General features: G+C 38.0%; 1 protein-coding gene and 2 long non-coding RNA genes across 15 annotated transcripts; all 3 read right to left on the bottom strand.

The window, feature by feature from the left end:
• Positions 1-16240: 16240 nt before the first annotated feature.
• Positions 16241-77683, bottom strand: LOC308059116. Its single transcript, XR_013926138.1, has 2 exons — positions 60882-77683; positions 16241-60599 (listed from the first exon to the last, which is right to left on the bottom strand). It is a non-coding gene; the product is annotated as an uncharacterized lncRNA (long non-coding RNA).
• A 55673-nt stretch (positions 77684-133356) lies between these two features.
• On the bottom strand, positions 133357-193648 carry LOC308058566. Of its 4 annotated transcripts, none has more exons than XR_013925886.1 (3): positions 182760-193648; positions 167311-171615; positions 133357-159389 (listed from the first exon to the last, which is right to left on the bottom strand). It is a non-coding gene; the product is annotated as an uncharacterized lncRNA (long non-coding RNA). The 4 variants fall into 4 exon arrangements; XR_013925887.1 differs by having other exon boundaries at positions 167311-167476; positions 171457-193648; XR_013925888.1 differs by having other exon boundaries at positions 133357-153213; positions 153393-159389; positions 167311-193648.
• Positions 193649-211619: 17971 nt separating this feature from the next.
• ROBO1 (roundabout guidance receptor 1) lies at positions 211620-954580 on the bottom strand. 10 transcript variants are annotated; one of them, XM_080374482.1, is made up of 31 exons: positions 954185-954580; positions 862303-862443; positions 596168-596251; positions 486012-486338; positions 325684-325841; positions 298433-298553; positions 294699-294837; positions 293320-293447; positions 275033-275157; positions 272933-273104; positions 270155-270360; positions 268639-268720; positions 268305-268473; positions 268042-268208; positions 264311-264432; positions 261634-261865; positions 260224-260345; positions 256615-256786; positions 249289-249486; positions 245840-245866; positions 243125-243167; positions 239313-239467; positions 235593-235928; positions 233033-233140; positions 230214-230358; positions 229647-229898; positions 225399-225808; positions 223447-223599; positions 215421-215729; positions 213950-214149; positions 211620-213351 (listed from the first exon to the last, which is right to left on the bottom strand). In XM_080374482.1, the coding sequence occupies exons 2-31, from the start codon at positions 862388-862390 to the stop codon at positions 213337-213339; spliced, it is 4965 nt and encodes a 1654-aa protein (XP_080230608.1). In that variant the 5' UTR covers positions 862391-862443; positions 954185-954580; the 3' UTR covers positions 211620-213336. The 10 variants fall into 10 exon arrangements, with proteins under 10 accessions (XP_080230608.1, XP_080230607.1, XP_080230609.1 ...); XM_080374481.1 differs by lacking the exon at positions 954185-954580 and having other exon boundaries at positions 862303-862475; XM_080374483.1 differs by lacking the exons at positions 862303-862443; positions 954185-954580 and adding an exon at positions 678787-679982.
• Positions 954581-1153433: the final 198853 nt, after the last annotated feature.

The raw sequence follows: 1153433 nt of genomic DNA on the forward strand, positions 1-1153433 counted from the left end.
CTGAGAGCATTAGATTAGTGACTGCAGTGGTATCTAGGGAATTTTAATTTGTATAATTTATTCAGTCATTAATAAGGAGAACTTGAGCTTTATGTAGAACTCATTTTTATATCAGTATGTGTTACAGGCAACTCAGCAAGGAAAAACTTCAGACTGAATTTTATTAAGTAAAATGGATATGGTAAGTACCACGATCATTAGGGATGGATTTTGGATACAAATACAGGTGTATTAACATGTAAATGGTCCAATTTAATACAATCAGAAGTGTGTGAAGTAAAATAGATTGGCAGTGTTTATGAGCAAAGAACTCTGAGGACAAAAAAAAAGAATAATTTGCAAAAAGATTGTGGGGATATACTGCAAAGTAAAACATGAAATATAAATTATTTAAAGCCTCTGTGGGTGAGTGATAAGTTGTTAAGTTAATTGCAAGTAACAACAGAGAAGCCAAAAACGCATGGAGTCAAAAACTTTGGCACAGATACAATGTCATTGGATGAAACAGAGGAAATGTAGAAAAGAGCATCTGAAGAATAAAATAGGAAAAATGAGTGGCTGTTGCCTGCCCTGGAGGGACAACTCAGGAGGAAATATCCCTGTGATGGAGCTGCCCTCTGTGAGTGGAGGATGAGGCGAGAAAAATAAGTAAAATGAGTAAGAAAATAGCAAACTCAAGAGAAATTTAACCTTTTCCTTTTCAAGAACCTAAAGTCCTGTTCCTGGTAACCCCTTTGTTACAACATTGCTTTTCACTTAACTGTCTTCCTTATAATACCACAAACTACCATATGGAACGACTGATTCTTAAAAGTGTAACTACCCTGGGCTCTCTGCTGTGTCTATCCCAGTGAGGGAATATGCACGACTAAACAGAGGTTCTTAGACAGATGGAGATGAAAACCACAAAAAAACGGTTCATATGATAAAGGTAGCTTTCTCCTCCAAAAAGGGAAGAGCAGTTGATCCAGTTGGTGGTGGTAACAAGCACAAGAGAAAAAACATTAGAGGTATATGTATTTTCCAATATGTTCTTAAAAAAAACCCCAAACAAGTCAGCAGTTGCAATATATTTAGGGAAATATTGAACATCAAACTACTGGCAGGATATCAGTCATAAACTGTTCAGTAGTAGAAAACTGTCTTTCTGTGTCTGAAGAAGGATGTCTTCACATTTCATTGGGTGGCAAAGATTTGCATGAGTGTTTTTTGCCCTATGATGACAAAAAAAAAAAAAAAAAAAAAAAAAAAAAGATATTTAAACACTTATGTAATGTGGATTTTCCAGGGTTCTGAGACAATAAATGGTGTTGTCAAATTATTGTAGAGGACACAGGTACTTCTTATTTCTTGGCTACATCTAAGTTGGTTTATTAATGTTGGACATAAAGTGACACACAGCAGAAAATTTTTAAAACTCAGTCTCCTTTCTGCCTTCTTTTTTTCCTTGTTTGAAGTACCACACAGTGTAAGATAGCGTCCAGAGACAAAGCTTAGGATGTGGATGAACCAGTACAATTCCTAATTATTTCCAATATAGGGAAAACCATTAAGCTGAAGGATATTCCTGACAGGAGCACGAGCTCTTCCTCCCTCTTCTCTAGCTACTGTGGCCAGGGGCTGTATTGCTTGGGAAGAGGATGAATCTCGAGGTTATCTGTGGTTTTTTTCTTTGCCAACTTCTTGGACAGCACCTTATGGTTACTGGAAATGAAGTGTTAGATAAAACAATACTGTCTATATTGGAAATTATTAAATAAATAAATAAATAAATAGAATAATAAATTAGAGGAGTGTGTACTATATTGGATAGTTGTGCTGGCATCTTAACAGATATGTCTCGATAATGCTCAGATCAAAGCATACCTACCGTGGTTTTTCCCTTAACCTTAGAAGCAGCACATCAGCTGAAGCCTTCTAAGAGAGTAGTGAGTTGTTTCTGTTCTGGCAGTTAGCGTGGTCATGCTCGGTACACAACTATCAGGAAAAAATGGTAGTTTTAGGAGGAAAGAACTAGGAAGTAAAGCCAATGAGTAATGTCTGCATGATTTGAAGCGAATGAGGGAGAGGCAGAGAAAGGTCTTATCTGAAGGAGAGCAAGGAAGGTCGTTTATTATGCAGTTTAATTCTGATAATCCAGATGAAACTTATGGCAACTCAATTTGTCTTTTGCAATTTAAGTTTTAGCTGTGCAATACATCTTGGGATTGCTGTGTTACGACCAAGAAATGAGGAAAATTCCACATTACGTGAATGTGAATTTTATAAGGTTTTAGTACCCCAATGATAAACCAGTGCTCATTACAGAATTATTCAAGCCACCCTTGCAGCATCTTTTATCGCATTTGTTTGCTTCACAGATGCTTTTGCTCACTGTCATTCAGCTCATATCTGCACTGCACCTGATCAGCAGGCAGTGACCCGAGGCCGTGCCCTGGATCCATCTCCTTCCCACGCAGGCAGGCGAGGTGGGGACCCCTCACTAGAGCAGCTGTTCCCTGCAGCTCAGCCTGTGGCCAGCAAGGCCGTGGCTGCGAGGGAGGGACAGTGACCTCCATCAGAACCCTGGAGCCTGCTGCCGTGTATTCTCAGAGGAGAGGTCCCTGCAAGAGGCATGCTGAGTGTTGGGCATCACAGTCTCTAGGAGGTGGTTTCCCGTGGGGAAAAACAATAGTTACATGGCTTGGAGTGCCCAAAATAAATGATTGTGACAGCCTCCAGTGCTTCAGGTAGAAAATGGCAACATGCTCCTGCTCTGAATTCATGACACCAGCTAGGCACACCGTCCCTTTGGACCCCTCATGGGTTGTGCAGGTGGCAGGAGTCCTGGACGGGTGAACAAGTAGCTCCTGACTAAACTCAAATTGCACAAGGCATAGAAGCAGGGGCAGGTGACCTGGAACGAATATAGAGACACTGTCCAGCTGTGGAGAGACAAGGTTAGGAAAGCCAAAGCCCACCAGGAGCTGGACCTGGCAAGGGATGTGAAGGGCAAAAAAAAGGATGTCTACAGATATTTCAACAGCTAATGAAAGACCAGGGAAAATGCAGACCTGCTGCTAAAATGAAGCAGGGGACCTGCTGACAGGAGGCATAGAAAACACTGAGGTACTTAGTGCTTTCTTCACCTCCACCTTTGCTGGTAGGATTTGCCCTTGGGAGTCCCAGGCCTCTGAGACCCAAGGGGAAGTCTTGAGCAAGCTAAACTGACCCTTGGTGGAGGAGGACCTGGTGAGGAAAGATTTAAATCATCTGGACATGTACAAGTCCCTGGGACCTGTCAGGATACAGTGGCCCATGGCACTGTGAGTCCTCTCTCCATTATTTGTGAAAGCTTGTGGTGGTCAAAGGAGGCTTCTGAGGACTGGGAGAAAGCAAATGTCATGTGTCACCTCCATCTTCAAGGAGGATCCAGGGAACTACAAGCCACTCAGCCTCACATTGGTCTCTGCAAAATCATTTCCAAACATGGAGTAGAAGGTGGTGATTTGGAGTAGTCAGCAATGATTTATAAAGGGGAAATCATGCCTGACTGACCTCAGAGCCTTTTATGATGAAATTATAGGCTCAGTGAACGAGGGGGAGCGGTGGATGTTGTTTATCTTTACTTCAGGAAGGCTTTTGACATTTATCAATGTATATAAACACCTGATTGGGGAAGTAAAGAAGACAGTCAGACTTTTCTCAGTGGTGCTCAGTTAAATCCCTTTTAACCTGAAGAAAACACTTTATTATTGTGAGGGTGGTTAAGCTCTGTCACAGATTGTCCATAGGGGCTGTGGACTCTCCATCATTGGAGATAATAAGAAGCCAACTGGACACGGTCCTGAGCAACCTTTTGCAGGTGACCCTGCTCTGAGCAGGGGGTTGAAGGTGACTTCCAGTAATTTCAGTATTCCAGTAAAAAAAACTATGATTCTGTAAGATTGCAGAGACATTGCACTGGTTCAAATAACTTTTGTTCCTACCTTTGGGAAACTCATAAGCTCTTAGAGGAAATCTATGAAAAATAGCTAAATGAAAATTTTCATATAAAATTCTCATAATTAATTTTAATTATGGAAATATTTTTAAATAAATGAAATAAGATGTCTGCAATCAAAGAAGGCATCTATGTTTTTAAGAGCTGGAAACGGGGCTAAAAATTCCTGTGTTTAAAAGTTTCCATGCTGTCATTACGATAAATTAAGTTTCTAATTAAACACATGCTCACATACACACTCTTGGATGGGAATGCTATGCTTGATCAATAGCCCTAGGCTACACAGTAGCAGGCAGAATTATAGCAAATGGAACTGGATGAATGGGTTTACTTAATGACCACAATATGATTTGTTTCATTGGTGGGAAAGGGGGGAGGAAGACATCAAATCGCTAAAAATACTACCCGAGCAAATGAAGATATGATCTTACAGGAGATGCATTCCCAAGAGATCCTGTGTGAGTACAGCAGATCAGAGCTCAGATCCCTCTTAAAGAAGTATACTTGATGAAAGTGTCAGCTAATTTGCGTTCAACTTGTTTTCCATTTATAATTAAGAAGGGGTTTTTTATTAGGTTTTTAATGTAGATTCTTTAACCATGGACAATTACTGACTTAATCAGCACATTTACACAGCGTCATAATTTTAGCCGCTGGAGGAGTCTTACTATAAGAAACAAAATTAATGCAGATAATTCCACACATAGATAAACAGATGAAAAATATACCTTTGAATAAAGTTAAAAAAAATTAATTTTTTGATCCCTGACCACAATCACTTATTGTTTGCCATTTGCATTCAGACTTAAAGCAACAGCTCCTGCAAGACCTGCCAGTGTGGCAATGTGCTGAATCTAGGACTGGCAGCTACGTGCTTGGCTCTGTCACTTGGGATATGTTACTGACCCTTCTGTCCAGTTACTTACCAGTGAAAAGAGTAATGCCAACCAGCGCTGAGAAACAAAGAGTGAGAAAGAGATGAGGTGGCTTTCTGAGTTTTGACTTCACTGTAAAGCAAGCCTTGTGTAAGCTCATATGGCTTATGAGCTACAGTGAGCCAAAACTGAAAGAGCTGGCAAAATTTAAATGAGTAGCAGGAGAAGAAATCTTCTCCAGCCGCCCCAAATACACACACGTATACTAATTTTGGTTTTGTCTATTGGAAACTTTCGTTTAGTTTCTCTTTCTCCCTACTTATTTATCTGTGAAAAATGCAGAACTGAGTATAAATCAGATTTTGACTTTTTCTATAACTGTGCTTTTCAAAGGAGATAATTAAATTTCTGACTCTTTGGGGAAAGGTCAGCATGTTGGGGCAACAAATATTCATATCTCTAGGGCATTTGCCCTTATTAACCATGATTCACTGTTTCATAAGCTTGGAGCCTTGGCTAGAATCCATCTAGCCTAAAACACTTCGAAAACCTATGAATTAACTGAGATCCACTTTAATAGTTCAACTTTATTACTAATTAACCTGTGTATGCCCCTGTTTGTTATGCTGTAATTGAGAAACTAACACTGTTGCTATTGTCTAGACCTGTATTAAATGTAAGGTGCTACTTCTTCATTACTTTAGGAATTTGTTGCTGTGCTGATCACTCATTTTTTACACAAGTTAAGGCTGTAGACGGTCTAAGGAGGTTAGTGAAGAAGCTTTTGAAAAGGTGATGGTTGACTTAATCTTTATCTCCACATTAACTGACTCAAATCAGAGAAACAGCCTGCATTTGGTTGATGCTGGAGAGCTTAGTCACAAGTTGACTGAAATAATACAAGGCTCTTTGTGGAGAAGCAAATAAGTAACTGGAAAACAGCATAAGGTTTCTTCATTTTATGCAGTCATTTCTTGTGATCTGAACTCATAGTTCAAGTTTCTATTCAGATTTTCAGCTGCTTTTAAGCTTTTGGGGTGGCAGAGGTGACCAGAGTTGCTTTTTATCCCACCTGTGGTTTCAGAATGAAATATCTATGTTCTTGTCACTTAGCCTAGATCCATAAAACCTCTCCACACCTTTTGGTGTCCACTGTGATGGAGCTTGAGCTGATACCAGCTGAGAGCTGTGTAACTGTGCCATTGCAACACAGCTGGCATGAACACATCCTCTGGGCAGTGGGTCTGGGAGCCTGGGGCAGTGCTGCATCTAGGGGTCCGGAGCATCGTGCTGGCCCAGCTTGAAACGTAGGGACAAAGGTATGGCATTGTATGTCTTTGTCAGCATGCCCTTGCTCATCTTAAATGCTCAGACCTTTCATTAGCTATCCCTAATGTAGAGTTTAGATAGTCAAATAACCTCAGCTGCAATCCTTAACCTCTAATCATCACCAAGTGTTTTGGATTTCTACTAATAAAGAGCCTGAGAGTTGCAACTCCCTGACTCTTGTGAGACCATGCTTAGCTTACTTTAAAGTCTGCTGAAACTGAGACACTAAGCAGTCCTCACTTTTCTCACCTGTTGAGATGAGACTCATCCTTAGAAGATGCCTCTGGACTGTGTTTGTGCAAAACAAGAGAAAAAAAACCCCTCCTGTTCTTACTGTCACTTCCTCTGTGGATTAGCTATTAGCATACCCTTCCACTATTAAGAGGTTTGAATCTCTCTCTTCTTCTTGGTGGTCTTGCAGATATTTTTAATTAATTCCTCCACTTAATACTTTAAGCTCCGGTCTTTATGATACTCTTCAGTCTTCATCCGTCCTGTTGAAACAGTTCCATGTGGTGTGGACCAGAGAAGGTGGCCTGCAAGCGTACTTCCCATATCTTAAAGATGTTTGCCTAAGAAGCCTAGATTCTTCTTCAAATGCCAAGAAAAACTTAAGCATTCTAAATCTAAATATGCATTGCAGCAGAGAGAGTAACCAAAAGTAATTTTTTTTCTAGGTAAGTACCCTTATGGCTAACTTATACGGTCATCTTTCTGTTTGTTCACCCTCTCCTTCTGGTCTACTTAACATGGAATGAAAATATTATATTTAATATTAAAGTGGAACAATCACAATAGGAGGGCATGAGAGCATCTGCTCTCACATAAGCCTGTAGTACACTAATTCAAACCTTCACCTGGAAGGTGAGAGAAGTGGGTTCATAGCCCTTTAGAGAAAGGAATTGAAGCTGGGAGCATTAAACTTACATGTGTGAGAGCAGTTTTATGCAGGATTTCTGTATTAGATGTGACAGTAACACATAGTTCATATAAAGGACTGAAAATTTTGGTAATAAAGAACAAACAAAAGTGCGAGTGTGCCTAGTCATACAAAGCAAGCAGATGTTAGCAATACATTAAATTACAACTCCAGCACAGGCATATTCTATGTCTTTTTTTATTTGCCATCGATCTTCAGACCACATAAAGCAAAAGCTTTCTTATAGTAATTTAATATTTTTTTCAAGTTCTGCCAAAGAGATGACAAAATGTATTGAGACTAATGTATTACATTAACTGTGCCATAGGAGTCGCCTCAAAGAATGTAGGTCTACTTAGGGAAGCAGAGGAAATAGTAAGATATATTTAGGAGAAAACTTTTAATGTGTAATTTCATAGCAACAAACCTTGCATTAACTTGTTTAGAGCAGACCAACAGAAAAGCCAATGGTGTAGATCATCCAGAGCCTGATGTCCTGTATGGAACAGTGTCTAGAACCAATTGCTTCAGGGAACGAGGCAAGAAATCCTGCAATAAGAAGCTGTGTAGAAAAGGTCCAGTCGTGTCTTCTAATCATGCCAATAATTTCACTATTTACCATTCAATTTCATTTTCACTAGCTGTCCCTTCTCTCCATCTAAGAAGAAAAGGCGAAAAGAAGCATTTGATGTGGACTGTATACTATTTACTATTTTGTTTGGTTTTATTACTTCTCCTATAATTTGTCTCTGTTCAAAGATTAATGCTCTCCAGCCATCTTTCCCAGGAGGAAAATAGAAATGGATTTTTCAATTTAAAGCAGCAAACAAACCCAAATCTTCCTCTGTTAAGACAGCATTGAAAGTACACATAACATACCAAATAAATGGAGTTAAAAAAAATTATCATCTCGGCTACACTTCTGTAACTGTAAAGCCTTCAGTATACACAAGTATCCACACGTATATATATATTTATGCACTTTTACAGAGAGGTAGTGGTTTTTCTCTTTTTCTTTTGAATAGATCCTGAAGATTCTTGACAACCCCATCAAAACTCTTTATATTTGAATATTACATGGTTAGGTTTGGTAGAATGATAGACTTTTTCATGATGGAAGAAACTTTTGCTATACAGGTGAATAAAGAAGGATCAGAAAAGAGTTTTTCTCTTTAAAGACATCCCTAGCAACACATAATTGTCTTTCAGTGGTGCTAGTTTAATATTTAGTGTGCTTTGATATCCAACTGCGTGATGCTTTCATTTGAAGGTGTAGCAACTCACCAAACTTGGTATCACTAGCCATTTCCCTCATGTTCACTTGTGGATGGACTTTCTATTACACTTGCTGGAAAAGAGGGGGAATAATGGCATCTGCCACAGGTTTTTGGTAGATTTAAGGAAATTAAGAAAGAAAAGACAATTGCCTGCCACAGTATGAAAGAACTGTTTTCATATATTCCCATGGGCTTCATATCTGTGCAGACCAAGGTAGACTCAGAAATGTGTTGTATTATAAGTTAATGATCTGTTAAAAGAAAAGAAGAATAAACACTGACAGTCATAAATCCAAAGATTTTTTTCTACTATTTGAATGTTACTTCTTTTTTTTTAAAAAAAAAAAAAAAAGCTACATTCTTTTGACATTTAAGCACTGGAAACAATTCTATAACAGTAATATTTTTACAACCCACATTTTTACATAATGTTTTCTTATGTAAAGATTTACATGTATATTTTAGTCTTGACTTTTGTAGTTTTTTCTGTCCACCTAGCCCTATTCCCATCAACACTAGAGATGTTAAATCACTTCATAAGGTAAAAGCCATAATTTTCCATTTTGACTTTTCAAGTAACTCTCTGACTGGTACCTTGCAGGAATTATGTGAGCTAGGTTATTTTTCCAAACCCATGTCTGCTTTTTGGAGTATCATTCAGGGCTCCATTGTGCTCAAGTAACCAATGTTCTTTAATGACTTTCTGCAATACCTCCAGGGAAATGAAATGGCTTTTTCATGGCTGAGCATTCAAAGTACCAGTTCCTTGTCCTATTGCCCTTACTGTGGGACAGGGCTTTGACAATGCCTGTCAAAGCAGCATTGTCTATGGTATCAGAAATGGCAGTGTAAAAGCTGTCAGATTTTTGATCCTGTTGGCTATGGGCATTTATATTATACTGGGGGGGGGGGGGGGGGGGGGCGGGGAGCATATTTTTTCAGTGTAGCCTTCATCTTAATGGAGTGTGTGAGCTTAGGAATGCCAGCTCTCCCTTCATTACTGCACAGACTTTTTCCCCTTTTTCCACCAATAATATCCTCGTGACAGCAGCAGAAACTGTTTACATAAGAAAACAATCAGAAAATATTCATGATTTTGTAGATACTTTGGGCGGTAAGTCCTCTTATTTGTAGGATGCAACAATATTAGGCATGCACCTGTAAGTATTCGTACACTTGCCATCTTATAACAGCATAGCAATATAATTTATTTTTTTTTTTTGTCCTGCATAATTCTGTCATTTGCCTTGTATGTGGCACAGAGCTGAAGCCACACAAAAGCTTAGGCACTGAAATGTTCAGCAATTCAGCTTCAGTATTGAGTTGTTTTGTTAATATAGGGGAATTCACAGCTGTGACTTCTGGTCCCAGGCTGCCTGTGCAGTCCTGAAACATGCATGTGGCAAATCAGGCATCAAAGCATGTGACTGGCCTCAGACAGTCTAATAAGTTTGGAAATGGGAAGTGCAGCAGAGAAGGTTATGTTCTGTACTTACTCCTTTTCTTTTGGAACTTCATCTCAGGATCAGGACTCTGCTTTGTCATCCATCTACGATGTCTAAATCCAGCCCTTTCTGATAAAATACAGAGGGAAGGAATGCTTTTTTCCCTGTCAGTCTAACAATAAAAGCATTAATTCTGAATGCAGAAATTATGGGACGACGTGTTTTACCATCTTCAAATGTGTCTCTAACCTATGTGGCCATAAAGCATTCCTTTAGGTGTTTGCTACTGTTTTAGTACACGTTGAAATATCAATCTTGGCTACTTCTTCACCATTACACTATACTTTCCTAATGATCTCTTATTGTGTCCTGTGAAGATTCCATTATTTCATGCACACTAAAGCAATTTCAGCCAGGGGAACTGCCACACGTGCAATCTCCTGAACCAGTCCGCATCAGAAAACAGGAGTTGTAAAACCTGATAGCCATATTGCTTGAGGTTGCCAGCATGTTTAGAAAGAAGTCCTGAGACCAGCTACTGAGTGTATATTATCCACATTTTTCTGTTTTTTTTCCCCTTAGCTTGCAAAGACAAGGCACGTCATCTGGGTTTTCTGTAGGCTGACATGGTGGGTTAGTATACTATGCTTGTAGCAAGCCAGGGAAGCTCCGCTATCATTTAGTCATGTTACCTCAGCTTCATCTATCCAAGGATGAGAGACCATCTGTTCCTATGGATGCAGTCAGCGTAAGCACAGTAAAGAATATAAATCACAAACTCCTAGCAGGGAGGGGTAAGTACTTGAGTGGGGTGGTAATGTGTAGGTTACCAAGAACATAACTGAAAAGCAGCAGTGATTGCTTGGATCCTCATCGCCTCTTGCAACACAGGCAGGAGAGATGCTTGCCCCAGCAGTCCATGGCAAGGATAGTTTGGTGTGCCCTGGTTGGAATAACTAGTAATGGTGTGCTGACACTTTTGTGCCACAACCTTAAGTAGAGACCCCCAACCTTAATTAGAATCTGTGGCAATGAGGAACAGAAACCAAACTGATTTTTTGCAGCCCAACGGGAAGACCCATCAGTTCCTACTTTTTCCTGTTCTCTTCCCTCTATTTTCTAGACTGGAAGAATAGAAAATGTATTCAAATGATAGAAAGGTGTTTGAATAGCTGGATGGAGAAAACTTAATCCAAATCCCCTAGATAATGGATAAATGTTCTGTTGCTATGCTGATGGACAACTAGTTTTGGTATGGTGTCTGATCTTGAAGGCAGGAATTGTTTTACTAAATTGGTCCCCGTAGGCAACACAGGCAGAGAAATTCCATATTTATGGATCCTGGAAGGCCTTCACTGACAAATGCTTTAAAATTTGGGTGATTACTTAAGCCAAAGTTTATAGGTACACAGAATACCTTAAGAGGAGATGACAGTATGTGGCATCCCATTTGAAAGTGAGTCTGAAAGGCAGCTCCAGCATTCACTACCACACATCACCAGACCTCATTATGCTGGGACAAGACCAGCCTGTGTAGTTTTGCACTTAGTCACTTTTGGACTAGGAATACATCAGGAATAGGCAGTAGGAAATTTTGGAAAGCCAGCTTTGATCTTGGTCAGTTTTCGTGCAGTTTTGCCCGGGAAAACACCACTGTGGATTTAGACTTTAGTGAACAATAGTAGTGAAGAATAGTCCCCCTGAATCAAGAGAGATGAGTCTGCATTTAGGAGAATAATTTCTTGGCTTTGCTATCACGTTCTGTGTAACAGGGAAGAATCAGTATCTTTAAATTGATTTGTCACAGGCCAAGGAACAGAATAAGAATCAGAATCTGCTACTTCAAACCCATTCCCCTTTTGTACCTTCCTTAGACCTTTTAATTAATATTCCTAAAAGCTTAAAGATAAATGAAAGAAATCACATATTTTTTAAGTAAATAAATACTTGCAGTATGAGAATTTCCAATTATCTATGTTAAGAGCAAGCAGATGGCTCATTGTAGTGTGTTATTTTGTTATTTACAAAATAGCTAGCTTGTACTCCAGTATCTCTTAATCTCCAGAATTTCTCTTCCAGGATTATGTATAGGCTCTGTCTTAGTTGTAATATTTTAATTCATCACCACATATTTAGCAAACTCCTTCTTTTATCACTTGATGACAGAAGGGATTTTTTTTCTCTGACATTTATTGCTTTTTAAACTGTATTTCTGGTCGGCTGCCAGATTTCTCCCAAAATATTGTAAATAAATGTAAGTAATACAGATTTGGATTTATGAAGCATAATGGCTGGATGCTCTAGCTGTGAAGAGATGCTTTATCACATTGTCCACCATTATGTGGGGGAACTTTAAGACTTGCTTTCCTGCCTTATTTTACTACAGTCCTTAAGGGTTTTAAACCAGGTTGCTTTGAGACTTGAACACAATTACAGTAACCAATCTGACATACACACAATGTGAATAAAATGCTGTTATATACAGGTATTTTAACACTGATACATTCTACACACATAAAATAAAGGCACCTTGAAATAAAACTCTTATCTCCCTCACCTCACTTATCTACTAATTACACATAAACTCACACAATAAAAAAAAAAAAGATTCCTGTATGTATATAATTAAGGAACATAAAAGAAAGGCTTGTTATCTTTCTGCATGCTTATCTGTAAGACTCAGTAATGCTCCTATTTGTAAGAATATATACTCTCTCTCTACGTACATGTTCATATATAGTTTATATATACAAATATATCTCCCTTCAGACTCTGAAGGATTAGAAGACAGGCTGGGAAACCATTCCTGTATTGAAGCTTTCTGAAATCAGACATTCTTTAAATGGAAGACCCACATTTCTTCCGTCATGAGTGCTGCTTCACAAGACCATGAAATCAATCCTGACACCCTTTTGGCTAAATTTGGATTCAAAATAAAAAATTGCCTCTCTTCTAATACTCTTATTCTCTTTCAATCGTCATTTCACAACCTGAATCATTTCTTTGTATGGTAGATTAAATGTGCTGGTAACAAAGTTTGAAAACATGGTGGCTAAGCAAAACCATCATTCCTTTGCATCACATTCCATACATTTTTTGCATAGTGATACATCTGTGGTTTACCTTGAGAAGCATGAATGAACTTTAGGCCTGAAAAGAAGGCATGTGCCTGGGGGGAAAAAAAGGATATTTATAATCAGTAGGAAATATATTTCCCCCCCGACATGTGTAGTGTTCACCTCCCACTCGTTCTGTGGGTTGGTTAACCTCTGAGCTTTGTGTGCAGCAACTGAAGATGAATAGGATCAACTCGGGCTGTGGTGGGTTCTGATGTAAGGAGTGCAGGAATCTGCATTTCCCCCTCTCCTGCCCCGGGGAAGAATAACGGACTGTTGTGCTCCCCGCTATAGCAACAGGGGCTGGCATCGCTTTTCATACGCTTAGAGGCCATACGCCACATTTCAGACGTGATGCAGAAATGCAGGCTTCCCAAATTTCTTATCTGCTTTCCATTCTGATTTTTTAATGATTTCCCAGTGGGTCCAAATGTTGCATAAGAATTCCAAGGAGAGGAATGACCCAGTTCAGAGAGATACCATCAGGGGACATTTCCCAAGTGCCTGTTTCATGGGGATGGGAAAGGAAGCAGATGTTTTCCATCAACAACTAACGCTGTAGAGCTACTATTACTCCCTTCCTAACCACAAGCTCTAGGCCATAATCATGCACTCCCTTCTTCTGCTTCTATAGATGTAACAGCAGCATGTAATAATTCAAATTCTGCCTTGTTGGCACAGCTTGCTTCAGCTGTACAGAAAGCAAGTTGTTTGTTCACTGAATCGGTGGACACATCAGCACTTTGCAGAGTCTAAAAGGAGTTGCTGCTTTCTCGATGGCAGTTGCAATTGTCTGCTACCATGTCAGCCTCCTAGAAATCTGTGGCAACACTGAAATAGCCACACGCAATTTCTGCCAATGTGACACAATTATTTTTGTTAGAAAGAACCACAATTTTCCCCTGAAAAATTCCCTTGAATTACTGATAGAAAATAACTCCTTCTTTTCTGTTAATTCAGGAAGCTAAGTTCAAAACCTTCATTTTGGTTTCGTTTGTTTTGAGTAATTATGCTATTTTGAATATGTAGGGCAATTCTGGAAACTGCTTTAGTTAGGCCTGTGTCACTGATGGGGAATGATGTATGATACACACCTGGCTTTGTGGAGAGTGAGAATAACAGGTATTCTGATGTAGTGTGTTCTAGACTAATTGAGTAAATATGAGGCACAATGGATAAAACTGGACTTAAAATGCAGGCATGTGTGCAAGAATTTCCCAGAGAGAATATTAAATACCAAAAGAAGGAAGAAATAAAAATGAAATAGTTAAATGGCATTAGCACAATAAAAGGGGAATAACTGTTATCCTTTTGAAAGAAAAAAAGGTTAGCTGAGGGGACTAAACAAATTGTTTTAAAAAAATAAATGTGGTCAAGATGACTATTCTGTGAGAATGAGTACTTTAATATTCTGTTTGGCCAATGCGTGTAATAGCTGTTATATACGTCATCTCCTAGTGCACAGCTGTAGATGTTTCAAACTGCAAAACAAAACCATTAACTCCCCGCTTTTTGCAGCCTCACAGACACCTGCAAATCATAGAATCACAGAACAGCCCAGGTTGGAAGAGACCTTGAAAGATCCTCTGGTTCAGCCTTTCACGGGAAAGGGAGCCTACAAGAGATTATCTAGCACCTTGTCCAATTGCATCTTTAAAACCTCCAGTGATGGGTACTCCAGCACACGCCTGGGGAGGTTGTTTCAGTGATTGATCATTCTCACTGTAAAAAAATTCTTTCTTATATCAAGATGAATACTTATTTAAGCAAAAGTTGACTCTAAGTTATGGAAATCCTTGTCCACAGTGTGGGCAAGTCAGGGCAATCCTAGGGCCCCTTAAATAAAGGACTATCCTGTTCCTTCCATAGTAAGAGTTCTGAAAACACTCAACTCAGTAACAAGGTCATTTAAACACTATAAAGAATGTGAAAATGAGGAATTCTATGGGACTGTAAACCCTAAACAAAGATGAAGGATCCCATTCGCTGCAACTGCATTATGTGTCTTGGATACCAATCTGAAAGAACGAGGAAGGATGATTAGCAACTGTAAAACTAAAACCTGCATTAGTGAAAAAGTGAAAAAAAGGATGAGGTGAAAAGGAAGATAGGAGGGGAAGTTTTACTATAGGCAAAAGGTAAAAGAACATGTAGATGCTCCCTGAGGCAATGCAGACAGGGTGAAGGCAGCTATGCTGCCAGCTTCCCACATTAGTTTTAGAAGTCAGTTTTAAAAGGTAGGAGTCAGGCATGGAGGACTCTTTTCCCTCCTAAGACACACTGTCAAGAAATCTTAGGAGACAGCAAGGAAAGGTGATTGATGCCTGGGTTTGGGTGGGGGATGGGGGGTGGCTGGGTTGGTTTGGACTATATTTTATTTTTGCAACATTTCCCCCCTAAATTTAACCATTTCCTTTGCCATAAAAACCCCCTTCTTTTTAATTTCTAAGTTTCAATTTTATTCATGGGTGAAAAATCTACAATGTTCTTTTTTTTTTTTTTTTCATGGGGATAACATTCAACTGAAGTGATGTTTTGCAGGAAAACCTTACAAGAGCACTGCTCACAGAAAATGTGAAAGTTGGGGGACCTACAGGATCAAAATGCCAGGACTCAGGATAAATTCTCCCCAGGTATACACAACCCCAGTACCTTCCTTGCAAAAGCCAGGAAAGAGGACACAGTCTCTATGTTGAATATTCCCAAACTGCTACAGCTGATCCATGCAAATTTCCTTTGGTGGAAAAGATATGACAAGTGACAAGAGGAACTGGAATGTTGCTTTGTTATTCTGATTTTTCACTGACAAACGCAGTTCAGCAGTATGTGTGAAAGGAACTTCAGACTCTATGAAACAGGAGAGAGCTCAGGATATGATGTGTAGACTTCTTTTCTTGTTTCATGGGGCTGCTGGGATACAAACATGCCATTTTGGGGCAAGCTAATTGCCTGTTCAGCAACTAAAAGCAAGATACCTTTGTTCAGTGAGTTACAATTCCCTGAAGTACACTGCAGTAGCAAAGCAGTAATTACAATGCAGCATGCCTTAAAAGAGCACCATTATACATTTCATGAAGAAAAGGATAACTTAGGCATTGCTGTTCGCTGGTTAAAGCAAAAGATTTAAAACATCTTGAGCACAATCCTGTATGTTTTATGAATATAAATTTGTGTTCATGCAGATTTCTTATGTTAAAATTATGCTTGAAGCCTACTGTTTTCAGACTGCTATCAGACCAGGTTACAAGCTATTTTGTGCTGCTGGCAACAGCCCAATAATCTAAACCACATTTTAAATTTTCTTCTTTTCTTTTCTCTTTTTTTTTTTCTTTTTCCTTTTTTTAGTCTCCAGCAAAGACATATTGTCTCACCAGAATGGAATGACTTCTGGATGAGGTGACCAGTATAAATTAAAGCAGGGTCCTTAGCTGAAGTGAAGCACAATGAACGTTCAGAAAAGGATGGTGAAAAACAGAAGTGTGAGCAGCCAGAGGAAGCCAGGCAGTAAATACAAAAGAATATGGGTTTAATGTATTTCTGATATCCAAAATAGAGTGAGTGCGGTTGCAGCGTTCTGGAAATCATAAATACCTTAGAGAGTTAAGACTACCTCATAAATGGGAATAGGTCATTTCTTGGGGATCATTTATTAATCACACTTTAATTAAAAGGTCAAGGAAAGATGAATATATGTTTTAATAAATAGTTCATTATTATGTAATCTAAATATCAATAAGCTGTTAATAATCATTTATTAATAACTACAAGCATGCTACAGTTATTTATTAGCCTCTAGTTATTTATTAACCATAAACAAATGGAACCTTTTCTATGCAATATAAAATTGCAGAAGGAAGTTGGAAAGAAACAAGATATGATTTAGGATTTTGACAGAAATCAGTAAGGGAAGGTAACTTGCACAATAATTATGCTGTGTTGCAGTATAGGTTCCAAACCCTCTCCTAATAACTGTAATTTTCTCATGTCTCCACAGCACATATTTTGTGACTTTTTCATTAAAAAAGCCAACACAAACCCAATAATCTTTTGCCACATAATACATTATTAGAAGAATCATAAGGAGGGAGGATAAAGGAGCAAGTTTAATAAATGCTGCAAAGCATGCTACTGCTCCTGAATGTTTGTGTTGGATTTCATATGATGTATGAGAAGCTGACATGTCCTGTGGGGGCTAGTTTACATTTTTTTTATGACAGGTTACAGTACTCCGGACCTATAGTTTATTTGGGTTTGCACTAGTGGTGTAAATATTTATTAAGGATTTGGCTCATTACATGTTGTGCAGTCCTTGCACTTTAAATCTGTGATTCACAGTATCCTAAAAGCAGAAATAATACCCCTAAATCACACCTGTCTGTGAAGAGAAAATCTGTCAGCTCTTTCCCTCCCGACTCCTCACCTTGCGACAGGCAAGGAAAAAAATAAAAACTAGAAAGCAAGCTGGCTGCTACTTGGAAATGAATTCACTGGGAAAATGTTCCTTTGTTAAGAAGTGCTTGGCTGGGATGGCTAGGCAACTACAGAACTCGGAAGAGTCAACATCTTCTTGGTTTTTAAGTCACCTAGCCTCTGATTTGGAAAAATTCTGTCTCACTTCTCTTTGTTTTATTTTTGTTTGTTTATTTGCTTGGGAGGGGTATTTTATTGAGGGCTTGGTTTATTTGCTTTTAGAAATCATTAGCTGAAGATTAGTTTTATAGGGGAAAAAAGGGTACATCAATCAGATCAGTAGTGTCGTATATTCAAATTCTATATCCAGTAACAAAATATTGTATATACAGTTTGGATGTCTTACATTGACTAAGGCTTTATTGCAACACATGTCAGCAACAACAGAAAGTGCCCCAGCCAAGAGGTTATTTTTGAGACAGACCTGCTCACAGCTGGAATTAAGAAGTGCTAGGTTCAGTAAAGGGGGATGGTGTCTCAGTATTCCATGAACAATCAGAAGTCACTGGGACTAACAAAAGGCTTCTTAATCCCGTCAAAATTATAGGATTTTTGCTCCCATTGATCCTAAAGACCTTTAACGTAGATCTTGCTAAGCTTAGGAGAGGCACTCAAAGACTTCATGGCTTGTGCACAGAGCCCTGCATATATTTACAGTGTGGCATTTCAGTGAGGTAAACTGGCAGCTACAGACTTGTGATATCTTGTTCTTGTTTGCTTTCTGAACGGCTTTGTCTTGAATTCTTTCCTGCACAGTAGCAGGATTGGAAAATACACGAATGAAAAGATAAATAGCTGATACCTGGTGGTAAGTGCAGTATTTTGAGAGAGTTGAGTTTGAATTTCTGTATGCTAGGTAGATGTAAATAATGGTCTTCCATCTCCTACTGCATCCACCTTTTAAGCAAGTGTGCCTGCCATCTCATTTTGTGATGAGCTTGACCCTGTCATACTCCAAAAATACTTCCATGCTTCTCTCGCTAAATAAAAAACTACAGCCATCGTGGAGTTCAAGTGGTCTCAAGGTTATGCAGTGTTAATCAGTTTTGTGGTTCTTAATTCTATTTTCATATTTGGCCATAGCAGTCTTTCCACTTACTTTTGTGGCACTTGATTGATTTTGTTATTAACATTACTAGCCATGGGATCAGACAGCAGTATGTTGAACAGACATGCATCAACACAAGTCTACTGAAATGTGTATTGATTCACATCAGTATTTGTAGTCTAGAAAGTTGTTTAAATTTGGGGTTAAAATGTCTCTCTGTGTATAACATAAATATATTACAAATGTTTATGTAAATGCAATATATAAAAATATATATTTATTTATCTTTATGACAAATGACACCTACTTAGAGATCTGCACTGTTACCTTATGCCTCCAGCTAAAAATTGTAAAGGCAGCGTTTCCTGACTACAAGAAAATCCATCTTGAAACTTTAATTAAAGAATTATCTATCAATGACAAATTACCACAGGGTGCATATGTCACTCACAGTTTTGGCACATCATTTCAAAGAACACAACTGAAATCACAGGAGACTAACAGATCTGGGTATTTGTTTGCACTTAACAGACAAGGGGAACATAACTGATATGAAGCAATTTCTAGATAGTTTTTATATTAAGAAATTAGTTGGAAATTTCTTCTCTGGAATAAAAAGCAGGCACTAGAGCAAGTCTAAATCTTTTAGAAAGTCTGTAAAAATTTAACTAAAACAAGTAATTCCTTCACACGTTTAAAACTACTGTGCTTTTTTAAATGTGTTTGGGTTCATGAAGTCTCCACACCGGATGAACTCCTGAGCAGCTTTTTATTTGGCTTCATGGAGACAGTTCTTACAACTATATCAACTTCTCTTTAAAAATAGTGAAAGAAGAAGCATCTGTGAGGATATAAGAATTGAGAGCTTTTTTCTGTCAGTTCTGTAGTTCAAATAAATTAATTTGTGCATGTGACAACTGATCAGCTGCATGTATATTTCTGTGCATAGAGCCATTTACAAAACAGTGGCTTTATGCAGAGTTCCTACATAGCTGATAGGCTAAAAATTATTTGCCTAATCTGTAACAGAAAATGCATTTGCAAATACTTTTATTTCAACAAATACTTTATATTTCAACAAATACAAATATTTGTTGAAATGTTTTTCACTCAGCTGATTAGTAAAAGCTCTTTATAAAACCTAAGTGATTACAATTGTTCAGTTTCCCATGAAATTGGGATTATTTTGTCCGTAAGTTATTATTATAAGGCCTGCTTCAAGACAGATTTCAAATGGGAGGCATAGGACCTCAGTATGAATAACCTTACTGTTAGCTCCTTCTGCTTAAGAAAAACCACCGGCATAGTAAAAGTCACAGTGAGCAATGATTCAGTTCTTTATTCCTTCTCCACAGAGCACAGTTTTACCTTTGTCTCATCCAGAAGTACCTCATAAATCAGATGGAAGAAAAATTACATCAGAATCATATGGAAAATTCATATAATCTGAAAGTAACTCACTGGCAGGACAGAAATCTATTATCCTGTTATTGACCAGAATGTCCAAGCCAAGGAGTTCGCTGTCAGCCCAGCCACCGGTGCTGGTTGCACAGCTTGTCCGCCAGGCTGACCTCAAGCCCATGGTAACCTGCAAGTCATGCTCTTTCTGTTAGGATATGGTCATTTGCAAAGCATATGTAATATTTGTGGGATCAAAAGCGGTACAAAAGTGCAAGACTTCAAGCTGGCAGAGTTGGTCGTATTCTGACCACCTCCCTTCTTAGCGGTTTGATCATAGATTTTGGTACTTTCTACACTGCTTTAACTGAATGACAAATTTATGGTTTTCTTCAAATAGAAATTGCTTCTTTCAGCAGAGGAAACCATGGATGTTATTCTGGAATTGCCTGTCCTTCAAACTAAAACTCTTTTCCTAATGGTGGTCTAAGTACCCTTCCTTGCAGTTATGAACACCTTTTATAACCTTTGGCTTTCAATACAGAGGACATTTAACACCTTGTAAAACATACTCACCATGTTGCAGCCCCTTGAGAGGACAACAACTCAGCTTTCTGAGTCTTGTTGTGACTGGAAATGGGATGATCTACTTGTAAGCATTTACATTCTTGTTGATTTGTCATTCTTTATTTTAGATTTCACTGGCTGGAGAGAAATATGTAAGTCCTTCTCAATGAAACTCAGTGGTTGGGGAAAATAGCCAAACCTGAGTAACTCTCAATGGACTTTTATTCTTTCTGGATTACCTTTTATTTACTAAGTCTTTTTAAACAATTAGTTTTAGCATGAGAGTTACTTTTTACTTAAATTATATTAATAATAGCCTGTTTCTGTTACACATGCCACTATAAAAGGTGTTCACCAATGATCTGATAGTACTTAATTAATTAATTAATTGATTCTCTGGGAAAGAGCTTCCCAATGATGCCATTTTTCCATTGCATGATGAACATACATAGCAAACCATCATTCTAGCAGGCTGTGTATCTATTAACAGAAAGTTTTGCCATGCTCACTGGCTTTCTACTGTTAGGAATTTAAATTTAACTATAAATAATATTGTCAACACACATATTGAGGAAAATAAAATTAGAATTTCACATCAAAAGAAAAACCTCAGACCAGTTACGAAATAGCATCTAATATAATCATTAAGCAGGAATTGAACTGGCAACCTTTTGGTTCTATGATTAGAAATATCTGAATAGGATATAATTACTTTTATTAAGAGGTACAGAAATATTTTATATGTGTAAATCAAAACAAAACCAGCAGGAAATACTGGTGGTCCTTCACTATGCATAAATGGCAAACTATTGTTTTCAGTTAATAGTGTTCTCAAAGGTTATTACAAGTGACAGTATTAGATTTGGTTACTCTTTCTTAATAAAATGGAATGCATAATGATGCCACTTATTTCTTGGAATCAGGTTTAGGCACCTGAGAAGAAGATACTTTGTGTAAAACCTGGCTTTCTTCTTGTGTTGATCTTCAACAATTCATTTTTACACCTAATGTAAAGGCCCTTTCTGAGAAAAGGCTTTGTTCACTATCTGGGTGCCAGGTTGCAGGGTGAGTGCCTGAAAATGTAGTGAGGAAACATCTAGCACTAAATCTGGCTCTCTGAGCTCATCTGCAAATCCATTCTGTGCACACCTGTCTGCAATGAGGGGCTGCCCAAAGCCTCCCACAGCTTAAGTATGGGTGGGGGAAGAAGGGACCTCCTGAGATGGGCATGGAGGGAGTAAACAGCTTGGTGGAGTGTGAACTGGCTGCAAAGGGAATTTGCTGCACATAAACACGTTCTGGGGCAGAATTTGTGTGGATAAGTGGTTGTATATAACCAGCACTCATGTACGTAATGAAGGATCTCGTTTGGGGTCTGTGCCTTCGTATGCCACAACCCTAGTTGGTGCACCACCAACTTTGAGTATTTATAACTGATTATAAAACATACTGAAGATTTACTTTTCCCTTTAGCTTCTGCAAGGACTTAAGTTTTGAAAATTCAAACTCTAGATAACCTAAGCTGGACAGACAAAATTAATGCATGGTTTGTGTTTTGCGTTTGGTTTTTTGGTGTGGGTTTTTTTTGTTTTGGTTTGTTTGTTTTTTTTGTTTTTTTGGTTTTTTTTGGGGGGGAGGTCTTTTCTTTCTTTTTGTAACAAATGACTAGCCCAAAGTTAAAGAGAGGGATGATATTAGAGGCAGTTGGTATTCAAACATCATCTTAAGAAAGATGTCATAGTTTGAGAACTAGACATCTGGTCATCATTAACCATCGCTGTTCACACATGATATTATACTTGGACTGGACCAGGAGGCAGACAGTGATTTATATCCTGTGGTCAGTGGTAAAAAGTCTGGTAAAAAGTGTAAGTGATCATGAATGGAAACCTCTAGCAGGTTCAGCTGTGGGGTAAGGTCAGTGAAGGGGACAGATTTAAAGAAGGAAATCGCACCTTAGTGATCTTCCTGGCTTACAATGAAGAGGCTCCACCTAAACTCACCAGATGGGAAGCGATGTTAAGGTACCTTTTCTACAGAATGTCAGCCGGTATGTAAAGATTCTGCAATATAAACATTAAGCTTCATTTGCTGTTATTTTTGAGGTCTGTCTCTATAACTTCTGCTGGGGAAAAAAAGTTATAGCATTACTTCATTCAATTTCAGTTGACATTGTGAAATGTTAGATTAATAGCTGTCAGGCAGTCAAATATCACAAGAGTTTGCCTGTGTACTACATGAATTTTGCCAAAGATTAAAATGTCATCACTACCATTAGGGACATTGGGTATGTACTGAATTACTCTGCGGATTATACTTTGAAAAGTTTCAGCAGCTGTGTAGATTTTGAGGCATTCATCTTTTGTACTCAGTATTTCAAATCCTTATGAATTTTCTTCCTGGACTCAGGTTAATAACTTGGGAAAGACCACTAATTTAACAGACCTCCACTTCAGATATTTTATTTTGAGCTTTAGCTCTTTGTAGCCATACCTTTATAGTTTTTCCTAGTCCTTTAGGAGTTTCTGAATTTGTATAAAGTTCAGGAAAGTCTATGATAGTGCTGCATGCTTGGGCAGAAGGATTAAACAGCGAGAGTGATCTTGGGGATCAAAGAATTTTATTCTTTTCTAGATGACGTTGAAATTAGAAGTATTTTACAGTTGTGGAAAGGTTTATAAAGGGAAGGGAGAGGAAAGAAAGGGAAGGGGGCAATGGGCCCCTCTCCACTGTTATCTTTCGGCGTGAAGAAAACTGTGGAGGCCTAATGAGAGGGGGCAGGGAGGTGGGGGTGTGGGGAAAGCAAATTAAGGTTTTTTGATTTTCAGCTCTAAGAAATGTCAGGGTAACATGTAAAGCTCCCCACAAAGCTGTTCTAGACCTAACCCATCTTCTTGCATCTGTGCACACCTGAGCACCTAAGGTTAACAGCTGTGCAAACTCGTGGGAGGTGACATCCCTGTGTAGAGGCTTTTGCTTTGCTTCCTTTCCATACTAGTAGTTCTCGACTTTCATTGGTTCAGTTAAGCATGGAATAAAGCCTTTAGTGTTTGTCCCCATATCCATTACCAACAGAAAAGATTCAAATGCCTTGGCTTCTGATCAGTATATCTATTTCAATGGCTTTGTTCATAAACTTTGTCCTCATTTCATTAATGCCCAGGCTTTTTGGGAAAATTATGCTTGTGCCCATTCATATTCTCCACAGAGACAAAATACCCACTGAAATCCATGAACAAAAGTGTGGCTTTCCCATGTTTTCCTTTGGGATGCACTAGAAATCAATATACAGAATACCAGGTTTCTCTCTTCCCCAAGGTAACCACGTGCCTGCATTCACTGTCCATCCACCCCAGTGTATTTTTAAACTGCACTGAATTTTGTTCCAGTTCTCTGTTTTCTCTGTTAGTCTGACAGTTAGATAAAATCTCATTGAGCTTGTGGACATACGGGCTGCCCTTCAGTCATGATAAACGTAAGAAGCAATTCTCTTGGCAATGGGTATCTGTGTGTGCACAGACACAGCAGAAGCATGGCAAATGCAGACAGCTGCAAACAGTCAAGAGGATCACCTGCAAAATAAACCCAGGAAAACAGATCTTTCTGGATATTGTGCTGGTGAAAACCTACCTCTATTAAAAAAAAAAAAAAATCTCCAAAAAACAAGTCCACTGTTGTGAGGTTTCTGATTTGTTCAAGAAAGACTGTTTTTGAGTACATTTTTGTAAAATGAGATTTGTTTCAAAGAAACATGGTTATAATAATTTATGTTGCCTTCTAACAGAAGCAGCAAGTAGAAAGACACCAAACACTGGTGAAGAGCTCATATGAAAAGAACTAAAGGATATTCATATTACAGAGTTTTTGTTTCTGTGCTGCTGGCCACTTTTGATTTTCATTGAGTTTTTTGACTCATTCAGTGTCAAAGAAATAGATTAATTTTTTTTTTGTCAAAGAAACCAATACATTTGATAACAAAAACGACATTATGGAGTCCAGCTCAAGAGTTAACATCAGTAATTTTAATTTGAGCACAAGGATTGTCCCTAAAACGGAAGTGAATAATGTGAGTTATTCAAAACGAAAGCAAAAACTGATCTATATAAATCACACTTCCATCATTTTTTTAAAAGTTAACAAGTAAGATCTCCAAACAAACTCAGTGATGGGCTGAGGAAAAAAAAATGGGGTTTTATTTTAATTTTGAAAGTTTTCTTCTAATCTAGCTTCAAACTTATTACATGACTGTCAAAGCTCTTCATTTATTTTCATCCTGTACTTCTATTCCTCAGCCTAGCATGAATTTTTATAAAATTAATCTTCAGGATAAAGAACTTAAAAAAGCACTTTTTTCAAGTAGTGGGGAAGTCTAAGTAAGCCATGGTACTCCATCAGAAACTATTAACTTTCAGCATCCTTAACACTGATTAACTTTAAGGTAATTGAGATCAGTTAATGTCTCACTGGGACAAGAACCCTATTTTTTTTTCAAATTTTATCATCAAAACTTCTATCTGCAGTGAGAACTCTAGAATTTGAATGGTATTCCACCTCATTTTCTGCAGGCTGCTGAACATATTCTTTATAATTTTAAATTTAAACCTCTCTGGGATAGTCTCATGAAAATGGAGCCTTTCATTGGTTGCATAAGGGAGTAACAAAGCTGTTCCCCTCCCTTTCTGGTCAATTATATCGATTGTGATTCTGACATTTTAAAATTTATTTCTTCATTTACTCCAATTATACTAAGCATGATTGCCAAGATGATTGTCTTGGACTTCGAAAGACATGCAATGAGCCAGCTCACTTGTAGTTGTGTCAAAGTTAATTATTTTTTTTAAATCTAAAATGACCAGGGATGCATTCTGCTTTCTGTTTTGAATTAAAATCACTTTTTCACTGCTGTGTTATTCCTAGTTCGTATTGATTTTAGGTTCAAAGAGTATTAACTTCAATTCTAAATTTTCTTTTAACCTGTAGACAACACGGAGGGAACCCAGGCTCTGTATTTCCCCAAGGGGCTCATCCAAAGCTTAGCGAAACATTCTCAGTGACTTAATTTCACTTGATGTCTTTGAAGAACCGTCTCTTTTATCCTTCAGGTTCAATTTTTTGGGAAATACTTTTATTCAAATGCAATATATCCCAAACTAAGAGTACTCTTCTTGCAACTGGAATTACTTGAATTTTTACAAATGCCCAAAAGCAAAAACAGCAACAAAAAAGAAGAATAGGTACTTAAAAATAATTTTCATGTATTAAAAAAAAAAAAAAAAATAATTGTGGTGGGTTACCCTTGGATAATAGCCAAAACCCCACCCAGCTGTTCTCTTAATCGACTCTGTCAGTGGGATGAGGGGAGCAACTGGGAAGAAAGAGAGAGCTCCCACGCTGAGGTAAGGACAGGGAGATCGCTTATCAAGTTCCTTTGTGGGGAAAACAGATTCAAACTGGGGAAAATTAAAATATTTTATTGCCGATTAAAACAAATACTTTACTCATGATGCACGTACTGGTAAACAAAAAGATAAACATTGAAACAACTCTTCGTGTCCTTTCCCAGGGTCGACTTCACCTCTTCTCCCCAGACCCCACCACCTGAGCAGTGAAGGTCAAGGCAACACGCAGCAGTTCCTCTCTGCTGCTCCCTCCTTCTCACATCTCTTCTCTGCTCCTGTGTGGGCTCTCCATGGTGGCAGCTCCTCGGGAATAGCCACGGGCTGTGGTGGATGCCTGGTCTGGTGCCAGGTAGTACCTTCTGCTCCTCCTCCTCCTCTGACGTTGCCGCTACTGTTTTTCACTCCTTGTCCTGTCTCAGTCTGGCACTTTCTGCCCCTTCTTATATACATTTACTCCACGGCACGGCCATGGCGGCTGCGGGGCCCAGCCGTGCCCTGCGCTGGGGCCGTTGGAACCGGCTGGAACCGGCTGTGCCTGGCACAGGGCAGCCCCAGCCGCTCCCCACAGGGGCCGCTCCTTGACAGCTACAGTCAATACAAATTCAAACAAAATACTTAAAGTTTACCTCTGGGCTAGTTCTTAAAAAATTTGGCTTCTGGGTTTTTTTGCACATAGAATTACTTTCAGCCAATAAAATCCGTAACTGAAGTGGGTTGGAGGAGCTGCTACCGTCGGCCTTCTAACTTGAAACAGGAGTGCACTTTTTTGGAAGCAAATTTAGTGATCACCCTAGTTCACCATGCCATGGTTCACACAGTGGCACAGCCTCAGAGCATACAAACGAGGTTCTTTGCCCTGGTGCCTCACCTGCAAAGGATGCTCCAGGGTACCCTGAGCCCACACCAACCCCCGGCACAGCTCTGGAGTAGGGCTGAGCTGGTCTGAGAACCAGCATACATGGGCACGGGTACAGACATGGGCATGAGCACATCTGTCAACGCCAACCGATCCTCTGCCTGCTGTGCTGCACGTCTCACTAGTGCCCAGATGCACTTGCAGAGTGACAAATGCTGATATTCGGTCCAGGATCCGTCACACGCCTCAAAATATTGTCGCCTATGCGGTATGGTATCTGCTTGCTGGACTACATGGAGTAAGCCCAACAGTATCAATCAAAAACCTAGTGAGACAGAAGCCACGTGACCAAAAAAAGATAAAAAATACAAGTAGGTTTGATGCAGTAATTACCCCTACGATAGCTCTTTCTAGGTAAGGCAAATTGGTGATGACAACGTAGGGAAATTTGCCTCTCTAGCACTGTTTTCTGAATAAAATTTCCCACAGCTGTCAATCAGGCCATTTTACCCTCATGCTAAATTAGCACCATTTATTTTAACAGTGTCTTTTGTACAAGGCTGAAAGGTGAACTATATTTTAATTCAGCCTTGAGAACATTCTGTTGTGTTGAAAAAGTTCCTATTTTGTGTAGTCTTTATTATTTAGCTAAAAGTCTTAGACATATAACCTTTACCTTCTCAGCCCGGTCCTGATCTTTAGACCATAGCCTAAGAAGTACTTTTTACTCTTTTTGCTTTCTAAATGCAAGTGAATGATATTTTGATCATAGTCATATATATTGCCTTTTCATTTTCCTGTGTAGCTGTAAGGTGTTGTCTGCTTCGTTTAACACTTACTGTACTTGGATAGGAAAGGCAGAATAGCTTCTGTGTGACAGGTTAGGCCCTGTCAGACTTGCCTATAGCCTGCCATGAAGGATGCTCTGAAAAGTATCTGCCGTGTCTGTTCCAGACACAGAAAGGCAACAGAGTCTTCCTGACTTTGAGCATAAAAATGGGACAGCTTTGGAGAAACGAAAACAGAAAGCAAGCACTTACATTATTAGGTTTATCATAGATTAATAACCTTGGATGTGATTTTATCATTATTATTTTAAAATATTTCAGATTTTCTCAGGTCTGTTATTTTTTCTTGTATTAATACCAAGTAATCTGGTCCCATAAACCAAGCTGAACCGTTACAATGAGACTTACACACAGTATGTTTATCCAAGTGCTTAATTCTGTCTGCTCCTTTCTTCCAGAGCCATCCAAATGCATAGATGGTGGTGGTTATAAGCTTTAAACTCCCTCAGTGTATGAGATTTTATCATCTTCATGCACCAATGCAGAATGCTTTGACTCACTTGAACTATCTGATGAGCCTAGATCTCCTTTCAGAGTCAGAATCGAGCACTGCCATTCGTGGTTCCTAGGGAGTCAACGCTGGGCTCACATCTGGAGCCTGCTCAGCATGCTACAACTAAGACACAGTTTGAAACTGGTGGTGTCACCCACTTACCTGTTAGTGAGGGGCACCCGTAGGTCAAAAGTGGTCCACAAGTTGCTCCACCAGGCCACTGCCTTCTTGGAGGCAGGAATAGGTGCAGAGCTCCCCCTGCACTCACCCCCCCACATGCAGATAAACTCCATGCTGCGTGCAGCGGGGAAGCATAGGCATCTGCTGGCACAAGGGCAAACAAAACAGGTAGCTGCTGATGAAAAAAGGTGTGAAGCAGGTTGCTACCACTGTGCAGGGAGGTGGATTGCCTGCCTGGATAGATGTCTGAAGGTGTGCAAGTGTCCAAGAGCAGCTGTTTGCACCGTGCAGCCAGGTAAGTGTCTTCTGTTTCTGTGCATGGGGTGTCCTTGTAGGAATGGAGGGGAGAAGAAGCACCTGCAGGGATGTGAGGCAGCAGCTGCTCTGGAGTCAGCAGGAGGAAGGACTTCCACAAACTTACTTTGTACTATCTGTAAGTTGGTTCACCTTGGATCCTATTACTTGGTTACCATACTATGTGATCTCTATTTTCCAATATGCCAGAACTCTTTATTAAATCTCTGTTTAACCACTCTGGCTTCAGCTGAGCTTTACATAACTGCGTGGGAGACGGACTTGTAAGGTTAAGAAAATTTGGTACAGTCTTAGAGGTATCAAAAAAAACTGAAAATACTTTAAATTTGTAACTTAAGAATCTCTTCTTTCTGGTCTCTTGGTTAGAAAAAATAGATATATATGGAGGATTTCATTTGGGTTTTTTTGTGAGCACTCAGATCTTATTCCATACCATTTTATCCACCTTTTTTTGAAACTTCTCATCAGACGTACAAATTGGATAATGTGAGACCTCTCTTTAAAAAATGAAAGAAACAAATGAGCCTTTGCTAGTGAGCAAACCTATTCAATCAGCTTCTGTGTAGAAGCAGTTTTCAACATTAGCAACTGGATACCACCCATTAGCATGACTTAGTGCAGCTGTGAAATGCTGCCAAACTTTTGTAATACAATTATTATGTGGCAGCATTGCATAAAATAAACCAGGGCTGCCACTGTAAGTTCTCATTTGTAACAATTCTGTTTTTTTAAAAGCTGATGAAGAACATCAGGCAGTTCTGTGGTACAAGGTAGATCTGGGAAAGCTCAGTCCCATGAGAATAAATAAAAAAACTGCTGTACTAGACATCTTCTCAAATTAAAAGTCTGTTGCATTTCTGTATTGGTGCTTGCTTTCCTGGAGAAAAATACCAAAACATTCTTTTTTCTGCAATTAAATAAAAATTAACCCCCCATATTTGCATGACACACAAACTTATTGTAGTGCCTTGCTGACTTCAGAAAAAAATAGTTCACAGAAGTCTGTTGATTTAAATTAGATAAATTTTCTATAAGTCTAATTGTCTAATCAAGGGGAAAAAAGGGTGTCTTCTAAAAAATGCTGGGGTTTTTTTTCTACAAAAGCCAGGAGACCATAGACTGTATGTGTAAAAGGACTGTTTAGAAGAAAATTATGTGAAAATGACTTTTAATAAAGACCTGCAAATCCAGCCAGCATCTTAGAAAGGATCCTTAAGATCACTGAATTGTGTTAATCCACACAATCTTTACAATACATGTCACTCCAAAATCTCTGGCAAGGACTCAGCTATGCAATGCTAACATTTAAATATATGTACTTATTTCCTACACACTGATGTAATAATGAAAGGTATATTGCTTCCTCCCTTGTTGGCTCATTTAAGGTTTCATACTTTCTGGCCGTATTTTGGAAGCTTTTCTCAGGGCAGACCCCTGCTGCTGCAAACAAATCTTTATCTGTAACCAGCTACATATAATTTTAGCAGCTTTTTCCCTCCTCTCATTATTTTCTAACTCTTTCATCTTAGACCTTGGCTCTTTCACTATTCACTTAACTACCAAATATAATTTTGAAAGACAGATGAACTAATAAAAAAATGTCATTCAGTACATTTGTTTCAGTCAAATCATAACATTTTTTCTTTGGTTTTGCTCTTCTGAGATTTTTTTTTTTAATCCCGATTAAATAACACTGCTAGCTAAAGTTTGTATTATGTAATCTGTGATTTTTATCTCTCATTAGTATGGTGTTTAAAGCATTGCTCTTTCAGGACAGCATTTTATCTCACTGAAACCTTTCACTTCTTTACTGAAGTATTAATTTCTTCATAGGATGCTGTTTGCACTATCGTCATGCGTTAAGATGTAGAGATGTGAGGAATCAATAAGCTAGAGTTGAAGTGTCGCATCTTGTAACTCACATTTTGCTATTAACTAGTTACACTGGGTTTCTGTCCTTGTTTATAGGATAAGCAGGATCATTTCATGTGATGTTAGGCCTTACAGATTCTTAGCTGACCCAGTTAAAGACAAAAGATAGTCATCTTCAGAGGTCAAAAATTGGTTAGTTAATTGTTAGGCTGAAGATGTTTCTGGAGCACTGTTGTATTTTTGCTAAAAAAACCACACAGTTTTAAGGTGCTCACTGTGGAGCTCTTTCTACGCTCAGTTTGTCAAAAAGGCTCTGTGTTCTTTGGACAAACCCACATGACTGAGCAGATGTGATCTCATAGTCTGCTGCCACCAAAAGGTAGAGGTCCTTTCCCACCCCACCCCCGGAGGCTGTGGAGTCCTGCCAGTTAACTTCTGCCACTTGTGGACCATTGTGAGCCACTTTAACTCACTAAACAAAATTCAGATTGGCTCAGGATCTTTCACAACTGTTTGCAAAAGAATCGAGGTATTATTTTCTCCTCAATCTGCTCAAGAAAAACCCAGTATGACAAAAAACCTAGGACATTTAGAATGAAGTTCTTGGGCTTTAATTCTGTATAGGGACTCCTGAAGCACAAATTCACCCTTTGTCTGAGCAGAATTAAAATGACATGCATAAAAAGGGAGGATTGCCGTGGAGTTATGCATACTGTCTCATCACCTTCAGCTGGTTGTACTTATTTTCCCATTTGAAGTCCATAACTGTAAGAGTTCTGTAAAGGTCAATTACTATGATCATTTTCTTCTTTTAATTAGCTTTGGTTTGCATATTTGCATTTTTGTGAAATTTTACCGTAATTATTTCCTGCAATCTGGCAATTTCTCACCACCCCAGCTGCACAGAGTTGCTGGGAAGTCAAATTTGACAGGAAACCTGGGACAATTTTTTCTATAGGGGATCCTTATTTACCATAGAGATCGTGAAAGTCCTGGCCCTTAATATTTAAAAGAAAAAACCCAGGAAAATGGTATAAGCCCAAGGAATTCTGTTGTTCCAATAATCCTTAAAAGCTGAAATGATCCCCTGAGCCAAGGGCAGCCAGGTGCATCTTGGAACATGTCATGAAATACTGATAGAAGGTGTTGAATCACAACCTTTGTTGGCCTCAGTTTCTGGAAATCGCAACAGTGAAGAAAAATCAGCTGGCCTTCAGGCACTCAGAGAGTAGCCTTCGCTAGCCATAGAGGAAATGTGATGCAGCTAAATCTCAGGAGAAACAATCTTTAGAAACTCTTGCTGCAAGCTCTAGGTTTACTGGAATAAACCTCTGAAAATCTGATGCATGGAGTCCGATTAGAAGATACAGTCACTGTTATTCCTTTTTTAGTGTCCTCTTTTATTACTTTCCAAACTTCAGTTCACAAAGCATGTTCCTGGCTGTATAAATGGTCACTGGGTTTGTGCCCATCAAAATAAAATGATGGGGGTTTACGTTGCATGTATACCACAGTCCAAGGAAAATTAAATTGTAACTGACTACTGAGAACTTGATCCATAGACCAAGCTACACTTGATTTTTCCACTTGCTCTCAGGCTGTTTGGTTATGTAACTGGACTTTAAATTAGAAAATGCATCTGATTTCTCCCATTTCTCTGTCTAGCATTTCTTAAATGGTGGTACTTGGGGGGACTTCCTAAACTCTAATGATTTAGAATTTGCTATAGAGTCAACCTTGAGAAACTTTATTTCAAACTTCAAGCATTACAAACATACAAGTGTAATGATCACACAGGCAAATACAAATACTTGGTAGAAATCAATAGGCCAAACACTGTTTTCTCACGTAAGTCTAACATTTCAGAATACACCCTTTGAAATCAATGTATTTATTCTGGATTTACTGGTTGATTTTTGGTTTTTTGTTGGGTTTTTTTTTCCATGGCTAGCCTGATGCAAAGATCTAGGTTTTGGGTTTCTTACAGTTTATGTATTGTATCATTGCCATACAATGAAATTTAGGCATCACATCACAAGAGCAAAAATCAGAATAGGTAAATCAACCCTCCAAATATTTAAAAAGAAAGCTATCAGTAAATACTGTACCAGAATAGGTTGAGAGGGAAACAATGGCTTAACTGCAGAAAGAATAGTATCCACAACGAATTTTTTAACAGTTTTACAGCAATACAGGTTTTCTTTACAGTTAGGATAATTTAAGAGAAGAAAATAGTTACTTATTCAACAAAAGAAATACCAGTCTTGATAGCGATAGCTCACCCTTTCGTAATGCATGCTAAACAGCATGTGTTAAAGTTTTCATACAATACTATCAGAACACAAACTAAGAAGAATTGAGTTCTAGATCAATATAGTAATGGATTAGAAATGCAGTTAAAATATAGTTACAGAACAATGGTCAATCCAGGAGAATGAAACCCAGTCTCCATTAAATGGGGAAGTGCTATATGACATAAATAAATACTTGGAACTTAAATTCATGTTTTAAAAACTCAACAGACCCTGGAGTTGTCAATGCCAGAGTAGAATTGCTCTAAGAAAAGCCTGTTTGCTGCACGAAGCTGTTTGAAACAGGGACCCTCTGAGTTAGCACTGACACAACTTTGCACCGCTGAATTAGGGACGATGCCATGGAGCCATGATTTGTCTGCGTTCAGAGACTTTATCAAAAACATCATGCATTTGTGTTTTGGTTTTGTGGTTTGTTTTTTTTTTCCTCAGCAGCCAAGTGTGTTAATACTGGTTCCGTGGATAATTTCAAATAGCTAGTTATATTGAAGGCTATATAGAGTAAATGATGTGACTCATTTACTTCAAATTTATGTGACTTACTTTTAAATTCATGTGACTCTATCCTGAAATGATAGCTTTTTCTGCTTTGTTTCAAAATTGTTACTGCAAAGTCAGATCAAGTTAGGTAAGTTGATTTCATCATTCTGTTAAGAAACTTTTTCTCACCTTTTCTGCATAAGGCAAAGCAAAGATTTTCAAAAGCCATATTTTTTTTTTTTAATAAAAGAAAATATATTATTTGGAAAACCCTAGCATTCTCATGATTTGTAACCAGTATTTGAAGTTAGATAAGTAGGGTGGGCTTTGTCAGAGTACTGCTTTTTACCATCCCTGTAAAATTCTACTCAAACTTGTGGCGTCTTTGGGAAATCACGATTTGTACGTGCTTGGTAGCAATTTGTTAGATTTTTTTAACACTAATATATTCCTAAAGGATATCATCTGCACTGGCAATGCTCCAGCCAGGGCTGAGAAGGAACTTCCCTGCAACTGTCTTCTAAGATGCTTCAGGCTATGCCTGGTGCAGCAACTGCACCGAAACTGGGAATCTCACTCTCAGGCTTTCAGTCACATCCTAGAAAGGACTCGAGGGGGATCCAGTAAGAAACTTCCCAGGTGTAAATACACTGGAGATAAAGTCTAGCAGTAGGAGAGGAAAGATCCCAGTGTAAATCATGGAGAAACAGAGACAGCCTTAGGTGGAAAGGACTGTCATTCTTAGAATGTAATGGTAGAAAAGCGTGGACCTGTAAGGTTAGTGATGGTGGGACAAGTATCTGAGTGATGAGGACAGTGAGATGTAATAAAGGTCTTGAAGGAAAAGTCTAGGACTAGAGGCTATAAAGTGTGTGTGAGAAGGAAGAGCAAGAGAGAAACAGAATGAAAAAGCAGAGATGGAAGCTGCATATGTCTTATGAAACAAGCTTATTGTGTGACCTCAAGGTCATGTAACTTCCATACACTGAATCAGCTCCTGCAGTTTAATGAAGTCTAGACTGGAGGAGGAAGCCATAAGCAGCAATTCTAATCTTAGCCCCTTTGTTTCAGAGCCTGGCACTCTAATCCTATTGGGATATCTGCCTCATCATTTAGACAGATCCACCTTTCTTTCCCGAGGACCTCCCTTCAGAGGTTAGCCTACCTCTTTCCTGGCCTTGAATGATTCATCCTCCCCACAAATTTTTCACTTTTTTGTCCATAAATCTCCCAGCAGATCTGGCTCCAAGTCAGATGTTTCTTTCATCTCACAACCTTGTATTCTTTGTGAAGACACCACTAACACTGGTGCAGGCAACACTTGAACCCACCTCCTGACAGCCTTATATTTAAACCCATCCATTTTGCTGTCAAACATAGAACTCGAGTGCATGAAAAACTCCACAGCTATCAGCAAGTGACTACTAGCAAATGCATCCAAACTCTTCTTAAAGGCAACACCACAAAAAAAAAAAAAAAAAAGTTCCTTTAAAGGCAAAAGGAGACTACAGTTACTTAGACAGTCTACTTAAAGCAGCTTCCAGAATTTCAGCAGAAAATTCCTACTGACTGTAAGTTCTGACTTAGGTAGCATATACCCTTTAGAAAGATAGCCAGATGAACAAAATAATGGAATTTCCACACCCCCACCCTTTTTTTTTTTTTTGTGTGTGTGTGTGTGTGAGGAGAAGGGAAAATACATGAAGAAAGGGAAAATAATCTAGACAGGCCACAGCTTGTTAGGCAAGGAGTACAAACCCTAAGATATAGAAATGGAAATTCCATTCCTCACTTTTGAGCATAACTGTGAGCAAGCCCACTGATTTCTCTGTGCCTCTTTTCCTCCAGCAGTATTGTTTTGACTTTCTCCATTTAGCTGTGTGGAAAGCAGAGACATATTTGGGGGGGGGGTGGTGGTGTTTGGAGGTACCTTGCATATGACTGAAACAAAGCCCACTCCCAGCCTGTGGTGCCAGCTTCTCCCTGCTTGTATTGCCTGGGATCTGAGAAAGCTCTTAGCAGTAAACTTTGAAAACATTTCCATCAATGACATGGAAGTGAATATAAAATTACTTCTGATAAGCTTGCAGAAGAGGCAAAAAAGAGGGGAAAAAAAAAAAGATGCCATGGAAAAAAAAATAAGATGACTGCAGGGGCTACCCTGCTTGGCAAATGGGTACCCTTCAATCAAAACATGTTTCATTCTGTCTCACCAAATGCCACACAACAGACTGAGAAATACAAGTTAAACCTAAAGAATGGAGTAGTTTGTCTCAGAAATCAGTGACTCTGAAAGGAATTTTGGGGTCACAGTAGATATACGACTCAAAAAGCCTTGATGTGGTGTTGCAGGAAAAGGGTTAATGCCATCCATGGGTACATAAACACAGGAGGAGAGGGAGGTAAGCTTACCTCTGTGTGACTGTTATTGCAATACTTTGTGCTCTTCTGGTCTCCATATTTTTAAAGGATGTTGGTGAGGGTGCTAAAAAGAGCCACAAAAATTATTTAATGGCTGGTGACTTAATGACTTACAGTGAGAAATTTAAAACATTCATTTTGTTAAGCTTATAAAAAGGAAGATTGAAAGGTGATTTGATAATGGTTTGTAACCACGTGCATAGGGAAAAAACACCAGGGAACAAAGGATTCTTTAATCTACAGGGGGGAAAAAGAAAGTATAGAAAGTATAGAAAGAATTGATGACTAAAAGCTGAAACTGAAAATTAAAATACAGTACACATTTTTACCTGGAAAGGTAAAAATTGTTGAAAATTATCAGGGGAAATGGTGGACTCTCTACCTCTTGCTGACTTTAGATCAAGGCTGGAGTTTTTTCAGAAGCTGGCTGCAACTGAAGAAAATATTTTTAATTATATTAATATAAGGGGAAAATGAGAAAAAAAAATGTGGTCCCCATCAACTTCCAAATTATTTTTTTTTATTTTTTTTAATCAGCACGGCATAGATAACAGACTGTTGTGTTACCTAATAGCTTGCTGGAGCCTCATGATCACAGGTCTCCAGTGAGGGGAATAACGCAAAGGGTATACAACTGGCTAGACATGTGAACTTAGCTCTGCAGAAAAAAGTGGGTAAGAGACAATGGTTTGTACAGATAGGCTGAGAACTGTTAGGCAAAGATAATGGACATAGGTTGGATAGTAGAAAAAGTTTGCTATCACATTTGTAGGACTTGCCAGAAGATACACAGCAAACATCACCTCCTTTCCCAACATTTATTTTTAAGGAATTTGACTCCAGCTGTCTAAAAAGCAAGAGCCTTTTTGGTATTTAGACCATATTCAGACTGAGCATTTCCTTCTGTAGTTCATGAAGTGAAAGAACGCTGAGCTAAAAGTCAGGGAAAAAAATACTTAAAAACAAACTCCTTAATCTTTGAAAATAATTCCAGGGGTTTTAGTCCGAGTTTGAGTGTTGTTTGTTTGGGCTTTTTGCTTGTTTTCACCTTTCCCATTTTGCTTCCCTCCTCCCCAACTTTTCTGGGCCTTTCTATATGTCCCACACAAGGAAGCCAGGCTGGAATAGCTGGAATAGCTCTGTGACAGGGGTCTCCTCTTGTTCCAGCTCCTGTCCCCCAGGCAGGCTGTGCTGATTGACCTCACTTCACCTTACTGTTGAGACAGGAGGAGACCCTGATCCTCGTTATTCTCCTTTAAGAGCGAGCAAATAATTCATAATGAATTACTGATTTGGTTAATTTCACTCCCTCCTCCCTGTTTGTGAGTTATTTATGATTCTCATAAATACACTTGCTGAATAATTCCTATTAACATTTCTGGTCTGCATCTCATTTCAGAGCACTTCACTGTGAGCCTGCGTTGTGTGACATTTGAGTTGTGTTATCTAGCTTAAAGTAAAGATTTCTGGTACACTTTTCCACCAAAAGACTGAATTCCTGGGATTCACTTTTCTTAATAGCTTAGGATAGTCTATCAAGGAAAAGCAAGACTCCTCTGTCACATATACTGTGTGATCTCGGACAACTGTTGTCACCTTTCTCTGCCCTAGGTGTAAATTGGAGACAACACTTTCCTACTCATCTTTCAAGCATGTATTTCTGTAATAAAGCAATGTCCTGTTTATAAGCAGTATGTTAAATGAAGATTTTTTGGGTCTGGAAAATTTTACCAACTCTTTGTTTTGTTTTAGGTTTTTTTGCTTTCCGAGTTCTTCCATATTCCTGATATTTCCTTGCATCTTCAGGTCCTTTCTCACCTGGCACTAGAGGAGGTGCTGCCTCCTTGCCCATTCCTCTGCTGCAGTCATGATTCTTTCTGGTGCAGGGAAACTATGAGCAACAAGCAGGGACAGAGCCTAAACAAATTGCATGCAATCCTGCCTGTAACATATTCCCACAACAAGAAAAAAAGGGATTCAGTAGTTTCTGAACGTAGGGCCAAATTTTACTATACAAGTGGCTCTGTGTAGTACATTTATAGTGGCCACAGTATCCCTAACCATGTAGCACTGATACTCAGGGCAACTGTGAACCTAAGGAACTTGGGCTGTAATAGCTCCTCTCATGAACCCGGTAAACAGACAACCACCGTATCTCTTTGCTGTTCTTCAGCTTGCAAGGAAAAAAGCACAGCAACAGGATTTATTCTTATAGGTTTGTTCTTCAGATTTGTTACAGTAATCACACCGTCCATTCTTGCCATAATTTATGCTTTGTAAGTACAAGTTGTACTTGATGGTTTCTCTCTTACAGTTCTTGTTTTCCTTCTTAAACATCACCTGCGAACAATGCCAGTGGGTGGGAAGACAAATACATGTCATACGCAAGGTGATACATTTGCTTTGTATAGAGGTGGAAAAGGAACAAGCAAATTAACTGCTTATTCATTGGTGCTAAACTTCCAGGCAACAAGCATGAAGAACTGGAAATTCTCCTCATAAAGAGGTAATCTGGTCTAACTTGCAATGCTGAAAGCCAGTGAGAAGGGTTGTTTGGTTGAAATGTGGAAGAAAAAAAAAATCACTGGCCACAATGTTTTTAGGAAGGACAAAGCAGGGAAAATGGTATTTGCTAGTAAACACTGTTATCTCTCATTCAGAATTGGAGAGTCATGAACATATGTAAATCAGTGCACAGCCTAGCAGGGTGAGGGGTCACTGTTTGTTATGGCCAGTGTAAAATAGCCAAGAGAATGAGCTACACACTCAGCAGTTGTCTGAACAGAATCAAATGATGTTACAAATGAAACTGCAGTGGGGTGAGCATGAACAGTTATTTCAGATGGTTTAAGATAGTTTCATTACATAAAACTACTGCATTAAGATTAACTGATTTCCTGGTCATTATGACAATGGACAAAGGTGAATTGACCTTTGAGCTGAAATTACAGTAGTTGCCCAAACTCTGCCCAGTCGTACGTAGCCTGATAACATTCAATAAGCATGAACAGAGGCCTTATTTTTAGACTTGCATACTTAAATTTGACAACTGAATTATCCAAGTCTTAAGAATGTTATATGTAAAGGTTGGGAATAAGAAGAAAGAAAAAAAAAAGAAAACCTCAACAAATGAAAGTAAGGGAATAGGGAATACATTTAAGAAGTTAGAAAGGCGGCTCTGGCCCAAAGTGCATTGTGGTTAAACGAGATGGCTTGAAAAGTCACAGCAGTTAAATAAGGGGACGGGATTAGCTTGTATTCCCCTTTGCAATAGTGACCATCAGAAATGTGTGACGGGATATTCACCTTGGAAAATGTGATCCAGATTTGGAGGTTTAGGATATACAGCCATTTCATTCAGTTAAATGAACACTCTTTAATGTAAAATCTGTACACCATAGCTTTGTACGTGGACTTTATAACCATGGTTCGTATGCCTGTTAATCACTGACGCTCCAGACACAGCATTACAAAGGCTTCTCACAAAGCAGATTTTAGTTTTAGTACCTTCTCTGAAAACATATGGACCTACTTTAAGGGATATTGGTATTCAAATAACAATTTATTAATACGTCACTCTTATTAAAGGCAGTACTTGCAGCATGAGCTATTAGTAAATTATAAGGACTTTCTTGTTTTTAAAGTGGTTTAGTTTCCATTGCTTTTATACCAACTTTTAACATTCTTTCTCATTATTCAGATAATAATCTACATGTTATTGTGTTAATACATAATGTGTTATTATATTGTTATTATTACTATCCTCTCTGGAGATTCTGTGTATTAATAAATATTTTGGACCACAGCAGATATTGCTGACCTGTTTCCAGTTAAAAGAAAACCTACTAAAATGAATAAACCTTCCAAATGTATGGTTTGAACACACTCAGTAGAGATGCGCAAGATCATATCTGCTAAATTACCCTAGGACTAGTATAAGTGCTCTGAATTGTCTTCTGGAGGATTCTCTCATTTGTTACCTCTCTCCCTCTGTTAACCGCAGGAGACAGCCTAGTCAAACTGACCTAAAACTAGATGTCTGGGTTTTTTTTCCATAAACCACGGAAAAGTTGCAATAAGAAACATGTAAACCCATTATTAAGGTTAAATATTAATTAATATTTAATAATATTAAAACTTCCAGTGAAAATTTCAGGTATTTTGGGCTAAAAATGTGTAATAGTCTAAATTCCATGATCACATTTTTCTTTTTTCCCTGTGAGTTGTTTGCTATAGTGCTTGCATAATGAGCAGCTATTCAAGATCTCTTTTATCATTATTGCCCAATACATGTCTCTAGGATTTATTTACATCACTCTGGTCAATCCTCCTCTGAAATCAGATATATCGATTGCCCTGTGGATTTTTCTGATTTGATCATTACCATACCATATGAGTACGTCATAAACCATACCATAACACCTATTTACAGCTGGAAAAAACCATGGATATTCAAAGATGATGATTAAAAATATTCCTCAATTTTAAAATCCCCAAATTATGACTTATTCTTTGGAGGGTGTCGTATTATCTACAAAATCAGTTGTACCACACACAGATATGCCTGAGTCTTTTAAGTACCATCACTGGTATTTATGCATCTCTGGTCTGTCACCTCCCAGAATTAATGTCCCCACATCAGATTTAGGTCAGTTTAATGCTCCAGAGAAATAGTTACACCCTTACACTGCTCAGAAAAATGAAGTCATATGCAAATGAATGGGAATCAGATTGCAGCAAAACTCTTCTGACAAAATTTATTAGACTTTGGCACATCAATCAATGGTTGTGCATAAAAGATATGTATCAGACTAATCCTGCATCTTTCATAATGCATAAAATTTACAGTACCTATAATATCCTTATGCATAAACTTAAATGTGAATTGCCAATGTTTGCAATTATCTAGAAAATGGCCTGCTCTTATAATTATTAAAGCAAATGTATAAACCCTGGATGACAGAAAACACAATTTTACTGCTATTAAGAGACAATTTAATGTATGAAATCACATTAGCATGCTCAAAAGATGGCTTTCAATCATTCACATGAACATTACAACCCTGTTCTATGGAACTTCAAAAAGAGGATGGTTGATTTTTCAGAAATAAATCTTTATGAGTAGATTACTGGCACATTGCAATTAGAGCAGAACAGCTATCTGCTATCCTGAGAAACCATCAACTGCCCAAACTTCCTTCGTATACCGAGTGAAACTACTTCTATAAATCTGATACAAATAATTTATTTGGAACTAAAACAAATTTCTAGATCTCATTACTTAATATTAATTAGATGTTTCTCTCCCACTTCAGGGGCTGGAAGGCGGGGAGGAGAAAGAGGTGAAGGAGTTTTGTTCATGGGGCCCTCACATACCCTGTGACAGAATGGGAAAGGACTTAGGCTCTTGACGTCCTCTGCCTGGGCAAGCTCAAAGCACTGACCAGGCTGGTATCCTAACATCCAAACCACTGGATACTGGAGGGAAGCGTGCAGACACATTCAGTACAGACCTGTTTGAAAATTTCTGGATTTATGCACCCCAAGTTTCCCCTGTAGACCTGATCTTTCTTCTAAGGCCTCGCACAGAAGCGGCCATCTCCCCCATCTTTCTCAAGACCACTTCATCCTCTTTTTGATGGATGAAGTGTATAGCCCTTTCTAAGTGTCCGTATATTTCAGCCTCAAAGAGAATTTTAGAAAACTTCCCAGGCCTTTTCTGTCTTTTCATTTGCCTTCCTGCCATAGAGCTTCATGACAATCTAGACTATTCCAGTTGGTACAACAGCTACAATTTTTGACACAACTCTAAGGCTGATGTCTACTCTTCAGAAATGTACTTCCAAGTCTAGAAATAATAACAGCAGGAAAACTTACTTCAAATAGCATAGGCCTTATCCTGAATTTTGAGGATTACCTAGCTTGTTGTGTATGAAGGCACAGACACCAAGTGAGAACCTTTACTGTATTCATAAGTGACATTTATATACAACCACTTATCCACACAAGTTCTGCCCCAGAATGTGTTTATGTGCAGCAAATTACCTTTGCAGCCAGTTCACACTCCACCAAGCTGTTTACTCCCTCCATGCCCATCTCAGGAGGTCCCTTCTTCCCCCACCCATACTTAAGCTGTGGGAGGCTTTGGGCAGCCCCTCATTGCAGACAGGTGTGCACAGAAGGGATTTGCAGGTGAGCTCAGAGAGCCAGATTTAGTGTTAGATGTTTCCTCACTACATTTTCAGGCACTCACCCTGCAACCTGGCACCCAGACAGTGAACAAAGCCTTTTCTCAGAAAGGGCCCCTACACAAGCTGTTGCATGTTTTTTACTAGCGTGTTGCTTCTGTAGAAGTGCCACATTTTCTTGGTACGAGAGAATCTGCATCAGATTCGTAGGAAGGTATCTGAAAGGTGAAGGCAGAAAAATGGAGACCTTCTATAATAAAAACATATTTTATACTGTCCTTTGTGTAAATAGTTTGCCTTTTCCATTGTGGATTATTTAACATTTAATGCCAAAAGTCAAGAGCCAGTTGTGCTGTAGCTATATTTCTGACTCTCTGATAAATATGAAATCCAGTTTAATTTATGAAAGAACAGGTAAGTGTGAGACCTTGATATAGAAGATACATGAATGACCAAGGTCAAAAACCATAATAGACTTTTGTGTTTAAAGCTTAATAAGTCATAATCAGTAGAGATAGGAGAGAAAATGGAGGTCAAACAGTGGTAGAAAGATTGAAGCAGCGAGTGCAGATGTTATTCAAACTGACAAAATAAATATTATTTCAGTGAATGGCACATTCACTTTTTTTTTTTTTTTTTTGCTTTCATTTATGATATGCAATAAAACATTACCAGACCAAACTGGAACTGCTTATCTGCTAAGAAAATTGAGGGAAAGATGTGCATACAGGACTTACGCACACACAAACTGGGAAGGAAATCCTATTTGTGTAGAAAAGCATGCACATATATATATACTCCTGGTTCAGAAAATAGCACCCAAGGTCAGTTTTCACTGTTGCATAAACAAAGTTGAATTTCAGCTTTCATTTTCTACTTGAATTATCATCTATATCTCCACCCATGAAAAAAAAATAAAATTATTTCCAAATAATTAAAGCCAACCTCTGTCTTTCAGTGCTAGGGGCTTCCATATTTTCATACGCTCTGAGCTTTGATTAATCAGTCTTTAGTTGAAAGAAATTTTTATTAGGAGGGGACTCCAGGGACTACCTTCCTCAGAATTCTTCTAGTGGTGTGAGATGGTATAGTTTGGAATTCAATTATGTGCATGAAAGAAGAGATACTTTTCTTACCAAAGAAAATGAAATTAAGATTACTTCTTAGAATTCTTTATAATTTATTTTCTTGAACTGTACATTAGATAAAGAGACAAAAATCTGTAGGAAGCCATTCTTAGTCAGGAGCTAGTGTCCGCATCAAGATGGATATTTATGATCCATGGCACAAGACAAGATCTCAGGAGAAAGACAAAGCCTCAAGTTGAAGTCTAAGTGAAATCATCTATGAAAAGAGCAAGGTGGAGCAGCATAAAGCAAAACCTATCTTCAGTAAGAAAAAAATATGGAAATAGAAAGGATTTCTGAAGTGTTGGCTGAGCTGTAAACAGATACACACAAGGATGAAGTCTTGCAGAAAAGAAAATAGACACCAAGACATTGTACCTGGAATGAAGACTTTATTTGTAAACCCATTAACTGCTGCTTAAAGCAAGGCTTTGCACAAGAGAGGAATATGAACAAAAATAGAATTAACACAGCCATCCAGCCACATTCCATAGGGACTGACAATATCGGAAGATCATTTAAAGAACAAAAAAAAATATTTAAAATTACAGTTTCGATGGACAGGAGACAATGATGAGTATTGATGCTAAAACGGCACAGAGTAACTGCTCAGAGACCAATTTTGTCTTTAAGCAGCAAAGGTATTTATTCTGTGCAACGTTGGGGAGCTAGCGGATTCCCACCGGACAAACCAGCTCCAAAGTTTTCAGTGAAAAGTTAGGTATTTTATACAGTTTCCCTGAGACGTTACACAACATCTTTACATACATATTCATTTGATTTTGACACCTAATCATTCCATTCACAATAGGTGGGATCTAGGTGGAGTAGACCTTTCAATTTTCTTTGTTCAATGATTTCCTGACTTGATGGTCTCCTTATCTCCTTCAGGTGCCCACCTTATCTTTTCTAACTATTCAGAGTACAGTCAGTGGAACCTTTTCTAATTATTCGGAGTGCATTCCTTTCTCAACAGAAACAGACCCTCAGCCAGAGCATTGCACCAAACTCATCCTGACTAATCTTTTTATTTTAAGGCCTTGTTCTGTTTCAGTGTAATAGGGCTCACTAGCCATCTGTATGTCATCTAGCTGTATGGCTGATAATCCCATATGGAATGTGCTCAACAAAATATTTGTAAAGTGAGCCTGGTCATTTATGATTAAATAACACAGGAAGAGAGAAGGTTTTAGAACTGATGTAATGTCAAGAGTTACTGTCTTTTATTGGTATACTGCCTTATACCTTCTAGTTGAGGTCTAGCACAATCATTAATTCTAAACACATAAATTGTATGTGATAGGTCCCAACAACAGAAAGAAAAGCTGTGCTACCTTAGGAATGGCAGTCTAGTTTCATCAAATTCTTGGTCACAATATGAAGAAAAAAATCCAACACATTACAGACCTGAATTATAAAACAAGTAATCTCTTTACAGTGCAAGTCCATCTACATGAACCAAAGGATCTCTTAACCAAAGATCATACTAAGGAAATCAATCAATCAAATATTAAGTGAGGAGAAGAATGTGAGTTATTTTGCCTGCCCTCAGTTCTTTAAACAGCAGATGCTGTTTGATCATTGTGCAAGACTGATATAATTGGGTTCAGCAGGCTTTTTTTGTGTCCAACATGCTAGAAAGCCTAGATAAAAATCTGCCCAAATGTTATTAACATTAGTAAAATAATATCCTTCTTTGTGCTAGAAGCATAGAGCATGCTATGGACCAGTATGACTTCTGGGATCACTGTACTGTTGATACATTTCTAAATAAGGAAAATCAGAGAATACTAAAACTTGGGCAAAAAGGAGTCCACTTTAGACAAGCAGAGAATACTCTGATCAAACAAGTGGGACAGCTGACATCAAAATGACTTAAAACATTTAGGGGCTACTGGGTTATCAGCTCCCAAAGCTATCCTGAAGCTTATGAAAATCAGCTTGTATAATCAGTGAACGTAAACCAATTAGCAATGGATTTAAGTGTACAGAAATGTGCAGGCTACCAACTGTACAAATCAATAATTAATGATAAGGTGTACGGAACTGTGCAAAATTATTTTAGTGACGTGACTTGTATGAAGAAGGAAATCATGATGATGTTTGAAATACACGTGTAGTTTCTTTTGACTGCTTTCTAGCTTATCCAAAATATCTTCAGTATACTTGCCAGCAGAAAACATTTGTATTTCTGACTGGCATATTTAAACAATACTTTTGTCTCCTAAATTGCAGAAGTATTAAGCTATAATGCAAAAATGTACCTATTAAGAGAAGGGAGAGTATCACCAATAAGAACATCACAATCCATACTCTCAGTGAAGTTAGATCCAAACAGAATAATTGAATAGCTCAGGTTGCCAGGTTCAGATTCAGAATTCACTGGGTCCTAGTCCACCACTTAAAGCAAGGTCATCTTCAACAACTAATTAATTACAGGTTCAGAGAAAAGAACACCCTAAGATAGCTCTGTATTCAATGCCAAGAAAAAGAGAGTGAAAGTGCAAGAGAGAGAGGATCCTCCTTTAAGTCAAAGTAGGGCTTGGTTTTATTTATTCTGACCTTACCCTGGAAGGTCTTTTGCAAATTAGAGAGCTTAACCTCTTAATGACTGACACTAATCTTTGTGAACATGCCCTTATATTCATAACCTGTCAAGTACTTCAGGGAAAAAAAAAAAAGTTTCCAAACTAATCATTGTTCTTACCTCTGTATAAAATAGTTTTGCTTTCCTCTTTCTGAAACAAAGCATGAAGGTTTTATAAAGATTACTGTCATATGGTTAATTTCATGCCCCTAGACTCCAAATCGGAGAATATTCTAACATTCAAGTCAAGACAATGAAAGGAAGTCGATGGCCTCCCTTATTTTTGTAAGACTGCACCTGAACAGTGGTGACATGTACCGGGAATGACAGGGAAGGTGTGTCAAGTGGGAGAAGCAAGCTGGTATGGATATTATAGGCTAGGATTTTGATGACAGGAATGGTTACAGCATTTCCAGTGGGATTTATGGTAGCTGTAATCCAGAAGCTGTAAAAATACTTGAAGGATACTAATGGAAATCACACAGCTAGTTCCTTCCAGAGAAACTCAGAAAACACAACCCTAAGAACAGATTCAATTACTATTTTTAAACTATCTCTTATTGCTGTGCATTTTTTTTCACATCCCTGGACAAAGATATTGATGTTGTTGCCCCTGAGCCATACTTTGTAGTACACCATTAACCTTCTTATATCCTGCGCGTTTGGTCCCTTCCTCCCTGGCGGAGTGCAGGGCAGACACGCGTGTGCATGTACACGCAGACACATGGGCAGGCACACGCTGTTACAAGATTGTTCTTACAATACTGGCAAAGGTTAAAATTAGGTTTTAGCATAGGCGTACATTGTACACAGATGGCAGTGAATAGATTTACCACCACCATCAAGTACACAAAATGCATTTATAAATCTTCAGTGCTCAAATTAATTTCAGGCTGCACTGCACACTCTTGCATCTACCAGTCTCTTATGTACCTGGTTTTTAATTGTTTCTCTCTTTGACATAATGAATGCCAGAAAGTAACCCTGAAGCACTCATTTTGCATCATAAATCACAGTATCTTTTTAAAAGGGAAGGATAATTACAACGAAATAACAGTTCAAAACTTCTTACCTTTGACAAATAGCAGAGAAAATAATTGCCTAAAGACAATGTACAACATTGATTTAGATGACTTGTTATGCACACATAGTGTATTCTGTGAAAACCTTCTTTCCAAAAAAAAAAACCCCAAACTCAACACACAACCACCCAACCCAAGAACTCTTCAAACTCCTGACAAATTAATTTGTTCAGGGCAAAACACTGCACATTTGTAATTCCTTGTCTGTTTCTTAAAATCCTGTGTGTCACGTCTCTTCTGCCCTCTGTATATATGTCTGTTGTAGTTTATTTTAAAGAATGCTTCACCTTATCAGCCTGCTTTCTTACTGTTCCTAGTATTTTCCATAAGAATTGTCTTTTCTTGGCTTTTTTTCATTTTTAGCTTTTCTAGTTTTGATGGAAATACAGTAAAATGTCATGGTTATATGAACCGCTGTGTTCTGGTACTGTCCTGTTTACTCTTTCTGGTGTGGAATCTGTCTTTACAGGTTCTGCTGTTTTTGCTGAAAGCTGCTTGAGGTCAGATAAAGTTATACTCAAAGATACGATGATCTCTTATAATTGCTGTCCCAGTCAAATAAATATTATTTGAATCATGTAATAGTCATCAGATTGTACCAGACTTCTTATCATGAAAAGTCAGGAGGAGTTGCCTTGTTCTTATTTTAAAGGAATATGAGGGAAACAGAGGCAAAGTTTTCACTGTTCAAGCTTGGTAGCTTGAAAATAGTTCAGGTATTTCTGTATGAGTTGTTTTTACTTTTGCATTTACTTGTACTGTTATTTTTAAATAGCAATGAAGACATAGCCTGCATGATATATGCAAGCTATTTTGCCTCCCTTTTGCTGTTCTTCATCCCCAGTCCTTTCTCTCCCCTTTTTAGATCACATGTACAGTGCCTGAGACCTGTTTCACTAGGCTAGCATCTCCACTAAAATCACCAGGGTTTGTGTCCCTAAGCAGCCTGGGCAAACACTCTGCTTTGCAGGGTCAGGATTTAAAAGGGAAAGCTGTTCAGCAGCTCATCTGGAGCTAGCCAAATGAGGCTGCAGTTTAATCAGAAGGTTTCCAGACACTACTGAAGTAGAAATGACATCAAGGTTGGAAAGGGCATACAAAAAGCAGGTCCACCTGCTACCTCCCCAAAGAGGGGTATGGTCTGAGGGATCTGAATATGACTTTGTTCTCTTCCAGACGTTCTCTTTCCTTTCTTTCCCGTTATAAATCTGTCTTTGACCTCAGTCTTGCAATCACCTCCTTTCATGCACATATCAAGCTACCTGTACCTTCTCGTCCACAGTCCTCTCGTGTTTCCCGTGGCAGATCCACCATATGCAGGAAATGGTACTCAAACTGCAAAATAAACAATAATCTTTAGCATACAACAGTTTTACACCATATTCTCAACAGAGGTGTTATTTAATTGTAGTATTTTATTTTTCATAGAGAATAACTGTAACAGCACACTAAGAATTACACTACTCTTCTGATATTAACCTAGTAGGTCTGCTTGATGAATTTACTATGGTTCTATATTTTTTTCAGAAATACTAAGTAACTATGAATCTAATTGTAATTAGCAAAATTATCTCTTTCAGTGTTCATTATTCCTTTTTAAACTTACCTGTGATATTCAAAAATTACGGTCCATTAGAAAGTAGAAAAAAGACATTTTAAATTTGTTCTTCTAATATAAGATCTGCTTACACTAAATTGTGATTATGCAAAATACCTCTGCTTGGAGCAACAGAAAATCAAAAGTATCAGTTTCTATGAAACAGTTTGGTGTTCTGAAGACTGGCATCAAACCAGGCTTCTTTTCGTGAATTGAAAATCATAGGCGTAGGAATGTGCTGCCACAGGCATCTCTGAGAAGATGGACTAAACTGTTTTCTTCAGGGTACTTTGGACAGAAAAGAAAGGAGAGAAACCATAGGGCACCCCTAGGCAATTACACAGAGTTAGGTTATTTACTACTGGAGATGAGGCTTGGTTTGAAGCCAAATGTTCACTAGAAGAGAATGTAGAGGGAAGAACTGATTAGCTAACTATGGACAGTATGAAACAAAAAAGAATTGTAAAGAAAATAACTAGAAAATCCATGAAGGGTAGGAGCACCAAACTTCAAAGTCAAATGGTAAAATTCTTTTCCATTTAAACTTTCTTTCATTTCTTTTGAATCTATTCTGTCATAGCCATATTGTCAACATCCTACTGGAATCAATGCACAGACATCTAGCTTCTGTTATTTAAAAAAGTAAAAAATAGCTCATTGTCAGTATGCTTATTAGAGAAGAATGTTTCACAAGTTAGCTGATACTTTTCTTGAAGACTTAGTAGTAAAGCCGACTTTAAAGACTTTTTATGTTTGTTTACAAAACAACAACAATCAAATAGAGATGACAGCAGTCAGAATACTAAGCTCACAATGGAAATGAGAATTTCCAAATAATGTGTAGATGTTGAAAGCACGATTTATGTCTTTGGACATATAACTACAAAATTAATCATTCTGAAGTAGAATTTTGATGACATTTTGTATATTAGCTTTTCATTAGCAAGATGTTTTGTTTCCTTATTTATTAGTTGCGTGTTTTGGCAGCAACTTTTGTAAAATAGTTCTCCAAAAGAAAGTGTCACATATTTTCTTATTTTTTTAGTTTTAGAAGGAAATATAAATGAGGGTCTTTCTCCTTAGCTGTACAACTAATGTTCAAAATAGCAAATTAATCATCATACCAGTGGTCTCTCTTGGACTGGGTCCCAGGGAACCCCTCTCCAGCATTGGCAAGTTCCTGAGGCTAAGAGCTCACCAACAGTATGACTTGCCTTAGACAAAGCTTCCTCCAATCTATGTTCTATGGTTTATGCCTGGAAGTACAGGGTTTTTTTTTTCCCCACTCATAAAAAAATATAATAAAGTAAAGCAAATATACAATGCCATGGGATGCATCTCTGGCCACTCAAAACCTCTATACAATGTCTAACCGTCTCACACATGGCCTTACTGTCACCATGACAACACATATCAACAAATACCTTGATCAGTATAAATGTGTCACTTGTCTACTAATTATGTCTGTGGAAACAATTTATTGAAGACAAGTTAGGTAGTAAATGGGAATTGGAACTCAGTGTGGTGAGAAGTGGACATTAACCAAAAAAACCCCAAAGAGGATGCGAACACATTTGAACTACAGATGGAGTTTAATTTCTTTAATCGGATCCAAACACTAATCTCACTTCTGTAAAGGACTGAAGAAGAATTCAGACTGAATATACTCAGACCTTGGAGTTAAAATTTGAAATTCATGCATATAGGATTTAAAATAGGGGTCCTGCAAGGTTAAATAAAAATACTTCAAGTTACGTTCAGAAAAGCATTACTTTGTTGAACACTGCTGCAGCAATTTCAGCAACAGTAACAAATCGAATATGCGTGCATTTCTGGAAACATTTTAAGATCTCCACCAATGATGTGCAAAAACGGTTGAGAAGAGAAACACTTACACCAGACTTAACCAATTGCTGATCTGAGAATAGACAGAGAGAATGATACTGAAAGGGATATACTGTAGCAGGTCCGCTCCTTCTCATATTGCAGAGCTTTCTTTGGTATTCTGGGCTGTTACCATGAGCTTTCAGCCTCACCTAAGTTATTAGACAGCAGCTTTTTATATATTTTTAAGGACATATACATGCACAGATTTACATAAGTAGGCAAGTTACTTCCAATAAAGGCCACTCCTTAACACAGACTGGCTAAGTAGTGTTGGCAGGAAGTAAAACAGCAGGAAAACCGTTAGAAGTAGCAGACAAAGTACAGCTTTCCAGAAAAAGAGATACTAAAACAAACAAATTTGCAGTCAGCAAAACCGATATATTTACTTGCCTTAATTAGAGTTGCCTGAAGACTACCTGAAATACCAGGCTCTCAAGTTTATGCTGATTCCTTTCAGTTAGCATATCATCCCCATGCAAAACCAAAAACAATTTGTTTCTCTGTAAGTTTATATACCATAGCCAAAAAAATGCTGCCCAGTCAATGTCACTTATTTCCTCCGAATTATGAAACGCTAAAGCTGTCATTATCCCCCACAAAAACTTCTGCTTGCCCAAACCCAAAATTTACTAATCAAAGTATCCTTAACAAAACTGCTTCTCCTTTTCTTCATCAGTTGGTTTCAAAACAAAATTTCTCTACCCCTTTCCAGGCAATCCATTCCGACCCCAACTGAAATGTTTGGGCAGTTCTTCCAGTCCCCATCCCTCCTCACTTAACGATATTCACAGCTGCCAGTTCTCAAAGGAGCCAGTCTCCAAAACTCTCATCTATGAAAACTATACTCATCCAAGTAGTTCTATACAGGAAGATAAAGATAGGATATCAGATGCCAGGGAGCAAGTGAAACTGCAACCACCTTTAAAAATATATATTCCATCAATCTACATGGGATCTGAACAGAATTTAGCATCTTGAAAGCATGGCAGTTAATCAACTAGAAGAAATAGGTCTCTATTAAAATACCACAGTGTAATAGAAATTTTCAGTCCTACACCAAAATGTTAAAAAAGGTTGGTATCTTGGAGGAGATAAAACCACAGACTTCCTACTGTTTAAGAACAAAGCATGACAAGCATGAGCAGCAGAGAAAATGTCATTAAAGTTCTATGTGGAAAAAGCTCTAAGTGTGTATCAATCAAGATAATATCAGTGGGAAAATGGCTTCAAACCACCGGTAGCTAAAACAGCAAGGTATAGTTAGAAACACATGCTCACCTCGAAAATTTAATGCAGAAAGGAAAGGATTTAAGTAATCAGTTTGCATGCTTAGTGATTCCCAGAAAGCTTTTCAGCCCATCCTGTGTGAAAGTGTATGCTGGGGCATAGCTATGGTTCTTGCTGTCAGGGTGTATTCTCATGGAAATTTCTAACTGAATCACTCAGTGGGCACATTTACATGGTAAAAAGCTGTAGAAAAATCTGCAAAAGCCAGGGGAAAGTTATACTGCCAAAACGGTTAAGCCCTAAGTGGGTTTCCAAATAAAATTCAGTTGCTCTATTGGGTGCCACTTGAATGAGTCAACAATAAACTAAGCACTAGTTAAAAAAGGCCTTTTTAGTATGGAAAAGTATCTTTCAGTTTCTGAAACAGCAATCCCCTTGAGAATAAACTGAAAGGTGAGACTTGTGAAAGGCTTTGTCCAGTTTCAGCCCAGTGCCTTTCATATGTTTAGAGATGCATTCTGCTGTTGCTGCATATCAAGTTTGCAGCTTTAGTGTGGTTTTCACCAGTTGCACAGAGCAAAAGAAACATTTCTTTGGACTTCAGACAGCTTTTTAACATTTTCTGTATTGTGGCTAACCTTCTAACATACAGACCCATTCACTGACCACTTTCATTCCCTTTCTTGTTAACCTCATCTCACGCCTTTTCCTTCAGAAGGTCATCTGTTTGAGTACATAGAAAGTTCACAGAAGGTAAGATTAAAATGAACTTCTTCAGTGAAGGGCTGTTGTGGAGGTTGTAATTAATTTCATACAGCAATGAGTCTTTGGAGGCCCACTGTTATTTCATAACGATCTTCATAATTTGTTTTGATGTGTAGCTTTGTCCAAGTACTCTTTATGTTATTAAGGTAGAAAAGACATATTTATTCTAAAAGCCAAATATCTAGGGTGTATGGTTGGCTCATGAAGAGTCAATATATAATATAATGTAATAATGACTTATTCATGAAGACTTCAGGAAATAAATAAATAAAAAATATATCTGTGGTAAGAGGAAGTATGTACAACCTTGTTTGTAATGGGTGCTGCAAGAGCCGTAAATACATACTGGGTAAATTCTTTCTTGTCTAAAAATACCAGTAAAATACCAGACGTGAATCTTGAATCTTGAGGAATTCAGTTACTTGAGCTCACCAAAATATTCCAAATACGATTAAACAGCTGTTAAAGAATTGGACCTCCTGCCCTTTACCCCTAACAGATATTTTGTGTAAGAATATTTTCTCTTTGGTTACTTGATAAACAAGAGTATTTAGTATCTTAACCATAACTACCAGCTGTTAAAATCTAAAATGAACAACTCCCTTGGTCTGCTGAGGTTCACCCTTAAAGACCATGACCACAGACTTCCACTGAGCTTTTGCTCTGTGATGATATTTCAAATGTATTAACCAGGCTGCCTTTGTGTCATATTTTACTCAGTTAATGAGGTTGTACTTGGAGGGATGGCGTCTAGAAGATGTAAGACACGGCAGCAGTTGAAGCCTAGTCTGATATCTGAGAAGGGGGCAATATTTGCAACAAGCAAACATTTCAACCTCCCACATCCTGAAAAGTGCCCAAACCTCTAATTTCCTATTAAATAGAAAGGTTCCTATGCAATATCACCCTTTTTTCTGCTTAGAAAATAAATATTTAAATGCTTATTTAACACCCTTTCTTTCAATATGTAAAAGAACATTTTCCACCTCATATCAAAGCTTCCCAGCTTAGACCAGCCCTACTGTTGAGATTCAGAAGGTAGAATTATTTTCATTAACTGACCCCTTAAAATAATGTACCAGACTGGTGTTTGGGAGACACACATTATGCTGGTGGAGGCTTTATCTTTTTGGTGAGACGCAAAGCAAGAATTCTGTTATGGTGGTCTTAAATTCTGCCTAATATTCCAGCTGATGATAACTCACTTCTTTACAATTCTTTGCTTTCTGTTTAAATGCCTTGTTGGTATTGAAATGTTCTATTTACAGAACATAAAGTCTGACAAACAGCAAGAATTAACATATACTGAATGTATCAAAAGAGCCATATCCATTATCCTTAGAAGCACAAATAAAATCCGCTGCCAGATCTTCTCAATATTCATAGCAATATTTGAAAAAAAAAACAACAAACCAACCCACCCATCTGCCATTAAAGGAATTTCTCATGCTGATCCTTTCCCAGTCAAACAGGGTAGATGGATAATGGCATTGAAAGTAGAGAGGGAAAAAGGGGCTAAGTTTTAAATACCATAAAAGATAGCAGCATATAGACAAGTTTGCTTTAATCAGTGAGCCAGCATCAGACAATTTGAAAAACTGTCAGTTTACAGTGGCTTTATTAGCTTGTGTTATTTGAAGGACATTGATATACATATCAAACAGAATTTAGGGTAGGCATTGTGGAAGTGCCAGTCGAAGCTTTATATAAAAGCTGAAGTTGGAATTTAATCCCTTTACCATACACAAGATATTCAGACTCTCTCCGAACAAATTTCCACTCCTTTGGAACAAAGAATGATTTTTCTGAGGATTTACAGGTAAATGAGTTAATTATAATCTAGTCTTTAAACAAAAATTATCGCATACTCTACACCAAAGATTTGGCATAGGTCAAATTACAGTGAGCTTGCAATGCTTGTGTTGTTTTATTACGCATAAAATTTAGCATTAGAAGCATAATAAGCTAAGTTTCTTAAAGGGGTCCTAATAAAAATGGTAAATGAAAAATCCCTTTTTTCCATGGCGAGCATGGACAAATGTACATTCCCAAATCTTGCCTTGTATTCTTGGGTCATGCACTTGCTTTGACCTTCCCGTTGCTTTGTCCATGTTCCACTCCGCACAAATGTGCATATATGAGCATACATATGCCCAAAGAACTTCCTTCTGCTTTCTGTACCTGTGTTACCTCACTCAAAACTATTCCAGTCCAAATTCTTTTATCTTCCTGAAGCGTGACCCTTATTGAAATAATGGGGTTTGCCATCATTTTTAATAGCTAGCCATTCACAAAACAGCAGAAGCGGCTGCATAACCTCTCCTCCAGGAAAGAATCACAAAGGCTACCTCCCAGTGATGTAAGGAAAATAGCAGAAGTGGATGTCCTAAACCTCCTGACAGCAAGTTGGTAACTTCAGTTGCACTGTTGACAATGGAAGGCAACAACCATTTTGAAAGATATTTCTCTGTATACGATCTGCAAAACAACACCGTTTTGCTGAGGAGAAAACTTCTGGTTAGAGGATAACAGGGAAAAAACTTGACTGATCAGGTGGCTTTGTTGTCCTGTTTTCACACACTGACGATGAAATAACATATTTCTCCTTGCATGGGAGTTACAGGATATCTTCCCCTAAATATTTGTACAGCAGTGGTACTGCTAATGAGAAACAAATGGAAGTTCTTGAAAATGAAGGAAGGCTCCTTAGCCCAAGCAGCTGGTTACCAAATCTGCCAACTGAATTGTTAAATCACCATATGCAGTCTTTACAGAAAAGCTGTGACATACCAAAAAATTTATAAACTAAAGCCAGTCGCTTTGTTTTATGTATGTTAAATTTGAAATATCAAGAATTATTTTTGATTGGTTTTTAACCATCTGGGAAAGCAAAGACTTGGTAAAAAATGTAATGCAACACACTTTTAGGAAAAAAGGTAAGAAAGCTTTAGAAACAGACTTATAATGGATGCTTTAAAGATGAAAGATAATTACTTCCAGCTAAGTTCTGAATGCTTCTGCTGCCATAAAATGGAACAATATACCTCTGGCAAATGTGCTTGGGAAGATGTGACTGAGTGAACAGGTTTGACTCTGGAAATAAATTTAGGATGTTGCAGTGCTTTGAAGATAAGAAATCCCAACACAGCTGTAGGTACAGTTCATCCCTGGGGGGGACTTGCAGCCCAGGGTGTGGAGGGGGAACAGTGTCTCCTGCCAAAGTGTGCAGAGAGCGTGGAGGCTGGTCCTGCTGGTACCAGGCTCCGGGGAGGAATTCCCCTCCATCCACAGGCACAGACCAGTACCACTCCTGCAAGGGCGACTCACAGCCAACGCTCACTTCTAGGCAAATGCACTACAAAATCCAGCATACTAAGCTTCTTTCTTTCAATATGTTTAACGAGTCTTTTGTGGCTCTTACAAGCAGCCAAAGGATTTTAGTCAGGACTGGAGAGTAATTTTTTTTTTTTTTTTTACATGTATGTAAGCCGCCACTCCTTTGCCAAAGATGGCAGCTGTTCCCATCTCAGTCAACAAGACCACAGATGCTTAGACAACACATACAACACTGCAGTCTTTTGAAAAGGAGGCATAAATCTCCAATTTTATTTCTGCCCTTTACCTTAGGCAACTGTTTTTGTAGATGTTCGTACCACTGTGCAGTATATAACTGGTCAAAAGCTAGGGAATAATTTGGATGGAAGGCATGATACAATTGTAAGAAATTATCTAATGTCACATAATCAATGAGAGGAAAAATATTTCTGTGAGAAATATTACTGGTACTAAAAGATTAATGCTGATGAAAAGAAGTAGCTAAGCAACATCCTACCTAAATATTTTTTAACTTCTTGAGACAATTATTTTTGAACCTATACTATGAATATACTTTTCTGATATATCTCAGCTGTACAGATTCAAAGGGAAGAGAAAAGCAGAGCAGAACAGAGGATTCATTTGTTTCTTGTATCAGAACATCATTATACACTGACTTCAGTACTTGGAAAACAATTAGCGTTAAAAAAAGACATTTTCTGGGAAGTGAGAGGTTTATGACCTTCATTGACTCCTGAGTGGCGCTTAAAGTGTCAGACTCAGTGTAAAGTTACTTTTTAAAGTGCAAATTAAAATTTCTGTGCATTAAGCTAGAATGTTAGACTGGTGTGTTAGTTACTGCATTGAAATTTCTCCAGTTTTCAGTTTGCAAGTGTTTACCTTACAGCAAATGTGAGGAGCAAATTATCTTACTTACTTGCTTTGGATAGTAGCATGCACACAGTTATTTCAAAGTAACAACGTGTAGCTTGCTTATCCTGCGGTGACTTGTTCATGCAGCAATGCCTGTAATGTAGTTTATTTTGGAACAGATTTGCTAGTTTGTCTGGTCAAGGTCACTCAACAAGGTTGACCTAAAGAAATTAAATACATTTATTGTGGCTTTGTTAAATCACATTAAACTTGAAGTATTCATTGAAAACTTTAACAATTAATTTAAAGCTAGACTGAGCTTCATTCAGTTTAGTTCACTTCCAAGGTAAGGCCAAGTTTAACACTATGCAGAAATTCTTTCACTTACCTAAACTGAGACAAATACCAGATGGACTTACAACTGAGACAAAACACTTTACAACTAGATCATTTTGTCTCCAAGACTTACCTTTTAATTCTTATTTAATCTCAAAAACCTTTAAGGCTTCTCCTAAAGCAGGTTTACCTACAGAGCACTAGAACAATTATTTGATTACTGAATTACTAGCGGCAGCCAATAATGCTGGATAAAAGGTAGAAGGACAATAACCCTTGCGTTTGTTCCATCTTTCAAGGCAATGACTTTACTGTAGAAGAGTGAAACATACATTCAGTAGCAACACAATCAATATTTGAAAATTTGCCAGTCTTTTAATATTAGATTTGCTTAGGGCAAAGCAGAAACATCAGAAGTCTGCAGCAGAAATGTGTGTAGTGTCCTCTAGCCTTTGAGAAGCATGTTAACTACCTTAAGTCACCTGGTGACCAATTAACTGATGATAGAAATGTCTCATGAAAAACTCTTTTTCATGGTAAATTTTGAAACTATTTGAAACCTCCTCCTCTAAAAAATGTATATGCTTAAATCTCACTGAAGCATAGAGAAACTGTGAGAATTACTTTGAAACACAGACAAATCATAGTGTGGAGGGTTGGTGACAAGGCATTAGCAGAGGTTATCAGTAATTCAAAATGAGCGGCTGTTACCCAGCATGTGCAGCTGCAGGGACAGAGCCCAAGCTTTGAAAAACACACACAGATGTACACACATACATGTGCAGACATACACAGCCATAAATGCACATAGGCATGTATGTAGGCACACACACGTGTCCACACGTGCACACATGTGCACGACCAAAACTGCAGACTCTCACGCATAGATCCAGTCCAGGAGGGCAGCAGACTTTCTGGACCTACCACAGAAGAATCCTGAACAACATCCAGTTGGCCTAAAATCTCAGAACAGCAGAAAACTATGGTTCCTTTTGTCCCAAGAAATACAAAATCAAAATTATAGAGCAAGTGAGACACTTTTCTTCTCATTTCTATACTGTTACTAATGGCTGTCGCAAGAGATTGTTTTTAAGGATCTCTGCGTATGCATCAGCCTGCACAATTCCTTCCTATAGCATTCTTCCTTTTAGTATAAAAAAAACCCCAAAACATAAAAAATTATTTGCTTTGCCTTTGGCTGTGGCTTCTTCTCTCAGTGGAAAACTGAATCTCATGTCAAATCTACTGCCCAACAAATAAATCAATAAATGTGAAGTGATGCTGCCAGCGACACTGATATGGAGGGGCTGAAGGAGCCCTGCTTCCACGCTGCTGGGCCAGAATGGGGAAACTTTGGCAGCAATGGGAAAATGTGGAAGGACACTGCAGGAGGAGTTTTGGTGCTTGGGCAGATGTCACTGCCCCTACAATCAGTCCTGGTCTTTCCTAGGGAAAAGGTGGAGTGCTAGAGGGAAGCAGCTCCTGGGTTTGACCCATGGCATTACCTTGACCTAGGCTGACCAGATTTCACAGGGATGGCAGAAAAGATTAAATACTGGAGGAAATGAATAGATTCCCTAGTTTAATTGGCAGCTACTTCTGCTGCCAGAAGATATTAAATAGATCCTCTTAAAGAATGGTTTTTCTGAATCACTAAGGTTCAGATATAATTGAAAATGTGCTTATGAGAAACATTTTTTGCAAAGCTGTGAAACTGTGAGGATTAGGTTGAAGCATCCAGTGTGATCAATATCTTGCAATCGCATTAAGGCCTCGGGCAACAGGGGCCCTCGTTCCTTCCCATTTCCCATTTTCTGTTTTCTGTTTCTAGGCACCATCACAGGCAATCAGACATGAACAGAAAATGAATTTGCTACAACCTAGTAGCATTGTAAGTGGCTTTGATATAAGTGGAACAAGGGTCGGTAACTTCTAAGCTCCAGTAGCCTGATAAGAATATTAAGTCTACTATTTATCCCCAATGAGTGCTTGATTAGCCATACAGTGCTCTGCTGACAGAGTTCACTAAAAATACATTATGCTAATAACACTTGAGTGCCAGCAACACTGGGAAAGCCCAAGTCTTAACACAAAGAATGAGTCATTATGGTGTTTACCTAGTAGATACAGTTATAGGCAAAAATATGACTTCCTAGTCCTGTTTCCAAAGGTATGAGTAGAAACAGAGGTGATTCTTGAAAGGACGTAAGGATTAGGGAAAAAAAAAATTAACAAAAACATGTTGGCACACTGGCATGTGGAAAATGGAGACACTTGTTTTTTCAGAGGAGGCAGTTGCTAGCGAGGACAAGTCACCTGTATGTATTTATCTTTGTCTAAACTACATCATATGGCTATTTACTAGTGCCTCTTTCTGCCTGGTTTAGCATCGAACGTGTTTCCTCCTGGCTGTGTACTCTCACCATAACCGGGGGTCCCCACTGCAGCCCCACGGCTCCTGCCTGCTCCCCAGCCCGCTGCCAGTGCCCCGCTACTTCTGCCCCGGCTTACACAGCATTTGCTCTCGTTTAAGGGAAGGATTTATATCGGCTGCCTCTCTTCCTTAGCATCACCTCCAGGTGTCACATACCCCAGCAACAATCCAAACCATACTTCAAGGTACAGAAGGCAGTTGACTGGAGAGGTTCATGGCTACTTCAGCTTAACTCACTGAATCTTACAGCTTCTCCCAAACATCCAACACCCCATTCCACAGTTCTCCTGTCCTCTGCCACGGCTGCCAACGTGCAATTAGCAAGCCGCCTAGCAGGCCTCTGGACTTCATACAGAACACAGACACATTCTGCAGCCGCCTGCCTGGCTGCCAGCTATTGAACAGGCAAATTGGTGTACAGCGCTTGGCCGTGACTCATAGCAAGGGCAAGCAATCATTTCACAGACATACAACTGAGAGTTTTTCAAAAAAAGATCAAGCTTGGAAAAAAAAGCACATCTAATCAGGCCATTAGAGCTGGTCAAAGATTTTCTTTTTTTTTTTTTTTTTTTTTTTTTTTTTTTAAATCTTTTACTAGCCAAACATGTTTTTTAACTGCAGCCAAAATTAAGTCAGATTTGGCAAAAAGTTTCAAAGAACAAAGATAACATTTCAAAAGGCAATGGACTGTCACTTCAATTTTTAAAAGATTTGATTTTTTTCTGTATTTTAGAGGTGCCATAAAAATATATTTAAGAGTTGATCGAAGTTAAAACCAAAATATATGCTTTAGAATATGTAAAATATTTTGATGAACCTGAAAAATATCTTTATTTTCCGTGCTTAATTTTGCCTAGAAAATGGAAGAACAAAAAAATAGCTTGGGACTCTACCAATTTTAAAAAATGTTGACAGTGAGCCAAAACCCTCAGCTACTCACAGTCAACTATTACAAGCCACCAGGCTGTTTAAATGCAAAGGTACAAAAGAGCTAAGTAATCTGATCTATTGTAGCCGCTTGTACGTGAAACAGTAATGTGAGAAAGGTCCAGGCAATGGAGGAAAACAAGCACTTCCATGGCACAATCTGTATCGTGCTAATGTAGATGCCTAAAATAGGTTAGATGAATCATGCCATAAAAATACTCGTTTCTCTTCACTGGGGGAAACACAGGTGACTAGTGCTGGTGTAGCATCCTACCTTATCAACATCAACAGTGGGGTGAGATGGATTTCTCCATTTTAATAATTTTTTTTAAAAAAACCCAAAACCAAAACCAAACCCAGCAAACCAGTTTTATGTGAAATACCCAAAACATGGGGCCAGAAACTGGAAGGACTGGTCAATGGACAGGACATAAATTCTTGCTGGTGACTCTGGCATTCAGTGTTTCGCATCCTAGTTATTCTCCTGGTTACCATTTTTCTCACCTTTTTTTCCATTTAACCCTCTCATCTTCTTTTTTTTCACCTATCTTCTGTCTTTCTTCAAACTACACAGCTTGATAGCTCTTTTTCAGAAGCTACTGTTGACAGTGTCCACCTGCTTCTGTCATCTGCTTTCTCTCTTTCATCGCCACTGGAAAACAAAAGAGGACACTTCAAAAACCATGAGCACTTACACATAGTAGAGTACGGGAATTCTCCCAAACTGGCAAACTGTACCGTTGTCATCAGGAAATGACATTAGATGTGACTCCAAGAGATGATTGCTCTGTTTTTTCAGAACTTTAACTCTGAAATGCCACCTTCATTACCCTCCATTTTTCAATGTATTTGTCTATATTTAGACCTCCTTTTTGAAGTTTTGTTATGAAGTCAAGTATTCCAGGAACCCTAACCTCAGTTTTTTTGGTCTCACCTTTCAAAGAACTACTATGAATTCCATATGCAATATTCAGAGTTTTATATTCATCCAATTTTCTTGCAAGCAGGACAATAAAGTCCTTAGTGGGGCCTTAGAACGTATTTCAGTTGGTCCAAATCTGGTCAGTGGTTTCACTGTTGATTTCCATGTTAACAGGACAGTGAGCAAATCTGAAAAATATAAGCCCTATACCAAAGCAGAAAAGAGTTATGTGTAGAGTTATTAACAATACTTTAGTATGCATTCTTCATTACATATGTATACCTACACACACACATATATATATACAAACACTGCATCCATCTCTTAAATTTTATTTCACTTTTAGCTAGAGCTTTCTGATGATGCCTTCTATGCACTACAAAAATACAGTAAGGATCACAACAAAAATTAAGGGCAATCTGTATCACTCCTAGCTGTAAAAAATCATGCATTGGCATACACTTCTGAGGAAAGAGAGCAACAGCTGTATCAAGCCACTCCATAGGAGCAGTTTACAGGCACCAGGCAACTAGAAAATACAGTTTCAAAGGAACCCACTGTACTCCTGGTTGAACTGAGCTGCTGATCACTTTGGCTGAATGCACTGAAAGTTAAAGCAAGCTGAAAGTTTTCGATTTATAGTGAGCACTGTACTTAAGCAGCAGAAAATTATATACTTACTGTTTCACTCCAACTGCGTGTGATATATGAAGTATAATGAACTCAAGTAAAAAAAGAAATGAAACCAGGTGGTAAATGATTAAACTATGCTCTTCATTAGCCGTGGTATTTATTCTACCGTTTTGCAAGTAATAAGAAGCCCCAAGCAGTGTTAGGCCTTTTATTTCCTAATGCTCTTTATTTTTTGCCATTTATATTCTCAGTATTTCCCTTGTACATTTTCCTTATTGTTCCTTTTTCCTCCTCCTTCTGGGATTCTGATATTGCTATGATGAGTGACGTTTATTTACTATCAGATTTAAACACATTTTTGTTTATAAAGTTAATTAGCCATCAGTATAAGCGTGTCAATGTAAGTTCTCTAGCTAATCATACAGAAGTTTATATTGTTATCACACTCTCTTTCCCGATAGTCTCAGTTAATTTCAGGAATATAGGAGAAAGCAGAATTTTTTCCCCGAGTGCTTATGAACCTGATTTTGACACTGGAAGAATACACGTATGGGGATACATGCAAACTATATTTAAGGCGGAATACTTAGGATCAGGTAAAATCCTTCCGCAGATCTGTAAGTATTTCATCATGTTAAGTGTACAGAGACTTCAACAGACACTGAACATGAAGAAAATTAAAGACACTGCAGAATGAAGTTTTATGAAAGCAAACCATAATTCTACCTGCAGCTAAACATGTAAAATTACCTTTATGGAAAGTGGGGACATTAGCCCTTTTTGTTCCGATCACTTAAAATCTCGTGTCATCTGTCTTTTTCATAGTTCTGTGCTGTACTCTTGGCAATAACACTGAGCACGTTAGACTCAGAAACAGTAGTTAGTATCTGTTCATACAAATGTTCTGGCCTGTTTTTTCTCATTACTCAAACTCCATACACAAGACATGTTTAGAAGCATAAATTGTTTTCCTACTGCGCTTCTAATTAACACTTCCATTAAGACCCAGGCAGAGAGCATGGAACATACTGAAAGAAACTGCTGTTTACAGAAACGGTGATAAAATGTATACAAATATGTCCTGCAAAGTGCAATCAAGCCAGCTTGCGTGACATGTGGATGTGTTTCTCTGTGTATGTAGGCACAAACAGATGTGGTACACTCACATGCAAGACTAATTTGTTCATTAACACTGAAAAAACTAGATGAATAACAGTCCATTAATTTTTATAATTACTTCTTGCATGCCCATATCACTGCTCAATTTAGTTTCTGAAGCCCTTGGTAGCTTCGCATTGGCTCCTTGGCATGATCATACTGGATACTTCAGCTACCTTTGACGGGGTTTGCATTTACAAGATTGGATTTACTTGGATTTTTATATTTATACACTTTATAATGGCCTCCACCTCTCTTCTTATTCTACGTGAAATTTGAATTAACCTTAAATTAAGATAAATAGTAACAGCTTTCTTTTTTTTTTTTCCCCCATGTTGAAAGGCAGAATGAGTTGATCAAATGGCTTGCCAAGCATCATAAATAGTTCTGGATTTCTAGAAGAGCTGATTTATGCCTTTGAATAAAAACATGCATAATCTTTTTGATTTTGCAAATATTCAATAAAAAACGTGTGAGAAAAACCTCCAAGCAGCTGTAAGTGAATTTCATCTCCAGAAATCCCATTGTGAGACTCAGGAGAGTCAATCCACAAGGAAAGAGATTAAACAAATAGTCCTGTGACCTAAAGTGCAATAAGCTTTGCACTGTGAGAGTAAGTTTGAAAGCCTGACAATTAACTGTTGTAACTCAGGGTTGGTGATAGGGGGATGTTGGTTTTGGTTTTAATTACGTTTTATTGAACAACTAAGTGATAAGCATCAAAAGACAAGATTGTCTTGGATCATCAAAGACAGGGGAGTTTGTTTGTTCTGTGAATTCAGGGAAACTAAAAGAGCTTTTCCTATGTTTACCTGAGTAATTAATGAAAGACCAAATTGCTTTTGAGCCAGCAGACTGCAGTTAATTGGAGTTATGTGCATTCAGTGAACTTCATGATTTGGAGTAAAAAGGATTTACAGTGTAGGTGACAACCCTTTTCAGGGAAGAATTGCAGCAAAGGCTGAATAGTAGAAGACATCTTCAGATGATGTAATTTATGTGGAGAGCTTTCTCTTTTGGTTAAAGTTTGAAAGTGGAAAAAGTAGTGGGTTACCTGAGCAAAATGCCTGGAAAAGTTTTAGTTAAGTAATAAGTTTTAAAAGTGAGATTCAGACATTCAGCTTATTGCTATTATTTTTTAACTGGTAAGATCAATGAATTCAGAGAAGTTTGCCAGTCTGCCCTAAGGAAAATTATGTCTGCAGGGACAGACATGTCCTAATTTCTGAAGTTACTACTAAGCCTATTTTTCTAATATACCTCACTAAGGACTGGAGACATATTGTGATGTTTTTTGTCAAATGTAGTAGCATCTAATAATCTACTGTTATTACCAAATAATAGTTAAGACAATTTATTTTAAAGGTACCTCTCAAAATGCCAAGAATTATCAGCATTTGTAATCCAGGTACTTATTTATTTTATTTTCCAGACCTGCCTGAATGTGTTCATCAAAGTGTTCTTAGATAGACCTGTGGTGGTACTGGGGATCAAAGACAAATAAAAACTGAAAAATGTCCCCCTTCTTCCTGATGAATGCTATTAATTTAAATAGACAAGGTTCCTCTGGTTCTTAACCAAAGCATTTTTCACTTATGCAAGAACAAATTGAAAAGAAAGATGAGGAAATATTCTTCCTCCCTTTCTGAAGAAACTTTTAGGTACATACGCTCTTTCTTGGATCTCTTTCTCACCAAATAACAATGAGCTGATCAGACCTCAGTCTCAGTACACTTTATGAATTTGTGCACTAAATAATTATCTTATTAGTCTGGAAGATCTATTGACTTCAGCTTTTTCTCCTTCACTCTCTTTTTTTGTCCACCAAGGTACAAACCATCCTGAGTTCTTTTACTAGATAATTGTATTATATATTGTTGCAGGATAAATGAATTTTCAGTCACTCTATCTTCCCTCTGATCTTTTCCCCAAAATCCTTTATCCCTGTTTCTTGGAGTTCATGATACTGTTGACCAGTAGATATTTCCATGTATTTTTAATAATAAAAAATGCACAATGGCACAGTCGGTTCAATTTCACAATTAAATAGACTTGTTTGTGTTCTATTTTTTCTGAAATAAGACAAAAGATATTCAGCCGTTGTTTCCTCTGCTTTTAAAAATCCTAATTTTACTCAGTCTTCCAGTAAAGATTTTTACAGAGAGCTTCAGAATTCTTTGTTCAAAGTCAGTCATTCTTCTCCCTCCCTATCACCCTTCCTTCTTTGTCTTCCTTGTCCTTTTCCATCAAAAATGCTGATGAACTGTACTGGTATTTCCACATACTTTTCAGCACGAAGTAGAATCAAAGTAGCATGCAAAATCTCATCGCCATCACTGGGCTAGGGATCAGGCCTGAAAGCCTCTACCCCGAGCCCTATCACTGAAATGTCTGCAGCACTCTGTGGGAGGCAGTAAGATATTTCAACAGTTCTATTTTTAGCCTGTCTGTTGGGACTACAATTATGCAGTGCATCAGAAAACTTCTCTCAGCCTGAAGTGCTGTGGGTGTCTGCAGAGGCTGCAGTATAATCTGTGTTTAAGCCATTATGGGCTAGATTCCCAGTGGTTTCCTTTCTAATTTGATAAACCTAGAGATCCATTACATTTAATATGGACTTCATGAATTAATAGAAAAAGCTTGCTCGGATTAGTAATAAGGCACACATGTCCACGCTGGACTTTAATCATTTCAGATGACTGGATATTTGCAAAGATCCAGAGCTCTGTAAGTTCCGTGGGTTGCGCTGCACATGAGAAATAGCGCAGGGCCACAGGTGGCCTTTTTAGAGTTCCCCATTCAAGCCAACGAGGAACTCTACGGAACAACTAGACATCTGTTTCTGGTTTACCTCAAGGCAAATTTTGCCACACTTACTCCCACTGAGTATGGCCTTGTACTGTGAGAAACAGTAACGAAACCCTGGGACTCCACGAGAAGTTTCTCAGTGCGCATAATGTCAACAGAACCTGGTTTTCCCTCCCTGCCCCACTATAAAATGCTACAGAACAGGTGAATGGTGCTGAACTCTTTGTTTTCATTGCAGATAGCTGTTATTTTATACTGAAGCCACCTAAATACCATATAGCCAATGGTCATTTAATGGAGCTTCATGAGCCATGTGCAAAAAAGTTATAAAAATATATGTGTTTGTGTATGTATCTACAAATGCACAAATATCTCTATATGTGTGCCGTCACTGTTAGTTCAACTGTCAGAGCCCATATTTGTCTCTTCCAGTTCCATAACTGTTGAATACAACCACGTGAGGCCAAAAGCCTAAAGGCAACACCATTATTAAGTGGAAAGCAATTACCTAGTGATGATAGGACATTCAGTAGCAGAAAGTTTGATAAATACAAATAATATTGCTTTCCCTGTTAATGTAAGAATGACAGATTTCTTTTAGAGAGGTGGGAAATTTTCATGGAATGTACTGGATTGCTGCATAGTCAGTAATTACTATGACCACAGCCTTACTAACACCTTTTAAAAGTAGTTTAATTTTCTTTCCTTGTTTCACGCCTATTTTCATTACCTATTAGGAAAATGTCTTAGTCACTGGTTATTCATTGCACGATTCTGTAATTACATTAAATCACTGAAAAAATAGTTTAAAAAAAAAAATGGGAAACACACCGGCTTCTAAGTAATGCCATATGTTTCCAATGGAGTTGAGAAGACTCAGCTAAAAGCAATGCAAAAATCAGGGTAGAAAAAAAGAAATACATGCTAAGCTACTTTATTTTGGTTGCACTCATTTGTACTTACTTTATAAGAAGATGTGATGAACACATTTTCTGGGAATAACATCTCTGGAAACCATGAGCAAGGATATTAATTGAAACACTTTTCCCATTTCCTAGTTCAGAACAGCTACATACTGTATTGAGCCGTTATATTTATTGAATTTGGAACCATTTAAAAACCCCAGATATTCACATCAGAATACTGACAGTAAGGTCATGTAAACAGAGAAATGTTTTACACTTACAACTCAGTTGATACTTAGTTGATCAGCAATATATTCCTCTCAAGAGAAAGGGATTAATCCTGTTAGTACAATACATTCTCATAGGACTATAGCTGTGTCACTACTTTTCCCAGTATGTCAGTTGTGGCGTGTACAATATTATTATTTACAAAGCAGTTTCACAAATGATGTCTGTTAAATTGTGGAATTCAGAAAAAGCAGCAGATACACTGTGAATACTGAATATTTAAGCACTTTGAAGAGCCAGATTTACTCTGAATAACCAAATGGTTTTTGCAAGTCAGAGTGTTCTCACAAACTATATGCCAAAAAAAGAGATTTTATTGTATAATTAAATATCATAGTTTTTTTATATAGAACTAATATTTGGTGTTATTAATCCTGTAAATATATTATTCCCCACCATAACATTTCTACAGAATTTATTGAATGTTTCTATATTAATGCAAAAAACTACATACACAAAGGATTTTTGCACTTTTTATGATTTAAATTTAATATTAACTACAAAGAGTTTGATTCCTAGGCTTCCATGGACAAGAGACTTGAAATAATTCCTCTCCTGAAACTTTCATGATCTGTGGAATTAGCTGACAAAGTAATTTGTAACTTACGGAAATACTTCTTTTGTAATGATTCGTAAGCATTATATTCTTCCCCTTGGTTTTGCATCTAAAGGTACTTCCTATGCCACATATTGAAGGTATCTAGACAGGCCAGCAGGGATAAATTCAAAGAAATGGGAAGAGTACAATTCATAGTGTGATCTGTGGGACCAAAATCCCAATTCTGACATCCTAGTACAATAAAAACACAGACTAACTGATCTGGTCGGCAACTGGGCTTGCCACTAGCATATCCCAAAGGGGAAAATAGGACTGCTAACAGTTAGCTAAAATAGATGCAGAAATTAAATTAAAAATTGGAACCTCCAGGGAATTGCAAGCCCATTCCTTGCCTGCAAAATGGAGGTGTTCTTTTGGTAAGGATATCAGTGTAATTCTGCTGCATAACATAGGAATTAGGCTCAGGAAAGATAACCTCATGTTACAAGCTCCCTTGCACAGAAGATAAGGAGTGGATGGACTGGATAATGCCTCCAGCCCCACATGCTTTACCCTCCACTCAACTACAAACATCTGTACGTACCTGGCTACTTCAGCTGGCCTGGCACAGAGCACACAAATGGGATCCTGCAGGAAAGAGCGGGAGAGGGAGAGGGAGAGACGAGGAGGAAAAAAGGAAGCAACATATGAATGATTAATCCCAGGCACAAAATGCAGCTAGCAGGCTCATTTTCTTACATAGCTTGTGTAGGCCTGTGTAGATAATTCAGATATCATAACGCCAAGCCACATTATAAATAAAAACGCAATTATACTCATCACCTTGTATTTTGGCCAATGCAATATTTGGCCTCATTCCATCCTATGAGATGATTTTAATGTGAAACAAGCCAGTAAGTTTAGCAAAAGAGAAATTGTTCCTAGGATAAGAGATAGGCAGAACCCCAGATACGTGCCAACCCCAGAATTCCTTTAAAGGCATAACGATATGAGAAGTTACTCTTAATGTGATTTGGGAATAAATTATATTTGCTACCGCCTGATTTGTAGTGTAGAAAGAAACAAGAGACACAAGGGGTTTCTCTCACGTACACCTACAGATCCCAGCACATTATTTTGCTGCATAACTCCATAGCAAGCAAATGACGCATCATAAATTATACCTAGAAAGGGAAAATGCATGGAAAAGACCTTTTCGATATACCACACAGTACAGGTGCAAACTGTCTTGTGGTTTTTTCATACATTGAAAAAAAGCACCAGCCCCCCACCCCTCAAACCAGGAAATACAGCTGTTCATTGCATTAACAAGCTGCTGGTAGCATTAGGCTTGATCCATGTGAACTGGATTGTACTGGACATCTTTGCAGTCATTCTGCTACTTGATGGCATTTGCAACGACATATTACACGTGAAGGGTCTCTCCCCACCACAAGGAATCTCACCGAGGACAGAGTATCCAGGGGTCACCAAGTGCCAGGGGCCAACCTAATCCAGTCACCTCAGGTATCCAGAAGCATCATTTTGAAGCTGTTCCCCTGTCCTCCAGATCATGAAATATACGGGGAAGTAGAAACAGACGATGCAAGAATGACAACTAACATGCTGATAGCACTGTTGTCAGGATTCAAGTCTCTGCCCCATGACAGGTAAGTTTTTTATAAAAAGCACAAAGGATTCAGCAAGACAGATCACAAGAGCCCCAAACCAGAATATGCTGCAATGTGGTGACCAACAAACTCCATCCAGTATAGGAAACATTCTCAAGTAACAGAGATATAATTTTACAGACGAGTTCTATAATCATTGAACTATTAGAGAAAAAAGAATACAGCACACTCTCTTCAGCTGTGCTTTCTGCAGATTTGGAATTGGCTTGATACTGCTTTCTGGATCAATTCCTCAGGTGACCCACACAAAGAAATACATACATTTCCAACTGTAGAGCTAGAAAAAGATCAATACTGCCCTCTGTTTTCTTTTATATTTGCAAGAATACGTCACCATATTCTTCCAATGACAAAAGCTGTTTCTAAATTCTTCACGTTAAGGACATCCTTTTTTTTTTTTTTTTTTTCAATTTTTGCCAATACAAATGAGTTTCTTGAACTTTAATGGAGTGTAAAGAAAGAAGCTGTTCCTTCTCAGAAGAAAATTCTCAAGTAATTTTTACTCTGTTATTATGGTACTTTGTATATGAAGTTGTAACAAAGCAAATATTTTAAACCATTAAAATTTCCCATGTTACAGATTTTTGAAAATGAAACCAATGTTTTCGATGAACACTGTAAGAAAGAGAAAGTAGCCTGAAGCCTAAAGCTAGGAATCTACTAATTAAGATATGCAATAAAAATGTTAATCAAGTAAACTTAGGGAGGATGGGGGAAAGCGATTACATAATCCTCTTGGCACTGTGCAGTGTCTCGGTGTTCTCACATAGGAAAATGATGAGTAGGTAAACAAGTGAGAGAGAGAAAAAACAGGTCCTTTGATTGTGGGCCAAAGAAGAAACCGTTCCAAATGGCTTCTCTAACCAACATTAACAGTTCAAGTAGAAAACATTCAGATCTAAGAGCTCTCTCTAGTGTGCCAGCCTGGGGGTAGCTCGCAGAAACTAACGAAGCAGCATGAAAAACGGAAGTACTTAGGATGATGCTTGTTAAGTATGGTCATAGCAGTATCTTTCGTTATTCTATTTATAACCATATTGCACCCTTGCAAAACTATAAGTGAACAGGATATTTGTTTCTGTATCCTGTGTTACAGATGTTTCGCTGCAAACCAACAAGTAGGTATTTCATTCAAACTTGCACGGATCCTTACAAAGAGGGCTTTGAGATTCTCCTCGCTTGTAGCCTTGTCGCCCACTAAGCACAGCGTTGTCTGTAACCGGCTTTGCATTAAGCTAGTCGCACAGAGCTCAACACCTATCAGGTTCTGCCAGGACTTGGTTTGGCCTAGCTGGAGCCATATTTAGCCTTGTTTAGCTGTAACAACAATTACCTAATCACCTGGTGACTTTTACTTTGTTTTAGCTTGTGAACAACTGTGTGGAGTAATAGCAGTTCTTCAGTGCAGAATGAACTATTTATGACTTTTGAATAAAATGAAAAGTAAGAGGAGTACCGGCATGGGGTCATAGCAGGGGAGTTGAAACTATGGGCACAGGATGACCCCAGGGACCCCAGGGCTATAAATATGTTACAATGGTCAGTTAATGGACATTAAAGGAGTGCAACCATGCGAGCAGGGTAGAAGTAGCTTTAAGGATGAAAAAGAGAACAATGGACAGGTATCTAACGTAAGTTAAATGTACTGTATACAGTAATGTGGAAATGTGAAGCAATGAAGAAGCAATAGGGCATAGATGATAATATAAACCACATAAAATTACTCCAGATAGACCCAAAATTGAGGAGGAAGGAAATGTACATCAACACCACCATTCTCCCATGACGCTGACGGCTGCCTGTAATCCTTCTCTCTGTCCTGAACCAAAGCCTGAGCCTTGCAACACAGAAAAACAGCGGAAGGATGACAGCAATACCAGAGAAACATGGAAATACTAGACTGTTGGTCTCTACTAATCTTAACTGTATATAATTTGAATAGTAAGTGTTCATACAATTGTAAGTTGACTAATAGCTATTCTTTGATCAACCTGTTAAGACTTAAATTCAGGTAACAATACAATTACTGTTTGTGTATGATATGTACTTATTTCCCCCGTAACAAGATGTTGAGTGTAACAAATAAGTGGGAATAAATGCAACTTGCTCTGCAACCTGGATCCAGCAACAAACTGGCAACACTTGCAGGATGCATGATACCCCAGTGAATTTGTCTGGTGTTTCAAAAATGCAAGAAGATACATCTCCACCATGTTGATCTGTTTTAGGAGATAACAATAACTTAGAGTCTATACATGCAGAGAAGCAGCTTTCAAAATTACCCAAGAAACCCCTTGCCTAGAAGTAGGATATTAAAGAAAATTAAAATTGAGAATCGCCCCAATTTCATAGATTTTTTTTTTCTCATTTTTTTCACAGTTTTTCACAATTCACAGTTACCAGCATTGGTGTCTGTAGCTCAAAGCTTGATGCTGGACTGAGGACTGTTTAGAACTCTCTGTCTGTCTGTCACTGATTCAACCTGAACCACAGATCGAGATTCACCCTTCTAGGCAGCGTGCCAGGACTTTGGTTTTCTTCAGGACAGCGAGGCTGTTTGCTCAGGCGGACAGTAGGGCTTTTCTAGGAGTTTTCCCTCTCTTGGAGGAATTCCTTTTTTAACAGGAAAAGGATTGGTACTTAACACCCAAAGCAATGACAGTAATTTTATGTTTTCAGTACTATTAGGATCTGAAATGCTTACCAAATAGTACAAACATACATTTCAGAGGACTCATTATTTTTTAATATAACTTACTTTTGCATTAGAAAGCAAAATCACAGCAACAGACTAATTTCTGGTGAAAAGAAACTCATTGGCTCTAATTTTGATAAAGTTGTCTTGTAACATTACTAACACTACAGCTTTAAATTTCCTGACCTGACTTTTTATTTTCATTCTATTTATACTGAATTATTTTGTCCAATACAAAGGCTATTATGAATTAGGCTTAAAAATATTATTCAGGTTAGGTACAAGTCCCTCTGTAAAACTTGAACACTGTATTTATTACCTGGCTAAAGGTACCTACTGTTTTGGGATTCTGTATATGGATTTCAGCGAGCTTGACTTTATGAACTGTCTTAACACATCTCTCAATTCTGTTATTTATTTTCCAAAACAGTAATAATGATTTGCAATATGCAATTTTGATTGCAATGGTAATACCTCTGTAGCTAATAAACATAATTATTAGCATGTGAACTCTTGCTTGGAAAACCTCCAACAGTATTTACAGTTTGACTTCATACAATAATTTTGTGTGCAAACTGGTTTTTATTTTTATTTTTAATATGAAAGGTTTATTTTTTATATGAAAATACTAATTTTGGTAAGGTGTGACAATGCAGTATTAGAATAATGAAGAAAATTATATGAATTGAACATGAATGTATAATATCTACACGCAGATGACTTCTCACTACTTTTTTTTTAAAATCAACATATTTTAAAGAAAAATATTTAAAGAGGGCAAAGAAAAAATTAAGTTTACATAAAACATATATTGTAAAAAAGTGAGAAAATTAAGACTTTTGTATCCAAGCCAGTCACATATGTATCTCTTCTACTAAAATAAAAATGATGTGTCATTAAAGCTATCAAAGTAAGGAAATACATTATAATAATAATTTGCATTTTTTCCCTAGATATCAAAGTTAGCTATAATTAATGCCATTTTACAAAGAAGGTAGCTTAGGAACAGAAGAGTTATTTGAATTATTTGGGTACAGACTGGTCCAGCTATTAGTCCCCATTCACTTAAATCACCCTGGTGCACAAAAGCAGTTCAGAAAGTACATCTGAGCCATTTCATAATCTTAGTTTTGATTTTAGTATCTTTGTTTTGTTTTCAATGTATAAAATCTTCTGTCTAGAAGTGGTGTTTTCATGTAGTTTTCAAGTAGACATGGATTTTAGCACAATGCAGGTATTTTCAAAGGTGAAATACAACCCTGGTAGCGTGCAGGTTGGGAACAAATCATGTATATCAAGAAGTCTGGAGAATTAGGCTATAAATACACAGAAACAATGACAAACCTCTAACCCTTAACTGTGTACCACTACAGCCCAATACAATAATTTACTATGTCAATAAAGCTGGGTGGAACATCAGCAAAACTCACCCGTAAAAAGGAAAAAATGCTCTTCCTAAGAATATCAGTGACAAAGGAAAGATTAAAACAGCAATGATATGCCTTTTTTCCTTTGCAATCTGGAGTTTCAAAGAAAAAATAAAATTTCCCCCACTCAATAGTCAGTGATGTATATAATTAAATAGAAAGGTTTTGGAGGATGTGATTTTATCGTTACCGTAGCAACTAGTACCTAGATGGTCCATATTCCTGTGCTCTTCTACCATAAAAAAAAAAAAAAAAAAAAAAAAAAAAGGAAGAAAAAAATCTATGACCCACTTGAAAACAAATAAGTTTGCACTGCTTAAACTGCCATTGTTCTTTGCAGATTCTGCTATGGCTCAGAATCAGGCTGCTGGGATAACCCCACTCTGGAAATATTCCAGTGGTTTTACCAAACAGCAATATGCATCCTCCATGGCCTGACCTATAGCATAGCAGTGGAAATCCTGTGCACAGTCATATGCAGCTCTGTTTGGCCATGTGTGGCTCTAATTCTATATACAGGGAGAGGAAAGGAAGGTTTTAAATGGCTGTTCCATTTCATAGACTAAGCTACTCATATTTAGAAAAGTTCTAGATTTTTTTGCCCCATAGTCACTCAGATACTCTCATCCCATCTCTTTATGAACAATTAACTTTTAAAACCTTATTTATAGTGAGCAGAAGTAGAAAGTTTTTCCCCAGGCTCACCTTACTGTTGTTCTGGCATGAACTGAAGATGCACCAAAGCAGAAGTGCTGAGCAGCTTATTTCCAGAGAGAGTTTTCCTGTGTTCATGTTTCTAAGAATGTCTCCTCACCTCTCATGTTGTGCCTGAGAACTTAAGAGAAAGGGGTGGCATAAGTTACAATAATGATGCAAAGTTATTATCTAATGAGAAACATATCGTACTTGTGGACACTACTTCAATTATTTGTTCTGAGTTTAGATCTCTAATTGCAAAACTTTGTGTCAGTTTTCCAAAGGATGCAATAACATTAAAGCATGAGAACAGAAATTCAGCCCAACATAGTAAATTACCATTTTATTATATTTACTGTCTCTTCCCTCAGAGGCCTCACAAATGTTACTCTTCATTGTAAATGTAATCCTTGACTTGCCAGCAGCTTGCTCCTACTGTACACACATATGAAAGGCAGAATTAATATTAACATTAATGTTTAAAAGGCAGGAAGATGTTCTTTTTTTGTTTTTTACTGAAATGTCTGGTTATCATTCCAGACTAATTTGAAAGCAATTTCTTAATCTTGCTCTCTTTCTTTTTAAAAATAAGCATTTGTTTCTGTATTATCAGAGGTGGAAAAATAAAGCAAAACAAATAACACAGAACACCTCTTTATCATGTATTAGTTTTAGGTCTTCTAATAATTGACAGTACAACACATTCAAATGTAATATATTTATTTATTAACTAAATATTTCTTATTAGAATGACAGCTTCCCTTTTTACATTCCTTCACTCTTTTCCCTATGGGCCGTCCAATCCTTACTTCTAGACATTTTAACTTTAAATCATACTTATTTCCATTCTGTGATCAGAATATAAATACCCTGTACTGCCAGACAGGCGTATAAAGAAACTACCTTTTCTCCTCAATCAGTTCATCCTTTTAGAGTAAGTGGAAAAAGCTGAGGTTTAGAAACAGCACTGGGGAGAGGTTTTACATAGGCAGTATTCCACAAGTTTCTTTGTAAGTCCTCATGTACTTCAAGTCTTAACTGTACCTGCCAATCCATATGCAGGCGACAGATGTTCCTCCTTCCACTTTGTTAACTACCTTGTCACAATACATCCCCAATTATCTGTTGCTTCACGGAGGTTTGATTTACACCATTTAGTCTGCATTTCCACCTGTGCTTGAGTAGGATTGGAGAAGTACCTGTTAAAGCTACTGGATTACCTCATGTTTATGTAGCTGGTTTTATTTATTACATTTAATATTCATATTACATAGCAATTATATTAAGTCTGTCCTGTGCTCACCGCAGGTAACAAGTTTGCAGTCCTAAAACAGGTCATCTGGCTGCCTGCAGAGGTTAGGGGATGTTTGCATCGTATTTTCACTCAGGTAGCAAACCTGAGATGGGTTAGTTGTACGTGTGGCAAGACAGCCAAGCACCTAGCCCAGTTACACAGCTTTTTGGTCTCACTTAGGTGCAGCCAGCAAGGACAGTCATGCTATACTGTGTATAGGCTCATCCTATTTTTAAGTTATTTAAGTATTATGTTATTAAGAATTTAAGTGCAACCACTAGAACATATCACATGCACTTGAAAAGTCTCATCATACATGGAAAACTTACGTCATGATCAGTGTGTGGCACTTGATCCAGAGAGCTAGCAGAGAAAAAAACCAGACCTGTATAAAATCCACAGAGGCAAGCCATTGATCACCAACAACGGGGCGCAGTGACCTCAAGCACTCTGCTGACGGTGGTGGTCAGCATGAAGCATGAGTGCATGATGCATGCATTGGCATCAGCTATCAATTTACCAGTCGCAGACCAAAAAGTTAATGTTTTTCACATCCTTAGGACTCCTAAGGGGGGGCTGAACCCTTCACTCTGACTGTAATATGTATATTAACACTTTCTGCTGTGCCAAATAAAAATGCAAAATGAGAAAAATCACAAGGTTATTAAACAAAGGTAGATTTTCTGATAAAGTCTATTATTTGTCTTAGGTGTACTGTCTCATCCATTTGACATATGTCCAGCACTATGGAAACATGTGAAACATGCTGCGCCTCCTGACTTACGCTGCTATGACTGGAAGTGGAATTGGAATTATGTGAGGGGAGTTGAGATGCTTCATCTTCAGTAAAGCATATCCTGCCCTTTTTCTTCTCAACATCAAACACAACTGTAAATATGAGGCTATTCAGCCTATGGAGGCATAAAACACAGGCATAATTCACTGGCAGGTGAAGAAACGCCACGCCAGAATTTCTGAGGCACATCGTCACTCCCTAAAATATTCCTACTGTAACCCTGTGCACTGTCAGACTCCAACTGGAAAAAAGCAAGGGGAAGTTGGGAGGGCTGATGTTCACACACCATCAGTCCAAAGTTATTTAGCACAATTGTTTCTGTAATTGCAGCTCACTGGGAATGTTCAGTGTTCAATGGTCCTCGAAAATCAGACTTCCAATTGGCTGATGATGGGTTTTGTTAGATCCGCACATCAAGCTGGGAAATTCAGCTGCACATGTGAAGACCAGAGGATTCTCAACAGTGTCACATGTTTTGGGGTGAAGAGGGTCTCAATAGCATCTAAGCTATTTTTCTTCATGCAAACATGTATCTTTCTTGCTGAATTAATAACATATATGTAAGAGTCTTAGCTGAACCAGAACCAACAGCTGTTTTAAACTGCAGCGAGCTAAAAATTACAGTGGCAATAGGAAATGCATTTGCTAAGAAAGGTCTTATGGAACTTAAAATTAACCATTTACATAATATTACCTTTGATTAAACAGCTAAGTATAACCAAGATGTCAAAAATGCTGCAAAACTGAGGTTACTGAAAAAACTTTGCAGACACTTTTTTTTCTGTTAGCAGCACATACAAATCACCCCCCAACTCCTAAACAAGTTAAATAAGTTACTTTCAGACTTTATCAACAAGAGTGGTGACATCCTCACGGCTGGGATAGCAGAGAAACATTAGAATGTTTTCTCTTACAGGGATATCAGATGACAAGAGTCCTCTCCTGCTTCAGGGGTGGGGGAGGCTGGAGGAGGCATTGGCTTGGGACTGTGAAGGTGGAGGAGCACATACACCTGCCCAGGACCACAGGTTGTCTCCACATCTGATTAATGGAAAAATCTCAGCAGAACTGGAGGAGAAAGTAGTGAACTGGTCCAAAGCTCTTTGAGTTTCTTCTGTATCCTGCACCCACTTCTAAATCCACACCTGAACATAAAACAAATGACAAAACAGGTTGACAATTAAAGGCTATTTTACAGAGGCTTCCATTCTGCAGCAACATAAAAGTATTGCAGTCAATAACTCTACTGCTTCCAGAAATATTGTGCTGGGTAAAATCATATTCCTCGGGGGAACAGAACTCTGTGTTCAAACACTTGATCTTACTTTATAGATGAGACTGTTCTCTGGCGGTAAAGAAAATTACAGTCCATGTGTAGGAGCTATATGGAAGAGCGTGCTATGAGTCTCAAGCTGGGACTGAGGAGCTCTGCAGTTCCTGGCGAGCATTTTGTTAGAGATAGCCTAAATCTCTGTGGGTTCACAGCCCAGCCTGCAGCTTCTGCCCATTTGACTTGATGATAATAGTCCGGGCTATCAACTCTGCAGGGTGAGGATGCTCACTCAGCCTCCTTGTCAGATGGAGCAGTGGCAGCCAAAGAGGGCTAAGCCTCTGGGCTGGCAATGAGACACCCAGCAGTGTGAGGTCATATTTTTCCTGAAAAAATATTTTTCTCTCCTCTTTTTAAGAAAAAATCTTGAAAAGAAAAAAATACAGGGTTTTTTTTACATTAGAAATATACATATATTATATATACCTCTTACATTTTACAAACGTAGCAAATTATTCAAATACAAATGCACATCAACAAAAAGAGCACAAACCCATAAAAAATAAAAGTTAAAAAAAGAATTCCGTTCTCTTCCTAAGAGAATTCACTGCGATCTGTGAGAGAGGCAACCCCAGCACATGCACATGTAGGAAGGCACAGACACCTATGAAAAATGAGCACAAAAGCCTCTCCAACAAAAGAGTTGCAAATAGGCCACCACATAAAAATTGTGTGGATAATGTTGCAGTAGCCACTATTCTTCCCAAAGTACATCACACTTAAGTTTTACAGACACGTGCCAGAGGAACAGATTGCCGAAAGTGGCCAGGCTCATAGGCACTCCCTAAACCTCTCCGGTTTTCACCAGAGGGGGACTGGTTACTGGTGGCAGATGCTCACATGATCCAGGGCTTTTTTTCTTTTTTTTTTTCTTATCCCATCAGTTAAATTCTTGAAGAGTAGTACAAAGCCATAGTAAAGAGACCAGCAAATCAAATCCATTACTGACTGGTATGAGAAGGTTAACCAAGACAACTTAGCAAAGAAATAAAACTGTGCAATCAAAGCTGTATCTTTCACCAGCTCCTGCCTGCTGCCTAGGTAATCTGCATATTTAAACAAAGCTTACTAGTGTTCATGCCTGGAAGTGCATACCCAGCGAAACTGAAGCCAGATGGTTAGAGGTCAAAGTGACTAAAAATTTGCTTTTTAGAAGGTGGGCTTCCAATAATTAATAGTCCAGGTCTTCAGGTAATGTAAATCACTGAGGTGAATTGCGCAGTTCTGATTTACACTCCACATAATCTAGTTGCGTGTGTCCAACCCTCATTCTCAAAAACGTTTAGCACAGATTGCTCGGATAACTTATTTTCGAGATGGGGAAGGGGGGTGGGGGGGTGGGAACTGAACATGTGTTTGCTGAAAGCCTTTAAGGATATGACATATTCTAAAGCACTCTAAAACATAACTACATGCTAATTAAAACTTCATACTTTTAAATAACAAAGCAGGAAAGAGATACAACTCCAGCTGGAATAAGCATCGCGCAAGAGCACACAGATAAGACAGTTTCCAAAGGCGAAATGGCAGTGAGGCACCTCCCATTGAGAACTGGCGATGACAGATCAGGTCAGGCAACTCTGCACTCTCCCAGCATCCTAACAGAAAGATGTCAAAAAGCTTCTGAAGACAAAATGACTGTCGCTACTCTTTGCTGATCAAAGACAATTTTTCAGTTTAAGTTTCAGCTTAATTCTTTGCATTCGTAGAGGGGTTAAAAGACATTACACCTCTTCCCACCTGGTGGACTCTTGTGTTACACCTTGCAAGGCAGTAATGAAGACAGATTAATGCTGTTTACTTGCTGAAACTGACAAGAGCAGGCTGTCTTTGTTTCTGTGTTTTATCATTAAAGTCTTGGTTTTCAGCCTCAAACAGCCCCAAGACAATGCACTGCAATAATTAAATAAAAAAAAATATTTAAACATTAGTAAACTAGATAAAATCAACAAAAGTCAACAAACTGTACTCAGTGCCTTATCACATTCCTGAGGTAGGAAACAATAGAAGAAGATGGGCGTGTTTATTCAGAAAGGTTGTCCCCCTTTGAATTAGCCTTTAGGGATCCCTGTTCACCAATCACTTATAGGTAAAGCACTTAAAAAGCTCCCAAAACAAAGCAACAACAGCAAGGTGGATGGGCAGTGCAGCAGTGGAACTCGCTGCCCAGGGAGGCTGCCAAACCTGCAGATCAGTTTTTCACAACCCAGCTAGGCCAAGCCAGAGCTGACCCGATCTAGCAGCAGCTACAGTTCTGCTTTGAGCTGGGGTTTTGACTAAAAGACCTTCGGTGGTCACTTCCCACCTACGTTTCAGTGGTTTGACGATTCTACGAAAAGAGCTGCAGGATGGTGTCGTGATGCAGGATGTGCTTGGGCAGCTTATACCTCAACAAGGAAAGAAGTAATGGTGCTGTGCCTTTATAATTTACGTGCAGCCTGAGACTTTCCCCGTCTGCCAGTAGTAGTATAACTCTTAATGAAACAAGCAGGCAAAACATCTCCTAATGAAAATAGTTATACGTTTTAAGTACGGTTTTAATTACAATGACAAACACCATTGATTTTCACACATAGCAATAAATTTACTCTGATGCTTGTACTTACAAGATCCAGACCTTAAGTATGAAATTCTTGGCTTACTTCTTCTAAGTACTTGAACTGGCTTCTTTCATCTGCTTTATTTTTCTATTATTAAGAATTAATTAAAGAAAGCTATCAAGCTCATCTTTCTGACTGAAGTCAGCCTTCTCTGCTTGGGTGAGTACAGGCAGCGCTTACAGCTGCAAGCAGTATAGTCTATTTTAAAAATGCTTTTTATTTTAAAGGGTCACCACCAAGGTGATTAGCACCAAACTCAAACGACCTTTTAACCTGCCTCCTTCACTCTGATGCTGATTTAACTAAGAAAATCCTGCCAGCAACACCAGTTTTAAAAACCAGCCTTCAAAGCCCTACTACAGCAAAAGGTTTCTTGAAGTCCAAGGAGATTATGTCTGCTGCAGCGCTCCTGTCAGCTGTCATTGTCACTTCCTAAGGAGAAGTTAATCAGGTTTGCTCAGCCTGACCTCTGCTTTAGCGAGCCTGGACCTGTCTAAGGCTGTACCTGTCGGGTGCTCCCTGTTGGGGTCCTGCTCACCTCTGCAGCCAGCCTTGGCTCCCTCCCAAAGAGGGGTGTCAGGTCAGCTCCCCTCCCTGCGCGACCTCTCAGCTGCCTCCTTCAGCCTCTCTGCCACTCTCCCTCTTTCCTCATCTAGCACTAACTTAGAGGTAATGGGTGTTCTGCTTTCCTCTTTCCTCTGTGTGACGGGGTGAGTATGTACATCGTCCCCAGATTCAGCAGCTTCATGGTTATCCATCACCACTGGCTGCAGTGGGCTGCAGGGACCATGGCAGGGAGAAGACCCTGCCCATGCCCCCACCCCCGCCCCAGCACTAAGTTGTAAAAATTTCCTCTTATTTCAAATGTTTATTCACCATTAACTGCATTTTCTTTCACTCAAATTGAGTGTTTATTATGCAGAGAGCTGGTAGTGTTTTAATTAAGGTTGTCTAATAATTTCCTTTATAGCTTTCGGTTTTCAGTATAGTTTATAACCCCAGGTACGTTAATCATTCTGGCCTAAATTTTTCATGCTTCCTTTCTGCCTAAAGCGGAATTGAATATGTCATGATCAGCTACCCTGCTCAGGCTTCCTCTTTTCCCCAAAATATACTTTTGCTTTAATAAAGTACAGTAGGCTGGGAGCCAGGTGATCATAAATTGCACTTTCATCATTTCTACTGCATAATGTTAATAATTCTGTGCAATTGTATCTGTAATCAAGCAAGGTGTTATGCATCTTTTGCATAGAAAGCAGAAAACTGTCAGCCCATCAGCTTAATCAGTGAAGCAATGGAGGTTTTCAAAGATTGTGCAAGGTCACCAGTGCAATCTGGGGTTAAAACTGCATGGAAGAAATGTGATGTTGTCCACTCTACACAATGCTTCCAAACTGCTTTCTTTTGCAAAAAATATTAAGCAGAAAAAGCCAAGACATGAAAAGAACTTCTGTAGTCATCAGATTTTTACACCCTGATTGTAGAGGATACCATGCATACCATATAGCACACCAGAGACACTCTTGGGTTGAGCTGGGACTACCAGGCTTTCCCAGCACTCACAATAGCTGGCTGAAAGCCTAAATGCAAGTTTGTCAGATCAGCACCGGGAGTAACACATCATTTCTAAAGGTTGAAATAAGAAATTATTGTGATTATTTAAAAAAAAACCAAAAAACAACAAAAAAAAACAAATTGAGTTTCCATTCCACTGGACGTTTCAGTAATAAATGCTGAGCTGGAGACTTGGTATTCTTGCCTTTTTCCTTTCTCCTCCCTTCCATCTTATCTTTGTCTCTCTTCCCCTCCTTTACAAGGTTAAGATCACATGCAGAATGGAAGTTCAGGATTTCAGAGAAACTCTCACTCTTTTGTCTTCTGCTCCACATCCCCTTTGGGAAGAAGGCTGTCCTCAGGAACTCTCTGGAACTTGTAAGGTTAGCTGCTGTCTGGGACAGACACAGCCCCCAGGGCTGCTCAGCACCACTGATCCCGATGAGAGCTGTTCAGTTCTCAGGACTCCAGGCAGCAGGGCTGCCCTCTCTTCTATTTACTGCTGCTGTCTTCAACAAATTGGCAGGAAGGCTTTCTAGCCTATACTTTTCCAGCATCCACCAGTTCAAAACAAGTATCTTGCATCTTTTCTCCTTCACGCGTAGGCTGTTCAGAGGTCTAAAGGAGAACGAAGTGTTCAAAAGATGTTGAGCACTCCTGTCCTTCTTGGTAAAGCAGAAGAGTACGCGTCTGTGGCCCAACCCTGTTTGCCTCAGACCTGAGAGCAGTTTCATGGAAGTTACTCTTAAAGCACGCAGGCTCTGCCCTCGTGAAGAAAGCTGCCTTCACCTTCGGCACTGAATGCAAGATCACTCGCTCTTCTGCTTCTACTACAATACCTAGGTCCGACGGATAAGGAAGACAACCCAACTCTAAAGTTTTCCTATTCTGTGAGGTTAACCTCCACTTTAATCCTCATACTTTTCACTCGTTTTTGTGAGTGCAGTTTCTTGAATATATCGGGTCACAAGCTTCAGCAGCAGAAAGAGAAGGGGCAAAACCTATTGTCAGACAAGAATGTTAATTCTGAGCGCAAGCATCGAAAGGTTGACTCAGCCTGTGCCACATTGTGAGAGTTCAGCAAAGCTCCATTAATTTGTGTGACAAGCCTCATTATGAGGAAGCTTTTTAAAAGCAATTCATTCTGAGGAAGCTTTGGATACAGTTCCAAAAGCAGAAAATAAACCCTAGGAGAACTGGAGAAAGCAAAAAGAGCAGGCAGTAGAATCAAGCAGGAAGACATACAAAATTCAGCTCTTTTGCAAGTTCATTTTTTCATTATGTTTGACATTCTTCAGGAGACAAAACTGCATTGCACACTTGTGGCCTCAGGCAGTGAAGCTGGAAGAAGATATTTCAAGAACTGCAGAACACACACATAGCTGTGTAACATTGAAAAGATATGAAAACTGAATTGACAAGATCATGATGCTAACGTGCTCCAGAATTACATCAGCCAAGGTACTCTATTTTGAAGTAGAAAATCTTACATATTCCCAACTATTTTACCGCTTATTTGGACCTTTAGGTGACCAAAAGGTGTGGCATCTGAAGTTCAGCTGAAAAATTAATTTAAAGTCAAACCCATCAAACAGATTAGACAGCTTTTCTGAAGAAAACAAGCCATACCTGGAAGTTGTGTGTGCTGTTCTGGGGGGAGATGAGGGATATGATCAGTAACAGTTCCAAGCAGACAGCTAGAAAAATATGTAACTTGATGATGTCCTATGGGTTCTAACAACCTGGGGGATTTGGGATTGTCATTTTTAAATCATCCACCCCATCACCGAGAAATTACAAGAAAACAAACAAACAATGTTCCGTGCTCCCTCTGCTGGTGCTGGAGCAGTGGGGAGCTGGCAAACCCAAAGCTCTGCTGTTTAACCTCAGTCAGTGGTGATGAGGCAGAAACAAGCTTCGACCTTCAGTGTGGTTTTGTACGTAGCTGTTCGGCTCCCTTTTAGAAGAAAAGTCCATTTATCCTTTTGAGAATGACGGAAAAATAGTTTATAATATTTTCTGAACCTCAAGGCACCTTGCAACCATCACCTCCTGGGCGAGGCTGTGAGACCGAGTGCCTTGCACAGGAACTGCCAAAAGCTCTCCAAGTGCTTGTTGCTATTATGATTTTCAGTCTCAGTATGAGCTAATAGTTGATCAGACCTCAGCTATGCTTATTAGCCAAGTAGAACTGAGGATTTAACTCATATGCTCAGAGAATGTAAATATTCAGGGAATGTAAATACAAAATAATTCCTAATATTTTTTTTTTTTGAAAGAAATGAGATTTAACATAAATAAACTAGTGTGTTCACGAAAGGAAATTTGTACTCATTTGGTTTACAGGAAAACACAAATGAGTTTGAGATAGGTTGATATTCTGGCATACTTTGGTGCAAACAAAGTTTTTCGTGCCCTACAGAGCATCCACAGGTGCTACATAGAGGGATGGTTCCTTTCACCTGGCAATGGCACTTCTGCTAGCAGTTCCTGCAGGAAGAGGAAGGTGGAAGGAGTGATGCCAGAGTACAGGGTGATCTCAATACTCCTGAAAAAGTTGTCACATTCACCCTTCAGTAAAAAATGAAGAGAGATGGGGACTTCTGAGATGACTTGGCTTTGACTCATTCTGAATGGAGAACCTCCTAACCTTCAGAAGTACAGAAGCTAAGTTTCTGGACCTAAAAATACATTAGTAGATATTTAGGTCTGATTAAAGCCAGGGTTTGATTCCAGCATCAACACAAGGAAAAACATGCATTGTAAGTACAGAGTGGAATAAGGAAAGTAATGCACAAACATCAGAGACACATATAACCCTAACTTTCTCTTTGGGAACTTGTGATGTTCTAAAGCACCAAAATAACATGCATGTTAGTGTTTGGACACATTGCTACAGCCCTAGAGCTATAAAATATAATTCCTTTACCAATACATGCATAATTCTACCTATTCTCTGTCCTTTTTTCTAGTATGTTATTACTTCTGCTCTGGAACTGTGTTCATACAAATCATTCTACATGGGCCACAGTTGCAGAGATTAGTTGGGGAGTTCTGGTTTGGTGGTGTAGCTGAAAATCAGCCTGGTCCCAAGGCAGACACAAGTTCCCCAAGGACAACAGAATTGCACTAGCAGAGCACCTGTGTAAACAACTGGAGGACCAGGCCACCTTCTTGGTGCGTCCCCCACTTTTGACCTTAACACGCTCTTCATCATTTATAGAATTGCTTTTAAAAGCAATTTCAGAGGGATATAAAATGCCTTCCTTCAGCAAAGAAATTTGTGTAAGGCACACATGAAAAAAGATGTGAGAAAACTCCACCGGACATTTGATTAACCCTAAGGAACAGAACTTGCTAACATAATGAAGCATGACACACCATCAGGAGGCTGTATCTATCTGGAGAAGCGTCAAACAGCACAGTTCTATAAAGCATGAATAGTGTGCATTATGGAAAGAGAAAAAGATTTAAATTTTACTTCAATCTCAGCTACCAGCCCACCAGTTCTAGGGTAAAGATGCTGCTGTATGCAAGACTGCACAGTTTAGAAAGCCACATACATTATTATGGCATGAATAACAATAAAAGCATCAAAACCAGTTCTTTCTTTGTTGGAAATGGTAGGTAAATTCCATCCATTCTGTGTTAATTGTTTTTTGGGGTTTTTTTGGTGTTTTTTGTGTTTTTTTTTTTTTTTTTTTTTTTTTGGTGTAAGGATATCCTAAGAAAAAAATATTTATTGTATTAAAATAAAACAGACAAGGAATAACATAAAAATTGAATTACATAAATTATTCACTTGATTCAGTTTTGTAAGAGAAAGATACAGGGAACAATTTCCTTCTGATTCACTGAAAACTGTATTTTTAACTGGATCTAGATGCTTAAATTTTCTGGATAGTTCAGAGTCATAATGCACATCTGCATACTATTTCCCTCTGTGAAAATTACAACATCGATGAATTATGTTTATAACATCCCAAAACTGGAGAGAGAGATCAGATCTGGCAGCGTTAGGGTCTAATTTTAGAATGCACCCAGTTGCCTGATAATCACTTACACCAGAGATGTTACTATGCTTTCTTATGAACTGTAGCTTATTATTAGCAATATATTACCGAAAAACACTTTCCCTCATTTCTGCAATGACTTTTGTATGCCTAGACCCAGTAGAATGGAGTTTCAGCTTTAAATCCCAGGCTCAGATTCAGCTCAGCTCCTGCACCTTGTGATGGAAGCTGCCGCGCAGGGTCTGGGGTGGCCTTGGATCTGCTCTCCCCAGAAGATCACACATGACAGTACCTGTAACATTCACGACCACTTCTGTGCCATCCCCCGTTTCCTTCAGTTGCACTTTCCGCCTGGTCTGAAACCCTGCTCCTCACTATTGCTTCCTTCTACGCAATGGCATACATAAAAATGATCTAGTGCCACACTTGGTTCTTTCTAGTCCCTTCTAACTTACCAGACATTGTTATTTCTGCTGAAAATGTCCTTTGGTGTCTTGAAGACTCTATATTTGGCCTTAATGCCACCGCTAAACCATGTAATTAACTATTTTAATCAGAAAAGTCTCTACCCATCAGACAACCGAGCTGCCAATATCTCATTCTTAGCACTGTCACATTATTCATGAGGGCTATGTAAAGATTGGGAATTAATTATTTCAGAGAGGTGTCTTTTCTGAAAATTTCAAGTGTCCTCATCAAGATTTGAAGTAAAATATTCTCAGATCATTGCTGCAATTTCATCATCTTAGAAATAAAAGTTACGCAACTGGAATTATAACAAGTGAAATGTGAAAGAAAAAAAAAAAAAAAAAAAAACCAAACACCACCAAACTGTATATAAAGCCGGCATTCAGACCCCTTTTCAACTGAAATAATCCGACCAATTTCTTTCCTTTTGTATCTAATTTACAATAAGCAGAAAGAAAATGTAAACACTACCCTGAAACCCTGCAGGAGAATTACGAGGCTAGTGATACCCGATCACTGTGCCCCGTTATTTTCTATGTACTAATTCCTGCACAGCATGGTCTGCTTGAGAGGTGTGAAAGATCAACAGCTGTAAAAACAGAGCAATAGCTGCACTGAAGTTTCACACCTGCATGCAGAGACCCCTTCATCAACTTCATGAACTTTGTCCTTTTACTATAAGGCAAAAGGGTTTTTTTAAGTGTCATGCTGCTGTTTCCTTAGTAAACAATGGGGGTAATTAAAGCTATTATGTATCCTCCAGGCAAAAGGATACCACTATTAAATCGGAAAAAAATATGGTTTAGGATTTAACTGGCTAGATTTGTAATTCTCCTACTGTAGATGATAAAATGTTACCGAGTGAAAAAAGTGGTAGTAAATTTTTGTTATTGCACAGGAAACGGCTGCAACACTTAGCTGTAAAGGCAGTTCATAGTGAAGTGTTATTAGTAAATAGATTTCCGACAAGAAAAGTTTAGTTTATTGCAGCACAATGTAAGTTGCACTGGATTGCATTGCATGTAGTAAACAGAATTACCTCCAGATCTGGAAATAACTATAGCTGGAGAAAAACAGGAGAGTTAGCAGAAACACTAAACCCAGAAGTCAGTGATACAGTAATCACTTTCTGTTCTCAAAGGAGACTAAGAAATTAGCAGCGAGGTAGGGTAGAACAAAAGAGGTGTAATTCATTATTCTCTGAGCATTATTTTTTAGTAGAAAAATGGTGCTACGATGACTGGAAGAACTTAGTTTGTTTTTTCTAAACCCATCAGCTATGTAAATGATACAGACCATATTGATAAATGGTTAAAATGGAATGGAACAAACCCCCAAAACCAGAAATCCATGGCAACAGCTGTCCAAACCAGAGTATCTTTGTCTTTCATTTAGAAACCTCCAGCAGGTTGAGTGAGTTATTCCATGCTGCAGAAATGCCCGTGGGATGTGCTCCGACTGGCATCCTTGTGCCACCTGCTTTGGGAGTACTGTACCATGGGCCTTAGCATTTGCACAGACTTCTGTAAAAGGAAAATGTCAGCGTCCATCTGATGTCTCAGTTTTGTAGTTACAAAAGATGTACCCGCATAAGCGGTGGCTAGGCTTATGGAGGCAAGACGCACACACGCAGAGTGTGTCACTCCGTGACACTTATTTCAGCGAGGCTGGAATCTGCCTCTTGATTTTTCCATTCAAGCAAAGTGATTATATGGTGAATGAACAGTAGATTTCATGCATGTGAAATAAGACCTATTCTATACCAGCTGGTAAATGGGAGCCCAGCAATATTGCCCCCGCAACTTCAGCCTTAAGTCTTTAAAAGCTTCTTATAAGAAACATTATTTTCAAAATATATTCAGTTATTGGTATGTCTTCCTTTTGAAAATATTTCCCATGTCATGGCAGAAATTATTTATACAATGATAAACCTTATGTTCTCCCCCTGCTGCTTTTATAAATCATATTTTTAAATCTCAGGGGAAGCAGTCTCAAAAAGGTTTACGCAGAGTGGCTAGGCGGGGGAATGACTAGAGATAAGGTACCTGGAGAATAAAACTAACCACACTCTACAGGTTATAGAATAATAATAATAATATTAAAAAAATAAACATTGAAAATTGGAAAGGCCAACATAACTGAAACTGGAACCTAACACTGTATGTAGAAAAAACATGTACAATAATCTTGTCCTGTGAGAGAACTATACTAAACAGTTATGCTGAAGACATCTCTTGGCAGCAGGCAACTGGTGAACTAAGTAACTTTCCATTTTGGTTTTTAGATTGTCTTTGAACATGCTTGATGAAAACCCACTCATCTAACACAGAATGTCTTCTCATGAACGCCACCAAAACTGATATATATCAATGTTCTGTTGTCATCGGACTAATTTTTCCACCACAGGGTATATTTTAATTATTTAACAGTAAGATATGGTCCTCTTACTCTTTGATGCATCTGCACCATGTCTTATTCAGGGCAGCTACTGCTGTACATCCCATGCTACAGAGTGCTACAGTCAGCTGTATTTCTACCAATAAAGAAAGGCTGCTTCCTTCTCAGACCGGTAGGCAGTAACAATTCATAGTTTAATAATCAGTATTTTAACTGAATCTGCATTTCAGAAATCTTAAGATATCCTTTGTGTACTCCTTCTGGGATAAAAAGTTGCACAATCAGGGATACAAGCTGTTAATCCTATGAAAAATGAATGTTAAGTACAGGAATGGAATCATTTAGGTTGAAAAAGACCTTTAAGATCATTAAGTCCAATCATGAACCCAGCATTGCCAAGTCCACCATGAAACCATGTCCCTAAGTACCACATCTACACCTCTTTTAAATACCTCCAGGAATGGTAACTCAATCATTTGCCTGAGCAGCCTGTTCCAGTGTTTGATCACCCTTTTTGCGAAGAAATTTTTCCTAACATCCTACCTAAACCTCCCCTGGCACAACTTGAGGACATTTACTCTTGTCCTGTTGCTTGTTATTTGAAAGAAAAGACCTACTCCCACCTGCCTACAACCTCATTTTGGGTAGTTGCAGAGAGTGACAAGGTCCCCCCTGAGCCTCTTTTTCTCCAGACTAAACCATCCCAGTTCCCTCAGCCGCTCCTCATCAGCCTTGTGCTCCAGACCCTTCCCCAGCTTCATTGCCCTTCTCTGGACACGCTCCAGCACCTCAGGGTCTTTCCTGTAGTGAGGGCCCCAAAACTGAACCCAGGATTTGAGGTGCAGCCTCAGCAGTGACGAATACAGAGGGACAAATAAGCAAATAAACCAGTAAATAACAAAAAACACAGACCTGTGAAACATTGAAAAATCCCATATTCTAGAACATTCCAAACCCCCATGTAAATTCTTCCCAGAGAGAGATAAGCTGCCACACTAAAAGATGGCTTCTAAGCTTGGTACTTTACTGCAGAGAGAGCATGGGAGCAGATCCATCCTCATAACTAGTTACTTAATTTTTATGTTTTCTTGCTGTTCATTGCAATGCATTTAGAGCAAGTCATTTAAAATACATTCACTCTGAAAAATTAAGCCCTGGTACTGGATTTCAATCTTAAGAATTTATGTCGTTGCCAGATGTTAGAAGGACACAGGGAATAAACACTTGAAAGTAAGCAGAAGCTGTGTATACGTGGTTTACTTTACTGCTCTAAGATTTTCTTTTTGCACATACCTTAAACCTGTAAATCCCATATTCTAAGATTCCTAGAAATAATTTCCAAGTACCGGAGTATTTTTCTAATATTTTGGTTACTTCTTGCAGCTGGCAGCTCTGGTTTCTTGCATTTAAGTAACAAACAAAGCTGTTTTAAACATCATTTTTTAAGACAAATTGCCTTTCTGAAACTCCAAAGAAGTAATCTCACTCAGACACGGGAAGATCTATTGTCCTCTCATCCCTAGGCACAACTTCCATTAAAGCAGATCAAGGAGGGAATACACTTTCTATTATTTAGATTTTAAAAACTATCTCAAATCAGACCTGTGAAGAATATTAAGGCCATTTTAATGGATGAGCCATTAAAAAAAGAGAGCAAAACACATACATTTTATTGAGCAGAAACAGCGATGTATTACACATGGGTTGCTAGACTAGCACAACTCCATTTTACTGACTTTAGTATATTACCCCTTGCCCAGCAACATCAAGGTAAATGACAAAAAGAAATAAAATAAAAGCAGGGTGTAAGGGTAGCATCCACTTCAGAAGAACAGCAGTGGATCCCATTGTGGAATCTTTACGGTTAACTAGAAAAAACACGGAAAGCAGTAAGAGGCATAAAGCCATCATGAACAACATCCCATTCTCCTTGTAGCTAACCGTTTAAAGCCTGCTAACCTGTTTCTGCCTCAGAATCTATACCAACACTGACACAGGAATTTTAATTTCAGTGATAAAGTACACATGAGCATTGTGCTAAGACAGAAATTCTCCTTCCATCACAGAAGTCACAGATGTTACTTCATGTTTCTGTATGCAACAGCTTCACAATCAAACTCCATACAGAAATAATTGGAACAGGTGGGGACTTCAACAACATATGACCACCAATTTTGTCTCACAGCATCTCAAAATAAAATGCTGACTAAACTTAGAAAACATCCATTGGAAAATAAGAAAAAATCACCTTCTGCTTTTCTCTGTTTTTAATGTCCTCCTGAAACAACCGGCAATGTATATACGTACATAACATAAATATATCCTACATACCATATATAATCTCTCTCCACTACTTCTTTTTAGAGGTGAACAAAGACCGTTCAGTACTCTAAGCCTGACAGTTATTCTCATCACCCCGGAGTAACCGCCCTCCCTGTGCTCCATTTGTTTTGGAATGGAGCCAGATAAAACAGTCAAAGCTTAAGTTCACTCCCCCCCCAATACTTTAGTATTCTTTCCTATTGTTATAAAGAAAAAGACACATTGAGTACTGTCTTATTAATACTGTAGGTTCATTGTTCAGAAAGGGATTGCAAAGTGTCTTGGAATAAATCAAAATAACGATTTTTTTACAAAGTCTTCTAAATCTAAACATTTTTTGTGACAACTTTATACTTGACATATAGAGCATTTATTTTATATAATATCAGTGTTCCAACTCTTTCATCCCTTCCTTCTGTTACTATGTTTGTGGAGGGGTAACAAAGCCGAGTGTGTTCTAACTTTCGACCGGCTTCCTTTCTGTGTATGGTATTTCATGCCATATCTTTTGGGTCTGAATATAGTATCCAGAAGTAAAATCATGTCCCACCCTACCAATGCTTCTGTCCTTTAGCTCAACTAACGAACGTATAAGCTTCTGTGATGGATTCACTCAACCCTTAACCAGAGTAGCAGCAGTTTGGTGCAGGCTCCAAAGGAGGTAAAGGTCTAAGTCATAATAGTGTCAAGAGCTTCTCTAATCCTGATCCATTCTCTGAAACGCACAGAGGAGCAGTGACACAGTGAGCATCGATGCATATGAGCTTGGAACACTGATCATGTGATTAACATATGGATAGCGGGTGGCTTCTCCAAGACTCATTTATCAAGGAACAAAGAAAGTTGTGGGTACAAGGAATCTCATGCATACCTTCTCCATCACGTGTAATTTGACTACAAACCAATAATTTTACCCTATAAATAGGATAGCCTAAGTGAGCTGTCTTTGAGCTCTCCCTGCTAAGCGTCCACCATGGTGGTGATGTCCCCTTGAGCAGGGACACCACTCAAGGTTGCTCCCCGAGGCAGAGACCTTTCACCACTGCCAGCCTTTGGTAAGTGACCGGTATTGTGCATAACCTTGTATTATAGTACGTTAAGATTTTACCTTGCAAACTTTGGGGTTTGTCTTCTTCAAATGATCATGCAGTACAGTAATAGCATGAACCTTGCCATCAAACTGTGTTGTCTTACTTTTACAACACCATATTTCAATAAAAACGGTTTTGTTAATACCTTTGACAGTGGTTCTTTAAGAGATCAAAATCATCCATTTGCAGCACTATAGCTTAACTGCTGAGAAGAATTGCATCTAACAGCTGGTTATTTCTTAGGTGCAATGTCTTTAGTTTAACCATTTTTAAAAAAAGAATGCACGTGAAGAATTATTTCCCCAGAAGCAGAAGAAAAACAGTCAGTTTCCTGCCTCACTATTTCCAAGCCTGTTAACGGCTTCTGTGTTAGAGAAACAAGCAGAAAGCCACAGCAACCTCTTTCACAAGAGAATTTTCTTTTCTCTGTCCCAGGAACAAGGCAGATTTATCTCCCTGCCATCTGACTCTCTATTTCTAAAATACAAGATTTGGACTGCTAGTTATTGCCCACCTCTGTTTGCAGCCAGAGCACGGCAAATGGGGCTGGGAGAGGGCACAGGGATATCACTGCTGCTATGCAAACCCAAACGTTTCACCTTGCCACAGCAAGGACACCCAGCTCCTTACCTTTGCGCTCTGATGGACTCACAAGTTACAGTCCATGGGCTGACCTGCACAGAGCATCACAACTGCAAAAGGGTAGTACAGTCTTCAGCCACTCCAGCTGGGTCTGAAATAGGTCTTCTACTGTACCTTTGGCTTCGATGTCACCTTTGTTATGACTCAAGTTCTTGGACAGAGGCTTAGATGCAGTTACTGATGGAGGAACATTTATTGCTGTACTTATAATTAAGTTAAATTTTGCATTTATTGAAGGATGCGTAGTGTATACGTTTTGTTTAACTTTGTCACCAGTGAAGGCTACAAGCAGGGTAAATATTATGGTTGTATGAAGCATGGAAAAATATATGGCAAAATATTACTTACACTGATGAAAGGCATTCCCATTTTACTCCCAGTTCAGCATAGGAGTGGGGTTAGCAGTTCTTCAGTTAGTACTTACACATGAATAGTTGGGATTGTCAGGTTACCAGTCAATAGCAAGTAGACAGACAAAAAAGATTTCCAGTTTCAAAAGTCAAGAGTGAATCTTTTTGTCCAGTCTCTCTCCCCGTCAGCTGTTGGGATGTATGATTATGTGTACTCGCTCGTACACTGTAAAGTGCAAAGGATTTGTGATAACTTATCTGCACAGGACCATTGTGCAAATCTGATTTTGCAGTAACTCTACGGGCTCAGTAAAGTTAGTTTGGTAAAACTCTTCCCAAGGATACTAAATTATGAGCAGCTGTACAATTTGGTACAGTTTCATTGGCTGAATCAGTCCTATTAGTATATCATGAAATATTCCCCTATTTTATCAAGTGCTGTTATTTCTGCATCATTGATGAGCAGCATTTTCTTCATTGTACCATTTAAGAAAACAGAGCCTACATATGAACAGTGACATTAGAGGCCTGAATTTTGTATAAAGCTTCTTTATGGTTACTTCTGTACGGTTTATGTTTGCCTCTTCCCCCCCAAACCCCCCCGCCCCTTCTAATATAGTAGCAGTAACAGAAGATACAGACAACAGATTGAAACAGAGAATGGATCGCAGTAAGTAAACTATTCTCCCCACATGTAACTGGAGAACTACTGGCTATTCTACAGTGCTTGTATCTTTTCAGATAAGGGCAGTAGAGTTTTTATATCAACACATGGAGCTGGAAAGACTGCGTTTACCAATATGACGAAACTGCTTTGAAACTGTAAAAGGTATACTTTTGCCTCCTAAATTCTTTAAGGATTTTCAAAAGCTCTTAAAAAACATTTGGTATAAGAATGAATGCTGGTTAGTCGAAGTCTGCTCGTTGCCTGAAGTTAGGTATGATTCATTGTTAGAGATACACTAACAAAACGTTACGCTGCAAGTGCAGCTCCTGTTGACAGTAAGGAGCTTCTGTTAGTATTACTTACACGGGTTTCTCAAGGTATGCCACAGCAGCTTCAACAGGAAGGCTTTTGTTGGTAAACACCTCTCTAACTAGCCAAACTAAAAAAAGTTTTATTTCCTGGAGCAATCCACAAGAACATTTTCATCATTCTTTGTCATATAGGTGACTGTGTAAGAACAATACAAGAAAGCCGGTGACGCAGAACTTGGTGCTGTTGCTTATTGCCTGTGAAACAATGGCTGCTTTGTTAATATGCTGCGGTTTTGTCTTGTTCCTTTAACAGCAGGATTTAGTGGCTGTCTACAAAGACAAATCACATGCTAAAGAGCCGGCCTTGTTGCCCTTGCCACTTTCCTGAAGCTAAGATGGAAAAGGTCTCGTAGCCTCAGCAGCAGCATCGCTGTACAGATGGGCAGAGCCACTCTGCCTTCACTGGCAGAAAGAAATTGTGCACTGCCTTCCCCGGTCCTGCTATCTAACACAAACATCCAGAAGCTCATTATTAACTGTATTAAATTTGTTAAGTACCATACATATTTTCCCCCACTTTGTATTATATGCGCTGTGCTAAAGCAAAGCCATTTCCTTTTATAGTTCGTAGTCCCATTTTCTGATTTGAGTTCTGTCAATTTTTTTCTTTGTTGCAGTGTGATCCCTCCTGGTAAAGAGGGCTTCAGCTGTTTTTTTAAAGAGAGTGAAATGCTAGTTGCTTTCATAAATAGAAATACCTCAATTATTCTTTGATACTTTTGTACCCCTGCAACATGGGGGACTTTCATTTACCAGACCATCTTCAAATGAAAATATATTGTTTGGCAACCTTGATGCAGACTGTTTCTTCTGTTTGTGTGAAATATGTCGCTATTTCACTAATCTATTTTAACCCGGACTCTACATTCTTTACCATCATTCTTTGGTTCACAAGCATAAAAAAACTCTCTTCAGATCTATTTCCCTGCTGTCATATTTTCCTTTAGATATTTTCTGAAGAAAGCTTCTTTTTCTGAATTGAAAAATGTCATAGCATGCTTTGTACTGTCTAATTTTTCATCTTATTAATACCAATAATATAATGTATTTGAACACCGCAATATTTTCATAAGAGTCATTGGGGGTCTACCTTTTTCCAGCACTACTCTAATGTTCGGATAATGAAGCGTGGGGGCTGAAATAGATAGCCTGCTGACCACCTGAACCCAGAAAGATTAAAATGTATGATTCAAAGCTGTTCAAGGGATATACTTTCTGGAAGAAAGATTCCTGTAGTGCTCTATCATTAACATCTAGACACTTCATACTGGAAAACTCTGAGGAAAGTAGAAATTTGACTGCTTCACAGAGCCAAAAATACGTGTTTAGACAAAAATGCTAGGGACAGAGATAAGTGTCATTGAGCTGCATTTATACCATCAATTAAGCTATTTGAAGAATCTTCTTTTTCTTCTGTAGAGACTAAACATTTGGGTGGCTCAAAAATGAACAAGTAACTGAGAAGCAAAATACCTCCTCTGGTATTTCTCATAAAGGAGGCAGAAAACGGCACCAATAAATATCAAACAAAGAGAACAAAAGCAACATGCTGATAATAAAGCTTCCTATTAAATTTTAGCCTCCAGAAATTAGATGCCAAGGAAAAAGTATAATTAGTGAACTGGAATACCTGCAGTAGTAAGATCAACTGTAAAATATATACATTATTAACAGAATTTGCTTTTTAACAAACATACCAGTGACAGACAGGGAACTAACTGCAGGGGATTTGCAAGATTTGAAAATGCAGGTTTTATGAGAGCTATTGAGTTGGTAGAAAGAATAAAAGAACCAACAACATTCATTTTCATCAAAATGGTCTTCAATAATGAATGTTGTCAAAAACCTTAAATGAAGACGATTTTGAGCACACCTAATTACATTGAATAGTCAAAAAATATGGAGGTAATACCTTGACTTTGATGTCTTCTAGATGACTGTGACTTGGATCATAGCCTAGTCACTTTCTACAGACTGTCAGAAGAGATCCCCACTCTGATCTGATGAAAACTCTTGGCTGAGTCAAGTGGCTTATTGACTTCATTGAGGCTGAGGCTTCACTGACTTTTCAAAATAAAATTTACAGACAGCTGAACAAGAGCTTGAACGGTACTACTTTAAAATATATTTAATTATCAAAACTCAATAATATTCATAGATGGTATTCTATTCCAAATATAGCTGGGTTTTGTTTGTAAATATGTATTTTGTTGGTAAATATGTTTTGCGTCTCCTTGCTTTCTCAAGTAAAACCCACGCTGTGATTGCAAAGTATAATTTTTCTGGCTTATTTCATTAATGTTACATCCAGATGTATTGCACAAACTCTCTGCTGAGGATCATTTATTGTACCTGGAAGCCCTGAGACATTGCTTCTGTATGGAATAATGCTGCCAAGTCAGAGTCATCTGCACTTCAGAGGAATATAAAGAGGTAAAAATCAAATTCTGTTTGACACCTTGATCATGCCTTGAGGCTACAAATCTGATGGTTTTTGATTAGTGAAAAGCATTGTGTTTGTGAGAACAGGTGGAATACGACAATTCAAGATGTTCCTAAAATGTAGTAAGGGATAAACAGACTTCAATGTCTTTGACAGGTGCTTCTAAGAGATAACTATAACTACTTCAGTCCCAAAGGCTTTTTGGCCATGAATAAAACTTTTAGTAATCCATAGGCATTGTGACAAATTGTCAGCTCTTCTGCATTATTTTTAGGGAGGCTGGAGTTCAACCTCCCCTCTCTTCCCCAGGCTATTGGGAGACTTCTTTGGCAGTTGCAAAGTTAGATGGGTTTCTATTTATCTTGATGCGAAGTGCAGTTTTCTCACATAGCAAATCGTCTTACAAGGTGTTAACATTTCCCGTTCCCACTCATCAAAACACTTACCACGAAACAGATGCACCAAAGATGAGTCAAGCTTGAACTCATACTTTAGCTACCAAGCTTCACTTTCAAGAGTGCATTCAGATACCAAGAAGATAAATTTGAGCTGACCAAAGAAGAGCAACCTGCTGTCCTCTTCTAAGGACAGCTTAAGTGAAATAATCAGTATGCTTTTCTTTCCTAAATACTGGTGGTATTTTGCACTGGCCAATCAAAAGGAGAGGATATCAAGACTTACTCTATTTTTACTAGCTGTCCATGGCCTCAGGAGGCCCTCCTACAGCATCACTGCAGAACTGAAGTACCCTGTCTGTAGGACAGTTTTCTCTCTTTCTGCATCCTATTTCAGAATAGGAATTCTCTATTATATGTGGAGTTGCCAAAGGAAGACTGTGCTAAAAGAGTCTTTCAGCAGGATGGGAAGGAAATGGAAACAGCACAAAAGTGGCCAATCAGATAGGTATCCAAGGGAAAAATATCCTTATGCATTAAAACAAACCCCATACCAACATGCAAGTTTAGCACCACCATCTAATATTCTCCTTCTATTCATAATGATTCAGCTTAAAAGAAGAAAAAAGTTTGATTTACTGTAACTAAGTTGTGCTTGCATCTTTTGAAGAATTTGTTCTGTTAATCCTCATAACCTCTTACCAGTCCAGAATGATTGTTATTGTCAGGTACATTAGTATGTTATTACCAGAATGAATCCTTTCAGTTGTGAGTCCTCCAGGAATTTCAGCAAAAAATGTTTGCTTAGGAAAGATCACAAATTAAAGCACCTGCTTTTTCACTAATAAATTCACTAGGAATGTTTTTCTTCAAAGCATAATGAGCAGTCATGAGTTCTTATCACCCTGAGAATAAAGAGAACTAATTTGGCAGTTCTGCCTTCAGTCTCCTTCACACTTATTTTATATCAAAATAACTCCCCTGACTTCATTGGGGCTGCTTCTGTTTTCTGCCAGGTTTTGAAAATAATCATATCCAAATTCTTTTATTTCAACAACGTCCTTATTTTTCTTAGACCTTTTTTTAAATTCTGAAGAAGCTGTAAATGGGACCACCCTTGGTTCGTATGTGCTCCTTTGAACTGGCAAGCTAAGCTGTATGCTGTGCAAACTCCCTTGATGGCTTGACAAGAAGGGGCACAGCTCAGGTCTGCTGTTTGCAAGATGTCCCTCTAAATCATTTAAGCCTTTTCATTAGTACTAAGCAGTCCTTTAATCAGTGCCTTCTGTTCTCCCATAGAAGTCAATACATCCTAACAAAACTCACCTGGGGGGCTGGTTGAGGACAGACCAGCTTAGCTATTGCCAGCCTACACGGTTCTACGCCTGCATGGTTCTGCTTAATGCTTTCTGCATATGCACCAACAGAGAACATATGCCTATAGGAGGTACAGCGGCCAATACTCTATCCAAAATATAACCAGACACTTCAAGTGCAAGCTTCAGGTGTAAGCACAGAGGCGGGAAACCTTTCAGAACACGTTTACAGGGCTGCGTACAAAAGCTTGCTAGCTGAAGTCAAGCTTGGTTAGTACGTACCATATGGTACTACTGATACTACTTAAACTGTTACACAGCTGGATATTAATGCGGATGCATTTAATTTTAACATCAAGTGAAAAGGTTTACCTGCACACTTTAGATGGGAAGAGCTAGCTGAGATACAGAATGCAGTCCCCATACTTGAGAGAGTGCATGGAGGCATCTGTGCCTGCCTGTGACACGGGGGGGGGGGGGGGTCCCAAAGGTGTCTCCTCAAGATCTCCTTGTGCATTCATGCAGGTGCTGTTGCAAATTTGCTCTGCTTTAAGAAGAAGATGCGGGGGTTTTTTGCAGGCAAATCTTTATTGTCTCTTTTCTGATCAGAGTATATGAAGCACCTAGGAGAAGCGCATAGTATGGATGAAATTAGGACAAAACCCACAATTTGTCTAGCTTTTGGGGGGGCTGCTTACAATAATTTCAAGTCTATCATAACTTGAGGACTATTTTCTTTCCATTGCTTTATGAGAAAACTCTCAAACAAAGCAGAGCTGATGAAATTTCTTGTCTACAATCATTTCAGATAAATCAAATAAATTACATGACCAAAAGGTTACACAAATTATTTAAACATCTGAGTGAAATCTTATGGGACCCATAAACATTTCTCAATGATGAAACATAACAATAAGAGTTTTCTTTGTGGAGGTTATGCTGAGGTTCTCTTGGATTCTTTATATATAAAACCGTAAAAAGTGATTCTTGGGATATATAACTCGAATGATGTTCCCTCTACCCCTTACTTGTAGCTAATATTTCACTAAAAACTAATAGCATTATAGCTATAAACAATACAATATCCTGTATACAGGGATATGTTGAATGCTTACTAAAGCACTAAAAAAAAAATAGTATCTAGTTATTTAACACACTTACAAAAAAATAAGTAATGGAAAATGAACTATATATTATAATTTCTTGGAAACATTACCTGCCTATTTTTCAGTGTTTGAATAGCATGGTACACAAAAGGATTCCCAAACACTAAAATACAATGAGAAATTTTAAAAAATGCAAATTAAACTGTTGCAGAACACTTCATCCAAATTCTTATTCCTGGTTTATGAAGATCCCACTACCCTGTTCTCATTGCTCTTTCAAAGTTCCCAAGCACGGCATCGGTTGCCTTTGTAGCTGCAGTTTACTGGGTAAGTACAAGCTAATTTCCATGAAGCATGGTATAAATTAAAAATAGCTTTACACCACCTTCTCCTTCCTCCCAGGCTAAATACTTTTGTGGCTTATGAACTAAAATTAAGGGCAATAATACATGAAAGATGTTCTGCAGTACTGAAACATCGCATTTGGATGTACAATAGGTATATGTAGAAATGTCAGTCCTATGTTCAAATTATTACTTTACTGGACCTAAGCTTACATTTTTGAAGTAAATAAGAATTAATTCACCGTGTTTCTTGCAGAAAGTGCTTATTTTGTAAGCTCTTTGTACAGGATTAGTTGGGTTGTAGCGTTTGTATGGCGTGATAAGATTTTTATCGGCAGCCACTATCAAAATATAGATTCAGAGTTTTTTATTCCAGAGCAGAGAGTTGATTACTTACTCAGGAAAACATTACTACAGATTTCAATATGTAAATGTTACAGTATCAATTATTTATGGGAGGAAAGTATTGAGAATGAAAAGCAAAGCACAAACAACCATGGAAAGATCTATAGTATCAACAATGCTGCTAGACCACTTCTTGTTGTCTTGGACATAAATTGCAAACAGAAAATAGAGTTGTGCCATTCTGTCACAAAATTATAGATTTAAAACCACTAAAATTCAAGCCCTAGTAAATGAAACTATTTTTTCTTGTCATCCCTCAGGACCACAATGTTATTACATAAAGGAAACAGAGGAATAAGACATATTGTTTCTACAACTAATTCTCAAAAACTATTTATGTATTTTATAAAAAGCAGATCACCTAGGGGTTGTTTTTCTCTGGATTGTGTTGTTAAATTTAGTCCCTCTAAAAATATGTTTCCAATATTCCTGCTTTGAATAGACCTGCAATATCTCAGAGAAAAGCAAGAAAAAAGTTTGAATGTCAGCTATTTTTGCTACATTCACTGTTGCACTTACACACACACAAAGGAATTATTTCAGCAAAGCAAATTTTGATTTCTTCTTTGTCTAAAGAATAAAAAAAAGAAAAAAATCCCCATAGCCAGTGTTTTTTAAACTGAGACAACCTAAATAATCTTTTGTGGAGGAAGGACAACTCTTTTTGGGAAGGGTAAAATGTAGCAGGAACTATATTCTTGCTAAATCATTTGGAAGTATCATATGGAAAGGGAATTTAACAGCAGCATACGTGCAGTAAAACTGTATGATACTTTGCTTTTTTGAATATTTCATTGCCTGTAAGACTCCAAAAATGAACTATCAGCATTAGCTACCTCATGTGCTAATGAGAACATTTGATGTTACCATAGTCGAGGCATATCCTTTTCAGATAGTTACACCAGACTTTTGCATAAATTCATCACCACATTAAGAAACACACCTTGAATTCTCTTCCAGACAAGTAATTTGCAGTGCAGATGCAAGCACTTAGTTTCTTTGAAAAAGCACTAAACCGAGAAACTATAATAAAAACATCTAGTATTTCAAACATACAGCTCATTTTAGTTCAAATCTAGAAATAAAAACCTATTCCTCAATTCTTATTGCCAAGATCTGGCTCAGAAGCATGAAAATGTGTCTTCTGGATTACAGATAATTTGTATCTGGCTGTTTAATGTAGCCGTAACCCTACGTATAATAACAACAAAGTGCACCTGATTTTTTAGATCAAGTGAAGTTCATTTCCAGTTTCTCTGAAGTGATAAGACACTTGATTTTACATTGGTTGTAGCTTTACTACTCCTCGAATCCCTTCAGCTCATGACCCTACAACTCTCATCCTTCACATAATTCTCATTTTTGGAACAGCTGAATGGGCAGTGCTGACAGCTGGAATCAGTGGGGGCTCAGTGAGAAGGGTTTGTTCCCATCCATCCAGATGACAGAGGCCCTGGATTGATTTTACCCTACATCTTAAATGCCAGCCATACCAGTGTAATACTGCAGGAAAACAAACAAACAAACAGGAAAAAAAAAACAAAAACCAAACAACAAAACCCAAACACCAAAACCACACAGGTAGCTCTTGTTCTATAAATATACTCAAGAAAAATTACATCTGTTTTTGTTTGTTTGGGGATTTTGGGGGTTTCTTTGTTTGTTTTGGGGTTTTGCTTTGGGTTTTGGTAGGGGTTTTTTTGTGGATTGTGGTTTGGGGTTTTTGTTTGTTTGTTTTTTGGGGTTTTTTTGGGGGGTGTTTGTTTTTGGTTTTTTGCAAGCCTTGTTCTACCCAAGTATTTTACATCAAGACAGGGACCTCACACTTGTCCGATAGCAATCATCACAGCTATTGCAAATGTAACCAGCCTTAACCCAAGCACACCTGTACATTTCCTTGCTAGTATTACCAGATTTGTGTAAAGGGTTTAACTGTAAACACAACCAGATCAGCTGATCACCTACAAGAAAATATCTCTGCAGTCAGTGGAGATGCAGGACCTCCAAACAGATTTGTCCATTTTCTTTGTTTCTTACTTTGTAAGGGTCAATCAACCTTTGCCCATTCTGCCTTTGGCTTTCCAGCTGCAGTAGTAGTTCTGTCACTCCTACTCTTTGGGAACAACGCTGGGATGAACTGCTCCACTCATATTTGGTCAATGAAAGTTACAAAGTGTTTTTTTTTTTTTTTTTTCTTTTTATCAAGCTGGCTATTTTGTAACAGTTGGTGACAACCTCTGAAAAGCTCAGATCCAGCTGCCACTCTCACCGGCTATCTTGTCCTTAGGGCTATTCATTAGTTGGAAAGCAACATGTGAGTGCTGATGAATTTCTATAGCTCACATTCCCAAATACAATGAAAGCAGATGAATTTACAACTTTGTCAAACTAATCTATTTTAATGAGCTGAATATAAATGTTTTACTCAAAGGAGAATTGCTGTTTACCAGTTAAGACAACAGGGTTTTAATGAACATTGAAACTGTGTACAACATGTAAGAATGAGGAAAGAAATCATACAGTGAGTTTACTGAACGGGCATCTTGTGAGAGCAGAAAGGAGCCACAATCAGAGACACCCTCAGGGGTCCACCTTTTACGGACACATGGTCCACAGTAGATGCATTCCTTCCATGAGAAACAAAGTAGGCTGGAAAAATTAATTTGGAGACCACCACTACAGTCAAAGACGTTTTTGAATAACGTTTGCTTCTTACTGTCAAAATGTTTATGACCACATACCTTCGAAGCTAAAAATATTTCTGCTGCTTTAATAATGTACTTGGAGAATGGCTAGATGAAAGCCAAGCGTGCAGCTTCTTTTGAAGAATCTGAGCCACTAACAGGATTTCCAGCTTCTTAAATATGATTCTGTTTGTTTGCCAGATTTAACGTAGGATCCAACTTACTGACTTCAAATGGAACTGCAGTAGGTCAGTTACTTGGCATTCAGCACCTTGGTGTACAGGAGAAAGCATTACATTAGTCTGCCAAAAACGGGCAGCCTATAGCTTCACTTGTCTAGGACAAAACCATACCACCATGTGGCTCTCACAAGGCAATTGCCCTGCTTTTGGCTGGGATAGCATTAATTTTCTTCTCAGTAGCTGGTACAGCACTGTGTTTTGGATTTGGTATGAGAATACTGTTGATAACACACTGATGCTTTAGTTATTGCTGCATAGTACTTACCCTAAATCAAGGACTTTCCAAGTTTCCCGTGCTCTGGCCAGTGAGCAGGTGCACAAGAAGCTGGGAGGGGACACAGCCAGGACAGGTGACCCCAGCTAGCCACAGGGATATTCCATACCATAGAACGTCATGCTTAGTATAGAAACTGGGGGAGTTGACGGGGAGCTGCTGATCACTGCTCAGGAGCCAGCCGGGCATCGGTCAGTAGGTGGTGAGCAACTGGATTGTGCATCACTTTTTGTTTTCCCTTGGGTTTAATTCCTCTCTCTCCCTCTCGTCTTTATTACAATTATTACTGTTTGGTTTGGGATTTTCTTTTTGAACTTTATTTCAGTTATTAAACTTTTCTTATCTCAACCCATGGGGTTCACCTTTTTTTAATTCTCCTCCACATCCTTCCAGGAAGGGGTAGAGCAAGCAAGCAGACACATGGTACTTAGTTGGTGGCTGATGTTCTACCACGACAGTGATGATACTGATTTTCCCACAGAATCAAGAACTCTCCTAGAGCAGCATAAAATGAAACTGCTTCAAGACACAAATTCTCTTGTGGTTCACTTGGTTTCCTAATGAAACAGGCAGCCTTGTGGCACATTGAAGTCTGCCCGCGCATACACTGCAAACCCTTCAATTTGTTTACCTATGGGCAAATTATTTATCTGTAGGCAAATTTTGAATATAGTTTAAAGGCCAGATCTGGCATCCTTTGATGCAAATAAACAGCACTGAGGCCAGTAGCAGTTTCCTAGTGGAACTGAAAGAGCAGTGCACAAGTACACTTCCTTGGCATCTGTAAGCTTTACCTTTAAAAAGTAGAAATGAATAGTGACAAGCTGTCATAGCTTGAGGAGCACCACAAAGGAAAATGGGAGGTGAACGTCTCTGCACATCTCCCGAGGTTGAAGAGAGCTGGTGTCACTCTGCGTCCAATGCCTTTGAATCCATCCTGTGCCTAACCCTACACTGGTCCTGCCACCAATAGCATAAATATTGCAGAGTGGACAGAAGAGCAGATTTTGGTATTGCTGTCCTGATAGACACACACACACCTCTGTGTGCACGTAGAGAGAGAACATGCCACAGAATCACTGAATGGTTGATGTTGGAAAGGACCTCTTGAGATCGTCTAGTCCAAACCCCTGCTCAAGCAATGTCAGCCTGGGATTTTGTTGTTTTGCAGGGGTTTGTGTGTGGTTTTTTTAGTAAGTAATGCAGGATGCTTTCATGAGAAAACATAAAATAATTGAGTGTAGAGTCTGCTAGGATGGTAATGGAGGACTGTGAAGAGAAGAGAGAGCCAAACCTGACAGCCTCATCCATATTATCTAGTAAAGAAGTACTCACAAAGAGTGATTTAATTGATCACCAGAACAACCCTGGATTTTGCCTGGGAGGGAACCTTTACATTTCCTTCAAGTGAAGTTCTGGAATGGGTTAGTATCTGTGGGCAGACAACAGGGGCTCCAGAATCCAGGAGTGGTGGCAGGATTTTACCACGCAGACTCAGGCATGAAGGGGTAACTGCTAATGCACCAGCAACCACCTCTCTCTGCAAAAGGGTTTGTCTCAGGCCAACCAAGCCATGTGCGAGCTTGCTGCTTCCTGAGCATTTGTTACCCTCTCTATGTGCTCACGCAAGATGCCAGGGGCCTCAGTGCCAGAACAAGTGTCTTGCTTGCTCTTCTGTCACCACGGCTTTGCCTTCACACTCCTGACTGAAATAGCTGTGCTGGCAGAATCCAGCATAGATCTGTGCTTAGTTTTTGGAAACAAAGGAAAAGCACTTCAGGGAAGAGAACGTTTGAATAAATTTGTAATACGCTGAAGATTGAAAGACAGGATAAAATTTAGATCTCTATTGTTGCTACATGGCTTGACGTCTGAATTCTTACTATTCTGCTCAGGTTCAAAATCCCACACCTCATCACTGTGATCACCGAGTGCCTGCTGGCAATGGCTGAGGTTTTCAAAAGGACTGTAAGGGAAGTTGAATTTCAGTGAAATTTGGGCACCTGATTCTCCCACGATACCTTGATAATCCCAGTACACAAAATAAGGGGGTTATGTCTGGAAATTGTTAAAAAAGGAGAAAAAAAAAAAAAAAAAAAAAGAAAAAAGTAGTTGGGGTTCAAACACCAGAAATCAGCCCATGGCACTGAGAAACTAATCACATAATGTTAGAGTCCCTTCTAAGACTAGAGATTGCTTCATCAAAACCAAGCACGTACAGGACAAACCGGTCTTAGGAAAATCAGAGTCCATCTGGGGTGAGGGAAGTTCACGTTAAACAGACAGAAAAGGCCACTTTGAGAAATCTCTCCCCAGACTGAAATACGGGATCATCTTTGAAAAGGGATAATATTGCAGATGGCAAGGCTCTGGCTAAAGAAAATCTAGTTATAGCAGAGGAGAAAAGCATATGTTCCAGATACATACTATAAATAGACTAGGCACTCTTATGGGATAGATCAGCATACAGAAGAGCAGCAACAGAAAATGCCAGAATAAATGTGCAAGGGTTTTTTTTATATTCAGTCCCATCAGTTTCCTGCCTGCACCTAGTGGCATTACAGGGTGTTTTTTTTAACTTATCATATGTTTTAAAATCTAGTGTTTGATTCAAAATAAAGCTAATTTGCATTGGCATAGTGACTTAACTCACTGGTGTATTATTACTGTGTAAGCAGGTGTACCAGCAACTGCAAATAAATGCTTGCTGATGGAATCCCAGCAGGGTTTCTGATGAGTTTTCATTTTGTTGAACCTTACCCAGGAAATTATTGTGTAAAAAGCTCTTCTCTCAGTTTTGCCTGAAACATTATTTAGCTACACCTGGCCAAATTCATGGCAATTATACTCTAACTATTCATAGAGGACATACCAAAAATCCCATCAGCCTTTTTAAATCATTGTCTCAAAACCCACATATGAACAGTGAAAAAAATCCCCCTCAGATTAATATGCACAATGAGATTTCTGATCCAAATGCTGTTCGCTGTATAACCTACATAGAGAAAGATAAAATGAAAGCTTTAAGGTGGAATCTAGGTGACATAACACTGGAATATTCTAAGTGGAAGTATGTTACCCTAAAACACCTCCTTCAAATCAAAATGTTTATTATTATCATGGCTTTGGCAAGACATTTGATCATGTCATTAGAGTTCAGTTTCTTTACAGTTATTTGAGCTGAGAGCATTTCCAGTGTTGCTATTTGAGGGCTTAATGGTTTATTCAAATGATTTCAGAATACCCAAGAAATGCTGCAATGGGCACTGCATGTCCCACATTGTACAGCCTCCTATGAAAGAATTATTTAGGTCAATCTTTCTTACCTACTGTAAAGAGGAGGAAAAAAAGTTTTCAGTAAAAGGCTGAAGAATAGCTATTGATGCTTTTATATAGATCTACCAGAGCAACCACCAAAAGCACATACAAAACCCACATCTAATATTATATAAAGGTTTGTAAGTCACCTTCAAATATTACCAGGGTGATTATTTGAAAGCCAACAAACAAGATTAAAATAAGTGTTTCCCTTTCCTACACTAACAAGTGAGCATTTGCCAAAGATTGAGAATTAAAATTAGCTTCCCTATTGATTGCTATGAGTGTTTATGAATTCCTTTAAGTGATAATGATGATAATTTACATAAAATGTAGAAAAGTAACTCAAAACCACTGTGAAAGATTCTATAGGGGAACTGCACCATTATTTACAAAGCATACTGACCTAATTATTTTTTTTCTAATCCCACTGAAAAAACCTATATACTCGAGGCAGTAAGATTTTTTTTTTCCACCTTAAAACTAAATTTACCTTCCTGCTTAATTTCAAAATGATATACTATTGCACAAATTTTACTCACCTGTGATGTAAAAGTTGTTGGACAAAATTCCCATATCATCAGGAAGCTGCCAACCCAGCCACCATGCCGTCATAGCGTGACACCTGCCAGTAACTAGAGGAACCAGTGTCTTGATACAAGTCATAAGGGCACCATTTCAGGTTCCATTCAATTCGGTATACTAAATTAAAAAGATTTTTTTAAAAAACCTAGAAATATATTAAAAGGTAAAACCTCCATCCTGTGAAGAGTCTCTGCTTCACAGCTTAGCTTTTAGTACTCACAGCTTTTAATACCATGGAAAGACTGACAGACCCATCTTGCCCTACTGAGAAACCACTACTTGGAAGGACTCTCTACCTAAAGCAGAGCAGAAAGAAGTAGTTACACAGCTGCCAGTGGGCTTCTGGATATCATTTCCAGATGCTTTTCAGCTGTGGAAACATTTATACATGGCCAATTGAAGGGAGGGAGGATAACACAATCACTTGGATATCTGCATACCGACCCAACTTCTATAAAAAGGAGTTTCCTATGTGTATAAAAAAGGTCACAATACACTTTAGAAATGTAAATCTCTCACATCACGTGATGCTGTTGCTTAGTTTACTGTTAACTTGCCATGGGTTTTACACAAAAAAGGCATGAAGCAGGGTACAGAGCACAACGTGCATCTAGGAAGCTGTTATGTGGGTAGGGTCAGTAATGACCAGGAATGTGACACCTTTTCGAGAGTCTGGATTAAGTTTTTTGGGCATCATAGTGCCAGCACTCATTTAGGGAGTACTGGGGTAGTTGCACTCCTACAGGTGCTTTGGAAGGCCTTCTCCTGGGAGCCAGCTGTCAGCACCCCGCTGCACTGTAGTCTCTCCTCTCTCTAAAAAGTGGCTGCTTCTGTTTCTCAGCTCCTGCTGAACTCAGCACTCTGCTAAATGTGTTGCCTCCTGCAGGGGCAAGAATCCCATTTCCCCCAGAAAAACAGGCTCCCACTGCCTCCTGGCCGCTGGCTCAGCTCTGCAGGAGGTTAGCTCCCAGCTCTGTGATCCCACTCGCCTGCAAGCACAGCAAGAGCTTGAGCTGCTACCTCTACTGCAAGCGTAATTCCCACCTATTTAAAGAGCTGTGATTCACAAATCATGAGAACTCCAAATTTAGTAAAGCAGATTTTAGAAAAGCAGGAGTCCTGTCCTTTCTCCCCACTTAGCCTCAGATCTCAGGAGAAGCCTGAGCCTGAGCAAAGGCATAAACCCACCAACTGGCCAGGAGCCAGATGCAGACTGGGGGAACTTTGCTTTAGAAAATTCAACTTTTTTTTTTTATTATTTTTTTATTTAGTTAGAAAAGGAATGAGAAAGCAAGCATGCAAGATACACAGTTCATTTAAGAAGAAACATGTAAACAGCATTTTTATCAGGTCTTCCTGGAGAAGATGTGATTGTTACCTTGACAAAAATGCTTTATCTCCCTGAGATCTGCACGATAGACTGGCAGAGCTGTTAATTGATTCTTTGTATTTCTGAACTCACTCAGGCCAGCAAGCATTCCTAACAGTTTCTAATTCCTCATCATGACATCCATTATGTTCACCTCTGAGATGTCTAAATGTATTCCATGTGCAATGGCAACGTTATGTAAAATGGGACATGACAGGAATACCTAGAATTGTCCAAAACTGTGCTGTGGAAACCAACCTTATTTGTGCTAGCCATCCAGCGTGGGATTTGCATGTTTTGGTTTTCTGCAGGCACACTGAGAAACTCAGCTACGTAAGGCTTTAAACATTACAGGTGGGCTAGTGTTCTATCCCTTGTGGCTCCACTGTGGACATAACGCCAAACACAAACAAAAATAATCTATACAGGAAGAACAGGCATGCTGACAGAGATTGTTTGACATTAGAAAAGCACAGCTACAGCTGCCTACTCTTTGTTACAATGTCTACAGTAAATCTGGGATAATGGTCACACAAAAAACAAAGAACTACCACAAAGGACTCTTAAATAGGAGAAATAGATTCTGAAAGGTGTCAACTTAAGTAATTTAACTACAGCAAAGGAAAAATAAAACAGCTTTCTAAAATAGGAGTCTTTCAATTAGAGAAAGCAGCTGTGAGAAAGCTAGCTTTTCTTTGAAGCAGAAAACCAGGTCAATTGTATGATACAGGCAAGAAATTGTATTCATAAAATATAGTCTGCTTTGCTTATCTATATAGCACAGTGCCAATAAAAACCTCAAATCTACTGTTACTGTGCTTAAACTGTGAAGAGAGTTGTACAGGGGGGCTGGACTAGATGATCGTTAAAGACCCCTTCAACCCGAGCCACCCCATGATTCTGTGATTCTATGATATGGTCCCCAGCACAGCAAAATTACTTGTGTTCACAGAAACATGTACAGCTTGTTGGTTCATTGGTGTTATCTTGCTCTAGGGCCATACAGTAGCTACCTCACAGATCTCACCCAGCCTGGAAAGGTAGGAGAATAGCCACTTCACAGAAAAGCAAATTGTAGTATCCAGAGGGATAGTTATGATCACGTAGGAGAATTGGTAAGACACTGGTTGTAGGATTTGTAACTCAAAAGATGTTCCAAACCATGCTGAAAATAAATATAGTTTATTCTTCTGCCAGTTAAGAGGAGGGAATCCAAGTTTCTTTTGGATTTACCAGGTGTCTGGGAAGAAATGTCCAATTTGAAAAACTCAAAGTGAATAACAACTTGGAAACAAAAGTAAATATCTGTGATGCAACTTTCTTCAACATATCTGAGAAAGACCTGCAGCATTACTCACACTCCAAATCCACTCATAGAATAACCAATAGTGCTGTAAAAACATGCAGAAACATTCCTATTTGGCTTTGCATTAATGTGTATTCTTTCGCAAATAACTTATATTTGCAAAATCATATATTCCTTTTTTTGTCAGATAAACAGAGCTGTTATTAAAAGACTCCTTATAATAAAGAATTGAGACAGAGATATTAAACATATGCTGCTTTAAAAGCAACTAGATCATTGGTTCCTCTATATCATCAAGAAAACCAACAGATCCTCTTCTGAAATGTATCAGAGCAAAAATCTGTGAAGAACATCTGGGGGCCAGAACTGGTAAAATGTAAGAAAGATAAGAAAGACTGGCAAATAAAGAAAAAATAAATATTAGGTTTGGTTTGGTTTGCTTTGCTTTTAAATTTGGATCTCACTGTAGTTTTCTCAGCAGAGCATCTGAATCAAATAAAACTGCAGTTAGAAGAGGTTGTGGACTGAACAGATTAAATGAGCAGCAACAAATGGTCAGGTTCATATGATACTTACCCAGCATTTTAGCATAATTCAAAAATAAATTACCTTGCCTACTAATAGTGGTGTACAACTTCTCTACATCCACATGTGGTGACTGGGAAGTGGCCAAATATTGATATTTTAAAGGTTTTGAGGATCTGATATCCATGGAACTGAAAATTGATAAACCTACCAGGAAAATTAGTAGAAGCATTATCAAGGAGCAGATGGACTGCTGCACAAACAGGAAAAGAAAAATCAGCACATGCTTTGAAGGGTAAGTCCAAACTCACATATTGTTAGAATTTTTGAGAGTCAAAGGCCTATGGATAAAAGAGGCCTTGTTAATGCTGATGCTGATCTCAATTAATTTCAGAAAAGCTCTCACCATAGGCTTTTAAGAAAAATATACAACCATGAAATAAGAGAAAAGGATCTTCTGTAGATAAGTAAGTCATTACAAGAAAGAAAAAGCATCCTGTATTAGTAAATGGGAAGTTTTCATAGCAAAGGAAAAGTCCACAGGGGTCTATGCTTGTGCTTTTCAGCATATTCATAAGTGATCTGGAAAAGGATGTGCCAAAATCTGCTGATGCTACCAATTCATTAAGGATAGTGTTACAGATTATAGCCGAGTGAATCACTGTCAAAGGACTTATCAAAGGAGATAACGGCTGAAACGGCTGAAATTCAAGATAGGTAGATGTAGTGTGGCACAAAAAAATCCTACCTTGATATATGAAATGATCAACTCTAAGATAACTACTCCTATTTCGGAATGAGATCTTGAAGGGATAGCAGTTCTAAACAGAATGCTTGGTAGAGGGTGAAAAAAAAACAGATAGAAAATGGAGCGAAATTGTTACTTCTCTGTATAAATCTGTAACATACCCACAGCTTGAAATTGTGTACAGGTCTGATCTTCTGCAACTTGAAAAGAATAACATGGAAGCAATAAAGGTTCAGGCAGGGACAACAAGGACGTGAAAGGTATGGAATTATTTCTGTACGGGGACTTAATCAACTAGGACTCTTAAGCTTGAAAAGTTAAGTCATAGGAGATGCAATAGAGGTCAATACAATCATGAGTGGTGTAAATAGAATGATGAAAGAGTTATAACTTCCCATATAAGAACTAGAAAAGCTAGCAGGTGTTGAGTGCAAAACACAAAACAAATGATCCTCTCACCATTAAGCTGTGGAACGATGTGAATCTTCAAAATTCAGATGCCTCATGCAGGTTAAGTTCTTGGAAGGAAAAATTCATCACACCTTATATGAAAAGAAATTACCTCTGGCACAGGTAGTCCTTGAGCCACAAACCTTTGGAATTTAAGAGGAAATGTTGTATGTAGTGTCGTTATTATACTCTTTGATCCACATCTACTGATGGCCACTGTCAGATCCTACCTCACTGAATTTAAGTATTATCCAGTATGGTTATCCTTATGTTCTTATGCTAAAGATTTCCCAGGCACGTTACAAAAATGAGTCCAAGAAAAGAACCATTCTTGAGAAAAGATTGCAAATGAATCAGGGCCTACCGAGCTCGAGTGAAGCATCTAAGATAAATGTAAGTGTAAGCATATTTTTGCTTGCCAGAAATACCTTTCCAGTCCATTTGTATTATATGCCTAATGATATGTATTTTACTTTCTTTTTCAATATTTCTCAGCTCTGCAGGAAAAAGTTGGACCTGATGGTGAAGTTTCTGAGGAAGATCAGGTAAGGATCACAAAGAAAAACAGTAAAGAAATATTTCAGAACAAAGAACAGGTAACATACTCTGTGTTTCAAAGACCACATGAAATGTAAGAAGAGCACAAGAGAAGAATGATATAAATGCACCATTGAGATTTATAAACAGAAAGGATGAAGGAATTTTTAAAAGGATGTTTAAAAAAGGGTGGGGTTTTTTTTCTGTCTTTAGAATTGTGAATCTGACAACACACCTCTACTTACACAAGAAACGACAAACTAAACCTCTTGTTTTACGCCTTGGGTTAAAAGTCTCAAGCAATCTCTCCAGAGAACTATACCCTTCCAACACCGACAATGATCCCTAAAGCTGCTAAAGGCATTTTGCTTACAAAATTAGTTAGGTAAATTGTTTCAAGAACTTTCAGGGAAACCAAATTTAAACGTTGCTTCAACTTTAGCTTATCCATACTTTGAGCATTTGAGAACAAGAAGCAAGTGTACCTGGCTTAGCAGAGAGTAGAGACAGGCTTTATTCTTCCTTCCAGCTACATCATTCTTTTTGTCAAGCACTCTTTAAAAATAGACTTGTGTGAGATTGTCTGCATAGTCACACCACTGAAACTCTTGCTGGGCAGCTGTGTAAAACAGTTGTTTAAACTACAGGCTCTGTACATGTGGTATTTTCTACAGTAAGTTCTTAAAGAAATAATTTTCATAGTCATCAGAGGTTTGATTCATGAGAACAAGAACATTTACTTTCTCTTAAGTAAAGAATTATTGCTTATGTGTTTTGTAAATACTAAAATCCTGCATATTTCATTTGTAAATCTTAAAAGGCAGAATAAGAACAGACACACTAGAAATCTAAGTCTTTGGCTGTAATATTTTTTTCAAAATATAAAATCCTTGAAGTAGGAAAAAAAGGAGAAACTTCTTACTTCTTACCTTGGCAAACTCCCTGTATAGAATCAAAAAGAGATAAGCCTATAAGGGAGGAAGACAACGGAAGAGGATTGTCATAGCAACCAGCTAAGAACATACTCAACACAGGAAACAATCTGATTAATCTCCTTTTTTTTTTTTTTTTTTTTCAGAACCACAGGACATACTGCACTGTCCAGTTGAGTAACAGGACATTTTTTAAATGATAGTATATTAAATCTCACTTCATTAAAATTTGTACTTTATTTGCAGAGCTTTTGACTCATTCAGTGCATATACAGCTTGTAGGGCCGTAAATGAAAATTAAAATAGCAAGGTCTTCTGTTTTTTTAAATTACCTAGGCTGTAATTAACCTCAAAGATCATAGGTAGAAGTCAAACAAAAGGCAATATTACTTTTAAAAATTAGGAACAGATAGTCTTGCACTGAAAATAAGAGTATTAGAAAGTTAAACTAGTCCAGGACTAGACACTAAAGAATGTAATCCAAACTATCCTTCTTTCCCACTTTTTTGCAAGCCAATCTACTACATTACAGAAATACTGGTGGCTTCTGAACAGTATCTTCAATTCCTGAAATCACACTTCTGTTTTAATATTGACATAGCCATTCACTTAGTCTTACTCAGTCTGTTTTACCACATGCAGTAATCAAATGCTGCTACATTGCTAGGTTTAAGATAAAACACAAACACTTATTTCCCTTTGGGAAAAGTCTTAATATAAGTAACACTTTATGACACATGTTTCTGAAAGGCTTGTTTTCAGTCACTACAGGACTTCACATCGAAGAATTCCAGGAAAGGCTCATTAGCAGATTTCGATGGAAAACATTGCTGCTCATTAGCGAAACTTTATTGCAAACAGAAAAGCAAGAGACAGCAAACTTTTAATAAAATGTTCCACCTTTTTCCAAAGAAAGCCAAAGTATTAAATACAGCCAGACCTTGCTCTTCTAAGAGAAAGTTAAAAATTCTGCAAAAAGCCAACACTTCTGGTAGTAAATTGTTCTAATGGGATTTCTATTTTTCAGCACAGGAGAATTTGCTCCAATAATAGGTCATTTGCTGTTTTTCAAGTTTTCAGAACCAAACTGCATTTGCTACAAATCCTTTCCTCTATGTAGCTGTTTATATTTTAAACGTCAAGGAAAAATACCGCATGAGCTAAATAAAAAGGGTGTTTATTACATAATTTAAACCTGCAATTATTTTCTAGGAGGTTAAATGCATCTATTTCAGATCCTTCAGGAAAGAGCACTATTATTGCAACTATTAAACTCTGCACATTTCTGAAGTTTACATTTTTACCCTTAGAGCTTCCTCTTCAGATGCAAGAAAACAAAACACAGAAACATATTCTAGTAGAACGGATGGATTATAAATTTGGTCTCACTCACTCATTTGCTTTAAAATGCTTTAAGAGATCCTAAACATTAAGCCTAATTCTCCACTCCAACCCCAGGGCAGAGCCAGAGTGTTTACTGCAGTGTTAGTTACATCCACTCATTCCTTGGCAGCCCCTGGGAAGCACCCTTCAGCTCCTGGGCCAGGCAGCACAGGGTGGCCCCCAGCCAGGCAGGGCAGCAGAAGCACTTCATGTCACCAGACCTGTCCCAAAGACCTGCTCTTTCAAAATTCACATCTCCCTTGCACCCCCGTCATGGCCAGACCACACCAGAGCTCTCCCTACAGCAACCTGGAGTGGCCGCTTACCTCTTCACTCCCACCTCTGTACCCCTGTGTCCCCCTCACTATTGCTGCCCCTGATGCTGTTTTCACAGGGGAAAGCTGTGCTTTCTGTCACATAAACCTTTGACAGTGAACCAAGCTGTCCCAGCAGCCGCAGCTTCCCTGTGGCAACGGGTGGATTTGGCGGTGGGAGGCAAGCAGGCACTTCACTACTCTACAGACCTGGAAAAATCAGCAGTGGGTACATTTTTGATCAATAACTCCTTCACTTGGTGGCCTTCCAAATACCTGGTACTCTGAGGTGGCTTGAATGTCATCATTTCCTTCTCCAACATAGCCAAATCTTAGAATAGAATAGAAAATAGATATAAGGTAGAGTAGAGAGTAGAGAGTAGAGAGTAGAGATGGAATGGAATGGAATGGAATGGAATGGAATGGAATGGAATGGAATGGAATGGAATGGAATATTTTTGGTCAGAAAGGTCCTACAATGATCATCTAGTCCAACTGCCTGACCACTTCACGGCTGACCAAAAGTTAAAGCGTGTTACTAAGGGAATTGTCCAAATGCATCTTAATGACTGACAGGTACATCCTCAGCAGCTGCAGCACAGTACTTGCAAAATCATCATTGTGTGGCTTTGCTGCCATTTGCCAGTGAAAATTATCTGAAATTCAAAGTGACAGGTCTGCTATGACTTTGCAAGGCCACCCTACAGATGTGCGCCATCCTCCGCTGGAGGACCACCGTACCATTGCCAATCAGCAGCTCCTCAAGCTGAAGGTCTCCTTTGCTCTGTCAACTGGTTTTTCTATTCGTATTAATTTTACTACAAAAACACCAGCAAACTACATTGAGTTTTGAGCTATCACACTTCAAGGAATGTAAAAGAAATGTAATCCCTCTCCTATACAAACCTCTGCTTTCTTTCTTCTCCCTCCCCGCTCCTCTCTCATTCCACACTTGTCTTCCACATCCCTGTTCTTGACTGGTCCCAGAAAGTCGTGTTTGTAGAACTACCAAAGGTTCAGTTTTGAACTGACTAACGGCTGATCACAAAAAGTGCCAGTAAAGTACTAGTGATGGTAGCAGCTAAAAACATGCTCCATAAAATCACAAAAAAGCAGAGAGCATTGGCTTCCACTGTTTCCCAACACGCTCCATTAGCCTTCTCTACAAATGGGCAAAGTGCTGGCCTGAAAGTGTCAGGGCAGATGTGGGAGGCTGGGAGAGTCCATGGAGGGGTGCATGGGTGAACACACTGGGTGTGGAATGGCCTTTTCAGTGGGAAAAACGTACTTAAGGAACCTCTTTGAATTCCAACAAAAATCCTAGTAACCCCATTCCCCAAGAACACACAGGGAATGGGAACCGACTCCAGTTTGTCCATCATGTGATGTGGATGCAAAGATTTAAAGATTTATGGCTCATGCTTTAAGCTGTCAGATGTCTAAGCCTCCTTCTGGTATTTTACGTTTCTGACAAGTGTAGTTCTTACTTAATGTATTCAGCTTTTCATCTTAGAATGATTAATTCATCAGTCCAATGCTCGCTTATTGGATTTCAATTTCATCATTTGTTGTTTCATGTCTTCTGAGGATTTTGTTAAAACTCTTGATAAATAGCTCCTGCTATTTTCCCTTTAATACTCGGGCACATTTTTAGAAGTCCCAATAAAGTATCGTTGAAAGAACATACATCTTCAGCTATTGTTGCTTTGTGTTGTTCTTACCTTTCATGAAGGTTAAAGAGGTATTTTTCATTTTCTATATAAACACACTGATTTACAATAGATTTATGTTGTGTTTACACAAAATCATGGATAGCTGACCACATTAGAAGGATTAAGTGTTATGCACTGAAGAAAAAATAATGTTGTGCAAGTGTCAAAATTGCAAAATGCTACTGAAAAGAGAAAGTTTAAAAAGACAAAGCAGTAATATTTTCCTGCTTCTTTCCTATTGTGGGAACTTTCCTATTGTGGGAACGCACCAGAGAAGTTGAGTCTCCACCCTGGAAACCTGTAAGAAATTAAACTTTGTTAGGAAAACCTCAAAAGCTTGGGGTGTGTGGTATATGTGTATGTGTTTTGGTTTGTTTTTGTTGTTTTTTTTGTTTAAACTACAGTATAGTAAACGTTTTCTTTTTCTGTATTTAGCCTTAAATTTATTGTATACGAAGCCTCAGGGGAAATCTGAATCAGTTCTAGAAGAATCTACATGAATTTATCTCCCAAATCTCTAAAGGTCAACGAATAAATGGTTCTTGAACCTACATTGTATCTTGAGCATAGTTGCAAGTGAGGACAATCTACAAAATAGCAGTACACATTGAAACAAATTCCAAAGGGGCAGACAGAATTCCTTTGCCAAACAAACAAGCATTATAACCAAGAGTCACACAAAGTTCATCTGGAATGAACGTGGCCACTTTAAAGCAGTCACTAATGACAAACTGCCTCCTACAGACATTTCAGTGACAGCACTGGAACATATCAGGCAGGCCTATAGTTTCAGCAATAAATAGGTTAGGCACTCATGCATTATCATGGCAAAGATCACTAGCAGAAATAAATCAGTGACCTACGACACCATCCATTGGCAAAATAATTTTTTAACAAAGTATGACTAGTGAAATAAGCAGTCCAATGGAGAATATCGCTTTTATAGCTAAGGAAAAATTTGCATGGATATGTCCTTTCTTTCAGTGAAGCTATCTCAAATTTGTGCTTTACTTTTTGACGTGAGTAGCTGCTGATAGTTCCAAAACTAATAAAAAGATACAGTAAAGGGAATCAATAAAAGGTGTATCATTTATCCCTCTGAGATTCCAATGTGTTGCTAGATCTTGTTGAATATTTTTCACTGATAACATTATATTCCATTAATTTAGTGGAGGTTTTTGTAGTCATTTTTTTATAAAAAAGAATTTTTTTCTACACATGTACCTATTATTCATCAAAGCAGTGAATTTACAAGGTTTTATGACTGAGAGAAAGAACATTTGAAACAGAACAGACAATGGAAAACTAACACAAGCTTACTGTGTCACCTGCTATATGAGATAGTATGTAAGAATACATTATAATTTCAAATGAGTAGTAAAAAAAAGGATATTACTTAAATCTACACAATTACCAAGGAACAAAATGCTCATAAAATGGTATGTGAAAACTTTCTGAAAACTGAACCAACATGCAGTATAAGACAATAATCAGGGTATTTGCTTTAAACCCACACTGCTGTTAGCATCCAAATAAGCTAATGGACACACAGCCTACTTTGCCTGTTGTGGACAGTTCCCCTATAGAAACATGTATGTTTTCATATGTGTAGAGATATATATATATCTCAGTATGTATATACTGGTGCACGATAACATACTGGTTTAATAGAGAAGCGAACTAGTGATCAAAACACAGCAGCAAAGGAATTTTGAAGCCAACCCATTTTTTTATATCGTATAACCTTGCCCAGAGCAGGGCTAAATAATATGGAGGTTGAGAGAGAAAAAAGCGGGGAAAAAGATACTGTATATTAGCATGAACAGAGTTACATATGACAAAATAGAAGGATTTTTTTTTTCTTTTAATTCAGTAGGAACAAAAAAGAGCATTACCACAGTGGCTCCACAAATTGGATTAATAAAGGCTGATTGATGAAGTGTCTGTTGTAGTACAAGAATGGGGGGACAACAAATGAACTTAGGAGGTATCCAGTTCAAAACAGTGAAAAGGAAGAATGTATAGGCAAGAGTTGGAGCATCTTGTTTCATGATGCTATGGGTGCTTAGAGTGCAGCTGTATTCAAAGCAAAACTGAGAAAACTAATAGAAGAGATATCTGCCAAGGGCTATTAAATATAGAAAGAAATATCACTGATTTTGAAAACCTCAGCCACAAACTGGGAAAATACTTTGAAGAAGCACCATTAAATGAAACTTCTGGAGACTTTCTGTATGTGGGTATCACACCAAAGGAAATGCAAACTTACTAAAATATGTTGTTAGCAGGTTTCTCACTTCAATTTCTGATTTGTTTCTTATTATTCATCACTGTGAAAAACTTGCCGCGTAATGTCACACGGTGTTCTTCTGCTTACGGTCCACAGATTGACAGTGACTTGTAAAAGTCAGATATAGGCTGTGAAGCGACTACAGAAACATGTGAAAACCTCACACGCCCCTCCCTGTAATTGCAAGCAAGTGGGACAATAATAAGGCAGAAATAAAATGCATATATTAATATTCAATATTTAACCTAATTTTCAAAATAATGTAAGGAAAACCACTGAAACAGTTCTGGACTGAATTATTTGAGGGTTTGGGAGTGGCATTACTTTTTCCTAAAATGTTAGCTATGAAGATTTTAAAGTAACAATTTATACGTTGCCTGCCCTAATACAGCCACAGTCTCATACATTTTCTTCTTAATCTGCACACACCCACACCAACCAAGCTGGTTAAATTTTAAGAAATGGGGACCAAACCACCCTGTTTCAAGAAGGGTGTAGAAGACAGCTCCACATACAGTATAATACAACCTTAAATATTCATGAGTTTAGGTTAATACTGTAAGCAAGTCTCATTTCATAAGCATATTTTGAAGCTTTAAAACAGAAAAGCCCACTGTTCCTTATTTTATTCTGTTCAGCACAACTGAAAGTGAAGTCACGTTATCATAGTTAAGTCAAAAACAAAAGAACAAAAGCAACTTGTTTTGTTTGAAGGCTTTGTTTGCTTGCAAGCGCTGAAGGGCTTAGATACCTGAGTAAATCAGACAGCACAAATTCATGGTTCATTATGTCTCCTCTACGTTATACTGACAGCTCAGTCATATGTCTTTAAATCTGCAAACAAGAAAAATAAGTTTTATGAGTAGTAAAACTTAAGAAACTCAGCTTCCTTTGTCTTCAGGTTTTACTGCTGAATTTTCCCAGTCTGCCAGATTTTTATTTTCAGTGGGGCATTCACACTTCCAGTGTAGATTTACTGGTGTCTGTCTGATAAGATAGTTGAGCTGGCATGACAGTCTTTATCAGAATGTATGGGTTCACAAAACTGTTTTCTAAAGATACTCCGGAATTTAAACTGCAGGAAGCCAACAGGTTTATACAGTAACAATTCTGAAAATCAGTCTATATGTGTTGTTTGGGTTTGTTTTGTGTTTTTTTTAATTTGCATCCACATTAGCTGATGGAGGATCCTGGGTCTGCTTCCCTAGGATTAGACGCATGGTATCATCTCTCAAAACAAAAAGCTATGGTAAAGCTGGGCATGTTGGTGAACAGTGAATACTATAGAAACACAGAATAATTTAGATCAGAAAAGACCCTTAAGATCTTAAGATCAAACCCAACCATAAAACTAACACTGCTAAGTCCACCACTAAGCCATATCCAGAGCCTTTCCCTCGTCCACTAAGCAGGTCACCTTGCCATAGAAGGACATCAGAGGAGAAAAGATTCTACACAGCAATATCTTTTTTAAAATATCCATGTTTACAGACATATGAATGTTGTAGAATCAAACCACATGAGTCTTGCTTACTACAGTAAAATGCCCTCACACACATAACATGGAACCAGGAGCTCCAGGACAAAGGTCTGTTTATGGATGAAAGTAATTTTTATTAGGCAATATGTCTCGTTACTCTTCTGCAATTTCCCAAGTTCTGTGGGTTTTGTACAGTAGCACTGCATTAACGGAGGAATTTTCAAAATTAACTTTGGAACAGTGCAAAACAATTTTATTGTTATTACCCATAGAAAGGGTATACATAGATCATCAATTCATATGTGCATGTGTAAGTAGTCATAACATAGGTATTAATTGATATTATTAATACTCTAGATACTGCATGCTTACACAAATGACTGTATAATGGGCTTTACAGGGCTTTCAGTGTGGTATGTGTGGTTGGATGGGCAGATTGATAGATTTTTACATTTAATAGGAAAAGAAGAATATTTTGTGCAGGTATAAATCTCTTTTGTGCTCGATTATTTGGGAACTTCATGCCATGATGCTGGCTTACTCACTTTTACATTATCTCCTGTCCCAGATTAATAAAACAGAAAAGTATAAAGAATATAAAGTCTAAAGAATAAAACGTGTGTGTTTGAAAACTCTTCTGTATTTAGGCATGTTGGGAGTACTGGGCACTGATTTGATTTCACAACAACACAAGACAAGCTGACAGCAGAGAACTCATTTATCCTTAACACAGAGCACAAAGTAAATATTCAGCCTTGTTGTTTGAATGTTCTGTCTGGACACACTGCTCACATATTACATCTGACTACATTACTTTGAACAAGCTCAGCTATAGCTACCAACAAACCTTTGTGTTTTAAATTCCTCAGTCTTTTTTTCTCTTTATATCTTCCAGATTTTATGATGTCTCATCCTGAATCAACTGCCTTGGGCTACTACTGCTCTAACAATGCTCAGCCTAGAAAACTGTCTAACCTAATGGAAAAGGTAAAAATCAGAAAACAGAATCACGCAGACTCTGTTCTCTTAAGAACTATAGCTTATGCTCTGCATTGTCTCCACAATGTTTTGGCTTATTTATCCTCATACTTCCATAGTGCATTTTCTGAAATCTACAATATTATAAATACATTTATACCTATGACTACCCCCATCACTGAAAACATTGAATATTCAGAAATCATAACCCTGGCGACAACAACATATATGTGAATAAATATCTTAAATACACATCTGTATTCTTTTAAAAATGTCTTTTTAGTCCTCACATTGGAACAGAAAAGCCTAGTAGGTTGCAGTCATATAGTGAGAATCCCAAATGCACTGTTTTAAAAAATAATTTTTAACATGTATTTTTAAGGTGATGCCTTTCCCCCCCGCCCCCCCCCCCGCCCCCCCCCCCCCGCCCAGTGTTTGAGGCCATGGGGAAAAAATACCTTGTGCCACATACTTTTAAATACAGTCTTAAAAGTAGAGCATCCATTAGTTTTTTCATCATTTTACTACTTCATTAAAAAAAAAAAAAGCATAAAAACAAGAGTTCCCAGATGATTTATTTCTGCTTGTTCTGTGCACAACAGAATATGCCAACATGAACTAAGCTAATAGACCTAAGCAGCTTTCAGCGCTGCATTTGGGGAAGGGGAAGGGAATTTGTGGAGAATTGGTACATTAAAGTATAATCATTAGAACTTAAAATTATTTTTCTTTGTACTAATTAGCTCTATATTGCTCTCTGAGGTCTTACACTGAAGAAGGTATGCGCCTTTTACCTTGCCTCTGTGCTGGCAAGGATTGAATATAAAAGAAATATCTTCATGAAAATGTTCTTATTTCCAAACACTGAACAGAGCTCTAGCCTTAGCTGTTTAGGAAGAAAATGCAATAATTGAACGCTAGGTGCTCTGAGTGACAGAGTGATTGTAAAGTTAGTCTGACTGGAAAAAAAGGGAAGGTGCCTGGAGGGGAAAAAAAATACTTATAATAAGTTTGAGTTCTAAATGCATTCAAGTGATTTATTTTTAGTATGTGCTTACTATATATTCATACAGGCTGCTTATTAAAAAATGCATGTCCCAAGAGTCCAGGTCTCCATCTGAAATACCAACAAATGCACCTTTGCACAAACGCCAAATAACAAATAAAAAAATAAATTATCCAACTAAATAACATTCAATAAGGTTTAAATGACAAAAAGAAACTAAGTAGCAGTGGAAGAAGGCCTGCAAAAATTCAGGCAAATCTCCATCTGGCTTTAGTATGCCAAAGAAAAATAACAGATAAATAGAGATTCAGCAATGAATAAAGGAGTGTCAATGAGCTGGAAGACAGAAATTGGTATGGACAGTGCAAAACATCTGAGCTGTTTGCAAACTAATGTACAGTGTAAATGAAGCAGCAAAATGAAATACCAGTATAAAATAGAAGAGCAGATACTAAAGAAACAGCTATAATGAAGCTTCAACGGATTTAGTTTTAATTGGTTAAGGTCAATAAACACTGGGGTTTTTTTGCTGTGTTTGCCTGTCTCTGAGTCTTTAGGATACCTATTTCATAGTTATAGTTTCTGGATGATACAGCAACAGCTGTGGACTCCTGGCAAGGAAGTTCTGGGTCTCCTAAGTTGTTACAGGGAAGAAAGGATTAAACTGTCCAGAAATTACAACCACTGATAACCATCAGCAATCAAACCTTGGTTTTAACACATAATTTTCAAGAAAAATGCAAAATCCAATAGTAAGAAACTTAATTATAACACAAATATCGACAGTTATGTGCACTAGGAACTAAAATGTGGAAGTATAAGAAATAGGGTAACTAACATAGACTGAATAATTAATGCTAAGTACAATTATAAAGTGCAGCTATTTCAGGATATAATAGTAAACAGATTTATTCACCAAATACCTACTGAGTCAGCAAGAGATGATTTTATGCTATTTTTAGATGAGGTTTTGGTAAGTGGCAAGGACAGAAAAGAAGAGCTGATTGCAGAAAATAACCTTGAATGGGGTGATCATGAGTGAATTCAATTTAAACCAAGATTAATAAACTATGGATTTCCATTTCGAAAAGACAGACTTTGCGATAGCAGAGTCATCTGGATCGCACTGATGAATGAGTGTAGAAGAGGCTTGGAATTCCTTTTAGTCAAGTGAAAGAAAAGATGTGGCATTTGTACCCTAAGGACAGGGTAAAAAGTTGTATCCATACAAAAAGGCCCTTCTCCCTTTTGCACTGATTTGAGTAGCCACATCAAACCCCATTCCCCATAAACATCTAAGATGTAAGTATGCACAAATAGAAGCCCAACGGTTCCGTATTTGCAATGCTCTCTATTCATTTGTGTTTATTCATCTCAGAATGGCAAGATCTGCTTGCAGAGGTCCTGAGATCTCTGTACTCTAGAAACACTCTTTTCTCTTAATATTAAGAAATCTTATCTTGGCATATGTGTTGATGAGGCAAGGTGCCAGCCCCTGAAAAACACTTGGTATCCATCATTATCCATATTATTGTGTCCTTGTGTACTCAGAAAACAGTTGATGTCAAAGATATTCTCATGACTGGCCACAAAGAAAGATATTTTCCACTTCAGTATATGAGAAAGAGATGAAATGTCTGGAAATCATCTCTAAGCTGCACAGTCATTCCAGTATTCCAGCTGTTGCCATGAGACCTCTGGATTAACTGCCCACATGCCGAAAATTCTCAAAACCCACTAATAGGTTAAAGATGAATGGAAAAAGGTGCTGTAAACTATTACATTATTAGCAGATGGAACATCACAAATCAGTAACAGAAGAGGATGGTAACATCTAAATAAAAAAACATATATCAGTTTGCCCTGCGCTGTCAAGCAAAATGTGATCATTTCAATACCTGCCTGTGAGAATCTAAAAATTTTAAAAATACCATTTGTATACCTGACACAAATGTATATACACAGAGAAAGTGACACTGCAGTAAAGGGCTTAATTACTTGGGTCTGTTTTGTTTCTTAAATCAGAAACTATCAAGCAAGAATCCAAGAATTGTGAATTGCTGGACAATTAGTAGGTTGAATTTAAGCAGAACAGCAAGTAAAGGAACATATTTAGCCATTATCAGATAAATGGGGAAAAAATTGGTTTGAAACCAGTCACACAGTTATGTTACCTTCTTTCCAAAAATTATTATTGTCATTTTTTTGAGGAAGTACTGTTTTGGGTAATTAAATTTTTCTCTTTATCAAAGAAAGAGCAAGTGTGTTCACATGCAAGTGATCAAACTATGTACCAAAAAAGCCATCCAAAATTGAGGAATTTCTTTTTCTTCACATAAAAAGAGGGACATTTCAGCACAATTTTGTATTTCTCCCAAATGGTCAAAATGTAAAATTCCATACAGAATTAGAAAACCATTTCAAAGGGCAGGAAGCTTCAGTATCGAAGAGAATCACTGTTCTCTGGAAAACTCAGAATTAAGACACAATCATTTCCTCTGTCATAGAGTCATTTAGGTTTGAAACAACCTTTAAGATCATCAAGTCAAACCATTAACCCAAGACTGCCAAGTCCATCATTAAACTACGTCCCTAACCACCGCAGCCTAGTATTTTTAAAACACTTCCAGAGATGGTGATTCCACCACCTCCCTGGGCAGCCTGTTCCAATGCCCTTTCCACAAAGAAAATTTTCCTAATATCCAATCTAAACCTCCCCTGGTGCAACATGAGGCCATTTCCTCTTGTTCCATCAGTTGTTACTGGGGAGAAGAGACTGACCCCCACCTGCCTACAACCCCCTTTCAGGTAATCGTAGAGAGCGACAAACTTGCTCCTGAGCCTCCTCCTCTCTAGACTAAATGTCCCCAGTTCTTTCAGCCACTTCTCATGAAACACGTGCTCCAGACCCTTCTCCAGCTTTGTTGCCCTTCTCTGGTCACAATTCAGCACCTCAACATCCCTCTTGAATTGGGGGGCCCAAAATAGAACACAGTATTCAAGGTGCAGCCCCCCCAGTGCTGAGCACGGGGGGACAGTCACTGCCCTTGTCCCGCTGGCCACACTGTTTTGGATACAAGCCAGGATACTGTTGGCCTTCTTGGCCACCTGGGCAAATATATAATATAATAAATGTAATATTATATAACTTAACGTAACACCACATATTCAATCTAATATAATACACTGATATATCATATTACTATATAACATGTAACATATAATGTACATAATCAAATAATATATTATACCAACATAGTGTCAATAAGACTAGATGTGTCTTGAGTTAAATATATTAATATAACTGATACATCCTACTGTTACGATAAGTGTGACTGTGTCCCAGCTTCTACATATTAAAGTATCAGTGAGAAAACTATTACTTTAAATTTTCCTATCCTGGTAACTGTAAACCTATACTGGAACTGACTTGTTCTCACAACACATTGACTGCTCCCAGGATTAAAAAAAATAAAGCAGAAAAGATAAATAAAGATAATCAAAGAAATGCTACAGATTTAAATACCATCTATTTAATTCCATCCTAAGGCTGCATGCCAAAGAGTTTTCATTTTTTTTGGACTGTAGATGTACCTACATGTCTTGTTATATAGTTTACTATACTTTTAATCAATAATGCTAAAATAAGGAGTTACTTGCTTTTCAAAATTGCCAGCTTCAATATTAGCAGTAATGGTATGATTTTCACAGGTTTAATGAATAATCCAAAACTCAGTGGCCAGTCTTTCATTAACTTTCACAAGTAGTGTGTCAGACCTCTGATGGCGTAAACTGTATATATAATAAAATTTTATCTCATAACCTACAACCAATAAAAGAAGTAAATAGGATCCTGTCTTTTTGACTATCATCCTGCTGATACCAAAAGACAATTCTGTTACATTTTCCTGTCCTAATAATGTAAATTAATTTACCATGTTATGCAGTTGAAGCTGTGCATTGTATTTTCTATTACTCTATAAGCAAAATGGGAATATTGCTTAACTCACAGAGGGGATTTCAAGCTTAGATTTATAATCATACTTTGAGTTGCCTGAATGCACAATTGAAAGCAAACACATTGTCTTTTATTTTGTACAAATCTAAGTAATTATTTTCAGCAGGCACTTTCAAAGGTTTGCATGAGATATTTTTCATATTTTTTTCAATTTTTCAGCATTTACTATTAAATCTTAATCAATTAAAAAATACTGTGAGAAGGCAGTGCCCTTAGGTTACTAGTCTAGCTTCTCTCCAGTGTGAAAAGATTGTCCTTGAAAGTGCTCACAGTCTTAATTCCAAATTTTCCTTGTTACTTTTTCAAGACATTCAGAAAACAGAACCTAGTAGAAAATACCTTTTCCTGTAAATAAGCTGTAGCCTAATTTTTACTGCACCATCTAGCTTCACCTCTGTTTCATTTCAATCACTTCTGATTTTTCTTAATACTGATAAAATTTGGTTTTGAATTGGGGGTCTTGTAAGTATCTTTCTGTTTTTCAAACTAAGGTATTGAACAAAGTCACTACATGATGGTGTACTCTAGAAACCTTTTCCTCCGTGTGTAGAAAGGCACAGAACATGTACCATACACTTCTTTTAAGGATATATATGTAACAGTGTTCCAAAATTACATCGATTTTAACTCTTTTTTATCTCTTTTCATTGTTTAAATTTTAGATTAACACAGGAATTAGATGCTTATTTTGACATAAATGGGTATTATTGTAGTGCATTTAGGAGATTTATAGATTCAGGGAGTTGTAATAAACTGACTGAAGAGAGGAAGGCAAGCAGCTCTGAGGACATGAGGAAAAGGAGTGAGAGGGTGTGGAGGGAGAAGGGAAGAAGGAGTGAGGGCAAGCAGCCCTCAGAAAGAACTATATTGGGAACTGATAAGGAGAGACAAAGTGAGTAGTTTTCATACACTGGGGTGATACCTTCTCTCATGTAATGCAAATCCATTAGAAGAGGCTGCATGAAGGACTTCTGCTTTCATTTTGCAGTCAGAGAGAGAAGGAGGAATTGGTCTAGAAGATATTCGAGTAGCTACTCACAGGTAGTAGCCCACAGATCCCATTAACCGGGGATTATCAGCTCCTAGTACAAAACAGATTTTATCACTTCTCAGTGTGATTTTGCACAGCCAGAAAGGGCCAAACCAGTAACTTACGCTTCTTCATCAGCTCTCCTTGATAAGCAAGAGGGAGGCTGGGGGGTCCTCAATGAGAGAAAGTGAGCAGGAAAAGACACGTTCCGTTAGATGCATGCATGCAGTGTTACAGAGTTAGCCGTGGCTTGTGGGTCCAGCCCCTTTGCTAGAGCCCCCTCAGCACTCTGCTGGGGGGGAGGGGGGCGGGGGATGAACTCTGACTGAGGAAAGCAGAGAGTGCCACAGAGGTGCTGTGCAGCGCACCCCTGGGAGCGCTGCTGCCGTCCATGGCCAGTGGGATTTACCCCAGGGAAAAACATGGAAGCAATTCCTCGCAGAGCACAGGGCTGTAATGGTCCACACAGGTGGAGGAAAACCCTTCGGGCACTCTTCCTATCCTCTTTCTTCTCTGACATTTTGCACCTATAAAAATTCTACACAAAATGGGGCACTAAAAATGAAGCTGAGGATTTAAAATGAAGCAGTTACCACTGCAGTCACGTTCACGCAGCTTCTGTCCTCCCCCAGCAGCAGTTCTTTGGAAAAGGACTTTGTGATACCTTGCTTGTAAACTGTGTGATATAAAATTAAGTTCTTTGCCCTTCCTTGGCAAAAGGAAATATAAAAATCACTACTATAAATACTGCATCCGTCTTTTAAAATGTATAGCTTTTAAGGCTATATCACACATGGTGAAAACAGATCAAGAAAACAGATTGAGGCTTTTTAAACCATTGGTTTTATCCTGCCAGCTGCACTTATTCCCACTGTCATTTACTATCAACATTTTAGTGTTCCAAAAAAAGTGTAAAGACTCCAACATATTCTTGAAAAATAGTATAAGCTGCATGCTAATGAAGCCACTGTTCCCGAGGGTCTGTCTCCTACTATTTGTCAATAAAGACATTTAAGTTTCTATAGTAAATAACGTCTGCTCCTCAGAACATACTGCAAAGCACCAAGAAGAAAGAGGAGGACAACAAGTACCAGGCATTGTTCCTTTGCCAAGAGAAACACTAGTGACTCCCTCCATCAGCCATCACCTCTGCCCTCCCCCCATCTCCTGAAAATAACATCTAATTGATGCACCATTCAAAAATTTGGATTCCAGAATATAGCAACACAAGTTTTATATGGTGGACAGATCATTAAAACAGCACGAATTTTTGTGAACTGTAAATAATGAAAGAGAATCGGATTTGTGCCATCATTCTCAGCAGCACATATAGCAATTTCAAGAAGCTGAAGCTGACATCTGACTGACTTCTCAGCAAATATTACCCCTGGCTGCACTGGCAGATTCCACCATAATATCCGAGACTGAAACACTAACTGACTGCTGCCAAACCAGGACTGAGCCTTGGCTTTTATATTGCCTACTTACTGTGGGGTTCTTTTTTTGGTTGGTTGGTTGGTTGGTTGATTGTTTTTCTTAAGAAATTATTAATTTGTGAAAGTATTTGCATTTCTGCTTTACATTATCTTAACACATAGTAGCAGAAAAAAAAAGTATACAAATACTTCCTCTCCCCAGTGGCCCAAATAAGATTTATATACTCTTATCTCGTAGCATTGTGTTTCTGTTTCATAAAAGCCATGAGAAATATGTGAGCATATGAAGGAAGGGATAGCCAAGAGGATATACAAGTAATTTAGTTTTCATCCCAAGTATAAACAACAACATTGTAGTATGCACAGATAAGCACTGCTCCAGTTCCATCAGGGGGTTCTGCTGCTATCTATATGGCATGATATTTATCATTCATACAATGACCTTCAACCATTTACTGTGCTACACTACCAAGACCCCTTCATAGAATAAAGGCCAAGTTTTACAGAATTAGAAAATATTAGTCGTTCTATACAGTAGCTTTACACAGGTCTACATTTACTCTCAGGGTAAAGCAAGGCAACACACTTCCGCTTAGCTGTACCTGCACAGATCTCCCAGTGCCTGAATTATTGATGAGTAATCTCAGGACAGAATACAATCTTTAAAGTATTGACTGGAAATATTTGTCTTACTACTGGGGATGAGGCACATTTCTGATCCAAAACATCCCCAGGATGTTTAAGTACTACAGGAGTAGAAACAGCAAGTATCCAATCCAGTGGTTCAAATGGATACATGGATGCATCCAACCAACCATCCATGAACCTTTCCCGAACTGTCCCTCCACAGAACGAGTTGGCTAGCAGGAAGGTCCCACCTACCCCTGGGTAGCAACCGGACATTTCTGTACCTGGAAAGCATCCCCTGGATGAAGGCAGACATAGAAGTCCATGAGTCATTTCTAACAAAACTACTGGTGCTAGCTGCCCTGCTGCAGGAAGGAAAATATAAAACCCTAGTTGCTCAGATTGGAAAAGAGAGGTGCCATGTTACCTTCTGAAGATTGCTTGAAGGTGTTTGATTCAGATTAAAGGGGGGGGGGGGGGGGGAAGTGGGAAAGGCACACCAAACCACTTGAAACGTGTGAAGTACAGCCTTTGCAGTTACACTAGGTAAGATAACAGTTATTATAAGGGCTATTAGCCTCCATATTACAGATCAGCAGAAGATGTCAGGGACATATTTCAGCAAAACAGTGTATCCCAGCTAGCCAGAAGAAATCATTTTAATCTTCTTTGGGCTATTCACTGGGCTAAATCAAATGATATAAGCAGTCATTGCAGAGTTTAAGGACCAGGGCTGCACTTAGAGTCCCTGGATTTCTATGGCTATTTTCAGAAGTAAATCAAAATTAGGCTGCATCCTCAGTTCCAGAGAGAGTTGCCTTGAGAAAAACTAAGGGATCGTTGTGGATATTGCATAGGCCAGAAGTCAAAGAAAGGAACCGGTCAGGTTGTGCTATAGCTGAACAGATCTACAATGGGGACAAAGAGATAAGGCAGTGGTTTAGAGAGGTTGCTTGCAAACCTGCCTTTTAATGGTAGTAAAACACTGAAAGAGCCTTCTATGTCACTTTTTAAAAGTAAATTTACATCCAAACTTAAGACTCGGGGCAGAGTTAAAAAAAGACAATGAGGATATGTAGAAGATTTTATATTCCTCCTGTATTTATTTCAGATTTTATGTAAAAATTTAAAAGGTTTAAACTAGAATCATTGGATGCAACACATCCCGATTTTAGGCAAATTTAGATTAGAGTATGGGTACAAATTCCACTTTTCAGCCCTCTCCAGTAAATGTGTCCCAAACTACACATGGGAGCAGGTAGGAGGGAGGACTTTAATACAGTCCAACTCAATTCTCCCATTGACTACAGGGGGAAACATCCTCTCTGCAATGTCAGAAAAACAAAGAAATCAAAATTGCAATATTAAAAATAAATGTGGCCTATCATGCACTTTGAGAGGGATGATTTTGTCCTGCAGAAACGTAGTAATACAAATTCCTGGTCAGTCTGGGATATTTATAAAAGTATCTGTGTTTTTCTCTTCCTTTATGCGTCCTTTTTGCCTGTTAGGAACATTTATTTAATTTCATGATAAACATTTTATGCTTCTGTGTCCTGCAAGGTCAACTAAGCTATGAAAACCAAGCTGCTGTCTGTCTGCCTTACCTCATCACTAAAATTCCCAGACAGAACAAAACCTCCAAAACTCATCAAAACACTATCAGTTAGACTGGAGAGAATTAGAACTGAATACTAATTTTAATACCTCTATTATGTATGCACAAGACAACTATACTTGAGGTTGAAATAAGCAACACATCTTGAAGGACTCTTGTTTATTCACTCTTCCCCAAAAGAAGAGGAGTAACAATTCCACCTAATGAAGTGAGAAGGTGAAGGTAGTTTTACTTTGCGAGTGAGTTAGTTAATGAGGCGATATCCTCTTGAATCTTTGAGATAAGCTCTAGGTCAAAAGTAGACAAATTAGCATAACATTCATATTAATATATTTCAGAATCAGATACAGAAACAACCTGCTCTCTGAAACCTGCCTAATCACAGACAACTAATTTTCAAAGGAGTTTTGGCACTCATTATGGTGACGGATGACAGTACTAAAAACATCAACATTTCCTTGAGATTTGCCATGCTTTGTAGGCACTTCTCTTATGTACTCCATGAATTGAATTTTATATTTTTCATAATTTATTTAGCTACTTAGAGAAGTAAAATGAGGTTCCTTGTTGGAGGTATTTTGGCATGCTGCAACACTGCATTTGCGTACTGGCAACTTAGATAATCCAACACGGTATCATGTTCTAGTACCAGGCAGTTGCAGTACTGCAATTCTAAAGATATTATTATTATATCACAATGAGAAATACACACAGTTATTTCTGCAAACACACTACAATGCGAAATATTCTGTACATGAAGCAGGCGTGCTAGTATTTAGTGTGCTAGTATTCTTCAGGCACGTATATACAGATACATACATGCAAACACCTCTGCTTTCATAGCCATGTATACACAGCGTAGCCACTGTCAACATGTACTAATCTATATGCTACTGTATGCAAAATTATTAAATTATCTCCTTTTCCTGTAAATTACATTAAACACTAGTACACCGCGAAAGATTGAGAACTCTGGGTTAACATTGATGGTGCTGTCTAGTAAAAAGCAAAATAAAAGTGGTGGGAAAGGCTGTGTGGAATATGTTATTAAAAATAAATAATAAAATCAGGGAATCACTTTAAAGAAAAACGTGTCTACAACTGTTTCCTTAAGTTTTAATGGATTCTGTTGATGAGGCTGGTTTAGGCTGCCTACAGTTCTGTGGAGTTCATCTGAGCTAGTCAACACAGTGATCTTGATTCCAGGACAAAGTGCATTCCTTACGGTCTCAAAATTCACTGTTGCTGGAGAAAATTCATTTTGAAATATGGTATTAATCATCAATAAAAATGAAATACAGCCTTTTGCCCTCTGAGCACTGGGCTTGAATAAATGGGTACTCAAGGCACCATCTTAGAAGTGTGTTATGCATCTTTGGAGGCGATGAGCACACTCAGCTTACACTGTCTACAAGGGAAACTGATGTCTTTTGGCATCTTCTGGGTCCAGGCTCCTTTTGATTACAGTAAAAAAGAACACAAACGGATCGTGCCTTAGGCAGTGCAGATTAGCCAAAAGCACATGTGCCTAAAAATAAGAAATGACTGGAGAGTGCAAGGCAATGGTAGAGATGATGGGAAGATTTATCCTGCAAGTTACTGGAATACAAGCTGGCCATGGGCCTACTAGCAGCGGAAACTGGAGAGTAAGCCAAGGGAAGGGAGCTCATCTTATCTGACATGAGAGCCGACAGCATGTTGGCAGCTGCGGTCACAGCCATGACAGCTGTGAGTCAGGTTACAGCTTTCCCTCTGCCGCCCCAGGGGCTCCGCTGCCCCTCTCATTTGTGACAGGAACAAAATCTGCAGCTCACTGGGTGCCGCCGCGATCGATGATCCAGCAGCATTTGTTACAGTGGTCACTTCCAGCTCACCGTTGGAAACGGCCTTATCCCCTAAATATTATTTTTGCTCAGTTTCAGCATATTGTTCTATACAATCCTAACGCTCCCTTTCATGCTTACTGTTTTCTGAACAATTCTAGCCACGGTCACCTTCCTCCCTTTGCTGGTTGGGACCGTGTGAGGTGTAGCACAGACACCAAGTGGGACAGCCTCTGTGCTCCTTCAGGCACTGTTACACCAGTGAAACCGTCGTTCCTTCCTAAAATGATCTCTGTCTGCTGGTACCCCCCTAAACATTCATTGTCTGCTTGGGTTTGGGTGGCAAGGTGTTGGTGCGGGGCGGCAGGGGCGGCCTCTGTGAGAAGCTGCCAGCAGCTGCCCCCATGTCCCACAGGGCCCATGGCAGCGGCTCTGGGACGGACCCGCCGCTGGCCGAGGCCGAGCCCGGCAGCCGCGGGGGCAGCGCCTCGGGGGGTGTTTAAGGGGGGGGGACCCCAAAACCCAGAGCGAGAGCAGCCAGAGAGGCCTGAGAGCGTGCGAGAGCCCCAGCCCCGCAGCCCCCCGGGCCGGGGCAGGAGGAGGCCGGGGGGCTCCAGGCGCCGCAGCAGAGACCCCCCGGCAGCCCCTGGAGAAGCCCCCGGCCGGGCGGGCCGTGCCCCCAGCCCGCGGAGCCCCCGGGGGAGCAGCTCCCCCCCGCAGCCCGGGCAGGACCCCCCCGGGGCAGGGGGTGCCCGCAGGGGGCTGTGACCCGCGGGCAGCGGCGCTGGGGCAGCTCCTGGCAGGGCCCGTGGCCCCGTGGGGAGAGGAGCCCGGGCTGGGGACCCCGCGGGGACCCCCCTGGGGCCGGCTGGGCCTGGGGGGCTGCGCCCTGGGAGGGCCCCGGGCTGGGGCAGGGGCAGGGGGCGAGGAGCCTCCCCGTGGGGGGCAGGGGCGGCAGGGACAGCTGTGAGGGACTGACCCCAGCCCCGGCCCGGCCCGGCGCTGCTGGGGGGGCAGGAGGGAGAGACACCGAGTGGAGCTGAGCCGGGGCAAGGGAGGGGCGGGGGGAAGGGGGTTTAAGTTTTGGGTTTATTTGTCATTACCCTACTCTGATTTGATTGGCAATAATTTAAACTAATTTTCCCAAAGTCAAGTCTGTTTTGCCCATGACTGTAACTGCTAAGCAATCTCCCTGTCCTTACTTCGACCACTGTATTTTCTCTCCCCTGCCCAGCTGAGGAGGGCAGTGACAGAGCCGCTTTGGTGGGCACCGAGTGTCCAGCCAGGGTCAGCCCACCAGAATTGTAAACGTGATACTTTGGGTCTTTTACAGCAGCTTGGCTGGCACGAGCTCAAAGGTAAGCAGGGAAGTTACTGGTGACGTCCCAGTGTGGGAACTTACTGGCATGAGTACTGCTGACAGCACGAAGCAGAACGGCTTAAACCCACTGGAAATTCACTTGGCATCCAAAGGCTTCTCTTAGTCAAGCCACTAATATTCCAGAGGGGTTTTCCCATCGTCCAAGGACCAGGTGTGTGCTTTGTGTCCTGGGCTCAAATCCTTATGCCTGGCCGTATTCTTGCATCATGCAAGAAGAAGAAATTAAAGCCATTACAATGAGACCATGAATTAAGGAATTCCTCAACAAAGAAAGACTAATCTGCTGGATGTATGACTACTGCATAGATATGAATCTAACACAGTACTTTGATTCATCTTAAAAAAAGAAAAAGTGCTGTAGTCTCTCCACTCAAAGATGCAGAAAGAAGTCTTAAATATAGGCAGAAAAAACCCCCACCAACGCAAAAAGCACAACCAAACCAGAAAAACACAATACATCTCCAGTTTCTCCTTCCTGCAAAATTTCTCTGTTGCTGTAATGTGGGAAAGTTGCTTTGTGAAAAGCTTTTGTTCTCCTCTGATAGTAAATGCCTTTATTAAAGGTGAGCAGGTAGCTAGGAGTTTCCCATCAGTTATTTAGAAAGCTTATAACCATGCCTATCCATTGCATCACTGATACTCCTATATTATGCCAAAACCTGAACTTTTTCAAGTCCATTCCTACCTTTGCTAGCATTTATTTACTAGTTTTCAAAATTTATCTTGTTTCTAGTCAGGTTATGACAGCAGCTTTTAGTTCATCAAACATCTTTAAGCTTTCTGCCATGTGGATCCTTATTCTTCAGGGGAGCTCTTTGTAAAACACCACAAAGCCATCCCATGGTTCTTTAGATGCCCCCCAAAAACTCACACATCTCATGCCAATGAACAATTTGGCTATACCTCCTCTCTGCTGTGATTCTGACACCGCGTAAGAGGTTAAGATTTTCTGGCATCCGTTTTATCACTTGCCTGAGAGTGTAAGGCCTATGGGAAGGACTGCATTTTCACTCTGTCTTTGCACACCACCTGGCACGAGGTGGTTCTTGTCCAGAAGAAACAGCAGGAGACAGCTGCAGCTTGCAGCCTGAATGACTACAGCCAGCTCCAGAGACAGTGTTGCAACTATCCACTGTGAGTGATTTCCCTCATCAAAAAATCTAGCATGCTGACTCTAAGTCCTTCTCTCAGTGCTTGGCCCAAGAAACAATGTTAGATTTAATAGATGATTATAGATCTTATATATAGAACTTAATTCTTATCTGTAATAGCTGAACTTGTTTAATATCCAAGCTTCAATAGCGGGAGGATCATAACGTATTCACATGTGACATTAAGTGTTCAGCTATTCAACCTCAATTGATGGAAACACAACAAAAGCAGAACCTCAGCGTTTTAAGGGTTGGCGGTGTTTTGCCCCTCGCTGTCTTTACAGTATGTTTCATCTTATATCTTTAAGCTTTATAGATTCACAAGCATTATGCAAAACATCATGAGGATAATCGGCATGATGGGGGTTCAGTATTTAATGAAAGTAACTTTCTTAATTATAGCATTTAAGATAATCTTATTGTCAAGTGGAATACAGATTTGCTGTTTTGTGACTTGGCATCCATGGTTGGATTTAGGAAATATCTAGCACCCCCTGCTTTTACAATGAAGATCATTTCCCACATTTTCAGGTAGCTGTATACATGTTACATACTTTGTTTGGGAGCTTTCCAAAACCAGGACTGAATAGCAAACAAATCAAAGACATTTATGAACACCTTAGTGGAAAATATTTTAACATATTGTAAATGAATGTGGGCTGAAGGTCAGATTTAGTATCTCACTGCAAGATATTTTAAACTTTGAGCATATAAAATTCTCCAGTTTTTGTAGTTTCCTCCTCCTAAAAAGTAAGTCTCATGATGAAAGCAGCCCCACTGCTAGACTACTTGAAGCAGACACTGACTGCAGGTAATTAGATTTCACACATTTCATATTTTCAGTTATTTCATTTATACTATAATCAATGTTTTTCACATTTAGGGAACACTGTATTGGACTAGAGGTTTCTATCATGCAAGAGAAACCAGCAAAAAAAGAGAATAAAAGCCACGATTAACAAAATCGTGTTTGCAAATCCTGTTTGCATACCGAGATGTACTACACCTCAACAACAGCAAAAAGTAATTGTACCCAGATACACACACATTTCAAGACTGAAAAAAACCCAAATGTAATTGCTGTGTTTAATGTTTGTATCTTTTGTGTATATTTTAACCATATTTGCAATTTGCAAAGCTATTTGCCTGATGGCATTATTATAAATCTATGAAATCCATCCTTTGAACAGATGGTGCTATAAAACACAATTGTATCTGGGAAGAGGTGTTTGAAGACATGGTATATGTGTAGGCATACATGTGATGACACCTAGAAGACCACAAAAGCTATGTAAAATAGATAAGCACACCAACTGGGAGGCCCAGTTTCCCAGGATGGCTGATAGGTATGTCTTTTTCATAATATCAAATGCCATCTTTGCAATGCTTGTAAAATAATATCCATTGGGTACAGGAATAAAGATCTCCACTGGTACCTCAGCACTATCTTTTTCCTGAAAGCTCTGTATTCCCTATGGAAGATCTGTTTCAGCAAGGAAGAGATAAACAATGTGTCATGTTACTTATTTTCTCTGCATTTTCAGGGGATTTTTTTTTTTTTTTTTTTATGGAACAATCTGTTACTGGTATAAGAATCTAACAAAAGTTTAAACATTTCTTTTCATCATAACAGTAGCAGTAACAATATTTATTTAGTAAGTCTTTGAGGCTATTTCTTTCATGAAAATATGCAGCAGAAGTGATAAAAAGCCAATAATATATTATTTGATTTGATGTGTATAAGAAGCTGGCTCCAAGTACTGAAATTCATACAACATGTTGGCATAGCTCAAGGAGAGCAAATTTGCAATGAATGATGATAATTTGCACTGAAAGAAATTAGTGCCTATTTTGATTAGGAATTAGCCTTCTGTTCAAATTTCAGCAGAGTAATGCATTCATTTCTAGTTAGAGCATTAGCTGGGTTGAAAGGGTGAGAGAAAAGCTGGTGGACAAAGGGAAAATTAAAAGTAAAAAGATTAAAGAGCTATTTCTCTAGTTCAGTAATAAGGTAACTTACTGAGTTCAAACAAAGAAAACACCACCAGCGTGTTACACTGAAACGTACATTTAACGTGGTACCCAATATTTGCCAAAGTAGGAACTCCTGTTGTTCAGGTTTTAGGAGGACATTGTTCACCTTGCATCTTTGCACCTAATCACACCCAAATTGCTCAGTTTTGAAGGCAGGTAGAAATGTTACTGTACCATGCTGTGACAACGTACAGCAGTTGAGGATATGGTATGCACTTCATAATTACATACATACAAATATTGCACAGCTCAGATTTTTGCTTCCTTCACTTTAGCCCTGGTCTGGAAAAACAGTTCATCAATTACCTTAAAGCAATTCATGTCAAACCTACAAAAGCAGGTTTCAGAGCTACTGAATTCTTCAGCTGCCCTGCTAGAGTTCCTACCAGGGTGCCACACTAGCCAGGGTTACAATTCTTGCAACTTCTAGCCAGGAAAAACACATTTCCAGAAAGAACTGGCTAGAGATCCAGCTTTAGTACTGAAAAATACAGCAGAGAACAAATGAATTCTGAGCAGTCTCTGCTCAGTGAAAATCAAAGCACTGACTGTGATGAAGTGGAACCTGGAAGGGTCTGCCATTCAAGTGTGCAAGCTCTTTGAGGAGTTAATCTATGAGATAAGCTTAAAAAATGCCAGTATTTCTGTTGTGGTGCCAGCTGTCAGGGCTCTGACAGTTTACCTCGGCACTGAATCTTCAGAACAAAGGAACTAGGTCATGAAACAGAAAATTTAAGCATATTCCCCATGAAACTCACCTTAAAAGACAAGTATTCAGGTTACTGAGTCAAGGACTGAAAAGTCAGAAAATGACAAATTTAGGGCTGTATGTTCAACTTTAACTCTCCCTCTTTGTAGACATGCAATGTTGAACTACTAATTATATGACTGCAGAAATAATTGTATGTAAAGACCATACTTCAGCTGATGGCAAAAAGGAATGCTGTTATTTAATTTTTAATGATTAATCAAAACAGGGGTTTAAAATATCTCGGTGAGTACAGTGCCTGTCCATCAGTGGTTTTAAGTTATTTATGCTTAACCTTACAATTAAAACCACTCTTTTAAAAACTGAAACTAAAACAACTAAAAATAAAAAAAAATATTTACAAATGTAAAGGAATTAGGATATTTAAGCACAAGTAAAATCTTTTGCACAATGACAATAGCCCCCTGTTTCACTCCCCCCTACCCCCCACCCCCCCAGAAATATATCTAGCATCTACTCTAATGGCTAATTTTTTCCTCAATTAAAATATTGTAAGTTTAGGCTATTGAATGAATCTGGACTTACACATTAAGAAGACCTTAACCTTAATCCAGTGAAAGCAATTCATGATTAGATATAGAATTAATCAGAGATGGAAAGGAGCATCTCAATACCCAGGCCCATTGAAAAAGAAGCACCTGGCTGGCGGCAGCTCGGTACGTATGGAGATGAAACCTTTTCAGCCGAGCTGCAGGTTACACTGCAGCAACACGGGAAGAGCAATGGGTCTGGTATTTCTTGGGCCCACTCGGGCCACAACACAGACAACTTGGCCAAAAGCCATACTAAACCCTTCTAATTCCCCAAGATCTCCAAATTCAATGAAGTCCTCTAGCAACACATTCATTTCTTTACACAGGAGAAAGCAGAAGTCTATAAAGACTTGTTTAAGAAGGGGAAGGATTGGGACTGCGTGGGACAAAGGAGGTAGTTGTCTCTTTTTGAACTTTAGGAACTGAAAGGCATCACCTCCTTGTGTAAACTTCCCCACAGCCCCAGACTTTGCCACCCCTGAGCTCCTTCCCTTAATCTTCTTTCACTGCCTCAGTTTTCCCCCGTCTCCAATCACAGTTCAGCTCATTGGACTCCTCTAGCTCCATTTGTCAGCAGCACCATCTCTATGTCACCTTTTACTCTCTGTATTGCTTTTTCTTACCCCACCCCCCCCCCACCCCCCCACCCGTTGGTAAGACACTGGAAGATGCAGCAGCAGAGGAAGGCGAGTGCTCCCTCTGGGCAGAGCTGAGCTGATGGGTCTTTGCTCTGGTTTTGCTCTCGGACACCAAGAACCAATTCAGAAGAGCCAAGGCAAGGTCGGTGGCTGCCAAGAGGGAGACACACCCTGAGGCTCTCTCTTGCCTACCCAGCTACTAATTTTCCAGAAAGCAAACATCAATTGCTTATAGCCATTCATTCACTCTCATTCAGTGTCAGCTAACCTTCAACTTCCTCATGCCAGACACTCTTCAACGTACAGCTCCCAGTCTGATTAAAGAGCTTATAGTTCAGAGAGAGCAAGTTTTCAAATGCTGATGTCCTCCACAAGAACAGCGCTGCCTCTGGTTCCCTTCTGTCTTCCTGCTCCAGATGGAAAGGAAGGACACAGTTTGTATCTTCCCTTGTATCCCAAAGTTAAGGCAATGTGTTTGCCTTGTCCCACCTTCTACCCAGCCACAAAATGCATGTACTGCACAAAACGCTTCTAAGTTTTGCAGTTACTTCCTGCTATTGGATAAATAATACAATGCTACTATAAATCAAACCTCAGTCTTTAATGAATGGGCCATTTTGTAAGGAGAGACAGTATCTTCTATGAGGCTAACTAATAAAGCTGGGAAAAAACCCACAGAAGCTTTTTGGAATACATCCTTCAAATCATGATTTCTCCAGGTCATGGATTTATGGTTCAAGTCTATTTAAAAACACCGGCAGCGAGTGTATGGTACCATGTACAAGACATGGAGAAATAAGGCAGATTACATCTAATATGTATTTACAAAGCCATTGCTCATAAACTGCTCAGAGAATAAATGCTTCCTAAAGCCATTTTAAACACACTGAAATATGCTCCCTGACAAACACATCCTTTACAACCTCTTCCAAGTCAGAAATGGTTTTCAGTTTAAAAACTGCAGATACTGTTTTTCTAAAGCAGTACAGAAGTGGCATATCCTTCTGCACAAAGTGCTTGCTTAGTGAAGATAATTGAGGATGGAAAATACATTATTTTTCTGTTCTATCCACCATGGCAATTAAAAACAACAATTAATTGTGTCAAGGTACAAAATGATGATTTTAATTACACTGCCAGAGCAACATAAGAGGTTCACATGCAGTGACTGCATCCTTGATTGGTCCAGGATACTACAGAAGAAAAGATAGAAATGCTTCCCCGGGGCAATGTTCCCCAGCTCATTCATGTTGATTTACTTCACAAATAATCTCACTAAGTTATTTTATTGACCTCCATGGTAGCAGGTTTTTTGAAAGTAAACCCAAGATATTTTTCCCTTTTATGGAAGCTTTATTGTTTCATTCTATTTTAAAATACTAATGAGAGAAGTATGTTCCATATACAGCATCATATTTTTAAGGTCTGTCTTGTAATTTAAAATTGGTTATGAAGGTAACAGAAATAATTCTAAAAGAATGAAAAAGTTCATTGTCAACAACATTCACAGTATCATTCAGGGCTCATGAAGTCCAGATTTCTCACTACTGTTGCTATCACACTGAAGCACATTCGGAAAGCAGAACACCAGAAAGACCCTCTTTTCTTTAATTATGCCTTCACCTCTACCATCATTGAAATAGCATGCCCTAAGGCAAAATAGGGAAAAACAGCCAACTCTTTCCTGAAAAGTTCATAAAGCAAACATGATCCATATATCTAAGTGTCTATTCCCCTTGTACCTTCAGGGAGAGAGGAATGTTATTGAAATGATTAAGTTCATTTTACTGTCTAGTGCCTTTGAATGGCATTGTTAAATTGGAAATAGAATATCGCTGCATATATAGGATGTGAAGCCAGGGTCTCTAATCCAGTGCTAGAGGCACATGGAACCATATCCACATACTGCAGAAGATTAATATATTCAAATTTATATTAGACATTTCAAGTTGAAGAGGGTGGTTTCTCACTAATGCAATATCCTAGCTTAAATGTCAAACTTGTCAAAACAAGTTTTCCTGTGGTTTCAGACCTTTTTTTGTTGAACTGTTACAAATATAGAGATTGTCTTAATCCCTCTTGTTTGTATTCAAACACCTGTGCTGGTGCATATTCATAAAGATGTTTCATATCACATCATACATCTTCCAGATGGTTTTTATTAAAGGTCTTTGGGAAGATTTTCCTCTTAGCCCCTTCCCTGTTTCTTCAGAACAGTTAATTAAAATACTTCCACGGTGATGCACAACATGGACCCACTAACTAGTGTCAGTCATTGTGCAAAAAAACGCACCAGTGTGTTGGATAACTGGTTATTGCAATCAGTTTTTTTTTCATGGCAGCCTGTGTTCTTATTGTGAATCAGCAGTACTGCTGAGGCATCAGTTAGTGTGTGGTTTCTAAAACCTTTTAAAATTCATGTTTAAAATGCCAGCTTCAACCACAAAGCACAGCAGTCCCATAATCTACAAAATAAAATTTGGGGCTCAGTTTCCATTTACCTAAACTTCTTCAATAATAAAAATATGTCTGCTGAAGACATCTGTTACAACTCAGTAACATCTAATTTTAATGGCAAATAATAGAGTTCAGCTCCATAAGATTAGAGGTTATGGGCTAGGCCTTTTGGCTGGCTTGGCTTCCCTGTTGAAATGTTCTGCCAGCCAACTTAATATATGCATTAAAAAATCCCAATGACTTGATGATTCCCTCCTCCTCCTAAGCCTCAAAATAAAGCAATTCTGTCGTCTCTTAATGCTTTGCTCCATTGCATTGTTGAGCCTATGGCAGCATCTGTTTGATGGGACTGACAATAATATTATTTCTTTTCACTAAAAATACAGGCTAAATGAAGAGAAATCCAGAGTTAATTATATGGTGGAGGCATATGCTCTGCTGGAGAGGAGGTGGAGTTGCAAAAATCACTGTATTTCAGGGCAGCCCTGCTTGCATTCCTGGATTTCAGATATTGGACTTTGTCAACCTGAAGCTTGAGATTCAGGATTTTTGAGATCACATTCAGTCTTCTAGCACGTGTAAGTCGCAAAACAGTACAAAGCTATTGTAGAGGATGATTTTTGGAAAATAAATATAGCAACATCACCATTCATAACAATCAAACCATCTGTGATTTTTAACCAAAGTTCTGCATTCCTTTTTAATCCAAAACCCTGTGAGAGAGATTTATGATTCTCCTGGGTAACATATATATTAGTGAAGTAACCAGATTTGAAATGCCTGTGGAAATCATGAGCAGAAAAAGGATACTGTCACTTCATCTGGCCTCTAACAGAGCACCCAATCCAGCGAGTCACTAAATAGAACTGCTTGCTAGGGCATGCATGAACAAAGCTGCAGAGAGCCGTTCACCAGAGACTCAAATGTTACTAAATAAGTCTCTGTAAAGCCAGCAGAATCTGGGAAGATTGTGCCGTCAAAATCAATCTGCCCCATTTGAAAGCTGAGTAGCAGAAATATCATAAGCTCGGGAAGAAAAACGATCAGACACCCCACAGACTCACTGCTGATGTTGCAGAGGTCTAAATGGCCTGCTGGACATTTTGAGTGAGAGGAAAGCATGGGCCAGGTCACAGTTTGGCTTTCACTGCACCTCTGTGCACAGCTTTCCCTCAGGGCACGCACCTTTATTCTGTCTTTTTTCCCAGCTCAGCAGCTTGCACTCCTTTTCTCTCCATTCTAGGAAGAATTACTGTGATGTGGTTTCTAGACACTATCCATGTACAGACGTGCCTAAGGGGTAGAAGAATTATCAAATCTGCCACTTGTGTGACTCATGCAGAAAAAGAAATTGCAATCCAGGAATGGGAGAGTGCCCTGGAATAACACAGAAGCATAGAATCATTTAGGTTGGAAAAGGTCTTTGAGACCATCATGTCCAACCGTTAACCCAGGACTGCCAAGTCCACCACAAAATCACATCGCCAAGCACTGCACCTACATGGTTTTTAAATACCTCCAAGGATGGTGACCCAACCACCTCCCTGGGCAGCCTGGTCTAATGCTTGATAAACCTTTCCCTGAAGAAATTTTTTCTTAATACCCGATCTAAACCTCCCCTGGTGTAACTTGATGTTTTTTCCTCTTGTCCAGTCCCTTGTTACCTGGAGAAGAGACTGACCTCTCCTGTCTACAGCCCCTGTCAGGCAGCTGCAGAGAGCAATAAGGTCCCCCCTGAGCCTGCTCCTCTCCAGGCTGAGCACCCCCAGTTCCCTCAGCCGCTCCCCATCAGCCTTGTGCTCCAGACCTCTCCCCAGCTTCATTGCCCATCTCTAGACACACTCCAGCACCTCTGTGTCCCTCTTGAAGCGAGTGGCCTAAAATGAACACAGCATTCATCACAGACCATGTCCCCAGCTACTGTCAGGCTTCCCTCAGATATCACTCACAAGTAGCATTTTAAGATGCTACAGTCCTGGTTCCTCACTATATCACTTCTAGTACAATCATTTACTTCTCTATAAATTGAGTGAAAACCAGTTGGCATGTATTTTTATTTAATTTCAGTAGTACTTTATGAACAAATCTGTAATATAAAGTTTGGAAGTGAGCAACCAACTTTTGAACCAAAACCATCCTCACTTTTAAAAGGGTTAAAGATTTTGGACAAGGCACTTGCACCTTTCATTCAAGCTTAGGTCCATAAAACAATCATACACTTCTCCAGAGCCTTTTACTCCTTCCTGCCTTCTCCTCTGCGTTAGGACAGGGGGTGGCCACGGACACCTGTGTTCACCATGCTGACACAGCTGACTGCGTGACCACAGGCACGAGGGAGGCGCAACCAAGAAGCAAAGGATTCACGGGAGCAGCATTTTAGAGGCTCTGTGGATGTAGTTTCAGACCTGCAACTGAGCCAACGGAATGCTCACCTCCATGGAAAGGACACTTACCACCACCTTGCACACACACAGCCATTCTCTGACATTTACCCAGCCACTAGGTACATGAGCTGTTGCTGAGTGAAAGAAACAAATTCACTTTCCCCACCTGCCCCTCTCCCCCCAGGTATGTCCCTCCCTTTCTTTTAGGAACACTTACTGCAAGGTCACCCGAGTGTCACACCATGCTCAAGAGAAACAGCAGGAGTGTGAGCCTGACAGGGGAGAGACGGTTGTGAGGGAAGGGGAAACCCCTTTTCAGAGATGACAAGCAGTTACATCAGCGGAAGCCGTGTCATGGAAACACTTCTCCGGAGAGTGAGGTATGATCCGACAGACTTAGCGGAACGGTCAGGAGGGTAAGCAGTACTTACCGGCTATTCACTTTTCCAAGCGCGTGGCTAGGGAGCAGAAGTGGAGAAAGAGACAAGTGGGAGAAGCTCTGGCAATATCCCTCTCTCTCTAGTCATTAGGAAGAACAGCTGAAAACAGTGTTTGCCAAATGGGCTAAAGTACCTACTCAGCACCCCAGAGTGGGGAGGGTTAAGAGGATACTGAAATCACAGCCACAGCTCATTCTTTCCTCTGTCCAGGGGTTAACCACCCACCTCCCTTTTATTTAGGATGTGTCGCAAGGCAACAGGCTAGTTCTTTATGACTGAAAGATTGTTTTTGCTCATTGGGGCTTCTTTGAATGAATAAATATTAAGTAATCCTATTGTTTTCATCTTCTGTCAGTGCTACACCACATACCGTTTCCACTCTTCCGTTGTCTTTAATGAAGCTCTCTGTGTGCTGGACACACCTGCAGAGCTCTTTAGGAACAGAAGATTGGTCATCATCAAGCAAATCTCTCTTCACCTCTCATGACTCTATTTATGATATACTGATTAATTAATCATCAGAGAGATTAAAGGTCATCTTTATAAAATAAATGGCTTATGGTTGCAGCAAATCATGGCTTTGCGATTTATTGGAAAAGGCTGTAAATTGTCAGTCATGTTATTACACAAATAAATCAGATAGTTACTGCAAATTGATTAACTGATTCCAATTTTTTTAGGAACAAATTGTTGCTCCAACCTATTTTTCTCTCTTCTTGGACAAAATGATTGCTTTGTAGTTCAAGTGAATGATTGCCTGTGTGTCCAAGGCCACAGTTAATGCTTTAAGTTGCTCCACACACATTAATGTTTTCTGAGTGTTGTTCATGACAATTTGCTTTCACATGAGCACTGCTCCTCATTTGAAAACACTAAATGGTACAATGGCTGCTTGAGATGTTGAAAATAATATTTCAACAGCATAATCAGCATTATATTTATATATGGAACAAACCTACAATTAATATAGATAGGCTTTTTCAAGTTTCACAATAAAAATAGAGGACTGAGGATAATTTCCTACACTGAAACAATTAAGAGCCTCTCATTATACCTGGCTTGCTGTAAACAGTATTGTGGGGTGAGGAGCAGAAAGAGAATTAATGGAATGTTTTAATAACAGTAAATAAAGTTGGCTAAAATTCAGAACATTCATTGCTGAGATCACGATTAATTTTCTTAGCAAAAATAATTATGTAGAGGTACATGAAATCAGAAATAAAGAGCCGACTAAGCATACTTACTCTTATTCTCAATGCATTTGCACCTTCTGCATGTCTCAAATAAATCCCCCTGGATCACAGCTAGTAGACACATTATTGAACTTACACTGTCAATTGATTGTCCTTTGTTTCATTTCAGTGCCCCGTTGCAGTGACCAGCCTCACTGCACACCTGTGGGATCCCTTCTGGAGATGAATAGGTAAGTTCCTCTCACCAGCTAAACCCCAGGCATGGCATCATGGCTAGATCAGCTCAGGCACTGCTCCAATGGGTGGTATAGATATGTCTGCACCAGCTTTTTCTCTTGCTGTAGAGACCTGTCCTTTGACGCTAACACGTCTTGCATTCTTCTGCATCCTCTTGGCATGCCCTGCGGTGGGCACAACCTGAAGTGCCATGTTTTCAGAACACAAATGCAAAAGCCTGTCATCTCTGGCACATTACAAAGAAGCATCAATTATTAAAATACCTTAAAATAGCTAAAACATCTCAGAACCAGAGAATGCTAGGCATGGCTGGGAGGCTTATGCCTCAAATCACCCCAGAACTGGCAGTGTGCAGGGGGAAGGAAGATGCATTTAGAAAAAATAAAGCATCACACTTGAAGGTCCATTGTGAAAATTATTATGGGTATATGAAAAGTACAGAACAGGCAACTTTTGTGCACTGAATATAGTGCAGGTCAGAGGGGCCTATGGGTGAGACAAAGCAAGCTGTGCGATAGGTGTGAATCTGAGATCTTTCCATGTGCCATCCTCTGAGGCTAGCCAGGTCTCCCTAAAAGATCTTTAAAGGGAAGGACCTGAAAACAAGGAACTTAATGCCAAATTCAAGCAGTTTAGTGGAATAGGAGCAGATGAATAGACTGGTAGGTAATGGCATCCTTACATTTGCAATATATATGGTTTGGGATGTACTTGAGCAGATTAGGCTATTCCAATGGGCACAAAATACACACACACACACAGAGGAAGCTCACAATAAAGCAGTCCCCAAATCTTGGCTTTCTTGGAGGCAGGTCCGTATATAGGCAAATCTAGGAAGCCTTGTATGGTCTTCTTGCCTGTTTCATGCAGAAGTTTGCTTGAATTGTTTATAATGAAGCATGTTATCCTGCCATCAGAAAAAAGTCTGGGTCCTTCAGAGCACAGGCTGATGTCAGTGTCACTGGAGCACATTTCTGGAGCTTCTGTGAGAATGCAGGGAGATCTGTTGCCATTTCCACGAGGAGCAGGAAGAAAGGAACTAAAATTCTTTAAAATAGTGATAGAATAAAAAAAAAACCAAAACCTCAGCAGTTGAAGACAAAGCAGTTCAAGAAGGGAGAGGATCTTGAACAAAGAGAAGGCTGTACAACGGCTGTACAACTGACTGCAAATGTGAAGGAACATATGTCTTATGGATCTTAGCATACCATAAAATACCTGTTCTGAATGTTGCAGGAGCTCCCACTGGTTTGCAAATCTTCAGATAGCACATGCATGCTCAGCATGAACAGGATGCCCTTGTGTTGTTGTGAACCAGTCATCATGTTGCACCCCTCTGTGAGGGTTGGAGCACATTTGGTGTGTACTAGGTGAGGAATTTCCAGCTTAGTTTGCCTTGAAAGGATTCAGGTTTGCGCACAGCAGACTAATCCTGTGAACCAAACTGACGTCTGGGAAGGTAGGGTGATCTGCAATTTGCTTCTAGATAGTTCTGGCCCTATTATAAAGAAAATGTTAACACAATCCCAGCCACTTCTGTTACACCCACATAATGGCTAGCAGAACTGTTTATGCTATCATGAAGCAGCAGCTCTGGCAATGTGGACAACAAACCTGATTAGCAAGTCTGATTCATCCTGGTCCCTCATTAGAGTCTTACCCCTTCCATATACAGTAGCACAATAGCTCCTAAAACATCCACTTTGCCAACATGAATGCAGCTGAAAAGAAGATATTGTTTGGTCTCCTGCACGTTGGAGTTCCTAGTCTCTTGACACTGGAATGGTCCTAGCAGCTATGGGTTGCCGGTCATAAAACAGACAAGCTTGAGGATAAATGTTTTATGGCAAAGATTTAACTGGCACCTGGCAGGTCCTGAAAGAAGAAGCAGAATGATAACTGAAATGTCACATTTTCCCTTCTGAGCTTGCACAAAGCACAGTTCAGGCAAACCAGACACTCTGGGCCAGACAGCTGAAAGGTCTGGTCAGCTCCTGCCTAGGGGGGGAGGGTACCAGGTGCTCTGCATCACCAACTCCTGCTTGGCCTCAGCCCTTCAGCCCTTCATCTTTTTAGGAACTGTTGTTTTCAAGGAGGTACAACAGGGAAGTTGGTGCTGGTTTTTCTGTAATCATGTTGATCAAATGCCCATTATCAAGACTTTAACAGCTCGTAACTGTTAAGGGGGCTAAAGATGCTATATGTTTGTTAACATACTTAAAAAGCACAAGGTGATAGTATTATCCATTGAAAAGAATCCACTAATCCGGTCAGGAGTTCATCTCACAAACACTAATGATACACAAAAGATCTTAAAACATCAGTAATACCTAGTAATTGCATTTAAGAATTTTTTTAAGGTAATTCTTTCACATGTATTGACTCACAGGCATCCTATATTGCAGGTACTTATCTGTGGCACATCAGTCTTATCCCATCAACTAAAAAAATATTTCATTTGTTGGAGCTAGGCTGATGCTTTTGTGATAGACTCCCTCCCACAGATGCCTGCAATGCCAGGCGGTCAGTGTAAGGTTGCTGAATTCAACGGAGCAAGGCTGATTATCACCAGCTGAAAGCCCAGTCCTTTCTATAAGCAAGACCAGTTATTTTGGGTAATTTTTTTTAACTGTATCCTGAATACCTTTGAAAAGTTTGACAAAAGTTTCATGCTTTTTACAATGGGCCCTAAAACATTAAAAACCTCTCTAAATGTTTTAAAGATTTAACAAAGCCACATAATAAAAAAAAATAATCTCTGCAGGTTCATCCATTCCTATTCTGAAGTTCCTTGTGAGCACACTGCTTCATAGAAACTCTTTTCCCAGTGTAACAGAATATCCTTTTAATGGCAAAAAGCTGTATTGTTATTAACTCTTAGACCAATATTTGCCTTAGTTGCATCACAGTGAAGCCCTTGCTATAGAAATCAGCTGGGAGAAAAAAAAAACAACCCATAGGAACTGTTACAAACAGAATATGCCACCTAGCTCACTAATTTTGAAAGATCACAGTTATATTTTCTGATAAATATAGAATGAAGCCTATAATGTACTTTCAAACAGCACCAAGCAGAGCCGTTGAACTTTGCTTTTCAAATATGTCTTTTCTTTTCTTTTCCCTGTTTTGCCCTGAGGTCTCTGAACTTTGGTAGGAATATGAAAGTCCTCAGAATCCCCACTATTTTCTTTCTCTTTCTTCTGTTACTAGTCATCTTCTGGGTTACCACTAAAAAAGCCATGCTGTTGTAAGCCATCTGTAGGTGCTCCACTGAAACATCTTTCAAATGACCAGTAACAGAAGTAAAATGCTGGTACTTAAAGACATACTTCATTAACTTACTGCTGTAAATATTTGAGGTATAAGTAAAAGCAAAACCATAACACACTAGCTTGCTTATATCGCTCAAGTGACTAAAAATCTAGTATACTTGTAAATCCCACTAACAGATCTCACCAGAAAAGGGTATACCTGGATGCACATATTAGAATTTTAAAAATCAAATGCCATTTTGTACAGCTATGATGCTGTGATTTGATAATCTGAGTGAGAGATTTACATAGTTTGGTTTGAAAACTAAGAGGACAGAAGTAAATCTTGAGGCTATTGAAGTCAACAGACAAATTTTCATTGCTTTCCATAATGATAGGATCTGGCACATTGCAAAATCACTGTAGAGAAACACATAATAAAACAAATTTTCAAAAGCTACTCTTCAATTGGCTTCAGACCACTGTATAATGACCCAAAATATTGTTATTCCTTTGTCAAGTAAATGCATATCCTATTATTTTAAAATAAGCTCCAACATATTTTTATTATATTGTGCTACTACCCAAAAGAGTTTGTCAGTTTAAAGAAAAATATTTTCCTCCCTTTTGTACAATGTATTTTAATACTGTGTTAAGCTGTTTAAAAAGACATTATAGCTTTCCTTAGGTTCTCTTCGTGGTGGCATTGCCACCACTGAGTTATTATGTAAATTATCGCAATCTGGTTAGCTCCTTCCATCTCTTTTCTTAACAAAAGGGGTCTGCAAGTGCTAATCAAAATGTTGCAATTTACATATTAATGAAGTTTTCATAATGGCATTTGCTTCATATGCAATATGAATGGTATGGAGACTTCACTTTTCTTTTGCGCAACCACTACATTTTGATTTCCCAAAGTAGCTGGGGTACATTCAAAAACAACCTATAAGCGCATCACAGTATCTCTCTCAATATATATATATATATAAATATTTCTATATGTCTTCATTATCAAAGTGATTCAGTCCAATGTTTGAAGCTTAAACATAGCATCACTTGTGCCTGTGGACTGTCATTATTTACTCACATTCCCTTGAACACTTTTGTTGCAATCATTCTGCAAAATGCTAAAGGCATATTTTTCTGCTGAGACTGCTGAGCACAAATAAGTAGTTAATCATTTGTGTCGTAAAAAAAAAAAAAAAAAAAAAAAAAAAAAGAAAGAAAAAAGAAGGAGAGGGGGATGGAGACAGAGGGAGAGAGATAAAGTGTTAAAAATACCATAATCCACTCCTATGAAAAGTTGAAAAGTAACAAATCGCTATACCAGGTCAAATATCATGTTAAAAAAGCCAGATAGGGAAGCACATTGAGTTTCCATTTTCCATTCTATTTTACACTTTATTGTTATTTTAAAATATGGCAACCACACAGATTGTATTCAGCATTAAAAGTTTAAAGCATTCTAATTAAAGATCCAGAATCAATACAGTGGACTGTATCGATTTCTACTTTCAGTTGAATAGTCAAATGTGAACAAAGTTATGTCCCATAAATGCCTGATGGAAATTGTTACGGAATACCAAACAATGTAGGGTATTCCAAGTGGCGAATTGTCACCCATATTACTCCTGGATCTCCAATTGTTGGGTGTTTTTTTGTGTTTTGGTTTTTTTTGTTTGGGTTTTGGTTTTTTTTTTTTTTAAATAGCTTCCAGTCCCGGGATCTTGTTCAGCTCTTTTCAGTTAGACTGAAGAGTTCTTTAACAAATTTTTGTTCATCACTTAAAAATGGAGATGAGGTTAAATGTCTGTTCGCTAAACTAAACAGATCATGTGGAATCTCTCAAAACAATCCATTTTCTTTAACCATTTTCTTTATTCTTATTTGATTCTTCTCCAGTACTTCAACTATTTTCTTCAGGAGTGGACTCTAAACTTGAGTGTTCCAGAATTGTTTATTCTCATTGATAGAAAATCTATACCCCAGGTTTCTGCTCTAAACAATCCCATTGGCCTTTTTTTGGCCAAAATTTCTATGGGGAGTTCATTTTCAATGGGACAGCCACTGCAAATCAGCTTCCTGAATTCGTAGCTCTGTGAGGCTTTTTTAAGGATGTTCTTGACACTTCACGGTAAAAGATTCTTTGTCATAATAAGACCTAATAGTGGATTATTTACATACTGGATGAAAAATATTTTTAGCTTGTAAAAATATGTATAGATGGCAATCTTTAAGATATTTCAATCTTACAGCATGACACTTTAAAAGTTACTCAGAATTAAGACTCTATCAGAACACAAATTTATGTGTGTTTTAATAAAACAGCTTCAATGTAATTGACAGATTTTCACAGGACTTTACTTTAGTCATCCTCAGCTTGAGCATGAGTTAGTGCTTTATCTGAAAACACTGGCCTGGGAGCTTACAAATAATTTCTCTCCAAATTTTTAGAAACAAAAAATGAGAAATTATATTTTTCTACAGCATTTCACTCCTCTCCACTTACTCATTCAACCCACAGTTTGTCTTTTAGGGTCTAATCCAAAGCCAACAGAGCCAACATTACCCAGGCTCTAATGGAAGGATAGATTTGTGTGGAGCATGTTTTTTATCATTGAGATAGAGACCTAGTAATGATTGTATCTGATGCTTCATAAGGATGTTGAAGACATGTAGGAGTTACCGAATGATATTAAGAAAAGGATAATTTACACTGAATTTCAGGAAAACACTTGAGAACAATATTGATTTAGCTACACAGAATATTCTCAGGGGTGTTGATAAGTGTTTCATTGCTTTGAGTATTTAGAACTAGTGCTAAAGAATAAACACCTTTTCTTTTTTTAGTTCAAAGCATTTGAAACTGGTCATGTTCTTTTCTATTTTCTGTTCTTTTTTTTGAAACTGACATATGATCAATATTTTTAATTGAAATAGCCATTGTTTGAAAAATGATACATTTTGATAACTGTTGCCACCATATTTTCACTAAGTAGATCAGAACTAATCCAGAAGGGTCACACAATGGTCAATCAAAATGTAATATTAATAATTTAATTCTATGGTTTTAAAAGTATATCTTTTGAACCAGAAAATCCAGCCCATATGAAATTGTAGAGCACTTGTACTTAGAACAAAGTTAAGCATTGCTTTGGAGATCATGCCTGCTCGTTGCATCTCCTATCCAGTTCTCAATCTTTTATTCCCTGAAGGGAGGGGCAGGGATGATGTGCAATGCCAGCTATCGTGCCAGTGTCTCATATTGTTGTGCAGAGGAAAGATGGAAAGTCTTTTTGTACCTGTGCTCCTTGCCAAGACATCTTATGATCCAATCAGAGATTGACAACCCTTCTAGCCGTGTGAACTTCTTACATCATACGACTGAGGGCCATTTAACACCCCCACACACACTTCAGAGACTAAAGAGGTGATCGCTGAGAGGAGTTAACTGAAGCACAGCAACTGAAGAAGTTGCACTTGAGCAATTCATAAGCTGCATGCAACTCAAGAGTTGCAAGTTGGCCATCCTGATCTAACTCAGTGCCAGCATCTAAAGCAAGACATAAAATAACCAGTATAAATCTGCACATATACTGCATACAATATCTGAACACAGATAAGGAAGAAAACACTGAAAATACCACTTTGAAACTTGCTTTTTCTCCATAAAACCCGTGGCAGATTCATTCCAACCTTATATAATTTCGATGAGGAATTCTGGCAAGGTGTTAATGTATCCACATTTTACGGTCAGCTTATTTATTTTTAAATTAGGTACAGAAAATTACTTTTCTCAAAAGCTAAAGGTCCTGTTTTAATGAAAAGGATACTCTCCCCTGTAAAGAGAGAAGTTCTGGTGGTTTAGTGGCAGGTGAAAAAAAAGAAGTAGCTTTCCCGGCAACCAGAGGGGACATATATGTATGTATATATCTCAAAATGTAGCACTGCTTGGAAATGGAATATGGTGTGTAATAGTGTTATACTGTTGGAAGAGCCAGCTCACCTTCTGTCAATGCTCCTCTTATTCTTTTCCAAGCAATTCTCAGGTACAGTTGAGGAACTAGGTCCTTCCAGAGCCGTTATTCGTAGGCAACTTGCATGCAGCCAACCTTGGTGTTAGGGATAAGGCATTTTACAAACACAGACTTGGATCATGCTATGGAAATTTGTCTCCATGTCCAGAAACCCTCCCGTTCACACTCAGTTTAGTAGCACAGATATAAGGATACAGTTCTTCCAAGGATGAGAAAGCTGTTGGATACATTGGTTTATTTTCATTAAACTTAGCTTACTCTTTTTTTTCTAAGGTTCATATACCTTTTTAGCAAATCAGGTGCTTTTCTCTATCTGTGATGCAGTCTTGAATCTGTTTTTTCTTTTCATTTTTTATGCATTTGGCGGCTTTTTCAAATATATCTCAATTGGGACAAGGACTTGCACAAATGCTACGAAAAAAAGAATCAACTTTCTAAAGTAGATTTCACTGATTCCATGACAGTGATGGAATTATTCTCAAAACTGAAATCTGTAGTTTTGAGACATATCAATAATCTTTTCCAGTGGTTCTTTATTCTAGAAGACATAGCACACATTCCAAATCCTGAAACAGAAATGACAAACTCACCTTCTGCTGTGAATGACACGGAAACATCAAATACAACAGTGTATAGGTACCTGGAAAACCAAAACATAAAAAGTGTTTTGTGGAGAGTTCTCAATCAAGCATTCCTAAAGAGAATAAATTTACTGATCCATACCATCTCTATTACTTCTCATCCCAGATCAAATGGCCCAACAGAATTCTTTGTACAGATACTTAAAAAGTCATTGCAGATAAAATGATTTCGAAACCAGCAAAACTGCCTTGCAGATTTTCTATTTTCGTACAGATCTGCACTACATTCCGCCTCTCAGAAAACTCCAGCAGAGTTCCTTCTATAACTTCAGTTATCTATCACATCTGATCTGCTTAGAACAGATTTAGCAAAGCAGTGGAAGCAGAGCAGCAAAAGGTTTAAAAGCGTTCCCTGGGAAATATACTCTACAGGGCATCGGCATGAAATTACAGGGGAGGAAGGAACTGGGAGAGAAATGTATTTCTAGGAAGGTGTTGCATCTGTGACATGCCTGGCTGAGGCATGGGAGGGAACAACAAAGAGCCACACTGGGCAGTTGTTACCCAAGAAAGGCTCAAATAATTTAAGAGCTCCATTTTTGTGAGTATTGTAAAGATTAAAAGTAGTGTGGTAGGGAAGTGGTAGAAGTGGAAGGGGAGAGACAGAATAGTGGGGTATGGTGGGGAACCTGGATCCGTAGTGCTGAGAAGAGCCTGGCTGGTAAAAGCAAAAACCCTTGTTAGGAGCTAACGAACCTCTCCAAGCTTAGGAATGACAGGATATTGTGGTACATGTAGCCAGTTCTGCAAAGAGCTGCAAGAGAAGATAACATAAACCTAGAGCACCTATGTTGATGATTTTCCTTATAATTTCCTTTATTCCCCACTAAGTGTGAAAACATAACTAATACCAAATCCACCTCCGGAACAGGAATTTGAAAGTTCCCAATAAACATATTGCTTACTTCTATTACCTATCCTTCTTACTTTATAAAGGTAAATAAGTGATTTGAAACTAGGTGCCATGGTATCAAAATGAGTCCTAGGTTCCTCTCTGCTTTTACTTTTAATGAAAGAAAATGCCACGTTTAAATGAAATGAAGTCTGAAGCCCAGCCAGAAACCTTTTCCTCACTGTATTTTCATTTTATTTAAGAGAAAGGTCTTTCTAGGTATAGCATTCCAGGTACGGCCAGGAACAGAAGGAAGAAAACATATAATTGCCTCTACACTTAGAAACAAGTGACAGATGTCATTGTTCTAGAAAAACTAGGATACTGTATGGACCTGGGGTGAACAGCAATGGTAGTCTATTAATATATGCACCTTGTAAATCAGCAGAACTTGTAATGTTTCCACATTTTTAAAAATTGCTATGTCTAATTTAAGAGCAATGAGGAAATATGAAACAAAATATGATGTTTGGAATTTATGGTAAGGATTTAAAACCACAATTTACCTGGAACCCTAAATGCACAGATTCACTTTAAAGCATTGGTCAGTTCCCCAGTTTTAGCTAGGAGATACAGCCCTCTGACTTAGTTCTACATTTCAAATATATGAGCAAGCAGAGAAGTATTTTGGGTCCATATGTGTGGAGACCAGTTGCTGTTCAAAGCAATCGCTTTCCTCTCTTTTTCTAACACTTACTTTCCAAGTAAAGCTAAAACGTCTATATCAAGTCACCTCACACCAGCTATTAACACAAATTTCTTGCTTTTTTATGGTTATTTGTGTTGGAAACAATTGCCAAGGTGTCCAGACTGCTGGATCACAGGGAAGTTGAGATTTAACCTTGGCAGAAGGCTCTGTGATTGACATTTCCATTGCCAGAGTTGGTCCAAGTCATTTCAAGAGCCAACTAGATTTCATTTTGCCTTATCTGTGGGTTATCATTCTTACAAGAATCATCTCATTCTGGCAGGATCTTGATTTAAAGCTTTAAAAGTCAGCTGGGCTCAAACTGATTTTGCAAGGTCACAGACACTGCAGGTTCACTCTGTAACACGGAATTAGAAGATTGAGTGCCAGTCCTTTCAAGGTCTTAGCAACACTTAGATGTGTCTCACAGTCTCATTCTCAATTAAGGCAATTTTTAAGGCTGTCAGCAGCTCACAATTTTATCTCATTGTTCTCACCTCAATATTTTTAACAGGTTCACAATCCTGACAAAAGTTTGCTTCCCTTCCGTTTGCAAGCTACTTGGAGAACCTTCCTTTGTGTCGTATTTAGATAAGTGCATATTCCAAATTCTCACCCAATCAAATAGAATTTCCCTTTCCAGAAAATGTCTGCTGCCATAATCCACTATCTCACCCATGGGGGTGCATAAGATGGAATGCCCGTTTGCACTACGCTTGCATACAAATGATCAGCCATGTAAAATTGTTACCATGTTTGATTTAATTGCCAATTGTTTTATTAATTAACAACAATTAGTTATTGTCAAATATATTGCTGCTTTTTACACTATACCATTCCCCAGGGAAACAAAATAAGCACTGAACTGCTGGTAATTGCAGGACATAGTTTTAATGGGTTTACTATGAAAACACTATGAGTTAATATGCAGATTTTACCATTCAATATACCCCTTTGGCTAGTCACATTTTTATTAATTTCATTGCAAGAGGGTAGCACATACAAAATCCTAGGCAAGTAGTCATCATACATGTGTGAACTGACTCTGAGATGCAATTCAGAATTGATGCAGACTGCACGCATATGAGCAATAAATATGATTATGGGATCCTGGAGCGCACTTCTTCCAGGTTAGTCTGTCTGAGTCAGATCAATTGTATGGAGCAGTATGTCTAATCAGTCCTGGACATGTGAAATACTCTTAATATGTCATATGTTACATGAGCATCCTCTTCTGTGTTAGAAATCTGAGACAGAAATCAGAGAGCCTTTTACTTAATAGAAATTTTTTTTTGATTCATTTTTCATTTTGAGTATCAGACAGCAAATTTTAATTAGATGCCTCATGCCAACATGCAGCTTTGCATACATGAGGTATGTTATGGGAAGGAATGCCATTCACAGAGGGGAAAAACCCCAGTCCTATCAAATGCTAACTTTTGAGGTAGCAGCTACCAGTTTGGGGTTTTTTAATGTATCAGTTTATCTTTGCCATTGTTAACTTTTACTGCTAGGTGTCTCCTCCTTTACTTGTCCCACTAATTGCTATGTGCAAGATGCTTCTCAGGACCAAAAGAAAAGAAACTGCAAGGAAATGTTTTATGAACATTGTTGGAGAACGTTGAAGGAACAAGACAAAGCTATATAATCCAAATTACCAAAAAGATGCTTTTTAACCAAAGGACCCAACAAGCTACATAAAGTTTTATTTTAATAATGATTGTAAAACAGCACAATAATTACAACTACTTACTATTTGCATTACAGTAATATCAAGAACAGAAAGTTACAAATCCTTCCTCACAGAGCTTTGGTGCCAATCCAGCCATACACTTTAAATCCACAACTTCAGGTAATCTTAATGAATTCAAAATGCAACTCACATGCTTCAGGTTAAATAATGTGTTTAGCAACTTTCCTGGCTCAGGAGTTAAAAACCTACACATCTCTTTTTGAAGTTTAGCAATGGTCAGCTATGAGATGCTTCATCTAATAAGAATTAAAAAAGGAAGTTTCATTTATATTTTTCCTTCAGTCTTTTCCAGTAAGACTAATTTCCATTTAGTTAGAAAATTGTTTCCTCCTAAAAAACGCCCCACAAACATACATGTCAGGGACTTCTACTGAATCATAAATATAACTATCCAGAAAATAGCCACCCAGGAATAGTCCTGTTATTTATTATACACCATAAAGAACATCTTCTTCCCATCACTTTGAATTATCTTTGACGTTGTGCTCTGTACCTTCAGCAGGGCACTACTCTTTGTTTGAAAAGGTCACTGAAACCGAACACGGTGAATGAGCTGAAGTCTGGCCAGTAGCTTGTGTGGCAAACAATAGCATTTCAATCCGTTTCCCCATGGAGATGCCTCTATAGCTTGCTTGTCTTTTCCAGCTCCACTACATGCAGTCAGGGATTCAAGGACTGTTAAACAATAACGCCCCTTTTTTGTCACTTGTGTCTTAAATTTCCTATAGCTATTATTATTTGTCACGCATTTCCTTTTACACATGCAAGCGTGTACTTTAGTCTACTTATGGCAGCTTCAGAAACTGAGGGGAAGAGGGGATATCAAGGCCATATTCACCATTATGAAGATTGCTGAAGACAAAAATGTTACAAACTTCTTGAATGCTAATAAAAAAAAATAGTAATTTTTGGTGTCCTAAGTAAGTCAGATGACATTTTTATGTGTTTCAACCAGTAACAGTTTCTGATCCTATTGCAAACCATTCCCTAAAATTTGCTCTGTTTACAGATCTGCTACCAGTAGTAAACTATGCTAGAATGACAAGTATTATGAATTAGTCACATGGAAGAAGAGGTAGCCCATACTAACAAAACCTGAAGATGCTACTAGGTGGGGTTCAAGCTAGAGACACTACATGGACTACAACTGATTATTATAAGCATTTTCACATATCTCAGACATATTCTCCACTTGCTTTTTCACCAGGTTAAAAAATCCTTTTAGTTTAGTGTGTGTCAGTCAATAATTCATACTCATGACTAAAACACAACTACTTAAGGATTTTAGTAAGAGACTTGACTGATACTCGATGTAATTTGACAGGGTGAGGTACAGTGTCTAACTGGGTCATGAAGCCTCTGTAGGGCAGCTATTTATCATCATTAAAGGATTTTTGTATCCTCAGTGAGCCACATACTGTAGCAAGTAGGAGCGTGTGTGCAAGCACCTGGAGAAAGCTCAGGACATGGAACTAGCAAAGCAAGCAGAACGACAAGCTCCACGGGTAAGCTACTGCTCATTGTAGTTGCCAGTGGCAAAGCCAGGCTCCAACACGAATGAATCACTCCTGCAAGTGAAATCACTGGCTGACTCATCATCCTGTATTTCCAGAATTACCTCAATATTTTGTTTGTGTTTTCCTGAAACATGTTTCTTCCTCAGGCGCAATTGTTGCATGCAAAAGAGCCACAATTCAAATGAAAGGGAACACAATATCTGTTGCACTGAATAAAAGGTAATATATTTATATGAATAACAAATAACACGGTAATAGTCTGTAAGTCTCATTTTCTAGTCACTGTAGTCAATATTTAGAGATGAATCTGACTTCTAACTGAAACAGTAATCCTGCACCAGTCACCGATCTCCGGCATTGCTATGATGGGGGTATCAGTTCTCGACCAAGAAGACTCTGCACCTGTTGAACGCCCATACACTCAGTACTTTACAACCCTGTGAGAAGGCAAAAGTCTTCTAAAACCTCAGCACTGCTCTGCTGTTTGATGCACAGAGAAATCTTCCCCAAGTCCACTGTAAACCACATCATCACACTTTTAGGAAATTTACAGAAGGGGAGGAAAGAAAAGAACTGAAAAAAGGAAATACATCATAAAGCTGATTACAAGCAAAATTTGTCTCAAAATCTGAATTATTTTGACATACTTGTTTGGACACTTCCACTTGGCTGGTCTTAATCTAGAACTGCAGTCCTTCAGTAGCAACCTTTTGCCTGATATTTTCTGGAAAGTCCTGGAGCAATTTGAAAGCCATGAAATCATCGCACAAAAAAGTTGCGCTACCTTGGATGAAAAATAATTGACCTGAAAGCTTCAGTCCCGCTCTCAAAAGTGATGTGTAAGATGTCAAAACCAGAAGCGATGTGTTGCATCAGCATCTAATGCGAGGAGCCAAGCTGTGGCCATGCAGAGCCCCACAGGAGGGGCAGCTCCCCCTGTCCCTGCTGCAGCCAGAGCAGAGGAAGGGGCAAGCCCAAACCATACACTGAGAAGCATCACCTCATGAAACTGTAGGAACAGGCTCAGTCTTCAGAGGAAGAGGATATGAGTATCTTTGCCACCATCACCAAGATAACTCCTTCATGAAATTAATCACTGTCAAGGGTGAAAATGGTTTACATTAAAAAATAAAATTCTGTCAGTTCTTTTTGTATTGAATGCAGACAATACCACATAATAAAAACTGGGGGGAAATGACAATTGAATTAAGAAATACCCAACTCTCATAAATTTATGTTACTTGTCTCTAAAGAAATTAAGTACCACGGCATGCTCCATCAATGACCCTACACATTTTCACAAATATTTTTCTATAATTGATGACACAGACCTATCTCAGACTAACTACATTATGTTTGCAAGTTTGTAGTGCTCTCATCAAGGAACCTGGAAAGTAATTTCCCAAAGATTTCATCTGTTTCTATCTTCAGTTTCTTGAACTCACATAGCTGTTAATTATTTGCATTCTAGTATTTCTTTTTTCTCAAGATACCAGACATTTTCCTTTATGATCAGGTCTACGTCATGAAGAACATGGCACTGAATCATTTAAGAACATAAACTTGTTTTCAACTTCAAGTAATTGTGTGGTCTTTTTGAAAATGCTGGACACATTTATAATTTTAAGTGCGAGGTGTGTTTTACAAGCCGAGGTTCAATTTGTTTCTCTTGGACTATACAAGTAAGCCAGTGGTAGAAGCAGGGAAGGAAGGAAGGACAGAAGGAAAGGAGAACAGAAGGAAGCCTGCTTGCAGCCTAGGCATACAGGTTGGGTTCTGTATGACACGATCGTGCATGTGGTCTCTCACCGAGTGAGTGTAACCAGGTCCTTGCCGCCTCAGATAGCCCACCCAAACTATTTCACAAGTTCCTGGTTCCTACAGAAACCCTAGACGTCCTCCTGCCATTCCCTTTATTCCGTGTAGTACACAGTGTATAACTGCTATTCCCGTTAGGTGGAAACCTGCACCATGGCTGGCTTCACTGGGGCTGTGAAAGCTATCTGCCGGTGTGGAAAGGTTTGTAAAACTGGGGAATTAATTTCCTTCCTGTTCTCTTGCTTTGCTGAGCTATTTTACTATCTCCCCCTGTCTATAATCAGATTTTGGCAATTCAACAAGAATGGGAACAGCGAGGCAGGGAAATGTCAATCAAAAAGACACTTAATTTCACCACTGCTACCAATTCGCTGTGCTCCAACCCTAGCTCATCTCTGCCTCTGCCTCCTTGTCTGTAAAATGGAGCAAAGCTTATTCCCCTGCATCTGTTACCAGCTAGTGCAGAGCTCTGAACATGTTAAATGTAACATTAAGTGTTGATAATTGGTTTAATTAGGAAATATAATCCTTGCCCTGAGCAGCTTGCCATCCCTCATCTCTTCGCAAAATCTGTTATTTTATTAAACTTTTTTCGGTTCCCCAATCTACCTTTTAAGTAGATCACGTTCCCATTTTGTTCTTCGTTTAGTGTAAATACAGCAGCAGAATCCTTTGTTAGATGAAGTACCCTTTACAATTCAACATTCAGTACTGCTAATTATGTTCTTGACTTGCTTATGCTTATTTTTTTGAGATTTCCCAATCCACCCTCACTACTTTTTGTATATATTTTTAAAGAAGCCTTCTGTTTATAATTATTTTTACATTGCCACTTAAACAAACTTGCATCTGTTGCCTTTTTTCCCTCTAGACTGAACCAGGATGGATTTTAATTGCATCACCAACTGTTTCTAAAACACTTCCTAGAGTCTCCATGAGATTCCCTCTGCATAATAAAATCTAGACCGATAAAATAATAACCAAAACCTGTTAGGGCATTTCATATTTTCTCAAAGTCAGCTTTCCTGTGGTCCAGAATGTTTACTTTGCTTCCACAAGCCCCCAAGAATATTTTGAACTAATGATATTGTAATGTCCTGGGTGTTTCTTTGCTTCAGTACTATTAATCATACTTGGTATATTTTCTAGGACTTGGTCCAAAATACCCTCTAACCATCTGAATGCTTCAATAAGCTGTGGAAGAAAGCAATCCTGAAATACCTCTCAAAATGTGTTCCTCCTCTTCATTTTTATATTGAGTGCCATCCAAATCAACATCTGAGTAATTAAAACTCTGCCAGGATCAAATATCCTGCCTTGTTATAGGATTCTCCAATGTATAAAAACATTTGCTGATTCTGTGTTATTTTATTTTAACTACCCTAGAGATGTAAACTCTCTCTGTAGCATCCTAGAATCGACTTACCATTTTATGGCTCTAATTTCTATACAGATTTCTGTGTCAGCCATAATATTTCTTTTCACAAATCAACGTTCTGCCTAACCAGTTCACTTACCTTCTGCTTTAATTTACTTAACCCTTTGGAAGATCCTCTATTCTTCATATTATAAGGTTTTTCTTTGTAAAATTATTTAAAAACGTGTCCTACTTGTCAAATTATAAATATATAAAAAGTATACAAAATCCAAAAGCATAATATAAGTGCACAGAAAAATATTGGCAAGATGCACATGCACAACAGAAAAGAATTTGAATAAGTGCTTCAGAATTTAATGTGATAGTCATGCTAAAGCCTGCCTAACTTCCTCAGTCAAGTTACAGGGTTTGTAGTCACAGGCTCATGATTCTCCCTTGCTGTCAGTAAAAATGCTGTTGCTAGAGATGGATATCTGTTTACCCTTTCAAGTGGAAAACGAGTCTTGATAGATCAGGCAGACAGAGAAACAGAGATCAGAAAACAGTTTGATTACATTTGAGATCCCAGAGTGATTGTAAAATGGGGGTGCAGCTCTCAGGGTGCAATGCACCAGTGAGGGATACCAGAGATGAGAAAAATATCCCAGTCACTGAAGTAAGGCATTAACTGAGAGCTGTCTCAGGCCGTGGAAGAGTGCAAAGACAGCTGGAATTGCAGGGAAGTTACCTGGATAGGTAGGATGAAAAGCCTGCATAAAATCAAGGGTCTTTGTGCAGGATTCAACACAGAATAAGGTACATTTTAGATGTTAATAAAAATGTTTGGAATTATGTATCCTGTGATCCCTGAGCATATCCATGATTTTTCCCCAAACTAAAGCTTTTTCTTTTTTTTTTACTTCACCTACCATCAGCCAAACATAAAATTTTATACTCCTTTTCATTTTTACAGGTACAATCCTCCACATGAATTTTTAAAATATTTCCAGTTGCATGTTTCCCATGTGATACTCATTTCAGGAATCACAACAAACTGCACCAGGTTCATCCTACTAATTCCTCTCAACTCACTAATCAAGCTTCTCATTACCTTCACTAGCATTTGGCCTGTGCTGAATAATCATTTTCCAATTAGCCTTACGCTTCTAACCTAAATGGTTATCTAAACGCAAGTCAGTTATTGCATCCATCTCAATTCATGACATAATCCCCTGATTTCCTTCCTTTGCTGCATGCATCTCCTGCCTCCAAGTCACCTGCAAATGGCTACAAAAACTTTAGGCACTTGGACAGTGAAGTTTTTTTATATCATTTTTCTAGCTGGTGTCTTCTAAGAATCAAGCAATAGTGACAGATTCGGAAATAAAGCTTCAAGTGAGTTCTGAATTTCAGGGAACTATCAGATCATTCACATTAGGATCCAGATGTCCCAAACTGGTGGTATCACCTTAACTTTGAAAGCTTTAAAATTCCCACATGTTCTATGGGAAAAGAACAGCTTAGAAATACACTGGGAGAATTTCAGCCTTGAGAACACCCGGCCCGGGAGATCCCAGGCAGGGTTACCACTGCACTCCTCTGTAATGACTTATGTTGGAGTACGGAAAACCTAGGGGAAGATTTAACGTTGTGGCCCTTGAGGAGCCAGCTCTTGCCCAAAGCACATTCTCCTGATCCCAGTGTCCAGTTACACAGGGCACAACTAAGACTTATAGCTGCCCTCAACTACGAAGATGCCAGCTCAGCACTGTTACAAACACAGCAGACACAGAAATGTGTCCACTTGCTTCTTTGAACCCAAACTTCTTCACAATGATCCACCAAAACCAATTTGGTGTCTTTACATTGACCTCAGCTGTTCTCTCAGTGGCACACAGGTGCACAGCAGTGCCTGGAGAAGAGCACCAGAGGGTAGATGGATGGGCAGCCTTTTCTTTTCTGTTCCACAGCCTGATCATCCATGTTCTACCACTGCTCCTCCATCACACATTTTCACTTTATTTTGTTTTTACCAACCAGAATTCTAATAGTAATCTCCAATATACTCAGAAAACCCTGATAAATATTTTATATTTTAAATACAAACATCTTCCATGGAGTTTAAATCACTTCTCCCTTCTTCCACAAAAAAAAAAAAAGAAGGGAAAAAAAAAAGCAGACTGGGAAAAACAAACAAACAAACCAACCAACCAACGAACCAACAAAAACGAACACACACACACACCCCCAAATGACAAAAAATAATGAAAGACTGAACTTTGCCTTTAATCTATCCTAGTGAAACCAAATAACTTCCCAGGTGCTGAGAAAAATGCTAGGTGGTAAGGGAGAGTCATCAGGACTCCTTTGTTTTAGCATTGGCCTTTGTTCACATGATGATCATCGTGAAGACATGACCATGGAGCACTCAGTCTGCAGATGCTCTGAAAACTGCATTAGTTGTCCACATTGTTCTTTTACCTACACTGGCAAATTATCCACATTAAGTAGATGAATGCTTATAATACCAAAATGTTATTGTCCTTGAAACACTCAGTTTCTTAGTGATTTCAATTCATTGTATACACTGGGGTTAAGGATGCAGAGAAGGAGGTGTTCCTCTGGTTTTATGTTCATTAAAACAATCGTGTATTCATTTTGATATTAATATTCAGGCTACCTGACATTTTGGAACAATTATATATTACTCTTTTTAAATACAAGCATATTTTCTGAAAAAGGATTTTAAAAAAAGGGAGTTTTTCTTGTAGTTTTCTGAAGGCTTTATGAACTTTATTTTAAACAATCATTATTTCTCCTTTTTTTTTTCTCCCACAAATTTTTGTTTCCCTCAGTGAAAAAAGTAAAATATGGAGATCAAAAGAACAGGGATGAAAAACAAAAGAAAAAGAAGAATCACCTCTGATTAAAGATGCATTTTTTAAAATTATTTTTCCTAAATAAATTCCTTTCCACTTCCTGGAATATTTAAAATTGATAACAGCTTTTACATTGGCTTTTTTATAACTGAACAGGAAAAAAATATCCTTTTTTTAGCATTTTGACTGGGTTTTTTTCCTGCAAAATATAGATACTGGCAGAAATATTTCACACATTATGCCCCCTATGATTGTTATAGCTGTATTGTTGCAAAGGATGGAAGGTGCTTCTCTACCTTTGATGAAAGAAAAGGAAGGAGTGAAAGAGGAAGAAAGACATCTGAATTACCTTTACGTTATGCATTACTATCGTTTGAAAGCCTTGTTATTTCAGTTAAGCTTATTTTAGTTAATTCTCAATTTTCCCAGAACAGGACAACACAGTCCAGAGAGGTGGCACAGAGACAGGAGGTCCCTATTCATTTTCAGCACTCTTAGTGATAAGGCTTAGCAAAAGTCTTTCTGAGATGAGTAATGGCAGATTTGACTCTGGGAGGTAATTATAGATTTTGACAAGAAGTTTGAGACTTTGGGGATGAAAGTGACTGTGAAGGTTTCACTGAGGAAACCAACTCCTGACAGGCACAACATGCTCATTACAGAAATTCTGAAAAAGCACAGAGATCTATAAAACAAGCTAGATACAGAAGAACATATTTTTATTAACCCCACTGCTGCTGATGGCAGATGCATCCTCCTTGTTGTTTGGGGACTAAAGTGATTTGTAATCTCAGCTACTGCTGCCTTTTTAAGATTCAGAAGTTCATTTGCTTGTGAACTGCCTCCCATCCTCCCTCTCTCACCCTTTTTCTTTTGAGAGTTAGGCGTGGGGAGTGTGTGTGTGGGGGAATATGAGAAAAAAAAGTGCCATGAAAAATAAATTATGACTGATCAGAAAGTTCTTCCCATAATGCAACTACTAGTTATATTTGCTGCAATCATTTTTTATTGTTTGGGTTTCAACGGTGGTAAGAATAAAGAAAATATCAAAGTGGCATATGCACTTCGTATTCTCAGAATACTTATTTTCAGTATTCTGAAATGTAATGTCTGAGAACTGGAGCAACTTTCTAATTGAAAGGGCTTCCTCCAAGGAAAAGGTCCTTAAAACAGCAGGGCTTCTGGTAGGAGCTCCTAGTGTCTGCAAGTGCTTTAGGCTCTTCAAAGCAGCATCTTTCAGCTGCATCAGACTACTGTCGGGATTGACCATCATGTTACTACAACTCAAAAATACACTGACCAGGCTTTTACTGCAGACTCTCTGACTTGCCAGAGCTTTTGGCGATGGAGGGGGAATAGTTTTCATCACACAGGGGAGAGCAGAGCCCTAATGTCAATTCAGAACAGAACTTTTCCCCAAATAAATATTTTCTTTCTTCCAGTGAATAAGAGCATTGAAATAGAATCTCCAGGAAGAAGGAAATAGAAGCTCTAGGAGTGGGCCATGAAAAGACTTATTGTCAAATCTAAATGTATTTATGATCCATACACTCCTTTATACATCTTGCCACTACCAGATGCAGACCTCGTTTCAGCAGTACCTTCTGCCTCCATTGTGCCTTTTTGTCAACATAAAGCAGCTGTAAACCTGCCTGCTCTGGCCAATTAAGTTGTTTTGTATTTTTGGAGTAGCACAAAGGAAACCCACCCCTCCTTTTCAGTTTTAATAAAATCAGGATATATGGGGCACATAGGAATTGCAAAACTTGGAGTGGAACGAGAGTCACAGGCCAGATTCTTGAGCTGCAATAAAACAGTGGCAATCCAAGGGAGAGATGGCAAATTACGCTAGCTGGGAGTCTGCCTCTGAGATTCCATGAACACTGTTCTGTCAGAAAATAAAATGACATTATTAGGCTGCCTTTCACCAACATTCCCAAAAACATATATCTTCTCAAACCATTTGTGGGAACCTATGAAAAAGGGGCATATGCCCAAGTTCATTTTTATGAGATCGTTTGTATTACTTCATATGAATTGTGAACAGATGCCTCAGTGCAGTAAGGGCTTATCAAGACAGCCTGGGAACTGTCATGTACCAAGAGGATATGCCCCAGACCAGGGGGTCAGCTTGGGACCACTTCATTTCCCTTCAAAGCCTTGTTCTAAGGTTTTGAGTAAAAATCAAATGAGAAATTTGCCCTGGACTTTAGGCCAAGGATATATCTAACCTGAAAGGCATAACGAAAACCTTAATAAGCAGGAGAGGTGTGTAGCAGAGCTGCTCCCAGTGAGGCAACAGGGATTTTGCTTCTCTGGGCACAATTAAGTCATTGATACTATCCAAACTCACTTACTTCACTGCATTAAAAAAGTCTGTGATGTAGATTCCCTCACTGGATTTAGGCACCTAACAGAAGCCAGGATTCATTTAACCTAAATTCAGATATCTGCAATATAGAAATTTCCCCTTGAGCTAACCACCATAGCATTGCGCTGCTTTAGGATATAATTTATGATTGTCTAGAAGCGCCTATTTCACTGGTGTCCTCTACATTTCAGTTATATAAAACCTGGTTTGAGCTTCCTGGTCTACCACTGTGATCAGCAATGAGAGTGTGCAGGATGATCTGGGGAACAGTCCAGAGCATTGGTGATCTGAATTGTTCTTGTGTGGTTCCAGTCTCCCTCAGTGCCAATTGAAAAGGGAGCCAAACTGGTGGCTATCATCAAATAAATAGTTTAAGAGTGAGGCTCACCTCTTGCGCCTCACGTAAGATCCTCATTTATATGTCTGGAATTAGGTGGAAAGCATCTGGGCCTATAAATTTCTGTCCAATAGGGATTTGTGGACTTTACTTTCACTCACATATGTTAATTTAATCATCTTATTCTTTATAGAAAACACAAGAGGAATAAGAGCAGATGGAGTACCGTAGCACCTACATTTTTTTGTGACTTACCTATAACATTTAGTTTCACCTTCATTCCATAGTGAAAGAAGCAGCTGCTGGAAGTTCATCATCTCAGGAGCGGGCAGGTGAACATCAGGAAGAGGCAGATCACAGTGTACAGAGTAGAGAAAATGATGTAAAACACGAAGCCTTGATGGTGAACTTAGTTAAAAACCTGCAAGGGAAAAATGTTTGACATTTTAGAGGAAGTTATTTCATTCCATATCTGCAGTAGCTTTTCACAGTTGACCAATATATGCTTTGAAAGCAACTTCAAAGTTAGATGCATGAGAATTGGCAGAAACCGACCTTTACATCTCTACATAAAATGTTCATATAAGAATTGCTTGTGATTTCATGCAGCCAGGACACAAAGTACCGTGGGATTCATGAGGCCAGTTGTAGCTAAGCAAGGATCAGATAAAGCGTGTCCCGTTTATTTCAGCAGGATTAGAGTACAGAGCTCCATTTTCAAATAATCTCTGTGGATATAAAACAAAAACTCAAAAAGACATCTGTCAAACAAAATTTTAGTAACATATGAATCAGAATAAGTTGTGGCCTATTGTTTGAATATTCCAATAGTAGAAAAGGAGGTTAAATTCAAATAAATTATTCATCAAGACTAGTTGCTCCTTTCTAGTATTGCTCTGTATAATTTATAACAAAAACAAAGGTGTGCCACAGAATAAAATGAGATTTTTAAAATATTTCTGTGAATCTAGATGATGCAATTCCCTATCTCATTCCAAAATAATTATTGAACACGTGGAAAAAATACTAACGCATAAGAAATATATTCAATTGGCAGGCGACAAATACATTATTTATTGCATCAAGTTATTGATGAGCTTTCATACCACCTCGTCATTCTGTTTTGCTCTGTCACTCATGAGCTATAAGATCATCAGTAACTCATAATAAATAATGTATCCATAGCCAGTCCTTTGGGTAGCTACCCTTATTTATCTAGATATATGCACACAGATATATACTTTCTCACAATAAAAAAAAAAAAAAAAAAAAAAAGGTCAGCATATTATACAATGCTGATTTGCACAGGTATCAAACCTAGAAACAGAACATGCAAACAAGGGGCTGAGGACATTACAGGGTTTTTGACAATGTATTATTTTCATGCCAAGAACACATTGTTAGAATAATATGCAAATATGGAAGGTTATAATGGATCTGTTCAAACCATATTTATGATAATTCAAAATCATAATAAAAATGTAATTTAACTGATTTAATACAGGCAAAGGGGAAAAAAATAATACAGAGGTGTATTAATTGGTGTGACTACTGAGCCAATGAGCTGTACACTTTTAAGTTTATGGATAATATTTGGAAAAGGTTAAAATGGAAAGTAAATTCAAGATGTAAGTTAGTCCTATAAAACTGACGATTACACACATTATTGGACTGAATGGATGTTATTAGAAAGAATGAATGGATTCTGATACAGTAATATCATTTATTATAATTAAACATCTAATATATTTTCACCCTATAATACAAATATTCCTGAATGTTTGCACTGAGATGCTGATGCAGTGATCACTGATGAAAATGCCCTTTGTTTTGACCTGCGTATTTCAAAGTTACACACAATGCAGTTATTAACTCTTTTTTCAACTAATGAAGTAAGAATTGGGTTGGTTCCTGTCAATTATACAGTAGTATTCAAAATGGTTAACCTGTTAGCCTGAGTTACAATTTGCATTTTCAAAAAGCAGCTGGAAGTGACCTTTTCTACATAGTTTTTCTTTGGGGGGAAAAAAGTGTCTGAGGCAAGGCGCTAGAGTCTCCACCTCTATATGCTATGTGCTGGATTACATATTTTTCTATTATTCTATCCACCTTGTTTTATAATTTACTATGCACATTCAGCATTTCTATATGACTGAGAAGAAAATATGGGTATATTAGCTGCATAAAATAGATGAATTAAGGTAACATATAAGCAGGATGAACGTGAAACATCTGTGCATTTTTTATTTTAAAGAAGCTAATATGATTGCACAAAAATGCAAACCAAATATTTCCATAGGGAGATGGAATATTAACTCTATGGTATAAGATCTTGACAACAATTTATGTAGAATACTATAGGGATACTTTGTGTAGTTCCAATCATGTACAGTCAAGGAAGGCAGCTTCAAACTGGAATAGAAAGAAAGAAGGGTATCTAGGTTAATATGAGGAATCAAAGGGCTTCCTTTGTTCAGTTTAGAGAAAGAAATTACTGTTCATGTCAGTAGATATATGTATTTTGCAAAAGAGTATGTGTGTGTTATGGGAAGAGAGGGGTAAACATTCAAAAGAAAAGCTATTTACACTAAAAGACAATATAGTCTTTGGTATGGGAACAAAGAGGAGGACAACATGGCCAGGAATAAACTTGCACAGAAAATGAGGAGATTTCCAGAGGAGTGAAATTTTTAAGCAGATTTCTAGTGGCAGATATAGGCAGAACAAGGAGACTAATGAAAAGGGAATTCAGTAAATCTATGAATGTCATTAGATAACACAAGGCAGGCTGTGGCTGCCCTTGATGACCTGAGGAACGTTCCCTAAGATTTTAGAGACATAAATCCATATGATTTCTCCTGAATAAAAGCTAGCACAATTATGTACAGAACCCACAAGGTCTCAGCTCTAAGTGAGCAGAGGAAAAAAGAAAAAAAATTTAAAATGGCCTAATAAACCCAAACCAACAAAACAAAAAAAATCAACCCTTCCAAACCTCCCAGCTCTCCCCTGCTTTCTCTGTGCCCAGGACTGGAGCCACACGGCTAGTGTCTTATCTTAGCAAGGCACAAAGAGCTACGCTACCAATTCATTCCTTTGGTGTAGCACCTTTCACCACAACTGAGAGGTGAGAGGCTGCTCACCAAGAAGGAACAAATGCATGTGGCTTTTACATATTTAAAGAGGTGCTTATGGAAACGACAGTGACTCACATCAACTGAAATCGATAGGTATAGTAGCTGTATACAGAGAAATAAAGAGCTGGCATGCCAAAAATCCTCAGTGCTTCCCACTGACTTCAAAGACCTGTGCTAGGAGAAGGTCCAAATTAATTTCCTACACGTTATTAAAGTTTTCCATCATCCAAGGCAGAGATATGCCGAGGCCCCGGGTCTGCAGTGAGCTCTACGGCAGTGTGCACACAGTCACTCTGAAGATGGGGAGGATTCGAGCACCTCGAGCCAGTCGTACACGATGGAAGCCTTTCCGTGACTGCCATGCAAGGCTCAGAGGCTGTCATCTGCTGGAAACCAGAACCCAAACTCTGCCTTCGCGGAGTGTAGCAACACAGTCCCTGCATATGGGCCCATTTCGCACAGTGCACATAAAGCAACCAATTACAGCAGCAAGCCGGCTAAGTGTCTGGACTTTTTGTTCCGAAGAATAAAACAAACTAGTTCAATCCCCCCCCAGAATCTCACTTTTCTCCTTTTTAAATCGGACATCTGCTGTCATATCCCAAATTTGACACTAGAAAGCAGCCGGCTGGAATTTCTAAAATGTGTAAATTTTTCATATTGCACTGAGACTGCAACAGCCTTACCTAACCAACTGGATCTATCTGTCACCTGCCAAGCAGCACTTCCAATTTGTTTACAGTCAGCTGCAAGGAGATATATAAACTCCCCCAGATGAGGAAGATGCTGAATTTATACAGACAAGTGATAAACGAGCTCGGAATTAGAACGCATGCAAGAATAGCCTACAGTATGCTATTATATCATGACACAAATATATGACAACTACTCCAACCAATGCCCATGGCAAATGTTTCAATGTGTTACCACCACTAGAGTAATTTCTGTTACAGTTTTTTCCTTCTTTTTTTTTTTTTTTCCCCCCCTTGAATGAGAGACTTGTTCTAAAGTAATCATGAATAAAAAGGCGTCCATTAGAACAAGCAGATCACACTGTACTGAACGGGTTACAGGACAACAGCCTCATTATCACAGTTAACGCCTCTCATTTCTTGTGGATCACTGTCCACATAGCAGTAATACACTCCACCAGAAATATACACATCTATACACCCTGTGGGAAGTTACAAGAAGAGATAAACTATACTTTCACTATGCCTACCATTAAATGGAGACTGCAATTATAATAAACAGAATGACCTACCGTATGCATCTGTAGAGTAATACAAAACAAAGTTTTCAGTACACATGAACTGCAGCCTTTTATAAAAGAAGTGGACTCCACATAAGTGTTAGCATGGGATTCAAGCTTCCTTCTGTCAAGCAGCATTTCCACTTCTTTCCAAGCTTGAAAATCACGACTCTGCAGAGAAACAAAGCAAAATCTCTGGGCACAAGTGAAATCCTCCCTAATCCTTCAAAATGAAGCTCACATTGCAGGAGGTGTTGCATAGATATTGGGCTAATCCTCTGGAAGTGAAGAACTAACTTTGAAAACAAGGAAAAAGTGGCATCAACCATGGCAACTTCCCCAATCTCTACAGATTGTTATTGGAGATAAGACTGATCCTTGCTTCAGCCTCTGATGTTTAGAAAGTAGCCTTTCTGTTTTAGAAGGATAAAATTCTGTGGCCAACAAAATCTCCTAAACACACCTAATCCAGGAATTTCCAGAATAAGGATGTCACCTTTTCAGGTTGAATGTTATTGATTATTCATACCTCCATACAGTTTTCCTAGCAAGTTACAATTTAGCTGAAGAAGGTTGAAAAAGCCTTGTTCAGAACAAAGTCATAAATCCAATTTCTCTGCCAGAGACAGCTGAAGCAGGAGTTTGTGCCCAAATGCAGGTCATTCAATACCAGATGAAATCTAACCAAAGCGTTATGACTGAATGAGTTTGTTTAATTTTTTTGTTTTGTTTTAGGGTGAGTCCAAAAAATTCCATGAATAAATAGAAAAGGCAGCAAAAAATAATCTGTTTCTCAAAAGCACAAGGAGTAAAACCTGAAGGAGGAGAGCTCTGGACTGGTAGGAAATTGTTAACTGTAACCAAGGATAATGAATCCCCAATTTGATTGCTAAGAATTCAGAAGACTTAGACTTTGCCTCTTTTCTTTTTGTGTCCTCTTTTTTTTTTCTCCCCCCCCCCCCAATCAAAGGAGAACACAGCAAGGAATTATCTGACTCCATCAACTGTTTCTATCCCTAATAAATAAAATCCACAGGACATCAATTTCAAGTAACCACTTGGCTCAAAAGAGTTAATATTTTATTCTCTGTCAGTAGACATATCATTGATTTTTGGTCTCATGCCACTGTTTACTAAAAGGAAAGGAAAGAGAGATCTGGAATGGTCCCTGAGTAGTAGACAAGGCATCTTCTCCATGCCAAACATATCACCAGCTGCTCCCTGGTCTTTCTACTCTCGTGTTACAGATACATAGTCAGGGAAGGTGCCTGGGAAGGAGACACAGCGCATTTGGACCAGGTTCACCAGAGGACTAGTACTTCGTATTAACCTTGGTGTTTATTGTCCACTCAGTAAAGACCCAGCTGTAGTTCAAGACACACACTATGCATTATTGTTTATTTCCAGTGACAGGTGCAGTATTTCCAATTCCTGAAACCCTTATGGACTAAACACACAAAGAATGCAACAGAATCATTGCTTCTGCACAGAAAAGCTGGAAGATGGACAGGAGTTGCCTGAAGTTACTCTAATAAAAAATAGGAATTGCACTAAGAAAGAAATTTCATTATGCCTTTATGTAATGCCGTGCATGAAGCAATTTTCAGCTTCAAGAATAATATAATTTACATTTCGCCTTGCATAGCCCAGAAGAGCATTCCCAGTTGCCAAGCGAAACCAGGGTAATTCAGGCAACCAGCCACTGTTCTGTTTTAGATACCCTAGAGTATTGCCTCCAGCTGCCCCAGATCTTCCCCAGTCCTACACCACGTTCACTACCCTTGTGAAGCTGTCTTCAGTACCTAAGGGCTTCTGTCTAAAGGGTCTAGATGCTTGTGTCTAGGCAGCTGAATCCCACCCATCATGTTTTCCCTGTTTTTAGGCTGGGGCAGTAAAGGTTATAGTCCGTGTTTCTGGACATCCCTGGGATACGTTCTATGTTAACAGAACAGTTGCTCCAGCTTAACAACCCCTTTGTGTAAAAAGCAGCATAAAGAGGTCATATCAGAGCTGAAAATTGGGCCAAAGAGGGTATATTTTCCTCTGGATGCACAGTTATAATTGCTATTATGTTTAGGGAATTGGGCTTGATCACTGAATGGAAAACACTTTGCAATTAGGAGGGTTGAAAGCATAACTAGATTTGAATAATTGATGTTAATTTCCTTTTGCAGAGAAGACTATCACGATGCAGAATCCAAATGCCGTGCAATCTTCTGGTCCATGCCCTCATTTCTTGTTGCCATAAACTGCAAGGTAATGCTAACTGGAGGCCCTTGTACAGAATTGCTATATGGATCACATCCCATTATACATCAGAAATCATGAAAAATCCATGTTTGCATCACTCATGCTCATGAAGCAAGTTCTTTCCTTATTTGGCTATACAATTAGCTTCAATGAAACTGAACGTAATGCCTTGAAAACAATACTAAATTAAATGGTAATGCAGTAATCCATCAATTACAATGGGGCAACTAATGGCTTGAAATAGCTTTGTACAAGAGTTTCTAGTTGGATTAATAATATAATTAATGCTATGTACTCACCATTAAAGTAGGAAATAAAATATTGTTTTAGTTAATCTCTCTTTGTCATTGATGAGGAAGTGGAATGCAACCAAAATTAATACTCATTGTAACGTAGTGCAAATATGCAAGTATCTACCAAAAAAACACCAACAACCAGAATTTGCCAACTATTAAAACATAGTTCTTACTGGGATTGCTATAAGTATCAGAAATGGTGAACACATTTTTAATAATCTCATTTGTCTCAAATGCAATAATAGTCACACTAGCTTTGTACAGGTTTGAGAGAGAGGAACATCTGGGCGACACTGTGAGCTAGTAGCCTCAGTATTCAGTTTGTTCAGTTCTTTCAGAGACACTACCAGAAACACAAAAAATGGAATAAAGATATATGTAAATTATCTGGCCAGCTGTAGTAAGAAGGAACAGAACAGCATCTATATTTGGAGAAATGAAGGGAAGCTGGCTCCTCTGCTTTCTGATGTTACCCATGCAGATTTTCAGATTTTCACACTTCCTACCGACATCAAACAAAGCTTGAGAACTGCAGGAACCCAAGGCCACGTGCCTGTATTTAGTGTCCTTTGTGTGACATGCATGCAAAGGGATGCACAGCAGGTATCACCCTTTCTAGTCTCCTCCATTAGAACCTGGATCTGAATTACACTGATCACGCTCCTGGTTTGTTTAATTTACAAAAACAACCTGTTCCATCGTCACAGTTGTAAAACAGCCAGCAGCTCCATGTTACAGAGCAGAGTACTCCATATTTACTCAGCAGATTCCAAAGATGCAGCTTACACTGTTGTCATTGGCCAGGGATGGGGTGGGAGCAGGAGGAGGCTCAAGAGCGCAAGTGGAGGGCAAGGACCCTCTCCCACCTGGATCCCACCACACGGACGTGCCCGTAGGCCTTCAGGGAGGGAAGGGAGGTTTTTTGCCCTTACCTCAGCTCTCTTGCACTTTGTGCTGCATGCAAAGCTGCTGCCTGATGGCCAAAACAGAGGGCACAGGGCTGTCCTCCAAGCACTGCCAAGAGGGCACAGGGGTGGGGGCCAAAGGCAGAGGGAGAACCATCCGCCAAGCCCACCCCACGTCCCACTGCTAAAACCGCCCTGCTCAAGTGATTTACAGATGGCAGAAATCCTAATGCTCGCAGAGGAAAGCCGTGCTGAAGCGTGTGATGTGCACAGGCACGCTGGGACTTCAAAGCCTGGCAGCCCACCCCTTTGAATACCTTCAGATCAGAGAGATCTGCACATAAGGCTGGATTTCAACAGTTGTTCAACACTTCCTATGGACCTAAAACGTAGCTATAAAAAGGAATCCAAAGCTCTGATGTCATGCTTTTTATGGAAAATTTACCCAAAGAAACCGGTTAGCATATGATGTGAGCTAAGGTCTCAAAGATTTAAATACTGTGCCTATAAATAGAAGTAGGAACAAATATACACACAGACACATTACAATTCATCATGGTATGTTTACAGTGGCCTTTGAAGCAGATATAAAAAATCTCCATTGCAATAGGGGCTGCTCAGAGGCTCCCCAGGAGAAATGACTTGCTCCTATAAGTCTTTGGACTGATGAACTGGAAAGCAAAGATAACGGTACTGGCTCCTCCTTCTTTCACCTTTCCCTCTCCCAGGTTTTGTCTTGCCCAGTAGCTGAATAGACACAGTTATTTCTGAGCTGCGGAAAAGCAAGGGAACGGCAGTTCTGCTTTGCTTCCTAATGCTTTCCCTTGACTCCAGCGAAACACCCTGTGGGCAAATAGATGGTTAGGACATGCTGCAGAGGTCACTTACAGAGTAAAAAGCTATCTTGTATTATTTACAAGAAGTATTAGATAACATTTTGGCCACAGAGACATAAAGAAGCATCGTGAGATCATTAAAGCTCTAAAGTGCATGTAAAGCAGAAGGGTGTCTTTTTAAGAGGTTATCAAAGGATCCCACATGTGTATCAAGTCAACTCCAACGGAAGCAAAAAGAAATATGCCTGTTAATGTTAATGGGAACTGCAGAGTAAGTAGGAAGGCATTCAATCCAACTGTCTCTGAAAACCAGAGAATGCTTATTTCAGTAATACTGAGATTTTAACTTGTGATTTAAGAGAATCTGCACATTTCAGGTAAGAAGCATAGCCCATTAGACATCATGCCTAATAATTTGCAAACATTTAACATATCCACACAGATAGATTTTATTTTTGTTTGCTATTTATGTGTGTGTGTGTGTGTGTGGGGGGGGGGGGGGGGGGGAAGGAAAATCAGCTTTTATTCCTGTATTTATTTTATGCTTATAAGGGAAAAGGAAGAAAAAAACACAGGATACCATAAAACCCAAGGGGTGAGATGGAAAAAAGGTTAAAAGAACTATATGGGACAGAGTCTCCACTGACCTTGTGCACTCTGTCCTTTAAATGTAAATGCTGCCTTTCAAACCAGCAGCATTTTGTATTTCATTAGTGCCTGTAGAAGAACAATAAAAATGCACAAAGTGTAAAAATCAGGCTTCTGCCAGAAAGCTTGAATAAGCTAAAATTAAGAGCATATCCTACCCAGCTAAGGGTTTCCTTTTGGTTACAGTCATGCCTAAGTATTTTCAAATATTGAAGGAGATGAGTACGGATATTTCTGGCTATACATCTGTGTCTCCCAAGAAGAGGATAAAATGCATTAAAAGCTTGGGTTTGGGGGGAAGGAGCACAGAAAAGGGACTGTAACAAAAGCAAAGGCGGGTGATAAGTGGAGGAAACAAAAGAGACCAAGAGTCATTTGCGTTTGAGGTAGGGTGATGGAATTGCTTAGAGGTTTTTTATATTGTTTGACTGTATACAGCTGTCCTAGGTAACTTAACATCTGGAACAGATTTAAATTATTAAGGAGTGAATGACTAGGAAGAAAACCCTCATATAAATTATGAATGGCTATGTTTTAACATCCCTTTAGCAGGAAAATACTAGTTCAAAGAGAAACCTGTTCAAGTGTAGAACAGTGCCCCTCTCAAAAAACACAGCTCCTCTGCACTACTTGGGATCTGTGGATAGTGGGATCAGGGGTGTGAAGCTGGAAACAACCCTGTGTGATCACCTTCTCCTATAATTTATTGACTGCTGTCATGGCATGTGGTACTGTGCAAACACTGCCCTGGGGGGTTTATCCTCTAACCAGACACAAATGATAAAAGTCAGACACAAAATACCAGGGGAGAGTCCAAACCAGATGGAGATAATCCATTTTACATCAGATGTGGATGTGACTTTCTCTTGGGCTGATTACTTCTCATTAGAAGAGTGCTTTGCTCAAGGATTTAATTGAAAAGTGGCTGTCAGTCCTACCAAGACAAAGAGCTCCCTTGCAGGAGGCACAGAGTGAGTGCAACAACTGTAAATTAAGAGCAGGGAGTACTGTTCAGGGACACCTTATGACAAAAGATGGTTTAGTTGACGTTCTGGATGCAGTGTAGCCACATCATGTAGTGCCAGCCTTGAGTAATTACTACATTGTGAAGTGGCTGTTCTGTGTCTGCCGAAGACAGAAAGCATGCCACACTGACCTGCTGCCTTATTCAGAGCCAGATTTTCTTTCTCTGCCTGGTCTTACATTGCACAGGCTATATTTTACTCAAGAGGGTAAAAGAAAACTGAGTTATACTCGTGCAGTCTTTTGCCTACCACCTATTTAGGCTGCAGCTCTTCATGGTTTATGTAATAGCTGACCATGTTTATGTAATAGGAGGAGGAGGATGTCACAATCTGACATGTGCTGAATAATTCCAGACCATAAATTTTTGCAAACTTGCTGACACACCTTTAAAATAATCATAATAAATATCCCCAAAACAGAGCAATCAGGACCCAGAGGTCCGACAGCTGCGTTTCCCAGTGCACAGAAAGCCTTCGCCAAGACAGTAATGCACTAAAATGAACTCCTGGGTGATGATTAAAGGACAGAGAGCCCCAGTGACTCACATGAGAGTATTTCCCACAAAGCAACCACTCTATCAGTGATCTCTCAGCCTTGCTCTCAAGAGAAATGTATAAAACATTTCCAGGCATGAGCTTGGGAACTGAAATTTGTAAATCTACTGAATACCAAAAATGTCATAGCTTATACAGTTATTAGCTGTAAAACGTTCTCAGTTTCATGCTCACTCGCACCCCTATTAATCTCTTAAAGTTTTGGAGGGTATGAACTAACCTTTTCTTCCACCTTATCATCCCTCTCCAGCAGTAACACCCCCTCTAATTCCAACAGATCTAATACTTTTTTCTCTCGTGGTCTAATAGAAATTCAGCTAATTAAATTCAGCTTATACTTGAAGTTTGCTGTTTCTATTTTGAACCTGAAAGGTGTGCAAAAAAGTTTATTTCCTCTGCTAATTGTACTAGAAGTTTTAGTAAAAGATGTTATCTCACTCTGCCTAAAAATTTATTGACATAAAACTAATCTCCTGAAGAATTTCTAGAGGGAAACTCCAAATTTACCAGGTTTTTCCATATATACCTTCGTAAAAAGCAAAATAAATACTATTTCAAATATTTCCAATATATCAATATTTCCAGTTACTGAATGGAGACAATCCTTTAGGCTGCATTTAGCACATGAAAGACTCTCAACTCCAGCACCATAAGATCTTATTCTCTCTGATCAACTCAGCTTTTTTGCCAAATCTCATCTTTTCAGGTATACAGTGGTCACCCCTCTTATTCAAGTGTATAGTAAAACCCCCAGAGGACTCACATCTAGCCATTATGCACTACAGGAGATGTCACCAAACCAAAATGTTTTTATTTGCTTCAATAATTACTGCAAACTGGGTTCTTTGAATCCTCATTCACATTTGGTCTATTTTGCTCTGCAATTAGTTTCGCTGGGATGAATGGGAGATTTGAAATCTAATGCATGCCTCAGTGAGGGTAAGTATAGTGGAATCAGGCCATAACAATGGATAAAGTAAACACATCCTTTTGTTGCAATCCATACGGTTCTTAAAAGCCCTATTTAAAATAGCCGTCAGACAAAGAAGATGATGAAAAGACACAAAATGAGGCCATGAATAACAACATAATTCAGATTAAGAATTCTAACCCAAATGGCCTTCAGAATGAATAGGCCATTCAAGGAAAAAAATACCCTCAATAAAAACAACTATTTGTGTGAAATCCTCCCTTTATACCTTTAATTTAGGCAGAGTTTTTCCTCCTGAGCTGCTGTTTTGCATGTATTTATGTGCTTCAGTCCACATCCAGAAGAAAGAGAAACTACCTACTGTACGTACTGACATATAGAAAATGAGTAAGAAACAGCACTCCAGTCAGAAGACACCACCAAAACCAGCTATTACAACTGCATGAGGCAATTTGATTAGTTGCATAACAATACCTAGATTATCACAACATTTGGAAATTCTGACTGATTTATTTTGAAAGACACTGGTAACAACAGTGGGTGTATGTTATACATAAAGAAAGCATTCAGCTATCTGTAAACTATAATATTAAAATTTGTACTTACATGTAGAAGTCATCTTAACACTTTTTTTCCCCCTTTGTAATACAGAGTAATTATAAAGTTTGTAAAATGATGCCACAATACTTTGAAGTTTGAATTGGGTGATTCATATTTTGTTGCAGGGCAGCAAAGACACACGGTGGTGACTTTTTTCCTGAAAAAAATCTCTCACTAGCTCCTTTTAGCTATATAATGATTGACACTGCCCACTCCAAAGACTCCTGAGCAAACTGGCTATAAAAATATCTTTTCTAGCTGTTTTTTATGTTTTACAAGTGTCTTATTCTTTATCTTCCTGAAAAACTATTCAACCCATAAAAGTATGTACACTCTCGCTGCCAACAGGATTTTGTTCAAGTAGGCTCTTACCTCAGGTACGAGGGCTATTATTTCTGGTAACAGCTATGACTTTCCTGACATACTTGAATTTCCTTAAAAGTTTTCTCCTTAATGCAGGCAAAAGAGACTAAGTATGAAACCCAATTGCAAATAAATGAGACTTACTCAGTAAAAAGCAAAATGAGTTGTGTTTTGTTCTTTTCCCACCATGTTGTGCTGTTTAAAAGCACATGAATGTCTGAATATCTGAAAAACCTTTTCACAACTGGGAAAAAGTAAAGAGGAGTAATAAACCAGAGGGAATCTGGAACAAAACTGGAATTTTATCCAAAGGAACGGCCCGCCTTGACAAAGAAGAGAGTAAATCTGACTGAATCAAACCAGGAACAGTTAATAGACAGTGCTCAGAAATGAAGTAAGTTATTATCCAAAATAGTACAAGAAGTGATACCTGATAAAAAAAATCTCTGTGCAAAACTGGAGTCCGCAAAAGATTGCACATGCTGCTGCAAAAGGAACATGCCAAGGCAATATCCCGCCCTCAGTGAAAGAAAGAGTTGCATTAATGTTTTCAACAGAGCAATAATTTGTTAAATGTACCAAGGGTGGAGTCCATGACCATTAAGGCAGAGTATGCATGACATTCCTGATTAGAAATGAGAAAAGATGAAACTCAGCATAATTTCAAAGGGAAAACATACTTCTGTGGGTTAAGAACATGGCAGTCCTTGGTTACTAAAATTTGCAAAGTGGAATAAAGCCATAGGAGGAGTCATCGAAAAGGCATAGAAAATATCTCAACAAATGAATAAAGGGATGTGAAGGACTACAAACGTTAAAATCAACGTGCCAGTTCTCCTTGTTTTTGAAGTTTCAAGAAACAGAAGGCAAAGCCAAGGATCAAGAGGCTCAGTACCCTCCATGATCACTAAAATAGATATTTTTTAATAAAGTATATACATACGTATTAAATACTTGTTCACTACACACAATGATAAATAGCCATGGGCAAATAGCTGATACTTATTTTTTCTCCTGACACCTTGTGTCAGGATTGACCTAGGTAACACAAAGAAGGAGACTTATGAAGTATGTAATGAATTCTCCTGAAGAACATAAGTCAGATGATTGTTGGACATTGGAAATAAAGAGGTCTAAAAGAAAATCCAAAATCTATTAGGACCTGAAACAAAAGAAAACAATAAAAAGAAGACTGCAGGGTTCTATATTCAGCTCAAATATACAAGAAGTAATTTAGAGCAAAAACTGAACCAGGGATGGAATTTTTTGGATTGGAAAAAATTAGCAGGTAGTTGTTGACATTTTTATATTGGTTGTAAGAAAGTATGTCCTTGTCCTAAACTACTTAGACTCTCTTCCTTCAGATAGCCTTACTAGATAATACTCCAGTTCAACAGTTATTTTTGTTACCCACTATCCCTAAAATAGTAGGCATGACTATGCAATTTTTGGCAAATTACATGTTTTGACATAATCTGTGGAAAATCCAAATAGGAAACATGGAAAAACACTCTAAAGCCAGATCTTTCTCCATATTTAGCAGTGCTAGATTACAGCTTGGGACCGGTGAAATATAGGTTGCAAGCTGATAACATCTGGTTTGACAGAAATCAGAAAATATGTTTGCACTTATGTGAGAGGCACTCGAAGCTTCCAGATACACAAGACAAAACTATTACTGTGATTTGCAAGTGAGGAACGTTCCATTAATGCCCCAAACCGAAAGTGAGTAGCCCTAAGGTCACAGACATCAGCAGCACTGGGAATTAGCACCAGAGGTCCATGGATTGCTGTTCCCGTCTCGCAGGCACACTCAGAAAAAGCTAACATCCCTTTCTACAGTGGCAGATAGGGGGGACGACCAGAGGTGATGCTCCTGCCATTCTTTCAGACACAACAGACTGGCACTGCTCAACCTCAGGGCTTGGAAAGCCCAGAAAAATAGCACTGCTGGAGCCCATGGAGAAACACATCTGTCTGTGAAGCAACACGCGGCGCTTCAGGGGCTACAAGAACATCACTGGTTTATAGGGGGAACACATCTGTGAAATCTCACCATCCTTTTTGCTGTTACTAGTTAATATCACTATGCTTAGCCACAGAAAGCAGGTGTGGGAAGGTGTACCTATAGCAAGTCATCGTCAGAGAGCTGAGCCACTAGAGCTGTCGTGCTGGCTGGAGCATTACATTACACAGCCACAAGCAACCAGACTCTGCATAAAGCAAAAAACAGCCAGCCCCCTGATTCGAAGGGACTGTTGGCCCGATGTGCCATTAGTGAAGGAGGGGGGGCAGCTCCGGGGACAGCTTAGTTCATCCAAAGCATATTGCTCCCAGGAGGGAAGGGCCCATGCTGCTCTTGCTCTTCTTTGCCAGAGACCCAGCCAGATTTTTGCAGGCTTTGCTCGCCATCCCTTAGCCCCTTAAGAAAGACATGAGGGGTGTCTAAGGAAACCACAGGGTTAATACCCCTGACAAGGTAAGCAGCAGGAGTCCAAGGCCAGGATTACCCAGGGGAATAGGAAAGGTGGGAATGGGTCCCCCACCCCCTTTCTGTAGCAACGAGCTATTAATTTGCCTCAGCGATGTCTTGTGGAACAACAGCCCGCAATCAATCTCTGCTCAGCATTAACTGCAGCAGCAGAGCGTTTCTGACAGACTAAATGCACACAATGAATGGCAAGGAGAGATAGCAAGCGGCTTTGCTGTGCTGTTCTCCAGCCTTTAAGTTCTCTGGAAAAAAATACTAAATCAATGTGTTGCCCCACCCTCCTTTCGGAAAAAGGCGTCACGTTCCTCTGATCAGTGCAAAGCTACAAAATACTGACTTTTTTTCACTGGAATAGAAGCAGCAAATACTAATTATTAACCATTTACTAAGTATAGTTATCAGCTGAATCACATACCTTCAGCAGAGAAATCGCTGCATCTGTTATGTGGGAGGGAGACATTGTACTGTAACGGGAACGAAGCAAGTGTCAAGTAATGCAGTATTCTTGTTACAGCTTCAGAACAGATGTCATTTTGTCATAGCTGCTAACATAAGTTTGAAGATAAGAGGATTTGGAGATTTAGTCCATGATGTTTTAAAGCTAAACACAGGCAGGATTAAAGCTTTACATTTAAAAATAAGCTAGATATGGACTTACAACACAGGGTTATATCAAACATATCCTAAAAAAAAAAAAAAAATAGAAAAAAGCACCATACCATCTTTAATTTATTGTAATTGTGGTACTAATGCTACTTCAATTATTATTTTACCATCTCATATATTATTAACTACTATTTTCACAGAATAATGTAGCCAGAAAACCTGACCCAAGATTGCTGTTCTGGAAAAAAATGTAGAACTAATGAGGCTTGGTTTCCTTGGATTAAGTTTTATTGACTTTTACGTCTAAGATGATGTAAACTCCAATGCAAGCTTTTCTCTGAGTGGGACCGCTTAAATGAACATATTCTGTGTGGATTCTCTGGTGTCTGGTACTGTATGAGATCATACTGTAGTATTTACAGGTTTTCTTCTCCACCCAGACTTCTGTTTTCAAACAGCTTTGCAGTATTAATAACTTTCAAAATGATGAACCTTGTTCAGTTTTGACAGGATGAGCTCAATGAGTTTGAGTCTGTTTGGTGTGAGGAAAGAGACACTGGCCCATATCTGAAGGCACAATGATCACTTAACCCTTTTTTGGAATAGGTGATTTTTAGCGGGTTTATATTTAAAAAGATAACTACTACATAACAATTAAATTTGCAGTAGGAGTTTCTTCAGCAATCTCCAAGTTACTCTGAAGCTAACCAGCTTGGGTATGAGTAGGGCTAGAGATAAGTATGGAGTTAGGAGCACAGACCAGGTAAACTAAAGGAAGCATAGCCCATCCTGCTCTCTGCTCTACTGCAGCTAACGCACTGACGCTCAAACTCGTTTAAGCCAGTTCAAAAGTCAGATAGACATTTATATCCAGGTAAGCTGAACTCATATTTCTGACCACGGTGCAGTCTGTACACATAAGGCTATATCCCACCGTAGCCCCGATGTGTATCAGTATAAATGTAGGACAAACCATTTCAATAAAAGGAAATAATACCTGCTTCAGAGAAATTAGTCCAACTCAGACATGAAAACTTAGTGTCTTATTTTGAAAGAGCTGTACTCTTGATCCTGGATCCAGGGAAACGGAAATAGTAAATGCAGTTGTGACTGGTTCTTAAATATTGTGTGAGATATTTTACTCATTAAATAACCTTAGTTAAGCCCTCATTCTGTCTAGTCATCTAGACTATACATCAAACCAGTATTTGCTTTCTGTTGAGGCTTGGTCATGCCCACACATACGATAACAGATTTCAAATACATCAAACCATACCCCAGCTGGATATTTTGAAACCAAATCAAAGTCTCACCTTTGTAAGACTAAAAGAAGGACTCCAGTGCTTTTGACAGTGATTGATCCAGGTTTATGGGAGCTTTCAAATCTTTTACTAATACCTACTCAAACCTCTTCTGCTAGATGTAGAATCACTATTGAAAATATTACTGCAAATGCATATCAGTCTCTATCACTTTTGACTTCTTTAACAAGACTTCCAAATGAAGCCGTCACACAGACATGCTGCCAATGGCCTAAGCTGGTAAAAATAGTTTTATAAAACCTACAGTGAATAGACTGAGCCCTCTGATTATGCTGCCTGCCATTAGACATTTTAGTAACAGGCGATTGCTCATTGTTCACGATAATTTCTAATGTGGAAGGCTTATCCTTTATGTTGGTTCATATCTGCATCTGAAGACCATTGCTACTACAGCAGTTCAAACATTTTTGCAATTAATACACAACTACTGGTCTCACACTCACAAACACAGAATAGGAAAAAATGTCAAACTAACAAAGTCAGGCCAAACAGGCTGGCACTGTATGGGCAAAATAACTGGCAAAAGGAAAAGTATTTGTGCCTTCCACTAACACTGTGGCATATACAGTATTGTGGTTTTTGCTAGTAGCATGTACAAAAATTTTCTAAAATGTTGTCTGAAAGCACAAGGTGAGGAAGAGAAAATGGAGAAAGACAGAGAACCAACTAGGTATATCATCAAATGGCTTTTCTAGGAAATAAAGAAATCTAATCTTCTGATATAGGACTGTTTTTATATTTCAAAACTGAAATCCATCCAGTCTAAGTTGCAATAGATAAAATGGGATATTCTGTTCAACCTCTGCCTTGGATTTAATGTCATCTTCAGTGGGTATGGAATTAATCTCTGCAGGTATATCTGAGCCTCTGAGTTTTTCACTTAAATTTCAAAATGATCTGCAATGGATTCCTGTACTATCTGGACTCAGCACTAAACCTACTCCATTTGGATTGGTTTATCTCTTGACTTCTTTGACTTACAGGAACTTAACACCACACCATGCTTTGAGAGATAAAACTTACCTCACTGAATATAATTTTTCCCTTTTCATATTAATGTGAAAGGATCTCTCATTGGATCTCAAAAGAAAAAAAGTCTTTATGGTCATATCTGTACAGGAGATCTGAGGCCTGATGTAAAGTCACATTCAGTAACTTCTGTTTAACCTAATGGGAAAGCACTAGCCAAAGCTAGTCCATCAGAAGACCACTTTTCTCTTGAAACTTATTAAAATTTCCAAGGTGTGGGAGTTTGGGGGTTTCATTTTCTTTTTTTTCTTTTTTTTCCCCCCCCATCTGCTTGAACTCTTTACTTTATGAACATCCTATACACTATCCCATTCCAGGACTTCACTTTTTACTTGGTTTTGATTTTCTAAGGAAAACAGATCTTGCTCTGATTACTGTATCTGTCAATGCCTTTTCTGTTGTGTCTGTGTGTCCTGAAATATTAAGGGTAAATTTTTAAGGTCTGAAAGGCATTTATTTTGGGGGGTTTCTAGGGGCTGGGATGAAGAGGACAAGATGTCATTCCTGTGAAGCGCAAGGGGAAAGAAGCAGTTGTGTTGTCCTACAGATCTATTAATTCCTACAGGTGACTATCACACTTCCCGAGTTCAATACACAAGTAAAGGCTTGTGTGCTGAATCTTAATTCATGTACTTGTTTCTCTCTATTGATTTCCTGCTATTGAATTTTCAGAAACATGAATTAGAGAAGCCTGTAGCTGTCATTTTATACTCAGTCAGATAAATGGTTAAAGACCAAACCATGACACAGTAAAATCCTCATAATCTTAAGAAATGGTCATAAACTAAAATGGTTTTGCCCCTCGTTTGATTTTCAAGTTTTATTTATATCACTTTGGTCAGGGAAGTTATGTTCAGGAAAACAGATAAAGATCTGAAAAACAAAGCTCTACAGTCTTGTTATCCTGCTTAGGATATGAAAACGGTTTACCACTATAAAAAGCACAAATCAGTGTCTTCAGACCTACAACAGATCAAAATGTTTGACCCACTCCCCTATGTCACAGATCTAGTGGAGGGAACATCAGCTTTATCCACTGCTGGTAGCTCCCTAGGAGGGTACCTCGTGTTTGGCCGAACAGCAGGCTGTGGTTTGTGGTACTCCAGCTCCTGGATGGATCCTTGCATGTGTCCGCATGTGGCATTTGTGCAGCTGCAAGGATTTCTGTCTCCTCAAACTGGGCTGGCAAGGAGGAGAAAGGAGGAACATTGTCTGCAGGGACCTCATTGCAGGATGGAGACTGAAAAATATTCAAGCAGCAACAGGAGGTACAAATCCAGACCTTTAAAAGACAGAAAAGACCCCCCCTCTAGGGACCCAGGAATGTGGGGGTTTTCTGTACTCCAAAACCCCATGGAATACTTCTGGATTAAGAGGAAAAAGGACCGTCTTTGCAAGCACGCAGTGGGTGGGAGGTCAGTCTTATTCTGCAGATCCTGTGTAAAAGGTAAACGTTCTAGGTTGTCGTCCAGAAAAGCTTTGAGTTTGAGGGTCAAAATTCCTGGGTTTTCTACATATTTTTTTCTTGGAGGGATTGGCAGACCTACCTTGCATTTTGTCTTTTACTTGTCATCCAGCCACAGCAGCAGCGGAGCATCTCACACCAAATGACTAGGGTTTTGTTTGTGGTGTTTCTTCTTTCTGGATTTAACTACTTAATATGATTTTATGAGCAAACAAGACTCTTTTCTTTGGAATCATGACTTTTCTCATAGTATCATATCACACACATCATCAGACTCTGAACCTTTTTGACAGGCTGATGTAATGCAAAAATATCTAGATCCACAGAGGCAAAATCTCCCTTGACAGGAACTACAGAGAAAGCAGCATGCCACTCCCCTGAACCTCTCATAGAGGAAGGACCTGGGTGAGGGTGGGGGACCAGTATCAGCTGGTGATCCCAGAGCTGATGATACCAACATAGCACTGTTGCTTCTTAAGCGAGTTGTGGCTCCCAGAATAACTTAGCCTGAAAACTGGATTCAAACATGCTGATGGCTGCAAGCTGCTCTGCATCTCTCTTATCTTGTGGGCTACTAAGCAATTTCTTTTTTTACCACAATTACTAAATAAGTAACCCACTCCCTGACAGCATAGGGAAAGAAGTCGTTTTCTTGGAAAATGACACTGTATTTTAAACATAAAACTCTCTTAAGAACCAATAAATGTTTCTGCAAATTTCAGAATTCAAAATTTTCTGCTGTCCAGGGGGAAAAAACCCTATACTTTTTCATCATATGCCTCAATACAGATGTCTATGTACACACACACATTTACACGTGTCCATGTCCATGTCTCTGTATATATGTCTCTGTACGCATACACAGAATGCATAGATACGCAACGCTCAGCACAATGTACACATATTTCCCATCACTTCCTACTGCCCAAGAGCAGACCGAATACAGGTGGCCTCATAATAGCAAGCATAAAAATGACAACTATTTTTTTATTGTAGAATAATCCACAGTCAGATGTACTGCCATCTGTGTTATTCAGTACTGCTCGCCGCCTGCTGCCACCAGTACTGGCCCATTGTTGGAGAAATTAAGGAGATGCTTGGCTTTATGAGAGAGCTTGAAACCGGTCCCAGAGTCAAGTAGAACATAAACCCCAAAGCTGGACTTACATGTGTATTCAAACCCTGTCCCCTGCTGTTACACAACAGGCATAGCTGAAGGGGATGGTGTCCACCGTTTCCTTGTCAGAGACCAATGAGTTAAAGTAAGTAAGGCCACAAAATGCTTCGTATGGTTGTGAGGGAAGAATTAAAAATCCCAGTGACTCAAGCTTGCTGAAAACATTCACTTCTGCAGCTGTCGTTGCTGCGGTGCTACAGAAACACATCTAGCACCGAGCCTGTGCGTGAATCAGATACCAAACCTGCACCAGCTTCCACAGGACTGCCAGACTCCAAGTACTACTGGGTGAATCCTCACAAGAGGAAAACCTTTGACACAATTTGGGTACTATTCTCTCTTTGTTTTCTGTTACCCTATTGCTTTAAAATCATGCTTTAATGAATGCTGGTAAACATCAACATTAAAATGAACATGCTTTGTGCAGAATAATAACTAAAAGGTCGTTAAGACCTTCAATGCTTGTAGTCAGATTGTTGTTTTCTTCCTTTTTCCCTCACAGCCTCCAGTGCTAATGAAGAATGTTTTCTGGTATGCAAATACTATGGGTGGCAGTTTCATTTCTAGTCAGCTAGTACCTGTTTTTATTTTATTGCAGGCAGTTCTATTTCGAGAATGAGATTATAACAGCTATTATAAAATTAAAACATTACATGACTGAGGGATGTTTCCATAATCATAACATTTTAAATAGTTAAAAGAGAAAAAAATCTAAAGTAACAAGTATCTTCAGTAGAAAATAGAGTTTAGTCACAAATGTTTTGTCAGCCTTTGGCCATTTTCTACATATGCATTCATAATTCATACCATACTGTATAACAAATAAAACCTGCCAGATGGACTAAAGATTGGAGGTAATAATTACAGATTAAACACGGACTAAGAAGGGTCCCAGTTGTCCCATTCCACCTATGAAGGACCTGGCAATATGTAAGAGAGGTTCCTACATGTATATTGCTTCAAGGGTGTTAAAAAGATTTTGCACAGCCATAATATTTTGACATGGCTTTATAAGTAAAACCATAGCGAGCAAACACAAAAATCTTCAGAACGGTTTAGCAGTAAGGCTACCTACTATGAGCTCTCCATAGGCGTCTATAATTTTCACACTGCTTCCAAACAAGGCTATGGTGCTAGCCGCCATCCATTTTCACGTATTCCTCATTTGTGACAAACCTTCTTCTTCTTGTCATCTAGGTCTGAGCCCTTGAACAATCTGGAATCAATCGACATCAGCCATCTACCAGCAGTTTCTCCAATGTAATGTTTTATGCTGTATTGCAACAATACACTAATGCAATAATTTCATACGATAATGCAAATTAATACTATCTTTTTCTTTACTCTGAAAGAATTTATGAATGAAAGTTGACATTTGTCTGACTTGTAAGTTATGTCTTCCAAAGCTAACTTCTCTCTTCACTGTGTTATTCCAGCCCTGACATATCTCAGCAGAGCAGGGTGGTATAGCTGGAGAAACCTCCATGTTATAGTCATTCTTAGAAAATGTCACATTATAATCTTACAATCATGACGTCTATTTCACTGACCGTTTGCTATTCAGAACAAATGATGTTTTAATTCCCTCAGACTGTTGTTAGTAACTTCCATATATTTGCTGGAATCATGATAATATATCAATATCTCTTAGAATTAACAAAACAAAATGAAACAACAAAAAAGAAGAAATAAAAATCTGAGCATGCCATAAGCACTGTAAACAATGTCTGAAATGATGCAAAAGTATCATCAAATTAGATCGCAACCCTGAAGGAAAGAAGAGTCAAGAACATAAGTACGCATAAAAAATCATTGCAGCTCTGAAAATGTTTTCAATTGGTATAAAATTTTCATTATAGTACTGAAACATATATATTTGATTGCTTTGTCTTTCACTTTCTGACTTCCTTTTAGTGCTATGAAGAAGAAAGAAATAGAAAGATTAGGAGAGAGAAATGAGGAAACCATAATGCAGATGATTAAATTGCACTTTTTTAGTTCAGCCTTACAAAATCCATCAAATTAAAAAAGATTAAAAGCTTGGTTAAATTTGCTTGAAAAAGAAAAGTTACTTTTGGTTCAAAAAAAAGTTGGCTTGCTAAGTCAGTGAATGCAAAATCTTGAACCTGATGTTTCTCACTGATATATTAAAAGGAGACTCTGGGCATTAGAAGCTCCAAAAGAGAATTCCTTTAGGTTATACATTGTGAAGCTATAACTATTCCATTTCCTCTTCTTTGTTTAAAAAATGGTTCTTCATCTATATTCCTATTAGTAGAAAAAACATATGCATACAATTGCACTTCTGCATTCTTAAAAATAAATGTATTTATTAAAGCTGAAGTCCTGGTAAATCTGGAACATATTTAAAATGAATTTATCTGTAAGAAAGGAAAAATACTAATAAGAACTTCACAAAGCATGAAAATTAACTATGCTATGTTAATTGAAGTTGAATTTCAAACAGACTGGACTCTTGTAGAGCTTCAATTACGAAAATGGTACATCCCCTTCAGTGTAATAACAGTGTTTGTTCTACCACAAACTGAAGGTTTTTTTTTAACTAAGAAGTCAAGAATTGTCAAAAAACGTAAGCATCACATCACACGCAGAGTCTAGCGAGTATGGGTGTTTTCCATGCACTTATAGGAGCAGTATACTGTGTCACTAGGAGAGGCATCTTGTCACTCATAGTATCTTGCCACTGAAATCCATCTATTGCAGATTACAAATATCGCCATATTTAGAACAATTTTTTGTCAAGGTTACTTCTACCAGCAGTTGTTTTTCAGGACTGGATTGACAGTTTGACTGAGTCCATAATTTTCACAGTTGGAGTTTCATGATTTGTCATGCAACGGTGGCCAGCTTGGCTCAGTGGGAAAGTCCGCAATTCTGTAAATGCCCCAAAGGACATACCAGGGTTTACCATGCGTGTGCTAATCCACTGGGATGGGGTCCAAGTCACAAATCATTCCTTTCACTCACAGGCAAGAGAATATTCCTGATCAGCAACACTGCAAGAATAACATTCTAATCTGGAGGCTTACCTTGTCCTGCCGCTGCTTTTTTCCTGTTTCTTTATACATGCATATATACGTACATGCATGCATAGCTTGTTGTGTTCTCAATGCAGATAAAGACAAGAAAACATTTAGCTCTTGAGTGAAAATACCTCCTTGCATGCTTTTGGGGCTATAATCTCAGCTATTATTAAATCTGTGAGCTATTAAGCTCCCTTATCTCCTCTGAGATAACTAAGAGAAAAGGGTGGTTGGCACCTGGTGCGTCTAGGATCTAAATGATTTCTAAAAGCTCAGTAGCTGCTTCTCTAATTCAGAAAAAAATGTATTGAGTATGATTTTATGTGTAAAAAGGATTTACCTTTTTCCATTTTAAAGACAAAACAGTGGACTATAATGAGGACTGGCAAGAAAAGTAAGGGGGAAGAGCACAGCATAATGGAAAAGAAAATGGAAAAAGTGAAATACATGAAAGAGTGAGGAGAGCAGAGGGAGAAGAATAAAGCTAGTTTCCTTTAAAAATCTCTTCTAGCAGGGCTTCCTCATGCCAGTTACGACATACTCATATGGCATCCCAAAAATCTTTCTCTTAGCGGTCTTCATTGAAAGCTGGTGTTAGCAATGTAATGATGACTGAAATGCAACACTTTCTAGAAACTGATTAGGTTTCCAGCCTTACAGCTACTATTTCATCTTTCATTGCTACTCTACTCGGTTATGTGTGTTTATTTATTTTCTGGCAGTTTATCTCCTCTACTTTAGGTTCTTTTCAGTTTATAGACCAAGGAATCCTACATCATCTTCTTAAGTGGGATTCAGAGTAATAGCTGAGACTACCAATTTACTCTTTTGACACCGATATTTTCTCTGGCCCAGAAGCCAACAGTAGCAAACTACAGTGCAAAGGGGAAAGAAAGCAGGGAGAGGACAAAAAGTCAGTGAAACAAATAGCTTACAAACAAGTGCAACCCAAAGGTGAAATGAGTCTGTGGGTAGCTGTTGCTCAACTAATGGAAGGAATAAAGCTAAAATACCACCTCCAAGACAGCTAGCTGTCACAATGTCAGAGCTCAGGAAAGCCATTTTTTCCCAGACAGAAGACAAAATAACTTCTCCCTTTCATTATGGGGACATCTTTGTAAGCTCTGTGTTACAGGGGAGGCCTTTCCTTCAGGAGACAAACAACGTGCTTCCGTGGCCCAGAGACAATACTGGGGGAATGATCCTGGAGCAGGTGAAAGGGGTGACAACCTCCAGCATTCATTTTTTTTATATTCCCTAAACTGCATCTGAGCAACCATTCAGCATCCCTCTCTGCCTATCAGGGCATGCTGCATTTTGGACTGAAAACCGGCTAAGAGCCAAACTTATAAGCAGCTACTGAAAACATTATTCTTTCTTTCATCTCTGCATTACTTACTGAATATTAATGTGGCTCTGACTTTCTACCACCATCAAAATTCTCCAGCCGTGCCCTGGCAACAAACTTCTGTTTCAGGATTTTTAACCTAATTTATAGTCTGACAATTTCCTGATGCCTCTTTGCTCAATACATCACTTTACCCTTTTCTGCGTGGAGCGGTGTGGTGGGCTGACCTGCTCCGCTTCTCAGGTGGGCATGGAAAAGCAAATGGAACGAAAGGCCGTGGGTTGAGATAAGGACAGGGAGGTCACTCAGCAATTACCGTCATGGGCAACACAGACTCGACCTCTGGAAGATTAGTTTAATTTAGTACCAATCAAATCGGAGTAGTATAATGAGAAATAAAACCTACATCTGAAACCCCCTTCCCCCTCCCCTCCCTTCTCCCCGGCTCAGCTCCACTCGCGGTGTCTCTCCCTCCTGCCCCCCCAGCAGCGCCGGGCCGGGCCGGGGCTGGGGTCAGTCCCTCAGAGCTGTCCCTGCCGCCCCTGCCCCCCACGGGGAGGCTCCTCGCCCCCTGCCCCTGCCCCAGCCCGGGGCCCTCCCAGGGCGCAGCCCCCCAGGCCCAGCCGGCCCCAGGGGGGTCCCCGCGGGGTCCCCAGCCCGGGCTCCTCTCCCCACGGGGCCACGGGCCCTGCCAGGAGCTGCCCCAGCGCCGCTGCCCGCGGGTCACAGCCCCCTGCGGGCACCCCCTGCCCCGGGGGGGTCCTGCCCGGGCTGCGGGGGGGAGCTGCTCCCCCGGGGGCTCCGCGGGCTGGGGGCACGGCCCGCCCGGCCGGGGGCTTCTCCAGGGGCTGCCGGGGGGTCTCTGCTGCGGCGCCTGGAGCCCCCCGGCCTCCTCCTGCCCCGGCCCGGGGGGCTGCGGGGCTGGGGCTCTCGCACGCTCTCAGGCCTCTCTGGCTGCTCTCGCTCTGGGTTTTGGGGTCCCCCCCCCTTAAACACCCCCCGAGGCGCTGCCCCCGCGGCTGCCGGGCTCGGCCTCGGCCAGCGGCGGGTCCGTCCCAGAGCCGCTGCCATGGGCCCTGTGGGACATGGGGGCAGCTGCTGGCAGCTTCTCACAGAGGCCGCCCCGGCCGCCCCGCACCAACACCTTGCCACCCAAACCCAGTACAACAGGTTAAGTGCCCTCCTGTTCCATTACACAGCTAAAGCACACTACTACTCTTCCATAATTACATATCTGCAAAAGAAGTGGGCAGGCACGGTGAGGGATGTGACAGAGCGTGGAGGAGCGATGGCGGGGCAGGCAGGCAGGTGGGAGCGTGCCTGTGCGGAAGAGCCCGAGTGAGGGCAGATGTAGCCGCGCTGTGGTGTTGCAGAGATGGCACTATTCAGATGTGATCCACCCAGCCAAACAGAATGCTAGAAACTACATATCTGTGAAATAATTATACAGTTATGGGTCATTAAGTCTACGGTATCTCTGTTCTCTGACAGAGGCAGTAACATTTGACCGTAATTTTTAAGAATGTCTGTGGTCACAGGAAGGTTAGATTTCATATTTGCCAGACCTATCGGTTTTTAGTTTGTTTCCCATATGAAAAAAAATATGTATAGAATATTCATATGACTCGATAGCTAAAGCAGAGCTCAGATGTTTTTTTCATCGTCAAATGGTACTGTGTATGTATGCTTTTTTTGGGTTAATCTGAAAAAGAATGGGACAACAGAGCTGGCCCTCTTCCTGCAGGCTAGCAATGTCTTACTGACTGTATCTTTTGTCCAAGTACTACTTCTGCCAACAACGTTTTTCCTTGAGCTATATAAAAAGTATAGATGCTTATTATGCTTATATCTTTTCCTTGACTCGGCCACTTTTAGAGACAACGATCTTTCAGGGTAAAACAGTTTTCTTCCCTTCGTTTTTTTCAGGTATGCCCAAATGTGGTAGAGACTTGTCCATCATAATCTCACAACTAAGTACTGCACAGCCAAATGCATGATTTGGTGGATTAAAAATTTGATCCAAAGCACCTGGGAAGAGGCAGAGATCTCTTTTGATGACTTCACTTCAGAACCACAGTGCAGATCTCATGCTGTAGTATTCTGAGTAGTTGGGGTTTGTACGCTCATGGTACTTTAGACTTCATTACTTACTGTAAATATGGGAAAAAACCCACCCAGCTAGAGCTCAATGGTTGGGATTTAAACCATCTAGCTCTTCTATCTTAAAAAAAAACCAAACAGACAAAACTCCTTAAATTTTCCCTGCCACACAAATTTTCACTAAGCTTCTAATTCTTATGGGGACTTCTTTAGCTACTACAAAACATTAATTGCTCTTTTGGATAACGATTCACACAAACATTTTCAACTCCCTTATCTCATCTGTCCCTAAGAGGAAGGAAATCTCTTTCAGCTCTAGATGCCGGGCAGTACCACTAAGGGATTTCAGTGTGGTGGTAGCTCCCCAAAGCCCACTCATCAGTGCAGCAATGAAACACAAACTTTTGCATTATTATTAATCCAAAATAATAATCAGCACGACCATTTTAATGGCTTCCACAGCACTGAACTGGAACTTCTCTTGCCATCCATTTCTGTCAATCACTGTGGAAAAGCTTTGCCTGAAAGCAGAACCGATTCTGCTCAGCATGGAAGCTGAAAAATTCAGCTATGAGGCAGTTGTGTTAATATGCTACCAAAAATTACATTAAGACAGTTAAAAGTTCTGACAAATAAGAGTAAACACATTTAAAACTGTGACAAAATTATGCTTATACATATACTTACAGTGGCTGAGTAGACTGAGTAATATGTGACTTCTGGAAATATAAGGAAAACCAGTCTGCCTTTAAAGGTTCAGCAATACATACTGATGCTCTAAAGTAAAAGACCTGCACCCTTCTGAAAGCCTTGTTTCACAGCTTGCAGTCGGTCCAGTCCTCATTTGCTCCATAACATACATACTTCTTACAATGAAATTGCCAGGATATAGGATTGGATCTTTAACTTAAAGTTTAAGCAGATCTTCAGCCCCTGTTTTCTTGTTCCTGTGCTAAATGCACACCTGTCTACCTCAGCCTGCAGTGGTTAACAATTAGTTACACCCTGCATTAGTCTGAATAGAAGAAGTTAAAGAAAACTCTTCCCTACAAGAAAAGGGGAGATACCCAATTTGTTTCTTCACTCTTACCTTAGGAGAAGAGGAAGCAGTGGAGAGCACATGCTACATCCCAGTCTGCCCCTGCAGTTTGCGGCCATAGTGCTGGGGTTGCTCCACTCCCGCCTGGCAGCAGGGACAGGGAGCTGGGCTCCGGGGAGCAGGGCTGGAGGGAAATGAGCCCATGGAGGTGCATAAGGCAGACTGTCACATGGGCAGATTTTCTGTAATTGCCTCCTAAATGAAGAATCCTGAAGTGACAGAGTCTCTGCCAACTGGATCAGACCTTGCCTCCTCCATTACAGTGCAGTGACTTCTTTAAACTTATGGATAGAGAAGTTTCTCCCTTTCCCTCAGTCCTGCTCTTTTGCTGTCTTACGCTCAATCATTTCCCCTTTGCTTTCTGCCTTCCCTTCTCCCCTTCTCTCCCTTTCTCACTCTCTTCTTCCTTTCTCTTCTTTTTTTAGCTTGGTGTGGAATATATTCACATGCCCTCTTTCACCAGAGAAGAAATTGCCACCATATGTGCAAAAAGATTCTTTGATGGTGCTGCTAAGACGTTCAGGGGCACAGCTACATTTTGCAGTCTGAAGTCTATAACACATCTTTACTTAGGAGGAATGAACTGGGATACAGTAAAATGTTGTGCAGATCCTTCCAGTTAATGCAGTTTTCTGGAAATTAGCTTATAGTGCTTGTGCTTAAGTGGCAGATAAGTTAGAAAAAGTGAGCAGACAGCCAGAACCCCCGTTTCTTGATCACCACCTATGAGAAGAACACTTATCTACCTAAGGAAAACGCCCAGCTCAGCTTTTCTGCAGAACAAATAAAAACAAATAAAAATATTTCTGAATCATATTTCGTACAATACACCAAACCTACATCTGGAGAAAATTTTTATAGCTGAGTCGTGAAACTTGAAAGGCAGAATCTGTAATGAAAATGATGACGGTGCCATTGTTCTGCCAATAATATAGTCATTTCAACCACTTAAAATAATACCGTGGTACAGAAAACCTAGAACTGCCCTAGCAGACAGAAAGATTCAGTGAGCACAAGTCGGTATACAACCATATCATCAGACACAATTGCTCGCTGTGGGGTAAATATTTGAAATGATATAAAGGGGATTCATCCACATGATGCTCAGTGACATTAATGGGACCCCACACAGCTAAATCCCCTTATACAGCTACCCCCATATTTCTGATATGATAATTAAGCAATGGGATGCATGCTCCGTTGCATTCATTCATGCTTACCCTGTTAACCTCAGAACAGAAGCCAAGTAACACCAGTACAACCAGGCTTAGGCCAAATATACGCAAGTCTTGTACTTCTGCACCCTATTGCTCGTAGGAAATGTTAGCTAGAAACATTTATATAGCTAACTAAGCATCGGCAGTCTGGGCCGTAGCTGTAATCAGTCCTATTCACTGCGAGTGAGTTCAGTGTTGTGAATGGTGCTGATTACTCGTGGTTTGTAAGGCTTCCAGACAATCACATTACACAGTAGCTCATGCCCATTTTACAATTATTTAACAGAGCAGTAAATAGAATTTTCATTAAAAAATCCAATAAATAATGTCCCTATTTTCTTTGTTTTATGTAGCTAACCCTCCACCAATATTTCCACCTGGAATCTCCTATTCAATATTACCAGGAATGCATTTGGCTCAAATTCCATAGACTTAAAAAGATATATTTAACTTTGATGTTACTTCTGTGTTATCTTCTGTGATTTATTGTATCACACTTTCACAGAAGAGCTAAAAATAATACTCTATTTTTAAATGCCTAAATAAATTTATTTTAAAACAAGCTTTATTATTGTTATAAGATTCTGTTTTAGCTTCATAACAGTGAATAGGCTATAAAAATCTGCCTATGTTAATGTAGAAGTGCCATAAGCCTAGAAAGTAAAAGCAGCATAGACATTCTTAAAGCATTCATTAAGGATGAAATATCTTTGCTTCCTTAATCACTAAATTAAAAAAAAAGAACTCAGAAAACCAAAATGTCAAAATGTAACAGTAATCACCATCAACAGTAATCAATGGTAATCCACAGGAGTTCAAGCTCTGTTGAAACTAAGCAGAGGATTGTCTTCTAAGACTGCTTTGGTATCTATGCTAGGTGACTAATACAACTGAGAAAGTACACAGGATAACAGGACTAATTCTTTAGAATAACTTTTTTTTTTTTTTTTTTTTTTTTTTTCGGGGGGGTGGGGGCGGGCAGGGGAACAGAATATTTTTCCTGAAATATGTGATAATGCTATTAGCTCCAGCAACTCGAACCTCAGGGTAATCACATACTGAAGCAGTCAGACAATGCCTGAGCAGCAGATTCTTTAACCCCAAGAGATTTGTAGTCAAAGACAAAAAGTAGTCAAAGACAAGACCAAAAAAATCAAGGATCAAAGAGTGGTAGAAAAGCTACAAGCTTGCTCTGCTTGCGTAACTTGAGGTTAATACACAGTATTTAATTGTCACTAGGTATAAATCTGAGTGACTCTGAATAAGCTTAGCAGCAAGAGATTGCTTGTCGTTTAGTTATGTATCAGGCTCAAAAGGATTATTTTAATACTGATATCAATATTACTTGGTTTGCACAGGCTGAGTGTTTGCCATGCTGTGACTGGAATTGGGAACTATAGAGTATATTTTACTCTCCTAATGCCAGTTCTATGGCTTGTTCCTGTCAAACAGAAATCATTGTAAATCCTTGCTGTGATTGCAGTGTGAGGTATCATTATAAAGGTATGAGGGAACAAGAGGAGTACTTCTGTGCGCTACTTGGATCCAAAGTGAGATCTGTTCAGTTACAATCATTCTTCTGGTAAAGGTTACCCCAGGTTTTCCATTAGATTTTATGACCTGAACATAAAAAATAGGAACAAAAAACAAAAAACAAAAAACAAAAAAAAAAAAAAAAAAAAGGAAGCTACTATTGAGATAAGATGTACACAACTAGGGTACTGGTATGCAGTCGTCAAACTTGGACCGATGATACAAGGATCATGGGGTGGAGTGAGAGAGAGAGAAAACGTGATCTTTCTAGCCAGAGCAGAAACCACCAAAGCAATATTCACTGCACACTATAAAAAAAGTATAAACTCTGTACTCTTTAAATTATATGTAAATAATAAATTAAATAATCACAATAAGTACTGCCAATATCAATAACAAAATGCCCAACCTACAAGAAAAAGTAAAGCCAGAAAAAAAAAAACCCAAAGCAAAAAAACCAACAGAAAAGCAGAATATTTGTGAAATAAAGGTGCAATAATATCCAGGCAGCAAAGAAAACCTATTAAATGCTGAATACCAGGTGTTTTTTTGTTTTTTTTTATATATATATATATATATATATATAATTTTTTTTTCCAAGAAAGATTCTGGGAACATTTGTTTTTTCCCCCAAGTTAGCTGCTTTCTTGCCTGTGCAGCTTCCAGCCACAGATATCATGTCAATGCATTTTGCAAATATACTCATGACAGGAGATGTATTAAAAATAAATAAATAAAATGTCTGTAAAAGTGCTTAATGCATGTCAGTAGATCTGTAAATACTACTGAATTACTATTTTTTAAGAGAATCCACACACCACAGCCAACAAGAATTAAAATGAGATGCCCATGTGCTATTGGAAAATATTAACAAATATTTTGCTTTCCTATACTCATGATGTTCAAAGTCATTTTGTGTTAAAATGCTGTGACCATTTATCAAAGACCTCTGCTGGTAATTTGCAGGGAAATAATCTATGTTTTGGTTTAGACAAAGCATTAATTTTTACATTCAAATAAAGGTCAACTACCACAGCCAGATGCAGCTGTAATGAAAACGTGTTCTGCTGAACAATGAAATAGTTCTTTCCATATTCTGTGTCAAATGCCTCTATAAATTAGCAATATTAAAACTGCATGAAAAAAAGCACCCACTAATCCGTCAACTGTCAGATATGATAAGGAATTAGTGAGATGTGAATTGCAGGACTCAGACAGGAAAACAGCACTAAGAAAAAAAACACTTAAAAAGTCCAGATTATAACAAAGGTTAGGATTGCTTAAAAATAGCGAGGACTAAACTGTCATGGATAGCATTTTATAGGTTTATATACCAGATTTATATATATTTATAGGATTTATAGAATTTCAGACAATGCTTTTTATAACAGAAGAGTAAAATATTGTGAACAGTTTAGTCATATTCAATGAAGAAATGGGAGAAATTTGTGCTTTAAATACCACAGTATTTGCATTGTCCTAGAAGTAGAGTCCGCTCTAATTTTTATGTACTTTTGGTGACCTCTTCATGAACTAATCTCACATAATTAGTTTGATGTGACAGTAAGAACTGTGCCAAAATTATTTATGAATGTGATTCAATTTTAGTAACATTAGGAACTCAATTTCCAGCTCATAGTGAAAACATACAAAGAACATTAAAAAAGTATTTAAAAAGTTATGGTTTCTTTCACAAAGTGCTGTGTATTATTGATAACCGTGTATCTTATAATTGCCAAGTTCACATTGACTTTTAACAAAGTCACAGTTAAGAATTTCCAGGAGAATATAAAAATGATTTTAAAATCTGAACTTTTAAGAGACTATAAAAGCTACCTGCCATAGTACTTTGCTTCAGAAACAAAACTACCAAACTTCAACAGATTAGCTGTTAAAACTGTCTCCATGTTGTCCTTTATACATCACTCCAGATTACGGTTTAGTTCAGTTGGAAGGGTAGCCTGGAAGACAACGATATGGATTCAAGCAGCCTTCACATCATTAGTCTGGAAGTTAAGCAGACCTAGATTTTGAATGAAAACTCTGCTTAGAGGCCTCCAACCAAGATGAAGATTTCAGTTATATTTGCATTTATATAAAGCCAGAAGGGTTTTGTTGAAATTGTAGACTTTCCTAAGCCAGCATTTTTAAGCTTCAGCGTCTAAAGAAATCCACAGCTAGACAGAAAACAGAATTCTTGAGTTTGTTTTTGTTCCCTGTAAGAACAAAAGGTTAGTGTTTCACAAATTTTCCACTGGCAGGATTTAAAAAAACCCTACCCTAATAATCCAGAGAATTTTGAAATCTTTCAAATTAATAATACTTCACTTTTGCTATGTTAACACATAGTGACATAACAGAGTTCATAAAAATGGAAAACTGAAAATAACTAATTCCATTTTTTCAAAGAGAAAATTGCCTTAAAAGAAGCGCAGCTCCATAAAACTTCCATCTTTCAGTAAGCTAATACTTCTGTTGCCTTTTTTTAGAATAACAATTCTTATTATTCTAAGAGGAATGAAGGTGATATAAGTAGCTATAAATATATATAAATCTGTTCTTTGGAAGGAAGTACTTGAGGTGCTCAAAGGTAAGTGTTTTGCAGCATAATGTGAATGGTTATCTCGGCGGTAAAAATTAAGATTGTATCTTAACACTGCAACTTCTTTTTTAAGTAAAGATGACAGGGATGGAATTAATCTCACCCAAGTTTAGGCATCAGCAGTGCAGATACCTAAATCAGCGCTGGTCCTCCTGGGTCCCTGGCACCGGCCATCCATCAAGTGAAAGAAGCAGTGTCAGAGCATGATTTATCTGACCTATTTTAGATACGTGTCTTAGGATGAAATGAGTCACACCAGGAACGTGCCATTTTCTCTCCCATACAAGGAGGCAGAATGCAGAACCAGCTCAGGTGCAGACTGCTATGGTCAGTTCAGAAGAGTGTCACCCATGGGGCATAGATGACAACAACAGACAGGAGGAAGGTGTTACTGTCCTACCTGTAAAGCATGGATTGAATCCTGCCAGTTAAAAAAAGAGAAAGGTATGTGTCATCCATGCATGCATATCCTCAGTTTACGCAAGGTTGTTGCCTAGAATAAAAAATTCTTTTAGACAAGTTTGCCTTCTCTCTTGCTTTTTTCTTTCTCCTGAAGGACAACATCATAAGATGTAGCTTTGCAATTTAATTAAATGTGGCATGTGTTGCTATAAGCTACATACTTGCAAGTACTGTATTTATGCCAAGTATGAGCAATCCTAGAGTAATTATGGTTTATGTTTTACAGAGGGCATGTCACTCAGCAGACAAGTTTCATGAAAGGACTGAGAAAAAGAAACTCCAAAAAAAGAAAAGGAAATTATGGGCCCGAGGGTTTAAAGCTCCCAGCTGAATAAAGCGAAACTGGAAAGTCTCTTAATGACAGAGGAGCAGATATGACAATAATGATAATCAGAAACTAGAGGTTAGAGTTTAAGGTCAGACTGCCCAACCAGGCACCGTGCTCGGGCTGCTGAGAGGCAGTTACTCCAAGGATTGCTAGGAGAAGTATTTTTTCCGCAGATCTGCTCCAGAGCCTTTGGGGTGCAATTCTTTTTCAGCGATACAAGCTGGATACAGAATGCATTTCAGGAGGTGTATGCAGAGAGTAACGTCTACCGGAGGGGTGCCTGAATGTGGCCATAGGTAGGTAGACTCCATCTGAAAAACCATGCTACAGCTTTCATGCTCTGGTGTATATCACTGGCGAAAGCCACAGGAGAGATCATGACAGTCAAGAAAATACATAAAGATATTTCAGTAGTAGGTATAAAAACCCTTAAATGGAAACTACACTTATTTTTTGGCCCCAGAATGGAGATTCAGTTTAGAGTGGTCGATTTACTGCTTTATAAACTACTGTGATTACAATTGTACTGGCATTTAAGGATCCTGTGACTATAAGATACTTTAAAATCAACAAAAACATTATAAACTATTGTAAATGTCCTTGCCCTTTCTGTGTGGGATACAGCTATGAAGGTAGCAACTTTCTTACACCAATATGTGGGGAGAAGCTTATCTCTAATTACATCAAGATATTAAAAATTGCAGAACCATTGTGTGAAGGGGCTTAAAATATTTGAATGTAGTAAAATGTGCTCAGGGGCTAAACCCTAGACTTCTAAATAATTTAAGCATGTTTGAACATAATTTCTTTTGTTTTCACACTTAGCACCCTGGGTGAAAAAGATGCGCCCTCAGGACACTGAATCACCCTTGCAGTCACCCCGAAAGGACTCAAAGCAATACGTAACACGCCACAAAAAAAGCACCAGGCTAACAAAATTGCAGGAGGAGCCAAGCTGCCTCAATCAAGTGCATTAAACTAACATGTGAAGGAACTTGTTTTCTACTGTCATGTATGGTAGCTAGTGCCAGTGAGACAGACTGAGAGGTCCTGCTCATCATTAATGAGGCATCCCAGAATTATCCACCAGGCTCAGCAGAGCCTTCCTTGGGCCTGGAGATGATCTGTGCAACCCCACGAGCATCCCGTTTTCTGTTAACTCAAACTTCTTCTCTGATGCCATGCTGGTACTGCTCTGATGGCACTCTTGCTCCTTTGCACCTCATCAAATCCACCTGCTGGTTACAGGGTATTAATTCTCCCCTGCTTCCTGGTGACTTCCATGATCTCATAGAGTTGTCCTCCCTTTGTCTTCTGGACCATGCCATTGAGTGGGGTTTTTTCAGCTTTATTTTTAAGCGCTCATCTTCTCCCTTCTCCTCGTATTCTCATTTTCACTTCCTTATGTTTTTTCTCTGAGCTATCTCAGACATTCAGATGGTCTCAGCTGTCTTCTTTACAAATACATTAAGATACCTCTCGTTCAGATTCAAGTTAGGGTGAAACATTTAACTTTGGATCCATCTCCAAAAGATAAGTTATTACAGGAATGAAGTTCATTATTTTCTGTCTATCCATTTAATTGTCTGAAAAGTGAAACCAAGTTGACCACCATAGGTTATCTCAAGCTATTGGTACTCTGCCATTTCTTCAGTCACCGAGATAACTGTTCAGTTTTCTTTTTCTATCTTTAGATTGAGGTTTAGATGGAAAACTCTGACTTAAGTATTAACCTTAATGCCTTGCTCTGAAAGTGAATGTGGTACTCAATCATTTCAGCTTGTTTCAGAAGCAGTTTCAGAAAGCACTGTACAGAGAAAAGTTGCATTTTGTTCTGTCATTACTTTCCTCATGAGTCCAGCTGTCAAAAGATTCCTAATGAAGAGTAAGATTTCACTGGAATTTTAGACCAAATACAGAGACCAAATAAAAATTATTCTGGATTTTTCACATATAAACATAGCAAATAGTTGTTTTCACATTTGTCTATAATAGACTTTATCAAAAAGTTGCACTATGACATGAAAGAAAATCTCGTTACCACAATCCTTCAGTTTACAAGGAGTGTATCTGATTACAGAGCGTAGATACTTCCAGTTTTCTAAAAGTGTCACCACAGCGTCAGTTCCATGAACAACTAGAATTGGACAAAGTATCCCATTTGTGTTTTTGTAAGTGCTGAGACAATGACATATGCATTTCCCTTTCTTTCTGTTGGAAATACATTTTATGAGATATCTTAATTCTCCTTTGTTTTTACTTGCATAATCTCACTGGGAGCTTATAAAACTTCCTGGGATTAACAAACACATTCAGGCCTTTTTCTTCCTCACAGTTGTTTACAACTGATGAATTTCCAGCATATAATAGGGATTCAGATTAATTCCTGGATGCATGACCTTGCATAGTGAACTACTTAATTTCATCCCATTTCTGTTATTCCAGTCCTCAAGGTGACCCACTCCTCCTCCACACTGACAATTGCTCACAACTTCCATGCTCAGCACATTTATTATAGGACTCCTGCTTTTGTGCGAAGTACTTTAATGAAAATATTAAATAAGATTGTCCCAAAATTGATTCTCAAGGGGTTCCACTGATAGTCTGAGAATATCATTAGGCCTTACATTTTACTACTAATTATATTGTATTATTTACATTACAGCAGCAATGCCAGACTCGGCCGTCCTGCAGCACTACACATATACATACACTGTAAGAGAGAGCCCTTGTCCAGAGAAGCCAACCACCTGAACTGGTAAGATACACAGAGACAGGCTGGAAGTAGCATTCTACTGTTTTGAGAGGCCATTATCTAGATGATGTTATGGCATTTGTAATACGAATTATCTGATAATATAATACTAATAATAATAGCTTAAAATTTAGATTTCTGCTATTTGCAGATTGAGAGAGTGGGGAAAAAACCTCCAACCCTGTTACATCTTACTCAACTACAAGAATGATGACCTAACGTTAGTAGAAGATCAAAATTACTAAGCAGCTGGTAAGGAAACGGATAGTGATAAAGATACTTTGCCGCCTACTATAATGCCTGAAGAAATATTCAGAATTTTTCTTTGATGTTCTTCACAAATCAGCATGCTGTCACACAAGGCTTCTCTGGATGTGTTGAATGAGATTCCTAAGCATTTAATAGAAACATTTTTCAACATTAGTTTCAGTATTCCTGGGAAAATTTTTACTGTACAACCTTTCACCAACACAAAAGTGGTTTGATGACAATAATAATCAATGAAGAACTGTTTGATTCTAATTGTGGAAGTATTGCAACCACCAAATACTTAATAAAAGTACCATTTATATTTTTTCCTGTCCTTTGATCCTTTCTATAAATCAATGGTAACATTTGAATTAATTTCTTTAGAACTTGATGAATTTCTTAAATCGTTCACTGTCAGGAACAGTGTATATCACTGATCACTGACAGCAACAAAATGTTCTTATTGTTAGCTGGACCAATGTCCTCCATAGTTTGCCCTCAACAAGAAGTACAAAGCAACTGAAATTAGTACATATGTGTTTTCCTGGCACTTGGAATCTGCATTTCCCCAGTGTGGGCATGATTTCAAAATGTAGTGACAGTGTGCATGCATCCAAGAAAGCAAGCCTACAAGCAGTGAGCATGGCACAAAACAAAACAAAACAACAAAAAAAGAATCCACATATAATCTATTTTTTGTTTTCCTTTTTTTTTTGTAGTATAGATTTATTGCACTTCAGTGGACTGGTTAACTAACTAAATAAAAGCTCTCCAAAAGCTATTGAGAAACCATCCTGACTGTGATCACAAAGCAAAACTGACAGAAGTGCTGCTACTACTTATGGCTTACACAGAAATGTTCACATTCAGAGTGCCTGTCAGACATTAAATTAATCCTACTGTATCTTAATTCTAATTGCCACAGGGATCCAGACTGTTCTGCTGCAAAAGTTAAGTGTCCATAGCACCTTCCTGCTGCAGTTAAGCTCCCATTTCTTTTGGTAAGAATATTATCTCAAGATTGTTTTTCTACATTTTACAATGGGGCTGAGACACCTTGGTTGGTATCTTGTTGGCACAGCCTTATTAATCATTGTTCAAAAAATGGATGTAGCTGCAACTTCTCCTTTGAAAGTTTTATGATGATTGCTGTGATAGCCAAAAATGGTGATCTCCATAGGAAATATCACCTCTTATTTGTTTTCCTTAGCTTTCTTACACAATAAAGTAGGAACATAACAGTATTTATTTGTTCTTTCGAGGAAAAAACAACCAACCAACCCCCCCTAAACATTAAAGCACATTTTCAAACCCCCTCTTCATCTCCCTTTTTCAATTTCAAATTCTTGTTCCAGGACATGTAACATTTCTGACCAACTCTTTTCCAAGCACTTGTGTGCTCAGTCAGCTCATTAGAGACCCGAGTGCCAAGAGGAGCAAATGGTTTTGGGTAAGACGCCCTGATTTTCTTTCATGATCTGAGACTTATATTCTGGAAAAAAACAGCTTCTTCAGCACCCGTTGCCTTACGTCTCGCTTCATGTTGCTCCCCCTTCTAAGTTTCTCCTTGGAGCACAGTGGACAAAGCCCCATGAAAGGTAGAGGAGTACAAAAGTACATCTGGAGGTAATCAAGAACTGCAGGAGGTGCTGAATCCCCAGAGCATCAGTAGGCTGAGCCTGTATTTGTGGCACTTATTAACCTGAAATGAAGGAAAACATTGCAAGACTTCAGAAACTGGACATCAGCACTGCGCTAGTCTTCCTCTGTGATTTTGACAAATTCTCCAAAGTGCTCCGAGAATCTAAGTTTCACTTTATATTTTGTGTAGCTGGGGAAAAAATGCCACCTGTGTCACAGGAATGCGATGAAGCCTACATAATAGGTTCGATAGTATGAAGAGCTACATCGGCAGCACAGTGTTAGTAGCGTGCACTCTGGATTTACTGCCTGCTTTTATGATGGCCAACCAAAGTGAGCTCTCAAGGATTAGGTTCCCAATGAAGATGTGGGTTTGGTTTCACAGTACTGTGCAGAGTTTTAATGAAAAAATTAAAAATTCTCCCTGAAGAGAAGCATTTTCAAAATACCCACCAAAGGCACAGACTTGCTCAACAAATAGAAATGGTTATAGCGAATTAGACAGTCAATCATCAGTCTTCATCCTGTACACTCTATGAAACAGGTTCTGTAGGAAAAAAGGTAAAATTCAACTTAAAAGAATGTCATAATGCAAGCATAGAAGGGTGGAAAATTGTAGGCTGATGAACAAATCTACATTCTTTCCTTTACACCTTGTACACAATAAAGCTGATGATGACTCTTGTGTAGTCCTTCCAGAAATTCAACCTACAGCAGCAGAAGCATAATACCCATGTCCCTCCCAGATGGATCACAGTAAGAATGAGGTTAGCTCAAGAAACAGAATACATACATATATATATATATATATGTATGTATGTATGCAAAGCCATTTGGCACTTGTATATTGTTTACATCTGCCTAAACAGATCCTGTTTCCTGTAAGACCAGGCTCCATTAGCACCTTCCATCGTTATACTATCTGTACAATTATTTCAGGTACCAGTATCCAAGAAATAAAAACTTCAGGTTTACGATGGCTTTTGAATTTTAAGCTGTTTCAGCCATCAAATGCTGCCACCTTTGTAATACCTGTTAATGATGCTATGGAAACTAATGTCTGTGGCAGGATCTAGTTCTCAGCTCCACTTTTTCCAGGATTTTATGAGGTATGAGAAACTGCATTGCTCTGTACTTGGTTCAGTGACGTCCAACTTCTTTTGCAAACATCTTGTTCAGGAATAAAATGAAATCTTTGACTCTGTGACAATTAACATTACAGAAATAAAGGTTCTTGGCCATTATTTTCATGCTATCCAAATGCTTTAGGAATATCCTATTAGTTACCATTTGCTGAAAGGGGTGGTTGAGAGTGGGTTTTGGTTGGGGTTTTTTGCCTTGTTTTGCTTTCGCTCTTCTATGCATCAAAGCCCATAAGAGCCCCTTTACTATTATCCCTTGCTGCTGATTTTGAACCACATCTGGGCTTTAAGACTAGTGGGAAGCCACAAAATAAAAGTCAATACTAAGTAGTTTCATTCTACATTTCCTTATGTTGCTCTTGCTAAAAATATCTTAGGTCTGAAAATATATTCAATAAACAGTTTTTATTGTCATGCTCCAGAAAAAATCTGAAAAGCAATTCGCTCCACTTTATGTCAGATACCGAGGCTAGAGCTGAGTTGATCCCATCCCCACCATCTCATGTGACAAGGAAGTTGAAATCCATGGTAAATTAAACCCCCACTTTTTTGATAGCTTAAAATAAGCCCATTTTTGTACATTTAGCAAGAAAACGGAACAAAACAAGCATGCAGCAAGGATTTGACTTCCAGGACAGTTCAACAGGATTTTTGCCATTAGCTTCAATGACTCAGGTTTCTCAGCTCCTTTTTCTTTCTCTTTCTATCCCTTGATTCCCCTTCTCCAGTGTGCCTTCCTGCTTTATGGCTTTCATAGAAACTGGGTTCCAGTTTCTCCAGTTCCTTTTTCTCTTTCTGAACAGGATGGAAGTTTTTCCTATCCTCAATATGGAAGTAAAATGTAAAGGGATCCTCATTTCCATCGTGTCATCTCAAATCTTTGCCTGTGTCTGTGATACACAATTCAGTGGCTTGAGAGAAAGAAAGGAATCATTTAAGAAATACCATTCCCAATCTTAAAATGTTTCACTGCCATAGACAGCAGCACATCAGTGCACTGGCTTTTGTGAAGACCTATTTATAGGCAACAGAAAAGTCATATACAATGAAAAAAAAGCAAAGAAAATCAGACTTGGGTAAACAGTTCACATTGAGATCCACGGTTCTTGTCAATTTTAAAGATTCATCTTGTGATTTAAATTCTGAAATTTTCAGTCAGTTCAACACAAAATGAAGATGTTCAAGGGCATCTCCAGTGAGGATGAAGACCATGGCAACACTGTGAGTTACTCATGCATGGGTGAACTTCAAACATCTATAAACATTTTCATCTTTCAACTGAGTGTTTGGAACAGACTCTCAGTTGCCAACCTTAATCTCAGCAAATACAGAAGTGTATACACATGAAAAGCTGCATTTGCAGATACCAGTATCTTCCTGCGTACACGCTAAACATATTATAATGCTTGTCTTACACATAAGCAGTAGGACTTTCATTTGCAAAGAACTTTCATCGTAACATAAGCAAGAATAATGTATAAAAACATTTCCTCCACTTGTTAAGTAGATCCTTCAATTAATGTGAACGCTTCACTTAAGGGGTATATTGTTCTTAAAATTTAGTAGATGGTTCTGTTGTTGACAGTAAAAAAATGTTTTAGGAGCTGTGAATACAGAGGTTGGAGGTTAGCTTTTGAAAAAGCATACTGCAGAATATATGTTATGTTAGGCAGATCCTACATTTTTGCAGTAGAAGTTCTTTATTCCTTAAGCTTATTCAAAGAAGATAATAATTATGGAAAACTAAAGCAGAAAATGTTAAAAGCCACACATTGTATAAAATTCACATGCTCACTAAAGCAATAAAATAACTAGATTGTTTTTTTAAAGAATAGCTGCTTCTGGAAGGAAGGTTCAGGGAGCAAGGTGGCAGACAGTTCGAATATATTTCCAGGAGTTGAAGCAAATTATATACATGATCACTTACAGCTAACCCACTCCTATACGATTTTTGCAAATACATTTCTAGGGCATATTTGCATTACGCTAAAATAAAACCACTTTGTCATTTATGCATTTATGTTTCAAAATAAGTACTCATTTGAAAATAAAATTATATATAATTCTAAAACATTTGCACGGCATTTTCTAAAATTTTACAATTCTGATTTTTTAGACATCTTTCATAGTATCCCAACAAATATTTTAATTAAGTGAAGACAAATTTAAAAGCAACTCATATGGGAGTTCACAGAACACACTACACAAAAGAAATCAAACTTCTACATCCATTATATTAATTCAGCACACAAATGCTACAGATGTTCTAGTACAATATTTGTTCAGGTATACAGCACAACCAAAGCCTCTGAACACTACTTTCTTCTGCTGTGTTGGCCTTCCAGTCACTGAGTAAGTCTTTAGGTAAAGTAGCAATGCGTAAATGACCTAGTTTTACTGTACCTGAATGCCTAAGACCAAGCCAAGTGTCTACCAATACTGATTGACAGGATTTGTAATTGTAAGATCAAACTGTTGTATATTTTATCTTCATTATGGCATTTTTCTTAAGACCACAAGGCACTGAGGACCCAGCGTGTGTGCAAGAACTCTGTGACAACTCTGCCACTGAAGATACTGCTAATCACAAGTGAAGGCAATCGCAAACCAATCCAAATAACTTCCTAGGGGACACCATCAACCATCAAACAAATTTGTAGTAACTCTTTATGAAAGAACTCACTGGGCAACATTTTCCACTTACCGTTGTTTGAGGTCAGAACTTCAGCTGGAGTCTGACTTCCAGCAAAGCTACACAGGTGGACGTAGGCACCAGCTGGGGATCCGAAGCACAGTTTCCAGTACGTGACCATGGCAGTAAAGATCGAGGTGAGTACCTGCTATTTCAGGCCTGCAGCACCAGCCTTTCTGGACAGATACACCTTGGAGAGGTCTACACAGTCGAGCTGCAAGTAGACCCCACTTTTGTGATTCACCACTACACCTTTGCCAGCAGCTTCAGCTTTTGTGACACACTCGGGGACCCTTCCTCTAGCCCCACTTGTTCCCAACCCTGCTATAGCAACGGTTTGATCCCAAACCACGAGGCCATTCCTGGTGCCAGGAAAGACACAAGCAGCTGCTGAAGCAGTCTGTGCCCATCAAACCAACCTCTCCAGCCTGCGCCAAGGGAAAGGGGTATCTCCTACGGCACAGCACGGTCTGGTCTGTGGGCTCTTGTCTGGGTTATACTGGCAGATCTAACACCGGGTGGGCTGAACTCAGGCAGGAGGACCAAAGACATGCAAAAAACCCCTTCAAGCAACACAGAAACATTACACATTTTACTCGCTCTGCTTAATACCTGCATCAAAGCTACAACTATGAAAAAAAAAAATTGTACTTGAAGGCTTACACCCGATATAAGTTGTCTTGTCAAGCTCTAGCAATCTTCTATGGTAAGACAGTGCAGTACACTGCAGAACCTTAGGATCTAGCTCTGGACCGCTTCCAGCTCTTGGGAAAGGGAAGTATGGTCGTCAAAAAGACAAGAACCAAAGCATTTGTTGAAAAAAAGATGTACTGATTTTTTCCTATGCAGTGTGCTGGCTATCTTTTTTCTCTCTTTTTTTTTTTTCTTTCTTTTCTTTTAACTGGCATGACAGGTGCAGGGTAAGGAAGGGCATGAACAGGGTGATGAGTAGGAGTACAAAAAAGCAAAAGTGGGAAAGGGACCATCACCTACTTGCTGGTGATCCACAGCAGGACTCTGCTGACCACAGAATGGCTACAGCTCAGGAGGACGACAGGCAGGTAAGAAAAATTGCCTTTGTGCAGGTCCCAACAAACATATGAGTCGTAATATTCATTCCCTTCACTTACTTGGATCTCGCTTCCTCTGTAACAAATGTGTCTCACCCCTGAGGTGAATGCTTTCGTTGGTACAGATTTCCTTCATCATCTCTCGTTGGAAACTGGCAGGCTAAGAGATGTTTTCGTTATCACAGTTCATGAAGCGCCCAGAAATCAGATCTTTAAGGCAATCAGTTGTGACCATGTAAAACCTTTAGACTGCATCCAGCTCTCCCACTTTGCTCACGCTACTGAAACGGCAGATTGCAGCGGAACAGATTTTGACTCCTACCAACAGAAGTAAGATCAGGTTGGCCCTAAAAATACGTTGCAGGGAACACAAGAAACTACGCAGGAAAGATAATGTATTTGAGAACATTTTTAATAAATAATGTGACAAAAATTACTTTTCTGATTATTGGATCCTCAGTATGCAAAATTATGGCTAAAATATGAGGTTTCTTACATGAACATAATGAAAACATTAATCACATGGATTGTTCCTTTAGTACTGCACACCCTTTCTATGGAACCTTTCTTCAAAAATTAGCTAAATGAAAAATTTCAGTCCTCGGTAAACACCAAAACACTTTTTTTTTTTTCTTCTTTTTTTTTTTTTTCATTGGGGCTAGACCTGATAGCTGTCAATAAACAAACACACATTTTTCCATTAGCACCAATGACAAAGAAATTTTATAATTACAAAAAGGATCATAAATTCTACAGACAGAGGACATCATTTGGCAAATTCAATGCAACTAATGCCTCTATTTCAGCTTTAATGATAATCCAATGTTCAGAGAGGCCACAGCAAAATTGGTAATTTTCTGTAAGTCCAGGAAAAGTGAGAAGTGTTTTGATTATGGCCCACATTTACGTTTGCTACTTTACCATCTGTCATCATTCAAATATTCCAAATACAAACATAGAGCATTAACAAAAAGATGAAAAATATCCCAAACAAATGCTTAACATTTTCAATAAGACAAAAAAAAAGGTTAATAGTTACAATGGTTTACAAACAAAGTTTAGTGATTGTGCTTTTAAAACCAAAAAAAAAAAAAAAAAAAAAAAAAAAGATAAGCAGTGCATTACAAAAAAAATTAACCGCCAAGATCAAACAAAATTTCTTTAAGTGGCACTTCTTTAAAGTTAATTGACACAAGTAGAGGTCTGAGATTTGGGCCAGTAACAGTTAATGATATTACCCAATCATTATTAAAAATGTCCATTGATTTTTTTGCTTATTTTCATCAGCACTGTTGAAGCTGAAAATCAGAAAAAGTTTCAGATAAACTTGCTCATGCCATGATTAGGCAAATAGCAATCACATTGGCTTACCTCCTGCCTATCCCAAAGGGCATTTTTAATAAGAATGTACTTAATGATGAAAATGGAAAGACAAATCAAAGTACCACAGGGGATTTAAAATGAGTACATATTTACAATAAGAGCCACCTCATCCCAAATTAATTTTACTTGCATTTGTAAAACTGTATCATCTGCAAAAGGTTAGCAAAAGACTGGCAGAAAACAAGATACACAGTCTGTATAGAAACTGCAAGACAGCATTTGCAATAACTGCAGGCTATAGTGAAACCCTGGAATAAAACGTTCTGCACGATGCTCACTTTGGGGGTCTTTTTAATCAATGCTGTATTACTTGTATTACTTGCAACGTTCTCGATTGGGCTCACTGGTGTACTAGCAGTGTTCTAAGCACTGCCTTGCTGGGAAGAAACCTCGGGATCCCAGACTCTGGAATTCCCTTCTGTGCTAATCCTGAAGCAGCAGCTGACCCAAGTACCACGAAGAGCAGCTTACCTGCCTTCTCGGGCAGCGAAGGTGATGCCCTTAGCGTTACGGAATAGGCAAGGGCTGTTCCTAATAAGGAGGGTTTACAAAGAAAGAGTAAAATAAAACCTAGCATTCTGATGGCATGGAGAAAAATGAAAAATTGTACACTCTGATTGCACTGAACATTATTTCTGGCGTCAAACATCATCAGACTTGAGGCATCTTAAGTGATTTTTTTTTTCAGATTAGATTTTAAAAGCCTGTTACAGTACATGTCGTTGTCTTCAGCTTTCTGTTTCCTGTATTAAAAAAAAATTAAAAATTACATGTTAGATTTTATCATTTAAAATTTGTTTCACATATTTCTTAGAGAATTATTACCTTTTAAAAATAATTACTACTTTTAATTATGTGCAGCAACGTGACTGCATTTAGATACTCTTTCTACAATAAGGACTTAAACTGAATTAATATCATTAGGCAAAAAAAAAAAAAAAAAGAAAAAGGTTCATGCCTTGAATCTAGAATGATAAACGTTCAAAAAATGTGAAAGGCAATGTCAAGGTGTTCTAAAATGCTCCAGTTTTTTATTTTCACTTTTGAATGAAACTGTAAATATAAATTGCACATTTAAATACCATATTTCTACAAGTTCTGTTCCACAGGCTTTAATGCGGTGACAGTTATAGTAGGCTACATATTACTTGAATTTTATGTTTTTGACACGTTCTTAAAATTTCTTTTCCTGGATTGGGCATAATGTTAATAGACAGTGAAATGTACTGGTTTTCTTCTGAAGAGAAATATTCCTGATTCAAAAATGCTTTTTCTTGGCATCTGCCTAAGCACAGGAAATAATCTTAGTCTAGTCCTCTGCAGTAGTCCAACCGCAGTTACCTCCATTTCTTCTTCTTCCTCTTCTCCTTGTTCATAAGCTCCCAGTACTTGCATTTCTGCAACATTCCTTCGGGCTATATTTGCTTGATCTGCTCTCTGTCTGCCTCCTGATCCTCTTGATGACATAGAGCTGGAGGAGCTGGGATCTCTAGGATTATTTGATGTTGGAAACGTTGGTCTAGAATATGGCAGGATGTCCTCTGTATAATTAAATATATACATTGTTATGTTTACAAGCCCAGAGATACTGAGATCCTAACATTTCTGCATGCAGGTGATTTATTTCACTTTTTATGATCCTCAGTAGGTTTCAAGTGATGCCTGACAGGAATATGAAATATACTGTTGCCATAATAGCATTATAGAAGCTTTCTCGATGAAATTTATAGTATTCACATGGTGACATTCACTACAGAAAAAACTAATTCACGATTACTGTCCACTTCATTTCAATTTATGATCCCTGCTCTATGTTCTACAGAAAAATTAAGTAAAAAACAACCCCTGGTAGTATATTTTCGGTATGACTGAGTAGGAGGAAATGACAATATATGCATGATACTCACAAGGAGCTCATTCCACCTAAATATGAGACCCTGCATTTCTCAGACTGAGTTTGAAACAAAATTAGTAGGTGTGTTTTAAAATGTCAGCACCATCCTCTAAGGTAACCGTCTAATACTTTTTCTCTCTAGCAATCCAACATAAGCACCTCTTACTAATGTGCCCATTTAATGAACTTACTACCCAGTCACCCCTGATATTGACCCTGGACACCTGTGGGAAGAAAGGACCAGGCGTTTGTATAATCTGTGTTGAAAGTCTTAGTGAACACTTGGCAAATTCCATTAATCATGTTCCATTAATTACGAATCTTACCAACTTCCAAACACAAGAGATTACATTGGTCAGGTCTGATTCATACAATGCCATGTCAGTTGGCATTTATAACTACTGTTTTACTGCTGCGTCTTTCTGATTCTTTAAACAGGACCAGATATTATTCTGGCCTTTTTCTCTTTTACAAATGGGTAAAAATGGGCAAAGCACCAATTCTTTGGTAGAAAAGTTAAATCTCTGACTTACAGATCTACTATCTGACTTCACTCAGTTCCCGTATAAATTAGATTCTAATTAGATAGATTAAATATAACTACATTATAAACGTATGGTAGGGGCAAGGACACTCATCCTTACAACTCTGAAAGAATATTTCTGTTTGGGCTTCCTCAGCGTTAGCTTTAATACGTGATGGGTATACAGAAGGCAAGACAAAATCTATGCTTTTCTTTCTGTTTTACCCTAATGAGAACCTGCAAGGTGCCCTATATTAGCACTGTATACAATAAATGGTGACAAGTCAGGAGATCTAGTTTCACTCACACCGGCAGTGTGAGAGCCCTGAAAAGTGCTGCCCTGTTCCCTGTGGTCAACGCCCAACACTCCAGTAACCCAGAGCATGCAAAATAACCTTGAAGAAGATGAGTTTTTGCTGGCGTGCCTTCTCGTTTTGGTGCTTTATTTCCTCGCAGTTTCCCATCGTTTTGCTGATCCTGTGATTCTCTCCGCTCTCCTGAATTTGTTCGCACGTCTGAATGCTGTCTCCCATCCACCCCGTCCCTCCCCTTGTAGCTCGCTCCTTTCCTTTCCGCAGATCTGTCTGTCCTCGCTTCTATAGAAGCAAGTTTTGGCAACATGACCGGCCGCACCTCCAGCTGGGATTTGGACTGGGCAGTTGGTGATTTTATAGCTGGAGGTGGCACAGGAGGGGGTGGCAAGTCTAGAAAGTTGAAAAAGAATGAGAATTATGATGACATCACATGCTAGTGAAATTAAGCAATAATATTTAACTTCAACTGAAGAAACAGATGCCCTGTTTACTTCTGGCGCTCACTCTGCCCTTCCCTCTCCATCCCCAAAACTATTACGTTACTGTTACAACTGCTGATGGGTATTTTTACCAAAGCTTGAGCTTTAAAAATGTAAAGTAATGACCTCTTTCTGACTTTTCAAATCACAGTATTTTCTTAACAATCATTACAAAAGCTGTAATAAACTTTAGACACTTGAGTATTAACACATCGGTAATAGTTATCGACACAGAGTTAAATATATTAACATATCTTTCCTGATATTTATCCGTTTTGCTAAGTCCATTCAACAACACAGCAGCTTGTGCTATTGCATGTATTATTATTATTTATAATATATTATTATAACATTTATTTATAATTATTGCATTCCTCTTTCAACATAATAGGTTGATCTAACATAGATATCCCTGATGTCCAGAGGTATGTCATGAGATACAAAAACAAAAATCCACACATCGATGAAGTAGCAAGCTCTCAGGAAGAACAAAGAAAGAAAAAAGAGACACACAAGATTTTAGAATTTGTCTCCTCAAAGTAGCACAGCTTAAGTTCTAAAATTGTTTTTAAATAGTAATTATAAGGCACACATGTTTTAATTAGTTATTTTTTTTCTATTCCTGCATTAAGAATTAAAACCAGAATGTGTAAACTGTTCATCAGGATACAATAATGCTCTGTGGAATACAAAATGTGAAGGAAAAGAAGGGTAAAATCAAACAAGGAAGAGACAATACAAAAGCAGTTCACAACAAAGCTGTAGGAACAAATCATGCATATATGAGAACAACAGGTTAAAAAAAGAGATGTGAAAGACGTTTCTGAAGTTAATATTCTCAAGTGAGATTGCAAAAAAAAAAAGATAGCAGCACTATTTAAAAAATGTAACTTCAGCATTTTATAATAGTGTGCATTCATTCTTTCTACTTCCACAAAAATCTTGGAGCAGCTGTGTTTTTCTAACACCATCCCTATATATACAGCTAATTCACAGTCTATTCAAGAGAATGTTCCATCTGAAAATTAACTAAATTGGGCCACGAATAAAGGTAGTACTCCTGAATAAGAAAAAAGCAGACATCTAACATATATGTATAATTTCGGATACAGCAGATCCCAGACGTTTTTGAGAGGTTTCCCAGTGACACAAAGCACAAGTGACTTGGTACAGCTCTGCGGAAAGGTGTAGCACTGCAGAATTCAGCGCTCTACACAAGCTTAATGGGCACCACCCTCCTTGTTCGACTAGTGACCTAACTTGGATTTGCCCTTGACCTCTTTTAAATAAGACTGGAAATTTTATTGCTTGTCTGGACTGGGATGATGAGGAAGAAAGATGTCATAAAGGACATTTCCTAAGGCTGGACATAGTTCAGGTAAATGAGATCTGTAACATCATTCTTGCTGTGTTAATTCCACTGTCTTGGTATAAAGCACAAAAAGAGAGAGCAAAAAAGAAAAGAACACCCACAAAAAAACTAACAAAGCAACCAAGAAAACTTCTCCTTGTTCAAATATATGGCTTGAATAAGGGGCTAAATCTATTTCACAAAAAAACGCAGAAACTTCTTCATTCCTTTTCCTCTTAGCTAAGAACAGGTTGGACAACTGGCCTTATACTCCTTGCAATTTGTGTAGCGTAGTTTGTCTTTCAAAACTGAGCTGTTTGGGCAGCATCAGTTTTAGGGAGCAGCTAAAGGTAAACAACTGAATACTGAGACATCATTCTAAGTATCTACTTAACACTCACCATTCACCATTAAAAGATAAAGGTATATTTTAAAGAAAAGCACTGTCATTTCCAAAACTTGAGAAGGCACAATGTAAATTAGCTACAGGCTTGGATATACTAAGTGGCTGAATCAAAATAATTTTATTTATAAAGTGGGAAATATTAGACTATAAAGTAAGAACAAAGGCAGATCTGTGGGCAATGGACCAGATTTTTTTTATCTGAGGAAACTAAACTGGTAAAACTGAGAGACAACTTCTGATTCACTAAGATGGGAAACACAACAGATTTGGTAAGAAAGCACAGAAGATTGTGCTCCTTTGTTACCCGTAACTGTTTAAACGTGGTTTGCAGAGGTAACCTCTGTCCAGTCCATGACCTTAGCAATGAAACTGTAATTCCAGACATCAGAGGAGCATTCAGACCACCTCCTCTAAAAATGCTCCGGGAGCTGCAGCCACCAAAGAGCGAACCAAGCCACTTGCATTGTGCTGTCCAGCCTATAGATGCTTAAACCAAGCACCTGTGAGTTTGGATACTTGATCACATCCATAGCTGTGCGATCTTAAGTTTCAATACTTGCTCCAAAAATTGTCAGTCTGAAGAAGTATATAACCTCTTAGAATGCAAGAACTAAGTGAAAAATTGTGTGAAGTCTGCCCAAGACCTTGGAGTTGCATGTGACATGCTCCTTGAAAGCCCAACGCTTCAGACCATGTCAGATCCAGACCAAAGTTTATCAAGCACAAGAACTGTTCTGCAGAAGCAAGGCTGAAGATGGTGATGGTTCCCACCTTTTGCAGAATACTTTTACTGATTATAAAACCTGGTCAAGATTTAGAAAATAAAACTTTGCATTAGCCTGCGGAGATTCAAACAGTATTTTACTTTCTGGGGAAAGCATCCTTCTCACAACATGTCTTCTCTTGGAAAAGGACATGCTGAATCAGAAGTGGATGAAGATACTCAAACTCAGAAGCATAGGGTACTGGAACCACAGCTGTTCACGCAGTATCTTGTGTCTCACATTCCCCACTCACTGTCTCCATTAAGCTGCTGGAGGCCTGAATAAGCCCTTGTGATGAGGCTGGAGAGGAAAAAGGAGCGTAGGTACCTAACGTCAGCTTTCCCGTCACCCTTGGAGCCAGGCTCCAACAGCTGCGGCACGGCAATGCGCTGGCTGCATACCAAAGGGAAGGAACAGCATCCTTCCTGTCGCCTATAAAATACAACTTGGAACAACCCACTTTATTCAAGAATTCTACCCAGCTACAGAGGACAACGAACAAAGTGGTGTTAAAGCTTGACTATGGAAAGGAAAGATGCATTGATATAAAAAAAGTTTCATAAAATGGCAGCAGCTCTATCATACAGTAATAACTAAAGAAAAGTGATATTCTTTTCCAGGCACATTTTTGCAACCTGCAGGGAAACTATAAAAATCTTCATTATAACACAGTGCTTCTCGCTGAAAAGAATCCTTTACAGAGGGAAAAAAAAAAAACCCAACCCAAAAAACTTTTCAGAGGTCAACACTATTACACCCCTGTGGTATTTATTTTAACAGCTCAGACCACAGAGAAAATCCAGATTCAATCTGCCTCCAGTACGAACTGGCACACTTCTTATTAAAAGCCAAATGGAAGCTTCTATTGTAAAGAATAAAAAATAAATCACAAAGCAACATGAAACCAATATAAAGAACTCAGAAGTATTTGTTAAAGTCAGCTGTGTTCACGTTTCATTCATATCTACGTATTACTGTCGTACCGCTTCCCACGTAACACAAACAATTAACGGACACCATTTCATAGCACAGTCTATAGGGGAAACCTTCCATATGTCTTTTGAAAGGAGCGATGATAATTTTCGAAGTGAGAACATATACAGGAATGACGGGATAGGCAAAACACCACTGGGGAGTGGGGAAAAAGAATCTGCTTAGTTAATTTGGCACTGAGGTGGAGAATGCACAAACAAGCACAAAAAGATGAATTGTAAGTAGTGAGTAATGAGTGAAGTGGGCCTTAGTAGGCAACTCGCTCTTTTAAGCTCTTATAGGGCTGTAGATTTCCATGGTCGTATCCTGAAGCAAACAGCAGTTACAGACCTGATGCGATACTGGAGGAAGATACCAAGTGAATTGTCTTCTACTGCAAATTTATGCAGGCACGCAAAACTCACGATTCCTCCCGACTTAGTAAAGTTTTAGGATCATTTAAGATTCTTAGTTACATAATAACCTCAGCCACAATTATTTATGTTTTGATAGTATTTTCATGTTTTATCTTTCAAGAAACATGCTCAATCTGTACTATAATGAGATTAATAGACAGATACAGCAAAACCCAGGATGATATATAAAAAACAGTGGGTTGTAGGTATTTTTTGCCTTTCTGTACATATACATAATGCTTTTATCAAACCAATTTTCACTCCACAAAACCTCCCTCAGTATCAAAATCAACATTTACAAAATATCTCACAATAGAATCAGAAGTAAGGACTGCAAAGCGGACAGGTATCTGAACATTATTATCATTCAGCAACAAGCTGGTTTTTAGCAGAGGTAAGAAATGCATTACTACTTACATTTTACCTTGTTGAAATTTGTGCAGAGTAGGTTTTTTGTACTGCTCAGGCAGAGGGAGACAAAAGTACAAATGATGCTGGCATGCATAATGGTTTAACATTTCAAAGTGAAAATCCATGGAAATATTTGGCAGATATTCAATTGCCTTTTGTGAGAAATTCAGCTGCCCTTATGTCACGTAATTGATAACACAGCTAAAAAACTCAGTCTCCACCAGTTGTGACAATGTTAGTGTTTCTTCCTTTGTCACTCACGAGATTTAAAAAGAATCAGGATTTAAAATCTCATGTGAACAGTCAATGGCATGATTCCTACTGAAAGACCTATTGAACTAAAGCAATGTCAAAGTACAAATGTCAGCAGTTTTTATCGAAATACTTACAATTCTGAGGGCTTGTAACTAATAATTCAAGGCAGTTCAGAAGATACTTTCACATTAATATTAGAAAAGACAAAAGTATTTTGTTAAAATTTGGTTTCTTAAATTAAATATTTAAGTAGGTCAGGCAAGGCTGAGAAGGAGGATGCATCTGTTAGTTGGTTCTTGTAATGCAGTCTTAGTAGTTAACTCTAAAAGGCTAGATGAAGAGCAATTAAAAATTCATACATTTCAATCCTTACCACCTACTGAGCAAAGATTTTTAGCAACAAATATGGAGAACATTTCACTGCTTGGATGACTTTCAAGGAACAATACAACCGAGCTGAAATCCTGTTTCACATAAAGTAGAAACTGATTTGAACTAATGCTAGCAGAAAAGACAATATTGTTACTACTTGTACAATGCAGAGTAGATCAGAGAGCACTCTCCTTTATTTAAGAAAGGCTAGTAGTAGACTTTTTACTGTTACATTACTAACAAACACACTTTCAGAAACAGCAATCTCTTTCATAAATCTTGTGGTATAAAGAAAAAAAATATCCAGAATTTAAGACTTAGAGATATTGCTGCTGATAATCCTTTTGGCATTTTCAACCACTGATGCAAAGAATTTGTTTATATATCCTTTCTGTCAACTAATCATGCAAATTCTTCATGACACTGGGATGTCATGAAACTGCTAGCAAATAGTAAAGCAGGTAATTTGGGAACAGTAGAAAATTCTTTATATGTGAAAGTGAATTACATTTTAATGGCTGAGAAATAATGTATTTTTCTCTTATTAGTATTTTTCAATGCTTTCAGCCACCAATAACTGCTTAAATTCAGAATATCTGCTTTTCTGTACTACAAACACACATATGTTCACTCACTATGAGGAAAAAAATAATCTTTGTATCGGGCACTCCTTTACAAAAAAAGATAAGTAACAGTATGACATCAAGCCAACAGAAAAAAACCCCCTGTATATCTGGGAAAGGTCAATTGTGCTTAAATGTTTATCACTTTTCTCCACTTAGGGAAAGCAATTATAGATGTTATTTTATAGCTAATTCTAAAGGGACAATATACTAGATGTGGCTATTAAGATGAATGCTTATAATATTCAACAAGGTTCCAAATATGCTTATGTAAATGGATCAGGGAAGAAAAACAGAAACATCAAAACCAAACAAGATCTTCAACCTTTGAACTGTGTTTTATTAGATCTGCAGAAATTAAAGCCGTAATTTGCTGTTCCCTGAATGACCACACTGTATTGCACACTGAACAGGTTAGTGGAAATTCTTACCTAACTAGGAAATATGCTGAAGTAAGCAGGTGCTATGTAACACAAACCAAATATTGATCATGATTGTCCAATCTATTGCCGTATCTAACCACAATGCTCTGTGATTTGATTGTGTATAACTGCTTTCACAAAACCCTGTCATCAAATACAGGCCCATCTCTTATTTATTCCTGTTAGAAGAAAACGGCCACATAAAACTCCTGTCCAGATCTTATTTCTGATGTCCCGGTTCTATCAAGGTTTGCCGCTCAGCCAATTATTCAGTTAAAAGCATTCTCTTCAAGAGAATAAAAGCTGATAAAATGTCCATAAAATCTTGCAATACACCATTACGAGGGTCTCATAAATGTAACATTCCTGGTACAGTTTTGGGATTTACACCTTGAGTTGTCCTTTCACAGAAGCAAACATGCACAAAACCACTGTAATAACCTCTTGAAATCAGATAATATTCCAACAGCTCAGTTTCACTGACAGAAGGGGCCTGGGCATAAGCCAAGAGGCCCAGGTGCACTGTGTCATGCCAGTATTTAATGCAGCCTAATATCAGATAGATGCTAGTGAGAGAAAATACTCAGAATAAAGTACAGATAATAGCACGGACAACCACTCATTGCTAAATTACTTCTGCTCATCGTGCTGTGAGCTTTGTATTAAATTTTTTTGTCAAGTGGCGGGAATCATGGGGAGAAGTGGCTCAAAACTCCCTTCTTGTAACCCTGGATAAGGATCTATAATATTAGGCTTTCATATGATAATGGCAAATGATGCCCCTCTTTGAAAAATTTCAGACTGGTAATGAAAGTCCTTATCAGATTGTTGTTGCAGAGAACCAGGAGGTGGGGAAAGATGCCTTTCTTTCCGCTCCCCCCCCCCCACCACCTTTAGCAAATTCAGCAAACTTGACAAGATGGGTTAAGTCTTGGAGAATTTATCTTACATGATTTTCCAACAAAGCCCGTGGGTTGTTTTATAAAACTGGAAGGTAGTGCTTTAATAAAAGCTGCACCACCTGAGGCATTTTCATTAAAGGCTCTCTCTAGACAACATCACAATGTTTGCATTATCCTCCTACACTCCCAAGAGAACACAAGCACTACCTTTTCAGCAGGAGTTGATATTGTGTGTGAAGGCGCGAAAGAAGATGATTAGATTTTGCTTTTACTCACAAAGTAACCGCTTGCAACAATGCCATGGTCGGGATTAAAATTCATTGATTTGTGTTGTCCACCATTTGAATGGTAAAAGGTTTTTTTTCAGGAACAGATACATTCTGAAGGTTTTAGTAGTCAGTCATGTGAATGAAGATTTTAATCCTAACCACACATTATTCTCATTGACTGTACTATTTATGCTATCTGGGCTCTTAAATAATGACAGTAATTAGCAGATTAGGACACTATAGAAAACAGGTGCAAAGCTCTGGAGTGGAAGCATCAATGTACAGTATTAAGGAACTCTGGCATTTAGAATGATTAATCTCTGCAGTGTGTTTAGCAACAGGAAACACAAATCACGGAATTCTGAAACATAATGTTATCTCTGTGGAAAAATTTCACACACACGCGCACATTGAATGCTATTTAGAAAGGTTCACTGACGTTTTCACCCATTTCAGTGGACTCACCATCTGTGTAGACTTCTCTGCGCAGATGTCCTGGCTGGTGTTTTTGCTTTTTGGCAGGTCGGACCTTCTGTATTACAACAGCACTCATGTTGCTGTCAGTCGATACGGGGCTGGTGGGTCTAGGACAGTGTGATGCATGAAAATGTCTACGGCCTGGAAGTTGTTACAGAACAATAGCTATTATTTTTCTCACCCAAAATAAAGACACCTCATGCTTTCTTTTCAGAATGACCTAGCTATATGAAACCTGAAAATACAGTTGGAACAAAAATAAAGCTCTCACCCTTCCTGTAATCAGTTTTAGAGTGAGCTGTAACTAAATCGACACATTTGCTACCCCATCAGTAGGCAGGCTGGCTTAGCCACACAGAAATTATCCAACTGCTCAGAGGCTGGTAGCTCCTGTCCAAGGAATGTGAACTCCATCAGTAGGCAAGCACAAGCAGGTTTCCTGCCCAGCAACTTTCCAGAAACAACAAAACTTTTGACTTTCAAGACGGGTTTCACCTCCCCTAGCTCGGGTAGCGCGAGGACACCCGTGCCATACGCACGGCGAGTCGCCAGCAGGTCCCAGGTACAGATGCCGCCTCTGCTGCTTTGAGTGAGTTACCAGAAATGCATCAGGGATGCTCAACTGGCATTTTATCACAGCTTATTTGCAGGTAGGAAGTGTCACATTTTTAGGATGTGTAGTCAGGTATAGGTAACATCAATACATAAAAATCCTGCGTGACATGAACTTGACTGTTGTAAAAATCTTTACCTGTAACAGTAATGGGATGTAAAAAGACCTTTTCTAAATATATGAATTTACACACACATAGACACAACTGTATATGAACTTATATGTATACAACAGATAAAATACTGGCCCCGTGGGTATGAATGGGAGTTTTGCCACCTACTTCAATCGGCCAGGATTTCATCCAGAATTACTAAATTACCTCCCCTCTCACTCTTCATGATGAACAGCTGTGTTGAAATGAAACAAAGGACTATTAAGTGGGAGAGGATATCAGAAACGGGAGGATGGCTGCAAATCTGTGAAGTCAGGGTGGACACTGTTGTGCCAGAGTAGCTCTTCCCCAGGTCTGGAAGTTTAATAAGAATGACTGGCAAAATGTTCATGGATCTGCTTGAAACCTGCATTCCACGCTGTGGTATTCTTATTTCTTAGCTGAACTATCACAATATCCATTTGGCATGGTCAGGTTACTGATTACCTGTATACACCCAGCATTACTAATATCCCGTATGTTGTAAAACATGAAAAATTTAAAATACCGTATTTCACACGTCCAGCGGTGAGGAGAAAAAAAAAAAGAAGGAACACACGCACAAGGCCTTGCTGCATATGCATAATCTGTAATTTAAACTGCAGCTAATAAGAGCTGTCAAATTATGAAACCTGGACAAACTCAGTTCATCTCAATAACACAGCAGTAAGAGCTTAAACAGCAGTCTCCAAAAGATAACAACAAAGTATAAAATGGAAAACTACTATTATTACATTATTTTCAAATATAGGGGAAATATGACTCTAAAGGTTTGCTATTTATGTGGACATGTCAACCCAGAGGGATTAAATCTCTCATGAAGAGTGACTGAAAACACTGGGAGCTTTATAATAGGAAAAGGATAGAATTCTGTAATTATTTTTTTTTTTTCTCATTCAGTTGGGCGCAAATCCACCAGCAGGGTTGAGGTTTGGCAGTAATCAATGAGACTAAAAAATTAGGAACTACTTATCAAAAACAATGTAGAGCAGCAATTTATTGGAACTGTTTCACCAAAACTCCTTTGCTGCACTTCCACTAGTGCAAACTGACTGCCCCTCTCCTGAATGTCTGAATGTTGTAAGAACAACAGGAACCCAGGAAGCAGCTGTGGATAAATACATTTCAAAATAGCCATTGTTTTTTCTTCTCCCATCAAACAGAGGACAAACTCACCTCCTGCTGCATCCTGCATTTGACGTCTGGCAACCTTCAGGCCAGCGTATTCCGCAGCTGCCGCAACAGCCTGTGCAAAATCTGCATCGGTAAAAAATGATCCATCAGAAGAGCTAACGCTAGACCGTCCGCTTGAGATGTTATCTTCTTCGGAGGCTGAACCCCAGCCATTGATCATGGACCCTGTTACAGAGCTCTCCAAATCCCCAACGCTGGAGGCAGGTGTCTGCTCAAGGCCACGCAAAAGGAGCCTTCTGTTCTGCATCTTGGCAACCTCTATGTCTGCCTCATCCTCCTCCTCTTCTGGTGCATCAGTATCCATATCAGAGACCAAGGGCCCTGAGATATATCCATAGGTATGTGGCGGGGAGATAGGCCTTGGAGGGGGTGGAGGACTCACAGGTTGACGTCTGCATGAAAATACAAGGGTAAGAAGAATTGAAGTCACATAACAGAGTCAGAGGAATAGTAGATTGATGAAAATATTTATTTCCCAACAAGCCTGACCTGCCGTTTTGAATCAAGAGAATTGGTATGTGAAAGGTTCAGGGTTGGTTGTTATTTCTACGTCTTATTTTTGCTGTAAATCAGAACCGACAGCTACGTAGTTTGAAATCTACCACAAAGAAATCTGATTTTTTAACATGGTTCCTTTATCACGTATTTTAATGAAAATTGCTTTATTTTGCACAATGCTACAAATAGTACATGTACAGCTAGGTGAAGAGGTAGGCAGAGTTCATGTGGTATTAAAAAAAAATAATTATTTCTGCACCCTTGAGAATATGAGCAAAAGAAGTGTCTGTATATTGCTCTAGAAGCTTGAAACTATCAATGTCAACAGATGCCTCTATCCAAAGAGATTGCTTCATAAACATTATCTTCCCTCCACCTACCTCATGATTCAGAAAGATACGAAGAGATATTGTTATTTCATTATGTTTTTAATTGCTCTAGGTGATAATTTAAAGAAAGAATTCTCTACCGTAATGTTAGTTCTAGATATTAAGGATACCAAAACGCATATAGATGCATAGGTTAATTTATTTTGAGCTTAAATCATCAGTAGCGGTGTCTCAAGCTTAAAGAGGCCAAGTATTATATATCATTAGATCAACATTCTGTTTAGTTAATATTTCGCTCAGAAGTCCCGCGTAGTAACACTGTCAGCAGTTTTTCTTCACAGGGCCAGGGACACGCTCCTTAATGGCCATTTGTCTGACAGGCAAAAATACTCTCCGCAGCAAAGGCTGTACCATTGGCGTTGCTTACCAGAAACTTCTGCTGCACTCTGCTTGGCAACAATTTCCAAAGTAATTTTCCTTTGTCAGTTTTCCCCTCTTATTATCTCATTGAAAAATGGTGGCTCTTATAAACTATATCTTTTCTTTTGAAGGGGGCAGGGAGGGGCACAGGCATTTTTTTTATTTTATTATTTTAGTAAATGGGAATACTTACTAATTTTGGAAGGAAAAATTAGCAAGGAAAAACCTAATACTCTGTGGCAAGAACAAGCTGGAACCTCCCTGGACTACAACACCTAGCCACTGTTTTCCACTTGCTGTATTAAATACGGAATGGAATGAAGAAAAGGTCAGCCTGGGATATATATCCAATAATCATTTAATAACCTGCCCATCCCCCCACATTGCAGAAGCCATTGCTGCACGGGAATCTCCACCTGCCTTTGACTAGAGACCTTGCCTAATAAAGTTTTACTGCCTTCATTTAAAGCTCTTGTGACAACTGTCCTTGCAATATGTTTGCCAGTCTTCCTGTTCTCTAGCTTTTGGTGTTCGAAGACAGGCAAGTGGTTACAAAATATGTTAGGGTTCTTGAAAACACAGCTTGCCTGCCAGCCTTTAAGGATAGGCTAATTGAGAGCAGCTGGTTCATGGGCACACAGAATTAACAATACTTTGTTCATTTTATCTGATGCACTGCTTCTCCTTTCAACAGTGACATCGTCCCCTGTATCAGCTCCTGTTTTAACATTGACATCATCTGCTATCTCACTAAATCTTTGTATTTTTCTCTGCTTATCCACTGTTCCAGAGCACAGATTTCTATTTCAGTTTGCTATACTTCTAGCAAGCTGACCGGACAGAGAAATATTACAGTACACCACCCACCACCAGCATCGCATTCTAGATGCCTGGTTCTGATTAGAAACTGACATAACATTCAGCAGAACTGCAAGTAAAGCTTATAAAAAGTATGACAAACAGTATTTTAGACATTATTTTCCCTAAAGAAATCAACATTTGGACACCCACCCCACCCACCCCCAAACCAACACAGCCATGCACCACTCAGAATGTATTCTTAATTGGAAAGTATTCGTCACCCCATATTCAAACCAGACCCCCCTTCCCGAATGGGCTGCAGCTGCCGAGCACAGTATATCCAGCTCCTAAACAGCAATGCCACGGGTCATATCAATGCCGTTAGATGGAAAAGGCAGTCAGCCAAGCCTTACAAATCGAGTAAACAGAATTAAGTGAATCTTTCTTAACTGATGAGATGGATGTAGCAAAAAGAAAAGAAACAATGCTTGAAAAAGTAAGATGAAAAAGACAAATTTAGTCACTAACAACTCTCAGGCTTTCAGCAAAGCTAGACTTAACCATTGCAGGAAGAACAAAATAAATATACATTTTATTTTTTCACTCAATGACTAAGCTGTATGCCCTAGAAGCTTAAATTGGAACATCCTTCCAGATACTTCTGCCACGACTTTTGATGACATTCATGGTGACTAGTCATAAGTCTTTGTGTTGAGCAAACTTTCTACTTTCCAGGCAGTTACTGGCTGGTTATACATGTTTGCATACGTCTGCTCCAACACTTACTCCATTCTCTATGTCAGTGTGCATCTCCCACACTCCAGAACATGGTAGCTGAGGTTGTGGAAAGTCACTCACAACACATCACTCACTTAGCATTTCCCTTTTCCATTAGTGTCCGGCTAGTTTAACCTCTAAATAACCCAGACAGCTTAAGTGATTAAAACGAACACTTCTATGCCTCGACATACCAGGGCCAATGGAAATTACAAGAAAATATTATTAGCCACCACTAATAAAGAGAGTGATTTCAAAGACTCGGGAAGTCAGAGGAAGAGAAAAAGATAAACAGTACAAGAAGTGTTACAGGGTTATCATACAGAATGAAGAAAATAACACAAGGCAGACCACGTAGAAGTGGGGAGCAAAACTAAAAACAGATACAGGCCCTTTGAAAAAAAGATTAATAACTACTGTTTACTTAAAAAAGGGAAAAATAAAAATGAACTAAATTTTCGAACTACATTCTGGAAAATACATGCATAAAAGTCCAGCAAGCTGTATTAAATAAAATCAAAGTTCTACAGTCTAGTTGGTGAGACCAAATTCATTTCATCATCATAGGCCTGCATGTCACTAAAAATAGAAAGTGTGACTAGAATATTGCAGGTAGTTCTTATATTTGTGGTAAGAAACAATATCTGCAAACCACCTGAGGAAAAAAATAAAATATAATTTGGGATGGAAAAGCTGTGCGTTCGTAAAAAAAAAGCAAGACAAGTAAGCATCATACATAAAAAGCCTCATTCAGATTTCATTGTTTTATGGAAGAGAAGCTCTGAGATTGTATATGCAAAAGAGTATGTACTAAAAGAAACTCAGAGAAGAAACAAAATTTCCCTCTAACAAATATCTATCTTTATTAATGTTGGTTATTCCTTTAAATAAGGGTAGGTGGAAATGTTAAAGAAAATTTTGCAAGCAATATCTTCCTGTATTAGGATTTATGAATGCAGGAAAATCTATAGGTTATATAAATTATATATTTATATATATTCATACATATTGGTGACAAGTTAATTGCACAGTTACTGTGAAATAATGCATGCTATTTTATGGTAATAATGCAGTAAATCTGTTGGAAACAATGGAACTGTAATTATATGGTAAGCTGTGTTAACGATACCACTTTAATATCCTGATGACTGTGAATTTAACTTATGTCAGCATCGTATGTACCGTAAAGTGATATACTGCATTTCTTTCCATGGTATAAAAATAAAACAACTTAATTACACATTTCTTAGGTTACAAATAGTACTAGTGTCCTGGATTAGAAGTTAAATTTTAACAGAATAAATATCACGGGGGAAATCTTGGCCTCACTGAATTCAACAGGAATTTTCAGTGGGGCTAGGATGACTTTTGTCACATCTCTTTCGCTACGTTTGCATTGACACACCTCCGGTCAGGTTGGTGTTGTATGTGTCCCAGATCCTCCTGACAGTCCTGTAACATGGGCTGGAGTTCTTCCTGGGGAGAGGGGGTGAGAGTGGCAGTTGACTGATGGCTATAGGAGACAGCGGCTGGAGAGGAAGCTGCTCCTCGGACAGGTGGAGTAGGACCTCGCTCATCTTCTTCCTCTTCCTCTAGCTCATCCTGCTGCAGATACATCCTTGCAGGTGGGACAGGACAAGGAATTTCTTGGTCATAGCTAAAATTAATTTTTTAAGAAAATAAGGACTTAAATTTGTACTGTGCAATTAGCAGATCTGATACATGTATAAATAGCCCAGAAAAAAAAAAAAAAATCATTGTTATATGTGCTCTTGAAAACAGCTTAGTAAAGATGCACTGACTGGATATGTACCACTGTCAGTAAGTGACTTCTACACAGCCACACCACAGCTAGATGAGGAGCACCAGAATGGTACCGAAGGAAGGTCTCGCTGCCAGCTTGTAGGTCAAATTACTGTTCAATCAACTAGTGATTTAAGTGGGAAATGGCTGATGGATTCGTTTTTCTTACCTTTCATCCACTGAAAGACTGTAATCTTCACTATTGCTATGGGGAGGTGGATGTGCGGGAGGGGGTGGGAGAAGATCCGCCCAGTTCATGCCAGCTTGCTTGGGAGCCTTTGGGGTCCGAGCACCCTTCTTGTGCCCTTGACTCCCTGTGAATAAAAAGCAGAACATGTTTGTAATGCTTTTAAGTACCTCCTCATTACTCATTAGCTCTGAAAACCAAAATAGCCATAGTCCTCCTCCCCAGATCCTCTTGAATTCTCTGGGAATTTACTGTGATGCCGAGTTGGAATAAACTGGCATTCCTCCTTTTTACACCGATCTGTAATTGTAGCTTCTTCGCAGAATTACTCTGCATTTTAAGCAGTTGAATTTAACCAGAAACTTTACATAGCATGGAAAAAAGCACATGGGATACAAAACTTGAATTGTTCATAAATAGTCAAAATGTGATAAAACCATAAATTAATTTCACAAGCAGTGTCATTAAAAGTGAGCTTCCTACTTCTATTAATTACATTATAGATTAACATCTAAAACAAATGAGCTGTAGACATATTTTCTAAAGTGCCTTTATACTATTTAATTGCTGGAACCTAAAATACAATATGATACAGATATGATCTATTAAAGTTCCACTGTTGCATTAAGTCACTGAATATATGTAATTTGTACTTGTCCACTGAAACATTTTAAGCACAATGAAATTACTAGTTTTAGTTTAAATGGCAGGTGCAGTTGAAAATAATTGCTGGACAAACTACAATAACAGAAAAGAGAAGAAAGAAGATCGATGAAGTATAGCACAAATGTTTTCAACTACTATTACCAGGAAATTATAGCTCATAATAGAACAACGCAGCCTTAACAGTTCCAATAACTTTGAATAAGACCAATTATTCAGGTGATCTTCCATTTTAACTTTGGACATGGCTATGATGAGAACTGCCCTACCACTGTTCCTCAGTATACGTTATTATCCTTTGGTATTGTTACTTCTTTAATTGCAGATGAAGTCACCGTATTTTTTAGTATGTTTTAGAATCTTTAATATTTCTCTCTTCAGCTGAGGCATGGTTTTATAGTACCATAGTTAAGTATTATACGCAATTAAATATGTTGCAGCAAGATTTAGCAAACTTGTTTTTCTCACTTCTGCCGTCTCAGATTTTTCCATTCTTACGGACAGTAGTTCTGCTTATTATTGTCCCACATTAGCTGCCAGATACAAATACGTTTTAGCTATCTGCAATTATTTTTCTGCTATTTCAGTATGTCATGCAAGATCCTAACTATCCCAAGGCGACCATCGTCTGCATTCTCTACCCTAAGCAACATGATATATACTAGGTTCAGCACAATTAATTTATTACTCTGGTCACCTTGCTTCATTCCTGCTGGAATCCTTGTAGGACTATAAATTGTTAGTCTTATGAATAACCGTAATAGGTGTCAGCATGGAGAATACCACCTTCTCATTTTTAATTTGCAGGGGTTCATACCCCTGAGATGTTTCATGCCGAACTTCAGGTCCCAACGCCACTGAGCACAGGCTCAGCACCACATCCTGATGTTGCAGACGTGGGCATGGGTAAAAGGCTGGCTCCCAGAAGAACACCCCTGAGCAGCTGGGAGAATCGGGAGCCATGCTCATCTCACCCCAGCCACTGAGAATTCAGGTCGCCCAAAGGCGCTGCAGGCTCACCCACAGGTTTATGCCTCTGCTCTGCCTCAGTCACAACTGGTCACGATGGAGCCACGTTGGGATTGAGGCAACTGGACTATCAAAGGCAACAGCAGAACAAAAGGGGAAAAGAAAAGTCCTCGTCTTGATTAGCAGATGTAAAGTCCAGGGGGCTTCTGATTGTGACCATGAACTCACCCTATAGCTGGCCTGCTGCAAATAAACATAGACTAAGTATCAGACTTACAGTAAAGCCAGTTCTGAGCATTTCACACACCTCTGCAGACATCAAAGCTGCAAGTGAACAGATTATACCCCAATGAGCAGCAGTCTCTTTTGAATTAAACCATGTTCTGCGGTTCCAAAGCAGAGTGCAATTTCAGTGCCGTAGTCAGCACTCCCCAGCGCAAAGGGCTGTCTTGCCTCAAGATTTTTACGAAGAACTTTTAGATATTTTGCATAGGAAATGCTGATGAGAAAATTTACTTGTCAATTCTCTACATTTGAATGATGTACAAAAATAGTTTTGATGTATAGCCACCGAAATCTATGAAAATTTTATGTATGCATGCATGCTTTTTTACTTAATAAAATGTATGGGTTTACTTTAAAAAATGAAAATTTTCTTAAGGCAGTTCTGTTAGGTATCACTCAAATGTTCTGGTATCTTGAGCCTGTTCACGAATAAGGCTGTCTTGGGTAAGTAGACCCAAGAGATGGAAAAGAAGTCAATAATAGTTCCAGGAAGGTAACAGATAAATTAAATCCTCTTTTTTTTTTTTTTTGTGACAGCTGAAAAGGCATTTTTATGGCTTGCCCATCTGGAGACCATAACATTAACCACTAGAGCATTAACATTAGGAGATCCAACTTCTATGTCATTTCATCACTTTCATAATTTTGGCCAATCAATTACTTAATTGATATTGAGATGGCACTGAGCAATCACGAGGATGCAACAGAAACATAGGCACCTATCAGGCCACTTTTTTCTGATGTTTAACATCCCTGTGCTGTATGACTGCCAGTGGGTTCCTGCCCTTCAGCCCTTCTGTAAGTCCAGCAACTAGCGCTAACCATGGCTAGAGCACTCAACCACCACCAAACCCCAAGGTCTGGAAAACGCCGTAGATACTCACCAGATGTACTACTGCCTCTGTCTGAGCTGTTGTAGGATCCACCCGTATTCTGGTCGTATGACTGGTTGTATGGAATAGTTGGAGCAATGTTGTCATTTACCCGGTAATCTGCAAGTTTAATAGTATAATTAATGCTACCCTTCAGAAAGACATTTAATTTTATATACCTGTGTTATAACACAAAGCAAAATCTCCTGAAAATAGTAAGGAAGAAACACATAATTTTTTTGAAAGGAAAATAATCCTATACTCATGCTTTATTTTTATCTTGTCTCTAATTGCAAGTGCAAGGACAATTGTGGAAACTTAGTAGCTCCACAGCAAAAATGAAGTAAAATGTGCAGGGGTTGTCGCAATGCCTCTGCAACGATTAAGTCTCAATGGATATATATACAACCTGTGTGAGCATTTTGCATATGAATAGACTGTCATCTTGATTGATTTTCCATGGTCTCTGCTTAATTTACACGTGCAGGGCAGACAATGGACTGTGGTAGTGACTTTTTGTGTTTCAAAGGCAACAAACCCACACAGGAGTCAGCCTGGTATTACAGGGGCTGAATGATTTGCTGGAGCAACAATGCAGCTCCGCTGAATTTGGTTGACAACAGAACAGGTTTTTGTTTAACGCCTGCGGGCTCCAAGATTTCTATTACATTGGGTCATGCAGGTTCTAGCTACAGCCAGGGCCTTTTTTTTTTGCCAATTGCTGTTACCCTAACATCTTTCTTCAGTTCCAAAGTACTTGATAAACGTAGAGTTACTTTTAAATCTAGAATTGGCAACCAGATCTGTAAAACTTTATCAGAGGTAAAATACTCATCTGACAAAACAATACTCTCATGCCAAAAAGGAATTACAATTATATAGAGAAAAGAAAGGAGCTGAGTTACTCTTCATACAGCAAATAAAACTGCATCATAAACAGAACCACCGGACATAAAATCGTGACAATGAAGCACAGCATGTAACTCATCAATCTGGTTATTTCCCATCACAAAAGCTAGAGGTATAGTCATCAGCAAGATGGTTTTGACTTAGGAAATGAGAAAACCAAGATCAGAATATTGACTCATAAAATAGCAAATCAAAACAAAAATAAACAAAACTAAGAATCCAGTCCCCATCTGCTGCAGAAATGTTTGTGATAATGTAAGCATGGGAAAAAAGAGCAAAATGATAAATTCCACACCAGAGTGTATTCTGTAATAGTTTCTCAGCCTAGTTGCATTCCAGAGACCACGCTGAAGCTCTACATGCCGCATATGTTTACACAGAGGATAAACACTAAATCAGCACTCTGAAATATGTATATATGACTGTCAGCAGACAATGCTTTAAGGGGGCCTTTCCACACTACAATATGCTAGAGAATATGCAGCTGTAATATACACAGTTTGAAAGATGCAGTATCTTCCAGGGCATAAACCCCAAACATGTTTTAATTCCAAAACAGATATGTAATATACAGTTCATGAAAGAAAACATAATTACAAAAAAATACAACTTTTCGTCCTCCAGTAAGGAGCCACAAAAACTGAATTTTCTGTTGACATGTTTATGTCAAGGGAAGGTGTCACATTTTATATTGCCCTTTGAATTCCTCTGTGAGTAGATGGGTCCGGTAGAGAAATCAACATTCCTGTAAGGAAACGTATCTTTTTACTGGATAACTTATCACTATGTTGAGTTACAACAATCCATGCAAAAAAGTTCCAAGTTAGAATGGGTCCAGTTCCTAGGGATACTGTTTTGCAAATCAGGTTATTAAAAGAGGTTGCATGGTAGCCTGGAGGACTAGTAAGAAATCACATACCTATTTCTTCCAACTCCAACATATTATATTAAAGTAACATGCCCTCAAGGCCACAAAAGTACATTCTGATGTTTTCTGTTAACACTGAAATCAATTTATTTTTAGCTTCTGGATCCACAGACTTCAGTCAGGGTAACAAAGGAATTTAGTTTCCAAAACTGCGTGTGGTAGCACTGCCTCTCAATACGTGAAGCAGAGGCTTGCTAGGAACAAGTCTGAAATGAATTGGATCACTCCATTTGTGTCCCCAGTGTACAACACAATACAATTTTACAGAGTTTGATATGCAAAATATCATTCGTTTACATGAACATGTAGATTTAATTAGTCTCCATCCACGACTGGGAAGAGTGGGTTGACCTATTTAAAATTTAAGGTAGAGTATAATGTGACTACCATGCATCTGGCTTATGAATAAAATATCTGGCCTCTGTCCTAACCAATCCCTGAACTACTATTAAATTTAAATTAATCTCAAATCCATAGGAAATCTATTTTATTTAACTCTTTTCTAAAGATACCGCTTGTTATTTTTTTATAATAAATTCAGTATCTGAAGGTTATTGTGGTGCTAATTAACTTTCTGACGCTGCTAACAGCGGATTTCTAAATCTAAAGAGAGAGAAGTCTAAAAGCACCACAGAAGTCTGTAATTGCTGAACCTAAAAGCTTCAGACTCCCAGCACCAGAAGGTCAAAGCTCCTCTGATGCCTAAAGAGGAGAAACAAGCTAAAAGCTCTTCACCTTTGTTTAATTTGTTTTGTTCCATAATGTTGTACTGTATGGGTGCAACCTCTTGCTTTTGCTGAACAGAGGGTTTCCAGTGTTTCTCATTCGTATCCCCGCTGCCATTGTTAACATTATTGCTGATATTTGACTGGATGAGTTGAGTGGTGGCATAAGGAGTGGGCTGCCCAGGCTGGCTGACAAATCTTCCGTCCTTTAGATTTGGACTATTGAAGGTTTTCATCTCATTGATTTTGTTGCTGAGGTCCACATCACCATATACAGTTGACTCAGGCAACATCAGGTTTGTTTGCTTGTTGTCCAGCTGATTGTTGTAATTTGCTATACAATCGGCTAACCACAGAGGAAAGAAAAAAGAAAAGGTCATTCTGTTCGCTTACAATGCCAATGAAATTCCCTTTAAAAATTTTTTAGCGCATAACTATACGGCTTGCATCCATGAAGCAGAGATACCGTAATTAACTAAATAATTAACTGAATATTATTTACCTTATAAGCTACCGCTTCAAAAGTAGTGTTCACTGTTTTGATTCGCTGTAAATTCAGATATTCTGAATTGTATCTACAACGACTTACCTTGCTGGGCTTTTTCCAGTGTGGCCACATGAACATTCACATGTTTAGACAGTACGCTCAAAGCAGTATAGATACCCAACCAACAACTGTGACTAAAAGAATTTGCATCGAAAGGAAAAATCAACCAAAACTTAATAGCGGGAATAACTAAACATGACAGTCATCTCATGTTGCCTCAACAGCATTTAGACTATCTTGTTCTTGTGGTAAGAAACAGAGATACAACAGACTTTTGTAAAACAGGCTGAAAAATGATTACACATAACAGAATTGAAGAGTAAGAGTACAATGTGAAAGGTAAACTCAGTACCCAGTAGCCAAGTCTTTATTTGAACATCATTTCCTTGTACAATCTTGTTGGAAACAAAAAGACAGGAAAGCAATCTGGAATTTTTTGCTAATTTTCAGTTGCTCTGGATATTGCAAAGTAAGTAATACCACAGTAATACCGTTGCCCTGTATGCTAAGTATATAACATATAGACAGCATGATTTAATTCTTCTAATAGCTATCGCATGATGAGATCACCACTTATTGCATAGAGCAAATTAGACAGATACTGGTGCTCTGGCCACTGCGGTGTGACCAGCGTGCCTGCCTTTCCACATTCCCTTGCCTCTGCATGACAGCAGCTCCACACACCTTTTCCCCTCTCTGTATCCAGTCCACGGGAAGAATACGGAATGGAGTAACGCAGTGTGTGAGTCGGCAGTTACGAGGCTTACTGAAACTAGCTTGCAATGATCATTAAGCAAAAATTCTCATTTACCAGCTGATTGGTGCATCAATAATTACATAACAATCACCAGGAATATAGTTTTCTTCTTTTAAAAGATGTGGTATTTATGCTAATGATTTTGATTCAAAACCTGAAGTCCATTACCTGCGGCCACAGTTAATTTACCGGAAAGGGTGCCAAGTAAAACTAAGTACAGAATTCAGGATTTGACCATTATACTAAATGAAATAACTACTAAATATAGAATACGTTCAATTTAAAAAATATTCCCTAATACATACATCTTTTTTGATAAATATTTCCTGAAAAAGAGAAATAAAATACTACATTGAGGAAGAAAACCACTGATCCACATTTTCAGTAATTAAGGAACAGCATCTGAACATGCCACATACAGCTTATCATTGCACGTTTCATGCCCCCCAGCTTGTGTTTTCTGAAGGTTTTACTGTTTGATATATTTTTCTTTCTTATGTGAGCTGTTATTTATTGCTTCACAGTCTTCAACTTCTTGATTTGTACTTTTTAAACGTTTTCATTTCTGCTTTTCTCTCACCTACTGAAACCATGCTGGTCTTTCGTCCTTTCAAGCCTATTGTATTATATTGGGCAATTAGATATCCAGTGTATTCTTCATTCTTAGTACCTCTTGCTTTGCTATAAAACCCTTGCAGAGTCACCTATAACATATATTTTTACTTCCTTCCGTTTTCAGCTACGTCTGATTTGCGTGTAGGGCAATATTACCGATACAGTATATGCAGTAGGTACATTTTTTTTACACAGACACATCAGAATTCCTTATACAAAGTACTTAAACAACACTGGTTTACCTATATGAGAGAAGATTTGTTCTGTTAGTTTTTTTTTTTATAACATCTAGTTTTAGAACAACCCATTCCCAAACCCATTCCCACTCTGCAGACTTGGAAGACAGTACTATACTTAAAAGAAATTAGAAATGCACAGTTACTTAGCATATTGACAGCTATAGAGGGGACATTCAACTCAGCTTCTTCAGATCATAAATCAAGCCCAAGCTGACATAATTAAGAATATTTGCCAGATTTTCCAGGACAGAAGAGACCACTATGAGCATAATGTCTGACTCTCAAGTTTGCAAGCTCTGCTTGAAGGGAAGGAATCACTTTGCAACACAACCAAGCTTAATACAAAAGTTAAATTGAGAATGAATCCACTGCACCTCATGACAAGACTTTATAATAGTTTACAAACCTCAAAAATGAGCATTCTCTTCCTTTCCTGAATTTGGTAAGTTTCAGTTACTAGAACTTGGTATGTCTGTACTTGCCACAATAAAGTATCTCCGTATCAGAAATCTTTTTACATAAGTACATGGGGACATGATAGCCTTGGGCAGTGTAAAACACAAGTGTCTAATGTTAAAATCTCTCACCTTCCTCTGAAGCACCTGGCACTGGTCATTGCCAGACAGCATTACTGCAGGAGATGAATTGAATTACCATTACCACCATCCATGGATTACTAACCATTATGGCTGGTTTCACGTTAATTACAGGAGGTAATGTTGGTTTGCACATGCAACTTCACTATAGGCGATTATACTCCCTCTCCGAAGTTCTGGGAAATGTTACCAGCAAATATCAGCCAGAGATGCTGGTAGTGGGAAAATCTCAATTTCATTCCTCACCAGTGACAGAAACCGGGTTAAAACAAAAGAAACCCAAGGTCTGTTTAAAACAAAATGTGCAAAAATGAGTGCTTCCAGACATAATTCCCCATCTGTGCTCCCATGGCACTCACAAGGTTTGCTTCAAGAGCACACCGAGTCCTGCCCAAGCTCTTGGGAACTACCACTTAACCTAGCATTTCATAATTGCTTTTAGACTGTGAAGTTAACTCTCCTATTCACACGCCCTAAACAGAAAACCAGCTATCCGATTTTGTACAGAGTGGCACCCCAAGGGAGGTTCTGAATGTGCCAAAGTAGACGGACTGTCTTACAAGTACTGTAACAATGTTTTATTTCTTGCTTCCCAACAAATTCAAACCAGAAGGAAAATCTTACTAGTGTCATTTTGGTACTTCTCCACCCAAGCAACAAGGATGTACAGAACAACCTAAAAATGACCTTATCTGCTTTCTTCAGTTGCTGAAATGTATCAGTTCAGCGGGACTTTGGTAACACTGAACTATGCAGGGGCTCCTTCCACCTACAGCTTGCTACAACCATCCAACGGGGACCAAAAAAAAAGGGTTCCAGAAAGGGACCAAAAGCATCATCGTGACATAAAGGAGGAACTACATTAAGTCTAAATGCATTGGAAATAAAAACCCGAACAAACCTGTATACTCTCTTAAGTATTATAAATATATAATTTGTCAAGAAGATTCCTTAGCAAGGTAGAAACATATCTAACCTGGTCGACTGTACGTCGTAAGGTTGCTATCACTGTTTCCGTTGCCAGAGGTGCAGCAGTTGATGGAGCAGTCGTTGTGGTTGTTCCCTGTGTTAGGCCACGTATCTGCTAGCCATGGCTGAGTGGTCGGCTCACTGATGTTTAGGAGTCCTGGCCTTTAAAAACAAAGCTTGGTCATTAAACATATTAAACAAAAGCATTTTCACATTGCAATTATGTGAATTCTCAAAAGGTTAGATTATTATAAAATAATATCACATACTGAAAGGCTTGAACATTGGAAAATACAGCTTGAGTGCATTATTTAATGGCTTGCAGTCTCCTATGTAACCTGCTCCTTGCTAAGACATTCTGAAGTGAACAGCCAAGGACACCACCAGTTCAGTTTGCTGAGCTACACAAGCGTTGGTGTGCAACCTTTATCTGACACTTTGGTTTTGTTTAAGCTTTTTTTTTTTTTTTTCTTCCTTAAATTTCTGGGAAGGTGGTATTTTTATTTTTCTGCCGTTTCTCCCTTTCTTACAGAAAACAAAGCAAAAAAGGGGGAAATTGGCAAGTCAATCAAAAAATTCACACATGGAAGCAAGATGGATCTGTGGAAGTAAGAGCCAGGTTTGGATGTGAATATTCCTAAAATCTTGGTGATTTGTGAAGCTGAGCTCTCCTCACCATCAGATAGTTCTACAGCAGTGGATCAAAGGGAAGAGCAGATTACAGAAACCTCTGTCCTTTGGAGTATTTGGATCTCACTAAGCGTACTGAGGGTGCAATATATCTTCGTTAATGGGTAAGCCGCTCGGTTAATATTTACATGGGTGAAAAGCAGCAGCTCCTAAGCAAGATTAAAGTAACTGGGAATACTCAACACCTCTAAAAACATCCAGTAATCAGTGCTGCATACTGGCTACATTTGAAATACAGCGTATTTCTACAATCAGCAGAAACAGCATTCCTTGGTTTCCACGTTGCTGGATTTTCCCAGTGAGCATGAAAGATGCTCTGACAAATGTTTTATAGAATCTTTGATGCCTCTTCGGTTTTCACACTAACAATGCAATGGCATGTTATAAAGTCGCATATATGTAGCATCCCCTAACAACTTAAAATTGCCATTGATAACTAAGGTGCTTTTAAAAATAGATAATTTTAGCCACTGTCATGTATTTTTTTTAAAAAGGAATGCAGTCTCTTTCATCACAGGATTTAACAGGCAACTTTCCATTTGAAATAGTGCAGAAACTAGTCTCCATAATATTAGGTGTGATGCTCTTCAAAAATAAAATATGCTAATCCTCTTAAACTGCAAGTTGAGCATACAAATTGCATGCAGTTAGTGTTGGAGGATATAGTCTGTCAGTGCTGCAGGCTTAAGTCATAGTCTTAGAATAATGTTTGAAAGACCTATAGATACATGTGTATATATATTTCTGTACTGCATATGTCACCTGACGATTTTACTTAGGAGGTGATGAGGCTTGACTCACTGTCAGGAACCAGCCAATACACCTACACTGAAGTATTTTCCGTAAATCTGAAATAAATGTAAAGATATGTAGTCCTGTGAGCAGACCAGGTGATTTGAAACACATGTTTTCCCCCTATCACACTGCTCTTCACAATAAAACTTTACCTCAAGACATTTGGAGGAGACAAAGCCTTTCAGAATGTTTCAGCACTTCTGAGACCTGGTACTGGATTTTTGGATAGAGAGTTAAAGGTCCTTTGCTTCTACAATTTACTTTGCATTCACACCTGCTGTCATGTAAGAAATGTGGCGTGAGGTATGTAAGCAGACTAAAACTCTACTAATAGGAGCCATTTAGGTGGAACTGTTGGCAAGAGGCATTACAGCACTATAACCAGTGATGATTTGAGATCTTAATTTCCAAAGATCTTCAAACTTTGCAGCAAAATCTTTGGTCCTTAGGATCACTGTACTGCGCCTGGAGCAGGGGTGGGCTGAGCAAGTGGCTGTGTGGGTGCCTGGCTGGAGTCAATCCACCACAACTACTATTACTTGAATCCTGGCTAGGAAAGGGATTGCCACAGAAATGAGTATTTTTTCAGCATTGCAGAAGCAGGGATTATGCTGAAATATATCTCTGTGACATTCTGAATTCTGAATAATGCTTTAACATGCTCACATAACTGCACTTGGCAAAAATGCTAAACCTCTCCAAAACATTGCAAATAAAACGTAAGGAAGCAAAAACCTTAGGTTTGAAATCAGAGGAAGATTTCATATGCAAAAATAACATTTTTTTAATGTTGCAGGAGTATGTTTCACATTCTACAAAATATGTTACACCATATATCCTGTAAACGCTACATATGCAAACGAACAAAAGAAGCATAAATGTTAGCACCTTGAATCAATTACACTGCTAGATTGTGGCACTGTTCCTTAAAACTAGGACAGTAAAAACTGATGATGCTTCTCTAGCAGTACCAAAATGACTGTACACAATATAGACAGTTCCAGATTCATTTCTGTCCTCTATGTGAGTGTGCTTTCTCTAGCTTGTGCTATGGGAAGAGCGAGAAAGCACAGTGGCACAAAGAACACAAAGGATGTTAACTGCGTATCTTTTTGAACAACCTTGTCAGCAAAAGAGAGGGTTCATCTCTGTTCTCTCTTATTTTCTCACTATCCTGGGGTGAAGGCAGCAACCCAGTGATTTACAGATTTGTCCATTCAGAAATCACATGGTAACTGCTCTAGAGGTTTTTCTCCATGGTTTTATGACTACGACAACACAGCAACATACAGTGCTGGACAGAGATATCTGCAATTGCTCTTAACATGCCAGGTTCAGCAGCAGCAGCAGCAGAGTAGCGTCGCCTCTGCACAGCATTCAAGTAGACTGGGAATCTTTAATTTTATGCCTAATCTTTACAGTTACTGAATTTTTGTATGGTCTTGCAAATTAGAAATCACAAGATGCCACTTGTGAAACAGGAATTGACATAGGAATTTATCACCCAGCTGCTCTCTGAGATTTTGGAGTTTATAAAAAGGCATGCCTGAATGTGACCTAGAAAAAACCAAAAGGTGTGTTACTGAAGTGACACTGCTCTGACCTGCCTTTTTGCCCAAACTGTTATTTTGCCCTCCTGAAGAAAACTCCATCTCTACACAGGAAACGTAAATTACTGTTTTGTCCATTGCCATTCATTAAGTAACAACGTAAACCCAGTAAACATGTTTTAGTTAATTCCTCAGCACGGAATGGGCTAGGTTCTCAAAGTGGGGGACTTTAAATGTAAAACCTCTCTGTTTCCTTCTCCTTCAGTGCTCGTCTCTCGCAAGCAACACTTTTAACTGTTTTGCATTCACAGCAAGATTTTTTCTTAAAAAGTCACCTTATAAGCCGTTTATGTCTTCAGCAATTTTTTTTTTTTACAATAAACGTTTTCTTTCTTTGTAGTATTTGTGAACCAGCTATATTTCTTAATCTTCAGAAATGCCACGACGTAATTACTTTACTCCTTTAATCAGCTGCTAAACCAGGTCTTTATTTTGAAGTTAAAGTGCTCCCTCTGCTGCTCAGATTTTGAGATGCAGTTTTTACAGGTTAACAAAGCTGAAAATATTACTAATCATTCCCTGGAAATCAACCTAAAAATTCAAACCATACATCCTCCTTCTAAACAGAAAAATATATGGCTAAAATGTAAAATTAATATCATAAATTAAAACATATCTTTACAAGTGATTACTCTGCCATCAGTTACTAGGAAAATTATACTCCTAGCATCCTTAAATGTAGTTGCACACAATTCACAGCTTTTAAAGTAAAGCACATAATTACCTGCCTCCACTGCTTACGGCCTCTCCTCCTCTCTGATATGTTACTAAAATAGTTAAAGACAAAAAAAAGGAAATCATTTAAAAACCATAAGACTCCTTAAATAAGCAGTATTAAATTTGCCTTTGTTTCATTTTAGCTAAGACAATAAACGTGCATTGTTTATACATCAATCCTGAATCTCACTCTGCAAACTATTCCTTCAAACATGAGTTTATACGTAATACTTGTGTTGCTTGATAACTGCTAGTCTTAGCTCCAACAAAGTTTTATATTTCAGTTCTGTTCTGCAAAACACAAAACACGCGCGTATCACTTCAGAAAGCAGGAAGCCATACATCAGGTTGAACTTATCCTTAACATAACTCTGCTGACTTCAGTGGAGTTACTCTGTGGAAGAACTTAGGTCATATATTTATTTCACGAATGGGTAGATGGTAAAGCTTTGCTCTACCTTATTATTTTGGTAAGATTAAAGAGGTATTGTGATTCTATAACAGATCTTACTTCCAGTGTAAACAATGGCTTATTACAGCTGAACCTACTGCAAAAACACCCTCCTTCTGAATGTTACTGAACCGTATTCGTGGAACAAGCACACTCTAAAAGTCCACAGATGCTTCAAATTTTATAACATTTTACTATTGGATTTATTAATGATACTCTTTTATCTAAAAATTTAAGAGTATAAATCTTAGTAAAAAACGTATGGCAGAAAGAATACTCCCTAAATTAGAAGGAAGAGTTTTGCTAGCTTTTCAGAAGCATTACACATTAACAAAGTGGATTTCCACATGCATTTATTGGTTGCCATGGATTGCATAACCTTCACAGGAAGCATAACGGTTGAAAAGTTATTTTTTAGGATGCAAACACCCAAGAAGAAACACTGATATAAATTCTGCAGTTTTGCATTGGGTTTGGCAAAGGGTTAAGGAGATTGTCTTCCTGCAAATGCTGATGGATTCTACATTTTCCAGCTAGGTATGTGTTGAAAAAAAGCAGCCAAATTCTGCTCTTTAGAAGAACTCCAAACTGGGAGTCTGCAAGAGAGAGATAAATGCTGGCAGTGATTACAGTAACAGGATTAAAATGTAGGATGCATTGCTACAGGTAAGTCATTTACTATTGGTAATGCTAAAGAAGAGGGTCTGGTTCCATTTAAAGTCAATGGAACTAACAACTGGGATCCTGGATTGAAAAAGGATTATTCCCCCCCCCCCCCCCCCCCCCTTTAAATGTTTTACATCTGTGGTTTTTTTCCAATTTCTTCTTTAAAAATCTCAGTGCTATTTATTTTGCTGCTTTGATGTATCTATCTTATGGAGACCCGATATTTTCTTTTAATGTTAAGAAGCCAACTAGGACAATATAAGTTTGTTAATCTACGAACCTCTGCAGAATTTCAGTAGTGTGCAACACTTGTGATTGCAATAGTAGCCCTCTGTTAAGCCAATTAAAGGAACAGCAAAATAATAATAGTTTGAAATAGTGTCCACCGTGGACCTCAAAGGACTCCAGAAACACTACGGGCCACTCCGGCTCATGTCGAACAGTAAGCAACTCCGCTGAACATAACGGGATGACTTTTGAAACAAGATACTATTCAATGTGATTAAAAGCACATGGATAAGAATCTAACCCATTGCGACTGGGTCTGCGTGGATGAACGCAGAAGGACATGAGCTTGCTTCATCTGCGGTCCAACTTGGATGGATGTAACTCAGCCGCTGCCCAGGGGCCACATTAGTACTGTGCTGGTGTTGAGCTAATATGCCCTGCTAATATAAGTGGGCAGAGGAAGGGGTGGGTGGGTTTTACCCTGCTGGGATATACGTCCTGCGAGTCTCACAGACCTCTTGTGAAAATAAGGGGCTTAGAGCAAAGGAGGGATAAGCACCCTGTCTGTTCACTCAGGCTTAGCTAGGAGTAATGCATGCAGTATACTGGTGGGCACTGAGTATGTTGAATTATATCTGCTGTAGAGGAAGAGCTGCTCAGCTGCCAGACTGTGGGACGGGCTGAAGGTCAGCTCTACAAAACGGCATGGCTCTTACGGACTTCGGTGAGTGATGGCTCAGGTTATGTCATATTTTCTACATTTCCAAAGAAAAATGAATAGAAAATGATTTTAAACCCACCCTGAATTTAAAATGCACCTCTGTTTATGTAGAACAGGATGACTGTTTTACAATTTCAAAGCACAAATACAGTTTAAGGCAGCAAGCAAAGAAATCCAGCCACTGTAACACTTTGATTTTCTGAATGTTCCAAAGCAGAAAACTCCTAGGTCACTGGATTAACGCAAATTCAGAGGAAAGAGAAGAAGCAAATGTTTCACCAAGTATAATCCCACTGAATCCCTTTCAAGTCAGCATCTGGGCTCTGCCAAGTCATTCCTCCTCCATCAGAAGCACCTTTTGCATCACTAGATACAGAAGGTCACACCCAGATTGTACAAGCTGATGAGATCATGCTACAAAATGGCATGCTTGCATCAAGTGGTATGGTACAAAATGGTACACACAAATAGAAAAAAGTGTTAGCTCCAAAGCAAATATACACTACATGAAGAACAAAATAATGACACTTTCATTAATAAAATTGTTTAAAAACCACCTTCAGAACAGCTGGGCTGGTTATGTCAGAAAAAGAAAAAACAGTACCACAAACACATGCTAAAGTAACAAAGAAGGGGGGAAAAGTGCAAATATATACCTGTTGGTGTGAAGGTAAAAGACGGGACTGAAAAATCAAAACAAAATACAAACTGGTTATTAAGCTGAAGAGAGAAAGGGAAACATACCACATTAGTATAAATCTAGCAGACAGCTGAACATAAAACAAATGTATATAACTAACCCAGTAGTTCAGTCACATTGATATAGAAATAAAATTAAATTTGCGATTCAGAAAGAAGCTTGTCTCTGCAAGTACTATTCTGAAAAAAAAAAAAAAAAAGGAAAAAAAAACAACAACCAAAAGAATAAAGCTTGATACTCTACTGTGCTCCTGAGGGGGCTGGACTGGACTGTGGTTTAGTCTTTCAAATACCCGTCAGTTTGGTATTTTAAGTTTTCCTGAAAATCCTAGCACAAACAAAACCCCCACACTGTTAATCATTTTAGAATGCAGAATGACAAATTCCTTAACAAAGCCTTATCAAGGTCCTATTGAATCTTATCTGCAGTTCACTAAGTAAATGCTCATTACACTGAACTAACAGGCACACTCAAGTATTCAGTAAGGAAATAATAATCATATAAAGGAACAAAGAGAACTGCTGTTTTACTGTCTCTGAATGAAGAATGGCACCAACTCTCACTGTAATAAAGGCACTAAAATCTACTGCAGCAATTAGTTTTTGTTTTCATAGACAAGACTGCTAAACAGAGTTATTATCTTTCTTAAATAACCACAAAAAAGATAAAAGATCTCTCTAGATGTAACACCCTTCTACCTTTCAACCCTTGGCTTTAAGTGGGAAAGGTTAACAGCGGAACAATGACATTGCTTGACAATCCTCACCCTCACAGCTACTATAAATCCTCTCCGGATCAATAGGGTCTCTAATCCAAATACAGAGCACCAGCATCTGCTCTTCCTATTAGCACATGCTCCCCCTCCTGTTGACAAGACAGCACAGTTTTTCTGTCACTGATGGGCAGAAAAAGGCTAACATTGCCCTTTTCGATCTAATGACAGCAAAGAAAAATATAAGAAAAACAAAATATTCAATGAAAGTAGCCTTGAGGCAGAATTTGATCAGCAAACCTGGCACAGAAAAAAAGTTCTGGCTAAGAGAACAACTGCTTAATCTCATTTTTACAGTAACTCTGATGTTTTGGGGGGTGGCCAGAGTGTCTTTGTTGTTATAATTCAGGATGTACTGTAGTTTTCCCCTGCTTTTACAGAGTCAATTTATTTCCAGGGATATGACACTAAGCAAAAAAAAAAACCAAACAAAAAAAAAAACACCAAAAAAAAAAAAAAGAAAAACCTCTGCGCATTTGTCCATTTCAGGCTTCATTTGTAGAACTGCTCCTTATCTTGGGAATTCCATTGTATTTTCTTTGAGCTAGGTCTTTTCACACAGTCAAGTTTAATTTAGCTATACTCAAAAATATAGAACCATAGTAACAAGCTTTCATTAAAATAGAAGGTGCATTTAAACCAGAGCTATTCAAAAGAATCAAGTGTCTCAAAATTAATTTGCAAGCACAATGACATGAAAAAAAATCTTAAACTACTGTCTCTTTACTCTTCCGTGAGCTAAGTACTAAACCTATTTAGTTTCTTAAGGAACTGAGGAACAGATGAACAGAGGTTCAACTCCACACACAGAGCTTCTATTAATAAACTCTTCTGAGTGTGTAACAGTGCTAGTACAATATGTATGTGTGGGAGTAGTGAAGTATTATAACAGATGTCAGGCCTGAAGCTAAATATAAAAATAAATAAGTAAATGCAAGACTGAAGAAAGTTTGGGCTTGCAGTTATGACTTGATGCACTGCGGAGTGGCAAAATACTTTGCAATATGTATTTCACCAAAGATGGCTTTTTTTCTTGAAGAATACTTGCTAATGGAGATGCAGACCCTACTTTTCTGTATATTTTCTTTAAAATCCCTACCAAATTACACGAAAGATATTTTTACAGATATTGATAAACACAGCTGTTTTGAACAATAGCTCATGTCATTAAAGTAACCATTTTTAAGGACAAATTGTATGCCTTTTTACTTAATCATAGGTACTGCTGAAAGCACAGTGATGTTAGTTTGATAGAACTGTAGAAAGGCAGCGTGGCAGCATGCTATTAGTAAAACAAAACAGCGCAGGTCAATGCAGCAGTATGTCGGGGTCTCTCCTACCTAGGAAATCCCAGCAAAACAAAATCAAAGGTGAAATTCATCCCTGGTTTCTGTGGCTACAACTCTGCTACAACTGCTGTGCCTGAAGTCTACTGCAAGCACTGATACTTTAATAGCACAGAGGACACCCAAAATCTGCAACACTCCAAAACTATTTCCATGTTTCCACTCACTCAGTTGCTATTTTCTGCACTGCTTCTTTTGCATAGCAACACACTGCTACTGTTTAAAAACATTTGTTATATTGCCCATTTATCTTGCCCATCACATATGCATTCCCGAAGCGACTAAAGAACATGATCTCATGACACCATTCATACATGAAGGTGTGTGCACCTTTTAAGCCAAAGTCTATCTTTTGATTACTAAATATCATATATTCTCCTTCTAGTCCTTCAAAAGCAGGACGTCCCATTTTCTGATTCATTCCAGAATTTATGGTTCTTACTCTATGAGTGCCTATGAGGTACTGCTTTGAAATTTAATGAACTGTAGCTTATTGAATTCAGCTTTAACTTCAGGGCTTAATCAAAAGATTATTGCATCAGGAGAAAGCAAGTTTTTGTTCCAGAAGATCTTCCAGGTAGAGATTCTAGTTTTGTTTGCTATAGAGTACACTGTAAAGCCCTGCTTGGCCAGTGACAATCTGGTATAAAAGCTTATCAATAACATGAAAACGAAGAGTGCTTTAAGTTAGTCCCGCTGCTGCCATTCTAACTGAATGCAGATGCAAGATGTGATAGCCCCAGAATTCAGTCCCAGCAAAGGGTCTCAAAACAGCATTTACGGAAGAGCCTTGGAAAGTATTACTGACTGTTGTGCTTTTGCAAACAGCCACTTCACCACATCCCCCTGGAACACAAGGGAACCCAGCTACACGCACCAGAAGCGTTACTGAAACGTACACCACGGTTAGCGTTCTCAGCAGCAAGCAAAGGACTGAACAGGAGGGACGGCAAACCACCATCCACTTAGCTCCTTTTCAGCTGGTACAGCGTCAGGTAGCAATGGCATATTGGAAGCTCCCGGCCTTAAATCCATCTTTACATTTCTCATTTGTAGGAGTATCTTTACGTAAAGCTAGTCTAGGTATTTTGCTAAAGGCTTATGCTTTAAAGCCAGGTTTCAACGTTAATAGTTGCTTTCTGCATCGGCTCCTGATCCATACTTCCTGAAAGCATTGAAGTAATTTGATAATTCCTGCGTTGAGTCTTAGAAGAACAAGAAACTTAAAATAAATAGCCAGTAAACAGGCATTCAGCACCCAGCAGACTGAAATATGTAATACGGCACCTTTTCTGATACCCGCGTAAGTACTAGTGAGTCCATTTCGCTTCTTCCTATGGCGATACAACCAGATGCTGAAGACCATAAGGATAATCCAACAGGCTGCACCAATTCCAGCAATAAAGGCTGGCTGCTTTACTACGTCAGAAATCTGCTGGGCTAAACTGACTTGATCTTCTGAAGACACAGGGTTTCCATGAGAATCTGAAAAAAAAAAGACACCCAAAATAGCCAATTAATTGGATTGAGTAACTCTAAAAGGCAGCATGAAAAGAACGGACATCACCAGTTTTTCAAGGAAAAATCCTTAAGACTCCTTCAAAATCTCTATTTACACGTCTAGATAGAAATGGTTTGTTTTCCATATGAGACAGATACCTCCAGTCAGCTACCCCAACATCCACTCTTGTAACTGAAAATCACAGAATTACAAATTCAAAGTACATTCACATGAGGTTGGTACTGAGGGATAAATTTTAATTTAGCAGTTCCTGACAGATGACTTAAATCTTGTATTACACATTCTAATGTACTCTTTGTAGTCTCTCACTTTGACCTCAATTAAAGAAGACTGAATATTTAAAAGGATGTAAAGACGTAAGAGCACAAAATAATCAATCCTGCCTTCTTGACTTGCATGAAAAAGCTATAGAGTAACTAAAAAATGAGTTATGAATTGGTAAAAACAATCACATGTTCTCATTATTACTGAACAAGCAGCCCTTTTCAAATACAATTTATCCTTAAATATCCCACTTGAAAATAAAGAATGTGTTCTTTTTCCACGTATTTTTAATATTATTTTTTTTAATAGAGAAAACACCTGTAAAATCAGTCTTTTCTACTCTTTCTGTACTGAACCTTTACAAGAGTCTTCTAGGAACAGCAGTAAGAATATTCAGTTGGTGACCAATGCTTTCTACCTGAATTGAAGCAACTCAAAGACGAAATACTGCCGTCCTGTTTTTTTACCACTACAGTGAGCACTTACTGGAAATTTCATTACTGCACAGGCGGAGGGCAAGAATTCAAAACCTTTACTCAGAGCGGATATTGCTTTACACATTCCGCAGCTTAGCCTTTGAAATACCCATTTTTTTTCACTCTTGTGTAAATCCAACATTTAATGGCTTTATGCTATGGGTAGTGACATCAGATTCAGAATGAGAGATTAGTGTTTAAGGAGAAAGGTGCTGCTACTAATTCTATTAATACAACCTATATAAGAAATGAAAAGGTATTTACTTAAGAAAACAAACTTTTTCCCTACAAACTAAGAAGTGAATAGATTTTAATTATTTTTTTTTTTATGGTGACATGTGTTGCACAATTCCAAAATAAGCCTAAATAAAATATAAGAGACTGCAATACAAACAGGAGATGGAATCGCAACAAACGATACAAATAATAAACCTCCTCTGGAAAAGGATACCTTTTTTGAATGGGAAATGGTTAAATTATAACACCTTCTTCCAGTGAAGAATTCCAGACGTCAGTTTTTGCAACGTTGAGGTCAAATACCTATTTTGCTGAGGCATCACCACCACTTTTGACTGCTACCTTACTGGAAATTATATTTCATACTTCAGGTCCCTTTATCCTCTGTGATGCTAAGTGCACTGCCTAGTCTGAAAGTTCACCAGACAGACTAATTTTTTTCTTACTAATACACCCTTTGTGTCTGCTGGGTTTGTAGATTTCATGCCTATTTGTGCAATGTTAAGATGGGTTGCTTCAGATTTTATGGAGACAGCCAAGTGGAGTTCCACACAAGTGGCCAGATGGGCTTAAATATATAAAGTATACTGTGACCAATGCATTAAATCTGTCACTCTCTATTCTCATCTTTTGTCTCTTTGCAGCTGAGGCCATATTAAGATATGAAAACTTGCATCATCGGTCTCTTTGCAAAATGAGTAAGCTTATTACTTCTGTATTTTTAAACAGCTACACTACCTCGTACATCTTAATGGAATAGAACAAAAGATTTCCACAGAACCTGTGGTCCTGAATAAATTTAGAAGATTGATACATATTTTTCCTCTAATCCTTTACATACATATATATATATATACACACACACACACACACACATAAGAAGAATAAATCCGGGGCAGGAGGTAGGGGAATAATCGAAACTCAAAAGCCAAATAAGAATGTTTTTTAAACATGTCAACAATTCAGCCATACAGAAAGACAGCATTTTCATAGATACAAACATTTTTTTGTATAGAAATTGCTCAGGACATCACTCAGTCAATGCATGCCTGAAGCTTACAAAATACTGAAAAATCACTTTGAACATTTATTGTTCTAATTTTTAATTAAGATGCATTTCATGGTATTATTTTGCTAGCCATTGCAAGCATAAGAACAGCATAATGATATATTTGCTTTTAAGAAATTAGGCTTATGGCATGTCATACATGGGTGGACCGTTACAGCCATTACATTAAATTAGCTGGTATATATTTAGACGCATGGTGAAGAGAAAAATGCCTATGCGTTCATGTACAGTCACATATAACAGCATCATAGAACAGAAGATGGAAGGGCTTTCAAGAGGCCACATTTGACTCATGTCCTGCTCCTCTTATAATGCAAAAATAGAATGTAAGCTAAATATAAAGCAAAGGGAATGAAATCTAGTGAACTTCTCATTACTAAAGATTTCCAAGAACATTATCTTGGAAGTCTTTCTTTGCGAAGGGCATCTTCTTTTTCCATAATAGTCCTGTGACATCCTGAATGATCAGTCAGGAAAAAAGGCTCTTGAACTAAAAAAAAGTACTTTTTCCTCATCCCAGGAAACTTCTGGAAGCTTTGACTGAGATATAAATGGCTCATAATCAGCATTCCTGTTCCTGCTTGCACTTTTCAGGGAGACGTGCCAAAATAATAAGTGAACATAAACATTCTACAGCAAAGCGCATCTTACTGCCAGAGCAGCAGCCGCAGCGTTTAATGTACTTGAAAAATGCCTCAGAGCTGTTGGAGCAGGCTGATCGCACAGCTCCCTGAAACCACCATATTATCACCGTGACTCACCCCTTCTTCTTCTAGCCCAAGATAAGAGCTTCTTTTTAATCACAGATAATGTCGCTGTGGCTATGGCTCACAAGCTACCCGATTTGACTGTCTTGAAGCTCCAAGTTTCAAACTTCAATGAAAACTAATTAGAGTTTACATTGAGAAGAACTGGGACCTCTAATTCTCTAATGTTGAATATTCATATAAATAATAATAATGTAAACCCCAACATTTAAGTTGTTAAATGTTAAATAAAAGATTAACATACAATTAAGATTGGAATGCTGAAATTTCAAAAAAGACACATAATTTCAAATTCACAGGTGGGCAAAGAACCTTAACTTTGCCCTATGGAATGGTGTACAACCTATGGAACGGTACTTTTCCATATGTCTGTCTCATTTAGTATAGAAAATCTACAAAGAGTAAGTAGGAAGATTTAAGTTTTGTTGACTTTGCTAATCCTGGAAATTCAAAACTTGCAAAACACCTGGAATATATAGACATGTCTGAGTGTTTCCTCAAATATACATGCATGATGCAATAGTATATCTTTGGTAAAGTATTATACCAGGTTAAGAATATGCTGTTTTGTCTCCTTTCTAGTTATATACATTCCCCAAACTGGAAAAATATCAGGTTTGCACTTTAATCTTGTAACATACGGTTTGAGGAAACAGCACCAAATTGGTTTGGAAAGGTTTGTTGTGAGGAAAAAAAAAAGGTTACTTTCTTTAGGTCGGTTGCAGGCCACAAGACAAAAATATCAACAAAAAAACCCTTGCAACTATCACACTAGAAGTACTTGAAGGGCTGACAGAATAATATTCCCGAAGGCATGCTAGCTAGTTTACAAATCACTTCTCCTAAATGAAGCAATTAGAATAATAAAAAATGCAATGAGACTTTCTTCTGTTTTGTACACTTGAGACATCCACTGGTTGGATAACGCACTCCAGATTGAAAATAATTGTGCAGACTTAATAAATAGCTGCACACTGTATATGCACACAAATTACGTGTTTAACAGTAACACTAACTGCAGCTTCTCAGAGCTGGTACCCTGAACAGAGTATGTTGCAATACGTTCCGATTGCACTAGTTATTTGCCAACAAGTAGAGGTAATAATGCCAAGCTATCACAGCTAGTATCCCATCACTGTACAAAAGTTAGGTGAGAGATCAGAAAAAAAAAAAATTAAAAATGGTGATAATTCCCACCATTCTGTATGGAGCATTTTTGTAACCAACGTCCTGAAATTACGCATCGTGACAAGAAAAGAAGTTCTATCAAAATTTGATGATTTTTCCTTGACAGCACAGTATTAAAAACATAATATAGTGAGCTGTGGCTAGCTCTCATGAAATACATTTTTTTTTTCTTAACACCAAAGTCATGCAGTCTTTCTTCATGTAAAATACCAACTTTTCTTTTAAAATAAACAAACAAATAGTTTTCCAGTCCTTGGAATTCCACAGAAAGCTTTAAAAGGTCATTCAAAAGCCAAGAGGAAAATTCAAAAGCCGCAAGGGGAGGGTTTTAAGAAGACACATAATTTTTCAGTCGATCTCATGATTTTAAACACAGAAAGGTGAGTTCTGAATAACAAGGAAGTAGATTGTTGGCTTGTCCCTGATGGCATGGGAAGTTTGGGGTATTGCAGCTCCGTGAGCTGCTTCATGTCAGCTGAGACGTGGAAAATGAAAGCGCTTTGAACTTACAATTTGTACCTGTCTTTGTAACAGGTTAAGCGTGTGCACAAGGTCATTTATCACAGCTCAGCTGATGCATGGGACTGCAATTGCACGCCTCGGCTCTCAGAGAATCCAATGTCTCCTGTCCTCCCTTCTCGTTCTGGAAGCTGGCCTCCCAAAGGTGAAGCTTTCTTCTGCTGTACAGCTGGCTGAAACTGCCCAGGCGTTTCTCACAGCCACAACCCCGGCAGCACCCTGCCGAGCACCCAGGCTCAAAAGTGAGGTCGCTGCACCAGACAGTAGGCTACACTGAGGGAGAAAAACTCTTTGGATGGTCCAGAGCCAGCCACAGCCTCATGTTTTTGCAAGAAAAACACATTGTAAGGAGATGAAACGTTTGATTTTAATGAAACATTCTTAAGAAAAACAAAAACAAAACCAAACCCCTCTGAACATCTAAATAACATCATATATCCTGTTTCCAAACATGGAATTCCTAATGAGTTAATTATTATTATTTTTTTTTTTTAAGCTATGGATTGCACTAATTCAGCTATCAGAAAAAGATTTCCTGAAGGAACAGTTGGGATCAGTGACAGAAATGTAGAAACCTGAAGTTGCCAGTGGCAAAAATGCAGGTACAGGAGGGCAGGGCTCTCCCAAGCCTTCTTCCCCCCATCCCTGGCCTCCCTTCCCTCTCTCCATAACCATGTAATTAATTGCTGGTGAAAAGCGCCAGCTGATGACATCAACAAATTAATTATCTTTCTTCAGAAGAGCTACCAGAAAAACTCCAGTGTCTGCTCCACACCCATGCTGGGAGCACATCTAAGAACGAGGAACGCCATTCCTCGCGGGGGCTGCAGGAGAACTTGTATCACAAGGTAGAGTTAAGGAAGCTGCAGCCATCCTTCTGCCTTGTTGATTTTAGGTTGATCTGTGCTACTAAAGGGTACTCCTTTTAAATTTAAGTACTAGTTTTCCGCAGCCTCCTCCAGCTGCTGAAAGGGCTGCAGCACTATCTAGGTATGTCTTTGTGCTGCTTCTAGTGGCATGGATGTCCACAAGACTCCTGCCTCCAGGTCTTTGCCAGGTAACAACTAAATTATGGGATTTTTACTACCATACATGTAGATCTGGCCATGCCATCTAATTAGAAGTAAGCAATACAGACTATGAAAGCAAACCCAACCACAAGAAAAATATAGATTCTGCCAGACTTGCACATTTGAACACCCTCTGAGGTGTGTGACTGGTTCATGCTTTCTAACATAGTGTCAGTAAAGGCCAGGAACCCAGAAGCAGGCAAAAATTTTACCCGGACAGAGACTAATTTGTTTCTTTTTAAGCTTATCAAAATCCCCAAGTGATTTAAGTTCCATTATAAAATTCACCTTCATTTAGCATTTGTTTATCATCAGAGAAAAGGTGAGGGGGAAGTGGTTATAAAGTTTTTGGCTCTGAACATCAAGGTTATTTTGCACTCATAAGCCTCACTAATTCAAAATTTTCAAAATTTAAGCCATACAGAACAAACAACTGTGACTGGAAAGCTGGCTGTAGGAAGCTGTGAACGGTGGCTGGCTGCGGGAAAGAACAATCCAACATGTAACTGTGGGCTTTTGCACATATTAATGCAATGTCATATAAGCCGTGTGTAATTTTGTCATAAAAGCTCTATTAATGTAATTGGGAATCATACGCCTATTTTAGTTAAATAAGTTAAAGATGATCTTCATTTTAATAGCCAAGGAAATGCACACGTAATTTTCCAGAGAATACATCAGTTTGTCGGTCTGGTTTTCACATGCAGTAATTATAGATTTTTAAACATAAAAAGTGAGATAAGAAGGAAGATCTACTAATGATACAGAGAGAAACAGGACATAAAGTCCAAAGCAACATGTCAGTTTGCTTTCACAATTATATACTGTAATGATAAGGTATTTTGATACTGGGATACTGGTAAAGCAGCATATGACTATACCTAGAGCTACTTTAAATAATCTTCAACTAACCAACAGCAAAGATGCATTTCTCCCAGATACATCCAGGAGCAATGCCTCTGATCTGCATTCATGACAGAGAGATGCTGGGTGTAAACGAAGTTAGGAGGTCAAGATTATCGTAAATAATCTGTGTACCTCTTTTTCCTGTACTCAGGTTGTTTACTAGCTTTCACACACAGCAGATACTTACTGTGCTTAACTTTGACATGCTCTTGGTTTTTTGCTTTGATAAAGAAAGATAAAATCTGATCAAGACAAATTATATCCCTAAACTAAAGTAAGACAACACTTAGTGATTCATACTTCCCTACTTGTTTTATTACACCAGTCTTAAGTGTGAAAATTCACTTTGAAGAATCAATAACTGAAAAGCATTGCTGAATTGGAACATTAAAAAACACTGTGTTGTTATAAAACCATCTTTAGAATGCAGTTCTAAGGCAAGTTTTAAACCAGAAATGCCAAATCCTGCTATTCTAGAGATCAAGTAACACTATCTATTTCACTTGTCTCGCAAGTATTTCTGGTGCCATAAAAGAAAAAAAGCAAACAAACAAAAATCATTGAGACCAATAGGTAGGATTACCAGCAGGCTTACCTAATTGGATAAACTGGGGATCGCTTTTCACTCCAGGTCCTGCCCCAGTACTTGCGGCCACTTCCACGCTGTATCGAATACCAGGAACTAGGGAGGGGATGACTACAGAAAAGGTGGAACCATCTACCGTCTTGTTTATATGGTATCGACTTTCATTGCCAAGACACCAAACCTGCAGGGAAGGAAGTGCACGGTACGTATACATGTTCAAAATTCAACATCGAAGGATAAGTAGAAGGAAGGATGACACATTCCTTCCTGCTGGATAAAGAACCTTAGAATTTGCCACTACTCTAATCTGGTCACGAATTGCTGTCCTAGGCACTATGAATACTGAAAAGATACTTCTTGTTCCAAAGAGCAGTTCCAACTACTAAAATTATTTGATGGGTTATTCGTAATTCATTTACAGTTCAACCAGTGACATCAGTGCTAATAAAACTAAAAGAATTAGTAACACAGAACAAACAAGGGAAGCCCCATCGCCAAGAACTGGTCACCTAAACAACAAAGTAAGAGCATTCAGTTAAATGAATTTGCAATTCTCCTGTTCAGGAATCATATGTCAAGCAAAGGCTTTCTTCACTGAAGTGCAAGGGCAAGTCTTTCATCACATGACATCACAAGAGAATCGATGTCATGCTGGAATCCAGATGTTATTTTTTAAAAAAATATTAAGAGACAACAGCATGGCATCAGGTCTCATTTTTTGGTTCAGATCAGGACACAGGTCTAACGACCTCAATGCGCCCCTTTATAAATTATATCAATGATACTAAATGATTGGGAGAAACAGTATGATGAGATATTTTTATCCCCTCAGGCCTGCACCATTGATGTGGCAAATGCTTTTAAGAATATAGTTGAACTCCCAACTGCTATTAAAGGTGAAGCAGCAGCTAATCTAGGTCTGCTAAAAAACTAATGAAGCCATGTTGATTTCCTCTTTATTACTTTCCCACAAATGTATTGCTCTACAATGAATATTTATCCAGAAAGTTAGTTAAATTCAGTACCTTATCTGTAAAGAAGCAATATTTCCTGAGAACAGCAGCATTTCTGAACGTGTGCTGATTGTACACAGGAGGGATGATTTTGCTTTTGACTTATGGAGCTCCTAAAAGATGCAGTACCCAGACAGCTGCTCTTAATCCCGTGTGCAATTCTGCCGCTGTGGGGATTGCCAGGTGAGTGGGCCAGAGTTTCATGTGCAGAACAGCTGCCAGGGCCCTTCCTGTAGAGCCCTTTCTGCTGGACACTGCAAACGCTATTCCACCTTCAGGACATTTTAAGACCCTTTTCCCTTCTCTGGATGCCAGGGATTGAAAAAGGGCTGGTGGGACACTGTGAGGATCTGAAACGTATTTTAAGCTCCTTTGCAATAGAACCCCAACAGCATATACCGCTGCTGCAGGTCAGAGCACACGAAGAGAAGAGAATCTCCTTTTTATATTCTGATACAAACTAGACACTGTTTCAGTCAGTAGCAGTAGTAGAATTATTAGTATTAATAGTAATATTGCTCTAAAATCCTAAAACATGGTCCATGGATATGCTTTTATGTAAATAAGAACGCCATAAAGTTAAGAACAGAAGATTTAAATCTACATTTTGACTTAGGTCATTTTCACAGAAATTGTTACTGCCACCTCGTACAATGTTGGGTGTGCAAACAACAAAACCAATTTATTATGTACTTGTAACTGCTCACTACTAATTAATAAATAATAAATTCATAATTCATTTGTTCTTGGGTGCTCAAACACATGGAAAAATTCACAAAACAAGAATGTCAGGTTAAACATCAGGTTGTTCCGTGCTTGCCTGCTATATTTAATTGCACACCTAAACAGGCAAGTGAAAAATAACTTTAAAAATGTAATGAAGGAAGGAGGAATTCACATTATAATAGACACATAAGTGAAGAAAGAATTAGTATAATGAGAATTTCTAACTTCATGTGCTAGGAAAGGAGGGAATGATTTCTGCTGTGATTTGAATTTTCTGGCCTTTTGTGTGTGCAACTGTCATTTCTTCAGTTAAGATGGTATCCCCCTGCCTATTTGTTTTATCCTTTAATGAAAGTAGGTACACTCTTGCCTTAGATCAGAGTTGCTGAGGAAACAAAGAATTCCCCCACATATGCATACCTTTTTTCTAGGAGAAAAGAGGAGATAGGAAAATAAAGAGGAAAGGAAAAAGAGAAAATTTTGCCGGACTCCTATTTTTTTTTTTTCTCTTGTTATTAGTTCTGTATTTATTTAGCATTTAGACAAAAACTCTAATTACATATAGCAACTGAAATAACACTCTGCGCATGGTAGAAAGCACAAAGGATGGCATCCACACAATAAATGTAGATGTGAAAGGTGCCAGTATGCCATCTACTGCTACACAAGCACTACAAGAGGCTTGCTCCTACACCTGATAGCCTTTTACCTCTGAACGCCAGGAGGTATGTTAGGTATTAGAGCCACTGGGAAAGGTGAGTTTCCTGACTTTTATTGTTTTGTCCTTACAACCTTAACATTTCTTTGATGCAGTTTCTTGATGGAAATAATTCCTTCTCTTCAGCTCAAGATCTGTCTTTAAATAAAATAACTTTGCAAGTATTTTTTTTTCCCCGTTTACATTATATATCTGAAACTAAGCCATAAACCGATTTTCTTTAACAGTTGACCAGGTTCTGAAAGGCATTTTATTATTCTAAATTGACCATGAAGCTTAGCAATCTTTTCCCTTTCCCATTTCTACCGAGATAAAAAAAGCTGAATGAGTTTTGATGGCTAGGAATATATGCCTATAGCACAGAGTTTTAACCTGAAAAATAGCCAAGACATTCTCATTTGAAATAATTTCTCAATAATGTGCATTTGCAGGAGACTAAAACCAAAGATCCTGCCTCTCTGTGGCTATAAAGCTTACTTGATATCCACAACCAGACATTTAAAACATCTGCAGCTTGCTTCAGTTACTTTGCTATGTAAATTATCTCAAAACAGCGTGAACTGAAAATATAGTGTATGTTGCTGAATTAACTCCAAATAATAAATATTTTTAAGGTGCTTACAATTTGTTAAAAATTAAAGAGCGTAATGAGGCAGTGTTTGTGTGAAAGGAAAAATTTCTATACATTAAATACATTTATTATTATACAAGTACATTCTTTACTTGAGAGTTTCCCATTTGTTTTAACTACACAGTTACGCATAATTTACTCAGATCTTAACACTGTTAATTATTATCCCTGAGCTTTTCAACTCATTAAGCCTGTTTATATTTACTACCTCAGCCAATGTCTTTTGAGTCACAAAATGGTTCTCAAACAGGTATGGTTCCTTCTCTACTTGTGTGCGCATTTCTCGAGGTATAATGAAGGCAAGCAGGTAGTTGTTTTAATTAAGAGTGCTGACCCTTTGCTTTGATTTATGGAGCCCGCTTTAATTGCCTTGCCCCATCCAGACAGAATTCCTGAATACGGAGCTTGAATCAGTGATTTTTCTCTCTGGTTTGTCCTGGCCAACCAGCAGATGGCGCCAAGCACCCACGAACAACCCGTCACTACCTGGCCCATGCCCCCTGCCAGGGGACCCCCAGCGCCAGCGGTACCTTATACTCCTGAACCTTCCCGTTCTGGTTGTCCTCGGGGGGCGGCTGCCAGGTGACCACAATCGCTGTCCCATTCCCTTCGTTCTTAGTTACTGAAACACTTTGAGGTGGAGCACTAGGAGCTGTTCGGTTGGAAAGAAAGAAGGAACGGTGAAATTCGCGCGCAGAAGCGAGGTTTTTGAAGAGGAAGATGGTTTCTGGCCTACACAAAGGCTTTCTCTTACACCTCACCCTTCATTGAGAACAGTTCTTGCCCACAAGAGAAAGTAAGACAGAAGGAAACTGATGGGAACCTGCATCGAGATCCCCGAGTTCTGCCACAGGACAGTAAGTCACACTTGTCACCACCTCCCCAAAATCAGATACCCAGTACCTGAATGTCACGGTCCTGAGCACTGACTTACTCACTGGTCTGAAATCATCTCACCCAGGATAGACAGTTTTGAAAAATAAAGTCTATCAGTTGACTCCAATAGACTGCTAAATCTCGGTTCCTCTAGTGTGTACATTACGATTAACACAAAACTTACTAAAATATGGATTTATAATAATAATAATTCAATATTAAAATAACTTTAATAACGTTAAACAATAATTAATATTAATTTAAATCTGTATTAACAGATTTATACTAATAATTTATGTTCTGCATTTTAAATAGCCTTTCTAAAGACTGGATGCTTAGCTGATGCTTAGGATGGTGCAGTTAAGCACACCCAGCAGCAATAAAGCAGAGCTACCCGGCATTTCTGCTGGGGAGGGGAAAGGCTGCACATCCCAACAGAGGCACCAAAATCCCTATTCAGAGGCACTGCCCATCTTGCATACTCATTATGCCTGAGCAGCAACAAAAGGAAGAGCTTCACGAATCTTCTCTTTTTAGCACATGTATGAGATGGAAATACATAATTTAGTCCACTATCTCTGCTGCCCTCATTCATCTTTTCACTTTGTCTTCCTGATTGATCCAGATATAAAAGCCTTTGAAAACTGTGCCTTCCATTCCCTCTGCTATAGCTCTTTGATGATTTCTGTGGTGTCTGCTATCTACTCAAGATAGTGATTAGCAAGTGCTTGAATCTGACAGAAGTCACTTGTGACCAGATCATGAACTCAGCAGGGAGGAGTGCACACTGAAGTGAAGATAAAAAGCACATTTCCCATTGTGTGTCGGAGGAGATTTTTGCACATCCCTCTCTCTCCGTCTCTCTCACATGGTTCTGAATATTTACTTCTGTGTCACCAAACAATTCACCTAATGATCAGTCCGACACAGCCTCTGCTGCCGCAGATTGCTGTTCTCAAACAGCATGCACATCAAACAAAATCAAATAATGAACATATCAGAGGAAAGCAGGCCAGACTACTACTTCAAAAAGGAAAGATGAAGACAATCTGGCTCCTACTTGCCTTCTTCCAGGGTCTTTGCAAATTTCACTTCACTATCTGCTCCTTGAAACTCATTAAAAAAAGGACGGGCCTTGATTTCGTAGTTTACACCTTTCTTCAGCTCTGGAATGATAACGCTGTTTTTGGTTGGAGTCCTCACTTCAAAGATTAACCACTCTGACTCTCCGTAGGATGCCGGGGTAGGTCGGTACAGAATCTTATAGCCTTGAATATACTGGGATTGTTGGTCAACCTGGCAAGACAGCAGAACACACAACGCATCCTTTAACAAACACGACCCAGGAATGATGCCTGTGACACTGTGCATGGCCCTCAGACCATCCACCCGCTCATTTTATTCAGAGCAACAACACTGCCAAGGCAGATAAAGGTGGCTTGCAAATTACAGGCGTGAGTCACTAGTGCATTAATCTGTTTGAAGCCGGTAGAACCGTGCCGGTTTCTGTGGATTTATGAAGGCATTAAAGGGGGATAACGGAATTGTATAATATGCCCCAGCTCCGTGAAATGAACAGCCTTTGCATCTGCAGGGCCATGGAGCTCAGCACAGGGCAGGCTTGTGCCCACCCGCATCTGCCTGGCAGGGCAGGCACGGGGGGGGGGGGGGGGGGGGGGGAGGGCACGGGCAGGGGCTCTACGGCTCCACAAGTCAGGGTGATGAATACGGAGCTCAAAGAGAGAGCCTGCCAACTCTCCCGAGGTGTGGAAGCCTCCCAATATCCATGAAATGAGCAGCGCTTCCTGCCTGCTTCCTTCTGGAGAAAGGGAACGGGAAGGGCAGCCAGCTGGCACCGTCTCCATCGCTGTGCCGAGGCTGGGCTGTCAGAGGGCAGATCTGTCCCGGCTCTTCCTCCATGTCCACCCACGCAGCGGGAGCCGCCTCTGCTGGAGGCAAAGGGCTGTTCTGAGGGGGCTCTGAGAAGGCTCATAAAGCACAGTATGGTGACGCAGCCAAGGCTCGGAAAAGCAGATCAAAATGATCCTCGCTGGCCCTGAATGCTTTTTAGACCGAGGTGATTGCATATCACATGTATGGAAAAAGAAATCTTAATGTGAACCAGGGTGGGATTCCATGGTCAGCTGTAGCTGAAACAGAAAGCTATCTAATGGAACTGATCTCTCAATGATCAGTCACTTATTTTTTAATGGCTGGTTTCAATTTCTGATGAATAAGAAAATCCCGTAACAACAACAACATTTTAAAAAGTGCATCAAATTTTCCCTATTTTCAAAAATCTCACACAGTGATACAGTAAAACTGTTTGCTTGCAATTTTACTCCAGAAAGCAACATGTTTCATTTTTAATAATCACATAAAGAATGAGTGTGTTAACTGAAACTGAGGTAATGCTTATTTTTGAAATTGCAGAGAAGCCACAGGCCACCCCAGAGACTGACAAAAACTGCCTGTCTGGAAAAGGTTGTTCTGTAACTAAAGGTCAAACAAAATCGTGCTAGGCACTACAAAGATGTTTTAACATTATTAGTTTAAACAGGAGATTGCCTGCTGCAGGTGGCCGTGCTGCAGGTGACAGTGTAATTACCGTGCAACACAGCAGATACTATTTGTACTCTTGCAGCACCAAGGAGATCTGGTCATGGACCAGGACTCCACTGGGCTATGGCTCTTCTACAGAGTCAAAATGCCTTTTGTTCCTGTTCAAAATGTTCTGGCATGGCATGGCAGGGGTTACACCCTGTGCTTCCCTACACTGTCCCTGCCAACATATTGACATGTTCAGATGGAAGTCCTAAAAAGACCTCAAAGCTCATTCCCTTTGGTTGTATTCCTGCACCTGGTATAATTATCCCCCTTCTTCTCTTCATTCTGCATTCTATTTAAAACTGCTCTTCTTCGAATTACATTTTCTTATCTGACTGCTTGGTACTTGTAGTTTCACATGTTCTTTCTCTTCATTCCTACCTCTTGATTGCCAACTCTCTCCCACAGCAAACATTCCTAATCCTTTCTCTCACAGAGGCCTCAGCCTTGTAAGCCTGCTTGAATCTTTTTCACGTATGTTCCCATTCCCTTTGCTTCAGGACTCCCGCAGTGTTGTACCCCCCTCCCTCCTTTCCTCTGCTATATCCTCCACGCGCTCAGCTTCCCGCTTCCTCCTGCCAGAGCAACCTCAACGCAACATCTGAAAACCGCCTGCTCTTTCCGTCTCTTCTCCCTGTACTGTGCATTCTCATAGCATCCTGGGAAAGCACAGGTTCAGATGAGGCTATACGGGTTTGGGTGTGTTTCTCAGTATGTATATAGGGTGGAGGTAACACTTTCAAACGGAATTATGCAGTATTTCTCTCCGCTGGTGACTGACAGACAGGGAAGTGCCCATGCTATCTCATTAGGGGACTGATACGCTTCCTACTGAACGCAGTGCGAAAGCTTCAGATGATAGGATTTAAGAAGGCTTTGATCAGTCCTTCAGCTTCCAGAGGAGGACTCTGAAACTCTCACCATATTGTAAACAGCACTCTCTACGGAGACATAAAATGGTAACAATGGGACAACATTTAACGAAGTAGGAAAGCAAAGACCAAGTAGCAGTTACGCCAGAGAAAAACATCTGCAAGCATAGAAACTACACAGACTCTTAAAGTGTGACTCCACCACAACTGGTACAGTTCAGCAGCATATATAACCACCTCCCCGACACAGATTTATACTTACAGTCCAATGAACTTCAATTGAGGAGGAAGAAAGGATAGTAGGGTTGTGCAGATGTAGTACCACATCACCTAGTTCTCTCTGGACCTGCTTGTGATCCACACCTTGACTTGTTGGTGGAACATCTGTAATAATTCAAGATTCCTTTCTCACAAGTATACATGATTGCAAAAATAAGTATATGTAAATACAAATGAATATATCATAAAGTATATCATGCTATCACCAATGAAGTTTACCCTAAGCACTTCCCAATTATGTAAGAAAAAAACCTACATTAAGTATTTTCCAGAGCAAATCACTAGCGCTTAGGTAGCACCAAATCAATGCACCACACTTTCTTTGACAGAGAGAAACAGGAGGGAAATGCCACATAAAAAGAAAAACCACACTCAGGGATGTCTTTGGTAAACGACTACAGCAGCATCTCTTTATTCTTTTCTGAAGGGAGAGGGAAATGTCCTATTACCCATTGCAAATTCCAAGAGACCAGGAAACCTATAAAAAGTGGCAAAAGCAGAAGCTCTATCTTCAGATAAATTCATGGGCAAACTTACTGTTTTTAATTACAAAATAAATGTAAAAAATGAAGAAATGAAAAATGAGTCACGTGGCTGCATCTTCTCTGCTGGCAAATAACTTCTGTAAAGAGAAGGCAGAGCACAGCTGACTGCTGTCTGCCTCTTCTGACATTTGGTCCATCTTATAGCTAAAATAATTGTTCATACACATGAAGGGACAAATTCCTCTCAAGATACACAATGATACAATGGAAACACATATTTTCTCCATGCAGAGCCTTTGAAAAGCATAGTTAACTGAAATGGAATGACTGTCAGACATAAAATTTATAGAGCAATCACTAATAAGGTGTCTAAAATATACGGACAGCAGATTAACATAGCTTCTGTATTGATTTCATGTATCTCTCCTTGATCGCTTCATTTTAAACATATACCATGCTGACTAGGACTAAAAATCACAGACTGGGAAATTAATGAAAAGTACTAACAGTGATTATTATTATTTTTTTTTTTTTAATTAATAATTCCAGGTACAAAGCAATGCATTACATTAACTTTGCTCCAGCCTACTACTTTGCTGCCTGACCTCCTCTGGTGACAAAGCAATATGAGGAAATCTTCCAGGATTCTGTTGTCTGAAGACCTTGGAAATTTCAATACCTGTCTGTTTACAAGAATTGCCAAAGAGAGAGTACAGATAAATTGCATATATATTTATGTACAATTACAACTACTACAGCAAGTCACTGTAGTTGTGTAGACTATCTTGAAAGCTAAGGTTTGGACAGCACAGTTGATGCTGATATAGAAGACACTTATTAAATGCAAGTGCAACAGTTGTAAAGCATGCTTTTTGCATGGTGGTAATATTCTCGGTTTCCCAGCTTTTGGTCTTCTCTAAACAATAAAAAAAACATTGCAAGACTGCATTATGACAAGGCATGAGGACAAGCTTCTTTCCAGAAATACAGTTCCCATTTGGGAATACAAAACTTACGACACTTTGAACTTTTACCATACAGTTTCCTCAACATATTTAAAAGAAGTTGGGATTTCTTGAAAGTTAAAGAAGCAAACTGAGGGTAGTGTGAGGTCAGTGGGTGACAAATTTGGATTGTTAGCAAGGAACACTGATAACAATAAAACGATGAAACCAAAAAACCCTCCACTGAATCACTTCCGTAGCCAGATGTAGTATATTCTGCCAAACAGTTCATCTATTAGAGTATTTCCCTCCCTCCAAAGTTTGAAAGCATTTAAGATAGAAGCTTCTGTTTGGAGAGTTGCCTAAACGTCACGCTCTTAGACTGTAACAGGAAAGTGAGTAGAATAATTAGCTCTGTCTTTGCTAGTCATAAAAGATGAGTAATCAATAATATGAATCAAACTATCAATAGGCTCATCCATTTGCATGTCTGTACTATAGGACAATACACGTGTCTTCTTGTTTCAGCTCCAAGCTTCCGAGACAGGGACTGTCAGTGAGACCACCTAAGCATGTCGTTGTTAATGTTAGTAAGGTAATGATGAAGGTAGGTCAGGTTCCTGGTCTGGACATGGATTTACGACATGTCTATACCACTCTCTAGACAAAAAGTGAGCTGGGAAATTTTTGGACTTAGCTAGACCACCATTTACACAAAACTGCAATGGTATTGGAAGAAAAATGGAACTGCTTTAAAGAACTTGACACGAGATTATATTTCTTACTATTGATGAACACTTTACCTATCAGTTGGTATTTTCACTCAGGCTTTGTACGGTTCTCAGGTCTTTATATGATTTATATAAAGCTTTTCCATGCCATTCATTATAAACCATTCCGGTCTGCTGAGTGGACAGAACACTGCCTCATTCACTGTGTCACAGTCAGGTCAGTGATCAGTTCATTTGGGACATTCAGACCTCATCTCATCCTCATCTCCAGGAATGAAACTACTGCATGAAAACCAGACTCATGCAGAACACTGCAGCCTGCCTACAAAATAACGTGTGTTGCCTTGTTCCCAGGAATACAGAGATAACTGACAGGTTACTAAATCTCCCCTTGGTAACAGACTTCGGAACCTGTGCAATCCCTGTTTTCCCGGTGACCATGACTCTGCTGTCTATATATATCCACCGAAATGGTCACCCATCAGGAGAGATGCATAGTAACAAAGGACAGCAATGTGAAACCGTTCACTCCCCAGGGGTGACGAGAAAGACTTGCTTTCAGACCAACTTCAGAAAAAATGAAAAGTCACCAAGGGAAAATGCTTTGTTTCCTTTAAGGAACTTCCCTGCAAAAACGAACATGTACTTATGCAAACAAACAAATCAACACACAACACAGGCACTCTTAACAAGCCAGTGGGTCAATTTCCCCAGCAAGTAGGAAAAGCATGGGGGGAAAAAATAATTACCTCCATCAGTTTTACTTAAAAAAAAAATCTGCAGTTTTTTTCTTCTTAAATATTTCTACTGAAAAACGCAGGCTGCAAAGTTGCAATGCATTATTTCCTGTACACCATCAGAAGTGTCATTTGTTTTCTACAGTGAACACAAAAGTTGTTTTAAATTTTGCGTAGCCAGATTCAGTCCATAGTCCACTTTGTCATAGCTGGAGCCAGTGGATGACTCCTTCATCCACTGCCACCCAGCCTCTTCTTCCGCTTGGTTATCTGTATGCATTGTCTCTCTTCCCTAGTATTTTACTTTCAATAGTTATGCTATTGAAATACTTCTGATATATTGCCAAAACCTCTTCTTTAGTAGCTCACAACACCCAATTCCTTAAATTTTAAATTCCTCTCCCAATGCAGAAGAAACCAACTTAGATTATGTGCTGTTTCGCTCTCTCAGTCTTATGCCTCATTTGATTCACTGGACATAGTAACAACATTTCCATGGAATTTGAGGAATTGCATGATAACTTAAAAAAAATCAGAGATTACATTTGTTGCTAATGAGCTATTCTGCAAGATGGAACAATTTCTGGGTAAGAGATACTAGGGTTCCCTTAGGCAACACAATATGCTGTCTAAGCAGCTTTCAGAGTCTATGTTATACAGAAATGCAAGTTTAAACACTATATTTTACCATCTAGTATGTATTATAGCCAGAATAGGCAGAGAGTCAGAAGCTACTGGGATTTCTGCATCTGGATTGCTCAATCGACTTGTGACAGCCACTGTGGATACCTAAAATGTTCAGTTATCAAAAGCTTACCTTGAGTTTTCACTGGATCAGATATTTGGCTTGGGTCACTTAGTCCATATGCATTAGCCGCCCTCACAAGGAAGAGATAAATCGCATTAGGTTTTAGCCCTTTAACCGCAAAACTCTCTGTTTTCACATTTTCAGCCACAGTTTGCCAGCTGCTACCGGATGCATGGCTAAGGGTAAAACACACACAACAGCAGGTTAGCACGTGCATCTTTAACAACATTGCATAAGCATAAGTACAGCGAGATCACACGAGACTTATATACCTGAAAGCCTCAATTATGTAAGAGGTTGGTGTTGCACCTGAATTCAAATTAGGTTGCCATGACAATGTGACCGTATTTCTGCTGACATCTGTAACCTCGGGTTTTGATGGAGCACTAGGAATCAAGTTTGGGTCAGTGGGTCTTGGTGGCTGCACTGGGACTCCAAACTCTAACAAAGGAGAGAGAAATGCTGAGTACAGACAGGAAGCAGCTGTACGCTGAATGCTGCTCACATCCGCACTGGCCATTTAGGAGAGCCAGATAACTTCTGCATTTCAATTTCTGATTTTCCTTCATGTATTTTCTCCATGTAAGGAAACCCTAATTGATTTACCTTGGACCTCTATGTATGCACTCCATGTAGCTTCGCCACTTGGGGTTGAAGCAATGCAGGTGTACCGACCAGTGTCGCCCAGCTGAGTGGGGAAAGAGAAGAATAAATATTTGAAACAATCAGGCCACTCAGTGGGTTAGAAAAGTAATTACAGTTCTCCGTGTTCCCCCATGAATATGGATAAACATATCAGGCTGCAAAAACTTTGAACCAGAAAGATCTTCCATTAGAAGTTACGATTTTGTGTTCTGCAAACTGAAAATGGATATTTATTTCTGAGCATTCATTCAAGGACTGGAAAGGCCACAGATTCTAATTTAATGTTACCTATTCTGCTATGAACAAACTGAAGGCCAGTTCTTGTAGCATTTATTTCTCACCCTGCAGAGGTCCTAATAAACAGAGAAGGAATTTCGATGACAAGACCCCATGCAACTGTCAACCTTCTGCCTACAATAACGCCTGGGGAGTTCTCTGGACTGCAGCACCGGAGAGCGTGTCATCCTTAAAACAAAGCTTAAATATTGCATGGGGCCTTCTACATATAGGATTCCCTGTGTTAGAATAAATTTCTCTCTACATCAGATCCAAAAAAGAATCTCCATATGCTTGCTATTCTCATCCAGTTTTGAATGTTGGATTATTTATCTATATGTGACTTAATCACATTTCAAAAGGGTTCCCTTCAACCCCCCCCCCCCGCAAATGCTATCCTCCTAAGGTCCCAGCCTCAGCAAATGCACGGAACACAACTGCTCAAAAATCAGAGGTTCCAACTCTAAGCCAGTGTAACTTGTAATTGGTAACAGGGCAACCCTAGGGAACATAGTAAAGTGGGGTATTCAACCTAATTTAAAAAAATAAATATAAATTACTACATTCCGAACCACAGAAAAGATAGCAGAGAATAGCCAGTATGCCAACACTTAACAACAGTTTAAAACGTTTTATAGCATGCAAGGCATGACCAGCAGTACTGACCAGGTACTTGCCATAGTTCCCTAAGGAAGCCAGGTATTTCACAGGTGGTTAGCCATTTTAAGCTCTGTTTACACTTTGAATGAATATGTTTAAACTTTAAAAACTGTTTTGCAAAAGCTGGGTGCATGGTTATATTACTGCAGTATGCTAAACAAAGATTTTCTTTATAAACATTTGAAATCATTAGATAATTTTAATCTATTAGTGCTAAAGCTTTAATAATTTAAGACTTCGTCTTACTGCAATGCAAGTTTTGCTTTCCCCTTCGTATTCTAAGTATGAAACAATACCCTTAATTAATACCTTTTAAAAGCATTTTTCCTTATGAAATCTGAAATAATGTGCCCTAGGCAGAATAAGCCAAGGTGTTAAGCATAAAGAATGAACTATCTGAGAGCATGAAGTACCGAATATCTTAAACCATTTATTTAACATTTAATTAATTCTAAATGTAGGCTTTACAACATCAAACGTGCCCAGAGGTGAAAAAACAAAGTGAAACACACAAGAAAACCCTTTTGCCAGCTCAAGCTACCTTGGCATATCGGATCTGTAATGCTCCTGTCTCCAGCTGCTTGATGCGAGAGTCCTGGGTGGAAACGAGGATCCCATCCTTCTTCCAGAGGATGGTGGGCATTAAAGTGCCTGTGGCCACACAGTTCAGTACTAAAGTACCATCTACAGCTACAGTCTGATTCACAGGACCCTGCCGAATGACAGGGGGAGGCCGGTCTGCAATCACTGCCAGAAGAAACAACAGGGAAGAGATTTCAGCAACTGGAAGCAATTTTCCGATCGCCTAAGCAACAGCAGTTGCTTCAGGCTTTGAAACAAACTAAAGATAATTAAACAAGTAATTAAAGTTGGAGGCATACATTATTCAGGGTAGGGTGCATTATAATGATGTACAGCTACAGAATTTTAAAATGATACACAACACAGTACTTTCAGAAAGTAAAGAAGCATTACATAGCGGTATCTGCTAGCCATTTTCTAATTCCAATGTCTTTATAAAGTGATAATGGAATGAGAAAGGACTTCCCAAATTCTTAATCAAGACGCAGGTTTCACCTTGTTCATCTTCTACCATGCACCAGGCTGGTATAACAGAATTTCATACTTTCAGCATTCAAAGACAGAGGAAAAAAAGGAGGTAGGCAGGCAGGGGATAACCTGGCAAATATGTACTTAAAAAAATTTTATTGTGTACCATCAACTCATCTTGGTGCTGTTTCCTAATTAGGAGATGCCTAGCAGTAGGGTAAAGTAAATTCAAAGCTAATCAATAGTACCATATTAAAAATTTTCAGCTAAGAAATATTTTCCCAGTAGTTTCTGACTTTTAGTTCTATGATGACTTAATCTGTCAATATGACTTTAAAGTCACAAAGAGAATCCCACAATGCATTTGCATCAATTTTAATGCCTCTTTCACACAATGAAAATTAAATGTTATTGATGGGTTATTTAAACGCTGCACAGAAAGGTATAAAGCAGAAAAGGTATTCACAGAAAAAAGAATGACTGTCTGCATAAGTTGTTTGTTTTTTTTTTAATTCATTTTAATGGATAATCAAAAAAAGAGGTAAAAGCTATCTTACTGTATTTGTGTGACCTCTTCTACCTGTACCATCCAACATGACAGGGCTGATGGCCAGAAAATAGCCACAACTTCAAATGACATAAATCTGTTCAGCAGTGTCACAGGGGCCTCATATAACTTAAAAACTGGTTTGGTAGCTGAAAAATAAACCTGAAGTTCCAATAACTTGTGAACATCAGATATTTCTAAATTACTTTTTGTAACAACAGACGGGGTGTTAGTACTGCTTTTATTGGTTAAATTCCAACTCCCGTAATTTCATTTGCATGTTCAAATGACACTCTCTGTTTTCAACTGCATAATTTATCCTTTACTTCTTGTCCCAACCTGCTGCAATGCACTGTGAGGCCATTGGTATCCTCCTGTGCCGAGACAGTCAGAACAAGCTCACTTTAGTTCGTATTTGACTTTGATAAGTTTGTAAGTAACTTTGCAGTTGTCAGTGTTAAGAGGCTGACTGATCTGTGCTGTACAGGAGAAATCTAATGCCACTGAAATCCATGGCTAATTTAAGTTTCACTTAAGTTGATGGCAACTTCTATTACCTTTAGGAATACCAGGGTATCATTCTGCATATCCTGTCTTCACTTTTATAAGAGTACCAAAAAAAATATTGTCCCAAGTTATTAAACAAAACAATTACCCATCAGATCAATCCAGAGCATACAGTCACAGTATAGGAAATATATTTAAATTAATTTGATTTTTCCAAGTTCAGATGGCATAAGTCATTAACAGAAAACACCTTAATTTTCTATTTTAAACTTATTTCTCACCTTGCCATGGCCTTCTCTCCAGTGAAAACTGCATACAAGTGGATGAAGAAATGTGGCTTACCACTTGTGAGAAACCAGAAAGCATGCAGTCCTATTCTTCCAAAGAATCCCAGTCCAGTGGGTGCAAATACACAATTTTATTCTCAAGGTTCACTGCATGTTTCTAGTACTGTGCTACTTCTATGTTTTCTATAGGGCAAAGGCCTAGTTTATGGGAACTCTTCTCAGGCATCAGCTTTCCTCCCCTCAAAGTCTCTCCACAGACTGCACTTCGAATCACAGAGGGGTTTAGGTTGGCAGAGACCTTAAAGATCACCTGGTTGCAACCCCCTGGCATGGGCAGGGACACCTTCCACCGGACCAGGTTGCTCAAAGCCCCATCCAGCCTGGCTGTGGGTAATATATCAGCATATATTACTGCTTGCAGTCATGCTCCCTGTAGCTTTTTAATCTATTTTTTTCCCAACTGTTCCTAAAAAGGAATATATAATACTACTCATTTGTATGTTATTCCACCAACTTCCATAGAGGTCGTTTTTTTCTTTACTATACTGAAATATTAAGAAGTAGGGGAAAAACAGGTAAAGGGTGATGCTAAGCAAACGGACACACAATAATAGGAATAAAGAGCTAGGCAGGAAGGAATTTGAAAGTAAACTAAATCTAGTTGGGGAAGCTAAAAAAGAGCCAGATAAATAAAAGATCTGACAAAAATTCATGAACTCAATATATGTACTAAATACAAAATGGCAATATAAACAGTATCCAAAATTTTAACCCCCTGACAGACCTGGACAAAAAAAGGATTTATATAGTCAAAGACACATACAACCTGCATTCATTCAAAGCAGATTTCAATAGTGTCCTATCACCCCACTGCTGTCTTTAAATAAAAATAAAAAACTTGGGTATGACAAAATAAAGGTATCATTACCATCAGTGACTTCCAAGTAGGCTTTTGTTATGATACTTCCTGCTACATTTAATGTCTGGCAAATATAGTATCCAACATCAGATCTCTGGACATTGGTGATAGTGAGGTCTCCTGTCTGGGAAACTGAAAATCGGCTGGATGACTGAGGGGGCTGGTATGAGAAAAGCAGATTCTACAAGATGTATAGGAAAGAAAGTGGGAAACAAGGGTTAAATAAATTCAAGCATCAATAATCCAAACTTTAAAATATCTAAAGAAATTAATTTTTTCACATTATACATAAAACATTCTGCTCGTCATACCTTAAGCGTGTTTATACCACAATGTGGATAGCTTTTACAGGATTTTTTGTGACAAAAAGGTGCAGATGGGCACATATAATTGTGTAAATCCTGTGGGATTGCTCTGATACCCTCTGTTGTCAATGCTGGGCTTTACAGAAAGTTCAACAGGCACTAGCGAAGAAGTGATACGTACAGATAACACAATGGTGCAAGCAACAGTGGTGAACCTAAGTAACTTGCTTTAATATCCTTTTTTAGAATTTACTCCACAGCATTCTATTTATTTCATGTAAATGCAGATGTCAGTTCACTGTGATTTGTATTTTAACTTTTGCCTTCCTAAGAATGGAGGAACTTTTTAAAAAGAGATGCTGTTTAGGGCCCTCTAATTATAGTGGGCTTGTTCTATAAAGAGTCTTATAATACAGAATTAAATCCTATGCCAGCCTCTACTTAGACAGTATTGGTATGAAGTACATAGTATTTACCAACATTCGTCAAAAATCAGAACTGCAATCAAAATAATAGCAGTCCCTTACATGAAATACCAATTCCTAATTTCTAGCTCTGCCTGAAGAATTTGAGAATGAGAACACTTTAAGGTCACAGAGGCTATTTTTTATCTCCCTTTTTGCCTAACTACATTTTCAAAAATCATCCAAAGGAATGGGATGCAACACCCTCTGCTTCAGTATTAGCAAACCCCATTCACTGACCACCTTCTCCTCCAGTTCCCTCATTCATCACAAATGGTCATCACTCAGCAGAGTCAAAAATCAGCCAGAAATATCACATACTAGGCAACACTTTGGGGGAGGGAGGGGGGGAAACAGAAAGAAATCCTCCCCCCCCGCCAAAAAAACCCCAGGTCATACAAAAATACAAACATAATATACTGGGATACTTATACCATTGAAGATTATCATCTAAATTTGGTTAGCAGTCTAGTTGTACTTAGATATTTAGACAGAAATCTTGTAAATGGAGTAAGGAAGCCAATCTAAGCGTTCTCAATTTCTCTGGCCTATTGTTTTGTAACACAAAGAACCCCGTCATATGCTACTGCACCATTCATTCCTTCATTCACAGGAAAACCAGAATCCCATATTCCTTCTTTCCTTCCAATAAAGAATACTTTGTGTCACATCCCTCCTTCAAAAGATGACTCTGAAAGAAAAGTGTGATTCTCTTCCTGTGCTATATTGTGTTTCACCCGCTGGCTTTCAAGATCTTTTACAAAGAAGCTGAAAATATGTTTCCATTCCATTCAAATAAAGAAGCTGGGAGAAAAAGTGACCTATTCAGGTAGGACCTGTCAGACAACTGACAGTGGCAAAGCAGATCTCCTTAGCTCCAGACTAGAGTCCTACCCACGCACTGCTTCGGATCAATACAGCGAATGATTTAGGCTGCCAGACACATGCAAACACGTGGCCAACTAATAGCTGCACCATAAACACCAAGGCAAACTTTCGGAAAATCTGGCATTGTTTGGCTGTTCAAATAACTTCAGCATTAGTCCTGTTAGGTGAAAAATATTTTCATGGTAGTGAAACAGAACGTTTCTCGTTATTTCACAGATTTATTTTCACATTCATAGAGAAAATGGGAGATTGAGCAGAACACGGATATCCTTTCAAGTAAGGCTGACATCACCAAGCACACGTGTGACTTAGAAGCAGAGGAGAGATATCCAGCATCTTCAATCTCTAGACCTATTTTGCACATCTTCAAAACAATAATTAAAGTGTTTTTCTCTTGTGATATCATTTCTTTGAGGAAGTGCCAGGAAGAAGGGATACAAAGGCTGTTTTACCTGACTTCCCTCTCTCCGCCAAAAGATGGCTGGCTGAGGGTTTCCAGTCGCTTCACACTGGAAAGTCACCGTTCTCCCCAGTGCAGCTACCTGATCTCGAGGCTTTACAACAAACTGTGGAGGCTCTGAAAGGAAAACACCGGGAAAAAATTAAATTACACTATTATCAGCCTATCTGAAAGCACAGTTTGCCTACTGACTTTAAACGGTGTAAACCAGAATAGTTTCTTTAACAAGGAGTGGCAGCACAAAGACACATCAGCCTCTAGCAGCCACAGCTTCAGCATCCCTCAGAACATCTGTTCTGTTGCTGGACCTCCCAATTACAACAACTCTGACTGTGCATCACGTGCTTTTATTACTGGTCACTTATACAAGGGAGTAAGTCTCACCAACTTAGCGAGACAACTTGCAGAGCAACAGTCACCAATACAGACAAATCTGTCACAATTCTGTTTGTAAAGAAGGAATCCATCTACAAGCCAGACTGGAGAACTATGAGGGACAACTGGCCCACAGGCCACACTTTGCCAAGGGCTGCAATAAACACTGTCGAGTAACTATGAATTCAGGCTTACATGCACAAAAGTCATCATCTTTGATTTATGAAAGCTGAAGAGAGGAAAAAAGCCCTTAATTGCTTATATAAGAGACTTCTGATGTAGTCAGGATCTCAAAAAAATTTAAAGTCAGAAGCCCCAGATATATTACTGAACAAATTATAACCATTTAAAATCTTCAGTTCAATTACTGAAGAGGAATTAATTTAATGGAACAGCAGAGCTAAATGTCTTCCTCATTTACACAGGCAAGGGCATGTTCAAACAAAATATATATGCAAATGAAGGTAAATTTGAAACATCTGCTCAGCCTAACATTATAACAACTGCCAGCATTGTCCAAACTGTTTGATTTATACAGGCTTCAACAACCCCTTCATCCAGTAGTAAAGAAAATGTCAAAAAATCATGTCAGTTACTTTTTAAAAAATATCAGCATATATGACAGCATTGGATACCTTGATGGGGCTAGAACAGGTGGAAAAAAAAAGAAAAAAAAAAAAAAAAAAAAAGAAGCCAGCTTGTTTTATAGGCTGTTAACCCTTACTTCTTGAAAAAAAGTGCATTAAATAAAAGTCCATTTACTTATTCATTTCCAATTCCTTCTGATCATCTGTCCCAAACTAATTATGTTCTCCCTCTTCTTTGGGTTGAGAATAAAGGGGATGTTTTGCATCTGATTTAAATTTCAAGACAAATGTTTGGTTTTTTCTTCCTTTCAAACATCTCTCTATTCACAAGCTTTTCCTTTAAAAAGTGTGATTCATAGAATTTAAAGATTTCACTCAATGTGTTTTATAAACATCAAGCAATTGTGGCTTTACCTAAAACAAATTCAGTAACACTCAAAAGCCATTTACAAAAAAAAAAAATTGCTTTCAGTGTTCCTGTGGGCCAATACTTTCAATTGCCTGTTCCTCATGCCTTGTGGCTCTGTTCTCTATTATAGAGTTCATATTATACTCTTCCCATGACCCTCCTGCTTTGGGAGGGATTTTTAAAGTACAACATATTATTGTTCAAATTTCGATGCAAATGCTACCTTTCCTAGAATTTCCTTTGACAAGAAACTACGCAAAGTATCAGTGAGATTCACCTACAGTAATTACCAGACTTCAAAACATTTAGCTCTGAAACATTCAATCAGTATCTTGGAAGATGTGGGAAGACTTTGACGTGACAGCATGTATAATTTAGAATGGAAGGTAAAAAACTGTTGGGGTGTGCCACAGGACTGTAAGGTATGGTGGGGAAAATGGAGATGAGGGTGAAGCGCCTTTGTTATGCTGTTGAATTCCAATAACAAGAATAAATTTAGCATATCGTTGTATTTAGGGCTTGGCTGATTCTGTACTAGTCTGTGACACAATGCCACACAAAATGGAATTGAGGGTTTTGAAATTCTGTGCTAGTGCACAGGATTTATAAGGTTTCAGATTTTGTTGAAGTTGAGAATGGGTACAGCTATAACGAGATTAAAATGGTTCTGACCACCGAAGAAATAGCTGAATGCTTGCGGTTCTAGTACCTGAACATGACCGTTCAGGAATACAAAAAAACGAGGAGAAATTCAGTCTTTCAGGTAACCACGGTAGAATTTGTAAAATTTAAATAGGCAGATGTTTCTCTAGATATTATTCTGAACATGTATTTTGTATGTATATTATTATAAATATATATGCGTATTATGCCTATGTGTATTATTCTAAACCTATTGCCATTAACGTAAATAATACAAACTCTATTAGCTTCAATGTCAGAAGAATTAGAACAGGGTTAAGTGAAACTTTATTCAATTCCATTCAGTGTCCGCTATACTGGAAGTGTTTTCACTGTCTTTTTTTTTTTTTTTTTTTTTACTTCAGTTTGCTTTCACATCTTGGGTCACATATGTGTGGTATGTGCTGAATACACTGTAAAAGATGCTGAAATAATAATCCACTTAAGGAAAGAACAACTTCTATTTTTAAGACCTTTAAAACAAAAATGACTTTTTCAATAGAACACTTTGAAGTTCAACTTACACAGTCACTGAAGAAGGAAGACAATAGGATATGACTCGTTACATCATGTAAAAAGACAGAAAGTTAGCAACCCATTACCTTTCTCCTTGCCATTAAGTTACCCATACTTCATGCAGAATTTATTCTGTGCGATGTGTCTTGTCAATAACAAGTAAAAGATGGGAGCTGACTGGTTGAAGGACATGGAAGGGGATGGATGGGAAGGGGAGGAGAAGTTCCCGTCACAGTGATACGATGACTAGAAGATGGCCAATAAAATTTCAACTTACCAGACACAACTAAAACAAAAACAAAACAAAAAGAAAACATGGAATAAATAAAATTGAATAGACATGAAACAAAGCAAAGAATAAAGTAAAATTAAAAAAAAAAAAAGAAATAAAATGGACCCTTGGTAAGGACCTTAGAAAGTACACATACATTCTGATACTTGAAAAAATAGGTTTAAAATGTTGGATCACTTTTTTTTTAATTTGATTTTTAAGCAGAATTCTCTATGACGTGCTGAAAGCAGTCTGTAGAGGAAAATGTAACAGACCGAAATAATGGTCAGGCAACCCGAGTTCTACTTCAAGCCTTTCCAATGAACTGTTGTGGAACCTTGAGTAATTCTTTTTTTTTTTTTTCGTATTATCATTATTTATCTGCACCAAGAGCCTTCATGATACAAACAACTTGAAATTTCCAGTAAATATCCACCTGCAACATTGATGAAATGGAACAGTGACATTGACACCCTAAGGCATCCAAACATCTACAAATGGAAAAATATTTTTCTGAGGCAAATAACTGTTACAAAGGAAGTTTATTAAAAAATGAATTAGATGCTGAGGCATTTATCCCCCACACCAATCTCTTTAGTGTAAGATCACTGTATCAAGGTCATGATACTTGTTACTAAATGGTAAATGCAAACTAAACCACAAATAAAATTAATTTGGAAAGGTTCTTAACTCTTTTCTTTCCTCCCACCCCAAACCTCAATTTCACTAAAATATTCAAAAGAAGAGATTTATTCCAAAAGATTAGATTTTTCAACAGAAATTGTCAGTGGTAAATTACACAATTTTATTTTCAATCATAGTCGAAAATTTTCATAAATTTCAAAACGGCACAGACCTGGCAGGCTACTTTCACTTACAAGAGAAAGGCATGTTAGAAAGCATTCCAACCTCATATTGCTGACTGAAAGAACAGATTGAAAACAAAATGCAAAAAATCACGCTTTTCGAAAATATATACAGATCCTGACAAAAAAGTCAACCAAAAAAAGGGTAGTTGCTATAAGATAATTACACTGAAAGTCCAAAAATATATAGTTGTTTGTTTTTTTTTTTTAATGCATGTTACAAACACTAAGCCCTTCAACACTTCGGTCTTATCTATTTCTGATGAGAGTAAAACAATTATTGTTCACCAGGGTAAACTTCCATATCAAGCAGGTAAGCACCTGCAGTACACCACCCTCTGATAAAACACGTGGAGGAAACTAATAATAGCCAGTCTGCCAACATTCGTTAGGCATGAGGAATACTGCCTTACTGTTCAAATAAATACAAAAGACTCCAGGTGTATTATGAAAATGAAGCAGAAAGAGAATCAGATATAACATTGGAATTTGGATCATGTCGAATCCAAGAAGCTGCAACTGAACGTGACAAAATCAGATGGTACAGAGAATTTAGGGGTTTATGTTATCAGAGACATTTTTTTTTTTTTTTTCAGAAATAATCCCAAATGCAGGAAGTTGAAATATACCGTTTTTCAAAGATTTTGAGTTTCAATTTTAAGGAAATATTCTGGATGTACATTAGCCTTCTTTAAGTGTGTAGGCTTGGTATTTCTCAAAGAGAAAATCAGTAGGCATTATTCTGCTCAGATTACCTGCAAGTCTATGATTTGTAAGAAGAGTGGCCAAGAAGTGACATGCAAGAATTCCTGAGAAATATGCTCATCCCCAAGACTCAGCTCCGAGTTACTCCTGATCGTGTCTAAATATATTACCCAGTAACCACTCCTTTTTAACTGAAAAGCTCTCTGCTAAACTTGCAATTACAGTCTGACCTGCCCTGGAATTAGAAATGCTTCTCCATAAAACACAACTCATATTCTATGTGAAATAGCTCGATAACAAACTTAATAGGATGCAATTCTTGCACGCAGGAAGTAACTCTGAATTAACAATTTTCCATTACTTGAGTAGTGCCAAAAAGGGAAAAGTTCATCCTTCTTGGTAGCAATGCGCTGCCTAAGCCCTCTACTGAAAGCTCACTTTAAAGTTTCTAAAACATAGAAATCTGTCTTGGTTGCTCAATAACACTTCTACAAATGAAATTAAGCTGTAAGTGCTGAATTTCCACTCTTCTTTTTATCAGACGGTTTTGTTATTGTAGGTCTAAAATAACCCTGTCAAGTAAATGTATTTCTTTGCTCACTTGTAAAAACAGAGGGGATACTGGTAGAAGAGAAAAAAGTCCCTGTAGATACAGGGCATCACATTGCCTGCAAATCTGTGGCAAGGACAAAGGATGAAATTTCCCAGAAAAAAATTAAACAGTTCTGTCAGACGAACATCATGTGGTTTAAAAGAACAATAATAGCAACAGCTACAACAAAGAGCACTTAGTTTGATTTACAACCTATTGATATCTAAGGTTACTAAAACTAAGAAGTAAATAGTTTTTCCTCTATTACAGCACTTTTTATTTGACAGCACCTTCAATTACAAAGTAAATTAATTTTCCCTGTGTTAATTATGGTTTTCCACATGGCAACTGGGGGAATAACCTGTTTGTAAAGACAGGAAGTTAGCATATAAAACCACAAATACCAAAGGAATAATATTTTTTGCCTTTCAAATAATTTCCTGGACATGTGAGGTTTTCAGGGAAGACATGTCCAGTCTCTGAACAAAAAACAAAACAAAAGTGGTTTCCAGACTAGTGACATGATCTTTTAATGCCTTGTTCTTGCAAGCAATACTATCAACCTCACTGGGACTACTGGTATCATTAAATCCACTCGCAGGATTAAGAATTTGCAGTTTTAGGACTTAAACTACAGACTAAACTAACAGAGCAACTATTGTATTTGACAGATGTGGTATTGTAGGTTCATAGGATAACCAGGCTGGAAGCAACCTTGGAGGTCTCTAGTCCAACCTCCTGCTCAAGCAGGGTCAACTATGGGGTCAAACCAGGTTGCACTGGGCTTGATCCAGTTGTGTCTTGACAATTTGCAAGGACTGATAATGCACAGCCTCTCTCGGCAGCCTGCTCTGCTGCCTGACTGGCCACCCAGTGAAGAAACTTCTCCTCATACCCAGCCTTGATCTCCCTTGTTTCAACTTTAAATCTGTTGACTCTTGTCCTCCCAACATGCACCATTGTGACGAGCCCGGCTCCACCCTACCAACAACCTTCCTGTAGGTACTGGTGGTGGCTGTCACGTCCCCCACCGAAGCCACCTCTCCTCCAAGCTGTGCAAGCACTGTTCTCCCAGCCCTCCTCACAGGTATGTATGAGACCTTAACATACTATAACACTACATCTCTAAGTAACACGTTTTGTAATTCTCACAAAAATGAACACCAATGTTGATTAGTGTTTCTCTGTAACTCACTGATTTCCTCATATTTAGAATTTACTGTTACAGGGTTATGTCTATTTCTTAGTCTGATGTTGGACAAGCTATAAACCTCAAGTACCCCATTCTTGAAAGCTGTGGTAGTAATTATCTATTTCAAAAAGAGTAAAATTATAGAGTAATGTTGTTTTCATTGATTTATACTAACAAGGTGCTTTTGAGATCCTGAGATGCCAGGTGGTACTTAATTACTAAACAGTACCTTGTTCTGCATATTAAATGCTCATTAATTACTGTTTGATTAGTATTTATTAATACCTTCCAGGTGCTCAGAAGATACCTTGTTATTCAGCTGACATAAGCTGAACACTTTCAATTTAACCTCAATGTGTTTCATTTTTAGTTACTTAAATAAAAATCTTCACGTCTTCAAGGGCTGCTTGACAGCCACAGAGGCTATTATAAAGGCAGCAGGAAAGTAGTTCTACACCAGAGAAATGAAACTATCCCAATCTTCAGGCCAATAATTACAAACAACAATGAAGCTCATATACACACTTCAGCTTCTGTATGAACCCTTGGCCATATGACTAACCAGGAAATGGCAGTCACAATGAAATTTAGGCTGCTTTCAAATAATTTTGTCATATATTAATCCCAGTTCAAGTGATAAATATCAGAGGTTGAATGTGCCTGTAGAAACAAACCGGTAGGAGATGGGATGAGTGTAGGAGCCTATGTGCTGGAAGAACATCGGAGCTCGGCAGTAGGCATTTCTGATGTGGATGGCCAGGTAGAGGCTAGACAGCGAGAGGAGAAACTCAAGAGCTAGCAACAGAGAGAGTGCAGAGATAGCTACATCAGGTGCCATGGAGCATTGCAGTTCTCCAGAATGGCTGACACTCAGCTGTTGATTATCTCGGTATGAAATGAGCAGGTGAGAAACCCACTGTTTATAACCTCTGTCTGCAATGAGTGGGTAGAGAAAATCTGGGTAGCAGAGCTACGTGCAGAGGAAATGTGAAAGTCTGAGTATGTTTAGCAAACTGGTCAAACTGTACTGCTCACTCCTTTAAGAAAAAAAAAAAAAAACACCCCAAAACCACAAAGAAACAACAAAAACTTCTGAACAATTGTATTTTCTAATTTCTTTCCTAATTCCAAAAAAACCCTCAACTAAAAAGCTGCCAACCTCTTTCGTTCATAAATGTTTCATTGCTAAGCCTGCTAAACTCTGAAATCTAATTAACTACTTCTTACCTTCAAGTGTCTGAACAAGAACTATTGAATGACTTTCTGCAACATGACTATCAGATATTTATGTTGGTGTTTTGCAAAAACTATTATTAAGGGAGATAGTTTAAGACAATGTGCCTTGTTTCATTTCCTACCTAGTGATTTGTAGCCTATTTGCTCTTATCAAAGCAATCTGAAACACCCAATATCCTTGATATCCACATCTCTCTGCAGTCATTTGTGGAAAATACCACTTTGTACAGAGCAATAAACAAAGAACAAACTCTCTTGTTCTGAAAAAAACGTAAATGCTGCCATTCACCTGTCTTCTGGCTTCAACCTGAAAAAATATGGGAAGGTAACACCAGGTACATTACGGTGGGTATATCACTTTATTATATTGGGGTATATCACTTTTCATCCCTCATTGGTCTCCCTGTTTTCAGCTGTCACTTCCTGAGGTCTAGATATAAATATGAGTAATTCATATTTTCCCAGATTTTCTGCTACAGTTCACATTCATGTAAGACCAGACCGGGACACCCTTACTCACCACGAGTGCTTTCACAGTATGTAGTCCCAGAGCACGAAGTGTGACTCAGTACAGTACAAACTTCTGAGGAAAGATCTAACAGTCTGGTGCCAAGCACATCACAGCCAGAGAGTTGAGGCAAAATGTTTACATGAGATTGTTGATGTTTCAAATCAAAAGTGATGACTTGTAATTCCAAACGCCCAGCAAGGGAACGATTGTGGTTTATTACATTTATGATGACTGGAAAAATTCTGTTTTGGATTGCTGCTCGTGTGTCAGATGAGCACTTCTTAAGCTTAAAGGAACAAGTGACTACAGTAACTTCAAAATTACCAAAGGCAAGAAGATAGAAATCTAACTGAATGGAAAAGAAACAGATTAATTGCTTTCTGTAATGGTATTGGAAGTAGAAGAATGAAATGAAGCAAGCAAGAAGTTGACTGACTACTAGGAAAAATAGTTCTGATAGTAAGATCACCTTTAGAAGTAGTGGAAGCCTAGAAAACTCTAATGATGTTTTCAGGTTGATGCCCAGAAAAGTTAATAATGGGGAAATCTCAGTATCAATTAGCTGCTGTGGCTCCTCAACATACTTCCCCACAAATTTGCATTTTTTATGGTTGGGTTTTGTTTTGTTTTTTTTTTAATAATTGACCCACATCCCCTCTCCTGTATGAATAGTGAAGAGCTGTCACATGCCACACAGTAACTTAGAAAAAGGCTGGCTAGAGTCGGTGTCTTACACAGAAGTGCCGCTCTTTGGGTACCAGAGTTGCCAGCTGCACTTCTCACCGTGCACTTACCCCGCTGCACTGAGCCAGCAGCCGCGAGACAGCTGCAGTCTGGAAACCTGGTACCCACACCACCATGATGCTTGCTCTGACCGTGCAGGGTAGAATACATCCTCTCATTCAGTGCATGCCTGGCAGGTAGGATTTAGCTTCTGCCTCTCAACCTGATACCCAGAGGAAAAAGGCAGGTGCCTGTGAATACTCAGGAGAGCTCACACGTTCTAGGAGAAAGCGGTCTGATGATGAAAAAAAGCAGGTATGACTCCTAGGTGCTGACGGTAGAAATAAAGCCTTGAAAATCTAAATGCATTTAGAGCTGGTACACATACCAGGGAAAGACACAGGCGAGGATATGGCTTTAGAACTTGTATCCAAACTTGTACGTCACAACACATGCAGCGTGGCAGTTCAACATCATCAACTGCAGAACAAATCTGAGACCAGCTTAAAGTGCCATAGACTCAAACCCAACGACTGTCCCTCCTGCAGCAAGCAGGAAGGTATCTGTTCGCAGCTCTGTGGCAGGAGCAATAAGCAGTTTGTTTCAACAGTTTGTTGGTTTCATTATCGGCATTAAAATGTCACTAAGCTTCTCTGCTCTCTTTGGTTGCTCAAACGCCACCCTCTGCGGATCAATGGCACAAGGCCTGTGCATTAACTGCACCTCTGCCTTGGGTACTATTCTGCTTTCAAGAGCTATCAAATGGCATTGATTCCTTATGGATTTCTAGCCATTTTGAGATTTAATTTAGGCTGAGAGGTGTTTCCCTCCTCAACTCTAATTGATGGGCTTGGGCAGTAAAATCTGGCTCTATCTGAGCTGTGTCTCAGTTGTGGAACTGTATTTTCTTAATGTCTGCTTCACAGCAGGCTAATGAATCTTGCCCTGTAAGTGTTTTAAAAGTCAAGATGAAAAAGGCTACACAAGCATGTGTGTGTTTGTATATGCATGTAGGAGAGGAACCTACTGCAAAAATTTGTGAGCAAAGAACAGCGTGCAATATGTACTCCTGAGATTTTTTGGATTTGCAACTGATTTTGCTGATACTAGCTACAAAATAAGGAAGTTTATAACCTCTCCTTCTGCAGGAGTCAATGAAGATTTCTACAATAAAAATAAAAACTGCGGAAACAGACTTTGCAGTGTGGTTTTAAAAGGTAGCACTTCTCAGGTTAATACATGTAGCATGCAGTTTAAAATGTTTATAAATCCTGTAGTCGTTGCCTTGAGGGGACAAGAGAAATCTGAAATGCAGGGGTTAGAAGACAGAGGGAGGGATTTAAGGTCTTCCATAAGTTCCTCTCTCAGTCTCCACTCTTGCTTCCTTGCTCTGGGTCTTCCTAAACCATACTATAAACCAAATACCATTTAGAGAACACACTTATGACAAGTGTAATTCCATCTATTTAAAAGCTACACTAATGCAGTTAAGACTACGGAGTCCCATCTCCCAGGCTTCTCTTTTCAGAGAAGAGTTGTCTTCCCTTGTGTTTAAAAAGAACTGAGTTAATTTGGGGCAGTGCTGCAATCTAAGTAGTCGCGGCTACAAATATTTATATTAAAGCCTTTTAAAAGAGTGAAAAAGGACTGATAGATTTTAAATAAGCTGTGCAGAAGTACAAAAACATTATGATAGCTGGATGGGATTTGAAGAATTCTTAGGAGCTTCTTACTGCATTTTTTTGACTTGCAGTAAAAGATAGTAGAGCTGAAAAGGAAAAGGAGTGGGATTTGTTTTCCAGCTGTTTATGATAGCACAGTTTTCTTCTTGGAAAGAAGTACTTGAAATCCATAGCAACATTCTTAGAGTAAGTTAAAGCTATTTGTGAACAGTGGCCAAAGCTCCATGATCAATGGGTACCAAACACACTAAAAATGGAAGGACAATAAATCCCTACAGTGCAGTAATTGTTGATCACTAAAAAAATCTTATTTTTGGCATGCGTTACCTAGTAAGGAATACTACCAACTGAAACAGATACTATTTGAAAAGAAATCTAGACTTTTTATAGTGACACCACACCCCCCACATAGAGACAAACCAAGTCCACATCTGGGACACTAATACCTGAACTTACTTTTTACTAACGTTAAGAGGAAGGTAACCTTGACATAATAACAAAATTTAATTATGGGAAGCAAAAAATACAGAATATAAGAGTTCTATATAAGAGAGAACTATCCATCAGGTACTGGGAATTTTTACTGTGATGGAGGTAAGACAGGGAACAAGTTGCTTAAGGGAACAAACACAACGTGCAAAAATAAAATAAAGTAAAATAATTCTGGGACACTTGGCCTGATTTTCATACAGTGAAGCAGTGGTTCACCTCTGCCAAAATATGATAATGCTATCAAAAATTGCATGTAGTCTGAGACAAAAGTGTTGCTGCAGCTACGACGGTTTAGGGATATTAGCAAATACGTTTTGAGGTTTAGTCTTCAGTTAAGTTAGTTACACTCTTCAAGGAAAAAAAAAAAATATCTGGCAAGATCTGAGCACCCAAGACCTCTGAAGGAATAGGTACAGAAAAGGCCATCAGTGGTGGAAGACCACACCACAGAGTAACTCTCGGGTGACTTCTTCCTCTGTACCAAGACCCAGGTGTCAATGTGCTACCCTAACTGTGTCAAAAGACAGAGGGGCTGTTTAATTTGGGGAGATGCAAGTCCTAAGTGGGGTCTCATTATTCCCCTGAAAGATGCAAAGAGAACAGAATCCCACTCAATGCTGTGTTCAGAGAGCACACAGGACACTTATGAGAACAAGACAAGCAACCTGATGTCCCGCTTTGGTTTTTTTGTTTCTTAATCCTCTCATCCTATTCCATACTTAAATGGGGGAAAAAAAAATCACTTTAAACTTTGGGAACTAATGTGTGGTCATAGGGACAAGATGAGTATGCAGATACCTCCTGCAGGAAAAAAAAAAAAAGATGTGAGCATACATGATATTTAGCAGTTTAACCTGAAGATGCCACTTTTTTTCTTGCACTGGAAGATTCTGATAATGAGCTTACTAGGTGATCTAGTTCATGTATAAAGACTGTTATATACTTTTTTTACCAGTTCTTGAGTGTTATTGAACACCTCAACACCTAAGAATAATTTTTTTGTGTGTTCAAATAAAACAGAATTCATAGTAACAAATGGTATTCAAAACAGCTTATCAAAATAATGGTTGAATGCACTGTTATTGTAAGTCAGCATTTTTTTTGGTCAAGAACCAATTCAGAGATGACTGATTTTAATGATGCATATAAACTAACAAAAATAAGAGAGTGCACTATAATTGCTGTATAGTCCTTTGAAAATTACTTTCTGGCTATAAACAAGGCAAAAATAAAGTATGTTTTACCTTTTTATGGATGTTTAGCATAATTTAATAAAGCCTAAGTTTATTTCAGAATGAACATATAGTAGAAGTACTGTTTAATGAACAACCAATGAAAAGTATTCCTTGCACTGTTGAATTTTATACATAAACCCAAAAATTTGCAAACTCAACAACTTGTAGTAAAATTCTACTGTGTCTATTCCAAAGACAGAATTACTGAAATGTTATCTTTAGAACAGCACTCACAAAATAAAGTCTGCAACAGTGAAGTCTGATAAAAAAAACCCTGATTTTTCCTGAGCCATGGGATTTAGGAAATTGCAGGCACTAGAAAGCAGTCTTCAGATTTTCTTTGCTACTTTTTAATTGAGTGCTGAAGTATGCTACACAAATCTACTTCAATTCTCTGCAGCAAGTGATTAAAAGGTAGGATTTTTAAGAATTTTACAGTAAATAGAACCCTTTAAGCAGGAGAAAGCCTCTAGCTTCAACTTAATTTAAATTTTGTAGTAATGTTTCTCCAAATCATTTTGACTCCTTCTGTTCTACTTGCTCAGAAGTGCCTGTCTCGTGTCCTGAATTCAAAGTACTAAATTGCAGGAAGGAATCTCAAAAGTTTTTTTTAAGTTTTATATCCCTGTAAGCAATTGCTGTCACTGTTGTGAGACTATGTAAAAAAATTAAACTTCGTTAAAAAACTCTAAAGCCACAGAAGCAGTTATTTATTAAAACATGTTACATGGATTTGAGACAACTATAATTTACTGATTCCTCCTTTTATCTGTATTTTAGAAATGTTTCAGGAATCTTAGTGTTCATCAACTGCATCAGTGGAACAAGCACCTTCAGGGCACTAATCTTTTCTTCAGATAGTTTCCTCAGTTCTTTCTGATGAATTTTTAAGATTTATATTCTTTCACCAGAAATAGGTGGCAGTCAAACTCCTCAGATCCTTGATAGAAATCTGAAGTCCCGTCATAGTTTACAGCAGTCATTAAGGGGGAAAGGGCTGTATCTCTAAGCTATACAACTCATAAGAGAGGGTTTCCCTCATTCATCCTGCCAAAAGTTTATTAATTAAAAGAATCCTGAAGTACACAGGACAATCACTATTCTTCCTTCCTTTCTCATGGAGACGGAAGACACAATATGGCCTAAAATTAGTTCTTTCAGGAGAAACACTGACATAAAGACAAGTTCAGATTTAAAACGAATTCCTAGTTTCAAAATTCAAATGGTTAAATTCACCCATGACACTGTGAGGTGCTTCCTGCAACACATAATAACCATTGTATACCTCAATAGCATTTTTCCAATCCCATAAAAATCTGAATTTTGTCTTTGTTATTTTAATATAGTAGCTCAGATGCCTATAAAGCAATTACATTTACAGGCAACTTATAATGTGTACCAGCAGCCTGACACAGTGGAAACATTTATATGGTATTTGACAGATAAAAAGAGCAAATTCTATTCCTTTTCATTCCAGGTGGTATTCTCAGCCCTACCTAGAATCCTTATCAAATAGATGTCTTTTACAGCTTGCCTTGAAGCTACTTTGTACGAAGAAGGAGTGAAAGGAGGAGGAAATTCCAGACCTGAAGCATGTGCCACCTTTTCAGATTAAAATTCCTTGCCAGTTGACGAGCACAGCAAAATCACAGCCAGAAGTCACTTATCAAAAGTTCTGCTCACTATCCACCTTGCAGACACACTCTGTTAATCCTAATATTACTGACATCGTAAACTAAAAAGCCTTGATATCAAAGATCACCACTGTAATATATGAATTGGCCAGTGTAATTTCCATAGGAATTCTTCTTTTGTTCTGCCAAACTGATAACACTGAATGTGTTTAGTGCCTTTGAATGGCAAAATTTATATTTTACAGTTCTGTCACTGTTGCTGCATGTCTAGCTGCATATTAGGCAGCGCACTGTAACAAGTATTGTGAGGTCCTCCAGAGCCACTGCTCAAGGAAGAAGAGTTAATTCAAAGTTTGAGGATCGTTGTTCACTACCAACCACCAACAGCTTCAGTGTTGGTATTTTTCTTGTGAAGTCCTTAAGTCAACTGACCTACATGACCTGTTTCTCTGTTAACTCCTGCTGAGCAGCGACTACATTGTCATTGCTATAGTGGTTCTTGGTCAACTGCATTAGTAGGACTTCCACTGGAACCATAATTTCTGCATGTATCAGAGAATAAAGCTTGTTTCAGCATAAATTATAAACTTACAAAATTAGATGCTAAAAATAGCCTAATCAAACACTACAAATGGGAGCGAAGCAAATGGAAGTAGGAGAAAATATGTAAAACCTTTGGTTGTTAGATTTTCTTTAAAGCACTTCTATGATTAAATGCGAAATTTGCAGATTCTTGAAGAAGCCCTACTTCTAGTTGCATTAATAGTAAAACTAGTTCTCTTTTAGAACTGAAGTTCTGAGGCATGCATTTTTGGTAATTTTGTGTGTCTTAAGAATGTGGGCTTCAATTCTATACATAATAATGAAATACATACTGCTATAATTTCTACAGTCCTGCTTCAAGACATAAAACCAAGTAAATAACATAATAGAAATCTCCGTGAAAACATGAAAAGCATTTTCCATCTATATATAAAATACATACACAATAAATATATCCAATTTGTTTAGTGCTAGAGCAAGAGAGAAATCCACTGGTTCCAGAGATGCATTTTTGGCCATTGTTTCCCTTTTCTGGAGCACATCAGCTACTTGGTAAAACATAATGTATTGGTAAAATATAATGTATTGTGCTCTGAGCTGCTTCCTGGCACTTTGTATTGACTGAGGTATTTATTGAGTAATTAATCATCTCCTGAATGAAATGCTTCCACATATATTTAGCAACATCTCTGGATGCCTTACATATGCACTACACATCACTGCAGAATGAAAACTGGACTGAGATACTGTAACTTTAGGGAAGTGCAAACAGCAGGATTGCATTTTCTTAACTATTTAGTTTTGCAAGGAGAAAGTAAGATAACTTGATGAACAGTTTCAAGGGTGGAAATGCTTTTAAGCTGCAATATTAAGATTAACTGAAGAGTTCAAACTTCTGTATCAATACAGAACTCCAAATTTGGTTTAAGGATATGACTGAAATCACAATAAAAATACAGCATCTGTATTTCATGTAGGACGCACTCATATTCCCCGAAGTTAAAATTCTGTATAAAGGAATATTAATGCCAATAACCAGAATCTGTGATGCTGGTTGCCATAAGCAGGAAGAACATTAAAATGGAATTGCTACTTCCTCTCTTTTGTATTTTCTACACTTCGCATCCTATTATATATAGTTGAACTATCTGAGGTGACAGTTCTAGCCCACGGTTGCCGCCTGGGCCCACTCGCCTAGGGCAGAGGCAGGGAGCACTTGCAGGGCATGCACCACGCTACGTCAAGCAGGCTCAGAGCTGACCTGGAGGCAATAATGCCACCAGAGCCAGGGGAGCTCTCTGCTCCGGCACCAGGTTAGCTACCCGCTGCATTGCACCGACGCATGCCTGACACCTAGGCATCTCTATTAGCCCCGGTGTCGCATGCTCCACCTTGTAAAACGCTAGATAGCCCTGTACAGTGCAGAGCATACACAGGTCAATCACAGTGCTAGAGACCCGAAAAATGACGAGAGGGTACGTCCTCTTGTCAGCAGTTTAGCGACGCTGAGGCCCGAGCAGTGTCCCGAAGAACGGGAGGGTGACCAACAGCCCTCGCTGCTGTGTGCCATGATCCATTCGGTGTGGCGGTTCCACCGTGCCTACACTGGTCAGACGACGACTGCTCCTTTCCTAACACGGACACGCATCTTCTGGGCTTACCGCTAACAACCCTCATGGTCTTTATCTGGCACATGACCTGGCATGAAAACACCACAGCCTATTGCTGAGATACTGAGGGGGAAAACCCCCAAAGCAAACTCCCACAAAAATCTTCCAAAACCCAGACAAACCCAAAAAACGAAGCAAAAAAACCTCTCTATCCTTTGCTGAATCTAACAACTCTGCACAGTGGCAGCTGTAACTTCTGAGGCTGTGACTTGCTACATAGCTCTCTGTTTACAAATATGTAACTGAAATAACTATGGCTGGCATACCAGAACATATATTTATTAAGCCTTACAGTCAATAGATCATATGACAATCACCAAAAGTGCAGAAAAGACTTGTCATTTTCACTGCCTAAATCACTTGGAAAAAATACCACTCATAAGGAAAAAAAATAAAATCTCAAAGAGCGGTGTGTCCACAAACAGTAAGATCAATGGCATCTTAGTGCTGAAACAAGAAGATCATATCTACCTGTCTAGATGGAGCTCAGTCCAAAAGCTGACCCTTTAGGGGAAAAGAACAGTGTTTTAAACAAGGGAAGAGGAGGGGAGAGGAGGAGGGATGGAGAGAATAAAGAGGAAAAAAAGAAGGAAAAATGAGAAAAAACCTGAATGGGAAAAGGATGTTTTTTGGGAGTCTTCCCCCCGCCCCACCCCCCGCAAAACTAGGTCTCCTGGATACTCTAATAAATGGATTTTGATCATAATTTACTACATCACCAGCTACAAATTGACCTTACACATCAGTTTCTCACATCAATCCTTTCTACAAAGACATTAGTACAGACAAAGGGCTCAGGAGGTAATCCATTCCCACTGGGAAACAAATTATCCCATACCAATATCCACACAGCAAAGCTGTTACAGTGTAAATATCTACTGTATAATACCAGTGCTTAAAAAACGTAAGAATCTTGCTGAATCAAGACTTAGGTTATGATCATGTTCCTTAAAAGTACCATTTCATTATCAAAGTTCAAAAGATCTCATTCTAGATCTCTAATAGCTACATAGTTAAAATAATTTTACATCTAAGTAGCACCGTTACCTAAATGGGATTACAAGAATGTGTTTGCTTATTATTTTGAATAGACTACAAAGGTCTAGAGCTACCAATATTTTATTTCCAGAAATATAAGTGCTTAACCAGGCATAAAGCAAATTTTCTTAATACTAATATCTTAGAAGATGTAACAGTTGATACAAGGCGTGATCGCCAGAACAAAATGCCATTTAAAAAATAATTCAGTCTTTTTCTTTGGAATAAACTGTGCTTGCTGCTCATGTGTTAATCTTTTATTCTAGAACACTGAGCATAAGTGCTGGTTATTTTGCAAACATAAGGTATCAGTTTGATGTAAACATCATGGTGACCAACAAAACAGAACATCTCAAAATTCTTGGGTTTATGAGAGCTTCAACAAAATAATTCCTATTTTCTAACAGCTACAGATGTTAGGGACAATAAATGTTTCTGGTGGAGAAAGGAGAGCAGGTTAAGGAGAAAACCTTTCCTGTTACAGTAAATGGATCAAAATAGAGGCCTGTTACCAATAAAATACTTTTAAGCCTATACTTCCCCAGAACTCCATAATGGCTAATTCCCACTGAGCAGAGAAAAGGACAGAAGGACCATCAGTGCTTAGAAAAAAGCGTCGGGATGACATCACTGCCTGTCTGCTGCCCAGGAAAGGAAGAGAGGGATTATCCCAATAGTGAACATCTGGATTGTGTATATAAAGGCAATGAAGGATTTTTATACATATTAGTACATTGAGTTCCACTGATTTTTTATCTTACAAAGAAACAGTAGTGCTACGATACGCTTTTATAATTAAAAAGGAACAGGAATTCCAGTGGTCTGGGTTAGTGTATTAAAAGATACACAAACAAATTTATCATTCATTGCTTCTTTACTGTGTTTAATTGAAAAAAATTTGGCAGATACTTGAACTTATAATTCTTTCTTTTTTGAGTTAAAACAATATAGCTTGGTAATACTGGTTTTCTTCTTTCTGTCAGGGTTTCAGACACAAAGATTTTAAATGATACGATTTGGATCACACTGAAGTTGAAAACATACTCTGTTCCCTGTTCCCCACCCCAGTACCATAAAGACTGCTTACGAAAAATCATACATGTGAAGTCCTTTAATTTCTTAAGAATATGACTCAAACCAAACTTGTATTTTTGCTCTTTTTTTTTTTTTTTTTTTTTTTTTTTTTTTACAACACAGCATAGAGTTCCTGCATAAGTCACAACTCTCATAGTTATGTATATACAGAATTGTCTGCATATAGCAACTCCACCAAAAAAACCTTTATTCTAGACTGGAGTACTATGCAAAGAAACATTCTTACCTTGAACTGTCAGAGTTGCTGATGCTTCAGCTTTTCCAACCATATTTTCTGCAACACAAGTATATGAGCCCATGTCTCCTGCGGTAACTTTCCGGATTTTCAAGGTATGATCATCACGGATTTCGTATCTTTAAATATACATAATAATAAACAGTGAATAGAAATAATAGACCTTTGTAAAATTTCTGTAATGGATAAAAATTACGATGGGTTTGCCCTTAAATATTTTTATACCTATATTTCCCTTAAAAATATGTATAAATCCTTATAAATTGATAATGTAAAATTATAAAAGCCAAATATATCTAAATATTTGAAAACCTTATCCTGATTTCATTCGCAATGTGAGTCAGTTTTACTGACGTCAGTAGAATTTCACTGGCACAATACAATCATAAAGCTCTAATGCAGAATGTTTTAATTGTTAGATGGCTTTTAACATTTAAATGTAGTAATACTTACTATTCTCCCTATAATTTTTACATGAAAAAATGAAGGATTTTTTTAACACAGTTGAAAAGAAAATATTGTTCTCAAGAAGATCACAATTTCTTGAGAGTCAAGATAAATAATTTTTTATAAAGAACAATGTGGCCTTTTACAATTTCCTCTGCATTCATCACCTTTTTTTCTCTTCTTCGTATAATGCATTCAATGTGCTTCTCTTTTTGGGAAGAAATTTTTTTCTCTTAAAAATGCTATAGTTTTTATTAAAGCTGTAGACTAGATTAAAAGGAAGCTGGATTTGGATGGCTGGAGCCAACTGTTACAGAGTTTCTTCTTTCAGTCCCATCCCCTAATAAGTTTTTAACTTATAATTGGGAATTCAAAGTAAGAAAATACCTAATCTATCTATCAATCACAGAATATATTTCTTTTTAACAAGGTGGTTTACTTTTTGGCCTGAATTAGAGCAATGACAGGGAAAAAAAAAAAGTTAATTGGAAGTTTAGTAACAAAAACATGTATAACCAAGGCAGCTTTCTACATTACCAGACTATATTTATATCAACTGCAATTCCAGTATACACTTTTTGATGTGGTAATCTAATTTACCGTTTCTTATACATTCTCCAAAATGTGTAATAATTAAAAAAGACTCTTCAGGTGAAGCATTAATCTGTGTCAAATATTACTGACTGGAAGTTATTTTTTGTGGTGTTTGTCATGTGTTGTCACAACAAAAGCTTGAGAACGAGCTGTTCTTCAGTTTCAATATAAATAACTTCAAATAGAGCTCAATAGTAATTAGAAATGTCTTATTAGATCAAGCCAGGCCTTTTCCACTCAAGAAAAATAAATGCTATGTGTCAAATGTTGAATGGCTACATCAGATACCAAGCTAGATGACATATGAAAGGTAACTCCATGTACTGCACCTTGCTTTTGGCAATTCACCATCATCCTTCCTCCACCTTACTGTTGGGACTGGGTCCCCTCTGGCCTCACACTTAAACTCCGCACTATCATCCACAGTTACAGCCAAATTACTTGGTCTCTTCACAAAAGACGGTCTCTCTAAAAGGAAAGGAAAGAAAAACAGGGATTATTCCAGCACTTCTGTGTCCAGACTGCGATTTTCCCTGAACTGTGGCTGTTGGAGCAAGGGGAGCAGGGTGACGAGTCTGACGGAGGTGCCTCTTGCTCCCATCCCCAGGCAGAGGATCCATCGCCCTGCAGATGGCCAGTGCTGTGAACCCCAGCGCAGGAGGCAGATGCTCTCAACAGGGGCTCAGGATCCGAGCACAGACTTCCTCACTTCTTTTATCATCGCCCTAGCTAGCTAAAGGAAATATCACCGTCACAGCTAATATAGCTAAAGGAAAACACAACGTGCACAGAAAATCTAAATACACCTTGATCCTCAGATAGAAGCAGGCCTGCTGCAAGGAGCCAGACAAATGATCACACATCTGCTGCACTGCTGCTGAAAGACAGAAGGCACAAACCAAACATCATCTCACGGGAGGTTCTGACTCAGCGGTGCCTCTGAACCTGAAGGCTAAGTGAGGCCCAGCACAGCATCTCTGTGAGGTTGCTTGCAGGTGTCAGCAGAGCAACCAGCGTTCAATGCAATCATTTCCGATGCTACATTAGAAAGACAGCATTTTCTTTTGCTAGCACACATAAAATAAAACAAGCCAAAAAACCCCCACAATGTCCTCTCTATTATTTTTGTTCATAAAAATTGCAGTTATCCCCAATTTATCTTGTAGGGCATAGATGACCCGCATCCTGGCTCACCAGACTCAGATTGATTACTGCACAATTTTTCTCACGTGTTGTGAAACAAAACGGGATCTCAGTACAGGCTGTGTGCTTTTCTGGCAACCCAGCTACTAGCCTGAAATTTCAGGAAAGGGATCAATACATTTTTCTACCTCTAACAGGGCTGAAAGCTTTATGGTGCTGGGCTATTCATAGTTTCATAGTTCCACGCCAGTCTGGAGTGCGGTGGGGTCTGCACACACACAAGGAAGAAAAGTATTTTTAACAATTTCTGGGATACTCCGGGAAGGATTCCCCATCTAGAAAGGGAGCACAAGATGACAACAGAATGTCCATAAAAGAACAATGAAGGTTCAACAGGAGAGTGCTCGGCAGGTTCCGTTGCCTCAGGCAGATGACCTTTTTGCCTATAAACCTGTGAAAGCTGAGTCAGTTGAGAAGGCAATTGCATGTTTTGACTTGTATGTATTAAAGATATAAATGTAATCTCCCTAGAACTGGAAAAGTCTGAAGCCATTGGCACAATCAGGAAGGGTGAATACCCCAAAATACACCACAAATTTCTCATAGGAATATAAAAACACCAGACAGAAAGACAGACAGGCAATCCCATATTCTTACTGTCTCACATCTGTGTTTGAAAAAGGTGGTTCCGAATATTACTTTGAATTTGCAGATGAAGATACAGAGATTCGGTATTATAAAACCTTAGTGAATGGTTCAAAAAGGACTGACATGGAAATGTGAACTGAACAAAACCCTACAAAAAAGATTCCTTTATTCTCAAGGATGTTCAGACCAGCTGGATGCTTGTGCTTGTGTTGTAATGCTATGCAAATAATGATATATGAAATAGCAAGTTGATCTTTAAGTGTCAGTTCTAACCTGGGTTCATATAAAAGTGAGAAATAAACCAGAGACCTACACACATGAATGTAGCTGTGAATTAAAAAATAGAAATACAGACACCCCCAACCCTAGCCCCTTTCTTGTAGGTGCACTAAAAATGCAACATGAATGCAAGAACGTTCCAGATTACACTTCAGAGTAAGAATAGTTTGGGGAAGAATATCCAACTTAATTATGCAAGAGAAAAATGACTGATTTGGTAAGGCCAGAATTGCCGCACAACAGCAAAACCCGCAAGAGCACATTGTTCTTTAGATCAGTTTGCTAAAGGAAAAGTAAAGCGTAAAAGCTTTTGTCCACTCATTCATAACACTCTTATTCCAACACATAAATGGAGAAAGGAATACTGATAATGGACACTGATTTAAGTATCTATCTTTGCCACATGATTATTTAGTAAATACAAGGAAAGCTTAGCAAGGTTCACTGTGAAATTTTCTAATATTACACTTTCTGGTGTGCAAACCTCCCTCTGATCTTAAGCAGAGACCTAAAAGGAAAAGTTCAACTTCTAAACAACCAAGCCCCATAAACAGAACATTTACAATGAAAGATTTTAATACACGAAGTCAGCATGTTTCTCATGCTTTTTCACACATATCTAAGGCTGAGTTGAAAGAATAAGGTGTATTAAAGATTTCTAGACACAGACTGCTAAGACACTCAAAGCTTTATTGTCCTATCTGAAAAGAAAACCTCACTTGTCTTCCCAGGCTGAAAATCAGAAATACGTTTGAAGGGAAAACAAGATGAAGAAAAAGGCAAAGACAGACCTCTCCCTGCAACACATCCCTCTTACAGGTGTTCAGCAAGAGTAGTAATTTACAGCTTGGATTATGTAACAGTCCATACCATCATTCCCTGGTTACTAGTAGACTAGTGATGAGCAATTAACTGGTACAGTTAACAAGGAGCCCAGTGCAAGGACTTTACTCAGTGTAACTACAACTTTATTTTCACTCTAGATTTTTTTTGGAAGTTTCTTAGCTTCCAAAAAGTTACACACTATCTTGCTTGATATTCAGTTTTAACAACTTTATGACAGTCTACAACCTTGCTTTATTAAAGAAAATCCTGCTTCAATTGAAACTCTATTTCATTTGCCCAAGTCCTAACCCTAAAAAGTAGTGAAGACAGTTAAAAGTGTCAATGACTAAGAGGAGAGGTCTTAAACCTGAATTTTTTGCATTAAAAAAAAAAAAAAAAAAAAAGGTAAAAGGACTAGGAGGACTACAGCAGCAGCACTGTGATGTATGAACCATGGCTTCGATATTCTCATCCTGTGATGACAAAATATCTATTCCTTCTGCAGAAACAATCAAGCTACCTCAAGCATCCCCTACTTTAAATGCAACATGGGACACAATCTGAATAAAAACTACCAAAGCTGCATCTACAGTGATCATGAGGCAATTCTCCCATGCTGAAGGAATTCTGAGAATGCACTTGGAGTTACAGCTTTAGCAACAAAAAGTGTCATTTTCAGCTAAGCTCAGTTATCGTAAATTAAAATGAATTTTTTGATGCTCAGAGGAACTGTCATTAGGATGGCCCGAATAAGTAGACTTGTTGTATGCAGCACACATAACTATAAATGAAAGGATTATTATTTAAAATAGAAATTTAGAATAATTCTGATTTTCTTCAGTGAGAGGGAAAAATTAAGCTTCTACTTCTTACTTATGTTAATTTTTGTTTTGCTATTATTTTACAATACTGATCCAGTCAGTGGACACTGGAATTATTTTCAGTTCGAGAGCTAGGTAAGAAAGTGTCTTCTGATAGCAAAACCAGTCCAAGGTGGACTGCAAAACCATCAATTGTCACCCATTTGCTAGAACATAACCACGGCAAAAGCATTTTCAACATAAACACTGAAAAGGAAATCGTTGAGAATAATCCTTAATAAAAAGCTTACTAAGGAACAACAAAAGTAGGAAATTTTTATTAACACAGTCTTAAAAGGAGTTCTTACCTAAAACAGTGAGCTCTGCAACTTCACTTTCACGTTCCCCAACCATATTCGTTCCAACACAAACGTATTTGCCAGCATCGTTCTTTCTTGTGTATGTGATCATAAGCTTTCCTCCTCTGATCTAGGACAAATCAAGGACAACAAAAAATACTTTAATATGAACTAGCAATTTCATACTATTTATTAATTTCAAAAAGCTTTTGTTACAGACAATGAAATCAAACAAGCTATCAGTGATTTTCCAAATCACACAATAAAGTGGAAAAAAAAACCCCAACCTATTAACTTAATTTCTTTCTCTTATGCAAAACCTCTGTATTTTAGTTTTACCTAAGTATGTAAAAATTTCTCAGATTTGGACCCCTATTACTCTTTTCTTCATTTCGTGTAATGTACTACTGGCTGTTCAACAGCCTTTTTAATACTTGTTGGCCAGAAGGCCCACAATTCCTTCCTACGTACTACTGCAGTTTGATACAACCAGGTGGAGAATAAAAATTTGCACTAGATGTAAATTCCATTTTCACATCAAGTGCTTCAATTAATTTGTCTTGATAAGTATGTGTAGTTATCCTACCGTTGGTCATGCTCATTATTATTCATGAATTTTGTGTTGGTTTTAGTTTCCATTTCTTAAGGAAGTGAAGGAAATTTTTTCTTCTTTAATTCTTCATCTTTAAATAAATAATTTTAACGGCTGATAAACAATTGGGAAGAAGCAATTAAATCCTTACTGAGAAGTGAGTAACATTCTGCTCTTAATTCTGAATTTAGTTTTTGGAAGAAAATGGATTTCTGATAACCCCAAAATTCAAAAAACATACTTTCCCTTTGTGATTCCAAATCTTATTATTTTATATAATTACAAATAAATACATATTTTAAATGGATATGAAAATATCTGATCTCCCTTTAAAAGTATTTATTCTCCCATCTGATTGACAGAATGGTTCAACAAGTCTCAAAGTTCACCAAAATGCAGCCAGATTTTTGTAGGCAACTGAATACACACCAAATGTATTTTGAGATACAATCCATTACTTAATTACATTAATTACACTTCTAAGCAAACATAGCCTTATGAGTCCATTCACATAGGAAAAGCTACGCAGTTCAAGGCATGGGCGGAAGTAAAGTACACAATAAATAAAAGCCGCAGATGAAGCTACATGAAAGGGTCTAATGTGGTCAGTGACAAGGAGGAGAGTGTTCTTAATACGAGGTATTTTGTTCAAGTTGCCTGCAGCTAGAAATCCATCCCTGAAAAGTTGACACCTTGAGCACTGTTGGGCTCTTATTATCATTGTAAGATGTACGCACACAAAGATGACAGTCAGTTATTGAGATAAATGAACATGCACGTGTAATGTAGATAGTGTTGCATACAAATTTCATTCTGTTGCCTTTGGCACTCGTTCGAGAGCAGAAAAGATAGGTCCTTTATCATCCAGAAATCTAGTAATGCTGAAACTTCAATAGGGATTTGAGGCATGAAGAATGAAAAAGTAAAGGTGACCTGCAAACGCCCATATTTCAGGAATATGTGTGCATTTTTAGATTGTTGACTGACTGAACTGGTAAGCATGAGAAGAGAATGTAAAATAGAACTAGAAGTCTGTCTCTATTTATTCCCGTTTCACATCTCCCTAAACCACAGAAAGCTATTTATTTTGAATTAATCTATGCAAATGATTTTTTAAAAAACAATTTTAGAAAGATTTCCACAGGCATTTTAGGGTATTTATATATTGAGATACTTATGCAGAAATATATACTTTACATGTATATAAATATTGAATGCACAGGATTTAACAAAGAAATGTACTTACAGATCACAAAAATTCACTAACTCAGCTGATGATTTCAAACCCATGTAAACTAAAAGGAGCAATTTTCATACATGTCTTAAGAGTTTAAGTCCTACTGACTTTCAGTAGCATTTGTGTTCCTCTGTGATTTTAGCCCTTATGAAAATCCCATTCAAACCCATTACCATATGACGCAACTGCTTATTTTGCAGAAATTGTAACCTCCCACAAGAACTATCCTAGGAATTTCTTTTAGGAATCACCACAAGGCTCTCTTAAAGGCATAGATGGAAGGAAGCGTTGAAGTAGAAACATTTGAACAACAAAATATCATTGAAAGCTGCTTTTCTTCCGCTTTATTTGAGATTTACATAAGGAAGGAGAGGTAGAGGAAACATTCTCTCTTGAACGTTGAGGCAGACTTCCAAAGACATGTCAGGAAGCTGCCCTTCCAAGACGGAATTCTGAATGCATTTGATTTATTTTTCCCAGGGTTTTTAGTTTGTTGATCTTGTTTGTTTGTTTTCCTTAAAGCAGAAGAAGGGTTTAGAACTTCAGCTACAATTTAGCACATTAAATTGTGATGAATTACAGAGTTACAATAAAATGTACCACAAGTGCATGCAGAATTGTGTGTCTGTAACTAGAGCATTCGCAGACATGTAAAAAAAAAAGCATACTGCCACTCTTGCATCGCTACCCCGGTTTTCCACTAAATTTTAACCATTAGGTAGCCACCATCTCTAGTAAGACTGATCAAGCCCTTCTATTTATCAACAAGACATTGCAAATCAAATCTGTAGCTATGACAAATTTATGTTCTTTACACCCAATGTTTGCTACTTTTTCTCTCAATAGGAAATCCTAGAAATAACTACGGACTGCAGACCAATGGCTTTAAGTAGCAAAGTACACAATGAAATAAACGCCTGTGAAGTTTCGCAGGAACACATCAAGAATCACTGCTACATTTCTTTGTCTGACTAAGTTCATATCCCGTAAGTCCTGTACTGTAAGTTCGTATCCAGTATTTAGAGCAGTAAAAAGGCCAATCACCCTTGGGGGCAGTATCTGAAATACTGCAAATTAGAACTATTCACAGTCTGTGGATACTTAATTAATCAAGGCTTTTTAATTTGGGTGCTTTGGCTCTTCCCATATTTGTGCCCCTGCCTCGGAACACACCAGCTGGACTTTATAGGAGCAAATGATATAATGGTTTGAAAAAGTGACAGGCAGTATAATATTTCATCCCAAACCTCCAGAAGAGTTGTTACCATACTGAATACAAAGAAAGTCCTTTCTTCCTAGTAAACAAGATATAGCAAACAGTTTTATTACACTGCTCTGGGTGATACTGCAAATCATGGGAAAGGAATTACTCTGCTAACTGCCAAAGCTTAAAGTCCAATTTTGAAAAGATGGAAGTAAGTATCATGTTCCATTTATACAGAAATGATGCCAAGGTACTTTTGGACTTTTCACGCCTCTTCAGGATTTTGTTCCGTTCTGTGCCTACCAGCAAATTCATCAGGGCTTTGCAAGCAGAGAATACAAGAACAGCACTGAATACTGATGAAACAACAAGACTGTGATTGGTGGTTCACAGATGATCTTCAGTTGCCTGTAACACATATGGATTGTTGTATGTACGTTAAAAGAATATATGATAGCATGGTGCCTTACAAAGAGTTATTGAAAGCTATTTTCTATGACCTGCCTGGCTGACCATATTTTGCTCCTCATGAGTAAATTGTTCATTCAAGCAAGTCCACTTCATTTATTTCTTTAAACAATAGTTGGAGCCATTCATACAGAACACTCTAGGCATCCACAGAGTTAACTAGGTCCAGAATTGTAAATTATGGCCACCCAGCAGCAGAAAATCATATACAAATAATGAATCAACTCCGTCAGCCAATAAATCAAATCCATAAAAAACTTACCCAAGGGTTCTACAACATACCACCAAGTATTCAGTATAACTGTACACATATATATACTTATTTTAAGACCATATTTTATATACCTATGCATGTTGTGTGTGCATGTGTAAATTTCTGTACGTATAAATCCATACCCATCTGTCTGTGTTAAGAAATATTTTTATATATATGGGTGATTAATTTACTTTTCACAGAAATGTGCTATGAAATATGAGAAAGAATGATGCCATGAGATAAATCCTTGGGAATTCCAAATACAAAGGTGGCTGGCGTTTTTTTTTTATTTTATTTTATTTTAGCTCCTAGTTTTATTTTATTTAATAAATGAAATCTGCTTTATTGCAAAGTAATTCTAAAACAAATTTAAATCCATAAGAAAATGAAATTTAGACTGCAGGGTAAAATACTCTGTTTGAATAGCCAGCGTTTCTGAATATGTAATATCTCAAATTTTATATATTTTAGTCTTCTATAGTACAGCATACGTATCACATTTTATTTAAATGAGACGTGACAGGCATGTGATACTAACCTGTCAGACATGGTCTTTGCTTTAAAAGTGTGCCATCTAATTATAAATGACAATAACATAGTTAAAGAACAAGGCAAATACGGGCAATTGTAATTAATAGTGTCACCAATGGTAGCTATAAGTAAAATGGAGGTTTTGTTCCTTAGGAAACACAGAGTTTGCTTGATTTCCTCTATGCAGTCTAGCATCCCGAAACAGATTAGTATATCCATATTATGACCTATCGTTGCAGCACAGAATGTAAGGCATGGAACGTCAGCAACAGAAGACAAATCTGCAGTTTTAACAAAGTTGAATGAAAAACAGTATAAATGAATACTTAAATTTTCATTTTAAAATGTGCGTCTTGTTTTAAGCCTTGGGAACCCCATGTATTCTTTTCTATCTATTACAGTATGCTTAAATATCAGACACTAGACATCAAAACGTGTTTGGAATAGGTCTTCAACAATGATTAAAGTTTGCTCTTGTACAACTTCAAAGTTCAGACAGAGGAGTCTGTCCTGCTTTCGGTTCCATTCCCTGGAACCCCAGGAAGGTACGTGCTGCCTCGTCCAGATCAAACACACACCAAAAAAAAGTATTTGAAAGACGTTTAAAACATACTTTCAAGTGGTCTTCCCGTGCTGTGTCATGACAAAGTGCAAGTCAATTGTTCCCCCCTACCACACAGACCAACAAAACAGTCTTGCAATGATGACAGGCCTGAAGGTAGAGTCTATAAAGGATGGTGCAAAATGCACAGGAAGGTACCTTTACTTAAAAAGAAAGAGCATTTAAGGTAGATAAAATGACAATAGATTCAAGCTGCTGCTTCTGGCACCCCTGCCAATCCAGACAGGATACATCAGAGTCAGAGTCGGATTCAAGTCTGCTCATGAGACTGCCTTCCCCTCTTTTATGGCCTCATTATTAATGGCTGTATCTACAAGAAGGTGGATACCTACAAAGGCTTAAGGGTTATCTGTGTCCTGAATTGTCTGGTGACTTCAGAGGCAGCTGAGGGTTATGCAGCCCTTGGCATTATCACAAGACACCAAATATCACAATTACCATATCTGTTTGATACTTCACCCAACTAACAAGATCGTGGAAACAGCCAGGATATATGCAGAATGTCATCAATCAGCTTCAGAAAAGAAAAAAATCCATACCTCAGCATGTAAAATTTTCAGAAGTTTAAAACTGTAACAATCCCAAACTTACTTTCCATAAACATTTGGCTTTTGTTAATCACAAAGGAAGATTTAATTCAAAATAGGCCGTATTGGCTCACATTAATCACAACTAATTTCTGAACAGACAGCTATGTTTACATAAAAATATTTGAACCAGTAAAATACTTTCCTGAAATGTTTTCACAGCTACAGTACAAAACATTTACTGTGTAATACTTCCTTTCTGATTATAAACTAAGATATAAAATCCTCCTACAACAAAACCATGTTATGACTACCTTCATGGATTTAAATCTGCCCTACCAAGTCAAAAAACAAACAAACATACATAAGAGCACACACACAAAAAAACCCAAAAAACCCATAACCAAACCCCAAAAAACCAAGTAGCAAACATTTGCCTGAAATTGTTTTTCACAATGCTATTTACTGAGCACAGAAAACACACAAAACAACTAACGAGAAACACATAAGGATAACTTAAAGGACAATAAAAAATATATGAAAATAACCGATGTTTCTGCAACACCCAAAGAAAGCCCAACTGAGCCCAACATGGGAATGACATGTTCGTAATGACCACTATGATATTTCTGTAAAACTGTGTATTTCACTTCATGCACAAATCTTGGCTGGGATGCACTGGTGCAGCTTTCACTGCAATCAGTGACTGAAATCAGCAAAGTGAACTTGAACTGAACCCAGTGTCTGGAATGTCCTCATTTCTCTCCCCTTAAGCAAGTCAGATGATTTGAAGTATCTGTTACACAGGAATTTTCTTTTAAGCATCACCACCACTGTGTTATTTACACACATCCAAGGATAAAATCCCAGACCAGCTGGGGTTAATTTGCCACACGAAATCTCTCAGTTTTTATGTTACCTAAAGTATCGCAAATGTAATAAGGGAAAATAATCCTAACCAACCACAAATTTTAAAACATATGAAAGAGTCCTACCTGGTAACTGTGAAAGAAACAATACAGCCCAAATCTACAGAGGCTCGTAGCAGCGATTCCCCACTAAGCATGCCTGCGCTTTGAAAGACAGATGCGGGGCTGCTCTGTGGGGCTGTGTTGAGAAGTCACGGAGAACGAAGCCATGGGTGCTTTCAGACTGGCTCTCCAGGGACCACAAGGGCCCGTGTACCCGACCAGAGCAGCCTCTGCCCGCCCCCCCCCCCACCCCCCGGCTGCCTGAACCCCGTGGGCAGCACCGCCGGGGGGTGCAGGGGCAGTACCACCACCACGCCATCTGAGGGGCATGGGCTCTGCCGCTGAGTTCACGGGGATTTCAGTTCCAAACTGCCACTGTAGGTATTGACCAACGCTGTCTTACTTTTCTAAGCCTGGAGTTAATGCTGGCGTGACAACGACGTGGATTTAAGACAACTCGGTATCACAGGGTGTATTTTGTCAATAGGACATTTCCTGATTTCCCCTAGGGAAAGAGGAGCTGTGCAAAGCATGAGTCTCCAAGGGCAGAGTCCTAACTTTGAACTTCAAAGCTTAGAAGCACGGGTAGATAAAGCTTCACCAAGACTTGTAATCTGATGAGAGACATTTCTCAGAGAGCAGAACACTCACAGGCATCGTGCCAAAACGTGGGATTTTTCAAGGTACTTATATAGGGTCTTCTGAAGAGAACTGTGCTGACAGGACTCAAGTTATCAAGAGCTTTGAAGTAGATGTTCACAGGTCTTCTACGATGAGCTCCCACAAGGAATGAAAAGGTTTTTAACATGCAAAACCAAGGTTCTTCTAGACTTAAAAGTACAGTTGTGAAACAGCAGCACAAAATCATCACCGTCCAAGAACAGAGAACAGAAAGGAAAAAGAATTATTCAAGTATTTTCTCTTTGCATGGCTCTGTGCAGCAGATCATTATTTTCAGCTTTGGCTTCTGTCATTCAGTGACCTTCTGAGACACAGCAGATTTGGCACAGAACCCCAGTTGCCATGAGGAGAGGGCACATCTCCACTGAGACTGGCTGTCCAGTGCTGGCTCCTCACTGAAGGGGATGCAAATTAACAGGCTCCTGGGTCCTTCCTGTGACTGTTGCATTCCCTGCACTCGACTGCCTGTGAAGGCTGGCACAGCAGCTTCCCGGGGCAAGAAAGACTTTGTCTTTCTCTGAGGGTAAATCTGAGCCCTTTACGGCACAGAATATAAACTGAGAACCAAATCAAGCAAAGAAAATTAGTCACAGGTGGCAAAAATGCAGTGGTTTCTTTCATACATTTCCAAGTTGGTACTTTGACAGTCTTAAATTTTGAGACAGATCTATCTGACTTCTCATTCAAAATATTTTCTTTCAACCTTTACAATCAAGCTTGCTTCCAAGAAGTGTTGGCCCTACCAACTAACACTACAAATACACTAATATTTTGCAAAAATATAAATTTTTTTGTAACATAATTAAAACCTACTTATTTTCTGACTTTTGAACAGGATGCCATGTCATGAAAATGAGACCACACTTCAAAAAGAGCACATAAACCTGGGCTGAGTTTCTATTGCATTTATCTCTGACAGAGCCTAGGCTTAGTACAACTCTAACTTTTATATTAAGACTATGCTGGATGTACAAAGTTGTGAAAACGTTAAACCTTTCACATAATTTGTGTAACTGTTAAAAAAAAAAAAAAGGAACACATGCACCACATTGTCCCTTTCATGAACAGTTAAACACAAAAGTAATATATGAACCTTCCACATTTCACTCTTCCATCAATGATCACCACAGCTATTGTGACTGCAGCACATGCAGATCATAAATCACAGCTTTCCTTGTATTTTTTGTGGTCTGCACAAGAAATTTGTGCTACAGGACTGAGGTAAAAACCTGCAGTCACAGGCAACCATTAGTAAATCTGACCGTAACTTTCATTTTTATTGAAGGAATGCTGAAAACCATTGTGCTAGACAATATAGCTACAGATAAGGTCCCTGATTGGAAGACGCTAAAATTTAAACACACAAAAAATAAGGAGGAGAATGTATGCACAGAGAGGTAAAGATCAAATCCCCCAATTTCCCCAGCCCACACAGCAGTCCAGCATCATGATTATTATTTTTGTGCTCAACTTTAGATACTCCAGACAGGCTCAACAGGGAGCGGGTGACCTGCAGCTCTCGGTCTGTTCGCTCCTGTTCAGCTGTTCTTTAGCAACGGACAGTGAAGCAGGAGCTACATGGGCGTGTTACTCTTGAAATAAGCCAGCACAGGTTGCAATCAAGCAGAACAAAGCCCACACTGTTCCCATCCTCTGTACGTCCTGGGATCACTGCTCACACGTTTCCTACCGCCATCCTTTAACTACGATACCCTCTGAAAGCTGCTCACGGGCTACTGCTAGGCTCGCCACTGAGAAAAACGGCTCCAGTATCAGCAGGAACAGGCTGCCTACCGGCTCTGCTACTCCCACTCAGCCTTTGCCTTTGGAGCAGCGAACCACTTACTGCGCAGTGTGTACATGGAAGCGGTTGCCGTGTGAATAGCCAAGGAGAACGAGGAGACTGAATCCTGCAGAACCCTGCCTCTCCCCTTGCCTGTCTGCTCGCAGCTGGGGGCTGCCCGACCTATTCAGGGGGGCTGTGGAGCCCTGCTGGGGTAATTGCTTCCTTTGCAGTGTTTTTTTGCTACTCCTCTCAGATGCCACGGTGGGTTTAAATGCCTGGCACAGTATTTGTTGTTGAAAGGGTATTGTAAACTGCACCAATGGACAAGGCAAAGAAAAGTGGTTGGAAATGGGAAGAAATCGTTCTGGATACTGGAAATACCAGCTGCCTAACTTTTTCCATTTGTATCTACAAAACAAAGTAAAGTACAATCCAGCTGGCCAAGTTCTGTATGGAAATCGGTGTCTCTTGTTTGTGGCAGTTTGGCGTTGGTAAAATGGGCTTGTAAAAACAGCAGAGAAATTGAAATTACTCAGCACTTTTATCTTTCCAGTTTCTCTCATGGCTGCATGCATGCCTTTTGTTAAACTACTACTACCCTAACATAAATAGGAAGCTGTCATGTCTTCTGTGTGAGCAGTGTAAAAACACATAATGAATAGGAAGCGATCTTTACAGAAAACTAAGTGTTACTTGATCAGATTTCAGTTCCTTTGGTACAAATTACCTTTTTTTATGACAATGCCAGGAAGTTAAAATCTGCAATTGCATTCCCACAGTAAACCTTTCCTCCCTAAAAACACAGAAACAGCCTCACTATGCTTCCAAAACAGATACAAACCCAAATGTTCAGTCTGAAGTAAAGACTTAACTTTTAAAGACATGACTGTTTCTTTGCCAGGCACTCAGCATGACAAACAGTGAGGACGACATAATTCTGCATTTAAAAAGACTCATCTGGCCAAATTTTTCAAAAACGGATGGCAAAAGTTAGGAGTCCTTGGCAACTGTGTAAAGTAAGGGGCAGTCAATGCTTTTGACTATCAGATGGACATACTGACACATCCAGGTAGTCGAGTTTGCAATTCCACTTTCAAAATCTGGTCCTACATGTAGATCAGCAAAAGGTGTTGCCTGTAGCCCATGGCATGCAATACAACGAGTCCCATCCTGACCGAACGGAGACCATTTACAAAAGGCCTGGAGTCACCACTCCTCAGACACTCTGTGACTTCAATCAGCACCACAAATACATACAAATATTTCCAGAAGTATCTGCAACTGGCATTTCTCTGTGTTGCTCCCTTTACTGTGATTTTTTTCTTTTGCTGACTTCCCTCACATGCTGATGCACCTCAAGGAAAGATAAGGAAAATGATGCAAAAAACACACACTAAAGAATGCTGGGGAAACTTGATGTATGTGAACAGGCATGGAAGACAGTATTTAAAGGACAGTTTTGATAGTATCTATGCAAACAAAAGACCTTATCTATAAGCCTCCTTAGTCTTCTTGCCTCCTTTTCTAACAGGAACATTAGCAGGATCAACCACTACTGGGCTATGTAAACAAATTTCAAGTAGGTCACATAAGTACCCTGATGTCTGAATCAAGGCATAACCTTACAGAAAATTTTGTTAACAGAAAAGTTCACCCTTGTTTATTTTACAGGGTATGTTTGTTCCAACATAGATCCACTTGTTTTGCTTATTTATGTCCAGAAAAGGTAAAGAAATTATACTTGCTACACTTGCAGATTCATTTCTAATGGAAGACACATAATGTGGTTTTCAAACCCTGAATAAACATTCAGAAATTAAGGGGGGGGGGGGGGGGGGGAAGTTCTAAATACCCTCAAATATAAGCAAGCATATAAACTAAATAGTGAGTGGAACTTTGCATTGTACCATTAAGGATTATCCTTCATATACTTATGTCATGGTTTAACCCCTGCCAGCAACCCAGCGCCCCGCAGCCACTCGCTCACTCCCCCTCACCAGAGGGATGGGGAGGAGAATCAGAAAGGGATGTAAAACTCAAGGATTGAGATAAGAACAATTTAATACGGAAAGCAAAAGCCGCACATGCAAACAAAGCAGAACAAGGGATTCATTCCCCACTTCCCACGGGCAGGCAGGTGTCCAGCCATCCCCAGGAGAGCTGGGATCCAGCACGCGAAATGGCTACTTGGTAAGACAAACGCCACGATGACACATGTGTCCCCCCTCTTCCTCCTTCTTCCCCATCTTATGTACTGAGCATGACATCCCATGGTATGGAATATCCCTCTGGCCAGTTGGGGTCAGCTGTCCTGGCTGTGTCCCCTCCCAATTCCCTGTGACCCCCCAGCCCTCTCCCTGGCAGGGCCTGAGAACCTGAGAAGTCCTTGACTCAGTATGAACATCACCCGGCACCAACCAACCCCATCCGTGTGCCATCAGCATTGCTCTCACACCACACCCAAAACACAGCCCTGCACCGGCTACTGAGAAGAAAGTTAACTCCATCCCAGCCAAAACCAGGACACCTTCATACAGACTTTTTCTAAGTCAATCCTATTGTTGATTTTTTGAAGAAAAATGAAAGCCAAGTTCTACTGTAAATGGCAGTCAGTCATGACCAGAAATGTTAAAATTTTAGAGAATTTTTGATACAGAGGGAAAAAAAAAAAATGTTCTGATGATTCTCTTCACCTTTCAAATAATTCCTTGTGTTACTACACATTTGACTAAAGTGCCATAAAAACTTAACAACGTTTTGTCCTTTGGCAAGATCCACTTTCAGTGGATTGCAATGAAAAGTTACACGTTTTCCCCAGACCTAAAGTTTGGCAAGAAATCATTAGTAGAATATAATATGAATATTTCTACTATATTTCAGAAAAAAAGCTTAAAAATTCTTAAATTTCTGAATACAGAAATTCTGGAAAATCTTATTAGATGCAAATTTTCTTCAAGTTTTGAGAGAAATGAAGCATAAATTATGTACTATAGATGATATTACTGACACTTTTAACCATCCATGCCAAGAACAATCTGAAATGCAGGCCATTCTATGCACACAATATGAAAATACTATATTTACTGTATTTAGAGTTTCCTTTAATAACATGTTAGATTTTGATCTAGGCTCACTCTGCTCACGCAGCAAGCTAATTTCACAGCGGGATTGCGTGGAAACACACCACAAAGGTATGAGCTTATGATCCTAATGGTAACTTTTCAACAAATGCTTAGTAGAGATTCCCCTTGAAGCAGAGGACTGGGCCCCTGCTGAGCCTGACATACTTCCTTGAAGAGCAGAAGACCGGAAGCTCATTCAGTGGGTATTGGGAAGAAGGTATACGTACGGGATTCCGTCAGAAAGACATTTTAGATGCTAAATTAGTCAGCTAGGCACACAGGTATTAGAATGTTTTGAAGTGTTGTTCCTTCTTCTGTATGACCATGTGGTTAAATAAATAATACTTTTCCTTTTCAGAAACCTATTTTCTGGCATTGTCAACTACTGTTCAAACACTTCCAAAGGGGGAAAAAAAAACATTGGATCACACCTAACTGGAATTAGTGTAGCTGTTACCCTGACTATTGTAAGTTTCCAGACCAGTGTAAGAGAAGGAAAATGACAGAAAACTAACTGAAAAGAGTAAGTGATTTAAGGCTTGCTACCTAAAAAATTGTGTTCAGTGTTTACGGAGAGGACAGAAAAGGATACAACACTGTCCCAGGAATATCTCAACTCTCTCAGCTGAACGTAAAGTGGACATAAAATAACTTTGCATATAGTCTGAATGCTGCAGATAGGTATCCAGGTTTAATGCCTATAGGCCTATTTTAGAGACTGCATCCTGTAGAAAGTAAAGAGGAAAGAATGTAAAGGTAAAACCTAATAGCCTATTGGCTGCTTGGGATTAAAAGTAATCTCCTGCATTTGCAGAAACAAAAATTGATCTGGCATTCTCCACTGCACATGAATAAACAGGTCATCTTCACCTTATAAAACTTTTCAACAGTAGCTAGTGTCAATTCTCAAATGAGAATATGTGGAAGTCATTTGAAAGAATGTAGGGAAGAGAATAAAACTGATTTTGATATCTATTCCTTTTATTATTTCATGACCACAAAACTGATGGCCATTAACAGTATCCAGAAGTAGATCTGGCCAATCAAATGGGGGGGGGGGGGGGGGGGGGGGATGATGAACTCTGCTAAGAGCACATTTATAGGGTACAATGTATTAAAACAATATTGTAATACACATTTGGAAAAATCCATGTCAGCAGACTTCTCTTAAAAGAGTTCCCTTGGCTAAGTATCAGTCCCACAGACAGGAACAGTATTTGCACATATAATTTTCTGGGTTAGCAAACCAAAACCCATTTTAATTATAACCAGCTAATTATCCAACATGGTACCTTGGTAAGACAACTGCAAACAAATAAAGTATCCTTAACCTGTAAGTAGCTAGAACTTACTCCACAAAGCCAATACTTAATGATGTCCTTTTGTCTGTCCCCACACACTTTTTTGCACTGTGTAGCTATGTAGTACTGTAAGCAACAGTTCAGGTATGTCTGCTCATTTTCTATTTAAAAGGAAATGCTTCCTCATCTTTTTATTTTTGCTTATGGTCATATAGTTTTTATTTTAATCATTTAGGGGAAAAAAAGAGGTAAAGCTGTAAGTTTTAAAATTTCCCATCTATTTTAACACAAAACTAGGAAGAAATATAATTCACTCTCAAAAATCAACAAAACACACTCCTATGAAAAAGCAATGAGAGACTGAGGCTTCTGTTTAAGTTCTCAGAAACAGTGTAGGCTGATAAACGCTCCAAAAGAACAGGTATCCCGAGCATCACAAGCTGTAATGATGTGCTAACCTTGGTGACAGTCAGAACAGAAGGGTCAGAGGTTCAGCTGACATCCCTGGGGTGATCCTTCAAGGTGAATTTGAGACTCACTGACAGGGCAGCACAGTAAGACTGCCACTGCAGTCTGAAAAGCATATATGCTTCAAAGACGAAGAACTGCCTTTTTCTTGAACTTTATATTTATAGCAGTAAAAGAAATGGCCTTGGTTAAGATGGGTAAACATAGGGAGAACACAGTTTGCCACCAGCTGAAATGTTAAAAGTGAACATTTTTGAAGGTTGTGTTCTATTTTTGAACATTCTATTTTGAAATTAGAAAAGCAGGCTCACAGGTGTATTTACACTGGTTGCTCCAACGACTCTTACTTTGCAAATTTAAAAAGTTATTTCCCCATGTCCTACTTAAAATGTCCAGATTGCTAAAGTTAAGGTTTCTCCTCCTACTGAACAAAAACCCGTTACAACTACCTACATTCAGCTTCAGGAATAACAGATATAATACATGACCTCTTTTACCACCACAGATTGTGATTTTGGATAACAAAAGTAGAATAGCAGCTGCCACCTCCAGTTGGGTAATTCCTAATATTTAAGAATGACAAATGCAAAAGACACCGGCAAGACATATAACATGGACATTTTCTAAGCAGAAAGTCTCATTAGGACAAAAATGAGAATGAATATGGAGTATGTCCATAAAATTCCAGCTGGCAAAAGGAAAGTAACTTAATGACAAACAAGCCAATAACAACAAAATGTGAAGCAGTGACAGCAACAGCAACAAAAAGATGAAGAATGTCAACTCATTCAGCACTTCAAAAAGGGGCTTCTCCCTTGCTATAAATTATACTATATACTTTCTTGGAAAGGGTGAAATATTAGTCCAATGAAGACAATGGTAATATACTGATTTCATTAATGCCAGAATTTCGCACTGACAGTTCAGGATGCGTGCAAAGTGTATTTTCATGAAACATACTAACAACAGTCACTGTCAATGCAAATTTCCCAGGAGTTATAATCATGCAAATTACCTACTGTAAAGACATTCCTAGTTTATTATAAACTTCTGAGATCCTTGAATACAAGGGACAGTTAACTTCAAAACCACTTTGACACTTCAGCAGATAACTGAAATGGTAAAGTGATGTTTTCTTTCATTGTAAGGAAAATCTCAAAATATTTGTAGGTGGGCTAGATCATGCAAGTATTATGCAATCTGAAGCACCTACAGTGGAGCATGGCCTGAGTATTTAATGGGACTATTACAATACTGGTTTGCCTACAAAAAAAGAGTCTATTCATGATTTAGGATGTAGTAACACTTTGGCAAAGGTGCACAACACAGCTTTGTTGCAACAGTGTCAGGCTGCTTTACGTGTATGAATGAATTCAGTCCCAACAGCTCAAGAAATGCTGAATAAGAAGTACTGAACAGCTTCAAGGCTTGCCCAGAATCACGCAGCAAGATTGCAGCAGCCCAGCAACCTGCTTTGCTTAGCTTGCTGACTTTCTACCTCAAGGCAATCTTTCCTTTACTACACAATAATTTTCTCCGTAGGAAAATGTTTTGTAGCTCACTTTTCAAAATCATGTTGCAATGACTGTATAGTCTCATGGTAATGACAGCTCATCTTTAATTCTACTCAGTATACAGGTCTGCCAGAGAACAGAACCACTTAATTCCTGGAATACTTACCATGAACCATAAAACAGCTTCATCAGATACCTACAGCTTCTATGGCAACACTTTACCCTGAGCAACCAATTTTTTTCCTACTTGATTTGTGTCAGGTCTTATTCCAAGAGAAATGCTCAAACTGAACACCAGTGTTCAAAGTAGTCCTATGAGACACATGATTTCAGATGAATGGGATAAGCAAGATCTGCAGAGTCCGAAATGTGGGCTGTGGTGGAAGGAGTCCAACCCATCATGTCGACATCTTTTGCTTTCAAAAATGTGGCATTCTAAATGGCACAGCCACTTGGAAACAGCCGTGATATAAAATACACAAGCTTACAGTTAAGAGATCTTGAGTCTTAATAATTTTGTTCAAGCAACCAAACTTCACAATTTGTGAGGGAAGACAAAGTTGCGTAAGCATAAATCTCTATGGCTAGTTTCAAAATGAAATATATTCCATGTAGCACAAAAAATTTCAAGGTATACACCTGGAAGGCATTTCAGTTTCTCAAGTTTTAGTTTTTTAACAGCATTATTTTTGCTGGAAGGTTTGTGGGTTTTATTCTCTCTTTAACATATAGGGGGAAAGAACTCACTTTTCCCCCTCTTACCTCCGTGTAATTTATTGTCCCCCATGCAGCCAGGACCAGGCGACCTAGCAGAGGCAAGCAGACAACTGACAGCCGCAGCAGCAGAGACAGAGGCAAAAGCAAAGCAGTTGAGTTTGAAGAAGAATAGTCTAATTAGACCCAAGTATAACTAACCACCCGCACTTCCATGTTAAATAAAAGAGCAGCCTTTATGTGACCATGTGCCACGTAAGTATCTTGTTAGATAACTATTTTTCAAGAGGAAAAAAAAAGATCAATTGCTCAATGCAGCATGAGTATTAGCAAGAATTGTCCCACAGCTAGGTTAGGAAAGCAAGCAGCTGTTTTTTCTTCCCCTTTTTAGGAGGGCAACCAGAAGACAGCAGACTTGGTCCTGCATAACATTACACAGGAGTCTGGAATAACACCCTGCAATGTCTGTGTTAGTCCCACGCTACTGCATGCTGAATATCTGAACTTGGCAGTACTAGTGAGTATATGATTACCTGGAGAGAGAAAAGTACTCTGTTGGGTTGAGGAAACCCAAGAACTGAAAAATTATTATTTTTGAAGTGCTGTGATTTGGACTAGACTTTTCATATAACCAGAAGCATCACAGGAAACTCAGTAAGGCAAAACTATCCAAACAAAGTGAAATAAGCAAAAATGAAGTTGACAGAACTTTCAAAAAGTAGACCAAAAAATCAAAGCAAACCAAACAAGAAGCTGTAATCACTTACATCTGTTCAAGGCTCCAAAAATGGGCACTGTTCTCTACTATTTTTATTTTACATTTTTCTTTTGATTATGAGAAAAGAATATGTGCAAACTCAGCACATAGATTGTTGAGGTTTTATTAAACATGCTTTTAGAGTTAGTGTCATTTTTACTTTACAAAACTAATTCCTAAAAAAAAGCACGATACACAATAAAGTCTCAGTTAGCAGTTATCCGATATTTAGATTTTAAGTGACAACATGTGGCTGCTGCAGTGTGCAAACGACTACGAACATCAAAAATGCCAAGAACGATCAAATTTATAAGGTCCACTAGAGGCTTTCAAGAACAAAAATGTACTTTCTTTTTCACCACCTCCTACCCCCACACCCACCCCAGTGGAGGGGGGGTTCAGTGTTTGGAAAACAGTGAACACAGTGAGGAGCTGGGTTGCTTCACTCCACTGATACAGACTTGCCACATGTAACACATTGATTTCTGTAGGGTATTTGTGTGTTAAAAGGCCTTTCATGTTTTACTAATGGAAATGTCTGTTATATGAGTCTAAACTAAATGTAAATAAAGTAAAAAATAAAGTAAAACGCTCATAGGTTTGTGAATCTGCATGAAAGAACCTTGGAACAGAAAAATTCTAGTGCTTTTTTGCACATTTGATCTGTAGGAATCCAAACTCCCACATGCAATGGACTGAACTCTGCTCTGAACGTGTTTTCTGCCTGCACACAGCGTGCACACTTCCCAGCAGGAGTCCTAACGTTTGGTGTGTCAGATTCATAAAAGGCTTTAAAAGCTTGATTCTTTGATTATTGCTTTGCTTCTCGTTGTTTTTGCTCCTGATGAGGAAGCGGAGAAGGCACAGAGCACAGCAGTCCCTAAGGGGCTGGGGAGAGCGCTGTCTCCAGAAACGGCTTTTTAACTTAGAGGAGGATGTCCACAGTCTACAAGCAGGATTTCCATACAGCTGAAGAAGGGAGGGGGGGAGAAGAATTAACTTTCTAAACCCAATCTTCATCTTTATTGTGCATGATAAAAGCAAAGGCTCCTTTCCTGACTGCTTGAAAAACCTAACCAAACAAAAATGTTTCTTTTTCATTAAGAGAATAGAACGAATGAAGAAATAATTTCCCTCCCACATCCTTTCCTCATCTCCCTTACCCATCCCCCCAAAAAACCCAACAACCAGACTGTCAGCCAAACAAAACAAAGTATTTACTTTCTAAGCATAATAAATCACCTTTGCTCCTAACCCTTCAAATCATAAAGTCCTACACACTCTGGATAGCTCAAGTAAACTAGTCTGTGATAACAACCACCTGGATTTTTATTATTTTTTAAAAGGAGACTTCACAGACTCCATTTCTGTAATTTCAGATGGTCCCAAAGGTTCAAAACTCTCAATAAGCCATTTTAACAAGAAAATTCTGATAGTCTAATGTCTAGGCCTCTGGAAGTCTCAAAACTCAGATATCTAACACATACCCTATTTGCTGCAGGCATTTATTTTCTTTTACTATCTAGGTCATCAGTTCATGACTAGGGACAAAAGAAATCTGTGGAGAATTTTTACTCAATGAGGAGTTTTCAAATCCATTTAAGTCCGCAGAGCATCTGCAAAAGAACTTCATTCATCTTCACTTTACTTTTATATTTAAAAGTAGAAATCAGTGTGAAATGAAGTTGAGCACAGAAAAATACATTCTTAGCTCACATTAAAGGTGTACTTTTCACTACTGCTGGGAGAAACAATACCCAGAAAATAGTTACATATGTCTAATGCCTAACATTTTAGGAGGCGAGAAGACAAAATAGCTGAAGCAATGCACATCACTCATGCAAAGGAACATTTTTGAAAGTTGTGAGAAAACGCAGAAGGAACAGATACTCTTAGCTACAGGGACAATATGATCAGCAATAGCTTGGTTTAAAATGCCAGTAACTAAATGACCATGACGAGACATTAAATCTACCACAGAATGATGACGCTTTCACTCCAGTAGTTTTGGTTGGTGTGAACAGTCTGTAAACCTCATAACCTCACACAATAGGCTACACGATCAGCAGGCATGCCCTTGGGAACACAGGAGGTCAGTTTGGTCCTAAATGCGAAGTCTAGTCTCTGTGACAGCCAGCACAAACCTACAGAACCTGGTGTCCTCCCCAGCCCACAGATGTTTGACACCGGCCCACTCTTTTGCCCTGCATCATGATGCTCCTTCTCTTTCCACTAATTCCACAGACCAATATTAGCCTTTTGAGATACCTACTGAACAGACACATCACATCAAATGTGAACCAGTCCATGGTTTACCCTGTCCTACACTTTACCCGGCAACCTTGCAGAGAAGATTCAGGGTTAAAATGAGCCATTTCAATCAATTAGAACAATGCCAGGCATTGGAGCATGACTCAAACGCTTTAGAGTAACGGGCTTTTTCCTCAACGTTTTCTTGCAGCAAACATCACACTAATGGAGAAAGCATCTTGTCCCCCAAACAAATATTCGGGACGGTTGACTGTAAGAGGTACAGAGAAGGAAGGGAATGTCCACGTGGATGTTTTCAGGCCATTTGCTTTGGCTTGGCACGTGAGAGACTTCGAGCCAATGCAAGCTCCTTTTGCCCTTACCCTCAGCGCAACAGAAGCTGTGTGGCCACATTTGTACAATACCATGCCGGAGCAATCTAGCCTGTCTCTCAGCAGGGCTTATTAGCTCAGGCTCGGCGCCACATTAACCGCTGCCATATGGCTTCTGGTTGATTCAAAGAGTGAACTGAATGAGCTCACATCTGCCTGACAAAAGTCCGCATAGCTACACTCTTTAAAATGGCAAACCTGCAAAAAGCTGCGAGGAGAGAATCTTGTAATAGGTTGGGAGGTTCAATCCACATTTACTTCAGTGCTTGTGGAAATACAAGCTGTTGCTATTAACAGCTGTGGTCAGGGTTGGAAACTACATGTGGATGTGTTAGAGATGAAAAGATCCGTCTCAAAGAGCTGCGTCTGCAAAATGGTGCCAGTATGGTAAGACTGCAAATAGGACATGAAAAGAGAAAGAGGAAAATGAATACAAAAATAAAAGTATGTCCGATGTTTTCTCTTTTTTGTTAGCTCAGGCTATTAGATTTTTCACAGCCTTCCAAGATGAGCAGGGTCTGCTGTAGAAAAAGGTAATGTTTTTTTGGTTTTTAGGCTCAGCCAACGCCCCCCCCCCAAAAAAAAAAAAAAAAAAAAGTAAAAAATGATGTGACAAATGCTAATCAAAGATTAACGTACCACTGAAAAGAGCTTAGATATGCCTGTGATCATAAAAAAATGACACGGAAAATAGCAGCGTAGGGGAAGATACCCTGAGATCTCTTTTTCTTAACACAGAAAGAGTGGTTGTGCAGATGTGGAAACTCAAATGGTTTAGGCATGGCAGGCATGCAAAGAGAATTGAGGAGGAAGATGGGAAAGGTGCCCTGATGATAATGCAGGAGACCGCAGAAGCACATGCCACAACCAGAACAGAAAACAAAAGAGACAATCCAGAAGACATATTTTGAATGATTTCTGGAATCTGGAGAGCAGAGAGACTTCAGCAGGAGCATAGGGAGCCTGAAATAGAGCTTAAAGCATTAACACAGAAAAACAATGCCGTATCTTGGAAAAACTAAGAGCAAGAAACAGCAGGATTTAGAGCCATTCTCACTATCCCCTGGGACAGCTGTGTGGTTCCAGATTATTTTTCACAATCTTAGAATTTTTTTACCCCTTGGGGTTAACTCACAGCAGCTCCAGTTGTGTCACCAGAGGAAGCAATACTAATAGCAGAAGAAGTACGACTCATTAACAAAAACTACTCTTGATCCTTGAGGAAGCCACCATTGTAGAGGTCAGCAGACGAAGGAAAAAGAGAGGTAAAGTGGGATGCCAACCCTCCCAGGGAGTGAGAAAAAGAGACAGAATAAGGAAAAAGGACTGGGAAGAAAGGAAATTGCTGGGGGGCAACTAATACATATTGAGAATCAGAAGAAAAAATACACTTCTCTTTCTAACCCTCCTGGGGCACATAGGAAATTGTTGCTTGCCCTTTAATCTGCCCCCCAAAAGAAAAACAATTAAAATGAAACAAAACACTGAACTGTAAGTACACGTTCCCCCCTTGCCCTCAACCCCATTGCTTTGTGTGCTGTGTGCCCAGGCCAGGATCTTTCATGCAGCTCTCCATAGGACACAGAATGCTACCATTAGTGTGACATCTTCTACAGGAATATGCATTCTTTTGCGGTGTACCTAAAATATGCAATTTGGGGAGATTAAGATGTTAAGAGATTAATGAGTAATGAATTAATGAAAAGAGAGGAGGCCAGAAGAAAAAGAGAAAGGGAGAAGAATAAATGGGGATATCTTGAATTAATTTGGAGTGGCATTTTAACAGTATGGTTTGTGTCGGGAGCATCACTGTTTTAAAGGGTTTAGACTGTTACTCCTGCACAGCACACAACCGTGAATTCGATCATTTTTGTCCCCTTTTTCTTGATTCACCTCTCCTCTGCAATTTTTCCCACTGCAATTTAACTTTGGAAGGAAAGGTCCATTTCCTAAATAGGGAATTAATTTCTGCTTTTTCCACTGCTTCCTCCAATATAAACAACCCTTTCTCTTTTTGTTTTTGACAGATAGGCATAGTAATATTTTCTATTTCATTTTTCTTTCTTGTTATGACCAAAATCACATTGGGATCATCTATGTAGTTTTAAACTTGTCAAAGCACAATGAGGCTGTGAATGGCCTCCACCAAGAAGAATGAACCAAGGCTCTTCGGCAATTCGTTAACAAAAATTTTCTGGGCAAATAACTAAAACATCTTCCTGTGGATGGTACATTTAAGAAGGTTTTCCCGTCACAGCAGAAGATCAGGAGCTTTGTTTTCATATTTGTAGAAAACATTTTCATCACTTATTCATGTAAAAATACCATTGTGCAAGACACAATAAATACTTCGTATTTGTGATGTACTATTTAAAGGCCAGGAAATGAAACAGGAATCAAGAATTCAAGTTACAACTTAACTAAAATAAAAGTGTAAGTCATTCAAAACTGTTGATTTCACAAGACAACCACACAAAAAAGGAATGAAAACCTGTATGCATTATTCATCCTGTAACTTTGATCTTAAAAGCTAAGAAACTTGAACAAGGAAAGATAAATGGTTTCTCAAGCTTTTCCTTTTAAAAATCAAATGAGGATGATTCAGGATAAATGATAGATAAGAGCTAATATGAAAGAGGGGGAAATTGCAATCACAGTGCTGCACCAAAGTTTCAATGCAAAAGCTTTGCTTTTTGTATTCAATTACAAAGGATTTCTTTTTTAGGTATCAGCATCTTTTTTCACATATATGTAAAAGACTTTGCCTATTAAAATTTCATGTTCAGCATGCATAGCTTTTTTTCTTTTACCATCTACACCATGATTTCATGCTAACAATTAGGAAGCTTTCTGAAGCAGGGGCTACTGCTGGTCATGGGGCAGACACAGAAGCAGCTATGAAATCCTGACCTCCAAACCTGGCTCAAACACATCAACTTGCTCCAGAGCTTACGCAAGCTATGTATACATTCTTCCACTGGGAAAGTATTGATAATTACAGGCACTCTGACTGCATCCTGATTTTACTGAAGCTTGGTTAATTATGCAGGCATTGCCCCTAAAATATGAAGAGAAGTTGAGAAAGAGATCCAAAAGCACACGGAGGTTGCCCTGTCTTGATGGGAGATCCACAAAATCCTCTTTGCATGCTTTGCGCTCCTGAGAGCCTGTAATTATTGCCAGTTTTTGCCTAAAGATATGCTCAAAGGCCCCACCATCTTGGTTAGATTACTGATGTCAGCATCTCATCTACAGGCAATTGCATTTGGGATTCACAAAGATGGAGCAGCAACACAGCTCCTTAGGGAAGGCTCTGAGCAAGCCTAATGCAGAGAACACCGCATTCATACCGTATCACAGCACACCAGCCACGTACATTAACAGCAAAGCCAAAGGAAGAGTGTGTTTACGTTACGGCATGAAATGGGAGGTTTGGCTTATCTGAGCTTCCAAATTGTTACCTCCACGCAAGCAGTTAGCACTAATCAGATGACAGAGTGGGGCCGGACAGGTAGAAGAAAAAGGCTGGGTGGGTGCCAGGGCACGTTGTGAGGTGGAGGAAACAGATGAGGAGATGAGGTGAAAATCCCATTGCAGTGGTGTGTGGTAGGAAGGCAGTGGGGACACCGCTTGAAAACTAGTGGGAGATTTTGGGGCACAAGAGGAAGATGGCTGAGAAGGGAATGGAGGCACACCGGAGGTATTCACAGGCTTACGCACAACCAACATTCACTGCAATTGCTGTGAGTGCCCAAGCAAGGCACTGCTAATGGTCCTCGCAGCCACTGATGCTCCTGCCAACTGCACCTAGACAAAATACATTTCGCAAGACCAAGCCCAGTGATCGCAGCAGTCAGCAGAAACCAGACTGACTGCACTCCCTCCTCAGCCCAAGGGAATGCAAACTCACAGCTTTCCGTGCCAAGGGAAGTGCCTGAAACACCTGATTATGTCCTAATGACACTGGGCTGCCATGCAAAAAAGACGGCTAGACTGGTGGGGCTGGGAGCAGACCAGTTCCTGGTGAGGTTACCTACAAGCCCGGAGTCCTGGCCTAGATCCTGGCTCCAAGCAACGTGTGGGGCTGTGAACCTCACCCGGCAAGACAGTGATTCCGAACATGCAAACACCGCTGCGGGCTGGGCGCAGGAGGAACCTCCCCACCTCGCTGAGCTCCCTTCTCTCTCACTCGTAGGGGAGACCTTGCACCTTCTTTCTCCACCCTGTCTCAGCTCCAAGAAGAGAGCAGGACAGCCTCTCCTGGCGCAGACAGGACATTTCCCAAATGGGAAAGCACATTTTATTTTTACATTGCTTGCAGTGAGAAATCAGAGCTATTCTGCACCAAGGCACTCCTTTTCAGCTATATATATTATAGGAGGGATTCTTGATTCCACAGTAATCCCAGGAGAAAAATTAACTAGATGAGCACAGAATCACACTAGTTCTGCTCTGGCCTCCTAACTGTTTTTCAGTTCAACAAATTAAGTTAAAGATAAGCATTTGCTTCACATGCAAGGCTGCTATTCCCACTTCATTTGTAATATATGGAGAGGGATTAGCCACATCAAGCACATGCTTTCATACTGTGGTGTAAAGAATACACATGAGAAAAATCATGTTTTGCTCCGATGTGCTGAGAAAACTGTTTATAGACAACATATTCAAGGGCAGAGAGAAAAATAAAGTGTTTTGATAATGATTCTTCAACAGGGGCACCCAGTGGAAACGTGTGCACTGGCAAGCCTAGACTGAGTCTGACTTGTCCTAACACTGAGCAGTACTGGGAGAGCTGCGCTCAAAGAAAATGCCTATAATCCTCATCACAGATAGCTGTGCCCATACCCTCACCTTCACTTCTTATTTGCTCCATTCACTATTGTTTATAAGCTGAAAGACACATAAATTTATTTGGCTTCAAAGCACATTTATTTGCCCTACAAATGGACCAAAAATATGGAAAGACTACTTTGATTTTTTATTATCTCACCTACAAAAACATATTGATTTCCTTAACCCTACCAGGACAAAATAATACTTTCTTTTTACTGCATTCCAGAGGAAGTTGTGCCTTAACTTGGATCTTATTTAACTGCTATTTATCTACATCTACTGCTTCAAACTCTGTCAGGAACAAAGCTACCACCTCTACTTCTCTGGCACTGACTTAACACTCAGTCTGTAAAGCCTAGTTCTGCTGACTCAGAGATCAACATTATCATTGCAGATGAGAAAAAAACAGCTTCCATATATTGAAAATAAGTTAGCTTCATGGACAAACCACCTTTTTTAAGAAAGTATTGATACTAATTGCAAAAGAGGTGCCAAGCATCATCCCTTATTCTAAAAAAAGTATAATCTTAATGTTTATTTTAAATCTCATCAAACAGGAAAGCATTCATATGAAATGCTTTAAACAGCCTTTGACACGTACAGACTCTTAAAATGGCAAAGAGTCAAAGATCAACAAGCCTTTAAGAATGAAAACAACTGGAAATGCTTTAGAAGTGGAACCACTGAAGTGTTTTCATTGAGCAAATGTCCAGCAGCATTACATATATATTGAACATCAACATACATAGTTTGATACTTCCTGATCTGGTAATTTCATGGCTTAAAAAGAGGAAGGTAATACCTGTAAAATATATTACTGAAATTTAGCCTGAGTCAATAATTTTGCCATCAAATGAACATAGGTGTTCATATATAAATACAAGCACTTAAGTGAAAAGTATTTTTTAAAAAATAAAATGTTGATTTCATGTAAAAACTAAATCTGTTACTTAGAACCCAACAACTTCACCCTTCTTTCAGCCATTGTCTTCTTTTAATTCTTTACGTTCCTGTTTAAACTGAAATGGAAATGATCTAAAGGAGATAAGTTAACAGAAATGGAATAATTCTAAGTCAGGTTTCAAATTTAATATTTTCTGCCCATCTGCCCTTTAGCATGTTGTCCATTCCAGGTCCTAGTCTCCCCTCCCAGCCACTAGCAAGATAATACAGATGGTTACTGCAAAATCTGTTAAGATGTACATCTGAATACGTATTTACCCTCTTGGCAAGATCCTGCTACAGCTGTAAGTAGATGCAAATATGCATGACAATGTAGCTTCAGCCTCTTGCCTGTGTGAGAAAGCGGCCGTGATATTAATAGTGCTGCTTAAGACAATGCCAGGCAAATATGACGTAAGTGAACGCAGTTGAGCGAGCTATCACAGCACTGGTAATTTACACCTCTGAAAAGAAACACTCATTTGGGCACATGAAATAACTGCATATCTGCACCTACATCAAAACTCATTTTCATGTGTTTGTTTTTGGAAGCAGAAATTGATAATGCAAGATAATTCCTCCACCAGATGTCATGGTGAAAGGATACTACGTAGGTGAGTGTTTGATACAATCACCGGAAAACAAAACCAAACTGAGGGCCTTTCTCCCATCCTAAGCACAGTTTTAATAAATAAAGGTGGCACTGCCAGCCACTGATAGCTGCTTTTGTTCTGGGTATGTCTTTGTTCCAGCAGCTGGGACAAGAGCAGTACTCATGTACAACAAAAGAAACGTACTTAATAGGCAGCACCTGAAAATCCTTCAAGAGAATAAACTATAGCAATAGAAAATGCAAGTTCAGAAAGCACTTCCTGGGGGAAGAAAAAAAAAAAAAGTACCACTGGAATCTTCTCTTTATCTCAGGTCAATTGACTTGTCACAGTGGGAAGGGGATTTGAAAAGGAAATTGCAAGTTCTTAGCAAGTATGATTGGAGGAATTGAGTTAATAGCCAGCAATCAGGATAGGTTCAGGAGGGTACTTAAAAATTTAAATGTATGCATATGCCACAACCACAGAAACCCTGAGCTTTGTCTTGTTTGTAAAAAACCCAAATGGAACAACAGGCAATTTAAATCTCAAACAAAAATGGTAATTTTGTACTTAGGTTGCTTAGGTTTAAGTGTTCTTCTGTAAAAGATTTCCCTCTTTTCAGTGCACAATTGAGGTGTATGAATTGTATGTGCCTTTGGTCTTGTTTTGCTCTAGTAATCCTCCTAGTGCCAAAGTGATCCTATATGGTATACACTTTCAGATGATATGGTTTCTCACTGTATGGAAAGATGTTTTCTATCACCACATTGGCAGCATATAAATGATTTGTGAACTCCATTTTTCATTGTCATTTCTTCCAGCCATCTAGGCTCAGTAGCTTATTGTTTCACATGTCAAAAACTAAAAGGGTAGTTTTCTGAGTTGAGAAGATGCTTTATCCATACTTTTGAATAACTGTGCACTGTATTCATCAAACCACAGAAACAAATGAGTATGACAACACCTCTAAGGAGAAAACAGCTTAATTTGAAAGAGCAGGATAAGCCATCACCTCTCTGAGGAAAAGTGACTATATCTGAAAAGCCTTATCCTTTCTAATAAAATGCACAACTTTTCCGCACAGATTCTTTTCAACAGAATTACAAAAGAAGGTCTCACCTACACTAAAGTTCCTCTTTCCAACCAAAGAAGGCAGATATTACAGGTTGCAGAAATTTGTAGGTGGATAAAAGGCAAGAAAATTATAGGACAGTGACAAATCTAACGAATTTAATTTCCACAAGCCTCTAATTTGCCTGAGGAAGAGAAGAACACAGGTTTTGCATGGTCCTCTTTAGCAAACAAATGCATACCCTGCAATGAAGCAGCAGGAGACAAGAGGAGGCATTCCAAGCTAAATGCAAACTAGCCTTGCCTCTGAGGCAAGGAAAGGACAGATCCTAGAAAGTACAGCGTGGCTGGATGCCCACATGCTAAGGAGACCAATAATTTCAGATTTACCCAATTTTTGCGTTGTTTGAAAGACTTTTTGTACTTACTGTAATTCGCTCATCTTTGTCATCTAGAGGGGTCCCATCTTTTTTCCACGATATAGTGGGTTCTGGGTGACCTCTTGGGGGCTGACATTCCATCACTGCAGGTTCACCCACAGCTACCATTACATCTGATGGATTTTGTCTGAAGTCGTCTCGTAGAACTAAAAGAATAAGGAAAAAGAAATAAAAAAATTACCCAACTATACACCTACAACCAATTGTTTTGTTTATGCCTTTAATGGTCCCTGTTTTCATGGTACTTTATATTAATGAACAATTCACAGTTAATGAATTTCATCTGGCATCTGTGGATGGTACTTCCACAGAGTAACACAGAAAACCCATATACAACTCATTTAACTTCCAACATACAAGTCAAGTGACTGACAGGGACAGAGGTGAAAGGCTGGCACAGACATAGCACTGTCTGCACAGAAGAGCTGCCTCGCTGGTGGTACTTGGCTAGTGTTTGCCTAGTGTGTGAGCACAGGAGTCACTCACCTCTGTGTCCAGCAAGATCATGGAGCAGATCCTCCTGGAAACTACGCTAAGGCACATGGACAACAAGGAGGTGACTGGTGACAGCTAACATGGTTTCACTAAGGGCAAATCAAGTCTGACAAATTTGGTGGCCTATGATGGGGTTACAGTGTTGGCGGATAAGGGAAGAGCAACTGATGTCATCTACCTGGACTTGTGCAAAGCATTTGACATTGTCCCGCATGTGACATGTCTCTAGACTGGAAAGACATGGATTTGACGGACAGGCCACTCTGTGGATAAGGAATTGGCTCGATGGTTGCACTCAGAATTGCGTCAACAGCTCAGTGTCCAAGTGGGGGGACCAGTGGCGAGTGGCATTCCTCAGGGGTTGGATTTGGACCAGCACTGTTCAGCATCTTTGCTGGTGACATGGACAGTGGGACTGAGCACACCCTCAGCGGGTTTGCTGACCACACCAAGGTGTGTGGTGCCGTTGACAACAGTGGAGGGAAGGGATGTCATCCAGGCTTGAGAAGTGGGTTTGGGGTTGTTCAGCCTGGAGAAGAGAAGGCTCTGACAAGACCTTAGAGCAGCCTTACAGTACCCAAGGGGAGCCTGCAAGAAAGCTGAAGAGGGACTTTTTACAAGAGTATGTAGTAGTAGGACAAGGGGTAATGGCTTTAAACTAAAAGAAAGTAGATTTAGACTAGATATAAGGAGGAAATTATTCACTATGGCGGTGGTGAGACACTGGCACAGGTTGCCCAGAGCAGCTGTGGATGCCCCATCCCTGGAAGTGCTCAAGGCCAGGCTGGATGGGGCTTTGAGCAGCCTGGTCTGGTAGAAGAAGGTATCTCTGCTCATGGAAGGGGGGTTGGAACCAGATGATCTTTAAGGTCCTTTCCAACCCAAACCATTCTGTGATTCCTATCACAGGTGAAGAAGGCATGTCTTCTGCTCAGGTAGAATGTTGCTTAGGAAAAAGCATGGCAGAGACTGCTTTCTGCCACTCTATTTCTGAGACACAAGGTCAGCTTGCCAGTAACTAAAAGGTTTATGGTTAAAGATTGGCCACTGGCCACATGAATTGCACCCATCCCTAAATATATGACAAAAATTAACAAACTAATTAAACTTCCAAGTTCTTTGATAACATTCTAAAACATCAAACATTTGTGCGCCCTGAGCTAACTCATCTTTGCATTTTGCCTTGTGTCTTCTTCAAGCAAAAAAGAGAAAGATCTTTCCTGATCTCTGGGAGTCATCCCTTCGCCTCAGCCAGGACCACATCCTTCATTTGGAAAAAGTAAATTTTACTATGTTTTCATAGTAAGAAACTTTTTTTTTTTTTTTTTTTTTTTTGCAGCATTGTTACTAGAATTCTTTCTCATCAGTTGGCTAAGCCCAGACTCTAGCTCCCTCCCATCACCCATTATGAATTTTATCAATAGCTGTCTGATTATTTTTCTTTTTGGGAGGGGAGAGACATCACACTGTGCTCAGCAGACCACTGTAGAGGGGCACAGTTTAACAGAATAATGGCACTCTTAAGTCTTGCCATGTAAGTGGCATTAGGTTTAAGCTGAAAATAAATAAATAAATAATATGATAACAAATATAACATACCAGTCCTCCCCTCTGCTGTTACTGAACAAAGGATATGGTAATGGAAAAGCACATTACCACCAAAGAACTCAGGAACTTGACAAAACTGTCTCATTCTTGCTACCTGCAACTATCTTGTGTCAACTGCAAAAAAAATATATCCCTAAAACCACGGACCACGGATATATGGGCATTCGCTCCTGAATGGCGGTTTGGTTGTTAATGCCGCTTCAAAGTGAGGTGTGATTTATTGTTAGATGTTAAGGAATGTGGGTGTGCTTATAAATTGGCAGGTACAGAACTACCACCAAACCATTCCTTTCTGTAAGGTCTTTCAGGTTGTTAAAACCTTTTAAAATGGTCTGAGGGCCAACGGATCATCTCCTTTGTGACAGAGGTACATACCTTGCTCACACCTACTTCCTGTAATGCTACATAAACTAAAATAAAGGGAGGGAGCAAAAATGACTTGTAGTTCTTCATTTTGGAGGCTTATTGACAAATAGCCCTGTCAACAATCAGTAGGAATATCTTCTATCTTTTCTTCTCCAGTACACTCATCCTGTTCTGATACCCTACCATTCAGTGGCTACAGCCGCAGGCCTATGTGTCCAGCTTGGCTCATTATAACATTATACACAACAGGGAAAGCTCCAGATTGACATATAAGTGTCAATGGGAATCAAAAGCAATAAATACAGACTATTTTACCACTGTTCTAGAAACAGGACATAATTTCTGGATGTACCAAAGAACATCAGCTTATCAACAAGACTGAAGTGTATTGCAGATTTCACCAGACATCATCAGAATTTACCAATCCTCTTCCATACGGAAGCACATTTAATATATTTCAGTTTAATTACTAACATTTATGGATGCCCTGGCATCAGGAAATACTGATGCAATGAAACAGGACAATGAAAGATAAAATGTCTCTACCACTTTAAGCAATATAAACTAATATAACAGAATGATAGGACTTAATGAATAAATTATAGAAAACAATTAGGTTGGAAGTGACCTCTGGAGGCCATCTAGTCCACAACGAGATGCTATTGGAGGAATACGCTCTCTTGGATGAACTAGGTCTCTTGAACAGACCTAGCCTAGAAAGTTTATTAAAAAACCACCCCAAAACAACAAAGCAAACAAAACACACCACACACCTATCGCTTGGTGTACAAAAACTTGAGAAAATCTGCTCCACATCCAAGAACAAAGAATTTCTCTCACTAGAAAGCAAACCACAGGGATATTTTCCTTTGGTGACTAGGGAAAACTGAAAATTATTTCAGCTATAAAGTTAATCCAGGTCAAATCTAGAGGAAATAATATGTTTTCAGAAAGGGGAATGATGTAATTTTTAGTTATTCAGAAAGGTAAGTCAAAAGACCAATCCTTTGGCCTCCCTTCTGCTTTTAACAAAACTTAAATTTAACCTGCATTCTCTTACAGCTTTCTTAATGAATTCCCCTAAAAATCAATGCATCAAAATTGGAGACATCAAATTATTTTGATGATAGGAGCATTAAAATACTACTCACATACACTGAAAACCTTGTATTTACTTATTCCATTTATACTTAGTACGGCATTAATAACCAGATGCAACTTCTTGTGCTCCCAAGCAGCCCTCAAGCCACCCAGCTACAGTAAATCACGTAGCGTAAGTGGTTAGGCTGACACTGCTTCTGCTGAGGTCAAAGGTCTTTTTCTTTTTACTTCCATAGAGACTTGATCTGGCTTGGGGCCACTGGTCAGATTAGTACCTCTTTTTACCACTTCTCCAAACAGAAGAACACAGAAGAAGAAGAAACAGAAGTTGTACCAGGTTTCCAAAAAAACCCCACATATCCAGTTCCCAGTGCCAGGAGCACATAGAAGTGCCGAAGAGCTTGTTTGCTACTCTACAGTTCCACTGCAACACGATAAAAGGGGTGTTTTCACCGTGAGTAAGAAGCTTCTTACTGCTGAATATTGTATCACTTAGATAAAGCTAAGAGATACATTAAAACAAAAGTGTCCTTAAGTTTTTAAAAAAAATAAAAAATCAAGTGATCTTAATAAACCGCAAGTGCTTCTCAAGTCTGAAGGACTTCATAATTCTAAGAAAGCCTAACAGATAGCAGCTCAGATAGCTTTTAGCACCCTTGAAGCAACAAAGGCGGCTATTACTTGCATAATAAAAACAAATTAATTCAGTAATTTCTACACTCCTCAGTCTTCCATCAGCTTTACAAGACAGTGCCTTGTCTATTAAACCAAGACCTTTCATAAATTAACCAATGCTTACTAGAATGCCTTGGGAGGACATGAAAGGTCCAGGCCATAGATACATCAAAACATGATTTTTTTTTTTCCATTTACTATGAATTATTTTGGCTTTAACATTACATAATGAAATGCTAACAAAATGTAATCCATTAGAGATTACTCCATAGACAGTCATCATGTAATTATTTTTGCAGTTGTAAAGTATATACATGCTCTGTTTTTTTGCCTCAGGCCCTGGCAATCTTGCATGAAGTTATAAATTTAAAATTTTCTTCCCTTACTGAAAAAAAAATATAATTTCTTCTTTTCAGTTCTCATAGTCAAGGCTCACTGTAAATTGAGAATACATTTCCCTTGAAGATATATTAAAAGTATACTTTGTAATGCAGTACAGCATGTTCTTTCAGTCACCAAGGGGTCAATTTCACCCCTGCACAAATTCAGAGTAGCATCTTCATACATACACACATGCACCACCACCCCCTACAGTTCTGACATACTGTGGGTAAGGTTTTCTTTAATATAAGGAATAATAATCACAATTGTTGCCATTGCAAAGCCAGGACAACTGCATGATCTTGCTGTGTGAACTCCGAACTCCTGTGTGCTGCGAACAATTTTCGACTGTGCTTGGTGAACTAAACAGGTTCAAGAGCAACTTTTGTAACTCCACTTAAGAAGTCAACCACTCATGCAACTATTTTATATGGCGTACTGTTCAATCAACAAAACAACTGCACGTTCCCCAGAGAATCTTTCCCAGAGCAGAAAGGAACTAGCAATCACTTGAGGATAGTTTTTTATTGACAAGTAAAGATGGTGTTTTTTGTATAAACTCTAAACAGAGCTTTTCAAAATGCAGCACCAGGTGGTTGTTTTCTTAAATTTGTCATTGACTACTATGAAAAAGAGTAGGGAGTCACTACTGGGTGAAATGGGAGGTAGGTAAGGCAGGGTTTTTTTGCATATGCACACTGTAGATATTTAGGAAAGATTATTGCTAAAGTTTATCATTAAATAACTGTGATCTAGTTCAAAGAAAATAAAGAAGACACAAGAAAAAAGAAATCAACCAGAAAGCTCTAGTCAATATGTGAAAAAAAAAATGAATTTGTAAGAAACACAATAATTACCATCATGCCTTAACAGGTCGTATCACTTAAGAAGTAAGAAAATCTTCTGAAAATTTTGATTACACGTCTATTCTAGTCTAGACACTTCATGCTAGATCAGTTCAAAGCAGTGCACCAAAATATACCTGGGATCCCCATCAACTAAGGTATTACAGCCATGGTCCCCCAGTGAACAGAGGAAGAGAGGGAAATGAAGATGTCTGGGGTGCAGTTTCATAATCAGATCGAGGCAATCTTAATCCATTTCAATTCTCATAAAAGACATCATCCCGACTTGCTTCCCACTAACTCTCTTGCATTGTCCCAGACGAAGCACGCTATTCTGCAAGTCTACTTGTTAGAGATCAGAGAGCCAAAGTATTGCACAGTTAGCTAACAGAAGAGATCCCAACCATTCCCACTCTTTCAGCATAAAGATAATTTAAATGTTTCTTTGTATTGTAGCACATGCTTCAAAATTGGGGGAAAAGTAAATGAAATAAATAGAAGACATGCTTGTTCCTCACACTGCTTTAGAAAACAACCAGACCTCAGCTAATGAGCAAGTTTTCATCCAGCAAACAAAAACATGCTAACACCAAAGTACAATGCAACCTTAATGGCCCACTGCCCTGAAAGTTTCCATCTAATCCTTAATCATATAAAATACAAGAAATAAGACAACAAAAATGAGCACTTCCTTTAAAATGCTGTACGATTAAGAAAACAAAAAAAGGAGTTCAGGTTATATAGATGTTCCAATCCCATGAAGCCATAATTAAAGATAAACTAATTATTTCTTAGTCAGGATTGAGCTGTTATTCAAAAGCAGATCAGTTCCTGTAATTTAGGACCAGTAATGATCCCCTTTCCCCACTACCTACTGAACTTGTAATTCAAATTTACGGAGATACGGCAGATATTTTTGGCATTTAAATATATTATGAAATGTTTGTCAGTTGGAACAGTGCTTCAAACAAAGTGCTTAATTTTAATTACAATTAATTTAAGCATCAACCAGACTATGGTACCTCGTTTAAAGACTTTGTTGGCATGAGATTTATACAGATGCCAGAATATAATTTTCAATACATGCACACCACTAACAGGAAAGTGTTATAGCACCCAATTAAGTTAAAAAAAAGAACAAAAAAAGCATGCATGAGATAAGATTTAATTCAGCATGTGTTTTACCAAAATCTATTTTAGGCCTTTTTAAACTCTTTCACAGTGTTATCTGGTTTGACCAAAAACTTGATCATTTATAAATGAGAAATATTCTTTTCTGAAGACAACACCCTAAAAGTTTCCATGCTGTCGTGTAAAGTTAAAGGAAAAACTGGTTCCCTAAAAAACTTAAATTATTCTTTTTCCATTTGGAAGATGTTAAAAACAGGTTAACACCGGTGTTAACTACAGTACGTAGTCATTAAAATGGAACAGAAGGAGCAGAGCTATAAATAGTCAGAAATTACTGTTTTCGTCATTTAACAAGATCACCCACATAATACAGGCAATACTTGTATGCAGTTACTGAGTCCAGCAGTACTATACTGAACGTTTCAAAAGATGGCTACACTTTTTTAAGGCCTACAAAGGCAGGGAGTCCCCTCATTCAGCAGCCGGCTTGACTGGGGCTCCTCGCTTTCAGCATCCTCAGTTCTCATCCGATTCTCACCTTCAGGCACTTTGACCTTGGTTACTGGATCTCGCTACACCTTTCTTAGTTGGACTAAAAGCCTTCTGCAGGCAAGCAGGTGTCAACCAGTTCAGTATCTGGATCTTTAATCTTCTTTCAGCCTTCTCTGAGCTTCCGAACGATATAAACACTGGACATGTGGCCCAAGACTTTGACTCTCGTGGAGTCACCCCCAAAAACACGGGGCTTCCCTCATTAAACAGTCTACAAATTCACATTGAGTAGGTTTCCAGATAAAAGAGATTACTCATTGTAAAGAGCCTAATCATAAAATGATGGCCATCACTTAACACCATCACAGTAGAGATCAGTTTTGTATCTTCGACTATACTTTGATGACAAGACATCAAGGTAATGTATTCATACAGTGCTGTCCTGCTCTGCTTTAAACACTGCCCTTTAGTAAACCTTGCTACCCCAAAACCTGAAGAAACAAAATTACTTTAAAATCAAGTGGTACTTTTTTGCTTAGTATTCATATATATTTGTATCAGTTAGTGTCGATATCCTTGAATTGTCTTTGTAACTGAGATCACAGCACCATATACATTTGTATGCAAGATCTCCTTTTCAAGCTCAAAACAGCAAAGTTAAAGGAAGCAACAATCCCTGTAATTTTTCAGCTCCACTATCATGGAGAGCAACTAGTTTAGTTTAACTACCTTGTTCATAAACGCTTCCTCCATGATCTCATCATGGGAGAGACTGTAAGGTTGACGAATGCAAGAAATTTTAAAAGGCCTTTCCTTTTTAATTTGATGTTGAAACAATTTAAAATCTACCTTTTATTATTATGCTCTTTCTCTTCCTAACCTTTCATATTGTCTATGATTTATTTTTAAGTTTGAAATTACAACATTTTTAAGATTTTGGTAGACACTGTAAGGGGCATACAAAAATGTTACCGGCAATTAAAATTTAGAAGAATTAACAGTTAAAAAGAATAGCATTATTTAACTTGAATGAATGAAAAAAAAATAAATGAATGAATTTAAGAATGAATGGTATACATAGAACACTTCAAACAATTCTAGGAAGAGACACTGATAAAACCTGCATCCTACTACCCACCAGAAGAACGCAGAATTTCTAGCAATGGGAAATTGCCTATTTCTCATCAAACACGCAGATCTGGCAATATTTTACTGCATTTAGTACCACATTCTGCTATAAAGAATGCTAACAGATTAAAAGTGTCAGGGAGGGGTATTAAGTTCATGTTAAGAACCTATGTAATTTAGCATTGGCATTATTAGTACTGCCTAGCTGATGGCATCATTAAGGACTGCTGGTGGTCAAAGAAACAAAACCCCATAACTTTTGGTGGTGATGAACAGCACCAAGACACAACCCACAACTAATTGAAATAGAGTTAAATATAGGTGGTAGACGTATGAAATAGCAGTAGTGAAATTAGATCACTCTCTAAAATGTTAACAAAATGTTCTGCCTCAATTAGTGTAACTTATAAGTTATTTTAAAATGTATTCTCTCCAAAGAGTAATATTTTTAATCGATTGCTTTTTATACAGCACCACCAAACTGCGAACTCAATATCTACTGAAAGTCAATAGTTACCTTCTCTGGAAAAAAAAGTTGTTTACTGTTATATTCCGCAATACACATTAGCAAACACAAGACCTGCAATGCTTCTATTCCATTAACGCAGAAAGAAATCAAGGAGTGCTGCACCTGCTGGATCATACTTTTAATAGGTGCTGATGTCAAATACAAGCGACATGCTTGAATCAAGCAATATGCTACACTGCAAAAGCAATCAAATGTTGAGGCACTTGGCAATAGACATACTGAATGCATATAAAAGTTGTTAAAATAAATATACTTATTGTCATTCGTTACTGTCATTAAGAAACTTGCAATTGTGAATAGAAATAAATGCATGCTTAAGGAGCAGGCTCCAAACAAAGACTGTAAAAAACACCAGCTGAAAGTTACTGATGATAATTACAAAATTTTATGGAAACTACTCACAATCAGTCTGATTTTATTTTACTAGTTGAAGATTCGTGCTTTAAGTATTGCCAGGAATCTTACTGGGGAACAGAGCTGTCAGCCCGTAACAGTATTTCCATGTGTGGAAAGGAAGGTGTAAATTAATTAGATGATGAATCGGGAAACAATTAAATGACCAAATCTGATAAGTCATGTAATTTAACTCCTGTGAGAAGGGTAACTGACAGGCCTACGAGAGCACACTGCAGTGCTGGGAAACCTGATTAAACCCTGAAGGATCTGTGATGCCTCAGGCATGCGACTCTGAGAGCACCCCTTAGGCTGATTAAAAATTGAGAATAGATAAGGAGAAGGGACCTAATTATTAATTTGATCCCTCTCAACATTTTCCACATATTATGGTCTAGGAAAAGGCACTTACTACCTGTAAGTCAAAATTTACCTCCTGGAGGAGTAGATTTGTTTATGCAGACTGCAGAGACAGTTGTCCTTCACTCGTTTTAAATATTTACAGTTAAATTTCCAATTTATTACTATTATTGTTATTTTATTGTACCTTTCATTTAAGAGCGTTGGTGTTATTTGACTCACGCTTCATTACAGACAGCATTTTTAGTGTGACTAACGCTGCAGATTTCCAAACTTATGGACACAAACCAAAGGGGTTTAGACACAGCTCACAGAAGAAATGTGTCTCTGGGATATCATAAATTAAGTTTTCCTTAGGCAAAGAAGGATTTGCATCTTTAAATCCAAGGATTTGGGTGTGTTCTCTAAAGAAAGTTTTTTTTTCTGTACACTCCAAATCAAGGTTCCGATGTCCAGTTCGAAATGAACGGTCAGCTGCTTTCTTCAAAGCAGATTATAATAGAGAAAAAGAATCAGATTAAGATGCTGTAGGGAGACATTGTCTTGGCCCTCCAAATTAAAGCATAAAGAGGTAACTGAAATGCCAGAGGAGACAGAAGGCCCAAACAGTGAAAGAGAAAAGGTGAAAAGACACTTCACCAAAATGCCAGTGTTTTTCTTAACTACATACCAAACCTTATTTCAAGAGCAGAACGGTTTTCCCTTTAAGAAGACATGAACCAACACCATAATGCCAGTGCCCTGTAACTCAGGGTTCCAGGGAGAAAATTAAAAGGAAGGAATACAGGTAGCAAGGACAGAAGCAAACGTTTAGCCAGTTTTCAATGAGGGCTTAAAGCTAGGATATACAGCACTGGCAAATGGGGCCAGATTACAATTGATGGAGAAGGCGTTGCTGCCAAATAGCGAGTTACACTGGCCTGGGATGCGAAAAACTGACTCTCTTCCCATAGCTTCCGAGCCGGAAAAATCTCTCACTAGGTGAAACCTGAAGGAATCTTATTTGTCTTGTGTTGTTAATAGCGGAGATACAACTGTTCCACAGACTTGACAATGAAGCTGTGGCAGCACCGTTTCTGTAGTACAGAACAGACTTAAAGAGCCAATACTTGTAAAATTGCTTGTAATCATCCTTTCACCCTCAAGAAGCCAGAAACTTATCAGAGGAGACATTTTCAAAGCCATAAAGATTCACACGCCTGCGATAACACCATTTCTGCAGAACGCACAACCTAAATCTGCATATGGACTGTGCTATTGTTTTGCCATGGTCCTGCCTCAAGGCAACAATTTTAGCCATGTCCATCTGCTTAGAATTCAAATTTTAGCATGTTATAACTGTACCGCTACCATCGACATTTTTTGAAAGGTCTCTATTTCCATGAAAAAAATCCCCATTATGATGTTAAAGTGGTGGAAAAATATGACATTTTCATATCAGAGAAGATACAGTATCATTATCACACTCAAACAGCAAAGTCACATCTTTAATATTCCAGAGAATGATATTCCCCCGTTACATCTGAGGTCAAGCTTGAAACATCAGTCAGAATTTGCAAGATGCAGGCACTTGGTATGGTTGAGTGGCTAATTCTATAACAGCAGAGCTAAGAAGAGCATTTCTTGGTGCCAGACACCATAGCAAAGCTACTCTGCCCAAAAATGCTGCTGAACTACTATATACACTTTATATTTCTTCTATTGTTATTATATATGATTTTATTTTCTTGAAAGGAACTATAGACCACTAATCCCCACCGTCTTTTCCTCACCTCTCAAGACTGCTATGCAGCAGGATATACCCGAGTTAGACAGTAGATGTTTTGCTAATTATACTCTGCATGACCAAATGCAGAATACAACTTTCTTATGGTAAAGTTATCTTGTTTCTTTGCCTCCTAATCATTCAAGATGTAAGCTGACAACAGATTACCACAGTAGAAACAGGTAAACTTTTTCAAAATTACATTTATGCCAGATATCGTATGCGCTTCAAATTACCTTTCCTGGTTTTAGAAAACATTTCAGGAAGTCACCTCAGGGAAAAATGGCAGACAGCTTTGTACAGAGGTCATACAGAAATATAGTCTTCATCTAATTCAATTAACTACTTCGAGTTAGGTCCCAAACAGCACAGGCAAACATTTGTTCTATTTCAGGCATATTATAAAATGAATCATCCTGCTTTCTCAGTATGAAGCACCATGGCGCAATATCATACACTCACAGTTTTTATTCTTCATAATCTGAAAAATCTCTAGACAGACGTCTTCATGATTTACAATGATGGCTCTTCATTCAGACAATCATCCAAAGGCTGCAAATGTAAAATTCTACATAGACCATTACAAAAAGTAGCAAAGTTAATAGCTCCAGCAATAAAAAAAAGGTTTTGTAAGCAAATGGACATTATCAAATTTACCAAGCTGGAACTCTGAATTGCAGCTCTTGGAGATTTATACACTATCATAAATGGCAAAAGACAATAAAAATCATGAGAAAAGTACTTCCGCATTTGGACTCTTATTCTGGCTTTAATCCCTACGAGATATTCAAAGGCAACATGCCAATTGATCAATATGTTAGTATTTAGTGTGCAGTAAGTGCTACTGAGTAAAAATCAGAGAAACATTGCCTCTTAGCAGAGTCTGCCTTGCTGCTGGCAGGAAGAAGTACATTAAGTTTTGGTTCACTCCATGTGGTAAAACAGCAGCCAGAAATCTGATTCAGAATTAACAAAAGGAAACAGAGGATGATGCTCAGCATGAACACAAATGTGCATAAAGGCAGCCAGATTTCATTACTGAAGATTTTAATTTTGATTAAACGCTTCCTTTTATATTGGGTCACATTCACTGTTTTCAGCCCTGTGTTTTCATTAATATTTTAGTTCGCACAGAACATTAAATTGCATAACTTGAGTGTTGTGGCTAATGATAGCATCTTTAATAACAGCTACAAAAGAGATGCTGGCATCCATTGCTGTCCAACTTTGCAACACTGTGAGGCACCGTGGGCTGGTAGGGATTTCACGGCATACAAGACAACGTGTCTGCACTCACCACCGAGGAAAAGGAACGTAGATGACTGTAACATTGGCTTAATCTGTTTGAACTAGAAACTTAAAAACACCTTCACAACAAACCAAACCAACCTAAACTGAAATGGCTGTGAAAATCTAAAAGGATCAAGGCGGTGAGGGCATTTGGTGGAAATGTTGCTTTCACCTCTGTTTTGCACCCTGTGGGAAACTGCAGGACAGTGCAACTCCTTCAAAACTTCCCAGGAAACAATGGTGGTACAGAAAATGTAACACATTATTTTAGTAATTTGCCTACCGGCTATTTTCCCTTTGCTTTTTCTAACTGATTTTTTCCTATTTCCCCTTAGCTATTTCTAACTACTAATGATGAAACTTAAGTTGGGACAAAATTCAAGAGACCACGCTTTTTCTTGAGTCCATACAAGTTGTGGAACCATCAGCAGAAGCACCCATGCTCGATTTCCCTTGCCATTACAAACTGAACTGTGGGGTGCCATCACACGCTCTTAAAGAGCGACCAACACTGTTAATTCAATCCCTGTCAGTCCTAAACAGCCCATATAGGTTAATTTCCTGGCAAATCAGAAGACTCAGTCTTCCATTCAGAATTGTTTCAGAGAGAAAAAGCAAATGCGGTGTTGTGACAGACTGACAGACTGGGATTCTTTTATTTCTCTATGAACTCTGAAGATAATTATTTTTTCACATCAGTTCAGTGGACTGGTTCTTTGATGTATGTTTAAGCACAAAAAGTAAGCTTGAAAACATTATGAGACTTGATTTCGATTATCAATAGATGCAGAAAAATGGAATTCATACATTTTCACAACAGTTTTAAAAAGCAAATACATTATGACTGATTTTGGTAAACAAGATACTGAGAAGCCAGTGAATTTTCAAGATAAAGGCTACTGGTATCTTCTAATAGTTCCCTCAGAAACAACTGAGTTAAGGGATGCGAAAAACATCAAAACCAAAAAGATCAACACCAAAAAATTAGTGGATTGCCAAAATCCTTACACTTGTTTTTCTGATATACAGTGAGAATATATTTTTGCTGTTATAGGACCTTCCAGTAAAGAAAAACGCCAGCTGGTTTGGTACTGCTTACCCTCCTTGAGGCACTTTAAAACTTCCTGGTGAGTGGCACTGTTGAGGTTATTAATTGTTACTCATTACTGTGAGTGTCTTTAGTGCAAAACAACATTGGCTTCAGCAGTTCAGTCAGGAAGAATTCCAACTCCTGTTTTCCCCCCTTACCTAGTTAGTTAGTGCAGAGAAGCTGTACCACGGACATCAGAATTTCAATTAATTTGTTACATTTCTGATCTGCCTATTTATATGGGCCTCTAGTAAATACACAATGTATAATAATAATAATAATAAAAAAATTTTGGCTTCTATTGCTTACCTTCAGTTTGCTTCCAAACAGAGCAAAAACCAAACTCAAAGGCAAAACAGAAGTTTATGTGTTTAAGTCAGTACTTGAGTTTGGATCGGGAATACACTGTGAAGGAAAGTGCCAAACCTTCTCCACTAACCTGGCTTTGATTCATATCTTGGGATGGGGCTTGGAATGCAAAACCTGATTTTTTGGAGGGGGGTGGACGGAAGTAGAGCAGAAGATGAACACCAGGTTCCAAGGGATGTTCAGGCAGCAGACCAAACTGGAGTTCGTGAAACATGCACAGTGTAGACACCATTTCTCAGGCCAACTGTTTCCCTCCATAAATACGCTTCTGTTGGGTTGTGCTACTTCCAACTACTTGCTGCATATATAATGCATATATAGCAGAACCAAGAACACCCGGTATCATAAAAATTTCTTAATAAGATCCACTATAACAACCTTATAAAGGACAGATACGTTTTTAAAGTTCATATTACAGGTTTTCTTTCAGTGTATGTATCTATTTATTACATTTTGGTTAGTGATTACACAACCAACTGGGAGCAAGAGGGCTAACAGATAGAAGATACAAGCCTTTTCTTGTCAGGAAGCAAGAAAATACAAAACATCAAATAAGAATCTTCAAAGTCACCATGTTCATTTACATATGAGAAACTAAAGCAAAAAGAGACAATCTCTTTGCTAAAGAAACTGCTTTGTTGTTAGTCTTGTGCTCGAACAAAATTGATTGGCATCTTTTGGGAGCTTACCATGACAAGGGAATGCTCAGAAGCCTTCCTGAACTTTCACGCTGAGGGACTAGTTACTTCATGTAGGAAACACTTTTAAATAGTAGACACTACTAATGTTCATACAGACTGTAAGGTGCATATAAGTACTTGGTTTTCCTTGCTGTTTTTCTTGGTTGCTTTACAGCAACGAGATGCTTGCGTCAGGACTGAAATACACCGAGGGTATTATGTACTACCAAAACTGCAATGTGTGCACACTACAGGTAAACGTTACGACATATTTGTATATTTTGTATTTATTGGGGGGAAGGAGCATATCTGTTGTGTCCTTACTACAGCCACAGAAATAACAGTATTACATATGTACAAATCCATTGAATCAATGGACCTGGTCTAAAATGGGAACCCTTAAGAATGTAACAATGACCAGGGAGGAGGTTGGTGGTTTTTTTTTTTGTTGTTGTTGTTTTTGTTTTTGTTTTTTAAGAAAAAGAAAAAAAAAAGGAGTGATTTTACCAGTAAACAGAAGTAAGCAGTGTCACTAGCATCTATTCCCCTTATTGTGCCAAACGTCTGTTTTCACTCTAAGTCTATATGAGTAATGCCTAGGTAGCTTTTGTTATTTTAATATGAAAAACTGTACAACAGACGAAACTATCTGATCTCTCAGGAAATTTTTTTGAAGCGCAAAGTGGTAACTCTATACATATTCATCTAAACAAACAGTAACAAATACCTCACTAAATTCTGTTAAGGTTCATAGAAACAACTGGGATCTGTACATACATCATTTGGATATAGGCCATTATCAAACTATCTAGAGAGTTAATCAACACAGGACACTCTCAGCGAAACAAGACTGATGCTACATAATCAGAAACACCAGAGCTGTAAACAATGGAAATGCACCATTATTCCCAAACAGTATAAATAATTTAAGACTTCCAGAACTGAAATTAATCTGCATACCATTTGAAGCACACCGAACCACCAATTCAGACAGAATAATAAAAGGTAAGGGAAAAACAGATGGATAATTAAAAAGATACTTTCCAAGTGGGAATACACTTAGCTTAGCACTGCTGGTAACAAGTAAAGAAATAAATATCAAGGCAATCCTATTACATGCACCTATATTTTATATGATTTTTTTTTTTCCCAGAAGGGATTGGGATTTTTTTTCCTATGGTGTGATTGGACACTGAACCTGCTATATCCATCAACATCTATCTGATTAACTCTTCAGCTCTTTGAAGCATCAGTGTTTTATAGGGCATTATTTGCAGAGAGATGGAAACAACCTGATTTGTCCATATTTGAGATGGGCATTCTTCTTTTAGCCCCCACTGCCCTAGAAGTCCATACCCTTTCATCCCCATATGAAGTCTCAACAGCATACTTCAAAGGAAAAAGATACTTATGGTGTCTTAACCTTTCCTTTGAAACTGAACCTGTAGATCCAATATCATCTAGCAAGGCTAATTGCATAGTATGCAAGGAAATTACTATTATTTCAATAGAACCCACCACAGAGAAACGATGAAAGCTGAGGCCCTGTTGTAACAAGCTTTACATAAAGACAGCACCACAAACACACCATCAAAGGCAAATATCTTGCACAGGTAAACCAGGAAAATTTCAAAAATTATCTTTATAACCTTAACAATTACATTCAAATATCGGCCAGCTTATCTTGCAAAGAAATCCTTGGGGGGTGGGGGGTGGGGTGGGGGGAGAGAGAGAGAGAGGAGAATGCAGATATGAAGGTGGTATGTGATTTCATGGTTAGATGTTACTATGTATCTGTCATTACATTAACTTGCTGTACTCGCAATTTATTTTACATTTAAATCTCCTCTGCAAGTTTTATGTTTTCCAATAACAGAGGTCCAAACTACTACTCAAGTAGGTTTAAGATAAGGTAGAAAAAATATGAAAATGCAACAGGGAAACTACTAAGAAAATTCTGTCATTAAAAAAAATTAGTATTTCTCATGCAGCAAGCAACAGTGCTAAAATATTTATGACGCGCAAGTAGAAGTATGACCTAAACAGCAATTTGGAGAACTCTTACTACATCAAACAGCTTCTACTCTTAAGAACATATACATGAGGTGATGAATTTGGAGACAACTATAAGTTTTAAAGTAAAAAAAGAAGAACTTTCTACTCCGCACCATGAAAATTTGTACCCTCCATCAGTTCCATGATTTCCATCAATGCAGAAGTAAAAGAGAAATACTGGAACCCAAGCTAGAAGAGTGCTTAAACATGTCCCACTGTTTCTGATGCATCAGTGACTTTAAGATACGCTTAAAAGTTTTCTTCAGCCAGCAACAGTCCTGTCAGTTCTCCCAATAAATGTGGAAAGCAGGAAAAAGGTCTTTGATCTTGTTAAAGCACAAATATGGGGTTCAGGGGGAAAAGAAAACAAAACCAAAACCAACAACCACCTGAAACAAAAATAAAACAAAAAACCCCAAAACCTTGAATAACACTAACATCCATCATTTTTACAAAATGGGAGCTGCCTTCTCTATTACTTCCTTACATCAGAGTGGGGAGGTAGGCTGCATGAATTACATTCAGCACTGCTCTATGCTACCTGTGATTATACACAAGGGACCGTGTATAACCTTCTCCAGAATGCCGGAGCTGAACACAAAGTCACTAAGGCCTGGCATGCAGTAAAGAAGATGCAGCTCTACATGAGGTACCAGGGATGCAAATCATCTTTGAACACCTTTGCCCATTTATGAAATACATTCAAGGATTTTACTACTTTTTTAAAAAACTTTTTTTTTTTAATTTTTTTTTTTTTAAGTTTAGCTTATGAGGAGGCTGGAAACTGGTAAATGAATGCTTTTGTAAATTTATATATATATATTCCTGTACTGTCCAGATACTCCATCAAAATGGCTTTTGTTTCTCATGATTCCAAATAAATGTTGTGTAGTAGCATGCTCATGTACAGTTTACCATAAAATGCGTCTAGAATTCACACATTTACTTTAGGCAACATAACCAATCAATAACAATCACATTTTTAAAGGCAGCCGAATTCAGAAATGGGCTGGATGTTACTTATTAACTTTAATTATTTTTCCATGTGAGTCAATATTGGTAGTGCCCACATTCAGCAAACACTGAAACAATCAGCTAGTATTTTTAAAGATACTTTATGTCAGATGTAAGAGTTAGGTCTGAAAAATTTGATTTACATATTTTTTAGGAAACAGCTATGAAAAAGAGCAATAAAAAAAAAGGTTACTTGTAATTAAACACAGAAATTAATATCTACCACAAAATAACACATTATCAATGTAGTAATTAAAATACTGTATTCTGAAATATAAATATATTAGCAAGCCAGAAGGATCTGGTCTTATTTTATTATACTTTAATAGAGAGGAAACAGAGTTAAACAGATGGCATTCAGGATTTCTCAATGAATCCAGCATCTGTGAGTACATGTTGCGTAAATGCCAATTAAAATGTGTCCGAGTAAATTTAAATCCCTTGCTGATAAAATGTAAGCCAACCTAGCTGGCTTAAGATCAAGGTTAAAGTTAATCATCTGCTCAACTTGTAGCAAGTTGCTCTCAAATTGTACAGAAATTCCCAGTGAAATAGTAAAACAGCATTCTTATTCATTTGTATTTATTTACATTCATAACTCTCTTCTCAAGCATTAGGTCAAAGCACAAAGGAAAAAAAAAAAAGGTACTATGTGAATCGTTTGACAAGTCTAAATGAAAAAAATACGCCTTTGATTTAAAAAGCTTCTGCACAAATGTTCTACAGAACTTTCTCTTTCAGTAGTTTTATGAAACAATTACCTCACAAGTATCTTGATAATTTTATTAACCACACAAGCCACTTTTTCCTTTCCTTTATTTTTTATTGACAATTTTATTACTTGTTACCGATATCTTATGTTGTCTGAATTTTTCATAGAATGCAAAGTGAATGCTGGAAATTACATAATAAAATCCATACAGAAAAGGTTATATTAAAAAGTTAAAGCAATGCTGTTATGCAACCTTAGAGAAGTTCTAATTCAATTCGGCATTCAACCATCTTGTAATAATGCACAGAGATGAACAGAAAAAAACCAGTTCCTTTGGTATAAAACAAACACTAAACACCACCCAAAAGCAAAACTCACAAAACTTTGAGATTCTGCTATATATTTCAAGAATTACAAAGTGCAGTCTAGCAGGTCCGTACTCAGGACAGCTGAGCATCCATTCTCATGAGAAAAGAGAAGTCACTTTTGTGATGTGCTGAGCCATCCATAAAAATTTGGTATCATTGACTGAACTGGGGCAATCGTACACCAAACAAAGCTTGGATCCTTTTGCAAAGCAAATCAATTAAGTCCCTTTATAGATAAACCATGTGCGCAGACTTTTCCCATACCAATTATTTCATGCTGGCAGCGTTTTGTTGAGGAAAAAGCCAGTCAGAAATTGTAAAACATACAACAAAACAGCAAATGAAATTAAATGCCAGAAGTGCAAATTAGTATCTAGGAAATGAAATCTGAACTATTCATGCATGCATACATACTAGTAATAAATTAAATGATGCTAGTCAGGGAAAAGACTTAAATGTCATTAGGAAGAGTGCAATGGAAACACTGGTGCCGCACTCAGCAACTATAAAATAAAAGCTTTCCTTAAAAGGGGGAAAACAAAAGGCTTATCACCATTTTCTACAATAGCAGGAATAAAGCTCCCCAGCAAGATGCATAAGCATCTCTATGTATTTTTAGATTATAGAAATCATATTAGATTTTGAACAGTTCACTAATTCAGCAAAATCTGTTTCTTAGGCACTTCTGCAAGATTGGATGGGGAAGAGATCATCATGTCTTTTACAGAAGGCCAGCGCTCAACGGGATGCACACAAGGAGCCTGATTTTCATACCTATTCATCACTGAACTGCTGAAGCTCTGGCTAAGGAGCATCACTGAAAATAAGGTCCCTGGGCATTTTAATGAAAATAGACAACTGTACTGGAGAAGCAAGGAAGAAAAAAAAACACAACAAAGCAACCCCAAAAGTCAGAGTCCACAACAGACAAGCTTCCTAAATTGAATTATGAAATGGGTAATATCAGCAGAATTTTCAGACATGACTTTAACTAAGGATGGCACGCTACTTTTGACTGCCTTGTGACTTGACTTTTATTGCAGTATAGAGCGTCTGCAGTAGGGATGGTGACGTACTAGGATGCTGAAGTAGTCAAACGTCATACAGTACAACATGACTGACCATATAATTTACTGGGAAAAGAAGCATGTGGTCCAAACTAGGAAAACTTGTCGTTCAAAATACTATTACCAAGAAAAATAAACCAAAAAAAACCCCAACCTTCCCAGCACAGGCAGCATTCAGCACAGAGGCTGAGGGAAGGAAAGACAGATGGGCAGAGTAACTTGGTGCTGCTGAAAACACGACCTGGTGCGTGCTAAAGGGGAGCCAACAACCAATGGTGCCCGCTTCAGGTCCTTCCTGTCCTCTGTCTTATCTTTAGGAGAAGCATTTTTGCTTGATTTATCTGTAAAGCGGGGTTCGGGGGAAGAGCAAATTCCAACAGACAAATGGAACAGCCCCTGAAAGTCAGATTTCCCTCAGCTCCCTGCAGGAGAGAGCCAGCGAAGAGGAGGGAGAGGTCTGGGTGCCACGCTTTCCTTCTGTACTTCTTTTGCTCCCTAGTTATTACTCCTGATTGCACCTGTGCTTGATTTCTTCTATTGGCTTATTTTCCAACCCTCTTCAGAGGTTTGATATACTTGCACTTAAAAGTTTCACCAGAGTCAGGACTGGCGCACTCCCCCAATCAGTTGATAATGGCTGAATGTTACGTACATCTCAGCAAATGACAAGATTTTTGAAAGTGGATTCAGGCCTTTTGATGGCGGAAGCATCTCTAGCTTCAAAAACAACAAGTTTTGCAACTGATGGTTCAGACACATTTGTGTCAAAGGTCTTAGAAAAAGAAAGGCAGAGCACCTAACAGGATGGATCAGGCCCTACCAAGCCCTAATTGTCGCAAAGACTGTAATGATACTTGCATCAGAATCTTTAGGTTGCAATGCACAAAATAATATGACTCAACAACTGCTGCAATTCTCTGCAGTTGCACAAAGAATAAACACGTAAAGATTCAACTGAGCAGCTTTCATTGTTTTCTACTGTAACTGCTGTCTATTGATTCGGAAGAGGTGACCTTCTAGTAACCTTGTTCTGTGCCTATGAATGAATGGAAATTTGCGTTTGACCTCAATTTATGACCTCGATAAAAAGAATTATACTACAATGATTTTGCATCTTTATGTGAGCATGTCAGATAAATATTTTATTCAATTGCTAACTGCATAATGCATTTGCAAAACAACTCCCAGCACTGAATGTATTTTTTAAATATATTGCTAAATGAAGCAAAAATTCAGCTAATTTTTTAATATTTAAATACATTTGACATTTAAGAAGTACTGGACATATTTGCCTTAGTGAGAATGCATTATGCATTTAAAAAGTTTTAGCTTCCATTAAGAAGCAGAACCTATGAATAATACATGTTTTTCTAATGTCTTCTTATGTACACAAAAACACCAATTTGTATCTAGCTTAAAAGAAATCTAAATTACAGGTAAGCCATCTAATGTGTCCCTTACTACCTTTTGGCAAGCTTAGTCTAATCAGAGTTTTTCCACTAAATTACCCAGATCAACAGAAACCCTGCACAATTATATCCAGCTCTCTAAAACAGCACATGATCTTTGCTCATGTGGGTAATTGCCAGGGCAGAAAATTGCAGTGAGGATGATGGTACAGATGTTCTTTTTCAGTTGACCAAACAAAATGAAAGAAAACAAAGAATTCCTGTTTCATAATGACTTCTATGTAAAAAGCACTGGTTTATACACATTCGCACACACATAAACAAATATAACAGGAAGTTTCAACATTTTTTCTAATGGAAGATTACATTCTTCTGTTGATGCTATGGGAAAATATTAGGCTTCAAGGCAGAGAAAGTAATAATAAAGCATCAACTTGTGAAAAAAATGTTCAATGTTTTCAAACTGTAAGAATGTACACTATTATACTTATTAGGTTAAAGTTGTTGAAGAGCTTTCCAAAGCAGTGTAGACTGGAGAAAACCTTTTTCTTTTGTATGCAAAGATGGAAGACAAGCAAACTCAGCACTGACAGGATACAGATTTGCCTGCAGATGTTATCACTGCTACATTTACTGGCCCTCATCACCACAACCAGAAATTGCACTTTAAGGGGATGAAGGTAGGACATTGTAAGTAATGTCTAATGAATTCACCAGAGACTGCTGCAGAACCATGCCTACAGAAGGGACATCTCATGGAAACCATTTTCCGTATCTCACAACCCTCTGCCCTCCTCCTGTCTTGTTCTTTTCTCCCCACAGGTACTCTTTGCTCTGTGTATCTCTGGGAGCTGTTATCCATTACACATTTGTTCAGAGAGATTCTACCAAGGTGTGGGGTATTTTTGTTTCTTATAAATAATTATTTTACATTGTATCCAAACCCCACCGTTAAGCATAGTTGCTGTTAGTTGAGGCTTTTTAACATTTAGGTTATTTCCAAAAGTGCACTATTATTCTCGAATACAGAGCAAACCAACCAACCAGCCCCTAGCAGTTATTTTGCACCGACATACACTGGTACCAGTCTTCAGTTATGGCAATAGAGGGTGATCAAGATTTTCCTATGTTACAAGGAGATGCAACAAGAAAAGGACACACAGATCCAGGCAAAGTTGGTGGAGAGCTTAGAAGAGCAGCTCTGTGGAATCTGATCACCACAGAACCCTTTCATATAAGCAAAAGTAGTAATTTCTATCAAAATGAGTCAACGTAATGTATCGGAAGAGCAGCAGAACTTGTGCTGACCTGACAGAATATACTATGGGCAGTAGTGAAAACCAAATTGCCTTCCTTTACCAACACTGAGAAATATCTGGGCTGAAGATCTCCCACCAGTGTACTCACGAGCCAGGAGAAACTGAGATCTGCACTGTGTTTAGTTTCCGATATTTCAGTCCCTCATCAGCAAAAGTATTTGCATTTGCAAAGCAGGAAGACAAAAGTTAATGGGTGTCTCATATGTGTAAAATTTTGCTTTTGTGAGAGGTGCAAGAATCTGCGTCTCAAGAATAGCTCATTTCTGGTGAGTGAGCACAGGCCAGAGACTAGCGTTGTCCACCTTCCATGGTCTATGCAACAGTGCTTTACTGTTGTCTGCCTTAAAGCAGACTTCTGTGTTAGTCTGAGTTGCCTGGACACAAATTATACACATTCAACATGGAAATGAAAAGACCAAGAGGCATCCATGTCACACTGAGACAGCATGCTGCTATCACCTGTCTCAAGGGCTCCATTACACCTAAGCCTACTTATTAGGGAAGGAAGAACAACTCAAGATGAGTCAACATGAAGACTGGGGACTAGGTATGGATAAGCTACCCTCAGCCTCTTTTCTCACAAAATTCAGATGCTTATGCACCTGTATTAAAAGAAACCATGGGAAATAACCAATAAAGTTATCAGCACTTTCCAAGAAATCTAGTATCTATTTCATGGTTCACAACTGAGTATCTTGCAAGGTGTGTATGTAGATGCTGCATGAAATCCTGTTGGCATTCTTTACAACTCCTGGTTGTAAAGTATTTACAAACAGTAATTAATTTACAATTACTGGTTTCTAAACGTTACTGATAATTTCAGGTGATTCCATGACTCCTGCCTCTCTGCACTGCTTTGCTATTCCCTGTAAATAACGTGTCAGAAAGGGAATAAACATCCATGTATGGTATAAACTGCAACTGAAAATCAACCATATTTTTTCAGATGTCTTTTTACAAATCATGCCACAAGACATCTGCTCAGCGTTAGGGCAGACAGAAGAAGCACGAGAGGAACTGCCTTTCCCTAAGGTTTCTGAATACCGATAGAGAACATTAAATGCAATTATTTTACAATAATACATGCGCTGTTATGCATGCATATTCCTGTAAAATCTCTAAGCATGAAGAGGGATGAAACCGTTCTTCGTATCAATCTCAAATACGTGTTTTATTTCTCTTCATTTAGAATAAAATAATCGAAAGCATCTGACAGGTGTTTAACAATAACAAATACATAATTACTGAGAGTCACAGATGGGAAGAGTAAATCCAGTGTTTCCCACCGCCTCGTAGTGTTACCTGTCTGGAGGAGAGTCAGTCCCCATTTGTTTCCTCTGCAGAGCACAGACCTGTAACTACAAGCCAGGCTCACGGTCTCTTTTCTTGTTCAGCTCTACAGGCAACTAAGACAAAAATATAGCACCCTTTGGGCTATGTATCTCTCTGAACCAGTCTGTCAAGGATCAGTCACATCCAAGGCAGGTTCCTGAGACGCTGATCATCTCTCAAATATGCAAGTGACAATGAGTCAGAAGAACCATTTCATGTCTGTATAATGACCTCACAGCTGCAGACTTAGTTGATGACTAAAAGATCTGTCATCCTCTCAGACTTTCAAATATTTCTTCCAAGAGAAAGGAGGGGAGAAGTGTGAAACAGAGAACAACTTTCTCATCACAAAAGTAAGTCTGAGGCACAATCTCACACACACACACCCCCCCAATCTAAAAACCAGGTTGTGGTGCAGGATTTTACTTACTTATATCTGGTTAAGCTAAGCACTAAATAATAGCATGTTTCTTTGCTTTGGCCTGGCCACAGCTCCGGCCAATTGATTTGTTCTCTGACAGCAGTTAAATATAGCTTTTTCTGCAAAAAGTATCAGCTTCAGAAATTTTGTGAACTATTTCTTTATTTGCCTTGAATCACTGAATAACTTCAACAAGTACGCATTGACATTTCAGCAATGTCGTATTAACAATACTTAAATCACCTCCCAAACAAAACCGGGAAGGAAAGGACATTAGCACTGACACCTATTGCATATATGCCAGTGGCACACACAGGTTACCTCTCGCCCAAGAGGTCAGCAATTAAGTTCACATTTCCTTGCTGTGATTCACGGAGAAACTTTAACGTTCTTTTCCTGAATAATGTCTCAAACACTAAGCTTTTGGTTTATCTGAACAATAAAAACCTAGCATTGGCAGCTCCATCCTATTCTTATTTCTGAGTTCTGATCTCTGCAAAATAGTTAGGTATATTACTGGAGTAATTTAGCATGCAATAGTTTTAGGCTTCAGGCTGATTTAAGTATTTTGTGTTGAAAATCGTGTTTTTTACAGTGATACTGTCAAAATTCTGGCTTTAGCAAACACGTTGTTGTAGCTTACAATACAGCATGCTATGAGTGGCCTGTATCTTTGATGCCCTGTTCACACAGAAGGAGCTGGAAGTGCACACTATGGAGTCTACCAGTATTCACATGATGCTTCAGTGACACAAAGATGGGCTAATCTCTTGGTGCTTCCAAGAAATGGAGAGTTCTTCAAAAGTATTTCAAGCAATAAGTATATCATTATCAGTACCAAAACGTGCGGATGAGGACTCACTCAGGTTAATTTATTCTTGTTTCATGACTTTGTCTGAAAGCTTGCAAAAAATCAGCAAAATTAGAAATGGATCACACAGGATTATGGTCTGCTAAGTACACTAGTCTGCTATGGCATCATCTAAATGCCTTTCCTGTTCCACAAAAAATATCCTATACATCATCCGTGGGCCACCCAGGGTATATCTGCCTCCTCCAGCAGATTGCAGAGTAGCTACAATCAGGTTGGTACATCCCCACGGTGTGGTGCCAGTGATGTGGGGATTCCACTGCAGGTCTGAAATAACATAACCCGACACCTGAGGTAACAAACCTCTTCCTCAGCATTTACGAATCTGTGAACAGAACCACACTGACAGCCTCCGTAGCGCAAACATGCCTTCACTTTCTCCAGTCCCAGTTTCCCATCTGCAAAAATACAGGGCTACAAGTCACAAAGCTTGAAGTCACAAAACATTAGCAACATGAGGGCTGTATGAAAACCTCGGATAGATGTAGAACGTGACCTAGATCTAGATGTAAATACCGAAACGTAGATAAATACTGAGAGGATTTAGATCACTGAGCCCTTCAGAAACTAAAATGGGTTCATGTTAATGAAAATCCTTCCATCCTCTCCATATTGCCAAAAGTCCATGCACATATGTTAAGAAATTCAACTTAATTCATAGCTTTCTGTGCTTAAGGTCCTGTTTTTGCCAGAAAGACAGATTTTCCTTGACCACACTATCAGTATGTTAACCTCAGAAGGTATTAACAAGATGTTTCACTGTATTTTTATACCACATCGAATGCTGAAATGAAAGCCTGCAACCCAGTATTAAATAGATTTAAATCATCCTGAAACTGTACAAGTGAGATTTTCTATTGTCTGTTTATAACATAAAAAGCACTGTAATAATTTATGCGATACAGATCTGATAATTTCCATTCACCTGTTCTAATGGGAGCACAAGGTTAATAAAAGATGTCGATTTAAATGAAATGTACCATAATTGGAATCTCATCTTTTCATTTGCTCTCACACTATCAAATCCTGCAGAATAAACGGCTGTCAGATTCCTAGGGTAAAATATATGAGGACTTTACATCGCTGATTTTTATTGGATAATGAGGCCGCTGCCATACCTGGGTCTAGACTACGGTTTTATGCACACTCAAATTAAATTTACATTCTTTAACAAGGTCCTCGAAGCTCTCTTAATATTATGTGTACTCTAATTATTGCTGTGCTTGAAAATTACAAGGAATCATGTTAACCTGAATTCTAGTTAGATTGTCAAAGTCCAGGAATAGCTACAAGAGATGACAGGAAGAAAGAGGACAACAGTTCCATGCATTCATGGAGCTGGACTACACACAAGCATTATATTCTTCCATAGGTTTCAATGTTTAGAATTTCCTAAATAATTTTTGGTGACAAGACAGACATTCAGAATCTTATCACAATACACATCTTGATAGAAAAGATTCATATCATGCCGTCAACTGAAGAAATCTTACTGCCTTCCCTCCTTTTTTTCACAGAAAAAAATCCCCAAACTAAGAATCAACAGTTCCGCATGCTTAAAACTCACAGCACGTATTTATATATACACATGCAAACAAATATGCTCACGTTCCCTGTCTGTCAGTAGTTCCAAAAAAGCAGGTGACCCGCTGGGAGTCGTGGTACCTCCCAAGACCCCGATAGCGGCTTTGTCCTTCCAATTTCAGAGGAGGTCTCAGGGTCGTAACAGCTTCGCTAGCACTAACTTCGGAATCTGTTTTTAAGGAAGCCTGCTTCCAAGCACACTACGGGATTTTTTAAAAATAATTTTAAAAGCCTGACATACAGGCCAGCTCCTATCTAATGTACCTGAGAACAATTTCCAGCTAAGTACCACACTCCTCCTGCAGCTGTGGCTGGGAATCTGTAACACTGCTACGAGCTCACTGATTGCAATACATCGTTGGAGCTTCTTTTAAAGAAAAGTACGGAGAAGAGAAAAAATATTGAAATAATGTCAATCACCAAACTTACACCAATAAAGCCGTTACAAAATTTAAGGTGCAGTGTAATTCTTTATTTATCACACTGAATAACTACTGGTGATTTTATATTTGCATACACTGGTGGATGGTACCAAATTTCCACACATTATATAAAACCACCACCACAAAAAAGACAGCTGTTCACCTTTTTGATTTCTTTGGTGTTAGCCTGTTATGATTTTTCAGTGGTTAAAATCTGTCTCTGTAACAAACTTGTAGCTCAAGTACAAACACATTTGTATGTGTAGTAAATGTGTTTTTACCACAATCAATAAACCTTTATGTTGAAGTACTTTGTCATCACTAATAGATTATCTATATCCTCCAAATTAGTTCCTTTTATTAATTCTAGTACAGAAGGATTTTTTTACAACTCAGACTCTAGTCTACATTTAGGTTTGCATTAGACAGTTGTAATCACCTGATTGAATAATTTTCTGAACTAAATTAAGCTTACACCTAGACAAAATGTGTGAATCTTGGGTCTGTAACAGCAGAATCTCTCAAAAGAGAGCCAAACCCTTAATTCATAAAACTGAACTCCATTTCAGTGGCACCAAAATAATAGAAGGATTTATGAATAGTTTCTCTCCTTGTTACACCCAGACCACTGTGTCGTCTGGGTGAGGCTGAGGACTTAAGAGCATTTCACCTAAACTAATAAACCTATTTACCGAATCTGAACTAAGTGCTGAAGTTTACTTCTAAGGAGTGTTGACTGATCTTGGCAAACAAAGTGAATTAGATGACACATAGCTGAGCCAGACAAGTCATCACTAGTCAGTGTGTCCTCAGGGGACAGGATGAATAAAAATTGTTTCTCAGCTTATTTTTTTTTTTTCTTTTTAAGGATCACCACAAACGCTCATGTTGATAGTGGCACTATCTTGACATCCTTTCAGAGCTGTTCTTAGCACTGACTGGTAATATCTTGTCTTGTTGAGACTTTTTTTTTTGAGTTGAAAAATTGAGCCATTTTCACAGTTTATTTTATTTTTATCTATCCAAACACTTATAACACACTCATCACTCCCATGTTTGTAAGCCTAGATTTGAGTGTTGTCACACAAAGGATTAGTGTGCAAATCCCCCGGGGTCTGGCACGCTCTATGTCAAACAATGGGGTTTGCGGCCAGTTTCCAGCGTAGCAGCTCTGGGGTGGCAGGGGGCTCTGCTCCAAGGGGGCTGGACTGGGGGTCAGAGAGGCTGCTGGGTTTGATTCAGCTTCTCCCGACAGCCTGAACAACTCACATCACATCCCTCTGCCTCAGTCCCCAAGCAGAATGGAAATGGCGATCTCTCAAATGTTACAGCTAGAAAGCCTAAATAAAAATTCTGTCTCTATGAGTATTCTCTATAAAAAAAATGCACAAAATACCACTAAAAGGTTCAGAGTATTATCACATCTAATTGCTTCTACCAAAAGCACTGCTACAATGCCACTGGCGCTGTCACTCTCATGAAATGAAAATAGGAAAAATAATCCTGACCTAATGGAACCATAAACACAAAATACTGTGTATTTTAAAAGTTGTTTTTTTTTTAAAAAAAAGTTTTGCTTTTTTTCATTCATTTGAAGTGTGAACATGAAAAAGCATTTTTGCTTCCCTGGTTTCATGGGAAGTCACCTGTGGCTCAGATCAGGAACCAAACCTAACACGTGTCCTATGCAGCTGTGCTGATCTCTTGACCCGAGTATGGCTGGAAGAAGGGAAAAGCCAATCTTTTTGGATGTACCTTTCACCACAAAAGTAGCTGGCAGAATTACAAACGTATTGCTCCCCAGACGTCTTTTTTTCCCAGATATTCTGACCGCTGGATTCAGAGCACGTGAGTGCAGTAAGGGGCCCGGGGTGCCTTCCCCTGCCATGGGGCTGGGCTGCGGGAGCTCGGGGCTGACCCAGGGGAGGGGGTCCCTGACAGTGTGGCGAGGAGGCTACGGCCAGGGCCAGCCCCAGGGATGAGGGACCGCCTGCCCCACAGCCTGGCACAGAAATGCAGAGGGCCAACGCTTTCAGAGAGAGCAATGAAGGCTGCCTGCACTACTTCTGCTAGAAAGACCTGGAAGACACATAATCCCTCCACATCAGTAAGCGCAGAACTGCATCGCTTACGTTCAGTTACTGTACCTAATCACAACTCGATTTACTTTTTCCATGGGCACTTACATTTGTGTTACCTTTAACCTGGGTTTGTTAAAATTTACAGCCACCGGCCTCCTATATTTTTCTCCATAGTTTAGTTGCTTTTACAATAAAGGAAATTCACGTACTGTGTTATAAAGGAGCGTTACAGCCAGAGAAATCAGGCCTTCTGTAAAAACTTTAAGGTGTGAAATCAGAATTAAAGCAAGATAAACTTTTCCAAAACAATATACAAACATTTAGTCTTAATTTTCATTTGCAGATATTGCAAGCTCAAATGACATTAGCTTTTGAAAAAAAACCAAAGTCTTCAAAACCAAAGCTCACTTTTTTGATAAGGATGGGTATTGGAGACAGATGATGTGGAACACAACACTGCTTGGACCACATTGTGCTACTAAGTGTATCACCATACAGGAAGCTGGAGATCTTCAAAGGTTATTTTAGAGACGACAAAAAAATTTGCAGCCTAATATAATAACAACAACATCTCCTTAAAAGTTACAGTGCATCTGCTAAACCACTTTGTGCAAAGGACACCACTCACTTCCTCCCTGGAGATTTTCAGCTGTGCTGTATATTAGCTTGAATAACCATAAAAAAGAGTAAATATTACCTGCCATGATTTTTTTTTTTCTCCTAAGTACACTGTGAGATGGTCCTGAAGTTCTTTTTAACTACAGCTTTTCTAACCTGTATGTTTCCCAGATATCTAGATCTAAGGCAAAAAAAAAAAATAATAAATGCTGGCTAAAAATAAAAAATAATTCAATGTTGGTGTAGTACTGGAGGAGGAAATTAGCATGTCCTTTGGATGCAAGCTTCAGACGACCTGGATAGAGCAGAAGGAATTGTGGGTTCTTCTAACTGAAAACTAGCATCCAGAAAAACTTGCACATATCTAACCTTTATTCTCTCCTACAAAGCTGTTCAATTACACATGGAAAAATGGAGCACAATAAAAGCTATGGCATCTATTCACACCACAGGAATCCAGTTTAATTATTCCCAGCAGCAGACATGAAGTATTTCCTAATGCAAATACTGGACTCTCAGAACACTGACATCAAGGACCCGCACTGTATTTTCCCCCACAGGAAAGAAGTGTAAAACATGTTGCATTTTACACTCAGTTTACGCTCAAGATTTTCTGATGTTTCTGTTATGGAATTAAAAAGGCAAACAACTAAGTTTTCAGTACAGCTCTTGCAGATTTTCCAATGTAAAATATGAATCTGCATAATTGATTATTGCAAAATACAGCTATTTCTGTAAACATCGACAGAAACGTAACACAGTACACTCTGCATTTACTCGTAGACCTGCCATTAAGATATAAGTCACTTTCTGTAAGCACTAAGCATTTAAGTGCTGTGTTACACTATTAGCTATGCAGTTACTATCAAAATAAGTGATAGATGCGTAAAACATATCAAAGACCAAAAGTTCATTTCTAAAGAAATGTCTGATGAGTGGCAATAAACGTTGGCTTTAAAGAGGGTAGACTGATTTGTTAATTAACAAGTCAAAAGATTTTTATGCTACAAAATTCAAAACTGAATCTTCAACCTAAGCCAAATTAACATTTACTGCCAAATACTGAATCCAACCTCCAAGTAAAAGAGTTTCATCCATGTTCTCTCCCAATGCTCTGCGCCTTGACCTTGCCCGTGCTAACCTCTGTGTCCCCTTTCACCAGTTGCTCTCACAGGCCTCCTTTTCCACTTCCAAGTTATTTCCAGTGTCTTCTGCTGGTCCGTAGACTGAGACAGTCTCCAAGCAGTGACTGGAGACTGGTACCCTGGGCTCCACCACACAGTTCAGCTGGCACACAGCTGACAGTCCTCTACGCTATCTACTCAAGTACTATAGAAATGAAAATGTGTATTCCTATTATATTTAAAAATAATCAAATAAAAAAGTATATGTGATGGAAAAAAGGTTCCGAATCTACAGACCACCACCACAAGAGTCCCTTGTATCCCCCCAGAGTCTACGGATTTTATGTGGTGTCCCCTGAAATGGCAACTGAGTCCCAAAGCACACATCCGTCATGAGCAAAAGCTTCTACTCCAGCAACAGAAATAGGAAATAGATTTTAAGAAAGTACCTGTGTATTTTCATGAAAAGCATCTGTCATTTGATCCTAGGAGGAAAAAGGAGCATAATTGTGCTATATTAACAAAAAAACTCCCAAAGTTTAATTTTGGAGGAAAATTGGTATTTACATTGTCCTCCATGCCATGCTAGCAATCCAAACATTCTCATTTATACCAGAAACTGTTTGGTTGCAGATCACAATTACAAATAAAAGTAAATCGATTCTCAGTGTCTATGGTGAATGAAATATATGCATAAATAAGTTAAATATATGCATATTTGTATATATGTCTTCATCCAAAATACTAGAGCTAATATAGGGTCATCTTTCAGCATAACGTTCGAAAGTACACTTAAGCACAAAAAGATCTTTTCAATATAACATTTTAACTTGATATATCATTTTTAAAAAAGCTGGATAAATGAAATGTTTTAGACAAATGTGGTAGATTCACCACTTTAACTTCTGTACAGAGACATAGAAACAACGTTGCCATACACATAGCCTGAAATTGCTACCATGTGCTAAGTAAACTTTTACAGACGTTCAGGAACAGAGTTCAAAGAAACTGCAGTGTGTCTTCCTCGATGTATACCAGCCAAATATATAAACCCAAAGAAATGTCACGGTATCAAATGAAGTGTCCATTTGCTGATGTTCAGATAAATGAGATATGCAGGACTAGTAGTATTCTTTCTTTCCAATTACTCTTGAACTACATTCAAAAGATGCTCTGCAGTTATTTTGAGCTTACATCATGAGGCATTCCAGCTAAAGTACAACATGTTTTAAAGTGACTTTCCCCTTGGCTCTCAAAAGCGTATTTCTACATCACAGTACAAGCATGGAATCCTCCTCCGAGAAACTTTTGTACGCACGCATTAGAAACTGTCTCTCTCTCAGCATTATACGATCATCGGGAGAAAAAACCTACTCTTGTTGGGGTGGGATTACTTTTGTAAATTTAATCACAAAAAAACCCTTAACCATTTTGTGTGGTAGAACCAATGATGTCATAGATAAAGTATTTCTCAGTAAGGCATCACCTCCACCTCAAAAAGTCTGCTTTTATTTTTATTGCTCTGAAGACAAACATATTGTAAATTCATGTAATAAATCTAAAAATCTTGTAATGAAGCCTGTAACTGTAGGGTAAAATTAATTCATCATGTCCTGTTGACCACTCACCTATCCTATAGATCTGCGCCTACTAATTGATTTTCTCTAAAGCCATTTCTAACATTTCTAACATTAAGACATTCAAGAATTTCCAAACATTTCTTAAAATAAAAATATACCCGCCCCACCCACTCCCAAGAAATATTTCCTTTCTTTTTCTCCATCAGTGGAATTTCCATTTACTTCTTTATCCCCAAAACACCCCCATGCACACATTCCAAATTACACTTCCCTGAGGCATAGGACAAGCAATATTCAGTCCTGGAACACTGACAGGTTTAAAGTATAATATTTCACAGCCCATTAGGGCTGGAAAGAGAGGCTTTTTAGCATTTAGTGAGCTAGAAATTCCCTTTCCAATAAGACAGGATCCTGATCCTACTCTGGGTTACTCACTGTCTCTCTCTGTAAGTGTGTACTTATATATATACACATACACATATAGGTATAGGTATACAGTAAGCCTAATACATATGTCTTTATATACATCAAGCACATTTTTCCAACACGAAATTCATGGGAAATGTGTATTAGGTGTTTTTTAGAGGTTTCTACAATTTATTGCTTATAATTCTCCTTTCTCTTTCCACACATGTGGATTTGTTCTATGACAGGAATTCAGTCAAGCAAAGGAAGAGATGAGAAATAGCATCAATGCAAACAAGAAATAATTCAAGAGGGTTTTACGAAGCTAGATTTTTCTTCCATGCAAGTTATGTGATACATCGAGAATTCATGGTGTTTTGGTATAACATAAAGGTTTTATTTGCTTTTCCTTAGGATGAACTGCAGAAGCAACTTATGGCTTTCACATGCAATACCAACACAAGCTCTTGCCAACAAAAATTACTACCAAACGTTCATGTTTTCTTCCTCTCCTAAAACTAAAATTTCCTCTCCTATAAAAGTCTATAGTTATTGCTACTGAAAAATGACCAGTTGTTGTTTGTTGTTTTTTTCTGTAAATAAAGAAAATTCATTAGAAAACACAACTTTGTGAACAGTGTAATGAATGAAGCCTGATTTCTTGCAGATTTGTATCTCGTAACCAGTTACTCCTAGTAACTAACAAGGTGGCAACTTAAACTGTAGCTTTTCACTAGCTAGGTAATTTACAACAGCTCTGTTCTCTAGTGTCTTGTAAGGGCTGAGCTCATGCACAGTACCTCCTCCAAGGTCTCTAGCTCTCTGGCTTTCAAAGCTAGGTGCCTGTATTTCAGGAAATTTGTAGGAAAGAAATATTTAAGAAACTGGGCTCTACCTCACCCCTACAGATTTGGCTGAAACTGGCCATAAAGCTAAAAATTCTTTCGTTGTGGGAAACACTCACATGCATGTGGGTGCACGTGTGCATGCACACCCAGGCACACACAGTGCAATCACATAAACCTCATTTCCTTCGGAAACCAGGCTAAAAATGACATAGCAACAGCAGATGTGAACACAGTTATGAGAAGCAGCTGCAAGAGTTTTCCATGAAACAAACAAACATAAGGTCAACACACATACAGGTTCCTTTAACAAAGCTCAACTGGCAAGCCTTTGAAATAGTTACATAAATATTTTAAATATCCTCTTTCTGGGTGGTAGAGGACGTACATCTTAATATCAGTTCATGTAAGGCATGTTTCCTGTTTTCTCTAGGACAAATTCTTACCCAATGAAGGCAACAGAAGCTTTATCTTTGACTTTTAAATCTACAGTCAGGATTTCTTTCCGAGTACACTGATGTATTTTATATGGGTGTGTCATACCTCCCATTCCTCTGGCTGCACTTACATAAATAATAATGTTTTTATATCTTCTCCATGCCATGCATGAATATATTTAATTAATTCCAAAATCTACCTCTGACAAAATACGTATGAAAATCTTCATAATAAAAGAGTTAGAAGCCAGAGACATTTGGAAACAAGTATCACCGCAAAATAGCCCTATAGTCTTAACTAGAGAAATGAGCTTTTTGCTGCTGCTGAAATTCAAAAGCAGTTTGGTTTCTCTTAGACCAATATGAGAGCCATTTAGCAAACACTGTTCCGTACAAATTCTAAAGTCATCTGGAAATTATTCTATGTCATGTGTTATCCTGGTACCATAAAAGCACAGGACTGTGAGGGAAGTTGAGGGGCGACAGAATCCAGCCCCATCGTCCCCTCTTCCACTATGCAAGAGACATTTAATCTGAAGAAGTCCATAGCATATCTACCTTTTACATCCCATGTTTCTTCTCTCATCTATTTCAGAAAGCTCAAGATGAAACCAAAGCTAGCACTCTAATCACATACACCCTACGCCCCCCCCCCCCCGACATTACATGTTCAAGAATCTATTATTAGTATATATGTGGCTTGATATTATTAGTCTCCAGTTCGTCACAGCAGCTACATGACCCCTCCAGGTACTCCTCCAGGAAAGCTTCCTGTATGAAACTGGCATAAAGACAGTTAAAGACAGTATTAGTTGCCGGGTTTATACCACTTCCAGAGGTAAAAAGCATTACCTTAACAGCTTCTATGGCAAATGCAATAAAAGGTTAAAAATTCAACTACATTTTGAAATACCCTAACAAGGGCTCAGTTTTACAGTGTTCTGACCATATTCACAGAATCACACAATACCAGGTTGGAACGGACCTCAAAAATCATCTGGTCTAACCTTTCATGGCAAAAGCACGGTCTAGACAAGGCGGCCCAGCACCCTGCCCAGGCAGATCTTAAAAGTGTCCAGTGCTGGGGGATCCATCACCTCCCTGGGAGATTATTCCAATAGCTGATTGTTCTCATTGTGAAAAATTGTGCTCTTGTGTCCCATCACAATATCCCCAGGTACTACCTGTACTCACTAACCTTCATCTTTTTCATGTGACTCTTTGCAAAATGCGAGCCTCTGTCTTCTTCGTAGCCACCCTTTAAATACTGGAACATGGTGATAAGGTCTCCCCTAAGACTTCTTTTCTTAAGGGTGAACAAACTCACTTCTCTCAGCCTTTCCTCACATGGCAGGCTTCCCAGTCCTTTGATCATCTTGGTGGCCTTTCTCTGGACTCTCTCCAGACTGTTTGTGTCTTTTTTGTATAGTGGGGACCAAACCTGAACACAGTATTCCAGGTGTGGCCTGACAAGCACCGAGTAGAGTGGGATAATGACTGTCTCTGCTGGTGATGCCTTTGTTGACACAACCCAGCACCCTGCTGGCTTGCTTTGCTGCAGCAGCACCCTGTTCACTCACATTCAGCTCGTTGTCCACCAGGACACCCCCCAGGTCCCTTTCTACAGAGCTGCTCCCTAGCCAGGCAGATCCCAGTCTGTGCTACATTCCTAGACTACATTCTCCCAGGTGCAAGACCTTACATTTGTCTTTGTTGAACTTCATAAGGTTCTCGTTAGCCCACTCTTCCGGCCTGACCAGGTCTTCCCGCAGGGTGGCTCTCCCTTCTGATGTTGGACAACATTAGACATTCATGAAAAAAAATCATAGAATGGTTTGGATTTGAAGAGGGCTTTATAGATTATCTAGTCCAACCCTTTTTTATAGGAGGGTTTTTATTTTCCTAAACTCGTAATTTCACTGGGCTTTGTAGCAGGTTTTAATGTAACTTCTGCTTTGAAACGGAGGACAGCTTCATAGGAGATGAGAGAGTTTGAGCTGTTATTTTTCAGTTGTGTGGCTGGTCCCTTGTTGACTAAAATAAAAGCCCCCAGTGAAATACTGGATTTGGAAATAACAATTTTTTTAAAAAAATATTCAACAATCAAAATTTTAACAGCTACCTCACTTACAGGCTGCCTTCCTAAATCTAACAGTCTCCTTTTTGTATGGCGTAAAACTCAAGTAAAACTTAATCACCTCTGCAAGGGAGATCTGGGTAAAAATTAAAAGAAATTCAGAGCTATATGCATCTGATATTGAGTGCAGTTGCAGTCATATATCCTCAGGCTGTGAACTGAAACTAAAGGCTATTAGGATGTACAGTGAAGCACAAATACCCTACAGTATCTCAACTTCTCGATGTTCAGAGAACAAATAGCATAAGTCTAGTAAAAACTTGGTGATTACCAGCCTAGAAGCTGTAACTGGGATTAGTTACCTAAACTGAAATGTTTTCCACTCATTCCAAAGTTTCTGTCCACTGCTTCGTTCTGTCCAAAATGGGAGATGTGCTTTTGCTGGTAATATTTCTATTTGGTTGAACAGACGGTAGTTTTCCACATTTGAATGAATGAATAAAGCAGTTGTCGAGGCAAGGCCTCCTAAACTGAGTGCAACTCTGTAAACACCTGTGTTCATCCCCCTTTGAAGCACCATTCTCAGTTTTACCAGTTTTTCCCATTCTGCCACAGTTAATCTTTCTCAAATGCTGGGGGCACAGTGTCAGTTGGAGTCTTATTAAGATTTTGCATAATAAAAGTTTCTTACAATATATGAGATTTAAAGTACTTCAATGGAGATGACAATGCAGCAAGTACTTTGGTACTGGTAAAATACATGCCACTTCTGAGCTGAGCACTCACTGTTCTGTTTACTTAGGAAGGGGAGGGAAAAGGAAGATCAAACGAAGCCAGGAAATGAAGATATGAAATATAAGCATAAAAATTAACTCCATCTAGGATGACTCTACAAACATTTCAATTGCATTTTCAACAACCCGCAAAACTCGTAATTTTTGATGTCACCAAATTTGCAGAGACAGAAGTAAGAGTGCCCAGATTAATTCTGAAGGCTTAATTGCTGTCAGTGCTTATCTGATACATTGGGAATATAATTAGAAGCCAGTAATCACAGAAGGAGTTGATCTGAGAAGTTGGTCTCCTGTGTACCTGTTTGGCTTGAGCGATGTTATCAGTGCTCCCCGTTGAGAAACATTACTAGCACCCAATTTTGTTTAGTATTTGGGATTAGAACTGTGCTCCAATTACATCTGTTAATTTTTTTTTAGTATCAATTCCAATTCTGCAAGTACATGTCTATTCTTTTACTTTGCTAGAATATACTTCTTCGTGTCTATGATCTTGTAAAATAATAATAAGCTTAATATGATCTGACAGTTGTCAAACACATTATTCCTTTGAAAGATATTCCTCCCCTTGAAATGTGTCAATATTTTCGTGTAGCGTTTGTCCTCCCAGATGTGTTTTGGACTCTTCAGAATCAGTGTGGGTTTTATTTTAGGTTGAGACTGCTGCCTGATCAATGAAACACAATCTGCACTGCAGAATACAAACTGAATACGCAATCCTGTGCAACAGAGAACGCAAAGCCAGATCACAGTGCGAGGCGGAGCCCACTAACTTTACAAGACAGTTTTCTATCCCAGTGAAAAGTTCAGCAATACTTGCTACAATTTGTTTGAAAGAGGAGTGGGGTGGGGTAGGGGGCTGTAGGGGGGGGTAGGGGGATGGGGTAGGGGGATGGGGTGGGTGGGTGGGAATCCCTCCAGTGGTTCTGGTTGGTTTCATTATTGCATAGTCATACATACAGAAAGCATTAGAAATTTTCATACTATGCATTTCTTTGCAGTAAAACACAAATGCTTTTATGCATCAAAATGTTATTTCAACCTCCCTAAAGAAGTAGTAACAACTGCACTTTTTTTCCAGTTTAAGAAAGCAAAAGTAAAACAAAACCTAAAATGAAAGAGAAGTTCTGTTTCCTCAGTGAATCCTTAAAGTAAAGCAGATGCAACTGATTTTTGTTTTGAATCTGCCTCAGGATCTGGCACATCCTGGATCAGCTTGCCAGTGCTTGGCTGCTTAGTTCACTAGAAAGAAAGAAAGAAAAAATAAAAATCAAAATCTTCTGGCAAAGTCCTTTTCCCTCCTGGAAGGTTTCCCAATACTTGTGGCTCATGATGCCTTTTTCTATGGACAGCTCAGACATCCGTGGGCTAGCCTGCAGTCTGCAGTCCTCTAGATTTCTTTGCTGTTCTTCTTGGATCAAGTTCCCAAAACCTTAAACTCATAAGCATTCTCATAACTCCCGCCTTTTCCATGCTCTTCTGCTTTCAGGGCTGGTTCTGGCACCAGTTTTTTCATAGTTCCTTTCCAGTAATGAGTCAATCTGTGGTGCAAGTCTCAGCACAGCAGCTACCTTCATCCTTCTCTTCTTTTAACTAGCAGTACTCTGCTTAGCATCACACAAGGCCAAGCTTTAAAACAAATTGTAGAGGTCAGCAGCAGTTTTGTTCCCTTTTGTCTGGAATTCAGGATTCCTCCTAGGCTCATTTCTTCTCTCGACTAGTGACCTAACACGGATAGATTCTCTTCAACATTCCAGCAAGTTTTCAGATGTAGGTGTCTACTTAGATGACAAACCCACCCCGCTGAGAAAATGGTTGCAGTTCGGTAAGAAAAAATGGCACAACATACTTGAAAGATGGAAGCTTTCTTTAGATTTCATCTACCAAAAAAAATCACTCGCACATGCATGCTTTCTCTTTTTTTGTTAACTCCAAAAGTCAATGCAGCTATGAAACACTGAAATTAATCTGACTTCGGATCCTAATGGGCATAATAAAACAGACTAATCCATGCCTCATTCTTCTGATTTGCACCTACTCACCATAACGAAATGTAAGGAAGCCAGGAACTCTTCTATGAAACCTGTGCTGCTGATGGGGATATAGAACCTAGAGGGAGAGTACCTTCAAGGGAGTCAGGAAAGGAAAGTTATTTGTTGTAAAGACAATAAATCCAGCAGTATTTATACGTAATAATTTGGCTTGCTGCCATTACAGAAAGACCTCTAAAGTAGAACCAGATTCTTAAAGGCAGCTCTTCCATATCATTCAGGATCAAAAGCATTCACACTAGCATTTCCCTGTGCCACCAGGTATCTGTTAGCTTTGGGATTTAGTGACAGTCACAAAGCTGCTACTGAAGCCCTGAGATAACAAGGAACTTGGCATGCACCTATGCACAAGAATATATGGAGCTCATTCTTCTTAATGTGGAGCACAGGTTGCACGGGCACATGTTATCGGTTCAACATACTATTTTATGCTTTACAATATTAAAGATATTAGCACCACCACAAAGATCTAAACAAGTCTTTCTTTACAGTTCTATACACCACTTTGTCCTTTTTTATGAGTTACATCGCAACAGTTCATTATCCTATCAATCTTCCTTTCATGCATTCCTTACTAAAATGCTGTAAATATTCCTGAATAAAAATATTTTTAATTAGTCAATTATTTCTATAACCCTGAATTGTCGTATCACAGAAAGATGCGTATGAGATTAGGAGTTGAAGTGAAATCTAAAGTAGGTTTCTGGCATTTGAAGGTTATTTGTCATACGGAGATTCATGCCATATCAACCATTTCATATATGGCTACAAGGGAAACATCTGCAAGGTCTAACAGCTGATAAAGGGAAACCTGCCCTGCTACGAAAAAAAAGGAAGACTGCATTCTATTCAAAGGCTGCAGATAAGACTTAATGAACTGAGATTTCATAATGGAGAAATGATGGATAACATAGACCTCATATATTCCACATACACAAAGCATTAAGAAAATATGTTCAAAAGAGAATCTTAAGCTGGTTTTGGGGGGGTTGCCATTTGGTTGGTTTTTTTTGTTTTTTGTTTGTTCCCCCCCCACCAGGTATTTGCAGCCCTACATAAAACATGGATTTAACAATTTTAAACAAGCCTCAATATCAACTTTTCCAGAGAAGCTATTTCTAAATTAAGATCGTGTGATTCCCTTCCTCTCTCCCACCCATATTTTGGCAAGCATTACTAAAACATTGTTTTAACCAGGGTAGAACACGCAGGCTCAGAAAGGGCCTTGGGATATTAGGTTTGCTGGCCATTTCCACAGAGAAGAGGTTAAGCCACATAAATTTTCACAGTACTCTTGCTGGTCATTTCAGAGAGAAGCAAAGCTAGTTGGTGGCATGGAAAAGGATGGAATTAGAAGTTAAAGGAGGAAAGAAAAAAAAAAAAAAAAACCCAACAAAAAAACCACCAACCCTTTTCACTGACAATAAACAACAAGTTTTGACCTTTTGGAGGAGGGTGCTCTGTCCTCAGCTCAAATGAGCTGAAAAGGAGCTCTTAGCCCCACAGAATGATTTATAAAATGGAGAATCCTACAGCAGAAGAAAAGAGGGAGCCTAAATGACAATGGATGAAGGACTTAATCCCCATGACTGCAGGCAGGGTTTCACTTTTAGCTAAGTCTCAAACCAAATGCATTTGCATCTGCATACTCATTTAACTCCTTTTCAATTCTGTTTAGCAAAGGCCCAGCTTTGCATCTCCACCTGAACAAAATGAAACCCACAGATTGTTAAATAAGTCCCTGACACTTCATCTGGCTAAAGCCAGTACCACAGGCTGGTTTTAGTTGGTGAGGTATTAACACATAGGAGTTTCAAAGATAACAGAAATCTCGGAGATAAACAGAACTTCCACTGCAGATCAAGCCTGTCACACCACAGCCCTTCACAATATTTGTAGCCTTGTCAACAGCTTTCATTTCAAAATATATGGCTGAATCCAAACTTTAATCTAAAACATTTCATTTGGCCAGGAACTGCTACTTCTCAACCAAACACTAATTGTGCCAACATCTTTTTTCTCGTCTCAGTAACTTAGTCGCGTTCTTGAAGACTGTTAAATATGTTACAGGACTTGTCCTTCACAGTAGTGACATCAGACTAGTAAGTAAAGAGGCTTTCATCATATAACAACTCTTAGGTGCCAGCTTTCTTTACTGCATATTAGTGAATAAAATGGGATAACCATGTGTTGTACAAGTATAATTGGCTGAAGTGATCAATATGATGGGCTTCCACTCCTGTGGTTTCCATAGGCACACAAATCAGTATGCATTTGCATAATCCCTCAGTAGGTGTTAAATAACCCAATGTGTGTTTTAGGATTGCCATTTAAAAAAACATTAAAACCATTTAAAGTCAATAACTGCTCCTAGGAATGCCAAAGGGGAAGCATGCTACCAAGATTTCTACATTGTTTAAAACAGAAAAAGAAAAAAAAAAAAAAAGAAAAAAAAAGACCCCCCCAAAAAAAACTATGTCAGCAAATGCATCTGGTGAAAAAATTATTCCGTAATATGCATTGGAAAAGTAACTTCATTCTGTAGCTACTTTCATAATTCAGCTCTTATGTTACCCGTAATGCTCCCAGGTCTGTGAAGGACAAAGGGAAGTTAGCATCCAAAAAAGTGATACATATGGTTTTAATTGCTTTTTGCAGGGAAGTCGGGGTCCAATGTAAAGAAAAGTTATTCCAAACTCCAGCTTGCAAACCAGGTTTTCATGTGAAAATTCCCAATAAAAAAGCAGCAACAGATGTGGCTGAGGCTATTAACTTGCTTGGGACATTTTTTTTCAGTCTGTCCACTTTCAATCGACTGCCATCTACTTCTTCCCAATCATCGCTGTTTTCACTTAGTGCAGTCAAGACTTCCCTCACAAACCCTCTCCCAACAAAGAATCAGCTGTACGTACAGCGATGTCCAATACCTTCCTTTCCCTTTAGTTCTCTTGTTTAAAAAATAATGTATGCCTGATTTTTTCCTTTTATTCTTGAAGTCATACATTTGGGATAGAGTATATCATTTTTAAATGAGGTAATGAAATATGGTATCAAGCTACTGCACAGCACTGAAGCTGACTGTTCCAACACTAACCAGAGCAAAAGAACTCGACTTTGAAATTCTATAAAATATAACCAACATTTTCCTAATTTGATTCCTTAGTCTTGGCTATAATAACTCAGGGCATTAGGTAGAGTAAACCTTCACTTACAGAAATCATATGCAATGACACAGTACGGTTTTAATGCCCCCAGAATAAACATTACCTTTTTCTTCAACAAATTCATCTAAGAATTTCAGTAACCGAGGAGTATTTGCTGTTACATATTCTGCTCTTCCACACACCTATGAATGTGTTTAATTCTGCAAGTGAACCATTCTTCTATGAGTGGAAAGCAGAGGAAGATCGACTATGCAAAGCTAAATGTTGTGGCCAACGTAAGGTTTAGCAGAGGGCATGGGAAGATGCATTTTAAAATTTAAGGAATAAGAAAGATGGTGTGAGAGATAATGGAGGTATTATCAGCAACAAAAAAAAAAGTAAAACATCACCACAAAATATTCTGAGTGTAAGCTAAATTTCTTAGGTCTGAGTAAATAAATACACCAAGCACACGAGAATGAAATAAAAATAAAAATACTAAACAAACCATCATAGCTAGGTGAAATTTTACAAAGCACTGACAACTAGTTTTATAGAAGGTAGTTATTACTAACTCAAATTTTCTTGTTAATCTATAAATATAAATATTTTGTTTAGTCCTTATGATTCACAGACCTGGATTGTTATCAGCTGTGATAGATGTGCAATAAGTAACTAAAGCACAAGAATTCAGTTCAAATACTAATGCATTTTGGGGTTGCAAGCAACCATTAGAAAATGGCATCTGAATGAACTCTCTCCAGAACAAATCCTCACTTGTATTTTCAATAAAATTATGGATGTGATGGTTAAGTATGGAGCGAAGGAAAAATGCTCGATGAAGCTGCATTTATCCACGTGGGGTTTCTTCTTGTGATTGCATTGTTTGACTGTCACGTACTTGGGGCAGAGATTATATATCATTCATGTCCTTTAAATCTTTTTTTATGATATAATATTAAATCTGTCCAAGATTTGGGGTTTCAAAACAACATTCCACTTCTAACCAACATATAAGGAAAAAAAAAGGCCCAAACAAGTAAAAACCATAAAATCAAATAAAAATTACAATATTGCAAATGCTGACTTAACATGCAACACTTTTGAAATGTATAAAAGAGGTTAATTTCAATCTATAGTCTAATTAATATAATTTCGGGACCTTGCATTTAATGAAATAATATTTACCAGTAAGTTCCAAATGAAGACAAGGATATGAAATGCTCTGAAAATACGTGAGACTTTCCTTTTGTGCATATTCTTAATGTGACATACGACCATGTAGATTTGGTGATGGAGAACTTTCCAAATGAGAACACCTGACCACAGCAAACAGATCCATTAGTTCAATGATACTTCTGTGATGACAATTTTTGGTAAAGAAGTCTTCCCAATAACAAATTAATACAAGAAAAATTCTCAATTTGAATACTGAACTCAGAGACTATTTTATGTGGAAAGATAGCCCAAAATTGATTTGACAAGTTGTGCAGTCCAGCAAGCTGAATCAATGGGACTACTGTATTTAAAGACAATCTGACAACTGTTTTTTGCTGTCCTTCTTAAACGAGTTTGCACTCTGTTCTCTTCAGCCTCAGGATAAAAAGGAATAAAAGAAAGGAATGGAAAAAAAATCCCAAGGTTTTCAGATATTTTTCATGTTAATATTTCTGGTTCTTCAATGGCCATTCACAATGTACGTACCAACCTGCTATAATTCTGTGACTTGAAATTGTGAATCCTATCTATCATGATATCATCACTCTGAGAAAAAAAGTCTGTGTTGTTAATAATTACATTATCAACTATGTATTTTTAGTTGATTTGATAGTGCAAGTAGAAGTAATCAAACTAATATGCTTTAGCATATGTTAACTCAGTGCCCAACATAGGCTTCTTTCAATTTGCTGAGGAAACATTCCTAGTGACTTTAACACACTTTAAAAAGGAAATTCCTGGATGTAACTGGGTGATACCTAGCTCTTCGGAGACTAATGACACATGTATCCTCTTGAGCATTAATTTGGCTGGGAGGTTGGAAATATCAACAGTTTATGGACTAAAGCACAAGAAGAACAAGAAAACAAATCCCGTTTATATGAACAGAGCAGACATTTGTTAACGTTCTGTACAGGGCTCCCAAGGTTCACTAACAAGTACATAAGCCTCTCTGCTCCCTTCTAGAGAAAAGGCGTATTGTCTCTGTACATAATGACAAGGACATACTGGACAGGGATTCTGGTATCCACAAATTCTTTCATCAAGAACAGCAGCATTGCCTCCATCATGCCCTCAGACTGGAGGCTGCAAACCACTTGACCAATGGAATTTGCTTGATAAATGCCACCAAGACTTTTCCCCAATACATCCCTGCTGTTACTTCTCTTTTCTGTACCTCTCTGTTTCTCCTCTCTATCACTCTTTCCCTGGAGCAACATTCAAATCTCCATTCTCCTAAACAGTAGTAGGAAAGTGTCACACAGGAATGGACATCAGATCTGAAAATAAAATAAGTGTATGGGCAAGGGGCTTATACTCGTGCTTTACAGCCACCCAGGCGAACAACATAAAACTAACTACATAAATAATGTTATGTCATGCAAGCTGTAGCAATGTACCATGCCACCCGCAAGGCTGGTGGATTAAATATTTACAGTGCTTTTGTATAGGACTTCCTGGAGCAAACAGCAGCAGAAGCCAGAGAAGAGCAAGCAGCTTTGCAGGGTCTAACTTCAGGGAAAAGAACACTCTATACATTGGAGTCTCTATTACTGGCTGCCAGGGAAAACACACAAACAAGAAATCTTGCTCCAATACCTACCGACCTACCTGCACATTTTTATTTTAAGGCAATTACTCAGCTTTCTGCTTTTAATTTTATCTGAATACAGGAATTTTCTCTAATCAGAGGTGAAAATAAGTAGCTGAAAAGGAGAAAAGAATGTCCTATGGTCTAGAGAAAAGTCAAAAGTCTTGAGCATCACTTGAGTGAAAGGATTAAGTTAAAGAAGGGCTACGCAATAAGTCAAATGCACAAATATATTCACTTTTCAACTCTTCCTATTCTTACACATCCAATTTCTAGACATCTAAGATGTGTGCAACTTCAGCATGTGAGACACCGATCAGTCTGTCTACAGTCAGCATCACGCTTGAGAAATACTCTAGAACACTGTTAATAAAAGCCATGAACTGAAGTAGACCAAGAAAGTGCTTGGTTTTCTCTCATTTTGAGACTATTAATTATCTCAGTTTGATATAAATGGCTGAAAACAATATACAAAACTAAGCAGTTCAATAATCACAAAAAAAGGACAGAAGCAGTTCAGATAATTACCACCAAAATAATGATGAAGTATTGGTGTCACCATGTAGCAATGACAGAGTGGCTGGAACAATGACTAATTTGCACTTGTACTGCTGAAATACAGAATTCAAGATCCTGATGCTGCCACTGGGAATACATGGGTTCTGAGATCCAACCGCTCTCCATAAGCAAGCTTCAGGACATCTGTTGGGTGACCACTTCCCAATTTTTTTCTTTCTGCTAAAAACAAATTACCTTTTTCTTTTTTTTCTTTTTTTTTTTTTTTTTTTTTTTTTTTTTAAATATAGGTTATCCTGCACCCATTTATTCATAATAATTTGATGTTCTGGTGATTTGTTTACTTGGACAGCATACCGCAATTACTAAAGCTTGATTTTGTTCCTGCTTATTTTTGTAACCTATAGGCTCCATTACTTTGTGAACTTTATTGGGTTTGTTTCCTGTCTTTTTCTTTAACGCTCTATCTAATAATGTCTTTTTTTCTTTCCCTAATGTTGTTTCCTATCTGAAAAACAATGCTATAGCATTTCTCTATTAGTCATGTGGTTGTAACAAAATACAGTGGGAAATCTTTAATTTTATAGCTTCGTAATTAAGATAAGTAAAGCTGAATAAAGAACTGCTCCTATAAAACTAAAGAACACCAAAGAAAGATTAGTAGTTAGTATGGGCTTATAAAGTTTCTACAGAGAATATACACATTTTTGTACATGATAAAACATTCTTCTTAGGCCAATGCAAATTAATATTTACAAATTGTTCTGAATCTTTTTCTCCAAGTATACAATAGCTCACTTGTTACCACGGACATATTTATCTGGCCTTTCCCAGTTGTAGGAAAAAATTATGTCAATTTTCCCTCAGACTGCCTTCCTATTTTGTCACACACATTATTTCATGAAACATGAATCCAAATGTTCTGTTTCTTTTCAATTTCCTTTCACCACAAATTCCAGAGTCCCCCTCTCCATGGCTTTTAGTAACAATTCAGCCTTTCTAGTCTAATGGCAAAAACTCAATACCGCTGTCTTTAATCAGGCTAGTTTTCACTTCAATGTCTTCAATACTGAAGATTCAACCCTTTGTTAGAACTACTTCTTTCCAGGTCAGATATAATTCTACATTAAGCATCTATTCTCATAAGAAACAGCAAAGCTTGATAAGGCATCTGAAAAAACACAGAACACTGACAGACAGAAGGGGAGGGGAGGAACTAATGGATTTTAATAAAGAACACCTTTTACAAGTTGTAATAATCACGTATTCAGGTGCTTCTAAAAGACCCAGGTGACTTCGTACTGGGATATGAGCCATTAGAATTATAGTTAATGCAAAGGTAACCCTTGTTACTCAGAAAAGAAAAGAAGAAAAGGTAATGTTTAAATAATTAGAGGGAATATCTTTGTCTCTTTCCAAATCAAAGAAACATCCCCTAGCTGGTTCAAACCATCTGCGACTGTAATTCTGCATCAGGGTTCTGACAACTGAACAGATGAAGGTCCAAAGAAGCTGGATTCAGATTAAGATCACAAAACTGACACGATCATGATACTTTCTATCCTGAAAAGCTCACAAATACAACGTGTGACAGACTGTACAAATAAAGGGACAGTGTTTACTGACACACTGAGGAGAAAAACATCATTAGCATGTGGATTTTCTTTTTTCACTAACTGCAGTTTTTGCATGTTTTGTCCTGTGGACAACATACTGCAAACTCAATGTGACAAAAGGAGTCACAGTTATGCAGGCGAATCCCCTTAAAAGTAAAGAATGGGAAATCCTTTGATTAGAAGAAGTAGCTGTCTTTCACACATTGCAGAAAGGTAAATCTCAGGACTGTGATATAGTTTGATATAGACTAAATAGGCAAGTCTTACACTTGCCTAATTCATCTAAGAACGCGCTTTATTGTGAAGAACCATCATCCTTGATCAGCCACATCTCTTGGTCCCGAAGGAGCAAAATACTCCAAAGGAATGTCATATACCGCTAGAAACTAATGTAAATAGAACACAGCAGCAACCAATATGTAAGAGACACAACAAAAATAAAATTGCTCTGGATCCGTGGTCCAGCTGATGCTGTGAAAACTAATGTTCTAAAAATCTTTAACGATCTTTGGTTTGTTATCAAGCAACAATATACAACAACCCAAATAAGCCATATAACCTGTGAGACAGATTCATAGAATCATTTAGGTTGGAAAAGACCTTTAAGATTATCAAGTCCAACCCTTAACCCAGGACTGCCAAGTCCACCACCAAACCATGTCCCTAAGCACCACATCTATGTGGCTTTTAAACACCTCCAGGAATGGTGATTCCACCACCTCCCTGGGCAGCCTGGTCCAGTGCTTGACAACCCTTTCGGTGAAGACATTTTACATGGGGGAATAAGCATTCTAAATTCTGTGCTCATATGAGCGATTCGGGTCCCCCTTCCCACTAAGAGCTGCAGAAGGACAAACACCCACCGGGACGCTTGAAGCCCCTTCTGTGGACTTCACATACATCAACCTCTAGAGATCTGCTGCCAGGTACAGATTCTGTTCAATCAATAACACCCCACTGTAAGTGGGGAATATATTGTGTGGAAATATAATCTAGAGATAGCCTACACTGCAAATTGAAAATAGTCTAAGTGGATCTCCAGATAACATAAAAAACCAGGAACATTGTCTTTTCTGTTGGATTGTGTACATTTTAGGACTCTGGTCCAAAAGAACCGGATGTTTGGTTTTAAAATATATACATTAAGCTCAAAATTGGTTACTGAAATGAACTGCAGTTCTGATTCAGATGAGTTTATAAACATAGGAGTTATGCTGAAGATCTACAAGCATTTTAAAGTGCTATGTATGTTTGTGTATGACTATCTGCATATAAACTGGCCTCAAGTGTTATGCTTTTATTAATCCCTAAAAGACAAAGTTTTGAAACCAAGGACAATTTACAGTAACAGCAACCACAGAAATTATATTGGGGGGTGGGGTGGGGTGGGGAAGTTTACCTATAGGAAATACATTTACTTCTTTAAAATCGGGGGATTAGCTCACACATCCTTCCTCCTAAAATACCATTCCATTTTAAGGACACAGATGTTAGGCATAGATTTGCTTCAACACTGTCAATACCAATGGAAGATGTAAGCGTGTCACAGACTGGGAAAATCATGAAAAATATGACTCTTCAGCCATGAAAAGATGTAGCACCTCACAGAGCCAGTAGCAAACAAAACCACAGTCTGTCTCTTAAATGGGTAGGACTACATATTGATTGGAAATTACCTAAACTCTTGTGGCTTTTATCTAACCAAGCAACCTGAAAATCTGTTCAAATCAAAGTATTTGTTCATGGGATATAAGTAAGGAAATGCTAAAAAGTGGTTTTAAAATTGCAGCAGATTAGGTAACACAAACTGTTCAGCCATGCTCACCCTGTGCCAAGGTGAAGTCAAGCAAAACAGAACCCAGCTGAAAACATTTTAAGATAGGTCATCATGGAGAACTGCTCAGATTCCTAATGGGACACACAAATTACACCTCCTAATCATTGGTCTGCATATAGACTGGATTTTTGGTGGCTGAAAATTCCTGTCCTCTGATGGTAGTTGGTTGGTTTAACACTGAATTGTAAAATCAGGTCTATGATCCTCATTCATAAACATAACTCCTTTTTATGTATTGGTAATTATCTGTCCATTTAACCTTTTTATATAGTTGCAGTTTTGGAACAGCAAAAATTAATGGTTCCATTTTCCTCTGAGCTGGCAGTAGCTAAAGGCTTACATTAAGAGAACACTACTGGAATGCTGAATGTTAATTTAATAACAGAAGGGAGCCACCAAAGAAAGACAAAACACTTTTCCCAGTGTTGAATTTCATACTGAGAAAGACTGGCATTGGAGAATGTAGTTTTCTATCTAAAGACATTTTTATATGTTTAAAAGGAAAGAAAAAAATTGAAATATGAAACTATGGAAGCTGTCTTGGACTCAAAAGTACTCCTGAGGTCAGTGGTATATAAGAAAGATGACTCAACAGAGTAAAAAAATTAAGACAATGAAAGTGAGATACTGCAACCAGGTTACTGTCCTTAGATCTGATCCTAAGAATGAGGAAGAAAGAAACTTTTGAAATGCCAGCATCAATAACCTTGAAGACAGTTATTAAAAGGTACCAAATTTGTACAACATTCTTTAAGAAGGCTGTAACGGAACATACCAGGATTCTCTATTTCCTATTAAAAAAAGTAAAGGGATATTTTGAAAAGACCAAGCACCTTTTGTTGGGATGTTTAAATAGATTCTCACATTTCCAATCCCCTAGTAGAAATTAAAGCACCAAAGTTCCAAGTAAATCTTAATAAGCCTATGGAATTGAATTCATCTCACGCTGAACAAAAGGAAGGGCAATACTATTCTACGAGTGTTATTCAGTACTTAAGAGTTTCCCAGAAGATGGATGCCTGAGTACATTTTGAGCCAAACAGGATTTTCACAATATACATCCAGGGGATACATAACTCACGATGTGCGATCAAGCAATTCTATTGTTCTGATCTTGCTTGTCATGATACTTGCAGGCTTCAAAATAACACTATGGCTAGGAAAACGCTTTTATATGCTTGCTACAGACAGAAAACTGAAGCACAGATGAGCCAAGATGTCCACAGTTACACAGATTTTCAGTGAATAGGGAAATCAGGACAACCAAGCATCAGATGAGCCTTCCTACCCTTTTCCTTTGGAGAACATGGAAAAGGACTTCAGCGCTCACAGGGCAGCAGGTCTGTAGAGTACTTAGTGCGCTATTGTAATTCCTCTTACTGTAAACTGGTATTTTGTACTATCGTAACCTGGAACTAAACTAGATGTAAAACTGATGACTGCAAAAACGATCTGTTAGTCTGCTACAGATTGAACTAAGCACTGTATTTGGAAGAACAGTGAACAGAGTTCTTCACAGAAAAAAAATCCTATGTTCTGTTAATCCTACAAACCCCAAAGCTACTAAGACTTCATGCAGAGTTTTTAGCATATACAGCTGTGATAAGATTCAAGGCAGATTTGTTTAAGAGACCCCATTTTGTCTCTTCCAGCAACCTGGCATCGTATGTATGTACAATACACCTCTGTGCATTGCAATCTGTGTATGACAATGTCTACTAACAGATAGGGACAGAGACAGGGACTTCTTACTTAACTTGATCCAGAAAGCTAAAATCTCACCTTATTTACATATACACAGCTTAACTGAAATCAGTGAAGCTCCCTCTATTTGCTTAAGCTAAGAATATGGCCCAAGATTTATATACAATAAGCCCCAAAGTACCTCATCTCAATTGTGCCAAAACACTTTTACTAGATACATTAAAAAGGAATCAATGACCAGTGTACTAGACTTCATACAAATTATCTCATTCTGTTTCCTTTCTTTTACTTGGGTTTTGGTGCTAGCAAATCCAAACTTTTCCCACTATCTCTCTCTCATGTTTCCGATACCAGGAACCCCAGATCCACTCAATAAAACTCAATGCTTGTCAAAAAGGCTCTTCAGAGTGCTTTGACTTGGCTTTAAGCCAGTAAGATTATTTTGAAGGAAAAGGACAAAACTGGAACATATTTTCTATTTACACTGATAACATCAGTCAGCTGAAATATATTAAAGAATTTGCTGGTGTTAACTTAAATTTTCTACTGCATCACCTGATATAGAAGTAAGAGAACTTCTCAATTGTAATCGGTTTATTTGAAGACCTGTTTCTTTCAGATTATATGTCCAAAACGATGACACATGAAACAACTTGAGCTCTGCTTGATGCTGTACAGCTCGAAATCAAGTTCATACTCTTCTGTGGCTGGGAGTAAAACTGCACTCAATTTCAAATTACCTCCAATAAGCAGCATGTACTGGTATACTTGTCAGAATTGCTCTGTTTACAGCAACAGCGGAAATAAGTATTTGTCAATAACTGACTCATATTTACAGATGTTGAGTTTTAATTATGATATATATTAGTAATTAGAAAAAATGTGGAATGTAATACATTCAGTAGAAGAATTGATTTTCTGAGACATGAGTAAGATTCTTCTAGAAAAAGCTGGAACCGCTGAGAAAAAATATAGGGATTCTTTGTAAATCTCTTTAGAGAATTCCTACTGCACAAAGATTTTTAAATGTTCTATCTTAATTTCTACATTTTTTATCTTTAGATCTAAAAATAGTTTAAATTATTAGAAGTGCATCACTAAAAAAAATAATTTTTAAAAAAAAGCAGGAAAAAGAAAACGAAGTAAGCCAAGAAAATACTGTTAGCCAGTATTTTGGAACTATACTTTGGAAACTATAAACAAGTAAATTCATTGCTCTACCAATAAATAGTTAGGGCCTACATAGATTAATAGTGTCAACCAGGAGGGCTAGCAAAGCAATCTGTTATATTTTTGTGATGTTGTTAGTGGTCTGTGTTGATACCCCAGATTTTCATTTCCAATAGCTGAACTTGGTTTTACTAAATACCTGCATTGTATGTTTTATCTTTTATGACGTTTTGGCTCACAAAGAATGAGCAGAAGTGCTTTAAGGTCCTCAAGGAACTGTTCTTAGTACACTGCTATTTCCAAATGTTTTGGGTTGTGGGTTTGGTTTGTTGTGTTGGGTTTGGTTTTTTTTTTTTTTTGAAACAATGATCTAAACATAAAATCTCTATTGCAAGCATGCAGATGACAGAGAGATTAGTAAATACATAAATAATCCAAGAACTAAAGCAACTTGGCTACTGCTACAGAGTAATCTACCTGGTTAAACAACTGCAAATCAACAAAATATGTTTTATATTGACAAATAGAAAATACCACCTTTGAGATTAATATACAACCTAGCATAATAAAAGAATAAAACCTAAAGTTTGGAAGGCCTTCCTACAGTGCAACTAAAACAATACAGACTGCAAGACTCCAAAAAAAGCTACTGTTGGAAGGGGAAGAAGTATAGCCGCAGCAGCGTGGCACCATGCCAGAGCCCGACTAACCTTGGCACAGCACCGCTCCGAGGGAGAATCTGGTCCCAAGCAAGTGAAACTAATCTAAGATTACACTACCACTGAAAAAGGGTTACAAATTTCTCTACTTCTGGCCAAAAGGCAGCTGTAGTGCTCTTCATGGGGACTTGGATCAGTTCACCGATACAAATGGAGACAAGAGTGGTGGGGTTTTTTGTTTTTCTTTTTTTTGTTTGTTTGTTTGGGGTTTTTTTTTGTTTGTTTGGTTGTTTTTTTTTTTTTTTTTCCATGGTAGGTTTAGTCAGATGAGCAAACTCGATTCACCATGCTACAACTGCGGTACAAGAGCCAGCGCAGGGGGAGGAATGGGAACGTGTGGCTGAAGTAAGAACAACCCGTTCCCTTCAGCAGCAATGCAGGCTTTGACCAACTTTTAAGCCAATAAATAGCTACAGTGCTTCCAGAACCACATCAAGAAAAACATGCCATACAGCAATTCTTGCAGACAATTGCCATAACATGTGTTTCTAATGTAATACAGTGGCCAAAAAAAAAAAAAAAAAAAGACCAAAAAAAAAGACAAAAAAATGCACCAGCAATACAACAATCACGGGTTGTACACAAAGAGAATCTTCAAGTACAAGTGAGGAACTGGCCACACGTCTACACAGTGGTAGAAGGCAACCTACCAATTTTGGCTCCCAAAGCTCAACACAGACAAGCAGCTGTCACTTCTATGTCTTAAGAAAGAACCTAGTCTTCCTGGTTAAACTTAGGATTGTAAGGAAATCCCGTTCTTTCTTTGATTCCCAGCAAGTCTAGATGACTATGTAAAAGTGACCATATGCATTCTGCTCTGACTGCTTTCAATTTTCACATTTTATTATTCTTTTTCTATTTCTGGGAGAGGGAAAACAGGAATAAAGAAAAAAAAAACCTCTTAATTGCTTTAAAATTTTACATATTGGTCAGCAACTACCAAAGAATTGCTATTCCTATACCAGCCTGTGTGCATTTCTTGCCCACAGAGTCTCATGGTGATCCCCCCGTGTACAGTCAGACAGATGTAGAATGCACACTGTCAGTCTGACAGGAAGGGAGGGAGGAAACAAATCATCTCCCTTTTCAGCACGCACAATGACACACCTGCCGAGATCATCTTAGCAAACTAATCATTTTGCATAGACCACAAAAAGTGATAACATTCTAGTCTCTGCTGTTTTCAGCTGTTCTAAAAAATAATACTATTTATATACTTGCCGGTTTTAGCATGCAGATAACTGGGTGAAATTTAGCAGATGTGACATGCACAGTCCCAATGAGACTAAATGGTTTATTGATCCTTCCCAGTCTTAAACATTATGAAAGCCAGACCTAGTGTGCATAGCAGACAGATCTGAATTATCATGAATCCCCAAGTGAAAACAACAATTGTGCATAATGACGAGTGAGTGTGGGGGTGTGGGACCTGGGTGGGGCAGGGGCATGGGGGGGGGTGTGTAACAACAAAAAAAAATAATATCAATGCAATATAGTTTCCACTTCCAACTAATTTCATTTGACTGAGCAGAGCATGCAGTCGGATGCATCACCGAGTTTGAAAAGATTTTTACTGCATGTGTACTTACGTGAGTATATGCATATATGTATACCATCAGGTGGAATTTATAAACCACTGATTGACCCAACTGATTGTCCCATGCTTCCTCTAATGACACTCATCAAAGTAAAAGATCTGAGTCACAGCCAGAGGCATAAGGGACAGCAAAAGTGTTTTTGCATCTCTCTGAAAATATGCCAGTTCATTTTGGTTCAACATGTGCAAATAAAGGAGAAAAAAAAAAAAAAAAGAAAGAAAAATAAGACAATTTACATAGACATTTAGTTTGTTCTCAGGCCATGGACTGAACTTGCTGCATTTGTACAGTATCAAGCATAACAATGTCCTGGTCATAGCAGGAATCCCTAAGGTCTAGTGTAATATATGTAATGAGTAATAACGCAGCCTCCTGCTGTTTCCTGTGTCTCTAACTGCTACGCTGACCTTCTTCTCTTGATACTGCACATGTCAGCTGGCTCCATTTGCTCCTGGAATTAGCATTAAAATGGCAATCCTCAGAGATTATGCTACAGCCAGCGTAATGATAATGGAGATTTTTAAATAATTTCTAGGGCTTTTTAATTGCGTATTTTAAAATGCAACACTTTTCCTATGACAATGTGAAGCAAAGCTAAAACTTAGCGGTTTCTCAAAAAAAAAAAAAAAATTACTTTAAGAAATTTGTGTCAGGAGATGTATTTCTCCACCTCCATCTCTTGTTGCCAAGACAGCCTGTGGATGGATTTGTCACAGCAATGCCACTAATGAGATTTTATTGCGAGTTTATCTCAACTGAAAGAGTAAATGTTTTTCCTTTCTAAAATAACTGCTACAGACATGAAAATTCCTGCAATCTTTGACCAGATTTTAAAATGAAAACCAAACTAGGTTAGTTGCAAAATCTGATCAGTAGTTCTAAGATGGGTGGAAGTAATACAATACTTGATAAAGAATAATCTTCAGATACTGAAGTGATTGGTTAATGCAATTTTGCATGGGCATTGCATCTTGGAGGATTCCTGTCATGCTATATGTCAAAGTTGTTATATATTAAATCTAATTCCTTCTATTGAACTAAACTGTGTTTTCCACATTTGTATCGCCTGCCCTTTACCTGAAACTCAGTAGGAAGATATTGTCACAATAGATTTGCAAGACCATATGAAAGTTCAGGGAGAAATAAGATTAAGAAATAGCACACAACAGCCCAAAAAATAAAACCTCTTTTGTTCTAAGATAAATCTTATTGTTTCAAACCCTGAAATTGAGTTTACACCATGTTAACAGGTTTTTTTCTGTTGAACATATATATATATGAATCTATGTATTTGGATTATTTTTTATATTATTTATGATGCATAGAAAATATAAGGAAATATACTGATTCTGCACCACAAACCTCTAACAATGTAAAGTAATACAGTAAGGTACTGCACTTTATGAATTATTCTTTTACCATAATCCTGATTGTGTTTGCAGTATACCAAACCTAAACCACTATTGCCTAGCTCAGTATCTAAAAAGATGAATATTTCTAGTAAAAAAAAAATAATACTTTTAATCTGGCAAACAGAAAGCTAAAGTTCAATTGCTCTAAGTTGTAACTGGACAAATTTAGTCCAGAAAATACAGAGAACTCTCAACAGCCAAGGAATGGAATAGATTCTCCCTCATTTAAAATCTTCTAATTAAGACTGGATGTCTGTCTTAAAAGATATGCTCTAGCTCAACCACAAATTGTAGGTTGGATGTCAAAATCACAGAGTGAAATTCAAAGGCTTGTGTTACGCAGGAGGTCCATTCCTGGTCTACATTTATACTGAGATGAAAGGCACTCTAAAACTAAGCAGCACGTAATTTGATTTCTGTAAATTTTGAAGTCAATGTGTGATCTCCATGGTCAGAAAGAAAGGAAGGATGCAGGCACACAGACTACAGCCTCCTTTTTTTCTAAATGAGTAGACTAATTTACCTTTTTTTTTATGACAACACTTTTCTAGCTGTTGTAGTAGAACCTAGGCTCTAGGAAATATGCCAGTGCATTAGAAAAACTCAATAAAGTATTTTTTGAATAGGAATAAATGTTACTTATCCGATTTGTCATTGTGTTGTTCAGCCACCATCTCAGCTTACTATTCTACAGTTCTGTGGAACAGCTAAGGGTAATATTACTACCATTTAACAATCAAGGGATTTTACCACTTTAAATACATACTAGCAGGTATGCATTTTCCTTCCCATTAACTCAAAATGGAATTAAACTAGATGTCTAATAATTGCCTACAAAACAATTTCTGTGACATGATAAAAAGATTTTGTAATCTCTTAGTGCTGAGCGTGTTACAGAGAGAACATTCCACAAAATAACTCAGAAGTATATCAACAAACTGATGAGAATTTAAGGGCACAGCAACAAAAAATGTACTCAAAGACTTAGAGGAATGGTTTATGCAGAAGTATGCAGGCATACTAACTGCTCCCTTTGCAAAGACGACATGAAATGGGACTATCACGAAAACTGTCTCCTTGGTATCAAGGGCAGAAAGGAGAGGGCCTGCTTAGACTGTACAAGTCTATTATTAGCCTTATTTACACCAATAGTCACGCTAAGCTTTGAACTGTATACCGAAGCTGAGAACTCGCATACATTATTAAACAGCAGCTATGGAGCACGGAGCCCCCTAGATGCTGCGAGGCCAGGCTGGGCTGACGCAGCGCTACATGCTGCCTGAATAGATGCCCTGAAGTCCACAGGGTTACAAAACCCTTCCCTCCCCCTCCACTCCTGTTCCTGTCATTAGTGGGCTGGCACCAGGCTGGCAGCTGCAGGCAGCTCATCCCTATTCAGTTGTCAGAAGGATGCGGAGCCAGGATAAGCAACGCCAGCCTTGCAGGGAAAGACAGGCTGCTCCAGAGGAGTCTGGCCCATGTAAACAGCAGCACTCTGGAAACAAGCAGCTCAGGATAACCTGTTCTCCCAGGTTAACTTCCCATGCTGCTTGCCAGCCTCTGTAGCAGTGGCAGGTGCCCATCCGTGTTGGGACACTGCAGCCCAAAAGCCCTCCTTTTCCATCCTATCCACCCAGGGCTTTTTCCCTGCTGCTTCCCAGCTCCAATTGATACTTTGCGTATCAAATTCTTGATATTCCCCAGAGCATGGAGAAAGGGAACCCAGTCTCCGAACAAAAGAACCGGAGTGAGGAAGGACAAGGCTTAGGGCTAACCATGTGTAGAAGTCCCCAGCCCGTGTGGATGTGCCACCAGCAGCAGCCGGGCTGTGCTGGCTGACACCCCACGCTGACACCGGGGTGCCCACCCACACCAACCAGCCTGCTCGGGGCTGTGGGCTGTGCACACAGAACATCTCCGTCTTGCTGACACCGCTGCTTTTTGCAGCACAAAAGGGCTGTGTTGGAATACGGTCATTCTCCAAACAGGTTCGTTTACATAAAAGCAAGAGAATCAAATAAACCACAGAAAATGGGAGGGGAAAAAAAAAAAAGGGGTGGGTGTGTGGAAGAGTAAAACTATCAAATAATGTGCAATTAGCTTGCGGAAAGCTGCTCCAGGAACCTGAAAGATGCACCAATGTTTAAGTAATTAACTTAGCCACTCTCCTTTGGGAAGTAACTGCATTGGTGATGAGTCCTTCTGACAAGTTTCTTTCCTCTGTGAGCCTCTGGAAGGAAAAACTCTTAATTTTAAAATGCTGACCTTCCAGTGCTGTGACATTATCGGCTCTTGTCATTCTCACAATACCGTCACCATTTCCCTAGTCCTACTCAACTTCTAACTAAGATGTCAAAGTTGTAATTTTCATCAATGAATAAAAATGCAATTCATTTTTAAATGGCAGAATTAGGCAGGAACTTCACAGACTCCTTTATCTGCCACTGAATGACCATGCCTGAGCTGTCTAAGATCGCCTTAGGGAGTTGCTCTGCTATCAGCTGAAGTAGCAGAAGTCTTTGAAGTCATTCTCTTGTAACATCAAGTTAAAAAGAAAACACTGCCTCCAAGGAATTCTAATTACAGTACTCCATTTCCAGGAACATAGTTTTATACTGACCCAATGGTTCAAGGTACACAGATCTTTTTCTTGTCACTATGATACATTAATAAAGCAAAAGATATATTTTAAATGCTTCCCATACCAGAAAGATTTAAATATATGGTTTAAAAAAAAAAAATAAAAAAAATCAAGGTCAAAAATCATCTCTAATAAAACAAATCAAAATTTAATGAGGATTAAAAACCAGGTCACTCATCTGCTTTGCAGTTCTATTTATAGTGTGTCTACGAAGACTATTTACTAAATTGTGTATACAAACAGATTAATGCGACTAGAAAAGAATACAATAAAATCAGTAACAAGGAGAATGTCAGTAGTTTGGGTTACAATTTTTGTTGCTGTAGCTAAATACTAAACAGCTAAATAGACTTTATAATGTTCTATTTTTTTTTTTTTTTGGAAAAGCTACTTTACCTTAATTTTTAAGTACAGTAAGATATTGGAAACAAACATCTCTTTCACTAAAATCTATGTACCTTAATCCAGTAGTTTGAAAAACATTTTAGCATTTTGATTTTCTGAAAAAATAGAAGGAAAGCTTCATTCATTAAATCTCCAGAAAGGCAGCCACAAAGCAATGACTTTGTGTGGATGGGTTCTAGTGAATAGAAATCAAAGTTCCTTGAGAAAACATTACTATTGTTTAGAAAATTTTGTCCACCAACTTTTTTTTAAAGTGATCTGGTATCATATGCTTCATAATAATTTTTATAAATATGGTAGAAACACAAAGATGACTGAACTGAGCCTACACAACAGTAATCTACATTGTTTACATTACAGGACTGCATTCTAATTTTTCTACAGGGAGCACTTAGTATTAAATTATAAAGCAATAATTTTTTACATAAAAATCCTACTGGGAAATGATATAACCTGAGTATTACAGAGGCAGTATATCTAACTGATTAATTATACCCACTTAAGAATTCTAAGTTGCCTGTATTTAACCGACTGGGAAATGCACATTTCATTGTATTTTTAATGCTGTATTAACCTCCAGTATTTCAATTTACCCAGTCAAATTCAACATCTTTGAACAGCACAGTGATACATCTCAACACTGTGTTAAAGACATTCCCTGCTAAGAAAGCTTAAGTATTCATTAGGAATTCAGGTGCAATAGAAAGGACTGATTAATTAAAAGAAAAAAACATATTTGACTTTACTATTTTTTGGATGCCATTAAAGAAGGCAATAGAAGGCAATAGGATGAGCTTCCTTATAGTTACTTTGCTACCATGTTTAAGTGATGCATTCTGCTGAAGAAACCCTGCTCCCCAGAAGTTCTTACAGTCTTAAAATGTGCATCAGCATGGGTGTAATGAAAGGCCATTTGATTGTGTTTCTGTACGTTTAGGAACAAAACTTCTCCTTATTGTCCCAATGCATGAAATGGGCTTGGATATCAGGCATCCTTTTCTAACAATATCACATGTAGAAGACTTATAGGATAGCACTCATCATAAATTCTCCACAAATTCTGACTTGAGCAGGTAGCAATACTTACCAGCTATGATATTATTCATGTTATTTAGATTTACTCATGGGTATTTAGGAACCTACTAATCAACAAACATACAGCAAGAGTAATAATTCATAAAAGAACAGCAGAAAGACGACCCACATAACCAGGAAATTTCCAACACCTTTATAAAAACAATAGTCCCTTTCATGCCTCTCCCCCAAATCCCTGCCCATAACGCTCTCTGAACTAAAAAATTCATTAAATATATCCATATTTAATCCAACTTTGTCATAAATTCAAAAACTTTGGTTGTCTCCTTAAACTCCTTAAATACTTTATTCAATTATCTGACAGGGTTTTAGTTGGAGATTGAGCTTTGCCATCACACTTCACAAAAGATGTCAGCTAGCTCTAGAGTTCAAAAGGGACCATAAAAGGATAACCAAAAAGACTAGATGTGTCCTCAGATGAAAAGGAGTGCTCTAAAGAATGGATAAGACTAAAAGGGGAACAATGATAATACTCCTTGTTTATGTAAAAATCCCTTTCCTGTTAACTTAGTAATGTATCAGAAATGTTTCAGTTTCTTCAACACTGCTGAGAAATTTTACTTGGACATAGTTACCTGTTGCAAGATTTGGGAGCCTACTTGATGCAAATGGCTGAAGTAAGGTTGTCTTGTGACTCCTGCGTCCTATTAAAAAACATGCCTCCTCTCACTCACATGCAAAATATGAAGAGCAAAATTACCGTACTGCCAAAACTATGACGGATGACATCCTCAAGTGTTAAAACCTCTGCTTTTGATTTGCTTAATTTTAATTCAAGTTTGAACTTTCTGTCAGGACGACAACAGGATGATCCCTTGAGGCTTGTTCTTTCTGGAGATATGGATTAGGAGAATGATCTAACAAATCTTGATCGAAAAATGCTGCCAGGGAATGAATTAAACTTTGGTATTGTGTAATGTAGAAACTGTGACTTCTGTGCTATTTTCTTAACTGGTCTTCATATCTTCACTTAGAATCACAAATTGGAAAAAAAAAAGTAATCTGAACCCATATTTTTTAAACAAACAAGTCATTGGTAAGAGGCAGTTCCAACATCCACGAACTGCATCCCACAGCTCTTTGCAATGACTCAAAGTAAACTTGGTTTTGTCTGTCATGATAGTATCTGGAGACAGGAGACTGATTCCCCACCACCACCCCCCCTTTTTTCACTCAGGTTTTTGTTTCTTTTTTTTTAATTTATTCTGAATCAATGTGGAGATATGTCAGCAAGTTAACAGATGTTAAATGCTAATTTCAGAAGTTTCAAAAGAGTTTGCAAAATCACCATATTGAAAGGTTTAAGAGGTTTTATGTAAAGAGACATGTAATGTAGCAGACTAGCAGGGATGAGAATTCCAAAGACTTTCTTCATATTACTAGTCACTGTAACAGAGAATAAATCTTTCCATTTCAGGTTTGTGTGTGCACGTGCATGTATCTGCATGTGCGTGATTACACAGTCCCGAAACAAGAGCAGTATGATGGAAAAACACAGGACTAGACAAATATGCCTTAATGAACAACATTTAGGTGAATGGTAGAGTTAAAGTTACCTGAGGCTTTTGACAAGTATAGCTCCCCACATCGATCCAGAGGGCTATTCCAAGAGGCCCTTCTGCATCCAAACACATGCGTTTCAATTGGGCATTTTCTTCTTTATTGCTAATATGTGATAAAAAGGAATTCATAAGAACAACCTAGTCAAATATGGTGTTTGCTACATCATCCTTTCTGTAAAAGGAATAAGAGAAACTGTCCTTTTGCCTAATGCATAACTCAAAGACACTTCAATGGTAAAGGCACTACAAAAACGTACACAAGGCAGGCCTGTTCAATATGAAGCCTTAAAATATTGCCATTGCTGCAGGGGGTATTTCCACCCTACAGGATGCTGTCTGCAAAAACAAGTTCCTACACAGTTCCTGTTATACCTGTAGGACATAATGAGATTTGAAAGATTCAATTTTTTGTGAGTGATGCTTTTAAATAGAAGTAGCTTTCCTAAAGAAGCAAGGTTTATATGGATAGAGTGCCTGTCTGTCCGCTTACCTGTCTCCTTCTAATAACTCTGTCAAATACAGTTGCTTTCAACCGCATTTAACCATCAGGTTATGGTCTCCAAGATAATTACCTCCTACAAGTTCTGTGAAAATGAGCAGCTAGAGCCAGAAGAGTCTAAACCAGTGTTTCCAGCAAGAAAAAGGCAATCAAAGCTTTTAGGCAGTAGCTGGCTTACAAATCAGCATAAATATACATCAACCACAACAGCTCTATTGCTCACCTGAGCATCACAGACTACACAGGAATCAAGTGGGGTTACATGTGTACCTATCTATACATTAAAAAAGTATCAAGAAACAGCCATCAGAACTCGTTTTCCCCCTCTGAACAGTATTTTTGCCTTTGCCAGTAGACTCTTGGGGTTTTAACAGAAGAACTCCAGATAGGACAGAGCACTCCTGTGTGCAAGCCTCACGTTAGGAAAGCTTTCCATGATGCTTCCCTACAGCTGCCATGGAGCGGCAGAAAACACCTCTGACCCACCTCTCTCCCCAGCCCCTTCGTCGGCGACTGTAAGAAGCTCAGCTCCATGCACAGTGTCAGCCTATGGCAAATGAAAGGTACGCTTATATAAACATAAGATATCCCTGATATTTCAAAAACCATCATCAAACCAATACAACAGTAAAAACGTTTTGGATTTAATGGTCTCACTACTTTGTGTTACTCTTGTGCTGTAAATGGTAACAAGTTTCAATGAGCAAACGAAATGTGAAAAGGACCGGACAAGGAAAATTTGTGAACCTTCCAACGCAATTATACATGCAACAGTCTATATTTACCTAGCCCTGTTTTCCATTTCTCCTAATTAAAAGCAATAAATCAGGACAGTTTATTGCTGTGTTTTGTTGTGGGTTTTCTTTCCCAAAGAAGAATGTTTTGACTTATCAGTTTGACATCTTCAGTGTCAATTAACAACTGGACCTCAAAAGGGCATCTTCTGCTACAAAGCTAATTTCAGATCCATTCCAAAGCCTATTAACAAAAGCCTGTGGACTAAAACCTTGCTTACATTCACAGTGTATAGCAACAGGACTGACAGAGATCACAGAATAGAGATGGTTACGTTTTATCATAAAAGGATTGAATAATAATGAAATATCTGATTTAAGTAAAATAATTATTTACTTTTTTGCACGTTAAGCTGTGTTCTTCCAAAAGACTATGTAGGAGATACCCATAAACTAGCCCTGAATCAAATGGTCCTGTCAAGTCCTCAAGGTAACACACCAAACAGATGCCAGTTTGGGTCTTGAAAGCAAGAGCATCCTTCATCGCTGCACTACTGTGCTCACAAGAATAATTCTAGCACCTCCATGAGAATACAGATTATTTTAAGGCCATACGATGCAATCATTGCTAGGCACGCTGTGCCCTATCACTCAAGACATTCAACGTGCTATTCAAGGATTTTTTTTCTTAAACTGTAAACCATTTTAACCATAATTAAGCAATCTACATTAATAATAGAAAATAAGAACAGGAGAAAATTATTTTAGTCAAGTTTAATACCTGTAATACTAATACCCTCTGAAGATTACAGATACAGTTTGATTCACCTGTTGAACTAAAACACTGCTTTATGGCCAATGAAAAACTACCAGTTTAAAGACATCTCTAGAGAAGCAGTGCTTGCTTTTCTGTTTTCTTTCTAGCCACATGTGAAAAACTGTATCAGGGCGTCATGCTATATTTTAGTTAACTTTTACAATTACTTTTAAATATGCAGAATCCCTCCCGTGACAATGACTTGGAAATTTATATTATTAAATAATGCAGTGATCTTAGATGTAAATAGTAAAATCACTTTATGTCTTAGTACTACAGCAACTGAAAAAACCCTGCTTCAGCAACTGCCAATTTTACCATGCTGATATACCTTTGCTGAAGAAATCAAGATTAAAGCAGAATATAGTAAGTAGCCAAAAGAGTGAATTTGCTCAAGGTGAAAAAAGATCTACATCTCTCATTTGAGCAAACACAGAGCTCATGTTCCAAGTCCCTTAATGAGTACGCGTTCAAGGAGTTCAACATAGTTTTAGTCATTTGACTTTGGTTACAGTCAAGCAGAATCTTGTGGCTAAACTCTCAATTACCACTTTGGGAACTGAAGTGTTGATGGAGGCTTTGCTTATGCTGCTTCTGAAAGCTGTTTCCTCTTTATGGAGCAAGTAACTTGCATTCAAATGGCAGCAGAACAATAAGCATAATATTTGTCATAAACCTGTTGGTGATAGCTTTTAACCGCTCCAGTCAATGCTAAATACCTCAAGAAAAATTCTAATCCTGCATACAGAAATGTAAAAGCCATACTGCCTTGATGAAAAGGCTCCCAAATTACTAAGTTGGAACATCATTTTTGCACATCTGTCTTGAATGGAAAGCTTTAGCGGTGGTCAACTCCAAACATGTGGGATACATACAGAATATTTATGAGTTAAAAAAATAACTCAAAGTACATCCTTTACACCACCCAAACACTAAATATTTGAGTACAAAGGGTCAAACAAACAGAAACCACAGTACTTGACTACTTATCAATTTAGCAAGTATTTCTGCAGCAGTAATACAAAATTATTAGGCATTTTATCTTAGTCCTCAGATGAACAAATTAGGATTATTCCAAAAAGCAAAATAACTTTTGCACAATTTCTTATGACATACCACCAATCTTTTAAGTACTACTACGACATACATTGTCTTATTCAGACTTTGTAATGATAAACCGACACAGACAATAGCTAAGAACAGCTGACCTATGTCTAACATACATAAAAATATATACATACGCTCACACACAGAGAAATATGCAGACATATGTATGTACAAAGAAAGCAAGTTAGCTTTATGTGGTCGTATGATACTACCTACTGCAAAAATAAGAATAAAGTAACTATGCATTATACTTGTTTAGTTAGAGAGAAATTTGTTGGGGTTTTGCCCCCTTCACTCCTACAGAAGAACAAGTGTACAAACATGCACCACAAAATCCAAGCATCTATTCTTTTTATACTTGTCTGCACAGACAAAACTTGATCGTAAACTCGTGATTTGAGAGTAGTCAAAAAGAAAAAAACCCAAAAATCTACACACCATCATGTACATGATATATTAGACCTGTAAGACAGAAAAGGAGATATAACTGCAAAGGACAGTGGGAAACCCAGACTGATGCTTTGGAAATACCCAATTTATGCTTAACTCCTCTTTGACATCTACTGTTTACAGTCAAGAGTATTTAGTACCAAATTAGGATGGGGTTTTCAAAAGCTCTCAGTGTTGGTTAAATCTGCTACCACTGAAGTTAATGGGGGACAGATTCACAGATGGTGTAAATCGGCTTAATCCTATCAAATCCAGCTTTGAGTGTTTTATCACTAACTTCACTGAGTACAGATTAGGCCACTGCCAAGTCTTTTGAAAATCCCACTCCTTAATTCTTCTGTACACAGTAAATTTAAAGCCCAGTAATTAAAAAAACCAAAAAGGACAAAATAAAATTCTAGGCAAAATGAGGCTACTGGATCCAGAGAAGTCCTCTTGTTCTCTCAATGAACATCCCAGCTGAGGCCTGTAATCCCAGTTTTCGAAGACACACAAGCAGTACATATCATTATTAAAAAGAATTCTGGCTTTTCCTAAGGGAAGTAGTAATATGCTGACTCATGTAATGTGTAATAATATGTATATGTGCAATAATGTGACCTACTCACTCGTGAACTAAATATTCTCAGAACTATTTGATAAAATCAGGGGAGGCCAACAATAGGTATGATAGCTAGTTTTTATATTATCATCATCTGAGTCAAATTAAGACTGTATCTACAATGTATTAATCTCATGATACAACTGTACAACTGAAAATATTGGTTTGGTTAGTTTGCTGTCGATCTTCAGAATTCTCTAAACAAACTGTAAATAATACATGGAAAGCAAAGAAATGGACTTTTTCCCCATATGAGCAAGAGGGATGATATCCTCTGCAAGGGTATCAAATTTTAAGGGTATTAAATTCGCAGTGCACAAGGTCAAGTGAACACTGCGTGTGTACTGTGAATGTACTGTGAATTTTCATTCGATAGCGCAATGACAAATCCACTAGCCTCAGCTATGCCAGAACAGTCCCATTTGTTAGAAGGAGCTTTGTACCACAAAGAACTGGAGAGACCAAACTGGTGAGGTGCTAAAACATCAAAGAACTGACTAGGTAATGTGGTCAGAGTCGGCCAGTACGTGTTTCACACTGTTTAGAAGAGCAAACCCCTTTCTGAAGTCCCTTCCCCCATTGTCTGCAAACCCTCGCTCCACATGTGGCAATCATTTAAAGCATGAGACTAGAGCCACCAAGGACATTTGTAGAAAGTATGGGGTTTGTACCATCTCATTTACTGCCCACTGCCTCCCTCGAAAGATATTCTGATGTTACAGAGCCAAAGAAGGAAACAAGTAAAAGAAAATAAAAAGCATTTAACGAGCTGTGCATCAGGGAACACTCTAACCTCCTGGCTCACCACGCAGATGACCCGACAGAACAGCCACTGACTGAAAGGTCACCGCTACGAGAAGGCTGAGGGCAACACAAGCAACATTGTCCTCTCCAGGGCTCCTGAGCGAACTGAGAGGAGTTCCCGGTGAGGAACTCCCGGTGCTGTCTCTCTTGGGAAAACCATCGCAAACCAGTATGTTGTCTTGTAGTTAGGACATTGCTCCTGTTGCACACACTTTTCTTACACTCCTGTGACATTTTCTCCACGCTAAATGTCTCTAAACAAAGTGAAAAAGTTACGCACGTGACTTGGAGGTTTCCATGTTATGAAGACACACAACATGACAGGAAAATTATTTCTGAGGGTTTTGCACTCGTTTAGTTAAATGCTGTCAAAAAGACTCAATGGCATACCACCATGCCTCACACAGAAAACTAAAGTACTCAACTGAGACCAAAAATACAAAATAACTATTTCAATCTTGTCATTCTTCAAGACTGGAACCTGTCCCACAACCTGTTTCATAGCTGGAACGAGATATTTCGAAAGATTCTGCCCTCTTATCCCCTTGTGAATTTAGTCACACAATGAAGGGTGCATGTGAGACCATTTTTACAGCTTTATTATGACAAATACAGTTTGAGTGCTAGTCTTGGTGATAACCTTAACTTTTGAGACCCCTTAACATCTGACCCCTCTGTCTGTCTTCCTTTTAATCAACGTTCCCTTCACTCCATTTCCCCCCCCAGACTATTAACTCCATGATTTCTAAATAGCATCCCTGTAACAGCAATTCTTCCCACAAAAGTCTCAAAGTCACAAAGCAGTTTTGTCAAAGTTGTCCTGTTGCAATATTTACACAGAACTCAAAAATTGCTAGGCTGCTGATGGACTGCCATCGTCAGTTACCATTTACTGCTTTCATTATTAGCTTCTATTCCCTCTGGCTGTTTTTTTGTTTTTTTTTTTTTTTCTTTACCCATCTACTATCTCACATCACAGACCTACCTGCACTGTGTGTGGTATCATATACAGCACACAGTTTCTTCTCCTGTTTTCCTTCTCTATTCAGCAACTGAAATGACTATAAACGACAGCAACTGTTTATTGAGTGTTAAAAATATTAGAGGGGCAAGTGCCCCTCCCACAAGCAAGAACCAACTTTAACATCCACAATCAAAATGTATGGTCTAACATCTCAGAAAGTTCAAACTTCTGAAATGTATCACACAAAGTGGTCATACAAAACTAGAGCAGGAAGAGGTGTTTGGTTTTTAAGTGTACCTCTGCACTTAATTCCAGTGAGTAAGGGACTCCTTGACATACTGCTTTCAGATCTCCTGTTCTGTAGCAATACATAGTAACGATCACTCAATTTCTTTCATCTTTCCATTCCAGAAAAATAACAATAGGAACAAATCTAGTTGGAAAGGAATCAAAAAAGATCTCTTCTGTGCTGCAACCCTTGATAACTACACGTGTTCCAAAGCTGCTTACAAAAGGTGGGATTTCAGGAGAAGATTGTTGAAGGTTGGTCTCCATAGGAAAATGTAAATATAATAAACTCCACTATAGTGTTCATAGGGATTTACATACAAAATCCAGAACAGAAATTAAAAAAAAAAAAAAAAAAAATCCCTCTCAGGCGTTAAATCTTTAATCCTTGATTATTTGTCCAGGAAGGTGACAGATGGCAAATCTACTGCTATTATTAAAGCTCTTCCTCTGCATTGGCATCTGTTTTCCCTGGGGTAAGTAGAACAAGGGAGTTTGCCTGCCTAACCAAATCAGCAAAGTCTAGATATGACTCCTTTTAGTGTATTAATAGTGCACAGAACTATATATCCTCAATGCTGTGTTCTAGCATCATGCCTGCTAGTTATCTATTAGGTTTACATGATATTCTGTTCCAGTCTTTGCATAAAGGAGAATCTAAACTGTTATTAATTTACACCTATCTACATATTTCTAGTACATGAATTGCTGACATAAATAGGCATCAAATAATACCAATCTCGGAGAAGTGCAATTGTAGTCATGGAAACAAGATCCAAGCATCAATTTGAATTTGGAATTCAAAATGAATGATCATTAAAAGGAGGTTAGTATTGACAAACTCTTTGATACAGCTCTGTGTTTCTGCAAGCATATCTAATCCCCTATTATACAGACCTAGACTGCATCATAGATTAAAATGAAGCTACAAGGATATCTGCACCTATAGATGCACAATCCAGGGTGGGAGTGAGGGGGGTGCCCAGATATTCAGAACATTGCATTTATGACAGAGTCATTGTTCAACAAAAATAATATTTCTGAAGGTAATAGCAGTTAGCTGAGACACGTTACACGTTTGCCATCCAGCTTGAAAGAAATAAAAGAGCTTTTTTTTTTCATGTAAACTATGTAAAAACATCCAGAATAACGAAGGCAACTTGCTGAGCTTTTCCTCATAGTCAATCTTTTTGCTTTCTTAAAGCATGTGTAGACTCTAAGTGGTGTCCAGCAGAGACATGGGACAGTTCTGTTTTCTATTGTTTCAGAAGGAGAAACTACACCTTGTTCAGAACTCTAACAGTTAAGGCTTTTATCTTCCCTAAAACCCAATTACATTCTTCCCATCAAAATAGAGAAGTTAAATTTTGCTCTAAATGACATTTAGCAACGTTTTGCATTCCCTGGAAATTTTAGTCACATTTTAGTGGAAGTACTTTACATTAATATATGTGGAATGTTAGACTAAAATAATAAACTAAAAGGCAGTTAGAGTTGAGACTGTGATGAATATTATATGCATAATGCTATATATCCATACACCCCCAAAGATAATACTGTAATCTACTTTGCAGAAATAAAGAACTAGTATTCAATGTATAAAGTTGTGTTTGGTTTTTTGGGTTTTTTTGGGTTGTTTTTTTTTTTTGTTTTTTTTTTTTTTTTTTGGGGGGGGGGCACATTGGCAAAGCCTATAATTCATTAAGATTAGTCCCATTAACTGTTTTTTCCAAACAATTTCAAATAAACCGAATAAAGAGAAACCAAAAAGAAGCCATCTGCACAATTCAATGGTCAGTCAGCACATTTAACTTATATAGGCCACATTACTGAACAATGAAAACACTATCTCCTGGCAAAAAAAAAAAATAATGCATCTTTCATGTGTTTGAGGTTAAAGTTGCTGTGAAGTGGTGTATCTTGCTCTAGAGAAGAGGGCAAACATAGACTTTATCTATAAAGAAGAAGTGGGAAGGAAACAAGCCCTCTCAGTGGTGTTCTGTTTCTGAGCAAGATTAAAAAGGAGGAAGCTTAAAACATGAAAAATGCAGCAATCAGGACCTTGTCTACCACTTTTTTTTTTTCTTTCTTTTTATTTTCCCCCCACTTGGTACAGATGTGAGTTAAAAGACAAGCAATAAGGAAGAAAAATGTATGTGGTAACAGGAGGCAGCTACCCGTTGTGAAACACACACATTTACAGTCTCCTGAAAAAACTGATTGTTTAATTCTGAGAAATATTTTTGGCAGTCAGGTTTTCTGAACTTCTTAATTATAGACAATTTGTTTCTCCTGCCACCTAGATTATTAAACTGGCTGATTTATTCAGAATGAGCCTTTTGCCCTTTTGAATATAGAAAAAAACCCTATTAAACAGTATGACTCAGGCATGTACCATAATTTTTCCAGCAACAAAACAAAAGGTCAAAGGCTGAGCTCAGAATTGACAGCTTAGCTGTGCTGTAAATCAATACTAGCCTTTGTTGACCATGGCGATCACTTTATGGAGAAAGGTCAAATGATTTAGAAGGTTCAAAGAATAGTAATGAAACCTTGTGCTTAAATTCTTCCGTTTTTCTACTCTCCTGTATTATTCTTTTACTGAACAGAAAGATGAAATGATAAACTATAAATCACTCAGTTGCCAGTCAGAAATGGGAGAAAGACAGAAATCATCATCTATAAACTCCAAAAGTTCCCCTGACACCTGAAATTAAGAGGATGATGCCTTCCCTGCTGGCCTAAGAAAGTGATTACTGGCGCTGTGCTAGTGCTGTAAAATACCACTTAATTTGAAATTCACCATGAGACTACTAATTGGGTCAATAGCCAGAAAGTGAAAGTCGGCAGTGACAGTCTGCCACTCAAGCATGCTTTGCTATCTGCTTAGAGAAATTTTATGCATTTGAAAGGAACCACGAGCAACGGGATGCAGCTGCAATGACACAAGGAGAAGCGATGACTGGAGCAATAGCAGCTGACCCTGTATGGAAGGATGTGAGGTCTTTACACGGCAAGCCCTTCTGGTACCGAGTGAATGTTTTCTATAGCATGGCCTCCCTGGTCATCCCGTCACAAAGCCGTGCTCTGAGCCAGGTCAAACAGGAGAAAGTTCAGGGCTAGGCTAGAAGACAGCATTTATTTTGAAAACAGAAGCATCTCAATGAATCCAGAGTAGCTCCAACTGTCCTTTGTGATACAGAAACACGTACATTGTCTACACTGAAAAGACAGAGCTAATTCACACATATCTTTTGGAATAGACGCATCTTATCTTGAGATAAATTGCAGCAAATTATTAAATTAAACCATAATACATTTAATGATATAACCTTCAGAGAGTCATCACTGATTCTTCTATCAGTACAAACTCAGTTAACTGGGGTTTCCAGTGTCTACTAGCATTGCCTTGTCTGATCATTTCTTCTGATCTATTAAAGTTTTATCAGTTTCAACGAGTTTTTGCTACTGACAGAATTTCGATTAGTAACCACTCAGCTTCTTCCCTATTCACAGATTCCTTTTAGCAAGACTGTAAGCCACTTTGTCCCTACACTGCAGGGGAGAGGCAGGCCTTCTCCTGCGTTTTGTCAGCTTGGCAATCACGAATTTAGAATTCAGAAGAACAGACAAATGTTTTCCTCTCAGTTTTGATGAAGGTCAGCAGCAGGAATTCCTCCCTTCCGGGAAAGTCCCATACTATTACTGTTTTACACTTCTTTGGAGTCAGTCAAGAAAGGTTAAAATGTCTGAGGTTCCCTCTGAGGTCAGAAACATCAAGAAGCGAGTAACCCTCATGTAAGTGCACGGTCTTCACATGAGGTCTCAAAAGCTCTCCTCCCACTGCTTTGCTATTGTTTAACACATTTCTGCCCATCATATCAATGTAACTTATATCTGTATGTGTTTCAGGAACTTTATCTTCTCTTTATAGTAAAACTGTGCCTGAAACACAATTCTGCATGCAACCTGATTCAAAGGTCATACCCTTATAGGCAACTATCAAAAAGGTTTAAATGATCCTCTTAAGCTAACTCTCCACATGCCCTGTGCCCTGCTGGAATCATGGTGCTTCCTTCCTCATCTGAAAAACAGCAACAAAACTCCCAACCTGGCTGTAGAATGGGTCTGTCGTGAACTGACAGACATCATGCATAGATCACCTTAAAATGGACACATCCATTTAAAATGGACAGGCGCTATTTAAAAAAGAAGAAGAAAAAAAAAACACCCCACCTTCCTGCGGTTTTCCAAAAGCATTCCAATGAGGTTACTTACACTGCTTTGAAATTGGTTTGAGTTATGGGAAGGCCACAGCCCAAGACCGGCAGCTGAGACAGCAAGAGATGAAAGTTTTCTAGCTTCCAGATCTGAGGGGAACACAGCTGCTCCAGCTGGTCCGCTCAGATCTCAACACTTACTACAGTGATGGAGAAGGCGATAACGTTTTATGCCTCAGCTCAAAGAATGCATTAATAAAAACAGTCCTTAAATAGAATTTAAATCCTCCAAAATAATTAATCAAACACTAAGCTTTTAGCTCTGGAGGTTGAAGTGGGCTGATTTGAAGGAAGCCGGGTTCTGTTACACACTGAATTACCACCTCTGCCCGAAACTGCCAGTGGTGTGAGTCAGTGCTCGCTTTTTTTTTTTTGTTTTTTGAAAGACAGTAATTTTTTTTTTTTATGTTAACCCCACAAATTATTTTAATTGATATACAGCAACCCATATATATACGAAATAGTTATAGAAGTTTCTTGTAGAATGCTAGGTAATAGTTAATACTATTAAATGTGGACCATGGCAGATATGAAGCACGTTTTCAAAAATCCCGCCAGTAATAACCTAAAGTGGAAAGGACTGGAGATCTTTAAGATAATTACTGTTGAGCAGTGACTGTTCAACAAATGATTCTGTGACACTTGTACCCTCCCCTCCGGGAACTTTATTTGAAAGCTGGGGGTGGGGGAAAAAGAACACATAAATACGGGGTTTGGAGAAAATGAGCATCCTATTTCATACATTCAATTTCAGTAACAGTGACAATTTCATAACTTAGCCACAAACAAGTACTGGTTTAAAAATAAAATAGGTAGCATGGCTACAGCTGTTGTTAAAGTATTCAAGTCTGTTTAACCAACCTGAAAATTCCTAGTATTTTAACTGAATTTATCATCTGTTCCAGGATCTGGGTAACTTTTTAAAGCATAGAGGAAAGTACCAAACCAGAAACTCAAATTCAAATATTGAGGCTCAGTTTACAAAAAGGTTTCAGTTCCCAACTGAGAACAATGCAAACCACTGAACATAATAATAATGATAACAACAAAAACGACAGCAGCTCACTTTAGGTGTTTAAACATGAACAGAGCAACTTTGTGAATTTGCCTTCTGCAATGTTCTTTTCTTAGTCAGCATACTGGTTTTGGCTGGGATGGATTTAATTTTCTTCATAGTAGCTAGTACGGTGCTGTGTTTTGGATTTGTGCTGAAAACGCTGTTGATAACACGGGGACGTTTCAGCTGTTGCTGAGCGGGGCTCGCACAGCCCCAGGGGCTCCTGCCCCTCCCCCGGCCCCGCCAGCGTGGGCTGGGGGTGCACAGGAAAGGGAGGGGGACACGGCCGGGACAGCTGCCCCCAGCTGACCAAAGGGATGTCCCACACCATGTGGCATCATGCTCAGCAATAAGACTGGGGAAAGGAGGACAAGGGACATTGGGAGTGACAGCATGTGTTTTCCCAGGGCATCGTTAGGCATGACGGAGCCCTGCTGTCCTGTGGAGGGTGAATCCCTGGCTGCTGCTGGGAAGCAGTCAGTGAATTCCTTATTTTGCTTTGCTTGCGCGTGCAGCTTTTGCTTTAGCTATTAAACTGCCTTCATCTCAACCAGGAGCTTTCTCACTTTTACCATTCCAGTTCTCTCCCTCATCCCCCTAAGGGGACTGAGCGAGCGGCTGGGTGTCTATGGGGGTTAACCCACAACTGCCAGCAAACAAGTGTTTGTTAAAAATTAAACCACCTCTTCCAAAGAAAAAAAAAAAAAAAAAACAAAACAAACAAAAAGGAATAACACCAATGGCCTCTTCAAATAAATACCTGCTGTCACTGTTAGAATTATTTTGTACTGTGTTGTACCCAATGTTATGAAGGAGAAGGTATTTCAAATGCGGCTTTTTTCAAAACACAAAAAGGAGATCAGAAATTATTTTGTCATAGAATTTTTTCTGGAAGAAAACTTGAGGACTGAAATTCAACAGCTATATATAAAGGATGTTACAATGTTACTGCATCAGACCTATTTTTTCTTTCTTCAGCCATCTAGAATATAGCTCATGAAGCTGATGATTCGTCTGCCATCAGCCAAATTAGCAATATTTTCTTGTATCTTAAATTGCCTCCAACTAGTTTTATATGCTTGCATGTTTTTTGTTTTTCTTTTAATAAACTCATCACTGGCTACGATAAAAGATATCCTTCAAGACTTCATTCATAAATTCTCCCTCTTTCCCAACAGCGAAAATACTGAAAGCAAATAACCACTTATATCAAAGCAGTCATCATTCTATTAAGTTAGCTAAACCATACAGGTAGTTGGAAATCAATACGAACTAAAAGCTGCAAGTCAGTATGCATGAAAACACACATTTAAACAGTCAAAAATCCAAAACTATTTACTCAAAACATGCTTGTTAGTTGTAATATGATCAGTCTTGGTTTATGTCTCGGGATGGGTAATGGAATTTTACAAAATCATCATTTTTGGTTCATGATTAATTAAAACAGTAAACAAATGAAAAGTCCTTCTCCACAGTAAATCTCCTTTATGAACCACCAAGCAACAGATATGGCATAAACTACTGTTCTAACACAAAGAAATGTTGTATGTTTCGTCGTATACCATACACATAAGTCTTAAGTTATATTTTGATCAAATTTATTTATATTTTGATCAAAACCCTGAAGAAATCTGTCTTGTCTGAAATGAATCCAGTCATGGTTTTCCTCCATTAAGCAGGTTTTAAAATAAACAGAATTCTTCTGTTACTAAATTATGTACCTTTTTTTTTAAAAAAAAATAGAATCTTTGTGTCTACAAAAGGATTTTGCACATTTTATTGCAAATGCTCAAGAAATTAGCTTCACAGAGAAGTCAGCGATAAATAATTATTATATACTTTCAAAAGCAGGTGCAAATGCTTGAAGCTTTTGTTTCTGCAGTGTGAGAAGTGATTCATTTTAATGTTGCTGGCTTTAATTATCCTATATTTGGAAAACGGATTTCAGAAAAAATGGCTTTCAGAGCTTTCACACACATCCTCCAATTTTAAGAGGTAGCCAGGAAAAAAACAAACCAAAAACCCACAACCTTCCTGAGAAATGTGGACATAGGAGGCAAGTATTTATTCATTTACAGTAGGATTCTGGACCTAATTAAGTCAACAATTGGCTACTGCAGGTCTAGAATTTCTTTCTATTCTTCAAAGGTTTACTTCTTTCTAAGCTAGCAATTGGCCCCCATAGTTTGGGCTCTCTCACTTCCAGCTTTAGAAGCTCCCGGTATCAACAGGAGCGGCACTGCTGGTATTTCAGTGCAGAAGACAAAGTCTCCACTGAAGTGGATTGATTTATCACATCCAGCAGTCTGTGAAGAAGTACCACTTCATTTATTTCAGTTATATATAGCAAATGGCGCAAATACCTAAGCAGAGATCACTAAGCATTAGCTACAGCCAGAAGCACAAGAGTGTCACACAAGCCAGAGCACAGCAGGTCCTACAGACCAGAGAACATCTGGCCCTGACAGGCAGAAAGCTGGGAAGTCCGTGAAAGCTTGATTTCCCATAGGATCCATGGCCGTTCACACTGCTCATGTTTTAAGTCCCCTGGAGATAATCCAGACTTCAGAAAAAACCTGGCAAAAGACTACCATGCAAAGCACAGATCACACCCAGCAGCTCGCTCTTTAGTCTTCAAACAGAAGACTGCTACTCTACTCTAGTTTTATATGTAAGATAGCTCTCCACCTCACACCCCCCCCCCACACACACACACACACACACACACACACCCAGTTCTCACCATTCGTATTCGTGGCTAGGCAGGGATCCCATTATACAACATCACTGTGGTGACAGATAGTAATGAAAATTAAAAAACAATCATTTTTTTTCAACCTCATACATTGTGTTGTACATCCAGACACAGCTCCAGATCCCAGATGAAGAATAAATATTGAAAAATGTCTTTGAATTCAAAGGGCTAGAATATTAACATGTTGTAACCTTAATACTTCCTTTGAAAATCTGACGTTAAAATACCACCCCCTTAAATGTCCAGCAGTGAAGCAGGTTTGAAAGAAAATCACTGAAATTTTTCTGCCTCACCAGAAATAACCATTACTTTAGAAAAGAACCATTATATGCCTTCTGCAAATCATAGGTACCAGCAGCAGGTAATTCCATTTGACTACTGAACATTACCTGTGGTATTTTCACTTAGAAATGCTTCAAGATAATTACATCACCTCCTTCTTCAGAACTGACGTCTGGGATAGATCCAGCAGTTGACTGCCACAACTGTAGTAAGAATACTTAGCATTTAGAACCAAAACAAAACCTCCACGACTTCAAGGGAAGTATTGGTAGATAAAATAAAACAGTAAGAAATACCCTTTTGTTTTCTTAATCCTTACTTAGTTCTATTTATATTAATCCATTATTAGTAGTTCATTTATTTTCAACAAAAGTTTAAGTTTCCAGAATAAAGCACCTAAACTTCTTAAGCTTAAAATAACTGAAAACAATGTTTTAGATGACAGTGAATTTCATATTTCTGAGTGTCGAACATGCTGGAAAAATTACAACTTCACAAAATCTGGTAAAACTACTTGTGAAACTTTAGACTAGTTCTTTACATCTTTTCATCTAAAATGGTGCTACTTATTTTACTCAAGTATCAGTTAGAACTCAGAAATTAAAATCAGCCAATTTTAATAAAAAGTTTCTATTAATTACACATTTCTTGGATATTTAGTTCAGTTCACATACCCATGAGGCACTATCAGCAAAAAGACAGACAACAGGTCATACCACTCACATTAAAAACAAAAGCACAGCTCTACTTAACAGTTGGTAAGTGACAACAATCAGGGCATTATTTTGAATGGGTTTATAATTTTCCAGTTAAAGTACACAACTACTTCTGATTTTACTAGGTAAGGTCTATGTGATTCAAGCACTTGCTCAAGAAGTGTTAGTCTAAACTGTCAATATTCCTTTGGGACTCACAAGAGATTCAAATTAATTTCTCCTACATCTTGTGGTGTAGATTCCTGAGCAAGCAGTCTAACAGCCTACCACGTAAACAAAACAGCACCATGAAAATTGGCTTTTATAGACATTATAGCCATTATCTTTCTAAAATGAGGGTTACTATTGATACAGTTGCCATGCTTTAGAACCCATCCCACATAAAGGAGATAACCCTGGGAATCAAACTTTTCAGACAGCATAGCAGCATTTAGTTTGCAGGTCCCAAGCAGTTGTAGACGTGAATTCAGAACGAGATGCTCACCTTATCTGGCACAGTGCTAACTGCACATCACCATGATAATAAAAAGTTAGACAGTTGATAAAGCATGGGCTACTAGAAACTTGACAGAGCATTTTTGAAATCTTTATTTGGACTGAGAACAAAAATTCTGCTGAAATTTTGCAGATCCATCTCTTAAAGACATCACCTGCACAACTGAAGTAATTGTTTTAAAATACTTGTACTTTTTTTTTTTTTTTTTTGGTGAATGTAAGCAGGATATTAATTAAAACTGCAACATCACCATCAGCTACAGCACATAATTTGTGAGCATTCTTTCTACAAAGTTAAAAAAAAAAATCTTCAAGTTTTGCTACTGCTTTCAGAGAACCTTGTGGGCAGCAGTAAAACTGTAAATAATTATGCCAATATGGCACACTACTGCTGAGTCAAATGCCTGAAAATAAATCCACGCCTTAAGAAACTCAGGAAATACCATTATTTGTGGAGAAATATGACCTAAAATCTGGTGTTATTGTGGGCAACCATGACCAAAAACCTGAAGCAGGGCGAGTCATGAACTCCGAGATGGAGATGAACAGCAGACACAACACTTTGCCTTCATTTTTTATTTCTCAAGAGGCTTTGCCACGGGAAAGTAGTTGAAAGCTCCTTCTCATCTCATCCTCAGTGTCAAAAGATAAATACTGGCTAAAACCAAATCTATGAAGTGCTGAACAAAGAGGATCTGACCAATGTTAAATGCCAAACCTGACAACTGGTATCACAAGGATCTCAGGCTTTGCATGAGGTTATGGCCTCCAGACTTTTGTCTATCATGTTTTGAAGATCTCCCTATAAAATTACACATTTTATTCAGACCAAGCAAACTGTTCCCAAAGCAGATGATCTCAACTTTTTTTTTTTTCTAAGAGAATTCATTAAGATAACAGTCTCTGTAACAAACTGATGCATACTGAAGTTTAACAAAGTCATGGAGAAGTACTTGAATTCTAGTCAATAGTAAAGGTGGAACAGGTATTGACTTCATTGTATTTTTACTTGTGTTCATTCAAAATCTGCTAACCCTAAAAAGGTCGCAAAAGCCAGGGATTGGGGTAAGCTGATTTGTCATAGATCTTACCATTGCACTCCAAACATGCATTAAGAACAGGAAAATAAAAAGCTTCATATCAGATGTTAGGACAAAGTTAGAATTCTACTAATTGCATCAGATAGACTTTTCATTAAGTACACCTTACTTTTTTCTTCCCCCACCCCCAAAAAGCCTACAATATTGAGATATTCTATGTATGTGGAGTCCCAGCTCTATTTCCAGGCTGCATAGAATCCATCTGAAATACCAGCCACTTTAAAATGTCATCTCTAAAAGCAAGTTAAATGAAGAACTAAATACAAGATAATCTTACTGGTTAACATCTGGTACCTGTAACTACTTCTGTTTCCAAGGAAATTCTACACCAAAACGTACAAGATTAAACAGGTATATTTCTTTCATAACTAAGCATTCCTTATAAATATTACAAGTAACTCACAACTGTTCTGTATTATATATAGCATGAGTCTAAAGCCTATTCCTATGGTTCAGATGGCCTTTCTGCAAATGAGTGAAGGTTTTTAATTTGTTGGTAGAACCTGGCAAGTGAAACACCGTTTCTGGTAGGCAGTCAAACACTTTAATGTTTCCTGCCAATTTGCAGCCACCCCTGAAGCCATTTCAGGTTCTGATTTTAAACTACACCACATTATTATTTAAGATAGGTGTATTAGTATGTTTTAAAGAAGGTTAAGAAGATCATTTATCAAAACACTGTTTTCCACACAAAATACATTTGGCTGACTGTTATTTCCAACGAAATCACCTTCATTGGCACTCTGAATGTTCCCTTTTCTTTTTAACTGGTTATTTTCATTTTTGTTTCATAAAGAATATTTTAAAAATATCGTTATGTTTGTAAATGATACAGTAAATAATTTCAGCACACTAACAACAGAATAAGCTATGTATGTTTTCAAAGGAAATGAATTCTGAGAGAAGAATCTCTCTCTATCTATATATATATAAGTGATCCAAAAGTCACCGATGGCAATATTATGGCTCAGGTCCCCGACTTCAACCTTGGAAAATGTGCCCAATGTCTCATTTTATTTGCCTTCTTTTCAACAATCCTCTGACAATGATTGCAGCTATTCACTGAAGGCCTACAAATGAGCATTTTCTATTCAGTCATCTACAACGAAAAGTTTATCATTGTCTAAATAAATAAACTGCATGCTTTCACTAGAGATAATAAAACTATCATTATTTTCAATCAACAATGAATTTTAATTACGTAGACCTACATTTATTTCATAACTTGCCTGCAATTTCAAAAGCATTTATCAGTCTTCATTTCTATAAATTTTTAGACCTCAGTCCTGTAAAGATTTATGCACTAGAAACATGTTCCAATGCAGCTCTTTACTTCCCTTAGAAAGAAGCCACAATTTGTATTTTAAGTTTGTAATATGCACTTAAAACTCTGAAGTAGAATTAAATTAAAATGGAATGTATTCTAGTTTTTTAGAAGAAATGAAAGTAAATTCAGTAAGCTATTTTTAGTGGGTTTTTTTTAGTTTAAAATATTTAGAGATCTATTATTTCTTGGTTTCAATTCAGATGGTTAGAACATAGACATGGAGACTATGGCTGCTTTTGGCTACATACAGAAATGGTGATCAATGATTTAATGTGGAACTCTGAAATTTACAGAATGTGCATACATCTTGGAAGTTCAAACAAGAACAACAGTTTAAGAATCAGATATGCATTGCCATTTCTCATCCTGAAAAAAAACAGTTGCTGATACATCAGTGTCAGCAGCTGGCCCACATGGCTATGGCAGCTATCTCTTCCTACCTGTGGAAGAAATCAACTGAAAGCCAGCTCTTGAAAAACAAAGTTTACCCCTTTATTTTTTAAAGGCAGGCTCTTTTTCCATCAAGGTACACTCTCGCAATATCCAAGGACCCTGGATCTCATGGATCCACAAGTTACATTGACCTTAAGGTAAGCAGTAATTTATTATGCACAACTAATAGAAACCGCCAGGACTTGTTTACAGTCTATGAAAACATTCATAAGGGAACAGTGATTTTGTGTTATCAAAATAAATGTTTCATTTAAATTACAAAAAAAAGCATTCATATAGAACTATCATAAGTATTTAAAAATGACAGTTAAATTCTGACTGAACTCCTCTGAGGTACATAAATACTGTTTTGCTAATAAGCAAAAAGAGAGAGCAGAAACACACCTGAATTCAGACATGCTGTTTCTTCTAAACTATTTCACAGTTCAACTGAAATTCAGCCCTGTGAAACGCTATGGTGCAGACAGGTGAACATAACTGTACTGGAATAACCACTTAAAGCAAACACTGAAAGGCAAGAGAAACATTACGTGAACAATTCAGCAAAACGAGTCTGATCATCTCTCAGAATTACTTTCTTATCTGGTTGAGTTGTGCAGATAGAACTTGCATGGTTTAGCAAAGATTATTATACTTTTTGCTTCTGACCTGTAAAATAACCCAACTCATCTATTTTAATTACACAACATAACGTACGTAACATTAGCTTAAGGAATTTAAGGGATTTTATACCTTAAAGATTATTTTGCATAGTATTAACATTAAAATAATGTAATTATTAATTATAGACCATTCATAAGTAATTATATAGCAGAAATTATAATCAGAAGAATTAAAGACCAAAGCACTTAGTCTATTGTGAACACAATAGCAAGGGAAAGAGAAGGTAAAACAGATTTTTTAGGTTTTTTTTTTTTAAATTTGGTATAAAGTGTTTGTAGACTGTGGGGCAAAGGGGTGAAGTTTTAAAGGGTAAAAATGGGAAGGAAGACATGGCAAAATGAAGAGTGGTTCAATAGTACACAAGGAGAAGGTGAGAGGGAAAGTAAATCTTGCCAAGAAAATGGGATGTCCACTAAAGTGACCTAGAGAAAATGACGAGACTTGTGTTTAGAAATTAGGTAACAGGTATGGAAAGACAACATGGGACTACAATGTCACCTGTTCCCCGCCAGTGGTCAGGGGACAGAAGACTAGCAGAAGAAAGCGGAAGAACTGTCTGTTCTTCACAAAAGATGGAATGCTAATTTTCTCTTTGGCTGTGAGACAACCACACATAAATTACAAATAATGTCTCTTCCATCCTAAATACCACACTAATGTGATTAATCTGTAAAGTTTTAAAACCAATCCAAATTAAACAGTTTAGATAACTCAGGTATTTGAGTACTCTTCTACATAAGAGCTATTAATTTTAATTTTTTTTTTAGAATTTACAGCTTGGGGTAATAGCAGTTGAGCACTATGGCTTACATTTATTGTATGTAGAAGAGAAAGTGCTTGTACTGATTTGGAAAGAGCACTAAGTGAAAGTTACAGCACTTTAATTAAAGCATGTCATGGCTATTGTCCAAAACGACTTGAACACTACTCTTATCTCTAATTAAAATATAACATTTGATTCTCTGTATCTGACAATTTAGAATGGATATGACTTCTGAAGCATCAAAGGATACCGCAACTAGAAAACACGTTAGAGTTCGGAACAGCAGCAACTGCCAAAGAGCCGTCCTGCATTTCATCAGCTCGGAGTTAATACACTGTCATTCTAACAGCAGCACAGAGTGAGCATACTTGCAAAAAATAAACCAGGCAAAAAATACTTCAGGAAACAAATGACAGTTGACAACACACTTTTCTTTTATGTGCACGTATGAGAGAGAGCAGATGAGATGGAAAGATGCAAGAGAGTTAATGTTCTAAGAGGAGGAAGGGGAGTGCATCTATTTTCCTTAACATTCATGCTAATTTTTCCTAGAAGGCAGTCTCAATCATACAACAGGTTTGTGGAATTCTGCCAAGGACTAACGAGGCAAAACTTTCACACCCTGGAATACTACTCTCTTTGAGTTAAAAAGAAATAGAAAACTGAAAAGTGGTCAAGAAACCTGCTCCTCCAGCCAGTCCTTCAGGAATACCTCTGCTGCAGGACACAACAGAGTAGATTTTGCCATAATTTGTAACTATTTTGTATGCAAAGCACCTCACATGCCTACGAAGCATTAGGCTGTATCTTGATTTACTAGTAATTATTTTCTCTAAAAGCAGATTTTGTAAGATTATAATCTTGCACAAGAATTTTCTATAATGGTGTAAATATTTGAACCTGAAGGTGCTTTTACGTTGTGTAAAAGTACAATGGAACTGCTACAAAAGCAGACTTCCCTACCAGCACGAAGTGAGCCTGCTCTCCAGGCAAGACCTACAGACCTCTGAGGTTCAAAACAGGTAAATGTCATTTATGCTACTACTAAAAAGTTGTGCTCATTTACAGATCAGTGATTTTTACACAAAATAACAGAAATCAAATTACATGCCATCGTGGATGTGCACAGGAATTTCAAGACTAACTCCATGATTGCCTGGAGGTCTCCTCCATCCAGGATGTTGGTTAGAAAGAAATGTTGCAATATTTACATTTGCTGAGATGATGAAAGAGCAGTGCGGGATGATGGAGTACATGACTTTGGAATTTCGACTGTGATTTAGTGGATTTTGCATGAACAAAGCATTCTGAAATCGGCGCCTGCCACATGGATCACTGGTGATTCAGAAAATATTTCAGTGGAAAAGATACACACATAGGCCCTTGTTAGCATTTTGGCAACAGATCATTGCAGTTTTTCTGCCAGACGTGCAGAAGCTGAACTGGCATAACATTGTGCTACACACTGTACATCCTGCACATATCTTTCAGCTGTGATTGCTCTGGTATAACAAATGGCATCTAAGAACTCATAAATATCAGTAAACAGTTCCAGCCTACTAATAGCTTCTCTCTCTCTTTAATTTGGCATTTCATACCAATAGCGTTAGGCCATTTCTGTTGTTCTGAATAGAGAGTATTTCCTTTTGGAAAAGACATTAAAAAAAAAAAAAAAAAAAAAGAAAGAAAAGAAAAGAAAAGAAAAGAAAAGAAAAGAAAGAAGAAAAAGAGGGACACACACACAATTCAAAAAGAGAGATGCACAACTTGCTATTTCTAAAACCACTGAATATGTACTGAATTCAACTCCTACGCAATAGCTTTACACATGTAAAAAAAAATGAAAATAAAAAAAAAATGACTGAATGCAACTAGGATGAAACAGACACTTGACTTTTTGCTGCCACTTCCAGGCAGGAAACATTAACGGCCACATGCCCTCCATCTGCCATGAGTAAGTCCAGGCAACACCTGTGGCAAATCCTCTACTTCTTTATGGTATACCTTATTTTTTTCTGTGTTGCTGTTGAAAGCCCAGCAGCACATATACAAGAAGTCTAAATCTTCTTCTATCCAGTGCTCAAGCTCATTAAATGTCACAAAACGTTTCCAAATGGATAAAGTTGAAAGGGCAAGGTTCATAGCAGGATTTACAGAACACAATATCCCTTTCACTCACTGTAACTTGGGAGAACATTTATACCAAAAGAAAAACAAACAAACCTAAATAAACAGTGGAAGAAGTTCAGTCATCTGACTGTCCTAAAAGCTGTTAAACAAAACTGATAAAGCTAACCTATTAATCCTCCAGCACGACTGCTGTAGAAATAATAATTTGTGCAACCCCCCTGGTTACTCTGATGTCTTTATCTGTGGAAGTGCACTGACCCCGAAACGTCTTTGACCTACTAAGTGCTAACAGATCAAACACTCAACAGCTTTTAATATATTTTCAGATTTGAGTCCTTCTAATCACATGCTGACTCTCAAATTCTCCAGCAATGAATATTTCATAATATTCAGCCAAATACTGTTAGAGTCAGAAAGTATCAACTCCTGTGGATTATATGTAATATATTATCTTCATACAAATATATTAATTTTGTTGCCTAAATTCTTATAATTTGGCAGGATCAAGGGGTTGGAGAGAGTAAGACTAGGCATGGCAGCAATACTTAAATAATAAATCACGATGAAAAATATATGGAAATTTTTAGTCTACAGCATTACATACATTTATTTCTTAGCAGTATTTCTTTACACTTGAAAGGTACACTTGATATATTACACTCAGAAGCTTATACTGACAGGAAGTATGAAGTAAAAATGTTGAACTTTTTTCACTGTAATTCCATGTCCATACGTTTAACACAATGGCAAGGAAATACACTATTCTGAACACAGATCCAGATGTGGCATCATTGTACAAAAATAAAGACATTTAATTATAAATTGACCTACTCTACTGCATTAAAATAATAATTAAAAAAAGATGTAGTGGTGCAATCAAACAAAAGCAAAGGGAAAATAAATGGTAAAGATTAATCAACACAAAAAACTAATGGCTGTAAAAGGTATTATTTTCTTAGGTTATTGTCTCCAGTTACTAAAGCAAAAGTTAACAGGATCATCAAAGATGATAATATTTTTAGGTTTTGTACAATACTTATTCACATTAGCATTCAGTTCTGTGGGTTTCCTTTATATGACGACTAAGGGTTTACAAGGGCTTTGTATAAGTACAAAGAAAAGATCAAGACAAAGGTCCATCAGAAGCCACTAAAATCTGTACTGAAGAGAGACACTGCCATTCATCGCAGCAGAATATTCCAAACATAACCCAGCGGATCATCCTGCTCCTGGTTCACTTTTACTGTCATTGGAAGTACAATGTTATTTTAAGCTTGTCTCTACCTAGCAAAAATTAAATGTTAATAACGTTTAATGACTCATTTTCCAGTTAATCTATTACTTGAATGCAAAACTACTATGCTAAGTAAAATCCTTCCAAACATGCATAGTTAATAAATCCACAGTATTCAAAATAGGGATTGAGAAGGCAAACATAATTTGCAGTATATGCCAGTAAGTAGCTCACCTTCTCATGAACTCAGATTTGATGATTATTTTGTTGGTTTTTCAAGCCAAAAATTGCTTGTACTTCAGAAGCTTGCCAGAGGGAAAACAAACTCTAGTATCTTATGAAGTGCAACAACTGAAGAACAAGCAAGTGCATATTTGAATGAAACAATTACACAATATCACTAAGCTGAGTGTGATAAATAATCAATACTCCTTAAAACATGCATTACTGTTCTCTCATAATGGAAAACGCATTACCTTTTGAACAACATTTTATTAAGTTAAGCTTTGTCCAAGAAAATTTTAATATTCCAACTTACAATTGAAAACTGAGAGTGAACTTTGGGATTTGTTTCCTTTCCACACACACTGGGACGATTACGAAAAACTCACAACCTGGCTTGTACTTAAGTCTCATCTTGCTGAAACAAAACCTACTGCCCACATTCACCCACAGCAGCTGTCTAAAAGGAAAGCTGTTACAGAAGAAAGCCTTCAACTCATGGTTTGCCACTACAGACCTCACATTGTGACTCGCACTGAACAGGCTTGCAGGCTCCACTGAACCTCGCAAGTATAGAAACAGGGTCCCAGAAAAAAAGAAGCAGACAGTGGTAGCTGTATCCTCTCTAACGTATGGAATAAGCACTGCTTGGAAGCCAGAAAGGAAACCTGAGTTTTGATCCTTCAGTGAAGAATCCTCTCTCTGAAACCTGGATTTATAACTATTTTCCAACCAATAAAGTTGTCCCAACTTATATTAGAGGAAGCAGTACTCTCTACTTTCTATGACGGCAGCATCTCCTGCACTTCTAGGCTTTATATGGAGTGAGAAAATAGCAGGAAGCACTAAGAAGTAAAATCCTTTGAGATCTTTTTGAGTCCTTTGAACAGTCACACATTCACATTTCACTATAATGTTCACAGTTCGTGTTCAGAAAATTAGCAATGTGAAAAATAGCCTGTAAAGGCAACAGTGAGTTCTACAGCTATCTACTGAACATGTCACACTGTCAATATTCAAAATAACTTATTTTTAATTTTGAGTGTCTAATAGTTTTTCCAACTAAATGTAGCCAGTTGCATGAAAAGACTTGCATTGGCAAAAAGGGACCTTTTATTGAAACCAGCAGGCAGGTAAGTGCAGCCTCTACTTGTGCATTTAGAAAGTATCACCCCAGTAAAGCCCTGATAAAAATAAAACGTGAAATACTTCTGAACATTTTTGTGCACTGCTGTGAAGAAGAGAAATTAAGCATTTCACTAATGCTGCAAACACAATTATTTTCATACTAACTGAAAGGATGTCTACTGGAGTAGACTTGTCACAGGAAAAGTATAATGGCTATTAAGTCCAGGCACTCTAATTGTTCTCCTCCAGGGCTGAAGGGCTTGCTTTGAAGAGCAGCATGCCACACTCCACTGAGGACAACCTCTCTGCCTGGTGAATGGCAGGGGGAGATTGCTGCTGGGCTGCGATGCCTCTCACTCCCCAGAGTTGCCATCGCTGTCTGTAGGCTTCCAAGATGTTTTGGATTTATATAAAATAGAGGTGGAGGAATAAAAGCCAAATGGAAGTAAAGAGCACACAAAAACGTCTTATTAAATAAATAGCCAGTTCCCTAGGCTGTTCTTTTATCAACTATGTGCTTAGCTAGACACCAAGAACAGTAAGAACTGAAACCAGCAATGCATCACATATGGCGTTATTCTAGTTATTACAGGTGTTGAAATGGGTTTAGATTTACTGGATGGGAGGCAGTAAAAAAATTCCCTTCTAGACTGCCTTCTCAGTAGGTATGTACATCAAGAACTACAAAGAGACAAAGAAAGGAAAAGGAGGAGAGACCAAGATAGTTTCAAGCAAGCCAAGGACAAAGGGCAGGGTGTAAAGCAAGATAAAAACGAAAATACATTTGTGAAAAAACTCTCTCTTGCCATATTAAGTAGCAATTACATCTTGGCAATGTTCACATGCAGAATCGAAGCCGTTTACGGAAAAAAAAACAAACCACCAAACCACACACAACAAGAAAAAAAAAGGCGGGGGTGGGGGTGGGGGGGAATTGCACTGTCCATTTCAAAAACAAGGCAAACTTGTGAAGTTCTGACTAAAAGCAAGTTTTGTTCTGGCTCATTTGAGATGAGCAGCTGGCAGAAGACTAAACTGATGTCCCTTCAAATATTTTAATTTAGAAAATGTTTTTTGGACTTGAAAGAATGCACTTTCCAAATCCTGGAAAAAATGGCTTTTCTTCTAGATGAAAGGGGCAAAGCTTAGAATAGAGTAATAGACATGAAATATTTGGCTTCTCTAACTGGCAGATGTTTCCTGAAGTATTGCTAGGGTGGAACAGGCTGGTGACTGTTAGCATCACAAAAAAGTGGCTGAAACTGTGATCTTAGTCAAACATCTTATAGCAAGTGCCAGAAAGTGGTATGACAGAATTCCAGAGGGCAAAACCTTCAGGTTTTTTCCTATGTATTAAATCTCATCCAATATCCAAACTGATGTTAATGTACTTAAAAGCAGAAACCCCAAAGAATACCTATTGGTTTTACCACCTCAGTAAAGACTTTTGACTGCTACCTTAATATGAAGAATGATATTGAAATAAGATGCATCACAAAAAGATTGTTAACACTGTATATGAAAAGAATACTTTTTATGCAAAAGTATAAAATATCATCAGCAGTAACTACATGATAATCATGTTTCTTTTGTGTTGTTCATTACTTCCCATAGTGTGAAAAGAGGAGCATGAATTCTCAGTGCTTATGTGCTACTGTCAGTTTCTTCCAACAACACGTTCAGATACTATCAGCATTTAACCTTTAGGTAACAAACTTGGATCCTTCTGTGTAGTAAATGGTATTAATTCACTGATAACCAAATTTGCATGAATTAGGACTCTGAAATAAGTTATAAAAGATGGAAGGCAAATACTACTTGTATTGGCCTCCAAGTAGAAGCACTTTTGAATAGCCGTTAAATTTAAATACCATAGAAAACGGGGAAAAGAAGCAAAAAAACCCCAATACCCTATCTATGACTCTAAACAAGATTTATCTTTAATAAATGAAAAATAATTAACTATTAAATGAAATTACAGACTTCTAATTCAACATTTTAGACACATCTCTCATGAAAGGCCCAAGGTACTTTCATGAAAGGCCCAAGGTACTTGGATAGCTTCAGCGTCCTGTACCCCTTTTTGCAGCAAACAATAAAATTATTCTTTGTTATTTTAGTAAAAAGTAAAAATCTCCTATATTTCATGATAATTATTGGAGTCTGGAAAAATGTTCTAAACTATTATGTGCTTTGTCTTTCACATATTTTTTTAATCTTCATAGAATCATAAAATAAAATACCAGGTTTGAAGGTACCTCAAGGATCATCTGGTCCCAGCTTTCCTGGGGAAAAAAAAACCCACCGAAACACACAGTATGATTTTCTCTGACCCCCACCCCCACACCACCCCCTGTAAAATAAACACGAAATGCCTTCATCTGAAATTTAGCACAAATGAAACCCTTCAGATATAAATCGATACTGTTAAGATTTTCCTCTTCATTTCAGTAGGTGATGGTAAGTCAGGCAGAAACCAATTGCAGTAAGTTGGACACATGCTGTAATCGCAACCAAGATCAGCTTTATGGTACTTCAGGGCCTGCAGCGTTTACACCATACCACCAATTTTCTATTACTATAATATCATTTTGAAAAATCAAAACACAATATTGGGGTTCTTCATTCATGAGCGCTACTCAACCCAAACAACAATACTTTGTGATAGCCTGTGTATTTTTATAACAGATGTAAGCAGCAAAAACATAATCAAATCTTGAGGTAACTTCTATCCTCTTCCAAAAGACAAAGGTATTTATCTCTTGGATGAGACTAACAAATCCAGAAAGACCAAGCTGAGCCAAATGAAAAACTGGCAAGGAAGTTTAAAAGGACAAATTTAACAGAGGTGAAGAATGTTTATTCTCGAGTGGAAAGTATATGCACAGATGTATGGGCACACAGACAAACACAAAATCTTTTCTTTATTAGGCTCATGCTTTTTTCTCCAGCCTCAAACAGGGGATGTCGCTAACGGTGACAAGCCATCACATCAAGATATGTCTCTAGCTTGCCCAACCAAATATTGCATACACTCTGAATTACCAGAAAATGGTTTCTGCAAAATGAAAGTCTATCTGAAATTGCTAGTTGAAAATTCTATCTCACGCTCAGTGAGCAGACAAAAAATACTGAACATGCTGGAAAATGGGCACATTCAGCTGTATCTTCCCTGCATTACTTTACATAAATATTGGATTTGGGGTTTTGACACTGTTTATTTGTGGGTTTTTGACAAAAAAAAAGAAAAAAAAGTAATTAATTTGAGGAAAGCATGGGAGACATGGAGATGGATAAAAACATGCATGTGCTCCTATGAACTAGAATCTATTATCTGAATGCAAAGCATTAGCCAGGAAAAGGAGACGCTAGATTCTCATGGGATTATTTCATAGCACAGCACCTTTCAAACGTTATCCAATTCCTTGCTAGACAAGTTTTTACAGTTCAATAATGAGAAACAGACTACCTGATGATAAATACCCGTAATGAGCTCCAAGATGAGTGCTAGCCAGGTACTAAGCACCCTATGAACAGAACTACAAGAACCCAAAATATATAGGCATGAATGCTGCTCATTGGTTGGCAATACACTTTTAAAAGTGTATTTGTCCAACGGAATAATTACCCAAACATCTAAATGTCCACTAAGCCATTTCTGAAGCTACACAAGACATCTAACCATGTATAGCAGGAGGATCCTAAGTGTCTTTAAATACACCAACCTTCTACCTTTAACTTCAACTTTGTTTGTAAAGCATTTGTGAAATTCCATGATTATTCTTTCAGAAATCTACTTATCAAAAACACTCTATTTACAGGGATAAACACAAACAAACCAACCAACCAATGTAATTACTGGAGCTACAAAATCAAACTGGAATCCAGCATCCAAGCTCTAGATTCTCACCCTCGCACAGACTAATCAAAGTTTTACAACTTTTTTTCTTTTTGTTTTTGTTTCTTCTTTCTCCTCAGTGCTAACTGTACATACAACTCTTACCATCCAAAAAGGCTTGCCCTTGTGATGCTGCGAATAGCAACCTTGAAAACAGTGATTTTAACGAAATAAAATTCATGTTGATCTTGCTGGCTAAAGCCTACGTAACTCTTGACATGTCAGCTCCACAATCTAAACAAAAGTAGATTTGAAAAGACAAGTCCATTTTTCTGGGAGTAAGGATCTATGAACATTCTGTGATGTGCTCAGAATCAGAATTTGGAGAGGTTCATAAAAGCAGTATATAGGAAAGGCTACTTAGTGTTAAAAACTATTAAACAAAACAAAAACCTAAAAAAAACCCAACTAAACACACACACATACAAACAAACAAACAAAAACTAAAAAAACCCTGCAGAGTGTAACACTAAAATTTAGGAAGACTTCAAAACATGAATAGGTCTACCGAAAAGATCAATGGTACCTTACTGTCTATGGAAGTACTAGGTATATTCAAATTATTAAAGTGTGAAATGAGTTATTAACTACTTGGAAGAGTTAAGACTACACTCTGTAAATGTAATCTGCATGCATTAAAATACATAAGTAATTATTAACAATGAAAACACAAGTTTTAAGTGTATTTTAGATTATCTTATTGTGCAAATCCTTACTTCTGTTAATAAACGTGCAGGTATTCTGAAAAGAACACAGAAAAACGTTTACAATCCATTTTGAACAAAAAGTATGGAATTCTGTAGTGAAAATAAGTTTTTCTTAAAAAATTACAAATATTGTAAGAAAAAAGTTTTGAAAGCTACTTCTTCCTATGTTCTCTGTCTTAAAGCTTTAATCTTCTTTATGCCAAATACCTATATTACTCCTATCACTTAAAAAAAAAAAGGGGGGGGGGGGGGGGGAGTGAACGTTAAGAGAGAGAGAAAACAACAGCCAAGAAAAAATTACAGAGTCTGTAGTGTAATTACATGTGCCTTGACATCCTTGACATATCTGTTTTATGTAACAACAAGCATACACCCAGATCCCTAGGTAAGCATTTAGTGTTCACAGGTGTCCTCTATTAAAGTTATCACTCACAAGTATTTCCCACTGATTTTAGCATACATCTCACTAGCCCTAACAAAAGGCCTGCATCCCATGAAGATGAGTCCTCCTCTTTCCTTAATTCTCATGGCGTAATTCTCCCGGCAGTGAGCTATCCAACAAAGCAATTCTCCCTTCCTTTTTCAAAGATACCAGTTCAGGAAGTTAGATACTGCATCAGGCAGCTACTAAACCAGACCACCCTGCTAGCCACCACATCAGATACAGGTCCTTCGGAAGTTGCTACTAAAATGTAAAACTAAGTCTGCAAAAAATTGGTTCCAGCAGACAGGAATGGGAACAGATATCTGACTTAGTCTTGCTGTTGTGCACAGAACCAAGTTTTTTGGTGTTTTTTTTTGTTTTGGTTTGGTTTGGGTTGGGTTTTTTTTTTGTTATATCACCCAAGTCCACGCTGCGCCACCAGACAATGCAACTGTTCTGAGAATGACCCTATTAAGCTGTGCAATTAGAACAAACTGCAGGCTGAAAACCAGATTTATTTATGCATAAGTCTAAACACAATTTATCAATTGGATGGGAAGTATCTTGCATGTAAGTTTCTTCTTTAATTCCATGTACTAGGTTTGCTCTTTCAGAAGACTTTAAAAGCTCAGTTCAAGTGATCAAAATATAGCACTTCATTTTTTCTGTCCTTAAACTCTGTTCTGTTTTGTAAGGCAGCTGACAAAGTGTGCTTCTTTCTCTGGCTTTGCTTTCCTCTCATGACCAAGACAAAACCCAAGCAAGCTGCTTTTTCAGCTCCGATTAAACACATCACTGTGTTACTACAAAAGGCATCAGCTCTGAGATGATGTTTTATTATGCTCCTTTATACAGTTTCAGTAACTGTTCCAATTCTTGCTCATGGCACCCATCAGCTGTCCTCTCCACCTCTGCAAGTTTCTTCCTATGTTGCTCTCAATAAATGAGATCACAAGGCTTCAGCCCGTTAAGGTCAACTGTCTCTGTTCATTTAATGCCTTTACTAAAATAAACAATTGCTTCATGGCATTCAGTAAGGTTAATTCCTAGGCAATATGCTCCACAACTGTAGCAGAGGAAAAAAGAAAAGCAGTTATTTGAAAACTTATTTAAGAAATTCAACCTCAGTTGTTTTTTTTGGGATTTTGTTGTTGTTGTTTGTTTGTTTTTATGGGATTTTTTGTTTGTTTTTATGGGTTTGTTTGTTTGTTTTTATGTTGTTGTTGGTTTTTTTTTTCTTTTCTCTAAGATTTGTCTTTTTTAGACTTTCATCTCTATAGGTCAAAGATATTCTGGTAGCTGGGTGTCACCCAGGCACTGTGAAAATCTCATTAAATAATCAGCAATATAAGCTGTTCCTCTTCAGAAATGAACAATTACTACACTGGGTGGCTTCATACAAGATGGTCTATAACCTGAAGAGACAAAGCATCAGGATATAGGCCTAAGAAATTCAGGTCACCTCAGAGAAACCACCACATCAACAGGTAGTATCTCCAGGCCAAGTCAAAGGAGTAGAATCAGAAATAAGGAAAAAGATCTAATAGTTTAATTAAAAATCTAAATTAATTTTAATTAAACAATTGCATTAAAAATTCCCTATTATAGCTTGAAAAACACTCAATGGAATAAATGGACAGCTTTTTGAAGGAAGTTCTCCACTGAGATGTGTTCCCTTCCATTCATTTCTCCTTCTGAAGTTTCAATTTTAACATATAAATAACCAAGCAAAGGCACACATGAGTCAATGGCACTCATGAGGTGAAAAGTGAGAATACAAACATAAGGGGAACCAGTAAAGAACACTGCAATTAGGCTGTACTACTTTTGAGTTGGACAGTCTTGGCACTAAATGAAGCTATTTTTCATTACCACCATTTCATACTAAACTATCCTGATACTCAAAGTAAAAGCTTCCCTACACTTAACCTAAAGCTTTAGCTGAATGTGTAAAAGGGAGCCCTTAAATAAAACACCACGAAACCCACCAAACAAAAAACCTGATGCAGGTGAGCCTTTCTGAGAAGGAAGTTTTTCTACTGAAAACAGCCAAACAAAACCCAAGTACCAAACCTATTCCTGTCTAAAATTCACTCTTCCCCCACATCATAAAAAATCGTTACCTTTTCTTTCTAAAGACAATAAGGTAATTTTTGCAACAGAACTGTATTTTAGGACATGAACAACTGAGTGCAAACATGAATTTAGCAGTCGACTTCCAACACTTTGGAGGAAACAGGTTGGGAATACTGACGTACTTTATCAATTTTGCTCTTTCTGCATGAACTGAAAGTTTCAGAAGACTCAGAATGACTTGTTTAAGAGTCACACCCTCTCAGCTAGAAAATGCTGCATGTAGGAAAGCAATCAGCATACAACTAGCTGCAGATGCATTTCAAATTATAAAATATTACACAGGAGGTATATATGTACACTTACAGAAAAAAAAACATTAAAACACCTCAAGAAAAGAAAAAAGTGACTCAGAAGGAGCCTTTTAAATTAAGCTTTAAAGAATAGTGATTAAAGAGAAACTAGGCAACCATACTAAACTAATTATACTTAAGATTCAGAGATGAATAGGAACAATCAGCTCAAATTTTAAGTGTATATAACAATTTTCTTTGAGGTTTTAATTTCTAGAATATGTATAAGTTGGATTGTATCCTTTTTAGTAAATCCTCTCCCACCAGAGAAACTGTTAATTTTACCCATTAAGTTAGTTAATAAATTAACTAAGGCTCAAGTGCATCTGCGATATAGTAGGATAGAACTGTCAAACATCCATGGTAAATTACGTAAAAGTTACGTAAAAAAGAATAAGTGACTATTTTGATTAATGGATCATTTTCTTCTTACAATCTTGCAGAAAATTAAAAGCACCTGGAATCTGCAGGATGGCTCTGTACATAAGGAGTTATAGTACAAGTTCCACCAATGCAAAAATAATTTATCTTGCACTGTAATTGTTAAAGGTGACTAAACTTTCTGACTGAGGTGACAAGGTTACTCCGTTATCCAGACTTCCATTAGCATGAAACAAAAGAAATTCCTGGCCCCTGAAATCTTTTTGGGGTTTTGGTTTTTTTTGTTGTTGTTGGTTTGTTTGTTTTTTTTTTAAAGGAGGGACACCAAAGTCTGACTGTACATACACAGTAGATTAATACACAGAAATCAGAAACAAATGATTCAACTATTATCTCCAGTATAAACAGAAAATTACTGCTGCTTTTATTTAGTTGACCAAATGCATCATAAACATTTGAAAGCTACTCAACAAAACAGGCATATAAGGACTATGACAGTACCACAGAAATTCCTCTTTTTTCATGATGCAACATTTCTATTTTTTTTAAAAAAAAAGTAAAATAACTTGTGAATTCCGTGTCCTTGATGCACACTACAACTAAATTTTAAAAGACAAAGAAAAAAATAGCAACCTTGTCAAAAGCAGGAGAAGAAATAAAAAAATATCTGGCTGAAGCTCCACGGAAGAAATCCATAAATGAATCAAACCAGAGTTTTACAACAGAGTTTGAGTTGAAACTTTAACTACAGCTTTCACAGTCAGGGATAGGGACAGTCATAGACATTACCCACTAACACAAAAGGGAAAAAATATGTTTGGCACATCACAGCTGTCTTCCATTACCTGTAATTATCCAAGTTCAGACCACACTAGGAACAAAAGACACACAAGGAACAAGAGTTAACTGTATGTTACAAGGCAACTGTGTAGTACTCCTTCCAACATGTGATGTCCATTTCCAATGGAAAAACACCAAGTATCCTACTTGCAGGAAACAACATTTTGCTTTACATTGTGGATTTTTTTAATTAAATGCAAGTGAAAACTGGTATTGTTTTTTAATCTATTATTTTAAAACATATATTATTTTAAAATATATATATAAAAACTTTCTAATACATTTATTGAGATTTGTCTCAGAAAGTGATACTTTTGACCCCAATACCCCAACCAAAATACTGCTTCAAAACCTTGCATCTCTTATAATTAACCCCCCTTCTAAAATTTCTGGTCAGGCTCTATTTAAGATCATTTTCTATTCATTTATTCTTGGGTAAAGTCTGGTCTTTTAACAGTAAGGAAATACCAGGCCCTCCTACATCATTCATACAGTATAGATTTTTTTTAGCTCTCGATTTTGCTAAGTAAAGCAAAGCTGCTCTTGCAGTCTCTTCTTACAGTCCTGATTCATCATTCTTTCAGTTATTCTTGTAGCTCCCCTTAGAATCACTTCTAGTCTCAATTCATGTCTCTGGAACATGTGAGATAGATGTTCTATATGATATTTCAGATGAGGTGAGGTCTCATCTAGTCTTTCTACAGTGGTACAGATGCTTCCTTATCTACTTAACAATAACATCTTAAAGCTGAATCTCATGAGATGATCAGTCATATTCTGATACCCTCATAAACCTTTTCATTTTCAGTCACTTTTGTTGCCTAAGATCATTGCTTATATTTCATAATTCTGTTAGTCACCTTAAATACAGGACATTCTGTTCATCATTCTAGTACAGGGTTATGAGCTTCAGCCAATCCTGAATTTAAAATTATTTTATTACCTTTGCTAGTTAAAATCCTAATACTACTATCTGTAGACTCATGCTATCAAACAAGACCAAAGGTGATGATGTTTTGAAGTTAAAATTAGGGGGAAAAAATACCATTTAATGACAAACTAATGTGTCTTTTCCTTAAAATATACTATCATTGAAAAGGTGAGAGAATTACAGGTGAGAATCAAATATTCACCTGTTAAATTAAAAAAACCCTCACAATCCCAAACAATTTCCAAAACTGATACCAAATTACCTTACACATCCGCTCTTCCTCCCACTTTTCTTCTATACTATTTGACGGTCCCACTATCCTATTCATTGTTGAAATAAAATCCCAAATGTAAGGATTATAGAGAGTCACACATTTGCAATGCTGGGTTAATCTCTCTATCCTAACACCAAAATGCAGCATTTTTCACCAGACACTACTGACAGGGTAAAAAACATATTCAGAGCAGGATGCTGAACACCCATAATGCTGAACAAAAAAATTTAAGTCAGCATGTTCTGAAAAAAGTTCCCTGTCATTATGTAAGAGAAACGCTGAGGAATACAATCTTAAACCCCACCACTAAAGCAAGCACCTTGGATTCTCCTTTTATAAGGGAGAACCCAGCCAGCAGCTTATAAAGATGCAAATTCAGAATAATGGATCATTACCATAAACCACAGACTAATTTAAAGACAGACTGGTCTTTTGGGGTTTGCTTCACTCTCAAGAACATAAAAACTCTCATTTTTCATGCTATCGCTGCTGTAGAGCAGCGGAAGATTTGTATATAACATCAATTCTTTACAAGATACAATCCCAAGACACAGTATTTTCCATAAAATTCTGACCTACTTAGTGGTTTTAAAACTTGGCCTTTCCACTTGTTGAATTATGTCCCAACTTCTGCTGTTGCAACTCAAATATTTTCAGTATCAGGAACACTGAAATAATTACAGGAATTGTGTGCGAGATAACTATTCCTCCTCACACTGAAAGTGAATTTCAAAGTTTTTCCACCAAAAACCAAGCAGTATTTCTGCTACTGCTGTACACTTTTCAAACTATTTCTTAAAACCAGCTTCTTTGTTGATTTCCTTGCTGTTGCACAGAGTTAAAAATACTTTTCTCCTCAGACTGCTTTTACACTGTATTGAGCAGCCGATATGGTTTCCTTTTTGCGTAGATGCTTTTATAATTTAGCAATCTAATTTTACTTTGAACTTTCAGTTTTCCCATAATATCTTTCAGCATTGGAGGAAGAAGGATGCAGAACTAAAGAAAAGTATTTAGCCTTTTCTCACTTCATCTGTATTCAAAAATTCTTTAAACATTACACTACTCATAAACCTATTGCACTAAGCTATCAGACTCAATTAATTTTTTCCCTTTTCTCATTTTCTTCAATCCGAAAGTTCTCCTTCCTTTATAAAAGAGAAACCGCCTGACAAAGAGTGCTATTCTTACTTGTCTGATTTATTTTATTCACCTTTTCAAGAGAACAGAGGTAACTGTGACTTTCAGAAGGATTTATTGTTTCGTTTGCACTATTATCTCCCTCTGGAGAGATCAGATTTTGCTGTCTCTCTTCTGCCAAAAGAGAAATAGATGGGCTAGCTAAACTGTTAGATCTTATTTCTGGGTTGACCGTATTCCTTTGTCCATCAACTGAAGCTCTGTCTGCAGCAGTATGCCTGCACCAGGTCTCCTTCCTTTCCCAGGCTACTGGATAAACATCTCAATACCACTGGGATCTCTAAACAATTGCTTGAAAAGTTCATCAGTTTCAAGGTTCCTTTCGTGCTTATATTCAGCCCTGATAGCTCCCCATTTAGATTAAAAATCAGACACCCAAATAGCGGAAGCCTTGCCAACAACCTTCTGAATCAGCAAAATCTGATCTCCCAACACATTGAAGAAGAGATCTTCCTCTTGCCCAGTGTGACTACATCTAAATGAGTTAAATTCACCTTCATGCAATGCGCCTGATACACAAAACAAGTATTTGTCCCCTCAGTGAACAATTCTACAACTGTGAGATAGTCCCATGGCTTCTCCTGTAGTAAAGGTTTTGCTACTTTTTCACTTGCACTGCTTGAAAGCACTTGTGAGTTAAGAAAATCTTAGCGGTTCCACTCCTCAACTCACTATACCATGAACTTCTTTTCAACAAAATAGTTTCATCTGGATTATTTTTAGTGCTGGTGTATTACTCAAGAAGAATATTCTGGAAGGATGTGGAATGACCCTACTCTAAGAGAGAGTGCTACATTCCGTACCTAGTTCAGTGATACTGGGGATCAGCACGCATTGCCATTCAGTATCAGCCCAGGGAGAATGCTTGCAGCTGTGTTGCGATACATACTCACACCCAAATCTCTCTTCACAGCTCCATCTGGTATCTGACTCATCCTTTCATTCTTTTACCTCCCTTCTTGGCAGCTGGAACGAACAGTGAGATGTGTCCTGTATCCCACTCCAGCACGCCCCTCCCATGGCACAAATACAGCAGCTCTAACAATGTGGACATGCTTCGTATGCAATGTGTATGACGAAAGGGCACCATGAGATAATCACTGTTTTCTCGGCATGGAGAATTAAGATAGTAACAAAACTGGACTAATGGGCAAGGCAAACAGCAAAGGCCTTGCTGCCAACAGAGCTGCAGGGCCATTTTTCCCCTCACCAAAAGTTCACTGTTGCTCATATCTTACCAATATTATCACAACTACAAACCAGAGTTGTTCTTTCAAAAGTTTACTCATTTTAGTTACGTGAAAATGTATTCTGGCTTTTACTATTGTAAGCACTGCACAAGACTTATGAACATAAGATTTATGCAAATCATATTAATCTCTCAAAATCCATACCTTTAGCTGGGAGAAAAGTGATATGGGGCCATGCTAACAGTTTTCAAATATTTGAAAATAGTTGCTGCAAAGAGAAATATAATGATTCTCTGTGCCCCCAGTAGACTGGACAAGGAGTAATACATTTACATTATAGCAAGGGTAAATCAGGTTAGATGTTAGGGAATGACATCTTGAAACAGCGGAATGGATAACACTTGGGAAATAGTGGAGTCTCCAACATTGCAGATTTTTAAAAATGGCTTAGGCAAGACATTTACCAGGATTGATACTGGAGGCTGATTCAAGAGATCTGCTTTGCAATTCTTCCTGAACAGTAGTGGAGAATGCCTCCTGTTGGCACTTTCTCCCAGGTTTACCTTTCAACTAGCTGAAACACAAGGCAGTGATATGTACACTCATAATGAACGTGTAGCTTTCTAACACTGTCCATTCTCACTTCCATGGGAGACAAGATAATTTGAAAGCCAAGTTTTGTGCAAGGCTTGCTTCTTACAATCAAGAGAAAGACCGTAGTAGTATGCAGCGAGGTAACAAAAGGCAGGCAATGCCATCAGTTATTCGATGACAATTGCAACTTACTTTACAATATAGTCACAACAGCCATGTGTTAATATCCATGTTAAACAAGGTATACACACCTCTGCTTCAGGGTGTGAAGACCACCAAGACTTTCTTAGGCATTTTAGAAAAACATATGGAAGGACACAGTTTATATATGTAACAAAATAACTTCCTTCAACCTCCTATGTATTTCTTTTTGAATACCCATGACGCTTAACAAAACAAAGTAAATGCAAAATATCTTAATAAACCTCACAGTAAGGAGAGTATAGAGTCACTTCTTCAAAGAATTTATATTTCTCAACACAAAACAAATGCTATCCTTTTCCTTCTCCTACTGGAGAGCCAGTAACATGGAAACAAAATCAAATATTCTCAAATATGGCACCGCAGCACACATCACCACTTGAATTTTGAACTTCATTACATGTAACTTACCATCTTTCAGATGGAAAACACCAGCTACCTATTTCTAGTAATACATGGGCAGCCTGCCTCCTCAAAAGGGCACAGAAGGAATCATCGAGTTCCTTCTGCACACAAAAAAATTCAAATACAGAACAAAATTTTAGCCCCTCACCCCTTTCCACTAAAATATTTAATGCCTTTGTCAACAATCTGGATGAGAGGATCAAGTGCACCCTCAGTAAGTTTGCAGACGACACCAAGTTGGGTAGGAATGTTCATCTGCTGAAGGGCAGGAGGCTCTGCAAAGGGATCTGGATAGGCTGGATCAAAGGCCAAGGCCAGTTGTATGAGGTTCAACAAGGAGAAGTGCCGGGTCCTTCACTTGGGTTGTAACAGTCCCCCGCAACATTACAACTTCGGGGAAGAGTGGCTGGAAAGCTGCCTGGTGGACAAGTACCTGGGGGTATTGGTCAATAGCCGGCTACATATGAGCCATCATTGTGCCCAGGTGGACAAGAAGGCCAACAGCATCCTGGCTTGTGTCTGAAATAGTGTGGCCAGCAGGACTAGGGAAGCGATCATCCCCTTGTACTCAGCCCTGGTGAGGTTACATCTCTAATACTGTGTTCAGTTTTGGGCCCCCCACTACAAGAAAGAGGTAGAGGTGCTGGAGAATGTCCAGAGAAGGGCAACGAAGCTGATGAAAGATCTAGAGCTCAAGCCTTATGAGCAGCCGCTGAGGAAATCAGGCTTGTTCAGCCTGGAGGAGGCTCAGGGGAGACCTTGTTGCTCTTTCCAGGTACCTGACAGGGGCTGTAGGCAGGTGGGGGTCGGTCTCTTCTCCCAGGTAACAAGCAACAGGACAAGAGGAAACAGCCTCAAGTTCCACAAGGGAAAGCTTAGATTAGATATTAGGAAAGACTTCTTCACCAAAAGTGTTACCAAGCACTGGAACAGGTTTCCTGTGTAAGCGATTGAGTCACCATCTCTGGAGACATGTAGACCTGGCACTTAGGGGCATGGGTTAGTGGCGAACTTGGCAGTGTTAGGCTTATGGTTGGACTCAACAATCTTAACAGTGTTTTCCAACCTAAATAATTCTATTGTTCTAAAATATATTGTTTTGATTGCAAGGAATTTAATGGCACCCACAAACACTCTATCTGTGAATCTGGTAATTTAAATTGCATGTTATTTCTCTTTAATACATGCTAATTCACCCATTAGTTCTCAGGCACTGAAATGATCCAGGTAATATATTCTCATTGTAATTATTTGAGTTCTACACAGAGTTAAAAAAAATTTAGAACATCATTGTATTACAGACTCTCATGAAGTCCCTTCCCAGCCTTCAACACTATGCAATTTTTAGCACAGTATCTTAACTTTTTGTTGTTGAGAGTGAGGGGTGGGGCTCAGACTGGTGTCCACATCCCTTTTTTTCCTGTCCCCTACAATGTGACTGTTCTTTCTGCCTCACTGTTACGTGAGATAATACCCACCTTTCTTACCTACAACAGGAAATATGTCAGCGTTACACCTTTTCTCCATCTGCATCATCTCCCATGTTCACCTCGAATCTCCACTCTTTAGTATTAAAATAAATGCTAGACCTTACATAATTCTCTCTAATTCTACTAGCACTGGACTCACAATGTTTTGTTATAACCATTATTTCTTGACTGTTCTCTACCTCATCTGATCTCCTGGTTCTGCACTCTGGATGTTACCTCCATGTCTTTTCTTTCATTTGTTCCTTTGAAGTTCTTATAAGAATCTTTCCAACACTTTAAATATGTTCAGTAATAGTAATAAAACGCGGTAAATCAGTGTTTTATCAAAACAGTGTGGAAAATTCCCATTTCATTTACTGAAAGTCCACCTTGGACAATTTAAAAGCTTCAAATTGATTCCAATTGCACTATATAAATGCCAAACAGAATGAGAAACTGTCACTGTAATTGGCAAGTTCAAGATAAGATTTAAATACAGCACGTCTCAGCTTTTATGATGGCTCATTTATATGTTATTTGTTGGTTCCATTGGTGATGCAAAAGAAAATGCAAAACACTGTCATCATTGGAGTAATTTTTAAAGTATGATTTTTTTTCTCATATATAATATTGGGTTTATGTGATAGATTAAAAAAATTGTTAGCAAACCACTTTCCAATACAAGGTCTTTATAATGTGTCTCCCTCTCACATCTATATTATATAATCCTTTTGTCCAAAATGCTTATATCATTCTACAGAAAATTAACTTACTATATATTTTGAACCTGAACATTCTGTATGTCTTTGTCAGCATTTATTATTCAAAACAAAAGTAAAGCATAGCTCATTTGTAATACAGTAATGGATATAACATTGGAATGACTGCAATAATGCAAACTTTACTGAATTTTACTTTTAGGGTCAACAACCAAGAAAATGAAAAAAGAATTGTTGCCTCGTCACAAATACCACTAGCGTGGTGCAATGCATTTATTTATTTATCACATGCTGTAAAGTGATTTGCTAAGAATTTCACTGTGTATTTAGGTTCAATTTCACATTTGTTTCCACCCAGTGGTCTGGCCCAAGTACAAGGTTAAGAAATATGCAAGCAAAACCTACGTAGCATGTTTGATCTTATAAAATTCATGAATATTGTTACCACATGCTTTCTTCACACAGAAAAAGGAATCTAAATACCATCTGTGCAAGATACTTTAATTAGGGGATTAGGACCACAGAAGTTCTGCTCACTCACGTGTTCAAGCGCCTGCTCCCTTGGCCACTTCAGAAAAAACGTAAGTGAAGAAGAATTGAAAAGGGAGAGCAGCACCCTCCCAGATCGAATGTAGACAGAAGTTAACTACCCTCAAAGAATTTAGTTGTCCAGCTCTACACACGGGAGTTTGCATTTTTTTCCCTTGATGTATAATGCCTGGCCCAGCACAAGGCTTGTGAATAAACTTGGCACCAGATGAATCACATTTTAATAAGTTCAAATGATATTCTGCAACCAACTGGTATTTAATGGCTGCAGCACACTACAGGGACCAATTTTTCATGATTTGGCACCAACAATAGAAAACTAAATGATAAAAGCACATAAGTAGTTCTTAAACAAAATAAATGAGGTATCAACATAAGTAAAGGCTATACTGAATATATAAAAAAGAGTTTGACTACACACCAAACCAAAGACCCATTTGGAACCACCTAAATTTAGAAACAAAAGTGATAAACGTACAAAGCAATATTCTATTAAAAGTCACTAACGTGCTTCACCAGCAATTTAAAAGTGTTTCTGTTTCCCACATCATTTTTCTTAATCACAGGATAATTTATGAACACTAGTTACAACATGCAACCAAAACCCTTACAGGAAAATTAGATCTTTTTATTTTGGACACATATTCTGACAAGTTTCAACAGCTTATATCATATTCAACCATTTGACAGAAATTTGTAGAGGTAAGCAATGAATTCGCTCAGAAATACATGTTCAAAACATTTTTTTCTCTTTGACTCACAAACAGATGGGTGGGTTCTATTTGTTTAACATATTCATTTTTTTTTTTTACCCTTTCTGTAGTTGCTACTCATAGTTCACTTTGACTAAAGAAAAATCAGCATGCGAGACTGGTAATGAATCACAATTATGCAACTAGCCTGCTTCTTGTCTGAATACACATGTATATCTTATCTATCACTAACTAAAATCTGTATTCTGAAAACATTTTTCAGTTTGAAGCTAAGTCAGAATACCTTTGTAGGAGTAGTACATATTGTCAGACTATGGAAATATGAAATGTAACGCCCGTCACTATCCTGATCCTATAGCTAGGAAAATGCTATACAAAAAGTGAAAACATTATACCAACGTTGTGCAAGATAACTGAGCTGGGAGGCAACGGCAGGTCTCCAGGACCTTGTATTAGCATTACTAAAATCAGATAAAGTCTTTACCAGTGCCCAGATAAAGCACAAGTAGCTTTTAAAAGCACTGTGTAACAATAAAGATGATCAGTGTTGTGCAGTAATTAAGCCGGAGAAGGAAATGACTCAAGTCAGTAAGTGTTGAGGTATCCAACATGATTACATCATTGAACCTAATTTTGACTTTCAGTGTTATCCCTTGTTTAGTCTAGCACTGCTGTGGAGGACCAAAGACTGATTACAAGGAATAATATTTTAAAGTGATTTGGTAAAATACAGCTGGCCATTCAGAAGAAAAAGCAAATCCCCCAAACATAATTTAATTACTTAAGATGGATTATAAAGCAGCTCTGAAAAAGCACGTCTCTGCTAACTTTACTGCAAAAAATTGCTTTAATTAAAATTTCAGTAAATTCACTAAAATCAAAAATATTACTTTAATCAAGTAAATATTCAGTAATTGGTCTAGCCAGAACAGACAGGCTTCTCCCAGCATAATGACCTTTGGTTTTCCAGCTGAACTACATAAATACTAGAGAAACAGAAGAAAACAAATACCATATCCATATTCTACCATGTGAGCAGTTGACTCAAAGAGTGCTCCAATTCAGAGCTCTCACTGTTAGCAACTAATATTCCCTCTCCCATTCTGGACACTCTAATGTCTTTTCAGATACTGGCTTCCACAATGAACTCACATTGTCAACAGATGTGAGGGTGCTGCTTACTCAGCTTATGAATGGTTGCCAGAAGAGATTTGTTGCTTCAGGCTGCAGTAAATTAATCCCAGTAAAAGCAGGGTTTATTTGCTTCTCCAACAGTTTGAAGAAAATACTGATGGAACAATTCTCAGCAAGGCTAAGGACAACTGAGCACTGGAGATAGCCTTGGAAAAGCCAGAGCTCTACTGGAACGCTCTTTCAAGTCCGCATTACCTATAGGGTATTGACCTCAGAAACTCCACTTACCCTTTACAAGATACTGCTGTTTGCTCTTCAAATGTTTACACAGAGAAAACTGTTAGTAACAGTGTATATATGCATTTAAAGTCAAGGACACAAAGTTAGCCAGTGAGGGTAATAAAATCAAATCAAACTGCAAGGTATAGAACCTTTTTCCCAAAGCTCTAAACTAGAAGCAAGACTTTTTTTTCAGCAGAAATTCTTTCAAGATGACTGTTATTCCTAGAAATTCAATTTCTGCATGGCTGATTTTGTTTTAAATTTTATGATCACAAAGTAAATCTAAAATAACAAAGCCAGACCAACTTTGCTTCCATTTTCAATACCTCACCTAGATGAAACGTCGTGTTTTATATTGGGAAGTGAAGTTTTCCTTGCTGTTCTGGAAGCCAACTCAATGCTACTAAGCCAAAGTGGTAATGAATTTATTTTTTTCCCTTTGCTTGCCTGGAGAGTCAAAGAACTGCTACTACTTCCGTCTCTCTCTTCTGCCTACCGTATTACATAAGTTAAAATACCTACTTATTACACTGCAACAAAATTGTAAGAGCTGCTTGAAAAGAAACAGTGCAGCAATGTTGTTTTTTTGTTTGGCTTTGTTGTTGTTTTTTTTTTTTACCTAATACAACTGATTTTAAATATGATTTTAGTTGGACAGCCAGAGTCAGTAACACAGCAAAGAAATATTAAGAACTAATGCAAACTATGTATCTAGTTTTAAATAGTCAAGAATAACGCATGCATTAGGGAAGCTGCAAACTGATCTTTCAAAACGTATGTACTGCATGTGACAACGAACTTATCTCCAGCAGCAGTCATTGCTCCTATGCTGATAAAAGCATTACTGCCAATAGGAGTATTCAAGTGCTAAATTGTAATCTATGCAATATAAAGTTTGCGTTGGGTTCAGCAGAGGAAGAAATACCGAAAGTTCTATACTCGCTTTTATTTTCTTCATGTAGGCATGGATTTTCTATACCCAAGTTACACAGTTCCTACACAAAGCATGTATTTGTACAATATCTAACAGTGCAATATAGAACTTGTACAATATTTTGCATTCCAGTAAATTTTCAGCCTCTTCAGTATTTTTTTTTTATTGTTGTTCAACTTTGACCTGCATTGTTAGCTTTTCCATGGAGATTTACAAAAATTGAAATCATTGAGCAAAAATCTCTGAAGGACACTCTGAGAGATTACAGCAGGAAATGGGAATCTGTCTGCAACATAACTGAAAGGCAAATAGTAATCCTCGTGGTGCAGATAGAAAAATAATGTCATGTTTACTGGTAAAAAAAGTATTGTTAAAGCCAGTGGTTTCTGGACTTTTTATATGTATAAAAAAATATCTTTACTGGCCATGAAATATCCAGTAACTCAAACCAGCACATGATCCAGAAACCTGTTGGAAGTCATTATTTTTAACTCCTAATGTTTCTACAGAAAAAAAAATACTCCTAAGGTGAGCTGGAACCGAATTCTTTCTTTTGCCTGATTCTCCAAGCATACATTTCATCTGACACTTTTGGCTTTACATTCATCCTCACTGAACTGCTCAATGCAATCTTTGCCAGTTCGGGTTTCCTGATACTTACGACTTCATATTATTATTTTGTCAGAAATACAGCATTAAAGAAAAATATCTCTGGCTAGATAAATGAACTGTTTACAACTGGAACAAATCTGCCAGATTCTCCATCCTCTACCAATGCTGTTTGTTAAAGAGTCCCACATTCCTGACCTTGTCACGGTGGGCCTTGGCAGGACCTCATGGCAAGCCTTGCTGCAGGAACAGCAAGAGTGAGCAAAGGTTTGCTTCATTCTGTTATTGCTACAAGCATGCCCAGAAGATACAGACACAAGAAGTCGGCTGCAGAATGGCAAACACCAGAGCTGGGTTATTTACCATAGCCATAGATTTGATGGAAGGATATACAAGGAGCAAAATACTGTAACCTTCTCTTCCCTTCTCCCAAAGGCAAATTGGTATGAGAAAGAAGAGTTTGGCTTCATTTATCAAGCATTTACTAAAAAAGCCAGAGGAAATCAAATTTATGAGCAACAACATAAGAGAACAGAGAGAATTTCAGCACTTCTCCCTGTAAATCACCTCCAGTAAGTCATCAGTGCCTTAACTTTGATAAGCTACTCCATCTCTTTTTAATCATGTTTCTAAAATACTACTCAATTTTTTTTTTTAAAAAGCTACTCTTCTTACTTTAGTAGCTGACAGTGCTGTATTGAGGTTCCTGAGATTCTGCACCCTTGGGAAAACTGGCGCAGGCGATGGACCCAGCAGGCTACCTAAGTAATGAAATGGAGCCCAAGGCAACAGAAGGTCTGAAAGGCTCAGAGACCATGCAAAGCCACTTCAGTATGACTCCAGGCTATATTTTTCATGTCCCTTTCTGAAGTCTTTTGAATTTTAAAAATATGTCGTATACTATAATTTTCTTTGTTGTTTCTCCATTAGCCTCTACACAAAAACACCTCTACCTATAAAATATAAGAACACAAAATGTCTCCTTGCAAAAGCAGGCTCAAGGACTGCTCTGCCCAGCGTTACATTCCCATTAGCAGCAAGATGCAAATTCTTAAGTAACAGATCTAACAGAATTATTGTTTTCCTAATACACAGAGTTCAGCTTCTGGAAGCCAGAAACTGTAGTTTTAAAGACTTTGCATCTGGACTTACATATTTAGTAGCCACTGACAGATCTACTCTTCATAGTTACTTATTTCCTTTAGAAAGCAGTTTGTACTAGTATATTGCACCAATGAAGCCATTTCATCATGCTAGAAGGAAAAAAAAAAAAACAACAGGCTGAGATTTTCCAGTTTGGTAGGTTGGTAATTTTCTTCAGAGTTTCACCAGAACAGCACCTCCATTAAACAAAATGATACATCATTCTCCGTTTCATGGGTGCGAGAGAAGAGACGCAGAAATCATTTTCTGACAGTCATCTCACAACCCATGTTATCTTTAAAAATTACATAGTAATTAGGAAGGACAACTAAAAAGGAGTGATGGAATTTTTCCAGATTGTCACATGCAGGTTGTCAAAACACAATAAATGCTTTAAAGAATGTACTTTCCATGCCCATACTGGATCCTTAGGCCATTTGCCTCTGATAACTGCCTAATCTGGCCAAACGAACAAAATTGTCCTTTCCAAAGCATTTCCAGGAGGAAAAATTGTCCTTTCCAAAGCATTTCCAGGAGGAAAATTACCCAAGCTTCTCCTTGAACAGTACTTTAAAAAAATTATATCATGGTTGTTATTCCAATGAAAAAGCAGCTAATCAGTTTACACAGAATTAGCCAGTTAATGCATCATTCATCACACGGCTTTGCAACAAGAATTTCGTATATGAGAATTTTAGGTTTTATGAGGCAATAACTAACACAGGGGAAGATGGGTAGACTATGAAGACAACAGAAAGGTTCTTTATCATAGTTCTACTGCTTTCCTCTCCCACTTTCTTTAAAAACAAACACATAAAAAAATGACAAAACACCCACACACAAACAAAACAGATAAATAACCAAATTAAACTAGCTAAGCTAACAAGGGCAATGGTCTAATGCTTCACACAGCAGAGTCATTCCAGATATTCTTAGTGGTCTTCCAGAAGAGAAAAAGGAATCAAATTTTATCAACAGTTACTATCCAGCACAGAAAAGTTAAAATTGAATAACTGATCGAAATGTGATTTTTTGTTGAAGATGTGCCATTCAAATTTTATACACTTACTGGAACCTCCAACATCTCATGGTAGCCTAGAATTTTGACTGCTGGAGCTGACAGAATTACTACAACCAAAGCCCCTCCAACAAAATCCCCTTAGTATTCAGAATCAGCTCTTGAGCTCATTGTGGCTACTCTATCAATGCCAGGACCTTTTTTCCTGTTCCATTCTAGTAAATTATATAATTTCTCTTATTAGTTTTCCACCAAGAATACCAGCCAAAACCAAGACAAACTGTTTCTATCCTCAGCTTCTTTCTGATGTAGATGAGCAGCAGTCTCAAAAACTGAAAGTGCTCTATATTCCTTTAGAACAGGTATGATTAATTTTAAAACTATCTGGATGAATCTGGACAAATCCTACACTAAGTTTCTTAGGAAGCACTAGCTAATCTTGAAAGAAACAAAACCCTTCCCAGACCTTCTCAGGATTTAATCTCCCTAGAACCTTGCTTTTCAAATTTATTGTGAGTAACAGAGAAAGGACAGTTCATCAGCTGCATTCCTGGACACATAAAGAGTTATTTAAATGCTTTATCAACATATTGGAAAAGACCTCTCTTTCAAAACCAAGTTCCCACCACTTCCTTTGTGGTTCCACTCAAACAGTGGGCAACAGCATTAATTAAAAGCAGCCAGCCAGATTTAGAGTATGTGCTCTGTTTGTTGTTTTAAATTGTTGAATATCAATTACCTTATTATTTTGTGATTAGCATGAAACATATGCATCTATGCCTTGTGGCTTTTGGCAGTGATTTAAAAAAAAAAAAAAAAAAGAAAAAAAAATCAGCAACTTTGCATACGGCTGTAAAACAGCATGTTTCCAGGCATTTTTAGCGCTGACTAGAGCCATTCTCAATCTGCTCACCAGCATGAAGTTAATTAGGAGAGGCATGAAGCTTATGGCTGGGTGCAGAAATCAGCAATGGAGCAAAATTATCCCTTTTTTGGATTGAGCCAGTAACTGCCACTGACTACACATTTTTTTTCAAAATGCTGTCACTGTTAAGTATTGGTTTAAGCTTTAACTTTGTATCTTATCCAATTTTCTAAATCCTTCAATGAATGCAAATTGATGAACATATGAAAACAGGAAGAGCTAATTATGTAGAGCTCAGGGAGGTATTATAATATACTAATTTACAGAAAATCCAGTTTCAGACACAGCCTTGGGATTCCTTTATAAACAGTCCATTTTCAACCAGAATGAAACTGGACATTTTATTCACAGAATGCCAAACCAAGCTTGGGCAGCAAAGCATAAACACCTTACAAGAATATCCACATAAAAGGGAATCTTCCTGCATGTTTTACAAGAGTCCTGCATCTGCATCACTACAGTCCACACGGGGGGGGGGGGGGGGGGAGTAAGAGTATTACTTTGGGTAAGTGGATTTTATCAAGGCCCTGTCTATTTTTATTGTGTAACAAGCCTGCAGTGAAAGCAAAGGAATATGATAAAAGATAAGTAGATAGGAAAATCTTCCTACCAGTCTTCTCTAGTAATAGATTTCATTCCTCATACGATAATAGATCAGGGATTTATTAAGAGGATGTGTTAAAAAAAAAAAAACAAACACCAAAAAAACCAACCAAACAAAAAAAGTAATCTAGGGCAAGATGAAATTAAAACTCCTTTAGTTTTCTTTCTTTTGCCAACTAAGAATGGATTTCCTTGTCTAGATATTCTTCTGCAGTAAAAGGACCGCTCAGTTACATACCAAGGTATTTGTTACCCCTGCTGTGCCTCAAATCATGTGCATACATTAGCTTTTCGATTTAGGTAAGTCTGTTTTTGAAAATACTTCCAAACATCATCACTTACTGCATTTTAGTTTGCATTGCATAGCAGTCCTGTACTGTGAACTGAATTCCCTTCAGATGAAGGTAAGACAGAAGACAAGGCCCTGAAGGGGAGCAAACGTCATTCAGGCCAGGCATCTGGATCAGACCTTTAAAGCAGAAGCTCCAACAGCCATAAACAGCTGATACTGGGGCCCTACCCCAAACATTTTCACTTCTATTGCACTGTAGTATTTGCCAACACCAATACAATGGCAGTCTTCCTAAGTCCTTTAGCTTATGCTGGCAGAGTTTAACCAAAGGAAAATTGATTTTCATATCCTACACAGCTGCCAGACATCAAGGAGACAACATTATCTAGGTGTAAGAGGATATCTGGGAGAATGGAGTAACAAGAGTTCAGATGCTAACAACAGGAGGAGGTTTAAGATATTCCAAGTCAGTCCCTTCTTTCTCTTCTCTGAAAGTGAAGAACTATTATAATGGCTCTTTTTTGGAAAATGCTATTTGCCTCTTCCAACACTGATTTAAATTTCTGTTCAAAGTACTTCAGGAAGTGACATGAGCTCATCACATCCACAAGAGACCATCTCATAAAGTGAACCTTTTTCTGACAGTTTCTCCCTCAAAAGAGTTCTCCAGAACAGCATCCCCATTCTTCAGAAGGCTGATTCCAAATGACAAAGAATGCAAAATACCAAAAGTCAGGGGATTTTAGGTTTAGTCCCATCCTCCCAAAGCAAAAGCCTATTCAGCATGTTGCTACCTCTTGCATCAAACACCACCTGTACACTTACAAGTACAAAACAGGACTTACACTCTTAACCTAGATACAAGTTCAGACAGAACCACCAGGTTATTTAAAAACTTCTTAATTACAGCATTCCATCACATCATGTCAATTTCACATTAAAACATAATCAGAACATTAACATTTTGATAGATAAATACAAAAGATTAATTTTTATAATGGGCACATCAATCAAATACTGGCATGTCTGATCTTAGCTTTTCTTTTTCTCTACTTTGAAGAAGATTTAAAGACACAGCCAAGCTATCACAAGCAAAAAAAACCCAAAACACTACCCACAAGGGGGATTTCAGACAGTCATACAAACCATAGATGTTTCCAAAAGGAAAAAAAAAAAAAAAGTCACCAATAGATCAGAACTAAAGACCAGAGAAGGCAAAGAATTTAGAGTTACAAGCTATATTGAAATTCATTATTTTTTACTGTGTCTTGTTTGTGACAAAAATACTTCTCTCTGATAAACTCTTGCAAAGAAATACAAAGAATTCTTTCTTGTACTGAATAGTCAAACAAGACATTATGGAAGACTCCTGGATTTGGGGAAAAGATGAACAGAGAGAAGAATCTGCTGTATTTTTCCGTATTCAAAATTAACATTAGAAGAACTTGAAGGAAGCAAAAAATAATTCAAAAGCAAAAGCACATCCCTGAAGTTATGAGAACTCTGGGATCCAGTGAAACCTTCAGGTTCTAGTGCAACCACCTTGATATTGCTAATTCTTCTGGTGGTAGAGATTAAAAAAATAATCGTGTATACTCGAGACAATGATAAAAATAAATGACTATTGTCACTAAATAGTAAAAAAACTCACAATGTTTAAATCTATAATTATAGTTACCAGTTCCAACAGTAATAGATTCATCTATAAATGTGATGGGAATCAAACATACACACATTCTGAGTTCTGTACAAATCCAGCATGAGGTACATTATAAGTACATCCACAGTACAAACAAGCATGCACTTTATCGATCACAGAGAAATTACTTTTCAGATTGCAGCCATTTCTAATTAACATATGGTGGGTTTTTAAAGATACAATTTCCTTATTTATTCTTCTGTCATATCAAAAAAATTCACAATGGACTAGCAAAAGGAAGGATTTAAGCTGCTAACTGGTAAGGTGAACAATTTTTATTCCACATTCTCAGCAATCCGAAGAAGAGTTTTATAGTGTCAACTGAAAAGTTAGAGTGAGTTGATCTTACTACATAGTTGCTACATTGTAGCAGCCATTTTATATTCCACCAAGAACTGCCATTTTACTGCTATTTTTACATATATTTAGATTTTATATGAAAACAGTTCAAAACAAGGTAGTGGGAAACATGGAAGAGTTTTTTTAAAAAATAACAATACTCTCTCTGTTTTGTGTTGGCTTTTCTCCATTAATTGGCTGAATTGTGCAGGACTGCTCAGAAGATTTATTGATGCTAAGGACCCAAGGTGCCTTCCAATGCCAGGAGAGGCCCTACTCTCCAAGGCTTGTCACCGAGGGTTGTTTCAAAGAAGCAGGAGTATACAAACCACTGCAAGTTAGGAATGGTACCTTGTCACAAGGTGAGGGAGCTACTGAACTCATATAATCCATTACTTACCCGTACAGACTTTTCCAAGCCTAAAACAAAACCTGAGCAAAAATTTCAAAAGAAAAACAAAAAATCCAAAACAAAAAAAACAACCCAACACACAATCCAGAACTGAACACCTTCCTCTAAATTTAGTCTTACTCATTTAGTCATGTGCCAACTGAAGCTCATTAACCATTTTGAGAAAAGAGAAGTCCTTTAGGTTATCTATTAAACACAGCCAAGGGTCCCGCAAAGAGTAAGTGGCCTCGTGGCTGAGGACCACGGCTGGGACACGTGCCACTGGCCTCTCCAGAGCCGGGTGCCAGACTTTCCAAAGGCTCTCATTACCCCCTCAGGTTGAGGCCAAACTCAGCCTGCCTGAAGTTCTGGTAATCTATTAGCCAAGGTCCAGGCCAGCCCAGGAGGGGAATCCTTTAAAGGGATGGGTGGGGAGCGTGCAGGACAAAGGTACCTCCAGTACTAGAAGAGCTCTTCATGCGCCTGTGTGCCTTGAGCATTGTTCTGCCTCTGAGGAGCCACATTAATCAATGTTCAGGAGGGCTTTAAATACAGAAGTACAGAGCTGGCTATTCACGGGTGATTTATTACCCAGCCCAACACGCAGCAGACACAAAACAAGTTGGTACTTTGGAAGCTGCCACCAACAGACAGAAGAAGGGGGACGTGGCAGTGGGCGTACGGAGGCACAGTCAAACCGGCTCCATTTAACTGCCACGTGAGGGAAATGTGATGTCGGCAATCACCTCAGCCAACGTCCACAACGCATCCCAAGGGAATGAATGCCTCATTTTGATTAGCAGTATTGTATAATTGCTGAGACTCCAGAAAATTAGAGCTCACAGAGTCATGAATACTGCCATTATACATACATAATGTCTTAAATGTCAATTAGAAGTGCCTGGAACTGAGGTTATAAATTAAGATATCTACACCTCCCTCAGAAGGCTATGGAAGTTTTAAAGTTGTGTGCCCTTAACAGTGAAAAATAAAACCAGTTTCCATGTTCCTGTACTTCCAGAATTCTTGTATAAGCCCTTTTAACTTAACCCTGAGATGGAAGCTTCAAAAGTATCTCTCACTTTTTATGTCTAGGGAAATTGTATTTAAAACTTTAAAGAAAATTTATCTCAGAAATCACCTCTTTCTGTTACATACTTATGTCCCAGAGTACATATGATAATGTAGTATCTTCTCAGTACGTCCAGTCCTCTTAAATATTACTCAAGAAGAGAGGAAGGACAAAAAGCTCTCTGAGCAAAAAGATGCACATATGTATAATTCTAATTTCATATTGTTCCTCGTGGCAAATGCTAGAAAAAATAATTACACATTTCTATTATTACAGGGCAGTTAATATGTAAATTTTATCTTGAGATATACAGATTATTTTTAAAGCAAAAATACTACTATAGCACATCTCAACTTCAGGGTTTTTTCTTGTCTAAGATACAAATTACTGTAACGTGGACAAAATCCATAAATTACATGGTAGAATTCTTAACACATATGCATTTCACAAAGAAGAAACAGTAAGAAATTGTTTCAGGAAGAAAAAGGAAATCACGGCAACTCGAAATACAAAGGCCATGATAATAGCCAGAGGTCACAAGTTTAAAAACGTACCAAATAAACTCTGACACCAGCCCAAAATAGATATGTTGCAAAGTGCCATCTGTGCAATGTATGTAAATGTAAATGTTTTTTGTGATCTGTGTGAAAACTCAAAGGAAATATAATGACAGCCTGTGGACAATTACAGTTTGTCTGCTATTTCCAGGAAATTTAGGTTTGTGTTCTCCATTTAAGGAGTGAGTATTCACATTTACTTGAATAATCTGCTATTTCCCTGTAAAGAATACAATCCCTCTGATAATCCTACTTTAAATACAACATGTACAGTCTTCAGTGCCTTCGTTAGCTGCAAAACCAGATGTACCATTTGGCTGTACAGCATTACACCTATTAACATTATACTAACTGGATTTGCCTCAGTGTCTACTGGGTGTCCTTAAAATAGAATTAAAATTAAAAAAAAAATACTCTTCTTCCCAACTTCTACATCATCTGAGCCCAAATTCTCATCCAAGTAAAGCACTCCAAGCTTCTGGGTTTCATCCTCACAATACCTTTATTTTCACAAAGCTCTAAGGGAACATTTTATTATATATTCTAAACAAGGATTTCTTAGAAAAATCCAAAAACTTCTTCTAAAGCATCAGCTTCAAATTTCAGAGCCTAAATAAACATTTCTAATCCATGTGTTCTCATCTGAAAATTCTCCTTGAAGATATTTTACAAAAAAAAAAACAAACAAAAAACAAACCAAAACCCCACCCAACCAAACTTCACTATTCATTTTATTTCTAAGATTCACTTGCAAAAACATTGCAAGTACACAAAACTATGCATAAAACACCATACACAATTTTTTCCTTGCATTGGAAGTCTAATAGATGAAACTGCTACAATTACAATATTACTCTGATGCAAAGTTGGTATTTATTTAAAATTTATTTTAAAATAATTTGAATGATGGCAATACAAAGGGAAGAAAACCAGAGCAAGTCTGAGGCCTACCACATATGAAGTACACAGACTTTGAAATCAGCCATAAGGAATTTATTAGTTTCTCCAGTGACAGCAGTCTTGGGGAAAAAGCAAGAATGAAGAGGATTATAGAGCCAAGAATCCAGTATTTAGCTAGCTATAGAAAATTTTAAAAACAAGTGTCCTTTTCAAAACCAGGTTACAGGATGAAATAGGACAACAGAGGATAAAGTTTATTACATCTCTCGTAATACTTAGAAATCAAAGCTCCATGTACAAGAAATCAAGCTAATTCAATCTAAGTTCTTCAAATAAAAATATGTTTACCTCACTTGACTAGTCAAGTTAATCTACTAGCCTTAGCTGGTTACATAGCTCCCTGTTGAAATTAGAGGACCAGGACTGGCAACTGAAGGCGGAAGCTTTGGATGCACACACTGTTTACTGATTTATTACAGGAAGGGTCTAAAAAAAAATCGTATTCACTAACACCATTCAAATGGCCACCGCTAGATGACACACAGCTCGCACTAACCCTACAGAAGCTAGTGTCTGCCTCACAGTTACATGGGTTTTGACAGTGATTAACAAATTCAGGTAAATATTTTTTTTTCTAACTAGCATGCCAGAATGCAACAGGTAAACACTGTGTACCCATGCAAATACACCCTGTGATTGCCCGCTGAATTAAATCCTCAACTTGAGGGTCACAATTATAATTGCAAGAGTAATACACTCCGAGGTGCTCCTTGGCCTTCGCTGAGTCTACTGAGAAAAGCATTTGTTGTAATGACAATTATTTTATAATGCAGATGAGGGAGTGTCCAATTCAAAGACCTCTTGTCACTCAAGCAGCAGGACTGCTGTAAAATTTCTGAATACCACCACTCAAACCTGAAATGCTAACTGGGGGGCTAAAGGCCCAAGACTCTCCAAGTTGAAGTTCTGAAAAGACCTTCTCTACAACACCTGAGAGGTATTGTCAGATGACTGTCATGATGTACATTTCCACTAGAATAGTTGGCTCATGCCAGCACCAGAAGGAAAAAGACTAGCAAAACACACAGACATGGGGGTTTGGTTGGTTTTGAGTTGGTTTGTTTGGTGTTTTGTTTTGGTTTTTTTTCCTCACAAAAAAAGTAGTTAAAATGTAATCTGTCATCCAGAGAGGTAAAGTACTGCAATGCCTCCTATTTTTTTTTTTTTGTTTACAGCTAGATGCACATCAATGTTTGAGAGATACTTGAAAATGAGAAAACAATTTGTTAAGAAAACTTTGAAAAACCCTTCATCAGAAAGCTGTTGAAGAAGTTTATATGTAGAAATAAAAATGTCAACATGCTATGAAACAAAAATTATATTTTCATCCCCCAAGTATTAGTTACGCAATTACATCTCCCAAGAATATTCTCCTTGAATAATTTTATTGAAATGCAAAAAGAACCTTCTCAGATGACATTTTCAAAAGAACTGCTAAAAAAACTCCCAACCTTGAAAGCGAAATTTTTACCTTAATTTTTGAGATAAAAATATATATGCATTACAAACATCAGTCTCAAAGACAATACTCAATATAAATTAGTTATAGTTCCTAAATGAGCTTAAGTATATATTTCAATTTAAACTCCTTTAATTTAATCCTATCTCTTCATACCCTAAGTCCCGTTCATTTGTGGAGTTGTCTGGTTAACAGGGTTGATGCCCTAGAGGAATCTTTGAAGACAGGAGATTTGTTGTTACTGAACGATACAAAAGACCTCTTCCAAACCTTGCAATTCTCCAAGTAAATTGTCCTTTAAAAGTGAAACTGAACCATCCATACATTTAGATCGTGCTTGGTAAAGACATTTCATGGGTCATCTGATGTTCTTACAATACGTTTTAATTGAAGGATTTTGACTTAATCACAACACCGTGCTAAAATCCAATCAACGGCCATCTCTTAATCACCCATATTTTATTTAAGCTACAAGAACCCATATGCAGAATAATGCTATTCAAGCGAACGAACACTCAGGAGAATAAATTTAAACGTATAAAATCAAATATCATTAACTCTTTGGGACAAAGAAAGAGATCTCCACAAAGCATTTGTTTACACACTAGCTTTAGTCAAAGTACTTAAATTTGTAAAGATTACATATCAAGGTTAAAAACTGGAGGATTCAGGCCTCTAGCGTAAGTGATGATAAAGAGGACACTGTGCTTCTACTTGAGGTATCTCTCACACATATGGCCATAAGACCTTTAAATTCAAACATGATGCTTCTGTTTCTGTCGCTGTACCTTGCATTGAACTGGTTTTAACCGATTTATTTTACACAGATATAAGTGACTATTTTTTCCTCTTGTTTTAAGGGATTCCCCTGGTGCCTTGCAGCCTGACCTGGTTCAGTTTCAGATCAGGCAGAGCATTCCCACTGCACGGACCCAAATGACAAACAGGGTAGTGAGGCGGTTCCCAGGCTGCACAGCCCATCCAGCTGCAGGTCTGCAGCTGGCCCGTGTTCTCTTTAACAATGGTTGTAAATAAAAAATTATCAGTATCCGCTTTGGGCCTTGTGAAATCTGGATGACTCATTCATTATTGGCCATCACTCTTAATGTTTCATTTACTGATGCAGAAGTTAAAGGGCCCACAAGGACAAGCAACCAGCACAACCTTCCCCAAAGTCACTTTGACATGGCTCTCAATGTCTGTCCTGTTTTTTCCAGAGTTATTATTAAGTCTTTCTTGAAAATGGGTGGGGGGACACACAGGGGCAGTCACTTTAAAATCAGATACTGATGTTGTCTATTTGGCTTACCTATTTTCTATTTGGGCTGATGCAATTTTTGTGGAAGAAATCCATTGTTTGAAGGGGAGACATTGATTTGTCAGTTTTCTGAAGGTACTCAGGATTATAAAACCTTTAAATAAGACCTGATGAAACACTTTAGCAAGAAAAAAGCATGAGATTTTTTTTTCTTGTACCACAACTGTTTGTCATGTGGGTGAGCTCTACGAGACATACATATATATATATATATTACATATATAGGCATAGTTTTAGCTCACTGGATAGACAAAAAAAAAAAATCTAAGTTCTCCTAAACAGCACCAACTTTTTTTTTTTTTTTTTTTTTAAATGGGAGTCTGTTTACCATGCTCAAACTTTGAAGAACAGTGATGCAGCCTCTCAATTTCAGAACTGTTATTCGTTCTTGAATCAATGTCAGTAATTCATAAAAGCAGCAACTTAGTCTTTATTACCTGGGCTGTCATGGGAGAAGCATTGCAAAAGCACTCACCACAGGCATACACTTTGGTCACAAAACAATCCAGATTATTTTACTGATACTACTCAGAAAAGTAAGAGTTATAGGAAGACTGCTAACCCTGCCTGTAAATCAAGACTACCATAACATTTCTATGTGTAAGAAACACAGAAATAAATTAAGTCATAAAAATTAATCTTTCAAAAACAGAACAAAAGTAGCTACTGGCCTTTCTTCATATCCTGCCAGCGCAAAGAATTCCTGCTTGCAAGAAAAACAGTCCATGTTGAAAGCAAACAGAGGCCTGTGGGAATTTGAAAAGTGTAAGGCTATTATTTCTAGGCTTTCATAGACAGAAACGTGATCAGAGCTTCAGGAAAATGCAGAAACCAGAAGACACAGCAATTTCAGTTTTAACCACAGGAACTCTGAAAGTGCAGTTATGCATAGCTGCGGCTCTTGAAATTTTATCAGTATTGCCACATAAGCCTTCATGAAACAGTTAAATTAATATTTAATTTTATTCCAAGCAAGGTCCTTTTGACAAGGCAACCTATTCTCCAACATGTACAAAATTAATTCAGGTATATATCCTCCCCCCACCAAAAAAAAAATAAAAAATCCATTTGCTGGTTGGATGATTTTTTTATTTTCCTAACTGAACTTCAGGACAAAAACATCTCGACAAGTACACATTTGACGTCATGATTTCATTCTCAGTTCTGATACTACCAGCACAGACTTGAGGGGTGGGGAGGGAGAAAAGTGGGACAGGGGGAGTTATCCAAAGAATATCCTTAAGGAAACAGAAGTCTGGTCCACGTACAGAGTTGGACTGTTTTAATAAATCAGTAGAACTTCACATGCTGACACACTTTAATGGCTCCACCACTGACTTGTATATTTTAACACGTGTCAGTAAATATACAGAAATAAGCCAAGCTGACATAAGCAGTTTGAAACCAGTACAAATACTCAGTTGGGACACTAAACTTATTCAGTTAAGTCAGCTTCAAAACCTACTTTAAAAAAGTAAACAAAGCATACCAAGTGCATACATGTGAATATATAGCACTTAGAAACACTGCCATGAACCTGAGTCCTAAATGTGCCAAAACCCCAGCTAGGGTGCAGCTTCTGCAAAAGAAGTGAGAAGGGGTTCTTGGGTTTTGTTTGAATGTTTTTCAAAAGAATTTAAATGGAAAGGCAAAACACAGACATGTGGCATCCATGTTTCTCTAATTTGCTGTCATAAGACTAAAAAATAACATCAATTTCAAGTTTATTTTCAAAATAGTTGCTCTAACAAGCCTTTGGCAAAGGATTGTTCTTAAAAAAACACGACAAAGAATTACGGAAAGTGATAACATTTGGCTCCTGCATGTCCTGAACAGTGCTCTACTTTATTGAATATTCCCCTTAATCATCCATGTTATTTGTAAACACTTATCATAATCTCTCCTGACTTTACATATAGTCATCTGGGTTTTTTTAACAGGGAAGATAGACAATGTTTTCTCCTCTTAGCATCTTTTTTTTTAAAAAAAAACAAACACAAACAAAAATAATTACAAACAAACAAACAAAAAAAACCCACACTGAGAGAAAACGAGACCAATTAGTCACATTTTCTTGCTTTATACAGACAGCTACCAACTTTAAAGCTGTGACTTGCTATACCAACCAAACCCAAACTCCAGGACTGACTAGCCAAGGGAGAATTCCACTCACCCTACATAATGAAGAGAAAAACTTTCATTATTGTTCGGTTTTCATATTTGCAGAGGATTTTTTTAAATTATGCAAATCTATGAGAAGTGATTTATATTAACTAATTAAAACCAAAGTACAAATCTATAATCTGAAAATTCAGAACTGTTTGCATTTTCTATGTAATCTAAGAAAAAAATGACAAATACAATTGGGACCTTCATAAATATCTGCTTTATTGTCTTATATTTTTTCTTTCTTCGGCAAAATTCTCCCCTCTAATTGCTGTTCTATATTTAGAGTGGAAATTGCTTAATATATAACTAAATACCTAGAAACTGTCATTTCATAGATATATCTTAGGTTTATTCTTGCTAGAATAAACTAATATACAGTATACATACTACAGCATGATCTCCAGGAACACAGAGGCCATCATCTCTGTGGAAGTCAGCATGGAAACTCACAAGTTCCCTCTGACAAGAGTTCGTATCCAGAGTTTCACGATGATTTGACAGCCACAAGAAGCAACAACCACCTCTGCGCATCACGGAGAGTTGATCAACCAGCTCCGTTTCATTAAAGAATAATCTTGCAGTGGCATACAATATCAGAACAGAAAAGAAGTTGTGACTAACGTTAAACAGAATTCTGAAAAGGAATAAATTTTGAGAAGATCACAATAAAGACAGAAACACTTCATTTGAAGGACTGAAGTTTGAAAGGATTTTTCAAATCTATGATGAAACAACATCATCTAGGAACTAATCAAAATTCAGCACAGTAGCACAATACTGGTGATTTTAAAGTGGTAACATTCATTGCAAAAAATGTGCCACTTCCAATAAACTTTTTTTTCTTTTTTAAGTAGGTGGGCAAAACACCATAAAACTGACATTGGACAAAATTTCTTGTTAAAGTGGGGGAACAGAATCTTGAACAGAAATGATTTACACCTATAAAATGTTCTCCTGACAGGCATGAACTGGCTCCTGTCTTCCAAAATTTAGAAGACGACATATTATCTATCATTTCTTCACACCTATACCTTTGATAAATTAGACCACATCAAGTGTCTCCTCTAATAAGTACTGTGATAGTCCAGTTTTCCCTCTGCATTTGCCATTTCCATGCTTTTCTTTCTCTGATTATGTCAGTTTTCCCCTTGTCTGCTCCTCCCCCAATACCAATTCAATAAAACAGGACAAAAAAATACAGTAGTTGATGGCCATGTCCAAGGAAAGGTGAACATGCTCTTTGATATCTTTATACACAATTTAAAATCGAATACAAAAAAATTACTTTTTTTCTAGAGTCACTATAGTCCAACCTTTATAGACTGAATAGTTCTCCGCTTCATTAACCTTTCACTTAAAGACTTTCTGTATTATTTTTAACAAGTTCAAGAATAAAAGGTTACCCTTCTTTTCAGAAGAAGTCCAAAGCATCGAAAGCAATCATTAGAAATTAAATACACAAATAACTGTACATGTTATAGGATTTAATTGGTCTAAAGAAAACATTTATTGATAAAAATTTTTAGAGACGGATTTTTTTTTAAATCTACTCAGAGTGCATAGACTAGAACAGGATGTTCTTAAAATCAAGCAACCCTATTCCAGATCAAAGGATTTTAGAGCCATTTCTAGTCAGAGAATGACATTATTTATACTACTGTCTCCACAGAGGATAAATCCATTTCTTGTTTGAAAAGGTTAGGCAATAAAGAGAGATTTAAAAAACTAGTACAAATAATTGGTTTCCTTTTCCTTATCCTCTGTTGGCTTCAGTACACATTGGATAACCTTAAACCTCCACCCAGTCTGGAGCAAAACATTTTTATTGAGATTTTACATCACTGTTTTTCTAAGAAATCTGCTTATTTATAATTAGGCTTGGACAGAATCAAAATCATATTTTAAAAAGGAAAGCTATCTGCATTTATTTTCTCATACTGTCCTAAAATTCACATTATGCAAAGCTGGTTTTTCAAACAATAAGTTTTATGATTTCACTCATCTGTGTAAAATATTCACAAATATTCAGAAGACAAAAGATGGGAAGAAATTTCTGCTGTATAAGCACTGATATTAAGAATTAATTTAACAGAGAGTGAAGGCAGAAAGAATTAAGAAGGTAAACAGTGACCTTAATTATCTCTGAAATCTGTAGAATGATACTAAGGCTTTATTATGGTTTACTTTTTTGTTTAGTTCTTGATTAATACCAGTGTTAAGTCACTATATCTATCCATAATTTTGTATATTGCAAATACAATTTCATAATCCCTTAAAAACCACAACAATAATAAAAAAATGGAATGAATTGGTTAGTTAGAGGTAGCCCTTCTGGAAAAAAATAAAGGGGGAGGGGGGGGGGGGGGGGGGGGAAGCATTTTGACATGCTGTGGCAGTCATTGATACAAATTCCTAATAGCATTTGTAAATCAAGGGTTTCAAGATTTTGTTGCATTTCACACAATGTCACTGATACTATTGTCAATACCTACAACCTATTTCTAAAAGCATGTGAGAGTTGCTGGTGACTATCACTGACTACACTAGGTGATTGAAATCACTGAAAATTACTTTTAAATAAATATGAAGGGACTTAGAATGAAATCTTGTATATCTTACATTCTATTTATCCAGAACAGAGCCAGAACAATGCCAGCAAAGAACAAAATTTCTTTTTCTGTGTAATTAAAAATTAAATCTATCTAAACCATAATTGTAAAGGAGGGATTTCTCAGCAAAATGGTTCTGTGCTGATTTTCATGCTCTAATTCAGCAATTTGATCCTGTTAAGCAAAAGAATTGGATACATGCTTAGTAATAAGTTTCACATACTTAAAACTTTTTGATTTCAAAGTGACATAAGAATAAGCTTCAACATTTTGCAAAATTATTGCTTAAATATTTGGTGTTTCTTGGGTGACAGCTTGCCAATTAATGCAAATTACTACAGCACTTAATATACAACTTTAACACCTGGGCACCAGAAATTAAGTGAATATTCATTTATTCACTTCACATAGGCGACTGAGCAATAAATCAGGCCTAATGGCTAGAATGCAGCTTCTTACCCAAAATGAACAAATTGAATAGAACAAAAGAATATTTAACTTGCCTATAAATAAATGCAGCTTTTTAGAACCTTTAGTAGTCTCTACTGGAAATACACCATGAATAACCAGCCAAAAGGAATGCTGTAACATCACAGAAAGCCACAGAAGATGTTAGAGGGACAGTGTCCCCTTATTTTTCTGAACTAAACAACTGAATAGCCAATTACTTATAAAAAATATTTTTATCATATACAAACAAAAATAACACATGCAAAAAAAATTATCAAGCATGTATTTTAAATGTTATATGTTTCCCTGTAGTCCCTTTGATCAGAGCTTCATATGCTGCTCTAGCAAAAGCCATGCATTAGGTAACATTTGGGGATTGTTGTCTCAATAACTTGGCTAATGCTTTTACCCTACTTTCCAATGCACACACCAAAAAAAAAAAAAAAAAAAAAAAAAGATTCCAAAACCCAACCAAATCACCCACTCAAAATCCCCAAAAATCATATATCAGGAAGAAAGAATTAATACAGTATTTTTTTATATATATTACATATAATTAGGTATATAGATACTTTACTGCTGAAGTGCCAAACCTAGTCCTTCATTAGCAACAGCAGCAGTGATGGGAGCTACAGCTACCAGCTCCTGCCAGGCAATCTGCAGGGAATGCATTGGAAAAATAAGGCCCAGCTCAAAAAACTATTCTACATTAATGATCACACTATGCAAGTAAACTCAGCTTTTTCACTGAACAGACAGAACAGCTATAATGAATGTGAACTCATTCAATCTCCGTTGATGAAAACTACTTCTACGGTCCTTATCTAGTGACACACATCAATAAGGAAGCTTTCAGTCCACAGACTAAAAAAAGACCTTTTTGTACAACCACAGATCTACGAGATGCATTCTTCCCCACAGTGCCCTAACAATTTGTATAATTCGGAATCTTCAAAGAGTCTCTACCTGTAGGGGTAAGAGGATGAGCCAATAATACAGCGCTGTTGTGAGAGTACAAACACAGTTTGCATCAGTCAAGCTTCTGCTGCAATATTGTGTCCAATTTTGGGCATCATTCTCCAAGAAAATAAAAAACTACAAAAAATAAAATCGAGTCAGACATTTAGAAATAGTCTGTGGGAATGTAATACGAATGACCAGAAGGTATGAAAAACTTGACATCAGAGGAAAAAATCGAGAGAGTTCAGACTGCTTTGACAAAGGAAGCAAAACTTAGGTGCAAGAAGTAATAATGGTCTTCAAGTAGGCAAAAAAAAACCCTTGCAAAAAAGACACTTGCGCTCTCCATCACCACAAAATGCTGTACAAAGTATAAAGTCTTGTATTTCAACATAAATGTCACAGCCAGGTCAAAGACTGTGAAAATATTTGCAATGCTGAAGACTGCAAAGCATTATTGACTGCCTGGGAAGTTTACAGACTTCTCACTGGAGGTCTCCAAGATCAGACTAGGTGACCATCTGTCAGGAATGATACAGGAATGATTGGATAGGCTTTGGGGTAGATTTAGGACCAGATGGGCTTCTATGTTTTACAAAAACATAAAAAACATGAAGGACTTTTTAAGCTCACGCATTCTAAGTCAGATATATAATACATTGCAACAAGTTAACAACTGGTTAGCCAAATTAAGATTTTTTTTGTAAAAACAGTCAAGCACAGTTGATATTAGGCTCAGAATCCTTAAAAAAAGTGGTGGTGGTCTAAAAAAACATGAAGAAACAACTGTTAACTTGGTCTCAAATACAAGATCATCACTGACAAAGAACTACTTAGTACAGTGACTATAAGACACAACAATTAACATCCAAAAGGGGAAATAATGAGCTAGAATTAAAAGTTGAACTACAGAAATATTTTTTTTAAAAAAAAAGTATCAGAAAATAACTTAAAAAGATAATATTCTTCCAGCTGACATAGAACTATTTGAAGATCACATGAGAGATTCATCACTTTTTGTCACTTTTAACAGAATGACTGGGTACACCGACAAAAATACTAGGCAGCATATTTGCTCATGCCTTTTTTAAAAACAGTTTTCTGTAATTGTTTTGCTTCTAAACACAGTACATTCTGTAAATAGCTCCACAATGCTAATAATCACTGAAGGTAGAAGGGAACTCCTGAATTGTTCTACTCCAACCTTCCTGCTCAAGCATGGTCAGTTAGACCAGGTTGCTTGGGTCAACTATTTCCAGTCAGGCTTTGAGTATCTCCACAGATGGAGACGTCATGACCTCTTCCAGGCAACCTGATCCACCATGACAGTATTTTTTTTTTTCTTGCGTTCAGACTGAATTTTGTGTGTTTTAATTTATGCCCACTGTCTCTTCTGCTGTCACTGGGCACTACTGAGAAGAGTTTGGCTCCCCCTTACGCATTCCTTTCCACCTGGTATCTACAGACATGGCCAAGATTCCCCTGAGCCCTCTCTGCTCCACACTGAACAGTCCCAGCTCTCTCAGTCTTTCTTCATATGACAGATGCTCAAGACCCTTAGAGCATCATTGTAGCTCTGTGCTGGACTCACTCCAGTAAGATTTACAGTTTTCCTGTACTGGGGAGCCCAGCACTAGACCCAGGACTCCAGCTGTGTCTCACCAGGACTGAGCAGAGGGGAAGGATCCTCTCACTTGTCCTGCTGGCAACACTCTTGCTAACACAGCCCAGAAGGCTGGTGGCCTTCTTAGCCAAATGAGTGCACTACCAGGTTATGTCAAGTTGCTGTCCACCAGGACCTCCGGGTCCTTCTCCACAGAGTTGCTTCCCAGTCCATCAGCTCCCAGCCTGAAACTGGTATATGAGGTTACTCTTCCCCAGGTGTAGGATTTTGCACTTTCCACTGTTGAACTGTATGAGGTGTCTTTTTGCCCATTTCTATTGCCTCAAAGTAATATGAATAGCCAAACTGTAAGTGCATTTAAAAAAAATAAATACCTAGCTACAAGCTTCTGTTCACCACCAGAATCTGGGGAAGCATTCCAAGCACACCTGGTGTTTATTAAAACTTTTTCCCTCTTAACATTTAACACAGCGTACTCGAACTTTCAGCCTGATCAACATAACCCTTTCACATTCCATAAGTTAGCAGTAAAGATATGATAAAGGAGAAAGAAAGGAAGTTTAAAAAAGGGAAAAAACCCAAGTTCTTCTTGTCAAGAGCTCCTTTCACATTCATCCTCTTTATTATCAATATACACTTGGTAAGAAATACCTCCAGTCCTAGTCTCTTCTGAACTAACATAGCTTTCACACATTTTTATTAATAACATTCCAACTACACTCTCCTGTTGTTCCCTGCTAGCAATTCCTACTAATCCTATCATTTGTCTCAATTACCAAAGCTTCTACTCACTCATTCTGCTGTTAAATACTGAAAATTGTCTACAGTGGCTCTCCGGTACTACACAATCCGATTCCAGTCCATGTTTTTCACTAAAGTAATATTAAGTCATCAAACCTGAACAAAACCTCTGAAACTGTAACCATGGACAATGTATTACATGGTGTATCCAGTATATTACACATGGGACCTATTTCTGATACTACATTTTACTTCAAGAACTCCACCATTTAGACAAAAGCATGCAGCACTGTTTCTAGCTGTATGCTTACTTTTCCTCAAATATAAATAGACAAAATGGAGCATTTTTAAATTTATAATCAAAAAATCAAACTTGACAGCGAAGGATATTTTGTGAGAGAGACTGCTAAGCAAAAAAAAATAATCAACTTTATTTCTTTTTTAATCCCATTCTAATTATCTTTTTAATCTCTTGCCTAATGGAAGTCTACTCTAAATGCTATTTTATTCTGTTGTATTTCCTTTCAGTTATACTGCAGTGCTCATCTTGACTAATACATGTCTGTAAATCAACTAGGCTGGCTGTCTCTCCCAGTACCTACTGACCAGAAGGCATACCCCAAAAGCTAATGAGCTGCTAAACACTGCTGCCATTGAAGAGAGATGTATTGTGAATCTGCAATTTTGCAAAACACCATGCACATAACTGATGATTCCTGTCAGTAGGTGCGGTGTGAGATCGCGATTGACTCCAAGGTAACAATTAGAATGGAATACATAAAGTAACTCGTTATGGATAGAAGCATAAAGCTTGTCACTGACTGTGGCTTCATTTCCCAGAAGCAGACACTTCATGAAAGACTTAATGACTTGCCAGGTATCAAAAATGATGAGTCCATGTATAAAAAAATATTTGGAATAGTCTATAGCTTTGTTATGCAAGCAAATCACAAATTTTATTTACTTGAGAATATAACCCTCTTTCATCAGGATGCCCAGACAGGAGAACAGTTAAATGATTCAGAAGTATTACCGTACAGTCATTCCATCATACAAAATTAAAGATTTGATTTATAAAACTACTACTTGTTTTTAAAAACCAGAATTCCACATTGGACTTTACTGCCCTGCACCTTAGTTCCTTCCTATTCCACTGCAGAAGAGAAAGAGACAGCTCAGAACCAAATTTACACAAAGGGGTTTTGATAATTGTGCTCCTGGACTGAGTATATAAATTCTTACACTTTCCTTTAAACATTGATGCACTTACATAAACCTGAACTACACATTCACTAAAACTTCCAGGCAGAAGAATTTTGCTGGAACTATTAAATGCTGAACAGGGAGCACATGAAATGTCATCCTTTATAGAGACTTTGGCATATGTTTCATCAATGAATTCATAAGCCGTAGCCCTCTAGATTGAGGTGATAAAGATCTCTCTTTTAAAAGAAAGAGGGAGTGATTCAATCCAAGTATAAACATTTGGAAGTGTACTTTCTCTACATTCAGTAATTCAGTGGTCAAAGTCCTTGTCCATTTATCATCATATCCTCAGGGACCATCTCCCTCACCATCTGGACTGTTTTGAAGTAAGGTCAGTTATAAGATTATTTTGTTTATTTAAAAATAAACAATCATCATCATCATCATCAGTTAACTCCTGATCAGCTCAAAATATATTTCACATTTACTTTGCTCCCTTTCAGTGAACCTGCTTTTGCCACATTTGAACTCTCCTCCACCTGACTCATTTCTAGGATAAAACTGTTCATATTTTTTATGTTTATGAAACTAAACATTGATATTTCTGTGACTCCTGGACAAGACTGTCATTCTAGTTACAGCCCTGTTCCTTTGTGACTAACAACAAACTAAATTTTCACTGACTGTGCTTTAAGTGGATACATGTTTTTTCATACTGACCAACTGAAGTGTATGAATTCAAATGAAAATGGTAGTGACTTTGCATGTTCTCACAGTATTATTACCAAGCAATTATATTACAAAAAAAAACTGTGGAGAAAAGCCCAGAATGTCAGACTGCAGATTTCAGTATTTTCTTCCAAGTATAACTTTTCATGCCACTTGAATTCTGAGGTGCAGTGAATTTTATATAATGAAAATAAAGCTACAATGGTCCAAGACTCAGGGTTCTGATGAAGGCTGCTAGTTTAAATGACAAAGAAAAACAAGACATGGGTATATTTTAAATCAGAGATGGAAAATAAAGCAATATATCGAGCCAACTTCAGAATTCTATTTCTAATGTCTTATAATTCCTCACACTAGAACTGACAGGTCTGGGGCCTTAAAATCGTACCTATTTTATTTTTTTACTAGTTTGCTGTGATTCATTAGATAAATTCCAAGCTTGACTTCTTGCAACTAACAAAGCATAAAAAACTAAATCTATGAACCACTACTTTCATTATACTCTCCCTTCCGAGGCCAAAACCCAGCCTTCGAGCAGCACTGAATATTATTAGCATCTAAGTGCACTGGCTCATGAAATATTGGACATTAAAATCAATCAGTGTTTATCCCAGGAGCCTAGACAGAAAATGAGATGTCTCTAATGTAAGTTTTCAATATAAAAATGGAGAAGAATTTTCATCTTTGTAGCTGATCATCACTGTATGAGTGAAAAACATGTGTGGATAGGCAGTACAGACATTTTCCGGCTTAGGAAATACTTGCTAAATGTGGGTCTGTGAGCAGTAATCAGACAGGAAAAAAAAAAATATATTCTCCAAGGACACATATGATTAACAAGCTGGAACCAATTAAAGTCAAGTGAAATCCATTAGATCAGAAGATCCTCAAAGTCCTGGTGATGCCTCCCTGGGTGGCTATGTGCTGCCTAAATATGCACGTGCAACACAGGACAGGGCAACCAGGAGTAAAAAGTTATATTGGCACTATCACATTGCAGAAGAGATAGTGTAACATTTTTTTCTAAAAGCTTAAATACAATACTTAATGCAGTGCCATCACTAAAGTATGTTTACTAGCTAAGCCAAAAATATCTCTTTGGCCATCAAATCTATTTAGGCTTTAAACAGTTGGTCGTCAAAAAAAATAATACTATAAAACAATCCCAAATAACACACTATGCTGGAACTTTAATTTGAGCATAAAAAACCTCAAAAATCCCTCTTTTGTGATATAAAAAACCAAAACAAAACCCATATCTTTTTATTTAATCAGATAATATTTTTAATATTATTTTTATTCCTGGCTGATTCATATTAGGCATATAGAGAGATTAAAAAAAATCTTTCTTTCTTTGGTAATATCTTTAAAATATTAATTTGAAAAAATCTGCGATCCATACCTCAACTTGAAAACAATGTTGACATTTTCTGACTTAACTTGCTTAGGAGAAAACAATACCTACAATAGTCTTTTACAATGAAGGTTATGTTCAATAGTTCTTAATCTGATGTTTCTTCTACCTTTAATTTAAAAGAACAGAAAACAAACAAAAAAAAACAACAAAACCACACCAAACCACTTTACCAAATGGTAATTAACCATGCACAGTGTTGGCAAAACTGTTGATTTTCCAAAGCAATTCTGTTTCATCTCCTCTATTACAGACTCTCTAGTTAACCTTTTCATTCTAGTAAGGCCATTAAACCAATTTTTTCTACTTTTTTGTAAGATACTACATTTGGCTGTTAATGAAGACTTCAAAGTTGAGGCTGTTCTCTTGATTAACATTGAAGTTTCTAGCTCCAAATTTAATTCACCAGAATTTCTGAAGAATTTCTGGTTTTATCTGTCTAATCTTCATCACAAATTAAAGCCTTGACAAGCATTCTGCTTGGGCTCACCGAGTTCCAATTTCACAAACTGCATGCTCTTCTTCTGGACAGAACCCTTCTGCTGTAGATTTTAGATCTAGGGTGGGTTTTTTCCTCCAAGTTTCCTCCAACATTCATTTTTATTACTAAGCAAAAAAAGAAAAGTCCAAGCATAAATATGTTTTCTAAAACAGCAACGACTTAACAACCACCACCATTCTATTCTGATAAATACATGAAATTCTCTGTTATGTTACGCCCTACTAAAAATAAAGTGTCTGAACATTGGCTTCTCTCAGGCTTTGCAGTCCCTGCATCCCTGTCTCATCCTTCTGCAGATGTAACTCTTTCTCCTCCTTCCTCCAGGATTGGTGTTAGCTGATCTCACTGATACGGCTTTAAAGACCACTTCAGTGATGATAATTCCTGGAGCTTCCTCCCCACTCCTGACCCATCCACGCTGTGTCCTGTAACACTGCTGTCCCTTGCAGTAGCTCAATGTTACCAGAGCTCGTCCGGGGCTTTAACCACAACATCAGTTGTGACAGAACAACCTAACTGTTGCTTAATTTTTATCAATTAACTGAAAACAGCCACATGTAGAGATAGGAGAGTTTGGCTCCCGCTTGCCAGGCACAGAAGGCCAAGTCCCGCTGAACCAGTGCGTGCTGCCTTTCATGCAACATCACTACCCCGTTTCCAAACAATCTAGACAATAAGTCAATATTTAAGATAAAAATTATCTATGAATAATACAGTAGTTGTTCCTAACCCATTGTGCTTAGGCTGGAGAACCAAATTAGTGTGTTCAGAAAGGAAAAGTTACAAATGCACGAATGTTTAGCAATGTGGCTAGAAGTAAATACAAGTGCAGTTACAAAACAACTTTATTTCTTCCCTATATGACTCCTCAGAGTCTCCTAAAGGGGGTCGATTCTCAAACGTTCCTTGAGTGTGAAACTTCATCAGACAATGTTTGTTTGTTTTTTTTTTTAAATCTATAGAAATTGTGAACTCTAAGATTTTTATCTACTATCTTCTGATAAATATAATCACAGTAATGCATGTAAAGAGGTCAGTAAGACAAGCTGCATGGATCTTACATTACTAGAAACAAAATCACCATGCTTATGGACAGGTAGCCTGATATTTCCCCCTTTGGACATCACATAGAAATAGATAAAAGGGTTAATATATACTTGGTATTTTTGTAACAAACAAGAAATCAGCTGGTAGGTGAGACCATACAGAAAAGCACCGCTGAAGCCCAAGGAAAATACCAGCTGTCTCTGCTCAGAGAAGACAGATTACCACCTGTCCTGTTATCTTCCATACACAATACAAAGCACGTTGGTCATTTTAACAGGGATAACTGTACCCATATGCTGTTTAATTTTGTGCTGCACTCTGCCTACTTGTAAATAGTCGTGATGGATCATTCTAAAACATAGATTAGCCCAGTGGTGATGTTTAGCTAGAGGCTGAACTTCACGCCTACTTTAGCTCTCAGAAGCCTTAATCTACAGTGTGTTATGTTAACATCCTTACTTTAGGCAAACAACGGAAGACAAACATATGCACATGCATTTGCACACATGCACACGGGGAGGAAAATAATTTTAAAATATACTAAAATTTTCAAAAGTTTTTAGGGAAAAATTGTTTTAAATCACAGGCTGGTTAAAGAGCTTTGTTTTATATACTGTGAGAAGTTCTGCTTACATTTTAAGCAATGCTCCAAATAGCTGTGAGATCATAAATATTGCTGTAGCTTTCAAACCAACATGAACAAGAAAAAAATAATCTTCCCACATGCTATACGGCAAGAAAATAAATAAATAAAATCTGTTCCAGTAAGTTTTACAAAGTTAGTAGAACATGCCATTTAGGATACAAATAACATGATCGGCACTTTGTTTAAGAGCAAATAACTAAAGTCTCAGCAACAACTTCTTATTGATTTAGACATTGGTTCTCACAAGTGAACTGAGTGTTTTTATCTTTGAAATATGGCTCCGCATTATTAGTTTTATAACACAGTCTGAGTTTTATAAAGAAATATGCAAGATAATCATCTACGGTGTAACTCTGTCACCTTCACAACCATAGCTCTACCAAAAAAACCACTCTCAACCTGAATCTTCAGATCACACATGAGCTGCAAACGTTATTAGAATATTCTGGCTCCTCTTATTATTATTTTTCTGCCATTCTCTGTGTTGAAGACTGAAAAAAACCACCAAAATCCCAGAGGAAAAAAGGCACTTGGGAAGCACTGGCACAGAATACAGCTGACTGCTGTCTGTCAGCCAGATGTTAGTGGCTAAAAGCTGCACCCATTTGCAAGGAATAGCAAGGATGTCTGAATAGGAGACAGGAATACATCAATGAGGAGTGAGATGAAGGATCTCAAATTTTGACTGTCTCTGAAACTTCAGAGATTTGGAGCACTCTCTAGCCTTGCTCAATCCCTGCAAATACTTTGCCCTAGCAGCTGTTCAGATGTTCAAAAGATGTTTGTAAAAAATGATGAAATGATTATTCTGTATGAAGCTGTTGCATCATGGTCTAAACTGCTAGTTACTGCAGGGCTCTGAGACAATGCACTGTGGTTTTGACCCAGAATCAAGTATTCACTTATGCTGCTTTCAGTTTTAGAAAAAATTAAAAGACTCAGAGCTGTGAAAGATTTGAATGGAAAAGAAGGATCACAAATTCCATGTGAAAGCTCTAGTCAGTCACTCATACAACTCACTATTACATCAGGTGTGAAATTCATGATAGCTAAGCCACCACCATATCCATCCCTACATGTTGTTTTTGCCACAATAATGACACAAATCATAAATCCACCACTAGACTTTTCAGTATTTTGATATTCTCAGTATTTCAAACAATAAAATGTTACCACATGTTTAGTCATAATATATATATTAATTTCTTCCTTGTCTGCACTTGGTATTAAGTTGCCGAGTTATCAAAATAAAATAAAAAATAAGTACAAGAATTCCCACCCACAAAACCCCAAATCCACAGAACATGATTTTCAACAGTGACATACAACTTATTAAAATTTCTCAAGCTAGAAAACACAAAATTGTTACAAAATTAAACCAAGGTAACTTTCAATTTTAAAACATGTTATATTGTCGTTCAACATGCAAGACATTCACAATTTATTGACAAATCACCTTAAAATATCAAGTCATTTAATTAGCTTCCACTTCACTGATGTTGATAAAATTTTATCCTCAGCTGAAGGAAGTCAAGGCTTTTCTTATGCTGATTTACATAGGAACTGAGATTCACATGTTGCTTTTAAGAAAGCTTAAAATGCTCTGAAGATATGTTTCTTTAAACATGAAGGCATTTGCCTTCTTAAAATTATTTCCCTGTTTTGTAAGGAAGCATACGTTCCTTCAATCAGATTTTAAAACAACACTTGTAAATCTACTGAAACACAAAATAGCTTTTATATCTGAACTGCAGATACATTATTCATTTGTACTCTATCTCCAGATACATGCAGAATTATGTAACTTAATTAACACAGGTTTGCTCTGAGCATATTCAACTGCTTGTTAAAAGGATCACATACAAGTTAATGATACAGCTATCAGTACTCTAAGTCTGACCAAGCATTAACTTCTCAGCCCCGGCAGTGTGCTCCCACCACCTGTGCCAGAGGTAATACCCGAGCGTCAAAGACACAGCTCTGCTTCAGCCTCAAAATGACAGATTTTGCCACTTCAACTAAGTCTAACCACAACAGCCCATTAAACAATGGTTATAATACTGAATTACACTGAACGATTCGTCTTGGATTATTATAAATGGACAAAAAAAACCCCAAAACATGCAACCAAGAGATAAAAATAAATTACTTTTTACAGCAGTTTTTACAGAAATTAAGGAATGCCTTGAGCTCTTTTTCTTTCAAGAGCAGAAAAATTAAGTTAACCATTAAAAATGTTATTTCATCGCTTTCATAAGTTTATTCCCTGTAGAGTAGTCTAATATTTTACCTAAAACCCTACATTATGATTTGTCTATATTATAGTAGATATAGTAGATATATTATAGTAAATACTGTAAACGCAAATTTATTCTGTTAGCTACATTAAATGCATAGGTTTTTTTTTAAGAGTCAGCTCACACAAACTCTAGAACACGGTCTTATAAATAAATAAATTGTTTATAGTTTAGGCACTTTGAAAGAATAAATCTTCTATGCAGTCAAAATTTTATTGCTTCGACAGTCTAATCAGACCTTTGTTCTGTGTAACCGAACACAGTTCTGTAATCCAGGCAAGAAACAGCGGTCCCTACCAGATGTCATTACTTAAAGCTTACAAATCAGGTGAAAATAAGGAACTTCAATAGGTGGAATTTTAAGAGCTCAGTTGATCCTTAGGTTAAAGTCAAACAAAAAAAACCAAAAAAAAACCCCAACACACAATTACAGGCACAAATACTGTATAGGAAGACAGAAGTCACAAAAAAGTAACAATCTGGAAGAACATGATCTTTTCATACCTTTGCCAAATACTTAATTATAGTCTGGCAGCAATATGCCATAGCCCTGCATGCTACCCTGATGGCAAGAAGAGATTATCACCTTTGGCTGCTTATTCACACCCCGTTACCAAAAGCTACCCTCGCTGATAAAGATCTGTTTAAATATGTTAGCTTAAATAAAGGCTAAGTAACAGCTAGCACATAGCCTTTCCCTACCATAGTTTTGTCAAAATAATTCTGTAGACTTCAAATAGCATAACTTAATTCAGTTTTTCTTAAAACAGATTGTCTTGGCAGTGGCTACACATGCAGTTCTGCTGCATCTGAGTGGGGCTGTACTAACTGTAGGGGAGGACTAAAGCAAACCCGACTAAACTCATAACCTGGCTTAACAGTAGCCAGAAGAGCACATCTGACCTAACTTGACAGAAGAGCAGTCAGTGTCACACCCAGCCAATCCCCCACCTCTGTGGGGTCTCACCCACAAAGAGATGAGGTTGTTCTCCTAGTCCCCACTTTCTCAGCCATGCAGTAATAAAAGCAATTTGCCCAGGACACCACAGTCTGGTACTTCAACAGCTGCCATCTGGAGGTCAGCTCCACAGTACTGGAATTTCTTTCCCCATGCACCCAAACCAGCCTGTGCTTGCTGTAATTCTGCATTTCTAAATGTTAACAAATATCTTTTTTTCCCCCGCCCCCCCCAGAAGATTTACGAAGAATGAGTAAGCACCTCCTCCGTTTCTGCTGTGGTTCTTTTTTGGGCCTATATAATCTCTCAAGTATTTAATCACCTGTTATATTATGCAACTATTATACAGATTATACCAGGCCTGATTTCCTCCAGTATTGTGACTGAGATACAGCAAGCCAGACCAGCAGCAGGCTAGCACCAGCCACTTACTGGTAGGTTTTCTCTGCAGTCTTAGGTCAGTGAACAGACTTCTAGGCTGAGCTATCTCACATAAAACTCTCACATAAAATTAATACTAACACAAACCCTTCCAAACTTTATTCAGGTTACTGATTTTAAATGGGAGACAAACTCATTCATATTAGCATCTCCTGCATCTTCTCATTCATAACAATGTCTGCCAATGGGCTTAGTAAAGCAGTAAACTTTGTGGTTGTGGGGTGCCATTTCCCCTGTGAAATTTCACAAAAAACTGCTTATCTCGCCATGCACAAGATGAGCAGTGGCACAGCATCACAAGACCTGCAACAGTAGGGTGGTTTACCCTGCACCTGAACTGAAAAATCCAGGATACTCAAAGCAATCGGCGAACATCTTTGGACCTTGTCTGTGACTCACTGCAAACTTCTGCAAACTTTAGAAAAATTTGTTTCTAATGACCTGTTGGGGAACTTAATCTGCAAGGCTGTTCTTCTAAGCTGCAAGGCGACACAGCGGGAAGAAGTTTAGGGGCAAAGCCCGAGTTCAGTATCCGAAGAGACTCACCTAACAGCACTTGCTGCCTCTGCCTAGGAAGGTGTCTACAACAGCACTTTTAAAAAGTACAACACACCTGCTCCCTGCAGCTTTCATCTCTTCCGATCCACTTTCAGGATGTTTACTCTTAGGCTAGGTTGTAAGCTCTTCTGGTCCTGTGAATGCTGGATTTCACTCTATAGTCAGTATTAAAAAGGGTGAAAACTAAGCCAATTTTCTTACCAAGTTCCTGACTTGCTCAGTATCTATGACTATGCATACTGATTTCTTAGAAGGACATGTTAACAAAATACTATTTAGAGGAGAAAAACACAACAACAACAACCACCCCCCCCAAAGAAACCCCAAACTATTAATACATTAAAAGTTAGCCACACAATGATCTATATTTTCATACTGAAGAATTTCCTTACAAGAAAAGAAGTAACAGACATATGTCAGATATCATTATATGAAAAGAGCAGAGCAACAAAAATAAGCCAACCAAAGATGTTATAACCAGGATAAAGTAATTATTTTTCTCCTTGTAATATGTGATCTTTGGAACTCTGGGAAAGATTATAAGTCTTTTTTTGCAAAACTTCATATAGGAAATTGATTACATCTTTTTCTCTGTTGCCTAGAATAACATAGCCAGAATAAAAATGTATTCCTAAGTGGTTTATACTTGCCTCTATTTTATTGCTTTGAAAGATTAATTATAAGCTCTTGATCAAAAATGAACATATTCATAAAGACATTTATTTTATTAACAGAAAAGGTAAAATAATCTCACATTGCATTTACCAGAATTTTCATTTTCTCCCACACAAATGTGTGCACAAAAAGATCCACAATGGAAAGTCTGAGAATACAACTTTAAAAAGACCTGTGCGGGATCGATATTAGCCTTCCTCAGTGTATCTCTTGATTTCCCTCCTGAGTAAGAAAGCAGTGAAGTAAGCTCTAAACAACAGCTAAGAGAGATACTTTATTGCATCAGATTTATGACAACCTGAAATCTATTACTTTCCCTTATAAACTCAAACATAGTTTGGCATTGACATTATTTTGAACTCTTCCCATATGAGTAAAAGCTGAGAGGCTTTGAGAAGGGGGGTTGGACTTTACATCCTCTAGAGGAACCTTCCTACCACAATAATTCTGAGGCTATTATATAAACAACACCCTGCTAAATATACATGTTAAAACACTCAGATTAATAAAGTATTTCTAGGTGTATTTTCTGTTACAACTTCAATAATTCAATCACTATTCTTATTAAATGAACCCTGCAGCAGAAGACCTCCTTCATGCACACTACACAGAATATTCAACTATGTTCACAAAGGCAATAAACATGCAAGGCCACTTCACACAGCCTCTAACAAATCATCTCTAGCTAGCTGTACAACGACCTCTGTAAAAGCCTCAGTGACAGCATTTGTGTACTTCAAATATAAAACAAACAAAAATTAAATACTCTTTAAATTTATGATTAATTTCATTTATATTGTAGGCTCTGTGTTTTTAAAAGAGACTAACGCATTGCTGGCTGTGTAAAAAAACTGGCATGCCCTCAAGGAGCATCTTTGAACTTAAAAGTCTGAAATGGTATGATCAAGGAAGACCATCTTCCACAAGAGACCTTACTTTGCTTCTGAGAATATTAGGCAACTGAAAAACACGGGAAAAGTCAGGTGTTGCTGAGTTTTGGTTTCCTCTTTAAGTTAATCTTTACCTGAAATGAATTGGAAAAGTAACAATTGCAAGTCAAGAGAAAAGAGAAATATTGCTTTAAAACATTCTGTTTCTTAACTTGAAATCTCTGTTCAAACTCATAAGCCCTAATATCAAACAATCTTGAATAAATTAATATAAAACTCTACTGGACCTTTCAAGTTTAGGACCCTAACATCTAGTATCTGCATAATTTCACCATAAAAAAATGTATATTTTAATATGATTCAGTGTCTTTACAGTGAGGAAGTAAAGGCAACTACAAATCTTACTTTGTAATCCAATAGACTTTTTCATTTACTTTCAAAATTGCAAGCATCCAGATTACAAGAGAGAAAACATTAGTAAATAGTACCATTTCTAGAAATCTGCTTTATCAGCACTTACTGGGTTGCAATTCAGACAGAAATTTTGCAGGGATGTAATTTACTGGACAATTATAATATTTGCAAGTAGGTATTTTCTTTTTTTTATCATGAGTGCATATAACTGATTTTTGTATTTTTTTCTGTAGAATTTATCAAAAAATATCTACAGGAAAATAATGCATTGCTTAATGTTTAACAACTACTGTGGTTTTGCATATTAATCAGACTTGCTGTACTTTTGCAGACAAACAGCATATTGTTTGCATTAATTTTTACAATCTCCCCATCCAAATATTTCCAAACTAAGTCCATTTCCTAGTTCTGGCTCATTTTTGTGTTGCTACCTTGTACTTATTGGAACTATAACTCTGATCTAAGAGGTTAACATTAAACAATAAATGACAGAGGGAAACACTCAAAAGGCAAATCTTTACCCACAACAAGAGTACCACAGGTTTGGCTGAACTCTTCCTGTTACCTGGGTTTCTGCACAGCTCATCTAAACCAGGAATCACTCTGTGAACTAAAATGGTTTTCTATCTTCTACAGTTGTTACCGATTCCAGTGTGGAAAACACAGCAGATCTCTCCAAAAAACCCCAACCAAACTATGCATATGAATCACATAAACAGCTATTATTTTTTTAATTCTTAAACTTAGGTTTTGTTTCTACCAATTTTTGAAAAGATTTTACTTGGAATGAAGCCTGAAAAGTCACTGCAAAATATTTTACTGATTTTTTCCTAAAATCTGACAATAAGCAAATTACAATGTTGATCTGCCCATCTCAGTAAAGCTGTCCTAGCAGAAGGGCCAGCCTCCTTTAAATAGTCAGCAATAAAGACTCAGCTGGCACTTCTTCCTCAAAGTAGTCAATAAAGTGCTACCTTTGTTGTATAGAGCTCCTATACAAGGCATTTCTATATAGCCATAGGTCTCTATAGATACATATTCTACTGACGCCAGGGTTAAAAAGCTATACTAGTTCAGGGCCACAAAACACATTAATTAAAGTCTGGAATACAGTGTGGCTTCCTGGCCTCAGTACTCTCTGACATAACTCCTTTAAAAACCCATTTTCTTTTTCTTTTAGGCCAGTTCTACCCTTGCACTACAGTCTATTATAAAACCTGAAGACATAATACAGACATTCCTGAAAGCTAAGAGGAAGCTGTGTTATATTTTTAAAATAGGTAATAATATACTCTTACGTGTATTTTGTATTATTTTTAAATACTAATGAATTTCTCACTTTTTAAGGCAGCAAGGACACAATGGGAATTTTAAAAAATATATATAAATAATATATTTTACCGTATTGATTGCTTTATAGAAAATTCTTAAAAGAAGGTCCAAGACTTTAAATACCGTAATTTCTGCAACACCCTCATATGTGCAAATGTTTGGCATGCTAAATGTTAAGGCTGCACACACACATACAGTTCTTCAATGAGGAAAAAACCAATACCTTAAAGATGTGTGATAGGTAGTGTAAATATTGGGGTATAAATTTATTTATACAAATTAATATTTGTACCAGTGGTTCAGAAATCAACAGCCCAGTGCTGACCACCCTGAAAACACAGAACAGACAGTAACTAGGATGTTTTTGCTAACCATCTAAAAGAAGAAATGTCTCCATTACTTAGCTTGTCAAATGCCTACTGAATCTGACAAAGTCAAGTTAGCAATCTAACTAACGGAGCAATACACTTCCAGCAGGTGTATTTACAGCTTAAGGACACTGTCTGCCAACATGACAGGTAATAGAGATGGCTATGGCCCACCCAGACTAACAAACAGCCCACAGATTTGATACAATACTACCTCTGTAATTACTATTATCCTAATGACGTCTGCTATGAACAAATGTGCAGCAGTTTGATTGAAATCTTGTGTAGGCACAGCCTCCATTCTTAGTTCATTTCTTTTTATTTCTTTTGCAAATATTCCAGATAGAACCTAAGTCCTAGTTTGTAGCCTTTGTACCAGTCTATTTACATAGAACTATTCAATACAGATCACTTCATGTAGAGATAAACCCTGCTTTAGGAAAGAAAAATCTGTAAAGAAAGAAAAACAGCACATAAAAGGGACTTTAAGGACAGACGAGTTTCTCAAGATAACTGGGCCTTCAGAAGACAAATGAAAAATAGCACTAGAAATACAGATTAACAGCTCTTTTACTGGAAGCATGCCCAAGGCTGAAGGAAAAGCTGGGTAGAAGATTCAATGGATAAAAGGCGAATACTCTATCATTAAAATAAATGAAAATCTTTCACATTAGGGCTTGCCATTCTTAACTACAGAGGGGAGAAAAAAATCCAGTGTATTTCTGATTCTTGTCTACCAGAAAGTAAGCAAATAATAAAAAACATTACTGGATTTAAAAATAACTTTTCCACCACTCAAAACCAGAAGAGCATGTCTGTATCGCCAAAAAGTGCTCACAAATTGTTTTTGTCCTCAACTACAATCTTTTTTGTACTTAATCTTAAATAGAATTCAGACACATTTAACAGCAAGTTTCCCTGCCTCCTTAAAATTTTCATAAACTATAACGGTTAAATGACAAAGGAGACTCTTCGCATTATACTCCCTCCAAAATCTTCCTATGCATTACCAACAATCTACGTAGAACTGCAGGGATTTGGCCCTGCTAATGAACACGTTCAGGTGCCTACAATCACCAGAAGGCCAGCTTGCCCCAGGACACAGACAGATGCTGATACTTGTTCATAAATGGCCAGAGAGTTAACACAATAAGTATTTCCAAAATAATGTGCAAATCCTAGAAAAGAACAGAAACCTGAAAAAAATCTCCCACTCACCAGACATCAAATAATTATGAAAAAAATTCTAATTAATAAAATCCCTTGTAAACAAAATCTCTTTAACCTTCACTGGAATGAAAGGCTCTTACTATCTTCACATGCTACCATCGTATTTATCACCAGTTTTAATTATAAACTGTGTTGCAGAGATTTCTATAGGCTAACAAGTCTCATTTCACATCACCAGTAATCCTTAACACAGAACAAAGCTGCAAGAAACAATAATGCTCTACTATGAACCGCTTACTGTGAATTACTTGAAAATTATTGTGACTACTACTTTTCTAAACAAAATGGTAAAGCATGCTCAGAAGGCATTTGTGTATTTTGACCATCTTCATCATCACCGCATTTGCACGCTTAAAATATTCAGAAAGATGTTTACTACCTTACCAAAAGAAATCACCCTATCTTATATTTTATTGCTGTTAGAAAGAAACAATTACCTTCCCATCACCATAAAGCTTACTTCTCCCCAGTGTAACAAAACACAGCATCTGCCAGCATTAACTTTATTTCTATCCATAAAAAGGGTGAGGGCCTTCAGACAGTATTTTCCAATGTATTTTGGATAAAATCCTCTTTCATAAAAAGCACTTCCCTCCCTCTAATTAGCTCTAGCATAGCTCTACTCCTTCCTGATTCTTGTTGTAGAAACACTCTCATTTCTAAGCACACCTTAAACTTCTTAAAACATCCCCAAAAAAGGTGAAATCTGTACTATTTCCCAATCAGTGCCTTAAAAAGTACATCTGCAAAGCTTGCTGTTACTTTTAATAGTGCCCATATTACTGCCTTTATAGATGATACAGTAAATCTGAGATACAAAAATAAAATGCACAGGCTCATAAAAGATCTTTATTACATACAATAATTGAAAATATATTTAATATTTTATTTTTTAAGGTAGACTTTCTCCGTGTAGTAAAATAATAGAGCCTTGAAGAAGATCTCTGAATAAATTTGCGCGGAATTTTTATTTCAAGTGAGATATATGCAACCTATAATACACACGTGTATGCTTAATTAAACATTTTTAAAACAAATGCTAGCGTACATTTTATTTAGATCATCACGAGAAATTAAGTTAAAGTCTAAAGTTAATGTGTTTATTACTTAAAACAGTTGAATCTATATGAACACTGACATGCCTTAACATTCCGTTCAATTAACTCATTTCCCTTGCAATTAAAAAAAAAAAAAAAGCAATGTAACTTCTTCCAAAGTCTGACACACTACTACACTTACAGAAGAGCCTACCTATGATTATTTATTCCCACTATGCACACATGTTTCAGACATGATTTTTACTTATCAGCCAGAAGAGTTTCCAATACTTCTATAGCAGGAACAATCAGACACAACTAATCATCAGGCATTAGACACACTAAGCCATATGTCTCAACAAATCATCTTAGCCAAAGTAATATCCTCCCAGGGAAGTAATTTTTATTTCTCCAAATCATTTAAAGAGAAAGACAAAAATTTGAATTATTAAGGTCAGGAATAAAGAGATCACTACTCTTAATTTACCTTCCCATGTTTCAGGTCCTAGCCACAACACAGCGCTGAACCTGGGGCCACCACCACTCAACTTTTTTGCAGGGAGCCATCCCCCGTTCACTCTCACAAGGAACAGCTCACTGAGTTCCTCAGAGTCCACCAACAGAGTTTAATAAAATACAAATTTCTGGAACTACTGGATGGACAATGCTCTACCTAGCTTGGAGAGACACATGACCACAGCTTCCTTGGCTTGCTGTCCCCAAGCCAGCACCAGCCCTGGGGGCTTCCCTCTCCCACCCTCTGGCGGCACCAGCCCAGGCAGCCTGTGCCCAGGGGTCGAGCCCCTGCAGAGCTGCCAAAGCCCCGTTTATACACGCTGCAGAGCATCAAAAGCCTTAGATCCAGCAGAGAAGACAAAGGACAGCTGAGCAAGGACTAAAACTGCAGGTACAGCCGACAGCATATTCAGAAAACATACATACTTTTAAGAGCCCCCAGAAAGAGGAATGAGGGGAGGGAACGGAGCCCTGAGGGCCTGGCACCTTCTGCCACTGGGCACAGCGCTTCGTTTGCTCACACAAGGCCAGCTGGCAGACCTGATGCGATTGAGTGCCTGCCAGCAGAGGTGGCTGAGGATATAAAATACCCTTTTCTGTGTAACGTGCACACATCAAGCTACCTTTAAATGAAATCTGCTGAGAAAGACTAGTGTGTAACCAGCTACTTTCAACTGTTCCCTGCTTTTCTGGTGGTCTATGGATTTACAAGATGCCATCAAGATGAATCACAGGCAGAGACAGTATGTGAGATCTGGTTAATAGTTAATGTCTTCAGATGCAGACCACAGGTCAATTCAAACTTTCTACTCTCCTCTTCAAGTATAAAGATACTGCACAGATCCTCTGCAGTCTTGCATACCGGCAGCTCACTTAACACAGGAATATTTCAAGTAAGTGTTAAAAAAACCCCAGCCAAACAAAAAAGAAAACCCAAAACGCCACAAAACCTAAAAATGCACATCATATTTCAGTTAAATACGTCCCAAGGAGTCTACATTTCCCATGAAGAAAGGCAGAGTAAAAGCTACTATTGTTTTCTGACACGCTGTGCTTCTGAAGTTTCATCCACAATTCTGTTCTGTCCCTTCCACTTCTGGGTTCGCTAATTTGCGTACTATATGAATAAACTATGTATTTCTTCAAAACCCTAATGTTCCTTAGGAAGTCAAAACAGTCTGAACAGCAAATCACACTTTCTTATCCCGCAGCCTCCCTTACTGTGTTCTTAATTGATGAATAAATGACAGTAATGAAATAAACTCCAGTTCTGATTGAAGTTGCCAGAGCCGCATGAAAACCAAAGAATTAACAATGTTTCACCTACTGATTTACTTTGTAGGCACAGAATTGTTTACTTTCTTCAATGCCTTAACTGTAGTCAGGGTGGTATGCATATATATATATGTATCATCTTAGAGACACAATCCCTGCATCTACTTTCATGTTAATATAGTACTAATTGGAATTTTTATATAGTATGAGTAGATTTCTGGCCTCAAGTTGCCTCTTAACACTTGCTTTAATAAAACTATACTAGGTTGAGCAGAAGCGTCACATATACCAAGCTTGTCAAACTTGGAATCATTTGTGCAAACATTTTCAGAGTCTGTTCCAACTTTCCAGTGTCCTTTTTCATGTGCGTGCTTGGACTCAGCATTCCAATAACGGTCTCATCAATGATTCACCTGTACTGTACCTCTCTATTCGTATTTGCCAGCACAACTTGGAAAATCCTATAAGGCTATATAATGTAATTCCAGTCCTTTACAGCACCACTCCCTGACAGACTATGGTCCCATAATGCTAAACTGAAAATACACCTTTCGTACTTAGATATATGATGCAAGCATATATACCTGCCAAGCCGTTCAGTTCAAATATAGGGGGCGGACTTCGCTTTATCACTACTTGTTTATCTGATAACATTTGTTTTGTATGCAAACCCTTCAAGTTGTGACTAACTATTATCAGGTAAATTCATTTTGAGCTAGGTACCTCTACTTCGGTGGCTCTTTCTACATATTATCTATTAATTCAGGAGTTTTGTGTGTGTTTAAAGGAAACAGTCACTGCTTGATTCTTTCTATAAAATCATAAGTTAATTTGAAGAAAAGTAAATCAGTCTTTTCACCATTACACTGTTCTTCTATAGACAAAATCTCACACTCATCTAATCCTCTATGAAGACTGGTTTAGATCAAGTTTCTTTTTTGTCATAACTGAAGTCAGGAAAAGATTAAACTTACTTTCTTCTTTTCAGTAACAAAATATTTAAATGGTGACAGCATATTGAAGGAGCAAAACCAGGGACTGTGACTGCTAATTACTGCTCCCATTTCCTACCCTCTTAACTTTGAAGCTCTAAATCTATTCCATGACAGAGCACAAATATGCATGAGTTGCGATTCTCCCTCCAGAACAGGGAAAACTAATTGGCAGCCTGAAGGCTGAATTCAGCTCCGCAGGACTGTTTTGCTGGGCTCCCACAGTGGCCTACAGCAAGACTGCACTTCATGTACTGGGCTGAACAATCTGCTCAGCTCACAGGAGAGCTGGGAAAAAAAGGGAAGGAGCAGACATAGGTGGTGGGAGGAATGAAAGAGCGTGGGTGAATGGCTGATGAGCTGAAAATGGGAGTGTAACCATTCCACCACTTTCCTGAGTTGCCTGTGTGGAAAGCAGCTAACATGGAGCAGAGCTGGAGCAGGCTGGGTCCCTCACTGGGTCTGCCCTGAACTGGACTGATTCCGCTGCAGTGACTGGGGCAACCACGCCAGGCTCTCCAGCCCACATGCCTTTTGTGATGGGCTTTTAAGGGGTAGCTTTGCTAGATCTACCAGACAATTAGGGTAGACCAGAAGTGAACCAGTGGCCCAAGAACCCTGCAAACAGAGGGGAAGGCAGTACCATTCCTGCATGGGAACTACAATCTTTTCAACAGGAGGTTGCACTCTTGGAGCAGAGAGATAGCTTGGATGTTCCTGGCCTGGGCACAAGGCCCTCTTTTCTTTGCATCCACTGTGTATTAAAGCAAAGGGGATTAATTTGACTTTATAGGCTTTCCCTGAGCATGGGTGAAATTAAAATCAGTGACACTCATTCTGTTCCTGTAGGACTGGTCCCAAGTCTGGCAGGAACACACTAAACTGAATTCAGAAAAGGAATTGTCCCTGTACCATGCTCACCTACATATTATTAGGATTTCTCTTTTGTAGACTTCTCTCTCTGAACAATGGAGGGTTAAATATACAATCACCTTGATATATTCATCTGATCCATGAGCAGCTGGCAGGGAGAAAGAAAAAAAAAAGGTGACCCATATCCATAGGGAATTAGCAATCCAGGCTCTAGAGAAACAAATCCATAGGAGGAAAATAGAAAATTACAAGTTAAGAACTCAAATTATATCCCAGCACCACCCAAAGGACTTTGAAAGTTATTTGCAACTAGTGCTAAAAATAGCTAGAAAACATTTCAAACCATTCTTAAAACAGAGCAATGAAGAGCAGTTTTGTGAAGAACAAATGTAACAGTGAGTGACTCCCCAGTTGCTCCACGGCTGACAGCCGTCTTTGTGACCCTCTGAGACCAAGATTTAATTTCTTCCTGCCTCAGTTTTTGTGTCTAGAGAACAGCAACAGTAAAACCACCTTTTTTTCTTTTTTTTTTCCCTCAATAATGGGCATATTTTAACATTTATAAATTGCTTTTGAAAACTTCATTTGAAACACCTACAGATACACAGAAGAATGGATTTTCAGGGTACTCTTGCAAAAGGAAACATATCACAAAGGAATGCCAAGATACCAAAGTTGAAGTATATGCACTGATTCTCTTTACTCTGTACAGGGACAATATTTACTAAAATTAGCTGGCCTTTATGATTTTTTTTTTTTCATATTTGGAAAATACTGTGACTGTTTTTGGTTTAAAAACCTAATTATTTCAAGTTAGCATTTTAAAAAGAAACAATTTGCAATTCCCACCATTACACCTTTTATTAACATCAAAGGACCAGTTCAGCACATTAATAGTGAAAAAGCTACATACTGAGGAAATTTTTATTGTTTTTATTTTACTAGCTAATTCCATGATTGCTGTTTTGCATATTTCATTGTCTGCTTCTTCCGTAATTACTAAACTCTAGTACATCTTACTTTAAGGAAACTTTTCTATCATATCAAGTATCTTGCCAAAAAAATTGCTTGATGCCTATTTATGAAAGGACAGACCTCTGCACTGCATTTTAATTTATGTCTATTCAGAAAGTCATACACAGGTAAGTATTCATATATTTTGAAGAAAACTTGATCAGTTAATAAACCAGAGCCATATCTAATAGAAAGAACAGTCCAGAAGAAGACAATTTTATAAAATATCTTAGTGAAGTCAGTTATCAGCAGAGCCTTTCCTGTTTTAAAACCTCACCACAGACTACTACCAAAGAACTAATTCCACTAATAAAGCTGGAGCCAAACAAATTATCTTCAGATAAAGCTGTCTACGACAGAGACTTGCTAGTGTCTGATGAAAAATTTAAGTACAGCATGGTATTCAAGGAATCTGCTTAATTATTGCCATCTTACTCTTGTAGCATTTTTAGTCTATATATTCTCTATACTTGAGGGTGAAAAAAATTATTCATTTTTTTGACATCAGAGAAAAACCTGCAGGTTTTTAATAAATAGTCAATCTGTAGTATAATGTGAGTAAGAATAAAGCATTGAGCTGAATACCAGATTTTAGCACTACGCTTCTGCCAGTAAAGCATTTACTAATAGCAACTGAGGAACAAAAGGAACCAAGAATGCCTTTGCATCTGGAAATGGTTACAGAAACCAAAATGGTAACTGTGTATAAAGTAGCACAGTCACACAACCCTGACTTTTTTTTTTTTTTTTTAAACAAGGGTTAGAAAAAGTATTTGACACTTTTTCCTCTTTTTTTTTTTTTTTAAAATTGAAATATTTCAAAGATATAAGCTAATAAAAAAGCTCATTTCTGGTGGCTTTTTTGCACTTCATTATAAACTTTTGGAACTGAAATTATAGCATGCATATAGGTAAAATATTACATTTCAGTCAAGCCAGCTCAAGCACACAGCTCCCTCCAATCACTTTTGCTAGCACAGAAACACAAAGAAGCCCAGCTTAGAGTGTCCACATGTGTTTAATCTTTGATTAATTGAACAAAAACCAAGCTCCTCCAGACATATTTCTTTTAATCACGGGAAAGATATCTTTTCAGTTGCTTTCCTAGTAGGAGAGAGTCAGCAGATGTCTGTCTGGTCTAAAGGGAGTTTCTCTTTCTCTGGAGAAAACAGTTTAAATAGGAGAGGAACAGACATATGCTGACTATGCACTGCTTAACAGATGACGTAGAGAAGCATCTACTACCACAGGGAGTGAAACAGGGCAGTTTTCAAATTAAATTTCTTTCAAATTCAAAGCAATCAGCTGAAATCAATTTACATAGAGGATGCAAGTTAAGTCAGACAGCTCTCATCAAAACATCTCACAGACACAAAGATGCAAATGTGTCTTTGTCAGCAGTATGATTTTTAAAGAACGCTTTTAATGTGATGACAGTAAAAAATTCCATTTCTTCACAGTTTTAAACACAGCTGATACTTTTGTTTTCTGGGGAACGATGACTCAAAATAACAACAAAATATCTCATCAATATGAAGTATTTGCCAACGGTTCTAAATTCATACACAAAATGGTACTGGCACATGCAAATTTATCTCCAAATTTATCTCAGAAGCAAGTCTTTCAGTATGTCAGGAAAACATGTTTTTAAATGTAGTATTGGGGGGAAAATAACAGCAGAACCACCAATGCATGAGGATTACTAGTCAGCATTTATTTGTCTGACTTTATTATTTTGCCTACAGGCCTACGCCCTATATCACTTAAGAAATGTAAACACTTATAAAAATAGGAAGAATCTTCTTCACTTCATCTAGTTCTACCAAGATGTCTGGGGCGGGTGGTGAAGATCAAGAGTTTAAAGCAGAAACTAGGAAAAAAATGCACTAGACATCTATTAGCTGAAAACGGCATATAAAAACTCCCTTGGACCAGAGGAAGCTCACCGACCAGAAAAATAAAATAAAAAATAAAAAATAAAAAAAAAAAAAAAAAATAAAAAAAAAAAAAAAAGAGGAGACAGCCAATGGTCCCATTTCATTTGATAACTTCCACCAAGGAGCTCCCCCTGAACTCTGCTTGAGGTTCTACCTTTCACAGCCCACAGGGCATACAGGCTTGAGACCTATCAAACAGCACATCACCGAGCACCACATGAAGGGGAGTATGCAGCAGAGGCTGAAAACAGACTGTGCTATCAAAACCTCCATTTCCTCCTTCATATAATTAGGATGCCTGCCTTTATTGGTATTTATACTAGATGTTATCAGTCTGAAACGTCAGAAGCTTCTGAACAGCAACAGCAAATTAAGGAGAGCTTTGTTATCAATTCACAATGCAGCTGGATTCAAAGAAATTACTTGCATATCTGTCTCAGGCTCACGCTTGGAAAAGTAGGGTCTTTTAAACCTGAAAAATTTTAATTCAGTTATTTTATTTCCTCTAACACTAATGACTGAGGAGTCTAAATCTGCAATAAATAAATATATAGCTTCCACCTTCTTCTAAGAACCAACTTCTCCAGTTCTGGTTCAAGGTTTCAGATAATCTTTTACCCATCAAAGTGGCCATTTCATAGAAAGACTGCCATCACATTTTCTGATTTATGAATGTGGCAAGCTGCACAGCAATTTCTGGCAAGACCACTAAATACTTAATTTGCTTGATCATCCATCCCAGCATGGCCACTATAGCATCCTAAATTACTCATCAGCTTAATCTGCGTAGTCACAGTATCATAACCAATCAAGAACTCTGTTGGCTAAAGGCAACCTAAATTCCTCTGCTCTGCATAGTTTCTGGAAAGACACAAATATGTAAGAACAGCTTTCTTGGGCTGGACCAAGTGCTTATGTAGCCTATTATTTTGCCCTGACTTTGACAGGAGTAGATAACTGCATTGAATAGCAATCTTATTTACAGGCTTTGTTTTCACAGTAGTTGTAATGTGTATCATGTAGTTCTCGTATATCAGCATTTAGAAAAAGCTTTTCATTTGTTGTATCGGTTTCATTGTTACCCACCAGCAATAACACTGACCTGTGAACTGCTCTGAGTACAGAATTAGCTATAATGCTCTAAATATGTTGACACACATCCTCAATAGAAGTCCTCTTAGTCCGCCTCCAAAATATATTGCACCTTGGCACTTCAGATCTAGTATGAAGTATCAACAATATGGGCTTTCAAACATCTCCACAGATCAACCAAAATCCTAACACACTACTCTTACAACTGTAGACTATAAAACCTTCTAACCTTTAAAAATTACTTTTATATATTCCCAAATACATACTTGTTGTATTTTAGGTAACACACATACAATACTTTAAGAACAGACTTAGACGTAGCTATAGATGAAGTTTTACCATATCAAACTGTATCAGTTAGGAAACACATTTAAGCTATGGCATTTCCAGTCAAGTTTTGGTTTTCTGTTGTTTATTGTGTTTTAAATCTGTACATCTTATTCCTCAATTCATACAATAACCCTGTAACCCTCTTTACAGTATGAACACGCAGTAACTCTGGTAAGGCACGTTCCTTATTTTATACATTTCTTTCATAAGTACAGGGAAGACTGAATCACCAAATCACCATCAAATAAATAAATAAAAGCAACCCTTCCTTTTGTCTCCTCCACTGCCCCTGCAAGTGTAGATATTTTCCTGAAGAAACCTAGTCTTTGAACAAAACAATAAATGAAAAACTCAAAAAAGAAAGGCCTTTTGTGATACCTTAAAACTAACTGCATACTTGAAACAAAAACCATCCAAAACTTTCATAAGTCTTTGCCAAAAAAATTATAACCAACATAAACGGCACATGCTTGCCATACAAGGCTTTCACTTTATTATACCTTGCTGCCAAGTACTGTATACAGCCTGTGAGTGCAGCAAATCAGTTCTTTCCAGTAGGAACTTCTGTACCAACGTACTTCAAAACCTATCAACCATCCTAAGCAGCCTACAAATGGATGGGAGACTCTTCCCAAAAAATTTACTGTGGCATTGTCATTGCTGCTGACAAAGTTTCAAAAGAATCTCCAGAACCTATGGTGAAGTAAGAAGCAATAAAAATATAAAATAAGACCTGCTTTTGACTTGGCATGAATATGTTTTCATAGAATAAATTAGGCAGAAAAAGACCTTTAAGATCATTAAGTCCACCACTAAACCGTGTCCCTAAGCACATCTACACACTTTTAATAACATCCAGAGATGGTGACTCCATATCACTGGACAGCCTCTTCCAACACTTGACAACCCTTTCCCATAAAGAAATTTTTCGTAACACTCAATCCAAACCTCCCCTGGCACAACTTGAGGCCATTTCTTCTTGTCCTGTCACTTGTTACCTGGGAGAAGAGACTTACCTACATCTGCCTACAGCCCCTGTCAGGCAGCTGCAGAGAGCGATAAGGTCCCCCCTGAGCCTGCTCCTCTCCAGGCTGAGCACCCCCAGCTCCCTCAGTTGCTCCTCATCAGCCTTGTGCTCCAGACCCCTCCCCAGCTCCGTTGCCTGTCTCTGGACACGCTCCAGCACCTCAGGGTCTTTCCTGCTGTGAGGGGCCCAAAACTGAACCCAGGATTTGAGGTGCGGCCTCACTAAGTGCCAAGTACAGGGGGACAATCACTGCCCCAGTCCTGCTGCCCACATTGTTCCAGATACAGGCCAGGCTGCTGTTGGCCTCCTTGGCCCCCTGGGCACACTGCTGGCTCATGCCCAGCCGGCTGTCAACCAGCACCCCCAGGCCCTTTCCCACCAGGCAGCTTCCCAGCCGCCCTGCCCCCAGCCTGTAGCCTACTCTACCAAATAAATCCCAAGGTGAACAACTAAATCTTAGCTGTCTTTACTACCGGAGTGTTTGCTTCAGATCCAATATGAGATTTTATCTCAAACTATCAACATGCAGGCAACAACTTTAAAGCCAAAGGAGTCATAATTTACGTGCATTTTGTACACAGAAATTATTTCTATCATGAATGGAATAGAAAAAAATTAAAAGACATTAATACTTGAAGAAATGTAGTTTGAGTTACTGTATATCAAAGTATTGATAAACAAGTATGACTTCTCATGTATTTATCAAGCACTAAATGGAAACTGTAGCATGCACCATAACATTGTCTACTGGCCCACTGCAAAGAGCATGCAGAGCAAACAAAATAATCATGATTTAAAATTGAGCTAAACTTTTAATGAAGTGGTAGTACAGATCATGGCTCTAGTAGCAACGCTCCACCAACAGGTGAAGGGGGCTGCCCTCCCCAAGACAAAGAGAGAAAAGATCATATTAAACCTAAAAACAAATACCCTAACACTGAGAGGTGGTCAACAGAAGTTGAGGGTTGGTGGTTTTTTCCTGATCTGATGAGGTATGATGGTAAAACATTGCTAATGAAAAACATCATTAAAATCTTTTTAACCCAGCTTTTAATGAAAAAAATCCTTAAAGTTTTTTTCAGTAAGAAATGTGAAAATATAGTAAATGAGATAGCTGCTGGAAGCACAGAAAATGTAACAGCATTAGCCAATACGTACCACTGTTGAGCATAGTTGCATATATAGATCTGTGGATCATGACAGCAAATAAACAGAACTGTTCTTCTGAGGTTTGCCCAGTGCTAAAATCATATGGCCTAGTAGGATAATATACTGCCAGATATATATTAAGTTCCTTTCTTCAATGAGGAAAAAAACTAAATGTTTTGTTAGAAAAGACTTTTTTCTCTGAGACCACAGATGCCTCAAATGTTGGAGATTCTGATAACCAAGGTTATATTCATTATCACGCAACTGAAGAAGGTAGTAACCTGTTTGCCTGATTCCTCTACCACACCAGTGATTGCACATAAAGTATAATTTAAAACACAGAACGTTTATAAAAATTAATTGGTTTGAATTTTGACAGTATTGCATAACATGAAGCTAATGATACAAACAACAACTCAGGGAGAACTTGTATCGCCTAAAATTCATGCAAAATGACAAGGAATTTTGCAGTTAATCAAACAGCTCATATTCTGTATAACACAATAAAGTCATCGCTGATCCTTAGATTATAGAGAAACCTTTCCTTCATCTGTCAAAGGAATTTCAGAACAGGGGACATTTCATTTTATCAATGATAATTAACAAGGCTACCGATGAAATTATCCCCTCTTGAGAATGGTTAACTCTGTTTCTTGTAATTCAAAGATCTTGAAGTGTTTTTAACTCTAAGACACCTACACTGACTGTACGTCATTTTTATTCCTTTTCTATAATTTCAAAACATTTTTATAACTAGAACAGTCACCTAATATGTACTGAAGACCATGTTACAACTATGACAAAGCTACACATGAAAGAATCATGCCAAATTCCCTGGTCTTAAATATACTACTTCTCTACAAAAAATCGTAATGACATAGCAAGGGGTGAGAGAAAAGAAATTTTGTACTAATTCAGTACAAAACATGAGATTTCAGATCTTGATTTCATCAAATAAAATGATCTTAAAATAATTCAGCCACTTTCTCTGAAACTTGACACAGGGTCTGTGTCGATTGGTTGCATGAAGGCAACTTCTGTTCATAAAGAGCATGAACATAAGAAACTCAACATATTGCCTCCACGTGTCAGGACAGTCCAATTTGAAGACAATCTAAAATTATGGCTTATTTCCACCCAGTAGAGATCACCCTAGCAATTTCTGTTCTCATTTGGAATCCTTTGAAATTATTATTTTTTTTTTCTAATTACACCATGCTATGAGTTCAACTGAAATTCTTCATATGTGTCAATATTTCATTTTTAAACCCTGCTATAGGACTTTCATAGAGGGCTGTCAGGACAGCCATGGAAGGCTCATGGAAGAGCATTTTTTCTAAACCTGAAATAGGAATAATAGCTATAACAACATGATTAAACCTGAGTACAGTAGGAACAATGATTTTTAAGCATTTCCATTTGCTGCACTGCTGGATTTCTGTGCAGCTTCACTTCTCTATCTGCTTTTGTGTTTGGCTGATTCATGTTATAATTTAAAGAAGGTCTACAAAGCAGAAATATTTACATCAAATATGAACATAAAACCTCCTTATTTTGTTATAGAGGTTTAATGGGACAAAAATTCCTTATTTCACTCTACTTTTCCCCTTTTTATAGGTAAAAGTAAACACAACTGGATAAGCATTCTTTAAAATATGGAAGGTTTGTTAAGCATCTGCTGTTCTCATTAGGTCCACCTCAATATGTGACAACATCATTTTCATCTAATGAAAAAACAATAGAAAGGAAAAAAGTACAAGTTTCACTTCCCAAACTTTCAAGGATGCAATATTACTATGCTTAAGAGAGAAAAAGCATGTGCATGGAAACACACACACACACTAGCATCTAGAAATACAACGGCATATTTCAAAGACATTAATTTTTTAGTTTCTCCGCATGTTCTCGTTCATTCTGAAGTCTCATTGGGACAATTAGATTTCCTAGAAGTAGCATTTAGTGGGATTTCATAATAGTACTAATAAAATACTTCAGTTCTACAGTTACCAGGGAGTTGGTTACTAAAGGAAACAATATATATGAACACTAAAGATAAGGCTCTATGCATCTTCAAAATCCAGGTGCTGGACTTCCAGAATTACAATGACATTTAAACTCTCAATGAGTTGTAACAGCAGAAGAAATTAATATAAGCAAACTTGTAAAGTAGCTAAAATAATTGTTCTTGCCTTCCTCAAACACAGTTAACTACATTATAAAACCAGCACATCTGCATGCAACTTTGACCTCACTGCAAATAAATTTCTTCTAAATGATGTTACATTTTTGGTAAAATATGCTTCAGAGGCAGTTTATAGTAATCCAGGCTTAGTATACCACTGCGACAAGCATTGAAAGAGTCAGGTTCAAGGTAAACCTGCCATTGACAAATAGTAGGTTTTAAGAGGCATTAGCAACAGCACTATTATTAAAACCTTCTATGCCTCAAGCAACTGTTGTTAATGCCATTGCTTGTGGTAAGGAATGGCATAGTTTCAGTAATTTTTTTTATATATACATAGCAACTTAATGAGATTCATCTTTGTTATATATATTTAAGTATTTGCATTAAGTCACTTGTTTATCAGTAAGACATTAACAGCTCAAGTAACAAGATCTGCAGATTTGTTCATTGATTTCAGCTTGGTTTGAAACATTGATGCTGTACAATGGCAGGCAGTAGGGCAAGTTTACTCATGTAGCCTAAAACCACACAGGCCAAATGTGATGAAAGCAATACACACGAAAAATGCAACTTTCATTGTGAGAAGGGTACTATTGTTTTAAAACCACTAAGCAGACAGAGCTGTTAACTTCTCTTTTGTATCAATCCTTTGCTATGCAAGGGGTTACGTTTCTTTTTAAAATCACAGCATAGCAAGTCTGTAACTGGGATGTTCCTGGGATCTGATGTAGAAAGTATTTGGAGTATTATCGATCATAAATTGAAAACAAATGCATGCAAACTTCTATACACAGCAGCTTACTTAGCATAAAATATCCTGTTATTGAGGTTAGAGGTAACATACATGTGTACATACTTTACAAATACTTTTGCAAAAGCATTGCTCTTCAGAAGCAAATCCGTATCATCAGTGGGAAATAGGAATGCTATGTCAATTTTTACCCTAGAACTTTCACGGCAAAAGTGAAATAAATGTCTCTCAGAGAAAAGCAATTTGAAATAAAGACTCACAAAGCCACTGACAAGAAAACAACTTCATTCATATTTGATTTTTCTTAACATCCCTAAAAACTATTAGAGTGGAGAAATAAAATGAATATACCACTGCAGCCATTGTTGCCACTCTTGACACGGGTAGGTGTCTACATAATGCTACGTAACAGACACCTGTGAGAACCAGAGATCATTTTTTCCTCAAAAAGGAGGAACTGGAGAAAAGCAAAAGAAAAAAATTAAACCCTGAATCAGACTTACCACACACCCCAATAACTGAATCTGGTCTTAAACAGGTGCACTGTTCACCAGACAGTCCAGAGAGATTCAGGCATATGAAGCAGCTGCAGCCGCTTTCCAGTCTGCTAATGGGTAACTTTCCAGTTTTCCAAAACTGCTTTTATTTCTCTACCGTGAAAATTGACTTTTGTTTCCCAAGGGTTTATGTGATAAAAGTCCCCAGCCCTTACTCTGAGGATCAAGCATGGTTTCATTTTGTGCTCCCACCCGTAAAAGCTGACATTTATAGAGAGAATTACTCAGTTTCGTTTTGACAGGGGTATGTCCTTTTTCATGTTCCTTAGCGTCTTTCACCACTGGAGAACATGTGACTGGTAGGCAGTAATCCATAACCAGTTACATTCCTCAAATCCAAAATATGGAGCTAATTTACGTAGGACTCCAGTGATCAAAAGGCTGAGTTTAGGAATTCAAGAAGAGCAAGGTAAATGTACTTGTAGCAGCCCAAGTCTGAAGAATGACTGCAGCCTGTTACCTGAGTATCCCATTGCACACCCTTTCTAGGCCACCCTACTGAAACTGTTCTACTACAAATTAAGTTTGAACGCATACAGTGACTCCCCATTTCAGAAATTTTGTGGGAATAATTTTTCATATGCAAATGAAGTCAGTCAACTACCAAAACCAAAATCCCCCAATTAAACAGGAGTTACATCTCCTACTTAACTTACTCTGAATTCTGCTTTCTGCTGAGTTCCTATTTAGGCAGATTCTTATTCTTCCCCTTTATGAAAATCTTATAGATCTAAATTACATAGAAAATGTCACATAATACTCAGTTACAAAGCTACTTTGCACAGGGCTGTGTATCTTAGAATAGTTTTAGTAGTCTCTAAAGTGTCTGAGATTTAATTATTGAAATATCAAGTGGCTACCCATTTGATTTGGGAAAGTTACAGTCCTGCAACATAATCAAACACAATAAAGTCAGTGGGGGTTCAAGCACTTGTTTCATAGATTTAAGAACAGCACTGCTCTTCACCAGCCAAAAGGACCATCTTGTTTTTAAGGCTATTTTGGGGACAAGGATGGGGCACGGTTTCAAAGAAATAACAACAGAAACTGCAAGAAATACAGCTACAAACGGTGTGTATAGATATACATATATAAAATAACATTATGAACAAGATATAACAAATCCCCAACACTATAAGCAGACACATAGGATCTACAGACATTTTGGAAGGGCCATAAGTTGCAGAGATTGCATAACAGACTGACTGAATTCAGTTTCCTGATAATAAATGGTATTTAGATCACGTTCAATGGTATTATTTGAGGACTAACACTATCATGACCGAGATACATATCAGTGGAAGAAAATGAAGCATCCATTAGATTAAATGACATGCACACCTCAGTCAAGTCACCAAAGAAAGGTTGATGAATAGAAAGGGACAAAGAAGAGGGAAAATAACTTTATGATTTATGATTTTAATCTCTCCCCCATTGCGGCAATCACATTTAAAGCTATTTTTAAAGTTCTTAAAATACACAGGTATTTAAGAAGATAAACCAACTTCTAACATAGTGCACTTCTGAAATTTTTATAGTCTTGAAATCCTTCCACATTTCCTTCTTTTAAACTGCAAAACGTATGCACAGTATACTTACGGCAGATGTCCACCTTATTACACAGGCAACAAACTCTCCTTGTGGACTATTTAAAACATTAGTATTGGAACTGCTTAAAAAAAAATTGATATGCACAAAGGAGCAACAGGAAAAAAATATTTTTAGTATTAACCTGAATCTGAAGTCAAATCTACACATCCATTGAACAGTGAAAGAACATCATCCAATTAAAGCCATTACTGTATGAGTTGGTAGAAGAAAATGTGATAAACTCCCCGTCACAAAAACTGATGCGGACAGAAGCTGCTTCTTCCAGCAAAAGCTGGAAAAAAAGTACAGTGCCAAACATGCTTCTGTGTCTTATGTTTCATGGAAGCTTTTTGGTTAAAATTACAGTATCAAAGCATATAACCAAATGAGTACTCTAAATGGTCATCCGTATTTTGCAAATGGAAACTAAATAAAGACAATTTTACTCTACAAACATACAAAAATTAAACTATAACATAAGGATTTCGAAACCAGCAGTTGCATATGACTGTATACAAAATATAAATGCTGCGGTGCTCAGAACAGGTGTACTGAGAAGCTAATCAAAACAGTTTACTGATTTGCAACAATCCACTGTGAATGTAACTGCAGTTTATAATGACAACAGCATTACAGCTATAATACATAACTTTTAAATTTGATGAATATTTATTCCAACAGCCTTCAACTCTTTCAGTGTTCCTTACCTCTTCTGTACTATTTAAAGTGGTTTTGTGCTTTTGCACTGTCACATCACTATCTTTTATATTAAAATCCTAACTTCTTCTGTTAAAATTCTTTGTCTATAATCTCCTGGTATACAGTTAAAACTGTACACCGTTATACTTACAAATTTTATGTCTAAATATAGATTGGGGGGAGGGCAGAGCTTCCCTTCAGCATTGTTGATAGGTATTTTTCCTGACACTAGCCTTCAATATGAGGGTAATTTTGAGCTGGATTAACAATTTAATGCTATACTATTGTTAGGTGGTGTCCATTTGAATCCCTTTAAGAAAATACTAATTTTGTTTTATTATTATTATTGTCTTGAGTGTTGGCAGATGGTCTTAGAAAAAAATTGTAGCAATATCAATATTTTGCATTCAGATCCTGTCAGTTAGGCTCTCTACTGTAACCACATGAAGATGAATTCAGGCAGGAGTGACAAACACATTTAGCAACTATCACCACTTGAATTGATGCACACCACAGTGTACCAACCACTGAAATTTTCTCACGTTTCTGGGTTCTGATGAGAAATTGTGGAAGACACAAAACCACATGTATTTCAAATATTACTTCAAGGTACGTCGCAAACCAAAAGAATGTGAAATAAGCACACTGTCCACACTGCTTTGCTGCATGGACAGAACATTAAAACTCATTGGAAGAGTCAGTGAGTAGTGCTATGAAGTAAACAACAGCAATCAGATAAATCTCTTGAGCATTAACATCCCCCTCAAAATTACACCTGTAAGATACTGAAGATAACATTTGTGAGTAACCAATCAACAGATGCTTTAAACAGGTTATACGTTTACTGGATAAGCATACTTCCAGCTAGCCAGACACCAATTTCTTTCATCACTGGAAGTGGCAACAAGGAAACTGCATGGTAATAGATGTTACTCATGTGTATTTACCATATTACATGTGATGCTCAAGATCCTTCTGGTATGAGCATTATGAATGACCTTGGGACTGCCTGTGAATGTGAGTGAGACCAGGCAAAGGGCTCAAGTAAACGCACAAATATAAAGTCTATTTCCTTTACCTTCTGTGAGAGTTACGAAAATCTAGCCCTTCTTCTATAGTTATACAGGAGCATTTAACTTCTCTAAAAGTTAGGAGCCTTGTCAGAGCTATTTGACAACATGAATCATTTAGACAGGGATCAGTGTTTTCAGAGAATGACTCACCCAGTTCTGTGCTAGCTCTTCAACATGACACCAGACTGATGGCTAGAGATTACAGAAGAAGCCTATAAAAGCAACTTAAAATAGATACCTAACTTTTGAATCCAAGTTTTCCTCTCATACTTCATACCCCAAAACTGGTATTTTTTGACCTATACTTGGCCCTCCATATGAAACATTAAAACACTTTCATGTACACTCTCTCTTCCTGTAGAATTTAAAGGGTATACAGGAAGAGATAAGCAGTACAAACTAACGTGAACGTACTTGACTGCTTCTTCCGTTGCCCAAATACTTAGAACTAGAGACATAATTTGTAGGTCATTTCTTTTGGAGAGAAAAAGAAAAGAACAAAAAAAATTTCTAAATCTGCCAATTTTTGTTTCTAACGTTTTATTGGTGCAACAACAATTGCAAACATACCCTGGCCCTCCTGCCTCCATATGGCATTTTGCATGGTTATCTGGAGAGGAAAAACATCTATAAACTGAAATTAAATATACAAAATCTGAAAAGCATTAAGTAATCATAATTGCATGGAAGCACAAAAGTAGTGAGAAAGCACAAAAATGTCTGAATTTCTGTAGTGATACGATACCTTTCCTGTTTTTCTTTTTTTCCTCTCTCTGTATTAATAATATTTGAGCATATCATTCCTTCATTGGTTTTAAGTCAATGCCTCAGAGGCAGCTCACAATTTTTTTTATCTTCAAATAACATCAAAGCAAGCGGCTGTTACCGAAGAGTGAAGAAAAAAGAAAAGAAAAAAAAGCACTTACTTGCCACCTCCAGCGATGCATTATGACTTACAGCTTCCCCAAGGTAATTCCTTGCCACACAGACATAGACCCCTTCATCTGGCCTACTCTTGCGCCCGTGGACTATGCGTAAGAAAAATAAAGATCCACTGGGCAGCAGCATGCGGTGGGAGCGTGGATCATCCTTGTCCGTTTCTACTCTTTCTCCCCCCTTGTACCACTCAATGGTGGGGGTTGGCCTTCCTTCTGCTTTACAGTTTAAAGTTGCTGGTTCTCCTTTGGAAACAATTAGATCAGAAGGGTGTTCAACAATTCGAGGTGGGAAATCTTCTTGACGAAGACGGGAACCTGCAAGATAAAAAAAACAGCAGTTTTCTTAGGAGATCACTGCCAGGTATAGTCACTGTGTTTTGCAGCACAACTATTTAACCATTACCTCGTAGTACAGGATTTAATAAGAGCAGCTATTGACATAATCTTAAAGTAAAAAAAAAAAAACCAAACAAAAAGAAAACCCCCAAAAAACCCACCCAAACATTCAACCTTAATGAATTTCTTTGATTGTAAGGCTCTCCCAAGTGAATATATTCAAAAGCATTTTTCGACAGGCAACCTATGTTAGTGAACTTAACTGCCATGTTCCTAAACATGTATTTATTTATTCATGTGTGTAAGTTTATACACACATCCATATGTATATGTAGATTATGAAATACTAGTTCTACAGATACTCTATAAACATCAGACCATCTCTACCAGCAAAACTGGTACTGCTCTAATTCATAGCACAAAGTCATAGTCAACCTCATTTAACCTCTTGGAAAGTCCATTAATTCATGCAATGTCTGCAGAGTAAGACTAACATCACCAGCACACACAAAGTTGCTTTATTTTACTTGTACGAGGTAAAAATGCATGGAATCTAGAATACTGATACAACATGAGACAACAGTATCAGGGATAAAAGAAAAGTTACAAGTCAACAAAATACTCTTCTAAAAAAGAATTTAATTTCAAACTCATTCAAACTGCAAGCTGATAACTGGCATAAAAAAAACGCCTGCAACTGTCTGCATAGATACATACTCAAAGAATGTGGCAGCCAACCGGGTGCCAAGAATTCCAAATTAAGAATAAGCAGCTACCAAAACTTTGAGGGTTTTAAATTGCTGACTCAATTTAAAACTATTTTCCTTATTTCTCTCTTTCTTGATATACAACTTTGCCATGGATAAAATTAGTCTCTTGGGTCACTAATTGCTGATTATTAAAAGTTCAGATGCCAAGATTCTTTAACATTATAATGTGGGCTTTGAACACCTGTGAAGCAGCAGAAAGAAATACAAGACCTATTTACTGCAGGTTAATAGACTGTAAATTTGTAGGGCAAAAGGGAAGCAGACAAGGAGAGCAGAGTCCCAGAGAGCTCTGCTTTCAATATATACTATATGTGTGCATACCATAAATATGTCTTTTATATATAAATAACAATATTCTATAATGTAGAATTTTCCTGTAAAGTTTATTTCACACATTTCCCTTCCAGATAATCAATGCAAATTATGTTACATTAATCAGCTAGCACTAGTCACGCATTTCCCAGTCTCTGGTAGTATGGCTTGGCTACACTGAAATATGTATGCATTCTGTATGCAGTAAAAGAATACACTTGTACATGACCGTTACTGATCATTAACTAAAAAATAATTCCAAAAGCAATAAACCTACTCTTTAGTCCTTTGAGGAAAGATAATATATGTAGTACCTACTTTGCCAACTTTTGTTCGGATATTCACAATACTGCAAGATCTCATAGTACCTAAAGCAAACAAGTAATTATATTTTACACTTACTTTTACCTGCAACAACTGCCTGAGACATGAAAAGTAAAGTATGGGTAGACAGAACGCAAGTCAGGAAGCTCCCAAACCCTTTTGGGGGCTACACGTCCCTGTGCAGCCCAGCCCTGTACACCACTAACACAAGACTGAGCTGCACCTCCTAGAGGTAACAAACAGGTCAGACCCAGTGAGAGGAGAGGTAAAAGTACAAGAAAAGAAAATTGTGCCAACAAGCACAGGTCTTTTGCAGCCTCTAACGGACTTCTGTTTTCCCTGAGAGCACATCTCAGTCCTTGCAAACTGTGTTTGTGCCTACTCATCCTGAACTTTTACAGACCTTTTGTGAAAAGCCCCTCATGTAACAATGCTGCCCTCATAAATGGGGTGACCAATTTTAGAACTCTCTTTCCAAGGTAAAAATGCCTATACAGGGATAATTTGGTTTTGGGGTTTTTTTTGTTTGTTTTTTTTTTGTTTTACAATTCTACTCACTTATGTACTTCATAAGGAGAGGCACAGAAACAATGAATTAGAGCACTAAAAACCAGCTGTTATAAGTCACTCTGAAAATACAAAAAGCCAAATTCGATGTGAAATATTTAAAGATAGTTAAGAAAAATTTGTTTAAAACTCAAAGTTTGCACATATACTAGTACATATCACATTTTATTTTCACAGATAATGCTAGCTAGCCAGCACACAATATAGTACAAGCCTCCCATTGTTTCTGGCCTGGCCCAGACCACAAATAAATGAAGTACCATTTTCACATACACTGTATGCACGCTTCCCATACTGACATTAAAGTGACTGTACACTGCACTTCAAGTACTGTATGGAATTAAAGTTTAAAGAATGACCTCTGAACTTTCTTGAAAACTTAGACTCAAAACTGACGGGGAAAAAAGGTCCTCCGGAAACTCCAGAAATGCTCATATACTCTTTAAATTTCCTTACTGGGTAAAATTAGAGGAGTTAAAATGAAAGAAATGTACTTTTTTTTTTTTTATCATAGCATTTTATTAAGTAACACTTCTCTAGGAAATTTCATAAAACTGCTTAAAACAGAAAGCGACCAAAGTTGCATGAGTAGTAAGCATTAACCACGGATGTAGTGACAACTGCCTGAGGGGTATAATGGCCTTGAAAAACAAGTTGTAATCTTTCTACATATCTACTTTTTTTTCTTTTTCTTTCTTTTCTTTTTAGAATATTTCTTTCCTTTTAGCCTAGCTATTTAAGCTGCATTTACATTTTATTGAGAAGAAGCAGCTTCAATTATCAACATAAATCTTATAGTGGGCACCAATCCTGTAATTTTCCTGTCAAAAATCCTTCCGAACGGGATATTTGTTTTTTTTTTTAAAGAAAAAGAAGCAGAACACCTATTACATGCTGGATCTGCCATTAAATGTACAGCAGAGCTACTTTTTCTTTCCCCAAAGATGACAGCACTGGGTTATAGAAACTAACCAACTTGTGTTCTCTGCTTTTATTTTAAGTCAAGTTCTTCATATAAAGTCAACTGTATACCACCAATTAAAGTATGCCATACTAACAATTTCATGCTGCTACTTAAAAGAACAATTATATGAAATCATGTTTCCAGTTTCTTGGACTGTGCCACAACTATTTTTACAAGAACTTGAACACTGGAATTAAAAGATGTGAAGGTTCAGAGAAGACCAGCATTAGATGAATGCCAAACTCATAGCGGCAAGATTTGCCTTTATTCCCACCTTAAATCTTGCTGTTCGTAGTATATATAAACCTAATTATTGAAAAAGAGTTGGGAATGTCTTTCAATGGGAAAGCTGATGATATCAGTACAAAACAGTGTGCTGTTCTCCTTTAGCAGGACAAAAAATCCAACTTACGTGCTACTGGAACAAAGTGCCTCAAACTCGAACTACTGCAGCCCAAGACAGCTAAAAATCAAGATTGTATCTACAGTTGATCTAAATTTCAGCTCAGGTACATACGGAAAACCTGAATTCCTAAGCTCTATATATCTAAATAGTAATTTATCCTATGTCTTATAAAAATGATACATGACAGACCATGTCTTTGGCCAAGGGCCAAAAGGCCAGTACACTCTTGGCCCCATTTCTTTTCCATTTCAGATGTATAGCATTTCACACTGATTTTCAGAGCACCACATCTCTGTTCTTTTCTTTTATTGAAATGCTTTACGTCATAACATAAGATTGGAGTAACTGGCCTAATTGCTATAAAAGTTATTAGTAAAATGCTAACAAACAAGACCACTGGTTTAAAACCAGCATTAGGTGATTCTCTCAAACAATTATACTTCACCAGAACATATGAGTGTTCCCAATTCCCTGGTGTTTCCACTACACATAAACTTAACCTCTTTCAGAAACTTTTCAGAAAGCGGGTGGAATTTTATTATGGTTTTATTTACATTGACTGGAAAAATATACCGTAACTCTCTTGCTCTAGTGGTGAGAAACCTTTTTCTAATCCTCAGGTTAAACATATCCCTGAGTAATAAATATCTCATTCTTCCTGTGCTTGAGTTTCCCTTTAATTCAGAACTCTCCATGGCTTCTTGGGATTTTATCCCTTTGACACGCAGATTGCCATCTTTTCCTTCTTTACCATCCTCTTGGATTTTTTGATCTTGTTGCTGTTAGAAGCCAGCAAACTAATCTCATCTGGTTTTCCCCTCATAAGATTCACTCACCTTTTCCCTGTCTTAAATTCTAGATTGAGGCAAAGCAGACTTCGAATGCTATTTCAAACACACAGCGCAAGGCAATGTCACATCATGTTACAGGGGAAAATCAACTACAGGCAACAAAAAGCATTTTTCTGAAAGTGGACTTTCTGCCCCAAGACATGCAGCTAACAACCTATTGGGTTTACCCGTTCTCACAGTCAATTTTCAAGGAAAAACAACAGAACAAGGAAAATCCACAGAGATCTCAGTCCCATTTACTTTCTTTCTCTCAAGTTCAATTTTCCAATATTCTTACTCTTTGGATACTACACTTGTTCAGCCTGAATAAAACATCTTATTTTCTGAGCTTTGAAGCCTGCAAGAGCAGTGTATATTTAAATGCAACTATTCTGAAATTTTCTTTACAGGTGTTGCAGCCTTCCCTCAGTAACCAAAGACGAGAAGGAATTACCAAAGTCAATAATGCTGCACCTATTTAGATTTTCCCAAAATAGTTAACTGTAAGAAAAGAAATTTCATTTTTTATTCTACTTCGCTATAAAGCACAAGAGCCAAAACTGCACCGAACTGATATTTCTGGAATACTGATTTGAGAATAGCATTGGTTGATGTGTCACTTTGGACTCAGTAAGTAGATCTTTGCAGAGAGTTTTATTTACACCAGCTGTTCATCTCAAACAACTGAGTACTGAACATATAGTCTAGAAAAAAAGGAAGTCGTGTTTTTAACCTAAATCTTCCCATTACTTCGCACAGTCATAACCGTGACCATATCCATACCTACTTAAAAAGGATGTCACCTTTATTAACAAAAATGTCAGGTGGCAGATGTTACAGTCCTGCAAGTGAGCCAGTATCTGTACACAAAAGACAAAAATGAATAGTTGGAATTTAACAGTTCTGGTACATCAGCTGATTAATGGCCACCCAGGACTACAGGTTTATTGCACTGCACTTTAAGATGTGTTTAATGGTTCCAAATACCGATCTGGGAATAGGTCCAGTTCTTTCCAATAACTTGGATAACATAAAATGTAACAAGCAAGGCTCTCTGTTTGGATCAGTAGAACCTGCAATTCTCCTACGTATTTCCAAAAAAGAGCAAAATCTCCCATGTCTTTTCCTAGGCACACAATGGAAAGCAGGTGAGCAAGATGTAACTGCAAAGACAGACACTGAACACTAACTGACGATTCCTACTAAGAAACCACTGCAGCGTTTCCTGCATGAGAAGTTAATCGTGTAAACTGAAAAAAGAAATGTCAAGGACTGCATTTGTTTCCCTCCTTTAATTGCTATTGGAGTTCCTGTTCCTAATGAAATTAAATTAATGAATGGGTTTGGTTTTTTTTTTTCATTATTTCTGTTAAGAAGGGATCTTTTGGGGTAAAGCAAGTTTCATTTTAAATACAAAGTCTGGTTATAAAATATAAAAAGAAATTGTGTGGACCACGGCTTTTAAACTTCAGAGTTACAGGCACCCACAAAACATTCTTCCCCACTTAAAAAGATAACCTTAAAAGTATTTTTTGTTGCTACCACACCATGAATTACAAATACTTTTCTGTCATGGCTATCACACTATCAGGAGATGCCAGAAACCAATAATTTACTGTACACTTACAGCTGGGAAAAAACCCTAGAATAATGACAGAGCCTGAAGTTTAAAGCCACGTCTGTCGGTCTCTCTGAAACAGGAGCTTAAATGGGAGCTGTACTAAAAATGCCTCAAATCCAGACTGATCTTGTGCCTGGCTCTTATACTGAAAGAAGATGTAACCCGAACATTGGAAGCTATAGACATTCCATTTACATAACAATCATGTCCTGGTCAACTGAACAGAAGTTAGCTGAAGTATTATAGCAATAAGCTAAATAACGGAGAAAAAATAATAAAACCCAAACATTTATACATCACGTTACTTTAAACGGTTTGTTTCTGTTCCTTATTCTGCAGTAATTCTGGACATATATTATTAAGATTAAAAAAAAAACCATACATTTTTAGTCAAAAAGACTTCTGGAAAGGTGTAGAGTATCTTATAGTTATTTAAATTTTCTGCCTGGTGGAAATGAAAAAGAAAAATATTGGTAGGTAAAATAAAAAAAATCTGTACAGATATTAAAACTGAGTTAATATTATACAGATGTTAACACTGAGTTTTTGTTATAATACCCAAAGACACATTTCCCAGGAGCTGCTAAGAGACCAGCTCTCTGAAATAATCACTTTTAACAAAGAAGCTGAAAGTGTCAACACCAGGAGTCATGTTTTAGTTTCTTCATCTAAAATTAAAAACAACACTTAAAGATTGACTCTAAAACCGTCTCTCTTGAAAAAGAGATTTTTTTTCAAGAACAATTTTTGTTACATGAACACACACTACTGGTTTGTCCAGCAGTTAGCATAATTCCTGACCTGGTTATTCATTAAATTAGCTGGAATATAAATTTTAAATAGCAATATTTATATTAAGCTATGCAAGAGGCTGACATTTACATAAAACCTCAGGCAGTAGGTAATGTTCCCTGTTTAAGAAAGTGTTCAGATGTATTTTTTCTCTCTCTTAAATCTGCTTTCTGGTAAGATATTTATCACATTCAACTTTAGCAGATACTGGAATAGTCTGAGACAGCAGTACCAGGTGCACTGACTTTTGAAACCAAACCTTACTCAGTAAAAATTACAATATATACACCAAAATGTTAAGTTGGGAATAGTATTTTCCCTTAAAGAACACAGTAATGAAATTACAGGCATGTTTTAATTAATAATGTAAAATGAACTATGACCCAGTCAGTAAACAACCACACTATATTCAAAAACAAACACAAAGGTAATAAAGTACTTCATTACTCATTTTGACTTTGAAATGGCTGGAGATACCTTCCACACTGGGATGAAAATTAGAAGAACTGCACAACAAGAAGAATGGGAATGGTTCTGAAGGCAAGCTTATCTTTGGAGAATCGGATGTGACAACCTGGCAATGACAGACTGTTGGTGATGATCATACCGAACTGCAAGGTGAGTGAAGCAGTGGGGTCAGGCCAGTACAGGGTAAACACAAAGACCACCATGACATTGAGAGCTGTACAGACCCTGGAATGAGTCAAGAGTGTAAAAAGATGGCTGGGGGAAAGAGGTAGCAAAGAATTAGTGAAACGCTGGAAGTATTAGGTAGAGCTGAAGTAGAGAGTGACTGGAAGATGACTAGGGTACCAGATACTTGAGCTATATTAAAGTGATAGGATTTGATGATAACTGGATAATTCTGTGGATAAGAGCTGAAAAGACATTGGAAATGATCACTGGTTAAACAGAGGAATTAGGACGTGTTAGGAAGATCTGGGACAGCTCTGAGCAACCACCGTTACCCTTTTCTTCCCTGACGTATCATGTTCCCTAGAAAAGAAGGGCTCCCTGCTCTGTCCATTGTCAGCAGTTTCACTGGCACACCTGGGAAGGAAAACCAGGCACAGTAAGTGGGAAAGTGTGGGGACAGGGGCTGATGTAAGTCACACGAGAATTGCCATTTCGAGGGCTTGCTCTTCTGCTGAGCAGGGAGGGAGGGAGGGAGGATTAGGAAACAGACAGTCAGGCTCTGCCCTCCTCTCCATCTCTTAGCATTGTCCTCAATCATGTTTTATGCCAGACAGAAAGAATATCTCATTGGCTGTGAACCACTGATCTGCTATTTGAGACAGGAAAACAGAACTTGGGAGAAAAACGACAGTGCACCAAAAGCAAAGAGTTTTTTTAGCTGCACGGAAGAAACCAAATGCACCGTCAATGTAGTGAAGATTCCTAGGACTCAAATTCATATACATATACACATATTATATAAAGTATTACTATATTAATGACACGTTATATATTTTAATATATATTCTATGTTGATAATTCAGATGTCAGACATACTGATGCAGAAAAATGGTACTTCACCTTGAGATGTGTCTGTGGTCTGTGTAAAAGATTTCACCTGTGTGTGGTGTGATTAGAGCACACTAGGCTGTTTTACTCCAAAATTTTATCTATATGGACAAACAAATAAAACACAAAACATCCATCTGGATGATTATACTCATTCATAAAAAACAATACATCTAAAGATGTACCTGATTTTTGGGTTGCTCTTTTTAAAAATCATTTAGTCGTGAAAACAAATTTAACGCCTTCTCTTCATACTGTTTCAGATGGTTTACCCCATGTACCTCCAGACTTCTCAAGGCCACTTCCTACCATGCTTAGGAATGCCAGCCTCTATACATTTGCAATTCCTGATTCAGTGTGAGACTGAATCCGATATTGATCAACTGCATGTTCAAATCTCCCTGAGACGCTGAGAGAAGGGAAAATGGATCCTCATTTCCGCAGGGCTATCAGGAAACCAGAAAAACAGCAATTCCCGATAGGACCAAAGGCTTTCTTCTGAGTATCAGGCAACACTCCTGAATTCTGCGACAACAGAAGCCCGATAGTATACCACCACAGTCAATAGCATTCCTAGGCTTATGCCTGTGCTAATTTTGGTACATTGCATACAAATGATACTGCCATTTATTCTTGTTCCCAAAATAGATTTAAAAAGAAATACCAGGATTCAAAACACCCATCCAAAATCCTACTCCCTTAGACGATTACAGATTTGTTTCAGATGCAAGGGTGAATGCAATAATAAAACTGCCCTCATGAATCCAAATATTAGGTATTAATAGGAGGGTTATGTCAGCTCAGGAGTAAGTTTGAATTTAACTATTCAGTGCTCACTATTCAGAAAAAAAAATACAATGGAATAAAAAGGATCACTATTAAGCAGTTCAGTTTCCTTATCTCTGTTGTTGTTAATGTGTTAAAAATTTGTTTTAAACAAAGTGAGAGAAAGCTGTTTTAATCCGATTTGGCTTTTTGTACATCAAGTTTGGACAATTACAAAAAGGCTGGGCAGTTTCAATTATAAGTTGTTACTGGAGTAACACAATACTGTCATGTTTTAGTTGCATAAGGAAGAATGGAAATTTAAATCCAAATGGAAAACTATTTTCAATGAGTTGTTTACAATTACATAAAATGTACATATCTGTGTTAATCAAAATATTTTATAATACTTTTTCAAAAAATAAAATCAAATAATCACTTACTTAAAAGCCATCTATCCATACCCTCTTTCCAAAACATACTTCTATCCAAATATAATGCTAAGTAAATCAGTATGAAAAACATAAAAGATAACATGCTCTCAGGGGAAAGCAATAAATAATCTCTTCCTGAGAGGAAGAGAAAAAGGAACTATGATCACATTGGTTTAGATATTAAACATCTGTTGAACTTGTAAGAACTGCTAGTCACATCTGACCATACTGCTGGACACTGACACATCAGTGTCTCAGTGAGAAATTACCGCTTGTAGCAATAAGCCAGAATCAATACAGCATTTTCAGAGAACTTAGGAAATATTTCACTTTCCCATATAAACGCAGATTAATCCCATACTCCTCAAAACATATTTCAGCTCATTTGTGTACTAAAAAGCCATGAGTTACTTGGCATAGCAATCAACACAACGTTCACTAAATGATAAGCAAAGATACCTTTTTACTGCTATTTTTCACCAATGTAAAGATACGTCAAAACAGTAAACAAACTTTCACCTAAAATAAACTTCCACCTATCAATGCCATCAACATAATTTTTTTCTGAACAACTGTGCAATTCCCTTTGAATGTGTTTGAATTTCCTAACCCTCAGCAGGCTAGGAAGTCCACTGGGATTGGGTTTTTTTTGTTGCTTCAAAAGTTTCTTTGGTTCCAAACAAGGAAAATGAGAGATCCACACACCCATTTCTTTTAGAAATGTTTCTACTTGATCGTTTGCATAAAGCATAGCTTTACAACACTAACGTGGCATCCAACTGCAGATGTATGGTAATACATGCAAAAAGCCATATCCCAGGACGAGCTTAAATGTACCACAGCATGGACACAAAAGGCTATCAACACAGTGAGTTTTCTCCTCTCAGGGATGAAGAATTAATGCTGCCATTATCTGTGCTCTGATTCTCCATCCCAAAGCATGACTGCTGAAAATCTAGTGAAAAATCACCAAGAATTTCAACCAACACCTCTGCCACTCCTATATCTTCTCATCTGGATTTTAATTCTGATTGTAGTAAAAATGGTACAACTGGATTACAACCACAGTGAAGACTTCAGTATCATTCAGTGGCTACCACACAGCTTCGAAAACACAAGGCCTGGAGAAGTTCCATTAATCCAGCTTGTGTATTTACTCTTACGTAAACCGTAAGTCATCTTGATCACCTACACCTTTGCATGCAGAGCTCTCACCCTTTGAGCTCTGAATCACATTATGAGAAAAGCCCTCTGGAAGATGCCAAGAAACAAAGCCACACAGCGAATCGCTCAGCTCTATACACTCCTCTACCAATGCACACTACAAAATTTCCCCATTATTCAAATACTAAAGTAAGACCCGTACAGAAGAGTATTTTGTTAAAGTGACTGCGGTAGAAAACATGAGACTTTTACACAGTGGAGCACAAAAACAAGGAGCTCAGTGAAACTTCTCCATGTTCTCATTGCTGAGCACAGGGAGATGCTTCGGCCAACCAGGTGAATGTTACCTGTACGAAGAGTGACAGAACATCAGCCCATGGTACCTGCTACGAGAGGCACTCCCACAGCCAGCAGTTTGACACTGCCAAGTGAAACATACAGGTATAAACAGAGCTGAGAAAAGCACAAAGGACTTTCATTTTTACTTTACCATCTCTAAATAATTGCTGAACTATCCTCTCAATTGTCCCAACGTAACAGCATTCCTTCTCCATAAAAGAAGATTGTACAGTATTTACACAGTTTCATAGATATAAATATATAAAATACAGTTAGCAACATGGCTTTTTGGTGTGTCTTGTTTTACGCTACAACACAATCTGTGAATAAAGAAAAAACCTCAAAGGAAGTAGTTTCAGGACAACTTTAAGTCTCAAAGCACTTTGTAGATGCTAACTTCAGTCTTCAAGCATGAAAATTATATTTAACTTATCTATATACAAAATTAAGAGCAGAAAAAGAAAAAGCATACTTTATCAAGACATTACTGGTAAAAGAAATAGCGAAAAGAAATGTTCACAGACTATTTTCCTGCGTGTGCATAGTGAATTCTTCAGGAAACCTGTGACTAAACACCTAAGTGCTTAGCAGCCTGAAATCCCTTTAAACATATAAAACAAAAGATTTTGAGATGTCCCATATAATAGGCACACTCAAGGAAGGTACTTACATAGCACTGGTTTTGGGCAAGTTATTAACTTCATCAAGAAATAGAGTACTGAACCACAATTTTAAGGATAATTGTCTGGAGTCATTTATGCTTTAAGAAAACAAAATATTTGAAATGGCCTTTTAAAGGATTAGTAACAAATCCCTAGAGGAATGCAGCCCACCTCAGTCAATTTTCAATCTTAAAAGCAAATTCTGACATATCCAGAACATTAATGAACATCATGTTTATACTTACATAGCATGCTAAATGTAAGCATTTCACAGATAAACAAAAATGCTGTTGACTCTGCTTACTGAAGCTTAGAGTAAAAATAAAAAGGTTCAAGAAGGGCAGTAGCTTGTAGTTGTTGAGGATGAGTTTTAAGGGAGCGAAGAACACTACTAACAAACAGTCTGAGAAAAAGTTAGACAAATTAATTGATCAAATTGATCAAAAGAAAAAAGTCAGGACTTTTTCATTTGTACATTTTTAATTATTTTACAGTTATTTTAATAGCTTTTTTAACAACCACCTTTTGTATTAGTATTGTAAGTGGTTCTGGTGAAGGGATGAGAGTACTGACAAAGAAACAGGGAGGTCAATATTCAGAGGTCAAAAACAGAAATAGGAACAAAAGCGGAGAGGTATGAGAAAGACACGGTGCTACATAACCATGAGGCCAAGTCACAAGCAGCAAGACACAAGGGAAGAGAAACAGATCTCAAGAGTTCTGTAGAGGTGCCCAAGAAATATAAACAAAACAGCAATTGAACTTAAGAGGAAGGGAGCTGTATGATTTGAGAAGAATATGATGTATAATACACCACCACCACAGGCGAGCAGGCAGAGGTTTGTGTGTTTCACACAAAGGCAAATGATGACAAAGCCTCGAAATTATTAAGAATGCTGTTTGAAAACAAGGGAAAGGAATCACCATTATCATTACTATTAATATTATTAGCCATTGATGCTGGAAGTAATAAAGTGACAGGGGAGGGTTTCAACAGCAAAGAAAAATTGGTTACACCAAAAATTAATAAGCCTTATGGGAGTCTGTGCCTGAAAATATTAGACCTCTTTTTTGCAGCTTTATCGGTAGATCTAACAAAAGATATTACCCCTCTGCAGAAGGCTTGTTTTGTAAGTTAAGATAGCTCTGTACAGAGAGGTAAGTAGAAAAACAACAGGAAAAACCTATAATAAAAATGGGCAGCTAGATGCAAAGAATTCCACTAAGTATGTTCCTTCAGAAAAGGAAAGCTACTTTTCTCCAGTCTGTAAGACTCTAAGGTATGATTATATTATTAGAGTTTTCCTTCCAACAAATTAAACTGCATTTTATAAGGATGTAGAACTGCTGGGGAAAAAAGCCACATACTCAAAGAAAAAATTAATCTGAAGTACAAGCATCTCATCTACTACTCAGCATCAGGGTAATACTTCCTATTATGCATGGAAGCTACCTGTTCACTAAGTTTGCATGTTCCAGTCATTCATTACAAAGTGGATTAGTTTTAATTACCACCTCTATCCCCTGCCTCCCTCTCTCTCTTCTCCCATGACTACCTGATGCAGAACTTGCTCAACTGCTCCTGAGAGATGAAAGTAGGCTGGGTCCTTTACTGTCAATGTGTAACATTAATCTCACTAGAAATTCAGACTGTTCAACTAGCTACATCCACCTCTGTTGCAACACAGATAGGCTATCAAACGTGACTTGAGAGGTAGACAGAAGGAACTACAGGTTTTGTTTTCATCCTTGCAAAGGACTATGCAAAGTTTTAAGCAGCCTTTTTTTTCAATAAGGTTTTCAAGGCTAAACTACCTTTTTGCATCATGAATGTAAGTACGGCGTAGTTTCTAAACACTAAAAGGCAATCAGCATATGGACTTTTCCGCTTTATGTAAACAGCCATTTGAAACAAAACCCCTCAACCTAAATTAAGGCTTCCTGAATAGGCTGAGAGCCTTCAGTGGGACTAATTAGACAGAACCACTAGGCCTTGAGGCTCACAGCTGCTCACCAGTACCCTATGCAAAAGCTCAGTATTAAATGCCTGGTTAGGGGTTTAAAGTGATTAACAGGTATCAGTTGTCCTTTCTCTACAGGTAGAGCCCTAATCTCTTTTTTTGTTATTATTATTTTTTAATATACCACATGACCAATCAGTAGACATTATGGCACATATATCAGTTTAAAGAAATCTGAATGACAATTATCAGTCCTTGTTTTAAATTCTCACTTTAAATAAACAGGAAATTTCCCCTCAGTGTTTTGAATACAGGCAGAAGCTAAGTAGTGCTAAAAAAAAAAAAGATCCATTAAAAATGAATCGGTCTTTTCTTGAGAGATTGTACTGCAAATTGTCAGTCCTCTATGCGTTACACAGGAATTCTACTCCTAATTTGTTCTGTAATTTCATGATTGCTGCAAGTACTTATGAACTGGCATAACTGCAGTAGGAACACCACACTGGAATAGCTACAGGACATTATAAGCAGAAGTGAACTGTAAGAAGTCAAGCTCCTTAGGGCAGATTCAACACCATTTGATTCTTCATAAGGACTGTAGTAAACAGCTCACTTCCAAGACTGTTAGGAAGGAAACTGGGGAAAGACTAGGAAGTCTTTATCCACATTATCTGCTTAAAACTTTCAACAGAGCACACCATCATCATTGATAAAGATTACCATCAAAAGAGCAATAGAGTTAATTCATCAACTTTAAAAATTATAATCCAATGAAAAATAAATGAAGAAACTGGTGCATAAGACTTCAAAGAAGGGAAGAAAAAGGTCTCTAAAATACTCCGGTCAAAACCCTGAGTTTTAGAATGAGGAAAAAATGAACTGGGTTTGAAGGAGAGCTCAAAGCTCTCAGCAAAATGGTGTGCCACTCAACCATATGTTCTTCTTTAAGCTTAAGAGTGATGTGATGAGAAGCTACTCAAGGTCCTCTCTGGATATAACCCCTAAGAGAAAACACTATTTCTAAACAGCAAGTGCTTGGTCTTTGCAGTTAGAATAAATAAATAAATAAAGATTTTTCTATTAGGTACATGGAACACACATACACACACCCACCCCCCGAGTGCAGGGGAAAGACAGATGAATTCAATACAAAATAATAGGTTTTGTTGTTTGTTTGGGTTTTGGGGTGGGGTGTTTTTTTTGTGTGTGTGGTGGTTTTTTGGGGTTTGTTTTTTTTTTTTTACATTCTAAGCAGAAAATGTAGAATGAGCCTACTTGGTGTGAAACTGCCTAACCAAGCCAAAGTCAAACCTCTTGTTTCTTTGTGTCTTGCCACTCCAGTAATGGTAAATTAGTCATCTCCTTCCACATGGAACAAGCAGTCCACAAACTTTGGATGCTTTCCTGGTGTTTATGCCTTTTCTTTTAAAACCACACAAGAATATTTTCTCAGAGAAGTAGTGAGGAAGGTGATGAGGGGGACCACTTCTATTGGCAAATAGAGAAGTCTCCACTCCAAGGGCTATGGATCAATTTTACACAAAGCAATTAAAACACCAGGTTTACAAGAAAGCAATTGCGACTTGTTCAACAAACGCAACCTGGTAGTTCTAAGACAGACGCCTACGTAAGCTGTTAGTGGGCTGAATGCCCTGAAAACCATAGGAAGAGTAGCAGGCATGAAGAAGGGCACAGAAAGTTGGGGAGGAAAGAGGGGGAATTTCGCTGGCAGCATTCAGGCTTCCCTGTGGTTGTGAAATAGATGATACGTGTTTCAGAACGGCAGTTTTAGTCACTGGTTCACTTCAAGTATCCAACTACTTTTTGGATCCCAACTAACCTGGGTGATTATTTCAAGTCCAGAAGAGAGACAAGGTATTTATCCACCCATTCATGGAATCTGCTAGCACTCCAATCTACTAACACTTAGGCATAGCCCTATTTAAATACTACCATAAATAATGGAGAACTAAACCAGAAAACTGAAAATAGTATGTTAGGTGCAGAATCTAATCAAAATAGTAATAATTAAAGGGAAGGAGAAAAAAATAGATTTTTCTTTTCTCAAACGCTGGTTCCATGCTGGTTTTAGTGCTATTTAGTCAATGCTACAGCATTAAAAAGATTGAGAAGCAATTTTCAGAACATCCAGAAATCCCAAGTCCCAGCAGAAACAGCGAGATAACAAAACAGATTCACAGGGCCTAGCTGCTGAACAGTAAGCATGTTTTTTAGGGGTTTTTTTCCCTTTTTAATATTTGTGTTTAAATATTGGTTAAAAAATAATCAAACAATATAGCTGTAATCTGTGCAAACAACTGTTCTTTACAGGTCAACCTTAAGATTTCACAACTGCTTTGTTATTTAGCTTTATTCCCTCTGCAAAGATATTTGGCATATGAAACAGGCTTCTCCAAAATAACAAGACACCACACCACTTTTAAAAAAATTAATAAGATGGTATTTGATTATAAAAAAAAGATTAATTAGGAACAATGTTACAGAAGTCTCTTCAAGACAGACTTCTATTTTAAAAGATAGAGAAATCTGAGCCAAAGCTGAAAACTTCTTAACTATAAGTCAGGATAAATAGCTTTTAAAATGAAAATAAAATCTCTGCCTTTCTCTTCTTTAAAGAGGACCATTTTTCAACTAGTTGCTGTATTAGTTCTTAATGGACTATGCAGCATTATCCATGAGACAAGTAAGTTCACTGTTTGTACTTGTAATTCTCCAGATGGTCATCTGTTAACTGGTAAAGAAATTAACAGGGGATTGAGTTAAAGCTACTGGAGCTTTCACTTTGTGTTATTTATATGAACAGAGATCAACTTTTATACAAATGCTTTACTAAAAACCTGTAAATGGAAGAAGGTCTTACTTGGAGTTAAATTGATACCATAGGATGAAATGTTGACTCAAACCACAGTTCCTAATTTACTTTGAAAAACACATCAGAGAGTGAACTGGGTTTCAATCAGGCCTAAAAAAATAATTTTACAAAATCAAAACAAAGGCTTTTTTCCACATGCAAGACCAGAGCACTCAAACTACAAAAAAAAAAAAAAAAGTATTTTAAGTCTTTTCTTCTAATGACAGAAGCTGAATATACTAAATAACATACTTTCAAGCTGTCATTCTGTACCCTTTATACACACTGCAGAGAGTGTTTCATGTAGCAGGCAGCCTTCTTTAAAGGTCGCAAAATGCGCTTAATATTAAAAACGCAACAGACCCTCGATATGTCTGTTCTTGCCAATTAAAGTAATTGTCATCATTGCCTGTGCCTTTGTAATCATATTAAAAGTACCCATAGACCTAGACTGAATCAATTTATGACTTTAGACAATAAAAGATTCTACGAAGCACTAAGTCCCAGTGCATTTCAATGGGATTCAAGTCTCTAAATCCTTAAAGCTGATTTATAAACTGGAAACCTCAATATAGTACTGAGAAAAGAATGTAGAATGTTTTTATTTGTTTGGGTTTTAGATCCCTTGATCATAGAACCCTACCCATGTTAGAGTATGCCTACAAACAGGTCAAATCAAATAGGTTACTTCAGCAGGTGTTTACCAACATTCATACTGGTTTCACTAGCCAAGCTATAAGAACGCAATACTGTGTGATGATGACTAGAAACAATAAAGTCAATGATTAAACAGGAAGCTGTACACTGAGTGTGCTGCACTCAGTAAACTTTACCTAAAAAAAAAATAATTGAAGTAAACTCTGTATCTCATTCCATCCTTCTTGTAGCCTAATAGCACCCATCTTCAAACAAGATTGGCTAAAGGAAACTGAAACATGAAACAAAATTTTCTATTCCTTGTTTATGAAACACAAATCTCTCTTTCCTTGACCTTGACAAAATACCAGCTTTACAATTCTTTGAAATTTCACTTGTAACAAAGAAAAAATACAGAATACAGTTCTTCACCTTCCCTTAATTACCGTCCTTCACTATCTTCTTCCATGAGAAGTCACAGGAGTTTGGTCAGCCAACACAGACTAGTCTCTCTCTTATATCCCCATAAATCCAACTCTACAATGAAACACATACTTAACCTTTGTTCTTAAGCAAAACAACAGATATCAAAAATTCCTTCCAACCTAGTTTAAGTAAATATCCTCAATGATTAACTGCAAAAGTAGTACTAATATAAACATGCAGAATCAAGCCATAGTAGAGATCATCCCTGACCTTGAAAAAAGCCTTTCTTGATATACTTCAGGAGAAAAAAAATCCCCATTTTCCCGTTAATGCTGTCATAAAGCTCAGAAAGAATTACTAAAAATCGTTACTTTTTACGTTAAAAGCTCTCACAATGACAAGAATGAATTAGCCTGGGACAGGAAGTAAAAAGACAAATAATGCTAAAGAGGCCATCTCCACAGAACACTGCTGTGAATGCAAGTGCTAAAGCCTTGCATGCTTATTAGTATTGCTCATTGTAGTCCCCTCTCCACACAACAATTTACCTGTTCTCCTTCACTAATGTACTTTTTTTTTTCCCTTCCATTAAGAAGACTCCCTTCCCTATGAATACCCATCATTCAGTCTACAGCATGCTGGCTCTCCACCGAGACAGAACTCTATTTAATAACTTTTGGTGAAAAATAATCTGCAGGGGTAGACAAAATTGTAGTGATAAATAGTGCATTACTAACAGTGCATTGCGTCCAATGTAGGTAAGACTGTACACGACAAGGGATAATAAACCAGAGGAACTGAAGTTTCAATCCTGGAAAAAGGAATCTAATCCTAAGGATTATTTCATCAAGGAGGGGAAGGAGGAAGAAGGGAAATGCAAATTTCAGCAACTAAAAATAGGAATCATTAAAGATTTGAAATGATTGGTATCCTTCCTGAAACTGATCTGTAAAAAACACACACACACACACACCACAAACAAAAAAAGAACAACCACACACACAAAAAACCCAACCCCCAAAAAAGACTTCATTAATAAATTCTATGCATAATATGACTGTACATGTTCACCAGAAACTACTCTGAATCAAATATTAATCCATACAACTTAAAAATTCTATAAATCATTAAAAGTAAACATTATCAATATACACCGTAACTTAAAACAGTACAGCCGACTTGTCCATTTCCTCCAAGTAAATATGCTTTTAAGTTGATCTTTCAATCAAAATGTGATAGGATGACATTACGACTTTACAAAATGAGGTACTATTCTCAAAATGAAAGATTACTTCATACAGCTAAGAGAACAGATACATATTCACAAGGGGGAGTCCTTTAAAAAAAAAACAAACAATACTGTTTGTACATGCTCCTTTCCTATTTTCAAGGCCAAATTGCTGCATACAGATGACAGATTTTTCTGTCTTGCATATAAAGATATGTTCATGGTACTTCATGAAAAAGAAATAATTGCAGATACAAAGTTTGAAAGAAAATGTGGTTTAACTTGACAAGTTACTATGCATACTTTATAAAAATCTACAGAATACGGACAGAAGCCTGTTTAAGTTCTATTTTAAACATATAGTTCAAAGTTATATTGCATCCAAAGTAACACAGTGTGATGTTCATGATAGTTACTTAATATTACACTTAGAATTCATTAAATTGTCAAACTTTCATTTCTTAGTACGGGTTTGAGATTGTAGGCTTTCCAGTATCTTTGTTGCAGCCACATTTGGATCACTTTTGTTTGTGATCAGGTCTCAGCAAAAGCGATGACTGAATACCACAAAGCCATTTGTAAAAAGCAGGAATATTTTTGTAACTACTTCTAAACAACATGAGACTAAACAAAAACAACACCCTTCTATAAACCAAAATCAGGTGGTTTTCCTCACAAAGCATCAGCTCCTTTATGCTACAGATTTCTAAGTTATGTGTGAAATAATTTTTATTCATTATATATCTTTTGTTTTTTTAAAAAAATTTTGTCCTCCTCAAAATGCTCACAATGTAACTGTTACAGGACGTGCCCAGGACTGCAGAAACAAATGCAGTGCCTGAGAGGTGTGACTCATACATTTTTCATAAGATGTCTGAAATAAAATGTCTGCTTACAGAACCAGTTGGAAAAGATGAAAGACTAAACAAGACATCTATTACGTCTTTAATATTGCTCCCATCTTTGTGACCAATAGCTAATTTTAGTGCTATGAATGAGTAAATTTAGCAGAGTACTATTTATTTTCCCCTGTCCTTCAAACTAACAAGAACGTATCCCATGAACTCCTACAGAAGTACCAGGTCCACTGATTCTCTGGGACAGGAGAACAAGAATCTCAGGATGCTACAGAGTCTTCATGAGGAAGACCGGTGCAGGAAACCTAAACAGGATTTGTAGTTTGGTTCCTCCTGTGTGATCCCTGAAAAAAACCCAATGGACATAAACAGCAGGTATTTTTAAGGTGAAAGTTAGTTATGAAGTTACTGCAGATAATGTTCATAAGGTTAGAACATACTTGTTGAATAGGTGTGGGCACAGCTCTTCTAAATTCTTGTTATATTTGTACTTTTTTGTTAACATAAAAGTATAGTTTTGCAGAACCCGTGACCAGATTAACTTAAATTTCTAAATACCACTAAATTACATGGGTCAGGTTGCTCAGTTCAATCAAGAAAGTACCTACAACATCAGTACTGGTGTTAGAGACTGAGATTGTTTAATACTAACCCACGTTAAACATTACCAAATTAGAAACACATCAGCTGAACAAACGAAAGTTAGTTTAGTAGGAAAAATTAAACTTTAAGTCATTACCTGAGAGAAGTTAGCTCCACTTCCCAGAATCTCTAGCACTTGCAATGGCATCATCAGCTCACTTTCAGTGCTCACTGTTGACTCAACTCTGATCTTTACCTAGCTTGCTTTTTTGTTTGTTTGTTGGGGTGGGGTTTTTTTGCTATTTTTACCCCTTTTTAAATAAAACTCCTCATATCAACTTGTGATAAAGCTACTCTCTCATCTTGACTAGGTCTTCATTTACAAACTACAAGTTTTGTTTTGGCATACCAGGATTTTCAGCAAGCCCAAGCAATCACTATCGCTCTGGAGACTGACCACAGTATTTTCACTTCATGGATATTGGTAAATGGCTCAGTGAGCCACAAGCTGAAGCTTCACCATGCTTCAGAACATCTTCTTTAGAAAAGTCTACATTTTAATATAAATGTATACAATTGTCCCTCCATTAATCATCACATTAGCAACAACATTTCCTTAGAGCATCACGCTGCTTCTGCCAATGGTAAGACTGAGCAGCATTAGTTACTGCTGGAGCAGTGTGCATCAGTCTGTGCTTTCCAACTCCCAAACACCCTCATAGTACTCAATTAGAATAATTTTATATAAACAGATATTCTAAGTATTAAGTAGGATTTAACACCCTCTTGCAGAAATAAGTATTTCTGCCAGCAAACAGAAGAAGTAATTCAGAAGACATCACCTAAATTCTAAGAACAGTATCTATACACACTGAATAGTTTTAAGAGAATTATCTGCAAAATAAGCTATTCATGTTTTATTTCTGCCCAGATTGCCCTACAGCTTCTATACTATGGTAAAAAGTGCCAACATATCTTATAGCACTGGAGAATGAACAGAGGTATTTACTGGATGTGCAAAAGGAAGTTAGGGGAAGTTGCGGGAAATTCCAGCATGAATCACCCTGAGGATCCTTGGGAAGGGAAAGGGAACAGAAGAGAAAAAAAGAAGAAAAAAAAATAAAAAGAAAGGAGCGCACAAATAAATCCTCCTATAAAGAATGCTTTTCAATTGAAAACTAAACCAGACTTCGAAAAAGCTGCCGTGGATTCCTTAGACAGATGGTGTCAATAGATCTGCCTATTAGTCACTTCAGCAGCAGCATGGTGATGGGGTTTGTAAAATGCCACTTAAACACTCAATATAAACACCAGGGAAGTACATTAAGAAGTTAACTCAACTTTCCAATACATGACACTTTTTTCCCACATATCTCATAAAACTAACTATTGCTAGTGTCTGAGACTTTGCGGTCTTAAACCAAAAGTAATACCCAACGTGAGACAGCTGGTCTGAACAGGTGAAACACTCAGATCTTATGACTTTCTGGTCAAAGTCCTACATTTTTGCTTTTGTTTTCTTGTAGGAACTGATGACATGTAATGCTATTTTCTCACTGATACAACGTTTAAAATTTGAAGTCATGGCTGTTTGTGCTCCTCCTTCCCCTGTTGCAGGGTTTCTACTTCCTACTAATGTGATCATAGAATCATTTAGGTTGGAAAAGACTTTTAAGATCGAGTCCAACCACTAACCTAATACTGTCAGGTCTTCCACTAAAACAAGTCCCTAAGCACCATATCTATACATCCTTTAAACATCTCCAGAGATGGTGATTCCAGTCCTTCCCCGGGCAGCCTATTCCAATGCTTAGCAACCGTTTTCATAAGGAGTTTTTTTCCTACTATTCAATTTAAGCCTCCCCTGGCACAACTTGAGACCTTTTACTCTTGTCCTGTCACTTGTTACCTGGGAGAAGACACTTACCTACATCTGCCTACAACGTCCCTTCAGGTAACTGTAGAGAGCAACGAACTCTCCCCTAAGTCTCCTCCTCTCCAGACTAAACCAACCCAGTTCCCTCAGCTGCTCCTCGTAAGCCTTGTGCTCCAGACCCCTCCCCAGCTCCGTTGCCTGTCTCTGGACACGCTCCAGCCCCTCAACGTGCCTCCTGCAGTGAGGGGCCCAAAGCTGAACACAGGATCCCAGGTGCGGCCCCACCAGTGCCCAGCACAGGGGGACGGTCCCTTCTCTAGTCCTGCTGGCCACACTATTCCTGATACAAGCCGGGATGCCCTCGGCCTTCTAGGCCACCTGGACACACTGCTGGCTCATGTTCAGAATTCATTAAATTTTAATTAATTGATTAGTAACTCCTAAATGTTTTAGTTTTAAATGTATCTGGTTTAATTATCTGAATTTACATTCCAGAAATGTTTGATGCCAGCAAATGTGAGGCATTCTTACGGCGCTCTTCAATGAACAAACATGAATTTAAAATCCTTCACAAACACTGAAATCAACTTGGTTAGCTTCCAGTGACAGAAAGTCTTGCAGGTGGAAAAAACCACCAAAAATACAAAAGAGATTTCTGAATTAAAATATTACCATTGTAACGCAGTGTATTTTCATAGGACCTGATAACTTAAGGATATCTAGAATCTGATAGAATAGCTGAATACAGTAGGAACAAAGTCAGCTTTGTATTTATGCAGAAGTAAGCACTAGTGATTAAATGGCATCCATCTGGCTAAGCTCAACTAGTATATGTAAAATAATATCATTATTACAAATTAAACATATTTTAGAAATAGATATTTCTAGGATTACTGTCTTCCTCATTGTTGGTTTACTGATTAAAATAAGCTGTAGCAATAACATTAAACAGCACATTTTGTGGCAAGGAGCTCAAAGGTTCAATTTTAATTCTCAGAAATATTTAGAACATTCAGAAAGTCAGAGTCTCTCCCACTGCCCTACTTCATTTCACCAATAAGAAACTTCACTGAAAGAAGCAATAGTTGATTCCTCTTCTTTTAAGGTGGAGGCAAATGCTTAACACTGAACATCAACCCTCAGAGAAGACAGACATGTAGTTCCAATAATTTTGGTTGTTACCCACACAGAAAGGAATGCATAAGCCAAACAAAGAAAAGGTTGGTCTTATCACAGGCAATGCATATGGTAGGAAAACTCCTTGGAAAATGCTCAAGAACTAAGAGCAGAAGAATCATAATTTAATTAGCCACTACAAAGCATTCCACCTGCCTACCACAAAAATCTGAGTCATACAGTTGCTATTTTAATTATAAAAGATTCATTGATTTTAACTATGTCTCCACTGGCACGGCAAACTTCAAAATTTTTTCCCTCCCTTTTTTACTGTGGTAGAAGGGAAACCATTTCTGAAAGAATCCATAGGATGCAGCTGAAGACAGGCAATAACTCTTGGATGCAACTACACGGTCATATTCAGATTAAGGAAGCCAGCAACACCTCAGCCTACTTGTAATATCTAAGTCTGACCAAACAATACATACATATGGAGAAAATACAGGATGTAAAGTGTCACTTACACAAAACTCCAAAAGTCCTTTCAACTACTACCTGCCATTATAAAAGATGACCATCTTTGGTCTTTCCTTGAAGGTGGTTCCTAAACTGTAAGCTGCAAGCCAGTATCACCCACATGAGACTGTTTTAAGAGATTCACAGTTCGATATGATGGAATCGTACTGATAACATGGAGTCAAAACCACCCTCACAGTATTTTCCATTAGATTTAATTTTAATGGTGTATAATAGTAATATAAAAGAATTTTTCTGCATTTACATAGTACCTTAATCCAAAGAAGGTGGAAACAGTTTATCAAACCGTATTTAAGAGTAGTGCTATAAAAAAAAAATTGTAAGCTACTACACTGTGACAGTTAATCTTATAAAACTTAATTCCAGACTTTTTCTGTTTGGTTATTTTTGGAGTCAATTATCTTTACTTGAAAAATAAAATGCTTTCTACTGTAGTACCACAACCTGTCAGAGGGGAAAAAAAAAAAAAAAAAAAAAAAAAAGAGGCAGATCCTGGCATTTTATGCTGTTTATATAAAACAATAGAGCAATAGAACTCTGTAACCAGTATGTTAAGCAAAATTTAAATTCCCTTGGAATTTTATGCTGTGGACCGGCATTTCCTTACGGTTAGAGAAGGAATAGCAGCAGTGTGGCCTTGTGTTCACACAGCAGACTCAAGCAAGGTAGGGAAGCGAGAGAAGAGGGTGTGCATGCAGAGGGAAGAGTGGCTCTTCCTAAGGAAACTGTGGCATTCCTATAGCGGTGTTTCAATTACTGCTTAAACAACAGATGTAGAAGGAATCAAAAAATTTTTAGAAACATGGATGGGGAGGGGCAACGAAGTACTCCTCATTATGTATTTTTTAAATGGTATTTTCTATTCGAATGGAACAGAAAATACATTTTATAAATAAAATTTTCCACTCTGCAGCTTCCCAAATTAAAACAAGCTGCTTAAATATGCACATGAAAGATTATAGCTTTTTTCTAATTATATAAAAGCTTCCTTATTTTATTCCTTATAATTACATATAAGCTTCCTTATTTTAATAAATTTCTAAGACACTTCATTTTTTGTTTAAAGATTAATATTTTCTCAGAGAAAACGTTCTCCCCCTTCTCTAGCATGCCTAAACTTGTATTTATAAAGATGGAGACAGGCAGTAGCAGAGGATTAAAGACCTGTCTAAAAGGAGTTGTTGAAAATTGTCAAAAGTATTCACGGGAAGGATGAAAGTTCTTAAAAAAAATAGTAACAACAGACTAATATTTGAATGTTATGCAAGGATTACTCTACTTCAAACTAAACAACTAGGTATCCTGGATATAAAATATGGCATTTTGTGATCTGGAAGAACAGGTTAATCCTTTCACCTATCTCAGAGACAGAATTTAAAGTAAACCAGAGATTTTGGAAAAAAAACAACCAAACACTTCGACCTTACCTAGGACAATGAATTGTCATTGAGTTTGGGATTTAATGATCCAATAAATAATGTCAGTCTTCCATAGCTACAACAGAATTACATCAAAGTAGCAAGCAACATAATCACATATACATTTAACTAGCAGTTTTTACTAGACAATAAGGAATATTTTTTGAAGATAATAAAGAGCAATTTATTTATATTCAGGATACACTGAATTCAGCAGGATTTATTTCCTTTGGAGAAAGTAAAAGACAATGCAAGTGAAGAAAGTTGTCCAATACAGTCAGGAGCAACTGTATTCAGCTAAAAAAAAATTTTAAAAAAATATATCAGTGATTAAAAAAAGGCAATACAGCACAGAGAAAGCTAAAACTTACAAAGAACTTGAAAAGGACAATCATCCAATAACAGGCTATTTACGTGCCTGTTTAAAATTACTATAAACTTCATTTGTCTACCCTGAATTTTGCTGGAACTGAAAACTCATAGTATACTATTTTACACACATTACCTATTCCTAAATCTAGTTGTCTCTCAATTCTGACACTGAAATATCAGTGTACCAAAACCATTTACCATATGGAGCCTCTGACTTGATTATTCTAACAAGTAGTTAATGATTTTTGCATAATTTTTTTAATCAAATTTACAGACTGAACTTTGAAGTCTATTCCCATGACAAATTGTTTTCATGTCCTAAAAAGCAAGGAAAGAGATAGAGAGCTTATCTTTAGAAACTAATATAAATTCTGCTTACAAGGTTTACTCCTTAAGACTGTTCAAAGTGAAAAAAGAATTAAAAATACTATCAAAATACTTAAGATTTTACTACTGTGGTGCAGGTATACTTAATCCAGTGACAGGAAAAGTATTACTAAGTATTATCTAGATAATTATTCTCTTCCTGCTGCTCCTAAAATTAACACCTGCACTTTTTTTCTTTTAATTATGTTGAGAAAATGTATAACATCGTAGATTTCAGCCACAAATATTATACTAAAAGTGGTATGATTAACACTCAAATTTCATGCTGGTGTGAAACTTCATGTACAATTCCAAAATAATAAGGTAGTAACAAAAATTATAGATCAAAAATTATTGCTTGCTTTTTTTTGTTAGTAACATTTCTGCCTATTGTAAACTCAACATCATGCTAGCATTCCTACCACAGACAAGCAAATCCAACTCATACTTCCAACTACAGCTTGAAGTAACCAAACCTTCACAGGAAGAGCACTTGTAACATTTTAACAATCAAATGTCATTAGAGTTCCATATAATACACATCAGCAGGGAAGATGAAGTGAAGTGAGTATCCAATCCTTCTTAATAATCTATGATAGTAGATAAATGCATTGTGGATAGATAAAGAATTCCATCAAATATTTCTTTATTGTACAATAATGAGTCACATGTCTAAATGTACATACATACACACAAAAACAACAAACAGAACAGTGCTTCATTGTTAAAGGATATACAAAATATTTATCCCTAACACAACATTCCTTCAACTGTGAGACTAAAACCACTTTCTTATGATGGCAAGATAGTATTGGATACACTGTTAGTTTCAAGATGTCGAATGTGGTCTTGCTCCAAGGCTACACCAAAGAAGGGAAAATATGATTTCAACAGCCAATACATAGCTATTTTAATAAATCCGTTCTTCAAATTCTCTATCAATTCTCTTTATGGTAGAAACACTTCCTAAAGAAACAAACACAGCTTGAGCAACATCTACTTTTTATTGAATGCACATAATTAAAGCTGGCCAATATATCAACAGCTTAATGCAGTTAAGGCATTAATTACCTAAACTGCTGAATACTTCCCAGACTACTATTGCTTCTGAAGGTTTGGTACTGTGACCCTCTTCCATGACTTTCATGGGGTTCTAATTAGTGATTACTTAATCCCATTAAAAAAACAAAACAAAACAAACAAAAAAACACCCAAAAATGCAAACAAAAACCCGAAGAAACACAACCCAAACCATAACACAACACAACCACACAAAAAACCAACACAAAACCAACCTGAACCTTAAGTTAGCCTTTGTTGTTACATAAACAGGCAGCTATTTGTACTAGGTCAAACCAAATGAGCCCATAAAGCATCCTTACTCAGTCAATGTGAAACAGAAGCGACAAAAAACCCTACCTAATCTTTCTAGATTCCAGCTAATTAAAACAGAGTCCTAACATTACATATCTGCTGATATAATGCACTAGGAAGAAGGGGTGAATACATGAACTGAATGGCTGTTGACAGTAAAGTTTAAAAAAAAAACAACAAACTAATTAAAGAGTTTGATGCAGTTTGATGCTCTAGTTAGGTTTCAGTTCAGAAAAAAACTCCAATTCACTTTTCATATTTTTCCCAGAATTTTTGCTCACTTAATATTTTTAAGTCTATGTGGTTATAAACTGGATATAATCTCTGGAACTGACCCTTATCCATGAAAACTGCCAAGTTTTACATGTAACCTTTCCGGCAGGAGCCTATACTGGCATGCTTTCTGACACTTTCTCACAATCAAATTGTGGAAACATTGTTTCCTTTAGCTTAATTCCTACTCAGATACAAATAGGCCTCTACTATACTGACTTGGTCTGCAATAGCATAAAATAACAAACTTTAAGAGTCCTGTCTGACACCAGCCCCAAAACTGGGCTTTAGCCCTTAGGACTGCCCAAAATTGCAGTATTAACACTGATAATACTTAAACCAACTTCTTACACAGAAATGGCTTCTGATTCTACTTTATCCCCAAGGGTATTACTTCATATTTTTTTAAAAAAAATTAACTCATATGTAACTTAAGAGTAAAATAATAATTTCCTACACTACATACAATATACATAAAGGCATTATTTTGCCTAACAGTTGCCAGGGAACTATGCAGGTTCCAAAACATACCAGATACATTATATAATATCTGACTTAAAAAATACATATGTATTACAGAAACATACCTTAACATGTTCAAAGAAAAGTTAGCTCAAGCTGTAATTAAAATAAAACCCTATAAGCAGGGCAGGGCAAGCAAAACGTCTGTATAGACAGTTAAAAAAAAAAAAAACACAGAAAGAAAACACTACGCAAATCATTAAATGACAGAGCAACCACACAACTAAGTCAAACCAAGAGATTTTCTGTTGCAGCCTCCCACAACACTACCCATGTTAAGGAATCTCAAATCAGGTAGGAAAGAACTGCTGAGGAAGTCCAGTACACAAGGCTTTTCTGAATAATTAGCAGAGATCACATGTCACTGAGGACCTACAGGTCTCTAATTCTCCATCTTCATTACTCTTGACAATCATGCTTGCTGTGTAAACGCTGTTTCTCAAACTGCTGACATACAAATGCCTTCAAATTCCAACTGACTTGGACCTAGAAAGTGACTTCCTAATCAGCAGGCACGTAGCTCAGAGCAGACCTCTGGACCACTGCATCTGCTGTCCAGCTGATGTACAGAAGGCAAGAGAATTCACATGCTGTGAAGGTGATGCCAAAAAAACCAACAAAACCACAGGTACCCTGTGCCTGCAGTATGCTTTCTCATCACAGACAAATGTGACTGACACCTGACTTATCTCTGCAACCCTTGAGAATTTAACAGGAAAACCCATGCTTAGGTTACCCTAAACACAAAACCATGATACTCAGTTTTCTTACATATGCAAAGCACATTACAGACCTGGTATAAAGAAGTACTGAGGAATCTATCTTTGCATTTGACTTTGTTCTTCTTTACATCACCTTAAGTTATACAGCTGACAGATGAAATGTCTGATGAATCAAAGATCCTCTTACAAGAAGTCCTAGCTACAAATGGCAACTAGTCTTAAACAGTGAACCAGGATACAACCAAGCCTTCCACCTAGGAGTATCAACCACTCACAAAAAAACCCAATGTGATGATACTCTATACATTTGGAAATATCCAGAACACGCTCTAGGCTAAACATTTCATTTTAAGTGCCAGTGGATGGGGTAAAGGAGCAAATCTCCACATACTTTCAGTCTTATACAAGATGTGGCATTCTGCATACAGCAATTCTTTTGATTATTACAAGTCTTCCTTGAGTATATGTTTATGAAGATTTAAGTAGTACACTGCCTTATTCCTGGTACTAATTGATCACAAAAAATAGGAAGTACACGTTAAAGAGTAAACATTTTACATGGTTGCACCTAGTGTAAATGCACAGCAATTGGTATGCAAAGCACCTTAAGTAAAAGACTTCAATAAATCTGCTTGCAGGAGGAACCAAAATACTGGGCAGTAAAGAGCTGCAATTGAAGCTGAACCAAATAAACCTCTCCAGTCCTGCAAACACTAAGAACATCAAGAAATCTAGATAACAAAATCATCCCATCAGTTGGAAGCGTCTAGACCTAGAGTCTCTGGTTAGCGCTGAATTGTTCAGGACAACAACAAAACCAAGAGTCAGTTGGAATTTTCTTTCCTAATGCACTGCACACTCTTCCAACAAGTAGATATGTAGTAGGCTATAGAAATAAGGGGGGGTCTCCTTTTTGCACATCTTTAAATCCAGTACTAAAAGCATCTGACTGCTCTCTGAGACTTACAGAGATCATCACTTGATAACACTAGATTAGGAAACTCTTAATGGCTTAGTTACTCTGATGTGGTTTTTGAAGTCACCAGCTTTTTCATTCAGCTTGCCAAAAGGGCCATAATTTTCATTTGACCTGTAAGGCCATTTTTTTTTTTTTTAAACAACTGAAAACGTTAAATGTTAATGTCTTGCAACTTTCTCTAACGTGTATTTGTATCTACAGGGACTAGGCTGATCCAAGTCTGTCTTTTGTGAAGCAGTTCTGAACAGACAGAACTCATTCTCATGAGCCTCACCAAAGGCTTAACTAGTCTATATCCTCTCCCTTCTGCTATATAAGTGTCAGGTAAACACCACTATAATAAGCTCTTTGGGGGCAAAACACAGCGTTTCAAAACTCCTGGGTAAGTGATGCCTCTGTTCTGTGAATAGGACAGGTCAAGTGCTAGCAGTCTCCGCTAAAAGCAATCTTCAGCCTTTTCCACACAGAAGCTGCTAATTATGTCAGTCATGCAGAGTGATGATTGACAGTTTTGTGATTTCAACTATTTTTCAACTGAGTTCAGATCACCCACTCATTTTATTAGTAAGGAGAGGATCTGGAATGAAATGCTGAAGTACTTATTATCTCTTTATTTCCAAAACAGCAACAGTTTATAAACGTTTGTTTGTGAACACAATTCTACTTGCAATAAACACAATCAGGATGTAGGAATGTTAACTTCTTCCTCAGAAGAGAAGAAAACAAATACAAAACACCTAACTGATTTGAACCACTCGTGGGATAAGTGCTTGCCTTAGACTTTGCCAGTTGCTCATCTACTTGGACAGATTCTCAAGTGAAGTAAATTAACACCGGCTCATTGACTTCACTAGAACTACACTCATTTACAACAGTTAAAGCTGACCTACATTAAGGCAGCATTTCACACCAGGGAAGAGCTGCCTCAAGACAGCTGGAGCCAGGAACTGCAGTGTATTTCTTCGGTATACTTAATCCTCATGCTGAACACCCATCTTCCTCTTCTCTGAGGGCTTGCAGCCCTCCGTACATTGCAGTGATAACAAAGCGACAGCTTATACAAACAGCAACTTCTGAACTGGTCAGCCCCTGCCAGCTCACAGCTGGTGGATGACTAGACGAAGCGTGTGAAAGCCTGAGCAACTGCCCTTGAAAAGTTCTGGGAGGGAGTGGTGCCTGTGCTTGCCAGACTAAGTTACAGAACCCCATTTTCAACTGAATTCTTACGGCTTTTGCCAGCTATCCTTCTTTTAACAGTCAGAGACATGTTCTGTCTGGAGCTGGTGGTTCCTTCTGACTGGTCATGTACAGTAATGAAAGGAGGCTCTACACAAAGGAGTCAGAGATGAGGCAGGGAAAAAGAAGTAAAATTCATGTAATTCAGAAGGGACACCTGCTAGGATACCTCCACACCCTTGAATTTCTTTTCTACCATACACAAATGTGTATCTGAATACATAATCCAAACCACTAATAGAGGGTGAAAAAGCAACCAAACTACACAACCACTGGAACTAAATAAAGAGTTAATATACCTGGGGAGATACACAGCACCATTCATGAGTGCAAGACTGATAAACACACAAGCTCCACAGCAAAGTAATGCTCAATAGACAGAACTAGAAATAAAAGTTCTAAGAAGAAGTCTCATTTTGAACTGGAGGCAAAAACAAACAACTGCCTACCTGCAGATTATAAGGAGCAGGCTCTGGGAAAGCTACAGCAATGTTACTGTGCAAAGCCTGGCACCACAGACTCACTCAGTAGCAACGGGCATCCCCCAGCAAGCGTGAATAAAAGCTTGTATTTCCTACTTTTCCTCATTACCTGGTTAAGTGAGGATACAGAGGTTACAGTCAAATTTTGATATCAAATGAGTGCACCTTTGTTTTGGTGTGTTTTTTTTTTTTTTTTTTTAATTAGCTTAACTTTGTTAAATCAATTCTTATACTTACCAGGGCATGACATTGTTTACATAAGACTAAGTGCAAAATCCTGACCTCTGTATCGCCATCATGACCTCAGAGAATAGAGCCCACTCACCCTACCCCAGTTCTTACAACTTTAATTATGTTCAACAAGGCTGCCGTGCTTTAAAGGTATCATTTACCAAGACCAAAAGCTGTTTATTTTTATTCCTGTTAATCACTTCCATTTTGTTTTATTCCATTTATACACCCTGGCTTTTGCAATCAGAATTGCTGTCAGACTGGATCACTTCTTCAGATGCAGCTGAACAGCTTCTTTCACTAGTATACAGCCCTATAAAAATCCACACCATTTAGCTTTTATCTGATGTAAATGGAATCCATCACAGAAATTCAAAGAAGCTTCCAAATTGCTTGGCTCTTAAGGATGCAGGGGGAGCACACAGAGAGGGACAGGTCCTACCTGTCTCATTACTCACAATTATAATATCACGAACCAGGTAGATATCTTAAAAAAATATATAAATAAATAAATCCAGCCTTTCTTCATAACTTCCCTGTCACTCAAAGAACACTCATTCTCTTCTCACACACTGTTGAACTTGAATTTTCATTAGTAAATTAGAGAATTGAGTGAAAAGCAAAGTTAGGAATGCAACTTTAGAACTATCTAGAAGAAAAGCTTAAACACACTTGGGGGGTATTAGGGTCTTATCTCAAAAGGTTCTTAAAATTATTTAATGGCAGATGAGGAAATCTACAAAAATACATTAATGTTAGAAGTTAAGCTGTAATACTTTAAAGCCATTATCATTTAGTTTATCATTATCACATTGTTTAAAGCCATTATCCTTTCATTTTACATTTAGAAGATGAACAGCCTAAATAAAAGCTGTATTAGATTCAGTTTATTTAATGGGATTTCTAAATTGAAATAAGAAATATGTAGTTTGAAGTTTATGGCAAACTACACAATCTTCACATTTTCTTTTCTGTACCACATGAGCTGCTTGCTCACTAGACATAAACGGGTAGAAAACAAGAGTTTCTTTGTTTGTATACATTAACTTAACGCTGTAAAACTCATTCAGGCAAACTTTCACCTTTAAACCTTAACCTGACTTGTAACAACATTTGTAGCCTCTAAAATTACACTGCATGCACCCAGACGGAGTTAATCACCCTTCACTTTTGATGCGTAGAATAATGATCTACCACTTAAACTTGAGCCCTTAAAAGCCTGAAGAAAAATATGTACATATCTGTGTCTTAAATCAGTAGCAAAATAACAAAATTCTACCTAGCATTACCCAGCTGAAAAGGAAAACAAAACAAGACACAGAATGTGTAGCTTACCAAAGTTGAAAATGAGTGCATTTTAATTCTCCTCAGAGATTAAATTCATGCTTCCCAGCACATGCTATTGATCAGACACCTGGTACTTTTAGGAAAAAGACTAGTCACAGTTTGGCTTTATTTTTTCTGTAATTTAAAACTCCAGGGGAAAAAAAAATATCTAGAAATTTGTAAACAGCATGTTCTAAAAGTTGATGAGCACATTATTATTTTAAATGGCCTTTTTTTTCTTTAAGTGATCAGTGCTTAACACTTCGCTTATACTATATTACGCTCCCTTCAAACATTGTGCTAGTAGGAAGCAGACTGTATTAATTTTCAAAGCTGAGCAACACCAATACTTGAGTATTTTTGCTATCTAAAAAAAGAACAGAAAAAATCAGTACTGTGTAGAAGAAACTCTAGATTTATGTATTATACTACTCTCACAATTCCAGCTAAGCACCACAGAAAAAGAGGATATTATACAGCACATGAAAATTTAAAAGCCAGAAGTGCTTTGAAATAAGTTATTAGGGACACAAACAAAAATCAAACAAAGCAGATAAAAATGAGGAGCTAAAACAAAACCAGTTTGGGTTTTGAGGAAGCAGGGGAATTAACGACCACCACAGGAAAGATACCAATAGCACAACTATGCAATAAATCCAGCCTTGCAATCAATGACAAACATGGAAGCTAAATTGAAGAATTTTATTAGTCTTCAAAATTTCCTCACTTTTAAAGTTTAGAAGTGACACTATTAATCATCTCTTTTTCCCCACTATTAGGTTTTTCTATGTAATATCACATGACGAAGAACGGTGCACAACTTGAGTATTTGCAAGACAAGGTAAAAAATGAAATCAATAGTTAAACCTCCTTTGCCTTTCAAGGGCCAAGAATTCATCCAGGTTTTTTCTTCCTCAGGCCACAAAATGAATGAGCTGCTGTTTCTCTTTTAATTTATGCTAATGAACAGGTAGCTATTTTTATTTTCTCTTTATTACTGCTTTTTTTTTTTAAAAAAAAAAGAATCCTCATTTTAAAACAAGTTTTAACAAGTACATTGCAGTCTGCACACATAATGCGTTGGGTGGAGTAAAAGCCCTCAGAAACAGTGCACAGAGCCAATAATGGACTTGTCGCCAACACCCTGTGATTTCATGACTGCCAGAACAAAAACAAATGCCACGTTCAGTTCATTGCAAAGAAAAGGATTCATTAACTTGATGTGGCTTTTTACTTGACCTGGGTAAGGTGAGTAAAATAAAATTTCTTTTTATGAGATTCAAAATGATCAGCTGCAAGCCTACAGGAACTGTGATGAAACGACCAAGTTAAATGACTAACTCTGTTTAATTCTAATTATTACTGGACTGTAGGTCACCACAAGTTTTTAGCTGTGAGGTTGTTGCTTTCCTTCCTGCAATAAGGTAACAGACAAACAAAATGTGTCTTTCTGTAAACTGATGTAAAATAAAATGTAAAATCCTTCAAAGACAGAAATATCATTCCCGAACACAAAATAATCTGAGTGCAGACATTAAGCCAGTCTTTTTGGAATAGTAACAATTGACTTCATTGACATTTAAATAGTAATTCAGCACCACAAAAAAAAAAAAAAAAAAAAAAACACAACAAAAAAACCCCACACAACCACACACCCACATTTAACAGTCAAAACCAAACATCAACAATATCAATAATCCTATAGTCCGAGAAAAAAAAAAAACAAAAAAAAAAAAAAAAAACAAAAAAAAAAACCACCAAAAGCCGACTGTATAAATATCATGTATTCTTTCTGGTCACAACATTAAACACTGGGTCAACCTAAATCTGCCAAACTTCTTAGCTGGGCTATCCCAGCAAAGGCAGGGAAAAAAACCCTCCATGTGACCTGGAGTATTAGGGAGTTGGGGGGTAGTGGGAGGGAATTAAATAGTCTTGTTCCACATTATGGTGGCAGCTACCACATAGACGTATGGATGGGAAAGAAGCAATCATTTAGCTTTAAGAAGTCCTACTTCCTCGCTTTCTGCTGGACACTCCTCAGGGGAAAAAAAACCCTAAATTTAAAGAAAATTGAGACGGACATTAAACAAGCAGGAAAACTGGCAATCCAGAAGCCAAAAATGTTGTGAGCAGAGATTTCTCAGCAATGCAGTTCAGGGAACCTCAGCCCCTAGCTGGTAGAGATTAAAGCTGAATTCTATTTTAATATTTGCAGCAATAAGCCCCAGCGGGATAATATCTTATTCTAAAAAGGGAGTTAGGCCCTTCATTTTCTACCCCCATGAATTTGCTGCAGAAAGGTCAACCATTTTAATCACTGGCATCATTTATGATACAACTGTTTGCTTCTTTTTACATTTCTGGAAAATTCAACACCTGAACACACACTTCACTGGTTTCTCTATTCCCTCCACTAAAAACCTGGAAGTAAACAGATGCGTGTATGTATCAGTACTATAATCTTCCTATGGAATGACAGCCTTTGAACATTTTGAGCATTACTCCTGATGTGATACCAAACGGCATTACCATTCAGCTAAGTAACTTCCAGAACCATGCTCAAGTTAAAAGTACTCTGCATGTCTCTTAATTTTGTTTCACTTTATATGTTTCAATATTTTGTTTTCCTTACAGGCAATACAGATTAACACTCCTGAGTGAGAGTGAAAATAGAAATAATTGTTCTGAAGTTTCCCAAGAAGCAAAGTACCTAGCAGCAGCAAAATTCTCCATCCTGCACACTCCTTCCCATGTCAAGGCTCCGACTGCTGCATACACATTTAAAGTCACCAAGTATTCCTCAGAACAATCGTCAAAAGTTAAATTCTTAGTTTCTAAACTTAACAGTGCACATAACAGATTTCTCTTTGTATCAAAGCAGGTAAAACTTTCCTTCACCTACTGTATTGAAGAGGTCAATAGTAGTAATGGTTCCTTCTTTCTGCTTTGCATCTAGTTTGAAATTATTCCTTTTAATTTTTAAGGGCTGTATAACCTAAGCAATCAGTCTCATTAATCACTACTGAATGATTTAACCCAGCCATTCAGTTCCAGATGCCACTCAGTGCTAGAGATATGCTAATTCCTTCCAAGCTTTACCTCCTTTTGCAGTTGAAACCATAATTTTCCACATTGGTGGAGACAGGATTTTACTCCTTGCATGGGGCCTCCTGCCAATCACTTTTATGCCTGAGCAGTAGCACAGTTCCATTCCACAGTTACATCAGACACCTTTTCATTAAGCTTGTTCATTATAAACATCCACTCTCCTATATTCTGCTGCAACAGCATCACAGTCCCGAACTCTAACCTCTCCAGTGAGAGCTCCTAGTTTGGGTAGCAAAAGGTGAAATAATTTGTTACTGCCCTTATCTTGTTTTCTTTTTTCCTTATTTCCTTACACTATTTTGCAATATTTTTTTTTTTTCCCTTTATCACCACCTACCATTAAACACTTGACTGTGGAGTATCCACCAACTGTTGTACCTAGGGCAACAGCTATATTCCAATATTAGAAAGTTGTACTGACAGAGTTGTTCTGTAAGTAGGAGGCGGGTGGGGGGGTGGGGGTGGGGAAACATTCAGAATTTGCAAATCTCAGTTCTGAACCTGCCTAGCATCCAAGACATCTCCCAGCACAAAGCTAGACCAAGTGCCAAGTTTAATATCGGGTACCAAGAAATTCTGATAGAAGAAAAAGAAGAAAAGGATTAGTGACACTGCAGAACATTTGATCCAGAATCTGTATTTTATGACCCTGTATTATACAGGCACAACCTGTTTTTTGATTTGGAGGCTGCTATCCTTACCTTGGGTTTATTTGACCAACAGGAGATGTCTAGGTTGAAAAGTGATGTTAGTAAAACACATTACAAATGGGACAAGCTGAGAAGATTCTAAAAGAATACATACTGAAGCACATCTTTTATTGGCTTATCACCTTACACGGAGATATAGATTCACATGCAAATTCAAAGGTATACAGCTTTTTTCAGTTAATTGGCTCTGAAGGAAATGTTCACCACAATCTCAATTTTCAGATGGGCCAAGTACTCAGTGACCCATAAACATCCACAACTGAAGATAAAGTCAAACACTTCCTGCGATTTAGCTGTAGTTTCCCAAATTCAATTGGGAATTGAACTCACAACATCCCGAATTACAAAAAAATCTGAGTTTTACTGCTTACTGAAAATCAAACCACTCTTTCAACCATATCCATCTGATGACTATCAAAACACCATTTCTTTTCCCCTTTACCTACTTCCAAAAGAAAGGTAAGTTCATCCCGTGCATAGCTTTAGGCCTACATTATATCCTTGGCCATATATTATAATCCTAATTTCTAAAATGAGAAACTTAATATCTATTATGGTAGTGTCGAAGCAAACAGTAAAACTAAAGTCTTCTATACATGAATTTAAAACCATGAACCGCTTTATATGTCTAATCTTCAATGTAAAGGCAGTTAAGCAATTAGATAAGATGCAATATAGCTAACCCAGAATGAAAAATAAATATCTTCCCCGGGGATATGCAAATTTCAGAACACACAAAAATGCCAGCCAAGCAAGTTCTAATGCATTACTAGCATGAAACAGTTTAACAGTACTAAAGAAATCACAATTCTGATTTATGTACAAGACACTTAAAGAAGCGGAAGACAAAGACTACTTAACAAGAGTAATAACAAAAGTGTATAGACCACACAGTTCTCTCACATGACTGCCAGGGATGGCTTCAGGTTTCCTTGGTTGGAAACTGACCCTTGCTATACCGTGCACTGCACACCCCAGAAGACAGGTTGTTCCGAAATTGAGCTTATCTAACTGCTAATTCACTAGGCAGGGCGAAAAAAAATATAATATTAAGTTTAAGATTTTAAAATCCCAGAGCTCAGCACAGGCTTGTCAGCTTTACAGATCTTCAATCTACAGTAAAGGGTGTTCATATTATTTTAATCATTCACTATATTAGTTTTAGACTTAAGGTAATGCAACACCGTACTGAGCAAATACTTGCAACAGAAAAGGGCAGCTTGAAGAATTTTGCATATCTGACTATGCATCTCATCAAATAAAGTATATGTATTTCAGGACTGCAGCAGTCCAGAAAACATGCTTGTTTCCTGATTAAAAAAAAAACACATTCATACATTTCAATAATATTATATTCAACTAGCCATTTTGGTCTAAGTTGAATTTATAGTAAATTATACTTAAATTAAATGCTTTATTTAACTTACAGGGATTTACTTAAATTTCAGTAAATATAAGCATTTAATATCATACAAAGTCCTATGCCCCTCTAACAGTGTAAAGTCTAGTGGAAGAAAACAAGAGCTGAATGGGAGGACATTGTTGAATTTACCTCTACCACCAGTCAGCCAACTGAATTGTTTGTTTTGGAATTTCTTTGAAAGCCAACTAAGAAGGAAATCTTCAGAAACATATCGACTACTTTGTGAAAGTATATATGCTAATACAGGTATTCTATATATGTCAGCATTATGACTGAGAAAATTAACACCTTAGAGGTGTAAAAAAAAAAACAAAACCAACAATACCAAACACTGATGTTTTTACATACTAGCTGTATATAGTTTATATAGAAGAAAAATCTCTTAAGATAAAAACCAAATGTGCTAACAATGAGGTTGAAGATGACATTAAAAATGCTATTGCTGTTATCAAAATCCATGTATTCAACATCTGTATCAGAAGGTAAAGAATATTCCCAAATTACACCATCAAGGCCTTCACTCCTGCAGAAACATGTTGACATCACTTCACTAAAAGCTAGTTGGAAAAGTGCTCCAGTTCTGTGCAGTTCTTTAGATAGCGGCACAGAAAGTAACTATGAGTAAGCCTGAGGACCAGAAAAACAGTTTTCACAAAGATGCAAAACTCCTTTTTAAGCTTTTAAAACATGCTGATCCTTTATTTAGATCTACAGATTTATCCTCTGCTGATTAACTGTTGATCCTCCTTCCTAATTTTCTGTTTCTGGGAAACACAGTTAACGTTACTTCCCACTAAAAAAAGTGAAGACTAAAGGTTTTCTATTCCCCTTCTCAGCAGAGTTCTTCTTTTGGTAAAGCCACCTTAAGGATGTACCATTCAATAAACAGTTCCGTCTTCAGCCATGGGGGAACAACTTCTCTGATCACGGGTGTGAACAGAGCATTCTGCACCTTCCCCTTAACTGCAGCTGCTCAGGTAACAGGCAGGCTCTAAATTAAAAGACTGGCCTGACACCATTCACAGATCTTATTATTGCCAATTTGTGTATGATTAAAACAAAAATGGTAGACACATGCATACACACAGTCTTGGTCAGAAACTTTCCCAAGACTCAGAACAAGACAGGCATGGAAAATTTCTACAAATCTCAGAGAACCCTAGAACAGTTCTAAACATTTGACAGTATTTAACCCCATTAGTTGTTCACCCACTCCTTCACTTTCCCAGGAAAAATAGTTTCCCCACTTTATTTTCAAGAGACATGAAAAGAAACAGAATACACTTTCCTTAAGCCTCTCTTGATTGTTTTATGGAAGCATAGGACATTGCTCCTACTACTTACACCTGAAGTGAGTACTTCAGGGAAGTTATATGAGAATAAATACTTGCCTACCTCTGCCACAGGCTGACTTTGTGCTGCTGTTGTAACACCAATTAAAATACTCCTGGTGTGAGACCTACCTTGTACCTCCTAGCAGATGTTCCAGAACCGTATCTTAGAATTTTTGTGGGTAAATGCACAATTATTCCAATGAATTCATTGTGTCAACTAACAGAGACACTCTGGCATCCAGAATTAAATTTACCACCATCTTATTTCAAAATCACTTACCATCATCTTCAGGGAAAGGTAGCTTTCAGCATCTGACCTAAGTCTTTCCATACTCTGACCATTAACTTAGCTCTTTAAGAAAACAAAACCCCAAAACACAATACAACAACAGTGTAACAGAACTCTGCTCATTGACTGAAAACCGAAGTCATTAGCAGCTTCCCAGCTGCTCTGCTTTTTCACCTGTTGAGATTTTTTCCACAGTACCAGCTCTCAACTGTATGAATTCAGCACAGCTGGCTGCCACCTACAGCCCATCTCCGCAGAACAAGATACTTGTTCTCATAAGACAATTTCCTTCTTTGCACAAAATACCCTTCTACCCACACCAATTCAGTGCTGATTTAAGGCTGATGCAATAATCAGCTAAGAGACATCAGTCAATGGGTGTAACATGCTATTATAGTCAAACAGTGCTATGAGGACCTATACGTAGGTAATCCTAAAGAAGGTATGAAGAAAAAGTATAAACTAGTAAATTTATCTGCCCTTAAAAGCAGCTCTCATTATCAAAATACTTAAGAGTACTTCTTTGTATCTCTAGTCTCACCTTTTGGTCAAGCTTCTAGTCACTAAAAGGAAAACGCTCGAATCTCCTCTGTTTACACCATTTATTGGACTCAAAATGCACCTCAGTCACTACTTCAGTTATTTCACTATTTGCTTTACAGTTTTATGAAGAGGCACTCAGGTGAAAAGTTAAGGAAGGTTATCACTACAGAATGAGATTATACAGCAGAACACACAAATAAAACATGTCAGGACCTCAGCATATAAAATTCTTAGGTGCCTTTCAGTTTGCTTGGAAATAGCAAGGTTCCTGCTAGCTTCCTGACCGCAAAAATCACCTCAAAACATTAGCAACTATTGACAACAAAAAGCCTCATTCCCAACCATTCAAGCACACAAAAACCCCAACAAATCTACAACTTACACATTAACAATGCCAGTCTTCACTATGAAAGAGAAATATTTTGAAGAATGTAGAACGTCTACCATGACACCAAGCCAAGTGACCGTTATTCACACAACACATTTAACGATGACAAAAATAGTAAGTTGTAGAAGATGAGCAACTGACTGGACTTGCTAGCCCCAGCATATTATTAAAATAATTAGACAAAGCTAACCTAGAATGAGACATGGTATTACATTTGTTTAGGATTGTGAAACAAAACTCTTCCAGTTATTTAGAAAATTAAGCGTCAAAGCAAAACTGGTATTATTTGAGAGTGTGGGAATACGTTCTCAGATTAGTAAGTACAGCAGTAGATTTCTCAGTCTCAAATGTCTAAATATTTTTTCTCTCTACTTCTTACAAAAAGATGATTTGTTGATCCCCCACTGGACCTCTTTGGCTATCACTTCCAAAACATTTTATACTAAAGCATAATTTGCCATGGATATCACATGTTAATATTTGACATTAAACAATTTTGTTACCTTAGTGTCACTAGTTTCTAAAAATATTCGTAATGGTCTATCTATCTTTGTATGTCCAATCATAACTTTGAGCCTGTAGACTTTGGACAGGAGATTCAGGAGTATTCTTAAAATAAATTTGTTTTCTAGTAAAATCTTATGGACAGTACAGAGAAATCGTCTAAAATTCAGCACCCTGAATATTACAGATTATCCCTGATAATGAAAATACTGTCTTGCTTCAGGACAATGACGTGAGACTGTATGACACAGCAGCAAGAGAGCATTTTACAACCAACACTGACTGCAGTGAGCAATGCGCAGCTTGAGTGTTCCTCTGTTTTAAACGGGTATCAAAATTAATTGCTAAGTTTTACCAGAAGTGTCTTTCTAGTTGAAAGGCAACAAAGCCCATACTAATGCAAATTGAAGAAAATAAGTTTGACCTCCACAGATGCTATCACTACTCAGAAGGGTAAGTGGTTTTGAATCGTCAAACACCTGGATACTTACCTGGAAAACGTTCCATCACAAGTAAGGAACTGTCAGTTTCATAGGATGTGGTTATTTCTTTTCTAGTTTAAAGTTCTCAAACACAATGCAAGTGTAGCCAGTTTCTTCAACTGTAAGCAGCTGGCTCAATCTTTCTTAAATGCTCTTGCAGTAAAATCACTTACAACAGCATACAATGCATTAAGGGTAGGAGAAAAAACAGCTGGGGTTTATGTTTTCTTGGGTAGCATTTGCTTTACAGATTATGCACTTAGCCGTTCATAATCCGTTGAATTACTGTGTTTTTTAAAAAAAAAAATCTCTCTTTTTTTATTACTATTAGACAGAGAACATGGTAAAAGAGCTGAAACATTTCCTGAAATACTCTACCACTTCTTGAACGAAAGGTTCCCTCTGAGTACAAACTTATGAGGCAAACAAAATGCATCAAGGAAACAGCTGACTTACTCCAACAGGCAGACTAGGGAACTGGAAAGGACTTTGGGGACACTCCACGAACACCCTCAAACTATGAACTACTCTCCCATGAAGGAATACAAGAGACAATTTTGCCCTCCACTGGCTAGAACAATCGCTGGAAACCATGCCTGCCTCACTGCTGTCAGAGCTGCCTATTTCACACACCATGGAAAGCCCTCTTGAGCAAGTCTACCTATCCCGTTTGAAGTACAGTAATTAGTATGGGATATCATGGACAGGAAATGGGGAAAACATATTGAGCAGGTGGAAATCACCAATGCAATGAAATACTTCATAGAAATACAAAGATTTCTGTGGAAGGATCAGAAAAAACAAAAAGTAGCGTATTTATAAATAGCCTTGAAAGTAGTCAGAGCAGCGAACACACATGGAAAACCAGAACCCTGACAGTCTTATTCACAGTAAAAGCATTCTGCTTGTAACTCTCCAGACAACTGAAAGCTTTTATTTTCCAAAAACATTAACTTGATGCTCCTGTTTCTTGGGGGTAGAGAGATGGGAACTCTATGGATTACAAAGGAAAGGCTGCCACAAAACAGAGGAAAAAAGGCAGACCGCAGGTAAATATTCAAGAAAACAAGGATACCAAAGTAGTACCCCTTAAAGCAATTTTTATTCTTATCTTTATGCAAAGAAGTATTGAAATCGCACTGGAACATTAAGGAAGGAAAGCAGCTATATTCTAATGTTCAAAATTATTCAAATTTAAATGTATTCAACATTTATAAACCACAGGCTTAGATGAAAGAAGGTACTTCACAGGATTGCAGAGAAGCAACACCAGGGTAAAAATTAGGGGTTTAAAATTCTAAGTGGTTTACCAATTACTGTTTTAACAAACACTAACCCACTTACCTGTTTATTACTAAAATTTTCCTCCTCCCCATCCCCCAATTATTTCCTACCTCTCTGTAGAAGTTTCTAACATTCTATTTAGAGCGTGGCCACAAAACCCGTTGATTCAGTATTGGGTGTGAGGGAAGTAAAAGCCTTCAGTGGAAAAGGGAGGAAAGGATCAATCAACTTGCAAGCATCTCAGCTGTCAGTAGAACTCAAAGGATTTTGGTGTGGAATCTGCTGTAGATGACTCCTGTTGTTCCTCCTGTACTGCAGCCATCTGCCCTCAAACTTCATCCTGCAAAAGGTTTCTGGCATCTCCATTGTTCTAGACACAAGACCCCACTATTCGATCACACTCTAGCTAAGGGGGAGGAAAAAAACCCCACCCTCTGGTGAGGGAATGAGTACAAAGTTACTTTCTGGTGTTTGTCTCTTTGTTACTGACTTTGCTTACATGGCAAAATTAAAAACCTCCATAAAAATTCATGGCTTTTTTTTTTTTTTCTCCTTTCCAACAACTCAGCTGGAATCAACATTATTAAAGAGATCTTCCTCATCCATGGGGTGTGTCGGGTGTGTCTAAATAATAAAAAAACCCTTACATCTGTCTTACTCTATTGAGCATTTCTCTGAGAAAGGTAAGAGAATAAAAAAAAAATAATCCAAAACCACACAACAAAAAACAACCTACCAAACTGTTTCTTAACTTGGGAGTTTAAGATACCCTAGCACAGAACTAAGTTATGGAGTACATAATCTATGAGGTCTGCTTTTCCAAGGTGGGGAGGATTGACATGGAAGATTTACAAAAAACAAAACTGGTGAAGAGGCTCTTCCCCATTCCAATTGTTCCCTCTATTAGATAAAGGCGGCAATACAGAGAAAAGCAAATTGAAGACTGCACAACTGACACAGTCAAAAGTGAACAGGGTTACTCTCTTCTTTTAAAAGAGGAAGATGCAAAGCTTTCCATATTCAAAGCCACAAGAAGCAAACCTAGTACCTAACAGGAAAAATTTAAGTTGAATTTATGATATAATCTAGAAACAGACATAAGTTATTGCATTTGGTGACATAATTAAGACTTAAAGCTTCAGGCAGTGTACTTAAGTCTTTCAAAAACTTCATTCACTTATTTACTGACCAGGTGTCTCACGCTACTGTAACTTTAATGACTCAGAAGAGGTCCTCAGCAAACTTATAAAAATCAATTAAGGCATAAAAGTTCGCGCCCAAAACTAACCTTAACTATAACACAAGGTTTTACTGCATTTACCCATAGCTTAACGTATGACAAAAGGCGTTGTTGGGAACGGGAAGGAATACTGCAGGCAGACAAATCCGGCCTCCTAAAAGCAACAGGAAGCTTAGGCAGGGGAGAAAAAAGAAAAAAAAAAAAAAAAAAAAAAAAAAAGAGAGACAGACAAAACACAAACCCCCCGAGCACCCTCGGGACCCCTCCGGCCCCGCTGCCGCCCGGGGGTGCGCGCTGCCAGGGGCGGCGGAGGGATGCGCACCCCGCTCAGGGTGCCCTTCCGCGCATCCCTCGACACCGGCACTTGCTAGGGTGCTTACACGGAGCAAAACCTGCCACCAGCCACACGCTATTAGTACGACCCTGTCTTTAATCTACAGGCACGATAAAATGCCCCAACACGCATAAGCCCCGCGCAAACAGTGACTAATGACCACTAATCCCCCCTATCTCCTCGGCGATCTCTCCCTCTCCCATTTATCACGCTGGCGCTTCACCTCACACACGTGGGTAAACTTTAACCGCCAAGGTGATGCGAAACCTGTCCCCAAACCCCACACACCGACCCCGCCGTGCTCCCCACCCGCGGCGGGTGCGCAGGCTGAACCCCTTCACTGGGAAGGGGCCCGGCCGTTCCAGCCCCCCCCCCCCCCCCCGGGGCAGGGTGCGCGGTACCTGCGGCCTCTCCCCCGGCGTGTTACCCGTGGGGAGCCCCCTCCGTGCGGAGGCGCAGCCCCGCTCCCGCGGGAGGACGGGGTCACTTCCCACCGTCCCCTCCCGGCCGGGGCTCGTCCCCGGCCGCGGTCACATCAAACGGCCCTCAGGAGCTGCCGGCGGGGCGGGGGGAGGGGGCGCGGCGGCCGCCGGCAGCGCTGGGGCCGCACCCGGCGCCGCGCACCCCTCCCCACGCCGGTCCTCCGGCAGCCCCCCGCCCGCCGGCGGCTCCCGGCACCGCGCCCCGGGGAAGCGCGGTCTGGGCGCCCCCCGGGTGGGAGGCAGGCTCCGTTTCCGAGGAAGGGAGGGGGGCGGGAGGCGCGGAGGGGGCAGCCAGCGCATCGCCCCCGCCACACCGGCGCGGGCGGCGGGAGCGCGGCCCCGCCGCGGCCTCACATCCGAGTCGCCTACGCGTGGTGGTTACCTGAGGTGAGACATATGAATCCAAAGAGGTAAAAGTGAGCAAACTCCGCGATCATTGTCCTCGGGTGGCGCCTGCAAGCAGTCTCATGCCAGAAGAGCGGGGGGAGAAACGAGGAGCCCCCAGTTGTAATTCCACAGAAGCTTAACGTAAGCGAGGCTCCCTAATCCCGCCGGACGGCCGGGGCGAGCCCCCTCTGGGCAGGGCCCGTCAGACCCGCGGGGCTCCGGCAGCTCCGGCCGGCCTCCCCACTCCTGGCCCGGGCTCTCCTAAGCGGCGCCTTGACACTTCCCAGGACCATCCAAAGCGACAGGAGAAAACAAAAGATCCTCGAGTTCCCGCAGCCGAGGTCCACCGCCGGCCGATCACAAGTTGCTGCTCCGGCCCGAGACTTGGCTGTGGGTGCTCGGGCAGTAACGGGACGCAGCCGGGACGCGCAGGGACCGGCCGCCGCCGCCCTCGGCGAAGGCGAGAGGCGGGAGGGGAGCGCGCTCCGCGAAGTCCCCGCCAAGTCACTGGGCACCCGGCGAGGGGCGGGCGGCGGCGCGGGGCGAACGGCGGGCAGAGCGCGGTGGCGGCGGAGCGGCGGCAGCCCCCGCTCCCATGACGGGGGAAGGAGGCGGGCGCGTCGGGGGCCGCAGCCCGGCCGCAGTCAGGCGCGGCGGCGGGCAGGGGAGCCCCGGCGGCAGCCCCTCGCCCTGCCCAGCATCGCCGCCGCCCCCTGCACGCGGGAATCCCGAGCTCGCCCCCTCCCCAGCGCCGGAGGAGGGCACAAGAGGGGCGAAGGAAGGAAGAAAGGAAAGAGAGAGAGGCCGAGCAAAACTTCCCCGGGCCAACGCCCCCAGCCACCCACCCCGCCCGCCCTCGGTGCGGCGGCAGCGGGAGGAGGAGGAGAGGAGGAGGAGGGAGGAGCGGCTCCTCGCCTTTCCCCGCTGCCGGGGCAGGGGTGCACGAGTCAGGCGGGGCCGAGCCCGCCGCGCCTGAACTTTCTGGTGTCACGTCGAGCCGCTCGCGGCAGCCGCGGGTTTCCCCTTCCCCTGCCGGCCGCCCCCGCCTCCTCCCCGCGCTGCCGCCGCCGCCACGGCAGGTCTGGTGCCGCCTCAGGACACCTTAAAGGAGCCGCACCTACACGGCCCCCGCGCGCCCGGAGCGCCGCGGCCCGGCCCGGCGGATCCCGCCCCGCGCGGAGCCGTGGCGCCGCCTCCCGCCTCCCCGCCCCGGCAGACCCCGCCGGTAAAGCGGCTGCAGCCCCCTCCGCCCCCGGCCGTGCCCCGGGGCACAGCGTACACCCCACCCACCCACCCCCCGACTCCGGTCTGAGCCAAGGGTCGCATCGGTCACAGGCCCTCCCAGATCTCCCCCCCCGAAGAAGCCGCCCCAGCTCGCCTCCCCGCAGCCCCAGGCCCAGGCGGAACATGGCGTGAGGCGCGCAGAGGCCGCCCCACGCGTTACCGACCGCGGGGCGCGCTCAGCCCCGGGCACCCTTCACCGCCGCCACAGCCTTCCCCCTCACGGTTTACCTGGCTGTTTATTTTCCTTTCTTCTCCTATAATGATCAATGGCACTAGTAGGCAGCAGTGTGGGCAGGTAACAGCACTGTAGGCATTTCAGGTGGAGCGCGGTGACTATGGTTTGGTGGGTGATCCCCATCCCCAGCCGTGCTCCAGGCATGGACCAGCCCTCTGGGACAAGTGTCCTCCACCCCTCGCTCCAGTGCCTGGGCACAGGGACAGGTGCTGTGCAGAGCCACGTGAGCAGCTCAGAACAGCTCCACATGGTTCTGTGGGCTTTATCCCGCACCACCAGAGGTAGTGGTGGGGCTGGAAGGCTTAACGCTGTTGGAGGAAAGGGAAGGCGGACATCGAGCAGCACTATCGCCTCACAGCAAGGCTCCAGCTCTTCCTAGGTTTGATTCATTAAGTTAGGAAGATTGACTGAGATGCGAAAGGAAATTTAAATTTCCAAGAAGCATGTTGAATATATTAACCCCATTGCAAGCAAGCTTTTCTTGCAGTGGGATAATAAAACGCCAGGGGAAGAACCTTCCTGTGACTCCCTGTCACAGGATTCATACGCAGCCCACGCTGTTGTCAGCCAAACAGGTTTGGATGCTCTCAGCCACCATCAACTGAACCGCTCATTTGCTGGCCTCCCACTGCATTTGCCCCATTTTGTCTCCCTCAGGGTGGTGCAGGGCAAACTGACTAGAAGTCCAACAACAGAAAGGTCCTGAGGGTTGCACTGAATCTATTTCAGTGCACTTTTACATGAGATCTGTAGTAAAGACAACTTTTCAATAAAGTAAAACAAAACTTTTACATTGCAAAAGGAAGTCCCTGGCAAGATTTTCCACTAAAAGTGATGAGGACAGACCAGACATTAAACCACTCAAAAGTTTAGGAAAATAATCTAGTGTTTTGACACCAACTGCACATTAATTTTCAGAGAGAAAAAGGAATTAGCTCTTACTTCAAATGCATTTAGAAAACAATCATAACGGTGGAATCAACAACAGTGAATGCATTTGGAGATGACCAGATTTCTTCAGTCTGTACCTAGTAAAAAATTTCTCTGTCTGTTCAGTGACCTCATGCATCATTCTGCATTTTATGAAGCAAAAATGCATTGGCACCTCCAGAGTTAAAACAGACCGCAGAAACAGTGAAGAGGTCCTAGATAATCCCTTGTGAGAAGTTTGAGATTTCAATAAATTAGGTTTGAGGTTTTTCATTTTTAATTAAATAAACAGGAGTCACATGCAGGGCTGAAAACGAGCCTCAAGAGTTCATTTATTTCACCTCACTGTTCTGATAGAGGGTCAAATATAAGTAGACTCCCACCAGCAAGTATTTTTTAATCCGATTACTATACATTTCTAATGACTTGAATTTCATATTGTCTTTAGGTAACCTGTTCCAGTAACTATATAGTCAGACTTTTTATTATTTTAAAGCCTAGACTAAATAGTATCCAGGGAGAAAAGAAAACACACCACCACCACCACCGATAACATTTTGAAGGCGTGTTTTTTATTCCTTCTGTAGTATTGGCAGACTCACATTGTACTGAATTACATATTTTAATTGATAGCTTCTGTTGAAAGGGCAAACCCACAAATCTACAAGTAGGTCACTCTATAGGGAATAAATGGGTTTACATATTCTGTGAATGTACTTACACACATAGATTTTATATATACAAGTATTTATTTACTTGTAAAATGTAATTTTTATGTATCCCTGGTTTTATATGAAGCTGTCAATATTCCCTGTAATCTTTAATTGTAAAAATGTCAGGTTTAGTGTATTTCTATGACATATGTATCCTCTAGCAACATAAATTAATCCATTTACCTTTTGACTGCAATAAGTATATATGATGTCCAGAGATAGTAAATAAAGCATTTAGCTAATTCTCAGAGTGTTTCCTCTACTCAAGATAAATTTGTTTCCTGCACATTAGTGAAATAGTAGGCTTCTAGATTCACATACTCTTTTGCTTAGGTCTTTCAAAAAAATGCCCAGTGAAATTTTATGCTGTGTTGAAGTCTGATGCATGCTGGATGTTAATTTTCTAATTTCCCATTTCAGATACAGATATATTCTAAATACAGCAGTGGATTAAAGCTTTGAAGCTTGAATGGCCTTACCATATGATCATGAGTTGAGTGTAAGTAAAACAGTTTAAAGCTTTTGTGCCACAGTTACTCCATCTTTTACAGACACTGGAGACTGTTTCTACCACTGTAAAGAAATCTTCATCCTTTCAGAAGTGCAGATTCATTCTACTTTAGGTACCTATAGTGAAAGTACACTAGAGCTTCAAAGACTTGTTCCATTTATACTGTGTCGGGTACTTCATAACATGTTTAGCTGTCAGTGTTTTCTTGCTTCAGAAAAAAAAAAAAAACTTACTAGGAGTGTATATATACTGCTCTAATTATCTTTTTCTTAAAAAAAACCCACTTAGATTGTAATAATATATAACAGCTGCACAGCTGAGTGAATCTCCTGAAATTGTAAGCCTACAGAAATTCATCAGAATATCTTATAAGTAATTGACATCATCTTTAACTGCAGATGTTCTTACAAAATGTGTGCCATTCAAGCATCCTTATCATCCTTGATATTGAGACATATATATATATATATATATATGAGACACATACATGTATCTGACAGAAAATGTTTCTAGGAAAAGAAATATGGCTTTAACCTCTTCAGAACTGAGGAACACTTCTTCTGTGTGTATTAAAATGCAGGTGTGCTTGCTGTGTTAATTCTGTAATATGTGAAATGTGAATGCCTGAAAAATAATCGGAGAAGTTAAATTTGGTGGCATCTGAAAAGGCGAAGGCAAAAATGCCATAAAATTACATTCCACTCTAAATTATATCAATGGATTATTCTAACTCCAAAACACTTAGGAAAAAATAGCCCACTTTCAGTGGCATAAAGTCATGTTTTTAAGTGAGTTTAAAACTACAGAAAATACAGTAATGTATGCATTTGATTGTACAATAACATATATCTACTGCATTCATCAAAGTGAAACATCAGCTCTAATTCCCAGTATTTATCTTTTTATTTAAATTTCATACAGTACTGAATGCACAACAGTTGTAGGGCTGAATTTTTAATCTGGTATTTATCTTCCTGTAAACCTCACACACACATCCCTACACACACACCCCACCCCCTGCTGCCTGTCATTTCTAAGACTTACAAACATGTAATTAATTTCCAAGAGAATAGGACTACTCCTATGCACACAATTACACATGCTGCCTGTGTTTGAGGCATGGGATTCTGGTTGGGAAACCTCCAGGAAAAAAAGAGAAGGTTCTACAGAACTGATAGTTGTGATTCAGCAGATGGCACTCTTCCCTCGAAGTGACTGAAATCAGTGCTGCTGGTGAATAGAAGGGACAATGTGCTTTTAGAGATTAGTTTTTTCATGTTACCCTGAAGAACCTGAATTTCTGCAAGTACTAAAGATCCCAGGGTACTTCTCTCTGAAGTCTTGGATGTGTTACGGTGGCAACTGCACTCTCTCTCCACAAACCTTTTTAAACTTCAAATGACTCTTACCTTCCTGATCTTAAAACTACCATGTAGCCTTCCGGTTATCTCCAGGAGCTGGCTGCCAGAAATAGCTATGAGCATGTGTGTGTATAGTATTATATGAACACACGTGCACATGTCTGCATAAGTGCACAGAGTTTACGATTCTGAGCATTCTGAGGCTGGCAGATGAGGGAGGATGACTAAATCAATAACATTATTCTATATGCTAAAATTAAGCTTCCATCGACATCACAGAGAACTAGTTCAGATAAGGCTGCAATGTTAGTATTACCAATTAGAGTATTATGAGGATGTCTGTACGTACAATTTATTCAAACTAGAACTATTTTCACAGGTTTTTGTCAAGATGTGCATGACATCCCTCCCAGGTTTAGGTCTGCTTTCATGTGATCAGCCATATAGATTCGATTCCTACAAAAGTAGCCAATGCACACACGTTCGCTCATAGTAACTCATGCAATTCCATGTGTTGTGTCCTTGGTGTTGTTTTTTTTCCCCCCCAATTAATCTCTTAATCACTTTAATGTTAGTTATTTACCTGCTATAATCTAAAATATGTTTAAATTACTGTATCACATTATGCCACCCTCATAATGTAATACTTGTTTTAAAAAGGTACCCACTTAACTAGTCCACTGTACTCCTGCCATTGTTCTATCAGATATAGCTAAGTTTCAAAAAACAATTCTTCCCAGAATATTTAGGGCACCACAGAAGTGACCTGTTTGATAATTCAGCAAACTGTCTTAAAAAAAAAAAAAACCAATGAAAAGTCTTATTTCTAAGTGTAAGCATTAAAAACTGCACTTAAATGGAAAAATGGAAGGAGCTATACATCTCTCTCTTTACACGTGTCTCTAAGTGCATTATGGGCCTAACCCATGGTAGCAATCCTAACTGAAGTCAATAAACATACATGACAGCAGAAGAATATAATTTCAGTAGTTTTTTGCAGGTTTCAGTGGTAAAAAAAATGGATTTTTCTACGTTAGAGGTAAACAGAGAGTGAAGTTGTTAGAAGGAGCACTGTGAAGTGTATCTGAATATAAAAAGTGCATGGATAGCAAAAACTTGAAAACCTACAGTTGCCATATAATTAATTGGGATAATTATGACTACACAAAAAATATTATGATTTCCATGGCCATATAAGTCAATTTCTGTGTCTTTCTTGACCTGGCCGGTTACTGTTTAAACATGTAGTTCAAATGAATTATTTTCTTGTATTTGACTGTTAGGGCCTTAACATGATTTCGCTTTTATTTACCTTAATTTGGGGATGTAACTCATATTTCTTTGATGTTAATTACACCACTAGTGAATTCAGACTTCTAGCGCCTTTTGCAATGTACAATGTTTAGAATAGTACTTATAGTCATTGCAGAGTAAGGAATACTATCAATAAAATATAAGGTTTTATTTGCTATGTTGAATTCATAGACAGAGACAGTAAACAAGCTCAAGCTTCATTATGCTAGGCATATAAAAATAACATGACAAAAGATCCTTTCTTCACAGGATTTATAAAGCATCATTATCAACATAAAGAATTACAAGAAAAATTCACCACTGGCATAAACATGCAAAATTTCATTGAAGTTTGTCTTTTAATACTCCTTTACATTCACAGTGAATGTGGTTTTTCATTTCTGTTTCAGAGATGCTATAGCACATCCCCACCGGAAAAAAAAAAAAAAAAAAAAACAAAAAACCAACAACAACAACAACAACAACAACAAAACCCAAAAAACCCCCAAAAAACCCCAAACACCACCAACAAAAAACCAACCAAAACATCACTGAAGCTATATTCCTTCTGTTCCCCCAGTAAAAAATGCTAAGGGCATTATTTTCTATTCAGTCTACTCAGCAGACTAGCTCAAGTGCTTTTTAACAATGTTTGTAGGAAATATTGCATACAACTTCTGCTCTGCGGTTTTGTTCCTGTTAATGACAGAATGCTAATCTGCTTAATATGTTATTTATATACAAACAGCACAGTATTTATTACAAATAACAGTGTTATCTCTGATACTACTAAACAAAGAGAGACCTGTCCCTGAAATCTCAGTATTTGCCTCAAATGTTTAACAAATGAGCCACGCTATCTCCTTGTTTCTATACAGAGTATAGGGAGAGTATGAGGGTGTCACCTAGTGGATTGTTTGGACTGCCTGTAAGAGAACTAACAAGCAAAAACATCCAAATGGCATTGAATGAACTAACAAAACGAAAGAAAAAGGATTCTTTTTTCTTTATTTAATTACTTCAGGAATTGTGAAGGCTTACAACAGAGCGTTATTGTTCTGTAATATCAGCCTTTGGGTTCCCATTCATGTCACAGAATCTATTGGCACTGCAAAAGGCTGTAAGAATGATGCATCCAAAATTTTGAAAGGAAAATTACCTATGTTCCTGGCTCAGAGGAGAGGTTTAATATTACCACAGATGACCATTTTAAATGAGTTGCACAAAACTTTTGTTTAAGATTACAAATAAGTGGAAGAAATGATATACAGTGCCTGTAAGTTCCACCAATTGTATTTTAAAAGAAGGAACTGTTCCATGGTTTTCAACAGGCCATCAAAAAAGGGTTTTTTACATGTATTAGTTTGAGATTGCTGTATGCATTTATAATTCATGAATAGTTAAGGTTAACCTTAGCAATCTGGAGATGAAAAGGATTACATAAACTATCCATCTTATTTCTTTGATTGAATTACTGCACATATTTAAAGCAGACACCACTTAAGAACTGAATACCTGCAGTGAATTAACTCAGTCAAATGTGAAGCAGACACCCAGGCTAGCTCACCCAGTACAATTTCAATTGCATGTTGAAATTTAAAATAACCAGCATACAATTTATAATTGCATAATGAAAGCCTATCTGTTCCCATATATTTAACCTCTTTTAATTAAAAAAATGCTCACTATGTTTTTAATATTGCTTTCTGCCCTTGAGTAGAAGAAGTGAAAAATACATGGAACTATAAATGATAGAGACACCCTGTTTTAGTGCCTAGAGCATACATTTTATTGCACCCCCTCAAATTTTTCAGTGTGTGACCAGCATTGGAAGGGGAGGAAGTCTTTGCCCCATGACGGTATGCTTATTTGCTGGTGTCAGAAGCACTAGCTGTCAGCAGACACAGCATACTACTGAACCAGCAGCCAAAATCTTACACTAGCGGTACGGTTTGCTGGCAGTATCCTTCTTGAAGTGGTAATATATCTGTTTTAATGAACAAGTAAAACTGCCTTCCTCTGTGTGTAAAGGCTAGCCCAGCTTAGCCTTTTCTGCATATATGGAATACATACAGACAATGTAAAATTTCTTGCAAAATACCCTAGGTGAAAAGGTATAAAGACCCCAGCAATCCTTATCCATAGTAAAAGCTCTCAAAGCCAACACTTCAAAAGAACTGTAAAAATGTATATTAGTTAATTTAATTACCAAACCAAAATTTTGTATAAATGTATTTCATGTGTTCAAGTAAACCCAAAGTACTGCTACTTTTTGAGATAGGAAATGAAGGAAAAAAATGGAAAATATATTAGTTAAATACCTCACCCTCAAAACAGAGAATAGAGTTCTGTTGATCAAAAGCATCTTAGTCTGCTAGATACTAAATGTTTTCTGGACCTTAGAAACATTTATTTTGGGGTTTTCTTTTTGCTTTTTTTTTTTTTTTTTTTCCCCTCAAAACTTTTGGTCTAGGTCCTAATGGATTCTGGTGAGAAGTGCCCAGGTGCTGTATATTGTGAAGTTTTGTAGTAGACACTGATAAAAGTACAAAACCTGCAGGGCAAGTAAGGATTGCTGCTGAGGGAGAGGATGCTGTCGATGAGCCTTGTATACCCATTCATCCAGCAGGCTATTTTATTTTAATATAATTCCTTCCAGCTTTGTGCAGGAAACAGCAGTGCCAGGCTCCCATACAGCATACACCTCATTTCTCACTGAAGGTCAGAATAAAAAGACAAAAACAACAAAGCCAAACCGAAGAACAAACTAGAGGGAAGGCCTTGGGCCTCAGCTAAATATTTCATTAAAAAGAAAACTGGTCTTGCATGTGTTCTCCTTAAAACCTCCCAAAGGACAAATCTGTCAGGGTATGTCTACATAGTTAGGAGCATCCAGTAACACAGCTATTCCTCCCACTCTCTGAGACGGCCTGACACGAGCCAACTCCAATCCAGAAGCTGAGTAAATATGCTATCATAGTGCCAAGCCTGAGCTAACACAGGTTGTGTCTCAACAGGCCTTATTAGCTCAGGCTCATTACTATAATAACATGGCTATATGGCTGCTGCACTGCAGCTGGCTCTGTGTGCCTGGCTTGCTGTGTGCGAGGAGCAGGCACTTAAGTATCTGCTCCTGACTGTGTAGACATGCCGTCAGCGTGTTCCTCCTCTTCTTCCCGGGGATTTTGTCATTTAATTTAAAGCTAGCAGCTGCTCCTCTCGAAAAAACTGTACTGGCATAAAAGAAGAACATTTGAAAAATAGTATGCTTGTGAAAGGTTGTGAAGTGCTCATTGCCTCTAGCAGGTCAGAGGATCACTTGTGTTACACCGTAATGGTGTTTTCACAAGTAGAAAGCACGACCTTGAGCAAGGATCACATAGGTATACAACTGCAGTTTTCTCTCCTATCACCTCTTAACAGAGAAGATGCAAGAGTAAATTACACACTGAGTGCTGGAGAATGCCTAAAACATACAGCAATCTGCTTTCAAATAAAAAGTCAAGAACTTGCCCTTCTCCCTTATATAAAAGGACAAGTTTTGTGTTTCCTCAGTTGTTACTGAGTAAACACAGTTTACCTGCATTTTCCCTCAACTATACTTATGAAGAAACGTCCTACTTTTAGCTGGAGGGCAGAGTCAGATCTGCGTGGACTCATAGCCAACATGAAAGAATGCAACAAGAACAAAAAACTTGCTCTTTAAATCTTAATGCTGGAAGGACACCACGCCAGTATGGCATTTCAGATAGTAATATCAGACTACATAAATACTCAGACCAAAGAAAGTCTCAAGTGAAGTTTTTCTAGACCACAACAGTGGAAGATACTACCCAGGATCTACTCCTTCCACATAGGATCCTTGTAGTTCTAATTTGTACATGGGTAAGTAGAAAAGCAACAGCAGGACACTAAACGTTATGTGCCAAAAATCTAATTCTAAATCTACACCTATAAACACATATGCACACAGAAAAGTATTCATGATAATTTTGCATTATTTAATAAATTATTTTTGGTTTTAGCTTTCATGGACATTTTTAAATGTTGCTTCCTAATAATGGAGCTGGGAAACTCGCTTTTCTGTATTCTGTATTCAAAATTAATAGTCTCACATAAAGACGACAACCTCAGGCCAGGGGAGATTGCTGTGGCATTGCGAGGGTTTGCAATACTGAAACTTTGCATATTGCCATGAAAATATGACATTGACAAGGGACCTCTTCTTAACTGGTAGGGGAAGCTGTTCAGCTGAATAGAAATCGGAGAGATTTCATTCAAACATATTCAGTTGGTTCTCATTAGGAACAATTTTATTTTTAATTGTAAAATTCTAAACTTGCACCCCAATTTTTAAGAAAAAATACATGCTTTCTTTTTGCAACACATTTTGGTACGCAATACTACTCGTGTTGCAACATTGACATTTTGATTTAAAGAAGCGAATGAGGTTTTAGAAACCTGATTTTTATCATTATAATGGGGAAATCCTCTCAATCAGTTCAATGTGATCATTAAAGAGTCTACATGTCTTTCAGTAAATGACTTATCAAACCTCCAACGTACTTTGTTCCTGTCTGGATTGTTTCCAGCAAGTTTTTATGTCTTAGTGAACTATGCTGTAATGCCCTCTGCTGGTATTAACCTGGTAAAAGCACTTTAGATACCCATTTTAGGTGATTTTTAAAGAGGTATAAAGTGGTTTAAAGATTGAGGGTTCACACTACTATGAACTTCTACCAGTACCCTAGGCTGGTGACACTCTACAGAGGCTTTTAAGTAAAAACAGCCAAATTGATCTTAAACGATACCAAATTGGATATAAACTTTTTACAAAGTTGTCAAGACCTTTTGGTATTTCTTATGAAAGAATATCTGCTAAATTCTCAAAATCCTGTGGAAAATTCTAGGGCTAAAGAAAGAAAAAAATAAGAGCATCAACTGATGTCCATTTAACTTCAAAAAGTTAATTCTGCATTAGCATATCAAGACTGAAAGTCTTATCAGAATGGTCATGTTAGATTTCAGTATTTCAAATGGAATTTCAAAGTTTTTGGCTTATATTTTACCCAGCCAACCCATGACAATAACCACAGACTGAAGCCACTGTTCAAGCAAGGAACTGAATACAGGCACTAGGACTTACATGATGCTCCTGGTCAATATTTTGAATAGCTTTTAAGAAAATGGGAATGACAATTTTGACAGTTAAATATACATGTACTGAAGAATCCTGCTCCAATACCTTTATGGCATGAATACACGGGAAGAAGAAAATACAGAAAATCAACTAAGTTTTTTTCCTTCCCAACTTACTGCTATCTTACAGAAAGCTTAGTGAGATGCTACCCATTCCCAAGGAGTTAATACTTTCCATGAATAAATACCAAACACATTCTGTGCAGCAAGATTAATCAAGTAATTATTTTTGAAGTGCTATATCACTTGAAGTCTGTATTTCGTAGTGGCTTGGTTAAAATTGCCTTAATTTGATAGAAGTACTGATAAAAAGAAGGTCTAGGATGTTCTGGGATATGTCTTTCAGTTCTGTGTGAGCACAGAATAAAAATTATAAACCTGTCCTGAATGTGGTACCTTGGAAATGTGTGTGAGAGTTTCAAAAGTGTGTTGCAGAAGGGGATGTTCAACTGCCATTGAATCCCTTTGGTATTCTTGAAAATCCCAGCCTTAAACCTTTATTAAGAATCCCTTGAAAGAGATTTTTGCTTGAAGCCAGAAATCTTCCCATCAGATATGCAGGGCAAATCACCAATTAACAGGAGACATGAAGGATTTCCTTGATTACAGTTTGGACATGCATTTCTCCGGAGAGCTGCCTTTGTTCAAAACCAGCCTGTCTACTCCATGTTTGAGCTCACAGTATGTTTCACAATCGAAACCCAGACAATTTTAGTGCAAGAGAAATATGGGTTTGCATTGTCTAAAATGCTTTCATGAGACAAATTGTTACACAATAGGTGACATCATATTGTTTTGAGACAACATCGTTTCAGAAGGCAAAACCATTCTGCTTCTATGTGACACAATGGCGTTGGATCCAAATGGTGAATACATGTCGATGTGGTAATAAACACATTAAAGGCAAAAATTATCACTCAAGACTATTGTGTGGATTTAGGGTAATCCTTAGAGGGGTTTAGTTTCATGGATCTGCTGCATCCTAAGCTGGCAGTGGCTTGAGGTGACAACCCACTGCCTGAGAGCAGGTGTGGGAGGCATGACTGCTACTTTTCAGGTATGTATGAAAAGCTGAAGTCCGTTTGTTTTCTTCCCCAACATTTTAATATTTGCTGTATCTCTGATTGTCCACGTCATTTAAGCCACAGTGAAGACAACAGGGGAGATAAATGTTAAAGAGCATAATGTGGTTCTCTGAAATCTGCTTTGCTCTGATGTGGATTGTAGTTGGTTTTATTTTGTTTGGGTTTTAAACTTAACATAATCACTACAGGAAACAGTTTGATCAGTGATCGGAGTTCCTGTCGGTGAAATAATGTGATGCCTAGCCTTTGTGACACTTGCTTTATTGTTTTTTTAGAAAACATTGTGTCCAACATCGTCTACTAAAAGTAACATTCTTGAATTGTCTCTTTTCTCTGCTCTTCTCTATTAAATACAGTATTACAGGTAATGTTAGTCCCAAGTATATGTAACGATTTCTTTCTAAAGAGGTTAGCATTGACTCCAGTGGCTAAAACAAGACATCTTGAAGAAATAGCATATTCTTTTGTTACCTATTGGATTCAGGATTATCTATTGATTTTACATTGATTTCTCACGTGAACAGTGAAGAGGCTGAAGTAAGCATACAGTGAAAAACCCCTCTTGCAGAGAGGAGAGAACTAATTACTAGAATCTTGGCCCACAAAAATACACAGAGTTTTGCGGCACTTTAACATTGTAATTAAAGTGTAGCAATCATGTAATATCCTCGCCCAAATGCTCCCAGGCTTGCCATGATACTTTAAATAGAGCAAAGGTCTCAGTTCTAGGGAAAAAAAGCTGTCTTGGTAAAGTGTAAACTTAAGCTGTTCCCGCGCTGGCAGCCATTGCCGTGGCATAGCAATCTTCCCTGCATCTCATAACCAAGCACACACTGACAGCAGCAGGCAGAAAGGAAAACTGACAGCCCTTGTCTCTTCAATGCCCTTTTGCTACACAGGTGTCAATCCCGAAGTCAGACTGAGATTCCATAAAGCTGGATCTAGGTCTATATAGAAAACAACAACAAAATACTTACATTCTGCCCACTCATTCAACTGCCAGGTCTAAATAAGAGCAGAACAATTCTACCTCGTGAGGCTTGAGGTCATGACTTCTGGAGCAATATAAAGTCTGGTTTCTGTCAACTCCTGGAAAAACTAGGAACATTGTATTTTGTACTCACAGAAAAAAACAACAAGATAAAACCAGCTTTTTGGGTGCACTTATGCCTAACTGTTAACAAGTTTAATAAAACATACAAAATACAGCTCTCCTTTTGAAATCAGATACAGCTTCTAGAACCAATATTTACAAATAATTTTTTGTTATTATTATTACAAACCACCTAAAATAACATAGTACTGAAGAGTCAAGGGAAGAAGTTTCTTGATCCCTGCAAATTAAGAAAAAGTGCTTTTCTGGAAGCCCAAGCAAATACAAGCATGTCATATGGAGCCCAGTACAGGGGTTAAATGTGTGACATTTAAATGGCTTTTATAAGATTATATTTGTTAATCAGGTGGTCTTTTCTATCTTAAATGTTACAAGTCATGTAACTGATACTAAACTAAATTATCTAGGAAATCAACATCAACATTTAAAAGATTTTATATATGCCAACTAATTGAAAGGGTTCTAGTTGTGTCTGCAGCTATAACCATACTACAGCTTGTAAAAATTCTTTTCTAGTCTGTTGACAAAAATGAACATAGATCCAAAACGTGATAGTTCATACCCACAAAATGGGAATGGGTTACTCCTTTGACACCTCTTCAGTTTGTGGTTTATAGACTACAACACAAGCTGATTACACTTATGTTCCTAATTATGAAAGTTAAGGAGATTTTCATACCTTTCAATGAAGTAATGTCTTCAGTTGATTACAAGTAAGATTGGAAAACAAAATCTTTAATGAAATATGTGACACAGTTGTACTAAATACAATCACACGTTGCTCAGCAAAGCTGCCAATAAAGTGAAACAAATACAACTCCTCAAATGTTTCCATGAAATAAGTAATTAAAGGTTTTCTAGTATGCAGCTTCATGGAGTACAAAGAATAAATCACACAAAATAAAGGCAAGACACTAACAGCCCAATTTCATGCAGAATTCCAACTCCTGAAAGGTTTGAAGCCTCAGGCACTTAGAATTTACTGTTCCCATTCAGAGAAATGATTTGCAGACCTAAATGAATATTTTAGGGTTTTTTTTCTTTGAGTCAAATGATCCATCTGTTTACTAAAACAATTCACTGCAAAGCCAAAGAGGTCATTTCAGGGTAAAACCTCCATCTTAGCAAAGAGTAAACCAAACAGAGTGTCAAGTTGAACTATTTGAAGTATAAAGTGACATCAGATAATGTTTGATGATGGTCAGATTGTATAATCTTTCTGCTGCAGCATTTTTAAGACTGGGATACAAAGAATCATTTTCTTGGAAGGTACAACATTAAGAAAGGTTTGTATTTCTATGTTATTATCTTAGTTTTACACTGTTGAGTAGTGTTGATAGCAAACTTCATATGTAAAAATGCATACACTCTCCAACTTACTACAAAACTTAAACCCACACCATCAGACAAAGAAGCGTTTGTCAGTAGGCTATGAATTTGTAAGTTAAATCAAGGCAACAGACATATGCCAGAGAATGTTTCTCATCTTCTCCCATTTTAGAATGAGAGATCCCGTTTATTTCAATTTGATAATCTGCAATAAAGTTGGAATGCTTTCATGTGGGACTTGGTGTCAGGGGGAAGAGAGTAAAACAAGGATAGAATGTGTTCTTGTGGAATCAGCACATTGAGTAGGAAAATGTTTGTCAGAAATGAAACTATACCATACTACCTAAATTGAACACTACCAAAAATTTCAGTGGTGTTAGTTTTACAACACCGCTTCTACTAAAACCAAAGGAGAACTCCCCTTAAATGGATTATATTCTTAAAATTAGAATATTTTTTTTTTGCTTCCTAAAATAAAAAATAGAGAAGTTGCCACATTTCTTCAAATGTGATCGCTAGTCTCAAGAATTAGCAGAATATAGAGAATAAGAGCTCTTCTCAGTAAGGTGATTTCCCCAATTTGTTTTCTTTTTTTTCTTCTCTCTCCCCCCCCCACCCCCCACCCCCCCACCCCCCACCCCCTTCCATGCATTGGAAACAGGAAGGCAGAAATGCTGTATTAGTGACTCTGCAAATAGTATAGAAACTAGTAGAAGAAACTTCAGAAAAAATCCTGTATTTACAGTATTATTTATACTCTTCAAACTCACAACCTTATCCAGTGATTGAAAGTATAGCGCTGGGTCCCAACCAGAGTTTATCGATGTCTGCAACATCACATACAGTACAGTTCTGTGGAGCCCAGGGCTCCAAAGAGAACCTGTTCTGTTGAACCCAGATTTCTTTTCTGTGAACATAAATATCAGCCATCATCTCCATCAGAAAATTCAAAGATCATTTGTTTATTCGTGTGTTTTTCAAATGTTTTTCTTAAAGCCAAAGTGGAAATTTGTAGAGCACTTTCTTTTTTGCACTAATGACTTCTATGTACCTGGTTGGGAATAATGTTTCAAAGGTCAGCTGTCTGAAAGCGAGTTCTGTCCTTATTCCATCTACAGCCAACACAGAAAAGTGGGCAACTCCAGAGGCTTTTTAATGGATGGATCTTAACACTGATCATAGAACCGATGAAGCATCTTCTGGAAGCGCCTGTTTTTACCATCTTACTACATGATTGGTTTAGACTTGGCCTAACAAATTTTCGTACACCTGAAGTGAGGCAAGATAAATCCAATCTTTACAGGTAATACTAGAGGTCCACTTGAGTGAACCTTCTTCTGTTTGAAAAAGATGTTCACACAAAGGCGTTTTCAATATCTAGCTTTAGATATATTTAACGAGGTCTTTGAGTTAGGAGCCTTTGCTGTAGACACGGTCTGTGAAGAAGCTGTGACACTTCTAAGAGATCTGGATCTGAGTAGTTTGGCTGAATCATCAGCCAACTGAATCATCTGAATCCTTGATTTTTTCCACATAAAATTATATATCATCTGTATGCATACATAAATGAACTAAAAACTGAAGTGGCAGCAAGAAAGGGATGGACTAATTACTCTGCAGTTTCCTTTGCCACCATTACATTACTTATAATATTATGCAAAGACAAACAGACAAACACTTGGCCAGCGGTTTTGCAGTACAAGAGGAAATTGGTCAAGCCATAGTGCAGGACTTCTGTTGAGTCTGACATGTACACAATGTGTGTGCTTTTTCTCTTTGTCCCATTTGTCATTTACCCATTCTTGTATTTCAGAAAGAAACCGTAATGAACTGTCTGTGCAATTAAGATCTTGCGCCAGTGTCTCTATTAGAGGTCTTGAATCCCTCTTGCTTTAAGGTGGCTGGCTTCTTGGTGTTGAGTATCATAATAGTCTATCAACAGAAAAAAATCTTTTAATGTTTTCCTATGAACTTGCATTACTTCTTGGCTTATAGAAATTATATTGTCAATGTGCAGAAGTTGCATCAATAGCCTAATTAAGCAAGCAGGGCACATGATGGTACTATTAATTCTTCCAGTAAAAATTTCTAAGATGGGCTTTTTATTTTCATGACCGTGGAACTGCAGGAGATCCTTTATCAGGGGCAACGTTGCTTCTCGTGCCCCGATTTGGAACATGCATTTTTCTTTGAAATTAGAGAAGATGACAGAGAAATTGTAATGAATCTGTGAAATATGAGCATCAAAATCAAGTCTTATTCTCCAAACATGCTACACATTAGACACTAAGCAGGGGAAGAAAAGAATAATAAATCCGGCTATTCTAAATGGAAACCAACAGAGTTCCTTGTGTTCTCCTGTGTTCTGTATAGTACATATGAAGTGTGATGATGATAAGTAGTTGCCTCGTGCTTTACTGTTTTCACATCTTTTGAGTTTTAACACCCAAGTAAGTGTTTAATTCTTACTGTTTGTTTTCAAAGCCAAGGACAAATTCTTCCAAAGCTCTTAAGATAAATGGTTAAAATGCTGTTGTGAAAACATATGTGTTGCTAACTTTCTGTGTCTTCTTTCAAATCCATTCCTTTGTATGCATCTTTTATACTACTTTTGAGATTATCAGACACACAGAGCAGAGATAAAACACTGATACTACATAGATTTAATCTCGTAAGAAAACACATGCCACCTTTAAAATGATTTAAAGAGTACAGGTGCTTTATATTAATCAAATTCTTTTTTGCTTTGAGTATAACTTTGTCAATTGAGGTGCTTATCTGTTCATGTTCTGTTCAGATAAATTACTGCTAATCATGTTTGAATGCATGTTTAAGAGTTTTTAGATTGGCTATAGATATTATACCATTTCAAAACTATCATAAATATTGTACTTGAACAGCTATAGTGCATCTGGATAACATTCAACCTGATTCATAATCATTGCCATCTACTGTGCTACAATAACCAAGCATAAAAGCATGTTGTTATTAGTCTGTGCAGACTACACTTGAACTATACAGTAAGTATTTGGGAGGTGGGTATCACAGCCTTACCTGTTTGAGTATCACTGCATATTCTTATATTACAATTGTTACGAATTTATTGCAAAGCTGTAGCCCGCGCTATATATTCAAGCCTATTCCACTTTCTTACAGGAGTGGGCTGTTAGCAGGGGAGGCAGAAGAACCAAAGATATTATTTTCGTTTCTCATTGGGAAGGACAGTTTCAAACTGGGGGAGGAGAACAGGAACCAAATCGATTCAGATAACAAAAGCAAACCTTTTTTGAAACAACGAAACAAAACACAGAGGTTCAGGTGAGGTAAGCCTGTTATTTTTCAGTATCACCAACAAAATTAATTGAAGTATGGGAAGATAACTGAGACTACTAAAAACCTTTGCAGGTGACAAAGAGCACATTGGAAAATGTACGGTGTGATGTGGCAGATGCTGCAAGGTATAGCCATACAAAGTGCTCACTAAAAGAAGGGAGTAGGAGTGGGCACAATGAATCAGAAAACTTGGCCGTGAGTTTCACATGATGATACTATGCTACTAGAAGGAGATAAGGGGAAAAGTGAAGGAGAGGAAATGCAGGAAATAATGCTGAAGACAGTTCAGATGGAATATTTTGAAGGAAACCAGGGAACAGGCAGATACAGAAGCTGGGGAAAAGTGACAGCAACTTCTAATGAGAAGTGGAAAGGATTAGAATAGCTTTGGCAAGTCTAGTAGCATAGCAATAACCCTGAGAAACCTAATGACATTTGGGAACTCAAACAAGGCCTCATATCTAGTCTGGATGCTATCAAGGTAAATGAAAATCTTTAGCAACAGCACCACTTGAGTTCTTATTCCTGTGTTATGACAGTTACTTGCTGTTCATCAAAAGACTGCACTGTTGAGAGAAGGAGTGGGCTTTGCATTAAATATCTAAATAGAAAAAAAAAAAAATATCCTCTGAGCACACAGGACTTCCTATCCCTTTCTGAATAATACTCCCTTCCTTATTATCTTTGACAGGAGTCAAAATGCTGAGTGTTTGACAGGGACTGGGCCTTAAGAATCATCTCCAGTCATCACTGTCTTTCTATTTTCCTCGCTGCTGCCTAAGTTGTAAAGTATGATTTCCCAAGCCCAGTGCCAGCCACCATTCCTCTTCAATCAGATTCTTCCTAGAGACTCAAAAGTGTCACATCAACCAATCCAGCACCTCATTATAAAACAGGGGGTGAAACACTGGGAAAAGAAAGCAAACAGAAAAGAAAAATGTAAATAGCATCACTTCTTGGTTACCAGGTGCATCTTATCTTATCTCTCTCTGTCTCCCAGGCTGCAAATTCCTGCGGGGTAAGGGCTGTCTTAACAAGTGCTTTGTAGAGTGTTTATCACAGCATCATGCATGTGTCCTAGCACAGTGACAAATATGTCACAGAGCTACTTTTCAGCTTTTGTATGTTTATGCAATACTACTTTCGGATTAATATACGTTACATGATTTGTGTTTTGCAATAGCAGAACAAAAATCAAGGTATTTGGATTTCATTGTTACCTTTCTAGCACAAAACCCCAGAAATCAGTGCCAAACCTGACTTCTAATTGGACTGCAACATGAGGAGATGCATGAGAAAAATGAGTATTTAATTTGTTCACTCTCAGTTTGTTTATGCTGAGACTTGCTGCTGCTTTGTTGAATTTCAACATGCTGGTCAAACTGCATGAAACTTGGCCAACTAAACTGCCTTTGTACCAAACTGCAAAACAGATTTCCACACACTATCCTGAAGTCAGGATTTGCCATAGATCCCTATATTCTGAGCAATACTATTCACCTATTAGCGAGAACCAGACATTCAGACCACGTGTACTTCTATATATGTCCATCCACTTTCTGTTTGGCTGTATTCCTGCATAATCTTCTCACCTTGAGTGTACTGATTTCAATTGATATCAATGTAATTTAATCCCCAATTCATGGCATATTGGCTGTTTTTAACCTAGCCCTTTCAAAGATTTTCCCTTGAAGCAGTGGTGTCTGGGTGAGCATTTCTTTGCACTGCCTATAGCGCAAGTTTGCATTTTTCCCTCCACCTAACAAAAGGTGATTAACTAAAGGAGGAATCAGTCACTTTTGTCTCTTCTGCTACACTGGTCTTTTACACTTTCAATTCATATTCCAAAATTACAGTGGTAATACTTCTCATTTACTTCATTATTTTCTGCCATTTCCTAATCTGCTTTTCTAACGATGTCAGTGAGGCAGGCAGGCTGTATAAAGAGAAAGACTTTTGCCCAGCAGCCTAGTACATTGCTTAGGACAGTGATAAAAAGGATTGTTTCAGGACTGGGATAAGACCTAAGAGATCACAGTTTACCTTCTTAAACACCAATCGAATTTTACATCATGATCTATATATATCACATTGAATTGCCATTTGCATACAGGCCTAATAGCCCACTTACAAAACTACATGTTTAATACGTGTTTTATTCCTTCAGGTAAACCAAGGAATGTTCATATTAGGACCGCATGACAACAGGTCATATGGTTTATATTCCAACAATGAATGAGAGCAATATTTCACATTTGAGCTAACAAGACACAGGAGAGTTGTTCAACAACTCTTGGCCTTTTTTTTTCTTGTGTATATACACTGTGGTCATCATGGACTTAATAGTAGCTAATATTAAAAACAGAGCAAAAAGCAAAGTATCAGCTAACAAGCAGTGCCACTCTTGTCACTCTGCTTCCTTATAAAAGAAATGGGTGTGCTATTGCATAACTTCACTTCCATGTGGAACAGAACCACACTCGCTCGTTATTTGTACTACCATTTTGTGGCAAGTCCTGGAAATAAAATATACACCCTTTTATTAGTGCTAGAACATGTCAATACACTTTAAAGTAAAGCAATGAAAAGCATCAGAGAATTCGGGGCTACATACATTTTCCTTTCTAAACCTCAGATTTTGGAGATTTGGTTCTTCTAAAGGTAATTTAAATGAAAAGTGCCACTGCTAAGTAGGACCAAGTTCTACTGCTAGCCAAAAATAGGAGGTCTGAAATTATCGATTACTTAAAAGAACTGCTTTGGCACCAGCTATAGCCTACTGAGAAACACTGCAAATGCAACAAGTGGCTTATTTCATTAGAGAAATGTGGTTGGAGTTATACTCTTAAATGGTGAGTGTTTAGAAAGATTTAGGCAGCTGTAAGGAGGGAGATGAGATAACCTCTCATCTGGTGTGGGGGAACCCAGCCAGGTGTTAGTGACCCACCAGTTAGTGTATTTTTCTCCAGTAATTGCCACAGGGAACTAAGGACCCACTAGAATGTACATTTTGCTGTACAACCCTGGTGTGGAAAGGGTAAAGCAAGGTTAACGCTTCTTTAACAAGGATCCATGTCTATGAATAATGTTTTTGGCTTCTGACTAAAATCTGAGTCTCAAAGTATGTGACAGAAATAGATCCATTTAGTACAAGATGAAACATTACACCTAACCTTTAATCACTGGAAGGCTTATTTTTTAAAATTCTCCATTCAGTATTGAAAAAAAGACTTTTTCCCCCTTTAAAATGAAAGAAGAGTAAAGACATCATGCTGAGGAAATTATGCAAATTAAACAGAGTCCATATAAACCAATTAGTTTCAAGATCAGGGGTGACATATTTTCTAACTAATACCAGTTTAAGCTTTTATTTATGAGCCTATAAATAAGTATACCCTCACAGGAACATGTACGAAAGAAGACAAAGTATCTACAGAAGAGGACCAAGTTAATTTTCCATACCACTAATATATTAATAAACAAGAACCTCTGAAGAACGGTTTATTTTGAAATTACAGAATTCCTATTATTATCCTGTAGTCATGACTTTACACAGGACTCGCAGACTAAAAATTTGCAGAGACCATGGACATAATGGCTAGATGCCTGGGGAGTCTTATAACAGACCCTTTGATTCAGAATGTCCTCGAGGAAGCATTCATTTGGTGGTTCTCCTCGTGCCCACAATAACACCACCTGCCTTCAAACGGCTGCTTTGAGTCAGCTCTCCCCCCGAGCAGCCAGCCAGCTAGTGCTCTCCACTGCACTGCATGCTCTTAAAAGCAATGCACTATTTTTTCCCAAATACCACAGCCATCTATTCAGTTGGGAATCTGCAGCAAGCTGGACCGAGGCCAGAGAGTAGTCCCCCGGTTCTGACTGCTGCTGGCAGAATTGCCATCCACAAACCTGCTGCTCCTAGCAGAATTGCTAGGGCAGTGTGGAAATTGTACTCAGGGCTTCATAAGGAATGTTGCAACTCTGTGTTTTTCTCCTATTCAGGAGCCAAATCAAAAGAATATACAAAGTCTGAAGTATGTGGTTGCTGAAGAGGACATTCTCTAATTTTGTCTTTACTACTAAAGTACATATTAAGTTCTACGTGAAGTGTTTTAAAAAGGAAAATTTTATTGCCTCACTCAATCCTGTCTTATTAGAACTGTATTTTTTTAATTTTCTCTTTTTAACTGATTTTTTTCATTCATCTGATGTTTCGATTTTGATAAATCATCATTTCAGAGGAAATACTGTTTTGCTAAACATTAACTCCTATTTCACTCATTAACTTTTCTGCAAAGGAATTATGTTTTACATTTGATTTTGCACCAATTATCCCTAAGGTTGTGTCAGAATTTTACTTCTCTGATGCACAGATGCCTATTTCTAATTGGTGGGTTTATTAATGGCCACTTCATGCCTTTTCTTAGCATTGTGTGAACACCACCTTTGTGTTTCACCATTACCTTCTCTTTCCCTGATGAGTATCTCCTAATGACTGCTTTTGGGAGCAAACCTTCTCCCTCAGCTTTGTTTCTGCATCACTGTTTACCAGTTGTCATTTTGTGATTGATGTGTACACTCAGGTGGTTTTCCTTTATCATTTCACAATCAAGAATTCTCAAATTTGTTGTAGATAATCTAAGTCCCCTAGTTTATGACCTTGTTGTTCACATACTCAGTCCCACTTCAGTTTTGCTAGTCCTTATAGTCAATACAGTTTTCCCTAATTGATGTCTGATTTTCTTCTGTATTTATGGTATCTCCAAATCCTACCATACATCATGTTCTCATACAAGGATGGTTAGGAAAATGAGTAATCTAGGGCAGACTAAAGACAAATATTTGAAAGATTCCACTGTTTACTTCAGCTTCAGTATTTCTGTAGTTCTCTTGACAGCATCACCCTGTGAGTTGCTTACTCAATTTACTGATTTCATAACAGTTACAATCTTCTGCAGCGTACTTTAATTTTTGCTTTTGTAGAACAGAAAAGATACATACCCATGTCCAGGTTTACCTAATATCTGCTTTTGTCTCATCTCCAGGAATCAGTTATCAAAGATAAATCTGAGATCCCGTGATTTGTCTTCATGGTCATCAAGCGCAGAAAATCTTACTCCATTTTCCTTTTTCCTCCTCCCTTTCTCAGTCATAAATATGAATCTCATTTAATTTAACTCCACTGTGATCACAGTATTTTCCAATGTAAAGATCAATGTGCCTGTCAACACACAGTCTTTCTCCACCCACCATACTGTAAATACAAACCATGCAAACCCACAGTTTCTCTTCAGTTTACACCTTATACTACCAGCGCACAGCTGTGAATGTCAGGCAAGTGTGGGTAACTGAAGAGCGGGGCATCTCACACCCTGGGTTTTTAAGATTGACATCCAGCTTCCTACCAAACCCTACCACGCTGTCCCTGGTCTTCTACCACCACCAGCTTTCTACTGTATTTTCAGCTTCCCCCAGAGAACACAAACCAATGTCCATTCCCTTCTGCTCCACCAGCACTTCTGCTGCACGCCTCTCCTCACAGAAACCATGCTCCACACCTTCTGCATTTTGCTACCTTGACTCTTTCTGTATCCTCAGGTACTGGTGGAGCTCCTCAGATCAGCTGAGGGACAAACAGGAAAACTGTGTGGGAAGGGGGAAGCTTGTGCTCCTCATCAGAACTTACTCTGCTTCTAAACATGCTTTTGCCCAGAATGATCCTCTTCTCTTTTCCAGTCATCAATGCTAACATTTGTGGAATCAGAAAAAGAATCTCTGGTAAATCTGTTTAGAACATGAAACAAGCTGAGAATGATACATACTCGATTCAGCTGCAGTATTCTTTCCAAATTTGGGGTTCCTGGAAGGCTGCTTCTCTCATACCAGGTCTTCTTTGAGCCTTCAGTCAAAACCAGCATATCAAAAGGGATGGGGCTTAGCATCAGATCAGATCTTTTTGTTACTCTTTATTTAAATTAACTAAAAATAATTTTGAAAAAAATTCAGCATTGAAGCACATGGAACTAAACAGGGTAGGTAGTGAGTCCTTGCCATGGCTGCTATAACTGGAACAGCAGCACTTTAACGCTGTACCGTTACTTCCCCCCAGTAGTTTACTATCCCCCCCCAAACTACAAGTATTCCAAGGCACCTTGTGGTGTTTGTGATGGCAGTCTCTGCAGCACAGTTACAAGTTGTGAAGAAGCCTGATCCTTTGGGAAACAACTAATCCATGTTTGCTTTGCCTGCCTGAATTTGTATTCTTGTGAAAGATAAGACTCCAAGAAAACTGCAGAGGAACAACTCCCCCAACACACACACACGCTAAAACGCTGCCACTGGTGTCTGCTTAAGGACTGATGGAGCAGGCCAATGATTTCGGGGGCATCACGTCCTTTAAAAAGGTTCCCACACTCAGATGGCTGTCAATGGTGATGCCAGTGAACCGTTACGCAAAGTCCCCCAAACACTTTGTAAACTAGGATCCGGGAGGACAATAGTAAAGTTCAGTACTGGAAAGAGATAGTGTACTGAATGCACAATGCCAAGCTTTGTCTGTGGGGGCTTCTGTCGAGGGAGAGGGCTACTTAATCTCCCCACTTGCCCTGGGGATTCTAGCTGTTTTAATGTGTCCTTTTTGAGAGCCTGTGAACTGTAGAATATAGGCTGGTAACAACTTTCTTTAGGACTGCCTCAGCAGAACCAAAAGCTGCCAACACAGAATACCAGCACAGCAGTGCTAATGAGCACAAAGAAGACCTTTAACTGTTTTTACAGCTACCATGGCTAGGGTTTCATGTCATTCCTTGGTGAAGGAACTAATTCTTTGGCTTGTTTTATATGAGCCTAGCTTCTATCACGCTGCAGAGGATGGCCTCTTCACCCATTTTTCTTTTTTCCTTTCCTCTTTTTTGAATAATAATAAAGCCTGATGCATCTTTAATGAACTGTGGGGCTTTCTTTCCCCCTTCTTACTCTATGGTGTAGATACACAGTGCGTATGTACTCACTGTTACAAAAAATATTAACATTATTATTGATTTGTCTAAGGATGAGTAGCAAATGCAAATCAAAATAATCTATATATACATTAACATTTAGGGGTTAACTCCTGAAGTCAGTGAAATTCCTGAAGCGAGAGTAGAATAAACCAATAATCATGACTTCAGGAATGTTCTGCTTTTTGTATTTTTAGGAAAAGTTAATGTTTTATTTTGTGTAATTTGGGCCTTTTGCAGTTTATTATATATTATGAATGAAACTGGGCTGTAACTGAGAAAAACAAAATCGTAAAAATTATGCACAGTCCAAGCACAAAGACATATACCCTAAAAAAAATAGAACAATATCAGAGATACCTTTCAGACAAATGAATGACTTTAAGAAATTAAAGGAGTCCTACATATAAGCATATGAACTCAAGGGCTTTCCACCATTGTCCAACCCAAAATGTTTTCTTTATTAGCTACACACCACATTACCTATATGTGGACATAAAAAGCATAAATAATTTTCAGTTTAGTCTTTGTGAATGTTTGTGTCAATCTAATGACTGCACTTCTCAATGCACTCACGCAGGCTCATCGAACATTTGTATTTCACTGTTACTTCCTTCCCTCTAGGTGTCTAGATGCCATATAAAATCTGCATGTGCATACATCCATATTTGTATCAGAATATCTTTGTTTCCTATTTATTCTTATTTACTTTCCTTTTCCTTTCAACTTCAATCTGAGGTTTTGCATTAAAAATTAAAAAGATACAGCGCAACGAAGGTTGAAGTGTTAATGAGATACTCAGGGCAAAGGACATGTTCAAAAGCTGCAGTTAGTTGCTTTTTACTGCAGTGGTGTAGGACAAAGCAGCACAGTTGTTCTTCGTAGGTACATCAGTACTTTATATCAAATAATAAATGGAGCCTAAGTAATGGACTCGTGCACATGCAAACCCAAAATGCAGCTGCATGTTTCAAAGCACACTGGCGTGCTGTTATCTCTTTGTGAATGATTGTACTTTATGGTCTCGTGAGAAATCACAGATATTTACTCCTATAACGAAATGAAAACCAGGCTGATCAGATTGAATCCAGGAGAAATGCATATTGTAGTTAATCTGGAAGCATCAAATTAACTTTATTTTTAGTACTTTGGGGCTTTCCCTTTCTAAAATCATTTGTGCACTACTAACTTTTTATGTGGCAAGCTCGGCTATGAAGCAAACCTGCTTTAACACACACCGATGCCTCCCCAGATTAGCCAGCGAGGTAAGAACTCATGCTGAGATACCAGATTTACACCTATATGTCAGGAGCCAAATTCATGACCTATTCTAGTAAATTGCTGCAGTTTGCATGTGATGGCACAAGATGATCAATGAAGTAAATTAAATAACATGATTTATGGAGAAAAAAAACCCCGAGGAATAAACAGCTGTAGTAAGTTTCATTCTAAGTTATAATAGAATCATGGGATACTGATTTAGGTATTTAGCAAAAAGATAAACTACGTATGGCATTTTACAGGCAATGGAGTTTTGCTTGGCAACCAGCATACGCTGAGAACCAAAAATTCATACAAAGCCAGTAACTCAGTCCTGCTCTAGAAAATCAGATAAACAATTTTGCTCAAGATTTGCAAGGAAATGAAACCAAGTTCTGCAGGGTCAATATTCAAAGATTTCTTTATGCAGCTCGACTGATAGATTAGCTTTCCCTAGAAATTGTGGCCTCAATTCAAGTCCAAGCCAATTGCTCTTATTTACTTTTTCCCAATGGTACCTTGAGCCAAAACTGTTCTTATGGAACGTAACTGACTTTCATGGATGGAGCATGGATGCTGCAGAATACCTAGCTAAGATAGGGATGCCAGCATTATTTAGCCACAACTTCAAACAAAGCAGAACAAACCAAAACAGAGATGTGGAGTATGTTGTTTTTTGAAGACCAGAAGAAACACGTAAACAAGATCTAATGCAGTAAACTACTAGTGGAAAGCATGGAAGTTTTTCTAAAATTTTGCAGGCAAGTGTAGGCATTCCCATCCATGCAAAAGCTGTAGGATGAACCTGCAGAACAGGTGGGAAACAACTATTGTTTAGCTACCACGCAGGATAAAAAGTCCCAAAGAAATACAAACCAAACCAATTTTGCTTTGAAGTGTTGCAAGAAGGCACCAGGTTGGCTGATATTTGTCTGGAGCAAACCAACACCAAAAAATGTGATAGGTGTACAAATCGTCAACTGGCATGCAATTTATAAAGGCAGGTTTTATGTCAGTTTTACTCGCAGACCCTGGTGTAGTGGAGCAGAAGTCAAATTTTGGTGAGAGGAGGATGAACGTGGCTGAAGCAAGGTCATCTTCATCAGCTTCAGAAAGCTGGTGAATTGAAACATGAAATAAGGTTTGATTACCCTGTGGAGGAGAGATCAGTTTGGACAGGAGAGGATAAAGGAGAAATCTATTTTCCTGGCTTTAGAGAGAAAAATAATCTTTATATTAGCAGCTTAATTTCTGACCTAAAAATAAAAGTTAGCTGGCCACAAGAGATTGGTTTTGGATTCTCATGAATCAAGCAAAAAAGTGAAGAGGCAGAGAACGGGAAATTAATTATATGAAACCTACATCCACATTTCTCTCTCTGAAGCTGAAGTCCAAACAGAAAGGCTTCCGTGGCTTTGCTGAGTGTGGAGCCAATGCCTGTGGCTCACTGCGGACACAGGGAGCCCCTAGGTGACTATAAATTGCAGATCTCTGCATGAATGCAAATATAGCTACATTCACACATCTGTGTTTTATTAGGTCAATATTGGTTGCCAAAATAAGTATTATCATTTCCACTAATAAATAAACAGTATTCTTAGGACTAGCCAAATACAAAATTTTACTGCCACAGGCAACCTTGCTTCTATAGAAAAAAAAAGCTAAAGTTTTGTACTTTAGGCACATTATTTTTGTGTACAGTGCATGAGTTATTTGATAGTGGAGCAATACGGTTTCCAGAAATTATCTTGTACAGCTGCAGCAGAATCTTACTAATTTGTCCTAATAAACAACAGTCCCATTTGTGAGTTATATCTTGTCTATATGAGGAAATGAATGCACTGTGCACTAGCATGTGTATTAAAAGTATACTTGCTACTCAACATCAATTCCTTGTATGGATATGCTAAGATCTAGATTCATCCACCTAATTTTGGGCATATAACTGAAGAATCCAAGTTAGGAGTGTAAGCGTCCTGCACTTTTTCAAATGGAAGAATCCATTTGAGATTTCGCTTATGCTCTAGAAGCAGCTCTCTTTAGCTATTATCTGCATAGAGTAAGTAAATAGGTTGCCTGAATTTAAATACCTAAGGATAGGTGAGATGTGTCCTGGTATAAGGGTGTTCTGAAACAGCCAGCCAAATGCGTGCAAGGGGGCATCTCGCACAGCTGTTGCCCTGGCTCTGTAATTGTTCCCTTTGTCCACAGATCAGCAGTGAACACAGGGGTTCGGTACTGTGGTTGCTCATGTTGTGCTGGCTGTCTATATAAAAAGAAGCGTTCTATCTTCAGGGCTGTCAAATCAATACGGTTTTTTTTTTACAAGCTTTAAAAGTTCACAGTTTTCTAGTGGAAAGGAAAGAGTATAAATAAAGAAAATATAATCCTAAGTCCCTTTCCCTCTCACTCCCACCCCAAAGGACATTAGTATGTTCTGTCTGGTCTCTTTCAGCTTTAACATTTCCTGCTACACTCAGTGAAATTTAAACAAAGTCACTTTTACAAACATTTAAATGGAAAAGTATGGAGTTTTGTCATTTCCCTCCTTGTGCAGCACTAATTAACAAAGCCTTTTTTGTGAAAGCATAAAGCTTTCCTTTTTTAGAACTGACATGGTCCTCCTTACTGATTCCCAACTGTGGTGGCACAATCCAGTGTTTTTGAACAATGATGAGAACAGAAATAGATGGAATTCAATAGAAGCATGAATAATGGCAACCAGAAACGGAGTGGTGACACAATCTGTCTTCCAAACTGCCTTAAGATATAGTCAGGAAAACACCACACTGTAACTTCTATGTTGTGATCGCGTCTGATAGGTATCACCAAATAATTTTCAGGACAGATTTACCCACTCCTGTTAGCCATTTATACACTTTTTAATGAAAGCTATGCTTACGTACTTATGTCATATATGCCTTCAGCTCCCACAATCTAATGATTATCAGCTGGTTATTTTCCCTCTTGAGCTTGAAAAAGCGGAGGTTCTACAGCATTTCCCATGTGTTGCTTTCTGAAAACACACTCTGGAAGGATATGCTATGTGAAAAACATATTGGACAAACAAGTTCAAGGAGGCAAAAGAGATGTAATGCTCTGTGAGCATAAAGATGCATGAATAGGCAGAGAAGTACAAGGGAACAACCTGAATGCGGTGTGAGGCTGTTAAGATTTCAAAATTGAAGGAGGTGGATGAATTCATATTCAACAGAACAAGCCTTATTTCCAGCTGATGCTTTGTTTTGTTTCCAACACCAAGCTGAAAGCTTTTTTTGTCAATACTATATTAGGGTATCAGAAAGATGAATAAATTTTTTAAAGTGGTATGTTTTTGCAGGTTTTTTAAATAAAAAAATATAATTAATTACTAGTGAAATAATCTAACACAGTGAAGACGCAAAGTATTCAAATACTGATAGAATTTACGGTCCTCAGAGGGATATGACCCATTCAAATTTGCTTATTATTATAGCTTTGGGGGGAACAAGAGATGCATGGCTGTTAAAGCTGTGCCACGATTTATCACAGTCTTCTGTTTTCATTTGTTTGTGACTTTCTGAAAGAGTCTTTTTTTGGGCTGAGACCTCTATAATTGGTCTCAGCACAATGGAACTCCTCCTCACTCATCCCTCTTGCCTTCCCATCCCCCTGCCTTCAATCTGTTCAGCATTTTTGTGTTAGTGGTGAGTGGAAAAAATAGCACTTATTAGAGACATTTCTTTTTTGGCTTCACCATGATTCAAAAGCTGTCTAAAAAGAAACCAAGAGAATTTTTATTTGGCACAGTGAACAGCACAAGCTGCCCAGTTTAAAGGTGCAATCAAAGTGGCGCTTTTGAAGGCTGCTGGCAAGATGCCCTAGGAGGCATTTTAGTTATCTTTGCCACAGGCAGGTAAAACCCTTCCAGTTCCTTCCTGCTCACTGACATAATGCCATGCCCACAACTCTGCAGAACGTTTCCCATTCCCATTGCCAAAGAAGTAACTACTAAAAGCACACAAAAGTCAATACAGCAGCAGGATCAAATAGCGCGCGGTGGAAGGAAATGTGGTTTGGGGGCTACTGCAATGGTTTGCAAGGTCTTTATGTAAAGACGTCTCCCTCTTCTTTCAGATAGATCCATGTAGGATTTTCACCTCCATTTCCTGTATATGCAGCAATGAATGCTGCAGTTGACCTGTCCTTCTCCATCTTTTTTCCCTCTTCCCATCATTTCTTTCTGACCTTTCTTCTCTTTTCCTCTACCCTTCTGTGAGATTTGCTACTTGGAGTTTACTCTTTTTCACTGGCAAAGCCATTCCATTTGGTTTTGTTCTGCTGCTCGTGTCAGTTCACTAGGGGTTGCATGCAGCTAGTAGCAACACACCCTCTGAGAACTGTGAGGCTCCATTGTATTGACAAAAAAGGCAATTGTGAAAGAGAGCTCAAACCCCTGCCAAAGCAAGAGCCAGAGCCCAACCATACCGATCTAGCACACGGCTGCGTACCAGAGGGCTGTCTATCTGAAGTCAATGTCCAGATCTATCAGTAACTTTTTTGCACCTGTAAGCATTCCCTAACCTTTGTTTCCAACAACTGGAAACTCTTTGGAATAGTTCCCCAGTATACATGAGTGCAAAGTTTAGGACAAGAAGACGCTGCTTTGAGTTGGGATCCACAGGTGTGATTTAACTGCCTATAACTGATTACTGTAACGTTTGATGTGAGTTCAAACATTCAGACTTGATCGTCTTTTTCCTTCTCTTGAGTTTTGAGAAGTCATCTGGGCAAAGATGGCCCCAGAAGTCCCCTCCCATGCCAGGTTTGCATCAGTGGAACACCCCTGATTTCACTCACATTCTTCCTCAGCTAGACGAGGTCAAGGGGAGAAATAATCACAACCAACCGGTGCTGTGTTGCATGCACTTAATTAAATACAGCGACGCTATCATTAATCAAAGTTGTGTTTTACTGTTATATTCACAGTGAAATATATGATTAATGCTATTGATATGAGAAGAACAACCTTCTGTGATCTTGCAACTACTTTGTCTTCCTTAAAATGACTGACAAGTTGCATTTGAGGGTATACATGAGTGAAGGTATGCACATGTGTGTGTATTCCTGGCTTTTATCTATTTACCCACTGTATCTGTAAGAGGTTTGCTTCTCTATGTATAAGGCTGCCACGTGTCATACGTGCACAAGTAATCTTGTTTACATTTGTGAATCACCAGTGCATGGTTTTAGAGGAGCTCGTCATACCATTCACTGCGACCCAAGGAAAGCCGAGGGCAGCTGAGGCACAGCGCTCTGCGGCAGGAACTGGAAGACATTCTGCATCAGAGCTCCACTTGTCTGAAGGCACAAAACGTGGGTGTGAGGGAAAGAGCAGATTTGGCATTACATTGATTTATGGGGTGCAATATACTCCTCCTGCATACCAAACACAGAGTGCAGGCTGGTGTGGAGATTAGGGGAGGTGAGGCCAGACTTTATTTCCTATCCCCTTGAGAGCCTGCTCACCCCATAAGGATGAGGGATAAAGAAGTCTCTGTAAACACCTGTTTCTCTATTTTTCCTTTCTCCTTCTGCAACGGTGTCACATCTAGCAAGAATCTAGCCAGTATATTAATTCTATTTTTTTAAAAAAATAAAATTTCAATCAATAAGGAATGGGTTTAGCGAGCAATCAAATGACATTCCTGGCCATTCTCTGATGGGCCTTTGAATTCCAAGGCTTTGTAATTCCAGTCTCTGTGTATACTACATAAACTGCTTTTCCCTAAAGGAACTGACAGAATTTGTCTTGATTACTGAAAACAGATGTTTGTAACATATGCATCATGTGTTACAGCTCTGGTGCATGAAAAATTGCGGAGAGACGTTGAAGTTTCATTGCATGCAGACTTACACGCCCCCGCTAGAGGGAGGTCAGCAGAAAGCAGAACGAACATTCTGTATCCAGAAAGGATGATACCAGCATCATCCTGGTTTTCCCTAAACTGGCCTTTTTAGTTATGTTGCTGTTTAGGCATTCTTAAGTAACCAGGATCCACCTACATATGCTTTCAAGTTGTTTGCATATTTATGCCAGAATTTATGGATTTCAGTTACCTTAAATTTGTCGTCTTTATGAAACATGAAATTCCTACATCGGAGTTGGAGATCTCATCAAATCCTCATGTTTACCTTTTTATTCTGCAGTTTTGGTTAGTATGTCTTATAATTGAAAAGTACACGTAAATACTCAGGAAATACAGGGACATGATCACACTGATGTTTTGCTTGTGTCTGACCTCTACATTTTATTGCATATACTGTAATTTAGTATCTCAGGAAGTACTTAAGCGTGTAATTTGGATTTTCAATTATCTCCCTCATGAAAAGAAGATAATTTTCTGAAGGAGAAGAAAGCAGTTAAATTATTTTATCATTTAGAAAATAAAAACAGTAAAATAAATTTGAAATCATGTCTTACTAACTCAGTATTTTACAGTTGATAGAAAGAAACCAACACAATGCAGAAATGAGAGAATCCTTTATAAAGTCATGTCCCAGAATTCGCAATTTTCACTTCTTGTTACCATTTAGCTATAACCATGCTGTTGGTACACAGCCTTTTAAAAGCACAACACCTCCCTAGAATCTGTATGTATTTGTATGTTTTTCTAATGTCCAAGCATGAATAACTTTCACTCTCAAAATTAGTAGTACAGCTTTCATTATGATGAATCTGTTGGTTCATGGTGTTACAACAGATTGGGTTCTTCTATGCCTTAGAACTGGAAACTGAGTGAAACACTAATGAACAGAACTGGGTTATTTAGACAGTTTAGACAAAATGCGCAAAAACTGTGTGTGTGTATATATCTATTTATATATTTATATATATATACACGTCACACAATGCATATCTATATAAAACCACACATATTTAATACATACAACTGAAATGGTTTTCATGATAATGTGCACGTAGTATAAAATATTTTCTAGCACAGTGTGGATGCTTCTTTTGCAAATGCCCCAAATGGGTCATCACAAAAGCAGTTTAGTCCGTGACAATTTCTAAAATCTATAAGTTCTTTCTATTTCATAGATTTTACAAACATTTTTGCAGGAGCTTAAAAAGTTAATTTTCCATATTCATTTGCCTGTTACATCTGAATCCTTTAGGTAATAGTCTAAATCTTGCCCAGCTTGCAACCCAGAGCAGCTATAACTTTTAAGATAAAATTCCATAACTGGAAAAAGTAAGAATTCTTTCCTAGCCCCTTTGCACACCAAGCCTAAATAATTTCTAATGTTTCAAAAATATAAGAGCTTCTGTATTCTTATCAAACACAGCCTGCCTAGATCAGGCCTCTAGGACTGATCAGAGACTATAAAACTGACTTTGTAGTAAACAATTTTTTTAAATTCTATTTTTTTTTAAGTCACTATTTCCTTTTATTCTGAGCTACAGGTGTATATATATTTAGGCAGTTAGGGCAGCTTGGGAACCATGGTCTAATATTTTCAAGCAACTATTCCTTCTAAATCTGTTATCTAGAAATACTTGCGTATTTTTACATTCCACCTTAAAATAAGCAATTTTTATATAGTCTCATGCTTGTTTAATCTTTATTTCACCCAGTCTGAATGGTTTTACCAGAACTGAAATAACACCATATTTTTAATTATTAAATTCTAATGTCTTAATGCTTGCGTCTGTTCTATTTGAAATATGTATCTTATCGCACAAATAGAAGTAATATCTAGCAGATCGATCTATCTTTACTTGACTTCCTGTAAGAATAAAGCAGAATAGAGTATTTCAGTTGGAAGGGACCTAGAGTGACCATCTAGTCCCACTGCCTGACTACTTCAGGGCTGACCCAAAGTCACAGCATGTTATTACAGGAATTGTCCAAATGCCTCTTAAACACTGACAGGCTTGAGGCATCAGCCACCTCTCTGGGAAGGCTGTCCAGTGTTTGACCACCCTCTCTGCAAAGAAATGCTTCCTAATGCCCAGTCTGAACCTCCCCTGGTGCAGCTTTGAACCATTCCCACATGTCCTGTCACTGGATCCCAGGGAGAAGAGGTCAGCACCTCCCTCCCCCCTTCCCCTCTGCAGAAAGCTGTAGGGAGCAACGAGGTCACACCTCGGCCTCCTTTGCTCCAAACTAGCGAAGCCTGAAGTCCTCTGTTGCTCCTCATAGGACATTCCTTCTAGCCCTTGCACCACCTTTGTTGCCCTCCTCTGGACATAACCAAGGGGACCTTCACATCCTTCTTAAATTGTGGGGCTCAGAACTGCACCCAGTGCTTGAGGTGAGGCCACACCAACACTGAACACAGCGAGATGATCACCTCCTTTGACCGCTGGTTACGCTGTGTTTGCTGCACCCCAGGATGCAGTTTGCCTTCTGGGCTGCCAGGGCACACTGCTGACTCGTATGGAACCTTCTGGCAGCCAGCACCCTCAGATCCCTTTCTGCAGGGCTGCTCTCCAGCTACTCCTCTCCCAATTTATACTTGTGCCCAGCATACCCTGTCATAGGTGAAAAATACATTTGGACTTGTTAAATTTCATCCCATTAATCGTTGCTCAATGCTCCTGTCTATCCAGATCCCTCTGGAAGGATTCTTGTCCCTCAAGAGAATCAACAGCACCTCCCAGTTTGCCATCACCAGGAAACTGTTTTGTTCCTCGCACTTCAAGTTCCACTAGAGATTAGGGACTCACTGCCCTGCGCTCTGAGCTACACCTCTCCCAACATCTCCAAATCCTTTTTACTCTCCTGCCAAGATGCTTAGTAAAGGCACCATTCTTTTTCTAACAAGTAATATAGTAACGAGGGGGGGAAAAAAAAAAAAAAGGAAAAAAATAGTTTGTCATGTGAGGATGAAAAATTCCAAACTCGGCAGGCACACTGCCTCCAGTACTGAGTTAGGTGAATAATGGCACTTTGTGTCCGTGGTGATAGCGGCTTCCCCCTCAAAATGACTTTGGAACCCAGGGGCTGCCCCTGTCTCTCAGAGGTACAAGAGTCTGACATGCTCCCGTGCGAGGCAGTGACTCCAGCCTGTCCTAGCCATCAAATGTCCTAGCCATCAAATGTCCTAGCCATCAAACATCAGTGCTGCTAACATCAGGGCGCTGGCGATGCCACAGTCAGAGGGCTCACCCCTCCTCCTGCGCCTCAGAGCAGCTATGGCTGCATGAAGGGCAACGCAGTATGTTGAAAATTTTTCAGAAGAGCACAGCAACTTAGTTAACTCAAGAAAATTCACAATTTATATTGCAGTGTACTGGAGTTTTATCATCAGGGGCAATGCATTCTGGGCGGCAAATGGATAAAGTTTGGTTAAACAAAGCTACGGGTTCACAGACTGGAAAACAGATGTATTTTTCAAAAATTGACATCTCTGGCTGTCTTGTCTCAATCAAGCAGTAACACACATTTGGCTAGCTTTTGCTGATGCTTATATTACTTACACCTGAGAGAGTTTATATTCAAGTCATATCCTAGATGTTGATTTTTAAAAAGTACAAGCTCTTCTTCCTTAATAGATCTTATTTAAAATATATATATTTCAAAATATTTTATGTATTTTCAGTTACAAATTTAGTATTATGGGTTCAGAATTAGAAAATTAGAATTTCCTTAAAATTCAGAAATACTAAGCTGGCTGTAAGTTTAAACAAAAAATAAATCTTAAAGACAATTTGTTATACCGTATGAAATACTGTTTTCAAGGGTACAAAAGACAATCTTTAAAAAGAATGCCAAGGAGAGAAATTAAATCATTTATCTATCTAAAAGATGGCAAATTTGTAGCTTGGAAAAATTAGCATGCATATATACAGTGCAAATTCATTTTCACATCTATTTATGGTCACATGCATTTACATTTACATTCAGAGAGATGATTCATGAAGCATTTTCATTCTGTCAAGTATGTTGGGAAAGTTTAGATGAAAATAACCAAAGTACAGCTGAAAAAAGGTGTAGTTTTTGTGCTGCCTGGCTATGATGATGAACAGATATTTTTTTCTGTCCCTTGGGAACTGCTGCCTTTATAAGCATGAAACGTGGATGTTCTTCACTTGGTTGATTCCTGAACATATTTATTCATAAATACAGTGTATTGATCTTACTGTACACTCGCAGAAGTGTCTCATTATTTTTGATTATTGGATGTGGTACTATACTGTACTTTACATATTTCAGAGTGCACAAAATGTCTACATACATCAGGCCACTGTAAGATACAGGAGGATAAAGTAAAAACGTAAATAATTTGCTTTGGGAGGGGTGGTAAATTAGTTTAACTGACATAGTGGTTTTCATCCAGCTTGCGTTATTCACAGATCTTCTTTCAGCTGAAGCTGTGTCAACTGAAGAAGATTTATCCACGAGTCACTGCCTAACACCTCCCTGCTGGAAGTCAGGTTCTATACAGGTGCTCTCTAACCTGCTCAGTGAAAATGCATGATGTGAGCTGAAGCAGTGACTTGCACTTCTCCATCACTCATTGACTCAGGAGCATCTGCAGGAGCAGCTGAGCCAGCTGCTCGCTGGGGCCATACCCTTCGTACCCTCCTGCAAGGTGATGCAAGGAAAAGAGAGGGAAGACCAAAGGCGCTGGCTGAAGATGGATGAGGAAGTCCAGCCAGTTCAGGCAGGTTCAGTTGTCACCACCAGCAAACTATGAGACTAATGTAAAGCTTTAGGAATAGGTACCTCCCTGAGTATCCCTGCCTCTTTAGCAGACTGCATGGCATTCTGCAGGAAAGTACAGGGCAGGTGGAAGCTGGCTGTGGATTATCCTGGCACGGTCTAGGTCACTAAGACTTAACATGAGCATGGGAACACCGACTAGATTTTAAGCCTGAAGACCATGAAATCATCTATGTTACCTACAACAGCCATACAATTTTATCCCTTTTTTTGCCATATGTGCTTGACAACCTGCATTGCTGAATGAACTGCGCTGTCATGGCCTAGTGTTTCAAGCATTTGAAGACACGGAATGATCTAGAATTCAATGCTGATTTGGCCATTATGTTAAAATATGTTGCTACTTTGGCAATGAAATACCTGGGTTTAACTGCCATTCATTGTTCTGTGACGTGCAGCCACATTCTGCACCAAAGGCTGTTTCATGAGCATGGTAACACACTGTGATCAAATTTCTCCTTGATTTAATTAATAATTAATAATTCAGCTAAAACAAACTAAGCTTGTTAGTAGTCTTCCAGTGACCAACACAGAACCACCTGTTTGACACTCTCCTGAATCCATTTTTCAATATCTTCTGATATTAATAAACATTAAAAAAGAAAAATATAGGACTCCTTCCATCCTCTAGGTTTGCATCTAAAATCTCAAACTATAGAAGCTATAAGAGGCAGAGTGAATGGCCACAAAACGACAGTTTATCAGGATTTCTATCTGTTTCAGGTTCTAAAATAAGCTTTTACACTGGAGACATTTTTTCCACTCGTCTACCTTCTAAAGCTACAACTGGGAGACTGGGTCATATATAAGCTATAGAGATAAGCATTTAATGGAACTATAATTATATTTTTAATATAAAATTATAATCATTAAGCATATGGGATGATTCGCTCTGCAATTCGAACACAGAAGAGCTGTTCAGAATGACAGCTGGGATCCTAGGCTCATTGAAATCAATGGAAAAATCCTGTTGACATCAGTGGACTGAATACTTAGCATTTGTAATTTCCCAGAGAAGGCTTAACAGCAAAATAAATCATTTTTTCAAGATGTTTTGGTGTTACTGTGCTACAGAAGAATGTAAGAATGTTCGAAGATCTGTCAAAAAAGATAGACATCGAATACCGATGAAGGAAAGGCACCATACACATATAAAACCCTATCATTTTACCTGCAGACCTTTTGTAGACAATTTGAAATTATATACATTACTATTATAGAATACTGGTTTTGCTGCAGAGGTGCTATGCAAGCTGCAGCACTGAGAACTTTGTGTAATTTATCCTGTTACAACCTCTGCTTTTATTTATGACCAAAGGAATTCAGCATAGCATTTCTCTTCTTAGCTCTTTAAAATGGAGACTGTATTTCCTACCAGATTATCCCATGTAAAGTGATTTGATAATACATACTAATTTCCAAAATTAATTAGCTGAGCCATAAAGGCTAGTTATAATTGTTGCCTTTGATTCTGAACCAAGGTCCAGAAATACATTAGAATTTCTTCCAGTCAATTTTTATCCCATAAGCCAAATGACCCAAATATTTTCTTTTCCTTTAAGAAAAGTGTAGTCCTGTTTTAATCTCAGAACACCTGTATGACTTTTAAGCCACAACCCTGAATCATTTGGTAAGAGATCAAACAGAACAGCATTGGTTTTGATTGCTATTCATTTATGTGCTGCCAAAACACATTACACTGCTTTTCAAATGTGTCGTGATGATTACTGCTTCCAAAGCCGATTGCGTTTCTACAGGTGATGAGCTCTGTTTTGTTGCCTCTGTCAAAAATGAACACTTGCATTGTGAATAATCTCTCTCACAGGTTCTGAAACACATGAAGGGACTTAGCAAGTTTGTAAAAATTATGACTAAAATTATTTAAGTGGTATTTTTTGTTGATATAAGATCTAGTAAGCCTAACATAAATAGCACCTAGGCAGGTGTTGATGATGTAATTTTCTAGTTTTCTAAAAGACTGTGGGTCTGAGACAATTATGACTGACATCAACAGATAATTTATCAGTGCATTTCCAGTCAAGCCCAGAAAACCCTTTCCAAACGAGCAAGATGCTTATCTGTGTGAATGGATCCATTCTATTTAGATGATTGAAGTTGTATATGGGAATTGGTCTTTTGCTGACTGGGCCTTCAGCTGTCACATTTTCTGACTAGTCATGTTTTCAAAACTCCAGTACAAAATCCTTTTACCTATTAAGATTTTTTTCAAGACATTCATAGCCGTGCACCTACATAACTTGCAATTACAGTTTGCCTATGATTTTTTGAACTTGTTCGAGTGGAATCCACCCATCACCCTCCTAAATTACAGGACACCTGCCACTTGAATAAATACTTAATGTCAAGAAGCGTCAATTGAATAGAATTAAAATACAGCATTTCAACACTAATTCCTACATTGTAGCTGTAAGTCATTCTCATGAGTAAAGTGACTCTTATTATAAAGCAGGTGTAGCTTTCATGGCTATATTATGTCTTGTGGGTCAACGCAAAGAATATGTCAGTGAACAAACTGCTATGACATACAGAGCCCTAGGAAGGATTTGTGATGAAGCACAAAAATAGGTTAGTTACAAAACTTAATAAACAATTCAGTATTAAGCCTTTCCATCTAAAAGCACTTTATGCAAAACAGGCAACATTGTGAAAAAATGAGATCCGTTTTTTCAAAACAGACCTTCTCTTGTTTACTTTGAAATACATTTTTTAAAAAATAACTTACATAAATGCCTTGCTTCCATGGCCTTATGAAAGCTTTTTCTGAAATGCACATTTTATAGGATGAAACAGCATAGAAAAAGTGCATAGTTTCTCAGTAGTCCAAAGTTGTCCAAGATTCTTAGCAAGACTTTCAAAGTGTGAAGAAGATATAAAATGGTGCTGCAAGTGTAGTGAAATGGTGCCATAATAAAGCTCCCTTAGAGGTTTTACAAAATGGAAAAAGTTATGATTCTGGACCTACAGATTTTCTAATATTTGAGACAACTAATTATGAATAGCAAGAGGGGAAGAGAAAATTAAGATTACAAAGAGAAATACCATGTAGTCTCCCTGCCACAATATGTATCCAGCTGCCTGAACCAAATTATTTTAATATGTGAAAATCTATAACAATTATATTTTTCAACAGGGTTTTTAATAAGAGGCAAAATTTGTACATTCATCACACAAAGCTGGTAAAGCAAAACAACTTAGAAAAGACTGATCAAATTGATGTAATCTCATTTTTTTCCTATTACAGCTAGATAGCTCTTGAATTTTAACAGAATCTCACTGCCCTTTTTATATGATTCAAAAGTCGAGAACATATGCAGAGACAAACAAAAAACCCCCACCAAAACATGTGCTAGAGAAATTCCTGCAAATGCAAGCTTTGCACAGTTGTTCTGGAATAGAAATGAGCCAGCCATTTGAATCGGTTTTTTAAACAAAATGCTTGTTTCTTCTGCATAGATTTTCTCAATGGGAGTGACCTTTAGTTGGCACCACGGAACACTCAGTTGTTGAAAAGATGGAAAAAATAAAAATAAAACAAGTTTTTACATTTGCCTTTTGAATGTATCTCTGTTTTCCTGCAACCTGCCAGTAACCCTTCAATTCCAGCTGATGCCTCAGGATGCCTAATGCTGAAGATTTATCCCACTTATCTAATGAATGCTACTTTTAAGGATGTTGTAAGTCAAAAATAGGATCACAGTCACAGTATGAGGGTTCACAACTGATTTCCCCAAAACATAGCATGCATCTAGATGTATTAATCAGAAATGTTAAATGTCAGAGCCTGCCCTAAGGAGTTTTCTTCTGGGACCTGCCCAAATGTGGACTCAGACTCTTCTCCTGATCTGTTTTGGCCAGCTGTTTTCACGGAGTTTCAGACTAAGTAAGATAAAACTCAAAGGAATAGATGACCTCATGAGACTTTCACTCCTTAGAGTAGAAGCCTACTAAGAGGACTTTATGATATTTCCCAGCTGTCAAAGTCATAAGGAAAGCCTTGCATTAACTGATTTAATATAATATAAACAAGTACCTCCAGACTCCAATAACTTGGCCAACACCAAGTTTGCATTTAAAGATCTTCTATAAAAACAAAATCTGAATTTATTCTCCACAAATCTATGTGTGCAATGATTCTACTAAATATACCCTTTACAGAAAACATTTCACATTTCTTTCCAGAATGCATCTATTTTAATTAGCTGAATGTGATAATGGAACTGTGTCAGTTTTCAGGTTTCCAGCATTTAAACCAAATATTTTAGTTCACAAGGATGGGAGCTGCTCTGTGGGATATTTCTGTGGCAGGTGGCAGCCTGCTTTCTTTCAACACACACCATGCATGCATTCATTAAAAAATAAAAAAAAAAAAGAAAAAAAAAAAGAGAGAAAGCACTGAATAAATTCCAATTTGGCATGATGTGTGATGGCATTATGTGATGTGTGGCCTTTTGTGCATGGAAACTCTCACCTATTGGCACTTGCAATTTTAGTATCATGTAATTAAATTGATTTTTTTGTCAAGTCATTTTTAAACTATGTCTTTGAGGTAAAAGGCCAGTGCATTAATCCACTGTGGAATTTATTATTTAAATACTAATCAAGAGGTCAATTAATGTTTTCATTGCTTTTCTAAATGAGTAATGGAGTACTGCTTAGAGCTCTTGGGAGAGTCTACTGTTAAATAGGAATCTGATTTCATTCCTTCTTTTCAAATGGCCCTAAATGTACTTATTATGCAACTCTTACCTTCTGTGTAGCAAATGGAATGTTTCACTTGAACTCTAATCCCTATACTGCACATCCAGACCCCCAAGTTTCTAGAATATGCTAGGATTTTAGTCCCAGTTTTCAAATCCACATCTATTTTGAAGTAAAAGTGTATCATGAATATGCGGCTGATTTAATTGCAAGAATGAAAGTCTCTCCATGTGACAGACATGAACTAGGCAGTTTCTATTTGATTCATATTATCAACAATATTGAACAGAAGGAGACGTAAGTCAGCAAGGGATGATTAGCCACTTTGCTAAAATTGATCCATGCGTATGGAAGAAGAGATTTTGATATATACATTCCAGAGTTTAATAAACACCTACATAAGCTCTATTTTCCCCACTCATTATAGATAACATTACCTAATGCATTTTGTACGAAAGCCAGACTTCCAGTTCCTTTATCCTATGGGAGTCAGACTTGAACAGGTACTTTATCACATAATGATATTCCAGAATGCTATAAACTGATCACGGTGCAACATACTTCTCCTCATAGTTACTTGCTTCATTATAAATTCTAAAACTCTCCTGGCCCAAAAGTGTGCTGGCTGTCTCAGCTAGGAGCAGAGATGCTAGATGTCAGCATAGGAAAGAACTGGTTCAAGATCATCATCCCAGCACAGTCTTGCTCACTGTCCCTCTGGCATCTGTTACTTTTCCCTCTGTATCCTTTGGTCTCTTGCGCAAAGTGGAAAAATCAAATAGACAGGGAGAGAGACACTGTCATACCAGTTTATATTAAGAATATGTAGAACTGTTTCAAGAAGTGATGTTTAATTTCTTCCCACTGTTGCATTTGGGAACAAGGTTAATTGACCAGCTAAAATCTGACTTTGCTACTGCATCTGATGTTTATACGAGCGAGGAAGAGCTATAGACATGACCTAGAACCTCCTGCATTGTTCAAATGCATTCTTCAAGTCAGGTCTCCAGTATTACTTGGGCAGTTAGAGTGGATTTTTGCATCTAAATGAATAGTGATAAGTAAGGGCAAATTAAAATACATCTCATTATGACATCTTAGTGATCAGAACTAGTTTTTAAAATGCCATGAAATACAGTTTAGAAGACATCACTACTATACTGGTAAATAAGACAAAAAGACCAATATGTACCGACAAGAGAGGGTTTGGGAAGAATTTTAGACCCTTAAAATATAAGCTTTACCCCAGCAGAAAGGAGAGTAGGACCCAAGCATGACCATTAAAACAGAAATGGAAAAGAAAATGTGAACACTGACCAACAGGGAACATGACTGAGCTCTGTACTGAAAGAAGACAGAAAATTTCCTTCAAATACTTTGTGTAAAAAAACCTCTTTTACTAAAGTTAAGTTGCAGCTGCCTCTTCTTTGACCTTGCCCTTCTAGTCCTCATCTCTGATGCATGAAGTGAGAAGCAAGGTGCTGAAATGCAAACAGGACTGCAAATGAGGATCATGTATGTGCATGTGTTGCTGGGACTTTCAGAGAGAGCCTAAAAAGCAAATCTACCACAGAAATCCAACATTACTGCTACTCATCAAGACAGGCGGGCACTCAAGGCAATCAAGTAGGTTGTCCATTGCTTAGCAGAGGTAGTTAATTGATAATTCTCCACATCCCTTTGAAGAAGAATGCTCAATAGTAGGATTTTCTTCATATAAAGGATGCAGCTTCTTTACTATGCCACTGACTTTTTTGGTTTTTCTACTTTTTTTTTGCATCGGACTTTTGTCTGGAACTGAAGCTTCAAAGCCTAGGGTCCTACTGTCAGGGCTTATTTCCTTTACTGGCTCTTGCCCCCTTTCAGACTAAGGCAATATAAATGAAACTGACAATTTTTCATTACTAATATGTTTTTCATGGGGTTTGAACTTCATATTCAAAGGTTTCTTCTCACAGGAAAAGAAAATCATGTTTAGTTTCCATTACATTAACACCCAAAAGCTTACTTTGAGCCAACTGCAATACGATGCTCTTAAAAAGACAATTTCTGCTCCAGAGGCCCTATGATTTTATATTATTTCTAACAGTTCTATTTCTGACTGTGCTGAGCACTTAGCCAAGATGCAATCTGACAAATGAGGCTCAGAATATGACTACTGCTAATTAGCAGGTGTTAACAACTGAAAAGATACATGTGGTACTAATACTTCATTGCCAACAGAGAGAAGGGCTTCCTGCATGATGAGGGGTTATTCACAGGGTTGCAGTGGTTCCTGAAGCAAGTCTATTGTTGTTGGCACCCATACTGCAGGGACAAAGATCGTATCGGCTGTGTGTAGGCACTAAGCCATCCCGACAGATGGCTTCTGTTGTGGGTAGAGCGTATACGTTGTATGCAATATGCTAGGGCAGTGATGCTCACTTAGGCCAACTGGAGCGTCTGCCTTACCTTGATTTTCCGCACTGCCATTACTGACTCAGTTCTGCAGTCAGTGTGTTTTAAAAACCTGCTCACATAGAGATTTTCAGTATTCCTGGACTTTGCAGCGAGCTTGAGAGGTAAGAAGGGTAACAGTAATGACAATCCCATCACCACCTTTCATCCTTCAGCTAGAAGAATACGGTGGTATGAGCCAGAAATTTTTTGGTAGGCCTGCCAAGGTCTGTAAATGCATCAACAAGGGGAGGGAACTCAGCGATAGTCCCTGTGCTTGAATGAAAAGCACGTGTGGGGACACCTGAATCTCTAGTGCATTCAAGTGAGAGAGCTTTCTGCGTAACTGCTGCTGTCCTGTGGCAAAGCAGTTTTATATACTGGAGATATTTTAGGAAAATGTACTTATTTCCCAGTAAGAAACTACTTTACTGAAAGCATTTCTCAAATGACAGCAAACCAACAGTTTCATCATGAGGTCAATTCTTGATATTTTGTCTATTTACCTGCATCACAGGAGAGAGTAACATAATGCCTCTGGTTATATATATGTCCCTAAAATTGAGAATGGGAAAGTTATTTTCTATACAACAATAACAAATGTAGCTTTCTTTCAAATTGTGCAGTGTCATCAGCGATGAATAATATATGACTAGTACAGCACGTGGCATGAGAATATCTAGTTTCCTGACCAGCCAGATCAGCGAAGCCTGGTTTCCTAAGGAGCTGTTCCTGGCCTTCTCTCCCAGCACTCACGTTGCCACGTCTTGGTGCTCTCTCTTCTTGTGATCCCTGTACTGTCCGCACTGTAATGCACCATCATCAGTTTTCCCACAATCTTCCTTGCACACTGTAGTATTTCAGCTCTCCCCTGTGTTTTCTATTTACCATTTTGAAGATGTTGGCTGCCCAGGAGTCAGTCCATGCTTGTAGGCAGCCTGCAGCTAGTATCTGTTAATTTGTCAACCAGTCCAAACGCAATGGGATCCGCCTTTTGGACAAAATATAGTCTTCCTCCTCTATCAAACTTAGTTGCCATTCAAACGCTAAAAGTAGGGCTAAGATCAGAGGTATTTTGTTCACACAGAAGTTCCGACAAATAAAACCTGCTTTTGCCCTTATATCTAAATACTCAGACTATTTTTATGTATTATCCTACCTTTGAAGCAAGTACTTTATTCCCTTATTTTTTTCTTTGCTACTTAACATGTCATGTTAACATTTTATTGACTCCAAAGTGTCTGATTATTATGGTTTATGTTCTTTACAGAAGCAACCCCTGACCCTCTTCCTTCGCTTTTCAACAGAGATTTACTAGTAAAGGCTGAAGTGCGTAACAATGTTAGGGAGGCCTCGTGATTCCAGTATATCATGCTTCTGAGCATTTGTTCTGTTTTCATTACTTAACTGTACTTCCCAAAATGACTATCTGTCATTTATCAAAGTAATGTACCTTTAATAAATATTATCCTTTCATTTTGATTATATTTGCTCCAATATGCAATATTTGCAACCATCATTTCAAAAGGGGCTTTCCTTCAGGATTATGAATATGAGAGGCTTTTTCCTATTCAGTTGAAATTATATAGATCATAAATTAAAGAAAAAATGGAAACAACTGTGATCGAATCAAATTGTGAAACACAACCTTCTTATGAACCCTTGTAATTCATTGCTTGCAGAGCTCAGTCTTATTTAACTAGAACCCAGGAGACAGTATTCTAGAGACAGAATGAAAAGCTCCTTACTGTATGCCTTGCTTTGGAACGTGATATTGTATAAAACTTATAACATCATTAGATTGCCGGTAGATTGTTGGAATCAATAAGGACAGAACGTGTTTTCTGATGTTTGTTTCACCTGAGAAACTTACTCTTGGTTTGTATTGATTCATTCTGATGTATGGCAGCAATATCATGAAATGTTCTAGTCTCTGAGTTCCAAACAAAGGTTATTTGAGAATCTGTATATATTTGTCTTACCATTCTATGTGATTATCTATGAAAAACATGTCTCATATTTTTAATATAAATTGCCAGGCATTCTCCATCCACTGTAACAGTTTAAATGCTGAACCAAAATGTAAATCCATTCCTTCTGACATATGAAGAAATACTATTTGCTTCATCATTGATTTCTGCTCATGTTTACAGTTCATCAATGGAAATGTATTTATGTAACACAGTCATTGTGAAATTCAACACATTTTAATCCACAACTTCATTTTTTTTAGTGTTTTGGACAATGTATGTGTGTACCTGCCTTGTAATAAAGAGGATGTGTGAAAATTTACTCTAAAATCTTGTTCGTCTTGCACAGAGGTAATTCATCTAGGTATTTATAATGTCTTCCATATTTTTACTCTTTGTCCTCACAAAAGCCTGTATTTTAGGAGGGAGAAACCTTATATAATCTAACACAAAAATGTTACAGTTTTCTATACCAGTTAAAACAGTTAAATGCTGGGCATTTGTTCCTCTCTACACTTAGAGGTTGCTAGAGTTGTAGAGGTAGCAGCAGAGTAAATGAGGTGTTCACTGCTTGAATCAGACAAATAGTTAGTCTTGTATTTGCACACCTATCTTGGTAGAATTCCTACTGATTGAACTCCAATTAGACCTATTTCCATTAGTTACCCTACAGAAGAGAAGGACTGAGTTAGACAGAGGTCGGATCCTCAGACAGATGGAATTCTAGGCATGGATCCGTATAGATCTTTATAAAGCTTAATCCTTGCTTTGAGCAGTACTGAGTAAAGGACTAGTAATCAAAAGCAATAGCCCCTGAATTGCTGGCCACTGTGAACTGAACCATGTCTTCATAAAAATTGAGAATTCATTTGTAACTCTGTGGGTTAGAATAATCAATATAAAAGGGACCATGGCTTTTAGTAATGTGCATACAGCATTTTAGTATGGAATAATTCAAGACAGCATTTGGCAAAGATCAACAGGCCCGATCTAACTAAATTTACCCATGCCAAAGGGGGTCTTTGATGAGATTTGTTTCCCATGTAATCAACTTTGCCAAAATAATGCTGCATCTACTGGCATTTCATACAAATCATAGTGTTTTCCTAGAGATATAATACATTATATCCCTGTATTCTGCTTCTAGTTTTTAAGCTTCTTGAAAAAGAAGAGAAAGTCACAATAATTTTCTTGAGAAATGCTTGTATTCTTATTTTTAAGTGACAGCTAATAATACAATCCCTTCCATACTCCACTTACTGGAATACAATGAAAATCTCTAGGGAGGTCATTTAAGAAAATGAATGATATAAAGCTACCACATAAAATTCAGACTATCTTGAATGTGTTTTGTTTTGGGTTTTTTTTTTGAAAGAGCTTTTTGATATATGTAGGGTGTTACAGTAAAATCTCTTTAGTGAATTAGAATTTTCCATCATATCACACTGAGAGTAATACAATGTGAAACAAAAAAGTATTATGCCTGATTTGGTAGTCAAGAGGATTTTCTGTCTATAAATCAGAAATTGACTGAGCACAACACATACACCACATACCTTTGGGGAACATAATGCCGTTAAATGTAGTTCAAGTGTAGTGGTGCAGTTAATTTCTACTATTTTAATATTATATTCCCAGGCTTTTATTAAATGATCACTCTTTAAGGAAATTTCATTGTTTCGCATCCCTTCTCATTCTTGCCTTCTTGTACATGAAAGGACACAATGCAAATCAAAACAAATTCAGAATGACACAAAGTCTGTGCAGGAAGGTACAGCTTACTGCTTCTGTGTTGTGGGGTTGGGGTTTTTTTAGTTGTTTTTTTTTTTTTTTTTTGGGGGGGGGGTGTCTTATTTGAATACTGTGGATTTAACTGTTTAGTTTCTCTGCTGATTCTTTCTTATGCCAAAGGAAATTAAATCAAAGTACATTTAAAATTGGAATGTAAGTTGAACATAGGCACTTTGAATTAGAAAGAACACACACAGAAAATAATTTTCAGGTGATGTAAGTACTGAAGGCATGCTGGGCTGATATTTTTGCACCTCTAGGTTTTGATGAAAGACCTCTCAGCACTAAAGCACTGAAGGACTAGCTTCAGTGGGATTATTTTAAAGAACAGTTATGTGGTAGGTCTGCTTGTGGTATTTAAAATGAAGACCAATCAATACTTAACATTTTATATACAAAATTATGTTAATTCAATATATTTACTGTTGTTCCATGTACGTTATTAATTTTGATAAACAGCAATTAGTCCTTTCACTTAACAATCTCAATAATGAAATGTATAAAATGTTATTGTTTTAACATCATAGATAATATACTTTATTCAGTCTTTACTCAGATTATTCTTTTCATGCTCTTAATCAAGGAATACATTGTTTTGGAAAAGAAAAGACGGTATGTTATTGTTTTCTTTAGTAGCTAATATTAATGTGATAGATCTAAAAGACTCCATTTTAAAGAAAAAGTATGAGCTGTGGAAGAAATATTTTTTTTTTATTTAATGTCCCAGGAAAGTAGTGTTTGCTGTGCTAATGGCAGCATATTTTAGGTAAGTTTATTAATCTAATATCCTGCCAAATAAAGAAGAAAATTTGTAAAGAAAATAAAATAAGAATCTACTACTAGATGTGTGATAGAAACATCAGAGTAAGATATCATTTCTCAAAAGAAGGTAGTTTTTTCTGCTTCTCTGAAAAACTATTTAAATGAGGTCTCATTAGCCTTAGCCTCAGTGGTTGGTGCTTAAGGTGCACTGCTAGGCTTGCTAACCTTTTGATTAAATCCCTAGAGGTCTCTGACCTAGTTCTTCTGTGCTGACCACCTGAAATATGTTCAGATGCGTACTGCTGGTGAGGTGGCTTCTGAACCAGTATAATTAGTGAGCCTTAAGCTATTTAGAGCTTGAAAAGGCAAGAAACCATTGATATGGAAACTCACACACTTGGTATCTCTTCAGATGAAATCAAGAGTCAGGACAACCCTGGGAGCATTTAATATACCTTGTAAATAAGACTGCTTTCCTATTTAACTCTTTTACAGGCTTCCCTAAAAAATATTGAACTTTATCAATAAAATAAATTTTCAAGAAAAGAATGGAGGCAGAGTTGGATGTTATAATAATGGCGCAAAGGAAGGACACGAGGAGTTGTAATTGTCAGTACTTTTTCAAGTGTAGTTATCTAACTGTTTGGAATAGAAGATGCTCGCATACTATTAAAATATTTGAGTTTCGGTAGTTTTTCTGTATATTGTAAAGAATTGGTCATCTCTGACTAAAAAAGTTCCTTGGGCCTTTGTTTTGAGCACTGTGCACTGAACCTTACAAATCATGCAGCTCAAGCTGTGGCTTGTCTATCAGTCCAATTTATAGAACTGTAGAATCAATAGCTTGGGTTGGAAGGGGCCTTAAAGACCACCTAGTTCCAACCCCCTGGCATGGGCAGGGACACCTTCCACCAGATCAGGTTGCTCAAAGCCCCATCCAGCCTGGCCTGGAACACTGACAGGGATGGGGCACCCACAGCTTCCCTGGGCAACCTGTTTGTTACAGGGCTTAATTCTAAATACTAAAGTTCTTAATACTAAAATTCTAAATACTAAGTTCTTAATACTAAAACAAATAGTGACTCAGTGGCAGCCACTGTCTAGGAGCTCTCACTTCAGCTGAGACCAGCTGCTCCCTTTATCTGCTGCAGTATATTGTCTGCACGTCCTCTTCGCTCTGTTGTACCTGCTACCAACAGAGTTGCTTCTGAATCTGGGTTTGATGAGTAAAGCCAGGGAAAGTGCAGAAGGGAAAACTGAAGAATGAGGGGTGAGAGATGGTGGGGACCTTGGGGGAAGGCCAGAAGAAGTGGGTGCCATACAGCCCAATGGCAGGAAAAGCAAGCGGGTAAGTGCAGCATGCTAGTCCTCCTGCATTACTTTACATTGGACAAAGACCCTTTATTGAGAGCAAGAGTACAGGCCCAGGACTTATGGACTTATCTGCAGCATTTCTGGGTCTCTACCCCAAAACACAGAGTCTCTCATCTTAGTGCCTCTGGTGTGGCATATGTGTTAGCAGGTGATGGAGGAGAAGGAAACAAGCCTAGTGCTGTATCAGCCCATTACTCCTTCCCAGCTCTTCTGCTCTATGTACAGGAGGACATGTAGAGAAGAATTCTTCTATGACCAGAGTAGTACACACAGTTTGGGGGCACAGGAGAATATGAAAATTATGTCCCTTTATGCCTCAGGGCGAAAGTTGAGGATAGGCAGTAATCTAGCCTATCGGCTAAGAAATTCTTTAACCAAGAAAGGTGTTCTGTGTTGTTTTTAAAGTGTTATTTTTAACTGCAGTTAAAAGTATTTTTTAAATAATGTTATTATTTACATATAACTGCAGTGCTATTTTTAAAGAAACACGTATCAATACCTGTAAATCAGAAAACTGCATACAATACGTGTCATGACTCTCAGCAGCTCATAACTAACTCTCTAACTGAACTTCTACTTGAGTACAGAAAGGTACGGGAAACATTCAGACCATTCCAGTCCTCCTCATTTTCTTCCCCAGACTCTCACTTTCCTTCTCTCCATACTGTTTTCTTCCTTGCCTGCTTGTAGTGGCACTAAGAAGCCAAGCTCACTGACTCAGCAGGAAATACTGTTTAGATAATTTCTAAGGAGTCCTTTTGCAGCGAAAAGGCAGACTAACCACTTAGGCCCTTGTAAATCTCCACCGTTGCTCCATTAGAATAGAAGAGACAAGAGGCCAGTGGGTATTTGCAGCGCTTTACCTACTGATTTCTACGTAACTCTTACGGAAAAACAACCCACTTATATGGCATACTCCACTTTATTCCAAACTGCAGGTTATTTCACAAGAGAGGCTCATTGTAATCCAAGTCCCAGACCTGACTATATACTCTGTGTGCATATGTTGGAATCAGCTGGTTTAAGAAGAATCCAGAATATTTTTATTCCACGGATCTCATCTAGTGAAAACGATAAACAAACCCCACTGATTCTGAGATAATGAAAAGCAAATTCAGAAGAGGCTTTTATCTATTTACTTAAAAAAAAAAATTCTTACAAGAGAAAGACTTCAAACTTTACTTCAACCGTACTGATAAATGACAGATTTTAAATCCACTTTTTCTATTATTTGCATGCCCTAACATTGTCCTGAAAGTATGTTCTTTACCCCTATTGGAAAAGACAAACAATTAAGCAAGCAAAAAATATAATTAAGAAATGCTCCATACCTCACAAGACTGGACTTTGCTCTCTTGGCAGAAGAAAGAAGGACACTACATTTCAAATACTGCTAGAGAACTTGGCTTCCTATGTTGTTCTACTTAGATTCATACCCTTAACTCAGTTTTTAGCCATTTTTTGAAATCTTCCCATGAATAGGCTCCATGGCTTGCTGAAGTAAATGTACTGTAGTTGGATGGACATTGGATCAGTCTTACCATGAACAGATGTGATATGGCTAGAGGGAAATTAATACAGGCAGCAAAAGATCGCAGTGAATCGTAATTTCTCACTATATTCAGTTCAAGCTCTGTCCTGATGGACACGCACTTTCTAACACTGTTCTACCCTGCCAGCACCAGTGCAGATCCTATCGCAGGGACACAGTTTTAGGAATGCTAACTCAGCCTTTTCAAACTGCATCACTTTGATACACTTGTCTGCCTAAATACAGCCGTCCTGCTTTGATCAGGCTGCCAAAATAAATGTGTCATGATGCTTTTTCTTTACCTCACTTCAGCTTCTGGACAGCAGAATTTAAGAGCATCTGCAGCTACAAAAAGACCTTAACCTTAATACAAGGACATTTGCCAACCAAAGTAGTTGAAAACTCATAAAGGTGCCATCTGGGTATTACAAAGGAATTAATTATTCAGATTTTAAAACTTGCTGCATCCACTCTTCAGAGAACTTTTATAGACCTATTAAGAAAGAGATCTCATCAAGCATATTCTTTCTAGGTATTATGTTCACAGTCACGTGGGTTAAAAAAAAATAAAGATCACTTATCCTTTCCATTCTGTTCTCCTGTGAGTCCCTACTCTCTTGATATTTGTAGCTGTTTTGGTTTGGATTGATATTCAGTATGTCGGCAAGTACAGAAACACAGAGAGAAGCTAGACCGACATATTTGCATGTATACACATGAATAAACTTATAATAAACTTATATTGAATCTATGTATAAATTAATTAGTTCATAAAGCCCTTAAACTATAGAAGTATATTTTAACATATTTGTATGGCAAAATCACATTCCTGTCCATAAAAACAGGGCTCTAAAACTCTAGGCTGTGCTCCTGGAAGGAAGAGCAAACAACTCCTAACCTCTGCGGAGTTTTCTTTTTCTGGAAAGATAAAACCTCTGCATTCTGGAGTTTAAGGGCAGCCAAATAATCTTGCTGTTCATCACATCTTATAAGTATTCATTTTTCAAGCATCATTTTAAGCCAAGAAAATAGTTAGCTACAGGTAGGTTAAGATCAACAAATGTGGGTTTTTTTTTTTGTCAAAGTTCTTACTTTACAGAATCACAGACTGGTTGAGATTGGAAGGGACCTCTGGAGGTCATCTTGTCCAGTCCCCCTGCTCAAGCAGGGCCACCTAGAGCCTGGTGCCCAGGACTGTGTCCAGGTGTCTTTGGAATATCTCCAAAAATGGAGACTCCATGACTTCTCTGGGCAACCTGTGCCAGTGCTCAGCCATCCCCACAGTGAAACAGTGTTTCCTGATGTTCAGAGGGAACCTCACGTGTTTCAGTTTGTGCCCATTGCCACTGGGTGCCACTGAAAAGAGCCTGGCTCCATCCTCTTTGCATCCAGGTATTTATACACATTGATAAGATCTCCACATGTTACTACAAAATTGAGTGAACTGTTAGCTCAATGCCTATTCTTAATAAGCTAAAAATGGCATACTGTGCTGATGTGCTGGAGATAAAGCTAGATTATGGCTGCCCAACTGTTAGCAATGTGTTACAACTAATCCCACTTGTAGGAAAAATGCACACCTACTTTACCTAAACAAACATTCCCTCTGCAAGTCCTTCCCTTCGTTATGAAATCTTTCCTTTGGGATGATTATGCTGTTTACCTGGCTTGTATTCCCTTATAAGATCTTCAATTTTGAAGAATTTCCATCAGGGGCTCTCTGGAATCAAAACATTGTCCTTATGCAGAATTTTATTTTTTTCCTCCAAATCTTCAAAACGTTCTTGCAAGTCCCCAAAACATAGGAGGGGAAGTCAAATGTTGATTGCGGTTTCTATTTCAAAATTACTATTATTTTCTTTAGAGAAGGTTTATTTAATTTCTCGTTGCATACTATCTGATTGTTTTAGTTATGTTATGGATGCATTTTTTTTTAATTCTTAATAAACCCAGAAGTAGAAGTAGTTATATTTATGCATATAAATTTTGCACAAAAATCCAGTTATGCCTTGGGTGATATTGTATGCTCAAGATCTGAAAATCATGCTGTCAACAATTGTGTGCATATTATAGAACAATATTCACACTATTCCCACAAATTCCTACCTATCTTTTTCAAATAAGTTTTCTTTCTATTTTATCTATTTAATAATGGTCTGGAAGGTATAATTTAACAGCTACAATTTTGGAGGAAAAAATCACCCCCAAGCCATTTTCAGCCTCCTGTGATGTGCTTAATTTTCAATAAAAATGGTCTCTAACCTCTATATAATACTTGAACATCGCACAGTTATTTTTTCCAGAGAAACAAGCACCTTCCTCACCCACCATACTATTATGCTAAATTTGTCATTTGAGGTTTTGTAAGAAATCCAGAAGACTAACTTTGTAGTGACTAGTTCAGGAAGTTCATGATCCTTTCACATTCTTTTTCCTTTCTCTTGTGCTTTCTGTCAAAGTTTACCATTTCTATTGGTACGAAGACTACAATATTATCCATTTATTTAAGCAAAAAAATAAAGAAAAATAATCTACATATGAAATGATGAAAGGCGTCAGCACACATCGGAGTACAAGTAAACAAACTTTGCTCTACAAAAGTTTAAATCTACAGAAAGGCAATTTGGTTTCTCTCACACAATACTTACTCCTAACAGAAAGAGCAAAATCTTCTGTTTGGGTTTGCACTAATCTAGAAACAAGATAGAGAACCGTATTCTGCTAAAGATTAGATAGAAATAAATACAGAACTTAGTTTTTCAGTGGTTTTTGAATGGGTGAGTTATGAGTGTTGGAGTGGGCTGGTTACTCCATTCCAAGTTTAGCCAAACTGCCACCCTTCTTTTCCTGTTGTATATTCAGAAATTAAACACGAAATTAACACCAAACAAGCAAGCAAACAAAACAAAACAAAAACAAAAAAACAACAACCAAGCAACCAAAACCAATCAGGAGAATGAAGCAACTGCGAGTTTATCACCTCACAAGAACCATCTAATGGGAATAAAAGGAAGAGTCTAAGAAGAGGCAGAGAATCTAGTCACAAAGGTAGTGCCGATTTGGAAGGGATTATTTCATAATATTCATTGTTTGGGGGGTGAAAAAAAAAAAAAAAGGTTCTGCCTGTACTTAGAAGTCCAAAATAATTTAGGATTTTCTTCAATAAAGAAACCAACAGTAAATTTTAGTAGTAATTTTTCACTGCCTTTTAGGAAGTATCAGACTTAGAAACACTACAAATAAAGTATTGTCCAGTAAATTGTAAATGTTGCCACAGAAAAATGTCTCCTTTCTTCAACAAGGGTCAGTGAAAATCAATACATTTCCTTCTAAAAAGCACTCTACAGTGTTTTAACGCTTGTAGGTGATGGTTCAACTTGTTACGGTTTACGGATAAGGAACATAAAAGAACCACACACTCACAACACATCCAAAGCACTGGAATGAAAGTACTGGTCATACTTCCAGAAGGATCTAACAAAAATAACTCCGGGCCTTCTAAGAGATGTTGATTTTTATTTTCTTATTCAGAGTTGATGTATGAAGCGGTGATGCTAGGACAAGAGTTGTGATTATAAACAATGCTAAAAGGAGAGATCAATTTTTATGGGAAATTCTAATTCGGTAGATTCTTTAGATTTTTCACCTCCCCATGTATTGGGTTCAACACTGTCTCCCATAATATTCACGTATCCAAGCAGTGACATTATGGTCTGAGTGGGTGAACCATCCGATGAGTCAAAACTTGATGATTCATCATCTCAGAAGATAATGGTTGTTGGGCTGCAGCCTACCTTGAGGACAGTAACAAGAAGAGGGACCACCAGGTCTGCCCTGGGACCTGGCCTGCTTAAGATCTTTGGCAGTGCCCTGGAGGCAGTGAGGGAGGGCACGCTCCTCACGTTTGCAGGCAAAAGCAAACGGGGGAACCAGCCCACGTGCCCAACAGCAGGGTTGCCACTTGGAGAGAGTCAGGCTGGTGGGGAGGGCCACAGGAACCTGCAAGAAATTTAACAAAGGCAAATGCAAGTCCTGCTGTGGGACCACCTTCGCAGTGGTCCAAGTAGGGTGAGACACAACATGCCTAAGTCAAAACAAAAGGGGTTCAGACTGAATATATGGAGAAGTTTTTTCCCTATGGGCAGTGGAGTGGGCTGCCCAGCGAGGCTGTGCCAGCTCCATCCTTGGAAGTTTTCAAGACTTGACTGGATCAAGCCCTGGGCAGCCTGGTCTGACCTCAGAGCCGACCCTGCCGGCACAGGAGGTTGGAGTAGAGACCTCCAATGGTTGCTTCCAACCTGAATTGTCCTGTAAATCTGTGATCCTGAATTATCCTGTAAATCCATGATCCTATAGAGTCCTTATGACAAAATACCAAAAATGCTAATATCTGAATTACAAGAAATTACCTTTCAACATTTTTATTTTCCTGTAACACTTTAGAAAGTGCATTATTTTAGACCAAAAGAAATACGTTGTCATCTATACAGTGCATTGCACTGCTATGCATTTAATGAGATGTGCATTATTTACTTCCTACTTCTTTAAATAGAACAAATTTCCTGGCTAAAACAAAAGACTAACTTGCATGATTAGGAGTGATCTCCTCTTGCATTTCTCACCCTGTGATAGCTCATACTCTTTTGACCTACCGGCAGAAATTTGCACTTCTGAACATCTTCACAAATTGCTTCGTATCCTTAATTCACTGAACTGACAGCAGTGTCTAAGCGTAATTTTCTCTGTCTTTACTCTTGCTAGGAGGCCCTCAGCAGAAAGCCCCTCGTCAAACTCCAGGGGTTCCTGTCTGTGACAGTCCAAACAGAAAAGAGAAAGTATAATACTCTGTGGACGCCTTTTGTTTTGATTTCACTTGCCTTATGATTAATTAGGAACACACAAACTCAAGATTAAAATGCTTATCCTGGGGAATCAGATCTAGCATGCACAGCTTATCGCAAAATTAAAATATTTGGAAAGGAGATTTCAAACTTCTGTCTGAAAACTGCTCTAGAATCTGCTGCTTTAAAACATCTTAATTTTCTATCCTAAATTAACTAGGGCCCATTTTATGCCTGCTTATTCTTTTGTCAAGTAGAAATGTGTAAGTGAAAGCTTAGAATCACCCAAGGTAAGAGTTCACATTTTGAGCACTGTTTGAAGATAGGCTATTTACCAATAACCGGATTTCTTCAGGTTGTAGAGTTTATATGCTCTGTAGCTATTTTTTTCTCTTAAGAACATAATGCTGGCAAGAAATGCCAATCACATCCCCCTTTCACTAAGGCCTCTGTCAAAATAAACTTTCTATTCCCTGATTATTTAAATAGCCCTTTCCTGCACCTTCTCTAGCTCAAATTTATCTTCCTGAGATATGGGTATTTAGAACAATCCTTAGTATCTCAGCTATATAGGGTCATATACTGATATTAATGTCACCATTAGACAAATTCTTCACACAATGTTTTGGGGTTTCTTTGGGGGTGGCTGGGGGGTGGGGAGCGGCTGTCATTTTAAATTGGTCTGATGGCTACCAGAAAACTCACTAACAGGTTGAGAAGCATGGGATGTTGCCGTTGCTTCCCATTTTAATCAAAGCTCTGCCTTGAAATAACTGGAGGAGGAGATTTTCTTTAAAATTTTTCATAAAAACTGGCAATGCATGATTTATATCAGTGGGAGTATTTGTGCTCCAATATTGCTAATATATGTTTTAATGAAATTATTATTGCCCAAACATCACTATCATTGACAGAGAAGTCTATCGATTGGTGTTATATTTAAATCTATATTTTAATACATATTAAAAAAAAAAAAAAGCCTCAGTATCTGTTTCAGAAGAATGCTTGCAAAGAGAAGCACAAAACTGAAAAGACCTCTCTGGCAGTTTAGATTGACATAGGGAACAGAGAGATTGCTGATGGACAAGAGCAGGGGATTTTTTTTTTCTTCCTTTCTTTCTTCTTTTTTAAATAACCATAACAGTATCCATCTGTTCCTGGATTTAGAGTGCAGATGTACTCTGAGAAGTAACTTTGTAAAATTGGTATCATGGGGCTCTGTGTTCATTCTCCCAGTGACTCAAGAGCACACTTGCTCAGTTGGCAAGTTTTAAAAAAGAGAAAGACTACGAAAAAGGTCTTAACTGCTAGCCTTGCATACATCCTGCGGTGTAAAAGTCAAGCAGAAGTCTACTGTGTATTACTGCTAGCAATAAGGGTTCACTAACTGCAATTAAATTAACATTGCTGCGGTTTAATCTAGTGATTCATTCGACTCTGTCAGATGTCTATTGGTTCTGCAGTGCAAACGAGTGTTTGTTTTTCTCTTCAGGTTTCTGCCATGATGAACTCAGTGCAATATGAGAAATGCCAATAGCTTACTTGGAATACTTGTACAGAAACAAGACCTTTGCTTTGTTCAGACAGTGCTACCTACCTGCCTCACACCTGAAATTACAGCTGCCTCCCAGCCCAAAATACCCAAACTCTGCAACATACATGTTCATGCACCAATTTTCCCACCCCATTAGCCAAACACTGCTTACTTTTTAGCATGGGGTGGTTTGTTTTTTGTTTTTTTTCCCCTCCAATATTACTTATTCTTCAACTAAACTTTAAAGATGATAATCTAGAAGGAATTTCGAATCAAATAGCAACTATCTCTTTACAACATTCTTACTTGTCATTGTGTTGCTTATCTTAGCTTTTTCTTCTCTCACCCCTTTCTCTCAGTCACAAAATCTATATATGCATTTACTACCTCTACTAATCTGTTACAATAGAAATGGCTGAAAAATCCCCCATTTCTCATTAAGTATTACTGTAAATTTCCACCTTTGATGTCATAGAAGTCTTAGAAGTGTTTCTTGAATGGATAACTAGTGTAAAGTTACTGGAATAGAAAAAGAAATATCTTAGAGATGGCCGTGCAATGAAGAGAGATTTCCCCCTTGAAATGCTCACCAAGGGCAATCCGTCCTGTTTGACACTGGACAAGCAGCGATCCACTACAAACAACTCCTCTAATCACATAACAATACAGTAATGAAAAATAAAGGTAGTGTGAGAAGAAGGGATGGGATCCTTTGTCTTACCACAGAACGCTATCACAATGTTTTTGTGATTAAAATCAGGGAGGGAAAAATAAAACACTAACTTTGGGTCACACATGGGAACCACCAGATTTCTCTGCATACTGGAAGAGTCTTTAGAGAAAACTGTGAATAAAAAAGTTTATTTGGAAAGATTCCTTTCAAAAGTCATGAATCTACTTAATGAGGAGTGGTGATCCTTGTCTGCAAATGTTTGACTATATAGCGTTAATTTAACAAGCCATCATTCTGGTCTCTTTAACACAAGCAATACGCTGTGATCTGTTAAATGATCCCCGATATTTATGTCACAGTTGATTTAACAGGAAATGTGCTACTTCCTGGAATACCATTCAGCGCGCACACTTCGATAGCACAGCACAATGCAATCTCAGAGATTACTCTGCAGCCATTGATTATGCGGAAAATAACTGAGGCTCATACCTGGTGCTTACTGCCCTTGCACTATTTTAGGGAGGAAAATAGAAGCTCATGAGCTAAGAGTGAATGGGTACTTTACTAATTAGGCTGGTAAACTACATGGGAAATCTGATTTGGAAATACTGCTTTACTCTTTTCTTGAAAATCAGCTCTAACAAGGAAGAATTAAACAGATAAATATGTTTAGTCATTTTAGTCAGGACAGCTTTATCCTATGCTCTTATTCAGGTTTCCTCACTCCCTGCTCCCTGTTGCAGGGTTCTGGCTCTCAAAGCTCCTCAGGAACTGAAGGACATCATTCAGCACATCACACACCCCATCTGACCATTAATCACAAGCTCTTCTCTTGGAAATCCTGATGTTATTTAAGGCCCTTCCTTCTATGAGCTTTTCTTCCAAATTCTCCAACTCTTGAGTTCCTCCAGTATCTTATTTGGATGATTTTCCATATTTCTCCTCTGATACACAGTGGGAACTCTCCTTGATCTCTTTCCTTGCTTCCTTTCTTTTCTGTTTGTCCCTGTACTTATGTCCAGGACTTCAATGAAAAAAAAACCAAAAAAAAAAAACCAAAACCCAAAACAATGGGCAACTTAAGGGTTTCTTTCCACTGTAAAATAACTGTTCAAACAATAGTCTTTGCCAGACATGTCTGCAGTCTAAACCTGATCAAGATCTGGATTCCTACTTGCACCTTCCATTCCCCTGCCTTCCTCTGATGACCAGAAAAGATTTCATTATATTCTCTGGTGCACACACCTATCACCTGCTTCTCCTTTCAGAACCTAGATCCAAACTGTTGGAGCGGTGGGATTACTGGCAATTGGTTTTGGGTATCTACATCACTGCTAGTCACCTGAAGTTCCTTTAAAGTCTGTAGGAAGAGAAACAGGCAGAGTTATAAAGCATTTCAGAAAACTACTTTGGATGTCTTCCTTAGGGCAAATTAAATAAAACACAAAGCATCTAAATCATATGCTTTTACCCTCCTGAATGTCACTGTGATCTGGCCCGTTCTTTATGCACATAGTTAAAATAGTAATTTAGATTTTTACTATTACACGTCTTAACTATGCAATTATTTTCCAATCTGGTCTTGACAGAGTAGAATTGGTCTTTTGTGAAGATGCAGACAAGGTGACAAGGTAATCTTGTTGGCTCATTTCTTTAAACTGACAGTTACAAGTAAAATTCTTTGTTATTTTTTTACCCTAAATCCTTCGCTGAATCAAGCCAGGTATGTCTGGCATCTTTAATACGATTTCTATTTGGTCACATCAGCTTTTAGATGTTTTTTAATTCTTAGCATTTTTCTCATATCAAATATGCAAGAGAAAAACCTATAAACTCCTTCACTCTAACATCATTGTCGGGCATATGGAACAATCCTCAGTGACTGAAATTCTTATCCTGATTTGTTATTATTCAGCCCCTATTTATTTACATTACAAATGTTTTCCAAAAGTGATCATCTTTAATATAGATGTGTATACAGTCTCTCCATTTGAGTCTACAGTTAAAAACTACTAATTAAAAAACCTGGTGATCTATAAAAAGTGCAAAAATCTATTGGATACCACATTGCTACATTGATTAGGGAAATAAAAAGCCTAGGGTCTGGTCCTGTAACATACTAAAAATCAGGAAAAGTCAAATACAAGTTCATCATCGGTCTTGAAATTTACCAAGAACTTTAATCATTATCTGAAAGAACTTGGGTCAGCAACTCCTCTTCCCTGCCTGAAAGCGATGTGCTTCCTGTTTGGTACGAGGTTACTTCTCAAGGCAAGTGCTCACATCCACAGTGGAGACAGAACCTAACGCGATAGCCAAAAATCTCCTAATTTAAAGCAGACTTTAGGAGAACACACTGAAACACTCTCTAGGAGTCAGGCACCTCCACTTAAGAACAGTATGAAACAGCTGCATATATTCATCCTGAAAAACATATACAGAAAGAAAAAGATGTAGGAAGAAATCATAATCTTTAACCCTGAAACTTCCCATAGTAGCAAATGCTTTGCTTATTTACCTCGCAGCTAAACTTACATGCAACTAGGAAGACGTGCCCTACAGATGTATCACTGCTCTTAGTATGAGTAAAAATGTACGATCCTACTGTATGACAGCAGTTATTAGCTTGTTTGGGTTTTGTCCATTCAGACACCACCTGAAGATAAATACAAGATTAGAGAATAAATTGCTGAGGTTTTTTGCCCATGGGTCCAGACATCCTGGACTTAGCTGAATGATTTTAGGAACGAAACAGAGAATTATCAGCACAAGCAAGCTGCTGGAATGGTTTTCCTTTTGGAGAATGGAGTTCCATAGGTAAGAGAGAACAAAAAATGATCTAAGAATACTTTTGTAAAATCCAGGAACTCCATATTAGGCCCACATAAATGAGCCCATAAATTAGAAAAAAACCCTGTAACTTTACCTATAAGATTGTATTACAGTTAATGTTGTTCTTAATAATCTTTACTGATTATTACAGAAACCTCTTGGAGTAATTTTAATAAATACCTTAGGGCTTCTTTATAGAAATCAAGGTATACACACATAGTGCTACTCATTACTATTACATTGTGGTGAAGAAATACTGGATCATTAAATCTTTAAACATGAAAAACCTTGTTCTTTATTCAGTGCTCTTTCAAATAAGAGGCATAAAAAATCCAATTAAACAAAACTGGCCATCCTCTCGGGTTTCATATTTGGTCGGCTTGTGTTTGCTTCTAACTTGATCCTGACTCTTGTGCTTGTTTGGAAAATGCCTATTAAAACATGGCCTAGAGTTAAGATCCGGAGCCTCGGGGGGACTACTAGGCCAGGGTTTGATGTTGTCAGCCTTCCCCGTGACCCCATTAGTCTCTGAGAGGCAGGTTAAACCGCTGCAATGCCCTGCAGAGACATGGCACCCAGGTGCATGTGCACACCTTGGTTTCAGCGAAGGATCCCTGTGGATGGGCAGATGCAGAAGGGTCTGTGCTCTGCTCAGGAAGCAATCCCATGTCCCCACACTCAGAGGGGACCTACTCTCTTAAACACCACCGTGTATGCCTTAAATACTGCCCTGCAGGAGGGGGACAAAGTGCAGCACCACCTGCAGCCCTCGCACCCTCTGCCTGCCGTCACCCACCTGGCACGCTTGTCATGCAAGACTCCAGCTCCTCTTTGAAATATGCCAGTAGGAAAAAGTGATGGTGTATCCCCCTGAATTCCTATCCCTGCTACTCCTGTGGCTAAGGGAGCTTATGGAGAGCACATGCAGGGCCCCCTCTCCCACCTCCATAGGGAGATATGAGGCTCTGGGCACAGGAATCCACCTGCTGAGCACCAGCCCCAGGCCAGGGAGGGGTGAGGAGCTGGAGGGGAACTGATTGCTCCTCTCTAGGTAAAAGCAAGCAACTTTATTATTAATAGAGTCTCACTCGTGGTCCCACATAAATTAGTGGCTGCTTAAACACAAAACCCAGGGATCACCGTTTCCAGCCCCATTTTCTGAAAGCCCAAATCTAACTTCCAGTAAGTTAAAAAGAAAGCATTATTTAAGCTATATTAATTTTCATTTTTTCAATATGATGACCCCATATGCATCAGAGAGCACAGATGCGCCAAACTCGGGCGTGGGGGAGGTGGGTGTGGGGGGGGCATTTAGAAAAAAAATAGGAATAATCAGAATGTAGAAAAGTTAATAACCACATGCAGTAAAGTTCATGCCATGGCTTTCTGAGAAGGCATCTATCTTCTTGACTGAGGGGAAATTCGTTTTGCCTTGCTTTTTTACCTTTTTAGAAAAAAAGACTTTTTAAATGGAATAAAATTTTCTGTCAAGGTTTTTAACCACATGCAGGGATGTTTTGAGAGGCGTAGGCAACGAAAGCCATAATCATTGTCAGTGGTGTATAACAGACTTGAAGTTTTATGAATGGACAAGAAATTATGCCCTCTTTGTTATACCTGCCTATCCTCTTCTTCTATCCTATAAGACTGTTTTAGTTATGAATGTCTGATTCATACACTTTTGTTAGGAACTTGACTATAAGCAATTTTACACAGTGTGAGCAGTAGTAGCACTAGTAACCCACCAATACGATGTTCAAAGAACAACTTCCAGTTAAATGTCCAACTCCTCACTCCTTCCCTTCCCAAAAGTTGCTACCACCAGAAGAATTATTACTTACCTTCACAACCTAAAGTAATTTAGATCTAAGAGTCTGTCACTGTCCTGGACCACCCGTAGTTCATGAAACCCCTGAACTCGGGAACTCTGAAGCTGAGCCCGGGCTGCGGTCAGTAGCGTGTCTGGAGTGACTCCTGGAGCTGGGTATCGTCTCAGCACGCAGAGGAGTTACAGAAATGGGCTCCTCAGAGATCCCTGCTGCTACATATCGTATGGTGATGCTTATCTGTGGGTTTTCTTATTTGGCCTAGAGACATGTTTCTCTAGTTTATGCAATGCAGAGGTCAGTGAAATAGATTCTTCTCCAATCACATTTTAGTTTGACTTGGATTTTTTTCCCTGCTGCAATATATTTTGGGTTTGTTTAGAACAGAAACAAAGCAAAAAACAATCCCAAATAAACACATAGAAAAATCCCTGTCTTTGGTCTTTGGAAAAATTTCTCTTGGATGATACATTGCCTCGTGCACTAACATACACAGTTTGAAGGAGAATAATGGGTGCATTCTTTCAAGAACAGAAAATTACTTTAAACATTTAAATAATTGAAATGTACTAACACACAACAAAAAGACAGTCATCTTGGTTAGTTAAAAGGCACAAGAATATCTTCCAACAGCACTAACAAAGTTGAACTTCTAGGGTGATAGTGAAAGATAATCAGCTAGCAAAGATGATTAAAAAAACGTGTACAGGTGGTAATGGCAGATGTATTTTGAAAGTGTCAGAAGGAGGCAGTCAGGAATATTTTGGAAAGATGCACTCTACCTGTGTAGCCCAGCGAATTGTCGCCATTATCAGAGGTGGGGAGTGGTGTCCCGCTGTCGTTTCCCCTCTCTAGGTCGCCGGAGTCTGTCGGAAACAACACCAGAGCTGCTGATGGGGTCACAGGAGTAACAGTAGTTGCCATTTTGATCACAACACGTCCAGACACGATTAAATCCACACATGACAGCAAAAGCCACAGTGCCAGCGCACGGCACACTTTGTCCTTCCCCTGCCAACATGGTGGTGCCCAGCAAAAGGTGGCAGGGAGCATCGCCCCAGGTCCCCTAAATGCTGCTCGCTGTCCCTCTCTGCCCACTCCAGGTCTCGCTCTGCAGCCCGCCAGGCGTGGTGGCCACCCTGCCAACCAGCCAGCACAGGCTGTGGTGAGCATATGGGGACGGGAAGGCAGGGGAGCTGAATGCTAGCATTGCTAATTTTCCACCTTATTGTTAATCAAAGCTATTGACTGTGATCACTCCCCATCATCGCTTCATCTCCTGGCAATTACAGACTCAGGGGACTTCACCTCTTTGTGGGGAGGAGGCGGGGGGGACAGAGGGGGGGGACTGGACGACTGTGTCTTGGCAAGCACGGGGGCGGGGGGGCTGCTCTACCTCTTCTGGAAGATGGGGCAGAGGAAAGGGCTAGAGCCCCTTTATGAAAAGGCAGCAGTTCAGCAGCATAAGGAGTAAGATGCATTTTCTGAGTTCAAAGATGCTTGCACAGAAACACTCGATTTCAATGTCACATAAAAAAAAAAAAAATAAAAGGAAAAAATGGAAAGGCAGCTGGTCAGCTAAACGCATAAATGAACATGTGTTTTAAGACCCCAAGATAAATTGCTGATCAAAGCACCACAAAGCACTGTGAGGATAACTCATAATAATGAACTAAATAATTCAAAGAAAAAAATAAAATTAAAATCCCAGTGGCTCTGAAAATAAAACAGCACAACCCAAAGGAATTTGTAGTCGATATCACTAGATCTTTTTACTCGTCTATACAGCTTAATGTAAAACTGTTTATTAAACTTAAATTCTATTTTTAATTTACTTTTGATAGTGCACTGTTCAACAGAAAACACCTAAAAAGAAACATGCATATTTTGTTTAGGAAAAACTGCAAGAAGCAAATCTCTTCGCAGGAATATCACTACACAACAATAAGCTGCTTATTTCTTTTTCCTGTTGACAGGTGTAAAATTATTTATTAATTATTGTAAAGACCCTGAATAGGAAAGATATGTTATGCTTTCTCCCACACAGACTTATTCTGGACTTCTATAATCACTGAAAGTTACTGTTCCTTTTCAATAAAATGCACATATTGCTAAAAAAGTATTCTGAAGTTTCACAAAACATTTAAAGCAAACTAGAAAAAAAAAACCAAAAACAAAAAGACTAAGAGGATTTTTTTTTCCCCTGGATGCTTAATTTTACTAGCTCTGTCAATCTAATTTTTAAAAATGTGAAACCAAACATTCATATTCTCCATGTTTTGTTTTGTTTTTTAAATCTTAGAGAGACAGCATCCTTACAAATAGAAATCTTTTTACAGAATTACAAAAGAAAAACAAAAATAAAACCTAAATCTTCAAGACCAATCCACTTAAGGGGACTTAATGGAAGAAACAATTATTTTTAAAAGTCAATTAAAGAATTGATAACATGTCTTTTAAAGTACTGCTGCACATATAATAAGAGACCAAAACCCAAAAACCAACTAAACACCAAGATGGTGCTTCATCTTGGCAGATGAAAGAAGTGAAATATGTTCATTTATTGGTTCATTCATCTTTGTTGCCTCACTAATGGCCAATGTCACGTACATCTTTAAAATCTGCTCTGAAAATGGCTTTAGAGTGACTGGATCAACATTCTGCTTCTCCAGATTGCTCACTTATTTGCATTCAAGGGTGGACCGGGTCAGAGTTTTAAATTACAGCAGTAAAGGACAGAAGGACAAGACTTTTTATTACATCAAGTGGCAGAGGCTGTGCCTACTTATTTTAGGGCAAATGTTTATAATCAACTACAGAAAGCTCAGACGGAGATTTCAAGCAACAAACATGCTGATGATCATTTTGTAAGACTGATTGCCTTTTAGGAGATTTAACCACACACTGCTCAAAATGATGAAGAAGGAAGAAGACGCACTGAAAGCTACTGGAGTGTTCTATGTCTTGGTGTATTGTCTGGTGTCATGTACAAAATATAATTGCATAATGAATTGATCTTTTTTACCCAAGATATGACCTCAGACATGGCACTCCCACCAGCAGGCCACCCTCCTCGTAATACCTCCCAAACCCACCAATGCTAATGCCCTTAGCAAGGCTCACTTTGGAGTTTAAATAGGAGCAGTCTGCATTTCAGAAATGCTCGGCATTCAATACAGCCAACAGGACACGAGAGCAGCAGCTTTAGAAACTAGGCTGCAACTACCTGCAGCCATTTAGACCTGAAAATATTGGCTTCAAATCCTCCACTGATGGAAATGAGGGGATTAGTCTCTTTTTAGCAGTAATGATACTTACATGATATCTGTTACTGACAACGTACTCATTCTTTACAGTCCAAAATACACAGATATATTCACTCATTCTTTGAGAAGTGTGGCTTTTCTACCTGATATCAAACTTGATAGTCAACTAATGTTAACTTATGGTCTCTGGCTGGAAACTACTTTCAATAATGATGCTCACTGATGTTCAGCTCTTGCTGTGGTTTAATTCTACCCATTTCACTCAATGGTAAGTCTGCGCCCTAGTCCTACATTTTGGGCTGTGGCCCCTTGCACTTGGCTGAATGTAATTTTAGCTCTGTCACAAGATCCAGCTTTGCCTTTCCTTGGGACTCCCTCTTAAAACTTAACAGAAGTAAGTGCTATTGACTTAAAAGAGTGCATTTCACCATGAGACCGCTGTGAAGGCACACTGTTGAATGGGTGGTAAAGTGCCTGAATGTTAAGAAATGATGTATTTCTTATGACTAGTGTGCTGTAGGATCAGGCAATTTTTCACTTGCCTTTGTTAAACATAACGAAAAATTTTACATCGCTACACTTCTTGAACAGTCACCATGCCAAAAAAGGTGTAGGGAATGAATTATAAAACCTGAAAGATTCACCTGATATATGGAAAAATTTACAGCTCGGTCCAAGTCAAAGTGGAGGCTGAACTTGATGCCTCATCCTTCAGAGAAATAGCATAATCACTTTATAACAGGTTCCACAGAACTGACAGAGAGATGTCCCTCAAAACAGCTCTCCAGTAAGGCTGAACATCTTGGCTGAATTTGTGTATCAGACAGGAGGAATTTAAACCAATGTCTCTGATATTCTAGCTGCCAAGAGAAGACCATTTTCAGTGAAATAAAACTTACACTTTAAAAAAACCTAGGCAGAAATTGGTTGATTCATGAAGTTAAAAAAATCAACAACAACAAAACCCCCCAAACAACCACCAAAAAAACCAGAACAAAACCCAATATTTAATTCAACAGAATATTATTTCTCCCTATAAATACCCAATACTTCAGGAAGATGGTAAAAGGGTTTTTTTTGTGTACCCCCTCCCTCTTTTTTTTGTAGTACCAAATGGGTTTATTTTGGAAAAGGAAGATGAAAAGCGGAGACTTGACTACCAAAGAGAAAAAAAGGTGCAAGCTGCCCCTTATTGATTGCTACTAGAGTTTTCTTTCATAGGAACATTTGAAAGAGGCTGCCTTTGAGAGGAGGAAGCGCCTCATCATGATGAAAAAATCTCATTCCCTCTCTACAACCATTTACAAAGCAACCATTCAGTAATTTGGGCAAGTATCTTCTAGCATAACACCCCCCCTCCCAAACCAAAAACAACAAAAAAAAAAAACAACAAGCATCTATTTTGACTTGATAGGAGAGTGCTAAGTTTATCAACACTGAGCCGTCTAACTTTTTGGTGGAATGGTTTCAGGTTTAGTCACTGAAGCCCAAGCACAGACAATATCTTCAAAGCAGCAAGAGGATTTAGCTTAATCACACAAGTTCATAACAAGTTTAAGTGGTCCAATGGCAGTTTGATAGCACCGAAGATTTATGTGAATGCAGGGAACTTTTTCCAATGAAATTTCCACTGAAATCTCTAAGTTATTCCATTTTATTGGACTGCAGCAGGAACTACTAAACACCAATCATGCTTTAAATTACCTATCTTCTAAGTCTTCAAAATGATCAGAAAATCAAAATACTAAGTATTTACTATTGTTATTCATTCTCTTGGCTCCTACAACACCTCAAACCACACAGCCATATTTATTTTCATGGATACTTGCATTCAAGTGCTTTGTGCAATTCTAACCTCAAAAATTATATTAAATATATTTTTAACCATGGCTCTTCTATTCATTGAAAATTCACCAGTGATTTTGGTTTTCCCCACTGGTAGGAGAAAGTGATGCCATCAATTATTGTGTCTTTTGTACCAGGGAGATATGTCTGCGTGACACATTTTATTGGCAGTGCATCCTCAAAAAGTCCCCAAATTAATCAGTATTGATGCCCTGACCCATCCTCCTGGAGGAAATAAAGAAAAATGGAAAATACCTAGGAAACAACTTACTACTGTAGAAATCTCATGTATCTGCCCTGGTCATTGTTTATCTGAAATTAGCGCCATCTATTGAACAATGTCTGATTACAAAAATAGTAACTGTTACCATATTTAATTTCAAAATATAAAACTTCATTATTTCTTGTTACATTTCTCTAAATTTCATTATCATCATCAGCTTGGGGGTACAAAATTGGGAGGAAACAGCATGAACAGCATTTTGCAAATGAACATTAATAAAAGATTAGGGTGAAGCAAATTAATATAAACTACTATCAATATCAGAATTGTGTTCTACAAATTGGATCAATTCCCATTGATTCCTTTCTAGTGATCTAGAGGAATTCACGAAGAGACATCAGAAAAAAAAAAAAAACCAAACAGCTGTGACTACATCAAACCACAATCTAAGATGAGGAATTAAATTAGTAGCCTTTTTTTTGTTTTCTCCCAGTATTGATTGTAGGTTTTTATTGCAATTACAGTGGAAATACACCATAATATGTCTTAAGGAATATTTGATTTAATTCTGTTTCTTCATTTGGTTATTCATAATAACAAAAGATTTCATGCTATCAGAGTACAGGTAAGTAAGGCTAATACTTTAGGGAAAAAACTACTGTTAATATAGCTGTGAGAAGTAATTTGGGGGTTGTATTTAGAAACACACAGACAAGGTTTCAAGATTGTAGACCTATGCTTCAGATCCAGAGCAAAAAGGAAAAGCTTCAAGCTATGATGTGTGGAACTGGGAATAATTAGACTACCCTTGGACTATCACCGCTTGTTAAACACTTACAGGTCTGTATCAGAAGCCGATATAGCATATGGCTGATTGACCTGGAGAATATCCTTACTGATGTTCCATATTAGCTGAAGGAAAATATTCTATTATTTTTCATCTCGCTTCAAGAGCAATTTTCTAGAGACATTCACATTCAGCCAGCTAGCTTGTTTAAATTGGATAACTTTAGGGAGTTATGACCATTTTCATCAGCTAAGAGTCTTCACAAGTTATTCAGTTCTTCATTGAAAGTTTATATTGCTCAGCTGCCTTGTCTTAAAAATTAAGAAAGGTTTAAGCTAAGGGGAAAAGGCAAGAATTTGTTCACACATATTGGCTTTAATCTGAGGATATGGCACATATAAATTACAAATGAATCCATAAGGAGGCTTTTATTAATAAACTGTACAAGTATGTTGTAGCAACTCAATATATGGTTCTAAAAATAAAATGTGCACTTATAGGCAGGTACAGAAATGTTATTCATTACACACAGGAGACAATTTTCACATGAGAACAGAATACCTTGTGGTGTAAAAAAAATCCCTTAGAAACAGTTTTCTAATAGAAAGAAGAATTTAGCTTTTATTTAATGATTTGAGTACCTTTCTTTTGGTTGTTTTCAGGCAACTGTGCATATGACTGAAATCCTGACAAAATCTCGATAGTGAATGTTATTTAAACACCTTTCCTTCCCTTCGTTTTCATGATTCATTCTGAAATAGCCTTTAACATAGTAAAAAGGAAATGAGGACTTCTAGTTATGCAAAAGCAGCAAACTACCTCTTTGCATCTTTGTTACAGGTAAACAACCTCTTTGCATATTATTTTTTTTTATTTAGGAAGTAAGTAGTAAACATAGGTGTTACCAACTTCAAAACAGATCCAGCAAATGTATTTTGCAGAGTAGCATAACTATGATTGTTGGGTTTGTTGTTGGGTTTTTGTTGTTTTATTATTTATTGGGTTTTAATCTGCATAATTTCCTTTCAGATTATGAAGCTGAAATCTTATGTGGAACCAGTCATGCTGGAGACTTTACCAATAAAATTCCATAGCAACATTTCTGATTTAACACTTAAATTCTCAACATTTGGAATTCAGCAGACAGCAAGTAAACATGAGTAGTAAGACTTTGATGCCCCCAAACCCATCTATAGTCCTCACTTCCCTACACACCTTGACTTACACTAGCTCTTCTTTATACTTCTTTAGCTGTGCCTTGTATCTCTCTCCTGTTCTGCATCTGCTCCCATATCTTTCCCTGCCAGATAAACCCAAAGGTAACAGCCATTCAGGCTAATTAAATGGTGCTGGAAGTGAGGTAACAGGTGGTGGCCTCAGCTGCTTTAGTTGCAGGGGTAGATAAGAGACCCATCAGTAGCCTGTATGAGGAACTATGATTAATTAGGGCAAGAATCCATTTTCTAAGGAGGGACAACCAGATTTATAACAGATTTTTCTTCTCTAAGGCAACACACAAACTTTCTCCAGAATGTACAGAAATGAATTACCTATTCAGAAGTGCTCACTAGTCATCTTGACTATATTCAATATGGCACAAGCAATTTGGCACAGGTTTCTTCATAGCAGTATTTTTTATTTTCTTTTTACTACAAGCTCTGAATTTGAAGTTACTTTAGGAAATTTCCTCTCCTTTAGAAGCTCTCTTATTTTGTTTTCTTCCAAGTAAACTTACCTGTTACTCAAAGGAGTTCTGATTACTGTGGGAACCAACATCAGGGCACTAAATAATAGCAATTAGCACCAGCACCACATACAGTTTAAGAACTGGTTATGCAAGCTTCCCATGCAATCCTGCAGCTCCACTCCTTCCAATAATCCCCTAAGCATTTTAAGCAACTCTAGGAGACTACACCCACCCCTCCAGGCATTAACCCCTGGGGCTGCTGCTTCTATGACTTTAGCCCTGTAAGGTTGTTTTGAGGCTCAAATATTCAGCTGCTTTATGAGTAGCTGACCCCAAAATACGAGCAGAGAACTGGGTTCAATTTCTCTTTACTATAGAACTGGAACACAGCAAGAAACCCACCATACTTAATTACCTCTTGTGTTATTCAGCCGAGTGTTGAACTTAGGAAAGGTGGTGAATTTCCATTAATGGCTATAATAAACAACAAAAATGCAGAAACTCATTGAACATGCCAATGCCAACAGCCTTGCAGTCACATGGTTTGAAATTACAACTACCATAAAAATGAATACTGAAGAGGATGTACACAATTCAAGGGCTGAGAAAGCTCTTTCTCATTCCTTTGCTTTTCTGTATGTGCAAAGTCATCTTCTAAGCTGTCAGATATATCTGCAACACAGCTGTGCCATTTACATTTTACTAATCTATCTGCAGAGCTCAGCATGAAGAATAATATTAAATCAATGTATGTCAATGCTTGTTTACAGAAATAATGGGTATACTTGCACTAATACACTGTCAAGCAAGGGAATACACTGGCACATTAAGCAAGCCTATTAAAACGGCTATATAAGCAAGAAAGTCTGATACCACAAGAATCCCAGGTCCTTTTTTTCAGGAGACACTCCTACCTACATTTCTACCTGTCCTGGTTTTGATCCCCTAGCACCCCCCATCCCCCCGCCCCACCCCCCCTTTTAGAAGAACAGCATTTTGACCCTTTTTGCTGTTGTGAAAACACGTTCTTTACCTCCCAACAGTGACTTCAGCCACCTTGTGATTACTGATATGCTCAGCATATGGATTTCTCAGAGGAAATGTGTCCAGTTGTTCTGCTGTGCTCTCCCTTCCTTTTTGCCTTCCACAGTCCCATCCCTTTGGCTATGACGGAGAAGCCAGCAGACAGGACAGGCCTCCATACTTCAAGCCACTCACATTCTACTTAACCTGCCTCCTGCACAAAACGAGAAACTGATGATGCGATTTCCTATGGGGTGATTCACAGATTAAAAAAATGAGGTTTTAACCCTGACGTAGTTTACAATGAAAATCTTTGTGACCTAACAGGAAAGTAATTTAGTAAGTGATACACAGGGATGATTTTGAAGTGAAATGAAAAGGTGAATTGCATGGTTAACAAATATTCACGCTGACTTGTAAAAAAGGCATGGAGTTGAAAAACATACCATGTCAATCACCACAGCTCTACAAGAACAAATTTACAGCAAGCTACAAGCGTCATCAAATCACAAATACATATCCATGTAAAGTAGTAGTAAGTCGAGTCTGTCCAGAATTCCCTTTCCTATTCACCTTCCAAGACAGTGAATTAGCTGCAGATCTCAAACAATACTCACTTGCAACACTTAGTTTTTTGTTTGTTTGTTTGTTTGTTTTTTTCTTTTTAATCCAAAGAATGTTTGCTTTTATTCATACTAAACAGAGGTAAGTACATCAGGGAAGTTTTTGTCTTTTGTTATTGGATCACAGGGGTTCTTTCTGTAAAGCTCTTTTTAAGAGCTACTTCTTTTGTGCAGCATAGTGAAGTGCATTCTACAAAGAAGGTTTTTAAGTTTGTCCCTTGGAGAGAAGCTGTATAACAGGTGTTCCTCCTTTCTTTGTTTACCTGAGCTGACTGCTCGCTGCTCAAAATCATATCCTTAAGAAAACAAATGATGGAGCATGTAAGCATTTGCCTGGAAAATTTGATATTAGGCTAAAGCCCTTTCTTGTTAAAGCAGCAAAATGCTTCCATTGACTGTATGCAGGGTTCTGTTAGCACAGCTGTGAATACTTCAGGGAAATGGGAGAAAGAGCCACAAATAAAGAATTAGCAATTACTATCTAGCTCATAATGAACATACACATATGTCCCAATCAACTTAATAATTCTCAGTCTAAACCGCAAAATTCATAAAATAGTGGTAAGTTAATTTATTAGTTCCTAGTGGTTCTTTAGCATCTTCCAGCTGGGAATCTCATTTCTCTATGTGATTAATGTCAGCCTCAAAAGAAAGCACGGGGTCAAAAATTACTCCAAGTTTATGAAGTCAAACTCCAGACAAAATAGAACAACGATAAAATGAAATAGCCAAGGAGGAGAACAATCAATAACTCTTCATTCTTGTCAGATTTCAGCTCTGCAAAATTAATACCAGATAAGAAATCACACAACACAGCATGGGATACTTGAGTTTACAAGGATCTACAGATTTCTCTAGATATTGTCAATTTGTAATACTGAGTACATTGAGCATGGGAATTACTAGCTAAAGGCAGTAATTTTGAGACAAAATAGGACCTTCAATAGGTCCATGGGAACTCCTGAAATAATTAGAGCTGTAGCTAGAAGCGCAGAGCCCAAACCAATAACATATGAACACTGAAAAAACGATGGGATTTAAATGACACAAATATGATGAGGACAATGCCAGTGTAAATAAAAAAAGAAGCCACATCAAAATTTTGATGGATAAGACTACCAAGATGGCAAAGACAGACCAAATTACGTTTCTATGTTCAAAAAACAACCAGGCCTTTCAGATAAACTACCCAGTAAGACATAAACTTGTCAGAAACTTCAGTTTCTGTGTTGGTAGATAGAGAACAACAACTAAATAGCAAATGGAAGGAAACAGTTATGCCACCCTTAAAAAGCAAAACCAGAAAATCCATAGCGCTAGAGATCAGGAAATTAGGCTTCTCATAGTAAGGGACTCATTTATCATCACAGCAATGAATAGAAAACGAAAGCACAGATGACTAAGAATGCATTGTGTCAGATTTACTTGTAGAAAGTTTCCCAAGTCTACCATTGCTGACTAGGTCACAGCTTTAATATTTCTAAAGTACAACACTGTGAGAGTGACAGCTCAAAAAAAGAAAAAATTCTTAAGCAAAACCCAATTGTTTGTTTGTCCTAACTTCATTAAATGTGTTGGTGCAGCTGCTTTGGGCAGGAAATAAAAAATACTTCTGAAGCAACATGATACATATCATATGTTTCTAGCATGATTGGTTCCATATTGTTGGGGCCCTCAAGTGCCTCTAGCAGAGTTCCTCCGCAAATTTTAACATGTCAAACCGGATAAAAGTCACAAGTAGATGCTTTATCCCTACAGGCTAGGATAACTGCTATCCAGCACAGCAACTCCAACAAGGAAGATGATGGCCTGGTTTCAATCTGAGCACCGAATGCTCCCACAAACTGCCAGTAAGAGTACCTGGCCTGAGCCCTGAGGTGGCCACAGCAGCCACCTCCACACTGCTCCATGCCCTGGTGCCCTCAGGGTTCTTTTCCAACCATCCACGGCTGAGACCACAGCCCAGGGGTGCCCCAGCTCTGTGGCAGTGGGGCCAGCAGCACCTAGCCCTGCTGCATGCCGCAGGTGGGCAACAGGCTGTTGGAGCACAGTAGGTGTGTCAGTAGACCAGTCGAATGTCCTTCAGCAACATTTTTACTACCTAGTCAACAGAGAAGCTGATAATCAGGTTAAGTCTCAAGCTGAAAACTGACTTACTGCTATGAACCTTTAAAACTAAATACATGGAGCAGAATAAGAGCATACCACATAACGGAGTCTAATCAGAAGATTAAGCCACTGACAAACACAGAGAGGTTCAACCAGATTTGTACCCGTAGCTCCCAGCTGCAAACAAGAGGTGGCCCACAATTCAGAGATACATCACTACTACTACTACTGAATTTAAAAGATAACATGCTGTGTCTAAAGATTGCTACTCTGGAACTTCACCATATTATGTTATTAAATATATCTAGGTATGACCAAGATTATTTCAAGTAGTGTACTAAACTCCTACCACACAACAGACCACAATGGAAAAACATTTAATATTTTTACAGACTTCAAATTTACTTTATTGATCTTGGTGAGAATATAGGTATGAAAGTTTATGGAAGAAGAAGACAAGAGAACAAAACAAATACGTAAGAACCTAGAGAAAGAAAAGCATATTTAGCATATTAAAGTAAATTAATCATCTTTCATTTTAGCAGGCCAGACTACGTAAAATTCCTGGAAAAACAATGTAATTTCAGAAGGTGCTAGTTACAAGAAAAAAAGAGAGTAACAGATTGGATCAAATATCATCATATCCAGCTAGAGACTGATCTGACATTGAACACTAGTTTGAAAGAAAACAACACAAAGCAGAATAGTATTGTTTTATTACACTATTTTAATATTTCCACTTTAAAAAAATTACCGGAAGAGCTACTGAGAAAATTTAAACTTTAAAACAAAAGAAACAGTAATGAGTTTACCACATCATTCCCATTACTCAAGTTTTACAGTTTATCTAACTCTAATGAAACGTGTGTTGTTGTTCTGCAGCTGGAGAGTAACCAAGATGATGTGATACAGTCTTGAAAGTTTATCTCTGAAGATATGTAAGCATGTTTGTTCAAAACTGAGGACAACTGAAGCATTAAGCAAGTCAGAGAAAAAGAGCTTACATCTGAGATGGACTGTTTCAAGCCCACTTAAGCAAAAAGCTTCTAAAACCGTTAAACATTTTAGAAATTTTTCTTAGCTACAAAAGGCTGAACAATGAAAACAGCAACATTTGTCACTAGAAATAATATAATTTAAAATAATTCAAGATGTTTTCACTATAGCTTTTATTCTTTTAACTGGCTATAACAAATGGCTGTGTATTTGAAAATGCATTTTGCCTCAGAAAAGAATGCACGGACACATACAAAATAAAGTCATGCTCAGTGATGAAAGGTAAACTAGGTAAAAAAAATGAAATAAATCAATAAAATCTTCCATAAGTACTGACTGACAGTTTTACACTGATTGACACTCATGCCTAAGAAGGCTTGCTAGGTAAACTCCTATTTAAAGCTTTTCTAATCAGCTTGAAACTTGAACATAATTATGTTTGACTAGATTCAGGCTAAGTGTGTCTCAGGGTCCTGTCCCTGCAGGAATCCCGGTCAGAGTCCTAGACAAAACCTTCCTGGTTGCCTTGCAGCCTTCTCACCATAGGTATCTTTCTCAAGACAACCAAAAGGCAGAAACTGATGTGTAGTGAAATCTTGTCCTAATATGCAGACAAAATGTAACTACATCTAGCGTCCACTGGTTCGGACATAGCTTTGAGACTCCTGACATCTTCATTTAAGATTTTGGTTAAGATTAGCAGTTGAATTCAGAAGACACTAGAGGAGTATGCCCAACAGATGTAGACTATGTAGTAACAGAAACCCTATTCTGTAGAAAATCAGACTAAAATAAACCACTTCCAAGCCCTCCCCCCCCCCCCGCTCAGTTCAATTTATCAACCCTTATTTCATAATCTGAATTAATAACATTAATACAAATGATGTATTTCATAAATCTGAATGACTGACTCCAATTTCACAATTTGAACAAAGATTATTACAATTGAAAATAAAAGCCATTCATAAGAAGAAAATTCACTTGATGAAAAATGCTATAGGGACATGAAGATTTTTGTGATGATATAGTATCAAAGAAAATTTAGTTGAATTTAAGCTGACCCCTCATTTATCATATCCTGTGAGTGAGTCAGTTAATGACTATATTGATTCTGTTTTATGTTCATTCTTATACACACCATCCAACCAAGGTGAAAGTAACCATAAGATATTAATTTTAGAGAAATATATTGCAATGATAAATGTTTGAAGTTGCAGTTAAGAGTGATTATTATACAATGGGTTTGCTGTACTGAAATTACAGGACACATTAATCTCAGGGGGAAATATCACATAATATGCACTAGGAGATCCCTGGATTTAGTGTATTGTAAGTAACTACAATGGATTTCAACAGAATTGTTTCAGTTGAGGATGTGATACATGTTAAGTGTCACTTTTAGCCTAAATTCATGAGTACTGCATTGCTTGGAGACCTGTGATCATTCAGAGAATAATGTGAAATAGGTACCTGAGACCAGGGTTTCTCTAGCCTACAAGTGTCTATAAAGATGAGAAGAAGGAAAAATATCCAATTTCTACCCACATCTGATTTCACAGGCATCCTATAGAGTTTGGTTTTTTGCTCTCACTGAAATGTAAAGAGCAGAGCAGATGACTCCCACTCTAATGTTTTTCTGTTTTGAAGAAATGTTGATCAATGACAGAAATGAAAATTATCTGTCTTCCACAGGGAGAAAGGATGCTCTGCTCTTTGTGCAATTGGCTTCAATCTGTGAAGAAAGGTATAGAGCACACTGAACTACTGTGTGACTGAACCACAGCACAAGACATGTAATATTCCTTATCAACACAATACGTCTTTAAAAACTACTGGAAGCAGTGTCAGTTTTTTCTTTGACTTCACTTTCACCAAATGTAATACTGTTCTACCTTTCTTGTACAACTGGTTTTCATTTTCCAACTAAACAGCTCAACTAATGACCAGTCCTCGATTCCTGGACCAATTCAATCAGTCACTACTGTATTATTTGCATATTTAGAAAGTTTAATCTTTGCAAAGATCTTTTTGGTACTTTCTTTATTTAAAAACTTCTTTCTCAACGGCAAACTTTACCCCAATCTAGCCTAAAGTCTCCTGCCATTTTTTCCAATGCTTCTCATTGTTCAGTATTTCAGGTTTAGGTAGCAGAAAGCAAAACAACGTTGAAGACGCATCTTTGTGAAAACTGTGTTCACAGGAGCTTCCATTAGCTGCTGAAAGGTCACTGTGCTACGGGAAGGTGCAAGGTGGCAGGTAAGTCTACCTTACCATTTTATTTAAGCTTTTTGGAGAAAAGAAAAAGAGAGAGGAGGGAGCGCACACAGTTGAACCAGTCTGTGACTCCTTTTAAGGAATCAATTGATTTCTTTAGGATTTTTATTACTGGAAAAAACTGAAAACAGATATCTGAAGAAAAAGGAACCAGATCTCCCATTTGCAAGGACACTCCGTAAAATCTGGCTGGTGTCTGATGGAGTGCTGAACCACAGGGAAAAGCTGGGCTTGGGAAGAGCCGCCAAGCACTGCAGCTGGGGCTGGAGCCCCGCAGAGGTCAGGGAGGTGCAGTGGCCCCTCCGGGGAGAGCTTCCTCGGGGCTGACAGGGCTGCCCTACAGCTGCTGCTGCTGCTGGAAGGGGAGGAGGAGGAATTTTAGCGTGGAGCGGGGAGGCAGGGAGGGGAGAACAACAGAATGTCTGAAGGGATGAAAACACAGTTTTACTTTCATCCCTCTAATATTCTCAGGAATTGCTTTAGAGGGGGTGAAAGACTTCCCTTGAAAGTATGATTTCTCTGTCTTTATGTTTTGCAGGCATCTACAGACAGTAGAAATACAGTGAAAATGAACAAGCATTGAAAACCCCACAAACTGTTGCCTGAATCCCAACGAAATGAGTGCAGGCAAATAGACGTTCCTTCAAACATTGTGACCAGGTTTTTTAATCAATAACATCAAATTATAGGCAGTTATAGGATAACACACACACACTCCCAACCAAAAATACTTGTAAGTAAAAATACTTTTTACAGTCTTATGGTCACAAAGACACAAACTTGAAACTTAGGGAATTGTAAAAGCGAAGCTGCACGACTGATCTTACTACAGCTTCCCCAGGCACGTCTTTGTCATTAATTCTGTGACCATATCAGAGTATTCTCCCAGTGCAGAGAACAGATAATATTCAATATACAAGCAAATATGCGATGTTTGATTTGTCCTTACTGTTAATACATATTCAAAACATCATTGAAACCATTTGCTAAGTGACTCTGGCCCATAGTAACTGAAGCCCAAAGTGTGTGAGGTGTGTAGACAGTGAACTCTGATTAGGAATCAGACTTCTTCAAAACTAACAAACTGGCAGACATCACTGCTCAGTGTTCTGCAAATGTAAACTAACACATTTTCCCCAAAACCCTGCAAGGTGGAGGAGGTACTGTTATCATATCCATTTTAAAGCTGGACATCTGAGATGCCATTGTGGTTAGAGTCAAGTTCTCTGAAGAAAGTTACTTTCTTCAGACTTCCATCATCAACGCTCCCAGCTCCATGTTTAAAAGCCTGTAATGCTGGAGCTAGACAGGGAGAAAAGGACACCCAATGATGTCCCAATACCCTGGTGATCTCTGTTTTGGAGCTTTCAGTCTGCTGTCTGATAGAACAAGGTTGACTAGTTTCAAAGTTTTAGCCTAGCTAACCTGAGGGACCCAGCAAGCCAAAAATGTTACAAAGCCCAAAAATGGGGACACCTCCTGCTTTCATGAACATTACTAGACCAATGAATAATTAGTTGCTTAACCTACAAAGAAGCATTTCCAATTCTTAGGAAAGGATTAGTGAGCATGAAATAGATCTTTCACTTCCACCAAATGTGTTTAAATGATATAATCGTTAATCTGTAGTATTCCAAATAGGATTCATATTTAATGCTTAGTTTTGAAAAACACATTTTAATGTTATATTCAATCTTTTAAAATCTGGATTTATGTTTGCATGGCTAATATGAAATCAACTTTGATTGTTTTTTTCTATTTTGTCTCCTTCTTCCCAGTCCTCTCCCAACAAAGCAAATAAGTCCTATTGCCATTTTTAAGTATGCATGTGGAAAATGATTGCCAAGGCAAGGTTCTCTGTGCTGCAGAAAACAGGGTCATGCTGACAAAGGTTCGCTTTAAATAAAGAAAACAGTTTGTGACTGATTGCTTATGAAGAAAACAAAAGTTATCTTAGAGAATATTTTGGCTCCTGGAAGCAAGACAGTTTAAAGGAAAGAAAACCTTAAGGAGAGATAGATGTTTTGAAAGAAAGACTGCTAGCCTGGAAAACATCTCAACTGCTAACTTCTGAAAGCAAGTGTCTTAATTTGTCACTTTCTTGCTGGGTTTTCACAATCGGATCAATAATACTCAAAACCAACCAGGTACTAGGATGCCAGACACCTCTGTGGATCTATTCCCGAGCCCTTCTTTATCCAGTTTATGAAACGGGAATAAAAGATTCCTGAACTATAAAATATGTATGTCCATATCAAATTGAAATGTGTCTTAATGTCTTTGTTACTACTATAAATTACACTATCAACTATGTTTCAGTAATAATCTCAGTGTCTTACAAGCTATGAGGCATAAATTTATCTAACACGTTTCTTAATCATGTAACCTTCTTAATCACTGAAAGTTTAAGAAAGTGTAAGTACAACTCTTATCTATACTAATCCTATACTTTGAAGAGGACATTGTATTTGCATTATAATTACATCTTCAGAAACGTCAACTGCTGCACCCTGTAAAAAAAGTAGTTTTATTAAGCCTAAGTTTGGCACTCCTGACAGCTGGGCACTTTGCTGAGCATGTCTAGGTATTCAGTATTCTGTAAAATACTAATTTATCTCACCATTCATGTTTTAGAGGCAAAACCCAGGGATTTTCTTCTAAATAAAGAGAAATACTAATATGTTAAGTATTAAAAATGTTCTTTCTGCAAGTCTCTTAAAATGCTCAAGTGACAACTTAGTCTTACAAAAAACTGTCTTAGTATGAGACTCCTAAGCTATAAAATCTAACTATGTCTACCAAATATGAGCACCAAGTCTTAACAGATTAGGTTTTGTCATTACTCTAAACTAATGTCAAAATTGTTTCTGGTATTTCTGTGATACTGCAGAAGCCCCTAGCAGTATTTAAGCATGACATTTTGTAGCACAACTCAGTGCAATCTTGAAATGACACAAGCTGGAAATACTTCCCTTCTTCCAAATGTCTTGCTGAATGCAAACCCCACATTTGCATAAACCTAATTAACAGCTTCTAAGACTGTTAACTCAGGTTCTGTTATTTTTTTATTATGAAATGAACTGCAAAATTAGTGTGGGTTTTATTTTCTATTATGTAGAAACAGCTCTTGTCACCAAACTGATTTCCGGGATCACGTCTAGGTGAAGAAGCCACAACAGCTTGCTCTTTTGTACTTTAAGGAATTACTGGCATTTTAAGTATACCCAAAAATCTATTTTGGAAAGGGGTTTAAATAACAACGTGGTCTAAATATTTTTGCTTCATGAAGCTGTGCTAGCTGCAGCATGCCCAGGTTGTTCTCAATACAAAGAAGTCCAGGCAAAAAAAAAAAATTCTTGGCATCTACAAATGCCATATGGAGTTTCCATGTGCCATTGTTGTATGACAAAATTATCTCCCAATTTTATTTTTTTTCCCCAAGTTATTTATTACATGTTGACATTTCTGCCAGTTCTTTTTCTTCCAAATCTGGGAGGAGGAGAGTTAATTTTTTTTTTGATTCCAGAAGCAGAGAAAAATAATTAGCTTTAAAGACTCCAGCTATAGTCTGAAATGGCTTTTCCAGGCATAAAAACTGCACGTTATTAAGGCCTACTGTTGTGGGACTTTCCGTGGCTTGAGGCTAATGCCCTCCCCAAGCAAAGCTGAGGATCCATCCTTTCTCATGGCTTGATGCTCCTGTTTTTAACTGTCATGGTTTGTTAGCCAGGTGACCTTCAACCTTTGATCCTGGAAAGACTATTAGTGGTGACTCCAGGAGATTTGCCTCAATAGCACGGCTGTATGGGAGCATTCCCAGGTGCATTATAAATGCAGCTTATCACATCATTCTGCAATGAATCAATGGGATATCACCATACAATCAGAATACATATATAAAATATATATTATAAATAGATATATCTGCATGTATTTTAAAATGGGCATTCAGTGGAGGTAAGTCAAGCTGCATCCCTTATGCTGCTGTGACCCACTTTTATGCATGTATTCCCTGCTTCTCCTCATCCAAGATAGGATTTATGCAGTTACATTGCTTCAAGCAAAATCTTAGCGTCATGACTGGGGAGTGTTCTTTAAACAAAGCTATGGAAGCAACGACAAACTACTAGAGAAATTAACTATGCATTTTCAGCAGCTTTTGTTGAACTGGGATCTAATCCCAGCTCTTTAGACTACAAACTAACATTTCAAAACTTGGGGCAGGTTTGAGTACATCAGGTAAACAATTCAACATCTGCCATACTTAGGCCCTTACTGTAATATCTATATTAAATAATATCCCTTGGACGTGTTTAGAAGAATTGCCAGTGAGGAGTAAAACTTCTTTTTCTCCCTCTTTTCCCTTGTAATTCCCACCACTCCCTCTCTTCAAGACAGTCTGTTGTGTTCCTCACTGGTGTCCTCTAAAATATTTCTTTCAGGATAAAAGACTAAAAGGAAGCTTTCTATCATGAAAACGTATCACTAGTTAAAACCTGCAGTGTTTGATGAAGTTGTAAAACAAAGGGATACCTGATTTAGTAATTTTGTATCTAGATACAATATTTGAAAACAATCTTTAGATCATTCTTCTATTTTTTTTTATTTTATTCTTAAATCATAATTAAAATTAAAGTGTATGCCTGAGACAGGAAGAATAAGGGCTATGACAACAGAAGGTCTAAAGAAGATGCCAAAATAACGTGTTCCTTGAAGCAAATAAGACAAAGCAGTATTGTTTTACTGAGTTTATGGAATTTTGAATATATATGTTTCACACATAATGCAACATGATTCAAAGCAGCTGACCTTTCCTTACAAAAAGTAAAGAAATTACTGACAATTACAATGCAACGTAGCTCCATTGACATAACTGCAACATGAACAGAAGCTTCATCTTGCAAAGATTTTTGTGCTTTCATGTGCTGTGGGAAGTCCCATTGACATCATGGCTTTGAAGGTGAAGTAGGCAACTGCATCTTCTCCTCTTTATAGTTTAGTTGGCTTGTGATCTAGCAAATTAAGAATGAAGAAGTGCCAAGCTTAAAACTAAGCATTTTTATGTGAGGGGCCAATAATTATATGGACTCAAAGAAAGGGAATGATAGATAAGAGTAGAGTCACAAGGATGGAAAAGGGAAGAGAAATGTTTGGTTGAGAAATGAGCTCCAGCTGCTGACTCACAGCAACATTTCTCAACAAAGATCATGAGGATGTTGCATAAGGATTCAGTATGTGCATGTGTGACTGCTGAACAGTCCATGGATTAAGAGCCATAGACACAGTTAACATCCATCCTGAGCTTTTCAATTCTAATGACTAATCAAGCCTGAAAGTTTCTCTTTTTTTTCCCCTCCAATAAAGTTTATAGGTTGTATAACACACACTTAAAAGTCTCTAGAGAGTTCCCATAGTGATCTCGGCGGTACAGTACCCTTTGGTGATATTACTAAATAATCAATCATAAAGAAAGGGAAAAAATATTTTCCAGACTATTTTTGTAAACTTAAGTAGCTGAAAAATAAATACTGAGTCTACATAACAAATATGATCATCAGTACTGCGGGGAAGATATAAACTCTAAAAAAGCATAAAACCTGGCTCTGACTTTCTGCTCCTCTTATTCCACAGTTTCCATTTAAAACAGCAACACAGACAAAACCTTTCTTGAAATTTCTCCATCGTCATTACTAATAGAGCTGCATCACTGACGACAACAACAATGCGGTTTAGAACACCAAGAAGTCAATGTCCTCTTGTTACAGTTTCCAAATTCTTAGTAATACGATAGGATGCATAACATGTTCCAGCTTCAGCAGAACACCAAACAGGTATTTAGCTTTATCCCTTAAAAAGCAGTTAAGCATATACTCCAATTAGGCATATTTAAGCTACATTCATTTCAATAGGATTTAAGCATATGGTTAGCAGCAGTTATATGCCTTGTGTAATGAGGATAAAAGTGCTATGAAATTAATATTGGTTCTACATTTAAATTTCCCGGTGTCTTTTAAAGACAGATTCTGGAAGTGGTTTGTAAATATGTTCATTTATTATTATATATTCACTAACAGACTTGTGTTGGAGTCCCATAATAGTACAGTGCAGATTCTTCAGATTATACAAAAAAAAAAATATCAAAATAACTATTATACGCAAGGTCTTTCCTGTAAAATGATATGCCAACTTCCATAATTATTTGCTATTCTGTCTTTAGAAAAAAATTATATATTTAAAAACCTCCTAATTACAATAACAAATAAAAAGTCCTTTTTAGTAATAAGGAAGGAAACTGGCACTGAATCATAATAAAGAAAAGCCAGCTGAGGAGCCTGCTAGAAAACAATACTATGTATAATTGGTGTTTAATTATGCAGAATTAACAAATGGCAGCAGCACTGGTTGTATTACTTGACCAGGGCTCTTTGCCAAGTCAACAAGCTGGTTTTAATGTAGGAAGTAACCCATTCAGTTATCTGGCGCCTTTGAGCAGGGCCCTGACTGCTGCGTTCTCCATCTGTGTTGCCAAAAACATTTAGCAGAAGAAAGAAATCTGTTGATTTGCTAAAGCAAGATAAATTTTGGTCATTGATATGGGTGAATGCACCAATAAGATCATAAAAAAGTTTTCTAAACATTTTATTCATCTGATGCCAATGATTTAGCAACACTATGAGAGCTCAAAATACTAATTAGTGTGAATTTGCTGGGTTGATATATTATACAATAGAGTATCGAACACGTTTATTTGAATCTATTACCTCCACTAACCCCTCCCCTCTCCATACACACGTATTTGAATGTATTTAAAAACATGTTTAAATATTTATGTTCTCTAGAGCCTCATTACATAATTTACTCCTATACTAAGCAATTAATTTGCATTTTGAAATGACTACAACTATGATGATACATATAAGAGGTTCCTGGAGAGTGTGTCTGCTGATGAACCCACACTCACAACTGACCCATGTAACAAATCTGAGCACTGGCCTCACCAGCAGCTCCTCCTGCTTCCTCACCACTGCTATCTACCACACTGAAGAGATCTGGCCTGGCATACCTGTAACACGGTGTGCTGATTTGAGGGAGCTCAAATTCAATCTGAGAAAAGCCTTTTTGAATTAAATACAGATAACAAAAACCTTTTGGGCAAGAAAGCAACAAAACCTCTTGGAGATCCCCAAAAGCAGGTAGGAATCTGCCCCTTTGTTGGGACTGCTCTTTCATGTGGAGGTTTCTTTGAGAGCTGTTCACTATGATAACAGTAACAATAGCAGATGTACTGTGAAATGAATAAGAACTTCAGTTAAAAGTGTATTGATACATACATTTATATTGTATATTTATGTTGTTTCCAGGAATGCAGAAGATCTATTGAAAACCATGGAGAGAGAAGCAGAATTTGGGGTTTGATAGAACAGAGAACACAGATTGAAAGTAACCAAATGGTAAAGTCTCTGCCAACCAAATAAATCTACAGATTTGCATACATTCAGGTTCACCTGAGCTGCTGGAGCTCATATTGTTAAAAACTTGACTAGTTTTCTGTTAGGTCAGGTTGGGATTTAGATTACTGCGAGCTATGGTGAGCTAGTCTCATCTGAAATCCTGGAAGTTAATTTTGCCCGATCTTTCTCATGAAAAGTCATTGTCATAAGAATCTGGCTGCAGCTGAAGAGAAATTAAGAACAGAAAAACTGATCTTTGTTTTCAGTGCTTCTCAGGATGACAGGGTCCATGCAAACAGGGACATTGATCTGCAGAGCACTAAGTGCAACACAGAACTAAATGGGGATCCCTTTTACATCCTTAAAAATAATAGGCTTTAGAATTCAATGCTTATTTTACACACACTCCCTTACTGGCAAAGAACAGCAGTTTTCTCCTTCCTTTTTTGCCATACTTTTTCGATGACATTCAGATTAATAAAAAGCAATTCTTAAATCCACAGCATGTTATGTTTGGAAATAGAAAGTAAAATAAAAATGCCTCTCTATGTGTGCATGTATATCAGCATGTGACTTTACAAACTTGAGCTATTTCCAATGCAAACACAAGTAAATCTGGACATCCTCATATATCCTATATTTTATAGGCCCAGTAAAACTTGATCAAGATCCACTTATACTTGTTGCTTGTGTGACTTAACCTTTAGGGTAGATTAATTAGATTAACAGACCACATACTGTAGATTCCAGTACTTCCTCAATGGCTATTAAATTACACAGAAGGAATTATGTTTTAGAGTCCTGCTTCCTTAAATCAAATTCCAGCCGTCACCTTTCTTTCATTTGTTAAACTGCAATGCTCTTGTTCCTTTCATAATAAAAACTGAACCTCTGTTACAATTCCATCCTTAGTACTTGAAGATATTAATGATTGCTGTACTCAGGATCAGGTAACTACAGAATCTGAGTGCACTGAGTCCACAATGGGTATCCTACCAAAGGACTGAAAAAGGTGCCACAATTTGTGAAGAGGCAGGGAGTAGCGGAACATTCTTACTTGTAAGTGACGGGCTACAAGCCTCCCCATGCAGACCACAGCAGTGGAAGCACAGAGCAGCCACTGGCACGGCAGAAGGGAGTACCTAGGCTGGGAGGTGCGTATGGCTTGACGGAGGCCAGTTTGGCTCTCACCATCCGGACAGATAATGCTACTATGCCGAACAACTCCTGGATAAGGCATGGAGCTGCGTAAATAGGGCTTAAGAAAACTCTACAGCTTTCCTAGCACGTTCACTTTTTCTTTCTCAAAACATTATCCAGGCAGTAATCAAAGATTTTTTTTCCACTTTCCCTGTATTCCCAGACTCCTGGGAGCCTGGGCATGCCCGTAAATCTGAGCAGAATATCCAGTATTTCCCAGACAGCGCTAGAGAAACTGTATACACACAACACATACAATGCACCTAGTAAGCTGAGGAAAAGAGACAAGGTTTGGGGCTTTCTTGCACTTGCATCTTCCTATAAACTGTTCCCTGGATATTACAAACAGTACAATAACTGAGAAACCTAGGTAAATATGTCAGGCTTAAAAGCCTGAGATGATCTTTGCCCTGAAAAGGCTGTACAACTGAGAGGAATATAATAAGTAGTGCCAAGAGAAAGTCTGCCTTCTGCACTTCTGTGATGCAACAGCGGAGAAGATGGAATCTAAACCCTGTGACACAAGAAGATGACTATAGATGTATCATCTGCTGCATGCCTGCTGATGCACACTCTTCCACTCAAATGTCAGCATCCTCCTGCTGTCAAAAATACTAGGAACTTTGGAAGAGTAAGTATGGAAAATTTGGTGACACTGTAATTTTTTAAAGCTCTCAGGATGCCTGGACTAGCTTTGAAGTAGTGCCACACAATCTGGCACTAAACATACCAGAGTGTGCCCAGCCCCAGGCCGTACTGGACATTCAGGACTGTCCCATTAGGGCATCAGAAAAGCTTGTCATCATCGAGACACCACAGCCTCAATCTTCTTTCTCTGCAGCTCATTTCTGGCCTGTGACATTAATTCTACACTACATGCCTAACTTTCTCGCTGCGTTTACTGCTGATGCACTGTCTTGGTGCTCCCTGTATTGCTGGAACTATGGGCTGGCAAGTCCCACTACAGTAAGTACAGTGCTTTAGTAGGTACGGCAAACCATGGCTTCTAATGACAGGCCAATTATCTTTGAGGGTAGCAACTTACCTACAATTGTATTTCTCCAAAACTACGTCATTAAACCCATATGGCTTCAGTAAATAACAAAGCAGTCTTGGAGAAAAACCTTGATGAATAGAGACAAAAGAATCCTCCATCTTTATCGACAATGTGCTAAAAACCACCTACTTGTATATATTTTTAAGACAGAAATTTCATTTCAATCTGAGCAGGCTGGCACAGCCTTTAAGCAGCCTGAGACAAAGGGGGGTTGGAACAATGGATGAAACAGCAAACCCTGACAACCTCGTGCTTATGATCAGGTAGCTGAGCCCAGGAGGGGAGCCTGGTAAGGCAATTAGGAGCAGGTGATGCTTGCCAAGAGAGACTTCAATCTTTAGGCAATTCCTGTTAGAAGGGCTTTGACACAGCCTACAGAGGAATCCAAAGCTGCCCTAACTTACCACTGCTCAGAACTTACTCAGGATATGGACTCAGCCCCACAACTGGTGCAAAGTATGACAAGCTGTGACGACTCTTAATATAATCATGGCAGTGCATAAAAACATTATTATTTATATTAGTTTTGATTGGACTTTCATACCCTGCTGATGGCGACATCTTTGTGCTTTGCACAGAAGAAAAAGGAAGAGTGTACATATTTTACACTATCTATACTTGCCAACTTAATTTGGATGCAATCTACACACCTGAGGATCCCTCCATGGTGGGAAGCTCCTCTCCAGTGATGTAAAGCACCTAAACTACAACTGCGGCTGGAAGAATCTCTTCTCATTCATTAAATACTTGTCAACTAGAGACAAGCAGCTAAAACTGCACGCCTAAAGTTGGTGATATGACACTGCACTGTAAATACTGCTATGTGGTTTCTGCCTCAAAATGCTTACAGCTCTAAATAGGAACAGAAAGAAAACAGGCAGAGGCTTCATTTGCTATATGCCACAAGTTAGCAGCAGAGGGGGAAACAGTACCTAAGGTCTGTTCTCCATTCACTTGGTTTCATGGGCACAGCCAAAGATGTTTGTATGACCACATACAGAATTTAAGCAAAAAATCTCCCACTAAAGAAAATTCTACCATGAATATTAGAAAAAAGGAAAAAAAAATCCTTCTCACTTCCTTGAATCAGGAAAAAAGTAAAATTCTTTAATGCCTTCATCTTCTCAATTAAGATATAAATCTGTATTCTGAACTCCATTTTTTCCCATTTGATTACCATACTGACTCGGGGGGTGGGGGTGGGGGGGGAAGCACACAATGAAAGATACATTCTTTGAATGAAAAAAGGAAAGATTTTTAGTGTCACAGATGGCTGTCAGGATGAAATGGAGCTTGTGTCTGCTAAGGGAATCAGACCTTAGTGTGAAATCTGAATAGAAAAGAACATAGCAGAAGGCAGCATTTCAAAAGGACTTCAGCACCAACTGGCATTGTGAGGGTTAATTTACTGCCAGGAACTGCTGGGCTTTTCATTCTCAGCAGACACACAATAGACAGATCCCAAAAGTACCCATCATAATCACAGATGCTGGGGAGTAATACTAAAATAAAAGCTTCATGAATATTAAAAATAACAAAACCGCTAATGGTTTAGCAGAGTTTGGAATAACAACCAATCTGAAAATCTAAGAGTGTGCCATGCAGACATAGTGAGACACTGTCTTTTTAAAACTGATTAAACCTACTCAATTTGTAACAGAAAGGCTTATGCATATTAGGAGCTGAATTGACTGCCAAACTTTACAAATTGCACAGGCTAATTACCATAATTAAGCTTTGGATTGAAGAAGAAAATTCCATTTATCTCAGAATGACTCAGTGGAACTTCAACAAAGAAGGCAAAGTACATCAGATGGTTTGGCCTTTTCTTCCAACACCCCCCCCCCCCTTTTTTTTATTTTTGCCTCTAAGTGTTGTTTCAAAAGCAGTTGTGAAAAAAATTATCAGAGTAACAGCAGAAAAACACTTTTGTGAAAATCAGAAAAAAATGAATGGTTTAGGGATCTGCTTTTGGAATTTGCTGTGAACCCTCCCCTACAAACCAGTACAGTAAAATATGTTCTATCTTTTAAATATGAAATCTGTTTCAGGGGGTAATGTAAAGCCACGTGTCTTTTATAACCTGAAGCCACACATAATTCCTGTAACTATGCTTTATCAGTTTCCTGGGGAGGACTCCGAGTAGCGTTTGATCTGCTGGACTCTCCTGCTGCTATACATGTCTGCTATTTGCCTTCTCATGCCGATGCAAAGAAGTTATCTCGAAGGGTGAGATAACAGCTACCACACTTTAAGATAAAGATTACATGCTATTCTATGACTTTGAGCTGCATCCAAATACTTCCACTAATCTCAAATGGGATTTGGATCTTTTCCTTAGGGAATGCTTAGTCTGTGAACAATAAAAGCACAGCTGTGAAAACTTTATTATGGGATACAAAAAAATGGCTTACTGTATTTCCTTTCCTATCCCAGTTTAGGACAAAACCACATGAACATCTTCCTTAAGCTTACCTAGGCTTTTAAGTCACATATGTATGATACCATGCATACACAGAGACATGATGCAAAGGAGAATACCGAGATACTTGGGAAGTATTAATCCTCCCACATACCTTGTGACTGACTTTTTGCCCATCAGTTACTACAGTTTTGTTGCATTTACCTAACTTTTGCTTCTGTAATGATGTCTATACATTTTCAGGTGTCTTTACAGAATTTCTTGAACAAAATGGTTCCCCAAAAATGTATATGCAGGCTAATTTCTAGAAAGCAAGCTCTAAATGGATAAAAATCTCCTAAACAGACCTTCATTTCATTCCCTGTAGAACTCTGGACAGTTAAAATAGATCTACCATTATGAGTATGCTGTAAATACTTGTAAAAATAAACTAGGTAAGTGTATGAAAGAAAACCAGTCAAAAATAAAAAGGTCTTCATGTTTAAAACATGATTTTAGAAGAATCATAAGCCCATCAGAACAGAACTCTGCAAAGAAAAACCAGGAACAATTTCAAAATGCAGACAACTAGAAGTGAGATATGTGACACACAAGAAGAGGGAGAAGAATGTAGTGATATTTATCTATCAGCATAGGTGCTTTTAGGTACCACCTGGATTTTTTGGAGCACATCTTTATTAAAGATTCACTAACATTATGAAAGAACGTTTTCATATGAAAGCATGTAAGAGAGAAGAAGCTACCAGCTATTTCTAGTCCAGTATTTGCATCCATCAAGACTGAATCAAATTTTAAACGTGATATTGCTCATCTCATTTATACAAACCATACACATTGGCTTCATTGAAAGTCTCATCTCATGTATCAAATAGACACAAAAAGCACTATGGCATTTACTCCTTGAGGAATCAACAGAAATTATAATAAACCACCAGATCATGGGTACTTTTATAAAAATCTTCGATCTATGCATACCATGCCTTTCCCTTTTTTATATGGCTGCTAATACAACCAACTTGGAGACAGCCATCAGCTGAAATTCCCCACTATGCAAACTAACCATTCTGGCAGAAACACTACTCTGAATTCCAAAAAAATCAGAAGGCATTTACTTCACAAGCCCAAAATTTAGCCTCTGTGACTTTGTGTGGTGGCAGAAGAAAGAAATACAAATTTTGGAAACCCTTTCGTCACGAGGAATTTCTCAGACTGGGATACACAAGCGATTATCCTGAATATGTGTGCACGTATGTGAGCAATTTCATCTGTTACTAATTTTGTGTATGAAAGTATATCAGTCTCCTCATATAAGTTGGAAATGAGTCCATCAGATATAGTAGAGATTCAAGTAGTAAAGGAAGAAGACAATCCCAGACTTGCACCACTATCGCTCTTCCTTATGCTCACCATTAAAAAAGGAAAACACACATTAATTATTAACACATAAAAAATCCTGTCTCTTTTTACCTTGTTTCAAGATTCTTTTCTTGCATTGAGCTAATCTGGAAACGCATGCAGCTGTTACTGGATGAAACAGCAACAGAATATGCTGCATTATTAACTGTCCTAATGTGACTATGTCAGATTCTTTTCATATCGACCTGTCATGACAGACTCCCTTTTCTTTTTTCTCCACAGTCCCATCCCCAATGGAAAGCTCTATAGCCAGAAACTGCGCAGGCAGCGACAAACCACTGAAATGTCCAAGCCCGGCTTTAAAGTGTTCAGCTGGCATGAGAGTTTTTTCCACAGTGGAATAAAGAGGTTAAGTGGCATCTAAAGGTAAAAAGCCCCGCATTATTTAATTATTCCTAAAGTAAGACACTTGCTGACTCAACTCAAATTCACCATTCACAGTTCAACAACTTGAGTGAAAAATGCCGGCACTTCAGATGTCCATGTTTCACCTGATCTGCTGTTTGATGGACCATTCCTTGAGTACTTGTGGCTAGAATGAACTTCATATCGGTAATGTACTGCTTAATAAAACAATCTCTGTGCTTTTTCAGAAAATTTTTCCTTGCCCTCACTTTAAGGACAAGGAAAAATCTTTTAATTCATAGGCTTGTCAACAAGCTCTTAAAACACATATTACTTAATATTTAGAACCTTTCCAACAAGAATAACCGTAACCTAAAGCAGGTCAAGTACAATTGTGTAAGGTGCCCATGCTATGCAAGATGCCCTACTGTTGGTACTCCCTATTGTTTATCCATCAGATAAAAGCAAGAAAGATAAATTCCAAATATTTGAGTTTTGATTGACTCAGTTCAGTTAATGATTCAGGATTTCAGAGTCTGTTCCCTTCCATTTTCCTGTTTGTTTTTAGTTTCTTGTTTAAAAAAACTAACAGAGTCATTTAAAATATCTCAATCCAATCTAAAATCTTGGGGAGGGGCACAAAAAAGAAAAGCTCCAGCTCTGTCATTTATTACGTGCAGAAAATAAATGTCTTCAAATTGTTTAAAATTAGTAAGAAGTATAATATGCTTTGTGTATAATCAAAAGTACATTATTAATATCCTTTCATCCAAATAATTGTTCTATATTTTGCATTTCTAGAAAGAATTAAAAGTTGTATGTAAATGTTTGGTAGAGACTGTGAAGTTAAAAAAACAAAGACCAAACAAAAAAATACAAACAAGGTAGAGTCCTAAACCACTGATGTTTCACCAGCTTAACAAAACAATAAGGAACTTCAGAAATCGGTATATTATTACTTGAGAATAGCTTTAATTACAGTTTAGAATATGTACATTATTTCTAACATCACTCAGGTTCTTCATAAGTTTTCTTTGCATATATTCCTGTTCTGCAACAGTGGGCTAAAATCTTCAAGCCTTGCTGTGGTGTTAGGAATAGAGACATTGAAGAACCAACCCCGACCCTTCAGGGGGTTAAAAGAACCCAAGAGATGCTTTTCTTCAAAACTCTCATTCTTGTGCCGGCCTAGAAGGAATGTGGTAATTTTATCAGTTGATGCTGATGAGACTCTGGAATTCTTCTGAGAAGCATACTGTAGAATCGCACACTTGGATGTTAATCTGTCAGCACAGTAAAGCACAGACATACAAGTTTTAAAAATCTTTCTTATTTTTAAAGTATTTCCAGGTATAGATTAGGAAAAAAGTCACTCAAGTCACATTGAACCTTTAGAATGAAAAATGTGTAGACACGATCTAAAAAATATCTGTAATGATCTTCAGAGGGAGAAATTTGGGAAATACAGCCAGGCTGACCTGTAGAGTTTGGAAAAGAACATGTCTTTATATTGAACTGTGGACTATAAATATGCTGAAATTTCATTTATTCTGAAACTTGAAATATGAACAAAATAGTGGCAGGATACAAATACTCAGAGAATTAAGAAATATATTGCCTGTCACCTGTAGGTTACTGGTTCAAATTCAGTCAGATGAATACTGACAGAAAGTCAATACAAGGCAATGGCTACTTCATGAGCTACATGTGAATCAGGTTAAGTAATCCAAGAGCAGATCCTGGTACAGTAAAATTCCCGATGAGTAACAGCTGGTAGTTGTAGCAAAACAGCCAAACTGAACTCCTCTCTAATGAAGACTTATATTATGAAAGTATGCATTTGAAAGCATAGGCTGCACATAATTTGTGCTGTAGATACAAAAGATCCATTTTTCTTCGAATGTTGTTAATGGGGCATAAGCACATACACAAAATCAATGTCACTAGGCACCACATTCCAGAATTCTGGAGAAATGTCTCTTCAGAGATTGAGTTTGCTGCCAAGGGAAATGCATTCACTTCATAAAACTTGCACTTGAATAAAAGGTATTCACCAATACTCTTTCTTGCAAAGCAATTAAACAAAAATGATAATTTCCAAAAGACTATATTGGTGTTAGATGACTGAGTATTATTATATTACATAGTATAAATAATAATAAAAAAGATAGTACTATTAAGAGTTTTTATTATATGGTATTAATATGGGGGTTTAAAACTCAAAAAAAGTTCAGTTTTTAAGAAGGTGTTTTTGGTTTTTTTTAAAAGACATTTAGAAAAAGAGAGTGAAGAAAAGGCAGGAATATGCTACCTGACATTCTGACTTTTTTTAAGAAAAGCTAATTATTAGCAGCAATTTAATGATTTTAAGATTTTTAATTCTAGAAGTTCATTGCCAGTATATTTCTATGTTACAAGTTAGTTTAACTCCCAGGAACCCTGAAGCACAACTTTTTGGTGCTAGTGGAGCCAGAGCTGTGGGGAATATGTTCAGGAAGCAAATTCAGCGCTACAGTAAATCAAGCTGCTTTCTAAATTTAATTTAACACACTGGTCAGAATTTTTGAGAAAATAGAAATAGCTTTTTACCACCTACACTGTAGATAATGCAAAGGATCCTGCTAATTACGTCTGGCAGCACAGTTAAAAAATTAATTATTTATCATCAGAATTTAAAGGACATGTCTTTGGAATAAATTTAAGTGACTCCCAAATGAAATAAAATTAAATTGATTAGGGTACACAATAATTTAAAAAATCTAGAAAATATTAGACTGCTATTATCAATGGTTTTATTCATACTGCACACATTGTCCACTTCATTGCATATTTTCACTTTTAATTTCTCTCAGATTTTTATAAAATGCTGTCTATTTCAGAACTTCAATCATATGGCTCATATGACACAGCTTTCCGCTAACTTTACTTAAGGTAACAACTTTTAAGCTGTGCATTTTTAAAATAACCTCAGATAGCTACACAGTGAAAATCCTTGGATTTAACTCTAAGTTACTCCATACATTTTCCGTAGATCTAGAAGGGCCTACCTCTTCCACAATCTTTATTTTTCACTAGTTTGAAGACACATCTGGAAACAAATCTCTGCTATACTTTTGTCGCAGATAACTTGTTCCACTGTGGCTGAGCTGCAGTTTTACCCATACAACTTTCTGTACTGCAAAGAGTAGCTTTATCCTGGTTACAGTGTAGGAAGAATGTTTTCAAGGAGCTGAGGAGTATTTGCAATGCATTTAAAAAAATAATGCAAAATACATGAAATATTTAAGAAAACCCTCCAAATAAAATCAAACAACACCCAAGACCCCCCCACCCCAAGAACACTTTGTTTTGTGGAAAAGGACAACATAATTTATAATACCCTGTGAATTCAACACGCAGACACTTAGCAAAACCTCTTTTCAAGCCACACAAAATTGCAGGCATCTGTATCAAGGCTGGCTACTATTCTCCAATATTGGACAATAATATTAAACACCTGCTCTTACAGCCTACTGAATGAATATGGCTGATTTTGACAGACAAGTACTGGAACTAAACCATCAAATTACAAACCAAGGTAAGCTAGGGAGGGATAGAAGAGGTGGAGAGAGTTGAAAAGGATACAAATGTCTGTTCACGTGTAAGCAAGTGGTAAATCATGGAGCACAATGTTATTTCCTGGCATCTTTTTATAATGTGGCTAGAGACTGATGAAATGCAGAACCAGACATATTATATCTGATAACTGTTTCTATCAAGCCCAGATTTCTGTCCGTGCTGGATGTTCAGAGATCTAAAATACACCTAACCTATTAGTCTTAAATATGGAGGAAGACTACTTATAATCCATTTATGCTTAGAGGAATGAATTTAGTTTTTTCAAGAGAAAAGACTAAAAAAAGTAGTTTATAGAAACAAAATATACTGCACATCAGAGAGATGCACTGAACATTTCAGGAACTGTTGCTAATAGGAGGCCCAAACAACACTTGGAGTGGAAATCACTGCCACATGTTAAATGTATTTAGGTTGTGATGCAGAAGGGCAAGATTAGTAAAAAAATTCCAAATATGTGCAGGGAAGGAGATAACCCCTAAGGAATTCCAATTCTACACAATAAAGGTGAAACTGCTCAGGTTTCTCCAGACTTGCTGTGGCCACGTATGTGTTGCTATTCCCACCACCAGTTTCACATGCAGCTGCACCAAAACCTAAATGTGAGGAGAATCAGAGAACCCATCTGTGTTTAGTGTAATATCGCCACAGGCACTGGAGTGGCAAACATGCAAATGAGCTGATTAATCAGGAGGTAATTATGCTTGAGTTATGCTTTCTGTTACAGGACTGCTTTGATAACAAGATTAGGGATTATACATCGGAGCAGCTCATAGGGGAAAGCGTTACAGTACCCTCTGAGACAGTTTAAAGTCCTTTACAAGCACATTTCCTGTAATATTTAGATGAAAAATTTCATTTACAAGAATAGGTTCATATGTCATTAACTAAGTGAATCTTGACAGTGAGAAGCAAGTCTATAAAATATTGATTTCAAAATTAAAACATTTACAAGGTACTTTTCACCTGAAATAATTTGCTGGCACTGGGTACAATCTGTTTACTATTTTCCTTTAAGGACTATTTTCTCAGATAAAGTGAGTCTCAGATCTTTCCATCTCTTAGGATTGCGCTGCTGCAAAATGGAGCAAGAGTCACCAAAGGAAGATGATCTTGGAAAAAAAGAATAGGCAAGATGGTTTGAGCATCTTCACTGACTATACAAAAAATCTTGGTTTTGAATTCAGATGGGCTAAGTCAAAAAGCAAAAATAACCTGTAGCAGTTACATTGCCAAGTAACAAGCAAACCTTTTGTGCCCAGAGTGCAAGTGTAAGACAGTAGAGGATTTCTATCTCCAACTTCAAGAGTGATTGCTCTAGAGGATGCTTGATGATAGCAATCAAGGAAAGCCGTCCCAGCCTGCAACGCACAGATCAGCAGCTCTGGGGCTTACTGAGTGCTGTAGCGCTGTGGTGGCTCCTCTGCAAGCAGTGGGAATTGCTGCACCTGGGGACTGGGTGTAATTCTGCAACTGTACTGATTCCGAGTACATTCTCAAAACTGTGGTGTACTTCTCTTACTCAATGCTCACAACACAACTGACATTTTAACATCCATTTCTGTATACTGGTTAATTCCTTGTATGTTTGCATGCATACGTTTCCTACTTTTGAACTTCTATAGGATCTGGTCACAGGCTGCCAGAAGCAGAACAACATGCATGCCGGAGCTAATTCATGATACAACTTCAATGTTTAGTTGCACTGATGTTCATAAATCTCTATGGACTCAAGGCTATGTTATCTCTATCAGTTTAGGGTTTTTTTCCCTGCTAAGAAGATTTAGTACACTTCACTGAGAGGGCAGTATGCCCAAGTAGGAAGCAGACTTTCACAGATGTCAAACACAATAGCCTGTTCACAGGTGAAAGTTACACGATGATTAGGATCACAACAGTGGGGGTCGGTATTTCTGGAGGGACCACTAAATGCCCCAGCTTCCATTATTTATACCAAAAATATTTATACGTGCACAGGTATCATGTATCCAGCTTTCACCTCCTGAAGAGCCTAGCTTAGCAGAACAAGCTGAGCTGAGACACAGGGGCTCCAGCACAACCAGAGCCAGCCACAGCATGCCTGTTCCTCACTACCCAGGCACCTGCGACTCTCCATGCTTTCAGTGTGAAGAAATCTTGAAAGCAAGATTTGCACCTGGTATTAAATATTGCAATAAATTGAGGCTGAGAAGGGTACACGTAAAATATTTTTTCTTTGTAGGGAACACCTCTGTCTCACATCTGTAGTGTCCATGAGGCATGTTTAAGAAGCGATGTCTGATTACTGCACTCTAGGATCCATTCCAAGTTACCCTGCGTAGGTTAACTACAATATTCCCATAAAACACTTCAGTGTGTCCCTTTTCCTGTTGCCTGGACTTCTCACCAATGTGGCTGATTACATCTCTGATGGAAACCTCTGCCAGTGATTTTCCACTGGGCTTCTTCAAAGAGCGGATCCTGGTTGCAAAAATCAGTGAGTTTGGAACCTAGCTGATTCCAGCTGGGTTTTGGAACCCCATATTCATCTTGGATTGGGCTTATTTAAAATAAAAATGAGCTAAAATACGTACAACAGCAGTGACTGCTGACAGTAAATGACAGCCTGTGTTGTGGCGAGTCTCGTGGCAGCTGGCTGGCTTAGGAGTTGTTCAATGCCTCGAAGAGCTGGCTGTGGATCTGCCCCTGCTGTGCCTGGGGAAAGGCTGATGATTTTCTGGATCCTTGCACACTAAAGTTCTTTCCTCCTCAGAAACTCCAGTCCTTTCACCCAAGTACCTAAGCATTAGCCTGTTCCCCACAGCATGTTAGATCAGTTTGTGAGCTGAATACTGAAATCCAGTGTCAAATTCAGAGCCTTTGTGTCCGTCTGTCTTGAAATAATACAAACATCTCGATTAAACAACAGAAAAAGAAAAGTAGCAAACAAAGCTAAAAGTATTTCTTCTCCAAAGTAACATTCAGTGCTGTGTTATCACTTGTGACATTCCAAGGTAATCAAACACTCATATAATTCACTGCAATCCCCTAGCGACTTGAACAAAGTCACAACATAAATATAAATAATAAAAATTAACTCAATTCTGTACATGAAACAAGTAATACTGGACACCTGCTGTAATATCCCTGCTGAGTAGACATGCCAGGCTGTCTTACAGAAACTCAAACAACTTCATTTTGTGGAAAGAATAAAACCAATAAACTTGAAGCTGTGGTGTTCTATCACTTGGGCTTTTTTCCATTTCTTGCAGGGATTGCTGAATGGGCCAGATCTTTAGGGTGGTTATGCCTACACTCTTCTCTTAGGCCGAGTAGCAAAAGTGGACCAGAGGATCAAAAAACCTGATTTTATCCAAATAAAACCTTCAATACTGAGCTTCTAAAAGAGAAAACTCCATGTACACAAAAGACAGAAAAGTAACGTAAAAAGTTACAGAGAATTCCCACAGCTCTCTCTGTGTTGGCATATTTGCCTTAGCCCTTTGTTTCAGTTACTGAGAGACTTCTTGATTAGAGCAACTCTGACTGGTCTGCAGTGATGCCTGCGAGGTTATTTCTGTTCCCACCACTAGCTGTAACTGATTTATTATTTTTTTTACATGACCTCTGAGTTGTATCTTTGCTGTGACTATGTGCTTTTCCTTTTCCTGCAATTTACCCACATTTATAGCACTGTTTCTTTTAGAGAACAACATTGTCAAAAGAAACCCAAATAATTTTTGTTGTATTCCTGAAACATGAAATATTCTCTGAGAAAGTACTTGTTTCATTTGAAATCCTAGAAGAGGTTTCACACGAGGTGTTTTGAAAGTCAACTGAAAAAATAAGAGGAACTAAAGAATGAAAGACAGTTAGATGATCACGCTAAGCGAGACTCCACAAGCTTCAGTTTTGCCAAGAGTGGATTATGCATAACATATTTGTGGGGATAACACTAGTAACACACAGTATTTTATTTTGTATTATAACTTCTTAAAACAGTTTTACAGGAGACAAGAATCTCACCACATTTAGACATCTAAAACTAGGTGACTGCTAGAGATCTAGATGGGTGAAGCCAGGGTATTTTGTTTTTCACTACCAAGAGTCAGTAGGACACTTCAAAAGATTTTGCTTACTTTGTCTGCCTATATTCAGCAAAGAATGAAATCTTACCTTTTCAAAGTGCCAAGTCATCCAAAAGGATTAAAATCATTACAGACATAAGCCATCCCAGAAAATACAAGACTTACAGTTTACCTTTTTCTTCACTGACTGTATAAATTTTAGTACTTTTAAAATGTGATGCATTGCGTGTATTCTTCCTTATTAAGAGATTTCCTCAGATTAATTCTGAATATAGTAATTCACAGCACACATCTGAGGTTCCTAGTTCTCCTAAAGAATAATAACGATGTGATTAAAACAACTGTAAAACAATATAATTAATCCTTTTAAGCAATCTTTAGAAGCTTCACTAAAGCAATTTGAAAGCATGCAAGCCACAAATACATTCCTGAAAAGCACACTAAAAGTATATTCTTTTTTTTCTTTTAAATAAAACCTGTAAAAAAAATCCCCAATTTCTGCTGTTTTATTTTACTTTCAACAAATGTAGCTTTCATCAGTTATACATGGAACTGATACAAATATAAAGCTGATACAGAAATATCAGGCAGTTGGCAATACTTTTTAATACTTTCCTTTCAGAGGACACTTGCAGGAAAATTTGGGTAGATTTTTTACTGAAAACAATAATATTTGTCAGTATTGTTAACCTAAATAGTGAAATAGCTGCCAGACAGACTGTAAAGAGTTATTAAGGGTGTGGTAATGAGGCAGCTCCAGGAACAACTGGATGCCATAATATTTGGTATTTATTCTTAAGAGGCTGAAATAACGTGGAAATGGAACTAAAACCATACCTACATAACAGCCAGGAAAGGCTGCCCTCAAGTGATTTTTTTATTAGCATCATAAGCAGCTTCAGATACTATGACTAAAACATGCTGTTGATTCGCCTGAGAATTTTAGCAAACCAAACAGAACACTCTTTCAGGTTATTGATGTCAGATGCCCCAAAGGGAAATTTGCCATTTTTTCACCTTCTTACATGGATTAGAGTTTAGGTTCTCTTGGCATAACCTGTTATGTACTGTTTACAATGTGCAAATACGCAAGTGGAAGTCCATGAAATGTTGGTCTGTACCATTCTTGGGCAGCATCCGATGCTCAGCTGTGTCATTCACTCCATTTCATGCCATTCAGCTGGCAGACTTCAGCAACACAGCATTTATTGGCTGAGTAGCAGACTATGTACCGAGCATCTAATATAATACATCAGCGATTATGGTTTTGTTTTCTCTCTTATGACTAGATTTTAATAATGAAATACTGGAAGAAAAATCTTAGGTCATCAAGTACAGTCGTATGGTATTACACGCAACCACATTTTGTAATCCCTTATGTAAACTGATCAAGCTCCCTCAAATCTGTAATATTTTTATGACCTTCAGAGATGGCAGCAGCAAGGTATATTTATTTTGTTTTACACTGGATGAACTCTTCCTAGCTTCTGTTACAGCCAAAGACTTACAGCTGCGTCGTACCACCCCCTCCCCCGCCCCCTGCAACAAGCACAACAGAATTTAAGAAAAAAAAGTACCCAGTGTATTAAAAAACAGCTGTCTCAACGTTAACCATATACTTTTGTGATGAAAAAATTAACACCATGCTATCCTAACATTTTTTAATCATAAAAAACACACACCTGTAATCACAAAATCATATTGAAATGTGAATGTTATTTTTTGCTAAGCAACTGTGCCATTCCAAGGTGCAGTTACCGCTACAACTAGGGATGGGACCAATCATCCGAATTTAATTTCAAGTGTTTGTGAAGCTGAAGTCTATCTAAGAAGATTCACCAAAAATCCAGCTTAATTTGATTTTATCTAGTATGTGGAATCGTCCCTACTGCAACCAGAAGAAAAAAGATAAACAGCACATGTTGCATAGCAGAGCTATTCAGCATCACGAAAAGAGCCTAATGAGACAGTATTATGATATACATCTGGATAATTAATCTATACATGTAGAATTTAAATATTAACATATTGATGTCATCTTTCAAACCAAATCTATAAATTTGTTTAAGACCTGGAAACAGGAGTGGCAGAAGATATTTCTGATCTGAAGCTAAATAAGAACATTAAAAAACCAACCAACCAACCAACAAAATGCAACGAGTCATATAATTTTCCCATGGGCCATGAAGAGCTGATAATTACTGGCAGTAGCACATCAGACATTCTTTAAATGAAGAACATTGTATAGGACATTCAGCTGTATTTTCAGATCACACTTTGGTGTTTTTCAGAAAGCTATCTTAAGAAAAGCAACCACTTGCTGTGCTTGAGTTTGCCAAGCAACAGCTTTATTTGTGGTCTCATGAAATACCTTATATGTTGCTGATGACAGACAAGTGCCTGCACTTCTTGTTCAAAGGCAAGCTGGAAATCAGGATTTTGGACCAGAAAATGTGTAATGAAATAGTTAGGTTCAAATTATGACTGTATCAAGCACATGCTCAGTTTTCAATATGTAGGATCTGCTAAGGCTTTCTTAGCTGTAAGGTAATTAGGTATACATTATAGCCTTCTCCAGACAGACTGACCTGGAAGAATGAAATGGCCTCAGACCCAGCACCTGACTGTGGGGGAAGGGGCGGTGGAGTGAGGGTAGCAACATCTGTGCTGTACGCTGTTAGCAAGACCAACTTCAGAAACAAATTCAGAGGATCAAGCTCAACCTTTTTTGCAAAGATCTTGATGCTGTGATGGGGAGAGCAAGACATTTGACCTGGTGGCTGTTACTGTCAATCTCTGAACCTGGCAAAAACACAGCTTGGCAGCAGTAGTTACAGCATCTCTTTCTTTGCTCAGTTTTTCATTGTAATTCCTCTCAGCCAGCCATTTATGTATGTGGAAAGTGATGGGAGGATGACACTTTTCTAATACAGTAACGTTTACAGCCACCTTTACCTTGGACCCTCAGTAGATCCAAATGCAATAATTACGAGTGCAACAGACCATGCTGAACCATCTGATAGAAATTCCATTTCTGTCATACTATCAAGTAGTCCAGACATATTTAACAACTAAGCTATCGTAGCCCTACTTCTATAGTTCTAAAGCTGTGAAAACTACTTGGGGAGGAAAAAAAAAAAAAAAAGTGGTGTGAAAACAGGGAGTAATAGCCAAATTCAGGCCTTTGCAGCTCTTGAAACACCAGCTCCAGCTTTTCTTGAGAAACACAGATATCTCACCCAGAAATCGGGCTGTATTTGTTTTGCAATTTGAGTGAGTCAGACACATAAATATTTAAGTTTTAATTCAATTGCCTCTCCTGCGGTCGATGAGTCACTACTACTCTGATATCTGAGGAGTCTCACTAGGGGAGGTCCTGGAACTGTGTTATGACTCCCAAGTGGGTTCCAGCCGGAAAGTCTGTAAGCTGCACGTTTAAAATGTATAAACTTATTTTCCTTTCATACACTCAAAATATATCTAATGAACTAGAATGTGTTTGCTTCCTGGACAGCAAACAATCTTGCAGCCAGAAAAAATGTTTACTTTGTAAACACTATTTTCTTTTCAGAAAACTGTTTTAGTAATAGGTTCCATGATGAAAAACAGTTTAGGTCATAAAAGACCTAAAAGAAATAGAAACTTGTAACACTTTTCCTTCTCTCCAAACTTATGAAATTAACTTACAAGTTACAGTCACTCTAATGTGCTTAAAAACACAAGTCCATACTTTATACAAATGGATGATGCAAAGTAATTCCAAAGTCTTTGATCAAATAGGGAGTATTACAAATATTTCCATATACAAGCTCCAAAGAGAGACTCATGAAAAACTAAGAAGTTATATTCCATTGGCATACACCTTACAAATCAAGTGGGTAAGTCAGTTGCAACTGACACGTAAAAATAATTAATGCAAAGGTGTAAGAGAGGTACTTCCTTTCCTATATGACATTCTGCAATATTCCTGTAACCTTCTTGATTCATCTTACCACCACTTGGCAAGAAATGTGCCACCATTTACTCACTTCTGAGAATTCCTATTTTGACCCACACTAGATAAAACACGGGGTCAGTACCAAAGCAGAAGATGAACAATGAATTCAGTAATGCTCTGAATTCAGGAGAATTCATGTGTTTCACCCATGGAGGTACAAGTGAGAAAAAAAAAAAAAATTAATCACACTGGAGTTTAACAGCTCCAAAACAATGACAATGCAAAAGATGAATCTTCACAACCTTTGTGGCCTTGTGAGCCTTGCAGCCCCTTAGAGACTTCTAACCCTAGCTGTGAACCAAGCCAGCTACTTGGCAAATGAAAAGTAAACCTGCTGCAGTTGTCCTGACACAGACCAAAATTCCCAGGTCTCCAGCTAGAAGTTATGGAGCCTGTTCAAATGAGCTCCCCATAGTCCACATCTGACAACCCCCGGTCCTCAAAGTTCTCTACACATTTCAGGGGGATGAAGCCCAAAGCAGCAAACCTTTGCTGAACAGCTGTTACTGTGGAAATATTAGGTGTGAGCACAGTGTTATTAAATCTTCACCCCCTGCCCTCAATAACCACCTGTTGTTATACCCTCTACCCAAATTATGAATCTGTACGCTAAATCAGAGTATGTGTATACACTAGGCACTTCCTTCCTAAACCAGAGACAAGACCCTTTGATTTTCACTTCACTAGTGTTTTGAAACTAGATTTGGTATTTACATGAAGCCCAGGCTTTCACAGGTCACTTGGTAGTTTTTGTGGCAGCTCAGATAGGTGTTGCAATCTAATGGCACATGTTAGGAAAGCATTATTTTCACCAATCAGTAGTGATAACACAGGATAGACACCTTAAGGAAACCTGTTTTTACAGTATGCAAAAGCCCTTTTACTATGTGTAGCAAGTCTTGCACATTCCTCTTCTTTTTTCTTTTCCTGCTGCCAGCCTGTATTAATGAGGTGGTAGATATAGAGGGAAATGACATACTGCCTACATATGTTATTTCAGAATAAAGATTCCAAGAAGAACTTGGAATAAAGCATCCCCCACAAACTTTAAACCTATCAGCTCTCTTCACTAATGGTTGTTAGAGTGGCGTCTCTTTTTCATTTTGCAATAAGCATCTATGTTTTCTGGGTGCTATGCTACTCTCACATAGCGTTTCGTTCTTAACCATTGCATCCACCTCCAATTAATGTCATTTTTCTGGGATACTGACAGGGAGCAGCCACTTTCCTACAGGTACTCCTGAACACAAGGATTTTCAGAAGGGGAAATGCATGCCATGGGTAATTTCATGGACAGGGAACAACATCATGCCACTGGCGCCTGAAATTTAGCGGTTAACTGTGGGTGCTGCAGGGCTGCTTTTTATCACTGGTGTCAAATTTACAAGAAAATCACCACAGAATGCCTTTAATGTTGGCTACAGTTTTCAGTTCTGGAAAGTATCAGAGGGATGCAAGGCAATGTATCCCTTCCCATGTACAGGGATTTGTCTTCCAAAGCTGGAACTACTATGGATGATGGGCTGTAGTTTGCAAACAATCAAGATGTCACTGAACTACAAAGCATTTTTTTCTTTGTACGTCACAAAAGCAAGATAAACCTGAATTTTAAAGAAAATAATCAGTTTATTCTTTTTTCTTTCTTTCAGTAATTTAATGTTGATCTTGAAAGGCACTATCCAATCTAAAATAACAAAGTAACTAGTTTCATAACAAAATATTCATAGTAAAACGGTAGAAAAAAAGAATCTGAATATGAATTATTACCCCTGTAGCAAGAGTAGGGATTTTACATGCAGTAATTTGGCAAGATTTGAAATACAGTAGTAGTATTTTCCCAAAGGGAGAGCCAAAATCTGGCCACATCTGTCATGGTTTTGTAAGTGTGCCAGATATGACACAGAATAGATGTGATTAATTATCTGAAGAATTATATATGTACATGTATTTCCATGAAATAGTCTCGATCCCCCCCCAAATTACACCAAGAACAGCAATCTTGCTGTGCAGTCTGAGGTAAGTGAACAGAGGGAAATCTCACAAAGACAATGGGGTTCTACCAAGTACTGCAAAAAAATAATTCCTTAATGGGCATTTATTTATCATTCCAGAGTGATTTTTAAATGTCTTCCTTGCTCAGTTTCTCCTTATTTTGTCCATGGTATAAAACTATACCAAGGCACTCAAGAATTACAAAAGCATATGGCCGTCATTTTAAAAACTAAATGACAAAATTTAAACTTCTGAAACAATCTTTAAATATATAAAAATCAGCTTGAATATTTAAAAAGTCAAGCAACAAATGTTTGTTTCAAAAACTTATTACAAAGGCATTTTAATTAGCAGCTCCTTTTAAGATGCTCTTTCTGTAATCTTTCCTTACTAACCACCACAACAGAAAATATTTTTTTAAATTCTTGGTGCCGCTAGACAAGAGGCACAATAGCTTTCTAAACTGAGCCACAGAAATAATTGTTACAATCATAAAGATTACGACTGAACTGAAATAAATTTAAGGATCATATTTTAGTGGATTTAGCACCAAAACATTATGTGCTATATATACTGTCAGATGATAATTTCCAATTAAGCTTGAGTTACAGGAAAGCAGTATTTTTGACATGTTATGGTGGAGCCTCAGTGCTCTTGCAACTATAAAGGAATTCCAGAATTCCTTAGACACAGTTCTGATTTTTGTGCCTTGGGGAAGACATGAAACAATTGCTTTATGGTCAGTCAATGAGGTCTTTAGAAGACCTTGCTGGAGAAACTGCTACTGCTATCTGTAGTGAAACTGTATAGGCATAACTAAAATGGAGCACAAGATATTCTTCCCTTATAAACTCAGACTTGCTGGAGTAATTCCTGTGAACAGCCACCTGCTCCTACGAGCCATTTGTTCCATTTGTAAAATGGATGTTAGCTCCATACTAACTTGTGAATGAGAAATTCATTAAGCTAGACAACCATTCACACAGCTATTCCATCACAAAAATTGCATATGTTCCTACACTTCAAAATACTAGGTGATAACATGTCATCCAGATGTCATCCCTCTTAGATGGTGCAATTAAAACACTCAAACTGCAAGAAAGAAGTACGCAAGATAAAAGGGTATTATAAAGACAGATTTTGTAATTGTTCACTTTTTTTAAACTACACATCATACAGTAGCCCATGTCCAATCTACATGGTCATGGTATCTACAAAGGTCACTTTGTAGCTGTGGCAATATCTAGCAGCTGTAACTGTCATGAAGTTCCACCCTTTTGTGCTATCTGTTCCAGTCATATCAACAACGCTAAGTAAAAAGCTTGACATCTTTTCCCCTAGGGAATGACATCATCCAACCACCTTAAGACAGAACCAGTTGTTTCCACCAGACATTGTGATGTCACTTTGGATGCAGACCTCAGCTGTCTCCATGCTGAACAGCATCACTATGGCTCTCCTCATAGTGCCAAAGTTGTATTCCAAACTGGAGACGAAGAACCCACTTGAAACCGGTTGATAGCACAAGTTATACCTTGAATTCTGCCCCTTTCTGGACAGCTAATAGATGTCAGAAAATCTGGGAATTTCAAGTGGGATTTTTCTGACTACATACTACAGTTAGCATGTAGTACACATCCACATTACGGTAGGGGAAGTATGAAAAACAAACTAGCATGATAAGGCGTAAGCCATATCTACAATAGCAACCTTTGTCTGCTGCAGGATCCTTCAGGGGTTTGTGGGCCAAAAGTGAAATCTAGAAATTCCACCCAGTCCCAAAAGCACCACAGGAGCTGGAAATGTTGCTGGGCCTGAGGGTGCTGAGTTCTTGGACTCGCTCTCGGCGCTGTGGATGTGCCAACAGCACTTTAGTGCCAGCATGTGAAGAAAGACCATGACTTTTTGTCACCAGTTAAATGAAAGTGAAATTCATATTCACGTTTTAGCCAAACCCAATAAAACAAAACCTTAACCAAGGTCCAACTGTAAATACAAAACTCTTCTCTCACTTCAACCACACTATCAGAGATATGAATGACCCTTTTTACCCGGTTTCTGCACATGTATATGGTCTTGATGCCATAGAATTAACATGGTAAAAATCACTGTTCACCTTGGAGTATGTTCCCAGGAGCTGATCCCCAAAAAAAGGGATAACAAGAGAGTAAAGTTCGCCTCACAAAGAATGTCCAGGTATTTTGTACTTGTACAACATTGCTTTCTAAGTGGTGGAATTACAAAAGATGGAAAGGAAAAACCAATTTCATAGCTTTTGTTCACCAAAACACCCTTAGCAGATGAAGTTCTGAATTCAATGGTACAGCCTGAAAACGTGATCTGATGCAATGGACAGATTTGATACTAGAAATATATCATATGTTTATTCATGTCTGTGATGTGAAATATGCATTTCCAACACTGCTGGCTGTAGCCTTCCTGTCACCTAAACAGGAAAAGAGCATTTTAAAACCTTTTTTCACTTGTGTTTTTATTCTGTGCTTTCAGTAAGGAGGTGAACACTGAGTCCCAGCTGGTTACCAAATCACATTAATCAGATTATTTTTTAAGTAGTAACAATGTCACTTTTTTTTTTTTTTTTAATTAATAAACAGTTACTTCAGAATTAACATTTTAAACCCTAAAAATACTGTTCTTGTTTTAGTGCCTAGATGTCTGGGTTTAATTGCAGACACTAGCCTGAACACTTGAAAAAGCAACGAAGTGAATTAGCAGACCATATTTAGCCACGAAGTAATGCCTTCTAAGATCTTTCTATTTCCAGCCTACCCATAGCCAACAGCCTTACCATAACTTTAAACAGACATAAGGTCATGCCATTTTGAGGTTTGGTCCATTCGTACTTGCAATAAACCATCACATGTACTTTCACGTATGGTGGCAGGACTGGGAACTTTGCTATGGCTCCTTCTGCCTTGAGAAGGGCCGGCTGGCAGCAGAGCCCTGCCAGGCTGGCCTGCAGGCAACTGTCCTCTGCAGCTGAGTAGCTATAGGTGCCAAGGCTGAAAAAAACCCCAGTTTCTTAAGCCCTGCTTCTCTCTCCCCTTTTTTAAAATGCCTCTCTTCTTCTCTGCTCAAAGGCTTTGCAAATGAAGAAAATGGATTATCAGGTCACCCTTAATTAGCTACATGAGTGGTTTCTGGCATTGCTTCATCTTTTTTTTTTTTTACATTTAGGACACTACCCCAGTGAATTGATACATCTACACACTTGCTGCAACTACCACTTTTCTATTTAAGTTATGAAGAATTTCTTTTTCCAGCAGGAACAGCACCCACTCAAGCAGTGTGAGGTGCAGTTCACTCAGGAATACCTGTGTCACAGTTGTGCTGGAGTGTCAAAATGACACCCCACGAAAGGATGCCTGTAACATTGGGATGGGCCAGCAGCCCTGCTCAGCAGGTGTGTGATAGAAAGCAGGAAGGCAAAAAGGTGAGGTTTGGGAAACACTGGTAATGCGCTTTTGCTTTGCCATGTAACTCCAGTAAAATCCATGACTGTGGGGAAAGGAGAGAGATGGGAGACCTCTAGATACATAGGAGGCAGCTGGATAAAATAAAATAATCACTACCTGCATCTTTAGTACGAAAAGCAGAGGATGTGCTGTGTCTTCTCCTCCGAGTCTGAATAAACAGCACCTCCCTACTCTTCTTCTTTTGCTCTGGTGTGAACTGCCAATCCTATTTCAAGACACTTTAACCAGCCACAACACATAAACCAAAAGTTTCCAAATTATTTTGTTAGTAATTGTTTTCTTCATTGAGCACATCTATACTGCTGGGATAAATTAGAGATAGAATGTGGAAAGGATCAGCAACACTGAAAAAAAAGTATGCTAAGGCCACCTTCTCACAGGAAAGGAGTAAGACTGCCAGGATTAGGGCCTTAGCCTGATGAAATCAAGAACTAAGATGTAGACTTTTTGTCTGACCTTGAAAAAATCACTTTCCTTCTAAATTAGATCTTAAAGGGGGAGTATTGACACATTCTCCTTCATTATCAATAAGGGCTGCAAGCCTGAGAGATACCCTGGGAACAGAAAGCATTAAAGTGCACTAACATCGGTGCGACTTTCCTGATATGGGTGACTTGAAATGGATCTCCACTTGAAACAGCGGGGCTTTCCTTTCAGGTACATACATATGTACACACATACATCTCTTTTATATGAAAACAGGTTTATGTGTTTAGTTTGAGAACAATGGAAGCAAAACTTATCCACTGATAAGTGTAATAGTTTCTTCTGAAACTCTGAAGTGTATTGCTGCAAATAAGAGTATGAATTCTTTCCGGTATTTAATTTCCTCTCTACCTTACCTTCTTCTGAGACATCACATAAACTGTCACTTACATGCACAATTCTAGTTATGTTTTGTTTATGGCTTTTCAGCAGCTCTGTAATCCTAGAGGATGAAAATATTTTCCATTTGCCACAGTGACACGTGCTGCAGAGAGAAAATATGAACAGCTGCAGGCTTCCCTAATAATGGGATCAAATAACACACTGTTCAGGATCTGGGTTTATAATTTTTCTTTAAAGGAAAAAGCAGGTCATCTGTTCAGGCATCCCAGTGTGAGAGTACGTAAGGACCATCATACTCTGGATAAGAAGCGAGTGCTTCAAAATTAAACATCTCTACACTGCCTGGCTGAGGGAATTTCACCAATACAGAATCAGCCCATTTTAACCATCTTCTTCTAAACCAAACTTAGTGGCTTTAAGTTAGCCATACGTGCTTACATGAGTAGTCAAGGGTTCAGTCCTTTCCAATTAAACCAACTTTTCAGAAGAAAAAGCAGCCTACGTGACAGCATGTCAATGAAACTTAGGTGGTGAGTTGCTGTTCCCTTACTGGAGAACTTTCAATATTTGTCAGTGATATACTAGGACCGTAAAAAATAAAATATCATTATTTAGGATGTTTACCTTAGCTTGGCTCTGAGCGACATTTGTGACCTTACAGAAGTACTTCATTGGAGGTCATTATTTAGACTAAATTCCAGATACAGAAAACAAAGAACTCCATTCATAACAACTAAGACAGCAAAAGTATTCACAAGAGAAATGACCAAGAATTTCAAAATGTAGACTAAATAGGACTGTGATTCAATAGAGGTCCCAATCCAGGGAAGCATCCCTGTAAAGCTAACTCTTTAAGCACATACTTATTTTCATCCTAAGCAGCAGTGCTTTCAACGCAACTTTAAAAATACTTTAAAATAATTTCTTGACTTGAAGCTTGGGATTCCTCTCAAACAAATTCCTTGATATACGCATAGGATAGACTTTATCAGAGAACAAAAAGACCCACTACAGTATCATTCGCCACTGCAGCTATCAAGCACATCTTTTTCATGGTTCAGACTTACAATTGTTCTTACTGAATGTCTAGAAGCACAGAGGTCAGAAAGGGATGAAGCTTGCAGACAGGCAACGTGAATTCATTGAATCAACAATAGATCAGTGAGCCAAAACAGGGAATTTTGTGTTCCCAAGACATGCTGTAGAAGGATGGCCTGTAATACCTTGAGATCTGAATGAGCAGATCAGTTTTTAATGATTACTTCCCCCTTCTATCTTTTCAGCAACCAACCCTACTGAAAATATTGAACGCAAAGAACAAGCAATGTTGGTGTGAGGACGCTATTCTGTTTTTTTTTTTTTCATGAAGGATACATCAGTGTTTCCTCAGCAATACATAAGCATCACTTATGTCAGGTGATCTTAGAAATATTCACATATTTCAAGGTACCTATAAACATTCTCTGACCTAACGAGACAGATTGAAAGAAAAAAGAAAAAAAAACACCAAAACTGAGAAGACAACTGGTAAAAGCCAGAAACTGTACAAAGAGAATGAACTTTTGACTGGATTCATGTCCATTCACAGAAGCTATGAGGAATGGGTCGGTGGCCGGAGAGATCCTGAAGACTGGTGTGTCAGTGAATATCAAGTCTAAAAAGAGTTGGGTATGGGATCTTCTCTGACAAGCACCTGGGGTAAATTCCCACTGATCTTCATTGACACCTTCTTATATGAAATGGGGATCCTTATTAGGATTGTGTTGTCTTATACAACATGATCTGGTAATGAAAAAAATGAAACTGTAAATTCCAAGTTTTCTTCTGGAAGATACAAAAGAATACTGAAAGTTCTCACTGACAGGTTATACAAGGCTAGTTTTGAAATAAACAGACTTTGTCATTAAAATATTATCATGGAAGACCTTCAACAAATAACATTGTCCATAAATGTCAGTGATTTACAAATGGATTATTTTTTTTTTTTGCCTTTTAAGTTGCTTCCTTTTCCATTCCTTCCATTTCTTTATGCCTTTATATATGAAGGCTTCGTACAGAAATGGTTTCTACATGCACAGCCTGTACCACATGGCTTACAAAGCCCTGGAGATTTTTGTGGTATTGTACTAATAATTAGTGAGACATGATGCCAAGAAAGAATGTCTTTCTACAGAACATCCTTGTAACACCAATCCACTTTCCCTATCTGCTGAATGTGGAGGTAGAAAAGCATTAAAAAGACAGAGAAAATATTTTTCACTTTTACAGGGATGGTAAAATTAACCCTGTGTAACACTCATTTATGGGATAGACGTTTCTGCTTCTATATATACTATTTTTAAGCCTTCACACTATTTAAAAACTATTGCTTTAACAATGTGACATAGTCCTCCCTCCAGATTGAACAAAATTGATTCTATTTAAATGAGGTTAATTTTGTTTTAAAGCATGGGAATTTTTGTCTCTCACAGCAGGCTTAAAAGGGAAGAAAGCTGCCTATGCTTCTAAAAATTAGTTTTATATAGTAATATATATTATTGTATTAATTGAAGTTATTGTAGCAGGTCTGATCCTGCTGGATATCTTTGTGTATGATCATTGTTTTCACCTCTGAAAAGATATTGAACCTGCAAAGAAGGAAAGATCTCAGTTTCTAGAAGGAACACTAACAGGAAATTGAAAGCCATCTTTTTCTTGCTTTGAAGAGAGAGAGGAAAACTCTTTGCAATAGCTGGGGTGTAGCCAGGAATGTACTTTACCCTGTACGTTCTTAATCTAATACATAGTTGTTTTGTTGTTACAGGCACAAGACCATTTGCCATTGTTTTGGGGATTCTTAATGGTTCACATACTTACTAATTGGTGTACTTGCAGCTGAGGAAACTCTGACATGACTCACAAACATTTACAAAACTGTAAATTCCTGATTTTGCTCAATTGTCTCAGCAAATACATATCTATAGATACAGCCATTTTTAATCAGCTTCACCTTCTGGTAAGAGTACTTCTATTAAAAAACTCCACAGATTCTGAAGAAAAGACAACCTTTTTTTTTTTAATAGCAATATTTTTAAACCGCTCAAAATGATGTATGTTAACCAAATTCAGGTTCTTCAGGAAAAAACATGTATAGACATTAATAAAATCTGTTTGAAGTGCAATATGCTGGACTATAAGTAATAAACAATATATTTGCAACACAGTACTTATGTTACAATTCCATTTGAATCTTTCCGAATAATCACTACAACTATGGACCTCTCAAAAATGAACCTGACAACTCAATGGACCTGATCTTTGCATTACTTTACTGCTACACTAAAGATGACTGGAATTTATACTCACTATTGCAGGGAAGGAAAGACTATAAATGATCAGATACCATTCATTTTAGATTGCTTTTGCACTGTCTGGACATTTTCTGAAGATTCCAGATTCAGCATTCTTAAACTGAAGGAATCTTTTTCCCACCTTATAAAACAAATGAAAAATTAAAAACATTCCTTACCAGGTATACATTCTGATAGTGTTTTGTATGAAAACATCAATACCAGAAGGAAAATTGCACGAGAAAAGTAGACTTCTACACACATGGGAACATGGGAAGCTGAAAAGTGCAGAACTCATTCAAACACAATTTCACTGTACAGGAACAATATAAAAAAGTAGCTGAAAAATCTTTAATCCTTGCAGTTATTCCTTTGCCCTGTGAAGTAGGACTTATCAAAACACATGACGCTAATTTTAACCATGAATCATATTTTACTCTCAAGTTCAAGAAGCCACAAAGATTTCAATTTTCTCCTACACTGGTGTGTAGGACTGCCAAATAGATTCAGATTTCGAAATATCACTGTATCTATTATACATGCTAACAGGATTAACTAGCATTAGACTGGCATCCACAGGAAGCACGATACACAGTAAGACCTGAGGAATTCTCTCGGGAGGCAAAAGGTCTAAGTTGAGGCATGCATGATTTCAAAGCAATTCTTGGCACAATTAACTGCTTGACCTGCAAGATGAACAAGCATATCATTTAATTAATTGCCAAGCCTTTTTGAGCCATGCTGCTCATTTTTCTCTTAAGTGTATGATAATATACTGCTACCAGTTTTTATGGAGACGATCAAAGAAATTATACATTAAATCACCTGGTGATGAATCAGGACTGCATTTCACATTGCCCTCAATCTCTCCCATCAATTCTGCTGATGTGATGTATGTATATTTATGCAACTTAATATTCGATAAAGAGGAAGCAACACTAACACTACTAGAAGTAGTTCTTACTCTTACAGAGGTTCCATATATTTTTTGTTTCCTTGATAATATGGTAAAAAAACCAAAACAAAACAACAAAACAAAAAAAAGTAAAGATATTTTTAAATCCTTTATTAAGTGAGGTGAAATATCTAATTAACTGTTGTAAAAATAGTTTCTGTCGCTTCTGGACTACATCAAATGTACTCTGTGCTAACATCTGTGTAGTCTAGAACCTGCAAGTCAGAATAAGAACCAATTCTCCCCCCTCCCATTTCAATAAATGGATGGCATTTTGTATTTTCTTTCTATAGATACACATAAATGTCTAATTATTCCTTTAAACTAGTATCTGTTTAGAAGTAAAAACATTCTTTCTTTGGATTAGTGGCAAAGAACTCATTTGAAAATCTGTTAACTTATAGTACACACAAGGAAGTACGTATAATATTTTTATAATATTTTTAAATAGTAACTTTTAAAATGATGGCCACAGCATGTAAGAAAAAACCTTCTGTGTATGGAAAACAACAGTGTCTTGTCTATAACTGTTCCTTCATGCAGTGTGTCCACAAACAAGACCAGCTTTACCGAGCTCTTACAATTTTCATTTTGGCAACGAAGCTGGTATGTATTTTATCAGTGTATTGTATAATTAATTTTTAGAGGACTTTGCCTCTCTGCTGTGCTCTGGTGAGAACTCCCACCTGAACTACTGCATCCACCTTTGGAGTCCTCATCACAGGGCAGACACAGACCTGCAGGAACGGGTCCAGAGGAGGGCCACAGAGATGATCAGAGGGATGGAGCACCTCTGCTATGAAGACAGGCTGAAACAGTTGGAGTTGTTCAGCCTGGAGAACAGAAGGCACAAGGGAGATCTTATTGTGGCCTTTCAATACTTAAAAGGGACTTACATGAGAGGTGGGGCAGACTTTTTAGTAGGGCCTGTAGCAACAGGACAAGTGGTAATGGTTTCAAACCTAAAGAGGGTAGATTTAGATTAAGGAAGAATATAGACAAAGAAAAGAGAAGAAATAGAAACAAGGAAGAATTTTTTTACAGTGAGGGTGGAGAAACACTGGAACAGGTTGCCCAGAGAAGTAGAAGATGCCCCATCCCTGGAAAAATTCAAGGTCAGGTTGGACAGGGCTCGGAGCAGCTTGATCTAGTTGAAGATGGCCCTGCTCATTGCAGAGGGAGCTGGACTAGATGACCTTTAAAGGTTCCTTCCAACCCAAACTATTCTACGATGCTATGACTTAAGGAAAATAATTCTGAAAATAGGATTTACTCAATTAACTAGGAAGGTCTAGGGAGATAGTTCTGTGCTATTAAGAAGCTAAAGCTTTTAATAATGAAAATATTGTCTTGGGGTCTCTATAGTTATGTCAAAAGTTCTAGGCAACCTTATAGTATTCATATTAACTCTGCCAGAGTTCATTTTAATTGTATGTAGGTTTTCAGTTGAATTTATTTTTAAAAATGGGGTAGAGTCACCAACAACTGCTTTTTAATCTCCAGCGTTTCTCGTAGTTCTTCTTGGACTATACTGCTGTATTGCCGCTCTTTCTCCCCACCCCCAATCAATCAACATATTATTATTAGTTCATAACACCTATGTGAAGCCCATTGCAAATATAAGTGAAATATTAGTTTTCTTAGGTGTTTAAATACTGTCTTTACATGACCAAGCTAAGCAAATAAAAAATTATGGCTGCTTGAGTTCCCTTCCCTAATTCTCCCAAAAGGCAAAGCAGAGACCCATCTGTATTTGGTTTGATTTAGTCATTTAGAACAGGCTACAGTTCTGCCCCGCCCCCCCCCCCCCCTTTTTTTTTTTAAATAACCACATCTTTGTATAATTTAGAAGGTAACTGATTAAATAGTTTTTTTCCTTCCTTTGCAATGTGTATACTTACAGAAAAGTATAAATAATAGAACACTCACAAGAAGCCTCTAGTAATAATAACTTCTTCTAACACTAACTTTTTATTCTATATGATTTCTCTTTGATCAAACAGCATCAATGTGCTGCAGAACCTGTTGCTTTTAACACTTGGTGAAAGTATAACAAGTTTTCAGGATGGTTTAAGAGTTCACCAAGGAATGTACGAGACTAGGGCAAGTAACATAGTGACTTTAAACAGAAATATAGAAGAAATTGGGCAGGGAGTTAGGCTGCTGGGACGAATGGGAGCATATAAGTCTTTAGAGGTGAAGGAAGTGAGTCTTTGCACCTCTTCTGGTCTCAGAACTCTTCTTCCTGACAGCAAGAGATTTCCCAATAAAAGCATTTCACTCTTCTCAGTATTTTTCATTTACAAAGTGTTAAAGATTTTCTATGAACTTACCAAGTCTCTACTTGCTCATTCACCTCTGCTCTAAAAAGTACCAACAAGAGTTTTATCTTTAATTCCCTAATATAATTAAGTTAAGCTTGAAGCAACTCTTCTTTTCTGTGATTAGCTTGAAGTTTGCTGTTTCTGACCTTGGTGCCTGAGAGCCAAGGAATCTGTATTTTCCAACTGTGTCACCTCATCTAATAAAGTAATGTAAGAATCCCCAACAGCCTTGTCCCCTGAGCCAAAACTCTCACCCAATTCAAACTGATTTATGAATATACATTATTTCTGAAAGTGGAACCCTTAACACACTCTGATGCTTTGGAACTAGCAGATTAATTATCTGGAAGACCAGCCATTCCATAATTAAATTTTCATGGAAACATAGACACATCAAGATCCCAGAGAACTGTACCAGCAACATGTAAACAATACAGCAGTAAAAGGCAGGAAGGTTCCTGTGTAAGAAAGCAGTTTTCTGTATAAATAAGTACATTCATAGGAGGCAAGAGAAGCAATACGTCCAAACAAAAAGTCTTTTTTCTGAGAATTTCTTTCCTCCTCCACATCTCTTTGTTCACATATACCTAACCACAGTACCTACTGATGCCAGAGGAGACGAGAAATTAGCAGACTGTCACTCCCACTCGCTTTAGCATGCAAGTCTGATGGATTTGAGATAGCCACAAAAAGGGCAAAAGACAGAAAAACAGCCCTGGGCTGCCTCCTGTTCTCTGATCTTTGGTGTCTTTTGGCCAAGAACATGTTAGTAATGCATGACGTTAATCGGTTTGCCTGCAACTCATCCATACCTATCTCTCAGATATTGAAAAGATAGCCCATTGATTTGTACAGGTCACTGATCAACTGTTTTAGAACTGGAATGTCACACAAAGAAGGACAAGCGGGAACTGAGAAATGAGCCATACATTCTGCTGAAATTGTAGAAAAGGGAATAACAACATGTCCTAATGTCTACCTATCGAAGTAGTGTCTTCCCCCTGTCTTTGAAATTATTGCTAGGTAAAAATGCCAACATAATTGACATTTATTCTGTTTACTATCAGATTTGTATGTTCACTTCAAATAGGTACAAATAAGATAAAAAAAAAAAATTGGAAATCCTACGTGCATATGAAATACCATATGACTGCTGCTGTAGGCTTTTTACGTGCCCTAAGGCAGATAAGTAAAATGCCTGCTGCAAAATTACCACCAAGTCCATCCCGGTCACCATCCCACCAGTCACAGAAGCACAGGTGAAGAAAGGCCACAGGGAATGATGTGGCCCACTTTGAACAAAGCAAAAAAGTGTTTGTTTCTTTACTAATGAAACAAAATAAGGGAAAATATTTTCATTTGTTGCATCCATGCTAGGTGTCTTTTGATACAACCCCCAACATTTTCACATTACTCTTGGAAAAAAAAAAAAATAGAAAAATGATCGAGGCATTTAGTCAGTTGAGGCTTAGGAAGTTTCCAAAACAGTGCAAACTTACCTGTCTGTATGCAATGCTTGCTATGTTTTCACAGAACTGGTAGTAGACCTCCAGATTTTGATTCCCCCAAAATCTGGGGAAAAGTAAACATGTCCATTGTATGCAATCTTTTAAGCTTTACAATTTTCAATGGAATTACTGAGATTTTGTGCTCAGAGTGGTGCGGTGGGTCTCTCAGGGGCTGGGGGCAGCCCCCATGAGGCGCGGCCCGGGCTGGCACAGCCATTTCCAGCCGGCTCCAGTGGCCCCAGCGCAGGGCATGATGAGGGGACCTCTGGTAAAGCATGTGTAAGAATGGGTAGAAAATGCCAAAAAGAAAGGAGGAAAAAAAAAAAAAAACATAAAAAAAAGTGTGAGCACCAAGGTGAAAGAAGGAGGAGGAGGGAGAGGAGGTGCTACAAGTGCTGGGGCAGGGACTCTGCTGCAGGCCCCAGGCCGCCGCAGGTGGGTGTTCCCTGAAGGAAGCTGCTGCCCAAGGAGCCATGGAGAGCCCCGCTGCAGCAGGTTTACCCTGGAGGCCTGCAGGCTGTGGGAAGGATCCACACTGGAGCAGGGGAAAGGCACGCGAAGGACGGAGCAGCAGAGAGGAGCTGCTGTGTTCTGACCACAGCCCCCATTCCCCTGTGCCGCTCGCGAGGAAGCAGGCAGAGGAGTCAGGAATGAAGTTGAGCCTGGGAAAGTGTGGGGAGGAACTGGTGTTTTAATTTTTGGGGTTTTTTGTTTCTCACTAACTCAACCACCTTGTTTCTCACTATATTAACCTGAAATAATTTAGTTTTCTGCAAGTCAAGGCTGTTTTGTCTGTGACAGTAATCGGTAAATGATCTCACTGTCTTCATCTCAACCCATGAAATTTTTCCACCCTATTTACTACCCCTGTCCTGCTGAGGAGGGGTAGTGTGTCAGCAGCTGGGTGGGCAATTATCCCTCAGTCAAGGTTAACCCACCACACTTTTTCTCCAGATGATGCTTCCAATGAACAGCATATCTGTCCAGACCCAAGATCTTGTATGATCCTCGACACTGCAGAATTCCAACTACTTATTTAGTAAAATATTAATATCCCATGAGGTAAGAACCATCTTGTCATCCCTAATTTATTTCCAGAGAATTAATGTTTACAGATTGCTTGACTCAACATCACAGATTATTTCCATTGCAGCAAAATTTGAACACACATATTCCAAGTCTGACTCCTGAGCCGCAAGCAGTCAAATTGAAATGATAAAATGCCTTAAAATGTTTAACTTCCTGAGGGAAGCGGCAACTACTGTTGACATCTTTACAACAGCTACTTCTACTACTGCATGATAACGCCATATTACCAACATTTATGAAATAATTTCATTGAAGATAGGAAAATAATTTTACAAACACTGTCAAGTCCTCCTTATTCTTACTAACGTCACCTAAAGAAACCATCAAGTTCAACAGTAATAGTACCAAACCCCTTTCATCACATGCAGACCATGAAGGAAGTATAAGTACATTTGCCACACCACCACCAGCTATATGAGGGAGGGGATTATAACAGATGACTTCGCCAAGATCATCCAACCTACTGCTGACTTCTATTACTGAAATGGTCTCCCAGACATAGTCTGTACTAATATAGAATTTATCGGGGGGCGGGGAAGTGTATCTCCATTTCCAGCGCAAAGAGCTACCACGATGAACACACAATATCCCTAGTATTTCAAACAGAGTGAAATTGAAACCTAAGAGATCTAAAGTTTAAGGAAATAGTCTCATCCAGCTACATATTTATTTCACAGGGGAGATTACTGTAAAGACACCAGGACTGGTAAGTAAAAAAGGCAAAAATTTATAATTTGAAAAAAGCTCAGGACATAGGAATGAAATGCCTACTAACTGTTGTTTTTAGGCTAAATTTTCTTGAGAAGTTTCAGCCCACCAAAGGCAGCTTGGCTGTTTTTATTCAGGCTTTCAACATATCCAGCTGAAAACTAATCTCAGTCCCTTAAAAAAAAAAAAAAAAAAAAAAAAAAAAAAAGACAAAAAAACCCCAACCAAAACTCCCAAACCCAAACATAAAACCCCACAAAAAACCCAAACAAAAACCCCAGAAATTTGTTTTTACCTAGATCAGATCCTTTATTGGGATGAAGGTATACCACACACAGTACTAAGTCTGGTACTGCGTATTTGGTAAGAACCAAGTTTGTGAACCAAACTGGAAAGAAAGAAGAGTTGGATCATTTCCTCTAGTGGTCCATTCTGCCTTTAAAGAGGCCTCAGCTGCCTGTGAAATCAGATTCCAGGTACAATTTTGAAAAGGTACAAAGGAAAATAAATCTTGCCAATCTGTGTGTGTATGTAGTGCTCAGGCAGAACTGTTCTAGTTTGCCACCTGAATTCAATCTACAATACCTGGGGAGAGCTAAGCTCCTTACAATAACATCTACAACAACCAGTAGCAAGAGCAGAGCATATTTTAAGTAATAGGAAATAGTGAAGAAGTTACCTCCATCCCTAGAGATAATCAAAACCCTACTGGACATGGCCCTGAAGAACCTGCTCTAGCTGACCCTGCTGCTCTGAGCAGGGTCGGACCAGGCAATCTCCAAAGATGCGTTCCTGCCTTGACTAGTTTGTGACTGTCAGTGAAATTCATGCCACTGAGACACCTTTAGGAAGCTGATTGTGGGTTGGAAATTCACACCCCATGACCACAGAAGTTTGGCTTTTCCTATCACTTTCACTTTTAAAAATACCTTCTGCCCCCACATAAAAAGAAACGCTTTTAGAATAATTCTCACAAAGTATGTATTTTGTTTTCAGACAGGTAAATGTATCACTGTATTTCAAATGATAACATCTTGACTCTATTCTGAATACTGGCACAACATGTTAACTGATAGATTAAAATTAAAAATAAAGAAAGCTATTTATACTATTGATATCTTAACAGGTACATATACTTTAAAAGCCCTCAATGGGTTTTCTGTAAGACTTAAAACTTTCTGGATTTAAAACTTTCTGGCTATACAGTCTCTCTCAGAAAGGTACAATGATTTACTGTTTTCATGAAACTTTTTAGTACAACTTCTCATCTCAAAAAAATGTTATTTTATATTCAGTACTTTTTCTGGCAGTCCTTTAAACTACTCTTTATTCGACTTACAGAGCTATCAGTCACTGTTTAAAAGTCCTCAATAAACTAAATTGACTGCCCTGAAAAAAAGCCATCAATCATATTGACTAGTACTAAGAAAGGGCAACACCATGTTAATTGCGTGCAAAATTAACAATTTGCAAGTGATTTTCTCAAGCAGAATCCCTTCTACGCTTTGCATGTGTTGAATTGCTAAGTATTCTTACCATAGAAGTAGCTCAGGAAATCACTTAATATTATCAAAACACAGGAAAAACAGTAGGAGATGAAGAAGTTTTCCTTTTAAAACCTTGGTTACATCAAATAATAGCTACCATGCTCCTCTGAGGTTTTAGGGCAGGGCTGCTTACAGTGACTGTCCACCCTCTGACATCCCAACAGCTGCTACAGCTCTCAGATATTAGATATTAGAAAAAGCCCTGGCCAACTGAGTGTTGGTGTTCAAAATGCAAATAGCAGTAGTAGCGGAACATACCTAAACCAGGATGATGTGTTCAAATTCACTGAACAAAAACCTCACCACTATTGCTATATTTCTAAATTCCAGAAATGTCCACTTTGATGATCACATGATTCCTTTTGTAGAAGTCTTAGCAGAATTCCTTATGAACAGTATTAAAATAGTACACACAGCTGTATCCATTTTAGTCTGACAAGCCTTTGTTCTTAGTTTCAACCCTCTATTTTTTTCACTTTATAACTTGGGGGGATATTCTCATATTGATGAGTTCAATGTTTCTTATATTAACTCACTGTGCAGGAGAAGATAATTATCCCCCGAGTAAGGTCTGACACCTTTCTTCCCCCTCCCCCCCCCCCCCTTTTTTTTTTTCCTGAGTGGGTAGATGAAAGCATGCTTTTTGAATTTTATATTGTATGTAAAATAATACTTCTTTCCCATTTGATCTATATAATCTTTATCTAGCATCAGTCACATAAGCTTGAAAAACAACAGGGGCAGATCACATGAAAGCATTCTTGAGGGGCAGATGTGGAGATTAACAACTATGAGAAAGATACATTTTCACCGGCCTTCCAGACAGATCATAATGTCTTTTAAGACAGATTTTTAATCCTGCAAGTAACAGACTGATGACCTAAAACATTCTCAAAGTGTAATATTATGTATGACATCTACACATGTTGGAGGAGTTGACAACAAAAAACATACAAAAACAAGTGTGGATTTTTGGATGGTTTGGGCTTTTATTTGTTTTAAAAGCAGCCTGTCAGCACTTCATGGTCCATTAAGAAAGTCGTCTTGCATTCTCCTTCAAATATTATTCCTTCTGGGAGACTTCTCAAGAATACGAAGGACCAGATTGTGGGTCACACTCTATCCACATTGCCTGTCTGTGTTGGCATAAAACCACTATAAAATTCAGAGTGATGGCAGGCAAGACAGCTCAGCTGACCTAAAAGGCTACTGTAAGTGGCAGTTCACCTATTCTTTCACTGTCTCCTGGTTCTACCTCTTCTCTGTTTTGCTCCCAGACTCATACTCTTTGTGCTTCTTGCACCGACTTTGGTACTAATCTGACTTAACAGCAAGCTGATGTGGTTCACCACAGTAGCAGAAAGTCTAGTTCCCTCCCTCTACCCCTTTTATTACTTTTCTGCTTGTTAAATAAAGGGTCAACAGAGCATCAGGAGCAGAGGGAGAACATGTGATCATCCCTTTCAGTGGCAGTGAACCCTGTGATCAGCTATGCCCCTGTTTTCCAGTTACACCCTCATTCATCTACTTTTAATAGATGAAAACCAGCAAATGGAATAGATAGGCAACAGGAGCCTGCGTACCACTCGGCTATCTAGGGCACATTGCTGGGTGCAGTCAGGGCATTACTGTGCTCTGATGGTAGAATCATAGAATGGTTTGGGTTGGAAATTTAAAGGTCATCTAGCTCCAACCCCCCTGCCATGGGCAAGGACACATTCCACTAGACCAGGTTGTTCAAAGCTCCATCCGACCTGGCCTTCAACATTTCCAGTGAGGAGCCATCCACAGCCTCTCTGGGCAACCTGTTCCAGTGTCTCACCACCTTCACAGCAAAGAATTTCTTCCTAATATCCAATCTAAATCCATCTGCTTTCAGCTTAAAGCCATTCCCTCTTGTCCTATCACTACATACCCTCGTAAAAAGTGCCTCTCCAGTTTTCTTATAGGCCTCCTTTGGGTATTGGAAGGTTGCTGTTAGGTGTGCCTGGAGCATTCTCTTTTCCAGGCTGAAAAACCCCAACCCTCTCAGCCTGTTTTCATAGGAGTCCTCTATGTGGGATCCCATGAGAGCAGAGTGGGAGAATCACCTCCCTCAACCTGCTGGTCATGCTTCTTTTGATGCAGCCCATGATATGGCTGGATTTTTGGTCTGCAAGCACACACTGCTAGGCTGTGTCGAGCTTCTCATCCACCTACACCCCCCAGTCTTTCTCTCAGGGCTGCTTTCAATGTTCCTTTTAAACTAATCCTCAGAAAAAGATAATTTAGAACAGCATTCAGAACTTTGACATTTAGTCTGAAAGTAGGCCTCAACACCTAGAGATGAGGGGATGATAAAGATGCTCCAACTTGCATCCTACTAGCTCAAATTGTATAAACCCAAAAGTGTGGAGTTCTGCATCCACCCATAGTAAGAAGTAAGCGTTGATTATATTACTGAAAGATGCATTCATAAGGAATTTGTCAGGACGCAAGGGAAGGGGAAAAAAGAATCATAATCCTTAATGGTGAAGGGCAAGAGAAGCAAGACAAGGATTTGGAAAAATTAGAACAGTCTCTAAAAGACCAGACAGAAGACATGATCTGTTAAAAAAATCCAGCTAGGTAAAAACTCAGATACATCCAGGAGGTCTTAGATTTAGGCATCATACTTGTTTTATATTGAGTAAGAAGTGAGTCTCCTGAGAAGAACTCTGCCACTTGTCCAGGTAATTTGAACGTTTTTCCTTGACGAAGTTATATGACTTGCAAAGATTACTCTGGTACTGGCTCTCCTGTGGAGCAGAGTGGAATAGCTGAATGCACTGATAATAACAAAGTATTGATTTGTTGGTCTAAAACTCACTGGCTGCCAATACCTTTTGTGCAACAGTTTCATGAGCAGGAATTCTGCCCATCGCTGTGTTCAAACCTCAGTTTGCCAAGCAACAGCAGTGCGGACTTAAAAAGCACCTCTCCTCCTCCTAGCACCACATCCCTTCGTCAGACCAAGACACTAGTGATGACACCATGAAGAGAACCATACTCAAGAATGGACTCGGGCTCAAAATAATCTGCTTGAGGGTTTCGTGGATGTCTTTTATCTTTCTTCAGATCATTTTCTTAGTAAGTTACTTAATCCAACAGTACATAATGTCTCTAATATGGTCAAACTAAAGCAGGTATTTCTCACATGAATAAAAAGCTGCTGGTTCAGTCCCCCTCCCAAGCCCTACCCATAGCCCTCTTTTAAAGAGAAATGCAACAATTTGGTTTCATTACTAATTATATGTGTCCTTCTAACAGTTCAGATAAGTTAACTGAAACTTAATTATGGATTTAATTAAGTATCCTCTTTAACTTGTTGCATGTGTATTTTAGCCATAGTGCTGACTACAGAAGACTGACATTTTCAGCAGCACTGAAGTCTCCTTGAAAATACTGACACCTTCAGTGAAGTACTGGAAATAAAATAAATACAGTAATACTACACAGAGACTTTCTTTGCTTTAACCCATATATGCCTGAAATAGAGTAAGCACAGATTCAGAATAACAAAGACTGCTGTTCTGAGATAACTAAAAGATAAAAAGATAAGAACACAGGATGAAGTCCAAAAGCTGAAATCACAAGAGAAAATGAACAGAGGTAGGTGCTGGCCATTATTATTTTTTTTTTTAAAGTACAATGCTTTTCAATGCCATACAAAATACAAATCTGAGTCATAGTCAGTGAAAACCCATATATTTGCAATAAAGGGTTAAAAACCTGAATACTAAAGGTATTCTTATATTAAGGGGCATGCTTAACTATCAAGCAAATGACTAGATAGTGAAACTGAGTCACATAAACCAAAACATATGGCCCAAGCACAGAGCCTGAGGAGTTAACAATTTGCAAATTAAAATTCACAAAAATGTATTAAGATACTCTTCAAGTAATTTTTCACTAACAAAAACAATTTGGTTAAAATGTTTTTTTCCCTGATACCGCTCACCTACAGTCATCTATCAGATATTTAAATGGCTTACTCCCCTCAAAAAGACTTAAAATTGCTAGGCAGAAAAAATGAAGATGTTGAAGGTAAGCATACAATTTTTAGTGAAAATCCTTTATTTCTCAGAGTTTTTGATTTCTTGATGAAAAATTGTAATAAAGGCACAGGCACTATGGAAACCAGCATGAAAAGGAAGATGTTGGCTCAGAAGAGTCTCATGCTCTTGAACAAACTATGTATTATCTTTGTGCAAGACACCTGACCTTATTTTTAACCACAGCCAGCTTAGCATAAATTGAGTCCGGTACCCAAACTGTGGATCAGCTCAGCAGAAAAATTGTTGTGTCCGAGAGGAACTAGCAATAAGTATGCTGACTGAGTACACTTTGTTACGCTAAAACGTTGCTGCAGGACTCAAAATTCTGACTAAATTATCGTTCTCTATTCATAAAACTAAGAAAAATCTCACAATAGCCATTAGGGCATTATGCATGTGAAGCTTTTTATGTGTGCAGTTTTACTGCAGCCACTGGAAGCGGAGCAACCCACTTTGCTGGATCAGACTTGTTCTGACTGTAGCATCCGTCACCAAGTAAGCACACCCCGGCACCCATGCTGAAGGGGAACCTCCTACTACAGACATTGTGTTACGGCACGTAAACAGTAGAAAACCAGGTACCCCAGAACATCCACTTCTGTAGCAAACATGGGAGCTCAGTCTTGTGGGGTCACAAATGCAGGACTGCTTGAACAAAGGAGGCAACTCTTTCTACTAACTCCTCTGTGCAGGAATTCAGTGAAAAATGCACTGCATTACTTATTGAAGTTTTCTTCCTTTAGGATAACCCCTTCAAGCTTGCTTTTGCAATAGTAAGAAATTTGAGCCTGATGAAGGGCAGAGCTGGCTACAGTCAAATGGAATCCACATGCTTGTGCAACATGAAAAGGCAGAATAATAGAAAGAAGTTACTACATTGTCATGACTGTAGAGTTTCCAGCCTAACTTCCTCCTATTTTCCTTACTGTCTGTCTCATTCTTATTCACATCACAACTCTATAAAAAATAAATAAAACCAGCTGGGCTTCTTTTTGTAGCATTATATCCAGGAAAGTATAGCTAAGCCCAGTGTTCAAGTTACACAAATTTAGATCAGCTCAGGATGAGGTCCATAAAACTTCAGAAGTAACTCACCAGTATCATAAAAGCTCAAAACCACTGGCCAAGCCAAAAGGGCTAAAAACACTGGGAAGCAGCTGAAGCTGGCAAAAGTATAAGCAATTGAAAACAGACGTGGTAACAGCAAGTGTTAAGAAACTCTAACTGTAGATATTGCTGCCAACTCTAGCTATAAATCAGAAAAGTAAAATGGGAGGGGAACATTCAACAGTCTGTTCAGAGCTCTTTAGAATAAGAGCATGTCTGTTTATATACTTTTGTACAGTGCTAGAAAAATATGGTAATTAGAATGGAAATACTACATTTTACTTTACACTAAGAACAGATTAAATAAGAGATCTCCAGAATTTACAGGAAAATATGAAATCACAAAACTAAAGACTTCCTTTCAATTTTTCAATGTCTTCTAAAGTTTTGTTAAAGTATTAAAATTTGAGACAAACTACATCTCCCAACCAGCTTTGTGAAAATACCAGCAAGATGTGCTCCTCTTGATCTAGAATATCAGCACAATTCTCAATGAATTTCATTTCAACCATCAAGCATACTTCTTCAACAGTAGGAAGATATTTTGTACTGTACTATGGAACACGTTTTGAGTATCATAGGGTTAATAGGTTGGCAAATGAGTGAGGCCCCTCCTAATTTTGGTCTTTGTGGCTAACCTTTCTCAGATCTGTTCCAGAAGTTCCTTCTTTCCATCTTAAATCCCCAGACAAAATAATATTGCTTGTCTCTTTCACAGTGTTTTATATCTGGGATATATTCACTCATCACAGAAATGCTGTCATTCCTCACCTTGCAGATGAGGAACAGAAGTGATTTACCATGGTCCCATAGCAACTCAATAGTTAGACTGAACAGATGGACCTAAATAATCCAGCAAGGGAGCCACAAACCCACTCTCCTCTCTGCTGAGCTCTACCACTCCTCATACCTAAAACGTGCCACGTCCAGCCCTGGGCACCACATCTCCTCCTCATCCCCTGCTCCATTCCTAAAGCATCCCGGCCTTCACAAGGTCACCCTCATTCCTACAGTTGCTGCTCCCACAGCTCACTCTGCTGATGGATTTTTTATGACTTTTGAGAATGCTAGTACTAAATAACCACTTGGACTGACATTTCAGCACGGACAAACTGTTCCATACACACAGCCTTGAGCTTCTCCAATGAGACAGAGGCAGGCAAACAAAACTATGATGAGGAAAAAAGAGAGAGTGGGTAGAAAGTGAAAAATAAGGACAGAAGCCTTGCAGTTTGCTTTTAAATACTAGTGATGCACTGATGGCAAGCTATATGCCAACTTTCTCATTCATGTAAGAGGCATTTCTAAAATGCAACTTACCCTCAGCCAGGACCTGTGTTACTAAGGTCATTTTTGAAAATAGATTAATTGAGGGGCTGTAAGAAAATCATATGCAGTTAAGTTTTTTATTAACTGCTTTATTCATTACCATTAATGACTTAATAATAGTATTTATTCTCCCCTAGATAACTTGATAACAGAATGTACTGCTAGTTTTAAATAATTTCAGATCATCTTAAACATTGTTTTTGTAAAAGTTAATCTGTTACTGATCTTGACAGGTGATTCAAACCAACTAAGCATTTTATTAATTTTTCAAACGCTTTCCTTATTTCTTCTCAACTATATCTCTGTTTGAATGGCTAAGTAAAATCTAAAGCTATGCAGTCTGTCTACTGATTTCAGCCACCTTATTTGATAGATCTATTACCTGTGAAGTTTCTTGCATACAGTTTTTAAGAATCTAGTATTTGTTGCTCTAAAAACTAGTAGAAATACAAAATAGTTGAGCAGCTCTTGTTTACTGTAGTATGGAACCAGGACAATAAATAAAACAACGGATCAATGATTCTTGGACATGTTTGAGTTTCCATTGGATGCATTTTAGTATGACTTCAAGAATACATTGACCTATAGACACTAATTTTGAGTTTGCTCAACTAACACAAGCCCAGAAATTCTCTTACATGAAACACACTATTATAAGGGACAGTTTCACTTTGAATTACTGATGTGTTGACTCAGTTTGGTCTTATTTTTTTTAAGCAATGAAGAAACCAAAATACAGGATTTTTTCAAAAATTTAGACCTGAAAAGCCTGAAATAAATCTCATTCACTTTGAAATAAATCAGGTAAACTGTAGATGTCACAGTATAGAGCCCTTTTATTCAGAAGACTAGTTAAGAAATACTTTATTTGCTATAGGAAAGTAGAGGTACATTACTATTGCTAGACTTAAATATCTATATATCAGAATATTATATATATTAGAATACATAGTGCTATCTGGAATATGTATAGTTAGTGATGAAGTGTGAGACTACAATAACAACAGAAACATGCCAAGAAGTGCACACTAATTTTATATCCAGACACAGTTTAAGAGTTTCTATTTTATTAATATATAAAATAGGACAATAAGGTGGCAAATGCTTGTTTAAAATGCTTAAGGTTGGCGAGCTATCCTTACGCTGTTTTTCTGGACCACTTAATACCTGACTTCTGGCAGGCCTAGTTAATATAAACAAGACATACAACTAACTTGGCTCTGAAAAATAATGAATGCTAACACAAACTCTAGATTTGCCCTTATATAAACCCCTACTTTTGCTGTAAAAATCCCAGAGTGATTAGTTAGAGGTGAGTTGAGTAGGTAAGTATTAATTGATCCATATCTAATCTAATAAAGAGGTGATCAAAACCTTATATGTATTCTTGTACAAGTATCCAAGTGTCAGTGTGGAACAAAAACTTCCATGCTTTGATTCACTGCAAAAAGATGCGAAGGCAGGTCTTCAGCAATGAGAATATATAGAGTAAAAGTGTGGGGTTTCTTTCTGCCAGTGATGAAAATTAAACAGTTAGTGTGAGGCAGGAAACAATGAAATAATGAACTGTATTGTTTTCTTTAATTTTGAGCTTGGGAATGTCTAATGAGCAGGAAAGGAGAACCACTGGACCAGCACATATTTAAACAACTGGCTGGATCAAGGTCAGTACGCTCAGCCTTTGCCAGGACTGAAAGGAATTCAGATGCTAAGTAACACTGTTTTCCTTCCTAAATTACTCTCTCCTAAAATCTGCAGCCACAGTGGTGGGAGTACACATGGCAAAGTAATATTAAACAAGAATGAATATATAATAGCCATAAATTACTCATTACCCATTAGAATGGTGGTAGATTCTGACCCAGTGGGGATGCACATTGTTTCTTAGATAACTACACCATGGTTCCAGACACTCATGCCTGCCTCAGGTCATCCTTACATGTCCCAAGCCCAGCTGTGTGTGACAGCCACCCTCACCTGGTACACTAAGACAAACTCATGGAACGCCCTGTGGCAGCAGGGCAGAGCCAGTACCAAAATGCCTTGAATTTATCCAGGAGTCATCTTGGCCCCTGGTGCTGTGTGGTCAGAGCCTGGCTTGGCCAGTCTCGGCGCAAGGGCACGTTCGCACTTTAGGGACAAGGGGATGCCTGGCACCGTGGTCCTGTATTGCATCAGGCAGAGCCAGGGAAGCATCGTGCCACTGTGAGTAAACCTGTCAAAAGGAGGAGCATAGCAGAAAAGCACCTGAGAGGCTCCGAAAGACAGAGCTCATAGCTAGCTAATTAAGTTTCCCTGTCAGAACTGAAATAACTCCCACTGGGGGTGACTGGGCTCCTGCCCAGCACTACATAGCACATGCCATAGTGTTCTATTATCCTGAATAACAGAACATACAAATAACATTACCTTGAATGACAGAAAACACTCTCCTGAAAAAAACAAACCCAAAACCTAGAAATACTTTCTAAACTTCAGTAAAGGGTGGAAGGTAATGCAAAGCACAAAAAGTAAAGAGTGGCCTGAAAATTATACACCTTTTTATTTTTTAATTTAGTATTTTTTATTTTTCTGTCTTACACTAACCAGCTGCTTGTAGTTCTCCAGGTTGTATTATCAAATGTGCTTTTGACTTGGTCAAATATCCTCCTTTTGTGCTAGGATGACTAGCTAGGATAATCACAATATTATTTACAGAGTACATGGGAATGGCTTAGCAAAAGTTCAGGTTGAACAAAGCTCAAAAGATGACTTTATTTTTGGCACTTGCCATGTTTGCAGAAGAAACAATATCTAAGGAAGTGCAGTTAATGAAAGGAGTCTGTTTAATCAGCATTAAATAAACAGCTAAAAGCAGGTTGCACAGGGAGAAGCAATAAAAGAACAAGTGACTTGCTATGGTATTGTTTTCTTTTCAAGTTCTGCTCACAACAGAAGCTTTTCAACAACTGTACTTAAATGCTTCAGTTTCAACACTGAATTCCATAAGGAAAGAAAGAAAAAGCTTTCAGTCCTTTGTACTACAATGCTCACAAGCCACCCTGGATTTTCTGTAAGCCTTATGATGCTCCTCAAGCAAAAAGTAAAAACACGAAATCAGTAAAAAAAGAACACAATTTGTACACCAGATGCAAGTAAACCCAGTAATGGGGCATAAAGACTGGAAAGCTGTGTTCATTGAACAAATACACTTCTCTTAGCAACACATACATAGAGTCAAGTGTACACATTGAATTTGGGAATGTACTGCACTCCCGGAAATCTTTATATGATCAGATCCTTTTACCCCAGTGGGACTTACACAATGAAACCCCAAATTTTCTTCTGATAGTAAAGAGTTATGATACTGTTTTGATTTTAAGCTGCTACTAGAGCCAGACAAATAATGTATATAGTGTCTTTGGAATAATAATTTAAAAAATTATAATAAAAAGCCCAAACCAAACAAAAAAGAAACAAAATCCCCAAACAAAACAAAAAAACCCGCATCCAAACAAAACCCTGACTTTTTCTCCTTCAGCAGTCTTTCTTTTTAGAAGATATTACAATAATTTGGCATTTTACTAAGTCACCAGAAAAGGAGAATTCCAAAATATCTGTTTTAAACAAAATTGTCTTTTCCCAATTGCTTTATAGGAAATTAGATGAAATCATATTTCCATCCCTACAAGAAGTGGGCACCATACAGAAAACCACTTTCTTCATCTGCTGAGTTCTCTTTGGAGGCATCACACACACAAGACAGCAGAACCAGCTGGACTACCCAACTGAGCTATAGCACCATGGTACACACAAGTTTGTCCTCTTGTTGCTACAACTGAATAACAAACTCAACAGCATCTGTTTCTGTGATCTGGAACAACAGTTTCATACTAGAAGACACATACTACTGCAGCATATTTTGGTTTTCAACTGTTAAGCTTTTAAGTATAGTGAAACCAGTTTCACTTGCAAGATGTCAGATAAGCATGTAGAAAATGTAGGTAAAACTTGTACTTTAAAACCTGTCCAGCAAAGAAATTAGAGTAAAAAGCAGGGCCAAGGATGTGGGCTTGCCTTCAGAAGAGATGAATAATAGGAGTCATACAACACCACAATGAAAAACATTGTACAAGAGAAAAAAAATTTTGGGCTTTTCAGTTCACCATACCTCACAATACAGGATCAAGAGAACAGTCAAAGTTCTGAAGAAGTAGGAAGCTGGAAACAGTTGAAAGAGAAGAACTTACCTCACCATGCAAAGAGGCCATGTAAACCTCTGCTAAAAGGCACAACTGAGAGCACACTTAGGAGACTCAGATTTTTTTCTATTTTTTTTTCTAATTGTTGGTGAAGTTTATCACATCTGTTGCTAATGCTGGGTGTTGCTGCAGCTGATTCTTTCCCTAAGGCCCAGCTAGCAATTGCTTATACCTTTTATGATCCAGGCAAAAGATTTTCACACTGGATATAGCTGCAGACTGAAAGCTTTGCAGGTTCATAATAACCTCTAAGAGTGTCAATGTGATTCCACACCCTGGGATTTAAGATGTCTGGATTTTGTTTTCAGTTTCTTTCCTTAAAAGCCAGATCAGCAACCTAAAACTTTCCCTCAAATCACTCATAATACTTAAACACATCACTGATTACACCGACGGCTGGAATGCTCTGAGGAAGAACCAGAACAGGGCGAAGGAAACTTCTGTCAGCTTAATTTTCACGGAAATTAAAAGCCGTATACTGAATGTCTGGAAATGTTTATTCCTAACTTGCATACCAAACAAATGTTTTGCAAATATAGATGAAGGGAAGTTAATAATATTCTGATCATATGAAAAAGGGGTCTAGGATAATAATTTCTAAATAGTCAGAAGAGCCTGGAAGGTATAAAAAAGGTACATGCCCAACAGCCACGAACTCAGCACAGAAGAAATGAGAAAAATTTGATGTTAAAAAACCCACTTCTTCAAAGTGCACATGTTCTCTGAGGAAGCAAGGAAGGACAGTACATGATGATTTTTTTTCTAGAAACTAAGTACAGGAGAAATAAACCTGATTGTAATTGTAGTGCTTTGTGTTGACTGTACAGCTGCAGCACTCAGAGAACCTGGGAGCATGGGTGTAACGTGTACAGAAATGCAAGTGTTCATAGAGCAGAGGCCGTGATATGTAACACCTGAGAAGTAACTCTGAATTTTAAGTAGCACTTGAAATAAAGCTGTAACACACATAAACTATGTTCAGTGCTCTTCTCTAGTTCAGAATCGCCGCTCCTATTACACCATAGAGTATAATGCTGTAGCTGCATATTGATGCAGTTCCACATCATCCTATCTTGTTTTTCATAAGGAGATGGGTTTATAACTACCATCTGGGATCTTTGATTTAGAGCTTATTTATGTGCTGAGCTACTGCAAAGTTCTTCACTTTTGTGGGAGGTGAAGGGAGAAAGAGGAAGGAAGGAAGAGGGATAGAATTTATTTTGTTTAAAACAAGACTTGTCGGAAAGCAGCTTACTTTTCAAGAAAATTCCCATGTGGAAATGTGTCTTAATTTTAAAGTTTTCCTTTAGAAAATTAAGGATTTCATAATTTTGTACTGCATGTTACCTTTTTTACCATTAAAAAAAAGTATTACCGTATGTTTATTTCTGATCATGCTCTGTATGTTTACACTTGAATTGTATATACATAAGAAAGTTATGTGAAGTTGTTTTCAGACCAAGAGACATTTTGAAGAAAAAAGGAGGAATATTTTAGTTAGCAGTAGCTGTCCACAACAATTAAAAAAAATGTACTAAAATAAAAATAGAAGAGAACATTTTGTAATATTTTGACACAATAGTAATGAAAGTGTGCTGTTACTATTACTATCATGTATTGATACATAAAGAAATAAAATTTTACATGCATGGAGTAAAATGGTATTTTAAAAATAAAAAAAATAGAGTAACATCTTTTAATTCTCTTTTCTATCATTTCCTTTTTATGGAAAATATAAGCACCTCCTTTAATTCTGAGAGGAAATTAAAATAGTGACAAATGTGGGATTTTTAACAGCTGCAGCTGCATTAAAGTGTTATAAACTCAAGTTTTAAGTTTATGCACATGAAGTTGTATATTGAGGCTTACCAAAATCCTATCTGACTGCACTACTTTAGAAATAAAACTTTGACATACAGTAATGCATCTTATCCATTCAGTAATCAATGAGATCTTAAATGATAAATAAGTAAATAACTTCTCAATGATATTAGTAACTCAGGAGTAATGCATACCAATTTGTAGCTACATCCTTGAAAGAGGATCTGGAGGCTGTCCTTGTTTTTGCAGTTATGTGTTGAAGAGTCAACTGATGAGCTAGAAAAAAAGTCCTCTTCCACACCAGTGGTTTGCTTTACCAGCTTAAACCTCTTTTAGAACCATGTGAGAAGGAGGCTTGCTCCCATTGTAGGCTTGTATCTTAAGCTGCTAATACCAGAATAGAAGAACTTTCCAGGTCCTTGATTTTAGGACTTGTCATATCATACCTCTAGCTTGTCAGATAATCTGAAACTCCTCTTGACACCCAAGTCATGTTAAAGTAAAAGTAATTAAGCAATCTATTCATTACACCTAAAACATCAAGTATGAGCAGGTCTATACAAAAGCATATGCACATAAGGAAACAATCCTTACATCTACTTGCATTTTAGTTGATTTCTAAGAAGCTTAATTCTTGCTTTATCCATCTAACCATCTAATATAACAGATGATCAAGGACTCACAGCTGAGATCCAGCCCTACCCAACCTTCATCTGAAGAACTTGTTCCATTGGAGCATACCTTTGCTAGAATACACTTTATCTTTTATGTTCAAAGTCTCCCTCATACTCAGATCTTCCACCCACAAATAATTCACAATTCATAACTTAATCAGGTCAATTTTATCACATTTCTAACAAAACTACTGTCTTGGCCTAATTTAAGAAATATTGGTGCCTATTAGAAACGGAAGGCGGAACCAATAAACATGTAAAATACTAGAAGAGGTGTAACCTCTTTTAAAAATTTAAATCATTATCTCACTCTAACATATTAATATAACATACTGTATAGTCATACAAAGAAAAAACATTTGTAGGCTTAATATTCAATTCTTTTGGAAGTTAAAGGCGTTAGTTGATTTAGGATGAATAATCTCTTAACCTAATTTGTATTTATACTACTTCCCTATAATGCTTCGGTTTAAATAGATCCAACGTTTTCTTTCCATAGGAAACACACACATCATGAATTTTGTACACTGGTGCAGTTTTAGGGATGTCAAATTTTACTGCATAATTCTCAGGAAGTTTTTTCAGTTATAAAAGTTGTTAAAGTATCTGTAGAAGAAACCAACAGGTTAAAAATCTCAGACTGTAATTTATAGTGTAGCAGGCTACCATAAATGCAAAAAAGACTCATAACTTCATACCATTTTGTAGAAAGAATAACTTAGGAAAGAAAGTGCTTGGGGAATTGGCTGGAGATGGAAGAGTATCTTTGCCTTGTAGCCATGCTTAATGAAGGTATTAAAATTTTCCCTTCTGAGGCTGTCAACTTACCTTGCAGAGGTTCAAAAATTCTCCCTTAAGAGACATTTGTATAGCATGCATTTAAAAAATATGAGCTGGAAAACTGATATGAAGAGGTTGTCTTATGAAAAGAATAAGAGAAGCTTAACAGAATGCTATATTTGGCTGACATACAGAGTTTTTTCTTCCCTTTGTTGAGATACCACCATTGCTCTTGCACACACTTGAAAGGGAAGACCAGATGAAAGTTAGAAAAAAGTGATGTAGGAAGTGTGATGGGATTGTATAAGGGGGATGGGGGTGGGGGGTTGGGGAAGCAAGCTGAATATGACACTGGATAAAAAAATAACCCCAAAACGTAGAGGACACAGATACGAAAAAACTGGGAATTAACGTGACAGACAAATTGACAAATTAAGAAAATGGACATAAAAAAACAGAAGACTTCATTGTAAAGAAAAAAAAAAAAAAAGGGGGGGGGGGGTGAGGAAGGGAAAGAGGGAAAGAACTACATACAACTGGGAAAAATTAAAAGGTGCCAAAATTTTGAAGATTACAAAAGTGAGTTTAGAACATAAATCATTTGAAATTATTAAATTAATATTTAGTTCAATGATTCTCAAAGAGAAAAGGCTTCTAAGTAATTATAGCTTCTGAATATGGGACTCAAGCTACTTTGAAAGTTTTATTCAAGGACAGAAATTATCTTGAGGAAAGAGAAGGGATTTTTGGAGAGAATAACAGCTTTAGACAACATGTACAGCTAAAGAAAGGTTAAAAGGAAAAAGGAACTAAAAAAAAAGGATCAAAGAGAAATTAAGATAAGAAAGTCAGTGAGAATAAGGGACTTTTCAAGCTTTTACCCAAATGCAGAATGAAGAAAGGAAACAGGAAATGAATACAAATCAGGGACTTTTCTTGACAGAAGTTGAGCATTAAAGGCAAATCTGTCATCTCAAACCCATGTGTTTGCACTCAGTTTTGGTACTTGAATTTTCAGACATGACATTGAAATAGAGAATTCTCATTGAATTAGTAACTTTGAGCAAAATACATCTCTTAAGTCATCATGTTACAAGGGCAAAATTGTGTTTTAAATTAACCTAATACATGTGAGAGCATGTAATTGCTTTGCTTCAAAAAATCAGTCCAAAAACAGGAGGGTGGCTCAGCCATATAAGCCCTTCCTATTTTCTAGTTGGCACACAGGGCAAGCTATTACCATCGGCTATTTTAAAAAATAATTTTTGCTTTGCATTTCATTTTGGAGGAACAGCCTCAGCCTGCAATGGGGCAGAATAAATGTGTTGCTTATTGTCCCCAGTTTTCTTCAATAACTTCCTGAGCACCAGGAAAAATAGGTGAGGTGTGTCTGCCAGGGCAAGCCTACTCCCTTTCCTAACTTCAGGGGATGCTAAAAAAGCGACCGCAGAAAGACAGCTTTGTGGAGTCAGTGACCTTTCTCTTTGCTCAGAGGAGACAGCTTTGGCATAGATCAGGAGAGTGCTGTGAATAAGATGATGTAACGTAACCAGGAGGAGGTGGAATAAACTTCCTGGTCATTGGACGTCATCTTCTCCCAGCCTTACCTCTTCTTAATGGGCTGGTTCTATTGCAGGTACTGGAGGTCTGAAGAAGGGCCATAAGAGCACTGGAGAAGTAGGGGGGAAGGACAGACTCCATGCTCCTTTCCTCTCACCCCACTCTTAAAATCCCAGGCCTCACATGGGCTACAACAGATCCCAGGAAACTGGAATGGGACCTGGCATTACTGGTAATACAAAACTCTGTAGCTCTCTCTGTTATATGCCTGCATCTAACACATTGTTTCTCATTCCCACCATGAAACTTTCATGATGACTTCTGGGCCTTGTCCTTTATGTGTATTCAGCACACACTGCAATGTGGTATGTAGGGCAGCAGCCTCATTCCTCGGCCTTTGGAGATCATCTTTAAACAATAAGGCATCGGTCTGAAGCTATCTGCTCTAATGAATATACTCATCTAAATACAGACTTAATTTTCCTTTGCTTGTAGTATTATACATTCCTCAGTACTGAGGACTCTGAAAGAGATCTCTACATCTAGACAGTTAAGACAAAGAAATACAGGAAAAAGAGACAGGAAAAGGTGAGAATAAAACCAAAACCTGCTCATCCTTCTGTTAACAGCAGAAGTGGGAGACAAATCCTGTGTCTTAACTGCCAGCACAATTCTCTTTTTTAGAGTTGTATCTTGACCAACCTTACAATTTTATTTTGCCCCCATCACATTTTATGCAGGAAATATTTAAACAGCTATCTTAGTCCATGGACTGGCTGCACATCAGCAATGGTCTAGCTTTGTAGTCCATCATAAGGCCAAAAAACCTCAGTGTGGAAATCAGAAATTAAAATAGTTCTTTGTTCACATAATGGCAACACAAAGACACTTTAAAGACATTCTTTAGGTCTAAGCACCGAGTTCAATTTTCATTGAAGATGACCATTTTAAGCAGCAGACTTTTGTGGGGGTTTTTTGACACTCAAGAAAATGTCCATATTCTCTTCTTTAGTTACTAAATTCAGTAGAGAAGCTGTAAACAAACGGTTATAAGAGGCAAGTCCTGACAGCATTTGCCAAAGTGCACAACTAACACTTCAAAACATCAGGCCAAACAGATCCTCATGTGCGTCCCAGTGAAGGTATTTTATACCAGTAAAAACTTCAAACCACATCTTTCAAATTAAAACTCAAATTACCTTTAAAAAATAAAGAAAAAAATGTGTATTTCAGAAAGATGCTTTGTTAATCTACACTAAAGTGAAGGATTTAGGTCAGGGACCATGACCATTAATAGAAGCCATGTTTATAATTTGCAGGGGAAAAGGCTAGAACCAAAGAATTAAAAAAAATTGAGTAGAGGCAGTTTTAAGAATAGATAAATTGGAGAAACGATCTGTGGAGGCAATGGCAATGTAGAGCTTCCCAGTTCAACAGACTTCCTTCTCACATCAAGGTGTTGCAGACATGATAGGCTCTATAGGGCCATGGTATACAAATATTGTGATTAGATAATCCACCATCAGGGCATCTGCCATCATGTCAGTCATGGCCAGGATATGATATAGCACTGTAGGCAAACCTGTTGTGTACAGTAAAATTTCAGTCTCCACACCCCCACCCCCACCCCACCCCCTTTTTTTTTTTAACAGCTTGCATGATTTTGATAATCATTTCCATCTGTCTTAAAACTGCTTGAAACATGATGTTGCATACGAAAACACATCTAGAATTAGAGTCCTGCACCTACAATTACATTTTCAGCATATCTGAAACCTGAGGCAAAATCTTGATGACAGAATTCACAGAGTGAAATCTTAGTTTAACCTTGGGAAGATGAAAATACCTTTATTTAATATTCATTGACCCACCGTCTTAGTTTTGATCAATATTAATTTTGGATGCTAATAAATCTTTACACTATGCCAAGGAAACGGGAGTCAATAATTGCTTATTATAGTGAGAAATGAAAATACAATCTTGCATTTTTATTCTTTTCACATAGACAAATTACCAGCCTGCGTTAAAGTTTATAAAGGCATCTGTCTCAGGCTCCACCAGGTAAAAACAACTAACTTTCCAGGCAGCCATGGTTGATTTGAACACCACAGAAAATCTGAGGTTTTTCTCAATAAGCCACAAAGTACCACCTCATTTCATACCTATTATGTTGCAAGGAGATTATTCCATATGGGCAATTGATGGACACATATCCCAAACAGCTTCTCGTGGAGAAACTATTTAGTAGACTTAGACCTCACAAATGAACAGCATTCTTAAACTTTTAGGCTAAACATTTCGATTTAAGATTTTACTCCCTTGCATTCACTTAAGTGTCAGGCATTGAAAAGGAGCTCCTGGCTATACTTAAGGCAGAGCCAAATTTCCCATTGATTTCAACCGGGATGAGGTCTTTCCTTAGGGAAACGAAGGCAACTGTCAATAATACTGGGAAAGCAGCCAAAAGCCTAAAATAGTCAATATTTAGTAACTGTATTTCATATTCAAAATATCCTACTTTTGCCTCTAAAACCCGTGCCTGCTTTACCGATGTCACTTCTGGCCCACACCAGTTAACGGACATGTTTAATGAGAACAGCTCAGGCAGATGAGGAGGCAATACATAATGACTTGACATATTGACGGTTTGGTTCCAATAATTCCAGTCCTAAAAGGAATTTTTAAGGCCATATATAGGCTGCACACAAAGCTTACTGCACTGTTAACTTTAACGGGTAAGTCCACTTTTTAAAGTTATATTCCATTTAAGTTAGTGACTTTTGACTTTGATGATTAAGCTTTCTAATGGGATGCCACATGTTCACAGGGGCAAACAATCAATCAGTGCAATATTCAAACCTCTTCACCAGTGACTGCAGCAATCACTCTTTATCACACAGTCAGCAGTCTCCTGCTTTTAGCCATCAGCCACACAAAAGCAGCTTTAGTCCACCACCACTTTTGCCCCTTCAACACATGATAGTGTGCCATTTATATATAGGCAAAAAAAAGGTAGTCATATGTTACTAAGTTTTCTGGTACTTGTCTTTTGATAGTCTTTGTCTTTTTGCTAAAAAAAATGAAACTGCCATCTGATTTTACTGAAATCTAATTTATATCTACGTTAATTATGCAGCCAACGAGCCTCAAGGGATTATGTGGGAAGCCAATGGTACATTCTTTATCATCATAAATATTGTATTACTTCAACTGCACTTTTGAAATTCCATTCTCAGCATTTCTTAATGACATTCACAATTCCAGGACAGAGCAGACTCTTATCATCCCATGTTAGAATGAGTTCTACTCCTTGTGTATTATTTTTTCTATTACTGCAATATCAATCTTCCTCTATATTTCAATAATTCAGTAAAAGATAATATTATTATGCTAGTCAAAGGGTTGCTGAAATTTATATTTAAATGCTTTTGATTAAAAAAACTTTTAAAAGTTGCAAAGCTTTTACCATAGTAAGGAAAAGCCTGTACGCAATGTTTTAGGCCAGTAAAAACAAAAGCAAAACAAACCAGAAAAAACCCAGCTTACTTTCAGATATGTGTATTAATCTGTCTTAATCTTAATACACTAAAATACTACTAGGTTTATACTTGTCTTAATTAAAACAAATCCACCAGTTTTGGAGGAAGATTTTATTTCATGCTTGCAAAATAAGTAGTCTTAGTAATTTAAAGTGCAATAATTATTTCCATCATTTAAAAGTCTTCTTTATGGACCTCTATTCATGATTCCCTTTAGAATCTCTCTCTGGCTGACTTGCCACAGCTCATTTATTTTTAAGGACATGCTTGCTCCGGAAACTGCTATGCTTCCTAACTACTTAAATGCTTCACTATTAATTGCTGAGTACTGACATAAAAAAAAAAAAAACCAAACAAAAAACCAAACCACCTTGATACAAACATCTGATGTGCATTCCTTTCCCTTATGGCTTTTAGTCTGTAAAGGCACAAATGGAACTTGGTCCTCCTGAAAACAAATTCTGCTCTAAGAGGAAAGAGCCATGCAAATCACCTAGTCCCAGGCAGGAGAGAGACATCACCTTTAAATTTATTTTCTGTTTAAACACATTGCTGTTCATTATGAGGATTCACAATATAAAATCTAAGCTGAAAAATAATGAAAAAGATACTGTGAGCACGTCACATAGAATTCTACCTGCGTGTTTGGTGACGGACTATGTAGAGAACACTTAAAGCTGTGTGGTTGAAAGGTCACAAACTTGCTGTGCACTGCACATTACTTTCATACGCTAGGTATCTCTCTCCCTACAGCTATATAGCTGCTGGGTTGCCTTGACATAAACTACATTAGAAAACCTGACCGAGAGCTGTGGCTTCCTTTTTGATTCTTCAGGGACTAGTCAAGGGTTGGGAGTGGAATGGGACTTCGTCTTCATGGTTTCCCTCCCATTACCACAGCACATACGTGTGGTTTCCTCTCAGCTGTACACAAGTCTGATCAGCACAGCTAGTGGGACTAATCATATTGCAAAAGCTGGGTGGAAACAGTGCTGAAAGTGTCTTCAAATTAGCAATAGCTTCCCTTGCATTTCTGAGACAGTACGGGGAAAAGATGCTCAATATATACAGAACACTTTTTTTTATATCTGTATTAAAATGGATATACCCATTTCCCCAAACCAGCAGTGAATAAGGTTATAATCCCAAATTCAACACTGCATCAGAATGCCAGCTTCTGAAAATCTTTAAAGATATGCCTCCCCATTATAACTCAAGATGCAAGCAGAAGTCATGTGTCCCAAAACAGAATTGGAAAGAATGAAGTATGTAGTATTCATGAAATTAATTTCAGATAAAGTTCCAAACTGAGTAAGTTCTCAAATATCAATTATTTATAAATTCTTACTCCCATTTTATTTCTATGAGCACAATTCAGGTTTTGATGTAAACTTCAGACGAAATATAGTTAAGTGTGACAACTACTATTACTCAGGTGTAATTTAAAGTGTATGTTTTAGGTCTAGATGTGCCATAGGGGATAATAAAAAAGTAATAAGAAAAGGAAAGTGTAATGAGAAATGCAAAGAGATTATAGAAAAATGCAGATTTCTTTTTTTCCAAATTGCAGAAATAATTCCTGTTCATTAAATTCTGACAGATCTTTTTAATGGCCCTTAGTTTTGAGAAATGTTTACAATAAAGTATTATATATTTTTTTCTTTATTTGGTTTTCACGTGTGGTGCCTGGTGGCCACGTTGCCCTGAGGTAATGGGTATTATCCCTTTGGATTCAATCGTTTTGAGTTCATGTCAGACCTCATGTCACCATACCTGTGGTGACTCATACCTGCCTAGTCTCCGTGGAAAACGCAGCTAGTAATGCTTCTGTCATGCATCTAGGTCTCATCAGCTTGTGCAAGTCAGGAGCCTCATCTGTGACCATAGGTAACAGTAACCTTATTCACTGCTAACCTAATTTTCATTTTCCTAAAAGGAAAACTAAGCTTAAATTCACTGATATAATATGGAGAAATTTCTGCCAAGACATTTATTGTTTGTCTAATATTAGAACTTATTAATAAAATATTACAGATTTACACAGTCCTTTGCAAATGTGTCTTTTTAATGCCTTGTAAGAGTTGTATGAGCTACTTATCTGTCACAGAATTGCTGATTCCACATGCTGAAGCTATCCGTAGGTTTTCATCAATGTCCTTGATTTGTGCTGACTTTGTGCTTTTTATACTACATACCTCTTCCTTTATTATATATTGATTTTTATTTCTATTAGCTATACAATTGTTTTCATCTTTTTTATTTTCCTTTTTAAGGTACTTATGTCACATGAATTCATCTGTCATAGCTGGAGGCAGTCTAAGTCAATAAATTATACTTAGCTTCTAACATATGAAAATAGTGGTTTGATACAACATTCAGGTTAGTTAAAAACAATGTAAGTTAAATTATAAGTGCCTTTATATAAATGTAAATAATTTCAAACTGTATTCTTTTTTACTGCTTAAATATTCCATTGAGATACTTAATAATATAATGTTGAAGCTAGCCATGTATAGACACCAAGTATTTTAGAAAGTGTAGCTTCATAGGAACAGGATCCACAAAAAAAATCAACTTACTTGACTAAAAGGGTAATTTCTCTCAAAGTTTCTCTCAGTGACCTCTATGGTTATCTAGCAAGAAATGCTCCTTTATGGTCTGGGCAGCTGCTGTTTGCATGGCACGCATTCTGTATAATTATGACTTTAGACTATCCTAAAATCTGGGGAGCCTGTCAAAGGCTGTGCCCCAGAGAATGCAAAGCTCAAGTCCTACTTTCAACAGACACCAAGACACGATGACCTGAACTCTGCCATTAATGCCACAACTATGTTGTGGTAAGTGTGAAATAGGGCAACATTTTTGAAAAGACATAAATACCTTTGGCATTTAAATCACATCAAATTAGTAGATGCTAGTCTCTTGCACACCTTAAAAATGTAATACTGTAGGGTTGCCTTTGTGAGGCAGAAACCAAAAGTGAGATGGGATGAGAAATTACAAAGCATATACTATTCTGATACTAATTCTACCCTTGAGAGCATTATCAGAGTGCAGCTAGGGAAGATGATTTTCACAGGCGAATGGGCTGGTAAGGTAGCCCATGGGGAGACAGCAAGGAGGAGAAGATATCAGTGAATGACCAATTCTCATGCAAAGTGCTTTGCAGTGCCTCCTCCCCGATGATTCTCAAGTAGCTGGGACTTCTCAATTACAGCTTTGAACTCTGGATCCTAAGCACAAGCAATATACGTGCCTTTAGAAACTGGATGTGAGAACCTAGAAGAACATTTATGAGTGAGGGAACACAGTCATCCCAAATCTAAACAAAATGCTGTTTCATTGCATGCAATGTGGTAAAGCTGAGAAATAATAATACTGTGAAATTACCTTAAATGTCTCAAATCTGATCTGATTTGGGGTGAACAAGGAATATGATCTTGGCACCTTTGCAACTGTTTTCTCTCTCTGCTCTGCACCTGCACCAAACTGAAAACCCTGAGGGACAGAGCGTGTCTCGCTGGCCTGGGTGAGCAGGTCTGCCCTCTTCCTCTCCCCCAACACACGCTCAGCTATCTCCACATCCCGTAAACAGCCAGGCTTGGGTCCCACTCCTTTACATGCCAGGAGACAAGCCTTGTCTCTGGACAAGGGAAGCACTCGCTGTCCCCTTGCTCAGGCTCACCACACCGGCCTTTTAGCTTCCATCAAGACTCAAATATTCAAGACTCCACCGATCACTAAGAGAGCTGTGTCCCAGGGTAGCGACCAATCTAAACTTCATGGCATGACACTCCCAATTTTACTCCACATGAATTATCCAGTGTTTCTAGGCTAATAATAAAATCTCACAAGAAAAAAAAAGTATGGACTTTCAAAAATGCTGAATTGCCTGACTAGATGTATTCTATCAGCTATTTCTATCATTTAAGCAATTACAGAATCACCTAGACTAATGCAGTTAATAATTTTGCTGGGAATTACACTTGGGCATCTCATACTCTGGTAGAGAATATTTTTGAATAAAAAAAGTAATGTCTTCCTTTGAAAACTGTTTTGTACAGTAAATTGTACCAAATGATTTCTCCTATCTGAGCATTTTCCTATTACAAGTGGAACCTTCACCAGAAGATATTCTAGCAGTTCTCTCCTAATCACCACCTTCAAGTACCTTTGAGGACAGTACACCAAATGAATGAAAACATCGGGAACGCAAAAATCTACAAATAAGAAGGCCTGCTAGGCAGAGTCTGAAATGGCTGTGGCTCCTTCCCACTCACAGGGCTAATAGAGATATGCACCATACAAAAGTGTGATTTCTTATCAGGAAATAAAAATTCATAACCAGCTATTTTTAAGTTTGGCATCAAGAGACAGAAGTTGCAGAACTGGAAGGGAAGGGGTCATTTTGCACCATTGTGTATGATTTTTATTTTTATTTTTTTTACCTTCTGCTCCACTCTTTACAGTAGAGGTGTAGCTCATCCAGAAATCCTGCTTACTGTCGATCACGGACGGAAAAAGAATAAGGCTAGAGCCTGAATAGAGGATCACTTCCCTGCCACAGCTATTTGAAATTATATATGTACACATAAATTTTTTTAAAAAAAATTTTCTATTTTTCATTTGCAATCTAAAGGACCACCTGTGTTTTACTGGTATCTCAAGCCTGACCTAACTTTAAGGTTAAGATCATTTTTTTCTGGAAGTTCATCATCTTTCTCATTACCTGTGTTCAGGAACTCAGATCTTACAGCTTTGATTTTGCTTTGGGCGCTTGGATAATATCATGTAAATATTTGGATTAAAATCTGTAGTCACGCAGTACAGCCCCAATTTAATTTACTAATTACATTCCAGATGTACGTTCCACACAGATACTTACCACTAATTGAAGATATTTAAAATAATTACTTTAATGAATGCACCATTTCACTTAATAATTCTACTCCAGATATTTAAAAAAAAAAAAAAACAAATAACAAAAAAAAACCAACAAAGACAACCCTTAGAAGATACAACCAATGATGGCATCTATGCTGAAAACACTGCTTAATGTTTAGTATTTGAAAAGTATCCTAAGCCTACTGTAACAAAAAATAAATGAGTTGAATTCAAGAGTATCCCTCTCTTAATTATATCAATAAGATTAACAGAAAAGAATTTTGTTCTGACTCCTAAGAGCTTGATTGTTAAATTCATAATGACATGGGAACTATCTTTCATTCACCAGAGGAAAAAGAAAGCCAGCAAAAACCAGATCCCCAAAATGCATATAGTATGGTTGAGGAGCCTAGTTTACTGTCACAGAATTTCATTCTTTTCTTTTTCAGTAATTGTAGTAAAACAGCTGCTCTTCAGGGACATATTAGAGTAAGAATGGTAATTAAGCTTAGGAAGGTATAATCTGTATAAAAATGAATTAGAACTGACTCAGTCTAAAACTAACATATTATAGATTCAGATGAAAACCTGGCTGTACCCTGTGAATAGCTTATTCAAAAACACTTCCAGATTTCTACATGTCAGCTCTGTCACTTTGGGCACATTTATTATCCTCCTGAAAATGTGTAACCCTTCAGTGTGAAATACGGTATCACTGAGGAGCCAACACTTTCCCTTCCCTAAGGAGCCATGCCTGGGAATACAAGCAACATTCCTAAAACCAGATAAATAGAAGCTTTCTTTATGAATGAGCCTGCACAGTTTATGGACACAATCACTTAAATTACCCACATTATTTTAGCAAAACATACAGCCCATGCTCTGTTTTGGAGCCAATCCCAGCAGTAAAGAAATCAACATCTCAAGGGCTTTTAAAAGCTAGTGCTCCAGCATAGCTTTTTGAACTGAAGCAGTTTACTAAAAATAATACACTGTTGAATATTTCTGATACCTTGTTTCCAGCTAGTGAACACCGAAAGGAAGACTAACAATCCATAAACAATTCCTTTTTCAATTGTGTACTTGATGAAGTAAAGCAGTGAAATGTGTAGTTGGATGCATTTTATGGGACCGCCTTACACCATCCAAAGCAGCTGAATAAAATAAATAAATAAATAAATAATGGACTATTGGAGCATACATTACTTACTACATTTCCATAAAATGGCACAGGCATCAGTAAAAGATACCATCAGGTTCATGGGACTTCACATTCCTGCGAGGTCAGAACTGGTGTACTTCCACATTTATAGGACATTGCTGCTTTCCTCTCTCCCACTCTCTCACTCCAGTGTTAGACCTTCCCTTACTGAGCGGATTAGAAATGCACAGCTTATTCTGCCAAGTCCAAATACTAGATTTATTGTTAAAATTATTTTAGTCAATATTTGCACAGAAGAAAATAAAAGGGTTTTAACCAGACCTCTTAGATTTCTTCACTATAAATTATAAAACCAGAAATTAAGTTAAACAGAAAGCAAAATAAAGCATGACCCTCCCTAACCACTAAATCATCTCCGGCAACCTGTACAAATGGATGTATTTTGGAATGTTCCCAAAGTCAAACTGATGAAGCTAGCTTTAAAACAAGAAGTGAATTACCTTGCCATGCTCCACCCTTGACTTAACCCTCTAAGGATATGGCCAAAAATTTGTAAGACAAGCAGACAGGGAAGAGAGCACAGCATCACTGATGACAAGTCATAAAATTTCTTTCTTACTATTTTGCAAAGCACTGCCCTCTATATAGAAAATGTAAGAAATGTGGCACTTCTCTACTACCCTCAGAATAATCTGTTGTGAGATAACAACATTACTGTTTCTTATTTTTAATTCAACATTATATTTTAATGATTATCACATCACATTGCATTTCTGAGTGTCAACCAGTAAAGAAAACAGGTGAGAGCAGCTTCTTTCAGGATGCAGCTCTCTAAGGCTTGGAAAACCCATGACAGTTGTGTATGAAATTAATGCAAACAAGGAGGGTTAGTAAAGATTTACTATCAAACTAGAAATACTGGTTTTAACAACTCTATGAACATTTGCAACAGAATTATGTAAAAATAAGCAGATTGAAATACTGTGCAATAACGTGCTGATCTACAGATACACGCACACACAGAACAGCTCCCTGTCACGCTCTTAATACTGATGGATAAGACACTGGCTCAGTTCCAGTCTGACACACACGGGCATGCATTTCCAGCATGTTCTGGAAAAGAGACAGTTGGGTTTGAGTTTGCAGGACTAAAGGAAAAACTACCTTCTGAAGCATGCCAGACAGTATAAGAAGTTTAAAACCTAATATAACAAGGAGATCATAAAATAACCTTCCTTTTATCAATTAAATCAATTAAACACTAATCTCATGTAAAAAGCACTTGACAGTGCATATTACATGAGATTTACCTATACCGTTTATTTTGTATTGCAATACAAAGAGAGAAACATGCCCCAACTCCTTGTTGTATGTTAATATTAAATCATTACACATGGCAGCTGGTTTGTGTTCTGTGTGGTTTTCAGTTTCTTGCTGACAGGTGTCCAAATCACAGAAACTATCCCCACATGTAGTGGCAGCTGGCCACACTATCAACCCTGAGATACCAGAAGTGAAAAAAGGAGTTTGTTTACTGGGATGATTAATATAATCATTAGCTAGCTCTCTGTTTGGTTTGAAAGCCAAGCAGAATTTAGAACAGTGTGTTTTGAAGTATTTCAGAAAAACAGTCTTCCAAAAATTATAAGCAGGATTTTGGTTTTGTATGGAAAAAAACCCTGATAATTGCTTGAAATGCTTGGTCAAAAGGTGAAATATTACGTGGAGTTTTCTTTGAATTTAGTGAGCTTTCCCTAGCATGGCTCTGTTCAAGCCAGGTAATCCCATCATTGTAAGAATTCAGTATAGTACACTAATAGATCATGTCAGTCCTACATACATGAATTCAGATTGTTGTGTACTTTTGGATGTTGTAGTCATTTTTCTGATAGTGAGAAGAGTTAAAAAGAAGACAGAGCTTTAATTTACAAGTGAACATTAGGTCAAACATGACATGTTTTTACTTCATTTACAGCAGGAACACAAATCAACAGTATTATTTTCAGCTGCCTGTTTGAGTGACAGTCCATCTAATTGTACAGGAACTGCTGATACGTGCTAAAAGATACAACGCAATAACACTTGCAACACCCCATAAGGCAGAAGGTCAGCCTCCAGGGGCTGGTGGAAACCCACTGCATGCTGCTGTCCTTGCAACCAAGTGATCAAATGCCATCACAATGCTAGGAGACAGACCTCAGCCGGCTTTACAGAAACATATCTCAACAAAGGAACAGTGGCTGAAGAGCAAATGTTGGACTATTTCACTGAACAGCCTTTCCCAAACACCAAGTCTGCCCAACATGCTGTGACCCAAGCTTTTCCAAAGCTGACAATTAGAAAAGAGAAGCTGAAGTCCAAACGGGCTTCATCTCACACCAATGCTGCTCTGTTTTCCCTGTTAACTTCCGGGCTTTAAAGGGTTTAACAAACTATTAACCATCTTGGTTGCAGTCTCATTCCCTTAAGAAATTCTAAACCTGATATTGCAGAAAGGCATGGATATTTCATCCTCACACCTGCTAACCCTGGAGGGAAATATCTTTAGAACAATCTTCTGGGAATGCTAAAAAAAAACCCCAAAAATCCTTAGAGCACATTCCCCAGAAATTGTAGAAATCTTCAAGAAGCACTTGCCTTTGAAAAGAAAAGGAAGCAAAAACCACAGCAACAAACAAGGGAAGTTAATTCAAAGCATATTTTCAAGTATCGGATGTGCTCCACTGTAGTAGCTCTTGCTTCTATCACAAAGTTGAGCAGTGCCACTGAAATGTACTCTATTTAAAAAATGCAATAGAAAAAGAAGTTTCTTTTTTATTTTAAGTGGTTACAAGAGAAATAAGTGGGGTTTTTTTAAACACCAGATCTAATCTTGTTAACAAATGTGCGTGTTAGCATTAATGTGATTCTGATTGTCTGTAGTGCACTCTGAATGTTGTTCTTCTGTTTAAAATTACTTCTTAAAACATACAATAATTTCTACATCTGCAATTCACAAAATGTGTAACCTTTTACCTACCATTATGTTTAGAAATGATATATATTTATTTATTCTGGGGAAACTTTTAATTAAAAGGTACTTACATTCAAAATCAGCAAGGAAGAACCACCTAAATATGCTAGGAGCCCCAGAATTTCACAAATGGGACTCAGTTGCACACTATTTACAGGCCATTGCTAGCAAAAGAAGAGAGAAGCAGGTCTTCCTTTATTTCTCAGTAGCTGCTAGGGCACGTGCACGACACATGCAGGAAGCTCCTCAGTGGTATTAGCTCCCTTCCCTCAATCCAGCTACAGCTACATCAGGAGTTATTCCCCAATATGGTATCAGCAACTTTCACAGAAATCAAGATTTCTGCTGCAAACACACTAGCTGGACTGATGAAATCACAGTCCCACAGTGCTTTCTGTGCCTGTGCCTTAAAAAAGATAAATTATCTACCTACAGAAGACTGAATGAAACAAGCTCAGATGGGAGCTGATAAGCAATCCAAAACTCCGATTTTGGATCCATATGAAACCAGAGAGCAGATGCAGAATCCACTGGTCTGGCAATAAATCTCCTCTGCCCCCCAGCACTGTGGTTTTCTTTATTGAACTGTCTCCCTTAGAAGTTCACAGCTGCCCCCGAGCCTGACCTTCAACCTTCTGCCTGACTCAGTGTTGCGAGTATTATGAACTTTTTTTTTTTTTTTAAGTTTTTTCCTCTTTCAGGCAGGAGCATAGCTGTTGAACATATAGGGATGTGAGATACTTATAAATATTCAACCAAATACTGCTGCGCCACTCATGCGCCACAGCTACGGGTACTGGTACTTGGTATTTACTTATATCATCGATCAGACTAAGTGCAGTGAGAACAGCCTGTTACTGATTAGAGGAAGCCTATTCCTATAGGCACCAAGAACAAGATGTGCAGATGCAACAGAATAAAATAAATAGATCCTCTTCCTAATCTGAGGTGCATAGTTCTTAATTTATTTTAATTAATAAAGGGATATCCAGAACAGACTGATAAACCGCCTCCATGAGGGAAAATGAATGCGTAGGAAACAACAGCATACTGTCTACCCTCCTTCGTTGGCCTTCACGTTGACAGAGAAATAGAATTTGGGACAGATCAGTGGATCTTGCAATTACTGCTCCCAAACACTCTGGGCAGGTTTCAAAACCTACCTGATCCCATCTCATATCTGATCATGTTTCAATTACAAACTTTTTTTTAGTGTCTGTTTTACCTGACAAAGCAGGAGAGGCTCACAGCACTGCCTAACGAGGAAAGACCCCCTTTTCTGCTATTACAAAGTCATCTTTATGGTTTCATAAAGTTAGTACTACTAAGTACATGTTAAATATCATTAGTAATAATTTAAATATGTATCAAAGAGAAAGGAATGAATAAATAACCTTTCTATTCTTGCATAAATGTATCTATGATTCTGTTTATTTAAACTGATTGGTAACATAATCTGGTTATGAACTATAAATATTTTTTCCCATTCTGAGTGTGACACATTCTAATTTTGTTTGTAATATAATAATTATCCCTGCATATCCCAGTATGTGCTATAAAGCATAATTTTCCCTATATGAAAACAACTGCTTAAATTTCCACTTTCCATGAATGCGTAATTCAAACCTGTTTATTGAATGTTTTATACTAGTGCTCTGTGACCAGGAGGAGGAAGAAACTTCAGCAACCGTACAAGGGAATGAATCTTTAAACACAACATGCCATTCTAAAATATCCCAATATATCTCTATTAGGCCAAAGTCAAAAGTCAGCAGAAGTGCAGGCTGCCGAACCTCCTTATTCCTACATTAATCAATCTCATCCTGCTTCATTTTGCTTTTGGAATAGGAAATAAGAGAAATAAGGGTGGGTGGGGGAGGAAGAGATGATTACACAAACATACACTTCAAGGAGATAAATCCACTGTAGCTAGACTGTTGAAAAATATTCAACAAAATAAAGTAAGATAATGCTTTCTTTCTGTAAAAGAAAAATCAGTCATACTAATGAAATAGCCAAATGGAACCTTCAGGCCTAATGTAGTAAGTCTCCAGCAAATTCCAATTAGTACTGAAGTAATAAGTCTGGAAATTATTTTTCTTCATATAAGTAATGTATATACTTAAAGAAAAAAATTGATAATAACTTGGATGCCATCAAGGACCAGATCACTAGATAGGTAAATACATCATTTATATGTAGTATATAATTCATTGATACATAGTTTTCAATATACAGGTCTTAAAAAACAAAACTAAACCAAAACCCACGTCAGCAAATCAGAACCATAACGCCGCCCTTCAACAGAATTGTGCCTTCTCATGGCCACTTTCGAGCTGGCAGTCCCATCCACTGACCAACTGCCACAAAACATTCTGTATCCGAGAGCCAAAGTCTCACTGTTGAAAATGGAAGCCTTCAACAAGATAAAGAAACAGAAATCCACAGCTGCATGGTACTAGCACTTTGTGAAACAGCATGTAAGTAAACCAAAATGATCTCAACAGAGATTGAGGACTTTTACAAAAATACTTTGTGCAGAACAAATGTGTGCATTATATTAAGCTAATATTGAATTTTCCTAAACAAATATCAAAATTCAAGACCAGGTGACGCTTACCTTACGGTAGGTAAACGCTGTAGATTTTTGACAAATGCTACCACAAATACACTTTACCATATATGAACCAAGGATCTGATCTCATCTATAGCAAAGTGATGGTGAAACTGGAAGACAGAGATGAATACCGCACTCTCTCACCTACTCCTTCTCCACTCCCATATACGTAGCACAAAAATATCATAGATTTACCCGTATCAGAGAGAAAATCTTACAGACTTCATAAGAATGGAGACTTCAACCCCAGGTCTGGGCACTGACTCTTAAACTGAGAGGTTCAACTCAAGACACGGCTGATCCTTCTTAACTTACTGTTCTCCATAGTTCTGCAAAACACAGCACATTCCCACATACTACACACAGTAAATAATCAAACAAAATCACCTCAATACCTTTGATCAGTAAAAAAGGTAATAAAGGTTCCTTCCTTTGCCTTTCCTTTCTTTCCACATGCTGGCCAGTAAGTCAGAGCTAACGTGGAGAAAAGTCCACCCAGGAAAATTTGTGTCCAGAAGGGACAAAGAAGAATCTACGCATCTTTCTCGTGAAACCCCTGTAGCAGGCTTTTCTCCTTTCCATGGATTATGCCATCAGATCAGTCCAAGAATAAAGATCAGACCACAAGAATAATGCAGTAGTTGATTACCTCTTCCTAGCTGCTCTAAGAATTTAGGGGGGTTAGATACTATAGATTGAAAACCACACATAGAATTCATTTAGCTGCTTCTATAGACATGCTTAACACTGAAAAAAAAGGTGGGTTTAGCTCCTGCTACTACTTAGTGACTCATGTTTATGCCAGTTCACTACTGCATACCTCCAAAGACCTAGTCACCGGCAGATTGCATTTTTATGCCACTATGATTTACGGAGTGCAAGGGGAACAATTACATAACTGTTTACTTAAACTCATAATTTCTTGGAAGTCCTACACAATCCTTTTGTTATCATAATCTCTAATGGCATATGTAGCGTGAATATATCATGGCGTGAAACTGGATATAGCTGACTTTGCCTGTCTGACTGGTGACTTACCCAGTCCTGCATGTCTGAACTTCTGGGAAACAGCTGCTGGTCCCACACTGAAATTAGAACATTTGAGCTCATCTGATTTATGTTAATTCCCGTGGGAACAATGACATGAAAAATGAACACCACTTGTAAATAAAGTACCAGTTCTCTCAGTAGTGGGGGAGAAGAAAAAAAAAAAAAAAAAAAAAGGCGCATCTATTTCAGAACACACTGATTTATTTACCACCTTGCTACACTGCAACATATACAGTGTAATGGTGTTGTAGAAAATGAAGCCTTGAGTATCCAGCTATTCAGAGAAGGAGGAGGAGGTTATCTGTCCCTACCCTGCCATTATTGGAAGAATTGCTTTGCTACAGTTATTGGGTTGGTTTTAGTATAAGAAGTAGTATTATGATGTTGTGGAGCATGAGGGAGTCGATTAAGAATGAAGTTTATGCAGAAAGAGACAAGGCATAGGAAATACATCAGGAGTGCATATTGTCCGAAATTTAGAAGCCATTACAGTTTATCTAGTTTTGATTGCTCAGCCTGACAGGTCAAACATTTGAAATCTGTTCTGTTAAGCATACTGGACTCTCACGGGAGACTCCACACAACATTACAGTGTCCACTGATCAAGGCTGATATTCATGAGACTGAATCCAAGACGGAAATGACTCCTTGAGGATTTCATAGTTTTTTTCCTGTAGATGGGAAGAATAATCCCTCCAAATATTTAGTGTAGTCACAAAAATTGGTGTAAGGGAAGGAATAACTAGTTGTCTGAGACCAGAACACAACTGCATCATATAGTAGCATAGCTGAGATATTTCTAACCTTTTGTCATTCAGGGTTTAATACTTCGGAAGCTCTAGCAAAAAGTCTCATCAACTGGCAGAGACTCTAAGTCTTAGCTTATGAGCACAGGCAGCTTTTAAACGTATAACTGACTGGAGATTCAGCTGCTTGAGATATATGAGGTAGCAGAGCACAGGCAGGGTTACTTAACCAGAAGTTATGTTTTTTTAAGGAACATCACTTCATGATATTTAGCCTTTTGCTAGGCTAACTTGAAAAGGCGGTCAGAGGAGGAAAGAGGCACGGTCAATGTGTTTGCAACTACAGAGAATCAATAGCTAGAGCTATTAGGGCAGACCACTAACCTACTCTTAACTTGTCATTTCCTTATGAATTTTACATGCCAAGCTCAAGTCAAGTTTTGTTTTTGTTTGGTTTGTGGTTTTTGTTGTTTTTTTTTTGTTTTGTTTTTTTTTTTTTTGTTTTTTTTTTTGTTTTTTAAAAAAAAAGCCTCCCCCAGGTTTTTGCTGTCAAGATTTCATTTCATTTCTCTGCCTCATATTTGAAAAGGCGTAACATACACAGGTAAAACCTATATTAATACATTTTTTAAAAATGCAGATTGTTTACTGAGGGAAGGAACACCACAAAATGTTCTTAGTTTTTATGTCTAAAATTTGAAAGTGACAGATCACAACTTTACTGGGGTATGTAAATGCTAATATGGAAATGGCCACTGAAGCCACAAAGTGCATCAACAGCAGTACCTTCATACAACGTGCTGATAAATTGTACTGCTTCAGAAAGCCCCAAAAGAAAATATACATGTAAGACTGACTGAATACCTCCACATTCTGCAGCTCTTCAGAGGAGACTTCATTTCAGGCACAGGGTGACTTAAATTTAAGTTTTGATATGCTCTTGAATGGTATAATTTGAAAACCTAGTTGACTAATCAGCAGTGGCATAAGTGAAATAGCTCTGAAAAAGGAAGGAGGAAAGGATGGCTTTTGCCAAAGAAATGAGAAAATCTACAAATATCAAAGGACTGAAGCAAGGGCGGGGGAGCAAGATACAGCACTTCATACAGATGTTTCATTAATGACTGCCAATTCAATTGTTTTCCTCCTCAATGTGCTAAAGAAGATTAAAGACTTTACTACAGTCTTCAGGGTTTAGACATAAATTAATGTGGAATAGGACTTATTGGAACTGGGATTTGGACTAAAGAAAAAAATAAACAGATGAAAACTGCTATCAATAGAAGCTATTAATAAGAATAGAAATTTAGATTTCTTTTGTATTTTTTAAAAAAAACTTGCAATGACAGAGGAAGATGAGGAACAGGATCTACATGCTGAAAAGAAAGCTAAACTAAAAGGAAGAAGAATTGCCTGTCACTTAATGTCTTAGTCCCCCATTTTTTCTCAAAAACACAGGATTGCCAAAATGGAACACAACTACTTGGTTATCTCAAGTTGAAAACCTTGGGGATTCAGATAGGGTACAGCATTGTTTTGAAATACGTAACAGTAATTTCTAAACTGATTTGAATATTTACAAGCTTTCCTTCAGTATTTGTAGCAAAAGGGAGGGGGGGGGGGGGGGGGGAAGCCTATGCAAACAGTTCTGTTTCACTAGTAATATTCTACTTTTTCTAGTTTTCCTGAAATTACATTCTAGACTCCACAAAGTCAGCTTTCCAATCTCTAAAACTTGTATGAAAGGGATTTGCCTTCAACATTTTGAAAACTCTTAAAGGAATATTTCTTAAGCCATGGATATAAGTTTTTTGGGGGTTTGAGGGTTGTTTTGCTTTGGGTTTTGTGTTGGGTTTTTTTTTGTGCATCAATTGAAAAATAAAAGTTGTTTTCTACATATAAACTGCATAAACGCCAGGTTCCTCACAGCTGTCATGATGCTGTTCCCAGGCAGAGACAGCTCACTTTTATCCACAGGGAAATTCCTCAGGAACTTCATGAGATAAAACTCTCCCAAAGACACATTTTGAGCTTTTGCGTTAGCACTGATTTTGAGGGAATGCATTTTGTGCCTGGCTGTCGCATACAGCATGCTCTCCTTGACGAAGCATTCTAGACAGCAGCAAATGAAGATGGATACTTTATACATATATTACCTGTTAAGCTAATAGTTACCTACTTGTTTGGTAAGAAGTATGGTGATTGTCCCTTCAGCAACTGACAATACAGTAATTATGGCTTAATGCTAGAGCTCTTCATTAAGGAAGCAGGAGTCCAAGCTTTTGCTCACCAACAGTGCAGTAGTTACAGATCTGAGGAATAAAGACTGGATTTGTTTTGTGTCCTATCACTTTGTTTTCTCCAGTGGTAACGCTCAAAAAGCTAGTTTTATACAAAATATCGTTCTACTTCAACAACTTATGCATGATGCACAATAGAAACTATCATATTGCAGAAGTTTTGTCGGTACTTATTCTTGATGTTTCCAGAACTGATGGATGAGGGAAACAGTTATTTTTGAACAGAGGATGACGAGTCATGAAAACCTTAAGTCTGTAAATTGATAATATGCTGACCGAACTGAGTTCAGAAATGGGAATATCAAATTCCATTTATTTCATGGCCAATGGATCCATATCATTACACGTGTATGCATGAAAACAAATCCTGTTCCTGGATGCACTGGGGCAAAGTCAAGCAGACCAGCAGCATGTAGTTTTTCTAGCTTTACTTGAACTACTGGACTAGCTAAACAACAGAAGGGATTAGCAAAATGAAAAGACCAAGAAAGAGCAAGCATTGTGCATAGTAGATAGTGCCATCATAAAGGCGTTCATACTCAGAAACTGGTTACAGGTTATAGGCTAACAGAGCTGAAGGTATTTTTACAACAATCAAGATAAAAGGAAGAAGAAAAACAAACCACCCCCAATAAAATGCTACCAACCCCTGTGGCTCCTAAACGTTCAGGCCAAATTTAAGAAATAAATATAAATTTTCCTTCTTGCACAACAGTTACTGTGACACCTTTATCTGCATAATACACAGCAACAGTACAAAATGCTGTGCTTGCTCTCTTTTTCCCCATATATACGTTCTATAACACTGCTGAAAAGTAAGTTAATAGCGTATGTTGGCTTTTTTTATTGAGCATTGAGGACCAATTTTAAGATCAAAATACTGATAAAAAAATATATAAATACAACTATTAGTGATTACACTACTCAAGCATTTTTAAATTATTAATTGACAGGTATACATGCTTCCATTGTGCTTGCTTTCAGAGATTATTACTTAATGTAGTTGAACATTTTTTCCTTCAAACGCTGCATAGCTCTCCATCTGTGACAAGGAATGTCAATCACTAGGAACATGGCTCGTTTTGTGTTGGTTTTTTGTTGTTGTTGTTGTTCTTGGGGGGGGTGTGTTTGTTTGTTTATCAATATATCTTCTGACTGATTTATTTCTTCATTATTTTAAATTAAGTAATTGAGGCTAGGGTTAGCACTGAGAAGGGAAATATTTTTTTAATATTTAAAATTTAATTTCTTCAGCTTGGATAAGACATTCCAAGTCTTCATTATACTGCTTTGCTTTTACAGATGACGTAGTAGCTTTTACACAAGACCCTTTTGTGTAAGGGGTGCTTTGTTTGTTAAGATGAGATAGATGGTCATGGTGGTGGAACACAGGCCTGCATGATACACTATCCTTTCTCTCCTCTCTGCTTGGAGAACAGTTGTTTCCCCAAGACGTGCCTTCCCCAAGCCCCTGGGAAGCCACGCTAGCATCTAATAGTGCAACTGAAGTTCAATATCATACTTTTCCTTCAAGAAACAAACTCCCTCCTCATCTTTTCTCCCCCTCTCCTTATTTTGCAAATCTATGCTCATGTTCACTTAGAAGTTGATAGAGGAAACATAATTAACCACACTTTCCCCTGTAACTTTCACATCTTAGGAGTGTTTCCGGGAGCAAAAAGGAACAGAAATATGCATGTATATAACTTACACAGCAATATTTGCACTTTGCCCTGACCTATCATCCCAGTATAGCTACTGTAAGCCATTATATTTATGATGTGGTTCTAAACCAGTTCGTCCCAGTAGAATAACTTATTGTTTCTACTGTACCCCAATAAATAGGGCTACTTGGATCTAACTGAAAGTAGTCCAGAAGGTACAGGGAGAAGGGAAGATGACCCTGGTCTGAAAGATCAGTCATATGATTTTCAGAGAAACCAAGCCCTAGTGAAAGAAACTTCAAGGCGGGATATGTTAGATCCGTCTACTGTTCTGTTAGCTTCTCAGGGCTTTGAGCTTTGATCAAAACCACCACGTTCCCGGACTAAGAACAGAGAACAACCAAATGCTTGTACATCTAACAACGTTCCAGGTACTGGTTTACGAGGGAAAGGAATACCATATATCCTTAACCTGATCTGCAGGTTTTGTGTACAGTGCCATTCAGCCATTTCTCAGAGCCCTTCCCTTTCAAACAGGCATTAATCCTGTAGCCAGTCTGCAGCCACAGAACTAATATCAAATACCGTGCACACTGTCTTGCTTTCCAAGTGATCCTTTTTAGCATGGGAGTTCTCTATATAGAGAAAATGCTCAGGAGAAACCAAAGATAAAGGCCACAGTTGAACAGTCTTAGTTAAAAAAACCAAACGCACACCAACACACAGAGCACAAAACACCCGAACAAACCCAAATTAGAACACAAACGCAAAATCAAGCTAAAACCACCCCCACAAACACACACACAAAAAGGCCAAGTCCCCCAAAACAAAGACAAAAGCACCAGTGAAGAATGAGCATTCAAAAGTCTGCCATATCAGCTGAAGTCCTCCACACATATTAAGTATTTTTTCCACTGTAATTCGCCAAGGCAAAATAAAGTGCAGTCAAAGGAAAACAGAATAACAAATGTTATGTCCTGCCAGCCCACATGAAATATTGATGATAACTCATGTGGAAAAGAATTTAATGTTGAAGTTTATCAGCACTTGACACATGACACATTCTGAATAATTAGGAATTATTGCAGGTGATAGATAGACCAGACCTTTGTGTCAATGGGAAGGGTCAGTTTCATAGCTGCCTTAATCTGTGTAGGCGTACTCATAAAGAAATATATTAATGTGAATTTCCCATTAAAAACAAACAAACAAAAAAAGATGAAAAAAATCCACACAAAAAAAAGAGCACTTAAAAGAAATTTCAGTTCTTTCCTACAAGTGAGTAGTGAAACACTGTTCACAGAACAGGAAGACCTACAAAACTGCAAATGCCTTTACACAGAGATCAGGGTTCCAGAGGCTGCAGCTCAAAATTAATGAGAATGAGTTTTAAGAAAGTGTATGTGACTGGCAAAATCTTTTAAAATCTATTCAGCTGAGGAATCAAAATTCCTTCTGTCTTTATATAACCTCTTTCCTAACCTCTCCTGGCTTTAAAGGAGGGGTTAGGAAACAGTACCTATTCACAGACTAGCTAATAATTTTAGAATGACAACTTCTGTAGGAAGTAGAAGTTAGAGAAAATATAGGTTTAAATCATACTAAATGTGAATTTTTGAAATTGTTGTCCACAAAATTCAGAATATTTTGTAGTTGGAGAGGTGCAAAGGAAGCAAGAGCTTAGTTTCTGTAATTCTGAAGAATAATGTTATCTAAACAAATATGTATTATAAAAAACTAAAGTTTTTATGATACTAAGTAAAATAAGCAGTTAAGCTGTTATGCAAATCTGTATAAGAGATTGTTTAAATAGAACACGGAAACATCTGCCTGTGTATTTTTCACTGTGCTTTCAAAAAGAATGTTGACTCTACAAAGAACTTCCTATTAAAAGTCCTGTTTTTTTTTTTCTAGAAGTAAGTGTTCTCAATCAAAAGGCATTTTTTCCCATCAGTTACTATACAGCAGTGACTTCCATCATCATCTGTTTCCTTCTTTATATGCTCTTGGAATAGTTAAATGACCAAAATACATTGATAACTGTATGAAATTTATAATTTTGGGACAGGAGAGGGGAAGAATAAATTATTGGAGATCTTTTATAAGATTAAAGGTTACTAAACACTGGCAACAACTGAGAAGTAAAGCTTCACCTTTCATTCTAATTATGTTTCTTTACAGTGTATCTTGAGTCATCAGCACAAAGGGTTACCCAAAGGGATAACTGAGCATCAGGGATCCTCTTTGTACCTGCTGAAAAGAAGAGACTTTATGAAGAAGACTCAGTTTGCAGTTACTTTACTCTGACTGCTTGAAAGGGAATTAAAAAAAAAAAACAAACAAACAAGACACACACGGGACTGGCACAAAGATCTAGCCGAGCATTAAGCAGACAGAAGCAAGCATGTGTCCTACAGGTCTGGACATACCTCCTACTTGGAAGGAGATATGTGAAAAGGCACAAGCAGCTGCCTGCCGCTGGCTAACTCGGCCTTGCTCGGGTTGCCTTTGCTGGCCTCCTGTAACTGCTGGGGAAGCTGTCAGAAGCCGCTTGCACAGACCAGGCAATGCAGCAAATCAGAGCAAAGGGTTTATTGACTAAACCCAAGCAGCTGCCATTTCTAACGTAACCCGCTCCTGCTTTCAGCTCACTCCAGCTCCTGCTTTCCAACAGTGGGTGGGGATGGCCGTGCTATCAATAGACAGCAAGCGCTGTCAATATCCACTCTTTCGTTCCCTGGCCACACACTCAAACCTCTTCAGGCATTCAAGGTCTTGAAGTTCAAGTCAAAGTCTCCAGAAAGATGGATGGGATCAATGCAGTTGTGCACAACTTGGGGTTGATGGGAGTTTTTTGTTTTGGTTTAGTTTTGTGGGGTTTTTGTTTCGTGGTTGTTTTTGGTTTGTTTTGGTTTTTTTTTTTTTTTTTTTTTTTTTTTGCTTTGGATGTGGGGTGGTTTGGGTTTTTTTTCCTCCCTTTTTCTTGTTTTTTCTCTTCAGGCAGACATGGCTATTGCTAAATCAGCACAAGAATGGTTCAACATAATTATTTGCTATGTCCCAGGTTGGCTAATCCCCTGAGTGAGGAGGCAAGCCGGCTTTGCAGCCCTAGGAAGATAGGGAAGAGAGAGCCTTCTGGCAGCAGATCAAAGGGTTACCTCGATAACTTGAAATACACAGAAGGCAGAAGTAGCCTAAGCTTTTATCAAGGTAGCGAATGCTTTTCTTGTTTCTTCAATTAGCTGGCCATTTAGCTGACTGTGCTGATTACCCGAGGGAGGCACAAGCTGGTGGAGGAGACGCAGGGTATGCACAAAGGAGCCCGGAAAATTCTTCCTGTCAACCTGAGGAAAAGCACCCAGGTAGAGATAATTTCACAAACCAGCCGTTAACTGACACAAAGTTTGTACAATTCTGTATTTAGTTGGCTGCTACTACTAGAAGAGTAAGTCACAGTATTTTGTGTTATTTGTTAGTTGCTTTTTTTTATTTTTTTTTTTTTTTTTCCCAAAGTGTGTACGGGGTGTGGATATGGAGGGTCTGTCAGGGGCTGGGGGCGGCCCCGTGAAGCACGGCCGGGGCTGCCCTGTGCCAGGCACAGCCAGTTCCAAGGGCCCCAGCGCAGGGCACGGCTGGGCCCCGCAGCCACCGCGGCCGCCATGGCCACAGGGAAAGCCTGCACAAGGGGACGCAGCGCTGCCTGGTGTTGAGGGAAAACCTGTGAGAAATGGAAAGGCAAACGAACACCAGGGTCAGCAAGAAGGAGGTGCTCCACAGTGCCCAAGCAGAGGTTCCCTGTGGGCTGTGAAAAGCCCATGCCAGCACAGGGGGAAACTGTGAGAGGGAAGAAGCATCAGAGAGAAATGGCTGTGTGCTGATGGTAACTTTCCACAGCCCCGCTCCCTGCTCCCTGGGGCAGATGGCAGAGAAGCTGGGAGCAAAGGAGTGATGTTGGGCCTGGGAAGGAGGGGCGGCATGGAGAGAAACTGGTTTTACTTTTGTCTTTGTTTCTCAACATCTGACTCTACTCTTAATTAGCAATGCATTTATTTCCCCAAACAAAGTCTATTTTGCTTGTGACAGTGACTGGCAAGCCATCTTCCTGCCTATCTTCATACACCACCCTGCTCATCCTATTTACTCACTGTCCCACTCACAAGGGGGAACGAGTGGGCAGCTGGATGGGCATTTGGCTGTTAGGCAAGGCTAATCTACCACACAAGTGTTACGGCTGCTTTGCTTTGGAGAATGAAAAGCCTCCACAGAGCTTATTCAGAATTTTCAAACCCCATTTTGGTAAAAAGCAGAATAAGAGTCTAGAACAAAATTAATTTTTGATATTGGACTTGCCCATAGATTGTATAAAGAAAAAAAAAAAAAAGTGATCGCCATTCCTAACACATTCTAAGCAGTGCAGATTTAGGCTCAGTATCTGTCACTCACGCATATGTGTGCATGCTAGATGCAAGAACACACTCCGTCAAAGTAGAACTCTCCACAATGGTGGCAATTTTCTATACACTTAGTGTGTATGTGAACGACTTCTCAAGGTGAAGTGAGAACTCCTGTTTTGTAATAAAGCTTTTCATTGCAGAGATGGTCTTATAAGAAGAAATGAATGAATTCAAGTCCACAAAGTCTGCACCAGAAAAAAGCGAAACCACAACTGTGCATGACAGAATCAGGATAATTTATAAGACCATACATCAAGTAATACTTAAAACAGAAATGAAGGCATCATGGTCTAGAATGAAAAAAACCCCACAACACTCCACAGCACTTTGATTGCTTGATAGTGACAGAAGAGAGCTAGAAAATACAGCCTCCAAAATTCATATATCATACTGCAGATTGATGCATGAGCATATTACACTTTGAAAATCCACTATGTTCTTGCCTCATGATAAAATAATATAAGAGCCCTTTGCCTTGCTGTATGTCAAGAGAAGCTGTAAGGAGAAAAAACAAAAAACAAAAACCAACATCAAACAAACAAACAACTTATTTCTGTAAATTTAGTAGATCTCCATGATTCCATGATTCAAATCCAAAGAGATACTGAAAATTCATATAGGTTTTATTTGAGCCATGTGCAACTGACATGCACGGTTATTTTTTTCCTTAAAATGCACAGCTGTCTAATTGAGCATTAACAATCTAATAAGGTACACAACAGGACCTGAAGAGCAACTTTTCTTTCAGACCCAGCAGTGCACAGGTTCTGTATCACTCCCAGCTTTTCAATTAGATCATAATTATAACATGCCTCATTTAGAGCTACAGGAACCCTGACCCTGTTAACAGTACTGGACCATAACGTGTCTGTCTTAATTAGATGTGATTAGTTCTGGGCCCAGATTTCATTGTGAATCTTCACTCTCTTAAAAACTGCTCATCTGTTTGGCAGCTGCGGGTATTGCTGAGCTTTCTTCATCACACTGCAAGGATGTGCTTTGCTCCTCCTGACTCTCCTGAGACATTAGGACTCAATGCAGTGTTTTTGCTTGGTCCTCAGAATAAAGCAGATTATACAAAGTAAAGAGAAAAGATAAAAGTGAGTCTTTTATGGACTATTTCACACTGTATCAGACTGGCCAATTATCATGTAGTATGGCTTAAAATTTTTAGTAGCAACTAATATCTTGGGGAAAAGAAAAGATTGTTATTAAAAAAAAAAAAAACAGAAAAACACAACAACCAAACAAACAAAACCAACAACCAACCAACCAACCCTGGCAGATATGTTGAAATTGGAGAGACATGACAATGCAAAATCACATATGTCATCTAAGAGTAACAGAAAGGCACACAAATAAGTTGTGTGGTGGTTTGTTTTTTTGTTGTTCAGGGAGCTATTGGGGTTTTTTTGGTGTTTTTTCTTTTTAACATCAAAAGTAGTAAAAGGTCTCACCATTATAGTTCTGGGAATATTTGTCCACTACAGTATTTTGAGCATATTTTAATAATCCTAGAATGTATAAAAGCATTTCACTGGTAACGATTTAATTTCATCTTGAGGTTTTGCAACATACAATTGATACAAAGAAAACAAATCACATCCATTTCAATACCATTTCTCTCTTCTAAATTATAATAATTGATTTTTCTTCTGCATCATACTTTTGGGGTGTTATTAAAAGACCAATATGATTTTTCTTTTTCTTGAGATAATGATTATAACAGATGTTCCCTAAGAATTAGCACTCTACACTAAAAGCCCTATTGCCATAGTTAACTTTCATAACTATGTGTACCACTTTAAAAAACCAAAACCTCAAGAATTTAGTTTACCAATAACACTGCTATAATTGTGCTGCTAGAGTTTATTCCATATCCAAATTATACTGCTTTAACTACAAACCCCCCTTTCTTAAGTCATCCAGTGATGCTCCTGTACTGGCTGTAATTGCAGTGGAAAGCGGAAACACAATGTTACAAACTTAAAAGCTGTCATTGTATACAATATACCTACAAAAGCATTGGCTAGAAAATGCATTCCCAAGAGCTTCTATTGTTGTCAAAAATGCAGAATTTCATTTGAATAAAGGGAAAATTCAGGCCATTAACAAAAGGTGAAGTTTTTAAACCTCACTCTCTGCATGTTTCTGGTTGTAAGCAAATAAAGAGAGAAGTCCCATGTGCTAAACAGATTGTTTTTTAAATGTATTCTGTATCACACTAACTTGCATCTAACCAAATATAGTTAATTTGGTATGAATTCCCAAGGATTATAAAAGTTAGGAGTATCTAAACAACATCACTTCTAAAAGAACAACCTGAGAAAATTTACTGTTCAAATTAAAGTTTCAGAACAACTGAACATTTTGGCAAGATTTTTTTCAGAAGTCAGAGCTAATCAATACACACCTCCAAGTTAATGTAACAGACGATATCAGAGTAAGACTACTTAGCTTAAAAAAAACCCAACAAATACAAGCACATGCCTCGTTATCAATTCCACACTTTAAGAAGTATCTGAACTCAAAAGTTCAGTTTTATGAAGAAAACTGAATGAATAAAACCCAAAAAGTTTCAGCAAGTACAAAAATACTCAGTTACAAAGCTTCCATTACTGTAACTCCTCAAAGACTTTTTTTGACTATGAAAAATCTTAAGCAGGAGGCAAAAGGGAGGTATAGATAACTACCACCATAATATTTGTGTAGCAAAAAAGAATTGAAATAAAACAACCAGCTAACCTTAGTTCAAACCATAACTCCAAGCCTACTATTGTTCCTTCCTGCTTCTTAAGTTTAAATAGTTGTTACGTGAAAAATACATTATATAGAAAGCCCTAAAAAAGCCAGAGTTGCAATACTTAGGTTTTATTAAAGAACATACATGAAGAAACAAAATGCTTCTAATAAAAGAAATAACTATGTCATTAGAAGTTTCAGGTGTCATTGCAGATGGTATGCCAGGTACACCCAGGTATGAGATATTAGCTCTTATTTTTTAGTATTAATAGTAATGAAAAAAAATCCATCTATTGCATATTCCTCTTCTGGAACGTCATCTTAGACCTTCTTTTGTGTAAGCACTGTTAATATCCTTTGAGAAAAGTTTTCTGATTTTAGGACTCTCTGTAGAGGAAGGATATCCTTTTGATCTTCCATCTCCACTTCTTCAACCTACCAGCTGTGCTCCTTTAAATACAGCTGACAAAACCATTGACCATGCCTGCTGCCAGGGCAGGCTGCTGCCTCATGCTCAGCGCGCTGTCACCAGGAAGCAGGTCCCCAACTAACATTGCCAGGGGCTATTTCTTCCGAAGTGCAAGACTTTCCTTGCTGAACTTCTTTAATGTTCCTGCTGGCCCATTCCTGCAGCTTAAGTCCATCCTACCAGTATTTTACTCATCTTGTCCTTCCACTCAGATTGCATTAGCTTAATTTGGACATAAAAACATTGTGGGAGACACTGGGGAAAGCTTTGCTAAAGCTGAAGTGAAACGCACTGCTTTTTCCTCACCTGGAAATCCAGTTATTATAGGAGACAACCAGGTTGGTCAGACATGATTTAACCTTGTTTGTGCCATTTTTTCCCAATCGCTGCCTTCATGGGCCAAAATTTCTACCCATTGATTTCTTCAGAGATTGAATTGAAGTCTGTAGTTCCCCAGTTTGTCCTTTTGGCCCTTTCTGAAGGTGAGTGGTGTGTGGCAGTTGCTGCTGATATGCTCTCCAGGTCTCCCTCGTAATACTGCAGATGCCCACATGGAAAAGGAGAAATTGTCCAAGGGCCAGATAAGCCTTGGCAGCCTCCATGACATTCCAGCTCTGAGCCACCAGCAAGACTCCCTGGACATTAGGTCAAGTCTGCAGATGGGGCCCTTGCCCCCTGCAGCAGAGAGTCTCCCACCACGATTCCTTGGCAGTTACTCTCCTGGTGGGCAGAAGGTTCAGACTCAGCACCTGCGATACTTCCCCAGAGGGAGCTCCCGTCCTCTTGTTTGCCACGGGGGCAACAAACCTACTCTGCAGGTGGTTATTTGCAGGGGCAGACAGAGCAGACAGGCAGATGGAGGCTCAAGCAAGTAGCCTCCATCTGCCCCCCTTCTGTGCAGATAGGGCGAGGCACCTTTCTGCAGGGTCCCTATGAAGGTCCCCATGCTCCCTCTTCCCTGGCACCATGTAGTCTGCTCCCCTCCTCCTGCAGCACCCTAACCTGGCAGGGACAGCCCCGCCGGCAGCACGCACCACCACAGGTGAGTGAGGACCCTGCTACCATCCCAGTCCTGGAGAGCGGAACCCGACCAGCCGCACCCGGAGCTCTGGCGAGTCCGTACCATGGCTGGTCTGGTGCAGCTGCCCCAGGCCATGGCAGGGGACTGGGCACCGCGGCCTCAGCACCAGCCCTGAGCAGCCTGTGGCTGAGGTTCTGACCCCAGCCAGGTAAACTGCTGCTTCTGCTGGTTGTGCTCTCCACAGGTGAGAAAAATAGTTTATCTCATTGCTATGGACTTGAGGTTTTTTCCTCACAGTTTTATTTTGTTTCACTTTTTCATATGATTTAATTGATGAGTATCTTTTCCTTTAAAGACCTGAGAAACATAATGCTTGCATGAAAACCTTAACAGTGGATGAATCCACTTTTACTTAGTTTTCTTCTACCGTAAGTAGGGCATACTCCAACAGGATTCAAACCTACACTATCACTTCAGTAAGCCAAATTTATCTTCCACCTATTTTAACACGAACATTTGCATTATCTTCAGTGGAATCTGTACAGTCCTAAGAACAAACACAATGCTAAGATTTACTGGGCAGAGATCTTGTTTTCTGGTATGTCTGCAAAGGAGCATGCAAACTACAGGGGTTGTAGACATGTTAAATAGTAATTACAATTTGGCTGCTGACCCAAGCAAATTGCAAGTGCAAATTTTAATCTCATTTGCATTAAAGAGATCATCATTAAACTCTCTACAAATTCTTTTGCAAGTAATTACACAAACATAATATTTATTAGATATTAAACACACAGAATGCCCTAGTAATCTTTGCAGCTTTATCCCAGTGAACAAATATGAATCATTGTGCATCCGTGTGGATTTCTGCCTGATCTCTGCTCTCAATTAAGTGTCATAATGTTTGTAGAAATGGAAGTATTTATCATAAAATTCCATGCATACTATAAATTAACTATGCAGACTATAAATTAACACAAATATATTTTGAATAATGAGATCATCAGTTTTGCAAAACAGTGCTGTAAACATTAAATGTTAAGTAACTCATTTTAAAATACTGTGACTTCACTACATGAGGTTTCATAAAGAAAATAAGAATTCCCAAGTTTTTATGCAATACTTATTGCCATTAATCATAGAAAAAAATATTTGCATGGAAAGATTCATGTGTTTTGCATAAAATAACTGTAAATAAAAATGAGCATTACAAATCTCTGGGAATTATCTTATTGAATTTATATCAACTAAGAAAATACAGTAAAAGTTTATATTCAAGTAATAAAACCCATAATTCATGCTGCATTTTGTTAATTGATATATTTACATTCCTTTTGGTCCCGTTGAAATTTCAACAGTACTGGTTTAGATTCATTCCTGATTTCACTGCATCAGCTGACAGTGCAATGCCCAAGCACTTCACGCTCTAATAATAGTTAAAAGCTCTAATAATAATTAAAAGGCATCTACTCATAGAAGTTAACATATTACTGTTTCTCAATTAGTATTAAAAGACCCATCTATCCATAGATTTCTACAAATTAATGATTGCTATCCGTTCTCCATGCATCTGCTAACATAGAAGAATCACCTTTTCAGAAGCACACAGAAATCCTAACTTCTGAGGACTTTCCAAACTTGCCTGATTTTCCTTTTCTTTTAAAACATTCAGGCTCCTGAAAGGGACCAGTAAGTTTTCCCTCCATTTCCAAAGCCTTTTGATATGCCATATCCTACCAGGAGTACGCAAGCCTATTAGGACGAGAACAGCAGTGTGAAAATACCTGTCCCATGATACTGACAGAAACGTAATAGTTTCTATCTTCTTGATCCAGAAATACCCAAAAGAAGGTACATCAACAAAGAACAAGTCTGCCAGAGGTAAGAGCAACAGATCTTTTTCAATAAAATCTTTGAAAACTGTCTTTGAAAGGCAGCACCCTGGGCATACACACACTGAACCCAAAGCAAAAAGTGAATTTGGAACTATGAATTTCTTATGGCTAGAAAGGGGGTGAGACTTGCTGAGGACAGAAGCCTGCAGCGTGGCTCCCAGTGATGAGCATCCAGGCACTCATCAACTATTCCTACAGCTGCTGGTCTGCAGGTTTGGCACTGATGGGGGTGGCGGCAGGGTGCGTGTCAGAAGCTAGGACAGCAGCAAAGAATAATTTAGTCCTACAGACTCCTCCATCACTTTTAGCAGTGTAATGAACATCCCATTTGGATAAAGGCTTCACTTGATGGAGCAAAACATTAATTACAAAAAAACACTTCCCCCCAGCATTACAAATATTTGACACTGCTATAGGCAGGGGTGCAGGGGAAGAAATACAGAAATCAAATCTACAGGGGAAAAAAATATTCCCTTTTGCTCCCTTACAGGTAAGTCAAGGCCACAGTGTTTAAGTCAATAAGCTATTAAAATTGTCTATGAAACTACTGAAGCAAGAAAACATTGTGATGGTGAAATAAATGAGAATAGTGTCGTCAATTTTTCCCTGCTGTTGGCTTAAAATATTCCAAGAATTACCAATAGCAAACTCCAAGCCTCTTTGCCTTAGTACTATCATAATCTCTTCCATTTTCCCAGCATTCCCCCCTCCCTCCTCTCCCTTTTTTTTTGTAAACACACAAATACAAAGCCAAATGAGCCAGCTCCAGCCAGGCGTCCAAGAAACATACCAGCTAAATCTAAATAAACTTGTAAATGGAAAAAAATACAGTGAAGGGGGGTTGTTGGTGGGTTGGGTACATTGGGTTTTTTTGGTTTTTGTTGTTGTTTGTTTTAAACAGAGAGGTGATTGTAGGAGATGTGTTTTAATTCATAGCATATTGCATGAAATAAATTCAGGCATGTTTTTAAAGCTTAATAAGTTGTTAGAGTTATATATTGCCACTCTCAATACTATCCCCCCAAAATGGATGCCAAGTTTCACCTATATAAATATATAGCCAAAATAAAAGTGATCCATCATAAAAGAAATTAAATTGTCCTTAAAATAAGGACTTCTGGAAATGATGAGGAAGAGAGAGTTCTGACAGTCTGATAGATTAATAGTGTGATAATAAATTAAACATAAACCACTGATCCCAGCTGCCTGGGATCTAATGGTCACTCAGGGACATTGCAGAGCTTTAACATCTGGTGCAAAAAGGGCAAAATTACCACCACACTGGCCTTTCACCTTTTAAAGACACTGGGATTGTGTATGGCACAGTTGCATGCATACCAGATGCTCACCTAAAATGTGCAACAATCCCGTCCCAGTAAACCCAAACAGTTTAAGTGATTTTAGTCCAAGTTAAATCACAATGAGTTTAGAAGAAAACGAACCCAGAATACTACTTTTTCCCATATAAGATTTCCTGCTTGGGAGACTTACACTTGGATAAGAGAGGCACTTGTTTCACTCCAGGTCAAACGAGAGGGCTGGCCATTAAGTCCTGGGAAAAAGCTTTGCAAAGCATTGTATAACAGTTGGCTCTCTTTAGCCCATTTTCAGTATATCCCCTTTCAAATGAAAATGGCTATGCTTGAAAGCCCAAAGTTGCAATTTAGAAAACCCATGCTACAGCATACGCAAATAATGACCTCCAAACCAATAAAAATGTAAATCTAAATTTAATGGGAGATTAAATACACAGAGAAATTAACATTAGATCAACATTTTTATCTTGCATACAATATAATTTGTTTCTTAATGTTTGGGAAAAGAAATGTCTCTAAAAGATTGACTGACTATACTATACACAATTGTGTCCAGCAGTAGTACACTATTTAATCCTTACATAAAGGTTTATTTCTATACACCACCAAAAGGTTTTGTTTAATCGTACCTTGTATCAACATGACAGTATTACATCAAACTGGAAGTACTTGCCTTAAGTTTGACCTTCATCAAGAAGCAAAGGAATACTTAAGGATTTTGTCTTTTTGTAGTGTTTTTTTTCTCCCCCTCTTGTTTTCTAACAGTATTTTTCTGCATATCACACTACTGAAGCTGCTGTTTACTATTTAACTGCTAACTGCATTTCTAACTAGAAATAGCAATAAGTTCTTCCACTCAGGAAGTAGAAATTAGTTGGACAAGGTAGTAAATTCTTAACCATGCCTTCCTAAGGTAGAAAAGCATCAGAGATTCCATTCCTACGGGCCCATGACTCAAACATGCTTCTGGAGTAGCATGACTTCTTTGAGAACTTTACGCACAAGTGACTTCATGGAAAAGGTAGTTTAAGGTTATATAAATCTCCCCTGGAGTTACATACAAGCTCAACTGTCTTCTCATTAGCAATTTTCTTCTTGTCATTTACTGAAGTATTTATACAGCACCTTACATAATGAAAATACATTGTGCCTAGGTAACCATTTGCAATACCAAGTCATATAAAGAAAACCAAGGAGGGATTTCTGCTATTTGAAGAACTACCGGAAAGCATGGAAATATTTGCTTCCATGCATCAAGTCAAGGACTAGCAGCTGGCACCAAGACAGGCATTTTGTTAATTATGTGAAATATCACAATCCTGGTGATGTCACAACCTTGCAAGTTTAGAACTCAGTTGACTACTCTAAAAGGAGAGATGGATAGCCTCATTCTTGACTCCTTTTTTTAGGAATGATAGGACTGGAGGAGAGGAAGGGATATGTGTCTGTGAGGAAAGAAAGAGCCTGCAAAACTGTAATTGTTAAATTTAAGGGAACTTTTAGGAGACAATACCCTATACTTTTACTCTGGTTTCACATGATGCATCTATTTTAAGTAGGAAGATTTTAAAAAGGAAAAACCAAACACACACACACTACTTCAAAACCTTCTTCCCCCAAAAGGCGTAACACAGCACAGTATATGTTAGTAACTGTGAGCTGAAACCAGGCTAAGTCAAACAATTTTTGCTATATATGTATTGTAGTTAGCCTCTAATGCAGCATATATAATCCAGTATAGTCCAATACAGTACCTCTCTGCAACACCATCAAAAATTAACATAGGGGTACAATCATCCCATGCTGGTCTGTTAACTCAGATGTTTATCACTGTATTATCAACACTGATGTTATTGTAGGTTGCTTTCTTTCTGTAAACATAGCCTTCAAGGAAAAAAAAATTATACTATGCCACCTCAAACAAGTAATAGAAGTCTGCTGTAATACAAGTCTTAAAAGTATAACTATGTCTTTATGTCTGAATTCCAGTTTACTTAAAAACATATTTTGAACTTCCATTTTCTCTATTTGTTCTTTTGAGTCTTCAACATTGTCACATTTCTTGAGATTTCACAGATGTTTGCACATGCCTCATGGACTGGCTGCATTCCAAAACTAACTCATGAAGGTCTTTTGGGAAGAATGGGGGATGTTCCCCATGCCAAACCTCCAAGCCCAACTAATACCAAGCCATCAACTATTTCCGCAAAATCAAAGATGGAGACTGCTTGTTACAAGACACAGGTGATAATTAATCAAACCATGATTTTGCAACAATTATCATGCATTATCCTCTGAGATCCTACAGAACTGTCTAAAGTATGTTTTGCATTTAATATTTTAGAATTTGCCTGTCCAAAAGACAAGGTATCATACAAATGAAAGTAAATAGCTGGATAATCTATTTGTCAAACTGGATGACGCTGTTAAACTGACTCCCAAGTCAACTCCCCAGTATTCAAGATCACCCAATTAGAAGGCCACCATACTCGTTTGGTTTATACAGCAAGAACGTATTCTGACCTGAACTGCAAAAGAAAATAATTTTGAATTGACAATAGAGAGGAAAGACTTATCACAGTGATTAAAAAGTAGTAAATTTTTACCATTTCTTGATGAGTTTTATTTTATTCTTGTTTTATGGGTTTTTGTGAGTTCATATTACTAATGGAATGTTTTGCATATGAGCTAAACTCATGAGACAACATCTGGATGTTACATTCCATCTAATAGTATTTGCAGAAACAGGCTGTTGGGATGAATCTCTCTCTGTCACGGTGAGAATGTCTTAATTTTATTTGTTTTACTGTTGGGCTTCTGTATAAAAATGGCTGGGTAAACAGCATCCACATCAGTTGAAGGATGTATGAGGAGTTAGCAACTTTGGGTGGTTTTTTTCCTCTTTGTATTTAATGTACTATAATGCATTTAAGATGAGCTTGGTACTGTACTGAGATTCAAGAGAGGCGACAAATATTAGTAACATTCTAACATCAAGCACTTTTGCATAGCCCTTTGACTTCCATGTGCCTTACCAACTCTGCAAAATATCAGAACATTTGAACACTTCTAGACTGCATCTCCTGAAGAACACAATCCATCAAGACAGGGGATCAAGACAGCAAAATGAGAAAATATCCAGTTACTTATACTTTCTCACTCTGACTGCTGAAAATGTGACCAATTTTTATGCCACTATGGTTGTGCCACCAGGAAGCAATGACAACTTTATGATTTTCTCAGTTACACAAGGGGTAGCTAAATCCAAGTTTCACAGTGCATTTCCCAAAAAAAACCCAAAAAACTATTCACATCACACTTCATAGTCCGATTTTAAAGATTTTTCAACACAAATAGTAGAAGCAAGTATAATGCTTTAATGGCTTACTAACACTTTCCTCTACTTTTATTATTGCTTTTACTTCAATCTCCACACATGGAAGTTTCCATGACAAAAACGCAAACATTTCACATTTCAGAGAAGCAAATCAGGAAGTAGCGAGTGCAACAGGGGTGAGGGAAAAACCTCTTTTGGTTTGTAGAAAACCAGTCTAACCCTCCTCCTATTCTGAGGAGTGCATGTATGTATTTGGGGAGGGAGAGCAAACATTTTCCTTATGCTTGTAGACAGTAGTCCTGCTTTTGACTGTGAAGGTCTTTCTTTCCCCTTCCTTCTTAATTTGTAGATCTGCCAGACAGATATCCACCTGGTAGCACGTTAAAAAAACTGACAAAAAGAAAACCCAACCAAAAAGCATCAACCCATCCATCGTTGGTTTCTGTGGCTTTTCATAGGAGATGAACAAATCTTTGTCCTATGCAACCCCATTATCCATATGGAAAACAAACCGCAAAATATCAGACGCTGAAGTTCTATACCTGCAAGGCTGATTACTGCCCTAGGAAGAAGACAGGCTATCTCTCCACTGTATTTAAGAGCTAATAGCTTTTGACATATGGGAACCTATCACATCAGTCGCTGCATCACAGAATTCCATAGTATAGAAGTTCACAGGACACACCATTGGCAGCTATGATGGCCAATTAATTCTTAACACAGAGTGAGCGACACCATCAGCGCTGCCGAATGGTGTGAAGGCAGAGCACCTCAGCCCAGCACTGCTGCCACTGCGACCTTTAGGAATTCCAGGATTCCTCTCCACAGAAAAAAAAAAATATCAAGAAATGTCCCTAAATTCATTTGCAGTCGATAAAAGCCGTTTTATCCCTTGAATAGCTAATAGCTCTTGCGTTTACTCAGTGGAAGAATATGCTACTAAAATTTTGGTAATGAAAAAACAGACTGGTAGTGAAATGAAATGAAGTTTTGAACTTTTATGAGGCACAGAGACCCTTCTTGGGTTCCTGCCTTGGGGGGGTAGATGAAAATAGTCTGGTGGGTGAAATTAGGCAGTTTAAAAAAAACACACAAAAAACTGAAATGGAAAGAAACTGAATTAGTTAAAAATGTAGCAAAGCATTATATACAAACTGACTGGGATCACGCACAAGATAATTAGAGTAGGAAAAAAGAGAAATAATGTCATTTCAGGCTTGACAGCAGCTTCCTCCTTCACAGGCCTCAAAGGCAGTTTATTTTGATGCTACTGTTGGAACATATTTAAGTGACTAACCAGCACTTTTTCAGCCATAGTCTGAAGGGGAGTGGGGCAGGGGTAATCACAAAGCAACCAAACACAAACCCACAGTGCCTTACAAAATAATTTTTATCAGTCAACTGACTATAGATGTGGAAATATGGAGATGTTAGGGATACAGTATGTGAACTACACTGTCTATATGCCATCCTATTTAGCTACAGTATGATTTTCAAAGTTATTACTTCAATCTGTCCTTTTTATTGCTGCTTAAATTGTCACTGGACATCCAAATCTTTACTACAGTCAACATGGCACACTTGAATAAAGAAAGACAGCATTTGTCAAAGCTTGGGGTGGGGGACAGGAAAGATGCTGTGCTAGCCAAGATGTACATAACAAATTCTCATAACAGGTTTTTATGTGTGTGAACAGCAGCTACTCTACTTAGGTACAAATAGGTGATCACAAGAGCAAGCTACCATGGCTTAATGAGTTACTGTTAGCTGAGCAGTAACACCTGAGCATGTACAATATCCCAGCTTGCTCCCAGTACAGAGTCTGGTAGTTTCAACATGAAAGATGCACCAGCACCCTCAAGACAAAGAAAACAAGAACCCAGCACTTACCTATATGGAGGAAAAAAAGAAAAGAAAAAAAAAAGTGTAAAAAAAAAGCAGAACAGAGCTGTTGAAAAAAAAATTTTTTTTTTTTTTTTTTTTTCGTTTAGGTGCTCCTGACTTCTTGAAAATCATAGGGAAGTTAGGTATTCAAATCTCACCACCTCATTTTTCTGTGAATCTCCTAATGAGGGCAATTTGCTTTTGTGCAGTCCTTTTACTTGTGTACCCCAACAACAGTCTGCAATAGAAATAGGAAGGAAGTCCAACATTCTTCCTTTTAACCTACATTAATCAGTTTTCATAATTGCATTCAAGAGATTTTAACAAAAAAAGCAACACTATTTCAGAAGGTCAGTTTCTAAACAACACTACACATCTGCTACAATTTTAGTGTTTGTTTTCCAGTCATTCAAGAGTAATTACTACTTACTTATACATTAACCATTATAATACCAATAAAAAAATATGTATTAAGAGAAAGACAGTTAAAATATTTTAAATTGACAAATACTGTAGTTTGGCCAATGTTTGGTTGCACTGGAATAACACTGGCTGACATTTCAAAATTAAAAAAACATTTCACATGGGAAAGCTGTATTTTTTTAATTATTTCTATAAATAAAAAAGTGATGATACATCTTTTCACTCTTACTTGTCCTCAGATTAACTGTTGGGAATACAACCACCAACACTGTACGTGAATTTGGCAACTTCCAGCACAGATTAAGTCATTTCTTTGAAGAAGTGAAGGAACACTGAGAAAATTCACTTACGTGTTCCTCTTGCATACAGTAAAGTCATCAATAACACATACACAGTGATTTTTATGTTTCTATTTTATGCAGTATGAATAACCAGTTCTTGTAATTTTATTGTAATCATGATATTTAGGAACAGAAACTTTTCATTGCTGTCATTGATAATGAAGCTAAGGGGTCTTTGGTTTTTGGGGGGGGTTGGGTGGTTTTTTTTGGGGGGGGTTGTTGTTTTGTTTGTTTTTTTTCTCTTTTCAAGGGTGGGTTGTTGGGTAGGAATGCCAACACTGGACAAAACAATCATTTCACTGAAAATGAAATGAAGATTCTAATTACTAAAAATGGCAATCAAGAGGAAGGGAGGGAAGAGATTGAGGCACCTGGGATTTGGGCATCAGGGCACCCAGAGAGAAGCACCGAGGGCTGCAGGCATTTCAGAAGCAGGCAGCAAGTCTAGTGTGCAAGTCAAGACCAAGTATTGAGACATGTCAACAAAAACAAGCTTGGTGAGTGAGTAAGCATGAAAAAAACCCCAGCAAATCTGTTTGAGATGGCTTGGGGTTTGCATTAGAGTGCATACCTTTTTCACAAGGTTTTTTGTTTGCCTTTCCATTTGACCTTTTTCTAGTCCTCACAGGCATTCAGCTTCTGCTGGTACATATTCCTCACAGGTTCCAGCCAGCTTCACCCCTCTCAAACTCAAAGAGAAAGTAAGCTACCTTAACAACAATCACCTGGCCTTCTCAGAGGTGGAGCTACCCGGAGGTCTGTGCCTTCTGCCTCCACAGCAGGTCTTGGGCAGCAATGACACTGGGCAGTACCTTAGTGGAGGCTGAACTCCGTTTGGGAAATGCCTCCCAGAAACATATTTGTCTTTCATTGCAGAATTGACAGGGTAGGGAGTTATTTACCTCCCTGACACACAGAGAAGGGAAACGCCAGCAACACATCAGGAATAAATACATGTATTTGAAATACAAATCTGTTGACCATACTCGCTGTTGGGACTGTAACTCTCCAACACTCCTTTCTTAACATTAAAAAAAACCAAGTTATACTGGATCAGAGGCTTGGCCTTCACAGTTTAGCATGACTTACAACAACTACACGGCTTCATCCGAGTTTCAAACTTCATATAGTTCATTGACACGTTTATTTAAAATGCTTTATTGAAAGCAGCTTTTCTTAGAGGTATTTTCAGTGAAGTTTATTTTCAGTAGTGGAATTACAGAATGGTTTGGATTGGAAGGAACCTTAAAGATCACCTAGTTCCAACCCCCTTGCCATGGGCAGGAACACCTTCCCCTAGACCAGGTTGCTCAGACACCTTCCAACCTGGCCTTGACACTTCCAGGGATGTTCATAACTTCTCCAGGCAACCTGTTCCTGTGTTTCATCACCTTCACAGTAAAAAGTTTCTTCCTAATATCTAATCTAATCTACACTCTTCCAGTTTAAAGTCATTACCTCTTCTGTTTCTACATGCCTTTGTAAAAAGAACCCCCTCCAGCTTTCTTGTAGGCCCTCTTCAGGGCGTTCCTAAATCTCTTAATACCTGGAGAACTATGAAAAAGTCGAGGTAAACAAAGAATCTGAAAACTTCAGGATATTTTGCCTGTGGATAGAAGCCTGGAGAAATTACTCCTAGCACATAGATGGTATGATACATTTGAATGCTCCATAAATAACGTTTCAAAGTCTTTCAATTAGCATTTGGGATTCTTAATATTACCAGCTTCCTGGTGCCTCCTTCAGCCTTCTGCTCTGTAAAACAAATACCATTTCTTCCAGTCTAAATCCTCCTTACTAGCATTTGGACAAGCATTTAGCCATTAAGTTCTAAAAGGTTGAAAATACTTTATACAACTGAATTTCCCTTCAAGAAAGAAGCAACCCTCAATCACTAATAAACCTCAAAGGAGTTACACAGCGTGTCTACGGTTTATGCTTTAACAAGAAACAGACATCAGAAGTTTTGCATCTGCCTGTATACATGGGATAACTTTATGATCAGCAGTAATTTTTATTCTCAAAGGTTACTTCCCAATAGACAAATTAAGGAAAATTATATTCTAGTCACCACTATTACACTATTGAATTCAAGAGATTCCATCTCTATCTGCTGAAGTACTTCCAAAACAAACAAGAAAATCAATATTACCATCTAAACATCAAAATTCTCTCTTTTCTAAATTCTTGACCCCATACTAAGACTGATTTAATGTAAATTAAATAAGTAATAATTATAGTAAGTCTTCAACCATTAAGTCATCTTAGCAGATAAAAAAAAATCAGAAATGAAATTTTATTTGATAGTTCTTACAAGTACCTCACATCTCTTTCGTTGGAAAAATGAAACCACAAGTGTGCACTATAGGTAGTATTTCCAATGTCAGTGGTAGTATAAGCTAAACAACAGTGCACAATTATTTAGAGCTGTCTTTAAGCCCCAAGAGTGATGTTATTTAAAAAATATTTTTCGTCAGTTCTCTTTTCATGAGTAAAACATGCAGAAGATGCAAAGAAAATAGTATTTGTTCTTGTGACCTGTTTGGAAAGAACGTAACTGATGTTACAGGAACAAATGCATGATTCAGAATGTTCTTACTGTAGGATTTCGAATGTTGCTTTAGTCTGAACATTATTTTTATTTATTAAGATAAGAGTTAAGTCTTAAAAAAAATTCTGTTCCTCAAAAAACCTTAGGATAGCTCTGTAATTTTTTTTTCAGTCAAAATATAGGTTTGCCTTCAAAAGTTGTATCTGATAAGAATCAAGTAAGAAGGCAGAAGACTATGACCAGCAGACATAAGAGTGGAGCATATCTACATTTGGCAAGCAGGAAGAATATCCAGCCTCTAGTTCTTTCATTAATGGTCTCTACAAAATTTGGGGAGAATGTGAAAACTTGCACAGAACAAGCACAGGAATGGCAAGACACAGGGGATTACTACTATCACTGGTATTTTTGCTACTTTTCTACACATTAGAAACTGCACAGGTAAATATGTACTAGGATCTCCAGAAAGGGAAAACTTTGAGGAACGGGTCTATAGAACATGACAGCTCTCAGTACCTGACTGTACAAGACACCTAGACCTGGAGGACTGTACAAGACACCTAGACCTGGAGGGTCCTCTGCTACTCTGGGAAGTTGAAAGGCTACGATCTCCTCTGAAATAACAAGAAGATTGCTTAAATACATAGGGGGAAAGTTGTATCTTGCATTTTCTTCCTGAAGAAAAAAAAAAAAAACCAAAAAAAACCCCAACAAAACACTATGGCCAACTAACATGTTAATAAGTCAACACACTCAAAACTGCTAGATACCTAAAACAACGTCCAATTTCGTTTCTTAATGAAGAATCATTCTTGGAATGCTCTAACAGTCTATTTTAAGCTTTAGCATCAGTCATAGCCCCAAAAAGCATTCCCCTTCTGTGCTGGTTTTGGCTGGAAGAGAGTTTATTTTCTTAATAGTAGCTAGTATGGGGCTATGTTTTGTATTTGTGCTGGAAATAGCATCAATAACACAAGGGTGCTTTCATTACTGCTGAGCAGAGGTTACACAGAGTCCGGGCCTTTTCTGCTTCTCGCCCCACCCCACCAGTGAGTGGGCTGGGGGTGCACAAGATGCTGGGACAGGGCACAGCTGGGACAGCTGACCCCAATTGACCAAAGGGGTATTCCATACCATATGATGTCATGCTCAGCATATAAGGCTGGGAGAAGGCAGGCTGGGGATGTTTGGTGCAACGGCATTTTGTCTTCCCAAATAACCATTATGCATGATGGAGCCCTGCTTTCCTGCTGATGGGAAGCAGCAAATTAATTCCTTGTTTTGCTTTGCTTGCATACATGGCTTTTGCTTTACTTTTTAAACTGTCTTTATGTCAACCTGCAAGTCTTCTCACTTTGACTCTTCTGATTCTCTCTCCCATCCCACAAGGGAGGAGTGAGTGATCAGCTGGGTAGTGCTTGGTTTCCAGCTGAAGTTAAACCAGGACACCTCCTCATAAACCTTTTCTAGTGACATTGGGAATGTTTTATCACAGGACAGTACAATTTCTCTTCTGATCAACTGTGCACACATTGGCTAAATGAAACAAAGATTTTTTTTTGCATAATGCTTAACCTGTAACAGACCTTCACATCAAGCCATGAGCCGAGTGCTGTACTGTACCCTCTTAACCCAAGTTACAGATCACTTTCTGCTAACACATTCCATGTCATTTGGCATCAGCCTGTACCTAAAAGTTTTCCTGAATCCTCCCTGCAAAGCAAGACATTTTAATGAACTGATACGGCATCATCTCCAAAGAGGAATACAAGAAGCTGTCTTAAGCTATCTCTTCTTGGCTATAAGCCTAATTTTTATAGTTGAAAAATTGGCTTCAGTAAGTATGGTCCAGCATTGCTTTAACTTTCTGCTTAGTTCTTTTAAGAATTTTCTAAAAAAAAAAAAAAGTTAGTAAATGGAGAAACAGAATAACGTGACAGACAAATAATGCAAAAATTTCCCTTTGTGTACAGCCTCACAGAAGAAGCCTTTATACAGGTATTCCTTGCAAATAACTTCACATTGAGAAACTTCCCCCTGTAGGGGCTAATCAATTACACAAAAAAGCAACGAATTGCATATGTGAGATATACATGCAGGAATCAGCTGTTTTGTTTAAAATTAGTAGGTGCAGCCAAGTTACTTAAAATACCATGAATATGTTTCTAATAGAAAGCACAAGAGTAGTCTTAGTTTAATCTCTTTCCTCATCTGGACTCAGCTGTAGTAAGCAATCATTAATAAAATGCATTGCAGAACCCATTTTTTTTCTGCAGTTGTTAATGAGTCCCTTTATTTTCCAGAGAGAAGAAAAGTGAACTCTCATAATGGGCACAAACAACCTTTTCTATAAAGCAGAAAGCCAGGCACCAGGCATGGAGTTGTTCAGTAAATATCATTAAAGCCAGAGGTTTATACCAAAGACCTCTCAACTGTAAGCACAGGAAATGATCACTTAAAGCAAAAACTCCTGAAGAATTCTGACAAGGTACAGGAAAAACTGTGTTTCAATCATCATACATGTTTTGAGATCAAATGTGAAAAAAGGCTAAATCACTTGAGATTAAAGCTGAAAGGTGGTGGTGTGTTTTTTGTGCACATGAATCAGAATTCCTCCCAGAAGCTCTCAAAGATGGTGCTCCTAGGTTTCCTCCACAATCAGAAGAGAGAAACAGCCCTAATTATCTTCCAGAGTGCTTCTCTCCAACTGCTTTGAAAAGATAAATCCTGCCCTTAGTGCCCATTAAGCAAGAGCACTCACTTCCTCGAGTGGAATGACCTCCTGAACCCCAAGCGGCAGAGCCTCCCGTTGTGAGCTGCGGGACCTACACCACTGCAGGTCATAAAGAACATACCAAACTCCTAACTTTACTCCAGAAACCAAAGTAAGCCTGGAGTTAGCGATTAAAGCCAAGGGTGATGATGTATGAAGAGAAGTTGGGACACCTCAGGTCTCGGTTAGGAGTTACCAAAGTTTGTCTATAAAATGCAGCAGTGTGCAATATATACTACAGCAGTCTTGCAAATCACTTTCTGTGCTAGGAGAAGAATTCTAGCACTTTAAAGCTTACTTTGTGATGTAACTAATATCTTCCTTATTACACAATATTTGAATGGAAAAAACAGTATCATAACACACAATCACACATGACATGATTTACTGTCCTGCCTTACAAAAATCCCCATTGCTAGCACCACATGGAAGACCATCAGAGGCATTCCTACAACTATTTTTTCCATTTTTTACATCACCAATCACCATGGACCGATGAGGTTTCCAAGACAGGTTCCCAAATCCCAGACTAACTCTCTTTGCTATTGGAGTTACCGCTGTGAGGGATAATGGCAGCACAGATTGCATTTTACCATCTTTTCTAATATGTGTATATAGACTACCTCCATCTGGTATAGGAATTAAGAGTATAAATGCTATTAACTGAAGTGCAGCAAGGTGACGTGAACAAAACCTCAGTGGTTTAAGTATCAAAGTCTGCCACTGCTGAATGTGATTTGACCCCATGATTAAAAAAAAAAAAACAACACAACCCAAAACACATACACACACAAAAAAACCCCAAAACCCCAAAAAACACAGAAAGAGGCCTTAGTTTCTTTTGGGGTATGGAGTTCAGCAGTTTTTCAGATCACAGTTTCTACTCTTTCTCAGAGTACTGATTTCAAACAAAGGAAACATTACATCTGATGTTATGCTTATCGCTCTAGTAACATCCCTTTGATAAGCCCATTACCCTTGGAAAGAATAACATCAAGGAAGAAGTTTAATATTACAGGTCTCACAATACTGTCTGACTACAATGCAAAGATTTGTCTAGTTTTATTGCATGCAGTTGCCTAAATCCAGGTGCTTGGTGACATTTGTATGACTTATGATATTCCTCCTAGTCCCCAGCTGGCTATTTCATTTGTGCTAGGGTATCCCAGACACCCCATGTGTAGCTGGCACATATAAGGCAGGACCTATGGGACATCAATGACAATCCAGAGAAGCAGTTGGAAACTAGGAAGGATAATCTAAGGTGACTTACAGTCAAAAAAACCCATGCACACTTCGGCAATGGAATTCTGTCTGCAAAGACAGCCAAAGAACTATCCCTAGTCTGGACAACTGCATAGTAAAAAAAAGGAAGATCCTCTTATGTATTTGCAGCTGCTTTCAGCTCTTTCCTGAGAAGAGAGACATGCCCAAGCAAATACTATCTGGACATATGCTATATTGTATCCATCCTATCTGTCTGAAACAACTAATGAAAGAACTCAAGAAGAGTTAACTGCTGTTTTCAGTACGATAGAAAAATAGGGAGGAATTTTACTCAGGCAAAGATCATAAATGTTTCATTTACCTTCAAATACCATACAAAGTTCAAGTAGAATTGGATTACTGAGACAGATATAAAAGCACTAGCAATGGAAACCAGCAAGAGATAAAAAGAAATAAGAAAATTACTGTACATTATTATAGTTTGTTGTACTGATGCCCATGAAAAAAACCCCACTTTTATGGCAGTTTTTATATAGCAGGAATTTTCCTTCAAGATGTCACCATTGGTTTCAACAGAGTTCAATCTTGCACTTTAGAAAATAAATAGCAAGAGAGATTATCATTATGTTCTTCTAGACTCCACGGTTCTAACCAAGTCCTCAGGGTACTGACTAAAACACCACGACCACCTCGACCAAAACAACTATGGCACACAAAAATAATATCAGGGTATTCAAGAGTGATTTAGCCATTCAGGATCACATGATAATTTAACTTAATAAAACAGCTTTGGAGAAAAACAAGAAGTCAAACAGGTCCCCCAAAAGTCTGTTTTAAAAAAATAAAAATGCTTAAATGCATTTGCCATGGTAATCCTTTGCACAATGTGTGATTATCTGTTCTCCTACCAGATACAGATACCAGGATGAATATTTATTCAGACAAAAATCAATGCACAATTACAGAAGAGACAAATATTTAAATTCTCGGCCCTTTCCACATAAATCTGCCTACCAGGTTGTATCCTTGATTTAGAAAAATATCAACTTGATTTAGGTTCTTCTCAACCCATACTAAAATTACTTGATAATAAGGCAGTAATTTGTTTGCCTCGTCAGCATTTTAAGAGGGATTAATCTGCTAGCGACATTTAATGGAAATTAAATCACAGGCATATTACAGGATTAATCTGAAGCACTAAGTAGCTGCTCCATCTAGAGTCATGCACATCCTGTTCTTTCCAATTACAGCCCCAAAGACTTGAGTTTCTTTTCACTTCTCTGTAAGAAGAATGCAGTAGAATTTAGCACCTAAAAATTATAAGAATAAAACAACTATCACAGACACAAAAATACAGAATACATCTTGCACCTGAGTGCTGCACAAAGAAGCTAAAAACTGTCAAGAGGAGGGGGCAGCAGCCCATCCTCACACTGGACTGGAGCGGACACCAGGGCAAAGGAGACAGTCATGGTTAAACCCTTGGGTTTGTTATTCTGTCTTACCTAGAACATTGAGTTTTGTGTTATTTAAGTAGTTAAATGGCCTAGTTTATGTTCTAAAAACCCTCAGTCTGTTATAAGTATTTGAAAGCATTTTGGCTGCTTGGCTGAAGAAGGCAACACATGCTTCCCCACAGATGTTAACTCTTTCATGACAAGAAGGATGCCTCTGCATACCAAAAAGTCTATTTAATATATACTACTGATACTTCCATCTACTTCACATCTTCAGATAAACACTCTCCTGAAATTTCAGTTGGAAAAGACACAAAAGACCATGTATTTACTTACCTGCCTCCTGATCATTATTTGCAGTCTTCTCAAAACACAGAAACTTGATACAGCCCTCTGATACCCTTGATTATTAACAGAGAGCAGGTTTTAGTCCTGATTAAATAATGACACAAGTCTGAGACTAACTCTAGGAAAACCCAAAAACACAGTGAAACTCAGTTACATGAAACAGTCTCCAGCAAAGAATTTGGCCCTATGTTACACTGCACACCATTGCTTCAACACCTCTACGTTAAAAAAAGTGAATTATTTTAAAGTAAAATTAATTGCGTCAAGACAGAATGATGATAGCTGAAGGCAGAACAAGGGTAAGCTGCAGATAATACGGAATACTGCAAACTTTTTGGTGTGAGATCCTTGAGAGGGGGGCGGCAGGAGGCACAGCTCTTCTGTGTGTGCAAGGCCTGGCCCAGGGCCAGAAGCAGCTGCTGTTTGGGTACTGCCTCCTTTGACGGCGGTACCTGGGCAAACCAGGCTTGTGACTTTTAGGTAAGATGGATAAAAATGCATATGAGTTTGTGCAGCCTGGTTAGAACAGGTAGACTCAGTTTCTTGTGTTTTCTTGCAAGGTGAATTAGCAGTGCTGCCTTCCCCTTACAGCTCAGTATCTTTACTTGTTGTCTTGCTAGAAGGAACCACTTGTCCACAGAACCTCATGTCCAGGCAAAAACTGAACTGTAGTAACAACGGCAAAAAAAAACCAACTAAGAAAACACTAACAAAAATAAATGTGTTTAATTTTAAACAGAATAAAGTTTGGAAGTTGTATTTCATTCAGTTACCTTTTAGCACAGTCCTAGACGGTCATCAGCTTGAACAACATATGCACAAGGAGGCTAGTTACAGGTCAGGAATGCTGTGCCTTGGCACGATTGTGCAGTAAAATGCATATGGCACCTGCTAACACCCCACAGGCACTTTCCAATCCCGTACTCCTTCAAGAACACTAAACAAACAAGTTAAATTCCTTATTCTGAGATTTACAACTTATGGGTGGGCAGATTGCTGTGCCTACATGGTGCCTCACTGAAGTCAGCGTGGCTCCTTGCAGGTGCAGCTGTCCACATGCACACAGTAAACTGCAGGCTCAGAGCTTATACTTACTATTATAAAATAAAAATCAAAGACATACAAAGAAGAAACCACTTTACACTTTCCCTGCACTCTAAGTAAATTAATGTTTTAGAGAGAAATAACAGAACTGATCCCGGTTCAATTTTTCTTTCTCCCTGTATAGATGCCTGGGGAAATGTCTCTCCAGAGTAGCTTGGGAAAAGCAGCTGCACGTTATTTTTTGCTTGTACGCTAGGGGTGTTGGAGTCACGGTAATCTAGTCAGAATAAACTACAAAGAAGTATGATTCGCTACTGCTGAATCTATTTTGACTTCTTTATGTAGGCAGGGATCCTTAAAAAGAAAAGATTTTGGCTGTAATATGCCTTGCTTTGTTAGGTCCTCAAAGTCTGGCTTGGGGAATGCGTGGGAGTGGCATAAAGCAGACAGCTGTTCCTATAATCTTCACTAACCTCCCGTTTCGTAACTGCTAGGTCAGATTATAAAGAAAGCACACTGTAAGTATTACCTTTCAAAGTAACTCGGACTATACAGTTGTTGCTACAAGAACACTATACATTGGCATACGGGACAGAAAACAGGGTTTCTCCAGTCTGAAGAAAGAAAGAAAATGGGTCAGAACCCTGTCATCTTCTGAAAGTTCTGGAAACTGTGAGAACATACAAGTCACATTTTAGTCACCTGAATTCTCAGTTTCAATGCTGATACTCACAGACTGCAGACTCATTAAATCATATTTTTTCAGTATGCTGTTCGTTTTATATGATGCCAGTTCATCACTCTAGGATTGATTCAGAAGCCCCTTCTCATGAGCCAGTGCATGACTTACATAACTTATTTCATCAGTTTTCACATTTAATTACTCTGTCTCAGTTGCTTCTTGGTGTTTGAAAAACCTCAGGAGACAGCAAAGCTTAGTGTCATGACAGAAGCCATTTTCAAAGCAAGATTATCTCCCCCTCTTTTACACCAACTGCATGTAATTCCCAGTTTAACCAAAAAAAAAAAAAAAGAAAAAAACAAAAATCAAACCCAAACAAACAAAAAAAAAAGCAATCAGCAAAGCGCAACCTACAGCCAGGCATGAGCCAGGTTGATGCTCCATCTCTAATTATCAGGGTGCATCATTATTCTCACCACCTCCGTCCTTCAGCATTCTTATTTGGACTTCTGATACAGGCAGATTTTCAAGACCATTTTCCTCAACATCTACTTATGAAACAGACAGCAAGGCTCTTCCATTCACATATAGCAAAGTCAAGGGGACACTTTTGCAGCCTCTCCCACATTTCACCTTTGTAGCAGTTAATATGCAACCAGACACTTCCCCATCACATTTGAAGTTAATATTCTGGAAAACTCATTCTTTTCCCAGCCCAACATCTACATGACAAGTAATTCAGACCAGCCACAGCCAGCCATGACTCCCCTCTGTCACGGTTTTCTCAGCACAAGAGCAGCTCAGAAAGACCACGTACAATTCTCCTGACGCTTTGCATATTCAGTATATATTGCCCAAAAGAATGATGTTTAGGAGTTTTTGTCTCACTACGTTTTTAACAGCCCCAGTGTCAGAGGACAGTCAGGACAGGCTTAGCTGTGACAGTACGGCTGAGCACAGACCTGCGTGCAGCCTCAGCCAGCATTTCTCCTTGCCTGAAGAATAATCCATCATGAAAGTTTGATTTCCATAATAGAAAACAGTTCAAGAATATAGCAAAATATTTTCCAGTCACTTGGTTGAAACCAAGTATTTTCTAGTTAAAAAAAAAAAATAAAAAAAAATGTCAAAGCACTTTGTGAAGGAGTCTGTTAAGCCCATTGTTTGGGGACTACTTTTATGCCCCTGTTCTTCAATTTCCTGAGTAGTGCCTTACACGGCAGGTTGTAATCACTTCCATCCTTTGCAATATTTTAAATATGCCTATTTCAATCTACAGTCATAAAAACAGAAAGACTAAAACACTGAGCTACAGTGAGTTTGTCTTTCTAGCCATCCAGCCTTTTAAAAAACAATATGGAAAGGGTATGACCTACAACAGCTTTTCTCTACCAATCCCTTTTTAATGATGTTATATAATAAATACAACACACTTGAAAGAGTATGGAGTTCAAGATGTTTTTTCTGTTAGGTATTCACTGAACAACAAGGTTGGTAAAACCCCACATTTTCCCTGCCATCTGCCCCCCACCCCCCAAGTTCATTTTTCTCCAAGTGAAGCAAAAGGCTTTGGTTTTGGGTTTTTTTTTGTGCTTTTCTGGAATTAGAGCTTTTATGAGCTAAAGCTTCAGAAGAGTATCAAGTCATCCACTAAAGTCCAATGCCCAAGACCAAGAGATAACAGAAGCTTTAGCATATCTATGATTATTTCTTCCTTCCAAACCCAACATTTCTTACAGAATTTTTGTTTTTTATTGGATTAGCAAAAAAAGTCAACGTAAATTTTATCTATTGGTGTCTTTCAGAGGAAAAAAAAAAGAAAACAACCTAGATTTACTCCAAAAATATGTAGGACATCAGTGGAAAAAAAATGCATCATCCTTATTAAGAAAATGGAGTAATTCGAAGGTGTAAACTACATACAAGTTAGTCTTTACATGCTCCTGTACATAGTAATCCCTGAAAATTTGGGCTTAATTATGAAGATCTTTTGTCAATCCAACAATACTTAAAATATTTCCAGCTCAGAGCTTTTGGATTGAGTGTTGAACACAATTTATAGCACAAAGCAAGAGATATTGGATATATTCTGCAGTTTCTTGCTCTACTTCAGAAGTGCTTACATTTTGTAGTGACCCGGTTAAAATTTCTTTCTCCATGAAAACCTTCATAAATCGGGTGTACTATGCTTCTAATATTCAGAGAAATATGCTTCAAGCATATGACTCATCTGTTATATTGGTCTGCCATCTGTAGGTCACTGAGAAAATTCTTGATTCCTGGCATTTCAGACTGCTTTGTTCATTAGGCTACATTTATGAGTAGATAGTAATTGCAAGTTTTACCATTAGTAGACTCCTGTACACATCATAAACAGCTGATTTGCAAATTATTCCAGATACGGGATTATCACTAGAGACTTAACACTTCCCCACCCAAGAAACGTCACAATCCACAGAGCACAGCTGGTCTATTATCCTCAGCTTTAAGGGCATCCCAGGATTATTAAGGAGTAAACTGGAGCCTCAAGAACTGGCCATTTATAGCTGAGTAATACCAGCTTCTCAGCCCTATGTTTTTAGGCATCTTGTCTTCTGCTATACCGTATTGCAATTACATTATGTGTGTCTACACATATAAAAAAATGTGTGTACACATACATATTCTTGCATCCCATGGCATTTCTCTGCGTGTTTCTTCCAAGTGTCACACAAACGATGCTTTTCAGGGATGCTGCATGAATAAAACCAATCCAATAGCCTTAAGATATAAAATACTCTTTATGTTTTGTATGTCCTCAGTCAACCTCAGCTGCAATTGGTTGTGAGCACTCGGATTCTGCACTGAACAGGAACTGCTGCGTCTTTATGTCATGCTCACAGATGTCATTTAGACTGCTCGGTAGGAACAAGTGTTCCTTTAGAGACTGCTCCCTTCCTATCTGTTAGGATAGCAGAAGATAAAATAACACCAAATAGTTGAGAAAAGGTACAGGTAGAAGGCTCAGTGCCAGGATCTCCCAGATTTGGGCAGGTTGTCTAGCACATTCCAGGGTGTAAATTAAGTTATGGTCCGTTGGGATTGTTGTGTATCACACCAGCACAGACACACACAAATTCTCCTTAGATCCACACGTTCTACACTGCAGTGACAAGTCCTTTAAGGATAAATTGCTTGGACACACTTTCCTTCTGTATTTCGCAGTCTTTCTGCAATGAAAGGCAAAGGACTCTCTAGGTTTAGAAATCAGTGAATAGGCTCATGCAGTACAGAGTTGTTCATCAGTGATATTAAGCACTTGGAGTGACCAGACTTCCTACGCTGAAGCAAGCGTGAATAGAAATCTGTATTCAGTTTCCATCTGTGAAATTAGAGATTCTTAACAAGCCTCCAATACTGCTGAAGTGACAGAGATGCTCTTTTTGTTCAAAAAGTTTCAGACTGCTGAAGTCTACCACACACGGTCTTGCCAAGTTTCATACAGCAAAGAACATCTGCACTGCACCATATCTTACCGATCTGTGCGCAGAAACATCTTAGCTAGTTCTGAACAAATAGCTACAGACCCAGAAGCAGCTGAGAAGTCCCTGCTCAGACCAGTTGCAGTGGGACTAGGCTGCTTCCAGGGCTCTGGCTACTACTGCTGCCTAAAGCTGTGTTGCACAACATGGACATATGCACATTCACTTGGAGCAGCTGATACTTTCAACATGCAGACTTCATTTTGCTTTTTTAGTATTGTAAACATGCATAAAGAGACAGTAAAAGCATGGCTAGTGTACGTGGGCAGCCCAGCCAGAATTTGTGCCTAACTCTGAAAGATGTCAAGTTAATTACTACAAAGGAGCAAGGAACAAAACAACCACAAACAAAAAACAAATGACACCCTCCTCTGTGATCCCCACATGTATCATTCCTTTTCATATAATAGACTGGGTGTTTCCTGAAACATAGCTGTATGCTTCTGAGAATATAGACCCCATCTGTTATCCCAGCCTTTCTTCTCCGTAATTTAGAGGTGAAATATCAAGTCAAATCACTTAGATCAAAGCATACTATAAACTTTCCTTTCTGAGATTTGTATCAAACTCCCCATCCTGAAATGCATTTTAAAAAATACGGCATAAAAAGGATATGCCATACTACTAATTTATCCCAAAGAAAACCTTACCAAGGTTAATTTCACTGATACTAACTTGAGTGCTCAGTTCTTCCTTGAATGGCAAAGCTCGAACATCACCTTATTTTAAAAGGGCTCAAGAAGAGGTTTCCCACATTTCAAAAAATCAGAGCAGCACCCCAGAAAAAGGGAAATAGGGTCAACATTCTTGCAGAACATCCCAAAGTGAAACTGCAAGGGATTATCACCATCATTAGCAGAAGCAAGTGCAGACAGCCTGCATCTATCCAACAAGCTTCCTCACTCTTTAAAGGCACCTTGGGCTTATTTGTAAAAACAAAATAAATACAAAGACCACAAACCACAACAACAACAAGCAAAAAAAAACCACCCAAACACCCTAAAACTTCCCATTCCCATCTGAGCATCTTAGCAGTAAGGTGGACTTAACTCCAAATTAAGAAAATCTTTCCATATTGGCATGGTTTCAAAAGAGAGGAGTGAGTATTATAAAGAGGATTGACTGGTAGATGGTAAATCAGACCAAAGAACCAAGTATCCCGTTTCAGACAGGTGTCCAAAAAACATTTGCAATTCAACACAAAACAGATACTTCTCCTGAATTATCAGTATCCCGTGTATAGTGATATGGTCTACAGGCAATTACTAAGCCAGAAGTATTTTTTTGTTTATTAAATGTGCTTAGGGTTTGGCATTTTTTCCTCCCTTCCATGCACTCCTAAAGATATTTTTCCAGAGCTTATTTGGGCTCCTGCTGGTTTCCAGCCCCCACACTCTCCTTTGGCAAAGAATTCTACAATGCAACTGTCTGTAGCAGCAGAAGCATCTTTGGTGCATTTAAAAAAAGGTAACAAAATCCACTCCCCACCCCCCAAATAAAACCCTCAACAACAAATAACCAAAACCCATAACCCCCAAAAAACTGTCACCTGATCTCTGCTGGAACTTTGACCTGGAGGATTACACTGTGCAGGCAACCGAGTGCTTTGGTTCAGACTGCCAGACAAGTTTTTTTTAATCTAATCCTAAATTGCCTCAGGAGTGCTGTATGACACTCATTTCAAAATACAGATGGCTAGAGCCAAAATTACCAATTTAGCCTTTATGCTGAGAAATGTTAAATCCAGAGGAGGATTTCCTATTGTGCAGTCTACAGCTGTGGGCTAAAGTGTCCCACAACAAGACGCAGCATGTGCACAGTCTGCAGCTCTAGCACGAACGCAGCTCACGTCCCGGCCAGTGGGGAAAAAAAAAAAAAATCCAAGCTAACCCATAACTACCACATGATTGTATCTGCCACAAATACCAAGCCACACAGGAGAAAATCTGGGGTTGGAAACTTGAACTATCCTTCAGAACTTGAGACAAAGAGGTATGTTTCTAATTATTTTACTTTTCAAATGAACGTTTTTTTTTTTTTTCTGTAGAAGCCTGTCTATGGCAAATAAATTGGAAACAAAACTGAAGTTGTATTATTGCACATCTGTGAGGTGAGCGAGCCACCGCAAGTCTGTTCTCACAGCTTGAAAACTGAGAGCACATAAAACCGCTGGGATCTCAGGTGAGATGAGGTGATCTCTGATGAAGGACCAATTGGATTATTATAAACAACTTGCTGTTAAGGTTAGGCCTTTTCTTGAAACACCATTATAAACACAAGTTATAGGGTTCGTTGTGGGGATATCTGGGCAACTACTCCATGATTTGTAGCACAGCGGAAGTCAAGCTAAGTTTTCCAATTACGTTTTAGAAATAACAACCCTTCTGTAATTATGGTTGTATTAGAGATATATACTTACTGGTCATACAGGTGTCTTACAGTCTAAATAAAAAGTACTTCATAATTAGAAGGAAGACAGGAGCGATATTAGCTTTATGAAGAGGACAAATGAAACCGTTTGAATCCTCATAGCTTCTCCGGCCACAAAAGTGACAGACCCCAACATATTCAGATACTTGACTGTTCCAGCTGTGAAAACAAACTTTTCAAAGTTCCCAACCAGCAGGCTTTCACATTTCTGGGAAATGAAACACTACTAGTTGTTTTATTTATGGTATCTTTGCTTTATGACGGTTAATGAGCTGTAATTTTATAAAAGAGAACAAAAACAATGCTTTGTGCCATCACAAATAGCCATCAGCATTATTTACTGCAGATGTTTTAATCTATTGTGGTAATAATGAAACATTCATTGTTTTGCTACCCTTAGCAATCTGTGAGAAATTTAAAATTACAAAAGCTTGCTCCCTTCCCCCATAAGGCTTCTGCTCCTTTCCAGAAGGTTCTGTTGTGGAAGGGCTAACAACACGTTTGGTAAAAAACATAGCCAAGGAAACAGCAATTGTACAGAAATAGTTTCACGATGAAGTTTAATCAATGCCTTCTGCAGAACACAACCATTTTGTAGACAAACAGGACACTATAGGCATGTTTAAATATTGAACATTAAGTCCTCAACTTGTTGTTATTATTAATGTAAAAGAAAGTTTCACAGTATTTAGTCAGTGTTATTAGTATTGCAACTTGAAGATGTACAAGAGCAATTTAAGATCATCAATTCAGATGCATCCAGCCTCTGTTCTCATTAGGAACAATCATGGCTGTTCAATGATCTTATGAAAGCCAAGTCAACAGGCTCATGGATGCACGAGAACACCTGCCAGCAGTGGCCAAACGTACAGCGAACAGGATATTGACCCAGCTTCCCCGAGCTTAGCCAACAGCTCTGCACTACAATTTGCCTCGTGTCAGCAAAGGCTAGTGTGGGAACCTGCAAAAAGTACGTCCTTCATGCCGATTCTTTGGCTTTCCACCTAATAAGCAACAATGGGAAGAAGTCTGGGATGACTTTACCACTTGAACTGCATCAACTTCCACACAAAATCATCAGGGACAAGCAAAACCCAAACCAACCCAAGCCAGTCCCTGAAGGCTCCCAGGCCCAAGTTTTTGGTTCATGTTCCCATGAACATTCCACATTCCTCCTCCTATTTCTCCATTAGCTCAACTATTGACTAATGCAGCCCCACTCGCCTGGTAAAATAAGTAGACAACTTAAATTATAGCAGGTTTAGCATCTGTCAGGCAAGTAACAAGACAATCATTCACAAGGCTCTATACCTAAGAGAATGGGCAATTACTCAGCTGTCTGGAAAAGACAAAAGAAAAGCTGAAAAAAATGTAGTGTGGTGAGCTCATGTTCCAGTGGTTGACTTTCTGCAATAACACTAAGGAGCAGGGAGCCCAGCTTTTGTGTTTGCCAGCTCCAGCATTTGCCAGCATTGTAGTTTCACTTAGACTCAAGTTTAATCACAGAGGAAATTGCAAACTGTAAAAAAATGGGGATGTGCTGAGGAAGAAGACCTGTGGCCTAGCTGAAGCTGTTTCAAGATCACCATTACATTCTTATTGTTGTAATCCAGTCATAAAGAAACAAGTAATTTGTCTTTATCACAGCTAAATGTAACTCTTCAAAGACTACTGCACGTATTGCCTAGTCGAATTTCACTGAGCATAACTCCTCTGTTACAGCTGTGAGAATGCAACGCTCACAGGACACAATGGCTTATACTCAGCTCTTTGCTCAGGCCACTTGAAGGAGTTCCCAGCAAGCAGCAGCTCCTTAACGGTGTGCCCCAGACCTGTCTTGTACATGTTAACCTTAGCCAGAATGACTGAAAGCGCTAGATGAAGTGCAATCCTCTGTGCCTACACGCCTACCCTAATCCTTAATTACTACTCCTCAAATCAATCAGAGTGTGCAAGGGGAGCACTAAGGACCGGGGATCTCTCCCTTCATCACAGTTCATCAGAAAGACTCTAATACACCAAGAATTCACTTACTACTCAGTACTAAAGAAAGCCTTGCGAAAGAATGCTGTAGAGATGGAAGATCATGTTATCTTAAAACATGCTGCCTATATTCTCTTAATAGCTTCTGCAGTAACATAGATTTTAACTGTGAACTCTGCTTGTAGGTAAAACAACAATTAAAACCATCATTGTGATAGCTGAACTGCACTGAGTTTCTTAAAACATTTCCAAGGACATCGGGTACTATGTCACACACTTTCTCCCTAGCCATAGCACAGGTAGCATCTGGGGCTAGGCCAGCAAATTTCCCTAAGTGCATTAAAAGTCACAACCACCTAGTAACTTTAATCGCTGCATTTCCGTCATCAAGCCAAGTCTCAGGTATGTCCTCAAACTCTTTGTCCTTACCTACCTCCACAATAGTCCTATCTTCACAGCTCTCAGTTTCCCCTTTGAATTAGCTCAGTGATGCTATCTGCTTTAGAAAGATATGGTCTCTTTAGTTTAATGTTTCACAAAACTAACATAAAAACTTGGTAATATTCGTGTTACAGCAGAGATCTGCGCCTTGATGTTTGATTTAGAGCTTCCTAGAGTTTGTTTGCCAGAGCCAAGAGATCTGCCTGGGCTTTAAACACATTATTTGCATAGAGGGCTGTGGGGTTTTTTTCCCCCTCAGACTGTTTTCAATAGCTACGCTTTCAAATGTAAAACAAGGTAAACAATGCTGACAATTACCATCAGTGGAGATTCCTTCTTCCAATCAAATGAAGCTCTTCAAGAGAGTTAAGTACATTGCTAATGGAATCAAGATACAAAGTAGTATTCAAAAGTGACCTTAAAGTAACTGCCATGATGCAGAATATGTAAACAGCCCGCACTGACCATTTCACTTGAGGCAAACTGGTAGATAGGCTTACTGTTGATGAGTCTAGCAAATATTGCTAGCCTAATTATTTTAGTTACTTAAACCTGAAGAATCCTGCTCCCACAGGCGGGCTAATCCCAGAGAGCAAGAAGACCAAATACTTAGTTTCAATAGAGACTAGGTGCAAATAACAGAGAGTGTTGATACATTGAAGCTATTAAAGGCATACAGATACCCAAGAATAAGGTTCTGAGAGCGTTAAAGATATGTCAGAACTAAAGGGCGCTGTGCCCTGCAGGCATACTGGGACTTGCTTTGAAAGCTGGTAAGAAACACAATTTCAGAACTGTAACGCTGAACTCCAGTACCCAAACCCTTAGCTAAACACATGCACTGCAAAAACATCACATTGTATGCAAAAAGGCCACTACAGCACAAGAAAAACAAACAAACAAACACACCAAAGAGCAAGCTAGGTGGTAACTGTGCCACACACCCCACAGAACGACATTAATTCCAAACTTGAGACTGAAACGGGCTCAGTATCACCACAAGCACAAAGCGTGGTTCCTAAAGATGAAGGCTAGCTCACTGAACAAGCATCCCTTGGAAGTACAAGGGGCATTCTCACGCTTCACAAAACTCAGATAACCATTTAGAGAAGCTTTTTGAGACAGCAGCTGTTGACATTAAAACCAAAATAAACCAACAAAACCCCCAACATACAAAATACCAACAGGAAATCACAAACTGCTGTTAGGAGAAAGAATTGCTAAAGAGATCCTTAGTCATCTTTATGTGGAAACTTCATACCCAAACCAATTACCTGCCAACATGCCTAGTTTAGCTGGAAAGCAACAAACCTGAAGAAATGCCAGTTTTGTGAAACCACCTCCTTGAGCTTCTTTTAAGAATGTTTTTGTAGGAAAGATAACAGAGGATTTTCCAGTATGGTAAGGACTGCTGTTCCCATAGCTTCAGAATATTAGCAACCTAATGCACCATGCATTATCATTTAAGAACATTTAGCACATTAATTGCATTTATACAGTATATTAAAATAATCAGGAATACATTACATTAGGAAGTTCTCATTAAGTTTAATGCATGTACCCACCTAACAGTTAATAGCAAGATATGACTTCGACTATTCTTCACCGAGCTGTATATAGCTTTATTCAGCTGACAGGGCCCCAGTTTTATCTTTCAGACATAAAAATCATAAAGTACACTTCAACTCCTTGTATCAAAAGGGGTTCCCTTGCTTTTCAGCAACCTTACTTCAATGAGATCAACAATATTCAAACTCAGTTAGATACCACTTTCCTAAAGACCACCGGGTAAAGCTTTGGGAGAGAAATGAGTTTACTCACTTTGATATTCTTGACTCGGTAACAAGAAAATCCTTAATGCTAGATTGCCAAGATCAGAACTAGACATAAGGCATATGCTGTACTAACCTGCCAGCTTCACCACGGCTAGGACCCTGCAGCCAACAACTGCAGCGGAGAAACAGAAGCAGGGGACAGACAGGACAGAGGGGCACCAAAAGAGCCAGCGAGGTAGGCTTTAACCATGGAATTTTGGACAGCACAGAGAAAAGGATTAAAGAAACACAAGGAGAACAAAAATAAAATAATAAAAGCTATGTTATTTTAGCTTTGTCTTCCAATGCGAATTTAAGCTACCAGCTCAAGGCCAAAGCCCACCCTACTATTATTTCCTCAGAGAAAACTACTTGGGTAACATGCTTGCAGCTCGCTGTTCTCCCTGCCCCTGAGAGGGGACGCATATTGAGCTTTGCTCCTTCTCAAGTTTTTTCATCCATTTCCCAGTGCAGTTCAGCAACAGCCTCTCCAAACCAGATTGCAAGCATTCACCAGCTAAACATCACCCTGGGGGCTACAGGGCTTCACAAAAAAACCTGCTGGAGACCAAACCAAGCTCAGACTAGAAAACTGATAGTGAAAGCCACCAAGACAAAAAGCAATATACAGTATTTTCATAGCATACGTAAGATATCCTCATGTTTTACTGGGCAATTCTATACCACATACCTTCAGCTCCTACATCGTTCTAAAGTCTTGATTTCAGCAAGACTGGGCTGCTAATGGGCTGTCGTCTTTGTTCCCACTTTTCTCTAACAGTGGACCAGATCCACAGCTGGTACAAATCAATCTCATCACTAAATTAATTTCTGCCAGCTGAGGAAGGGGCCTCTCTTTACTCTGTAGCTTGGGGTAGACTCCATCTACTCTGTCATTTCTCATCTCATATGCAGCAGACCTAGCACAGAAATGGTTATGTTTCTGATAGACAGCTACTCTCCTTACTTTAAATAGCACCTGACCACATATATTCACCTGTTGAAATCTTAACAATAAAATCAATTGGATGATCTGTAACAATATATTAAATAGTTATTGAAATCAGATGCAAGTTCTGAGTATACAAGTAGGGATTGATTTTTTCAGCCTGAGGGTATTCTTACACTTATTTTTCCCTATAGATGGACTCAAGATCATTCATAGCAGTGAATCATAACACCTGGCCAGTTTAACAACAGCCTTTCATTCTCCTTCATAAATAGGTGTGCACAAACTCTCTACTCAAAACTCAGAACCCATGCGCTCAGACAGCTGACTACCCCAAAGCATGAAAATTCCTAAACTATTCCTTTCCCCATCACCACACTTTAGGACTGGATGATCACATGAATACTGTTGCAAACAAAACTCAGCTAAAAAGTGCAAGCACTGTTTTAAGATCGTTACCTACTGATACTCATCTCACTAAATGCACTACCACATCTCCCATGAGATGAGAACACAGTGGGCTGCTTTCTACAGCATGAGCCTGGAAGGCTTTTTGTCTCGGTTGTTAAAATGCGACTGTCTAAATAAATATTCTGTACAAAGTGAGATTTATACTGTAACTTTATACTACACATGAATAACTACATTAAAAGAATTAATGCATGAATGGAGTTTTTCTACATTATTTTGATCATCCTTCTGAAATTCAAACTCAAAACCAATGCATGCACATTTTGCAAATTAAGCAAAATTTCTTGTCACTTGTGAAGTGTGAAGAGTTGATTTCAAATCACCAGAATAACAATTATTGTTGACAGTTATGTAGCTTCAATGGCTCAGATCCAAGGGAAAAAAGTTTTCTCACTTACAGTTTGAGAATCTAAGAACTTTTTTGTAACTTTTATATATGCGTTTTACTATAAAGTTAAACTGCTAAGGCTGAGGGCAAAAGAAAAACAAATGTTCTTACAGTAATGAAAGTATATTATTGAAATAAATGTGCCTTACATTCTACAGTATATTATTCAAAGAATCTTAAATTTCTTTACAAATACTCTTTAAATAGTTCACAATACTCCTTTCAGTCTCATCCCTGTACTTTCTAACTCACAAATTAATTTGTTATTCGTCAGAAAAGTGTGAATACTATTGATAAGAAAAAAAATAGCAGTCTAGAGGCAAAATAGAACAACTGTTACCTTTTAGTGCCTTTTTTTTTCAAGAGCTAATAACTTTTTGGAACTTTCACCACTGAGATGCTGATATTTTTCCATACTGCCATCCCACATGAAAGTGATTTGTTTTAATTAAGCAAAAGTAGCCCTGTTCATTTTAAGTGAAATAACTATTTTGCTGTGTTATTAAGCACACAAGTATGTTTCCTTTGAATAACTGGAACAGGTGTAGTCTGTAAGACAGAATCTACTATAGCCATCTGTTTCAGCAAGTAGTTGTGCGCACCTGGCTCTGGAAGGTACTGGTCCTGTTACTGTATAAATACATGGAAAGTATACACTAAATAAACAAAATACAGTTGGACTCGATGATCTTAAGGACCTTTTCCAACCTAAATGATTCTATGAAAATATGCTTCTTTCCCTGAACTTGGAAATTATATCTTAAGAATGTGCTGTGTGAGTGCAGCCATACGTTTGGGTTAATACCTAGGCTATAGTAATCAATAGCTTCATTGTGCTAACCTAGTTACTTGGTATACCTAATGCATGCCTTACTAACAGCTATGCCCTTGAAGAAGAACTAGAAGACAGATAAGAGGGGTGCATCTTGCCCGAGAAGTTGCCAACAGCCAGTTAATTACAACAAAGACAAGATGTCAGCAGACTAAGACTGAAATGAGATGTAAGGTAAAGGCGGCTGGGGGAGATTGTGGCCACTCACTCAATTTAAGACTGGAAAGACTTGTGTCCTGTCCTGCAAGGAGCATGTGTGCAAATCTACGTGGCAAGACAGGCTAATTTGAACATAACTAACCAATGAGTGTGAACTGAAGTGGGTTTTACTTTTACTGATCATGTAACAAGAAAAACATGCTGTAGTTCTTCTGTGTGGTGTGCTAGCTTTGTGGATTTACCACCTAGAACCCATCTCTATGCAGACGTGAAAGAAAAAAGTATCTTTGGCTCTGTGTGTAAAATTGGCTTATTACACACTGGGTATTGCAGGACAACATAAGGGTGCAGAGATAATTAGACTGCACAAGTGAAATGTTAGGTTAGACATTTGAATTTTTCTGAAAGGGTAAAACCACCTGAGTTACCATAGACTCACTGTAGCACAGGCTGTGGAAGGGCTAAGGGCACAAAGCTTGCAAACACAGAATGAGCATAGAGTGAACCACAAAGATTTTTGTTAGGCATTAAGACTAACCCAAGTGATTGAGAAAAGAGTAATTTAAAAAAAAAAAAAAACAACTTATGATGACATCCTATGAATGCTCCCCCACTTCAGGACTGCAGGCTGAGCCTGTAACTGCTGCACTGAAGTACTGTAGTAACAAGGCTGTGGCAAGCAAAGAACGTGAACACAACTTTATGAATATGCAGAGGGCAGAAAAAGTGTTGTAGGATCAGAGGCAGTTGGATAATGCAAATGCAAACTAAATGCTGAATTTTTAATCTGAATTCTGGCATTTTCTGAGGGTGTTCATCAATGACTACATTAGTGGCATTTTGAGTATTTGAGCATGAATTCACATTCAGCATAGTTAGCAGCTTCAGTGTATCCTTTTGTAATTTATAATTTTACTACAAATGCTAACCTTCTGAAATAGGTATAACTCAGCTGCAGGGCAGTGACATTTTTATTTGAAATATCATACCTATACAAATACAACATAACTTCCAAGTGCTCTACAAATAATCAGCAACACACTGTCAGGCTGAACACAGCTGCCATCGTTTATGTTCCCCATCTTTGTGTATACACAGCAGAGACATGGGCCTTTGGGCTCTACTTTATCTATAAAAGATCGAAACTCGCAGGCGAGTCCTTATAACAGTTTGACTCCAAGGAAACAGTAGAATTGTGTCACATCAGGTAAACTTGGGGTCAAACTGGCTAAACTGGGGAGGTTCAGGAGGTGTTTTTCCTAAATAGTACCAAAGGTATCATAACAAGGTATTGCTTAAAGCAGCTGTAACGCTTCTCATCTGAATGAGGTATTTCTATCCTGCCTTCCACCCAGGCCAGCTAACCCTACCACTGATACAAAACATGTCACAGAAGAACCTGGAATCTGTGTTTCATTGGTAACAGAGAAGTTGACCTTGCCAGCTCCTAACAAAACCATTTTTTATTGTGCTTGTACAATGGTGAAAAGTGAAGTGTTACGCTTGTTTCCGATTCTTAGAAGTCAGTTGCTGTAACATGCAACTAGATTGCTCTCAGTTAAACATAAAAAAAAATAAGTGTACTATGGAAGCTGCTGAGAAAAACATAGACACCTGCACAGGCCGATGTCACATCTGAATGTTTCATGCAGATATATTTACTTTATTTATACTTGTCTAATTCTTGCTGTACTGGAGAAGTTTAATCCTAACTTAACATAGCATATTTTGAAATATATGTACTCAGGTCTTCTGTAACCAGCTAATAAGAAGTTTCTTTCTACTTCTGTTTATTCCAGATCCTCATTCCACATACTAAGGGAACCTATTTTATAGCTCATGACTTCTTTTATCTGGAAAAAGTAACAATTATTCAAGTACTGAGTAAACACTTCAAGTATGTGTGAGGGACATACACTGCTGTGCATACTTTACAAGTATTAAAACTTTGTTTTCATGCTCTGTCACAAAAGAATTCATCCCTTTTGGTAATCACTCAATCATTGGGAAGGTTCTGTATGGCAGAATCATACCATCACATTCTACATTTTTTAACACTTCTTTATGTAAGTCATGGACACTGCTGTGTGTAATTGTAAACCTGAATTTACTGTTTGGCAATACCTTATTCTTGCTTAGTGAGTAATGTCACTTAAATATAAAGCAGGGCTTTTGATAAAAGCACAGCGATTCAGGTTTTCTAAGGTAGTCTTGGTACACTATTGTGTAATTGAAATCTTCACCTTCACATGTCAAAGAGATCGATCTGACTGCAAGCATTCAGTTCCCTAAGCAACATGCTTTATTTCCCTAAGCAACATGCTTTATTTCCCTAAGCAACATGCTTTATTACATGTTTTCTCTGTTGCTGAGAATCCTTTTCCTGGCTGCTTTGGAATTACGTACTTCCAGATATATTCTTGGCTTTTAAGATATTTTCTGTTTTATTGAGGACGCTAAGCCCACAGAGGAGACGTGTTGTCCAAAAATATTGTTGCATTTTGAGTGGTCCAAAGGCAAACTTTAGCCTAATGAGGTTAATTTCCCTAGGCTCCCCTTACTGGCTCCTTCAAAGGAAACTCTCTGCTGAGAAGCTTTGGGATAGCTAGGCTAAATTCAGCCTTTATGGAAATACCACCCTTATTTAGTTACTACCTTAATTATACATCTGGTCTCTTGGACTCCAAACAAAACGTTAAATCATTTGATTCTGCTATAGCCCAGAGAAAGCACATTTTCCTCCATCGTGAAAAGCTGTTGTAGATTTTTCAGAGCTGCTGAAGTCCTGAAACTGTAACTTCAATTTTTATTCTTTGCTTATCATCATTATGTGTTGCTATCTTTGTGAGAAGAACTAGGTACTGAAAAGCATTCTCATACAGCAAGAGAGAACATGCTGCTATATATATATGCACTAGATTATGTAGAACTTTTACTGAAATCTGTGCCAAAACAATTTTATGAATAAAATTATGCATAAGCTAATCCAGAATTGCATTTGCTTTCTACCTCTGCTGCAATGTCCTCAAAAGACCACATATTCCCGGATATTTCTGGATTGACCCTATTTCCCTAGCTGCTCGTAACATATGGCCACACTGTCAGTAACCATCATAAAATACATCCAGAGCCAAAAATATGTACAAAAGAATATCCATATATAGACTTTGTACTATGTACTGACATATCAATGTATTATTTTTTTAGCAACATCATGTTCTCATGAACTTAGAACAAGACAAGAATCTTTAAAAATACTAATTTTCACTGTGACTTTTGCAAATTCTCATATATACTTCATCTATCATTGACTTCATCCATTAAAGAAAGACAGCAAACACAGTACTACTTATAGCACCTGGTAGTGATGTGACAGAAATGGATCAATTAATGCCTTTAGGTACCACAATTGCTGCAAGGTTGCTAGATTATATTTCTTGGGTTGGGGCTACTTCAGAAACAAAATGCTTTTGATAAAATACCATCCCAAAAGATTGAATCACAGGATGAACCTTTTGATGCAGCACTGTTAGGTGACCATTGATGATTTCTGTAGTTAAAAGTACATAGTGACAATGAGCTAGAAAGTCAAAATTGTTCATTCTGATGATATGCATTTGCACAGAGCAGAAAGTGCTGCAGCTGCAGAAGGAAAGAGAGAGAACTTAAAGAACCTGTCAGAAAAGAAATCAATAGCATGTGTTATTCGCTAGCTAGATTCTAGATTCTCTAGAATCCCCCAAAAGTAAGATATGGTACAGACTGAAGCATCTACAGCAATAGAACGGTGGATAGTATTTACTTACAACATATGCTAATAGACTGAACAAATATCAAAAGTCAGAGATGTAACCTTACCAAGGTTATGGTTTAAGTTTTTATTATTTAAGATTAAAAAAAAAAAAAAAAAAAGAAAAAAAAAGTTGTGAAGTTTATAATCTGAGTGGGATAAAACATCCATCAAAGATTTGCTTTAGCACCTGCCTCATCATTTTCATATTTCTCTAACAGTTCATATGAGAAGGGTTTCTGAAATACAGCAGACACTCCTGGGAGACAATCCGACAAAACAGGCTAAAATCTGTATCCACCAGCACAATAGCATCATTGCTTCTCAGTCTACAATTTCCACATTATCTGGGAGGTGCTTATATACACAGACTATCAGATGTCCAATTAAAGCTTAAAGGTGCTGCATATAAAATGCAAACTAAAATGTTTACAGTCATTAAAAAGAAGACATTAATGTCATAGTGTGATACGAAACTAAGCAGGCTTTGCTAGAAAAACAATAAACACTACTATTCAGGGCCATGTGATTTTTAAATCAAATATTGGATATAAAACCATTAGTAGCTGACATGTAAAACTGTAATATTCCCAATGGTCTTTAAGAAAAAAGAAAAGCTAAGTCAGTGAGACTTTCTTTTCAAGGAAACATGTAGTTAGATACTTTTTATGTTGCTGAACACACAAAAAAGAAAAAAAAGTATCTTTATTGGTACCCAAATATTAAAAAATCACAACAGAGTTCAGGCAACCAGAAATTGATTGTGAGAAAATTATCTTTGGATATAGTTGTAAAGGGACAAATTGTGTTAAGAAAGAAAGAGTATATCTGTAAAATTCTATTGAAAGCACTAGAAACAACAAAAATATTGGAAGATATATTTATAAGTTTCTGTGTTTGGGGGTGTTTTGTTTGTTTTTTTTTTTTTAATGAAGACATACACACAGGCTGTACATTGGCCAGAGTAAATTATAAAGACATTATTTAAGCAATACCTAAACCACCAAACATAAACCACCAAACATAAAACTAACATCTTGTTACAATGTCCTGTAACCTGCTCTGGTTTTATCCTGATGTGTTGGCTTCTCTTTACACAAAACAGTAGTCTTTCTCCATTAACAGTACACAGGACCCAGCTGTTTCTCATTAAATACCTTACGTTTTTCTGCAGTGCATTGCGTTTCTGTTGCAGAAATCTCTCAGAGAAAAATGGGTTTCAAAACTAAGGATTTTGGTACATTCTCGAAGCCTCCTCACCTCAAATTCAGCATATAGAAAAAGAAGGGTCAGCAACTGGGAGACATTTCTTCCTCACGAACTCCTTCTGCTTAGAGTCCCCACATGTCCCCTCATTCTGCACTAGCCAAAGATATCCAAGGTAGCCCCAAGACATAAAGGGGCTTTCCCTGTGCACTGTGTGACTGCCAAGATTTGGTTTGGGAGACCATGGATGAAGGGATGAATGACAGTGAGACCTCCAAAAGGTAGCTCCTTTCAGCAAAGCCTGTTAAGGAGAAAATGCAAATAAAAACGCAGGGAACAAAAGCAGGTCCATTTTCTGGACTGCAATACATCAGAGGAAACATTCCACAGGGGTAATTTCCCAGCTTGGCAATTCAGCCCATCGGGTAAGCTGAAACATACAAAAACCTTACTGAAAGGGAGTGTAATCGAGAGTAGCAATCTCGTTGATTCTGAACATAAGTAGAAGAATAGTAAATAAATGTATTTTTCTGCAGCACCTATGTTTTTCAGCTCATCACAGACAGATTTTTCATACAAAGATTTACTACACAGTGTATAGAGGTTTTAATTTTGTAATTAATTCAATTTTCACATTAATTACTCAAATACAAACTTCCAGCATGCTATGAGCAGCCAGTGCCTTCCTGCACTCACGTACCTGGTTCACAAACGAAAAAGCCTTTTTGTTCTATTTTACCCACATTCCTACCGAGTCCTACAGCATGGAGTATCTCTGAGACACTAAGATCTTATATGTAGCATGAAAACAGGAGTTTGGGTAGGAGAGAGAGACCCTACAAGCATCCTTTCTGCAGGAAAAGTTGGTGCCAGGGTGCCAGGGACAGAAATTTGTTCTACCAAGACAGAAAGGGAGAGGAAGGAATTAAAAATATGCACGGGCCTTTAAAGATACTAAAAATGTCCAGTGTGAGACAGACATTTATAGGCTTCATTATTTCTGCTGTATGTGAATGTCCTAATTTCTTGTTTTGGTTTATACCATATTCAATCTTGAGTAAAAACACTGATATTCCAAGCACTCTGCAAGGCACAAATCACGTTTTATGGCATTTTGCCTTAGTTGTTTTGTATCACATAAAAAATGCATGATGTTGTATCACAATACCAGGTAAAACTAGCTACGGAAAATAAATGATCTCATGTGTTCTTTCATTGTATAAGAAGTAATCTTGATTTTTACAAATATATTAATTGCAAATACAGGCAATATACTTCTGAAAGACAAACTCTGCATATGTATTTTTAAATCTATGTTCATTCACATTTGGATAAAGTTTGTTTAGGTAGTATGTGACTAGTCCCTGACCTAATATATTACAGATTTTGGTGCCTAATTGCATTGCAAATCTTTAAAGAGAATGAGAACAGTTTAAATACTTGTCGTTTATTACTTGCAAGAATGCAAATATGGGTAATTATACAAAGAACAGCCATTCCCTAATAACTTGTGAACAAACCCAGTTTAAAGGGTTGTTTGCAAAAAGCAAGTAAATTACATCACTGATGGGGCCATTGAACAAACAGCCATTTAGAAAATAAACTCAAGCTCAAGAGCTCCTCTTCAGGATTTGTACCAATGATTGTCTTGCGTTTGCTCTCTTGTGGTTTTGGAATAGTGAAGGAAAGAAATGCAGCTTTATCAGCAACTTCCACTTTTGGAACAGTGGATCTGATTTGGTGTTTTTATAGCCCAATACAAAAATCCAAAGAATGTCCAGGAATCGTAAAGTACACATTACCCTAGAGGTGCTCTATATAGAGCAAGCTTCACATTGTTTTGTTTCACTATTTTTCCCATGTGCATCCTTTCACAATACAGAAATACCTCCTAGTTGACACCGAGTTCTGTTCCTAAAAGACACACACACATATAATCTTGACTTGATTGTGGTAACTTCATTCATTAATACCTCACACAGAAATAAGTATTTCTATGAGTATTCATTGTCATAAGGATTTTTGGTTTTTTTCATCTGTAACGAGAAGGTCACATTGATAACATCAGTAGTCCAGCATCATATCATGATAAAGTGATACCTTCACTGGAGGGCAGACCTGAAACAGAACAGTGATGAATCAGGCAACTGTTCATTTTTAAGGCTATACAAAAACCAAATGGCACATCAGAAAAATATTTACGACCTATGTTATAATAAATAAATCCAAAATGAACTAACAACTAAATTTATACTTGTTTCCTGGAAAACTGTGTTGTATAGAAAAAACATAAAGCCTTTTTTATAACCAAAGACAAAGGACTCTGACTTAAGAAAGTCTTGAGGGTACAAATGGATTGTTATGTCTGGGTCACTCTTGAAACTTTGAGACAGGTATGCACAAGCAACATCATCTACAGTATCCGTGGAAACAAAACAGCCCCCTGTAGAACACACACATGCAACCCATGATACAGAAATCAAGACTTTCGGAAAAAAAATCAAAGTTAAAAGAAAAGCTTTTTATTTTGGCTAAAACAGCTCTCTCAGCTAATACAATTAGCCCTGAAATGGTGCCATGTTCTTGGCATAACTTGAATTTATGCAGCATTAGCCAGATTTTCTGATGCTTCAACCTGCAGCTCAAAAACTTAATCTTGCTGGAATTCATTAGGTACCTCGGAGAGCCACATAAAGTAACTGATGCTGGAAATGCCAGTCAAGTCTCCAGTTAACCAGGAGGGAAGAAATAAAATCCCAAGAACAGAGCAGAATATCGATCAGAGCAGTACCAAATTGCTCATTTCCATGGGAAAGCTGGTTCTCCAGGGGTCACTGCCATGTGGGTTGGCAATACTCACACAAGGTACTGGAAAAGATGCAATAGATTCGAGAAGCCTGGAAAAGCTTAAAAAAATCACAACTGGGGCACTAGAAAAGTATGTGATAAAGAAGAAGGTACAAGGGTAAGGCAGAAGTGGAGTGAACACATGAGATGAAGGCATAAAGATACTTTCAAGGACATGCCCAGGCAACACAGTGTTGCCGTAGTCCCAATAGTTATTCCCTGGAGGGGTGGGCAGGAATTGATAGTCCTTGTCTCCTTTCCCTTCACTGGCTGTGGGAAAGTAGGCTGACAGTGGGATTTCAGATTTACAAGAGGAGAAAGATCTTCAAATTGAAAGCATCCCTTGAAGATACAAAGGAAATACATAATGTGCTGTGGTCCAGAGATGTTCTTCCCCTGTAAGTAAGCAATGCACCCGTGTCTCACGTAGCTGGCCATGTCTTGCGGTTTTGTCAGCAGTGGGACACAGGACAATGTCCCAGTTACAGGTTCAGGCCCTGGACATAAGCAACGACTGTTTGAATCTTCCTTGTGTTGGGAAATGGCCTGAAAATGGAGGAGCTGAAGGGAAGTGCAAGGCTGTAAGATCACCGTTAAGAGGAATGAGGAGGTTCTTTACTGTTCTTTTCTCAATCTTGAGATTTTTTTTAATCATGGTTTTAGATATCTGAAGTTACTAACAGTGCTCTTGGCAGGAAAGCAGACTTGGAGCACCATAAACTGCTTATCTAGGTACTGGGTGGTCCTCATGTTCCCGTTTGGATACTGGTGCCAATGATTCCATATATCACCAAGGAAAGAGGCAGAGGGAGATGAATTATTGGGAAGCCCAACTATCTAAGATTAGGAGAAAAAAGAAGGGAATGCAGTCACTGAGGATTTTAGTAGAGTTCATGCAGAGAATGACGTTAACTCTTTCATTGTCCTTAGATGACAGCTAAAATAAGGAGTTACAAATAAAATAAAATATAAAGCTACTCTTTCAGGTGTTATGAAATGCATAAAACGCTTTAAAAAAACACTACAGAGTGATTAAAAAGAAATTACCATCAAATATGTTTAAAGGAGTTTATACACAGGCTGGCTTTAACAGATGGTATGTACAGGAGGGCCCACAAAGAGAAAAGGGGATTTATGTCTCAACATAACTAAGTTACAAAAAGAACATTTTTGGTTTTGTTACTCAGAAATAATAAATGGAAAAGGATGGTTTTTTAAAAAATATAATTAAACAATTGTACACAAAAATAGAACAAATAGGAGCACACAAATAGTTGTGTTTTTTTTTTTTTAATCTTCATGTAATTACTTCAAAATCATTTAAGGGCTTTCTTGAAATTGTGGAGTGTCTCACAGAAATGTAATCTTCCAGCAGTTTCATTGACTGTCTATCATATGGTACACTTTACATTGCAATTCAGTTCAATTTCCATTCAAATTTTTTAAAGGTCAATAGTTCTGGGGCACCAAATGTTCCAAATTTTAATTACTCTGAAATACTTATGCTTTTATGAATCAATGTCATCTCACTTCCGTTTCTACCATAAAATCCTACTGAGGCAATTTTAAAATAAACCAGTTCATTTTATCCTTGTAACTTAGACAAATTAAAGTTCTAAGTAAATTTATTTCTTGATATAAGAAGCCTTTTCCTAGCTCCTACAGACAGTGTGATGAAAGTGGGACACGGCAGTTAATGTTATAGACTGAGCAGTTTGCACAAGAAATTGTAAATTAAATGGTAACAGCAGAAGTAGTTTGCTTTATGCCCTTCTAGATCCTCTTATTTTCTCCTATCTTTGTTTTCCTTTTTTTCTATACTTTCCTTCAGCCTTCAGCTATTTAACTGTCACTTATTTGTTTGCTTCCAGTTCTTTCTTCTTTTTCTCCCTTTTAAAAATCTTTCTCCTTTTTTTCTTAACCTCTCTTTTCACCATTCCTGTAAATTTCTTATCAGCCACATCTACTCAAAGAGAAAAAAAAGTCTCCAGCATCTACAAGCAACTATCTTTTCTGTTCATAGTTCTTTTTAGATACTGAGTTACCTGATGTTAAAATATCTGTGATAAAATGCTATCGTCCAAGACAGTGTTGTGTGAAACAAGATTTCTTATAAGAAATAAAACTACCTGAAAATAGGAAAAAAATACTTTGGAAGTGGCCTCAAGGTTAGGAAAGGCTGAACCAAACCCTCCTGTTTACACTTTGACATCAAAGATCACAAACTGGCATTGGTTTGGGATTCTGTTTGAAGCTTCTAGTGAAGCATGTAAGAATAATAAGTAAACTTGCAAATTTAAATTATTTGATACATGTCAGGGTTAAATACCGTAACAAAAAGAGCAGATTTGAACCTTACACTTTTTTACATTAAACCAGGAGAGTTCATCTGGGCAGAGAAATAAATCTCTTGTCCATGCCGCACTCCCAGCGACTCTTTGGGGCCCCAGTGGTCGCTCCCACATGGAGAGACGGGCGCATGGCCGGTGGCATGCCTGGGTGGTGTCACATTAGGGATAATGGCTCCCTGCTAAGATGGTGACTGGAGAGCAATCCATCTGCCCCAAACCTTACAGCCTGCCTTCTTCTAAAAGTCCTCCTGGAAAAAGCATGTCTGGGATCGTTGCAGCACAGGACACCACTGGATTGCACTAACTGCTTGGGGCCTTTGCTGTCCTCTGTCCTGAGACCCCCTCACCTCCCAACCATGTGAGAGCCGTGCGTGGGTTGGGCTGGACGCACACCTTAGGACTGCGCACCCACCACAAAGCCAGTGCTTCGGTCCGCAGCTGTGCGCCCACAGCTGGGGTGCTGGCAGAGGATGCTCCTGCCTGCCTGGTGCCGCAGGAGGCAGGGACGGGCCACTCCAGCGGGTGTCAGGTAGGGCAGCCGTGTCACCTCCTGCCAGGCACAAGCAACGTGTACAGCCTGGGCTTGCAGTGCTAATCTATGGACCTGGGTCTGGTCCGAAGGCAGAGATTACTTTTTCATGGAAACAGCAGATAGAAGGAACACGTTCTTACCGCCACTTTTAACTTAAGGTGTTGTTTTTGGAAAGCATTTCAGTCATAAGATATTCCTCTGTCCTGGTTTCAGCTGGGATGGAGTTAATTTTCTTCTCAGTAGTTAGTACAGGGCTGTGTTTTGGATGTGGTGTGAGAGCAATGTTGACAGGACGCTGATGTTTTTAGTTGTTGCTGGGTGATGTTCATACTGAGTCAAGGACTTCTCAGTTCCTTGGGCCCTGCCAGGGAGAGGGCTGGGAGGGGCACGGGGAATTGGGAGGGGACGCAACCAGGACAGGTGACCCAAACTGGCCAAAGGGATATTCCATACCATATGACGTCATGCTGAGCATATAAACTCTGGGGGAAGAAGGAGGAAGGTGGGGACATTTTGGCATTATGGTGTCTGTCTTCCCAGGTAACCGTTACACGTGCTGGATCCCTGCTCTCCTGGGGATGGCTGGACACCTGCCTGCCCGTGGGAAGTGGGGAATGAATCCCTTGTTCTGCTTTGTTTGCATGTGCGGCTTTTGCTTTCCCTATTAAATTGCTCTTATCTCAATCCTTGAGTTTTACATCCCTTTCCGATTCTCCTCCCCATCCCCCTGGGTGAGGGGGAGTGAGCCAGCGGCTGTGTGGGGATGGGTTGCTGGCCAGGGTTAAACCATGACATCCTCCTAATTTCTTTCAGTACCGGCCTTGATCCTTTGCTTCTCAAGCATATTTATATTTGAGGTAGTAACATTACTGTTAAATCTGTATTTTTGTTATGGATCCACACAGATAACGTCACATAGCAGATTTCATTTCCTTCTTACAAAAAACTGTTTGAAGGATGTACTTATTTGATATATAACATATTTGATATGATTTATATTAAAAAATAAACCATGGAATAACTTGCAACATTTAACCCTAATGCACACTTCAATTTGTCTAAAATGTGATGAATCTGAGGAAACTTGGAAAGTAACAGCTAGATTTTGCATTAAAAGAATTAGCACAGTGTTACTTTATCACTTAAAGATGGGTAAAAATTATGATATCAAATGCTGTAATAAATTCACAACCTATCAACTTTTCAATGAACAGCAATACGATATTTTTAGCAGGAAATAAGTAAACAATTTTAGTATATTTACTTTACCTAGAAAACACTGGACTGGGACCAACTGAGAAATGATTAATATGTTGTTGATGGGCTTTTAGCACCACAACCAGAAGATTGTTAAAGCTTTTAACGGAGTGAAGTAGCTCTCTATGTACCTACATTAAATGTTAGACTGATGACTCAGCATTAGCTGAGTCATACAGAAATACCAATTCTGCTTTAGGTACCAGTGTGAACCCTGAAGAAAGCATAACATTTTAAAATCAAAAAGTAAATTATGATTACCAGTATCATTTTAAGGAAATTCCTTAGTTACTGGAAGCCTATGTGAATACTGAAAGTAATTAGAGCAAATGTTTTCTATCACTTTTTACCACGCACATTACAGGAATTTTAAAGCTATCTGTCACAATAAATCCCTCAACGGATTGAAAGTTTTCACTACCGTCTACTTCTAAATAAATCTGAAAAATGAAATATATTCACTGTCCAGACAAAAACAGGTGCTTGTTTTGGTTGGCTTTCTTCTATAGGGAAACAGCAGTAGAAAAATACCATAATTATTTACCAGTATTTTTTTCTATTTCATATATGTATATACGCATTTAATTTTTAAAAGTTAAAATTCTCATTAACATAATAGATTATTTTTATATGGTAATTTACTTGTCAATAGATTAGAATAAGAAATACACTGACATTTTTCTTACATTCCCTAATTCAATATAGTCTATGAACAGCTTGATAGTTTTGAAATCCAGAAGAATATCACATATATGCTGACTTTTGGGGGGTGGGGGTGTTTAGTTCTAGTTACTATAATTTTTGCTAAAAAAACTTTGATAACCTTAACTACTTCCTTCTCCTGAACCTGCATATTCTGTGTTCTAGTTGAGTAAAATGTAGGGATAAAACTCAGAAACCGTGCTTTTGAACAAGACATAAAGAATATAATAATTATAAAACAAGACCATAATAAGGTTAAAAATGCTTTATAAGAAGTTATCATTACTATGCAAAACATCTATATATTTACCATCTTAACATTAGTTCTATGCTCTTTATTTTTGGATAAGTACTTTTACCCTCTTTTTTCTATCAGTTCAAGTCGTAAAATGTTTTGAACATTAAAATCAGTGTTCACAAATGTACAACACATTCTGCTCTAGAGCAACAGCCCGAATCCTGGAACTATGTGGTTTGCCTTCTTGCCCATCCTCTTGCCTACACCAAGTTCCTCCAGAGAAATGAGGCACATAAGCTTCCAGAGTAGCAGTTTGAATAAAAGTTAGTCCTTGCTTAAGAGTCAGTCCAACTGCAAGACCTGCTCTTTCAGATGTTTCCCTAGCACACAGTTTCTGTTAAAAATATTGAAATGTCATTAAAGTTAGTTCTTCACAAAACCCAACAAAACTATAGCAAATTTTTACAATTATCCAGGTTCAACAAAAGTGTATTTTGTTCCAGAGTGCTCAAGTGAGAAAGTTATGGAGCTTTTAATAAGTGTATGTGTATATTTCATACATGGATGTATGTATCCGTACATGTATACATATATACATTTCAACATACAAAGAATCGGCAAAAATAGGTATGTCTCTTCTTTACTAGTGATATATTAGTGGCATTCCCAATAATAACTATGGTTAAATGAAGACTTCGATGTTCCTAGTGACAACTATAGTAAATAAGACAATGATGCTGATCTCAAGCTCTTTTTTCTGAAATGCAAAATTAATTGAACAACGGAAAGAATAATTTTAACACATTTTAAAGCCCTAATATTTCACAATTCTATTCCTATCAAAAATATGAAAGGCATGTTTCTGCTCCAGCAGTTTACTCTGTGACAACTTCACATTCTGAACTTTACATATGACATCCAAAACTATCCCAGAAAGTGACATTTTTATTCTCTATAAAATGAGAAAGTATACTTTATTCACAGAGTAAGCAGACATTTTGATTAAAATTTCCTAAAAAAAATAATATATATACAGTACAGAAATAAATATACAAAGTTATAAGTGTTGGAAAATATGCTTGTACAGTCTTCAGTGTAAACATTATTTGCAGTATATAGCAATTAATAACAGCTATGGGTTTACTCTATAATACAGTTTTCCTGTGGGACAGTAAGACAGTCTTAATACATTGCCACTTCAGTATTAAAATAACAATGAGATTACTTTGCAATATTTCCCATGGTGATAAGCACGTAAGTTGTAAAATATAGGCATTCAAATAATAATTGTCATTCTTAAAAATGAAGTGAATACACACAATTAATAACATGCACAGAAGAAGATATCATTGCCTAAGCAATTAAGAAATGACTGTTAAAAATATATTTAAACATTTGATAAGTTTAATATTACATGATGTTCCCCATCCTGCCCTACCCAGATGCTGTTACAATGAAAACTACAGATGCCTATGGGAATAAATCCACTAATTTTTCTTCCATACTATTTTTTGTCGCAGTTGTATTTGTCAGAAATCATAATTTCTCCCCACTCTCCCCAAATCTGATTTCACTCACTCAAGCTGTGGTGGAGCAGAACTAGGCTACAACTTTCCCAGCTCAAAGACCCTTCTATGGGAAAGGAAAGAAAAAGCTTCACCCAAGGCGATGTAAGCTCAGATAGGGCGAACACCACTCACAGAAATGAGAGTTTTGTTGTGGTCCTTTCTGAACCACTTTGGTCCTACCCTTGAGGTGCATGGCTAGAACTTGGATCCTGACAACTTTTCAGGGCAACTCATTATGCTTTATATACCATGATCTTGTTTGGAGAAGAATCACAGAGAGTCTAGAGAAATGCAAAATTATTCGATCTTTTAAAACACCACTTGGAGCAAAAGTATTGAAATCTGTCTATATTGTAAATATGAAATACTTTTAAAGCATTGCTAAACTGCTCCATCTGAACACTTTAGTAAAAATTCCTGTTAAGAGATACAGAAAACAGACATGTCCCCTTTCATTTAAAGTCATATTTTTTGGCTTTGGTTATGCAACGTAAGTGTAACCCAATTAAACGAACATATATATTATACAATCACAAGCCTTTTCAGGGTATTTTTTTTTTTAATTTATATTTTAACTATGACGTGCAAAAATAAACCAGCAAAAGAACATCTTAAAGTGCTATGTCAACTGACTGGCAAATATACAACAGTAATAGCAATCGACAAAGAATCCACCAGCTTTGATTACGCAACCTTTTGGCTTTCTCCTTTCTCAGAAAGCAGCTATCTGGTTCTTACAGCATCCAGCTCTGCATGGTATCTGCATTCTGCTAGCAGAGAAATTTTGACATCATGGATAGCAAAGCCAAACAGTATACAATGCGAATGGCATTCCTGTAAAATCACCCTTACTGTTCTTAGTGACACTGCTGCTAATATTTAAATAAAAGGAATATTAAAGTCTGATCCAAATATCTTCTCTTCATTTCAATGAAAGTTGATTCATATCCATAACTTTTAACACATTCCACAACTGATCTCTCTAAGCAATTAAGTACCACAATATCAGTATGATATAAAAACTAATTTAAATTCCTGTTTTTCCTTTAATCAAGTATCAGCAATGAGCTAATGTGCTGGACTGAGAGCCCCTTAGCCTAAAGGAGAAAGCAAGCAATTTGTATCCATAAGGTCTAACAGTTAACTACAGATGACCTTAAATGGGCTATTATAGTTGCAAAACAGTTTCCAAAAGATGTGGTGCTCTCACTGTCCTGAATCTTTGTGTAATTTACTCATTGTGGATAAACGTTGTCCCAAACTGATTAACTTCATTAATACTTTTGTGAGGTATTAGTATCTATATTTCCATCGTTCTTCACAGAAAAAAAAAACATCAGAGTAAATACTAAGAAGCACAAACTTCCAAAACCCTGAAAATCAGTAAATCAAAAGTGAAAATACAGTATTTTTGCTGTGGGAATTGGCTTTTTTTTTCATAAAAGATAGTGATTGAGAAGATGTACAGATACATATTTTAGAAGACCATTTTGCAGCACCAAAAACACACTGTGGAAAAACTTCAATCAACATTATTTCAGGTCTCATTATATTTTTGCCTGAGTTTCCTACATCCATTAAATTTAAGGGCTCTTTAGTTATAAGCAGTTAATATGCTTAAATATTTATAAGCCGTAGGGTGTTATTTTTGTTCATCACTTATGCAGACATTAACAACCTGCTAGTCTGGGCAGCATAATTTTAAGATGTAAATTCCTCGTGAGTGGATGAGGTGGTTCTCAGTTCCACTCAGACCAGTGCCTCTTTCCTTCATGCTGCTGATTTGGGGGACTGAGTCAAGTGGCAGATTTATTGATATGTATGTTCATGCTTTAGGAAAAACAAATATTACTCAAGCTGCAGATCAGCTTCCAGATAACACGATTGTCAAGATAATATCCATCCCAAGGATACCAACAGCCACCCCTCCAAGTTCTGGTTATTTTAGGGACTTCCATCACATCTAATTCCAAGTAACACATTTAGCTGAATTAAACTGAAAACCTTCCTTCTGTTTTCAATACTCCTTCCCCTTTCTGTAATATAGGTATTAAAAAAAAATAATCCACAGTAAAAATCCACAGGCATAATGATAACAGTATGCTACCCATCGTGGACATGCTTATTTATAAATAGCTTGATGGGAATAAAGCACAATGTCAACAAGAACTGAGTTGTCCTTTAAATGAAAATAATCATCCGGCTATTTCAGCCAAGCAGCTGTGTATGCAGTAGGAAGCCTCACTCCCTGATATTATCATGACTCATCTACTTTCCTTTTCTAATGGTGACGTTCTTTTCTCTTTGTAAGTGCAGTGTTGATAAACCCTGCACAAGCTGCAGCGCTGCCTTAAATCCCCCTTTTTAAATCTGTGGATTTTAAGCCGCAGTTACCCATTTACATCCCTGAAGTTACCCAGTGCAATCGCCGTGGTTACAAGTTTCCAGGAGACAAACAGCAGACCTGTAACATCCTACCTTTATCAACGTTAACACGTGAAACAGCCTGAGAAAGGGTGAGACCATAAACAGAACAGGTACGGCTGCAATTAGCCTGGAAGTCTCCCAACTCTCTGGGAACAGAGGAGTTAATCGGCACAGGCAGTTGGGAGCTTGCAGTGGAATACAGGACTGTACTGCAGCTGTGTGGAGCACACGGAAGGTGTGGTCCGTGCTATCTCCATACAAATTTAAATACCCAAAATTATACGGCCTTAAGGCTATTATTAAAGAATAACCTCAGGAAGAATTACACAGCAAAATGAGGCCTAACACATTTCTTCAAATAGAGAGCTGAGAAGAAGAGAAGGAAAATCCCGGGTTACTCACGATTCTTTTCACCTCTCCACCTTGACCCCGCTTTTATTCTAGGCGCGACGTCCGCAGCAGCAGTTATGTCTGCTAGCCCAAGCAGCAGGAGCAGTGACAGCATAGCCGTGCCAGGTAACAACAAAAAATTAAAAAAAAAACCAAAAACACCTCTACCTGGAGAACTGGTAAAGATGAATTAGAAGACTTTCCTTAGGAATGAATAACTGGAGCTAACAGCACTTACTCAGCAGAGGCAGAGGGAGATGTAACATATTATTCCTACTAGAACTGTTTATTAAAAATTTCCATTGCATCGCTTCTTTCCTTTATCCGGGGAATGTAAAAACAGAAGAGTCGTAAAGGCTTCCCCTAACCCTCAGCCTCTGGCACTCAGACGCCAGAGGAGATGCACTGGCAGCTTCCCGTGGTCTCGCAGAAGCCACCGGCTCCTCACCTGCCTCTGCCACCTCTCAGCCCTTCCCAATGTTTATCAACATTCCCCACAGCACCCTAGCAGGGGACACAGCCGGGCTGAAACCGGAGGAGTTTTTTTCTCCTTCACTTGCGTATTTCACTGCAGTTTCACAGAGCTGATGACACGGAACATTTTAACATCGACACTCAAAACTCATTACATTTATCAATGGGTGCAAAAGCGCAGTTCGTAAAGCTTCCTCCCCTACCCCCAAAGGAGAAGCAAGGCAAGGGGTGGGGGGGTTGGGGGGAAATCATGTATCTAGGACGAGAAAGAAAGGCTAAAAAAAGAAACTTTTTTTTTTCCCCCCTTAAGCTGTTGAATAACTGTCTCTTATTTAGCACAAATATCTTCTATTTCTAGGGAAAGTAACACAAACAATACCACCTCCCACCCAGGTTTCTGTCAGCAGATGCTGCAAAAATGAAACAGTTCACTGACAGTAAGAGAAGCTCTAAGAATTGATGTCTATAATCTGTGTTACCTAAAGAACCTTCGCCCTGCAGCCCAGCAGGCTCTGGGCAGTCAGCACCCGGTGCTGGCAGCACCACCAGCAGCGTGGTTGGAAGGCAGTGAACCCCACAGCTACCGGCGCCAGGGAGCTGGATCGCAAACTTCCCTGTGATGATCACAGCAGCCTCAAGGAAAAACTGTAAGGAAAATCATCTGCTAACCCTTTCACGACCATAATAAATGATTATGAAATCATTCCACATGACCTGTGGAAGCCCGGGAAGGCTTCATCTTGGGACCTGAAAATCACTGTAAGACCAGAGTGCTTTTCTCTCTCTGGAGGTCATCCAGAGTCTGGATGAAGCCTACATTTATATTAATAAAAGAAACTGCAAAATACCTAGTTCTTTAACATCACAGGCATCATCCTCAGGAATACTTATAATTGTTATTTACACAACAGGAAAACTTATTTTCTTAACAAAACAGCAATTCTAGGTACATTCTACAAGCTGATCTGCCTCACACATTCCTTACTGGCTATTGCGTAGATGCTATGGCTTTAACCGAACTACAGAATCAAGGGTGTGTTTTTTTTAATAAAGTACCAGAATAAATTTCTAGATACAATTTGAATTACCAAAAAAGGAGAGACAAAGTAAGCTATTTTAGTCTTAATATTACATCTATTAATAGAGAGTGTTCACACCACTGCTCTTATGAAATCTCAGCTCAAAATCGGTGCTATTTAAATACTACTGCACAGTGACATGTTACAGCCTGACCATCTGAAGCCGTTCATTTCTAGACATTCTCATATCACTGATGGTAACTTTCCAAAAGAGGCCAGGAGCAATTTTTTTGCCTAGAACTGGCAGACTTCAGATGACCACAGAAATTATCGTATCAGAAAGTTTTCCATGACTACTAAAGTAGTTATCTATCAGTCCCTTAAAAGCAATACTGTTTCTTCATTTGGATCAGATGGAGAAATTAGGAAGGGAGATGTGTTCTTATTTGAATTTGTGCTATCTATGTTCAAAACTAAAACCAAGGTAATTACAGCACAGGACACAAAACCAGTGATTGCCAAATCTCCCACATGTTACAAATTACAGGTAGTCTTGGTTTTTGCTGTGACACCAGCAGCCCCTGCATGGCTGTTTCCTCTGTGCAGCTGACCAGGAGGGGATGGTTTCTGCATATGGACCCAGCACTGGTCTGGGTGGGGAATGAGTCATCGCATCCTTGCCTTAGTGGAATTTCCTGATGAAGAGGTTTGGTTTGTTGTGAGCATTTTAATCTACAGAAGTCACATCTATGGGTTGAAGCATCACTCCTATACCTGTCATTGGGTCTTTGCCCTAAAGCAAAAAAATAATAAATAAATAATAATAATAAAGATCTATGGTAACATACAGAATTAAAAGAAATTATTAGGGATTTCAGATTGTCTTTTTTCTAAAGTACATTCCATCTGCACATCCTTCACCATCCGAACTCATGCTGGGGAATCGTGGCAATAGCCACTCTCTAACGGTGTCATCATGTTGCTGGTTATGTAAGACACTGACTGTACCAAATTGTTCACTGCACCAAAATACAGCAAAGGAAAAAAACCTCAGCTGATACAAGGTGGCCCTTTATGAACACATCAGCAGTAATGTGAAATGGTATAGTTTACTCTGAATGCAGAAAAAATGTCTTTTTAAATGACAGCTGGAGTTTTGAGCACCAAAACCAAAAGGCTTTGTGATCCTGCAGTTGGCAGCGTACTGTTCAAAGGACAGAAGATAAACATTTTCAAGGAGAAAAAAAAAAAAAAAAGGAAAAAAAGAGAGAAAGAAAAAAAAAAAAAAAAAAAAAAAAAAGAAAATAATACAGTGTGGAATTCCGGAATGAGAAAAACAAGTCTGAGCCAAAAACTTGAGCTGCCTCATAGAAGAAACCCCTGCATTGTAGTTAACACTTTCAGTCTTTTATTTGGTCCCAGAGTCAAACCTCATTGAGCCTTGTGCTGTGCAAAAGTAAACTGGCACATCAGGCTGGTGTTCCAGCAGAAGTCTGTTGAGCTCTCAAGCCACACAGTTGTTTTCTCTAGCAGGCAATCTTACGCAGAGTTAATGGAAAGTAGGCCAGAAGGCTTTTTATCTTACAAGACTAATGAAAGGGTACCTTTATGGACACAAAGCCTGCACGGACATTTTTGTACAGGTTGTGTCTGTTTATCCTGTCACAGAAGGAGCGCTGCCTTCAGAAATGCTACCCTGTATCCTGATGGGTATGAAGGGATGCCCAAAGCAGCATCTCCTAAGTGGCAATTTTTCTCTTCATTCACAATGAAAATGCAGGCAGGCAGAGGAAACTCATTGCCAAAAAAGCATTTTTATCACCTTGTCTAACAGGGTGTCTCATGCAGCGCTGCCGGTTAGCAAGACAGAGGACAATTACTGCCATAGAAGCAATGCCAGTCCACTGCCTTCCCCACTGGAGTAATAGCAAGTAAAACCAAACTGATTAAGCATTCAGAGGTGTGAAGCCCAATAAAAGGTGGCCTGCTCCTATGTGATTCAGTGTTTTATAGCTCATTTAACTAGTTTCAGTTTCTGCTGTATAATTTCTGCTCATGTGAGCTCCTTAGCAATTTGAAAGCTTATTCAAAAGCAATGTAATTAATTCTGGAATTAGCCATGTGGACAACTTTTTCAGAGATGCAGTGGACCACTTGAAGATATTACACCAAGACTGGATGCCTTCCTGACTTCTATGTTGCAGCTCAGTCAGAAGTTAAGGGCTTGAACATAAAATTACAAAATGAATTTATGGCGTGTGCTATGCTAGTTCTATCTAGCTTTAATATATGTCATTCTCTAAAATCTTCAGACATATTTAATTTGTTTTCTCCTCAGCTTTCATTATGTCCCAGCCTTTTAATTTTTGTTTTAATGTGTTATAGATAAAAGTCACTAGCAATTTTCTGCACAGTCCTTTCCTTGGATCTGATACCTTCCACAGAGCTTTTTATCCATAAAGGGCAGATATTTTTCTACAGTTCTCTCTCCCTTCATTAGAGACTTCACCTTTAGCTTCTTCTACAGGGTAGCAGAGCTCTCTGCAGCATCTTGGCACAGCCTTCCAGGAAGGGTTTGAAACAACTTTCCTCTCTTCTGCACCGGGATACTTCATTCACTGAAGACATGATGAAAGCTACAGTCTCTCTCGCTGGAAGCTTGCAAGGCCATGAGGTCAGCCCTCTCGTGCACAGAAGTCTGTCTCCACTCTCCTCAAAGCCAAAGCCACTTCCTTACACAGGGACCTCTCTGTCACCTCTTCTGAAGAACCCACTACTGATTGTGTCGGAAATTGATGGTCTGGGAAAGTTGGTGTTTTGTTGTGTTTTTTCTTTACCCCCCCACCCCCCCCCCCACCCCACCCCCCCCCCCGAGGTCACACTCTGCTTTAGTGCTGAAAGAGGACAGACTGACAAGGAAGAGCCACCATAGCACGGGCTCACGAGTCATCCACCCTCTCCTGAAAGTCACAGTAGGACTGGATCAGCTCCTAAGTGTTGTTCTCTCCCTGTCTTATGAGCTGCTCTTTAGGGTCCTTCATTGTAAGGCGTCTTTTATCAAGTTTGTGAAACAAAGCAGGTCTCTATTGCTGCAGTACAAGCCATATGCAAACTGCTGACACATGCAGTTCTTACGTTGCCTTTGATGCATTCCCCCAACAATCTCCCATTTTAGAAGAAAGACTAAATCTGGTGACTCTTAGAGAGCCTCTGCGAGGCAGCCACACAGAGACTTGTAAGGCATGACAGGACAACAGTTACAGAATTCATTAAGGCTAAAAATTTGCCAAGTTTTATTTTGCAGCCCCTATGACTAACAACTCTGGGGAGATCAACCCAGACGCAGCAATGTTTGCCATGAAAACACTGCAGTCCTGTGAAGCGAAGGGCACACACATAACCCAGCAGCGTGTGGGGACCAGACCCACACACCATTTTAGCCCTGAAAGCTTGGGGAAACAGTAAAGTTCCCAGATCAGCTTGGTAGGGGTTTTTTTATTTTGCTTGTAATATAGAACCATTAAATACAGCAACCAAAGGATCCTGAGACTTGTTGTAGCTCATGGGGAGTACAAAACATACCTTATTGTTTTTTGTATCATCCAAATGCATAAAATTAAAAAAATATGCAAAATTTACCATTTTACTAACATACACTTTTTCTGTTTACTTACTGAACACCAGCGGTGCACCCAGCACTGTATAATCATATAAACGGACATTGCCTCTCCCCTAAAGACTTCATGGTTTAGCACAATGACGTCTTAAAAGTTGTCACTTCCATGAGGACACATTTTTGTTTCTTAATTTCCTCACTTCTAGAGCATTTCAATTCTCACCCGTAACATTATACATTTTGTTAGCACCTTTTAAGTTCTTGGGGGTAAGGGAAAACAAATGTGTTCTGCAAAAATACACACACGTATGAATCTTTAAGTGCATGTACATGCATCTATGTATATATGCTCCTGCTAATAAACTCACAAACACATAAACAAAGCAAGAGTTGCACAATTAAAAGCTCAGGTTTGATACATATTATTTAATCTTGATTAAAGCTACATTTGATTAAGCCAGTCTTTCTTTGGGTCAGCCAGTCTTACATATATACTCATTTATTGTACAAGTAACATGGAATAAAGTACCTCTTAATGAAAAATTTAAAAGATATGATCTGGTTTTAGAGGCAAAAAATGCATTTTTTTTTTACCCATGTGCCTTATCTATTTGCCATCTAATTCTCAAGCTCAGTGCTCACAAGGTAACACAATTTTTTTTTTTAATTATTTTTTTTTTAAGTGCAAGGGTCTTTGGCTATCAACTGTAAAAGAGACTTCAAAACACATACAGAGATCAAAAAATATTACCAAACTTATTTTTTCCATCTGGCTGCAGAAGAGTAGGCATTAGACAAAGTCTGTAGAGCTAAGTCAGCAACTACTGAGTCTTACAAAAAAATTCCACATTTCTGGCCTAACTCGTATGAAAAAAGCAAGAATTACAACTTTATTCTTCTAACACATTTTTTTTTCTCTTTGCTTGCAAAAGACACTTTAAGTCCACCAGGAAGTAAATGAAAGAAAAACTTTTCCAGAAACATGTAATACAGAAGAGTTTTTGTTCTTGTTAAGAATGCAAATTAAGTTCCTATGACATACCTCCAGACTTGCACTCAGGCCAAAAATACCAGCCTGCCTAAGCAACCTAGACATCTGAGTTACTGTAACCAGCTGAAGTCTACATGAGAAAGAATCTCTTGAGGGCTCCTGTTTGAGCTGGAGGTGGCTAACTTACCCTTTGTACCATGGCATTACAGGAGAGTTTATGCATTTAAAGTCATTATTAAAAAAAAAGCTAGCCAAATGGCTAGGACCAACCCCAGCTAAGCCAGGGTACCTGAGTGATGCTGATGTTACTGTGGGCTACTAAGAAAAGCTCCTGTCTGTACCTTCTCCTATATGACAAATAGCTTCTACTGAATACAAAGTACTTTCTTAAAAGCAGAAAGTACCACAGAGTCCCAACACACCATTACTAAAGAAAGCACGACTTTCACAACAGCATCACATCTCAATATCCCTTCTTAGCTCTGGCATTAAATCAGCAAAACACCTGAATACATCTCAAGAGCTCTCAGGACCATTACACCATGGCACCTCAGCCTTTTAAAGGCACTCTGTCTCTTTCTGTTTTGACCCCAAAACAGCAGCTATAGCATGCCTTCTTTTAATGATTATTTAGGATTTTTATGTGTGATTGTGCAACCAACAAATCCACACAGTTCTATGTGAACTTCTATTTCAGCACAGCCAGTGTTTTATGTTACCATAAATGAGAAGCCGTATGAGTCTACCACAAGAATGCTTCTCAGATCATGTTCATAGTAAAATTTTATAAGATAATGTTGGTGCTATTAACATCAAACTTATGGATTAAACATGTCCAAAACACATTTAATGTATGCAAGCCATTTATCATTATCTGTTCTAACTAACTGGCAATCTTTATCCTATTAATTCAGGCAAATGTAGGAGTGTTTACTGAGCGATGGAGAATTAAAGGATGTGTTTGGATAAAAATAAACACAAGAAAACTAAAATGAAGATCATTTAAAAATATGCCATCCTACTCAGCTCTCAAAATACACAGCTAAACTGCAGTTGGCCTTCTGTTTTTCAAAAAATGATTGTTAGGCTAATCTGTCAGGCCTAATTTGAATTTCTGTTTTTACTTTTTCTCACACATTTAAAATATACTGTTAGTGGGTTTCAAGAAAGCATTCAGAGAAGATCTGGGCATTTTATGGTTACAAGATCAAAGACACAGGCTGTTGCATTTTTTCTTCTTTATTATTTATGCTTTTAAAATTTCTTCCCTTTTTGTTAATTGCTCTTTACTGAAATCTTATTTTCCTTTTCACCTAGCCCCGATTTCCTCATTCTCCGTCTCAGCGGAGTCTTTTTTGCGCAGTGTACCCTCCGTTTATCGTTCCTCATGTCCTTCTTCTGTATCTCTGGTTAACTGACCCCTACTCAGTAATGAGTTACCACATGGAAGACGTGCAAAGGAAAGGTGGTTGGGCTGAGAACTGCGCCAACACAAGTGAATAACTGACGATGAGAAGCCAAGGCGAGGGTGGCATTATCTCAGCAGCTGATTTTGAGTAGGTGACATGAGATAAAAAGGCGATACACCTTGCTCACTGGCCCTGTTCTACATTTCAGTTCAAAAAGCAGGAAACCAGAGCTAGGCTGCCAAGTATATAAAACCACATGAAATTTATTCCAGAAGATGGAGATACTCCTGGTAATCATTCTGTTCATTTAAGAAAAGATGTTGCTTTCTACACATGCTTGCTGAATGGGCACGGTGCTGGAATACAAAATCAGGTAAATTTTCCTGGGGTGGGAGGCACCAGAAGCAAGAGGAACTATTTTGGCAGAAGGGCAGAGAAGAGGAACTACGACAAAATGTGTAAAAGCAGGTGTAAGAGTCTGGCTAAGCTGCTTCTGCATCTGCCAACACTATTCCAACCTAAATGGCACCGCAGTGAAGGCGTTACACTATCTTCATCCAAGCAGGTGAGGGCATTTCCCCTGCAGTGCTTCCATGCTGATCTTCAGAACAAGAATGAAGGTCAGCGTCTCATAGCCTGACAAAACAAAATATCCCAGCTAAAGGACAACTTTAACGGGCAATTGCACTGGTGTTAATGAACCAATTTTTCTTTAAAAGAACGTTTTTTGTTTTTCCATTTTATCTCAGCAAATTTAATTCTTCAATGTTGAATTTTGTTATTAGGAGACTAAGTAACTTATAATCATTTTAGCAATGATACGGCTTGTGTCCCAAATGGTGCAAATAATTCATTGACCGTAGCAGAACCATAGCAAACTGTGAGCATCTGGCCTCCTCTGCTTTGATCAACATTTTCAAAGCCTACTTGAGAAAGATGGATGCTCATTCCTATTAAGAGAACAATGAGAACTGGGTTTCCATGTATCCAGAGAGAAGCCAGTAATACAATTTTCAGCAGTCAATGGAAGTTAGTGGTCTGACTTCTGCTTGTGCCTTTGAAAATCTCCCCAGTGAGATTCTTTGGTTGAATTAGAACTATGGGGTAATCTCCTAAATTGGAACAGAATCAATAAGCTAAATGAGAACATTTACCTTAAACTGTAATTTAAGCCTGAGCTGATGGAATTAAAAATGTTGTATCTTTAATCAATGTGTGGAAATAAAAAAGTCTCACAACTAGCTGATATGTCATAAAGAGAATGGGGCTAAAATTATCATTTAAAATCTCAAGGCAACTCTAAGTTCAAGTGGAATATAATAAAAATAAATTTTTCGATGGGTTAAGATATAGAGATACTCAGAATATAGGTCAGTATGCCTGGCAAAAAAATACTGTCTTAGCTGATTCAGGGCATTTCACTCTAGGTTTCACGTAGTCCTATTGCATGTAGATGTGTTAATGGAAATCAGCCCAATGACTATGTGGTTTTAATGAGTTCCACACTTTCTGATCTGAAACATCACCGGTATAATATATTGGTGTTTGGAGTGATACAATAATAACTAAGACACGGGATAATAAACATTCCCAAGTATATGAGCTACTTGAAGTTAATACCTTCAGTAATAAAATCAAAACTTTTCTCATAGTATTTTGTAACTGCTTCCAATATTAAACTCTAACTCAATTAATGCACAGAACCTTTTGTCATCTGCTAGATGAAATTTCTTGTGCCACTGTAAGACTTGCTTAAAATCTGGGTTCATGTTACCATTTTTATCTACCATAAAGAGAAGCATTATTTTGGGAAATCATTGAAAATGTGCATGTGAAATAACCAGAAAATAACCAGAAATATATAAGTGATTGTTTTAAACATTATCAAATCACATATTGGAGACCTTTAATACTGACCATTTTCCTCTGAATAAAATTGGAACGCCTATAATGCAAAGATACCTTTCATTTATTGGTAAGAGTTTGTTGTGGGAATCAAAAATTGGTACATTTAAGTGAAATATGTGGTTTTAACAAAACCAGCGTGGTTGTAATAAACAAATTCACCAGGATCAAACAGGGCTAAATTATGCTATGGAAAAGATTAATTTTTGGGAGGCAGAGCTATTTAGTAACATAATATGCTAGCAGGCTTTCTTTTACAAGTAAGTATAGCACAAAAATAATCAATAACCATCAAACTAAAATGAAAAAAACTCAACTTCAGTAAGGGAGGATGACAGAGTGACAATCATACTTTGTTATAAGTTGGGAATGATGAGTATCACTTTTTAGAGTTACCAGTATAAATCCTTTTATATGAAAATGAATGCAACCTGAATGTTGAAAAATGGTTTCAGTACCTGTAGGTGTTGTTTCTCACAGAAAACCTAGTTCTTCTCTAATTAGTATGTGTAGTCTATTCTTATTATTATTTTTCTCTCCTGATTGTTTGATTTTCCATGTTAGCTAAATTAACACTTTTGCTTCACACTTACACGTGGACCAGTTGTCTGATACATTTCACAGCTTTCTGCTCTGTTGACAGCTATTCTAGGTGCATTCAGAGCTATTTTAAAGATGAAAGCTGTTAACATGACCTTCTCAGACAGGCTAGTTAAGACAATAGTTTCAAATTTGCGGGAGTCTGTAAAAACCACATTTTTAAAAAATTCAAACCCACAAGCCACTTCCTTTTCTGATTTTTAATCAGATGCTAAAATATTAGCAGTCACAGAAATACTGTTAGCTTTCCAGATAGAAGATTTTTTTTTTTTTTAAGCATAAGAATTTCACTACTATTAAGGATTAGCATAAACTCAAAGTATATTTGCATATGTTATGGTATAACAGGGAAGATGGTTGAAAAGAGTAAAACCTTTAAAACTTTCTGGGCTGGCACACAATGCATAGGGAAACTGTAGTCTGTAAGAACGAAGCCTGCAGAAGCACGCAGTACAACAGCCTCGCAAAGCCAGTACTAGTCTTCTCAAACTGAAGACGCGAGCAAAACTCAAGACCAAGAGTGCCACAGAAGAGGTGAGCAAATGTCAAGCGTGAGTGGCAGTGCTGGGGATGGGGATGCACCGCGCGGGCTCCATGCTGGTGCGGTGGCAGCTCCTACTGGAAACAGCCTGAATACACATTTTTGGGGGGTCCTGGAAGTAGGTGATAGTGTCCTGGCTGACTCCCACTCTGCATTTCCTTCCCTCCACTGCAGACTGCTGCAATTTGGCTCAAGATATCTAATAGGAACCCAGAGGGCTAGCTCAAAGTCGTTTGTTTGTTTTTTCATTTTAGATACACTCAGTGTACATTGTATAAAGGAATCTCAGCCTCGCTGTACAGGAACACCTTTACCATTCACATTGGTTTCGGAGTGAAACTCTGCCTCTGAAAGTGTTATTTCTCCTACCATTTCCCAAGACCTACCAATAGCTTTTGCTATGGAGTGGGATTTCATTAATTACTTTAAGTTAAAAAACAAAATAAATCACTCCAAGAGAAGCCACAGTCAACTCTCATATAAACAAACTCCAGAGAAATCAAAAGCATTTGGTTCACAAACCTCAGGGCACATTTCAATCCCACATAAATGACTATGGCATCTGGAAACAAGGCAAGAGGGGTGAGAGAACCCTGTAAGGAGAGCACAGAGCTCTTCCATTTGCACACCCTTTCTTTCATTCCCTCACCTTTTTTCATCTTCCTTTTCTCCTCCTCCTCTCCATCCTCTACACTTCTTCACATGGCACCCATGTAACTGGACAGCTCAGACAAGTCACATGTCATAACTTCAGTTATGCCAATTCAGTTTGTTTAAATAATTTATTCATTTAACGTAAAGTTGATTGGCTTATCAGACTACACATTCAGAGGATCTTTTTTTGCAGACAGAGTTGTCCTCACTTGAATTAACAAGCCCATTCCCTTCATTTTAGCTTCGTAGGGATTTGTTCTTTTCCTGTCTTTGGAGCAGTTCAAGTCTTTTTCATGGCTATATATATATATACCCTTACAGATACATATGTATGCACAACATATATTAGGATATATATTTACTATTTGTTTATAGTGAGGAAATAGATGGAGAATAAATTGAAGCAAATACCTAACGTCTTGTTTTGTAAGTTGATAGCTTTTCTCTAGCTAACTGCTACGCTTTGTAGCAGGCACTGTAAGGCCACCTGTGGATCCATTTCCATTTATCTGTAATTTAGCCTATTAGCCTTAACACTACATGGCATAATTCTCTGCTTACAGCACATGTCGGCAGTTTCACTCTGTGAGGTCCATTTACTGACTCTGAAGTGTGAGCACACTGCAGAACTGTGCAGTGCACACACAAATCCCTAGAGTCACTTTATATTTGTAATGCGTGTTGCTGCTTGGTTTGTTTTGAAAAAGATATTTTAAATTCATGATTCAGAGATGTATGTAATTGCTTCATATGTTACCATGCTTACTGTGCTCATTATGTAATGCAATGTAGACCAGAAGTTAGGAACTTTTAACTTGCTATGTCACAGGTTAGAAAATGGTATAAAAGAGGGGAAAAAAAAAAACAAACCCAAACAAACAAACCAGCTGAAAGAAGAAGTAGGAAAAATCTACTTAATTTTTCTTGAAATCAGCAGGAGTTATAAACAAAGGATGACTTAGTACTTAACAGAGTAATGAAACAGTCTATTAAATTTGCAGCTACAGGAAAATGTCTGAACTTTATTTCATGACTAACTCAAGTTCATCATATTGGCTTTTTAAAGTTAACCCCAAAGAAAGTCTGGAAAGCAGTAAGTTTTGAAAACTGTTTTTTTTGAAAACACCTCTTCGTGTTTTGTTTAATAAAGTTAAGATTGTAAATGTCACTGTATCAACTGTTGTTAAAGCCAATACTAGCAATTACAAATGGCACCAATATAGCCAGATGAATTTCAAACAACAGAATTTTAACATGAAGAAAACACAATTTTTGTTGATATTGGATAAAAATGATTAAACAAATCTAAGAATATTTGGACCCAAACTATGTAGCCAGCTGAAACGAAGGCTACGACAAGTGACTGTAGACATTATGATTATTACTCACACTTATCATGAAATGTTTTTCACACTGTAATGCTGAGACGTGAAAGGCTTAGGGCATAACTTCTAAATCCTCCGCTATCAAATACAGACTCAGGTCTCTTAGTTCAAATTCCTAAGGTGAGGATTCATCAGACCTATAAATATTCCTTTGATATACAGGAACATTTTGTTCTTCTGCAACACAGATCAACTAATTAATTAGTATTTGCAAAAGTATTGATTGAGACCTCTGGATACAATTTGTTCCAGGATACAAGCATGTGCTTTTGAACTTGAGCCACCATACACTGATGAATAAATATTTGGATTGAATTAAATTGTGAAGTTCTGCATCAGCATTTTATAATTGTAGCACATATTTCACTTTTATTGGCAAACCAAGAGTCATTAGAATAAAAGTCTGATTTATACATAGCCAAATGGTACAATTTGTCAAACAGGAACATATGCACTTGGAAATAGTCAACCTTTTCCAGTAATGTCAGTATTTTTCACCATTCTTGAAACAGAGAGGTAATGGTTTTAAAATTTTCTAGAGTGCATAAGAATAGCTTCAGGAGCCAAATCTTTTATTCTGTGTTTCTGTGCCAGCAGATGGTTCCTTCAAAACCACCTTCCCAGTTTTTACTCTTGAAACAGTACTCGATGCAAAATTTCTGGTTCTGACAGCAGATCATCCAGATTTTTTTTTAATTATTATTATTCAAATCTTAAGGATTTCTCCATCTCCTTATGAAAAAAAAGCACGAGAACATCCTATTTCTTTGAGCACAGAGAAGAGAACTGTAGAAAAGAAAATCATAAGGCAGAATTTGAAAAGTAAAATGGTAAGAAGGATCAATGAAGAAAAGCTGTAAAAATCAAAATGAAAATCAAAAAGGAAAAAGACAAAATCAGCAGAAAAAAAAAGATTTATTTTTGGTCAGATTTCTGTCAGGCACTTTGCTTGAGCTGTGAAGCTGATAAACTATTCCAATAGTCTTTGGCAGAAAAGCATAGAAAATGAGAGGTCTGAGAACAAAGAAACTTAAAATACAGTATCACAATGACCTTCTAAACCAAGTTCTTCATATAGAAAAAGCGATCTCCACTCCAGTGAGGTCAGTTGCAGTGTGCTTGCCACTCCTGTCTGAACATCTCTTTTTAATTTACAAAATAGTTAAAAAACTGTAAAGCTAAAATCACATGACCTTTTTCACTTCATGGTTGAAATACCTGAAGACTCATCTGCTCAAAATCTGCTTTGTTTTGTGCATTTAATTTGTCTGAAAACCATAAGGTAAAAATAATTGTTTAGCGCTCTTCTTACAGCAATTCTTTAAAATGAAATTCTGTTAGACATTCTACACCAGAACTTGTTTTTGAAATACTCTATATGACTGTAATTATAAGTCTATAATTAAACAGAGTATAAACCAGAAGTAATTTACAATAGTCTAGTGAATGATTGCAGCTTTGTTTACCAAGAAACTTTTAAAAGCTGTATAATTTACTCAAAACTATAACTTAATTGCTTTGTCCTGGAACTTGACAAATAAAGCAGAAAGTATATGTACTATACTCATTAGACAGGAGTGAGACTACAATAGATTTATTACTGAGTTTAAAATATCTGTTATATATTGTACAAAGTGACAATCCAAAAGTTGCAACATAAGTCTAGTAAATTTTTGTATCACTGAAACTATAACCTCACTTTGCATTTTGTTCTGAGAAATGTGTGTATAGTTCACTTGCTTATTTGTTCTTTAAAAAATTTGAATGTGATACGCTGAATTTATTTTTATTCCTGATTTTGCAATCTCAGTTTCACAATCTAGTGATCCTATGAAACAGGATCATTACCAGTTAGGAATTGTAACTTTGCATAGCTTGAACATTTCTTTTTTTACTAGTGTAAAAGTATTAGGTTCTTATACTCAGTATGTATTGAACAAGGTAGGCTACTGCAGCCAACACTAAGTGTATGCTCTACAATACATCCCAGTTTTAATTTTATTAGAATACCATATATGCTGAATAATTTCACTTTGGACTAATTATGTTCATTTTTGCTCCAGCCACATAGTAGAGTTTGAGTCATCCAACTTCTGGAGAAAGGGAACACAGAAGTAAGTCTTCAATTAGCCATGGGGGCTGCTCCTAGCCCCATAAACACAAAAATAAAACCAGATGTCAGAGATCTGCAGCAGAGATTTGAGGGTATCTTATGGCTCTCAGGCACATAATAAAACTCCAATGAAATTGTTAGGTGAGGTAGTAGGATTTGAATATCGCAAAATGCTCACATGGAGTAATTTAAGTTGTTTCTACTGCATACAATGTCAAAACCAATTCAACTATCTTAAAAATTAATACTGTTCTAAGGTTGTTGGTTTTTTTTTCTCATTCTTCTTCCTCATTCTCTCAAAATTCAGGAAATTTGGAGAGTTATAATGTCACAATAAAAGCTGAACGTCAAAAAGAATGATCCAAAATAAGACATGTCAAATTTCGAACACTATGGAAGCAGTTTCCAGTTAATTTTCTGTTGAATGAAGTTCTGTTTAGCTTCAACTAATCTTCACTTGCTTAAAGAACATTAGACAAACATTTTGAAAGCAGAGGATCTACAATCAATATGGTGCAAAGCTGTGAAGCCCCACACACATGAACTAATTATGTAGGTGGCAGTCACATAAACTTCCCTACAGAATACTATGTCCTTAGAGGTGATTTAGCCATGTGGAGGTCAATGGAAATTTTTCCATTGGCTCATACAGAATTTAGACAAAGACTTTGAGAAAACAGTAATGTTGGTGTCTCAAAAAGGCTTCTAAATCAGATGACTGAGGAAAGAAGCAAAGCACTGCTTTGCTCAGAAGTGATAAATTCTGGAAAATATGCATGCAATAAAAATCACAGCTAATGCTGATATGTTAATATCAAAATATGATACAATGCGATCAAAATCCCAAAATACAGTGTTTCTTCCCTCAAGGAAAAATACCCAATAAACTTGCTTTGACAAACTTAAGCAATGTATAAAGATGAAGAATGTGATTTATTTAAAAATTTTAGATTGTGTACGTTTTCTTTAAATAAAGACTGCTGGACGTTAATGTAATTTTTATTCATTTTAGAAAGACCCAATAAAGAATCTTCAAGTATTTAAAACTTGTGTGATGTAATTTAGAACATAATGTTTAATAATTTAGCACTCGTTAATTAGTTTTCTGCATTCTATAAGAATCATAGCTACAAAATTATGGAAAGGATTAGTAAATGTGCTGAAGTAGTTTTACTTTGAACAGGACAGTTCTATGCTTTCTTCTCATTAGTGTGCATGCTAAGGAAATAAAATTCAGTTTTTTGAATGTAATTGTTAGGCATATTTCACTATATCCTTCTGAAATTTTCTGTATGTTCCATCTACAAGTAAAGACAACTTCAATATTGAAGTAATTTACAATAATGCATCTAATGTCTTTGTTTACCAATAAAGTTATTATTTACTCAGACTTCAGCCTGATTTACTATTTTTTTCTAAATTAATTTTTCCAGCAGAAATATCATCAATGTTTCTTATTACTGGTATCCTCCCCCTCCAACTAATTTAATACAGCAGAATGTGTTTCAGCCCTCACTGTTCCTAAAGCAAATGCTAATTCTGATTTAGTAGGTTTGCAATGAACAATATACTTACAAAACAGATTCCTATTACGTTTATATTAAACATTGCCTTTGCAGTTTAAATTCAGTTTCATGAAGATTTCTAAAATCTAACCCGTATATATGATGCCATTAAGATGCGAGATGTAAGTGGATTAATTCTCACAACAAAGCTAGCATGTACATAAATAAAAATGCCCCTTATCAATATTTTTAGTTTACGTTCTGTAGGAAATAATTAAAAATATTTCTCCAGAAATAAGACAGATGATAAGCACATACATGTCCCACAGATAGTCCTCAGAGGATTATAAGTGGAAACCTTAGGCAGATTAATACTGTCAGTCCCCCCCAAAAGCTCAGATCTCACAAAGTGCCTACTGCATAACTGATGTCCAAAAAATGTAATTAAAGTACTGAAAATATCCTATAGGTATAATTAAGTTAAAGAAAATTTCTGTTTCCATATAACTCACAGACTACAGAAGATAAAATGGTAGAGGCAACAATAAAATGATAAAAGCATAGCTGATAAAAGAGAGATGATCTCTCTCAAATTACCACACACCATAAATTCAGTCAAGACAAATGAGGTTTTGAATTGATACATCACAGAAGTCAGGAATGTCAAAACTGTACTTTCTAAGAGTTCATTATGAAATGTAACTAGCACTGAAATTAATCTTTGTGCTCTCCAGAAATTACATTACAACATACAGCTCAGGGATACAGTGAACTAATTAATATCTGTCCATAGAAAGCAGAAGGACCTTTTTCGAGTCATTAGTCAGCCTTGGACAAGAAAAAGCCCAAGAACTGTATTTATGAGGGAAGATGGGTTACCACAGGGAAGCTTATCAGTTTATTTCTCACGGTCTTCATCCATCTCTTCTGCCTGACACCTAAACCAAAAATGAATCAGCCCACAGGTGCCACAATTTACAGCCCAGCGTTTCAATATCAAACTGTGCTGCCAGCAGTTCAGTACCTGCATGACACGCAGCATATTGAGCTTCACCAAGACAGAAAGATGAGGGTAGCAACTACTTTGACATACGAACGTCCTGTCTTTTGTTTCTAAGTCAACAAAGGGCAAACCCCACGGGTCGGTCAGCCCAAGTCAGTCACTTGCATCAGCCAATTCAGGTCTGAGCTCAGCCTGTCCTACCACCCCCATGGCACACTCGGGCCATGGATCAGGTACCTCTGGAGGAGGAATGCCACTGCCGTAACACCTTCGAGGGTATTCTTCTCCCCCCAGGATGGGTGCATGGAGCCTGGGAAGAGATCAGCACCAGACAGCCCACACAAAACATTCCTGAGTCGCTTGCACCAGCTTGGAGCCGAGGCAAACAAGCAAAAGTACAAAACAAAAGTTTATGCCCAGCTTCTGAGCCTGCACTTAGCCGTGCTGCACAAAAAACTCTTGACCTTTAAAATATTTCAGTGCCACGGACACCCTACCTCTCACTCTTCTCTTTGTTCATTTGTGCAGAAAGTGTAGAAACTCCTAGTAATTAAGAATCCAGGTCAGTTCCAGCTACACAACACACCTTACAAATTCTGAAAGGTCCTGATGTGATACATATAAATAAATTGAAAATGCTTCTAATAAACACACCCATATCATTGTAAGTTGTGAATACATCATGCCACAGCAAAGTGAAACCCAACCCAAACATTATAGTCACTCAAAGAGAAAAAAAAATATGCAATTTTAAGCCAGCAAAATTATAACATATGCACCAGAGCGCTACTGCCTGTCAGCATAACCTATTAGGAATCCAGTTCATAAGCTCCATCCTTCTGGGCATGTGGGAAAAAGAAGTCATTACTGCAGTGGGAAGGGACAATATTCTTCTTTAAGGTCAGAGGGGCATCTTCTATTTGCTGGCAAATAGACTCCTTAACGCATGACGTGATCAAAGGGACAATCCAGAACAAAGCCTGGGTGCAACTGCCTGGTTTACCAACATCACATACACTGAAGTGCATGTGATGTTAAAAGCATACAGTATTAGGCAGCACAAAACCTCCAAATTTTGTGCATGTAAAATACCTTGCTACAAACATGACAATATTATTGCTGTCACTGCAAAGTGTGCTACTAAGGGTAAAATATGATTACGAAGATGAGCCTTCACATGCACACAGTCTTGTACACACTGCACACAATGCGTTAAAAATGGAATTCTGCAACAACTGACAGGACAGGGAAATGAGGGGAGAGAGGGGAAGGGGAGGGAGAGGAACAGGGACAGAAAAGAGAAGGAGTCAGGGCAATGTAGACCCCCAGGCACACAACAACAATTTATTCAACCTGCCTGTTAGCTGTCAGGGTATTTCAAGCTCACTAGAATACATTCCTGTCCTGATTAAAAAAAAAAAAAAAAAAAAAGTGTCACACAGAGGTGGAGGAAAAATAGAAATGTGTGTTGAAATTTGTGGTCAGAATCCATAATCCCTATTCAGCAATGCCTAGTAAATGAAAAAAGAACAAGCAGCAGTAAATACTTTTTACCTGACCTTCACCTAGGATTTTGTTACTATTGTTGAGATTGTTTCTCAATGGTAGAGATGCACCATTGTTTAACATCTGTATGTCATCTCTTCCATGGCTGGCTGCCTGTGCGTGCGGGTGCACATCATGTTTTGCCTAATGATTTTTCCCAACTTAAAGTTCGGTTACTTTTGTGTAAACTGGTAGTGTTTATAAGACTTGCTAAACAAATAGACTTTTCCTTTGCTTTATGAATTTCTTGCAGTCACAAAATATTTTTAGGTATTTTGTGTTTAGTTTCAGCCACGTCTTCAAATATTTGCTACTTTTGCATGGTGTTGTTCTAAGCCTTGGCTGAATATGTAAAAGGAAACTGAGAGAAAAAAAAAAAACCAACAACTAGGAGTGCCACACAAATCCACACTTTTGGCACAAATCTTCAAAGCAATGTACATTCGCACAAACATACATTGAATTTTCATTTTTTGAAACAATTTTTGGGGTGGGGGAGCTATCTAGAGGAGCACCAGAAGCAATTCAGCACTGTTACTTATGTATACCTGCATGCTTGTCATTTAGTAATAGAACTTTAAAAATCTACAGTGTGGGTTTTTTTTTAGTTAGGTGACTTTCATTCCCTAGTTAATCATTCAAATATCCCTCCACAGCTCATGTTTCCTAAAGGTGTTTCCCTCTATCATAAACTGAAATATTTATGGCATAAGGAATTGTTGGTGGGTTGTTTTTTTTTTTCCCCCCTAGTGACAAGTAATACCCCACAACAGATGCCATTCATTTCTTCTGAGTAAGCTTAATTCTTACTGGGTTTTCAAGGTAATTTAGGGAATGGATTGGTGAATAGCGTGAAGTAAATGAGTTTAGAAAAGTAATACATTAGGAAAAAAGGAAAGGGAGTTGGGGTTTGAACATTGTGGTGGAGACAAGTGTTTGTGGTTAATGAAAAAAATAATTGGAAAGGGTGAGCTTTACCGCCTGCCTTGGCTGCTCCTATTAGAAGATCCAATCTCCCATATCCACATGTTGTGGTTTAACCCCAGTCAGCAACTAAGTACCATGCAGCTGCTTGCTCACTCCACCCTGACACTCCCCGCCCCCCCCCGCCGCCCCCCCCCCCCCCCCCCCCCCCCCGCAAGTCGATGGGGAAGAGACTGGGAAAAGGTAAAACTTGTGGGTTGAGGTAACAACATCTTAATAATTGAAATAATTAAAAAAAACAAAACCAAAACCAAAAAACAAACAAAAAAACCCAACAACCAACCAATAATAATTGCAATGAAGAGGAGAGGGGGAGAGAGAGGAATAAAACCCAGCGGAAAAACAAATGATGCACTTGCTCACCACCCGCTGAGTGATTCCCAGCTGGTCCCTGAGCAGTGGCCAGCAGATCCCCACCAACTCCACCCAGTTTCTATACTAAGCATGACGTTCTATGCTATGGAATATCCCTGTGGGTAGTTTGGGTCACCTGTCCTGGCTCTGCTCCCTCCAAGCTTCTTGTGCACCTGCTCACTGGCCTGAGCATCGGACACATGAGAAGTCCTTGACTTAGAGTAAACGCTACTTAGCAAGAACTAAAACACCAGTGTGTTATCAACATTATTCTCATCCTAAATCCAAAACCCAGCACTGTACCAGCTACTAAGAAGATTAAAACTATCCCAGCTGATACCAGGACACTACAGGATGACAAGTTAGAAGGTATCTTAGAGGCTGATAAAGCCTTTAGTGTAACACTGTAATGCTACTCTCACAAAGAATCTAAGAGGTAGTGAAAAACTGGAGTAATTTCATTCCTCTGACGGAAAGCTGTAAGGTTAGAAAGACAGAAAGATACAGCATCACACACATAACCCACTCACATAATATTAAGGGACAGCGCTTAACATGATGCTCCTGCCAATGCCCTTGGGAACACTAGGTGCTGGTAATTGTGAGTGCAGACAGAACTGCTAACTTGTGCGTAAAGCTTCTAAAACAGGATTTTCAGAGGGGCTTAGTGTAGATTTAACTGATCTTGCCAAAAGCAGCAGGGATTTTTAATGCTGCCTTCAACAGAAAACAGAGTTGCATCATGGTTGCCTTTTGAATAAAGCTCTACTAATGATTTGTCTCTGGCTGAAACTGTGAAACTTTTCTGCAATATAAAATTTGCCACACAAATACTCATGGCTTTGGTACTTGAGCATCTGATTACTATAAATCCCATGTTAGACAAGTGTCACAGTGAAATCAAGCTAAACAAACCACTGCAGCGTTCTGGGACTTTCTGGTTATAGGGGATTTCACACCTGGGGGATGTTACATCAGCTCTCTGGGCAGATCTACATGGTGCCAAAGAAGAAACTGTTAGAATGCAACACGTTGGTTTTAATCTAAAAAGCTCCAAATAGTTTAAGAATATGCTCAGATGAGAATGTTCCTTCCTCTGTGCAATAGCTACCTACAGCTATTTCATCATAAACAGAAGGGGTTTGCTGGTTTGCATTCACTGAGTAGAACTGCACATCAGAAACAAAACATTCATGGCATGGCCCCTTGGTCTTGACCCTCTCTCTTTACTTTCCAAGGATATGGGAGAAGAGGCAGGTGACATTCAGAAGAAGCAGAACCATTACTTGGTTCTGGCATAATTATGGCTTGCATCTATGCTATCTATGTTGCACTTGTAATTGTGGACTCCAAGTTATATTTGTCATTCAGAACTTGAAATAAACATCCCTCGTTGCTTCCACCACTACAACATTGAAATGATTTTGCAAACACAGAATGACTGAAATTAAAGCACATCACAGAAGATTTCTTCAACAGTCAAGAACATTTCCCTTATAGAAAATTCACTTTTCTTTTTTTAGATCACATTTAGTTATAAAATTAGAGGAAAAATCTCTCTCACTTACTAAATTTGCAGAGGCTAAAGGCATGTCACTGAGTTGGATTTGATTTCTCACCTTACTGCACACACTAACATACGATCAGAAAATACTTTCATTGCAAAGTTTTTCACCTTGCAGCGATGTGCCTTTAGCAAAATAAATATGCCTTGAAGTTCTATTCCTAGGTTGAACAATAATTCTGATGAATCAGGTAACATGTAACATTTTCCATTCAATCTTTTTTTGTTCTTCAAGGAAATTAATAGAGTTAATTGTAGATTAGATGACTTAGGTGCTTTGCCTTTTCTTTTGGATTCATTATGAGACTAGTCTGTCAAAAAATTAAGGTAAAATTTCAAAGATGAAAAGAAAAGTGCACCTGACAGAATGTCTCACTAATTAGAAATAATTTTAAAAGGAGGTTACTAAATATAATTTGTTCTGCATTTGCTGTCAATGAAATATACTTGAAAATTTCAAGCCCCTTCTCACCATTTTTTCTAATCACAACTTCCTACATTGTCACAACTTGGGAATCCCAAAGCATTATTTTTGCAAGTGCATACATCCACATGAAAAAGTGACTATTAAATTTATACCATCACTGCTACAACCTATCATTGTTCCCACCAGTGAAGGAAATGTTCTCTCAACATGATGATAGATGGCTTGGAGTCAGAACAGCAAATTAACCTTTCTTAAGTGTATTCTCATTTAAGTGGGATAATAGAATTTGATTTTTCTTTTCAGCGACTGTTGAGTTTTCAACATTATTTTACAGCATGCAGAAGCTAAGCACTTTCTACATATCTTAATAAAACACTGTGCAATTTTTGTATTAAAGGCTTCCTTGCCATTCAAAAGGAACAACTCTCACTATAATTAGCCCACAAAAATATAGCACTATATATCAAGACCTCTCAAATAACAAGATTTTAAAATACCATTCAGATCCTGTGTTCTAATTTGCTTTCTGTTTTCCTGATTGTGACTTTAACATGCATTCATTTGAAGTTTTTAAGCATTCTCTGGAAGTTTACTTTCAACAAGAGAGCTGAAAACGCTTCTTTTAAATGAAGAAAAAAAAAAAAAAAAGGTTTAAATTTCTGATGTTGTGAGTATGAGCTAGAAGCGGATGGGATTTTCAAGACTTGAAACAGAAGTGCAGGAGGTGGAAGTGTTGATTAACATGCACAGATCTTTTCCCAGACACAACAAAGGAGAACGAGCCCAGCTGAGTCCACTTGTGACAGCTCCTGTTTAAAAAGGTTAAGTGACTTTTCAAAGTCATACAGGGATGACTTTGCCTTCTGATTTTTCGTTCCCTTGCTCCATTAGATCTCCACAGTTCTGCACACACATACTGACAGGAGGATGTGCATGAGCTAGTTGTGACTGACAGTTTGCTGTATTGCCATCACTACATAAAAAATATTAAAAGAAAAAAGGAACTACAGACTACAAAAACAGGTTGCAGAAAACCTTGAAATAATACTTCCCAACGTTATAAAAACCTCACAAGGTCAGTCAAAGGTATAATTTTATCTCTTAGGAAACACCTTCTAATTGCATATTTAACTTTCTAATTTTCTTCCTAGTGGGAAGAGAAAGTAAGTAACGGAGTGACTCCCAGCATAACAGATCTCCTTGCAACTCTTTGCTCATGTGAGAAGGTGTCTGGTTTTGTTTGGGGTTTTTGTTTTCGATCCTTGATACTGATATTACATTTCACAAGATTGTATTTCATAGAATAAAAGGGTATCTAGTAACTTGTCCAAATACATTCCTAAATTGGCCTACATCGGTTAGAGCATTTCCTTTATGTTGGTTAGCCTGCCCCAGATTCAGCAGAAAACAATGTGCTGTATGGAAGGAGAGATGTTATCTGTGATACATTATCCCGCGTTACCTACCTGTAAAAGAGCCAGGGCATCACAACAAAGCTGTAGAGGCTGCCGCAGTGACTAAGGGAGATCCTCAGGATATAGGAAGTCAGCAATGAAGCTGAATCCTCGACAGCCTCTAACATTTACACTTTCAAAGAAATTGGCTAGTGAAATAGAGCAGCCAGCCCAGAGGCAGAACCAGGTAATCTTCCTAGAAGAACTACACAGGACATTGGAGGAAAAAAATTCAGCATCTGGCTAAAGGTCCAGCAAGGCTCACCTGAGCATCGCCCCAGATTCACCTTGGAACAGCAGTCCTGGCTGATCGAGCTGTAAATGAGCATTTCCCAGAGGCAAAGGTGGATGTCTCTCTACTCCTTTGTAACCAGACGGCTGAGGAAACTGAGCTCACTTGATAGGGCAAGGGGTACCAGGTGGAACTACTGAGCACATGGGGAGACTAACGGTGGGAATAAAGCAGAAGAGTATTAAATGGATCCTTAAGAAGTTAATATCAAGCCTCATACCTTTACCCATTTAAATACATGAGTTAAAATAAACATTTAAAACCCACTTGCTGCTGGGAGGTACTGCTGGGATCCATTTGTATCTGGTGGATGAAGACATTACAGAAATCACTGCTATAAATACATTTATTTTAGTGCTGGGTTTTTTTAGTTGGTTTGTTTTTCCAGAAGTAATTTGAATGAATCTTTATAAATTCTTTCTTACAAAAGAACTGCCAATGCTAGTGTAGAAAAGTGCACTAGCACTTACTTGCAGTGACTGAGGAGGAGTATCAACTAATTTCATATATCTTGTGTACAGTAAAAATTAAGATACATAGTTTAACTGAATACTTGTCTTACACAAATGATAGTTTCTGTGTTTAGGATCTGAGATTTATCTTAGGACTTCTCTCCTAATTTTATGTTTTCTTTCCCTGGCATTGCTGAAATAAACAATTAAAGATTGATGATGGTCCACCTAAACGCATGTACAGAAAAATATTAAATGCATTACTTGATTTTTCTCCCCTCAAAGAAGTAAAAAGAAAAGCATGCTTCACATGCTCATCCTATGGTTTGACAGCTGAGGCAGAGTTGAGAAAACTTCATGTATTGCAGCTTCCTACACAATTTAATTAATCCTTCACACCACTATAAGTAATGCATAATCCAATACGACTGTATTTGTAATTTATCATCAGTTATTGTCCCTCATTGTAGTGTTAAATAATACCAACCTCATTTAATGTGTGAAATGAGTCCCATTGATTCCTTTGTCTTTGTAATTGAAAGGGACAGTACCATCAGTTTCATTAGCAGTTATTTGTCCTCTAACACATCAAACAGGTATTAAAGCTTAAATACAATAATAATAAAAAAAAAATCCATTACAAAACCCAAATAAACTCAAAGGTAAAATTTACAAGGTCAGTGCAATACTAATATCAGGTTCAGCTACTCAAGCATCCTGGAGACAGATAGCATATTAGCAGCTAGTATATGATTTCCCTGTGAAAATTGCAATAAAAGAAATGACTGTAACTTAAAATCAATGTTAATATAGAGAAGTATGACAATACACATTGTAGACCAGTGTACATTTCTGAAAAAAGTACTTTCATAACTGCTGTATCAGTAGCTATGCCAGTCACACTTGTGTCATGCTCTGATTTAGGTCCCAGAGAATGCTGGGAAGCAGAAGCATCACTCTGCAGTCATTATTATTTTTGGCTTAGGAAGAGAATGTGCTTTTTAAGCAAGCAACCCAAGCCATAGATAAAAATCAGTCATCCTTAATAAGTACTGGATTTGCCAAAGGAGCTTACAAATATGAAGGAACACATATACTGGTCAGGCCATTTAACTCTTTTTATGCTGGAACAGGCATGAAACTGTAGTGTAATAATATCAGGACCTAGGCCGATGTTCAAGAGCCATAGCAGACTGTAAATATATGAGCATCTATTTCTTTTATATTCAGAGGTTTGGCCCATTATTATCCATTGGTTTTAGAGTATTTCAGTCGTCTCTGTTCACAACATGGTGTACTATCTCCACCAGGAATCACAAAGCAGAAAAAAACCCGGCACTTGGCTATCTCAGAGAAACCAAGCACCTGTGCATTCGTTGAATTCAGTATTACTATTCATGCATGAAAGAGCTACTCGCAACAAGCAGTTATGGATTAGAATTGATTCTTCACATTGGGCTTTCAGAACGAATCTTTGCCTTTAACGTGTTACGTATTTCCCTGGTGTGAGAGACCAATATCGTTCCTCCCCTTTACGAAGAGAAAGCAAGGCAGAACTGTGTCTGTAACATCATGTTATATTGGGACCCCAGCCTGCGCTGCAGCTCAAACCCCCGGGTTATTTTCACTCTTTGCATGTTGGTTCACATTCTGGTTTTCTTGGCAAGAAAATTCAGATACAGGTAGGGAATGTCTGACACAGGAGTTTGTTTTTATGGGGAGCAAGAGTTGAAATGATTCAAGCCCAGTTATCTCACACAATACAGATATATTGCCTTTGATTTGAGAAAGATGAGAAAAGCAAGTTAAAAACTATTAAGCCAGTAGTATCTCACAACCAAGAAGTATGCTGAAATTTCGCAGATTTATCAGGAGGTTAGTGAAATGCGCAAGTAACATAGTATGGCTTAACATTTTGTAACAGGTATCTCCTGCTTTCTATCTGAAAGTATGTTCTGAAGTTACTGCACCAAGAATGTATCCCCTTAGAAATGTCTCTGTAGTCAGCTAGAGTTCTTCCCCTTATGTAGTTTGCTCTGTTTTAAAATCCTTTCTTGGAAGATCAATATGTAGTCAACATTTATATGACTTAAGGCTTAGCTTCAAAACTTTGTACCTGAATACCATTTTCATCTTACTCATGTTTTATTTTCTTCATAAACATGTCAGGCATGTCTTTTTGTAAGTACTGGTTCTCCTTTCCTTGAATGTTTCTTTGTATCTTGAAGATGGACCTCCCCCCCGCCCCCCCCCCCCCAAAAAAAAAAAAAAAGGCTGTTAGGAATTTTCCTGGACTATTTAGTGCATATAACACATATCTAAGAGTTAATTTCTCCTTTACGAAGCAACAGCCCAATTTCATTCATAGGCTTGAGCAAAACTAGCAACCATTAACGAGCCTTGGCATACAGAGTAACACAACAAATACACGTTTACTTTCATAGCTTTATCTGAAATAATAAAGCTATCCTCTCTTTCATATTCGAAGATCTCTTATCAATGCTTTAATAAGATATAAATAGAAGGACATCTCTAAAAAGAAAGGACTGCCAGGAAGTAAGTATCACAGGCCAAAGACTTTCCCAGCCCTTGAATTTTGGAGGAAAAAAGGGGAGCAACCTTTTCTCCTTCTCGGACATACACACAACAGTATCTCAGGCTTCCCCACCCTCTGCAAATACTGAATCACAGCTTCCTAACACTCTGGGAAGGTCAATGGTCTTCGGCTACTTGAGGAAGACTTTCAAATGGAGAAGTTGGTATGAAACCCAAATGGTCCCTGGTGCCAGCCTCCTACGCAACAGATTCCCTCCCTGCCTTATTGCAGCTCCAATATGATCCTGGATGAAAAGCCATCAGCTGCTTCCACTGCCCCTCTGGGGTGGGGAGCAGAAAGGAAATCTCAGTTAAGTGTCTTCAGGCTTTTACACAAAGCAACTGCCATAATTTCCACGTGGGAGATGATAGGTTTAACAGAAAGCTCTCTCCAAACTTCAGCATGTAATCTATAAATCAAACCACAGACTGAACAATAACACGAAAAGAAAAGCAACAGAAAATGATTGAGTGCATTTACAGGAAGATGATAAATAACAGCAGAATAGAGGATAGGAACAAAGAAAACAAGGTGAAGAGTGAGATGAATCAGGGGAGAGCTGAATGGGAAGTACAAACAAGGAACTTTACACCCTCCTCTTTCTAATTTTTGATACCACAGGAAAGTTCACAATGTTTTTATCATACTTTTTCAGTGTGAACTTTGTGACTCCTTAAATGGTTTTCGAAATACTACCTCTAATTTTCATGTTGGTGTCCATGCCATGTTCAAGGCACTGACTCCAATTCTTGCACTAGCTTGAATAATTATTTCAGTGTTTATTTATTGATTGATTCATTCAGAGGTGTGTATTAAAATAACTCCACAGAAATTTTTCAGGCACAAAACTGTCTTTATGGTTGGGATGTCCACTAATCTCAAAATAAACGCATCCAGCTGTCTTGCCTGGCTTAGAACGGTCTGTATGTTCCCTAGATTAATAGTAGACATTTTGTTTTCCTGCTCAGTTTTCTACCTTCAAAAAAATATTGAGTCTATGCAAAAACTTCCTACACATCACATGAAATTATGGATTTAAAATATACTGCACCTTTTTCATTAATTCCTTCTTTGGACAACCTAACTGGGCAAGATAGAATGAAGTAAACTCTTATGTAAAGGTATTCCTAGTGTGTGCTACAATGACATAGCTTGCTACTAAATCATATCTTAGGTTATTGGGTAGTATTTTCCCTGTGTTCCTTGGGAACTGAAGAAAATGGAGAGTGATGGGTATGTTGTAATTGGAATCTGAAAGAGACTTTATGTTTACTGTTGTTCATTTTAATGTCCCAATATGGTTTCTCTATGACACCTGGCTGGTATTCTGAATTTCATTAAGTCTACTTGGAATAGACGATGAAATATGAAACCATATATATAAAAAAATAATCTTAGCTCCTTTCTGTCCATTTCTTTCTATTCAAAAAGACAGAGTACGTTAACACCACCTCAGCAGTAAGCTTTTATATATAACGTCTATGTTTTGTATGTATTGAACACGTTTTACTGCATTACAAGGGCAACTTGTGTATCACAAAAGGCGATTTCAAAGAAAAATATTCAGCTGTGTCCATCCAGAACCTGTAAGGAAATCCCAGGGTATGGAATTTAAAGTACCACCTTAGCTAAAGCACAATCCCCCTTGCATGTTTCATTCTGAAGGATCATTAAGTCATTACCAACATTCCTCTTGTTGTTTTTTTTTTTAAAAAAAGGTAGTATGTATTTCAAATTCAATCAGAATACAAAGGTCAGAATCACTATACTCAACCGTTTGCTCTGATATAATATAGAAACACAATAATACTACCACGACCACAACAGAAAAGTTCTTGATTGATGTAAATAACATTTGTTTTGGTTACGGAATTTATCTCTTTTTGTGGCCCTTTGAAAGCAGTCAACTTATTTCCTCAATACTTTTTTTTTTTTTTCCAGATTCTCATGGTCCACTGAATATTATCCTTCTAAACAGAACAGTACGAAAATGTTTTTCTGTTTTGCTGGTGATGACACCAGGAAAATATCAGATGGCATGATCTTTTTCATGCATCTCAGAACAACTAGATTCTTTTTATATTGCAGGATTTTTATTTTTTTATTATTATTTTATATGCTTTTATTTAAATATAATGGAATAGAATTGTGAAATAAGTTCTTTTTACCCAGGGAAGATCAACTTATTTAGTTTAAAAATTGTCAAAACACTGTCTGAAGTAATTTTAAACTTAATGGAATTACAGTTATTTTTTTCTTCTATACATTATATGCATATTAAACTTTAAAACTGTGTAAGTAATATTAAAAGTAAATATTTTAATTTCTGGAGACACAGTGGTCACAAGCCAATCACAGGCTTCACCATTTATGCTTCGACATACTGATTAGCCGCCCATTAGAATTTGTTCTATGGTGCTCCACTAATTCGTATCGGCTAATGATCCACTCAAAACTTCTACAAATATTTTAAGTCCTATATGCTTTTTCCAGCTTTGTGGAAAAGGCCCTGGGGGTCCTGGTGGACGCCAAGTTGAACGGGAGCCAGCCATGTGCCTTGGCTTCCAAGAAGGCCAGAGGCACCCTGGCGGCACTGGGAGGAGCGCTGCCAGCAGGTGGAGGGCGGCCATCCTCCCCCTGCTCAGTGCCAGTGAGGCCACAGCTGCACTGCTGGGACCAGTCCTGGGCTCCCCAGTACAGGAGATGGAGCTACTGGGGAGAGTTCAGCAAAGGCCGCCAAGATGATTAAAGGACTGGAGCGTCAATCCTGTGAGGAAAAGCTGGGAGAGCTGAGGCTGTTCAGCATAGGGAAGGACAGGCCCAGGGCGCGTCTTGTCAATGTATGTATATACCTGAAGGGAAAGTACAAAGAGGACAGAGCCAGGCTCTTTCCAGTGGTGCCCGGTGACACGACCAGAGGCAACGAGCACAAACTGAAACACAGGAGGTACCACCTGAACATCAAAAAACACTTTTTCGCTGTGAGGTGATATAGCACTGGCACAGTTCACCCGGAGAGGTTGTGGAGTCTCTGTTGGTAGAGATATTCAAAAGGCATCTGGATGTGTTCCTGGGCAGCCTGCCCTAGGTGGCCCTGCTTGAGCAGGGCAGAGGAATGAGGTGACCTCCAGAGCTCCCCGCCAACCTCCATTTTGCGATTACATTACAGAAATGTCTAGCCATCTTCATCCAGATGGTACATACACAGTGAAGCAAGACGAACAAAGAAACAAAAGTATGAAGGGAGAACTAAACTTTGCTTGCTGGAATAGAAACAAGCCCACGTGAGTCCTGGAGCAGTGATGTACCTCCTGGGGCAGGCACTCTGGAGCTGTGGCATTCAGCAGCCACGTCTGCTGCACCACTGCTTCTCCAGGTATGCCACAAAATAAACTAGATCCATGACCAAAAGCTGTCATTGCTGATAGACAGATTTGCCTTCATTGCTGCTGCTGCAAGCCTGAATTAGTGTAATGGAACAGGCACTCTTAATTTTTACACATATGGCAACAGAACATGTGAAAAAGTGTTACTGAACTCTAACATCTCTACAGCCTTCTGAACTTCAAATTTCTCTGGCTCTTTAAACTGCTAAGTAGTATCTCAAATATAGAGCTTGTTCTTTGGTCCTTTGTGGCAAATACATTATACAATCCCAAGGTTTATCTTCTTTAAATTAAACTAGCCCTCAGAAGCTTAACATTTAAATCAGGATTATTTCTCAAACAAACCAACACAGGCTGCACTTGAATATTCCAAAGCAATGCATGACTAACAGGATTTTTCCTGTCACAGACTAGCTAAATTCAAATATAATCTTAGCTACTGCTTCCTTTCTACTGATTACAGTCAAGGATGCAGCAGCCTCTGCTGCCTGGGTGAACTCTTTCTGATATCTTAATGCAATTTACAGTACACCCTGGGATAATCCTTTGTTCAATATTGCTGAAGTGGCTTTTTCACTGACCAGCAGTGTTGAGGAAAGCTCAAGACGTTATCAGTTAGCAATCATTAATTAAAACTGTTTACTTTAAAACTAATTTCAATTCCTATAGCTGAAGAAATGGGATTAAAACTTTCATTCTGTGAACAATGATCTTTTTAAATTTCTTGAAATATTTCATTTTATCCAGACTATCCATTTAGTTGGATGCCAATACCTTGTCCAAAGGAAATTCAGTCAAATACATATGTGCATTTATATACATGCAAGCACTGTATTTCACAATTTCAAAGAAAATGTCATAATCTAATGTCTGTCTGATATCAATCGAAACATCATCAGATGAAAAGATTCCTCACAATGTGAATGATAAATTTTGTAGCACGCTTCTCCCTTACAAATCTGATGGCTTTTCCAGTTCCCTGGCCAGCAGGTGAGGGATGGTATCTTCCCCTAAAATGCAGAGGTTCACTCACGTATTTTGACTGCAGCAAAAGCACCTTTCTGCCATGTTGTAATTTAAGGCCAACATTTGCAGGATGCTTCAGGTTTTACAGACTGACTGTTAATTGAACCACGATTGCCTAACAGTGGGTCAAAACACAGAGGCTCGGTTGACTATTTCACCTTTCTCAGGACAGACAGCAAAGGCTGGAAACAATTAATACTTTCCACGCTTAATACGAATGTCACGATTGTTCCCTTTCTGTGTGACAACAATAAGACAAAAGGCACCACCCCCCCCCCATGTTACTGGTAGACTTCCTACTATTTACAATGCTATTATATACAATTTTATCCCTCTTACACTGAGCTGAATTCCTTTGGGAGGCTAAATAATTACCACTGTCTCCTAACCCCTGCACCAGGCTGCTAAATTGATGAAATAGCCTACTCCCTTCTGTGTCTTTTCAGTCATCTGTATGCCTTGACCAAATGAAACAACCTTTTTCATTCTCACACACAGTGTGTTTTGCATGTGTGTTTACAGCTTCCCACCCCCCGCCCCATGTCTGGGGATAGTGCCTATTTATGAGAATTCTCTGGTAGCCCCTTTCTGTCCGGGGCTGCACTGAGTACCCAGGTGTAGTAAGCTATGTCTAGCCCTGTGTTGCTGTGTAAAAGCAGCACAAAGCAGCTGGAGGATATTCCTGGGATCATTCCTTTACCTTTTCCTCTAAAATTCTCCTTAGAATTTGACTTACCTATTTTCCTGACATTCACAGTTCCACTTACTACAGTATCTAAGCATTATATCACTTTTTCAATGTACTTACGACACACCTGTGAGAGCGGAAGTATTTTTATTCTCCTTGCAGTGAGCTGGACTTCAGATATGGAGAGTTTAATGGAGGAAAACCCACAGCTTATTGGGAATTCCCCCACCCTTAGCCAATTCTATACATTTTTCAGTGCATTAAGAACTGAAAAGGAAATAAAGTTATCTGTAGTATTTGCTTGCCTCTTCCAGAACAAATCACGAGAACACCTGAGAGATAACACCAACCTGCTTTTGGAATAGGGACAATAGCTGCTATCAAACTGTGTGCTTCCACAGCATCGAGGTCAACAAGTAGAGACTTAAAGTAGAGAAGGACTACATTCAAAAAATCAAAGCCAAATGAAAGTTATTGTAATCTGAAAGGCTGCAACTAGCTAATTCTATAACCATAGAAAAATCCTTGTTTGTTTTCCAGGGGGGAAAAAACCCCAAACAAATAAGAAAACTCAACATTTTAGTTCTGTAGGCAAATAGCTGGATGACATTTTGGAGCAGAAGCAGTATAGTAGAATGGTCAGGAGAGCATTTACTGCATTTTCCAAAGTAGTGTAGCACAAAGACATGTTCTAACTTATTATTTTCTGTTTTACAAGTGGGAGTTTCCTTCCCATTCTCTTGCAATGCAACTGAAGGTCACAAGTTCCCAGGTGGCCATCTTTTGAAGGCAACTTCCATTCTTGTTCCTCTGAGCTCCTTTATATCAGAACACACCAATGTCAAATTTAATTGCTGAACAGAAAAAATTTCCTAATCAATGAGAAAGCCGAAAACAAAATAAATGGGTGGAACTAAACCATTAATTGAGCATTGATCAGCATAGGAAATGCTCTAGAAAATATGCTGCAAGACAAATTAACTTCAGATATCAGTAAGGAGAAAATCAGAGATCATGTCTAGCAAACTATAATTTAATCTTCCTCAAAGCAGAAAAATTAGATGAAACAGATATTTTCCATTACAGTGAAACGTTAAGCCAGTTATAAGAGGCTTCTGTTTCTCTTGCTGTTATGGACATTTCTGTACACTAATTTATAATTTTAAAGCAGATCAACCTAAGGTTATTACCTGTCAAGGAGCCAAAGTGGGCAGACCTCTTGTCACAGCACATTTTACACCAAGGGAAAGAAAGAAACTGTAACTGCTTTCATTTTAGCTCTTACCCGTTACTACAATGGAGACAGTGAGATGGATTGTATTAAGTAACGATACAGGTGGAGGCAGACAGAGAGCTCAGCAGCTGTGATAATGAATGAACATATCCGCACTGCAGTGACCTCATTGCAAATACAGAAATAATCCACAAAACCCCACTTTAACTACAGGCTTCACCCAGATAGTAGGCTTTGTATCACCTCAAAGACATCCTGGTTCTGATGATCAGGACAGAAAGTCAGAATACATTAAGCAAAGATCAGCTATAAGAACTCCTGCTATGCTGCGGATGTCCACCCAATCACTTTCACAGAAAGTACCTTGAAAAGTGTTACAGCCAAGATCCATATGAAGAACTGACATATAGTCAAGCCAAAAGTATATCAGTCCTTTGTTTAGTCACAAAAATTAAAGGTGAGTTAGATGAGTTGGGGAAGAATAGTTTCAATTTTTCACTTCACGTTTTTAATTTGCTTTTAAGAGACATTATCTGTAATGCTCATAACTACATGATCTGTGTCTGCAGGAATCATAAACTTGCCACTGACTAAGTGTTGTTCCTTTACATACAAGCATGACCTGCTACTGAAATTAAAGACAGAAAATTTATTACGATGGACTTCCCACTTACGTATCAGCAAACTTTAAGAGAGGTACTGTAATACACACTCACACTTAATTGTCAGCTGCTGGATAGATTGCTGTGGAAAATATATTGACAAGTATCCCGTATGTTACGTGAAGGACTGATGGCGTTTTCACTACTGGCAGAAATGATGATAAACATCTGTCGGCAATAGATGGGGGCTGGACTCACTACAGGCGATGAGAATTTGCTTAAACTGTTTATCTTTATATAAAATCAGTGCACGTGGTCAGCTGCAGAGACTAGAAGGGAGAATCACTCCTGTGGAAGTCAAGGTCAAAGCGACCATCCCACTGAAAAACACAGAGATGATCATGCACTATTAGGTTTTACCGAATGTTTTGTTTCTTTTAGAGGACTGAAGAAAGCAAGTCCCTGGGGGAAGAGCCAGGGGACCTTTCCAGGCACTGCCCTCAGAACCCTCAGCACCTTCTGAGTTACAGGACAAAGTCACTTGTTAATGTTGCTACCTCATAGCCAGGGGTAAGGATGGTTTTGCCACGGGTATTCTTAATAACCAGTTAGTTATGCCTCCAGCCTACTGGCTGAAGTTTTATAGGGGTTTTCCCAACAACAGAAAGAAAAATCTGATAAAATACAATCAGTATACATACACGTTCCCTGCTCTGACAGACAACAAACCACTTGTGGAACTTTTTGATGAAATGCGAGGGGGTGTTAGCCATGGCATCTGTTCAGCTGGGGCCCTGGTTTTGAATGTAACTGTGTGAATCTGGGATAATCAATTAGGTAGGGTGTCAGTATGCCAGCACAGATGTCCTCAGTCAATTGCAGATAATCATCATGTTCTTTGAAATTTCCAGAGGAGATTGCATTACTCTTGGGACACCCTTGACCTGCCATCAGAAAAGGCTTCCCAGATAAAGGATCATATCCTTTCCTGGTGCAGCAATATATATTGCAGGCTATTCATAACCTTGAAAGGGTTAGTGTGATTCACTGAGATCTGCATGTATACTGCAGGACGCAGAAGCAGCGCTCCACCCTCCCCCTGCCTTCCTCCCTTCGCCCAGAATGAAATAAAGCATGATATGAAATATATCCAGGTGCTTAACTACAAGATATTTCCCATGAACTACATATCGTGACAGTCTGTCAATGAGGAAAAAAATAGTGGCATCAGTGATATGTTTTCTCTTACATTCTCTTCCCAGGAAGGCCAGCAGCTTCATGGACATGTAGTTTTGCAGGGTCAAACAAAGGGAGAGGGTTTTTAATTTCAGTGCATGTTTATTCAAGATGGCACTTGGAATAGAAAAAAGCTGTGTGTGGAAAAGTGAGATGAAACTTCATCTTACAGGGACTACAAGAAACACTTTATCAAGCATTCAAATGTTACTAGTGCTGACTTTGAAAACTTCCTAAGAACAAACCAACTTAATAGTTTTTCCCTACCATCCAGCTTCAAATGTGGTGTTAGAAATCTTTTAGCATCAATCAAGGGTATCAGTGGTAAGAGATTGGAAGCAAAGCTATCTTGGTATTGTTAGAAGCACAGGACAACTTTTGAATCTGGAAGAACACCTCAGTGAGAAAACACAAATGAAGCTCATTTTGACTTAACCCATCACTCTGCAAAGGATAATTATCACAGAAACAAAACCCAAAAAAGGCTACAATACCAAAGAAATGGAGGTGGATCCTGAGGACTGTTTAGACTTAATGGTCACTTTATTCTGATTCTTAGCATAATTATAAAACCAAACTTTTTTTGTTTGTTTGTTTGTTCTTGTTAAAGGAACTATTGATGTGCGGTGATGAGACAAGCAATAGATAGCATCCAGAACTTGTTCACATGAGAAAGGACATGCAAGCAGAGGAGATTTTTATTCAACTAAGGTGCATCTGGAAGACCTAAGGACAGAAGAACTCCCACATCCAGCCATTTGCCGAGTGGGCCAGCAGATTGCAAAAGCAGGTATTAGCTACTGAGCAATGCTTAATGCCTCCAATTCACACTATTTCAGGACAAAGCAAAGGGAAAAAAAAACAAACAAACAGAAAAACAAAAAAGATCACATCAAGACTCTTAGACAACAAAGATAAATACAGCTAAATAGGTATGCTAGAGTTAATCACGTCTACATTGTAGTCAGAACTGTGTAGCTGAGAGATAAACCAGGCAATCTTTATCTGGCCTGGGTTTCAGTAGTCAATCAGCTGTGACAGCACAGAGCTCACCACAAGGTAATTCATATATAAATAACTGCTGTGACTGTCCTTGAAATATATATGGGCTCATTTGGGTATGCATTATGTCTCCTGTTTTCTAAGTGAGGGTATTCACTCTCCTCATACATTTGCTGTTTTATCATATGGCTGACATAAAGCAGTGAGTTCCTAGTATATTGAATGGTATATAGGTTATTATTTTTGTTGCATAAGCATTACTCAAAGCAAAATAAAACATTAAAAAGAGTATTATTTGTCTGATGTTTCTGGAGACTTTGGACAGGTAGCATGAATTTTTCCAGCAAAATTTTGCCCATTTCAGTGAAGACTACTATAAAGAAGGAAGAAGTCACTGTTGAGTATGAGGTGAATGCAATGATGGCTATTGCTCTTCCTAAGTACTGACATAGTGTCAGATGTTCTGTAAGTTACAAAAAATTGTTCACCATACAGTCAGGCTGAAGAGATAAGTGCATTGAAAATGAAGTATTTCGCATGTATTAAAGAAATTATTTTCCAGAGTTTGAGCATCGTTCTGTATTGGCCAGTTTTTATAACCATACTGTATAACAGTACTGCCCATTTTGACACCAAAATATCAACATATCAATCCCTCTAAAATAAAAGTTAGACTATATAAAGACATCCACACAAACATTTGATAAATTTAACATCCTCCTTTTTGAAAGGAGAGAAATAAAAATGCTCAGCCCTTAGATGTGAGTTTTGTGAGTCTCAAGAAACTGATGAGACAGCGAGTTTTATGCCAATGCCATTGATCAGATGTCAGTATCTCACAGGACTGATTTAATTGTTTTGGATCAGGTTAGACCACCCTTATTCTATTAATAGTGTAATTGATTTCACTGTGATTACTTGCAGAGAAAAGTTCTATCCAGTGAGTACGAGAAATGCAGGCTCCTGCCCTAATAAATGAATGCAAGAGGACTGTTCAGATTAAAATTGCACTTCCATCTTTACAATTTGGGGATTTTTACATTATTCTGCAAAGATTATATCCTTCAGTTGTGTAACATGTTGTTGGGTTGTTTTTTTTTTTTTCTTCATGAAACCTCCCAACATTGCCATTAATCTACTCCAACATGAATATTAGCATATGCTCCGCTAATGTGTGACCTTCTAACAGACACTGTACGCTTCCGTTAGCCATGAAGGCATTTCCAATACAAGAATGCTTGTGTTAAGACAGTCCAAGTGATAAATGAAATGCATATTAAGCCTTAATTGTAATTAATTACAAATACACATAACAACGCCCATGTTCAGTACCGTATAAAATAGGATTGGTTTCTATTAACACCTATCAATGTGCAAGGTTTAGATAACAGTACAAATTAATACAGAAGGATGCTAAATACGAAATCAATGAACTTCATCCAAGTCTGGTGAATAATGAAAGAATTTTAGTAACACCGTTGTACTTAAATGCCTGGTACATGTTGCCCTCTTGTGGAATCTGTGAAAAAATACAAGTTACTTTGTATTTATTTTTATGATTTCGCAATGCCTGGAATGTAATGATTTATTCAATTCACGATGTGAGTAGTTTATCATGATAAACACTAAGTATACTCTGTAAATGGCTACATTTGACAAGCAAACCTAGGTAATTAACTCCAGTAAATCAGGCTGATGGCCTGCAAATTGTAGAACCTTAGAATATTAGTCAATGTTTCATTTGTTCATTTGGGGGGTGGGGGGAAAATTTACATATATATATAAGATGTATAATTTTAGATCCTTGTCAAAATTACAATTCTTGCTAACCATGCAAAATGGTATTTTAGAATTTTTAGCTGTTATTGAAAAATCCAGGCTTAACCCCACCTCTCACCGCTACTACCTGCATCAGATATGACATAAATAGAATCCCTTGGATGCCTCATACTTCACTATCAAATCACTCACATACTTTACATGCAAAGTAATTAAAATACTAACTTTCAAAGAACAATAAATATAATCATTTTTTTCCAATACATATTTAAGAGAGAAATATTTTCCTTACGAACCAAGAATAAAATAAGGAAGCTTGAATTAAACATTTAATCAAACATTAGAGAACTAGAAAACATACTTTAATGAAGCTAAAAAGAAGAATCAAGAACTTCATAGGCAGTTTAGCACATTATCAGGATATCTTAAGAGTTAAAAATTGAACTGTACCTAAATATTCCCTGGGAAAATCCACTCATATATAAATATGAGTCTTTTAATTCCTTTAGCATGTCTCCTAATGGAAGGTACATTTAACACATTTACATAGCATTATATTTAGGGCAACTTCAGATACTGCTAAGTGGTTAGTTTTGTTGTTTGGGTTTGGTTTTCTTTTTACCATTTTAGTTTGATTTCAGACATGAGTCAGTTTGGTACAACACTTGTACCCTTGATCAAAGATTTCAATCAACTGTGGACAAAGGTCAGGTGTCCATGTTAATGTTATCAGAGGCCTCTGATACTACTGACAGCTAGGTGTTACTGATACGTCTGCAGAATCTGATGGATTTGGTGTGACTGCTTTATTCTTCGGCCATTGAGGTTTTATTTGGTTTAGAAGAAGGGGCTGAAGGGAGGTTGTGATTAGCTAACACATTTTGGCTCACCCTGTCCCATGACCCTTTTCCTAGTGCTGGCATAAACTAAACATTTTGCCTGATTTGCTTGGATGAAATCGATCCGGGAGGCAGAGGCTTCAAAGTTCAACGGGTTGGTATCCCTGGATTGTCTCACAACAAAAAGTAAATTTCCAGGATGTTTGAATTCTTTCAATATATGGGATTGTTTATGGGGACCGTGAATCACTTGGGGCCACAACGTCGTTGATAAATATTTGGATGAATGGAAGTCCTCAGGCTTTGTTTCGTTTCTAGCAACTCCCTTTTTTTCTTTTCTCCCCTCTGCGTTTATTTTTGTTTATGGCTTCTGCCTGCTCTAGGAATACAATGATTAATAAGCATCCTATAAGATGAGGTTATGCTGACACATAAGGCCCTAAAAATACTTTCTAGCATCCTCAGATGATTATTCCAGGTTTCTTCTAGCCCAGTTTTCTATGACGAGTCTTGAATTTCTTGAACTTTGACCTCAGAATTTTATCTAAAACATTCCTTAAATCTGGTTCTTTGTGTTTATAGTATTAGAATGTGTATCCTTGTGTTTGTATACACATATATATGCCTCTAACGTAAACTTACACAGGCTCATTGGATTTAAATTACTTGAGTTACCCCTTCTTCACAGAACTGTGTTAAAGGCAAATAGCATCTGCAATTTTTAATGCATTATGGCTTTTCTATCAGCAAACATATAACAAAATATAATCTCAATGTTATTAATATAGAAACAAAACTATTTCATCAGGCTTATGTCAATATGAGATAAGCTGATCTGACTGAAAAGTTTTTTGGTTTTTTTTTCTACTTTTTTGTTTTGTTTTGTTTATCAGGGCTAGTGTGATCAATACTTTGAGCTGACTGAGCACGTAGCTTCACAAGCATTAATGCTGGCTCAAGGGAAGCGGAAGGGATGCCTGGCAGAGAACACCACCATCGCTTTTGTCAACAGTGTCAATTTACTTTGACTTGATTCAGATGTGAAGCAGTACCACAGTTGGATGACCGAGGTGAATTGAGGCTTTAGTGGTTTGAGGTCAATAATGCCCAGACTTTAAAATCCAAACCACCTACATATATCACAAAGCATTAGGCTCACGTATTCACAAGGAACAGCAGTACTGACACAGCTCCTGCCCTTTCCGCGAGCTCCTGTAACTTTATTCATGAAGATGCATCATGTAGCAGAACTGAGCTCCACACCAGGAAGGTATGGATCATGAAATTTCAGGAGCAATTACTATAACATCCAAACCAAGGATAAATGAAAACATATATTAAAGTGACTTCTTTTACATTCTTGCTCAAAAACAGACATAAACACAGCACCGGTAACTCTAGTAATATCTGGGCGGCAATTGCTCTCATTTCAAAGAGTAAAACACATTTTCTTCTGACTTCTTGCTTAGCCAATCACACCTTCATTTTATCTGTCTGGTAGATCATCTTGGAAAGCTACAACAGAAAGGTACATGCCAGAGTCATGAAGGAGCAGCCATGATAGTTGATATTTCTGTTGATTCTGACAAATGATTCACACAGATCAGAAAATCATCAGAACACCAAAAAATGTTTTATTCATGAAAAACACTAGTGAAACGTGAAAAAAATTCAAAACTAGTCCTTCATACACAGCACGTACACAGACACACATACACATGCATGCGCAGAAAACTAAGTGAAATCCCTGCAGTTGTCTAGAAAAAAATGTGGGTTCTCTGCAAGCCAGATACAGGCAAACCAGTGTTAGCGGTTTGGGTCTTTATCAGCCTGATGGCTTGGTCAGTCAAAGTTTTTATGATTTTTCTGTGGTTAGAACTTCCTGGCTGAGTTACCCATCTTTGGGTTACTTCTGCAGAGGTGAATTAGAGAGTTGCATCTGCAGAAAATTAGGAATGATTATGTTTCGTGTGAAATGATCCAAAGAAAAATGTTCAATATTCAATACTGCAGTCAGTGCGGGGAGAGGGTCCCAACCTCTAGCATCTCTGCCATCTCCTTCATGCCTTCACAGCTTTAGGTGAAAAATACTAAATACTGTCCATACATAACCTTCATAAATTCATGAGTTGTATGAGAAGAAAAGGGCACTTCTTAGAAAGCTTGTCTGCACTTGGGTGCAAAAGAAAAGAAAAAAAGATGGGATTCTGAGTTGATGCTTAGCAAGCAAATGGTCAGGATTAAGCATATTATAATCAAGAATTAAGACAAGCGTCATACTAGGTCTGAATTTCACCACTGCAACTTAGTGCAGAAGTAACTCTAGTGCAGCCTGTGAAGTTTTAACTAGTAACTACGTTAGTAATGATTAGGCAATGAAGTGATGACTGTTTCAAATGTGTGAAAACATCACCCGATTTGCTCTTATAACACTTCCTTAGCATCTTACATATTCTGAAAATCAGGTCTTCAAACATAGCAAGCAAAAGTGGTTTCTGGTTTCTATCTGTTACCGAGTAATACAGAAACACAAGCTATTGCTTGCAAGTCCCTTTTACTAACACAATGATCAGCCCAAAGACTATTAAGAATGTCTGCAAACAGTCCCTTTGAGGAACAAATAAAAGCCATTCTGTGTATACAAAGTACTTTCAGTTGGATAAAACATTTCATGGGTCATGATCAATGTTTCATATTCCGATAAATTTAGGTTAGCAGTTGTACTCCTTTGCAAAGGTGGGTGAAAATAGCTCCTTGTTCAATAGACCTTCCAAAGGCTGGATGTCTCAAAGAGCCTCTAAAATAGCCTCTTTTTTCTTTTTCCCTCCAGAAATCAATATGCTTTAAAACATTTTACCTTCAAGAGTTACTGCACTTTAAAAAGGATATATTAAATATAGGACCGCTCCCCCAAATATTTTTTCATCTATCTCCCCCATAGACAATGTTATTATATCCAAAGATACCACAACTCAACATTTAACGTTCAAAACAACTCAACATTTAATGTTCAAAACATACAGTCTTCTCTCATGGATTATTTTTTATTTTGGTATCCGGAATTCAAATAAAATACCTTTATTTAACACACTTCATGGGAGGTAGGAAGGGGTGAGAGGCCAAAACATTAGCCCTACTGACATTCTTTGTGCTTTCCAGCTAGTAAAAGATTTATGTGGTACTTCATTCTTCTGCTGACTTTGCTTCATAGCAAATGTGCATGTATCTCAACTTTACAATTAAAATCAATGTAAAACTTCCAGATCTCTTGTTTTGTTTGTTAGACTGTTAACACAATGCTCCTCTGTGCAGTAACATCTTGGCAGAGCAATACCTAATACATTTTACTATATTGAATACTACTTCATCTTAACACACGGTGTATATGAAGAAGGCATTACCACAACATACTAAGGCATTTCATTCTGTTTCTGTTCTAAAACTGAATCACGAGAATAAGGATTTTCAAGCAAACCTGATTCTAACAAGGATACGAAATATTAGCATTCAGCCCAAAATCTCCACAAATTTATTAAAATCAGTGCATTCTAAATTAGTGCGTTAGCCTCCAGCAACAGACAAAGATTAAAATGAGCCTAATGTTAAAGGCCAGTAACAAAAGGAGGTTGCATCTCTTTAATGACAGGATTTACAGCTTCTCTGTCATTTCTTATGGCTATCTGCAGCTTCTACATCTTCTGCTCTTCACTGTTGTCCCAATAACTCTTACACATCCACTGAACATGATGGGTGACAGGAGCCATGATCACAGCTTGTGGTAACCCACGCAAGGCCACTTACAAGGTACATGAATAATATGATAAAGAGGAGGTCCTGGGCAAAATACAACAGGATTCAACATAATTCAATAGTTATTTACATAGACGTTGGAATGTAAATTCTAAACTGAAAAAATTGTTTACATAACATACGGTTTATTTTATTCACTCATATCAAGACAGCATTGAAAGGGATAGCAAAAGCTTGCCTAAGCCCTCCCTCCCTCTCCCTGGCAAGAACAGACATGGATCTGCTGAATTGTTAGTCTGTGCCACAGTCCTGGAAAACTAGTCCACGTGCCAGTCAAAGAGAGAGGTTGGGGCCAGTGGTGGCAGCAGACACTGCTGGCAGGATGCACCTCTCATTTTCAATTTTCCACCCATGGGAGGAGGTGTTAGCCTTATGCCTTTTGCCTACCTAATGGCTATTGGCAACACCAGCATAACGCTACAAAATTTCTCTTTGCTCTTCAGCCAGCAGTCTGTCAAAGCTCTACTCCACAGCAGCTGGGAGAGCAGAATTTATTTTTGCCTACATTGTTCAGAAGCCCTGAGTCACGTCTGCTAGAATGATTCCTCATGATGAAAAATTTACAGCTTTTACTCTGCCTCCCTCCCTCCCTTTTAGTATCCTTCCCTTTTCCCCACAATGTTCTTCCCAATTGGAACTGGCAAGCTCCTCAATTCCTCGTTAACATTCTCCATCATCATTTTCAAAATAAATGTATCTACAATCATGCCTCTATTTCAAGACCGCTATCCTTCGCTTTTAGACTGATGGCTTTTAAGGAGTAAGCCAAACCCCTAAATGTTTTAGATCAATAGTGTTCTTTAAGAGTTGCTTTAATCACTTAGATGAGACACCTATGCAATTTCTAGGAGTGAAGTCATAACTTGTGGAAGGAGTGAGTTATACAAGATAATGCCAGCAGCTGTGAAGTGCTGTGAACATCTAGAGAAGTTGGAATGGGCAGAGTCAACCAAAAATAGTAAAGCACAGAAATTGAGTCTGAAATAAGAAAGTAAATTAAGTAATACCCTTCTTTCCAGCTGCCTGCAAATTACCATTATCTCCTCCCACAACAGGGCTCCAGGCCATTACGGCTGATAATAATCAAGAGCAGGGAGAAGAGAACGGAGCTTTCCATCAGTGCCATCTATGCAAGAGCTCCAACAGGAGCGGAAGGGAAGGGTCAGCCAACCAACCTATTTGCTGGTACACTAAACCAGCCCTAAGTCAGGGGAAAAACTACCCCTGGGTTTACTCTAGAATTCTGTGGGCTTAATTTGCAAGATATTCCAACACAGAAGAAAGTCACTGCTTAAAGAAACATTTAAAATATTTTGTTTGTTCCAGCTCAGTATTTTAGAAACAACTTCATAAAAACAGATACAAACATTTTCTTCGTTTTGCCTGGAGATTTTCCTGGATTTCATGTTGATTTCCATACTTTTCTCTTGCATTGATTCATAAATAAATTCTTTGTCTATGACCTCTGAGAGTGTTTCTGCCACATCAGCAGGCGAAAAAGAAAACCTGCCCTGGATACTAACACACGTTACATCTTACTACTATTCATTTTTATGTATGCTACTTGTTTATGAGTGGCAAAAAATCTGTAGGAGGTAACTACTATTCACATTCTACCTCTCGTCACCTTCAGAATGCTGCATCTGTGCTCGGAAGATGCCAGATCGCTGCCTGTGTCTGCCTGGATTCACTGGCAGGCAGCCCTCTGGGGTGGCACAGCAGCTGGTAGAGCTGGGACAACCCTTCAGGCTTCTGCTTTTTCCTAAAACTGTACCAGCCATATTCAAGATATCAAAATATCTGTGTTATCTTAAGGTAACCTAAAGCTACTAAGGTAACCTAAAGCTACTTAATCCTAAGCTACTAAAAGCCAATGGGATACAGATCCCAAAGGAATACATCATATTCCAAAACTGTCTCTTGAGAAACTTCAAGTTTCTGTCTGCTATTAATAGATCACCTATCTTAGCAGAAACATATCAAATTTTGATTCGTTCTTTCCTTTCTTCCAAAAATATGTCTAGACCTTTAATGAAGGAGTAGATTCAGTTCAAGGATAGAAATTCCAATTAAGCCATAAAAAATGGGTTCCCTGCAGGTAGCAGAGCTGGGAGCTGCCTGCGCATCTTCTGGGCCGGGGGACGAGCTTTTGGGGGGCTGTGCAGAGCTGGCTGACAGGCAGAGCTGCTGCAGTAGCTGGAACCAAGACTGCATACCATGACTCACCTGCAAAAATACTGTGAACAGTGACAAGTTTACAGAACCTTCTTATTTTTATTGCATTTGACCAAAGCCCAAGCTTTTCAAGAGAAGCATCTTGAAATACATTATATCTCAATTCAGTAAACAGAAAACTAGTCCTTTAGGCAACAACAGCCAGGTGAGAGGAGCAGGGAGCATCCCTCAAGCAAAAGAAACAGAAATCTTCTGTATGCTGCATATCCAAGTAGATACTATGAGTCAACAGTAACTGACCTTTACATAGAATATATAATGTCTAGCAGCAACGTTAGGGGTTGAACATTAAAATCTCATTTCTGATTACTGATCTATGAAATGCTTGTTGACATAGGAAGAGTTTCAAAGAACAAATAATATCAAAAGGAATATCAGCAAAGAAACTGTATTTCATGAGGCATAAGATACATTTTTTGTCTTTGCTGACTGATCCAAGCATCTGCAGATCTAGTATTTCAGAAAATGCTGTAACAACGGGAGAACACTGTTGTTTTTATAAAGAGTAGCACATTTTCTTTTCATGCACTTATCGAAGAAGGTAATAGCATCTCTAGGAAAACAAGTTGCAAGTTCTGTATTACTTAGCTAATTTCATGCTTTTAAAAGGAAAACCCCCTTCTCTTTAAGCAGAGTTTTTTTCTGTGAGCTGTGCCTTCTTAATTGACATTAAGAAGGTTTCATCTTCTTACTTGACATTACAAATGTTTCTGACAACTAAAAAAGCTGCCGGTAATATTGATGTTATAAATTATGAAACTTCAGCTGCTTAGAGTAATGGAGATTGAATGCTGAGTAGACGCATTGCTGACACCTTGGAAAGTCAGTTATATATACACATACACATACATATACAATATATAAATGTATTTACTTTGTTCTGGAAATCAAATAAATCTCATTGGATTTTGTTGCCCACATGGAAGAATGCAAAATAGAAACAGATGATGGTAAATCGATTTAAGATAACCAAACAATGCAGTCAGAGCTATATTTATTTACAGTATACAGTTTTGTAACTGTCACTTGGAATTAATAACACATCTAAGTGGCTTGGATCAGCCAAGGAGGCACCTGAACCTGTGAAGCTGTCAGCAGAAACTCCTTTACAGCTGCAGTCCAATGGGTTGTAGTACTTACATTTATGTACATACAGTATGCAAGGTAAAATTGTGCACCTCGATTACATTTGGAATACAATGATGAAATGACTGCAAAGACTGAAACCAATAAAGTCATTTACACTTTGAATTTACAGTCTTTTAATACGAACGTGCTGGTTGGGAAAATAAGGTTCTGTAATTACTACCGACTAGAATAGGGCAGGGCAAGGTATTGATATAATTTTCTCAGCAGTCTTTCCTGGTGCCCTATCCTTTACTTTCTTAAGGAGTGATTTCTATCTAAGAGTTAGGGGGAAAAAGTAATCATCTTCCTCTCTTTTCCCTTCCCATTTTTCCTTCCCATCACACCATTTAGCATTGTGTTCATCTGCTGCTTCTCCCTGGGCAGCTCTCCTCCCGCAGCCCTTCCGTGTCCATTCCCATGCCAAATAAACACAGACAACCTCCAGTTTACGTTGCTGCTTTTCTCCCCCTACAGGATTATCATCAGAGTTTGCAGTACAAACATTTAAGAAACAATATATGTGTGTGTTAATAGAGCTCAGAGGCAACTCCAGTAGTTCACGGCAGAGAATAAGTTGTTAATTTTCAGCGAATCAACTAATAGAAGCTGATGACAGAACACTTTTCATATAGTTTTTTAAATGTTCTGAGCACTATGGGAGAAAGGCCAGAGTAGCACAGAAAATATATGAATGCCAGCAAGTATCATCTGTTCCAGAAGACACAAAAGGGACAAAGAAGACAGAGGATCTATGCAAAAAAGCTCTACATGCTTCCTCACCTGCAGGCAGTGGAAGATGTGTGGGCTGGGTGGGGAGGGAGAAAGAAATTGGGGCCAGACAAGCTTTACTTGTTGGTATGGCTCCTTTTTTGTCTGCTACTTCACAATAAACCACTCTTTTGTTCTGAACCGAGGGCAAAATATTCCCTGCCGCCTTTTATCTCGTAACCCCTTAGAGTTACATCATGCTTGTTTAAAGTTTCCTGCAAAATACAGGTTGTATGTTTGTTTAAACACACCAAGTGCTTTGCTCTGGACCATAACACTGAAGAAAGGTTAGAAGTGTGCTCTTACTGAGGGGCATTTGCTCTCCCTCACAGCGAAGATGTTACCCTTCTCTGGACAAAAGCACAAATGTCTATTATTTCAGCATTATTAAAATGGATAGCAAAACATCTTTAAGCCTATTGTAAGATGGAAATTGAAAACTATTTTTTTCAGTGTCTTTTCCCTTCCCGGAAATTATGCAATCTTTTTTTTTTCTTTTTTTTTTTTTTTTTTTTTGCGTGTGAATGTGGACAATTATCAAGATACATACATTAAAATTTTTGATTCGAAATGACAAAGCAATAGGGTATGCAAAAATGCAGCCACAAAGGATTTGAGATTACTGCACGGCAAACACATAATCTCTTCTTTTTGAGATGCAAATTTCCACATGAAACGTAAAACTTGTCTGCAGCCGACAGGAAAAATAACAGAGCTATGTTTTGCCATCTCAATACACAGTTGAACATACTTACCCATCATAGTTTTTACTACTGCATAAATAATGTATACATACTTAACAGTTCTGAATAGGTGTGTTGATTTTGACTTAAAAACAAATAATCCTGTTTTTCCATGAAAAATACAGATGTATTAATAACATACATATACGTGTGCATGTGTATATATATCTATATCTATATCTATATATATAAAATACTGGATGCTGAGAAGCTACTGTGAAAGAAATAGAGACAAGACCGGGTGCTGAGAAACATAAAATTCACACTGTATGAGATATTTTTGGATGTCTGAACCCTGATAAAATCAGTTGACTTTAATCGTTGCAAGAATACATTCACAAAGACCTGACTTAATGGGATAAGGACCTTCTGCGCTAACAGTGGGCAATTTTCTTAGATAACTTAGATAAACACACCAATAATGAGCATTCTGTCCTTGATTTTTATGTAGTAGATTTTTTTAATTTTGGTCAAAAGTTGCTTCATATCGGAAGATCAAGATAAAAAGGTTGAACACTGAATGTTTTAGAACATAAATTGCACATTTGATAGAGCAAAAAGGAGCAAAGATCCTATTCTACAAACATAAAGTTAGCTGTTAAGGTTATGAGCCATGTCTGACAGAAAGCAAAACAAAGCAGTTGTGTTTGTTGTTTTTTTTTTTCTTTTTACTTCATAAATATACAGCATATAAATAGCAGCAGACAGGATCATGTTTTCCAGAAAGCAGAAAATAAAACAACTGAAAGTCTGTGGATTACAATGCAGAGGTGAACTACTGCAGACTGCAGCATGCTCTAATGCTGTTTGGGTTGCAGCCGAAGAAGCTCTTTGAGGACAAGCAGTCCGTACCGAAGGAAAAATGGAAACTTGTGGTATGCTTGGACAAAGAAAGTGTGTGAAACATGAAATTTTCAATCAAAATGTTGAAGGAAATGTAGACAGCCAGGATTTGCTTGCCTCTTTTCAAGACAGGAGAAAAAAAGGTATCATTACTCACATTTTAAAGGTGCTGAGAAATGTGAGGAAGTTTCATGACCACACTCCTTTCAATGATGGGGTTTTTTTACCTTTTGAAAAAAAGGTAAATCCCTAATTCCGCCCCAAAAGTCCCTAATTCTTCCAGTTATCACAACGACCAAAAAGGATCCAAATCTGAAGGAAATGTGAAAGCATGCTATCACTGAAGAGATACGATGCACAATTTTCTGATTCATCATTCTCCTAGAGATCTCTGCTATATTGTACTGCTCAACATGCCAACAGGGTATTTTAATCTAGTTTAATTTCATCGTGTATGCTCTTCTCACAGAAAATAACCAGAAAGGTGCAGGAGGAATTCCTTAGTCAGAAGATACTAAAAACTTCTAGGCTCAAGTATGATTGATTTGAAACATATGATTTTATGTATTTTTAATTATCCAGTGTAGCTTCAAAACAAGGGTATATAACAGTCCTCATGTGCAGGAGCTGTAAGCTTTCATAAAGAGAACAAACTTCTCAGTTTTGTCAAACTTCAGTGAGTTTGACAAAAATTTGGAGAAACAGCTGATTTTTCTTATTTTTTAATGTTTAACTCTTTTTACTACCTTGCATAGGTAAATAAGCCATGAAACCACTGCTGTAATTCTTATCACAAGATGCTCCTTCAGTCATAATTTCTAACCAATGACATTCAGAATGTATTAGAAAATTGGTTCAACACTCCAACACCTCGATGAGTTTAGACCCACAACTAAACAGTATCACTGAACAAAATGTATTAACATGGTAGTTTAACCCAAAGGACTCTGAACAGTCTCATATTCCCATGGAATACAGCAATGACTGGAAAGTATTTAACAGAATATCAAACTTTATTGAATACTTGGAAACAAAAAGAAAAAAGTAAAAATAAAATCTGAAAAATTGGATAAAACGTGAAAATATGGGCAGCACTAAACAGAACTGAAAAACATACCATACATTTCTCAGAGCTATCAATAAATCTATAGCAGTAATAATGTTTTCTTTATCACCTCTCAGCTTTTTTATGAGATTATGCTTCTAGAGGACAATGCCCAAGGATTGATCAGAGCAAGTATTAAAAGTAGATAAAGAAGACTAGGAGCACCACAGAGAATCCATTGTGCATATCAAACCATGCAATCTTTGGGCATTTTATATAATTAATTTATGGATTTCCACATTGTATAGACTTTTTTCCAAGATTGCAAAATATGAAGAGAGAATTTCAGATTTTGAAATAGGAAATGAGCCTACTTAACGCTAAAGAATGGGTCTTCCAGCAACCACAGATTACTGTAACTCCACAGAAGTGCAAGAGTATGGAATGGATTTCAGTGTTTATGAAACTGATCCTTATTAAGCATAAAATGTTGTAAATTATGTATTTTGTTTCAATAGCTTTGTATTTCTTTTATTTCTTTCCCCTGGAATCTCCCTCTGTATCTATTTTAAACTTCTTTATTCTTCCATCATTTTCTTTGCCTCTCAGCACAGCTGGGACAACACGACTCCCAGCTATTCCCACTACTTTTATTCTCATGGTCTGATGTTCCACCATGACTTTTTGCATGTGATTTACTTGCAGTCTGTAAATGGTCTTCCATTCAAGAACTAGAAAGGTATGGCGCAGCCTATTTTCCCAGACAAAACACATTCTGGTTCCTAGTATAGCCAATGGCTTTCCTTCAGTTTGCCATAGCCAACAGTATTTTTACTGTAAAGACACCCTTCTTCCTCCCATCGCCTGCCTTTCCTCGGACAAATAATGAAATTATACAGACCTGCTCTTCAAGAGGTCACTGTTACATTTCTGAAAATGTTGAGTTTGGGGTTTCTTTGTCTGTCATACCACAACTGGTTATATTTTAACACGAATTTGTAAACAAGCAAACAAAACGCACACACTCAAAAAACCCAAAACAACCACAACCCAACAACCAAAACTAAAAACAAAACAACAACAACTGAGAAAAAAAAACCCAAACAAAAAAAAAACCCCAACAACAAAGAAAAGCAACCAGCCAAGTAAGTAGAACTCACTGGCAGAAAATAGTGGCTGTGCAAGACTCAAAGAAATCATCAAGAATCACTTTCCTAACCAGAAACTTTACTAACCAGCAGATGAAACTAGCTGTAAACCAAGTACAATAAAAAACTGTATTTAACTGATATGGTTTTTGTTGCAGAATTCAACAGGAGTTCTATCAACGCAGAAGGCTGTGCTCTGCTATAATGTCCAGTTAGATAAGTTTCCACACCATCAGAAGGCAGAAGTAATCTGTCCGATAAGAAACCCCAATCTGGTAAGATCTGCAATAGAACCAATTATTTTTTAGGTTTAAAAGCCTATACAAGTCAAACACAGCACAAATATAAGTGTGAAACAGTCAAAAGTAAACAGTCTGAAACAAACAAATAAAGCAACCATCCTAGAGCTAATTATCCAAAGTGCTCAATGACTGTTTATGGCAACAGCTACAGTGTAAAGGAACATCTGACTTCACTCCTGAAATAAATTTTCTCTTAACGAAGCAAAGGAGAGTCCAGAATCATGGGACTGTAATAAACATTTTTAGAGCTCTACCACTGAAAAACGTTAGCCTCAATGACGACCAGTTAATTTACTCTCTAGAAGAGCAGTTCTACTTAGAATGCAAAAAATGCCGTTTGTATCGAGTCTTTCCCCCGTTTTGTTACTTTTTTTTTCACACTAACAAACGCTATTTCTCCGTCTTATTTTAAAATGGGTTTGTCTTCAAAATACAGTTCGAAAATCGCTTTGCTGCAGTTGGTATTTGGCACCATAAACACTAGATGGCAGAACAAGGCTGGGGCTGAGCGTTGGCAAAAGGCAGCACCAAAGCCCGCCTGCATTTTCCACGGAGCATTTCTAAAGATACGCGTTGAAATATTTCACCTTTTTTTTTTTTTTTTTTTTCCCCTATGAAAGCTGTCAGTGGTTACACAAAAATTCTCTCCATACTTTATAATCTCTGTATACACAAGATGTTTTCCCTCCCTGAAAAGGAAAAGCGAGTGGTGTTGCTCCAGCTCAGCCAACGCTGTAAGGTCAGCTCCCGAAGCCAAACCGCGCTGAGTTCAAAGGGCTGCATGTTTAAGTTGAAAAAGACCGAGAATTGAATGTAGAATTTAGGATTCTGGCTGATGTACAGCTCAGAGAAAGGGATTTACCATTCAGGCTTGTCAGGGAATCTAACAGTAAGACACACAGAAACAATGCTAGGACACAAAACACTCAAATACAGAAATGAGCAGATTGATTAAAAAGATGTCTTCTACTCCCTCTTCTAAAATTTGAAATTGCTCTTTACAGACAATATTAGCTCAATTAAGAGTTTAACAGAAATTAAGAGATTAACAGCCACAGTGGCTTACCTGACCAGCTCCATGCATAAAAGAATACAACCATCAAAAGCGCCTAAACAAACTAACAAAAGCAAGGTGTGATTCAGTTGCATTGCTGCTGAAAGCAGTTAAAATACCATTCTGTTCACAGTCAGGCTCATAGGCTCCCGTATCCCACCATGCCTTTGACAAATCCCACTGGATCGCCTCAGTGGAGCCACTCACATTTTGGGTAAGTGGAAAACGTGCCTTGTCTGAGAAGTTACCCACAGCTGAACCTGAGCAGCACTGCATGTCATTTGCTACTAATAGCATGTTTCACATGGGATGGCAAATTTCTCTGAGGCTGCGTGGCAAGCCTGCCTTTCATTCTTGCACAGTAAGCATCATCTGTGGTAGCCAAAGGCTTTCCATAAGAGCAGTGATGCGTCCATTACAGCCTAGATACACTGGGTAGCATCATAAAAAAAGCAATGTGTACAGACATTATCTCCTCTCCTAAGCCTTGTCCTAGCCACGTTGTATTTCTTCATACGCCTAGAGTTATACTTCAGAAGCTTCAGTCTTTCTGGTTTTGGCAGAGCTTTCCTCTGCAGCCCCTTAGGAGGTCTCTGAACATACACTACATGAAAACCAAAGGCAGAAATGTCACAAACTGAGGCAACAAATGGTCGTGGAGGGCTGCTGAGCTGCTGTTCTGGGGAAGGCAGAGCAGCTGCTCGGAGCTCTCCCACATCACGCCGAGCTGCTCCTGGCACTGCCAGCAAATGCAGGCACATCCAGGCATCAACGGACCTCACTCAAATGCATTGCAAAATTAAAGGCAATGGCTTGGGCAACAGCATAGCGACCATTTGTAATCAAATACATAATTCACATTATATTATTTCAGCCTTGTAATATTGCATATATAACATTTCAAGCTTCATGCTGAAAGATAGGCTGGAGATTGCTGCTTTAGCAGGATGAAGTTGTATTGTCTCCCAAGAATCAACAAACAAGCACGTAAACTGTCAATAAAAGATGGGGCGGGGGCGGGGGGAGGAAGGGGAAGGAGAGGGAGAGGAGGAGAGAAGAAAAAGCCCCCCTCCATATATGCTGTCCACTGGCTGTTCTTTTGTTCCAGTTCTGCCACATTCTTAAAACGGCACATTTGGCTGGAATTAAGCACTAATTTCAGCCCAAACAAGTAGAAATAGTGAGAATATGGCTCTTGGGCTGCTATCCCCCTTGCACTACTGGGGCAATGCCACCGATGTTCCCTGGGGTCTGTTGTTCCCACTGCTCCTCCTTCCCCAGCTCCCCCTCTACAGCCAGCCCCAACCACCAGAAACGGGAACAAACTCCAGGATGACCGAGAGAGGATCACAGGGAAAATCAGACGCCCGTACCCCAAAAGATTCATGCTTGTTTTCTTTTTCCTCACAGATGCCTTGGCATCATGGTAAGATTCCTTACCCATCTGCAGAAGGGTAGTTTCAGCAAAAAGGATGCCACGGTAAGCTAGTATGAATTGCCTTCCACAGTTGCTCGCAGCTGAGCTATGCAGGGCTTTATGTCCAGGCTTTAGCATTGCTCAGGTTAACTAGGCAGTGCAAGTTTACCCCTCGTATGCTTTAAAAGCAGAACAAAGGGTAAACGGTGTTTTCTCATCTGTAGTCATAAATATCAAAACGACAAATTACAAATATATAATAGGGATCAATTTTTTCTGTCTTTTTCTGGTATTAATTAGCTGCATATCAACTGCAATCAGTCAAACTAGTGGAGAAGTACTATACGGAGGGGGGAGACCCAGAATCCTCATAATCAAGTATGTTTTGGATAGCTTGATTTTTCTATCATTTTTCTGCTTTCCTATGCCTCATATTATGTAGAAACATCTTCACGTATACACCCAGGAATCCATCTCGCTGGTCTCTTTCAACCCTTTCTTTACTAACACAGAGCACTGCACAAACACTGTGGAAAAGGTAATTTCACAGCATCTCACACTGCTCCCAGCTGTTTCAGAAACCTTATGCTCTTTTTTACTCGATGAGAACAAACCTGCTTTGTTTTCACCTCAGACTCCAGTTTCTTTCAAGCAGTTGCCAAGTTGCTACTGCAACACAATTATTCAACTGGCATTAAAAAAAACCAAAAAAAACAAAAAACACAAAAATGATGAATATATGTATGTGATAAAGAACAAAGATACAAGTAGGTTTTCTGCTTGAGTCCGAGTATTACACAGGTGAACCAAAATACAACCCTGACTACATATCACCAGAGCAAAAACTCTGCAAACACTTTGATGCCCCACAGTTTTTACTTATATATATACACCTGCTAAGTTCAATAGCCTTCACACTTGGCTGAGCACAACATCCTCTCTCCTATTCGGAAACAGCAGCTCTCTAGCATATTGATTGGATTAAAAATAGTAATACCTAAAGAAGAGGTTACTCAAAGATAGGAAGAACTACTCTCCCGCTGTAACACAAGAACCATGGAGGTGGCAGCAGGTGGCATATTTCTGTCTTCTGGGCTACCTTTTCTCAAAAGCCAAAAAAACCATTACATATATTGACATAAAACAGAGAAGATGCTAAAAGTTGACATGATTTCAAGCAACACTTTAGACTGATGGACAACCTCCACCCCCATTAAGGACTGTTAAAGTGAAAGATGTTAAAGACTACCTGGGGCTGTGAGTGTTTTAGGGAGGTGGACTTCCCTTGTTCTTATATTGCCTATGTATTTGCTGTTGGTGATTTGAGGTGGCAAGATAGGCAGACCACACAGGGGTTCTGTGACATGCTTTCCTACACTCTTGTTCAGCTTCAGTGTATTTTGACAAGTGACATGTTAACCCACCTCAATTATTTCAATTGTTGCTATAAAATTTAGTTGAAGAAACGCAACTTTACATTTGTTGATTTTAAAGAAAAGTTTTCATTAACGAAGTCTGTGCTAGTCTGTCCCTGGTTAATCTGTCTAGCAAAATCACTGGCTTTTCCCTGCTTCCCTGCATTTTTCTGTGTATTTTCATTCAGACCAGGGCAAGTTCCTAACTAAATAGAATTACTGCTGAACACAGTCTATACTCCAACCATGTCAAAACATGTCATCCTCGCTAATAGTGAGCATAAACAGAGACAGATTTTAGTTTCATTAAACTAAATAAGACCTCTTGGACAGTAAATTATTCTTTAAACTGATTAAGCATAGCCGAATCAGTCAGTGTATGAGTTAGTTCATGTTATTTTTATTGTGCCTTCCTGAACATGTGAAGGGTACCTTCAGCTATAATTTACCATCGAAAGCTGATAGCCCTTTCTGACTTAAAAGAAAGAAATGATGTTGCTAGTTAATTACAGGAGCTTTGCTGTTCTATTTTGAAAGGAAACACTTTGTCACTGGTAGTTACAGAAACTGCCCACAGCCAGACTTCAGCTTTGTAAAAAAATTTAGGTCCAATTAAACTTCTAGAGCAGTCTCTATAAATAAACACAATAAAAATCCAAATCCTCTGGAAAACCTTGTGTGTTAGTCTCTGACAGGGGAATTCAAATGGTCAGATTCTGGTGGTGCTCACGATAAACCATAGCTGAAACCCAGGAGCAGTGCTGGGGCTGGGGCTGGCGCAGGCATGCAGCGACAACACACAACGGGCGCCGAAGGCTGAAGCTCTGCAGAAGCAGCACCCACCGCGCTTTGCTCGGGTGGGCACGTGAGCCACAGCAGCTCATGCCAGCACGGCAGGCTGATGTGCCTGGAGCACAGGGATATGGTCCTTTCTGCAACGCCTTCTCTGAGGGACATAATTTCTTGCAGAGATGTAAAGAACATAGGGGAGACTTCATCATTTCCTATCTTAACCACCCCAGCAAGGTTTGCAGGAGAATGCCTTTTGAAACCAGCTGCACAGATTAGGTTTGATAATTTTCATGTGAATTAGAAATTGCTATGGATGGCTTTTTCATGAAAGTAAAGAGTACAGCATCTTGGTATCGCTATAACTTGGGTAAAAGTTGCTGAAATAAGTAAAGCTTAATTTAGGAGAGGAAAATGTGTGGATCTTTGGCTAAAATCACTCAGTGCAGAATACTTTCAAGATTTTTATAGGCTACGGAAAATGTATAAAGTTCCCACAAGCGCATATGTACTCAGATATTTTGAACCCTGAAAAACAAATGTTTGAAATCTGATGCATTCTAGGCTGCATTAACTTTCAATAACGAAATCCTAAATGTTACACAACACTTAAATCTAGGTATATCTCTGTCTAAACCAAAAGGGATATAGTTTCACTTTAATGCACAGGGGAGTCATATACATAACCACAATTAACAGCAGTAGGTACTATGTACAGATTCTATTTTTTTTATTATTTGACATATTGTATTTTATCTTTGTCATACTACAGAGAACCAACAAATAAGCATGTCTAACAAGAAAATATGATTGTGAATTATATACAATCAAAAATTCAACTCTTCTTACAAACATAAGAAGGCATCACAGATATTCTGTGATACTACCAATTCTCTTTCTTACTATCTAAGTTGAGACATTACAGTGGTAGGTAGGTCCATGAGCCATGGAGTCTTTGAAGAAAACCAGCTGACAGTGTAAAGCAATTTTAAACAATCTGAACTGATTTTTTAAAAAAATACAAAATAAAAAACAAAAAATAAAGACAAACAACAAAACCATGAAAACGTGGATTCTGTTAAAATTTCCCTCTGATTATGTGTGGATTTGGGATTCTAGGTAAAAAAAAAAAAAAAAAAATCAAAGAGAGAAACACAGTATGCAACTTGCAAGGACATGAGGAAGAATTATTACTGCTGAACTCATGAGTCTCGTTCCCAGAGCCAGGCACTGGGACCTCCAGCTCCAGGTGTTGTTTAAACAGACTGCACGTGGCTGCCCTGCTCTGAAGTGCAGATCCATCGCTCACTCACTCAGTAGCATCTTATTGCTTCCATAACATCACTAAAATTTAGTGGGAATAGTCCAGCGATAGTTGAACATAAATAATTGCATTGAGTCCATCCCTAAGCAGAAGAAAGGAGGGAGACAGAAATCTAACCCTGCCATTTTGCCAGGGCTGAACTTTGGTACCAAGTGGTACATCCTCAGCTGTTTGCAAGAAATCGACGGCAGAAGCAAGAGCTGTGTGCAGATCTCTTGAGCCTACATCTGTACTACCAGGCTAATATCAGTAATGCGTTGGAGGTACTCACAGCTTCGTTCTCCTGGGGAGGTCAGTGCACAGTGTCACTACTTTCCCAGTGAATGCTTCACAAAGCAATCAGCTCTCTCATTGACAGATGTTTCTCTCTGCCAAACTGTTTTTTTAATGGATCTCCATGCATTCTAAGTTACTCACATTTTCTTTCCTACCTTAGAAAATATCTTTTTAGAAGTGCATGCTGCTATCCAACACCTGTAAGTCACAGCTGAGGTAAGGGAAAAGAATATTTTGCTTGCCCACCACCCAGGGAGATTACAGCCTCTAGCCTAGTCAGATCATTGTCTTGCACTGCCAAGAACATGCCGTAGCCTTCAGTTAAGACCCCTTTGTAAAACGGAAAGGCATTCTGCTTTTATATTCTCTTACACATACTGGTATCAACTAGGACAAATTCACTGAAGTCAATCTACACTGATATAAACCCATGCAACAGAAAAGAGAAAAACTCTAAATACTCTGGTGTGGCAGCAAGGCCAAAGAATAAAAACCTACACATGCTTCATCACAAAAAGTTTCACCAAATGAGAACGAGATACTCTTTCATCCACCACTAGGAAGCAGCATAACCATGTGTTTAACAAGCTGGAAATAACTATTCAAGTCAGACTCCTGGAATACTTAGAGTCGACCCCAGGAAAAAAAAGAAGCGGGGGGGTGGGGGGGTGGGGGTGGCGGGGGAAGAAAGGCAAAAAGCCGTTTCTGCCTGATGACTATATCAACTGCTTGTGACACTGAATGCCCCTGAAGGAAGGTAAAACTGGAGAGGAGTCTGAACATGATGGGAAAGCTTCATGTGAGACATTTTTCTCCTGATTGAGGGAGATAAAATTTTGCAAGCCTTCCTGCATCCTTCCTGCACATGATTACCAAGCAAAATACAAGACAAAAAGCAGAGGGCCCGCTACTTCATTATTTTGCACCATGCAAAGTGTTCAATTACAGGTTTTGAAATTTTCTGATGTCTTTGTTGAACGCTTTTATAAAGGTGTGAGTAGTGTGGCACATTTACAAGAATATTAATAAGATGACAATTATCATTATAAAATCTAATGGAAAAAAGTTTATCAGATTGGACTTTGGCTAGATCAGTGTTTAGGAGATGTAATGTGTGATAACTCTTGCTATCTGTATCATATTTTGTGATAGTGAGTTTTGTGTCTGTGTCTTGAGCAAGAAAAGTCGACAGTAAATATCTCATCTCTGTCTATAGGGTCAAGGAATCCATACTCTTCCTGACCCACAAGCCCTGAGCATGTCCTAATTGTTTCAGTAGTAAAAGTGTCATATTCTACACCAAGATTTCATTAAGAAGAAAAGTCCAAAGGCTTAGATTCTCTTGCAATTCAAATATCACAAGTAGATTACTTATTGTGGTAATAGGACTTAACATTTGCAACCCTCATTCATCAACTACTTCACAAACATCAGCTAATAAGGCAGACATAGATGTGCTTATTTTCTTTGCCTTCTAGACCAGAAACCCAATCTAGGGAAGTGATTCATTAGTCAAATGCAATACGTGCCAAACCCAGTAATGTTAGTTTCCCTAGCTTTTTTTATTTTTATTTTTATTTTTTTTTTGCTGCCTATAACCATGGTATTAACATTGCTTAGTATATATCCTGTTTCAGGAGACAGATAAAGTGAATACAGTGATTTAATTTCTAAGATGTTGATTACTTTTCAGAGCATTAAATGTAGCTGGTTTACATCTTAACCTTCACATAAAAGGTTGGAGGTTTTGGAAGTGTTTCTAAATGAATTTTTTGTAGTTTGATGAATACTGCATCATTTCCACAATTTACAACTATGTCATTGGTCTTCTACTAATACACATTATTTACTTCTCTTATATAACTACATAAGCTTATCTCCTTTACATGTCTTCTAGGCAGAAAGTTTTAAAAATAGATGTTTTGTACAAAGTTGTGTTTCTTTTCAGTCCATTCTTGAAAGATCCATAATCCAAGTGATGCTATGAACACTTCTCAGCTCTTCTGAATTTTTCATATTTTTCTTTCTTGCACATCAAAAGACATTTTACCCCTTCTTTCTAATTTAATTTCAGTAGTTTTGAAGACTGCTGACTAAGCCCTCAGCAAAACATCCTGTTGGTATTTATTCTAGCCTTAATGTAAAATGTCATTGAAATTCACATACACACAAAGGATTGGTATATACATCGCCTAAGAGAGTTTACATGACCTCCTAGACAGAAGGGTCATCACTAGAAGGTAGATTAGTTTGAGCTGCATAAACAGACTCACCCACTCCCATTTCATGCCTGTCTCTGCTATCACACAAAATACATATTGCCAAATTACTAGCACTAATACACTTATTATTGAAATTATTGCAGGAAAACACGAGTTCTTATGCAAGCATAAAGACTTTAATATTGGGTAGGTCAGTGCTGAAGATGCTGTAAGTCAACCTGTTCACTGAGGGAAGAGCTAGAAACAAAACAGACACATAATTTAGGAGAGGAAGAATAAAGATAACCTGGGACTGCATCCTGGGGCCTCAGTGAAGGCTGTAGCTAAAACTGCAAAGTAAGGACTTCATTCAGAGTTAAGTCTTTACATTTCCCCCCAAGCCTTTTGGTAAGCTTGCTGTGTGTGTTTTAGGGGCAGGAGAAGGGAAGAGTCCTTTAAAAATTAATGCATTTTAAAATCTATGCTCTATATTAATAATAAAACACACCCTCTAAAGCAGCATCACTGTGATTTCTTCCCCCTCAAAGAACTCTTTTAAATATAGGAAACAAGATTAAAAGATAGTACCATGTATCATAGCAAGCAGTATAAATGATACGGAAATAAAATATAGCTGGGCTGGCAGCATTCCAGCCTTCTTGGCTACTTGTCAGTTCTCTGATGTGATGATATGCTGCATGATACTTGCCTCCGTATCTCCTGCATGTAACCCTTATCTGACAGGGGCCTAAACAATACCCTTCGGAGGAGACAGATTATGAATACGGCAGTTTGCATTTCAAGCTAAATTCCACAATTAAGTATAATTATGTGCCATATGTTTTCATCCTTTCAATTTTATGTAATCTTGAAAACTAAGTAAATATGTAGGCTGCTAAAATAATGGCATGTGGCACTGCCATGATGCAGCATCTGTGGTATACTGCAGTAATTTAAAAATGAAAATACAATGAATGTAATTATTCAAAACTAAGTTATCTGAATTACAGGATAGTTACCATATGTATGTGGAACAGTTTTGAAAGTTTATCTACCTGTACTTTTTACTATATTCAGATTGCACTTCAGATCTCTAAACCATTAAAGATCGCAAAGGACCAGCAACAGTGTTCCCTAAAACCACTGCAATTCCCCAGGAAAACAAAAGAAGATATAACCTCTTCTCACATGTTTACAATGATAATATTAAGATTTATGGTCTCATTCTTGCTTATTCACCCATTCATCGACTGCATGCCTCTGCAAGCCTATTTCTAAATGAATTTCATTTTATAAAGATAATTAAAACCTGAAAGATAATATTTTTATTGAAATGTTTTTAATATAAACTATTGATCCATTTAATTGAAGACTGTGAGAATATCTAAATGTGCCCATGCTTGCAGAGCAGGAATTCTTTTGAAGCTTATTTGATGAAAACTTGCCTGTGGAACCCAAGGCATGGTTACTCATTACAGTGCAAGTGTTTGGTCATAGTATTTGCAGCACAACTGATAGTAAACTCAACACAAACACACAAACATATCCACATTGACTGAGAGAGAATCTCACTGGTTCATACTGGTTCACACTGGTGAACGCAGGGGTACCCCTGGCTCCAAGTCTTGTCTTCGTTTTCCTCTGAGGTCAGTTTGAGCTGGATTTCTAGATAACATTACAGCTTTTCTGAAGTCACTTCCAGGGCTGACTATAAGCAGGCTAGGAATTTGTGTGCTAAATTCAAATACTGGTGTTTTGTTTTGTTTGGGTTTTTTTTTATATCTTTGTTTGGACTTGGGTTTGGGTTGATTTTTGAGGCATTTGCTCAACTGGAGGAAACATTCATGAGTCAATTAACCAGTTCTCAGATACTTCCAGGAAATTATGATTTCTTTAAAAAAAAAACAAAAACCAAAACAAAACCCAACGATGCAAACAGCATAATGCAGAACCGAAATCCTAAGAACTGGAAAGGGGTTCATTTACAGAAACAGTCTCCAAGATCAAAAATTAAGTGTTAGTGAAACGGGATAATTACAGTAAAGCAGGAATATAAGCAGTTAACTTAGTTGACAGTGCAGCAAAGAAATCGTTCTATTCTTTTATCAACCTGATCCTAAGGCATGTGTTTCTTCACATGCAAAATACGTGGCTATGTAGTTTTAATGGAACTTGAAAAAATAACTAATAAGTCCTGTACATGCTCAAAGCTGCCCTCCTTCCAATAGGGTAAATATGAAAACAAGGCCTTTTTTTACTTTTAAGAATTGTGCAAAAGATGGACTCATAATGGAAATGCTATTGCAACCACAATTACACTACAGTGTCAGCTATGGTCTGACCTGTTCCGTTTCTTCACAAAAACTGCTCTAATGACTTTTATCTGGTACTTTAGATGGCATACTTAGGTCCAGCTTTAAAATAAACAATATGGAGAGAAATACTGCACCATAAGGAATGCAGCTGAAGACTGTGTTAATCAAGTATTCAGGGCTCTCTATGATTAGGGGCTGTATTTTCCCACAAATAGTTTTCAAAAGAAATGACAGCTACATAGTTACTGTTAGCTATGTTGTTGTAGACTAGTAACAATTAGCATCTACTATGGTAGTTCATATACACAGCAACATGCTAAAAGATATTCCTAATAATGGAACAAAACTATAGACCAAACCAACAATTCTCCATTTTCTAAATAAGCAATGAAAGACAGAAAGAAATGCAGCTTCAAAGACATTTCAAAATCTTACTTCCAGAGTGGATATATCTAGTGAAGCACTGGGGCTTTTTTTTATTATTAAACCTTCACCCTAGAAAAAACATTCTAGGAAAAAACCCCAACAAACAATGAAGACAAATTCTGTATGATGACCTTGGACTCCCACTGAAGTTAACACTCTTACTACAAATCATCACCAATTCAATATAACTTTTAAATGAAGGCTGCAAGGAAATGTACAAGTATGAACCAAAAATTATTTTTTATTCCTACTAAAGATAAAGATTTAAAAAAGCTCATTTTCAAAGACTTGACAACTAATATTCTTGGGTCTATTGGGACGTCCAACTACTACCTGAATCCCACTAATTCTTGACCTTTACTCCAACACCAACTTTCACAATCTGCTTATGAGCATTTTATTATGGAATAGAACAATTCAAGATTAAAACACTTTGACTTTATTGAAACACTGCATTTCCATTAAGCTAATATGCTTTTGCTGATTTTTTACAGCTGGCCTAAAACACTGCACTTACTTTAAAAAGATAATAATTCTCACTCTTCATCTTCCAACAGATTCCAAAATGAACTGAAGCTTAAACTGTGTGATACTGAACCTCCCAAATACTTTTTATAGAGATATTTTCCCCCCCTCGATCCTGCACAAACTGCTCCTTCAAAAAAGTAGTTATTATAGCGGGGGGTAGCGGTAGAGTAGGGGGAAGAAAGAGGAGAAGGTAAATCAGTTACAGAGGTAAAAGCAATGAGAAAAAAAATCAAAAAATTCACAAGAGCAAAGCAAGCTGAATCCGTCAAGGCAAATTTGGATCACTGGATTCCTGTAGCATGCAGGCAGGTGCATATCTAATATGACAGAAATAGTAGGACGTTATGAAATCAGCAAAGCTAATGCAAACGATTAGCAGAGTCCAACAGATCTGTTAACCTTCACAGGATTTTCAGACATTACATGGCCTGCACACCCTCCATCAGTCTCTAGAGTGTATTTTCTACCTCCCTCCCACTCTCACTAAATTAGAGAGTTCATGCTATCCTGAAATCCCATAAGAACATGCTTTGGTGGCCAGCAGCAGAGTTTAAGAAGCATTTCATGGCTCAGAGCCGGAGCTGTAAGCTCACGGCCAGCCTGGTCTCTCACCAGTAATTCTAAACCTCGTTCTGTTCATAATATTTTAAATAGCTTACACAGTCTTTCCATGGATCACTGAGAAGGTATTTAACAAGTTTTCTCCAGGAAAAGATTAACTAGCCATGATCTCTTTAGATTAGAAAGGAGACAATTAATTGATAATATGATAAACATATAAATTCATGACTACCTGGAGCACGTTTTTCTCATTACTAGCAGACAGGTTAGCTTAGCATCTGTTCCACTTTGATTCTTTACCAAGAAAGGCAAAAAACCCCTCCACTTTCCACTCTCCTTAAGTATTTCTAGTGCGCTAAGTGGTCTGAGCTGCAAGGGAAAAGATCGTGTTACAGTGAAATGGAAACAAAAACCTATGGTCTTGGCTAAGCTACGAGGTGAAGTGCATATGCATCAGAAAGCAGAACAAGGTATCATGACATGTGTACAGTGACAGTTTACTGTTTTTACAGCACTGCATGAATCAGCCAGGGAGGGATTTTGCACAGAGGAGTTTGCTGGGGACCACTCTTGGTTTCTCTCTCTCAGTTCTTGCTGGCAGTGGAACAAAACACAGCAGGTGGCTGGAGCTCCATCTGGGTCCAGTGCTTAGCATTGTTATGCCACAGCAGAAAACCACTGAGTACACATTTTGGATACTAGAAACAATCAAAGGTGGTGTATAGCAGAAATAGAAATAATGCAGGAAAGAGCGAGAAAATTCATGGGAGACAGGAAGCAGAGTTTGTATGAGGAGAGATAGAGTACCCTAGGACTGTTCAGGTGGGTTTGAATCTGAAGCTTGACCGTTTTATTTGATGTCATCTATGACTTTTGAAATACTCTTCTCCGTGTCATTCTTTATTTTTATGCCTTGCAACACTTACTTCCTAATAACCAACAAAAATATTTTTTTTTGCACAATGCATGCCTAAGTTACAGCCCTCATTGCCACAAAACCTTGTGAACTAGAAAATGTGACTGATCAAACGAAGCACTGCAGTGGAAGAAGGCTCTGAGGAGAGAGGCAAGGGCTTTGTGCTCATGAAGCTCGTGACGGGATGTGGGGAGCGACTGTCTGCTCCTGATGCAACAAAAGCTGAACTTCCCTCAACACAGAGGGTCCAGGTTGGCCTTTAGGCTACATCAGCTGTCCCCTGAGCCAGCCAGACTGGCGAGGTGCAGGTTAATACACAACTCAGCCCAATACAGACTACAAAAAGTGAACAAATGACAAAGAGAACTTAGAAGAGAGCCAAGGGCTTCAGCTGGTTTGAACCCACGTACTCCTTCCCAGCAGCGGGGGACACCCAGCCGTTGTACTGGGATCCGCCTGTGCATTGCAATTGTTAGATGCTGTTAGGTGTACTTTTGATCTTACACGCACTGCTGCATCACTGTGCTAAATCAAAATCCCGTGTCACATTCAGATAGTGTCAAGTAAGTAAATCTGACATTAAACATTGAACCCTTCACGTGTGGAATATCAAAAATAACCTGGTCAGAGAGAAGTAGACTCTTGACATTAATGCAGTCCAACACAGTTTGATCACTTCATGTAAGAAAAGGCCTTTAAGGACTATTAAACACCATTATTCAGTATAATCTTTCATCTGAGGTTTCCTAACCTGCATGTGAGAAGAAATGCCATCTTATAACAAATCTTCCTCCCTAAGCTGCTGGCCACTAAAAAAACAAGCTGGCCAATTAGCCTGACCCAGTACGTTGTTCTTGCACTGGGTAAAACAGAAAGCTCTAACTAACTCTGTTCAGTTTGTTTGTTTATTGAGGGTGCAGGGGCACAAGGGGTTAACAGTGAAATGTGCTCATTTACTCTCAGTGTTCATCTGTACCTAAGTCAGTTTTTGATAGGATACAACGCAATGCTTACAGCTTGCAGCCCATGACTATTCAATGTATTTGGTAAGCATTGCAAGAGATCTCTTCAAAGTCTCAGCAGAGTCTAAACAAAATGTCAGTTATGATCTTCTTAATATGCTCATTTATAATGTGTTTGTAAAATATCAACAGAAGTAGAAGGGAGAGTTCTTTTTCACACAGGCTTTTCTGCTTAGAATTGTCACACCATGGTCTTCCAGGTCCTTCCTTGCACTAACAGACGAGGCTGAAGTACGTGCTCCGGAGGTCAGTAGCACCCTGGTTCAAACACAGACATCTGTAAAATGTGGATGTGATACCTGTCACTCTCCAGTTCCCTGAATAAGAAAAGCCTGCGTATTTTTAATAGCCTCTCATTTATTTTATACTCCAGTTCTCTTAGTAGACTTAACTTTGTCCTAGTTGATTTATTTTTTTTTTTAAAGTGTGAATAGTCCCAGAACCTCTCCAAATGCTCAGCCTTCATTGCCAAAAGAGGGAGGTATTTGTTCACAAGCTTCAGTGCCTGCAAGTCACGCATGCCATTCATTCAGCTGCTTATCACTGTAGCTCCCATGATTTCCTATTTCTACATAATTGACACATTTCTTACTTAAGTATTAAAGAACATTTTTTGTATGAATTCTCTATGTATAACAATAGCTCTTTTAATGTGTTTAAATGAATCTCAATTAGGCCTAAATGACAACACTGGGAATCTATTTTCTACTACCTTTTAGCAGTTATCCAGATTGGCTTCAGCTCTGGTGTATACACTGAGACAAGAATTACAGCTAAAAGGAGTTTATCTGATTTTGTCACCGGTAATTTTTATACTATCCTTGCTGAAGACATATGTAAATGTCAAACACTATGACATTAGAATAACTATACCTCTGATTAAAAATTGAATTTAAAATGATTAAAAAATAAAACACTGAAAGATTAAACGAGACAGAAAACAAATGAAATTCTGCCTTATTTTCTGACAATTAATAAATCAACTTTAAGCCAATTAGTGCATATGCTCAGAACAACCCTGTTTGAAAAACAATCTTCTGAGTTCATGGGAAGTGACGGTTTAGTGAACAAACTTAATTTCTATGTTTTCACAAGTATGAAACAAATACTTCCTGCATACATCTATGGATTCACACCTTCAAGTTAAATCCTGCCATAATCAACAAGCAGAACATTTGACAAATTCCATTTGCTATTTCTTTTTTTTTAATCTCTTGTCACTCTGCAATTCATCATGCTAAAAGCTTTGATCCCTAGCGTTGAACAAACATGAATTTCCTAAATGACTAAAACTTATGGGCAAGTGTTTCCTTTTAGAGCTGTATGTAAATGCAATGTTAAATTTTATTTTTGTAATCTCTTTAATCAGAAACAAGGGAATTAGCCAGCTGTTTGGAACTCATGTTAAGATGTAATTAAGCATTTGATTGAATTTCTGTGCATATCAAACAGCAAAGGCTAGTATTTGCACACAAGACAGATCGCTTTCATTAAAATAAAAATCTCACCAAATGACAACAGAAAGGGTTTACTCCAATGGTTTGTCTCTGAGATATCCCTCCGCAAGAAAGCACACATCAGAATGGCAAAAAAATTTGCTTTATGTGTCAATCATACCAACAGGATTCCTTCCTGAGTGACACCTAGCTTTCCCTTACATCTGTACCGCACGCTACTGCAATACGCTAAGGAATTGCCTGTCTTGCAGGCTTCATAGAAGCAGTGGTGGGTGGGGGGAATCCCACAAATTATCAATTACTCCAGTGCGGAAATAAGCTTTACCACCACCTGTGCGTGGTTTATTTTTTTTAATTATTTATTTGCTGAGGAGTGTTTTTTGTTTTAAAATTGTTAGTGACAGACCTATAAAAAAGTATTACTGCGGGGGTTTATGTATACATATCACATATAGCCAGGATTATTATTTCTGATAAAGAAAAACCCAGATTTCCTCCTTCTCATGTGAGACTGCCCAGAGATGAAGATTAAGAAAGATGAAAACCTATTCTCTTTTTTAATACTAACAGATGAGTACAATATTGAACTAAACTAAAAGCACAGTTTTGTGGTGTGGGATGAAGATGGGTAAACAAAGCATTAGCGAAAACTGCTTCTTTAAGTAATTTCATCTCAAGAGAAGAAGGAGCAGCTCCTTGACTGTTGCAATCAACTTTGATTTGGGTCAAAGCATCCATATTCCCTTTGTGCTAGCTAGGAACAAAGCAGAGGCAGGAAAGAGCCCCCACCCCAAGGTAGGGTGGTTATTCTCTTTGTCTCTTCAGTTTCCAAAGCTGGAAGTAGGGTTTAATAACCAAATTATTCTCTACCCATGGCACTTCTGTACTCTCGCTGCTTGAGGCACGGGGCAGTGGAGTGATGCTGACTTTTCTAGGAACAGTCTGTACATGCCCCACTTCAGTCCCCTCTCCTGAAGACACTCACTTGACTCAAGAGAACATGAAAAGCAGCCGACCAGGAAGCAGTGTCACATCGGCTTGTAGCATCAGGACCAGAGCTCAGAGCCACAGGACAACACGACTCAAGACAACAAACTGGCACACAGTGTTGCCCGGCTTACTCAAGCACCACGTGAAGGTGAGGCTCACGGATCTAACAAATTCTTCTGGGTTTGTAGAAATCCTCCATGTATAATACACAAAGTGTGACCCAAAAAGTTCCTAATCTGGAGAACCAGGGCAGGCAGGGAAGAGAAGCAGACAGTGCCCAGAAAATGAGAATATCTTAGGTAAAGGCATTTAAGGAGTTCCTGGCTTGGGGATCTGCATACCTGCTAGACAAAAGCACGCTGGACACACTCACCGAGTTTTTAGTGTTCCGGTCTTCTTTCTTTGCTACATGAAAGGAATGCATTGGCTATGAGTTACTATGCAACAGAAAACAAGTCCTGTATTTGATAATTCAGAGGAAAAGAAAACAACAGTGCGACAGACTACATGTGCAATTCAGGTGCGTTACTTTGGCTGCTTCTGATCATGACAGTTGAGAAAAAAATCCTTGTCTACGGCTGTCTTGTTATCCCTCTGTAAATTAACGAATACAAAAGTTACAAAACAGCTAAAAATCACATGTGTTTTGAACATGAACTTGAAAGAGAGAGAGAATTTTGACAGTGTGCTTATTGTATGCAGAGCTGTCTCATTCTTCTTACAAGAATAAGCTTTTGTAAGTTAAAGAATTTTCACCTAAGGGATTATTTAGTAACTGTTCGGTAGAAAGTTTTAACTTTTTGAGACAAAGATAATTTTAAAAATTCAAAAGATTGTGCAAAGTTTTTCAAAGAACAGCCAAAGTGGTTCTCATTAGAAAACTGCAATTTGGTTTATAACAGAAAATTGAGATTATTTTAAACTACATTCTATCTAGTCTAGTTAATGTAAGCAACATACATATTCCTAGAAAGGAAAACACCAATATTATCACAATGTTGATGTGATTCAGCTTCAATTTTTTGAGAAATTATTATTGCTTATACCAAATATCTAAATGGCCACTGGAAAATGCCACGGATGAAAGACAGAGCTTGTTTTACAGTAGAAGCCAAACCATAGGCAAGCACCGACAACATTTTGTCCACTCCAAAAACACTTGAGTATTCTAGTATTCTCCGCCATAAAGCACTAGCAGCAAACATTTCCTAAGATAAAAAATATCTGGGGTAGAATTTATAACAAAGTTCCCCAAGCAAACACAACCTTCCCTAGAATAAATGATGCTAGAATGGGGTATATGCATAGAAACTATATAACTCTATGTCTACAAATGTTCTTATAGAAGTACATTAGACACATGCACTTATTTGGTCATACTGCAAAATTATTTTCAATATTTTTTTTGTTCAAAATCCAAATCATAATATTGATGATAATCTTGGAAGATGCCTCTTATAATCAAGACTCTGCTTCTTTGCACATCCAGCCATGCCAATCTGAACTCTACTCATATGTCTCCAACTGCAAAGAATCCATGGCTTAATTTATAGTTATTAATCTACATGTGCTTTGTAACAGAATAATCTGTTTTATCTGTTTACTCTGCTTTCTCCATTTAACTCTCCTTTTTTCCACAGCATCTCACAGATTTCTTCCTACTGAAGTGTTTAGAAACTAATGCTCTAGATGCTAGGAAATGACTACTGAATTGTCTTAATGGTAAAATGAATCCCAAACCAATTATGACTGTTACTTATCAATTATCATTCTTAAACTAATCCTAGTTTGGACTTTTTTCTGTCTCTTTTCCTTCTTCTGTAGAACAAACATTAGAAAAATTCTTTGGCCCAAAATAGTTATGCACAAAATTCAACTTATACTCTCATAGCTACTCTGCAGCACTGGATAACAAACAAGGCTCTGCAAGACAAACACACCGTGGTACGTAAGAGTTGCTTTCATCAAACTCTGCTCCTTTTAAAAGTATTTAAACATTATCCTAAAACATCAATTGCTATCACAGGAGAGATATTACACAGTCAGAAGAAATTCTTTAAAAACACCTGCTTTTTCATATTGCAACTGATTAAAACATTTCTTAAGGTTTGATCTGTGTGAAGAGTTTTTTTAGAAAAGCCTCATACATATATCTCTCCATGCTTTTAATTTGATAAAAGTAGATTTAAAAACGAGAGTCAGTTATTTTGCATGTGTTTTTCAGCGTTTTCCTGAGACTTGGTCAGGGCTGCATTCAGGCTAGAACTTTATAATCTATACAGACTGATTCCATTACTCTTCCTCCTCAGGTGCTTTGTGCAACACTAACAGCTGGATCTCTTGTGACGGAATAAGGTCCAGTCAAAAACTCAGTGAACAGCAAGCAGAAAACTGGCCCATTGCTATGAAGCTAGGAATTTAGTTGATATTGCACGGCATTTCATTTCAGCTTTAAATCTTCAGGTTCTGGACTCACATTATTCTGTCAGGCTCTCAACTTTATTTATTAATTTGTCTGCAGAGACTGAAAAAAATTTGAAGCTCAAAGAAAAAGAATCCAAATCATTGAAAAGGAAAATACATGGCATCTTTTCTCAGTCTGTGTTATGATTTTTTAAGCTTTGGATAGGCAGTGTGGTATATATATGATATTTTCAGCTTTATTTATATTAATTTAAAAAAATTATTGCAGTTTCCAAGTGGAGAGAGAAAAACAAACCAAAGATCAATTCTGATGCAGCCATGCTTCAGGTTGGATAGGGAACCCTCATGCAGCCCATATTGATTCTAACAATGAGTTATTACTGAAGCAGAAGGTCTGCACATATTTCCAGAATTCTCAGTTCCTTTTCCCTAATTTATATCAGTGTTTGTCCGTAGTTTTCCCAAGCCAAAAAAACCCACAGGAACATCCTCCCTTCCTCAGATGACCTTAAAACTCAATGTAAGTATTTGTCCACAGATGAATACAAATATAATAATTATCAGTAGATCTGAAATCCATTGTTATTTGTATGGTGCTATTGGCTGGAAAGCCAACTGTGTTAATAGCCACAGGTATCAAAAATAGAGGTTTTAATTTTATTTTTTCTAAATAGAGCTGATTTCAGTTCTAAGTGTAGTAGACCATATGTCCCTATGCAATAGCATCGTAGGCATTTCAGTCACACTTCACCTTGGAGGCTCAAGTACTTGTTGCCTTGGCAACACCATGCTTAATGTGTTTCATTTTGCCTCTTTTCTCCTTTTCTGAGTATGAACCTAAAATAAAGAGGAGAAAGTAATATATCACACCTGTTTTCTAACCAAATTCCTATGAAAGTGAATGCTAATAATAGTATCATCATAGGAGCAATCTTTTCGTAGACAAAGCATGAAAACAATATATGTTAAAGAAAAGACAACCTGTTTTCTCAGAACTGAACTCAGATGTTCAGGATTTTTAGCTTATTAGCAGCACCAGATGCTGTTTCCTTTAGTGGTTAAGCATGATAAATATCTCTTTTCCCTTTGTTGAAGAAAGAAATGTTAATAATTTTATAATATTTATATACCTGTGTACATGGTTAGATATATATATATATGTACATACAGTACATATAGAAAATAATTTCTTAAAATTAGTGCTTTCATATTTTCGAGACGTGTCAGTATCTTCAATAAGATCATTGACAACCTTCGGAATGCAGCGTCTTTGCTGCTCTGGCACCTCTGAGTAATGAACAGAGCCAATGGCACTGTCTATATGCATTAACAGATATACATACACTTATTTATATGTATTTGTGTACACATACATGTTTATATATATGTATATATTTGTGTGTGTGTATACATCTATTTTATATACAACATACAAAATATCTCTAAATGAGATGCAGAGTGCAAGTACACTTAGCAAGAGCTTAATATAGTGCCTGAGTAGTAACTAAGTTTGACATGTAGCTAGCTGGTTGCTAAACAGTCTTTTTGTTTTGTCGTTATTTTATCGGTCAGTGGCAAGGCAAGTGAATCTTCTGGCTTTATGAATACTAACTTTGACACAAGCAGGGCTGGGACCATGTACGTGCACAGCAACAGCCATGAGCATGCAAAGCATGCTCCCATCCATCCAAAGCACCGAGGATGCACAGCAAATCTGCTCATTTCCTGAAATGACTGAAAGTAATTTGGGGTTTTTTTAGCATCCATGTGATAAACATAATGCCAAGCCCATGGCTTGGTAATGAGCATGTCCTCAAGGTATGAGGGTTTCAAAGGGACTTTTTGTTTCCTTGCCAATATATAGAGTATAAAATGTAACATGTAAAGCTCCTTTTGCCCCTATAAACATAATTCTAAAGAATACACTGTGAAGAGTGAGTCCTTTTTATCGCAGAAGGCAATGTTATGTTTTATATATATATATGAATATGATAAAGAAAAATGAGTTGCCAAGTGTTTTCAGAAGTTCTGTTAAAACAGTGAGGCATATTTTTTTACTGAGATCATCATCAGGTCTAGAATGAAAGAATGTCGGTACTCTCATTAAACATTTCTGTAGTTTATAAAGCATATAAAGCATACAAAGGAGCATATAAATATAACACTTTCTGCTTCCTCCTCAGCCAAGTTCTTGATTGGCCTCTTCATAATCAAGGAATCAGATTTAAATTCAACACTTTACCATTTTTTAAAAGTCTGCTACAATCTTGGGTTTAAAGTTTAGAAAATACAGAGAAACAAACACCACACTTCACACTGCTTCACAGCTAAGCCTCAGAAGTAGGGAAATACTGGAATTTACAGTTTGTACCTGTAATCAAGCACAAGATGCGGACATAACTGTAGTACGACAGTCAGTACGTGGCAGTAAGTTGTGCACAGAATCCTGAATCATTTTCTGCCAATAGTCTGCTTTACAGGTAAGTCTGAAGCATTACAAACTCAAAGAAACAGTTTTCTGTCAGGTAAGTTGCCCTTGTTACAAGAGCCAGAAAGCAGGAATACGGCACAGAGGTGGGAGCAGAAAGAGCAGTTCTGGGGCTAAACTTGCCAAGAGACATGGCTCGGAGCTCTGTCCTACGTGGCAATAGCCAAGTCATTACAGCTGAGTCCTCGCTAGTAATACCTGCCCATGGCTCACACGCAGGTCTCCATGCAGCTGTGTAACACCTGATGTCCAAAACTGCCCAGCGCTCACAGCTGCAACTGGGAACAAGGAGATCTGTGCTCTGAATGCTTCAAAAGCTACAAAAACTAGGTCCAAGGTGTCCCTGGTGGAAGATGCAAAGTAGGCACTTCTGATCTAATCCTCTCAGCATTTCAGGTCTTCATTTATAAATCAGGAAAACATCCCTTTTGCCTTGCTGGAGTCATATGAACTTCAACATATGAGTTCATATGAGTCATGTGAGTTCAACAACATTTCTAAATCACTCAGACACTGTTGGAATGAGCAAAATGGAAAAGATCATTAGAAAATTAAAAGCTGTCCTCAAAACCAAGCATAAATTCAGACTATACCCATACAACCAAGAACACTAAATGAGCAGTACAGATTGTTTTAAAAGCCCTTCAGATGTGTCACATTTCTATCCTTTATAATAGCTATTGGTTTTATATGAGTATTTCAGAAAGAATAGTTGATGACATGGTTTGGCGCACAGATTTTTATGAGTATGCACTTGGGATTGCCACTCATGGGTAGCTAAGTCAAAAATTAATTGTACAGATGAGTCTGAACAAATGAAAAAAAAGTGTTTCTGTTGCAGTGTTATGTGTTTTATATAAAAAGAACAGATGAATAAAACTGTTTGACAAGAACCTAAGAGATTTTAGTGATTTTTAATTGTAACTATTGCACTTACCCTGCTACATGCAATATAATTTAACTCTGCAATATAGATGCAGTATTTACTTCAGTGTACTTGACTTTGATTGGCAAGAAGAAAAGGATCTAAATGATAAGGGTTTTTTCTCCCCTCTATTTAAAATACAGAAAAGTTGATGTTATGTCCTTTTTTAAAAAAATACAGTTAATGTTTTATCTGGAGGCTTTCTGGGTTGCAGCATTTCCCAGCTACCGCTACAGTGAATGCTGTGTATGCTCTGTTGGAAACGGAGATCTACCTTTTTAATATGCAAAACATCATCCCACTCACGTAATCTTTATTAAAAATAATGATAAATTATTCCTTTCCCTGCACAAACCACATTTTTCCCTATTTCTGTTTCTCTGGTTTTATCTTACAGTTACAAAAGCAATACTAAGTTCAATACAAACTTAACAAAGCCATACCTGGATCTATTGCCCCTCCTCAGGCAAATGTGCCTTTGGGGTTGGCATCTCTATGGCTCTTTGAAAAAGTTCTTACAGTTAAGGGCTGTGCTTGCCACCATACTCTCTCTCCCTCCTTCTATCACACACAGGTGTACACATGCACATGAACAAAGGTAGAAAACTTGTAGCAGCAAGCAAAAAGACTAACCTTTTAAGAAAGGAACACATATTTTAGCTCTATAAAGCTATAGATAATTTTCAACCAATTGGACCCAAGTATAAGTTCATACAATTAATACTGACTCCTTTCTAGCAATTAATGAAGTACTCCCGATCTCTAACTGCAAAGCTGATCATCCTTTTATGTCCTCACCATAAACCAGTAGAAACTGACACAAAACGAAGTTTTTAGGTTTTATTCACTATCTATAATTTGCTGGTAGTTTCTGTCCATGTAGCCAACAGTAACAGCTTTCTTCCACCAGCAAACTATCCAGCGATAAACTGGACATACAGTGTCTTTAATGTTGACTTACGAGGACTGACAGCTGAACATCCTATTACTCAGGGTTGACCGTATACACTTAAATGCATAAAATAAAAGGAAGACAGATGATACAGAACAGCACATTTCCAGAAAGCATCACGCGAAAACATTTCATCTCTGCTATTAAAGGCATGATACTAGTGTCATAAAAAAGTTGCTCATATGTTTAAGCTGTCACTAAATTGATTAATGATTAAGAGGAGGTGAAGAGTTCAGCAGAGTTAAGTCTGAATCTAATACATACCAAGGCACTAGCATCTGCTGAACAAAACCGATCTTGTTTTTATTAGCTAGGTTCAGATTTGATGGGATGAACCATTCACCCAGACATAGTCATAACTCAAAAGAACTACAAGCAACAACAAAATGTCTTTTCTACTTTGGCATTATATGTATAAACAGACAAAAATTATATGGGTCAAATCCTACACTTTGTATTTAGAATTAAAATGCTTGAGAACAGAAGCCTCAAAAAATTATTAAATGAACACACTCTCCTCAGAGTAGAAGTAGATATCTACCATAACGCTGCACAGCTTCCCCATTAAATCAGCTTAGGAAAAGAAATAATTAAGGAGCCTTTTTGATGATAACTAGTGAAACAGGGAATATTCAAAGCTACCAGAACCCTATCCACAGAGCTCTATGCTTAATTTTGCAATACCCTTAGGTTTCTTTACCTATGGAATGCTGGCCCATTGACGGTTTTCCTCCTGGCATATATTGGGGTATGAACAAACACGTAGCCTAAGGAGAGGATTTGCCCACTTCTCATCTCTCTCTCTCTAACTGAAGCACATGAAATATGCAGGATCTAACAAATGAATGTTTAAAGGGCATCGAAAGGACAATTTAGAAGCATTATTTGCAGTTTCTAGGAAGATGTTTTTAATTACTCATCATTAACTACCATTATCACATTAATCTGTAACAGTGTGAACCAGCAAGGATATGGACCATGGCCAAGTATATTGGTAGAGGAAAAAAAGGACTAGTGAAAATTTGGAAGCAATATGTTAGATAGAAAACAACAGAACTACGCTACATGATACAAAGCAACAGAGGTAAAATATGACAATCAATTTGCCTAAATATTCCCAAATTAAAATCTGAAAGTTGTCAACACAAAAAGTATGAAATAATGTAAACATATTTCAAGGTACATAATCTCAAAACTTGTTAATAATTTGTCTGTTGTTACCAATTCCATGGCTACTGTAAATTTGTCATAATTAATAATAAGCAATAACTCTTAATTAAAATGTTTAATAATTAATTAGCTCACTGGGAAAGGATCAGTGCCCATTATGATGTATTTGAAACAGCAGTAGTTGTCAGGATGCCCTTGTCTCCTAAGACTGGTAAAGTGTATCCAATTTCCTTATGCGATTGTAATATATTTGTTTAAAGGCAGGCATCGTAGGCATTAATTAGAATCATTATGATAGATACTATGCAAGCGTACATGTATTTTATGCAATCCATACCTTAAAACTTTGACATTCCAACTGAAAGGAACAACAATATAAAACAAACAACGGGAAAATTAAGACAGAGACTTCAATAACAAATCCCTGTGCTTACAAAAGTAACCATATGCATAAATAACATGTTCTCTACCCTTTAATATATTATATTTTCAAATACTAGCTTCTATTTGATCTGCTTTTCATTGGTTTCTCACTAACATCACTGCTGAAATAGATTCTGATGCAAATTGATGTTCACAGAAAAAAGTGAGCCGCCTCCACCTGCCGTTACTTTGGGAACTTTCAGAGGTACAGGTTTCAGCAGACCTGTCTAATGAAGGAAGTGTATGCACTGTCGTTACTGTTCAAAACCTTGCCAAAGTGACTCTCTGTTCTATATAGCTAAGCCTTATACAAATATAAGTGTACTTAAAATTTGAGAATCAGATCAGCTCATTAACCAGGACAGGCACACAGATGTGTATCCTGACATTTAAGGACATTAAATAAATTCCAATAACCAAGTTAAATTAACATGCAGAAATTATGTACGAATAGTTGAAAATACTTTAAACATGATTAATGAAGCCTGGAAGATAATTACATTAGGAAACCAGTAGCATTAAACAAAGATAATTCTGTGTAAAAGAACAAAATTCATCAAAAATTTTAACAAATGGATGGAGGATTCAAGATAAAAATCCAACTCAATTACAGTCTATGGCTGCAATCCAGCAAACCACTTAGAGCATAAGTTTAGTTTTATCAAAGTTAACAGACCTCATCAACCTAAAGATAAGCATCTGCCTAAGGCACTTTCTAGACTGGGACCTACTGATTTGGTGCAACTATACTGAAACACAACACATTTGCCTCACAATAATTACATATTTAACCAATAATGAAAATACTATCTGTTAAATTGAAGTGTATTCTAAAAGGCTTTGGTGAAGTGAAAATGCTTATGTTTCTATCGCTGTTACATTCACTGTGATCTGGAAAAAATTCCAGGAAGCTAAATAAGAGATTTCTGATCTCTAATCACAGAAAGAGAGGATGCAGTTTGCGACCTTTTTTTCATAATTTGTGTGTCTTAGGAGCATATATAACTATTGAAGTAATCTTTCCATGATGGTTGAATCGAATTTAAATATAGCCACTTGGCCGGTGTTTAACTTTTGCTTCAGCTTCTTAGAATAGAAGAAATCTAAACAAAAATCAGTAAGTCTTTTGGGATAGTAGTAAGACCACTGGCAATGGCTCTGGATATCAGTAGAGACCTCTGCTGAAACATAGGGACTAAACCATAGTAGTAATTATGTTTTACACTGAAGATACTGCTTAGAGAACAAATACTGCCTTTAGGATGAGGCATATCTGGATATGTCAGCCGATGATCTCTTCACCACAGTCACCAGCTGGTGGTACTTTTTTAAACATGGATTTAATAATAACAAACAAACAGAACAAGGTATTGTAAAAATAACCTTGCTCAATTGTGCGTTGATTAACTGAAGAGATAAGCACCTAATATAAAATGCACCTGTAAACAAACACTTAAGAACAGTGAATTCATTACAGGAAAAAAGTGCAAGAAAAACCCAAGGACCAGACAGTGTTATTGCTCTGCAATGTTGAAGATAAAAATGAAAAACAGAAATTGTTTTCCAGCTAAGAGGTAACACCATCAGAGAATAAGCCCAGGCAGGACTAGCTGAACAACAGCAGGCATATGTTCATATAATTCCCCTTTTGGAGCATAAAAATTGAGAAAATTTGAAAAAAAAAAGTGACTGCATTAACATGTATTTTTGTGTTTTCTAATAGTGTTTGATAATACAATGTAATATTACATTGAAACTTCACTTAGGTATTTCTTTTTTTTTTCACTTTGGCAATCGTAATTAAAAAACTCGACATTTGACTTCACCCAGTGGCTTGGTGGCTCAGGCACCTTTGATTCATTAAGGAGAAGGTTGTGGTGGTGGTTGTCTTCTCATCTTTTAACAGTTGGATATCTAGAGCAAGAAAGTCCCTGCAAATGTTTCATTTCCCTCTCTGAGCAGTTTCAGCACATGAGATTTTATCTCAAGGAAGTGACAGATGTTTGAAGCACTAATGGTGGTAGGAACAGACATGGACTGGACATGCTCTCAATTCAACCCTTCTACAAAGGAGCAGGGCTAAAGTCCAAAGACTGGAAAGATGCCCTAACCACCAGTTTGGACAAAATGTACCCTCTATAACACAGGTATTTTCACCTCAACTCCAGGGCATAGACATTTTCACTCTTGCCTACAGGAAGACATTCTAGGATGCAATGGAGATTCTTCTGCTGTGCATGGTATCTTGTATAGTTTTCACAGTCATAATTTGAAAACATACAGAAACTTCTGTTATTTTGTAATTTTTCATTTCACTAAAACTGTTTGAACAATCAGATGTGTTCACAGAAAATACACAAAACATTACTCACCAGAAACAACTACCCATGTGGGAGAAAAATGTACAGAAGACTCTGGTTTGTTGGACAGAGTTTAAGCAGCTAATTATTAAAGCTTTTTAAGAAAGAATATGCAACTTACTAAAATTATTCCACTTTTCAGTTAAAATTCTGATAATTCACCATTTGCCTGGATATTAATTTAGTTAACTTGTAAAAATCCTTGATGGGCAGGACCAAGGCTATGTGTTCAGGGGAAACTGGATGTAACAGCTCTCTCTTGCCAGATGGTGGCCAAGACAGGAAATAACACTGTAACGATGCAATTCCAGAGGATGTATATAATCAGAAATTGCCAATCCTGCCTCACAAAACAAAAAGACAAAGCTTCATAACATGCAATTCTATTTGAGATTCCCTGCTGTGAAAGCACAATTTGTCTACACCAACGATATTCAATTGATTACTTTGGGAAGCGCTTGGGTTAGGGTGTGATTGGCACTATACCACTCTTCCACTAATGCATATTCCATTCCACTCTAAAAAACAATCCCTCTACAGTAAGGTCAAGAAATAAATAAGCGAACTCATCTATGAAATCAAGCATATACCTATTTTTCTCAACTTCAGTAATTCTAACAATTCTATTATTTAATGTATCAGATACAGTGTGCTGAAGTTATTTTCTTCTCTAAGAACTAGAACACTATCGGTGTTTCAGTAAGTTCTTACTCATACAGCATCTACAAAGACTGTAATATGTTTCAGCGGTGAAAAAATGTTTTACAAATACAGTGAGCATAGCTTTCAAACACAATCCACAACAGTCACTCTGTCTCAGGTTCCCCCAGCTGGGTTTTAAAATTATTTTTAGCCTATTAATCATAACTGAGGAAAAAGAAATTATTTCAAATAAACAAATGAAAACTTGGCTTTGTAAGGGGTTTCTTTCTTTCCTATTGTAAGCCAGAAAGGGACTGCCAGTTCAGCAGGTGTGAAATTCCAGTTTAAGTACAAGCTACTCTAATTTCATAGTTGAATCACAGAGTTGCCACAGAGTCCCCATTGAGCAAATTTCACATTTGCATGCATTCAAGGTCATTACTGAAGGTGATCGAAATGAGACTCGACACCTCCATTTATTTATTGTCAGAGAGTGGGTCTGAAATTTGCACTGACTCTAATCATTCTGATTCCACGCCTAAGTCAAGGTTATTGCAGTCTTGTCTTGCCTTCTCAAAGAAGAATTTCCACTTCTAAAACACTACCTTCCAATAATTCGCATCTTTGATCAGATTTCAAGCTCAATATTTCTGACACAGATACTACACAATCTGCTTGTACAACGCTTCATCAATTCATATTATTACCTCTCATTGGATTAAAACAGCATCTTTTTCTTTCCTCTGCAATATTCCTGAACACTCAAGGATGCACCTCAACATCTTAAATAGAAGACAGTTTAAAATACATACATACCTGTATCTGTGTTTAAAAACACAACCTCCTATTTCTATGCATATATTTATACATATATGCACATGGTGTATATATATAATATATATTCATAAAAAGGTAAACATGCATATATAGACACTCATATAACAAGAGATAATTTAGACTCTCTATCCAGATAGAAAATACAATGTGTGATGACTAACAGAAATTTGAATAATGGTTACAGTAGACACTATAATGAGAATGAAAACCTCAATATTTTGAAGTGTGCTGAAAATCCTACTGATTCATTACTTATAATGAAAAATAATTCTACTCAGTAACTGTTTTTGAAAGTAAAGTCTTGAACTTCTGGAAAACTTGTTCTTGGAAAAAAAATCAGCATATTTAGTCTCAGTTTGGATAGTGTCAAAACAAGTAAATTTCATAGGTCTATGAGCAGTTCATACGAATAGCAATGGTTTATCTCCATTACAGGGATGAAAAAATGTACGCATAGGAAAATTACAATACTTGCCCAAAATAACACATTGACCCAGAAGTGTTGAGAAGCCAGTACAGATTTCTTTGTACAATTCCTTACTCTAAACATTATGCAAGTATATCTACCCTTCCTTTCAGAAGAGCACGGTCAAGTCCCAGGAGTCATTAATTTCATTTCTTCTCTCGTACCCTGACACAACTCCTGAAGTCTATTACAGGTTTGTTGACTTGCTTTAACTGCACGTTTTGCAGTCTTTGAGCCTGAAATTGGAACACATTTAATTTAGTTTATTATCATATGTAGCTATTACAAAATAGATCTATGATGTCAGATTAATTGATGAAGTCAAACCACCCTGGTTTTTAGGGTCCAGCTACAGTTTCTTGGATTAGCGCCCATGGTTAGATAATCCCTAAACAGACTAGAGAGGCAACTGCTATCAATTGATTTCCTTTCACTCATTAAAAAGCTTTCTGTTGAGCTGAAAAATAAGCAGTGAATTGGTAAGTGTGAAATCAATTCCTTTTTACTCTTTGCTCGCCAAAGATAAATACTTGTAATAGACCTGGAAGTTACAGCATATGGCTAACTTTTGATCCTTGTACTCTTTGTACAGCACTGTATGCCAAAGTTATCAATCAGAATTTGTCAAATTCACAGATCCACTTCTCTTCCCTAAGAAAATTAAGTTTAAATGTCACTATAAGGAAGCATAAGGAAGAACATCAATAAATAATCATTTGGTCACTGCACTTATATAAACTCACTTTCCATGGAGCATTTGCTGAGCTTAACATAGTGTATTCTTAATGTTACCCGTGTAAGATATTTTCTAGGCACAAAGAAATATATAAACACTGTGGCACCTAACTTTTTCATTTACTACTATGTTTATTCTCACATATACCTATGCTTCAGGAAGTATTACTATCTAAATTTACAGAACAACTGAAAGTAACATAGCAGTATTAAACGAACTGAATTAAGGCTACACAAAGACCATGAAAAGAACACGCATCTCATCACTGAGTGTTTTACCCATGAGCATTTACTGATACTTCCTTTGGGAGACATTATCTATGCATCAAAGAATTGTTCAGTAATATTTGCCAGTAACAGGGGAAACATTTCTTCAGTACAACGGTTTTTAAACTTGTTCCTAAATAAATATTTTTATTTATTTGCCATTAATATGACATTTAAAGCGAACTAATCATTTCACCCCTAAAAAATTTAGAATAATGTCAATAAAATAAACTTAGATAAAATTTCCCAATCTTTTCTGTTTTCAGTCTATTCAAACTAAAGATCTGATTTCTTAGACTTAACTATTCCAAGAAAACCTATTTCTCCTGACTGTAGAGCTGCACAAATGTTTTGCAGAAAGGGTGGCTACAAGGGGCAGAGGAACATCCCAACTATCCTATGGTTCCTTTTCAGCTCTCCTTCAGCAATACCACTTGACCAAAAGGGTTCAGAAATGTTAAATATGGTACTCTTTAGGGCTTCTAGGAAAACTTTTATCAGATGCAGGGTCATATCTTAACATGACATATATCGATAGCCCTGATATGCTAACACCAAAATATTATATTAAAGTTTAATTTTAATGAAATTGTTTAATAAAAAATATTAAAATAATTTCCCCAGAATCATTTAGGTTGGAAAAGACCTTGGAGATCATCAAGTCCAACCATTAACACAGGATTGCCAAGCCCATGACTAAACCATGCCACCAAGCACTGCATCTACATGTTTTTTAAATACCTCCAGGGATGGTGCTTCCACCACTTCCCTGTGCAGCCTGGTTCAATGCTTGACCACGTTTTCAGTGAAGAAATTGTTCCTAGTATCAAAAAGAAATGTCTCTGGTGTCACCTGCAGCCATTTCCTCTTGTCCTATGGCTTGTTACCTGGGAGAAAAGGCCTGCCCCCACCTGCCTACGGCCCCTGTCAGGCAGATGTAGAGAGCAATGAGGTCCCACCCCAAGTGCCCCCCAAGACTAAACAACCCCAGTTCCCCCAGCTGCTCCTCATAAGATTTGTGCTCCAGACCCTTCACCAGCTCCGTTGCCCTTCTCTGGACGCGCTCCAGCACTTCAATGTCCCTCTTGTGAGGGGCCCCAAACTGAACACAGTATCCAAGGTGCGGGCCCAGTGTTAAGTACAGGGGGACAATCACTTCCCATGTCCGGCTGGCCACACTATTTTGGGTACAAGCCAGGATGTTGTTGGCCTTCTTGGCCACCTGGGCACACTGCTGGCTCATGCCCAGCCGGCTGTCAACCAGCACCCCCAGGCCCTTTCCCACCAGGCAGCTTCCCAGCCACTCTGCCCCAGCCTGTAGCTTGTATGGGGTGGTTGTGACCCAAGTGCAGGACCCGGCACTGAGCCTTGTGCCCTCATCCCATCAGTGCAGCCTGTCCAGATCCCTCTGGAGAGCCTGCCTGCCTTCCAGCAGATCAACATTCCCACCCAGTTTGGTGTCATCTGCAAACTTATTGAGGGTGTACTGATTTTATTTTATTAAAACTAATATATAAGAAAAAACCCAATAAAATAAAAAGAATGTAAACTCACTAGCATTATTGACATGTTAGAATGACTCATACTGAAACTGTATAAAATACATTTGAAATTGACAATGTTTATTTGAAACTATTTTAATTCAGAAAGCTAAACAGTTGAGGTTTTATTTTTTTTTTTTAGCAACACCAGACAAAAAAGAAATAATAGTTTCATAATTAAATATTGGCTGATGGTTTTGCTGCCTCTAGATATTATGGGACTAATTTACTTAAGAAGGTAGTGGAAGTCTTTCTGGTGCAATGTTGTCTTTTCCTGGTTACCTACCATTGACAGCATGGCAGATGACACTGACACACAGAACTGTTAAATCCCACCTTTAATAAGAAATCTAAAATGTTATGCATTAGCATTTTGCACTTATGGAGATTAGCAAATACGTAAATGGTTCACCACTTGCTGTGGTAATGACTTTTGTCAAAAAACACTTCCAGAAATCCATGATGCCCACATGAGCACAGAGGTGGTGCTCACGCCTGGTATCAGCTTTTACAGATTAGGTAGCTAACATTAACATTGATCTCTAAAAGGTGCTATCTAGTTTCTTGATGAACTACAGGTATTCCTAAGTTTCATATTTCTTCTTTTAAGAATCATCATTATAAAAACACAGTATCTTTCTAGAAAAACAAGATTTTTGTGTGGCTACAATAGTGAATTAAACACACCTATGAGGTCCTTTGACGTGGTGGAACCCCTGTCTGTACCAGCAAACTGTCCCTCTTGCCAAAGGATGGACAGCTGCAGGGATAGCTCTCTGGCCAACACTAACTAACCATGCAGCCACGCCTGGGGACCTCCTGGGCTTCCTGCTAGAGGCCAGTTCAACAACATTCCTGCTACAGGCCAGTTCAGGTGTTCACCAGTGCAAACTGCCAGGTTTTGGTGGCTCACAAGAATCTTTAATTTAGGAGGATAGGCACAACCTGATATGTGTCATTTCCACTGCTACCATTATCTCAAGTTTTTCAGATGTGACAAGTGTTTTGTACCTCCATTTCAGGACGTCTAGTTTGTAAAAACCTAAACTGAGCTTTGACTTTAGAAACTCAGAGCATTCTCCCATTGAAATACAACGTACTAAACGATTTCTTGGGGTAGCATTCTCCTATCAGTCCTGAGTAGCATTCTTGAAACTGTTACACAGCTAGTATATGCTAATAAAATGGGAAGAGTTGTGGGAAGTGTCCTAAATTTAACTTTAAAATGCAATAATGGTCTTAAATTCCTGCTTAAAGAGTTGTTGAACTTTACAGGAGTGCAAAGCACTCAACAGGTTGCAATAGCTTCAGAAGACTTTGGATTACAACCCCCAGGCAGTTAGTAGATTATATTAAAATCTGATAGTAGTGCAACTAACAGCTACATAATATATTTTGTCTTTTTCTATAATAAAAAAACCTTAAGAATAGGAAAAGAACTAAATCAAACACAAGCCATACAAAATCCTAAAACGCCCAGATGTTTCAATTGCCTTTCATAAAATATCAGCTGAGAACTTGCCCCTGAATGATACGTGACATTCTGAATGACACTATATCCCGTTGTAAAGACACAAAAAAGAAAACTGTGGATCACAAACACTGTTCTTCTTTGTAAGATACATTGTGGATAATGATAAACTATTTCCTGAAGTCCTGACAACTTATTTTCTGAGACTGAAATAGATTTGTGTTCCTTTCCCATTGATTTTATGACAGAAAGGTGAGAAATATATCTGATACACATTGATAGTTAACGATTAGAAGGGAAATGCATCTCTTGAACACAAACGTCAGTTTCATCTTGTCTACCTGTTGCTCCAAGGCTTTTTTGTTAGTTTGATTTTGTAGAAGGAATAATTTTAATGAGTTCTAGGCTACATTTTTTTAAAATGCAATATATAGAAGTCTCCCAAGGAAACATTTCTTAAAAAAAAATACACAAAAATAAATTCAAGCTATCTCAGCATGCCAGTGAGGAAACGGTACCTTTGCAACTGGATTTACAGAATTCTGCTTTGTTTATAGACTCGTTTTCTTACAGAAATATAAAGCCAGTGTCTACTTGCTTATCTTTCCTCCTTTAACCTTGAAGAAGATGTTACACAGACTTTCCCCAAGAGCTCGCCCGAGGGTAACTCAGCACAGCCACAGCCTGGGCTAAGCAGAGTACCTGAGGTATCTCACTGCTGCTTTAGGTACTTCTCTTCACAACATTCCTGTGAGGAAGCCCTACTTTTCTCAGATGAAAGTCAGGCAAAGGGTTGACCGAAAAAACGGGCATTTCTCTGCCCAATAAAAATTTTAGGGGCCTACACTAAGATAAGTAGAACCGAGGTGACTGCATTCTGTTCTTTTATTCCAAGACAGGGAGAAATGAAGCCCTTTCTGTATCTGGCCTTGAAGTTCCCTTGGTGTTTGGAACCACACTTCCAAAAATGCCCTGAAGTGCCTCCCATGAGGAAGATCATGCAGTTCAGTTAGACAGGGGTTTGTTTCATGACAGAATATTTGCTAGGCAGAGACAAGTGCCTCCAAGCTGTGTGGGCTCCCTCCCAGCAAGCCCTGTGGCCACTGGCTTCAGCATCTCCTCTGGGCAGGAACTACCTGCAGAATTACCACCGTGGCTTCAGCCCACCCAGAAGGGATTCAGTGCACAAATACATTCCAGGAACAGAGTAATATGAAAAGATATACATTAGTATCTTTGTTAAAGGAATGAAATAGCTTCAAGAGTATATACACCATATCATATAACAGTGTATAAAGGACTGTTCAAGTACATCCTGACCAACTGCAGTGAGCCACAAAGGTAGTCTGCTGGGCTACACTGTCGTGCTGAGCAAAAATGGTCTACTCCTGTTTGACTACAATGAGTACCTTTGATGTGAAAAAAGGGCCCTTAATACATATCTTGCAGGTGTCAGAAACTCTGTGCAGGGGTTATAGAGATAAAGATACCAATTCATGTTATTTCCCATATTTTCCTGCTTGTTTTAGTATGTGCAACACGAAGAACACAAAACCTATTTCTTTTATTCTGTGATCTCATGAATATTCTTTTTCGATAAAGATGACTCTGCAGTCTAACACACACGTTTACTTGTCAGTTGGTTATAAACAATGTAAAATTACTAAGGCACATTCTTGGTGTATCTAAAACACATATTGCTTCTTTTTTTAAAAAAAATCCAGTAAGTCTTGCTTAAAACAAATTAAATACAATTAAAAACAGAAGAGAAGAAATATTTAGTTTAACCAAAGAGCTTTGTCGTTGTTGTTGTTTTTAAGTTTCAGGCAGGGAGAAATACAAATGTGAAATAAACATACTGGCTTTATAATTCTATTCTTAGCAGCCTGTGCTCGCTCAGAAGACTTCACAAACTATTAAGTCACCAACCAAAGACCTGCAGGTCCCACTTTAGCAATTACAGCTTATGTAGAAGATGAAGGAAAAAGTCTATTCCCACGTTGAAAAGCAGGTATTGTTGTGTTTGTTGCTTGCAGCTCATTTCTGCTTTGACTGAAGTAAGAAGTGAAATATCTATCGACTTCAGTTGAACAGAATCAAATGCAAGTGCATGTGTTAATATAAATGCAAAACAGAATTAGTATGGGAATGGGTGACATGAACACAAGGAAGGGAAAACTCAAAGGAATCTGTAGAGTGAGCCCTGGAAAAGTTAAACTTATAACTTCACGAGTGTCTGAGCTCTCTGAAATATTCAGGAAGGCTGTGCCTCTGAAATGAAATTATTTGCTTATGATAAGAGCTATCACTTCAGGTTGTAGCTTGTAATAATTGTTTCAAGGAATTTTGTTTTTCTAAGCATTCAATTTGGCAGGGAAAAAAGGAGGAAAATTCAGGCAATCTGTTAGTTATACACCACCAGCAAAGGTATATCTGATATATATATATATATGACTTGGCTATTTGGAGAACTGGTGTTTTAGAGATATTACTGTAAATACATAGTCTCTGGCAAATTTTATATATTTATTACTTCCTAGAATCAGAAGAACAAACCTCTTAGTTTATTATCATAAACCTGGCACTTTTTAAAGTCTAAGCCCAGAAATGTGCATTTAGCTATGCACCTGGTGGAAGAAATAGCTGTACCATAAATAAGGAGGTTTTATATAGGTCTTGCCTAAAATCCTCTCTTACATATGAATGGCTCTGCCAAGGTCAATCTAGCTCCTGCCTCCAAAGCAGCCAATGGCCCACGCCAGTCAGGGTGCATTGCTGGGTAAAGTATAGTGCTCCTTCACGAATACGCTTTCCTGATATCCAGGAATAATCATGTCATGGACTTTCAGTGATAAAAGTAACATTTCATATGGAATAGCACTTTTTCTTCCATTACTTTTTCCAGTCAATTTTTGACATGACATCTCACAATAAGGATTCCCCCAGGGGATTTTATATTACATAATATAATTTATATGTTATATATATAACAAATATCTACACACATATCATACAAAATATTACATAAAAGAAAAACAAGCTTTTTTGTTTGTTTTGATTATTTTTCCCACAATTTTTACTCCTGTAAATACCACTGAACACTTCCAGTTCTTGAATCTGAAAAGCTAGTGGACAATCATTCCAAACTCAGTTCCTCTGTTACAATCCATTTCTAAATCTCCACCCTGTCTACCTTTCCCCACCTCTCTCAAGGGCTGCAGGTCTCCGAATCTGATGGGTCAGTCTTTCTGTTCAGTCATACCCACCGTTTTTCTCCAGCATTTTTCCAGCTCCGCTACAAGTTTTAGAGATGGTAGAATTAGAATCAACTTCAGACACTATTCTAAATACTACACTAGAGTACACTAGAGATTTCTATATATGCATGTTAATGTTATTTGCCTTATTCTGTATGCCTGCCTTCATAACACCTAGCATATGATTTGCCTTTTTTTACTGTTATTGAGCACTGAACTGACATTTTCATAGAACTATGAATCATAACTCCAAGTTCTCATTCTCTCATTTCCATATAATAGTCAGCTAAGAATCCATCATTATATATGTAAAGTTAAAATTGTTTATTTCCCATGTGCATCACTTCAAATTTATCTAGATTACACTTAATCTGCTAGTTTACTGCAGTTACTTATTACAGTAATATATTTCTTCAGTTCATCATAGTCAGTCTTTGTTTCTATTACCTTGAAAAACCTTGTGTCATCAGCAAATTCTGTCTACTCATACACACACACACCCTTTTTCAGTACTGATGAAAACGCTGAACAACCTAGACATGTGTGACTCTGCTGGTGACCTCCTTCCCCTCTCAAGAGCAGCCTTTTATTCCTACCTTCTGTTTCCTGACTGACTCATCTCTGCTTGGAGGCTAGGATTCTGCCTTTATTTTTCAGCTCTTCAACCCCCACCCCTTCTTTTGCTCAAATCCAATCAATATCAGCATATAATATTCTACCCTGTTGTTCAGTTGCCTTCTACAACAAAAGCAGCAACAGCTGAAATAGGTAACTTCTGGCCAGAAGGAGGGTTGGCACTGCTCACACAGGGATGTATAACAAACTAAACCCTCAAATGAAAATAAGCAGGTTTTTATTGTATGCATTTTGTCACAACTACTGTGGGAGAAAAAAAAAAAACAACCCACACAACAAACCCTCACATAAAAACCTCAAACTGTTTATACCCATCAGTCACATACAAAGAAAATTTCCATGTCAGAAGTAATGAGCCTAAAAATGACTTGCACAAGCTGCAATCCATCACCGTGTTAAAGATTTGGGGTATTACCCTGTGAAGAGCCATGGGTTGTGTCAATGCAGATCATTCTTTTTCCCCTCTCCCTTAATGCCTTGCCAATTCCTTCAATAGAGTTACAGTCACTGTCAACCTATTCCATCTGTACACCTTTAGAATGTGACGAACTCCAGCTTCAATATATGGTTATTAAAACCACTTTGAATCATTCCGCAGAAGAATTCAAGTGTATGTAAATACTTAAATAAATATGATCCTTTTCATCATAACAGGCTGACAATATAAATTCTACTACAAAATTGATTTCCTCAACTTTGGATTTTAATTGGATAGCCATGGGACTGTCTATTGATATCTAATTACATTAAGTGCTACGGATAAAAAAAAAAAGAGATTATTTTTCTTATTCCCCTGCTCAGATACTGACTCTAACACTAGAATGAAGGTAACTGGGGCTTCCCAGCCAATAATTGCTACCTGTAAGCAAGTACATAGGTAGTAAGCAAGGGAGTTTGTTTCCTTGCAGAGTAGTCCATTTAATTAGCTTAGACGTACTGCAGGTATTAAATTGCTTCCATGGAAGGTTTAAAGTTCTATACAGCTACTCCCATCTTTGCTTCTTTCTTTTGCTGTCCCCCTCCTTCCCAACTCTCTTGCAAAAAGAATCAGGAGAAAGAGAAATTATTTAGCTTTTTCACTCTGAGATCAGTAGGACTCTAGACCTGTACAATCTACCCTGCTGTCTCGATATGTTAACTCTAATACTAGCAGATTACATGTTATACCAGTCCGCTGATATAAATAAGCCTTGGACCAGGATGACACATACCTTCCCTATTTATTCAGGTGACTGAAAAAGCACCACCACACAAAACCAAAAAGAACTCTGCTTCCCTTTGAATGGAAGAATACTAATTTTTAAATTTATTTTTAATAAATGTCATGTATCTTTCCAAAATGCATTAAATCCATAGCATTTTTTTTTTTTTCACTCTACTGAGCACTTTAGGTTCTCAGTTACTATAGGTATTTCTGTACAGATATATATATGCACACATATATATATGAATAGCCTTTGGATGCCATTAGTGAAGTACTTTTATAATGTGTTCCCTATTCCACTATTATATCCTCCTTTGCTTGCTATTCAAAAGTCATTAAAAACAAAGTGCTTAACTAATTTGAATTTGACAGTTCTTTTCAATTCATCTAGTATGACATCTTATATATACATCTCACATTTGTAGAGAGAAACAGAAATTATGCATCCGAGAAGTTTTATGAATTTTCTAGGCGCTTTATCCACACCAGTAATTTTGAACATGTGGACACATCCCCAAAAGAATATGTAAAAAAATTTCTGCTTCTCAGCTGTTTACTTGCCAATTGCTTAAATAGATGTTGCTAGCAATCCTTCATTGCTCCTTAACTACACAGGCATAAAGCTGGAGCCTGAATCACTACATACACTAAGAGCACAGACAATGCAGATATACAGCACAAATATTCATATGAAGATTCAACTCCCTCCTAGAGAGGGTCCAGCAGAGGCTACAATGATGAGGGGACTGGAGCATCTCCCCTGTGAGGAAAGGCTGAGACAGCTGGGGCTGTTTAACCTGGAGAAGACTGAGACAAGATCTTACCAACATCTACAAATATCTTAAGGGCAAGTGTCAAGAGGACGGGGCCAGGCTCTTTTCAGCAGTGCCCAGAGACAGGACAAGGGACAATGGGCACAAAATGCAACACAGGCAGCTCCACCTGAATATGAGGAAAAACTTCTTCACTTTGAGGGTGACAGAGCCCTGGCACAGGCTGCCCAGAGAGGCTGTGGAGTCTCCTTCTCTGGGGACATTCAAAGCCCATCTGGATGGATCATGTGAAACCTGCTCTAGGTGACGCTGCTTTAGCAAGGGTTGGACTAGATGATCTCCAGAGAACCCTTCCAACCCTGACCTTCTTCTGTGGTTCTCTGTTTGTAAACCATCATAGGAAACAGAGCTAGTAGCAATGTATGCATTACACAGAACTACATGGAATCTGAAATAATTATTTAAAGATCAGTATTTAAAAAAGACATTAAAATTACTATAATAAAATTTGCAACGTGATGTACAAGCACTTGACAACATGGCAGAAAAACCATAAAAGACATTTCGTTTTCCATTCACTGACACAGCCTCAATCCTGTAAGTAGATTCTAGATTCATCTTTAACTTGAAGTCTCCTTTTAAATCCTAGAATTAAAAGGAACAGATGAAAGAGACTATGCCATCAGCTTTTCCCCACCCCGTACATTACAGTGGCTGCAGTAGGTAAACTGAAGGAAGTAGTATTTCACCCAATTAATTTCACAGCATGAATATACGAAAGTGGGTCATGGTAGCTGAATAGTAATTCCGCATTCTCTTGATTTATTTTAATGAAAAAATAACATGAATTGAAATAGTTCAGCACTTCACAGTATGACCAGCATCCAAACATATTTTACAGGTCTTCTTTTATTAAAAATATGGATTAATCGCTCAAAAAATAGCATTATCTTTCTGATATATGACAGTCCCACTTTGGAAAGACTGTGTGTGATGACTAATTATATTTTGATAAGCCATGTAACAAGTTTCTGTTTAAATAGTAAAAAAAAAAAAATCAGTAAAGATATTAAATTGATTCTTCTTGCTACTGTAACTGCTACAGAACATTTTTTCCTGACACTACATCCGAACCTACATTATGATGCCTGTAGGCAAAGTCAGGACCCACTAAGGAGGAGGCAAGCCCTTTACAGTGGTGGGAAAATCAGACACAACAGACACAGACTGAAAGAAAAGAGGTCTGGACTGGATATAGGAAAAAAACTTTTCCCCCATGAGGACAGCCAAGCATTGAAGAAGGCTGCGCAGACAGGTTGTGCAAACTCAGTCTTTGGAGATTTCCAAGAAATGACTGGATGCAGACACGAAAAGCCTGGTCTGACCTGGTGACCGACCCCGTTTTGAACAGGGGGCTGCACTAGTGACCTCCCAAGGCTGTTCCAACCTGAACTATTCTACAGTCCTGTAACCGTCCACATCGTCTATAACCTGCTTATATCATCAGGCTCCCATCTAGAGAATAATCTTGGTCTCCTTGCAAAAAACAACCCAGCTCTTGGGCACCCAGGAGGGCTGGCACACATGCACGTACACACAACACACACCCTCCGCTTTAACGGTACCTGATGCAACCATCATTTCCTCAAAAACATATACTGGACACCATGTTCTGGTTTATGTTACATATGTATTGAAGTACGTAGAACTGAACGTGGGCGGAAATACTTCCTATAAATGTCTTGTCATTTTATTGTGTTTTGATTCTTCTGGGGGGGAAGTGTGGATATTAAGATAAGATGAATAATGCATTAATTTATTTTGGAAGGAGAATTTCCTTTCATATGGTGACTTCACACAGATTCAGCAGACTGAAAGAATATGAGGATAAGACTTTTAAGCTGTATGATGGATAACACAAATATGACAATTCGCCCCCACCTTGAACCGACGTAGTTGGATAGCTTAGTCTACAGAGTGGGATCAGCTATTCAACTGTGAGAAATGTGTCAGGATAGTATTAGGAGGAATCATAACAGAACACATTCAGAATTTTCAGATTGGCAATAAAATATATTTTTAAAACAACCACATAGATTACATATCCGTGAAAATTTTAGAAATAGGTATATAAAAGTAATTGATGGTATGGTCTCACATTTTTCACGTATCTCCTTTCCATATCCAAGTCTTTCCTGCTTTTAACTTAAGTGATCAATATCACTTCGTTACTACCTAGCACTTCACTGCTACCTTCTCTCTGAATCAATTTGTTAATACCCTTCCACTGTACTGTTCCACAGTGGGCAAGTGTCCAGACAAAAGACGTTTCTTTACTCTTTCCTGCCTTTTCTTTATCCCTCGCTGCATTTACAAGGAAGCAAGGATAAAGACCACTTTCTCCATTGATACATGCAATTACACCTGGCAACTCCCAAATCCTGAAATAATTTAATTCTACTCCTGCATTCTGTAAGAACAAAAAGCACTCATCCCATAGTTCTGTACCTTTTACAGTGAGCTCTTTTCTGAATTTTGTTCGTGGTTTCAGAGTCTATCAGGATATTTTGACTTATATAATAGTGACTTCTATGATAAGCTCGAGAAACTGTTTGCAAACTTGACCTCACAACAGTGTCCCACTGAATCATGCTGTAAAACCCTGAGCTCTCTTGGAAATCAACCTTGGTATAATCTCTAAGAAACTTAGCTGGGGGAAATGGAACCTCACATTTAGTGAGGGTCTCCATTGCAGACAGCATATTTCAACATGCCTGACGCTGCATACAGAGTTGTACTCATGCTCGATTCTTATTTTACTCATGTTCTGACCCACAAGTCTTCCTCATTGCTGACTTGGTTCCTTCAAAAATATAGCATATGAAGTCTAGGAAAATATTTATTTGTTACATAGGATAGATTAAAAGAGGTTAGCTTGTTTATGAACTCCCAACACTTATTTACCACACTGCTGACTTTCAGAAGATTAACCCACCATGAAATCATTTTAATTCCAACATAATTTAACCTCTAGATGTGGAAAATCCTGGAAGACATCTATGACCCTGTATACTAGTGATTCTTTCAGTGATCTGAGAAAAGTGGATCTCTTTTAGCGATCTGCAAACACAATAATCAGAACAGTGATCTTGTGCATCTCTGACCAGTGTACTGGATCAATTCAATTTGTATTATTTCTGAGACCTGCATAAAGAAATGATGTACACTTTTCTCTGATCTCTGTCAGAAGTGATTTTATGTTGTTAAAACAAGGCGATTTTTTATATAGTCAACGGGAGTTTTGTGTAATGCCTACATCTTGTGTTATATTTTTCAAATACAAGTTAATCTAAGCAAAGAGCTCTTCAAAGAACAGAAAATGTATAAACCAAAGAAATTGAATATAAAAGGTTGCATCATTGCATGTGAAAAAGATCCATAAATTAAGGAGAAGCAGAAATTGTTCTTTTGGAGAAGATAATATAAAAGGTATCATTTTAAACTAGGATGGATGGGGCATTTCACATATTTGGGTACTCTTCTCCAATCAACATCTATCCTCCAAATGGAAAACTGCAAGCAGATGTTGTTTCATTACCAATAAAAAATATGTGGTAATACATAGACTAGGTACTTTGGCAATATTATCTGTTATACGTTTGTGTGCAGATACCACTTATCTTTCCTCTTAATCTGCCAAGAATCCTTGTTAAACTGCTTGTGAGCTTCATGAAGAAAAGTAATTGTAGTTCAATATTATAAAAATTCGTTTCAAATTAAAATAAACTCCCTAAAATTCAAAATTCCAAGCAAAAGGAAATTTAGTCTTTATCTTGTAGCATTCTAAATTAGAAGCACCCTAACGTATTCTCCTGCAAGGCTGCTATCAGACCATTGTCTGTCTTTCTCTAGAATTTATTTGAAACTGCACTATATAGTCACCATAATTTGTCATTTCAACATGCCTGACGTTGCATACAGAGTTGTACTCATGCTCGATTCTTATTTTACTCATGTTCTGACCCACAAGTCTACCTCATTGCTGACTTGGTTCCTTCAAAAATATAGCATATGAAGTCTAGGAAAATTTAAGATTTTTAGAAAAGGAAGTATTTTGAAATTATATCTGACTTTCTTGCAACCAAGCAGTTTATCTATTTGTCCTAAGTAATAATCATTTGATAATGGGATGAGCTTCTCTATGCCAGACCCTGGTGCAAAATTCATAGGTCTTCTTTTACATAAAATATAGTATTATCCATACAGCACCTTGTTTCTGCTTGAGCTGGCCTTATGTTACAGCTGTGTACATTCAACAAATATTAACCCCTAGTTTTTTATAATGTTTTTTAAAAAACTTCTCTACTCCTCATCATGACAATAATTAAGACAGTACACAAATTATTATTCTGAAGTCACATGAATTCAGATCAACTCACTAATAAAATTGTTTTATGAGGAATCCCTTTAGAAGCACACTTTCTTGCACACTTACCTGAATGTACGTTATTGCCTGAGCTAAGGTACACTGACTTCAGAGACATCTGAGAGAGACTCGCTGGCTCTCTGACATGTTTGAATTGCACTATGAGCACTAAAAAGTCTGCCTGAGTGGCACCTGGGAGGTTCATTCATGTCACCAGACATGTCACCCCACTGAGCTGAACCCTTTAGTTAATGTGCTTTTTCCTTTGTTTTTCTCTTAGAAAGTAAATGTATTATACCTGGGCCTCCTTTCTCCTTTTCTCTCGCCTTTGGGCTACAGCTCCAATTCTCATATTAGAGCTGCTCCCTGGCCTCGAAATTGCCTCTTTAACAGCTAGTGTGTGCCACAAATGCTGCTGTGAGGATATAAGTTTTAGGACTTCCATCATTTATTCCCTCTCCCCTCTGTTATTGAATTTCTTTAATTAATTTCACAGATGTGTTTAGTAAATGCCTTTCAGCTATTTATCTACCAGTTCTCCCCTCCCCCAGCTAGCAATCCCCAAAATGCATGTATTGTGTGCTCTCTCTGCCCCTGCTAAATTCAGAGAGTAGGGCTCCACAGTATCAGTAATCTGCTCTTCCCTTCAATGCATGCTACATCAAAGATTTGGACACAGCTATTTCTCAGAACAGAAACCTCTTCTCTTTCAAAATCTACTCAGCCCATAATAAAAATTAAATATTACTTGATTGACTTTGTGCAGCTGTATAAGTTTCTGTCTTATGCAGCGCCATTAATAACAGCTTAGCAGAAGCAGTATTCAGTACCCCAAAACAAAAACTCAAACCCCAAAATCATTACAGAAAAATAACAACGTGGATAAAAATGGCAGGTTGACTGTAATTAAAACTGTCCATCTCCTTTTCATTATCAGCATGTAAACTGGGATCATTGCTCCCTTATTTAAATAAGTTTAAACTTTGCTGACTCAGTTGTGCAATACAATTTTCAGAAATCATTAAGTAATTTGGCACTTCTTATCCTTAGGTATGGATACTCATCGCTACAGCAAACAACTACACTGAATTACAGCCCTAACATGGAGATTACATCTGAACCATGCTGGGGCAATGACACCTGTATATGCAAATTAAAGATGCTTTTAATAATAGAGAAACGAAATCATTCATACAGAAGTCTGCGTAATAAACAGTACCAAAACTAGAACAACAATAAAATGTATATTCTTACTCTGCTTGCAACATTGAGTGATAAATACATCTACAACTCACAAAGTATGTAAAAATGCAGGAGCAATAAAACACTAACATCAACTTGTTGAGTCATTAATCAGAAGATAAGATCAATTTATGACTAGCAATTAATTGTAAAGGATTGTGACCACTCTTGGTCCCACGGTAATTGCAGGGGTAAGTCCCTGAATATTTTTTAGACTCCAAAGGATACCAAATACCTATAAAAACAAGTATGGAAAATATCAGATTTCTAAATTCTATTTCACTTCAGTAAGCCACTCTGGATTTTTCAAATATCACATTTGATATTTCATGTGATAAATCAAGAGCAATTTAAAGAAGATCTAAACATCTTCAAGTCTGGTTGGGAGTGTAGGAGAAAATTTTAAAAAGCATGGCATCATTAAGCAATGCTGTTGGAGTAAAATACCTATACATAAAATTATGCACATGCTGTCTGCATGTCCTATAAATTAGGGAATTGGGATATGCTTACAAAGTTGAATATGAAGGTTTACTTTCATGTTTATGAACTGACATTTGAATTTCAAGCAGCATGCAAAACTAGGTAATTCCTGTGTATTCTTTCTCAATTTAAATTTAAATTGGTTCAATTAAACAGTTTTAAAGCAGTTGTTACTTCTAATTATTGTAAACCTCATTTTTTCATACCTTTTTTTGAAGTCCTTCCCTGAAGCAGCAGTTTTGATATAACCAAGCACACGCAAACCTATATTTACGCATATTTTTTACAACCTTAACACACTACTGTGATTAAAAAAATCCTGCAGCACAAACCAGAATTTAAAATGCCACTTGAAAATGAAAGATTCTGATTATCTTTTCTAACCAGCATATAGGAAAAAAAAAAATTATTACCTTTGCTAATGCATATAGTCTAGAAGCAAAGGTTGGTTCTTCTGCAGTGTTCTGTTCCCCTGCCCTCTGCCAAGGATGCTCTAACAAGCTGTGTATCGCACATGCACCACATTAAAACAATTCCTTACAACAACACTGATTCTGAGAGAAACTATCATCTCCTGCTCTCCAGTCTTAGTTATAAAGATGCAATCAGTTGCGCAGCTGCCCTGTAAACTACGCATATTACTGATTTGGCTTACTTTGCAACACCACAAATGGTTATGCACAACTGAAGTTCATGCAGAAGCAAGTATATGGGACAAAAAAATGTTACAATATATGGAACCATACCCTCAGGAAGAGCTTAATTGCTTTGGTAGAAGCAATCAAAGTATGCAAGCCTGACTTGAAGAAGGTTGACTTTTCATACACATTTCTGTTATTACTTATTTATTACTATATTATATTACTATATTACAGTATTTTGTAACAGAAAATGCCAAGCAACTTTCAAAATAGATGTTGATTTCAAATTCAAAAATAATTGATTATTTTATTGGCTTTCTGCAAAAATAGGAAATTCTACATGAGTTTGTGGTGGGGTTCCTTTATTTGAAGAGCAAATCATAAAGTGAAACTCAACACTTGGGAAAGTTTACAGAAAACCTTAATTTCTTCCCATTCTTTTCTTCTGTATATGTAATACTGTAAAGTTTATTCACACGGTAGAACACCTCTTTCCGTGCATGGGCTGAACATTGGTCACAATACCTAGCTGCAATATTTAATTTTGTCATCATCTTTAAAAGTGTGAACCAACATTTTGCTTATTATTCAAGGCAAAGCCTGGTAGTAAATTACTTCTTCTGATGGTTCCTATGTTGTTCCCTTAAACTACATTCTTAAGCAGTTATTTATTTATATGTATTTATTATTATTTTTTTTAATCCCAAGAGGAGAAAAGTAATCACAAAAAGAAATAGTTTGCAATTTAATCAAACACTCTTTCATTACATACACATTCTGGGAAAAAAATAGAGTAAGGCAATTCTGAATTGTCCTCAAAGCCTGACGGCTGAAGAAGCTCAGGGATCTGAGGAGTGTGAAAAAAATGCTATATCCATACTAGAGCAAGTGATGTCAAGGCTCCTTCACAATGTTGTTCTATTTCTTACATAGCATACATGCTTCCTGTCTCAATAGAAAATGAGAATACAGTTATTAGCCTGAAGAGTGGAGCTGCATTATTTGTTAAGAAGGCTTATAAGTATCTAGATGAGAAAAGAAAAAAAGAAGAAAAAAAGCAAGCCCTCAATACTTTTGATCCAATATCAGATCCTCACCAGGTACCATTATTGGTTCCTTCTTTAGTCACTGGAGAGGCACGGGTAGCCAAGGAGTCATTCGGGCCACTTCAGCCTTGGCTGCAGCAGGGCCCTACCTCAGGTGTCTCCACTTAACATAAGCTGCAATGAATCCAGACCCTCACAACTACACCCGAATTCATTTCCTCAGGCTTTACATGGTTGAGCTTTTATATTTCCTGAGACTGGTTAGCTTTCAGGCACTGTGCCTGAGGTTCAAGCTCTAGGCATAACTCTTTTCTCCCTCCTGAGACCTGAGATGCTCTGGCCCAGCTGCTGAAGCTTGTGACTCACACTTCAAGCTTCTGGGCAGGCTCACTCCGCAATCCCTTCCAAGTGCATGCAAGGATGCTGAAGACTTCATAAAGGCTTTCAAAATCCCTCATTTCTGACAGCTCAATATCCAGACAATGTCATGAAATATGTGTTCCCATAGCCTCGCTTACTTTTGAACATACCAAGGAATGCCAAATACTTCCCCTCTTCATGCTACAGCTACAAACCTTCTGCATCATTGGGAGCTGCTGTCAGAATAGGTTGGGAAAAGTACGTTTTCTGTAATGTATCATCCTGAGGCCTCTCATCAGCTTGACAATGGGAAAAGTTTCACATTTAAAAACTGATGAAGACTTCTATCTTGCACCTAAATATTTTTTAGTGGGTCTAGCAGTCCATTCTCAGCCTGTCCTGCACTTCAGGCAAGCACCAAGCACCTTTATCCTAGGCTTTGGTTTTCCTGGAAAGAAAACATGAACATGTGGACTACAAGGCAGCCACAGTACAGTTTGTCTTGATTCCTGATTTGGATAATTATAGGTGGGACAGGTGCAAGTTAAACAACACCATATCCACCGTTTAGTCTAGAGGCAGCCCAGCTGTCAGAAGAGAACTAACAGACACCAAAGACGGGATTTATCTGACCGAAAGTATATCCACACTTTTTTAGTAAAGGGAGAGAACAGGGAACTACGGAGGGAAACCCCCAAAATGCACCTAGGACACATCAACTATACTCTGAATTGCCTCTCTTTATTGAGTATAAAGTATGAGTGCCTAAGTGATCAGCTCAGATGTAAGTATCTACATCAGGTATAGGCATCGCTGATGCTAATTAGATGGTAAAGAACAAAATGTCAGCACAGAGATGGAAAATCTGCCTATTTGATGAGTCCAGGCAACATGATGCAACCTTGCACTGTGCTATAAAACACAATAAGAGAATATCTATATAAAGCAAACTAGGATTTCTTGTGTCAAGATGTTGTTAAAAATATTATTTATTTTGTTTGCAAATATTTGTGTATTTAAATTTGTTGATAAAAGTTACAGCGCTGTTAGGCTTCTGTTTCTGAACAGTTACATTCAGAGTTCTGCATACAGCAGTACTTAAACTTAATTATTGGTAAGCCCCTATTGATTCTGCCCCCAAAATCCTGTAAACAAAACAAAACACACAAAGAAATCAAGCCTATGAATCAGTAGATATGCAAGAATATAAGAGTGTAAGAGAATTTTCTATTGTATTATCTTAACATCATCACAGTACACTATAGTCTCAAAAGTATCTGAACTTCATAACTATAAAATATAATCTTCTCCATGTAAGGTAATATTTCTTCCGCTATACAGATGGAAAGAACTGGGGACTACCATCTGCAATTATCCAGAGTTTCCACCAATACTGTACAGATAAACTGAGACATGCTAAGTCTGATTTTTTAAGCATATTTTACACCTTAATGATCTTTTGTGGTGAAAAATGTGATTATGTTTAATTCTAACGGTGAATGCTTAGGCCTGCTGGAAGCCAAGTTAGACAACTCATGAAATGAGCTGTGGACTACTAATGTCCACCTGTTGGCAGCATGTTTGAAGACTTGTGTGCAACAGCACTGAAGAAACCTGTGGCAGATGCATGGAAGGACACCAGTTCTCTGTGGCTGCGCATTAAATGAGACAGGCAACATAAAACCAGCATTTCTTTACAATATCACCCTGACCACCATTCAGAAGCGCTATGCGCTCAAGATGGGGGCTATTATAAAAAAAGATGTTGTTCCATAAGGGGTAAATCTAACAAAGCACGGCCGCCTCTTCTCTTACATTCTCCTACCATGATAATCCCAGATCTTTATGACATAACCTCTGAAATCCTTTCAGCAGTGGATTCATTTCTCCTCCAGTTCCTCTACACGCTTCTGCATTTCTTTTCCCTTTCTTCTTCCTTCTCTGCCCTCCATGCCCCCTGGTTATATACCCAAACCCCTACACGTACCGGGTTCATTCTGAGCCACACCATGTGCTGATGAGCAATAGATGCCTGCGGATACCAGACTGCATCTTTCTCTACATAGCCCAATTCTTGCAGGAATTTCACATCTCTCTGGATTCTCTTTTGTTACATCCCAGGAAACAGGTCAATGGATTCTAAGACTAGCGAAGGAAGGGGGATTAAAAAAAATGAGAGTGGCTGAAGTTAACATGCAGACATACACTACTATCAGATAAGCTAAATCACATTAAAAAGACAACAATACTACATGTGCAAGAGCAGTTCTAGTATACCACAGAACGTACAGAACACAGTAGCACATTTGCAACAATAGTTTTGACGGTATGGACATAGAGCTGCTAGCATGAAATGCCATCTCACGTTATACTAAATAGGTTGACAATATGAAGCAAACAGGCTATGAGCGTGGATGTCCTCAACTGACAGAAGAAAATATTCATTCATTTATCTTAAATACTGGTGATGAATTTTTGATAAAATAACAACTGAATTTTGTGGCTCTAATAGTCTCTTTTTATAATTCATTGTTTGGCATTTCCTTGGCTAACCCTCTTTCCACCCTTCATTGTGAGGAACTACACAGCCTCAGAATCACCATATGCAGCCCAGGGGTGCTTCCCAATGCCCAAACAGCACCTGGTAGGTCCCCAGAGTCATCCCAATATGAATGGCAACACAGCAACTCCTCCTTTTGAGGAGTTTCACTCTACATAACTTTGTAGTTGGAAGGAGGTCGAGAGAAAGATCTCCTCATATGATATAACAGAAAAGCACAAGGCAGTGAAGGAAGAGACCCAGACTCCTCACGTTTGTTTTCAGCTTCTTAGCACTGCTGCATCTACAGCAACAGTCATTCTACACCACTGCCTCTCTGTTCTCCTTCCTCTTCTTATCCCACTCTGTTTTTCCACCTATCAGGTTAAATTCCACAGCATAATCTTTTTATTTTCCTAATTCCTTAATGCAAACATCCTCTGACTCTTTCCACACATTGTTTTCACCTCACTGGTTCTTCAGTTCAGTAGGTCTCTCCTGAAAAGTTATTTGGGACCACCCTAAGAGAACAAAGGATTGGGTAATCTTCCTCATCACTTTACCAAAGTCCAACTGCTATTCTTCAGGAGCAATGATCACAGGGAAAGTCTTCTTCATTCTTCCTAATGTAAGAAAACTGAAAGATTGCTTTGCAAATTCCATCAATATGTCAAACAACATCAGACGCTGAATATGAGATTTCATGGGCTTATGCAACTGCAGCACATTTGAAGAAGAGCTGACAAAAAGATGTCAGGCAAGTCCTATTTCCAATTTCAATTCTTTCTCCAAAATATTAACTATATATCAATAAGAGCACAAGAGGGTCCTTTTATCTGATCTTTTCTTGAAAAAAAAAAAAAAAAACCAAACCAAAACACAAAACCACCATAAACTATTTCTCCTATATTACACAAACATATGAATTTGGTTCACCTGGAAAAGCGCAATCCAAATTATTAAGCTAGTCAAAAGGTAGGTCCTAATAATGGGAACTATTAATCATATAGTCAATTTCTTTGCTTTATCACTACCGAAAATTGAAATAAGCTTTCCAAGTGATGGAGAGCTTTTCTATATGATTGGAACTGAACAGGAAAAAATGAAATTAAAAGATAATTGCAGAAGTATAAAAATTTCACGGTAGCCCTGCCTATTTTAGCTGCTTACATAAATAGGCTAAAAAAAAAGTTAATCCTTCTGTACACAAAAGTAAGATTAAAGCAAACACAGAGAAACATCAATGAGGTAGGAACGAAGAATTCTGCAGAGAAAAGGCTGCAAACCAGTCGTCTACAGCTGGGGAATGAAACATTATGTACTTCTAGGAGACTGAATGAAGACAGATATTAAAGATTAAAATGGGAAGTAAGACAGTCTTCAACAGAAGATGACTCTGATCACTTAACTATTCACTTTGACAGAAGTCAATTCATTAACAAGTTTTAAGGTGACTGCAAGCATCCTGTGGCTTTTAAATAGAATTTGTTACTTTGGCACTGCGGTATTACAATATTGCTTATGCTTTGTTGTTTACGTGAATACCTACCTATGCCATCAACTATCAGGATAAGTTTTTTATACAATTGGCCTAGAATGGAGCAGTTTTGCTCTAGTCCTTCCTTCGGTTTCAAGAATTGTGGAAAAATGTGCTTTTATGAATTGTAAATGTTATTACTGTAGCCATCCATATATATCACACATGCTTTTAGTCTTTTTTTGAAAAAAGGAGAAACAAGTTGGTTTACTTCTAGTATCAACATTTTGTCAGTCTTTCTGAATTAGCAAAATGGACTGTTCTGCAAATGCTGACCAAGGGATTTCACTTATTTCTTGCAAGGTGACTGTAACATAGATTTATTGCAATTTCTGCAGTAATAGAAAGGTTAAATATTTTGAACTAGAGCTCAAAGCCAGACTTGACACTGACTGAATAGCTTCATAAGCTACAACTGACCTCAGACCATCCTTTTTGTCACTGTACTTAATTCCTTTGAAATACTAGATGATTCACACTTTCCTGCTAAAGCACGCACAACTTTTTCCTATCATGTTTAAAAAACCCTCTGCACAGCCTTTCAAAAACCATGGGAGACAAAACCCCTTAATAATGGAATATTTGTAAAAAAACCCAAAAAAGCACAAAAAAAGCACAAAAATCCAAACCAAACAGGAATTAGAAGCCAATTTCACTTACAAGCTATATTATAACTTTTAAAATGTCTACAACAGGGTAAACCACCATGAAGTCTCACAAGAAAAGCAGCACTATGAAATAAAGACAGCAGACAGTGAAGGAACAGCGGACTGCAACGTAAAATTGAGGTCCCAGGCTAGCTTTAAATAAAGTAGCTCAGGTCCCAGAAGTAATCTAGCTGTGACACCAGGGAGCTCAATTCGGGTAATCTGTGTGAATGCCAGAATAAGCCAAACTTAACATTTTGACCTGTCTAGTAGAACTTTCAAGGACAGAGAAGTTTTGGAAAAGATCTATTTTAAAGAAATGGGAACTAAACTAGGTAGGAGTAATCATTGTCCTCTTCCTAGTCCTAAGTTTCATGCCTTTTAGTTCAGATTCAGATTTGTGCATATATTTTGAAAATTTAGGACACAGTACCATCAAACAGCAGTTGTGATCTATCAAATTGCCATGATTAAGTTATGAGACCAATCCAAACAACCTTGTTCAACCCAAATGCTCAAATAAAGTTAATGCATAAGAAGTTTTTTCTCCTGCAACAGCTCCACCTTAAAAACAGAAACCCTATATCAGAAGCACGCCATCAAAGTGCTGAAACTTAAAAAACAGATGTTAGCTTCTTTGTGTGAAGGTGGCTGAGCTAAACCTCAAGTTTGCAGTAAAGCCATTCACAGATATTTCAGATTGTAAACGAATTAAAACCTGAAAGATAAAATTGTGAGATAAGAAACTGATAAAAGCATATGAAATTGTAAAATATAGGAACTAAACTAACAGAAACAGAAAACAATGAGTCTAGGTACCAAAGAGGCAAATGAACATGTGCGACCAAGAGATGATTGAGCTCCTACTTAACCATCTATAAACTGTTTCTCTATGTTCCTCAGTGGAAGATGTAGTTGTAAATATCCACAAGCTCTAATCTCTCTTCTAACTTCAATTCTGATTTAGTACAATGTTTAGTCCTGATTTTATAGCCAGATAAAATCCAGCTTACCAGCTACCATCCCTAAGCAAACGTACTTAAGAGACATGGCAAAAGGAGATGGTGGAAACTTATTAACAGAAGTGGTCATGAGCACCACATCTTTCAAAACTGGGATGCCTGTCAAGTCTTACGGGCCAAAACAGCAAAGATTTGCACCTGTACATGTGCACCAAATTTCAAGTATTAAGCTATCCTAGTCATTTTAGAGTAACATGTTTAAAGGAAGACATGCTTAGACATTAAATAATTTCAAAAAACACAAGTGATCAATTCTGTGTTAGTTCAGTGCCATATTTTTGGGCAAGTGTTAGTGAATATAAGAAAGTATGTTTCCTGAAATGGTACTGTACCATGAATAGAACCTTTAATTTTACACCTATACATTGAAGTGCCAAGACGGACATAAAGTGAACTGGAAATTGTCTAATCTTACTGTGAGTAGGAAGTACTGTAAGTGAATAAAATCCTGAAGGGCATAGCTGATCCATTTTGCAAAGACAGGAGAGAGAAAGGAAGGGGAAAAAAGCATTCTTTTGTTGTGTCATTAACTGCCTTTTTATTTTCATATATTAAAAGTGTGACCTTAGAGGTGTCAAATGTGTGTCAAAATGAAGTAGGCTTAAAAACCCAGTCGTTTATGATCTGATTTAAAAACAAGTTCTAAATAATATCATTAAATTTTACCCTTAGGGTATTGTCGGGAAAAAAAAAAAAAAAAAAAAAAAAAAAAGACAAAGAAAAACCACACCCAAAATATAATTAAAGAAATGTCTAAACACGGAAACGTAACAGTAAATGGCTAACCAGATGTGCTTCACAGCACTTGTAAGGGTTCTTTTATCTTCACTGTAGCCTGTTACAAACGGGTTTTGCTCAAGGCGTTGTTAAAGGATAGGCGTTTCTTTGTTTTCATACAAGAGAGGAAGGAGAGTTGACTGGTTTAGCAGTAGCATGCATAGAATATGTGGCACATTATTTTGACAATTAGTGTTCAACAATTAATGTAGGAAAAAATATTTAAATTGCATTAACAAAACCAGAAAGTCACTGAAAGTAACGGTACCTGCAGCCTTATACTCTATAATCTACCAAATCTAAAATATCAACTACTATGAATATGGGCCATATATAAGTTTCACTCTGGATCAGAATAATAGGTGATAATTTTTTCTGACAGCAACTAGTCAGTTACACATTGCTGTACTGATAACACCATCACGGATATAGTAAAAATACTTACAATAACGTTACTGTCAACATAACTCAACAGTTAGGTTGAGAAAAATCCTTAAAATATAAGACTTGTTTCCCTTCACCAGTTCCACTTTGATGTTAAATTCAGATTAGACAAAAGGCAGTAATTTCCTGTTTAGTTTGTGCAAAAAGAAGGTGGCAGTCTCTGACAAAAGGATATTTTTTTCTGCATATGCAGATAGAGGTGCATATAAATCACCCTTTGTCAAGGGAGGAATTGTGCAAATATGTTCAACACTTATTAAAATATTTAATAAAGCATCTCTAGACACTCTATTTCACAGCATCGAAAATAAATTAGCAAGCGTAGATACGCCTACAGTAAGCCCTTGAGTAGTCAAAAGTGTGAAAACACCCTTGTAAATTGTTAGATTCTTTCACTGATAGGATGGAAATTAGTTTTATAATTGATGTTAAAGACATGAAATTGTTTTGAAGCTCTAACAGATTCATCATCTAAATAAATATTAGATTCAATAGAGACACTGTCATTTTGTGCTCTACTTTTGTAACCAAATATTGTTCTCAGCATAATTGATGAATTATGTAAAGAAACATCTATTCTTATTAATTTTAATACAGGTAGGACAACTTCTGGTGAAAATTCTATTTATATTATCTACAAATATATACACAGCATTTATGCCAGTTTCTCCATTAACCATATGAAACATGAACTTTATAGAAGAATTCAAGCAAATGCATTCTTAGATTATTGTATGTAAATGCCTGTACAGTAACATTGCTATCAACTTTGGAGTGTCATAGAGCTATGTAAATTAGGAAAGCTTTTCAGTACAAATTTATAATGGCCATGATAGATATTCAAGACCCGATTATGTCATCCTCATAGTGTATTTTTGTCTCTAAGAAGTGCAGAGCTTTGAGTAAGAGTACTTGTGAAGCAAGAAATGAAGTTACCAGCAATTTTACCAATAAAGCTGCAGAATCTGGTCTACACAGTAACAAAATCCTTAGCTGCAGCCAGTCAAGCCCATATCAGAAAAACCTGTTCCCTCCTAATTATATATACTCAGACCTTTTTATGTTACTGATTGTTGTCATCACTGAACTTTTTTCTTCTTGTTTATCTTTTCATATATATTAGTGGGCAGCCTTCCCAAAACCTTACTTTTCAGATCAGTTTTGGTGAATGCTGTGTCACTGCATCCGAAACAAGTAGAGTATTTGTATGTTTTAAAGAAAATCACAGGCAGAGGCTTCCAAAGGGAATAAATAAATAAGGAAACACCTCTGGGATTGCATCCTTGAAAAGTAAGAGAAAAGAAAGGGAAACAAAGCAAAGTGTGCCTTCTTACACACACAGAGAAATGGCTTATAAAGGTGCCTACCTGCAGGCACAATAATAGCAGCTGTAGCATCTAACCTCTATCAGTCATAATCTAGAACAGTGCCACTTTCTATTAACCAAGCAATAGAGGAACTAAAATTACTTATACTGGTCTACGCAAGTCACTCTGGTTGCTCCACTGCATTTTGATGACTTAATTAGGAAGATGGTGCAGAACATGTGGTTTTCCAGCCAGGTTCATCACAAAGGCCACATCATCAAAGCAGAAGAGTTGTGTCTTCTACAGCTAGATTAAAAATAGGGATTTCTTCATTAAGTGTCTTGCAGCTGACTGTGCCTCTTGGTTTGTCTCCATCTATTCAGACAATTAAATAAAGCGTCATGCTTTATTTATTTCTTTTAAAAGGCTAATAAAGAAGCCGTGAATTGAAGTACAGCTGGCAATCTTTTTATTTATTAAGACCTCAGTGTACACAGTGACAATCTCTGGAAGGCAAGGCACCTGCCAGGATTTCCCTCCCCCCCCCCCCCCCCCCCTTTTTAATATACGTCCTCTTTCCAGGCACAACAGCTCTACTTAGAGGAATTAGAAACCTTCATCATCCTCCCAAGCAGAGAGAGAAGTTGAAAAAACAAAAATTATCAAAAAAAAACAGACAAAAGAAAAAAACACAAAAAGGAAAACCTAAGGTCACACCATAAATACAACAAATATGAAACAATCTGAGTACTTTGAAAATGTGTTGACGTCAATCAAAGTAAAAAAAAAGATGAGCTGATGACAAAACTGTAAAAATCAGCTGGCATATATCTGACAAGAGTCCGAACAAATGTAGTCACAATATTCCAAATGAAGAAAAAAACAGCTATGTATTTTTTTACTTCTCTCAGCAGGGATGGATGACTACATAAATTACATGATCATTATGTAGTTAAATTAACTGAAAACAGTATACAAGATTTACTACACAGTTTCAATTTTCTGATAACAAGAAATGATTCTGTCTTGTGTTATTAAGTAATCTAGTTTTTACAGTCATAATGTAAATTACACATGGTAGTATCATACCACAGAAACATCATAATGTTTCCTTGATAATAAACACATTGTATCATAACATACCTTGATTTAGCATTAGTTCATGAATATCAGGATACAGGAATACAAATTAGTGGAAAATATTTAAAAATATTTTGCAAGGATGACATATTCAGAGAAAGCTGAATACTCCATGGGGGAAGATGACTTTTCACTCTTAAGAGTTACTGGTAATTTTATGTCATTACATACTTACAAATGCATCCAAATACACAGCGGTCAAATTAGAGGATCTTGGCACTGCTTCCTCTCTACAAGAGCTTAAAGCATAGCCTATGCACATTGCAGGGACAGGAGAGAAGGAGGAGACAGACGTGAACACAAACACAGCCTTCAGAAGAGCACAGATACCAGTTTTTCTCTTTTTTAATTTTTATTTCATTTAGTCTGCCTAGAGCCCTCTCTTTGCAGGGGCTAGACAAAATGTGGATGGTGTTTGGTTTGGTTTTTCCCCCCACCCCCAGCCCTACTTTTAGATCTGGATTGAAGAATATTTTCTGTCTGCTTCAAGTTAATTGGATGTGGATGACAGGAGCACATCTTTCCACATGTTCCTTGACCCCAGGAAGGTCTAAACTGCCTGTCTACTCGCTGAGATTTTGACCTTGAATACCACAACCTACAAGCTTCATGGCACTTAGAACTGGAAACAATATATTAAATCATCATTCCTTGCTACACATCACTTACAGATGCATTTGTCACAGTTATATTAAATTAGAATCACAAAAAAAAAGAATTTATGGCCAAGACTGACATTTCATAAAGCCTGTGAAAACAAAATTACTGGAGAACATGTACCAAAAAACAGTATTTCTTGCCACTACAGTTTGTCAACAGAACAGTTCTTCCAAGACGATCCTTTCTACAGTAGAAGTTATACGATGGAAAGTTAAGAACATGACAGAGATGAATCTGTGGTCCTGGTTGGTAAGTTGAATTTGAGCTGGTAGTGTGCCCTTGACACAGGGAAGGACACCAGCACAGTGGGATGCCTTAGTGAGAGCACAGCCTGCAGGTCAAGGGGGGATTAATTCCCTCCAATTGTCATTCATGAGTCTGCACATGGAAGAGTGCATCTAGTTCTGGGCTACTCACACCAAGACAGACACAGAAAAAACAGCAGAGAGATCAGAGGAGACCCTCTGAGATAGTTAGGTGGCTGGAAGAGACTAAAGAAGGTGGTTTGATTTAACATACAGAAATCTACAGTAGTGGTCTAATTAAAGTCTTCAACCACCTTACAGTTTTGCAGAAGTGAGAGGCAGATTTTCCTACAAATGCACAGTGAAAGGGCAAGATGCAAGGCTCACAAATTGCAATACAAAAAGTTCCAGTGGGCTCTAAATGGAAGTAAAAATTCACCTTGAGAGTGGTCCAAGTGGTTATGACACTTCCATCCCTGGAGGTGCTCAGAACACAGCTGGACACAGCCCAGTGTAACCTGGTTTAACTACGAGAATAGCAATGCTTCGAGCAAAGGCAAAAAGTCTGACTAAATGACCTCCAAGTGCCTTCTAGACTAACGTTTTCCATGATTCTATGAGAGTTCCTACATCAGAGCTACGGACTTCCAGTCTTATATTTATACATATGTCTTTAATCAAAAAAAGCTAAAGGTTATCTTCATTTGAGCTCAGATTCAAGGAAACAATAAATGGAATTTGCATGGAATTTTGGGACTTGCATTTAAAAATCTGACCCTGTTAAATCACGTCCTTCCGTCTTTAGAGTTAACATCCCTCTGGGACTCCAAGGTCTGTTGCTGAGAAGGTGTAGCTTTACATAAGTTTTGAGAGTTTTGGCTTCTATATTTTGTCTCATTTCCCCTGTGACCTACAAACTAGGCTTTCCTGTTCAGGTGCTCTGAAATGCTTACAGGCTCATCACAAAATAGTTATGAACATCACTTAAAACAAACCAAAATTTTAACAAACAGAACTGCCACCTTTTAAAAAGATGAGCTCAGCTGTTGGATCACTTGCTCAGAAAGGGTGAAAACTACCCTCAAGTACCTCCCAATTGAAGGAATTTAAATCCACATCCCCTGCTCTGAGGGGTGTCAAGGGAGTCTGGTCACTTCCTTAGCTAAGTGAGTCTTTGCTCTTCCTTTACAGCTTCACAATCAGAGTCTTACATGAAATTTGAGCATCCAAATCTCTTTGCCTCAGCCTGTGCCAAAAGACAGTCAATAGTTACACTTTGGGTTGGGTTTGGTTGAACATTTCTTTTTTAAACATTATTCTCAGAAAAAAAACCCAAAAAAACAACAAAACAGCACAACCAAAGCACTAGCTAAATTCTTCACCTGAACTAGTCAATATCCAGATCATAGACTTATTTGGGATATTTGATTGAAAAGTCCTTCAGGCGCTTAAAAAGTACAGATGAATGAGTGAGTACACATTATACAAGACATTGATCTTTATGAAGCAGCAAATGAAGATGTTTCAGTGCTAAGAACCATTTTTTCAAGGTAAATTCACAGGTTGCAGGGGAACCAGAAGAATATGGAATTTCTTGTCAGAATGTATCAATCACTCGTATAAACCCAAAGTATCACATTCAGACAACAAATTCAGTAGTTTGACAAGCAGGTGATGAAGAAAACTACAAGTCTTGTTTTCACTAGTCAGCTTACAGAGTCCCGAGTACTGAATAGTTAACAGTGATTAAAAAACCCAGCAGCAAACAAAAAAAACCCCACACCAATTTACTTATGCAACTGATCTATGATTAACTTGACAAAAACTGGGATGTAAGAGTTTTCAGTTGCCAAATATAATTGCTTACAGCTTAACATGTTAGAGGCAGTGAAAAAAGTTATGATTAACAACTGTCTCCTGTTGAAAGAGGCAAACATGCTAGTATAGTGAATGTATTTCCTGTAGTGTTTCATTAGTAACCCAAGAAGCATTGGGGAAAAGGAAATTTAAAATATTCTTGTCTAGCCCAGAAGGGATCAGATCCTGGGCTGCTTCTCTTCAGGACTTCAGTAAGCTTTTATGATTATCAGAGACGGTTGTTTCATGGTGGTTTTGAGGTTTTTTTTTTTTTGGACTTACACTAGCAAAACGTATTTCTCAGATGGACATTTTACTATGTATGGTTTATATATCCTATGCTTTATTATATATCTGCATCTCCTAAAGGAAACCTATTTCCTGGAGAAACAATGCGCTTCACAGATTTAAAAATAAAAAAAAGTATCAGAAAAGCAAACTTTTTTTACTTGAAAATTATGGAAATTGTCAGGCTTGCTAATGCAACATCAGTCTTTGCACAAGTACCGAGACACAGTACTTGTAGACCATGGATGTCTCTATCGAAATTTCTCAAAAATCTGGGATCAAAAGAGGTTTTCTCCTCGTACTTCTCTCCCCAAGATCTACAGAAAATTCTGTTACAAAAAACTGTTAATAATCTGACAGGAACATTCAAAATTTGTCACTCCATGGTTTTACAAGGCTTTCTTCATCCAGATATCTTTGTAAAGCTCAAGGATCCCACATATTGGGCATCTATTCTAGTTTGGATGGAGGGCATTTCCATAATACTCCCTGATAAAGGACCCGACCCCAAACTCAACCAAATCCATGAGGAATGCTCCTACTGTCTTTATTAACAGGCTACAAATCTGAAAGCTTGTACTCACTTCTATTGGTTTAAAAAAAAAAAAAAAAAAAAAAAGAAAAAATTCTCAGTCTAATTACTAAAATCTTTTGCTGCATGTTGGATTTATAGTTCTGTGATTTTTTGACAAGGTAACTTTAAAACACTTCAGTGACTTAACTAATGCTATATTACATTTAGATGCATATGTTTAGCTCTATGTTTTCAGTTAATGCCATGTTTTCTTCGACCAGTGCACTTTAAAATCAACTCTCAAGTCTTCCAGCTTTTAAATATGCAGAGCAACTGGAAAGAAAAATCCTATCTTTCCCAGATAATGTTCAACCCCTGATTAAATAAAGATGTGCCAAGGCAGAGATACTTTGTGCCTCGGGAGACAGCCATAGTGGAATTGCGAGTGTATTTTATATGTGAATTAGAGGTAAGATGTAATGACATGAGATGAAAGGCTCAGCCCTGATTTTAATAAAGGGGGGAGAGAGTACTTCCCTGTGGACCCCATATGCAAAAGACTGAGACTCAACAAGAATATATGAAAAGATTCAGCAAAAACTACAGTAAATGTCTCAAAGTTCTAAGACCACCTAAATTAAAATTCATCACATTTCACTGGAGTTGAGAATTCCAGTTCTAAGGGTAAGCTTTAACACCTTTCTGATAGTTGTCATGTGAAATTAAAGCTATGTCATCAATAAGCTGGAACAATTTTTCAATTTTTAGGTAAGACAGAACTGGAGAGTTTGAAACCATAAAAATTAATTTTTAAAGGTTACTAATAACATGACCTAATAATAATTTCATTGAAACTGTTATTTTGAAAGCATGGCGTTTATTGAAATAAAATAACAATTTTGTAGTACTGCAATCACAGACGTTTTAGCTGCTTAGTGCTTTTAGCAGTCCTCAGAAAAAGCTGTTACCTATTGCTCTATTGATATTTTTAATGGATAGAGCAGAATTCCAAAGAAACATTTCTTTTTTTTCCCTCCATTAAATGGAGGAAAAAGTTTGAGATTTTGCACAGCTCTTTCTTCCTGTGCATAAAAAAAAAATAAAATGAGAGACATGCCTTTGTAAGGAAAAGACATGAAAAGAGAAAAATGAATGGGATGAACTGCTTAAAGGAAAAAAAAAATAATAATCCTGCTTTATTTGATCTTTTGTGATAATCGCACTCCTGGCACCCTGCCAGTAGAGGCTGAGCATGCTGATGTCTGGCCAAGCACAGTAATCTCTTGGTTCAAGTCTGAGGTCTGTGATGAAAATTACAAAGCAGGGGCAAAATCAAAATGCCACCTGTGATTTTATCCTGAAATTAATTTGATGGAAAACGTAATAAAATGCAAACAGCCTTTTTAGCAGAGTCTAAAAAAACCTGACTAAATTGAATCCAATGCAAGTGGATGGAGGTAGCCATCATGCAAAGATATTCAGATCTGCAGGCATTCCTTTTAAAAAGAGAGGTAGATGTCTGTGTGACAGGTAAATTACTTTGAAATTATGTTTGACGTCTGAGGTCAAACTTCTAAAATGATAATTTTAACTTACACCTTCCTTTATTCTGGAGTCTTTTTGCATCTCCTACATAATACGTTTGAAACCAACAAAGGCGGGGGGGGGGGGGGGGGGGGGGGGGGAGGAGAAAGAAATACAAATTCATGTCCTTAACTTCCTTTCCATGAACCTTATAGATCAACAAACCCTTGAAGGAAAGAAAAAAAACCAACACCTTTTCCTTGTTCTTTTCATTCAGTAGTCTACATTTGAACTAGTTGCCCACAGATATATGGAGAACAGTTGTATAGCCACAAAATTCTGCATACATGATGTACTCAACTTAGAAATCGAGCCAGTAGAGTCTTCTATGTTATTATTCAGATTCAAAGCAGAAAAAAAAAACCCACCAAAAATCAGTATGTCACTTCTTTTTTTTTATGGTCATCGAGTTTTCCTACATGCTACTACAAGGTTGTACGTTATTAGCAGTATTGATCAAAGTTAGTTTGGGTTTTCCCTAACAAATATCGAAGACAACTCAGAATGACTCAGAAGCTGTTTTTACAGATTTATTCTTTGAAAAACCCAACACAACACCACAGATTTTGTTTCCTGTATGTTACTGCAATAGAAGTGCATTGTTCACTGGATTGATACAGGTTACCTATTGGACCACCACCTTCTCTTTAAAGTTGGTTAGTATCTTGCCATATTTACACACGCTTCCTACTCTTTGCACTAGTAAGGCTTGCCATATGCAAACATCAGGACAATCCCTGATCTCCAGGCCTTCACTGAAAACACCGCATTTCACCTATTTCACAGTTGCTGCTATTTTTCTTCTTCAGGAAGGTTCTCTATAGATTTCCTATTCTCTTTGATAGTCAAGTCTCTTCCCCCTGCATTCTGTATTTCTTCTCTCCACCAATACTGCTAATCAAAGGAATGCTTTAATAGCCACCTTAACCTTCTCGTACTTGTATTTTTAGGCCACTCTTTTTCTGTATTTTAATTTGCAATTGAAAAAAGCAACTCATTGCAACACAGACAACACAGTACATATTAAATTTTGTGTTTTATAGATGCAGATATGCTCATAAATTTCTTACCTACACACACACACATTAATACATGGAGAGAGAACATCAGGAATATACATGCATATATTCACATGGACGACATAAAAAATGATCCGTAAAAACTTTTACAATTATATTTAAATAAAAGGTACCTACCTGGAATGAGCTGACCCAGTAACTGATGGCATCTGGAAAGGCTGAATACAGCTACTATGACGAGAAAAGGATAATGTTTCCATTTCATGATGTGTCCTTCCTTGCATTACACCAGCTCAGCAGCGCTAACATAAATGTCACCTGCAACACACAACAGAAATAAAACAGACAAATTAATGACAAATTTAAGGTACTTCCAAATATTTTTGCCCAGTGTAGCTCTTTGAAGTATGCTGGTTTCAATAGTTTTAGCTATTAAAATAATGCTAAATTTTCTAGGAAATTGCAAACCACAAACAGAATATAAATGAGCCCAAAGTGTTTTAAAGGGAGGCATGAGGAACCCCATAGTGCACATGTGTATTTTAATGTGATGCTTGTTGCTTGGTCAATTTATTAAAGAATTTGCTCAGTTCAGCAATATAATTCAGTATAGATTTAATCCATTTCAGTTCAAGGACATACTGAAACACCTGTCTACGCTGAAAATGCTTCAACACTATTCAGTTTTCTATATAAGCAAGGTTAAAACTTTAGTCCACTTCTTATGGCATGGTTTTTTGCTGAATGAGGATTAGGGATAATTTTGCCCAGTAATAATTGGAACAGTTACAGCAACTTTCTGGTGAGTTTCTGTATTCTTAAGACCAGAAAATTTTCATCTGACCGGTAGAATAATGGAATCTTATGAAAGAAAATATCTTTTTAATCAAAATGCGACTTTTAGACTCATTTTTCTGATCACTACAACTGTAGGTTGAAAATTATTTACAATTCCACCACTGCTGAAAAATAATCTCTGCCTATCCTACTCATTTCTAACACTTCAGATATGTTAGTGTTTAGTACAGACTTTGTCAGAACTCCTCAGGCCTTGTTTACAGCATACCGACCTGTGCAAAATGTCTTCCTGCTACAGGTTCAAAAAAATGTACAGTGTTTTTTAGTTAACCATAGGTTTCTAAAAACAGTAAGATGTTTTTCAAACAATCTAATTAAATATGCACAATCTGTAAATCAACAGGTTTAGAGTTTGGGGGTTTTCTCTTCTTCTTTGTTTTGCATTGTTTTTTTTGAAAAGGGCCTTTAACTCAATAGAAACCAAAATGCACATGACTGCAATGTCCCATATATTGCACAGTATCTGGGATTCATGTTAAGTTCTTGTCAACAAAAGAGACAGTATTTTAAGAGTCTGTCAAGTTACTAGATGTGCACAATTGCCTGACCCTAACCAACGATTAGAGACTGCTGAACACAACCGTAAATTTGAAGCAGGCTGACGCGTGAAGCTCTACTCTACAAACGAGTACATCAGACTTTGATAACATTACAACTGCACTTCTCATTTCTCTCTCCTCATACTCGTTCCCCTTGTAGTTAAGAATGTATACTCAAGAGATGAACAGTTTGGATTACAATTCCTGTATTAGCTAAATGCCAACAGACAGAATCTTAACAGTGAAAAAACTTACGGTGCCATCAGTCACTTCAAGTCTGCTGGGACAGAGATTTTTCAGCTGTAAACCTAATATAATATAAACCTATACTTGATGACTACATATAGAAGAGTTGCATTGTTAGTGGGAGTATTCAGTATCATCTGATACTTGCGGATGTTAAAAAAAGTTAAATATGAATAGATTCAATCACCTACACATGGTGCATTTTACATTTGCTTCTTGTGTTACACCTGCACTTCTATTATCTTAGCAACCAGAAATATTAATACTCCATTTCCTACAACTGCTATTACCTGAATCCGACAAAGTATTTCCTTTCATTTTTCTCACTTCAAGTTCACTGCACACAAAAACCCAGTTCCTTCCATTCCCATTCTTCTAATATTCCTGATCACTTGTATGGCTGCTCTTCTGTTGCAAACAGCTTGACAGCTCTTAACGGCAGAGTTTACGGCAATTAATGGCCAAGGTGTTACACGCTGCTCTAAATGCTATTCGTAATATAACTACAAGAACAAAATGAGGATTTGTAACTTTGGGCCTTTAGAATATTGATCTCTTTCTCTGTACAGTAATGCAGGCTTGCTTTAGAAAACTATTTACCACTTTGGCTTCACATTCCCATAGCTTCCTCTTCTTTGCTTTCTGTCTGAAAATACAAGATTGAATGTTGTTTCTAATGCAAAGCTGATGAGGCAGCCCATTGAATTTTGTTCCCCAAAGAAAGAAAAGTAACTTATTCAGTTAAGGATTTACTTCATCATCATAATGTGAGGACCTCACATTATAAGTCAACATGAAAGACTCGTTTCATTATACATGTAGCAAAATTATTCAAGGACTCTGATTTAATAAGAGCCTAAGTCTTCCCATCCAGCGGCAGGACACAGCTCCTACTGATCTCCATAGGTGTTAATATCACACATTCTGGAGGCAGAATATTATTTGTGAACCAGATTGTACTGGGTTTACATGGCAAGGTGCTGGTTGAGGTGGTACTGCAGGGTGAGCTCTTAGAGCAGAGGCCAGGGGTTGCCTGTGCCAGACACAAATGGCTCCAGCAGACCCTGTGCAGGGCAAAGCTGAGCCGGTCAGCCAGGCTGGTGGTGCCTCTGGGAAAGTCTGTGTAAGAAAGAGGGAAATGCCAGATAAGCAGAGGAACAGGGAAAAAGAAAAGAAAAAAAAAAAGGTCAAAACCAGGAGAGAGAACACCAAGGTGAAAGCAGAACAGGGAGAGGGCCATGCTGGAGCAGATATCCACACAGCAGCCCATGGGGGGGCCCAGGCTGCAGCAGGTGGATGTGCCCTGAAGGAAGCTGCAGCCCATGGAGAGCCTGTGCCAGAGCACCTTTATCCTGAAGGACCACAGCCCAAGGGAAGTATCAACATTGGAGAAGGGGAAAAATGTGAGGAGGAAGAAGCAGAGGCAGGGAGGAGCTGTTATGGCCTGACCACAACCTTCCATTCTGCAACCCCCCGCACCACTCCGGGGGTGGTGGTGGGCAGAGGTAGAGGCGTTGGGAATGAATGAGTAAAGTTGAGCCTAGGAAAAACGGGGAGGGGAGGTAACTTTTTAATTCTTACCTGTCTTTCTCACCATCCAAGTCTATTTTAATCAGCAATAAATTTTGCTCTTTAGCCAAGGTTAACCCACTACAACCATAAAGGTGGGGGTGGGGCGCTGGGAAGAGATAAATCCTAGGAACATACTTTGTGGCACTTGCCCTATCTTTGACAGCATCCCATGTATAAATCCAAAGTTTTTTCTTTTCCATACCTCTCACTTCCATTTACTTACTTGGTAGACTAAGGCTTCTCTGTAATCCCTTTGTATGAGACAGAGCCCCACAGGGAGCTCAGACCATGACTGCCCAGCTGTTAAAATGTTTTCTACCCTCTAATTCTACATGTGGTTTATGTTTGAAATATGATATTTAATTCTAAAATCTGAAATTATTTCAGTGTTATGAAAAACATTATTCTTACAGAAAATTTCAGTGATGATGGCTTTAACGAAGCCAAATAAATTTAATATGAAAACAATTCTGAATAGAAGGTTAATCCACTATATTCAGAGTATAGCGCTTTCTTCTGAAATAGTAGCCCCGATCACAAAAAAGACAAAGTAGAAAAAGATGTCATCAGAATGGAAAATGGTTTTCAGATAGAAGTTGAGTTCAGCAGAAGAGAAATAAGAACTTTCTTATCATAGTCTACTGCCACATTCCCACAATTCAAGTACTACACTATTGTGGAAGAAACTCAAAGAAATGTATCACAACCCAAAGCATCCAGCTGGCAATTTAAAATGCTGCTTCCCTTAGAACACAGTAAAAGCCTGTGAAATATCTGCCACATATACTTCTATTCATACACAAACTTCTCAGCGTCATAACACTTAACTTTTTTGATTATAATAACTGAGCTAACTGTTTCTGTGTTTGGTCTTTCTCTGCAATTAGTCCTTCAGTGTCTGAAATAGAAAACTAATATTGCAAATAAGGACTGATGCTAATTAGATGTTGCCAGTGACAGAAAAAGGATGAACTTGCCATATAAACTTCAGCTGGCCTGAGACCTCACTTAACTCCATATCAAATGACTACACAGATCTACTACAGCAGATCTACACCAAAATGTGCAGGAAAAGATTCAGGTCCAATGTGTTGCCCCACAGTGCACAATGAAGATAAACACTGGTTCCTCTATGACATTATAATCATTAAATAATCAATGGCAAATTAAACTGCACAAACCCAGAGGGGAAAGGAGCACTATGGTAAATGCAGGGAAAGGGTCTAATCAATTATTTTCTTGCACTTCCCAAGTATAGTGCTATTTATTACTATAGCCAGTGCAGCATCCAGCAGCAGAAGCAAAGACAAGACAAAAACCAATGCTGGATTTATTTATTTATTCATTTATTTGTTTACAATTTGATTAATATTGTTGCTTCTGTCAGAAATAGTAACCAGCTTGGTAAGACTAAATTTGACAGTGTGTTGAGTTGTAAAAAAAGGACACAAAAGCCAGGTAATTAAGATTCTCACTTGTAAAAATAACTTCCCTTTATAAAATCTATGCACTTTGGAAAATATTATGCTAAATAAAATTGTTTACCTACAGGATGAGACAGAATTTTGATTTCCCAGGTAACCAAACTAGAAAAATTTCACTGAAAGGAGAAAAAAAATAGAAAAACCTTCCTTTTGAAGCAATGTTACCTCAATTTGAATGCAGAACATTTCCAAAGCTTGTCATGCATTGTTAGGCCTGCTGATATGGGATAGGCCTTCCCGTACTTTCAATCCTTTTGTTTACGAAGTCCTAATGTCCATCAGTTGGACACCCAGTTATCCAGTCATCTCTGTTTAGACTGACACTACTTCTGGATTTATTCTTCTTGTGCATTATAATCAGTAAAGTTATATACCATTGAAATTAAGAACATCCCTCTACTATTTTAAACATCCTGTCTTTGTTAAACTAAATTTATTTGGGGTTCCAGGAGGATGGGAAAGGAAGCACTGCCATATATTGCCTCAACTGTTTCCACTTAAGAGCAAGAGTGACAATGGGTTGATGAACTAGGGGGAAAAAATTCAGGCCAGCTCCCTTTCTGTTATAAAGTAAATCAACTCTACTAAGATCAAAGTAGCTAAAAAAAAAAAAAAAAAAAAAAAAAAGCGATTTAAACCAAAGTAGTTATCGGTATAAAGTATCTATGGACCTGGACTGTGATCCTTTCAGTGACAGTTTCAGCAGGCATTCATGAAGCTCCCCTTATTTAATCTTTTAGTATTCCAGAACATTTGGTTTTTTAGAACCAACTGTTTGTTAGGTCAGTTGTAACAATTATGATGCAAGACAGATTATTTACTTATTTTAAGCTGTGGTTTGTTTTTGTTTCTTTTTGATGCAGTGAGAAAACCAAGAGTAAAATAATAATATTAGTAATAGGTTGAATATGCTCAATTTGTATTTCTAGGCTGGCAGGTGGCAAACTTATATGTAAAACTATCTCACCTAGATGTTAACTGACGTGATTCTCTGTATAGCATACTTATTGCCCAAGCAGTACCATAGGAATAGTTCACCCAATAGAACTCAAAGAAAAAAAGAAAAAAAGCTTTGGCCACATTCATCCACTTGTACTGAAAGACTGCAGCAGAATCCCAAAGAGCAGTATCAGCCTGACAGACGGGCAAGCGGCATCAGCTGTAGCCTAAACCCTAAATACCCTCTACTATGCTGCCTACACATGACAGCTCGGCGTGAGGAGCCAAACTTAGGGCAAAAGAAACATTTTTTTTGCCACCAGTCTCAGTCTCATAAACAATCTCTATGACAAGTTCTGCTAATTGCTTCATGTGGCTATATATATCGCCTGGCTGTATAAACCGAGATTAATTTTGAATAAGGGACAACTTTAACAAAGACATTTTCCTCAGGGAGGAGTACATAAGTGAGACAGTGAGCGACAGAACATGATTCTTGTGTAAAGGAAGCAATACATTCATAATGCAATAAACGTGCAATGCAAGGTATGAAGTGGAGTGTAAAGAGAAATTAAAAAAAAAAAAAACAAAAAACAAACCAAACTAACAACAAAAAGCCAACCCTAACACCATTAACTGTAACACAATGATTTCCAATTGTGCTGTGAACTGGGGGCACTGGAGAAAGCTGACAGGCTCCCGCCCCTGCCGGTGCACCAGACTGCTGGTGTCTCTCTCAAGGAGCCAAATGAGGTTGCTGAGCCCTCGCTGCTCCCTGCTGTCCCTGCCTGCTGTCCCTGGAGCCACACGGAGACACCGCCTGAGCATGCAGGACTGCGGGCAGGGAAACCAAAGCCCACCTGGAGGTCAGGCTGGTGAGGCATATGAAGGACAGCAAAGAGGGACTTCTACAAGTAGATCAGCAGCAAAAGAAAGACCAGGGAAAATGAGGTGGGTGACCTTGGGACAAAGGGCATGAAAAAGGCTGAGGTATTTGATGCTTTATCTCAGTTTTTGTTGGAAAGACCAGCCTTCTGGAATCCCAGGCCTCTGAAAGCAGACAGGCAGTCTGGACTAAGGAAGGCTTGCCCTCAGTGGGGGAGGATCAGGTTAGGGAGCACTTAAAGTACCCAGACACATACACCATGTATGTACACATACAGACACATACAAGGGGAGCTGGCCAACGTCACTGCAAGGCCACTCTGACTAGCTTTGACTATCAGGAGAGGTTCCTGAGGGCTGGAAGAAAGCGTCACCCATATCTTCAGGATGAACGATCCAGAGAAGGGCAGCTCTGTCAGCTTCATCTCGATCCCTGAGAAGGTGATGTACGAACCTATTCTGGAGAACATCTCCACAGGCGTGGAAGGACAAGAAGATGACTGGGAGTAGCCACCATGGTTTATGAAGAGGAAACCTTGTTTATCCAACCTGAAAGCCTTCTATGATGAGATGACTGGCTTAGTGAATAAGGGGAGATCAGTGGATGGTGTTTATCTCTACTTTAAGTGGCCTTTGACACTGTCTTCCATAAGACCCTTTAAGGAAACTGATTAAGTAAAAACTAGAGAAGCAAAAGGTGAAGTGGACTAAAAACTCACTGAACTGCCAAGGCTTAAAAGATTGTTATCAGTGTCACAGAGTCCAGTGGGGGAGCAGTCCTTTGTGGTATACCCCAGAGGTTGCTACTGGGTCCAATACTGCTTAACATCTTTACTAGTGACCTGGACAGTGAGACTGAACACACCCTCAGCAAGTTTGCAGTTTACACGAAACTCAGAGTGACTGATACACCAGATGGTTGTGCCACTATCCAGAGGGATGTCTGCAGGCTGGGCATTCTCATGACGTTCAACGGAATATCCCCAGTTCTGCACCTGGTGAAGTTCTGCACCCAAGGCACCAGTACACCCCAGAGGCCAAGTGGCTGGAAAACAGCTCTGCCAAGAAGGACCCGGGGTTCCTGCTGGACAAGAAGTTGAGTCAGCAAGGTGTCCTTGCAGTGAAGGCCAAAGGTATCCTGGGCAGCTCTGGGAAGAATGCTGATGGCAGATGGAGGGAGGTGGTCCTTCCACTCTCCTCAGCACTGGTGAGGCCGCACCTGGAGGGCTGGGTTCAGTGTTGGGCTCCCCAGTACAAGACCGACCGTGCAGCAAATTCAGCAAAGGGGCACAACAATGATTTAGGGGTGGTAGTATCTGTCACGTGGGGAAGAGACTGGGACTGTTCAGTGAGGAGTAGAGAAGGCTCAGGCAGATCTGATCCATGTGGATAAATACCTACTCGGACGCAATGAAAATGAGGGAGTCAGGCTCTTGTTAGCGGTGTCCAATGACAGGGCAAAAGACACAAACTGAAACACAGGGAATTCCACTTAAACATAAGAAAAAAACCTTTCTAATATAAGGGTGATTGGACAGTGGAATAGATAGCCCTGATAAACGTGGAGGCTCCATCCTCATATGCTAAAGCTGACAAGACACAGTCCTGGGTAACCTGCCCTGGCTGACCCTGCTCTGAGTAGGGCACTGGACTAAAAGATCTCTTCCCTGCCTCAGCTGTGATTATCCTGTTCAGGAACCGCGACACCAAAATCAGCAATCCATATACTGTTTCAGGAAATACAGTATTATAAAGTATTTAGCACAGAAGGAGGGAAAGCTACCTCTCACCGAAAACTACTTACAAAATGCTGGAAAGCTGTAGTGTTAGAGTGACTAGAAAGCCAGCAGCATCAAATGGTCCTGGAATAGAGGCTGGTTGGATGGAAACAGTACGCTGGCTTGTCTTTTAGGGCTTAAAAGATTTTAAATAAATAAATAATAATTTTAAAAAAGCTAGAAATACTAGGAAAATCACTTACCCTGTGAAAAGCCCTAAATGCACAGTCAAACATGGAAAGTTGAAGAGGTTCGTGATGACATTTTTGGAGAAATAACCTTATGATCCCACAGGTAAGCAGAACATACAGACAGGCTAACGCTTAAATATGCTATGCAACATCGTAAGCCATTGCCTGCCATCACAGTGCTTGTGTTCATGCTGATTATTCCCCTGGAAAGCAAAAATCAATTCTAACTTGCAAACTATTGTTTTGCACAGACCTGCTATTGCAAGTTTTGTTCAGTCACTCTCAGGGGAGCAATCAGGGGCCGAAGGTAATTGATATCAGTCACCAGTGGATTCATTGGACAAAACCTTCCTCAAATCCAGAAGGTGACATCATTCTGTTAATTAGCTTATTTTTTTATTATTTTTTTTCCCCATTGAAACTGCTGATACAGCTAAAAGCTGTGAGAAGAGAGGGGAGAAGTGAAGATATTTGTGTCATAACTCTCAAGAAGCCATACAAGACAGTCAGAAGGAAAGATCTGAAGGCCTCAGCTAAAAGCTTTCCAGTGTGTGGGCACATGCACAAACGCTTGGGCAACAGGAATAGGAATGTAGCTTTAGAGACATTTCTAATCTACTAAAATTTACTTGTGCTTCACACCTAGAGGAAAGTAACACTTTGGGTTGTTCTTCCCAGTTGTAGCCAGGCTGCCTGGCAGCATTCTCACAGGTAGAACACCAAATTTCTCTATAAAGAAGCCTGCCAAAGGAGCAGAAGTACAGTCTCCAGGAGCTTCAGCTCACTCACTCCACATAACTCTAAAACACAAGACTTTCGAAACATCTGTTTGGGACTGTTTGGTGTTGGTTTGGTTTGGGGATTTTTAAATGCAATTTCATATTTTTCAAAATTGTATCACCATTAATCAACCTGGGCCTCCATTTTTGAGGACCATCTCTTAACAAGGGCAAACAAGGAAATGTGAAGCAAAACCTATAGTAACAGCATTATGGAAAACCCTATGGGAAAATTAATTGAATTCAGAGCTGGATTTGGATGTGGCACTATAGACAAAATGAGGTATAAAGCAGGGAGGGGAAGGAAAAAACCCCGACAATTCTCGGTTAGTAGCTGGATCGCTGACTAAGGCAGGATGTCTGCAAAGAACTTGCACATAGTTATTAGAATAGAAATTGTAACAAAATTCATAGATTATCTATGAGGTTACTATCATTTAAATGTCTTGCCCTGTTTTAGTGAGATGATTTTTTTCTGACTGTGTCTCAACAACATGAGTTTGAAACCAAACTTCAACATGATTCTGAAGCCAAATCACAAGACTGCCAAGCACCAGATACCAGTCTATGCCTACTCAGAAGAAAGCTACATGTATGATATAAAATTTTCTCATTGTTTCTCAAGTCTGGAAAACAGCATGACAAAAGTAAAAAGGAAATTCCCCTTTAGAGATGCTTCTACTTGTGAATGTCAGGAAGAAATAATAATAATAAAAAAAGTGGTACTCTACTCCTATTATATCAGATCCTTAATTCTTGCATCACTTATGTGCAAAAGGAGTTTATACAAATGAAAGGTGGAAGTATCTTCTGTTCAGACTTAAATAGGTTCCTTCAAAAAGGTTTAAACTTGTTAAAAGCAATGCTGTCTCTCTGAAATAGTAAGAATATGCTTGCACTCTAATCTAAATTTATGACTAATTGAGTAACAGCGGAATGAGTTCTGTGTTTTCCAATAGACAAATTGTAAGAGCTGGCTAAATGTTAAAAAGTTTTGCTTTTTGAAAATACAACCAAGCAATGATCTAAAATCAAGAACCATCTCATATCTTACATAACCAATGTATTATCTCTTTTTGCCCTTTGGCATATTAAATCAATGACTCGTGTCTCAACTACTAAGTCTTTCGAGGGAATGTTTGGATAAAACTGAATACTGTATCTGTTGCAGATTTCCCAATATGAAATACCATGTTTCTCAATTTCTAGAGCAACATACTCATCACTTTTTGAATATGCAAAAGGATATCATTAGTAATGCCTTGATGTAATGAGTAATTTCTTGATGCATAAGAAAAATTGTCAGTGTGCAAACACTATTAAGTAGTGTAAGTTTGAAGAAGTAAAGTATTTGCTGTCAAAAGGACTTCCAAACAGTCACATGGAAAAGAAACATTAGATAGAAAGAAAATCCAGTGCCTGAAAGGTTAAAAAAAAAAATAATCCTTTAAATGTATTTTGACTCCTCTCTTATACCTGATCTAAAAAAGCAAGGGTTTTTCAAAGGCATTTAGCTTTAAACATTAGCAGTATCTTTGAATGTCCTCAGCAGTACCAGAAAAGAGGGATTCAATTTTCAAAGATAATTGTGTCAGATAACTGTCTCATCCCTTTTCAGAAACAATCTGATAAATACCTAATTACCAGCCAAGTGATTTCAGAGCCACACAGCTGGGTCTGAGAAAAGGCTACAGGGAATGACAAGGTCCCCTAAAGCCATCGAGAGCAAGAGGCGGTTGGTTTGTGAATTACTTCATTTATTCAGCTGATAAAACGCATAGAAAGTCTCCAGAGAAAACAAAATATTCATAAAATGTTGAAATAGTAAACAGAATCAATATTTAACCAGAGAAGTAAAATGTTTTCAAATATAACAGGACTGCATACTGCAGAACAATTACATTCCAAAATCCACAGCAGTAAATATTTGAGCCTTTCACACCACTCATTCTTCCAGAAAGCATTTGTACACTAGTCAGTCTAACCTCGTCTTGTGTTGATATATAATGCTGTATAGTAAGAAATTGGCTTTACAGTATTTTATATTGCATTCTTGATGCAAACTTAGAGCAGCCTGATCTTAAACAATTATAGTTTTAATTGTCAAAAAGGAAAGAATTTATAAATTGTCAGCAGTGTTCAAGAACTACCTCAACCTCCTTGGAAAAAACTGGTAATCCAGCAATTCTTTCTAAAAATACAGAGTAGTTTCACTTTAAAGTTATCTTCACCAGTTAAAAGAAACCCACAGGTATATGTAGCATCTCAGATTTCAGTGAATCTTTTTAAACTATAAATTGTAAAAGCCAATCCTGTAATCTTGCTGAATTCCTTGTGCTTGGTGAATTGTTGGCCCCTACTACACCTCCTAAATGTTAATGGAGTGGGGAGCATGAAGTACCAACATAATGATGCAGAGTTCAGAATCACAGATGGGAAGCAGAAGATCACCGATAATGCTTCAACAATACTAAATTGACCAAGCTATATATTCCTCAGGCTTTATGAGATACAGCTTTGCTTTGTGAAAAATGCAGCAGATTTGGGGTGGTAATCTCAATTCTGACCAAACCCTGCTCCTAGATTGGAGCATATTGACTGGAATTTTGCAAATGCAACGAAATAGGGATGAATCTATACAATTCTGTAAATCCCACTCACATAATTTAAAAATAAGGACACAAAGAATGTTACATATACATAGCAGAGAGAGAAGTCAACAGCTGTTGAGTCTAAATCTTTGTCGCCCCATTGCAAACTAAGCTGGTTGCCTTTACTCTGGCACGGAACGGTAGTGATCATGTAACCAAGAACAGAGGGACAGTTTTAAAACTTCTTTTCAGCTTCTCAGCTAGCAAGTGACAGCATTTCTGTATGTGTCATTATTTACCTTGCACATAAACATGAATTAAAGCTGGCTGAGAAGAGCTGACGTTCTGCCAGCATTTAGGTTCCAGCAGTCAGGTGCACATACTCAGTGGGGAAGGCAGGAAGAAGTCCTGGGGTTTCGCTTGTCTGAAGATTAAGATTTGACTTCAGATCACAGCTTTGGTGTAACCAGTGTTGTGAAAGCATATTTAAATATGGCAGTAAAATTCCCAGATAAATTCTCTCCCCAGCTACAATGTAGCAAAAAGAGACCTGAATGCTAGTCATCCGATGCGAAGAAAAGCCCAGACTCCCGTGCATGGTGAAAGCTTTATGTTCATCTAGCCTCCAAGATTCTTAGACTTCTGTCTATCACGACAGAGGCAGTAAATGCCCCTCATAAATTTAGAACTCTGTGAAATAAAAAGGGAACACTAGACAATGTCTCAGAGCACAAAGCAAAACAGGGGATGCTTCCCACTGCAAAGCTATGAAACAATAAGCATTTTGGGACTGCAGCCTCTGGAGGCAAAAGGCTTGCCAGAATTGTTTTCCTCCTGAGATTCTACTTTGAGGGAAAGAAAAACAGCTTGGCTTTTGCCCTTAATAAGAACGAGAGCAATTAGAAAGGATTTGCAGATCCTACCCCACCAAAAAGCCTTCTCAGACAGAAATTCACATCAGGATTCAAAGAATATTCAGCTCTGCCCTACAGCACATTCATCCTTCTGGGGTCACCAGTAAAGGTGAAGCTTAAACAATATAAAGACTTTCAACCTTGTCCGCTTCTTGGTTAAATAGACTTGTTTGAAATGCTAACTCCTTGGGGGAAAGGAAGAAGATGCCAGCTTTCATGAAGCTACTGGAAGAGTGGCAGAACCCCTTTGAAACCGAGACTGATCTGATAAGGTCGTTATGGTTGTTAATAGCAACTTACTCCTCTGCTTCCTTGGAGGAGGCCGTGCCATTCAGCTGCAGTTTGGGGCAGGGAGCAGCCAAGCCATCATTGCAGGGGGATGTTTGGGACTGGCTGTGCCTCTGGAATGCCCCATCCTGTCCATATCCCAGCAGGCATAAGAGTTTCTCCTGTAAGCAAGAGGAGTACTATTGCCTCCTATCCTTTCTGGGACCAAAGGTAGTAGCTTTTTGCTACATTTCATACTTAAAGCAGACTTTGCTGCCTCAGCGTTGATTTTGCTCCCACTAGCTTTTAAACCAGGAGTCCAGCACGAAGAGAAACACAACGATTTAAAGTAATTGCATTTCTACAGCTCCTGAGACTGTAAATCTTAGGGTCAAAGGCAAAAATCATGTCGCCACTCCCAGCCCCAGGAGGGATGCAGGGAGGACATAACCCTTACCCCGTCCACCTGGCTAACCGGCCCACGCAGAACTGTGCACCAGCTCCAGGGCAGCAAGGTGCAGGGCAGTGCAGTGGTGGGCCTTAAAGTATAGGAGAGAGAATGAAAAAGGAGACCTGGGATTAATCCAGAGAGAACGCTTAGTGGGTGCACGATGTGAATCTTCCAGAACCCAAGCCCTTCTGGTCCTGCTATTTGTTTCAGCCTCCTGTGAGAATAGCCAACGGCGCTGGGGGAACCACAGACTACAGGCAAGCGCAATTCTGTAAACCTTGATAATCTCTCCCGTATGTTTCATGAAAGGGATTGATTTAGTCTATGTGCTATCCACAACCTGTGAAAATTTGAGGTACCATCAGCAAGCTCCTCCCAGAGCATGATGAGCTCCTGTTCCTCCAAGTAGGAGGGAAGAAAGAATCTGAGGCAAGACCTGACAACTCATTTTTAATCTATCTATGGAACTGAAGTCTCAGACTAAATGTATTTTAAAACTGTACTAAATTTTATCAAGAGATGGATATGCAAAAGAAGAGTTCCTCTAAACCTAAACATTAATTTGAAAATGTAGATCACTCCTAAAAAGAATATTGTCCCCTCCCCATCCACCTGCTCCTTCCTCCTTGGTTTCTCCTTTTAAGGAAATCCCTTGCAGCATATTTTTAACCATCTCACCAGTTCTGGAATATAATTTAAGGTCTGAAGTTATCTATTATAGAGCTAACAGTAGCAGAGAACTCAACTGTTTGAATATTTTGAGCCTGGAAAACTTCCTATGCGATGATGTTCCCAAACCATTAATCCCGTCTATTAGAAACAGAGAAGCTTTTAGTGTCCATTAGTAAATGAAGTACAGTAAACAAGAGTGAGCATTCTAAGTTTTGTTTCCATTTTAAGTTTTGTTTTCCATTATAGAAAAATAATAAGGCTATAGCTCCTAAAAATGTCCTGACTAGGAAAGCATAACAGATACAGAAAAGAGAACAAGGGTTTTATGTCTCAGAAAGGCTATCCTAACTTAGAAATTCTGATGCAAAATTCAAAAAATGAAACCCCCACATGTGTTTCAATAACAAATACTAGGGTTTCTGCAACCCAGACAGCACAGTAAACCAAAGCCTGGCAATAATTTTCATTTGTATTTTCTCCTATTAATGCAATGAACTTTCCTGAGAGAAAACATTCAGATCAAACAAAAGGGGTTTTGTTTTTGTCAGAACATCTAATGTACTAAAAGTTCTGATTAACTGGCTAGTATTTTGACAGGTCCCCAGTCTCTAGTACGGATCCTCACACATTTTGTAACTGTCAGATGCACAATCAGATGCTCATACATGTATCACGGTCCTTGTAACTACAACAGACACCAGCTATAAACATATTTTAAAAGTTATGGATGTACCTGACATAACTAGTGTGACCTTTCCTAATAGAGGAACTGCTGTATAATCACTCTCAGGTGGGCAAGAAAATAAAACATCTTGTATCACTGAATTCAGTCACATCAGCAGGAATTTGAAAACGTGGACTAAACTGCTATCTCCTAAACCTTCAGAGACTGACACTTAAATATTCCTGAGCCAGACAGAGATGACTGGAGATTTATAGAGGTGGACAACTGATTTCCTAGCAATAAACCATAATGACCAAACTAACTTGTAATGGATGACTAATTAGGTAGGGGTAGGGGGAAAAAAAAAAAAAAAAAGGCTGAATTCACAGGAATTGTGTATTCACGACAATACTCAGCTGTATTTCTGCATATTTCATTTCAACCATTCCCTCAATCTGGGACTACTAGCAGACTAGCTACCATCCAGACATTGTGACAGTGTAACATTAACAAGGCTAAGAGCGATTCAAGAGAAACGTTTCTGTCTTTGACTTTAGAAAAAGGTTTTATTTTCTTTCACTGAAGCAGCTGCCTCTTTGGAAATACCTGAAATAAAGTGGCATTCATTTTTTAACAAGCCCTATACTATCAGAAATAAGACAGCAGTGGAGCAAGACAACATCATATACTTTCTCTCTGAACTGGAAACTGAAACAAATAGTTTTAATGAGACGTTAAAGAATATTACGCATATCTGGCTTGTGCTACTGGCACTTCTGAAAGGCAATAGTGTTTTCTCTAGGACTCATAAGGCAGCATTAACTTAACTTATTGAAAGGAAGACACTGTAAAAGACTGACTCAAGATGCTATTACCTCACTTACCCCTTTTTAAAATAATAATTTAGTTCTAATATTGCCATTACGTTCCCTTTCCACCCCCGTCCTTTCCCCTCCTTTCCTTTCAGATAAGTCTGGAGACTTGGATCCACGAGATGGGTTCTTGGCAGCACTCTAACACCACAACCAGTGAGAAGAAAGCAGTGGATTAGATGTTCATATGGCTGCAATGTACATTTACTCACATTTCGAGCATGTGATTTATCATATAGTCAGATGAACTACTCAGTATAATTTAAGAAGTTCATAACATGCCTCAAAGTCACATTCCTTGCACACATTAAACTGCTCTTCTCCAGATCTTTTCATGTTAGTGAGAGGGAAATAAATTCATTGTAAATCCTTGCTCTCATCTGTGCCAACCCGTATCACAACGCACTTCCCATTCATTTCCTGAAAAATGAATACTTAATTTGTTTTCAATCTGCCTTGGAGATGTCCATTATGTACAGGCAGACAAAAAGCAGATTTGTTGGGTAACACAAAAAGCATGCTTTATAGAGTAAAAAATGTCCCTAAACTTTTTAACTGGAAAAAAGTAACAGCTAATAATATTTTCGCAGGGAAACAAGTATGCACTAGCATACTTGTATGTGCTTATAGTATAAGACCATACCTTGCACAGCAAGCACTAAAATCAAAACCTCTAACAATATATGATCATAATTCATAAACTAGTAATTAATACCAATAAAGCCTCTTTTGCATAACCACAAAGCAATTCAAGAATTTCAGTATCTGAAACAAAATATTTTAATTATTACTTGATACTCTTCCCATTTCTTTTGTGTCACCCTGTGTGCACACTTTTGCTAATATCTCTCATGGACACCAGCATCCTAACACTTGGGCAAACTTTGCTTACTGAGTCATTACTGAGGTCATTGCTGTGGGATGATCTGTTTGTAAGCACAAAATCTACAACCATCCTGGTCTTTGCACAACAGTTTATACCTTTTATTTCTAAATAGTTCCTTCCAAGTACAAGTGTAAAAATTAAAATAATGCTGATAATGCTGTTTTTCCCCTCTCGGTTGAGACGATGCTGCTATGAGAAACTGTTTCTCGGTTCCTCAAGGTGTCTTCTAGTCCCACACAGACTCTGCTTATGCAAAGCCCTGTAACAGCTCAAGAGTCATGAACTGAAGTGCTGGCAGATGACAAATAAAAATCACATTTCCATAAAATGAACACTATCCCTTCCAGCATTTAAACTTCTTGTCTGAAATTGCCTTTGATGAAACAAGGAAGTTAAACTTTAAAAAGTCAGGGAGAAAGAGCATGCTAAGGTGTGCTGTTAGGCAGTGGACCAACAAAGATGGACAGTGGGACATGCTGTAGTGTATGTTTTGGAAGACAGCACCTTCATCAGTACTCTGGGAAAAAAATTACCTTTATGAATGTCTACAGAAAATAACTGCTCCCCTCCCATGGTACAATCAGCTTAAAAATATTCTCACAGATAAAACAAAGTAATACAAAATAATTCACAACTGACAATTTGTTGACGTTCTTCAAAGCAATAAATGCTGCTCTACCACTGCAGGCAAGGAAAATTCAGAAAAATACAAATGTAGTGCATGAATAGAAATTACAGGAGTTTTGATTACAGTGAAAAATAAGAAAATCCAAAGCTTCTGAAAAGCAGTTTGAAAACCAACAGTCCTTGGTAAGAAAAATTCTGTTCTTAAAATAGCATTCAGCAAATCAAATCCCTCTGCAAAAAAACCTTCCTGTTTAAATATTTTAGCAAGTTACTGCACTAATCTAAAATAGCATTGGTCACATTTATGTAAAAATTACATAATTACAACTACATCTTCACAGTTTTTAAGCAGGTTTACTCTGTACTTGGCAAAGCATTTAAGTTTTCTATAATATAGAATACATCATATAGAAAACATACGTCTGAAATGGAACAAACTGAATTGTATGCTCAGTGTAACACAGCAGATTCAGAACACAATATCAGAAGAAGAGAAATAAGAAAATAGTGCAGGAATGACACAATAGTTTCACTGCTCTTCCATTTAGTGCAACCTGTCAGTCTAAGTCTAAACCACTAAATTTCACATATGAAAGTCAATCTGATCTGCTGGGCAAACATTCAGGCAATTCATTTTAATGGATTGCTGTCTTGACTCAAACATAAATCAAACCCAGTGTTATAATAATAGTAGATATGAGAAGAACTTCTTCTGGTAGCAGATCTATCTCCAAGTCATTAAACCTGCAATAAACGCACCCTTTATTAAAAATACCTAGTCACCATCAATGGCTTTTGGGTTTGGGTTTTTTTGGGTTTTCCTTTCTTTTTGGCGATTCTCATACAGGCTTACTAAAACTGTTTACTAAACAATACATACTAAACAGCTTTATTGACAAATCACAGATTAATCTCTTCCCTCCTGAACTTTCTTCTTCAGCCCAACCTCCTGCCTCATTTACCTCTCCGATACCTCACCTAGTTGGCATGCCGTTTGCTTAACATGGACAAAACTGACCTCTTTGTCTTCAAACCCAAGCACTGCATCGCCAGCATCCCCCCTGTCACTCAAGCCTGTAATAAAAATGTCACTTGTTTCATCTCTCCCTAGCCTTCCTAATCCAGATCATAAATAAATCTTTCTGCTGCTTCTTCTACACATTAAAGATAATTTTCTTCCTTTTTTGCCTGCACAGCTAAACGCTCACTTAAGCTCTTGGTTCTCATTTTGATTCATTTATTCTCAAACTCCATTACATCGTATCAACCATTCCCTTTCAGCGCATTCTAAATGCAGTTTTTAGTTTTATCTCCATTTAGGTTTTATCACAATGGGTCAAAATTCCAAAAGTATAAAACAGCCTAAAACCCAAAGATCCTTGAATCCATTTAAGATTCTAAATGGATATGGGTCATTTTTGTAAGCACTCATGCAGCTAAAGATGCAGATTATTATTAGACACATGAACATCTACAATAGCTTCTCTCTCTGACAATGGCACATCAGCCCCTAGGTATCATGGAAATTGGACAATTTTACCCACTCACCCACTCTTGTAAACCTTTTGCCACCTTCTTGTGTTTCATGCGGCAATTTTTTCATATAATTTCTTAACTCTGTCCTTTTTTGCCTCCTCTTCTCTCTTGGCATTTTAAATTCTACTTTGTCTGCTACCATCTATTTTATCTATAGCTTTGCCAATTCCTCCCATAAATGTCTAAAATTTCATTTCACTTCATGCCTTTGGCGTAAAACATCCTCTGTGAACTTTGTTCTTAACGGTACAGCAAACTCTAAGAAGCAGTTCACTAATGACAGCTAAATTTAAGATGGTTGATGCTACAATAGTAACAAAGCAATTAACTATTCCTACAAAGCATGTGTGTGTGTGTATAAACAACATATCTGATTGCATATTGTCACTTTTCTCACAATGATTTTATGTTCCAATCTGTGTCATCTGTGTGTCTTACAATGAGATTGAGTCTTCATTGGGAAAAATAAATCATTTCTCAATATACATATTAAACCCATAACTCTAAGAATTCAGGCACAGAGGCAATGTAGAAAATTATCAAACACCTAATACCACAATTTTAAAGCCAACCATACATAAATATAAATAATATTTCATTCTTTCCGGATTATTTCTGCCTTGGACTCCCCTTTCTCATCTATCACGGTATAGTTTTGTTGATTCAACTGTCTCAAATCTAAGCTTTGAAGAGTATATAAAAAAAAAAAAAAAAAAAAAAAGAAAGGGCTAAACTAGAGAAAAATGTTTTTGTGCTGTCCACCAGAGACAATGTGTGTCTATCTTGTGGTGTACCCTAAGGCAGCAGTAAATAAACAGTCGTGGTTCACAACTGATTCAAAGTGAACTACCTGTTGATACTCCATCAGCCTGTTCTGAAATAAACTTAATGCTCTTAATGTCACAGAGGGGAATTTATGGACTGGGAAAAACACCTGTCCCTGTGCCATTCTGAAACAGCAAGTGGTGAGAGGAGGAGCGGTCAGTGGGCCATGGCCCTCAGCCAGCATCCACCTACCTCGAAGCCAGGGCACGCGGAAGGGTGAGAGGATTCCCGGCCTACAACAGTGTGGTTTAGAGGCTTTGTTAAATAGGAAGTTTTGTCTTTAGAGTCCAAATGAACGCAAACCACGCATGACATCAAAATAACAAAATTTCTCCTCTGTTCAGTGGACTGGGCTGTCCTGTTCTCTATGTCCCTAAACAGCACCATTGCTAGGGCTCGTCTTCAACGTGTCAAAGTTTCCGTCCCTGTAAAAAAGACCATCCATCCACCTAGCTGTTTGCTCAGTTCTGGTGGTATCATTCCTGTAGGCATGCATTAAGCTAGCCACTTTCTTTTTTATTAGATAAGTTTTTCATTCAGCCTATGGTTTAGCTTCATAAATGCTATAGGGAGCATGAAGGACATAGCAAGAGTAAGCAGCCGTGACTATAGAAGAGGAAGGGAGGAATTGCCTCTGCTGGCATTTGTTCCAAACTAAATGACTATGTGACCATGGCTTTAGACCATGACCCAAAACACAACTTGATAACTTGTCAGAGATTCTTAATAGTAAATCTCTACATTCTGGATGGATTTTGAAGGTATATATGTGAAGGAGCACAGCACAACAAAACAAAAACCCCAGGGAGAAGGTATTCAACAGCCGTCGCAGGTAAGCTTTATACATAATGAAATCACTTAAGAAAAATTGCAGAGTTCTTTTCTATCCACTGCAGAAAATACACGTTATTTAATTTACATATTCATTTCACAGCTATTAAATAAACAAATATTTAATTATTTTAATCAAAATAGCAAAGCCTGTTATTTAATAAGCCCTGTTGCTTTTTTTCCTACTGGAATATTTTTGATAAACACTACATATGACAACAAAAACTATCATATCTATTGTATAAAAAGAAGCCTTTGTTAAAGCCTATATAAAAGCATCCATAAAATACTTGGAATTTTTCCTTAAAAGAGGTACTAAAACTTCCCCCTTTAATTCATTAGCTTTCATTCAACTTTGATTGCTGCTATAAAATGCTATTTCTCTTTTATGATACCATGATCAGGTTTTTTGGCTTACCGTAAAGGAAGTGAACATCAATCATTTGTATTATTCTATCATGATCAGTGCTCAGAAGGGAATGCTCAAGTAATTTTATTAAATCATGCATTACCTACAGCCTGCAGTTAAAGAAAAACAAACCACTGAATCCAAAGCTCTAGTTATCAAAGAAATATTAATAGCCCTTTTCAATATGTATTATTAAGCATTCTGCACAAAAAAACTCTAGTACTGAAGCCAAAAATGACTGACATTAGATACGTTTAGGGATGAAGCACTAAGAAATTTCTGGCAGAAGTGTTAATTCAGCACATTTTCAATGATGGAATAAAATGGCCAGCACATGTATTAATCATCTGGTATTATCTTTTGTATAATGGCATGTACTTCTCTCCCTTTAATTGTTGCTAGCTGAAATGGCATTTGAGCTGAGCAGAGACTTGAGGATTAAAGTCACTACAATATACAACCAGAACCGCTTTGCTAGGTCTTCTGCTGAGTATATTTTGGCCATGACTCTCAAGGCTCCACTTCTCCTAAAAGTTACAGTCAAGAGACCCAGACAGTAAAGGATACTGAAATGACGGACAATAAGAAGCATACCCTAGTTTCTCATGAAAGAGTATTTGTGACCAATAAAATGTGTTTTCCTTATGTCTCATGGCAGAAGGAGTAACCATAAGCATGAGTAACCATAAGCATGATAACACTTCCACATGAGAGTATCACTACTGACAACTCACTCATAGTTCCTCATCCTCGACTTCATACTTTCTTACATCTGTCCAGAATTTTGGAGAGAACTTCCCTCACATTCCTCCCTTTATGTTTGAGTGAATGTAGTTCCCACCAATGCTGTTGGATACTCAGCCCTGGATAAGTCTTATTCACTTTGTTCTGTATCATAACAAAGAGCACAACAAATACTGCCAGTAACAACACTTATTTCCGCTGGGTTCCAAACTTTGGCTGCAAAAGTATGTGGGAGTAATAGCATGGACTTTTCTGCACATTCCTTGGACATGCATTTCTGTTAAATTTAATCATCTTCTAGCTGTCGAAAGTTAAAATGGAGACACAGAAGTATGCCTCAACATTGAAAACATGTTATTGAAGAGACAGAAGGGGTTAAAAGCAGGGAAAAGAAAGGGGTTAGGCTATATCTCTAGACAAGCCCAAACAGTATAATTAAATGCATTTATCCTCTTGCCTGCAAAGAGGTACTGTGCTAATAAATTTATGAAAATGCCAGTTGCCTCGGAGTGGCTTGCATCCATACAGTTCTTTGCAACCTCTGCTTAGAGTTGTCTGGCTGCACTCTCACCACATAGCATTCGAAGCCATCTGTGCCTCAGTACTTACACCACAGATACTCACCCATAGGCATCTTTAGTACATTTGCATAAAGGACATCTATAACTGCTCAACAACCCTGGCTTTTGTCCAAGGATGCTCGTGCCGTATCACACAGGGGCCGGGGGTGATATGGTACCATGGAGTGAAGATGACCCAGGCCAAGGAGACCAAGGCAGTAAGAGTGGTTAGGGGTGTATTGAATCCATGTATCAGACCTGCACAGATCTGTAATACAAACTACAGTAACAGTGCAATACGATTGATACATGTTGTCCCATTGTGCCAGATCTATTTGTTGTCCATAAGATATGTCAAATACTGAATCAGCCTCTACAATACGTTATTCTGGTTCTACACATCCTGAACTGAAAAGGGAACAAAGAAGGTGCTGAGTTTTGTTTTAACATGGGTATTTTGATAATGAAATGAAGACCTATGAGCAACATTTACCTTGCAAGAAGATTTTAAATGTTTTACAAATTATTTGAGACAAAATTCAAGTAACAAGGATAGCCCTTGTGAGCTGATGCCAGTTTGGTATTTTGAAACATTAGTGACCTGCAAGCCTAACAAGATTATATGGTCCCTGAAGTTAAGAATAGAAGTGGGAACACAGACTCCAGCCCCTGAAAAACATGCTTTTTGGTTTGGGTTTTTTTTTGGGGGGGTGTTTGTTTGGTGTTTTTTTTTTTGTTTGTTTTTCCTTTGTGTGGGGGGGGGGTGGGGGGAGAAGAGGCTGCAGCAATTCACTCTAGCAAAAAAAAAAATAAAAAAAAAATAAAAAAAATCTAAAAGTTCCCTAGAAAAGGTAAGCCTGTTTTCCAGCTGTAGTTGGCATTGACAATACTAAATTTCTTGCAGACTCTGTCAGGAATCATTTTTTTTTTTTTCCCCTCACCATGTTCACATACACACTCCTCCCTTCCCTTAGTGAAACAGTTAATCCTTACTGAGACTGGATAACTGTCTGGTGGGAAGGGTAGCAAATGAAAACCAAATTACCAAAAATCTCAAAATATTTTTTAAGATTCTACAACTAGTCACAAAGCAAGCATAGCTGCATTTTAAAGATGCAACTCCAAAGACAGCATTGGTAAGAGCTTCTCTTATGTATTTGTATATTTATTTCTTAACTCTCCATAAGTCAGTAAAGAGAAACAAAAATAAATAAATGAATATCATAAATAATCAAAAAGTATTAAATACTTAATTTTTTGTAATGTTATCTCTTGGACATTTGTAGGGAAAGGTTCTAAGGCACGCCTCGCGTCATCACTGGATCAGAATAGAAAAAAAAATGCCGTTGTTCCAGGCCTGTGCAGATTTCCCTCTTATTTATTTGCTCAGAGTTCACTGTGTGTAAGGGTAAGATTGCCAGGCAGCTAAGAGCTGAGACAGTTAAGGGGCAAAAGTCCATGCATGCAACCACAACTGTGCCACACTTCAGGGCTGGTGGGGATGTCCCGACCCAAGGGCTCCAGCCCACGCGGTTGCATTTTCTCTTCCAGGGAGCACCACCCACTCACCTGGGCTTTGTGTTGGTATATGCATTGCTGTGCTTAGCACAGGAATAAAATAAGACTCAAAAAAGTAGTTATAAAGATCTGGACCCCCTGTCCTCACAGAAAGACTTAGCCCACCCACCACTGTTGGACACAACCTTCTTGTGTTTTTCTTGAAGGAGTTTGAGACGGATGGACCTTCTCTCTTTCCCTGCCTCTGCCCTCCTCCAGTTTATTATGTGGGCATGGAAATATTTTGGCAAAACTGGTAGAGCCTTGCTAGTATAGTACTGGGCAGCAGAAATATGCAAACCTGTCTCTCCTGCCTACTGAATTATGAAAGTCTGCCTCAGGATTCAGTCAAGATCTTTATTTTAATATCCATGAAATAGAACAAAGTATCACTAATATGAACTTTGAAGTTAGTCCTGCCCTCAGCGGGAGGTTGAACTAGTGCCAAATACTGTCATTTAAACATACTTCATCTTATGTGTGTGTATATGTTCCAACTGCGAAGACATGGGAAAACAATCTCTCTTTTATCTGCAGGTGCAGCTCATTAATCCCAATTCTCCGCTTGTCACCTGACCAAAAAGAAGATATTTGCTATCATTTACATTTCAAGTTCTACTGTCCAAGAAACAAAGAAACAAACAAAAAAATCCATATGCTTTACCGTATCTGAAAAAGGATTATCATCTTCCTAGTCAGGCATTCTACATGATAGCATTAATACACATAATTCTGCTGAAGCCATTTATATCACTCCATATTGCTTTACCTAAGCTTGCCTAAAGATCTGGTACTGTACACACAATTCTTAAGTGGTCTTAGACCTATAACCTATCCCATAAATTTCAGTATTTTAATAGGGATAGTTGGAATTTGAAAAAACTTACAGTTAAGTTGAAACGCCACAGCCTATTGAGCTAAGAAAGTTGTTGAAATGCTTTTAGGAAATATAATAATCTTACTTTGAGCTTCCTTATTTTGACTTAATTTAAATATGCAGTCATAAATTACTATTCTAGAGCTAGGATTGTATCCTGTATATATATGTATGGAGTTGTTGCTGCTCAGTTCATGGGAAAATAGCTAGGGAGTATGAGGACTCTTTCATATTTGTTCCTTAAAGAATAAGTATACTAATGAGCTGAAAAATTAACGTCTTAAGCATAGGAGAGAGACAGCTTCCACAAAGGGTCTGAGATGCTAGAAAGCAGTAGCAATTGTAGTCTCATCACTTGTCATATTACTAAAAATAACTATTGTCACATAGAAATTATTTTTACTGTAATATCAGTAGATCTTGTTTTATAGTATGGCTCTCTTGCTAGATGGCCAATAGGTCACAGATCTAGGAATGTCCCTGCATCCACTTAGAATATCTGTACATAAAGTTCATGCATCATGCCTCGGTAAAAGGCAAATCTTTCACCCTGCTCTTATTTCTCTTTTTAATCATGTTTTACAAAAGCCAACAAAACAGCACCAGCAGCAACACCACCACCACCCAAAACCCCTAAACAAAACCACACAGCACCACAAAAAAATACCACAACACTCCACCTGTATGGACTGAATACAAATATCCACAAAATTTGCTGGATCTCCCTCTTTATCAGTTTGCATTTATACAGCTATTTATACTTTCATTTGCATCTCTCTGTTCCCAATAGTAACTTCGGCACTAGAGAGTTTTCTATTAAAGGCAAACAGCACTGATTGATTGCTGCCTGGCTTCCCCCACCGCTCTCCATTCCAAGCCATTCACAATGGGCTCATTGCTTCCTTCCATCACCTTAGCCTGAATGCCTGAAGCAATGTATCCGTATCTAAGCTTCAGATCAGATTTTCAAGGAGCAAAGGACCTAATTAAATCAACTGGAAACGGAGTTTAATCAATAGCAAGCTATAAACTCACATCTTTGTTTTATCTGTAAGTACATAAATTAGAAAAGTTGAATGCAGGAAAATAGATTGAGAGAAGCACTATCCAATCTACACTACCCAATGCTTCCATTAAATTACCCCTCAAACTGTTAAGAATAGCTTGAATTTCAATCAGGAAATGCAATATTCATTGTGTGCTTTAATTGAGGCAGGTGAAAACCGTATTTTTATTTTTTTTTTCATTTTTCAGCTTTTCAGCCTGCAATTTCTGCTCTTTTAACAAACCTTTCCTTCAACTATTCAAGGTACAAAATTCTTTTCAATTTCCCGTATATCCTAGACGGTAGTTTTAGCTGCATACTGCATTCTCTGCCTTTGCCCATTCAGTCTGGAATGCAACAGAATAGATACACATTCTTCTCAAATATGCCTTCATTATTCACAGTTTTCACCATTTTATTTATTTTAAAAAAAAAAAAAATACTGTGTGTGCTGTGTTATCTCAATGAGCTCCACAGCACATGGGCTTTTCTGTACTGTTAGAAGGGTCTTTGACAATCCAAACAGCACTGATAACCAGAAGTACCACTTTCATTTCCTCTGTGCAGGAAAGTTGTCAGGTTTTCTCCTCTGTTCACACTGGTTTGCCATCTAAGCCTTTATAAGCCACAGGGTGCATTACTATTTTGCATAACATCATCTTTGTGGGCTTCTCTTCTACACTACACAGAGCTGAACGAGTGGGCACCCATTACAATGCCACACCTACGTACACCCGTGTTCAACACTGTGCCATACTGAACCTCAGGCATGTTTGGTCTCAAACAATTTCTTAAAGAATGCATTTTTTAAAGTACAGAGTCCATTTTGCTTATAGGTTTATACAGAGGGCATAACACAACACCGAATTTCCAGCCTGTCCCTCTGTACCTGCTTTGCTCATTTCAGTTTGATTGCAAAGAACCAGACATCCATCCTTCTCAAACATGCCTTCTTTTATCTTTGTGCTGATACCTTCATATGCAAAATAAAGAGAGTATTCTGAATTTCTAAAACACCACACAGCATTTATCAAAAGAACTCTCTATCCTGGATCTGCAACTGGCTTTCCACACACATATATGCAGATTAACTTCTTGGTATTTCTCCTATCTTGCTTTGTGTAATCAAAATTATCCACAAACCCCATGTGAACAGATACATCTGAATGTAGTTTTCACTTTTGTTTAAAAAAAAATGTTAAACTGGCATGGAAATGGCAGTAAAAATACACCTTAATAGGTTAATATCACCTATGAATAGAAACATATATTTTTTTCCCCAGTCATAGCTGCCTATACCAAAATTAATAAATTGGACTCCTTTCCCCCCCCCCCCCCCCCCCCCGCTTCCTTCAAAATAAGATTTATGCAATCATATGCCATATACTCAGAATCCAAGACGATAACAAGTATTGAATCTGTTCATAAGCTGCAACCAGATTTGAGAGGTGGAGTCTCAGAAATGAACTGCATTTCCACCTGGTGGAACAGGGCACCCCAACAGAGATACCCATCCGTGTTTTTACTGAAGGGCAGCCAGCAGCAGGAGCAACCCTCGAACACCCCCCCTGCACAAGCCAGCCAGGTAATGAAAACATGCCAGCTCAGGGCAACCCCTGACTCCCTCGTGCTGTCGGAAGGGCAGGCAGGGAAGGCTGGGAGAGGCAACCGCTGGGAAACTAAAAATATTTTGGAGGGATGAGGCTACGTTTGGAGGTGGAGTTATCATGACTGAGCTGCGACAGGAGAAATAAATTCTAAAAGACCATGCTTGATTTCCCTACAAAAAACCCTAAAGAACATATTTGCCAAGGAAAAAAGGCAAGTAAAGTAACATTATCCAAGTTACAGTAAAATACAATTCAGTAATTCCATCAGTTGGCTATATATCACAGACTATGTGACGGTGCATGGCAGGAACCAAGATTGGATCTTGAAAATTTAATCAACAGTAAAAACAGAGACACTTTAAATAAGCAGTTTTAAAATTAGGGTTTGTTTGTCAGCTTTGTCTCTCATCTTCAGGTAGAAGTGCCTGTGGAAAGGAGACTCTCTGCTACTTACTGATCATCAGCTATTTTCATTTTGGGTCGGTCCTGTGCGCCGCTAACCCATTGTAAGAAACTAATTCTTACATACCTACACTGAAAACCCAGCTTGTGTATTCAGTTTGAAAGCTGCAATTATTTTTTTGGTAAGTAATTCTCTAGTCTCTTGATCCAGACAGTAACAGAGAACCTTCCAAGCACATCCCTAAAAAACAAGTTTAGTTATAAACAGCCAAAGTGTTAAATCCAGAGAAAAAGGTGTTTGAGGAGCAGAGTTAGTCTAAAATTCTCATTATATTCAGATAAACATACTACTTTGAAATGAGTATTTCATGATGGTAGTTCAAAAAAATGCCAAAACAGATTATAACTGTTCACATTTATATAAACGTAGTTGCTAATTTAGAAATGTGGTTAATGAAAGGCGGTGCGTAGCTAAATTCAGTCTGGTTTATGGTCGCTAATGTCTGTGTTCTGTTAATCTAGTGGCTGCATTTTTTTCTTTTAATGAAGTTGTTTGTGTCTGTTGTTAACTACTGTTAAATGACCAGCTTTCTACCACATCTGGCTTCTAATTACACATGAACAGCAGCTGCTCAGATGTGCTCTACCACTTGAGACAGGAGATGTTCTTGTCCCTTGCAAACATATCAGCCCTATGCATCATTTATGTTTGCTAACAGCCAAAAACTCTTCCAAATTACATTTCCCTATTCCTAGCAGCTGGGTTGGGTTTGCATTAACCTGATGAGCCTTTACAAGATGCGCCAAAGTGCAAAATGAATCTACGAGGATGAAAATGTAACTCCTCCTGGAGTGCCACTCTGAACCTGAGCAGGCACTGAGCGCTTAGGAGGCCTGTGGAGGTCAAAAGGATGTGCAGGTGCCTGGCAGTGCTAGTAACAAGGCTTGTGGCTGTGGGTCATTAAGAAACTGCGCAAGTAGACTAATTTGAAACAAATCTGAAGCCTTAAAATAAATCTTAGCCCATTTAATATCTGTGATTGCTGTGGTTTGAGGAATGGAACAGACACACTCAAGCTCCCAAATCCTTCAAATAAGACAAATGATAAAGATGACATGAACAGGTGACAGTATTTTTTACCTTGTATTTTAAAAATTAATCCTGCCTAAAGAAGTTTTAATTTTATATTTCCAAATCAAAGACCAGAAAATGGACCAGAACTGTAACACTGATGACACACATGGAATTAGTTCCTTGGTTTGTTTTTCCCTGTTCAGGGTAATATTTGACTCTGATATTTATGCAGAACTCTGTTGTTCATTATGAAAAAATGAAAAAAAGAAAATTATCTATGCATCATGCTAGTATTTTCTCACAGCCCAGACTTATCTTGCTGAGGGTTTTTTTTTTGTTGTTCTTGGTTTGGTTTGGTTTTTGTCTGTTTGTGTTTGGGTTTTTTTTAAAATCTTCCAGAATCTAGTCCAAGGATTTTTTGTGCCTTCAAATAAGTTCTGACATTTTCTGCCTATTAAAATCAAAGCTTATAAATCCTAATGTAGTTGTTCTTCTATGGCCAACTAATACATATAATATAGACACACATTTATTTTACTATTTGAAGCAATGCAAAGTAAAAATGCAGTAACTTGTTACTATGATCACTGTATTTATACAATTACTACAGCTATTTAAGAGTGTTGTTATTAACTTTCATGAGTACACACAAAGGTGTAATTTAAGAATTTCAGAAGGTACAGCTTAGAATAGATACCATCACCTCAGGGTTATGAATTCTAAGGAAGGATTTTTTTCCAAAATGTTTAATTCTTTAATCAATTTTTCTTTAATCAATTTGGAATTATTGCATTTACTCATTAAGAGCTTCCAGTAAAGCTTATTTAAAGAAAGGGTCTGTGTTTTCTGATGCTGAGCATCTTCGCTATCCTCAATCAATTATGCATGGAACTCAACCTGCAAATGGCAGGGGTAGGTGGTACCTCTCCCTGTCTCACAGGGGCTTTCAAATATCCTTCAACTTTGTCCTACAGAACATTATTTTAAGAGTGGGAGAATTCAAGTGTTCTTTACTTTCAGGCTTCTAATATTCCACTTCAGTGTCTGTAAGGTTAAAATGAATGATTAATATCCCTGTGCAAATTATGATTGTCTGTAGGATGTCAACATTTGGAGATCTAGATGCCAGGGCAACTACATAGTGATGATTTTTCCATTTCTCACAGATTATAGAACAGCTGTCAGATGGTAGCTACTCAAGCTAACTATTAAGCTAGTCTGCATTTGAACTGATGACCTAGGAGTGAAATATTCTCTCTCTCTCAAATATTCTCTCTCTCATGATATTTCCTTCATTAACAAGACCCCTGAGCCTTTTGCTTTCCACTGGTTTTTGGGTTTGGTCAGAGGGTCTTGTTTGGGTGGGTTTTTGTTTGTATGGGTTTTTTGGGAGGGGTTGGTTGTTTTTTTTTAAGTCAATAGCATGTGTTTTCTTGATTATTCAGTAAGATAGCACCAGCTGGTGCATCTCTTTCAGATACCCATGACCAGGGACAGAACAATTGCTGGCTACCTAGATACTTAATGACAACATGGAAAATTTAAAAGGCAATAAACAGTATTTGCATTCTACCACACAGCTGAGATATATATGGTAAATAATTTTAAAACTAAAAGTCAAAATGAAGACAAGATTGTAAAGCATAATGCTACATTTTATGTGTACACACTTGCACCACACACACCTGGAGTTTGCTAGTGCTGAGACTGGACAAGAAAAAGTTGAGTTCATCCTGACAGAAAAGCAGTAAGTCCAAAGAAATTGTATATCAATATATCTGCCAAAATGTCATGGTGAATGAACTCCTCCTACTACAAGTATCACATGTTTTCTTGCTTTCCAAGTCCTGTAACATTAATAACAAACTGATACTTCTTAAAGACGCAACTCACTCCTGCAGGATTTTACTGAACATACCCTGAGGCAATGGATGTTGTAGAACTATAAAAATCACAGAAGGATATACTAGAAAGTGGGAAAAAAAAAAACCACAACAAGCCCCACCATCAAAAGACAGAAAACTGTCAAAGTGACTATATATTTATACACTAGAGAGGCAGAAAACTAGAAACAATATAAAAGAGGAATAGGTAGTAACCACTTAATCCTCAAAGCAATGAAAAGTGGATGACAGCCAAATATCGAGGAGCAAGACACATGAAAATACACTATTATTAAAAAAAAAAAAAAAAAAAAAAAGAGAGAGAGAGAGAAAGAGAGAAAAGAAAAAAAAAGGAAAAGAAAAGATATCTAGCATTTAGCAGCCCCAAATCACAACTATGTTTTCATGCCATCCTTCTTAACATAATGGACAAGTAGGAAAGTGGTAACGTGAAAATGGAAAACTTTCACAGCAGTTAGCTGCATTTAAAAGACAGCATAGCTAGTTCCATAGATATACAAGACTAAACAGGCATTTAACAGAAGAATAGTAGCACAATAATCAGAAGTTCTAAAACATACTTCTGCCAAATTGTTTTACAAAATCAACTGAAATAAAGAACCAGTTAGCAGCCTCTGTTATTTTTATAATCAGTTTGTTTTTTTTTAAGAGAAGACTAAAAAGTTCACAACCAACATATAACTACATATATAACTATATACTCACATGATTCAGCAAAAGCTCTGTCCCAAGGCACACAAACCAGCCATGTTTTTCAGTAAACTAGGCAATTAAAATTAAATCTGGTTTCTCTTACTAGTGAAGCTTCTATCTTATGTTTTTATGCTTAATTAAAATGGGAATTCTAAAGTGCTTGGATGCTTCTGCAAGCTAGGGGTTAAATTACTCTCTCCTCTGCTTGAACCATAACCAAAAAGCATTTTATGAGTGCAATAATGCACTTCAATAAAAGGAGCTCACAATGGATACTCACTTTTCTCTGGGGAATAAAGAAAACTTGTGTTCTCTTTCTGCCTCACAACACATTGGCAGTCTAAGGTATCCTTTGTAGTCACACAGCTTGCCGTATATTACTGGGTATATTTCACTCATATTGATGCAGGAAGCAGCTAAGTATAGCCCCTCACCTAAACTATAACTATTTTAATCTCCCAAACTGTTACCTTCCTTACTCGTGCAGAAACCAGGTTATACTATTTCTTAACTCTGAGTTTCCATTTCAGTTTTGGGAGGAAAAAATGGTGAAATAATCATAGAAATGGACCATAAAGTTACACCCCATATATTTAAATTTTCATATTGATACTACAATAGCAATTCTATTACCATAATAATAGGTATATGAATATAAATAAATGCTTCACTTCATTTGTGTCAGCATTTGCAGAAAATAATATGACAGAGAGCAGGGCTCCAGGGATTCATTTGACATTATTGAACAACCTCTTAGCCTAGGATATACCTTTAGCTGCCCTGCTACAGACAGATTACAGAAAGAAAGATCTACTGTTGGCTTTTGAATTAAAGTCTCAGAGACCGATCTGTGCAACACAAAGAATTCACTAATGGGAATGCAAATAGTGTCACCTTTATAAAACAATACAAAAAAGCCAGGAAATCCTACAAATCCAGCACCCTGATAAACTCTTCCTTAAGGATGTTTCTCAAGAAGAAAGAGCCCTCGTGAAGACTCCTCCTGTATATGCCTCAAGCCCCTAGAGCAACGGCTAAGATTCCTGATATAAAATTTAGATTAAAATTTTGTCATTCCATTTTAAAATTGAAATATGAGAGAGGGTTTTAGCTTCAGAGGACATAAAACTTAACAGTAACAAAATGTACCCTAAACCAGAAGAGTTCCGAGTGCTACATTACTGTATACAACTCTCAGACCTCATAAAAACTTAATAGCAACCTGCACACGGAAAGACTGTCAAACTAATTTTAAACAACTATTTTTAATGCAAGTGTACCACATATTATACATTCCGTTTAAAACTTCAAGGAATTCGGGATACTCTGCCACGAAAGGATTTCCAGCATTGTAGTTGGGGGAACATCCTATACTGGCACAGGGAACGATGCTTCAGAAAAGAGCTTGTTACCACTTTAAACTGCAGAAGGAAAAGAAGGGGTGTGGGGGGCAATAAAACATCTCACTGGGGGTCCTTTAAGGATGCACTCCTGCTGGTCCTGTGCGGATTGGATAGCACCTCATACCAGGAGAAAAGTCAGGAAGGTCAGAGTTGTTATTCATAGCAGTAGGCTACTCAGTAAAGACTTAGAAGGGCATTAAAGATGGTTTCGACACTAGCCTTTAGGTTATTCTGCAAAAGAAGGGTCAGTCTAATTTCCACATGCAGTCACTTGGAGACAGAATCAGCCCTGCAGTTCACAACTTGGGTTTCTTTTTTTGTTTGTTTGCGGGGGATTTCTTTTGAAGTGAAATGTAGCCAGTTACCTGCTTTCTGTATTTGTGTCTCATGCACATCTGAATGTAAAAAAAACCCCAATTTTCCAATTTTTATAATGTCACATTGGGGGGCTGGGGGAGGAATTTAGATTTTTACAATATTAACATCCTGGCCCATAAATGTGTTTAAAATGAACATGAAAGGAGCCATCCCCAAAAATTTATGGATCACATGGCATGCCTGCAGCCTTCTAGCTAGAACCACAACACAAAGGTTCTCTGCAAACCTCCCCTAAGTGAATGAAGTTACAGCAGATTCACAGCTCTGAATGGACTCTTTTTATTTTTTACTTTTAAAAATTATTACTAACTTGATATGAAGAATTCATTTAAAGTCATAATGTAAGAGCTGAGCTTTTACATTGTTCCACCGCTGATCTTTAATAGATTTTTCAGATGTGAATCAATTGAGGATGAGTTTGGGAAGGAATAAAGAGCAGACTAGGAAGCTACATGGCTGTGAAAAACAGCAATACAGGATAGGCACCTGTGAATATATTAGGCCTGACCTCAAACAGGTGGAAATCCACAATGCTTTTGTTTTACACCAGCTGAGAATCTGACCTACTGAGTTTAAGGTGACATTTCCCATCAATCTTTTTTTTTTTTTTCACATCCATTGACAGTTTTCAATGTATTGTACAAACCAATGTGAACTACATCTATTAGCTGCTGTATTCAAGAGTCAGCATGCTGACACTAAAAAAAAACCCCGATAAAGTTCCACTCTTTCTTCCCTTTTTTTCCCCTTCTTGTATCATTCATGATTGTCTTTCAGAGCTTGGTAATTCTTGTTTCTGGCACCATTCAGGCTACCTTATCTTTTTTCAGTAAATAAAGCAACTGAAAATTGAAGTTGAGAGTGCAGAAAGAAAGTTAAAGGATAAATTGAAGATGATCTAAAGTGGTGAAAAGAAAATTACACATACTGCAATGAAACTGCTTGTGACAGGTTGCTTCAGTAGTTTTGTATCATGTGCTAGAAGCCTGCCCTGCACGTCAGAGCAGAGGGGCTGAGATGCACTGCCAGACCAGTTCCCACCTGAGGTCCATCCTTTGTACAGGTGATGGGAGGATGGTGGGAGGCTTAGCCCCTGCCTGCAGTGCTCCTACTCAGGCAGTCAGGCTGGAGTAGAGTTTGTAGTCCCTCAGAAAAGCAAAAGACAAGCAGGAAATGAACTGCATTTTGGTTTTACTTTTATTTCCCAGGAGCATTGCAGATACTGCCTTTTATTTGAGGTAAATAATGAAATAACTATCTCATATGCGGAGAGATCTCGTATGTGGAATACAGCAGTACAGAAAGAAGAGAGTAACAAGGAAGAGAGCGCAGGATATGAAAAATGGGAACTTCTGATGAAGAATAGAATTAACATAGTAAGAGAAACAGTCAGCTTCTGCAGTAGGTACAACCAGTACCCATTTAGTCGACAACCAATTCAAACTAAACTGACTGGGCAGCACATGGCTTCGCAGCAGCACAGTGCTGCATACTGGGAGGCTGAGGCTGACATCTTAGAGAAATCCTTGGAATCGAAAGCATTCTTACTAACAAACTAGTAACAAAGAGCAAAAGAACCAGTAGGTAATCCTTGCATGATGCCACTGGAGATGACTACATGCAGGTAGTTTGACAGCACACCTACATTTTGATGCACTTAAGGCTGCAGAATACGAAAATACTGCAGAATGCGGTGGAGGGAAGCAGGATATTCCGGCAGCTGTGAAGGAAGCAGTTTGGATATAGCATTTTGGAGGCAGTAACAAATAATACACAGTAGCTGACTGATCACTGAGAATGCACTCTCATGTAAAGAGGAGTCTCAGCTAGTAAGCAAAGCTGATCAGAGGATAAAACAAATCTCACTTTGCTATAGCTCTTGGACTTCCAACATCTGTTAGAAATAAATCAACACCACTTTCTGATGAAGCTTATCCTCTTGTCCTCAATAGCACTCAAAATACGGTCTTGGGGTATAGGAAAATGAAGCACAAGTTCCTGCATCTTCCACATCCCAATCTGTGAGCTCCAGCCACAACTTTTCAGATTGCTGACATATTATAGTTTTGTCATTCAAATTGAATCTATACATATCCTCAGTAATCACTTTAATTTCAATAAAATATATTGTACAAGTATTTTTATTGAAGCAGATTCCTCTTCCTAAAAGCATTAATTCATTTCAGTTCGCAGCTGTATTTAATCACTCTTGAAAATGCCGTTTTCATTCTACTAGAAACAAACAGCAACAAAAAAAACAACCCACAAGAAAAGTAACACAAATGCTTATCAGTGCCTGCATCTTGGAAAAATAATTCCACAGGCATGAAATTTTCATATAAGGCTACAGAGCCTGAAACTCCATCTCCTGCATTTCTTTGAGCAGAAGAGTGGCCTTTAACTAACCTTAATGTAAGTGTCTATAACCAATAAAGAAATACAGGTACCTCCAGGTATGTGACTCACCTTAAACACCTATTTTAGACAGAAGTCAACCTCTGGACATGCTCATTGCTTCCCTCAGGCTCTTTGGTCAAGCTGTTAAAGCTTACAGTGCAAGTCTAACCTGATGATGACTCACTGGGGATGGCAGAGTCCTTCCCACTGTGGACACCTGGTTAACATTTCAGTATGATTTAAAACTGGAAGGAAATAGAACTGTTCTTCCCAACACTTCTAATAGGTATATCTGACACGCAGCCTGCAAGGGAGTCCATCAGAAAACTGTTAAACCAGATTGTTTTCTCCTCCCTTCTCTGCATATCGAAGGGTTTGCTCATTCTCAGTCTTGGGAGATTGTCACTCATCTGTGACTTCACTCTCCATCTGTATTGCCGTATGCTGAGTGATAAGGTCCTATCAAAATCCTATCCGTAATTTTAACAAACTGTTATGTAGCAGCTTAGGCAAAAAGAGATAAGATTTAACAGCAGTATAAAAAGAAACTCCTAACCCCCCCTCCCAAATAACAACGTAACCACTCTACAAGTACATGAGCATAAAACTAATGTTATGTACAAATTCTGCTTGTTCCAAGCTCTTTGTTCTCAAACGCCATGACTTTGGATTGGTTTAGGGCATTTTTATCAAATTTAATGAAAAGCCTTCTCTCTTTATTATATATTCCTATACAGAGAAATAATAGGCTATAAGGTATTCTTTATAGTATCCAAACCCAGACAAAGAAACCTATGAAGTGTCTAAACTATTTCACAACAAAAGGGTTCTCTCTCTCTGTGTCTCGTTACTGTCTCACTTACCCTGGCATCCTAAACGATACAACAAAATGGTGGCGAAATTTATGTTGATTCCAAGAACTCCAACGCCTCTAAAATTGCTGAGTCAATATCCTTTGCTCAGGATGCTACTTCTCATGGGTGATGAAGCAAAGTACACCTTAATCTGCACATGTCAAGGAAAGTAAAATTCATGTCAGCCCTCGCAAAACAAAACTACTGGTGCAGAAGGTCACTAAACACTTCAGGCCAAATGCTGAACTAAGGACCTGATCCTGCAAACTTCTCCTTGACAACACAAAGTCAATGGAGAACATTCAGAATATATGAAAACTAGAGAGGATAAGCCCTTCCTCAGGGCCTTTTGTAGGAGCAGGGAGTATTATCCTGCAAACGTGTTGTTCCTCTGCATTTTTGAAATTCGGCTGCATATTACAAACTGTTGGTTATTCCTCTATTAATCTAGGAAGAATTATGCATGTATATAGGTAGTGGCACATCAGTTCAGCAAGGCATTTAACCACGTGCTCTACAACTATTTCTGCTCAGCAAACTTCTTCACTTCAGATTAAAACTTCAAATTCTCTAGGTAATAAACAGCAATGGAAAAAGCCACCAGACACTAAAATGATGAACTCTGGGCGATAATTCTGATGACTATACAAACAGTAATACTTGAAATCATATTGGCCCACATAGTCAACCAACAGCTATATAATTGCAAAATAAGAGGGGAGAAACAAGTAGAGAAAAAAACCACAAACGCCCCTCCCCCCCCCCCCCCCTACACCAGCTAGAATGTGTCAAACCAGGGGGTCCTCTACCTTAGTACCCTGTCTGAGCACATCAGTCAATGAGGACGCCAAGGAACAAGGCCAGTGCAGGTACACAGAGCTGCTTCTCCAGTGTGACTGCCTCGCTCCTAGCAGTTGCTGGCTGAGGAGGTTCCCAAGCCTGAGGTCATCTCCAATTTTTGGTATAGATTTTTCTTTTCCTGAATTTATTTAACCGATCTTTTAATCCATTTTGGCCATTGCAGCATTTGCATATGCCAATGTGGTCTGCATATTATAAGAAGCAATTCCTTTGCATGCCATAAATGCAGTGCTTGGACAGAAATACCAGACTGCATGATATATGGTTATTTTGGCGCTCCTTATAGACAGATAAACCTTTAGTTGCTGACTCCTGATGCCTGAAGGCTGGTATGGAGTGTGCAGGGAGAAGCTGGCACAGACAGGTCAGGGTGCTGCTCGGTGCAACCAGAGGCATTATGATGCCAATCCTGGCATTTTGTAAAGCTTCATGTGAGCAGCGTGAAAAATCTACACTTCACATCTTTTCAAATGCGTTGTTCATCCACTTCTAACAAAAATCTAAAGTCTGCTCCCTTAGCAGATGGATCTAAAGGACAGTACGGTCAGTTTTTGTTAATCACCCTCCTGCTGCTTTCAATGTAAGGGAAGGCTGAAGCGCTTTACATAGATGTCGCCTCAGATCTATAAATGGAGATAGCAAAGCAGGTGTCCCTGCGCCACTCTGTACCCACAGCTGCAGACCAGTAAGCAAGAAAGCATTGGTATTGATTACATTATTTTTGGTTTTCCCATGGGAAGCAACTTCTTCCAAAAAGTATGTGGTTTGTGTTTGTTATCACAAGCTATAGCTCTCCAGATAGATGAAATACTAAAAAAAAAAAAGTAATTTTGCCTTCAATCTGTTTCCTTTCAGTATCCCGTTGAAACACAGTTTAACCACAATAAGAGAGACATGCTTAAAGGATCATAAAATTGGAGAAGAGGGAAAAATGGAAACTTCCCTGTATTACATAAGTTTAACATAAAGAAATGAAAAGAAAAAAAAACACAGAAAAGGAATGAAATTAAAACCACAGATGCAAATTTAAAATTAAGAAGCCACTTCCAAGTCTTCAGCTGCAGAGTTCAATAATCACCAAAAAGCTGGCTATAGGCTGCTCTATAGCAGGTGTGTATCCTGGTATTTCTATGGCAGGGTTTTCACTTTTCTGTTTTTCATATGATTTCAAACATGAGGGCTGGCTAATACAAAACAAAAATCGAGAGGGTAAAAAAAAAAATAAATTACATGGACAGCACAAGTCAACAGGTTGTGGAGTTCTGTAACCAAAAATGCCACATAACACTGTTTGTGAAAAGTTTGCGTTCATATAATCAGAACTAACCTGAATTTGGAAAGAAAAAAACCTAAAAGCTATTCTTGGTTTTAATACTTAAAATTGAGTAACTTGCACGAAAGTCTTAAATTGCTATGAAGCATGCTACTACACTTAAGTTCCAGTTTAAATATTTTCAGAAATGGTAAGCACAGATTTGTAAACAAGCCTTACTTAGCTTCATGAACAGCGAGTACTGAACAGCAAGCCTGATTGTGTCTTCAGACTTGATTAAAATGAGTTAGTTTCTTTAATTAGAACCACAATACATCCTGCGATTTCAGGGTCATCAGGTAGAACACCAATTGGAGATTTTCACTAAATTTTACTTTTTGTTCTTCAAGTAGCAGCACATTTGTACAGTACACAGGACAGATTTCAAAGGCACTGGAAAGGAGAAGGACTCCTCTCTTTTTGCAAGGATTTTCAGAAACAGTTGGTCCAGATTCCCTCCCAAATCCCTTTGTATGCAGATTATCACCCTTTCATTTGCATAAGGAAACCTTTCCCTCAAATCTCACAGTTCTCATGCACAGTAGCGACTCTGGGCTATACCTTTGATTACATTATAAATTAATATTTGTCCTCGGCTTCCAATCATTATGAAAGAGTATTTTGTCAAAAGGCGCGCCGTTGGCAACACTTGAGCATATTCATGAGGCTTAGCAGTGATTACGGTGCTCAGGCACACACAGCAGCAGAGCTTCTCTCTCCCCTGCTTTGTGCGCACTGCACCTTGCATCTTTCCTGGAGATTTTCCGTAGGCTCTAATAGCTCCCAGTAGGCTTCCCCACAGCAGACCTCCACACAGCTGGGAAGCTGACGTTGCTATGGAGCACCACTACCATTACTGGATAAGGGTGCAAAACAGTGCATTACAGCTGACATGCAGCTATGGAAGGCATTAAGTGTCTTTACCGAGCTGTCACTTACAGCCCTGTGGGAGATCAGAGGCAAGTCACGGGTCTGGGAAAATAATATAGTGCATTAGCAATAACTGTGACAGAAAGCTGAAGGGGTTACACAGAATTAGTTATACCACATATGGTTGTACTTGGCAAAGGATGACTGAACTAATATTGACTATATTAAAGCATACGACTCTGCTTTAGCCTTTCAGAAACTTTAAGATATTGCTAGAGTGACAATCTGACAAGGAGATATGACCTCTATTAAATATATACATATATTGGACATGATATGTATAAATAAAATAGACATATATGCATATATTTCAGTAAACTGTTTTTATTTATAGGGGAGTATGAGCCAGACTCTCTTTTCAGACACACACATGCTGGTCTTAGTCACTGCCCTGGAAAGATTGAATGCATACCCCAACAGCACAGCTTATGCCTCACAAGGGTATATGAGTAGGCTAAGTAGTGCTCTTAATTATTTTATATTTCTGACACTCACTTCTACAAGTTGGAAAAATTTCCATAGTCAGATACGATAAATTAGGCATCATTATAATCCATTAAGTGTCCCCTAATGCTGTCAACATCTTCAGTTCTTGAAAAGATTATTATATCTTATTATAAAATATGCTTACTCATACATATTTTTAACAACAGATTTGCACGAGTCAGGAAACACAGCCTTTGTTCTTTCTCCTCCAGATAACTCCTCCAGTGTTCAAGGGGACACTCTATCAACAGGCAGGTGGGCATAAAATATCCACCAGTTGTTGCTTGGTATAAAAGCGAAGTCTGCTCTTGTATTAAAATATAATTCACAGACTTGTGTAACTCCTTCCAGTTAGAGGTCTCATATTCTTTTAACGTAAGTTTGCAAGTCTCTCACTAAATAAAACGCTCCACTGGGATGCAAGTAAATACGCAGCAAACACATGTGAAATCCTGATCTTCATATGACATTCGGTGAATTTACTGACTTACATCATGACCTTAGGATCAAGGTCATTTGCGAGTTACAGTTACACTGCAGTACAGGTTACCTTTACTTAACATACTAGATCCAGAGTTGTATCGGGTATGAATTCACTGGCTGGTGGTAATCATTACAGTGGCGCACACACACCTTCAGGTACACTACTACTGATCAAACCAAAATGCTGCCCATCTCCTGCCATTTCTGAGAGCAGCACTGTCCATATCAACTCACTAATGATTACTACTATAGATCACAATACAGTACAATATTAGCTTATCCATTAAGGATTTTATTGTATTTTGGTAATATTTAGATGTTCCTCCTGGATCAGGACCTTTCCCACTGCAACACACGCAGAGGAACCAAGAGTTTTTATTTCCCAAAGATCCCAAGACCTTTTATTTTTTTTAAAAAAACTTGTTTACTTTCATTGTGGCTGGATATTATTTTCTGTCGTTATTCCACAGTGCATTTCTTGAAAATGCCAAGCAATTCTTTGCTACAGCTTCTGACAAGAATCAGGGAGTTGAGGAGCTTATTTTAAACCTCCGTAAAGTGAGGAGATTTGCTTTTACATGAAATTGTTTCCATTTTATGGGTCAGCTGGATAAACTTTGCAGATCTATAGAAATGTAGCCCAGTTCCATCCACATTCTTCAACTATCAAGTCACACAACGGCGAGTTAAATTATATCTCTATTGTGAAAACAGCAAGTTAAATAAGACTGATTTAAAGCTATGATGAGCTTAATTTGATCTTCAATTAAGTTATCCTAAGGACAAGCATACGTGGAAGTTTTAAATGAAAAAGTATTTCTAAGTAAATAAACTCAAACATTTAAGTTACGCTTGATCAGTAAAGCCTGGTCCAAACACAGACAGTGGCCAAATCCTTAGCTGAAAGTGAATTCTCAAGTTTAAATAAAAGCACAGCAGAGGAGAAATCATAAGGTATTACACATTTAATGGAGAATGAGGAAAGCAAGCTCTTCCCTTCTCTCTACTCCAAGAAAATGCACAGTTCCTTTCAGTGCCCTTACAGTGCTATTTATATTTTCCCCATTCTTTGACTGCATCCTCCTCCATAAAAAAAAAACAAACAAAAACACAACCGTTAATGAAGCTGTGTGCGTACAATTCATGGAGTGCTGCGTTCCAAATGATGCAGAGTCACCTTGTCAACTATTACCTAAAATCAGTTAGCTTTGTTCAAAACGTAACAGAACAGCACTTCGATAATATAAATGCTTGATGCTTATACATACCAAATTCGCTTACAAAAAAGGAGAGTTTGGATTAACATTAGCTGTGAAGGTGCTGTTGGTTTGACACCATGATATCGATTCAGTATTCTACAGGGCAGTAAGACAGTAGCATCGGTGTAGTGAACAGGAATACTATTTCCATTAAAATAATATTTGATAAATCAATAATTTAAGTACATGCTTTGAAGTTGGTATGTATTGGACTATGAATAATGAATATTTCATATCTATTTTTAAAGGAACTTTTTATTTCATACGGGTTTGGCGTGAAACAAAAAGAACACATCTTTTGAGACTTTTAAACTGAGACTAAAACGTTTAGAGGAAGAAATCAAAAGTTAGACAGTTGTGAACTTTTCTCCTAAAGTAGCATTGTCTTTCTGTTGAATAAAAGAATTCAAGTTGTTGTGGTTTAACCCCAGCCAGCAATTAAGCACCACTCATTGAAACCAGTACAAAGTCCACTGCTACTAGCCAAACACAGATTTTTGTTACATTTTAGGTTTTAATTGCAATGTACCTTTCTTGTAGGATCTTCCAAAATAACTCAAACAGTGGTGAAAAAATGACAGATGCCCATTAGCATAACTGACTGCTCAAAAAATAACATTAATGCCTTATTACTTATAACATATTCACCCAAATGTTTCATTAACCTCGTAATGTAATATTAATGAGAAAGATAACTAAAATTTTCTGGACCCAGCAACTGCAAACTGCCAGCTAATCATTAAATCTCAGCCCTCCTTTCACTTAGTTTCATCTGCCCAGGTTCCTCACAAATTCCCATTCACAGATCACAAAAGAACAATTTGGGTTACTTCAGGAATTAATTAGACATTTGTATGAAAGCCACTAGAACAACTGCTCCTCCTGCGAGTTCATAAAGCTGTTTAATTTGCTCTTGTATTTTCATTCAGAGAAGCTGGCAACACCACAATAAAACGCAGCATGCGGAGATAGCAAGCCAAATTTCTTAGTTAATTGTTCACTTTCATTTACTATGCTCATTTAAAAGAAGCAAGCACTAACACCTTTTAACCTCAGCAGTGACACAGCTGGGGCACTCTTCACACATAATACGGAGTGACTTAGAATAATGCACCCCTTGTCAATCCGTAAAGGGTATTCAGGTTGAGATTTAAAGTCTGTACTTGCCTTAGCAAAAGGATGAAAACCCCTCTCTTGCACAGTTTAGCTTTTATTATGTTTATATCTTAGCAGCTAATTGCCTGAAGAAAGGAAGAGAAACGCTGAACAGGAAGTATTGATGTGTATTAAATGCTGCAGAATAATAAGGCAGCATATTTACTGATTTCTTTTCTTTTTCTTAACATCTTAGCTTCTTCACTGAGGAGTTAAATAGCCATTCAAACGATGCGCTTTCCAAGGCTGTCTTTATAAAGCTTCTACTGAGCAGAAGTAATAGACAGACTCCTATATGGAACACAGGATAGATCAGATTTCTGCATTCAGCAGAGGTATTCTGCAAGAAACTTGGCCACAGAAATAATGTCACTAAAAAGTCAGTGTGCCCTGCAGGGACCTAATCGAGGGTGGAGATGAAGATAATCCTCCCTCTGAACAGCAGTCCTGGCTAACTATAGCTAAATGTCTGTTTTGTACTACTGCAGTATTTTTTCCTAGTCTCCAGCCGTGGAGCTGGAAAGCACAGGTGCATCCCTTTCACCTTAAACAGGAAAGCCTTTTAAGATTTTTCAAATTCACGATCTGCAAAGGAAAATGTAGCCACTCAGATTTACACGTGATGCGAAAACTGGCTCTCCAGCATACCAGCACTGATGTCCATCTGCCAGCATGGCAGTCAGCCCACACACAGGGTGGAACGCCAGTTTCAATAGGGCATAGGTGCCAATTAAATAGAAATTTAGAGTGATAGCCTGCAGAAGGCAGAAAATAGCGTATATTCTGCAAAGAGGCATTTCTGATGGTAAATAATGCCAAATGTTTTATTATAAGGGATCATTTATGTTTATGATAGCAGGCATTATGAGTCGGATCTAAATCCCATGAAAGTCATGGTAGCCCTCCAAACACCACAGAAAGCATACATATGTAATATGTGTCAAAGCCTGTTCTTACTAACTTGAATAGCAAGACTATTTAATTCATCAGGAGAAGAACCAAGGCCTTAGAGAACACACTTTTTTCCCAATCAATTTACATGACAATGAAAACTCTTTATGCACAGAAAGTACTAATTACATGTGATTGACAAGGTAAAGAGAAAGACTGCAGTACTTACCCTTAAAAAACACACCAAAAAACACCACAAAACACACACAAAAGGGCTTGGCTAGTCATAACTTTGCCTTTCTCCTCCCCTGTGGCAAACAGGTTGCAATTAAATAACATTTATTCCATCTACCTCCCAAACTATTTCTGAAATAAATCCATTACCAAGATAAACAAAATCTGTAAATTGGCATGTGTTCTTCAGAAAATATACTGTTCAAGGAATAATAATAATAATAAAGACTTTTTGAGGCATTATTGGTTATTGACAAAAAGAAACCTCAAATTTCATTTTCATTTCCCTCCTCCTTTGTTCCACTACCTACCTTCCAACTTCTGCTACTTCAGCCTTTCAGGACACTTTCTCTGCTACAGAACATATTTCCTTGAAATAAAGCAAGATGGAATAAATGCACAACATAAAACCTGATGATTTCTGTGAACTGCAAGAAGTGAGAAGGGAAGAGTTGCGAAGGCAGGAGAAAGGCAGGCAGCAGCAGAGGACCAGCTGGTATCAAACAGGTCAGACCTCACAGCTGTGAAATCCACATTAAATACTATTGGAAACTGCTGAGTATAGGTAGAAGAGAGACGGCAATGGGGCAGCTAGGTCAGAACCAGAGCAGCTATGGACTGTCAGTTACAGACTGACGTGCTGTACAGTGCCTGCCTTCAGCTCTGCTTCTGGAGCCCTGCAGAGCCAGAGCTGGAAAAGAAGCACATGGCACATGTAACAGGGTTTCTCCTTCCTAGGAATGTGGACATCACCACACCAGGCTTTCAGAGACACAACGATCCCTCCCAATGCAACCTGCTCTTCCTCACTTTTTCGCCGCTTACAGCTTCATGCCTAACACCCTGCACGCCTGATTCACGTCTGTCATCCTCAGATGTTTACAAATGCTGCTGAAAGTTTGCAAGAGATATTGCTGTGTATATAAACAGGCCCTGCCACGTTAAATGGAAATATGTTGCAGAGGTATGCTGTAAGAGTATGGGAGTTGAACATCTTGGTATTAATATAGTTTTTATCGCTTGTTTCTGTGAGGTATGTCACACAACCAGCCTTCCCCTTCCCAAGCTTTACTTAAAACTGCGTCTGAACAGGGAAATAGCACTTCATTCCCAATGCCTTTGTTCTTCTGTTGAAATTACTAGCATTTCAAAGTGTCAAATTCAGCTAACAGGCAGATTTCTCCAACTACAACAGCATTTTTTTTTCTTCTCTTTTTTTCTTTTCTTTTTCAGTAAGGAGGTGGGAGTAGATTTGCTATTCAGAGATAGAAAAGTAAGTAAAAACCCCAATCAAAATAAAAATAATTAATGCAAATTCTTCAGAGCACATTTGATAAAATGCTCAACATTAATTTTCATTAATTCATACTGAAGAGGTAGCTAGAGTCTGTGGTACAAGGAACTGCACTTTACAAGCATCTGTCCTGCACTAGTAAAGAGACACAAGAAGGATTTTCCAGAATCCTTGGCATCAAGTGCTTGTAATACCGAGCACCTGTAGGTGCAAGCTTGGATTGGGGTGCTTTTTCTACTCTAATTGTCTCTTAGAGAAGCCTTGAAGCATTAATTTCATATTTGGAAAAAAATAGAGCAATTTAATAACTCTGCATTCATTTTCCATTTTCTTTCTCTCCTAGAACAACCTTATCATCCTCCTTCCCACTCTGAAAAATGTTAACTGCCACACACTTTCTAAATACTGTATAATACAATCTCACTTACTGAAAACAGTTTGGGGGAGAGTAGCTTCTGTAAGGTTTAGGGGTGAAGGAGTTGCATTCTGCCTGCCAATTCCTGCTAAAGACCTTGGTAAAGTCTCTTTAGCTGAGTTAATCACTGAGAAGCACAGGAGGAGGTATCGCTAACAACAATACAGAACCCAAGGTAATGAATGTTCCATGCGATTTTAAGCACAGAGCAAAATTAATCATGCTCTAGACCACACAAGAGCTTCCCAAAAGAGAAACAAGAACAGCAGCTGTCAAACACTGGAGTACAAACCAATGACGGGTACAAAAACCAGCAACCAGTTAGTAACAAAGAACTATAAAGATACAATCCAGTCCTTCAGCGTAGCCTAAACAGCGTGTGTCTTCAAATTTGGTAGTGAATTGTAAAACCAATGGCCCATTATTGGAATTATCTTACAAGTAGGGCTAGCCTTGCATTCCTTGTAATATATAACAGACATGACTTAATAGATTTAAACTGCTATGACCTGAGATGGAAGAAAAACTGTGTTCTGATTTAATAGGATCCTAAATCATTAAAGCTAGTTAAACTATAATGACAGAAAATTTTAGCCGAATCCACAGTGCTAATACACAGCGCAGAGTACTGAATCTTACTAGAGGGTAAGTTTCTGCCTTAACCTTAACGAAATGTAACAAGTTTGGTGAATACACATCAATTTTAGCATTCCCATATTTATAAACCTACTCCCCATTTCCCCCCCCCAAAAAAAAAAAACAAAAAAAACCCAAAAAAACAACAACAAAAAAACCACTTTAAATTGTGGGAAAGTATTTTTTTCTTATATCAAGAACTCTTAGCATTGTGTACACTGCCTTTAGCAGAGCTCCAGCGAGAAGACCCCCTTCCTGCCATGTGACAGGGTGGGAGCACAGATTCCCTGGTAAAGGCTCGCAGGGCTTTCCCTAGAGTTTAAGGAACATCTGCCATGCTTTTCCATAAGTAGATGAGTTAAGAGGGGAATATTAAACGGTATAAAATCAGAGTGCCCTAAATTGGCTGCCTTGAGAACAGACAAAGGGTGATCTCTCCAAGAACATCTAAAGCATGCCAACAGATAGTAACAACAACAATAGTAGTAGTAGTAGCAGCAGCAGTAATAATAATAATCATCATCATCATCATCATCATACAGAGACAGGTTAAAGATAATAATGATTCTTTTTATGTATTGAAGCAATAGAGCCTTTTCTCACCACACATGAGTAAACTATGATCTCTTAAAACTAATTTGGACTGAAAACTTCATGTGCTGAATGATCTCCAGCCTCAGAGATCTCCAATCTCAGTGTTCGAACTAAAACGGAGCCTTGTTACTTGAAGGGCTACAATCAGAGAAAGATGTTATTGAAGCAACAGATAGACCCATAGATTGTGAGACAAATTTCATGATCTCTCTGGATGTAAGACTCCTAGATAAAGGGTATTTCACAAATTGACTCCAGGTAGTCTAAGCCCATAGCCTTACCCCTAGCTTCACAGACTATGCTGGATCACCCTCTTGCCATCCTCCTTTCTGGCTGCGCGGCAGCCTGACAGCCCTGTCACCTCTGGTACGGTCTGCAGAAGTGTCAGATAGCTACAGACAAATGCATTACCACTAGCATAATGACTTGCTCGTGCCTGTAGGTCGCAAGTAGAAGAAAATCACGCTAGGAATTTGGGAAGAGCTGCTGTGCAGTACCAGGGCATTTCTGAATGCCAGCTGCAATGCAAGCCCTTAAAACCAAGCCCCGCACAGACAAAAATAAACACAGTCTTTGACTGCTTAAAACTCCACCTTCTAAAATACTGTATTTTCTCAGAGAAACCTGAAATAAGTACAGTCTTTCCGAAAACTCAGCCTTATCACCACTTCTTGCGGCCCCTGCTACCCAGCCACTGTAGTATGAAGACGGGACTTATTTATACAGTGTCTCCCTACTACTGAAGTGCCACCTGAAGAGTCTTTTTTCCACCCATTTAACAATCCCTTGAAGAAAACTGCCTAAGCAGATACCCATCCTGACTCAGGTGAGGCTTGGGCAATGGGTTCACGGTTCCCTTGCCCCTCTCCCCTGCCCTGCCGGCGATATACTGCCTTATATATATAGATACAACTGCACTGAGCTGGGGCTGTTGCCCGCATCCTGCCCACTCTTTTAACTCCTAACCGTAGATACTCTTCTTCACAGCTCTAAAAAGCAAGTAACTCTAGGCATGCCTGTGGTGGTTGCCCTCATCTTGCATTGTTGTTATCTAAGCCAAAGGAAAAAAGTTAACTGAGGACCAAGCACTTCACCTTTTGCAGGAAAAGAGATGCCCTTCAGGCTGTAACTCCCAAAACTCATTCTTCGTACCAGAGATCAGGGAGTAAATTAATCAGCTGTTTCCTACTTTGTGAGTCATCACATCATTTTAGAAGGACACAGTGAGCACAAGCAGCTCTCAGAAAGAAGGCGCTAGCCTGGCTGAACCAGATCCAAACCTTGCCAGGGAAATTCCTATTGTTCCCTAAGCTATAAAGAGGAAAACATTCAATCAGGTTATTCGTGGTACTGAAAAGAAAAAAAAAAAAGAAGGGGGGGGGGGTGTGGGCAGAAAGTATTTTTTGCAATTAGAAGGAAAGAAGTTTTACCAACAGGCCACATAATGGATCATTAACCAAAACATCCATATTCAGAAGCCCAGCAGATTTACTGAGGCACTGTACAGATCGTACAGATCATTAGCACTAGAGATAATAGCCATTGATTAAAAACTGACACATTGATCATTTGTTCTGGCTTTTGATTTGCCTAAGGCTTCCACCCAGTTTCTTACAGTCTCTTACAGCATTTTATCCCCTAGATCATGAAAATTTTAGTTTCAGCTTCATGAACACACATCCTTAGTCCATCTATTTATGGTATTTATGCAGCATGTCCGTTGATAGGTTCCTGCCCATATAATTTAGTCATAAAATCTTGCCAGGCCCATGACATGATTTGCTTCAAATTATTAAACCACTTTGTTCATTATTTATTATTGCAATATTGTTTGCCCTGTAGAAGCTAAGGTTATGTTAGCATTTCCATTACAAACACAGATACATCAAGGGATTTAAAACTTGATTGTAAAAATCTTGCTTTAGGCTGGGACTTGCAGACAAGGTTTCAGCTGACAGCACGTTTTTTTTTTTAAAAAAAAAAAAACACAACCACACCATTTTGTACTGAAAATAAAAACAAAATCCATCTCCTAGCAATTTGGCTAAAGCAATATGGAAGAAAATGATTATATTTGCTATCAAATCACTTTCACATACACATTTTCCTAAATTAAGATTTTTATAGCATGCCCTGGGTCATTTTGTTGTATTTCAAAATTATAAGGCAATTCAACTTCGTAAAGCTGGCCACTATATCTTTGTAATAGTTTCATATTTTATGTATGTAACTCAGAATTTTTACAAAAACATCATTCCCTGCACATGTGAATGTAACAAATTGCTATTTAAGGACACATAATGGGCATTTCTCAACCTCAATACCCATACAGAGGGTTTGAATATAACTTTACAACCAAATTGAAAACCCCAAATTAATATTAACATTTTTCTATACTGAATAATGTATTGCTACTCCATTAAAGGCTGATCCTATTGCCTCTGCCCACCTCATCAGTGTTTATTGGACTAGTGTATATTTTTGAAAAGCGTGACTACTATTTCTTCTGGGAGTGCGTGGTGTGTAGATGTAAAACCCCAATACAAGTATGAAATTACAGTTCTTACCAGCATTAGGATTTAAAAGATTACTTTTTCAAATAAAGACTTCAATGTTGACAGTGCATTTGCTAATAATTCAGATGCACAGAACATCCTATTCTGATGGATTAGAGAGATAGACAATTCACCTTCAAAGAAGCTGGAGGTAATCTTTGCTTCAGGCACAGCAAATTCCAATACAGTTCACTTGCTCTATTAATACATAAGCAGATATGTGATAGGGATTAATAGTAAGTCTATATGGATTCCTGTACTAGGCTATCTCAGAAATCTTCAGCAGAATTTCTCCATTTGCTTGCTTATAGAGGTCTATCCATAGGTAGCTCATGGGTTACCTAAATTTAATATTTCAGTATGTCAAATGCATTCAGTTGTAGTGATTTAATAGACCTATCCCTGAGATGGGAAGTTGGAAAAAGTAATCATTTGGTTTAGACTTCCAAGTACTGTTATTATATAAACAAGAGGATTCTTTATTGCACTGATTGCAGTTTGTGGACTATGAATTTGAGATTGAAATGGAGAAAGAGGAATACGTTCAGGCTCCCATTTGATCACACTTCAATGTTGAATTTAATTCCAATGACAGCTATATGATGCAAGCTGATCACTATTTTTACTTATGGGAAAATCAGAGCAAAATTGGAAGTAAAATTTTGAAGTCCATCTTTTTAAAAATATAAATGTTTGCTAGATATACTGCTCCAGAGATTTTTAGAACAATAAAACACTTTCATCTTGCAACAGAAAAAAGAGACATGAAAGGTCTACATATTTAAGCAAAAAAAAGTATTTGAGTCACATCTCAGAATTTTTTTTTTCTCTCAAGGTTAAATCTGTCTATCCTCATATGATTTAACATATTCTGCTTTTTATCACATAGAGTCAATTATGCTTGCATGTGAATAGATTTATCTATGCTTTGAATGGACTATTTTTACAGTTAGGCATAGACATTTTACAGTCACTGCAGATAGATTTCGAAACATACCCTTTCTCTGTTCTCCATGGAACATTTATCTAAATTGGTATTTTCTATTAAAATGCTATCTTTTACCTGTAATACACTTCTTCCCAAGTCTTTCCCACACCTCTTCCACTCTGACCGACCTTCTTTTAGCCTTCACAGTCACAAAAGCAGTGGATAAGACGCTGAGAAATGATCCAGTATAGCCCTTTGATCAAAGGCAGCATCAAATACACGTCACGGCATTCCTGACAGATGTGTTCCCAAGCTATTCTTGAGGCGATCATACCACAGATATTCAGTTTCCCCAAGTGATCTATTTCACTGCTTTGCCATCCCTATCATTGGAAAGACTTGCCAGACATTAGTCTTCCATGTTGTCATGGAGAAGAGTTTACTCATATCTGTCCGCACACACAGGGACTGATGGCATGAATGACTCTGGGTTTTCTCACCTCAGGAGTTAACAGTCTAGTTACCTCCCTCTTTGAAATCTTGTTTCTGAGAGCATCTTACTGCTTTCCTCTGCAAAAAGCCTCTTCCTTGGAGATGTATGTTCAGATGTATCTGGCCCAACAGATTCTCAGGCTCATTCTGAATAGTTTAATTTGATCCTAAAGTGCTGAAAAGCCTTACCCTCCTCCCACAAAGCTCTCCCCTTTCCTTTCTAGAGCAACTCAGTACAAGGCAAGTCCCAAAGAAGAAAACCTGGATGACTATATTAAGGTTCCTACGAATCTTCTTGTCAAGGAGGCCATGAACATGAGAGGGCATGTATTTAGCCTTTTCAAGATGGAAGGAAAAAAAAACCCAAACAAACAAAAAAACAAACCAGGAAAAGTCTGTTTCTTTCCCATGAAGTACAGCTCTGTCCAAAAAGATTTTGGAAATATTTAACACAGTTAAAAGTGAATGGCTTTACCAAACTGTGCAGTTCAGTGACACTTACCTATTCGCCTGCCTCGTGGTTCAGCAGCGTTGGTGTGACATCAGTCTACGAAGACAGGGCAGTGATCCAGGCGATGCTGGGTAATAAAGTGCATAAAGCACGGCTATTACTGGGGGCACTAAGCGTGTATCATCAAATAGCATCAAATTGATTTGCAGGTCACCTTTAAGTAACCAATACACCCTGTTGCTGTCCTACCTTTCCTAGTGAGCTTCCCCTTCCAAGCACTCCCACTGAGTGGGGAGAGGCAGCACATACCAGAGATCCTCAGTTTGTGTTAACCACGTAACTCCGTGAAAGACAATGAATGGTATCTGTTTCCTTTCGGTGACAAACATGCTTTTACTGTACAGAACAGACCTAGAGTTTACCAGATTTTCCCATTTCACTTTTTATTGTCTTCCCTGCCGCTCCTCACCCCCCAGTTTTAAATTGGTTTAAGTATTCTACCACTCAAAAGCTGTTAGAGGGGCATACAGCGACATGCAAGAGTATCATGAATCATAAATACAGCTTACGGTTAGAACCCCCAGTAATTTCAATAATGACAGATTCTTTGGCCCTCTCCCCTGGTCTCTGCCCCTGCCCTGCTGTATTTCAGGGTCAGCACGATGCTGTCTGTGCTCAGCTGCCTCATACGCACAGGGCTCTTCCCTCAGCAGGGAGCAAAGGTAAACTGGTGCTCAGGGCACTTGCTGGCAGCTCTAGAAACTACCACACCTGTGACTTTCCCTGTGCTGTCTTATGCAAGTCAATTCAGTTCCTTCGGAGAAATCCAGCCATGAATATACATGAGGGGGAGGCAGAATCCAAGCTCTGTTATGACTTTCAGAGTGCATCATGAGAACCAGGACCACTAACCAGGTGCTCTAAAAACTCTCATTAAGCATCTTCAAGGAAGTGAGCATTTGAAATTTGAAAATGCATCAATAACTATTTCTGCTTCGACCACACTTGTGCCACACAGCAGAGGTGACAGATATACTACAGTAGATATCGATCCTGGGAATTTAGCTTCCATTCCTTCTCCGGCCTTATCCCCTTTGACTGATTTAGAGGAAGACATTTCCACTATGTTTCTTGTCAACAGGTGACTATGTTATTAAAGGAGTGGTTATTGATTGAAAACCATGACAACCTGGGCATTCCAGTAAATTTTCACTGAGAAGTCTTTAAATCACTTTGTGAATCTCTTTCAAGCTAGAAATAAATAATTTAAAAAAACGTCTGAAATCATTAGGCAGATTTAAAATTAAGATTCTGAAAAGTTTGTTGCCGGCAACAGAAATCCAGTTCCTACTAATTTTTTTTTTATACGTGTCTGTTTGTTTTAAGTTGTTTTAATGTGTTGTCCGTGCCTGTTAGCTAAGCTATGAAGGGACTGCCTGGAGACTTTGGGAGTAAAATTCACACTTGTTTTGTGAGGCAGCATCTATTTCCCTGTCAGAAGGAACTACCATGGGACCTCCTTCATGCCTCTCAGCACAGCCATGAGATTAAAGTTTTCTCTACAACACCCGGGGGAACACTCCAGAAAGCAGTTTAAAATTTAAACAGATAGTTCAAAAAGAAGCCACACTGCAATGGCAGGGTCCACGCATGTGCTGAAGGGGAAGGGGGTTAACCGGGGGCTAGAAAACTCCCCCTTTGCAGTACAGACCATGGATCTTCCTGTGCTATTCTAGAGATACGTGGATGTGATTCAGGGAAGACCCTAATTGATCCCAGAGCTGGATGGCCTTTTGGCCCAGAGGAGACAAGAAATGGACTGCTGAGAGAGGCATAGATGGGCAGAGCATTAAAAAACATTAGGTTTTAAGAACGACTGAAGTTGGGATTACTTACTGATATTGATTACCTGTAAAGCTAGAGGCAGCTAAGAAAATGAAAAATTTCCCATTTTTCAAAACCTCTCTAGAAAGGCACTTCTTTTAAAAGTTTTAATTATCTTCATAGTCTGGAACAGAGCAACCTGAGCAATGGTTGTATTGGTAGGACACAGAGTGGGCAGGTAGGTGGGAACTCCTTGGCATGTATTGCCACTGAGATTCTCTCCCATCTAGTCACAGCTTGAGCAGTCACTCCTGGCACCACATAAACACTAATACAATCAAGTACCAGCACTGCCTTTTGGATGGTTTAAAAGCAAACTCCAAATTAACAACTTTTTTTTTTTTTTTTTTTTTTTTTTTTTTTTAACCACTTGTTGCTAGTGCTGCACAGATCCAAACCAGCAAACCAGATAGGGTCTAGCCTACACAGGTTTCATCAGCTGCTCTACGGTCATACAGTTAGACCAATACAAGCCTCTCTACCTGATACCCTTAATTTCAGTCAGATGAAAGTCATATTGATTTACCTTGTATTGGTAAACTGACAATCATAAGCCACAACAGTTCAAAACCCAATATTTCAGTCATTCAACTAAACTGGTATTTAAGTCTGGTTTAAGTCAATTGATGAAAATTATCTTTTTAGACATACTAGATTCCTTATTTGAAACAACAGCAATTGCTGTATTAGTGCCAGAATCAGATCTTTTATTCAAACCCATTTGTATGCCCTCGATTCCCTTTCTGTCTTTTCATTTCTTATATAAACTGTTTGATGCATTCCTCCCTCAGGAATATAAACATATCATATGCCGTGTGTGCACTTGTAAACTCTTTCAAGATACAAGGATAGTAAATTCTGAACAGGATAATTTCTAATGTCTGAATACCTCTACTGAACAAACCATCTATCAAATATATAAGAAGTCCTCCACAAGGTGCGAATCAAAGTAAGAAATAACAGTATAAAGCTTGCCTTATTTATCTAACAGTCAGATCTTATTACAAATACACCTATTCACTCATAGTAATGTGTAAATCGTTTTTACATTCATATTTAATATAGTGCCATAGTCATTATGGTATGCAGATAATGCACAGGGGACCATTTGCAGAGGGATGCAGTACTGGCCACTGCACCAACAGGTATGCCACAAAGCCCCATGGGCTTACAGAAAAGAAACCTAAGTCTTTAACTCTCAGCGTTATCCTTAAACCCAAGAACAGCACTCTTCTAGGCAAACTACCATTATTTCTATTGAAGATAAGCATTGCTTCTCAATTATGCTGTGATGAGAAAATTTCAGTTTGATTGCTTTGGTGTTTGATGCAGTCAGAAAAGCATATTCAAACTACTCATAGTGACAGATAGAGAATGCTTACACAGAACTGATTTTTAATTCATAATTGGTTGGACTGAATTATCACAAACTTACAAAGAAGCATCTTCAAACCACAAGTGTTTTAGCACATTTTATATCACTAGGGATATCCTGTGCAGCCATCATTTTCGTTCGTAGATCAGCACACCAATAATTTCCATCACTTCCATTACTATCTGTGAAAGTTGGATAGTAGCATCTTTACAGCTCATTACTTTCTAGATATTTATTCAGCTAATTATCATCATCCTTTAAGTAGACGCAATCCATCATTTTGACAGGTCAAAAGCTTATTTTTTTTCCCCTGCACTGCAAACAAGTTGGATGAAACATTAAGTTTCAACTTCACACAGAGATCTTTGTTTATTTTAAATGAAACGATGACAGAAGCACTTGCCTATAAATACTTATTAGCTGGCGACCACCGATATTTCTGTGACTAACTGCACTTTGTGACTACTTTGCCCCTGCATGCTTTGGTAGGCTCGGAAACCTTGTGAATGTGGCTGGATGACCTTGGCCCCTGGCAAGAAGGTTTTGAGTGGACTCTCAAGCTGCTCTTTCTCCTCACTTGTTCGGATGAGGTGTCCCGGGTTTGTATCACGCTGCCCACACCAGTAACACCAGCAAGGAACACTTCTCCCTAGTAACACAGCTCTGTAAAGACTTCACCACGCTCACCCAACCTCCCAGCCGCCGAGAAGAAGCAGGGAAGCCACCCACCTGCACCAGCCACCAGCAGGGAGATGGTGAGAGGCTGCCACACACGGGTGCCCGCCAGAAGAGGGGGGGGCACCGGCCCCAAGCTGGGGTGGGAGCGCAGGTGGGACCCCGGGGGGGCTGGAGGAGGGAGGAGGAGAGGGGTCTGGTGCCAGCTACGTTGGGTGAGGGGCATTTGCTTCGGTGCTTAATGGTTTACGCTCGCTTTTTCTCCTCAATACCCGAATCAGTCATTAGAAGTTTGTGTTAATTGGCAACAAATTAAGCAAAATATCCCAGGGCTGAGGCTGTCTTGCCCTGCCAATATGTTAAACAGGCATTTTACAGCTACTTTGGAATTAAGCATTGAAGGAGGAAACCATGACACAAAACCTTCCTCCTTTCTAGACTTCAGCTTGTTATTGTTGGCCCTGTTCGTACCCCATAACCTAAAAGGATGAGTGAATTATAACCTGAGGACTGATACCTTTCTGCATATTTTGCAACAAAAACATTCAGAAACACAAAGGGTGACTGCACACACTCACACCAAACATACCAGTCGGACCCCCTCCCTCAGCTCATCTCCCAGGGAATGGAGCACGGAATTTGCCCTCGCAGGAGCTGAAGACTAAGAGTGATAAAAGTGGAAAAATAGAAAAATCGAAAAAGGCAGATGGCTGAAAGAAAAAGACAAAACTAATTCTAGAAGTCTTTAATTTTGTTTTCCCTCTGTTTAATTATTTTTCCAGTACTGAGCTAAAATCTGGGTTCTGTTGAATGTGGCAATTTTACAAGTAGGGATTCAAAAGTATTTCCGCTCTGTTTACTCACATAAATTAACAAGAAGTGCTCTTCCAGTTCCAGGTGGCTCTGTCAAGTTGGTTAAAGCCATATTTAGCAGAATTGATGTTAAAAGCAAAGACCAAAATACCCCCAACAAATTCACAAGATAGACAAAATGCGCAATGAATCACATGGTTCCAAGCACCAAAACCAAAAAGCTCCCTGTAATGAATGATACATCTTCAAATACCTTTAGCAATGATAATATAGCCAGAACATAATTTTATCAGTATGTCCTTCACTAAGGCCACTTGAACTTTCAAGGATCTTAATGTAGCCTAAAAATTAGTCAAAGAATCATACTTCTTATGAAATAAGGACACTAACATGTTAACCTCACCACAAATATGCATCCTTAATATTTCATTAAGTCAGAGAGAATCACAAAATACAACACTGGTATTTGCCAGATCCCATTGAAAGGTGACTACCCTGCCAGTATTTTATGTTCTTCACTACACATATAAATTTCTGATCCCACTGGAAAAAAAAACACACAAAAAAACCAACAAAAAAACCAGAAGTAGGGCCAAATGGAAAATCACACCAGTGTGTAAGAAAACTTGAGTGTGGTTAATCCACTTTAGGTACTTCATCAAAAACCAGATGCCTGAAACACCAGCACAACTAAATCTTACCATCTCTTGTCCATTGACACTGAGGTTTTGATATTAAAACCCTCGAGGTACCTAAATGCTGCTGTTTGAGACTGCTCAGCGGCACCGAAATTGGCAGCTTGCTACCTCACCCAGCTGCAGTAAGGCAGGGCTCACAGAGGTGTGCCAGCACACAGGCTGCCCAGGGTGCTCACCCCAAGGAGCTCACCTAAAGGCACGTTTACAGGTCAGGTGTTCACACACAAAGGGAAGTTGTCACGCTCCACCATCAGGGTTCTAGCAGAGGTTGAGGCAGTGGTGCTCCTGGTTTGGCAGCTGATAGCTCCTTGCTGAGGACAGACAGGCCCGCCGACAAAAGTTTCTTTTTCGCTTTTTGAAGGAGTTATCACATCTCTCATGAGCCTGGTTTACAACAGGATGGTTTGCCACAAGGACACTCACAGTCTCATCAGCTGAAAGAATTGAACGTACACTTCTACAGGAGCAGCAGGACAAGCAAAAAGGGAAGGAGAGAGATAGGACAAGCCCCTGTATCTAGCTATACAGGCACTCGTTCTGCAACAGAGAGAGGACTGTTAAACAACTCTACAAATACAGGCTCTTTCCCACCACTGCCTGTTACTAAGTACCTGAACCACTAGAGAGAAGCCCAACCGCCTGCTGCCCCTTGTCATCTGCAGAAGCATCCTCGGCTAAAGACAGCAGCTTCCCTGGGCGATGCTCCATCTGAGCCCCCAGCCGCGGTGGAAACCCACCAGGGAAGCCAGGTACTCTATCTAACAGAGTCCACGGTGACTGCCATGCTGCCAGACTGCAGCGGTGACACAGCCCAAACCACGCAGCTGAAAACTACATGGCGTATCTCAGCACGCTACATCTTCCTCTTTTCATACAATGTAACTCTCCCCCTCCGCCAAAAAATCAGCGCAGACACAAATTCTACCAACAGTGCTGCTGAAAAGTTTAAGATAGGAATCATTAGGATGAAGAAATCCTTGCAGGTTGCTTGTTTTGGGTTATTCTGGCTATTACCCATGCTCGTACCAACTGAGATCAATGGAAACATCTCCCAAGTCCCAAATGTTGCAGAAGTTCCAATCAATCTCTTAAAAGGAGGATTTGATAGGTTTGTGATTCTCTTTCATGTAGAAAATAACAAAAAAGAACGACCCTATGTTTGCTGTGCATGCAAGAATAATATAAGACAAGCTCCCCCACCAGCTTTTAATATTAAAACTAGAAGAGTAAGCACAGTATGTTTAAAGCATTTGTTTAAATGTCAATACCCTGTCTGCTTCAGCAGCTATGCAAGTTTTTGTGTCACTTCCCCTGCCAGCTATCGATTGAACAATCATGATTGCTAATGAGGAAGCAAAAGGTATTATTTTTAATTCCACACTGATTTTTAACTCTGTTATTTCATACATGGAATTATCTTTGTTATTTTAAAAATCAGTATGTTCTTTATCATACACTTTGAAAGTTATAAACGTGTACATTACACTGTTTCTCAATAATTCACATTCATGTCCAAGGGTATTTTTTTCCTCCCTTCAGAATTCAATTAACCTTAATGAATTTCCCTACCACAAACTGTCAGTCAAGCAGAACATATAATCATTATGAATGAAGTTCTCAGAAGAGGCTAGGCCTAAATATTCAAGGGCAGTCTGCTCAGCCTCATGTAAGCAGGGGTAAGGAAATGAATACATAGCTGAAACCCATAGAAATCGTGTTCTGGAGGCACTGAAAAATGTCAGTATGCAGAATTCTTATTGCCTATTTCTGTGGAACAGTTGCATTCATCCTTTAATAGAGATAATAAACACATTTAAGCATTTTGCCCTGCAACAGAGGTATGGTACAGGAAAAGATGACACCAAACTGATGTCCTGGGGTATGGAAGGATAGCAATTTCTCTTTGTATTAAAGTGTTATCTGTACACCCCAGTGGTGTTTCATTTCTAATGAATATTAGCAAAAAGATCCAAGCTATGGCTCCTGTAAGTGATTAATTTATCAAGGTAATGCTTTATAGAAACTTCCTGAAAATAACCAAAGTGGGCATGTAAGTCATTAAGCATCTCCCTTTACTTTAAATATGTAAGTTGGGTTTATTGGGGTTTGTTATGTTGGTAAATACAAGTGAATAATTCTCATATAAATGTGACTATTGCAAAGGATTGGGGGGGGGGGGGAGTATTTTATAGATTTCACTGTGGGATGTTACTTTTTGATTCTCTCCTCCCTTTAGGGAAGTCACTTCCCAATGATTCAAGAGGCTTTTATATGGAATATATCAAGGAGCCTGTTCTCTCGTGTCAGAAGGATGATGTCTTAACCAGTTATCTCAACTACTGGTGCTAGTGCACCCATACTTTGGTCCCAGATGCCTTTAAAAGACTTTGTAGTACATGAACAGAATACTTTGCAGGATGAATTGACATGGATGCTCAATAAAGTCATCCAGACAGCGGTTATTTGCTGTAAAGCCCACATGCTTTGGCCTACAGAGGATAAATAAATGCATTTCAGCCTTCATTCCAAGCTTCTGACAGCAGGCTTATGAAAGAAGTTGGAGGAAGAACAGTTACAAAGTGGAATTATCTGACTTATTACCAGAAACTTCAGTCTCTGTCCACTAATATAATCTATAAAAATATCAGAGACACAAAAAGTAAAATATACTCATCTTGAGCAGTACTAACATGTTCAGTCAAAAAAAAAAAATATTAACTGGGTAGTAAATGATTCCCTCCAACCGTAAACAACTGTCTTGCACAAGAGCTCTGAAGGTGGCATTGCTAACTCAAAGGTGACACATTCTGTGGAGTAAAATTCCACACAGATGGATGAAATGCTTATGCTGAAGCTAGATCTAGCCTCTGACATTTCTTTTGGTCAAAATCTTCTTCAATACATACGCATAGAATAGATGCAGGAGTGTAGTAGAAGAAACAGTACAATGGTCTGTGGTGTGTTTTTCCAGCACGCTGCTCCACTGTATTCGCTTTCACCTTTATTTCCTAGCGTCTGGAATGCTGTAAAGTCATGAGCTTCAGGCGTGTACAGGAGCACCACAGCTGTAGGGTGTTATTTCCACCTTCGGTACATGGCATTGGTTACCAAAGCCAAGGGCACAGCCCCTCGCATCTTTGCAGGGGATCTTTCAGATGGAGTCAGGCAGCACAGGGTTGAAGAGCTGCTGGAAGGAGAGTAAGAGATTACGACTACTGCAGGGATGCCAATACCACCATGGGGCTACATCAGAAAGCTTCCTGGTGCAGCAAGCAGGATGAGAAGGAGCTATGCCTCTGTTTCTCAGCTTCTGATCAGAATGCTTGTCTCCCAGTCTGTCCTGACACGGTGGATTTAGCTCCTAGCATCCATGGCTGTCCTCTGCTAGACATACTTCCCATCTGGAGCTGTATCTTTTATTGGTCTGTTCCCCAAGTTTCTTTGTGCTGCAGATGAGGATTCATCTTGCATTCAACCACTCCAGGCAACTCCAGGGTCCCCCCCAGGACTGTCTTCTGGAGAACGCAGCTCCCAAAATGATTTAATATGGTATGCAGTATACCACTGAAAGCTGTGACTAAAAGCACTTATGCAATTATGAAAATGTTCCTCTTTAAGCAAAAAATTTAACACAATACAGTAAAAGAAAGAGCAGTGTCATGAACACCAAAGAAACAGCCAGATAAGTTGTTCATGGAGAGGTGCTTAATTCCTTTATCCAGCTTTGCTTCTCTTCCCTGGAAATAAAAGTCATTGGCAAAGATGGTTCTCCATTACGACCTCCAGGGATTTGACAGAGGACAGGTAAACCAAAGATCCATAAACATCCAGTCAGACTGATTACATTAGAATGAGGGCCAGATCTTTCTAAAAAATAAGTATTTATGCCATGCACATAAAAGATGAATTAAACCCAGAACATTTTAAAGGGCTTATTTTACTACCATAAATTGTTACCAGGAATGCAGAAGCTTTTAGTTTTTCACCTAGTAGAGCTTGGTCAATTTTCTCATCTGTCATAGCCTGTGCTCTGTTAAATTTCCTACAGTTACAGTTTTAGCTTTGGAAAAGAAATAATTTATGAAAACAATTTTCTCCGAATTGCTCAAGAGAAAACAGTGCAAAATGTCTTCACTGGCGTTTCATTACTTACTCTAACAATTTTAATGCTTCAAAGCACTCTTCTAAAGATCCTTGACATAGTTAGTTTGGCTTATCTGCAAAACTCTGCACCATATTTTACACAGACATATATACAACTTCGTATCATAGAATCACTTCAGTTGGAAAAGACCTTTAAGATCGTCGAGTCCAATCATTAGCCCAGCACTGCCAGGTCTGTCACTAGACCATGTCCCTGAGCGGCACATCTACACATCTTTAAAATGCCTCCAGGGATGGTGATTCCACCACTTCCCTGGGCAGCCTGGTCCAATGCTTGGTAACCTTCCAGTGAATAATTTTTTCCCAATATCCAGTCTAAACCTCCCCTAGTGCAGCCTGAGGCTGTTTCCTCTTGTCCTGTGACTTGTTACCTGGGAGAAGAGACCGACCCCCCCTGCCTACAGCCCCTGTCAGGCAGCTGCAGAGAGCGATAAGGTCCCCCCGAGCCTGCTCCTCTCCAGGCTGAACGCCCCCAGTTTCCTCAGCTGCTCTTCATAAGACTTGCTCTTATCGTATCTGCGATGAACAAATCTGCCTGTGTGCTGTGCTTGATTGAGCTACCTGTTAGTCATACCGGTAACACATTTTACAATATCCTCCTATTTGATAATCATTTAATGTCGATCACTTTCAGTTACTTGTGCTATGGCATTTGCAAGATAACACAGCTTAAAAATGTACTTCCACATTTCTGCATTTTTCTCTATAATTTTTTAATTCTATTATCAAGAATATCAGCTATGATTAAAATGGCTGAAAGCTCAAAGGGCTCAAGGCTTGATACTGCCGTCAGATATATCAGCAATAGACCAAAAATTATATACGTAAAATTATGTAGAGAAAAGAATGAAAATAACATTTTTCATTTCCTAATGATTCCACCTTGATCACCCTTCATGTACAGCAGTTCCACTACACGAAAGGTGTTCAGCAGATCATGCCCAAAGACAGACAGTGCTGTTTGCACAGAAACTTCGAACACAAGTGTTTCTGTATCAAAGTATCTATAAATGCAAAAGAAAAAGGCATGGGTAGGATGGGGAACTGCAAGCCCAGCACAAAATTTAAAATCTAGTTACCCAGCAATCAGAGGATGGGTACTGCATGTGCTACCTTAGCCATCCAGCTGGATCTAGCTGGCAATGCCAACAACAGGAGCGCCCGTACGAAGGTGTGGGCTGTAACACACACTAGAGACCGGGAATAAATGCATGAAGACTCTGGGTAAATAGCTCATGTTGAAGCACAGTTAACTACACTGCTGCCATGATCCATGTTCTCTGTGGAAGCTATTGCATACAACAGATGCTATAATCACAAGTATTTTGGCTATATGTCAGTTATTCCGCTCAACATCACTTTTAAGATCTTTAACGACAGCAGTGAAAACACCAGTTACATCTTAAATTTTCTTTAAAAAGCCAAACCAACCAGAAAAGCATGCTGCTTGAAGTCCTCCTATTATGTGTAAACCTTTTGTACTTGTTTAGAAATGAAACTTTTGATATTTTTCTCTGCAAATTATCTGCCTCAGCAATGCAGAACTATCTTGCTGTGCAGACTTAGACACAAACCACAACTAGATGGCAATTCTCCCTCACTTACAGTTAGGAATTGCAAAACGTTTCATGAAGTACAATTACGCACTTGTTAAAAAAAGGTGTGTTTTATGTATTTAAATAGCAACTCCCTCCCACCAATATCACATTCAGGGTGAAAGGCCTCATTATTTTTTATTTTGATGGTGATTATTAAATATTGATGTTGACTCTGAGCCAAAAGCATTATTATGGCTTTCAGTTTTAGAGGTTAGCCCTGGAAGCATACTGAAATACAGATTTAAAGGCTTTATCAGTATTCTGCTGTAGCATGACAACTTAATTTACTAAGTTAAAGTAGTGCTGCTGTTAAAATTGCTTCTCTTGATGAGCTTCAATGAATTTATTTATTTTATTTTATTTTTTGGTCTTACCCTAACTTTTCTCATTCCAGGTTCTGGTGACCTGAAGCGTACTGCAGGTCCTAACAGATCTTGCCAACATTTTTTTTATCCAATTGCACTCACAAGCATATCCATCAAGTAGTCAGAATACAAAGGATTATTCCATTTACTTCACCATTCCCAAATGGCCAGGTTATTCACAAATTTTTATTCCTAGTACAGATTTATGCAGAAAAATATACTAAGAACTCTAAAAGTGCAGCTTGAATTCAGCAGCACTGAAAGCAGCATAGAAGAACACGCAGGACCCAAAGGTATCAGCTACATCTCAAAACTATACCAACAGGATTTGAAAGCCGTTAGGTATTTTGTCATTACACTACCATACTGATAAAAAAGCTACTAAAATCTTGAAAGGCTTAAATTCTGAGGAAAAGAATAAACTGTATATGCATTTGAATGCATAATAATCAGCTACAAGCTATTCTGATTCAATCAAGAGACAAATGCTGGTTCTAATTTGATGTTTTAATCCTTCAGGAAGCAAGTGACAACAGGAAAATAAATATCTAAAATTTTAGATTTCCTGATTTCTTACTGATCAGAATTTCAGCTTAGCGACTTCAGTGGATTTAAAGTTTCCTGAAACTGAAACTGAATGTATAAAGATGTTGTGGGATATCCACAAGGTCCAAATTTGCACACAAAAGCCCAGCTTTGCATTCACAATGAGCTACTGTGGAGGTATGTTTTTTCTCAAGTGACATTTCAAAGGTGGGTGATTCTGGTTGTTCTACCTTTTGCTATGTTTTTTTTGACTAAAACCTGCTGTAGGAGGGGTGCCATGTAGACAACAGTGCTGGAGAAAATCTTGTACAGCTCCGTCCTGAATAATGATTAGAATCTGCTCATGTGTTGTTAACAGGAATTTAATCTGAGGAAGAGACTCAGGCTGGCAACTGTGCCAGTTTTAATTTGCAAGGAGACGGGGTGGAACAGAGGAATCCTAACAAACTCCCCAACCTTGAAAAATATTATTAAATAAAAATGTAAAGCTGGTCTATCCCCAGCGCATGCAAGCTAGAGCTGGTCTTTAGGAGTGGTGTCTTGTGCCTTCAGTGCATTAAAATGTCATTATTCACACTCACCAAAGAATCTTTCTCACTTCCTTTCTTTAAGCCTTTTTGTAAGCTATAATTACAATTAAGCAAAGACATGTTTATTGTCATGAAATGTATGCCAACGGCTCACGCTAATGCAATCCAAACATTAGTATGAAACATTTTTCCAATTACTGCACAGACTCCCTATAGTGTTTCAAGCTGCTTTATGACATTTTAAACTCCGTATATAATACAGTCCTTTAGAAAGCTGCAAAACCTTTCTATTCCTTTCTCATGACCCAAGAAAACCTAAATCTATTAAAAGCACATTTTCATAGCAGCAGGATAAAAATGCTTTTACTACATTTATCTTCAAAATTGGTGGTGTTAAGTAGTGCCAGGGGATAAATAACCATAAAATATAACATTAGTGTACAGGGAACTGTTCTAACTAGGCATGATGGGATGTCTTTCTACCCTTTCATTTCTACTTTCTATTTATTAGAGCTATGCAATCATTCATCAGTCACTGTGGCAAGCAATGTTGCTCCACCTTGACTGCTGCCTAAAATGAGACTGAAGAAGTCATAAAGAAGACCAAAACACTTCTGCTGTTTATGGGGGAATATTTTAATAGCTTCACACATGACTTTCGAAATTCTATTAGAGAAACAATCTTTTATCACTTTAGATAGAACTAGCAAAAAGTCTGCATAATTAATAACCACACCCCAAAAACAACTTTCAGCTTTGATTTAAAACCCAGATGTTACAATCAGCTGCTTCTAATCTAACTCTGCTTCTGTGTCCTGGCACTTCCAGCAAACTTATGATAACTTACTATACTTAACCTGTCAAAGTGCTTCAGCTTGAAGCAGATGCTATTTTTCCAATCAAAATATTAATAATATTAGCATAGAAGCAATCTGAAAATAAACTTAATTTAACAAAAACAAAAAAAAAAACCCTCATGATAAACGAAAATACCATAATGGTAAAGCCACATTTTTTTTACTAAGAAAATTGAGAAGAACAATATGGCTTCTGGAAGATAGTAGATGGCTTTTGATAAAAATGCATCTAGTGGTTTTTTACTTATTACACAACATCTACCAGCTAAACAGAGAGTGACTCACAAGAAAATTTGACACTTTTTTATACATCTAATCTCGCAGAAATCAACAAGGATGGTTACCTTCTCACTGAAGATTATTTTTCAGCAAAAATTGTAATAGAGAAACACCTGATTTTTGGAGCAAAACTAGAATAACTGCTATATGCCTTACCGAAACCAATACATTAAAATGCCACTTTATAATCCAAACGTTGTCCTTCGTTTTTCAAGGGATAGCATGTATCCTTTAAATAACTTTTAAATACTGAAATTGATGTTCAGAAGATAAAGCCTCTTCAGGAAATCTTGCACTGAGTTTCCTGGCAGGACTAAAAATTGCATCTTCAAGTTGTGCATTCCGTCAGACACTCATTTAGCACAATCTCATTACTTTAAAGTATGTCCTCTCATTGACATCTTAAAGAATTTTTTTTTTTAAAAAAAGAACTAAACGAGCAAACAAAAAAAAACACCCTAAACAGTTAAGCTCTGAATAAAATGCGGGAAGAACTGAAAAAGTATAGAGTCTTCCTTTCAAAGGACAAGTAATTTCTTGAACTTGTAGCTACTGAGAGCTCTAAACCATCTGGATTTTGTTAATCTAAATTATTTATGAAGTCAAGGAAAAGAAATGTCATACTTCAAACCCATGATGTCTGAAGTATGAAGATCAGTAGACATGCATTTCTAAATCACTCTAGCCAGACTGTGAACCTGACTCATAAAATAAGCATTTTATTTCACTGAAATTAATGAGTGATCTTGTGAGAAAATTGCCACCAAAATAAACAGCAGAAGGCAGTGCTGATGAGACTCTCCATTTTCATGTTAAGGTCAGGTATCTGTATCATGTACAGATACAATGTATCTGTAGCTTTGATGACCTCACTGGACACAGTACAGCTTAAAATTGTTCATTTGTTAACTACTTCTGAGTCAAAGCCCAAAATCACAAATGCAATGAGCCTAACAAGGTCAGGGATTTATCTTAAATTCAAAGTGATTATTTTTTTTAACTAGCATGGGCCAGAAACCTTAATTTTTTTATGGAGACAAGTGGATTAGTCATAATGGGAACACCAACGTGCAGATCAGTGGCAGTAAGGAATAAAGGAAATGCAAGAACAAAGGACACCCTAATCTGAAGTATCATTAGCATCCACAAATTCATACAGGCATCTTTTATTGACACTGCATCTGTTGCTGCAGTGGATTTTGTTAAGTGTCTCACAGCAGCTTGGAGATGGCCCTTTTGTCATAGGAAGTGCCAGATAAAACTAAGAGAACTGAAATTACGGACAGTCACTTTGCAGCACAGAACGACATACCTTCCGCGTTTATTCTCCAGGCCTGACACCCGTGCTTCACTGAAATTTCTAGCTGTGCAGCTGTAGAAGCTTACTGCATTCCACAGTTCAAATGTTTGGACGGAAAGAAAAGCAAAACATATAACTAAACTTGTTGAAAAGTGTAACAGTTCTCTAGGAAGCTACGAAAATTATGCTGTGTCAAACATAGAATATTATACTCTACAATCTTTGAGTACTCTGTCCTAAAATAAGTGACCGAACAAAAATAAAAGTTCACATCCACCTTACAGAAGGAGCATTCAATTAATATCATGAGGAGACGAAGACTGTTTCACAAACTTATTTTAAGAGCAGTTATGCCAGCTATTATGCTATTATATACAGCCACAGCAAAACAAAAAATCAAGGTGTCTGATCCAGTTGTGAACAACCACCATCCCCTCAGTCCAGAATTCAGCCAACACACTGACTTTGAATATGAACACTTCCAGTAGCAAAGCTAAATTAGAAACATAAACAGACCTACATTTTTTTTACCTTAATCCTGCAATTCATAATTAAGCAATCCACTGAAAGAATTCTTGCTTCCAGCATGCCTAAAGGCAGAGCCATCCATCCCATCAGCCACAGCAGTACGGGAAGCCACGAAACCAACCCGATGGCAACGTCTGAGAAGCACATGAGTTGCATGTATTTGAAAGTGTGCTTTAAAATTACAGTGACATGCTATGCTTAACATAAATAAACTCTTAGGGAAAGAAATTTCAGCGCTAGCTGGCTCAGATCACTATAGTTGACTATATGGTAAATTGCCATTCAAACAGGTTTCACTGTATCTTTATTTTATATTCTCCAGATCTAAACGCTGTATGGCTCACAAAGAAAAAATACTGCCATAGAGTGTTCAAATCTTTGGCATATCTCCAAAAGGTCTGCTGGTTTAGAGTCTACTCATCCAGGAGGAACTATTCATGACTTTAATTGTGCCTCAGACATTTCTATTAGCACTGTAAATATTCTGTACTGGAGACAAAATGTCAGGACTTTTCCCAGAAAACTATTCCACAGTTTCATAGTCAAAAAGGAAATCTCTGCTACTGCCTTTTCCACATTACTTAATTTTTTATGAATGACAGTAAGGACATAAAATAATGTCTCCACATAAATATTCTGTAATGGATTTTTGACCAGCTGAACTAACACACAGCAGGTTTGTTCCTTAATCGGGGCCCCATAATGATGGTAACCTTTCATCTCGGGGGGTCACTGAACCACAAATGCTCCACTGAGAAGACAAAGCCTTTCAACTGACTTCAGTGAGGATTTAGAGATTGGGCCAACTGATTTAAGGGATGCTATTATCCATACTGGTATCAAATTTTGGTGGTGGGTAGGGGAGTTGTTTGGGACTTTTCTTTGTTGGTATTGAGAAGAATGAATGAAATACTATACTGAAGAAATACGCAGAACCTTTGCAAGCTTAAGAGACTTCAATTTTTTTTAAAAAAAAATTACTGTAACATGATAGCACCTGAATAAAAACGAGACCAACCCAGAAGTTGAAATCCAGTATATTCCATGCACCTTTCCTGACCATACCTCTAACAGTTTCAAATACAGTAGTAAACAAAGTCTTCCCCTACATTTAGCAAAAACCTGAAGTTGCTGGAACACAGTTCTTACAATAAGGGGTCCCAAGGCAACTCTTGGGGCTGGATTCTTTTTGATGTGGTTTGAGGTTAAGGAGAGACTATGATTCCCATGATACAAGTCCAAGTTATGCTGCCACAGGAATCATGTGATTTTAGTTGTTGAATAAGAAAAATGACCTAATAGGAAGAGCAAAAGATGACATCAACAAGTACATTGCTTATAAACCCCATGAGGACTTACAACCTTCATAAGACAGTGGATTAAACTTCATGTTGCTAATGCAAAACAGAACAGATTCACATTCTGAATATTAAAATTTTGGTTTTAATATTGAAATTTTTTCTCATATACTTTTATCTGTAAAGAATTAGATGCTGACTGTACAGATTCATGATGAAAACCACTAGAAATCACAATATTCTAACTGAGCTCTGATCAGCATCTATGTTTGTAGGACCCTCTTCAGTCCTCATTTAACCTGCAACAATTTTCAGTCACATGACCTTGCTAAAGAAAAATTAGCCCTATCTACCAAACATTTAAATCAGGATCAGAGGTCACTGTCAGATGCTGCCTTGTGTTTTCAAACAGTATATATATAACATCTAATGCAGTTATAAAATGTTCTCTTTTATTTCATTCCTAGGTAATTCATGATCATGAAGTGCACTATCACAGTCTTGCTACTTACTCCCCAGATCAATTACATGCTGAATGTAAAAGAAATTGATTTCATGGACAAATTACATATCATCTTTAAAAGTTTCCTAACACTTATTATCTCAGTCAATAGCAATTTGTATTTGTGTACTCTCCAAATTAAAACTTATTTTTCTTATGTACATGACTCTTCTGCAAGCATTGAGCTTATCTTAAAACAAGTTTAAAAAAAGACAAAAAAAAATGTTTAGCCACTGAAGATCAGTTATTCTTTCTGGAGAAACAACATTATTATACAAATACACAGGTTCTACATATATAAGAATGTTAATTTAAAAATGCATTTGTTCCCTTTCCCTCATTCCTTTATTGCTGCTTCTCTCCCCCTTCTTCACCATTTAGGCCATTTGTGAAACTGTCAATGTGTTTCTACCAAATTCACTTTGACAACGTTTATGTTTTTGCAGTCAGTTGCAGCCCAAACTAAGAGAACAGATTTACTCTTAAATTACTTCTGGCTTATGCCAGCCAGAAAGAGTATCTGCACTATTTGATGCAACACAGGTGTGGGTTACCCAACCCTACAAGGTGGTGCCACAGGATATAATTCCAATACATCCTCCTTGCCAAAACTGAGAGGAAAGTGCAAGAAATGTTAAGTCCACTTGATACATTTTTATTACTACTTTTAAAATCTTAACCAGCATTCAACACAAGAATTTTTTTTTCTATGACTCATGTTTCTTCCATCTTCAATAGATTAGACTCCCTATCTGGGATATATTTTTGCCATTATATATTTTTTGCTTTTTGTCCAGACACTGTTGTTTGTAGAACATCCTGGTAAGGATGCTTTGTTAAACATATAGGTGAGCAGAAGAATCTGAATACTACAGGACCCCAAATGCTATCACCTATTTGGCAAATTAGCCATTTAGCCGAGTAAGAAAAAATAAGAAAAAAGGTTTAAAAACAAGGTAAATGTTTTCATATGTTCTTATTTTTACAACAAACCAACAAAAAAAATGCTAGATCCTATAGTTAAAGTAGTAATTCTCTCTTTAGTTAAAACCTCTGCAACATAGTCAAAGTTGAAGGAATTTTTCCCCAGTTTCAACTTACTTCTATACTTACCAGTAAGTTTCCCTGTTTTGATGGAAAACTGTCTTTTCAGGAATACAAACACTGATCTTCATTTTCATATTCTAGTACAAAAAAAAGTCAGTCCTTAATATCTTTTACTGTAGTTCGTGATTCTTTTCTTTTCCAAAGTGAGTATTACCTAACATTTGACCGATTTGCTGAAGAAGTTACTGTCTAAAACAAAAATATTTCCTGGTTTGTTTCAATAATTCAGTGAGAATATGTATTGCACTAAATGCAGCAAGTGTTTATTATGGCTACTCGGCTACTAATTTGTTTAGATTACTTTCATAAAGGTATATTTTTCGTAATCCTTGTGAATGTCACAAAAAGAAACAAATACACTTAAGTTTTGGATACAAGATAGAGAAGGTAAACATTTAGAAAGCATAATATACTACAGAATAGTTCCTTTAATATATGTGACCATGAAGTGGACTAAAAAAAAAGCCATTTAGCCAAATTACCTTTGATACCTCACTTGGGATTTGGTTTTGTTTTGGGTTGTTTGTTTGTTTTTTTTTTTTTTGTGGTTGGGTTTTCTTAATCTTGTAGTGGTTCTGTAGTTCTAGCAACCTAATCATCCACGATTTGGGGGATGGATGGATGGATGGATGGATGGATGGATGGATGGATGGATGTAAAAGAATTTCACAAATCCTGATCAGATTTCCTGTACTATTTTGTTAGGCAAACTATTATTTTCCCCAATAAACATTAGCCAACTTAGTGACAAGTTATTGGGAGATATACTGATATATATGCACTAACAATTCCAGAAACTTCTCCAACAAAAACTAGTGCATTTTTATCTTATATTACAACTATTTAACATCTTGATTAAATTAAACATGAAATACAGCACACATGTCCTTAATATACATACACTGGTTCTGAGGCTCTGTTTCATAAACCAGCTTTCTCCTGAGATGTATCCATTTAGGTCATGACTATTTAGAGAGTAACTGGGGATTATTCTGAGGTTAATTTGTTCAGTAGAAACCCCCCAGATATTCAGCTTTATAATTTTGGCATGCTTTGTAGCCAAAGTTTTCCTTTCTAAGTGGTCTTATAAAAGGCTGAGACCCAGAAGTTATCATGGCTCCATTTAAACAATTCAAAGTCACAAAATGAAGTTTGTAAGCAGAACACAGACTAGAGAGCTGTAATGAAGGAAACGGATTTCACATCATTTAGAGATCTATGATTTGGATGGGAGAGAGATATAAAAAAAATCCAGCAGGATAACTTTCTTTCCTCCTACTGTATCAGAGAAGTTTTTTTCTCGTTGGGCTGCCTCCGCCTGCCAGCTCTGCCTGCCAGTGCATTGCTGCTTTATCCCAAGCTCCTTTCCAGCAGCAGTTTCATCCTTCTTGTCTAGTTTTCACTTTCCCTATTAACAGGAACCGGAGAAGCAAACCCAAGAAAAACCAACCCTAAACAAGCGTATCTATAAACTGGCTCAGAAAACAAAATATAACAATAGAAAATCCACATAGAAAGTCATAACGCTGAAATCCCAAAATACCGATTGCAAAGTGAGACAACATGGCAAAGAGAAGTCACTAAAGTTAAATATATTTATCATCCTTAGGAAAGCAAAGTCGTGTAGCAGCAGTGTCTTTTGGAAATTTTTTTTTTTGGAAAACATTGTGGTATTTTCGTTTTAAATGGTCATCTTATCCTGAACTGGACATCTAAGATGACAGAAGTACGTGATCCTACAGCTTTAATTAGAGAATCAGAGAAAGTCATAAAAAATCATTTTTCCAACTGCTAAGACCCACTAAGTTACCCTTGACATAGATCATACAAGCAGGTTTTTCAGAGTATGGGAGTAGCTGAGTAATTTCATTTTAAGGATATAAGCAATAGTATAATTTATTATACATTTCTGAAAAGTTCATATTTCAATGCTCTTGTGGCAAGCTTTTGAATGTTTGGTGTTGGAGCAGATGGAACACGTTACGGTAAGGCTTTAATTCTCAATCCAAAAGGCATTGCTTTTGCTTCTGGTCAAAGGTGAATCTATTCCCTCTGCTGGCTCTGTCCTGGGGCTCTCCCTAAGCAGGCTCTGTCAACTGTGCTATGCTTCTGCCAAATTATGTGATGATTTTGTCATGTGGGCTAATATTCCCCAGTGATTCCATTTTAATCAAATGCATGAAAGCAAAGCATTGTTGAACAGCACAGTAACAAAACCAACTGCTTTAAAGAGATATGAAAGAAGGATGTTTGCATTTTAAAACTTGTACACACACAAATGTAAAAACCCTGCCACACCTCAGAAAAGCTCTGCAAAGCAGTTACTACAGGCAGGAACTCACACTCTTAACGAACATTTCTTGTGGTAATGATAGGAAATATTCTTCATATTGGAATTTATACTTTAGAGCAAGGGATTGAGCTCAGTATGGGTGAATCTTAGGGCTGTTATACATACTCCAAGAGCGTTCAGCCAGCTTAGTAGAACTGTACAGTAACTTGAAATGTAACATATACAAACTTCAGGATAAGCTTTTACAAGTCAATGCCAGCAGGAAAGATGGGTCAGGCCACAGATGTAAGCTTCTGCTGGGGGATCCAGATACTGAAGGTTTTGCAACATATTAATATTAAACACTAATGAAGATGTTATAACTGGCTATCTCACTGAATATGTGTATATACTTTGTGCTGTACTACAGAAGTGCCTGCTATAGTTGTGTAGGAATCAGGCCTTATCCTTTACAGAGAATCATAAAATAAAATAAAATAATTAACCCAAAGACTATGTCTAGGTTAGCAGACAGTTTATGGATGGATAGCAGCAACCCTGTAGACAGAAACAGTTGATGCTGACAACGCGTGTCCATAATATACACCTTTCAAGGCTTTTTATTTTAGATTAGCTCTAGTCTGGCCCTATGGATTGAATGCCCATTTGCAGCTGGAGTGCATTAGTTACACTCCTGGCGTGTGCTAAATCTTCCAAATCTGAATCCTAGTTTCATCTGAAAGGAATCAAGTTGAGGCACTGCAAAAGCTCCACATGACGTGAACCAAAGCACAATAAAGAAAGAAAAATATGCACTTCAAAAGCATACTCTTGATTCAAACTGATAAGCTAACAAAGATGCACCCTGAAAATGTGTATGCATATTGCAGCCCACACACATATGCACATAAACATACATGTATTACCAAAATAAAAAAGTGATTCTAGCACAAATGGGTGGATATCATTTATCTGTTTTTTTTTGTGAGTTCATTTCCTTTTTACTACAAACCTGCATAGCTCTATCAGGATTAATTTGCCCATTATTTTTTTCAAACTTCTGTCTAATTAAATTTTAAAATCTTTTAATGAGCTTTATCATACAAATTTTAATGGAGAAAAAAATAGTGTTTCGATAATTGCAAAGTAGTTCAAATTTTTCTTTAGCATGGAATTCTGAATACCGAATTAAATGTTGCACATACATGTAAAACAGATGTTGCACATTAAACAAGTTGGTCTTCTGTAATACCACATAATGTAGCAGGGAAAACTATATTTGCACATTTAGCTTAGTCTTGCCAAATACACCAGTGTATTTGCCTTGACTATACTTTCTCCATGTAAATAACAAGTGTTTTCTTTCTCAGCAACAATGGCAAAATTAGCTTTAAATCATGATTCTTTGATGCTACAAGAACAAACTCAGAGATGAACATGTGCAAATACTGGTGTAGAAATAAGAAAGTACAGATCCACAAAACATTTTAGTATGACTGAAAAGCCTGAGAAACATATTTTTTCATATATAAGGGTAGGGGGAAAAAAGGACTTACGTATTTAGTCATTCAAATTCACTACAGTGAAGTTAGAAGACAGAATTTAGGGAGATTAAATGCTTGGTATTCAAGATCTCTAGTTAGTTTAGAAGCCCCTATGCTCAATTACAACCAGCAGATATTTGGATTTCTTTTTTTAAACCTCAGGTTTATTGTTTATTTCCCCAAAGACAGTTTCCAATATGCATCTATAGCATTTACTTATTAAAAAGTACTATATTCATAAGTGTGCACTGTTGTTCAGGGTTTCACATAGCACAGCTTGTGCACCAACTTCCTTTGCTTTGTATTTATGCATGCTGAACAGTGTATGCTCAGTACATACAGGACGGTACAGTGAAGAACAATGTAATTGCACTGGGCTATAGTAGGTACTCCAGAAAATACCTTCTTCCCACCAAAGACTGTAGCGTGTAACCCCTTTTTATAGAAAGCAATGTAGTTTATCCCTAAGGAGTTCAGTTGGCTGATGCAGAGTAAGACCGTGTCTTCTTAGGATGTCTTCATTGTGTAAGCATCCCAGAAAAATCAGGACCTACCTTCAAATTCTCTACTACTCTGCTACTTTAAAAAAAAAATAATTGTATTTCTGTATGTATGTATAGATTGTGTCCACCATAGTAGTATTTTTATACAAATCCCATTTATGTTGCAGTAGCTAAATACTGTAGACACTCAGATGCTCTGATATTTCAGATGTTCAGAATCATCTGATGTTTACAGCAATTAATGACATGTGAGATATGTCGATAGGGTGAGCACTAACTTTGAAAAGCTCCTGTCCACAGTACAAGTCTACAAGTCTTCAGCTTTTTTTGGGAATGAACGCAGTTGGTTTTAATGCAGAGAATGTTTTCCATGGAGTTCCGAATGAAGAATTGGACTGAAAATGCATTTTTTTATATATACCAAAGAAGCATAACAATGACAAAAGCTAACATTTAAAATGCAAAACAGCTAGTGTTGTGTGACACAGTGTGAGATATATCTCAAAGTCTTAAGGTTGACTAATTGAATTGCCATTGATAAGATGTCACTTAAAGAGACATCTCTGCAGTGAAACATGGGTTTGCTGTAAATGACCTGTCATTAGAGCCATGGGTAATGTCCGTGTCCAGACTGAAAAATATTGTAGCTCCCAGCAATATCCTCAGTAGGAGTTAAAACAGCAAGAATAGCAAGAAGTCAGTGTATGCAAGCCACCAGAGAATTATGCCTCAGGTGCTATGTTAATTTACTTGTTGGCATACATTAATTGAAACCAATCAATAAAGCTAGTGGTACAACAGAAGGAATGCAAAAGAAGTAATCAATTGCCACACTTATTCATTTTAAACTTGGAAAACAGGAATAATTTAGTCTAAGATTTTTCATTTCTGTCAATACAGATAATGGGATTATTTATTTATTTTCTCTTCTTTCAGCACTAATTATAATAACTATGATGCCTTTCAACAGCATCTTGTGTAAAACTCAGTATTCTGATTAGCAGCTGTTAACTTCCATATAATGGGAGTGACTTCTTTCAAATAAGAAGATAGAAAATACGTGGGTTTGTGCCTCCAAATAGTGCTAATCATTTTGTCACACTGAAATCAATTATATATTTTAATAATTATAAATTTGCAGTCATTTTTTTTTCCATGTATGGTATACTAGCTTTTAATTTTTTTCATTCCCAAAGGTAAACATTTCAAAGTAATTGTCTAATAGGCACATAAAGAGCTGACAGTGTTCTTTTGATATTTTTTTTGCATTAAATTTGCTTAATATATTAATTCTATATGCCCACTCTTCACTGGTACAGCTTTAAATTTTTAGTCTAGATTGTTGAGGGTTTTTTTTTTCTCCCCCCCCCCTTTTTTTTTAAAATATCTACCAGAAATCTTGTGTGCTTTCATCAGCTGTTGTCTTATTTACTACAATTATTTCTGTGAGCTCCACTAGTCAGTTCTCAAGACCACAGTGCCTAAAAAAGCAAAAAATAGTCACTTCATATGTGGAGAAATGCACTTCCAATTATCACCCTCATTTCATGAAAACTGTTTGTCCTTACTGACCTTCTGTTCCCAGAGAGATCAATGGAAATCAGCACGCCATTATTCATAACCGCTTTGCACAATGAATGGGCATGTACATCACGGTAAACGTGGTGCCATACATTACCATTATGTTTATGGTGGCATTGAGTGTTACCAAAATTCATCCAGAAATGAACAAAATCTAAACACGTAGCTTCTGTCAAATACAGAACACTTCCTTCAACGTTCGTAGCAGCATTACTTCCCTTCTGATGATGCTCAAAGGTGTGGTTGTTCTCACTAGTATGACTTAATTTTTCATGGTCTGTTAAACTCCAGGCGATAGAGCTAAATTCAACCTCAAGACAAAGACCGAGATCTGCAAATGTTGTCCTTTGGCACAACTTCACTAAAACCATGTAGCTGTACAGATTCCTACCAGGTATGATGCTGGCAAGCTGACTTTGTAACATTGTTTTCTCCAGTTTTGGGGAGGTGTGGGTAAGACATGAAAGATGCTTTACAGAAATAAAATAAAAAAGGGCAAATTTGTACATACAGATTACTGAGCAGGATGCTTCTCAGGAGATTGTCTACACCTGGCAGATTTTTCCCACACTGGCATATGTTGTGCTTGTAAGTGAACTGAACCATCCACTTGCAATTTCTGTGTACATATATTCATCTACAGACTCTTGCTTGATTTGGTTCTAAAAATATCAGTTCTACATTATTATTTTCTAATGCAGTCTAATTACTTCTGATTCTTCAAAGAAAAAATAATTAAGCCAACTGTTATCTTTTTGTTAGACTAAAGATCTCATAACCATGCAATCTTCAGCAAAGATTGGTAGTATAAGGTGAGTACCAGATGTGTGTACAGTGAGGGTTTGCTAGTGGTGGTGCTGTTGCTTGACAACCTGAAAGCAAAATAGTAATTTACATCTGGCTGGAAAGCTATTTTGTGTGAACTCGGGTAAGTTTAAGGCAGGCTTTTTGAATTACCTCTCGATTACTAATGTGGCAGAGAAGTTTTGTGAAACACTGAGCCACGCTATCAAACTTGCTTAGGCCCTTTCCTATGACAATGCTGTACAACAATTTGGTCTTATGGATAATACATTTTCCAACAGGAGTTCTCCAGCCAAAGGTTAATTCAATTCCCAGAAAGGAGAAAGTCCTGGGCGCCAATTACTATGTATGTGTGAGACGGAATCCAAGGACTGAATCCCATGTAACTGCTACAAGAATTGAACCAAGGAGTTAGGCTGAAGCTAAACCATTTTCCCTCCCTCATATTCTCTAAACCTTATTAAAAATTAAGAATTTCAATATTTTCAAGTAGTTTGAGCCTTTCCGTTTGTAGTCTGGAAGGAACAATACTGAAATGTTCAGGGCTAAGGCAGCTGAATTGAAATGTATGGACCATGATCGTAGAAGTGGAAGTGTATACTCCCATCCCAAAATTTACCTTTTTTTTTTAAAAAAAAAAACACTTGTAAAAGAAAAGGATCTATAGTAGGAAAAGCAAGACTGCTTCAAGTTTCTGCCATTTCTTTGCAGTTACAAAGCAGGATTCAGAACCAGCTATTAAATGTGTCTATTAAAGTGAAAAATCACCTTTATGCATTTTGCACTACTCATTTAAGATACTAACAGTGAATGATAGCAGCTAAAGACATTGTAATTCTCCTTTCTTGCAGTGATAAAGGCTAAATACTTCACATTTTACTCAGTCTCACATATTTGATCAACTTCTGAAGTAAAATTGTTTCATGTAGCTTCTTTTATTGGAATAGAGGGGTTGAGTAGCTGCATTTGTGAGAGACAGAGCAAGAGCCAACTTACAGGTTTGTTTCACGACTGTAAATCTAGGGAATGTTCTCACATTTTCAGGAACTACTATTGATAGTTCAACTACTATTGACTAAACCCTATTTTATTATTTTTTTTCTCCTTTGCTCTGAAAATTGTGCTGTTCAGCTTCTTCGGGAAAATATAATAGGTGGTCCCTGTGGGCAACTGCAACGAACAATTTGTGCTGTGAAGCCTCCCTTCTTACAGATTCAGATCCTAATCCCTTCTCCGGTTTTATTACAATAATCCCAGTTACAATTCATTCCCCTTCCTTCCTATCACAGTGGAAAACAGTGCACATCATCAAGTCAGCTCCACATGCCTGCTTCCCACCAGCACATGCCAAAGTCACTCAGAGGGACAAACTAGGAAAGGATCTGGGAATGATCTGGCACAGCTCGCTTCTCATTAGCCAGCCAAAAAGTACACCCTGATCAATCATGCGGCAAGACTAACAGAATAGATAAATACTGTGGTAATGTGGGCATTAATTTGGGTCTCTCTCTTCTCCCCTGCTACTTGTAGGAACTTCGATATCTTTGAGACCTCAACCCCTCTAGCAAATTTAACTCAATAGTTGGATAGCAGATTCCAAGATTAGCTATAAACAGAGAATGACGATCATTGTAATTGAGCAAGCTTTTTTTCTTTATCTGTTTGAAGCAAGTTAGAAGAGAACAATGTAAAATTATTCCAGTTACAGGTACTAGACCCCTCGTATTTTGGCCACCACCACTGTGAAACCTAGCATGAGTAACACCATGACTAAGAGTTATATTCCCCTCCTCTCAAACAAGTTTTACCTAACGACTTAACAGCTCTATCAAATATATATTCAATAAAATAACTTTGCAAAGAAGCAAGCAAAGTGTATCCTATTCTGAGCCGCTAAGTGTCCTAAGATGAACAACAATGAAAGAACAGATTTCTTATCAAAAGGAGACAGAATGCACAGACAAGAGACTAAGGGATAATAATATTATTAAAGGCTTACTGCAGCAGCACTTGCCCAAGCCACCCTTGCTAAAAAAAATATAATCCACTAGCAGCTTTGTAAAAAGATGAAGAAGATCACAATGTATCCAGAGTACTTCAGCTGTATTTTTTTGTTTGTCTTTTAATACTGCATTGAAATCCCACTTGGGAGGGAAAAAAAATCACCTATAAGCAAGTATGTTGTTTCGGTAGGACATGCAATACTTCAATATCCCCAAATGAATGTTTGAAGTTTACATTTGAGGATTTGCTTTTAATACATTGTATAAATGACTTCACAATTTAATTAAAGGCTTATAAGCTTTATTGAATGGACTCTTCAGCATATTCTGTTTATCAGCTTATGACTACAAAGACATTATTTAGGGAACATTAACCTCAATCTTTCATTTGAATCAAAACTTGTAATTTTTAACTTTTAAAGGTAAGTCATCTTCCACATAAAATTACAAACAAAAAGTAGATTTCAAACATAATGTAAAATAAATGCCTATCAATCTTCCCTACCAGACCTTCCACATTCATACTATCTTAGCCTGCAGATCCAATTATCCTCCAACATTTGCTGCTCAACCATGCTGAGATTTTTCACCATCCCTGCAGTTAGACTGTAATAAAAGGCCTATAGATGCATTTACACTCAGAGAAGTAAGGCATAAACGCTAGCATTGCAGTCGTCTCTATTTGAGTTACACGCACAGCCTTGAACAGTGCAGTAATGAATCAGACTATTCCCAGCTACTTTATGCATTCATTTGCATGATACTTGGACTTGCTGATTTAAAAAAAAAACTAGGTGCAGCATACATTCAAGGTGACACAACTCTTGACCCAAAGGCCTTAAAAATAAAAGCACTAATGGAAGATATTTCCTCCTGTGGCCAGACAGCCAAAGCGTGGCTCCAATGTGGAGACATGATTACCTTCTGTGTAGGCAATCTCACCTCCTTCTCACTATTTTTCTTTAAGCTTAACATTTTGAGAAAGTAACCATATATACTGAAACTGCGCTGACCTCTAAGACTATGTTCTGCACAAAATTTGGCATACTTTCTGCTTTTCAGCAAAAAAATTAACAGCACATTAACGACAAAATGATTTCTTATATTCCAGTCTTTATGGTCCTTGCTCACTGCGGTAGTTGTACATCATGACAAAACAAAAACTCTCTGCCACGGGACACTGGTATATGTTGCCAAAAATGTCAGAACCACAGTTTTCAGCCGAAAGCTGCAACTACTTGAACTGCAGGAGTCATTTCATTAGCTGACAGCTGCAATAAGCTGTTCTTTCTCTATGTGGAAAAGCTACTGGTGGGAGGTACAATTCACACAGGCATTCCCCATAAATCATATACCACTTAAAGAAAAATATACTTACGAAAACATTTACAAAGTACTGTGCAATATCTTTCCTATTTATTATCCTTACTTTGTTAGTGCATTCATACCTTAACATCTTGCAATTCAAAAGCTCACAATAGGCATTAAAGACATGGGCAACATTCAGGAAAATTCAGCCTTTTGTTCCCATTTGTGCTTTTTCTGCTGATCTAGAGAATCTAGATCCTTGGTGTTCCTTGACAATCTATTTCTAGTGAATATATGCCTACTGACCTAGAGAAAACAAATTAGGTATTTTAGTTACAGGTTGAAGCCATGACCATGGTGCTTATTTACTGGATTACCTGTACGCAAGATAATATAAAAATGGAACCTGACACTTAACTAGCTGGAAAAGACACTAACGCACTTCCAAGCCATATGGTATTAGTAAAATACAGCATACTATTCAACCACATGAACATATATAGGCAGGTTTTAGTCTTTAATGCTGTGATAACCTTTAGTCTCCTAATTGTCTAAGGAAAGCTATGGACCGACTTCAGTGTCACAAATGAGCGTTGGCCAGCCGTTAATGAGCCAGGCAAGTAACAGGCCTTCAGATATACCTTTTCAAATTGTTCATGTACTGTAAAAACATTTTTTTATGGAAACCATTGAAAATTTCTGGTGGTTAATAATGCAATAGCACACCCAGCCTTCTTTTTTTCTTTATACGCATATTACATTCTACACATGAACACGACAGGTGTATAATCTCCATTCTTGTAGCAAACTGCCTTTATTATTCATCAGTAGCCTATTGCTGTACAAATGGAAATGCTATGTTTGAACAAAACACATTAATAGAAAGACAGATTATGTAATTTTGGATATTGCATTTCCTGGCCTATTTTTTTAATTTGTTGGTTTTTTTAATTGCAAAGCATTTTCTCCTTAAAAGTCCTTTACTAGCTTTACTTCAATGGCCCAAAGTTTTTAGCTTCACTTCGACAGGAAAAATTTTTTATTTGCTTGGGGTTTATTTATTTATTTTTTCTACATCTGGAAAAAAGCACACTGAAAAGGATTGTTATGAGCATTTCGCCTCTGAACTACAGCCATTTTACTTCAGATAATTAATGCAACCCAATTTAAAAAACCTACTACTGTTAGAAGCAGAGTTTTGGAGAAGGGTGCCACATCTCTGCTAGAGACACATAATTAGCTGTCACACACTGAGAGTATTCCCTAGCACCAAGGACTCTTAAAAGCTAAGCAGGGCAAAACAGGCACCTTAGTCCTGCACTCCAGCAATGGCTCCCGCCAGCAGGTGGTCCAGATGGAGCAGCATGAAATTACTTTAGCTGCCCATAGAAGCAGTCATCCATTCAGTTTTCCAAGCCATTATATGAAGTTATGGAGAAGAAGAAACATACATTGCCAGGTTATGTATTTCCATTACTTTTCTCCCGATTTACTCATGAGTATCTGTTCCACTAGAGGGAGAAGCAGGCTCAGGAACTGAATTTCCAACTACCTACGATAATAGGCTTACCCTGAGGTGAAGGATGGTCTGGTGTCACAAAGAGCTCAAAGGGAAAAACTGGACCATGAAGGTCCATTTATACAGAAAAGTTTTATAACAACAACAACCCAAAGAAGGAAGAATCTCACCTGAGGTACATTTGATTTTCTGCTTTTGTTTCTGTTTTCCTGAAAATGGTGTGTGTTTTTAGTTACAAATCATGTCTTTCATATTATATTTAGATTTCTAGACCATGCTTTCCTTTGATATTGGGATAAAACTACCTGGTACAGAGCAGTAACTTGTAGCTTACTTCCTCTCTTGTAAAGGGCTTCACATAGATGTTGCTTTTCATGTATTCACTGCTTCTTACTGCTAAGATTTGGTAACAACATACTATCTTTATCTAAAAATGGGTATATTTAAGAGCTTCCAGATTATTAATATATTTTAAAGTATTCAAATTCAAAATATATTTCAGATAGAACAGACCTAGAGATTGCAAAGGTTCAATTTTCTCCCAAGGAAACTCAAGAACGACAAAGCCCCCATGCCAGAGTTTCTATATGTGTGCCTGCATCTAACTACACGGCAATTCACTTTAATGAAAAGATTAAAGTAATTCACTACTGGAACTATTTTTAGCAGCTTTGGCTGGAACAAGTCCTGTGACTAGTTAGTGTAGCACAAAGGAAACAGGTTCATTAGAACAGCTGCATCTTGGGCAGACAAGAAAGGCTACAAGGAGACAGGGCTTTAGTCCAACCTATCCATCTCACCTGCCAGAGAATAGCTGTAGTGGAAAAGGAAGATGTTTATGGGAGAGCTGGAACCTGGCATGGATTTCCCTCCTCCTCACCCTCTGAAACAGTGGGCAGACCGATATATTATCTCCCCTTTAGAGCACTATCTGATGGCATCCATGTAGGTGACTTCAATACTATGCTAAGCATAGTATACGGTTATACATACATGGATGCCACGTAGGTGACTGCCTCCTGGTTGGGTTTTTTGACTAGCAGCTATCACATTTGAGTCTTCCTCCTGATGACTGAGACAGTCTTAAAACAAACCAACCCGCTGTGTGTTGTTTAATGAATCTAGACAAGACTCCAGCAAAGAGAAGTGCTGTATTTGGAGAGGAAGGTGCAGTTAAATGTTGGTTCCTAACTCCTTAGGCAATCAGTTTCATAGCGCTTTAGCATATGCCCCTAGAAGGTCCTCTCTCTTAGAGAGATTGCACTTTAGCTTTTACTGTAACACATTCCATCTGTCCAGAAAGATGGAGACATTTTATAGAGAGCTTGAAACAATTCTGGTTATCTAGGACCAAAGACATTAAGCTCCCTGGATATTAAGACAGAAGCCTTGAACTTGATGAGATGCAGAGAGTAGGGTCAATATGCTTTTGGTAGCCCCAGCAGGAAACGTGCTGCATGATTTCGTATTGCCTAGTATTTTCTAAATATTTAGGCTTTCATGCTTCTCATAACTGTAGCTCAGCCAAGAATCAGTGCAACTCCAAGTAACTGAGGTCAGCTGAAATTTTCCTGCCTTCCCAGAGACATGTGAGGGTTTGAACCATTCTCCCAAGCAACGTGTTATAGTCAAAATAAGATCAGGAAGAGTTTTACAGTCATCCACGATAATCTTAGCAGAGCAGGGCAGTAAACTGCAAGAAATGTTTAGTGGTTGCCTTTATTATAGGTTATTGCTGCCATCAGGATAAGAAGACGTGTGTAGTCTGAGGTTAGACGTGCACTGTAGAGTCGTACAGAGGTCAGTGAGAAGCAATCTGGATTATTCCGCTCTTCCTAAAGCATACTGATTCCCCTTCTGAATGTCTTGATCTGTGCTGATGATAAGCAGATGAGCAGGAAATCTGCAGGATTCACATTTGGTTCCTGTTGTCAGAAAAAAAAAAAAAAAAAAAAAAACAAAAACATTCCGAATAATATCATCCACCTATGGCTGGGCTGTCTGGATCAATGCAAGGTTAAGGCCACTGCCTCTTCTGATCTCCGCTGGTTAGCACACAACCTGCGGTCTCATTAGAGTCAGGTGATGCTGGGCATGTAGGGTGCTTCGCGACAGCAGATGATGAACTACGTAGCCTTCCAAAAAGTATCACATTCAAATTGATCTATTTTGCTCTACACTATTCTGCATACCTTGACAGAGATCAAGATCAGTTTCACCTGATTTCATCTTTTCAAGTGCTGCTTATTGCTGAGAGCTGCATGAAGTGAAATTTTTCCATTGTCACGAAATCAATGGGAATAGGTACAAAAGAATTACTGTATTTGCTCTTAATGCTATTTATTGAGTGAAACAAATACATACCCATTATGACTTGTCCTAAAATAACCAAAAAGGGGCTGCTAAGATAATCCATCAGGGAAAAATCAGGGAGCTGCTTTGACCCTACAGGCAAATTAGGCCCTTTTCCCATACAAATAGGTATCTGTGGCCTCAGATAATAAACATTTAATGTAATGACAGTAGCAATCTAGTCTAGCAGATTCAGGATAACTGTTCCTGAAAAACAGACTGCAGTACTTAAATTAACAATATTTCAAATATTTTTTTTACAGAAATACAGTTGTGGACTATGTTGTCAGTGTTAATGGTCAGTTGCGCAGCTGCACTTTGGCTCTCTCACACGTGACATTAGGGACCGATATTGAGAGAGGAGTTACGGCCCCCAGAGAAAATCACTCAAACCACCTACTTCAAACTTCTACCAAATATTTTTGGGAGAATTATTACTTTCTGGAAAAAGTTCACAATCAGGATGGTTGCTCATGTTATGGACATAATGTTAGAAATAAAATAAAAAAATAATGAAATCACACATTGGCAATTTACATGCAAACACAAGCAGAAATATTTTAATTATATGAGCTACTGATAGAAACACAACATCCTCCCTCCAATGAAGTAAGGCTGAACATAGATGATGTTTAAGTATGGCAAGGCATGAAAATGCCCGTCCTCTTAGCTCTTTATGTTCAGTACATTTTAGTAGTTGTTACCAGAACTTTTAAGATGAGAAAAAAACCACTACCTCAAAACACATCCCAGAGCTAAACTTCGTACCTTATACCTTACATGAACATTTCAAGATTGAAAGTTCTGTATTTCTCAAGTTAAAAACTATGGACAGAACTCTGTTGATTTTATTAAAGTATTTTTTTGAACCTTTTCAACTGAGATACTGCTTCAAGATAGAGAAATACCACTTATTCCACACACTGTTCAGGAGCTAGGAAATTAAAATCCTGGTTCGGGTAATGTATCAAAGGCAACTCAAATGATGTAATGCTCTTCATTCCACTATGACAGATCATGGCTGTAAAATTTTGGAAAATGTACTTTTTTTCCCCTCAGAAGAGAAGTGGAATCCTTCTTGGTTTTGCTTGCCACCTAGTCATTATCATTAGGTAAATATATATATTTCATATGTTGATCCTCTCCTTATTATGACTATTTTCTGTAATGAGATTTACCAGGGCACAGAGCCCACAAGCTGTGGGTTACTCAAAAATATATTTCAGTGAACAAAGATAAAATTAACTTGCAGTGTCAAGTCTCCATGCAAGATGAAGCATATTTGGACCCTGTAATTCCTTCTGCCATACTTTCCATTCCCTCATTCCTCTCCTATTTCACGCAGGGGAAGTGTTCCTATCTTTCCATAACAGAGTGTAGATAGTTCAAAACTGTGCCTTGCTTTCATTCATATACAGCATACCCCATCTAAAAGAAATTATTCGAAACAGTTTTTTTAGTCCTTCATTTCAATGCCGCAGGCAGTCAAATTTGATTACAATACCATGATATAAAAACAAGCAATATGTTTTAACTTTCCTTAGACCTTATGTGTGCAATGTTTTCAATAATAGCTTTTTTCTTAATTTTAAAAACATTCAGAAGTGCTATTAGCCAAAAAGACTTAGCTGCATCAGGGGCTTATCTGGGGACTGAAGTTGGCTTTATTTTATTAAACTATTTCAGTTAGAATTGTCTGCAGTCCTTTCTGCCTGCAGATAATTTGTTTAATCTTCCTGTTTAATTTTTAACACAGAAAGGATTTTTTTTTTGTTTTTCAGTGTCAGATTTGACAACTCCAACATGGGTTCAAAGAGTGAAGTTACATTCTTAAAAGAATATCACTAATGAAATTCTTGACACAACTGGGGTGGATTTAGTGCATAAACTTGCATAATAATTTATCCAAGTCACAACTACCACCGATGATAAATGAGAGTAAAGGAAAAGCGTCTGACTTTAACATACCAAGTTGGGTGTGGCAGGGCTTGAAGTTAGAAAAAGCTTAGTAAATTTGGAAAGTTTTATAAGGAATCAAAATGAGTTTACAGCTCTTCGGTCCAGCTGTTCTTCATAAAATCCTACTCTAAAGTCATTGTGTTCTTGGAACAAGAGCACGTTACAAACACTACTGCCATTTGTTAAGATTTCCGTGTTTGCCAAGGACAGCACCATATGTATACAGTGGATCTCCTCCTGCAATTAGGTGGTCTGTTATTAGTTGTATACTGTTTTGGAGGATCCCTTTACCTTTCATGTTAAGTTTTTTGGTGCTCTCTAACACTGAATTATTTTGAGTGTGGAAGTCTTAATGAAGACTGTAATGAAGTTCCTTGAGTCTTGTTTTTTGTAGAATGTACTGCAGGACACTAAAAGGTGTGATGACAGCAACTTATGCTCACAGCCAGTGTCTTACATTAAAAAAGTTTTTTTCCATTACCTTTCTATAGTTCCCTTTTAGAAAGAAAAGCTAGAACAAAAACAAATAACAAAAAAAAAAAGAAAAAAAAACCCACATCACCACCAGCCCCCTCAAAAACAATCCAAGAGTATTTAATTGACTATCATGGCTGAGGTCAAACAGACACATAAAACACTGGAAGCAACAAAGTGTGCTATATTAGATCATATATTCAAATACGCATATTTTTGAATATATATTCACCATCATAGCAAACCTGCTAGTGTGAAAAGTTGCCACCATTGGCAACTGAACCCTAGTTACCAGATGAGTCAAATTCCTCTTTCTGCTATTTTCAGGAGTGGAACAGACTTATTATTATGGGGAGTAACAAAGATACACACTGAAGTTCACTCTGTGCCCCGCAGACAACTGTTCCTTCTCCCAAGCAGAGGCTCTGAGAGGGAAACTAGCATGCAACAGAACTTATGCAGAATTGTTTCCCTAAATTGAAGAAAGTGATATAGAAAAAGCCACGATCTAATTGCTGCTTAAGGTGTTTCTCTCTTCAGCCTGAAAATTTCTCTGGAGAAACGGGGATGATGCAGAACTTCCTCAACTAGGGAAGTTAGATTAACCTCCCAGAAATACAGAAACAAGATGAAAGGGCTCTGGAACTCAGTGCCACTTCTTGGTTGGAAGGAAACCCTGTGCTCCGTCCAAGGTGAAGATCCAGGCAGCATGAAGTACAATGCAAACCATGGCAGCTCCTTTATTCAAAAGATGGAGGAGAAAAAGAAGGAATGATATATTGTGCAGGAATTGCTTCATGAGGAAGTAAGGGATGGAACCTCAATTCCAGCTACACTCTTGCCAGAAATTCAGGTCTCATGGCTCTTCTCTGCCCAGTACAAACAAACTCCAAGTGACATCTTCCATCCCTGTTGTACCAGGTTGCAAGAAGAAACAGATGCTGCTTGGGGCCAAAACGCATGTAAGAAAAGCCTGTTGCCCAGGAATGCAAGTACTTGGTTGAAGATAAGACTTTCTGGGCTTTGGATGCTATTCCTTGGACCAATTTTGAACATTGTAACCACAGGGTACCTGTCTGAAGCCAGCTGTACTATAGAGAAGCCACAGCAGAATGAGCAGTATCTCCCCTAGGTTGGGGACAACCAGTAGGCTACCGAAGTCACACTGCTGTCTCCTGCCAACTCATTTTCTCTCTCCTGCCACGCTCATTTTTTTGGTGTAAGGCACAATTTACATGGACTCTGAGGAGCAAGAGATGAGTTGAGTAGGGAAAGAGGACAAGTAGACTCAATGTGTTCACTACTGGCGGTGGAGAAAGCTAAAAGACACCTGGGGAAATAAATTTACCATATGAAAATGTGAGAAATTCTCATGACTTGGCAGATCTGGAAATGGGTAAGGAAAGCCAGATGATACAGGATTGGAAACAAACAAACATGCCTTTATGGAAGTTACGCAGTGATGACCAGGGAAGGCAGGAGGATAGCACGCACTTGGACCTCCAGAGAGACAAGGACAGATTAATGAGTGGAGAAGTTTGGAGGATAGAGAGTGTTAATTGAGGCAAAGGATTGATGTGTTTGGCAGACTATAAATTGATGGTGGTGAGAGAGAACTGATGGGACTGATGATTAGAAGATGGATAGGGAATGAAAGATTTATGGACTGAGAAGCTTAGACAGATAGAATATTGCAGGTGAAACACAGTATATCTATTAAGTCTCTTGTAGATTGGAGGAAATATTTCATTGTCCCCCTGTGTGCTGGGTAAGGATTACCTGAGTCTTCTGAAACCTTATGGTGCTGCTGCACATTCAACTTACATGCTCAAAGTATGCATACTTGCCTTAGAATTCTTTCAGGGGTTATAGGGTTATTCATTTTCTCTGTCCTTTCTACAGCTTTTTTTTTTTTTTTTTTTTTTTTTTTTTTTTATAAAGGCTATATAATAGCAGAGGACACATAACATTTCGTGTTTCTGTTGTGTGATGTATGACTTTGGTGAGACTAGAAAACTGAAATTGTCTGAGCTTTTCTTGAAGAGGCCATTTTCCCTATAATGCAGGTAAATAGGTGTGCAAATCCACTCCAATTGGCGGAGTTACAGTATTGTGGAGCACAGAAAGAGATGGAAAAATCATTAGACCATAAGCTACCCCTGAATATAGAATCAAGTGCTGAACCTGTAATTCCATAGGGCTTGACTAATAAATGTAAAAATAGTGTTCACAATTAGCATTACCAAGTGTGTTCACAATTAGCATTACCAAGTAACTTTAGTCTTGATCTGCAATTATTTGAGTATTTTTCTCAACAGAAAAGATCAAAATATTTAAAGTTCCTGATCTGGTACATTAACAAAGATGTAGCTAGGAAAGTAACAAGGACATAGAGAAACATATTAGTACAAGCACGTATACTATGCACATTTAAAATTGTGACGGTTTGCATTTTAAGCCACAGAAAAGGCTGTATGGAGAAGATATACAAGTGAGAAAAGTAAAGTTTAAGCCTGCTATTTAATTCTTCATCTCTTTCTTTCACAAACACAGGTTTGTAGCCCCTGACAGTTTAGCACATTGCATGTATAACTTCTGTCACCTGCTACCTAGGAGTCCAGGTCTGGCTCTAAGCAAAGCAACACAAGACTGTTAGATGTTTCTGAGGACACAGAACACACTTAAACAGGCAAGTGCAAAACTTCAGCAAACAAAATCATGGTTTCCCAATCATTTTGATGTTTTGAGCTAAGCGCTTCTCTGCTTGACAGCTGATTCCACCCCAGAATGATCACAGCCCATGGAGCTCCTCTCACGTAAAAAGTCAAGAAAATATAAATCCCCTCCTTCCTCCCACCTTCCCCCCTCCCTTTTTTCACACACTTACCTGTTGAACTATACAAGTTTGCTAAATTTATACCTAGCCACACGCCACAACAAATGAGTCAAGGAAAGCCAGACAGAAGACTTCTTTACTCTCATTTCTACTTAGAACTTTACACATGAGGAAAGTATATTGCATTCACTCATCTGTATACGATGTAGTTTCCCATGGTTTCCTCAGGAAAAAAAAAAAAAAAAAAAAAAAAAAAAGTATCTGAGTGTCCTCTGGCTAACACACTTCCCTCTGCTGCTTAGGCTGAAGTTCACATGTGCACACAGACCTGGAAAAGTTACTTGATGGAAATACTTTGTATGTACGACTTCCATGTGGATTACATTGTTTATTGTGGTCCAAATCCAGTTACAGCAAAAGACAGTATGAAAAGTCCATAAAGCTGGGGAGGGGGGGGACGACACACATGACGATGGATGGACAAAACAGAGGAATAGATGACATAGCACCAACAAAGGAAAGCAACAGAACTCAAATATCCTTCCCTGTTGTTAAGAATTTAGTTTTCTTTAAAAACCTATTGAAAGCTTATGTCTAATAAACTTTTTGTTTATGCCTTGGTGAAGACACTTGCAGATACCTCATTGCAATCTTCGTTAAATCCTTCTTATTTCTCCAATATTCAACTGGTCCATGTTCAATACTGAGGATTCAATATTACCAAGGAAAGCAAAAGGTAAGGATCGAAATTTCCTCTAGCTGACTGAAAAAAGCTATCAACAGCCACCAAGCTGTTTCACAGTTGCCACAATGGGATCCTTTGTTTTTAATGAGGATTCTTACGGAAATCAGTGCAGCTTCCTGGCAAGTCTCAGTCATGGTACCAAAAATGCTTGCAGGAATCTGTTATTGTAGGGGCTTGGGACACAATTACTATACAATTTGCAGAAGTTTGGTGGTGTTTTCTGAAAGACTGAAAAGCAATAGACTACTCCTGAGAAGCACTAGAATCATTTTAGTAGCTTTCTGCCTGCCTTCCTAGTCCCTAATCACCAAAAGCTAGGTCTCTTTTCACGCTCTTGTAGCCTGTTTACGCCAGTGTAATGCCCCTGGAATTTACAGCAGTGCAAGATGTAAGCAGAAAATGTGCGTGCAGACAACTATGAAACGAACGAAGAAAAGAAGCACATAGTAAAAAAAAGTCAGACATGATGTTTGGAGATTAGCCTTATTATTTCATTATATACCAGGCCATTCTTTACCTGTTTTGTCTCCCAACTGCATCCAACAAAGGCTTCTTTTTCCTTTAATGAAGAGTACAAACTTCAGTTTAATAAAAAGCCTTTGCAAATGCCAGTTTTTGCCTACGAGTTGAACCTCAACATGTATCTATGGCACAATGGTCTAGGATTAGAGAACTGTCCCTTCAATCCACACATCTGTGAAACACAGGTATGTCACAAAACGTGTTGTTCCACCACCCCACCCTGAAAAATGCCTCTAAAGTTCATCGGTGTACTCAGAATAATCAGCAACTTTAAAGATTTCCATTTTTTTGCCACTGAAATGTGAAATCTGAGCAAGTGAAATTAAACTGGAAAAAATCTTAAGCCCATTTAAATCCATTTTTGAGTCATCGATCTTTAATTAACCTTAACATACCCCAATGAACGTGGAGGGGAAAAAAACCCCACCCTACAACACTTTACAAAAAAATATATATGGATAGCGATCGTGTTAAAGGTGAACTTAATCGCATCCTAAATTTTTTTTGCGTATGTGTTTTGCATTTCTCCCTCCGTATCTTTATTATTTTTGTTACAGCTTCACACTCAGGTGCGGCAGCACTCGCGCTGCCAGCCCTGCGCGGGATGCGCCCTTCGCCGTGGCGCTCCCGCATCTCCACACTGCGCGGGAAATTAGCGAGTACCCCGGCCCGCCCCACCTCAGCGCCCCCCGACCCGCCCCACCTCAAGCGCTAATTTCCCGCGCACCTGGGCCGGGGGCGGAGGGGGGGTGTCCGGCCCTCTGCGCCCCCGGGCCGGGCGCAGCCGGGGCGCGGGTCTGCGCGGATACTCCGCTGCAAGGCGCAGCGCCAAGCATCCTCCGCGGGGGCGCTGCCCCGCGGGGCGGGGGCGGTGCGGGTTTGCGGCACTGCAGCAGGAGCAGCAGCTGCTGCAGCGGAGACGGAGACCTCCCTCCTCCTCCTCCTCCTCCTCCTCCTCCTCCTCCTTCTCCTCCTCCGCCACCCCGCCGCGCCGGGGGCCCTCCATTGTGCGGGGAGGCGTCCGCACACCCGCGGGCTGCGCGCCCCCGAGCCTAGAGGGGCCGCTCCCCCCCTCAGCCAAGCGCTGGCGGGTGCGCTATCACAGCCCCCTCCCCTGCTGCCCCTTTCCATTTCCGAAGAGATTTGTACACCTATACACAGACACACACATATATATACACATTGCCCCCGCTCCCGCTGAACGCGGGTCTCCCGCCGTCCGCCCCGCCGGGGGGGTGTCGGAGCTGGGCGCTTCCCCAGTGGAGCTGCTCCCCGGCGGGGGCATCCCCCGGGCAGGCGGAAAGGGGCTGGCAAGCGCGGGGAAAACAAAGCCGGCCCTGCCCGCCCCCGCCGCCCGCCCCGCCAGAAGTTGCAGCGCGGACCCCGCTCCGCGGCCGCGGCAGGGGGAGGGGGCGGCCCCGAAGGAGCCCCGAGCCCCCCCACCCCCCCACAACCCCGCGGCACAGCGGCCCCGCGGCCGTAAAACTTCTTTGTTAGCAACAAGCGAGGCGAAGTGTGGCCAGAAAGCGGGGGGCTCCGTCCCGCGGAAACCCGGTAACTTTGCGGACAATAAGCACGCCTCCCGTACCTGCACAGAAACTTGTTGGGCCGCTCCCTCCGCTAACCCTGCGCACTAGCTACTTTCGCAGCCCCCTCTCCCGCTGTGACCTCTCCCGGCGCCTCCGGGAAACTGTTGCCTCGCCCGCAGCCGCTTCCCGAGCGCGGCGGAGCGGGGGGCGGCCACCCCCGCACCCCCCCACGCCCCCCCGGCGCGGCTGCCGGCGACACCCCGCAGCGGCCGCTACTTGAGCAGTTGCGGGGACTTACCCTGCGGGATCAGCAGGCTCTCAGCAAACTAGCAGTTCCATCATCCAGACAGTCCTTCGCAACTTTCCTTGCATAGAGCGAGAATATATCTATATAAATATATACGGAGGGAGAGGGGGAGCGCGCCTAAGACGGCAAGATGTTCGGGAGACTTTTGAAATCAAAAGGGGAATGAAACCGGCTTTCTTCCCAGTATCAGGACCCTTGAAAACCAAATCCTTCTTCAGCAGAGAATTCTTTCAGACCCGTTATCTGTATTACTATTAATGCGCGGAGCGGGAGGCATTGCATACAAATAGATCCAAGTAGCAGCGTCTATTGGTGGCGGCCGCGGGCCCCTGGGTCCTACTGCTCCGGCGCCGCCAAACTACAAAGCCGAGCAGCAGCGAGCGCTGCGGAGCGGGCACGGGCGGGGGGGCGGGGGCGGGGGGGGGGGGGGGGGGGACGGGGGAACGGGGGGACCCGAGCCCCTGTAATTGATTCGTTACCTCGGGTATTGTAATACGTGTTGCAATGTTTAAGCGGGAGAAAGCCACATTATGAACGGATGTCATGCAATCTCGCCTTGCGTTGCTGCTCTTGCAGGGCTATTGTGCAGTCTGGTGTGAGAAATGTGTCTGATTTTTTTAAAACAGGGCTTTATTTGTCTACAGCTTTTCCTTTTTTTTTTTTTTCTTTTTTCTTTTTCCAAGTCTTTCCTGCGCTGCCAAAATTATCTGTCACTTCCCTAATAATTTTATACTTACTTCAGTAATCAACTATCCACTGAATTTCACATACCTATGCGTTTTCTTTCTCAAGTTATGGCTTTCCAAGGATGCATACGCTCCTCTGTGCAGAAAGGGTCAACAAACATTCTTAAAAATTAACTTATTCCTAGTTAAAAGAGAAAAAGTAACAAAAAAGAATTATCAGAGCAAGTTTTCTCCATTACAGAATACAGAGACAGGCAGTTTGCGATATTTGAATTATGGTCCTTATAGGATGCAAGAATCATTGGGCTGAAAGAAATTACCCCATTTGAAAATTCAGGCAGCGAAAAGAACAAAAAACAGATGCAGCATTTGTGTATTGACTGCTAAATGGAGAGTAGATGTGAGATAATGACAACATAGGTCACCATAACTGAGAACTGAAAACAACATCAGCACTTACGTATTTATGCAAGAGTATCACACGTAGCTAAACTTCTCTTACTGTCTTGTAGATAGTATATGTTCTATACTAAGCATGCATCTAGATAATAAACATTAATGGGCTTAAAACTGTAAGCATTTAATGAAGTCTTTTAAATAGTGTATAAAGATTAGCTAGAAATAAACCTGCAATATATTGCAATGCATGATGCAGTTAAAGGTCTAGACATGCCCACTTGTCCTACATGGAAGAATGGAAATCAGTGACAGGAGGACATTGTTCAAGAGGTCCTGTGTGTAGGGTATTGTTAATATGGCAAGGTCCTTACACGCTAGTTGGGAGCTAGCAACATAAACACAGACAGTATTACAAATATTATTGAAAAGTAAATAGGTACAGCACAAGGTTGCCGCTACCCCGTTATTTCACCAAGTATATAGGTAGAAAGATAAAAATTAGTTTAAAACAAAACATGGAGCAAAATACAGTGTTTAAACAACTCTAACACTCTGAGAATCAACAGTAGTAGCTGGATCATTCTTTGAAGTACTCCGCACACCTTGGAGGAGAGCAACAGAGAGGGCAGGGGGTATCAGCATTTTTATGGATCGGTAGTCTCTGATGATATGAATATTACAGTGTGAGTTCAAAATCAGGTTTTCAGTTCTGCATTTCAGACCTACCTCACAGCTTGCATCTTTAAGACCTTGCATCTCGTTGGAAGAAGATTCTAACTCTTTGTTCTTGAATTCTGTTTCTGCTTTGGTTTGGGTATTTTATCCCTTAGGTAACAAGTATATCCCAGAACAGTAACATTTCTGTTGTCAGAGGAGGTATACAAGAACAATTAATAAAAATCTTCTATGAATATGCTTTTCAGTTATCACTGTTATTGCGCATTTTTTTTTTCTCTTTTCAAATAGAAGACATTTAAGTTTCAGTTATGCTACTTTGAGAACAGGTGACTATTGCACTAGCAAATAGAAGTTGTAAAGGAAGATATTATAGTTGTCTGCAGTTTAGACCAGATTTTGTTTCACTGTTTTGATTTTGTTTCTCTTTAGTTCTGCTTATGACAAATTCTGCCTACCTGAGAGTTCGGGATATACCTCTCACCTCTTGTAGCTTATTGATTCCATGGGCCTTACACTTGCCTAAGGAGATTCCTGATTAACATCAGTTTAAAAGAGAACATTCTCAGGCCTGTTGTATTCAACAAAATAATGTGAAATCAGACGATTTGGCATCATCTGCAAATTTAGCAAAAATAGTATGTAAGTGCAAATTAAGGAGGAAAGAACGAACACCATCGCAATTAAGAAATTACCCTGTGAAGGAGAGGAATTGCCATGCCCATTGTAGAACCCAGAGAGATTAATGAAATATGGCTGTGAAACTGTTTTAATAGATAAATTGGGTGGGTGGTTAAACATCTGAGCAAAGATGATTACTTTGTAGTGAAACAAAACAAAGAGGAATAAATCACAAAGCTGCTCTATTACCACAATTAAAATGCAATTGCTTGATCAATTATCACTCTAGCTAATAGCTTGATGGAGGACAAGCAAATAAATAAAACATTACGCTAACAAAAGTTCTTTGAAGTATAATAGTAATAACATCTGTGTGCATATACATTCCTTATTTGTACACATTTATGCCTAATATATTTACAGTGCATTCCATAGCAGCAGCCAGGCTGTATATAATGTGTTTAGCTATTTATTTGTAGTATACAAGTAAATATCAATGATATATCGTCATGATAATGTGTGCAGTGGGTAAACTGCTAACATGTGTTTAGCTTACTGATACAACACATTTCAATGATTACTAGATCTCTAAGAATGTCCGTGTTTTACATGCCGACCAACCAAAGGTGTTCTGGAATAGTTTCCCCTTGGATCAGTTTCCAGTGTTGGTATATGTGATGACACGTGCCGGTTTCCAACTTGCCCTTCGAAAATGATAGCCACTTACTGGAGTTCATGTGCACGTGGGGCATTCTAGGGCGCTGATAAAGCAAACTGTGACTGCTGTATATCATCTTTACATTTTTATATCTAGCAATCAGCAAAGCGTGCATTCCTATACAGGAAGGTAAGTGGTAACATATATGTTTGTATGAAATAAAATCTAGTGTACAAAGGCAAATAACTTGCTTATCTGCAGTATAAGCACACTGTGATAACCTGATGCAAAGTCAATGGCAATGAGCAGACTTGCCCCCTTGATCCAGAGTCCTGGTCAAATATAATACATATTTCATCCGTGGAAACATTCACACAGGGTATTTTGAATATGTAAGGAACAAACACTTTGTAATGATTAATTCAATGTGGAAAAAAAATACATGTATTTATGTTGCCTAATAGCAGCACCGATTCTGTTAAAAGTTGAGTAAGATTTGAGAAGAAACAGACCCATGGTGAGCTTTGGTGAGCTTCTCAGGTATCAAAATGCAAATAAAGGGTAAGTAGTGCAACATCCAGTTGTAAAGAAGTACGTCTAAGATTTCTTTTCAACATTTTAATGCTTTGTCTTATGCAAAAAAGATTATACACATTCGGCAAACTTGTTTTGCTTTTCCCAGGGCAAGAGTAATTAGAAAACATACAAGTTTGAACATATTTAAAGTGAACAATTTATATGTTGTAAATATGTAGGTATTGCTGGAGTGTACTAATGAAACAGGAAAATTCGTGTTCTCGCGAAAGTAGTGTGAAGCCTCACCAGATCTCTTGTGTCCTGTTATTCCCCCAGAAGCAGGTAGCATTCACATTATATCGCTTCACTTATGTACTTGCAGTTAATTTTTATCCTTGATTATTCATATTTGGTAATTTATTTGAAGAAACGTCTGAGAGACTACTGCCATTTCATCACTTCTGGATGAATGATTTAAAAAATGAGGACTCCTCCCTTTCTTCCTTTCCCACTCATAAAAGCGAGAGATGCCTTCTGATGATGAGAAAGAACATGCTGGTGAAGGCAGAAACTTGGTGTAGTGAAATTTTGCAAGAAAAATAGTGGGATGGTCTCTGAAGAACAACATCTTTGTGTGTGAAACTGGATTTTAAAATTCTGCTAGAATAATGGGCTGTAACTTTCTGAAGTACTCTGTACTACTCAACATCCAATATGTCTAGTGATGAGCTGTCAGAAAATGTAGGAAGGAAATAAAGGGAATGGAGAAAGGAAAATTAAAAAAAAGTAACATGAGACTTCAAAAAGGACTTGAAAAGAAACAGTACAATGCTACATATATACAAAAAGTATGCTACATTGGACAGAAACACTGGTCTGTAACTAAGAGTAGACAATAATAAAGAATAACAAGCTTTCCTATAATAGGAGTGTAAGGCAAAGGTAGGATTAAGTACTGATTTCATGCCACTCAGGCTGGCAGTTATCTTTGTTGCGATGCGTGAAGGAGTGTAATTTAAGAGGAACATTCGGCACCCCATTTCTTTCAGCCCTCCGTGCAATCACTTTATTCCAAAGCCCTAGACACTTCCAGTCTGACAGCTGTTGTCACAGGTAGGAATGGTTGCAGATCACAACTCCGTGGCCTCTCAGCTGTTACCATTGTTTATTTTTTTTTTCCCCAGATACTGCTGTTGGGCTTGCAGTTAGTGAAGAGATGAGGTACTTTCTGTAGGCCCATAACATTGCTTTGCCCATCTGTCACAGTCACGTCTAAGAATATCTGAGATGCAAGAAGGAGAGAGAAAAGCATTTTGGCTGAAACTCAGTTGTGAGAGGCTATGGAAATGGAGTTAACTGGAGGAGAACCTTTAGCTATGTGAACATCCTTTAACCAAGGCAGTGGCATCTGATTGGAGCCCCTGTGTAGTCCGTATTCCATGTCTCACCGCACAGGTAGCACAAAGTCAGTTTGTATGTGCAAAGGAATGTGACTCTACAACCCTGCTGTGCATGCACTGCAGCTCTGATGTATCTGTCAGCGGGGCTTGGGTATTTATGCTTTGAGATGGCCCTGGACCAAAGTCCACAATTTCAGGATCTGTACTCTCCGCTCCTGACTAACAAATTGCAGCAGGGCCAAAGTGTGCATTCTCATTTTGTTGTGTGTGAAGACATGCAGACTTGAAGCACAGGACAATGAGATTCCCACATTTTGTGAGAGCAAGGGCTCTCTGCTCCTGCTTTTTGAATGTGGAGGAGAAATTTGCAATCTGAATGTTTTCTACTGTAGTTCTGTAGTATTATCTTTTGAAGTGCATTGTGGAACTGGAGACCTGACCATTGGATGGTCATTCTATATGCTTAGGGGTTTTTTTCAGAGCTTAAGAATAAACAAACAAATAAATACCTAAAACCCAAACACTAACCCATATGTTGTAGTGGTGCATGCACAAAGACTGAAGGTTAAAGAGAGCTTGAAGAAATTCTGAAAAATGAGAAAGCAACATATATCCACTTAGTGAGGGCTGCAGGGAAAAGATAATGTCAGGAAAAAGCTAAACGAGTTAGTGCTATCCAAAGAGTACAGGAAAGAACAAGAACTTCAAAAGTATTTATCAGAGGAAAGTAAAGTGCCAGAGAGCAACTTTTCCTACTGGCAAATGAAGAGGAAAATGAAGATAGAAGAAAATTAATTCAGACACTGAAGTCTTTCATTTTCTATATTCTTTTTTCTTCTGTTCAAGAAAAATAAATGTCATTCTGAAAATATTTCTGATGGACCTTCTACCAAAAAGTAAAAAAGCATGCCTAAAAAAATAAAATCTGTGGAAGACACCAGTTCTAGATTATGTCACGGTTAGCCTAGGCGAGTTGACATACGAAGATACAGTATGTTTAACTAGACCCACGAAAGCAGCTGGGGAGTGGAAGCTAAGCCTGGTGACCATACAGGCTCTTCAAGGCAGCTTGTCTCACTCACACCCTTAGACCATAACAGCTACACCAACATGACAACTTGCATTTTTGTTTGAAATATGAACTTGGAAAAGTGCTTCCTTGGTCATCAAGTCCAGCTTCCAATATTAGAGGAAACCTTGACAATTGTTCTCCAATTTAAAATATACAAAGGCCAGTTGAAACATGAAACCGGAATGGTGCAATTCTTTCTTATGGGTTGTAGATAATGCTGGTTTCAATACAAACTGAAACAACAATATGGAAAGCATATATTGTACAGGGCTTCAGCTGTATGCAAGATTTTGAGCTGTTGCAGACCTTTGAACCTCAGGATTGGGTTCCCCTGAAGGCAGGGTGTACGTATAGCACCTAGACATGGAGCAGCTGATAGTTAATTTCTAGTCACTTGATTCTCTACAGGAATGTACAGACTGCCTGCTGCCCCTGCTGACAAGTGAACGTGGTCCTTCAGCTTAACGTGGGCTCTTGCTGGAGCAGGCAAGGATACAAAAAGGGTGGCAGCTCTAGCTATTCTCTCTCTGTTGTTTTTATACTTGCTAAGATCTAGTTGGGTGCATGAGTCTTGAGACAAAGCTAACGGAACAAGCAGGCCATGTTGTTTGCTCTCTGTTAATCAATGATTTGTAAAGGAGGACTCATCCCAGCCACACTTGACTGTATTTGAAAGGCCTTTAAGCGTGAATGGCAGAAGAGATGTTGTCAGGAGCTCAATACAGTGCTTCAAAAAGTTGGTGAAGTGAGTATTGTGTGCATGGACTAAGGGGCTGGTATACAAAGTAATTATGTCAGCAAAAGTTTACTGCTGGCTACGAAATAAGGTCCTATCTCCTTTCATATCTTTGTTGCTCAGAAGTAGAAAAAGAACAGGGAGTTTCTCATTGAAACTACGATAAATTTAGAAGCCTATTATTTCTCCATCAATGTATGTATTTCCCTGCTGGTCAATAATATTTGTTAAGGCAATATTTGGGGGGGGAACTGGGTATTTAACTTAAAAAAAAAAAAAAGGTAGATATTTTTTAGGGAAATTATCTTCCTATTGAACAGTTGAACTCGAGAAAAGCAAATAAATAAATAAATAAATATTAACTGAATACTTAAATTCAGAAATACAACTTTGTATCTACCTAGGACAGTTGTAATGCTTCTGCATCATTTTGGTCTTGATTTTAAATCCACTTTACACTAGACTGGTGAGGAAATATCAAAGCCAAGAATCACACCTTTTTACTTTAAAAAAAATTGCGAATTAGAATTCTGAAGATGATCTGAAGTGCTGTGCAAGGGGGAAAAAGCTCTCTCTCAAAACGTCTCGTTGAATCACCTTTAAAGGAAATTGGCACAGTCTGGGCGTCAGCCAAACCATTCCTAAACCGTAAACTTAAATTTCATCTAAAAAATCTTACACTGAACCACCAAAATGCATTTTTTAAATTTTCTTTCTGGTCCCCCCGCCTCCCACTGAAACACATTTGTTGTGCTGTATTTAGTGAGTCCTCCAGGGAGTATCACAAAACTCACATGATGTTTCTTCAAAGCTCAGAATTTATTTTTGGCTATGTTTTCTACATTAGCCAAATGATTTAAAATTTTTATCTGGCAAGTTAGCTCCATATTGGCTTCTTATTAAAGGAACCTCAAGAATGTTGGGTTTTTTTCGGATGTTACCAGAACGTGAAATCAGTCAACAGGCTCTATATCTATTTCAGCTGATTGCATTAGAAGAATATATGTTTTCCTTTCCACACCTGTTTCCCTTCTCTTTTGACACTGATAATTACAAATATGAATGAATGTTTGGACTGTGCTTGGTGAGCAAGTGCTGCTGAAGTATTAAATATTATTATTATTGGGTGTTTGATTTGGTGTATTGGCTAATAGTGAATACTTCTGGAAAACAGTCAAGACATTTGGCTTACATGAAGAAGTACATGTTTGTAGGGGGGTTGAAGACCGTGTTCTCCAAGGATCCTCCAATTTTAGGAAGAAGTCTAAAAGAAGAAAGGCTTCTTGAGTACTTTTTCCCCAATTATTTTTTGGGTGGAAACAGAACAAAAGACATTAATTTCAGTGATATACCAAAGAGAAACAAACCCCCAATATTATGCACGCAACTATGATTTAAGATTGCTTAAAAAAAAATCTATACTTGTTGTTTACTTGATGGTTATTTCCTAATAGGTATTTGCAAAATGAAACTACAGGAGAAAAAAAGGCATTATTTTGATATCTGGAAAGAAAGAAATATGAATGACATGGTTGAAATATTTAATTTCCATTTCCTGTATTTCCATAAGACTATATATGCTCTATATTTAAAAAAAAAAAAAAAAAAGTTTCTTTGTATGGAGAAAACTATGAAAATATAGTCATACCTGTGCCAACCAGCTGTATCTACGTGGTATAGGTAGTTATAAATGACCAAAGGCAGTGTCACGCAGGCTTGTGCCATGCACAGGCTGCAGAAGAGTACCAGAAGGACTGGTGGAGATACCTTTGGAGTTGGAAGATTCATGCGTGTGCCCTTGACAGGGAACACCAGCTCTTGGCAGAGCTGCAGCCATTAACCAGAACAAACAGCATAAAAAGATCATCTGATTTTAGCAGGCGGTGAAGGAAGGAGGACTGACAGCGGAGGAGCTTGGCCTGGCGTGGCAGGCAGGTGGTTCAGCTCTCCCAGCAGCTCAGCAGCAGTTTGTGGATGGGCTCACCAAGGCAGGAGAGTATCTTCCGTTGCCTGCTCTGAGGTGGGTGTTGGTGTGGGAGGAGGGGAGCAGCCTGCCGCTATTTTCTGTTCATGTGTCTTAGTGAGGCAACTGATGTTTTTAATAGAGCCAGCTTTCAGGAAAGAAGTGTTTAATTATTCTACCTTACTATTCTCCTACTACTGTTTTCTCTTCAATAAATATTTCTTGCTAAGCCTCCCTATTTTCCAGCTATGTGAAGATATAGCTCATTGAGTCCATGTATTATTATTTTATTTTTTTTTATCAGCTTGCTAAAATTTGAAGCTATTGTTACCAGTTGATTTTTGGTAGAAGAGTGATGATTGGTTTTGCTAATCCTTCATAATTAGAGCCGGTTGGTTGGTTGTTTTTGAGGATGGGCAGAACATGAATAACAAGCCTCGGTGATTTTATAAAAGAGAAAAAAACCCACATCTTTCCAAACAATACCACTAGATAGTCACTTGTTCTAAAGTTTTCATTCCTTTCTTCTGTTCTGATGTTTTAATTCCTTTCTTGATCTTGTGGTAGTCCCTAGAAAATGAATATACATTTCTCATTGCTGCATTTTGCTCAGTTTGAACCTGACGTTTTTGGTTCTAGTGGGAATAGAAGATACAGCATGGAAATGAGGTACAACTAAATCTGAGTGAATAATCAATGATTATTTTTTGTTGTCTTTCATTTACTGCCACTCTTAGTCTTTTTTTGAAATTTAAACCCAGTCATCTAGTGTCATAAAGAGATCCAAAGGCAAAGGGCTATATTGCCTAGAAGGCTTCTGGAAAACTGTATAAACTAAGCTTGTCTGAAACTGAGAACCACAGGGATTTAATAACTCTGAAAGTATCTTCCATTCTCTGTTTCTGTCAAGTGCTATCACCCATGTAAACTTCTCAGCTGTAAGGATGCAGTCTGGCCTATCTGTTCATAAGCCAGATAAATACACAGCTCTTTCTGCAGTGAAGACTTGCAAAAAACCTCTATCTTAACTCCAAGACTATGGAAAACCGATGCACATTTTTGCCACTGAAAGCTAATACTGGTGATGGCTACTCTGTTAGGAAAGAGACTTGCAACTTGGGGAAATGAAGGAAGCTCTTTGGAAGTCCAGAACTTAAACTCCAGCTTGCATATCAGGAGATTTTTAAGGGTGTTTTTGAAAATGACTAAAAGCAGCCCATGATCTTTAGAGAAAAAACTGAGAAGTCCCACACAGTGAGGAATAGGCAGGGGGTTGAGAGAGAGAGAGGGAGAGAAGGAAAATATCGGAATATGAGAGCAAGAGCTGTGCCAGCCAGGCAGGCGGCTGGACCTGCTCTCAGAGGTCAAACTACAGCAGAGAGAGCATGGGCTGAAGAGATGAATAATGACTAGTGAGAGTCAAACATGATCTCTCTGGGCCTCAGCAGGAAAACTGAACCGTAAGAAACACTGACAAGCTGAATCCCAGAGACTGAGATGGTAAGAAATAATGTCCAGACCAAGGAAGAAAATGGAGCGTGACGTGAAGCCCATGGTAATATTTGAAATACAAACAGGAGTGCTTCTTAAAACCACAGACACAACAAATGATGAAAATACTAATCCTAATGATGGCTTCTGCAGTGAATATTTTGTACGTGAGGGGAAAAGTAATAATTTTCTGTGTCTTGAGACAGCGCTCCAAGTCTGTAAATGGGGAATAAGCACAGCACTGCAGTGCCGGAGGAGCAGGTTATTTTCAATAACTGTGTTGTGCTATAGGAGGACCATGACTGAAGACTTGAATTAGTGGAGTCTTCACAGAGAAAAATATCAATAGAAATATTTTGATCAATAAGGTTTGTGTTTATTTCTGTAAGTATTGTAAATATAGTTCCTATACACTCGCTGAATTTAAAACTTCTGGCCCTATAAATGTCAAAAGATTTTTACTTTGCTTTTAACCCACTTCCCTCCCTCTTCTGCATGAAACCAGGGAAGACAGGTCAACTAAAACAAAATATATGTAACTAACATTTCACCTGATATGATTACACTTACGCATGAAGTTAAACGTGTATGCAAGAGTTGCCAGCTAAACTAAATACTTTGAAAAAAATTAAAAAAAGAAATTAGACATTAAATGACTGGCATACTGCTATTACAAAAAAAACCACAGTAGGAATACTGAAAATTCTAATCTATGTTGCTGAAGGTGATGAAATGACTGATTAATAAAGCAACTGGGAAATCCATGAATTAACTGTTAAATGAAAGCCCACAATAGAAATTTGAGTCTCAGTAGGTGTTGAAACTATCTCAAAGGATTTGAAATCTCCATCTGAATAGAAATTTTGGCAGAAGAAGGAAAACCCTTATGGAAAGTCAAGTATTCACAGTTTTTTAAAGTGAATTTTATAAGAACAGGTACCCCATTTTGATGCAGAACTCGAGACCACTGTTATCAACACTGATATTTCCATTGTTTGGTGGAACAGCACTAAGACCTGCTTCACTGTCTTTAAGGCAGTTCTCGGATCCTTGGAAGGTGCATTTTCTTCATGGTAATTGCAATCTGAAACTTCATTTTATTCTGTAAAAGAAAATGTCTAATGGATCTAGGGGAAAAAATGGCTCTGGTTTCCAGTAAGGAGGTTAATATTGTGCCCCACTTTTCAGCAATGGCATTTGTTCTAGAACGAGACAGAAGCATCTTCGTGCTGTACAAGCTGAACAGAGCTGCTGTAAAGTGAGCTCACAGCTAGAGGTATATCATCCTCTCTACCCACCGTTTCATGAGAGCTCCCTGGAGAGCTTCTCCACAGCCATTTTTAATGTGGAATATGGGTATTATTATTTATGTAGCATTGCACAATACTTTGGTATGGATACAAGGATCTCTTAAAAAGCCAGACATTTTTAAAAGCTAGATTCACAGAGCAGATGTGGAAGCATCTTTGGTAAAAGAACTTTACATTTAATCTTGCCTAAAACAGATTGATCTTTGTCACTCCCAAGCTTCAGTTGTTGAGTTTACAGATACTAGAAATAAACTTGTGAAGACTGGAACTTATGAAAGCTTTAATATGCAGTTGTGTATACTTTAAGTATATACAGTGGAACCTTTTCTGGCTGCCTTTTTTTTTTTTTTTTTTTTTTTTTTTTGGTAAAAGTTTGAGTATCAGTCTTAAATATAGTAGGAATTGGTCACTTCAGCAATTTTAACATTTTATCAATAAACAACTATAAAAGGAAATGTAACTGATGTATCTGAGTTATCTGAGATGTGTTAAACATTTTGGTTAAATCCATTAAAATGCTTAATCCCATAGCTTGCTTGGAAACACTGAGTAGTTTCAATTAATAGATGTTAATAGACTACTTGCATACCTTAATAACTTGTGTGGATCGTAAGTACGTGGCACATACTAACCTTTAATCACCTAGGAATTTCTGGAATGTAAAAGAACAACTGAAACACAGCAACATAACGAGTTGGGCTTTGTTTTCTTCGTTTTATCAATATGACCAATCTTCTATTGGCTTTTCATGTAGATTACCTCAGTCTGCATTTGCATTACAAATTTTTATTCTTGTTGGTGTTAAATGGATATATAATACTCACATGGCTGTAACAATGAGCTTACAGGCTCACTTATTTTGTTTTATAATTCAATACTGTAGTGGAATGAAAAGCAAATCTTTTGCTATAATGGTTATGCTAATTGACTTTTAATGTTGTTTTATTTTCTAGCTACTCACCAGCAGTCTCCAAAGTTTAATAAAGCTCAAAACATTTAATTTTATTGCCTTGGACTATTGATTATCTGTTTAACACTAAGAACAATGTGATCTGTTGTCCTTGCCTTGCTGATTGCCTGAATTATCTTGAAGAAATAAGAGATGTGCACGAGGAGAACCTCCTGCAATAAAAATTGTCACTTGTATGCATCACTCATGGCTATTGTACAGAAACCACAAGCTAATCTCAGACTTTCAAAGGAAACAAATTTTATTGTTTCACAACTGAACTCAATATTCCCTCAGGCATTACACCACCATTTATATTTCTCTTTCTTGATTTTTATTGCCAACATAAGCTTATTTAAAGGAATGAATAGCATGCTGTCTACTTTGAGACAAATTTTTAAATAATATGTAAAAAAACCTAGTAGATTTATTAGAGAGGGTTTATTTAAACCTTAGAAGTTAAATTATTAAAGAAAAGCACATCTGTTTCAAAGAAAGAACAGAAAAAAAAATAAGAACAATATAAGGCTACTTCCATTACACCATTATGACATATTTTTACTTATCATAATGTGGCTATGAAGTCTTGGAGAGTGGGAAGACTGAAAAAAACTATTCACAAGAAATATTGGCTGATTCATTTTAGAAATAATTTATCAAAGCAAAACCATATTTTGTAGAAGTTTGTCAGAGTACAGTGTTTCATTACAATTATCAAAACTTTTTTTGTGTGGAATTATATTTTCACTGTCTGCTAATCACATGGTTATCACATGCTTAGAAAGATCCAGTAACTTCCATCACATGGAGGGAGCTCCTACCTTATTGTACAATTAATTGTTTTGAAAGCTGCCATGGTATTGACTCTGCTGCCTCTGTTTCCTGTTTGCAAAGTAGAACTGATTCCAGGTGTTGTGGCAGCAGATGTTTTACTATCAATGAGCTCAGAGAAACTATCATTCTAGCGAATTAATAACTCTAATCTTGTGCTCGGAGGGCTGGAACAGATCACAAGTCTTTCATGCTAACTTTAAGTATAGAATGTCCTGTGTGTCCAAATTTTTGGGGAAGCGTGTAACACTTACCAGGCACCCCTCATTTTTCTACGTATCTGTAACTTCAGTGCTTGTACTGGGAATATGAATTGACTTCATTGGAGAGAGGAAAATGAATGAGATAAGAAATCATCCAGGAATATTACTTCTGAGGAAGGAAATGGAGGTGGATGTGTACAGAATGTGTTGGTTGTTATTAGATTCTCTACCTTTTAAAGAAAATCTCTGTTTTGTTTCCATATATTTTGGAATATCAATATTTTCTTATTATTTACTTCATTAATATGTGCTGCTTAACCTGAAGAAAGTTGGAGTGTGTCTGAAAGGCCATTTTAGCAATTGTAGACTTTCTAAGTTAAGAAATAGGAAGTGCTATTAATTCCATTTTAAAGATCCCCTCCTCTCACCCCAGTTATATTTTACCTTTAAAATTATACTGTCAGGAAAACTGAATATAGAATCATAGAATATTTTGGGTTGGAAGGGATGTTTAAAGGTCATCGAGTCCAACAGCCCCTGCAACGAGCAGGGACATCTTCTTTTGGATGAGGTTGATCAGAGCTCTGTTCAACCTGACCTTGAATGTTTCCAGTGATGGGGCATCTATCACTTCTCTAGGCAACCTGTTCTGGTGTTTTACCAGGTATAACATAAAAGATTAGATATGAAATAACAACGTAGTCACAATGTGGGCTACTCTTACCCTGGCTATGATTTTTTCATATAAAGAAAAAAAAATTCTCAAAGAAAAGCATTAGCAGAGACCATGGTATTTTGTAGGTCCAAAACGAGCTGCATGCTTTCATTTTGTGATAACTATCTGACCAGTCCTAGTAAAGGCTTTTAGTTTCTGGGGAAGACAGGTTTAAAACTGAGATTTTGGAAATTGGCATATGTTTTGTCTCTTGTACTTGCGGAGAAATTACAAAAAGACATACAACTGCATTTATTGGTTTTTAAATCTGGGGCGATTGAACAAACCTTCTTCCGCAGTAAAGCTCATTTTTTGGCTCCATCTCTCCATCTCTCTCTAGTATTAAGCAAAGTGGTGCTTTTACAACAGTCAGTTTTCAGCCATATGCCTTCCTTGGTCTGCATCATCAGTGTCACATGCCAGCATGGGGGATGTAGGAGAGAGGAGCAATGAACCAGAGAATTGCAACATCCTGAACTTCTGCTTCAACAAAATGTAACCATGGCATAAACCCCCTCAGATAAGCACTTTTCCTTGAGATAAACTGCTCTGGGGCAGAGAAATTAGCTCCAGAGAATGGAGCTTCTGGCCAGTGCAGCTCCAAAGCACCAGGTAATCTATGGTGGGCACTGGCAGCTTTCTGTCCTGGGCAGCATATGAATCATGTTACCTCCAGAAACTCCCTCCAGAAATCATTCCTACCAAATCTTTTTGTGAGCCAGGGGTTAGAATATCTTGACATATCAGGCAAATGTTAAAATGGTCATTAGAGCATTTAATTATTTAGGAAACTATCTGAAGGTGTCTTTTCTTAAGTTTTTGACCTATGTGCAAATATTTTCAATGTTGTTTAGCCTGTTTTCAATATACATTAAAACACACAGGTTCAGCAGGAGTCAAAAATGTACCTAAGCACTTGGTTTCCTTCTTGGGGCAAAAAGCAAATCTGTAAGAAACGGACTGTAATTATTATTTGAAGTGTTTTGACTGTGTTATTTTACTGTAATACTTTTTAATGTTGTAAAGACACAAAAGAAAAATGCACATTTCAGTCAGATACAATTGCTTTTTGTAATATAAATAATTTAGAAAAAAGTAAGTTTTCAATATTTCAATATATGTTTTGTTGTAGCTATTATATTCTTCTTTGTACTTAGAATATCATAATTATATATTTACATTAATTTTACAATTTTTTTTGTTATTAAATTGTGATAGGCACACCAAAAAAAGAATCTATGTTCTGGGGAATAATAATAATAAAAAGCCCTAAAGACCTTAAAGCCTAGCATGCAAGACTTTTTTTTTTTTTTGCATTTATTTAGGCACAATAGATAGAAATATGTTAGGGTTTGGGAGGAAAAGAGGAAAGATTTCAACATAAAAAATACTTAGGCTGCTTTAGCTTTTAGGACATCTAAATTTTAATGGAGTATCTAATGGACCACCAAAAGTATCTGTATATTTTCTCTGTTTCAGCTACAGTAATGACCTAAGATTTTCTAAGTAATATGCATAAATTATTTTAATGTAGTCCATAAGATTGAAACAGAACAAGACATAGCACTGTGTGCCAAAACTGTCCATAAAACACCTGCAAAGGGAGATGTGATAAAAAAAATATTTATTTTTTAAACCCTGGGAGATTTGGGTAACAATATCTCTTGATGGCTCTGCTTCCCTGTTTGTGAAATGGAGGAAATTATACTTTTAAGCAAGCGCTCTGCCTGCCTGTTACATTAGCTTAATTGTCGATGTGAATCTGCGTTATCTCTGTAATGCCCCATCCCTCCCTGCGATAACTGTTCTCTCACATCCCTGTGACAGTGTGAAGTGCTGGAGAGGAAGATGCAATATAAATACAGAGCAGAACTGCCAAGCATCATTTTTGTGGTAGGAGCCTGTGTGTCCCACACCCACCCCACAAGGCTGTTGAGGCTGGCGTCAGGTTCCTCTGTCTTCTTTAATCAGACATGCGAAGAGCTGAAAGGTGAAGGTGAGGGTAGGAAGAAGAGGGAAGAGAGGTCCAGATCTCTTTGTTGCACCAAGGCTGAGCACTAGAGAAATGCATGTCCATGATTTGAAAAGGTCATGGATTAAGTGTAAAACACCACAGGTTGGTGGCTGACAAGGCAAACAAGGTCTCCCAGAATGAGCAGCACCGTTACCAGCATGCTGGGGCACCCATGATGGGCAACGTCTGGTCGCTCGCCCTTGTGCGCTCAAGGCAAGTCTGGCATCATGAGCTCTGGGGACATGGAGGCTGGTGCCGGAGTTGAGTGAGTGACCTTCAGGCTGGAAATCCAGGACGTAGGACTGTCATCTCCTTGCTTTGGGATCATCAGTGTTTTAGAGTTTTTCTGAAACTTGTGTCTGTGTTCGCTTCTGGCTGTGGCCTATGTACTTCACGGAGCTCAGGGACAAAAGTGACCCCGTATGTTGAGCTGGAAAGAATAAGCAATTGCAAATGTCAAGAACGTGAAAATATGAAAAGTTATACCTGTCCAGTTCATTTAATCCAACTACTGGCATTTTTGTATGTGCAGTACTAATTAATTACAGCTAGCTTTTATCAGAAGTCTTCAAAAACTTGTAGAAAGTGTATTACTTTCTTCCAATGGGAAACCGAATTGAAGGGTGATTTAAATGATTTTTCTGAATTCATCAAAGGTAGAGCCAGGGATAAAGCTTGCATTTATGAGACCCTGACTTCTATTTGCTAGCTCACAGCACTATCAGAAATATGATACAATTCTGAGATATGGTGCCTTTACAGGTGCACTGGGAAAAGAATATTAGTAAGGATCGTAAGGTATTTGCTAACATATGTGTCCTACAAGTGCTTTAGTCCTTCTTTTGTCTTACAATATTTTTACCATCAATTAAAACCATTGTTATAGGGACTGCTTAACACAATGAGCTTTTCTTAAGATTTAATTTCATAATGGTTTTAAATTATAAATCATGTCCTAAACCGGTTAGCATCAAATTTTCAGGCTTGACTTGCTCTGTTACAGTCAATTCTTAAGCTTAAATTCAGGCCCTCTTTTCTCCTTGTTCTCTTGCTCACGTACTTTAGCGCTCTCTTCTTTGTGTGATTCTTAAATCTGAAAGAACAAATGTGATTGCTTTGCAGATTAAAACTGAAAATCAGTTATCTCATGGAATAAATAGACAACCAAGCTTGACATTTTTATTCTTGGTAGGATGACATTTAAATTGCTATTGATCAGAAAAGAAGTTTGGTTTGAGCAAAAGAATAAGGATAAACTCAAACTTATTTGCTGAGGCTTTGTAAACAATTTAGATATATAACAGACACTTAACAGGAAAATGTATGTCTGCTGAAAGTCACTAGATTTTGTTAACTCTGTAATGCTCTCAACTTTTAAAATGTCTGTTGTTAAAGAATAATTTTGAATCCCACAGATTAAAGTTAAAATCATAGAAGAGAGAACTAAGGTCTTCAAGTACAATTTTTAAATATTTATTTCTAGATTTTGGAACATGCAGTTGGGTAGTGGCTTTTTGGACCTTGTTTTGTGATGGGTTTTGAATTTTGGAATTGTTTTTATGTGATGGTGGTTTTTTGTTTGGGGGTTTCTTTGTTTTTTGGTTTTGGTTTGGTTTGGTTTTTTTTAAGGGTAAAACCTGGAGAAGCTTGTAACATGCATGATCTTCTTGGAAGGTGAACGTTCCTCCCTATTCTGTGGGATAGCTGGGCTGATTTCTGTTTTGGAGCCTCTTGCGCTGCTGGACAGCAGGCGATTGCAATGCTCTGAAGTAAATTCTAGCACCTTTGGAAGGTGTTAATGTCCTTTGCCACCAAGCCGTGACATGTTAGTGACACTTTCAGATGATTAAAGAGTAGTACTTAAAATATTTTTATCCTGGAGGCTTTTTGTGATATTGAACTTGCTGCATGTAAAAAAATCAAGGCCAACAAACAAACAAAATCCTTCTCTTTTAGCTACCCAAAGGGGCCTGAAATATTATAAAATCCAATCTGATGGACACCAAAGGTCTGATGTTTGCTTAGCATCCTTTTTGATTCAAAAAACCCATCCTTGACTTCTGATGTCTAGAATGTTTCTTTGTGGTAACTACAGTTTTCTTTTCCCTTTTTAATCTATGTGGTTTATTTAGCTAGGATCTGAATACCTTTCAATAGTTTTAGAACAGCAATAATAGCACTGTTTCGGTTCTTGCATGTATAAAAAGCAATCTTAAAATTCCTTCATTTTGGTTGTAGCGTTTATTTCTGTGCTAGGTTGTCCTTCTGAAGTACTTGAAGAAAGATATGAAGAACGTCCCAGAAGGGATCTTTCATTTCTAAAACAGTTGGGGATTTCAGGGCACTTCATTTTTATTTTTTTCTCTTGTAATTTTTCTCAACATAGGTCATCTTACCGTCTATTTTCTCACCCCACTTTACCTTTTACATTGTGCTTCTAATCCACTGTACAGATGTGTTATGACTCCCTTGATCCTTCCTCTGAGGCATCTGGAGAAGATCAGTGCTAAGGTCAGGCTGTTACAGTGGGTGAATTTGTGCTCTGCCTGAATTACAGGCAGAGAACTTATGTTCTTCAGTGATTAGATTTGAGATGGACAAAACTCAGCCCTTTTCAACATGTCATTGCTCTACTAGTGTGCAAGTCATCAGGTATATACACCTTTATAAGAAAAAAAACAGCACTCAAGGTGGAAGATACATTGTGGTCTTTGCTTGAGGCTGAACTTTTTGGCTGTAAAAATTAAGAGTATTCCTGGAATAGGGAAGAAATAAGGGAAGAAGGAAAGAAGCGAAAAAGATATGCCAGCTTTATCTGTGAATTGTGAGGTTTGTTGGGGTGCAGGTCAGTTCTTTAAGACTACTCACGATTGATAGTAGAAAGGGATCTGGACTGAGCCTGCTCTATGCTTTGTTTACACATAAGGATAACTTACTGGGGTTTGAAAAGATGTTTTACTCTTGTCCTTCTTTTAAATATTTCTGTTTCCTTGGATACAGATAGCTACCCAAAGGGGCCTGAAATATTATAAAATCCAATTCGATGGACACTAAAGTTACAATTTCGAACCAAAATGACCTTATTTTAATAGAGTCCTCCACAACGTGCACCGTGAAGTTTGAGCTGTTATTCATCAGAGGGTATGAAGTACACTATTGCAAAGATACACTGATACAAATGAATGGTTATGAGAATTTTATGACCCACTCATTTCTTTAATATCTTAAGTAGGATGAAGCAATTGGCTGACTAATGAGATTTTAATGGGAGTAGTGGTCTGAGTGAGGGGAGTATAACTGTCTTCATTGAGTCTAAATCTGTCCTGCTTAGAAATTTACTGTCCTGAGAATTTTTCTTTTAGTACTGGAGAACTGGCACTGACAACATTACCAGTATATGTAATGGTTTGGAAAAGGCAATGACAGCAACAGAGAAAGTAATCTTCCCAAATGTGAGCATTGCTGGTGAGTGTTTTGAGGGGACCTGCATATTTTCAGGAACCGACTAGAATTTTCTTTTATCAGACCCCAGGACTTCAAATCTCTGTGGCTCAAAAGACAAATTTCATAAATAATTTCCAGCAGTTAGAGTACATAGCTTTCATTTTAATTTCCTACCAGAGATATGCAACATAATGTGGGAGCATAGTGAAATAAATCTTAGCTGTGTGGGCTTTTGTTTGTTTGTGTCCTCTAATATTATCTTTTAATTCACTCCAACTTTTTCCTATAATTTTTTTCCTTCCTTCTGATAGTAAGAGCTCTTCGCTTGAAGAGTTTACTTTTAGCTGATGTACCCTTTAAGAAATTTTTTTTTCTCTCTCTTTTTCCTTCTCATCCATTTCCTTCTGATTCTTCCTAGTCGGTTAGCAGACTAGCATAGTAACTACGTGTCTCACAGTTTATATTTGATTTCATTCCCCTTTTGGTCTAAAATTGCTTTCACAGATGTCTCTCTTTTTGCTATGTGTTTTGAAGTTTAACACCTTCAGGTCAATTAGGTCTCTTAGATTTATGTAGAGCTTTTTGTTACAGTAGCAGTACTACTCTAGCTGTTATGGTCTATAATATTTTGGCTGGAAATAGCATCTTAGACCACCCAATGTAGTCTGAAAGAAAACCTGCAGCTTATCAGGATACATGCGCTTCCTGTCTGAAAGAGAAACAGCAATCTTTAAAACTAAATACCATTTGAAAACAATTATTCTAACTTATTAGCTTATTCTAATTAATTAGCTGTGTTACTTAGACCATGGGATAATAGATAATTGGTGTTTGTGTCTGGATGGAGGCGTTAACCATGTCTTTACCTTTTTTCCTTACTTACAAGAAAGGGAGAGAGAGATTTTATCAACTGTGGGATGTTGTTGGTTAACAGAGGGAAATCGCAATGTTCCATAAGAGCAGTGCCTCTACTGAATACATAATTGTGAGTATCCTCCAGTGTTACGAATTCCTGTTTCCAGCTTGCGTGTGAATTAGTTCATCTTTTACAGGCTGTTTGGGAGCCTCCCTGGGAGGGTAGGAGACAGGGGTCTTTTTCCCTCACTGTGGGCAGGTCACATTTGATGCCTGTCATTTATTGGGGAGATTCATGTTAAACAGGAGCTGTTTGAGAAGTAGGAATTTCTGGGTAATATTTCTTAAGACTGAAACTTCCTCCAGCACGGGTTGTAACTTTTCAGGACTTTAATTTTTCTAAAATAAATAAATAAATAAATAAATAAATAAACAAACAAATAATTAAATATTTGTCCATAGGAGGTATTTTCCCTGAATACTGTTCTAGTCAAGTAAAAATCCTCTTTAGGTAGTTCAGTGGTATTACAGTGGTTTTGCTCAGAAAATATGGTGGTATTTAAAGGGATGACTCATATTATTTATATTGTTTATATTGAAAAATGAATTTATAATGACTAATTAGTGCAACTACTGCTGCTACTTTTTCAATAATGATATTGATAAGTAATCACTCTTGGTTCATAAGACACGTATTGAATTTTTTTCATCTGGTTGGAAAGATTGCCGGGTTTTGGAGGTAAAAATTAGTCCCGACAAACTCATGCTTCTTATCTGCCAAAGCTTAGAAAGGACAGGAGAGTCTTATAGAAGGCTCAGGGCTCCTCAGCCTAAATTGTTTGTGGTTTTTTTTTTCTGTCCTTAGAATGACAGTTTGAGTATAGACTCCTACTACCATAGGAGAGCAGGAGATACAGTACCTTTTTTAAGTTTGTTGTAGTGGATAATGTCAGTGCTGCTTGTCAGCCTCCTTGATGTAGTCTTTCTGGTTTAAGATTATGATCTCCTTTCTTTTGTCTCCTACTTTAATTACTATTTGATGGTTATAGACAGTATGGATTTTCTCTCTGAAAGATAACAACCTTTTTCTCTTCTATAGCCCTTTCTTCTCTGTAGTCAGAAAATATCTTTCTTTAAGATAGTCTGACTAATATATGCAGTAAAACTTAATTGTTTGCAACTTGTACGCAGCTTTGAAATTTCCTCTGTTTCAAATCTGAAGAGCTTGTGTGCCTGGAAGTCTATTTTCTTTTCTTGCTAAAGGATTTTTTTCCATAAATCTTGTCTTAGCTTGGGTGAGAATCCTTTTAAACCAGATCATTACCCTACATATGATATTAAAATGTGATTGAAATAGATTCAGGTACAGCCTGGCCATCATCAGTGCACTACATTTTTTGGCATGCCTTTAGGCCCACCCAATTCAAAATAAGACAGCAAAAATTCAGTGCAAGTTAGATGGCTTTGCATTAAGAAGAGTGACTTTAGGAAGTTGTTTAATTAGCACGTTATGGAATATAAGCCTTTCTTAATGAACTGGCAGCTCTGCCTAGGCAGCTAAAATCTTGACATCATCGTTTAGTAAGCTTAGTCAGATAAAGGTGGTGAAACCCAAAATACCTGTCCACATTTAGGAAAACCTAAACAATTTTAAAGAAGGACACAGATGCCTGAAATTGCACAGAGGATAAATTTAGGGCTTAAATTCCATGTTTTGAGTTTTAGAATTCCCAGTCCTCCTTGAAGTCTTGAAGAACAAAAATTTTGTTAAGTGAATGTTCCTAAGAATCTAATTTTTGTCTTTGTGTTCTTCCATAAACCAACACTGCTTTGGCAGAACTGAGTAGTTCAGTGTGTTTCATGGGTGCTGAGCTCAGCTACCTGAGTGGCATCAGAGCAATGCTCTTAGCAGTGTGCATTATATTGAATTATTTATTTATTTATTTATTTATTTATTTATTTATTTATTTATTTATTTTATGAATAAGGGTCAGGAGACAGCACAGCTCCATATCAGAAGGGAAAATGGAGGGGAAAATGAGTGTAGACTGTGCTGGCCTGCTGCTCCTACGGACCTGCTGACAAGAAGGGTGAAGGTGGCAGTGGCTCCGGTGGGAGCAGTCTGATCCTGTTCTTATGGCACCTCCTAAGCCTCTGGGGCTGCCCAGGGCTTGGTGCAGTGGGAGTAAGCTGTGGGGCCAGGGCCAATATGCATGGGCCCAGGGAAACGTTCTGTTGTAGGCCAGCACACCCCTTTCCTCCATGCAAAAATCTCAGGTCAGCCCAAACCATGACTTTCAGGCAGCAGCAGAAACAGAGGATCTGGAGCTGTTGGTGTTACACTGTCTGTGGGATTGCGTATTAGCTATAGTACGTAAACCAGTCCTTGGGGTCCTTGCAGTTATAGTCTTCCGCTCTCAGTAAGATGTATATCCTAATAACGAAAATAAAGGATTATGGGCTGTTTCCTCTACAGTAAGGTCAGGGCTTTACATTGTCAGTGGGGCATGAGCCCTGTAATTGAGCAGTAGTCCAGGAGATACAAAGTAGAATAAGGGCCACAAAGTCTGTAGCTCTTCCTTCTAATAGTTTTTTCCTATGTTAAATTAACAAGTTTTACATAGTAAGTACAAACGCACAAACAAAACACCTCAGACCATCTGGAGGAACAGAACTATTTCAAGAAAACAAAAAAAGACATCAAGAGTTACTTTCCTGGAGACAGTTACAGATATTACGAGTGACAGTATTTTGCAACAGAAGTAGCATGTCCCTCTGTTATTGGCAGTGGGGAAAAAAAACAAATGTCAACAAGAACTAATTAAAGGGAAAGGATTTACTTTATTTGCTAAACGGGCGAGAATAGAAGAGTTTATTTGACAACAGTTTGCCTTTGTACGGTCAGAAAGCTATCGATGTGCAGAGCCAGCAGTTATGGATGGGTGTTCACCAGGAGAGAGTACACTTATTTTTCAGGAAGTTTACGCCACTTACAATTACCTTTTCCACTTGCATGTGTTTTATTTGCCTTCAACCTTCCTTTCCTACCCAAAACAGGAAATCCCACAACAGAACTTTGGGTGACTGCAGATTTTTCTTCTTGATAATTACGTTCAAAACTGTAACACGTGTTCCTTTTTCTGTGGAATGACAGATTAAGAGATAGGAAATATTTCTTAAAAAAAATGGATTTATATTGTTGATAACTTTAACTCTAATTACTTGTTTAAAAATAATTTTAGTTTATGTAATGTATATCCAGCTTATATGACTGGTCTGGTCCCACTCTTGTTAGTGGGATCACTGTAATCTTCCAATCCATTTTTGTTTTGGCGCTCTGTTCATAGCTCTATTCAGCCTGTCAAACCTTTTGACAGCCAACTCTCAGCATCTGCCAAGCTGGCTATCTTTAATTTGAGGAAGGAAACACTGATAGAGATGGTTTTCTCTACAAGTGTTGATGATTTTCTCTAAAAGGATGAGTTCCAGACAGTGAGTCATGCATGTCTTTGGGAAGCAGTCTATACATCACGTTAGCTGATGGAAGTTCCTACATTATCAGAAGTAGGGTGAAACATAATGCTGCAAATATCAGTTTCTAGATATTTTTTTTTTTAACTCAAGTGAGCAAAGTCTGAATTGTATGTGATAATACACATACAATTCTACTATGGCTAATTAAATATGTCATCTTGCTTTAGGTAGATTTATTTCATGTTAGACTCTGATGTAGTTGATGTAAACTGGTTTTGATTCAATGGAGCTAATTTACATTGGTTAAGGATCTGGTCAATTATATTCTGATTATGTCATCTTGTAGGAGGAAAATAACAAGGAGTAAATTCATAACCTCATGTCTCATTAAGTACACCATCAAACATTAAAAAAAGTTCATTAAATAATAATTCTGTATAACTAAGCAAGCTTGGCTGTGGCTGAAGATACAGAATGCATGCATAATTGACAAGATAGGAAAACAAATTACAAAAAGGGCAAGTTCAGCATAACCTCAGGAATATGTTAAAATTCATTTAAACTCACCGTTGGGAGTTTTGGGAGAATGTCTTCATTTTTATCATGGAAATTAATACAGTTTGAGGAAATTAAGAGTACACTAAAATAACTCAGCCAAGAAAAAATTCCTCATATTGGCAAATGGACCTGCAAATAATCATGTACAATGACTACTATATAAATGTTTGCTGATGTGGTTCCACTTGTCACTTTCAGTATTTCCATATTGATAGACTGTTTGATATCTGATGAAAGGAAATTTTTGACTAGAATGTGCCTTTTTTAACCACAGATTATGAGAAATTAATATTTTATTGGAGAAGCATCAACATGTACTTGGTGATTATTTTAGGTGTCTTAGATGCCAAATGCAAATGCTTTTGTGAATAAGACTAGGAATAGTTAAGGACTTAAAATCAACCATCTTATCAGACTTTACTGAACTGTTGTCCAAAATTAGGCAAATGTATAAGAGACAGAATTTCTTTCCTGTACTTTATAGAAAGATACAATTCTGTATCCTTGGTCCTCATTTTTGGCTCGAGTTCTATTGTTCTATTTGTGCTCTCTGCCTAATGCCTGAAAACATTTCAGTACATTATTGTTAGTTTTTTTAAAAAAGTTTTAATTAGAAATAGTAATTGCAAAAAGCAAATTAATTAATTTTCAGAATTATAATCTAGCTATTTTATGGGTAGTATTCTCACTCATAGGTGTAAGTTATAACTTCTTCTCCATTGCATAGTCATGCCAACATGACTTGCTGGTTTATGTACGATACTATTTCTTCAGTATACTGCTCACCGTGCTGCCATAGGTGGAGCTTTGTTTGGACTGACAGGTCTGCTCTAAATCAGCCTGTATTATCCTAAACCTTGCCTTTTGTATACTTGATTAGATATGCAGGAAATAGTAGGGAATTACATAAATTTCCTAAGTCATTTAAAAGTGTGAGATTTGGTATCATAAAATAGCTAAAGTTTTGAAGGCTGCTTTTTTTTATAGCACAGATGTGTTTGTATTCTACACCTGTCACAAAGGACGGACCTGTGTATCTGTCACAAGTATCTGTTTGCTAATTATAAAGTGAATTTATATTTCAGCTGCAGTAGCAAATCTTTCTATCTGGATAGATACAGGAGTACACACTGCCCAGGGCAGTGTCCTTCTGAGGTGGAGCCCAAATCCTCTCCACCTGCTGCCACTTCAATCTAAATGACGGGCATGTTTATTCCTTCCTGGACCTGCTTTGCTCACTAGTGCGTCTCTTTTCTAGTCTTTTTTTTTTTTTTTTTTTCCTCCTTTCTTTCTTAATTAAATGGATATTTTTTTACCACTATAGATGTACTTATCCAATAATATCTGTGTGTAGTGATCAAAACAATGTGCAAATGTGTCTAATCAAACTAAATGGAGAACTAAGTTAAACAATGATTGAATTTTGGGGGAAGCATTGTACCAGCTAGATTTTAAACTGGCTTTTAATAATGTATTTCTAGTAGCGCTTTCTAAAGTCTGTCTCATGTTCTTCAGGCATATTGGGATTTTATGAATTGCCATAGACACATGAAATGTCATTTTCAATTATTTAGATCACTGACCTTTTCAGTATTTCTTCTTAAATAAACTCTGTGCCCATGATTTGAGTTTACTTTGTACTTTTTGTGCCATAATCTCTGCTGCAATATGGATAACAGAAGCCATGAATTCTTAGGTATGAGTTGTAACTTACAGGCCTGTGCATAAGATTGCAATTTGGAAAATCCTGACTTCATATCTGCCTTTGTTCTTGACATTTTTCCTGTAGCCTTGCTTAAAGATAGAGAATCATTTTTCTACTTGTATATCCTGAAACATTTTTTCTGGGACTGTGTTCATATATATCTTTATTGGACTAGCTGCACTGGTTTAACTAATGGTCCCCTAAATAAATGGAAATGGATTCCTGCTTAAAAGATCTTGCAGCTTAAAGAAAAGGGAAGTCATCTAAGGATACAGGCTGTGTGCCAGAACTTTGCATGAAAGCTGTTTGTTGGGCTTGTTTGGTCTTGTGTTTTGTGGTTTGGGTTTGGTTTTTTGCCTTTTTTAATTTTTTTTTTTTTTCCTAAGCCGTGACTGAAAAAATGCAAAGCAGGATTTCAGGGTTGTTAACTTTCCCATTTACAAAAGAGAAAACGGAGGCATAAGGAAGCCTGGTGACTGGCCCACTGCCACCAGCTGCATCAGTTGCTGGTGTAACAGCACTGACAGAGGTGCTGCACTTGGGAGCCAGACAAGGTATCTCTTTGGTCAGGATGCCATTGAGCTGAATGGTGTTTGCAGCTTCGATGAAGTTTGACTCCCTTTTTTTTTTCTTTTTTTTCTTGTGGGTTGTTTGTTTTTTTTCTCCATTTAGACACACAGACAAATTATTAATGATCTTATCCAGCCTACTGTCTTGCTGACACCAAGAAACAATAAAAATATGTAACCTTATATGCTCATCATCCTTCTTGAGAAAAGATTACATGTGGTAAAAGCAAACAGTTTTGCAGACAGCTGGAGTATGCCAGCCTTGGCAACTGGGGACCGTGTGCAATTTGGATGGATGTAGGAAAAAAAAATGTAGAGGGTTAATAAGAGGTTGTTAAAGCACAGCAGCAGGATAGGATGAAAGCAGGTGGGACTACAGAAGTTCATCTGGAGTCAAATATTCAAAACTGTTAACTATGAACTGTTAATATTATTTATAGACCAAAGTAGAATAGCGGTAATCAGGACACTGTAAATGTAAGAAGATAAATCACCAGAATGTAAAAGTAAGCAATTTCCTTCTAAATAAAAGTATTTTTTAAAAAGTAATTTGTGTTTTATTTGTCATTAAAGAATGAGAGGTGGTTTTTTTTTACTTCCACTTGCAAGGCCCAGTGGATAGAAAACATTAGCAGTAAGCAGCAAAAGCTTGAGGGGAAAAATGACCAATGTCACCTTTCAAGCCACAAAAGCTGCAGCAACTGAATTTTTATGTTGCTTCCCAGCTCACCACGATGACTTACAGTTAACATTTGCAGCACTGCGCTACTGAGAACTAAAGGCTTACTCAGCAGAAGTAACGTAAGGTGAATACATGGTGCTTGTTCATATGGGGTCAGCGTGAGCTGAAAATGCTTCATACCATGCCATCATCAATATTACTAGATAGCGAATGCAACCAAATGATAACAGGGCTAGCTATGACCTTGGTGTAAGTGACAAACACCTTACATTATAGCAGTTCACAAGTGGCAATAAGTAATAGGGCTCGCAGAGGTGGCCATCAAATATAAGTAATTAACTGAAGCAATGTAGAGAGAATACATGAGCCTGGGAAATGGTCCAAGAAAGAAGTATAAAAAAAAAACCCTCAGACAAACTGGAGGAAAAAGACATTTTTGTTTTAAGACAGGAGACTTATGAAGGTTGCTGATAGCATCCTGGACTGGCTGGGAAGTGGAGATAAGTTGGGTGAATGCTATATAAAAAAAAATAAATATCTTGCATGGCTTGGATAATATCACATTAGCAGAACTGGTATTTTCTTTCTTGTTCACAGGCGAAGCGTATAACAAAACGATACATACATCATGGGAGATGGAAGGGAAGGGCACATCCAGACTGAGGCTTAAAATGTAAATGTATCTGGGGCCAACATCATGTACTTAGAGTAAAAAATGATAACCTTAGCTTCCATTATCAATATTTGGGTTTTTTAATTCTTATTGTCACCACTGGGGAAGGAAGGGGATGAAGCTTGAAAACATCTCCAGCATGTAATTGAAGTAGTGATGTCTTCCTGAGTCAGCAGTTGAGGGGTGGGGAAATATAATTAAAAGAAAGACTATTCCAGTGCAGAGGTGTGTCAGAACTACAGGTCATGCAGAAAGCATTAGTCCTGCAGAGGCATTTCTAGAAATGGAGTGTGTCTTGCAGACTTTGCAAGCATGTACACCCTTATTAAAAGCATAAATTCAGAAGAAAGCTATTTCTGCTGGCTTTGTCTCTAACCATCTATTACTTTCAAAAGCTTTGAAATCCATGCTGTGATGGAAGCTCAACCTCCAAACTGCTTCAGTCTCTCACTGTGAGTGTGCTATCTTGCAAATATCAAAAGCCTTTTATATTGTCTCACAGTAGATCAAACTTTATTATCTGTCTTCACCATATTCAGCTTCCCACCTTTTCTGAGACCTGGGTGTTATAACATGAACAAAGAACATTTGCAGGTTCTTGCAACAGGGAAGAGCCACACACTGTACTGCTGTTAAACCCAAGACTTTATACCTCCATTTTGTGTACCCTCTGGAAAAGGCTTATGTTGAGAAATGGAAGGAAAATATAGCATACTTTTCCCCTCTCTTTGTGCTTTCCAGGGATGATCGAAAAATACAGCACATTGCTTCAGCACTTCAGGCAACCAAGGACTGGGGCAAATGATCAGAAAGTTGTAAGCAGCTCATTCATTTGCAATTGAGGAATTGCAAAAAATGAGGAATCTCCTTTTTATGGAAGACAGTAAGAATTTCTGTATGCACAGGGAAAGTTCACTGAACTCTTACACTGCTCTTCTGGGAATCCCTTAACTGGACAACAAAACAGGCAATAGTCCTCCTTTTTTTATGCTTTCCCCTTTCAATTTAGTAAGCAGAGGCAGTCCTGAGCAGGTGCTACGGAAAAGAAACAATTGCCTAAGATTGTCCCATAGCTCATATCAAAGGTGCCTCTGAAACTACATGACAAGCAGGGAGATTTGAAGGGGAGACAGAAATAGAACTTCTTCAGAGGCTACGGTTGGAGAGAGGTGACCCAGGGAACAGGATATCAGTTCATGATCACACAAAAACTGGTTTCCTTAACTGGAGCTGTGGACTTTTTCATCTATACCAGGAAATCAGATTTTCTTTTTAATCTGCACATGGATGTTTGCAAGTGTTCAATGTTTGCAAATTGGCCAGAATTTTGTAAGTACTCAGCATTCATTGTGCCAAGTCCATTTGTGAGTAGCTCCTTTCCCTACAGGCAAAACAGAAGTTGAGCCCTCTTGTAAGTCAAGCCCAGATACTTTCAAAAAGTAAAGGCAATTTTTGTTTGTATGTGCTAGCAGCACAATGACTTCAAATCCTACGAACAAGTGGAGCTTGGTGGTCTTCAGCCTGGCAATTCCAATGTGTGTCTTGAAGAAAGTAGAGAACAATAGTAGGGAGGTTGCTGGAGATCTTAGGTCTACATAGGAAGGTATTTAAGTCCTTTGTTTGCTCATTAACAGGTCTGATGACATTTGAGAAGCAGAAATAATTATGTGGTTGCCTTGCAAATCTTCACTTTTGGTTATATATTTTTAGCAGTCTATCAGTTATAAAAATGGATATGCACTGATAATAGCTTCCAATACTAATTGTTCAAAGACACTTTATCAACGAGTCAGTCACTTCTTAACGATATCTGAATCCTGCAGTGAAGGACAAATATTCAAAATCACTAAAGGATTTAAATAACACACTTCCAATGGACTCCAGAAAAAGGGATGTTTTTATAGGTATTTCAATGCTTTTGAAAATCTGATATTGAATTCCACTGTTTAGACATGTATAAAACACCTAAAGAAGTAAATTATATACAGTGTACCACATGCAATTTTAAGGTAAAGTCCATGAACAATTCTTGAGTGCTATCTACTTGCAGAATTATAAATAATCACATAAACATTGCTGTGTAACTTGCTTTTTTTACTGTGTATTCTGCAGTAGTTATAAATTTTTATTCCCATGTTTTTCCAAGAATGTACCATCTTTCAAAATGGTAAATAATCTTTTTTTCTTGAACAATATCCTAGCTGGAAACGACATTGAAAACAGTATAATTGTCCTTGTTCGTATCATATGTGGAATCATTCCTCTTTGCTTAGGTTTATAAATTGGCTTGTCATGTTGAATATTATTCCAGTAAAATTCTGTGGGAAACTTTGGAAACTCCCTTGGAAACCCTCTAAGTGAGAGCTGGTAAGTTTGCTGCAAGCACATGTTTTTCACTGGCTGCCTGTAATTTCCTGAATTCATGACGCTTTCTTACATTTTGGAAAGACTGGATAAAATTAAGTTTTCCTAAAATGGGTATATTTTTGTGGATGCATACATATGGTTGTTCCTAAGATAGGCACCTTTTTAGAAGAGAGAAGAAACCGTTTCACTGTGAAACCATCCAGAACAGTTGTTAGAACATATTTCCATCTACAGCTGATAGCCAGCTGGCAACGTCTCCCCGCTGGCTGCAGATACTTGCCAGAACTAAATGTGGGTTTGTTCTCCCGGCCTTCCAATTTTGCTCTATCTATTTTAATATTTTCTTTGTTTCCAGTACTTCAGAATCATCTACCTTGTGGCCTCAAATTTTTTTCTGCTGACATTTTTTCCTTTTAATATTTACTAGTGACCTATTTGATGGTCAGATTTTTCATACCAGAGAATTTCCTCTGCATCTGCGTTTGATTTACCCTCTCAAAGATGACATGTCTTCATTGACTGGCCCTTTGTAAGGCAGCTGTAATGTCACCCCACTGTTTTCTTTGAGACATATTACTGAGACCAAACAAGTGTTCTTCAACTAGATTGGAACATACGCACTTAAAATTTGACGCTTTATGGTGCACTTTCTATACATTAAATGTGAGCACATTTAATTAAGATTTTATGTCTGTTGAAATGTTTATCAACTTTTTCCCAAAATAATATCCTGCTTAACTCACCAGTATTGTTTAAAATATATTATTTACCTTTTACCAATGCTTTGGTAAATATAAATTATTTACATATATATATATATATATATATATATATATATATATATATACATTCTATACATTTTATATATATAATATATATGAAAAAATATATAAAAATATATATCTAATTTACAGAAATTGTGATATTTTTCCAGGATGCTGGACATTGCCATTACCATGTTAGAGCAAGAAGCATGAACAAGTATAGGGGACAAGTAAAACCAGATTTATTTATCTATCTATCTATCTATCTATCTATCTATCTATCTATCTATCTATCTATCTATTTATTTATTTATCTTCTATGACAAAACCCCAGGACTCTGGCTGCTGGTAGAAATTGCAGTTTTACAGTTTTTCCAGGGAAGTAAGTGTTAATACATGCTAACATTGGAATAACTTTGAGTGAGGTTTTTTTCCAAAGTATTTTCATTTTAAAACATTAAATAGCACTGCTCTACTAAACATAAATTTTATGTAATGCAAAAAGGTCCAGTTGTGCTACATACATATATTATTATTTTGTATTAAACCCCAAAATTGTAAATGTATTATGCAAATTATTTTGGTAAATTATGATTGTTTGGGTTTTTTTGCAGTGTGCATAACTGAAGAAAGTTTGAGTGAAAGTTTTTCATGTGTTGGGTATTATTTCACCCGACAACATTTTTATGATTCTAATTTTTAAAAAATTTGATCTTTTCAGTCTGATGCCCAATTATCGTAAAAGTTGTTTCATATATGTTTATATGCAGCAGGAACCAAAAAGACCGTATGAAGACCATGTCTAGAAGATGACTACAATCTATTTGCTTTATAGGGAGTTCCAGATTCTAACAGGTATGCCCTGTACCTGCTTGTTTTGTGGTTGGTTTTTGTTTTGTTTTTTTTTTTTGGCTAGAGTTTACCTTTCCTACGTGCTCTCAAACCTATTTAGTTGAAAATAACAGAAAATTAGAAAACTGTTTTTGTTAAAAATCCCACTGGATTTTCTATATGGTTCAAAATGGTACACGGGGTACAAAATGATGTAGCTCCACTGCATCATGGGCACAACAAGAGATGTGGTCAATGGCTCAATGTCCAAGTAGATACCAGTGATGAGTGGCATTCCTCAGGGGTCTGTACTGGGACCAGTGCTGTTCAACGTCTTTGTTGGTGACATGGACAGTGGGATTGAGTGCAAGTTTGCTGACCAGGCTGAGTGGTGTGGTTAACACGCTGGAGGGAAGGGATGCCATCCAGAGGGACCTTGACAGGCTTGAGAGGTGGGCCTAGCTGAACCTCAAGAAATTCAACAAGGCCAAGTGCAAGGTCCTGCACCTGGGTTGGGAGCAACACCCAGTTCTAATACAGGCTGAGTGGAGAATGGATTAAGGTCAGCCCTGAGGAGAAGGACTTGGGGGTGCTGGTGGACAAGAAGGTCAAATGACCCAGCAATGTGCACTTGCATCCCAGAAAGCCAGCTGTATCCTGGGCTACATCTATATCCTGGGCTGCAACTAAAAAAGTGCGACCAGCAAGTTGAAGGAGGTGATTCTCTCCCTCTTCTCCACTTTCATGAGACCCCACCCGAAGTACTGCATTCAGCTCTAGGGCCCCCAACATCAAAAGGATATGGCCCTGTTGGAATGAGTCCAGAAGAGAGCCATGAAGATCATCAGAGGACTGGAGCACCTCTCCTCTAATGACAGGCTGAGAGAGTTGGGGTTGTTCATGTTGGAGAGGAGAAGGCTCTGGGGAGACCTTAGAGCAGCCTTCCAGTACCTAAAAGGGGGCCTACAAGAAGGCTGGGGAGGGAGTTTTTAAAAAGGCATGCAGTGGTACGGCAAGGGGAAATGACTTTAAACTGAAATTAGATTTAGATTAGATATGAGGAAGAAATTCTTTACTGTGAGTGTGGCCAGACACTGGAACAGGTTGCCCAGGGAAGCTGTGGATGCCCCATCCCTGGAAGTATTCAAATCCAGGCTGGATGGGGCTTTGAGCAACCTGGTCCAGTGGAAGGTGTTCCTGCCCATGCCAGGGGGTTGGAACTAGATGATCTTTAAGGTCCCTTCCAGCCCAAACCATTCTATGATTCCACGATTCTACAAAATAACCCAAAGTATGATGGTGAAGGAGGAAAGAAAGAAAAGGCTCGGACAACTTCTTCATTAATTGAAACGTAACACAAGCCAGACTACAAATAAGTGTTCAGACAAAAACAATGTGGGTTTTTCCTTACTTTTTGCAGTCACTTTTACCTGTCTTTAAACATATGACAGCTTTTACTCAGGGGTATGTTTGCAATGCATTTGGACTGCCAGCAAACAGTGAGCTCTGAACAATCTGGTTCAACATTAGACCTCTTAAGAAATAAGTCGGACAAATCCTAACTGAGTAACTTGACCGATTTGACCTTTGTGCTCAGTTGAATGAAGACCTCTATACTGTGACCCATGAACATGCACTAGGAAGCTCAGCACTCACTATGTTGGATGGCAACTGAGCCACGAGTGGTCAAGGATTCCTGCTTTCCCATAATGTGTCCCATAAGCCTCGGCCTCTTTTCTCGCTCCTGTGAGTACATTGGAAAATGCAGCCTTGATCAGAGCAACACATTTGTCCTGGTCTGGAGGCTTCAGCTGGAGCTCCTTTCTGTCCCCTCTTCCAGTACACATCCCTCTTTGCCCCACATCTGCAGAGGTCTGGCATGGTGAGGCATAATATACACGTAACTGCAAAAATTACACCATTTATTGGGTTGACTTCCCTAGTCTCCAGGTAGGATGGTTTAATTTTTTCACAATGGAGTGGCTAAGCATTATCATGCTATGGTAATATATGTGTATAAGACCTACTTGAAAACTGATCCAAGACAAATTCTTTGAGCTTTGGCTGACTTCATGGAGATCTCCTAGTTGTCCAGGACTGGTTTTTTGGTAGCTTTGTTGTTGGTACTGCCTTATACCTTGAATATGCGGAGGGCTGCTTCACAAACCCACATTTATTGTATAACATGACACTGAATATGTGCTGCCCTTGCACAGGGGCATGGAGGGCTAACATGGAAGGCAGGCACTGAGGGAGAGATCATCAAACTTGGTGTCGCCAGACCCGACCCTGGACAGTTTGAAAATGGCAGGTTAGAGCAAAACAGGGGCCAAATCAAACTAGTGCTGTAAACATGTGTGGGAGCTTTCACTTATGCTCTCTCTGTAGACCAACATCATCTCTAGCTCCAAACATCAGACCTGTGCTTTCTTATAAGTTTGTGACACTTTGGTGTTCACCCATGAGGGCATGGAACAGGCACATGCTCAGGAAGATGAGAATAATTATAAACATTTGAAATCTGCTTGCCAAAAATGAAAGAAAGAGGAAAGCATGTTCACTACAAAGACTTCATAGTGTGTTATTGAAATTAATGCTAAGGTTTACTCAGCTCTTATCCATTATGTTTGGCTTGTTTTGAGTAGTGATGATTACATGACACTGATGCATGGACTAATATTATAATAGATTTTTAATTGAACTGAGGAAAATACTTGTGGGGTCAAAGTTTTTAATAAATGAGCAGATTAAATGTCCCATGAAAGATACCATATGTTTTTTTAAAATCTGAAAATTAGTTGCAAAGTCACAGTTAATTTAATTATATGGTTTCTCTGTCTTGGGATAATAAAGTAGACTGAGAATTATAATAGAGAATGAAATCTTTGCTGTGAGAGGCATTTTGAAAATGAAATGGCAGGGGGGTGGATTAGATGATCTTCAAGGTCCCTTCCAACACAAACCATTCTGTGGTTCTGTGTGAAATGTTTGGTTAAGCTGCTTTTAAATTACTTTACTTGTATTCATGAGGATATTATTTTAAAGTTAATGTATTTAGGTCTTAACACAATAATGACTGGTGGCATGTCATCTTCTGTGTTGTACCTTCTTGTTATGCTGACTATCTCAGTCTTTATGCATGCAAATTTTGCTCACACTAAAGTGAAGATACTGTTGTAAACACATGGGAGGCAAAAATTTTGGGCCACTGATCGGGTTTCCTCTTTACACATACACTGGGCAACCTTTATAACCAGTACTACAAGTGTGACTGTTGTAGAACATGTTCGTAAGAAAGCAGTTGCCTTCCAAAACAGCCTTAATTTCTTGACCAATAATGTATTCTGATAATAATTATTCATTTCTATGTAATTTGGCTCATAATTTTTGAAATTTTTAAATGTCCATTCCTCTTTCCAACATGGTGCTGTTTACTGGCTGTGATCACTGCCACCATTTCTCTTCTCTTCCGTTTTTTTTTTTTTTTTTTAATGTGTGCAAATGCTATACCTGCATTGGCTTTCTTCTTTCCACATGAATGATATATAAAGCTAAGTCTTTGAATCATTAATTTGGATACCTGTGAACAGCATGGACTACAGTTTATCTTGTAGTTAACATCCATGTTATAACTTGTATAAGTAATTAAATAAGGTTATTCACAGAAACAAATGCTCTCTATAGTAGTGAATATTCTGCTTTAGTGACGCAATGAAATCAGAAGTCTATTCAGCAGCAAAGTCAGTCACTGATAAGAACGAAGGCTGGTTTTGATTGCATTTTTTTCAAGTATAGTGTAAAAAAAATCTTTCAGAAGTATGGGTTTTTTTCCATTCTGTTCAAGTAACTTTCTTGAAGGCATACACTTGGTGAAATGTTTTATATTCTCCTGAAAATGGATAATATTTTTATAGTGTCTGGAACAAATTAAACTCAGAAAATTTATTACTAATTGGTAAATAAATGAATATAATAATAGAAATTTAACTAATTAGAAATGTTTAATGAAAAATATATTTTAAAAATTAGTTTCATAAAAGTAGATGGAGAAAATGTAAAGTAAAAATAAAAATTCACTGATCAGCAAAATCAAAGATCTTATTGTTCATTCTTTTCTTTGTTAACAGCTTGATGAAGTCAGTATCTTTGCAATCAGAATAATCAGAATCTTTAATCTCTGATTTCTTATAACAAAATGAAATGATAGGGAAAGGCTTGAAATTATGTAATGTTTCAACACTTACTGAATAGAAAAATATCTGGTTTGAAACAGTGAATACCCAGAGGAGAGTGTAGTAGATAACCTGAATCATTAAACCATATTATTGAGAGAGATTTAATTTTTTTTCATATCTCCTCCTCTTTTGAGGGTCAGAAGTGTTTCTCTAGACTTGTGATACTGCCTTGTATTAGGCAATTTCTGCCTCAAACTAGCTTTTCTTTTTCAAATGAATGTTTTTAGATACTTTCAGTTGGAAGTGTACATAGTAGGCTAGTATAGTTAATCTTACTGATCATAATTATGGTGAAATATTTCCTATTTCTTGTCATAGTATTATGTTATGCAGCATAGTTCCCTTTATGCCATAGAAGTTTCTATGTATAAAACAATTCTTGCTGATCTAAATGACTGCTACTGAGGATTAAAAAGTATTGTATAGGAGGTAAAGGAACTGGAATGTTCCTCTGTGGAAAATGGTTTCATTAGATAGATAACTCTTCCTTTTTTCCTCCTCCAAAAATTTCTCACTGAAAACAAAATTTTGCTGACAGGTTGATTAGCATAGGAAAACAGTTTGTTTTTTTACTTCTGCACCCTGGGATAGAAATTAATCTCACCTACCTTTTGCTTGAATCTCAGTTCTCTGAAAACTATACTCTGGAAAATGTTAATACTAAGCCCATAAAAATTGAAAGATGACATTAAAAATTTCAAAACCTTTTTGCATGAAGCTGGTTGGTTAGAAACCTAGGGAAAATAGTTTTAAAAGTAATAAATTTAAAGGAGCATTTTGACCATTTTGACATGATTGATAGAGCATTGTGTTCAGTTAGGGAGAAAAGCATAATAGCCTTGTGTCCCAGTGCTCTGAGGCATAGGTGTATCCAGCCCAGTTATGTCATAGAATTGGAAGGCCCAAGTTTCCTATGGGCTGTAAAAATCTGACCTCAATTACTGAGCTGACTTTGACCATAGTCTTGTGGTGGGGAGCCTAGCTTTATAACTGCAATGCTCGGTCTTACTCAGAGAGTGCAGGACATGTTATATACATTTGCTTTGTAAACACCTTCATTTTGTAACATTTTTTTAAGCCATAAAACTGAAATAAAAGCAGTTTTTAGTCAGTGGGTCTTCAGTTCTGCACATCTTTTAATCTTGTGGGTAATGACTGTGACCGTTCTGACATTAAACACAATCTTGGGTTTGATGCATGCCATTGGCAGTAGCTAGAAAGCTGAAAGTATATTTAAATTGACCAAAAATAGCTAACTAGTTTTTTCACTGCGAAATACTGTTTTTTTTATAATAGCTGAAATCAAAGAGAACCGTGGGCACTTGTTCCTACCCCTGGGTGGTCACTGACTTTGAATGAGAAAGGAAGAATGTTCAAATACTGATTAGAAGCAAGTAAATGTGATGGAAAAATGAGAAAGTCAGTGGAAGAAAATTGAAAAAAAAATTTTTTTTAAGATACCATGTGTCAATAATGTCAAAATGTTTGATATTACAACAGTATGAGAAACAGAATTTTTATTTGGGTTACTAAATATATAATAATTTTATGGTATGCCTAATGTAAATCATACTTAAATCCTTGGTTTAAAATACAACAAAATGAACGAACAATAAAAATGTAATACTTTAGCAAAGAAAAAACCACACCTTTCTTTCATTCCAAATCAATTTAAGTATTTATTACATCTGACTGTAACTGTTGATAGCAGGAAGGAAGATCACCCTTTCTGATATGATGCGTTTGCTGTTATTGCTTCTTCCTACTCATGGTTTTTGCTTTGCTTAAATTAGACTTTGTGATGATTCAGACTGTAGATCTCTGCAGGTGAATAATTCTTAAAGAATCTGTGGGGTTCACGTGCATTTCTTAACGAGTCATACATGACAGCAAGCGCTCTGCCTATCATACAATGTAAATACTCAGAATAATCTATGGAGCAAATAAACCCAAACTGGATAACAATAAAAAAGAGGCAATCGATATTATAAATAATCACTGAAGAAGAAAGGTGCGCTGGGGAAATTACCAGGGCTGGAACAACTCAGTTATCACAAACAGTGAGGGACGAGGGAGGAAGGAAGTTCAAGCAGAAGTTTCTCAGCTGAAGAACAAAATAGGACAAGCTGATGAGAGGGAGAACAAGGGGGGCTTTATCCCTCGATAAAGACACATGATCTTGACTGAAAAAGAAGTAATGGTGAAGAAACGTACCATAAAGATCAGAGATTCTGATTTCTGGACTTCTGCATGTACAGAAACGGAGGGATCTGATCTCTGACCAGCTGCATGTATGAAAGAGATTGGGAGTCAGTGGCTGACAGGGACAGTTGTGTTCTCCTCTGGGCTGTTGTCCCCTCCAAGCTGCAGGGAGACTCTGTTAGACTTTTCATGCAGCAGGTCCATTTGCTGCCTGTAACTCCTCTGTTATTAGAGTGAGAATTTAGTCAGAAGCACCTGCTTTTTAAGTTTCTGATCCTGAAAACATGAACACAAGGGTAACTTTCTGCAGGAGACCTGTCCCAGAGGAGCAGTACTTTTGAAATTAAATGCATACCTAAAATTTTTTCTTGTGAACAAGGATTTGTGAGTAGAAAAGAGGTATTATTTTCCTGTAATTCTAAGATGAAACACTATCAATCTGGATGAGGTAAAAATTCTTCCATTTTCCTTTGTGTATGTATGTAGATACACCCTCTAACCATAATGCCCCAATCCTAAGAAAGTTGTAAAGTCTTCTGGGTCTTCTTTTTCCCTCTTCTCTAGCCCTCCTGGTTCAAATAATAAAATTACAATTATTGATAGTAAGGCAGGAAGACAATGACAGACTACCAAAAAGAAAGGTATCTAAAGCATATATAGCATTTGCCTGAAATGTATTTGTTAAAACATGCTTTGACTAGAAGCACCCTATGTTTTTTGATTTTTCTTCAGGTTTTATATTTTTCCTTTCCCTTTAAATCCGCTGTTTTTTATTCATTGTCTGTGGAAATTGTCTTAGTGGATCATGATGATGAGCAAGCACTTCAATATATTAACCATCAAATACACTTAGAGTTTAGTGTACGCTATTCACACAGTCCTTTAAATGCAGAATAACGGAGAAAATGCAGATTTCTGTGGTACTTCAAAATATTTTAATATTGAGCTTATATCACTTAGAGGTGTAGTGTTTTTATTAGGCATGTGATCAGCTGTGAATCTAGGATTACCTTTTTTTTTTTTTTTTTTTTTTTCATATAACTAAATTTTATGGAGAAGGTTCAATTTCATCAGTCTATTCAAAAAGCAAATTGAAAAACAAGAAATAACATCTCATAGGTTACCTGCATGGTTGGAACATACTAAAGCCATTATATGATGTTTGCTTCTGGATGTAACAGGGTAACTAATAACAGTAGCAGTTCATCATTTTGTGTACAAACTGTTACTATCATACTTGGACATACTCAGCTGGTGCATTTCATAAATATTTGCTGATAGCTTTAGGCAAATGCTACAGTAAGCATCACTTTGAAGCATTTTAAGCAGATGTTCTGGTGGTAGCACATTTCAAATCCTGTAATAAAGTTAAAATGCATAGGAAATTGCATGGTTAAGTGTATTCATAATTTTCACTCTCCCTTTCCCTTTTATATAACTTTTCTTTCATGAACACCCTACTGATTTTTCACAGGATCCTGTATTCACTTAGTCTGTCCATGCCAAGAAGCCAAGGTAGGACTTCTGCTCTCCTTGGTGCGCCCCACGGTAGTGATCCCTGTGATGCCCGATACTGTTGTGCATGTGTTCTGCATCCCACCATATCCATACATACTGGTTTTCTTCTGCCTGCCACTTTTGCCCAGTGGCTGGCTGGGATGCATCTGGATTGCACACATGAACCTAGAAACTAGAAACGGATTCTGGGTGTAGCAATTCAGATGTATGTGGGAAGTTCAGGATTTCATTCCAAGCACTTGAATAGACTGTGCGGTTGTGACCACCTGTTTCTGTTGTCCTCACTAAATGACACTTGTTACGTCTCTGCCTATTCCAGCCACCTTCCCTTTCTACCACTTTCCTGCTGGCTTTGCAGCACAGAAAACTCTTGTCCTTTGATACCAATTCTTCTGTGGCCCCATGTCCACAAGTAGTAAACCAAAAGGCCCCTTGTTGTGCTCTGCAGTGTGTGCTCTTCCTTCTAAGGTTCTTCATCTCAGTCCTTTATTCCTGATTTTTGCACCTAAGCTACTTGTCTTGATAGACCCATTATTGCCTCCCCCCCCTTTTTTTTTTCCCCCTGGCCTAGGTCCTTGTTCAAGTATTGTTTGAATGCCTTTCACACGTAAACCTAATTTTCTGCTTTGCCAATTACTACCTTTTTCCCCCCCTCAGTTTCCTATATTTACCAGATCCATGGATCTTTTCTGAGTTATCTCCCATTTTTTCACACCAGCTACCAATCCTATTTTTCTTCTGATAGTTCCCATCCTAACCCCATTTTTTTTTTCTTTGTTTACTTTAAAATATGGGCAACCACTTTTCTCTCTTCTTACCTAAAGACTGTGGAGTATTTTACATTGATATATAAATATATATTTATATTGATATATAAAAGTATATCAAAATGCAATTTTTGCAAGTGAGGCTGGCTGTTAGTCTCTCTTGTATAAGGATATTAATTTCTCAGATGACTTGGGGATGCAGAGAACGTAAGAAGATTCCCAGTAAATATCATGGTGTTTTTCTGTTTATTCCATTTATCATATTTTAGTTATGTAAACCAGTATTACTTGCGAAGAAAATAAGAACTTCACAAGTTTGAAGCAACTGGTACAAGTGTATTGCTTGTTCCTGCCCTTTCTGTTTCATGTAGTGGTACGTGAGCTTCCAAAGCGTATCCTTTTTTCTTTCTAAGTGTGGAGGACTGATGGTAGCAGCCTCAGATTTACCAGCATTAGGGCGACAGACTCAGCAGTGCTAGGAGGCTGAGGCAGCTTTCCTGTGCATTTCCAATTAATCTCAGCAGGTTGTCTCTTTGTGGCAGGATAACATATAAAGTGCACCATAAGATTGTAGCACTTTCACTTCTACAGATGGGAATGAAAATACTTGTGTCTGTATTGCAGATACATAGCTAGATGGAGCTTGCCTATAGTCTTTTATACATGCATGTATTTTGAATATTCTGGAGTGTACAACTTTCTCAGCTTGAAGAACCCATTAATTGTTTTGAAAATCAAAAAGAAAACCTGTGCACATACTGGAAAAATAGTGAGTTCCTATGAGTCAGAGCAGACTAAATGGTTATTCCTAAACTTACCATAGCAGACTGGCTTCTTTTCTGTTTGGCACATCTATTATTGATATGCTGCTTGTGCAGGACGTTATTCTTATAGATACGTGAATGAATTGTATTATGGTACCAGAACTGCTCGTACGTGTCCTACCCCTGATGATGAGTAAATGAAAACATTGATTTCTGTTACTGCTGAAGAAGGGCTAGTAGGTTTACTCACACACAGAGTCCTTCTTACAGTTTCCGTAAATGATTAATTATCACAACCTGATATTTTTTTTAGACAGAAGGCTTCATTAATCAAGACTCCTAAACTATCAAAGTCGCCATTGAATGATAGTTTATTATAATAGATTGTATTTCTTATAGAGTGATACTGTTCTGTAGGCATTTTGAATTGCAAATGAATAGCTGCACATCTTTCGGATCTGTTAATGCATGCCAGATCAGAGCCAAATAGCCACTAGCTACACAGATACAGTGTGACATTTCTGAATTCTGTTGTTTTCTTCTAGAATCATATTTGCAGAAGTGAAAGCAGTTAACACAGCAAACATTTTTCTTAATGGTTATATCAGCTGTACCAAAATCCTTTTTATATAAAGGCATAAATATTTTCCTTAACTTTCGTATGATGTTTAGAAAAATGCATACATTATACCTGTTTAATAAGCCAAAATTCAGTTGTTATATGTTTATATGTTCTATATATTCTTTCATATATGATTCAACCCTTTTCTTAGCATTTACTTGCCAGTGATTTAGATTTAAAAAATCGTGTTTCCTCCTCAAATCTGCTTATTTGCATAATATATATATTTATCTATAGGTAACTACCTAAAGCTTAACATATTGGTGTTCTGACAGATTTTTAAAAAAACTAATCCCAGATGAAAACGTTACTTTCAGTCATTTTAAAAAAAATAATTTAAACCTTTCTTTGCTATTAACAAGTATGTACTTACTGCACATAGAAAAAAAAATCATTTCTATGAATCACTGCATATTCATTAGTGAAAGATGATCCTATGGTCTCATTTGGCCATGAAAATGTGTAGTAGGTGATGAAGCTTTAAAAGTGAAAACAAGATATTCCATTCAATAGGTAAACTCCAGGCTCCGGTACGGTGGTAAGATAGATATTCTTGCTGCTAACAGCAGGAAACCTTTGATGTGTTCTCTGGCAGTTCAGTACAAATGGTCCTTACAAGAACGCTGATAGAATTGAAAACTAACTAGAGGAGTCAGCCTCTGAAACATATCTCCTTACAATCCTGGTTTGGCAATCGAAGTATGGTATTTTAAAAACAAAGAAATAAGTCAAACCAGCCGATTCTATCTTACCAGTTATAAAATGAATACTTCTCCAGTAGATATTATTAAGTTCTTTTTGGAAGAAGTGTTGACATTTAAGTGTAAAAATCATTGAGGCTTTTGAATATTGAAACTATAATCTATGTAAAAACTAGTTTTTCGAAAGGTGATTTGTTTTCAGAGAGGGCAAGAAATTAAGATTCATATTTCTCACAAAATCTAAAGATTTTTTAGAACTGTATTCATAATATTTCATTTATATAGTTCTTAGGAGGGGAAAAAAAAGCATTTCAAATAAAAACAACTCCAATTTTGTGTGTGTGTGTGTATATGTCAACTTTCTAAAATGCATAGAAAGATTTTGGTTTTCTCTATGATAATGTTAACCTGCGTCTCCATGTACTTCCCTAATATTTCCCAACACATACTGAGCATCTCTTATGCATGTCACTCACTGTATGCCATGTTCAATCCAAGCAGGCTTCCCAATATATGTAATGGCCAGCTTCCTCCCCTTATGTAGACCGATAACAAGTCTCTCAGGCACCGTGATACATATATTTCAGCCAAGGAGAAGCCAAACAATACTTTCTAAAAATGCTATCGTAGATTAATGAAAAACTAGGTACCTGGCTGCAGCTGAATTTTTTCTTCAAGCTACAAAATAATTTTGCTAGTCTTTTCTAACAGAAAAGCTGTACATGTGACCGTGCTTGCTGTGGTACCTGGCTCCCTGGCCCCAAAAGCTGATGGAAAGATTCAGGCTGAGAAACAGGATTTGTGGCTGGACTGAAAGCAGGGCAAGGAGGGAGGTGAGTCTCTAGTTTCCAGAGACCTCAGCTGCTGTGAACGGATAAACTGGTAATCTGGATCTTTGCAGAGCTTCGCTCTCACAGCGTGTTTAGGTGTGCATGCACAAGCAGGGCTTGGGCAAACAACATCATCAGCTGGGCTTCTTATCCCAAAGACAGGGTGGGAGGAGGGAGATAGCAGGATCTTCTGGTCTGTCGCCTGCTGAGCCGGAGAAGGTACCAGCACTGGGGAGCTGCAGCATCCCTGCAGCATGAGGGGTTTCTAGGGGAAGCATCCCTGACTGCAGGAGGTGAGGGCAGATGGAAAGCTCCCGGGTGGAGATCAGGTTATGGGGTTGTAACATTTTTGTTTGCCATTATGGAAGTTGACTAATGCAGGGGTGAAAGACTGCTCTCTCTGTTTCCACCTGTATCCTAGGATGCATCAAAAGAACTGTGGCCAGCAGGTGGAGGGAAATGATTCTGCCCCTCTGCTCCGCTCTGGTGAGACCTGAGCTGGAGTGCTGTGTCCAGCTCTGGAGTGCTCTGCACAGGAAAGACACGGACCTGTTGGAGTAGGTCCAGAGGAGGCCCTCAAAAATGATCAGAGGGCTGGAGCAGCTCCCCTATGAAGACAGGCTGAGAGAGTTGGGGTTGTTCAGCCTGGAGAAGAGAAGGCTCTGGGGAGACCTTATTGCAGCCTTTCAGTTCTAAAGGGGGCTTATAAGAAAGATGGGAACAAACATTTTAGCAGGGCCTGTTGCAATAGAACAAAGGGTAATGCTTTTAAACTAAAAGAAGGTAGGTTTAGACTAGGTATAACTAAGAAATTCTTTATTATGAGGGTTGGGGAAACAATAGAACAGGTTGCCCAGAAAGGTGGGAGATGACCCATCCCTGGAAATATTCAGGGTTGGGTTGGATGGGGGCTCTGAGCAACCTGATCTAGTTGAAGATGTCCCTGCTCATTGCAGGGGGTGTTGGACTAGATGCCTTTTAAAGGTTCCTTTATGGGGGACCGTTCTATGATTCCTTTCAAATACAAATGCAAGCTTGAGTCAGAGCAATGTGCTTTATATTCTGTAGAATACATTATTTTTATTTATGCATTTCCTGGCTGCAGAACCATACAAATGGAATGGCTTGGATAATTTATTTGAAGGATAACTTATATACACTATTTCTAATTTATAAATGATTACATTGTACAGATAGCAAAAAGAGGCCATAACCTAGCTGCTTGCAGTGAAAATTGAACCTTGAAATAAAATACAGATGTACTCTTATCCTCAGGGAAAGCTTTGGGTCCCATGAATACTACAATGCATAAGGATGTTTTACTGAGAAAAATAGAAATTATCCTTTCCAGGGAAGAACCACAAGATTCCAGTCTTTCTTTTTTATAAAATTCTATATAGAATGGAGAGAACAAGAAGATATTGATGTGAATTGCACTAATTCTTGAAATAATCACTGCATTTAAATTGAAGTGTTTTCAAGAAGCTTGAGACTGCTCCTGATTGTCAGAGGTGAGGCCTTCTCAATTACCTCAAGTGCTAGTGACCTACACAGCAAGGAGGAGGAGCCTTGGCTTTGATGACCACTTATGAAAGAGGTTTATCATAGATGGGGAATGATCCTGGGTTTGAAAAGTACAGATATTGGAGACAAATTGCCTCCATCAGATAAAGGAGTAATACTGGTTAAATTCCCCACCCCCACGGTTATCTGGATTGTTTTTATATGGCTGGAATGACTGGAATGATAATGATTACTAGACAATATAACCTGTTTTATTTAACTACAGACTTTTTTTTTGTTTTTCTCTTTCTGAAATTATTCAGGCTTTTGCATAAAATACAACTTACAACATCTATTCTGAAGAAAAATTGTTGAAATGTGGGTACCAGTTAGAGTAAGAAATTTAGCTATTCTTTTTACTTCAATAAGGATTTGAAAATTTGTCCATGAAATGAATATTTATTAGAAACAGAGGGAAGAATGAGCAAACAGAACATGCATCTGAAAGTTTGGAAGCTTATCTAATAACAAACTCATGTGTCAGCAATTCTGGCTGATGAAAAATTTTTACAGCTAGATATTCTAAGGTAGCACTATTAATACAGTTAATGTTCTCCTGACTATGGAGAAATCAGAGCAAAAAACTTTCCTTTTTTAATTTGTTGCAATGTTTTGCCAGCAGGAATTTGCTTAATTATATCTTAATTTGTGGTTTTAATGAATGCCACGAGGTTTACTTATTATTTTTTTTTAATACAGTACTCATTATTCCAAGAAATGGAGTTACAACATTCATGAAATTAAATTTATTAAAAAAATATTGTAAAATGGTGACAAATAGTCTATGATCATAAATCTGTGCTTTAAACAATTGCACTAAAGAAACCCAAGAGTTTTTGGTCTGAAGACTGGATTTCATATACAGATTAAAATTTGGTCCCATGAAAGTTGAGAATAAAATTCAGATTTTCTTTAGAGTCATGCAGAATTTTTTAAAAAATGTTGCCTTACAAGAAATAAAGAAAATAAAATCAATACATTTTGTATATCTCTAATAACTTTAAAGTTATATAGGTATATAACTGCACATCTTTGTAAAAAAAAATTATAATATATTGATGTGCAATTATGCATCTGCTATGGTTTTACAAGACAAGTTGTTATATCTTTTTTTTTTTTTTAACCTATTGAGTCAGACAATATTTCTCATTTGCTGTTGTCTTATACTCTCTTTAGGGGGAAGGAATAGCAACAAGCTTATGTAGTTCTTATCAGATGCACTTACTTCTCTGATTCATGTCACTGAAATCAGTCCGTTATAAGAAGCATCTCAGTATAAGAAAAACAGGCAGCATAAACAGACTAACCGAAACTAGTCTGTTATTTTCATCTAGCAACATATACTCCAGATAAAAGTATCAAGGCACCAGAATTTCGTTGCAGGGAAACTGAAGTTATTCTTCTGATTGATGTTTGCTATTTCCTGGTACTCTCTGATGGAAGAAAATATAGTTCATTACTATACAAAAATCTGTAATATTAATTCACAACGTATATGTCTCTCAAATGATTATTTAAGCCAAACAAGATTTCATTGTCACCAGGGAGTGGCAAGCAAGAAGATCTTGGGATTTGCATAATAATTGGTTTGAAACAAGTGATATTCTATACAGTACTATGTATACAGAGAGTAATGAATATGGTAGCCACGGTCTGTGAGATCAGTATTGGGACTATAACAAAAGCTGAATATTTTTCAGTCTTTGGAGGTTTTCAAACATCCGTACAAGCTAATGAGCTAATTTAGATAAGCATTAAACATGAATTTAATCACATTACTGGTAATTATTAGCAGACACACAATATGAAGGCCTTTTAGTTTCCTTCAAAAGTTGTAATTAACCATAAAAAAAGTAAATTGTTTGACCTCATGCACTGCATATAAATGACTCAACTAAAGACTTTTAGATTTAATAGGCTGCTTAGCTTAGAAACATTTTCCCTCATATATTATTTAGCTGAAAGTAAAAGTGTATTTTTTGCCACATGTTAATTTAAGGGCAAAATTGGTTTATGTTTCTGAAAATGTTACTCACGGAAAATCAAACTGATTTCTTAGAAGTATACAGCATGTGCTTATCCTGTGTGTAGCCTCATTCCCCCACCATCTCCTGCGCTGGGTAAGCATATACTCCCAGTAACCTCCCCAGCTTCTCTGAACTGTTTAAGGTTAAGCACGTGAGTGAAGGTCTTGTGGATTAGAACAAAAAACATGCTCAGATAAGACTTGGTGTTTTGTTTGGCCAACATCTTGCAGAACAGACATACCTGGCCCAAAAGTTTTGAGAGACCAAGATTTCCTCCCTGCCTGTCCCCATCAGGCTGGGGGCTACACTCCCCATGCATTTCAGTGTTAAAAAATAATGTCTGGAGTATAAAAAGTTTTTTTATATATATATACATATATACATATACATATATATATATATATATATATATATATATATATATAATTTTTTATTAAAAAGATTCTGACATAAAGTTTCCAATCCTAGAAATGTGTGATCAAATAAAAAATTTTAGTTTGCTTGTTTTAAAGAAAAAGTAACCGTTAAACAGTTTTAAAGCTGATTTATATAGACATTGGTCCCTGAAGTTAGGATTGTGGAAAGAAATGCTTAATAATGTAATTTCAAATAACAGAAGTGAACTGCTTTTTGAAAGTTGGCAAATGACTATAACTGGTTGATTTCTTTCAGGCAGTGAGGGTGAGTGCTTTCTTATTTAACAGAGCAGTGAGCTCATCTACTTTTTCATTTTTCAATGGACCGTTGCTCAAGAGCACATCTACCATGCCTTTACTCACGTTACTCAGAAGTTACACTTTTTCAGCAATATTGAAAAATGAAGATTTATGTGAAAATAGATAAAATGCCCTTTTTTCCATTGGATTATCACTGATATAAAATTATTATCTTTGAAGAGGCTTGCTGAAAGCAATTTTTTCACTGTAAAAGTTGGTAGAGAAGCCATTTTCTGTATAATTAATTTTTTCCTTAAAAAATGTTCAGCCAGCTCTCTGACCGGCCATGGTACCTGTGCCGGTGATTAAGCTGAAGACAGTCTTTGCGCTCGAGCAGGTCAGCTGTCAGCCTTAGCTGGAATGTGTTTTTGCACACAACAAAGTGAGTGAAGGGGAGTCAAGCCAAAAGTACATTTTTCCTATCTCAGAAATGGCTAATGAAAGGGGCCACTTGCAAGATCTTCCCTCCAGTACACTTAAATCTCATGTGTACTTTCTACAAAAACTAACTTCCAGCCCCGAGATCCCACACTATCTGGGACAGGAACAAGCAGAATTCATCAGAAGTGTAGTTAATCAGCTATAGGGGTGTAGGTGTCAACTAGAAGACAGAGTGATCAATGGGTTTGGGGCACTTTCTTGTGTTGAGTAAAATTTTTCTACTTCTTGCAAGGGTTTTTCTTCCTGTCTTTCATGCAACTTTGTTCTTCAGCTCTACTTTAAAACATTTTGCTCTTCTCCCTCCTCTCTCTTCCTCTGATGTAGTCATTCTTTTTTCTTTTGTTGCTGTTCCAGCTGGGCAATCCTTGCTAAACAGACATTCCTGAAATATTGTGGAGCCATGATGGCTCCTGCAATTGCAGTCTTCAGTTTATTTACATTACACATCTTTCTTTTATGCTGTGTTTATATAAGCAGTTACAACAGTGGAGCACGCTATCTATAGACTAATTAGAATTTACCATAATAAACACAACTATTAATCACGACTTTCATTATTTTTTGCTCTAACAAACATTTGATATAATACAGGACAATGACAAGAGAATGATCATTAATAACAAACACTTAGTATCTACTAATTAATTAAAGCTGCTCATTAATTTATTTGAAGGATAAAGATTAAAAGAACATGCTATTCAGGTAATTTACTGTAAATTAAGAACAAAAAAAATCTTCCCGTGGAATTAAAATTTTCATGAAACTTTGTGGAGCGCGTTAAGGACCTTGTAAGTAGAAAGCTACATCTGTTTAATGAATCAAGTTCATAATTTAATTCTCAGAGCACTCACAAGCTCTATGGCATATATGTGAAATTACATTAGGTAAGTAAGAATTTTGTTTTGCACACTCTGACTGCATGGAAACAACACCTCTTGCTATGCTTTTTGTGTTCTGTCTACAGCAAATGGAGATGTGATCTTATCTCCATGTCTCATCTTGAAGTCTCTTGGTTCTGTTGTGTTTAGCAATTATTTGTTGTAATAAAAAAATAGGAAATATCAACTTCTGGTGAGAATATAAAATTTGACTGAGGAAGGAAATCTACTTTTTTGTTGTTGTTGCTTCAGGCATATCTCAAATTAAGTTACACCCATCTCTACGAAACTGATTTTTCTAGCCTATCTGCTGGAGTTACTTTACACAACTACTAATGTCTTCTTTTGGTTATGCCTTTCACAGTCTGTTTTTGTAATACTCTAATTGCACTTCACGGTGCTGCTGTTTTTTTTCATTATAGCAATGCTAAGTATGAACATTTTGTAATGGTTAAGTGCTCAGTTTTGGTTAACAAACATATGATTTTGTCTTATCTCTTTTATATTATTTATCAAGAGCCTAAAGCCTTCTATCTCCTGTCTTGATGAACAAATTTTTCCCCTAGTTTTGCTGTGTAACGATAATACTGGGAAAGCATGAAATGGAATGAGAACATGCGGTGAGAACTCAAGAAAGAGAAAGACTATAAAAACCCTACATATAGTAAGAAGTCTGAAGAGTTTCCTGTTTTTAACAACGATCGTCTTTTATGATGTTGAAGAGCTGCTTGTCACTGTTGGGGTGCTGAGGAAGTTGTGCAAATACACATGTTCAGGCCATGTTCCAGCAATGTGGTGGAAAATGTACCCAACACAGAACAGCACCGACTCAGCTGCTTTGGCTCCGCTGCCTGCTACGTGGATATCCCTGTCTGGGCTGTTGAATCATGAAAGCTAATTTACTTGAGGTGTGTTCAATGTACCAATACACTGAATGTCTTCCATATAGCTTATTAAAGGGAATATTCTTTAGCAAGCTTCAGGAATATTATTCCAAACTATGAAAATGGTTTTTGAAACCAAAACAATAAAACCAGAAGTCTAATGGGTGTCAGCTGAAGAAGTACCCATTTTTTTTCTATTTCTTTTTCTTATGAATTATTTCATACCAACTATGTCCCGTATTTCCACATTTCCAGAGCAAAGAATCTGACCTTGCAAAATGTCTTCTGAAACTCATTTGTGTTTTGTCGCTCTGAACTCAAAATTATCTTTTCAGTTAATAAGATTTGGGTGTGGTCTTATTTAGGCAGTGCAATATGTAGTAAAAATTGCATTCAAAAAATATTTTTTAAGTCCTTCATGGTGGACTAGATCATTCTCCTAGATCGTGGCAGAGGAATCAGGGCACTTTCAGCAGCATTTGGGATTTGTTGTAGAAATTATTTGATTGCATGGCTTATAACTGGCATTTTGAAGTTTTGTTTTATGTAAGCACAGCTGCACAGGTATTCAGTGTTAATTTGTGACAGACCTATGTTAATTTATATGACATGATGATCCAAAATGCTTGAGGCAGCACTTATTTTGCTCCCCACCCCCCACCCCCCTTGTTTTTTTGGTGATTTTTTTTCCATAGGAAAGGCACTATGGACATGATAATAATTTTTATCATCTCAGTGAATCAGCATATGCTGTAAAAGGTAGAAGAAATATTCATATCCATGATTGCCATCCTCCTCCTCCTTATCTTTGCATCATCATTTTTTTTAAATAAATCCAGAGTAATTTTTGACTCATGTAGCTCCTTCAGTCAGTCAAATTTTTTAAAAAAATATCTTACTGAGTGAATGAAAAAATAATCTGCCTGCATGTCTATGGAAGCAGAGGGTTCCAGTGGGATCTTGTTCATTCTGTGAGTTTTTGTGACCTCTGGATGAGCAGAAAGTTGCACATGAATATGTAGGCAAGCACCAGCAAGGCAGATGTTACACTTACTGACCTTCACTCACTGAAACCGATAATCAGTTTGGCTGTCATTCATTGTCCTTTTGAGGTTTTCTCACAGCAAATGAATGCCAAGGAGACATATTTGATCCTGCAGGTCCTGCCAGAAATTAGGTTTGGACTTGGATATTTTGGAATGAATCCGAGTCGAGTTTGACAACAAAGGGAAGGCTGCTGCAGTAACACGTGCAGATGATACACTTCTCAATCTGTTTGTATGCTCCAGAGCAGGGAGACGTCGGGGTTTTTTCCTGCCTTTCATTCAGCTGTGGGTTTGAAGGCAAAATATGCAGTAAAGTCAAAACATATAATTTATTTATGCAGACAAACTGGCTACTGAAGTTGCATCTAGGTAGCCTAATGAACGGGGTATCAGTGTTTCACTTAATAACAGATAAATCTTTAATGACCAGCAGCAGAAGTCTTCTGTTTCATGACTTGGAAATTAGAATAGGATGAGAACACACATATTAAATAGTAAGACAAACATTTTCTGACACAGCTAATAATAACTTATATACTTTAATCACTCACTAGCTAAACTATGTTTGATTGAAAAGCAAAATGTCTGTACATCTTAATCAGATTTTTTTTTTCCCCCTGATGTTTGATTAATGGTTTTCAGAGGTGCTGCAATGGTACATGAGAATGACCAACACTGCACCTGCAGGTACTGGGTAGAAGGAATGTAGCAACAGAAGAATAACGCTGTTCAAGGACCACAGCACGCAAGGGTTTTTAAGACTTTAGAAGCTGCAGTGGGATAGTGAGAGACAGTAGGTTCTTAGAGAAATAAAGATGAGCCAACAAAAAAGGTACAAATACTGATGAAAAAGTTGCAATCAGTGTTGTTTGGAAAGGTATGACAGAATCATAGAATGGCTTTGTTGCACATGCTGTGTATGACAATGAAACACATTCTTTGCCCCCTTCCTCAATAATTATTGCCTCTTTTCATCAGCCAGTTTTAGTTTTCCAGCTTTTGGGTCAGTCACTTTATCAGCATATAAAACAGGAGAAATAATGTGAAGCCCAGTTTACTGGCAGCATGGTTTTTATACCACTTCAGCCTCCATCACTTGCTACTTTGCACGTTCTGTTTATTTCTTTGATGTTTTCTGTCTTCTAGTTTTTAATCAAATTTGTAAGAGTACACAAAGTGGTACTGACAAACTGTATGGTGTTTTACAAATACAGGATAAAAACATCAGGTTAATATCATAGCAAAGCAAGAATCCACCATGAATGCTGCAACATTCACATTTGGTCATTGGATGTGTTCTGTAAAACCTCTTTTTTGCACACTATACGAAATACGGATCTTGGTGTTTCCTATGCATTTTAGTACAGAGAATATTTCACACAATTATATGCTTACATTCTAAGTATAAATTGCATCTTAGCACTTCTGTATGTTGCAGTAGAATTTATTAGAGTGATACTGAGTTACAAACCTGCTTCACTAGAACTCTTTCTTCCAAATGCCCTTTTCTGATAGAAATCTGTTGCTTTCAAAGTATTTCTTCGGTTTTTGTTTTGCTATACTTATCCTTAAGTGTATGGATAACCATAGAACATTACCTTCAATATCTGCTTTCTAAGAAGCCATTCATCAGCCTGCCTCTGCTTCCAGTGCAAAGTCTTTTCCCATGCCTGTTGGTGGTGGTGGCACTTTTTCCTGAAGAACCTTGTATTTAGGTGGAGTTACAGTTAATGCTCTTCTTTAAAAAGATGCTGGGGTGGCAACAACTAAGATCTTTTGAAGTAAAAAATGAGGGAGCAGTGGCCTCGAGGCTCACTTGGGCAGATGCTGCATTCTGGTACTGCTCCTTGACTGCGCTCTCCCATGGCTGCCCTAAACTCCTCCAGCACCTGGTGTCACACAGGCTGCACCTCACAGCCAGCCAGAAACTTGGCACAGCGAAATATGCTGAGCATAACTTGAAAGCGGAGTGAAAAAAGCATCCACAAAAAAAAAAAAAAAAAAAACCCAGAGGAACTGAATTAGTAGTGTACAGCAAAGACAATGCTGGTATGTGCTAGAATTTTGACCACAGGCTGTAGTTGCAGCTTGCAGCTGAGGAGCATACGGGGCAGCTCATCGGGAAAGCCAGCTTGGCCCTTTTTCAGTCTGCAGTTCTGCATGTGCTGAGCCGTTCGTCCGACATAGCTGTACTTGGCCAGGGGGCTGTAATGCGCTTTGCAAGCAGTTACTGCCCTGCCAGGACTGTATTGCATAGCAGGTTTGGCAAAGAAAGCCTGGGCAAGCAAACCCCCTCCCTCTGCCCCTGTATTTGCTCAGAGGAGAGTAATTGGAAACAGTAATATTACCTCAAGAATATTAGGGTGATCCCTTGATTATTTTGGCCTTCAGCTGCCTTTCCATTACCAGCAGTGGACCAATAAAACACAAGATTGAGGAGAAGATGCACCATCCTGTTTCTAAAGTACTGCAGTGTATTTCTAAGTTACTAGGTGTCCTTTATCGCTGCGCTGACCAGTTGACCTCTCAGCGTTACAAAGTCTTTGGGGTGTTGTTTGTCTTGCCATGTGAGGTTTACACCTCAGAGCAGAGCCACAGCTGGCAATGACCTGGGCTGTTAATAGTACAGGATGCAATTTTGATATTATAGTTTGAATTTGGGAGCACTCTCCAGTCGTATGAGTTTCAACACCATCTACTAACCCAGGCTGTTTCTTATTCCAGAGCTTTTAGCCTCTGTTTCCATGTCACCGCTGAGTGCAGACATGATCCGTGCTGGTTGAAAAGGTATTCAGAAAGATGAAAGGGAACGGCTTTTAGACAAGGGGGAAATAGTATCTCACTTGTAGCCATGAATACGTTTTTGGCTTTGAGATTTTATACAAGGACTTTTTTTTTTTTTTTTTGAAAGAAGGCTTGTTGAAGATCTTCAAGTTTCATAAAACTGAACTTTAAGAGCATTATTAATAATAAAAGTATTTGCATTACAAATATACTATACATAATATCAAATGGGTGTAAGCAAGTCAATTTTCTTTTTAATCTAGCAATCCCATTTAGGAAGCCCAATTTCCCCCATTCTCTTTTCTCTTTTTCCAGTTGTGTGCTCTGAGTAGAAAAACCTGCTGTCTTCATGGCAACTAAAATCTTATCAGCAGCACAAAACCAGCCCGGAGTGATATGCAGCCACTGAATCCTCTGAATCCTGCCCTTCCTGAGACCTTAATCTTGGTTTCAGAATGAACACTTTTTTAAATACAGAAGACAATTCAATCTCTGAAAAATCATGATCCTAGGGATTTTTTCAACACAGGCTGTCAGTTCTGAAGGAAAAGGGAAAAATGAGGAAACCAGGTCTGACCGTGTGTAACTGAAAATTAGAAAACAGGTAGGGTGAAACCACAAAAGTCTAAGATTGCGGTTCAGAGATTCAAGAAAGAGGCCAATGTTAGTTTTCCAGGCTCTTTGACTTGAAAAAAAATCCCTTGGTGTTTGTTTATTCTCCATATATTATGCTTTTCAGAGTGACATTTACTGTTGGTCATGAATACCTGCAGGAGTTTGCTTTATTTTGTTTATTTTGTCTGGGAAAAAAGCATTAGTCAGGCTGTGCTTTACACAATAAATATTGTTGGGCTTACACATGCAATTTTTTTAAAAAAATTAAGAATTGTTTATTGCTTCCAGTATTAAATATAGCAATATGGAGTGAGGTATAAAGTGGTATAATAGTATCTATCAGCCAATTCCAGTCTATTTATTGAACCAAGCATCATTAGTCGTGAATAAATCTCATTCTGCTGGTGTCAATGGTGTTGTGCTTAGTCCTGTGAGCTTGAGAGCAGTTGGTTATAGCTGAGAAAAATGCTAAATAATAGGACTTGAAACACTGTTCCACAATTCTCAAGGCACTGGTACTGAGTGTTTTTCTCTGGAGAGGGGGACTTTGTGTCCAAACAGAGATGGTAGAGAAACCTCAACCATCCTCAAAACTGAAGGTGCAGAACTGCTTCTGTATGAGGTAGGCTGAGCCTGGGAGTTACATAGCTCATTCTGTGGTGATGTATGATGTGCTATTTCCAAATGCTTTTGAGTCTTCATTGAATTGTGTGGGTTTAATATTCTCAGGTATACTCTGGTATGAGTACCTGCTTGATTTGTGCTCCCCCATTGCACAGATGCTATATATCTTTAGGTATGCCAAAAGTGGTAACAATATAGTTCAGCAGAGGAACTCTCAGGTCCTCTGCTGATGAATTATTATTAAATAGATGAAATTTTATTTTTAATTATTATTAAATACATTTTATTTTATTTTAATTATGATTAAATAGGTAGACACAGAAATTGCTCTCTGCTAAATAGGCGGCATTAATGCAGTGGTGCCATACAGGCCATTGGTAGATCAAAAGCCACTGTCATGCTGGGGCCTTAGTAAGTGATGGGAAGGAGGAATTGATTCACTTAAGTCGCCAGAGACGGCGTCTCAGAAGTGCAAGTCATTCATCCTGCCTAAGCAGAAGGTGATCCTGGCCTTGGAACTGTCGTTTGTTTGGTTTTCCCATGGCCTGGCTGTTCCCTTGGGGCAGAACAGTGCACAGGAGGAATTCAGAGTCTGCAGTTTTCATATCAGGTACTGTGCAGACGATGTAAACAACTGCATTGCAGTCAAAAGGGATCATATGGTAGGGAACTGCACCCTGGAGTGCCTCTTTCTCTCTTTGCCAGGCTCGAGAACATCAGTGGGATGTACGTTTTCCTTTGTTATCAGCGGTATGCTGTTTATACTTAAGCTAATTTTAATGTACTGAAATAAGTTATTGGGTTTTTCATTGCCATCATGGGTAGTGAGGAAGCAAAGGACTCCAAGAGGGAATCTGGAAAGGATATCACTTTGAAAGGACAGGGGGAGGGCTACAGAAGGAATTGTAAACAGGACCATAATTTGAGTTACAAAATACTTCACCTGATGTTACTACTGACAAAAAATCGATACACCAGGGATGTTAATTTGGTACACTGGTATGGGAAGCAACGGATTTTGTTTCAGCATAACATATGTTCTGGACACAGCAGAAACATACGGGAATGTGAAAAAAAGCTGTTATTTCCTGGAAGCTTTGGGATCTTGTTGAAAACAGCATCAAGGGCAACACAGGACTGTAGTCACCATAACACACGGATACCATAACAACCTGGAAAACGGCTAATCTTGGTACCTGTAGTGGAGCCTGCTGAAAAAGACAGCCCTGCTTAAAAAGGAGATTGGAGTCGTGAACTCAAAGGGACCAATTATTTTTTTCAGCTGTGCTGGTCTCTCAGCCTAAAGGCACCTGCTGAACTATTCCTACTCTCATTTCAATCCAGAAAATTCACAGGTGGTTCATGTTAGATTATGGGGACCTTCATAATCATCATTTTGATGTTGCTACTTCTTTGCTCACTGTATTTCAGTGCTTTGATCAGGGGATTGGTTTTCCTTATAGTCACAGATGGTTGCTGTTTGACAGACTGACAGGCAGGCAAAGTAAATAGGCATGGAAATAAAATATTCCTTTGTTTTGGTGAGTCAGGCCAATGTCATGTGGGTTGACACTGCTCTGTAATCCTTCTAGCTTCTTTAAGATGGGGAGAGGGTATTGTGTATAATGGTACACAGGAATTTTACATCATTCTCTCTTGGACTGTCCTGTTGAGGATTTGAACAAATCCAAGTTTACAATGAAATTGCACTGTTACTTTTTTTGACTAAGGTGGTAAGTGTTGCCGTTACATAGCGCTGTGAAATTTCAAGGGGTTAGTCTGGAAAAATCCCATCTGGCAAAGATGTGCCTGATCCTGCATATCAATGGGAATTTTGAGCACAAATCAATGGCAGGATGAAATGCTACATAATTATTGCGTGTCTGTGCCTGTATCTACTAGCCTGCATTCACAATGGAAAAAAAAAAAAAAAAAAGGGTTTTGCACAAAAATTTGTTTTGCACAGATTCTTGAGGTGACAAAAGATACAGATCCTAATCTTACAACAAACTGGTTACCTAGGCAGAATAAATGTTTTAATGACAAATTTCTTTATTATGAAAAGATAAACCTAATAAATCAATAGTGATTTTGAAATTAATGAAATACTTTGGATTAAGTTCCTGTTCCTGGATTAAGGACTGTTCCATGACATTTGTGGCAACTCCTGAAGAAAAGTGACATCTGGTTGGTGAACTCTCCTGGGGTAATTTTGTGGGATTGGAAATCTGGTTTTCCATAAGGAAATTGTTACTGACCTATTGATGTGATATGACATTGCTTCTTTTTTGGCAGGGTAGTCAGTAATAGAGAAAGTTAGTCCCACCAGCCATTAGACCGATCATTTGCCAGGTAAACAAGAAAAAGAATCAAATAGAGAGCTGGCTGACTGGCCACAGAAAAGGATGAGAGCATGACAAATTTCTCTTACTCTTTGTGTATCAGTTAAAGTGAGCATAAAGCAATGCTTTTTGACATTACCTTTATTTTAGTTGAAAATTATGAAGGTACCAAGAGAACAGATTTTGTATTATTGATACATTACCTAGCTGAAGACCAGATTATTATATTCAGTACGTGGAAAAAAAAATACTTTGGATAATGTAAATAATTGAAAAGAAACTCCATTACCAGAGAATTTTGTGTACAGTTCTCTCTTTTCTGCTTCCTGAATGGTTTTGCTGGATCAGGTTTATCTGATCAGTGCAGTTAAACAGCAGTTTGTCTAGTACTTCTATTGAAAAGGAGAATCAAGCCTGTTATTCCTAAGGGTGCTGTGGGAAAAAAAAACCCACAAAAATATATTAAAATGGTCTTAATTTTCATTTAGGATTTAATCCTTTTTGGAACCTGGTGATGCATAGATACGTATGGCTCTCAGACCACAGTGCCAGATTAGGACCTTTGAGAGAGCTCTCACTACAGAGCCCGCATCTCCCATCGATCTATAATGAATACAATAAAACACACTTTGGGGTGTCTTCAGATGCTGATCTGTGGCCAGGTACTGGGAAGCTGGGCGCCCAGAGTGGGGCACCGGGGCTGGGGGTGTCGGCTGGGGCTGTACGGAGGGCAGGCTGGCAGGCAGCGGTCGCTCCAGGCTGCTAGGCTTAACCCTGAAAGCTTTTAGGGTGGGGTGGGCACCCCAAGAATTTTCAAAATTCTGCTGGCCTATGGGAGCAAACATGAAATCTACCACCAGTTCTGGGAAATGTTTGTCTCTGGGTCTTGACTTGGTTTGGTAGCTTGGCTTTGTGGATCCTCATTTCCAAAGGCAATAATGCAATGTTGCAATAATGCAATAATGCATAATGCAATAACGGTGGTTCCTCCAGCTACTGAAAACAAAGTGTGTGTTTTTAGGAAAATATTTTAAATTTCCAATTCTTAAACATGGTAGATATTGTAATTTTTAAATTGAATTTGCTTTGCTTGATATGCATAAAATTCCAACCTCTATCGTATGAAGAAAAAGACTTGGGAGAAAGTGCAAACCATTATTTTCAAACATTTTGTTAATGTCAATACATTCTAGAAATTAACACTGTAAATAATTTACCTTCATCTGGGTAAATGCATACCTCTAGGTTAGTAAAAATATGTGTCTATCAGTGGAAACAGCCATAAATACAGACAGGGGAAAAAAAGAAAAAAGTGTTTTCACGGAAAAACTTCCATGGTGGTTGTTTGCAAATGCTTTCCCAGACTGAGATAAATTAAGGTCAGAGAACACTGTATCTCCAAAAAAGGGCAAGAAGGGAACATAGAAGATCTCACAAAGACATAACCAGCAATTATCCTGTAAAAGCATACAAAAATACATATAAAATGCATATATTGAGATTTATGGATTATTTCATAGATATTTGAAGTAGATGCCAATGCTCAAATTATTTTTGATCTCAAATATAGAAAAAGTTAAAGACATCTTTTTGTAGCAATGAGTATCTGAAATAAGAATTGACTATGACGATGTCAATCTGCATTGGAAACATTTTTCATTTTATTTGTACCCATGTTAGATTCTGCTGTTCTTTCAACCAAGTTCTGTTGCTACTCCCAGAATCTGCAAGAGGCTGATTTTTCTTATTTATACAGCCCCATCTTATGAACCGAACCAAACCATGTGTTAGAAAATAGTTGAAATGTTAATGGATCTATTATTGAACCATGCTACAAAATATGAGGCTCGAGGCTTTTCTGTGAAGTATGTGAAGATGGAAAGAGATACACAGTCGTTCATGTAGGCTTAGGCTTTGTTTCTGAGTAAACTCAAAGCTTTCATTGTTTGCCACAGCATAGTTGTCACCTTTGTCTTATATCTATGACAGTTCCTCAATCTGCCTTCTGAAGAATCCTACAGGCCCTCTACGCTGCAAATCTCACTTAGGTCTGTAAGATAAATTTACTGATAGTAATATTTGTTGAATGTGCCCCATGGTATAATTTTTTTAGTGTTTTCAGCTCCAGAACTTACTTCGGTTAATTTTCTCTCTCTCACCTTCCATGAAATTTATATCTTGCTTTTTGCAAAATTAAAATAAACCCAAATGACTAAAGTACTCATATTATTTAAGTTTAAATATTATGACTAAGCTGTTAACTTTGCCTACTACTGGCAAGAGTAACATCATCCATCTACAGTTCCTCTGTATTGAATTAATAATTATTTTTTTATTCATCTTAGCTGATTTTTTTCAGTTTTCTCCCTTCAGGGTTTCCTGTCACTTCAGGAAAATTCATGAGTCAACATTGTCCCTCATTGGAGAGAACAGAAAATGAAAAAAAATCATTCAGCTTGTTCAGCTTGTGTCTTTGCATTAAATCAATCTTGAAATTATTTATCCTTCCCATGAGCCTTTCAGATACACAGATCTCATTTATGCAGCTTCTGTGCAACTTTCTTCACAGCTTTCATTTGATTTGCTTACCCATGTGCTTCTGCATGCTCACATTGGATTCCAGACTTAATAGATGCATGGCAAGTCGTCGTGATGTTTCAGATACTCTGAATAAATCAGATCATTAAACTGCAGCTTAACCTAATGGATCACCCCTGGAGTGTTAAAAAAAAAAATAAAAAAATCTTACACATTAAAATGAACAAAATTGTTCTCTTTAGCAACTTCCACAAGACTGGAAAATAATCATTTAAGTGCATGTGGAAAAACAGTGTGAAACGCTATGTTCAACTTACTATCCCCTAATTCCCTAAACCTCACAATTTTGACTCCTCTGTCCACATCTTCATTTGGGATTTCATTTGGAGGAGCAGCCATCTTTTTGTAGTATGTTTGCGTGGTGTTCTGATACATGGTTGGGGACTCCTTGTGTTGCTATTGATGCACAAATAGGCTTAGTTTGCAAACAGATACATCATTAAAAAATGATTTATTATGCACTATTCCAATCTAATCAGGTTTACATAGGCTAAGATTCTGGTCATGGATCTAAAGGTGTTAAAGAATGAAACAGAAATTTGTGTGCTTGATAAAACACAGTTGAATGTATTTACTTTGACAGATGAAATCATCTCATAATTCATGACTACACAGCAATGGCTAAAGCATCTGCAGAACCACTTTGGCCCCAGCCCCAGAGCCCCCCAGCTCCAGAGCCCCCCAGCACCCCCCATGCCTTGTAGGTAGCTCTGCTAAAACACACAACCTGCTTGCATGGGTGACTGGTGAGCTCCCTTGCCAGCCAGAGGGAATATAGGTATCACCCTTCCAGAGCAAAGGCAATACACAATTTCCCAATTTCTGCTGGAAAGGGGGGCTTCTGCTTGTCTGCCTTACCCCAGCAGGGCAGGCTTCTCCCTTCTAGCATGGTGGGAAAGGCTCACTCCTGACCGCCAAGGGCATGGCTGAGTCAGATGCCAGAGCTCACAGGGTCCTGATTCCTCACTCCCTGGACCAGGGTCTAGTCTCCCATTCATCCTGTGCATGTTTTATTGGCTTATCTCTTTTTTTTTTATTTCGTAGGAATAAGGGTATACGTAGAGTAACTGATGCCAAACTGGTGCTTGCCCTGGCAGGGCATTGGGATGCAGCAGGGGCAGTTCTCCAAACCTGTGAATTAAGTTCTGCCAGGCCAAATTAAATGGCAGGGAGACTTGATCTGAGAAATGACTGGAAAGACAGAGGTAACAAAGTGTTCTGCTAACTCTTCACCATGCCAGAATGGTGGTCCATTGGAATTCTAGGAAAAAATGCCATCATGGACGATCGGGACACGGCAAAATACGCATTTCAAGCACAAAATTAATAAAACCTTCCAAAGACCTTAAAGAATCTTTATAAATTAGTACCAGCACTAGATATTTCTTAATTGAGCTGCTAGTTTTCAGTAGGCTGAAACCCAATTCAGCTGCCTATTCTACTGCCATTTGCCATTTGATGCAGTTCATGTTTGACCTTGCTCTGTTGCTGTGTTCGGTTGTTCACCGGTCAAGACTTTAATCACCTAATAGCAAACTGAAGTCGTATCAGCGCTCAGATGCTTCTGTGATCCGTTGCTATTTTATCAATGTGAACAATGTCTTGCCCCCTGACCCTTAGGCCAGCCTGTGAAGATGCACTACATGGATGTACATGTACCGCCTACATGTAGTACATGTAGAATAGCAAGCACTAGACACTACCCTTGGGAGTACTAGCAGAGCAAATAGAAGGGTCCATGTGAAAGATCAAGGACTGCAGCGGCTGCTTCACAGGGTCTAGCATCAGTACTCTAAAGATAATCACATATCCTACATACATCGAATGATTGGGCTAACCCAGTAATGGAGAGGAATGGACAGAAAGAAAAAGCAATATAAAAAGATACATCAAAAAGACGAGCAGAAGAGATGATTGTCCACAGTTTTATTAAGATAAAAACAAATAAATGTAAATGTAAGCATGAAGAATTAAGATAAGACATAAGATAAAATGGAAAATTATGAAGTCTGTACTTTGTCTATCACTGTGATTTCTTCCAGGTCTACCAGCCCAACTCTAAACGAACATCAGGCCTCAAAAGGACTCATAAATCTAGGATTTGTAGTACTGGATTCTCTGGAAGCTGAGGAAAATGGAAAATCAGAATAGAAGTCAGAGGCTTAAACAGTATCATCATTAAGGAGGGAGACAGGGAAAAAAACAAACCTGAAAACCTGCTCTGTACAAATATTTGATTTAAAAAAATAGTAATTACATATCAGAAAATACAGTATCCATTTTCAAAGATACAGAAATGCTGTGAAAACTTCATTGTCAATACCTTTGCCAAAAAAGAGAAGGCCAGATCTGAAATATTTTCCACCTATCGGTTTAATGCTAAAGGTAGTTTTTCTGGATCCCAGACTTTGCATACCTGTACAGAACACGATAGGAATGCTCACCAGATTCCCTTCAGAAATAACATTTCCAGGAAGAATTAATCAGTCCAATTAGCCTTTTTGTAGGTGCAAAACTCTTCATAAAAGCAGCTCACCCAAGTTCATGTGCATTGAGCAGTTCAAGTGAAAAGCCATCAGTGGAACTGAATTAAAACCATAGAGCCAAGGTCTCTCCTGGTATAAATCATGTGCATTGCTATAATAAAACAACATGTAGCAGAAGCAATTCTTCACACCACTGAGTTTTTGGCATGAGAGCTGGTCCCAGAATCCAAATCTTACTGCTTCAGCTTCCATATTTCTTAGTGTGTAGGAAAACCTAAACTACAATATACTGTAATAATTTTGTGACATTTGAGTATGTGTGACCTAGGATCTAAAAAACCTCCTAAAATAAGTAGGGATTTATCTTATTTTTCTTTTTTAATGGCCTCGGTCATGCTAGTAAATGGCATTTTCTTATCTGTAAAATGCAGTGGAGGTATTGTACCATGTCCTGATTTTACCAGTTGAAGCCTCTTTCTTTTTTCATAGTCATAAAATATATGTCAAGCACTATGAGCAACTCCTTTATGCCTTGCTTGCAGTGCTGCAATTAGGATCATACTGTGTCATATTCGAAGCTCAGTGACTGTTAAATGTGCTACGCCTGCATCACACTAACTACTATATCAGTCATTTTAGATGACCCCCTTGAAAATTGCTGCCAAAAGTTTATATGTCAGAAATCACTTTCAAAATGCTTATGAAGTGAAGAATTTTCATAGCTCTTTACCTACTCAAATACTAAAAACTGTCAGTCAACGAAATCGGCCTCGACAGTTTATACTCCAAGACTCACCACTCAAAAGATTTGCTTGAAAAATTATTCCTATCTTCTGTCAGCAACTGGGTTCTGTGTTTAGTCAGTTGCTCACTTTTATATTCTAATAACTGCTGGAAGTTGCTACAAAAGATCTGCCAGAACCTTTGGTATTATTTTTAAATGGGGTGGATCAGGGACACGTACATCAGCACTGCAGTACTTGAACGGTGCCTGTTGTGTGAGCTGGGAATTCGGTCATCTTGTCCAGGTGCGTGGCTGTTTTCATTCAGAGCTCTGTATGGTTTCGTCAGTGTCTTCTGTCCCAAGTGGTAGCAAAAATGACCCAGGTACTGAACATAGGAGATTTATTTACAAAACACTTAACAGCTGATAACATTTTTAGAGAAGGGACTCAAGAGCTTTTTAAATTTTAAGAATTTGAACTGTAAACCTATACTATAGGTCCATTACCAAGGATGACATTTGATTTATGACTGGAATTCCATGTTATCTTTTTAATTTTCTGGAAAAATACACTAATCTGTTCTGCTATAGGTGGAACTTTCGTAATATGCCTTAGGTCCAAGCCTAAGCCTACAGAATCTATAGGCTAGATCTCAGTGTTTATTTGATAACAGCTGTATAGCCATCAATATAGTGCTAAGGGTCAATATGCACAATGAACTATTAATGAAAGGTCAGTCATTCTTTCATTTGTAAGTTCAAGGCTGAATCAACATTGTGTTGCCATGAAGGGTGCAATGGGGCTTCGTGTGCCCTTTTGCCAACCTGTACCAAACCTTTCCACTTCCTCTCTGTGTAACACAATCTCAGTGTCACTGAGGAGTTTCCCCAGGTGTTTTTGCTCAGCCTGAGCAGGTAGGATCTGGGGATCCAGAAAGCAAGCTTCTTGGTACCTGTCCTACAGACCTGCTTGGAGTATAATAATTGTATGGCTCTATGACTGTGTTCTTCACAAAGCAAGGCCATAGAAAAATTCTACTGCAGCCATCTGTCTCTCACGTAGTAAAAGACAGGTTCTATGCTCTCCTCATTCTCAAAAGATTTAATTTCCATTTTTGGCTTTCCAGGAGATGACCCAAGCTCTAGGCCAAGGGCAGGACTCGTGTCCTGTCCTAGGAGGAGGGAAATTCAAACAGGAAAGGAGGAGATCTGTGTTCTTTTCTTTTGATTGCTACTGGCTTTTGCACTAACCTCTCACTGGATAAACAAAAATGATGATGAGACCAGGACATGACTGCAACCTACCCACTGTGTGTTAGCCACAGACATTTTTATAGCTCTTGTATGGGTGCTGCCTAACCTTCCTGCTGGGCCAGCTGTCACTGAAATGGAACTAAAAGAGGTTTCTTCTTCATTCAAAGCTGTCTTTTTCTGCTGTGAAATGGGCTCTGTAGCCCCAAGAGGAGTAGGCAGTCACCAGGTCATCCAGGTGCCTCTGCAGGAAGGAGATGCAACTTTCAGAGAGTTATCCCTGCCAAAAGCCCAGTAGCAATCAAGTCTTTGCACGCAAAGGATAAGCCATATCACAAAGCTTCCTCTTAATATGGTATGTCTATATGGCAGTTAAAAGCATGTTTATATATATATATATATATATATTTAGGTGGGTAAATATTTATGATTATAACAATATAGGTATAAAAAAGAACCCTTGCTGATGTTAAATGAATGTATAAACCATGCATGGGTATGTCAGTGGGAACATCGTCACTGACTTTCATGGGCATTCAACCAGGCCTCCCCCCAAAAAAGAGATTTTGAGATTTTTAATTACATGATATGAAAATCTATTGTATCTAATGTTCAATTTAGACACCCTTCCTTTGGCATCATAGATCTGTGTGACATCTCATTACAGGCAAGAATAAGTATGATTTAGTCAGAAACATGTATGTTGTAAGGGGGTGGCTGCTTTCAGATCTCTGTTACTTGTGGAAAAACAATCTAAAATAGATGACTGCTAAACTGAGACTCAAAAGGACGTGAGAGTAGGATTTCTTATTGGTCAATATTAACAATAGTCTTGGGTTTTGGTCAAATATATTGCTAAATCAAATACTTCAGTTTGACTATCATGGTCCTGTTTTTTTGGGGTTGTAGTGGTTTTCGGTGTTGTTTTTGTATTTGTTGTTTTTGTTGTTGCTTTTGTTTTTATTTCTTCCCAGAGAATGCTAGAAACCAGCACAGGAGGCCTGCAACCATGGAATTTACTACAAAGCTTTCAAGGTTCATGACTACCTCTGCTGGAGCTGCCTGACAAGAAAACAAAGCGAGTCAAATTAGAAGGCTGAATCTAAATACAACTGGACTCCTTAACCACTTGTGTTATCTACCATTGCTGGAGTGATAAATCTGCTTGAGAACACAGGAATAATTTTACACTTTGTAGATGCTTTTCAAAGACACATGTGCCAAGTGCGTAATGGAAATATGTGATACTCCCTGTACCCCCCAAGTATACAAAATGATAACTCCAGCATGAAGACCGTCACCAGCCCTAATCTTAAGGCTAAAGCACACTTGCATGGGAACATGTCTCACTAGGATGACAATAGAAGGTCAGTGATGTTGAAAAATTTTATGAGTAGTTTAGGCTGTTCTGACAAGCAATTTTTTTCTAGATTAAATTGCTTAAGGTAAAAAAACCCCAAGCCTTAAACAGCCAGGACTAATTTAAGAATAGGATCTGTAGAATTATCAAAGGTGGTCCTCCAGGGAGAAAAGTGCTATCAGAACAATATTTACCACATTGCATTTCTGGCTACAGAGCTATTTTTACTTTTGTTCCTTTTTTGATCGTACTTCGGTGGGGATGAGGTCTGGGCTGTCGCTGATCCTGATGGACAATGCAATTTCACTTGTAATTCCTATGGCCTTTTGATGTGTGAAACGCCTGGATCAGTTTAAACTCTCACTGCTGCTTTTGGAGTTCATGACCAGTGACAAAAATGGTGACCAGACAGGTGTCTCAAAGTATTGTTTAATGGTGGGACCACAATACACTAACAAAGGGTAGTTTGCGACAACCAAAATACCTACATTCATGATTATTTTACTCCAGTCTGTCCCCACCCTACCTTGGAACCTAGGAATTTGGGTTTCTTTATAGACCACAGGAGTGGTCTTCTTCTGAGTGCAATTTTGTAAGAGCTAACTACTTTTGTTCTCAGAAGAAGGATACTTTTCAAACCAGTCTGAAATCCTTTGTCTTCTCATTTTCTTTGTGCCTTTCCTCTTTCCACAACCTGGTCGGGTGAGTTCAACAAGGGGTCAGCCCTTGTGTTGCCTCTCAAGTGTTGCTAGATGGGTAGTTATCTGAAGGTGTTGCATTCTTTTCTACTCATGGGAACTAGCCCTTTGTTAAGTTAATGCTACACATACGGAGTAACTTTAAATATATATAATACTTTTGCATTATTGCAAAATGACTCTTGAACCAAGGTGTTTACTTGCTGCTATTTGCAAGCACTTGCAAAACTTGCTGTTGTAGTTTAGGGTTTTAACCCCAGATTTGTGTTCTGTCCCAAGAGTTTACAGTCTCTTAGCAATGTTAGCAGGAGAAAGCATGTATATTGTCTTAGCTCAAATACCCTGTCACTGACAGTTTCTACTGACTCTTGTGATAATGGAAAGCTCTGGCAAAGAAGAATAGGAGAGTGTTAATTTCTACAGCATAGTTTGCTAGAATTTATCTGTTAATCCCAAAACATGAGAAGTCTTGTACAGGATTAAAGAAATATTTCTGTAGTCTGTTTCGGATCTAACAGTCAGGCTGGTCTCTCTACTAAGACTTATTGTCAAGATCCCTGGATACTATTTAAAAAATAAATAAAGCACTAAACTCTAAATTTTGCCAACCTATATTTTATTTAGCATCCTCTTCTGGCTAGATCCTGTAACTGAGGCAGCATTCAGGATGTTTGCCCATGGGAAAACACATCCTTTTCCAAATAATGGCTGAAGATACAAAATATAAACCAATTTCTTTTTCCTTTAAACTGCTAGCTGAAGAACAACCGGTACAAATGGCTGTTGGGTACAAATGGCCGTTGATGAAAATGTGCATAAGAATGGCATTATCCAGGGAAGAAAGAGATCATAATTAGGTAAAAATACATATGACAATGATCCTTTAATAGAGTAAGCGTTGCAAGATACAACTGCGATTGCTCAAGCATAGAAATGCCACATACAGTTACGATGGATGTGTTTGCCAGCATATAACTCTGGTAAATTTTAGCATCACAGTAACATAAACTGTGACAGGCACCCTCAAATTGCTGAGTTCTCCCAGCTTGCTAAGGTCTGCAAGACCCCTCTCTTGGCCCTGTGAGCCCACACTCCCACTGTGGGGGCTCCTAGGCTGCCCCAGCTGGGGTGTTGGGGTGACCTGAAGGAGAAGTGGAGGGGGGGCATCCTCCTAGAAATTGGTTCTTAGTTGCTAGGGTCTCCAACACTGCTGATTTCTAGTTTGTCCTATCTCTTAGTCATAGAGTTATCTTTTTGTCCCCTCAAATCTCCATGGCTGTGTGTCTTCTGTACTCCTTCGTTCCTCAAAGCCCAATTGTTTTTTCCCTCTGGGGGGTTTGTTCCAGAACTGCTGCAGCTCCAACACTGTTAATCTATTTACCTTATGGCTTGATAAATGTTAAATCAGTATTTTGCTAAATGTATTTAAACTAGGTGAACAATTTGATTATTGCCTGACTACTTCAGTCAGCAATTTGGTTAGTTCCTCTCTTGCTACAAGAAATGGTGATGTTCTTTTTTCCTGTTTTTCCTTCCCCCCCCCACCCCCCCCACCCCGGTTCTTCTGGGGGATTTTGGTTGGGGTTTTTCCTTCCCCTTTTTTACCCATTTATTTCCTATGCTTTTTTCTTGCTTCCTTTTTTCCCCCTGTCATAATTTTCATCATCATCATTATTCCTATTCCTATTCCTATTAATTATTGTTATTATTAATTTTCCTGCTCCAGAACTTGAAGGATGTTAGATTTCACCAAAGGAAAGATGGAATGCTGAAGACATGCCAGAAAAAGGTACTTTTTACACTTTCTGCCTCTGCATCAGGCAGAGCAATTCCTGAATTGCTTTTTGGAGCTCCTTTAACATCCAGCCATATCAGTACAGTGCTTGGTCCTCCGGTGTGCTTCCTGTGCAAACTGGGCTTTTGCTGGACCCACTCGCTTTTGCCTTGACTGAGGGATTTCTTGAGAAGCAAAGAGCAAGCAGTGAAGCAAATGTTCTTCCTTTGCACCTTCTCTTCCCTTTCCAGATTACTCACTGTTTTTCACTTGCAGACAAAACCAAGGCAGGCACTCCTTCCCTGTGGCCAAAGGAAACACGGCTATATTGCTTACTAAAGTAATTGTGATTTGAAACAATCAGTAGTTGAGAACTGACTGGAATCAAATCCCTTAACACAGGACTAGGTTAAGTGATTTATGTGATAGCATTGCTCCAAGTACCTCATAAGGCAATTTAGTTGTGTCCCCCTAATGGAATGTTAAAGAAAATATTTAAATTGGTCATAAACCCAAGGAAGTTAGAGTTTTACTAAGTGCTTAGCCAGCTCAGCTATTGCTTGTGATCCTTTCTTGGTGCTATAGCCCAAATTTAATTACAAGCTGCTTTTCCTTCAACTTAAATAATCCTTTAAAATCTTCATAAAAATGGAAGACACATGCTTGAACTGTTTTTCTTCTACTAAAGCACATATTGCACAAATGAAACTGACTTTCAGATTATGATTTGCACAGTACTATATAATATAAATGCGTCTGAAATTTATAGCACTCCACAAACTGTTTAATACTCACCACTTAAACTGCTGTGTTTCCACAGCAAGCTGTAATAACTGAAGATTTAACACAGAACCTGATATCTGGACAGTTATTAACATTGTTTTCTTAGCATTTTACTGCCTGCTTGTAAACACTAGTTTATTGAAATGTAATAGTATATACATTGTCATATAAACTGTGAAAAAGAACAGGTTGTTTTCTTTGCCAAAGGTACTGCAGACGTAAATGAAAAAGTCTAGACCCTGAACTTAAACATCCAATCCTATATACAGAAAAAAGCAAATCCCTTCCTACCACACTATTTTGACCTTGCTTAGTTGTTCAGTCTTTTTAAGAACCAGTCAGAGGAAGGTGCTGCTCTGGAGAGCTGGTTTGTTCCGGTTGTGTTTTAAATCCTGCTATTCCCTTTAAGGAAGCAGGATTCCCTCCCTTCCCCCTTTATCATCTGTAAAAAGGAGGAAGGACACTTCAATGCATAGGATTATTTTTACCAACAGATCCTGTGCCAACAGAAACATAGGGTTTAATTCTATTAGATTGCAGAGATGAAAAGTACCCAAAGAATCTCAGTTAATGGTTGATTTATTCATTGATATTTTTGAAATCAATATATTCGTGTTCCAAAGTAAGTACTTTCTCTGATCTTATTTAAGTAATTTAAGATTCTCCCTTCACTCTTTGTCACCTCCTAAATTGATTTTAGGGCAAGATCTTAGCAACTGTACAACCCCCCCATCCAAACAAAAAAGGATCATTTATGCATAGACAGGAAAACTCTTGCCCAAGTATTGAAGCAAGTGCAGTGTAATATTAACTGACATGAGAAACTGCTTTAGATTTAAACATTAGGGTAGGATGTTAAGGACCTACCTTCATTTACCTAATTGAGAAAATCCTAGCTGAACTGTCAGAGCTAATCCATATCAGTCTCCATAATGATTTTCGTGAAAGAAATCAATCTTGTTCAAGAGAAAAGGGGAAAAGCAAAGAAAACCAGTAGCTGTTTTGAGAAGGACAATGTCATACCTTAAGCTGTCACTTCAGCAGAATTAAGTCCAGAATCTGTATGAATAAAACCAGCTTTCATGTCCTTTTTGCCCAGACCTTCACTTTCTAAGGCTGGTCCTGTAGTTTGAGACTTAAAGTCTTCGAGTGCTTCCTCTATAACCCATTACACATGATCTCCTGCTCTCTAGATACCGTTCTTTGGATAGATCCTACATTTCAGAGCTCCTTCATGGATGCTTTTCTTGCTTTGTCCACAAAGATACGTAGCTGAGAAATGGGCCAGTATCTATCTTGAAGAAAGATCCTTCCCAGTTGTTTAGTCTATATGAATTTTCCTGTAAAAAGAGAAATTTCTAATTACATTTGGTCTACAGCTAACTTCAAATACTGCACAGCTGCTTCATATATATAGTTATGCTGGAACTGTAGTCACTTGACTAATGCAATTAATGGGGCTTTAGATCTAGACATTAACATATCACAGATAGGACCGAGAAGACATCTTGCATCTCTGATACCTTCTGAATAGTTGAAACACACAGAGACACTACCAATACTTTGGATGTATTGAACCTTGGGGGAAAAAAGAAGAAACAAAACAAAGCAGTAAAAAGTAGAACATTACCTTCATAAGAAAGTGAGAGGACCTGTTAGGCTTGTCACTACTTTCATATAATTCCCAGACCAACAATGAAGCAGTTTGTGTATGTATGTGTTAATGTCTTGTAGATGGAAAAGAAATTTGAAAAAATTCTTACTGGTCCTTTTTTTCCCCCCAGATTTTAGTCTATAGCACTAAAATACACATTCCAGTATTAGAAATCTGAAAAAGAACAAAACTTCCTGGGAAAGAAGGGTGATTTATTTTTAGCATTATGGAACTGAACTTAAACTTCTTTAAAATGGCAACGGTTTCTTTTTAATGTGAGCAGGTATTTTCTACATTTACAGGTAAACCAGACAGACAACAAAGGAAATACCTGCTACTAGTCTCTTTTACTACTAGCTTTGGATTCATTCACTCGTATGGAAAAAGAGTGAGCAGAATGGTTCTCTGATTCAGGCTCCAGCTCTTTTTAGCTGCAGTTAGTATATCTATCACATGCTGAGTTTATACTGAATGCAGATACCAGAACTGTAACTAAAAGGCTATAGGTTATGCAACAAAGACACAGAGCACTACATTCACTAGTCAACAGCATCGCTAGCCTTTTACCCTTTAGAATGACATTTTAAAAATCCTGACAAGATTTGAAAGGGCTTTAGTAATTATGTTTCTTTCTTTTTTTTTTTTTTTTTTTTTTTTCCAGTAAAGAATGGAAGTGTCAGATAACAAAGTTCAAATGAAATATGAAATGGCAGGATGTGATTCTTTTAATGGGGTGTTCTTCCAAATTCTCCTCCTTGGCTAAGTAAATCAGCCAATTATATATATATTCTATTAATATAGTGGGAGATATGTTTCACAAACAGATGTTTATTCACTATATTCTAGCATGACATGAGGTCTCCTCTGAGTAGATAGTCTATAAAAGAATGTAGAGGGGCTTTGAGTAGAATCCAAGTATTTTAATACTCTCCAGTTGCTCTCCAGCACTGCAGCTCATTTCCTTCCACTCTCAGATTTCCAACCTGCGAATGTACAGCCAATGCTGAATTGTATTTTTGTGAAGGCTGCTTTTGCTCCAACAAAATTGTGAGAATCGTGGCAAAAGGTCTCATATCTCCAGCACATCTTTTAATGTGGGAGTGGACTTTTCAAACCTTGATTTTGCCAGCCAAAGGCATTATGAAATCCTCATCCTGACCGTGCATTTTTAAATGACTGAAATCCTAGGACTTTAAGAAACATGCCCTAAAGTCTGAGATATGTTTTCTGACATCCTCAACCTAAGGTAAATAAAACTTGTGCTTTTGGTAGTCTGGTTTGGTATTATCTGGCACAAATGAGCTAATCTGTATCACCAAATTAAAATTGCAGGTATATTGGTGGTTTCTTCTGATATATATATTTAAGGCAGAAAAGTGCAGGAAGAGATTTCATTAACATAAATGACAACAGCACATGAAAAATTAGGGTCTGCTGTCTAAGTAAAGACAATACTGCAGAGAGAAATCTTTTTCGAACCTGTCTGTATAGGATTAAAGTTTAAAAACCTCTCATAATTACCTTCAATATGAACTTGTTTTTCATATCAGCATCTTATTTTAAAATATACAGGCATGTATAAGAAATAAATCCAAGTAAAGTATGCAAAATATGTATTATTATGGCTCATTAGTGCTTGATGTGTGTTCCAAGTACAGAAGATGCCATTATCCTGCTCCCAAAATCCTAGGGGAGTTTGGGCAGGAAAGAGAGAGATATGTAATATAGAAACAGAATACTCCCTGAAAGTATCTCCTAGACCACTGCAATGTACTATCATTTACACTTCAAACCTAAGAGCTTAAAGCCTTGTCAAGCAGGAAAAGCTGTGTTTCATACTGCTTTACCAGAAGTGTAAAATTTGCACAAACCACAGTAGGGACCAGCAAAAGATGAGATTTAACACTACACTTCCATATATGCTGATATAAAAAAAGTTACTTGCTTTAGAGGTTTTAGTTTTCCCTTCTAGCCTTATTATGATTGTTTTGAAAACTGTTGTAATTATTAAAAAGGGTACTACTCCACTAACAGTATGCAATTTTTTATGTTTTAAAGGCCAGGACTTCTCTTGACCTTGATATTATGTCTAAAAAGAAGTTGGATCTTGCTAGGTGATTATTCCTCCAATGTCAAGAAAGTCTGACCTGGAAGCGAGGAGGTTAAACTTAGCCCAGGTGTATATATATCAAGGTTGGGTGAAAGAATAACAGGGTACACCTCAGTTCACTAAGGAACAAATGCTGTGTGCGAACAGGCCCCAAAAGATCATGAAGACCTCGTTCACTTATGCTAGCACAGACTGCTGACTTATCTTTAAAGTACAAGACATAAGGGTCTTAAATTCCAGTGGGTATCACATTGAGCATTACCACATGAACTAACGTATTAAAGTACAAAAGGTAGATAAGTCAAGCTCAACCAAGCTGCAGAGGTAGACCTGAATTTTATCTATCTGTAGTTCTAATTTTATCTTTCATGTTTCTATTTTCGCGATGGAACAAAGTTGTACAGTATAAAAATTAGTTATCCCCCTTATACTTAGCTGCAATAGCATGCCTAAAAATGTCTATCTGAATAGAAATATAACTTACTAAAGCATCACTGTTTTTTCAATCTATGTATTTATCTATGTATTAAGCTACAAAATAATTCAGTAAAATCAATATTATAAAATATTTGGACTTTTCTAATATACTTATTATGTTCTAAAATTTTTTTGCAGACTGTTCTTATTGTCTTCCTACCTAATATTTTCTTGAAGGCTGAAAGGACAAGAGAAAATATAGTGTAAATCTGTTGGCTCTTACTTGATAGATTATAAAAAACTTCTGATCTTTTGATCTTGAAACAACATAACCTAAAAGCTTTTTCTTTTTGGCTGGAATCCCAGACTCCAAATGTCATTCAAAGGATACATTTTCATGATATACTGTTTGATACTCTACATTCTTGTATAAACTTGTATTTTCTTTATTTTGTTTGTTATACATTGGTGCTTCCCATGAGTTTTTTCATATTCAACCTTGACCATTTCATTGAGGGCATAGAAGTCTGGATATTTAAAATAGCATTTTGAAGAAGTCTTTCAGCATAGAAATATCAGAACTTGCAGAAGCAGAAATTTAAAGTGGGGCAAAAGTAATCTTTCTCCATTGCCAGATGAAAGCAAAGAATTTTACACTAAACAAAGTGGTTCCATACTGCGATCAAGGAGATGGGTAACTGAAAGACAGACAGCAAGAAATGTTACGGATTAGTATTAGAAAAACTATCTTGCTCAGGTATTTGTGAGTAAAGCTGCCTAACCAATACATGTATTTTCATTTTGTTTTCTCTTTGTGGCTTATAACTGACATTTAATTCTCTGTTTTTTAGAGCTTGGCTTATGGTTGAAGGCAAAATCCTTTGGCAATAGCGAAACACATACTGTGGATAAATAGTGAATATACATGGTAGCATATATATATATAAAAAAACCAAACCTTGTGATCCAGTATTTCTGTAAGTGCAAGTCAAGAAAATATCTGGCTTCAACCAACTTTAATTTAATGGGCAGAGTAGGAAATTGATTTACTGCAAATTGTTTTAATATTACTGCATAATACAGCCTTGCAAAATTGTCATGAAAATTTAGCAGCACAGATGCAAATGTCTATTTGTCTGCCCTTTTTCACAGTAATCAATCATCATAGTGAATTATTATTTTTTTTCACTGCATTGCAAAATATTCATTTCAGCAAGCTGAATGAACAAAAAATTTGCCAAACTACTTTACTATAAATACATATTTCTGTATACTTGTCTTTTGTAAATAAATTGTATGTTGTGGCTCTGTAGCTTGTTCATGTGTTGGGGATATAATCAACATCGACACTGAAACAGAGTGCATGAGGATTACATAAAACTGACAACTGTAAACTGCACGAACCTTTTTTTGCTTTGTTTTTTTCTTTTTAGGAATGTTGCAGGCACAAATAATGGTGATGTTAGCTACATGATAGGCCTAATTTGTATGGTTTAGATACTAGAGAAATATCTTTAGAGCTTTAATAACAGATTTGTAGTATTTTTTTCTCATAAATCAGAATTATCATGTTTAAACTCCAGATTATGTCGTATCAGTGGTGCAGTGCTAATGAGTCACTACATCTCTATGTATGCTTGCATAGGAGGCATGGGACTAAGAGATAGGTCTGGATGGAGTTCATAAACAAGAGGATTGATGATGTTTTCAGCAATATACCTGGAGGGCACAGCATAGAGCAATACAATAAATATATCACATTGCAACCACCATAGTGACCTGGCTCTGAGAAGGCTAAAACACCTCCATAGCTCAACATGTTACTTTGGGTCCCAGCAGCAGACTAGGTATCTTGATAAATCTAGCCCATCTCTGGGGTTCTTACGTTTCTGTTGCAGTCTTGCAGCGTATCTTCCATACAATCTTTACATGTACATATTTAAAGGGAATGATCCAAAAGTCTTGCTGGAATTTTTGGAAGGAGACCATATGTAGAGATTTCTCAGGTTACTGTAAAACCCTAAAATTAATTTGAATTGAGAACATTAACCTATTTTTTTGTTTATTTGGATGTTGGCCTAATGATTCAAGCTGGGTGTAGAAGCAGTGCTCTTTTGTGGAAGATTTTGTTTTCAAGTACCAAGTTTAGCAGAATTAGAAATGGAGCAAGCTGCTGGTTACGAAGCCCAGTCCTCCATCCTGCACTTCTGTGCACTTGAATGGTTCAACTCTGTGGTGTCCTGGACCTGCGATGGTATGTGGCAGGTAAGACTGAGAAATTATAAGTTGTCCTAAAATTTCAAGACTCTCTTTTACACTGTAAAGAATCAGAAGCCTAGAAAATTAGGTCTCGTTTCATATCTTCTTTGTCTTTATTCTGTAATTACGGTATTAGCTTTGATGAAACCAAACATGTTTTAGCATGAGTCAGTGTTCCAGCTGAACCTTCCTTGCATCTGAAACAACTTTTCCAAAGTTAAACTGTGCTCGTTCAAGTTCGCAGCTATCTAGAAAAGAGGCAATTTCAAAGGAAAAAAAAAACACGAACAAAACATATTTTTTTCAGCTAGATGTAATAGCTATCCATATGGTAGTAAACAGCTACTTTGGCACTGGTTGAATAAGATAATGATTTTCAACCACATTATTGAAAGCTTTCTGTATATCACCAAAATGAACATTTCATTTAACAGAAAAGTTTAATGAATTTGTCATTTGATGGTGTAGAGGTGGTTGAGGTGCTGGAGAGGGATTCAGTTGCAAGATCTCTGTCAGTGATGAGGCATTAAGGTGGGTGAGAAACTTCAATTTTTAGAAGAGAGAGAAGGCTGACAATAAGAAAACTGAGCTTGCAGTGACAGAGGGGTGAGTTTCAACAAATAACCTCGTAGTCCCAGAGTTCATGACAAGGTTCAGTGTTGTTTGAATCACTAATGAAAATCAAATTACCGTAAGTAATACACTATATAAGGCAACAAGCTAGTTTTCCTGATAAAGAGGAGGGGAAAGAAAAGCAACAAAGCCAGCCACTTGCACAAACAAGCATTTTTTGTTGCGAAGTAAAAGTCAATGACTGAGGAGATAACAAAGGCATCTATGAGTGTTTATGACGGCAATTGCATCTGCCAAAGGGTGGAATATTTTTCCACGTTCGGGTAGGTGATGCCAGAACTGAAGATTAACTTTAGATCTGCAGTATATGATGTAATTTCTTTTTGGCATCACTGATTTAAATGTGAGGATTGAGCTATGCAAGAGTGGGAAGCAGATAAACTATCATTAGCATCATTCTAGTAACACCAGCTGCAGTGAATACCAAACACGTTTATACTTAGCAGGGGAAAGTAAATGTAGCTGTATTGAGATTTGAATATCTATTAACAGCTTGTCCAGCAGCTGAGATTAGACTGGTCTCACGTCAGTTGATATGTTTCACTCACAAAGTCTTCTGCTTAACATTAAGCTAATAACTGTTTATGAAACAAAGAAAATCATAAATATCTACAATAAATCAGACTGACCTATAGTATACTAGGTCCATGCCCAATCGTAGATAGAATTTATTATTTCCTTCCTCTAATATCAACACACAAGATGAACTTTCAACAGTTTTGGCATTTAAACCTGAAATTTAGAGTGTGCTTTTGTTCTAGGCTTCTCAATATGGTTTTTTTATTATTATTTCTGCATTTTTTTCTGGTAGGAAAACAGCTGCTAAATAGTCTTTTGTTGCTGTAGAAAGCATTTCAGTCCATGCTATAAAAGATTTAACCTCTTCTGAATTTCCCACCAAAAAAATCCAGCAAACCACATTACATTTTCCAAATTTTCCAGCCACAGAGGATCACCCATGTATTTTTCAGTACGCATCAATGTACGGCAACACAGGAGTTACTAATGTCATTTCAGCCACACTAGTAACATCTGGTGTCGCACTGTGAAGCTATTTGGATGAGTTTCTTTCAGGCTTTAGTCACTACTTGTGGCATTGCCACAGAACACTTTTGCATAGGCAGGGTGCACCAGGAAGGCTGTTTCGGGCTTCAGTGGTTGGAATTCAGGATAGCCTCTCTGTTTTACTGCTACCATCTAACGTGGGGCTGCAGGGCAGTGTCACTGCCCATTCATTTATGAACAATTATGTTAAGTCAGAGGGGAATATGGCCTGGTTTTTATCCCAGTTTTACGAGTGTGAGTCACTTTGGACTAGAATGTAGGTGAGTGCCACCAATTAGGGGCCATGTAGAGTAGCGTAAAACTGCCTATGAAATTCTGGCAGGTCCTGACCCAACTAAATTCTGAGGCCAAGACATGCAGAAATCGAGCCTTGAGAAAAACCTTGAAAGCTTGTGTTTAAGTGCAACTGATTTCTTTATGTTAAGTTAAATGCCTGTTTACCGTGTGTCCCTCAATATCAGCTTTGAGTTGCACGGAGATAGAAAGAAGCTGAGGGAGTTAATTGCCTTGTATGATTTTGCCAGTGGTTTAGTAATTACAGTGTTGGAGAATTTATGGAGATTTTCTCACAGGAAAGCAAAAGAATCCTTCTTAGATGTTTATTCAGCTGCAATAGCAATAGGTTGAACCGGAGCAGTTCAGGGGCAGCGCTAAAATTGCTATTGACTTCCCTGATTCAGAGACTGGTATTTATATAACCGATGAAAAAAAAGATAGTTATAGCTTTGACTGGATGGGTAGAGGAATGAGAGGTGAGATATAGTCATAGTGATAAAGAAATGCAAGTAACTCTCAGAATTCACTCAATTGTCCATCAATGCATAGCAATTCATTAGAAATCTTCTCTAATAAATGTGTCCTAAACCCTTATTTCACAAGGATCAGATGCAGTGGTACTGCTGAATACTGTGTGAATTAAGTCAGTTTTAAGTATTCTAATTGTCAAGAAGAATACATTTCAAATGCATAACAGAGACTGATTTAAAGCAAACGTTAATCTCAGCTACTTTATTAAACTAAGATAACATATACTGATTTTAAATGTGTCTACTTCCATCAAGAAAACAATTGAGTGCTTCTGTCACCATAACCTTAGCAGTTTCCTAGACCACTCTCTTTTTCTAAGTTGACTGACTACTATTATTAAAACATCACACTAAATACACCATGTAGTGTTTTTCTATTTTGCTTTTCAAGGGGTTATGGAAGCTAAAACTTAAAAATTATCAAGAAAAAAAAAAAAGCTATTATTTCTGAAAAGGACAAAGAATAATGTATTTGAAAGTAAGTCTTTTTACATTTGTTCTGGATATATCCTGGAGAAATTTTGTGTAGTACAAAGAAGAAAGTGAGAATACATTGAGACAGCAATATAATCCTGTGTACATTATATAGGTGAAATGGGAAAAGAGAAAGCTTTGCTCTGTTGCTTTTTCCATTTCAGGGTATAAGTAAAATTGCTTGTCCCCTGGCTTTTCTGTATTTCAGGCTCTGTAGACTACAAGCTTCATTCCTAAGCACTATGGAAACTCCGTCAGCTGCTCCACAGATATACATCATCACACTCACATCTGGGCTGGTGGGATATTTTTGAGAAGAGGTTGTACTTAACAGTAGATGTTATGGAACCATTGAATATTTGGATCACAAAAAATATTCTAAAACAAGGGAAGCAGGGAATTTTCATAGGAAGAAAAGACATCGTGTTTACAAGAGCAATATCTATAATCATTCTTCCTGTATCTCTGAATGAATGAAGGCACAAAAACTGCCTTCATGAAACCTCACACTCTTGACTAATAAAAGTGGTAGTAATAAGAAATATCTATAATAATATATAAATTTTGTATTTCATACCAGGTCATATATTTCCCACCCTTCCAGGAAAACCTGGGACAGAAGAATAACAAGAGATAAAATATGTAAGTGCTATGTTCAATCTCTGATGGAGAAAGGAACATAAAAATCTTCTCTCATACTTATAAAAATGAGTAGAGCTACTTGTCCTCCTGTGTTAAATATAACATTGGAAACACTGCTAAAGCTAGTGCAATGTGCCTTGCAAAATGACTCAACCTTGCCTTGCTTCAAGTAGTTTTCCATCTACGTCAGACACCAGTTCACTTGTCTTTGGACATAGGATTAAGGCAGGAATAGAAAAGGAAGATTGTTGCTCTGATCGTTCTTCAGCTATTTTTTGTTCATTATCTCTCATTTTGGGCCGAATGATGGAGCACTGCCCAGAGGCAGGTCAAAATAACACTGAGACTTGTCTGCAAGTAAACTGTGGAGGCTGAAGTCAGGTGATGAAGCAGATTTTCATGATTTGTGTTGTGGAGGGTGTTACCAGCATCTGCGCCCTGATGGATGCAAAGCTGCCGCAGCTCTGTGCTCTCAGCCACAGCCAGTGGCAAGGCTGAGCATGCATAGCTGTGTACATGCTTAGTAGAAACTCCAGCTGACCATCTGGACTAGAGGCATTGCACCACAATACCGAGTACCCACATAATCTGAAAAAAACCCCAAACAACCATTTACCTGTCCTTTGCAAAGTTCCTTTTGGGAAAATTAACGTGGGCACTAGGTATTAGTACATGCATTTTTTTGAACCATAGCTACGGGACCCAAAACTTTTCTGTTGTACCACTGAATCTGCAGAAGGGCAGCAAGCAAAAATCAGAGGGAGGAGATGTCCCAGAGCTGACCTTTATCATGCTGCTAAGTTACAGGCTGCACCCCCATCACACCTCAGAGTAGTCTGTTCTTACCCTGATCAGCTATATAGATGGGAAGACATTGACATTCAGGAAGATAAAAGTAGTGAGTTAAACTGCCTTTAATGTGATAATTGTCTGTCCTGGGGTTTTTTTGGTTGTTTTTTTTTTTCTGTCTTAGCCCCTGAGGACTGTCTGGGTGTATACTGTAAGGCTGTATGGGCTTATACTGTAGAAACAGAAAGTAGAAAGGCTCTATTAAGATTTTCAGTTGTAAAATAAAATCCCCATATAAATGTTATTGAAAGTAGCTAGACTGTATGGTATAAAATATAAACTATTTCTCTATTAGAAAAGGATAAACAATTCCCTAGAAAGGTCTTTCAGGGAAGGTGAGAACATAGAAATGTAGGTTTTCTACAATAAAAACAACAACAACAACAACAAACCCCTCGAAGTAAAACACTCAGCATAAATTATTTCTGGAATCTATTTTCTCTGCTGGCAGATGACAGTGATTACACTAATTATAGTTATATTTTCTGCAGAAGATTATGGATAATGTATGAAATTAAAATATTGCTTCAAATTTTGTTTGTCAGATGTTAAAATTACAGAGAGAAAAACTTTATGTGAACTTTTTGAGAGCAGTAATCTCAGGAAATGGGCAATCCAAGTTTAGCATTGTTTTGGCATTACATTCTCTTTGCAGTAAAATGCTGAACAGATGTATCTGATAGCAGTTGTAACCTATTCAGAAGGAGGACTGCCAGTGCTAACCTACCACTGGTAGAAAGCAATAAAGTGTCTCTGGAACCTGTTCACTACATATGGTTTGCCTGAGGTTACTGTCTTGCCTTTCTTACAGTGTTACCCAATAAATCACAGAAAATATGGATTCATTTTGAACTTGAATGAAATAAGACAAAAATAAAAAAAATAAGGAGCAGATTGTGAGGACTGCTGAATATTTTCATTTCAGACATGAAATAAGCCACTTACAAGGCTAAACTGTTTTAAAAAGCCCTAAAATAATGCCACTAAAATGTATTTATTGTTGCTTAACATACTTATTTTCTTTTCAGAAAGAAATGCTATTGCAGCCAAGACTTATACAACATCTGTTGTGTTAATTATCAATATATTACTAAGCCCTCAATTTCCTTACTCAAACATAATTCTTTGAAACATTATGAGAAACAATGGATTTAGGAGTATACCACTTGGGGATTTGATGTACTGTTTGACTCTAGATTCTTTCATTCTGTCCAGATGGAGTTCATAAGAAATTGTGGGGGAGAAAGCCTCTAAATAATTGCCAAAAAATCTTTACTGCACATGCAAGATTTGCAAAATGGTGAAAGAACAGGTTATCCAATGGTGGCCTATAGGGAGAAAAAACATCAATTTTACATGTGAACCAGTTATGTCCTTAATGTAAATTCAAAAGTAATTTTGCTTCAGACTGGAAAAAGTATGTTTCACATGTGCTGCAGCTTCTGTTGGAAGTGAACCATTTGCTTAATCCATTCCCATATCAGTTTCTACAACGGTAGTGCTTAAAATGCTATTGAGCAACAGGTAAGTCTTGCTTATGTTATGTATCAAAGACTAGGACTTTGGAAGATAAAAAAAAAAAGAATGAGATGAATTGTCTTAGAAGTCTGCATATCTGATTTAAATTACTTACCTCGGGGTGGGGGGTGGGTGGAGGAAGGATAGTTTCTGTTACCTAAGGTGGCGTTTGTATCATCTGCATCTGAGCTTGACATCTTAACCTGCCTTTAAGTCAAGAGAGATGACCTGCCACTTCTAGTAAGCCAGCTAACTTGTTTTTGGTGATTACTGTGCATGAGGAGAACTGCTAATGTTTATATTTTTCCACTGATGGCAGAGGCAGCCTCGAGAAGAGAGCTCAGATTTTGGTGTTTACACCGCCAAATGAACCCTTCCGCCACAGCCACTGGTATGTCAAGCTACTGAGTTTATGCTGGCAATACGAATGAGCTGAGAGACAGTGCAGCTTAATTGTTTAATTGTTTTCTTAATTTATCTCTTCTTCTACTATACCCATGATCCTTTTCAGAGAGCATAAATTGTTCTGGAATCCAGCAGCCAGGAGCCCAGCCCAGGGCAAATGGCAGGTATGGTCACTTGGGTCATGGGATGAGCTACAGAGAGACTTCTCTGGCTCTGGGTCTGCTCTGGGTAGGTGAACCTTAGACCATCTTATTAGACTTGCCTGCTTATTAGACGTGTCTTGTGTGGATGAGTCCTTTGGACTATGCAGAGATTTGATGTGAATGAATTTGTTTTAAGGTCAAAGAGATTTTTTTCTCGGGGAAATACCTTTATTACACTATATTGTATCGAGTAAGCTATATTTTAAGATATGTATACCATTCTTTAGACTTTCAGAAAAATGTTTATTTAAAAAGGATTGGCTATATAACTAAATTTAGAGAAAATACGTATTTAACGAGTGCCACAATTAAGATTCCTTTACTTTTCATCTTGGCAGTTCTTGAGGAACAAAAATGTTACTCTTTAGGAACAATGGGCCTCATTCCTAGTGGCCATAAATCAAGTCAAAGTAGCCTGGGGGATTTATACCAGAGAAGGAGCTGCATCACCAGGTAAAACTATTCCCAAGGGAAGATTCTTGGTGTAATTCCAATGAATTCCCTGAATAAATGTGTCCCTTTAATCACACATGAAATAATCTAGCTTCCTCATATGTGATGTTACTGGCTTGCAGAAAGAGATTTCAAATATACTGTTTCTTATTTACTTACTGGCTGAATTAGAACTAATAACACACTTTCAGCTGGTTTTCTTCTCTTACACAGCCAATATTATTACTTTGTTATTTTACACTATTTTTAAAATGGTGAAATATTTTGCCAGTAAATAAAAATTAGGTTGTCTCAGCAGACTTAAAATCTTTATGAGTTTTTATTAGAAAATATATATACCTGTACCAAACAATTTAAAATGTAGTCTGTAGAATACCTCAACAAAGCTATATTCTTTATCTTTTAAATTATCATCTCTGCTGTGTTAACCTAATATCTACAAAAAGATGGGAAAACTGTAAGCTTTTTGAATAAAATAGTAAGTTACGAGCAGCAAGAATTAATTTGTTCTTCCTTTTCCGTTCTCTGAATATAATAGAATACAGTATAACTATTCTTGAGGTTTTGTAGTGTTTTGAAACTGCTGGTGTTGTTTAGAAGCACATTTCCTCTACTTCTGCAGATTTGAAATGATGCAACAGTAATAAATTTTGCTTGAAAGTTAGTATCTTATTTTAACAAGAAATCTGAGGCCCATGCAGAGCATTTACAGTCATAAGTCAAACTCCATAGTGGCAGTTACTAGCATCTTTTTGCCATACCTCAGAAAATAAAATTATTAATATGCAATGGATCTACCGATGCAGTAAATAACAATTATGGTAAAGAAAAATTGTTTCTCCAGTGAAAATAGATTTTTCTATGTTCTTCTAGGGATTTATTTTGATCACACATAGTTTATAAATGAAATAGCTGTGTTTGACAACAGAAAATATTTGTTTTCACAATTTAGTAGAAAATTAGGATCTCCTGCTAACTTTAATTTGAAGAAAATATACAATGAATGTCAAACGCAAGACTCAGACAACTCTGAACTCACAGAGGTGGGTTTTTTCTAAAACTATATTTAAAAGGTTCTGATTTATTGAAATGTGAATCAGCAGTAAAAAGGGTAATATACAATTAAATGCACAAACCCTATGTTTAAATAACATGAAGGTTGTGACACAAACTGACAAAAGACAGGAAATTTAACGTTAAGGCTGTAACTCTGGCTTTAAGTCATGTCATGAAAAAACGGGGAGCATTATAGATTGAATGTCAGCCTTAGCTTTCAATTTCCTGGCTTTTGTCAGTTTATGTCACGATGTTAATTATGTTTAACATAACTTTTGGATTTAATTTCCTTGTCTATTTTTCTATAACTTCTTCTTGTTGTTGCTGTTGTTTTTATAAGGGAAAATAAAACCCATTGCAGTTAAGAAGTTACATATTATTTAGCAGGTTGTTGGTTGTTTTTTTTTTTTTTTTTTTTTTTTTTTTATGGTTGTACTCGTTTTGGCTGGGAGAGAGTTAAATTTCTTCGTAGTAGCTTGCATGGGCTATGTTTGGATTTGTGCTGAAAGCAGTGTTGATAGCACACTGGTGTTTTTGTTACTGCTGAATGGGGCTTGCACAGCACCAAGGGCTCCTGCCCCTCACCCAGCCCCACCAGCAAAGGGGCTGGGGGTGCACAAGAGTCTGGGAGAGGACACGGCTGGGACAGCTGACCCAACTCATCGGAAGGATGTCCCACACCATATGATGTCATGCTCAGCATACAAAGCTGGACGAAGAAGGAGGAAGGGGGCACACTGGGAGTGATGGCATTTGTCTTCCCAAGGTGCCATTAGGCATGATGGAGCCCTACTGTCCTGGGGAGGGCAGAACCCCTGGCTGCTGCTGGGAAGCAGTGAATTAATTCCTTCTTTTGCTATGCTTGCATGTGCAGCTTTGGCTTTACATTTTAAACTGTCTTTATCTCAAGCCATGAGTTTTCTCACTTTTGCCCTCCCAATTCTCTCCCCCATCCCACTGGCGGAGCAGAAAGCGAGTGACTGGCTGGGGCTGAGCTGCCAGCTGGCGTTAAACCACAGCAAAAAATGTATCAGGTATTTCTCAAAGCCATAATATTTAACTTAGAAAGCCTATCTTTAAATATCCCATTATTGTAAATTAAGAATTGTTATGAATGAACCTTTTTTACCTACTTATTGAAGATTGGAGTGTATCTATTCTTGCAAAAGCCTTTTGCATTAAAAAAATTGAAAGGGTACTAGGACTCTCAACCTATCACAATGTTAAGGCCAGAATAAATATCCTAGATAAAACACACCTGTGGTTTCTTTGCTGTTATGACACCTCATAATCAGTGAGTCATGTTCTGCAATGTAGAGTTTAGCGATTCCAGCCACGACAATCTCATTGCACAAGGCAGAAAGCATAACCAGGAGAGGAGGAGTCTGGCTTTTGTGTCCCTGCCACAGCCCCTGCAGAAGTTGGGGGGATGCTGAACGTACAGAAGTTCTGCTCTGAGTGCACAATGCAGAACCAAGGCTGTAGTTTCACTATTTTAATCTGCATTAAAATAAATGCATTGCAATTTCTTCAACAATTTTGCTATAGTGGTCCGTGCAAAACATTGCCTGGACTGGTCATCGCTTCTAAAAGACTGAAGTATGCAAGGGACAGTTTACTTCTGCCTCCTTAAAGTATGAAGTTCATAGTATCAAAGGCACTTGGGGAACTGCCTCATTACCAGAAATGTCACTGTGTGGCAGACTAAGAACAGACTTTGCAGGTATTTATGAGGGGATTGGGGGGGGGGGGGCAGGGATCTGTATCAGTTGCCTGATGAATTTGACAATATGACGTCTTGCATGGGTTAGCAAATCTTTCATTAGAAACTTGTAGGCTGCCCACAGAACAGAAGTCAAAATAATTTCATACCATTTCAGCTACTTCTCCTGTAAGTTCTTGGTCGCCATAAGTACCGATGACCAAATTATTGCCTTGTGAATTGGTACTACTAGGAGGAAACACTTCCACACTCTGCTGACATAATTCTGCCCTCTACTCTTGTGTTTAAACGTTGGTTCCCATATTTCAGTGGAAAACAGAACCATCAATTTTAGAGCACCTCTCATTAACAAAAAATAGATGTACTTATTTATGTATTTATTTAATTTATGCAGGACATAGAAAAATTTGTGTTAAGGACAATTGATTTTTACCTAAAGCAGGAACCCCTAGGTACTGACCATAAATCTGATCTAACGTGGTGCGCTCTTTGAAGTATTATACCTACCTTGGAGCTGAAGTCTTGTATCACGCTATCCTTAGAAATCTGGATGCAACACAGTGACTTTCAAAGCACGTATTCCCCAGCTTACTGGCTCTTCAGGAGATTATGTTTGGTGTGGCTGATGACAGAAGCCTTTAGATCTAAATTTGAACTGTGAATTTATAATAAGAATCTTTTAGGTGTGTAAATAAATAAATACATTTCCAAAGAGTAAAAACTAACAACAGGCTTTTATGTTTTCTAGTTTGATATTTCATTACAACTAAACAGGACAACTTTTCTACTTCAGTTGCTGGAACCAGACAGGCCAAATTAGCATTCCTTGAGGAATGCCAGAACTTGAATCCTTGGCCTTGGTTGGAGATTTTGCATCCTGATGATTGCTCATGCCTGCTTTTGCTCCCCCTGTTCAGCAGGAAAATTCATCAAGTCTCAGTGACTTGCATATAAGTCAAACTTATATGGCCAGATCTTTGTCTGACTAATACAGATCTTTGAAATAACAGGTAGGTTTCAGATTTCACCTGCATGCACTTTAAAGCTGGTTTTTTGTAGCTTACAATTCCCAAAACAGGCAAAACCCCCTTCCAACTGTGGGCATGGGTTTCATATTAACAGTATGCACATATGCATATGAACAAATATGCAAAACCAGTAAAAGTAGATGACTTCAATGACTACTTGATCGAACTTTAAATTCTTCCTCTCTTTCACTACTGGCAAAAATCTACGGAATAGACTGTACTAACAGATCTTGGAAACAATCTGTTTTCTGTAAGAGGTCATGCAGCTTAATTTGTCTCTTAGCTATTAAATACCTCTCAGTATTTATTTTTTTAATAGCTAAAGCATTTTAAGTTTAAGAAAAGTTTTGCCTATCTTAAATATAATAGAGTTTTCTTTTGGATAATGTCTTGTGATTTTGCTTTGTTTTGGTTTAGTGAAATAGTTCTGAATGATATGTCCAGAATAAGTTTCCCACTATTCTCACTCTTAAGTATCTGAGAAAATTACCATCGAAGTCAAAGGAAGTCTTTCTATAGACTGGGTCCCAAATTCCATTTTTGTCTGCTGTTTTTTTCTCTGCTTTTTGCACACAGGAGTTTAATTTGATGTCACAGTTTTGGGTTGTGGTTGGTTTTTTGGGTTTTAGATTTCCCTGTGTCTCTAGCCTTTATATTTCTCATTGCCCTTTAAGTGGTCCCAGGAATCTAAGATGTTCATAAGAAAAGGCATGCCTTTTATAGAGAATAAAAATTTGAGTGGTAAGTTTATGCAAATGTATCATTACATAAAAAATTTAAGATTCTTTTTTGTTTATAACTGATATTAATAAAGCTCCCTTATGAGCTTTAAAGTACTGGTATGGAAAGTTACTTCTTAGTCACCACTATATACTGTTTTCTAGAGAGCCATTCACTGAAACAGTCATTTTTATACTTATCTGCTAATTTTATATATTGCCATATTTTTTTTTCAGTAACCTAAGACCTATATGTTTAAAAATTAAACATTTCTCTAGGAATGTTTTAGTTCACATGTTCTAGACTACAATTATTATTTTATTTTACAGTTTCTTGTTGTCATCAAGACAGGGTCACAGCTCAAAACAGGAAGCTGTGCTGATAAACTGTTCTTTTTTGTCACCAGCCTTTCTGCTTATTACTCTTTTCTCTAAAATTCCTGATTTACCTCATTCAGCAGGACTGTGAATGGCTGCAATAAAAGCTACAGCTGTTCCTCCTTTTTTTCTTCTTTTGCCTTCTGCTAGATATGTCCCAAATGTGGTCAACAATGGTCTGTCTACCTAGGAAGGAAGCATGCAAAGTCTCTTTTGTTTCTTTGCATTCCTCCTTAGCTGCCCGAGAGGAGTGGGGTTTATAGCGCTTAAGGTCTGTCAGCAGCAGCAGTCACGAGGAAGACTATGGGATGTAATCACCCATTAATGCTTCTGACCAGAAGCTCTCTGGGATGGCTCCAGGCTCTGGTGCCAGCAGCACCAGCTGGCTCAGCATCCATGTGGGCTGGTGCCCGCCTTTTCTCCACTTTTATTAGGGAGTCATTGTTGGGCCAAGAGGTCCTGAGGTGCCCCCAAGCTGCCCTGTGCATTACCTCCAGAATGACAAAGTGGAAACGGCTCTCGCTGGGTATCTGATGGCGCAGACCCTAACAGCAGTTCTTGGCTGCAGGTGTGATCTCCAACCTGTGTGTCCCCAGGTTTGCAAATGTGCTGTTTTCCATCTGGTTCTGGCTTGGTGGGCTCCAGGTAAATTTCTGATATAAAGATGAAACAGGCCTGGTTTCAGTACTGGCCTGGTTTCAGCTGGTACAGAATTATTTTTCTTCTCAGTAGCCGGTGCAGGGCTGTGTTTTGGGTGTGGTGTGAGAGCAATGCTGATGGCACACGGATGGGGTTGGTTGGTGCTGGGTGATGTTCATACTGAGTCAAGGACTTCCCAGCTTCTCAGGCCCTGCCAGTGAGAGTGCTGGGGGGGCACAAGGAACTGGGAGGGGACACAGCCAGGACAGCTGACCCCAACTAGCCAAAGGGATACTCCATACCATATGACATCATGCTGGGTATATAAGTTGGGGGAAGAAGGAAGGGGGGCCATTCAAGACAAATTCTGGCATTTGTCTTCCCAGGTAACCATTATGCATGCTGGATCCCTGCTCTCCTGGGGATGGCTGGACACCTGCCTGCCCATGGGAAGGGGTGAATGAATCCCTTGCTTTGCTGTGCTTGCGTGCACGGCTTTAGCTTTACCTATTAAATTGTTCTTATCTAAACCCTTGAGTTCTACATTCCTTTCCAATTCTCCTCCCTGTCTCTCTAGGTGAGGGGAACGAGTGAGCGGCTGTGTGGGGCTGGGTTGCTGGTTGGGGTTAAACCACAACAGGTACTTAGGAGAGCCCACCCAACAGTTGCTTTTCTTCCTTTAAAATGTTACGTGGTGTGTGCTAACAACCATGGAGGAAAAGGAACCTTTAAAGCATGGCTTCCCTTCGAACACCCAATAATGAATTATTAAAATAACACTTTGTGAACTATATATTCTGTCTCACATATATATTGTCTCAAGATGATCAGCCTTTTTGTATTATGACATGAGAGGAAAAAGTTGCTTTGATTCTGGAGAAAATGCAAATTACCTGAAAAAAAAAAAAAAAAAAAAAAAAAAAAAAAAAAAAAAGAACACGCTAGTAATCCCTTTGTTCTGTAGACAGGATCAAAGACACAAACGAATCTGTTTTCTACTCATGCAATTATGATGTGGCCGAAAGATTGTTTTGCCATCACTCCCTCTGCCACAGAGCCTGGCAGAGATCTGTTTGTTCCCATGGGTGCCTGAGGCTGCAGTCCCATCCCTACTTTTTAGTAGCCAAAGCATGTTATATAATTGAAGGTGACTGCACATTTCTGCTGTTTTTTTTGTTGTTTTTTTTTTAATGCATAATGAACTGAGGCAAAAAACTAACGATTTATTAAAATAAAAAAAAAGTTTTCATCCAGGCCAGCCTCCCAATTAAGTACCAAGACTTTATTGAAGGAGATGCATAGCTGAGGTGAAAAGAACATCAGAAAAAAAAAAAAAAAAAGTTATCATTTTAGAGGCAGGGTTTTGTTTTTTATTTAATGTAATCTTGGGATTGTATTTTAGGTTCCAGTTGATCCAAATGCATCTAAGATGAGCTGTGGTTTTTCACACCAAGTCTACCAAGGAGCTTGGGTGCTGGAACCTTTTCAAGGTAAGTCACTACCCTGGCACCTAGAAAGCAGGCATCGCTGGGCACTTCTTACATAAATTATGAGTTAGTAACTGTTAAATTTCATTCACACATTTTAATAAATACTTATAAAAAATGAAATATAGGGCAGCATCAGGCATGGTTCTTTTAGTATCTGAAGTGCCACAATAACAAAGGCAGGCCGTCGTTAATGCACATGGGGCCCCAGTTTAATGAAAGCAAGCTGTGTCAGTGGCATACCTGGCAACTGTATATGGATTTTCACGCGATTCGTAACTGGGGATGGCCAGGCTGCCATTTCTTAGCTAGATCCTTCTTAGATTTATTTACTGGTCCTTGTGCAAAAAGACAGTACTGACTAGTGCAGGTATTCTCCATGCTGGGATGAGTGAATAGGAAATATGGTAATCAAGGCTACTGTGTTTCCATTGGTAATATAATCCTAATTGCTGCAGTGAAAGTTTCCTGAGACCCCCAGGTAAAACCACAGAATCTGAGCTGTAATGTGTGTACACTTGTTTCAAGACGCAGTTGCCACACATTTTCTGTATTAAAACCTTTTAGATGTAACAAGATAATTAATATTTTTCAAGATGAGCCTATTTGGTGATAGAGTAAAATGTACTTAATCTACTGAAAACTCCAGTTCTAGCTGGTAACTGAAACTAAGGAAAAGTTTTATTCTTGGTTTGGGGAGAAATCAAATGAAAACAAAGTTCTGTTGGCTTCAAAAATATTGCTCATGATTGCCCACTGTGGCAATTCACCACTAAAAGATGGTGTCTTGGTTACTCTTTACTCCAGGCTGTAAAATAAATATATATTTTAACAAACAGCTATTAAACAAAATCAAAGGTATTATAGCTTTTATAAGTTAAAATGAAGAAAACACTTTACATACTCTTCATGCAATTTCTCATTTTGGTTGTGTTAGTAAAAGTATTACTTCTTTCATTTTCTTCCAATGGAAGTACTCTTCCAATGGAAAATACTAAGTATTTCCTTAAATAAAAATCATGTGTTGTATTTTTCCTAACATAACCTTGAATTTATGAAATATAGCAATTATGATACATTATTTTATTTATTTCAGGCTTCAAAATTTTCCGGTACCTGTGAGGCATTTGTTATCTCATAATAACATATCTGTTATCTGTCTTACTGGTTAATTGCACCATTGCCAGCACTATCAGCTATGTAACCTTAATTAATCTAAAACTATTGTTTGTGAAATTTCTTATATTCCTGATGGAGAGGGCTCCACACTCTAAAAACTGAGAGATTTTTAGGTGCTATGTTTATTATTTTGCAGTCCTTGTCAGAAGATTGGTACTTAGAAAACAATCATATAAACACGATTAAACTGGTAAAAAACTACTCATAGCCATTATTAAAATATAGTGCATGAAGAAGTACCTGAAAGAATTAATGTACTATTTTCTGTTCATGTAGTTCTTTATAAATGGGAAAATTTCTTCACTGGTGTTCTTAGATACCCGTGTAACTTTAATATGAGGACCACAGAAGATTAATTTACTGTATATTACGAAAAAAGAAAAAATAAGGGTAATAGTTATAACAACATATTTTACTTTTTAAGTTGCTGTTGTAATTTTACGACATGCGGAAAAAAAATCTAAAGTCTTTGCCAAAGGAAAACAGAAACTCTGATTTCACCAAATCTGCTCCATTTCAGAGTGCTCTGACTCTCTGTGGGGAAGCCTGCACTACCTGTAGGAGCAAAGCATCACAAAATCTCATTCACCCTCTAGATTTGTGTTGTGATAAATTTATAAGTGGCTTATTATTCTACTTGGTAATTTTTATGAATGATTAGATGTAATGAGTCAAATTCTGTTCAGTTCTAGATCTGGGTAACTTTGATTTGTAGTGTTGGTTTTTTGCTATTTTTTTCTTTTTCTATTTTTGTTTTCTTCTGATGAGCATCGTAAGCATTGCAAATAAGTTGAAAACCAGCTCTTTCCTGCAAGCTTTACTTTTCAGAACTAACATGTTTGATATCCTTTGCTTTACTTATAAAATAGGTGCCATTACAGTGAATCTTTTTCTTAAACCTTTGTGCTTTTCCCTGTGACATGGGATTCACAGTATGGGCCTATATTTCCTTTTAAAAATGTAAAATCAAACCTGACAACTTGGGAAAAGTCATGTCATTATAAAATCATGTAATGCTGTTTCCTTTTATTATTTTTTAATGTCCAGCCACTCTTATTTTCATAAGCACAAATAGGACAATTGTCTTGTATGGGGAGATAAAGAAGAATTGCTTTCTCAGTCTTCTAAAGCAGAAATGACAATCAACATTTCCAAAAGAAAAGGAGGGGTAGAGCCGTACGATAGTAAAGGATGGTAAATAGCCCTACCATGTAAAACTGAAAAGTGGGAAAGGATCGAGAACCTTGCTATGGAAAGGGGAATGTACTTTATAAGTGGAAATAATAATTTATTATAAGTCCAATCAAATTCTTAACAGCTGGATCAAAAATACCCAGTTACTTGCAGTCCAGTTGCAATGATACTAATGACTGCAGCCAAATACATTAATGCAGAAAAACCTCTTTGACAGTACAGTTTTAATTTTTATGTGAAAACCTGCTAATACCCACCCCTTTTCCTCTGGTGCTATGATCACCCTTGAAGTCTCCTTCTGTCCCCAAAGGTGTGGCAGGATGAGGGACAAGGGATTTCAGCAAGTCTCCAGCATCCAGAGTCCTTTACCACCAGGAAAAAGTGCCACTGAACCTCCTCACGCACACCGAGAGCAGCCCACACAAGTCCTGTGGCTCTGGGCTGTCAGGTGAATAAAAAGTCTACACGTCCATTGAGAAGTGTAAAAAATTGCATCTACTGGGCTACAAGAAGCCTTCAAAAACTCCAGGCTTTGACTTAATATCTAAATGTTTTAGTATTGACAGATAGGGTGGAGGTCAAATGGCGGGGGCCTTTGGTGTGTCGTTTGGAGAAGATATTCAATTTAGAGGAAAAAGGGGATCGTAATGATTTTTTGCTGATCTCTAGCTGATATCCTTTCCCTCTTTGAAAACTCCCCTTTCATTCATGTATTTGGCACAAAAATCAATCCCATACAAGATGCAGCAAGGCTTCATAATCAGCTGTTACAAAACTGGAAGACTGAGTCTGGTATCAGAGAAAAAAGGGGAATTTCACCATTGTCTGCAACTTAACCTGGACACTCCAAGGTGCTCCTCAAATATCACTTGTCCAGGGGTGGTGCTCCTTTACTCTCACCCTTCCTATATTACACTTGAGCAGCCAACTTGGAGTCACACAACGGAAAAAAACCATGAACGTCTATTAAACTGTCTTGTTTTTTCTACTTTTTGCACATTTGAAAGTCCTGTCTGATAAAAAACCCACAAAAAGAAGAAGGAAAATATTAAAGATCAGTGGAGTTATGCAGTTTATACTGATAGTATAAAATATTTAAAAAATTTAAGAAAATTCTGCTTTTTACCTAGAATGAATTTTGTATAAGTGGTATAAGTGGTATAATAAAATATTTAAAAAATTTAAGAAAATTCTGCTCTTTACCTAGAATGAATTTTGTATAAGTGGTATAAGTGCCTGGTTTATACCTTAGTGAAGTCGGCATCCATTTTCTTGAATAAATCTTATGTGAAACTGAAACTTAACCAAGACCGACTTTTTTTCCTTACAGGTTTTGGTTAAACAGATGTATAATTTAACAAAGACACAGGTGTTACCTTGTGTTTGCTTTTTCCCTCCTTCGCATTAGTGGTAACCTGTGTACACTTAAATTTTGTTAATTTTGATTTGGTTTGATCTCTAACATCATAAATAATTTTAGATACTGCAAGGTGAATTTTGGGTGCAGTGGTGGCTGTGAGTCACTGTTCATAGCACTGACAGCTTGACTACTGGAATTTCACAAAAAGTAAAGATATTCCTAGCAGCAATGAGCACCAGCAATAATCCTGGACTGAAATTGTTTCTATTTATTGATTCTTTATGTAAAGATATAAAGATGAGAACTGATGACTGTATTATAACAATGTGTGGCTGTGAAACTTTCACTTAATGGAGTTTGGTATAACTGAGATCAGTATTTAAACAAGGGAGTAATGTCTAAATTTTCTCTTGTATAACTTTGGAGCTGGAAAATCACACTGGCTCATCTCATTCAGCAGCTGATGATCACATCTAGAAAAATGTGCTGTAGCTTTATGTCAGAGGGTAGGTTCACTGATAATGGCCAATACTACTTACTGGAGATCCTGATGATGTTGAAAGGCTGAAATCTTTTAAGGGTAAAGTAATTTTAGGAATTAAGTATAATTTGAGAACAATGGCATGCATCTGATATGAATATGCTACTCAAACAATATGAGAAACAGGCCTGTGGACTAAACTGTGACACTCACAAGGAGTAAGAGGAAGGCCTCAGTGGGGCAGTACTGACTGTATACGTACTGCTGAGGAGTTGGCTGGTATTTAGAAAAAAAAGTAATGTGATATAAACCCCATTACCTGCACAATATTTAAAAAAACCTTCTACTCAAGCTAACAAAACAAAGGGTGTCTTCTGAAGGTATTTTGAAGGTTTTTCCTGATATTCAAGGCTCCAGAAGATCCGAGATGGTGTAATCGCTGAAATCAAAATGAGATTGGTGTCAACCTGATCTTTGATATATTCTGTGTCAGAAGCACATTTGGAGGGGAGGGCCAGGGTGCAAGTTATTATTTTATCCCTCAAATTTGTTTGCTACAAGAGAAATTTTTTGAAGCATTAAGAAACTTAAGGACTTGCAATTTCTGTCATTCACAAACATTTTTACAACTGTGTTTCTCATTTTCCTTCCCCCCGCTTTTAAAAAGTGAGTCATAACAGATTCCTGAAGTATTTCGTTCAAAAGAGCCCCTGACCTGGGGAGAGCAGTGTCCCTTGCAGAACACTGCTTATTTCTGTGTCAGTAAGAGCTGGCATACGTATGAGTGGCCAAATGTCCGCATCATAGCAAATATCTGCAACAGCAGATGATACCCAAAGGCTTTCAGGAATCACAAAGGAAAAAATAGTAATAATAAATGAGTCTTTCTAATGAATCTAGTTTTTCTGCTCTGAGCTCTCTCTCTCTCAATCTAAATGGCTTTTTCAGTGGCTGTTTTGGCAGTATTATGTCTTCTCTTAACCCCTTAGGAGAGCTTTTACCTTTAATTTTGGTGTATCCTGCTGTGGCTGTGCTATTACTTAGCTATGACAAGAGTTTTAAAATTACAGACATGGGGCTAGGGTTGCTGCATTTTGCTTTAGCTTTTCAAAGTCGCTTGTTGATGTTAATATACAGCACCCCTGCTGTGAATTTTTTTCTTATTCTGACTTTCTTTTTTTGTCACATTTTACATGTAGAGCCAGAGTGATTAATATTTCATCAGTTCTTCAGTGCAGCATGACACTAGGATGTGTTGTGTTTGGCTTTTCTGGAGCAATGTTGCCACGGAATTGTGACTAATAGCTGGAGCTGGACCTCTAATGGTTTCATGGGATCCCCATCAAATAGAAACAAACAACTGTTTGCCACATCATTAATCTATAAGAAGTTCATTAAATACTTTCCTCTGCATTTGAAATATGTTATCTTCTCTACAGTATGTCAGAAATTAGTGAGTACTGTTCTAATCTTGTATACCACTGACTTGTCTTAATTCAATGTTTAACGTAAAATTCCACAGGGTAGCATAGTTTCATCAGTAAAATGATTTGTCACAAAAATGGAAATGCTACAAAATTTTATGAAAAAACCTTTCACCTGTGTATTTTCACTAAAGATGTCACAATGAAATGCATTTGAAAACTTTAAAGCTTTACAATTCTAAACCTCCTAAATAAAATAGATATACATATATATATACACACACATATAGACATAAATACCAGACACTGATAACACAACCACTTCATCTATAATATATATTTGTTTTCATAAATTAAATTGGATGCAATTTTTGTTATTTAGCCTGAAATCACACTGTATTTATAATAAGATACATCAGGAAAAATATGTTGTAGAAGCTTCAGTATATGACCAGAGAAATCGTAGTTTCATTTTTTTCTGAAATTAATGCATGATTTATGGGTGCATGTATTGGTGTGTGATTCTTAAATTCATTTTTTCACATGCACATCAGGTCGCATGCCTGGGTTAGCCTGGCAAGCTAGTGACAGTGGTGATGGTGGGTGGGCATCCAGAGACCAGAATGCTAAGATTACTTCGAAAAATATAGGAGTTAAGAGTGGGGGGAAAAAATCAGCCTAGCTAAATCTGCAAGAAACTCAGGCTGGAGGGCTCTTTGATTATATTTCTACTAGATAACCTATTTGAGCTACAGGATAAATGGATAATCCACATAAGTGCTCTTATCAGAAGCCTTTGGCTCTTTGTAGTGATCTCAGTAGGCTACAATTCTTCTACCAAATCCTCAGTGATAGCATTAACAACAGAAAATGAGCTAACATTGGCTTATTAATGTATAAGTACAAATATTTTAATTTTTGTGATCAGTTTGTCCCTGTTGCAGTTACTTTTGTGAATAATTTTGTGGATCTTTCTGCAAGTTATTTTCAAAAGCTAAGGGAGTGTTTAACAGCAGATGTACCCAGGCTTAGCTGTGGAAAAAGGACTTAAAGAAACAAACCAAACTGTTCTCATATAAAGTACTGAGCACAAATATGTGGAAGTGGTATAGTGTACGTTCATCTTTTAGAAAAATAAAGAATATTGGTAAATGAAGAGTGAAATATATAATGACTCAACTCAGAACTGTAAAGGATCTTAATACTGATACAACAAACCTTAAAGATCCATTATATTTTATTTTCTATGATCTATCAAAACAGAATGAAAAAGATTCCACTGCAGCCATTTCTAGTATATTAAACTTTTCCTCCAAAATTAGCAAAGGAAAATATTGCAGCAAATGAATGAGAAAATGATATTGTATCCTCAGCTTGCTGGATTTGAATGCGAGCAGAGCCACAGCCCTGATGATTTGGGTGTTCCCCAGTGTTTACTGCCTGGTCACCTGCTGGTAAGACCACTTCCACTTCCTACTGCCTCCCACCTCCGACCCTGTAGTGCGGTACGGGGGGAGGAACTCCGCACTCAGTGTTGCCAGTTCGTGTTTGTGTCATTATTTTCTTTACAGGCTCCAACATTTGTGGTTTTGGTTGTTTTGTTTTTTTTTTTTTAGTCTATTAAGGAAAATCAAGAAATTACTTGACAGGTTTAGCTGATTGTTGTGGTTTAATTCCAGCCAGCAACTAAGTACCATGCAGGTGCTCACTCACTCCCCGCACCGCCGCACCCCATCCCCCCGACCCCTACCCCCATCCCCAATGGGATAAGGAGGAGAACTGGAAAAAAGGTAAAACCTGTGGGTTGAGATAGGAACAGTTTAATAATTCAAATAAAGTAAAATATACTACTACTACTACTGATAATTTTAATGAAGATGGAGGTAACAAAAAGAGAAATAAAACTCAAGAAAAAAAAAAAAAACCCAAGAAAAAAATTACAAAAAACCCCTGAAGTCATGGCAACACAACTGCTCACCATCTGCTGACCAATGCTCAGCCAGGCCCTGAGCAACGGTCCAGCCCCCAGCCAGCTCCCCCCAGTTTATATGCTCAATGTGACATCATATGGTATGGTATATGCTGACCCCTTGGCCAGTTGGGGTCAGCTGTCCTGGCTGTGATCCCTCCCAGTTTCTTGTGCCCCTCCAGCCCTCTGGCTGACAGGGCTTGAGAAGCTGAAAAGTCGTTGACAGTATAAACACTGCTTAGTGAAAGCTCAAAACACCGGTGCATTATCAACATTATTATACTAAATGCAAAACACAGCGCTGTAACAGCTACTAGGAAGAAAATTAACTCTATCCCAGCCAAAACCAGGACACCAACAAACGCAGAAATTCCCAAAACTTCCACTCTCCATGGCTGTATGAAAGTTTTGAAAATGTGATCTTAAAAGAAGAAACCAGAAAACCAGGAGAGGGCTATGACGCTTAGGGAGAGGGGAGCAGCCAGTTATTTTTGAATGCTTAGAAGATGTATTACTGTGTATCGTAACTTGGTGTCTTCATTTCTGTATTATCAGTGGTACATTAGCTGCCCAAACTCACATGCTGAAGGAGCACAGTAACTTAAACCTGCCTTCAGTACCCAGGGGAGTGCTCCAGCTGTCAGACTGTGGGTGTTCAGCAGTGCACATCTCGGTCTGTCCCACAGTCATCACCCCATCCTGGAGCCACAATGGCTTCAGCCTTAGTCTCTTATGCATTGCTGTGTTACGGGGCTACAGAGCCATGATGATGAAAAATGTTCTATTGCTACAAAAAAGAAGAGCTCCAAAGAGGAACTATCCAAAGTGTTCATGCTGGAATAAACAAATCCAGTTGGTTAGGAGATGCCTGCATGAGGTATAAGGTGAAGGTTTAACTCCTCTCTCTGAATCATATAAAGAACAGTAAATAAAGAACAGTAATTGTTTTTGAAAGCAGATAGTCTTTGATCTTCCTTTTCAAATCTTGGTTTGCTTCAGTGGAACAAAGAAAATATGAATTCTTAAAACCTTTTGTGGGATGCAGGGAGAGAAAAAAAAAAAAAAAAAAGCTAGGCATGGATGGCAAAAAAAAACCTATCTCTTTCCTGGAACTTTTTTTCGTCTTGGAGAGGTAAACCTTTTTGAAGCTGGGGAAACATATCCAGCTTATAGCCCCTTTCATTGGTGACGCTTGCTATGAATGGGTGGTGTTCTGGTATCAGCTGGGATAAAGTTAATTTTCTTCTTTGAAGCTGGTACAGTGCTGTGCTTCATATTTAGGATGAGAATAATGTTGATAACACACTAATGTTTTGGCTGTTACTAAGTAGTGATTACTCTAAATCAGGGACTTTTCAAGTTTCCCAGACTCTGCCAGTAGAGCAGGTGCACAAGAAGCCGAGAGGGAGCAGAGCCAGGACACGTGACCCAAACTACCCACAGGGATATTCCATAGCATAGAACGTCATGCTTAGTTGGCCAGGGTCCACTGGTCACTGCTTGGGACCTGACTGGGCATCGTTCAGCAGGTGGTGAACAATTGCATTGTACATTGCTTGTTTTTCTTGGGTTTTATTCCTCTCTCTCTCCCCCCCTCTCATTTTCATTAAAATTGTTATTATTATTTTGTTATTATTATTATTGTTTTACTGTTGTTATTATTATATTTCACTTTATTTCAATTATTAAATTGTTCTTATCTCAATCCATGGGTTTTACCTTTTTCTGATTCTCCTCTCCATCCCGCTGGGGAGGGGGTGAGTAAGTGGCTGTGTGGTACTTAGTTGCCAGCTGGGGTTAAACCACGACAGTCCTTTTTGGCACCCAACATGGGGCATGAAGGGTTGAGATAACGACAGATCTGACCAGAGCACGTTAAAACATATTTGTTGTAAGTATTTATGGTATTGGTTTAATAGTGCTGGTCACAATTTTGATTTATTTGCTCTCAGAACTATTGTGCATGATCTCAGGGTTGCGCTGTGTAACACCTTACTTGCACCATGTGTTTGCTGTTTTGGTATTTATTGCCTTTGGGGCCTGGGCTAAGGTTTTTGTTTTGTTGTGCTTTGTAATACTGGCTTGTGATACAATAGAATGGCTGGTCGTGAAACTAGTCTGGTCTGTGTACTCAGCACTGCCATCACCTACGCACTTTGGAGAGCCAGCCTATGGGGGAGACATCTTCCCATATCTTCCCATTCTCCTCCAGGCTAATTACAGAAGCATTTGAGAACTTTGAAAGTTTTAATATCCTTGGAATGTCTATTCCTGGTCCTGGTCCTGTTGCTAGGAATGCTGAATGTGGTTCAGATCTTGTTTAAGGTTAGGCAACTACTCTGACTCCCACAATGGGCACTGAGGCTACTCAGACCCTGGTGATGGGTGACACAGAGGACCAACCCATGCTGGTATCAGTTGCCCCTATACACAAGAAGAAATGGACACAAAAGGCAGCTTGTTTAGTAAAGGAAGACGAAGCAGGGTCATCACAGGAACATCAGGAAGAGTTAGCACAAGAGGTAACCACTCGATCCCTATCCCTGAGTGAGCTGCAGGATATGTGAAAAGATTTTGGCCATTGTCCATGTGAGCACATTATCACCTGGCTGCTCCAATGCTGGGATAACGGGGCTAATAGTTTGCAATTAGAGCAGGGGGGAAGCCAAGCAGCTGGGTTTACTTTCTAGGGAAGGGCGTATTGACAAGGCAATTGGAATAGGGACTCAAGCCCTCACCCTCTGCAGGCAACTCCTGTTAAGCATGAAGGAAAAGTTTCCCTTTGAGAAGGATGTTATATGTCACCCAGGCAAGTGGACCACAACAGGGAGAGGTACCCAGTACCTGAGGGAACTGCTTAGTTGCCAGCTGGGGTTAAACCATGCCAGACAGACAACACATTTCCCTGTGAAGCTCTTTACCTGATAGCTCTGCCCACTGGCAGGGATTTGAGCATGTCAGAGGCATGCTTCTAGCTCTGGGCAATATCATCTTGTGTAAGGGAATGCAGTCCTGATGAAACCAGCATTGGGACTGAACCTTCCAAAGACACAGCAGCGGCAGTTACATTCTTCACTTTACTGTTCCAACTTCATGTCTTTGCCCTTTTTCTGGCATAGCCACGGTCATAAAATTCTTACTCAGAGTCCATTTCCATTCAATATTTGGCCCGCTGAGAGCATCAATTAAAGTCAATTGCAACAGAGTTTTGAGTTTGGGGAGCCATATGCGAGAAATGTATTGAAACAACTAATGCATTTTATTAGAGCAAGAAAAATCTAATCTCGTGTAATGTACTCTGCTGTCTCTTTGCTGTGCTATGACTGCAAGATGAAGTTTCAGATCTGTCTTGCTCCCGACCTGGGCTTAATCTGAACATTCAGTATGAATGTATGTAAATCTCCATATCTCATTACTAGTCTCCTGGGTTTTCCCCTAAACAAATACAGTGGATTAAAATGCAAGTTCATTAGGTTAAAGTGCTTAATTATCTTAAAACTCTTAGTGTTAGAGTCAGATGTCAGGATTTGATTAGCACGGCAGGGAGGCTCTGTAAAGAGCAAAATGGAAATAGCCATTGTCCTAGTATAGTTAAAATGCTATAAATATGTAAATAAGGACACAAATATGGGTCTAGATACATATGCAATATTTCTTAACTCTCAAATGAAATAATTAGCATAAGTTATTTTGATGTATCCCTATCTCTGATCCTTAATTATATCAAAGCTACATTATTTAATATTCCATGACACATTGTCATAATCACATTCCTTTCAGTCTTGTTTATTGCCTTCTCCACTTATTAAACTGCCTTTTATTTGTGTGTAGACAAAAAATTAATATCATTTATTATTGACCTTTAATGCACTACATTACAGAGTTCTGGGACTTTCCCACAAGGTGTGATATAACAATGAATTTTAACTTACAAAGATTGCTCCGAAATGATTAATGAGCTACCACCTAGGGAAGAAATCGTAATACTGTGCCTTACCATAAGACAGCACAATTGTGTTAAAGCAGTCAAGGGATTAGTACTTTCACCTTCCTCATTTCATTGGCTTTCTTTATTACCTGAGTTGATGTATGGGAAAGAGAGCGGAGCTGATTTCCAGGTAAGAAAGAGCTCTGATCGGTGCAGTGTAAAGGTTTGTTTGCCAGGTGCATATAGGAGGAAATGGAGCTTGATGTTTTTCAATGCACTTTTTGCAATTCAGTCCCTCCAGTAAGAGGAAAGGGTTTGTCAAGCTACCAAAATCCACATTCAGTTTCATTACTCCCTTCTTGTTCTTGAAAAGGATTCAGTATCCAACTACTTAATAGCAGCGAACATGAAATGAAATTGAAAATGATCATTAATCTTGAGCTTACATGTCCATGAAGTTCTTTTATCTGGCTATTCTTAGCTTCAAGGGGCAACTGAGTCAGCCAGTAGCTATATGTCATCTATGTTAGCGCTCTTTTTTTCTGCGTTGTTATTTTTTTCCCCTTGTAAGGTTTCTTTTATTCTTAAGGTGTGGTTATTTTGAAATATATTTCAAAATTAAAGTTTGAAAATATTGTTGATTTTGGGTTTTATTTTTCTAACCCAAGATGAAACCTGCCACACAGTACTGCATTGCAAGGTTCCTAACAGATGTAGTTCCAGGTGTGCCTTTGGTAGACATGTCAATGCCCATTGCAAATCTCAGTTTGTGCCAGTCAGTGCTGCATAAGAATCTGAAGTATTTTTTAAATTAAGCATCTCATCTCTTCCCTTGGGATGCCCAGTGTGTTACACAATATTCATGTTCATGGTTCTGCTCTGCTGAGGCTGAGGTATTTAATCTGCAGCTTGCTGCAGGGTTTTGAGACCTGTTAACAGGGTGAGCTTCAGGGAGCAGGCTTCCAGCTTATTTCAGTCCCAAGTGTGACAGATTTGCTGTAGGAATATTTCACTTGCATGTCTCTCTCTTAAATGACACTGTAATCAGATTCTTCACATGGCATCAAAATGGTTCTGTAAATAGCTAGGGCAAAATCCGGCCCCAGGGAAAGAAGTAACAGTGCCATTGGAGGCAATGACAGTCGATGGAAGTGCTTGGGCAGGTTGTCTCCAGGGCAGAATTCAGAAGGCAGAGCTGAACCTGATCATGCTCCTTTATACAAGTCATGTGCATCCGCACACGAGCTCCTCTGGAAAGAGAATGGTGTCATCTGTTTAGCAGTGATTATAGCAGTGGGCACGTAATCCTTTGGATAATAATGACTCTGTATAGTAAAATATATTTCTGGTAGGATGATGTTTTTTATTATTAATATTATTATTGATGTGTCTATGTCTAGAAAAAAAGAACGTTTTCTCTCAAAACTTTTGTCTGGTTTTGTTTCTAACTAAAGGCAGAGATTGCAAGTTAAATTCTTTCAACATCTTCCTAAAAGCTTCCCAGTGTTTCCTAAGAGCATATCTGAAATATTTTAAAAGGAAACTCCGAAGATGTGATTTGACATCCCATGTTGCTCTTTTCTCATTTATCCTCGGCATTTTTGATTGCTTCTAACTTTGTTCAGATTTCAGTTTCTGCTTCCAGACCTTGTACCCTCAAATTCTTGCACTGATGATGGCTTGAATTTTCTGTCACTGATCCTGAAGTGAGCTCATGCAGACATACCACTATAAATGTACTGACCTTTGGGTTTCTGTGGTTGTTTATAATTCTACTCTCTTCCTCTTATGGGAGGAAAGGAGAAACCAGAACAGTGCAAGCAGTGAGATGGTTAACTGGCTCCAAGACAGATGTTCATGTTGCTCTAATTTTCACAAAAGTGCCTTGGCTTCCTGTGAAGCAATGGATTGATTTTTAAGCATAGTATTTGCAGACCAAGCTCTGTATGGCTCAAGTCCAGCTTTCTTGAAAGACTTATTAAAAGCTCCTCACATTCTCTTTGTTCTTTTGAAAATCATCCACTGCTTCAGACACCTACTGTAGCTTCCTGCTGTTTATATACTAGCATTCTTTTAACGGTCACTTCTCTTATCTATTGAACATTTATGCTTTAATTTTAGATGGTTTTAGGACGTGTTTTAATGTTCTTCATTAGTTAATTGTAAGAAGTCACATTTTTTTCTGTAAACAAGGATTTGTTTATAATTTCTTAATTATGCTTTTCTATTATACAATCATCAGATTTTGTCTTCTGGCTCCAAAACATACATTTAAGAAATCTTTTCCAGATCAGGCTTTTAAAATTTTTATGAAGATTATTATTGGTATTTTTATTTTCTTATCTATTTTATTTTATTTTATTTTATTTACTGTTGCTAGTTTATTTGTGAACAGGTTTATATAAATATCAGGCATATTTATCATTTTGCTCTGATACATGCCATAGCTTTAAGACTAATAATAAAGGAAAAAACATCAGGAACTGATTATGGACTACAGCAGGCCTGTGCAAGGTGAGACTTGGGCTAACCTTCCTAAAGAGACAGCGGCTGACACTTTTTCTCTGATCACTGGTGCAAGTCAGTGGCACACCTGAGACAGTGGGATCAGGCCTGTTGTAAGAGCTGTTCTAGTGATAATAATTAAACCAGCTTTTTTTTTTTTTTCAACAAGACATTGAATGCCACAGGAGTATGTGTTTCTATTTATACACACATTTGTATATATTTGTACATATTTGTAAAAGGACCTAGAAGTCTATTTTTCGCTATGAACACTACTGTATGTTTGCCTTCAAACACTCAATAGTTTGTGAGCAAACTTTGACAGTGATGATATTACACACATACAAGAATAGTTCTAAACCTTACAATAAGAAATGTCTACGTGCATATTCGAATATAAATCTATTGGTTATTTATTTATGTATTTACAGATTGATTTATGTATGTATATATATATATAAGAAATTCTCCTCTTCCCTTAACCTTTGTGTGTGCTACATGTGTGCAATTGTCATCAGCTGCCACAGTGTAAACACAGAATAAGTTCACTTAGCATTATTTTTCTATTTCCAAAATACACGTATTATTCCAGTAGATGTCTCATTTAATATTCTCCAAAGTAAAATCTGCAGTTCAGTAAACATATATTTAAAAGGGTGCTTGGTCTCAGATAAAACTTGAGGAAAAACCTAATAACAGAACAAAACATTCAGCTTGCTGTAACTGATTCCCAGGCTTTCTTGTTTTGCATAAAAATATTCTAAAAATAATATGTTTCAATTGCATTACTTCTTTTTCACTCCCTTGTACAGGATTCCTCATATTATCTCTTGTAACATGTTTTAAGTAAATTGACTGTAGTTTATGGACACAGAATCAGTCTTAGGGAAAGGATCACCTACAGGAAAACACAAGGACCATCATGTTGTCATTCTCTTTCTAATCCAGTGTGCTAGCTAATATATTAAAATGCCCTGCAAAATACAATTGTTCTTATCTTGAAGAAGTGATACTAATCTTTCAGAGCAATTTACTATGTTTTATTAAATAGTTTCCCCAGGATATATGCAGCTGTACAATATTTTTGTCTTATTCTTTTTCTTTTCTTCTTTGATTTCCATACATAGCATTGTAGAACATGAAGCAAAAGTGCCTGTGACACTGAAAACTAGCCTGGACCATCCTTTGGACAGAGCTGCTAGCCTTTATCCAAGACTCCAGTGATGATTTTGGAAAAAAAAGTAGTTCTCAGAACGATTTCTTCTCTCTTTCTCTCTCTCTTTTTTTTTTTTTTTTTTTTTTTCTCTGTTTTTGTTTCGGAAAATAACTTTTCTTCTTATAACTTGTGAAACTGATCCCATTTTACCACAATGTAGAGATTCTATTTCCCTGTAGCAGACTTGGTCTGCATTGTGTTATGTTGACAAACTTGAATCAAAGCTTAAATTCGAACTTTTGTCCCTGCTTAAGAAGGCAGAAAAGTCTGCTGGCATAAATCGACTGAACTTTACTGCCCAGATAAAAATGTCACTCTTTTAAAACTCAGTAACATCAATGTGCAAAATACAACCATGATGGACTGCAATAAAACAAAATGTTCCCAGAGTTCCTAGTTTTGTTATCAGTTTTATTGCTTTTCATCTCTTACTGAACTGTAAAATGCTGCATGTGATTTAGATTATTTATTAAGAATGCTGTGAGAATGGTTTTTCAAGGCAGGGTTTACTATATTTAATTTTATTATTACAGTAAATGTATAAAAGTTTGAAAATAAACAGTAGGAGAGGCATGGACAAACACCTCAGATGTTTTACAAATCAGAAGCATTATGCTTACACTGATGATTAAATGAGAACAGAGAAGGGACAGGCCAGTTATGATTCAGCCTATAAAAATTTTTTTTGTGGTGACTAAACATTACAAAAAATAGGCTTAATTTTCATACCAGTGCTGTCAACCATCCTACTGTCTGGGAAAAATTACAAAGGAAATTTAAGTCTCCTTTAAAGGATGGTTGGACATGTGGCACCCTTTTTTTTACCATCTAATGAGGCTCTCCAAAGATCATCATGTTGGGGAATATTAGAGGTATGGATAAAGCACAGTTAAGCATATATTTATGATAGCGGACAAAGAAGGCAAAATCGAGACTGATTCACACAGTAAAAAGCATGATCTTTGGCTAGGGAGGTATTTCTGCAGGGTATGCAGTGGCTACATCTCTGCCAAAAAATTTCACCTGCAGAAAATCACACTTTGTAAGTTCTCAAAGAAGCAGAACATTTTTTGCCCTGGAGCTTTTTTCTTTCATGAGGAAGAGACCATTTCATGAAGCATAGATCATTTTTGTGTGTGAATACTTCTAAAGATCAAAAATATCCCCAAACACCTACATCCAAGGGCTAGGCAATGAAAGATTCAGGCGTCTTCTCCCTGAGTGCTGCAACGTCTATGTTTTGTACATGGCCTTTATGGTACCTGAAGTTGAGGATTAAGTGACTAAGCAGTTTAACCCACACATATGGTGGCGTATGTCATCAGATGGAGATGGACATGAAAGTATGGAACATTGGAATAGCAAGGGTGATAAGAGGCTTAGAAAACGTGAACTGTGAGTTAAGGCTGAGGGGATAATTTTCATTTGGTCTGGGAAATAGAACATGGCAGAAGCAGAGGTGAGAAATATGATAGTCTTCAGACATGTCTAAGGGTGTTACAGCAAGAACAGGTAGACAGGGGACTTAGGGACCTTAAGGACAGGGTCTGGTGGTAGAGTGGGCAGTGTTAGGTTAACAGTTGGACTTGATGATCTCAAGGGTCTTTTCCAACCTAAATAATTTTATGATGCGTAGGTCTATCTGCAGGTCTTGGGCACCCCACTGTCAGATGGCACCTTCGGTAACATCTGCTGCTCACCGCTGGACACAGGATCCTAGAGAAACTAAATCCTTGTCACTATTAACAGTCAGAGCTGATATTTTGATCATATGACCCAGCCCTGCCATCGCCACAAGCTGAGAAAGACAAAACCCCTTAAAGATTGATGTGTAATTTACCTTCTCTCCTAGGCACCTGAGCCAAAAATGATCCCAGTCGTCCCCATGGGATATCCACAGCTATAACCATGTATCATGTTTCCCTCTAAAATGAGATCACTGTTAAGTAAATGTGGTGGTTGTGATAATAAATAGATGTAGCCTTACCTACTTTCATAATAGTTAGAGTATTTGCTTAAGAAGGGGAAAGTTTTATTTATCCTGGAGTTCTGCTCAGTTTCTAATTTCAAAGTTGTTCCAGCAAGCGAGGGACAAGTGAGGTTGGAGGATTGGGGATGTTCCCCACCTCCTTCCTTCTGGTGCCAGGAAGAGATCTCGACTCAAACACAATTTACTGCCAGTGCTGAGCATGCTTGGGAGGGAGGATTTTTGAAAGCCAATGGCTAAAACCCACCTGCTTTGCACTAACTAATGGGATTTTCCCCTGCCACCCCCCTACCCCATGAAACATCTCGCTGTCTTACAGAAGTTCAATCACAAACACAAATATTGTATGTTGCTTTCTTTGGAAAAAATATGATTCCTTTCAATAAATATTATCTAGTGAATGACTATGGTGGCTTCTGAAGAGCTGTGTAAGCTTTAGGTTTTACTTTTAATTTTGATTTCAGTAACTAGTGTGATAGAAATATGAATCTTATAGGCAGTTAGAAATATATCCCTTTTTGATCTCTCAAGATATAAATAAACATTATAAAATAATTTCAGGTTGCTAAATAGTTCTTAGCTGATATCACTGTGAAGAAATAGCAAATGTAAAAGCTTCTGATTGAAAACGGAACGTTTTCATCTATGTACAGATGTGTACACATATGAAGGACTATATATATCCTTTTGCTCATAACATTTTCTATTACCTCATATGAATGCTGTGGTGCAATGTGTTGAGCTCAGAATTCTTAAGTGTCTACGTCAATGAGGCAGGAGAAGCGTTAGGAGAAACAACAGTTCTTCAGTGTAATTCTTTATGAGCAAAGTTCTTGTGGGTAACATCTTCTCTCATGTAAAAACAGAGAGCTTGCAAGATGAGCAGATGTTACAAAAATTACTCCAGACTAGAAGATAATAAAATACACACTAATGTCCCATCAAATTTCGTTTCGTACTAAAGTAGGAAGCCTTGGAGTGGCATCAGAGCACAGAAATAAATGAGAAATAAGGAAACGCCACAAACACAGTATTTAGCTAACTTTGGGAAAACTAATTTTAATTTGAATCTCTTGAGAGATTATAATCATAGGAATTAGCATGATACGAGACATATAGAATGAATGAAGCCTAGAATTAGCATACAGCCATTTTCCAAGCTCAGGGAAGTTGCACCAGCAGCAAAGTACTGGATGACTGGAAAAAAACCCCGTTTGTAGGAGAATGGGACGAACATTTCTTATTGCAGCTTCAGAAGACAGAAAGCCAGCAGAGAGGAAGAAACAAGCACAGGATCCAAGGGTTTGTCCCAAAAACCTTCTGAGGTCACTGGTATTATTTTTCCCAGCATTTTGAGACCTTCATAAGAGACCCCTGTCTCTGTGTTGAAGCCACCAGCAGCAAGGGGAGGTTGTTTCCCCTGGCAGGGTTGACATTATGGAAGTCGTACTAAGGAAGCTGTTTCCAGTATAAATAGAGCGTGCTTACTTTTCCAAACAGGAGACAGAAGAGATATCACTTGCATCACTGTGTGGACTTCTTGTTGCCTGTGTTCGAGAAGATTAAGTGAAAGTGTAACAGAATGGCTGAGGAAGTGGGAGCCTTGCTTATAGGGGCAACAAAAGGACCTGCCAAAATAAAAGCAATGTTTAAATGTATAAAAGGCAAGCATGGAGCGGGGGAAATTCTTCTCAGCTAAGAGATAACACTTGTTGAAGGACAAATAGAGATAACCTCAGCATATATGAATGTATATGGAAAATTAGAAGCAGCTTTCAAACCCTCAGAGCAATGAGACAGGAAAAAATAGGTGCTGGGAATTTAACTGGCTGCGCTATTAATTCTGCCGCAGGACTGCAGAAGGGACTGTTTCATGTGCTCACCTAAACAGGAGAAGGTCCCTTGCAGCCTGTTTCCAGGAGGGTCTGAACTTGCAGCAGAGTATTTCAGCTAAATACTTTGGAAAGCAGTGTTTCATCTTTCAGCAAGTGTCTGTGTTTGCCTTCTCAAAAGCTGTGAAATGTGTATGTTTATGTTTGAGAGTGCAGCCTTTAACCACTTCAATGTAAATAGATCAACACACTTAATACACTTTATGTGGCACTGATAAACATATTTTCATGGGTTACAAGCACATTCTGTAAGCAGATTTTTGAAATATTCAATGGATGTTTAAAAGTTTAAATCCTACTCTAAGTATAATTTGCATTCTCTAAAATAACCTGATATTCAAATGTAAACTTTGAGTGAATCCTATTCTTATAGGCTGTTAGTAGCCAAATTTAAGAACACTAAGGGCTTTTTAAGTATTCATGGCATTTCCTTCTACTGACATGCTAATTGAATGGCAAGGCTACAAGCAAAACTGCTATGTCTTCCAAAGCTGTTAACTCTGCCCAATACATTTGTGATTTCATTGGGATGTTGTTGATTACAATGGTTACAAATGAATTTATGCATTGCAATGAATTTTATTCACAGGGAATTGCAATGACAACTATATTACTGATGCACTATCTTGCTATATGGCTCTTCATTCAAGCTTTAATAATGCCACCACATCCTTTAAATAAACAAATGTATTTTCAATTATAAACATTAAAGTGATGGGTACTGGAGAAAAGGAATATCGCTATTGCATATTTGGTTATACAAACAGAAGATCAAACCTTCATTATCACTATATTCTCTTTGGGAATTCGAGAGAGGCTATGTTACTACTAAGATAATTAACATTACCTAAAGATTTATGTATTTTTAGGGTGATTTTTCTTCTGATAATTTATTTTCATGCCTGACACTATGGAAAATGACTTGTAACACTTAATGTTTTGACGCATTTTTATTAGATATATTTTTGTTTTCATAATGACCCTATAAAGTTAGAAACGAAACAATAGCCAGTTCATACTTTTTAGTACCAAGACTGGACTGCAAATTAATTCAATTTTCTGAAAATTGTATACAGATTTTAAAAATTCATTGTTGAGACTGTTTTTTGAAAGCCATAAGAGCATAGCGGAAACAGAACATTAATTTCTCCCTACAGCAACCTTAATTCTCCAGACTTACAGACTTCTCCAGGTGTTGTTTTTCTTGCGCAGCTTTATGCCTTTGTTTACTCTGCATTTTTAGCCCATATTTACATGGCCTTTTCGGTTTAAGTGCTCAAGTTAACAAACACCTGACAGCTGTACCGTAGGTGTTGCAACCCACTTCAGTGCCCAGAAACACATTGCTTAGTGCACATCCATCAAGCTGGCACCTGAAGAACCCTGGGAAGGATTCAGTGTCTTAATGAAAGTTTGACAACAGTGAAAGCGCCTTCAGAGATTTGTCCCCTAGTGTAACATGGGAAAAGTTAACAGATTGGTTCCCTTTCTAATTTATCATTTGTCAGGCCTTCAGGTATATACACTTTAATCCTGAATTTTTCATTGTCTGATATTCTGGACTTAATTTCCACACTGTGTTATGTCAAAACAAGAATAAATCACTGCAAGGGAGCAGAAATATCTTTTTCTAGGAATAAAACAAGAAAGTGGGTTTAAGGAGTTTGGTTTTTTTTGTTTTGTTTTATTTTAGTTTTTAATTTGGGTAACTATAGCCGTTTAATGTCATACATTTTAAAATTTTCTAAATAAATAGGCCGATTAAGTAAAATCACATAAATCAATTGCTAACTTTGTTTTTGCTACTGTTTTTTAAAATGCTTGTGAATTTATGCAACCTACAATTTCAAATTATTTTAATTCTTTAAAAAATCTTATGACATTTATGATGAAATTATGATGAAATACTTATGAAAAAGTATTTCATCAAGACATACTTGTAAAAGGCACAAAAGTTTTGAAAGGGACTGAAAAAATCTCCTGTCTGGCAAAAAATCTGAAAGTCTTGCCAAACTATACAGTAAAATAGCTGTAACCTTATCTTCTCCCTGAAAAACTATAGGCAACTTCTAAAATAAAAGCTAAAAAATTATCTCATTGTCACATCGTTTTCCAAAGTGTGAAAGTAGATTACTTTCTTTTATATATATATATATATTCATATATTTATATAATAAAAATTATATATAAATTAAACTTTAATAAGAACCAAATAGTGACTCTAGCACATTTATTTATTTATTTATTTTAAAATATTTAAGCTCTTTTATCCTCACTAAGATCAGTCCGTGTAAGGTTTAGACCTGAACTTCAGGAAAAATGAAAGAAAAACCCCTGGAGATTCCATATCCTTTATTTAGACATGTAAATAAACAAAATAAAAATGCTCTTCTTGATGTCAGTTCCTATTAGGGTCCTTCAAACATCTGAAAAGCTGACCAGGTACCTAGTATCTGAACATGAGTTTAGAGTTTTAGTCTCAGGTTTCTGTTTGGTTTGGATTTTTTTTAAGTGATGGTATAAAACATGGATGATAATTTTCCAGAAATAAAAAATGTGGTTAAATTTTTCAGACTCTGCTCATTGTATTTTTAATATTAGTGAACTTGAAAAAAAAAAAAAGGTACTGCACAATACAATATTGTTTATTTATTAATATTAAAAAAGGAAATATATCTAGGTTTTATTAAAAAAGGAAATACATCTAGGTTTTATGCTTTCAAATTATGGGATATGTAGCTTCTTCAATAAATCAGCCAGTACTACAATTCCTCTTAAATCTTGGCATTTCCTCCTCTGTTTTTCTTCTCACTACCTCATTTTCCTTCATTTTCTCACAGGAATTTTCTTCTTGTTATTCTCATCTCTGCTTTTCCTCTTTCTGTTCCCTTTCCTACACAGCCTCTCATTTCTCTGTTTCCCATTCAAGTCTGTTTTCTCTGTATTTTCTATTTCTCATCCTCTGCTCTCCCTTGCTTGTACTCCCTTTCACTTCACTCTCACAATTTCTTCAATTTCTCATTTTTTAAATTAGTCTCTTTTTTTCCTCTACTCTTGTCATTTGCTACATTTACATATACTGCATTTTCCTACCTTATCCGTATCTATTCCCTGTATGGAATCTCAGTGAGGTTTTCTTTTGTTTCCCATTTGTACTCTGCTTTGGAGTCAGTCACTATAAACACTTGAGATATGAACAGCAATTTTAGAGGCAATCCCATCATCGTTTTGGGAAGTAATCCCAGCATGCCGGTTTCCCATGCATAGTTATGTGTGTCTTCATTCAAGATACACGCATGATTATATGTCTCTCTCTGTGGTGCTGTCCCATTTCTATGGTAACACTGCATATCTACCATTTGTGCATGATGGAGATTCTGGCAAGTAGGCCCCTTTAGCAGATCAAAGTACCCAGAACATATATAACATTTTGAAGAAACTTAACAGCAGTAATCTCCCCATTTAGTCTGTAAACTAAACGGAATTGAAACAACATTTTTGTTGCCTTTTAAAATTTTTTTAACAATCTGCTTGAATATGGTTAAGGAACAGAATGAACATATTTTCCCAGTCTGTCTTTCTACTTTAAATAATTTTTTTTTTTTCCTCAGGAAAGTTCTTGGATGACAGCACTTCTGTGCTTACTGGTGAAAAATTTTCTAATGCTGGACTAACTGATAATACAAGCCTTCACCCTGGGAAGGGGGCTGTGAAAATACAGGTAATGCCAGAACTACAATTAAATCCTGTGTTCCAGACTTAAACTAGATTTTAAAATATTTTAAAAGTTCAGCCATAAATACCGACAAATATGTCAGAATACTGCACCGAAGAAAGGGAGAAAGTTCTTGGCTTTCTTGTGTTAAAGCAAACTCTTTCAGTGGTACACACTATTAAAAAGACTAGGTATTCCTAAATGTTGGGGCTGAACACAGCTTGCTGCAAAAAAACATCAAAAAAAAAGTAATGAACAACCTGGCTGGCTAATGAGTAAAAGCGCATCTATGCTAGGAAGACCTTGGGTCAGAAGCAATGCTAAGATTTTGTCCAAGTTACACAGTAAAAATGAGGGCTCTTAGAAAATAAGTCTTCCTTTAAAAAATTAGGAATAGAATACCAGCAGGTTTGTCTGACAAGCTTTTACTTGTATAGATCTGATATTATAATTGTACTGCGAAAATGCTTGAGCGTTACATAGCTCTGTGTGTGCTGTTTCACTCTGCAGGAACAAAATCCATTAGGCTACCAATGTTTATTTTGGCTGTTACAATTTCTAAGTGCTTTTTTTCTCAACGTATGTTACGACAGCAAAAGACTCAGGAAATGGAGGAATCTCAGGTTAGATGTAAGACTTAGATATTCCATTTGGGATCTAGGAAAAATGTAGGTAAATGACTCTCAGGTGCAGTGCTGGAGAGGCTTACACAGGGGGAGAAGTCCTGAATTTCTCACTCCCCCTCACTGTCTTTCAATGATAAGCTATGCAGTATCAAAAGACACTCTGATTCTAAATGTATAGGGCAGCCCAGGGGACTGGTGTCCCCTAGGTCACACGAAAGCATGCCTGTCTTTGGCCCAATTAGCCTTCCTTGCTTCATCTTAGAAAAGAGCTTTAAGAGGAAAGGAGGAAACTCCTCCTTTCTAGATTGCCCTTTAAATCTGGGGTGAGGTGCTGCCTGCAGGAGCTACTCGGTTCCTACGGTCTGAAGAGTGTAACAAGTCCATTTTTTTCATCTCTTGGGGTAAAAAAAAAAAACCCTAACAAACCAAACCAAACCAAACCAAATCAAACCAAACTGAAAAAACACTCCACCTATTCCATGACCTTCTGCTTCTAGTGGCTGGATTGTTAGGCTTGGTTATGTTAATATCAAAAATGCATACATCCTTGCTTAACATCGTTGTGTGTGTAAAGTGCTCTGATTCACCCAGAGGCGGCTTCCTGAGAAGACAGCTTCTGAGGAGCTGCTGCATTCCTGGGTCTGGGTTGGCAGCAAGGGACACCAGACTGTTCAAGCTGAGAAGTTGCAGGGAATGTCACCCCACGCTGCGAGTGCCCAAGCAGTTTCACAAGTAGTTTCCGTGCTTGCCAAACCTTGACGTGGGGACCTAGGTTGTTAACTTGATGCCTGCAGTCTACCTCACATGATTTTTGGTTGCTAGGGCTATTTGAGATCTGATTCTGGGACTCTTAGATTGGACAGCTCATTAACTTACATGAATAAATTATTAAAATGAAATAAAAAAAATATAAAAAGGTCAGCACTTAATTGCTTCTACCAAAACAAATGGAGTTAAAAATCAAACGTTTGTTTAATTTTTAATATGTTATAAACAAATGCCATAAACTTAGATGCCTTTGATCATTTTTTCCTTTCACAATAATCTTCATTAATACCACTAGAAATGTTTAAACTGATGATGTGGGTTTAATAACGCTGACTCAAGTACTTCACCTCTCTAAGTCTGAATGATAAAGCTGATTATCTTTCTCTGGGCTAGGAAAGGTCCTAAGAAAAATGTTCTAAAATGTAGGTTAAATAGCTGCTAATTTTATCTTTTCAGCTGATAATCCTCCAAGATTTTAGAACCTGAGGTAACTGCTCTGCATCATGGCGTACAATGCCTGCCGGTTCTTGCAATAAATAGCTTTCTTCAAGCCAAAAGAGAATTTTTATCTGGCCTTCTCCCTGTCTGGACTAGGTGCTGGTTGCTTCCATACATAAAAACTATCAGGCAGCTCAACAGCAGTCAGGGGAATATAATCCTGTATTTGAAAAGTAATCATTAGAAAAACAGATGCACAGTTTGAAGCTGTCATTATTTCCAATATTTATTTGTGTTCCAACAAAGAGGAAACTGCTGCAGAATATTTTGCAACTGAACTAGACAGAAAACTGTAAAAGAACAAATTTTATCTTTTACTCTTAATTTTACTAGTTCTTGCTACTACCATACTTACTAATATAATTCTGGAAAAATCAGATCTTTTAAAATGAAGACATTTCTAGATGTCATGATTTAACCCCAGCTGGCAACCAAGCCCCACGTGGCAACACATTCATTTCCCCCCACAGCGGGATGGGGGAGAGGATCGGAAGAGTATAAAGCCCTGGGTTGTGATAAGGACAGTTTAATAGGTAAAGCGAAAGTCACACATGCAAACAAAGCAAACCAAGGGATTCATTCACCACTTCCCATGGGCAGGCAGATGTTCTATAATCTTCCCATCTAGAAGTTTAGGCTAATCTTCCTGATGAGACAGAAAAGTTTTTCTTTATTTTTTTCATGAAGTGGAATATTTTTGCATGACGTTCAATAAATTCAAGGATGGGCTAGACCTGACCATAATATAATATATATCTGGGTAGCCAGTATTTGAACAGCTGATCTATATCCTTCCAGATGTCCTACTCACAGTGCAGTTCTAAAATTAACAGTCTCCTCTAAGTCAAAGCTAAATGAAAGAATGTCTTTCACAGGTACTCAAGCTAACCTACAGGTAATAGATATTGAACTGTGTCAGACAGAAGTCTCTTAAGAAACATGGGTGAAAAGTCAAACAATTCAGTAGAGTGTACCTGAATACTCCTGAGAGTCTATTCAATATCCACAGAGATGTCAAATAAAGCAACAGCAATGAAAATGGAGCTATGCATGGAACCTTTGATGACAGAATTAATGAATACCTGAGATTTACTGCCTTCTGTTGCATTGCATTCAGATTATTACAGAGAAACCACTGAAACAGTATTGATTTGTGAAAAAGGTTTACCACCACAACTAATATATTTGTAGCTCTATCCAAATTCCCTAAGTTTTAGTTGTACCGGCATTGTGCACTTAAGGTGAAGAAATAAATAGCTTCATCAGATGCTTGTGTGGGACCTACACCAGCCCTATGCTGCCTGGACTGCCAGATCATCCTGTCTGTCATTAGAGGTGAGCCGACTCAGGTTGGTTGATTAGGGTTAAAATAGCAATGAGGACAAGATAAACTTGGCTTAAACTCTAAGTTTGGGAAATGTATTTCTTCCAACTTGAAAGCATCAATCAAAACAGAAAATGATGATTTTATGCATAATGATTAGTCAAAAGTAAGGAATTAATCTTAATCTATGTTATGACCTTAATCAAAGCAAGCACTGTGAGACATATGCCACACAACTGAAATTTGAAGAATTACAGACGCCTTATCTTATCTATCAGACCTGCTGGGAAGGCTTCCGTAAATCTTTTGCTGCTTGTCCATTAATGTGATAAGTTGGCATTTTTCTAATTACCATTTCCTTGCATAAGTGTTTTCATGTGCCCCAACAATACAGACCTAACATCTCGCTGAGATAAACTCCGTGAAGTCACTAGCTTTTTATCAAGTTACATATGAATCTGGTGTTTTGTCCAGTAGATTTTATGGTGTAACAATAAGTAGAACATTCCAAAGAAAAGGATGAGGGCTCATGGTTTGAAGCTAGATAGTTGCAGCCATCTCCTCAACACAGTTCGTATATAAGCATAATGCCATTTATAACAAAGGTTTTGACATATCAAATAATAGCTTAATATGAATAAAATTTTGGTCCTCTAGAAATTAAGAGGGACTTTGCCATGAAATGTGAGGTCCAGGATTTCATGAAGTGTGAGGAAAAAGAAGGTAACATTTTCTAAGTGTTAACCTTTGGCATAAGCCTCAGAAAATAAGCACATTCCTTCTTTATCTACCTGTTTTCTGTTGCATACTGAATTATGTTCTATTTTACCTCCAAGTATCATTTATAACTCCCTTCACAAGATCAAACACTAAGACAATCCCCTGTGAAAGTCAAATTTGCAGAACAAATTCATTCTGCTATCATTGTCTGCCTAATTTTCACACAGTTCTCCTGATATACAAAACCAGTTGTACTGGGGAGGAGGTGTTTGCATGCATTAGCAAATACTTCTATATAGTATTCTGTATCATGGAATGCAAATAAATGATTAATCAATGAAACATACAGTAAATAAATTTTATGGTGATATCTGGCTGTTATGCCATGGGCATTGTTGCACACAAAGAGCAGGATCCTTCTTCCAGAAGGGATATAGAATTGTATAAGCTCATCTCAATGCAGCCCCAGGCACTCACACTCCCCACTGGCAGCTGGCTATTTAATTTCTTGGAGCATTTCTATTATTAATTTGGCTAACAGAAACAATCATCATAAAATTATTAGCTCTGCTCTCATAATCAGCACTGCAGTATTAAAATCTATAAAATCAATCAGATAAGCGCTGATTTGTGCTAGGTGAGAATTTTGCCCTGCCAATAGACAGAATAAAGGAAATATGTTGCTTTCAGAGCATGCATGTGATAACTATCTGTACTTGGAGGTACACATTTGAATAGAAAAATTATAAATGGTTATAGTCTTGCTATGGGTTTTGTAAGGACATGTTGCAGAAAAGGCATATTCTGTTACACCAGGCTAAAAAACTTGTTGCTGAAATCAGCTATAAAATGAGAATGGATTTTTTTTTTTTATGATAAGAAAACATGGATTAAAATCTCTGGGGATATACAGCAGAATCTACAATAGCAGCCCCCCTCTTAAGCCAGATAAGAAAGCCTATTAGGCAGATGGTATCACAAATGAAAAAAGTGATCAAGCTGTGAGCAAGAGAGCCAGATCTACTTAGTGTGATAATTAGAAAAGAAAGAGCCCCAGAGGAAGTGCAGAATAATAAAATATAAAATCACAGCTGGAAAATGTGGTGGAGACTGTATTTTGAACCCAGGAATAGGTCAAATCAAGACAAAAAGAAGGAAGGACTTACGAAATTAGAGGAGAGAATTTGGAGAGAATGTGCCTATCAGATTATGAAACTGTAGTTCACTATCTCATTGGAAATATGGTTGGTCTGATTTCTGTCTGGTGCCAGTAGCAGTTCAGGAATTTGAACCACAACGCCCTTACTCAATTTTTTTTAATTCTGTGCTCTGTCCACCAGATCAAATTCTGCGTTTGCTTGCCGTATGCATATGTGTAACCAAGGTGAAGATAGCCTTATACTGCAATGAGCTATAACTCAGTTCATAACCACAGTGTAAAGTGGTTTCATAGATACAAATTTACATGTCTTAATACTCAAAATACAGCCACTAAGCTCTATCCATGCTGTTCTTTCATAGAATAATTGTATTTCAATGTATCAAAAGTTTTAAAAAATCTTCCCATCTTTCTAAGTTGCTTGGTAATAAAGTAAAAGATATGAAACATGAGGGGCATTTCCCTCCTCTTCTCAGTGCCTCAAATTGTCTTTTCAATTACTGTAAAGAAAGAATTTTCTCCTTACTGTGGTAAAACATTCTCTTTTTTTATTCCCTGCTGCAGATTTTTAAATTTGTAAGTATTTAAAACAAACAAACAAACAAACAAACAAGCAAACAACAAAAAAACCCACCAAAACTCTAACACTTCAGTATTTAACAGGCATCAAAAGCAAATGCTAGACTGCAGTGCACAAGGCAACTTCAACAAAATGTACACAGGGATCAGCTCCCCCAGAACCTAAGGCATATGGATCCATACAGTCATTTTGTTCCTTTAATTTTTTTCTGTAGATTTAAATAACAAGCTTCTTACCTCCTCCACATCTTTTCAAGAAGTTCAGTTTTTATTATAATTAAAAATGTTATTTTAAGTCTTTAGACAGCTTAATTTAAAAAAAAAATAATTGATAGTTTATTAGGTTGACTTATAGCTTTGCTAAAACTGATGTTCAAATTAATCTCATTTCAAAGTTGCACTTCCAAACAATCCTAGATTCAGCCTTTAAAACAATTAAGTAACTCTGTTGATTCAACTCCACAACACAGTGCTTATGAAACTCATGTAGCTCAAGAGTGAGCATTCATGGTCATTAACAAAATCCATATTTAAACTCCTATTCAGCTCTAAACAAAGTCAATAGTAATGTTTCCATCAGTTTTGGAGGATCAGAAGATTTTAGATGTTTTGGAGAATCAGAAGATTTTAGATGTTTTTAAATGATGCTTCATTTAGGATGAAGGTGTGTTTTGGACAGTTCACACCAGTTCAGGTCTACATTTTCATGGGTAAGGAGCAGCATCACTGTTTCCAAAGTTACTAGAGTAAAACTCATAGTGGACAATGATGATTCTTCCCCATGGGAATTCCTTTCAGCCATTGTATTTTTTTTTTCTCTAATAGAGGAGATTTATGTTCATTTATAAAAGACATAGTAATACCTAATCCTCTTTGTATGGTGTGGTTTGACCTTATTATTTTTGTGGAAAAAGATAAAAGCAGGTGTAATGAAAGAAGATTAACTCTATATTGTTTAAAAGGACAACTGTTATCAGTTTTAAATTCTTCCCTTTGGTTTAATTTAATTTACTGTTCCTGCTCTGGATATTAGCAGAAGAGGTAAAGTTTCTTTGTACTTGACATAACATACCTGTATGAGTACTTCTGATATCATTTCTTATTTGACCCTTCTTACACCAAACAACATTATTATATTTTATTTTATTTTCCAGGGATTTTTCCATATATGCTCTGTTTCCCTCATCTTTGAATGCCCTGTTTCTGCTTTATGTCATTATTGTCTCCTTGTATGGGGGGAAAAAAATTATTAAAGATAAGGTCTAGTGGAATGCTGTTGCTTGCTTTTTGTTTTGGTTAGTTGTTTATAAAGGAAGGGGATTTTGGGGAATTCTTAATGCAGTTATCCCTTATGCACGTTTTGTTCTACTTTGTTTTTAAAACAAATTTCTACTTTCTCTAGGCAAAATATTTTGCAGAATCATATTACAGCCTGAACAGGAGAGCCTTGAAGTGCCTTTCCAGGGGTTACATAGGAAAATCTGAAGAAAAAAACTTCAAATTTGCATCTACTTCTCATCTAAAAATCTTCAGTGTTTGTCACAAACACATTTGTAGCATATAATGTCAACATTTAAATTGGACAGATAATATTCATTCTGGTGGAGTCCTCTGAGTTCTCAAGTGGAGGAAAAGAATGGGAATGACTTGTCAGTACTTGTAAATGTAACACCCAAGCCCTGCTCTTGATCCAAAGACTAATACGTGCACTTTAATTTTATGTTGACTTGGGCATTTTGCTTAGTCAGTAGTTGAATGTTTTAAGCCTTTGAGGCACTGAAATCTCATTTATTTCACTAGAATGCAGACACCTAGATAGTATGTAAAACATTATTCTGGATTCACAAATCCGTTCAAATGCATTTTGCTTTTGATATCAAGCCCAAAGTGCAGGTTCTTGAACAGCGCTGAGCTGTCACCACCAGCACGGAGCCTGAACTCACACACAGCAATCTTGTCCAGCCGAGTTGCTGATGTCTGCAGTCCACTCAGGGTCGGAGCTGGAATCGTGCCGCAGGGAGTCAGCACACCTTCCATCTCCTGTGGCCCACAGTAACACACGGGAGGGAGGGAAAACAGCATCAGTTTACCCTCACAGCAAAACCACAGTGACCAGAACATCCTGTCACTTGGACAAGTGAGGTTCAGGTTCTCCTCAGGCTGAAAGGAAGAAAAGATTTAAATCCATGGTTTTCCCAGCCCACGGAATAAGCTATGGCACTCTGAGGCAAGTCTTTAAGTCCTCTTTGCAATAATTATTTGAATGCTTATTGTGCCAGACTGAAACTGTTGCTCAGTTGTCTGCTGATTAGAGCAATTAAATGGGAAGCCTGAAACAGAGAAACTTGCTGCCTTCCGTGTCTTTGATTCCTCACTATTTATTTTATCTAACAACCACAAAAGAACTAGACCCCAGTGGAGCTGCGGGTAGATGCTGCTTTTGCTACTTGCTTCAGAGCAGGTGAATCTTTTTTAGTGGTCTTGCTGGTTATGCAGACCTCTGAATAAATACACATTGTGCTCACAGAAGGTAATGATTTTAAAAACAACCACCTACAAAAAATGGTGAAATATCAAAGGCTGTTAGACTGTACTAAAATTACATTAAATGACAGCATAATAATATTCAGATAAATAATTTTTTAGTTATCAGAGATAACAAAAGCACTTAAAAAGTTAATCTTACTAGTTTCTTCAGAAAAAAAGCCACATCTAGCAACAAGTCCTTAGACGTTACGCAACATAACGATTTAAATGCTGTCTTGTGACATTCAAAGGTTCTGGTTTTGCTGACATGTGGATGAATAGGAAAACTCATTCTTGGATTATTCTTTTTTACCCTAGAGAAATCTCCAAAAATTCCACTGTGTTCTTGTAGTATTTAACACCTGTTTCTGTCTTTTCTTTCTTTCTTTTTTTTTTTTTTTTTCTGGTGGTTTTTTTTTGGGTGTTTTTTTTGTTTGGTTGGTTGGTTTTGGTTTTGGTTTTTTGTTTTGTTTGTTGTTGGGCTTTTAATTTTTTTTAAGTTAAGGTAATGGAGGTATAAAATCAGCATAAAAGTAAACATTAATTTACATTTGAGCAGTTACAGTTTTGCTTCATGCTTTTTATGGATGACCAGACACCCACACTTCTTTCTACTGAAGCCGAGTAGGACTTCAGGAATGGTTTCTCTGAGGGCTGTGGCATCAATAATCTGTATTATTCTGTAGGAACACAGAGTTCTTTGCATCACAGAGGAATAAATTTCAATTAATCATTTTGATAATTAATAATAAATAGTCATTTAAAATTAACAATAATTTAAGGATAACAGCAGCAGGAAAAGAAAGCTTTACATCTCATCCTTTACCAGTAAATCATTCACATCTGAAAGGTGTTGTCTTTATTGCAACCTTTGATCACACTCCATATTTTTAACCTACTGTAAAAATAAGCAACTTAATTGTCATTATCTTAAACTAGACTTGTGTTGACCAAACAAATGTTGACCAAAAATATTTTTAAACCCCACAGAAAATCCAAAGAAAATCACCTATTTATGTGTTTATCCACATGATAATTGAAGGGTACTGAACAGGGAGGGAGAACAGTGCTGGGACGTCCTCATTGTCCCTTGAGGGAGACGGTGTTGCCTGTCCAGAGATACATGAAGTAGGTTTGTCTGCACTTGTTGGTAAGTTGTGCCATAAGTATAAAAGATTTTTATTTTACAAGTAAATTCCCTTCCTGTAACGTACAACACATAAATTATTTCCCTTTAATACTCCTCTTCTAATGGGAAAAGTTTATGTACCTGAGGCATATGAGGAGGATAATGCTACTCCAAGCTTCTGTTTGGAATTTCCATTAGGAATCAATGACTGCTGATGTTTCCAGCCTTGTGGTCATTGATGACAGACTCACATAATACACACCCTTGCTTCAGTTTGCTCTTTTCCTTCTCATTTCACATGATGTGTGAAAACCTGAGATAAAGGCTCATCGAAGTCATCAGAATTGTTCATTAATCTGGTTTAGATTGGTTTTATCATCCATTAGTCCTGAAATGGCCTGTTTTTAAAACATACCACAAAATGTTCTATGAATGTCATAGGTGTGCTGCCGCACATGGTACTTGGGGCTCCTTTGAATCATACACTAATGTCTTCTGTGTATTTCTACACAGAAACTGTTTCTACAGAACATCAACTGTTGTAAAGTGATTGTAAGTCTATTGATGTTTTTAGCATGGTCTACTGACCTTTATTCTATTGCCTACAGTATTTCAGCAAGCAGTTCCTCTGGGCCATAATCGCCTCAATAGGAAAACATTAGGAATTATCTTTTCAACAGACAGGATTAATTCATGTTCTGTTTTTTTATTCTTTGTTTTTTTTGGCTTTTTTTTTTTTTTTTTTTTTTTTTAACTGCCTATGTTTTTAACAAAGGAAAAGTATGGGGGTTTGTTTGTTTATGGTGTTGGTGTTTTGGTTTTAGCAACAGCTCCTGCCTCCCCTGTTTCAATGGAAACATTTTTTTTTTTTTTACTACTCAAATGTATCTTCTGTCTCTTTCTACTAATATGAAACAAGTATTTATGCTCCTCATTGCTAAGTTGCAGGCTCAATGTCATGCTGTCATGCTTGCCAATTCTTTTTCATGATATTTAAACCTTCAACAGATTACTCATTTAACAACATCTGCACAGCCCAAAACCACAACAGAATCTGGACTCTACTTTTTGCTGGTAGTTTTTTGTTACCTGTACCGATCAAATGATGCTCCTGTTTTCTTTGTCAACTTACTAAATCTTTATTTATGGTCTACCTGGACATTTTCCTTGGTGGTTTGCTTCTACAAGGTGTTGATTTCCATCCTGTCAGTGGTATAAGCTTAAAAAGTTCAGAAGACTTGGAACTTGATAGAAATATACAGCACCCTGCAGTGTTAATTTCCAGGTTGAACCACAATAAATGTATTGCTTTTCTATGATAAGTTTAGATGGTTATAATTCCTTCCCTTTATTTATTGAAATTTTATTTAAATAAGTTTTTCTTCAGGTTGCTTTTCTTTATTCCACAAGTTCTAGTAAATTTGAGTGTAGAACAGTGCCAAAATATCACTGGAAGTAATTTGGCTATGTTAGATCATTTAAACCAGGCAATAATAAGATATATTTAAACCTCCCTAATATATCTTTTTCATATGTGTCCATGTCTGTCTGTCATTTCCATTACTCTGCTTATCCATATGGAATCAAAGACACCAGGCGCTTCAAGTTTTTGTGCCTACAATGCATAAGCAATCCTCCAAAAATATTTTTTTTCAACTTTTGGAATTGGTGACCCAAGTGATAAGACTGTGATGAGCTCTTTGGGCTTGTATCAGCTTCTGATTACAGCAGGATAAATGAAGATCAGGTCCCTGCCAATTAAAAAAATATCAGTACTGCAAAAGCGTGCTGAGATCAGAAGCCTCCTTCCCTTTCCCGGATCCTTTATCTACTTAGTATCCATCTGTGGGATTACATGTTCATATCATTGCACATCTGGAAGAAAATGTGTCCGAATACCATTTTGCTAACTCTAGAACAATTAGGAGCTAAAACAACTCTCAGCGTCTTACAGGCTGTTTCAAGGAGAACCAGTTGGTCTAGAAAAGCTGGCATTAACTGCTCCTGAACTGCTCTTGTTTCCAATAGTTTTATCACATAGAGATGTAAAAGAGGTGAGAGAAAGACTTCTGCAGTAGATGTACACTAAGAAGTATGTGCTTTTGAGAAATTCCTTGAGTGCACTTTTAGCATTTCTGAGGGTTTCCTTTATCCTTAATCTTATTCTATTCATACGTTTTGTGGGCAACATGCAATAACAGCTTTCAGGTTCAGCCCTTAGAAGTCTCCATATGTCACGACATATGAAAAGGTATACTTTTGCCTACCAAAAATGGATGAAACTTTTTCTTAATCTTGCCTTCTTTTGCATCTAATGGAAGCATTTTTTTCATTTCCTGGTCTGACCAGCTCCAGAAGTATCTTAATTTTATATGGTGTGTGCTATAATGAAAACCATAAGGCATGTATCTGTAAAGCTATTCATGAGTATCTTTGGGCACTAATTCAGCTGCACAGAGAGGTTACTGATGTGGATTTGGTGCATTAAAGCAACCTTTCCTCTCTGTCCCCTGCTGTTTCTGACTTGGTGGTAGGATTGTGTATTATGGCTCCGTCTCATAAATGCTGCCTTCTGAGTGCTGAATTTAGTGCTATGAATCAAGCCATTGAAGACAGTAAATATATAGTATTTCTTCCCACATAGTAGATGAAGAGCAAAGTGTACAGTAAGTAAAGCTGTTGTAGCTAAAGAAGTTACATTCTGTTACAAAGCCAAACATCAACAACTGATTTGCAAGCCAGTTTTCTTTTTAAGTCCTTGGAATAAACCATCAACTGCCTTGCGTTAAAATCTTTTTGTTAAAACCGTTGAGTCATAAAGTTTAAATTTCAATGGATGTCAATCTTCTCAGAGATAATAATTTGTAGATATTAATACACTCTCCATCTGTTCCTGCTTTCTCTCATTTTGTGAAAAATGATTCATTCAAATAGGTAATTTAACCCATAGACTAACTAAAACGGTATTTGCATCAGAAACCTGATCAGCAAATTAATTTCACAGAAGGTTCATAATACATAAAAAAGATGAAGTAGTGTTTATAATATGCAGGAAAGAGGAAGGTGATAAAGGAAAGAAAGAAAAGCCTACTCCCAGCCTTCCACTCCCACCCAAACCTTGCCTTTCCTCACTGAAAACGTTCTGCTGTGCACATACTCCGTACATGTAGTGGGTAAAAACTCCACAGTAACTCTAGGTTTCCCCACACAAACCCTAGGTTTATAATGGTGCAAATCTGGAGAGTTTTCCACTGGCTATAACTCCATGGAAATTCGTTAATGTAATCCTGGGGTGATGAACTAAGGAATTAGTTCCTTTATTTTTAATAAAACTCATATTATTACCAGACCACTTTTCTCTGTTGAAAACTCATTTGCAAATACAAAGCTCAGACTTGAAAACCTGTGCAAACATCTACTAGATCTTCTGAAGTTATTGATTTTGTTGAAGTTATCTGGAACCCTACACTTCAATATGCCGGGACAGTGACACCGGGAAGTCAGGCTTTGCCGTGTTTGCTGGGAGAAGGTGGTGTGCCCAAGCTCTTCCCCAGGTGCAGGGGAGGGCTTTTTGGGTGAGCAGCACCTCTGCAGCTCTCTGCCAGCTTCTGCTGTCGTGGGCAGAGCCAGACCTGCTCAGGTGTGATGGCTGGGCTGGTTGCTGCTGAGCCACATCTACCTCTCACCCCTCTGCTGCCGCTCAGAGATGACATTTTGTCAACCCGTTCATGAGAACTGCCTCCTAACTCAGGCGGCTTCAAGGCCATGTGATTGGTCCGTAATTCAGGGTTGCCAAATTGCTTCTGCAGTGTGTGAACCCTGGTGTGCTTCAAGGAGAAATACATTCTCCGTTCCTCCATTCCTCCCACTAATGGCCTGGCAGCAGACTAGCAGAAAGGAAAGCCGTCCCTTCACATTTCCACAGCAGTGTCCTTGAAAATGTGAACCGTACCTCTTGTAAATGGATAGGGTGCTATATTTAGTAAGAGAATCTGAAATAACAAAAGTGCGATACCTACAGCAGAGCATCCTTTGCCTGCAATCGTCCAAGTTATTTTAGAGCACCAGTTTTATTTATTACGTGTGTTTTATATTTTTCTTCTAATACTATTAAGGAAGACAACTTTGGATCAATTTACTTGGAAACCATTAACTCAACCAAGGTGAAATGTATAAAGTACCCAGTATTGCAGATCTTCTTGGCCTCTTTCCATCTGTATTTCACCCTTCAGGCTATTTTTATTACTTCTGTTTGTATTTTTTTGTGTGTCCTTTCCCTACAAATGTAATTTGCTAATTGTGAAAAAGCCCACAGAAAGCTGAACAAACGACAAAAGCAGACTACTTGAAGAACCAAGAATATCACTTCAGGAGGCTCATTTTACTATTTCTTCATGTCTTTGTCATGTACTGGATCCTTCAGTCTTTTGCCCTTTAAACTTTTGTACATTTCTTACAATCAGACTCTGATTAGCTTCTGCAATTACTTGATGCTATTCCGAGAAATGCAAATGAATGTTAACTTGCTAATATTGAATTTTCTTTCTTTTGTTCTTAGTGTAGTTTATTTTCTTGTCCCATGGAAGATCTTATAATCTGTGATGGTTTGTAAGACTGAAGGACCAGTAACTGCTGCCTGCACTGCAGGCAGAAAAACATACAAGACATGAAAGAGCTTTGTCATCCAGCACATTATTGGGAAAAAATAGCCTTTAAATCAGCAACACTTAAGCCCTTCTTGCTTTTTGGCTGCTTTTCGTAAAGTATCAGACAGGTAATTTCAAAGTTAATAGATCTGCAGCTTTGTGTAATCTGCAGCTGTTCATTCTCCTTCCAGAACGTTTCATACACTGCAGATTACTTTCATATGCTCGTGTTTATAGAAAGCAAAAATTATATGATGCATTGTGTTACATTGTGCTATACATGGAAATCCAACATGGGCGTTGCTTTATGGTTTTGTTTTTTGGTTTCTTTTACTTATACCATTTGAGATATGTGAACACAGAGCTCATGACTGAACCCTACTTTCCTTGAGAATGGAAGAATAGTTGAAATAACAGCTAGTTCTGTGTTTGTTCAAGTCTTGTGCAAGGTCTAAGAAAATAGAATATGACATTTCATACCCCACTTTCCCATTTATAAAATGGAAGATAAAAGACTTTTAAAAAAAGACATACTTCCAGGACAATGAAAATTAATCTGTACATGAAAACAGATTATAATTGTCATCTGAAAGTATTTCAATAGGTATTTCAGACAGCGTCCTACATGCTTGTGTAGATCCTCTGTGTTGGATAAGACTGGGAATCCAGACTGTAAGTGAACACAAAGGTTCTTTTAATCTCTGAGCATGGCAAATGTTTGTGGGCTGAGGGATTAAGCCACACACATCACCTATAGACAATCATTTTTGTTACATTATTTAAATGTGGAGTTGGCCAAAAGGAAACACTTTTCAGGCAAAGGTAATTTCTACATTCTTTGACTAGTTTTTTTTCAAAACTCACTATGAAAATTCAAGATGATAGTAACAAGAAAATTTAATTTTTTTGGCAAATTTCAGGTTTTCTGCTGAGAAGAAATTATTTTCTTTGCATTAACAATTTAACTCTCTTTTTCTGTCAGTTTGATGAGAAACTGAATCAGAAACACAAGGTTTGGTTTCAAAATGTCCCTTCAGATAATATGAAAAAAACTAAATTTCTGGCAAAGGACATTTTCTTTTGCAGTAGATGCTGATAATATATCTTGTAATGTAACAGCCATCCAACTACAATGATCAAAACCTGATCCTGCAATTATTTATGAGGACAAGTCTCAGTTATACAAGTAGTCTCACTGTTATGATTAAAGTTCCCCATGTACAATAGCATTGTTTCTAGATGGAGGGATAAAAAGAAATTTTTAAAAATATTTTTCACATGGGACATGAAGAGTCTAAAAAGCCTTAATTCACACCAGACTGTTTTTCTTGGAAAAGAGAAAGATCCGCCTTTTCTTTCATGTTTTCCAAACTCAAAAATGGTCTCTGCTTAGTGCAAAGGAAAAAAAAAATATCACATGAGACATTAGAAGCAAGTTCACTAGTCCAATATAACTGTTTCTATGGATTAGCTGAGGCTGGAAAGCTGCATTGTCTATAAATTATTGTGGTTGCATCCATTGCAATGATAATCAGACCAGTATTGGTTTTAAATTAAAATTTTGCATTTAGTTTAAGACAACAATAAATATCTACATTAGTATCTCACTAGAGATTGTGATTACTTGAAATAGGACAAAGGTACACAGAGATTGCTACAGGGCAAGACTGGTAGTGGAAATAGTATTTTCACACATCCATCAATCATTGTCTTACTTGAAGCTTGGGAACAAATAAAGATGAAAAAGCCCACATAATGACATATTTGTTACAGATTTCTTTTTATTTATGATTTTTTTGAGCAATAATACAGGAAAGTTCTCTTTTCTGCTGCCTTTTATGCTAAACAAAATACTTTTTTTTAATATATATATAACCTGAAACAATTTACTAGAATTCTCATTTTGAGCATACAAACAAAAATATACAAGACAATTTAACTTTATAACACCATTAACATAAGTATCTCACAGTTCACAGCCAATGCAGTCATAATTATTTTTGAAATGTCACATTCAGAATTTCAAATTAACAGGTATGATTATTTTGTGGGTTGTATTCTGCCTCCTACCTTTTATTGGAATAGTCTTTTAGTGGTACAGTAATTAATGGAGTTACTTGTTGAACAAAGCACTTAAATGATTAAATGTGAAATATTTCAAAGGCTGTTATAAGGCTGGTCACCTAGAATGTATTTGTGCGTGTGTGTGGTGGGTAATAACAACAGCTGCTAAATTCTTTTGGACAATGAACAGGAACAGTTTCAATGCAGACCTTAAATTAGACTGGAAAGTGTCTTAGGAGAGACAAAAGCTTCTGCTGGTCATAGGTAATGAAGAGACTGAAAAGGGCTGGAAAAGGGAAGGGTGACTGAAGAGAAGAGGAAGGGATTTACGGGTATATGGAGTTCTTACATGGGAATTGGAAACTCCAGTTCTGCCGAACAGGAGAGTTTTAGGTGGATGACAGTTTTGGGTCAGCTAAAATAGCTTCTGTTTGGATGCGAGTGTGTCTGTGTGATGCTGAGAACTAATGGTAGAGATAATTGCACCAGCTGGGGTGACATTCAGCTCATTTTGGCCTGGTGACTCAGCTAAGGAGGGCTAAAATGGGGCATGAGAGTTGTAACATTGAGATTAGATCATGCAGATTTGCAGACTATTTGTTTTGTGAAGGATTAAAAGTCAAGTGGAACCAAATAAAATGAAGTCAGTGAAAAGGAAGCTGGACCTCAAAAGAAAGGTATGTGACTTGAGGATGTAGTTCAAAGTACATTTTTTTCCAAACAGAAGATGACTGTATCTAGCACTTCTTTAGCATGGCTGGAGCTCCTAGTCCACATAGAAATGGGAAAGCAATTTCCATTTATGTGAGATTTTATCAGATTTGCAGAAACTAAACTTTTTTTTTTTTTTTTTTTAAATGTATATATACATACATATTTATTTGCGTCAGTAAGACATCATACCAAAAGATTATTTTAACTGATTTTAAATGGTCTATGGGGTGGGTAGTGTTTTCCTACTACTAGGAATGTTTCTGATGTCTAGGACTGATCACAGACTCTTGGGTTACTTTCTCTATATTGTATTTATGTGATTTATTGAAGCCATTGAAGAAGTTAAGTTACCCTAGAAAAAAATTGCAGTGAAATTTTAATAAGCTTTGTCTTTGATTTTTCAAATTCTTTTTCAGTGCCTTTGGTCACTTATTAAAAGCCTGTAGGACACTGAGCTCTCCTTCCCTCATCTGCTCTAACCTGGTTATGACCTTAGGCAGGCAGAAATCCCTTGAATTCTTACTAAAAAGCACCAGCCCCTCAATACTTAGCAGGCTACAGTACGTGGAGATCTTGGGAAAGACAGTCTTGTAACTCTGAAGTCTGAAAGGAAAAAGGTTCCGTGGGATTCAGGAATACAGAAGCATCTGATTAATGCTCTGTGCCTGGAAGTATTGAGAGCTGCTGTTTGTGTTTGTCCCCATTGGCATCTTTCGAGGAAGCCAGAAACATCAACAGAGGAAGACTGTTGATCTTGCCATGATGTAGTCCAGCTATGAATAGAGCCAGGAAAACTGAGACTTCTGCTGGCTCTAGTATAGATCACTTTGACAGAGAGCATATACCCTGCAGTGAAACTTCAGAGTGGGGTTTAAGAAAGTTCATTGGATTATTGGTTGGGTTTACATCTGTATTCTGTGTGTGCAGGAGGAAATGACAGACAGATCTGCAGTCAGAAGCAGCGGATAGCAGGTCTCTTCACCTCTCACCCATAATTTCTGTGTGGTAATGACTACTCTTTCCTTCTAATTTACTAATATCTCTGCTTACATGCCTGGTCTTCCTGTTGTAATAACATTACTGTAGTTGCTGTCTGAATATTTTGTTCATACTTTTCATTGTAAGGCACTTAAAAATCCAAACTCAGGTTTTTCTACTTCCATATGCACTGATAGAATCCTTTACTAATGCCAGCCACTCATCCTTTGTGTAAATGATTTGGTAGCCTAGCTGGTATTGGCCTATTGTTGTCATTTTTCAGTTGTTAAATTTTGTTGTGCTTTTTTCAGTTGTTAAATTCAGTTTTTGCATTTCAGAATAGTTAGCGATATGCAGTAAAAACAAAATGCAGAAGTGTAATGTAACATCAATGCTTATTTTGAGAAAACCCTCCAAACAGTATCTTCCATATAACCTGGCAGGGTAATAAGATTGCTCGGTTTCAAAGTGTATTAGTACATTTGAGTAGGGCAAAGGTTGCTCATGTTTTCAGGGAGGGTAGTAAACAATTTGGAAAGATCTACTTAATTAGCAGAAACAAAAGTGAAAATCCAACCTATTAAATGTAGAAGCTATTAAGGAGACAGATGGATAAACAAAGCTGTTTTTCTCTTTGGCTTTGGGTTCAGTTATTAAGGGTGGAAAAATCAACATAATCCTTTCATTTGCTCCAAATTCTAGGTCCATATTCAAAGCTGTGTGGGCAGTGCAAGAAGGAGCTTTGAAAATTTAGCTTTTGCTTTGGATACTCACACCATCTGGATTCCTGATTGTAACTGCGTACAGAGGCCATCAGAACAGCTGTCAGACCAGGTGATGGGTTGTGATTCCTTCTGCAGTGCCTTTCTCTTCACCGTGTCTTCTGCACCCCAACCCTTCCACACCCCATGTGTGGATGAATTTTTAAAATGATTTTTTTTTAATTCCACACACCTCAGCTCTATAACAGAGGCAGAAAAAACTCCAATGTCTATTCAGTCACTAGATAGTACATCAGCAGGTTATGCCTACTGGTAATTAGCTAGTGATCATCAAGTTAAATACTGCTTGCCTGAATGGGGAGAATTAAGCATGGGAAATCAGCGTTGGAATAATACCACAGAAAACCAACAAGGGCTGGTGTTGTCCGTGGTTCCCTGGCCTACATAAGCCATTGTAGCAGCAAGTTACCATCCACTTACACGGCCTTCTTGGAAGGAAGGTCTACTATACGAATTGATCACCGTGGCCTCCTTTTCTCCTTTCTTCGCCCAGTTTCTCTCAACACATGTTATTTCGACACAACCAGGTCTTATGCTTGTTTTCTGTTGTTTCTTGCATCTCCATCCAGAAGTGCATCCCTGTTCCTTTCATTCACCTTTGTTTCAGCTGGGATGGAGTTAATTTTCTTCTCAGTAGCTGGAGCAGGGCTGTGTTTTGGGTGTGGTGTGAGAGCAATGCCGATGGCACACGGATGGGGTTGGTTGGTGATGGGTGATGTTTATACTAAATCAAGGACTTTTTGGTTTCTCTGGCCCTGACAGCAAGAGGGGTGAAGGGGAACAGGGAATGGGGAGAGGACTCGACCAGGACAGCCGATCCCAACTGGCCAAAGGGATATTCCATACCATGGGACATCACGCTCAGTATATAAACTGGGGAGAGTTGTCTGGGAGCTGCTAATTGCTGCTTGGGGACTTGCTGGGCATTATGGGTCAGGGCTTGGTGAGATGCTGCATTGTGCATCGCTTGCTTTTTCCCCTCCTTCCCATTGTATTTTATTCCTCTCCCCTTCTCCCTCCTTTTCATTACAACTATTATTGTTGTTGTTGTTTTTATTTTATTTATTAAACTGTTCTTATCTCAGCCCTCAAGTTTCACCTTTTTTTTCCTGATTCTCCTCCCCATCTCTCTGGGTGGGGTGGGGTAGCGAGCGAGAAGCTGCGTGGTACTTAGTTGCTGGCTGGTGTTAAACCATGACAACCTCGAACTCCACTTCTTTGGAAATCCCTTCATATTCCAAGAATGCATTAATATCCAGCTAGAACAAATACACATCTATTTTGCAAGTCATCAGAAAACGTAAGTGTGCGGTATGTGAGTGGAATAGCTGGAAAAGGACACTTCAAATGTGATTTACCTCAATGAAAGAACATACCCCCTACTTTCTAACCTTCTGTGTAAAACAGAAAGGCTGGAAAAATTAATTGTTCTGTTGCTTCTGTGGCACTGTGGAAAATCTCTTTACATTTTTTAAATGAAATTAATCCCAGAGCACTAACTAAACACATTATATGTTTAAAATATTAAAAATGTTCCCTGTGTCTCATATGCAGACACCTAGATTGAATTATGTATATATCAAATACTAAGCTTTGATATTACTAGCTAGCTGTACATTTTATGCATGCTCAATGTTTCCTTAATTTCTTCAAAATTTAGATGAAATATTAATATGTGGATTGGGAGAGTTTAGTTCTTTAACTATAAATTAAGAGTTTGCATTCATTATTTAGTAGTTAATTCCAGCTTCCAGTTTTTGTGCTCCTTGCTGTTCTAATTATTCTTTCATAATAGAAGTAATTATACAGTGATACAAGACCAGGTCAAAAATATCTTCCCAATATTTAAAAAGAAGCTGAAGTATCTTTATTTAGAAGTTAGAAGGTGATCCCAGTGTACAATGATTGCTTGACCCTGTGGAGGGGGAAACAATAAACTTTTAAAATTTTACGTCTTGCCTAATTTTTAATTTTGGTAGCTATTCATGGTGACAATTGCAGAAGTGATACATACCTGTAGTATTAAGGTCACCTGAATAAGGTATGTAAACAAGTTACTTTCTTAACTGTGACCCATCTTGCTCTTCTTGCTTACACTGTAGAGGTCAGGTATTTGCAGAGTAATTCTTCCAAAGATTGTAGGAGTACTTCTGGATGAAGTGTGCTTAATGGATTGCATAAATTATTGCAGCTCCACTGAAACCAAGAGAATCACAGGGAATATATAGGCCTATCTAATACAAAATAAGATGTCCTGAAAACAAAATCAACTAATTTTCAGGATGAAGGACCTGATCCTAGAGAAATCTCTTATTTTCTTTAAAAAGATGGTTTAGATATATACAAAGAAGCATCTGGATCTGAGCCAGTCATGTCTGATTTTCCTCATGCTGAAGGGAGAAAAACAATTTTAGAGCATACTTCTTATCCTGAGATTGTTATGTGCATAGAGGTGTAAGGAATCACACCTTTTTATTGCACAGGAAAACTGAAGTGACTTTACCAGGTACACAGACCTACTTTAGGGAATCCTAATTCCCTCGTTTTGATGGATCCCATCCTAGCTTTTGAAATTTTCACTTTACAAAAGAAGAAACTAACTAAAGTAATAATAACTTAGAAAAATCAAAGACCTGAATGTTGTAAGCTATTTCTACAGCTTCTATTGTTTGTGCAATGTTGTCAACAAGTGATGAATGTGAAAGTAGCAGAAAGAAAAATGAAACAGCTACCAGAGCACTTGTTGAAACAGGTATCCCATTTTTTTTTTCCTACTACTTGTGTTATGAGAAAGTGGAGTATGTGGGAAATGACCAAAACTTAATAGAAAATATCTTAAACACTGATTTGGAAAGTTCCATGTGATTTTGAAAGGCAAATTGTTGGGGGTTTTAGCCATTCGCACCCCCCACCCCCACCCCTCCCACCCCTCCCTTGAATTTTCATTGCTTTTCATGAAGGTTCCAAGCTTTGGAGTTTAGCTTGAAATTTAGCTCCTGGATAAGGCAGAAGCAGAATGAGGTTGGTTGTCTCCTGACTCTATCACTACCTTGCCTGTTCTCCCTATATTAAAGAAATCATTTTTCAAATATAAGCATTTTCCCATGAAGTCCCTTCTTTAGATTTAATTTACTATTCAAAATTCTCCTTCTCATTCTTCATTCTGTGAATGTATTGATAAAATGTAAGGAAATGTGCTGATAGCGACACAAAAGGTGAGATTTATCGTTCATGCTTCACTCTCTAACATCTTCACTAACACAGAATTGTTGGTATGCTCCCAAAGATGAAAAAAGGGGAAGAAACCCCCAACAACCCCGTGTTAAAGAGACAATGGGAGGGAAATGAAGGCTGATGGTAGCTGTTCTTCCAGACACTGGCACAGGAGCTCAGAGGACAAGAGCAGACATTGCAGCATGTTCCTGGGGAAGCTTCATACCACCTCCTATCACTTGAACACCTCCTTTATTTGATACTAATAACACTATGCTATGGTCAACTATATAATAAAAATCCCATCAGTAGCAGCATAGTTACTTGTGCATGACTGACTAATTCCTCCAATGTCAACAGACAGAGTTTAAAATACCCTGTGGCACAAAAGGTTACTTCTTCTGTCAGTTTGTCAGTGGAAAGAAGTACATCTTGTCTTTCTTGGGTCAGTATGATCCTGCACTTGATTACTCATATAAATCATAACCTGCAGATGCATTATTATGTCAGCGATAAATAGTATAAAAATCTGTCTGTTTTAAGCAGGCTATTTGCCTGACTGTGACTTCTTCACAAAAATCAGCAGAAATATTAAACTCAGTCTTATATTTATGGAAGCAATATACTACCACATGACTGAAAAACTACTGAATTAGTCACTATTTCACAAACCTTGAATGCAACAAACTATTCAGATTCCTACAGAGGCGTACAACACAGCGTCACCATCAGATCTGTGGTGCACAATAAAACCAAAAAGCTCTTCAGCTGAATGATTGTTAGGCTTTTTTTGGTTATACTTAAACTACCTCATTTAATATAATTATAAATTAGCACCATTTTATGATTTGAAAGAGGATGATGGTAGTGATACGTCTTTCAATTATGCCTTTATGACCATGGCAAGTGGACTGTGTGATTCACATCTACAGCTATTAAGGTACCTTTGTTATAACCTCAGGCCTTTATCTTATCCTAGATGGACTTCATAAAATGATAGTTCCCACCTTTGGGATTTATTAAGCAGATATGTTGTCCTTCACAGTTCTGACAAAGGTCAGCTTCAGAATGTTGCTGTTCCCTACAAGCAATTACCAGAAAATACTAGTATTGGAAATGCTTGATATCTAAAACCTCAAGATAATGGTGCTGGGACTTCCCAGCTCCAGAGCAGGCTGAATCTAAATTCTCTACAATTTACTCCAGAAATCTGTTGAGCAGCTGCCATCTCTTTCAATACAGCCAAAGTGTTCTATTTTTAACAATGGGCTTAATTTAATCAGCGTAGTTGGAATTTTGGCTAGGACGAGGGAAAGGGCTGTCATTATTTCATTTATTTTTCCAATGTCAATGCAGTTGCTGAGCAGGCAAATCCTCACAAAATGTCAAACCTCGTTACTGTATTGGCTCTAGTTGGGAATCCACTGTGTGGTACATCGTTTGGAATATAAAGAATAATGGGAAATGCACTCCAGCAACAACAATAGGAATTTTAAGCAATCGAATTGCAACATATTATATGCCACCTTGTGACCTTGGGATTTGTGAAAAGCTGCATAAAGATGTGAGGAAGTGAAGAGGAATAACAACACTGCTTCTAATAATGGAGAAAGAATAATACTAATTCACCAAAGTACCCATACCAGAGGTGATTAGCTGTTAATAAATTTTGATAAATATTCTAGGCCTTGGGAACATTCAAGGATGCTAAAGCCTGTCTTATTGGAGTTACTGTGCTTAAGAATGCATGCACAGGGAAAGGAAGGAATCCTCCCCTCTTCTGAGCTACATTAAAACAAACCAACCAACCAACCCCAAAGCGTTAATGATTTTCAAACCTACTTTTTCAGTCATTTCTACCTGGAATTAGCTGTTTTGCCTAAACTAAAGCAGAAGTTGACAAGTCCATATATTTCTTCTAGGTCAAGGATAACTGAAAGGTGTCTAAGCCTCCTTCTCAGGGTCTCACAGTCCAGTCAAATTGTAGCCTTTTTCACTTCAGATACAATAGCTTTAACAAACTTATGCAGAATAGAACTAAATGTTGATCAGAAAAATGAAAAAAAAAAAAAATCCAACAGGCATGGGAATTTTATTCTTTATTTTACCATATTCTCCAACAGAGCTTTTGGAACCACAGTATGCTCATAACAGCCATTGAGCAAAAATGTAGGTCTTTGTATCACTTGTTGCCAAGGTACTAACCTTGAACTGAAATCAGAACATAAGCTTATTTTGCTTCTGAATTAAGAACAAATTTGATGCATCACCACTGATTTAGCTACAGCTAGGCTGATGCAAAGCTGCTGTGCAAGTAGTAAGAAAATTATAAGAATAATTTGAAAATATCAGTGCAATATGTGCTGTATGGATAGGCAGGAGCTTGCTGCAGAATGTAGCACACATAATTATATCTTTAAGTTTCATGTAGAATATTCTTGAGCATTTATCACACATGAGTTCTCTTTTTCCACTAATGACAGTTGGATGCACTGTAGTGCATTAGAAATCTGATGAGCACCAATTCCAAATTGCTTCTAGGGTATGGTGTGATTCAATTAATACCTTCTCTTGTGACATAAATTCAAAGGCTACAGTTGTCACAAGCATATACTGGTATAATTGTAGAATATGCAATATGTATTGATGAGTATTGAGTATTCCAAGAGGAATATAGAGATAATTATATGCAACTGTACTTATAATGAAACAAAAATCAATGTTATTTTCTACTGATCTTCACAGCAGCATAAATATATTCAATGCTAATAGTTCTGCTAATTGCACATATCCTTATGCATATTTATGAATACAAGATAACAAGACTACCTCAGAATAAAAATCAGCACAGGTCTTAGTAGGACATTTACTAGCTAAAGCCATTGGAAAAGTAAAAGTTAGTTTATAAAGAAAACAGGAAAAGAACACCACAGAAAGCTATAGGTAAAAAAAAGTGGTCTTAATTTTAAGAACATATTTTTCTAGTAATTCAAGTGCTTTCTTTTAATGGGTCTAAAACACATATGGTCCTATTTTATTTTTAACGTTTTGAAAAAGAAAGACTATGAAATTTAATTTTCTTCTATTTAAATATCTTTAATTGCATAAAATCCTTGTTAAAGGTAGCAGACAGACCTTTATAAACTGGAAAAATCCCATGATATCCAGACATGATTTGAAAGATTTTAGAAAGAATTAATATTTTCTGAATGTCAAAGGTGTCAAAGAACTAAAATGTTGCTTGAAAATTCCCTTAGAAACCATTATTTTAATAAAAATATTTTCAGATTTCTTCTTTTTCTTCTTCTATTTCTTCTCCTCCTTCCCACAGCCACTTTTTTTTTGTCAGGTCATGGGTTTCTTTTCCGTGGCTTTTCCTGCCCTCACTTTGTGAGTCTTTCTTGCTCCTGCTCCTCACTACCCTTTCCTGTCCCAGACAGTGTAAGAGCACAAGACTCCTCCTACCTTTGGTGTTTCCTCCAGCTCTTGCCCTGGGACCTGCAGCTCCATTTCCCCTCCTAAGACAAAATGTCAGTCCATGCTCTCTCTTGCCACGATGGGTGAGAGGGGCTGGCTTGTGTGCTGGTGGAGCAATCTCATGTTGCTCTCACCATGGGATAGACCAGGTGAGAGGCAATCACGGAGTCACCTGGAAGAGGGAGTACCCAGCCACAGCTGCCCTCATGTCCGCATCAGAGACAGAGGCCACAAAACCTGCAGCCCAAGCTCTCCAGATCTTGCACACATTCAAAGTAGTAAGGGTGGTTATGCATGACAGGGACATCTCCCATGTCAGAAGTTTCACACTTGCCTGGTGCCAGATGACAGCCCTTACTGTATCACAGCTGCCCATGGGGTCCCCATGCTTGTAGCAAAGCTTGCATGAAGGTCCTTGCAGCTCTTGAACATGAGAAGACTTCAAAATATCACACACAGCATTTGTAAAACAGTAACAAGCATCATCTTTCATTTTTTATATCAGATGTCACTGCTATTATTACTTCAAATACAAATATGGTTTCTTGAATTCTTTTGTGATAAATAATAAAGGTGAAGAGAACATCTGCAGGGTGAACACTACAGAACCATATAGTACAACTGCAAGGCCCCTCTTCCAGATGTTGGGAAAACAAACACCTGAGAGCCGACCCATGAGGCACTCTTCTTGAAGCTGCCTCACAAGAAAACCAGTAAGGGAAAACATTTTTAGAATGAGCACATCTGTGAACTGAAACAACCAGAGTAAAAGAAAGTAGCCAGGTTGAGAGGGAGACACGGTGGACGGGCTTGTTAGAAAGGAGTCGGAGCTCTCTCCAGTGCCAGCTGAGATCTTAAGAGGACAGGAAAGGTGAATATTGCTTAAGAGTCAACGTATCTTCTGTAAAGGGAAGCTATAACTCACAAATGTGTCTGATTTCTTTGAAGGAGTCAACTAGCGCAAGGATAACACATCAGTATTTAATAGAGTGCACTGAATTCAATGAAATTAAAATGAAATTAAATGAAGTCTTTTATGTTTAAAAAATATTTTATCATGGATAAGGAGTTCTGTTTTTTAGATTAATTAGTGGTTGAAAGAAAAATAGAAGCTTCATTGCAAACACTGAGATGAATGAGAGAAAACCCAGCTGAATAATTATGTTGCTGGAAATTATTGAGTGAAAACTAAAAAATCGCCACGGCTTAGTCATGACTGCCTCAATGTTTATAAAAAATGGATAGCCGTTGGCAGAGTGGCTGAAGAGGAAGATCAAAGCCGTGTGAAAAGGAGAAGTGGCTTATCTTTTGCAGGGGACAATGTACTTAGGCCAATTAATGTAGACATTATATCATATAGCTACCAAGTGCCAATGTTTAGAAAATCTGAGGAGCCGAGCCTTGGTCACTTGGAAAGTATTCTCAAAGATTTCACTTTTTGTCTCTATTGAGTTATCTAAAGTCTTCATCACATAAAGTATCTCTTTAATATTTTCAGTGAATTAAATTTCACACCTTTCATGATAATTTTGGACTTCCTACACATTTGTTCTGTTGAATTGTGTCTCCCTGGGATTGTTCCTGACTCCATGTTGTATATTTTGTCATATATTTCCTGCATTGCAGAACAGTAACACTCAAAGACAGTATATTTGAGGAAAGAAAACAAAGGAATGAGTATCACAGCTGAATGGAAGCAAGAAAAGGAGTTGAATGGATATATTCTAGTTAGAACTATCTGCAGTTTTGCCTGGGAGGAATCTGGTAATGTATTCTCTCTGAGAGCTACACATACCTGTGTAAGGATTGCTGCTGCCCGTTGTAGCTGAAGCCTCAAGCAATTTGAGGACCTAAAGCTTTATGCTGCTATTTGCTGAGAATTTCCCGATTTCTGTTTTCTTCTTTCTTCCATTCTCGTTTCCATCACTTGGGATGAAGTACGAGCACTTTGTGGGATTTGGCTTCGTTCTGCTTTAAGAGTACAGCAACCATATTTCAAGAGCTATTGGCTTTGTACCCTGCTTCCCTGGCTTTGGCAAGCCAGCACTATGAGCCATTTCCTTAGTTATTTCCTTAATGCACACTGCTGTGAACAGCCCGCACCTGTAGAATACATGGTTGATGTTGTCAGGCTTCATTCTGACTGCACACAAGAAAAATTTATATCCCGTCCAATTTGGTATTACCCTGGATTGGAGTACACGATGCAGACCTTTTAAGGAACTGACAATTTTCAGTGTGATATTTCAGCAGATTTCCAGCACTAGTGATTTATATAGCTAACTTCATAAACTGCAGTTTTATAGAAGAAGTGTTAAATTAAGTCTTGATCACATAAATTGGTGGCTTTCCTTCTGCTTTTATTAATGAAAAATCTGAAACCAATACTGCAACTAAACGAAATTGTCATTTTATTAAATCTAGTTTATGATTAAGTAATTGTGTTGAACTGTTATTCTCATTTAGATATCATTCTTCTGCATGTGTTTTAAGGAGTATACAAAATCCCAGACTGTGGAAATGGGGAAGAAATTCAAGCTTATAAAGCTCCAACTTGCATATAGCCAGGGCAGTGATTTAACCTAGTGAAAGATATACTCAAAGCTTGGAGAAATAGCTTGTTTTAGAAAATAGTCATGTAATGAAAATCAGCCCATAATACTACTATCTGAACAGCTATGGTGCTGTGGTGGGCTAACCATGATACCAGATACCCACCCAGCTGCTCTCTCACTCTTCCTCAAAAGGACAGAGGGAGAAAATAAGAAGAAAAAGTTCAGGTCAAGATAAAGACAAGGAGTCCACTTACCAACTATCATCACGGACAAAACAGACTTAACTCGCAGAAAATTAATTTAATTTACTGTCAATTAAAATAGAACTGTATGGTGAGAAACAAAGAAAAATTAAAACAGCATCTTCCCCCACTTGCTTGTTTCCCGGGTTCAACTTCACTCCTTCATCCTCAATTCCTCCTCCTTTGAGCAGGGCAGGGTATGGGTAATGGGGGATGTGGCCAGTCCGTAACAACACCTCTCCTCCACACCTTTCTCCTCATACCTTTCCCCTGCTCCAGTGTGGCCTGAACGTCCCATGGCTGCAGTCCTTTGGGATAAACCTGCTCCTGCATGGGCTCTCCACAGGCCACAGTCCCTTCAGGACACATCCACCTGCTCCAGCAGGAAGAAAAAGACAGGATATTTTATGAGAAAAAAATATATATTGGGAAACACGAATTCATGGTTTTTTACATGTCACTAATATTCACAAATAGCATTTGACCTTTAGGGACTGGGAAAAGTTTCCAGTTTCTTTGGAGTAACCAGATCTAGCCCTTTAAAGCCTTATTTTTCTGTTCATAATGTTCTGGAAGATGAGGTATCTGTTTGGAATTATGTTGGGAAAAACAAATATGTCTTTTCTTGACGTTAGGTTTTATTTTTGTCAAGTTAAGTCTTATGACAGCTCTGTGTAACATTCCTCTGCTCATTTTTTTCATACCTGTGGATATTTTGCAGCTTTATTTCTTCTTCATGGAGGTGCACAAGGATCTAAACTACACAGAGGATTATCTCTGTTGAATCTTTACAAACCTGAATCTCTGTAATGAAACTTTTCACTACGTACTACCACCATGAGCCACTTACAGAAGGAAATAGGAGTTCATATGTAACTGTGAAATCATGAGGCAAAGTGACTACCTTAGAAGATCAAGATCTTGTCATTAATACTGGAAAAATAAACTGTCTACAAAGAAAATTTTACTACAGCTGTAGGACTATTACTATTTTCATTTCATGTTGATCTTTTGAAACAGTGCATTTGAAATACAACAACACCACCAGCCATCATCTCATCAAGGCAAGTACCACCAGCACTTCATTAGCACTACCTGGTGTAGCTCATGTTCCTAATGATATAGTGTGAAACAGCTGGGAACTGTTATCTTTCACTATCTACATTCTGTCTGCTTCCAGCTCTAACTATAACTCGAGAAACACAAGGAATTACAAGCTAAAGGAAGGCATGATTTTGAGAAAGATTTCAGAAGGGAAAGCAACTCAGTGCCTGCGTTCAGATTGTTGCTGTTAAGACGTGTCTTCTCCAGCTGAACTGTAAGGACTTTTATGCACTGGTCTTGTGAGCCTTTGACATTGTTAGTTTTAAGCTTGTGTGTGTTTGTTGGTTGTTTTTTTTTTTTGTTTTTTTTTGTTTTTTTCAAATAGGTTAAACTTGTATGTTTGTAAAACTGTGTCTTGTGCTGCTGCTTAAAAAAAAAAAAAAAAAAAAAAAAAAGGTAGTAGAAGGAAAGAATATATCTACTAAAGTCCATAGTTATATCCTGTCTGGTTAATGCCTGTGAGTTAGCAGCACTGAATGACGTGTTTCACACTACACGGAACATACTAGTGACTAATGTTTTAAAAATTAGATCCATGAGATAAAAATTTTTAGTTGCCTACTGATAAACACTGAAACAAGAAAACAAGTCTTCACAATGTAATTTTGTTGATATTAAGTTGCAGAAACAGGAAAAGAATTTCAACCTGGAGAATGGTGTTTTTCTTGGGGGGGGGGCGGGGAGGGAACCCAATAAGCCAATGAAAAAAAAATCCCCCCAAACATGCATACAGCACTCTTAAGGAAGAAAAAGCACAGGAATGAATTGTGATGACAAACCTAAGAAAAAGGAAGGGAAAAGCGTAAGAGCAGGTAGGGAGAAATTGTACAACATCCAGAGGTTATCCGGGGGTGGGATGACATGACAAAACAAAACGTAATCCAAACAGGTTCTTCTTCAGGAAAGGAAGACCTTTTTCCATTCATGTGACCAAGCCTCTGGAATAAAAACTTGATGTAAAAGATTTCAGCTGATGATATTTAACTAGTCTCCTCCTAATTTGGTGCACTGGATAGTAAATGTATTATACAAATTACATATGTGCAAGGAGTTTAAGATTAGGTTTTACAAACCTTATTCCCTGAAGGTTCAGAAGTTAAAATGAGGCTGCTCTTGCTTCCCTAGAAAGCTCGTGAAAGAGAAATGCGTAGTGTTCTACTGGTAATCCCAGCATTCAAGTTGCTTTTTGTTGAAAGGCAAGCAGATATTTTCCCAATAGGGGAAAACAAAACTCAGTTCTGGGTTCTACATGTAGGTGAAATTTCCAGTGCGGTAAACTTAGCTAACTGCTTACTATATTAGTCACATGTTAAGAGACCACTAAAAACCTTCTGTCGTGGTTTAACCCCGGCTGGCAACCCAGCCTCACGCAGCTGCTCGCTCACTCCCCATCACCCACAGGGATGGGGAGGAGAATTGGCAAGGGATGTAAAACTCAGGGGTTTAGATAAGAACAATTTAATAGGTAAAGCTAAAGCTGCACACGCAAGCAAAGCAAAGCAAGGGATTCATTCCCCGCTTCCCACGGGCAGGCAGGTGTCCAGCCATCCCCAGGAGAGCAGGGATCCAGCATGTGTAACGGTTACTCGGGAAGGCAAATGCCACAAAGCCATGTGTCCCCCCCCTTCCTTCTTCTTCCCTCAGTTTATATACTCAGCATGATGTCATACTTCTTTGGCCAGTCTGGGTCAGCTGTCCTGGCTGTGTCCCCTCCCAGTTCCCCGTGCCCCCCAGCCCTCTCCCTGGCAGGGCCTGAGAACCTGAGAAGTCCTTGACTCAGTATGAACATCACCCAGCACCAACCAACCCCATCCGTGTGCCATCGGCATTGCTCTCACACCACACCCAAAACACAGCCCTGCACCGGCTACTGAGAAGAAAACTAACTCCACCCCAGCCAAAACCAGGACACCTTCAACAATTCTTCCAAAAACTGAAAAGTTGGCAGAATTAATTCCACTGGAAAAAAAAAAAAAAAAAAAAAAAAAGAAAGAAAAAAAATTGTTTTAGAAGGCAAAAGCATGATTAGTGTAAAGGGGAGCTTTGCTTAGATCAGATCTTCAAGGCTGGTTCCCTTGCTTATGATAACAGCATGCAACCTACATCAACAGAGTAAATTCAGAGAAGTCAGCAGTCAATTTGACTAACTAAAATGGGTCTCACATAGAAGCCCAAAAAGCAACAGTTCTAGCCACTTATGTTACAATTTCATGTACATATTATGGAGCTAATTTGTTGAAATGGAGGGAAAATCAGATTATGTTTTAGTTTCAAAACCAAAATTCCACTGTCAATATTCTTTTGGTTTTCTGAAGGTATGTAGCTAATAACCAAAGCTCTTATTTATTCGCTACTTAAATTATCTGTTTCTGTTTGAGGATCATTCTTGTTTTCCCATGTCTGGTTTCAGAGGACTTAATATTTAATCTGGGATACCCAGCTAAAATCCCACCATATAATCCATGTAATTTTTTGAGTGCAGAAGATAATTTTCACTTTTGCAACTAAAAGCGTTTTGGAGCAATGATGCCTAGTGTTAAGAGACTGCTGTATTCCATTCTAGAAATGATTGCTTCCACACGCAATTGAAGTGGTTCCTGTACATGTATAATTTATAATTACGTAAAATGCTGTGAGGACACATATGACAATATTTAGTCAGTGACTGAATAAGGAGCCAGTGTCTTTTATTTCTTTACTGAATCTGAACATTAGAAGTTTGAGCTATTTCAGAGTTTTGGGCAAGTTTTAGAAGCAGCTTTGCTTAAGACTGGGATCAGCCCCCACAGCTGTGCTGTGGAGCTGGGTTCCAACCCACTGGTACTATAAGCCTGATTTAGCTTAGAAAGATCTTGTGCTTCATTAGCAACTAATCAAGCCTGCTGTCTCTTCCCCATCTTCCCCCAAAGTCTTGAATATTTGTTTTTACCAATGGTATTGCATGCTAGTTTTCAGGTGGCGCAGTTGTATTAAGTTTGATTCTCTTTTTGCTGAGTTAAATAAATTTAGATGTTTTCCTTTTAAAATAAGCAATTAAAAGATAAACACTGTTAGCTTTGCAAAGTACTTAGAATGTCTTTTAATCTTGATCTCTACTTGGGCATCAATTTTTACTCCAACATTTGAGATGTTTGCTTTATTATAGGAGTTCAGTAAAAGGAAGAACAATGGTTATGTTTTTAAAGTGCAATTCAGGTGAACAGCAGCACCTAAGCTGTTTCTAAAGTGATTTTACTTACTTGGTTTTTATTTTTGTGGCTGCTCAGTACTGAAGTATTTAGCACAAAAATTATCTTGTGAGGTTTGAAAACCATACTGTTTCACTGACATAAAGAAATAGACAGCAGGGGAGAAGTGTATTATGACAGCCTGTTAGGCTGTAGGGTATAGGGTAAAACAGGGAATTGAAAATCAGAGAGAGAGGAGGGGAAAAAAAAAAAAAAAAAGCACAGACAGGTGGGTGGAAAAAATGCTAGAGGGAACAGAAACTGCTGCAAGCAAGATTTATCATAATCATTCACGGAAGGTTTACAAAAGAATATTACAGCTACCTGGGAGACCAGAGCCCAGGGCCATTTTGGCACACAAACTAGAGAGAAACTGTAATGCAGTAATACGCTGTTTTGGGATCCAATCATAACAGAAGTGTTTGGAAGACAGAAGGCAGCAAAAATGGTTGAAACATGAAAGTCAACTAATTTTCTTTAAGTAAATAATATTGGTGCAATGACACTGTCAGAGGGGTTTTGTCTTCCACAGAGAATGTGAGGGCTATCATATCCATCCCTAAAAAGTAAATATCCTGCAGACAGAGGGTGAGCATTCTTTATGTTAGTTTAATCCTGGAGATACACACTGCCTGAAAAAAAGCAAACACCGGCATCAGGAACAATTCCTGTCACAACAAGGAGGTCCTACTCCATGGGCTCTGATAACAAAACACCTTTGTGTAGATCAATTCCCTGAATTTTAACAATTCTTCACAACTGTAGGCTAGTAACACAGTGCCTACCTTCATTGTTTCGATAGGAGGAGATGTATTTTTTCTCATCTGTTAATGCAGCTTCGCCGTGGCTACTACTAATGGCTCTTGGTGGCTCTTGTAAATTTTGTGACCTTGCCCATGAGATTTTCCATGTTTCCATGTCTCCTTTTCTATTTCTTCTTATTATTATTGGAAGGAACTGGGGAAATTTGCTTTAATGGTAAGATACTATTTTTATACTGGCTTTAGTGTTGAAAAACTGTGACAAGAGGTAACGTAGAAGTGCTAGCCGCTCTGTCACCTGCAATGATTTTATTTAAAAGGGGTCCTAAGTGCTGATGTGGCAGATCTGTAATTGGAAGCAGCTGAGAGCTAGCCATTGCAGCACTCGGGTACAAGGTCCCCTCTGTAAAGCTGCAGCTTCATAACCTGCTTAAGCGATGAAACTGAGCTGATATGAAAAGGGGTGGACCTGTCTGTCTTCTTCCCTTCCTGTGAAACATTCCAGCTTCACCTCTGTGTCAGGATTAATTATGCAGTGAATTAGATCACCCTGCCAGCCTGACAATGTATTTGCTCTTTGGCTGTAGTTGTCTACTAGATCAATTCCTCCAACCAGTTTACCATGCAGTCGCCTGGTTGCAAGGGATGGGGAAGGGACCGTGCCTTCCACCAGAGCAAAGGAGGGAGTAGCAGCCTGGGCTAAAACCATTTTACATTGTCCTGGAGCCACAGGGGGTAGCTGTAGAGGGGCTGCTCATCTGCATGACCCTGGCTACAGCATGTGACTGAGAAGTGTGTGATGGGTTATCTCCAAGGGTGAGAACTGGAACTAGGAAGGTTCCTAAACCACCTGTTAAGTATGTGTCCGAGAGCACCCGATTCCTGGACCCTCAGCTCTCTTTGCTTAGTTTCCCCCTCTCTAAGCTGAGCAGGACAACCCTCTCCTTTTCCCGTGCTTTGTATGTTTGTTCTGTGCTTCTGCAGCCAGGTTTTCAGTGACGTGCTGTCATTATGCACATCTGTGTGCAGCACCTGGTATCAACAGCATCGTGACCTCAAGGGAACAGGGGAGAGGAAGGAGTCGAGGATAACTCTCACTATTACAGTGATAGAAATAAAAACCAGCGGTTTGTTTACTGGGATTGAAATCTGTAACCCTGGCCAGCTACAACTGTAATGCATTCTGATTTCTAGTGTCTATCTATAAATCGAGTGTGGATCCTGGCTGCTGTGGTCAATTAACCCTTTCATTTTATTGAGTAGTTCTATAAATAATTCTATTAAAACTAGATAAATCATCACAAATGTGTTACAATTATCTTGACAATTATTCTGTATCTCAGTGGGTATGGCAGAAAATGAAACCTGTTCCTAGAGCATTTCTGGTTGCTAAGGAACAGTTACTTCAGTCCTAGAAATTGTCTCTCACACCAGATACATTATTCTGGCAAATTGGACTTTCAGATTGAGTACCAAGGGAAAGGGGAACAATCAGAAATAGAGAAAATTGCTATTACAGAGCTGCATGGGGTCTAGTATATGTGTGTCAAAGATTCTGGTTTTATATCTGCCTTTGTTTCTATTTTCATGAACTCTTTTTTTTTCTTTTTTTTTTTCTTTTTTTTTTAAAAAAATTCCTTTTTCTTCTTTTCCTCCTAGCCCCCCAAAAGCATTTGATAAGGCAGCATAACATAAATTCTGGTTTATTCTTGTCAGGGAAGGGATGGTAAATATGATCTTTTCAAAAAGTAAGCCCCATGCGGTGGGATTTAAGACAGGTTTCAGCAAAAGCACCAGAGGCCCTGCTTTTACAGTAGGTGAAGGGGATGGGGAAGGTACCAAAGCCCATTCTGTGCCCGTTACTCTGTTAGGTGACCCAGACTCTTTCCCCTTAGCAAGCCAGTGCTGTGCCACAGCCTGCTGTGGGGTGCCCGGGGAGGCTCCAGGGGCTTGGGGGGCTCCAGGGCTGCCCAGCCCAGCTGGGACGGACACCTTGTCCCGGGGCAGAGGGGTCCCTGGGCACGGGGGTCTGGGGAGCAGGCTTACAGGGGTTACAGCACCCACACGAGGCAGGGGCTGCTGTGTCAGCCAGAACTTGAGCCCAGATTTTAATAAATTTGTGGGATTGTGAGAAATTATGCCCGTGCTGTGAGAATGAAAGCACAGAAAGTTTCTGAAGAGGCAGTTACAGCAAGAAATCATGAAGTTCGCTAATCAGACCTGGGAGTACTTAGTGTGTGTGTGCATTTACATCTCATTTACTCTTTACATAAATTATAAATTGGTCTGGGTCCTCTTCAGACTGATCTGCGTTCAGTTCTCCTTTGTTACAGCTTTCTATTTTGTTGACTTTGAGATGCCTTTTTTAAAATATTGCAAGTACATTATGTTAACATTTAATAAAATAAACAACAAAAACCCAGCTAGCTTTCTGTCAAAAGCAATGAAAACAAAGAATCAATCTTTGCAGAGCTCTGTGTTTTAAGTTTAAAGCTTTTATAAATTCTTAACTGTGTTACTGTATTTTGTATTTAAACATCTTGGCTAATTAAATTTCTGGCTGAGTTTCTTCTGTAGCTTGCTCAAAGATTTATAACACTAAAGATCAGAAGGTTGAATCAAGGATTTAATAAAACGTGTTGTACAAAGAAAGAAGTTGTGTAGGTGTGCAGAATAATAAGTGCTCATTTTAACACTCGTGGTCGTAATGATAATTACTGAACATCTATTGAAATTGATTTAAGTTTCAATTGTACTTAGAACTTTAAACATGCCATTAATTAATTACTTTATCTAAACAGAGTTGAGGTATTGCTGAAAATCTTGTAGAAAAAACAAAACAAAACAAAACAAAACAAAACCGGCTTGCTGTTGTCATCTGTAGCTTTTCTCACTACATTTCTGTATGTTTGAGAGGTAGTTGTCCAGTTATACCTATAAGTAGACATAGTAATGTGCTGCAGTCATTCATAGATCTTACCAGAAACATACAAAGTATTATCCTATTGTGTGCTACTCAAATCACATTAGAGTTAATGGATTTGTATTTTCTATGTTGGAGATAACAAAACTTCAATAAATGTTTCCCGGGGTTTTTCTTCCCCCTGAGTGATGGGATGACACTTGCAAGAGCTGTCTGCTACTGTAACGTACAAATAAGGCAGCTTAGAAAAGAGGTGAGAGAAAATGTGTCCAAATTCAAAAGAAATTGTTGGTTCTTGAAATATAATATATCATGGCAAAATATTCAGAAGTTGTTTCTGTCTGATATCAATCTAAGGGTTGTGTGGTTTGTTTGGTTTTGATTTTGGGGGATTTTTTTGTTGTTGTTGTTATTATTTGGGTTTTTTTAATTATGTCTTTCTGAAGTGTACTCTGCTCCTTTGCATTGTTTGAAAATCAGAGTTATAAGCTGACCTTTGAGGGAAGCTGGAGTTTGACTGCTTTGTAATTCAAGGCCCAGAAGGTGTAAATTGGGTTGGATCCAAGGTTTTGTATTTAGAACATAAGGGAGGCTTTGAAAAGTACCCAAACAATGGAGGAATTAACTCTCTGAACTCTAACTTACTTTGCATCAGAGAATGATTAAAGTATCACCACGTGATCTTTAAATAAGCTTTCTTGGGCAAACATTCCTCGCGGGAAGGATCAACCCATGTTGTTATAAATCCAGGCTCAAAACTGGCATTAGTCATACCTTTGAAAAATAAGCGATTATTGCTGGACACTTCTAAGGAACTGTAACTGAACAGACTGGGATAACATCATCTGTCTTCATATATTCTGTCCAGTCCACTTATAAAGTCCACACAGGTGCAGCTGTGAGAAGGCTTGAAAGTATTCTCTAAGACATTGTTTATATTTTTATAACTGCTTTCTTCGTAACGTAGTGACATTTTAGTGGGTTTAATTTTGGGAGACACATCTTCCTTTTGAAGACAGTAGGGTGCTAGAAGAGCTCCCACAGATCCAACCAATACTGCACATTGGCATGAACCTGCAGCTCCCTAATCCGCTTAGCAAGAATGCCAGCTCTGCATCTGGACTTTGAATTCACTGAGAAACGGGTTGGGGTGAACCTCTGGAGCTCTGTCCTCTTTCATGTGTGCTTTGCTTGGGGTGGGAAGGGGGGAAGCACCAAAACAGACCACCAGTCTCTTAGCCGGCGTGTCAAAGCCAGGAAAAATTGCCATTTTGACCTGCAGTTCTCTTCATGGTGTAGGGCCAGCATTTAGCATCCTCCATCATTCTCGTTGCTATAAAGCAGATGTAGACGGAAGCCACCTGCCTTGTGGCTCTGCATCTCTGGGCAGTTGGCGGCTATCAGGAGCTGATGTGGAGCCTGAAGGATTGCTCTGAGCTGGCGGAATGGGGTGTTTCTCTCTCTCTCTGTGCTTAAGCACAAAGTTCACCTGTGTGGTGGATTGAACTTGATGGCTCTACTGAGTAGGGTGATTGCACAAAAAGTTAATCAAGCGTTCAGCAGCAAAAATTGTTGGCCAGAATTATTTTTCCCTAGTCAGATTCTAAAGCAAAAGTAGATAATCCAGCATGAGATTCCCTTTATAACTGCAAGTGCCATTGTCAAACAAGGAATTGGATATATTGATTAAAATCTCTTAACTGAAGACAAAGGAAATGAGCTGATGACAGTTCAAAAATTATCTTTTTCGATAGATTATGTTTTAAGGCCATCCAAGGAAGGGAAGAAAACCTGAACTGATGTAAAGGAGAAATGGGAATTTGTTATCATCTGTTTGCTTAGACAGATGAAGAAAAAAGAAAAAAAAAATTGAAATAAACTTTACTAATACATTTGAAACATTACAAATGTTGCATTTGAAAATTAGGGATGTGGAACTGGAAAACTTAAAAATGCATTTCATAAAGAGTATAAATTTTTGTTTTCCAGAAAGGACACCTTTGTTCATTTCTTTTAGTCACATGTGTCTTTTACAGAGATTGAATAAATATGTAACATTAAAATGGTGAAAATGAAGAAACATAATAAAATACAGATTTTTACAGCTAAGAGCTACTTTATTTTGAAATAAGTACTTGAAATATGATTGTGTATTCCCATAAACATAATGGTTTTCCATTCCTTTCTTCCCCCTTCTGTGATATTACTGTCCTTTTTCACTGAGTGAAAGTTCAGAAAATGCAATAATAGTTACAGTGGCTTGACAATTTACTTTTGTAGCACCATGAGAAGTAAACCTTTTTCAATTCAGAGAAGGCAAGTAGAACAGTAGACACAGTGCCTCATCACAGACCGTAAAGTAAGTCACTACAGCCATGCTAACGTGAGGTATTTTAAGTCAAATAGCATTTTTGTTCCATTTAGATTCTATTTAGATAATAGGTAACTTCCTAAGAAGGCATCAAAAATACTATCTATCCTTCCCATAGGGCCAATTCTTCACCAGCTCCTGAGTTAAAAGCAACTTCAGAGGGCACTACACAGTGTGAGAAAGGAAGACCAGGTATGTCTTTCCGTTGATTCTATTCTGATATAAACATTTTTTTATATATATACTGTAAGTATTTTACTGTGTTAAATACTTAGTCTATATGTAGGAATAAACCAGCACAGTCAATATCTCATCATTAACATGTAAATAGCACCTCAGGAACATCTATAAATGTATTGGCTTTTATTAACATTTCTAAAGTTTTATTAATATGAATGCAGAATGCATGCAGCAATACTGAACAAATCAATTTAAGCATGTCGTCATAATGGAGCCTCAGTAATAAATCAAATTCCAAAACAGTTATGCAAAGATAACACAAACCAACCTGTTACAATCTTGTCTTCTTTCCAAAAAAGATGATAGTAGGCAAACCTAAGATGAATAAATATTCAACGCCTATCATCATTCAGAAGACAATGATGGGGGGAAACTGAAGTCCTGCTTTCACAGAAATGCTAAATGGTATGGAAAGCGAAATATGAGTTTCCAGGCAAATGCTAGATCATCATGTGAAAAATCTGGAACAGATATTAAAATCCTAACTTGAATCCAAGTTGTGTGTCCAGTATTTTAAAGAAGAAGCTAACTTAATTTCTTTCATTTTATGGAAATTGGAAGCGGAGTTTTGAAGATACATGATCCTAAAATCCAGAGTCCTCCAATACAAATGAGCAGTGAAATATTAACAGTAATAGGCTATCTAGACTAAAATTGCTGATGCTTCTTAAAAGGTTAAGGTTCAGATCTGAATTTACTTTATCTCATGAGGGCCATGGATGTGGCTTTTGGCTAACACTTTCACTTGTTTTCATTGCAGTTTCTTCTGTGTGATGGAATCGGACACGCTGCCCTTTACAAGAATGACACTTGTACTGTTATGGAAGTGATTTCATGCTTCTGATAAACCAGGACTGCAGACACTTGTATTTAAGAGATTTCTTCTTCTTCCCTCCTTCCTCAGCATTAACTTCAATTGGAAAATTATACTTGAAGCTTTTTTTCTTTAGATTTATGGGCAAAAGTAACCATTCCAGATCAACTAAAGGACAAAAAAGCATGAAAAAAGGAGCCAGCACAATGAAGTAACAGGAAAAATGCCAACAAAACAACCAAACATCTGTAAACTTTTTAGATATAGGACTTCATTCTGAAGAGAAGTCTTGGCAACCAGCTTCTTGTAGCAAAACCTAAAATATTTTACACAAAAAATTGATGTAGACATTATGGAGCTGGAGTAATATCAATCTTCACAAATATTCTGGATTGTAAACTCACAAGCATATATTTCCTTTTTGACTGTGCTGTTCCCCTTTTATGTTAATTTCCTACAGATCCATAAACAACTGAGATATTTAATTTAGTGTTTCAGGCATCTCCGGAGATGAAATTCTCAGTGACATTTCTAAAGGAAATAGTATATTTTATATGGAAAAAATGCTGTTCCACAAACAGAGGGATCTAAGGGAGAAAGGAAATGAGCTACTCCTAGTGATGCAGCAATAATACAACATCATTGAGCAAAGTTCAGTTCAGAATGAACAATAATAAATGCATAATATGTGACCTACATGACATAGGAGGTCACATACCACTTTCAAAAGATTTTAGCACTTGAAGCCTATTGCTAAAAGTCACTGGCATTTAAGATTCTAAGTGTCACAGATACTGACAATGGGACTTAATCTCTTCTGTTATTTGGTTGGTTTTTTTCCCGGTTTCTCTTTTATATTTCTTTTTTTTTTAATTAGGTTATGTTTTACTGATTTTTTTAGTTGGTTTTTTGTTTGTTTGTTTGTTTGGGGTTTTGTTGTTGTTGTTGGTTTTGGTGTTGGTTTTTTTTTTTTTTTTTTCCCAGTGCATGCTAGAAAAGGAGTTTGATGGTCATTCTAGTGCAGTCTTTGTTTTTATGAAGAAAAGATGAGGCCCTTATGTGAAAAAATGGTCCATATACATGTGAACTATCTACTGCACCCTCAGCAAGATCATTACAGTCTATCCGGAGTGCTATGGACATGCCACTGAACAAATATTGGATTACATTATGCCTATAAACCTCAGGCATTGTGCACTTTTCTAAATTATTCACACATAATCACTCCAGGGGGTTACACTTTAGGATGATGGGAGGATGCCTAAAATCAGACAGCCATGAAGTACCTTTAGTCTTCAGTGTGTTCTTGGAATACATTAATCTTGAAGCTTAAAATGCAGTGATGAGTTTACCTATTTGGAAAAGATGATGATGATTGCAGATCTGCCAGATAACAAGTTAATTGCTATGTTTAACTTAGTTATTGGGAATGAAAGGCAGGCTAGTTGTTTTTTGGTAGGTTTTTTTCCCTTTTTTTTTTTTTTTTTTTCAAAGGACACTTCTAATGACAATTCTTTCTTATATGTAGCATGGTCAGTCATTTTCAGTGGATAGGGTTGCTGTTCAAAAGCCTTGCTGTCAGAAATAACAAGTGTGTTAAATTGGATCTCTTGAACTAGTAATAAAAGATTACTGTTATTCATAAAACTATTTGCTTAGTGAAAAATGTAGTATGCCTAAGGAATTTTTAAAGTATAAATCTAGCAAAGGTGACGGTGTCTCTGCTTTTCCTACTTAACTTGCTATTTTTCTGATGCTGAATAAAAAATAGAATAATATTGGATACAGAGAAGAATTCTGGAAATTCATAGCATCTAATAAAACCTCTTCACATAGCCATTCATACCTTACATGAACATGTTAATACATTAAAAGCTGTGAATGATGCATAGAATAAGAATATACTGACAATGTTCCTTCTTATTTCTCACTCTGAGCCAGGCACCTCAGTAGAAAACATTCAGTATGGTGAACCACGGGGCAACAGCACCAGAGAATATTCTTTGTTTTTAAAGATGAAGTGGAATTTATTTTGATGACAGCTGATTTGAACATATGCATCTGCTGCAGAACTTCCCTTTAAAAGTAAATGAAAATATCCTGCAGAAACTATTGCAATGGTAGACAATTTTGAGATCAAAGTGCAGTGTTTTCAAGTGTATATATTAGCTCATCAGAGATGTTTAAATGTATCCTAACTGTGACTGCTCCTGTTTTCTATTGTGAAATGAAACAGATGAAATATTTTTTTCTCCCTCATTTTGCACTAATTATGAAATCCCAGAGTAGCTGAGTTGAGAAGGTACCTATGGAGATTGTCTGGTGCAAACCCTTGCTGGGGCAGGGTCAGCCAGAGCGGATTGCTCAGGGTTGTGCCCAGTTGGGTTTTGAGTACCACCACAAATGGAGACCCCGCAACTTCCCCAGACAACCTAGTCCAGAGTTCAACCACCCTCACAACAGAAAAATGTTTTCAGGTTCCTTGTATCTTAGTTTGTGCCCATTGCCTGCCACCCTGTCACTGGGCACCAATGAGAAGAGCCTGGTCCCTTAATTTTACATTTTTAATTCCCCTCATCAGGTACTTATAGATATGGAACAGATCCCCTGAGCCTTCTCTGCTCCAGGCTGGGCAGCCCCACCTCTCTGCCTCTCCTTGTAAAACAGGTGTTCCAGTTTCTTAATCGTCTTTGTGGCCCTTCTCTGGGCTCGCTCCAGCATGCTCCTGTCCCTGTTGTGTTGGGGAACCCAGCACTGGGCCCAGTGTGTCTCATCAGTGCTGAGCAGAGGAGAAGGATCAAGCCCCTTGACCTGCTAGCACCACTCCTCCTAATGAAACCCAGGAGGCTGTTGACACCTCTATCTGAGCGGCCAAAAAATGTCATTAATGCATTTTGCAGTTTCCTCGGTTTGTGCACTTGATGGACTTTTGTGTAGACTGGTCGGGAAGGTGAGAGAAGAAAATATGTAACCAATAAAGACAATAAACAGTGACAGTTAAAATATGACCGTCTCTAAAGTCAGAGCCCCTAGCACTTAAATGTAAATATGTTTCAAAGTAATGATGATGTTTTCAGATTGATTTTTTTTGAGTATGTATTTGGTGTAAAATACATATTTCCTATAGGAAATATATTTCTCTGAAGAAACATAAGAAAGCAAGCTCCCGTCTTAGTCCCACACAGAATTTCAAATGTAGTTAGAAAGATCCCCAGACTAAGCAACTTTAGTTTTATGGATCCTGTTTGCATACAGATAATCAAATATAGTTATTGGGAGTGTTTCTGTGTCTGAACATAATTGATCAACAGAATGTTGAAACCAGAGCAGCAATTCAGACTAGAATGAGAGCTGGACATTGGAGAATGGACCCTCTGAAGAAGCCCCATCAGCAATGTGAAAGTTTTAAAATGCTGCCATTTTAGAAGAGATCATGTTGCAAAAGTATGAAGAACTGTCCACCTTTTTAGGACTATTTAGGAAGTGAGGATTCATTAATGTTGTTAAAGTCATAACACAAATGCTTATACTAGGAAAATGGGGCTCTAGGTATACTGAGACCTCTCACTGGCATACCAGGGCTGGAATGACGGGGAAAAAGTTCCTCTGCTCTTTTTAGTTTATGGTTCAAGCACACAAAGCAGAAAAAGGAATGTTGTTGCTAGAGTAAAAGTAATGAATCTGTTCTAAGTAGTTAAAAATAGCTCTTGATAAAATCTCCATGAGAAAGGAGTTTTAGGATTAAAGTAAATTGTTAATTAGATTAAATCTTTTCATCCTGATGTGGTTCATGGGTGTAATCAATCTTCCTCTAAGACTCATGTAAGAGAACATTTTATCTGGGTGAACTGGACAAATTATCCAGGACGTTACTGAGTGAGATTACATACGCTTATTTTAATTCCTAAACTTGTACCTGAGTGATAAGTATGACTGTGGATGTTATGACTCTCACAAAGGGAGAAAAACAAACAGACGCTTGAGGTCTTTAACTCCAGATGCTGCAACCCTCCAAGAGTTTTGTTGCTGTTTCATAACAACTGTCTTCTACAGTGAAGTTGCACCCCTTCCCTGGGAGATCTCGTTAGCCTAAGAAAATAAACCTGGTTCATGTTGTTTGAAGTTGTAATCTGAGGGGGGGAGGGGGGGTGACTGAAGGCGGAGCAGATTTTTGTGGAACAGAATGCAAAAAGCAGCACAACCTCTACATTGCAGGATGTTTTTAACACCCTACTTCAAATTGTGTTAAACAGAAATTTTGCCGCTGACCTTTCAGAAGGCGAGACTCCCAGGGCAGCATCAAATAAGCTTGTTATGTAGATAGGGATTGTATTACATGGCAAATTGCTGTGTCTTGTCATGGTACTTGCTAATAATACATAATGTTCACAAATAAGCATTTCCTTCCTTGATTAGTTTCTGTGTCGAAGTCATCTTTCTCCTTCCACCACTGCAATCCAGTATTGGTTTTACCCTTTTTCCACACCATGACTATGACTACATCTGCCAAGTTGCATCTCTTCATTAGGCTTTTCTGTGAGGTGTCACCATGGATTAGAAATGATTAGTTGCCTGAAAAGGCAACAGAGCTTACTGTACATGTAGAATTAAAACCCCAACCAAACAAGAAGCTATGCCAGTGCAATGCATGCAAGCGTGTGCGATCAGCTATTTAGATTCAGATTTAAAAGGAATATTTCCATTAGACAACCAAATAATAATACAAATAAAACAACTAATTGAAAACTTGTTACAAACTAAAGTTTCTAAGTTATATTTATACATGTAGTAAATGAATTTCACAACTTATTTTTTCTTGAATCTGGCCACATCTGTTACTTTCTCTGTCTGAAAAAGTGGCCAGGTTCTATGCTGGAACACAGAACAAGTCCTAGGTTGTAAATACTCTTGTGTGAAGTCTGCTGTCATCCCACATACCAGGGATTTTATTTAACATTTGCTTAACTGAAATGGAAAAAATTCTGATCAGTCTGTCATTTCTGATGGTCATATCAAATATCAAGACACAAATCCATGAAATCAGGTTTTGTTTGTTATAACACTTTGCAGGACTCTTTGCAAAATTCAACTTAGCTGTGAATTTTAAAAAATTAAGTACCACATTGCCATGTGCTCTGATTCAGCAGGTCTGGCTAAATATTAATACAATTATGACTTATTGAAAAGGTCATTGATACATGTGTAATTTGAGAAAGATACTGTAAGATTATAGCTAGAGTGAAATGTAACTTCAGCAAATAATTGAAGGATTAAGAAGGGGGAAAAGCAATACTTTTATGTAGAAATTCTTGCAACTTTTGGGTTAAGTGTTTTGAGAGGTTTTCAATGAAAGTACAAGGCATAGAAAAATAACTTACTAAATAAAAAGTCCGGAAATGAAACAAGTGTTACGTCTACTGTGTTTCTGATTATGGTTTTATATACTTGCTTGTTTGCTTTGGAAGTTATATTTCTCTAGCTATACACTATAAATAAAATTTTACATTTATCCCCATAAGCAGCACAACTTTCTGTTCATAGTCTTATAACCCTCTTGCAAAACTTAAAATGTATATGGCATTCCAGGAGGAAGAAAAGGCTTCTGTTTTTATTCAGTGTTCATGAATACCAACAAAACGTGTCATTATCACGGTAGCAATAGAGAGATTAGTAAGTTAAAAATATATTTTCAGAACATAAATGTTTTTACAGAAGATCTTAGCTTTTACATCAAGTGCTTTGTGGTTTTTTTTTGTTGTTTATTTTTGGTTGGTTTTTTTTTGGGGGAAGGGGTCATTTACAAAATGGAACTTGTTTTCAAAAGAGAATGTCTTAATTCACCTGGTGACAGCTTTTAATGGAACACAGGCACAATAGGGTAGTCTTAAAGGAGACCACAATTTTCCAAGAATTACAGATAAAAAATAATTTGGAAGTGGTTTTATACAGGACCTTTCTCTAAAACTTTATGATTAACAACAATCTATTACAAACGCTACTATAGAAAGTGTTAAAATTGTGCCTCGAATATAACTTAATCTACTTAGATTATCAAAATAGAGTTTTTTCAAATTCTGTTAACAGAGCATATGAAAATAATTTCAATTGTTCAATGCACTTGAATGACTACCAGGTGCTGGCTATCAGCAAATGTTACAAGGTGTTACAATTTATTATGAATTTGGCCCATTCTGTAAGTGACTGTCATATATTAGGTTACAGTGAAGCCTGCTGGTAGAGTGCTGGAGGCATCACTATTAGATTTAAAATTGACCAGTGGAAAATACATGGATTCTCAGATCAAATTGATCAGGGTCTCATACTGTCACTGCCCTTTGGGCACCGTGATGCTTGTGGTGTTGGTAAAGGTGTGTCATCAGTCAGCTTTAAACGGCTTTTGCTGAAGCTTCTCTTTTGTTTGGGTTTTTTTTTTTTTTTCCCTTGGTAATTTTTCATAAATAATCCAGCTTTGAATTTTCTCAGAGGAATAGGTTTGCTTAAGTGAGTAAGAAAAGGTGATAGGAAGATGAACAAAACACAGCCAACGTTTCTTCAGCTCTTTTTGTAATTGTGGTTGATGAAAGGCTTATTCTTTTCAGTTGTCTACACTTACCGCCCCTCAGAGTGCAGGGCAAGTGGTCATACGAGGTAGCTGTGCCCAAGAACAGATGAACTAGTCCAGGTTGCATCCAGGGTTCTTCAGGCCCAGTATTGTGTCTCTGGTGGTGGACAATTCCTGAAGTATAAGAACCAGGATTTAGACACATTGATTCACAGATTTGGCAAAGTTACTTATTTAATGATTTCATTGAATAGTTCACCAGACAGATTGTACCTATGACCAGATCACCTTGCATATGAATACATCACTTTTAGGGTGATATGCAATAGTCTTGAACCAAAGACACACTGAAAAAAGCATATAACATACTCTGTACCTTATTGAATCTGCAGCATAGGTATCAGTGACACATGACGACTGCTGCAGTCTGAACAAAAGCAGTAAAAAGTTATTCCAAGGTAAAGGTTTTAACTGTCTATGTAATATTACATTAGTTTCAGTAGGCTACTGGAAAGTTCTCTTTGGAAGATGCCTGCCTTTTTATTTTTTTTTTTTTTTTAATATACATATGCAAAGTTACTCAAAGTGCTTTTAGTTTTCTGTATTTTGCTGGAAGACTCACTAACAACTAACATCTGATGTAAAGTGTGTGTACACATTCAGCTATTAATTTAAGGATCAATATAGAGGCAGCATCAGAAGGTTATGTTTTAAGTCATGCTTCAAAAATGTTGATGTTCTCATTTTTGCTCAAAGAAATAAATGGATTTTAATACTGATTTTTAAAATATGACAATGTTGAGAGTTCAGAAAACATCTGTAAATGTACATATGTATTATACTTATACACACACATATATAGATGCGCATACATATACTCACTTTTGTTTTTCTGTGGGGAAAAATACTGTATTTCAAATCGAGTTATGAGTGTCCCCATATATGATAGCATATTGAAAGTTTCTGAAGGGTCCTTATGTGTCTTATCCTCTTCTGGTTGCTTAAATTAGATGCTGAAAATGTCAATTTAAAACAGAAACTCATATATTCTTTGTGGAAATCAACTATGTATAATACAGCAATGCGTAGAATCATATACCACTGATTTATAACAATGCCTAACCATAGTTACCTCTAACCTAAAGGAAACACATAGTTCTGAAGCTGATTTTAGATTATTTCTTTCAAGAAGGAGGTCAAGACCAAGATTTTCATAGGACTATGAGGATTTCAAGTGGCTTGATTTTACTGATTGCTTTTAAGAGCTTAAACAACATTGAACTAGTTTATACGTCCTTTTAAAAACTTGCTTCTCTGTTCACGAAATGTGAGCAGAAAAAAAATATGGTGATAGTTCTACCTGCTGCTTGTATGTTTTTTTGGAGAATTTGTCCTGTTTTCTATGACAAAGAATAAGGAATCCAAAATCTGTCAAACCTGACAGTTTTTAATGATACAGAGAGTGGAATGTAAGATTAGAAGTGAGAAGAGGGTGGGATCATACAAACTCTTGCTTGAGTTTGGCACTCATAATCCTGAGAAGGGTAAGACCTTTATGGATGGTCATGGGGGGGGGGGGGGGGGGGGGGGGAAGATTCTTTGTAAGCTTACTTTGTGTCCCAAACAGATTTTTTTTGTAACAAAACTCATTTTTTCTCTTCCCAGACTTCAAAGTTTTGCTTGATGTTCATCAGGGATGCCTTTCAGAAGCTTAAACACCCACCCTTCTAACTGGTATGTTGGTGTTGTGTGTATGAGGTTGTATGGTGATTCATGTATGGAGAGAGGAAGACGTTTCATGCACATCCTCATAAATCCAAGAACAGACAGCCTGTGTGGGAATTATTTAACTTCGTACATTGAACAGTTACAGCTGACTAGTCACTTACTATTTTTTCATCAAAGAAAAGGAGCTGATAACACTATCCGCTTCTGCTTAGATCCTAGGATAAATATCTTGAGCAGACCAAAATTACCATGTCTGAAAGTGTCTGCTTTTCTCTGTTGGCTTCAAAGGGGAGCCGGTTCCTCAGCACCTTCAGGAGGTGTCTGAAGATGGGTGAGATAAATCCCATCCTTTGGGCGTTAACAGACTGTACAGGCTCCCATCCAAGTAATTTCCCAGTCCACCCAGTGTGGGATTGTCTCTGACTGCAGGCAGAAATTAAAGCAATTCTGAGTGAATTCTAGCCACCTCAGGGCTCCCCTGAATTGTGAGGTATACATACGTAACCCCATTCAGCAGTTTGAAAATAAGATCCCCTTTCAGACTAGGTATACAGTGAATCAGCCCTTCAGTCAGGCAGTGCTGAATCGATGTATCATTCTGTCTAATTGCATGGAGGGGGGAAAAAAAGGATATTTTGCTTTTCTGTATACTATTCATATATGTAACTAGAATCTCTGTAAGACCTCTCATTTATATTTGTATTATTTATTATGAACATGAGGACGTTTTGCCATAATCCTGACAGTTTTACGTTAAATGGAGATCAGTATATGTTATGGTCAAGTCTACCCAGATGCTTATAGCTTATGTCTCGACATATTTAGATACCAGGATCAGTTAAACATTTGTCTGAGGTGTAAGACTCCTGGAAAGGCTTTAGAATGCATTTTGTGGTGACTGAGAAGCAATTGTACCTCCAGCAAGTACAATCCTTTGATCACCTGAGTAATATTCACAAAGGGTTACAAGTACACTACTGTTCCGAAATTTCTTGTTATGGGAAATTACGTATTGTGTGTATCATAAATCAGATTGAGAAAATTCTACAGCAAATATTTTGGGATTTGACACTACTGAGAAAATAGCAAATGGCTTGGTGACACCTGCTGCAGCAGTATTGTGAAGAATGCTGTCAAGTGGAAGCCATTTGTCACCTACCTATATTGAAGAGGCAAAGTCAAGGCAAACTTAATCTGTACTGCTTCTGTATTAGTGGAATAGCTATTCGATAAAAAAGGTTGGCTCAAGAAGGGAAAGTCTTTCTGGGTAAAGTAAAACAGCTATCTCTGATAAGAATTAATGTTACTTGGATTGCCCATTCCCTTTTTAAATTTAGTATGTATCGTACGCCTATGGAAACTTTTTGATTTAAAAATTAGTGAGTGGAATATCTGACACCAAAATAAATTTGTAAAAATTCAGTTTATTTGTATGCCAGATTAAGTGAGGAATATGTAGAACTGCACCCTGAAAATGTGAATATTAGTTTAATATAATTTCTGCTGTGTTAAAGAAACTCAGCTGGGGTCATCAACTCTGATAAGCAGATATTTTTTAATGTAAATTTCAAGGAAACTACCTAGATCTTGCTTGTACTATCTGGTTCCCCAACCCTTCCTGAATTATCTTGCATCTGCCATCCTGTTAGCCTTATTCGAGTTCTGGCAATGTGACAGCTATTGTGTTATCTGTCAGGAAGGGATTTCTTTTAGTCTCTTTCATTTGCATTCTTAAACTATTCTTAACATGTGAAATTGTAAATGCGACTATATAAAATGCATTATTTCTCATTTGTCTGTTTGCTAGCCAATACATTTCTGATTAGGTGAAATAAAGGAACTTTATCAGCTGATTAATACTGTGTTAAGCTCCGTACTGTAGTATTGGTTTTGATAAGCTGCTGTGCTCCCATGAGGGGGTAGTGAGGAACTTACTTCAATGAGCCTGAAAGCAAACTGTGTGGTCAGACTTTAACAGTTTCTTACCTATGAGCCTGCCTTAATCTTAAAATCCTGTCTGACTGGGCAAACCTGTTTCCTGCAGGGGCTTTTGAGGCTTGGAATTCAAATGATTCAGCTATAGGTGACCCAAAGAGATGGTACCAGATATCCACAAAGTAGGTGACTTAGGTCAAAGTCACAGAATGCTCATCTCTTTTGCTCAAGTCTTATATTTTTCAGCATTGTTATTCATTTGTGATGGTGATACTATTTTGCTGAGATGTCATAACTTATTATCTGAACAGAAAAGTGGGACTCAACCTCTCTTTTGCTTCAATAACGTGATCCCATTCAATCAGAACAGCATAAATGGAATAGAAATTTTAAATGTCACTTGCAAAATCCTTCAACATTGATATTTTACAAATACACTAATGCAGCTGAAGTAATTTAAGCCTGTGTTAACATTGCTCATGAAGCATATCGAGTGTTTAATTGCAATGCAAAAAGAACAAATAATGAGAATAAGTTGCCCAAATTATTTCATTACAAAATAATTAATGTGATGGGCAATTAAAGTATGCGTTTAAGTGTACTCATTACATTGTCATTCAAAATTACCTAAGCTAAGGTTAAAGGTGTTATTAAAAACATTAATTTAATTTGTTATATAAAAGGCAGATAATTATCATAAAATATTGCAAATGATAATGAGAAACACTTTAATGAAGTCTTGGTTTAATTAGCTGGGGTATCATTATGATTTGCCTGTGGGTAAAATGGCAGCCTCTTAATATATTTTCTTTTCATTATGATTAGAGTCTTAGAGAGTTATTTAACAACTTATATGAAGAAATATAGGCTTACATTTATATCTTTGGGATGGTATCTCATTTTGCTTGACACAGTTTTATGATATTATAAAGATTTGATAAATCCAATTTCTGAAGATAGCGTTCCAAGTGTTGTTTATCCTCCTTAACCTCTCAATTGCATGTAATATCCACTACTGACAGCACCTTACCAAAAAAAAAGTCCCATGGAACCTGGAGGAACTGAGCATCTTTCTTTGGTGGCTTTTGGCCTTTTCACATCATCACACAAAAGGTATTTAACAAATAGTTTTAAATTTTATTTATGCTATATGAGGCTGTATCTCTAACCCAAGCCAAGGGTTGTACAACACAAGCTAAGCCAGGATAGTTTTCTTGGTGTAAAATTCTGAGAGTAAGCACTTCCTATTTGACTCTAAGAAGTTTGTGAATGAGAGAAAACATTAAAGAAAAAGGTATGTTCGACTCACTGAGTTAAAAAAGATATTTTAAAAGTAACAACTTCTGCATCCTTTGCACAGGAAAAATACTAGAAATAGACATTCAATCAACTGGAGATTGTTCTGACAGAGAGAAATGTTGTGCTTGAGAACTTGTTATCCTTGTGATGCTGGTCATCTTGTTTTCTTTCTGCCATTCCCTCATCCACTGCTTCTTTAAAGCTGGTAAATACTATCAGAAACTATGAGGTTGTTACTCAGAGCAACAAGAATAATGTGGAGAAATCCCTGCTGGCTAAGGCAGTTCTAGCTTCATCATCTTTTCTGGTTACAGCAACAGCAGTGAGTTTTCTCCTTAGTAGTAAAAGGGCTGTATTTCAAGGACAGCATCTCATTGTGATGAATTTGGCTTGAGTGCCTACTTTATTCAGTAAATACAGAAACCGGAGAAGATTAAACCAGCTACTTTCATTTAATATCTTCCACTGTTCTTTTTTCCTGTTTCTTTTCCTTTTTATTTCTAACTTTCCTATTTAATTCATAGCTAACATAGCAGCAAGGTAATGAATTCAGTCTTCATGATTTACTAACGCTTGCAGTCCAGTAAGCACATTTCATTTGGCATAATCTTTTCTATGCATTATTATGCACGTAAATTCAGATTTGGGTAGATATTGGTAGAGTCTAAAGCCTCTTTTTACCAAAAAGTGAACTGTGACATTCAAGCTGTTGCACGTACACCTGCAAGATGTGTTATAGCATGTTCAGGTGAAGACTGTAGAGTTTTTAAGAAGCCAGGTTATTTTCTTAGATAAATGAAAATAAAGGGGGTGTTTTTTCTGATTTTGGGGTAAAAGCTACACTTTTCCACCAAGAACTGCCCAAAAGTAAATTTTAATTGCAATTTCATATATAAAATACCACTGAAATGAAACTATTTTTAAGACTTCAATTATTTGATTTCATTGAAATAGAACTATAATAGAGTACATATATGAACTGTCTCTCAAACAGCAAGTTTTGTTTGATTTTTCCAAATTGGTTTCATAGATTTTATTAGGTTAACAAGAACAGAGGTCCTCATGGCAGCCTGATAAGTCTGCCATGCTCTACTTCACAAGTGGCAACCACTTTAAAAGTTACTGAGCCGTAGCTTGAGATACACCTGCCCGAATTGCCAATGTGATTATTTAAATGAAATTTAAATAACCCATTTTATCTCACAACTGGTTAAGTTACAGTCATGCCAAAGCAAACATCCACATCTGTCTGATGAGAAAGTGGGACCTGAGGGTACACTTTCAATCTGAGTTAAAATTATAATATTAGATGCAACTGGATATGGCATAAAATAGATGGATAACCGCATAGTGATACAACCACACTCACTAAACTCACTGTAATTTCAATAATGAAAATTGGTACATTTGAGAGATATTGGAGATACTTTAAGAATGTGTTCAATCAAAATACTGTTTCCTAAAGGAATAATATTTCATGTGGTTTCTAATGATGAATTGACAAATAGATGCATGTAAGTCACAAGATATACTATGCGGTGCTCAAAGTATATTTTGAACATTAACTCCAGTATTGCACAAGTTCTTTGATCAGATATTCTCTGATGCTGAGGCAAGGCAAGCAGCTCATTTTAGTCTCTAATATCAGTCTATTCAGTCATAATGACAGATGACTGAAGTGCAAATAAAATAAGTATGTTTTCCATTAATTGATCAGTTCCTCATGAATTCTGCAAAAATGCTGACTATGATGAGGTTTTCCTATGCTTTTCTGCAAATACTCGCCTGCCTAAACTTCCCTCATGAGTCAATGAGACTGTTGGCAATCCCTGCTAAGTCTATCGAAGCTCTGTAACACTTTATGTTTTCATTTTTTCTTCAGGCATAAGGAGAAGTTATTTTTATTTTGCTGTACAGGATGAACTTTTTACAAAGGTTTCTGGTCATGGTTTGCATACCTGTTAGGCCCTGTTTTCCCTCCAAAGAACTTGACTATATTTAAAATAAAATTTATGGAAAAAATACCTATTGAGAATATTTTTTTCAATTAATAGCTCAATTTTGGGTTGTGTGAGGCACCTGGCTTTTCAAAGAGCATGGAGAGGTGAGGTCACTTCATATCCAGACCAAAGAGTCTGAATTTTAGGAATTTTAACGTGAATAACATGCAAACCACTTTGCTCTTGCAAACCACTGTGGTCTTAAAGGTGAAGCTGTGTGCAGTTTAGGAGGTTTGTGGACAGGAGGCTGGAGATCACTGGCATTAGATTATATGATTTTGACACCTCAGTGATACATGATGTATGCAAGCACTAACAGCCAGCTTCGGCACTTGGACCCATAAAACAAGATCTTCCCTTCCCTTCCTTTGGTCCATTAGCATCCAAGTAGTGTCTGAATAAGGTGCTTATTAGCCTACACACATGTGTCCCAGCAGCATTTTTGTATGGATAAAACCTGTGCTTTTGGAAGGTTTCTCATGCTGATACCAAATGTCTTGGTTTGCATCATTACTTTGGTGAGTACAAACAGCTCTTCTTTATGATGAAGCTAACCTGAAAGATACACTGCGAGCTGGTCCTATCCTTGAATAGGTGTAACGTCCACAGGACTGGACCAGAATCAGTCCAAAGCAAACCCCTTGAAGCACGGATAGTATAGATATCAGGTCCTCAATGCAGAAGCGTTCACTCTGAGTCATCTGTGCTCCTAGCTCCACACTACTTGCTCATCAGAGACAGCCTACACTTCAATACCACATGTGGTTCTGATCTTCATTTGGGCAGAGATCTCCATATCGCTGTCTGCTAAACAGCACAGCTATACTCTGTTCTTACAGACAGCTGGGTACCTTCTGGCTGGAGCTGAAGTGCAATGTAAACTCTAATACTGCATCCTTAGTTGAGTAAACTAAACCACACTTACAGTGTTTCAAAGCTGATAACAATGTCAGCAAAAAAAAACTTGAAGAGGTTGTAGTTTTGGCTTTGTAGTGGTGGAAATTTTCACTTTCTGATACACTAAAGCATTTTACCTGGCACACGTGGTGCACAGTTAATGAAAGATACTGCTACTGACATAGTTCTTTTAGGGCAGCAGCTTTTCAGGGTTTTTTTGGTTGTAGACACAAAAATTTTCCTAGACTGGTAAAAATTGTTTCATGTCAGAGACTAGAAGTAGATGAAGTGCATGACCTGTTGCATGAGATATAATTAACTTAGGAGCAGCTTGGCCATATCTGAAGCAATAGAAAGCAATTTTCTTGAGAAAGGTTGAAAAAATCCATATTGATCAGTACTAAGTAGTAAAAATTTATTGCAATGTTGTCAGTTGCCTTATTCCAAATCAATACAAATCTCACCAAAAGCTTCTTAAACGCAATAAGAATCTGACAAGGTCTTTTTGTCATAGATTAGTGTTAAAGCAATGAAAAGGCCCCCAAGGAAAGCTGTCTCTGACCAGAATGCCAGCTGTATCCCATTTCAGCAGTACTCCTTCTGGTATAGGACATCTTTATTGGCATTTTGGAACCCTGAAGAAAAGCTTAACATTTTATCAGTTAACTAATGCGAATGTTAAGAAATGCCTAAAGACCTTGCGTTTCTGACTGTTTTTATCCAATTGTAAAAGTTGTTAGTTTTCAGAAGAAAAAGATCAGTTGGGCACCTGAATAAGAATGAAAAATTTGCTATAGAAGGAATTTTCCTTCTGTTTACAATTTTAAAAAAAAAAAATCATAAAAAACTATTTTACTCAGAGGACTAAGATCCTATGATGGGAAATTAGATCCTGAAATTAGCACTGATACGAGAGTAATACTTTTCTTAGAAAAGCATTCAGAACAATTTCAACTCAGCTATAACATAGATTTAGATATTGATAAACTATGTTCCCAAAGCAGCACAATCTAATTTCAGGTAGTGAAGAACTAAGACAACATCCCCTGTACATTTAGAACAAAGTAGAAAAAAATTTTCAGGAATTCTGGTTGTACTATCATTTGATCAATTAATTGGCGTTACCATAGTAGTTTGCATGAAAAGAGCTATTTTAGTTATTACGTTATCATGTCCTTCATTATTTTTGCAGAAAACGTACACACACATTCATTAAAAATTAATGAAACTAGAATTAGTGATAAGTACCCACTTAACATGTTTCAAATTGCATATTTTTCAAAGCTTAAAATGATCTCTTGATTTCACTGGGGACCAGAGACCTAAATGCCTGCAAATGTGTAGCCACAAATAATATAAATCCTGTTCAAAGAGAAAGGCATTTTTGATCCTAAATCACTTAGAACCTATTAAAAAAATCACACTAATTTTGTTCTTTGTGTAAGATAGTGTCTGTGCAGTAATGTGATTTAGCTCTTTATCCCTAGCTCTTTTAAAATCACTCGCTGACACGCTGAGTGTGAACTACATTGGTGTATTCACTTATGCTAAGTCAATCCACACTTTTAGAACCAGACATTCATCTCACTTAAAAGACAGAAAATAATAGGAGAAAATTGCTTCCTAAACCTTCTCCTGGGTGTTTCTAATTATACAAGTGCTGCTTCTGTGATGCTGTCTTCCACCCAAACCTAAACAGATTGTGTTGAACGCTTGCTCTCAACCAAGACAGTAAGGCTACTCCATTTCCTAGGCAGAATCTTAAGGAGACCATGCACCAATTAATAAAGGATAGTGAGTTATTTATTAGGCAAAGGCTACCTTCTGGTTGAACACCTTTATACTATTTGTCAAATATGCAGTTTTCTTCTTATATGCAAGCTTTCCCATGAACCACGACTTAAAAACACGAGTAACAAAAATGCAGGTGGAGTGGTGTGTCTATAAATGAAAATAGTAGAGAATACAGAGGGAAAACCTGCAGAATTCAGAGGACAAACTCTGTACAGAATGCAGTTCCAGAATAATTAAGGAAGGGGGTGGGGGGTGAGACAGCCCCCCACCCACCCCCAAAAATTTACGAAAGCAAGTTGAAATGTTATTAAGGATAATAGAAATTAGATTTTCTTTGTCTTGGTGCTGGTATGTTGAGCCATAGGTTGTCTAATAAGCTACAGTTAAAACCAGCAGATTTTGGAGGACTGGTGCATACCTGTAAGGAGTGCAGCCGCTGATGGTTATCTGTTCCACAGAAGAATTCAAATCTCTGGATTGCTAATTATGAAGCTTTACAGTAACAGAGCTAGAAATGTCTTTCCCAGAGATGCACATTTGGAAGCTTTCTGGAACCTTTTTTTTATGAGATTGCGGTCAGGAAGGAACCAAAGCTGAGAATCACACTTCCAATGTGGATTTAAACATGGAAAAAAGGCAGCTTCTGCTTATCAAGTAGAAAAATGTAACTACATCAGAGCTTATATTTTCAGTGATCCACAGAACACACAGGAGCAAGCCCAGCCCTGAAAGCAACTGAAGAGGAGGAACCAGCAAGATGGAAATGGAGGTGTGTGGAAGATGTGGAAGCAAACTCAATTGAAGCAGTGGCTGGCATTTGGAAAGAGATGCTGCATTTACAGGAGAAAAATTAATTTTCAAAAGCTCACAGGAAAAAAAATAAAAATGAACGACCCCCCCTCCAAAAAAAAAACAAACCACCAAACAAAGAAAACCCAACAAAACAAACAAACAAACAAAAAAACCCACAAAAAAACCACAAAAAAAGCAGAATTTGGAAAGTATCTTCCTAACCACCGTACACAAGTGGCACTAGTGTCTGGCTGTCTGAGGAGTCTTTTTTACATTTGGCTCCAGAGCCACTTTAAACACTTTAGATCCAATCCCATGCAGTTCTCCACAGATTTCTTGGCTGCAGAAGCCATCCTCTCAGCTGCCTTTGGTTGGGGCCTGATTCCTGGTGGTGGAAGACACACACACACACCCCGCCCCCAACCTCTGTGACACCCTGTGCAAACTACCAGTGGTTTAAAGTACATAGTCCAACTTAGCGTTAGAAGTCAGCAGTTACCAGTCTTACATCAGAGGCAGCAGCACTACCAGATTGCCACAATTTTGCAGTTTTTCAGTGCTTTCCATCTCTTGCCTAAGATGAGAGGCTAACCTATTTATTTAATTTTACACTGGGAAAAGTAGGGAAGGAACAGTCACCTCCTGAGACAATAGTTTAAAAGGATGAGGGAAATACAGGAGCAGCAAATTCAAAGTCTGGTGCTAAGTCAGCTTAGCTTAGTTTAGCGATTGACGTATTAGACATATTGGCCGGTTTTAGCTGAAAAGCAATGTAGAAAGCTGCTAAGAAACTGACAGCAAAAATTTAACATCTGAGATGCTGACAATTCATCAGTGGCTTATAGGCCTTTGAATGTCTACATATTCACATTAAAAGAGTCAGAACTAATTTTCCTTCTAAATTATATGAACGATCTGCAAAGAGAGGAGGCTGAAAGCAATTGCTAGCATTCAGGCTGATTGTCATGCTTTTTTTTCATCTTTTGTCATCTTTTTTTTTTGTAAGCATGTAATGTGTGTACCTTTGTACTAAACAAAATCCCTTCCAGACTCAGTCCTGAAGTGCTTAGGGAAGTGTAATGCAAATGAAGCAAAAGATACTGTACCTTTATCTTATGTATTATTTTTCTCAGCCTGTTGAAAACAGAATTCTTACACTCAAGTCAATGGCAAAACTTTCTGCAGAGCAACATACTACTTAGCTGGGTGTTAAAATTCTGTTCTTAGTGGGCATGATGAAGTTGATGGAGGGAGTGAGACCTTCAGGGCAACGGAGGGATACCTCAGAGGACACTGACTGGTGAGAACAGATCTCTCCCTGCTCCAAGATATGGTTTGAGGTCTAGTTTCCAGTATGGTTTTTTTATGTTTCCAGCACATTTATGGAATGTTTCAAATGATTTGTTGTGTTCTCAATCGTTTCCCTGTCACCACAAAAGTAATAGTTTATTTTAATAGGTAGAGATATAGAGCAGAAATGACTGTGAAACATAATAATTTTGACACAAATACACCAGAAATTGGGAAGAAGTTACAGTTAAGATGCAGTTTAGGATTCTGCTTCCTCTTACCTCTCAGCTGGTAGTTACCAGTCCTTTAAAAAGACACAGAAAGTGACCACAGGAGTGTTTGTCTAACCTTCTTGGGCCAGTGTAAGACTTGAAACTTTTCCCTGGATTTCCTAATGAAACCCAGGGATTTCATTAACTGAATATTTTAGTTTCCTTTCCAAAAACTAGCTTACAATGGCAGGATGTTATTGGTGATAATAATCAGCTTCTCCTTCTACCTTATACGGAGAATATAGATCATAGCAAACCAGAATAAACACAGCTCTTACATAAGATAATGCAGACAAAAATGCATTCAAAGTGTTAATCCAGCCAATTTCACTATAGTCGATAATGGTTATGCAGAAATGGGCTTGAGAGAGTTATTTACTGGGAGGACTGCAGAGACAGCTCTTTATTGACTGCTGCTCTCATGGAACAAAACAGAAAAGAGGATTTTTGTAAGGCATTTGTAAACCATGACTGTCTCTTTAGATGGTTTAGTTGTGTTAAAGGCTGGATTATGGAAGCATCCTTATGTTCTGTGATGAATTAAAAAAAGATTTGCTGCCTTGGACAATGGGAAGTCATGCAGTCCAATACTAAGTAACATCTGCTAGGTACTTCTATGCCACTTGCAGAGTATCAAACACGTAGTGGGGATCTATCGAAAAGGAGGCAGATTTCAAGGTCCAAAATATAACAACAGGTAACAGATGTTTTGGTCAGATGGTTAAACTAAAATATACATTTTGTTACTGGTGTCTGAGAGCAAATAAGACTAGAATTTATGACTTAACGAACTTCTTATACAGTAATTTGCTTTAAAAACTCCTCAGGGTACAAATCAACATTAAAAATAAATTTCATATTTTTGTCATCAAGTAATTCTATTTTAGATTAATGGATCCTCAATTTCAACTTGACTGATCCAAGCTCTTCTGTCAGATTTCCAGATTTTCTGTGTGTCTAGTGAGTTAATTAAAACTGGGCACTTCCATATGGTTTGTATGATTTTAACATGCACGTTGTGTATTTATAAGCATCTTCTGCTATGTCTAGTACTTCAGTAGGAAAATGGGAACATAGCCTGATTGAATGTTTTTTGTATTAATAGGTTATTTTTTCTACTTCTTTGTATTAAGCTACGACACTCCTTTTAGCAACCTGGTAAGACTTCATTTGACCATTCTAATTTAAGCTGCTTGTCATTAATTGACAAAGCAATTGTAGAAAGCCATGAATGTGTTCTCCAGGGTTCTCTGAAATTTCAAAGAAGTAGGAACATGGTTATTTCACAGCAAGGTCGTTAGAGAAAGCAGATGAGCTTGATCAGGTGTTTTTAAGGTGCTGTCACTGCTAGTGACAGTCCTCAAACAGGTAACCTCGGTACTTGTGGCGCTGCTGGGGGAGTGAGAGGCCACTGTGCAGCCCATCAGGTGACTACTGGACGACAGGATGCACTGAGACTTTCAAAATGTCCTAGACCCGATCCCTGGAATAGCTTCAGGATCAGTTGCTTCCCACCACACAGTTTACCAAGTATCTGTACTGGCAATCTGTGACTGTAAAGGGTAGAAGATCCCAGAACTGACAGGAAAAGTGGATATTCACGTAGCACTGTTGCTAGTTTATCCCATTACAACTCATGAAACATAATTCAGTTGCTAAAGTATTGCTGCACCCTTAAAACCTGATTCCCTTGCCACATGTTATCTGTGCTGTGTTTGCTTGTCGTTGCCACTTTATTTCAATTGATGCACTCAAATTCCCTACCCTTGGCAGTGGGAAATCTGATTTCCCTCCAGCTTTTCTGTAGTGCATTCCAGAACTCCTCAACTTAAATGATCTTAGACAGTCATATCTTCTTTCTTAACTTGGAAACTGAGAATGAGGCAGATATATATTATTATTTTTTTCATTTAAGTTCTGCTATTTACTATTCTGAACTGGGTGAGACAAAAATCACTTTTTTTTTTCCCTTTCCTTTGTTAATTCCAGATGGTTTGATTCGTGTATTTTCACATGTCAGATTCTTAAACTGACAGGGTACATAGAATTTTCAAAAATAAACTTAAAGAATTGCTTATCAGAGCCCTGCAGGTTGATCTCTATCCTTCCCCATGGTAACACTTTTTCAGCACAGTAGCAGCCAGCAGTGTAGATAATGGGGCACTTCTGAACCTGAAAATTAGAAGCTGTCTGCCATAACTAAAAAGTTCTCACAGTGGAGGGATATGAACAAAATGGGATGAAGTTAATTTTTGTTTGCATTTTAAAAAGAACGCAGAAGGAAAAATACAGGAAATCAGTGTTAGTATGAGAGAGACGTGCACATGGACGTAAGGTGATCACCAAACAGACCAACCTATGCAATTGCCCGAAAAGAGTAAAGTACACTTTTTTCATCCATTTAATAGGTAGAAAGTTTGGATTTATTTGTTGGAAATTAGTGGTTGGCTAAAAAAGACAGTCTCTTGTTTCATATAAGTCCCTAGCCATGCTACCTGGGTATGTAAGAAATTATTTTGTACATAGATTGACAAAGGTACTGCAGTGCCTGTATTGCCATTTCCTTTTCACAGTAGCAATATTTACAAATAACAATGTGAAATGAATACTGGAATTTTTCTAAGCAGGCAGCAAAAAAAAAAAGAAAAAGCTTATTGACAATTTTACGATGCAAATGAATAAGAGTTATTTTCTAAAAAATAAAATACAATTGCCAATTTCTTTTTTTTTTTTTTTTTTTTTCATTTCTTTAAATTGTCATATGTATTAATGAACTTACTGACATGGGGAGAGAAGAGTGGAGAAAACTTAAAGCCTATATTTTTTTACTGCAAACAGTCCTTTGACTTTTCTTTCAATTCAGGAATGTTTTATGCTTATAAAGTGAAAAGATTAATGAATTTCCTTGAAAATTTCTCAGCAGTGGTTGCTGATACTGGATGGCAACAATACCCCTTTTCTGATTGACAGCTACAGCACTCTAACTCTGTCTTTTATAATACAAACATCACACTGAATCTTTCACGAATAGATGTAGTCTCCTTCCCTTTATTAGCTTTCTCATCCCATAGAGCACAGCCAGTATAGGCATCATTCCTGTCCTTTAGAAAGAAGTAGATTAGTCCATTTCCTCATGGGGGTTTGCAAAGTCCTTCAATAGACGTGACTGGAAGAGGAAGAGGCTGAAGATGGTGGCCTAAGGGAATAAACCGCTGACTTGATAAATCTTTGGGTCTTAAGAGGTCATCTCTTGATGTCTGAAAGAAAGATTGACTCACCAGCAAATATGAGCACTAGTCGTTACAGCTTTGTGAGGTTTTTTTTTTTAAGTAATATAGAAAACATTTGTATATGAGATACTTAAACATTTTCTGCAAGTACAGAAACAGTGTTTTCCTTTCTCAGATCTTAAGCAATTCTCATAGATTTATTTATTTTTTTTTACACTGTGTGTAAACATGCTGTCCATGAGATGTGCAGGGAATTTTAATGAGTTTTTTACACTAACAAATGCAGCTATGAAATACAGCATGAAAAAATCTGAAATTCTGTGAACTTTTGTTACATGTGATACCTTATAGACCCAGAAGAGTTTTAAGAGCACTGAACAGCATACTATTAATGAAAATTCTGATGTTTCATATCTGTTGTCCTGAGATGAAGAACCAATTGCAGCTAGCAGCAGTTCTCTGTCACAGAAGAACCTACACATTTTTAGCAGGGGATTGTCCACAAAATATTTAACTTTTATTACTCCTTGCTACTGGTAGATTCTAAAAACTCATAGCCAGACCCGTAGGTACAGAAATTGAAGAAATGCATCAGGAATCAAAGGAACAAATCTGTGTTTGAAACAAATAAATATATATATTTTAGTTTAGCTTTTTGTAACTGTATTCTATAGATAGGGGCTGCAGACAAGTGTAATCTACACATATTCAGACTGTGGTTTCAGAAGGATTCACTTCCAAGACAGCCAGACTGCCCTGCAGAGACACTGTCTGTGGAGGGTTAAGAGTCTGGCTTAGGACATAGACTTTCAAAGGATGTCCGCCTTAGTGGATGTCCTGTGCTCATTTCTGGCTGACATTAAGTCTGTTGGTTATGCTTTCTAGGTATCTTTTGTTTCTGTAACTTGCTTTTGGGAAATTTCCAGCTTCTGCTTATTACCCAGAGCCCACAAAAGCACTGGGTACTTCTGGGGACTTCTGTGATGGCAGAAGGCTGTCTGGGCTGTGGAAGGAGCCTAAAAGTACCTTCATTACTTGGGGGAAATAAAGTACTACTGCATTTCACTCAAGTCTCATAATTTTTAGTTGAGCAGGGAGTTAGATTCCGGTGTAAATTACAGTCAATTTTTGGAGCTGATCTTGGTTTCAATTTGACACTTGGGGACAAATGCAAATGTTGCATGTAGACCATAGTTTTCTGTAAGTGTGACAAATTTGTGAACAGAATCTGTGACCTACCTCCATTAAGATATTTTTCTTCATTCCTTATTGTTAGGATCCTACATTGTGAAGTGGATTGGTATTTTCAAATAACAGCTGCCTGGACAAGCAGTTGTATAGAGTTCTGTTCTGTTTTTTTGAAAGATCTCTCTCCTGAGAGCTCTATAATCTAAGTCCAGATTGCTGCTGTCCTCCTCTGACAGGCTGGCAGAGAATTATTGATCCATCATGGGAGGATGTGATGAAGTGACAACAGCAGGGACTTCTAGTTGCTCATCTCAGAAAAAATGTACCAAAAGGTGTGTTAGCTAATCTCCCATACTCAAGGAGGAAGAAGAAGTGCAAAGAACAATGGGAGAAATGTGATTGATTCTTGCTTCCATTAGAATTTGGGCAAGGGTGTGTTGGCACTGAAGTTGCCTTGCTGAGAGTAAATCCATTATAATTTGTGGCAATCTTATGATCATATGCAATAGGGTTGAAAGAAGCACTTGGGGCTTACTTCCACAACCAAAGCCAAGAGCAAAAGTGACGTTTTGTCCAAAAGGTCCCCAGAATGTCTTGCCCACCACCTGACAGAAGCCACAAAACATTGCAAACATTTAGGGAAAGTGTGCACTATAAAAGGAGAAAAAAACCCCAACTATAAAAAGGAAGGAGTTGCTTTTTGTCACAGGAAAAGGTACACACTTACATAAAAAGGAAGAGAGAGGAGTAGCAAAAGTCAGTATTGAATAAACCCATTTTTTTCCTACAAAACTTTTGACAGAAGATAGATTCATGCCAATTTTTTTAGAAGAAAAAGATAATAGCGAAATTAATTTGTAATAGGAATGTATAAGATTCACAGTTGTAATCTGCATTTTTTGCTCAATAATTAATTGTGTTCTGCATGCACTGCCAAAGAAATCAAGCAAGTATAATGTCCCTGGAAAACAAACTGTTAGAGGACTAAACTAGGTTTAGGAAAGCAGAGATGCATAGGGGGAAAAAATAATCTATTAATATTTGGGAAGTATATCTGAATTCTAGTCCATACACCTGAAGAGCACTGTTCTGACGCCTAGACATCGACTTTCACATTTTATTTTATGCTGAGTTATGCCATGCCCTGTTAGGCTCCAGTTCTTTGATGCTCCGCATATTGCTGGATTACTGCACTCAGACAGACTGCAGGGAAGTCAGCCATCTCCCAACAAATTCTAAAACTGGGCCAAAAGTGAAGAGTATTAAATTGGAGAATAAGCATGATGACAGGTTTTATTTTAGTTTTTTTTAAAAAAAGTAAATCCAGAAAATACTGCCTGCTGGGGTAGCACAGGCTGGGATCAGGGTATAAAAGTATACTATGGCACAAGAGCACTGCATGTACTGTATGGTTTTCTGGAGTTTTGTTCTGCTTTCTTTGCAAATATATTTTTGGCTGTAAAATATCTTGCTCTCTCTTTCCTGGGGAGCACTTCTGAAATGCAAGAAGAGATACTTATCACAGCTTGATATTGGCTTATATACAATAGTTAAAATCCATTTTACAGGGCAATACAAAACATCTTAACTGTCAGCTGTCACCAAATAACAGTACGCTGTCTGTAATAGGTGAAAATTAGGGAAATTTTGTGACTGTATTCTGCTTAATCCCAGTTAAGTCCCTTAACTGTTAATTATACTTTATATGTAAGCTAGTTGCCATCTTCACAACTTTAGCATTTCAGTTGCTGGAGTCTGCTCTGCACTGAGTCTTTGATTTTTAAGAAAATTGAACTCAGCTGTTGTTCATGGAGGGACACAGCAAAGGAGGAGAGGAAGAGAAAACAGATCATTCTTCAGAACCACTCACCTCAGCTTTGTACCTCTGAAACTTATTCTCCCCATTTAACATTTCTTAATTGTTATAGGGTTTTTTTTGGCAATAGAGTAGCTGTGACATAAAAATGGCTCAGAGAAACTGCATTAGGTAGATACATAAAACACATGACTAGTCATATTCTCAAACTGAAGAATATAATTTGAAAATTATAGTCTGAATCAAACAAAACATGTTTAGTGACCCACTTGCCTTATTGACCTCTTAACGACTGTGCTGCTATCAGTGTGGAGAGTCACTCCCTTCCCTGCAGCCTCTGACTTTGACAAGAAAATGTTTTTCTTGTTGGCAGTGGGGATGCTTTTAATTGACACACACAGGGAAGGAAAAAAAAATTAAAAAATATAAAAAAAAAGAGGAGAGAAGAGGAAAGGAAACAATAATGCTGCAACAATGAAGCAAATAGTAGTGTCTATATTAGACTAATAATGGTGTCTATTCTGGTCACTAATTTCCTAACAGATTCCCATGGAAGAGTAGGTAGTAAATCCTAACATACCCATTAATATTTTTTAGTTAGTATGGTTTATGACACAGCACAAAAATTGAAAAGCCAATCCAAAGCTCTTTTTCAAAAATCCTAATCTTTGCTTAGTTCTCTGGATAGCAGGAAAGTGTAATGTCGGCTCAAAAAAGCCCGAAAGAAGAAGTGAGAAAGGGATGAAAATAGTAGCAGTATTCACCATCCTCAGTTGACAAATGGTTTTGTATGAGTACTTTGCATCCTCTGTTTGAAAAGTGAAAGAATTTAATTCTATTATTTCTTTGGAAAGCAAATGAAAAAAATATTTTAAGGGAGACCTTTAGGAAGCTCTATTTTAATGCTGTTGAAACTTCAACTTTGTATGAAACAACCTGGAATGTTGATCTGGACATTTGCTTTAGGAAAGTGCAGCCTTTTCTGAGAAAACTAGCTTCAGAGTAGGAAGAAATTGATTCTGTAATGATGCCCTTTTACTACTACTTTGTTTCTGTTACGCTAAATGGTTGACGTAGATATAATCATTCAATCTGATGTTGTTGCAACAGAATGAAAATTGATCAATATATCATTATTGATCAGCTTCTTTCTGATTGGCTTAGCAAATCTCTGTGTTATTTCTAGCCTCATGCAGCCAATCTAGCCTATCCGCAGTTAATCTAAATAAATGTTTGCATCTACTGACACATAAGGTTACAAAACAAGTAGATTGTAAAAGATGAGCTGAACAATAACATAATTGCATATATATGTATATCAAAGCCTTTAATATGTGCTTAAAATTAAGCATGAAATTAAAACCACACTTAAATCTAGACATGAAAGTGAAGTACTTTGCTTGGTCACAAGTCATAGTCGTCCAATAACCTCTCTGTTCAGCTCAATTTATGCAAAGCCTTTTAAAATTGCACTTTCTAGAAACCGTTCACTACAACCTTGAGTATTTCAGTATTTTCCAGTCGAATTCATGTAGGTGCTTTATTAATAACACTCTTAAAATGGATTGCAATATTTTACTGCATTATAAACAGGCATGTTGCAACTGGCACATTTAGCACAATCCAATGAAATAATATTAGTCCCATGTTTTACCTTTTTTTTATGTATCCTTTACATACTTTGTGATCACATTCATTAAATGTTAGTGATTCTTTAACTGAATTCTTAGTTTCCTCAGGTGCCTTAGTTGGCTCCTGCACACGGAACAGCCTGTTTTGGATATACTTTTTTCCCAAGTTTAGTGAAATTATTTTTAATACCCAGTTAATCAAGATAGTAACCAGCAAACCGTGATAAGTTCATCAGCTTGGAGTGCTCTGAACATCCAATTCCAAATCTCTAGTGGATAACGTGCTGAAAATCTAGTTATTTTATCAATTTCCCAGCCTGGTTTCTGTGTGGAAAGTCAACCAATTAAGAAACTGTGTCACAGCACAACTCTTTTTTTTTTTTCTTTTTTTTTTTCTTTGGTTCTTTTTAGCATATACCCAGTGGCATAGCAATGCATGGGAGAATCGGTCAGGTAACATTTGTGTAGCTCAACCTGAGAGGTCAGATTATGCTTCCACTACTCAGGAATTGTGTTTGAACTGATGTGATGACAATATTTCCCCATTATGTCAACAAAAAGGGGTGTTTAAAGCTGATTAACTTGCTTCTCCATTGTTAACCTCCTTCATCTCACTTACTTTTCCTCAGTAAAGTGTTTTAAAGAGAAAAAAAAAATATCATATGGGTTTTTTTACTTGCATACATCTTATTTTTTAGCCAGTACACATGATTTTATGTTAGAAATTCTTTTGGAATAAGGATAGGGAGTTAATGACTGAAATCTGAGGACTGATCCTTTGGGCTTCAGACACAGCTGAGAATCGTTCTGTTTAGAGAAGATTATAGCAAAACAGATTCTTCAGGCCAATCCCAAAAAGCAATTTATAGCCACTTTGTGTGTGCTTGGTCTCTTGGACACAGACATCATAACCTGCTGAGATGCTCCAATCATTCTCCTTTACAAAAGGCCAATGAAAGCCAAGGCTATGCTTCATTCTATGTCCCATGCCCTGGTTTCCCCAGCCAGATGGGTCACTGTTCTTGCAAACCTGATGGCCCAATTCACACACGTTTTTCAAAGAGGGGAGGTGAGATCACTGAATTGATCAGTGTTCAATAGTAAAGATTCAAAACATTTACATTACAACCAGCATTGTGAAGGAGCAAAGTTACTGTCTCACGTTTGATTCCTCTCTTAGATTCTTTGTCTCCAAATCATCCCAACAGTGTTTCACCTCATGTTCCTGCTGATGAGTGCTACTTCTTTAGCCTATTTACTGGTTCATTTCATAGAACATAATACAGGAGCCTCGTAGCCCACGTTGACCTGTGCAAACGTCACCAGAATTTACCTGAAGCCACTTCCATTTTTCAGTATATATATTCATGAGATAGAAGACCTCACCCAATATTACTTCTCCTCCTACAAGTTCATCATCATGTGTTCAGAGAGGAGTAGAATATGTTGTCCTACCCCCTGCTGAGGCTGTGGGTTTTCTGGACTCTGTCAAGTCAAACCCTTTATTGACCAGTCCGGGTGAGTTCAGTCAGGTACATCCTCTGCAGGCTCTTTTCTAGCAGAGTGGAGAGCTAGGATTCGAACTCAGTCATTTTGGACAAATAGTGCTGGGAAGAGGAGACAAATTTTCATATTAAGATGTGAGCATCTACCTCCTTGTTAATATAAATTGCCCCTCCCTCCCTTCCTCCCTCTCTCTCCTCTCTCATTTAAATTTAGGGATCCATGTGCCACTGTGAGTGACAAGAATAAAAGAGAGTATAACGAACTGTAAATCAGGTTGATAATATGATAACATTTGGTTAGGGAAAAGCTAGATAGGAGGAAAGGGAGGTAAATTTTTAAGACAGTCATGCATTCTTAATAAAATATGCCAGCCAGTTGAATGCAGGTAAATCTCAGGAAATTATGAAGAACCTGGGATACGTCTGTGCTTTGTGAAATAACGTAAATGACAGTCAGCCTGTGCCTAGATATTGTCTGCTTACTACTGGACCTGAGGGTACAAAGAGGTTGCGACTTTCTAGTCTTGTATTTCCAGGCTCAATTTCCAGGGTTTGGAACTCAGGATTTGAGCAGTATATAATAGCATCTGTCTTATCCGTTCTTCTTCAGCAGCTGTTCCTGCCCATGTGTGAAAGGCCAGATGAAACGACAACAGAACTGTGGAGTGTGTGCCTTTAAAAGGAGCCAGAGCTGGAGGCAGATGGTCCCTGTTAGTTGCTCCCATATACAAGGAACTTTCTGGGTGCTGGCCATCTTGCAAAATGGCACAACTCTGTGAGCTATCCTTTAAATTGCAACCTACCGAAGCGATGATTAATCAGAACAAAGTAAAGTAATGGAGCTGAAGGAGCCGGGGAGCTGGGCAGGATTTAGACTGGGTGGTTTTGCTTGCCACCAGGCACTGCTACATGTGCCTGAGCAGCAACAAGAATAATGCTGAAAGATAACGTGGGCACTCCACTCAGAGCAGGGGGAGGAAGACTCACAGCATCCACGTTTTGCGGTAGGAAATACTAGCTGCTAGGCATGATCAGACCTGTAGCATAGCATCTTCTTTGTAATTCTCACTTTCATAAAATGAAAGTCTTTTCCTCAAACAGAAAATACAGAAAAAGCCTATTTCCTATAATCATGAGTAACGACTAATTTTATGCTGAATTCAAGACCAGCTCTTTTCCAACCTGTATTGTCACAGCTACTCCAGCAGGGTGGAATTAACTTGTTTAAAGATGTGACAATACAGTAGGAGTTATATGAATAATGGATTTCTAATGCAATGACTGAAGAGAAAAAACTGAAAGAAAAGAAGTAATTTTAAACTGAATTAACAAAATAGTTAATCTACTTTCCCACTTCCACTTTGGTTCAGATGAAAACTTTGGAGTTTGAGATTATTTACACATAAATTAACCAAATTTTATTTCAATATATGAAATTAATTTCTTTCCTTTCCTGCATAGCTAAAATATTTTGGGGTTTGTATCAATTTTCTTTCTTTTATTTTTCCAAAATGCTATTTTCTAAATTATCCCTGACTTGTGCGTCAAATATTTTCACTTAAATATCAAGTGAGAATTAAAAAAACCCCTACATTTCAGCTAAGATGTTAATTTCTAATTGAACAAATTCAAATCACTCTGACTCTGGGTGAAGATGAGCAGATTGTGGAAGCTTGTAAACCACATTTTACAAGGATACTGCAGAGTCTGGAAGCAGGTAGTGAAAATCAGAAGTTCATTCTAGAAACCCACTTAAATGCACATGCCTCTGTCTCTTTCCCTGAGTGCCCCGACTGAACAGGATATTATCATTGAAGCAATGCAAATCCATGAATACTCATCCACCACAGCAAACACTAGAAATGTGCTGAAATCCAGCTGACAATATGACTTTTTTGTTTGTTTGTTGGATTTTTGGGGGGTTTCGTTTGTTTGTTTGTTTTGTTTTGTTCTGTTTATTCCCTAAATTTATTTGTAAACTGGTGTTTAGTTAATAACCCATCGTTACATCTACAAGCTTATCATTCCAGCTTGTGAATGCTGTTTCATGGCAAACAAGGCTATTTTTTTTCCAATATTATAACAATGATCTGTGGAATAGGATAGCCGTTTAGTCAATAACATTCAGCAGAAATAGAATTCTATGGTTTCTGCAGAATATTTTTTAATGCATGTTTTCTTGAGATCCTTCTTCCTGATGGTGAAATCTGACTTCAAGCAGAAACTCACCCTCTTCAGGATTATTGTCAATAAATGTGAAGATGTAATTTGAGTCATAATGAAAGAATATTTTATTGAAAATCTCCAGGGAGTCTGTTTCACAAGATATAATTGGAGAGGGGCTGAGAGTCTCCTGCACCAATTTCCAAACTAAGCATCTCAACCATCAAGATGTGTATATTTTAAAACTGTCTAGGGAAAAAAAAGAAGTAATATAATCAATAACAATATAAGATTAGAATACAGCTATGCTGAAATGGGGACAGGGAGGGAACTGGAGAAGAACTCTGAAATTGATGCAATTTGTACACTGACATGTTGTTTGTCAATGTGTTCTTAACCTTCCTTTTCATCCGTATCTCTGGAACTGCTGGGACAGATCTTCATGTGTTGCAAATTGTGCAGCTCCACTGACTAGCTCGGTTTACAGACTCGGAAGCCACTGCAGGTTGTTTGCTTGTTTGTTTGCTCCAAACCGTTTGCTTTCTAACGTTTTGTTTCAGGATATACTGAGAACCCCCCAAAATGCCTCTCTCTCTTCTGTGGCTCTAAAATCACATCTGGAAATCAAAATGTGTGTTTGGAACAAATACCATACCTTGCCAGTGTATTTACCAAGAGTTTATGACACCAGAATTGCAAGATTTTTTTGGTTGTACTCTTGTTTCCTGGTAGAGTTTAATTCTTTAATATTTTAGGCCTAAATGACTTGAAACCAATTTGTTTCGGAGGTGGTCTCATTTTCTTCTTGATTAGTGCTTTGGTCACAAAAGCTGAAGCTGAAGCTCATCATTAAAGACGACAACAGATTACTGGCTCTTCACTGCAAGGGAATTTTGTGGATGGAATCTGCTTTTCTCCCTGGCCCAAAATAATTCAAATCAATTGACCCTTAGTCCCATTTCTTTCTTTTTATCTAAGCTTTTGTGAAGGAGTAGAAAGATTGGTATTTGAGAGGAAGAAGTAATTTGAATTCCATTTAATTGCTGATTTGGTTGGGTTTGGTGTTTTTTTTTGTACTGATGAAAAGCTCTTGGCTACTTTTAAAAATCATGTCAAAGACACTGAGAGATGGTTTGTATCCAGTGTCTCAATTTAAGACATTAATGATAATTAAATTTTGTATTTTATGCTTGATCTTTACTTAGCAAAAACAATGCTCCTTTTAAAAATCTTCCTCTAATACAGACTGAAATTAAGTTAATACTCATATTGAAGCTTAGTGCAATTTAAAAACTTCACCAACTTTTTAAAATGCTGAGAGGAATATTGCATTATTTATCTTGGATACACAAACCAGGTTTTCTATAGTTAGGAGTGTGCTCTGTTAGAACATGGTTTAGCCATGATTAGCAGGGCCACTCTTTCCATAGTTTTAAAGGGGTGCAAGAACCAGTGAGGAACAGTTTGCTTTTGAGTACAGAAATATTTTTTGTGGTTGTGCAATTTTCTTTCTCATGGCTTTCCTGCTCCCCTCTGTCCTGTTATTTTTTTTCTCTAAAAAATATTTAAAATATTTTTTATGGTTTCAGACATACTATCTTTGGGCTTCTAGGCTGAAAAATCAATATTTTACTTGTAATTGCAAACTTTCATGTAAGCAAAAAGAACATTCTAAACTGCTGTAGCTGATAACAGGGGAAGGATTTTGGTGTGCATTGTTAGAAAAGAGGCTTAAAATCTCCTTTGCTTCAAAGACTGAAAACACAGAAAATTATTTGTTTTTACCATATGAAACTTGACAGTCCTTTCTTTACTCTGTTTACCTGTAGAAGGAGGTGAATGGTTAAAACTGATATTCCTAACTCATACTAGGATAACCTGAGCACTAAATCTAAATGTAATGGTGGTGATATTTCTGAATTCCTGTTTAGACACTGAGAAATAATTTATAACATAGGTGCTTGACACTTAACAGCTTGAGAACCACGCTGCTGCTGAGCAAAGCTGCATGAAATACACACAGTCCTAACAACTGCCCTTTGCGCTGCCATTTTTACACAATAGGTAAAGCCACCTTTGTAAATTTCCATAACCAACTGTTGCTTTTAGTTGCCTTTTTGGAGTTATTTAGTCATGGGTAGTGGAGAAGAGTTATTTTTCTCTCCTTTGTGGATTCCCATCAATGCCTTGTAGTCATGGGTTGGTGGCCGAGCTGTCAGGAGCCCCTGCAGTAACCTTTGCAAGCATCACATTGGGGCAGTTAATTTTCATCTTCTCTATTATGTGGTGCTATGTTAGTCTTGTAATGTCATTCACTATTGAAAATGTATGGATGGCATAAAGTTGTGCATTCATTGCTGGGGGGGTTGTTGATGTTTTGGGTGGATTTTTTTTTCTCTTTTTTTCTTTTTTAAACCAAAAATGTTTAATGACTATGAAATACTAACATTGTCATAAACATAAACAAAGAAGTTTGTCACCTGTGAAGCTGGATGGAGAATTAATGTGTATTGACTTGATGAAACAGTGAAAAGTTGAGAGGACAGCCCATCTGATTTAATGGCAAAAGAAGGGTAGTGTGAAAATATGGATTGTAAAGGATACTACTGTAGCGAGAGATACATTAGCCAAATACTTCAAGGAGAGCCTACTTAGCTTCAGCAGGGCTTGTTCACTTTTGTTCAGTTTTGTAATGAGCCACAATCCAGAGAAATCAACTGCATATTACTTGGCAGTGATGGTAATCTGGGAATCATTGCTTTAAATCCTTTTCCTATAAAATGGAAAGTGTTCCATTAATGTGAAACATCAATGACAAAACTTTAGTATGGGGAGAAAGGAAAGGAAGTAAAAAAAAAATTGTAATTGTCCTATCATTTCTCTTACATTTGCAAAGCTAAACTGTATCTGGAAATATCTGAACATCCTTTCTTTTTTGTTGTGACAAATATGCCAAACCTCAGAAATGCAAAAGTAATGGTGGTGTTTCTAAAAAAAAGATTATTTTTTAACAGGACCAAGTTTCAGCAAAATGCTAGGTAATATGAGAGAGTTTTTGTTTTTCTTTTGGTTCAAATGCTATTTTGGAACAAAATTATTGGTCATATATTGTGCTCTGAAAGCAGACAAATGCTCATCTACCTGAGCTGCTAAATGGAGAACTGACAGACATGATCCTGTCAAAGCTTCATACATGAGAAAGTTCTGGAATAATAACACTGTTCTTTAGAGGGTTAACAGCCTCCTTTATTCAGTCATCCTACACTATACACAGATGATCTATGCACTTTTTGAGTCTTAAGATATTTAAATCTGAGAGCTGCTCACCATGTTCTTCTCTGGCTTTGTGGAAAGAATGTCCTGTACCTCCGCAGTCCATTTTTATAAGCTAGGTATCATGGAGAGGCATGTATTTTATACCAAAAAGTGTATGACTGAATGCCCAGCACAGCTGAAGGAAGTCAGCGTGATTTTCTTATGACATAACCCAGAAATGTGTATGGGAGAAGGCTGTGACTGAGGCAGCTGTATCAGTGCTTGCTACCTCTGCATATACACATTTATACACACAGACAGACACACACACATTTATATGGTTTAGGCATGAAGCTGTGTGCAAAGTAACCATCATCACAGAGAAAGATCCATCATGATTTTAACTAATTATACTTCCTGACAATTGATTTTTATTTTTCAGAATAGTTGTACTGCATGAAAAATGCTTTGCTGTTTGCTTCTATAGCATGTCCATCACCAGCATATGAGCACTGGCTTAAATGAGTGAACGAATTCATTTTGAATTTTTTCTCATTTCAGACAGAATGCTTAAATTGTGTCACCAGGTATGTGAACTAGCTGTCCAGTTTCCTCAGGCTTTCCGTACTCAGTAAAGAGAGTATGGAAAAAAGTAAGTCAAAACCTTCTCTGAATTGTCCTGCAGAGGAAGTTGTGGGTTGCTTTTTCCCCCTCTTGATTAGGATATTATGGAGACTAAATAATTAATGCAGTAAGCTGGAAAAATAACTAATAGTGGAGGCAAGATTATCCCTGATTTTCATCCCCTCCACTGAAGAATTCCTCCATAAGGTCAAAAAAACTTTTTAAACATTTCAATTATTTTCATATCTTATACTCTTACTCCAATCCCCCCCCCCCCCCCCTTCTTTCATTGTTAATTTCTTCAAATATTTAAATATCTGACTTCTCTTAGGAATGTCAGTATCTATTACTACAGAGACAATTTATTTCCCTGCTGTCCCACTCCTTGCTTGGTCACAAAACTATTGAGCACTGTGAGGTATTGTCAGGACACTGTGACATACTGTGGCATGAGAAGGGAGGGGAAATCCCAACTCCTAAGTGAGCGTGTCAGGACTGACAAAAGTCACACAGAAAGATCTTGAAACAGAAACTAAACAAAACCAATTCCAAACACGAACGGGCTAGGAGGAGAATGACAGGCTGTGATTGCCGTAGCTTTTTATTTCTATGTACATTTCAGTGATCAATGGTACTCTTCAAAAAACATCATTAAGGTTTTTTTGGTGTTCCCACAAGAAATCATCAATAAATAAGTTGAAGGCACGTTCTCAGAATGAAAATTTCATTGCCACTCTTAATTATTATAAACTGATACCGTTACGCAATAAAGTGTTTCCACACTGTATAGTGAGTATTTTCTCCCTTAAGAGTCTCTCTTTAGAGATGTGGCAAGTAAGGTCAGATGCCTCTTAACAGAAATAGAAATGAAAAGCACTACCTCATTGATTTCTTCTCCACTTCCAAAAATGAGATTTTTTTTTCCCCTCTCTGCCTCATCATGATGATTCCCGATAAGTACCTCCATAATAACAGACTAGTATGGAGAGGTATAATGCTTCATTTCAATAATATTCTACAGTAAGTTTATCATAGATTCAATTTGCTGCCATGAGATGTGGCTACAGTTGCTAAGAGGAGCTCTCAATGAAAGAATTCATCTGTGCATGGAAGACAGTGAACCAAATTCATCCCTGCTGTAAATCATCCCACTTCATTGGAACTGCCTTAGAAAAAAATTTGTCCCACTCCATTTATCCACCGTTTTACAGAAGGATGCCTTGCATAAAAGTTATTTTCCTCTTTGTTGCTCTGCTACTTACATATTTCACTCTTTGAGTAGCCAAAGTGAATGATAAAGATGAAGATGAATATTTGGCATCCTACTTCTTTTACAAAGAAGTTCTTATGCAAAGAAAGGCAACTCTGAACTTTTTACTCTAATTAACTTGGGAGATGCAGCGTGAGCTTTCCTGCAGTGGCTGTAAGGTAAGGGGCTAAAGGCAAAACTTTATCAAAATGTTGGTTTAGGAAAGGGCTTCCACCAATTTAAATGAAATTATGTTTACATTTAGCAGTTCTGTAATTCAAGTTGCCGAAGGGTTCATAGATAAGTGTTCCTCACAATGTCACTGCCAATGGGGAAAATTACTCTTCCTATATAGTGATAGGTGAGCAGATTTGGCGAACACTACAAACTGAGAGAGACATCTAATTACCTGCTGAAAGAGTAGCTCTCGTTCAAAGTAAAATGCACATTCTACTAAAAAGTAAACTCTTTTTGCCAGTAAATCAGATGCATTTCTTGAATGATGTTTACTGACCACCTTGGTAAGGCCAGGTTAAAAGAGGATTTTCATTCCTTACAGAATCCAAGTTAGCTAGAAGTTAAACTTGCACAGCAATATTTGTGGTAAGACAAAGTTAATTGGTTCCTAACTACCATGTTCTGAATAGTAACACTGAAAAATAGAATGCATGGAGAGAGCAACAGTGTACTGAAGTGTAAGGCAAAGGGCTAAAAAGCAAATCTCTCCTTCAGAAGACTTTGTATAAGTCTATGTCACATTTTGAAGTATTATAAAATTGTGTGCACCTCTCTAAATTGACCCTGCTTGTATCTATTATAACAACTTACTCTGGAAATGTCTAAAACTTCAGATCCAGGTATGTGTCGCCTTGTTCCCTAAACTAATGGCAGTTAAGAACATTTTATTCACTTTGAAATTCTGCTTTCACATTCTCTTGCCCTCTGATACACAATTTTATACTTACAGAAATCTGTCAGTCATGAAGCACTTACAAACTGTCAGGATAACGGAAAAAGATGGCACGTGGCATTTGAACATACTTATTGCTGGTATGCTACGTAAGGTGAAAGTTTAATTAGTATTGTGTAGTTTGGATTAGCGATATATTGACAGCACACTGATTACAGAGAGAAAGCTCTCTCAGCTTTCTCCAGCACACAGCCAGGCTGGCTCCTGCTTATTGCACAGCATAAAGCACAAATCCACTCATTAAAAATATTTCAATCTGACATTTGCTGTTCTAATGGATTAAACTTATCCTATTGTTTAACAAATACAGGATTGAAAATTAGCTGCATAAATCAGCAATTGGATTTTCAACAGCAGATAATAATCTCTTTAGTAACCAGATAAGATTTCCTTATTTTGCCCCCTTCCTCTGAACATGCTGTGTATTTTATCCTGTAGAGGGTGCAGTACACAAGAGTTTAGATATGTATTCCAGGAAAAAGTGGACATTAGAGCTGAGAAATCTGTGTGAGCTGCTGTATAATCAAATGAGATTGATGTGGCAGTGACCTTTTTCATGTACAGCTCTGCTCCTGAACATGTTTGTGCTTTCTGGGAATCTGATTTCAGTTAAAGCTGCACCATCTGCTAGAAAACCTAGTGGAAAATCTATTACACAGAAGATGAAGGTGAAGGAGCTAAGACCACGTAAGGCAAAGCCTTTGTGAATATGATCACCTTAAGCTGAATAACTCCATCCATGTTAAATGGGACTTTTGGGCTATTTTATGTAAAATATGTATTCAAATGCTCTGCTGAAACATAGATCATACTGCTTGCTTCTTGTAAAGGCAAGGTCTACTGAAGACATAGCAATCTGATCTGCGTTGAAATTTCAGATGAACAGGTGATTCATAGTTGTGGTGTTTCTCCATTTTTATTCCAAGATTTAAACAACAACAACAACAACAACAACAACAACAACAACAAAGTAGTAAGATGCCATGTAAGTTCAAATCATCAGACAAGCATTGATTTCTATGACAACTGAACCCTGTCCTGCAAGCTTAAGGGAATGGAAGCAGTTATTCTATCTTCAGGTCTGAATCATTTTATCACCCAGCTGGAAAGCAAAAGAAATACAGGAAAGTTGTCTGAGGTTAACTAAGGGGAAAATGTATTTTGAATGATAATGCCATCTAAGCCTTTAGCTAAAAAAATAGTTTCATCCAAAGCCCTCTCAGGACAATTAGAAATCTCATGGGGATTAAAATAAACTTTAGATCAGACCATGTTTGTGATTAGTTTTTACATAATAGGAGAAAATGTAAACAGTCATACTGCAAATATTTTAACTGGTAGTAATACAGAAATGACAGAAATGATCAAAAATAAATTAAAAAAAAAATATTCCAGTACCGTAATGTTTGCTGAGGTACTTAGTGGTATTTGAATGCTGTATCAAAGAGTGAACATATCACACCAGTTCACCCAAGGTATCACTGGATGAGTGGGGTGGAATATATTGAAATGTTGATCATGTCGCACATTAGCAAGCTGTGTATTGACAAGCAGCTTCCATACTCAAGGTGTTGATTTTGATTTCTTGTTAAGCTCCCTCAGTGATTTGTGACTAATCTATATCTAATTTAAAGTATTCAATAGAACCCCCCACATCTTTATTTTGAAGGTCCTGTTCTCTGATAGAAATTTTTCTCAACTTTATTACCCCCTGATTACAGTTGCGCACGCTGTGTACGCGCCTTCAGAGAGCTTGTCTAATGACTCATAATTAGCCAGTCCTATTAAGACAATCCACAAAATTTTCTTCCCCACCTATTAGTTTGATCATCTGTGACCGCTTCATGGGAATTACGACATGAGATATTGCAAAACACACATTAAGATAAAATTGAATAACATTATTTACTGGTGATAGCAACTGTAATTGTTTAAGCATCAGCACCATGCGCTCAGCAGGAGCCTGACTCAGCTGCCTGTTCCGTTCCACGTAGCTCTTGCCTCACCTTGGGACCGTGGCACCAATTTTAGCAGTTCTATTTTCCTCATTATAGAATTTGACTTTGATTAATGTGAATTGTATTAGCCAAGACAGAGAAGCACTCAGTTTGTCTGTGAATAGCTGAAAATTTACCCCTAAAATCTTATAGAAGCTTTTTATTTCTTTAAAAAAGATTACAAACTGGCTTTTAAAGCAGAGGTTTTGCACACACAAAGCCAAAGGTTACATAAACCATCATTAAATGGTAAAAAGAATACCTACAGCAATAACAAAAAGAGGGTTGAAAGTTAAGGCAGTTCATAAGCTTTTCCCTACAGTTTTGGCAAATTGAGGAATACATGTAAAAGAGGACAAGTAGCACCCCCCCCACACCCACCCACCCCCACACCCCCCGCCACCCCTTTGGAATAAAGATGTGCATGTCAGAAATAAGGCAAAACCATGGAGATTAAAATAACCGTGTCCCCTAATGCTTAATGGCATGGACACTTTGATCACTATGTGAAGGTCTGGGAGAGCCTTGACTCAAAGTACACATTTGAATTTATATTCAGACGGTGAATCTGTCCCTTTAGCACTATGCATGTTGCACAAATATGCATGAGATCAGGGGCTGGGATCCCTTACTCTCAATTCCACCTGCTGAGAACTACCAGATCAGAGCCTCTCTTCCCCCAGCGAATAATAATTGTTTTATACAAAGTGAAACAGATTTACAGAGGAACACTGGCAGAGACCCATCTGCTGGTTGGCATGCATTTCTGCAAGTGCCTCCTCCTAGTAGGGAAGGGGAGAGAGAAATGAAAGCAGTCCCTTGAAGATCTAAGCTTGAATGTTTTTTTCTTTTTTGTTTTGTTTTGGTTTTGCCATGTGGCCCGATAGGGGATTGATTTGGAAGCAAACTCTTATGGTTTGCTGAGGCTTAGGCATAAAAACAGTACCGTGACTCACCTGAGGAAATGTTAAGTAACAAAAATGTTGATTTTTTAAACAACTTAATACTGACTTCTCCAAGGTAGAGCTATAGATGGATTACAATTTTTAGTACATACACTTTATAGTTAGGCAGCTGAAGGCAGCAGTCTCTGCAAATCTTGTACAGAGCATCTCTGAGCAAATTATGATATACTAGATCCTGATGATAGACTGATGAACAGGAGGATGCAGAAGGTGGATTCCTTCTTACTCACAAAGCCAAGATAGAAAAAGATTAACTCAAAACATTATGATCCATTATGCTCCTAAGCAGTAAAACAACAACAAAAATCACCATCCATTACCATTTTTACACATAGCATTTTCTCCATTTAAAAATACCTTAACTTTTCATACAGAGTGGTGGGTTTAGTAAGGTACTAGAATGCTGACTGCAGTAAAGCAAAATATTTGTTAAAATGGTAATTCGTTCCTTTGAGAAAAGAAAAAAATCTGCACAACTGAGCAGTAAATATCTCTTAGGAGTATGTTCAGTATTCCTGTGTATGAGCCACGACAAGAGCACTCATAGGACTTCCCAGAGGAAGCTTTGAAGCCCTGTGTTCCAGGTGACATTCACACAGGGGACTCTGCCAGCTCCTGCTGGAGAAAAGAGCATATATGAGAGTCAGCTCTATAATAGTCTTAATGGTCGTCTAAAAATAGCCATGTGAAATATTCTGCATAATTTATTTTGCAAACTGTTGCCAAAAGTAAGCTTTTTTATTTTGCTGAATAAAGTTACGTACTTTATTTACATAATTATTGTGGTATAGTTTCCCGTATTCTTTCATGATTAAAGATTTTTAATGTAAGTACCCATAATACCTTAGGTAAGGTAACATTTATTTCTGTGTAGAGGGGAAGCAGAGAGCTTCCAAAGTCTGCAAAGAGCATATTAAATGTTACATTTAAGCCTGTTCAATGCAAAAGAGAAGAAATAAGGGGAAGGCAATTATTGCAGCAATTTCCTATACCACTGTATTTTCATCTTTCTTCTAGTGTTTCCTTCTACTTACTGATCTACTGGGTAAACAGGTGTCCATGGGGCTAAAAAAAAAAAAAAAAAAGGAGGTAAATAAAAGGAAAAATAAAATTTTGTGCTTTGGACACACAGTGATTTCAGTACTCCTAGGCTAAGGAAGGTCCTTAATTCTAAAGTCACATTTTAGGGTTCTTCTCTATGTGGAAAACATGTAAAGGATCTTCACAAGACAAAGACTGAATATTAAAGGACATGCAAGGGGACCTGCCGGCACAGGGGAGACCTGCTGTCCTTCACTCCCAGTGCTCAGGGCTACACCAGGCCCTCTCCTTTCCGAGGGTTTGTCCGAGCACACACACACTGACTTTCTTGTCACAGGAGTCAGAGCCTTCTGTGACAGTGCTGGTGTCCTCTGACGGCCCAAGCCACCTTCAGGCACACCAAGGACAGGGTGCTGGCTGCCCAGGCGGGCTGTCCCCAGCACTGCGCGGCTCCAGCGAGGGGAACTGCTGGCAGCACAAAATCAGGGTATGCAGCAGTCTTATTCTCACAAAACACAAAAGCAGAACGTGCTAGGAGAAATAAGTTTTTGTAAGAGGTTATATATCTTCTTCTGGATGTAGATGTGTCAGTGAAAGATTGGCCACCTACGGTGGTTCATGCCTCTTCAGCAAGCGCTACTGTTCTCCACAGCTCTGACATTTGTCCTACAGTTTCATAGCTGAATCCAAAGTCAGACCGATTAAGCCCCGTCTGGGTTTGCTGGTGTTTTAACTGAACCCCATCACTCTGCCTGAAGGGAGTGTTAGACACTCCATTCTCTTAGCAGAGGTATGGAGTTAGGGACCTAAAGCATAGCCACCCAGGCAAAAGCCATCAGTTTACCACTCTCTGTGTAACGCATGCTGTTGACAAAAAGAACCCACAAAACAAAACAAAAACCAAATAACAAAAACCCAAACCCCCAAAGGTAGCTCAGTCTATAATTTAAAATATAAAATTGTACAGAGAGATTGGGAGGAGAATGGCATTGAGGAGCGCAGTGCGAGGCAGAGCATGGCAGTGGTTTGGTCTCCTAGGACACATCAGCCTTTCCCATCCATGACTTTTATTTGCCCAGGCAAAAAAGAAAAAAAAGAAGAAAAAAAAAGAACAATTTATCCATTTCTTTAGGTTTTCTACGTGTCACATGGCCTTGTTGCAGCTGGGCTGCCCGATGCATGGAATTTCTCCTCTGCTGAGATGCAGAAGTCTTAGACAAAAAACCCTGGCCTTCTGCATACATCAGACTTACTATTCATAAGCTGCTCCACTATGTTGTGTATCCATGTATCCACATAACTATCTGAAATTTCACAGACGGCAGTACAAACCCCCAAAATTTAAATATATTCCAGGAAACTAGAATATCACAAAGATTTTCCTTAATAGATATACAAATATGGTATAAAAAATGAGAAGAAGTGCTTGTGATATACATAATTTTCTCTAGGTATTGTATTAGTAAAAAATGAGGTTGCTGGTATGTCCCTTGGTATTCTCCCAGTTTTGTAGCATGTTCATGACATTGTGATGAGCATGTGTTTTGTGGATCATCTGGAGAATTGTGAGACAGAGTGGCTGAGATGTTGGGAACTAGACAATTTCAAATGCTAACAAGAATGGATTATGCAGTAACTGCAGAGATTTAACTATTTCACTTCTTTTCCACCAGTTGTCTTCCTCCTCCTTCTCTTCATCTCTCTATAAACAGATGCTTATAAAAATGGAAGTGTAGGTTTTGTTGCTTTGCATGCTTTGCATGCTTTGCATGCTCAGATTTTAGTGACAGCTAGAGCGCATTGTGCTTTGATATGGCTCGCTGCCAGAGCAATAGTCATATCCAATGCCAAATAGCAGCACAAGACTATTTTGAATGACAGACTAAAGTGTGTGTAAGGATGTGAAAACAGGTGGTCTGGGATGTCTGGTATCAACAGAGCATCTGGTCACTGGAGTGTGACTGCATTATATTCTGTACTCCTAATCCAGAGTGGTATTAGCAATGAGTGAAGAAGCTGGCATCTTTTCCAAACCTATCATTTCGTAACCTGTCCTGAGTACCCAAATACAGAAAACTGGGTGTTTTATGGCTAAAAATACTTCGCTGAATCTGTAAATTCTTTACATAATCTGTATTTCCTAAATGACTAGAAGTCAGATTATCTTCACATATGCCAGAATATTTGCACAACATGGCTTTGCTTTCTTCTGTGAAGACACACAGCTGTTGCAAAACACTTCAATAATTTTTGACTTCTTTGTTCATTTACAACTGACTAGATAAAATAAACAGGCTTTTATGTCTGCTTAGTGTTACCAACTGTATTAATATTAGGCATATTAAATCAATAAAATGACTTAAAATAGCCTTTGAGGGTAAGCATCCTCTCTCTCTTTGCAGTCAAATGCTTGTTAACAACAATTTATCAGCAGTTTTAAGTGGATAGATAAGTAAAGGCCTGAAACATTTTCTGTTGGGTGACAACAGAAGGTGCTTGGGACAGACACCGGAGAGGATGTATACTTTTGCTGGTATTGCAGGTTTTGTATTCTTTGATACAAAGAGTACAACATTTTTCTTTAATGTGCAAATAAAGTTTTAGATACAGAATCGTAACAGCAGATATGACAGTACATGATCACATTAAACACATTAAATGTTCAATTTCATACCATGTCAGCTCTTCCAGGATAACACATTTTGTGCCATACTTTCCTGTGGTAAACAGGAAGTGATTCATGAGAGCTTATCACACGCTGAAAGATGAAATGTAGGCCGTGGTTTCAGATAGCAACATTTTTTGGTTAGGTTTCTGTTAATGACTGGCTTTCTTTAGAGCGTGACTTTTCTACTGAAATGTATGTAAGAAAGATTTCTGGCTTATTATTAAGAAGAACTGATGAGGAAGACTATAATGTTCTCTGTATAAGAAGATGGAATATCCCTACCCACATTTAAACTCAAACTCAAAGATATCTTTTAAAAAAACAACACTCAAATCACGGATGGAGCAAATCCTTTTTTACATCCTTACGTCTCTTCTGTTACTCTGATGACAAAGTTAACTTTGTCGTTTCAAATCAGGATTTGCACAAAAATACAGCACCACTGAGGGCTGTCCAGAAAAAAAAATAATTATAAAGTTAGCATTATTAATTTACCCTTGTGAACAAATGATAGCAATATCAGGGTGATATGTGATGAATATATCTCCTGTAAAAAAAAAAAAAAAAAAAAACAAAAAACCAAAAAACAAAAAAAAACCCGAACAAAACACCAAACTAACAACCCAAAATAGAAATGCCAGTATCAAGAACTCTCTCTTCATGAAAAGGAAAAATATTCTGCAGAATGTAACCGTTGATGCTAACCATGATTGTATAACCTCTGATTGCAGAGAAAATAGCTTTTTAGCGTGCAAAGCTGATGACCTTTCCCTCAAATTTCAGAGGTTATTAAAGCAGATCCTGTACAGTTGTTTGCCTAACCATATAACCTGTACAACCAGGGGACTGAATTCTCTAGTCTAAGCACACATTATAATTCCCAAGACACCGGTGCAACATGTTTAACTTCAAAAAAAGAAAAGAAAAAAGAAAAAAAAGAAAACACACAAGAAAAACAAACAAACAAAACGCACAAATAATTATTATTTTTAGTATCTGTTTACAGTATTGGAAGTTTAAATATTTTGGGTGTTTAAAATGACCTAAATGGAAAAGATGAGAAATCAAATGCTAAGGCCCTCTTCAATAACAGGCAGGATAGAGATGGTAGTCCAGCTCTGGCCAGCTTACATTATCAACGAAATAAGCAATATTTAGTTTCTATTACTTTTTGAGTTCCTATGAACACTGAGGCAAAACAGACTGTGAGAAACAGAGGGTTGTCCGACAGGCAGAAACCACATTTTCTGCCTTTTATTCCAAAACCTTGTTTGGCCTGATTTTAAACTACCATGTCTTGTTCTGTGAGATTTCACCAAGGAATAGCTGTCAGCATTAAAAAGTCAGCCTTTTAAGATGGTATGGCATGTATGTGTGTGCTCTGCCTCCATGAAACCGCTTTGAAATACCAAAGGTCATTACCTGCTCTGGTACCACAACTCCTGTAACACGCTGTGGTATCTCAGGTACATCGCTGTGTTCATGTTAACTTTTTAATGGTGACAGCTTCATGGAGAAATGACTGTTGGTCGGAGGCGTTTCAGGCATTGTCCCTTCTCTGTTTTTACTGAGCATGAATTTCAGGCTTTTTCATTCAGAAATACCAGTTATTTTGAAAATGAATGTATTTGTACTTATTAATGCAGTGATATTAGCATCACAATTGTAAAGTGTGCAGGAGGTGCACCGTCGAGACAGTGTAGCGATGGTGAAATTAAGGACAAATAGGGAAAAATTTATGAGAGGCATCTCCATTTCTGCAAATCCACTGAAATCCAGCAACACACCAGATTCAGAAATAATCTGTTCTGCTGGAACTCTAAAAGAAGAGTTATTTTAGGTTAGATTTTAAGATACTCTTTCCCATTTAGACTGTCATGTCAGAAGGAAGCAAGAGATGTGGGCTAGTGAGGGAGGTCTCTTTGCAAGCCAGGTCTGGTGTGCTGGTTGCCACAGCTGTGGGCAGCTGTAGGTGCGGCAGCAGCGTGCCATGCACCTCTTATCACCAATAAGTCAAAATGACCTTTGGATCCAGCAAAACACAGGCAAAAGCAGTGCAGAGACTTCTGCAGGCCAGCTCTCCATTCCCTGGCACTCTAGAGGTTGGCAGGGTGAGAAGTCAAAAATACCTGGGTGTGCTTCATCTCCTGACAGGACACTGGGACACATGAGCAGATGCGCTTAGGGTTCTTGTGCAGTGGGTAGTCTTGAGGTGCCTCAGGCTGCACATCATTATTGCTGCCCCCTGGTTTATGCTCTTCCCCTCCTTATTTATGAAGAGTAATTTTGGGAATGTTGCAAAATGTTCTTTGCAGAAGGGTAAAGGTCTCAGAGTGTATAGTGATAATAACATTAAAGGTTTGCCTCTTTTTCAGTTTGTTCACCTCTGGCTGTTTGGCCGAAACCAAATTTTTCACCAACTAATTTGGCGAAGCTTATCACAGTGATGCAGTGACTTCAATGAATCAGGCCTGTGCTCTGACAAACTTTTAAAACCTACACGCCTTTGGATGGTTCTAATCAACATGTTCTTCAGTTCAGGCAGGAAAAAGGATGTCTGGAAAGGTTACCTCTGTTCTATCCCACTTCCATCCTCATATGTAAAACTGACTAATAGAGGGAGAGGGGTATTTTCAAGCTGGTAATAGTAGTAATAATTTGAAAATGGAAACAATTACTCACTAAATTTTGTCCAAAATCTAATTTATATTTTATTTTCTCTGTCTTAGGATCAAAAAACAGGTTATTTCCTGATGCCTAATGAACTAGAAATAACACTTCATAGAAGGAATAAGGGAACCAAATTGTCATTAGTTACTATAACACTTCACTGAATGTTTTGAAAGGCTTGTAAGAACAAAACAAGACTGATGTATTTTAAATATCAGAAGTGTTCTATATTTTTTTATGTATATGTATTACCTTACCTCTTTAATCAAGGGTATCATCTCTACTATACTTCAGTGCTGAAACCAAGATCTTAAATCATTTAAAAATATTCTTCGTTAATTTTGCTGAGGAGGTGTTATGAGTTAAAACTTGCATAGATATGTAACAGCCAGAGTAATAAGACTGGAACCAGAATTCATTTTATCTTCTAAATTAGACTTTTATAATAAATGGTAAATTGAAATGCCATTACAAAAAGGTTACCATCTTTTATTACATGAAGTTAAGAACTTAAATTTTACTAATGGTGCAATTTTCTCTGTAATTCATCTTTTACTTAATAGCATATAATTGTTTAAATAACGGTTTAGTCCCTGTAAAAAGAAGGTATTGTTAGCAAGGGAAGTCTGACTATTAGATAGCTCAGGAAAACCACAGAGAGTCTTCTTTTTCAGGTGTTCAGATATATTACTTTGTATTTCATTAAGCCACAAGAGCATATCATTTTTTCACACTGCCAATTGATTTGTATTCTGGCTGATGACCTCAATCTCTTTCTCTTGTTTTTTTCTAGCCAACACACTTGAGGGGGTTTTGTTTTAAATTAATTTTTGTGTGTGTGTATGGGTGGGATGGCTTTTTTTTTTTTTTTTTTTTTTTTTTTACTAATCTTAATAAGGTGCTATGAATGCATTTTACTGAAATAGATTTGTAAGTGAAAGAAAAATACGTTTGGAATTGCAATTAAGCTTGACAAGTGCCTATAGACAAGATTGTGCAATTTTAAGCTTAAAACTTTCAAACCCTCAGGTCTACCCTGCCCTCAAGGGATTCAGTTTCTCAGAATGCATAAACTTTATAGATCTGGATGCTTTTAAAAATGCCAGTACGAAGCTCTTACCTAAATGCTAATGCCCTTTAGCATCCACAAAACACATTTGGCCACCTGCGTTTCTTTCAGTGCACGCAGCCAAAGACTGTGTGACCTTACTCAAGTTGCATACCTTGCAGTCCAAAGCCGTTTTGGGACTCACAACCTGCACGATGCACTTCTAATTCTCCTGAGGCATGGTTAACATCCTCCAACACAATCAAATGCACCACAAACCAAATCCTTTTTGTTCAAATTTCATGTTGATGGTGATGGTGGTGGTACCCATCTCTGTACGGGGGCTCAGTGGCTGGAGTCAGGTGACTGAGGGTAAGGACAGCATGTCTTGCTCAGTCTGATTGCCTAGCTCGTACCTCTGAGTGAGCTCCCATCTGCCTGTGAGCAGA

The sequence above is a fragment of the Falco punctatus genome, assembly GCF_963210335.1.
Source record: "Falco punctatus genome assembly, chromosome: 2".
In the NCBI taxonomy this organism is placed as follows: domain Eukaryota; kingdom Metazoa; phylum Chordata; class Aves; order Falconiformes; family Falconidae; genus Falco; species Falco punctatus.

Excerpts from the sequence above, each read along its gene's own strand:
- ROBO1 (XM_080374477.1), bottom strand. The coding sequence starts at position 596,558 with ATGCTCACCACAGCCTGTGCTGGCTGGTTGGCAGGGTGGCCACCACGC. Across the intron at positions 261,866-264,310 it reads CAATTGAAGTTCATTGGACT|GTTGACCAACAATCCCAGTA; the intron begins GTAAGTATAAAT and ends CTGTCTTGCCAG. Across the intron at positions 214,150-215,420 it reads AAAAACTCATCTTCTTCAAG|AGGACATCCTGCCATATTCT; the intron begins GTTATTTTGCAT and ends TTAATTATACAG.